Source organism: Lepidochelys kempii, chromosome 9, assembly GCF_965140265.1.
Source record: "Lepidochelys kempii isolate rLepKem1 chromosome 9, rLepKem1.hap2, whole genome shotgun sequence".
Taxonomy (NCBI): domain Eukaryota; kingdom Metazoa; phylum Chordata; order Testudines; family Cheloniidae; genus Lepidochelys; species Lepidochelys kempii.
In genome coordinates this window covers 43,049,792-44,161,294 of record NC_133264.1, presented here as the reverse complement: position 1 = coordinate 44,161,294, position 1,111,503 = coordinate 43,049,792, and the positions used below count along the sequence as shown (strand labels likewise).

Here is a 1,111,503-nt window from a genome sequence, read left to right as displayed (position 1 = left end):
CAGATTTCTTTTGAGAATGAGGACTGAGAGGTGACATATAGAGTGACTGTTTTGTGAAAAGTGTTCACCCACAGGCGATAAGGTGTTTTGAATTCTATCATTTTTCGGTGTGTGTTCTTTCAAGAGTGTAGTGATTGTCTTATTTTACCCACATGGTTGTTCTTGGAGCATTTAGTGCACTGGATGAGGTACATCACATGTTGTGATAGGCATGTGTAGGACCTATGGATTTTGAAAGGTGTGTTATGGGGGTATTAATCATTATAGCATTGGAGATATGTCTCCAGGTTTTGCATCTGTTGTTTTAGCAGGATCTGGTGCTGCTTTGAGTTGGTGTGTCCTGGTCTGTGAGGAGCTTGTTCTGATGATAAGCTTGGAGAGGCCATAGGAGAGGGATCAGGAAAGATTTCTCTCAGGATGGGGTCCCCATCAACTATGGGTTGTAATATGTTTGATGATACCCTGTATAGGTTCTAGTGTGGGGTAGTAGGTGACAACTAGGGGTAAGCAGAGGGGTTTGTTTTTTTTATATTGAAGCAGGTTCTCTAGGGTATTTGGGTGCCCCATTCCATGATATGATCTACTTTGCCTTCTCCAAACAAGGACATTCCACCAGAAGTTCTAAGTGTGTTAAGGTGTATACTCCAGACTTTGCCTTGGAGCATATTCTGTGGTATCTGCATGTCTGGCTGTAGATAATAGATTTCTTGGTGTGTTTGGGGTGGTTATTGGATCTGTGAAGGTAGGTGTGGTGATCTGTGGGTTTCTTGTATATCATTGGCTGGAGGCTATTGCTGAAGCTGATCGTGATATCCAGAAAGTTGATGCTAGTGTGGGAATGTTCTAAAGTGTGTTTAATGGATGGATGGTGGTTGTTGAAATTGTGGTGGAAATCTATGAGGGAATCCTCCGGATCTGAGATTTCTATGCTGGCAAGACTGGCAAATTCTTCCATAGATAAGGCAGCCTTATTGGCCTCTCCTAGCCATTTTCCTACAAGACTATTCCAGGAGTATGTCTCCAGTACCTCCAGTGGAAGAGTTTAAACAATCCATCTCCCTCAATTGGAAGATCAAATTTTGCTCTCGTATCAGGAAGCATTACAGAAACCACAGTCATGCATGTCGTCAAGGGATATAGCCAAAGCTATTGCTTTAGCAGAAGTATCTGAGGCATCAAATGCTGTCCTATGTTTATGTTTGGCCACATTTTGGCCCTCCATCAGAACGGTAGTAGCCAACTTCCTCTGATCACCTTAATGAGGGAAGTGACCCTATTCCAAAGATGATAATGATAAGGTGGCATGACAGCTTGGTAATTGGCTATCCTCATTCCTGAGGTTGCTGAGGAAAAGATTTTCTTCCCCCACACATCCATTGTTTTACCTTCTTTATCAGTGGGCATAGTGTATACAGTACCACTCTTTGATCAATGAATTGATGCTACAACTACCAATGAATTTGGGACTCAGTGATTATGAAACATCCCCAAACCCTCCTGAGGGAACTGATATAGTTTGTTAGGCTTTCTAGATATGGGTTGAGTGGATGATGCTGTGGACCAGATTGACTTTGCTGGCTGTGATAAGCCATCCAACAATGGTAAATCACTGTCACTCTAGCTGAGGAGCTCAATTTGTGAAAGACTGGGTAAGAGACTGGAACTGAAGGCAACCCTACAGTTTTCACCATTTTCTTAAACAGATCTTGAAACACATTCACATCCTCTGAAGAAGACAGATCCGAGTTCACCCCAGCATTAGCAGGAAATGTTTATCATTCTGAATTAGGCTCTACTTCTTGCTCAGTTTCAGTCAGCTCTAGTTCCTCCTTTTCAGAAAAAGTATCATGCACAATAGAAGGGGTCTTGCCCTTAACAACAGCTTCTATTCTCATATCCAAACTCCTCAGATCTGGAGCTTTGAAGTTTGGAAAAGATACTTAATGTGGTCAAATCAGAACTATACTCCCTGTACTGCTCAGGTTCTTCAGGTTTTGTAATATCTATTGTTTTTTTAAATCAACTGCGCCATCGTCACCTATAAGAGTTCATGTAGCAGCGATATCTGCCTGTCATTCACGGGTTAATGGCAAATCATTGTTTGTGTATGATTTGGTTAAAAAGTTTCTCAAAGGATTAACTAATTTATAATCTGTTGGTTAGCTCTCCATACCGACCTGGGATCTTAACCTGGCTCTTTTAAAGCTCATGTTGCCACCATTTGAACCACTGGTCAAATGTGCACTGTTTCACCTCACGAGTCTCAGAAAGTTCTTTTCTTGTAACCATTACCTCAGCAAAAAGCAATAGCGAGTTACAGGCTTTAATGACAGATCTCCTACTTATGATTTTTCATAAAGATAAGGTGGTCTTAAGTTCACTGCTAATAAGAGTTCCTCCATGTCAGCTGCACCCAGCTGGCACATCCCGTGAGTATGAATATGCAGAGCCCATCGTGAATAACTCCAGTGACAAGTAAGTAACCTTCATTTTCTTTTTCTTCATTGCATTTGTTTAGATGCTCAAAATCCGACAGTCAGTTGACAGTTTCAAGCATGGGACCCAATCCTGCAGCTCTTACTCACATGACTAATGCAACTGAACATAAAGGAACAGCTCACATGAGTGAAGGGTTCCAGAGCAGAACAATGTCCTGTCCTGTAACTGTACTGAAGGTGAACTATCTTTTACAAAACTAAACTTCACACCTTCCAAAATATACAGCTTGCTTATTTTTGTGGACAGACTAGCCCATCAGCAGTCATTAAAAGGCTGCATTGTATGTAGTCTTACTGTAGTTGTGATTCTAGCCAGGTCGTAAGATCCCAGCATCTCTATTCTAAAATGTGAGAATAGCCCACATTTTTAGATAATGTAATTATCTCCTCGAAACTGATGCTGGATATTTTGACACAAACAAGAAGGAAAATCTTATTTATTAAAGTTGTCTAAGATTTAGTATGCTACTAAGGTAACTAAGACAAAAGAAGGGAGGTTTGTTCAGTCAAGAAGCCAGCTCAGTGACAGTCCATTTTAGCTTTTTGCCTCTTGTTTGAAGATGTGGATTTTATGAAGCAGAGGGTTGTTTCTAAAGAGGGGTCCTAGGGGAGAGGAAATTAAAACCAGCCTGATCACATCTCGATATCTAGTTTACATAAAATGTTGTTTGTGTAATGTATGAAGTGCCCATTCCTAAAAGGTGATCAGTGTTCTCAACTCCAACTGAAGTCAATGGAGCCACTGGATGCTCAGAACATCTCAGAAGGGCTCAACATCTTGCAGGATTGGGCCTTAAAGTACTTTTTTCCTGACAAAATGTGCTGGTGGAGCCATGGTAGCTGCCACCCCGGAGGTATATACCATTATTGAGACTGTTACTGGAATACGATGACCAGTTCTGGCATCCAGTCTCTAAGAAGGAAGTTGATAAGTTGGAAAGGATTCAGAAAACAGCTACAAGAATGATTCAAGGTCTGGAAAACCTGCCCTGCAGTGAGAGAAAAAAAAAGACTAAGTTTATTTAGTTTATCCAAGAGAAGATTAAGAGATGTCTTGGGCACAGTCTACAAGTACCTACATGGGGAGAAAAATTTTCAAAGCAGAGGACTCAATACCCTGTATCACAGCCATCATTGTTTGGGACAAGGACTGGATGGGACTCTTTGGAGCCCTTTGGTGCTGCTCATTAATTAACCAGAGGAATCATTATTAAATTGTGCCAAACCTCTCCTGCCCTTGGGGGTGCTTTCATACCAGCAGCTGACCAAAGATCCAGAAATGGATCTAGAATGGATACAAGGCACGTACAATCAGGCCCCCTTTTAGAGTGCCTCATCCTTTTAACAGATTCCAACAATGACTTTGGAAAATCACCGATGCTCATCTCTCTGCATCACTATCACTAGGCTACAGGAATAGTTCTATTAAACCTCACACATTCACATTGCACATATTGAAGTATGAATCAGTGTTGCTGGTTTACAAGCTCTATTCTCATTTGTTCTCAATTTTAATAAAGTCATCTTTGCCTCTCCCAATTTTGAACTCCTTTTACTTCCTCCTTTTGCTGCAGTTTAGCCCCATGCCTGGTCTCTCACTGTAATTTGACATTATTCCTGATCTCTTCACCTCTCACTATAATTTAGTACAACTCCTGATTCAGAGTCTTGTGTCAGTTTAACAACACTCTTGATGGTTTTTTTACCTCTCTCTAGGTTTTCAGCATTCTTGAGTTCGAAGGCGCTCACAGTTTTCCGCCACTCCTTGTCAATTTATTCTGTTTCTGATCTCTGTGTACTGGCTGCCAATTCCTCCCACTCCTCGGCGTGAAATTGACAAGGAGCACAGTAAAAGTGACATGAAGAGGCACAGAGATCATGCATGAGTGGTATGAAATTGACAAGCGGCAGTGGGACAAGCAGCAGTGACCAGGTTTTAACCCTGAGATCTCATTTCACATTTAATGTTCTATGAAACTGTGTCTGAATAAACAGGTATTACAGTTTTCCTCTTTTGTGATGTATATTATGAAGGGTGAGTAGCAACTCCAGAGCTAAGACTGCATTAAGGTTTGGACTAAGCCACCTCTGTTCTACAATTTCACCGTATAATTTAATATCCAAATTTGGTACCATAACTGGGACAATAGAATTTCTGATGTTATTTTAACAAAATATTTGTTTAATGTCCTCTGCAGAATTTTAATATTTTCTTCTTTTTGGAAACGTTGCCCTATTTCCTCAGATTTCCTTGCATTTTGCGAGTTATAGAATCATAGTCCTCAAAAAACACACACACCACCTATGCCCTGATAATATCCAAGACTGAGGCCCCTCTTACATCATGCCCATTATTCAGAATAACCTGAGTTTCACCAAGATCAGCTGATGGAACTGTCCAGACCTCTAGGCTATTTCTCTCTTCTGACATGGTCATTCTGATTAACCAGAGTTTCTCAGCACAGAGACCCTGCCCATCCCCAGAGAGAGTGTGTGTGGCCACTGCTGCAAGGTCTCTCACCCCCCACACCTGCCTGTCGCTTCCTCAGCAATTAATCCTCCTCCCCTGCATCAATTCTTCCCCCTGAGACCTCACATCATTTCTCTTCCCCCCAGACCTCACATCATTTCTGCTCCCACATCAGTTCTGGTTGTTGCACCCCACCCCCACATGAGCTCAGCCCACCAGCAATTCAACCCCCTTACCCTCTACAACTCCCGCTCAGTTCAGCTCCCGCCCCCAGCCTCATCTCTGTTCTTCACCTCCTCTTGGGGAGACTGCAGCAGGGCCACATTCTCCCTCTTCCAGGCTGGGAGGCAGCTCCAGGGGATCTTTACCCACTCCCTCTTCCTAGCTCAAGTGCGGCAGGGGGAGGAGGAGAAACAGAGGAGCTGTCTCTGTTGCTCACCAGAGGGGAGTGAAAGTGCAGTTTGCTGGTGGATTCTATCTCCCTCTTGCAAGAATGGCCTCTCAGCAACATGAAGAGGGGGAGAGAGCTGTCCACAGCTGCTCTAATTGGTAGTTCTACCCCAGAAGGTGGGCAAGTGGAGCAGGCAGCCAGTCAGAGTGCTTAAATTCTCAGTTAGGGAAGTTTTTGCATAGGAATTACATATATGTATATTGACAGTATGCTGTATGTGTATGTGCATCTGTCACGAGTGGGGATCTGTATGCAGCTTATGCATTCTGGTTGAGGTCTTGGAACTGCAGTAAAACAAATGCCTCCGTGTGTATGGAACCCACCATTTGCTGACAGAGGCTGTGTCACATACCTGCCAGGCCACGGACAATGGTTGGCCGTTACATTTTAAGGGTTACCTATTCAAGTGGCAACAGCTTGGGACTCAGGGGTGGCAGAAGCTAGGAGAACTAGTTCCTCCAAATACTCTACAGAGAGAGGGAAGTGCAGAGTGCAGGTCCAAGAGGTGCAGGTCCACGTGCAGGTCCAAGAGGTAACTATAACAGGACTGCTTGAAAACAGTGACCATAATATAATAACATTTAACATTCCTGTGGTGGGAAGAACACCCCAACAGCCCAACACTGTGGCATTTAATTTCAGAAAGAGGAACTATGCAAAAATGAGGAGATTAGTTAAACAGAAATTAAAAGGTACAGTGACGAGAGTGAAATCCCTGCAAGCTGCATGGACACTTTTCAAAGACCCCATAATAGAGGCTCAACTTAAACGTATACCCCAAATTAAAAAAACACAGTAAAAGAACTAAAGAAGAGCCACTGTGGCTTAACAACCATGTAAAAGAAGCAGTGAGATATAAAAAGGCATCTTTTAAAAAGTGGAAGTCAAATCCTAGTGAGGTAAATAGAAAGGAGCATAAACACTGCCAAATTAAATGCAAAAATGTAATAAGAAAAGCCAAAAAGGAGTTTGAAGACCAGCTAGACAAAAACTCAAAAGGTAATAACAAACTGTTTTTTAAGTGCATCAGAAGCAGGAAGCCTGTTAAACAACCAGTGGGGCCCCTGGACGATCGAGATACAAAAGGAGCACTTAAAGACGATAAAGTCATCGCAGAGAAACTAAATGAATTCTTTGCTTCAGTCTTCACGGCTGAGGATGTTAGGGAGATTCCCAAACCAGATTTGTAGGTGACAGATCTGAGGAATTGTCACAGATTGAAGTGTCATTAGAGGAGGTTTTGGAATTAATTGAGAAACTTAACAGTAACAAGTCACTGGGACCAGATGGCATTCACCCAAGAGTTCTGAAAGAACTCAAATGTGAAATTGCGGAACTATTACCTATGGTTTGTAACCTGTCCTTTAAATCAGCTACTGTACCCAAATGACTGGAAGATAGCTAATGTAACACCAATATTTAAGAAGGGCTCTAGAGGTGATCCTCGCAATTACAGACCAGTAAGTCTAACATCAGTACCGGGCAAATGAGTTGAAACAATAGTAAAGAATAAAATTGTCAGACACATAGAAGAACATAAATTGTTGTGCAAAAGTCAACATTGTTTCTGTAAAGAGAAATCATGTCTTACTAATCTATTAGATTTCTTTTAGGGGGTCAACAAACATATGGACAAGGGGGATCCAGTGGACATCGTGTACTTAGATTTCCAGAAAGCTTTTGACAAGGTCCCTCACCAAAGGCTCTTATGTAAATTAAGTTGTCATGGGATAAGAGGGAAGATCCTTTCATGGACTGAGAACTGGTTAAAAAATAGGGAACAAAGGATAGGAATAAATGGTAAATTTTCAGAATGGAGAGGGGTAACTAGTGGTGTTCCCCAAGGGTCAGTCCTAGAACCAATCCTATTCAACTTATTCATAAATGATCTGTAGAAAGGGGTAAACAGCGAGGTGGTAAAGTTTGCAGATGATACTAAACTGCTGAAGATAGTTAAGACCAAAGCAGACTGTGAAGAACTTGAAAAAGATCTCACAAAACTAAGTGACTGGGCAACAATTTAATACAGATAAATGAAAAGTAATGCACATTGGAAAAAATAACCGCAACTATACATACAATATGATGGGAGCTAATTTAGCTACAACTAATCAGAAGAAAGATCTTGGAGTCATCGTGGATAGTTCTCTGAAGACGTCCATGCAGTGTGCAGCGGCAGTCAAAAAAGCAAATGGTATGTTAGGAATCATTAAAAAAGGGATAGAGAATAAGACGGAGAATATTTTATTGGCCTTGTATAAATCCATGGTATGCCCACATCTTGAATACTGCATACAGATGTGGTCCCCTCATCTCAAAAAAAGATATACTGGCATTAGAAAAGATTCAGAAAAGGGCAACTAAAATTATTAGGGGTGTGGAACAGGTCCCATATGAGGATAGATTAAAGAAGCTAGGACTTTTCAGCTTGGAAAAGAGGAGACTAAAAGGGGATATGATAGAGGTATATAAAATCATGAATGGTGTGGAGAAAGTTAATAAGAAAAAGTTATTTACTTGTTCCTATAAGAACTAGGGGCCACCAAATGAAATTAATGGGCAGCAGGTTTAAAGCAAATAAAAGGAAGTTCTTCTTCACTCAGCACACAGTCAACCTGTGGAACTGTTTGCCTGAGGAGGTTGTGAAGGCTAGGACTATAACAGGGGTTAAAAGAGAACTGGATAAATTCATGGAGGTTAAGTCCATTAATGGCTATTAGCCAGGATGGGTAAGGAATGGTGTCCCTAGCCTCTGTTTGTCAGAGGGTGGAGCTGGATGGCAGGAGAGAGACCACTAGATCATTACCTTTTAGGTTCACTCCCTCTGGGGCACCTGGTATTGGCCATTGTCGGTAGACAAGATACTGGGATGGATGGACCTTTGGTCTGACCCAGTATGGCCATTCTTATGTTCTTATAGAGTGGAAAACAAACAGCAGCAGGTGTTGGTGATAGGTCATATAAACTCCCAGAGCATGCACAGGAAGCTTTTGTGTAGAATGGAAGATTGGGGGAGCATGTGGAGGGTTGGGGGAGGGGAAGAGAGAGAGAGAGTGAGACACCCATGATTCAGAGAAGCAGCCACATGCAGGAGGGAGTACCTGGACTCCAGCAGACTCTGCCCTAAGCCCAAAGAATGCTGTAGAGCAGTGGTTCTTAACCTGGGGTGCACACATCCCCTGGGGGTGCAAGATGCCCTTTCTGGGGGTGCGAGACATGCCAGATTTTTTTAGAAGGTAAATCATCGAAAACACAAATTAAGCACAGGCACGTAAGTACAACTACTTTGTTTCATTAAACCTATGTATTTATTAACATTATATATATTTTTAACGATTATGTAATATACAAACAAAAATATATCTAGGTTTAAAGAACTGACCTACTTCCAACGATTTTTGATAAGGGGTGTGAGAACATATTTTGAGAACCAAAGGCTGCAGTAAAGATTAAGAACTACTGCTGTAGAGTGATGATGCAACAGAATGAAGGAAATGCATGTGTGTGTGTTTTATTTGTGTCTGGCTCTAAGTAACTGTGTTTAGAAACTCTGACAAAGCCCGTGTGTCTCTGCTTCTCACTGTCACATGCCCCTGAAGAGTAAACCCCAGCTGCTGTACACCCTTTCCCAGAGCTCCCCAGCATGGAAGTCTGAGGGGTGGGCGTGGGGGGGGAGGGTCAGTACTGGTTCTGGAGGTTTCGGGGCAGCTGGGCTGTGTGGTCCCATTTTGGTGAAGGAGTGACAGACAGCGCTCATGTGCCAGAGTCATCACAGGAAGAAAGAGTGCTGCAACCTACTTGGAGCAAGGGGTTCTTTAAGCCCACAGGGGGCCAGGGAGGTGACTCCAAACACGAGCTTGGTGAGTGTCCAGCTGGGGGAGCTCAACCAGGAAACTGTGTGTGACAACATCATGTTACACAAGCACACGCAGCTGTGTGTGGTGCTTTGTAAAGCTCTGTTTTATGTACATGTGGACACACCTATCTCTATGTGTGCGCATGTGGGTTTGGATATAGAATCACAGAAGTGCAGGACGGGAAGGGACTTCAATTGTTCATCCAGTCCAGTCCCTGCACTCAAGGCAGGATTAAATAATAACTAGACCATTTCTGACAGGTGTTTGTCTAACCTGTTCTCAAAAACTTCCAATGGTGGAGATTCCACAACCTCCCTAGGCAATTTGTTCCAGTGCTTAACCACTCTGAGAGTTAGGAAATTTTTCCTAATATCCAACCTAAACCTCACTTGCTGCAATTTAAGCCCATTGCTTCTTGTCCTGTCCTCAGAGATTAACAAGAACAATTTTTCACCCTCCTCCTTGTAACTACCTTTTATGTACTTGAAAACTTATGTCACCCCTTAGTCTTCTCTTCTCCAGGCTAAACAAATCCAATTTTTTCAATCTTCCTTCATAGGTCATGTTTTCTAGACCTTTAATCACTTTTGTTTTTCTCCTCTGGACTTTCTCCAATTTGTCCACACCTTTCCTGAAATGTGTTGCCCAGAACTGGACACAGTACTCCAGCTGACACCTTATCTGCACGGACTAGAATAGAAGAATGTCTCATGTCTTGCTTACAACACTCCGGCTGATACATCCCAGAATGATGTTCGCTTTTTCTGCAACAGTGTTACACTGTTCACTCATATTTAACTTGTGATCCACTATAACCTCCCTTTTCACAGTGCTCCTTCCTAGGCAGTTGTTTCCCATTTACTATGTATGCAATTGATTTTTCTTTGCTAAGTGGAGTACTGGGGAGACGAATAGCTCAGTGGTTTGAGCATTGGCCTGCTAAACCCAGGGTTGTGAGCTCAATCCTTGAGGGGGCCATTTAGGGATCTGGGGCAAAAATTGGGGATTGGTCCTGCTTTGAGGAGGGGGTTGGACTAGATGACCTCCTGAGGTCCCTTCCAACCCTGATAATCTATGATACTTTGCATTTATTCTTATTGAATTTCATCTTCATTTCTTCAGATTGTCCAGATCATTTGAATTTGAATCCTATCCTCCAAAAGAGTTGCAACCTCACCCAGCTTGGTATCGTCCACAGACTTTATAAATGTTCTCTCTATGCCATTATCTAAATCATTTATGAAGATACTGAACAGAACCAGACCCAGGACAGATCTCTGGGGGACCCCACTCAGTACGAGCTTCCAGCTTGCCTGTGAACCACTGATAACTACTCTCTGGGAATTATTTCCAACCCTAGTTTAGTCTAACATATGCCTTGGCCTTTCTAATTTTGTCCCTATATTCTTGTGGGTTTTTTATATTTATCCTTCAAAATTTGACCTAGTTTGACCTAGACCCTTTTTGTAGGGCTCTTTTTTTGAGTTTCAGATCATTGAAGATTTCCTGGATAAACCAGAGTGGTCTCTTGCCATACTTCCTATCTTTCCTACACAGTGGGATAGTTAGCTTTTGTGTCTGACACAGATAACTGCAGAAATGTATGTTACAAGCAGCCTATGGTTAACAGCTTAAAAGCACAAGTTTACAAAATGCCCAGTTTCTAAAGGCTTACAGCTGTTATCTGTGCAGTAGCCTCTGTATTCAGAAGAGATTTTGTATTGGTGATGCCTAAGGTGTTTCAGTCCAAATTATGCTGGTATAGTGACATTTTTTAAATGAATGGCAGTGGGCTGGAAGTCCATTTACAAAATATGCACAAGTATTGTGAATATATGAATTGCTGTTGTCAGTGTGTATAGAACTTGTTGAACTGTGCAGTCCACCCATATTTTCAACAGAGATCAGTCCCTCTTTGGAGCTCTGTGTATCCCCTTGTGTCAGAATGAGAACTGACGCAAGAAAGAAAAGGATAGAACATATTTTTTAAAGTGATTTGTGTAGAAACTGCACAAAAGTCTTCATTTCACCCGTTCTCATCATAAAATACTGTATAAATCCCATGAAAACAGGACAGGTATCTTGTTTTGCTCACTGTAATATCTTCTGCCCAGCTATAAAAGTTTGGTAATTATTTAACCTCTAGTTTTATTCTTTATCCTGTAAAAATGAAGGAAACTGCAAATATACTTCCCAATGGATATTGGGAACTAAACAGGATTACTTGCCTTTATGAAGATACAAACATTACAAAAAAAAGTTACATGGAAGAGCTAAACTATATTTACTGAAAAAAAAATCAATGGATATTTCTCAGTAACTTGCACTTTTGAAATGCCAGGATTACATTTATTTTTAAGAATGGCTCAGAAACCATATTCCAGGGGCTTAATCAAAGTACTGATTGTGGCACAATATGTAGGAACTAGGCATAAATGTTCATATTATGCCTGGAGAAGCAGAAGTGCTGTATCCAGGAGTTACCTATGCAGGACAATTGTGTGAGATTGCACCAAAGAGATCTTACTGTTGTGAACAGTTAAGTTTTTTTGAGGGGGAGGGCCTAGTCCAATATTAACCTAAAATCAGGTTTGTGGTGATTCACCATTTAGTAGCTTTATTATTACTTCTTGTATTAGCATTGTTATTAGCACTAGCTTACTCTTAAAGATTCTTGTATGGTGAATCCTTAAAGCCACGGGAAGATTTCTTCCAACATTTTGGTTTGGATAGTGGGGGGTACTGTATTTTTCTTACTGCAAACAGAAATCAGAGAGGGGAGAGAGGGAAATGTATGAAGAAAAGTCAGAAGGGAATTTAAATTATTAACATGTAGATGACTCTACAAGGCTGTACCATACAGAAGCTAAAGTCTTGTTTTAAAAAAAGAGCATGCAAAATGTACTTAAGGTCTGATCCAAAGCCCAGAAAAATCAGTGAGAGTCTTTCCCTTGACTCCAGTTTGCTTTGAATCAGGCCCCTGGATTGTAAGCTTTTTGGGGCAGGAATTTTCCTCTTACTATGCATCTGTACAGCACCTAGCACAATAAGGACCTGATCTTTGTTGGAGTCATTAGGCACTAATGAAATCCAAACAACAATCACCATGAGGTTCCATTGCCTGTCACCCAAGGCAAGCAGTGTATTTTGTATACATGGATTAGAAAAGTGACACTTCAGAGAACAGCAGAATTCAAGCACTGTTCAGAGAGATTTGTTCCATGTCACATTCATTTCAGAGAAATCATGAGCTAAACAAAATTTCCCTTCTTAACACTAAGCTCTAGCCTCAAACTACAGTATCATTATATATTAATTCCACAGAGGATTTAAGGTCATATCACTCTAAATATGCTTTTAAAAGCTAAATTATGCATCTGTTGAAAAATTAAAGCCCAAATTTAAAAACTCAGTAACTTCAGTTACAGTAAGTAGCCACGACTTCACATCTGATGGTAAATTGACCTTCCTGTATTTCTTACCTTATTCTTTGTAATAAGGTGATTGGTGGTTAATTTATTAGCATTCAAATAGATGCAATATGTAGCTCTTTAAGAACTGGTTTCAGAGTAGTAGCCGTGTTAGTCTGTATTTGCAAAAAGAAAAGGAGTACTTGTGGCATCTTAGAGACTAACAAATTTATTTGAGCATAAGCTTTCGTCAGCTACAGCTGCATCCGATGAAGTGAACTGTAGCTCACGAAAGCTTATGCTCAAATAAATTTGTTAGTCTCTAAGGTGCCACAAGTACTCCTTTTCTTTCTTTAAGAACTATAATTTAGCATTAATTAACATCCACTTTAGATAAAGTTAACAGCCAATCTAGTTGTCTATTAAACAAATTAAAATGGAAATTAGAGTCTAATTGTCAGAGAAGGGGGCTAGAGCGAATCTGGGAGATGTAATTTTTGAAATTTGATTTAAATCTAAAATCAACATCTAGAAACACAGTTGTGTTAGGAAAACCTTTTTATCCTTCATGTAGAGCAAAGTCTAATACACCAATATTTTTCAGTTTAAATGTTATAAGGAAATATCCACTGGCCTAGCTTAGTATAGCCTGGTGGTATTAATGGAATACTAATTAAGAACCGCCAAACAATTCTCTCCTCTATTTTAACAGGAGGATTGCACATACTGGACATTAACTTCAGTGAATATCCAGACTGAAATAGGGTCAGGTCTCTGAAATTGGTAAATTATGCTAGAAATTCCCTCAATCATCTTAAACCTCATCTACCTGAATTTATCCCATGTTCCCCATGACACTTAGACAATCAAAGTTGTACCATATACAGATAACACCATTGTGATGTTATTGACATGAACTGTGACCATATAGATCATTGTTGCAACCAGGGTCCTGCAGTTGCACCAGGTCTTGTAATGAGGAGGACAAGTGGGGTGTCTATGGAAAGGTTGTAGTTTGCTGGTTATGATTATGCAGTGTGTATGTGTGTATCATTTTTGTATTTGAAGTTATGAATATTGGCTATGTACTAGTATCTCAATGTGTTTGATTCTAAGGCACCTCAGTGAAACAGTTGGTCAGCTTCCTGAGAAAGGGCTATTCTCAGTAAGTGCCCAATCAAGAAACACTTAACTGACAATGGACTTTGGGAGACGCCAATCCCCATCTGAGCTTTCCTGGGAACGATCAAACTAAGATGTAAACAATGGCGTTGGCCTGCAAAAAGCTGAATCATTCATGGACATGTGACTTGCCCAGGTGGCTACAAACTCCATCTTGTGGTTGTGATTTTGCACAGGAGAACAAAGGGGTTTCTGCTCATAAGAGAGGGAATATAAAAGGGCTAGGAAACCCCACCATTTTGTCTTCAGCTGGCTCAAGAGATGGCCTCTCCACCCCAAGAGATGCCTGAAAGAAACTGGAACAAAGGACAGTAACAATGGGGGTGTGAGTGATTGCTGGACCCAGAGTAGGAAGGAGTCCAGTCTGTGAAAGAACTTATTGGAACATCTCTGTGGGTGAGATTTCATCTGTAATCAGTTTCTTAATGTATTAGAGGCTTAGACTTGCATGTTTTGTTTGATTTTGCTTGGTAACTTACTTTGTTCTGTCTGTTATTACTTGGAATCACTTAAATCCTACTTTTTATACTTAATAAAATCACTTTTGCTTATTATTTGACCCAGAGTGAGTAATTAATACCTGGGGGAGCAAACAGCTGTGCATATCTCTCTATCAGTGTTATAGAGGGCAAACAATTTATGAGTTTACCCTGTATAAGCTTTATACACAGTAAAACGGATTTATTTGAGGTTTGGATCCCATTGGGAGCTGGGTGTCTGGGTGCTAGAGACAGGAGCACTTCTTAAACTGTTTTCAGTTAAGTCTGCAGCTTTGGTGTGCATGGTTCAGACCCTGGGTTTGTGTTGGAGCAGACTGGCGTGTCTCAACAAGGCAGAGTTCTGGAGGCCCAAACTGGCAGAGAAAACGGGCTCAGAGGTAATTCCAGCACATCAGGTGAGAGGCCCAGGGGGTCTCTGTGACCCAGCCTGTCACAACCATACCGTTAGTTTCACTGGAATGGAATTTCTGTTATGCCTTTAGCTCACTGAGAAATTAAAGCAAGATACTGAAGGGGAAAATGTTTATTAAATCCCCAGTCCTGCATTCTGATCTACATCAGATCCTTATGAAAGTCTGTGGGATTTCATATTGGTGTAGGCATCTTCCCATGGCAATTAGTTGGTAGGACTGGGGCCCAGGTGTAAAAGTCACTCCAATGCAGAGGGACTAAACAAGCTCCATTTAAGCCATCAAAGCAGGATAACATAAATTGGGTTGAAGTGGTGGATACACCATTGTGTGGGCCCTTTCTGCTGGGATGAATATCACAATAAATAAAATAAGACAAAGTGCATAGTAACAAGAACCAGGGAGGGCTACTGTATTCCAAGAACTGTGATTGCTTTGCGTGGGATTGGAGCCCCTGGATGGTGATGTCGCTCCTCTGCTGCCCCTCAGGAGTAGCTGGAGGAGGAAGCTAAGGCAAGCATAATCCCTCCCCACTGCTCCAGGAGGTAAAAGTACTTTGCTACAGCCTTTTTCAGGGCACAGCACACTCCTCCTCCCCTCCACTTGTCCTCTTGCCTAGCCAACTCTGCTGGGCTGTGTGCCAGGGGTGAAGCTACAGCCCTGCCCCACTCCTTGTCTGTCCTTCTACCCATCTGCTTGAAGGGGTACGGTAGGCCCTGCTGTTCTCCCCCACTGAGCCCAGAATCACAAAACACTAACACAAGAGAGGGTTTACTCCCATTTACTCCCCGGTGTGGCTGCATTAGACCTGACTACGACTGACCCCACTATTACCAAGGTGTGCGCTTTTAACCTTCACTTAGTGTATCAGATCAAGAGGAGATATTTTGCTACACTTGTCTTTCAAACATAGGTTTTTTTTAATTGACCATTCTACAATGACAATTGCAAAACCGTTCTGGAATAGTGAAGGGTAATTTTGCCTCAGTGTCTGTGGGCTATGCCAAAAGCATCTAGTCCCAGAGACTGAAAAGCCTCTATACCAGAGTACTAAGTGTCGTTACACATCTGTCCTACACAGAGGACACTCTTTAGGAGCTACAAGGGGAGCACAAGTGTGCAGGTCCAGTTGCCCCATCCAGTTACATGCACTATGGGGTGTGGCAGTCTGGCAGGGCCAACGCTTAGCCCTCCAGCTGAGCCCTTCCGACTGTTCCTTCCCCTCTCAGGGTCCCAGAGGAAACAAACACAACAGCCCAACGTCAGCAGGCAAGATTCAGTAAAAGTACAAAGGAAATCTGTAGGCAGCTTCCATGAGGATATTAGCCTCTCTCACTTCTGAGGGCCATGTCAGTGTCACCGTATGCCCCACAGCTTGCTGGATCTCTAGTATAACAACTCTCAGTCTCTTTCCCCTTCTTAGCCCAGGGGATCTTTTTCCTGTCTCTAAGGTTGAAGCTATGTTGGCTGCCAGCCCTCCCTGAGAGGGCTCAACAGCACATGCCTTTCCTGGCATGATTTGCAGGTGCAGAGAGGTGAGGCCACTCCAGCCCAAAGTGGCTCCCTTTAACCCCTTCCATGCTGGTGCAGTGTTTATATACCCTATCACAACCGTAGCTGGGACCTGTTCTGCACTAGGGAGTACTATCATTACCCAACAGTAAGGTACAAAAGACACATATCAATCAGTAACTTAAATCTAGTATATTTTAGATTTTCTGTCACTGGGTACAGCCTTATTCCTAATGCTAAAGCAGGCAGAATATTGCTATTTGAAGTTCTGGTGTTTGGTTGGTTTTTAACAGCACCAGAGATATGCCCTGAGACAACTATGGTAATTAAGTGAATGCTGTCAGCCTGATCTAAATCATTAACAACTAAGAAGCAAGGATTCCACAAAGCTGAAGTTTAGCAATGGATTTGGTTAAACAAGGACATACTGCAATTTCTTTGTATTGTTTGTTAATTGGGGTGTTGTCTCTGATTACCCCTTACAGAGGAAAATGTTCTCTGAATGGAGACTTTCGCTGCCATTGTTAGGGGGCTTGGAGCCCAGGATAAAATAAAATCGCATGTATGGAATATAAAGGCTATGGAAATGTATCCTTAACACTGGTTAACCCATCAGGACCGGCACTGAGGAGACTTTGGCTTCAATTCCTGGTTCTGCCACAGACGCTTGCATGACCTTGGGCAAGTCATTCTAGCTCTGCCTCTTGGTTCCCCAGCTGTTACCTGGGGATAACTATATTCCTTCTGACTCCCTCTCTCTGTCCTGTCCATTCAGATGGTAAGTTTTTCAGGGTAGGGACTGTCTTTTACTGTGTGTTTGTACATTGCCTAGGACAATGGAGCCCAGTTTGGCTCTTCAGCCATGACTACAATATACTTAATGAGTCCTCTCACAAAGTAGTGTTAAATTAATAGTGGTGGAAAATTATCAGTGTGCTCAGAATCATAAAGCAATTATTGTATTTTGCAACTCTACTCCCCCCAATAAAGAGAATTAATGAGCTAAGTTTTACAACTGAAACCATCTATTGTTTTCTCTGTCAATATTCTGAAATATTCCTTAATTCTCCCAGTGAATCCTACATGAAAAGGAAACAAAGGATCTGATTTTTGTTTAAAAGCAGGCCTAATTTACATGCATAATTAGTACAGTTGTGTTCCCAAATCAAACCATTACTGACATTCCTCAAAGAGTGCGAGAAAAAGAAATTGACATCAAGCTCAAAATTAACAACCAGAATCAAACTTATATTCCTGGGGGAATTCTGTGCCACTGCACGTGTGCAGAATTCATGTCAACTGCAGATTTTTTTGCTTCCCCACAGAAAATGACTTTCTGACAGGGAAGCAAAGGGAAGCCACAAGAGTGGTCCCATGCCCCTCCACAACACTGTGGGTGCTTTGTTTCTTAAGAATATAAGAATAGCAATACTGGGTCAGAAAAATGGTCTGTCTAGCCCAGTATCCTGTCTTCCGACAGTGGCCAGTGCCAGGTGCCCCAGAGGGAATGAACAGAACAGGTGATCAAGTGATCCAATCCCTGTTTGTCACCCATTCTCAGCTTCTGGAAAACAGAGGCTAGGGACACCATCCCTGCCCATCCTGGCTAAATGCTATTGATGGACCTATCCTCCATGAATTTATCTAGTTCTTTTGTGAACCCTGTTATAGTCTTGGCCTTCACAACATCCTCTGGCAAAGAGTTCCACAGGTTGACTGTGCATTGTGTGAAGACATACTTCCTTTTGTTTCTTTCTTTTAAACCTGCTGCCTATTAATTTCATTTGGTGACCCCTAGTTCTTGTGTTATGAGAAGGAGTAAATAACTCTTCCTTATTTACATTCTCCACACCAGCCATGATTTTAGCGATCTCAATCGTATCCCCCGTTAGTTGTCTCTTTTCTTAGTTGAAAAGTCCCAGTCTTATTATTCTCTCCTCACATGGAAGCTGTTCCATACCCCTAATCATTTTTGTTGCCCTTTTCTGAACCTTTTCCAGTTCCAAATCTAAGTGCCTGGAGCAGCCAGCAGAAAGGTAAATCACCATGGGGAGCAGGGAGGGCCAGGGCTGGGGACCCTGCAGCTGGTGGCTCTTACCCTGTGTTGAGCTCAGCTACTAGTCCCGGCTGGGTTTGGGAGGATAGAACTTGCTCGTCTCCTGCAAGAACAGGCCAGGATAGGTCAGACCCACCCCAGCTCCACATCCCTGCCCCCGTTTCCTGCCCCCATCGCTCTCAGCCATGGGGGGAGGGTTCACTGTGTGGGGATCTGCTCCCCTGTCCGCTCAACCCCCGTGCATCTGGACCTCCCATACCCAGACCTCCCCCCTGAGCCTCACTCCCCCTTGCACCCAGACACCCCTACTGAGCCCCCTGCACTCAAACCCCACCCTGAGAAGCTGCGTCCCCACTGTACCCAGACCCCCTCTCCACTGAACCCCAATTAAGTGCACCCAGACCCCCACCACACCAAGCCCCACTCCCAAAGCACGTGACCTCCTATTAAGTCCCCCCACATCCAGACCTCACCACTGAGCTCCAACCACCTCCACCTGGACCCCCCCCCCCCCCGCAGAGTCCCATTGCCCCTGCTCCTGGAACCCCCCAATGACTCCCTGTTCTTCCATATCTCCCTACACCCAACCCCCGCATTGAGCTGCCCACAGCCAGATTGCCTCACACAGAACCCTCTCACCCCACACCTGGCCCCTACACTTGGATCCTGCCAGGCTGAGCTTACCTGCCCACACCTGGTTTCTGGGGAAGGCCTTGCACTGTGTTAGGGTTGGGTGCAGTTTTACAGTTTGCCTCAAAGTACTAAAAGAAAAAGAATAATTGAACCTTCAGCCCCTCTGGGTTCAGCAGGCAGGCTGAGTTATCTCACCTCTGAAGTTATCTCTCAGGAAAAAGGCTTCTGTAGAGCCCTTCTTCAGGATCTTGCAGGGTAGGTCTCTCTGAGCTGTCTGGCTCCCTGTAAGCTTCCCCTCCAACTGGAGCATGCTGTGCAGGTGGGGTCACCTGGGGCAAGCATTGATCCTGAACCCCTTCAGTTCCAGTGTGGGGTTTATACACATCACTCTCAGGGAGGCTAGACCTAATTTATGTCACCTTCACACATTACCTGTCAATTGAATCCTGCCATCATATGGTTTCTGCTATATGGTGCCTACTTCTGTGATATCCGACTACCAGCTGGCATGTAACAAATGCACAGAAAGAAAATTCATGTATGCAAAATGGTGGAAATATTCATCCCATGCAGTATGGCATTATAAACATAATAAAAAAAACTTTAAAAATGCTGTTTTCATTAAAGCTGGACTGAAATGGCAGGGTTTTCTTACAGCTGTGATTACTCCCGCTCCCCCCCCCCCAAGAATATTTTAAACTTGTTTTTACGTGATCCTTTAAGCTAAGCTATTGAGGGTATTCGGCATATCAGTTAAGTGGATTCTTGAGTACTTTCTTTGTAGTTTCCCTTTCGTATTATCAGTTTTTGAAGGAAGACACTTATAACCCATTATATACAGATATCTTTCACATCTTCTAAAGAAAGACTCTCAGATCTTTTTGCACACTAAGTTTCAATACATAATTCGCTTTTAAGGCTATGTTATAAACTCTTGAAAATAGGTGGTTGTTTTTTAATGGAAATTTGGCAGATCCTTAACTACAGTGTTGCTAGGATGAGACTATAATAGAGATTTAATATGGCACTATATTGCTACGTGCAGCATTCTATCATGCAAACTGCAATTACTTTCAACAGAACAACTGCAAACCAGAAATCCTGACCTGACTTTTCTTCTTTTAGGAAAAGCCTGAATCATGTTCTGCACATCACAAAATGGAAAGGAAGATATCTACTGATATAAACGTTCATCTAGGTTTTAAAATACGGTTCAGAGTGTAAATAGTTGATCAAGTTAAGTCACAGGGCCAGATACTCAACAGGTGTAAATTGTTTTAGTGCCAATGGATCCTTGCCCATTTACATAATAAAATAAAGATCCGATGAAGATCTCGGCCATAGTCCGATATATCTCACGTATTAAATACCAGTGCTTGAGTCAATGAATGCTCTCTTGTAATTTCTTTCAGCAGGTATTGTGTGATACTGGGTAGATTACCTCTTATGCTGGTCTGATGTACTCAAAGGCATAAAAACTCTGACAGCATTCCAGCATAGGAAATGAAAACATGGCTTTGAAAACATTGTTTGCTGCATTTCCAATATATTTCCACTCCGTGCATGGCTAAGGAAGGAACAGCAGCACAGCCTCCCTAAAATCCCTTCTGAGGGACTTTTGGTTATGTCAGACTGTAAAATTAACATCATATAGGGGAGAAAAATAAAGCTGGTGAATATTGATATAGTACAATATATAAGTCAAAGTTTCAAAACTCTGACCTGTTCATTTATTTTGTTATATAGCACATCATGAATATATACTATTTAATATGTTTGTGTATATTTTTAATATTTTTGTATAGTCCTGTGTATTGTAGAGTTGATATGATTTTGTTTTGACAGTCAAATACAGTAAAAACAGTTTTATCCAGCAAGTCACCAACTGGACAGCTCTATAAACTGGCATTTCTGCTCTTCATTGAAAGTCTGGTTTATAGTCTGATTGGCGTGGGGCCGGCAGAGGGTTGGGGTGTGGGAGGGGGTGCAGAGTGCATGCTGTGAGAGGGAGTTTGGGTGCAGAAGGGTGCTTGTGGCACAGGAGGAGGTGTGGGGTGCTGGATCCAGAGGGCGCTCACCTTGGGCGGTTCCCCCAGCGACCTGTCCTGGCTGCTCTCAGGTGGAGGTGAGGCAGGCTACTTTCTGTGCTGCATCTGCCCACAAGCGCTGCCGCTGCAGCTCCCATTGGCTGCTGTTCCTGACCAACGGGAGCTGCAGAGCCAGCTCTTGAGACGTGGGCAGCGCTTGCGAGGAGCCGCCCAAGGTGAGCCGCCCCCCCAGCCCCGGATCCAGCACCTGGCACCCCCAACCCCTCCTTGCACCCCAAGCCCCATCCCACACCCAAACTCCCTCCCAGAGCCTGCAACCCCTCCTATGCCCCAACCTCCATCCCTGCACCCCCTCCTGCACCCAAACTCCCTCCCTCTTAGTTAACTGGCATTTTTCTATGTACCAGCACCCTCCATTCCCCCAATGTGCCAGATAAAACAGCTTTTACTGTATATAAGAGAAGATTCACTGTTTTATCATGAATATATGTGAACTTTTAACATGTACTAACAAATCTCATTCATAACCTCTGCTTGTTACCTTTTACAAGACCCATTTGTTGTATATACTCTATATCCAATTCAGTACACACATACACTCAAGAAAACTCATTTCTTATTGCCCTCACTGCTCTTTAGATGGGAGGGCTGGTTACCAGAAGACATGGCTTTCTTAAGGATGATGCATACAATTTCTGGTCTGCCATTTATTGTTACTCCGATGACCCCACAAGTTACTTCAGCTCTGATTTGGAGTATTTTTTTTAAATACCAAAAAATAGACCTGTTTCTTCAAATTATTCTACTGCACATAGCCATTCTTCTTCACTACAACTCTTCAGTGTGTATTCTTGCACACAGTTTTGTTTACCAATGCTTTCATGAAAAATATATGGGTCAGATCCTCAGCTAATTTAAATTGAGACACCTCCATTGACTGAAATGGAGCTATACCAATTTGCATCAGCTAAGAATCTGGTCCATAGTATGTAACTTGTGACAGCCCTCATTCAGGGTTGGTAGAGGAGCGCTGCCTAATGGTTAGGGCTTAGGCTGGTGACGTGCAAGGAGCCCAGATCCTCCCACTCCACCAGGCTCCAACCCAGGGCTCTTTGAGGGCTATCAGTGCTCTGATAGCTGGGGAGGCTTTAGGCAGCCCTCCCTGGGCCACATCCTACCACCTCCTGGCAACTGTCCGAAGGCTGCCATCTGGGGGTAAGGCAGCATGAGGGCAACTGCCTTCTCCTAGGGCAGCTCAGTCCAAGGCTTTCCCCTGCTGGGGCAGTCCAAACAAAAATAAAGGGGATCAATCCAGTTCAGAGTTCACAGGAGAGGGCAGTGCTTCCCTCTCAGTGTGCCTCTGCAGCAGGCCCCTCCTTCCCTCAGGGAAGGGCCTTTGGGCTACCATTTGGGGAGAAATTCTGTCTTCCCTCAGCTCATCTCCTTGAAGCTGCAGCTTGCAGGTCTGCTCTCCTGCCTGGTCTACCCCCAAATGAGCTGCTCTCCTACCTTTTAGCTCCTTCTCCAGTGGCTACATTTGTTACAGGCATGGCATGGTGGGGCTGGCTGAGTCCAGAGTAGTTCCTTAACTCCTTGTTGCTCAGTGTGTGGGTTGTACACCCCATCACAAACATGAACAGAAAAAAAGTAAAAATAGAATTTACAGCTCTAGCTATCTAACCTATTTGATATATAGTGGAACCCATATAGGGAACCATGCCTATATAGTTGAGACAGAGAGGAATCTGATATTGTAGAGGTATATAAAATAATGAAAGGTGCAGAGAAGGTAAATCACTTTGCTTATTTACTGTCTCAAAACACAAGAACGGGGGACATACAAAGAAATTAAATGACAACACATTTAAAACTGATTAAAACAAATTTGATATAATTTAACTTATGAGTAACTTGCAGAACTCAAGTTAAGTGTGCATACATCTTTGCAGGATTGGGGCCTGGGGTACCCAACTCCTGGCCCCCAAGTTTGCAAATGTTGCTTGCATTAACCCAAAATCAACTTGGGTGCCTAGTTAGTGACAGCTTAAAGGACATGATTCTTAAATGCTGAGCACCGACCCTCTGACAATCAGGTCACTTCAAGCCATCTCAGTTTACACACTCCAAAATAGGATCACCATTAAGGCTATTAACTGTAACTTCAAAAAAAGAAAAGGAGTACTTGTGGCACCCTCGAGACTAACAAATTTATTTGAGCATAAGCTTTCGTGAGCTACAGCTCACTTCATCAGATGCATACAGTGGAAAATACAGTGTGGAGATTTTATATACACAGAGTACATGAAACAATGGGTGTTACCATACAGACTGTAACAAGAGTGATCAGGAAAGGTGAGCTATTACCAGCAGGAGAGTGGGGTAGGGGGACCTTTTGTAGTGATAATCAAGGTGGGCCATTTCCAGCAGTTGACAAGAACGTGTGAGGAACAGTAGGGGGGGAAATAAACAAGGGGAAATAGTTTTACTTTGTGTAATGACCCATCCACTCCCAGTCTTCATTCAAGCCTAATTTAATAATGGTGTCCAGTTTGCAAATTAATTCCAATTTAGCAGTCTCTCATTGGAGTCTGTTTTTGAAGTTTTTTTGTTGAAGAATTGCCACTTTTAGGTCTGTAATCAAGTGACCAAAGAGATTGAAGTGTTCTCCAACTGGTTTTTGAATGTTATAATTCTTGACGTCTGATTTGTGTCCATTTATTCTTTTACGTAGAGACTGTCCAGTTTGGCCAATGTACATGGCAGAGGGGCATTGCTGGCACATGATGGCATATATCACATTGGTAGATGCGCAGGTGAATGAGCCTCTGATAGTGTGGCTGATGTGATTAGGCTGATGTGACTATGCTGACAGCTTGTGCCACACACTCCCAAAGAAACTGCGGAACCACCTGATCAACATCCTCTACAGCAAACAGGGAAAGATTAAGAATGAGCTCTCAAAACTGGATACTCTCATAAGAAAACCAACCTTCCACACAAGCTTTCTCATGGCTGGACTTTACAAAAACTAGACAAGCCATTTACAACACACACTTTGCTTCTCTACAAAACAAAAAGGACACTAAACTATCTAAAATACTACATGCCACAAGGGGCCACAACAGTGGTTCCCTTAACCCACCCAGCAATATTGTTAACCTATCCAACTATACTCTTAGCCCAGCAGAAGAATCTGTCCTATCTTGTGGCCTCTCCTTCTGCACCTCTAGCCCCAAGAACATGATACAGTTCTGTGGTGACCTAGAATCCTATTTTTGACGTCTCTGACTCAAGGAATATTTCCAACACACCTCTGAACAACATACTAACCCACAGAGACCTTCCTACCAACACTACAAAAAGAAGGATTCTGGGTGGACTCCTGAAGGTCGAAACAACAGATTGGATTTCTACATAGAGTGCTTCCGCCGACGTGCATGGGCTGAAATTGTGGAAAAGCAGCATCACTTGCCCCATAACCTCAGCCGTGCAGAACACAATGACATCCACAGCCTCAGAAACAACTCTGACATCATAATCAAAAAGGCTGACAAAGGAGGTGCTGTCGTCATCATGAATAGGTCGGAATATGAACAAGAAGCTGCTAGGCAGCTCTCCAACACCACTTTCTACAAGCCATTACCCTCTGATCCCACTGAGGGTTACCAAAAGAAACTACACCATCTGCTCAAGAAACTCCCTGAAAAAGCACAAGAACAAATCCGCACAGACACACCCCTAGAACCTCGACCGGGGTATTCTATCTGCTACCCAAGATCCATAAACCTGGAAATCCTGGATGCCCCATCATCTCAGGCATTGGCACCCTGACAGCAGGATTGTCTGGCTATGTAGACTCCCTCCTCAGGCCCTACGCTACCAGCACTCCCAGCTACCTTCGAGACACCACTGACTTCCTGAGGAAACTACAATCCATCGGTGATCTTCCTGAAAACACCATCCTGGCCACTATGGATCTAGAAGCACTCTACACCAACATTCCACACAAAGATGGACTACAAGCCATCAGGAACAGTATCCCCGATAATGCCACGGCAAACCCTAATGGCTGAACTTTGTGACTTTGTCCTCACCCATAACTATTTCACATTTGGGGACAATGTATACCTTCAAATCAGCGGCACTGCTATGGGTACCCACATAGCCCCACAGTATGCCAACATTTTTATGGCTGACTTAGAACAACGCTTCCTCAGCTCTCGTCCCCTAATGCCCCTACTCTACTTGCACTACATTGATGACATCTTCATCATCTGGACCCATGGAAAAGAAACCCTTGAGGAATTCCACCATGATTTCAACCACTTCCATCCCACCATCAACCTCAGCCTGGACCAGTCCACACAAGAGATCCACTTCCTGGACACTACGGTGCTAATAAGCGATGGTCACATAAACACCACCCTATACTGGAAACCTACTGACCGCTATTCCTACCTACATGCCTCCAGCTTTCATCCAGACCACACCACATGATCCATTGTCTACAGCCAAGCTCTACGATACAACCGCATTTGCTCCAACCCCTCAGACAGAGACAAACATCTACAAGATCTCTATCAAGCGTTTTTACAACTATAATACCCACCTGCTGAAGTGAAGAAACAGATTGACAGAGCCAGAAGAGTACCCAGAAGTTACCTACTACAGGACAGGCCTAACAAAGAAAATAACAGAACACCACTAGCCATCACCTTCAGCCCCCAACTAAAACCTCTCCAACGCATCATCAAGGATCTACAACCTATCCTGAAGGACGACCCATCACTCTCACAGATCTTGGGAGACAGGCCAGTCCTTGCTTACAGACAGCCCCCCAATCGGAAGCAAATACTCACCAGCAACCACACACCACACAACAGAACCACTAACCCAGGAACCTATCCTTGCAACAAAGCCCGTTGCCAACTGTGTCCACATATCTATTCAGGGGACACCATCATAGGGCCTAATCACAACAGCCACGCTACCAGAGGCTCATTCACCTGCACATCTACCAATGTGATATGTGCCAGCAATGCCCCTCTGCCATGTACATTGGCCAAACTGGATAGTCTCTACGTAAAAGAATAAATGGACACAAATCAGACGTCAAGAATTATAACATTCAAAAACCAGTCGGAGAGCACTTCAATTTCCCTGGTCACTCGATTACAGACCTAAAAGTGGCAATTCTTCAACAAAAAAACTTCAGAAAAGACTCCAATGAGAGACTGCTGAATTGGAATTAATTTGCAAACTGGATACAATTAACTTAGGCTTGAATAAAGACTGGGAGTGGATGGGTCATTACACAAAGTAAAACTATTTCCCCTTGTTTATTCCCCCCCCCACTGTTCCTCACATGGTCTTGTCAACTGCTGGAAATGGCCCACCTTGATTGTCACTACAAAAGGTCCCCTCACCCCACTCTCCTGCTGGTAATAGCTCACCTTTCCTGAACACTCTTGTTACAGTCTGTATGGTAACACCCATTGTTTCATGTACTCTGTGTATATAAAATCTCCACACTGTATTTTCCACTGTATGCATCTGATGAAGTGAGCTGTAGCTCACGAAAGCTTATGCTCAAATAAATTTGTTAGTCTTTAAGGTGCCACAAGTCCTCCTTTTCTTTTTGCGGATACAGACTAACACGGCTGCTACTCTGATAACTATAACTTGTGACTTTGCTGTTGTTATAGATGTCACATGGAAGGGGCTCAGATATAATGGTGATGGGCGGGAGTATAAAACCCTAAAATAGATAATTTGCCCTCATTAATCAGTCTCTCCCTAACACAGTTACGTATTTATGTTGCTGTCCCATTTTATCCCTGCACTACACTGCAGAATAATGCCACCCTCCCCCTCCCCCCACCCCAAAAATCTATCCCATTCCCAGTGCCTTCTTTATCTATTTGGAAAAGAAGTGTTGAACATTTTCTGTCTTCCGGGATGCTCATCAGTCAGCGATTCCTTAATCTAGGTTTATTTTCCAGACCCTCAATTCCATTTCTCTAAGTGTTTGAGCCCTTCATGTTTTTTTCTTGTGATTGTATCTGTTCACTGGGGGCAATGTGAAGTGGTGCTTTTCTAGGTCTTATGAATATTTAGTAATTTGCACAAATCTCTCACAAACAGAAGATGGATATTATCATAGTCATTATTCCAGCAGCTGTATGTTTGCTTTACGGTTTTCATATTTCTCTGGCTAGTCTAGAGTTATACGTTCCGTACAGGAGAGATTGTGTGGTCTTGATATTTACAGATAATTGTACTGTACATTCTCTTCCAATCTTCTGTTATTATGTTTATCTGTACACTTGCACAACCCACTAAAAAGATTATGTATCTAAGTCAGTCCTGGCAGAATTAGATACAACTCTCACTGAAGTCAATGCAAGTTGCATCCAGTTATGCCAGGGCTAAATTTGACCCTACATTGTCGACATCAATGCCCTACATCCTTAGTTAATTTATAAGACCAATAAGAGGGCTAGACATCAGATCCTGCCGTGATAACATATATTAATTTGTTCATTTTGAACCTTCATTTCATTGTTCTGCTCAATTGGGTCAATAACACTGATTCTCAGGTCTTAGTCATCTCACGATTTGCATCTCCCCCCAAATTTAGACTTAGAAAATGATGGCTGGCTTCATCTTGTTACAGATTTTGTATCTTGACTTTTCGGAGGAATTGTGGTCAAATTTGTTAAAAAGGCTGGAATAAACTAGAACTGACATGAATAAAACAATCTAATGAAAACCATACGGGAAATAAGTGAGCGCACTGGCTAGTGGACAGGTGATGGAAAATGCCATTTCAGTAGCAATGTGTTCCTGTCCCATGTGAACACTAAAAGTCTGGCCAAAGCCCTCTGAAGTCATTTGCAGTCTGTCCATTGATCTAAATGGACTCCACATCAGGCCCTAGATTCAGGTCAGAACAGATATACAGACAACCCTGAGGAGGCAAATGGTGTGCAAATGACATACAGGTCATCATAATGACATTTCATTTAAAGACACATGGCACAGAACATGTTTGTCTATAACATCTCTGGACTCCAGACTCTGAAATACAAAAGGAAATGGCTGCAAGTTTAACAAACAGAACTGCATATTGTCACCTCTGGTGACCTTTGGTAAAATATACGTTGCCATATCTTTAACCTAAAACTGAACAGATTAAGGGAATAGGGCCCGAGGCCAAAAGAAGTTAATCATAACAAAAAAGTTTCACAGTGCTCCAAGGCAACTAGAATTAAAGCACTTCTATACTGAACACACTGTACTGAAGAATCTTGACTGCAACGCTGTACAAAATCAAACTTATCTACTCATATACAAGCTATATCAGTAAGGAGACAGACTGCAGCACTTCAGGTTTCAGAGTAGCAGCCGTGTTAATCTGTATTCGCAAAAAGAAAAGGAGTACTTGTGGCACCTCAGAGACTAACAAATTTATTTGAGCATAAGCTTTGGTGAGCAACAGCTCACTTCATCGGATGCATTCAGCACTTCAGTGCATCCTACAAATAATGACACAAGAGACTTTGGCTTACTAGCATTAAGAACAAATGAAAGGAAACTGTGAATCCCGAAGCTCCAGTTAATAGAAGTGTAAAGGAAAAAATTGGCAATTTTGCAGTTAGTCAGTGGGCTGACTGCTGCCATCGGCAAGGCCTATAAATAGATATTTTCAAAGAAAAGCACTGGTATATTTTATCACATGAAAACACAATATGCTTCTCCTACTTTGGGTCTGTAAAGTACATAGATTTTTTGTTAGTGAAGTGAGCAATGCTCTGTAAAAGTTTGTCACAATATCAGATTCAGTCAGTCCATTTCTTTTTGACTCCCCCATGTGCTTCAAGCATCCGTTCCTCTTTAATTTAAAGACTTCTGTGTATGTAGCGTTCTAACCTTTCCTGGTGTGGATGCACCATGGAATTGTATTTATAAGGGATGCCCCTTTTACAACCGAACTACTTAAGTTCTATTTCTAAACAGTATGTGCCAGGTCTTCAGCTGGTGTAAACTGGTGTCTCTATCCTGATTTCAATGGAGCCATGCTGATTTACACCAGCCAATGATCTCAGCTCATATGTTTTATGAGCCAGCATCTTGCACTCCTTAATCAAGCAAAAGATCCACTGATGCCAAGAACTATTTTACCTGAATAAGGAGTGGAGGATTAGGACCTACATTTACACATACTTGGCCCATTAGTTAGAATTATTGATGTTTCCCATGGCTCAGTAGTGGCTCAGTAACATTAACACCCATGCCACTTATACATCAAAAGATATTTTCAGATTAAATTGTATCCAAAGCCTTGCTGAGATTATTTAGCTTTATTTAGATTATTTAGCATGTGTCCTATGTAATGCTTGTTCTCCATCCATGACTTTGGACACTAGCAATAACCATCGCTATGGGAGGAGAAAAATTGAAAGTGATTGTTGAAGTAATGCTTTTACATCTTTAAAAATAAAGATTTCCAGATTAAAGGGGAATGCTAACCTCTCAGTAGACAGCTGTACCAGGATCCAAATAACCCTCGAACACTTCGGGCAGGATTTTCAAAAATGCTCAACATTGGCCTAACTCTGCTCCCACGGACGCATTGTCAATGGAAGTTTTACTATTGACTTTAGTAGGACCCATTTTCGGCCAATGATGTGTGACTTTGCACACATTCATAGAGAGACAGATTCATAAAATCCATGACCAGAAGGGACTTCTCAGTGATCATCTAGTCTGACCTCATGTGTAACACAGCCCATTGAATCTCCCCGAAATAATTCCTAGAGCAGATTTTAGAAAAACTTCCAACCTTAATTTAAAAATTGTCCATGATGGAGAATCTACCACGACCCTTGGTAATTTGTACCAATATAATAAGATTTCTCATTCTGCCACAATAAATAAAATCTAAAGACATCTTAACATAGCAAATAAAACTCTGTACACATTCAGACAATCCCAGCTCCGCAAAAGCTTGGGAGAAAGGGTGGGCACAAAAAGTATATCATACTGTCTGGTACCTTATTATGAAAGGCCAGACAGCCAACACATGGGAAAGGCTTATTGTATTCCCCTTTACAAAATGCTACAGGTCCAAATTCTAATACCTTAATTTACTCTGAGTAGTGCCTTATTCCTGGACTATGGATTGCAATGGGATACTTGAGGAGCTTTTGGTGGGATCTGGTATCTACCACAGACACAGAAAATGATTGAAATCAATGGGACTGCTCAAGATGTAAGATACTAGCCAATGAGAGTAAGGCCCATTGTTTTTTAAAGTCTTTTGTTTGTATGTGGGTACATCCCCTCAGAAGTGACCATCTTCAAGGTGGCAGATACCTTGGGAAGAATCATAGAAATGAGATGTATGAGGCCAAGCGAAAGGTAGAAAGTGAAGGATAGTTAAAACAGATGCAAAAGAAGGTGGGGTGAGAAGGAAGAAGCAGAAAAAGAGAAGCGTGTTAAAGAAAGAAGAGAAGTGGAGGATTAGTAAAGGTTCAGAGTGGAAGAATGGTTGTGAAGCAGAAAGGAAAATGGGAGCTTCCTAACGTAACCAAATTCTTTCTGATTTGCAAACAAATGTGTTGATTTAGTGTCTAGTCTTTTTACCTTTTAGAAACTAACAGCCATCAGTCTTGAGTCTCAGGGCAGAATGCGAAGACTTCAGAACACAAGTAATAAAAAAAGAGCAAAGAAAGGAATATTGTATTGTAAGTCTAAATACACTGTGGTGATGAAAATCATTAATGAAGCTACAGCCTATGACGAATCACAGCAAGGTGATATTACAAGAATGAAATCAAATGAGTGAATATTGTTGAAAAATTCCTGGAGTTGTTCCTCTCTGCTGAACACAAGCTAGACACTAAAAGCTCAGACTCTCTTCTTCACAAACATTGTAAACAGAGGAGTTTACTGGTAGTCACTTCCTTAGGGTCAGATACCCCAGTACTATACTTGGGCAAATTTCTCTCAGAAATCCGTCCCATACACAGGGCTTGTGGCAAAACCACAATTTAGGCAATAAAGTCTTATGCTTGTATTACAAAATAAACTAGAATTAATTTCTAAAAGGAGACTTGGTTAAGTGCTATTCTGATTACACATTAAAGCAACATAGTGATGAACTCAGATGATGACTCAATGGCTACTCATACATTGGTGGAAATAATACCGCTCTGAACACTTTCCAGTGTAAAGCCACGATTAAGGGCTGAAAACAGCCTACATTGCAATCTTGCCAAACCAGTACATTTGCAATGGTTGCAAAAAGGGCTGGCTACATAATTTTCACCGGAACATCCAAATCCATGTTTTGTTTTTTAAATCAACGCTAGTGCCTAAGAATCTTTCCACTGACTCCAGTGGGCTTTGGATCAGGCTCCCAATGGTATGTTTATCAGCTAGCAAGCCACAGAGAGGTTTCAGGCTAGAGAGAGACCTTAGCACAGTTTATTACAGAACCTGCATTCAACACATCATAATGCTATTCACACTTCTTCTCCACCCCCTCCAATGGAAATAATTCTTAATATTAGACACAGTGATGGATCATACAGCTCTAGCATTGATGCACACCATAAGATGATTCATTCCTGGTGTAACTCCATGAAATTGGTGGAGGATGAATTTGGCCCATATGCATTAAGCACTTGAGGTGTAGAGGGAAAAGTTTCATTTGCCTTTAAGGCAGAAACTTTCCACCAGAGCTGAGTGATTTACTGACCTTGGAGCCTAAGGCTGATTGTCTGGTGCTCGTGAAAATGAAAAATTCATCATCATGTACCAAAGATTTTTGATTGTCCTAGAAAAACCAAATATTAATATGGTTTAATACAGTATGATTGAAAACCCTGAATGCAGTAAGACTTTCATATCATGCTAGTCCAGGGATTTCTTTTTATTATTCATGTCGGTAGTGGAATATCCTTTCCTTCCTATTTTGAGTCTTCCTTTCCAGGGCTGGAACAAAAAAAGCACTTCTTTTGGTGTCTTTAATTGTCCTTTCAGTACACAGGCTCATAGGTATTCACATTCTTTTGCATACATCTTTCATTCAGCTTCTTGCAACCAATTCTGCTTAGACAAACTCCAGAATCCTCTGAAGTGCAATTTTAGGAAACAGTCCTACAGTGGTAACACAGGCAAGACCAGTGCATTGGTCTATGCAGTGTTTTGGCATCTAAAATAAATCCACTTCAGCAGGAGAGCTGAGGTAGGAAACGGGGGCCTTCACCAAGACTGCTGCTGGTGACTCTTAGGGTTTTACAGCTCAGAGTTGGTAACAGATTAACTTCATATGATCAGTATAGGTGAGACCAGAAAAGACTAGCTGTGAAAGATGAGTAATTCTGTTTTATATAAGCTGAGACCAGGATGTCACAGAGGAAAAGACTGATGGCATACCTGAGAATAGTGTAAATTATGAAATGGCCATAGGTGAGTCATATTTCTTAATTAAATGCCAATTACAATCAGTTATGAAGCTATAGCTATTGTGGGCTTGTCTATACCACGCAGCTTTTAGTGACAAGGCTGTTTACACTGCCACTTGCGTCGGCAAAACTTTTGTCTTTAGCGGGGGGTGGCTTTTTTAAGTACCTGTGAAAGACAAAAGTTTTATCAACAACTTTGCAGTGTAGACATACCCTCAGTGCTAATCATGGAAAACCAGGTTATGGCTGCCATATCAGGTGCTGGATCATCATTTATTTCTTTTAACCACAGTGAATTTAGGGTTAATAGAAGGGACTGGAGTGATATCACTGGATACTTGAAATCCTCTGTCCACAGAACAGGTGATTCCCAGCCAGAGGCAGTGCATGTGTCCCCACACTGCTCTTTGAATGTTGCCTCAATGTCCAACTGCAGCAGCCAGAGTTGATCCATCTCCATGTCCCTTCACTCCCTGTCTTTTCTGCCAAGATGTGCCAGTTAGTATTGATGTTTTAATTTTATGGGTACCTTTCATAACACCGGGTGATAATTTGATTTCATATCAGTAAATGATGGAGGATGATACCAGGGAAACCTCACATCATAAATCTCAGTGTTTTCCTCCCCGCACCCCCATCCTCCTCTCCTGCAGGTCTTTTTGTGGAAGGTGGTGATCTAGGCTTAAGTCTTTGAAGATCACTGAGTTTAAGGTAAAAAGAAAAGGAGTACTTGTGGCACCTTAGAGACTAACCAATTTATTTGAGCATGAGCTTTCGTGAGCTACAGCTCATGCTCAAATAAATTGGTTAGTCTCTAAGGTGCCACAAGTACTCCTTTTCTTTTTGCGAATACAGACTAACATGGCTGTTACTCTGAAACCTGAGTTTAAGGTAAACATTCAGTATAGGGTTTAAGGTAAAAAAATCACTTAAATTACCTTAGGAAAAAGCAAGCGTGGCAAAGATGTGTCTTGCAACTTCCCATGAAATACACATGGTAAGTCAATCAAAATATTTGAAGTTGACATTGTTTGAATGTGGTTAAGTCCTTCTTCTTACTCTTTAACTTGTTTCTCCAAAACATGGTCAAGCTAGGCACTCACACTCCATCCTCACACTGTATCCATGTTTTCCCCATGCTGGTACATTTCTATGTCCTCATTCATCCCTTTCATGAACGTCTGTCATGTCACACAGCACTACAGGCCTGATTCAACAGCCCCTGGAGTCAAGTAATTCTTTGCTGGGAACACTTAATAAATGGCCTGTTTAAGTTGCCATCCATGTGTTGTTCACATGTTTTCAGGAAATGATGTTTGAAAGGAATTAAGAGTCCCCCACAGCCAGGACACTTAGTAAAGAGGCAGCTAGTAGACTGCAGATCAAAGCTAAGGTACAAGCTTCTCAGGGTATGTCTTCACTAACCGCTGGATCGGTGGGCAGCGATCGATCCAGCGGGGATCGATTTATCGTGTCTCATCACGGTAAGTCGATCTAAATACGTCGACTTCAGCTAGGTTATTCACGTAGCTGAAGTTACGTAACTTAGATCAATCCTCCCCCTAGTGTAGACCAGGCCTCAGTCTTATTGGCCACTTAATTCAGGCCTGGTCTACACTGGGGGGGAGGGGCAGGGATAGATATAAGTTGTGCAACTTCAGCTACGTGAATAACGTAGCTGAAGTTGACATAATTAGACCTACTCACAGCGGTATCTTCACTGAGGTGAGTCAACTGCAGCCACTCCCCTGTCAACTCTGCCTGCACCTCTCGCGGCGGTGGAGTACAGAAGTCGACGGGAGAGTGCTTGGGAGTTGATTTATTGCATCTAGACTAGATCGCTGGATCGATAGCTGACTGCCGATCCGGCGGGTAGTATAGACATACCCTTAGACATGTCTTGAAAAGGCTTTCTAGTCAATTTAGTGCTAGATTGAATAGTGGTGGCTGAAGTCTGATTTACTCACAAGCACTGATGCTATCAGCACGACACACCTCTTTGCTCTATAAATTCCCCCAAAAGCCAGAATGGAAGAAAACCAGACGATTGTGCTTAGTAACAACACAGGATTGAACCTGGAGTAGGAACAAGAACTTACATTGCATTCAAAGTCAGGAACCTGCATTACATGTAGAACTTAATGGAGATCTGATCTGACTGCCTGTACATGACAGAGCACTTAAGAACATAGCAATTGCCAAACTGGATCGACCCATGGTCCATCTAGTCCAGTATCCTGCCCCCAACAGGGGCCAGCACCAGATGCTTCAGAAGACAATACAAGAAACCCCAGCAGATGTGGACTAATCTATGAGGTACTTACATGGCTCACTACCATGAGGTTTTATATCCCTTCCAAAATTTGTTAGCTTTTATAACTTTTATAACTCTGGATATTGCTTTTCATATAAATACCTGATCCTCCTTTGAATGTTGCTAAATTCTTGACCTCAATGACATCCTTAAGGTTCCAGGCCTGCAATGAGCTCTATGTGGCTGTGACCCCTAAGTACGATTGACTTCAGTGAGTGACTCCATATGGCTGCTGGAGTTTGTCTGTGTGGAACCTATTGCAGAACGGAGGATGGTGATACATGCCTTATAAAGACCTAGAGAGAGCAAGAGAGGAGGCTAGAGATTACTAGTCTAACAACTTGCAAAATTTCATTAAAATGTAATTGTAAAACCCAGAACCCTAAAATTGTGCTGATGTTTATTTATTTAGGCAATTTTTTGCTCTCATGTAATTTACAGAAAGACCTAGCCAGGCCAGTACTTTTTGTTCAACATGTGTAAAACAAGAAAAAAGAACATATTTGCCCCAGGCTTGAGCTGAGCCTTGAAGTCTTTCTGACTGAGGTACACATAAACCCTCTGAATAGGAATTCATAATAAAAGATAATGATGCCAGACTCAATAACCAGAGCAGTACAAACTGTGCCACTGTTAGTAAAGTAGCTTGCATTTTGGATTTTAATTGCAAAGCTTCCTATCCCTCGCTAGGCCTGAGAGACAGAAAACAGTAGTGGCTGCAGTCAGTGCTCTTAAGAGTAACTGCGTTATTTAGGTCCCCTAATTTACCCTCCTTTTATTGTACTACTTCAGCCTCCTACAGCTGAGATTCTGCAAAAAAGGTCCACAATCATTTCCCTAGCACAATTTATTCCCCATATTTCACATTCTGGGCTGTACCTTGCCAATGAAACCTATGGTCTATCTGTTTAGGTACCTAAGTACAGGGACAGATTAAGGCAGGAGCTTTAGGGGCTTCAGCCCAGGGCCCCAGCTCAAGGGGGGCCCTGCAAAAATAAGTTACAGGCAGCGATCTCCAACTCTGGGCTGCTAAAAGTCCTGCGGTGCAGTGGGGCGCTCAGGCAGGCTGCCTGCATGCCATGCCCCCACACTGCTCCCAGAAGCAGCCGGCTCCCTGTGCTGCTCCTGCCCTCAGCACCGTCCCCGCAGCTTGCGGGCGTGGGCAGCACATGGAGACACGCTGTCCCCCTCCTCCCCAGGGGCTGCGGAGACGTGCTAGCAGCCAGCCACTTCCGGGAGCAGCGTGGGGCCATGGCATGGAGGCAGCCTGCCTGAGCCTTGCTGCGCCGCCGGCCGGGAACCACCTGTGGTAAGCGCCTCCTGGCCGGAGCCTGCACTTCAAACCCCCTCCTCCATCCCAACCCCCTGCCCCAGATCAGAATCCCCCCCTGCACCCAAACTCCCTCCCAGACCCTGCACCCCATCCTGCACCCCAATCCTCCTGCCCCAGTCCGCTCCTGCACCAAACTCCCTCCCCAGGAAAAGGACGTACATACAGGGGCCCCACAAAATCTAATAGCCTCGGGCCCTCAAGAGAGTTAATCCGGCCCTGCCTATGTAGCCACTGTCAGAGAACTGGAACACCTCCTGCAGTATCTGAACATCTCAATGGAGTCTCACAAATGCCATTGTCTCCTCCTGAGCCACCTGGGATGACAATGAAGACACTGGAGTCAGTCAGCCTGGGTCACTGGAGTGGTATGTCAGTTCCCTTACATTGACTCTGAAAGCATCTGGCACATGAAAAAGTAACAAACTCCATGAGTTCTTGCTAACAGAAAACTTGTCTGTTCATTTCCAATAATGACAACTTTGCATGTAAAGGTGCACAGTCAAGAAAGGCAAGAGGGAAGAGGATTTGAAAAGGCCTGCTCACTACAACAACCAGTTAAGCTTATTATAGTGTGAAAAGATCACTTTTTTAATGTGTTTGCCTGTATATAATGGAATTACATCAAGGATGAATGAGCCACAGTAAATGCCCTGGAAGTTACTCTACATATATTCTGGCTATATGACCAACAGGGAAGTTTTGAAGGGAGTTTCATTCTATTAAATTCAGATGTGTATGTTGTACTGTAAATAATTTGTTACTTACAATGTAAAGGGACATTATCAAGTCAATTTGGCCTAAAATTGTGATTGTGTTAAAAAAACAGTTACTTATCACACTGTTTCAGATCACAATTTTACATCTGTAGAAGCAGGAGCAAATAAGCATTAATCTGTAAAATAGTTCCACCACTCACAAGTATCAAGAGTGGTGGGAATTGGAACAGACATAATGTGAATGGCAAAACTAAAAGGCTAGTTTTGAACTTCCATAGTGAAAACAAGTGTGTTCCCAACATGTACCAATATATCCCACCTGGGATGGAGCTGGTAACACCAATTAAATCAGATGCCATAGATGAAAGGGCTTGACTCTGCTTAGCAAAGGTTTGAAATGTTGCACGTATAAGCATGAGGTAAAAACTGAAGAGCAGGATAATTATGGTCATATGTTCAATGCTGGCAAGGACACAGACTATATAACCTCATAGGTTTCTTCCACCTCTAAGTTATTCACCATGGGAATGAATTATAGGGACACTATATGCAATGCATACAATTGAATGCAAACAGTTATGAGGGAAACATCAGTCCCCTGCAACTCTTATATACCATGAGAATGTTACTTCTAGAAGGAGGCTTGGGTCTCCTTACAACACACTGGAAGAAAGTATATTTTGTTAACTGACTTCAGGATGACAGCCAATGGCTTATTATAAGCTTTGGCCATGTCAGTCTGCCAAGGCTATTTATATCCATTAGTACAATGGAATGCCATTTTTAATTTTTTTCCCAGCCCTGGAAAAGAATATGAACGAGAGAGAAAACATGTCCTTTCAAAGTCTTGGGCCATTAAGTTGCCCTACCTTGATGAAGGTGTACAACAACAAAACCAGGGTGGAACGTATCACTGTTAGAACTCCACCGAAACCATACACCATAGAGGAATCTGGCCTGGACACTAACGGCTTGATCCTGCACAGTGCAGGGGTGAACTGTTGTGCACATCAATGCAAGGTAAAGAGTGGTGAAACTGTGTAATGGGAAAGCTGATGAGAGGTTGCTATTGAGCAGATCAAAGACAAGAACATGCAGCTATGCATTGCACTAGGATACTGAGGATCACACTGAAGCCCATGTCTCCTGACACTTGTCTATTTGCCACCTATATCTCTACATTTCCTTGAGATTAAGTGAATGGGAGTGCAAGGAACTTGAGACTGACTTCCACGCATTGTGAAGGAGCAAATCTATGCTCAATGTTATTTCTCCAGTGCACAGTCTTTGTGCACCACAAAAGGAACTGCAGGCTCAAGACCATATTTCTTAGCCAGCCATAATTAATACATTGATAATATATTGATGTGGGAGCAGTTTAGAGACGAGAATTACACACAATCGGTCTAACACTGCAGTTCTCACTCAGGCAAAACTCTTTTGGCCAGAGTAAGCTTTGTAGGATCAGACCCATTGTGTCATCAATTATAGTTGTTAAATAGAGATTCCAGTGGTGAGGTTTGTTAGTCACACATCGTCAGTTTTCACTTGGCCACTATATAGTTCAGATCCTTGTAGTCGCATTCTCCACTGCAAATTGCTAAGGCTATTCCGAAAGACCCACTCATCTATTTTGCTTCTCTGTAAGGACAGTAATGTAGAAATTAGTTTTGTATGTGGAATTTCTGGGAAAGTAATTTTGCTTCATGCTACACTTTACACAGCAAAACTAAAAGGCATAATTAATTGTTTATCTACTTAAGACTTTAAGTATTCATATAAAGATCTAATTAGGTGGTTGAGAATAGCAGAATTGCAATAGTTCTTGGATTTTTTGTATCCTGCTGTACATGATTAAGTGACAAGCGACTGAAATGTAGAGAAAAACTGGATGTTACTAAACTATCTTAGTTGCAAGAAGGCCCAAGAAAACAAGGTTAAAAGAAACTACCCTGTTAAGGGTATAAACTAATCCTAAATATCATATTAAAAATATTCCTCCATATATTGGAACATTCTTTATCCAACGGAGTATTTGTGGAAACATATTTGAGGCTCTGTATTTCCCCATATCTAAAAATAACTCAGGCCTGTCCAAACTGATCAGTGATTCTGGTATTGCAAACATTTGTGTGGTATTTGTTTTGCATTTCCACATATCATTCCAAGGAAGGGCATCATATTAGATATGATATTGGCAGCCAACTAGTTTAGACTCAGATTTTTAACTGGAGGGAAAACTGAAAATAAGTATAAGTAACTTTAGAGTAAAAATGTTACCAGAGTGTAGTAAGCATTAGAAAAACTCAGAAATTCAAGAAATTCAGAGTTAAGTTTAATGTACCAGAAGCTCAAATATTTGAAAACATGGAACAGGACAGGCAACAATCCCTAAAAAACTTTAACTCTGGCCCTCTAGTGATGCTGTTCATGTGGTTTCTGGAGCTGGCAGTGACCATCTTCTGTGTAATGGATGCCCAGTGAGAGCTTAAAACTACCCTCCCCTAATGGAGGACAGCTGCTGTACCTCAGGGCAATTCCTTACTTGGGCACAAGAAGGGTGCAAATTTCACCTCCCTGCACCTCTCAACAGAGGGATGACTTCAAGCCCACCATTTCCATTTCAGTGTATGTAGTAAATGCAATTCACCTGCTAAGGGCTGTGCTTCTAAGAGGAATAAAAATGCAGAGCACCTTCAGGTACCCATGGTTTCCAATGAAAGATACAGGTGGAGATTTTCAAAGCAGTCTTGGTGTTTAGTCCATTGAATTAATGGTTCCAACCAGGGCAGGAAGCAGAAGTGCCAAAGTATTGCACTTAGCAAAAGGCTGGTCTCAGGACATTGGCAGTCCAGCTGGAAGCGGGATATAAGTCTTCAACAAACCCCAGTTCGAAGAGGTCACCAGCCCAGTTTTGTGGACCCATTAGGATGGAAGAGTTTGGTAAGCAACTGAACTTTAGATGCTTGTCCAAACTGAACTGAATTCTCCATTTGAGGTCCCCTCCCTCTGTCTTATTTCAGTGCCTCCCATCTCTAGTTGAAACAAAATAAAATACCTGTAAAATGCTCTCTTCTTCCTCCAGTGAGTTGTTTCAGTTCTCTTATTTTGGCTTTTGTCACCTCTCTCTCTTTAAAATTAGTAGCAGGAAGTCTTTCCTACGTTGGTGCTTAAAAGCTACTCTGCCACTTCATACATTTAGCCATACACTACATCTATTTTATCTTCTAGTCTGTCTGTCCTTTTATTGTCTCTTGACAGCCTTTGTCCCTATCCGCCTGCGTTTTGCACCTCTGGTTAAATGGTGTCAATTTTCTGTCAGTTCCTCTTGGGAAATGTTCAGCAAGTACTTATTTGTCCCAGTTCTCTGACAGTCATGCAGTAACTGCAAGTAGTAAAAATTATTCAGAGAGATTTTCTTTGACAGCTCATAACAAAAGCCTCTGTTCTTTCCCACATAGAACAAACTTGCTTATGCTGCACTGTTAATTACAGCAAAAATGAACATATGCAAATATGTCCTTTAATTTAATGCAGAGTTACACTACCCCAGTCATTAAGACCATATCTCAATTTCTTTCCCCATGACTAAATTGTGGATCTCATATGAAATAAGAACTGGTTACAACAAACTTAATTGCTGTTTGAACACTGGAGCCTTGATGTTTGCTAATGTAACCAGTGGTTAGAATTTATCTTTCAGAGAGAATTATTGTTTATTTTCCTCCAGCATTACCTACTATTAGTGAATTTAGCCCATCTGGAAATATAGCAAAGGGAATATTTGAATTCCCATGCCCACGATCAGAGTTGGTCAAAATGTTTTGCTGGAGAAAAAGGATGATAGGGTGTGAAAGACAGAATGTTTCATTTCTTTTGAAAGGTTCTGGTTTTTAAAATGTTCTCAAGAAAAACAAAGAAAAAATAATTTCTCTCTCATTTTTTGGCAGAAACAGTCCATTTTCTGACTATCTCAGCTCATTGCTCTTGTACAAAAGCATCGGCATTCCCTCAATCCTCTTACTTTCATTAGTGTGGATCCACCTTTTAGACTGAGGTCATTTTTATTTTGTTGCCTCCCCAGTGTGGCCAGTATGAATGATTAATGGGGGTAGGGGGTCTCCTTTGCTTGACAAGTTTCCAGTCTGAGGGGCAGCATGAGTCAGGCTAGGGTTATTTTGCATGAAAGTAATGTAACCTCCATTTGCCCTCTCTGACAACCCTCATGCAAGAAGATGTGTCAGTTTGTTGGCTGAAGCCATCTCGGGCTATCAGAGGAAAAAGCATATTGATTACAAATAACTTAGATAAATATTCTTTTATTACCTGCCTCCATTCAGAACAAGCCTGACACAAAAATGGGGTCGTTTCACCTATATACAGTTACTTAGAGTTTTAGGATTAGATTTAGATAAGCATGTGTGTGTATATAGCCACATATACTTACAATTTAAAGGAACATGAAGATTTTGATTTATTTTTTGTGCTTTCTGGCTCTTTAGTATTGGTATGAGATTGCTGCTTGTGTGTCAGAAGCACCTAAAGGCTCTAGATAGGGTACTTTCAAATCTAAAGAAAAAATCTCTGTATACGCTATATATTAATTTATACCTTAATTTCTTTTTTGTTGTATACTTACTTAATCCTTACCTATACTACAAAAGAAAACATCTGTACTATGTTCTAATTTCAGTTTTACAATACATTCATTATAGGCACACACATATTTACATATAAACTATATGTATGATATATATGTGTATATAAAATATTTGTGTAGGTTTTAAATTAGAATGTAGAGATATAAAAATATGCACGTGTGTATGTACACATTAAATTAGAAAACCCTACAGCTAATAATTGACTTGGTATCCTAATATATTATACTAATATCATAAAATAAAATTTAAGGTATACAATAATGTATGTAGCATTTCTTGGTGAAGGGTTACCAGGTAGTTAAGCAGAGGATGTAGGCATTCAGCACACAGTATAAATCTATCAGCATTAGATTAGGGCTGTAGATTTTATAGGAAGTTTCCAGATGATTGAGCTCCTGAAAGGGTCCGATTCAGACAGTGATTTTGTGACACAGGATTCGAGACTGACTACAACCCCAGGGAACAGGGCTGAGTCATTGGTGGTGATGAGAAGGCTAACTCAAAGCCTGATTTAACAAAGCACAAGGGAAGACACTGGGTAGGTTTACAATTGTACTCCAACAAAATACCAGCATTTGCACTGACTTGCTTTCTAATGGAAAACTTGGGCCAGGTCTGTGTTTGTACAGCACCTAGCACAATGGGATCCTGGTCCATGACTAGGGCTCTTAGGTGCTACAGCCATATAAATAATAATTGTGATATGATTTCATCACTGTTTGTGTGACTGCTGATTATTTAAATTTTTTTTGGTGAGCTAGACTAGCTTTTTTGATCATTTACTATAATGTTTCAGCAAGTCTGCATACCTGGACGATAGTTACACTGATAATCTATTTCATATATCCTTACATGACAAGGCATGAAGCAAACCCACACAATGTTATACCAAATGCACTAAGGGAGTTCTTCCAAGTATATCATGTATATAGACTGCTTAGCATAGTGGAAAGGCATCTCGGTCCTCTTCACAGTTGTTTCTTCCATGTCTAAGTGCCAATGAAATTATTACCAGTCTCTCCAGTTCAGCTTTGTTGCCACTTATGCAGTCTGTGGAAAATTGTTCCAGAAGGGATTCTTTATTTAGATCCTATGTTTACTTTGACATGGCAGCATGTGCATCAAACATATAAGGAAAAAGGCTGCTCAGAAGAATTAGCTGGAAAAATGCAGATGTCAAAGGAGACCAATGCTTTGCATGCATCTGGAGCTGCTAGCAGCTAGGTCTGCTGTGCTAATGAGCAGACCACAAAAAGGTCAAAGGTTTGGTTGCAACAAGCAGTGAACGGTTTGACTGCTAACACAAACCTGAAATATTGAGGCTCTCTGTTACTTCTTGTGACTTCTTCTGGAGCTTGTAGCCACTAACTACTACCTGATATCCCATAATAAGCCCTTTAATTCTGCTGCCAAGACACCTGAAAACTTCTTTGATCTCCCAGATGGATCCCCAACACCTACTAATCTCTTTCCATCAGTGTCTGAGTCCTGGCCAGCTCGCTCTCTACCTCCATGACAAACTCCAAATTCCTAGCCCCTCGCACTCAGGCATCCCAGCCATTGTTAATGAAGCTGAAGGCTCAGCTGTCGGAGCAGCCTTTCCCCTCGAGCTGATGAATCTCTCTTCAGATTTTCCATGTATCAGGGTCTCTCCTATCCTGGGCACACAAAGCATGTTGCCCTTCATAAAGAGTACAGTTTACCAGCAGACTGCTGCAGCTTCACTGACACTTTACAACAGTACTGGGGACTTCAATGAAGGGTACTTCCTTTACGTGAAATGGGCTGAACCCTAAAGAGACGTGGGTTTGAATTTGATCACAGACTGGGCTGCTAATGATCCCAATTTAGCTCAGACAATACCAAGTTTTTGCCCTTGGTCCTAGATCTTCCTGTATGTCTTAGGAAGCTGGGACCTGGATGGGAAAGCACTTTATTCACAGTTCTTGCCTTGGACTAGTTAGTAGAACCTGTCACTATGGCTATCGGAGCCTGCAGCTCTTGGTGCTTCACTGCCGTGTTTGTTGCCCTCCCACCAACTTCACTGAGGGAGGGAGAGGAGGAAGCTGCCTTGCTCATCAGTCACCCTTTGCAGTAGAAGCTGCTTCTTCTCCCTTCAGGGAAGTGGGTAATGAGAGAGAGGGCACTGAGATAGGAGATACCCTTGGGAAGACATGACAACTGGCAGAAGGGGTGTGGGGAAGCTTAGGAGAGGAAGAGGAAAGAGATGTCCCACAACCATGTTGGATGGAGAAGATGCCCCTGAAGAAGGAGGAGTGGTGGGCAGTCAGTTCAGAAATGAGATCTTTATGAAGAGGCTGAATGCTGCATCTTTAGCCTGAGGATATTGATACCCCTCATAGAGCACGTGCAGCCCTCTGGTAGCCCACAAACTCTGACTTATTTGGATTTGGTTCCTAGGAATTTTTTCCAAGTGTTGGCAACAATGAGTTTGGGCTGGCTCTTATTTTAGTCAGCCAGCTCACCCATCATTTTTCTAAAACCAGAAAGGACGCACCAACACTTTCTTCCTACCACCATGGTTCTCTGTTGAGATCAAGAGACACAAAAACAACCCCAAATCTGCCGTTGATTACAACAAACTCATAAATATGGAGTGAGTGGCTAGGACAGCAGGACAGATGTGCAGAACCATGTTTTGTGACCAGAAAATTCACTGTGTATTATGAAATCTAGGGGCTCATGCGGTCAAGTTAACCAAGCATAATGTGTTTGTTGCATACCAACAAACAGCTATCGGAAGGCTATTTTTGTATTTCCAGATGTCTGTCAATTTCAGTCTTTTTGTTTTACTTGCTGTTAAACTACCAGATGCTGAGATGTTTGCCATGATTTGCTGAGTGGAAGCTCTTCCCCAGAAAGAAAACATTGAAAAACTTCCTTCCCAAGCAAGAATGTGCTGTTTAGAAAGTCATGCCCAGACATACAATTCCATACCCAAAATCTCTGATTTGCTTCTCCCTTGGTCCATCAGAACCGAGGGGCCAGATCCTCAACTGGTGTAAATTGCATAACTCCACTGACTTTAATAGAGCTATGGCAGTTTATGCTAGCAAATGACCTGCCAAGTCTTTGGATCTTCAGGTCATGCTGTAAGGCCCATCTGTTATCCTGCAGTCTTGGAGGAGAAGGGACAAGCTGGAAGGTGTGTGATTTTTGAGGGGAGTGGGTCTTAATAGTCTGGTTGAGTATTGATAGTCTCAATGAGTTGGTTATCAGTACGGACTAGACAAATATTTTATTTGTTTAAAAATACAAAAAGCTTTGGTAAGATTAGGGCTTATTTTATTGTGCCTACATCAAGAGTACAGGCATGCATTTTAAAAGACTAAAATAGATTACTAGAAAGGAGACTGTCTAGTGAAATCACAGAAGGAATACTTAGCTGAAGAAGGCCAGAATTTTTTGAAAAGTGTTTTTGAAATACTTTGACAAAACTGAAAAAGTTGGGTTGTCAGAGATTTTTCTTTTTTTCAGAGGAAAAATGGAGAATACAACTGAGGGGAAAACTGAAAAGGGAAAGATTTTTACATATTGTGTCAAAATTGAAAACGTTTCCATGAAAATTCTCGGGGGTGGGTAGTAGGCTAAACAAGGCTCAAATGAAAAATCTGGATGAGCATTAATATTTAATATTACTGTAAATGTACAGTTTATGTTTATGTCTGGCAGCCAATGGGGTGCAAGCATGGGAGAGACCTTGTGTTCCATGTGCTTGAAATGGACATGGAATGTAGGAAGAGAATTGGGTCAGCAGCAGTCATCTGGCCTACGTGAATGCCCATAGCGAGGACATTTAGAAACATCTGCTTGTCGTAGAAATAATATGATTGAACAGTATTCCTCAGCGTAGTTTTATATTTTCCATAAATCATTTTTGGCTGTTTAAAGAGCTAATGAAATGCTACCAACGAGTAGCAAGTAGTTTACAATATGAACTTTAATTACATGCAAGGTGCTTTCATACACAGGTAAACACCCACACTTTGCACATGTGCATAGTGGGTTTTGATGTGGGTTACAGCAGCACAGGGAGGGCAGTTTATAGACAGTTCAGTTCCGCTGGCTGTCAGGGGTGATGTAAGAGGCTAATCATTTTGGTTTTATTTTATCCAGAGCTCTGGATAGGTGCTCCTTTATTACAGCAGAAATCCAAACAAATCTATAAAATACAGAGAGCACAAGTCCCCTCCTGATTGAAATCAGTGGGAGTTTCACCATTGCCCTCCATGAGAGCATTACTGGGCCATAAATCTGTGTAAGTTCATTTTTAAAAGTAAACCCTGACTGTACAATTTGTTCTGTTCAGGTGGACACTTGCACCCATATGGTACATGAGTCAAGATACTTGTTTGCATTTGGCTCATATTTTCAAGGTTATCTTCACAAACCCCATGGCTAGAGACTTAACTCAAGCTTGGGTCCTCGAGAGACTCAAAGATGAAGAACTAAGTCCGCAACCTGGTGTAATCTGGGCCAATTTGAGCCCTGTGGCAGGTGTGACCTGCCAGTGTGACCAAGGCAGTCAGAGGATGGGATGATTCAGCATGTCCTTGTTGCAGTCTCTCCCCCAGCTGAGCATTTTTGGATCCCCAAGCAAAAACTAAAGTTGCACCAGGCACAATTCTTGAAGAAGACAGTGGAATGCTCCTTTTGGCAGTTAAATCCCCTTGGAAAGCAGTGGGCATCTCTGGTTTCAGGGATGAGATTTACACTTCCCTGCACTGGGGGTGGTGATGGTGAATCTGGCCTTGTTTGTTAGCTTAAAGCTTTACGTTTCTCTTTTAACTTAATTAAAAATGTAAATGAATTAAATGTAAAGAAATACATTAGTGCCACATGGAGGCTAAGATATGAATAACACAAAGGCCAGCAAATTCAGAGATTAAGTTCCCCCAATGGTCTTAACCTTGCCCCTTGTGCATGTGACTTTTGCCATTATACAACGAATACTAACTAGAGGTTGGGAAAAAGGAAGCAGGTGGTAGAATTAAGGCTACTGTGGGGAAGCCAGAACTCTGATTATTCCAACTTTAATGTAATGAAAGCATCAGTCTTAACCGTGCATTAACATAGGGTACAGTAGAAAAGATGCAAAACTATGTGACACTGTATGGAATCTGGGGGACACTTGAGGATATTAGGAATATCAATATTGTAAAATTGCGATGATAAATGCTGTGATAAATGAAGTGGGGGACACCCATCCAGCCACTTAGCTATAAAATCCCTCTTGGTAGCTGTTCTCTACTTACTTTACCTGTAAAGTGTTAAAAAGTTGCACTGCAGGCATAGGTAAAAGGAAGTGAGTGGGCACCTGGCCAAAAGAGCCAATGGGAAGGCTAGAACTTTTTAAAATTGAAACAAGACTCCCCTTTGTCTGTCTGTCTGTTGTTCTCTGGAGAGAGGAGACGCAGAGCAGGAACAGCTAAACTATGCCAGAGAAAGCTTTAAGCCAGGAATGAAAAACCATCCAATCATACCTAGAGAGTACTTATCTGAAACCCCAGATATGTAAGTAAATCACGGAATGTCTAGGAAGATGCGATTAGGGTTATTTCTTTTATTTCTTATTGGCTTGTGGATGCCTCTGTGCTAACCCCCAAATTCTTTTGTTTTGCTTGTAACCATTAAGCTGGACCTCAGGAAGGTTATTCTTGATGTTTAATTTTTGTAAGTGGGTTTTTAAACTAAGAAAAACCTAAGTTCTAGATGAATTTTCTTTTTGTTTTTAATAAAATTTACCTTTTTTAAGAACAGGAGTGAGCTTTTTGTGTCCTAAGAGGTTTGTGCATATGTTGTTTAATAAGCTGGTGGCAACAGCTGATTTCCTTTGTTTTTCTTTCTCAGCTCTTCCCCGGGCACGTGGGTGTCTGTGAAAGGGCTTTAGGGTACCCCACAGGAAGGAATTCCCAAGCGTGCCCTTTCTGGGTTCTCAAAAGGGGGTTTTCGCACTTGGGTGGTGGCAGTATTTACCCATCCAAGGTCAGAAAGAAACTCCCAAGGTTACAGCTTAACACAAGCCTGTAGTGGCCAGTATTAATTTTTAGAATCCTTGCGGGCCCCTACCTTCTGCACTCACAGTGCCAGAGTGGAGAATCAGCCTTGACATATGCCATGTAAGAGATCTACAAAAATGTTATAATTTGCCAGATGTGATAATCTCATGTATGTGTTTGTATCACCTTTGTATTATGAGTTATAGATATGTCTGTATTTGAAACTTGTGCTATGATTCTGGGTGATAGCTCCAGACAGTTTGGCATCAGCTCTGCCTAGCCTGCTTGGTGGCCCATTAAGGACCATCAGCTATACAATGAACCCATTGAGAGAAGGCAGAGGATACACTTATGACTCAGCAAGGCATGCATGGGCATGGCTATGGACAGAAAAGGTTTCTAAGCCCTGTGCTGGGGAGCTTGTGTTGGGAACAAAGGAAGCACAGGCTATATGGCAAAAGACGATAAAAGTCAGCTGCATCTTCTCCATTTTATCTTCAATCCTGCTTCTCACAGCTGGAGGAACTTTGCTACAAACTGAAACTCTGAACAAAGGACTGAATGACCCACCCAAGCTGTGGATATATTCCAGAGGTCCTTTCAAGCCAGCAAACTCACCACTACTGCTAGAAACCTGATATATGGACTTTGAAATCATTGTAGGTATGTGGCTGTTTTACCATTTAGCATCTCTCGTCTTGTTCTTTCTTTATAATAAAGCTTTAGTTTTAGACACCAAAGGATTGGCTCGCAGCGTGGTATTTTGGGTAAGATCCAAACCTATACTGACCTGGTAATGTGGCTGACCCTTTGGGGTCTGAAGAATATTTTGTATATGTGAGCAAAGTTATTTTAAATAACTTCTCAATGTTCTGGACCTATGTGCTAATTGGGAGCCAGAGAACTGGAATGCAATAAGGAGGCTGTGAGATTTCCTTTTTTGCTTCTTGATAACCAGTGTGGGGAAATCAGAAGCACAGTTTGACTGGTTGGGGAGTTTGACTTCAGTGTTACTCACCTGTCTTGGGAGTATCTGCTCTCCCTTTTGCAGCCTGCGCTGACTTTGACATTTCCAGTGACGACTGACTCAGGCACACTGCGTCACACCATATACATTCGTGTGTGTGTGTAAAATATATAAAATGTAGAGGCTGCATGGTCTCATGGACAGTGTAGGTATTTGGGAGTCAAGGGCCTTGGATTCCATTCCCACGACTGCCCCTGACTCACTGTATGACATTGAGTAATGGGGCACATGGGTAGGATTTGCAAAACCTCCTAAATGACTTTAGCTTCTAAATCCCCTTTTAAAACTGAAATAAGGAATTAGGAGTCTAAATCCCATTGCCATCAGTGGGAATTAGGTGCCTAATCTGTTTAGGCACATTTGTAAATCCTCAATAGGTGCCTAAATACCTTTGCAAAGTTGGCCCCATGCCTCAGTTTTCCCACCTGTAAAATAGGGATCTTATTTGCCCAATTTTTGGAGCTCCTGATGAAAGGCACAATGCAAGTGCAAAGTGTAATCCCTTTTATATAAAATTTCCAATTAACAAAATCCTAGTTAACAAGAAAGATGGTAACTTTTAATTTATATGAATCAGGCAGGTTCTTTTTCACTCAAACTATAAATTGTAGTTTATTTTACAGCTGATAAATATTTCCCAATAGAATTAATGTTACTGAGAACCCTGTAGGCAAGCCATGCCATCCTAAGCCTGAGTTGCCTCCAGATGTTAAATAAAGTCTTAATATACAGTGACTACCCTAAAGGTATCTATCTCTGCATATATAAGAATAATTTAACATACAGTGCAGTACTGTCAGCATGACTGGTATATAACATATTACCTGTGAATATGCTGTGAAAGTTTTTGATAAAAGAACAAACAGAACAAGAGATAAACAGCTTCCATGAGTTTCTGCAGCTCGGTTTATTTAAGCAGTTGCAGAGACAGCATAATGGCTTGCCGTTTCTCCGCTACCTTTTCCATTTCATTATATATTCTCTATAAGCCTGAAAGATGTATTCCACATTAATTTATTTTGCACTGATGATCTAGAAGAGCTATGTTAGCATAGGAACCTGGTGAGTCTCAATATAGTATGCAGTCTTAGCATTGCTGCATAAACATTACACCTATAATGCTTTGATGAAACCAAAAAGATTTTAGCTTTGCACAGAATTCCTCTTTGTTTGTATAGATCCACCAACTCCTCCCTCCACTGAAAAATACATATATATTGTGGTAGAAATAAGCGACTTAAAAAGTGGATTGCCTAAGAAAAGCTGTTGGACGAGCCCTGGTTAATTCTACATTTTATTAATTTTTGATGGGAAGAACTGGGGACAAGTAAGGGGTTTAATAATTCAAGATGGTAGTTTACATGGAGTTACTCCATGATTTTTATTTTATTTTTTTAAGAGAGAAAAAAATGTTAAGGGAGGCATGAAAAAGCACTGCTCTGATGGCAAAACAAATCAAACCTTGATCAATATTGCTGTGGTCATGTTGCAGTTTAACAGACACTGCTGATGTGTTTGGAACACAGTATGAAATAGAGCCACATTCTCCCCTGCTTTCCTGATGTTTTGTGGTAATGAAACCCATGTGAAGTCATTTTTGAGTCAAGAAAAGAGCTGACCTCATTCTACTGTTTTCTTTTCAGTCACAGCCTGAATGATTGAAGATGACCTAAAGCCATCCCAGTGAGATCTGCAGGACTTAGAAATGGGATTCAAGAAGGAGTTAGTCAATTAATATTTTGGGACATTGATATTTTCCCCACACATACACAGGCTAAAAGTGATGGAGTTAAGAAACAACTAACCAACCAATCTATTTAGATCATCATAGGCTCTTGAGTGGTGATTCCATCACTGACGAATTTTCTATCATATATAAAAGACTTGTCTTTCCCTTAACAGAATTATTTACACCCATTTAAACCTTTCATTTGCTCATTCATGTCATCAAACAAGTGTAGTTACTCAGATTAACAGAGTTTGTATGCAATGTAAAGAAATTCTCTAATGGCTGGTTGGGTGTCAATTATTAGGAGACAACCACCACATGTTTGGTGGTTTGGAAGTAGATAGCTGTGCTGTCCCTATCTTACCAGGTGGAAGCCTCAACCAAGTACAGGGCCCCATTTTGCTTGGTACTGTACATATAGAGTAAGAGACTGTCCCAGCCATGAATAGATTACATGTTAGCCAAAGCTGGCAGGGTGGGATACAACCTACAATACAAGAAGATGGGGAACCTAGGTCCAAAAACATTTAAGGACTTGGTTGAAGTCGCATAGGAAATCTGTACCAGAACAGGGAACTGAAACCACATCTGCTGAGACCCCATCTAGTGTCTTGACCACAAGACCATTCTTCCTTTATAGAGTTCCCCAACTCCCTCAATCCACTCAGTGAGCTAAAACCACAATCTAGCTCATAGTGTGGATAAAAACATACCTTTTTGCCCCCTTTTGATTACCTGCTGCTATCACTTTTGGTAGCAATACATTACACACTTGGACTAACAGTATTTGCACTGCAGAAAATTAACACTAAACATGAAAGCATCCATCTACTTTCAGAAGATTATTATTGCTTGAGAAGCCATTCCTATGGTGCACGCATACTGAACAATAACATCCTCCTTTGGGTTTGAGCATAAGAGAAGCAATTTTCTGCAGTGGGTGGTTGTAGATGAAAATGTAGTGGTAACCAAAAAACCTAAAGTATTTAAAACACCCTGAATTTTCTTCTGAGTCTTTAAGCTGTGGAACTTTCTCCCTCTCAACTTCAGCCAGCTGCAAGCTGTGTTGTGCAGAAGTAATGTGATTTCCAGGCTGTAGATCTGGTTTCTGCAACCTTGAAAACTTGATAAAAGGTGAGGAATGTTTTTGTCTAAGAACTACAATCTCCAATGGCTAGATAAACACTCAGCTAGACAACTGCTCCCCATTTCCATGGAAAGCCAAGTGGACAACTTTAGAAGGAAAGCCTAGAGAACAGAAAGTGAGTCAATAACTCTTCCTGTTTTCAGTGCCACATTAGCAAAAACATACCTCATTACAAGGAATAACATTTGTTGACACCTTGTAGACTTCTATCCTGTGTTGTTTTTATAAACATGGGTCTTGCTGCTGGAAACTATCCATCAAGAAGGAAAAGATACAAGGCTATATTTTCAAAAGTGACTAGTGATTTTGAATGCTTCAATTTCTGAATGCCCACCACTGAAAACATCTTAAAGAGGCCTGATTTTCAGAAGGTGTGTTTGCAGTCCTTTTGGAAAGTCAGGCCTCTTTAAAGGGTCTCAGTTTAAGCATAAGTGCAGGATGAGGGAGACCAAGGGACAGAGAATCATCCTCTTCACATGACAATTTAGGGTGACTGCCCAGATGAGCCATACCAATTTTATTGTTTCCTGCTGCTTCATAAACAAAACATATTATAGGGGACAAAGCCCCTTGAAAGTTAACTTTTTGCATTAGGAAACCAGCCCTATGTGTAGGAGGAAGTTAGAGAAGGCAATTAATTGTCAGCCCTCTCTAATCTGAGGCATTAGAATCTATATGAAGTGTATCCCCATTTATTGGGGCATGGTGTATTAGTTTAAAGTATAAATGGTGTAATCTAAGCTGATGATTTTTTAAGAGTATGTAAGTAGCTAACTTCTCACTGAGGCCCTGACTAGTGCACATGCTAAGATAGCAGAGGGGAGGGAGGCTGGAGATAGCTGAAATTTGTGGAGAACACCAGAGCCATAGCTAGGGAGTTTAGCACCCGGGACAAGCAAGCGTATTTACACCCCCTAGAGACTATGCATGGGGCGCATGTGGGCTCATGAGGCCCTCTAGATTTCTGCCTTCCATTTAGCACAGAGGTTTTCAAACTGTGGGGCATTCCCCACACGGAGGCAAACCCCACAGTTTAAAAACCATCTCCTCCTGCCAGGTGCTGGTGGGTCAGAAGCTAGTGGGAGCCGTCCAGCCCGCTTGGCCCCTGGCTCTCCATGCCGTGGGAGCTGGGGTGCTGGCTGGATGCCTGCCCAGCAGCACTCTCTGACCTGCTCCCCAAACCAAACTGCATCTGCATGGCTAGGTGTTCCCCAGGCAGGGTGGGCAGCGCAGCTCTGAGCTGTGCCCCTGACATGCTTTTGCCTCTCCCCCGAAGGAGCCTGGTGCCAGCCAGCAATACACCCCAGAGCATCAAACAGTTTGAAAACTTCTGTGCTAAATGGAAGGCAGACATTTAGGGGGCACATGACCATTTTTCCACCTGTGGCTTTGTGCCCTGGGCAGCTGCCCCACTCACCCTGCCCCGGTGAGCACACAAGTTAGGATCTATTTATGCAGCTTCAACTAAAGACAAAAGGTGGTCTTGTGGTTAAGACACTTTGGATTTAGATGATCTATGCTAGATTCCTAGTTCTATCCAGACTGTGTGATCTTGTGGTAGCCCTGTAATCTCTGTGCTACATTATCCCCATTTAACAGAAAGGGAATGAACACTCTCCCGCCTTGTCTATTTGGATCGTATGTTGCTTGGATCAGAGACTGTCTTATGATATGCACATACACTGCCCAGGCCTGGGCCCTGGCTGGAGCATCTAGCCATGACTGTAATACAGGTAACTAGTGCATGTGCACTGGGATATTTGCATGAACAAGTCCAGTGTGTGCACTTTCAAAAGGTTGGGCCTACGTGTTTTACTTGTAAGAAAGACATTCAGAGCTACTTCTCACTTTGCCCTTTTAGAGGAAGATATTGATTGTTGGATAAGGATCAGGGCCTATGCGTTTGTTTTAACACTCTCCACTTCTGAGATTTAAAAAAAAAAAATTTTTTTTTTCTTGATTTTTTTTTTTAAACTTTCTGCTCGTGATTAGTGTTGTACTGCTCTTACTAGGCTCTCCTCTGTATCTGTGCTACAGAATTCCCTCTTGCTCATCACATGCTGAGACTGGCTTGGTGGATGACAAACAGCCCCAAAGAAGAGATCCCATAAGTTAGTTAATGATTAAACTGCTAGCCAGGTGGCAGTTTAACTGAAGTCAGTCCAGAAAACAGACCAGGGTCAGGAGATGCAGACCACCATCTGTCAAATGTTAAGTTGAAGATGCTTTATTTTTCTGGGGTGGATCCTCTTAGCACCCATTGGGACTCTGCAGAGTCACAGGTATCTTTAGCCCCATTTTTGTGCCTCCCTTCCAAAGGCTTCAAATCACAAGGGCATTCCCTTCATCTAAGCCCTGGTCTACACTAGAAGTTGAGGTCGAATTTAGCAGTGTTAAATCGATTTAACCCTGCACCCATCCACACGACGAAGCCCTTTTTTTTGACTTAAAGGGCTCTTAAAATCGATTTCCTTACTCCACCCCCAACAAGGGGATTAGCGCTGGAATCGGCCTTGCTGTGTCAAATTTACAGTACTGTGGACACAATTAGACGGTATTGGGCTCCGTGAGCTATCCCAGAGTGCTTCATTGTGACTGCTCTGGACAGCACTCTCAACTCAGATGCACTGGCCAGGTAGACAGGAAAAGGCCCACAAACTTTTGAATTTCACTTCCTGTTTGGCCAGCGTGGCAAGCTGCAGGTGACCATGCAGAGCCCATCAGCAGAGGTGACCATGAGGGAGTTCCAGAATTGCAAAAGAGCTCCAGCATGGACCGAACGGGAGGCACGGGATCTGATCGCTGTATGGGGAGAGGAATCCGTGCTATCAGAACTATGTTCCAGTTTTCGAAATGCCAAAACATTTGTCAAAATCTCCCAGGGCATGAAGGACAGAGGCCATAACAGGGACCCGAAGCAGCGCCGCGTGAAACTTAAGGAGCTGAGGCAAGTCTACCAGAAAACCAGAGAGGCAAACGGCTGCTCCAGGTCAGAGCCCAAAACATGCCGCTTCTATGATGAGCAGCATGCCATTTTAGGGGGTTCAGCCACTACCCCAGCCGTGTTGTTTGACTCCTTCAGTGGAGATGGAGGCAACACGGAAGCAGGTTTTGGGGACGAGAAAGATGATGATGATGAGGTTGTAGATAGCTCACAGCAAGCAAGTGGAGAAACCGTTTTTCCTGATGGCCAGGAACTGTTTCTCACCCTGGACCTGGAGCCAGTACCCCCTGAACCCACCCAAGGCTGCCTCCCGGACCCGCCAGGTGGAGAAGGGACCTCTGGTGAGTGTACCTTTTAAAATACTATACATGGTTTAAAAGCAAGCATGTTTAATTATTAATTTGCCCTGGCATTCGTGGCTCTCCTGGATGTACTCCCAAGCCTTTGCAAAAGGTTTCTGGGGAGAGCCGCCTTATTCCATCCACCATGGTAGGACACTTTACCACTCCAGGCCAGTAGAATGTACGCGGGAATAATTGTAGAACAAAGCATTGCAGTGTATGTTTGCTGGCATTCAAACAACATCTGTTCTTTATCTCTCTGTGTTATCCTCAGGAGAGTGATATCATTCATGGTCACTTGTTTGAAATAAGTGCTTTTTTTAAGGGGACATTCAGAGGTGCCCATTCCTGCTGGGCTGTTTGCCTGTGGCTGAACAGAAATGTTCCCCGCTGTTAGCCACAGGGAGGGTGGAGGGGTTAGCCATGTGCTGGGGGGAGCCAAAATGCGACCTTGGAACGAAAGCACATGTGCCATGCAGGTAATGTTAACAGCAAGGTTTATCGTGAAAGAGAGTGTACCCATTGTTCTATAAAATGTGTCTTATTAAATACCACTTATTAAATACCCTTTTTTTCTCCACCAGCTGCATGTGTTTCAAGGATCACAGGATATTCTCCTTCCCAGAGGCTAGTGAAGATCAAAAGGCGAAAAAAACGCACTCATGATGAAATGTTCTCTGAGATCATGCTGTCCTCCCACACTGACAGAGCACAGATGAATGCATGGAGGCAGACAATGTCAGAGTGCAGGAAAGCACAAAATGACCGGGAGGAGAGGTGGTGGGCTGAAGAGAGGGCTGAAGCTGAAAGGTGGAGGCAGCGTGATGAGAGAAGGCAGGATTCAATGCTGAGGCTTCTGGAGGATCAAACTAATATGCTCCAGCTTATGGTTGAGCTGCAGGGAAGGCAGCAGGAGCACAGACCGCTGCTACAGCCCCTGTGTAACCAACCGCCCTCCTCCCCAAGTCCCATAGCCTGCTCACTCAGACACCCAAGAACACGGGAGGAAAGGAGGGTGGTTAGCTTTCAGGGAAGTACAGTGAACCAAGGGGCAGGGGGTTTCATCAAAGAGAAATAAACAGAACTTTCACACCGTAGCCTGGCCAGTCATGAAACGGGTTTTCAAAGCTTCTCTGATGTGCACCACGCACTCCTATGCTCTTCTAACCACCCTGGTGTCTGGCTGTGCATAACCAGCAGCCAGGCAATTTGCCTCAACCTCCCACCCCGCCATAAACATCTCCCCCTTACTCTCACAGATATTGTGGAGCACACAGCAAGCAGTAATAACAGTGGGAATATTGGTTTCACTGAGGTCTAACCGAGTCAGTAAACTGCGCCAGCGCACTTTTAAACGTCCAAATGCACATTCTACCACCATCCTGCACTTGCTCAGCCTGTAGTTGAACAACTCCTGACTACTGTCCAGGCTGCCTGTGTATGGCTTCATGAACCGTGGCATTAAGAGGTAGGCTGGGTCCCCAAGGATAACTATAGGCATTTCAATATCCCCAAAGGTTATTTTCTGGTCTGGGAATAAAGTCCCTTCCTGCAGCTTTTGAAACAGACCAGAGTTCCTGAAGATGCGAGCATCATGTACCTTTCCCAGCCATCCCACATTGATGTTGGTGAAACGTCCCTTGTGATCCACCAGTGCTTGCAGCACTATTGAAAAGTACCCCTTGCGGTTTATATACTCGCCAGCTTGGTGCTCCGGTGCCAAGATAGGGATATGGGTTCCGTCTATGGCCCCACCACAGTTAGGGAATCCCCTTGCAGCAAAGCCATCCACTATGACCTGCACATTTCCTGGGGTCACTACCCTTGATATCAGCAGATCTTTGATTGAGTTGGCTATGTGCATCACAGCAGCCCCCACAGTAGATTTGCCCACTCCAAATTGATTCCCAACTGACCGGTAGCTGTCTGGCATTGCAAGCTTCCACAGGGCTATTGCCATTCGCTTCTCAACTGTGAGGGCTGCTCTCATCTTGGTAGTCTTGCGCCTCAGGGCAGAGGAAAGCAAGTCAAAGTTCTATGAACGTGCCCTTACACATGTGAACGTTTCGCAGCCACTGGGAATCGTCCCACACCTACAACACTATGCGGTCCCACCAGTCTGTGCTTGTTTCCCGAGCCCAGAATTGGCGTTCCACCGCATGAACCTGCCCAATTAGCACCATGATGACCAGATTGCCAGGGCCTGTGCTTTGAGAGAAGTCTGTATCCATTCCCTCATCATTGCGCTGACGTCGCCTACTCGCCTGGTTTAACTTTGCCAGGTTCTGGTGCTGCATATACTGCTGGATAATGCATGTGGTGTTTAATGTGCTCCTAATTGCCAAAGTGATCTGAGTGGGCTCCATGCTTGCCATGGTATGGCGTCTGCACAGAAAAAAGGAGCGGAACCATTGTCTGCCATTGCCCTGATGGAGGGAGGGGCAACTGACGACAAGGCTTACAGGGTTGGCTTACAGGGAATTAAAATCAACAAAGGGGGTGGCTTTGCGAGAAACTGAATGGCCCCCTCAAGGATAGAACTTAAAACCTCAAGGATAGAACTCAAAACTGGGTTTAGCAGGCCGTTGATTTCACGGAGGCAGGGAAGAGAAAATGAATACAAAACAAATCTGGTCTATTTCTTGTTTTGAGCCACTTCATCTATCTTTATACATCTTGCTGGCAGCAGACTGTGCAGTACTACTGCTAGCCATCGTCATCTCCTGGGTGCTCGGCAGAAGACGGTGCAGTATGACTGCTGGTCATCATCTTCTGCTGGCTGCTGTTTAAAAGACAGTGCACTGCTGGTAGGACTCATTCGCCATGAGACGAAACTTAAAAGGGAAATGACCAGGCTGAGTCACTCCCATGTTTGCCCAGGCACCCCTGACCTCATCGAGGTCGGTTAAAAGAGCACCCAGGACTACGTCGACGATGGCTATCAGTCATACTGCACTGTCTGCTGCCAAAAAGCAATAAACTGCTGCTGTGTAGCAATGCAGTACCACATCTGCCAGCACCCAGGAGACATACGTGATGGTTAGCTGAGCGGGCTCCATGCTTGCCATGGTATGGCGTCTGCACAGGTAACTCAAGAAAAAAGGCGCAAAACAATTGTCTGCCCTTGCTTTCACGGAAGGAGAGAGGGAAGGGGGGGCCTGACGATATGTACCCAGAACCACCCGCAACAATGTTATAGCCCCATCAGGCACTGGGATTTCTACCCAGAATTCAAAAGGGCAGCAGAGACTGTGGGAACTGAAGGATAGCTACCCACAGCGCAACGCTCCAGAAGTCGACAGTTGCCTTGGTACTGTGGACACACTCCGCCGACTACATGCACTCAGAGCATTTGTGTGGGGACACACACAATCGACTGTATAAAAACGCTTTCTACAAAACCGACTTCTATAAATTCGACCTAATTTCATAGTGTAGACATACCCTTAGAAGGGCTGAAGATAGCTCCTTCCAGATCCTGTCAATGCAATTCCCTTGTCATGCCAGAGGAGTTGTTACAGAGCAATAGGAAATGCTTCCATCACCTGCAAAGGACAAAATTTGGACCTGCAACTATGAAAGACTGAATGCATCATAAACATGCACAGGGGTGAGGACACTCATTATCCCTATTTGGTTAGCACCATCACTAGTTTCTCCCTTGCAGAAGACTGTTTTAGAGTGGTGACAGACGTGATTTTCAAAACAAACCTGAAACTTGGCTCAGATTCAGAGCTCTTTTGGGAATATGGTGAGAATCTCAGGTAAATTTGGGGTGAACCTGAACTCAGGTGAGGGACTGTTGGAATTTCAGTAGGTGGTAGTTTTGACTCAACCTTGCTTTGACTTTATGGGTTCACTTGAATGCTAAACTCAAAGCAAAATTTTGAGTGGCGCAAACCAACTGAAAAGATGTGGGCATCTCTCTGACCTGAAACCAACAGGTTTTGTGCAGCTCTGCTCCACTCCTTCCTGCTACTAGGGCAAATCACATCATTTGCCCAATGTTCAGCTTGCAAACATCAATGTGTTCAATGAAAAAAACTCCTGCAGCTGTGCTTTTTTCAAACTGCATTTTTAATATGGCCATGGGTTTACCAATGCAGTGCTAATTACTTAATAAAATTCTCACTAACTTTTAATTCTAATTGTACTTCTAATAATTCATTTTCAAAGTTATTAGTTTTAGATGTAACAATATTCAAGAAAAGCCCTCTTCAGAAAGAAACAAACGTCAATATTATGCCACGTACTTTCCCACAAAAGTCTTTATGATACTTGTTTTTATAAGCCATATTCCTAAGAGTAAAGAGATGGGTCTGAAATAAAAGACCCAATTCCAGAGTCTCTGAATTGGGGGATAGATTGGAAACATCCCAGTTTCACAGCTAGCATTTCTTTCTCTATAATGGGCTGAAACACTCAATCCAAACTCAGCCAGATTGTGAGTGGTATAAAGTCTAGATCTATTGTTACGGGTCTTGCTCATCCTACTTGGACAGGCTATAACACTTGCCTCACTTTCCTGTTCTAGGTGTACATGTGGAGTCGGTCATGTGATAGTAGTAAAGAATCCCAGAAAGCCTGGTCAATGTCTTGCCTCAAGGCCGGTTTGGTTTAGTTGATTCACTTGCATTATGAAGCTGAGTTGTGTCTTTTTGGTCATTTTGTAGGACTCCACCTTTCATTTCAGCTCTTGCCTCCCATTGCCTCACCATACCCGCATTCTGGCTCACTCATCTTGGGAACCACTGAAGCCCCTCATGTACCCTTTCCATTGCATCAACCTGGAAGGGACTTTGTGACTACAGACTCAGTCACTTTGTTCCTAACAATGAATGAAGAAAATTTTATAATTCCTAAACTTACTATGTCTGTCTCTGCTTCATTGTAGAACACTTGCCAAGCTGTCCTATTCACCCTGACTTCCTGCTACAGATTTAAAGAACAAACAAATCTGCGTGAAGATATGTACGATCAAATGATTTAGTAAAAGGAATTAAGTTCTCTTTAAGACATCACCTTATTTACTTTTTGTGGGGGCTCTTCATACAGCATTCACACTATTTCCTAGATTTTATATAAATAGTCAGGGGCAAATTTTGCTCTCCATTTAGCTTGTAGAACCCCTACTGATTTCATATAGTACATTATAGTACAGCTACTTTTCTACTGGAAACAAAACCATAAACTTTTCCTAGTGTTTGGAACATCAGTTTGTGACCTGAAATTTTCCTAGTTATTAAATTATACTTTGTGGTTGAAGAGTGCTTGTGACTAGTTTGGATATTGTGCTAGAGGACAGTCATTGTGAGCCAACACTTTGGGATTCCTAATCCATAAATGTGATAGATCCTGTTACAAAGCAGATGTTTAACTCTGGTTTCACATCAGAATTACAGCATAAAGACACCATTACAGAACCCATTCCATTGCACAGGGCAGCACTTCCTGAGCAGTATTAGGATGGGAATGTTCAGCCTATCATGTAGACTCAGATTTTAAGGCCAGAAGGGACCATCATGATCATCTAGTCTAGATCATACACGGCATCATTAAACAACTACAACCCCTACTCAATAGGGACCCTTCCCTGAAAAATCTTTCCAGAACCCTCTCTTCTGGCCTTCAAACAACCCCACCCAACCTCTTCAAGCTCATCATCAGAAGCAAACTCCCTGCAGACCAGGAAACACCAACTCAAAGCAGCACCAGACCCTGCCAGAACAATAGATGGAAAACCTGCAGACATATTACCACTGCTACAATAATCAGCACCCCCCAAAATGCACCTTTCTAGATCTATGGGTCCTACACATGCCTCTCACAACATGCGGTGTACCTCATCCAGTGCACTAAATGCCCCAGTAACAGCTATGTGAGTGAAACAAGGCAATCACTACACTCTCAAATGAATTCATACAGGAAAATGATGAGACAAAAAAACCCCTATCACCTGTGGGTGAACATTTTCCACAAAGCAATCACTCTATATCTGACTTTCAGTCCTCATCCTCAAAAGGAAATCTGCACAATGCTTTCAAAAAGACAAGCCTGGGAGCTTAAATTCATAACTCTGCTAGACACTAAAAATCATGGACTGAACAGAGACACTGTTCAGATTTAGTATCATAGAAGATTAGAGTTGGAAGAGACCTCAGGAGGTCATCTAGTCCAACCCCCTGCTCAAAGCAGGACCAATCCCAACTAAATCATCCCAGCCAGGGCTTTGTCAAAAACCTTAAAAACCTCTAAGGATGGAGATTCCACCCCCTCCCTAGGTAACGCATTCCAGTGTTTCACCACCCTCCAAGTGAAATAGTGTTTCCCAGTATCCAACCTAGACCTCCCCCACTGCAACTTGAGACCCTAGCTCCTTGTTCTGTCATCTGCCACCACTGAGAACAGCCTTGCTCCATCCTCTTTGGAACCTCCCTGCACCCTTCAGATTGTTGTAATAAGCCATAAATTCAACTTTCTGTAACCCACTAACCTCTTTTTGTCCTATGACTGCAGAGGTGTTAACGGCCCATTCTGTCTTAGAATGTGTGCTAACTGCTTATGCTAAAAGAAAAGGAGTACTTGTGGCACCTGAGACTAAAATTTATTTGAGCATAAGCTTTCGTGAGCTACAGCTCACTTCATCAGATGCAAGGTGCCACAAGTACTCCTTTTCTTTTTGCGGATACAGGCTAATACAGCTGCTACTCAAACCTGCTTATGCTAAACAATCTCTTCCACCTTGCATTTAGCTGTGACACTTGGAACACCTTCCCCAGACCTGAAGAAGAGCTGTATGTGGCTTGAAAACTTCTCTCTCACCAACAGAAGTTGGCCCAATTAAAAAAAAAAATTACCTCACCGACCTTGTCTTTCTTACTGAAATCCAGGTAGATTAGATCTACTGCATTTCCTTTGTCTAAGAAAATTGGTTATGTTCTCAAAGAAAGAGCTCAGGTTGGTTTGGCATGATCTAACTTTTGTACAACCTTGTTGTATTTTATCACATGATCTGTTTGGCTGAACATTACTTTGTATTTCTTGCTCAGTTAATTTCCTCATGAGTCAAGATTAATGTTTTAGCGTTGGATTTTCAAAAGCATCTAATGGAATTAGAAACCCTAATTCCCACTGAAAGACCATGGGAGTTAGGTGCTTATCTTCCTTGCATGCTTTTGAAAATCCTAACCATAATTAATGTTTTTGTGATTGCAGAAGTGTAACATTTTCAAAAGCACCTACGAGACAAATGGGAATAAATCCCATTCATTTTCAATGGGGACATATGCTCTTTTAAAAAGTAAAGTAAGCAGAAGTTTAAAAACATAGGAGCTGCTACCCTGGGTCAGACGATGGTCCATCTTGCCCAGTATCCTGTCTCCAAGCAGGGGCCCATACTAGAGCCTCAAGAGATGTGTATAGAATAGGGCAACTTCAGTGACCAGAATTGTAAAAAAAAAATAAAAAAATAAAAAAATTGAAGCTCTGAAAGCTATGTGAAACAATTACTGTTTTTAATATTCAAAAAATAGCCTATGGTTGAAGGCATAACTAAGCTTAAGATTATCTGAACCTCATATCAAGGAATTTTATACAGATTAGGTAAACCAGCTGAGCTCTGCTTCAGTCACATTCCTTTGATTCTCAGCAAGTCCTATCGTGAAATAAAGTGTAGATTTGCCAGCAAGCCAGAAAAACAAAAAAAGATACTAAAGAATGAATAACGTTAGATACATCTTTAAGTTGAGTATACCAGTAAAAATCAGGCTTCTATTTCAGAGTTTGATGCTGCAAAGACTTATTCACATGAGTAATCCTTAAACACCTGAATAGTGCCTGTTATAGTCAGTGTGTGAGCATGAAGGTCTGCAGGATCTGGCACATAGTGTCTATTTTGGAACACCAGATGTGCAGGTTGAGCATTTGCTGTTGTAGAAGTGGGCTCAAACTCTCTTGCTTCAGAGGGTGTTGCTGACCTGACATTAAAGAATAACCTCTTTGTGGATGTCCATAGAAGTGCAGCTCTTCCTCAGCAGCATCAGACTACTCCCAACATTTATACCTATGTGCCATTTACACATATTTTTAATAAAAGTTTTATATCCATTTGGCCCCACATTATATATGGCAGACAAGGCAAAAAATAAACATTTTTCACTCATCTGTATGTTTAAGATGCTAGAATTATGAGCTAGATGGTCCCAAGTCTGTCTTCCCTTTGTGTCACATGTTCAGACTCCAGCTAAGAAGGCTGTCCTTGTAGTCAGAGGCATGAAAAGCTCTGCCACCTCTCCATATTGAGCCATGGAGAAGAGTATGCTGTGCCCCCTCAATGGGCAGTAGAGGGGCTTCATTCCCTACAAGTGCTTGGTTGCTCTGGGAAGCAGTTTCTCTTTCAAAGCAGAGAACCTCCTAGAGATCCTAGAAGGGAGTCAAGAACTGCTGAAGGGCACATGTGCCATAATTTAGCACTGATATAGCTATAGTATATATAAAGCTGAAAGAGTGTTAAACTTTCGCGAATAGGATTTCATGACCTTTTGTGTTATTCTCTCAAAGCTTCATTTCACACTAGGAACATAGCCATGCTGGTGACCATGCATTACCATAGCAGATAAAGTTAATTAAGTTAGTCAATTTGGAACTCATCAGCCTCTCCTGAAAACTGCAGTGTAAACACTGTATGAAAATCCATATCATGTCAACAGATACTCTATGGATCTTGGATGCTTTTAAAAAGCATCCTGGAGTCAGTCATATATGCTGACAGGATATAGATTTTTGGCACTAATTGACGAGCTGTAAGTCAGACGGATGAAGCTGCTATTTTGTTTTTTGGCTGAAATTGGCTACAAGTGTTCTTCTCCCTCACATGGATTCCGTCTGATTGTTCAAAAAGAAGCAGTTGTATTTTTATTATTGTAACCAAATCTGAGAAAGAAATCTCACGGTGCTCATGGCATTGTACAAATAGAGCTTGAAATCAAAATAAACAAAGGGGAAAGATACCAAAAGAGGAAGAAACTTGCCCAGGCTCTCAGCACAGGCCAGTAGAAGAGCCAGGAATAGAATCCCGCTATCTTGGATCCCAGTCTAGTGCTCTAGCCACTCTTGTATAAGAGGATTTTGGCCGCTGCTGGAGGTCATCTGGCAATGAGGGGGTAAGCTCCAGTCCTTGTGCTGTTTGCAGCCCTGCCCCACTGACAGGTTGACTCTCCCTTTTCCACCTTCAGGGGAAGAGCAGCCAACCAGGGCTGCCCCAGGAAGCAAACAGAGCTCTCCCTGCTTCTTTCAGAAGCCAAGAGGAGTTTTTAGGTAGGAGTGTGGGAGAGGAAGTGGACAAAAACATTTTTACAGGAGCAAAGTGCAGAAAAAAGGGAACAGAAAGTGTCCACCAGCTCAGGGTGGCTGTACAGCCTCCTTCGGTTTAAAATGGGTCAGTCTGCTCCTCCTCCAACTCCTCTCTCCATCCCTGCCACTTGGAAGACTACCACCTCACTGCAGTTGTTCCCCCAGGCCTGGGAGAAAGAGTGAAGAACTCCTGGAGCTGCAGGAGGAGCAGAGGTGTGGTGAGGGCAATAGGTAGATATGGGGCTGAATGATGAGATTGGGGGAGGGGAAGGGACCACAATGAATTAAAAAAGTTAGAGGTTTGGCGAGAAGCTAGATGCTCCACACCGACAGGCAGCATTTCATGCAAACCTGTGTAACTGGATCTCAGTTGGGTCACCTAGTGAGAACTTCTGCAGTGTTGGCAGTACTCACTGTGCACGCGCACACCCCCCACCCCCATCCCAGGGTGGCGGGGAGGGAAGAAATGGAAAGACACCAAAAAGCACTTAAAGAAAGAAATTGTTTTTGGGTCAATCTCGTTGTCTATCTCATAATCTTGGAATGTCTGGGGTTGTATCTCACTGCCTCTCTCATCACCTAAATGTAATTCCAGTCTAAGAGAATGGATTTTCAGAGTCTGAGTACTGGACAAGTAACCATGGACTTTTGGTCTTCCTCCTCATACACCTTTAAAAAAAAACTCATTTGGGGAACGGGATGTGATCTGTGAAAGACTCTAAAAAGATTCACGTGGTTCCTTTCCCCTATGAGGACACAACTTGTGGACAAATAGTGCTTTTTGAAGCAGTTCAGAGAATATTTTCTACTCCTGGACAGGCTACTGGGTCTGTGGGTTTTCGCCCAATTTCCTGTTCTCTATTATTGTGTACACAAGGTATAGCATCAGCAGTGACCCTGTGCTGCAAGCCACAGACCAAGGTAGAGATATACAAAGACATCAACAGCACACTGCAGTATTATTATTCAAGCCTAGTTGTTTAGCTAAGGATGTATTAAATTTAGTTGTTGGCTTGTGCCTCTCTTTGGGGAGAACAGGTTTTTTCCTCCATTTATCCTGGAAGATGGATAACTACCTATGGAAGTGCTGAGAGTTCTGCCCCTACACATGGCATGCTTTCTGGTACTGTCTTTGCAGACTGCATGAGTTCTCTGCAGCATATACAGCCTTCGTCTGAATGACGGGTTTGTTAGATACCAGCCTTACTGAATCATTTCCAAACAGGCTGCTCCCGCTTTCACTGAAGTCAATGGTAGATTTGCCTCTGACTTCAGTGGAGGCACGATTGCCTCCCCCTGCCCCCATCTCTTACAGAATGTTTAGCAATTAGTGACATTTACTAATTCTCTGTGTAGAGAAAACATTATGAAAAATGTAAAGCTTTATACAACCCTAGTTAATCTTCTGCTTTTGTTACATTTGCCGGTGGTTTATGGGCCTCTGAGGAGAATAAATGAGCAGGGCATGTGCTCACATTGTTATTTGTCAGGGTAGAAATACACATGCTCAGCACTAAGCAAGAGTTATTTTTCATGGATAATGTAGCTTTAGGACTTTTCAAGGTCAGGAGAGAAAAGCGGCAAGTGACTGCCTCATTTGCTGCCAGCTCTCCCCTTTTAAGTAAATTCTCACTGAAGTAGCCTGGGGAGGTCTTAAGAAGACTAAGACGCATCAAGAAAGAGTTGCTACTGTAGGAGGTACTTCTATTACCATCCTCATATTAGCATACTCACTTTAGTACAATACTCTGTATGGGTGAATGGTAAGTCTATAGAAGTATGATGGTCAAGTTTGCGACTGATGCGAAGTGATAGCTCCAGCTTCTCTGTTGATACAAATTAGTGCATTGAAATTGTCCCATGATGCATTTGGTGTATTGAAATATCCCCCCCCCCCCAAAAAAAAAAAAAAGAGAAAGGAGCCCATAAAATATGTGAACACTTTGGCCCAGATGCATTTGGATAACAGGAAGAAATTTCTAGATTTTAAGGTCCCCTGAATAGGGACCACCATATCTCAATATCAGCACCTAACGCTTTGTGGGCACGAGCATATTCATGCTAAGTGACCTTGTAAATTACAGAGCTTTTTGTGGTTGAGACCATTTCTTCATTATGCATGTACAATGCCAAGCACAGCAGGGCCCTGATCCCCGATGTGATGCCTCTGTTTGCTAAAGCTATCGAAATAATATCCACTATAAGGATAATTCTAGTTATAGCGCTCATCTCTCTTTGTATATTTAAAAAAATATCACAAATTGATAATAGTGCAGTTCAGCATTTCTGAAACTTTTTACTCTAAATATAGAAATTCAGTAATTATAGCTAGAATAATTATTTATAATTTGAAAGCTAAAGATTAGAAGCACCATGTGTTTAACTTTGACAAGCCACAATAGCTAGCATTTGTCCCTTTCAGCCACCACTATCTACTCTCTATCCCTGAAGTTGGTCTTATTTCAGTGAAAAGGCCTGATCCAAAGCCCACCGAAATCAACGGGAGTCTTTCCATCACCTCCTATGGGCCTTGGATCAGGTCCATATTCCTCAAAGAACCTTGATGAAATGTAAAACATGGATTCAGTGCCATGTAGAATGAAGGAGGGAAGTGAAACATGTTGCCAAAGTAGATATCAGATAATGCCAAACTTTTGCTGTTTGAATCCTCAAAACAAAGACCCATTTATTCAGAAGGTGGTATCAAACACACAGTAACAGAGCAACTCATATTCACACCTCTGAGTTATCTTTGTTCTGATATTTTGTCCCTCTTTGTTTCCAGTCAACTAAAGATAGCAAGAAAAATTATGAGTATGAGTCTTCTCCCAAGTCACTGTCTGGTTAAATGCATTCCTTAAGGTAGTTTTTGCTTTCAGAAAACAGATTTTGAAAACGTGTGTCTCTACTACAAAGCAGCCTTATTATAATAATTCTGACTTATCTCCCAGAGCCATGAGGGTAAAATATATTTGAATCCAACTTTGTTATCTAAACATCATGGAGGAGACTGAATAATATTTTCAACATTGAATCTGTTTTGGATAGCACGTAGTTTGCTGAGGTTGTACCACGTATATTATACTCCTAAGCATAAAATATTATATTTACACACAAAGCAGTCAGATATGAATTTCTCAATTATCACCTATACAGAGGTTGCCATAAAGGAAACAATCCATTGCCATATTATTGTTGGCTTGATCTCTTTTTATGTGACTATGTTTTAATTGAGGGAAGAGAGGTCTAGAGCAGGTGCCTTCTATATTATATTGAAGTAGCTATTAAATGTCCACCTGGACAAATTTACTTCAGTAGGATTGCACAGGTGTAAATAGGGAAGAATTTGTTCTATACAATTCAGAGATGGTAGAGATCTACTTAGTTAAACTGCTCTTTACAGTATATTTTATAGAGTTTTCTCCAGCTTTGTGTTAAATATCCGAAGTAATGGCACTGTCATCATTTCCTCTGGGAGACTAAAAATACTCATTGTTTTGAAACATTGTTAAGAGAAATAGTAAAATGAAAAGAATCCCATTGAATTACAATCACATGAAGGCAGACAACTAAATATTGAGAAATTATATAAAGTGCTTTTATACAAATGCTCGAAGTCTAAATATTAAGATGGGCAAACTAGAGTGTCTGGTATTAAATGAGGATATTGATATAATAGGCATCACAGTAACTTGTTGGAATGATGATATCAATGGGATATGGTAATAACAGTGTACAAAATATATAGGCCTGTAGAGTAGATCATGCTGATGGGGGAGAGGCACTATATGTGAAAGAAAGGATAGAGTCAAAGATAGTAAAAACCTTAAATGACTCAAACTATCCATAGAGATTCTGTGGTACAGAAAATTCATGCTTTAGTAATAAAAGTATAGCAGTTGGGATATACTACCAAGCACTTGACCAGGAGGATGGTGGAATGCTCCAGGAGCTTAGAGACTATAAAAATAGAAAACTCAGTAATGGTGGATATCAACTATCCCCGTATTGGCTGGGTACAGGTCACCTAAGGAAAGGATGCAGAGAAAAAGTTTCTAGACACCATTAATGACTACTTTTTGGGCAGCTAGTCCTGGAACCCACAAAGGTAGAGGCAATTCTTGATTTAGTCCTAAGTGGAGCACAGGATCTGGTCCAAGTGGTGGATACAGCTGAACTGCTCGGTAATAGCAACCATAAGTATAATCAATTTAACATCCTTGCGGGGCGGGGGGGAAAGAATACCGAAGAAGTACACCACAATAGCATTTAACTTCAGAAAGGGGAACTACACAAAAATGAGGAAGCTAAATTAAAAAGAAGAGTCACAAAAGTGAAACGCCTGCAAACTGCATGGAAATGTTTAAAAACCATAATAGAAGCTCAAATTAAATATATACCCCCAAATTAAAAAACATGGTAAGAGGACCAAAAAAATGCCTGGCTAAACAGAGTAAAAGAAGCAAATAGACATTCTTTAAAAAATGGAAGTGAACTCTCACTGAGGAAAACAGAAAAGAGCAAGCCAAAAAAGAATTCAAAGAGCAATTAGAATTCAAAGGCTCAGAAACTAATAATTTTGTTTAGGTACATCAGAAGCAGGAAGCCTGCCAATCAATCAGTGGGGCCACTGGATGACTGAGGTTCTAAAGGATCACTTAGGGAAGACAAGGCCATTGAGGAGAAGCTAAATGAAGTCTTTGCATCAGCCTTCACTGAAGAGGATGTGAGGGAGATTCCTACACCTGGGCCATTTTCTTTAGGTGACAAATCTGAGGAACTGTCTCATATTGAGGTGTGATTAGATGAGGTTTTGGAACAAATTGATAAATTAAACAGTAACAAGTCCCCAAGACCAGATGGTATTCAAGCAAGAGTTCTGAAGGAACTCAAATATGAAATTGCAGAACTGTTAACTGTGGTACGTAACCTACACTTAAAACAGCTTCTGTATCAGATGACAGGAGGTTAGCTAATGTGATAATTTTTTTAAAAGAGGCTCCAGAAGCAACTCTGGAATTAAAGGCTGGGCATAAGCCTAACTAGTACCAGGCAGTACCAGGAAATTTGGTTGAAAATGACACTAAAGAACAGAATGATCAGACACAAAGATGAATGTCATGCCTCAAATCTATTAGAATCCTTTGTGTGGGGGGGTCAAACATGGGTGATCCAATTGATATAGTGTATTTGGACTTTCAGAAAGCTTTTGACAAGGTCCCTCACCAAAGGTTATTAAGAAAAGTAAGCAGTCATGGGATCAGAGGGAAGGTCTTCTCATGGGTTGGGGGGAGGGATAGCTCGGTGGTTTGAGCATTGGCCTGCTAAACCCAGGGTTGTGAGGTCAATCCTTGAAGGGGCCATTTGGGATCTGGGGCAAAAATTGGGGATTGGTCCTGCTTTGACCAGAGGGTTGGACTAGATGACCTCCTGAGGTCCCTTCCAACCCTGGTATTCTATGATTCTATGATCAGTAACTGGTTAAAAGATTGGAAACAAAGGGTAGGATTAAATGGTCAGTTTTCAGAATGGAGAGAGGTAAACAGCAAGGTCCCCCTGGGATCTGTATTGGGACCAGTGCTGTTCAACATACTCAAAGCATTTAGAAAAAGGGTTAAGCAGTGAAGTGGCAAAGTCTGCAGATGATACAAAATTACTCAAGGCAGTTAAGTCCAGTGCAAAATGCAAAGAGTTGCAAAGGGATCTCACAAAACTAGGTGACTGGGCAATGGCAACCAAATGGCAGATGAAATTCAATGTTGATAAGTGCAAAGACATGTACATTGGCAAACAATCCCAACTATACATGCAAAATGATGGGGGTCTAAATAAACTGTTGCCCCTCAGGAAAGAGATCTTGGAGTCATTTTGGCTAGTTTGCTCAATGTGCACCAGCAGTCAAAAAAGCTAATAGAATGTTAGGATCCATGAGGAAAGGGATATATGAGACAGTAAATATAACACCGCTATATAAATCCATGGTATTCCCATGCCTTGAATACTGTGTGCAGTTCTGGTTGCCCCATATAAACCCCCCCAATATATTAGCATTTGAAAAGTTAGAGGAGGGCCACAAAGATGATTAGGAGTATGGAACAGTTTCCATATGAGGAGAGATCAAAAAGACTGGGACTGTTCAGCTTGGAAAAGAGACTATTAAGGCTTGATATAATAGAGGCCTATAAAATCATGCCTGGTGTGGGTAAAAAGTGAATTACTCCTTCACTTAACACAAGAACCTGGGGTTACCCAATGAAATGAATAGGCAAAGGTTTAAAAAACAAACAAAAAAGGAAGTACTTCTTCACAGAATGCACTGTCAACCTGTGGAACTCATTGCCAGGGAATATTGTGACGGCTAAAACTAACTGGGTTCACAAAAGAATTAGGTAAGTTCATGGAGGATAGGTCCATTAGTGGCCATTAGGCAAAATGGTCAGGGATGCAACCCCATGCTCTGGGTGTCCCTAAGTCTCTGACTGCCAGAAGCTGGGACTAGATAACAGGGGTCACTGATAATTGCCCTGTTCAATTCATTCCCTCTGAGATTCTGGCATTGGCTACTGTTGGAAGACAGGAAACTGGGCTAGATGGATCATTGGTCTGACCCAGTATGGCCGTTCTTATTTTATGTTCTGATGTTTAGTCTAAGATTTATTTTCCTTTATTGCATCCCATTACACCTTGGTATACCTCTCTTGCCTCAACCTAGTAATTCCTCTCCCTCCTAGAAGGTTGCAGTCACCACATTTTTGGAGAAGATAGTGATGCTTAGCCACACTCTATTTTAATGTCCCCCCCACACACAAAGAAATCTTTCCATTGCTGTTTCTGGTCTCTGGCATTACTCCAATTTGCTTGAATCTTTCTTGTATTAATATGCCTAGGACAGCTATTCTCACTTCTGGAAAGGGACTATCACCTCCTTGCTTGGATATGATGCCGCTGATTACATAGAGAATTGCCTTGACCTTTTTATCTGCCTCATTGTCTAGTTGAATCCATCAGGTGTTCTCCTGCTTGTTTGTGCCACAATAACGTTCTTTGTTTAATTCCTCAAAGCCTGGAAGGTCCAAACCCTGGGCTGACTCCCCTGAATGCTTAATTGCCATGCAAATGAAGGTAACTCCCCCTTTCAGGCTAATTGTTGCATAGCAACCTATAGAACACCGAAATATTGCACTCACTGTCAGATACAATTCATGTTAGACATATGAGGCTGCACACACAGGCACGTGGGTTTACACATGATAGACAAGGAGACTAGTTAGGAACGGGGCAATTGGCAGAGAATGAATCTTCCTGGCCACAGTCCTCCCCTTTACTCCCCTGTGCAGAATGTAGCAGCTTCCCTGTATGACATCCCCTCAGGGCAGCCCTTTGATGGTCTGCCAGGAGGGACAGCCCCATTATCCTTTCCCTAAGCCAGAGATTCTCAACCTTTTTCTTTCTGAACCTCCTGCCCTCCAAACATGCTATAAAAACACCACAGCCCACCTGTGCCACAATAACTGGTTTTCTATATATAAAAGTCAGGGCCAGCATTCAGGGGTGGCAAGCAGGGCAGTTGCCTGGGGCCCCATGTCACAGGGGCCTCTGCGAAGCTATATTGCTCAGGCTTTGGCTTCAGCCCTGGGCAGCAGGGCTCAGGGCCCCGGGCTTCAGCCACATGCTGTGGGGCTTTGGCTTTCCGCCCTGGGCCCCACTGAGTCTAATGCTGGCCCTGCTTGGTGGGCCCTCTGAAACCTGCTTGCAGTCCCTCATGGGGCCCTGGACCCCTGGTTGAAAACCACTGCCCTAAGCTCCCTTATCAGAGCAGGTGTCTGTCCCCACACTTGCATGAGACAGAGTGGGGCATTTGTTGGTAGCAGTCCAAAGGGTCACACAGGAGAGAAGAGTAGACTGTTGAGTCAGAGGCTACAATCTCTGTTGGAGAAGTGGGAGGCAGTTTGGAAGGGGGCTTCATTCTGCCAGCTGCACCCTCCCTCCCCAACAGGCCACTTCCTCCTTGTTTTCACCCCCCTCCCCAAGGCAGTTCTTATCCCAACCTTCTTAAACAGGCCAGTTCCTTCACCTTTCCATTTATTCTGGGCAGAGCACCACTCCCCAACTTTCGTATTTGGACTGATGTTGTAGTGTAAAGTAGCAACAGCCTGCTGCTTGTTCTGCCCCAAAGGCTGATATACCAAACTCTCCATCATCTTACTAGGGCTTGAAATTAGATTTACCAGATGGGAATTGCCAGGCTTTTTGAATTCCACTGTTCTGAGACATGCACAAATGATAGATGACCCTCCCACCCACCTGAAATGTGTTATGGGTCAGAAATGAACCTCAGAAAAGCAAGGCAATTCAGAATCCAGACACACTGTTCATAAAAGCTTCTGGAATGCTGGATTTCACTAAAGTAATGAACATCATTTGACAGGAATAAATGAATCTTCTGGCAGTACAGACACACTCGAGACATAAGCTCAGAGAGAAGGAGGGCTACATAAAGCTCCTTTAATACTCTAGTTTTAGCTTAATTTTTATGTTTAGAAAAGCAGTGTTAAAGAGCAGGACACCCAGTAGCAGAGGCCAAGCTACTGGAGAAGAGGCTTTCTCGCAACCCCTATGTTGCCGCCACTTACCCTGTTTACACTAGAACATCCAGGCAGTCTGGTTTTTTTTTTTGGGGGGGGGGGGGGGGGGAGGGAGGGGGTAGCAAAATGATACTTTCTGAATTCTGTGCAGATGTTTAATGTTTTTCTAAAACAGGACACCCCTTGGGATAACAAGATGCAAGTGCTGATGGACTCTGGCACACAGAACAGGCAGTTTGTTTCAAGCCTTGTCCCAAGTTTTTTTCCTTTCTATCCAACCTGACATTGTCCCATAATCTCCCAGATCAATTTAATAGTCCTGTCACCGGGAGTTTCAAGCTTCCCCTTTCTACCTTGACTTCCTAAAGCCTCAGATTTCAGCATGCTGCATCTTCCATACACATCTCATGTCTCAAACACCACCACTCAGCAAACTCATGCTCTGGACACAGCTTTCCTTTATGTTATCACCAGTTGAAGTCACTGGCACCTTCTCCCATTGTACTCTGAGACAGAGCAACCCTCAAGTCTTCTTTGCCCTGTCATGATTTGCATCTTTATTGATCCTTACAAATATCAGCCGTCGTGTCATACACAGAATTTATTGCTAGGTCACAATAGGTCTGCCACACAGACTCTAATTTCTGTACTTCTCACTGAATTTCACTGCCAAAATTCAGTGGCATCGTTGCTATTTTGGTTCCCCTTCCCTGGAACTACCTGTGTGTCAAGTGACAAAACAGAGGGTGTGTGGATGTGGCATTCGTAGTCAAATTCTTGCTACTCTTATTTCATAGTCATTGCCATGTCTCTCTAGTGCCTTTCAGCTACTCATTCTGTATGTGGAATTCCATGTGTTTTATCTCGTAGCAAAGGATGGGTTCCCTTCCCTTTCCCCTTATTTAAATGGATAAGTGCCTAGATCCCACCCAGACTGCATGACACAAGTTTGTAGGTCCTTTCATTGACCTAAGCTCCCTCCTCCCACTCACACAGTGGGTGGGCACAAGTCAGAAAATAAAAGTTGATGTACATTATTCTTTTTATGAACCAAACCTCTAGGTCTCTGCGTGTGCTTAACCATCTAATTTAGTTTGCTTCTAGCTCTTCATCATTACTTGTAATACAGCAATTAATTCCTTCCTAATTCCTCACTACACTGATGGCTGTGCTTGTACAGACCTAATCACTCATGAGGAATCCATTTCTGTATGTACAGTGTGCTCGTTTTGCTATAATGGCCTTTTTTATCTTACTGACAATTGACATGTTGATGTTGTTAAGGTTAATGACCCACTGATAAATACCAGAAAACACTTTTACAATCAAATAATCTCTAGCCATAGCTGCCATGAAACAAGAATATTTTGTGCCTGAATTTGCAGGCATCTGGGACAGCACTTCCCAAATATCCCAAGCCATCCTTCTAACTAGCAAGATGGCGTCCCTGATAGATTGTCTTGAGGTGGTGTATGGGGTTTGCATGTGAGCTGGCTGGCTTTTCGTTTACAATTTTTAATGATTTGTACTGCATGTTCAGTGTGCTGCACAGATGCCTTCGATTTGCACCTTACAAATGATTCCATCAGTAAGAAAGCTAATGGAACATAACGGCCAGACTGGGTCAGACCAAAGGTCTATCTAGCCCAGTATCCTGTCTTCCAACAGTGGCCAGTGCCAGGTGCCCCAGAAGGAATGAACAGAACAGGTAATCGAGTCCATCCTGTTGCCCATTCCCAGCTTCTGGCAAACAGAGGCTAGGAACACCATCCCTGCCCATCCTGGCTAATAGCCATTGATGGACCTATCCTCCATTAATTTATCTAAATCTTTTTTGAACATAGGGCCTGTGAGAATTTTACTGGGGTACAATAGCCTGGAAGGACTGGTGTCCCTGATCAAATGCATTCTGATGTGGTGACAGGTTTGCAAGAAAGTACATTACTAAAAATGGACTGATTTTCACCATGGAGACACTGATCTACTATTGGAGACACTGATTTACTATTGCTTTTTTGCATTGTATTGTTAAATAGTAATGTAAAAAAACAAAACAAAATGAAAACAAAACCCCCCCAACAGACACAACATATGCTTTATCTACAAGTGTTAAGGAAATAACCTGCTCTGCTTTAGGGTTTACTGGCCTTGACATTGTTCCTTTAATTCCAGAAAAAACAGCCACTGCAGAAATAGCTCGTGATTTACAAATGCTTTTTGCTGTGCATTGGACATGTCAGAGCATACAGGTCAAATTCTACGCTCAGTTGCGTGTGTGCACACCTTGAACTGAAGCCTAAGGCCTGAGGCTGAGGGCTTTGATAAAGATGTGGGTGGGGGCAGACTTGTGGAAGTCTACTAGAGCAGTGGTAGGAAGTATACTGTAGTGTAGGACAGAAGCAAGCAAAATGCTTCCAGAGGCTCATGGGATAGCATACTGAGGAATGGCTCTTACAGTTCTTCTTTGAAGGTACAGAATAGGTTCTCTTAAAAGGGCTGGACTCTGCTACTCCTGTGTCCATTCACCGGTAGTAGTCAGACTCATGGCCAAACCCTGCCTGTACGGAGTCTGTAGGTAGACGGCTCATCTCTCCCCTTTACCATAGGCCCTTTGGTACATGTAGCACCACTATGGATGCTAGACATTCCAGCATGTCTTTCAGCCAAGGGGCACAAGCACTGGGATTCTGACAGCATTCATTGCAGGCGCACAAGGGGTAAAATGCCTGGCCTCATCCACTTATGTAAACAGAATCCGGTCCTGTGTGTGAAGGAAGGGGAGAGAGCTGCTGCTTTATGTTTTACCCTCTTTTCTCGCTCTTCTCCTCATTCTACACTCTCTTCTCAATCCAGTGGTTAATTTGCAGATCTTTACTACATCTGAAAGGCCCCCTGTTTTGTAGCATGGGGCTCAGACAAACTGGACAATAGAGAGTGGCATGCATATAACTGAGGGCAGAATGCAGCCTGTAAAGCTGCTGTAATACTATGCAGGGGAGGGGACCCTTTCCAATTTAAAAATTTAAAGGAATTAGTGCTCATGAAAGGTGCTGGATCGATAGCACTGCAGTCCAGAAGTATTATCCACAGAATACACACAGTACGGGCAAGGGCACTCTAAGCATCTCTACGATTACCAGCCAATGGGCCTTAACTCTCTTCTGGAATGTTCTATATTAAAAATGTTAATATACAAGCTTTAGCAGACTCATTAATGCCTAATACTCTTCCTACTCAGCAGTGTCATCTTTATCCTGTGCTGCAAAAGAGCTCAGCATATTAAGAGCGCATCGGCGTTAGTGACAGCTAGGGAAAGAGGAAAAAGCACTGTGGGGGAAGGGAGAAAAGAGAAAGGCGAAGCAACAGTTTAATCTTGTCTTCCGAACTCAGTCTCTGTTTCTGCTTTTGGCTTGAATAAAAGGTGGAAGCCATCGGGTTAAAGATGTGTCTAGATGAGCAGCTTGCATTGCTGTAGTTATGCTATTACATACAAATGCTGAGGGGCTCCGGCCGTTCAAACACAGAAGGGAGTCGAAATGCATCGAAGGAACCTATTCCTGTCTTAAAAAGAACAGGAGTACTTGTGGCACCTTAGAGACTAACCAATTTATTTGAGCATGAGCTTTCGTGAGCTACAGCTCACTTCATCGGATGCATGCCGTGGAAACTGCAGCAGACTTTATATACACACAGAGAATATGAAAAAATACCCCCTCCCACCCCACTGTCCTGCTGGTAATAGCTTATCTAAAGTGATCATCAGGTGGGCCATTTCCAGCACAAATCCAGGTTTTCTCAACCTCCACCCCCCCACACAAATTCACTCTCCTGCTGGTGAGAGCCCATCCAAAGTGACAACTCTTTACACAATGTGCATGACAATCAAGTTGGGCTATTTCCTGCACAAATCCAGGTTTTCTCACATCCCCCCCACCCCCATACACACACAAACTCACTCTCCTGTCTTAAGAATTACAACACTAGCTCCATAGTATGGATTGTAAGAGGCATCTGGAAGTACAATAATAAAGCAGTTTTCCTTTTGCTTTGTTTTCATATAAAGCACACTATTACAATTATAGCGATTTTACCCATATAGCAGTGCCCAGGTAAAAAAGACACATAATAGAAGCATATGCTGTACACACTGTATATTCTATATCCACATCTTATGCATGGGTATGCATACATATGCAAAAAGCAGATTTGGGGAGGAGGGACCTATTTATTACGGAGTTCTGCTGTCTCAAGCCTGTACCAATCTAGGAGAAGTAAGGCCGAAGAGTCTAACTACTAACTAGCTAAACATCTTGTGGGATCAGGCTGTTAGTTTGTCTAGAGTTATTTCAGAACTGTGTTCATCTTCTGTAACTGCTAGTTAAACTTCCAAAAAGAAATGCTGCTGACAAGAAGTTTTGAACAGTTTGCCCAGTCCTTGACATCAGCCAGTAAATCTCAGAGCAAAATGAGAGTATCAGCTTTCAGGAGAGAAAACAGTAGTCCTTAATGAGTGCCTTACCTTAGACATTGCTGCAAGGGATGATCCACAGGTATCAAAGATGTCCCAAGATGCAGACGATTCAGGTTGTAAACAATCAGTTCAGATACACAATAGCTGATGGATCCCTGAAGGCAAAAAGGAAGAGGAGGGGGAGAGAATTGAGGCTATAGATTAGAGACACAGATGCATAAACTTGGCATTGCTCTATGGAATTCTTGGATACACTTGAAAGGTTCTTCTCAGGAATAAAGTACAATTTCTATTTGTTTTGAACCTTGAATAATCTGACATCACTTCACATCTCAGACTTACTGCATAGTTTCTTCTAAGGGGCTGCCATTGCAACTAACTGATCAGAAAGCATACGGCATGATTGTTTCTGTAGACTAATGGTTTTGGCTGATAAATTACAGCAAGTTAAATTAAATGATAGTTATCGTTGTCAGATAATTAGCTGCGTGCCAGTTGCCAGGAATTTAAGAGCAAAGTCTGTCAGGCTCCCTACATCATTCAGATATTGGAGAACTGGATGTAAAGCATCATTATATAGCTTGAGAACTACTCTCTTGCTTTACTGTTCTTATCTTCACAGCACGGGTGTCCATGCAAGGACTCTCTCTCTCTCTCTGTCTCTCTCGCTCCATTGACTCCAGCAATGGCAACCCTCACTTATCCTAGGCAGTGACTAATGCACAGATTTAGCCTAATTAGTGCGGAAGCCTATAGTTTTAGGATTTCCCCACCCCAACCTTCATTGAAAGCCCTCTCTTTCATTAGCCTCAGAATGACCAATGCCTCTGCCAATACAGCTACTAAGGGTTACTGGGTCACAAATATACTCTAGAGATACTACTTTTGGGTGTCTGGTTTGGAATATTTCAGGCACTTTTTGCCCAGTTTTGTTTTAACAGACATCAATACTGTGGTCAGAGGAGGAATCAGGGACCATAGCATAATACCAAACACTCACTGGGTTGTTTAAAAGACTGTTAGCTATAGAGGGTGTCACCTTCCAGGTGTTGCATGGGAAACATGGGCTGTAACCAGAAGGAGTGAAGAGATGAACAGAAAAAGATGGCATTTTAAATAACAAAATAAAATTGTTTTTGGTCAAATGTCCCATAAAAGCATTTTAGTTTAACTTACAAGATTCCAGTAACAACACTCCTGCAAAATAAACACCCTTTTAGAAAATCCATCTTTAAGGACAAGGAGGCTTCTGGCTGAAGTCTAAGCAGCTCTGGGGTAGCTTCTAATACTGGGGCAAGCTGCTCTACTAGGTAAACTTCAAGCTAAAATTAATTCCTACCTCTGGATATCAGCTTTATAGGCCTTCAGCTCCTCCCCCTTACCAGTTTTAACCAATCAGCCACTCCCACACCTCCCTCCAGGTTAAACGGAAAGCTGCTGTGCTGCCTCCCTTACAATGCTGCATTTCTAACACCAGAGCATCACTTAAAAACGCTCTCCCATGACCCAGCCTGGAGCCTAACAGCCAGCAGCAAATACTGCTTCTGCAGAAAATGCCAGAAGTGAGAGCGGTGTGGTGTTGTGTGTGTATGTATGTATGTAATAAAGTTAAGGGCAATTAGTGGAAGCCAGCTCTGTAGATAGAGTCTCCATTTTTATTTTCTAGTGTCATTTTGTATACAGCTTAGTAAGGAGTTTCAGAACACACAACTCAATGATTTCTTTCCATCATCTTCCTTGTTGTATCACAGGTATCAAGCTGCACAAGTTTCAAACCAAAAAACAAAAACAAGGTCACAGAAATCACTTGTCTTAAATGGTTGCCCAACCCTAAACTCTATTTTGCACGCTTTCTTATTGCCATTTTTTCCTGCTCCCCTTCCTCTCTCTCAAGCAGAATATGAAGCTGCTAGTATTTAAGTTGGAGTATAACTTTTCCTCCCAGGCTATTTGAGGGGATTTGAAATTGGTCAAACATTCCCCATCTTTACTATAAGCTGATCACGGATGGTTTTCTAACACACGCGTCATAGTGCAAAGTATTCTGAGTTCCCTGGTGGTATTTTTGTAAACATTGAATACTGCTGATGGGGAGTGTGGAGGACAGCAAAGTGAGGGCAGCTGGCTTCAGCAGTGTTACTGAGCATGCTCAATACAAGCCAAGTAGCAAATCTGGATTTTTTTAAAAAAACAGGACAGTCGTTTAGTGATTCTTCCCAAACTGAAGGACACAATGGTTCTCTACATAACAAAGCTATATGATGGGAAAGTTCCGCACACTGTGCTGTTTACTTAATGCACTATAAGGGTCTATTAGTTTTATTGTCAATGTTACTACTTACAGCACAGGTGTTCCCCTGTACAATCAAGTTGTGCCAAACCAGTAAGCTATTACTTGGTTATTGCTTTCCATCTGTCTATTTCTCTTTGTTTGGTTTGTCTATATAGATTGCAGGCTGCCCTGGGCAGGGACTGTCTCACTCTCTATGTATAATGCCTGGATCCGGATCTCTAGGCACCACAACACTATTCATTATCTATTATTTGTACTTCTGTAGTGCCTAGGACCCCCAGTCATGGACAAGGGCTGTACAAACACAAAACAAAAAGATGGCTCATGCTTCACAGAGCTTATAGTGCAAGCAGTAATAACATCAGCAACTATAGAACAAAGAGCACCATTATGAATCAGAGATTGTGACATTAGAATGCAAGATCTTTGGGGTAGGGACGGTTGCTTTGTTCTGCTGTTACACACTGCCAAGTGCAGTACAACCCTGATGTGGAGGCCTTCCCCTAAAACAAGTAATAAGTGTATGAATTTGTGTTGTGTTGTGTTTACAGTGTTATGTTTCTATACCTCACTGGTCTGATCAGGAACAACAAATTCTGAACTTGTGCTACTTCCATTTGTACCTATATTAATGATTTTGGCCCTGTAACCAATAAATGAGTCACTATTACAGAATCTTATTACATTCTCTAAGAGTCACAGAGTGGGGGAAATTCCTTGGGGAGTGAGTGAGCCAGCACTAAAGCATACTGATGGCTTGGTATTCTAATGGCTCTCTCTCTCTCTCTCCAGACTACTCCTGATGTTGGATAGGTGTTTCTAAAAAAAGAACCTGTCAGGGGCATGGTGCTACTATTCTATTCTTATCATTGTATATAGCAATGGAGAGGCTGGAAGAGGCAATGGGATGAGGTAGTCAGTGGGGGAATTGGGAAGTCCCTTCTATGGTAGAACACATGAGAATATACCCCGTCCTACCTGCCAAGTTCTCTCCTTCATAGAGCAGGTGAGCGCAAACCCTGCTATGCTTCCAAGACAAGACCTTGGCTTCCAAAACTCACATCTCCAGGAATTAAATCTCTTGATCTTCCCACACTCATCTGATTCCCACCAAGCTGCCAAAGTCCTGCAACATCAGAAGCCCTGCACCTCATCCTGTATGTCAGAATTGTTCTTTAATTCCCCAAAAAAGCTGCACCCAACCCTATTTCTATGATATTGCTTATTGCTGGAGGCCTGGATTGGATTCCTTTTAGGACACACCACCTTACTTCTTATCAGGGTTGATTCAGAACATGATGTGCTCCCTCATTTGAGATACAGCATCTGCAATGCATGCACTTCTAGACAGCTGGTGGAGTGAAAGACTAGACCAGGAGGTAGTACCTGGCAATGAATGACATTGACCACAAAGCAGAGATGGCAATTACTCTTCAGAGATACTATTTGCTGCTGCTAACAATAACTGATTAAAATGAGGGTTAACTCTTAGAAGCCTAAGTAACAAGCTTTCCCTTGTCTTTGGGGTTCAAACATGCAGAACATTATCTGAAAAAGCTCCCATCTGTCTCCTCTCTGCCTATCTGAAACAACCTTCGCCCCTCCCCCACCCCTGCACCTTACTGAACCTCCGCCTGTACAGACCTTCCCTGATTCCTCCAGGAGCATTGAAAAGAGCCAACCTACCAGGCAGAAAGCTTCTATCTCCCCACCTCTGGCCTGCCATGCTGGCTGGTGTCTGAACATGAAGATACTACATGGCTTTATGCTCATTCTGCTCTGTCTGTGGCTGTTGCTGCTGCTCTAAGCCACATGCTCCAATCTGCTTCCCAGTGTAGTTTCACTAGGGTGAAAGCATCAGAAGGAGATTCAGGAGAAGGCTGTACAAAAGAGAGGGGTCATTCTTGGCAGGGAAGAGGCAGGACTGATTCCTCAGGACAGGATTATCCAGTATCTTATTTTTGTCAAACTTTCCTTGGACAGGAAAGGAAGAAAATTCTATGGCAGGAGAGAATGCTCTGAGCACACAAGTTTAATCATGATTTCTGATCACCTGTGGCCTTGCTGATCTGTGCCCTTACTACTTTCCCAGGCAGTCTGTTGCCTGGTCACTTTCAAAGGCTGGTGAAATGAAGCAGTAACCTTCAGTCTCAAGAAATCCAAAAGGCGGTGAAGGGATGGTGTCAGATGGAGGAGTTCAATGGCTAATTATAACTAAGCACAGGCAGACTGGCTACAAAGTCAGTGTGTGTTCTGGATCACTCATATCCCTCTTTCAACTTATCTTTCTACCATGGATAGCATTTACAACTACAGTGTCAGTTCACGTCACATTAAATTATATCTCACATTGTTCAGCAGTAAAATGATATGCCATGACATAAGTTATATTAATAATATCTGTGGCATGTCAAATCCAAAAAGTTATGATATTTAGTATATTTTATATAAATATACAGGGGCCTGACCATCCCATCAGTCTCTCTTACACCCCTCTCTCTGGCTGAAGTTGATGAGAGTTGCATGTGTCAGGATAATCAAGACCCAGAAGTGGAAGGAAAGAATGAATGACAGGCGATCTGCAGTGGTTTATTTACTACCAACATTTATTTCAGTTAACCTAGCATCTCTAATTCTCATCGGAGTCTGTGGAGCATTCCCTGTTGTCAGAATGTCAGTTAATGCCATTAAGCTTGGCTAGTCACTTGCAAAGTCTTGAATGAGCCTAAGGAATAATAATGAATTGCTTTAAAGCTATTCACTTTCTTCATTCTCTAACTCCAGCAGCTTTCTGAAAGGTATCCAGAGCAAGCTGCTTACATTTCCTCCCATGAATTCTTCTGTCTCTAGGTCTGTATGACAGTGCAAGACTTGGTTTAAAGGCGGCAGAAATTCAGCAGGCACAGCCCTTTTTCTGACATGAGACTCACCATAATTATAGCCTTACGGTGCTTTCCACAAGGAGGCTTCCTTACAACACAAGGATAAGCCGTGCCAGAAGTTCTGCCTGGGGTCCAACCTGGACCATGTTCATACCAGCAGCTGTTAATTTTCTCTGTCCTGAGCACTATTTTTAATATATAAAATCTTGAGCTGATGACAGGGTAAAATTAAGAGATGCATAAATGTGGCATCCATACATAACTAGCATGTATACAGTCCCTTCTATTTTGAAGGATTTTTTAAAACCCAACTACATATTGCGCTGTTTCGTCTAGGACTGCAGCACAGTCAGCTCTACATTGAAATACAACGAGTGTTTAACACACGGCAATGCTGCATGACAGTTTATGGCAGGATCTATAGAATACCACATGCAAAAAAACCTTCAGGAATTTAGCTGGGAACGGTGTAATACTGAGTTGGACTATGGCTGGGCTACTCGAGTTCATAATCCTGCCCTTGCACAAAGTGCCTTGGAATCTGTAGTTCTCACAAGTGATGAGGATTTCAGCTTTTCCTGTTCTGGAGATACACCTCAGCAGTTACTCAGCATACAGCCAGGAAGATAGTGAGATCATCTGTTTCCTTCCCCTCAGCTTGTCTGGACAGAACTCCTTTGAGGATCAGGAAAAAGGTGGGTCACTGTGGGGAAGTAAAGCACACGAGGTACGTGGTAGTAGTGGTGGCGATGTTGCTGCAGTTTCCTTGTCATGTTCAGAGTTCACTGCCACACTTTCTCCAGAAAGGAAATGTCCAATAGAGTTGGCAACCTTGTCCCATCAAACTTTCCAGTCAAGACCAATGTCCAGTGGCCCACAAACACGCCCCCCCCTTCATCTTAAAAGCCTGACAAAACAATTTTGTAACTTCTCCAGAAGCCTTCAACTCCTCCTTATTTATCCAATCAAGAGTTTATTTTATTCAGACAAACTGTTTAGATCACCTTTGGTCCCATTCTGTGCTTTCTCTCAACCACTTTACAGGTCATGTTTAGAGGTTATGACCTTCCTACCACCTTTCATCCCTTTCGGGCAATTTAAGATTTCATGATTCAGAAGAATAGTCAGTCAGCAACAACGAGAAGATTTGCATGTTAATCACTTTGTAAGTAGAATGAACATTTGTCTCAATTATAAGAATTTCTGATTCGTTCAGCATATTTCCTACGTCCATTTCAAAGACTGTCTCAGCAAACTTAACTGAGCTATGCAAAGAAAACACAGGACACAGCAGGAGGATTAAGCAAAATAAAGACATTAGTGGGTCCTATCCCACTTGTGCAGTACCCCAAAGGACTGGAGGATAAGCTCACCTAGGCACCTAAAGGATAATAGTGTGCTAAGTAAATAGCCAACATGGATTTGTCCAGAACAAATCATGCCAAACCAACCTTATAACAGGTTGGACAAACACCTGTCAGGGATACTTGGTCCTGCCTCAGTGCAGGGTGCTGGACTTAATGACCTCTCAAAGTTCATTCCAGCCTTACATTTCTATGATTCTACAACAGATGGATACAAACAGGGGGAGTACAAAGAAATGAGACAATATTGGTCAGCATGATAGGCAGTGGTCTCAGCAGTTAAGGAGGCCAAAGTTTCTTCATTCCACAAGTCTTGATGCTGTCCTTCCAGGAACTCAGTTCAGTATGTTATAATCGGGGCATTCTGCACAGGGGTTTGGTGCATCTCTTCCCTTCACCTGACTATAAATCAAATCTTCCCTTAGGGGACACATTATCTGCATCTGCCTACCAGGAAGGTTTCATGCACTTTCATCTGAAGCATAAGGGATGGTACTTGGTCCTGCAGTGAACGCAGGGGACTGGACTCGACCTTTCAAGGTCCCTTCCAGTTCTATGAGATAGGTATATCTCCATATTAAAAATTTTAAAAAAATTAAATCTGGTACTAGCCACTGTTAGAGGCAGGATACAGGACTAGACAGATCATGGTTCTAATACAGTATGGTGGTTTCTATGGTGCCCGGAAACAAAGCATCATTCTGCTGAGTTCTACCTTCTGGCCTGCAGTGAATTCCACAACCGTATAGTCAGCCAAAGTTGTTTTGTTACAATAAAAATGGTCAGACTAAAAATGATCTCCTTGAACCATGAACACAGATAGTCCACATCCCTGAGCGATGTAAGTTACACCGACCTAAGCATCAGTGTAGACAGAGAGCTTCTCCAGCCAACATAGCTACCACCTCTCGTGGAGGTAGGAGTAATTAAGTTGACGGGAGAGCTCTCTCCTGTCAGCTAGGAGCGTCTTCACCAGACGTGCTATAGTGGCACATCTATATCAGTGCACCGTACGGCTGCACCACTGTAGTGCTGTTAATGTAGACTATCCCTTAGTCTTAGACTCTAATGTGGAAATGGAGCAGAAATTATCCACAAGAACTTTGAAAAATTGATCCCCCTTCCCAACGGCTCAGAAAACCTGATAAATGGCTTATTTGCCATTGAACCACAGCGTTTGAAACCCTGACCATCTCAGGGAAAACCTGATAGATGACAGCTCTCGCAACAGTATTTGGAAGCCAAGGCCCTAAGCATGATATTACCTTCTGCATAAAATAGTTACAGATTAAGCCAATGGATACATTTAGGCATGCAGTGGTTAGAGTGCATTGTAATGCATTGGTAACTGGCATTTAACTTCTGGAATAACAGCTTACGCCCAGCCATAAAATTCCATTTAATTAAATGTTTGCAAATGATTTTTAAATGTTATGTATCGCTCAGCCAGCCATTGCTAATGTTCTACTGTATCTAGCCACTGCATAGCTGTAATTCATATAATAAATCCCCAATGCTATGTCTATTTTGGGGGGAGTGTGGGGGAAAGGTGGTATCAAATGCAGCAGCCTTTGTTCACAGAAGTCTGAGCTGCCTTAGAAAGTCTCTCTCATTCCTCACATTGTCACCATTCTTCATCACCTTCCATGGTGAAGATCAATTGCCCTTATTCCAGTGAAGTAATAATTTACAATCGCATCAGCTTTGCTTCACTCACTCTACTGTGGGAATCAACTAGTCATTACCATTCTCGTGCCTCTCCTCCCTTTGATTTCTACACTGGAGACAATTACTGTCTCCTGGTAGGCCCTGATCCAGCAAAGCATTTAAGCACATGCATAACTTTAAAGACTCCCACGGACTTCAGTGAGCTTTGGGTCCATCCCATTGCTTTTAATAGGGCTACTCGGGCTTAAAGTTAAGCACATGCTTAACTGCTTTGCTGGATCAGGGTATCTTCTTATTGGCAGCAGGAGGCGTCTCCCAAAGCAAACTATTTTAAGGGACCATCTGAACAGAAAAGCCTTAAAACATATGATTGCTGCCTCACCCTAATTAGTTCAGCTGCTTGTGTCACCGTACTGATGCAGCACAGGTCAAAGTTATTCCAGTTGTAACTCTGATTTTGTTCCACACAAACAAACGGAAGCATCCAGATAGAAACATTATCTACTAATTTGGCTGAAAGTTAAAGATGGAAAAATATTTAGTGTTTCCTTAGACTGCAAGCTATTCCATAGGCTGCTTCAGGAGTGATTTTTCCGCATTCTGATTTGGCAGCAAATGCTCTAGAAACCTGAGCATGACACTTGGGCTTGTGTTGATCAATTGAATCTTAGAAATTTGAGGGGAATCAACAGTTTAGAGACCTAATGCCATATTTAGGCACTTGAATAAGTGGCCTGATTTTCAAAATTGTGAAGTGCCCAGAAGCAGGAATCCTTGGGTGGCTCAGCACTGTGGAAAACCAGACCACTATGTAGGTACCTAAAACCTGGGCATAGATGTCTCAGTTTAGCCTCCCAGTTCTGGAAAAAAAAATACAATCCACACCTTATGCAGAGCAGAATCCAGAGACGCTAAGGGCCATGGTATGACTCTACAATATTCTATTTTGCTTTGAACTGAGTTATGAAGAAAACATCCTGAATTGCCATAAATGCTGCTGAGCTAGATATTCAGAGTTAATAAGAGGGCTGCTATTTGTGGAAGCCTTGTTGGAAGCGCTTCTGTTTCTGAACAAACCTTGTCTTTGTTTTTTTACAAGACACATGCAATGTAAACATACAGAAATAGTAACAATGGCTGAGTTTCTCTCTGATTAAAATCTTATGAACAATTATAAGCACATTGGGTGCATATCTTGGGCTCCTTAGACATTGCCAATATAGCCATTGGTGCTATAAGACGGATTCCACTGGCCCAAATAATTCATAGTGCTCAAGCAGTATGTTTTATCCACAGAATTTTAAAGTCCTTTACAAAAAGTGATTACATATTAATTATCCCCATGGGAATATGGAGTTAGAGAGGTTAACTGATTTGTCCAAACTCACAGCAAGACAGTGGCATAGCTAGAGACAGAACAGAGTGCCCTATACATAGAACCTCCATACACAGTATAATAGCCACCATTGAACACGTGCTACATAATTTGCATTGAAATGTTGAACAGATAGAGACCAGCTTATGTATGGAGCTCTTCAGCACAGTATTACAGAGCTGGCAAGCGAACATATATATTTTTTGTATTCTAAATAATTTAACCAGTAGTGTTGAATAATAAATGATTTTAAACATTTCATAAAATGTAGCCATTAAACTTTTTAAAACTTTCAGTACCTTTTATCTTTTAAGTATTTATATTCATTGGCTTGCTCTAAAAACATGGTCTTAATTACCTCCTAACTGAATGTTTGCAGCAAAAAATGTAAAAGAAAAATCACAAGTTATCCCACCTAAGGTGTTTAATGCATGTGAAAGCAAAATATATTGGTTTGTAATTTTAGATTGTGCATTCTTTACATTCTTTCTTCAAGTTTGAAAATAGTATGATCCTTGGGGTGAGTGTGTATGTGTAAAATTATTCCCTACCCCAGAGGAATTTGCTGCACTTCAAATGGAATTTCTTCTATTTAAAAAAATAAGTCCCATGCGTAGTAATAAGGAGTTCCAATTATTAGAATTATCTGAACGATAATTTTTGGTCATGGATGCTTCCAATGTTTGTGAAATATACAGCATCTAATGAAATGAGATATTAGTTTAACTGTTTCCTTGTTTTAATAAAATGTATTGATTATTTGGGGAAGATCGATGCAGATGGACAAGGTCACGTGTTTAGATTTTTTTACTTTGCAACAAAAGTTCATTAAAAATTCACAGCTAAGAAATAGCTGAATAATTTACATTGCCTTAACTCACTGGGCAGCATAGTTGAGATAAAAAGACTATGGTCATTCAAGCAGCAGAAAGAGTATGTCCTAAGAAAAGTATATTAAAGGCATGTACTTTTAAATGGTGGGTTAGATGGTTTTTATGTTTAGCCAGTGATTGTAGGTTCTAAAAACAGTAGGTTTCCAATTTTAAGAGTCTACTTTAGAAGTGATTTGGGTCCCAACCCAGCTGTTCACACTGAAGTCAAGGGAAAAGGAACTTGGGCATTTCAAATCTTTGCCTAATATTGACTTGGAGGCTCACAGAGGTGTACTCTTAATCTGGAAGGCGAGATGCCATTACATTTTCACTGCTGACCTTGTAATGTTTCATGGCTACACAGCACATACAGACATGATGATGGCCAGGCACATTACAACGCAGCTTGGAGTATAGAACTCATGAACTTCAGCTTTATAAACACAGATCTCTAATTAGCGGGCAGCCCCATGAGTTAAGCCTGTGAACATATTGATAAACACTTCAGGAGTTCTAATGTAGTCCATGGAATTATATTGGTATTAGGTCTGTAAGAACATTGAGGGTGGGATTTTCAAAGCTGCCTAGAGGATTTGGATGCCGAGCTCCCAGTCCTTGTATTGTGAATGCAGCATCTAAATCACTTAGGCTTTGAAAATCCCACCCTTAATGTTGTTCTTACAGAACTAATACCAAGCTCTGCTTGGTCTCCAATCAATGTGAGAATGGAGGGCTGCAAAGGAGTGTAGGTTTGAGGCATGAGGTTCCATGCAAATCTGCCAGTGAAAGAAACACCTGGCAATATGTAGAAAAATCAGAAAAATATTAAGCCTTTATTATAGAAGCTTGAAATTGTAATGGAGTTTAGTTTTTCTTTTTAAACTACTGTTGAATCCATGAAGCAGAGATGAAAAACTGGAATCTTGATTTTTCAAAAAATAGAATGAAGTGAGCTATAGCTCACGAAAGCTTATGCTCAAATAAATTTGTTAGTCTCTAAGGCGCCACAAGTACTCCTTTTCTTTTTGAAAGAAGACTGGAATCTTTAGTTCATGCCAGGACAGTTATAAACTTCAAGAGTAGCCCCACAAAATACACACACTGTTACCATATTAAGCCTGGACCACATGTTGTCAAGTGCCATTACTTCTACAGAGACGGGTTAATTGATTAAGGTATCTTAATCAACCTCAAGCTGTTGGACAGACAATATCTGAAAGCTGTAAACTGGGCAATTTACAGGAGCAGTAGGGATATGCCTCACTGAAATACAGTAGGGATAGGAGGAGGGACAGGAGCAGTAGGGATATGCCTTATTGAAATACATGGGAATCAGTGAATTTGTAGATGAAGTGAAACAATGTTACTACTTTGGCTAAACAATGGCCCTCTCCTTTCTAAATGAAAATACTGTAGTAGACATGTATGTTGTAAATATACTCTCCACTCTGTTTTATACGTGCCAAAGGCACGTAAATTATCCAGATTCAAAACTGATATAGGTACAGATTTCCTACACAAAATGCTAGTCATATTCTAAATATTTCTAGAGGACATATTTTGGCAGAGGCTCAAATAAAGTGACATTTACAATGCTCTAAATCTGGGGTGACTCCACTGAAGTTATAGGAGTTACACTAGTGTAACTGAGTGCAAAGTATGTCTCTAAAGAATTATTTTAGGAAGCTTGTAATATCCCAGATGGCTTATCTGAAAACTGAGTGGCAATGTAGCAATACATCATAAATTAAGATCCTGGATGAATAATTTTCTCCAAGATAAGCAAAGCCCAATAAAGATATCCTTTATTAACGCCATCGTACAAATTTAGGAAGAAAATAGTGTGATTTTTGAGTAAAAAGTAATAGTCCAGAATTGCACCTGACATCTTAATTAGATTAGTACAAGAAACAGCACATCCATTAAAATCAACCTTCTGGGGTTGTTTTTCTGAAAAGGTTACAACAAATTGTGCATCTTTTTAATAAAAGTGTCAAGCACTTGTAAACCTAAGAATTTCTGCCCAGCTTCCACGAGCCTGAGGACCATTTATGTTTTTAGAAGACACTTTCTGCAGGGCTGATGCGGCCTGGAATATTGGACATGAGGCAGATTTAGCCAAGTGTTTTATTCCTTTTTTTTCATGGAGTATTTAGCTAGTCATAAATGTTCATGTGCTAACATTTTGGGAAGTAGTAATATATAGACATCAATGGCAGTGCTGCCACTATTAGCCTGAAAATGCTATTAAGTAGGTGAGTTTAGCATCCTTATCAGCTCCAAAGAAAAATTCCCATTAAGGGCAGGTTTTGTAGCAAAAAGATTAAGGCCAACATTTTCAAAAGAGAGTTCCTTAATATAGGCTCATGCATTTAGGCATCTAATTAAAAGAGTCAATTTTTGATGGTGCTTTGCACCCAGTAGCGTCCACCAAGGATGTCATCATTTCATTAGCTACATACTTCACCTTTTAAATGTAGAAGTTGCCCTGCCTGCTGAGAGGCAGCTGTCACTTTATGTAACATACTGTGTCTGAACGGAAACAGAATGTGTGCTCACTCTCTCTCTTATGGAAACTCTTATTTTCTTTAGTCTGGAATAAATTCCATTTAGACTGAAAATACATGCTTCCCAATTTGTCTAGGATACATTTTCAATTCCTGTCACTTCACTACAAATGGAGCTTGCAATTCTCAATACAGGTAAACTCTGATTATGCTCCTCCTCTGGGTTGGGGGGGGGGAGAGAGAGGAGATAGCTGAAACCTTTAGCCAATCAGAGTTTAGGATAAAAGGAATTTCCTATATTAATTTTGGACACTGAGCAGAAATGAAATTTGGATAGCTGGGGTTTGCTTGTATTAACATGAAGGAGTCAATTACAAGAGTGACTACGACATGTCAGGTCAAACACAGGTCTAAATGCCCATTGAAATCTAGAGTTGCATCTAAAGCTAATACCTCAAAGTTAAGTTTTGGGGTTGAATTCATATTTATTGGCCACCAAAGTATGAAGGCTTTAACAGAGCTTTGTGCTTCTGACCAGCAATGTGTATAAATGGAGTAAAAATGTTCAAATAATGCAGCAGACCAGGACCTGGGTCATGGTTTTAAACCATACCATGTACTTAGGCTTTACACAGAGTTGGAACTTGTATCCTCTTGTCATAAATATAAAGGGAAGGGTAACCACCTTTCTGTATACAGAACTATAAAATCCCTCCTGGCCAGAGGCACAACCCTTTCACCTGTAAAGCATTAAGAAGCTAGGATAACCTCACTGGCACCTGACCAAAATGACCAATGAGGAGAAAAGTTACTTTCAAAGCTGGAGGAGAGGGGGAAACAAAGGGTCTGTCTGTGTGATGCTTTTGCTGGGACCAGGTCAGGAATGCTCTTCAGAACTTCTGTTAAGTTAGTAAGTAATCTAGCTAGAAATGCGTTAGATTTCATTTTGTTTAAATGGCTGGTAAATAAGCTGTGCTGAATGGAATGTATATTCCTGTTTTTGTGTCTTTTTGTAACTTAAGGTTTTGCCTAGAGGGATTCTTTATGTTTTGAATCTGATTACCCTGTAAGGTATTTACCATCCTGAAATTACAGAGCTGATTCTTTTACTTTTTCTTTAATAAAATTCTTCTTTTAAAGATCCCGATTTCTTTTTCATTGTTCTTAAGATCCAAGGGCTTGGGTCTGTGTTCACCTATGCAAATTGGTGAGGATTTTTATCAAGCCTTCCCAGAAAAAGGGGTGTAGGGCTTGGGGGGATATTTTGGGGGAAGACGTCTCCAAGTGGGCTCTTTCCCTGTTCTTTGTTTAACACGCTTGGTGGTGGCAGCATAGGGTTCAAGGACAAAGCAAAGTGTGTACCGTGAGTAAGTTTTTAACCTAAACTGGTAAGAATAAGCTTAGGGTGTCTTTCATGCAGGTCCCTGCATCTGTACCCTAGAGTTCAGAGTGGGGAAGGAACCTTGACACCGCTGATGAAGGATGAATTTGAAATACCTACAAAAAGTAGGTTAGCCCTAAATTAGATTTATTCAATACCTCAGTCAGGGCACTGGTTGAATGTGTCATTCCTGAATATATTTTCAGTGCATTTGTTATGATGCAGAAAGCTAGTGTGACAGGGTCGGGCCAGATGGTATAGGAGAGTCTTTTTTTTTGAAGCAGAATGAAATTTTATTCGTATAACACACTTACAAAAAAAATCACCAAAAAGAATAAAACAAAAACAAAACAAAGCAAACGCTAGGTATAACACAGCAACCTTCGGGAGGGAGAAAGTGTTCAGGCTAGCCTGGGCCCAGAGCGGGGGGGCTTCCTCGACACTCATGGTCTTCCACCCCCTCAAGTTACCTAGTGCCACGCCCAGTGTCACCGACTGTTCCTCTCCTGAGAGTGCCCAACAAGATGGGCAAGGCTGCGGGGTGGGCAGTTTGGGGGGGAAGGGAGGACGTACACCCACGGGTGATAGGACCCCTCCTAGGTGACTGTGATGATGGTATCCACAGCGGCAATGGCTGAGGCTTGGGTCTCTCGCTCTTCCCCTCAATCAAAGGGTCAGACAGAGAGAACCGGATGGGGTCACTGAGCAGAGAACCTCAGACAGTGCCCACCGCTCCTCGAAGGCGTCAAGGGAGTAGGTGGACGCCACCCAGAGGAACTCCGCCCGGATACGTGAATGTACTGAGAATTGGAAAACGGCCCTACAGTCGCAGGAAGCTTCATTGGACAACCTCCTCTCTCTGGTTTTATAGATGGCTGTTTTAGCTAGGCCTAGGAGGAGGTTAACCAGGAGATCCCGCGACTTTGTGGGGCCACGGATGGGGAGTGTGTAAATAAAAAGGTGAGGGGAAAAAAAGCGTAATAAAATATTCATGAGGAGACGAAAAAGGGGCTGTAGCCTGGCACACTCTAAATATACGTGTGCCAGGGTTTCCCTCACTTTGCAAAAAGGACAAGTATCTGGGATGGGGGTGAACCGCGTTAAAAACACGCCCGTGCTCACAGCTCCATGAAGGAGCCGCCAACTGATCTCCCTGATGGGCCTCGGGACCAAGGTGGAATAGAGACTGGCCCACCGGCGCTGCTCACCCTCCAAAGGTGGCAGGAGGTCCTGCCACTTTGTATCGGGGCGGGACACCAGGGCGAGGGTGTGAAGCATGAGTGTGTACAGATGTTTCCTTGGCACGGTTTGGAAGCTGACTGGCTGCAGTTCATGCAGCCAGCTCGCAGTGAAAGGGTGAGGGGTTTGTTGGGATCTATGGGGTAGGGGCCCAATTGAAAGGTCAGGCGGGCCTGGGGTAGAGGGTGGGCGGGGTGTGCCCTCGCGCAGGGCTCGGCTGAGATAAGCCCAAGCAGCTGGCGTCAAAGCGGCCTTCACCTCCTGAAGTACGCGCCGGGGTGGGGTACGAGGTCTAGAGAGCCCCATGCGCCGAGCGAGCATCAGGGGATCCAACCAGTCTCCCCGGTCGTAGTCCAGGAGGTCTCCGACTCTCGTGACTTCCACCAGGACCAAACTCTGGTGCACGGAGTGGGACTCTGCCACCTGCACACGGAGCTGGGGTTGTGTAGCAGGGGCTCCGCGAGGAGATCTGCTCCCACGGTGGCCGCTGCGGGCCTGGTCTTTGAAAACAGTTTCCAGGTCAGGAGGAAGTCCTGGTAGAAGACCGGCAGCCCGGAGAGGTCTCGCAGAAAACCTCTCAGGAAGAGATAAAGGAGCTGCTGGTCATATTGGAACCCTTGGAAGCGGCGCAGGAAGGCGTGCGCCAGTATGCTCCACGTCAAACTACCTGCACTATAGAGGAGCCTCTGTAGGGCCTGGAGGCGGAAGACACAGACCTGAGTGTGCAGACACTTCAGGCCCTGCCCTCCTTCCTTCAGAGGTAGATGAAGAACCCCAACAGGGGCCCACTGCATTCCTGACCAAAAGAACTCTAGAATCGATGTCCGGAGGTTGGTCAGGAAACCCGGGGCCGGGACCAGAGTGTTGAGCCGGTACCAGAGCGTGGACAGGACTAGTTGGTTAAGAACCAGTGCTCTCCCTCGGAGGGAGAGACATCGGAGTAGCCTCATCCATTTCCGGAGCCGCTCTATCACCCCGCCTTCTAAATTTTGCCAGTTCTCCAGTGGAGAAGGGTGTGTGGCAGAAAGGTAAACGCCTAGGTAGAGCAGCAGACCCACGCTCCACCAGATGGTTTGAAGCACGGGTGGGAGGGAGCTCACCTGCCGCCAGTCCCCTACCGCCAAGCCAGAGCTCTTGAACCAGTTGACTCGGGCGGAGGAGGCTGCCAAATAGATGGCCTGGCAAGCCTCCACCAGTGCCAAGTCACCCGGGTCCTGGACCACGAGGAGCACGTCATCGGTGTATGCCGACAGGACCAGCCGCAGCTCCGGCTCCCGCAGCACCAACCCTGTCAACCTCCTGCGGAGGAGACAGAGGAAAGGCTTGATCACCAGAGCGTACAGCTGGCCCGAGAGGGGGCACCCTGCCGTACTCCTCACCCAAAGCTGACCGATTCGGTCAGGGTCCAGTTGAGCCTAACCAGACACTCCGTGGAAGCATACAGCACCTGGAGAAAACTCACAAACTGAGGTCCAAATCCAAACGCCTGCAGAGTGCCCAGGAGTTACCCATGGTCCACTCTATTGAACGCCTTCTCCGGATCAAGAGACAGGAGGGCGAACGACAGACCATCTCTACGCCCGAGTTCCAAAAGGTCTTGGACTAGAAATAGGTTGTCAAAAATGCTGCGGCCCAGGACAGTGTAGGTCTGGTCTGGGTGGATCACGTCCGCCATCACGGACCCTAGCCGCAGTGAGATTGCTTTCACTACGATTTTGTAGTCCGTGCTAAGGAGCGAGACGGGACGCCAGTTTCGTAAATTGCGGAGGTCCCCCTTCTTCGGCAACAAGGCGAGCACTGCTCACCTGCACAAAAGAGGGAGGACCCCGCCCTGCAAAAACTCGGCCCAGACAGTGGCTAGGTCTGGGCCAAGGATGTCCCAGAACGCGCGGTAGAACTCCACAGTCAGCCCGTCCATGCCCGGAGATTTATTGGTGGGCATGCGATGGAGGGCTTAGAATCATAGAATATCAGGGTTTGAAGGGACCTCAGGAGGTCATCTAGTCCAACCCCCTACTCAAAGCAGGACCAATCCCCAATTAAATCATCCCAGTCAGGGCTTTGTCAAGCCTGACCTTAAAAACTTCTAAGGAAGGAGATTCTACCACCTCCCTAGGTAACGCATTCCAGTGTTTCACCACCCTCCTAGTGAAAAAGTTTTTCCTAATATCCAACCTAAACCTCCCCCACTGCAACTTGAGACCATTACTCCTTGTCCTGTCCTCTTCTACCACTGAGAATAGTCTAGAACCATCCTCTCTGGAACCACCTCTCAGGTAGTTGAAAGCAGCTATCAAATCCCCCCTCATTCTTCTCTTCCGCAGACTAAACAATCCCAGTTCCCTCAGCCTCTCCTCATAACTCATGTGTTCCAGACCCCTAATCATTTTTGTTGCCCTTCGCTGGACTCTCTCCAATTTATCCACATCCTTCTTGTAGTGTGGGGCCCAAAACTGGACACAGTACTCCAGATGAGGCCTCACCAATGTCCAATAGAGGGGGACAATCACATCCCTCGATCTGCTGGCAATGCCCCTACTTATACATCCCAAAATGCCATTGGCCTTCTTGGCAACAAGGGCACACTGCTGACTCATATCCAGCTGCTCGTCCACTGTCACCCTTAGGTCCTTTTCCGCAGAACTGCTGCCGAGCCACTCGGTCCCTAGTCTGTAGCTGTGCATTGGGTTCTTCCGTCCTAAGTGCAGGACCCTGCACTTATCCTTATTGAACCTCATCAGATTTCTTTTGGCCCAATCCTCTAATTTGTCTAGGTCCCTCTGTATCCTATCCCTGCCCTCCAGCGTATCTACCACTCCTCCCAGTTTAGTATCATCCGCAAATTTGCTGAGAGTGCAATCCACACCATCCTCCAGATCATTTATGAAGACATTGAACAAAACTGGCCCCAGGACCAACCCCTGGGGCACTCCACTCGACACCGACTGCCAACTAGACATGGACCCATTGATCACTACCTGTTGAGCCCGACAATCTAGCCAACTTTCTACCCACCTTATAGTGCATTCATCCAGCCCGTACTTCTTTAACTTGCTGACAAGAATACTGTGGGAGACAGTGTCCAAAGCTCTGCTAAAGTCAAGAAACAATACATCCACTGCTTTCCCTTCATCCACAGAACCAGGAATCTCATCATAGAAGGCGATTAGATTAGTCAGGCATGACCTTCCCTTGGTGAATCCATGCTGACTATTCCTGATCATTTTCCTCTCATGTAAGTGCTTCAGGATTGATTCTTTGAGGACCTGCTCCATGATTTTTCCGGGGACTGAGGTGAGGCTGACTGGCCTGTAGTTCCCAGGATCCTCCTTCTTCCCTTTTTTAAAGATGGGCACTACATTAGCCTTTTTCCAGTCATCCGGGACTTCCCCCGTTTGCCACGAGTTTTCAAAGATAATGGCCAATGGCTCTGCAATCACAGCCGCCAATTCCTTTAGCACTCTCGGATGCAACTCGTCCGGCCCCATGGACTTGTGCACGTCCAGCTTTTCTAAATAGTCCCTAACCACCTCTTTCTCCACAGAGGGCTGGCCATCTACTCCCCATGTTGTGATGCCCAGCGCAGCAGTCTGGGAGCTGTCCTTGTTAGTGAAGACAGAGGCAAAAAAAGCATTGAGCACATTAGCTTTTTCCACATCCTCTGTCACTAGGTTGCCTCCCTCATACAGTAAGGGGCCCACACTTTCCTTGGCTTTCTTCTTGCTGCCAACATACCTGAAGAAACCCTTCTTGTTACTCTTGACATCTCTTGCTAGCTGCAGCTCCAGGTGCAATTTGGCCCTCCTGATTTCATTCCTACATGCCCGAGCAATATTTTTATACTCTTCCCTGGTCATATGTCCAACCTTCCACTTCTTGTAAGCTTCTTTTTTATGTTTAAGATCCGCTAGGATTTCACCGTTAAGCCAAGCTGGTTGCCTGCCATATTTACTATTCTTTTGACTCATCGCGATGGTTTGTCCCTGTAACCTCAACAGGGATTCCTTGAAATACAGCCAGCTCTCCTGGACTCCTTTCCCCTTCATGTTAGTCCCCAGGGGACCCTACCCATCCGTTCCCTGAGGGAGTCCAAGTCTGCTTTCCTGAAGTCCAGGGTCCATATCCTGCTGCTTACCTTTCTTCCCTGTGTCAGGATCCTGAATTCAACCAACTCATGGTCACTGCCTCCCAGATTCCCGTCCACTTTTGCTTCCCCCACTAATTCTTCCCCGTTTGTGAGCAGCAGGTCAAGAAAAGCTCCCCCCCTCATTGGCTCGTCTAGCACTTGCACCAGGAAATTGTCCCCTACGCTTTCAAAAACTTCCTGGATTGTCTAGGCACCGCTGTATTGCTCTCCCAGCAGATATCAGGAAAATTAAAGTCCCCCATGAGAACCAGGGCGTGCGATCTAGTAGCTTCTGCGAGTTGCCAGAAGAAAGCCTCATCCACCTGGTCCGGTGGTCTATAGCAGACTCCCACCACTACATCACTCTTGTTGCTCACGCTTCTAACCTTAATCCAGAGACACTCAGGTTTTTCCGCAGTTTCGTACCGGAGCTCTGAGCAGTCATACTGCTCCCTTACATACAGTGCTACTCCCCCACCTTTTCTGCCCTGCCTGTCCTTCCTGAACAGTTTATAACCATCCATGACAGTACTCCAGTCATGTGAGTTATCCCACCAAGTCTCTGATATTCTAATCACGTCATAATTCCTTGCCTTCACCAGGACCTCCAGTTCTCCCTGCTTGTTTCCAAGGCTTTGTGCATTTGTAGATAGGCACTTGAGATAACCTGCTGATCGCCCTTCATTCTCAGTATGAGGCAGGAGCCCTCCCCTCACAGACGTTCCTGCCTGTGTTTCCTCCCGGTATCCCGCTTTCCCACTTACCTCAGGGCTTTGGTCTCCTTCCACTGGTGAACCTAGTTTAAAGCCCTCCTCACTAGGTCAGCCAGCCTGCTCGCAAAGATGCTCTTCCCTCTCTTCGTAAGATAGAGCCTGTCTCTGCCCAGCACTCCTCCTTCATGGAACACCATCCCATGGTCCAAGAATCCAAAGCCTTCTCTCCGACACCACCTGCGTAGCCATTCGTTGATTTCCACGATTCGATGGTCCCTGCCCCGGCCTTTTCCTTCCACGGGGAGGATGGAGGAGAACACCACTTGCGCCTCAAACTCCTTTATCCTTTATGGCTTCTGAGAACTCGGCCAGGGTGAGAGGCAGCTCTAGTCGGTCTCGGTCGCCCACGCTGACCGTGGGGAGTTCCTCCCAGAGCACCTCGCAAGCGTCAGGATCGGTCGGGTCCGGGGAGAAAAGGCTTGTGTAGAAGTCACGGGCCCTCCCACACATCTCCTCCGGACCCGTGAGGGGGGTGCCGTCTTCCGCAAGAAGGCAGGTGACGTGTTTCTTGGCCCCCCTCGTTTTCTCCAGGGCATAGAAGAAGCGGGAGCCGCGGTCCATCTCCCGAAGGAGGCGGATGCGGGATCGAACGAAGGCACCTCGGGCCTGGTGGTCCTCAAGGGCCCGGAGCTCCTCCCGCTTCTCCTGGCACGCTCCGCAGAGGGACGGGTCCTCGGGATCGGCGGCCAGGCGCCTCTCCATCTCTAAGACCTCCCGTTCCAGCTGCTCTATCGCCGCATTTCGCCGTCGGCTGGTGCCCCGAGTGTAGTCACGGCAGAAGAGCTTGGCGCGCACCTTCCCGAGATCCCACCATCGCCGCACCGAGGGAAAGGCACGCCACTGCTCTCGCCAGGCCAGCCAAAACTCCCGGAAGGACATCACAAAGCTCTCGTCCTCCAACAGGCTGTTATTAAAGTGCCAATAGGCCGGCCCCGGTCTCTCTGCACGGAGGGAAACCGTTACAGCAACTAAATGATGATCGGAGAATGGGGCCGGCCGAATGGCGGAGGAGTGGGCCTGTGAAAGATGGAAACGGGATAAATAAATACGGTCCAAACAAGAGTGCTGTGACAAATGGGCCTCCACCCAGACAATGGTGAACGTGGAGGTGTCATCTGGGTGGTGGTCACACCAGACGTCTACTAGGGAGTGATGTTCAACTATTTCTCGGAGAATGTTCGCAGCGGCCGGGGTCAGCTCGGCCCCTGAGCGGTCCTGTTCCTCGAGGGTGGTGTTAAAGTCCCCTCCCAGGACTAAGCACTCGTGAGAATCTAGGGTGCCGAGGAAGTTGGACACCCGCTGATAGAATTGCGGCCGCTTCGGGCTAGTTGTCGGGGCATAGATGTTAACGAGGTTGACCATGAGCCCCTCCATACGGACTCGGAGATGCAGCAGGTGGCCTGGCATGGCCTCAGTGACCCCTAGCACCTCAGGCCGTAGGTTGGGGGAGAACAGGGTCACCACTCCAGCTTGTCGAATCGTGAAGTGGCTAAAGTAGACCTCGTCCCCCCACTCCAGCCGTCAGCTATCCTTGGCAGTCGGATCCGTATGAGTCTCCTGCAGGAAAACTACAGAGTACCCCCCTTCCCGGAGGTAAGGGAGCACCTGGGACCTACGGAGAGCCATCCTACAGCCCCTGGTGTTCAAAGTTGTGATAATGAGAGGCATCATGCACAGGGCTGGGGAGGTGGGGGCTCCTTATTGGCGGGGGTGTTTGCAGCCCCCGACGGGTAGCGCAACAATCCGTGACCCATCCCGTAAGTGAGTAAAAGCATCACGGAAGCCACGGGCCCGCCCGTAGGCCGCGGCACCGTGCCTTCCTTTCCCTCTACCCTCCTTTATAAGGGCCCTTGTGGCCTGGAGTTGATCAAAGTCCCCCCATAGCTGGAGAGCCAGCTGTACCCTGTTGCGGGAGCCACGGATGTTTTCTAAAAACTCCCGCAATGCTTTTTGCAGCTCATGGGAGGGTGGGGTTACGATTTCTGGGTTATTCCCTGGTGGGGCTCTTAATGCAGCCTCGTGGTCCGCTGAGGCGGGCAGGCAGGGTGCGAACCACTGACGGGGTGTCTGACAGGCTAAACTTATTAGGTCCATCTCATGCCTTGGGGTAGAAGGGGATGGCGGAAGGAAAATTGCAGCTCCTAATGGGTTGCGGCAGGAAAATGCAAAGGCTGCTCCCTGGGGGAATCTGCAAAAAACGGGAAAGAAATAACCCCAGGGGCGGCAATAGCATTGCAGGAGAAGGTGGATTGGGCAGGGACGGGTGGAGGCGGGGTCAGAGGCAAGGCTCTGGGCTTCGGGAGGCAAGCAGCTAAGAGGTGGCGCCTCCCGAACAGATTTGAGGGTTGAGGAGAATGGGATGGGGCTCCCAGTGATGCTAGGCGCAGGCTCTGTGGTGGATTTGATGGCCTTGGCATCAGGTGGTGGACCACCTTCTGTAGGGTGCCCGCCCGGGAAGGCGGTTAGGGGGAGGGAGCATAGGGAAAGGGGGACTGGAGTGAGGTTGCCCAGATCAAGGCCAGCCTGCAGTAGGTCATCCTCTCCCTGGGAGACCGGGGTCAAACCTAGGGCCTCAATCTCCTCATACATGGAGTAGAGGTCGTCTTCTGCCACCCCGGGGGGCCCTCCTCTGGCGCCCACCTCGACGGTTGCTTCGGGGTTTGCGGGCGGTTCGGGTGGTATCCGGGCAGAAGGGGCTTTCTCAGGGGTCTCGGAGGGGAGGGTCTCCCGTGGAGGGGAAATCCTACCTCTCAATGCTATTCTGTCTTCTTCTCCCGACACCGGCGGATGGATCTCACTCGTGGGCATAGCGGAAGGCTCAGTGTCAGTGTCTCCCTTCCTGGTCTTCCGGGGGGCCTCAGCATCGGATGTGCGCAGCGGAGCTCAAGCCTTCTGCTTTCCTCGCTTCCCCTGGACTAGGGTCTAGCCCTCCATAGCATCATCTGGGGGCTGGTTAGCAGGGGTCATATCGGGGGACAGAGGCGATGGTTCAGGGGTTCGGGGGGGAACGGTGAGGCAGCATGAGGGGCAGGGGGTTCTCCTTGGGGCGGGCCCTCTCCTATACCCAGTAATAGCTTTGCTGCACCCTCCTCCATAGGCTCTGCCAGATTGTTAATAGCAAGGGTGGGACTCCCTTGCTCGTCTGGGCGTTGTAGGGAATGCGTCTCCTGGGCCCGGACGGGAGCAGCGGTGGATCGAGCAGGAGGAGAGGTGTTTTCAGGTGTCGGGCGGCCAGGGGCGTCGGCAACGACGGAGCCGATGTCCTGCCGGGTCTCGGGTGCCCCTCCCTGCTGGGCCAAAGGGCAGTCTCTTCAGACATGCCCCGCTGATCGGCAGAGGTAGCACCGGGCCTCTCCCGTGGAGTAAAAGACCCGATAGTGGGCTTCCTGGTAGGGGACTAGGAAGGACCCCTCAAGCGCCTCTCCGTCACGCGCCGCCGGCGGCGGTAGAAGCTGCACTTGCCGACGGAATGAGAGGACGTGGCGGAGGGTGGGGTCCTTGCAGCCCAACGGGAGAGGGCTGATGACAGAAACGAGTTTCGCCAGGGTGGAGAGAGCGGGTAACAGGGCGGCATTGGGTAAAAAGGGAGGAACGGAGGTGAGGACGAGGCGAAAGCCCAGGTCTTCTAGTGGCTCTAGGGGGACAAACATGCCCCCCCCACCGCCAGGCCCTTCTCCACTGCCTCCTGGGCGGCAGCCTCTGAAGCTAAGAAAAAAACGACTTTCCGATACATTTTGGAGGCCGCCACAATAGCCGTGGGTCCTACCACCTTCGCCAACGCCTGCACGTATGTCTCCACGTGGGGTGAGGCGGGCACCAGGAGGCAACGGACACCGTGCCTCCTGGTCAAGGTGGGGAAGGGACCCCGGCCGCTGGTGATGGTAGCGGAGGCAGTGGGTGGGTGAGATGACGAGGCGGCAGGCAGGGGGAGCCTGCCACTGCCCGGGCATACGTCCTGGGGGCCGGGGGAGGGACGTTCGTAGAGCTGGTGGAGGGAACAGCAGGGGGGGGCGCCACGGTCGATGACAAGGCCACAGTGGTGGGGGCAGCCCCTGCCATGGAGGGCCTAGTGGTTTTAGCGGGGCCCTTTCCTTTCTTCCCACCCTGGCCTTTTCAGCCAGCTGGGGGGGGGGGGGGTTCCTAGAATCTGGGAGGGCGGTGGGTGCAGCAGCAGCAGCAATCACCCTGGTGCCTCCTGCTACCGGTGCCCCAGCAGGGGGGTGGCAAGTATCTTAACAATAGTGGTGGGGGGGGGGGACCTTGGGGGTCGGGCAGGGGTGGTGGTGGGGAAGGGACAACTAATTTTGTTGAAGCAGTCTCGCCCCTCTCGTTCCCCGCCATTGTGAGCGGGGAGAGACGGGGAGACACCGGAAGGAGGAGGGGGAAGCAGATTAACCGCTCCTCCCTGCTGGGCTGCAGGCGGGGGGGGTGGTACCAAATGGGTTGGACAGGAAGGGGGGGAAAAACAGGAATCGGGGTCCGGTGATAGGGCAAGCTGTGGGATAAACAGTCCGGGGGGGTGTGTGTGTGGACCCACGCACGTTTGTCCAAAGAGTCTCGTTTGGTCGGCTCTTATGTCCGGTCCGAAAGGCAAAGTTCAAAGCAAACAGCTGGATCCGAGGCAGATGGCAGGTTGCCAGCAGGGACGGACGGTGGGGGGCCGTGACAGTTGTAATAATGTTGGGGGGGGCACCGATGGATCGGGGGGCAGCTCCGTGCCACACTCCCTGTGCCGCCACAAACGCAATTAAACCACAGTCAGACTCCCCCCCACGAGAGTATAATTCAAAAAGTTACTCAGTCTTACGGCCCCCTCCACGATGATTTGTAGCTTCCCTGGGTGAGTTCTTCTGTCTGCTATCTTCTTCTTCTCCAGCTGTGTTGGCTGTGTTCCAATGCTTCCGGCAGGCCGGGAAAAATTGCAGAAATAAGCTGACAGCAAAACGGCTGGGTCTGGGGGCTTCCACTCCCCCCCTCCGGATAGCGGGTCGGCAATCTTCCCCCCCTCCTCTGGGGGTTTCAGCTGAGGCAAATAGCTGCGCCCAGGAGCAGGCGTGGGGGGGGTGTGCTGATGGCAAGTTGGCAGCTGACCAGCACTCAACAGCAGCAGAAAACGGCAGAAAGACAAAACGAAACGAAAAAGTGTCTGGCCCAGTTGGGGGGGAGAACTAGGGCAGGCTCAAAAAGTAAGAAAAATCCAGGCCCGGGGGCTTTAGGAAAGAATAGAAAGCAAATAGCTAAGGAGCAAGCAAGGGACGTCCCGTTTCCCAGCAGGGAAGGTTGCAGAACAATCAGGAACCTTCTGGAGACAATTAAGACAGGCTAATTAGAACACCTGCAGCCAATCAAGAAGCTACTAGAATCAAATAAGACAGGCTAATCAGGGCACCTGGGTTTTAAAAAGGCGCTCACTTCAGTTTGTGGTGTGCATGTGAGGAGCTGGGAGCAAGAGGCACTAGGAGCTGAGTGTGAGAACACGGCCTGTTGGAGGATTGAGGTGTACCAGCATTCTCAGACACCAGGAGCAAGGTCCTATGGTGAGGATAAAGAAGGTGTTGGGAGGAGGCCATGGGGAAGTAGCCCAGGGAGTTGTAGCTGTCGCACAGCTGTTCCAGGAGGCACTCTAGACAGCTGCATTCCACAGGGCCCTGGGCTGGAACCCAGAGTAGAGGGCGGGCCTGGGTTCCCCCCAGATCCTCTCAACTCTTGGTCAGACACAGGAGGAGTTGACCTGGATTGTGAATTCAGAAAAATGGCCAAGCTGAGGGCTGCCGTGAAGCTCCAAGGCGAGCAAATCTGCCAATAAGCGCAAGACCCACCAAGGCAGAGCAGGAACTTTGTCACACTAGATTAATGTGTGAATACATCCTGCCTGCTAAATTCTCATTTTAACTGGATAAGGTATTTCACCTTGCTTCCTGCCCTAGAAAGTGTTGTGAAGTATTGATGATACCTTCATAACAGAACCGAGGCTGCTGCATCTCATTTCAGCCGTGGTTTTTGTTTCATGGGGGATGGCACAATCGCTGGGTTTATAGAGTTTGTAATTACGTAAAGAACCTTGATGCTCCCAAGAAGTGCTCTAAACATCAATAATTATAATGCTAAGCTATAAACAATGAGCTTGGGCTTATGGCCATTGTTATTTAGGACTAAGAAATAGCCATTTGATATGATGTGAAACCCACATTCGCCTGCTATTGGTTTAAGGCTTAGAATAGTAGATTGCAGAGAGTTCTTCACAATAACTTGTTGCACATTTTTCAGAACTGAGCACTGGGGTGAAGTAGATAGAATAGCATGATGTTCAACCAGTCTTGGCATTCTCCCAAGCATTTTTGCTATTCTTCTACACATCAGTAGGGACTAATCTGATCACTTTCTGATCTTTCTTGAGGATGCCTGAGCATGTTGTGTAAAAAATTACAGAATGCATTTTGCAGCAGCAATTATACAGCATGTTGTTCTATCCTCCCAATCCCAACTATCAATCATATGGTACAGATTTTAAAATGCTTGGTAGAGTGGCCATGTGAAGACAATGCTATTAGATCGATATGGATTTTCAAATTGCTCATATTGCAGCTTTATAGGCTGAATCAGTTGATGCAGCTTGTCTTCTCCAGTTTTGGGCATTTCTTGCCTTTGTCCACTCATGGAGCTGTCTGAACAGTTTATTGCCTGCACATCACAGACCACAGAATTTCACCCACACCTTCTTGTAACAGGCCCTGTATTTCCACAGTTTATTTCATTCCAGTCAATTTTTCAATTGCTCAGCAGCCACAATTGGGTCTATATTTTAAACTGAGCTCTGTTCCCATAGGCACCAAATGTGGCCATATTTTCAGAACAGCTCTTCAAACAAGCAGCTGCCACTTAGGGAAGCTGAGTGGCACAGACAGTCTGGTCTTCAAATTCAAATGGCGTCAAGTATTTTCTTTGACTTTAGTCACTAGTTCTGCTCACAGAATGGGCCTGATCCTGAAGCTTCCAGTGAAGTCAAGAACAACCGCCCCCATTACCCTGGAATTGAGGGGTGAGTTACCCTAGAATTGCAGCCATATTGTGTGCATTCAGCCACCATGAATTAATAAAGGAGACCACCACATAGTTAAGGGTTAATTTGGACAAGCAGGGCTTTTGGAGGCAAGGTCAAATACTAGCAGAAACTGCAAGCCTGCAGCTAATCAGCATAGGAGGAGGGGAGAAAAATTATGAGACAAAGAAAATAAGTGGATGGAGACCTTGAGTTTGGGCACCTTTGATATAGAAGCTTATTATGGCTAAGATTGTTCTGAATGTTTTGTTGATAAGTAGGTGGAGTTAGGAGAAGTGATGACCCAGTAGGGGTCATTATGAGCTATGTGTTTTGTAAAAATTAGTTACAAGATGACTAGATATAGAGCACTTTCAGGATAGCTTCAGAGAACTGCTCCAAAGACATTTTCCTGACACCAGACTCCCCAGTGGGAGGTGACTGGCCATTCCTAACGTGCTGCTAATTACTCAAAACTATCTCAGATTTTAGATAATTATTTTCTAAACCTATTGCTTAATCTGTGTGTGCTTAAATCTAATAAACAGTAGCTTTAGATAAGAGCACGCTTACTTGTATCAACCTTTCATCAACTGGAAGTGCTGTGCTCCCATTGATTTATTACTGACACTGCCTGGAGTGAAACAGTTAAGTTACCACTGCTTTGGGTTCTGAAAACTCTGGGTAACAGCCTTTGAAATTTTCAATTTAGTCATCAATATTTTGGCCACCTCTGGACAAATCCTAAGAAATGCAGAGCTGCATTATAATTAAAGGACCCTGTTTGACATTTCTAAATGGTTTCCAGTGGCAGTGTGTTCAAAAGTTATATAAGCCAGACTGATTTATATAGGTTTCCTGGTAATTAGAAAGTTTATAGAATTCTGTAGCATTTTGAGATAATAGTTTTGTAACGGACTGAACCATTTGAGAAAATTATGTCACTCTTCACAGCAGTCAACATTTCATTTCTTTTTATAGAAACATTAACTGCACTAAAATACAATACAACTTGAATACACAATACTTTGGTTTTTCCTTTGTGTTGACAGAAAACAGTACAAATGCAATGAAAAACTGGAGTCAAGGACAGAGCAGCTGAACCAAAATTTGATCAGACTCTGAACTTGAATCACTCAGTAATCTCTACCACACTGGTCCTGCCAATACCTCCCACTTCACCCTCCCCCAGTGGAGGGCTGTTTCCTTCCCCTATTTAGCCATTCACTCCTTCCCCAATGCCCCCATCCCTTCCCCCCACCCCCGCCTTTAGGGAGATCCTGGGAAATTTTGACACGCACAACGAAGGGCAGTTGTGGTAGAGGACAGTCTGTTAGCTTTTCATTGGCACAAGAAACTTCAGCCATTAATCTCTGACTTTCTGTGAGCATGGGATGAGGTTTGTGAATGCCTCAAACATCACACGTAAGGCTCAGTTCAAGTGGGGCTTTGTGGTTTGTCAGAAGTATTTTGCACAGCTTTAGTAAATATTCACAAAGGGAACTTATTACAGTGCTAGCAAAATGTCACTTGAGAATAACTATCAGGTACATGATATCTAAATGCTTGGTAAATTTTTAAAGAATCTGATTGCAGCAAATAGGTTCTAAGAGATTAAAAAGAAATAAATTATCTTATATTAGCATCTAATATTTATCTAGGATAATTCGATCCGCTAATGTAATCACTTAACATTTTCATTATCACCACATTCTTGAGGATGGCAGGTTGGAGGATGTTCATTGGAAATATTAAGTAATAGTTGCTTATTTGAGCTAAAGTAAAACGGTATTAAAACACAGATGATTTTTCCAGTAATATTATAAAATAGTCACGTTTCCATAGTCTGACGAGAGAACACTCATTGTGGACAGGGAAACATATGTTAGTAATATTTACCACTGAGAGCTCTACAAATTTTAACTGAATTTTCCACTATCCTACATTGTTTAGATGTGACTAGTGCTTCTAAGTGCCTCAGTTTTTTGGTGCTCAACTTGACACCTTGTAGGGGCCTGAGATTGAGGGTGGGTGCCTAGCACTTTCTGAAAATCAGGCCCCTTTAAGGTGCTTCAAGAAGGGTCCCCAAAACAGAGGCAGCCTGTGAACAATGTGAAAGGAATTTTGTTTGGTGAGGATGAGCTAAATGAGAAGGTAAAGGAAGGGAGAGGACATTGAAGGGAGGGAGGTGAGACCCCGGGGCAGAGAGAATTGGAAGGGAAGGCAGGAGAGGAACTTGAAAGACAGGTGGAGTGAGGCTGACATGAAGAAACTTGGAGGCAGTGGAGGGGAGGAAGAGGCTGGTACTGGGGAAGAGAATGCCCAGAGTAAATTCTCAGAGAAGACAGGCTGATTACAATCAGTGACCAAAGGTGCCTCTCTCTTATGGCTTCTGCTGATTCAAAGCTTTGATTCTGCTCTGGAATTTCTTTTGCTCCTTGAACCCATAAAAGGGTGTTGTGTGCATGGGAGGGGGGATCATCTCATCTCCACATCCCTTGATACTTCTGTACCTGCTGCAACTGCTTGAGTCTCTGAAATCTTGGCCCCACTGTTGTCAATGACATTTAAAAAAACCACAGTTGACTTTAATGGGGTCAGGATTTCACAGTCATTAGTGACTTCTAAAAATTCAGGTTGGAGAGTTGGACTTTCCAAGACTGCACAGCTAATAGTAGCAAATCTGACACTGGGACTCAAGATTTCCTTTCTCTAAGTTGCCTGCTTATACTACTAGACAATACTGCCTTTCATTTAATCATATACCCTCTCCCCAAGTGAACTTTTGCCATTGCACCATTCCTTGCAAGATGTAACATCTGATTAAGTTTTCCTTCAACAAAAGACACTCACTGGTATTACTGCAATTTTTCTTCAGCAAGAACACATTTAGGAACTGATTTCAACAAAAGATCTTTATCTTCCATTAGCAGATATTATAAACTCTACTCTTAAAATCTCATTACTCCTAGCCAGAAAGTGATCCAATATTTATAGCTAACCACAACCCACCCCAACATTAAAATTAAGCTTATTAAAAATTTTATAGGTACTAATAAAATTATTTAATTGCATTTTATTTTTCTTTCCATATTCTTTATGCCAATTATTTCCCTCACTTGTAGTTACCAGGCAAGGTGCAGCTGATACATTTACTACAGATAGCCAATAAGTAAGCCTTAAGGTTTTGGAGAAGGGAAGAAAGGTAGTGCTATCAACTAATGGAAAACTGAGAAGACTTGGGGGGGAAAAACTGAGTTCAGTTTTCTAGGCTACATTAAGCTTGTCTAACCCACTGGTTAGTGTGTTGTGTCTCTCTTCTTCCCCCACCTGATCCACAGCTCTAGCTCAAGCTGCAGAGACACTTTTAGCTCTGGAGGGCCCCTCTTCAATCTGTGGGGGTCAGCCAAGATGGCAGCTGTCACTTCCACTGAGGGCGAGCCACCCAAGTGTGAGAGACTATGCCAGAATGAATTGCAAGAGACCAGTTATGAATGGAAAAGCATAGCTGAATCATCAGCATAGAGTTGCTGTTTGAACCCATGTGGGTTGATGAGGTCACATAACATAGGTGTAAAAGGGAGATGGTAGGCAAGACCTGGGGGACCCAAAAAGAGGAGGAAGTTTAGAGTATGAAGAGCTCCAAGAGATGTACAAAAAGAGCAACCTGACACTTGCACCCCTACCCTCCAAAAACAGCAAAGCTTCTTGTCACAATCCTGGGTCTCCTTGAACCCAGTCTCAGATATCTGCTGCCACCACCAAGCTTCTCACTTAGAACTTTTAACTGAGGGCACTCCTCCCTCTACTCCCCTGTTTCACGGGCTGTGTTCTAGGAGTGGGGGTGCCCTGATAGGTAATTATGGATGTTCACAGGCTACTACAGAAATCCCCAGACTCCAGAAAGGGGTACAGAAGTCTGGTCTAAACACACTGACAAATTGTAGGTTAGTTTTTAAAATAAATTAATGCAGATATACAAGTATAAATAGGAAGAAAAGATGGTCCAGTGGTTAAGGATGTGTTCACAGTATATCTATTGCCCAAGGGGGTTGGGGGCGGGAGGAGAGGAGGAGAGAGAGAACTCGAAATGACAAAATGGAAGAATAATGTATTCCAAGCTGGGGAAACCAAGGAGGGCAATACACATTTGAATCATCCTAATAGGTCTGAAGAAGAGACATGGAAATATAGAGCACATATTGAGTAAGGTAAAATACATTATAGAATGGAAATCCAGAAGTTCTAAGCACTAGCTTTTAAACATCAAAATAAAACATATTTTGAGTATAACTTGCTCCAAAATAAGAATCTTTGCCAAGCGCTACTCTCTGGGATCCCTCTGTTGCCAAGTTCCCCCTTTGTGACCATCACCTGGCAACATCTTTTGGCAACACCCATCAGCCCCTCCTTCACACCCCATTCAGAATCCACAAATTCTAGTCCATCAGTGTTGGCTACTTCTCATCTTCTCTCAGCCCTCTTTCCTTTCTACCATTGTTGACAATCTCCATGCTTCACTCTTCTCCGCTCTGACTTCTCCTCCTGTCCCCGCCCCCAGCCTTCAAGAACTGCCCTGGCTCAGCCCCAACATCAGCTCCTGTGCTCAGGCTACAGAGCATCTTTGGTGAAAATCCCATGACCAGGCTGACCTCCTCCACTACAAACTTGTTCTCCCCTTCTTCAGTTGTACCATCTTTCTAGCTAGGAAACTCTGCTTCTCCAATTTAAGTGAACCCCACGTCCTCAATCATAGCCACATTTGACCCATCTCTCAAACCCTCCTGCTTCCACTTCTCTCTTCATAGGATCTTGCTGATTTCCTTTGAGAGAAAACTGACCAAATATATGACAAGACCTTCCCCTCCCCCTTCCTCTTCTTACAACTCCTTCCTTCACAGTCAAACCAAGAAGTTGCTCATCTTCTCTTCCTCTAAAAATCACTCCATTTGCTACACTGAGCCCATCTGGCACCCACTCACCCCTCAGCTCATTGTAGACAGTGCATTCAATCTCTCTGGAGTTTCTCTTCCAATTCCATGCTAGACCCTCTCCAACGCGGCTTCCGTCCCTTGCAGTCAACTGAAACTGCTCGTCAAAGTCTCTAGCAACCTTTTTCTAGCCAAAACGCTATCTTCATCCACCTTGACCTCTCAACCACCTTCAATTCACCATGCTCTTCTCGTTGAAATTTTGTCATCTCTTGGTTTCTGTGCCTGCCTTCTCCTATCTCTTTAATAGCTTCTGCTGAGGATCCAGCCCTCCTGCTTTCTGTGAGGGCTCCACAGATCTGCCCTTCTCTGTTCCTTCTACACCTTGTTTCTGTCTCTCACACAGAAACACATTCAACTACTGTCTCTGTGCTAACAACTCTCAGATCGATCTCTACTCTAGGCCTTTCTACTCTAGGCCTTTCGTCCAAACTAACATCTCAAGCCTGTTTCTCTGACCTCTCCTCATGAATGTCTACCAATTAGTCAAGCTCTACATAGCCAAAACAGCTCAATCTATACTCTCCTCCCCACCTCCTTTTTCAGTCACTATGGACCAGTGGTCCTCAACCTGTGGGCCGCTTGTGGAGCAATCAGAACACAGCTGTGGCCCATTGACATCATCAAGCCCATACAGGTAGCATAAATATTATGGGGATGCGGCCCACATCACATGGCCCACCTACAGATGTGGCCCATAATCGTAAATGGATTGAGAACTACTGCCACCATCCTGTCTGTCACCCCGACTCAACCTGGGCATCATCTTTTACTTGGACCTCTCTCTAGGTCCTCATATCCAGGCAGTGACTAAAACTCATCTGTCCTTTCTGCATCACATCTCTGAGATGACCTTTTCTATCCATACACAGCTAAAATGCTTGACCAAGCTTTCATCATCTCACATCCCTATTACTCAACAATCTTGTATGTGTCAAGGCCAGAGAAAATCTTGCCTTGGTCATATCCATTCAGACTACTGCTGCAAAGACCACTTTCCTAGCCTGTTTCAAGAATATCTATATACATGTGTCAGGGATGGGGAAAGTGAAAACCAGAGGAAATAATTCCATTATTAAAGAGTGCAACACCTGTCTTCAATTGCTGTTTACTAGTCTGCAGATAAGAAAATAGCTTTCTTCAAAAAGACGCTAGCTATTAAGGAAAACATGCATTGCTCTTGTTTAAGTCATTAAAACCACAAATTTCTCCATGGGTGGCATGTGGCTCCTTCCTCTTTTTTCACAGAGAGGCCATCAATCATTTTTCTATAGTGTGGTGTCCACAGTTTTCCTGCCTCAAAGCACCAGACTTTTATGTGTACAGTTTCAAGCCATCCTGACCACCAGTAAGAGACTTCTTATAATTTATCATGTTTTAAACCCGGGGTGTGTGTGTGTGTGTGTGTGTTTGACTTAAGTCATTCGCAGGATGGAGCAGAGAAAAATGAAATTAAACAAAAGCTTTGACATTTTTCTATACTCTGAGAACCCTCTGAATAACTGAGCACAACAATGAAACTTTTCCAGGTACAGATTACTGAAGTACAGGAAAGGCATTATTTCTTGAACAAAAGCTCTTAATACACAGTATATTTTATGTTTTCCATCTTAAAATCAATGGGTGGGTGTTTTTGTCTTACCTTTTGTGTGTTTAATGCTGGAGCTTGACAAGAGATTCTCTGTGGTGCGTTCAGTTTGTTTAACAAGCAGATTTCCTCAGGTCATGTCTATTGTTTGTACTTAAAGATTTGGCTTGACAACATTTCTGAGATGCAACTTGTACCACCAGGGGCCGGGTTAATGAATTTAGTTGCAATGCAACAAACTACTCTCCAGTCTACACTGTTTCTGGGAAAAAGCCTCTCACTCTGGATCCATAGACTTGTGTTTAGCAGGGTTTCAGCTGCACTCTAAAATAGCCACGTAGGCAGTGCTTTGATGTTGTGGGTCAGACACTCAAGCTCACCTACCACCCCCGCAAGGCCTCAGAGCCCAAGCTCCAGCCTGCGCTGCAAAGTCTACACAGCTACTTTTAGAGCACTAGCCTGAGCCCCGCTAATGCAAATCTTCGGACTAGAGCTAGGAGGCTTGTTCCCAGATGCAGTGCAGACATGCCCCCTATTGGTCTTGAGAATGTCCATTCAGCACCCACCCATAGGATGCAGCTGAAGCTCTAACACACACACAGACCGCTTCATTCTGGGGATTATCCTATTCTATGGGTCTGTTTTGGCACATCTATACTGCAAAACACCATGACAGCAAGTCTCAGAGCCCAGGTCAACTGACTTGGGCTCAGAGGGCTCATGCTACAGGGCTAAGAATAGCAGAGTAGATGCTCAGGCTGGAACCCAGGCTCCAAGATCCTCCCCGCTTGCTGCATTTCATAGACTGGGCTCTGCTTGAGCCCAAACCTTTACTCAGCCATTTTTAGCTCTGCAGCATGAGCCCTGCAAGCCAGAGTCAACTGACCTGGTCACTGAGACTTCTTGTTCTGGCGGGAGGGTTTTTTGGTGGTTGCTGCATAGACATACCCCTAAATACATTCTCCTCTCCACCCAACTAATAAGATCAGAGAAACAATTTATAATGAACTAGTAACCTCTTGGTTAACATGCCTCTGAGGAGAACTACCCCTAACGTAAGACAGAAAAAGTTAATTATAAACACACATTGGAAAAAGCTAAAGGGATACTAATTGTGAAACATGAAACAATATGAAGTCCGCATACAGTGTGTTTAACAACTATCCAGTGGGCAGTTTTCTAGTAGCATTAATTACAGGCAAAATTAGGTCTTTGAAGATCAGAGAAATGTAGTAATCTGTAGAGGAGAAACTCACCAGCCAATGCACCCCTTGTTGGTGGGGCATGCCATAGCAGCCTATTAACCTGGTCCCCCTGCCAACAGTCAGTCTGGTCATACAGTGGTCTGCTGCTTCTTCTACCTCTTAGCCCTCCAGCCAGCTCACTTTAAAGTGTCACCCCTTCCAGGGTGCTGTACAAACAGTGTCCCACACAACTCTAATGATCAACAGCATCTTTCACCCATCCTGGGCTCCTCTGCAGCATTCCCACTCTTCTCTTGGTAGTAGGTTTTCAGGCTCTCCCCCACAGAATGCAAAACCCCCCTAGACAAAACAAACCCAACTAAAGCAACCTCCTGCATGTCAGAGTTTGAGCTTCTAGTCCTTCTGGGTTCTCCCCAGCTCCCTGTTCCAGAACATGGACTCCCTCTGCCCAGGGCTACTTCCCCAAAACTTTGCCTCTTTCCCAGGGGCTACCACTGGGCACGTCCTCTCTTACAGCTGCCCATGGTTCCTTTCCCAGAGTGAGAACTCTAACAATCTCCCTGCTGTGTCTTTGTCCTGGGTCCTTTCTCCTAGATCTTTTCCCAGGTGTGTCCAATTAACATCAATTAAGCCACCCAATCAGGATCACTGGGAGATAGCAGCTGTCTCACAGGCAAAGCTGAGCCCAACTGCCCTTAAAGGACTAGCCAGCCCCTGACACCATCCTTAAAAAGCATATTGTAACTTTTTTCTGAATTCTTTTGAATGTGCTGTTTATCATGAATTGTATTAAGGAACCCATTTAGGTGCATTAGCCTATTGGGTTACCTATAACAATCTTGCTGCTTTGTGGCTGGCTATTACTGACACTACTCCACTCCCTGTTCATTGTGGAAAAATATGGGAAACGGGGTAAGGAAAGTAAAATAGCCCTTACTCTCCAAACCCCCAAGTTTTCCTTCAGAATTAACACAAGCAGATGTAGCAGCAGCTACACTTCCTTCTGCATTGCACCGCTCTAGCCCCAAGGGGCTCTGTCTCACCTGAGGTAGCGAAGTGCACAGAATGATTAGTCCCACATAAGCCAGCAAAGAAGAAAACAGGAGTGATGATGCAGTGACTTTACAGGAAAGATATGAAGCTTTTCCTTGCAGAAAAGCCTCTTAAACTCAGCACTGTAGTAGTGATCCTTTTATAATGAAATCTAGTTCTTTCACCCATAAACCTCAGAGCACTTTGCAAAGGTGATCGTATTATTACCATTGTGCAGCTACGGCAGCTGGGGCACAGAGGGGTGAAGTCCCCTGCCCAAGGTCGCTCACTAATCCTGTGGCTGAGGTGGACTAGCACCAGGATCCCAAGTCCTAGTCTAATGCTCTGTGATTTTGGGTTCTGTCTTTGTCTCTAAGTGGTCGAAGAAAGATACAAAGCAAAGGGCAGTTCAGCTTACAAGTGCTTCTTACATGGATTACTATATTCAATCAGCCTGTGGTTTACACAAACTTCTTTTTACTCTGCATTTCCAAGAATTAAAAGTCAGTGATTTACATCCTCCAGTATTCATTCATTAAAACATGCTCAGCTTAGTGATCTTGACTAGTAACAGGCAGAAAAGCATTGAAGCGAAGCTGTTGATTCTGTCCAACATTTCTATTGCATTGATCTTGCTTTCCTAGGCTTCACAAATGTATTTTGTGCTTCCGTAAGTCTGTGAGCTAGGCCCACCTCTACTGCAAGAGCTGTAAGAACGCATCAACTAAAGGATGGCCCAGGAAGCTGTGTTTGTTTTAAAATTATTTTGAAGCCATCAAGGTGTATTCCCCAATTCAGGAAAGCACATGTGTAGTCCCGCCCGAATCAAGTTCTGCACTTTGGAGCTTGATTTGACTGGTTTTTAATCAGACCATTTTTGGCTGCAACTGAAAAACTGCACAGATAGAATGTTAGGTTCTTGGAACTAGGGGGCAGAGCATTAGCTCGTGTAAAGAGGCGGCGCTCCCCAACTTCAGTGGAGCTATGGTCATTTAGCAATGTGGATGTTTTGAGTTCATGCGTTGTATTATAATCTTTGTAAAGAGTAGAGTTAAGGTTCTCTCTGTGTACTGTCTGAAGGATTCAGATATCTTGGAGTGACCTTCAGATGATTCAAGGTGATCTTCAAATGGGAAAAACTGAGTTTGTAACATTTTGCATCTTTGCTATAAAGAGACCACCTGAAAAGTGTTTAAAGCCTTTGTGAGTTTACACACTGAAAATTCAGTCCTCTTATCCTAGGAGACTGATGCCTGGAAACCTAGTGATTGACTTCATCATAACAGTTGACAGTGAAGGAGGAACAAGTAAAATAGGGAAGGGATTTTTAATAAAGACTATAATCAAACTTTTTCATGGACTTATGGCTATTTTACATCAATGGCAGCTTAACATTTTGGAGAAAGGACATTGTGTTAAAGTTTCACCAAATTCATATCCTCCAAAACATTTGGAAAGTCTTTCAGCAAAACCAAGACTGACCTTACTAAGGTTAACAAAAAAAAGTATTTAAGAAAAAACTTTAGAAACCAGAAACTAAGGAACTGTAATCCAAGCAGAGAATTGATTATATCATGGTCTTTTCCCACAGTAGTTACACACACTATTACATGTGTGTATACAGAACTAGACAGGGAAGGGCAGAGCTGGATTACATGAAGATTTCCCAATGAACTGTAATAATGTGAACATAACCCTTTCTACTGTGTTTATGTTCATACATTTAAGACTGCTCTTTTTAGACACTATTTCACTCCCAATAATTACCTTTTCTGAGACTGAGTTAAGCAACACACTAACTGAATGCACATATGTGATGCATAAGCTGATGATTCCTTTTAATACAGTTTCAGAAAAGCTATCATCTCTTCTGTGTTCTTATTCCCAGGTGATTTGGTGCATGCTTGCATTTAATGGAGCATACTTTTCCTTGAACTAGCCATATGCATTTCACTGCCATAGGAGATTCCTATGTTACTAGTTTACATTTTCTAACAACTTTCATACATTCAAGAGCATTTTCTGCATGGAACAGGGTTGGATTTGAGATCCAGCATTTGTAAAGGGTACCTGTTCTAGTGAGTGTCTGACATTGTTAGCCACAGCCTCCTGGCTGTCCATCTCTTTTCTTTACATGGCCTGTTTCTATTGGCATTTGTTTTTTTTCTAAATAGCTTTTCAACACTGAGGTCTCCAGGAGTCCACTCCCCCCGCCTTTGCCTAACTCAGCATATACTTTTTTTGGATCAGTGTTTAAAACAACCCTGTCAGGTTGTTGATTTACTTGGCATTGTACCTTGTGGCAGCAGTGGATGGTCAGCAAAACTGTCTGAAAGCAAAAATGAACTTATGGGTTTCTAGGAGTGACTTTGCAGTGTGACTCTTGAGTTGTTTTACTCATGCACCCTTATGCACGGTGCAGTGTAGCATGGAAAAGAAATGATTGAAGTAGCAAGAAATCCAGCAGCAGCACCTAGAGCAACATCCTCATAGTGATTCACAGCATCTGGATTTCACCCCCCTCCAGTGAGACTACCAGACACATGAGAATAAAAAAAAAAAAAGGAAATTAAACATATGCTAATAGTTTGCATAGCTGAGACTTTGCACCCAGACAGGCTGGAATCTACTACTCATTTCTTGCTAGACTCCTAGGGACAGGATTTGGGGTATGGCCAGGCTGTGCTCAACTCCAGGACCTGAGGATGGTTAAGTCACATTTATGCCTCCTCTATCCTGGGCATAAACCTGGAACTGATCCCAAAACAATTTGGAGCATTGTCAGGGCTGCTCTTTACACCAACTGGTAAGCGCTTCTTAGGGCAATTGCACCAGCCAGGATTACTACAGCACAAGGCATTCTGTGCACACACCCTTCCTGCCTCTGATTACACTGCCTACATCAGGGAGTCTAGGCGTAGATAGTGTATACAGTTGCTTCCATCAGCTTTGTGCCATCTGCCATTCCCCTACATAAGGGGGATCCCTAGCTGGCTGTTTAAGTGGCACAAAGAAGATGGAGTGGGGCCAAGGATCTGACTTATGGTTCATGTTTTTAGGTATCTTCAGTGTATCTGGATGACTTTTTATAGTTCCCCTTCCCAGATATTTAAGTTGTGAAATGTAAACCACTCTACCTACCTTTTAATATCTGGCACCCTCCTTAGCACGCATATCTCCCACTAACTTACTCTGGAGTTGTGGGTGCTCAGCAACTCTGGGAACCAGGCCCTGACTGTACACCATTTCATTCCATTCTTTCATATGTTAATTTACTTGTGTGTTCATAGCTTTGAGCATAAGATGCTTTTTCTGTGGATAGGAACCTTTCCCTCCTTCCAGTTCCAACTCATTCCATCTTATTTGCTCATTTCCAAACCAGTATATCCTCCTCTGTAGAAAGCTCTACTTGTGCTTATGTTTGATGGCTTTCCCCTTCCTTTGCTTAGAGCCCATATAGGAGGCAGCAACTATGACCATAAATCAAGTGCATTCAGATCCAAAGGATCTATCTGAAATAATGAATGTTTAACACAACCAGTCTCCATCCTCCATTGAGCTAAGCAAGCACCCACATTGACATGGTGAATACATGTAACTTGGAGTTGCTAGTCCAATATAGAATCCTGAATCTAAGAGCATGGAATTTCATTACCCCTCTTAATCTGTTCCCTCAAAAACACGATTTTAGCTAACTGAATTACAAATAGCAATGTTTCTTTAGAAGCTGCATTTTTGGAATTACACAGGATGTGGATATTTGCAAAATATTGCAAAGCTTGTTTTATCATTCGGTTCCACATTCAGAAAGGGTTGTAGGAGACTAGCTGATATTTAGTAGACCCAAGCAAGATGACTTCCCATTAGGCTTTGAGGTTGTTTGGACAACTAAAATTGAGGCAGAGATGTTTCATTTTGTGTATTAGGACTGGTTACCACATATCACAATTTTTACCAAAAAAGTTCCTGACAAAGGGATCGATCCTGCTGCCATTGAAGATAATGACAAAACTCCCAGTGACTTAATTGGAAACAGAAGTAGTTTGGGCATGAATTTTCAGAGTCAAACGAAACACAGCTCATATTTACTCCCCACTTTCCATCCTAAACTGTTTAGCAGTACACAGAAATACCTCAAGCACTGTACAGGGCTGCATTTTACTGCTGGGTGAAGCGACTCTTAAAATGTAGGACAAACCCTGACATCCTTACTCAAATTCACACTGACTTTTTAATGATAGTTTACTTGAGTAACAACTGAGCATAAACTGAGGGGTGGTCTACTGCTTGATCCTTTGGCAGAAAACACACTGTAAAAATTTGTCTACGGTATTTAAAACATAAGCTCTTTGGAGAAGGGGCTGTCGCTTGCTGAATGTACAGTGCCTAGCACAATGAGAACCCACAACGGTTGAGGCCTCTAGGTGCTAGCACAATATGAATGGTTAAGATTTGTATATTTCTCTCACTATCATTAGATTAAACAGATAAAAATGAAGCATCATGAACATTTCACACAAGCCTATGTAGGCTCAGCCTTCACCACATATAAGGGGCTCATTACGCTGCTTCTTCCATTATGGAACATTTTAATACAATCTGTTGACAAATCCATTATCTATGGAGTAATATTGCTTACAAATGAAGCAATCATTACTTTGGAAGACATGTTTCCAATAGTTTACTAACGAGTTTGTCAGCTATAGTCACAGTGATGTGAAGATGGAAGCAGTTAACATGAAATAGCTTGGTGGTTTGACTATAGCAAGGCTCAACTTTGAAGTGACTATTTCTGTTATAGGCTGCCATTTCATTAAGGATTTATGAAACTGCAATATTCCTGTTAATAAAACACAACTGTAGCCTCAGAGAGACTGATGTATAATACTTTGCTTCTTTTATGATGTAATACAGTGGGTAACTGGTAATGTCTTTTGATAGAAAATGAGAGAAAAGATGAATGATCAAGACAGCAGCTTTGGCCTCAATTATGCATCTTACAAGACAGAGTGAGCAATGAAGATATGCAGCCCAAGCAAGGGTGCCTCAAGGCATTATTTCCACACAAGGAATGATGCCTCCTGGGCACTGTACGAGCACACTGGCTACACTGGTATAACAGGCTGGAGCAGAGCTTTCCAAGTGTTGCTCTGTTAGCATGTTGGGAGCAGTGAGCATGCACCCTTTACTGGAATATGTTGCCCCAGGGACCTGATGGTAGCAACAGCATAAACCATCTTGTCCTGAAACTTTTTCCTCCCTGCAGTCTAATTATGATCATCCTCTACCTATGTAGCACTTCCACATTGGAGTGGCCAGGGTCAGGCCTTTGGGGTGAGAGTTTCAGAACACTTAGCAGGGGCCCAACTCAGCTGTAAAAACTGCAATGGGACCAGAGTTTGGCCAAGACTGAGAGCTTTTGAGAATACACAAACATAGGCAAGCACAGAAAAGGCCTACAGCTGTATCTGAGAGCAAAGTCGAGAGTATCTATGGCTGCACTGAGTCAGGATGTGACTCTCTTGACATTTTGGTCAGTTACTGTATAGTCTGGTCTACTACTGGCATTCACTGAATGCAAACAAAAGATGAGGATGTGATCTTCGTGGACTTGCTCTGTCACTGGGATTTTCCACACTGAGTGCTGCTAAGCCTTTTGATTTAGGGCTGTAGCATAAATCTACATGCTCAATGCGGGTGTTTTCCATCACCACCTCCCCCCAAACACTATGCAGATATATATGCGTGGGGGGGGAGAAGAGTCTCTCCTACCCTATGATGGTGAACAGGTCCCTTCTACTGACCTGGGGTGTGTGTTTGTGGAGGGAGCTAAAGGAACAGTGGTTGGCAGCTTCCTGATAATCAGCAGGTGGGAGGTATCTGCCATATGGCCCAGACAGGGCTGTGATAAAGGGGGTGGGGGGAGAAATGATCCAGACTCCCCACATCTGAGGGGTGGCTTAGGTTATCACCACAGCAATCTCTGACACAAAACAGCTCACAGTCCTCACCATGAGGCTCTGCAGCATCAGCTGTAAACACTACACTAGTGTTTCAAGCTGTCCCTAGTGGAGTGGGCTCCTATGTGAGCCAATGGCAGTGGCAGCTTGGGAGCCTGGTGTGAACTGACTCTTCTGGCAGGGCTGCAGTGTGGGGATTTCCATTTTCATGCTGGCACAGTCTCTCAAGAAATCAAGCTGGCACCAGTCATCCTGTACCCCCCAAGCCCATACAGCCCCTCAACACAGCCTGATCCTGAAAAGGTACAGATTTCCATTGACTGGACTGGGAGTTGGATTGGGCTCTGCAGACATAAATGCCATGTATTTTTATCTAATGTGAATAGATCAAAATGATTTGAATTACCCAATGCATCCTTCTCTGCTTCCTCCAACAAGTAAAAGCTAACCTTTGTGAATCAAACATTGCTTTGATAACCTAGCTGGCTTACTGATCACTTTTGCCTAGTCCTAGGTGATTGGGTTTTTCAAATGGTGTTCACTCAAGAGCAGCAAACTGTCCTTACCAATACACCCCTCTCACCTCAGACTCTTGTGGGTAGTTTATAGAAAGGAAATGGACATTTTCCTCCTTTTTCAGCCCACCTCTTTGGTCTCTTCTGTTTCTGATCTCTGCTCCAAATCTCTTAAGTCCCCTCCACTGCAGCTAGCCAGCCAGCATATAGTTTCTAAACATTATGTATTGCTCATGAAGCACAAAGTGCCCACATAAAATCAGCCTTCCTAAAATTGTTCAGTACATTTAGTTATTGCCAGTGGAGAGAGAACCCATGAAATGAGCAAATCAGAATGTCATTGGTTTAGTACATCATATACCATAGTCATTCCAGCCTGCCATATTTAACAGATTTTTTGAATCAAGGTTACAATTATATGGAGTAAATTAAACAAAACAATAGATTGACAAAGCACCATTATATTGCAGCAGTGCCCTCTCCAATAATTCTTGATCCTGAAAAGCTGTATGTGCTGAACTTTATGCAAGACTTCAGTGGAACTACTCAGTGTGCAAAGTTAAACAGATGCATAAGTATTTGCATGACTGTGGCCCTAGTTGTCTCTAACCTTGGTTCCACTGAAGTCAGTAAGATTTTTGTCATTGACTTTAAAAAGGAGCAGGATTGCACATTTTAATCTACTTATCAAAGGGGCAGCACAGCCATAGAGCCAAAAAAGAAATGGGGGTAAAAAACAACTGGTTAGAACAATAAACCTACCAGATGGGTAGGTTAACGCTTATGACATTTATAGAACCAACTACCAAACAGCAAGAAGTATTTCCCAGGGCAGAACGAGACAGTTTGGTCAGGATCATTTAGGTTATACGGTTTAGTTATGAAAACTCCTTTGAGCAACAGAACGGAAGCCCAAGCAACATCAAAGATTGGTTTAATATTATCCACATATTTTCTTAGCCAAAATAATATGATTTGAAAAACCTATTCAACATTTCTGTAAAACTTTCAGCAATTAAAATATACTGTATGCAAAACAGGACTTGAGACACAAAAATCATTCTTTCCAAAAATAAGCAAGCAAATGAAAATTAGTTTAATCTGAAAGCGTTAGTTGCATCTTCTCTTTTGAGCTTTAGGTAAATAAACTGAGAATTGAACTTCTGGCTTTATTTGCCAACAATGTATACGCTGCCTATTAAGTATACTTAAACATATAGCAATTAATATTGCAATGCTAATCATGCTGGAAAAGAGACGAGACTGAAAGAAATATGAAGGAAAGATGAGAAATTAGGCAAAGTGGAGAAATAAAAAGCAAGAAGTACACTAGAGAGTTATACATAAAAAAGATAATTTAGAGTGCAGAAATATAAAGTATCTACCTATAAGGCCAACATTTTATAATGTGCTCATCACCAGGGAATCTGTTGGATAAAGAGTAAAGGGAAAGCTGTAGCAAGCAGTTAGCTAGCAGATCCTAAAACAAAGGCTATATAGAACACAAGAATCCAACATAACATGCAAATGTTAAAAGTTTAAGAACTAGCTGTTTACCCAGACTCCTTTCAGGATTTGTCTTGCCTACCCCCAAGTTTCCCCTCACATATAAGCTACTTGTTACAAAATCAGACCTAAAAATACAGAAGTGTCACAGCACATTATTACCGAAAAATTGCTTACCTTCTCATTTTTACAATATTATAAAATAAATTGATGGGAATATAAATATCATACTTACATTTCAATGTATAGTATATAGAGCAGTATAAACAAGTCATTGTATGTGTGAAATTTTAGTTTGTAGTGTCTTCGCTAGTGCTTTTTATGTAGCCTGTTGTAAAACTAGGCAAATATTGAGATGAGTTGATGTACCCCTGGAAGACCTCCAAGTACACATACCCCTAGTTGAGAACTACTGGTTTAGACTACATGATTTAAGTATCTTCTCCTTGAACTGCTTCTGTTTATTTTTCTACCTATCTACACTTCTGATTCTTTCCCCCTGTAGGTAGAACCAATTAGGCTAAGATTTTCAAAGTGAGTTGGCAGCTTTAGTTCTTGGTGCCCAACTTGAGATGCCTTAAAAGGGCCTGACTTTCAGTGAGCAGGTGCTCAGCACTTTCTGAAAAGTGGGCCCCCAAAACAGAGGCAATCAAAATCACTGGTCACTTTTGAATATCTTGGGCATAATGGGCTATCTTTTACAACTGCAGACACCTGATAGACTTTATAAGGAGTTGTCATAAATATAAAGGGAAGGGTAAACCCCTTTGAAATCCCTCCTGGCCAGGGGAAAGCTCCTCTCACCTGTAAAGGGTTAAGAAGCTAAATGTAACCTCCCTGGCACCTGACCAAAATGACCAATGAGGAGACAAGATACTTTCAAACGCTGGGAGGAGGGAGAGAAACAAAGGGTCTCTGTCTATAAGCTGTTTCTGCCAGGGAAAAACCAGGAATGGAGTCTTAGAACTTTTAGTAAGTAATCTAGCTAGGTATGTGTTAGATTATGATTTCTTTAAATGGCTGAGAAAAGAATTGTGCTGAATAGAATAACTATTTCTGTCTGTGTATCTTTTTTGTAACTTAAGGTTTTGCCTAGAGGGGTTCTCTATGTTTTGAATCTAATTACCCTGTAAGGTATCTACCATCCTGATTTTACAGGGGGGATTTCTTTATTTCTATTTACTTCTATTTTTATTAAAAGTCTTCTTGTAAGAAAACAATGCTTTTTCATTGTTCTCAGATCCAAGGGTTTGGGTCTGTGGTCACCTAGGCAAATTGGTGAGGCTTTTTATCCAACATTTCCCTGGAAAGGGGGGTGTAAGTGTTGGGAGGATTGTTCATTGTTCTTAAGATCCAAGGGTCTGGGTCTGTAGTCACCTAGGCAAATTGGTGAGGCTTTTTACCAAACCTTGTCCAGAAAGTGGGGTGCAAAGTTTTGGGAAGTATTTTTTTGGGGGAAGACGTGTCCAAACAGCTCTTCCCCAGTAACCAGTATTTGTTTGGTAGTGGTAGCGGCCAATCCAAGGACAAAGGGTGGAATATTTTGTACCTTGGGGAAGTTTTGACCTAAGCTGGTAAAGATAAGCTTAGGAGGTTTTTCATGCAGGTCCCCACATCTGTACCCTAGCGTTCAGAGTGGGGAAGGAACCTTGACAGGAGGAATCCACATATTTCAGGTACCTGGTCCTCAATTTCTAGAGACCAAAGGAATTTTTAATCAGTGACTGATGGTTTCAGAGAGACTCATCTTTTTCTTGTGCTGGATTATGTGGATTTGAAAAGGAGGCTATCAATTCATAATTTGAAGTGTAGCAGTGTCAATCAATGGTAATACAGGCAACATTACATTTTTAAACCTCACTTACCAGAAACAATTAATGTTGCATACATTGAGTATTTATTCTCCCATATAGGACATATTTGCCAAGTGGCCACTCAAAGCTAGGGGACAACATTTCAAAATCTAAATGTGCTCTGGGCACCTAGCATACATAGCTAGGACCTTGAGAATGCTGCTCTTTATGCCACATGCTGGGGACACTTTTGTGGTTTTAAATTTTGGTGAAATACAAAGTTTTTGAGATGGACACTATACAATCCCTCTTCCCCCATCAAGAGTGTGCTTTATTTTTCAGGGCCTCTATATTACTCAAAGGAATTTGTGTGGCATAAATAAAGACTGAATTCAATATCAATAATGCAGTTGAAATGCATGGCATCCAACAGTCCAGGCAAAATTGAGACCAAGGATCTTCCAGGATGTAGAAGACCAACTTTTTAGATACATAATAGGCAAGACTTTGCGCAGTGTCCTATACATAACCTTAGGTATAGGTATCACTTCCAGATCAGCCTATAGCAACTGGAAGCCAAAGAAAGATTGGCTAGACTAGATGTGCTGTGATGAAGAAATTTAGACTGTTACAATTTTGTCTCCATGAATTCTACACATGCTGAAGGTGATTTAAAGAGTGAGGAGAAGTATCAGTTAATGTGCTCTAATAGTCAAGTCTAGGTGAGACCAAGGTATGAATCAGATGTAGAGGTGCTTGTCAAATGGTAATGTGAAGTAGATTGAGTGTTTCATGGTGTTTTTTTGAGATAATTTTGAGGGGGAAAAACCCAGAAACAAGCCAACCAAAACATATATTTCTAACTGGCTCCCATCAGTGGAGCCAAATTTGGCTCAGATGATGTAGGGGCAAATCTTTGTTCTGCTGACGATTTCAGCAAAACCACCATTGACTTGAATGACAAAAAAATTAGCCAATATGAAGAAGCTCCAGCAACTAGGAAGAACCAATAAAAAGAAAATATTTTTTTTCCAATATTAAGCTTCAGACTAAATGCTCAGGCTTAAATCTTGGGCAAATAAATAGTAAGCCATAAAAACACTTGAGCTTATAGTCCAGAGGAACAGATACTGTCTATTAATGCAGATAAGTAGATCTTAATAGATGTTACTCACAGCCATGACTGTGATGGCCAAACCCATATCTTTGAAAAACAGAGTCACAAACAAAGGGCTTGTGAGATTAAACTACAAAAATAGGACCACACTATGCCATTTTGATCAGCTACCTTTTCAAGTTTAACTGGTGTGATCCCTACAAAAATAATGAGTCTAATTGTATGTGTTGATATATCTAATTGTATGCAATATCCTCCTGTGATTCAGTCTCTCTTAAAAGTATAGTATATCTTGTTTGTGCACATCAGTCTCTGCATCTGACCATCTTTTTCCTCAGTGAAATCTCACCTTACCACCTCATGTGTGTCTGTGAATTAGAGCATGCTACCTTCCTTTGTGAGAACACATTCTCATTCACAACTTGACATTACAGTACCTCCAGACTGCTCTGTGAAACACAAACTTTGTGTGTTGCACACAATCGTAGCTTGCTTATATTAGTTTCCCTCAAAATATTTAAGATTAAATTAGTGAAGCTTGTGTCTGGGACAGCTAACTTTTTAAAACTAAAATTGCTTACACATTCGCCCTCACTTTCATACTCTCCCCACTAGATCACACCTCCTTTCTAAATTTCTGAGTGCTATGGGGTGCAGTTGCATTCATTTCGAGTTAGAAATGCATTAACACATTTTCTTCCAGGCAGTAATCTACTTGAATTGCATACCAAGAAGATATTGTTAAGGTTAATGACCTAATGATTAAACTGCACATGACACCTTTGCAATCAAATGAAGAGCAGTAGCTGAATTACTAAGTCAACAGTGAACTCTGGTCTCTTTCAGTTTTGTTCATCAGTACGTAATGGGCAGGAATGACATCTTCCTGAATCATGACCTGCCATTCAACAACTGCCTCTTTAACCTAACGAATGTTGTGACCAGGTTTTATAATTTTTATGAAGAAGAACTGCTATTTTAGTAACAGGGAAATGATTTCTCAAAATGTAAGACAGAATTGGCAATTATACCAGTAAGCTTTGAAAAAGGTTAGGGAGCAGCAATAGCTACAGGTCAGGAGAACAGTGGACTACCAGCATTTCAGAGGAAAACTGTACTCTTATCCACAGATATCACTGACGGCAGATTCTATATCATCTATGATCTGCGAGTAATGGAAGCAGCATGGTTTTGGCCCTGGAACTACAATAAGGTGAGGTGATGAGTGATTTAGCTCCATACAGGCCTTGCCTGCATTACATTTTGACACCTGACAGCGTAGGTGGCTGCTTTAATCGTTGTCTGGACCTGATCTGAACAGGGGTAGATGGCGGAGAAGTAAAACCAGCATCCTGTCTATGCAGTGCTCCTACTGATGGAGCTGTCCCACTGATAGTGGAACAGTGTGGGAGCTCTGGGTGAAAAATTCTGTCCCATGAATGTTTTCAAGATTTTGAAACTTGTCCTGATTTGCATCAGGACAAAACCAGACCTTTCAAAGTTTTCTGCGGAAAACTAGAGTACCCCCTCCCAAAATAGTCAATAGCCTGGTGGTTAGGGCACTCACCTGTAATGTAGGAGATCTAAGTTCAAATCCCTGCTGTGAATCACTCATGGTAGAGCTATTCCACCTCTTATAAAGATTTATTGGAGCAGAAATTTGAACTTGAGTTTCCATATCTCTGCTGAGTGCCCCAATGAATGGACTCGTGGGGGAAAAGGGAGGGGGAAAAACACACACCAGTTTAGACCAGAAATTTCATCCTGGACCTCAAAAACCTTTCCTGACAATTAGTTTAGTCAAAACTGGAAGGTTCCTGAAAAGTTCCAGTTTTAACGAATCTTCATTTTCCAACGAAAAACTTGTCAAAAACTTCCTGACCAGTTTACTCTCCATACAGTCTGGTGAGGACATAGCTACAGAGTCCTGCAGACCTTCCCATCCTTCATCTTGCCCACTTGCAAAACTCCATGTCACAATCACCACTATGGATTCAAATCTAATCTAGTTTAACCTATAGCTTATCCAAAACACAAGACTATGATTTGTTACTGAACCTGGTGTAATCCTTCTGCCAGATGGAGACAACATCAACCAGGGCCGGGCTCAATATCTAGGAGGTCCTTTCCATTGACACAACACAGAACCAGCCTGAGTCCCCACCCAGTAATCTGGGAAATTTATACACCACTCCTGGGCACCTCTGCGGGGAAATACTTCTCCACTCACAAGCACAGAGTCTGAGCGTAGAAAAGAAATTTTTACTAAAAGGAGGGAAGTAACTGGGTGTTAATTTGGGAAAACACTGCAAACAGGGTTCATAAACAAACCATGAGTAAAAGACCCACCACCAAGTAGGTTGGGCAGTGTTCTTTTCCCCTCAGTTTCTTAAGTCCAGCGACCCAAAAGTCCCTTTCACATGCTCGACACTTCTCTGCACCCCACTCACAGTTGCTGTCCTTGGTCAGTGCAGACCCAGCGTTCAGAGGTGCATCTGCAGAGTTCACCTCCCCCCGGGTGGAGTAAAGAGGTACCTTACTCGCTCTGCTGCTCAGGCACTAGCTTGCTGCCCCTCTCTGCCTACCAGCCACCCTACTGGCTGCTCACCAGCTGCTCCTGCCAGCCACCTGCTCGTTGCTTCCGCCAGCAGCCTGCTCTCACTGCGTCTCTCCACCAGCCAACCTGTTGGCCACTCATCATGCCTCTCTACTGCACCAGCCACTCATTCACCATCTGACTGTCAGTCGCCTTCTACTGCCACCTCTGCACATCAGTCTTAGTAATTTTCAGCTCTTTGCAGGCTGGGAACAAACACTGCCCCATCTCAAGTGATTTTAGCTCTTTGCAGGCTGGGCAGAAACACAGCCTTACTACAACTGATTTCAACTCTGATTGGGCATTTAACATAACGAAGAGGCTCCTAATGAAGCCTGTTTAGCGCTATTCTTTTAGTAGTGGGGAGGAATAGGTTAAATCAGTTTAGGAGGACCCCTGGGGATGTGCAGCCTCCTGGCTGGGGATACCTGTCCACAGCCCTCTTACTTTCATAGGACTCTGACATTTGAGCCCCTGGCTTAATGAGGTTCTTTCAACTGAGGGTGGCCCCCTCATTTGGGACAGGTTAAGCACAGTCCTGCTTTCCTGTATTCCTACAATAATTACAACATTGGTAACCATATTTCATATATCTCTGCATTCAGTTCTAAGGTGATTTGAACCTAACGCCAGCCAAACTTGATCATTTTGACGCTACTGTAGCTGATGAATATGAAAACAGCAGGAGCAAAGCATTCATTCAGACCCTGCTTACACTGGCATTTGCTCTTAGCAGTGCAGTGTACTCCCACTAAACCCTGAGGCTAGCCAAAGAATCAAATCTGTAGCAGCATAAACTGAACATGAACAAATGTGAGTACTTGTCAAAAAGTAATACAATAGCTAGCTAATGCCATGGTAGGCATGCTAAAATAACTGGACCACTGCATAGTATATTCAGGATTTGGGCTGGGTCAATCCTGGGGGGTGGGGGAGTGTCTAGGTGTTCACTCTGATTTCAAAATGCATTCACAATGGTTGTGTGTTGTGTTCACTTTCCATAGGTATTGAAACAACCTAGTTCTATTCAGGTTGAATGGTCCATGGAAAGGGAGTTTTAAAGCTTCTGTACATGAGTTTTCCTGTCAGAAGTGGTATATATTAATTGGGTTGGAACAGTACAGCAGAGGTTCCAGAGACCGGGCAGAGAAGCAATCAAGAAACAATCCCCCTCTCACACAGAGAAGGATAGAACCACACCCTTCACAGCAAACATGCTCCCAGTTATTGTGTTGGGTTGTATTGATGACAGTAAATTAGACCAGTACATGCATGAAATACCCTGGATGAGAGATTATTCAACATGGTAGAAAACTACCGTAGTGAATACCTTAAGTATGCGAAGAGACACTATTTCATAGAGGCAGGGGTGGGGAGGGCAGAGAGTTCCCAAATCCCCACACCAAAGCCCCAGTATCAAGGCTGTCAAATAGGAAGGGAAGGATTCTCTCTCTTTCTGACACCCTTCCACTCCCCACTTGTATGTGACCGTGATGAGAGAAAAGTCAATTTAAACTCTCCACACAGCCAATGAACCTAGTAGCCTGTCACAGGGCACAGCACTCACTGCTGTTCTCACTCCTCCTCCTGGTCTCTCTGGGAATTAACTCTGAGGTAGATGTCCACTTCTGCAGATTACACATCATCATGCCAACTCTGGTCTGCAGCTCCTCTTGCTCCAGGACCCACAGTATCTTCTTCGTGACTTAGCCCTGCAGCTAGGTAATTCAGCATGCCCCATTCCAGGGTTCAGTCCATCAGCAGTGCTAGGCAGTCTTCCCATTCATTGCCTTAGTTCTATGCTATTCCTTCAGTGGCTGGTAGGGGAACTGAGGCCTGCCCTCTGCTCCAGGTTCCAGTCCAGGGGCCCTCAGCTCAGAAGTTCTAGGCTTCCCCCCTCTGCCCACACTGCTCCTTTCCAGGACTGCTTCCTACCACCCTGGTTCCCCCATCTCTCTCTGGGTGCACCAGCTCCTAGAACCCTCCTCCCTGGGAGTGGTGATGGCTGGGCCTTGCAGTCTTTCCTAGCAGCTCCCCAATTTCCTAGTAGGCTTCCCCCAGCAGTCACTCTGTGGCCTGTTACCTAGCTTTATAGGCTCTGCCTGTTCCTGCACAGGTGAGCCTCTCTCTAATTAGTTGCCTTCTGCCAAAAGCTCCTCTGTTGGCAGCCTCATTAGCTGATTGGGCCCACCTGGCCTAATTCAGCTCTTGCAGGGCCAGTGTGGGGGTGTATACCGCACCACATAGCCTAAGTTTCCTAGAAATGATGCCTCTGGCAAGACCTACATGTGGCACAAAATTATTTATTTATTTATTTTACAATTCCCCAATTCTGCTACTAGAACTGCAGCAGGATCAGGGCATTGTGAAGGTGAGCTTTAATTAATCTATGTGTATACATACCCTCACCATGTACAGATCACCTACATCTGAGGATCAGTCTCCCAGTCCATATATCTCTCTCTCTCTCAGGATGAGAATTACTGGGTGAAACATAGCAACTGCTTAACAGTGCATGATGACTCTTCACAACAATGTAGGACAGAGTGAAAATTGCTGTGCCCAACTGAAATTGCAGGGAGGATTTTGCCAATGAGATGATAACAATCCCTATAGGAATTTGGTCCAGGTGCCAGGGCTAACACCCACTTTTGCAAAACATGCCACTGGAGTTTATTTGCCACACTGGTAGTCAGCATTCAGCAACCTGGCTTTACACCTTCCCCCAAAGATGCCCGACAGGATAAAGTCTGCAATCAGCAAGAGATGTGAAATACATTATGCACAGTAAAATAGGCAGAGAAGGGGGCTTAGCTATTATTGCAGGGGTCTTTAAAATGCATTGCCGGTAATTTTAATCATATCATTAAATAAGCCTGTTAAAGGACAATCCCCTGTGCCCACAGGAACCTGCCAAAAGAGGACTTGGTGGTGGGGGAGAAGGGAGTGGATTGTGCTTTAAAAGACTGCTATTTAACGCAGTTGCAAAATATCTCAACAGCACTTACAAACATGTTAAACAGTCAAATACTCTGCGGTTGCCAGTGACTAGCATAGGTGGAAAGAAGTGCTGCTCTTTAGAAGGCTGCCCTTTGTGAAACTGCTGTATGTAGTTGTGTGTGAAGGTACCTTCTTTGTACATTGTAGCAGATTAGGTACTTACATTGTACAGGAAACTCTTTATATCAAGGAACGTAAGGTGTGTCCGATAGCTGTGTGAGCGCACCCGGGAGGCACTTAAGGGCAAATCCACTAGAGGGAAGGATTATATATGGGAGAACTGGTAGGTATGGGGCTTCCACAGATGGGCTCCATTAGAGCTGTTTGAAATGAGAGGGGTTTTTTGTGTTGAAAAGTGAATTTTGTCTAACTAGTTTTTCTTTTCCATGCAAAAACTTCTTTTTTGAAGAAAATATATGGGGTTTGCGTGAACAAAAAAAATTTTGGCAACAAAAAAATAAAAATGGATTTTGGTTTCTCAGTGAAAACTCAACTTCTCACAGAAGAATTTAAATGTACATGAAAGATTCTTCGTCAAATTTCACTGTGGGGGGAAGGAAGGGGAACACATTTTCCTGGGCAGCTCTAGGCTCTATTGCTTGGAAATGTTCCCCTGGGATTCCTGACACCTCAGCCTGCAGGAAGCTTGGAGTAGGTTTGGGTTAGTAGATCCACAACTAAACAGACCCATCAGAAGCTCCCCACTTATAGAAGGGCCATAATGCTGTGCAATGTTAAGGATGCAGTAGCTCAGCTAGAGCTCCACAGCCTGCGGAAGCAGGGGTGGGTCCTGTCCTCTGCCGACTCTACAAGACAAACTCCCTCCCTGTGCTAAGTGACTTGGCAGGGAGTTGGGCAGGGAAGACTGCCCACCTCTGCTTTAAGGGCAAAACTACAGCCCCTGGGCCACAGCTGGCCCCCGGGACCATCCTACCTGGACCCTGAGCTCCTGGTCCAGGAGGGTAGCCCCCTGCCCCTCCCCTGCTGTTCCTCCTTCCCCGCAGCCAGGCCGCCGTGCTGGCAGCGCTCTGGGTGGCGGGGCTGCATGCTCATGCAGGGCAGCGCGGCAGCATGTCTGGCTCTGGCCGGGCGGCATGGCAGCCAGACATGTTCCTCTGAGCAGCATGGCAAGGGGGCTGGGGCATTGGATAAGGGCCAGGGCATCCCAGGGAGCAGTCAGGGTACAGGGAGTGGTTGGATGGGGCGGAGGTTCGGGGGAAGGGGAGAGTCAGGGGATGGGGAGCGATGGGGGGGTTGGATAGGGGGTAGGATCCCGGGGGGTGGTTGGGGCGGGAGTCCCGGGATGGGGTGGTCAGGGGACAAGGAGCAGGGGAGATTGGATGGGTGAGGGGTTTTGAGGGGGGCAGTTGGGGGCGGGAAGTGGGAGGAGGTGAATGGGAGCAGGGACCAGGCTGTTTGGGGAGGCACAGCCTTCCCTACCTAGCCCGCCATACAGTTTTGCACCCCGATGTGCAAAAGGAATGGAAAATAATGGGTGTTGTATCAAGTTGAAACAAGATTAGAGTCACTCTGTATGAAGTGTTGGGAAATATAACTAACAGCTCTAGGTACGTGAGTGTCAATAAAAGCACTCATAGGGGTCATGTGAATCACAATTCTTACTGCATACTGCTAAGCCAGAAAGGGAAGTTTACTGCTACCGCACACTGGAAACCAGATAAACTCGGGCTGATTGCTCATTAAAGTGCATTGTCTTAGAAAAATAGACTTTGTGGAATCTGCAAATCAGCACAAGGACAAAAATATATGCAGCCTCCAAATTCATACACTCTGAGAAGGTGAGGTGGCTTGTTTTATATCCAACATTTAACAAAATATCAAAGACCTTGTTTGCCATCTCGCGTTCTGTTTGCACAGGTGGGCCTGGCATGCTCACACTGTTTTGGAAAGGAGCTGGGTCTTTTGGGAGTTGCAGATGGCACTACTCCAGTATAATATGTTTTTCAAGCAATAACATGAAAACCCCAAGACAAAACATGCATACAGTATAAGTCTAATATCAATATTTCATCTTGGGTTGGTTCCAGCATACGTCCTTCCAGGAATGGACACCAGTCCCACTGGGCACCCTGACTAAAGTAGGTCACTACACCTTTGAGATGAAAGTGAAAGCACAGACGTGAAGAACCAAGGTAGGGCAGGGAGACATGGAGAGGTGGGGCGGGGAGACTATTTTCCATTTAGTAATAAAACACTCTGCAGATGAAGACATCACCACCCTTGGGGCTGAATCTGCAGTTGCACCATCCCATTCACCACAGAGAGTATGAAGGCAGTAGTTAAAAGCTTTACAAACCTCAAAAGCAGCACATTCTTTGCTGGTATCTCCAAGGCTGCTTAAATTAGTTATCTGTGCTGCGGGGCAGTCAACAAAGCCTTGCATTGTAACAGAGCTCTGAAATCTCTGCTGTAGCAGGGCAGCTCATTTAAGCATCTATAAGTTTCATACGCCAACCACTGCCGGCACAAAGCAGGATCGTTCTGATTTGACTGTTGCTGTCTCTGCCATAGTTCAGTCTTTGTGGCTGAAGATTGTGGCACGTATACTATATAAACTCAGCTGGCTCTCAGGCCCCTGCAATACTCTAGGCACAATAGGATGAATTAAGGATAGAGTGACAGTGCCAAACGAATCTTCTTGCTTTTGGCTTTTCAAGTGAGAGGTTAAACGCCATGTTTTCAAGGACGTATCTGGGATTAAAGTCGCTGGCTGTTAAGAGGATAAATCCCATGACTGAAAGTGGAGGCATTACTTTTATCTGAAACATTAAAAACAAAATCTGCTTTCTCCAGTTTCTCCGGTCACTTCAGTGCATTCTCAAGCTATCTAACCCAGTAATTCAAGTGCCCACAATAGGATTTTTACTGGTGTTTCAAACAACTCAATAAAAGTTATAAAGCTCACCAAAGCGGCTTTAGTGCTGTTGCTTTGACACAAAGGGACACAGATGCTTCTCTTAGGCCAGCTCATCTGCCCCCTATCAAGCTTGCAGGATTTTCCCCCAAAATGGGAACACGCGTAGGGGGGTCAGGTTTTTACCTCCATACCACTGTTTCCTCACCCCTCCCCTAGTCAAGTCCCCTCCTTGGAGGTCAAGGATCTGCAGCACAAATGGAGTCAATAGGGGGAGTGCTGGAGTGACACGCTCTGTCCTTCTACCACACCCTACAGAAAACCAGACAAGGGAACTTTTTTTGGGGGGGGGGGTGGAGCTACAGCCCATTCCATAAGGGGGGCAAACATCCTCTGCTCAGGAATTGATCTTGACCCAACCTCATCCCCGTTTCTGTGGGCCCCTGTGCCTATTCAGAGTTGCAAAAAGACCCGTTTCTTTATAAAACTTGGAAGAGGGGTGGTTTAGATTTTGAGAGAACAATGCAGGCTGGTTTACCTTGAGCAACATGCTGTGGATGCTGTCTTTCCACACGTAGACAGGTAGAGTTAGGCTGGAAAGAACATGAGGAAATTCTGAGCGCCAATGAACTGTAATTAAAGGCATTAATTTTTTTTCTATGTACACAGAGCTGTACCAAGCAAATACAATATTGCCAAATACACCTGCATTTTGAGAGCATGCTGAAAGGCTGCTGCCAACTCACGAATTTTCCCTTATTCAAAATGGGCACCTGTTTTGAATCTCCTACTATGGTCAGTGAAGCTGGAACCAGCAAGATAGCCACCATTTCCCCACAGTCTTTCTGCATGTGAATGTCACGTCGTCCTTAATAAAATTGGCTGCTGTGTCCCATTGTTTTCAAGGAGATTGAAGCCACGACCACAGTCAAAGTGGCTGCCACTCTATGGCTCAGGAGCTAGATAGGACACAGGGACTGTGAGGAGCAGAAGAGACACTTGGGGAGAGTGAAGGGGAGCAGGAGGCAGATTTCAGGATTATAGGGCAATTGGGGGCAGGAGGGAGGCTGAAGGGGGTGCAGAGGATGGTGATGGGGTGGGAGATAAAGGGGATAGAATGGCAGCTTCCCCAGCCTGGGGGTAGTGGTGGGGAAATCTCCAAGCAGCCAGGGGAAGGCAGTTTGACCATATTGCAATACCTGAATTGACCATGAATCCTGGGATTTTGGAGCCTGCAGCAGGAGCTGTCATGATGATGTGAGAAGCTCCTCCAATTCTGCGATTTTTTGGGCCTGCACAGAGCTATGTGCAAAAGTTTGGGACTAATATCACAGCTCTGCCTTGTCACTGAGTCCTGCTTTTTATGTATTGCCCTATAGCAGTGAGAGGGTCCCAGGGCAAGAGGAGAAATGGAGTGGGGAGAAAGTTGCTGCTGGGTTCAGAGCCCCAGACCCAGGGCAACACTTCCGTGCCTTGGAACTTCTCCTCTACATGGGATCTGGGCGGAGGAGAAGCTATGGGTTGCAGCAAGGGAGGAGGGGAGTCAGGGAAGTGGCAGACCCAGGTGCAAGGAAGGGGAGAACCCCAGATGGGCAGCAAGGCAAGGGGAGGAGAGGAGGGGAGATGATGCTGCCAGGTCCAGGGAGGGGGTGAATTCCAGGGACAGCAAGGCACGCGTGTGTGCGTGGGATGTCAGGGAGAAAACCAGAGATAGTAAGGTGGTGGTGGGGGAGTCAAGACAGTAATAAGGGAACTGCCAGCCATTTCCTAACCTGGGGGTGAGGAGAGGATAAATGGGAGATGCATGCTTGTAAGGTTAACTTTTGAACCTGAAATTATCACACACATTCACAAAGGAGGGAGTTAAAAAGGTAAGAGACTAAAAAACATGGTTTGATGTTTTTAAACACTCATGATTTGTGGTGTCAATCTCGGGATTTTTGATATCTTGCAGGGGTCCATCTCATGTGTTTGGTCTCTTGAGATCAGCAATACTGCAAATAGGAAGATGAAGTTGCTGCCTACAGAGCATAGCGCCAGATTTTTAGCACTATTGAAACCAGTGGGAGTTAGGAGCTTGAGTATCTTTAAATATCTAGCACTTGGCTTGACTCACGCAAATAAGATGAATGAGACCTGTCACTGTATGGGGATGCTGCTAGTACAAAAAATTGCAAGAGACGGTTCTGTGTGGAAAAGATTTTCAGGAGGGGAGTTGAAGGGGAATGTAGAGAGGGCTTGGCACACAGGAAGCCAAAGGCTGGTCCAAGGATAGAGGGATAAGTTGAAGGAAGGAGAAATCAGATATAAAATATATGAGAGACAATATGTGACTTCTAGGAGTACACTTTGTTAAAAGAGCAAAAGTGTCTTGAGCTACCAATGTGGATCATTCTGTGTACAGATGTATGATGATGTGAATAAAATAAATCAGGCAATAGCTTGGCAATCTAAGTGAAAAACCTTGCATCAAGAAATATAGTTCAATGGTGCAATAATTATATAGAAGAATATCTTGTCCTCTTGGCAAAAGAAATGCCAGAATGTTTCCCCATATTTCTGCTTTAGTTAATTCTGGTGAAAGAAATGGCCACAAACTAGGTAAGGATGACACATCACTGTAGATAAAGCCTGCTGTGATGGCTGATCAAAACTGACTCTTTGGCACATTTTGGAATATGCAGGATTCCAAAATCATGTATGAATCTTGCTGGGCAATGTGTGATAAGCTTTAGGAACATGCCATTAGGAACAGTTCATCATGCTGAAATTCTGGAAACTATATTTGTGCCCGCAGGGGTAAAGTCAATTTAGTAGTTAGCCTTATGGGGAGATAGAAAGTATGTCCATAGACCAAAATGAAGTGTAGTTAACATCAAATCAAAGCACTGTAGTCATCTTGATTATAAAACCAGAGATTTCACAGCAGCTGGAGGTGAACGACAACATATTCCCATAATACAGCTTTTCAAAAAAAAAGAAAAAAACCAACCCACGTTAGTATTTTACAAGCGATTGAATGATGAGCTGTAAACAAGCAGGACAGAGTCACACAAGCAATCTAGTGGGAAATGTTGGTGATTTAATATTACATTAAGCTGATTTGGATAGTTAAGAATCAGTGGGTGCACTTGCACCACAATAAACATGCAATAAAATTAACAAACAAGCAAATAAAACCATATAATCCCTTCAGTGGCTTGACAAGTGGAAGTAAACAGGGAGAAGATTTCATGTATGCACTGATGAGATTATATAAATGCAACCAGATGTCTTATGCTTCATAATATCCTGTAAACCTGTGAGACATCCATAGAAAGTGCTTTGAGGATATCATTTTGAAATTCTGTCTTCTGCTTCCTTTTTACTAATATTCTGTTTCCCTTTACAATGGGCAGATTTGCTTGAAGCAGATGTTCAACTGGTACAATTCAATTCTCTTTATTTTAACAGGATAAGGAGATGGAAATAAGTTATGAACTTAGGGGTCCTACAGCAGTAGTTTCTTGCTTGAGTAGTGCTTGCACCAAACAGAATTATTGTAAGATTAAAAATGTGAAACCTGCTCTCTCAACACTATGTATGTATTTTCAGTTTATTTTTAAAGGCTTTAGAATCGAGGATTTCATGATACAGTGTTGATGGCAGAATTTAGCTACCATGGTGACTTTTTTTTATTCTTCCTAAGATTAATATGAACCTGGCCATAGAGGGCTGGATCGTTTAAGGCTCGTTCCTGAGGAATATTGATAAAATTTTGCCATCCATTCCAAAACCAGATAAGATAATCCTTTTGGGGGGCTTTAGCACAAGAGTTGGCTGAGATTCTAACATATGGAATAGCACCATTGGGAAGGAAGGAGTGGACAAGACCAATTCCAGTGGCATTCTCCTACTCAGCAAATATGCAGAGCACAATCTTGTGATCACAAATACAATCTTCAGACAAAGCAACAGGTGTAAAAAAAACTTGGTAACACTCCCACTCAAAACAGTGTGGCACCTCCTAGATTATGTCATTGTAAGAACACAGGATCTAAGAGATGTCCAAATCACCTGTATCATGAGAGGAGCCAACGATTGCTGGACTGACCAGCACCTGGTGAGGTCAGTCATGTCCATCAGGATTGCACCGAAACATAAGAACACAATCTAAATCACACAGATGGCAATACTGCATCCAAACACTTCAATCCTCAGTGCACCAAGAGAACTTCCAAACACTACACAGTGAAAAACTGTCCATATACACACCTGGAAATGACAACACAAGTGTTGAAGAAGACTGGGAAGCCCTAAAATTGACCATCTGTGAGGCTTGCGAGGAATCCATTGGCCTTGCTACCCGCCACCATCAGGACTGGTTTAACAACAACAACATTGAGACTACAGCCCTTTTGGACCAGAAGAGAAAAGCTTTCTGCGACTGGCAAAAACAACCACTATCCAGTGAGAAGCAGAGCTCTTCCCATCAGCTCAAAGCTGAAGTTCAAAGGAGGATCTGAGAAATCAAAAACAAATGGTGGGAGGACAAAGCAAAAGAAATCCAAATATTTTCTGACAGACATGATACGTGGAGCTTTTCTTTTGAGAGACAAAGACCCTGTACGGACCAAGCTTATGTGGCCGCTCTCCTCTGAGATCTGAACATGGTAATGCCCTTCTTAAAGATAATGAATCCATCAAAGAGTGCTGGAACACTACCAAAAGCATCTATATCGAGAATCGACTGGTGACACCATCGACTCCTTCCCTCAGCACACATTCTGGGAAACTCTTGCCAACCAACTGACACCTGAGGGGGTCTGCAAAGCAATTAAACAAATGAAGAATAATGAAGCACCAGGTTCTGACATCATACCAGTTGAAGTACTGAAAGTGGGGGGAGAAACACTGACTAACAAGCTTCATTTGCTGCTCCTCAAAATCTGGTGCACCAAAGAAATCCCTGCTGACTTACTAATGTTACCATCATCACCATTTTCAAAAAGGGAGACCGGGCTGACTGTGGTAACTATTGAGGCATTGCCCTCCTCTCCATTGCTGGGAATATTCTTGCTAGAATCTTACCAAATTGCCTGCTCCCTCTTGCAGAGGAAGTACTTCCAGAGTCCCAGTGTGGCTTCAGACCATCACGAGGCACAACCAACGTGATTTTTACAGCCAGGCAGATTCAGGAAAAATGTCAAGAACACCACCAGGAGCTGTATATGGCCTTTATCGATCTGACCAAAGCCTATGACTCTGTCAGCCGTGAGGGTCTGTGGAAAATCATGTCAAAATTTGGCTGCCAAAGCAAATTTATCACCATTGTAAGACTCCTTCACGACCAGATGACTGCCTCTATCCTGTGCACTGGTTTTACCTCTGAGCCTTTTGTCATCCGAACTGGCATAAAACAAGGCTGTGTACTGGTATCCACTCTTTTCTCCATTTTCCTAGCAGCTTTTAAAACATTAACACAAGACCATCTACCACAGGGCATTGGCATCCAATATAGGGCTGACGGCAACTTCTTCAACCTTTCCTGTCTCCGTGCCAGAACTAAAGTAATATCAGCAACAATAACCAAACTCCAGTACACGGATGATTGTGCTGTAGTTGCACACTCAAAGGAGGATCTACAAACAGCCCTTAATTGCTTCTCTGAAGCTTACAAAAGCCTAGGGCTAACTCTGAACTTCGGAAAAAAAAAGTTCTCCACCAGCTAGTCCCTGGTCAATCATCAGACCCAGCAAGGATGATCTACATTAACAAAGAAGAACTGGAAAATGCAGTTCTTGCTATCTTGGCAGCCATCTCTCACAGAGGGCAGACACAGACATCGAGATTCAGCACAGAATCCACTGCATCAGCCTTGCCTTTGACAGAATGTCTCACCAGGTGTTCAACAATCACAACATCAGAACACATGCTAGCCTTTTAGTTTATAAACAGTGGTAATCCCAACTCTCCTCTACAGCTGTGACCTATAGAAAACACCTGAAAAACCTGGAACACCAGCACCAGCATTTTCTTCAGAAGATCCTCAACAGAAAGTGGGAGGATCGTCGCACTAATGTCAGTGTCCTCACAGAGGCCAACATCTTCAGTGTTGAGGCCCTAATTATTCAGCACCAGCTGAGGTAGAGCGGACACTGTGTGCGCATGCCTGATGTATGCTTACCAAAACAACTGCTGAATGCCCAATTCACCAAAGGAGAAAGGAAATGTGGAGGCCAAAAGAAACACTTTAAAGACATCCTCAAGATAAACATCAAGAGACGTGGCATTGACACCCGACACTGGGAGACAGCCGCCCAGGATAGAGATAACTGGCAAAAACTTGTCAGAGAGGTTTCAGAATAGCAGCCGTGTTAGTCTGTATTCGCAAAAAGAAGAGGAGTACTAGTGGCACCTTAGAGACTAACCAATTTATTTGAGCATAAGCTTTCGTGAGCTACAGCTCATCCGAGGAAGTGATCTGTAGCTCACGAAAGCTTATGCTCAAATAAACTGGTTAGTCTCTAAGGTGCCACTAGTACTCCTTTTCTTTTTGTCAGAGAGGGAATGTCTACTTTTGAGGAAAATTGCCTTGCCCTGGTCACAGAAAAATGCCAGAAAAGAAAGGAAAGACTACCGTCATGCAGCAATCGTGGCCCAACCCTGTCTTCCAACACCACCTGCAATGTCTGCCAATGAGCCTCTGGCTCAAGGATCAGAGTCCTCAGTCACCAAAGGACCCATGAAAAATAAAACCTGTGCAAGAGATCATCCTCAACTTCAAGGAATTGCCGATGATGAGTTCAATGTATAGCATATAAGCCACTTGGATCAATTGTAGATGAGCTAGTTGCAGCTAAAATGGGCATGAATCTGATTGTTCATTACTCAGACCTGAACACATGGGATGTGAAACTCCTATTAATCTGTTCCCAGCACCCCCAGACTTCAAATGGTGTCTTTTATTTAAGTTCACAGTTAAAAATACAGCTAACTAATATCTGTCAGTAAACAAGGGATGGCCTCTGTCCTGAATTGCTCATGTGGCAGCTCAGACTCAAGGAACTGCTAACTGGATTCTGCTTATGTTTATATCTGTAGGTTCATCTCCACCTCCTTTCTGAATGACTGGCAGAGCCTACTAGTGGCTAACAAGAGGTGTCCTACTCAACCCCAAATATCTATTTTACTCCAAGGCATCTCTCTGACAGTAGGCCAGTACCAGATGCTTTGGAGGAAAGTGGAATAAATTCATGAGTGGAGAATTGTGGAATAACCCACCCATAGGGTATTCTTCTTTCTACCCCTGTGAGCTGGTTCTTGTCTTAAGTCTTGAAGAATGGGTGGCTTTTTTCAAATATGCAATGTAAATGATGTGATGATTAGCCATATAAAAGTGTCCACTTATTTTGAATCCTGCCAAACTCCTAGACTCCAAGATACCTTGTGGCAGTAAGTTCCACAAGTTAATTGTGCATTGTGTGTTTGGGGAGGAGGGCAGAAATACTCTTATCACTTTTAAATTTGTTGCCTTTCACTGGACATCCCATTCTTCTTGTGTTAAGAGAAAGGGTAAACAGGTGTACCTGACTAACCTTTTGCACACCATACATTAATTTTTATACTTCTATCATATAAAGGAAACTGTCCTGATTTTTTTTCAGTCTCCCCTAACACAAAAGTCTCTATCCTATGCCTCTGATTCAATTTTTGTCTCCAGTTTCTGGACACCATGTTCAGAAGAGGTGACCAGGAATTATTACTGCAATCCAGTTGAATTGATTTCTGTCTTGGCATTATATCTTTAGTAGTAGTTTTCATCCCACTTGTTGAGCTAGCTAACAATTGAATGGTTCTTACTAGCTCTGTACACCGATGATGCCCAGGTCTGTTTCCTGAGTGGTTAGTTACTGTAGGACCCAGCTACACATGGGAGTAGTCCAAACTATTCCTTCTAATAGGCAGCAGGAGCTAGGGGAAGGGTCTTTTCTCAGTTTCCCGCACCTAAGTTTTGGATGGCGTGGTGTTTGTATCTCTGTGGAATCAGTTGCAGAGTCTCTACTCTCCAGTGCCATCAGCATCCTGCTCCTAACAGCAACCATCTTGGCCACAGCTATCCCAAGACCCAAATTAAATGGAGATTCCCTCTGTGGAGGGTGCGCTGTGGGAAAGAATTATCATGGATCAAGTGGAGGAAACGTGTCCATCCACTGGCCCCACCCCCGCTCAACACAGCACTATTTGCTCCTCAACCCACTCAATCCTTGTCCTATGTAGACATCTCTGTGGGGTCTGGAGAAAGGAGAAACAAGACCGTGGAAGTGGCTGAACTCCCTCATTCCGTGTTGGAGGGGTGAGAAATGCACAAAGCTCAGGGACATGATCTGGCTATACCCTGAATTTCATATGTCTCATTGTCCAGGGGCCTAGCTATGTTAAATCCCTCAGGAAAGCAGGAGAGATTGGGGAACAAGGAGGGAGAGAACAATTTTGAGAATATCCCAACAGGATAACTTTCTCTTAAACCAAGCAAAGACTCTCTTGTTTGGCCTGGATGGTTAGTTTAGCCCAATACAAAATGTCTTCCCCAGTCCGCAAGAGGAGACTGCCACCTGCAAGAAGGGAAACCTGAGGTTTCACCTGATGCCAGAAAGGGAGGTCCCTCTTCTATGCAGAGAGGCGCTGAAAGATTCTGCTTTTGTTATTGACATTTCATATTACCTACACAGGGAAATTCACAACCCTTAAAGAAAATGTAATGAGACCCCAAAGAACAGAAGCTCGATTTTTTGTCCATATTGATTAATATGGACAAATTGATGTTAGCTGAGGGAAAATATTGTCTAATAAGAGTACTGACTATGGTATTTAAGGCTGGTTTGTGGGTTCTACCCTTTTCTGGTAGGCTTTACCCTTTTCTTTCCTAAATTCAGCCCAACACAAACTGTACCAAGGAACAAATTTGTTACCCAGTGCACTGGAGAAGAAAAATTGCCACCATAGTAGAGAGGAGCTGAGGCTTTTGAGGAAGCTGTGAAACTACCCCATGTTTCTTTAAAGTAAAAGAAATCCAGACTCAGTAGAAAGTGACAATTCTTTATCCGAAGAGCATGTGTCCATGGGAAATGGAAAAGCTGTGTCTGCTGGAGCTTATGGCCTTTGTGGATGATGACTAATTGACCAATGAAAGAACAGGATTCACAGCCCTCTAGTTAATGAATGAGTGATTTATTCCTGTCTGGAACCTAAGGAGACCTATCCATGGGGAAAGAGCTAAGCAGTACACATACACTATGGTAATGTGAACCCAATACACACTCAATTTGTTTTTTAAAAACATCCATACATGCCCTTTGAAATTGTCCTCCTGAAGAACTTCCTTTTGGTAACAACCCATGCTCTGTTGGGAATGACAGACAAGGGGGAAAGAGACTTATTTGATCAGTTCTTTTTGAGGAAGGTTTAAGGTCTTTCATCTCCCCTCCAAGTCTTTATGGTCTCCCTGTAGCACCCCCTTTTTAAAACACTCCTGTTGGAGTGAGGGTCCTTCTTTTACAGGGACATCAATACCTAGCAATATGTACTAGAGATAGTGCTGGGGCCAACCGTATGTGCTAGTAAAAACTGGCTACGTGGATTTTTTTTGAGGGGGGGGCAATCACCATAGGGCGGAATTTAACCCAAGAGAACTAAGACCTAAAGGAAAAGAGGCAGCAGAGGGTTAAGTAAATATTGTGATAGACGAGAATGTTTGCCTTCATTTTGGACACTTTGGCAGCAGCATGGGTGCAGCTCAGATTTAAGCACGAAATTGAGTTAACCTCCCCTCCTGAGCAGAAGGCAATGAAGCAGGAGAAAAGATGGGCAGAGAGCAGAAATCCAACAGGATGAACAATAGAGTAGAGATTGGACAGAATGGAGAACAATATAGAGAGCCCATGAGGAAAAGAATGAGGTGAGCGAGAGAAAATAATGTAAAACTATATATATATATTAGTATGGATACGGGTGGGAGAAGCATATTTGAAAATCCCTCTCCAAAAATTATAAAGGCCTTTTAAAAAGGGAAAAGAAATTAAATGCTCTATAAATTTGCAATAAGAGTTAGGCACTAGAGCTGGATATAATATTTCAGCCAAAACCTTTTTCACCAAAAATGAGGATTGGGATTGACTGAAACATTTGTGAATTCAGGTTCACTGAACTGGTTGTTAGAAAACAAAAACACTAAACTTCTGACAATTGAAACTCTTCACTTTGACATTTTCTAAAGAAAACAGTTTGATTTGAAAGTACTTTGTTTCAAACTGTACTAAATTTTATTTCAGTTTTTTAAAAAGCTCAAAAATGAGAAAACACTGTTTGACCCAAAATGATTTTTGTAAACTTTTCAGTTCGCTGAATTTTTTTTAACAAAATTGTTTCATGTTGACCTGAAACAAGGGTGGGGTTTTGTTATATATATTTGTTATATATAATATGCCTAAAAAATCTGTTTTTCCCACACAGCTCCTTTGACCACCGAACTCCTCTAGGCCTCTTTGAAGTTCCAGTCAAGGGGCTTGAGCTACTTCATGGTGGGCTCTTCGATCCTTAAAATTGTACACTTAACACTAGGCTTTAGCTAGAAAAAAACTGTTTTGTTCTTCTTTCACTCACTTAAAAGACAACTAACTACAACTCCAGTTTCACTTACAGGAAGAAAGGCTTGCAAACTCAGACTTGCTTTGTGAACTAACTAGTGAGGTTCTCAAAACCCCAGGCATCCATCACAAAGTTTGCCCATCCCTAGTCATAATGCCCTTTCTGAAAACACAGACCATGGACCACAGAGTGCAGCTTGCTTGCAAAGCACAGAGGTGCATTTTCATTTAGCAGCTTTAAGTGAGGAGCAGTTTGGCTTAAAATTTTTTAAAAAGCCATCGTGTACGCTCTTCCCCTTCTCCAATAGAAAACCAAATACAAATGGGATGGGGAGTAAGCACAAAAGAAATTAGAGCTCACACTCTAGCAAGAAAATAAAACACTCAATGTAGAAAATAAAATCCTTCAGGACACAGTTTTCCCTTCAGCACAGCTGAAGAAATTTTCTGGCAAGTCATTTTCTTCTTCCCTAGAGTATTTCCTGAGAAATTATACTTGATTTCCTTGGACGCTTGACGTTTGAATGGTTGTTTCTATAAATTAAAGGTATCTCAAAGGAAAAGTGGCTTCCTCTTCTGATATTTCAAGCATTCTATGTGTAAGCAGGGGAATAGTCCCACTATTGTGGGGAACTTTCCTGGCTTCTGCCCTACCCCGGTGAAGTGGGCTAGAGAAAGGATCTGAATCCTCGCTCCCACTTCTTTTACCCAGTGGCCTCCCTGCCCTTGAAGACTCCCCTTCCACTCTCCTGTCTGGCAAAGTCCTCGTAACCCCACCGAGGCTGGGCCCAGGATTCCTGGGGGGCTCGACCCCCAACCCTGCAGTGGTCACCTAGGACAGGGGCTAGGGTGTCCCCACTCCGGGGTACTTTCTCTGCAGTGGGCACTTCTCTGACCCACTGACCATTACATACAATTTAAAGCAAATGCAAGTTATTTAATCAACAATTAAATTTAAAAAGAATAAGGGAAAATGAGAAAGGTTAAAGGAAACACATCACCCCGCTCTGTGGCAGGGAACATCACAAACAGTGTCTCTGGAATGTCTGGGCAGTTCACAGTCTGTTCCTTGTAAGTCTCAGGCCTTCTTCTCAGGCCCTGGTTGTGCTACAGGGATGCTGGGGGTTGGACACTGGCTCTGGTGGTGGCCACACACTCTCAGGCCCTAGGTGGCAGGGCCCTTCTTCCCAGTGTCGCCCCCGCCCTGTCGGGGTTACGAGCCAAGCCTGGCCTGCAGAGCCTCTTGGCTGAGGCGTCTCCCTGTGCTGGGCCTGCTGCCGAGGGTCCCCCTCGCTCTCCCCAGCTGTTCACCGCACCCAGCTCCGGACTACTCCAGCCCCAGCTCCACCACTCTGTCTCTGCACTGCTGGTGCTGCTCTGCCTCCAGCTCCCTGGGCTGCTTCTTTGGCCCCTCTGGCTCTGGTTGCTACAGCTCTGCTCCCAGGACAGGTCTGCTCTGCAGGCTGCTTCTGTGACTCTGCTCCCAGCACTGACCTGCTTCCTGGGCTGCCTTTCTGGCCCCTCTGCCTCTGGTTGCTACAGCTCTGCTCCCAGGACAGGTCTGCTCTGCAGGCTGCTTCTGTGACTCTGCTCCCAGCATTGACCTGCTTTGTGGGCTGCTTTTCTGGCCCCTCTGGCTCTGGTTGCTGCAGCTGTGCTCCCAGAGCAGGTCTGCTCTCTCTGGGCTGTGCCTCTGGCTTTGGGGCTGGAGCTCTGCTCCCAGGACAGGGTCTGCTCTCTCTGGATCTGGCACAGCTCAGCGTAGGCCCCTGCTTTCTCCTTAGCTCGGCCCCCCCCTCTGTCTGACCCAGGCAATTCCAGCTCACACGGAGGATGGGACCTCCCTGGCCTCCTGACTCTCTGATTAGCCTGCCCACCCTGTCATTCAGGCTGATCTGGAGCATTGGCCTCTCCCCATTGTTCCTGGGGACTGTCAGTCTCAGGGTCCTGATTTCCCATGGACCCTTCCCCTTCTAGTACTGGGAGCTAGCAACTAAAACACCCCCACTGAATGTTAGTAAGGGGGCAACAGTCTCCTTACATATATATTGATGAGTGTCTGATGCTCTTCCGTTGTGTTCGCAGAATGGGTTCTCCCTTGATACTTTTGCTTGTGAATATAAGTAGTCAGATTCTAACTTCACATGGGGTAAATCCAGAGTAGCTGTGCCTTAGCCACCAGACAATTCTTTCTCTCATCCTCCAGAATTCTCATTAGATCACGCACCCACAGCACCACTAGACATGGCAGTGGTGTTCTTGGGAACTTCAAGGGCTAAGATTGTCCTAATAAACAGGGCTCCCCTCTGATTTTTAGTTTGATACTTTCCTGAGATGATAAAACTTTGATTACAGAGATAATTGGAGAGATTGGCCACAGTAATCATGGCTCCTACCCAAAGCTCTGCTCAGACTTGGACGGGAGGATTCACTGTGTCTTGGCAAGAAGCAGATAACTGGGAAGCTTTAATTTTGGGCCAAGAAACCTCTTCTCTCCCATCCTGGCTGGATGCTTTTCTATAATGTGTTAATCTTTGGCTGCTTCCAAACACAGAACCATTTCCTCTGCAGTCCATTACTTAGTGTATAAGGTCAGGGATAAACTCTGGGCATCTTCTGTTGTATCCGATGCTAAACAGAAAAATAATCCTAATGTTCAAAATTCTACTCTAACTCTTATTTGAGTCTACCTTAGTACTGTTTCTGTCTTTCACTTTCTGTGTTGGCCTGCCTGCCTGCTTTCCTTCTTGAAAGTTTGTCTCTCACCAACAGAAGTTGGTCCAATAAAAGATATTACCTCACCCACCTTGTCTCTAATATCCTGGGACCAACACCGCTACAGCAACACGTCCTTCCCAATGAGAATAGTCTGTTACTAGCCCTCGCGATCGTGCCCTCACTTGCAACCAAAATAAGTTCTTGCCTGGAAGTTAAGTAGAAGAGGTGCTTAAATGGCCTCTTAGCTAACTTAATCACCCTACTTTATTTCTCCCAGTGGGGAAGAATCTGCAAGTGTATATAGGAAATGTTCTGCTTGAACAGGAGTCAAGAGTTTTTGCTCTGTGTGCCTCCCCTTAGCATCCTTGAAACAGAGCTATGAACCAAACAGACACGTTTTCAGTGGGCTCCACCAGCGCCATTTGGTATTGCATCCAGAGGCTGACAAGTTAAACGTTACCGTACAATGCTCTGGGTGCACGTGTGGTGCAGTGTTATCCCTAATTTCTGAAAAATCAGTGTGATCAAAATATTTCGTAAATTACATGCTAGTTGTCAGCTATTTTAGTATTATCAAAAATTTGAAGATGTGTTTATCAATAGAAATAACACTCATTATTGCTTTACGCTCATATTTAACATTAACATACTGCATGTAGATAATTTGTTGTGATTCCAACATGCTGTAGATTCTGCTTTGTTGACGCTTTATACCTATTTGGAGGAATTGCCACCAACCAATAGTAGCTGTACTATATTTGCCCCCATATACATCCATAGGTCAGCTAGTCCAGTTCCCTGCACTGAGGCAGGACTAAATACTATGGGGTTTGAGGATACCTTAACAGTTGTCTCCCGCTCCTCACCCCCTCATAGGGTGATCAGACACCAAGTGTGAAAAATTGTGACGGGGGTAATAAGAGCCTATATAAGAAAAAGACCCAAAAATCGGGACTGTCCCTATAAAAATCGGGACATCTGGTCACCCTACCCCCTCAGAATAGAATCCCAGATCCTGTCCTATGTTTGCTGATACTAGTGATGGTTTCCCAGTCAGGACCATCTCCTAAGAGTATTCTTGCTTTCTGCTGTAGTTATAACTCATTTATTTAACCCTGCAAATTTGATCACCATGAGATGAGTTATTGCCATGAGAAAGTGTTTGGCACATTTCAGTTGATTGTCTGGACCAATTACATGTCCCCCTGCTATGCCAATTAGATTCACAGAGAAACCCTAAACCTCATGAGAAATAGTTCCTGTCCTATTAAGAAAAGACTCTTGAACCCTGTCCCTTCTACATCAATTCTGTAGTCTTGGCATTCAGCAGAGATCACAGTAGCCATACCTGCATATTTAAGTTAGAGAGGGAAGTTTGCCCCACATACTCTTATATTTGAAGTTTGATATTCCGTATTCAACAGCAAAAGGGTTCCCTAATTTGCTCCTGCAGAAGTGGCAATGATTTGCCTAAGCTAAGATGAAAATGGAGTATGTGAAAAGGGCATTGCTTGGAAGCATTGTTTGCCTTGTTCCCGTGGCTGCGTGGCTGGCTGGTATTTAGGTAGGACTGAAACATATTTCACATTCTTATTTTGCCATAGGGTGGGGGGTATATGGCAGCATCCAGGAGAACTGGAATAAATACTTTCCTGTTATATATCTATGACTGCTGCCAGTGCCAGGGTTGTTTTGCATTTAAATTTTCTATTCTGTAAAAAGGGGCTATTGCAACTTACTTGCATATCTGTGGCTGTGGACATAATATGTAGACGCTATTAGAACGTCAACATTTGCCAACACAGTTACCACTGAGATTTCCTGTTTGGAGTACAAGTAGTCAGCTACCACTGGATAGTAACTTGGCACATGCTGTCTCTTTAATTCCTAGTCTGTTTTCAGATAGTAACTATGGTAAATATTATTTCCACTTTACAAGCAGGAAACCAAAGTTTCAGAGAAGTTAATGAACTTGTCTGTGAACATTGTGTTCTGTGAATTATGCACAGGACTAGAAGCTGGACATCAGTTCAGATTGTGGTTCTGACACTAATTTATGTGACCTTGGTGAGAGTACAACTCTCTGAGATCCATTTTCCCAGTTCAACAATGACCTGTGGTCACTTCTCTGAAGCTGGTTACTTTTTCCCCAGGTGGTGTCACCACTGTAGCTTTATTTGTATTTAAAGAAAGGCCATAATGTAACTGAGGCACTAAAAGTGGCTCAAAAGCTTTACATTCACTTTAAGATGGAACCAAGAGTTGAAAGAATTGAGATGACTGACTGCTAGCTGAATCCACTGGAGGGAAAAGCTGTGATCAACCAGTCATGAAGGTGGGAAGGCCCTTGTGCTTTGGCAGAACCGCTATCACTATTACTAGTACCTTGTATCAACTTTTGGTGATATACAGTGAAAGCAAGCAATGTACAGTGTTGGTGTAGCAGGGGGCTAGTTATTGATAGGTGAGTAGAAATCCACATTTAAATCCAACAAGACTAAGACACTTTCTGGTTGTGCAGCTCTGAATTGCTCTATAACAAAATGTTAATTTTCAACACGGAAAATCTGACCACTTCAGATTGGGGAAATGGAGGCAGACTCCTTAGCATTTTGTGTAACAAAATAAAGGGAGCAGACTCTGGAGTTATCTTGCTGCTTCAGAACTGGGGATATGGTTCAAATCTCCATCAAGTGCTGGGATGTCTGAAAAAGCTCCCCCCCCCCTTTCTAAAGGATTATTGTAATGCTGTGGAGTCTCCAAGGAGTTAGATCCCATCCACTTCTGGGTGTAGGGGACTCAACAGTAGTGTGGGAAGTGCAGGTCCCATGGCAACAGCATTCCTGTTCTTCTTAATCCCATAGAACACTAGTTCCAGTGTAGGGATTGGGGATGGTGGCTTACAGGGCAGCAACAGCGTTGTGCCATGTGGCATTCCCCAATCCTCAGTGCAGGTCACACTCAGGGGGAAACACTAGCAGCAAGGCTAGCTAGAGAGTCTGGAAACCAGTTACATAGTCCCTTGGATCTCCCAAGATCTGTGAAACCAAACTCCAGCCACTTGCATGAACCCTAGCCATTTCCACAGTGGAACAAGCCTGGACAACCCCAGTGGAACAACTGAGTGGTAACCTTGTGTAGGGGAAGTTGCTTTCTCTCTCCTGTGTGAATATTTTCTCCTTCAGGATATGATCTGGGCCCAACTGAGGCATGTGGGAGAAGCCTTTAAATAGTTACTGAGTAGCCACTGGCAATGGACAGACTACAGTTGTCCAGGTTAATCTCCTCCTCCTTTCTTTGGAAAAATAAATCCTTTCATAGAGATGGCATTTCTTCAAAATGGGGCTGCAAGAAGTGACATGGTAATTTGTGGCTTTAGATGCAAATTTAGTGTGTGGGTTATTGTTGCCATTGGAGTTCAAAACCTTCTTATTTGTGTCCTCTAAAGTTAACTTTGACTCCCCCTGGAGAGTCAATAAATGTAAATAAAATCAGTCTCTGCTCATGGAAGCAGAAAGTCTTTTGGTTTAGTCCTTGGGGGAGGGCAGGAGATAATTTTTGGTTTGCAGATCGTTAGGATGTGATGAGCATTCTTTCCAAAGCGTCTATTTGTTTCAAAATGTGAAGCTGGCAAGCACAGTTTGAAGGAAAATCTTTGTACAGAAAAGAAGCCAGACTACTCCTCTATTACTTGCCTTATTCGGGTAAGGCCCTTCACCGCGTCTAGAGTTGTATCACAGTGGAATTTCCAGGGTGAGGGAGGCTAAAACAGCACCTTTTTTTTGGGGGGTGGGGGGGGCCTGCACAAAAGTTGGTGTATGAAACATGCAGACAAATGTCACTATTCTGTTAAAAAGGACTTATTCGGGCCCCTGCAGGGACTGTGACAAAGGCCTCACGCTGTTCATACACTGTTACAATAATTTCTGTCACGAGAATAGCAGGAGGGTATGTTTCTCTGTAGTGTTGGACAGTTTGGGCCCACCATTAAGAACTAGCCTTCTGATCACACTTGCAAGGGGGTTGTATATTTTTTGGGGAAATGAATATTGAATCAGAAGAGAATCAGGCTTTTAAAATAACGTTCCTATCTTGAAATGTAAAAGGAAACATATTTTTAATGTAATCAGGAAAAAAAGTCCTTTGAAGTGAAACGAGTCTGGACTTCAGAATTAGACACCTGCTTAACTGGAGGATGAATGTGAGAGCTTTCAAATTAAAAGGCCTTTTACAAACCAGTGCTTCAAAGAACAAGCAAGCTTCTTTCCTCAGCAGAGGAGAAGACACTCTTGTCTGGGAATGTTGTCAAAAACCTTCAGCTTAACAGAGACCATGCTGTGTGGACTTTGAGCTGAGCCTTTTACGTATAACGCAGGACCTGGAATGGGAAGCATTTTTAACCAAGTATGCATGGAGGCAAGGGATGCTTTAAAAGGTACCACTCAAAGCACCTTAGACTGGGAAAACAATCTGAATAAGAACAAAAAAGACTTGGACGGATAGGAGGAGGAGGAGGAGTCATTTATATACAGTAACAGGAGCACTAGGCTCAAAAGTGTGTTGTGGCTCATTTGTCTGTTCTTCCATACAACCCATTTAAGAATTACAACAAGAGGAAGCATGGAGATACTAAAATAAAGGTAAATAAATTAAATAGATTTGATGTCTAGTCAGCTACTTTAACAGAAGACTGACTGTTCTGACATAGGGGTAAAAAAGACGCTCTTTAAAGGAATTTAAAACTGTGTTCCAAAATAGGGGTGTCTGCCTTTGTCATCACTTGTGTGGCAAAGCAATGACTGAGATAGATCAATAATAGTTAGCCACATGGTGGGAAAAATCTAGGATTGGTTTCATTTTCCAATGTGGAGAGATATCACCATAGTGCCTACTAGTGACAACACTAAGCCAAAAGTGGGATGTTTCTAATCTCTGGACATACACAGGCTGATAGTAGGATAGGATAGGACAAGGGCTTGGTCCTAGCAAATATTTGGGGACTACATTTCATAAACCTAAATTCAGTATTTGGCAAAGGGCACAGATTTTCCAAGGCCTGTGTCATAAATATCAAGGGAAGGGTAACCACCTTTCTGTCCACAGTGCTTTAAAATCCCTCCTGGCCAGAGGCAAAACCCTTTCACCTGTAAAGGGTTAAGAAGCTAAGATAACCTCGCTGGCACCTGGCCAAAATGCCCAATGAGGAGACAAGACACTGTCAAAGCTGGTGGGGGGACGTGGGGGGAACAAAGGGTCTGTCTGTCTGTGATGATTTTGCTGGGAACAGATCAGGAATGCAGCTCAGATCTCCTGCAAAAAGTTAGTAAGTAATCTAGCTAGAAATGCGTTACATTTCCTTTTGTTTAATGGCTGGTAAAATAGCTGTGCTGCATGGAATGTATATTCCTGTTTTTGTGTCTTTTTGTAACTTAACGTTTTGCCTAGAGGGATTCTCTATGTTTTGAATCTGATTACCCTGTAAGTTATTTACCATCCTGATTTTTACAGAGGTGATTCTTTAATTAAAATTCTTCTTGTAAGAACCTGTTTTTTCATTGTTCTTAAGATCCAAGGGGTTGGGTCTGTGTTCACCTGTACAAATTGGTGAGGATTTTTATCAAGTCTTCCCCAGGAAAGGGGGTGTAGGGCTTGGGGGGGGGGGATATTTTGGGAAAGACGTCTCCACGTGGGCTCTTTCCCTGTTCTTTGTTTAACACGCTTGGTGGTGGCAGCATAGGGTTCAAGGACAAGGCAAAGTTTGTACCTTGAGGAAGTTTTTAACCGAAGCTGGTGAGAATAAGCTTAGGGGGTCTTTCATGCAGGTCCCCACATCTGTACCCTAGAGTTCAGAGTGGGGAAGGAACCTTGACAGCCTGTCTTTTTGCTGAGGTGAATGAAGTGGTTGGGATATGGTGGGGGTGACTGTTTATGGAGGTTTGGTGAAGAGTCCTGTTTATTGGTTGCATCCGGGGTAGAGATTCCTGAGCGGTTGTTGCCAGCTTTTTGTTATGTTAAACAATCCCAAAATAGGAGATGGGAACCTGTACATCTCTTTAGTGGTATAAATGGCAAGAAAGTGAGAAAATTACTATATACTAAAGAAAATGGTCATGACTTAACCTATGGGTATGTGTACGCTGCAGTCAGAACAGCACTTGTAGGCATTCCCAAACAAACTTGATCAAAGTTTACTCGGGAATGCCTACATGAACTGCAGTCATGCCTCCAGACATACTCTAAGTGTGACCCAACAGGCTTCCTCAGCAATCCTAAAGTTCTGTATCCATCATTCAAAGCACAATATAAAAAGGTTAAAATCTTTTATTTTAGATTTTATCAGTTTTGTAACTTACAGTAAAGATGATGAAAAGTATCCAGAAAAAAGTTACAAACAATTCAAATAGAGGACGCAAGATCCTGTTGTGGATTTTTTATTTTTATTACCATTCACAGTTCACTGTCCTTTACAAATCACACCATTTATTACAATTTCTCAAAGTATCTTTGCTGAGTATTATTAAGCCAATGATTTTGGACTGCTTTTTAAAAACTCTTTATCAGGTTCAGTACTGAAAACAAACTGAAGAAAGTTGATGAGTTTATTCAATCAAATACAAGCAAAAATTTTGAAAATAAAACAAGTGCTCAGCTGATATGAATACTTATTGAATGCAGCTTAGGGCCAAACCAATCTACTTTGGAGCTTAAAAATACACACAATACAATTAATGTAAAATAAAAACGTAAATGGCCTATTAGTTTCCATAAAAGAAGGTGAACTAAAGAAGACCAAGAAACCATAAACTAATTTTAAAGGCCTAAATAACAAAGCAGGAGTTTTTATTGTAACTTCTACTCCTGATGTATTGTAAACATTAATACTATATTAGTTTTGATATATTTAAGTACAGTAAATACAATAAAAGGTTGTATATTGCAGGTTTAGTATACTGGTTTCTATTTTTAATTCTAGTACTGTCCCATATAATAAATGAGGTACAATAAATGTATTATATAGTATTGGTGCTACAACAGCCTTTTCCAGTAAACATCTGGAAAGTAGGGGAACATGTTCCATCCATTCTTCATTGCTAACATGAAATTACCAAAGCTCCAGTCAAACGAATGTTTTTATTTTCCAATTAGAGAACAACAAGAAAAGTCTTATTACTGCTTCTCTTGGGTACTGTGTATGAAACTTGTCTAAGTGTTTTGCCCGTAGGTGTTTCATCATCCATAGGGCATGAGCTGTCTCATCGCTCTTTTCAAAAACAGAAAATAGCCCATGTAGCCAGTGGAGGGGATCTGGCCCCTTCCTGACAGTCATTCCCTTTCCTGTTAAGTGGGCAGAATTTGACTCAGTTTCATATTAAAATGAAACCTTCCCCTAATACACAGTCTTCTTTCAGGCCAGATTCTGATCGCAGGTTGTACCAGTGTAAATCATTGTAGCCAGTGGAATCCATGTTGAAGTAGTGCACGCCCCAGGGTCCTGTTTGACTCCTCATTAAGCTTGGAAGACCAGGTATTATCAGTTTCCAAAAATGCCTTTTTTTCACCTCCAGCTTGCTAGGAAAATTTGTTTCTCCCTCCCAGATGAGGAGCTGGCCACAGCGATCTGTGCATTTGTTACCTCGAGGCTGGATTACTGTAACCTGGCTGGATAACTGTAACTCCTTGTATCTGAAGTTCAATGTGAAGATAAGCAAGCTCCAACTGGTACAGAATGCGGGTGCCCACCATCTCCATGGTTTAGGCTGCTGTGAGCACATCAGGCCTTGGTCCTACTTTTCAAAGCAATAATAGAGCAAACCCCAGCTACACCAGATTTGGATCTGTGACCATCGTGCTCCTATGGGACAACGTAGGTCACAAAGTCCAGGATGAAGTATATGAATGCTGGGGACAAAATATTCTTTGTTGAGTAGATCTGGCTATGGAACAATCTTCCAGAGGCGATCAAGCAAATTCAGTCTGACTGTCTTTAGGCAATGCTGCAAAATCTTCTTTGAGAGAACCTTTCCGCTATGAGTGACGCTCACAATTTGAATACTCTGCTTCTCCTATCCCAAGCTGAGTTTTAACCCCAAAAAGGGAGAAGTATCAGAGATTCTATGGATTTGTCTACAAGAGGACACTCAGGAAAGGTAATCTGAATTGACTAAAGGTGTGAATTTAAAGTGGATTAGTTAAACTGCATTAAAACCCTGTGTGGGTACTCTCATTCAGAAATAAATTTATTTTAATTTGGTTTAGGTTCTAAACAGGGATTTAATGCAAGAAAATTGAATCCATTTTAAATTCACACTGTTAGATAATTCAGATTAATTTTTCTAAGTATCCCCATGTGGCTATTGCTATTGATTTTATGGGGAAGGTGCTGATATACTCTAGTGAGGGATGGCAATATAAAACCCCAAAACAGCCAGACTTGTAGTCAATGGAGTTACTCTGAATTTCCATAATATAAGATCAGAATTGTAAGTGAAATAAGATTCTGCTCTTTGGGAAGGATTTTATGTTCTTGGGTCAGATCCTTTGCCAGTGTAAACTGGCATAGCTCCACTGAAGCCAGTGGAGGGGATCTGGCTCCTTCCTAACAGTCGGCCTCACAAACTTCTGCTCTGAGGAAAAGCCTCAGAACTTCTGCTACCACGACATTTATGAAATAAGTAAATCAAATGTCTGATGTTGGCATTCTTGCTGGAAAGTTTGTCTCAAATCTCCTTTCTTGAAAGACCAAGTGATCTCACTCAATTTACTGCACATTTAAATAGAAAATATAGCTAGCTAAAAATTTACTTATGTCACTTAATCAGCCTGATCCAATTTCCACAAATTTAACATCATATCCTTGACATTCCAGTATTGCAACACTTTTGATATAGTCTCTAATCAGCAGAACTTCCTAACATATGCATATGCAGATAGAGAATTTCATTAGGAGATATCTTCTTGATGTCTCATTGCTTTCTTTTTCATTACAGAATAAAGCAGGCTATAAATCTGATATACTATAATGAATTATGGAAAAGAGGTATCTGACTAATTCCATTTTTAAAGTGCATGAAAAATGTCAGTACCTATTCTTGGTATTGCAGCCTAAAAGCCTACCATGTAAACCCAGAAGATATAAGAAAACATTGTTTTCTACTTAGCTGCAAAGTAATTTTAAAAGTGTATATTTGCAAAGAATTTGCAAAGCTAGCAGTATATTACTGGTTAAATTAAATATCCATAGCTTGTAGAATAATTCAATCATGTACTAATTAGGTGCACAGAAAGGCCATTATGGATAAATTATATATCCCCCTGTTACAGACAAAGTGAATAAATGTTAATTGCTTATATTATGCAACAAATGATTTTTTAAAGATGGTGTTAAATTAGATGCTAATATTATAATTACAAAGTATTGGGCAATTTACTAAAGATTAACTATTATGATAAAGTGCAAACTGTAGAACTTGTGCAAGGCAGTACTAATGCATTTTGCACAGATATGAGAACATTAGCAGTTGATACCTGCTATCTATTGAAGTACTTTCTGTATTGCATAAAAAGCACCAATAGATTTCAGTTAGTGTATGTCCATATATAAATGAAAATCATACTGCTGTAGTGTAGCAGCCATTCTGATATGTTAATAAAGCCCAGAATGTTGAATACTGTGCCATTGTAAGGACTTGATAATAATCTCAGGCACAAAAATGTGGCTTATCAACTATGTCCTGGAGTCTCCTCTCAGAACTGGAGCAGCATTGGGGCAAGGCTGTCTTTCAAAAGACATTTGAGCAAGTTGGATGTGAATACAGGCCATAAAATCCAAAAAAGGGGGCACACTTTGATCAGAAGTAAGAAATATTAGCTTTCATAAGTAAGAAATCTAATGCATCCATTACTTCTATACTTCTTTCTGAGTCCAGTGAATTAGACTCTCACATACACATTATGTCGTGGTATACTCTCGGTGCATTTAAAAAATTTGGTACAGTTCTCGACATATTAGTGAGTCTAGCGGTGTTCCCCATTTGAAGTCCAGGAAACCATTCTGAAATCTATAATCTCTAAAACCAGAATGAATTTTAAGTGTGCCCACTTTCTATCTTGGGCATTTTTTAAAAACTTTTTTAGTATCTTAATATTTAATCCAAATTAAAATTTAATCATTAGAAATTGACAGGAGAAAATGCTGGAGAATGCATGATTGGGAAGAATTCTGGACTTTTGTGGAGATGGAATAGCTAATCTAACATTATCACTGTGGCAGGTGTGGGGTTTTTTGTTTGTTTCTCTTTTTGAGGGGAGCACATCACATCTAAAAAAGCCAACTTTTGATCCCCCTTTCACGGCTCATTGATAGACATGCCATGTGCCACTAAAAGCAGCAACCCTAAGAGCACAATGTTGCAGTAGACACTATGTGGCTCAAGCATCTACTATTCCTAGATTATTTGAAATTTCAACAATGATATTGTGAAAGAGGATGGCAAATATACTATACTGCAGATTGTATTTCCTATTCAGAGTGAAATCTGCCTCTGTGCAGAGAGGATGAGCAAAGGCTTATGCACAGCTTGAGTGCTATTTGAACAATGCATAGGCCTTACGGGGGGTCTCTGTACAGGAGTGAAATTTTACCCATGTATTAGTTATGTGCAATTCAGCCAATTTCAGCCCAACTCTGAGCTTTGCTAATTGATGTCCATTCCTATTCAGTTACCAGACTTAAACAAGTGCTTAAGTTCCATTGATATGAATGGGACTTACTTAAAGGTAAGCATGTGCTGTGCTAAATAAGGATGGCTTGCTGAACCAGGGTTATACTGCTTGTAACAGTTAAAATAAGGCTCTATAAACTTTCAGAAGATAAATGACAAGGAAACACATTCTAGATTGGAGAATCAAATCAAAATACATTGTTAAAATAGGTTTCATGTAGTGACACACATAGGGAAAATGAACTTTTGTTAACAACAGACCAGATGTAGCATATGGAGAGAAATGGAAATCTTACCGGATCCCCATACACAAATCTTTTGAAACAAATGTGGCAGTAGATAATTATTGCTGTGCAGCCCTTATAGAGCTCAGACAGATACTATTTGTACCTATAAAGATTCATTACTGAGTCCTAAATTTCTCTATGCAATGACACAATAGCTTGTGTACTTGAAAATAGGGCTCACTGTTGCAATATGTAGGCTAGAAACTATGAGCCAGATCCTGGGGTGCAATAAATTGCACAGAGTGCAAGTAATGGCATATAAGCATAAAGTTCCCTTAATATGTACCTTTGCAATCTGCAAATCCTGCTGCAACTGTTCACAGGGCCACTCTCCCTGAACCTTCAGGCTGCTCTCACTTCAGCAGGGCTTGAGTAGCCCCAGCAAGGTTGAGAACACAGCTGGGGATCAGCAAGGCATCTCAGCCACGTATCATTTCCTCCAACAACCCCAACCACTTTTCTCTCTGCCCGGAGGGAGAATGACATACAAACCTCTCTGCTGGCTCAATGCTATCAGGAGCATCTCCCTTATACAGGAATGATCCTCTCTAACAGGAGAATAACCTTTACATTCGGGTGACGCTCCCTGGCCCAAGATAGGTTATTGGTGCAGTGCAAAGTGGTGACACCACATAGGACAATTTTGCTCTGTATGTTCAGAAGTACACATCACTATGGAAAAAAAACCTCCAACAAAAGAAACAAAACCCTCAGCAGACTCACTTTAACCCACAAATGAGCAAGTTCTGGATGTGGCAGTTTTTGCATTCACAAACACCGGATATTGCAAAATACTAAAAATAGATATCAAAACAACACACATAAAAGAGCACTGGCTAAATAAAATTCCTAATTGCTTGGCAAAACTATGTTTACATCTCATTTTTTATCTGAAAAGATATACTTCCTTTGTAGGATATGGTCAGTTGTTTTTGCCTTATTTGGATGTGAATTTGATACCTAATGAAGAATATTCCTCTACTCAGCTCCAACTCACCTGTGAAGAAAAATGCTTCATAATGTGTTAGATACAATATCCTATTATGTCTTTAGAGCTGCCGCATATTTCTGATGTACACTACGAACATGTTACATGCTAGTTTGACCTTTACTCTCTTTAAAGTGTTAAATGCAGTAGGAGATTTTCTAGTTATGTTAATGTGAAAAGTATTGATGTTGAGCTCTCCATAGTATCTTTTTCTCCCTTTCCTCCCTTGTACCCATCTGTATTTATTAAAATATGGGTTGAATCCAATGAAGTGAATTGATGAATCTCTCTCCCTACAGTTTGTGCAGTATTATTTTATCTTCATGATTCAGGTTCTACACCAACCTCTAGCTAATGGGGATTAGGAAGAAAATTTCTCTTTGGGCAGGTTATTTCATAACTGCCTACTGCAGGGTGTCTTGCACCTTCCTCTGATGCACTGGTACTGGCCACTCTTGGTTATATGATACTAGGTTAGATGAATCGCTGTGGTCTGATCCAGTAGTACAATGACTCTTACAGCAATTCTCAAAAAGCAGATTCCGGTATGCTGTGGATGTTCAAACTCTCACAAACTAGAAGTTGCACATCTGGAATTTGGGAGAGCCAATTTCAAAACACAGACACTCAGATCCATATTTTGGCACCTAAATACATATTTGAGATATTCGAGTGCTGATATACTCACCTAAATGTTGATTTTAGGGTCCCAACTATGAAAATACTGACTTAACAGCCGGATCCTCTCCTGGTGTACATCTGTGAATGACTTCAGTGGAGCTTTGCTGATTTACACCAGCAGAGGATCTCACCCTAGGTGTCTGAATCAGTATTTGGGTACCCATTGCTCATATTTAGGTGCCTAATCACGGATACAGCTGTGTAAAGGCAGGTATCCCATCTAGTCCTGTGAAACTGTAAAGAATTAGAAAATCACTTCAAGGTACAAAAGGAACAGCTTGCATAACTGCCCCTGTGAATGTACGCTTTTCTAAAAGCACTCAAGGGCTGTAAAAATGTGCATAAATGGCAATTTTACTGTATGCCTGGATAGGCTGGTGCTGTTCACTTACTGTATCAGTGAACTCTGAAAAATTGTATTACAGCAACTTTCATACTATGTTTGCAAGATTCATTCTCATTAATACAGTGTGAACTCACTACTTAATGGTATTAACTCATTAACATGTTGAAAAGTCAGAATTCTAACACTAAATGTTTCATGATAATACTCTAAGCATCTTGTTCCTTTTTGTCTTGGTGGTGCCAGATTGTTTTTCCAGCATTAAAAAAACTGGAATGCTATTCTGCTTGTCTTGACCACTTTCAGTTTCTATATGTGTATGCTTTTGCTCAGGGGTCAGCAACCTTTCAGAAGAGGTGGGCCAAGTCTTCATTTATTCACTCTAATTTAAGATTTCGCGTGCCAGTAATACATTTTGACGTTTTTAGAAGCTCTCTTTCTATATGTCTATAATATAGAACTAAACTCTTGTTGTATGTAAAGTAAATAAGGTTTTAAAAATGTTTAAGAAGCTTCATGTAAAATTAAATTAAAATGCAGAGCCCCCCGGGACCCCGGCAGTGTGAGTGCCACTGAAAATCAGCTCACGTGCCACCTTTGTTAAAATTTTGTGACACATTTTTAAAGACCAAATGCAAAAATATCAAATCCCTACTATGCAAATATGTAGCTAATTAGTAATTTTTGCTAATACCACATAAACACACACAAGTACAATGACATCTTGCCCTCCTATTCTATACTATCACACCCAGAACTTGGTTGATATGATATATGGTTCGTCTCTTGAATCAATGTCAGTGCTTGTATAAATCTAAGTGCTGAAAGAGATGTTTTACTCCCTTCCCCCTCCCCCCCAAAAAAAATTAAAGGCAAATGTCTTTACATTAAATCTTATAAAACAGTACGTCATAATTATCATCATAGCCTGCAGCATGAAAATGGCCATTAAATGGTGGAAATGGTTATGAAATTAAGTAAATGCGATAACAATCCCAATACTTCATATATTTATCAGTAATCACTGTACTCATACTGTATCGTATGTATATATTTTCAATGGCACTATAAATACAGTTGTCAGAAAATACACATATTAGTTCTCAACGCATCTAATTACATCCTAGTACCTTTCCATCATAGTTTTAAAACACATCAGTGTTTCCTTGATTTAAATCAAAAACTCTCATCAGAATAAAATGAAGATTTTGACACTGTCTAGTATAGAAAATCAAAGTGAGAAATGACTGAGAATGTTGTTCTAGATTTCAGATTGTTTTACATTTACTTCTACTGTGATAGCACAATTTAAAATAGTAAACATAATTAAATAATACACGGTTTATGAAGCATATTGTACTATAGAGGTCTATAATTCATGGAGACCACTTTTTGGGTGGGAGGAATCCAAACACTTTATATCTCTGACACCTAGATGGAAACAAGGTCCTCTCCAACAGGGAACAGGTAAAATATGTTTGAACTAAAGTAGCTTTTTTCATATATAACTGCATTCAGCTGATTAAAACGTTATAGTGTTTGCTTATGGTTCCTTTTGTCAGACATTCATCCAGTAAGCTTTGAGCATATGGTAATGAAGTTTTGTGCAGCAGGGAAACGTTAAGTGTTTCTAAAAAATTTTTTAAATGGTAAAGGCAACTATATTGATACATTACAGACATACCATATGCTTTTCTATATTGTGTCCTAAAATCTAAACAGTAAGAGCGAAAACAAAAGGGTCAAACATGCTCTTATCTTCTTGGCCACTTAGGAACATTATGAAACTAGTAGAGAGTACTTCACTTGACATGGTTCACCACTGTAGATTTAGGTTATTAGCTGTTCACTAGAGAAATACCGTACGTATTAACTTGCACCAGAAGAATGATCATTCATTTGAATTTATCGCAAGAATTTAACAAACAGAAACAACCAGTGAGATTACCCAGTGAGAAAAATGGTAAAAATGCCAACACAGTAATTTACAATTTTAGTGTTGATTATTTCTACTCCAATAACTTAAACTACTCAGATCCCCTGTCATCATTCCCTTTATATCTTGAGTTGATAAGATATGATGAAGGACCTTCTTCAGTGTCAGGGCTGACAATCACAATCAGCCAATCTCAGCCTTTTCTTTAGCATTCATTCTAACATACCCCATCTAATCGTAGAGAGCCATTTAATTTTGTTTTCCATTGGGTAAGGCTGTAGGTATAAATGATAATGGACAGAAATTCTTGGACAGTTGTTGCAATACAACGCAGCTATGACAGACAGTGCCACAAAATCGCTAGTGCCGTTACAATGGAGAGTGACGAACTTGAGGCTAGATTGCCCACATTTCCGGCTAGATCATGCTTAGAAGATGACTTGGTTGTGGTTATGGTGGCCGTGGTGTCAATCTTTTTCACAGTTGGTTTTGGTTCATTCCTATCTCCTGAATAGGCCTTCTTTTCTTTGAGTACATCTGACAGAAAAAAAGAAAAGAAAAGAGAACATGATGTCAATTGCCCATTTTAAGGGGAAGCTCAGTACAATGTCTATTACTAGAATACCTTCTGAAGTAATCGCTCTAACTTGTATCACAGGTGCTCTCATCTGAGCGTGTGGGGAATAAGACTAAAAGTCCATATAGCAGAGCTGGTTGAAATGCAGGAGCAGCCTGGGAAGTTCCCCTGGAGATGGGGTCCCCTGCCGCAGAGCTGAGAGCCTAGAGGTCCTGAGAGCCCTTGCTCCAGCCCTGACTTCCAGGGCTACCAGCCTCCTCTTTGCACAGCACGGAGCCTGGACTCCCCAAGAGCCTGAGCTCGCTGGCAGGAAACGAGGCACACTTCCAACACAATTGTGTTTCAGTGGAAGTTCATTGAAACCAAGACTGTTGCCACAAAACACTTCACAACTAGTTTTAATGTATAGTACCTTCTAGTGGAAGGTTCCCAAACTTTGTTTCCTTCTAGTGCCCTCATCCAACTTCACAATGTCAAGTGCAATGGGATCTGGCCATAGGCCAATGATGTTTTTCTCCTGTGGTATTGGATTAGCAATTGATGGCACTATGTAAGGTTAATCATGCTTTAAATCATAATTTTAGGGGTCAGGTCTGGTTTTGTATGGGGCACTGTGTTGGTGGGCTGCCCTGGGAGCAGACTGACACACTCACAGTCTGCTTCCTGGTTTCCCCTTGCTCTCTGGGGCCTGGGAATGTACCCAGCACCATCCCTTTACCTAATGCAATGTGTGTCCTTTGACATACTGATATAGCTGTGCTGACCAGTGTGGTATTAGATGGAGCCAAGGCTCTACTATTCCCCAACCTTTCTGCCCAGATGAAGTGGGTGGGGATGTAGCAGCCTGACATAAGCTGCTTTCTCCCTGATGCATCTCCCCATTGAATGGGTAGATGACACAGGCAATAAAGAGATGTCCCTTTCCTCCCCATTATGAGTGCATAATCAGGCTCAATGAGAAAAAATAATCAGAAGGTAAACTTGAAATATCTTTTCCCCTCAAACCAACCAGATAAATCTACAAATATTCCCCTATTGAAGCAAATAGCTTGTTTAGCAGCGTCAGTTCTCATTTAACTACATTTCCTGGCCATTAATCAGTTTGTTTTTTTAAAGGATGAAATATTAACAATTTAGCAATGTTATTTTCCCCCATACAAATTTCCTATTAGGACCCAAACCCATTAATTCCTTTTCATTCCTGAAGTTACTTTGTGAGAGTCTGTGGCTCTGTTTCTTCCTGCAGATCTTGCCTTAGGGCATGTTTTTTGATATTTCATTCTTATTAGCTCTACTGTGCTGCTTGCACACTGTCCTATTTGTTTCCATTAGGATTATTCAAACATGCTTTGGAGTACGTTTGATGCCTGGTCTCTCCGTGTGGAGATGGGTGTACTTGGATTAATAAGTATTAGATGATGTGCTAGTCTTAATTTGTAACGGGTGCACATTAACACGTATGCATGTGTGCGTGTTCAGTTTTGAAGCATGCACAAGTGGAGCCTGAGGCATAATACATCCAATTAATCAATGGAGGCTGGTGGAAACCAAGAATCTGACCCAACATCTCTAAGGATAAGTGCAAATGAAGTCAATTTGAAACCATTTTCTTCTTGCATGGAACTTGTTAAAAATTATTTCCTTAGTGGATTCCTATACAAAATGTGGACTTTTAAAACAATGAGATGACTAATGATGGTAGTTTTGGAAAGTCCAAGTAAATAAAGACAGCTACTTGTGTGTAGTACCAAAATCCTGCTGTCCTTGAGTTTTTTTATTAGCACTGTTAGAAAAATTACCATTTCATCCAATATCGAGTGCAATTCATTTGAAAACACCCAAGTGTCTAGCAAAACCCAAAAGAGCGTACTAATTAGCAGCCATTGTTCATGTCCATACTTTGTGAAAGCAATGAATGCAATGTATATTGGCACAGAGAGCAAATGCCTAGATTTGTAATATGGATTAAGCAACAGCCTGATTTTAAGGTAACTCTGAATTATAGGAGCAAATTCGTGGAATGGATTCCAGAAATGTAAATGCAAACTGAGATCATTGTCTGCAAGTCAGTAGTTTTCAACAACCATCAATAAACTCACTTCATAATAAAGATGAGCTATTGCATTATAAAATATGCATTGTTCTTTCACCAACCTAAACTGTAAAATAAATGCAAGGCATTCCTTCATATGTCTCAAAATATCAACATTAATCTGGGAGGAACTAATACTTTCTAGAACTGAAACAAGGTTGAATGCAGGGAAGGGATTTGGCAGATACACAGTGGAAACAGATTAGCCCCTCCAGCTGCTCTCACAGTTCCACTATGGAGCATATAGCTATAGTTTCTCTTCAGTAATAATTTTGTGGTAGAGTTCATAGAAGGAGGGGGAAAAACATGTGGTAAACATTTAGAAAATATCAGTATTCTGAGAACACAAGGAAAAACAGACAACCTTCAAAGGGTCATTAAAGTAAATTAAGAATAAATCACTGAAATAGGTGTGTTCTGACAGTGCTTAGCTTCCCCTTCCATCACTGTCATTCTCCTTTTCAACTGTGGTAAAGGCAGCTCTACTTCTGTTTCTCTACTGCGGTTTATATCATCCCAGCCTGCTGACTTCAGCTCTCTTGGGCCAGCTGATTAAATTAAGACCTCACTCAGGTAAATCTATCCCCCTCTTTCACTTGGCCATGCCCAGCATTGTAACTTGATTGGCCTCTATAAATCAGGCAGGGCTGAAACTGTATTAATTCATTTATTTTTTTTTATATTGACTTAACCAAAAACCTAAGGTAAGATTTAATGCTATCAGGGAGGCTGTTGGTTTTTAAAAGCCTTTGTCTCAGCAGTGACTGCTTAATGCACTACATAACAAGCGCTAAATAATACATTAGAAAATTCTCCCTTTAACATTTCCAGGGGAAGGACTAACATTTTAATCCTCTCTCTCTGCCTTTATAGCAAAGGGTATTCGCTGATGCATTTCTAATTTGGGGTTTAACTGTGCACAACTGATATTTTAAGATGCACCGTTTTAAAAAGGACCTACCGTGGTTTAAATTCTTTTTCAAACATGTATTTACTTTTTATTCTACAAACTTAACTCTTATAAGTATTTAACATTTTATTGCACTTTGATGAGTGTTTCCATTACTTACTCATGTGTTTTGGTTTTGGTTTTTGCTTACTTATGTCTCTCATCTCATCATAATTGGGTCTGCTTATGTTCAGTTTCGCACTGACATTCCCATAGGAAAGAACAGTGGTTGTACTTAAACATGTGTCAGTGTTACCACTGGCTAAACAAAATCCCAAACCTAGTACTGCCAACCTCAAACCTTCAAAAACCAAGAGTCAAGCCCCAAAAAGTCATAATATTTCTTTTAAAAATAAACTTTGCATTCTTTTTACATTATTCTTCTGGTTTTTAGAGACTTTAGGGTTCATGCTTTAAAGTTTTTCTCCACAACCATGACTTTTAAAAAATTGAAAGCTGAGAGTCTTGTGTAATCACATGGCTCCAGGAGCTCGGGCTTTAAGAAGATTCCAAATAACATGAGACTTGTGATAAAATTGAGAGAATTGGCAACACTGGATCTTGATGTTATGTTTTATTTATTATATTTCAGTTAATTAATTAATTACTTATATATTTTTAGTAACTTCACTGTATTTAATATAGGGAATACCTGTGAAGTGCAGCATTAGGAAATGTAGTTTGTAAGTTCTTTGGAGCAGGACCATCTTTGTGTTCTGTGTTTGTATAGCACCTAGGACAATGTGGTCCTAGTCCATGACTGGGGCTCCAGGTGCAACCACAATACAAATAATGCTGAATTAATGTTGTCTTAGCCAAAATTTTATAGTTTTAAAAAGTGACGACTGCACATGAACAGGAGGATTTGAGTAGTTCCAGCTGTCATGAGATGATCTTCAGAGGACTAAATGCTTTGACAGAGGCACTAGGATAACCAAGGTGAATTTCAGTGTTTTACTTTCATTTAGAATTATTTGTTGTGAATAATCTGATTTGTTAGTCAGATATGCCCCTTTTTCTGTTGGTAAGTTATCTGAACACATCATGATTTTTTTACTAATTTGTCACTCAAATAGTATTATTTTATGAACAAAGTTGAGCCCATGGATTATTTGTGTGCTGTCCATGGTGAGTAGTCATTCAGGGGAAGACCCACCAAGAGAGACAATGAAGGAACAAAAAAGAACAGTGGGGAACAAGATTTCCAGAATGAGGGTGTGAAGTATGAAGCACAGCAGACAAATCAAGGAGGATGAGAATGGAGTAGTGGATGCGAAATATGGCTAGGAAGACGTCATTGGAGATGTTGGCAAGAATAGTTTCAGTGTCATAGCCAAAAGAGAATGAATAAATTTAAGGAACAAGGAAAAGGGAGGAGCTGGAAATGAGACAAGTGAGAAAACTTGGTGGTGGTGGTTATATGGCAGAGGAGGTGACAAGTGATAGAAGGGGAAGATCATGGTTGAACTTTGGCAATCACTTTGATGTCAGTAAGATGTTACATGGTGAGAAATAGGTGGTGTGAGATCTGAGGGTGGGAAAGTAGTGCTGTGTGGCTAGGAAGATGGAAGAACTGGAGGAAGAATTAATTTATAGCAGAGGAAGACTGTACAGTCATAGGACCAGGAACTGAGCAAGCCAGGGTTGGATGTTTGTGAAATGGATTTTGTGGTGAAAGAGGGCCAAAAGCCAAGAATGGCGAGACTCTGAGTGTCTGTCTTCCCTCTAATTTAAAGTTGTATTTATTAATTTTGTTGGAAAAAGCCATGAGTTGTAAAACACTGTTACTTTCTTCCTCCCAAACATACCATGTCAATACACAGAGTATTGCTGGGTGATCACCTTACACTTTGATTGAGTGTTTGAATGTGAATATACGATTCTAGGGAATATACGTTTATTTGTGCACACTTTTTAGGGGAATGGAGGCGTGGGTGGGCATGCATTCCTGTGTTTACACAAAGAAGAGCTCCTCCCCAAACATTTGTACAAACAATAAATGATTCCACAAGAGTTGGTGGAAAGGTGGAAGAAAGTTTATGACCATGATCAGATCAAATTCCAATTCTGATCTTGTGAAAATATTTGTGAACAATTTCCCAGCATTCAGCCAGCTCAGTTGCCTTGCACATCATAAACATTTAAGGTATGCAAGTATATTTATTTCTACTTTTTCAAACGTTTATTGATAATACAAGGCCAAATGTATCAGAATAATATATAAAAGCTCAATCCATGTTACCTCTTTACAGATTCTTTGCCTTTTTGCCAAAGTTCACTGAATTAATTTTATTGAAGGGAAGCATTATGTAATTTTTTCAATTTATGACTTCTACATATACTTGCATCTGAAGAATTCCAAATAAAATCTAATCATTCCTTTATAAACTGTAGCAGTTTCCAGAGATATTTGGTGTCACCTTGTCCCCCTTCCCCTCCAAACATTGTATCCAAGCACACTATACTTCAATCAGAGAATTCTCTCATGGTTTAAGGTTGACAACTGACATAGTACCAAGGATGTTAAATGCCTACTTTGAAACATAACCAGTTGTTAGATACAATCCAAATAAAGACTTCATTAAAAAGTTTAAAATAAAATAATAAACAATAGATGAATGTACATTCATGTTGCTAAATGTGCCTGTAAGAAAGATATCCTTTCCAAAATCTGTCATCCCTATATCTGATCGAACTATTGGGTATAACAGATTTGAAGGAGCATTCTCAAGGAAGACACATGCCAAGAATGTATGGCAATGTCTTCATTGCAGGACTTACTCAAGTTATCTACACTCAAGTTACTCCTCTCAATTTAGCCTCACTGGAGTGAGACCAGGCACACTGTGAAATGACACTTGAGCTGCTGTGTTCACACTGACACTGCACTCACTTGTGAGAAGCACGAAGACTTCTGGGGGCCCACCCCATGATTATTTGCACTGCGGGAAGTTGAGCTACTCTAGGATTTCTTTCCCAGTGACTTGTGGGAGAACATGTCTGTCCTTTCCGGACATATGAGTGGAATTGTGGGAAGACATTGGAGGACTAGTGGCACTCAAAGGACACAGCCTGCATCTCCACTGCAGAGTGCTCATGTTAGCAGCCAACCAGTTGTGCTCAAGTGAGCTTTAGCTCATACCCCCACACTCTAATTAAGGTTACAGAGTGGTAGTCATGTTAGTCTGTATCAGCTAGAACCCACTAGCCCACGAAAGCTTATGCCCAAATAAATTTGCTAGTCTCTAAGGTGCCATAAGGACTCCAATTAAGTGTTTTTGTGTGATCAAATGATCTCTGCAGTGAAGACAAGCCCTATGATTTCCTTGGGCAGGTACAAAAAGAAAAGTTCATGATTTGTCACAAGAATTTCAACAATTAGCACACAGCTATGTTTTCCTTCACATAACACTTACCCAGCACTATGTGCAACCCAATGACCAACAGAAAAAGTGAACAGATTGTGAAACACCTGTTTGTAAAAAGCTAAGCACAGTGGAGTAGACCTCTACTGTTTCATGCTGGAGAACATAAATACACTAACAGGTGACAGTGCTCAACTACTACTGAGTTATTGGTTACATTTGATTTTGTCTTTCATAAATCAGCAGTTAAAGCTAACTCATCAGGTGAACTATCACTCAAGAAAAGCTTGCAGCTAAAACACATCCAGATATTACAACAGGAATGTTAAAGCCTCACCTCTTTGCCAGGAAACAGAGTGGTGTGCATACAGATTCTGGATGATCAGTGATAACCTGTCAAAGCCTAATGACACTAACCAAGATAGAGATGAATAGTGGAGGAATGTTCAGCTGTACCCATAGACCTTTGCTCAAGTTGCAGTTGGGTGATTCTGATTAATTGCAAAGCTCTATTTCCAGATCAGATGCCAATTTTCTAACACTGTTGATGATCAAACCTAGTAATTTGTTGCCAGATCCTCAGAGAAACCCTAAGACAGGGACAATCATTACATTTATGATGCTGGCTGTGTTGTAAAACTGCCTGAGAGACTGAAATGTTGATTTGTTATGAATATTCAAACATTAAGTTATGAAATATTTGGCAGAGAATAAATTCAGGTCTTTGTTAGTACTAATCATCAGTGAACTTGATAAGATTTTTTTTCTTATGTAAGCAGAGGACGTAACATTTTGGGAAGTCACCAGATGACACTATTGCAGATGCTCTTGCTAGTTGTTTCTCTGAATTTACTTGAGGTAGATCTTGAAGACAGTCTCTGGCCTGCTTTTCTTTTAGAAACTGACCATTCTAACAACAGAACCTAAACCTCATTCTTAGGTCTTAGCTGCTACCTACAGCAAGCAAAGGTGGTACATTCAAATTCATTGGGGTGGTTAAGAAAGTTTAAAGTGTGGAAAATATAATTCAAAACTGAGTCAATACATTCAGGGTTTATTACGGTAAAACAGTAACACACAGCTGAGATGGGCCAGATCCTGGACCCTGCTCTGCTCTCATGAGACACAAAGCAGCCATAAAGCCAGTTTAAATGGGCAGTGGAGGATTCCCTCTGCTTGTGATGTTAATATGTGGTGGCATATAGCCACCGTAGTGGCTTGTATGCCATTCCCTCATCTTGATCCCCTGTGTAAAGGGTATGGCTGGAACATCCATACATCCCAATGACCCCCAGCTGCTGGAACAGCTGTTTGGGGTCGGGGCAATTGAATGTCAATTAGAGCAGCCTTGAGGCTGCTCTGACTCCTGCTGAGGACTAGACCTGTCCCTAATCAGTAAAGATGGCTCAAAATCCGCTAAGATCCCTCCATTTTGCACTGAGTACAGCTCATCTAGACCAGAGGATCTGGGCCACTGTTTAAATGATCTTGCATCCTTGTTAGCTGCTGTTAAAGTTGCCTCTTGACAACACAAACAAAACACTTAATGAAAATTACTTGACATTGATGTTTAGAGCATCTAGTGTTATCTTCAGCTCAAAGATCTAACCACAGATTGCTATACAGTAATGTAACTGCCTCTCAGATGGGACTGAGAGTCTCATAAATACTCACACCAATCAATACATTCCTTTGGAGAGGCTAGCCAGCATGCTAGGGGAAGTTGAACATGTGAGGCCTTGTATTGTGTCCCGTAGCTTTCATGTAATTGTTCTGCAGTGTGTTGCCCTGGTCCTGGCCCTGACATGACCAATTAAAGATCATCAAATTCTTTACTAGTGTGTACAAATACTACTGCCCTCTACTGAACACAACCAGGAAGTCCTGCTTAAGTGTGTGTTAGGATTTTTTATCGACGCTCTGAGGGATGGGCAAGCAAATTTAATTCAAATGAGAACTATTAATTTTTGCTCTTCTGTCGGAGTGAGCTGAGCTCGAACCTTTCTCTGATGTTACCAAAAAATTAGTGTGCTGTGGTGCCTCCCCTCACAGAAACTGCTGTACTTGCCTCCCTCAATCCCTGACAAAATAATGCTTCCACTGAGGCAAAGGAGAGACTGCCAAGTCCCCTTTGACTGCCAGTGGTGCTGTTGTCAATGAAGAGGGGCAGCAAAGAGAAGAGGTAAGAAGGATGATCTTCTCAAAGTATGGGGCACTTGGATAACCTTCAGATGACCATTTGAACTGGATATTGACAAGTCCATCTCTTCTTAGTCTCACCATCTGGTGGCTGCACTGTGAGGAGAATATTACTGACAGGCAACCGTTTCTACTTTAGTGCAAGAGGTAAAACAGTGATGTCTGTGGAATGGGAAGTGAGCTATGGGCTCATGAGTACTATTCCTCATGCAGCCTGCATGTGATCAGCTGACAGCTGTGGAGTGTGTGCACATAGGAGGCTCGGGATCATTATGCGAGATGAACATACAGCCCCTGTGGGGTTTGCTTTGAAGAGAGTCACAGAATTTGTTTTGAATAAAACCAAATGCAGAGATATTTACCAGTCTACTCATAATTATATGGGGTTAGTGCATTGCGGAGAGAGCTGGAGGGACCAGCTACTACCACTACACCTCTAGGCTAGGACAAAACGAAATACGGAACTTGAGCCAGTTCCCAAACACCTTAAGGAATGTCAGCTTTTGGGGAGAACTTTCACTGTACTGAAATCTGTGACCTTTCCTGGGTTTGGTTCTCCCCCCGCCATGAATTGCACAAAGTCAAAGCTGACAGGGTCTCCCCAGGCTTTCCTGCAAGCACTGTACTTTGAAAAGACACAAGGTGTCAGTGTATATACTGGGCAATTTGTGCCTTGGTCATGAGTGAATTATCATGGTTGGAATGAGAGTTATAACATATGTTTCAAGTGAGGTATCAGTACATGCAGTGATTCTTGATGTTGGTGCTCAGTCACTTGTGAGTTTTACTCTAGCTTAGTGAGAAAATTAAAGCAAGGTGCAACCTGCTGGAACAGGATCTTAAATTACAGTAGGTGCTGCAGTATTATTATTAGCTTTTTATCACCTTTGGGAGCACAAGCTGAAATTACTTTTACATATCCCAAGGAAGGGGCCCTGAAATCTCAAAACAATGTAATATCCCTAAAATGCATAATTATTCAACAGCACCAACAATCTCCAAATGATGTATTATCCTGACATCGTGACCAATACTAATTATTTTCAAATGTAGCTGCAGCAGACAAATAGGAGAAATGAAAGATTATCCCTCTTAGAGGGGAATTTGAGAACTCTCCAACTGTCAAAAAGACCCTCCCATCAGGATTGGAGAATTCATAATTTGCAATTCCAAAAACGTTGAATTTTTGAGCGTAGATTTTTCTGCAGAAAAAAAGGATGTGGTAGATAATGTGATGTTTATTGAAGCAGTAAGAAGTAAGTTTAGTACACAAGCTTTGGAGCCAAAATGACCTCTGAATTAGATAAATAGTAATACCTTTTTGGTCTCTGAATTTATGTAATGTTCTTAGTCTATCAAATACTTCATATCAATCTGAGAAATGTGTACCTGATAGGCTGTTTCCACACAAAGCTCCTTGTAGGATTGTGGCTTGAGGTAGTAGTGAATGAGGAGCTATAGAAATGCTAAGGAAGCCCCCTGCAGTTAATACAATACATAGTAGATGCACAAATGAAAACTTCAAAACAAGTTTCTAAGGATACCTTCCTTTCCATTCTGGAAACTTTGATGTGTGAAATCCTTGACTACCCAGAACTGAATTGATGACAGCTGACTTCCCTCAGTTTACTCATTTAAATAGTTATCTCAATGGGTTTAGGTCAGGGAGAGGAAGATACCTTGGGAGACAACATTGTAAGGGCTAGCTGACCTCTATAGTTGGCACTGGTGTGACCACCGCTGGAATACCATGACCAGTTCTGATGCCCACAATTCAAGAAGGATGCTGATAAACTGGAGAGGGTTCAGAGAAGAGCCAGGAGAATCATTAAAGATTAGAAAACATGCCTTAGAGCAATAGACTCAAGGAACTCAATCTATTTAGCTTAACAAAGAGAAAGTTAAGGGATGACTTGATCAGTCTATAAGTGTCCACATGGGGAAAAGATACTAGATAAGGGACTCTTTAATCCAGCAGAGAGAGGCATAACGTGATCTAATAGCTGGAAGCTGAAGCTAAGCGAATCCAGACAGGAAATAAGGTGTAAATTTTTAACAGAGGGTTATTAACCATTGGAACAATTTAACAAAAGTCATTCAACAAAAGGCAAATTCTCCGTCACTGACAATTTTTAAATTAAGATTGGATGTTTTTCTAAAAGATCTGCTCTAGGAATTATTTGTGGGAAATTCTATGCCATGTGTTGTAAGGAAGTCAGAATGGATGATCACAGTGGTTCCTTTTGGCCTCGGAATTTATGAATCTATTCCATCTGGGACCTCAGGTGAGGGACAAATTCTAGAAAAACTAGATGGGAGGAAGGATGAACTTGTAAGTACAGGATTGGATGGGGGCTCAGAATACCTGGGTTTAAAACCTTATTCTTCAACAGACTTCCTGTGTGCCTGTGGGCAAATCACTTATTCTGGGTACAATGGAGACAATATTTCTTCCTATACCCACCCTTTGTGAACTTTGAATGTAAGCTCTTCAGGACAGGGACTGTGCCTAGCATCTCGGGGCTCCAAAGTTTGCAGGAGCTTCTAGGCACTACTGTAATAAAAATAAAATGTGTGAGAGAAAGGCGAGAGTGTGGGATAACTGCAGGACAAGTTGAGATCTCTGGCACACAGAAATCATACTTAAACTGTAATGGCAGCCTCCTTCCACCACTCCCAGCAATCAGTACTCTATATAAACTTATGTGCAAGCAATGTATTCAGTATCCCATTGACTGAGCCATACAGTAGTAAGGAAGTCTGTTCCTATATTTGTTTTGCTTTTGATATACAGCTGCTACAGTAAGCCAGGCATGATTTTCATGAGGCACAATAAAATTCTATTAGTTCCAAGAGCTAAAAAGTAAACCCACAGAGATAACTGCTTCAGCCTCCACAATGATAAAAATGTCAAGAGAGGCCAATCTTCATTCCTTTCCTTGGGAAGAAATCGTCTAAAACGTCCAACCTGGGTGTATCAGCGGTAGCTCAGTAATCAGTCAGTCATCCACAACAAAAGGTTTCACAATGTTGTGTGTATTAATATAGGACTTATTCAAATGCAGACAAGCTGAAAGCATGTGTTCAAAACATGCCAAGCATGTTTTACATTTCTCTGAAACATCTGTTTTTATTACAGTAGCAGAGATGCGTTTATCATGGTTTCATGTTTAGGCTTAATTAGCTTGCCCGGTACCCCAAGTGTATGAAGCACAGCTGACATTTTATTCTGGTACATAATATGGAAGTAACTGTAAAACATGATGTTTCTGGTATATCTGCTTATCTTTTGTTGTAACTTTTCTTCTAATGAAAGAAGCCATTAAAAAGCTCTGTGACAGCCTCACTGTATGGTACCATTAATTAATTATGCCTAGAAATTCTGTACATACTTCACTAGTAACCTACAAAAGCCAAAGAGTGACTGATCCTGCATGCTTTGCACGCTCAAGACTCCCATTAAAGTTAATTGGAGTTGCGGGATGCAAGGAATGCCGGATTTGCCTTTATGGCTAAAGACAAATGCGTGCTCCCAACTTCAAAGGTTAGGTATTCCTGCCAGTCTAGGGGGTGCACACGATCACAGCACCAAGCACTGAAGGCATCTGCTAAATGTCATGCCACAGCTAAAAGCTGTAATTAAAAAAAAAACATAAACAGACTCAAGGAAGAAAAATATTAGTAATAATTGAAAATGCTTTGGCTGTTGCATTCATCCTGATGATCTCATTCATTCTGGTTAAAGAAACTACTCTCAATTGGCTGACATGCGTGTGCTTTGTTTGTGTTCTCATTCTACCCCCATCTTTCCCAGTTAACTTTTATTGCTCAATGCAAAGGTCAAACCAAAGACTTAATTAAATTGAATACAGGGAAACGATAAACTTATTTTGGATGGGGGAATGAGAAACCATTTCAAGTCATCTTATTCCTCTCCCCCACACACTCCTCATTTTCTTCAGACTAAAAAGAGCTTGTATTGAGGGTAATCATTTGCTTAAAGGGAAACTGCACTTACTTCACTCAAAAGTTTACATAGTAAGAATGGTTTCAGCCCATTTATAAACAGTTAACAGCATTTACAAAGCTGCAATTATAAATGCCATTTTTAATTAAGCTTGGCAAATTCTGAGGCAGATGAAGCCCCATCTTGCTAAAAACAGATCGTATTTATGATACTGCACCAGCAGTAAGGAAGTCCAACCGACAGCAAGGATCTAGTCCCCTGTGCTTATCTTAAAGCACTTCAGTGGTGTCACTGAAGTAAATGCAACTACTCACATGCTTAAAGCACATGTAAGTCTTTGCAGGACTGGGGCCTAACTGTAAATCAAATTCTCTCACAACTAAAGAGTCAAACCTCAATCAATTGCTCCCATCAGCTCACCCCCAAAATTTAAGAAGCCTGATTCTTGCAACATGCTCTACAGTTCACCAAATCCAGGTTTCCTCCACACTAGTCATTACAGCAATGAGGAAGTGAAATGTTTCCTGCATTTCTGTTTTTGGGGGGTTATTGCAAATAAATCATCATATTAAAAAAAAGACTAAGTCCTGGTACGATGGAGTCACGATTTATGTTCAGTTACAGAATAAACACACCAGAACCACATTTAAGCAAACATTAACTGAGTTTTTTATTGCATCTGTTAAATTAGATGACAGTGGAGGTTAGTCATAATGTAAAGGGAAAGTTCAGGTCCATAGATAAATTCATAGGAAACATTTGTTCATTGAATTTTGATACCGTTCACCTTCAGTGGGAAGTGAAATAAAAAGAAACTATAGCAAGGTATTATTCTGAATTAAACATTTTAGACATATTAACAGAAGCAGTAAAGAGAAAACATCATAGTATTAGACTGGTTTCTCCTCTGCTCTGGAAAGTTTACATTACGCTTTTCTCATGCTCTAGTCTGGCAATATTCAGCATGCATACCCTCTATTTCACACTGATAGGCTTATCTGGCAACCAGAATCTCAGTTCTATCACAGCTGACAGTTATTGATGGAGAGGTTGGTTAGAGCCATCACACTACTGAATATTAGTAGCTAGAAGAACATGTTTCATGTAGAAATACCAAAAAGTTTAGAAACATTATTGTATGAATAGCATACTGTGAAACTGATGAACCCTTTTCTCATTCAACAGGATGAATATTCAAATCAATGTAAGTATAAAGGAGACAAACAACTAAGGATGAAAAGTAAACTTTTCTAATAAAATGTCTCACAAAATGAAGTGCATTTGCAATATATTAGCATGTAAGAAAATTACCTGCAGGCAATACATGGCTGTGCAGCAAACAAGAGGGAGGGAATTCACATTCAAAGCAGATACTGCCTTCTAATGGCCCAACTCCACTTCTGAGTTGAATTTGGCACGCCGAGGGGTTGAATTTGGCCATTCCTCTTGTGCTGAGGTATTGTGGCACATGTGATATTAGATCAATGGGTTCTAAACTTGTCTGAGACCTCCTTTTTCATAGCAGGAGCCCCCTAAACTCACTCTGGGTTAGACAGCAGCTGTCTGAGACTCCCCATCCCTCCATTCAGCAATATTGGAAGGGCAGGGTGGTCCCACCCTCTGACCTGTTAGTGAAGAGCTGAGGGTTGTAACTCCCATGTTGACAACTCCTGTGATCGATGAACATCACATTAAGAATCAAAACTGAGGACCCCAATGGGTCAAACTTTCAGCAGGCCTCTAACTGTGTTCATGTATTTGCGCAGGCGGTCTTAGTGATATAAAACCTGTGCGCTTCCCCACAACCTCATCTTACCTGCAGCACCCCACCAATAGCTGATGCCCGGGGGCTGAGAGTGTAAAGTGTTTTTGTTTTTAAATAGGAAGAAGCTGGAGGGACGGAGAAAAGCAAGAGCCTCAATGGAGGCAAGGAGAAAGAAGCTGGAGTCTCCTGGTCAGGGAATTGAAGAAGCTGCTGATCTACTAGATGCTTCTTGCAGGCTCTCTAAAAAGATGGGAGACCAGCAATGCTTGTTTGTGTATGCAAAACTGACATGTACATATGCAAAGTGGTTAGTTCAGTGACTAAGTATGGTACTTGATTTGTGAATGTTTTGGTCAGTGCAAAGAGGCTTTGACATATGCTCAGTCTCATCTCTGAAACTTATCTGTTATTGCCAATTTTCTTTTTCATAAGAGCTTAAATCAGGGGGAAAAAAATCTGCTAGAACTTCATGAGTGCTGACAAAATGTGCTTCAATAGATCTTTTGGCACTTTTGAGGTCTATTATGTAAATATACATCAACAGATTTCGTAAAACAAATTATGTAAATACCTATTTAGGGACTTTTAAAAATGCATATTGCTCACCTGATATTTAGAGACAATTAATGTATATCATGTATATCTGCACTTAGGGATTGCTACGTTACAGTCTCTGGATGACAAGGCCTAACAAACCCTTCTCAATGTGCAGATTCAATCTTGCCATGATGGAATTATACTGTTAAATTCGATGATGTCATGACTGACTGACGGCACATATCATTGACACTTTAGGTTGTAACTGGCTCCTCTAATTCAGCTGCTGTACCAGTGCTTTAAGGGCCTGGTATTGACTTCAGATATGCAGCTCGGATAGTCGTTCATTTAGGGCTGAGGAGATTTCAATTTTTTAAATACTAAACCCCCATATTTTTAGGAACATCGAAACGTCTGTAGGGGTAGGGGATTCAGAGCCAAAGTTACTGTGCAGTAATTATGGTATTTTTAAAAAACTAGGCCCAACCCTATAGCCACTGAAGTCAAAGGCAAAATTCTTTGGAGATGGGAAAGACTGGGCCCATGTACAGGTTTTCAGACTATAGTGGCTACACCATATAGCGCAGCAGATTGGGAATGGTGTACAGAGCATTTAACCTGCACTAACTATGTCAAATCTGGCCTACCACTGGCCCAGGACTAGACTTCGTATTTTTTGTAAATCAAAATTTTATACTCCACAAATCAAATGTAAGTGACTTTTGTTCACCATGTGAAATTGGTGTGAAAGGAGAATCAGGCTCAAGGGAAAAAAAGGGGTGCTTAAGACATGGCAGGAAAGAGTGAAGGAAGCTATTAACACTAGTATAAATGGCCAGCACTATCTAAGAGTGACAAAGACACAGAAGAACTACCTATAATAGGTAGACCAAGATGTGAAGGATTAGTCCTGAAGACCAAAAAAATCAGCATGGAAAGTCAAGATACAGCAAGATTCTGAGACGTGAACTGTTGCTTTTGCAACTGAAAAATAATAGGTCTTAATGAAACAGCTGAGTCTTTATGACTTTACTATTATTACACATCTACGGAAGCCGGGAAAGTGTTTTGTTCATAGTTCAGTTAAAGATAATTGCTAATTGTATAAGAGAAAGCTGCTCTTGAGCTTAAAAATGGATTGTACAGTGATCCACCAGAGGTGATTCCTAAAAAGCCAGATATCAACTTTCCTGATGTACGGAATCTAATAAACACAAAAATGTTGGTACCCTATTTCTAACTGGCACTTGCTTCTTATTTAATCATGTAAGAGCCAGATTTTCAAAAGAGCTCAGCTCCCATTTAGGCATTTAGCTGAACTGACTAGGTTTTCACAAGTTCTGAAGCACCAACCATCTTCCATTGTTCTCAATGCGAACAGCTGGGCACTGAGCTCTTTTGAAAATCTTGTCCAAATACTATTGTAGTTTGCTAGAAAAGATTCCAGAGAATCTAGCTTGATAAAGAGTACAGGAGAATTGGTCTTTCAGGAGTAGTAAAAGCAGCATTTGTTGAACTTTATTAAATCCTTGTTTAACTTAAACGGAGATAGGTGAAATTAACCTTTATATCCCAATAGTGCTCTTCTTTTTGAAGCAATTGAATCAAAGTAGTGTTAGCAAGGGCATCATTCCATTTTATAACCTCAAAGAAAATTTATTCAGAGATAGCATGTGAGCACCACTTAATTGGAGCCAGCCTACAGTGAAGGAGCTGCATACCAATTTATGAAAAAAAAAAAGAAGAAGAAAATATTTAATTTGAGAAGAGATTGGAAATCTAAGACAAAAGTTAGTAAAGATGGATGTGTTACAAAGAGGAGGTAATCATTTTTTAGAATGACAGAGGTAGTGCAGGGCACAATGGAAGAGTTCTAACCACTGCTGGTCTTGGTACATTTGCTGGAATGTGTGAACTGGCAAATGAACCACTCTCCCAAAAAATCATGGAACCAGCAAGACATTTGCAGACTACCACTCTGATTTCGCTACTGTTACATTGTATTGCTTTCACTGAACCCTACAGCCTTTCCTTTTCAGTACAGATTCTAAACTTTTTAGGGCAGGGACTGTAATTTACATGCATTTACAGCACCTATTACAATGTGGCCCTCATCCTGATTGAGACAGCCAGGAATCACTATAATATACATACGTACAATGAATCAAAGATAGACACCGTGAGGATTTAGGAAAGAGCAAAAAGGTAAAATTCACAATTTTTGCTTTCATTTCAAACTAACCATTTACTGATGTGCACATCACAATTATCAACCATCCATTAGCATCAAAACTCAAACCAGAAGCCTCCATAAATCTGCTGCCATTTAATTATGAATTTAAATTAAAGAATTACAAAATAATTATAAAATGCAATCGGGCTGTTCATTTCGCTGAACCGATCTGCATCTAAACTGAATTATAATTAATATGCACTAAAGTAATACAATAAACTCTCTACAATCCCAAATTTTATAGACTCAGTAATATATGATTACTAAATCTTCAGAGTTTACAAGGATGTTAACACTCTTTATTATGGGACAGCTTGCTATGATAGGAAGTATAAATGTCTTCTACTCTGACACATCACATATCAAATATCACGAGATTTGCAATAAAACTGAGATATGGCAACGCTCAAAGTTCCTACAAGAACACATAGGGACACCATCTCACCCTTATCTCTCCATGCCAGAATCCTGTTCCTTAGTGAGATCAAGAGGGGAGGGTATAGCTGCACCATCAGAGACAAATATCACGAGGTGGATGTGCCTGGGTGAGGCCAGTGTCTTTAAAAGCAACTCTGCAGCCCTGAATTTGCTTTTCCAACAGGAAGACACCTCTAGTAGAGACAGAAGTCTAGGAAATGCTGCAATACCTTCCTCTTTGAGAAAACTTTTCCACTCACAACACTGCCACGACTCCTTCTATACCTAAACCCTCTACCAAAAAAGAGAGAGAGAGGAAATTAATAAACCCTTAAAAAAATCAAATGCCCTACCTTAGGCAGAGTTTTGAACCTGAAAAGGGAGAAGTGCCAGAGACTCCATGAAGCCCACTTGGGCCTTAGCTATTAATTTTATGTGGAAGGTGGTCAGGTATGATGGTGATGGGAGTCAGTATAAATTCAACACAGAGACAGAATGAACTAGCTCATAACATTGGGATTGGTCTAAATATGAGCCTTCTCAGAAGTTTAAATCAGTTAGGCTAAGGAAGGACCCTTCCAACAAGAAACCATCCAGTCACCCAGGTCACCAGGCAACTCTCCCTACCTCCTGACCACCTTTTTCTCTCTCTGTCTTCTATATTTCCTCCTTTGTAAACTCTCCTGTAGTTTTCATTTGGGCTTCGTAACCCATTTCTGTAGGGACCACCCCTTATGTTGGGGAATGGGACGGAGGGTGGTGAGAGCTCCCTAGCTCTATTCCACCCAGAAACTCCCTGCTTTGTGACAGCAGCATACAGGGGAAAGTCTGGCTACTTACCTCCACAGGAAAAATTAATTGTCACATACATGTGTGAGCAGCCATCTTGACTGACACACCGGGGCTTGAACTGGGAACCTCCAGAGCTGAAAGGGGTGCTATGACAGCTTGACATAAAAAGCAAACACTCCCTCTCTGTGGGCTGTAACAACTCATATTCTCTGACAAGCAGCACAGAGGGGGATATATTACGCACAACCACCCACTCACGCCCCAGGTTACACAGGCAAAGCAACAGGCATCTGACAGGAGACCCACTTAGCCATAACTCAGCATACGCATATACTGAGTAATCACAATGGAACAGTCAAGTATTACAGCTGAGTAGTGAAGAGGGTTTCAGTTTCATCCACAAATTTTTTAGGGTTTCTAATTAGAAAACTGGATATTTGAAACCCTGAATACTCTTCTGATTCTAAATCTGAGAAATGGCAAAAACTGGCTATCTGGTATGTGCATGCGTGTGCATGCCTCATGTACTTGCAGTCTGAAAAGGCAAATGAAAAATGAAATATCTGATTAGTTTGTGTGACTAAATTTATAATAATCTCTAAAAACTGAGTGTGAACCTCTTGTAGGTGGAATATACATTGGGAGCTACTGCTGCAGCAGAGCTAGCCGCATGGAAGAAAGCCACATATGGCACGGTGTTAGCAAGTGAGAGGAATTGCTGCATAGTGTAAAAATCCAATATGTACGATGCATGGAGGGTATGTGAAGCAAAGCAAATGACAAAAACATAGACATTGTGTACAGAGGCATGGGTGCTGATTAAGGAGTCCCTGTGCAGGAAGCTCAAAGGCTGGCCAAGTTCCTGTTAATTTTCAGGCACCCATTCCAGCAGCTCAGCTAGTAAAGAGAACATTTTCTGTGATGCAAGAGTCCATAATGGTGAAAAGTTGTATAGTGATGGCTGATTTGGAATGTCATCGTGAGCTGCCATAACTGTTTCAGGGCAATAATTCCTTTAAAAACCTCAGTAATCTTGAATGAAATTTTAAAGAGTGAGATTTGAGCAGCCCAGCTCCAGCATTCCTTAGCATGGGACAACTGGGATTGTGGGTGGATGTGCTATGTGTCACTATCACATTAAATGTCTGACATTTGGAGTCTCTTCTGTTGTAGTTTTACTTTCTGAACATTGAGTACATAGCAATACATTTGTAATGTGCATCAGGAGTATTAGTCATCAGCATTCCCAAGGCCATGGACAATTGTTTCTGTTCCTCCGCAGAAGTCTGTTATTTAGCTAGTTTTCTCTTTACTGTTTTTCTCAAGATATCCTATTTCCTTCTACTTAATTATACGGAAGCCTTCCCCTTTAATCCTCTAACTGAAAAACAACCAAATTAGAAAAGCCAGAGCACTCTAATTGGGCCTAGATTTGTTCAAAAGGAGAACATCTGTTATAACTAAGCACCCTCCTTTTTTACTTTGAATCAGAAACGATGTATCATTTAAGTACCAGGTCAAATTCTGCTCTGGTGTGCAGATGGAATAACTTCTTTGGAACTATTTACGCCAGTATGTCTGAGAGCTGAATTTGACCCACTGCATATGATTTCGTAGAGGGGCAGGGAGATTACGTTGTGCTTCAGTTGGGGTAAATTGCTAGGTTTGGCAAAAAGCTGCCAACCTGACCAAAAGTTTGCCCATCTAAAGATCAGCAAGAGTTTTGATTCTTACTCTTTTAAGAGACTCCGCTGTAAATAAAAGCAAGGGCCAGGCAGAGGTAGCTGCTCAGAAATTCACTTAAACTTCGTTCGTGGACATATTAAAATAAGAAAGCAAACCCCTTAAAGTTATATACACAGCTGATCTGACTGGGGCCTGTGGATATTACTGTAACAGACATAATAAAATATGCATGGGTGTTTCAGATTTTAGTTTTATTCAGCTTTGTTTCTTCACTGGGTCTAAGGTAGAAATCATTGACAACATCCCATTTGAAATGGAAGGCCAGTGTTTTCAAATGTGAGGGCCAAAATGATTATAATATTCAGAGCACCTCTAGAAGATACACACAAAATTAAGCATGCAGCTGCACTCTGCATTAATTGGTTTCCAAATGGTATTTTAGGTGTAGCCTCAAGTATAGTACTTTCTAGCAATCCAACATGGAGATGATAAAAAAAAAAATCACTAACTGTGTCAAAACCAATGCCTGAAAAAATGTTGCTTAAGTGCAGATTAGAAAAACACACTAATCACTGAACATGAAGAATCATCTTAGAATCCAACAGGACCACTGAACTGAGAAACCCTTCAGTACAGGGGGCAGACATTGCCTTCACCATTCTCTTTGCTTTCCACTGGTTTCCAGCACTACCTGGATCTTATCTTGGAATAGGGTTGCCAAGTTTCTACTCGCACAAAGCCGAACAGCCTTGCCCCGCCCCTTCCCGCCCCTCCTCTGAGGCCCCACCCATTCTCCAAGGCCCCTGCTCACTCCATCCCCCCTCCCTCTGTTGCTCACTCTCCCCAACCTCACTCACTTGCTCATTTTCATCAGGCTGGTTCAGGGGCTTGGGCTGTGGGGGTGTGTGAGGGCTCTGGCTCGGGGTGCAGACTCTGGGGTGGGGTTGGGGATGAGCTGTTTTGGGTGCAGGAGGGTGCTCCAGGCTGGGACCGAGGGGTTCAGAACGCAGGAGGGGGATCAGGGCTGGGGGAGGGTATTGGGGCATGAGAGAGGATCAGGGGTGCAGGATCCGAGCTGCACTTACCTCAAGCAGCTCCCGGAAGCAGCGGCATGTCTCCCTTCTGGCTCCTACACAGAGGCACGGCCAGGCGGTTCTGTGCACTGCCCTGTCTGCAGGCACTGCCCCTGCAGCTCCCACTGGCTGCGACTATGGCCAATGGGAGCTGTGGAACTGGTGCTTAGGGTGGGGGTAGCACCTGCAGCCCCATGACTGATCCTAGGCCTAGGAGTTGGAGGAGGGACATGCTGCTGCTTCTGGGAGCCGCGCGGAGCCAAGGCAGGCAAGCAGCCTGCCTTAGCCCCACTGCGCCACCGACTGGACTTTTAATGGCCTGGTCAGCAGTGCTGACTGGAGCCGCCAGGGTCCCTTTTCGACCGGGCGTTCCGTGCATCTGAAGAAGTGGGTTTTTTACCCATGAAAGTTTATGCCCAAATGAATCTGTTAGTCTTTAAGGTGCCACCAGACTCCTCATTGTTCTAATAATCAAAATGTCCAGTGGAAGAACTGATCATGCTCTGCATTCCTATAGCATTTTCCATGTAAAGCTCTCAAAGCCTTTACAAATACTGAATCTGAAAATGCCATTGTGAGATATTTTCCTCATTTTTCACAAGAGGAAACTGAGGCAGAGAGAGGTTAGAGTGATTTCGCAAAGTTCACACTGAAGCCTGTGATGGAATTAAGAACACAGCCCATGTCTTTGACTTCTAGCCTTGTACTTTAACTTCAGACCATTTCTAATTCGGAATGGACTTCTGCTTAGTCATTTGCTGTAGGCATTCTGGTTTGGCTAAGAGCACAAAGGATTAATTATACACATGTATAATATCAGAGCCTTGTGTAGCTAGCAGCTCATCACTCTTCTCTTTAGACCCCTCAATTAAGGTATAACCCACTGACTTCAAGTGACTCAAACCCCTAAGACTTTCTCCTCAGATCCTTAGTACATTCTTAGTGGTGATTTGCTACCTCTGGAACTCCAGCCCATAATCCGTCTAGACCTGACACTGGCCACCTTAAGAGAACACTGCAAAAATGTATGTCTTTGTTCAGGAATAAACAGTAGTATTGGAATCTCCTTGATGAGTAGTTCTGGCACCTATAGGGTACATCTACCGTTACGGCAGCATGTGGAGTACAGACATGGCACATGCAACTAGCACAGGTATAAACAATAATATAGATGGTGAGGCATAGCTCAGGTCAGGAGAGTGCCCTACATGACTGAACCCTCAGGGTATATATTCTACATGGCTCTCTATAGGATCAAACACTGCTATTTTTAGCAGTGGAGTGTCCTGCTGTCAAAGGCTTTCCCCTACTACAGTGAAAGGTTCTGGCAGTGCCATATCCGTAATCTACATGGGGAAAGGCTCCAGCAGTTCCCCACTACTGGAGCCTTTCTTTGCTGCCTCTCCTCTGCCAGAGCCCTTCCTTGTTGCAGTGAAAGGCCCCAGCATGTATGTGTATATATACACCCCCACTTCCGAAGAGGGCACTCTAAAAAGACCAGTGATAATGTATCTAATGGCTCACCTGAAATTTCTTTCCCTGTTCTCATATTTAACACTATTTAATTCACATTCATTTCCAGGGGAACTCCGTCCAATAGCAAATTAATTCATGATTTATAACTGAAGTTACAATGGGGCTCAGGATAAAATGCTACTTTCTTATCTTTACAAGCAAGGGTAGAAATCTAGTAAGAAGCATATGTTACAAGCCACACTGAAATGGTCTATGGAAAATCTCTTAATTATTACTGCAGCTTTTGTTAAATTTGTTAGCAACCCCCATTCTCACTGTCTGACTATACTGAAAGAAAGACAGGAGACATTTGAGATGGGTTTAATCAGACCACAACTTGACTAGTAGATGTCTGGGACTACCCAGCAGATAAAAGTGTACAGTGCAGGTAACCCATATTTATTCCATAATTACCGGGGGGGCTTTTACCAGCTCCCCCTCTTTTTCCATCCAGGTCCCTCCAGCAAATCCATTGCCGGGAACTTACATCCACCCTCCCCCTCGCAGGAGGCTTCAGGTGGGCTATAATAATGTGGGGTGGCTCCCTGATGTACCAATCATAGGAGTCCCCAACCACCCCATGTTCACTCCTTTACCAAACACCTCTTTTTAAGTCCTTTCCCAAGCCATTTATCTGGTCACTGTATACCTTTTCTATGGAGTACCTACACTGGACATCCGCCACAAGGAGTTGCCAGCCATTAGCTTGGCTACCTCCTCCCAAAACCCAGTCCGGTTCCCAGACATCTCCTAATGTCCTCTTTTATATCAGTCAAAAATCTTCTACTGAAACAACTCTGGTGCCCCATATAGTATGCCAGGATGTGAAATTACTGCCTCTCCTAGAGTCCCAAGGAATTTGGTCCCAAGGAATTTGCCTTGTCCACCCTGGAGGGGCAGGAATTCATGGGTCCCCGCCAAACCCTGTGCTGAAGCATGTCTGACCATACAATGTTAACTCTTGGAAAAATTTCAAGGATCGGCAGCCTCAAGTCCTTCCTTGCTCTGAACATTAGTTCCACCCCGTTAAGCATTCCCAAATCATTTTCTCCAAAGTAGGTTTCAGAGTAACAGCCATGTTAGTCTGTATTCGCAAAAAGAAAAGGAGTACTTGTGGCACCTTAGAGACTAACCAATTTATTTGAGCATAAGCTTTCGTGAGTTACAGCTCACTTCATCGGATGCATACTGTGGAAAATACAGAAGATGTTTGTTTTGATACACATAAATGATGAAAAAATGGGTGTTTATCACTACAAAAGGTTTTCTCTCCCCCCCACCCCACTCTCCTGCTGGTAATAGCTTATCTAAAGTGACCACTCTCCTTACAATGTGTATGATAATCAAGGTGGGCCATTTCCAGCACAAATCCAGGTCCCCCCCCCCCCAAAAAAAACCAAAAACCCACTCTCCTGTTGGTAATAGCTTATCTAAAGGAGAGTGATCACTTTAGATAAGCTATTACCAACAGGAGAGTGGGGGTTTTTTTGGGGAGGGGGGGAGAGGAAACCTGGATTTGTGCTGGAAATGGCCCACCTTGATTATCATACACATTGTAAGGAGAGTGATCACTTTACATAAGCTATTACCAGCAGGAGAGTGGGGTGGGGGGAGAGAAAACCTTTTGTAGTGATAAACACCCATTTTTTCATGATTTGTGTGTATAAAAAGAAACATCTTCTGTATTTTCCACAGCATGCATCCGATGAAATGAGCTGTAGCTCACGAAAGCTTATGCTCAGATAAATTGGTTAGTCTCTAAGGTGGCACAAGTACTCCTTTTCTTTTCTCCAAGGTGTACCACACTTATATCTTGTGGCCGCTGATGGGCCTGCACAGCATACAGCAGCGGTATCAGTTGATGCCATAACATGCCCCTCTTTGCATACCAACTGAGTACTGCTTCAGCACAAGCCCAGATGCAAACCCTCAGGCTACTTGGACATGTGCCTATGTGCCCAAAAGACAATACTGTGCTCCCAGATCCACACCCACTGTCTGCATGGCCGGTTGTCTAACATCTGTAATGAGATTACAACAAATTAATGCTGATTTACCGTCTGAGGTCTTACATACATTTGGTACGTGTCTGAATGCCAACTCCTGATTGCCTGAATAGCCTCTGCTCCCCTACCTAGCTGTGTTGCTGCCTTGATTCTGAAGGAGTGGAACCAAATTCATGGGCTGGCAGCCCCAACCTCATCAGCCCCTGTCTCAACATGGTAACAAACTGGTATCTTGTAAGGGGACTCCTATCACCGTGCATTAAAAAGGGGCCTTCCCCCTTTTCCCGTATCGCCATGTAGGCCTTCAAAGCCTGAACGGGGCAGACCTCAGGCTCACCACCCACCTGGAGGATAACAAATTCACCCTGGCTGACTTGATCCGTCTTTGACCTTTGCAAGTGTAATATCACTGAATGCTCATGCCATTGTATATCACGCCGTTCCAAAGCCCTTCCTGTAGAGTCCCTAATGGATCCAGGTATTAGCTCGCTGGTCCTGAAAGCACCAAAAAATGCTATCAAGAATGCTGCCCTGAACAAGGCCACCTCCTGTCCACTATGATATATGGCGCCAAGGATCTGCATGAGATCCCTGAACATGTAAACTGTGATGGGATGATGGGAATCCTCTCTGGGGTCACTGGTACGCAACCACTCTGTCAAAAACCTTCAAACTAAAAAAAATACTGCAAGGATCTGGATAACCATTTAGCCTACTGATGAATGTAATGGCAGAAAGGTGATTCGAGATTGTGGAAGATGCCAGTTTATGGGTTGCCAACAACAGCATGTACCACAGCACCTGTTCCTCTGTAATGGGCCATATTGTTGGCTGGCCTTCCTGATCCTCTGCCCTCAGCGTCTCCCTCCTCTCCTGCAATCACCTGAGTGGAATGTCCTGGATCTGGGTGACCCATTACACTTTGTATGGCGTGTAATGCTGTGGAAACCACCTCAGACTCAGTAGCCCCGGTTACTTGTATCAAATCCCTGCTGACTGTCCCACCAGCAAATGCAGCCAGCTCACTTGCGTGGGCGAGTGAAGAGGAGGCTGCCCGAGCATGCTTACCAGAAGCCCTCAGGCAAGTGCTTGGAGAATCTGGGCATTGACCCCACTACCCCTTGCATGCAAAGTACACACTATATGTAACACTGTTTAATTCACATTCATTTCCAGGAGAACTCCGTCCACTAGCAAATTAATTCATGATTTATAAATGAAGTTACAATGAGGCTCAGGATAAAATGCTACTTTCTTATCTTTACAGGCAAGGGTAGAAATCTAGGAAGAAGTGTCTGTTACAAGCCACTGAAATGGTCTATGGAAAATCTTTTATTTATTAGTGCAGCATTTGTTAAATTTGTTAGCAATCCCCTTTCTCATTTTAGCAGTACCTGCCTTCCACAGATTAGGATGTAAAATAGGAGATGAACAAACACCCGTTATCACTGGGATACATACAGGTTTAATCTAAGTTGAAAAGAATTTGATTTTGTATACCTTGTTGCCCCTCTTACCAAGATGTCCCAAAAACAAGGTGTAAGATACTCATAGGTAATGCAGTGATGTAAATAAATGTAGCAATCACTATACTATAGGATCAGCTCCAGCTTTTTGCCCCAATCCTGCAAATTCTATTTTGACTTGATTAAGTTTATAGCAAAATAGGACTTGAGTGCATTAAGTGGTATAGACATCTTCTGCCCGGGGGTGGATTCTACTCTTAGAGAATTGTCATCCTGGCACTTGCTTCCACCCGCACAGTAAACAGAGACAGAGACAGTTTAATTTCTTCCCTCAAGAGAAGCACCTCAAATGAAGTAACCCCTACTATTGCACTGCAGCTTCAGGAGAGAGTGTCAGCTAGAGACAGGAAAACCCCAGGCGGTTTGGAGATCTATGTCTTGATCTTGCAAACATGAGGCCAAGGGGATTATTTATGCCAATAAGGTTGGCAGGTTTGACTCTTGATGCAATTCAAATCAGTATTATCTCAAGCTTTTCTGAACCTCTCTGGGCTAGAAGCTGGTTGAGAAATCTGGTGATAAATAACTCTCATGGGATTTCCTGGTTTTGACCTGGCCAAAAAAATAGAGCTCCCTTATCATGAGATTTCATCTTACAGTCCTGACCCACATCAGCAAACACAAATGCCTAGAAATAAGTATATTGAACAACAAAACAATATGCAACCTCACAAAAGTTTCATGTTTGGGTGACATGAGTGTGGGGAGAAAGTCTGACCTTATCATTTTATTTGACCCCTCCCTCCTATGATCCCAAGTCCTACTGAGTCCATGGAAACAAATGCTACCAGCTGATCGCATAGACATTGCCGGGGATCAGTTGTCAGGGAATGCCAGCAGCTGCGGCAGCGTCCCTGAGCACTTGCTGCTACGTGTGGCAGCGATATCTGTGGAATCCCATGTTCTATTATATCATTATTGGTAGTGATTGCAGGCACTCATTGTTTTATGTTAGGCTCTTCTGCAGCAAAACTTGACACCATTGTAAGACATGGGATGCTCTTTTGTGTGTTTTTTTTTTAACTGGATACTTGTTAAACTAAATTGGATGGGAAGAAAATTATAGTTTTCTTTTGTAATAAAATGACATTGCTGCCTGGAGCATGGTTTGACAGTCCTGTTCCAGACAGCTATCAGTTCATTAGGAAATTCCCAACCTTTATTAAATGTTGCCAGGCAACAGCACCTCCCTGCTAAGAAATAAAGTTACCCAATGACAACTTACTTCTTAGATGAATGTGGGACATATGCAGTAAAGCTGATTTTCAAAGGCTGGTAGAGGGGACAACTTGCTTTTTGCCCATCAATTTAGTCCTGCTTTATTATTATATCATTACTGATACATAATGAGTTACCATGGAAAGATAACTGCATTCTTGGTCAAGTGTGAAATGTAATTCACATTTTTAAACCATTTGGCACATATCCATTATTATTGTTGTCTTTGCACTTTTTTTTCCCTTGTATTTTTCAGTATTCATTTTTGTTGTGGATCTGCACTGAAATACAGAGTGAACCTTTTCTCAGATCAGCATAAATCCAGAGTAATTCCATTGAAGTAAATTGAGTCAGCCTGATGTAAGTGAAAGACCATTCGGAACCAGTAAATATATTCTTATGAAAAGCATGTTAGCAATGAATATAGAAATTAGGTCCATAATTATTGTCCTAATGCTCTGAGCTGCTGAGGAAGGTTGGTCTTCTGCTTAGTGGTCTCAGAAGGATTAAATTCCCAGCTCTGCTACAGTTTTCCTGTGTGACCTTGGGTGGGTTGCTAAAGGTATGTCACAGAGCCTGGGTCAATTGACTTGGTCTCGCGGGGCTCAGGCTAAGGGGCTAAAAATAGAAGTGTAGATGTTCAGACTTGTGCTGAAGCTGGGTTCTAAGACCCCCTCCTGTTGCAGGATCTCAGAGTCTGGGTTCTAGCCCAAGCTGGAACATCTACCCTGCAATTTTTAGCTCCGCAGCCCAAGCCCCACGAGCCCGAGTCAGCTGACCTGGGCCAGCCATGCCACAGGTCTTTTATGCAGTGGATTGTGAGGGGCTGAGATACTGAGATGAAGGGCCATATAAGTACCTAAGGCTACATCTACACTGCATACTCCTTACATGCTGTATAGCATACATATGCTGCACACACCCCTAGTTTGGGTCTAACCAGCAGCGTAGACGGGGAGACATGGCTTAGGCGAGTCTAGTAAATACACTCCTGAACCCTAAGGTGTATGCCATACCAGCTCTCTACATGGCTTGGCTACACTGCTTCTTTTAGCAGCGTAGGGTCCCACTGCCAGAGCCTTTCACTGACATGTATAGGCTCACACCGCAGCGTGGGCCCAGCCTGCTTTTCATTGTGGCATGTAGCTACACCTACCTAGAGCCCTGTGCGGATACAGAAATGTGGATCTGTATCCAATAGGCTCAACCTGTGATCTGACCCACTACCTGTCTTTTGCCTGTTCCACATCCGCAGCAGCAAGCCGTCTCACAAGGGCTAGTGATGGGGGTGGGAGGAGCAGGGCGGAGGGTAGGGTCTTGCAGGGAAGAGGCAGCGCGAGGGTGGGGACTGGGGCTAAGGTGCAGCGTTGAGGTGGGGTCTCGAGAAGGAGTGGCACGGAATGGGGGGCTGGGAGGAAGGGGCATCGCATTACGTGCTACTCCCAGGGGCTCGCGAGTGACGGCACACAGCAGCAGCAGTGCGTCTTGCCTCACAGTGGGGCAGAGGGGTGGGGCGCTGGGGCCCCGCCTGCTCCAATCCCTGTGTCCGGGAGCGGACCCTGCTGCCCAGGAGCTGGTGGGCCAGGCCCGGGTCTGGGAGCGCAGCCAGTGCTGCTGGGCCAGGCCATGGTGGGGATGCTGGTGCTGCTTGAGGGGTCCAAGCTGCTGGACAGGAAGCGGTGTGGCGAGTGGCTGCTGGACAGCACTGACTCCGACCTGCCGCCCAGCTCCAGCCACTTGCTGCTGGCCGCCGGCCCCAAGTTCACTGGTCCCCCCAAGGTGCCGGACTCCGTGGGCCAGGTGCCGCCGGTGAGTAGAACCCTGCGGTTGTATCTGCATCCGATCCACTGTCTGCAAAATGATTCACAGATCTGAAGTGGATATCTGTGGATTTACAAGGCTCTACACATACCCTACACAGCGCTGCGGGTGGTGTGCAGTGTAGATGTAACCTAAGATGATAGAATGTCACCTTCTCGCTAGCCCCTGTAGAGAGGCTTGGACTCTAGGCACAAATAGGGACTGCAAGTTGTGCTAGTCCCATACAGTGAGCGGGGTGGGGAGAGAAGGCTCTGTGTGCCCCCACTCAAGCCTCAGACTCAGTCTAGCCATCAACTGTTAGCCTTGCTTCTTTTTGTTCCTGTTCAGATGGAGCTGTTTCATCTTTCCTGCGGATGAAATCATGGAAGAAGGTTGAAGGTAGGAATCCTCCTCCAGCCTCAAATGAAATGCAAATGGAAAGAAAACCTACTGACTTTCCAGAATATTTCTGTAGGTAGTCTGCTTTCTCTTCCCACATCTCTGATTCTCCTCCAACTCCCTACTTGCTTACTAGAATCCTGGCACTAGCTTATCCTGCTTCCTCAGAGCATTGCTGGATATGCCACATCCTGAGTGGAAAAGCACCAGTTCACCAATAGGGTGGACGTGGTGTGATGCTGATCTGCTCTATATGGTGACATGATTCAAGTGATAAACTGGTATGGAATCATAACAAAATTCAGTGTGTGTTTCTACAGGACACAGGGACATTAGAGCGTGACACAAACTGAGCAGGCAGGTATAATTGTGAGGTGGCTCTCAATGAAATGCTTCCATTTGATACTTTTGTGGTTGTCTTGCATCCAGAACAAGAGAGAATTTGTGGGCTGATTTTGGTTTGTGCAGAAAAAATAAGCACCAGCTGTTTTAACAGGGGAAAGGTGGTTAAGATTTAGGGAGGGGGAACCTCGCATCAATAACTACTTTCCGTATAAGTGAAAGGAATGGGCTCCTCCATACACAAATACTATAGGAGGGATTGTCATTTCCCCTCAGTGCCACAGGCACTTTATGGTTCTAATTGGCTAGTGGAAGTGAAGGGAATTCATTTGTACGTACATCAGTACAGCATTAAGAATTTGCCTAGGCATGCAGAGCAGTAATTTCAGGTTTACTTGTTAATATACCTCTTGTAACAATAATAATTGACAGTCATTATGAACCCATTCTAATGTAGATCAAATAGGGAAAGCGCTGCGTTATTGTGGTCTCTTTTGGTCTGGCTTCTTTGGTAACTGGGCTTCTTACTATTATCTTACTAATTACACATTATCAGGTGTAAAATTATTAATATCCTTCCCTGTAAATCTGTGACTGCAATATTAATGGGGAAGATTTAGGGCCTGATGGTGACTGACTCCTATGTGGGCTGGGAGATGAAGAGGGTGTGTGAGGAGCATATCTGTGCAGAGCTCAGTCTCAGTGCTAGTTTGTGTTCTCCAGAGTAAATGAGTGCTCAAGACTAGCACCTCTGCCAGAGCTTGACTCCCAAGGAGGTGCGGGGAGGGAAAGGCTGGAGCTCTGGGCCCACTGTCCTGAACACCCGGCTAGCCAAGCTAAGGGGTGGTGAACATGCAACACTCAGCTCCAGGCTGCTACACTGGCTTGAGGTTCTGGAGAATGCGTGAAAATCCTCATTCCATTGAGGTCAAGGAGAGTTTTGCCATTGATTTCCGTAGAGCCAGGTCTGCACCCAGTGTCTCCAAACCATTGTTTGCAGAACAGTGGGGAAGTGCCGCTCTCCATTCCTCCAGGCTACGCTCCAGGGTTAGCCATGGTTAATGACCTTACTATCACAGCAACACCACCCCTGTGCTTTCACAAAGTGAGCTGTGCTGTCTCTGACTGGACACAGGCATTGCAACGGCTACTTGTGCTGCTACAAACAGGCCAACATTCTTTCCCATTCAACAACCACAGAGAGACCAGAAGCTGAAGTGAACTTCTCCGGCAACCTCATGGTCTCCCAGCAGACAAGAGGGGGAAATAATCCTCTTCCTTTTTGGGGACTGTAGCGACACGACAACTCACCGGCACGGTGCCTCCTGCTGGTTGTCTTGGGAATTAGCTCTTCCAGCCCTGAGCACCCTCTGCAGGCTGGTGTCCCTCCTGGATGCTGGTGCCCCTCCACATCAGGGTTCTGCCCCCAGCAGTAACCCACAATCTGGGTCTCCCCACTCAGGGTAACCCCCAACCCTCTAAACCCACCTTGCCTCAGTGGCTACTGCCACTCATCATCTAGCCCCTGCTCACTGGGGCAGACTTGCACTCATCATCGGCAAGGAGGTTGGACCAGCTACCTCTGCCTAACCCCAGGCTGCACCTCTACAGCCCCAGTACCTGTGTAGGCCTTCACCAAAGCCTGCAGCCTGGGGGTTTACCGGGCTGGAGCTCCCCAGCTCCCTTTCCCTATTCCCCAGCATTGCTCCACCTTAGTACTTTGCTCCCAGGCAGCTAGCCCTTTCCATTCCAGGGATAGAGTAAGACACCTCCAGCTTCTGGCCCACAGCCCTCTTATAGGGCCAGCTGTGTCCTGGTTAAGCCAGCCACACCTGTGGTCAGCTACATAGTCAGCTTCCCCCAGCTGTTCTTAATCCCTTTTCCCAGCTACAGCCCTCTCCAGGGCTGGTTTTACTATTGGTTCCCCCAGGCAGCCCTCTCCCAGAGTGTGGTGTTTAGATATTGCTTGTTATTATTAGAATTGGGAGTACTGGCTGTTGGGAGTCTGAAAAGACAGGAAACAGGAAGGAGGGGGAGGAGTTGAAGAAGCTGAGGCAGAGCTACTAAGGCTGCAGTAGCACCTTGGAAAAGAGGTTTCCACTTTAAAAAATAAAGTCCTGGTGAAGTTTGTTAGTACCTTGCATGGCTACTACAACATTTTGGCGACGAGGATGGATCTTCTGCCTCTGAACCCACCTGCACCCTTTCTACAAAGCCCAGGTGAGCCTCCAATTGCTTTTACTGCCTGTATCCATATGTTTGAGACTTATCTGCTTGCAATCAGTGCTACAGAGATTTCTGAAATAAGAAAGCGTGCTCTGCTAATCCACTGCCTTGGAGCAGAAAGGCAGTGTATATTTTACACTTTTCCCCTTGCAGACAATAAATATGAGACTGCACTCACTAAAGAACTTTTTTGTACCAAAAGTGAATGTAGTAGCTAAACACTACAGATTTCACGAGCGTGAGCAGAAACCAGCGGAGACTATAATGCAGTATATTGCTTCCCTGAAGAGTCTGATTATAACTTGTGACTTTGGGAATATGGCGATCGGATGATTAGAGACCAGCTCATTGAGAAAACAACCATGCTTCGTGTAAGAGAACGTTTACTTCTAGAACCACAACTTACACTAGAAAAAGCAATAACCATTGCTACCCAGATTGAGTCAGCTACAGCTGAAGCGAAAATAATGAACATGGATACAGGAGGCACAGTCCAGGCTGTGACTCCTTTGCAGAAAAGTTCACTATCGCTGCCGACAAACAATTACAAGAGGATTCTAATGGAAAAACCACCAAATCAGCAAATTCAAAATACAGTAAAACCATGCACAACACCTTGCAAGCTACACAGGATGTCCAGCAAAAGTAGCTCAGTGCAATCATTCCAAAATTTTGGGCATTTTGCTAAAGTATGTCGCAGCAGCCCGTTCAATCAACAGGTGCATGCAGTTACAATACCAGATGTTACTGTGTTGAGCATGGGCAAAATCACGACTGCACATATTCCAGAACAAATAAAGTGCACAGTAAATGTTTCCGCCATACCCTCAGGCAAATCACACTGTATTCAGCTAATGTTGGACACTGGCTCATCAGTATCTATACTGCCTGATTCCATCTATTTGCATTACTTTAAAGATGTGCCTCTTACTGAATCCAAGCTTCACTTGGTGTGCTATTTGAAAAACCATATTCCACTACATAGTTGCCTGCCAGTAATAGTTACTTTTGGTGATTGCTGTGTAACTGCAGAGTTCTACATTGTCCACAAAGGCACTCCTATCTTTGGCAGAAATTAATTGGCTGCTTTAAATCTCAGGGTAGTTAATGGATGAATTGCTCTTCCTCAGCAAAGCACTCTTGCAGTACACACACCAGTTTCAGCTGGGACCCAACACCAGGTTGAGGAGACACTTGGCTGTGCTTATGGGTTTCTGCATATAGTTAAAATGCAGAATAGTGTGATGCCTGAACAACAGAAATTACGGTGCTTACCATTTTCAGTCAGGGAAGCTGTTTCAGAAGAACTTAGAAAACTTGTTCAAGAGGACATTATTGAAGAGATTAACTCCTCTGAATGGGTTTCACCCATAGTAGTGATGCAGAAGAAGGGTGGAGGCATTCGCCTTTGTGTGGACTTAAGGGAGCCAAATAAAGCTATTGTGATTGACAGCCATCCTCTTCCTCACATAGAAGAAGTATTTGCAGAACTCCATGGAGCAAAGATGTTTTCTACTCTTGATTTGCAGAGCGCATACCACCAGGTTATGTTGCATGAAGATAGCAGAGACCTCACAGCATTTATTACACATGAGGGACTATTCCATTTTAAACGTGTTCCATACAGTCTTGCATCAGCCCCAAGTGCCTTCCAAAAAATGTCATTGATTTTGAAGAATCAACATGCAGTTCAGTTCTATTTGGATGATATTATCACGTTTGGAAATACTTCAGAGGAGTATGACAATAACCTGCAGTCTGTACTAAACTGAATCAGCAAAGCAGGCCTCCAGCTCAATAGGTCCAAATGCAAATTTAGACAAACTGAACTCTCCTTTCTGGGGCATACAATTTCACAGGCTGGACTAAAACCTGATCCAGATCATATCCTGGCAATTTCAAATGCTCCTCCTCCAACAGATTTGCAAACCTTACGTTCCTTTGTGGGTCTTACCTCCTAGTATGCAAAATTCATTCCCAATTATGCTTCTGTCATTGAACCGTTACGAGAATTACTATGGGGAATTTCAACCTTAGTGTGGACCATGGATGCACAAGCTAGTTTTGAAACGGTGAAAGACTTGATTGTACATGGTCCAGTACTTGCACTATTCAGTCCTGCATTGTCCACAATTGTAACTATTGATGCTTCTGATTATGAACTTGGGGCTGTCCTCACACAACTTCATGAGGACAACACAGAGAGGACTGTTGCATTTGCTTCAAAGACACTAAGTAATGCTGAGAGAAAATATTCTACAGTTGAAAAAGAAGCACTTGCTTGTGTCTGGGTTACTGAAAAATGGAGAACTTACCTGTGGGGCCGCACGTTCAAGTTGTGCACAGACCACAGCCCTTTGACGACGTTGCTCACCACGAAAGGACTGGGAAGAGCAGGATATTGTATTGCTAGATGGTCTGCAAGACTACTCTTTCAATTATGAACTGGAATATAAGCCTGGAAACCGAAATGTGGTCACTGATTGCCTTTCTTGCCTGCCTTTGCCTTCACCAGTTGGTCCACCGGAGGATGAGGATGTAATAGTTGCGCTTATTACAAGCACTCTTACTGCAGTTACAAGAGAACAATTTCAAGCTGCTTGTTCAGCGTGTCCAATTCAACAAAGACTATGGGAATTTCTGACCAAGAGATGGCCCCGTAATCCTAAAAACCTTGACCCAGTTTTGCTGCCCTATTTTAGAGTTTGGGATGAACTTTCTTTGCTCAATGGCTGTGTGCTACGAGGTACACACCAGCTACTTGTGCCAGAAGAATTACAGTCAAAACTCAAACACCTGGCACATGATACTCATCAAGGAATTGTCCGAACCAAACAACGACTACAGGATCTGTATTGGTGGCCAGGGATGGACTCTCAAACTGAAGCACTCATAAAATTCTCAGTCACTTGCCAAATGCATGATAAGACAGCAGTGATATGTACCACTCCATTACAGCCTGTTCCTCTTCCTGAATCTGCATGGGAAAAAGTGGCAATTGACATTGTAGGACCCCTTGATACTGCTCCAACTGACTGTCGTTATGCCATCACCTTAATAGACTATTTCAGTAAATGGCCTGAAGTGGTGTTTACATCACAAATCTCTTCTGCTACAGTAATTAAGTTCCTCTCTTCAGTTTTTAGCAGGGAAGGTAACCCCAAAGAACTGGTTTCAGATAATGACAGTCAATTTACTTCCCTGGAGTTTGAAACTTTTCTAGCAGAGAGGAACATTTTACACAGAAGGTCATCTCTATACTACCCTCAAGCGAGTGGGGAAATCGAACGGTTTAACAGATGTTTGAAAGAGAGTTTGCAAATGGCTAAACTGGAAGGACGATTGTGGATAACCTTCACTACTGATTTCTTGCAAGCATACTGGGCTACATGACATGCCACAATGCAAAGATCACCCGCAGAGTTAATGCATGGGAAACAGATGAATACTAAACTGAACACTGTTGGATTGTTAAAGGCATGACCTGAGGCCCCAACTGAGCATGATGTGAGAAAATGTTGATGTTGAACAGAACCAAGCAAAGTATAAGGCTTTCACAGACAAGCAGCGGGGTGCTAAGGAACCAAAGTTTCAGTGTGGTTCCTTCATTAGAATATGAAAACCTGGAATTTTACACAAAGGGGACCATACATTCACAGCTCCTCTTAAAATCATAGAGAAGAAGGGACCTTACACCTATTGACTTTCTGATAGGCAGGTATGGAATGCTGCTTATCTTACACCTGTCTATGCACCAAGAGGAGATTATGCCAACACCCAGTCTGCATTGGATGACTTCACTGTAGTATCAACAAAACAAGACATTGCACTGGAACCGGGGCCTGAGAGATGGCCTGTCAGACCCAGACGACAACCTGTCTGGACTAGAAACTGTTATGTAGTATCTATAGTGTTTTTAGTGTAATAATTCTGTCAACAGTATAGTGCCTTGTTTCCTATTTGTTCAAGTAGTTAGAACAACGATGTTTATTGTAATTGGGAGAGTTTCTTAAGAGAGGAGGGAATGTGGTGTTTAGATGTTGCTTGTAATTATTAGAATTGGGAGCACTGGCTGTTGGGAGTCTGAGAGGACAGGAAGGAGCAGGGAGGAGTTGAAGAGGCTGAGCAAGAGCTACTGAGGCTGCAGCAGCAGCTTGGAAAAGAGGTTTCCACTTTAAAAAATAAAGTCCTGTTGAAGTTTGTTAGTACCTTGCCTGGCTACTACACAGGGCTGTTTTAATTCCTCCAGGGCCGGAGCAGGGTGATGACCCCGCTATAGGGACAAAGAGGCAAACTCAAGAGAAGGGAAGAACGGAGGGCGCCATGTTTGAACCCAGCAAGGAGCTCAGTGGGGAAGAAGATTTCCCTGCCTCTGATGGAGCTCCTCACTCTCTCTGGATATTTCTGAATTATCAAGATCCTATTTACTTACTATTAGTTGTATTATGGTCACACCAATCTACCATCTCAATGGACAAGACAGAGAAATGTTCTGGAGGAAAACTGAGGCAAAGTGGTTTGCCCAAGGTGTCACAGCAGGTCAGCAGCGCAGCTGGGAACCTCACCCAGGTCTCGCTGCTCTTAGTCTAGTGCCCTATCCACCGGACCATGTTACTTCTCTAATCAAGCTATTGTAATTCAATTGTAAGTTCTTAGGGCAGGGACTGGCTTTTCATTACCCATGTACAGAGTGCCTAGACCAATGGGGCCTGGATACCTGACTGGGCTCTGCAATATAACTACATAAAAATAATGTTGAGGGGAATATTTTTTGCCCTTGAAATGCAATAGTTACTGTGGGGTGGAATAATCCTCCAAAACCACCCGACAAGGGCTTTCCTCCCTCTACCTCTCCCTGCAAATGTTTTGAAACACCACAGTGGAGAAACACTGGGGAGAGAACAGGGGAAAACAGCACACAAAGGGGCCATTGACTACAGCTGCTAGTGATACTCCAACATTGGTCTTCAAGCAAAAATGAGTGAGTTCGACTTTTCTGTAGGAATACCCAGGCCTATGTTTGTCTTTGATCTATTAAAAACACCAAATAATTGAACCGCTCCCCTCCCCCAGGGAAAGCAAATATTTAGAAGTGCCATGGCTAACTTCTTATCTGCCTTGACCAGGTATGTTGATTAATTGTGATGTGCTCATTAGCTGGCCTAGTTTAAATGTAACAATTTTTGTAACAGAAAATAGAATATCACCTCTCATTTTTATCCCCACTCCAAGTAAAGAGGCAAATATATCCTAGAGCACATTCTGCACTGTGATATTTTCTATTCTGCACCCTACGGTTACTCAAAATGAGCATGGACAGGTATTTGCTATAATAATTACCATTTGATAGCAGGGATTATATTCTGTCCTGGATCTGCCATTTTTCTCTAGCGCAAATTTGGTTGGGTGAGTAGCATTCATTAGAAACGAACTCATCAGCATTTTGACGCGACACCAATTGTTCCCTCCCTGGCAGTTCAAATGGACCTTTTCATTTGATATGGTATGATTCACATTGGCATTCTACACAGTACTGTCACCATTCCCCAGAGATTAAAGGGACATGAGTTATGTTGCAGTAGCAGAATATGGGATACACATTGCAAATTGCTGCTTAGCAAAAAAGTGTATGCTTGATCCATAAACAGGAAATGGTATTAACATCAATACCACATAAACATCAATAGAGAAAATGAAACAGATAACAGGACTACAGCTGCAGCTGAGCCCCCCCTGCACCATTCATTATTTATTACTATTATTAGTATGATTTAATTTTGTTCAAAGAGGTGCATTCTGGGTCCCCTGTCTGTGGGTGGAGAGGAGGACAGGCTAGAGCTCTCAGAGAAATTTGGGTAGCAGCACCTCTCAACACTTACTTTCACTAATCTTATCTGGGAATGGCAGAAGTGTTGACTGCTAAAGATCCCTGAATTTATGGCATCCAAGATCCATGCTTGAAAAATAATGTTTCATGTAAGACATGAATAGGTATTAAAGAAGGCCTGCTTTTCAAAAGAAACATGGCTCTATATCCTGCCCAAGCGTGTTTGAGGACACACTTATTCAGGGGTCCCTCAACAAGCTGTTCCTGCTGCATAAATAAGACTGTCTCCAAGTGCAGTCTCCCACCCACCCCCTGTCTCTCTTTGGGATGGGATAGAGCAGCAAGAAGAAGAAGCAATAAGCACTGCAGAGGACCAGTGGAGGGAGGAAAGATTTATACGTAACACCCTCACTTTAGGAAGCTTTACCACACCTTTATGCAGCAGCCATGAGAACAGCACGCTTGGGAAGGTAGCCACCATCCCAACCTGGTGTCTGCTCCTAGAGCAATGCAACTATACACTTCTTGTCACTGGGCTCAAGGCAAAGCCCTATCAGAGCAGTGAAACTACCAGCAGCGCTCTACAAAGGTCAGCCTCCAAAACCAGAACACAGCGTCCCACTAATGGAACTGCTCTCCCCAACAACACCTCCCACCCCTGGATCCTGAGTTAATAGGCCTTGCTGTGTAGTTTGAGCTAGTTTAGACCAAAGCTGGGGAAAAGAGCTTCAAAAAGCTAAAGGCCCCTCATAGCAAATGGTCCACATGGATCTTTCCTTGAAACCAAGAGGGATGCAGCTCAAGGGTTTATGTTGATGCTAACTGTGGCCGCCTGGCTCAGGGAGAGACACAGATCCTCTCTGTTAGTTTACTTTACCTTATACTCTCTACGTAAAAGAATAAATGGACACAAATCAGACATCAGGAATGGTAACATACAAAAGCCAGTAGGAGAACACTTCAATTTTCCTGGACATTCTATAACAGATTTAAAAGTAGCAATACTTGAACAAAAAAAGTCAGAAACACACTTCAAAGAGAAACTGCAGAACTAAAATTCATTTGCTAATTTAACACCATTAATTTGGGCTTGAATAGGGACCAGGAGTGGCTGGTTCACTACAAAAGCAGCTTTGCCTCTCCTGGAATTGACACCTCCTCATCAATTATTGGGAGTGGACTACATCCGCCCTGATCATATTGGCCCTGTCAACACTGGTTCTCCCCTTGTGAGGTAACTCCTTTCTCTTCACGTGTCAGTTTTATAATGCCTGCATCTGTAATTTTCACTCCGTGCATGTGAAGAAGTGGGTTTGTTACCCATGAAAGCTTATGCCCAAATAAATCTGTTAGTCTTTAAGGTGCCACTGGACTCCTTGTTGTTTTTGTGGATACAGACTAACACGGCTACCCCTGATACTTGACACCATGCAAGGCACTGAATTTAGCCGTATGGAGTGGAAATCTATCAACCTTAGTCTTAGTCTTTAAGGTGCCACTGAACTCCTTGTTACTTTACCTTAGAGAGTCTCTTTAAGATGTACATGATCAGTAAAATAAATGCAAAACTATTTCAAATTATTGGATGAAATTTTAGAACAAGCAAAAAGGTCTGACTCAACTCCTGCTTTTACACAGATGTCTATGCACTACCTCCATATTAAATCATAGTGCCTCCATTTTTTTTCTAAATAGTTTGTTGGTATCTCTCATTGATTTCACAGCAAATATGTTAACAAAGAAATAATGCAAAATACATATTTTAAAAAGGACTTTAAAAATCTCTGAGGGCTAGAATTTCAAACGCTCACTCACATTAAACAGTATCTTACTCCAGAAATAATACCATTGAAGTTAGTGTTATTATTCACATATAGGAATGCGGATTTGTCATGGGATTTTTTTTATCAAAAATCACAGAGCAGGCACTGTAAATTTAGCAAAAGTCAGAGTCAGAGGGAGATGGCGTGTAAAGCCATGGGTAAGACCACACACCATATCTCCCTAAACCTGTGCCTTTTCCTGCTTTGTGATTTTTGATTAAAAAAAAGCCTTGACAAACAAAATCAATGATACCTCTTTAGAATCATAGGCCAGGGCCCTCCTCTGCCTCCATTCAGCTCCAGTCAGGTTTGGCCTGGCTATCCCTCTGCCATGGAGGGCATGGCCGGGCCAAAATTGAGTGGCACCGCACCTCCATGCGCCAGGTTGCAACATGTGGGGCAGGGAGACAGGCCCAGCCCTGCAGAACAGGAGTCACCGCTGCGGGGTGAGAGCTGGGTGGACTCTCTTTCCACCCCTCCCTCAACCTTCCCTCCTCACTGGGTTGGGATTAGGCTTGTCGTGCCAGGGTGGAGGGTGCTCCTGCGAGAGCTCATTTTCAGCACCAACACAAACGTGCAGCCCGATTCATGGAAGAAGGCTACGTTCATCACGTTAAAGATGCCAGAATTTGACCATAAATAAATTCAATTGTGTGCACATCAAAGGGGCATTTGTGTTCCAAGGATGCAGAACAGCCCCACCACAACAGATACCATGTATTTCTAAAATGCTCTGCATAGAAACAGTGATGCAAAAGAACAAATTTCAATTTATAAGTCACTGTAATATGAAATTGTTCCACATAGTGACAGGCTACCATCTAAGTCATGGGTTACAGAGATCATTTGTACCTGGTTTATCTGAATCTGCATGAAATTAGCACTATCTTCATCATAAAAGTTACACATCTAAAAATCCTACTGAAAAGACAGATTCTTGCACCTTAAATTCCCATTAGCACCTCATCACAGAGTGACAGGTTATTTTGATAATTCTTTTATGGCTGCACTCACAGGGTTCTTGCTGAGATGTAATTTGAGGCATTACAGATAGTACTGTTTAGCTGCAGTTGAAGGAATATCACTGGAAATTCAAGGCCAAATCCTGAGCCATGCTTATATAGCTAGACTACATGGGCTGTGTGTGGGGAAACCATGCAGATGACTGAGTGTTTGAAAACTTCCTCTGAACACATGGGGAAGGTACAGTGCATCTGAGCATTCTTTCTGTCGATGCTACTAGAGCTTTAGGACTGCAATAGTAACCCAGGCTCATTACACACCCATTCTATGTGGAGTTAGGCCAGAAAATCCATGTAGCTGTCGATCCAGTGGTTGCAATGCCCTCCGCTCAGTCCCATCACCCTTCCATCAGAGGCCAACTGTGGAGGCCTCTGCAACATAGGGGGGGCACAGAGATCTCCTCTGTGGTATCTCCACACCTTATCTCTTCCCATTTAATGGAAGTACACTGGTTTCACTGTGCTCAGGAATTTCCAGGCAGGGTAGGAAGAATGCTCTAGTGTGCAGGGATTCAAGAGACCTGGATTCAATGCCCAGCTCAGCCACAGACTTCCTGTGTGACCTTGGGCATGTTTAATCTTCCCCAAGCCTCAGTTCTCCATCAATAAAATGGGGATAGTACTTCCCTCCTTCACAGGGGTTTTATAATCATCTATTTATGACTGTGAGGCCATAAAAGTACCTAAATAGATAGCTAGATCCCACATCCATGGAAAAGAGAAATTACAAATGCATCTGAGAAATGTTACCTTCTCTCCTTTAAAAAAAATAGGAAAAGATAGTGAGATGCTTTTGGAATACCACTGATGAGACAAGTCTCTTATTGAAACACCTGCACGGCTCACAAGTTTGTATGTTATCAGTTAATCAAAGGGTTCAGTATCTCAGTTCCTGGGCAGGAGAAAATGGGAGAATGACTGACTCCCTTATCTTTCTTCTTCAAGGCTAATGCCATGGATATAGTACTTTAAGGAATGAGGAAATTTATGCTGTGGTCTTTCAGCACTGTATCTAACTTGCGAGGTAAAAAAATCAGTTTCTAGCAATTTAAGGAACTTCAAGGGAACATGGAAATTCTGTGGTACCTTAGAGCTTTTTTTGATCTACCTAACCTCACATTATGCAGGAAATTATTGCGGCAGCCTATTTAGTACAAATAAGTAGACCCGCTAGCTTAAAAGAATCTTATCTATGGAATAATTACTTTTTACAGACCTCAAAGCAGTGATAAACATGCATAAATAAACTAAGGCAATAGAAGACAGTTCTAAGATAAATTTGTCACACTTTCATTGGTGTAATGAAAATAAGTAAATAAATAAATAAGCAAGCAGTCAAACCTACAATAAATTAAAGCAAAGTCTGACAAATATATATAAATATTGTGGGTAACATTTCTCCGCTGAGGTTGTCTGACAGTTCAGTTTTATCTGGCCTGTATCTCTAAAGAAAGAGTGATTAATTAAAACCCCAAACTGCACCAAACAACCTCGTGTGAAGCCCATACTTAAATCCTATTACAGTAGAAGCTCAAAGATACGAACACCAGAGTTACGGACTGACCAGTCAACCGGACACCATGTGGAACTGGAAATAACCAGTCAGGCAGCAGCGGAGACAAAAAACAACAACCAGCAAATACTGTCCTGTGCCTGTATTGCATCTTAAAGGTAGGCACATCTGGGCTGCCTGTCACCACCCCCACTCCTTACTCCCCACACAGGGGGGCAGCCACTTACAGGTAGGAGATGAAGATGCTGAGTTAGTTTCACAGGCACAGCTGTGAGCCCCCAAGCAGGGAGAGCACGAAGAGAGCTGGGGTCTGCGCTGATTTCCTGTAAGCCATAGGCACAGTCCTCGCACCCTTGCCTTTGGCCGGGATTGGGACAAGCTTGCATGTGCATTCCCATTCTTGAGCTCCTGCTGGAATCTGGCCTGGAGTATTTGATGCTGGAGTTAGAACCCAAGCTCCTGCCTGCATGCTGAGCACTGGAGGAGCAGCTCAGTGTTAAAGGGCTACAGCCCTAGGGTGCCTCACTCATCACCCTTGCAGCTGCCTATCACCACCCCCACTCACCGGGCAGCCACTTATAGGTAGGAGATAAAGAAATTGAAGTTTGCAGGCACAGCTGTGAGCCCTCACTCCAAACAGTCCGCCCTGAGGAGCATCCCATAATGTCTTATTCAGAGTTACGAACATTCCTGAGGTGTCCGTAACTCTGAGGTTCTACTGTAATGCCAATGGGATATGTGTAAGTGCTTTGCTAAATAGGGATGGTTCAGTGAATCAGGGCCATATTTGAAAGGGAACAACTGCTACCAAGCCAGTTGAAAACTCCTCATGGTTTATCCCAGTTATTCATCTTCAGGTAGCCATTGGCAACATGAGGTTTGATTAAATCTGAGTAAACAGTAAATTCAGAGAAAAGTTCACTTTGGTTTTGTTAATGATGAGAAAACACTGGCAGACATCGTCTCTTGTGTCACTGCTAGATTTCTAATAGGAAACCCTGCAGCATAGCCAGGCAAGACCTTTAAACAGAGGTGCTTCAATTGGAAAAAGAAGTGGAAAGGATTGACAATCGTGTCTATAGACACACACAAAAAGTTCAGTCTCCCAGAAAGGCAGGAGACTGGCAGTATTAACATGCTTCAATCTCAACTGTTTGCACACATCAGAATAAACTTTTTTACTATGCAAAGTGACTGTTACTCAAAAATAAAAGGCATTTAGATTTATTTGTTCCAAATGTTAGTCTATTTTTTTTTATTTGGAGAGGAAAAGAAGCCATGAGCAGCTTTACGTTGATCAACTTTTATTCACTTTGGGCCTGATCAAAGACCACTGAAGTCAGTGAAAGGATTCCTGTTTAAAGCTGTCTGATACTTGGAATTTCTGGTTTGTGGAAAATTTCAAGATTTATGGAATTTCCAGTTGGTGGAAAATTTCAATATTTTGCCGGGGGCATCCATACCCATGCCATCTGCCCAGAGGTGGTATGGTCTATGCTCCTTCCCTGACCTGTAGTAGCAATGCTTTGCTGCCTGTGCCAATAGGGTCCGTAGGCTTACCAGTGGTGTCTGCTGCAGAGGGCCCATGCAATCCGTGGGCACCGTGTTTAGACACCTTTGTACCATTGGTACTGAGGAGACCAAACGTGGCAGGTATCTCCTCTGGCTGGTTCGGGGCTCAAATCTCTCTTCTTAGAGGTCTTACATGGGAAATCCCAAGATTTCTTCCTCAGTTCACAGTCCTTGGAGGTGGAAAGCGACGGAAATGACTAACGTCGCCCTGGAGACTGTGTCCTAAGAGGTTTGTGTACATGTTGTTTAATTAGCTGGTGGCAACAGCTGATTTCCTTTGTTTTTCTTTCTCAGCTCTTCTCCGGAGTGGTGTGTGTGTGTGTGAGAAAGGGCTTGAGGGCACCCCACAGGAAGGAATTCCCAAGTATGCCTTCCTGGGTTCTCAAAGGGGTTTTGCACTTGGGTGCTGGCAGCATTTACCAAGCCAAGGTCAGAGAAACGCTGTAACCTTGGGAGTTTAATACAAGCCTGGAGTGGCCATTTTTTATTTTTTAGAATCTTTGCGGGCCCCCATCTTCTGCACTCGAAGTGCCAGAATGGGGATTCAGCCTTGACAGCTGACATGGGCAAGTCCTAGGTTTTATGTTGCTGTGTTAAATATACCCTTAGGTAGCTTTAAAAATCTGGCCCTAAATAATCAGCCTGATTTCTAGAGGTGCTAAGCACCCGGAGCTCCCTGCACAGGAGACCTCTGGCAGGGTTAGGGTGCAGAGACAAACACTAGGGCTATGTGCCACTCAGGCCCTCAGAACAGGGCTTAAGTGAGACTTAAGTGGTGCCTGTGGCTTTTCCTCACCCTCTGCAGTGGGCTGAGTTTCATTCTCAATGCAGATGCTCAGCATATCTGAAAAACAGACCACCGTGTTTCTGTATCAGCCCTTGGCCTATTTCTGTCTGTTCCACTGTGATTTCTTTTAGGCTAACTCTGCGCTATGAGCTAGGGGTGTGATTCCCTGCTTGTGTACACATACTCATGCTAGCTCTCATCGAATGTACCTACCAGCGACTACACTGCCATTTGCACTTGCGCTAGCTCAGTGAGAGCTAGCATGAGTATGTGTACACAAGCAGGGAATCACACCCCTAGCGAGTAAGCCTCTCTTAAAACTCCTTTGATTGCCTTGCTGCTTATTAGATCAAAAGGCTGAAATGTTGCTGTCACCCTTTGATGATAGCTGCCTTATTGTTAGCTGCCCCTTTCTCTCCTCACTTGGCTAATTGTCTTTTTTTTGCTCCTCCCTGCTTTTGTCTTCTGGGTCTCCACTCTCTCCAGTGCAGCCTCCCTGTGCTTTCCCATGGTTCTCTCTCTCTGCTCCTCGTCCTTTTCCACAGCATCCAGCTCTCTCCCCAGGCTCATGCTACTGTGTAGTAGCATGTGAACGTGCGCACTTGCACACACACAACCCTGCTTTCAGACTGTCTCCCCCATCTGGCCTTTCCCCCGCCCCAAGCTTTCGAGCTGCACCTTTCCCAGGCTACTCCATCTCCCCTCCCCACCTCCTGACTGCCAGTATAGACTGTATCCCCATCCCTATGCCTTCTTCTCCAGCTGACTTTACCCCACCTCAACTTCTCCCAGCCATGTAAAACAAAATTAGTCACTGTCACATACTTTGATAAACTAGCAGATTATGTAAACTGTGAGCTGTGGTCCTACAGTAATATGACCTCAGACTAGAAAACTCAGATACGCTGTGTCTGTTTAAAAGTTTGTATATAAATGTGCAGAGGGACTTCATTAGCGCTTAGTGTAGCAAAACTTGGTCTTGTGTTTTCATATGCCAGAAGTTATTATTTTGGAACATGCCACTGGGGTTAAGAAGAGGGAATTAGAAGTTTGAGACAATGTTTATTTAAATTTCTGATGAATTATACAAAGTCTGTATGTTTATCAGAATACTGTCATTTCAGCAAGACAAAATGATGGGAAAAACACATTTGGTGAAGAGTCCGCCGTCAAGAAGAATGCAATTAATCTTTAGTAAGCCATTCTGTCTAGTATTTTACCACAGTGAGACGTACACAAGATAGTCCTTTCCAAAATACCAAGACAAGGACAGCACTATGAATCTGAGATAACTTTTCCTTATCTGAAGGCTTTTACAGTAACGGAAAATTAGTTCACACTGGGCAATGCAGCTGAATGCAGAAGAATGCATTTAGACTGAAGATAAATGATAAAGAAATTGTGGTGGGTGTTTTCAGTAGATTCTTTTCAACTGAGGCTACATTTCTATTTTAATATAGGTTACATAAATAAGCAACAATAGCTTTTTTGTCTTCTAGGCAAAATGTATTCTTCACCATTGCTATTATGGGCTTAACAACCTATCTATTTCCTAAAACAGTCTGGTCAGTCAGCATCTGCTTATTCTGTCAGGTTTCTGAGTGAACTCTGAACTCCTGCTTCCTAGGTCAGTAGAGACTGAGAAAAAAGGGTGACATGTTGCTGATGTTTCAGGGGCATTCCCCTCTGCAGAGAAGGGGCCTGATCCTGACAGTTGCTAAGTTCTGCAACTCCAACTGACTACACTGAAAGAAAAGGAGTACTTGTGGCACCTTAGAGACTAACCAATTTATTTGAGCATAAGCTTTTGTGAGCTACAGCTCACTTCATCGGATGCATTTCTTGCTTGAATTACAAAATTATATTCAAAGTAGTTATCAGTGATTTGCTGCCCAACAGGGAGGATGTATCTAGTGGGGTCCTGCAGAGGTCTGTCCTGGGTTCAGTACTAGGCAATATTTTCATTAATGACTTGGATAATGGAATGGACGGTATGCTTATAAGATTTGCAGATGACACCAAGCTGGGAGGGGTTTCAAGCACTTTGGCAGACACAATTAGAAACCTCGACGCATTGTAGAATTGAGCTGAAATCAACAAGATGGAATTCAGTAAAGACAAGTGCACAGTACTGCACTTTGGAACCAAAAATAAAATGCATAACTACAAAATGGGGAATAACTGGCTAGGTGACAGTTCTGCTGGAAAGGATCTCGTGGTTACAGTGGATCACAAATTGAACATGAGCCAACAATGTGATCCTGTTACCAAAAGGGCTAATATCATTCTGAGGTGTATTAACAGGAGTGTTGTATTTAAGACACAGGAGGTAATTGTGTTCAGTTTTAGGATCCACACCTTAAGAAAGACGTGGACAAACTAGAGGAGAGCAACAAAAATGATCAGAGGTTTACAAAACCTGACCTATGAGGAAAGGTTTAAAAAACTGGGTATGTTTAGCCTTGAGAAAAGATGACTGGGGCGGGGACCTGGTAACAGTTTTCAAATATGTGAAGGGCTGTTACAAAGACAGTGTTCTCCATGTCTACTGAAGATAGGACAAGAAATAATGGGCTTAATCTGCAGCAAGGGAGATTTAGGTTTGATATTAGGAGAATCTTTCTAACTATAAGGATAGGTATATGTGGTCCTTCCTTGTAGAGGGCTCGGCTAGGTGACCTCTCAAGGTCCCTCCCAACCTGGCATTTCTATGATTCGATGGGGCAAAGAGCGGGTGCCCTTCTGAAAAGGAAGCTTGCTCAAGTACCTGGTACCAGATAATTCCATCTTGCAGCAACATAAAGGGCTGGGTCCAAAGCCAAGTGATGTCCACACGAATGGCACAGTCAGGGATTTTTGTGACAATCTTTCATGAAAATATACCTGTTCAACAAACTTTCAACAAACCATAGGCAAGTTTCGGTGATCTTCCAGGGTCTGTGGCTTTGGGTCAGCTTCACATGTGAACTGTGTAGGAGACCCTAGGACTTCCAGGATCCATGGCTCCAGGTTAGCACCACCATGCAAACTGCCCTATGGCTGAGCACACTGAGATTCTTCTTCGAGTCATGTCCCTGTGGGTACTCCATTGTAGGTGTACATGCATCCCTGTGCTTCTGATCAGAGATCTTTGGTAGCAGTGTCTGTTTGGCCCACACATGTGCTCTCCCCTCTTTATGCTCTGCCTTGAGGCTAATTAGTGCTGGGCCTGCAAATCACTCTCAGTTTCTTCTTAACTGCCCCTGGCTACAGATAGTGATTAGCAGTCCCTTCATGGATACTTTACTTCTTTAGAAATGCATTCTTAGCTGTTTTTAGTGCTTTTGTTCTTTTCTTAGTCTCAGAGATTCCTTTGTTTTTCTTGCCCTGTTTTTTTAAAAAAAAGGTCTTTAACCCTTTCCCCCCCTATTCTGGGGATTGCCCCCAGTAAGGGGCATGCCTGGTTCTCCTGGGTTTAAGAGGTGCCTCTCCTGCAGGGAGGCCATTCCACTAACGGACAGGCATTCCGACTGTGTCTGTTGCCTCAGCGAGGGCCATAGAAGTGTACCTTCTGTCAGCAGCTGAAGTGTAGACCCTGGAAAAAACAGGAACTGAAACTGAATCTGCTCCTTGTGGAGGGAGCTCTTCAGCCTGAGATTGAGCCGCGGCCCGAGAAAGAAAGAATATACATCTGGAAACTCAGGCTATTGCTAGATTTAAAAAAACAACAACAAACACTTACAAGGATTAAGCATCAACAATAACTTTCTTGAGGTCCAGCTTTAAGGTTACAAGCAAAACAAAAGCACCTGGGGTTAGCACAGAGGAATACACAAGCCATAAAGAAATAAAAGAAATAGACCTAATCATGTCTTCCTAAACATTTTCTGATCCACTTACATATCTGGGGTTTTAAATGAGGAGTTTCTAGGTATGATCTGATGGTTTTTCATACCTGGCCCAAAGCTTCTTACTGCATTGCTGCTCTGTCCCTTCTCTCCGGGAGAACAACACAGACAGACAAAAGGGGAGTCTTGTTTCAGTTTTAAAAAGTTCTAGCCTTCCCATTGGCTCCGTTGGCCAGGTGCCCACTCACTTCCTTTTACCTATGGCTGCAGTGAAACTTTTGAACACTTTACAGGTAAAGCAAGTAGAGACAGCTACTAAGAGGGATTTTATAGCTAACTGGCTGGCTGGGTGTCCATAAAAGAGAGCTACCCTCCCCTTCATGTATCACACCAGCCAACTTGGGCTGTGGGGCTGTTTCATTGCTGTGTAGAATTCCAAGCTTGGGCTGGAGCTTGAGTTCTAGGACTCTGCAAAGTGGGAGGGTCCCAGGGCTCCAGCCCGAGCCCGGAAGTCTACACAACAATGAAACAGCCCCTCAGCCCAAGCCCCACAAGCCTGAGTTGGCTGGCACAGGCCAGCTGCGGGGTTTTCTTTCCTGTGTAGTCATACCCTAGGTGCCTACGATGCAGATAGGCACATAGTAGTGGGATTGCACAAATGCTTTAGATGCCTGGGTGCATTTGAAAATTCCACTGATCATCTAAACACCTTTAAAAATCTGGCTATAAATATGGATTCAGGTGTCCTACTTTAGGCATCCAAGTTTGAAAACATCAGCCTAAAAGTCCCTGAAATATTATTTATAAAAAGGTTGGTTTAGCTTAAAAATTTCACACAATCACTGACTTCCCCCCGCCACATTGTTTGAAAAAATGTATGTTAATCTGCAAAGGATAACCCAGGCAATAGTTGTACGATCTACACTACTATTAGTCCATCCACCAATAAAGAATATCATTCTTTCACCTTAAAACAGAAGGAAATTAGAATAAACTAGAGATAAAATGAATCTTTATGCATTTGTCCAAAAAGCCCTAGATATCCAAGTTCTATAATAGGATTCTGCCTGGGTGCAATAATAGAAGCTTAATATAGATTCATTTAAGCCATTCTTTAAAATAACACAGAAGACATTAAAAATAATTAAATAGCCTGAGCTTTAAAATGTTCTCCCTGTTCTATACATAGATATATGCACATACGTCCACACACATATGTATACATATAAAGAAACATTTAATGATTTTCTTTGACATCATATAAAATTAACTCTTAAGCAGATTCCTAAAAAGTGTACTAATGTACTTGGATGCTTTTAGTTTACCACCTAACTCCAGTAACTGTTGATTATATGGTCTTCTCTTTTTTTTCAAAGGTCCTTACGCAAAACTTATTTAAATCACACATTTAAAAAATGATCTACTTGATATGCACATTTCCGCATGTATCAAATATGACTTTACGGTGAAAACAAAATGAAAATCTATTAGCTGCAATTCAGAACTCTAACGGCAGAATAATGGTTCCATTATGAGTGGGCTGATGCACATTCTAACCATGCATTCTATTGCAGGAGCATCTACATAAAACAAAAATAAAGTTCAGCAGCAACACAGCCTCTTTTCTACTGTGTTTCTTTCACAACAGCACACACAAGATTACCTTCTAGGAGGAAGGATGGTCCAGGGTGCTTATTGTGCTAGCCTGGGATTTAGGCGTCCTGGGTTCAATTCCCTGCTCCACTGCATAGCAAACCACTTAGTCTCCTTGTGCAAGGGTGTCCAGACAGCAAGTGCGAAAAATTGGGACAGGGAGTGGGGGGATTAATAGGCTTCTATATAAGAAAAAGCCTCAAATATTGGGACTGTCCCTATAAAATAGAGACATCTGGTCACCCTACTTTGTGCCTTGGTTCCCCATATGTGCAATGGAGCCATCAGTACTGCCCTACCTCAGAGGGGTGCTGTGAGGATAAAAATACTGAAAGATTATGAGGCAAAGAGATACTACATGAATGGTTGGTGTGTAAGTACCCTCGGTTGCCATTATAATTAAGGTTGCATCACGGAATCTGTTTACAAGTCAACTTTTCTAAGACCTCTAAAATCAACATGCTTAGTGGGATTTCTTAGAAATTTGCCTCAGGAGGGTGCAGCATAGGGTTAGTGACCCAAATATGGAGCCATCTGAGCCAGGCCTTCTGGAGATATAAGCCCTGAAAAAATAGCTATTTTAAAAAAAAGTTTCTATTTAATTTTTTCCCCCGCAGAGCTAGAGATCGAACTATTGATGTGTTGTGGGTCCAAATGGTCTCAATCTGTTGAGTTTTATCCAAGATTGTGCACAGCACCCATAAATATTTGGGGACCCAAACTGAGAACAGTATTAAAGAAAATGTACATGTTTACACTACACATTTGCCAATACAGAAAAATGGCTAGAGGGTTTCCCTTCCTGCCATTTTACATGCTTTAAAGAATGATTGGTATAAGTGCTCTGAAATGTCCCTAGCCTCTGTCTGCTAGATGCTGGGAATGGGCAACAGGGGATGAATCACTTGATTACCTGTTCTGTTCATTCCCTCTGGGGCACCTGGCATTGGCCACTGTTGGAAGACAGGATACTGGGCTAGATGGACCTTTGGTCTGAGCCAGTATGGCCGTTCTTATACTCTGAAATCCAAACCATTAATTGGATTGTTGTGGAATTTGATATGCCTCATGGGGAGTGTAGGGTTGCACTCATGATCCAACTTGAGGTCATTTGACCAAGAAGTTCCCAAGTTACAGCCCCTCCAAAAACAGTTTCCTTCTGCTGCTTTGTACTGTTACACTGAGAGGTATGAATGACTGGATGAATCACAGACCTTCTTGAGACTGATGGCTGTGAACTCACCCTTCAATTATCATAACAAGGGATAAGAGCATCACAATCCTCCACCTAAAACAGAAGGATTTTGAACTGAGAAGCTGAAGGTTGCTACAATTTGTGAGTCATGGGCGGAAATTTTATTTTGGGGGAAATGTAATCCAAGTATTTTTTGGGAAAAATTAGACATGAATGTTTCATAGAAGAGGATAAGTATAATGGGCGGAGGAAGGGGCAAAGAGGGAAAAAGGGGGTTGGGGCTGCAGTGAGGGAGGAGGGTTTTGGGGAGGGGGATAAATAGAGCCGCTAGGGTCCCTTTTCAACTGGGCATTCTGATAAAAAAACAGACACCTGGCAACACTAGTGCTAAGGTTGCCAACTTTCTAATCACACAAAACCAAACACTCTTGCCCCTCCCCTGCCTCTTTTCTGAGGCCCCATCCCTGCTCACTCCATCTCCCCTTCCTCTGTCGCTCGCTCTCCCCCACCCTCACTCACTTGCTCACCAGTCTAGGGTAGAGGGTTGAGGTGCAGGAGGGGGCTCTGGGCTATGGCTGGAGCTAAAGGGTTCAGTGTGTGGGAGGGGGCTCTGGGCTGAGGCAGGGGGTTGGGGCACGAGAGAGGGTGCAGGCTCAGGGTTGGGGGTGTGGGTTCTGGGGTGGGGCCAGAAAAGAGAGATTCAGGGTATGGGAGGGGGCTCCAAGCTGGGTAGGGTGTTGGGGTGCGGGTGGGAGTGCAGGATGCGGGTTTCGGGAGGGGGTTAGGGGCACGAGAGAGGATGCAGGCTCTGGGTGGCACTTACCTTGGGGGGGGGGCTCCCCAGAAGCAGTAACATGTCCCTCGTCTCCTAGGTGTAGGGGCAGCCAGGCAGCTCTGCGCAGTGCGTACTCACTGCCTCTGCTCCCATTGGCCGCAGTTCTCGGTCAATGGGCACTGCGGAGCTGGTGCTCGGAACGGGGGCAGCACATGGAGCCCCCCAGCCATCCATCCGCATAGAAGCTGAGAGACATGTTGCCACTTCTGGGGAGCCATATGTAGCTGAGTAGGAAGCCTGCCAGCCCTGCGCCAACTGGACTTTTAACAGCCTGGTCAGCAGCGCTGACTGGAGCCACCAGGATCCTTTTTCGACCAGGTGTTCTGGTTGAAAAATGGACACCTGGAAACCCTACCTAGTGCTGCACCCCAGCACCCCTATTTCTAGCACCTATGCATGGGAGAATGCATGACGGTGCTTACTTGAAAATGGAGGCTGGCACCACGGGTCAACTGAAGGTGGGAGTCGGCACTTCAGTAGTGATTGGGAGATGACAGGCGGGGAGGGGATAAACTGTGAATGTGAAGAGAAGTAACTTATGTTTGATAAGAGAAGGGGCAGCCAGCGGAGGGATGGAAAGAGATAGGTGATGATCAAAGTGACGGGCTAGGAGAAAGATCTTTGCAGCAGCATTCTGAGTAGTCATGAGCTGGGCAAGTCTGCATTTGTCAAGGCCAGAGAGAAGGATATTATAGGATATCAAGAAGCAAGATGAGGACAGCCTGAATGAGAGTTTTAGCTAGATGGATGGATAGAAAAGGCCATATCTTAGGTTAATATGCAGAAAGAATCTGCCAAGATTTAGACATAGCCTGGATTTGAGGACCTCGAGAGAAATCCGAGTTGAAGGTGACACCCAGGTTATGGGCCTGAGTGACTGGCAGGATGGTGGTGTTTTCCACAGTGATCAGGAAGGGTGGCATAGGGGAGGCTTTGGGAGGAAAGATTAAGAGCTCTGTTTTAGCTATGCTATGTTGAGCTGGTGAGGTGACATCCATGAGATGTCAGAGAGACAGGCTAGAATTTTAGTTTGGACAGAAGGAGACAGATCTAGAGTACAGAGATAGATCTGTGAGTCAGTACAGGGATGGTAGCTGAATTTGTGCTAGTGGATGAGATGATGCAGAGAGTAAAACTCCCATTGACTTCAGTAGGGACAGAGTTACACCAGTGCTGAGTACTTCTGAAAATCCCACCCGTACTGTTTTGACCATGAGTGCAGAATACTGTAGGTATTTATTTATTTTCTTTTAAAACAAGGAGTGTCCTCTGAGGAAGCCTGGGATGCCTGCAACATAATTAGTGAAACTTTATCTCCCATAGGTAACTTCAGAGCTTCATGTTCAAGAGCCCCTACTTTTTCCCCAAATCATTCTACATGTCTAATAATTGACATATATTACTTTAAAAACACACAGCTCACAAGATCTATGTTGTTCTGAACCTTCCTTTCCCCTGTAAGCTTATAATAATTTCAGAGATCCAGAGAGTGCAGGAATACAGGATTTCAAATCAGTGTTAGTCAATAAAATGAAAAATTCCATTCTGTTTTAGCAGGTGGCAGCAGAAAATACAATACAAGGAGCAAGAACACTAATATAGAAATCAATATCTATTACAATTACCTCTTAACCTAAATTTTCAAACATCAAACTCCCTCTCCTCCCCACGCCTAGCACCCCCTAACTGAAGAAAACCCTAAACAAACCTAACCCCCCTTCTTTTTTTCCAACATAGTAAAGAACCTGGGGAATGGATTTTTAAGCAAATGAGTAGGAACTCCTGTGACATCTGTGGCAATGTAATTTAGAGTAATTATTGTGGGCATATTTTACACTTGCGTGGCCTCTTTTGGACATCTTGAGACTAATATAAAGAGGAAATAAAGTGAGTCTTTAGAAATTGGAGGTCGAGAGAAGCCTTCATTATTTCAGAAAAAAAATGCATTCTTTTTGCAATCACTCTTTTTGACATACTCAGATATGGGAAAACAATTCACAACAACTACTGTGTTTGGTAAATTTTGTCCTTTTTTCTGTTTGCAAATTATCTGTGCTCAGGCCATGATCTGTCCAAAGCTGACGTTGATTGGTGAACCATTTCTATGAACAAATATATCCTATGAATATGCACAGTAACGTATCATTATTTGCTATTCAAGATATGGGACCAGTCACATAAGTAACTTGGTATTGTTTCTCATTCCAGGCTGGAAGAACAAGATCTCAAACAGGAAATGAGCATGAACAAATAATTGGGACTTTGATTCTCTCAGACAGAGCAGGGACTGGGAAATGGAGAAATTTGTCCAGAGAGAGACAGGTGATAATAACCAGGCTTAAGGAAATATTTAGCATCTTTTTCTATTCTCATTTGGACAAAGAGGAATATTAGGTTGGCCACATAAGTGAATCCCAGATTTGAAAATAGCTGGATTCTTAGAGAAAGAGAGAGAGAGAGAGAAATGTCATACTGTCTGTCTGTCTAGGAAAATTTACATTCGGTGTTCTCTTGTCACATTCATACCAAGTGCTTGTGTGTATGCACGTGCATGTCTAGATGTCCATTATTAGGTGGAAATGGTAGAATTGTCAATAGTAATACAGAAAAGGCAGATGTGTTACATGAATATTTCTGCTCTGTATTTGGAAAAAAGCCAGATGATGTACTCATAACATACGATGATGTTCCAAAAGTAACTCTCAGATGTTAAACGCAAGCTACTAAAGGTAGACACTGCTAAATCAAGTGAGTCCAGATAACTTGCATCCCAGAGTTCTAAAAGAGCTGGCCAAGAAGCACTCTGGATCATTAATGTTGATCTTTAAAAAGTTACAAAAACTGGAGATGTTCCTGAGGATTGGAAAACAGCTAACATTGTGCTAATATTTTAAAAGGATAAATGAGATGACCAGAGTAATTACCGGCCTGTCAACCTGATGGATATCCTGGGCACAATGAAGGAATGGCTGATATAGGGCTTCATTAACAAAGAATTAAGATATGGTAATATAATTAATGCCAGATAACATGGGTTTATGGAAAGTAGATCTTGTCAAACTAACTTGATATTTTTATGAGACTACAAGTTTGATTCATTAAGGTAATAGTGTTGATGTGACAGACTTCTGTATGGCATTAACTTGGTACTGCATGACATTTTGATACAGAAACTGGAACAATTATAAAATCAGTATGGCACAAATTAAATGGATCACAAACTGGCTAACTGACAGATCACAAACTGGGGAATCATTACTATGGGGTCCCACAAGGAGTGGTCCTTGGTCCTACACTTATTGAGTTGTACATGAATTGGAATATCCATTCTGTGGAAAATTTCACAATTCGGAAGGTTGGTATTTTCTGAGTTGGAACAAAGGGTCAGAAATGTGAATTTTTCCATGGAACAGATTTAAAAAAAAAAATTCTGGGCAGGAAGCAAGGAAGCAGCAATTTATCCGGGCAGCAACAAAACCCAACCACCTGCCTGCCAGGTGAGCAACCTGGGAAGCCTGGCAGCTGGGGAGCTGGCTAGCCAGGGAGAGCAGGAGTCCACCAGATGGAGAATTGGGAAGCCAGGGAGCCTGGGGAGCCTGAGGAACCAGGCAGGCCACTTACTGACCGGCAGGAAATCAGGCAGCCTAGTTAGCCAACCTCCCTGCCTAGTTTCTATCAAAACTTTTGATGGAATCAACACAGCCTTGCACTCCAGACTGCTGCCTAATTATTTAGTTGGGGATGTGATCGTGGAGCGAAATGCCCAGAACTGTTCATTCCATCACCCTTTGTGTGACAGACAGTTATGTTCTTCAATCTTTGTCAGCGACCATGTTTTGCTGCCATATAACATTGCTGGAAGCACGGTTGAGTTAAAAAGATTCGCATGAGTTGTTTTGCTGATCTTTCCTTGGAGGATGTCCTTGATGTCATTGAATGTCATTAAATAATTATAATAATAAGGATTACATAATAATTATTATTTGATTTAAATAAAATTCCATTAAAAACCATTATTTTTTATCCACTCTGGTCTGTTATACAACTCATAGGTTCTTATCCATTGATTTAGGATCAAGCCCATAAATAATGACTTTAAGAAATGGTGGCAAATACTTTACAAATAAAACAAACTGAAGCAGCTAATGGTTACATACATCAGTCAGTATAATAAACCTCTGCTGATTTATTATAGGTTTTTAATTCTTGCAATCTATAAAAAGGTTAAATTAATCATTGCTATAGAAGCATATTAATATTTGGCTCAAATGACAAATCTCTGCAGTGCAGTTTGCCTGGAGGAATAATAACTGATTATTAAAACAACTGGATTTGCCTCTGATTATAACACCACATGACAAAGGGAAGCAGCTGAATTATAAGGAGAAAAACTGAGCAAGTAAATGAAAAAGGATCGATAATGCTGAATACTATACATTAATATTCACTAAGGAATTAAAGAGTATTAAAAACATGTTAATATGGTCAACAATGAAGTGTGAAATACAGCACAGTAACATCTTACCCACTGCTCGGTCAGAATACAAAACAGCAGGAATAAGACATAATGAGAGGTCTAGTCCAATACTTTGACACTTAACTGCACTCTACTACCTTTGGAAACACAGAGGAAGTTTTGAAACAGAACTGTGCAAACCAACTATTTTTTGTTTTGCCTGTATGCATGTGTGAAAAATTAAATACTTTGCTAATGATCTGGGCCAGCGGTTTTCAATCTTTTTTCATGTGTGGACCCCTAAAAAATTTGAATGGACATGCAGACCTCTTTGGAAATCTTAGATAGTCTGCAAACCCCCAGGGAGCCGCAAACCACAGGTTGAAAACCACTGATCTATGATAACAACCACCTTCTGCGGACCTCTAGGAGTCCATGGACAACAGGTTGAAAACCACTGATATAAGATCACATTTCATCACCGGACACAGCTATAGCTGTGAGTACAGTATGTTCTGGAAGTTGCTAATCAGAAATTTGCCTCAGAGATTAAAGGAACAATTTCACAGTGAAACAAACTTCCTTTGTGTGCACCAAATGGCACATCTCCACCTGCAGAAGTTACCAGCTGTTTTCTCCAACACAAGCAAAGAAAAAAAAATTGAGATGAGATGAAAAATTGTTTGGAGCTTTTTTGGAAATCACACACAAAAAATCTACTAGTTTTGCAAGTATGAAGAGTTGTTATTTATACTGCTTTTTATTTATTTATTTTTTTATATCGGATTTGTTTGTGATTTACACACCTATCTTAGACTAATATTAGAAATGCGTAGGTAGTGAACCACCTGCTTTTCTCAGATAGCCTACTAATAACATGTGAAGTTTTGACTCAGGTGTTTCATAATCATATAAGGGGCCTGATCTTGAAAATCCTCATCTCATAGGAGTATGCCTTATTGAGGTGAATAATAGTGACTTCAGTGGAACTCAATTTGTGAGTAGGGATTATTTGTGTAAGTGTATGGGTTTATATGTCTGGAATGTGGGATTTCCTTATTCTCAGAAGGGCTCCCAAATTGTTTTATATATCTTGTGGCAATCCGTGGATGGCTCTCTTGATTGCACTTAATTAGGGGACATTCCACATGATAATCCCATTGATTCTGAAGAGAATTCTGCTCATGGAAAGACAATAGAATGAGACTCCATGGGTGGAGGTTCACTTGCTTAAATATTGTGGGCCTTGATTCTCCAGTGCCTTGCTCCTTGTATAGGGTCTCACACCACAGTGCCAAGAGGGAGTTCAAAGTCTCCAGATCAAAATGTTAAAGTTGGTTTCCCCCCAACCAGGTGAAGGGTGAAGTAATTTGCAACAGCCCTCTACCTGGGGCAGATTGCATCCCCTGGGGCACTGGACAAAACAGCAGGCCGACACTATGGCAGGGATGGGAGGGAATGAGCCAAGGTGCAAGAAGGAGAGTAGCAGCTTTGAGAAGGCTGTTCTCCCACCCCTGCAACCCTGCTATCTGTGATGCAGCCTGGACAAGAGAGAAAAGGGGTGGTCTTACTCCACCTTACTCTCTTGTGCAGATATATAAGGGGAGCGTGCCTTGATGCCTTCTTGTATCAGCATCTCCAAAGCCGTGTACACCGCCACAATGCATAGCCTAATCCATGTAGCAATGGAGTACCTGGATGCTCTGAGTCCTTGTCATTCTGGGTGAAAAGATATGAATAGGGTGCCAATCTTCTCATGGATTCTGTATGTTTGAGGTAGATTTTCACAGCTCTTATGATATCTAAGTTCTGTCAGCACTTCTCAGTGGGGTGTTGTAGTCTTGGAGAGAATGAAGGAAGAAGCAAGGAAGAGTTCACCTTAGGAATAAATAGTTCTGAGCACTACCTTGTCCTTGAGGAACATACAGTAATGCTCCTGCATAGTAAGGCTGCCAGCGCCTGGCAGACATGATGGCTACCCAAAAGTAAGTTTAGGTGGGCAAACAGAATGCTGACACTAACATCAGTGGTTCAAAGGGATGACTCAACAAGAGCAGTGGGTCCCATTTTGGAAAAAACTGGCCCAACTGCCAGTTTGGCTAATCAGATTGCTCTAATAAATCTGGCTATCTGGGGTTTCTCTGCCAGGGAACCCAAGGATTCTGTGAACATCATACCACTAAAGGCAGACACCTGATGTGCTATGGTGCTGGGCTAGAGACCTTTGTCAAAGCCTTCTTGGAGAAAGGCCAAAATAGCCAGAAACCCTGGTTTCCTGGGATTTGCCTTGTGTTCCAGGCATCAGCCACCGAATCTGGTCCAAAATAGAGGAGTACCGTTTTAGTGTTGATATTCTTACAGGTGAAAGAAGTCTTGATACTTTGGAGGACAGACCCAGAGATACTAATGCTTCCCTTTCAATAGCCAGGCTGTTAGATTCAGCTGGTTTGGGTCCAGATGATGAAGAGTACCGTACAAGAGACTGTCCTGTTGCTTTCGAAGAGAATAGGGTTGTGAAAAAATGGGGTCTCCTTGACCAATATGGAATTATCAGCTTCACTGTTGCCTGCTTTCGCTTTATGTTCTGGACCATCGTCTTTCATAATAGGAAGAGTGGAAACATGCAGAGGAGACCCTGCAGCCATCTGTGCAATAGGACATCTGTCTCCACAGATCTGGGGGCCCACCTCCCTGGCAAAGTATTTTGGTCTCTTTGCATTCTTATGGTTCATTAATAGGTCAGTTGAAGGAAGGCTGAATGTTTGGTTGATTCAGGCACCGCTCAAAGGTTGTTGCTGGCCTTACATCTGCTGAGCCAGTTCACTTTTCGGTTCAGGTCTTCTTTTATTTTATTTGACTCACTCTGAAGAATAGGAGAATGATTCGTCCACTGCATGATTTCTATTGCTTCATGCGCAGTGCTGGGCTCCTTGTTCACCCTTGGTTGTTCATGTTGTCTGACTGAATCAGCATATGCTTCCTCTCTAGAGTGGACTAGAACATCATAGCACCCGCTTGACCACTCTTAGCTCCAGGAGGTTTATGCTGTGAATCCTTTCCTCTGGGCTCCAGATGCCTTGAGCTGTTTGGGACCCGAAGTCTGAGCTAGCAATGGATAGATCTTTGCTATTGAAGTGTCTATGTCTACTCCTAAGTGACTTATTTTGGTGGACAGAATCAAGGAACTTTTCTTGACATTTACAATAAATCCATGTGCCAGCAGAAGATTCAGCATCAAGGATGTGGCTGTTGCCGGGATTGAACCTCTGATCAACATGTCATCTGGGAAGGGACACAGGTGGATACCCTCTACCTCAGTCTGGCTGTGATTACCACCAACGTCTCTGTAAAGACCCTGTGGGCCAAGAGCAAACCAAATGGGAATATTCAGTACTATGTTGCTTCCTGATGTAAGCAAACCTTAGAAATTTGTGATGGCATGGTATGAAGAGAATATGGAGGTATGCATCTGCCTGGATGACACTGATGTCATAAAATCCCCTGTGACAAGGACAACACCATAGAGGCCAGGGTCTCCATCTAAAACTTTGCTTTCTTCATCCACTTGTTGAATCTTCTGAGGCAGAGAATGGTTCAGATTCACTCCTTGCATTTCTGAACAATGAAGAAGATGAAGTGGAATCCTGAGAATCTTCTCTCTACTACTCCCATATCTAAAAGATGAGTTCCTTTCATTTTAGATCAGATTGCACTTCACAGGGTTGTTGGAGACAGGGGACAAGATGAAGAATAGATAGGGCTGAGCCTGTCATTTGAGGGTGTATCCCTGACTCACCATCTCCCTGACCCACTTATCCATGGACAATGCAACCCTCTCTTCCAGGAAATGGGAAATTCTGCCTCCTATCTTCAACTCTAGATGGAGGCCCATGCGGTCTTTGTCAGGAAGAGGCTTTGAGAGGGGCAGGGTTCCCTCTGCACTTCCCCACCAAACCTCTCTTCCATGGCTTACTTTTGGAGAGTCTGCTGCCCTGTAGCTGGTATCACTGCAAAAAGGAAAGCTGAAAAGAGCGCCAATCTCTGAAGGCTGGTCTGTACTCTCTCTCCTGACGGCACTAAGTGTGCCCACTTGAAGGAGTGTAGGGGAACTGCAACCTCAGGGGATGATCTGAAGGGAGAGAATTTACTCTAGGGCTTACTCTCAGGGGTCTATTAGTGTTGAATCTGAATTGTGGAGACAACCTTGCTGCACATGGTCTCAAATTTCTCAGGGGAAAAAAAAGCTTTACAGAGTTTTTCCCAGTCCTGTATGGATTCAGAGTCCACAATGCACCGTCCTTAGTGGAGGAGGGAGAGGAGGAGGAGGATTCATACCTCTTAGATTTGTTGTGCTTTTTCTTCTGGTTTTTTTCTTTCTCTGATTTTTTTTGCACTCTTTCTGATTGTGTGAGCTCTGTTGCCACTTTGGTAAGGGCTTGTGCGGCTAGTCTTCCTTAGGGCCGGAAGCCCTCTGGGGAGATTTCTCAATAAATCCTCTCCTCTGATGGGTCCCATTCCTGTGGGAGGGACGAAGGCAACAGGATTCCAGAGAACTCATAGTTGAATTGGGAAGAAAGTGGGCTGTTTATGAGCCCTGTTTCTTTCCCCAGGGCACTCAGGACCCACTCATGGTGTGTGTGTGGATTTGTGGCCCCACAAGTCTCTGTTCTCCAGGGACTCCTTAGGATTTACCCCCTGACTTGGCTGACTGGGGTCCTCCTTGTCTTTAGAGCCTCTGTGCTGCTCTCTTTAGAGACCCTGTGCTGCTCAGAGACTCCTGGTCCATGTTTTCCATGTTGGAGTCATGGCTGCTGCAGTGGGTAGGGAACTTTGCTTGCCTATTTGACTCATAGCCCCGGTACCTAACAGAGCTAGGGACAGAAGGCTGGGTGCAGGCTGGGTACAACTCACTGTCTGCCAAACGCGCGAGGGTTCTCTCACAGATGGAGCACCTCATAGATTTTCTTTGCTGCTTTTTAGGCTGCTCTCCCTTGCCTGGGAGGTGCAAAGAAGTCAGCAGGGATATTCTGTAGCAGAGGCTCATATGGGTTAAATCCAATCCAGGAAGGATAAAAGGGCTAGAGAGGGCGAACACTGCTCACAATTGCTCCCACCCAAATAGCCCATAACTTGCTGAAATGAAGAAAACAGTTGGAAGCAACGAAATCCCTGTCCACATGCTGCTGTGGAGGCAGAGAGTCTGGTGGCAAGTGTGTTGGATCATATTAAAGAAGTTCTGTATTAAAATCACAAATGAGTTTGATTCCCCAGAGTTTAAATTCCAGGGTATTACTAATTAAGAGGTCTCTTGGTTTTTGGTATTGTTTCTCTCCCTCTATGTGTGAAACTTGCAAGCTGCTAACTGTGTTAGTACATTCTAAGACAGAGTCTGTTCTCAAAGCAATTCACAAGAGAGAGAGACTCAAAGCAATACTCTAACAACAGAAACAGCACCCAGAGACTCCCCGCCCTTTTGTTGTATTAACCATTGTGATTAAAATAGAGATAGAGGATGTATGTGGATGGATGCTTGGTGTGGATAATAACTGAATGATCAGGGAGGTGCCAGCCTAAGAATCCAGTGTCCATCGGCTGAAGAAGGTGTCAAGTGGAAATAACCAGAGGACCCCACCCGGAGGGCAGACTGGAATCCACCCAACAGCCTCAAGAATGGGAGAACCAAAGAACAAGATAACATCTTGGAGCCGTCAGGAATGTGCTATCTGCTGATTGATTCAGCAACAGCATGATGAAGCAATTCCCATAGACTGGCATAGGAAGAAATTCCTATAAAAATAGACTCTAAAAAGTGAGAACTTTGGGGTCTGATTCTGCAAACCAACTTCCAGGAGCATCAGATGAGCATCTGACAAGGCCCTGCTCCCTCCTCATGTCCAGGCCACCTGGCCAGTGACTTGGCATGAGCAACTCTAAGGCTGGTAACTATGATAACAACCTTGCAGAACCTGTGTGTGTGTGTGTGTGTGTGTATGTTTGTATGAATGAATGAATGTGAGAATAAATTTGAGATTGAATGGAATGTTATAACTATAACTAACTGCTTACTATGATCCTTTCTGTATTCACAATAAATGTGGTATTTTGCCTTTTTCCCTTTAATAAGATCCTGCTGGTTTTTATTTTATTGGTACAACAAGTGGGAGCAGAGGCAAGTACAGAACTTGCAGCACCAAGACTTGGATCCACCTCCATGAGCTACCGAGACAAGGGGAAGAGCTCAGACCTCCAGAATTGTGGGGGATGCTGGGCTGCAGAAAAATAGTTTGTGCTCTGACTTTGAACATGTTTTAATATCTCTTGATCCCAACATGATGTGTTCCTGACTTATTTAGAAATCTCTGAACATCAGGGATTATGCCAGCTCCTAACACCAAAAGCACAATTCAGCTTATTTTTAGGATTACAAGTCACGGAAAGCTGCACTGTGCTAAATTACACATTGTGACTGCGAGGTTCTGAACCATGTGGAAGAACCTTCTTGTCGGCCTCAGTGATTCTCCATCCTCATTAAAATTTTACCTGAAAATGTGTTTTTCCCCCACGCACAGTTCTTTATTCCTTCTTCATCATCATCATCATCATCATCATGGCAAATCCCATAGTCTCCTTGCATAGTGAGTACCTCCCAGATAGATCTCTAGTGAGGTCCGTAAGATGGTCTGACTGGCTATTTGGATTATGTCCCCCTTTGGTGAACTTATCACACCACTGAAGTTTTGATGCAGCTGCGTAGTGGCATTACTTGGTAAACATGCTTCAGAATTCATTGGTCTTCCAGGCTAATAGGTCCATACAGAGAAAGTCACCAAACTTGAACCAGTGCTGATGGAGGCTATTGGTGGGTTCGGCAACAAATATCTTAATTTCTGATCATGTCCTGCCACATGATGACATCTTGATCAGAGGTTCAACCCCGGCAACAGCCATGTCCTTGATGCTGAATCTCCTGCCACCACAAGGCTTTATTGTAAATGTCAAGAAAAGTTCCTTGATTCTGTCCACCAAAATACTGGTAACTCACTTAGGAGTGGACATAGACACTTTGATAGCAAAGATTTACCCACTTCTAGCTCTAGCAACTAATGAAGACTCATACCTTCTGTTATTATTTTAGCTCTCCAACTGGATGGTTTATCACTGTAGAAGGTTACAAGCTTCTCCCAGTTGACTGCAGTGGAGTTTACTGGATTGAAACTGGTGTAACTGAGAGCAGTACAGGGCTCAAAATGTTTTGAGATACAGAGGATGGGCTTGATTCTACCATCTCCTTCTTCTCTAAATAACTTCTGAAATCCCACTAATCCACACATGCCACCCCTAGTCCATTAGCTTGTACTGCCCTAGCTGTACCTTTGAAGAAGAGCTTCATTTCATTCTCTGTTGTATATTTTACCAGATGGAAAGGGATGTTTACACATATGCACTATGTGAATAATAAATCATAAACATAACTTATGATATGAGTTGGGTTTAGTTGATACCTATTGTCTCCTGGGTAAATTTACTGGTGAGTACACAGGTCCATCTGACTGATACTGCAACCATATTTTCCCTCCGAGAAAATGCTAAGTAGGAGGAATTAATCAGAGCACAATATGCTGTGTCAATGGATGTCTGATTAGGAAAGGGTTGTATATCTCCTTAATGAGCACCTGCTGTAAGAAAAGCTGCCAATATCCTGTGCAGTATCCTCTACCAAGAGTAGAGAAGTAGGTATTGATTGGCGCCTGCAGGGTGTGGGAAGCACTGTTAAAGGTCTCATGAGAGCACAGCCCACTCTATTTCCTTTGAGATGTGTGAGCTGCCAGTAATAACATTATTCCTGCAGTACCCGTAACACAAATCTGCAGTGCCATGGAGCAGAACCGACAAAGACTTTTTACACAACCTGCAAGTCAAACAAGAATCTCATTTACTAACAATGTCATTTTAAAGCAGATATATTAAATAAAGCCCAATTCGATGTTTCTAAGTAGCATGTTGTTGTGGGAAAGACACTTTGTACAATGGGGACTTCTTATCTCTAGTGATGCTCAAAAAGCTAAGACGGATTATACGTGATGTGGTAAATGTCACTTTGTGAGATGTCCCTCCCAACCTTCAGGGATGAGAAGAAAACAGACAGAGCTACAGTCATTTCATACCACTTACAGGAAGTTTAGTCACCAGAGAACAAAGGAAAGGCTGCCAACGGGGTGGACAAACAGAATGGAGGAGGGGGAGAAAGAGAGAGAACTACAGATATTTGAATTGTTATGAGAGTTTTAAGGGTCTATATTCAATTAATGGAGCAGATATTTTTGGAAGCAAAACACTTATTAACATGATGCTTATATTAAAATTATAACTAGATTGTTTACCGGTATAAAATATGTCACTTGAATGAGCATTTCCACATAATAAGCTGTGATTTTGCCTCAGGGGCACATGCTTACACTTTTTCTTGAAGAATTAAATAAAAGAAAGGAATGTTTTTTTTCTCAATTGAATTTTACATAATTATACAGATGAGTCTACACTTCAAAAGATATGTTAGAAACAGGGTATTTGGAAATTAATCAATGATGATAAGACCCTTTAGCACTTCTTTGGCTGTTCAATGCAATGATCTTTTCAAGCACTTTGGGGAAATACGTTCACTAAAGTACTTTTAGGTTCCAATTTAGTACGAATAATTTTGGTGATGCTGCTGCAACATAAAGGACTATAAACAACTACTTTGCAAGAAAAGAATGGCATGTCACTCAATTTCTTTGAAACACGTTTTTTGGGGTAGGGCTAAAGGTAAGTAGATGAAGGTTACATATAAGTAGCCGGAGTTCTTTGGGATGAGCCTCTGTACATAATATTAATGGGATATGTACCAACCACTGACATCTATCTCGTTAATGGGAATATGGAGAGGTCCATTTGAAGATGAACAGAAGGCCATTTAAGCCTTGGGTTCTCAACCTGGGGGTGGGTGTGTGTGTGTGTCACAACCAATTTTCAGGAAGACATGACCACCTTCCTTTCATTATGGTTGATGTGAGGAGGGTGAAGGGTCCTGAAATATTCTTCCATTGTAACTGGGGGTCAAGGTGTGGAAAAGATTGAGACATACTTTAATTCTTGACTGGGGGACACCTTTTCCTGCAACCAAGCCTCTTGCACAAATACGTTTGTGCAAACTGAATGACATCCTACAGCCAGTGTATATATTTTCTCTTACATTAAAAGAAATAATAGAAACAGTAGCAGGAAAGCCCAAAGAGTGGACATATCACACTGCTATTTTCAAAAAACAGAAAAAGCTAGATACATTGAATTATTCTTAGCACTGTGTATTTGTTTGGAAGAGACAGAACCTATGCTATGCCAGTCTTTTTATGGGAGAGACTGATAAAAGATTAGGATGGCAGAAACTACAGTAGAGTGCATCATACCTAAATGACTCAGGGACATACAGAATACTGTATATATTGCAATTGAACTGTTGTTATGAGCTGTCAATGTCATGTGGCTGTGAAAAAAGACTAATGCAAACCCAGGTGAGGTATTTCCATAGAGAGTGAGAACTGTACAAGGCACTGGTGAGCCCTCATCTTGAATACTGTGTGAAATTCTGGCCTCACATGTTTAAGAGAGATGAACTGAAACTGGGTCAGATGCAGAGAAGGCCTGCTAGGGTGATCAGAGGAATGGAAAACCTACTTTATGTGAGGAGACTCAAATACATTGGCTTGTTTAGCCTAACCAAAAGAAGGCTGAGGGGAGATATGATTGCTTTTTTACAAAAACATCATAGGGACAAATACCAGGGAGGGAGAGGAGTTATTTAAATTAAGTGCCAATGTGGACACAAGAACAAATGGATATAAACTGTCCATCAACAAGTTTAGGCTTGAAATTAGACAAAGGTTTCTAACCATCAGAGGAGTAAAGTTTTTGGACAGCCTTCCAAGTGGAGCAGTGGGACAAAAAACTTAACTGGCTTCAAGACTGAGCTTGATAAGTTTATGGAGGGGGTAGTATGGGGAGACTGCCTATAATGGCAGGTAGCCAATCTGCGACTGCTAGAAGCAAATATCCCCAACTTCTTGTGATGGGACACTAGATGGGGAGGGCTCTGAGTTACTACTGAGAATTCTTTCCAGTGTCTGGCTGTTGGGCCTTGCCCACATGCTCAGGGTCCAACTGATTGCCATATCTGGGCTCTGGAAGGAATTTTTTCCCAAGATCAGACTGGCACCCTGGGAGTTTTTCACCTTCCTCTGCAGTGTGGGGCCTGGGTCACTTGCAAGTTTTAAGTTGAGTAAATGGTGGATTCTCTGTAACTTGAAGTCCTTAAATCATAATTTGAGGACTTCTGTAACTCAGCCAGAGTTTATGGTTTATTACAGGAGTGGATGGGTGAGGTTCTCTGACCTGAAATGTGCAGGAGGCCAGATGAAATGATCATGATGGTCCCTTTTGCCCTTAAAGTCTATAGGTCTATGATGCAGTGGCTCAATAAGATGGCTTGGTTTAAATGTCAGTGCTTCTTAAAAAAAGAAAGAAACATTGCCTATAATAACAGGGTAGATGTTTTGAGTCTTTCATGAGAGTACAAGAATAAGTTTTGCAAGCCCCTTGACCTCTGCCTGAAAACTGAACGACGGTTACTTCGTGAGTGACTAAAGGTCTGGTAAATAGCTTGGCTTCCCATGTGATATAGAAAACATGTTTGGCAAAACTTAGTCAAAATGATGCTTGTCTCTGTCTTGATGAAAGAGTGGGAGTCCCTGTACTGTGACTTTAACAGATGGGAAAAATCTACACACATTCACTACACGTGCCAGGCAAGCAAAACAAGTATTAACAATGAGAAAAGGTGGGTTAGTACTCAGGGAAACATTATTTCAGCTTCTTACAAACCACAGATTTTCTACATTTCAGCTTTCATCCAAACAAAGGTTTTGCTTTTGGAAATTCTTGACACTCGGAAGTGGCAAAATGTTAGTAATTATGACCTCTACACCAGACAGAGAAACTTTCATTGTTTTGAGGGTTTTGTTTTGTTTTTTCACTCAGATGAGTATCTTCAAAATCTTTGACCTTTCGGTTTACAAACGACTTTAGAGGAAACACTCAAAGTGTCTAACCACAGAGCTAATAGTTACAACTGTTTTTATTGACTGAAGCTCAAAGCCTTGAGGATGGAGTTTTCAAAGGAGTTTATGTGGATCTGCATTTTCTCACCTGTAGCATTCAGTAGATATCTTGGTACTGTTTAATTTCACAACAAGATAAACTCCATCTACCCATTGCTTACACTGGATTAGATCCACCAATCTTTTAGCAATGTTGCGAGCAGTGGCGGATTAATGATTTTGCCGCCCCTAGGCCCTGAAATAATTGCCGCCTCCCCAGCAGCTCCAGGCCCCCCCGCCGCAGCTCACCTCTGCTCCGAATCCACCTCCTCCCCTGAGTGTGCCGCTCGGTCCTGCTTCTCCCTGTTCCCTGCCAGTCCTTGTGTGTGAAACAGCACTCGTGAATGGGGGGGGGGGAAGAGGGGGGAACGCGGCGCGCTCAGGAGAGGAGGTGGGGTCGGGGCGGAGATTTGGAAAAGGGGACCAATAGGGGCAGGGAGGGGGTGGGGAACGGGGGCGGAGAAGGGGTGGAGTTGGGGCAAGGCCGGCGGCGGAGGGCGCAAACTGGCACTGGGGGAAGCAGCCTCTGGCTACTATTATAAATTTGCTGCCCCTGCAAATTTGTCGGCCTAGGCGTTAATACGCTGCTGGGTGTGAGCCCTAGCGTTGACAGGCTGCAGTAGCCATTTTTAACACAGTACTGACCTGCTCCAAACATTGGTGTTCCATCTACACTAGGGTTCCCAATGCAGCTAACATCACCTCCACCAGTCAGAAATGGCAGGGAATAGTTTAGAAAATGTCCCTAGAGTAGACAGGGCCATAGAATCTACACCAGGATTTTCACCTGAGCTCCCAGACTTCTATAATAAGAGAGTTCTATTTCAGGAGGCCAGTTTAAATGAAGATTGGGAAGAAGGGAAGCTGAATACTACAGAGGCCAAAAGAAGCATAATCAGTCGTTTTATTAACAACATTTTGGGCATGTTTTTTCTTTTCTGATCATCTTCAACAATCCCTTCTGCTGTGTGTTAAGGGAAGAAGAATACTTATCTTAGAATTGTTCAAAATAGGTGCAACATTGTTCATTCATCTTTTGCCAATTCCTTTTGCTCATATTTTCCCCAAATTATTAGTGTGGCAATTCCACTTCCAAGCTGAAATCTTCTACTTGCCAGATGTCATGTGGAAACATTGTGGCAGACATTTTTGGTAGTTTTGGCTTGTAACACAGAAGAAAGAGGTATACGGGAGTGCAAAAAATTATAATTGGCCTCTTGCCTGGGGACACTTCCCTGGAGAGGCCATGGTAGTTGGACTGTGTCTGAGAACTTGGTATCCTAGCCATGCAGGGAAAGGAAGACACTGCCTCATCCCAACTTTTGGACCGGCAACGCTCCCACAGCCACTAGATCCCGCATCCTGCGGTCTTGGAAAGGCAGTGGGCCAAGCTGAGCCACTGATGTGAGTGTCAGCAACAGAACTGGGGAGAAGAGCAGCAGGAAATTGTTGCTGCTGAATAGGAGCAGATGTTGGCCCTCATCACTGCTATCTCATGGCAGTAACTGGAACAACTAGAGCAAACCCTGAAAGAGGAGCTAATGATCTCTGAACACCAGCATGGTGAGCACAAAGAGGCATTGCTTATGTCACTATTAAAATAGGACTTATGTAAGGGGACTGTTGCCCCCTTACTAACATTCAGTGGGGGTGTTTTGGTTGGCTAGCTCCCAGTACTAAAAAGGGGGAAGGGGTCGATGGGGAATCAGGACCCTGAGACTGACAGCCCCCAGGAATAATGGGGAGAGGTCAATGCTCCAGATCTGCCTGAATGACAGGGCGGGCAGTCTAATCAGAGAGTCAGGAGGCCAGGGAGGTCCCGTCCTCCATGTGAGCTGGATTTGCCTGGGTCAGACAGAGTGGGGGCCGAGCTAAGGAGAAAGCAGAGGCCCAAGCTGAGCTGGGGAGCAGAGCTGTGCCAGATCTAGAGGGACCAGAAGAGCAGCCCAGAGAGAGCAGACCCTGTCCTGGGAGCAGAGCTGCAGCCCCAAAGCCAGAGGCACACCACAGAGAGAGCAGACCTGTCCTGGGAGCAGAGCTGCAGCAACCAGAGCCAGAGGGGCCACAAAAGCAGCCCAGGAAGCAGGTCAGTGCTGGGAGCAGAGTCACAGAAGCAGCCTGCAGAGCAGACCTGTCCTGGGAGCAGAGCTGTAGCAACCAGAGCCAGAGGGGCCAAAGAAGCAGCCCAGGGAGCTGGAGGCAGAGCAGCAGCAGAAGCAGTGCTGAGACAGAGTGGTGGAGCTGGGTCTGGAGCAGTCTAGAGCTGGGTGCGGTGAGCAGCTGGGAAGAGCGAGGGGGACCCTGGGCAGCAGGCCCAGCACAGGGAGACACCTCCGCCAAGAGGCTCTGCAGGCCAGGCTTGGATCGTAACCCCCACGGGTGGGGGTGACACTTGGAAGAAGGGTCCTACCACTTAGAGTCTGAGAGCGTGTGACCACCACCAGAGCCAGTGTCCAACCCACAGCATCCCTGCAGCACAGCCAGGGCCGGAGAAGAATGCCTGGGACTTACAAGGAACAGGGACTTACAAGGAATGCCCTGACATTCCAGAGACACTGTTTGTGATGTTCCCTGCCACAGAGCGGGATGATGTGTTTCCTTTAACCTTTCCCATTATTCCTTATTCTTTTTAAAATTAATTGTTGATTAAATAACTTGCATTTGCTTTAATTTGTATGTAATGGTCAGTGGGTCAGAGAAGTGCCCATTGCAGAGAGAGTACTCCGGAGTGGGGATATCCTAGCCCCTGTCCTAGGTGACCACAGCAGTGTTGGGGGTCGAGCCCCCCATGAATCCTGGGCCCAGCCTTGTTGGGGTTACGAGGACTCTGCCAGACAGGAGAGTGGAAGGGGAGTCCTCAAGGGCAGGGAGGCCACTGGGTAAAGGAAGTGGGAGCGAGGACTCAGATCCTTTCGCTAGCCCACTTCACCAGGGTAGTGCAGAAGCCAGGAAAGTTCCTCACAAGAGCGGGACTATTCCCCTGGTTACACTCAGGTGCTTTTGAAATTCCCACCTTTAGGTGCTTAAACATTTCAATTTTTGGCCAAAGTCAAAAATAGCCATAGGTGTTACCACCGCATGCTCATGATTTAGAATTTTCTGCTTAATTAGTCTATGTATATTTCCAAAGTATTCATTACTGTAGCATCTGGGTGGACAACAGCATTAGGAGAAACACAGGTTTGTCCATAGTCTCCCCTGCTGTCATCCACTCCTATCCCTTTTACTTTTTTCCCCCAAAATTATTTTTCATGATGAATTTCCCTATTTTACATCCCATCATCTCAAAATTCAGGGCCCAATTTTATATTTATAGAAAACCCATAGTAATCAACCGCTAGCATATGGGATGTTTTGAATTGCAGGCTTCAAGGTATTTACATCATATTTACTGAACTTGTACCTTGCTGTCTCACTTCCCTTTTACTTATGATGGATGCACTCATTTACCTATTAAACATTAACACTGATGGCGGCCTGTAAGGGAACTCAGCTGGGACTCATCCCTTGGCAGGGTGGTGGGGCACCACCCCGCCTCATTACACTCTCAGCTGGGTGGGGAATACCCAGGCTACGGCCCAGACCTTCAGGCTGGGTCCCGCAAGAAGTTCGATATAAGCCCAGGCCCTGGGTCATGGCGAGGCAGCAAACAAACAGTCAGGAGCTCAGGCCCTCAGGCAGGGGCTGAGCAAATAGTCAATATAAGCCCAGGCTCTTAGCTTTAGCAACCAAGGGGAGGGGGAGACTGCCACCCGTGAGGTGGATGGCAGGGAGGATGCAGGCCCACCCACTCCACTGCGTCCCAGCCCGGGGCCCTAGCAGCGGCCGAAGACCCGCTGCTGTGTCAGTGGGGATCCTGGCCGCAACACACTGACATTGGCTCTGGCACTGCTGCAGCCAGACTGGGGTCGGCTGCCCCCGGGCTACTTCCGGACTCCCCCTCATAGGGTACCTGGGTGAGGGTGTTGTCCTTGGAGGGTTCCAGCGCCATGGGCTCCTCTGGGTAGCTGGCGAAGGGTAGTCTTGGCTGCTCCTCTGGGTAGCTGGCGAGGGGTAGGCTCAGCCGCTCCTCTGGGCATCGGTCAGCATCAGGCATTGGCTGGTCCGGCCAGTCCTTGGGTCGGCCACAGCTTGCCGGGGTCTCCCAAGCCGGAGCCAGGCCATGGGCGTCTGGCCTCTCCGGCTGCTGTCGCTCACCTGAGCTCCGGGGTTGGGCTTTTCTACTTCCTGTCCTGCGCCTTGACCTCTGTGGGGCGGGCGCAGGATCCACTGGCTCCACCCACTTTGGTGTCTGGGAAGGTTCTTCCCTCGGCGGGGTGGTGGGGCGCCACACCGCCTCACTACACGGCTGATTTACTAAATAGAAATAATAGATTCCCAAAATTATAGCAGCAGCAGCAGCAGCTGCTATTACATATTGGCATTTGAGAACTGTATTGATATATTTTAACATCCAGTGTGTTTGAGATACCTAGTGAAACTTTCAGTACTTGAGTCGATATACCTCATGAAAATCAGTGATAATTACTGTATCACCTTACAGAGCGCTCTTGGCGCTTGCAACATTTGCCTTAATGTTCAGGGCTGTGTGCTTCTGCCTATTACAATCATATCAAGCAAAGCCATATGTCAGCCCAGAGAAATTCTCCTCTAAAAGTATACCAAAGCAATGAAGCCATGTTTCACAAACACAAACCTGCCTCTGCTGTGATGTCTCTAACTCATCATCATCTGAAAACCACTTGTGACTCCTAAGGCCAGTGTTATGACTAATTCATGCAAACACAACTGTCTCCGCTATATCATGTTCTCACTCATTCACACAAACCAACATCCATGACTATAGGTGATGCTTTGGACATAAATGTCAGGGACCACAAATCATAAGTCACTTTTGAAAATATTGGTCTTTTTCCAATAGAAAATCACATGACCAACGTCTCCTGTGTTGAAAATAAGCCTCTTTATTTCCCCGGCCACGTGGTCTCATACACCAACTGGAGAGAACTCAGTTCAGGGACCTGTGGTGGGTCACGGAATCTTTCTCTTCCAGATTGTCAGTCTGATTTTGGCCCAGATTGTTAGTGTCTGAAGGCTGTTACTTACTGATGAGTATTCAGAACCCTATGTAAAATGGATTGGTACTCTAGTCTAAACCCAATTTCTAGGGAACAAGTATCCGTGCCACAAAACTTCCATCACCATAATTGGCCCCTGTTGGCAGGGTACCCTTCCCAGCCCCAAGGCCAATAACTGGATCACTCTCTTACTTTTACACCAGATCCTCCAGTTTAGAGTTAAAGGGTCAGCATGGGATGCTGACTATGCCAGTAATTTAACAGGAGTGTTTCTGGGGATAAATAAAGGAATGTAGTCTTTCCACGCAGTCCTTCAGTGGACTTTGGATCAGTCTCTAAAGTTGTCAATCTGCCAACTTCCACAGACACCCAAAATGAGAGTCTGAATCAGGTTTTGATTTCCCAGCATGGGCCTTTCTCCATATTAAAATCTGAATGCTGATGAAGGATAAAATAAGTTATTATTAAACCTCGGACAATGTTAACTCCCCCCTATCTCCCTCACAAGCAACGATGACAGTTTGCAAAAACGAAGATTGCAGATTATAAAGAAATCATAAAATAAATAAAGACAGATAAACCAGATGACTTCATACAGTATATCACAGAACGCAAATGACACTATTTGACATGGACTACTGACAGCAGCCCAGTGAAAGTCACATTTTACCTCCTACATATCAATAATCTCCCTCAAAATGTTGCCAGCAAATACTCTAAATTGCAAGCTACAGAGGAGCCTCATAAGTATCACCTTATTAAACTCTCCTCTATCACTGTAATTTAATTTATTTGGTGCCAAGCCCATTTTTGCTCAGGATTGTTTTTCAATACCTGTGGTAATGGATCATTTACCTAGAGGTCATTTAATTTCATTTTTGCAATTATAATCTGATCTGCAATGTAATGGAATTGTTTTAGCAGCCATAAATTCAGAGGCACATTTAATAGCTTGATTAGAAAACAAGCTTTTTCTTTGCCGATGGTTTTAAAAATGAATGTTTCCCTAATATTCATGTGTAAGATTATAAACTGTATGATACTCCTGAGGTTAGATAGAATAAAAAGGGCCGTGTTCCGTTATCACAATTTTGTGTAAAAAATATAATGAACACAGAAGGGTGCATGTTCTTATTTTATTAACAAAATTGAAAAAAATCAAGATCAGTCTCTATGTTTCTCAATTTGCACAGTGTGTTTAAGCTTTTTTAAATATCCCTTGTCAACTATTTAACTACTCAATCAAAACATATCTATCCCTTTCAGACCATTATACTATATACTTAGGGTTGGGTGGGAAATAGTTTTCCCTTCCTGCAAATATTTTCAAGAGTTTGTATTTTTCCCCATCTCAAATTGGAATAAGAACAAAAACAAACTGAAACCCCTCCCTTTTTTTTCATTCAGGTCAATTGAAACATTTCATTTTGGTAATTCTGAAATGTTTTGTTTCAATTTCAGCCTTTTTCTTTTTTTTAACCTTTTGTCAGTCTCATTAGCTTAAATTTCAAAACAGTCATTTCAAACCAGAAAAGAGTTTTTTCTTTTCAAAAGCGACAAACTGAAATGTTTCTACAATTTCAAAACATTTTTTCTCTGCATTTTTTCAAGTTGGGTAATTAGTTTCATGAGCAGTTTTGTTTATGACAAATCACCATTTCTGGATGAAAAATGATTTGTTTGAATATTCCCTACCACCTCTCTATCAATCATGCCTTTAAATTTCTAGGTTTCAGAGTAGCAGCCGTGTTAGTCTGTATCCACAAAAAGAAAAGGAGTACTTGTGGCACCTTAGAGACTAAAAATTCTATTTGAGCATAAGCTTTCCTGAGCTATAGCTCACTTCATCGGATGCATGTGGTGGAAAATACAGTGCGGAGATTTTATATACACAGAGAACATGAAACAATGGGTGCTCTCGAAAGAGGCAAGCAACCATTTTGCTTTCTGCTGGATGCAGCCTGCCACAGGGGACACACAGACTGTGCTACCTCACAGAGATTTGATTTTGTTCTTTTTTTCTTGTTTTTCATTCATCTAAAAAATACGAGTCATTCAAACCGTAACTTCGTGGTTACACCTGGAGCATGGAAGGATGCAGCAACCATGGGAAAAGCTCTGCATCAGTACTAAAGATCTAACTCCATGGGAAATTTCCAGCTGGATCCCAGGTAACAGTGTTCCTGGTCTGACAATTTAATCCTACTCCTCTCCACACTACCAGAACTCTTTAGCAAACTTGTTCAAACTTTTTTTTTCATATTATCAAATAAGGGCCTGATCTTGCAAAGTACCAAAGGCCAGATTTTTAGGTGCCCAGTGGGATTTTGAAAATCATGTAGGCACCTAACTCCTGTTGGGAATTAGGCACCTGGTACTTTTGAGAATACCACCAGATGCCTATCTGCATCTTTAGGTGTCTAAATATCTTCAAAAATCTGTCCCCCAGTGCCTTTAACTTCCAGTTCAATTGGTAGTTGAGAGTGTACAGCACCCTGGAACCCCAGACCCTAAAAGTGGGGTGGAAACATACTCAATCTTCAAACCGTTTTGATGGTAATCTGGGTAACAATCACATCTTTGCAAAAACTCCCATTTCAATTAGATCAAGTGGCGAAGAGGATATATGGGTATATACTGGGGGGAGGGATAGCTCAGTGGTTTGAGCATTGGCCTGCTAAACCCAGGGTTGAGAGTTCAATCCTTGAGGGGGCCATTTAGGGATCGGGGCAAAAATTGGGGATTGGTCCTGCTTTGAACAGGGGGTTGGACTAGATGACCTCTGAGGTCCCTTCCAACCCTGAGATTCTATGATTCTATTCCCCTTTGAGATTTCTCAACAAGGCTCCAATTCAGCATGTGCTTAACTCCCACTGAAGTCAATGAGAATCAAGCATGTATTTCAGTACTTTGCTGTCCAGGGATGGACAGCTGAACAAGGAGCAACATGCGGGAAGTGCACTTTTTTGAAATTATGATCTATATTAGCCCCCAAATATTGCAGGAGTGTTTCAAAACTTTAAATTGCAGCTCTCAAGACAACACCTTTCCGCACTTCACTGAACTCTTCAGATAGCTCAGTGTTTGTTTTAAACCCAATCATTTCTTTAACAAACACTGGATGGGTCAGTACAGGTTATATACCATGAGCGATTGGTTTATCCCTACACAGGGTCCCTGGAGTTCCTCTACACTCTTGAATTTTCCGATGTAGCAATATCTAAGGAAAACATAAGAGGATAAAGAGGCAGTGCCGGCAGGCAGCTCTGCCACATCTCCTTCCACAGCTGAAAAGTTGCCTAGGAGGAACCATTTACAATTCTTGTGGCTCAAGTCTACAGCTTCTGTGGGACATTACTATCTGATCAACCGATGAATGAATTTTGATTCACCTCAGATCTGGAGTACGCAGACTACCTTCAATCATAGCCAATACATTTCCTGCATCGAGAACAAAAGCAGCCCTTGGAGACGTGAAGAGTTACTTGTTGAATTACGGCGTATTTCAAATTTTTCTTGTGTTGTCCATTAATAGGTGCCCCTTGACAAAGCCCACGTGGCCAGGGTTAACTAATTTCTGAAGCTTCCCCTGCTAGCCTGCAGTGTGGCCACACACCTGCAGTCAGCATTAAGCAAGGACACCAGCCTAACCCCAACAGGTCTCTGAGTCTTCTAGCAGCTTTCTGAATTAATTGTTGCAGCAGAGATCTTGTTTCCAGGGAACAATTAAAGAGTTTTAGGAACATAGGGTCTGGCTGCTAATCCTGGCAATAGAATTCATACCTGTACCCATGATCTCCAAATCTGCCTTTACCAGCCTTTTAGAGCAAGCTCACGTTCTTCTGGGACTGGGTTTTTCATGTCTCTCTGTATCATCCAAGTGCAGCAATCTGATATCTTACAAGAACTTCCTAATCACCTATGGGTTATAAGGAGAGGATGAGGCATGCAGCTTTTTACCAAAGTCCATGAAAGCCTGTTTGATCTCTTTTGGATCCTTAGTTATCTTTCCCACAGGGGAGACTTTATATTTGAAATTACTGGGGTTTTGTGATGTTGCCAAGTTTTCTGTCCTAGCCGTGTTCCAGCCTTCTTTCCTTTTTAATAATGCTGCTGCGTAGCCCAAGGGAAACAAATGTGCTTTTGATTTCGATACATTTTAAATGACAAATTAAAGTAATAGATTTTAGCCTTTTTTAAAAGTCTATTGTTTGGGAGCCTCATCCTACCAGTTTAAGATTTCTCTCAGCTTATTCAGGGTTAATCTCACTGTATATATTTCCCCCCTAAAATAAACAGGCTTTCATTTTGAAGGTAGGACTCACACTTCCGTCCAGGGCTTTGCATAATAAAACTGGCTAACTGCTGCATCGACACTAGCAGGTGAAACAAGGACATAGCACTGCCAATATGTCTAGTTTAAAAACCTCCACTGAAGTTAAACTGAAAGGCATGGTGTTTTGTTAGCAGCTTATAGTAGCCAACCCCTTCTGATTTACCATTAGCTGATGCTGTTAGGGCCTGACTCACCCATTGGCTTGGACAGTTGCTTTGTTTGTTTCACTTGGGTGACTCGCCAGGCTTTTTTGCAGCTCAACTTGTCAGACTTTGCAGGATTCTTGATCCCTTTTGCGTCCCAGGACACATGTCATCCCTTTCCCTCCTTGCACTGATTGAGGGGACAGTTGTGCCTTTAAGGCCCAGTCCAGAATTTGCGGGTGATGTGGAGCCAGCTCAGGGAGGAATTCTGCCTGAGCTCCCCAGCTGCTCAGCCCCTTCAAGCTGTTCCAACCTTTCTCTCCTAACTCTCTTGGAGAAGGGTGCAGAGATGGAGCAATCCCTGCACTCTAAGGATCATATGGGCTGCAACTGTGTGTCACTGCTGTGCAGGGATACACAGGGGAAGAGCATCCTGGTTCCCTCCCGGCAGAAGCTGGCCTCAATTTGGCTCTTTTTACCAAACATTATTTTTGCATTTCGAAACCCAGCAAGCCTCTCCTGCTCTCTGTAAATACCAATCCCACTGGCATGGCACTTTCTGATGAGAAATCAGACCCTCCTGTGTAGCCCCCCATGATCAGGAGTACTTAAAAATCCATCCGGTAATCGTCAGTTTCTCTTTTTCCAGCATGTAACCCAGGACAATGCCAAAAAAACATTTTCCTTCTACCCCTGCCTTCCCCTTCATAACCAAAGAGATCGAGAGCCACAAATTCTAGCCAAAGCATTGAGCCCCCAAGCTGAGTTCTCCGTGAGCCTGCCCAATACCCTCTGTAAAACAGCAACTGAGAACTATTGACAATTTAACCTGTACAGCATCTGACAAGACTGATCCTAACTAAATCAACATTGTTCTTTTAATCAAGTCAAAGAATCACAGAACAGAGCATGGCAATCCTTTATATAACCTCTGTCTCTGACAGCTTCCAGACAGCACAAGGACAGCAGCCCTTCTGATTTATGAGGCCGAAAAAATATTCCACCCCTTAGGTTGATCACAGTAGTAGCCTAAGACGCAAGACAATTAGTAGATGAATGGACATATGCGCATCCACACAGAATGATCTGTTAATGTAAAAGCCACAATGCTAACATTAGCCATACAAATATATCAGATTGCTTGTGGATGCTATCTGCATGCAGACATGTGATCTGCTACCCTAAAAACCAGAGTGATGCTTATGAAGAGGTGACGTACTCCCACCTGAGGGATCTTGTACATGGGGAAATTGACCAGCATAGCTATAGCAGAATAATCTATTCAGCTATAGCTATGCCAGACAACTCCCACTGTAGACACACTATTCTGGAATAAAAGTGATTTCCAAAGAGGAGTAATCAAACACAGCTGTAGCAATTTCCCCATGCAGACAAGCCCTAGGTCATGTAGAACCATAGGAAATAATACCCTTGTTCCCCAAAGCAGAACTCAGGAAAGATCTATGTCTCCTCTGTCAGCATGAAGAGACTTAGAAACAGAGTGAAATGACTTCTCATCCTTTACAAATGTAGGCTTCAATGATGAGCCAAATCTCCATTGTGAATAACCATGGTCAAAAGTTATCTGTGAAGGAAACCACCTAATTTCAAAGTTCATCCAAGCTGGGACCACTGCCTGACACACTGCTGGGAAATGCGGCAGGTATATCGGGAAGTGAAAGAAAAAATAACTGATCTGTGACTTCCACATGAAACTAGTTTTTACACTCACCAAGTTATAGTCACCCTGTGGCACTGTGATGGAGTGTACCATTCACTGGAAAGGAAGGGGTTAAAGACATACTTTGGGCCCAGTCAGTCCCACCCTGCCACACCTGCAAAGCTTGGATGGGCTAGAGGAGGATTATAAAAGGGAGAGGAGAGCAACTAAGGAGGAGACAGTGAAGGTGAAGGTACCTACAACACTTAGCTCCTTGGAGGGAGTGCTCTGGGAGGTCTAGGTGCTTGGGGCCCCTGACTATTGAGAACCTACCTGATCTGCTGAGAGAAAAAGGATTCTGGACTTTCAAGGTCTGGGCTTTATTCTTTAATTATTTTATTTATATGTCTTTGCTTTGCCCTTTTGTGTAATGAAGCTGATAGGAAACAATCCACGGGAACAGCTCCGCAGTACCTTTGGGGGTGCAGAAACTTGCTGCCTACCACAGGTCCCTGTACTGGAACCTGTGTTCCCCTACCACCTCCTAGATGGGGCAGAAGGTGGAAAACCTATGCCAGATATGGGCAACATGGACCAGGAAGACCAGGGGCCTGGACTCTGGGACCGTGGCCTGGTGAAGCCTGGAACCCCTTGCAGGGGGTTACTCTCTCTATAGCCCAAAAGGGGTTGACACAATTTGTGGCCTGGCTGGAGGGCCGAGTCACTGAAGGGGCAGACCACTTCAGGGCTGGAGCAACTGTCAACAGCGGAAGCTTGAAAAGGAAAGCCTACTACAACCTCGCCTGACCACAGGTGCCTGTGGCAAGTGAGTCCTCCTTCCCAGGCACACTACAACTGGTTGCCAAATCACAAATACACATCCCCTGTATTACATTCTTCACACTTCACTCACATGAATATGCAACACAACCCAAAATGTTGCACTTCATACTGTTTTCTTTGGGAACCAAGTGAGAGTAAACATGATTTGACAGAGGGGCCAATGAATGAGTTACATGATTTGTTTGCATGGATGTTATTTAAAACATTCTTGGGAAAACATTGTCATGGATAATTCACTGCAGAACAATATTTCAGGTTAATTCTTGTGGCTCAAGTCTACCTAACCAAACATAAACGTGACTAGTCAGTGAACAGGTCATTAGGGTGAGTGACATGAGATCTGCATTTGCCAGTCACCACAGGACACTTCGAATCAAGAAGAAACTCCAGTCTAACAGCAGCTGTGATGCTGGCTACAGGCATCAATCATGTGCGGGGTGTTTGTGAAACTGGAAAATCCCTCTCAGAGAGATCCAGGCCACTCAGATGTTCTTGGCAAGCAAAGGAGGACTGGAAATGCCATCTGCTGCCATAGAGAGAACCACACCAATAGGGACAAATCACCATGACAAGATTATTTTTGCCTTAATTCAACAATAATTCAATCAGCGTTCCTGTGTTGTTTTTTGTGTAAGAAATAGCCATGGGTAGCAGCTGTATGTTTTGTCTCCAGTGTTCCACTGCACAGTTATTACTGATATACAAACTACATTCTAGCTTCTTTCCCCCATGTCTTATTATTTTGTTGATCTAGTCTCAGAGCCCCAGTCTCTCTCTCAACTGCACAGGTAGTTATGCATATGAGAAAAGGCCTATTTAATTATGTATACATAGAGGGTAGATTACATTCACATGGAAATCTGCATTGGAAAAGCGCCCATTATCTATAAAAATGACAGAAGAGGTAGCCTTGTCAGAATTAGCAGAGCAGTGCTGACAATGTACTCTGCCTTGGGGATTAATGTTGTGTAACATGCATAACAAGATGAAATATGTTCATTATTTTGAAAATTAGCATTGGAACATAAGGTTCAGAGTTTTTATCTAGATTTATTTCTAATTTAAATTTCATCCAACTTTTTCTAAATCATGCCTGCAATATTTTGATTTAAATTATAGTCCTCAGTTCAATTGTTCATTTTGGGTGTGACAATAAAAGTAGTATACTGTAAAATTCATTCTTGAACTCACATTACTGAACCTTTTTAAAAATGGGACTGTCTGAAGTAGCTATGGCTTTCTGTGCATTTGCTGTTAAAAATGTCTCTAGAAATATTATCAATAGAGAAATGCTGTGGTAAATGAAAGTGCTTTCTCTGGACTCTTTACCAGCAGCACTGACTTATAAAGAGAAAGATGCTGGGCTTTAGGAACTGCCTGCGTTTGTAAGAAAGCTAAATATAGAAATGTAAAAGCACTCTGTTCCTGGATGGAGAATGCATGCATATTCTCATGTGCAATTTGCATAGGATCTTACCAACTAACCTAGAAAAATAAATAGTGTGTTCTAATGCACTCAGAACCAACTACCGTTACCAAAAGGAAGAAGCCCAACCAACCATCTTGAGAAACATTCCTGCAACCATTGTCTTGCTCTCCTACTTGCTGAAATCCTTTCTTAATTTATTATAACAGCGTAACGTTTCTACTCAGGCCCTGATTCAACAAGGCTGTCCTTGGCCTCCATAAGCTGGGGGGAGAACATCAAGGAATTCTATATACTCTGGGGCACTTTATATCTGGAGTGCTTTCAGGGTGCATGGTGAGAGCTCTACTGCTGTGGAAAGGAGTGAGTGGGCTGCCTGACCGTCCTGGAAGAATGCTACATCCAGGATCAGATAGTAGCAAATCTACCAGCTAATCCATGGCTGCTGAGAAAAGGCCTGCGGTAATAATGGTACAACCATTCCCTACCCTTACTGTTGTAAAAGCCCTAGGGAGTTGGTTAAAAGCTACAGAGGAGTTGTGTGAGGATAAAACCACTGCAGGTGAATAATTAATGACTAAGTATAAATAGGAATTGCAATGGGTGTGGGTGCTGGTGATCAGTGCAAATGATGAATAGTGTAGTTTATAATTAAAACAAATGAATGATTTAAACAAATCAAGTAGAGTGCTTTTTCTGTGCTGCAATAGTTGTAGGGGGTTGAACATGGGGAAAGAGACCTGGATTTGCTCCCAGACTCTGCCACTGACTTGCAGGCCTATCTCGGGCAAGTTGCTTAACTTACCTGTGCTTCAGTTATCTTGTCTCTAAAATGCAGCTACAAATACCTCCCCAGCTCTGTAAAAATGCTTTGAAACTATGGATGAAAAAGTGTCACACATCTGCAAAGTATTATCGGTACCTCTGAAGAATGAAGGCTGTCTGCTTTCTAGCCTCAGAAATAGTATTGGTATCCTAATAGTTTTTGCTTGCATTGCTGTTAGCCTCATCAGTGTCCTTAGAGTTTCACCAGTCTTTTGTGCATACCTAACATTCCCAGAAGACATCTATTTTCATAACCTGTGCTTGATCTGGAACCTACTATGAGAAAGTGGAAGACATTAGCTGTCTAGTCCTTTAGGGTAGGTCTACACAGCCACTTGGAGGTATGATTCCCAGGGCAGGTAGACAGACTTGAGCTACAACACTACAAATTGCAGTGTGGATATTGTGGCATGGGTGGCAGTTTGGGCTAGACCCCCAAGTCCAAGCTTCCCTGGGTTGCAGCTGGGGCAGCTAATCTGAGCTGCTGCCAGTGCTCTAACAACCACACTGCTATTTTTAGTGTGCTAGCTTGAGCTGAGTCTATCTACTTGCACTGGGAATCAAATCTCCCAGCTGCAGTGTAGACATACCCTTACTAACAGGAATATCCACTCAGGGGTCTAGACCTCTGTGGGATGGGGCTATTTCTGCTTTGATAGATGGCTCAAGCACAGTTGGCAACAGACATATTCAAACATTTCTGTGGTTGTGAAGTATGAAGAAACTCTTCAGAAACTTTTTTTTAAATCAATGGGACTGCAGTAGCATACTGTACAATGCTTCAAATTACTGTTTTAAATATTTTTAAAAGTGTTTTCCCTCTTATAGAAATAATACAAGAGCAGCACAAGTTTCAAGCATACGTTACTGCTGAAGACTTCCCAAGTGGCTCATTCAAATGCGTAGAGGGCCTGATTCCAAGCCTACTGAAACCAGTGGAAAGATAGTCTTCAATGGGCTTTGAATCAGACCTTACACTAGCAATAAGAATGCACTGCACAAACATCAGTGAGAACATACATTTCCCGTTTTGCTTAACGAAAGTCTGATTTGCCCATTTTTTGTTCTTGAGGCCTCCCAAGCAGATTGCTTGAGCTGATGGTTTGGCATTGTATTTTCTTAACGGGCCTTTATTTATTCATATGCATTTCTGTGGTGCTCATCACTGGAATCGCTGAGCATCTCAAAAACATATCTGGGAGACAGGGATGTATTATTCTCTTTTACTGAATGGGGGTGGTGATGGAAATTGAGGCAGAGAGATGTTAAGTGACTTGCCCAAGGTCATGACAGAAGTGGCACAGCAGAAAGAGAAGCCAGGTTCCCTAGCTCCTACTAGTGTATTTTGACCACTTCATGTTTCAGCTTCCATGAAATGGTCAAAGTATGCACAAGTTTACCCATCTTGCGCTCCCCATCCAATGGCCAGACTTAACATACCTGTGTCCTAGTGGTTTACAAATAAGACTGGGGATTAGTAGATCTAGGTCCCATTCCTGGGTCATCTGCTGATTTGCTGTGTACATTTAGTAAAATCAGCTAACATTGTCTTTCAGCTTGACATCTGTAAAATAGGTCTAAGAGCTCAGACCTGTTTTATACATGTGCTAATAGACTTGTTTATAAAGAGACTATGGTTAGAGACTTTGTTAGGAGACTACATAAATAAAGTGCTGTGCTAGATGTTATTGAAAGACAAAGTATTAATACTCATAGAATCATAGGACTGGAAGGGACCTTGAGAGGTCATCTAGTCCAGTCTCCTGCACTTATGCCAGGACTAAGTATTATCCTGACCATCCCTGACAGGTCTTTGACTAACCTGTTCTCAAAAACTTCCAATGGTGGAGATTCTACAACCTCCCTAGGCAATTTGTTCCAGTGCTTAACCACTCTGAGAGTTAGGAAGTTTTTTCCTAATGTCCAATCTAAACCTCCTTTGCTGCAATTTAAGGCCATTGCTTCTTGTCCTATCCTCAGAGGTTAAGAAGAACAATTCTTCTCCCTCCTCCTTTTAATAACCTTTATGTACTTGAAAACTATTATCATGTCCCCCCTCAATCTTCTCTTTTCCAGACTAAACAAACCCACTTTTTTTCAATCTTCCCTTGAAGGTCATGTTTTCTAGACCTTTAATCATTTTTGTTGCTCTTCTCTGGAGTTTCTCCAATTTGTCCACATCTTTCCTGAAATGTGGCGCCCAGAACTGGACACAGTACTCCAGTTGAGGCCTAATCAGCGCGGAGTAGAGCGGAAGAATTACTTTTCGTGTCTTGCTTACGACACTCCTGCTAATATATCCCGCATCATCCCAGCTAATCCTTGAACCAGAAACTTTCTCTCTAGTGAGAGCAATAGAAGTTGTACTAAGCTTGTATCTCATAGCTTCCATCTAGGAAACTGAATGCATATTAAAGAAAATACAAGTGAGAAGTTGTAGTGGATACATAAAGTGGTAATTAAACTGTTGGTGGCCTATCGCCTAAACAGAATTGAAAAAGTACCTAAACAGTTATATTGCGTTATAGAGGTTAGGTTAAACTGCTGCATATGTTGCACTGCCAAGTTTATACTTCACATGGAATGGAGATAAAGATGAAAATAATGATGGCACAAAATAAATTAATTTATTAAAGACCTATAGTCAACCTGTTGCTTAGTAAAAAGCACATCATGCATCTGGTACTGGTGTGTAATATTTCTAACCAGATTCTATGCTACAGTGTTTGGTATAGATAAACAAGTAGGTTTAAATATATCTGCTAGCCTATTTGCACCTTGAGCTATATGTTGGTATGAACCATGTCACCAGGTGCTAGAATTCACCCTTTTCTGTGCAAATTCTGTAAATTGTGCACATGCAGAATAGGACCATAATGAGTGAATAATTGGTGTGGTTTTGTTCAGGAGCTGGGTGAACAACAACAAAAATGTGCTTAGGATCAGTTTAGGATCAAACCAAAATTAAAATGTTTCAGGTTTTCTTGTTGAAATGAGAAATCTGAAAACACAAACTTCGTTTTGGCATGATGTTTCCAAAATGAAACTTACTGCTGGAGATGAGCAGCTGCTAGGCGAAGACCAGAAGAAAGCCAATTTTACCCAGCAGCAGCCCTGGGGAGATCTGCATGGCGTGGCAGCCTCAGAGGTGCAGACCCTGTGTGCCTGAATTCTCCTGTCAGGGTTCGCAAGGTTTCCAGACTCCCTGCCTCAGAGCCAGGAGCTGAGCCCCAGGTAGGGTTAGGGCTCACAGCTTTTCCAGGCTCCCAGTTCCATAGCAGGAACTATATGTAGCATTTCTACATAAAATATGCAATGTAGAAAACATGGTGTTCACCTTCGCATTGCAGGTGAAGTTCCTGTACTGGTTCAAATACCCCCACATTGTGTTACAAATAAGCCCGCGTGTACCTTGTGGAATGGCAGCTCGGTCCAGGCCCAAAATATAAAATGCTGGAAAAGAAAATAAGGCATCTCCCATTTGTGACCTATATTGTAGTGCTTTTCAAGTTCCTTCAGTATAGTTTCCTTCATGATTTAATTGGTATGATGGGCTCTTTTTCTTCAGGGTATTTTGCAGTTCAGCAAATACAATTTTATAGACCTATGGTAGTTTCTAAATGGAAAAGGAAATACACTTTAGATAAATGAAATGGTTCCAAGTCCATTTTCAAATGCATCCACTCTTTTATATGGAATAATTTAAGGGCATTTTGCATAGGTTTATACTCAACAAATATCCTCCTGTCCTGAACAAATGCTTACTGTAGTATTTCTCTTCAGATTCTGCTACAAGTCATACACAGCTATCATAATCATTTAAATGTATATTGGTAAAATACTTTGAAATTAACACTTAATTTTATCCAACTTTTAATTTCCTATTAGTCTGACTGGATTGACTGTAATGGAGCCAGCTGTTCTGAATTATTCCAACCTTCCAACATGTGTGTAGATCCAATTTTTGAGCTAATTGGGCTAAACACAGCACTGGCATATTCAGGCACAACTCTATCCTTCAACAGCATTATACCTGCCTATGCCAAGGCATTATACCTGACCCACTGAACATAAACTAATGTAAAAGGGTTAAATTTGCCTTTGTTACTCCATAAAAGATAAAATGCTATAAAACTTTAATTGCTAGTTAGTCAACTTATTGCAAAATAAATGAATCATTATCTTGCTTAGCCCTCATGTGGTTTAAAATAGCATGAAAATTATATGTTCAATTTCCCCAGAAGGCTCAGCAGTAGTGAGCCACTTCAAAGATGAAAAAATTTACCCAGAACCCTTTATTTCACAGTATTCACAAGCCCACAGTTGAATGTGTATATGAAAGAACTACAGGATTTCTGAGAGTGATAGTTGCTGAAATATACACAGAGCTTTCCATGTGAAATAGGGTTTCCAGAAATGAAAGCTTTTTGGAGATAGTTTTCAAGTGCAATATCACTTAAGTTCTGCAAATGCTCCAGTTTCCAAAATACAAAAAAACTAGCTGTAAGGATGTGCATAGCACTGCCTTTATGTCAGCCACCAAAAACTGCCCCCTCACCCGAATTCTGAAGACATTAAAAATGAGACCCTGTGAAGGAATGGATTGTTTTGCTTGTTGAATCTGCTGCATTCAAATACTGTGGGTCTCTGTGTGTGCATGGTTTTTTTAAACAGTGGTTTTACACCTGTATAATTCCATTGGTTTAAATGGAGTTAGTCTAATTTACACAGTGCATGTGAGAGAAGAATCAGGGTCTGTGGACTAGATCTTCAGGTGGGCTGCAGCCGCATAGAGCCACAGGCAGCATGTTGCTGCCTTTCTACCCTGCTGCTCAGTGGTGAGCTGGAGCCGGTTCGCACCAGTTTGCTAGAACCGGTTGTTAAATTTAGAAGCCCTTTTATAACTGGTTGTTCCGCAAGGGACAACCAGTTCTAAAAGGGCTTCTAAATTTAACCGGCCAAAAGTGGCGCCGACTCCACGGGTGCTCCAGCCCTGGAGCACCCAAGGGGAAAATCTGGTGGGTGCAGAGCACCCACTGGCAGCTCCCTGCCCTACCCCTGGCCCCAGCACACCTCCGCTCCGCCTCCTCCCCTGAACGCGCCGCTCCGCTCTGCTTCTCTGCCCCGCCCAGCTTCCCGCAAATCAGCTGTTCACGCAGGAACCCGGGGCAGGCTGAGAAGCAAGCAGTGGCTTCCCGCTCAGGCCCAGGGAGGCAGAGCGGAGGTGAGCTGGGGCAGGGAGGCGTGAGGAGGGCCACCCGCGCCGCAGCAGGTAACCCGGGGCGGGGGGGGGGCACAGGGGAACCGCTCCCCACCCCAGCTCACCTCGGTCTGAGCGGGAAGCCGTGGCCTGCTTTTCAGCCCTCCCCGGCTTCCCACCGAACAGCTGATTCACTGGAAGCTGGCATGGGGGGGTGGGGCGCGGAGAAGCAGAGCGGGGCTGTGTGTTCAGGGGAGGAGGCGGAGGCGGAGCGGAGGTGAGCTGGGGTCGGGCGCGGGGTGGGGAGCTGCCGGTGTGTGCTCTGCACCCACCAAATTTTCCCCGTGGGTGCTCCAGCCCCGGAGCACCCAGGGAGTCGGCGCCTAAGGCGCCACTTTTGATGTGATCAGTGGGGGGAGCGACTGCTCTCCCTGCTCTCCCTCTAGCTGCGCTACCCTGCCCCTAGGAGCCAGAGGGACCTGCCGGATGCTTCCTGGGAGCTGCCCCAGGTAAGCACCGCCGGGACTCCCCACCTTGCCCCCCGGCAGGTGCGTCTGGCTCTTTGGGGTGGGGTGGGCACCCACTACGGAGGCCCACGAGACCCACCTGCCCGGTTCTGGGGGCAGTCAGGGGACAGGGGAGGGGGGTGGATGGGGCACGGGTCCTGGGGGGCATCAAGGAACGCGGGGGGTTCGATGGGGCAGGAGTCCCAGGGGTGGGCAACGACCCCCTCGTGGGGTGACCAGGGAACCCGTTGTTAAGATTTTGGCAGCTCATCACTGCTGCTGCTCAATCCTGCGGCCAAGTACCCTGAGTATCCTTTCCTGTTGTCTCAAGGCAACAGGTACAAGGGAAAGAAGCCGTGCGAAACTTGACTGAACAATGAATATCTGAATCTTCCATGGAGTTCTTTTACAACTGCTACTGACCACAGTGAAACAAATGTTAATTTCTTGAGAGTCTAAATTAAGTTCTTGGAAAGAACTTTTCTGGGCAGACTCCTATATCATTATAAACCCATATAGTTATAGAACAGAAAATTTTCAGTTCAATTTGCATCATCTGTTTTGGCCACAGGATGTGAAGTGGTGAGAATATTTGCTTTCCTGTACAATACCTCAAATAAAATGAGTGCTAAGATCACAGAGTATTTGTGAATGATTTTTATTCTGCTCTGTGAACCAACAGTCCTGACTGGATTAGAGCCTATGGAAGTGGGAGAAGGTGCTATAGGCTGAGGACACAATGTCTGTGGCTCTGCTGAAGCACAGGACATAATCCTAGCATTTTCCATTCAAAAGCGGACTGAAAAGAACATCTTTGTACATTACAAATACTACTTTGTAATCAGTCCGGTGATTACATTTTTATAGCACGTGGCACAGTAAGGATTGCCTCTCCATCACTGTGCTCTTTATGGAATTTTTAAAACACCTTGCAAAACTTAGTGCACATTTTTAAGATATTCCACACTGTACATTTATTACAACAGAACACAGAATTAACTGAAGTTGCAGGTAATCCCGAGGTAAAGGAAATTCAGCATTTGTTTTTTTAACATTTAACTGAGACTGGAAAACAAAAAGCCTGCTGTCTTAAATCACAGACAGCAAATACGATCTGTGCTACAGAGAGAAAGGTTTGTTCCGCTTTCCACATTATAGTCTGTTTTCCCGGGTGTTATAACAACCTGAGAGTTTACATTTGTATAGATGAAAACTTTGGGATTATTGGAATGAGAGTTCATTTTGTGTTTAATATATGCATATAAACTAGGTGTGTGCTCCTCCTGCTGTTTAATGCTGATGCTCATAAACCAACATTAAATTCCTGCACGTTCTTCCCTTTAACTTAGACAGCTCACCTACTGAAGTCAGTGTTTTGCCAGAGTAAGAGCTCCATACACAAGCAACAGCCCACAACCTGAGGGATGAAAAGAGGACTGTTTTATAGGAGGTTTCCTTCTACCATCTGTGAAGATGTGAACTGGGGCAAGGTGTGTCATGCAAAGAAAGTAGTTACCTGATTAAGACAAAGGTGAGGTTCAGAAATGACTGTTGGAGGTGAGGGGTGAGAACCTGAGTTGTTATCTACGTGAGTAGCAGGGGAGACAAAGAGGAGCAGAGAATAAAATGCTGTGGAATTGGCATTCCATGACAGAGGAATCTTCAGAAATCACCTGTCAGGAGTGGGATGGGGGAATGCTGAAGAGAACCTAAAAAACTGGCTGCTTAAGGGGGAACCAAGAAAATCAGTTCTTGAAGGTCCCATCAACACTATAAAAACTGAGTTTAACATGGCTGTGAAATATGATTGTGGCTCAACCATGTTATCATTCATTCTGCTCACTCTACGCAGGTCAAAATTATCTCTCTCTGCTTTTAATGGTTGTTGAACTTAATTGCTGTCATAATACAGACAGAGCCAAGGAGGGAAGAAAGGATTTTAAAAATACTGACTAGTGAGTGGAAGGCAGGAGGGCCAGAAAAAAATAGGCTTTGGGAAATGGTCAAGGCCTGAAAAATTGGGTCTCAGAAAAAAACAGGGGTTAATGAAGAAACCCAATGGAAAATAAACTAAGTTCAAACCTGGCATGAACAGGTGAAATTTAACTGAAGCTAACTAAATTGCACCTGCTTACACTCGACATAAATTTGGCCTAGCTTGCGATCGCTACACTGTTTCATTGCACAGTAATGGCTGCAATAAGATTTAAAAGTACAAGGTAGAGAATAGAATTCCAATCTGTTCTGCTCAGCCAGCATAGGTCGTGCATAAATAAAATATACACTGTGTGGGCTTTGCCCCTTGTGAATTCTTATCTGTGTTCACTTAAGGCATGAATATGATGTCTTAATTTAGCCCCTCACATATCCTCTCTGTACAAGTCTGTGAAATGCAAATGTGTATTCTCGCACAGTGGCTTACAATTTTAGAAATTAACAATTGGATTCAGATCACTTTCTTGTCTGAAAACAATAAAGAATTTGCTAATAAATGCCTGATATCCATACTGAAATTGGAGGTATGTTGGTGGCACATCCTAGAGTTGTGGAGAATTATATTTGTGAGAGTTCCTAGGGTTAAGGGTGTGTGTGTGGTACGTTGGGGGTGGATCACAGAGTGAAGAGAGTAGAGATGAAATAAGACTCTTTCCAACCACTTCTGTTTGTACTGATATAGTTTCTTACAGGTAACCTTGATACCTGATTTGCCACTGCTTCTTCCCCTCAGAAAGTAAAATACCATTTGTTTTGGGGAGCTGAGACTTTCACTAAATGTATCTATTTTTTTGTTCTTCAGTGTTGTGAATAGTATGAAGCTGGTCTGGAAAAAATCAAAGATTTTGGAAGCCTCTTCCTCTCTTTGGTCAAAAGTGATTGCACACATAATGCTAGTTTTAGCTTGAGCACATGGTGCTCTCTCTCTCTCTCTCTCTCTGAGTATACTAGGAAAAGCTCATAGGTATTAAATATTAAACACCAGGAGTCAAATTATTTTCTGACTTACACCTAGTGCAATCTCATTGGCTCCCACCAAAATCAACAGGAACAGATTAAACTCACTGACTCCGTTAGGGTTGCAAAGGATGTAAGTGAGTAGAATATTTGGCCTTGAATTTTCTCAAATTTGATCTATTATAAACTGAGAAAGAACCTACAGTTGAGAGCAAATATGTTTCGGTCTTGGCATACTTGCTAAGCAGCAACATTTGACAAAGCTGTATCCAATAAAGAATTAAAAGTAAAAGGGAGGACATGGACTCAAGTGCATGTGCGTGCAAAGCACAATCTGAAGCTTTCATAGATTTCCTGCAGTTTCGGGAGGAGGGGGGAAGGAGTTGCTTTGCAGGGGGTGAGGGCATAGTGAAACTGAGCTCTAATACACCCAGTTGCTCTCAGCGTAAGTTAAAATAGGTCCCATGGGGCTGGGTGACTGCAGAGGAGGGAGCTGTTAGTTGCCTGAGGTCACCACTCTAAGTGCAATTCAGATGTAATGGAGAATTGGAATCTGTATCTTCGTACGTATTAATGAGCACCTAATGCAATGGCACCTATGTCTGATTGAGGCCCCTCGGTGCCACAATAATATAATATCAAACTACAAGGATTCCAGCACCTACTAGGGGGGCTAGAGTTTGTGCGTGCCCTTATGACATGTAACTGCATTTTCCTAAATGGTTTGGAAATCAAAAGTCACTATTGGACAGAAATGATTCCACTCTCTGCCACTGACACACTACCAGATAATCTCAACAAGGACTGAATGGGTAGAGATGCCAGATGACCCTCTAACTCATTTAAATCTTCTCAAGTCAATAGAAGGGCAATGTTGGAATGCTGTGGGCCATCAAGCTACAACAGCCACGAGGCATTACAGAAACACTTCCACATCAAAATGTTCAGGTATAAACAAAGTTTGGGACTGAAATATCTTGGGGTTTGGCAGAAATATTCCAATTTTTGATTCTTCATCAGAACTTTCAATGGAAACCCCTTTTCCCCACTGATTTTTCTGATCAACGCTAGGTATGAAGCAATGCTTGCAATTGAAAAATACAGATGGAAAGTTCTAAGGAAAGATGGGTGAGCCTCTTTATAAAGCACTTTGAGAACTCTGAGTAAAAAGGGCTGTGGAAAAGCTTATTCACAGAGGACATTGTTTCTTCACGAGGATGGATTTCACCGGTATGACTTTGCTCTCTATTTGCTCAATGATCTGAAAAGCTGTTCCTGTCACTCTGCCACCTATGCTCTTTTAGAACATCCCCTAAAGAGCACTTTCTGTTCACCTCGTTAGGTGTACATTTTACTGCAAGGCTTCAATACATACTTAAATCCTAAAACAGCTTGGTATTTTTCTGGGAGGAAGAAAAGGGAGAAGAGTAATACTGTGTAAAAATTATGACACTGGACATTATAGTCCACCATACCCACCTGCCAATCCACTGTAAATATAACCACTTGGAATGAGCTTGATTTTCTTCATTATAAAATTTCAATGACAGCCTTTTTACACATTGACAGCCTTTTAATGCTGACTAGTCCAACAGGCTGTTTCTTAAAAAAACAACGAAACTACTTCAAAATAAAACATCAGGTACAAAACAGAACAGGGCTTTTAGTGCTTTATTTGTGTCCAAATAACAGGGCATATATCATTTTTCTAACAGTGTGTGGTGCGTATACGCCTTCTCTTATTATGTAAAACCATTAGGGCTGTTAACCTGTAAATGGCAGCTGCAGAGTCAGGCAATAAAAATGCACTTAGAGCGATTTTAGCTCCACATGTAAGTAATCTGAGCTTTTAAATTATTGTAAAATGCAGTAATTGTGACAGAATGGAGATTCTCCCCCCTTCTCCCAGTGCACATATTGCATCGGAAAGGGAAGATTCTGTCTATTGGCTTTGGGAGTTTCTCAGGTCTGGTCTTGATAGGGTTTTTGTACTGGTATAACTATGTTAGTTGTGGATGATTTTGTTTATACCAAAATATCTACACTTTTGCAGCTCCAGTGTGGATGCAGTTATATGGTATAAAAGTGCCTTAGACTGGTCTATCTTATTCCCCATCCTGTGCTGGAATAGTGATCCTAACAGAAGCACCTTTATCCTGGTATAACTGCATCCATACTAGGGAGATCATACTGCTTTAAGTACGGAGCGCTACACATGGGCACCCCAAGGCGTCTCTCCCCCTCCACACCGCATCCTTGAAGTGGAAGTGGCAGAGGCCATCCACAGAAGAGTTGCCTGCTCGGCTGCTTCTGTGAGCCAGTATCATTCCCTTTCGGGCACACACAGGTCTACCCCCCTCCCTAGACCTTCCCTGTTTTCAGAGTCTACCCACAGGAGAGAATACTTAGCCCCCACCCAACTGAGCATAGGCCTCTGTATGTGGGGGAAGGGGCATTACAGCACCACCTCAGCAGAGCCACAATGGAGCCGCGGAAGCAGAGGTCCCTTGCACAAACCCACCCCAGGATGAAATCACAGCCCATTTAAATCAAGGGGAGTTTTGCTATTGACTGCAACGTGCCAGAAATTCACCTACAGAGTGTTCTGCTGGGATGGTCTTGGTGCAGACCGTACCAGAATAGGGGGTCTCAGAGTTAACAACACACTGAGATGAATGGGACCTTTCAAACCTCTCAGTTACTGTTTCAAGCTGTCTGCAGACTCAGGTGGATATGACTGCATCACTTGATTCATGTTTCCAAGGTCAATTTCACAAACAGGAGAGCTAGAAACAACCACGAAAGCTGAGATTTTGAGGTCATCACTTCACTCCAGGAGCAGGTAGGGTGACCAGATGGCAAGTGTGAAAAATCAGGACTTTTTTTGGGGGTGGGGAGGGGTGGATTTAGTTTAATATGTATGACAAAGCCCCTAATATTGAGATGTCTGGTCACCCTAAGACAGAGGTGGGCAAACCATGGCCTGCGGGCCACATCCCACCCGTGGGACCATCCTGCCTGGCCCCTGAGCTCCCAGCCGTGGAGGCTAGTCCCCGGCCACTCCCCTGCTGTTCTCCCTCTCGCACAGCCTCAGTGCGACGTGACGTCAGTGCTCTGGGTGGCATGGCTGACTCCCGCCGGGCCGTGCGGCTGCAAGCTCATGCCGCTCTGAGTGGCAGGGCAAGGGGGTGAGGAGTGGGGGGTTGGATAAGGGGCATGGGGTCCTGGGGGGCAGTCAGGGGACAGGGAGCGGTTGGATGAGGTAGAGGTTCTGGGTGGGGGACAGTCAGAGGACGGGGAACGGGGGGGGGGGGTTGGATAGGTGTGGGAGTCCTGGGGGCCCGTCGGGGAGCAGGGGGAGGGTGGATAGGGGTCGGGGCAGTCAGGGGGCAAGGAGTGGGGGGGTTTGGATAGGGGGTGGAAACCTCGGGGCGGTTGGGGCGGGGGGTCCCAGGAGGGGGTGGTCCAGGGACAAGGAGCGGGGGGGTTGGATGGGTCAGGAGTTCTGAGGGGGGCAATCAGCGGGCAGGAAGTGCGAGGGGGCGGGGCCCAGGCTGTTTGGGGAGGCACAGCCTCCATACAGTTTCACAACCCCGATGTGGCCCTTGGGCCAAAAAGTTTGCCCACCCCTGCCCTAGGAGCTGGGGCCTGAGGCATGTGCCCTTAATCTGGCCCTGTTCATACCCTTACAAAAATCCCACCCTTTGGCAAGCTGACCAGGCTGCACAGCAACAATATTCTCCACTGATGTAAGATTCACAATAAGGCATCTGTGTGTATTGCATGTTCCAGTCTCTCCTTCGCTGTATATTTTAAGCCCACCTGGTTATGAGTGCCTTTTTCCTGTCATGTTTCAGAGTAACAGCCGTGTTAGTCTGTATTCGCAAAAAGAAAAGGAGTACTTGTGGCACCTTAGAGACTAACCAATTTATTTGAGCATGAGCTTTCGTGAGCTACAGCTCACTTCATCGGATGCATGCCGTGGAAACTGCAGCAGACTTTATTTATACACAGAGAATATGAAACAATACCTCCTCCCACCCCACTGTCCTGCTGGTAATAGCTTATCTAAAGTGATCATCAGGTGGGCCATTTCCAGCACAAATCCAGGTTTTCTCACCCTCCACCCCCCCACACAAATTCACTCTCCTGCTGGTGATAGCCCATCCAAAGTGACAACTCTTTACATAATGTGCATGATAATAAAGTTTATTTATTATTTATCCAACTTTATTATCATGCACATTGTGTAAAGAGTTGTCACTTTGGATGGGCTATCACCAGCAGGAGAGTGAATTTGTGTGGGGGGGTGGAGGGTGAGAAAACCTGGATTTGTGCTGGAAATGGCCCACCTGATGATCACTTTAGATAAGCTATTACCAGCAGGACAGTGGGGTGGGAGGAGGTATTGTTTCATATTCTCTGTGTATAAATAAAGTCTGCTGCAGTTTCCACGGCATGCATCCGATGAAGTGAGCTGTAGCTCACGAAAGCTCATGCTCAAATAAATTGGTTAGTCTCTAAGGTGCCACAAGTACTCCTTTTCTTTTTTCCTGTCATGTCTATTGTGCATCTAAAAAGCACTTCATGGGTTAAAAGATGAGATGTAATTTAATGCCTTAGACCAGGACTGGGACTGAGCTGCATCATAATGTATAATTTCAACTAACAGACCTAAGCTAACAAGACCAAATGTTTCCTCAGGTAATAATCAAACTTGTTCAGTACAAAGGGCCATATAAGGAACATCATACGGAAGACTATGCAAGAACAGCCCATTTCCAGAGCGACCTTTGCCACCATTCAAAATATCTTAGCAATGTGAAATTAACCATTTTTCTATGTATGTTTGTTTGGTTACGAATCTCCCCAAAGATTGCATCACATGATGCATTTATACTGTCTCCTTTCACTCACCAATTTAAGGCAATGGGACTTGCATTCACTCCTACCTCACTCAGGTGCTTTTGAAAATCACATCCTCTGTCCCTAATTGTTCTTCCTTTCCCATCTGAATCCCAAGAGGATTCTGAGGCTGCATCTATCTAACTGTTGTGTCTTTTAAGACTGTGGCTTCTGGTACCATGGACCTTGATTTCAACTCCCACTTAAAAGTCCCTTGTTTTATTGGTACTCTAATTTCAAAGGGCACAATTCTGCCTCCCATTAAAATCAATAAAAGTTACAACTTTAAAAATCACCAAGGACCTATTCTTTAAACAGTGATATATTGGCAGTGCTGAATATAGGTTGAACACTAAATTAGAGCACCACTGGGTACACCAGAGCTCTCTCCAATCCACACTGTAGGCAGGGTACTGGATTGCTGCAGTTGAAGAGTAATTTACTAATGTAAGTATAACACACACATTGGTTCTCATAATAAGATGGACCACAGCTTCAATAGAGAAGTTATCTTGGAGACCTTCACCCCACTGATTCACAATTGCATGAATCCCTTCCCTTCCCACTAACAGTCATATGACATCCCTCTGATAACTTCAACATGCCAAAGAATATTAAATTATCTAATGCATTTTTAGCTTCTCAAAATGTAATTCAGCAGCTGGAAACTTGGAGCCAGCACCACATGGCTAGCCAGTTCTCCATGGCCACTAAGTGTTCTGTGGACCACAGATCACACTTTGGAAACCTCAGACATGGACAATAAAATAGGGTAGAATATACTGTACTACATATAGAATAAATACTGAGCTTCTGTATATAGTTATTCATTACATTCCAATTACCAGTACTCAAATTACATGGGGCAAGATTCTTCCCTCAGACCTGCCCAACAACTCTCAACTATAGATACACTCCACAGGGAAAAGGGAATATTCCATGTGAATGATTTTGTTTGATGTCAATGGGTGACCTGCACATCTAGGAAGAACAGAATATCAAAGACGAGTGCTGCTTTGGAGATCTGATAAAAGTTTGCCCTCAATCCCTAAATGCATATTCATCTTGCTGTGGTATTTAGCTTTAGTGAGGTATTTGCAATTTCCTCCATATGTAGAATGGGAAATATTATAGCAACTTAAACTATTTCTGGCGGTAAACATCCAGTTTTAAATGGCATCCTCTGTAACTCTATATATAGGTTTATACATTAGTCAGAAATTAACTGAGCAGTTGCGATAACTTGGAGTTACTTCTCCAGCTTACTCTGAGTCTGTTTCTTTCCTCCAAGCTCTCTCTGAAGCTGTCTGTGTGTATTTTCTTTCCTGAGTCAGTAAAGTTCTGTCTCTCTGACTAGAAATTTAGACTGAAGACTGAGCATGCAACCCATCAATGATTGATAGCCAAATTGAGCATGTGGATGCATGGAAAAAGTACTCTCATTCATTGTCTGAGTCAGAGATAAGGACTCCAGTCCTGACTGGTTGCATGTTCAATCCCCATCTATAGCATCCAAAACACAGTAGCTTAAATTCCTGTATTGACAAATCCCCAGAAAAAGTGCAACACAAGCCAAGAAAGTGGGTGCATGTACCACAAAATGAATCAAAAATAAATGATAACATTCACAGCTGCTAAAAACAACTCAATGCCCAGCAATTAGTAACAAATGCAAGTAGCATCAAAAGCCATTTGAAAACAGAAATTAGAATCTTCTCCCCTATATTGCTTAAAATTAACTGATACTTCTGCTTTAGCAAGATCCTTTGCACAACGCTAACCTTAAACGGCAGTTCAGCTGAGATTTTATTCAAATCCAATACAAGGAATTATTTAAGAGTTGTTAGGAAAAGAGCCTTGAATGGTTAGGTCAGTTAATACTTTGGAACTGGTTTCCAAGGAATGGTTTCAGTGGATCATCATCAACAAAAAAGACTCTGATATGCACTTTATCACATTATCTCCAGGATGTCAGTTTAAAAAAGAAAAACACCTTCTCTCAGACATCAGGGGTTATTTGATATCTGGAAAATATTTACACATATAACAGTTTTAGTGCTGCTGTTACTTCACAGCAGCTGAGTCCAGACAGAACTGTTCTGAACAAAACAGCACATTAAAAAGATACCCACTGGGTTCTACAACCCTTTTATAATAAATCAAAAGTTCACATGGTACCCTCATTAACCCTCCACAACCCAACTGTCAGCAAAGAGCTGCAGGTATGCAAATGAATGCAGCTTTTAACCTAGTGCAACATTTTCCACTTATATCTACAAAGCATTGGTGGTCCTTGTCTATTCAGATCTCATAATTGCTAAGGAATCTCTCCACACTTTCTCTGACACAGGCTAGAGAAATAAAGCAATAAGGGGCAAGGTACACACTTCTGCCATTCATGGTGATGATAAATTGCCACAACCTGATGCCCTATTTTCATTTTTGAACACATTATTTTGACACTCCCTGTGATGTTGGTAGACCAGATGCCAGCTCATGCCAAACCCCCGAGGTCTTATTGGACACTGACAAATGCTTAGCTAGAAACCAGTCCGGCTCACCTGTGTGTTAGCATTGTCAAAATAGATGTTAAGTTTATAAAAATGTGTTTAGACTTCATGAAATGCTTGTAGGATGCTGCATGTATTGATCTCACTTACAATCTCTGTCTCCCATGGTATAAAGTTATATTGAGTGTGTGCATTGTAAACCACTGTAACTGTGTTACTCAAGTAGGAAAGAAGTATTAATTAATGTAAAGTGCTGTACCTGCCTGGAGGGGAGAATAGACTCTGTGGGACCTCTACATTCCTCCCCACAAAGTGGGTGGAAAATGGACAGAGTTGGCTCCGCCTCCACAATGCACTAGCTGGCCCAGCTGTGCCTGCATGCTGGGGGACCTACACAGTGCCACATGGCAGGCTGGTGCAGAGTTCACCTTGGGAGCAGTTATAATTGACTTCACAGCTACCTCGGGGGCTGTGCAGCTACGTGGTTCCCCATATACAGGGCTCATGCTAATGCCACAAGTTAGTGCACAGCCTATTAAAACAGTGTGAATAGGAGGAAATATAAAAAACAGTGGTTGCTGGGGGGGGGGGGAAATGATGGGACATGGAGTGTCTTTGGGGAAAAGTGATTTGTTTAGTCTGTTCTTTAAAAGATCCTTAATAGCTACATGTGTCCAACCCTTCAGACTGCTCTCCTGTCCCCTGCTCCAAACAGATGAAGCAGTTATGTTAGGGTTCTTTGTTTTGGGGGTCAGAACCTAAGGTTTACAGAAAGAATCTATAGAGGAAACCAACCTGTTCGTCAGCATCTTTACCTAGTAGTTAAACCCTCACTCACCAAATGTACACCAAAATCAACCCCCTCACACAAAAACAGGTACATCAAGTTTAAAGTAAGAGTCACGAAGCCACAGAGTGCTCCATATGTTGGCTATTATCCAGAAACAGTAGTGCAATGTCACCTGACATCTACTGTATGTATGTACACCTAAATCAGTGTTTACACAGTACAGTATAACCTTTCAGCTACAGTATACGGACAAGATTCACAATTGGTCATTGACTCCAGTGGAGCCATTCCAGTTTACATCAGATGAAATCCTAGCGCGAAATGTGTATTAGTATTCACATTTATTTCTGTTAATTCAAACTGTTATATATTTATTTAAAGTACAGTGTAAATGTACTTTAAAAATAGATCTATTACCGCTGTAGATTGCCAAACACAGTCCAACTGGCTGAGACACAATTCCATGAATCAGTTATTTATCACGGAGGCTGAATAACAAGATGGGCAAAATTGCTTACTTGGCTTGGTTAAAACAAGGGAGGATTGTGTGACGAACTCCCAAAGAATTTAACAAATCTAAAACTGGGCAACTATTGCCAGAGCAAGGTAGTTTAGGTAGTTGTACCCTACACAAGCATACATGGAGGTTACTCACTTGTAATCAGAGTTCTGTGAGACTGAATTAGCACATTCACACCTCCTGACCACCTTCTCCTCTTCCATGGAATCCTAACAGCCTGAGGAGTTGGTACACTCTGGCTCCCTGTTATGCCCTTGTCCTCTGCAAACTTTAACCTCTCTGCCACTCCCTCCTGCCCCCCAAAATCTAGATACCTAGGGGAGGCATCATGGTCTAATAGACAGGGCACAGTGTACAGGAAGTCAGGTGACGTGGGTTCTATTGCTGACTCAGGTGCTGATCTGCTGGGTGACCCCTCTCTGTGCCTCTGGTTCCCACCTTCTCCTGTGTCTGTTTAGACTGGAAGTTCTTCAGGGCAGGGATTCTCTCTCAACTGTACGAAGCCCAGGATAAAGAGGCCCCAATCTTGGTTGGGGCCTCTAGAAGCAACTGTAATATAAATAGTAAATAACTGAAAAGCTCAATGAAGACACATGCTCAGTGTCCAGCAGTAGTTACAAAATAAATACAATAGAAAGTCAGAAAGGGGTTGCCAGGGGTTCTCAAACTGTGGGTCAGGACTCCAAAGTGGGTCACAACCCCATTTTAATGGGGTCACCAGGGCTGGACTTGCTGCGGCCTGGGGCCGAAGCCCAAGCCACATTGCCCAGGGCCAAAGCTGAAGCCTGAGAGCTAAAGCCCTGGGTGCGGCTCAGGTTTTGGCTTTGGCCTCCCCTGCCCAGGGTGGCAGGGCTTGGGTGGGCTCAGGCTTCGGTTCCCCCCACTCTTAGGGTTGTGTAGCCATTTTACTTGTCAAAAGGGGGTTGCAGTGCAATGAAGTTTGAGAACCGCTGGGGTAGGCAATAATACAGGTAAAAACCATTATATAAATAAATGGAAAAATTAATCTAGGAATAATATAGCACCTATTTATATTAAAAAGCTATGAATTTAAAACAGATACAAGAACACTGTTATGTAGTATGATACCTATGGAACTCACTGAGTCAAGCAATTTAGTAAATTTAAAAAAGGATTACACATTTATATGAATGAGTGTAGCTACTGAAGTTAGGTTAAAAATACACTGGTTACACATACAAACAGTGCTGTTAACTTTAAAAGGGCTGTGGTGTGAGCTCAAATTGGCACCGAAGTCTCCTTACAGCACAGTGTAACATCAAGGTATACTATGTCCACCGGATGGTGCAGTGGTTAGTGTGCAACTCTGGACACCTGGGTTCAATTCCCTTTTCTGCCACAGACTTTCTGTGTGACCTTCGTCAAGTCAGTTAGTGTCTCCCTGCCTCAGTTCCCCATCTGTAAGATGGGGATAATAGCGCTGCCATACCTCACAGGGGTTTTGTAAGGATAAATTGAAGACTGTGAGGCACTCAGATACCATATAATGGGGGCTATATAAGTACCTTAGACAGATAGACAGTCGAGATAACAGGATGTTGTTCTGGTTTGAAAAGAAATGCCACAATGGCTGGGAGCGAAGTTTGAAACCTAATAAGGGAGTACATTGTATATTTTATATCTATAAATGTATAGCTATACCAGCAAATATAGGTTATTCATGATTGCTATACTCGCTATAAACTGCAAGCATTGTGTTTGCTAAACAATTTTTAATAGCAAGGCAGTGACATATTTCTGAGTCGTACTGTTTTGCAAGGTAATTTGAGAGGCCATTTTCATCAGTGTTCAGATCCTGAAGCCTATCAAATTGTTGGAAGGATCACCCTTGCAAACATTTTGTACACATTTTATCAAGCAAGCTGGCTAGGTTCTTTACTGCAGTACGGCTCTGAAACGCATATGAATCAAAGACTCTTTCAGATATAATGGGGTAAAACTTGGCAGGTGACTGCTGGTTCTCAGTGCCAACAAGAGAGGCTGTCATTGTTTACTGTCAGCTACGCTACATAAATACAGTCCATTACAGCACTTGGCTCATCTTTAGTTTACAACAGGAGAAACTATTAGATTGATGGGACATCCTGCAGGAATCAAGGTACATTTCTTTCCTGAAATTCATTCTTATGAAAGAATGTGCCACTGACAGATACTGCTTGCAAGGACTGAAAGCACTTTAGCTTGAGGTGAACTCTACTATTTCTTAGGTCTCTATCACCAATGGCAACAAAAAAGAAACAAAGATGGTTAAATACAAGAGCTATCTGGGAAGTCTTGAACAAAATATTTCTCTGTCAGAAAGCTGATTTGTCAAAACTGAAAGGGTTACTTGATTTCCTTTAAGTTGACCTTTCATTTTGCCATTTTCACAACAAAAAATCCAGTTTTCCAGTTCAGAATCACTTTTCTTTTTGAAATTTAAACTTATAATAGTAAAAACAAAAGGGAAAAGGAAAAAATGGTTGAAATCAATACAAAATATTTTTGATTGACCTAAACCAAACTTTCAGATTTTTGATTGGTGAAAATTTTTGAAATTTTGACTTTCCATATCAATTCAGGAAATTTTTTTGATATCTCAAAATGTTTCACAAGTTAGGAAAACAGTTTTCCAGGCTGCTCTACTAAATAGACCAACATGTTCTCCTCTGCCAAAGAGCTATTAAATTATTCTGGGTTTTTTTGATTCAGTGCATCTCAGATGCAGGATTCCTTTGCAGGGCTAGATCACATTCTGCAACTTTACAAAGGAAAGTCTCCCATTGTCTACAAAATCAGAAAATTATTTTTGTTTTTTCTCTTTGATACAGTACTGCACTTCCTTGTTTCTCAAATGCGCTAAAACTCCACTGCTGTCATCGTTATGTTGAAACAGCCTTTTTAAGAGAACCAAAAAGTTTTGCTTTTAAGGCTATTATGCTTTTAGCATCATAAATATACTTCAGTAATAATAACTATCTAATTGACAGCAGCAGGAGGTGGGAAGGCGGGGGGGGAATCTCACCACTGGCACACTTAGCAAATTCCCATCTCTCACCCCGCCCCCCCGCTTTTCTTCCAGCAACTTTGTGAAATGCGAAGTGTTTTCAAATAAGACTCAAATTATGTTCATGAAAACAAATGCAGTTTTTTCAGGGGGGAAAATCTTTCTGTCCAATGGGAGAGGGGGAAGATTTTATAAGACCTAAACTGGACTGAAATGAAATCTTCCAGACCTATGATTCAATAACCCTTTTTCTAGGTGTGGTAAGGGAGTCAGAGTCTGGAGAAGAAATATGCTGGAATTTCACCCAAATTCTTAATCCCTTGGTTCCCTAGAGGATTGTTTTTACTGGCTTCTGGACAGCAAGGAGCAGAGTTCCAGGACAATGTCTAGCACTGTATATGAATTTTGTTTAAGCTGGGGCTGGAATTCTCACAGTGTTAGAAGGGCTAAAGAAGCAATGTATACTCCTCTACGTATATGCACCGATAAACGTAGTATCTGAGTTCCACAAACATTAGTGAATTTATCCTCACAAGACTCCTGTGAGGTGGGTAAGTGTTATCATCCTCATTTTAAAAACAGGGAAATGAGGCTCAGAGAGATTAAGTGACTTGCCCAAGGTCACACAGGAAAGTCTGTGGCAGAGCAAGCAACTGACCCCCTTAGTTCCTGTGTCCCTGACCAGTGCCTTAATCATCCTTCCCACAATGACCCTCAAACAATCATGGATGAAATCCTGGCCCTACTGAAATCAGCGGGATCATTTACCATTGACTTCAATGGCATCAGGATATCAACCTATGTTTGCACTCATGGAGCCTGATACTTCACTCTTGTTACACCAAGTTTATGCTGCTGTAACTCCAGTACGTATGCATGATTGAGTAATTGGGGATGGAAATGTGTTAGTAAGCAGCATGCAATGGAAAGGCTCGAAGTAACATGCCCTGTCCACTGGGAACATTAGGAGATAGTGATTCCCATCAATGGCAATCTATACTAATGTATTTGCTAACTGAATGACAAACCAAAAGAATTCAAACTATCAGCCTGATCCCACTTGAATTTAAGCTAATGGCAAAACTCTGGTAAATACCAGAGGGATTTCTGCTGTAGATCAAGATGAGTATACAGCTCTAAGAATCGGATTTGTTTAAATGGGTTTCTCGAGAGGTCAGGTCACTAGAGACAGATCATATTGCTACGTATTTCTCTGATTTGAGTCACTTTTTGTATGCCAGGAATGCTGCTGCATGCAACTCTAATGCCACCCCCTGCCAGATTGATAGAGGGATAAGATGAGGTAATTTCCAGTACAGGAGGGTGCTTTTTTCAGGTGGATCTAAGCAGTGTAGAAATTTCTTTTTTCAGGTCCTCACTATAATTACAAATAAAAAGGAGTACTTGTGGCACCTTAGAGTCCTCCTTTTCTTTTTGCGAACACAGACTAACACGGCGGCTACTCTGAAACCTATAATTACAGCATCCCAAGCCCAATTAACACAAAAGGTTAAATGTCAATTTATATTTGACCAACAAGAGCTTATTCAAGACACAACTAACAGTGTGTATGAATTACAGGCTAGTGACAGAGCTAATGCCCAGAACTACCATGTCCCTTTTATACTGTATCTCACACAATGGGGTCCTGCCCCCCCACAGCAATATGACTGTTGCTTTTTCTTAGCGTCTGTCTCTTCCCTTGCTCAACTTCGATGAGGAGAGACATACAACAAAACCATGGTGAGTTCATGTGCTGGGTCCTGGAATCGCCCCCAAACTTGCCTCATGCTGTACCAATACTAGACATCTGTTGTGCTGAATTTGATGCAAAGAAGTTGAAATATTAGTTGACCAGGTAAAATGCATAGCCTTCACATGGCCTTCATCAATCTCACAAAGGCTTTTGACCTTGTCAGTAGAAGTGGACTATATGTGCTTCTAGAAAAGATTGGATGTTCCCTCCAAGCTCTTAAGCATGATGCTATCCTTTCATGAAAACATGTACAGCAGGGGTTCTCAAACTGGGGGTTGGGACCCCTCAGGGGGTCGTGAGGTTATTACATGGGCGGTTGCGAGCGGTCAGCCTCCACTCCAAACCCCGCTTTGCCTCCAGCATTTATAATGGTGTTAAATATACAAACAAGCTTTTTTAATTTATAAGGGGGTGACACTCAGAGGCTTGCTGTGTGAAAGGGGTCACCAGTACAATAGATTGAGAACCACTGATGTACAGCCTAGTTCAATACAACAGCTTGGTCTCTGAGGCTTTCCAGATTCATAGTGGAGTTAAGCAAGGCTGTATACTTGCCCCTACTCTGTTTGGAATCTTCTTCTCCCTGCTACTGAAACAAACTTTTGGTTCCTCAACTGAAGGAATCTACTTGCACAAAAGACCAATGTTGCAAAACTCAGATCTAAAACCAAGACTTGGGAGGCCCTTATCCAACACCTCCTCTTTGCTGATGATGTAGCAGTGACAACACACACAGAAACCCATTTCCAAAGTCTAATGGACAGTTTTTCCAAAGCCTCTCAAGACTACAGACTTACCATAAGCCTAAAAAAGACGAACATAATATGCCAAGGAGTTTAGGAAGCACCCTCCGTCAAGATCAACAGCTATGAACTCGAAGTGGTGAATGAGTTCACATACCTAGGGTCCACTATCACAGTCAACCTCTCACTTGAAATGGAACTCAACATCTGCATCCGAAGAGCCTCCACAACAATCTCTAGACTGAGCAAGAGAGCATGGCCGAACAACAAACTGACAGAACACACAAAGATTGGTGTGTATTGTGCATGTGTTATCAGCACACTTTTGTACAGGAGTGAGACCTTATACTCTCATCAGGAAAAGAGTCAACAACACAGAGGTGCTCAAGTGGACCAGCATATCCAGAATGCAAACGCTCCTCAAACAGAGACGTCTCCACTGGCTTGGGCACATGTGCTGAATGAGTAATGGTGCTTCCCAAAGGACATCTTCTACGGTGAATTGGCATCTGGAAAAAGACCCAAAGGATGCCCAAAATTGCATTTCAAGGATGAGTACAAGCGCAACCCCAAATAAATGGACCTGGACGTGGATAACTGGAAAGATCACACTCAGGACCACAGGCTTTGGAAACAAGAGCTTAACAAAGATCTCTGGAGTTCCGAGAGGAAGCAGTTCAACTTAGCAGAGGAGAAAAGAGCTCACAGAAGGCAGAGCCCAAAGGGGCGAAACATCACCTTTAAATGTGACAGATGCGGCAGAGATTGTCTCTTTCGAGTGGATCTCTTCAGCCACAGCTGCGGGTGCCGTAAAACCAACTGAGTAAATTCTTTACCTCTCGGGGTGCATAGCCATGGTATCTTGAGACCAAAGGATGCCTGCTACTACTTTTGTGTTGGGATAAGCAGATAAATTGAATTTAGTGAAGTGAGTCTATTTTATCCTACTATACGGAAGGCTACACAAGGGATATTTCTTATATATGGCAGTCTGATACCTGCTTGCCTAAAGGCTTCTGTCCACTGCTTGAAGAAAATGCATTCTAAATATGATATTAGCACATTACCAGGTAATACGCTTTTAGTATGTTGAAATGTATTCCATTTTCACAAGAGCCATAATTCCTCTGAGAATCAACTTTTATGGAAAATCAATTTTTGACTTTCATAGTCATGTTTAAGTATTTTGCCTTGGTTGCTGTGTACTGAAATGGCTTTTATGATAGCTTTCTCAATATTAATAATAGTCTCAAATATGACAGAGCAATAAATATGACAGCACTTATATCCACCTGGTTTACAGTTATACTTATGACTTTTTATGCCATCTCCTATGGAGGCTGACATATTTGTCAACGCTGCTTTTCTCTGACTTTTTCCCCCCACAGGCTTATTGTTTCTAATATTTTTCTTGGTCACTGTTGGATGCTTTTACAGAAGAAGAAAGAAAAGAGATGTGACTCTCTTATACAGATTACTGCATCTATAGAGATTGGTTGTCAAGGAGTTTTTAAGAATTTCTGGCTCTTAAAGTTTAGAGTTTGGAAGCTTTCTGTAACTGAAACAAGTGTAACTTTTTATTTTAAAGTTACAGAAGCCAGAGGGCATGGCGTGAGTTTAGGAAAGCAAGGATGAGGTGATTCAGCTGGAGGACACAGCTGGGAGTAGTTGGTAGAAATGGCCAAATGGGGCACCAAGCTGAATATAAGTGGGGGATGGATTTTATTTTCTTAGGAACGGAAGTTTTTGAATAAAAGGGGAGGAGAGTCAGAGTTGTGGGGCTGCAACCTAAGAAGCTTGTCGCTGCAGCTGAAGTTACCAAAGTGGAGCAGCTTCACTCAAAGTCAGAAAAACAGAGTGTTTGCACGGATCATTTGATTTCTGGTCTTATACGTGAACCATAACAGATGCACACCAGATTGGCACGGACTAAGAGACTCTACTTATAGTTGTATGATCCTGAGTGCTTCCGAAATCTTGAATAAAATAACTTCTCTCTCTCTCCCCCATCCTTAATCCTGATTTAAGCCAGTGTGAGTGAGAGAAGAATCAGGTCTGTGGTGGACAATATGTTCTAGAAGACCTGGCATAGTGCCAGGGACTGGAGGAAGGTGGGAGCTGGAGAAAACAACCTGGGTTGTGTTCATTGAACGAAAGAGAGATGTTTTGAAAATCTGAAGGCCGGGAAAGACCAGAATAGAAGAGGATAATCCCTAATGATGGTCCTCCTCCAGCAAAGCACTTTAGCACATGCTTAACTTTAAACATGAGTTGCTCTAATGTAATTAAGCACATGCTTAAGTGTTTTCCTGGAGTCGGCCTTTGAAGGCCACCTCGCATTTATGTCCAGATGTAGACTCTGATTCTATAAACACTTATGCTTCATCCCACTGAGCTATTCTGATCCATCTCATCCATTGCAAGACTGGCTCCTTATCTTCTCCCCACAAAAATTTGCTGCCATTACTCTTATTTTATATTGCCATCATGATGAGAAAATGATACAATGCTATTTATGTTAGAGGGATTAAACCTGTATCAATCTAAGTCTGCTATGTTAGTCAGATCCCTTGACAGTGCTCTCTACAACTGGGCTTTGGCAGGCATAGCTGCAGAACAAGCCAGCCTGGTAGAAAATGGTGGAGTTGGAATGCAACATTGCTGATGGGAGGGTTTGATTTGCTGCTGACATGTTAGGCATTTTTAAATTGCTAACATCTCTCAAACTGAGGACATTTGGAAGGTATTTCTGATCAGGACTAGAAGCATATAAATAGCTACTTGAAATGTAGGATTAAATAGAATTGTGCTACAGTTGTAAATGGTCCTATTTGTGATCATGTAGAAATTGCCAAGAAAGTGTCTAAACCACGAAAGGGTTCTTAGCAAACCCAAGGGACAGAATCCCACTACTGGTTTACTTGGAAGAATGGGCAGATTCTCAGGAAACTGGGAAAGTTCAGCTGATGTATCAGGTGCAGAAAGGAGGGGGAAGGCATGTGACCTGCAGAGCTACTTTGAATGGAAGGGGAGCAGAAAAAAGGAAGCTGAAAGGAACTTTGGGAAAATCAGGAAGGGAAAGGGCAGAACTGCCAAGCTGATGATGGCCTGAATAAGGGTGTGTGTGGGGGGGGGGGGTGGGGGGGTGGGGGGGTGGACAATAGTATTTCTTCATACTTGTGAGGATGGACAGAAGCATGCTAGTCATTTCCCCACCCCCTCCTCATTTTGTGCCCTGATTGACAATAGTTTGCCGGGTTGCTTCATGCACCAGCATTAAAAACCATGTGAGACTCATGGCTTCTAACATATGGCCAGGACACTAAGATTAACAGATCTATTGTTGTAAAAAAGTGCCATGGGATCTTCAATGAGCAAGAGGGATTGAGATTTTGGTTTTATATTTCCCAATCAAAAGAGAGCTCTTCTGACTAAGTGCAATGCTAGAGCCAATATCATGATAGAACATTAGCCAAGCGCTGACCGGAAAGAAAATATTGCACCTACTGATTCACCAACAGCGCTCCCTGCACCACCCCCGTTTTCCTCAGAAGTCTCTAACACAAGAGAAACAGGGCTTGATGCTACTGAGTGCTGCATCCGAGAGTGCTAAAGGAGTTGGCGGATGTGATTGCAGAGCCATTGGCCATTATCTTTGAAAACTCATGGTGATCGGGGGAAGTCCCAGACGACTGGAAAAAGGCTAATGTAGTGCCCATCTTTAAAAAAGGAAAGAAGGAGGATCCTGGGAACTACAGGCCAGTCAGCCTCACCTCAGTCCCTGGAAAAATCATGGAGCAAGTCCTCAAGGAATCAATTCTGAAGCACTTAGAGGAGAGGAAAGTGATCAGGAACAGTCAGCATGGATTCACCAAGGGCAAGTCATGCCTGACTAATCTAATTGCATTCCATGATGAGATTACTGGCTCTGTGGATGAAGGGAAAGCAGTGGACGTGTTCTTCCTTGACTTTAGCAAAGCTTTTGACACTGTCTCCCACAGTATTCTTGCGAACAAGTTAAAGAAGTATGGGCTGGATGAATGGACTATAAGGTGGATAGAAAGCTGGCTAGATTGTCGGGCTCAACGGGTATTGATCAATGGCTCCATGTCTAGTTGGCAGCTGGAATCAAGTGGAGTGCCCCAAGGGTCGATCATCGGGCCAGTTTTGTTCAATATCTTCATTAATGATCTGGAGGATGGTGTGGATTGCACCCTCAGCAAGTTTGCAGATGACACTAAACTGGGAGGAGAGGTAGATACACTGGAGGGCAGGGATAGGATACAAAGGGCCCTAGACAAATTAGAGGATTGGGCCAAAATAAATCTGATGAGGTTCAACAAGGACAAGTGCAGAGTCCTGCACTTAGGACAGAAGAATCCCATGCACCGCTACAGACTAGGGACCGAATGCCTCGGCAGCCGTTCTGCAGAAAGGGACCTAGGGGTTACAGTGGACGAGAAGCTGGATATGAGTCAACAGTGTGCCCTTGTTGCCAAGAAGGCCAGTGGCATTTTGGGATGTATAAGTAGGGGCATTGCCAGCAGATCGAGGGACATGATCGTTCCCCTCTATTCGACATTGGTGAGGCCTCATCTGGAGTACTGTGTCCAATTTTGGGCCCCACACTACAAGAAGGATGTGGAAAAATTGGAAAGAGTCCAGCGAAGGGCAACAAAAATGATTAGGGGACTGGAACACATGACTTATGAGGAGAGGCTGAGGGAACTGGGATTGTTTCGTCTGCGGAGGAGAAGAATGAGGGGGGATTTTATAGCTGCTTTCAACTACCTGAAAGGGGGTTCCAAAGAGGATGGCTCTAGACTGTTCTCAGTGGTAGCAGATGACAGAACAAGGAGTAATGATCTCAAGTTGCAGTGGGGGAGGTTTAGGTTGGATATTAGGAAAAAGTTTTTCACTAGGAGCGTGGTGAAGCACTGGAATGCGTTACCTAGGGAGGTGGTGGAATCTCCTTCCTTAGAAGTTTTTAAGGTCAGTCTTGACAAAGCCCTGGCTGGGATGATTTAGTTGGAGTTGGTCCTGCTTTGAGCAGGGGGTTGGACTAGATGACCTCCTGAGGTCCCTTCCAACCCTGATATTCTATGATTCTTAAGATCTGATAAGATCATACCCTTAGGTGGCCTGAAGTAGCAAGAAACAATAAAATAGGTCTGAATGTGCAGGTGATGGGTTTACCACAAAATGTAAAAAAGGATCATTTAAATACATTTATTACAAACAGAATGTGAAATTTATCTAAAGCTAATCACCTTAATTCTGAGAGATGAACAGACTAGAGCAGTGGGGAGAACAGCAAATCTATAACTGCATTTATTCATGTACTCTGAGAAATGACATTGAAAGTTGAACTTTTATGGTAATAAAATTATTTTAAAGTTAGATTTTAATGTAGAAAATATTACCATATACTTCCTCAGCAATGAAAGAAATTAGGCCTGTTAAAATTGTCTCTATTTTTTTAAATAGAATTATATTTTAATTTCAGCAAGTCTGAAGGTTTCACATTTTAATCAGAGGATGCAATGCAATTTGTTAATCTCAAAACAGCTGAGATACCAGGGAGAACCCCCTCTAGCAGTGTTAATTAATTATTAATAAATTTGTTATAGTTTGAAACATATTCTATAACATAAAACCCAATTGTTCTTTTGGCAGGAGACTATTTTCTGTTCATGGCCAAACCTGCCTGCTTTTCCTTTACAAATATTTATTTTAAAATTGGAGTTAACAATTTTTTTTTCAATTTAATACAGCATTTAAAGAAAAGGGGGATTCTCAGTTGCACACTGTAAATAGTTTTATTGCTAAGTTACAGTACTAAGTCCACAATCTAACATGGTGATCCTTTGTAATATATGTGCAGAAGAAACAGATGAAGTGAATACTAAGGAGCAGGTACTCTGCGGGTGTAAATTTGCATGGGTGAACTTTGTGGATATACACTAGTTGAGGATATGGACTCTGTTTTTATTGACAATATACAGTACAGGAGTGTGTTCTGGCAGGAAGAAGAGAAGCACTTGGAGAAGTTTTCTATCCTAATTCTAGCACCCTCCAAAATCCACAGAGAGGCTGCGCCACAGGCCCTCTGTGGCAAATGCTGTGAGGGAATGGGGGGCGGTAATTTTGGGAAGGGATCATACATTAAGGGACTATGCATATGGCTGGTGTTAGCCCTCTGAACCTTTGATTGTGGATCAGACACTGGATCAGACTAGCACTGGATCATTTTGACACTGGATCAGAATTGGGCCCTGGGGCCAATTCCTGAGGCATGCTTAGCACCTGCAACTCCCATGGAGAACTAACTAACTCACTCACTCACTCATTCACTCCCGGGAGCAGACTTGTTTTAATTTAAGATATGCAAAGAGCTTTCTGTGCCTTGAGGAAAATATTCAATGTTCAGTTGGTCTCAATACAATAAAGGAAAAGAAAAATAGCAACAGATCCCAAATTCTGCTCCTCCTACGGAAAAAATAAAACTCCGTAATCCAAGGTTCCCCAAGAGCCCCATTAAACAACACACCTCTGCAGTTTTTAGGATTTTGCCCAGAGTAACTTCACAGGCCATATTTAGATTGGAAAGTAATAAAGAAATCCATTAGCTATATAGCAGATTGTTTTAGCATCTAAAGCATATGAAAGATATCTGATTGTGATTCTATTCATGTTGGAGCTTTGTTTGTTTATAGACACCATTAAGATTATGGCAAAAGAAATCTTATTGTCTGTTTTGATATGATACATTTGTTTAGATCAGCTAGTTATTTATATCATAAAATGATAAATATAAGGAAAAAAACCCAACAAAATATTTTTGGTGCTGCATATTAGCTTGTAGTCATTTAATTTGAATGTTTGTTTCTGTATCAAAAGATACTAAATTAACATAATACTTAAAATCATACTTTAAGGTATGGAAATGAGTTTTGCTTAGCAGCGTATAATATGCATGTATTATCACAGGCTATTGAAGCAATTTTATATATATAAATAAAATTAAAAGATAACTTTAGAAAAAAGGTGTGGGCTTCCTACTGGTTCATCAATTATTACTTATATTACTTGAGAATTTAGCAGTCATGCAGATGACAGGCATTTAAAGGCATTAACACTGACAATTTTCTCTAATTTTTTTTCAGTACCAATCTCCTTAAGCACATAATATCTTAAAATTTTGCAAGAATAAAGACCTTACATCATGAAACTTTAACGTTAGCATACTCTACATGTAACACATCTATTGTTACTGCATATTGTACATGACCCCAAGAGAAAACACTTTTATACATTTGAGAAGTGATGTGGGAATTACCATTAACGTGTATTTTGCCGTGAGTCTTTGAGCTACTCCTTATAGCATGTGCTCATTGACTTCACTGAGGCTGTGTGTGGACACAAAGGCTTGCCTGCAGCATCTGCGCTGAGAACTGCAGATTGTTATAAATATAGAGAAACAAAGTAAACCTTCCCAACCAAACTAATGGCCTGATCCTGCAAAGCAATGGGACCACTCACATGGTGATGGTTTGCAGAACAGGGCCCTATGCCTTAGAAGTTCTTTTAGGGCCAGATCCTGTACCACTGAAGGGAGACATGGCAAACACACAAGGGCAAAAAGACTGAAAGCTCATTGGGAGAGGAAAGGATTCTGGTTTTTGTTAACACCTACCTAACTTCAATAACTAATGAACATTTTGGATAAGGGACTTCTTTGTTAAAATCCAACACCCTGGCTCTTTTGCGGTGCTCAATAAACATCTAGAAAGATATCCAGAGAAGCAGAGACTTTACATTACTGAGACTTCTAAGCTTTAAGCAAACAAACATACACTACAAGTTTCAGGCCTCCTTTAAGTCATAAAGAAACAAAAATAAGCAAAATTCTAATAAAAAAATATTTGCAAATCATCTTTCAGGAAACTGCAAAATCTAGGTAGTGTACATTTGATACAAATCTATGCAAGAAGAACAAACATAAATAAGAAATGCAGTAACGGGTTAAGGTAGCCTTCATGACTAGCACTATGTGAAGAATTTAAAATTGATTATTTGATTTTTAACATGATGCAGAGAGTTCGCACATGGCTAGTCAATAGTGTAGTACTTTACATAAATGCTTTACAAATGGTGACACAGTAATTACAATTCCAGCAAATGGTTATTATCTATCTTTCTGCATTTTACAGACTAAGTAGAAATTTCATGCATATTGAGTACATTTGTGCTAGTTCAATTCATTTTTTTTCCTTTTATCAAAAGTTGCATTGTATTAAAAATGCAACTGCACTCAAGCCATATGCATTATGTTTGTATACTCTTTTGGAGAAAATTGTTCTAGCAATTTATAATTTGCATCTCTCTTAAAAACGTTCATTTGACATTCTGTAGATTGATAGCTTTTGTGTGTGTGTGTGTGTGTGTGTAAATAAATATTTATTGTTGGTTGCATATTTGCTCTTTTGCAGCACAGACTTCTTCCTAGTTTGCTGTATATTTTCATATATTTTGCAAAATAAGTTTGCTCTATCTATAATTTATAAAATTAATTTCAAATCTTCTTGAGTACCAAGTACTTCCAATTTTTGTTGTGACACAGATTATGCAAATTGTCTTGACAAAAGAGTATATGCAAGCTGATTATAAAATAGGAATTTAGCTACAAAGTGTAGCTGACTGTATCTAGTTCTGTGTATTAAATCAAAATAATTTTGATTTTTTTAAAATTCCTATTTACGAGCATTGATATCTCTTTGTTAGGGGCTACTAAGGAGATTCCCACTGGGCATTTCTTGGTGATGTATTTGGGTATGATGCTGCTGAACCATAGTATGTCCCCATTACTGTCATGCATCTTTATAATTTACTGACAGCCTGTCAAGGGCCTGTTGAGATGTCACAAGATCATGGAATATGATTAAAGAGGTTTTTTTTATTAAACCCTGCCCTATCTTAATATACCACCAGAGTTGATATCAGGTGAGAGAGAGTCAAAGATCTTAGAACAGTCTGCACTTTCCTACTCAATTATATAGAGCTGCATATACACCAGGATACCTGTAAACTGGATCGATTCACACTAACTTATTGCCAAATGACTTGGATGTACCTGGTACCAATACCAACTACAATTCAGATCAGAAATCCAGCCATGCTGTCATGTATTTGTCAATGTATTTGCCAGCATGAGCCACCACAGGATCCTTCTAGATGAATGTTCTTCTCGCAAACATCCTTTCTCTTCATACTAGAGTCTCCCAACCTTTTCTGGTAGGAGACATGCCCTTTCCAACTGCATTTGTACCAGTCCCTTTCATAGAATCATAGAATATCAGGGTTGGAAGGGACCTCAGGAGGTCATCTAGTCCAACCCCCTGCTCAAAGCAGGACCAATCCCAACTAAATCATCCCAGCCAGGGCTTTGTCAAGCTGGGCCTTAAAAACCTCAAAGGAAGGAGATTCCACCACCTCCCTAGATAACCCATTTCAGTGCTTCACCACCCTCCTAGTGAAATAGTGTTTCCTAATATCCAACCTAGACCTCCCCCACTGCAACTTGAGACCATGCTCCTTGTTTTGTCATCTGCACCACTGAGAACAGCCTAGCTCCATTCTCATTGGAACCGCACTTCAGGTAGTTGAAGGCTGCTATCAAATACCCCCCACTCTTCTCTTCTGCAGACTAAAGAAGCCCAGTTCCTTCAGCCTCTCCTCATAAGTCATGTGCCCCATTCCCCTAATCATTTTCGTTGTCCTCCGCTGGACTCTCTCCAATTTGTCCACATCCCTTCTGTAGTGGGGGCCCCAAAACTCAACACAATACTTTGACCTGTGCCCATACCCTGGTGAGCTTGCCAAGTCTCATTTGTTTACAGGCTATTGCCTCTTTGATTTCTTGTTTGTTTTTCTTGTCCGGGTACTTTCCCTTGTTTCTGCTTTCTAGTATTGTTCTTGTTTTGGTTTATGTTTATAGGTGTATTTATTTTTTCCTCCTCTTCTGCTTTACCTTCTAGTTCTCCCTCCTTTCACTTTCCTCAGATCTCCCGTCCCTGTGTCTCACAACATACTGTTTTTTCCCTCACATCCCCCCAATTTCTGTCCTTCCTCCTTTGCGGCCATTACTGTTACTGTATGTTCTTGTGCAACCTCCTCTAGCTGTCAGCTTTACACAGTGCAAGCTGCCTTTTACCAAAGAGAATGCTGAGAAAATACATGCCAGTGATAACCCTGCTGCTTCTCCCCTTCCCCCAAAGCCCTGTTAACACAGGACATGACACCTTATTCCCAGAGGAGTCTGGCATGCACCCCACAGACTGGGAATCCCATCCTTATAGTAACAGAAAATGTTCTTATATTACTCAGCTGCCACATTCCAAAGCCTCAAACTCAAGATAATATAAGGCCACATTTAGGACAATTTTAACTGCATCCACCCAACCCGTATGGGTGTGGGTACAAGGGTTCTTCAGCTACACTATCACTCACTCTAGGTATGCAATGGATATGTTTAGAGGACAATATGTTTCCTGAAAACTTGTTGAGCACAAAGTTTTCCCAGGGAAGTGACATCAATTTCTGAGGAACCGACTTTATTTAAAAAGAAAAAAACTAAAAACTAAAACAGAGTGTTCCTTTTCCAAGATCTGGAGTGGGGGCTTCAGATTTATCAGCCAACTACTGGCAAGAGGCTAGAAGGTAGACAACATTTTTCAAGCCTTAAATTCCCTAAAATTTAGCTCTGGTATCTTAATATAACTGAAGAGGTAAAACAAAGATAGACTACTGCCAATGAACCTGGATACTTGGGCACTTTCCAGAAAAATAATAAAAACGGTGTGTGAACATAAGAAGAATTTTTCAGTCTCCAAAGATGTACTATGCGAGTCCTTTTTATGATGAGGGATAAAACTGTTCCAACTCGGCTGACATAGTACTATATTGTTGTAATGGGATTTTATAGTTTTCCATGGGATGGGACAATATCTCAGTCTTGACTGTACACTTATTCTATCACCAACAGCTAATCTTGAAACTCTGCCGCCAGCTCAATAAATTTATAAATAATAAAGTGATACATACAGTATCATGTCTTTACTATTCTTTAACACGGAACAAACAATATCATTGGTATTTCGGGGCCAGATTCCATCATTATTACTTACGCTGAGTCATACCTTACTTTGCAAGTAGCTTTCTTGACATCAGCACAACTACTTACTGAGTGAGGTCCTTCTCAGAATGAGTAAGGGGAGACAGAATCTGACCTTTAATTTGTTGAGCCAAATTGTCATTCTACTGAAGTCAAAGGCAAAACCTCTCAATGTTAATGGGACCAGAATTTGGCTCTTAAACTCCCTTTCAAAACTGTCTCAATCCTCAGGGGCATGAATGATATTTCACATACGCATTTCGTATACTATTACACAATTTTTATTAAATAGAGAATGGCTTGTGCATGGATATATCCTGGAACTAGCTGGACATTTTACCTGACAAAAAGTGTCTTTTGGATAGAACTTGAGAATTTCTAGTTTCATCTAATGGTTTTAGGTTTTTCATAAAAAACCTGAAAACTCAAACTGATTTTATTTTTTACAGCTTTTTTTAAGGAAAATGATACATTTTCATTGACACTGAAACTTTTCACAGGGCACAGGCTATTTCTCGACCAGCTCTAATGATTTTATTGCATGACAGACTCATGTTGCTATTGTTTTAACCCTGCGAGAATCAGATCCCATAACACTGTCAGGTTAGTAAAGCTAATTCTCTGCCATGGTTATAGCATTGTACCTACCGCAGCAGTATACATATTTAAAGTCTGTTCCTTTACAAGCACCTTTCAAAAGATTTTTATCTAATCAAATTTTAAATAGGAAATTACTTGTCTGACTTCACTTCAGCAAGCTTTTCCCTTCCACGTTGGCATGGATCAGATGATTAGAACTTCACTATTGAATGGTCAGTAGTATGTCTGAGTCACTAAACTTATTTTTGGTCTATAAATACCAGATGATGATTTATTACCTGGCAATTTCTACACTGCAATGGCTAACTCATGTCTCTTTAATTTGGGATAAGCAGAAAATGGTTTTGAAAGGTGAGAAATGTTGAAGTTCTCTATGCAAACAATGGATAACTTATCGGCAAGCACAATGCAGAATTTCTCCCCTTAATCAATTCACTTCAATCTATCTACTTTTTAGTGATTCAAAGGATTTTTTCAATCCCCATGCAGATCTAATCCTGCTTATCTTTTTGAATGAACTGCCAGCTGTGGACAACAAATCACTGGAAAATGGGCTAAAACTTCCTTTTTGAGAATGTTTAATGATTTTTACGAGTACATTGAATAAAGTGAAAGACTAGTTATGCTTTCTAGATCATTGCTGTTTAACATTCATGCTTCAAGGCTTGTTTTATCACAGCTGACATCTTGACTTTGTTTCTCATAAGAGCTTATGAGCTGAGTGCTGCCAGAAATCCTACTATACGCTTGTTCAGAACCTGAAGTTCTTTCACCATAACTTTTATTTATATTTATTGCTCTCACCTCTTGCTAAGTGCTAATATATATTTATTCTTTTTAAAATAGAACTAGATCTCACTACTGTGCAGGAATGCTAACCAGGTAATATTTGCTACTGTGTGGATAAAGAAAATGTGTTGTGTTCTCAGAACACATATAAAAATGGGAAGCAGCCATTTATTTACCCGAAATGAAGACCAGCAAGTAAACTTTTAGAGAGATGTTCATTTGGGAGATGAACAAACTTTAAGTTCACATAGTACACTTGGACATAATAAAACAGGATTTATCTTGACTTTGTGGAGTAATTTAATCAAGTTCAACATTTTCCAGTTCCCACATGGGTCTACTCACTGTTCAGAGTTCAGAAAAGCACAACAAACTAATCAGGGACTGTAGGAATTTACTTGAGAGGAAAGACTAAGAGTTAAAATGACTAAGGGGCGGGGGACCATACTGAGAGTCTAAACGATGGAAAAAAATTTTTCATGTGAGATACAGAGTTCATCAAACATCAGAATTTCCATTCCGTGGGACATTCTGAAATTCTGAAAATTCATTCAGTTTTGGAACAAAGAGAAATTTCAAAATTTCTCATGGAAGGGAAAATCCAGAAAAGTTAATTTTGGAAATAATCAAAACATTTTGTTTCAGAAGCTTCAAAATGAAACTGAGCCAGGAGCCCAAGAACTTCTATTCCCCCAGATCAGCAGCAAAGAACCTAGATACCCTGAGAAACCCCAGGGTTTCTAGGCTCCTGGCTCTACAGCAGGGAAGGCCCGGGTTCCCCAGCCCAGGGCAGTCTGGCTGGCGAGGCTGCTCCACAGCCATGGATCCTAGAAGCCATGGACCCTACCCAGCAGCCTGCCAGGTGATCCATAGAACAATCTCCCACTGGGAGTGGTAGAAACCCAATCTTTTGAGCACTGTAAAACTAGACTAGACGACAGTAGGAGAGGTACCATAAGAAGCAATCCTGCATCCAGATCAAATGATCCAACAGCTCTTGTCCATCCTTAATGACTATGATTAAGACACTATGTGTTCCATAATTCTGTGGCCATGGAATTCACCACCGTCCATGGAATTATATTCCAGAATCCCAGTTTTTATATAAATACTATGCTTTTATCTCTCATGGTTTAAAGAGAACCTTTAAAACATGAATGGTATGTAAACAGATGCACTTTTGCCTTCCTGAGTCTGCACACAACCTGAAATAACAGCTCTGATAGATGTGAACTGCCCTGTTTATCTCAATAACATGCTCAGTCTGAAATCTAATGATGGAAATTTAAATGCCCACATTGTTAATTATTTCACTGATGATAATTTTAGCAGAAATATCCAGACAACGTGCTTATCCTGCAATTTCCCCATGCCCCACTATGCCTTCTCAGGGGCCAAAAATAAATAATGCAGGGGCTACTGTACCAACTGCATTATTCATTTCTTTATTTTATTAATTAAATCCTCCATTTTTCATTATAATTGAAGCTGCTGCAGAATTTCTGATCAAGGAACCTTGCAGTTCAGTTTCTTTACCTGTTTTCCACTTCCCTAATACTTAAGCAGCACTGTCATAAATTATGGTGGACAGGTGTAAATATGCCCTGAATCTTTTTATGAGCCATCTAAACTAGAGTTTTACTCCTAAAAAACTCCTTCGTAGTCCTTGGGGATCTGGGCAAAGACTGGAAGATGGAAGCAAAAATACAGCTTTGCATTGGAGGATCTGCTGTCAGAGAATCTTTCCAAAATACATATTTGCAGGAAAATATTATTTAACTCCTGCTTTCAAGACGGAGGAAGGCGAGTAAGCAGTTTTAAAATAAGGGACATTGGGGCATTGTGGATCAAATCAGAACTATGATGTAAAAATCCTCTTTTTTGGGGAAAAAAATGCCCTATCTCTGACTTCCTTGCAGGAAAGGTACCCAACACTGGGCTAGACTCTCAGCTGGTTTAAGCTGTCATAAGTACATTGATCCCAACTGACCTATGATTATTGACACAAGTGGATCTGACTCTGTAAGATTATGCTCACCATTATTAAGTTGCATGCCTCAGTCACTGTTCTTCCCAGGTGACCAGAGAATATGGTATATAAGTAATACATTAGTTCCACAGGAAAACTGTCAAACGAAAATGTGATTTCTTTTGGGATATCATTGTGTTCCTAAATGATCTCCCCTTAGCTGGAGAGGACAGTTAAAGTGTCTGTTGGCTTTATGATGGTCAGCCAGGATAACACAAATTTGTGGCCAGTTAAGGGCTACAAAAGCTTATAACACACATCTGAGCCCTTCAGTGAGTTCTCCAATAAAAACAGGAAAGGCCAGAACTGACATTGCTGATATTTCTTGTGGGGCGGGGAGAATAAGCAAAGATAACCCCTCTCATGCTTTAAAAACAACAGAAACCCTTCTGGCCACCTTTATAAATCATAAAACAAGAAAAAAAGCCACTGTTTTTTTTCATTGGAAGCTCAACTCTACCTCTACCACCAACCTTCCACAATGCATGGCTGTCACTTCTTGCATGTCAGAGGAAGTGTAGATGAAGGAGGCTTTAATAGGGCCATTAAGAAGTTTACAGCCTTTGTCAACTTCACGTCACAAATCTGATTTGTTTTCAGTGTTTGTCTATGGAGCCAAGGAAGCCTCAGTACATACAGAAGTTCTTTCTGCAGCTAGGGCTAATTTAGGTCTAATATATTGGATAGTAATGAGGGGATAAGGTAAGTTCTATTTATGGGGCACTCGAAGGAGTGGTCCTAATTGTTTTTCAAGTTCTTAGATGCCCAGTGCCAAGCCAAGCTGGTGACAGACTCCCTGTGATACCATCTGACTAGTGATCCTGTCTAGCTGTGAACATAATTTGACCCAGAACTTGGGTCAATCCAAGGTCATCTGCCACCTATCATTTAGGAACCTGTCTCAGTTTGCCCAGAGAAACTCAACTTGATAGTTTCTGTAAAACCTCTGGATCCACTTTTGCCATCTTTCTGTTCGGGGTGACGGACTTCTGTAGATATGTACATGTACATATACATTGCCTCTCCCGGCTGCAGGGGCCTCCACCAGAATTAAGTGAATCAAGGGAGTTACAAATGGCCGATGGGACAGGGGTTTAAACAGCAGCAATTGCTAGACTTCTGGGTTCTACTAAGACAAGCTGTCATGCCTCTTAACTCTGGTTTGGCCCTAAGTCTATCTCCCTATACCTGTAACATGCCCTCTTTACCTGCTCTGCAAGCAGGGCTCCACAAGGCTAAGAAGGAGTGCACAGGCTCTGAGCAATGTAGCAGAGCACCTGGAGCAAGCACGAAGATGCTGCTTGCCTACTTGTTCACCAGATCAGCATACCCATGTGTGGAATCACGCCTAATTCATAATGGAAAACACTGTTCTTAAGCCGGCAGGGTTTTTTTCATATGTAAAATATAGCACAATGCCATTAACATTTTAGATTCAGCTTCCATTAAGTTATATGGTTATCGATCTGGGATTAATTCTAAGGCCCTTGTATTGTTAGCTCCTCCTAATTAATTTTGGCTTTATGGTGTTTTTAGAGGCAAATTGCCTTAGCCTTCACATTTACCCCATTGCTACTCAGCATGACTGAGCTATTACAGCTATTGTCAGACAGAGCTAAATCATATACAACTTACTGGAGTTATTCAAGGAGAGAGTTTTCACTCCTGCGTACTCTGCCTTTCAAACTCTGGGGCTGGTGCTTCCTCCACTCAAGTCACTTGCAAATGACTTCCATAGGAGTAGACACTCTCAATAACTAGGGTCAAACTCTTTACTGACCTAACTCTATTGACTTGAAGCAGAGAATACTGGCCATTATCTTCGAAAACTCATGGTGATTGGGGGAGGTTCCGGATGAGTGGAAAAAGGCTAATGTAGTGCCCATCTTTAAAAAAGGGAAGAAGGTGGATCTGTGGAACTACAGACCAGTCAGCCTCACCTCAGTCCCTGGAAAAATCATGGAGCAGGTCCTCAAGGAATCAATTCTGAAGCACTTAGGGGAGAGGAAAGTGATCAGAAACAGTGAGCATGGATTCACCAAGGGCAAGTCATGCCTGACTAATCTAATTGCTTTCTATGATGAGATAACTGGCTCTGTGGATGAACGGAAAGCAGTGGACATGTTATTCCTTGACTTTAGCAAAGCTTTTGATACGGTCTCCCACAGTATTCTTGTCAGCAAGTTAAAGAAGTATGGGCTGGATAAATGGACTATAAGGTGGATAGAAAGCTGGCTAGATCGTTGGGCTCAGTGGGTAGTGATCAATGGCTCCATGTCTAGTTGGCAGCTGGTATCAAGCGAGTGCCCCAAGGGTCAGTCCTGGGGCCGGTTTTGTTCAATATTTTCATTAATGATCTGGAGGAGGAGTGGATTGCACCCTCAGCAAGTTTGCAGATGACACTAAACTGGGAGGAGTGGTAGATATGCTGGAGGGCAGGGATAGGATACAGAGGGACCTAGACAAGTTAGAGGATTGGGCCAAAATAAATCTGATGAGGTTCAACAAGGACAAGTGCAGAGTCCTGCACTTAGGACAGAAGAATCCTATGCACCGCTACAGACTAGGGACCAAGTGGCTAGGCAGCAGTTCTGCAGAAAAGGATCTAGGGGTTACAGTGGACGAGAAGCTGGATATGAGTCAACAGTGTGCCCTTGTTGCCAAGAAGGCTAACGGCATTTTGGGCTGTATAAGTAGGAGCATTGCCAGCAGATCGAGGGATGTGATCATTCCCCTCTATTCGACATTGGTGAGGCCTCATCTGGAGTACTGTGTCCAATTTTGGGCCCCACACTACAAGAAGGATGTGGAAAAATTGGAAAGAGTCCAGCGAAGGGCAACAAAAATGATTAGGGGACTGGAACACATGACTTATGAGGAGAGGCTGAGGGACCTGGGATTATTTAGTCTGCAGAAGAGAAGAATGGGGGGCAGCGGAATTTGATAGCTGCTTTCAACTACCTGAAAGGGGGTTCCAAAGAGGATGGCTCTAGACTGTTCTCAGTGGTAGCAGATGACAGAACAAGGAGTAATGGACTCAAGTTGCAGTGGGGGAGGTTTAGGTTGGATATTAGGAAAAACTTTTTCACTAGGATGGTGGTGAAGCACTGGAATGCATTACCCATGGAGGTGGTAGAATCTCCTTCCTTTGAGGTTTTTAAGGTCAGGCTTCACAAAGCCCTGGCTGGAATAATTTAGTTGGGGATTGGTCCTGCTTTGAGCAGGGGGTTGGACTAGATGACCTCCTGAGGTCCCTTCCAACCCTGATATTCTACAATTCTATGAACACAGCTTCTGATGTTTAGTAAGATTAGTTTTCTATAGAGTTTGGATTCCACGCATCTCTAGCTACCACATACCATCAGGCTACGCCTTCTCAGTGCATGCACCTTCTCATTCTGGCTCCCTCATTTCTATCAGTAGCTTCATAGCTCCATGCCAAGATGATTTTTCTTTTAAAAATGAGTATTTGTGACATAGCACTGTAAAAAATGTCTGACAGGGAGTTGAGCAGAAAATTAGTTTGGGGAGCTTCCAACACAGGGCTATTTACAAAACAAATCCCTGACATGTATGTATTTAAATAATCATTTCTTTGTAAAGTAATCAAATCAAATACCAGTGACAAGCTAAAGTTAGTAAAATGTATTGCAATATAAAGTCTTCAGTGGACTCAGGATTAATGGTACTATTTCAGACAGAAAGTCTTCAAAATGATCTACCGTAGTGTCTCTGATCACTGTTTGTTTATATAGGTTTATTCCAAATAGACAAACCCCAAATGTTCTGACCTCAATCTCCCCTTTGCTTACTTCACCCTTGTTCTACAGTGCATTTGAAGGTTTACACTATAAGTACCTGAAATGTTCTTACCTTTTAATTATTCCTAAGCCCAGCTAAAGTGAACACTAATTTGCTGCAATTTACATAGATCTTATGAGAGGTTTTTAGATGGGGTAAGATCCAAGTTACCCGGGAAAGAATTTTCTGTAGTATCTGGCTGATGAATCTTGCCCATATGCTCAGGGTTTAGCTGATCGCCATATTTGGGGTCGGGAAGGAATTTTCCTCCAGGGCAGATTGGAAGGCCCTGGAGGTTTTTCGCCTTCCTCTGTAGCATGGGGCACGGGTCACTTGCTGGAGGATTCTCTGCTCCTTGAGGTCTTCAAACTACAATTTGAGGACTTCAATAGCACAGATATAGGTGTGAGGTCTTTTTTAGGAGTGGTGGGTGAAATTCTGTGGCCTGCATTGTGCAGGAGGTCAGACTAGATGATCATAATGGTCCCTTCTGACCTAAATATCTATGAATCTATGAATCTATGAGAGGGAAAATTAAACTTCATGAATTATCTTTGCTCCTTTTTGAACAGAGATGATGCCAAAGTTATTTAACAGTAGTAGCTTTAGTCTTCTTTGGCTCAGCTCATTCTTCCCACTGTTATAACTAAAGTTAGGAGAAAACTCCTATGAGAGGACATGGGCACTCAATCAGCTGTATATTATTAGAGACGAAGATCTACATCACTCAGTAACTCAATTATTTGGCCTGGCAACTATTCATGTCTCTCTTATTTGTCCAGATATGAAAGTGACTATTATGGGGCAAACTCTGATCTCAGTTACACCATTGTAAATCCAAAGTAAGTGAATCAGACACTATTACTTTCATTTCCCAATGTCTCCAAATCCCTAGTTATGTGAATGTTAAGAAAGGAAAAGGAGTTAAGAATGATCACCCCCGTTCTCATGCTTTTCAGTGTAAATCAGGCTCCTATGAATGTTTCCCTAATGACAACACATTATCTTTACTGTAACTTAGCAGACTTTAACATAGATTTCACAAATAGGCCTGGGAAAATCTTGTGTGCAAAAATGATTTTTCATTAGAATTTTTCATTTCTCTTTTCTGTTCCTTTTCTCTGAATTGCTCTCTGAACATCTCCTGATTAACACCACTGAGATAATGAAGTTATAGCAGCGTCAATCTAAAGTACTTGGAATCAGAATCTGATCTTCTGTATTTGTTTATTTCCCTCCATCTTGGCTCCATTTTTTCACACTGATTTTTAATGCATTTTTTTCTCTGCCCCTTCTTATTCCTCCCCCTTCTCTCAAGTCTCTCCTAAGTAGAATACAGACTCAGTTGCGTCTGACTTTGAGACAAATGTTTCAGTCCATAGTGTTAAAGGGCAACTGGTAGGCCATGTTTATGCTGTAGTTGGAAACAGGTAACCCCTCTTCACCAACAAACGGAGATGACAAAAATTAAAGTTTGAAACCAGTGAGCCTTCCTCAAAATAAATATTAAATAGAGAATTAAATTGTTTTGCAGTTTTTTGAACAGGATGAGCCACTTACAATGGTATAACAATAAAGGAAATAGTGAATGTAGTAAAAACTCAGTAGGAAACACAATATCTCATGGAATAAAGGATACCTAAAATTAATAAAGAAAGCCAGTAACACAGGGATGGTGTGTGATGTAGAGGATTCAAAGGGCAGGAGAACAGAAGAGCTGAGAAAATGCAATATTGACACCATCTGGGATAATCAGCAATGGAACTGAAGACATGTGGAGATGAGAATTTGATGTGTGGGCTGGCTGCCAGCAGATATTCCATCAATATTCTGAGATGATAATAATAATTACACAAATCAGCAGCTGTAGAATTACATATTTAGATAAATACAAGTATAACATGGTGAATGGGAATGAAGTATGGTTAAGATGACAATTTGTACAGTACACTGATATTTAGAAAAGACAGAGAAATGAGGAGGATAAGGACATCATAAAGGACAAAAGGATCCTGATATGCAAAAGAAAATCTGATGATGAGAGAATTCATGAACAATGAGAAAAATACATTAACCTTCAATAGCTGTTGAGATCTGATACAAATCAGGCAGAAGTTATCAAAAGAAAAAACAAGTTATTTTCTTTGCATTTAAAAAGAAAGGATGTTCTCAGGGGGAAAAACCTGCTCATGTGCCCTCAAGAGAAAATGTATAACCAGATAAACTACTATAAGTTATAATACTTGGAGAAGACAGGGGCAGGGGAGTGGGGGGAGCAAGGGTCCTCCATCTAAACAGTCATGTAGGAAGCAAGGATTGGAACTACGTCCCAAGATAATAACTCAGCCTGAATGCTATAATGAAGTAAAATGCCAGGTATCTTTAAGATGATGAGAAGAAATGTGACAACAGGAAGGATATACCATCAGGAGAAGGCTTATCAAAGAAGAGAAGCTTAGCAGTATTACAAGTAGTTAGAAAAAAGAGTTGTGAAAGAAAATGGTTAGTATTGTATTGATAAATGTTTGTCAAAATCATGTATCTGAATAGATAGCTGGGTGAAGAAACTCATTGAACACTCTCTATTCACTGTTGAAAGCCTGCTGACCATCCAGATATTGCAGCATTTGCTCATTTGTTCAATGCTTGCTGTATCAGATACAATTTTGGCTTATTGATGAACGTTTGTCATTCCTAAGAGGCAGCATTATTCAGGCTCTTCCTCCCCTTGCACTTCATGACTCCCTCCTTTTTGGGGTGGAGCTGCAGGAGTAGCAATTGATGGGGAAGCACAGTTCTGGAAGAGGGTCCGTGGGGTGCAAACAGCTAGTGCAAAGGTACAATATGTCTTCATTTCTGAGATCCAGTGTTTCAAGGCTTTTTGGGAGGTGGAAGGTGAACACCTAGCTTGTTCTGTTTGGGAGCAGCATTCCTAGTCCCTGATGTGGGTTATTTTCATGCAGGGACCAATCTGACCCAAAGGCTCCAATGTGCAGGTACTGAACAGGTTAGTTTTAGTTCATGGGTAACAAGATGATGAATACCCTGACTAGAGTTTCTATGCTCCTGTAAGGCTCAATTGTGAGCCTGCTAATGTTCCTGTTTGGGGGAGTAACAGGGTCTCCTTATGCCCCCTCAGTGCCCTGCATGGGCTACCTGCATTGCTAGACCCTGCACACAGGGGAGAGCAACCACCACCAGCTGTTACTCCCCATCCATGCAGGTGTGCAGAGACTAGTTGGGCCTTGGCTGATTGAGCCCCAGAGTGTGCTGGCCAGCACAGCTCCACTAGCACAAGGACAGACACATCTTTCTTTCTCCCCAAAGTAAGGGAAAAGAAGGACCCGACTGCGACTTACAGTCACTCTTGTCCCTTACTTGTCACTCTTGTGTCCCTTACTTGGGCTGGATTGCCAGGGGCCAATCCAGCCTCTGATATGCACTTTTGTGGCTCAGTTCTGCAGGGTGCCAAGCACTCTCCCCAATGCAGCAAAGCACTTAAAGATGTGCTAACTACAAGCTTATGAGTAGTTGCATTGAAATCAATAGGACTACTCACATGCTTGAAGCTAAGCAGGTCCCTGACTGTGCTGCTGGACTGGGGACAGAGTGCCGAACACCTGTTGGACGGATGTTGGTTTACACCTACACCTAGAAACCTACATGTTCTGAATGGTCTCAGACCTGACAGTAAGTTTTCCCCTCCCTATTAGACATTTACTTGGATTACTTTCTTCTTTCTAATTCTTTCTTTGCAAAGCCTTGGTCACAAACAATCAATAGGCATTGTCGTTAAAGTGTCAGTACATGTCAACAGTTACTATATGGTGCTATCTGAGTCACAGTGCTATTTCCACAGCGTTCCCCTATACTTGGAACGTGAGATACCTGTGGTAAGTGGTAATGGTTGGAAAATGTTAACTTTTTAATGGATTTCATCATTGTGACCCCGCACCAGTAAGGAAGGAGTTAAGCAGCTAGTCTGGACCCAGGCAGCCCTACCCCACCCACTTGCAAAGCATGCATGGCTTGGAGGAAGAGCTAGAAAGAAGAACAGGCCAATGTGGCAGGGCATCAGACAATGGAGATGAACTGACTTGCACCCTGAGCTCTGGAGTCCTGGCTGTCATGATGTTGCCAAACCCCAGAGAAGAGACTGGTGATTCTCAGAAGGTCTGAGACTTTCTTTGATTTAATGTCTTTACTTTTCCTGTTGGGAAAGAGGGTCTGGCAGGAAGTGCTCCAGGAAGGCAGAAGTACGGCACTTTAGTGGATACCCAATGGAGAGGGTGGGACCGGGTTCCCATAATAACCCTTAGGAGGTGCCGAAGGCAGAAGCCTACCCCTAATACTGGGAGTCTAGAGGAGAGAAGGCCCTGAAGACAGAAGGTTCAAGATCCTCAGACCTCAACCTAGGCAGAGATCCAGAGACCCCTTGCCTAACCCAAAGGGCTACCCTGTTGCTGGACTTTTTATATACCCTGAAAGGGATGGACATAATCATGGGACCTGCTCAGAGGGATGAGTTACAGAAGAGGCAGGACACTGCAGGACCAAAGCAGATGTTAATATGTTAATAGAGAGAACCTGCCACACCCTGCCTGACCACTAGGCGGCACCTGTGGTCAGTGATCCACTTCATAACCATATATAATTCTTCAGAACTTGTTTATCTCAGTGGTATGAAGTCATCTGAGTAAACACATGTGGTACGGGCTATATAATTAAATATAGTATGTTTAAATGTATAAGTAGTGGTCTTTAGAGCTAATAATGGATTTGACTATAAAAGGCTTATATGCAACTGCCAAAAACAAAATACGAGCACTACATAATACTGTATTCAGGTACAAATCTTAATGGAAGAGATGAAGGGAACTGGGGAATTTAACTGACATTCAGAAAAGATTCTAGATAGCTGAAAAATGGCAAACAAAACTTCAGGATTTGAAAAGTGCAGACAGACAACTGTGAAATATATTGATATTGGTTGGTTATGCATAAAAGCTTGAGGAGCTGTCTATGAATATCTGAGTGCAGAATTGGAATATATAAGCATGGGATCAGATCCTCAGATAGAGTAAATCAAAATCAATATAAATACAAACATTTAAACCAGATCAGGATCTGGTCTCTAACTCGCTTTCTAGAGAAAGTGGGAACTGGGGAAGATAATGACATTTGGTCAGGGAGACTTTTAGTCGGCCTACAGTTGAATATGTTGAAGCAGGTAATCTAGATGCTGGTGAAATCCATGTGCTTTGGGGATTTATTGTTTTTGTTGGTAGGAAGGTAGGGAAGGATGGTTCAATAGTATTGCAAAAAAATATTTGTAAGTAATCCATACACTATGCTTCACAGCAGCAATGCTTCTCAATCTATAGAGCATGACTGTAAGCACAATGTTTGTAAATTATTTTCATATCGATTTTAAATAAATGATGACTATTTTAGTGTACTGTGCTGGATACTGGTTTCATCATTTCAGAGTCAGATACTTAGATATGTCCTCTTTAGGGAGACTTCTGCATAGACCTGGTGTTAAAATCATCATCATTATTATTATTGCTCTGCCAAAGACGTTTACCCTTTGAAAGCCCTTTTTATTACATTTAATCACATGCAACACCATTCATTGAGACTGATACTTTAGAGTTGTCATTTAAGGCCTGATCCAAAGCCCACTGAAGTCAATGGGAAGATCCCCCATTGAGTTCAGTGGGCTTTGGATCAGGCTCCTATTCAGGCTTTGCCACTAGAAGTTCTCAAGTGAGCTAAATTTCTTGCACTGCATATCTACAAAGCAATAATCAGAGCACTCTTGGTAGATCTCAAGTTGTGTAATGTAACTTTGCAATTAAAAAGCACCATAGTTTAAAGACACATACCAAGAGGAAATTAAATTAAATTGAAGTGTTTTTATATTTTAACATTCTACTAAAGCAAAGGCGTTTTGTAATGAGACTAATCTCATTTTATCACTTAATTGCATCTAGATATGCCAAACAAATTTACTGCTAGTAACCTGCATACAATATAATATATTAATTATAAAACACTATTACAGTTTTCACAAGAAGGAATAGCTACTCTTACTGTTCTGAATCCAAAGCATTTGGTCAAATTAATTGTAATTATATTTTTAGTTGATATAATCCCAGCCAAATCAATGGGAGAGCTAATTATGCAAATTTAATTCTTTTTAATCCACAACCATCTCATCATAAATAATTTTATTTCAACCGATTGCTAAAAGGAAGGAGGAGACATTATGTTGCTTCCTTATTTCACATTACTAAAGTTAACAATAAACCAAATTTCAAAAGCTTCTATTTTTTTATTTTTGAACTCTAACTACAAAAGAGCCATTGTATATTTTGGCAATACTACAATATATAAATAGTTTAATTATCAACTGAAAATGATTTAGCACCTGGCTATTGTTTATAATGTACCACATGAAGACAAAAAACATATTACTTAAAACTTTAATCGCTATAATCTCCTGCATCTGGGGCATCTAGAAGAAGTCTTTTCACAAGTCAGATACAATACAAAAACAATAAATTACTAATCGATGAGCAAATAATTTTTAATTGATAATGTATTCATCTATGTTTCCCAACCTTTGTTTATAAAATATTTGTGAGAAGAATATGGAAAATCTCTACATTTATTTGTTATTCAAATTATTTCTGATTTTAATAAACACACTTTTCTCCACATCTGAATACCTCACCAAAAATTTGTTGGAAATAGGGCTGGCTAAAAGCAGCAATTTTTGTATCAGGAAAAATTTAAAGGTTTTGACATTTTTTTTCATTCTGACGAACAAAAATGAGACCTTTTGAAATTTCTTTGTGAAAAGACATGAGAAACACACAGACACACACAACCAACCCACCAGAGCAAGGACTTGAACCTGGGTCTTCTACATCTCAGGTGAGTTTTCTAAATGCTAGGTTATTGACCATTCGGTGGGGGTCATGAAAACCCTTTTTTTCCCCTCAAAATCAATACATTTCTGCTAAAGGTTTCAGTTTCCACAGAAAAAAAGTTGACATTTTTTCAACCTGCTGCAGTTGCAAATGTTCGGTATTTCAACTTTGCAAGTTATGTTGTTTTGGTTAGTTGTCTAGTGCCTCTTCTTTTGTTAAAAACTTGATTATGTAAGTCACCAACACAACGCAAATTTCAGATTTACAATCCAACATGGAATTTTGAAATTCACTTTCAGCAAATATTTGAGATATAAGTTTAAATTCACTTTCCACAAGCATCCTGTTTTTCTTTACCCATGTTCATGGAAAGGCTCCAAAACACTAAGCTGAAACCTGCTTTAAAATGTGAATGAATATTCAGAGAACATTTTCCCTGCATTTACCTGCTGTGTGAATTCTGTCACCAGATCCTTGACATCCATCCTCATCATCACAGTCCCCGCTTGATTCCATTGCTTCACTTTTCCAGCCCCCACTGCCACTTTCCCTGGAAGCCCAACGTTCCAACTTCAATTTTGTCTTCCCTGTATCCAGCTAAAAGACAAGAAAACAAGTCACAATGAAATTTAGTGTCTTCACACAATTCAAGGTGCAAATGACAAAGAGCCTGATTTTATAAGGGGCCGAGGACCCTTGGTTCTGAAATACTGTGGGTCTGATTCTGTTGTTAAAAATGTTATATTTCACCCTTTTATATTAAAAATGTTATATTAACAATGTTATATTTCACCATACGGTTAGTGCAATGTTTTGGGTTATTTTCATATGAAGTCAACAGTAAAGCTTCCTGGATGAGGGGCAGGGTCATCACAGAGGTGTTGCAGGCATTTAATACCTCATACATGAGGGCCCTAGTATCTTAAAGGATTGGGCCTTAAGGTAGGATTTTTAGGGCATTGAGCAGTTAACAAGATCAGGTCCAAAGCCTGTGCAGACTGCAAATTGTGCACTTCACTTTAACTTGAATCAGCAAAACATTTGACTGAAACAAATTTCTTGGAATTACTATAGAATAAAAACAAGCTGTTTCTGGAGTCACTCTGAATTCACGGCATTAGCTCATGCTAGCTGAAGTACTGTATTTGCTATAAAACAAACCTTTTTTGAGCTTTATATGCCATCCCCATTTGTCATACTTTACAATGTAAGAAACACAAATGTGTCATCACAAAGGTCTAGACCACCATTAAAACTTGTTTTCAATGGCAGCCTAAGTGGCCAGCTCTTCTCCCTGTTTGGGGTAAAGCTTTTTCTTTGGTAATTAGAAGGGAAGAAGGTTGTAGCTGATGCTGTGAATGTCATTCTGGTTATGCTGGAAAAGCTCTCACAATAAGGAAGTTTGGCAGTGTTTCCTAAACTTGGCCACTCTGGATTTCTCTAATCTCCTCTTGGAAGTTAGTTAATTCCATGGTCGGGTCCCCTCAACTGAGAATGCCTTGTCCTTAGCCCTCACATACATCATTCCGGGCTGTGGTTTTGGCAGTCTGAAGATGGAAATGAGGTCTCTAATATAGCTGGGACCTGATCTGATATATTTACAGCTTTGAAGATCAGGACAGATCAATCTGGCAGTGGAAATGGCGTGGGAGCCAGCCGAGAAACTGGAGCTAAGGCTTGACACACTAACGGAGACCTAAATGGCAGAAGAGGAAGGCCGCAGCATTTTCCACCACCAGGAACTCTTGAATTGTTTTCACATTCCTCTTCAAATACAACGAGCTTCCATAATAATGCAGTCTGACAAACGCATGTCTCACTGTGCCTAGGGGTCCTGTTCTAGCGAACAATAGTTGCTACCTCGTACTGGGGAGAACCTGGCTAATTTACCCTTTACCTGAAATTGTCCATTTTGGTTATTCTGAAATGCACACATCACTGCACTGCAGTGGGAAGATGAGTTTGTGAGGGAGAGGAATATGGATTTTAGTTGGGAAAGGCATTGAACACTGTCCAATTGTTGTTGGATATTTTTTTTAACAAGCTGCCTGATGTCGAGCATCATTATTCACAGGCTGAAAGCCTGATGTCATGGGGAAGTAAGAGAGCAAATATTTTTAGCAAATGTAAAAAATAAATCTGTGTATGTGGAGGAAAGGATTATTTAGTTACTTCATAGATTTATTGTGTCCTGACCATCTTGGAGGAGACTCATTCATTCTTGGTTATAATCCTTCAGAATGAAAAGAAATGGCTAAGTGGTGAACAGAACAGATGCAAAATTTAATAAAGGCTTTTAATGATTGTTTGCAGTCAAGGCAGAAAGGTTTACTGCCTGTTAAGGTAATAACTCTTTTTCAAATTGATTTCATTCAGCACTCATGACTCAAAAGTGAATAACCGAATGATGTGTGCTCAGCTGTCCTGGAGAAGGGTAGAGAAATGAGCTCTGTGTTCAACCATGGGTGCACTGCCGCATTTCCCAGACTACTGAATGCGATGTCCTGCCTTCCCTTCAGGAAAACAGCCCAATGGCAACTTATATACACATCTATTAGCCCTCCTCCCCACATTCTACAGTTCCTCCCCCAAACCTCCTCTTTCCTAAAGTCTTTCCCAGCAGAGACATCTACACCTACAGTATCTCCCAGCTGGTGTAGCAAGGACCCCAGCCAAGTCTCCTTCTCCTTTGGTTGAAAAGGCTCCCTCTTATAGTAAGCCCCACCTCTGGGCTGTTGCCATGTGACCTTTGGTCCCCTGACTCAGTGCCTTGAAACAGGGCACAGGAAAGATGCATATACCCAAGGACATTTTCATGTCCTTTGCCCCTACCTATCAATTGCATGTCCCGTGCTTTGGGAAATCATAGAAATAATAGAAAAATAAGGTTGGAAGGGACTTTGAGAGGTCATCTAGTCCAGCCCCAAATGCTAAAAGAGGACCAAAGAAACCTAGACCATCCCTGGCAGGTGTTTGTCCAGCCGGTTCTTAAACGCCTCCAATGATGAGGATTCCACAGACTCCCTTAGAAGCCTATTCCAAAGCTTAACTCTGGTTCTCATGGGTGACTTTAATTTTCCTGATATCTGCTGGGAGAGCAATACAGCGGTGCATAGACAATCCACGAAGTTTTTGGAAAGCGTAGGGGACAATTTCCTGGTGCAAGTGCTAGAGGAGCCAACTAGGGGGGAGCTTTTCTTGACCTGCTGCTCACAAACCGAGAAGAATTAGTGGGGGAAGCAAAAGTGGACGGGAATCTGGGAGGCAGTGACCATGAGTTGGTTGAGTTCAGGATCCTGACACAGGGAAGAAAGGTAAGCAGCAGGATACGGACCCTGGACTTCAGGAAAGCAGACTTCGACTCCCTCAGGGAACGGATGGGTAGGATCCCCTGGGGGACTAACATGAAGGGGAAAGGAGTCCAGGAGAGCTGGCTGTATTTCAAGGAATCCCTGTTGAGGTTACAGGGACAAACCATCGCGATGAGTCGAAAGAATAGTAAATATGGCAGGCGACCAGCTTGGCTTAACGGTGAAATCCTAGCGGATCTTAAACATAAAAAAGAAGCTTACAAGAAGTGGAAGGTTGGACATATGACCAGGGAAGAGTATAAAAATATTGCTCGGGCATGTAGGAATGAAATCAGGAGGGCCAAATCGCACCTGGAGCTGCAGCTAGCAAGAGATGTCAAGAGTAATAAGAAGGGTTTCTTCAGGTATGTTGGCAGCAAGAAGAAAGCCAAGGAAAGTGTGGGCCCCTTACTGAATGAGGGAAGCAACCTAGTGACAGAGGATGTGGAAAAAGCTAATGTACTCAATGCTTTTTTTGCCTCTGTCTTCACTAACAAGGTCAGCTCCCAGACTGCTGCGCTGGGCATCACAGCATGGGGAGTAGATGGCCAGCCCTCTGTGGAGAAAGAGGTGGTTAGGGACTATTTAGAAAAGCTGGACGTGCACAAGTCCATGGGGCCGGACGAGTTGCATCCGAGAGTGCTAAAGGAATTGGCGGCTGTGATTGCAGAGCCATTGGCCATTATCTTTGAAAACTCGTGGCGAACGGGGGAAGTCCCAGATGACTGGAAAAAGGCTAATGTAGTGCCAATCTTTAAAAAAGGGAAGAAGGAGGATCCTCGGAACTACAGGCCAGTCAGCCTCACCTCCGTCCCCGGAAAAATCATGGAGCAGGTCCTCAAAGAATCAATCCTGAAGCACTTACATGAGAGGAAAGTGATCAGGAACAGTCAGCATGGATTCACCCAGGGAAGATCATGCCTGACTAATCTAATTGCCTTCTGTGATGAGATTACTGGTTCTGTGGATGAAGGGAAAGCAGTGGATGTATTGTTTCTTGACTTTAGCAAAGCTTTTGACACAGTCTCCCACAGTATTCTTGTCAGCAAGTTAAAGAAGTATGGGCTGGATGAATGCTCTATAAGGTGGGTAGAAAGTTGGCTAGATTGTCAGGCTCAACGGGTAGTGATCAATGGCTCCATGTCTAGTTGGCAGCCGGTGTCAAGTGGAGTGCCTCAGGGGTCGGTCCTGGGGCTGGTTTTGTTCAATATCTTCATAAATGATCTGGAGGATGGTGTGGATTGCACTCTCAGCAAATTTGCGGATGATACTAAACTAGGAGGAGTGGTAGATACGCTGGAGGGCAGGGATAGGATACAGAGGGACCTAGACAAATTGGAGGATTGGGCCAAAATAAATCTGATGATGTTCAATAAGGATAAGTGCAGGGTCCTGCACTTAGGACGGAAGCATCCAATGCACAGCTACAGACTAGGGACCGAATGGCTAGGCAGCAGTTCTGCGGAAAAGGACCTAGGGGTGACAGTGGATGAGAAGCTGGATATGAGTCAGCAGTGTGCCCTTGTTGCCAAGAAGGCCAATGACATTTTGGGATGTATAAGTAGGGGCATTGCAGCAGATCGAGGGACGTGATTGTTCCCCTCTATTCGACATTGGTGAGGCCTCATCTGGAGTACTGTGTCCAGTTTTGGGCCCCACACTACAAGAAGGATGTGGATAAATTGGAGAGAGTCCAGCGAAGGGCAACAAAAATGATTAGGGGTCTGGAACACATGACTTATGAGGAGAGGCTGAGGGAACTGGGATTGTTTAGTCTGCAGAAGAGAAGAATGAGGGGGGATTTGATAGCTGCTTTCAACTACCTGAGAGGTGGTTCCAGAGAGGATGGTTCTAGACTATTCTCAGTGGTAGAAGAGGACAGGACAAGGAGTAATGGTCTCAAGTTGCAGTGGGGGAGGTTTAGGTTGGATATTAGGAAAAACTTTTTCACTGAGAGGGTGGTGAAACACTGGAATGCGTTACCTAGGGAGGTGGTAGAATCTCCTTCCTTAGAAGTTTTTAAGGTCAGGCTTGACAAAGCCCTGGCTGGGATGATTTAATTGGGGATTGGTCCTGCTTTGAGCAGGGGGTTGAACTAGATGACCTCCTGAGGTCCCTTCCAACCCTGATATTCTATGATTCTATGATTAACTAGCTTATACATAATTTTTTTTCATACTATCTAACCTAAATCTTTTTGCTGCAAATTAAATCCATTACTTCTTGTCCTACCTTCAGTAGGCACAGAGATCAGTTGATTATCAACCTCTGTATAACAGCCCTTAACAAACTTGAAGCCTGTCATCAGATCCCCCCTCAGTCTTCTTCTCTCAAGACTACAAGACAGTTGTTGTTTTTTTAATTTTTTCTCATACGTCAGGTTTTCCAAACCTTTTACCATTTGTGTTGCTCTCCTCTGGATTCTCTCCAATTTGTCCACCTCTTTCTTAAAGAGTGGCACACAAAGCTGGACACTATACTCCATCTGAGGCCTCACCAGTGTCAAGTACAGCAGAACAATTATGTCACCAGTGTCAAGTGGAGTGGAACAATTACACTTCTCTTAATACACCCTACAATGACATTAGCCTTTTGTGCAACTGCATCATATTGTTGGCTCACGTTCAATTTGTGATCTACCATAACCCCAGATCCTCTTCAGCAGGACTACTCCCAAGCCAGTTATTCCCCATGTTGAGGTTGAGCAATTGTTTTTTCTTTCCTACAATTCAGTAAAGACAAATGCAAAGTACCATATTTATCTTATTGATTTCAGACCAATTCTCCAATGTATCAAGGTCTTCTTGAATTCTAACATGGGTATAATAGGCCGGGGAGGCTAAGCCTCCGCAAACAGCCTCCGACCCACCGCCTTTGAGAGCATGGAGGGGACGCCTAGGCCGTGGCCGCACCCACACTTTTCCCCCATGGTCCCATTTGCGGCCGAGGAGAGGAGCGAGCGACAGTGGCGGGGCTGAGTGGGGAGGGGCTGAATGGGACCGGGACCTGGGGTAGAGCGGAGGTGGGACCTGGGGCGAAGCATGGGTGGGAGGAGGCCGAGAGGGGGTGGGGCCAGAGTCTGGATGCTGGGGGAGCTTCCGTTGCTTGCACCGGCCTCCCCAAATGCCAGAGCCACGCGCCACCTATGAATTCTAAGTCTGTCTTCCAAAGTGCTTACAATCTCTCTCATCCTGATATCATCCACAAATATTATACACATACTCTCCCCACTCCATTATCCAAGTCATTAATGAAAATATTGACTATTGCTGGATTATGGTTGGTGTACTGGTGCAGTTAACCAAAATTAAAAATAGATTTAACATGTACAGGAGTAGCAACTTTATTACTCCTGAAATACTTATTGCATAATAAAGACTCAGATTATCTCCCCCAGATGTATGCATGTAGGGCCTCTTCTGCATGCAGATCTCCCCTACTGCACAGAAGTGGACTTAGCTGCTTCTGCAGGGCCAGCCCATCTCCTCCAGAGGTTTGAGAATATGCAAAGAGAAATGGAAGGAGGCAGTCTGGAAAGGGAACTGGCAGGGAGGGATGGGTGTGGCAATGGACATTATCTTCCTTGTGGATCTTATGCAAAAAGGATTATGCAGTCTTATTATCTTTTTGTGTGTTTTTTGTAGGTTCTGGAGGCAGCCAGGTCAGGGGTGGTCACTTGTGCTTTGTTCCAATGGAGCCGTGCTGCCAGGCTATGAGAGGAGCTTCCACTAGGGGCTAGAGCTAATATGTAGTACCAAGGCTTTTGCCCTGATGGTCCTGACATGCAATGGAGCTGAGGAATTCTGAAAATTTGGAGGCATCAACCCCCATGGTCTTTTCTGTGAGGTGGAGGAAGGACAAATTCCACTCCCTAATGGACCAACATGGAGAGAACCTCTCCAACTGGATTCTCCGCCATAGTCTCCTCCCCATCTGTTACCATGGAAGAGACTGATCTGGATCAATAACTGGCATTTATTTCACACTTTCAACAAAATAGTTCAATGTGGTATAACTTTACTGACCGTACTAGCTATCTATCAATACACATGCAGATCAATTAAACCATCACTGAACCCCAACCACCGCCACCTCTGGCTGCTTAAACAGTGAGCAGGAGCCCTGCACAGTAGTTCAGGACCAGAAGTGAAGAATGCAGTACCTTATCCAACTGAAACAGCAGAACTGGATTTTTGGTAGAAGAAATGCAATAATCCCTTTGGATTTGTGCCAGGGCACAGGATCTAAATCTTTACCCTTGTAGAAAACATCATGGGAGTTTTAACAGGAGCATAGACTTTATGACTTCAATTTTTTCATCCAAAAGATAGCACTTCCAAAAGCATAGTGCTTTCTAATGCTATTCTGGGCCACTGGTTCCGTACTGACTTAATTAAAAGACCAACCCTGTAATGAACAGCTCCAGTCCTGCTTGCTTTATGAGACTTGACAGACTGACCACCAGCAGGTGGGTATGAAGTATCCATATTATATCTTTTGCTCATTAAAAGGCAACATGAATAAGGCCTAATGTAAAACCCCTTGATGTTAATGGGAGTCTTTCCACTGACTATGAGCTTTGGATCAAGCCCATGGTCCTCTAAAGAGTGTTGAGAACCTACACAATATTCCTGAATAGATTGCTTTGCATTTGATTTAGCTGAAATGTGTGTAAAATCATATGTAACCAGGAAGCTCTGAATTAAATACACCGCTGACAAGGTATATTGTTCATTCCAGCAAATGCCTGGAGTGTATTATACGCAGGAAATGTGGTTCACCATGCTTGTTCCAAATGTTATGTGACACAAAGGGCCCAAATCTCCCACTATGGGCCAAACCTTAATTCAGTCTCTTGATCTTTGGCCACAGGGCATGGTCGAATACAGATTTAGTCTCAAACACTTTTTGTACAACGGCAGCATTCCCACTCGAGCATCAATTTTGTGAATGCCCCTTCTGATTAATTAATAGCTGTATAGCTCCTTGAGATACGATTCTGTAAAAGTGTAACTATTGTATTTGTATCTGAGGTAAGAATTCAGCAAAATAGAATAACAAGGGCTCATTTAATTAGAAAATAGGTTTTTTTAAAATTATATTTTGCACCATACTTTCAAGTTTATCAGATCAGTGAACATGGCAATGGAAAAGCTATGAGGATACCATATGGATACCATAGGATAACATCTCCTAAAGGTGAGTGCTTGGAATATTCAAAGAGGACTCCTACATGTTAATTGTTTCCCAAGTGGTCTGTTTCCTCTATGATGTACTTCAGTATGAATATTTTTATATTCCAAAAAGATGGCCATTGCTATGAACTGAATAAACTTGACAGTAGTCCACCTGTTAATCAATTAAAAAGAGTATGAGTCAAGACATCTCTCACTTGCGATGTTTTCATAGACATCAAGACAGACATAAGATATACATCATTTAGTAACTGAAGGCAAAACATGATCCTGTCTAAAGAGGCTGACAAACAATTTTTTTCCAAAACTGTTCTGATGAAATACATATCATTATCTTCAGAGACAATGAATTTTGCACGAACAATGTAAAAAAGCCTACTCTGGAAAATAAAGTCACAAATGACTCAATCCTTCCTGTTAGAATATAAGTATTTTTTCTCAGTCTGCTCAGTGTTTCATTAAAAAAAGTCCTTTCTAAATGCTTATTAGGTCAGAAATGACTACAGCAGAATGAAACAATACGCTGCTTTCTTAGCCAATTGTCTGTATTTTTTCATAAGAACTGACAAAATTAGTGCTGTACATAAAGAGCTGGATTTTACTGATGCCTGGTGACTGAGCAGATGCTCTGTCAATTCACAAAACAATAGGAACATAAGAAATTTTAGGACATAACAGCCACATATACTTATTCTAAGTGCACCCTCTCCTTTGAGATGACATGTATAGTCAATTTCCCTCCATATGTGCACTTAATCCCCTCATAAAACTGTTTGCTCTTGTTTCTGCCATTCACATTTACTCTGTGCAGTCCTTTTCTTTCTTTCAGCATAAAGAAGCAAAACTCTTCTTTTTCTTCAGTCTCTAGTCAGGCATTTTCTTCAGTCTGCTCTCCGTCATGCTTGTATCTCACACTAACTCCAAAAGGCTAGTTGCACTTCCCTTCTCTAGTCCCTTCAGAGATGAGAATACCTCAATAAGGGGCCCTCTTATGTTAATTTTTACCTAAAGAATAAAAATGTATAACCTTTTTGAACAACAGAGACTCCTAGGTATCATTCTGGTTTCCTTCTGCTCTATTTACCCAATTCCTCACAGTAACCCTGGCATAACAAATCGGGTTTCACCTATACAATACTAAAATAATCTAATCAAATTGTTATGCATACTTCATTAAATTTGGTTGAGCGCTTTCAATGGTTTTAGAATTTCATTCATGTCTTCTCCCCACTCCCCACAAAGCCTTTCTGCTTAGTGTTCTGACCACTATAGGTAGATATACTTTTCTTAGGTTTTAGAATCATTGAATCATATAATATTACAATTGAAAGAGACCTCAGGAGGTCATATAGTCCTACCCCAACTGCCAAAGCAGGGCCAACCCCAACTAAATCATCCCAGCCAAGGCTTTGTCAAACCGGACCTTAAAAACCTCTAAGGATAGAGATTCCACCACCTCCCTAGGTAACCCATTCCAGTGCTTCACCATTCTTCTAGTGAAATAGTGTTTCCTAATATCCAATATAGACCTCCCCCACTGCAACTTGAGACCATTGCTTCCTGTTCTCTCATCTGCCACCATTGAGAACAGCCTAGCTCCATCCTCTTTGGAACCCCCCTTCAGGTAATTGAAGGCTGCTATTAAATCCCCCCTCACTCACTCTTCTCTTCGGAAGACTAAATAACCCCAGTTCCCTCAGCCTCTCCTCGTAAGTCATGTGCCCCAGCCCCCTGATCATTTTCGTTGTCCTCCGCTGGACTCTGTCCAATTTGTCCACATCCCTTCTGTAGTGTGGGGACTAAAACTGGATGCAATACTTCAGGTGTGGCCTCACCAGTGCCTAATAGAGGGGAATAATCATTTCCCTCATCTGCTGGCAATACAGCCCAATATGCCATTGGTCTTCTTGGCAACAAGTGCATACTGCTGCCTCATATCCAGCTTTTCGTCCACTGTAGTCCCCAGGTCCTTTTCTGCAGAACTTCTGCTTAGCCAGTTGGTCCCCAGCCTGTAGCAGTGCATGGGATTCTTCCTTCCTAAGTACAAAACTCTGCACTTGTCCTTGTTGAACCTCATCAGATTTCTTTTAGCCCAATCCTCCAATTTGTCTAGGTCACTCTGGGCCCTATCTCTACTCTCCATCGTATCTACCTCTACCTTCAGTTTAAAAGTCAGTTTACCTAACTTGCTGAGGGTGCAATTAACCCATCATCCAGATCATTAATAAAGATGTTAAATGAAACTGGCCCCAGGACTGACCCCTGGGGCACTCCTCTTGATACCAGCTGCCAACTAGACATTGAGCCGTTGATCACTACCCATTGAGCCTGACAATCTAGCCAGCTTTCTATCCACCTTATAGTCCATTCAGCCAATCCATACTTTTTTAACTTGCTGGCAAGAATACTATGGGAGACCGTATCAAAAGCTTTGCTAAGGTCAAGTTTTATCCCAGTCTAATCACCTTCATTTGTTTATGGTGAATTTTGTAAGTCACTTCTCTGCCAGTGTCCCTAGGTCATGCAAGTAATTTTGCATTTTGATGCCTTTTCCTTTCTACTTAACTTTTTTCCCACTAGTTTTGTTTCATCAGCAAATTTCATCAAATGTTCTCTCTTCTAGACAATTTAGGATGATAAATGTGAACAAAATTGGTTCTAGTGCTGATCTTTGTGGACTCCATTATCCACCTCAATTCACCCTGAATTGCTCCACTTACAAGTTGACCTAAGTCTACAATAACCAACCCAATTCTTTATCTATTCAAGCATTTTTAGATTTAGATTTTCAGAAAGCTTTTGACAAAGTCTGTCACCAATGGCTCTTAGGCAAAGTAAGCAGTCATGGGATAAGAGGGAAGGTTCTCTCATGGATTGTTAAAAGATAAGAAACAAAGGGTAGGAATAAATGGTCAGTTTTCAGAATGGAGAGAGGTAAATAGTGCTGTCCCTCAAGGGTCTGTATTGGGCCCAGTCCTATTTAACATATTCATAAATGATCTGGAAAGAGGGGTAAACAGTGAGGCGGCAAAATTTGCAGATGATACAAAACTACTCAAGATAGTGAAGGCCCAGGCAGACTGCGAAGAGCTACAAAAGGATCTCTCAAAACGGGGTGACTGGGCAACAAAATGGCAGATGAAATTCCATGTTGATAAATGCAAAGTAATGCACATGGGAAATCATAACCCAACTACACATATAAAATGATAGGGTCTAAATTAGCTGTTACCACTCAAGAAAGAGATCTTGGAGTCATTGTGGATAGTTCTCTGAAAACATTGACTCAATGTGCAGCGGCAGCCAAAAAAGCGAACAGAATGTTGGGAATCTTTAAGACAGGGATAGACAATACAGCAGAAAATATCATATTGCCTCTATATAGATCCACAGTATGCCCACATCTTGAATACTTTGTGCAGATGTGGTCGCTCCATCTCAAAAAAGATATATTGGAACTGGAAAAGGTTCAGAAAAGGGCAATAAAAATGATTAGGTGTATGAATGGCTGTCGTGTGAGGAGAGATTAATAAGACTGGTACTTTTCATCTTGGAAAAGACACAACTAAGGGGGATATGATAGAGGTTTATAAAATCATGACTGGTGGGGAGAAAGTAAATAAGGAAGCGCTATTTACTCCTTCTCATAACACAAGAACTAGGGGCCACCAAATAAAATTAATAGGCAGCAGGTTTAAAACAAACAAAAGCAAGTATTTCTTTACACAATGCCACAGTAAACCTGTGGAACTCCTTGCCAGAGGGATGTTGTGACGGCCAACACTATAACGTGGTTCAAAAAAGAACTAGATAAATTCATGGAGCATAGGTCTATCAATGGCTATTAGCCAGGATGGGCAGGGATGGTGTCCCTAGCCTCTGTTTGCCAGAAGCTGGGAATGGGCGACGGGGATGGATCACGTGATTATTACCTGTTCTATTCATTCCTTCTGGGGCATCTGGCATTGGCCACTGTCAGAAGACAGGCTACTGGGCTAGATGGACCTTTGGTCTGACACCTTTGGTCTGGCCGTTCTTATATTCTTATCTTTTCTCCTACACCCATTTACTAACATTGCATGTGACCACATTTTACTAAGATATAGATAATTCATAATTTTGGCTCCCACCAATTCAAGTTTTCGTTATTGCTTTAAACAATTCTAAAGAATTTTATGTCAGTGGTTGTCCTTCTGTAAATCGATGGTAATAAATTTTAGGAATTAAGGATAAACTTTCAAAAGGGAATCCAACCTGCACCCTCAGTTGAATTACGGTGGCAATTCTATATCTTTACCTAATTGTAGGTACAATCTGCAAGTTAGATGACCAAACGACTCCTACATTTACACCTACATTTGATATTGCAGGAACATAAATGCAGAGGTAAATGATATCTGTGAAAAAGGAAGGTTCAGTCTCGGCCCTTTTGTAATACATTCATTATTTTACAGTATATTGCAATTTTTGTCTTGATTTGTGAAACCAGTATTTTTCTCAGTGCTTAAGTGAAGGTTACAGGCCTGAAATTATTTCTCTCTTGCCTGTCTCTTAATTACCAGTGAAACACCACAAGACCTGTTTCTACAGTATATTGTGTGTTTCTTCTTCCCATCTTTTTGCTTACTCCCTTATAAGAATTCTAGAAAGGGTTCAATCTGTTCTACGAATTTTTGTCAATGTTAAGTGTTTTCGTTACTTGATCAACTCTTCTGCTGTGATTCTGAGCCCCTTCAACACTATTTATTCATCTCCTGGGAAATTTGTTATCTTTCTTGCATTTCTCTCCCCATTCTCAGGACAAATAATGGATTTAGTTAGTTGGTGGTGTTTTTTTGAAGTTGTTCTTGTTTTTGTTTAACTGTGTCTATCGTAAGTCATTAAATTACTCTTCTCATGTTTTAAAGAACATTCTGATTCCTTCAACTAATTTTAGCTCCTAATCATTTTTCAAATCTCTCTTGTAATCTTTCTTTCATTCTCCACAAATAACTGCTTCCCTGCTGTTTTACATCTTTAACTTCACTTTGTAATCTATTCAGTCCTTTGTACTTGAGGTTTTGGACTTTCATGTCTTTCTTACCTGTGATTAGTTTTTTGCACTTCCTGGTTTATGCAAATGGACTTTCTAGTATGTTGATTGCTAGAGAAAACACTTACAGCTATGGCAACATTAATTTATCTTTGAATACTTTCCATTTACCCTGTGTTTCCTTCCTCTAATTTTGCTTTTTGCCCACTCATTCTACTTCACTTCCCAAAGTCTTCTAGAATGTGCATAGTCAATGGGAGACCTATATCCCAGAGTAAACAGGTTAAATAAAAATTACTTTTTCTATCTGATGTAATAGGCTTATTTCATCAGGAATCTAAATTGGCTTTAGGAGATTTGCCTTGTTCTACAGTTCAGGATAGCTCTATTTTTGAGGTTAGCTTTATAATTTTTTCCTCTCAGATCATTATTAAAAGTGGCTATGTTTATGCTATGTTTTTGCAGAGTGCTTATAGTATGATTAGTTTAATGAGCTAAAAATCTTGGGATGCCCTTGAAATATTTTTACTCAAATATTTTTACTCAGATTTACACTGTACAGATGTACACTGTACTCAAATGTACAGACAAATAGGAATGTGAATTCTGTGAATCTCTTGAGTTATTAACAGAAGCTCTATAATAGCTGCGCTCCCCATTCCTACAAACCATCAGCTGTAATTCACTAATTCTGAATGATCTGAAGTGAACATTTTATCTCCTATTGCTTTACTATTAACTCTAAACAATCACTAGTTCTATCTGAGCAGGAAAAATGGTTTGAAAAGACCTGACATATTTTGGTTGATTTGGTTAGTAGTTTAATAGTCATGTCTCAAAAGAAGAAATAAGTACCTGACATACTTTTTTACATCTTAGCTACTCATACATTACACCTCTAGAGGATGAAATTCATCCTGTTTTAAAAGACAAAGAAAACTATGATTTTGTGTTTCCACTTTTCTATAAGTGTGACAGAGCTTGGGAAAAAAACCAGAGTGTTGGGGAAATGAGAATGGGGAGTCTTAGAAAAGAAACAACATACACTGTCACGTCACCAATGAGACATATCCTTCTTCCTTTCAAGAGGAGATTGTTCAGTATTTGCTTTTAGCTATGGCTGTCCCACTCAGTGGCCTTGATTCACCTCACAGACACATTTTGATGACAGCTAGTCTGCTCTCCTGATCCTGGCAAGGGATGCTGGTGAGAAGATGCTAGTTGGGTGGGCTAAGAGCTCTACCCCGAGTGATAATTCCGCTAGGTCCCTTGATGCTGATACTTATGTGTTGGGTTCTGCATATGTGCCCCATTTTGGGGGCCATATTCACAATAGCATTTTTATTGGGCATTCTGGGTCATCAAGGTGTTTGAGCTGTGTTGGCAGAAGAGTGTGCCCTGTACCAAGGAGACCTCTGAAAGGAGCAAAGGGGATGGACTGAGCATGTTTCTTTAGGATCGATGCTGCCACCTCAGCAGTGATGATAGGGGTGCATGTATGTGATGGGGCATCCTCCCAAACACACCATGAAAGGGTTAACATAGGCCAGATGGGCCAATTAACCTATTAGGCTGCAAACCCGAGGACATTTAGGCAGAGAGGAAAACCCTAATCAAGGAAAGCTCACCTGTGCAGGAACAATGTGAGCTGGTAGCAGAAAGGAGGCTGCATGGAGTACAGCTGCAGTCACTCTCCCTGGGACAAGGGAGAGAAAGAGATTTGGACCCAAGAGAATGGGTTTGTCTAGCAGACCCAGAGGAAAGGGGTTTGGTTAGAAGGGTGGAGAATGTGAGCCTGGGATAGGCAAGGTAGGAAGTAGTCCAGGGGAGTGGCAGGGAGGTTTGTGGTTGCCCAGACCTTTGCTGCTGGAGATAGGGCCTTGGACTGGAACCGAGAGTAGAAGGTGGGCCTGGGTTCCCCTACCAGCCACTGGGTGAGTGGCACAATCTGGGCAGTGAACTTGAAGGCTGTCTGGGAAAATGCATTCTAGCCACTGAGGGAATGTCCCAGCCAGGGCAGTGGACTTAAGGACTGCCTGGGATGGCAAGGAAGTTGTTGATATTATCCTGGAAGGGGAGGACTCTTGTGACTTGGCCGGAGGACTAAGCCATGAAGATGAGGCACTGTAGCTCCTGAGGAGCAAGAAAGGGGGCCACAGACCAGGAGAGTGAGACGATGGGATGAGGAACCACAAGAAGGGCATCAGACTGAAAGAGCCAATCCCCAGAGTGGCCAAGGGGAGGCACCGCCAAGTGGTGAGCAGAGGTCCCCATGTCAGTGTACCAATATCCAGGCTACTGGTGGATGGTGCTCAGACTCCTATAGGTCATACATAAGTGCATCACAGGATTAAAGACTTCAAAACTAGGGTGTTAGCATCTCCAATTTGTGTGTGTGTGTGCGCGTGTAAGAGAGAGAGAGAATGCCTGTGTATGCTAGACAGATGTTGTTAATATCTCTGGCTGAGGTGACTCTTATTCCTGGGTACAAGTGTGAGGCATAAGGTTGCCAAATTTCCAATTTCTTAAAACTGGACACTATATTTCCACCCGTCCCACCCCCCCATGCCCCTGCCGGTTGCCCACTCCCTCAGGACTCACCTGCCGCCTTCAGAGCCGGGCTTGGAGCTGATGCAGAAGCTGCTTGCCCACAAGATTCAGGTGGGAAGTAGCTTTGGCTGAGAAGGGGCTGATGGGGGTTCCGGTGCTCTGTCTCCTGCCCTGGTGCTTCCCGGTCCCCATGTCCCGGGCCATGCTGGCAGGGGCATTTGCAGGCAGCAACCCCCATTCTAGTGCCCCTCCAGGTGTCAACTGGACTTTTGATGTCCAGTCAGTACTTCTGACCAGACACCTTACAGGTCCCCTTTCGACTGGAAAGTCCGGTTGAAAACTGGACATCTGGCAACCCTAGTCAGGCACCCCACAGAATGACAGATCAGCGTATCGTGTTGGATGATTGGGGCACAGAGACACTCTACCCTACATTGATTGAGAGAAAACTGCAGGAACTTACTGCAGCTGGGTATCAGCTGTTATGTTCAGGTAACATTTATGATAAAATTGTAAACTGAGAACTTCAGTACAGGGACAGGTGTCGTGTATTTATTTTATGTCATCCTCGACGGTGACACTTGCCAATTTCTTGTTCCTGACTGAACTGGATTTTTATGTTTATTTTACAATTTTCATTCTCTTTAACATCTGTTTCATATTTTGCTAGATTTTATTATTCTGCAACTGTTTTTAACCTCTAAAATCACAAACCAGAACCACTCAGATTAGCTTAATCTACTGGAACATTATTTTCAAGATTGCCTAATTTCTGCATGGGCAGGACCAAAGTATGTCCACAGTTACATCTGTGTAATCCTATTGCAATGAGTGGGGCTTCACACGAGGTCAGAATTTGACTCAGCATTTATTAATTATTGTTCACAGTTAACCTGGGATATGGTTGCCCTGTTTAACTAAAAGCTCAGACTTGTTAGGTTTTAGAGTTCTAATAATAGGACAAGAACATTCTATTTGATCAGATTTAGGAAGTGTGAAATGAGAAGTGCCTGCAATCAGCAGGCTGGTTGCACTCCATCAATCCTTGAATGGCACCCTTTTGATAAGCTGCATGTTTTTATGGGTTAAGTAAGTAAACAGTGGCCTCTCTAAATTGGCTGAAGGAACTGAGCCAAACCTTTCTTGTTGCTTTGTACACAGACAGCAATTACCTTTTCTATTTGCTGAAGGAAATGTTCATGCCATGCTCCACTGCATGTTAATTCTGTTTCATGTTCTTGGATAATTATCTGTTTTCAAGCTCTCTGTTAGTGAAGATCATTTTCATCACAGTATGAAAACCTGGACGCTTCATTGGGAAGACTAGAGAACAATCCAAACATCTCACGACAAGCTGCCATTCACTGTGCTCAGGTTTTGAATGTGATGTCTCAAATGTTAAAACACAGATAGGGCTCTGTTTAGCTTCCTCAAAATAAATGCCATCAACTGAGCTCTTCAGTTGCAATATTCATCTCATTCTCTGGATATGAATGTGGAAAAAATAGCAGTAAGAAAGATAAGTGTTTGCGGTTTTTTAACATAAACAACCTTATGTATTAATTAGCCAAGCTAACTAGCTGTAATACAGGTAGCACTCACTTCAAGTGAAGTACAAAGGGTTAGCATTGTGTAACCCACACACCTTCCGGGGGTGGTGTTCTGTCCCATCTAGTGGCGCTAAGACCACTTAGAGAGAGAGAGAAAATGAGTCTGCTCTACAGTCTTAGCTAAGAGTCAGCTGACTTTTAGCTCCTGCTGTAGAGCAGTGTTTCCCAAAGTGTGGCATGCATACCCCTGGTGGTACATGAAAGGGTTTCAAGGGGTATGCGGAAGAATTTTTTATTTTACTTTATCATAGGTTTATTTTTAGCAGCAAAAAACAATTTATTAAAATTTAATATATAAGAATGGTGTACGCTTGTACAGTAGAAATACAGACAGGTTTACATTGTAACTAATACGATAACGTGTTCAGTAACATCTAATAGCATAGCAGAGCCAACGCAAACCACGCGTGCGTGTTACCGCGGCTCGGGCAATACACTTGTCTTTGTGGCATGTGCAGAAGTCATACTGATGGATAAAAGATAAAAGTCAATAATGACTCATAGTAATCTAAAGATCGTAGCAAGTACATACTTGGTGTGTGTTAATATACAAAATTTCTCTTTTTGTTTTTGTTAAACCTATTTACAATGGGTCGGTGGCTAAAAACGGGAAGTTTGAAATGTAGAAAAGAAAATTATGAAGGAAATACAAATGTTAGTGATAATTATGCTGAAAAATGCAGTGATATGGCTACATCAGACAATTGTGATGACAAAATTAGTGAACTGTGTGAACCATCTATAAATTTATTGAATGTATCAACTGCAAAGAAAATGAAAAAAGCCCGCAAATATGTTGAAGAATATCTTGAACTGGGATTTTCGTGGACTGGCAATGAGGTGGAGCCTGTTCCACAATGTGTGATTTGTTACGAGACTCTCATAAATGAAAGTATGAAACCATCCAACTACAAGGCCATTTCGATAGCAAACATAAAGAATATGAGGGAAAACCTGTAGAATTCTTCGAAAATAGGTGCAAAGATCTCCAAAAGTCCCAGAAAACAATTTGTAATGTGACGGGAGGTGAAAATATGAAAGCTTTGGAAGCTTCATATAGTGTGGCGTACTTAATTGCAAAGTCCGGAGCTGCTGAAGTGATTGGCAAGACATTAGTAAAACCTGCAGCCAAAGTAATGGTGCAAGTGATGATTGGAGACAAGGCTAGCAAAGCTACAGATATCAATATTTCAAATAACACTGTTCATCATAGAATCACAGATATGTCTGAAAATATAAAGCAGCAATTATTGTCAAGAGTACAAAAGAGTCGCTACTTTGCACTGCAAGCAGATGAATCCAGTGATATTGTGAATTTAGCTAATCTTTTGTTGTTTGTCAGATACGAGCTGAATAATGAAGTCCACAATGATATTTTGTTCTGCCAACGTATGCCAACACATACAACTGGAGAAGCTATTTTTAAAGTTATTGATGACTTTATCAAAAAAAATTACTTGGATTGGAGTCGTTGTGTTGGAATAAGCACGGATGGTGCCAGAGTCATGATTGCTTCGAAGAAAGGAGTTGTTGCACATATTCAAGCTGTTGCTCCAGAAGCAAAATCAACTCATTGTTGCATTCACAGGGAAGCACTCGCCACTCAGAACATGCAGGCAGATCCAAAGCAAGTACTGGATGAAGCTGTGAAAATAATCAATTTTGTGAAAGGCCGCCCTCTGAATGCCCGGCTGTTTTCTCAGCTTTGTGATGAGATGGGCAGTGATTACACACAACTCTTATTTCACACTAAAGTGTGTTGACTTTCGCATGGAAAAATTCTGAATCGCCTGTTTGAGCTGCGAGAAGAACTGCAAGTTTTTTTAGATGAAACCTTTAACCTGTGAGACCATATACACGACTGGAAATGGCTATACAAATTAGCATATATTGCTGATATCTTTGCTCATTTAAACAACCTCAATCTATCCTTGCAAGGGAAACTCATATCCATATTCAAGACAAAGCGAGTGCCATGGTCACAAAATTGAAACTGTGGCATAAACGTCTTAGTCGTTGTGAACTGGATTCCTTTCCATCTCTTCATAACTTAGTAATAAGCTCAACTAAAGAACTTGATAGTGATGTGTTGCAAAATGTGAAGCAGCATTTGGAAAGCTTGCAGAAAGATCTTCGTAAGAATTTCCCTGTACTGGACGGCACCTTTGAATGGATAAGGAACCCTTTTATCATCAATGTTCAAACATTGCCAAATAACCTCTCTGCTTCAGAAGAAGAACAGCTCTTGGAGCTGGCTTCAGATAGCTTCCTGAAAACAAAATTTGAGCAAAATACATATATATGTATATATATACACATATATACGCTGTTCTGCCAGACTGTTGATTCACTTCTATTATTTTAATTATTTCTAGTACTATTTCTATATATAACTATTATTTCTATTAACATTTTTGTTTCAACTGTATGTAATATAATTTTGTATTTATTTCTAATAAACATTTAATCCAGAATGAAACAAATTAGGAGTGTGTTATAAAAATGTGGCTATGCACCCCCCCAAATTATCTTCACTGGAGAAGGGCTACGCCGGTAAGACAAATGTCTCAAAAGGGGTACGCAACTGTTGTAAGTTTGGGAAACACTGCTGTAGAGGCTCATGGACTAAGCTACAGAGATCCTTGGTTCGATCCAACCTGGCAACGACTGGGGTCTGTCGCCGTTCCAAGTGTGGGCTCGTTTGGGATTTCAACTGGGAAGTCTCTGAAGCTCGGGATGCACTTCCTCAGCTAAGGGAAGTATGTAACCGACATACCTTCTGGGTGTAGTGTTGTGTCCCATCTAGTGGTACCAAGACCTCTTAGAGAGAGCAATTAATGAGTCTGCTCTACAGCCTTAGCTACGAGCCACCTGGCTTTTAGCTCATGCTGTAGAGGCTCATATGCTAAGCTCCAGGGGCCCCAGGTTCGATCCCGCCCACTGATGACCGGGGTCTGTCGGCATTATAATTGCACTTAAGGAAAAATCTAAAATCAATCATGACATCCCTGTGTCACTTGGCTGCTAAGGCATCTCAAGAAACAGGTTTACAAATAAGTTCTATGGTGCATAAATCACTATGGGATTTCACACAGTCCCCCCAGAACATTCTTATAAGCAAACTAGGGAAATGTGCTTTACATGAAATTATTAGTGGTTGCAAAACTGGTTGAAAATCTGTATTCAAAGAATAGTTATCATTGGTTCATTGTCAAATGGGAGAGCATATCTAGTAGGCTCCTTCAGGGGTCAATCCTGGGTCCAGCACTATTCAATATTTTCATTAATGATTTGGATAATGGAGTGCAGAGTATACTTATAAAATTAGCATATAACACCAAGCTGAGAGGGGCTGCAAGAACTTTGGGAGGATAGGGTTAGAATTCAAAACAACATTGACAAATTAGAGAATTGGTCTGAAATCAACATGATTAAATGCAATAAAGGCAAGTGCAAAGTACTACACACAGGAAGGCAAAAAATCAGTTACACAACTGCAAAATGGGGAATGACTGGCTAGGCAGTAGTACTGCTGTAAAGGATCAGGGGTGTGTATAGTGGATAACAAATTTGAATGAATCAACAATGTGATACAATTGTGAAAAAGATTATCATTCTGGGGTGCATCAACAGGCGTGTCGTACGTAAGATGTGGAGAGATAATTGTTCTGCTCTTCTCAACACTGGCGAGGCCTCAGCTGGAGTATCATGTCCAAGTCTGTGTACCACACTTTAGGAAAGATGTGGATAAACTGGAGAGAGTCCAGAGGAGAGCAACAAAAATAGCAAGTGTTTTAGAAAACCTGACCTATGAGGAAAGATTAAAAAGGCTATTCATGTTTAGTCTTGAGAAAAGACTGAGAGTGGAAGTGATACATCTTCAAATATGGTAAGCGTGGCTACAAAGAGAATGGTGATCTATTATTCTCCATGTCTACCAAAGGTAGGACAAAAAGTAATGGGCTTAATCTGCAGCAAGGGAGATTTAGGTTAGATATTAGGAAACACTATCTAACTATACAGGTAGTTGAGCTCTGGAATACGCTTCTAATGGAGTCTGTGGAATCCTCGTCATTAGAGGTTTTTAAGATCAGGTTGAATAAACACCTGTCAGGGATGATCTAGGTTTACTTGGTCCTGCCTCAGTGTAGGGGGCTGGACTTAATGAATTCTCAAGGTCCCTTTCAACCCAGCCTTCTATGATTCTATCATACTAGTGTGTCAGATCAGAAGGCCCAATCCTCCACTGACGTAAATCAGCATATTGACTTCAATGGAGCTACTCCAATTGTCACCAGCTGAAGACTGTGCCCAGAATATTTAGTCGGCTAAATCACAGAGGATTTGGTACAACAGAGAAGTCTCTCTAATTTGGTATGGGTTTGATATATAAAAACCCACATATTTTCTCTGTGTTGTACCATCATGACTGCATTCTAACTTTCCAGGACGCATGACAAAGAACTTCTTTGCCTGATCAGTTTCATTAAAATAATACATGTGTGTGTGGGTCTGGAGAAAGAACAGGCAGGTTGAGGGCACAACCACACACTCCCGTAATAGATCATTATAGAGAGCAAGATTAAGTGTTGAACTTGTTACCACTTTTGCCTTTCACATCAAAGATTTGGGTTCTCTTCTTGCCTAAAACAAGCACAGTATGTGAAATGAGCTCTGATGCTTCAATCTTTCTTTTAGCACACAGACTATCATCCTATCCTATTACCTTTGCAGAAAACCACTAACAAGATTATCTGGTCACAAAGATTGAAAGCTGTCAGATGACGTACTCGAGAAAAATGACAGCCATATACTGTACAAGGCAGAATGTGGCTATACAGCAGTAGATGGAAATTGGCCCAAATTGGAATATATATAAAATGTTTTGAAAGCCAACAATTACCATCTTTGTATCTCATTCAGGCTGCTTAATTGAGCTATTGTACTAAAGAAGAGGATTGAAACCTCCAGTATAGTGCACTGGCTGCACTTTAGCACAGGGAACTCATTCAAGCAGCCTTCGTGTAAGCAAGAATCATTTGTTCTGCTGTTTTGTCTACTGCTGTATATTTTATTTCAGATCATTTGCTCTACAGTTAAAGTTCCCATTAAATAAATCAATACCTTCACCAAAACATGCTTATTGAGACTTCTGAAGTTTTCTCCATTTCTGTATTTTTACCTGTCATCACATTTAAAACAAATCCCCACTCCTCTCTGATGATGTGTCTAAGTCAGATTCCATGCTTGGATAGTGTTGCAGATTTTAACTAAGTTACGAGCAATGCTGGAGAAGAACAAAGAATAGTGGCCAATTCTATTAGTGACAGGAGAGAGATTCCCATATGAGACACTTTCTGTTAGGGTAATGAGATTTAGTTCGGAATGGGTGAATGACAACAATTGCAAGCGTTCCCTGCAAAAGGCTCTGATTCTAACACTCAATTTAGTGTTACTCAATTTAGATATAAAATATTAGATTGATAGTCAATTTTTCCTCTTCTCAGCAAGATACTTCTGCTCTTCATTTCACCTCCCCTCTGTCTGTTTTTCCCATCCTGCTCCTCTGTGACCTGTCTCATGCTTCTGTTGCTCCACCCTGTTCCCCTCCTGAACATAGTTCCCTGGTCCTCTAAGCCCCTGGAGATGTTGCACAGCCACCTGATCTTCTCCTTCCCCTGCTCTCCTGGACAATTAGCTATTACTTGTGTACGTTCCTCTTCTGTTGGTGGCTGGCAGTTCCAGTACCACTTGTGGGCCAGGCCATTCATTCTTTCATAGATTAATAGTTTTTAAAGTGTGAAGACACGATTATGATCATGCACAATACAGGTCATGGAATTTCACTCAGTTCTCTTATATAGGTGAGGCCTCTAATGAAGGAAGCTCAGCTGTTTCCCCTTCCTTGTTTGTAGCTGCTTTCACACACTTCCTTCCTCTGCTTTATACTGAGTAGCTTCGGCAGGCACCTGGAAACAAGGAGGAGCAGCAAGCACCATGAGACCAGCCAGCTCTCCATGCTCCATTAGCAAGTGCTTCATGGATCACGGTTTGTCATTTCCTAGGCTACTCAATATCATACTGTTGTAGGCAAGAAATATGACTTGAGGGGCACTGATATTTCCTTGGATGAGTACATTATACAGGGAGAACTCACTCTCTGGCTGTAAATAGGTCCGTGTTGGATTATAGACTTGCTAGAATCTGGCATGGTGATGACCACAGGTTTTTTGGGGTAGTAGGAGGGGGAGGATTGGGAGGAAGTGCTAAGGTTTTGTACAAATGTCTTTGTTCTTTGTTATTGCTTAATCATTGCCTAAAACTGCAGCAGGCACCAGAAATTTCTCTCTCTTGCTCTGCTGGCATTAAGTTTAACATGACATGAAGATACAAATGCAGATGATATTTTTTAGGAAAAAAACAAACCAACAAACAAAATCAGCAGCTCTGACTCAGGCAAAGCTACCACTGAAATTAAGCACTACATGATTTGGCCCATCTCTTTTACATACTCATATACAGAGTTATTTCTAAATGAGTATCTAACTCTTCAAATATGCATGTCATGCTCCACATGGATTACTGGAAGTTATAACAAAGAATAATTTAAGGGGGAAAAAAGCCATGGGCCCCAATGTAGTTGACTTGTCAGTATTATTAATGACCTATCACTACATGAGGCAGCTTTGATTTTGGCTTGGGCACTTTCCTCACATTAGTCACTAAATAACAAGGAAGAAATGGCACATGAAGATTATAAAAGTTGGGTTTAAATTTCTAATGTACTACTGTCCTCTCCCATAGCTTAAGTTCTTATCCTGCAGAGTCCTGAGTGAGACCATAGGCTGCAAGTTATATGGGCCTGTGGTACCCATGCTCCACCAATATTTAGGAACGTGGGCCAGGCTCCACCAATGTTTGGGTTTACTGTGCTTTGGGGGTCCTCGCGCCTCAGGGGGGCATGGAGTCCAGGGCAGGAGGGTCGGTTGGGGGAGGGGGCGGAAGCCAGAAAGAGGCAGGGTGGGGGTGGGGACTTGGGGAAAGGGATGGAATGTGGGTGGGGATGAGGCAGAGCAGGGGCAGGCTGGGACCAGGTTGCTCGCTGCTGCCGGCGCCAGGCCCCCCACTAACCCCCCAGGCTGCCCTGGACCCTATGGTCCCCCTGAAGCTCAGGGCCCTGCAAAGTGCGGGGCCCAATGCAAATGCCCTGGTCTATCCCACGGACGGGATGGCTCTGCTTGGACCCATTCTGAGCACCACCAAAAGTTATACAAACCTGGTGCCCATGAGTGAGACTCCATTCTCACTGTAGCCATGCCTAGAAGCTCTGACTATCCTAGAAATGGAAGGTGCTGAAGTCTCTTAAAGAACCACTGGCACGATTGCTACTTCTGTTTTTAGGAATTCTTGAGGTGTTACAGCTGTAACATAACATGATCAACAGCAATAACACTGCCCTCAGATATTGTCATCTGACACTAATTGTATATTAACCAATGAAAAGAAGTAATCAGTCTTCAGGATAACAGCTAGGGTAGCATAGCCTCTCTTTGCAATTAAGATTTCATCACAATTTTGGAAATGGAAGAGACATTTCTGTGATTACAGCTATTACAGCAGCGTTACATTTACCATGGGAAATCTAAGACAGCAGCAAGGATCAAGAATGCCAACGTTTAGCTTCCTTATTTCCCCTCTAATGGCCTCTAGGTGACAGGCCGTTGCTAACTCATTCAGATTATTTTGCTGTTGTGGTCAATGGCTTCAATGTTAAACATCTGGGGTGAAATTCTGACACTACCACAGTTAATGGGAGTTTTGCCATTCACTTCAGTATGGTCAGGACTTCAGCGGTAGGTCTTCTGCCTGGGACTACCAATCTCTTCAACCCATGGGCTACTGTGGGATTTCCTTACCAAGTCCCCACAAAATGAATTATGCATCTCACTGGAAAGTTTCAGAAATGTGTTATTGGAATAGATTAGCCCTGGCCCAGTAAAGACACATGATAAAGTCATCTTAAAGAAAAGAGAAGTCTGGATTTCATGGAGAGGGGGGTAGGGTATTGATACTTGTTGAAGTCATAGGAATGGAATAAGTTATATCTAACCTTGGCCTGGTCTACACTGGGGGGCTGATCAATCTAAGTTAAGCAACTTCAGCTATGTGAATAACGTAGCTGAAGTCAGCGTACTTAGATCTACTTCCCGTGGGGTCTTCACTGCGGTAAGTCAACGGCTGACACTCTCCCATCAAATGCACCTGTGCCTCTCGCCCTGGTGGAGTACCAGAGTCGGTGGTCGATTTATCACATCTGGACTATACGCAATAAATCGACCCCCGCTGGATTAATCGCTGCCCGTCGATCCAGAGGGTAATGTAGACAAGCCTCACTCCTCACTCCTCAATCCCATCCCAATCTGAAACATGGACTGTCCACCGAATGCACAGTCCAGAGTACTCTTTAAAAAAATTGTGGCACTAATATGAATTTTACTGCCATTACATTGACCTCACTGCTTGTGTGTTATATCCCTTTCCCCTACTCTTTGTATGGCTATGTCTATTTAGATTGTAAACTCTGAGGCAGGGACTATCTAGTACTCTGTGGGGATGTCTGCACTGCAATTGGAGGTGTGATTTGCACTCGGCTAGGCACACGCACACTAGCTTTAATCTAGCCTGCGCGCTGAAAAATAGCAGTGAAGACAAGGCTGCACAGACCCCAGCATGGGCTAGGAATGAGAGTACCTAGGAAAGGTTCAGGTGCACTTGTACAGTCCACACTGCCACATTTGATTGCAGTGTAGACATAACCTGTGTTTGTGCAATGCCTACTACAATGGGGTCCTGTTCTGGGTCAGTCCCTAAGTCCTACTGTAATAAACATGATTATTTTTATTATTATTAATCTCCCTTCCTTCTTGTTCTTTCCATATAGTACAGATGGTAGAGTTTTATTTTAAAAGTCTGATCTAACCACTCCTACTTTAGAGTGTATATACAGCAGTTAATGAATCACTCTATTTTCACAAGGGAACAATGCTTAAAATTCTGCCCATTTTATAGTGAAGCCTCCTCTTACTCCTTCTAATTTGAAAGGTTTTACTCCAGAAGAGTTATGTCATGACTATACACAAGGAGAATCTTATCATGAATATTTAAATATAGTTACCCACTAATTCTCATTTGCTTCAGGTGTTTTTCGCTAGGAGAGATGGTAATATGGAACCGTAATAAAGGATCTCTGTGTCAAATTTATCTTCTCGGAGACTTGAATTAACATGAAACACAGCTGAGGTATCTGTGTTTTGAAGTGCTTGAGAGACTCTTTTAATTGTCACAATCTGTTGTGCCTCTTAGATCTATTTGTGAAGGTGTTTGGCATAGTAGACGTTTTCCTGATGAGCTTTTCTATGTCTTCTAATGCAGAAATGTTTTGTCTTGTGTCAGACAGTAAAGTTGCTGATATTTAAATGTTTAAGAATGGGACATGAAAGGAAGAAGTCTGAATACTAACAAAAGAAGAAAAGCAGATGAGACAATGGCTGTTAGATGTGTTAATATGCGATGTTACGTTCTGTTATTTAACTCTTTTCCTTACAATAACTGGGACTCAGGAATTTGTCTTTTAGGAATTACCAGTATAACAGTTTTCAAGGATAAAGTCAGTTTATGACAGCAGCCAAGTAAACTGTGCTGTGTGTATGCATGTGTGCATTCATGCAGGTGTTATTTTTAACTCTCTCTAGATATAGACAGGTATATTCTTTAGCTCTGCAATAGATGTTTTATATTAGTGGCCTTTTTCTAACATTTCTCTAAAGGTTGTAAATACAGTAGGATGTTCAGTAATAATGGTCTACTGTCTTTGATTTTCTTTCCAAATGTAGCTATTCTATTCTTTTAAAATCCACTACCGAAAATCACCAATCATCTCTCCATATGGATGTGAATATCTTTGGAGCACAGAACTCCGCCGTGAAAACTATACTTTGATATTAATGAAATTATCTATTTTTATTTTCATAGCAGTAGCAATAATCACATAAAGTTGCAAGTCCAGATCAGCAAGTACTTATTATATACTGCTCATTGTTTGTAAGTAGTAGTGGGTGAAATTCAGCAGCTTCATAATTAGAATGCTTATGTAACCCTTATGAAATCTCCCTTCTCCTCTCGCTCATCCTTCTCCCTACCTCTTCCCAACCAGATTCTTCTTCATTCTGCTGACCATTGACTCCCATATCCCAGTAAGGTCCAATGACTCCTTCCCTCGATCTCTTCCCCTAACATCTCTACCTGCCCCGTATCTCCTGGGCTGATGTTGGTATCCTTACTCGGACCGATCTCATACAAATCCCTTTGCCTATCCAAACTCAAACATGGGTGGTTACTTAGGTCAGGCACTCTGAAAACCCTCCACTACTGCAGTTTAATTGCTATATTAACTGGAAGTCCCCTGTCCTTTTATTCTGCCATATAAATAATAAAAAAGAAAGCATTTTGTGCCCCTTCTAATCTCCTCAAAATGGAGGTATGCCTGATATTTGCATAGATATTTATTGATATTTGGAGCATGATTCTGATCTCACACAATGGCATTAACTACTGTTTGCAAGATGAGAATTGGGTGCTCCGAAGATAAATTGTATACCACTCCCATGACCATTTGCAATTATTTTAGTCAAGAATTCCTCATCTTTATGTTTCTGATAGAATTGCCAGGATGCCCAATACAGGATGAGGGATAATGGTCTCCCTCCAGATCTGTGGTTAATATTTAAAAACCTCTGATCAGTATTTAATTTAGAGCGATCCCATATTGCATGCAATAGAGGTCTCTCTCTACTGTTCCACATCTGTTAAATATTTTAAATATTTTAGCTTTATATTTACAGAGCTGGGATGGAATATAGAGTCTGTTAATATGAAAAATGCATGAGGTTATGTTGGGTATTTTGAGAGAGACAGATTTAGTAAGCTTAATAGGAACCATTCAATCCTCTATTGAGATGTCAGATTTGTCTCTCACAGTTTTGCACATTATATTTAACTCTGTTCTTCCCATCAAAAGCAATTAATATATTCCAGCAACACATTCAGGCATGGCTTCCTTCTGACGTCCAACTGCAGTTCTTAAGAATAAATTACATTATGGACTGTAACAAACATATGCAAAATGACGAATCTGTAAAAAGGTCATGGAGCCCAACTTGCTGTCTACAAAGAGATGGGCCCTCTTGATTGGATTATGGGGAACTTGTTAACACTTGACATTTGGATAACACATTTCCAATGCGAACGAAAACTCTTCACATGAAATTTCTAAACCTTTGATCAGTCAAGAATGTAAGACTGGTTAAAACCACATACAATATGTCATTTAAATGTTTCAGATAATTTTCAGCTAGTATATATACAAGGCTTGAACATCATTAGGTCGCTGGTATGTTGCCAGCATGTCATTTTCAATCACTCCATTTGGGGCTCAATCCTGCATTTTCTGAAATCAATAGGCCATTGACTCCAATGAGTCCAGGCCTTTATCTTCAAACATATCAAAGACACTTGTGAGTTATATGAATATTAAGTCTTTGTTATAGATACTGCTGTGGCTGGTGCGGCAAGAGCCCAGTCAGACTTTATCTTCTGCAACTCTCCTGCCAGGATTCCATAAAGCAGGATTGGGGTAAATAGTGTGCTAGTTACATATAAGGATCAGAGATGATGCATGGAGGGGAGATGTGGGATGCCCCCCAGATTTGCTGCTTGGCTTGTACTGAGCAAGCTCACATGGACTGTGTAGCATGTCACAATTAGAGAGTGGGTTAGTAGGATCTCTATTAAAAAGAAACAAAGAGACTCCTTTACTCTAAAATTTACAGCCATAATCTTCCAATGAAACATATATGTAACAGTATTTATTTTTATTTGTGGTATCAGAGCACTGGTATCTTGCTGACAATATACACTGATGCAAGACGTTAGTCAAGCTTATGAGACAATTCTGAAAAAAATTAACATTTCATTTTAAAATATGTTCTACATCTATAGATCATAAATTGGTAACAAAAATTTAATAAGGCAACCAAGGAGGATATTAGGAAAGAACCACTCTTAGGGGACTCTAATACAAAAGATGCATTGCTGTTCAGTGAATTACCTTTACAAGCACTTGGATCCTCATTACAGCATTAATCTTTGCACTTTTGATACAGGACTTAATAAGATTAATATATCATATTACTCTGAGAGGGACTAATGTACTGCAGAACACCATTGGCCTCTACTCCTGCCATCAGCGTCTGACAGTTTCAAAGTCTAACCATGATGTAACATAAGTAAATGGTTTATTTTACACTGCCACACAGAATGGCTCTGGCAGGGCCCAAAGGTTTAGTTGTTCTTTCTTAGACAATCTGATAAACCACCCAGATGAATGTACCACACCTCTCCTCTGTGTCCTCTTCTCCCTTCTCCTTCCCCATAGCCAGGGTGCTGCTCTAACTTACTCTGTCTAGACCAGCTCTCTATGGACTGGTCCACCAGTCGGGTTTCAGCAGATAACCTTTTGCTCCACCACCACCCACTCCAGCCCCTGTAATGTACCCTCCCTGCCCTAGAATGCCCCTTCCCTGGCCCCAGCAGCCTGGACAAGCTCCTGTGTTGCAGGGGAGCAGGCAGTGCTTGAATTATGGGGAAAAGGGTGGGGGTGGCGGGGCTTAATGACACTATGTAAATATAAGGGAAAAAAACACTCCCTTCCCCACGTTGAATAAAAACAGAAGTGAGGTAGCCCCTATAAATAGTAAAGAGGCTGAACCCTTCAAGCCTCTCCCCACATAATTTAAGCATTGGGAGGAGGGATCGATGAGGAAGGCAAAGTGCCTGGGGGAATCCCTCGGAAGCCCCTGTATGGCACCTTTAAGATCACTTTCCAGTAGTGCAAAGTGACCTTCATAGAGCCTAGGATCTGGCCCGAAGTGTACAACACAAAACCCAGTTCGGATCACAGTAAGTGACTGGAACTATAAAACACACAGGAGACATATTATCTGCACCTAGGGAGAAGGAAAAAGTCACACAATACATAACTTTTCAGGTAGAAGCTTATTCAACACGACATCAGCTTCCAAGGAAAACCAGAAGCATCTTTTGATTTACACTTGCAATACTACGTCCTCCCTGGGTGGATTTCAGAGGACAGGGTAATACGCTACGAGTCCTAGGAGCTGCACTGTGAGGTCTTGGATAACTTGCTCAACCCTGAAAGGATAAACACGTCCAGATAAGACATCCGATGAAGTGAGCTGTAGCTCACGAAAGCTTATGCTCAAATAAATTGGTTAGTCTCTAAGGTGCCACAAGTACTCCTTTTCTTTTTGCGAATACAAACTAACATGGCTGCTACTCTGAAACCAGATAAGACAATCATTTAAGAGTAAAATGCTACTGAATGCATCCGATGAAGTGAGCTGTAGCTCACAAAAGCTTATGCTCAAATAAATTGGTTAGTCTCTAAGGTGCCACAAGTCCTCCTGTTCTTTTTGCGGATACAGACTAACACGGCTGCTACTCTGAAACCTGTGATTTTAAATATCACACTCTGGTGTGAATAATAGTGCCATGAGCAATCATCATGGGGGAAAACAAACCCCCCACCCCCGCACCACAGTTCTGTAAATTCATTACACATACATAACCCCATGTATGACCTTACAAAGAACCCTCCACAGTACACTGTGAGCACCCACTGAGAGCACCAGTGAAAGGGATTCTTTAGATATGCTAATGACTTCTTAGGGAGCATGCAGCTATGAGCTGAGTGCAACTGACACTGTCCATTAGTAACCCTTGATGGTTCCCATTTAAATAAAAAATAGTAGCGCAGGAAATGCCTGGATGATAGGGTAAGCAGTCATGTAAATTTGTGCAGGCTGGCATCATTCACTTCACGCTGGTTACATCACTTGAAGATATGGCACTTTCCTGGGTGTTTGCAGCTGTGTTTGAAGTGCACATTTGTTGGTCAAAATGATTTGCTCATAAACTCCGTGTCTAGCTCTTTCAGGGGGAAAAAATGGCAGCACTTTCAAGCTTTTGTGGGGTTGAAAGGATCATTTAGTTTTACAGGATCAGCTTTAGTTTTTTCTTATCATCGTCATTTGAAGATTGAAGAGGCAGTTTGGTAAATGAGAGAGTGAGGGAGCATATAAAATTTCACTACTGGCAAACAATATGCTGCGAATAGTTTTGCCACTTTGAAAATTGCTGTGGAACAGGTTTTAATCTGGTCTACGATCAACTGAGGAGATCGTGAGGTTATTACCTGGGGGTCATGAGCGGTCAGCCCCGTGAATGGCAGGGCTCCGCACCTGGTGAGGCTGGAAGCCTGAGCCTGTCCTGCCCACTTTGCCTCCAAAGAAAGGGTGCCAAAATAGAAGTTTGCCCGAAGTGCCATTTTCCCTAAGGCTGGCCGTGGGATAGAGACAACATTAGAGGGCTTGATTGCTCAGCAGCTGAAGAGCTGCATTAAACTGCAGACCAATCAGAACACTGAGGTCGGCCCCCCCCCAAAAGTAATTTATAGTTTAACAGTCAGTCACACAGGCAGGGGTGGCACTAAGGGAGAGATCGCGGGGGCTACAGCCACCCCAAAATTTGCCTTAGCACTCCCTGTTGTCAACCCTTCCAACGCAAAGATCAAACCTTATGCAGATGTAAGGGTGGCTCTCTGGCCACCCAGCTATGAAGGCAGAGGCACAGCCAGCAGCAGTGCAGAAGTAAGGGTGGCAATGAGGTGCTAGGTCGCCTGTGAAAAGTGATATTGACAAAGTTTCTTCATGTGCTCGTCCTCCCCCAGTAACTTCTTAATAAAATAACTTTTCTGCTTATAACAACAATTTGATAAAAATTTGTTTTAGTCTTAATTTAAGAGCGGTGTGAAAAGATAAATTCATTTAAAACAATAGGATTATAAATTTAGCATTTAAAATAGTGTTAAATATAAAAAGTCTTTTTAATTTATAAGGGGGGGGGATGCACTCAGAGGCTTGTTATGTGAAAGGGGTTGCCAATACAAAAAAATTGAGAACCACTGTGAGTCTAACTTAATATCCATTGCATGCAGGTACATATGAAGGTACAGAATTGGCCTCCCTACTTTCTGATTTTTCCCCTGAGCATTTGGAAATTGCTGAGGAGCCTCCCTGTATTTGAATGGCTGTTTTATTTAATAGTCTCAGCTGATCTGGAGTAATTTCTGATGGCAAAACTACCTTTTTTGTACCAGTATCGCTCGCTGTTGGGCCAGTTATAGGAATGGTGATTGTTAACAACGGTCAATGGTGCAAAGATAGCACAAAACAACATGTTGGCTGCTGACAGAGATCAAAACAGTGTTGGTTTGGGTGAGCCTCCTTTTCCCCCCCTTCTGATAAAAAAAATATAGCTTTAATCTTTCAAAGATGAAATAGTAGTTTAGAATAAAGAGAAAACTAGGGCCCAGAACCTTAGCTGGTATCAATATAGCACCATTTATTTCACCAGCACGTGATCCAGCCCTACATATTTATGATCAAGCCCTACATATTTACAATCCAGATGCCTTTCCCCATAAGTTTATAACATCTTTTACAGTACTCTTCATGGAAAAATCAAACAATTTAATACAGAATGATAACCTTTCTACAGGATCCTTAAACCAGCCTATGCAATTCTATAGCAAGGTTATAATTCTCTCCTGAGTTATACAGTTTGCTCAGAACAATTCCTATAGAATCCTATACCATAGCACCCTGTAAATTTCATCCCTATTATATTCTACAGGATTTTTCCATAAGGAAGTACAACATTTGGGTCTGAAAACCTTGAGTGTTCTTTTAAACTGCCCTAGGCTTATGAGCCTGCAGGATTCTTTTTCTAAGTAGGAAGCGCATGCTCACCAAAGAAGGTATTTCAAGGTTCTCAGGGCTCTAATGTGAAGTTACTTAACAAGTTGCTGAGTGACTCTAAATATTAAATATATTTTACAACTAGATGCTTTGCCAGCTGCAGAACAGCTGTAAGCATTAAATATTTAAAGAGTTGCCTTTCTCAGTTGCTGAGTGGCTAAATCTTAACCATACACATTTTTTTTCCCACTGGACCTCACTGGAACACAGCTGATTGTTAAAAGCAAGTGTGAGATTTTGTTGCTTTTCAGTTTCTCCCCCAAATCTCATTTTTAATCTGTATTTGTGGGACCACCCATCTGATTTCCACAGTAAGCTGTAACAAAGTGGGAGGAAATTCTAAACCAGAGTGCATGAAAAGAATCCTGAGTGCGGAATACATCATCAAGGCAAAATGAAAATTTCCTGTAAGCACCCTTCTGGGTGAACATCACTGAGTGGGCCTTCACTTATATTCTAGTATGGTAGAAAATAATGTACTAGCTGGATATCTATGTTCACATGCTCAGCAGCGTGAGTGTTATGAAGGGGAAAGGTGGTTTATAGCAGGGAAAGTTTGGCATGCAGGATACATCCAGATTTAAGATTTCATTGTGCTGAGAAATAATGGTGTAATTTTCGATTGATGTGAGCATCTATAAGCCTCAAAGATGACTGTATCTATTTAGAATTATCATGAGAATTTCCACATACTATAGCTCCTGTAAGATGAAACCTATTCATGGGGCATTAAGCGAGTTTTTCCTTTCTGATGTATAGGGTTTCTTTTCAACTCGCTCTTTTGGGCCTTCTGCAGGGTTTATGCTGCTATCGCATGGTACTGTTATGTATACATATAATTGAGTTACTTTTTAAAATTTAAATCAATTTTAATTATATTAACAGTGATTTCTCTCAGTGTAAAATATTCCAATCAGATCTATGGAGCATATACAAGATAAACAGCAGAAAGGACGAATTACCTCTGTTTGAGCAATATAGCTTCTCTGGTTACTTCCATGCTCTAAACAGGAATTTTGCAGCCTATGGTTACAATGGTCATAGTAACAACATTTTCTAATGGAGCAAAGATGGTTCCTGTTATTATTATTTTTATGGTGCCATAAATATGCATAATAAATGAAGCTGGATTTCCTGTCCCAGAGGGGGTATGTAATAAGGGCGAGATTGTGTATTTTTGCTCTGTTCCAGCAAAGTCCGCATGTGCTTTGTTTTAAGCACGTGAGTAGTCCTACTGAAGTCAAAACATATGTTTGAGTGGTTGCACAGGTCTGAGTTGGGGCATTGCGTAGCGGCACCACCCCAGGAGGCACTGGGCCTTAGAGAAACATAAAGAGGCTGAGGCACTCAGAGTACACTAGGGAAGACAATAACTTGCTACTGTCCTTTTCTGGGGGTAGTTTATTCCCTTGTGCACAGGGGAGGGGGGTAAAAAGCAGGGCACCATTTCAGATTTTGGTGGGGGGGGGTGCAACTTTAACTGTAATTCCAGTGGCTACTGAGACACCTGAAAACTCTTGGGGGATTTTTGCATTGGCACCCTTGGCAAAGAGGGGCATGCAGCCAAGATTCCACCTACTCCTTGCCCAATTTCTCCCTGTAGGGAGCATCTGGGAGGAGCTTATTAGTTCTGGGTGCTGCGGGAAGTGATGATCCAGGCAGCCCTAATGCAGCCATATAAGGGTTAGTCTGAATGTAACCCTAAATGAAGACAAAGAACAAATATGAAGAGTTAGAATAGGGCAAGTACAGTATGATTTTGTATTAATGTAGGAGACTAGTGGATGAGCCTTTAAGGTAACAAAGGTTGGGTTTTTTAAGCAGTGTCTCAGAATCTGTGGAAATGAAAGCCATATTCCAAGGGAAAATTACTCCACTTAAGAAGTAGGATTGCTGATGAGAAATAACCACCTCAGGTTTTGTTAACACCTGGTATCTTTAGTTTCTGCTTTGAGTGACATTTTACAGTTGAATTGTCAACCGCTTGGAGCAGGAAGTTCTACATGGAAAAGGCACTGCTACTTCTCGTTTTCAGGGCAAGCCGAATGGAAAGTAATTTGTCGTCACAAATACAAGCCACATTTATCAGTGCTACAGATGCCACAGAGAAATAACTGTTGGATGTGCTCTGAGCATGTTCAAAATTCACAGAATGCTGGCTTGAGCCGTTAATTCATACCATACATCACAGATGATAAAGCATGAGATCATGTGTAATGTATTGAGTATTCGTTAACAAATAGCAAAACGGATATCTACTTTAGTACATTGTAAATATGGCTCATTCCTTAGCAAAACAAAATATGTATTATTACCTAGAGACAAAGATTCTACCAATCGTTCTGGCCTGAACTAAAGCATAAAGAAGGCTATACCAGAGAGAAAATAACCAAGTGTAAGTCACAAGGCCATTTAAATGACTGTGATGGAACCCCTTTGAATTGAGTATCTGGAAAACTGAGTTACAAAGAGCCACTGAGAACAAAGAATCCACAAACTTTATAGTACTTACAAAAATAGTGTCTTCCTTTACAATGTTTCATTAATACTCATGATGTAGCTGTACAATGACTTGCCTTATGTGAAGCTTTGCTGTACTTGGTGTTATTGTGGTATTGAGTCCATGGAAAGCAAATGCAAATTTAAAAAATATACATTGCCATTTCAAAAACTGTATTTTTAAAAATTTCTATGGCTGGGGGTGGTGGCAAAGCTAAAAGCTCCCACACATTATCATTTCCTTAATAAATAGTTACCACTTTCTATTAACTGAGATCAAACTTCGGGTCCACGTTATGCGGGAGACAGTGGCACATTAGCTTCTTGCTGTTCTATTTCTGCTTTCACGAAGGTCACCCCAGCTGGTGCAGAAAGAACCAGAGGAGCTTCACAACTTTGTATGAGATCCTTGTTCCCTCTCCCCCTGCCGTGCCCCATAGATCCTGGTCCCCCTTCCTCCCTGCACAGTGCATTGGGACAGCTGGGATATCTCAAGGGCTGTAGTGGATTGTCCATCTCTCGAAGTCTGTAATCAAGACTAAATGCCTTTCTAAGCAAGATGCTCTAGCTCACCCAGAAGTTATGGACTTGATGCAGGATTTACTGAGTGAAGTTCTCTGATTTGTGTTATACAGGAGGTCAGACTAGATGACTATAATGACCCCTTTCTGGCCTCAAAAGCAACCAATACATCAGGTGTACCTTCTCAATGAAAACGGCTATTTTTTAAAAAATCAGCAGTTTAGAATGTATCATTTCAGAACACAGCAAAAATTCCAGAGACATCTTCATATGATGGAATCCACTATTTTTCTTCTTGTGCCCTTATGTTTATGGAACAATAGATTTTTTTCAAAACCATCAATGCCATTTTACCCTCACTGCAGGGGTTCTGGAACAATTTGTATAGTGGGGGTGCTGAAAGCCATTGAACCAAACTGTAAATCACTTCAAGGCAGGGGGTGCAGCAGTGCTACGCTCTGTGTGTGTGTGTGTGTGTGGCAGTGCTTTTTAAATACCTTTAAATTGCTGGCTGTAGTGGAGAGCTCTTAAGATATTTAATTCTGAAGATATTCAGAACGTAGGCCACAATACATGCACTAAATTAATGTTTCTGTGGTCAAAACACTGCCCCATGTCATAAGTATTGAACTTGCTTTTGTCTCAGTCAGTATTTAATTCTTGGATCAATAAGTTTTGATGTTCTCCTCAATGCAAGTCAATATCTGGTTAATATTTCGTGATGGAGCTAACCAGTGAGCAACAAATAAATCTGCTTCCTTATGCTGTGGGAGATGAACATGGGTAATCCAAATGATCTGTACAGATCTCTGAGAGAACATTTTGATTTCCCCATAGTTTGTTCTGTGTAATGGTACAGGTTACCCTTTTATTTCTGTTTATCTTGTTGTGTCTACATGCTGCAATTTGGAATCACTTTAGGTCAGAACAGCCTGTGTTTTTACTGATAAGCAGGTGATTGATACCCAGGCCTGCCAGACTCTTCCTATGAAAGATCAGCGTGCAATCTTTCTTCTGTTTGAGTGCCTCAGACATTCAGCCTGTGACTGTAACCTAATGCTATGGATGTGCTATTGGTTCAATCCACATGTCTCTTGATACTAGTCATATCTGTCCAGGTTATTAGAAATCTTGGTGTTTTTTGAAGTCAGATCACTTTTCTGAAGATCGTCCCTGTCTAATATAATCACAGATTTTCGTCACATAGGGCTAGGTTGTCACAGCCTTTACTTGCCTGTGTAGGGAAGTAAGAGGGAGTACTGCCCTCCTGTTACACTAGAGAAAGCAGGAACTACTTGTCTGGTATTTCCTACTGTGAGGGGGTGGGAGGATGAACAACCTTTGCTCCACAACTCCCCTGCTCCCTCCCCACCCACTAGCGAGAGCAGCTGGCTGGGTCCAGACGGAGAAGTACGCTGCTCCATAAAATGAGGCGAAGTAACTCTTCCTGGTATTCCTCCTCCAAGCAAAGGGAACTGTGTCTAGAGTTACCTCCCAGGCCACTCTTGTTGTGCAGTTTAAGGATGTGCTTGAAGCCACAATTCTACCTATCTTAGGTGCTTATATGGCTTCCGCTACTGTAGCAGCTGAGCACCTCCAAGTCTTTCATGTATTTATCTTCACAACACGCCTGTGACGTAGGGAAGTGCAATTATCCCCCTTTTACAGGGAAATTGAGGCCCAGAAAGACTCAGGCCCAGATACTCAGAGGCTTTTAGGGTGCTAACTTCCACTGAAATCAATGGGAGTTAGGTGCCAAAATGTGAGGCTCTGAGTTTAAGTCATTTGCCTGGTTTCACACAGGAGGTCTGCAGCAAAGCAGGGAATTGAAGCCAGGTCTGATAAGTCATAGGCTTGTGTCCTGACCCCTGGACCACCCTTCCTTTGAGTAATTGGCTAGACTGAGAACACTGTTTGACAGGACATTTTGGTGGATCCCTTTGTCATGTTATTTCATTATTGCAATTAATTTATGCAGAACTCCCTACAGTGTCATCCATCAGCTCCAACTAATAGAGAATGGTAGCTGCCTTTTTTTAAAAAAAATGGCAATTAGCCTTTTCAGTAGTTAACACTTTCCTAAGTCAGTTCCTGGGTTTCCAATTCTAATTTTTTTTTAATTTACTTTGGTTTTATTGCAAAATATACAGTAAAACAAACAGTGAAATTATGAGAGCTCTAGTAACTTTCCATGAATAAACTGTTTCTCTTGCAGTGGATACGTTGAGCAACACTGACTGCCACATTTTTGGAGGGTTCTTTAATTTTGCCCCCTCCCCCAATTTTGCAACAGACACCCACTTTGGGCACAAATTAAATAATGTTCATGTTGCTACCATAAAGCCACCTTTCCGTAAACATTCAGGCCTTGTCTACACATAGAAGTTACACTGGTTTAACTTAAATCTATTTCAAAGCCCATTTAGTTAAATATGTGCCTAACCCTGCACAGACACTCTTTATTTTGTCTTAGGAGTGTCTCATTTGGATTTAGCTTAAATTAGTTCCTAACTGACTTGAGCTAAATTGATATGAGGTCTATTTGCACGGATTTAACTAAAATCAATTTTAGATCACATGTTTACTAAGGGGGCATGTTAGATCACATGTTTACTAATCGGGCATTGGCACTCTCATTGAAGGACTGTCCGGTTATGTGGACTCTCTACTCAGACCCTATGCCACCAGCACTTCCAGCTATCTCCGTGACACCACTGATTTCCTGAGAAAACTACAATGCATCGGTGATCTTCCAGAAATCATCATCCTAGCCACCATGGATGTAGAGGCTCTCTACACAAACATCCCACACACAGATGGAATACAAGCTGTCAGGAACAGTATCCCTGATGATGCTACAGCACAACTGGTTGCTGAGCTCTGTGACTTTGTCCTCACACACAATTATTTCAAATTTGGTGACAATATATATCTCCAGACCAGTGGCACTGCTATGGGCACCCACATGGCCCCACAATATGCCAACATTTTTACGGCTGACCAGGAACAATGCTTCCTCAGCTCTCGTCCACTCACACCCCTTCTCTACCTACACTACATTGATGACATCTTCATCATCTGGACTCATGGGAAGGAAACCCTGGAAGAATTCCACCAAGATTTCAACAACTTCCACCCCACCATCAACCTCAGCCTGGACCAATCTACATGGGAGGTCTACTTCCTAGACACCACAGTGCAAATAAGTGATGGTCACGTTAACACCATTCTATACCGAAAACCCACCGACTGCTATGCCTACCTTCATGCCTCCAGCTTCCATCCCCGACACACCACACAATCCATTGTCTACAGCCAAGCGCTGTGGTACAACCACATTTGCTCCAATCCCTCAGACAGAGACCAACACCTACAAGATCTTCACCAAGCATTCTCAAAACTACGATACCTGCACGAGGAAACAAGGAAACAGATCAACAGAGCCAGACGTGTACCCAGAAGCCTCCTGCTGCCAGACAAGCCCAAGAAAGAAAGCAACAGAACTCCACTGGCCATCACATACAGTCCTCAGCTAAATATTCTCCAACGCATCATCAGTGATCTGGTTGTCCATCCTGGACAACGATCCCTCACTTTCACCGGCCTTGGGAGGCAGGCCAGTCATCGCCCACAGACAACCCGCCAACCTGAAGCATATTCTCACCAGCAACTACACACCGCACCATAGTAACTCTAACTCAGGAACCAATCCAGGCAACAAACCTTAATGCCAACTCTGCCCACATATCTACACCAGCGACACCATCACAGGACCTAGCCAGATCAGCCACACCATCACCGGTTCATTCACCTGCACATCCACCAATGTAATATACGCCATCATGTGCCAGCAATGCCCCTCTGCTATGTACATTGGCCAAACTGGACAGTCCCTATGTAAAAGGATAAATGGACACAAATCAGATATTAGGAATGGCAATATACAAAAACCTGTAGGAGAACACTTCAACCTCCCTGGACACACAATAGCAGATTTAAAGGTAGCCATCCTGTAGCAAAAAAACTTCAGGACCAGACTTCAAAGAGAAATTGCTGAGCTTCAGTTCAATTTGACACCATCAGCTCAGGATTAAACAAAGACAGTGAATGGCTAGCCAACTACAAAAGCAGTTTCTCCTCCCTTGGTGTTTACACCTCAACTGCTAGAAGAGGGCCTCATCCTCCCTGAACTAACATCATTATCCCTAGCCTGATTTTTGCTTGCATATTTATACCTGCCTCTGGAAATTTCCACTACATGAATCTGAAGAAGTGGGTATTCACCCACGAAAGCTTATGCTCCAGTTACGTCTGTTAGTCTATAGTGCCACAAGACTCTTTGCCATGTTTACTAAGAGTATGTCTACACTACAAAATTAGGTCGAATTTATAGAAGTCGATTTTTTAGGAAGTGATTTTATAGTGTCGATTGTGTGTGTACCCACTAAGTGCATTAAGTCGGCGTAGTGCATCCACAGTACCGTGGCTAGCGTCGACTTTCGGAGCATTACACTGTGGGTACCTATCCCAGAGCTCCTGCAGTCTCCGCTGCCCATTGGAATTCTGCGTTAAGCTCCCAATACCTGATGGGGCAAAAACATTGTCGCGGCTGGTTTTGGGTACATGTCATCAGTCACCCCTCCCTCCTTGAAAGCAATGGCAGACAACCGTTTTACGCCTTTTTTCCATGCGGACTCCATACTGCTTTCAGCAGACAGTGTAGTAGGACTGCTAACCGTCATCATCAAAACACCGCTTCTGCTGCAACTCTGCTCTCCTGCTCTTGTCTCAATAGCAAATTTCTCCATGTTGGCTGTCAGGGGCTCCTGCTTCTGCTGCAACTCTGCTCTCCTGCTCTCTTGAATCCACCTTGCAGGTCCTCTTGTCATTATCTATAAATATCTATTCTTGTGGCATCCGTTGTCAGCCACCGCTTCCGCTGCAACTCTGCTGTCCTGCAGACGCCATACCAAAGCAAGCATGGAGCCCTCTCAGATCACCACGGCAGTTATGAGCATTGTAAAAACACCTTGTGCATTATCCTGCAGTATGTTCAGAACCAGAACCTGCAAAAGCAGGCGAGGAGGTGACGGCAGCGCGGTGACGAGAGTGCTGAGGACATGGACACAGACTTCTCTCAAAGTACAGGCCCCGGCAATTTGGACATCCTGGTGGCAATGGGGCAGGCTCATGTCGTGGAATGCTGATTCTGGGCCCGGGAAACAAGCACAGACTGGTGGGACCACATAGTGTTACAGGTCTGGGATGATTCCCAGGGCTGCGAAACTTTTGCATGTGTATGGGCACTTTCATGGAACTTTGTGATTTGCTTTCCCCTGTCCTGAAGCGCAGGAATACCAAGATGAGAGCAGCCCTCATAGTTCACAAGCAAGTGGCGATAGCCCTCTGGAAGCTTGCAATGCCAGATAGCTACCGGTCAGTCGGGAATCAATTTGGAGTAGGCAAATCTATTGTGGGGGCTACTGTGATCCAAGTAGCCAAAGCAATCACTGAGCTGCTGCTTTCAAGGGTAGTGACTCTGGGAAATGTGCAGGTCATAGTGGATGGCTTTGCTGCAATGAGATTCCATAACTGTGCTGGGGCGATAGACGGAAAGCATATCCCTATCTTGGGACCGGACCACCTTGGCAGCCAGTACATAATCTGAAAGGGGTACTTTTCAATGGTGCTGCAAGCACTGGTGGATCACAAGGGACATTTCACCAACATCAACATGGGATGGCCAGGAAAAGTGCATGACGCTCACATCTTCAAGAATTCTGGTCTGTTTGAACAGCTGCAGGAAGGGACTTACTTTCCAGACCGGAAAATAACTGTCGCGTATGTTGAAATGCCTATAGTTATCTTTGGGGACCCAGCGTACCCCTTAATGCCGTGGCTCATGAAGACATACACAGGCACCCTGAACAGTAGTCAGGAGCTGTTCAACTGTAGGCTGAGCAAGTGCAGAATGGTGGTAGAATGTGCATTTGGATGTTTAAAAGCGCGCTGGCGCACTTTATTGACTCGGTTAGACCTCAGCAAAACCAATATTCCCACTGTTATTACTGCTTGCTGTGTGCTCCACAATACTGTGAGAGTAATGGGGAGATGTTTATGGAGGGGTGGAAAGTTGAGGCAAATCGCCTGGCTGCTGATTACGTGCAGCCAGACACCAGGGCGGTTAGAAGAGCACAGCAGGGTGTGCTGCACATCAGAGAAGCTTTGAAAACCAGTTTCATGACTGGCCAGGCTACGGTGTGACAGTTCTGTTTGTTTCTCCTTGATGAAAAGCCTCCCGCTTGGTTCACTCTACTTTCGTGTAAGCCAACCAACCTCCTGCCTTCAATCACCGCTTGCAGAGGCAATAAAGTCATTATTGTTTCAAATTCATGCATTCTTTATTAATTTGTCACAGAAATAGGGGGATAACTGCCAAGGTAGCCCAGGAGGGGTGGAGGAGGGGAGGAGAGCAGGACAAGGCCACACTGCACTTCAAAACTTACTGAATGCCAGCCTTCTGTTGCTTGGGCAGTCCTCTGGGGTGGAGTGATTGGGTGCCTGGAGTTCCATCCCGCCCCCCAACACGTTCTTGGGTATCTGGGTGAGGAGGCTATGGAACTTGGGGAGGAGGGCGGCTGGTTACACAGGGGCTGCAGCGGCAGTCTGTGCTCCTTCTGCCTTTCCTGCAGCTCAACCATATGCCGGAGCGTATCAGTTTGATCCTCCACTAGTCTCAGATTTGCATCCTGCCTTCTCTCGTCACGCTGCCGCCACCTATCATCTTGATCCCTCCACCTCTCCTCTTGCACCCGCCACCTCTCCTCTCGCGTGTCCCTCTGTCCTTGCATTCATTTTGTGCTTTCCTGGGCTCTGACATTGCTTGCCTCCATGCATTCTGCTGAGCTCTTTCAGTGCGGGAGGACTGCATGAGCTCAGAGAAAATTTCATCGTGAATGCATTTTTTTCCACCTTCTTATTTGCGCTAGCCTCTGGGACTGAGATGATAGCGGGAGCACTGAAACATTTGCAGCTGCGGGAGGAAAAAAAGGGAGAGTAGCATTTAAAAAAACATTTTAGAGAACAATGGGTAGACTCTTTCATGGTGAACCAAGCTGTTAACATTACATAGCACATGTGCTTTTGGTACAAGGCCCCTCCCCCCCAATTCTCTGGGATGATCGCTTCACCCCTCTCCCCCACCACGTGGCTAACAGCGGGGATGATATCTTTTCAGCCACAGGCAAACAGCCTAATGGCCACATCTGAATGTCGCATTAATAAAATTCCCCTATTTCACCCAGATGACCATGAATGACATCGCTTTCCTGAGGATAACACAGAGAGATAAAGAATGGATGTTGCTTGAATGTCAGCAAACACTGGGACCATACGCTGCCATGCTTTGTTATGCAATGATTCCAGACTACGTGCTACTGGCCTGGTGCTACTGGCCTAGTGTCCTACCATGGAGGATGGAATAAGGCTGCCCTCCCCAGAAACCTTTTGCAAAGGCTTTGGGAGTACCTCCAGGAGAGCTTCATTGAGATGCCCTTGGAGGATTTCATCCCCAGACATGTTAACAGACTTTTCCAGTAGCTGTACTGGCCGTGAATGCATTCCAAGTCTTCAGGGCAAATTAATCATTAAACATGCTTGCTTTGAAACCCTGTATTTACAAAGATACACTCACCAGAGGTGCTTTCTCCACCTTCAAGGTCCGTGAGTCCACCTTGGGAGGGTATTGGCTCCAGGGTGATAAACAGTTCCTGGCTGTTGGGGAGAACGGTTTCATCCTCCTCCTCCTCATCTTCCTTGTCCTCAAAATCTTCATCCCTGTTGTGTGAGACTCCCCCCTTGCAGGAGTCCATGTACAGGGGTGGGTTAATGGTAGGGGCACCACCTAGAATTGCATCATAAAAGTGGCATGTCTGGGGGTCTGACCCTGAGTGGCCATTTGCCTCTTTGGTTTTTTGGTAGGCTTGCCTGAGCTCCTTAAGTTTCACGCGGCACTGCTGTGGGTCCCTGTTATAGCCTCTGTCCTTCATGCCCTTGGAGATTTTTTTCAAATATTTTAGCATTTCGTCTTTTGGAACTGAGTTCTGATAGCACAGATTCATCTCCCCATATAGCGATCAGATCCAGTATCTCCCGTGCAGTCCATGCTGGAGCTCTTTTGCAATTCTGGGACTGCATGGTCACCTGTGTTGATGAGGTCTGCATGGTCACCTCTGCTGATGACCTCGCCACGCTGGCCAAACAGGAAATGAAATTCAGAAGCTCCTGGTGCTTTTCCTGTGTACCTGGTTAGTGCATCTGAGTTGAAAGTGCTGTCCAGAGCTGTCACAATGGAGCACTCTGGGATAGCTCCTGGAGGCCAATACCGTCAAATTGCGTCCACACTACCCCAAATTCGACCCAGCGATGTCGATTTCAGCGCTAATCCCCTCGTCAGGGAGGAGTACAGAAATCAATTTTAAGGGCCCTTTAAGTCAACAAAAATGGCTTCATGTGGATGGGTGCAGCATTAAATCAATCTAATGCTGCTAAATTCGACCTAAACTCTTAGTGTAGACCAGGGCTAAGAGTTGCAACTTTGCCTGTAAGCAATTTTCAGTGCATGGGAGTAGTCTCAGAGACCAAGATGGATTATTTGTGTATGCCTGGGTATCCATGTGTGGAAATGGCTACAGGATCAGGGTCCAAACCAGCTCAAATCAAACTTTAAAGACTTAAGTGCTTGTAATTTTGTACTTGCAGATGACTGCGTAAATGTATGTACATTTGATCTTTGGCACTTCAGTGATCCATATAGGAAATTCTACTTCCTCACCAATGGAGTGAGCACAAGTTAAAGAAGAAACCCTATGTCCAGGACTGTACTAGCACTGTTAATGACATCCCTGCCTTCTACAGGAAGAAGGAAGTGAACACACAGTCTTGCTGGTTTGTGCTCCATAAGAAACAGGTGGGGGGAAATAAATGTTGGCTATGCAGACAGGAAAAACACACAGGGAAGTCAGCATTACTTTCCAGGTTCTAAGGGGGAACAAGGAACACTGGGACAAAAGAACTACATAAGAGTGGTTGACATTGGGCTTTGTCCTTAGGAGCTCCAGGTATCTGCTGGGTTGCAGCCAAGATGGGGGGAGTCACAAAGCAGATATTCATAGCTTCTCAACCTTGGGGCCAACTGGGAACCAGGTCAATCCCAATGTAATTTAGAGCAGCCTCAAGACTCCTCTAAACTAAACCTGATTGGCTAATGCTCCCAAGGTTCTGTCTGCCAGCTGGGGACAACCCGAGTGAAGCAGTGCTCTGAGCATGCCCCCTCCCAATGGGAATGATCCCAGCAAGCACCCTATATTGCTTGCTGAGAAAGGGGTGGCCTAGAAGCTGGCTATGCCAGTTCTGCACCATCCAGACTCCCTCACACCTGGCAAACTCCAGCTGGGAAATTTTCTAGTTCCTTTCCAGAGCTCTAAGTGGGACTCAGGATTAAACCTATGTTTTCTAATTAGTGTGTTTGTGATGTCTTGTTTTCCATTAGAAATGTCCCTGAACCAAAACCCTGGCTCCAAACACTTTCATTTCTAGAGCAGAACTTTGTAGCTCAGGCACATCTCTATTTACATATTGACCCTTCTGAACACAGGTGTCTCGAGGGAAATTTTTTTAATTATAGCTTTTAAGTGTTTGTGTTAATGACAAAGAACGGTGCATTCACTGCCACATGTGATCATGCCTGCAGATGTTGTAGGGTGGATGTGCAGTAATATGTGGCTTTATGATTCCTTCTAAGGTCAAAGTATGAACTTCTATAATCCAAGTTTTATGTTTTGAAGATAATCAGAATTGTTTCATATTGGACTCTCTTTTATATTAACACTTTGATATCAGAATGTAGAAACTCTGGTTCTGGAAACAAAACAAATAACTAATATAGATCAATTATATTTGTGGTTCCCAAACTGGTGTCCATAGTACTGGCTCTCCTCTTGGTTTCCAAATGAAAAAACAGAACAGATGTGAAGGGAACAGCTGAAGTAGACTAACTTTTGCGAACACAACAAGACTGTTATTACACCAAAACCAGCCAAAAGGACAAATACTTTGCCTTTTAGAATAATAGAATCATAGAAACACAGGGCTTTTTTTACACCCTCCCCCATTCTCTCTCACTCCCACCCACACCCAAAAAATGATTTTTTTTCGCAAAAATTAAATTAAAAAAATCTGATTTGTTGGTTACAATTTTCTGAATTTTGCAAATTCATCAACAAGTGGTTGAATTTTTGATTGATACCCCCTCCCCCCGGTAGCATGGGAGGTTCACTGAGACAATCTGTCTATCTAAGATGTGGCCCACACAAGGAAAAAGTTTGGGAACTCCTGTATGAGACATCAGATACTATCTTGACTTGTGTGAAATGGATTTATGTTAATGCAAACATAAATTGCTGACCCTATGATTAAAACAAATGACATGTGTCTTTAATATTGTTCAAATTTTAGCATATGCATCTTCCTTTAAATGAGTGATACCTATTTTCCCTGGAATTTGTATATTTTAGGAATCAAAACAGGTCACATGAATTATCTGTTGGCTTCTCTACCTTTTCTGGGAACACACAAACTTTAGAGGTGGAACCAATAGGTGTTTCATTTTGCAGAGGTTGTAGATTCTTAATTAAATAAAGATCACTTTCCCCAGAAAAAAGGAAATACTTATCTGACAGTTTTGTGAGAAAAAAATAGGATCTATGCCTATTTAAATTTTGCTTGTAGTATATTGTAAATGAGCTACAAAAGCCTATGTTAAAGCCACTGCTAATCTGACAGAACGTTTTTCCGGAAAATGGTTGGTCTTCATCTGCACATGGCATTCTACCAACGTGCTCTGTAGGGTTCACCTGTCTGATGGCACATGTAAGAGTGCAGCATCTAAGTAGTACAGAACTGTAGCTTCAGCAGCGGGGAGCAGTCCAAGCCTTGGTATGGAACTTCAGCCTTTTCTCAGTGCTCTTGGTCTGTTAAGGACCTGGTTCCTGCTCAGTTAAAATAGCAAAAGTCCATATAAACCATTTGCTGAGGTAACTGTTGTGAATTACTCTGAAATAACCTGAAAACCAACATGAATTGGCACTGCTTCATTTTCCCTCATGAATATGCATAACTAATGTATAAAATGCTAATCTTGCCCTCCTCCATTTCCTTTCTGCCTTCTCTGTCTGCCCCTTTGGAATTAAGCACTTATCTCCCATGTAGTGAATAGGGCTCTATTATGTGAAGGGCTGCAGAATTGTAATGAATTGCAAAATATAGCTAATTATGGAAAAAGACATCTTCTGCACTTTTTCATGTAAATTAGACAAATTAATTGGTGTTCAGTATTTTTTTTAAATGCATGCAGCCCTTGGAGGGAAGAAAAAAAACGTGACAATTCAGCATCAGGATCTTGATAGAGGAAGAAAGAAAAACAGAGAGGGGGCATTTTTGATATGTTGAGCTAATCCAATCTCCAAAGTAAATGCTTCCTAATTCCAATCTAGAACTATGAGAAAGTTACGGAAGTCTATTCTCAGAAGCTAAATTATTAATTTTTCAATTTTTCTGTAGTTTCAGCTCCTGAACCTCAAGAATTAATAGCACTGGGTAGATCTAAACATATCATGGGGTAGGCATTGTGCAAACTTTCCCACACTGTTCTGCCAATGCATCTCCATCCTGATCCTCTCTTTAGATGACACCAGCAATTGTATCAAATTGTATGGAAGTTCTGTGATGGAAACAAATGTCCATTACAGACTACAATGAGCCCATTTGGCTAGTTTTCAATTATGGCCTATCAGTATTTGAGTCCAAGAGTCACAAGATGAAAAATAAGCAATTATGGGTGAAATCCTGGACACACTGAAATAAGAGGCAAATTGCATAGGACTGAGTGTACAATACAAAGATTTAAATAAACTTCGATATTCTGCTTAATTCAATAATCAATGTTAAGGCCCAATTTGAAATCACTGGTGCCTAGATAGGACTTCAGGTTGCTCATATCAAAATTCAGGCACATAAATGGGTATTTCTGTATCTAACTGTCAAATGTGAGATACAGATTTTTGTTAGTTTGAAAATTAGGCTCCCAATTTATTTGCTCTACAAGAAGTGTATTTCATTTCATTAAACAGAAGACTAACACCACGTAATTTCAGGGAATGTTGTGTCACTAGACAACGTATTGTAAACATAATTTATAATACAATAATAATACCCAGCTTTCATATAGCCAAATGAACTGTTTCTAAATAACTTCCTTAAGATATCTTTTCATGCTTCTGCAGTTGGAAAGCATCATGGTAGTTTTATAACACTAAAATTACATTTTAAAATCTGCTCTGTTGTAGGATAAATGCCCCAAATCAGTTAGGGCCAGATTCTGCACATGCTAAGTGGTAGCTTATTCCTGGAGGAGTCCCAAGGAAATCAATTAATTATCACACACTTGTAGGAATCAGAACACTACTCAGCATTCTGCAGAAATACTGTTTCCCTTTGAATACTATGTGACACAGATGTGGCTTTGCCCTTACTTTTTTTTTTTTTAAAATCTGGATTCTGAATGCCTTTATTCACTCACATAATCCATCTGTCCCTCACGTGTCTCCAGTCTGGTTTTAGCACATTCTAATTAATGTAGCTTCCCCAATGGGTTAAGAAAAGTAAGTTGTTGTTTTTTTCAGGAAAAGAACCTAACCTAGGGTTTTCTGGTTTTGTTCTCCTCCCCCCACCCCAATTTCTGAACATTATAAATATTTTGCATTATAGAAATGCCAGGAGGCCTCAGTCAGGATCAGGACCCATTGTGGTGTTAACACATCTGAATAATAATATTAATACCACCTAGCTGTTATGCAACACTCTTCATCTGCATATCTCAAAGTGCTTTACAAAGGAGGTCATTTTACAGACAGAGAGACTGAGGCGTGGAGTGGGGAAGTGACTTGCCCAAGGTTATCCAACAATCCGGTGGCAGAGTTGGGAACAGAACCCAGGTCTCCCAAGTTCCAGGCTAGCACTCTTTCTAATAGGCCACACTGGGATAAGAGGGAGGCTCTTTTAAGGATCAGTAACTGGTTGAAAGACAGGAATAAATGGTCAGTTTTCAGAATGGACAGAGGTAAATAGGGGAGTAACTCAGGGATCTGTACTGGCACCAGTGCTATTCAACATATTCATAAATGATCTGGAAAAAAGGAGTGAATAGTGAGGTGGCAAAATTTGCAGAGGATACAAAATTACTCAAGATAGTTAAGTCCAACGCAGACTACGAAGAATTACAAAGGGATCTCATAAAACTGGGTGACTGGGCAACAAAATGGCAGATGAAATTCAATGTTAATAAATGCAAAGTAATGCACATTGGAAAACATATTCCCAACTATACATACAAAATGATAGGATCTAAATTAGCTGTTACCACTCAAGAAAGAGATCTTGAAGTCATTGTGGATAGTTCTCTGAAAACAATCAATCAATTTGCAGCAGCAATCAAAAAAGCTAACAGAATTTAGGAACCATTAGGAAAAAGATAAATAAAACAGAAGATATCATAATACCACTATCTAAATCCATGGTATACCCACACCTTGAATACTGCATGATGTGTTGTGGTGGCCCCATCTCAAAAAAGATGTTAGAATTGGAATAGGTACGAAAAGGAAAACAAAAATGATTAAGGGTATGGAACAGCTTCCATATTAGGAGAGATTAAAAAGACTGGGACTTTTCATCTTGGAAAAGAGACGACTAAGGGGGGATATGACAGAGGTCTATAAAATCATTAATGGTGTGGAGGAAGTGAATAAGGAAGTGTTATTTACTCCTTCACATAACACAAGATCTAGGGGTCACCCAATGAAATTAATAGGCAGCATGTTTAGAACAAACAGAAGGAAGTACTTCTTCATCCAACACATTCAACCTGTGGAACTCATTGCCAGAGGATGCTGTGAAGGCCAAAAGTATAAATGAGTTCCAAAAAGAACTACATAAGTTCATGGAGGATAGGTCCATCAATGGCTATTCGCCAAGATGGTCAGGAATGCAACCCCATGCTCTTGCTGTCCCTAGCCTCTGACTGCCTGAAGCTGGGAATGGAGACAGGGAATGGATCAGTAGCTAATTGCCTATTCCCTTCATTCCCTCTGAAGCATGTGCTATTTGCCGCTGTCGGAAGACAGGATACTGGGCTACATGGACTATTGTTTTGACCCAGTATGGCCATTCTTATGTTACATTCTTATGGTCTGTCTCTTCCCCAGTTTATACCAATACAATAAAAGCTGAAAATTGAATCAGGCCCTATCTGTTTAAGTGTTTTACGAATATTAATTAATCAATCAACCAACCCAAAAACTATCCCTGTGAGGTAGGCACTCTAAGTAAATATTATTCCCATTGTATGGATGGGAAGAATGAAACTGGATGTAACAAACATTAGCATTTAAGGTAACTAAAACTGCTATATGAAAAATGAACTTGAACCTCACAGAAGAATGATAAATGCTTCAATTTTACCAAGGTAACAGTTCAAAGTGATGCAAACCATGGCTGATGGTAATTGACATAAAGAGAATATCCCTGAAAGATATTAGAGCTTTTTTCCCAAATTAATTTATTTGAAACATGAAATCTTTGCAGACTTTGACTTCTTTTTTTGTTTTTTAAGACACAGAGAAGTCATTCAGGAAGATGAACAGAGAAGTAACTTCCTTTCGGGTCAAGTGCAGGCAACTTGTAAGACTGATAGCATGGAATGTAATAGAAAGTATTAGCTAACAAACTAGGTTTATAACAGAGGGAAATTGTTTACTCCTAGGCTACATTTATGTTTTGTTAGGAACTTTAAAAGATTAGTCAATTTTTTGAGTTAGGAAACATTTTTAATTACATTAGCTCCTTAATATCAATTAAAATTTAAATTCTAAAATATTATGCAGAGCTTCAAACTTAAATAATTTTTCTTCCATTCACTATATTCACCGATCTGGTTTATGCATTTGAGGTTAGGCTCACTTTCATCTTTGCAGGTAAAGGATGTGATTCAATGCCCTTTGAAGTCAATATTTTTCCATTGACTTCAATGCATTTTGTATGAGGTTGCTAGTAAACAGCTATAATTTAGCAAAGCACTTAGTTGTCTGTTTAACTTTTAAGCACATGCTTAAGTCTGCCTCTATTCAGCAAAGCACTTATGCGTGTGGTTAAATTTAAGCATGTGTTTAAACTTTTAAACTTAAGCATGTGTTCACTAAACCAGGGCCCCAGAAAATACTCAACCAATGGTTTTATTATCTTATAGGTTGAATTTCTCAGAGTGCTGTATTTCCAGGGTTACCATACGTCCAGGTTTTCCCAGACATTGCTTATTTTTTGATCCTCTGTCAGGGCAGATTTTTCAAATAAGAGACAATGTCTGAGTTTTTGCTTAGCAGATGGTGCAGCTCAGTCCCTCCCCTGCATCCACATCTGATTGGTCCCTCGCAGCTGTGCGATCCCACCCATCCAGGTCCTGGCTATCAGTCCTGGGGAGCAGGAGAACCCTACATGGAGGTGCTGACTGATGCTGGTGCTGCATCCCCGGGTCTGTGCCAGCCACTTGCTACCGGGGCAGAGAGAAAAACTGACCCCTCACCTCGAGAGTGAGGCCCTAGGTACCCCCCTCCTTCACCCCTCAGGCACCTCTCCCAGTAAACACACACCTCTCCAGTACCCCCTAAATACCTTCTTATACACACCCCTCCACCAGTACACACACCCCTCCAGCACTCCCAGGTACCCCCTCCAGCACTCCCCAAATACCCACCAGTTTACACATATCCCTCCAGCACCCCCCAACTGTACGCACACTTCAGCTCCCCACCCTCTGGCAGAGTCCTCTTTTTGGGAACCTGAAACATACCTCTAATCATGTTTGTATGTGATGATCTTACATTTAATATTTTTAAGAGCACAATTATGTATGGATAAAAAGTAAAAACACACAGTCAAAATTGTTTTAGATTTCATCATTTTAAGGACTACATCTTCATGACTGTTTAAAAGGCAACTTCCAAAATGGAGTCCCGATCCTGACTAGGGACTGTAGTTAGAGTTGTGTGAACAACTTATTTTTAAGTTTGCTGGCCAAACCAAAAAATGGGGGGATTGGGGGTCAACCTGAAACAATGTTTTTTTCAAATTTTTTTGCAACCAAAAATATCAATAAATTTAATTTCAGGTGAAATGAAACGTTTTCTTTGTTTGACCTGGTTTAGTTTCCCAGGATTTTTAAACTTTTAAAAATAAAATTGAAGTAAAATTCAAAACAAAAAGTCATTCTGAATAAAAAATGGAAACAGTTCATTTTGAAAATGCCAAAACAAAATGTTCTGACTTTTTTTCTCCCTATTATTGTCCCTTCCCCCCTCCCACAATAACAATTCATCAAATTTGATACAAATTTGCAAAACATTTTGGTCTACCTAAATCTGCATTCACATTTTTTTTTGCCCATCTCTACCTGTGGGTGCTACAATAATATTAATTGTATTCTTATATATATATATATAAAATCATGTTCCTTTTAATTCTACTAACCATACGTAATTAAGTTCCTTTGATCTAGAAAAATGTTGACTATGTCCAGATAACAATGTAATGGCTGATGGCCCTGGCTTTTTCAATGTGAATGCCATTAAATTTAGCATTTTGACTCCAAGGTGACTGACTGGGCACTGCTGTAATAGATTAGACTGAAGGGCAAGCACCACATATTCTGCAGCACATCTCAATCAAGTCTGTCAATCAAAATTTCCTTAGCTGGTATTATCAGTCACAGCATGGTTGATTTAAAAAGATATGTGGTTTCAGGCCCTGATCCTCCACCACCAAAGTCAGTGAGAGCTTTGCCACTGCTTTCAGTAGAAGCAGGATCAGTCCATCAGGAAAAAAAATCTCTTAGAATTAAGCTGCCTGCTACAGGAACAATTATGATGAAACTGGTCTTGATTAAAGGAAGCAATGTGAGATAGCTCCAGTTTCTCAGCTACAATTATACTGTCTGGAGGAGCACATGAATGTCAAATGGGATTAACCTATGATGCTGGAATTGCTGACAAACTTAATTCATTCCCAACCAAACGGTGAATTCTCTGCAAGGGCCTGATCCAAAGCTCCCTGAAGTAAATGGAAAGAGTCTTATTGACTGACTTCAGTGGGCTTTGGATGAGGCCCTAAATCATCTAGTACAACACTTTAGAGAGAACTAATCAGAACCTTTTATGCCCTGCCCATTTAAATCAAATGTTTTCTGAAGAGGATGATTGCTGTAGCACTGAAGAAGAATAGATACCTTACCAGGCTGTTGTGAAGATTATAATATTTGCCTATATGAAGTGCTTTGAACATAAAAAGCACTATATAAATGCTAAGTACTGTATTATGACCACCATGGATAAGGCTGATTGAGAAAAAGTAAATCAGGAGAAAATTTTAAGATAGACAAAAATATTGCATGTAGTGTCCTCAGTTAACATTATCAAGGCTCAGGTTTTTTGGCTAAATAAGATTTTTTTCACTAACAAAATGTGTTTGCTAACTTATATTCTCAAAGTCCAGATATCTAACTGGTTTTTCGCGTATACACAGCACATTTTACAAAGACAAGCAGCTTTGAATGGTGGTTTCAAAGACATCACTATTTAGCAACAGGTTTCAGAGTAACAGCTGTGTTAGTCTGTATTCGCAAAAAGAAAAGGAGTACTTGTGGCACCTTAGAGACTAACCAATTTATTTGAGCATGAGCTTTCGTGAGCTACAGCATGCTCAAATAAATTGGTTGGTCTCTAAGGTGCCACAAGTACTCCTTTTCTTTTTATTTAGCAACAGTTTCTTTCTGCCTATAACAGAAAAATATCAAAAGGTTTTACTTCAAAATTCTTTATCTTACAATTTCTTGTAAAAAACCAATCATTTTCATCAACTCTGACTGTTTTCTATATTAGACCATGCTGAGAGATGCCCTTTAGTTTAATTTTTTTGCTTGTACTAAAATTACATGTAAAAGTTGAGAACTCATTGAGGAGGATGGGTGAGGTCCCAGAGGACCGGAGAAGAGCAAACTTAGCACCTATCTTTAAAAATGGGGAACAAAGAGGATACAGGGAATTATACACCAGTCAGCCTAATTTTAACAACTGCAAAGATATTGGGACAAGTGATCAATCAATTTGTAAGCCCCTAGAGAATAAGAGGGTAATAAGTAATAACCAACATGGAATTGTCAAGAACAAATCATGCCTAACCAACCTAGTTTCCTTCTTTGACAAGGTTACTGGCCTCGTGGTTAGGAGAAGCAGCAGATGTGCTGTATCTTGATTATAGTAAAGCGTTTGACTCACTACCACATGACATTCCTATAGGTAAACTAGTGAAATGCAGTCTTGATGAAATTTCTATAAGGTGGATGCACAATTGGTTGAAAGATTGTACTCAGATAGTAGTTACCAGTGGTTTGCTGTCAAGTTGGGAGGACGTATCTAGTGGGGTCCCGCAGGGGTCAGTCCTAGGTCTGGGACTATTCAATATTTTCATTAATGACTTGGATAAGGGGGTGGAGTATGCTTATAAACTTTGCGGATGATATCAAGCTGGGGGGCTGAAAGCACTTTGGAGGACAGGCTTAGCATTCAAAATGGCCTTGACAAACTCAAGAATTGCTCTGAAATCAACAAATGAAATTTAATAAAGACAAGTGCAAAGTGCTACAGATAGGAAGGAAAACTCAAATGCACAACTACAAAATGGTGAATAACTGTCTAGGCAGCAGTACTGCTGAAAAGGATCTGGGGGTTATAATGGATTACAAATTGAATGAGCCAACAGCACAATGGAGTTGCAAAAATGGCTAATATCATTTTGGGGTGTATTAATAAGATTGTTGTACATAATACATGTGAGGTAATTTTCCCTCTTTACTCAACACTGGTGAGGCCTCAGCTGGAATACTGTGTCCAGTTCGGGGTGCCACACTTTAAGACGTGGACAAACTGGAGAGAGTCCAGAGGAGAACAACAAAAATATGACCTATGAGGAAAGGTTAAAAACACTGTACTTGTTTAGACTTGAGAAAAGAAGACTGATAACAGTCTTCAAATATAAAGGTTGCGATCAGTTGTTCTCCATATCCACTGAAGAAGGACAAGAAATAATGGTCAATCTTCAGCAAGGGAGATTTAGGTTAGATATTAGGAAATAACTATAAGGATAGTTAAGCACGGGAATAGGCCTCCAAGAGCAGCTGTGGAATCCATGTCATTGAAGGTTTCTAAGAACAGCTTAGACAAACACTTGTCAGGGGGATCTAGGCGTAACTTGGTGCTGCCTCAGTGCAGGGGATGGGCTAGATGCCCCCTCCAGATCCCTTCTCCAGCCTTATAGTGCTATGATTCTATATTCACTGCCTGCTTTTAAATATGTGGTGATCCACTACATTTTAGAGCTAAAATGCTGTGCTTTTTACACTTATTCCATATGTCCTTAGTAAGAATGTAACCCTTAATTCTCCATTTACTCCCAGTTTCACCATCTATAGATTTTACCCACCTTAGTAGTACAAACATTGTATTTATTTCATTGGTCCCCTGTAAAGTTCTGTTTTGCCACCTCAAACTTTTCCAGTGAAAAAAACAGCCTTGGCCTCACAATTGAGGTTGCTGAGAAACTAATTCCCATGAGGTCAGTGCTCAGTGCACCTCAGGATTTAGCCCTTAAACCTTGTATTGTTTTGTTGCAAAAGCACCTTTCCTATCAAATTGGTAAATAGACTTGCACTCAATATTCCAGATGGAGTAACACTGGTGCCAGCTATCCCTTGCTCCTAGATGACAACAGAGCTTCATTAGTTTACACTAATGACTGGGAGACACATTGGAAATAGGTGAATTTTTTGAATTAGTGCTCCCTTTCTCTGTGGTGCAGAGGGCCTTTCTGCAGCAACACTGGCATGGTTCTGTTGTGCATGTGACAAGTGATTTGGGGAGGCAACATGGAGGCATGCACTCAGCACAGGTTAGAGCTCAGCACAACAGGGACTCTCTGAATTTTATTGTACTGGAGGCACGAGATCAGCAAATGGATCATGGGATCTTTTCCTAAAGTGGTTACTCCAGCCATTAGACTGGAGTAACATCCATAGTGACTTTCCTGCCCTTCCATGGCCTGTGGAAAATAGCCATGAATCTACTTACATGGTGTAGTGTCTGAGGACCTCACACTCAGTAACAAATTTATCCTCACAACACCCTGTGAGATAGGGAAGTATTATCCTCATTTCACAGATGGGGAACTGAGGTACAGGGTATATTAAGTCACTTGCCCAAGGTTAGACAGGAACTGAACCTGGGTTTCCTGACTCTTAGGCCAGTGCCTTACCCAATGGGCCATCCTCCCCCCACCCCTGAAAACTCTGCCTCTGTTGGACTTCCCCAGCACCTGACTGATTTCCCCAGGCTGAATGATTTCCCCTGGGTGAGTGAACACACTTTTCTCATTCATTTTGAAATGTCTAGTGTACAAACTATTACAAGCACTCCCATAACCAATATTGTAGTATCTTATGAAAAAATAAAGGAGTACTCTTGCCGCTGAGGGAGCTCTACTGTTCTGGGTTTGCTCAGAAGGTAGGAGAACCCAACAATTACAGATTAGCAAAATGGTGATTAGGGATTTCACTGTAATTATTTCACATTCAGATCACTTTACCATCTAATGGCACAGTCTCCAGGGTTTGAATCTGGCTGTATACTTGCTCAGTCTTTGCTCTGCCTTCAGTTTTAGTATTATGCACAAGCTTAGAGCCTTTGTTTATAACATCTTTATGTCCATATATTTAGGGCTAGAATGTACTGTTACAGTCTGCCTTGAGGAAGGATAGCCCATAGCTGCACTGCCTTGGCAGCAGAACTGACAACAAATATTGAGTCACAGTTCCCTCACCTGCTTCCCAATTTGTGGGTAAATTACTTCATCCTTTTTTGTGGAGTAGCTGTCATCAGCTGATCCTCAACCTGGGCTCAGCCATAGTCCCTTTCAAAGGTGCTGGAACAAGGGGTACTGCCACATCCCCTGTCTTGAAGTAGTTTCCATGATATACAGGGTTTACACTCTGGTTCAGTGGCTCTCTCAGCACCCCCGCTACACAAATTGTTCCAGCACTATTGGTCTCTTTCAGTCTCCTGCACCTGGTGAATCTCAGTGGTCCTGGCAGGGATTCAGATCCCTCCAGGGGGTCCCTTTTGAGTCCAATTGCTTCTACTCCCTGGTTGTTGGTTGGGAGTAGTCCTCCTTGGCTCCTCACCCATATCAGGCTGCAGTGTCAGTCTGCTCCATAAACAAGGGCGGGGAGGAAATGCAAACCACTACCCAGGGGCTGGGCTCTCCTGGCTGCTGGAGCTCACTGGCAGCCCCTAGCGACCTCCTCACCATTTTGGGCAGCCAACATCGCCTTTTCAAGCTCCCCTTCTCCAGGTGGAGCCTGTTCTGCAGGTGCAGCTAATTGGCAATGCCTGAGTGCTGGAACACTCATTAGCCTTCCTATCAGTGGGATGGGGCATATCCCACCATAGCGGCTCACTCCCCCTTGTGCTGACTAGTCAGTAAGGGAAAGCAGAATTGGGTCCTTCCTGCCCCTAATCTTTTCCCCCCGGGGGGGGGGGTGGTGGTGGATTTATCTGGCAAGTATTTCCCTGTGCTCCACACCATGGCTAGATTAACACTTTAAGTAGCAATGACCTGGGAAAGAAATGTGGGACCTCCTTACCCCCTCCTTTAAAAATATTATTCAATGTTAGTCAATAGTATGCATCATGGAAGAAGAATGTCTCCTGTGGGACAGATTCAGTTCTAAGGTTTCAGAACTGTTGGTCCTAAAATTGATCCCTATTCCATTCAGAACAAAAGATGGGCAAACATAGCCAGACTGTTTTTTTTTTTAAAGGCAGACCAAAGTCATCTAAATCTCAGGCCAAACCACAGTGAAAACTTTTCTTAAAGGTTAAAAATGTATGAATGTATATATCATCATTACATGCCTCACAATTCCTAGTGCTGGCAGAAGCACAAAGACATCTATTCTTGCAAGATTTTGAATTAAATCTTTTAGATTCAAAAGGGTTAGAAACCTTAGATACACTTGCAAAATGGGAATGTTTATGTTAACTGAACTCCTGAAATTTTCATTCTTCAGAACTCAGAACTCCACCCCGCAACATGAAAAGGCTTGCTTTTTTTTTTTTTATGGGTAACCTTTTGCCTCCTACTTCTAAGCCAGTTTTCTATCTCTATTTCATCTATGTTCTAGTTCTGTGACTCTTTATCTTTGTCATTAGGCTCTGGTAGGCAGCCTTGTCAAATGCCAGGCACCCTAAAATGTAATTATAGCTGAGTTCAGTTTTCCTTTTTAAATTTTATTTTATTTCATGGAATACAGGGCTCTGACTTCCAGCTTGATTGAAAACATTTCTTTTCTAAATAAATACAATTTAAACCTAAAAATAGTTGAACTGTCAGCATTCTGCTTTTTGCAGTGTCTTCTAGCGCCTACAGTCAGTCTCGCATGCCAGGTTTAATAAATGGAGCTTACACACCTGTAACTGGCAGTTCTTTGAGATGAGTGGTCCCTAGCTGTATTTCACAGGTGGCTGCACATGCGTAGCATACGATCAAGCCTGGAAATTCTAGCAAGTAGTGTCCGCTGGTCTGCACATGTGCAGTAGTTGTCCTCGTGTTGCAGACCGAAGGCATAGGAGGCAGTGTGGCCCAATGACTTGCCAGTTCTTCTTCTTACCACATATCCGGTAGGCTTGAAGAAGAGGGGATGCAGGATGTGTAATGGAATACAGATAGGGACCACACATTTCAAAGAACTGTCTTCTTCAAGTGCTGGTCCTTATGTGTATTCCACAGGGAGGTGACTGACAACCAATATTCAGACTGTAGTGGGGTGCGAGGATGCCGGCAACAAAGATGCTTGAAGTACTGCAGTTCCCACTGCTGCATCCTGACCTAGTGTGCAATGGTTTGTGATTGTCTGAATGGAACTCAAGATATCCGTCCTGTATGTGATCAGCATTGGTACTTCCTGCAGAGATGCTGTAGAGGTAGTTTATGCTCTGGAGGAATGTGCCCTTACCCTGTCAGGTGGAGGGATAGGCATTACATGGTAGCACATAATGATCCACCCAGAAATGGGAAACGAAGAGATCCCTGTGATGTGTCATTCTATATTCTTTATAAAAATATGCTTATGATATGAATATGACATAACTGAGATATACTGTATGCCAGATGGCTCATGTAAGATATCATTGGAAAGGTTATGATTTACCAAATGCGATTATCCTATTTGTATGCCTGTATCATTTCTGTATCTGAAGTTAGGAATATTGACTAGGTATCTGTATTTCAACAATGCTACTTTGGGTGACGCCCACTGCTAACACTTCAGGTACAACAATGGAAAAGCCAGACAGGGTGATGGCCCATCAGTGAGGACAATGGACTGTGAAAAGCTTGGCCTTCCTGTGGAAGCTCCATACTGCCTCTGACTCATGGATGCTGTAATCCTATAGAGTCAGGTGGTCTTGTCACCTGATACTAAAACATTACTTGGGACTTCTTGTAACTTTCCACTGTAAGGGAAGGGGGGGAGGGCAAACTTGGGAAACAAATGCTCCTGCCTTATGCAAATCCTATTTGAGGGTGGGGAGTGAGGTAATCCAGGTCATCAGTTCTCCCCTGCTACCCCACCCAAGATGACTGTTGGAGACAACTAAGACTGAACTGGGGGGGAAAGAACAGCTGGACCCAGGTTAAGAGTTACATGGAGTGAAGGACTCTACCTGAAACAAGAACTAGGGTGAGAAATTATTATTTGTAACCAGTTCTTTGTGAATCTGTCTTAGATTGCCTGCTTTGTATTATTTTCCTAGTAATCTGCTTTGCTCTGTTTCCTACCTCGTTAACCACCTAAAATACACTTTTTATAGTTAATAAACGTATTTCTGGTTTACAATATAACCCAGTTTATGTGATTTCTAGGTGGTGGTGGGAGGGACAAGAAGTTGTGTACACCCTCCTCCACATTGAGGGAAGAGGCGAATTTCATATAGTTTTGGGTTTGTACTCCGAGGAGGAGGGGGTGGACACCTGGGTGCTGTGGCAAGCCCCTTAAGCTGAGCCTTCCCAGAGAGGATCTCTGTCTCTCTGTGCAGCTGGGTGTGGCCCTGCCTGTGTGCTTGGCTGGAAAAGGATGGGGAGCCTAACCCAGAAAGGCCAGGTAAAGGGGACCCAGGCTGGCAGAATAGTCTGGCTGAGTGGCATCCCAGCACACCAGGTGACATCCCAGGGGGTCCAGCCTGTCACAATCCCATTGAAATATTCTTCACTGAATGAACATCTCACTTGGAACAGAGCTGTGTATCTCCCACTTGTGGTCTGCAGAGAAGTGTTTGCTCAGGTTGTCTGCTGAAGAGTTTTGAGCACCTGGAAAGTTGCATTTTGGACAGTGATGCGGTTTCTGATGCACCAGGTCCAAAGCCTGATTGATTCTAGGCATAGGGGAAGAGATCTTGTTTCACCCTGTTTGTTTATGTAAAAGATCATTGGTGATATTTTCTGACATCAGTTGGACATGGAAAGAATGAATGAGTGGGAGAAAAGCCCTGCATGCCTGGCGGACAGCCCTTAGTTCTAGTATATTGATGTGCAGTCTGGCCTTCCGTGAGGTCCAGGTAGCTTCTTTGGTATAGAAGTTTAGGTGAGCACCCCAGCCCATAAGGGATGAATCTGTTACAATGGTGGCACTAAGGGTGGGAGTAATGAAGGGGACACCAATTCTTACTCGATCTGGGTTCAACCACCAGATAAGAGAGGTGATGGCCCTGGTGGGAACGGTCACTCTGGTGTTGATGTGATCCTTGCCTGGTGAGTAGTCAGACCAGAGCCAGGCCTCTATGAATGGTGTCACATCAGTGCATGAAGCCATGTGACCTAGAAGAAAAAGGCACACCTTGACCATAGTTCTTGGTTTATGAGTAACTTGTGCTATCAGATTGCTCGTTATCTGAAATCTTTCCTCTTGCTGAAAGGGAGTCCAGTGCTGTTCTGATAAAGTTCATCATCTGTGTGGGTGGTAAAATGGACTTTTCTTTGTTCATGCAGACACCCAGCACTGCTAGAAGATGGTGCAAGAACAAAGTTGCCGCTCTAACCTCCTTCTGGGAGCCAATCATCAAGATATGGGAAAACTGTGTAGCCCTGATGTCTCATTTGGGGTGCCACGAATGGAACCAACATCCTTTTTCTTGCACACTTTACCCTCCAGCATGGGTTTTTTTTAGTGGTCCTGCACCAATAGGATCCATACATGAAGGCTCCTGGATGGGCTCAGGAGGGATCTCTTCTTCTATGGGCAGATCTGGATGGGGATCTGTCCTTGCAACAATTAGAGTGCCCCCTTCTCTCATGAGAAGCCCGGGAAAAGGAGTCCTTAGGCTTAGCAGCTGTGGACTCTACTCTTAAGCTCATGCTTGCAGGGGTTCTGCTTATCTGATGGGACTGATATACAGGGGAATCTCCCTGGCCAGGATCAGAGTGAGGCCTCATAACCTTCTCCATAAGGTGTTTCCTTAATCTAAGCTCATGAGGTTTGTGTATTCTTGGTAGAAACAAGCGGCCGATGCTGCACTCTGCAGCAATATGCATCTCACTCAAAACAGTAGAGAGAGCATTGGTGATTGTTGCTCACAAAAAGGAGTGAGGGCAGGAGACACAGTCCTTGAACCCCGGGATTCTGGGCATCGTCCCAGACTGTGCAGAGGAAGTCCCTGCTATGGGGAAAAACAAAGCTATAACTACATTAATATAATAGCTATACAATTATTTACAATATCTCTTCATAGGCTATCAAAGAGAAATCAGTGGACACGCGGATTCCGACTCAGCCATGTGGCAGTAAGAAGGAACTGGAGAGAGGTTGGCCTGAGCTGCCTCTTATGCCCTGGGTCTGGAGCATGAGGAGAACTACTGTGCATGCAGGCTGAGGGACACTGCTCAGAATTTCCGGACTCGAGAGCATGGTGTGCAGGCGCACCCATGCATGGAATACACATAGGGACCAGCACTCGAAGACGAATTATAAGCACATTCAATAAAACTATAAGGCACATCCATGAGATCATACTTGTGAATTGCAAGCTTTTCAGTATGCCATAACTCTGAAGTAACATCCCATGATAAGGTAAACTAGATACAAGTGTGATGAATATGGTATAAATATACCATATTCCATATACATAAATTGAAAACCAAACAGGATATTTAAGCCACGTTAGTATAGTGATTGTGGCCCCAAGTCCTGCAAGTGATTCGGCCTGGGTGTCTGCACCTGTGCTGAGCTCTGCTGACTTCAACAGGCATCCATCCATCTGCGGGCACAGTCACATGCAGGACTGAGGCCTGTGAAAGCAAGTGTTAGTTACCACACTCAACGTAATATCTAACTGATGAAATTCCACTATGCTTCATTTATACATACCCTGATTTCACAGGCCAAAAGTACAACAGGCTTCCCAAATCAAGTATACAGGGACTGAACCATCCACCCTTACTCAGGCAATACTCACACTAGTTTGAAATTGGACTCTCAGTGAGCAATGGAAGAGCTAGCATGTCAATGAGAGTGATCGCTCTACCCAAATAGCTAGATACGTATATGGCACTCATTACCTCTCTCAGCACGTCTGTGGGGAGGAAAGTTCCATGATGATCTTACTAACAGAAGCAATGAGTTTTTACTGTGCAGAAAAATCTATAATTAAATCAATAACTTAGAGGACTATCTTCAGCTACCTGGTAAACTTATAAAAACAAATCTTTGTGTTTCCAGTTGCAAAAATGATTGGAAAGCCCAACTATAAAAGTGTCTGCTTGGTTTTTGAGATTTGCTTAAAATATAGTCACCCTGCATCTGTGCCTGTAACTCAGTCTCACTGTACTTGCCACTTCCTCTGGCAAAAGTTGGGAGCAGAGATCTGTGCCCTCTCTTTCAAATCTATAGGCCAGATTTCCATTTAAATTCCGGCCCCTTTGTGCTGCCTGAATGGCATAAAGGGGCTGAAAAGCAGCCAGATCTGCCTGGCTGAAAATTTGATCAGCATGGGGGAGCTCTCAGTCGGCACAGAGTCAATATAGCTAGCCTGTGTACCATCTCCCTGCTTGGGGTTGTTGCAAAAGGCATATCTGGGCAAGGATGTAGCTGGAACACTTTGCACTCCAGCTATGCTCAGCTGGTATATGGCCTCTTGGTGACCGTAGCCAGATGGCAGAAGATAGAGCAGCCCCCAGGCTGATCTGAAATTTGTTGTGGCTCATTGTAGTACGAATCTATCCTGAGAATCAGGGAACCATAATAATTGACTCCTGGAGCAGAAGCTCAGCTCAGTGTCTGGGCCTATTTAGCTACACAATGTTTTCAATAGCATGCTTTAACTAGAGACGTTTTTTTCCTTCTTAACATTTTGGCTCTGGTTTATTACAATCCCACAATTACTCAGCGGCTGCTTTGTAGGTCTTACTTAAGTAGCTATAGTACCAATTAGGCATAGTTAGTCATGGTCACACTGTTGACCTGTTCTAGATATAGCAGCTACAGTTGGAGATTTTAAGTTTTTTTTAAAAACAAAGCTACTTCATATGTGTGACATTTATTTGGAGTTATTCATTTCAAACACACATCATGTGATTGATAGCTGTCAACTCTGATTTACCCCTCAATTATACAATTTAATTGTTTATGATTTAATGAAGTGTTCAGTAATAAAGTAAACAACCAAGATGAAATTAACCCTGAAACTTAATGGTGACATCCAGTATAAATGTCACTCCTGAGTGCTTAATTTATACTCTCTGGAAGCATGGGGTATTTGCAGTTCTTAGTACAGCGAGGCCTGTCTGAAATGGCACTAAATTGCAGCAACTAGTTATTAAACACAGTACTGAGCTGAGATCACATACTGGCTGCTGTGTACTGTGCATGAACCTAGCTTAAATTCTGCTCTTTCTTCTCAGGGGTAGGGAGTGGGTGGAAGAGAACTGCAGTGTGTTAATGCTCATCCTCTTTTTTCTTTAAAATAAAACAATGGTCTTAAATCTATCCTGCTTCTCGCTCATAATTATGTTAGCTGATTATGCAAATGTCTTAAAAAGATAAGTTTGATTTTATCTTCCATCCTTTGGGCTTCAGTATGACCTACACTCCCAAGGACCAACCCAGTAGGAATAGGGAGAGGCTAGGGGGTGGGAAAACAAAACAGAATACACAGTAAAAATAAATACAAAGTGAACAGAGGTGAAAAAAGGCAGGAAGGATAAAATAGGACAAAGGTGGCACCTGGGAGTGCTAGGAGATGAATGTCCTCCTGCGCTGCGGCCAATCTACAGGGCAGAAGTCTACTGAGAAGGCACTGGAGACTACTCTGTTCCCCTGGTGGTATTTTTGTTGGGTCCTGTGGTGAGCCTGGAGCATAAAATGGCTGTTCTCCCTCCCTGGGCCTCTTCTTAGCCATGTCATGCCTCACCCAACTCTGCAGGCCCCAGAAAGGGGGAACATACTATGTTGGCTCTGCTCCCCAGGTCCCCCCTTCCATGGATTCAGGGGCCTCTCAACCATATATTGCTCACTTTTGCTCCACTCCACACACAGCAGCCTTAATTTTAGTATTACTGTGGATTACAGCACTATCATTACAGCACATATTAAACCCAGATACATCGTAAGCCATTTAAGAGGAGTATGTTAAAATTTACTGAATCTTTGATTAACTTGTTTCATTACTGACAACTGAGCTGGCTATCATTGTATTACCTTGTATTCGCATCTATGTGTTTCAATGCTGGTATTAACTATGTAGTGCACAAACTGTGATCAAATGCCATTATTCAAGGCACTGGGCCTTGAGAGGCAGAACTTCCAGAAGTGAGGCTAAAATCCTGGTAAGCCCCCAAAACAGTTAGACAAGTGTGGAGTGCAGGTATCAACAATCAGAGGTGCCTAAATCATTACAGTGGCAATCTGATATCCACTTTAGACAGGAAAAGCAGACAGAGCGCTGTTAGTAGAAATGAGGGAGCACAGGGCCTGTAATTATCCTTCGCTTGACAATATATGGAAACACCACATTTATTCAAATTAATTACAAAACCTTATGAAGGAAAGGTTGGAAAATCATCTGTAAATCTGCTTCATTGAAGGTATCATTATATAGGATTTCCATTCCTGAATTTCATCTACCTAGCATAAAACATATAAGAACGACCCAAAACTCTTAGAATTTTTTGGTCCCTTGGGGGATTAGCAGTTGAAAAAAAATGTCCTTCCCCCATCTTTCAATCCAAATGCTTCTACCTCAGCTCCTTTTAGAACCTTCTCAGTCAGTTCCTGAATGAGCAGCAAGCAAAAGCTCCCCTAACACCCGAAACTGTCCATTTTCTAAAATCCACAGAATCTCCAGGTATACTCCAATGGCGCGAGGAACTCTCCCCACCCTCAATTCTGAAAGCAACACGCAGCAAAAGATAGTGCCTTAACTTCTGAAGAGAGGTGGGTGGGAATCCTGTGCATGGAGATCTTCAAAAAAGATAAATGACAAGACGGACATTGTTTAGATACCTCCCTGCTCCCAAGATGTCTGCTTTTGGAGGGGGGAAAACTTGAAGGACACAATATGAAACAAAATTTAAAGAGTGTAATCCTATTGTGGACTAAACCGTGAAAAGAGCAAGCCAACAAAGAATAATGGTCCCTCTATGCCTAAACCCCCAAAAAACATAGGTGTCTAAAAACTTCTCAGAGACATGAAGCAACGAAACCTCAAGGACACAAAACTCTTTCACATCAGCCTCCCTGAAACGGTCATCCTGAACCAAGGACAAATTGAAGGAATAGGTGAATTTAGAAACCCTCATCCTGGAAACATAGAGCAACACAAATACAGAGTACTCAGACTCACTGCCTGCAGACAGACAGTAAGTATCATCAGTATTAAATAAAATACCACTAGGCCAATTATGATTTAATCCAAACCTCAGACTGACAATCTTGCCGCTGTCTCAGAGTAAGAGCCAGGACATAGCCCTCATCTGCAGTCTGACAGGTAATGGACACAGGGAAAGACATTAGTCACAGCTCCTTATCCCTGAATGACAACCCTGCTGCTCCAAAAGCTGGTGTCCAGTGAAAACATCTGGATGAGCTCTTCCATGCCAGAGAGAATGTTCCATTTAAAGTTTGAAGAGAAGGGCATTGCTAGTCTGAACATGGGGAATGATAATCGATTAGACAGACCTCATCCATAGGAGGAATCCTTTACTTGAATTTCAGTTCAGAGAGTCCATCTGTCCCTTAAAATTCATGATGAAAATGCTGCTATCAGGAATAAATCCTCCATGTAGGAAGCTGATGCCATTGGTAATGAGGAGGATTAGAATATTTTCATTTTATGGATGGCCACCAAAATGTCAGTCCATCATGACAGATGGGGGAGGGGGAACAAGTCCTAATATGACAAGCACAGCAGAATATCAGTTGAAATAGCTGAGAGAGGCAGATGGTTATCTCTGACAGATTCACAGCATTTGAATCTGATGTCTACAGAAGCATTAGGTGGAAATGGTAATGATAGTAATTAGCCACCCAACCCTTTCCCCAGCCCCCCCACCACCACACAGAGCTTCAGTTGATACATTTTCTGAAGGACACTAAAATTTAGATAAAGTGGGAATCACAATTATTAAAAGCACACTCTCAAGTCATTTTGTAATATTACTTTGCTCTTTAAGCCATACTCAGAACAGCATATGCAGACCAAATATCTTGAGAAACATCACATTGAGAAGCCAAACTGCAACCAGAGAGCCCTGTGTGCACCGATGCTGCAGAGCTATCTGGAGATGGGGGTGGCAGAGAGTTCATGAAAATGAGTTCACCGAACCCCTTATTCCTCAGCTCACTGTCCCTTGTGCCCTATGCTATTGCTCATTGGTTATTCCTATGTTGGGAAGTGGAAATGCAGAGAGTTTAAACCCACCACATTTCCTCTTTATTGGAGAATCGCTGCTGTCTGCCTCCCTCTCGGCCTTGACAGCATTTTCTCCCACAGGAGCTGCCCTGACAAGAGACCTCCCATATCAGCTGCCATCTCTCCTGCAGCTCATCTTTGGGGTGCTCATGGTACGGTAGAGGAAACACGTGTGAATCGCTGCAGTAACATACACTAATTTGCACAGGGAGATGAATTGAGTGTCTGTCAAAGCATAGCCAGCTCCACTCATGGATCAGAATCCCTGAAGAGACTGAGTCTGGGTTTGAGTAAGGGGCTAAGTGTGCACTACCCAGCTCACCCTGCTTCTCCCGCTCTCCCCCTGCCAGACCCATAGGTTTCAGCTTCCCTCAATGTGCAAAAGCAGAGTGCATGTGGCCCTTAATCTGTGCCCATCCATGTGACGGCTGTGCAGCCTATGTAAATCACTCAAGATGAGATCCTTAGACCTGAATCCAGCTATTTTCACCATATAAAAAGGCCCTAAAAGCCCCATATCCAGCCGGGGGAAGATCTCTCCAGCACAGACGTGATGGAATGCTATGATAGCTCCCAAGGACCTCTTTGCAAACCTTGTGCAGGGGACAGGCAGGAAACAGGGCTGGGATCAGGAGGGGCAGAGATGGAGTGGGCCATGGTACACATGCTGCAGAGGTTCCATATAGTGCTCTGGCCCATAGGCAGCTCGGGGAAGTAGCCATAACATGCATGGGACCAGTGCTGCCAACTCAGCTCTGCTGGAGATGGCACATGGTTATTAGCCTTGCCCAGGAGAAACCCCTCTCTGATTGGATGTCTTTCCCATGTGTCACCTGGAGAAAAGCAGCCCATCAAGGTGGCTGCAGGAATCAGGCCCAGCTCTTCCCCGTCTCCTCAAAAGCCAGAGAAATTGTAGGGGAGGACGGGAGAGAGGAAGCGATCAATATTATTTTCACAAGAGGGGAGGAAGGCACAGAAACAGCCCGGCAACTCCAGAGCTAAAAGCATGAGCTGCTACAGCTTGAAGAGGCAAAATTCTCTAGCTGGGGATGTAACAGACTCATATCCCCTGTGGATCAGTAACACACACACACACACAGTGGGTTACAGGAGATGTCTAGCTAACACCCCCCACCACCTCAGTGGGTTGCACCAGGAACCTGAACCTGCCATCTGAGAGACAGGTTTTTTGATTCTCTCTTTTCCTCTTATGAGACTGACAGTACTTTACCCTTGTGCAAAGTGTGACATTTTGTACGATATTGAAGTTAGCTTTCTATTGATCATTAAATTATTTCAATTATAGTTGCACCAAATTGCACACACACACACACACACACAAATGAATGCACTGACATTGTTTTTAGCACAGTATTGGAAGTGCCACTAGATGATGCAAAGTAAAAAGAGCACAAAATAAAAAATTATAGGTTGTACAAAAATAAGAAGCAGCTTTTTTAAGGCATCCGTTAGATATTCAAAATCCAAAGGGACTTTTCCCTATCAAATTATTGCTATTTTGATGTATTATAGTTCCAATTCTGGGCCTTCAAACTTAGTTTGTATCTTTAATTATTAGCACATTGCAGTGCTAAATTAAGACCTCCTATTGCAAACTGTAATTATTCAGTTTTCCAATATAAACTAAGTATATTAGCTGTGCTTGAGCACCTCAGAACTGAATAGCCATTTGTCATCTGTCGCTTGGATTATTCAGTAATATATCAAATTACTAGGCCAAAGGTAAATTCCATGTGTGATAGACATTTTGTAATTTTTCAGTATACTAACTAATTGGAAGTGATTAGTAAAATTGAATGGAAAAAAATCCTTTAAAAAAAAGTGTTCAACCAATAACTGACATACTTCTTATGATAAGAAAGTATAATATCATTTTGTATGGTTCATAAACATTCTAAATGAAGTCCAAAATTGGATTTTTATACTTAAAGAGCTTCATTTTTAAGCACCTCAGTTAAAATTCCTTTATCATGCTGCATGACTCAACATTACCTTTGAGACTAAAACTTCATGGAACAAAGCGCCTTAATATTAAAGTTTTATTCAAGTCCCTGGCACAATGGTCATTTTTATAGAGAATTTCAAAGAGGCTTCAACTCCACAAGGCACTGAGCCCTCACTTTATGACTTTATCCAGGCCCAATTATATCGTCTAAGAAAGCCAACTCTAAAACTTTCCAATTACCATTCTGAAATCCATTTTATATGATTAGATTCTCCTATTTCAAATGCCACATCAAATATGGTCCTGCATCATTTTACTGCAATGAAGCACAAATCATATTTCGTTATATTATCCAATCAGTACATTGTTTGTCTGCCAGTTCACTCCCATAAACATGTCATTTTGAAAAACTCTATCGAGAGAGGTTCGTCTAAGAGATACCAGGAGGAACAAACAAAGTAAGGCACAGACGACTGAAATGACATTGAACACCCTTTGGTCATGTCTGCAAGTCTGAGATGGAATGGAACATATGGCTGCACCTGAAACACTGCATGCTATCTATCAAAAGTCTATACTGGAATCTATTTACTTCTGGCCATTAAAAAGCTGCATTTAAACTGAATACATTTGAATTAGTTATTAGAAGAATGCTGATTGTATAGAGAAGTGTCCACAGCCTCAGATGAGATCTGGGAAACAGTTTTTAAAAGGTGGAAATAATTGAATGTGTTCATTAGCATTTGATTTGCTATTTTAAATTTAACATACTAAAAGATTTGAAGATACCCCCAAAATTCACCCTCTCAGATGCCACTGTGGCATGTGAAAGTGTTTTGTGTGTGTGTGTGTGTGTGGTTGCTTTGACATTGAATTCTATTGTGCGTGTGCACTCAGAATCAGCAATGCACATAAGTATGTGCATAATTTTAAATACACAGTCTCATTGGCTACTCACACGCTTATGGTTAGGCACATGTTTAAGTACCTAGCTGAATCAAGGCCTCAGTCAGAACCAAATAGGGGAAGAGATGACGTTTCTGTGAATATATGAATAGTTTTGTGTGAACTGTTTGGATTTTTGGAGGAGACAAAAAACAGTTTTGATCACTTTCCTAACCAAAAAAATCTCTTTTCTGAAGAAATGTTAAAATTATGCAGTAGTGAAATTCCATCTGGAACAACTTGTGAAAAGCTCAGATATCACACTTAACTATTGACATTGAGTGAAATTCATTCTGTACAGAGGGTCAGCACTTAAGGGATGTTCGTGGGACTTAAATGGTGCATAGATCCATAGCACTGAGATGACTTTCATCCTGTGTGAACACTGGCATTTTTGCACAGTTCTAAGGTGAAGTAGGGAAAGCTGCAACGAAAACCTAAAATCTCTGTACATGAAGCAGCCCTGTTGTTACTGACTACCTCTCATTTTGTTACTTTAGCTATTAGTTTTGATGTAATGCAAAATCTATTAGTTTCTGGGCAAAATTATGTTTTGCATAATTTAAAGGGCACCCTTTATTTCTGGATCCCTGTGCGCTCAAACCCAAATAGTCTCCCTTCCCCAAACGACCACATTGAGGGAGCCTTTGACTTCAGATGCACATGAAAGGGCAAGACGAATAAATTCGGCATCATCTTATTTACATGCATGCAACCCCAGGATGCAGAGTGGCTTGTAGGTGTCACTAAACAGTCCTTTGTAAACACCTGATATTTGCAGTGCTGGCAACAGGAAGGGACCATCAACTATAATGACCACAGAGGTGTTTTGGGAACATGAGGCTAGGGCCTAGGTGTTTTCATGGAGACAGATCCCAAGCCCTCATGTGGAGTGCATTCTTGGGTCTCTACAGACACCAGAGATAACCGGGATGTAATAAATATAGGGACTACCTGGATAGGGACGGGGAGGTCTCTAATTACTCCTTAAGGCATGCCTGGTTCTTTGTGTTTGTGTCCTCACACTACATTGGGTCAGAAGTGAGTGGATCCCTCTTTCTAAATAAGGAGTCAAGGAAAGAAGAGAGACCCCCAGACTGCCAGAGTGATGAGTGAGTGAGGGAAAGTGGAAAATCAGGAAGGAGACCAGTGAAATATGCAGCGGCAGAGCCGTGTCTCAGTGCAGCAACGGAGCTCATAGCACCACTGTCTCTGTTAAAGAAGTTTGATTTTGTTAACTCAGACAGCTGGCCTTGCTGGATCCATAGATTTGAGGATTCTGAATGCCTTCTGATTTAACAGAGAAAGCACAAGAATACCAGATACGTGCCATGATACGTGCCATGATACGTGCCATTGGTGACGCTGCTGCTAACATTCTATAGACCGTAACCCCAAACTACTAAGGAAATGGCAGAATACTCCAAAGTGAAAGAGGCTTTTGATCCCATGTAATAGGCAGACAGGTATAAAAGGACCAAACGTAATAAGAGGTACAGGAACAAGGGGAAACAACAAACTTTTATCACTGGAATTCACAGTTTTGCTGAACATTACAAATATGGAACACTAAAAGAAGAACTAATAAGAGAGAGGACAGTTGTTGGCATAAGAGACACCAATTTATCAGCACAGCATCAGTTAGACCCAGATCTCACAGTAACAAAAGCTATAGGAAAAGTAAGAATGCAAGCAACCATAAGGTAACAGCAGTGTGACTTACATGTTGCAGAATAAGGGAGACTGCATCAGACGATACCGACACAATGAAAAGAAAAGACACAAATGTGACAGAAGCAGTCAGACAAAGTTTCTAACATAAGAGCAGTGCACAACTAGAGAGTGGGAGACCAAACAACCTTAAAAGGAGGGAAGCTTGGAAAAGCTGTGGAAGATGTAGCAAGACACCTAGCCACAGCTGGCACCAATGAAGAAGCAGAGTGTAGGAAACACCACAAAATGGGATATTTTGCAATCGCGTGCAGGTGGAAACAATCTAAGAGGGAGTGTTATCATCAGATAACAATGAGTCCATACTTCTAGGGATGTTAACCTCAACAGAACAGACAACATCTTGGTACACAAGCATGAATCTAAATGGTCAAAACATCTTAAATTTAAAACTGATATTGGGGCAGCAATCAGTACAACTCCAAAAAAAAAAAAAGACCTAATAAACTCCTATATGGAGCTAGTAACAATACACTGGATGTTTGTGGCCAGTTCCTTGGGAAACATGAGATTTAGCCCTGCGAAGAAACGGCAATATAAGAGCTCTCAGGGAGTACAAAATAGGTTAGTGCCATCAGCGAACCTCTTTGCTCTCACAGCCCCTTGCTCTGGATTTGTGTGGACCTGACACAACTTAATAAAAGTGTGTGCAGAGAAAGACACATGCTTCCTGCAGCTGACTGAACATTAGCTCAATTATCAGAAGCCAAAGACTACTTAAAGTTACAGCAGGCTTCTAGCAAAGCCTCCTTGCTAAAGAAACTATACCATTAACTACATTCATCACACCATTTGGAAGGTACTGTTTCAGTCAGCTTCTACTCAGTATATCTTCAGCACCAGAACATTTTCAAAAGAGAATCTCTCAGATCATGTCAGATTTGCCTGGCATCCTTTGCTGTGCGGATGTTGTGTTGCTATATGGTAGAAATACAAATGAACACGATGAGTGACCACATGCAGTTTAGATATGCTTCCTACAGACTGACCTCACTCTGAAAGAGAAATGTGAATTTGGAAAGGAACAGATAAAATCTGTAGGATACATAATTAGCAAACAAGGAATTCAGCTGGATGCAAACTCAAGGCATTAGTCACTTTACAGAAACCCAGAGATTTTTGTGCTGTAAAAAGATTCTTGGGCATAACAAAACATTTTGGGAAATTTTTACGAAAGTTAGCTCATCTAACAAAGCCCTTATGAGATTTCCTTAGTGGTCACAATACATGGATCCGGGGTAGCTCACAACAACACACATTTAATAAAAGAACTACTGACATCTCCACCTTTGAAACACTGTTCAGTAAACTATCCAACAACAGGTTTCAGAGTGGTAGTCAAGTTAGTCTGCATCAGCAAAACAACAAGGAGTCCTTGTGGCACCTGAGAGATTAACAAATTTATTTGGGCATAAGCTTTCGTGGGCTAAAACCCACTTCATCAGATGCATGGAGTGGAAATACAGCATTTATACCTGCCTACTGTATTTATGCCCAAATAAATTTGTTAGTCTCTAAGGTGCCACAAGGACTCCTCATTATTTTATCCAACAACAGTATTAGCAGATACATCTTTATATGGTTCAGGAGCACTGTTCACATAAAGGCAGCCAGAAGGAGACCAGAGATCTATTGCATTCATATCAAGAGGTCACTCAGAAACTAAACAGTGATATGCTCATGTGGAAAATGAAGCTCCAGCAGTCACCTGAGTCTGTGAATGCCTCAGTGCATATTTGGCTTGAATTTTAACACAGAAACAGAACACAAGGCCTTAGTGGCATTATTGGCTTCTAAACCACAGGATGACCTTCCACCTAGGATTCATAGATTTGGACAACAGCTTATGTGATTTTCTTCCAACACTGAATGCATACTAGGGAAAGAACCTATAGTGACAGACGCTCTGTATAGAGCACCAGTTGAGTAGCCACCAATGGAAGAAGAAAAGATTTTAGATAAAGATGTTAAAATCTACAACGACCTTGTTCTGACAACAATTCCAGCATCTGCCAGCTGATTTCAGCAAATTTAGAGATGAACAACTAAAGGATGAGACTTGTCAGAAACTGACTCAGCTTTGCCAAAGAGGGTGGAGTCAAAGGAGTCAACTTCCAACAGACCTGCTACCATATTGGCAGGACCAAAATGACCTTCATATGGCCGATGGCCTAATTCTGAAAGGATGACGCATTCTTATTCCTGCAGTTCTTCAGAAAGGGATGGTCTCCAAAATCCACGAGGGATGCCAAGGTATATACAAATGCAGGGCATGAGCCCAACAAACTGTATGGTGGTCTGGTCTGAATAGGCAAATCCAGATCTTAATAGGCTGCAAGATATGTAACAAGGGAAAAAAACAAACAAACAATCACCAGGACCATTACTCTCTACAAAGCTACCTGTCAGATCCTGGTAGTGGGTAGCCACAGATTTCTTTTTTCTGGAAAGGACACACATACATTACTGTAGTCCATTATTTCTCCAGATATATTGACTCGGCTATATGTATACACACACACACACACACACACACACACACACACACACACACACACACACACACTTTGCTGGCAAAGGTCATCCAGAAACTAATGTCAGCATTTGCAAGACATGGAGTCCTGAAGTCCTTATATCTGACAATGAGTCTCAATTTACCTCTGAAACATTTCTAGTTGTTGCAAAGGACTTTGATTTTGATCATCATTGTAGTAGTCTACATTACCCCCAGAGGGGTGGAGAGAGCAATGCAGAGTTTAAAAAGACTTCTGCTAAACATCAGTGGACCTACATAAAGCACTCCTGGCATATAGTCCAACACTGCTTGCATCTGAACTATCTCCAGCAGAACTTCTGATGGGAAGATGACTAAGGACATCTTTACCTGTGGCACCTATACAGCTTAACCGTAAGTGGCCAGATCTGAAGGTATTTAGAAAATTCATCTGGAATAAAATCTCCGTGTTCAGCACCGAACAGACGTACTACCTGAACTGAGACCAGGAAACAAAATTTAGCTCAAAAGCTTCCAGACGTTTGGAACTGTTTGGAACTTGGCAGCAACTCCCAGATCCTACCTAGTGGATACTACAAATGGACTTCTCTGGAGGAACTCTGTTTATTTTCAATATTTCCCAATACAACAAAGAGAGGATCTGGAACCTGCAGGTACGCTGTCAGGAAGTGAGGCCGCCCTCCAAAGGAAACACACGCAAACTCAACAGAAGTGAGAACATGGTCTGGAAAACTGATCAGCTTGATCGTTAGCATACTTCTTGGGACTATTTAAATGCACTTGATAAGGGGACAGAGTAGTGTAAATATTTTTAAGGAATCTGAAGTTTGTTTTGAACTGTTGTGTGTATGTACTTTGATTTATAATTTAAGTTTTAATCTTCTACTATAAAGAAAGGCAGATGAGGAGTGGCTATAGAGTTTCACAGTTACCAGAGGGGCCATGATGTGTTGCAGTGGGGAGCTTCCTGGTTAGAGAGCTTTGTAATTGCACCTGAAAGCATGGCTCTTTGTGTTAATCACCTCACACTACACCTCACTGGGCACTTTCATGCATACAGTCACAGATAAATGTGGCAGGTGTTTCGTGTATGCTCAGAAGCGGGCCATATTTGTAAATGCACCAGAACCATGGGGTACAGTCTGATAAGCACATACTCCTGCTGTTCAAAACACCAACACCAAATGCTGATCCATTTAATCTGTTAGTCATTTTAGTGCTGTCTTCCAATAAGACAAACTGGATGATGCTTATGGGAATCTGTGTGCTGGTCCCATAACACCAAGTTAAAGTTTTCCTTTCTATTCCCTACTATGTTTTTTCTTACAAGGCTGCATGCTGACCTCATATCTTCACAAAGGTGAACTGAATTGGGAGCAAACTGCATAGACTGTGTGGTACTTGGTGAAATCAGCTGCCATTGATCAACGAGCTTTTATGGTGCCTTTAAATACTGTGTTTGATTATTTCAAAATGGGCTTCAGATAGGCTCATAGCTGGAAACAAAATATTTTAATTTGGGTAAGAAAGATCAGTAAATAAAGTATTTTTTAAAAAAAATGTAAACAGCCAAATGCTAGTAAAAAGTAACAGTTAAGATTAAAGCAAGGGGGTTAAAATTTCTACTCAATCTTCTGGCATTAGTGAGAGAGTTGAAGCCACACTGTCAACATATCGCTATGCCTTGATGCAAGAGGAGAAAATAATTAATATAACTAAAACCAGATGTTCTATTTTTCAGAGTGGTAGTCGTGTTAGTCTCTATCAGCAAAAAGAACGAGGAGTACTTGTGGCACCTTAGAGATTAACAAATTTATTTGAGCATAAGCTTTTATGGGCTAAAACCCACTTAATCGGATGCATGCAGTGAAAAATACAGTAGGAAGATATATATACACAGAGAACATGAAAAAATGGGTGTTGCCATACCAACTGTAATGAGAGTAATCAGTTAAGGGAAGCTATTATCAGCAGGAGGGAAAAAAAACCTTGTGTAGTGATAATCAGGATGGCCCATTTCCAACAGTTGACAAGAAGGTGTGAGTAACAGTAGGGGGAAAAATTAGCAAGGGGAAATAGTTTTACTTTGTGTAATGACCCATCCACTCCCAGTCTTTATTCAAGCCTAATTTAACTTGCAAATTAAGTCCAATTCAGCAGTTTCTTGTTGGAGTCTGTTTTTGAAGGGTTTTTTTTTTGTAGTATTGTGACTTTTAGGTCTGTAATCGAGTGACCAGGGAAATTGAAGTGCTCTCCGACTGGTTTTTGAATGTTATTATTCTTGACATCTGATTTGTGTCCATTTATTCTTTTACGTAGAGACTGTCCAGTTTGGCCAATGTACATGGCAGAGGGGCATTGCTGGCACATGATGGCATACATCACATTGGTAGATGTGCAGGTAGGTGAACGAGCCTCTGATAGTGTGGCTGATGTGATTAGGTCCTATGATCGTGTCCCCTGAATAGATATGTGGACAGAATTGGCAAAGTCAGTCACCCACTGCTTACTGCAAGTTTATTGTGGGAAATTTTTACAAGACATTAAGGAGAAAACAGCACTTTAGCATATTAACCCTATTAACACAGACCAGTTCCCAGCTTAATGGATGTATTTAGAAGTTTGGAGTCAGGTGAAGAGGGCTCTGTTCCAGGATCTGGGAGGCTTTTGAGGAGAGCGAGAGAGAGCGAGAAAGCAGAGAAGAGGAAGGGGGATTAAATAGGTGGCAGGTACACTGACTCAGCGCTAATCAAATGCCCCAGCATCCACCAGGGGCACTGTGCTGCGGGAAGTACTATCTTTTGGATAAGATGTAAAACTGATGTCATGACCATTTGTGGTCATAAAAGATCCCATGATGCTTTCATAAAATTAGGAGTTTTAACCACAATTTTTTAGAACACCAATTTGGGTAATTCTTGCTCATGAGATTAATACAGTTAAATATATTGTTCTTACCTGAATCCAGTTTAGCGGAAGAACTAATAGAGCACAGAATGCAAGTAAGGAGTCTTGGGATCCATTCCTCGTTCTACTAGTGACTCACTGCATGATTTTAGGCTAGTCTTTGTGTTTAAGTTTACCCAGTCAGGATGGTTGTGAGACATAAGTAATATGTTAAGTTGCTTTGCATTTAGCATATGAACAATATTGTAGAGGAGCATAATATGGTGAGAAACTAATGTCTCTCTGTTATAGGACGGTATTTGCTGAACTGACAAATGATGCAAGTGCACTGGAGTGATTGTCTCTAATAAACAAGAGGAATTGCTCCTACCTTATAAGAACAATATGTGACTATTTCCTGAAGTGGAAATGAAAGACTGCAAGGTTTGTTCCAGGTACTACTTGTCTTCAAAATCAGGCTTTTCTCTTTGAAATCCAAAGATAAGTAACTGATAAAAAGCATGCAGATCAAGCACTCCTCTGATGCCTGCTCTTGGACCTTAGTTTCTCCTTTAGAGATTTTAGGCTATGATATCAGGATGTCTGTCTGACCTTTTCTTGCACCTACATCATATGCTTTTTAAAAAAGGAATGCATGATTTATTACTGAAATACAAATTGCATGAAACTGATTAATAGCTTTTAGCTTCTCTACATCCTCTAGCTACAGTTAGGAGACATTTAAAAAGGATATTTGGGTAGGTAGGGAACTCTGACATTTTATATTATACTGTCATAGAGGAGTCTCTGCTAAATGGCACTATGGCTTCCTCAATCTGCTGGTATCAATGCCAGTTTGGGGCTGGATCCTGCATTCCTGGCACATATAAACCTCTTGAAATTCACTCATTCACAGCCACATTCAGACACCCTTGCTCATGTTCAGTAGCATCTTACTTAAAGAGTAGTCACACTGATATCAATGGGACTATTGTGGGGTGAGCCTGTGAAAATATAGAGTATCAGATCTGGTGCTCAGTTTCTAGTTCCACTCCTGGATCAGAAATAGTAAAAAGTGAAAAGTACTCATTATGATGTAGCTAGGTTTATCCAGATAATAATTATTTGTATTCCAGTCTTGTAGAGTACAATGACCCCCATGGTCCTCTCTATCATTCCCTCTCCTCACCCACTCTGCCCTGTAATACATTTAATGTATAATAAATAAATACAAATACATTAAAATAAAACCCACCCAAAGATTATCATGGAACTGCGCTGAGTCTTGCAAACCACTGCTCTGTTTGTATGATACATCTCTTTCCAGCACACCATGTCAGTTTTATCTGTTTAGGTGGTGATCCTGCAAGTTGTAATGCCTGTAACTGGCTTCAATGGGATGCTGCAGAGGCAGACCATTACAGTTTGCAGGATTAGGGCTTTAGTTTGTAAGCCTTTCTGGGCAGGGACCATCTCTCACTCTATATGTGTGCAGCATTTTTCATAAGGAGGTCTTGATCTCAATTGGAGGCTCCGGGTGCTACTGGAATACAAATGATAAATCATAATCCATTCACTATACATAGCTAATACCTAATGGTTTGAGCTTTGGATGCTAAAATGTTGGGCTCTGAATAACTTGTAGATTTGTTTTCATTAAAATGTGTTTTAAATTGTTTGCTTAGAACATCTTTTCTGAAAGCGTATGAAATAACCAAATACTTGGATAGTGCTTGTGGAGAGGGGTTATCTATCCTCTTCATTCAGCGCTTGAACTGGGAACAAGAAAATTGCTAGCTTTGCCCCAACTCCACATTTGGACCAAGATCAGTCTGATGGCCCTTTCTCTGCCTCAAATGAACCATGATCTTCTACAAAATTCTCCCGTCCTCTTTTCCATGCTAATACTCTGATTTAAGTCAACTCCCAAAATAAACATATGGCCATACCTTGGATGCATTGCTCAGAATGAGATCAAATACTGGCTGCCACAACCACCCAAGAAGTGGCAATATTCCAATATGTCACATACCACTGTCATGTGTTAAAGTGATGAGAACATTACCCTGGGTTAATGCAATAATTTCAACCATGAAATAAAAATAATGAAATACTTTGTAACTTTAAATAAACCTCCACATGTCCCTATGTAAATTATAATTGTTCCATACTCTACATATTAAAAAATTAAAATAAAAAATTAATGACTATTAAAAATAAATTAATGCCTCTGTCAAAGATATGCACTCCTTTTTCACCTCATTTGACATTTTTGGTCAAGGACAATGATGTCCTCCGACAAGTCCAGTTTGACACTCCTTAACAGAGGTTGGATAGTACCTTACCTCACAAAGGACTGCTTATGGAGTAATAGTCAGTGTGGGCAAGGTGTCACAATCTGGCCCTTAGTGAATGAAGGTTCTCCCTAGCTCTTTCCTCCTCACACAGACAAAGAGCCAGCTATCCTCGGATACCCACAGCCAGGTTTCCCACAACAAGTTCCCTTCCCCCTTATCCACAAGGCAACCTCTGGTCTCCATCACTCACTCATCCTACAGCAGTTTTCTCCCTCCTGGCTCCTGCCTCTGCCCATTCTTCCATAGTAGCAAATAGCTTCCTTTGGTAGACAGGACCAGAGCTCCCTGTCAGAAATGCAGCCACAAATCATTTTTGGAAACAAAACAGGAGTGCAAATGCATACATCTGCTTTGAAGGAGTCAACAGCAAGATGGTAATAAGTTGGGACAGAGAGAGCAGGGCCACATCCCTTTCATTGCCTCATAAAGGTTGTGTCTTCACTTCTGGGTCCACTCCTGGAGACAGGGGGAGTATTGTGCTGCTGCAGGAGCAGAACAGCAGCAGTATGAAAGGAAAGGAAAAAGCCAGTACTGGCCATACAGATTTTACTGAAAATAGCTCACAAGTTAAAGCACCCTTGAGAAAGTGAATGCCGATTCTTTACACAAATGTGATACCCATAAGAGCAGACATACTAGAAGAAGGTTAGAAGTTACATGGTCAGTCTCAATTAGAGCTAACTCAATTACCTGTTCCACTCTCTGGGTTAGTCTGACTTAATTCAGAGCTCCCAAGTGGGGGCTTATGAGCCCCTTAAAGAATTGTCCCTAATTGCAGGCCTTGCTTAACTCAATGAGTGCATTTCTAACCCTTTCCTAACATTTGTTTTAATACAAATGACATCAACATGACAAATTCTGCCCTAGAATGCTTCTGCACAGCTTTCTTCAGGCCAGATCTGTTTCATTGTCTATAAGCGAAGTGGAAGGCAGATTTATAGGAAAGCAATCATTAGTAACCATCCTGAGTGGCCCCACTGTTACATATGAGGTCCTAGAGCTCCAGAGATACCAGCCCAGGCCTGTTTTGCATACCTGGGCTGCTGGTGACACAACAAATTAGATCCCTTCTGAAACCTGCCCCTCCCTCTCCTCTTCCACTCATCACACAAGATACACAATTCATTTCAATAGAGCTATGCCAACTAACAGCAGCTCAGGATCCAGCTAATTAGTGTTGACTAGTGCCACACATTCACATCCTAGGGCAGACTGTCTCTTTAAAGGATGAGATATTCCTTTTCTGTGTTTCTCACACATGAAATGTTTCGGCTCAGCTATAAATGGAAACAGTAGTATTTTTTCCTCATTTGGCTCAAGTCACTGCAATAAGCCAGTATGTGATTTTGATTTACAATTAATTTTCCATAATGAACAAAAACAAAACAAAACATACACAATGACCCATCTGGGCAAATAATTTCTTGATAATACTTGAGACAAATGGTATACTATACTCTAAGACACCACATATGAATAATAAATGGGCATTTTAGCATTATATATTTGACAACACATAAGATATGTAGGATTTAGTAGAGATTCAGAGTTGTCTTATTTAACCGTTTTATTTGTGTTTAATTGAGTCAGCATTTTACATGATCTCTGTCTCTGGTAAATCTTTATGCTATTTTAATTCTGAAGAATGTTCCTAATTCATAATTACCTGTGTAATTATATCTCAAGTCAATACATTTTACAAAAAACAGTGGCCTTGAAGCTGCAGTCCTAAAGTAAACAAAACTTCATTGATTTCAGTGGGAGTTGTGAATACCTGTTGGCTCAGGTCCTAAATTAATAGTAAATTATAATGTTATCAGATACTCTCCCTAAAATTTTGCTCCAGGGGTGTTTTTGCAACTGAGCACATCTCTGGGGGGAAAAACTGGACAACCTTTGAAAATGTTTAGAAAAAGCTTAAAAAGTAACCAATTATAACTGCACGAGTGGGACATGAAAAAGAGATTAAATAAATCTCCACACAATTCAACTATGTTTTTACTAATCATGTCTTCTGAGGTCTGTTTACTTTAAGAAAATTTGCACCAGTTTCACTCAATTGATGGGATGGGCTGCACTGGTGTAGCTTATTTTTGTACATTCTAAATTTAGCTACACCTGTAGAAGTCACATTCTGTGCCTGCATAGGGGTTTACACTGGTCTAATTAATTAATTAATGTCACTATTTCAGCTCCTTGGTGAATTTGGATACTATTGGATACTATCTGTGCACAACCATGTGAACGGCTCTTGTCCCTAGAAGACTAATCAAGATTCAAAGGGAATGTGACAAATCTGGATTTGGAAGGCAAACTGCTGACATTTCTAGAGAGTGTCTCCTTGATGGATACCCCTGGAGACACAACATTAGGAGGTTTCAGTGGTAGTCATGTACACTGACCACTTTTTTGGGGGTTTTACTTTTGAATTACTTCAGGGTTACTTCTCATGGAGTTTTCCTCCCTTCATGACCCCCTGCACAGGTTTTGGAGTGGGAGTGGTGATCCCCGTAGAGACTGTTGGTTATACCAAAATACTGTACACACAGCAATCTTAATACATTTAAAACCAGCAACATTTCCAACTTATTCTAGCTAATTTGGACTTCTTTAAAAGCTACGGTGGCTTGTACTTTTAAAGTTGTTTGCTGCTGTGCCCAAACAGAAAAGACACAAGCCTTGACAATGCCTTTGATGAATAAATAGGCTGCCACATTCCCAGTTTTCTGCCTCTCATCTGGAGAGATTAACGTCTTTTAAAGGGCATCAATAATTAAATTACTCAAACAAATAACCATCAAAACTCAGTTCAATATGGACTCCTTTTTTATGGACTCGTGGGAAAAAGGAAAATAAAATTCTCTCTTAAATGCATGAGAATGAACACAATGGGAATTTCGCTTCAGCAGCCCTAAACTTTGGTTACATAGAAAGGAAGTTAAAAGCAAAATACATACTTAGAATTTCCTCTCTGTGGCACTACAAACTAAGTGCAAACCTAGTCACTATTAAAGTGTCACTATTAAACCTAGTCACCAGAAGCACCTCGATTGCACAAGTCTTCACAATTGATTAACTCCTGGTTTCCTACCTGACTGGCAAAGCAGCAGGCAGGATAGTCTCTATTAGTGAGATGCTGATTGTCTCAACTTAAAACTTGCAAGGCATCCAGATACCATGATGATGGACTTCTAATAAATGGTTTTAGTAATATAATAACATCAGCAAAAGGGATCAGCACACATGACTATCACTAAAACCTTCTACTGTTACATCTCCAGAGAGATATATGGAAACCTATGGTTTTGATGTAGAGCTATCAGATTTACAAACCATAATTATGAATCAATCCAAGTCCTAATGAACCAGTGGAAAGACATCCATTAACATCAACAGGGGAAGACTGGGTCCCATATAAAGTGTTGAAATAGCAGTTATGGGGCAAACCATCCCTTCTTTTATATAAAAATTCCTTCTTATAGTTTCCTTCTTCCTGGTACACAGTGCACTGAAGTTGCATAAGAATCTGTAATAGTATATTTCTAAATCTACATAATCATTTTTGTTCATTTCAAAGAAGACCAGATATTGTTTGCTGAACAAAGCTGCTGGCTTTCTGTATTTCTAATGATTACATTCAATGCCTCCAGAAAAGGAGGGTCACAGATAATACTTTTTGTTGAAATTCATTAATGATAAAATGAAGATAGGTCATTTTCATACAGCATAGCTCAATTGTTTAAAGTAGCTGTAACGGTCAGGGGAGACATACAGCAGCAGAAATCATGAATATAGATATCATAGTGATTAAAAATTTGACAAGTTGGGTTCAGGCTGTCAGAGAATAAAGACACCCCCTTCTGACATTAAAAACCACAAAAAGGAGGACTCACTAAAGGAGGAATTCAACCCATGGTCAGCTGCTTTTCTACCTCTGAGGTGGGCTGGACGTGTAGCAGAGAACAATGGTCAGGACCACCAGTTCTTATGGAAGGCAGAGATCTGCAGGGGGCCTGGGGCCAGTTCCTCATTCCTGATGATCTAAATCTCTCCATGTTCTGTCCATTGCAGGACCGCAGTAACACTGTCTCCTACCATTGTTGGGTCTCCCACCTGTAGCCCATTTGTATCCTACCTGAGGTATGGAAAAATCCCAGTTGGGGAGTGTTAACATTTGGTCTCTAAATGAACTGTGTCATTTCAAAATGAAATGTTGATTCAAAATGTGCTTTTGAATCAATATTTTTATTAGAAAATGTTTTTGAATCTGTTTTGTTTGACCCAAATTATTTTTTTTTTTTTAGTGTCGTGTTTCTGTGAGGGAAAACTGGATAAAAAATCAGTTCTGGTTTGAAACTAATCAAATTTTTGGAGTGTTTTTTTGGTTTGGCCACTGAATCCAAAAATGATAATTTTCTCAGCTCTAGTTTTAAGCCTGTGGAGTCTGAGCATAATTCATAAGTTGTAAAAACAGATGCTCCAAATTGGCCTAGGGAATTACTCTTCTCAGGGCAGCAGTAGCTCACAATGCCCTCAGAGAGGAACATAACTATGTTGTATGGATAGGTCCCTGTGTGGCCCCAACCCAATGTATGCAGCAGGTTTCCTGTGATTTTATTTTCTCTTCCAACTGGAGCAATTGAGTTAAATATAAGGTCCTAAGTAAAACTGAAAGCTAAACAGTGAGTACTCTCATCTGAAATCTACAGGCATTACTGCTCATATATGGGCAGTATTTTACAGTGAAGTGCCATCACTTAGCCTAAAGTCTTCCACTTCAAGGCAGCACTGCTATACAATGCACTGCTTAACAGAGAAAGAGTGTTTAAAGACAATTCCTTTGGGGTAGTCAAAGGTATCCAACAACAGAATGCAGGGCACTTTGTCTCATCTTTGATTGACAAGGCAATGTAACAATACATTAGAAAAGCCAAAAGCAATGAAAACAAAGATGCCTCACCAAGAACTGTATATGACAGAAACGTGCTTGCTTTCACAAAGAAACCAAAGAGTGCTAAATTACAGCTAGACTTTTTTTATACTGGGGTCAAATCGATGGTGGCATCTTTTCTGTGACAGATATGACAAGATCGGATTCCTCAAGTATGTGTTATGAAATATTAATTATACTTGTGCCTGTATATTTCTTGAGAAACTGAAAATTACATGTGATCCTGGGGTCTTTGTCTCTCAGCGGGCTGGATTGTGCTAAATGCGGAGATGAATCTCTTCATTTCAAGTGGGTTATGGAAAAGGGCCATACATTATCTCAGGGCTGGGAGCATTAAGTTTCCATCCCATAAAGAGAGAGATGTCTGACTCCCAGCATGGGAGGGTGGCTATGGGGGGGAAAGAAACTGTCTATAGATATAATTAAGATGCACACTATAAAAACAAAACAGAAGGAGGGGAGGAGAAGGTGTGTGTGTGGGGAAACGACTATGCAAAATTGATTAGGTAATTTGGTAATCCACCTATTGGTTTTTCTGGAGTGAGAGATCAGCCATCATTACCCCCTGTGGTAGTAGTGAAAATGAGCATAAAAAGAATAAACAGAAAAAGTCACATAATCTCTTTCAAGCTTCCTGATGTTATGAGAACTTTAAAGAATAGATGTTAGACTTCATTAAGTCTGTCTTTAGCTCTCACTGGCGATGTACATTTCCTGCTAGTATTTATGAAACTACCAGTGAGATTTGCATGCATATAGTTTCTGTATATCATTTCCTCTGTAGTTTATATTTGGATCTGAAAGTGATGAGGTTTGTTATGTCACCCTCAGTTTCTGTGGGAGTAAATTCCACAATCTTCAGCCTGCCATGCAATTCTACACTTATTTATAATAGAAAAAGTCTCAGAACACATATGCTTAGGTGGTCAATTTTATATCAGCCTGAAAATGTTGCATATACAGTACCTACATTTCAGTTAAGCACTAGGTAAGCTAATTTACTGAATTGTCCTATACTTAACCTGATTTAATCCATTTTGAAGATTCAACTATTGCTGGCTCACAGTACTTGTAACAAATCTTTCAGTGCCATTACTTCAATCTTTGCTAAAATTGTCTCATTTGCAGTCTATGCATTTCTTAGTTAACCTGTGCATATAAGTCCCATTGCCTTGCTGAATTAGGACCAGACTTTTGAATATTCACGTCTTTTCCTGGCAACACTTACAATCTTTGTAGTCTCAGAAATGTCAGAGGACATAGGTTATGTTTTATTACACACAAGTGTGACAAAGAGTGGAGAGTTAAATTGGAGAACATATAATCTTAGAGAATGCCTGCAGTAAATGCTTTGTCAGTTTCCTAACATTCTCATCAAATTTCCAATGTAATTGATCCTTTAGGATTTCTAACCTCAGTCTCAAAGTCTGTCATGTTTGAACTTGGCAAATGAAAAAATACATTAAAAATACCTAAGCATGGCTATTTGCTGAAAAGTGCCTCTAAAAAGAGGCAGTGTGGGATTTCATATTTATCATTTCTCAGTGAATCCCAGATCACACCAACTTTGTTTAAAAAAAAAAGAGTAGAAAACATGTTATTTCTCACTGCTATTTCTTCAAAATCAACCTGGGAGTCCATCTGATCTGATGCTTGTGCATTATCAAGAGTAATAAGGATTTTGCGATTGTAACTCAATTAATAATTCTGTTGATATGTGAGGCGGCTTCTATAACTGGAGTAAAGAGTATTAAAATATATATGTCAGTGATGCAAACAATAGAATGGGCCGAATGCAAAATTTAGTGAATCTTGGTTCTGAGAAGCATTTGTGAGCCAGTTTTATTTGCAAATCTATTTGATATTGAAAAATATTAGGGGTGAAATACTCGCTCCACCTGAAGACAATGGACAAGCTTCCCTTGACTTCAGTGTGGGCAGGATTTCACCCTACATGCATGTTACAAGTGAACAAGTTGTACAGTACAGATTGTTTGTGAAGTACCAGCTGAGAAATACCAACCACTGTAGTTTTACAATGAGCCCAGCTTCCATTCCTGACTGATACCAAACATGAAGGGTTTAGGAACCAAGAGGATATTAATACTGGCCGCCTCTTTAGCTTTGGAGGTAAAATCACCCCTCACGAAGTTACACAAAGGAATAACTACTTTACACAAAAGATCCTCAGCTGTTCAGAGTGTGAGAATTTAAGGCCAGAAGAGACCACCTTGATCATCTAGTGTGACCTCCCCCGCCACCCCAGACCCCACTACATAACACAGCCCACAGAACTTCCCTGAATTAATTCTTATTTCAACTACAGCATATCTTTTACAATCCTCTCTTGATTTAAATATTTCCACTTATGAAAAATCCACCACAATTCTTGGGTAGTTGTTCCAATGGTTGATTACCCTCACTGTTAAAAAATTGCACCTTAACAGAGCAGAATCAGAGAGTTATAGATAGACGTCCAGACATTCTGCATGAACACGGACTTTTGACACAGCACCGAGGCAAATCTCTATGTGATGCTGTTTAGGTCAGGGACTTTAGCGCCTCAACTCCACTGGTGACCGTGGGCATCACTTGGTCAGCAGATTCAATCTACTTTTTCTTCCTTTATAGAGGGTAAAAATCTCCTTCATTGCCCAATTTAGGTCTTACATGTCAGAGCTTATTCTCTCTCCCCTACATCCCTAACTGATCCTTCAGACTCACAGTCAGCTTCTTTGGCACTCTTAAAATCCATGTTTCTCTCCCTTCCAGGGAGGGACTTATGTTTCTACAGTTAAGCAACATCAGTCAAAGAGATGCTCGCTTACTAGTGTCATTGTTTCAAATCACTCATGAGAAAACACATTCCTCCTTACCCCCCTTTACCCTCTGAACCCCATCCTTCTCCAGAATCCATTCTGTAAAGAAAGCCTGAAGTTACTACACACAGCAAGTAGCAAATTTCAAATAGTTAAGAATAAACAAAAATAAGACATTATTTGTCACATATTTTAAATTCCACCCTTTATATTATCTAGGGGGGAAATAAAAGAGAATTATTATTCTTTAAATTCAATTCACCTGTGTGACTGAATGCACCCTTATATTCACACCCTATACACCACTGTAATAATCTTTGTACAAAATATGCCTTGTGAGGTATCATTTGAAATTGAGTAACTTGCTGGTTAGTAATACCATGGGAAAACGTTATATGTGAAGTTATGAATTTTCCCTGCATGATGTTGGTGACACATGTTCAAACCCACGTAGCCCTGATTAGGCAGGACTGGTCAAGCAGCTCCTAAACAAAGGAATGTATGTTTACCTCAATTCACATATAAGTTGTAAACAGGGTCCTGAAACAAGAGGGAAGACAGGAGACAAGAAAACATCCATATTCAAGAAAACAGCATGAAATCTCTTTCACAGTCTCATGTCTCAAGCCTCACAGCTGAAAGGCACTTTATTTATGGGTAACTCTCAGGAAAATATATTTCAAAGGGTGACTGAACTATTAAAGTAGGACAAAAGCACCTCAAGTATCTCTCTCTATCCATCTCTCTCTTTTTCCACCTAAGGAGAGAAAAAAAAAACAGCCTATAGACTCTGGGAGCAGATCCTGACCTGAAAGTTGGTTAGCAATGATATTGGGAACCTGTGGTAAAACTTTACCTTGAAGCAAGTCTAACTTGTTAAATTTAGAAAATGTTTTATCTTTATTTCTTTTGTAACCATTTCTGACTTTAATGACTCATTACTTGTATTCTCTTAACATCTCTCTTTGGAGTTAAATACATTTATTTTGTTCTTTAATTAAAACTAATCCAGAGCTGTGAATTGTTTGGGTAACTCCATTTAAGGCACCTTATTTCAGAAGGTGAAGAGGCTGATCTAGATTTGATTTTGCCAAATAGGGAGGAACCGGTTGAGAATTTGAAAGTGGAAGGCAGCTTAGGTGAAAGTGATCATGAAATGGTAGAGTTCATGATTCTAATGAATGGTAGGAGGGAAAAGAGCACAATAAAGATAGTGGATTTCAAGCAGGCAGACTTCAGCAAACTCAGGGAGTTGGTGGGTCGGATGCCATGGGAAGCAAGTCCAAGGGGAAAAACAGTTCAAGAGAGTTGGCAGTTTTTCAAAGAGACATTATTAAGGGCACAAGAGCAAACTATCCCAACGTATAAGAAAGATCAGAAGAATGGCAAGAGACCACCCAGGAAATCTTCAATGATCTGAAACTCAAAAAGGAGTCCTACAAAAAATGGAAACTAGGTAAAATTACAAAGGATGAATATAAATAAATAACACAAGTATGTAGGGACAAAATTAGAAAGGCCAGGGCACAAAATGAGATTAAACTAGCTAGAGACAAAGGGTAACAAGAAAACATTCTACAAATACATTAGAAGCAAGAGGAAGACCAAGGACAGGGTAGGCCCATTACACAATAACAGGAAATGGCAGAAATGCTAAATGATTTTTTGTTTCAGTTTTCACAAAAAAGGTTAGTGAAATTGGACATCTAACATAATGAATTCCAGTGAAAATGAGAAAGGATCAGAGGCTAAAATAGGGAAAGAACAAGTTAAAAATTACTTAGACAAGTTACATGTCTTCAAGTCACCAGGGCCTAAATACATCCTAGAATACTCAAGGAGCTGACTGAGGAGATATCTGAGCCACTAGCGATCATCTCTGAAAAGTCATGGAAGATGGGAGAGATTCCAGAGGACTGGAAAAGGACAAATATAGTGCCAATCTATAAAAAGGGGAAATAAGGACATCCTGGGGAATTATAGATCAGTCAGCTTAACTTCGGTACCCGGAAAGATAATGGAGCAAATAATTAAGCAATCAATTTGCACACACCTGGAAGACAATAAGATAAGTGACAATCAGCATGGATTTGCCAAGAAATCTTGTCATAACAATCTTACAGCTTTCTTTGACAGGGTAACAAGCCTTGTGGTGGGAGGGGCAGGAGGTGGGGGGGTAAATGTGGTATGTCTTGAATTTTGTAAGGGTTTTGATACTGTCTTCCATGACTTTCTCATAAACCAACTAGGGAAATACAACCTTGATGGAGCTATTATAAGGTGGGTGCATAAATGGTTGGAAAATCATTTACAGAGAGTAGTTATCACTGGTTCACAGTGAAACTGGAAGGGCATGATGAGTGGGGTCCTGCAGGGATCAGTTCTGAGTCTGGTTCTGGTCAATATCTTCATCAATGATTTAGATAATGGCATAGAGAGTACAGTTATAAAGTTTGTCGACAATACCACACTGGGAGGGGTTGCAGGTACTTTGGTGGATTACAATTCAAAATGATCTGGACAAACTGGAGAAATGGTCTGAAGTAAATAGGATGAAATTCAGTTGGGACAAATGCAAAGTACCCCACTTAGAAAGGAAAAATCAGTTGCACTCATATAAAATGGGAAATGGCTGCCTAGGAAGGAGCACTGCGGAAAGGGATCTGGGGGGTCATAGTGAATCTCAAGCTAAATAGGAGTGAACAATTTAACACTGTTGCAAAAAAAAGCAAACATCCTTCTGATGTATTAGCAGGAGTGTTGTAAGCAAGACACAAGAAGTAATTCTTTCGCTCTACTCTGCACTGATTAGGTCTCAACTGGAGTACTGTGTCCAGTTCTGGGTGTCACATTTCAGAAAGGATGTGGACAACTGGAGAGAGTCCAGAGAAGAGAGACAAAAATGATTAAAGGTCTAGAAAACATGACCTATTAGGAAAGATTGAAAAAAAACTGGGTTTGTTTAGTCTAATGGTCAGGGTGGTTAAGCACTGAAATAAATTGCTTAGGGAGGTTGTAGAATCTTCATCATTAGAGATTTTTAAGAGCAGGTTAGACAAACACCTGTCAGGGATGGTGCAGATAATACTTACTCCTGTCATGAATGTAGGGGACTGAACCAGATGACCTCCCGAGGTCTCTTCCAATCCTACGATTTTATGTTTCTATGTTGATCTCCTTAAAGGGGCAATGGACCTGAAAGAGCTGCACAGCGCGGGGGAAATCTAGGACTGGCGGTGTATTGGGATTACTTTGCAAGTAGTAACCAAGGCTGCTGGAAGCCAGAGCATGGCTGGTGTTTGCTGACAGGCTGCTGGGGTCAGAGCTGCGTGACCAGCATAGTGGTTATACAGACATTCAGACAGACAATCTATTTCTAATTACATTTGATTGTCAGAGTTTATAGAAAACTATTACACAGATCAATTATAATTACTATTTATAAAGTAAATTAACACTATTTGATAACATGCAAAAGCCAATAAATAATGAATACTCACTTTACCCAATCTAGCTTAATAAAACTTATTTCACTGCAATATTAAATACCACATCCTTCTGGAAGTTATAATTCCCAATGGCAAGTTAAATCAAACAGCATAATACAAAGAATCCCTAAATCTTCAGCCTAGATAAATATTAGAACCAGCTTAAATTTAATAGCAGTACTAATTGATGGCTAGATTGTGGATTTGCCACAAATCCTGGGGAAGGAGCAATACAGGACCAACTTATGACACAGAGTCATAGCTACTCAGTTCCTTGCTTCCTCCCAGACCCAGGAAGAAAATAATTCACTCTAGTACATTATCTGGTGCAGATTACTTTCTCTTCCATACCTTCCAGAGCAGATGAGGTCAGGTCCAATAACCATTGCCCATAAACTGCCTATTTTCAGTCTCGTGCTATACCACTCTCTTATGGTGAAAAATTAGGGAAGAGTTCATGTGTAAACACTGCAGACTTTGAAGACCCAAGCTGTAAATATTCTTTCAACTGGACAAGAAAACACGTCTACTTTAAATGAAAATCAATTGTTGTTAAATCTGTTAGCTCTAGCTCATTTAGACTGACGCTATTTCTGCAACTTGCAAAGAGTTGTGCTGAAGAAATAGTACAATAGAATCATGATGGATTCAGCACCGAAACACAGCAGTTCAGGTTGGACAGCAACCACAACCAAGGAAGCATGAGCTGAAAGTTTATGCAGACTAGGTTAATCATGTTTCTGGTAAAGCTATTGGCAGATCATCTTTCCTTTTATGGCTGGAAAGGTTAGAAATCACACTCAGGCAAGGAAACATTTTGAAAGTTGCACACGAGGTTAATTGACCTAGTCAAACTCTGTATCCTGACTACGGTATTCTATGGAATTCAGTCACCACGGATTTGGGGATCCACTCTGGCAGCAAACAAGTCTGCTCCAGGCTGGAGGAAAATTCCACCAGCCTAGGAACACCACAGGATGGCATAGGCAACTTCACACTTGTCACAGGCCCCTGTGTAATGAATGGGGCTGCAGATAAGGAGGCATCTCCCCAGTCCTCAGCACTACAGGAATTCTGGATTGCAGAGCAGGCCATTGACAGCTGTGGGAAGGGTGCCATAAATTAGACCAGCTCCCAAGGCACAAAAGTAGTTTATACACCAGTTTACCACCATTCCACTGTGCTGTTCTTTTGGTTCTGTGCTTCAGTATAGCATACAATATATCCCAGTGTTTTTACTTTCAGATCCCTTCTAAGACCCAATGTGGAAAAACTTTTAAATGAGAGACTTACTTACCTGGTTAAAATGATGAAGTCTGTCAATTAAATGACTGATGAGAGGGTCTAATCCTTTGACTTTCAATTCTGGGTTATTAATTTGTGCCTTAAGTCCATTGGAAACAACTCTGCTGGTGTAACTAAAAAAAAAAAGAAACAAAAGATCAATCAGAGAGAAAATATTTACACTGAAAATGAGAGGGTAACATTTTACAGATTATTTTCATTAGAATAATGAACATGCACAGATTTTCCGTAATGAGTCAGGGTCAATAAACATATTACAAAGCAAACATGGTTGTAAATAGTGTAATTAGTGCAAACAATTCTTTCATCACCCCAAATCTGCATAAAATGACATGATTTCTTGCAGTATTATCAACTCCAACCCTTCCAATATCACAAGTCAGCCCCCAAAAAGATCATGAGAGATTTAAAAAAAACAAAACAAAACAAAACAACATTTCAGGTTTCTTATTTGTATTTTGGTGTTTGAAACTTTCAGGTTTATGCTTCAAGCTTTTCTGCACAACTCTAAGGACTGGAAACTTGCTTTAAAAATCAAATTTGAGATTTTCACATAATCACTGGGATCCTGGGGCTTTCAGGAAGACACCAAATATCGCAAGACTTGCAGTAAAATCGCAAGAGTCGGCAACACTGTACATTTTCTCGATCAGCAGGGGAATGTTCTACTCAGTGAAATGAGGCTTCTCAGGAGAGGTCAGCAACTCAGAAGATCCGATTGCCTGCTAGGCTTCAGCCTTAGATGTACTGTGAGAACTCCTTCTAGCAGCATAATCTGATACATCAGCGGTCTTCATCTCAGTCATGCATTATTTTTGTCATTATGACTTTGTTAGGAGCAGTTCAGATATATACATACGTAGGGCCCGGCTCTGGGCAATCTCACCTTAGACCTTTGGATCTGAAAAACATCAGCTGTTCTCACACAGTAAATGCCTGCCTCCATCAGCATCCTCATCCTATCACCATGGACAAAGTTATAGACACAGACAGACTAATCATTCAGTCATTGCTGTAGTTCTTGTTTTTGCATCCTTAATTACAAGGAACAAACTGGGGCCCCATGCTTCTGGGGATTCTGTGCAAACTACTTTGATTTCCCTGCACCTCCTGCAGCAAAACTGGACAAGGAAATATTCATGGCCCAGTTAGGCATTGGGACTGATGGGGAAGGTCACTCAACAACTGGCTTCCCCTATGTATCCATATCTGCTTGGGAACTGTGAATCATCATGCCAAATGTACACCTTTGTAAACTCAAGCAGAAGGAGGTTGCATTCTTCCAAATTGGAACTCAAAGAGAAAGGTCCTGTTACAATTGTCTCCTTAGCACTGATGTAGAGAATGTAGCTGTGGCTACTCAAAGTGGTGGTCCGCGGACCGCTGCCAGTCCGCGAGCCATTGGCTGCCAGTCTGCATGCACATTGGGAAAAAAACTGCCGGTCCCCCACATCAGATAGCTTGAGAAGCATTGCTCTACATGATAACTCAGATGTTCTTTCAGTCTGTCAGCAATCTTCCCTTGATAGCTTTTTAAGACTGGAAAACTTAGGATCGGGCTTTCACAGGGGGCTAAGAGAATTAGGCATTCAACTTGTATTGGCTTTCAATTAGAGCCGGGCACCTAATATCCTTTGAAAATGCCAGCATAAATTATCTTTTCTCTCAGTGACTAACAGAATTGCAAATTATAATTGGACTTTTACTAGGATGTTTGTCCTGTCTTAATTAAAACCAAACAAGATGAATAAAGTTAGACTTCAAGTAAACCTGACAGTAAAAACATTACATACTGCCGTTTAACATTTGAGTTCAAGGGTCTGCTTAAAATTCTGGTGAAGACTAGAGGAGGTGGCATGGTCAGTTAAGGAAAATTATCAATGACTTTAACCTCGCAGAGAAAGGAAAGATGACAATCATGAATGAGAGCAGGGAAGAATAAAGTGTGCAAAATAATGGAAATTTAGAAAAACAAAACATTTGTCATGTTAAAATACTCAACCAATAGCAGCCTGTATCCTAGTATTAGACACAGAAAAGGTATTTGATGCAGCTGTTTAGGATCATTCTGTTGCAGTACAGGAGGAATTTAGTTATGGACATCAATTTATAGCCTCCATCAAACTGTTCTACAATTCTACAATTCTCCACGTGCATTCCTTTGTCTGAGCATCTTCCCATCACAAACTATCTCCATAAACAGCAGCACAAGGCAAGGGAATGCTTTGCTACCTATTCTCATTGCTCTATGCTTTTTATCACTTGCTATAGCTATCAAAGTTTCTCCAGATATTCAGGGCATCACAATGATAAAGAATGTAAAAAAGCTTTTTTTCTGCCTGCAAATGAAATTGTTTTAACTCTGCAAATCACAAGCCTCCATTCAATGCTTTTCAGCAGCATTATACAGATTTTGTGTAAATATGATCCAACCAAAAGCAATGCCTTTATCCACCCCATCCATTGAGCCTCATTCATTTTCCATGCCAATGATCCCCTGAGGGATTCCAATGCCTGGAGGTACAAATCTCACGCAGTGTTATTATACTGCTTGTTGCTAAATGGGCACACTCTTTTACTTAATTTAGATCAAGAAAAATGGCATAACTTTCATTATCTATATTTGGTTGAATCCAAAGTCCATTCAGATCAGTGGGGCTATTTGTGCGCTTAAATATAAGCATGTAAGTGTTTGCAGGACTGAGGCCCTATACTCCAAGACAATGTTCAAATCAGTCTGCTGCCCAAGTCATTGTTAGTGTTTGATATTTAGATATCATAGAATCATAGAACTGGAAGGGACCTCGAGAGGTCATCTAGTCCAGTCCCCTGCACTTACGGCAGGACTATGTATTATCTAGACCATACCTGACAGTTGTTTGTCCAACCTGCTCTTAAGAATACCCAGTGATGGAGATTCCACAACCTCCCTAGGCAATTTATTCCAGTGCTTAACTACCCTTACAGTTAGGAAGTTTTTCCTTATGTCCAACCTAAACCGCCCTTGCTGCAATTTAAGCCCATTGCCTCTTCTCCTATCCTCAGAGGTTAACGGGAACAATTCTTCTCCTTCCTCCTTGTAACAACCTTTTATGTACTTGAAAACTGTTATCATGTCCTCTCTCAGTCTTCTCTTCTCCAGACTAAACAAACCCACTTTTTTCAATCTTCCCTCATAGATCATGTTTTCTAGACTTTTAATAATTTTTGTCACTCTTCTCTGAACTTTCTCCAGTTTGTCCACATATCTCCTGAAATGTGGTGCCCAGAACTGAACACAATACTCCAGTTCAGGCCTAATCAGCGCGGAGTATAGCGGAAGAATTACTTCTTGTGTCTTGCTTACAATACTCCTGCTAATACATCCCAGAAGGATGTTTGCTTTTTTTGCAACAGTGTTACACTGCTGACTCGTATTTAGCTTGTGATCCACTATGACCGCCAGATCCCTTTCCACAGTACTCCTTCCTAGGCAGTCATTTCCCATTTTGTCATTTCCCATCATCTAATCTTGGGATGTCAGGGAAAGCATATATCAAATCTGGTGGCTCTATCTTCTAGAGCTATTTATTTGTATGTTAATTATGTTCATATTTGTGCCATTACACCTATAGCCAACTGCCCTCTGGAAGCTACAGAGAGGGTTAGGACACGCAGGACCTCAAGGGTCTGCTTACTCATGTGCTTGAGACATGAATAGTCTACAGGGGCCGTACAAACAGCATGACTCACATGCCTGGGCAGCCAACTGCAGACCCCGGATGTGGCTGGGACTGCCCAGACATATGAACTGTGACAGGAGCTGCTAAGTGCAGCCAGAGGAAGCCATTTCCAGAGCACAATAATTATTGGTCCTAGAAAACCCAAGAACTTTAGTCCATCTTCTTGGGTGCCACTTACTGGGATCTCATCCATTAACTATTTACATATAGAACACTTCTCTAACAAACTGAGTCCAGAGAGACAAGGTGGGTGAGGTAATATCTTTTATTGGGCCAACTTCTGCTGGTGAGAGAGACAAGTTTTCAAGCTTACACACATCTGACCTGAAGAAGAGCTGTGAATTCTTGTCTCTCACCCAGAGAAGTTGGTCCAGTAAAAGATTTTATTTCACCCACCTTCTGTCTCTCTTATCCTGGGACTGACAAGGCTACAACAACACTGAGTCCAGAGAGTCTCAGTCCAGAGAGTATGGACTGAGTCCAGTCCATTTGCTGTAGGGTGGTGGGTTCCAGCAATAAGAGAAGATATGGCCCCTCAGTTGCTCTTGAGGGGAAGGAGAATGAAGGGTATTGAAAACCATGTTAACATGATAAACGATCACTTGAACTTGTAAGGGGTTTTCTGGACCTGCTTGCAGGTGAAGAGGCTAAGTAGAAATGCGTGTGATCAGAGCCAGAGTGCAGAGCACCAGCCTAGAATGCTGTGGGTTGAATTGTGCCTCTGTTTTAAGGAGCAACTTGCTGTCTCTCTCTCGGTTCTTGTGCAATATTGTTCTCAACAGTGTTACATTGCAACCTGTTAAGGAAAAGTTAGCATATGTGACTCCATTTTGGTTTGGGGCCCACCATTGTCTAAAAGCAAACACATCATGCACCAGGAGGAGTGTTCCTTACATACTGCATTCCTGTGAAAACCCCCCGCTTGTTTCCAGCCTGTCTCGACTCCCGGTTTCTGTTCTTTGTCTGTTCCTAACTCCCTGCCTCCTGGCCTTGATGTAAGCCTCCCATCCTAATAAAAAAGGACCATGTTGTGTAGTTAAAATAATGGTTTAGCACAAAAAATGCACTTAGCAAAAATAAATAATAAATTAAAAAAGGGTTTGTCTATTGGCTAAAGTTTCCGATGCACGAGGGCAACATGCTTTGCTAAAAGATATATAATCTCTGTATAACCTGCATTCGGGGTCCCCTCCTAGTTAGCAGGGGGGCACCACGCTCGAGCGTAATGAACTTAGTATCTTTGGAAACTCTGCAGTTGTGGACTTTGTTCGTGTGCCTCAGCCTAGACTCAAACTGTGCATGACCTATCGGGTATAATTCGCAGCAGTTCCTGTGCGTGACCTATCGGGTATAATTCGCAGCAGTTCCTGTGCGTGACCTATCGGGTATAATTCGTAACAAACTTTCCAGCAAGAGTATTGTGTATTTTTATCTAACTTCTCTATGTATGCTGTCAAACATAACGGAGAGAAGGCAAGCTAACAACCCAAGGTGAGTCACAGAGCCACTGAGGAGGGAGGACTACAATTGGAGATCAGGATTGTTCCAGGAGGCAGCTACACATCTATCTGACTTGAACTCCTATCCTGTAAGCATAGAATTAACCTGCTGGCTCTGCACCAGGTCTGATATACCTTGGAACAAACAACATACATTTCCTGAAAGGTAATTTGATTTGTTTACTTCTTTGCACTATGTAACACATTTTTTTTGTGCTGACAACACAATTACTGAATTACTGAGAATGTACATTAAGAACCGTCAGAAATTGGTTGACTTTATCTAATAATCTGTAATCTAACTGAAAAATAGTAGTGCAGAATTGCTAATGCCAGTGATTCATAGATTCCAAGGCCAGAAGGGACCATTGTGATAATCTAGTCTGACCTCCTGTGTAATACAGGCCAAAGAACTTACCCAAAAATAATTCCTAGAGCAGATCTTTTAGAAAAACTTCCAATCTTGATTTAAAAATTGTCAGTGATGGAGAATCCACCATGACTCTTGTTGTTCCAATGGTTAATTACTCTAATTATTAAAAAAACACGCCCTATTTCCTTTAGTACTTTATTCATACTAGACCCTGAAATGTCTTTATCAACAACCTACAGGTCAAAAAGACCAGGAGATGTGTATAAAAACATCACCTATATGCAGCAATTTTGAACTAACCATTCTGCTAGCATGCAATGAATAGCAAATACAGGAAGAATTACTAATCGGTTTCAAAACTGTGAGTTTAATAGTAACATTATTTGACTGATCTACTGGGAAAAGCTAAAAACGTTATTTAATAAAATCTTAACAGCTTTCCAGAAATACAGTTTAGGTGATTTTTAGCTCACAAAATTATCCTAAGCTTGAAATGGGTCAGAAGCAAACTGTTGCCTAGACACTGGCATGGATAATATTTTGAACATAAATGTACATTTCTTTCCTTATTTTTGAAAAAAGATTTTGGCTTTAGAAGTTCTTTTCAAAGTCAGAACTATACCAGTGATTTTGAAACACTGTATTATTTTTCATTTGTCATCGGAAAGGAGACAAAATATAAGATGCTCCCAAACTACTGAAGAAAAAAGGAGATGAAAAGTGCTGCCTATACAATGTCCAAAACGAACCCAGTGTTTCCACTGGCTCTTTAGATAGCTACAGAGTTCAGAGAACAAACCTTAAAACTGAAAGATGCCAGACAGATAGCTGCAGGAGCTGCATTAGATACAGTAGTAATGCTATTTAGCCACATGAGACTAGGAAATGGGGGTGGCATTATCACACCATTCCCTTCCCTGTTCCCTACAGGAGACAGTACCAGTTTGGTTACAAGCATCTGATCAAAGCTTTTACAGGCAGCAGTTCCATGTATTATTGATCAGTGTCCAGCTGGGAGACCATTTCCATGGCTCCATTTCCCTCAGGATGCTATTACTCTGAGCAGGGCCACTATATGCCATTAAGCTCCCCAGTGCTCTGATCTGCGGTGGCTAATGGTCTATGCTCTTCCCAGGATCAGAAAGAAACTCTGAACTCAGATGACCAGCCTGAATGAACTCAGTCTGAATAAGGAAGTCAGCTTCCGCATATACTCAAAGTGGGGATTAGAGAGCAACATGAAAACCCCACCAAAATTCATATGCATGGTCTCGTACACTGAATTTCTCAATTTCTTTTAAAAATAATATTAGTGTACTGCATACTTGATATTATAGCAAGGTCTTTTCAAGGAATACACTGAACTCATCTGATGTAAATCAGTGTAGTTCTGTTGACTTTAATCCTATTTTACTCTGTGTGAGGATCTGGCTAAATATATCTAAACCTCAGAAGTTGATGTAAACTATCTATGTTAGGACTTTCAAAGCTGCTTATAGTATTCAGGGGCCCAATTCTTATTAATTTATGGTGGAAATTGGATGTCTATATTCTTTAGGCCAGTGGCTTTCAACATTTCCAGACTACTGTACCCCTTTCAGGAGTCTGATTTGTCTTGCATATGCCCAAGTTTCACCTCACTTAAAAACTACTTGCTTACGAAATCAGACATAAAAGTACAAAAGTGTCACGTCACACTATTACTGAAAAATTGCTTACTCTCATTTTTAATCACAATTATACAATAAATCAATTGGAATATAAATATTGTATTTACATTTCAGTGTATCGTATATAGAGCAATATAAAACAAGTGATCGTCTATATGAAATTTTAGTTTGTACTGACTTCGGTAGTGCATTTTATGTAGTCTGTTATAAAACTAGGCAAATATCTACATAAGTTGATGTACCCCTGGAAGACCTCTACATAACCCCATGGGTACACGTACCCCAGGTTGAGAACCACTGCTTTAACCACGTTGAAATTCTGAGCCCTCATTTTCTTCTCAAAAGTAGTTCTGCAGTTGGGCATTTGATTTTTCCTTCCTAAGTGAAGTAGTTTGCACTTGTCTTTATTGACTTCTCCAATTTGTCAAGGTCAATTGAATTCTAAGCTTGTCCTCCAAAGTGCTTGCAACCTCTCCCAGCCTGGTGTCATCTGCAAATTTATAAGCATACTCCCCACTCCTCTATCCAACTCATTAAAGAAAATATTGAACAGTACTGGGCCCAGGACTGACCCTGTGGGACTGCACTAGATACGCCTCCCCCCCCATACCCCGGTTTGATAGCAAACCATTGGTAACTACTCTTTGAGTTTGGTCTTTCAACCAATCATGCACTGCACCCACCTTATAGTAATTTCATCTTGACCACATTGCCCTAGTTTGCTTATGAGAATGTCATGTGGGAGTGTGTCAAAAGCCTTACTAAAATCAAGGTACATCACATCTACTGCTTCCCCCTAACCACCAGGCCTGTAACCCTGTCAAAGAAGGAATGCAGGTTGATTTGGCATGATTTGTTCTTGACAAATAAAAGCTGGCTACTCCCTATAACCTTTTTGTCCTCAGCTACTTACAAATTGATTGTTTAACAATTTGTTCCAGTATCTTTCCCACTATTTAAGTTAGACTGAGTGGTCTATAATTCCATGGGTCTCTTTGCTCCCCTTTTAAAGATAGGTACTATGTTTGCCATTCTCTAGTCTTCTGGGACTTCACCCATCCCCCAAGAGTTCTCAAAGCTAATAGCAAAATTTTCAAGATTGCTCCAGCTAGTTCCTTAAATGCCCTACAATGAATTTCATAAGACTTTGCTGACTTGAATACGTATCTAACTTATCTAAATATTGTTTAACCTGATATTTCCCTACTTTGGCTTGCATTCCTTCCCCCTTGTTGTTACTATTGAGTATCTAGTCACCATTAACCTTTCTTAGTGAAGACTGAACCAAACTAGGCATTAAACAGTTCAGCTTTCTTGATGCCATCAGTTATAGGCTTACCCGCTAAGTAGAAGACCTACATTTTCCTTCACCTTTCTCTTGCTCCTAATTTATTTAAGGGACCTCTTGTTCTTGCCTTTTATGTCCCTTGCTAGGAGTAACTCATTTTGTGCATTAGCCCTTCCGATTTTTTTCCTGGATGTTTGTGCTATTCTTTTGTACTCTTCTTACCAATTTGTCCATGTCGCCACTTTTTTTTTTTTTTTTTTTACAGGATACCTTTTTGATTTTGAGGTCCTGATGGAGCCATCTTGACCTCTTACTATTCTTTCTTTCTTTTGCATTGGAATAGTTTGCAGGTGTGCCTTTAATCACATATCCTTGAGAAACTGCCAGCTCTCCTTGAATCCTTTTCCCCTTAGATTTTCTTCCCATGGCACCTTACCTAGCAGGTATCTGAGTGTGTTAAAGTCTGTGTTTTTGAAGTCTATTGTCCTTCTTCTACTGCTCTAACTCCTTCCTTTCCTTAGGATCATGAAATCTATCGTTTCATGATCACCTTCACCTCAATTGCCTTCCACCTTCAGATTTGTTACCAATTCCTTCCTCATGGTAAGAATCAAGTCTAAAATGGCTGGTTATTTCTTCCACTTTCTGGAACAAAATGTTGTCTCCTATATGTTCCAAGAATGTATTGGAAATTTTGTGTTTTACCATATTAGTTTTCCAGCAGATGTCTGAGTAAAGTTCCTCATTACTATCAGGTCTTGTGTTTTGGATATGTCTGTCATTTGTTCTAGAAATGCCACCTCCGCCTCCTCTTCCTGATGTCATGGTCTATAATAGACCCTCTCCTACATCACTCCTAACTTTTACCTTTACCCAGAGTTTCCCAGCTGGTCTGCCTCCTACCTTTTTCTGGCCCTCAGAACAAGTGTATATATTCTTGATGTATAATGCACCCCTCCTCCCATTTTACCCTGTCCTTCCTGAACAAGCTATACCCATCTATAACAATATTCCATTCATGAGACTTATCCCACCAAGTCTCTGTGATGCAAATTAAGTTATAATGTAGCTTGTGTACTAATACTTCGTTTTTCCTGTTTATTCCCTATACTCCTTCAATTTGAATATAGACAGCTAATATTCTGAACAAATTCCCTCACTCATTTCCCTGTCATTTCTCCTGTGACTAGCCTAAAATACAATTACCCTTAACCATTAACCCACACCATTATGTTATGCCCCAAATTCATCATTTTAACCATCTCTTCTGTGTTTTATCAATGCAAATCTCAGCACATCTGGCCTTATGACCCATAGGGCAGTATAATGAATGATTTTTTCCCAGGCAGATGTCATGAAGTTGGTAAACAGTACCATATGCTCAATAGCAAGAAAACTGTATTGCTAAAGAGTGGATTGAAATAAGCCTTCAGCCTTATCAACTTATGTCTTAACAACCCTGAATGCTTGCCTTTGAAAAATGGGCATGAATACCAAATGGAGAGGAGTTTTATAGCACCTGGATGGTGATCATAGTATTCTACTGGCTGCTCACCAACCAACTTCATGGAGTCGCAATGAAGACCTTTTGCTTAATGTTGTATCAATTTCTAAAACACCAGTTCCTTGGCTACCATCTACTCATCCACAGGATGACTCTACCAACTGGTGGCCCCCCAGTGATCCCTTTGGAATGACAGATTCATGACTGTGACTGACAGAACTGTGCTTCATCCAATAGCAATTCCATCAATAACATTACCCAGTGAAACCTAGTATGTACTTTTTTTGCCTTGTGTTATATTTTTTTATTTGTGAAAAGATCTGTCCCAGTTCTTTATTATCTGGATTAGTGAGTCATTGTGCAAGGCAACTGAGAAGTCTCCAAGAGAGGAATGATTAATCTACTGACACTTAGCAAGTAGCTGTATCGCCTTTCATTAAGATGCAACGTTCAATAAACATTTATTCAAAAATAATAAAAACATCTTGATAAATTTGTTGTCTGTGATCCAGCAAACAGATATAAAATAATGCACCAGTTTGTATATATTTAACCAACCTATTCTCTTTTGCCAAACTCTAACACTTCCCATAATACAAATCCTTGCTAAAGTAAATTTTTTTTAGATCTTCAGACTGTACATTTTATTAGTTGGGCCTGGTTCTCCTCTCACTTACACCAGTGTAACTCCACTGACTTAAAATTAAGATCTACCTGATTTATGCCAGTGTAAAAATGAAAGGACATCCACCTTTGTAATACGAAACTTGCAATGAGAAGAGTCCAATAATTCCAATAATTAGCTGGCAAAGTAGTTCTCTAGAGAGACCTTCCTGCGAAGATTCATGGTCTTAGTTTGTACACATACTGGTACATGGCACTTGTGAGGCTGAAAAGTGCCAGACATTTTTAGAATGTCACAGTAGCCATTGTGTGTGCATGGAAAGGAATAAACCACATTCCACAGCCTCCTTGTGGCTTATGGTACTAAGTGAGCTAGCCTAACATGCCTCAGTTCTCAAGTGAGTGGGTGTGGATCTGTGCACGGCACCTCCACCTTCAAGCCATTTCATTGTCTCTCCACTGCACTGCAAGCTCAAAAAGCCCTGTTCTTTTTTTCCCCAAGGCCCTACATTATGCAGCCTGATTGCATTTCAGAGCAGGGTGCAACCCAGCCCTCTCTGCTGTGGTAATGATGCCAGCCCCATACCCTTTTTACGCCTTCATGTCAGAAAACTCTCATGCTTTCATACATATTATTTTACTCCTTAGTGTTAGGATGGCCTTCCCTAAACCTTTCTGTAGAGCTGCCACTCTCAGTGTGTTCAAATCCCTTTTTTAAAGCTCACATTTGCCATCCCGCCTAAGAGAATTAATAGGCATGGAAAGGTGGTAACACGGTAAAACTTAATGGTACCTTCAGGATTTGTACTCACCCTCCAGATCTTGCCAGAGTTGCAGTTTCCCCTACTCTGTCCTTCCCTACCTCCCCTTTGGCAGACTTGACCAAGAAAAAGGTGTTAACTCGTTACATATTAAAACTACAACTGCCTTGTCCATGCTAGGATTTTACTATGTATTCATTACCATCTGTTAGCCTAGTGTGGACACACTTGCTGTCTGTTTATGACTTTCACTGTGTCATGTTGAGTCTAGGCGGCACTGTTCAGGGCAGGGAATGTATTTTTTTCATTTGTTTGGCAAGGTACCTAGCATGCTGCTGAGGACCTGCAAAATTATGAAATATAAAATAAAAAGAATGGTGGATACTCTAATTAGGTATTTACACTTTCTCTGGAGGAAAAGGACTAGAATATCATCCCTGACACCAGTGCTAGAGGAGTATATAGAAGACCAAGCCCTCTGGCCCCAATTCTCTCTGTTATACCCTTGTGAATCAGTCATAATTACACTGAAATCAGTTTCAGAGTAACAGCCGTGTTAGTCTGTATTCGCAAAAAGAAAAGGAGTACTTGTGGCACCTTCGAGACTAACCAATTTATTTGAGCATGAGCTTTCATGAGCTACAGCTCACTTCATCAGATGCATCCGATGAAGTGAGCTGTAGCTCACGAAAGCTCATGCTCAAATAAATTGGTTAGTCTCGAAGGTGCCACAAGTACTCCTTTTCTTTTTACTGAAATCAGTGGAGTTATTCCGGGAGTAAAAGTAGAGTGTGTGATAAGATATTCAGACCAGTGGGCACCAAAGGAAATCTTAACATGGGCTAAATATTTAACACAACTAGGCACAAACCCTTGAAAATATTCTTTAAGAGCAACATTTATTAAATAATTATATTTAAAAAAAAGAGAACTTTGAATTTAAGTGATATGCCTGAGAGACTGCAGCACAAACAGCCCAATTCTAGATTCAGCTCATAATGCAATGTCTAGGGAACCACATCTAGTAAATGAAAATAAAAGTGAGTGAGGCACATGCGGTTGCTCTACAGATCTCATGAGGCAGAAATGACTTGGTGGATACTGTCTCTGGCAGAACTGCTATAATAGGCTTTGACTTTCACAAAATTGCCTTACCCAATAATAACAATGGGAAATGCAAGGAGAAATACAGCTTGCTAATGTTCTTTGACAGGACTGGGTTGATGGTGTCAAAAGGAACACAAAACTAAATATCCTTTTTAATTATCTTTGTCCACTTCATGTAGAACTCAAGGGACCTTTTACAATCTAGTTTATAATGGAAGGCCTCCCAAATATTGGCATAAGGGCAGGTTGGCAGATAGACTTGAGTGGTTTGATGACACCACCTTCTAAAGACATTCTGTATGCAGACTGATTAAAGCAAACCAAGTATTCTACTATCCACCAAGTATTCTACCATCCGCCAAATCAATTAATTGGTTTTACTAGGAGCATATTGATAGTGCATTGATCTGAGCTATGAAATGCATCTGAAAAATGCTTGAGATGTGCCCTTAATAATGCCAATTGAGACTGAAAATACTGGCTTATCTTCTTCTAGGTATGTGAAAAACTGCTGCCAGGTAGATTGCCAAAGAGAACTGTAGATGTTAACCAAGCAGGTTGTATTGTGTTGAGTGAAGGAATGTATTTGCTTAGAACAACTTCAGTTGGAATGCATCTTCCATTTAAAGTTATATGGCCCTTTCAAGGGGACTGAAAATGATTTCTGATACTTCCATATACACATTTAATGCGCCAAAACCAAAATAATGGGGTCAGGATACAAGTGTGATACAAAATGGAAGGATGATGCACTGACTTGGAGCTCTGGCTCTGTCATAAATATAAAGGGAAGGGTAAACCCCTTTGAAATCCCTCCTGGCCAGGGGAAAGCTCCTCTCACCTGTAAAGGGTTAAGAAGCTAAAGGTAACCTCACTGGCACCTGACCAAAATGACCAATGAGGAGACAAGATACTTTCAAAAGCTGGGAGGAGGGAGAGAAAAAAAGGGTCTGTGTCTGTCTGTAGTCGTCTTGGCCAGGGACAGAACAGGAATGGAGTCTTAGAACTTTTAGTAAGTAATCTAGCTAGGTATGTGTTAGATTATGATTTCTTTAAATGGCTGAGAAAAGAATTGTGCTGAATAGAATAACTATTTCTGTCTGTGTATCTTTTTTGTAACTTAAGGTTCTGCCTAGAGGGGTTCTCTATGTTTTTGAATCTAATTACCCTGTAAGATATCTACCATCCTGATTTTACAGGGGGGATTTCTTTATTTCTATTTACTTCTATTTTTTATTAAAAGTCTTCTTGTAAAACACTGAATGCTTTTTCATTGTTCTCAGATCCAAGGGTTTGGGTCTGTGGTCACCTATGCAAATTGGTGAGGCTTTTTATCCAACATTTCCCAGGAAAGGGGGGGTGCAAGTGTTGGGAGGATTGTTCATTGTTCTTAAGATCCAAGGGTCTGGATCTGTAGTCACCTAGGCAAATTGGTGAGGCTTTTTACCAAACCTTGCCCAGGAAGTGGGGTGCAAGGTTTTGGGAAGTATTTTGGGGGGAAGGACGCGTCCAAACAGCTCTTCCCCAGTAACCAGTATTAGTTTGGTGGTGGTAGCGGCCAGTACAAGGTGTAATATTTTGTACCTTGGGGAAGTTTTGACCTAAGCTGGTAAAGATAAGCTTAGGAGGTTTTTCATGCAGGTCCCCACATCTGTACCCTAGAGTTCAGAGTGGGGGAGGAACCGTGACAGGCTCAGACATGCTTCCCTTTTAAAAGTTTATTGAAAAATAAGCCAGGAAACAGGACAAACAAAAAAACACAGCACACATCTGTCAAGGAAACATTTGCAGCAATGGCTAAGGGACAGTGCAAAACAGATAAGGAATCCCTTTTTCCTCAAAGATCCCACTGGTTTCCTAGACCACAAGATGGTATTCTTCAAGTACAGACACAAGTGAGATCACAAAAGATCTAAAACTAGACACAGAATTCTATTCAAAATCTCCAGGAGACTCTTGAAGCCTGACATAATGTAAACCTCCTCAACGGTTGCAAACAAAAATGTGGAATGTTGGACACAGACAGGAACACCTGACAGCCTAACTTTTTAACCTGGGCAGCTGGATGACAATGGTAGAAAACAGGATTGACTCAATATAAAAGAAGATTGAATCTCAGGAGACTAGAGTTCTGGAACTCTCTGAAAACAAAAACAAATTAGCCATAAACTTCACAGCAGTGGAGACATACTGAAAAATCAAGCGAGACTGCATAATACTTGGCTGATAGGACTTTTGGCATGGAACGAGGGCAGGCATCCAACTCCCTTTATAGAAAGCCCTAGTTGCAGAAATTTTAAAAATAAGCTTTAAAGGTGACCCATGATGTACAGAAAGATATTTTATGATCCCAATGCAGAATCTGTTAGGAAGCATAATGGGGACCATCATAATTTTTATATCAGACATATGTTGTAGGGGTAGGATATTGGCTACACTTCATACAGAAACAAAACAGAACAGACATTTATTTTGAGAGGTCAAAACACCTGCTTTTTCCAGAAGTCAGTTGCTCAAAACACACACAGTTAAACTTTTGGAATTAAGGAATAGCTATCAACAGGGACTATATGAACTGCAATATTATATGCACTCAGGGATTGATCCCATGATTTCAGTGAGCTTTGAATTGGGCCCTTCATGCATGCTCTAGCCTCCACAACTCTCACATCATCCCCATCTCCCTCTAACACAAACACAGCTGATTATCTTTCTTGCCCATTGCTCATGTTGTATCACCCTCAGTTGGGCTGGATCCTCTGCTCATTGCAGTCAAAGCTCCTACTATTCTAAATGGGGTAGGATAAAGGCCTAAAATCTCTCTGCTGCATCAAGTTCAAGCCTCTTGTTCTCCTCGTCTATGCTCTTCACAACTGTGACCAACCCTACTTTTCCGCTTCGCTCTCTTACTGTGTCACCCCCTCCACTCTGCCATTTATGCCCTCAGCTGTGCTTCTGTCTATTTCTCTCACAGACACCTCCTTGCTTTCTTTCACTCCATCTCACACTCACAAAATACCCTCCCTGGCCTAGTCTCTAAAATCAGTCATGACCACCTCCTCCAGATTACTCAGAAGACCTTCTTCTCTTATGATGTCCGGACAAAAATTGCCAATTAATAATGATTTGTGATGAGCTGATGGGAATAGTTGATACTTAGAGGGAAACAATTTTATGTTTTATCCTTTTTCTTCATCCACCTGCATTGCTTGACTTAAACTGTGAACTCATTGTGCTAGGTACCTTCACAGGATAACCCTTTAGAATAGCTAAAAGTAAGAGACTTCTGTGGAGTTACAAAGCAAGTTTTCACCATAATTAAATGATGAGAGAATTTTAACAAGATATTAGTACACTTATAAGTAAGTGAGACTTATAAAATAATCTCTCTGAATTCATCTATTTTCCCATCACTCAGGTTCAGTTCTACCAATGAAACTTAGACCATATGACCCGAGTTACCTAATGAAAAACAGCCATGGGCAGTGGAGGTTTTATATTTACCACTCAATGAACGAGTTCATTAACTGTGAAAGGAACCTTAATTATTACTACTACTTTTACCAAGATGGACCTTTTAGACTTAAGGTATTAGTTAAGGTTCTGACTATAATCTTTTTTATATTTTCCCACATTTTGTAACAAATTTGAAGAAATACATTAAAAAAATCCAAATACTGGAAGTCTGACAGGACCAGCTATAACACTAGAGGGAAGCCTTTTGGTTATACAACACATAGCTATTATAATAATGATAAAGGCCTGAATCAAAAATGTATAGCCTTTTCATTCATATCAACAAAATCTTAAAGTAAGTTAATTAAGAAGAGCATTTGTATTAAAAACTGGTGTGTATTTTCCATATGCCATATTTAACCTGAAAATTCATTAGATTTTGGTCAAAATGTATTCTTATCAAGACGGTTGCACACTTTTATAATAAGCAAAAAAAAAAAGCAAATGCTTAAAACAAGACAATTAAAGGTTGGCCAAAAAACAAAACAAAAGATCAGACATTCTAACTTCAAAATCTCTTGAGTTACAGTTCTTCAACCTCTGACTCTTCCTAAATCTTTTTCAACAGACATTGAGCAACATCACCCAAAAGCAATGAAGTTCTATCAATGTAGAGAAAGTGACACTTTGCTGGGAAAGCAGGAGAATACATCTGATTCCTTCTTTTACTGGGCATAGATCAGGAAAAAATTCAGCATTTGTTGATCCCTCAAATAGTAGATCAAAAACAGAAAAAATTCAGTTATGGTACTCAACAATCTTTGGTTGGTTTCAACAGGCTTTGGATCAGGCCCATGGCAATTAGAATAGTCCCATAGGCATCATGTGGTGCTAGAATTCCTTACAGACATCCCAGCCTTTTCCATAACAAGCTCAGAGGGACTGAATATGGATACTTTCTGGATTAGTTTAAAGGTTTAGGTCCAGCTCAGGTTAGCCGTAACTGAAATTCGTAGCCAGGTGATGTCTGATATCCTACGTGAAATAAACTATCCTCTGTCCAGCGTCTAGGAAAAGGTTGTTCTTACCTCCTTTTGGCAAGGATTCTCTCTTAAGTGGGTGACCATCCAGAACAAGGCTGAAATACTTCAGAGCAGTGATACTTACCTCAGTGGTTCAGGAGCCAAATTAGCGATCAACATTACCCAAAAGAGCCACAGTAGTGTGAATTCATTGTTTCAGTTATGAGATTATATATATATTAATATAATATTCATATTCTCACAGCAAAAGGATTGACCCAGTGTTATCATTTTTATCAACTACAATTGGTTAATAACTTAGTAAAAGCATCATGATTGGTTAATAATTAAAGCACACAGTGTTTTAATATCATCTGCTGCAAAGAAGAGGGGACATATTAAAGACCTACTTGCAAGCCTCAGTCTGAGTATCACTACTTTAGAGGAAGCTTGCCCTGTCCAGCCTCCAGCTGTTTTGTGTAACTAAAGGACTTCATTCACAAGCACTAAATTTACAAAAAAAAAAAAAAAAAAAAGAGGTCTGACAAAGTGACTTTTGTGCTATGACAAATTTGAAAGCGAGAACATTTATACAAACATCAATTTACTTGGCCTAAAGCAGTTTTTCAGTTCTCCTGCTGATATTGTTAAAGATTTATGTCTGATTAAGTTTGTTTTCCCTCAGAATTCAGCTTCTGCTTCTACCTGAAGTGAAGTCATGTCATAATCCTGGGTTTATGATTTCACAGTCTGCTGGCACAACATGATTGGTGTCACAAATTCAACACTATAATTTCATTGCATGATTAAGTAGGGTAAGGTTTGGATTGCTAGGGAGAAAACTCTTATTTAAAACACAATGCCATCAATCGTTAACATATTTACAGGAAAAATTAAGAAAAACACGTAGAAGAAAATAGATTGAAGTATAATGAAGGCTAGTTTTTTCACTCTGAAAATCCTCTTTAAGGTTCATGTGGTTTAGGGCTAAGTTCCACCAGCCTTACTCAGTGAAGAAGATCCTATTCAACCTGAGCAGGACTGGCAGAATGTGGTTCTTAACTGGTATTTCTGACCAGAATATTGTTGGGTTGGACTGCTATTACCCATTGGTGTCTCCTGGTATTCACAGGCTTTACTTGCTGGTTCCTTGATAGCCTCAGTTTATAATCACATATAGTGTTAACCCTTATGGTACACTTCCTCATAGCCCTGACTTCCAATGCATAGTGTTTCTCCAGTTTTTTAATCTACTTCTTTGTGCCCACCATAAGGGCATTAAGATCTTTGTCAGTTTCACTTTAGATACAGTCAAAATGCTCTGACAACAATCCCCAAGTACTGACAAGTAAATAAGCTACCAAGCAGCTCAACTGTCTCAACAAAAAATAAACTAAAATGAACTTCTTACAGCGCATACATACAGCCTCTGCCCCCCAGAAAACACATCTGGAAGCAGATGGGGAAACAACCTGAACAATGCAATAGGAAAAAAGAAAAAACCCCAGCAAGAAATACTACTAAACGGACTGAAGACAGCAAATAGAAAGGAAAAAAGTGTTCTCAAATATATGGGGCTACCTGGTGGACAGCCCTGCATGGGTGACCATTAAGAGTGAAATTCTGGCCCTGCTTAAAGCCAATGACAAAATTCCCATTCATGGCAATGGCACCACAATTTCACCCCAGGGGAGCAGGCACAAAAGGCCTACTACCTTCCTGCCTCCACTGAAGTCAATGGAATTTTTCTTATTTACTTCCACGGCAGTAGGCTCAGATTCAAGCTTTCTTTCCTCGACATTTACACCCTTGTGCAGGTGCCAGGAAAATTCTCTGTCTGCACACTCCCAGCTCACAAGGCCACGGATAGTAGCGATAGGTTGCCCAAACAGAGCATGCCCTTCTGGTAGGGAGCGGAGCTGAATGGGGAAAAAAAAAAAAATGCACCCAATAACCTGCTAAAGTGCAGCATAGGGCTTTCCTGCACTGGCACTCCACACAGAAATGGGGGTGCACGTAGGAGTTTAGCCCTGGCTGCCTTTCTCCAACGCAAGTGGTAGCTTTAGACCATAATCTTGCCTGAAACTATCACGTAACATCTCATTGTGGGATATTTAATTTTAAGGTGCAATGCAGAGTATTTCACAAATTGAAGATAGCCAGGTATATCAAGAAGGATCTGGCAGTTTTAAGGTGCTCTGATGCTCTAGGGGGCAACAGGAACCTTTCACAGATCACAGCTGCTGTCTGGAGGAAGAGGATTGTTCCAAGCCTTTCTAGAGATTCGGAGAATTGTTGACACCAAAACACACACTGGAGGCCATGGGACTCAGGACAGTGAACATGTATGTGGCTGCACTCAGCTGTAAGGAAAGGTCTGTAAGCATCAGAAAGAAAAGAAACCAACTGGAGGAGTGAATCTGTTTTTCTGCTAAAACCAGCAATAAAGAGGCCACTTTGACACTGACAGGAAGTCAGATTTCTAATGCGTGTGATAATAAATGCACACAGCAAACTGAAATCTTTCCAAACACAAGACAAAAGGAATGAAAGAATAGCAGGCAGTTTGTTGTGCCACAGTAGTCAGCTACAAAGCAGTATTTGTTATCCACTCAGAAAAAAACAATTTATGATTAATGTCAAGGAAGAAGGAAAAACGAAATAATAGATGAGAGAATGAATGATGTAGAGACACTAAAACAAAAATAGAAAACTTTTGACATTTCAACATTTACAATAGGATTTAAACTGACTTTGGTTTTCTATAGCATCATTCATCTTGGAGAGATCTTGAAGCGCTTTACAAAGCAATGTGTTGAAGTCTGGTAGTGCAGTGACTACACAGGCTGCTGGAGCAACTACTGTTCCCGAAGCAGCTGCCCACAAACAGCCGAAGACAACAGAATCGGTTTTCAATATAAAGAAAAAAACTTGCATGTTCTGCAGCTGTCACATAATTCCTCCCAGAGGTGCCACAGGATCTTTAATTGCCACCTTGAACAAGTGTGACTGGATGGTACAAGGAAGTTGGGAATAGGCTACTATTCTCTTTGAAGTCATTGGTTCAAATTTTCCTATATCAAAGTTAGAGTACCGACACTGCTCAATGGTTATTCAGCAGTCCATGTTAAAGGTTTCATTTCCTTGTGAACGTCTTGGGTTAAACTTTTCAAAACAGACTAGTGATTTTAGGAGTCCCATTTTTTGGGTGCCCAACTGGAGACATCTGAAAGAGACATTTCCTAAATATCAAGACTCTTTAAGGTGTCTCAGGTTGGGCACCTGTCATGGTGTTTGCTACTCACCGCTGAGGAACCGCCTTGTGGCCATGTCTGGGGATTAGCTCTTGACCAATCTGGTGCCTTTGCCTTTGGTTTCTCACCCTGCCTCTTCCCTTCTCTGGATTTGATTGCTCCCTCCTTGTAACTCAAGGTGCTCCCTCATCACGGCTTGGCCCTCCAACCAGGTCACTGTAGTTTTCCCCTTCTGGGGTATCAAAGTCCCACTGGACAAACTGTCTCCGGCAATCTGCCATACCACTGCCCAGACTATGCCACTTCCCCAATGACTGGAAGGGAAACCTGGGCCTGCCCTCTACTTTGAATTCCAGTCCAGGGACTCTATGTCCAGACAATATAATCTAAGAAATCCCAGACACTGTCACTGTTTCACTGGGCTCTTTCCTGCCTTCCTTTCTCTATCTTCTGGCCCAGTTCTGGGTTACCACTGGAACATCCTCCATTCCCTATGCCTATTTCACCCTCTCTTGGGTTCCTGCCAGAGAGTTTACTCCCTAGGATGACTCCTCTTCACCTCTTACTCAGGCCCTTCCTCTCCAGAGAATGACTACAGCCTTTCTTTCTACTGCCCCTTCTTCCTCACCACTTCCTGGTTTTCTACCTGCTCAGCCATCCCCTGCCCAGCTGCACATCATCATCAATTAGAACTTAGCAGCCCTGACTCTCCTCCAGGTGGAACGTGTCACCAGGTTAATTTCAACCTATTCAGGCCTTGTGTGGGATAGACACCCCATCGCAGCAGCCAAACATTGAGGCAGCCAAAATCACGAGTCACTTTTGAAGATTTAGGCCCTGTCCATAAGTGATATTCTCATTGGCAGTCACAGCTAAAAGCCTAGCGACTGAATGGGCATGGTCAGTGAGCTGCCTCACCATTCCTCAAGCGGCCTGGTAGGGCAGTGATGTAGTTCTGTGGGGAAGTTTGTAACTTTTGACAGACAAACAGAGCACTATTGTTTCTTTCAGGAAACTAAATTAATTTAAAAATAAACTTAAATGGCAACTACTGAGAGACAAAAAACTTTTGTTCAAAGGATGGTATCCCTGACAGAGCAGCAGCTATGAGTGCTGTACTCTGTCAGCAGTGGATGTAAGTTCTTTGGATGTGATGTGGTCTTTGAACCCATCCCTTTCTGGCTCTGAGGGAAAAGTGCTACCAGCTCTGCACCTTGATCTGAGAGAGAGACGTGGCCAGCAGCAACAATTCAAGTAATAGCAGTGACAGGCATCTATGACGCTTCCTTTGCTGACCCACTGATAATGATATGGATTCACATTATGATTCTTATATGATAAAGGTCATAAGCCTAAATGTAGTAAACTGCCTTGTGTTAAATGGTGAAATTATCTTATTGAAGCCTACACTGGTCATCCGCGAAATGTGCTGGTTTTGCCTTATTTATTTATTTAGATGTAAACAGTAAAAACACCTATCCAAGAGCAGTAGGCACCTGATGTTCACTCAGTGTCGCAATCATAAAACACTTGCAGCAACATTAAAAACAAACTTCCTAGCAGGAACAAATAACTCAACTTGGCCAGCCAGCCAAAACGACTCCTCTGCAAAAAACCCTTTCAGACAAATGGGCTATTTTGGACAATATTGGGCAAAGCAAGCTCCAGAGTCCCAGAGTCTTAGGGTATGTCCACTCAACAATTAAAAACCCATGACTGGCCCATGCCAGCTGACTCAGGCATATGGGGCTCAGCCTAAGGGGGCTGTTTATTTGTGGCGTAGCCGTTGGGGCTTGGGCTGGAGCATGGGCTCCAGGATTCTGCAACGTGGGAGGGTCCCAGAGCTCAGGCTGCAGCCCAAGCCCCAACAGCTACACCACAATTAAGCGGCTCCTTAGCCCAGGCCTGAGTCAGCTAGCATGGGCCAGCCACAGGTTTATAGACATACGCTCAGTTAGTGTAGACATATGCTCAGAGAGAATGCCCTTCCAGCAGCCCACTCTGACTGCTGCTATGGCAGTATGGCACAGGGAGAGAGACCATTCCTCAGGTAAGCCAATCCCAGGACATTTGTGGCTCTATAGGTCACAATCAATACCTTAAACCCACCAAGAGACCAACAGGAAGCTCATGCAGATTCTAGAGCACTGGTGTCATGTGCTACCAGTGAGATGCCCCACTCAGTAAGCAAGCTATTGCATTCAGCACCTGTTTCAGTCTCTAAATGGCCTTAAAGTGCAGCGCCATGTAGATCACACTGCAGTTTTAGGGTATGTGATGTCTATACAGCAAAACCTGTGCATGGACTAGTGTACCCAGGCTAGTTTGAATCCAGCTAACATGGGTAACAATAGCAGTGAAGGCATGCAGCACAAGATAGCATAAACCAGGCACAGACCCTGGGTACATACTTAGTTTTCAGGTCCACTTAGAAGCCTGACTTTTCTGTCTTCACTGTTACTGTTACCCACGCTAGCTGGCTTCAGGCTAGGATGGGTAGGTTATCCTGTGAGAGTTTGTACGATGTAGACATACCCTGGGTGACACAGGCATGGATAACAATGACTAAGAGAAAAGGTTGCAATCTTCTGGTCAAGTTCAGATGGTAACTAACTGACTGGTCATTGTTGTAATATGATTGACCCCACATAGCTGGGGGGGTCTAGAATCACCCCTTGGTAACCAAAAGACATGCTGCCTGCATCAAGGAGACTGACATTACCCCCTCCCTCTCCTCGGGCTGCTTCCCCAATCTATCATCACCACCTTAGATAAATAAAGCTAACTCAATAAGAGTCTGACCCAAAGCTCACTGAAGTCAAAGGGAATCTCTCCGCTGACTTCAGTAGGCTTTGAATCAAGCCCCATTTAATATCTATGGGCAGGTCTACACTAACGTTGTAAGTTGATCTAAGTTACAATTGTTCAGTTATGTAAGTTATGTAACGGAAGTAGAAGTAACTTCGGTCAACTTACAGCGATGTCTACACTGTGCTATGTTGACAGGAGAGCGCTCTCCCATCGACTTAGCGTGTCTTCACCAGACCTGCTAAATCAACCACGATTGTAGTGGTGCTGATTTAGCTGGTAGTGTAGACATGGCCTATGCTTCCATATATTTACTATGAGGAATACTCTAAGTACTGTGGCAACATTATTTAGTTATCTAAGCCAAATTGGCAATTTTTTAAGAGTCGCCCCTGTATCATAAAAAGAAAAGGAGTACTTGTGGCACCTTAGAGACTAACAAATCATCAATCACTATTCTTATTTGAATAACATTTGGCTGGTGAAAAAACAACGACACATTAACCACTATGGTTTTCCTGCCAAAGCTGACAGCAAAGGACCTCCAAATGGTGTATGGCAGTAGCACAGCCAATGATATTTTCTTCAGCACGTAGCTGAAATTGAGGAGTCTAACAGGGTTGCTACCATTAATAAAGCATTTTCCCTGGTTGAGGACTCTTCTTTGGAGATGTGGCCAGGAACTGATGTCTGAAGCTGTTTTGCTCTGATTCACGGGAAGAAAAAAAAATCTCTGCACACCAGTCCCACTACCTGCACAGCTATGCAGAAATAAGAAGAGGGGGAAGGGAAGGACCAGCATGCTGTTTATCAACTTTGGTGACAGTCCTCAATAGTCCGTTCACTTAAATGGCAAGGAAAAAGAAGGTAGGAAATCTATACATTATACTGGGCTAATTTCTGCTCTCACTTACACTGACTTAAATTCACTCCACTAAAGTCAAAGAAGCTACTTCAGATTTCATGAAATGTTTCTGGGAGCAGAATATGGTCCCACTTCATGTTGTGCTGCCTTTTATCTTAGGTCTTGTTAAAATGAAGATACAGGTGGTATTACTATTGGAATATCTCTTCTTTAAACTCCTAGCTAGACAGCTCTGCTTAAGAAAGAGAAGAAAAAATACTTTTTGTCCTTGATTGTTCCTATTCCATTTGGGACTTATGGTAAAATATTCAAAAGCACGTTAGTGATTTAGGAACCTAAGTCCCACTGAAAGTCAATGAGGCTCCCATGTTAATTAAGTATTTTTGAATTTTTTACCTGCAGCCTTTAGGTTGGGCTGCCAGGCTTCCAAAAGTTCCTGAAGTTAATCAGGACAGAAAAATAACTTCTACACTGATGCCTATGCATTAGGAACTCAGCTTTTAAATCCAACCATTGGGATCCAGATATTTTTAAAAATGCACAGAATGCAGAGTTTGCATCATTAATTTTGAGGTCAGCACATTTGCATCCATATAGCTTTAGATACATTAGAAACTCCTGAGTTGGATCTTGCCCTGCATGAGAGTAATTATTATCAAAAATTAATAGCCTCCATGTAGACACCTGTGGTCAGCAATAATGATCTCTAAAAACATTCCTCCAAAGCATTGCTGAAAACCTTCATGACAGCTCTACTTCAGGCATATAGTGCAAGCAGAGGGAACTGCTTGTGGAAAAAAACATTTAATCAATTTTTTATTAGTTTTCATTTTGAAAGGAGCAATACAGTACCCCTATCAAAAAGAAAGGTACAGAAATAGAAGAAATTACTGGATGATTACTTATACCCACTACAAAACTTCAGCAGGCAAGACAATCAAAACTACATTGCTGAATGTCTGTGCTCCTTCTGCAGAGAAGTGAGAACAAGTCCATACGAGTCTTGCACAAAAACTATAACTGCATCCAAACTTTCAATTTTTCACCAAGAATTAAAGCCAATCATATTTCCTTAACTGCATGCACTTATGTATTCAAGTCAGCCCATTTATTAGAACGTATGCAGGCTCTAATCCTGCAATCAGAATCACTAGCCCACTTGGGCGACTCATGGGAGGGACACGAAGGGGGCACCAGCTAAAGGGGGGCATGTGACCTCCCTACATGACCCCCCCATGTGACTCCTCCTCGCCCTGCCCCCAGCCCAGGGACACTGCGCTCTCCCCTTCCCACATTACTGGGGGGCGCGGGGGGCTTTGTCCTCCTGCTACATGGGAAATGCAGCGGAGAAAGGAGAAGAGCATGGGGCCACCAAGCAGCCCCATGCTGGCAGCTCCTCCGGCGCAGCGGTACCGCCCCCAGCCCTTCCACGCAGCTGCGTCTCCTGTCCGGGGTGGGATCTATACAGAAGCCCCGCCAGAGGACAGGGCTCGGGGTGGTACCGGTACAGTCATGCCAGAGTTGCTGCTGGCGTGGGGCGCTGCCTCCCGGGACAGTGGCCCCACAATCTGCTCCTTTCGCCGCTGCGGTTTCCGTCAGTGCAGTTCAGTTTTGGGGCTTCACACAGATGCAGGTGTCCATGCTAGAGGATGCCTTAGGCCCCAGTCCTGCAAACAATTATGCTTGGGACTACATAAATCAATGGGGCTACTCATGTGTTTAAAGTTGCACATACATAAGTGTTTGCAAGACTGGAATCTTAGTTAGCAAGCAGTCAGAGTTACATAAAATCCATTAGCACAGTAATCCAGTAAACACTATTGATGAATACATAGTGACCAGAAATGATCAGAGTTTATTGTAAAGCACAGACTTTCAGCTCATGGTCCACATTAATAAGCAGCCAAGCTGCTGAGGATCTGTGCTGTGCCTGTGAGAAGCACCACCTGCCACTTCTCGGATGCTCCAGGCATAATGTAGACAGCTCTGGATTATTTCCAAAGTTACGGCAGCCTGTCTCCAGCTGCCTTGGGGCAGCAGCATTTCCCAGAATCTCCATAGCTCAATGTGCTGCAGTTCCAACCCCTTCCATCACCAGCCCAGCCCCTGGCATGCCCCTACAAAAAGGGGCCTTTGTCGGATGGCCTGCAGCTACCTCTCTCATTTCCTGTGGGTGGGGACTCCTTCCCCAGAAAGAATTGGTGCGTTTATCGCCCCTTTATGCTGCTCCTGTCCCTTTACCCAACATACAGAGGCCGGAGTAGAGGTGAGAATCTTACCCTGGAAATCTGATTTTTTTTCTAAACCTCAGCTGGAAGTGCATCCCCAGTAATGCAATGATCACTGCCTTCCCATATTATTTCCTTTTGTGGGGCAGTGTTAACAATGGCTCCAAGGTGTATGTGTGGGGCATTATTGCAAGGAGATATTAGCAGCTGTGCAGTTCAGTTCTCCTTTGTGGCAAAAATTATGCTTTGTATTAAAACAGTCCACCCCCAGCTGTACCAATATAACCCCCTTCTGTGTCTGCTACTCCAGCATCCTAGCTGGAATAGTGGCCACAGCCTCTCTGCTCTACTTGTGTAGGTTGTGGAGGCCAATAGAGCCATGTAAAGACATGGCCAATATCCCCTACCCTTTTCTTGTGCCACTTGTTTGGGGTAGTGAAGAACCCACCCACGCTGGCAGATAAGTGGTACAAAAACACCCAATGCTGGCTGCTTGGCCAAGACCATCTTCCGCAGGACAAACACAAGGGTTACGTGTCTGCATGTAGGCTCTCCATGGCAGTGTGAATTTCCCCCACAGTGAATATCAGTGCTTGCTTTCATTCCATTGTTCCCATGGAGGACCTCAGGACTAAGAGTGCTGTATGTTCAATAAGAGGAGTAATTAATCTCACAGCTGTACACTAGAGGGAGCGGAAATGAAAAGCCTTTTACTGACATCCTCATTGTTTAATGATAATTAGGCCTGAGTGTGACATAACTGCCCCCAATTTTTATTTTACGAATAGGAGGCAAATTCATTGCTTTTCCTACAGCTGTCTTAAAATCTGTTAAATCAGACCCCAAATGAATAGGAAGCTGGAAATGCAATGGCATAGCAGTGTCCCTATAACACAGGGAAAAAGCAATTTCTTACATACAAAATGTGTGAGGTTTTAACTGCCTAACATGTTCTTGCAATTTTTCAGTGCTGGTCTCCTGCAGCTCTAGCTGCCTCATTTCCAGTTTCTGCAATCACAGGAGGCACGTAAGAATTGCCATATCTCACCAGAGCAGTTATCCTGGATTCCCACCTCTGCAGCAAGCCAATACTAGATGCTTCACATGAAAGCAAAATAAATAAAGAAAAGCAAAAAGTGCTGTCCTCAATCATAGTTACCAACCTGTAGCCTCAAACATGAGATTATTTTAGTTTGCATCTTTATGCCTTTACTTCAAGTGGCCTATCATCATCTAAGATTTATTTGTAAAGGAGGGTTTCTTATCCCATCTCACTCCTACAAACATACTTTCACTCCAAGAGGGGAAGGCAACCTCTTACTCTATAAAAGGGAGAGAGAATTACCCAAATCAGAACCAGGGGTGAAATCCACTGGTCATTCCATTGACTTCGCTGGGGCCAGGATTTCACCCCAGGAGCCATGCACAGACTCAAAGCAGAGGCATAGAACTGTCATTATCTACTGAAGACTTGACTTCAACCTTTTTTATTCCTTAAGTGTGTATTATATTTTTATTTTTAGTACAGGAAGCAAAAAGCTTGCTCATTCCTGTTTCTGAGCATCACAAATCAACGAGGAAATTTGGCAAACATTTGAAATAAAAGGCACAGCCACCTCTACCAAGTTTTGGCGGGGCATCAGCATAATTTTGAAAATTGCACGGACAGAACTTTGAACATGTGGGTCCATGATTCTGTTCTATTAGGTTCTTATACCACGCCCATCACCATGGTATCTGAGATACTGCAAGTGTGGGGGAGTTATTTTAACACGCTGAGACCAGTGTAGGTCTTGATTATATTTTTATTAAATTCTGACTTTCTGTAGAAAATGAGCTTAAAAATTTTCATTTCTAATTTAAAAGAATGTGCAGTCATTTTCTATCATTTCAATGTGCTTATAGGACACTGCAGTCACAAAGGTGATCCTGTAAGAACTGTGCTTCAATTTTAATATAATTGAGGATAATGGCACATCCATTGCGAAAGCACAATTACTGCCAAGTTACCATGAAAAGTTCGTGGTACAATTCAGAACTGTCACCACAGAAGAAGCATTGTATCAGCTCACTTGTATTACAAAGCTCCAAAGGGTGCTCTACTGATTCTCAAAGGACACTGTAATGTAGATATTGTAGTGTGGTTAGTAACTCTGTTTTGATGTCACAATTGGCAAAACGTGCATACAAAAAATGTATATAATAACGACAGAACGCATGATTGAAAAACCTATTTTAGGGCCATTTATGTTGAAAGAACAAAGTAGCCTTATAGTTACACTCAATAACACTAACTTATAATATTTCAAGTACCAGATTCTAGGAAAATCTTCATTTACAGTGGAGTCTAATGCACTAAACAGTTTACAAAACTGAGTTTGACAAATAAACTATTGCAATGAGTATTTTGCTACTTTTTGAACCTCGAGCTCCCCCTTGTGTCCAATAACCTAATAACCAATAAGTTTACTGGATTTTCTGAGTCAGTTGATGCAAGCATTCATTTCTGTAGCTGGTTCTATCCAGTGCAACTGTGGAGCACTGTGTGTGTCAGTACAAAGTAAATGTAAAAATTGATGAGCCAAATAGGAAACACAGTGGGACCAAACTGCATTAATTAGACCCCTGCTGTGTGGCCCAACTTACTCCCATACAAAAGCAGAAATCAGACCAAAGAGGGGAGCATGTAACTAATCGATGCATAGTATTGCTAAACCCAAGCGTTCAAAACCAATGAATTAGCAGCTCCCCTCCCCCAAACAAAATACCACATGGGATTGCCTTAAAATCATGAGATTTGTTATAAATAATACATTGTATTCTTTTTCTTTGCCTTCTGGTTTCTGAGACTTTAGGATTCATGTTTTCAGGCTTTTCTCTGCTCCTATGAGTGCTAGAAACTTACTTTTTTAAAAACCAAAGATGAGATCCTGATATAATCCAGAAGCTGGGGCTATAAGAAAACACCAAATACCGTGAGACTTTCAATAAAATTGCAAGAGTTGGCAACACTGTCTTCATTCACATGTTGAAGAATGAATCAAATCTCTGTCTCTTTAGACATGCCTGCACTTGTCCCATTTCCCTTTGTTCTTGAGTTTAAGGCAACTGGAGCACATGGGGTTTTCCTTATGCTCAGTATGGATTTTAACTAGAGATCAACTTTACTGGCTCTCTTGTGAATCTACCATTCACACTTCCATTAGAACATATTGTCCTTGGGGTTCAGACTGCACATTCCACACAGAGTTGTAGGATCAAGACCTCAACATGTTCCTGGTTTGATTTATATTGATAGGCACCATTTAAAAAAAATTTTTTCCCTCACAAAAATGGAAATGCAACATAATCTGCTGCTGCAGTCCCAAAGTGATAATTGGCTCTGAAAATCAGAATATATATAGTCTGCTTTACCTGCAGCAAAAACTGTAGACCAAATTCTGGTCACTAAGCTAAGCCAGTTCTAAGAAGGGTGTTTCATTTCAACTATTGTATTCCATCTTTCAGGCCTTCCCCTTCCATACCAAAATAGCAGGCATTTCGGTATGCTTGATCCTATCGAACTACCCCACGAATAAAGTCTCAACGAAGGAAATTGGTCAGTACTGTGACTAGAATACAGGGGTCTATTAAAATGGATAGCTGAGCATTGCAGAAATGGCAGCTTTCTATCTGGTTAACAGAGAAACAAACATTTCTGAAAAATAAATAAAATTTCCCCTGGAGAAAGGAAGACAAAATTCCCACGAAAAAAATCTACACTGGTAACTGAATTTTGCTCATATGCAAATAAAAGCTTACTAAAAATGACCTCTTTGAAATCTAATGACTGAGTGCACAAAATTTCATGACAAAATCCCACAAAACGTATTAGTAATCACTCCTGCACATGGACATAGGCTATCTTGTGGCCAGTACTGTTCCTACTGAAGCCAATGAGAGATTTGACTTCAATGAGAGCAAGATAGGACCAAAAGTTTGTACCCCTCCACAGAATCGCAGTGATATGCATAAGTGTTTTAAGATGCAGCATCTAAAATATAGCATGACAAACGGGCATGTATCACATATATTAAAGGTGCAGGCATTTTGGAAGATCCATCAATGGGATAAGCCCCTTTAATTTTTTTCTAAATTGTATTTATAATAAAACATGTCATTAAAAACTGTCATGACATTCCTTAGTACCTTACAGTTCAGTTCTACTCTGAAAAGTGACTCTCTAAAACTGTCATTTGGGGGTTTCATGTTTATTGTCTTGCTCATGATTTCTCTAGTAAATGCATTCCACTTGCAAGTAAAAAGGTGATGCTTGAACTGGCAAGCCCTGAAAATATGATTGGGATCTATAAGCAGTGCTGAATTCATTCCTTCTCACACATCTTTACCAATAATAAAGGTTTTGGGAGCTAAATTAGGCCCTCAGTGACCCCGGGCCCCCACTGTGTTCAGTGGGTTCACACAGATGTAATCGATTGGGAAATTCTGAAACCAATTCTGTCGATACACATGACCAATAGACCCAGCCATCAATACTGGCTTGCAACAGCTACCTAGGTATTTCAAGGGAAAGGGGAAACTGAGACCCAGCCAGAGTTCTGTCTCCGCTGGGCCCAGAACCTTGCAGGGGAGAGCTCCCCTCTAGGGGCACCAGAGCTCATGTGGCCTCAGCCCTGTTCCCAGCCACGTAAGATAGAGGAAGAAAAACTCCTGGGAGCAGCCAGCCAGAAACTCAGCCAGTTCAAGCGGTGAGAAGCAGCTGCAGCCTCTGATTATATCATCAGTTCCCCGCGACTTTCTACAATTTTTTATCCTGGACATTGTCTCCCCTGCTGTTCCTTCCTGCCCCCTCCCTAGCAGTCTCATCACTTCGCCCTCACTTCACCTGTCCCCGTCTCCCCTCATGTCTCTCCTTTACCCTTAGCCCGTTCCTTCACTGTCTCCTCTCCCTCCCTCTGTTTAGCTCCTCCCCTCCCAACACAATTCCACCCAAAACATAAAAATAACCCAAACAATTGTTTTGGAGCAGGATTGTCTCCTATTCCACATTTGTACAGTGCCTAGCACAATGCGGCCTCTCTCTCACTTGGGGTCCCTAGGAACCATAAAGATGATATGGTCCTCAGGTGTCTGGGCACCTCCAGTGTACATGAATGTACCAACATTTCAAAGTGGACAAACATACCTTTATGGGGTTATGCTTTGGGGAAAAGCTCTTGTCAAACACGTTGACAGAATTTTTAAAACAAAACTTGATTAATTTGGGGTCCATCTGAATCATGGTGCAGATTTAAGGACCCTTTGACCCTGCTGTACGTATCTATAAATGATAAAAGTAAGCCTGACTGATGGGTCACAGTCACACAGCCCTGCACTCCTTCACCTCCAAAGGAACAGAAATGGAGATGAAAAGAAGCAACAGCAAGCCAGAAGGTACAGATGAAAAGAATAAAAGAGGAATAACAGGGTTTTGGGGAATTGTACAAAACATTTTAAATAAATTGAAACATTCCTACCATGTTTCAGTTCTTTTTATCTAGTTGTTCTCTCATTTCTCTTTTTTCCCCTCCTGCTTTTTCTTGTTATCCTCTCTCTCTTGCTGGTTTGTACATTCCTGCTCTTGTGTTCAATTCTTGTCTGTTCCCCTTTTCCCTCTTGCAGTCAATTCCTCCTCTTCCACCCTCCCCTTGATCCTTAAGTTCCTCTTTCCCCTTCTTAAGTACCAATTCCTTCCTGGGTGTCCCTTTCCTCTCTACATCTCCTGAGTTCCCAACCCCACTCATCTTAGCATGGCCTTCCATCTCTGGCTTCGGCCTACTTACCTCTTCCTCCCCCTCTCCAGAGACAAGCACTCTTCTCTTCTTCCTCGTCCCAGTTTCCTCTGCCAAAGAGTCTCCGTCTGCTCCCTCCAGCACTAGTTCTCTTGGTCCAAGAATACCCTTTCCCTTCTCCCTTAGCCAACCAGAACCCAGATCTCATGTTCTGTTTCTGGAAAGCTAGATGTATTGGAGAACCAGTAGCAGCAAAGGGGGAGGAAAGAGAAGTTCTGACAGCAAGGGAAGTAGTCAGTTGGGATGGACAGTGCAAGATGGGAGAAGACTGGAGCCAAAATTCTTGTAGTTTATGTGTACACTGGCAATTTTCAGTACTTCTCCCACTGGAGCAGACACAGCTGGTTCAGGGCAGCTCTACCCTGCTTCAGTCACCTAAGAGAATCAGACATCAGAGCGGGGAGAGAGGCAAAAACAACAAGAAGTCAGGAGCCCTGTGCTCTGAGCCCACTAGCATTTCTGTTGTTGCTACCAGTGGTGGAACTGAGCCTCTCCAAGAGGAGCAGTGGGAGGGTACTAGTCTACCAAGGCCAAAGTGAACCTGAATTACATTCACAGCACTGTGATTTTATCTTTATATTCGAGTAAATACAGAGATGAGAATATCATATTGTTATAGTGTCATCTTTATGTTTGTTAATATTGTTTTTTAAAGCTTGCTTTTTCTTTTTGTACCTGGGAATATATTGATTGAGAATCAGTGTTTTGAGACTGTATCGAGGTAGCCAAAGAACTGGGAGACAAAACCTTGAAAACAAACAAAAAAAATGGTAAAATGGAAAAGGAAAAAAGGGAAAAAATGAACAAAAATGGGAAAGGGAAAAAACAAAAAACTAAAAAATTCAATTTATTTTTCAAAAAAATGCCAAATAAACAAAAAAAACATTCCTTTTTGAAACTGGCAGAATGCAAATTTTGATTTATGTGTGGAATTATGAGACAATTCCTACCATTTTTGGCAGCTCTAATTTCAGCTCTAATTGTTCTGTTAAACAACATGAACCTTAGTGCTGCTATGTTTAATTTACGGCAATATTTTTGAAAGTCTATTTTGATTTATAAAAATACATTAAAAGGTGACTGGTCTGGCATTCTGAACAGAAAATTGCAAAACTTGATCAGTATATCACCTGTGAATGAACTGCAGGAAAATTAAATTGGGGAAACTTTCTTTTGAGTGTGTGCAAGAGAAAAGTACGTGTTGTAATAAAGCAGAGTGGATCTATTGTCATCTCTCTTAATTTTGCTAACCCACTTCGACTGAACGCCACAATTTACCACACAAATAGAGCAGCTGGAAAATCAATTTCTTCATTCTTGTTAAGTAAAAGAATATATCTCCCAACACTTGATTGTGGGAGATCACTACCAAAAATATGACTTATGAAATATATTCTCAGCTCAGTGCACACAGCTCTAGTTGTAGATTTCAAAGGAAGAATAATGAAAGTCACATTGTTAAATCCCACAATGCTGGGCAGAGAATATTCCTTTCAAATGTAAGTTTAGTAGCTCACTCTTATGTTTACATACAGTATTTTACATTTTGTAGCTGAGACTGTGACATGGTTTTTGGGTTGTTGTTTTTTAACATGCAGTCATACAGTGGGTGCTACTAAAATATGTTGTTTTTTTTTACTGCTCCATGATACTTTCACCTTTTATCAGAGTGTTCCTTATACTTCAAAAGGGAAAATACCACCCATTCTACATGAAATCTACTGCAGCTGGTGAATGTCTGAATTTATTAGGTGCTCACTGTCTCAGAAAACAATTATTGATCAGTTTAAACTGCAAGTGCACAGAATGCTTACTCTTGGGTAGCTAATCCCACAGTTTGTCTAAGCAAAGCCAGCATCTACAGTAAAAATAAATGGAAAATGGAGAGAGAAGTTTGAACAGAATCTCTACGGTGCACACTTTAATAATGAATGAATGGAGAGTATGGAGTCTAAGGTTTGTATGCCTCTTTACATGATGTCCTGTTGTTCTGTGCTAGGCAGTACTATAAACGGTTTTAGAATGAAGTGACAAAGTTGTTATGGGAACAGCAGGTAAAAAGGACAAAAGTCCAGTAGGAAATTGATATCTGAAAAACTCAAACTTAAAATAAAATATTCTTGCCATGATTTATTCATCTTCTTTAAGCCTTCTCCTGTATTGTTCTGGTCTCTCTCTCTCACCCATTTCTGAGCTCCTCTCTACTGTTGCTCTCAGTGATATCTGTTGATAATTGCAGGCAGTGATAAAGTAGAGTTCTGCTAGCAACTGGTATGTTGGCTCAATAATGCAATCTCACTTACGGACAATCCCTAAAAGTCAATCTATCAAAAGAAGAATAAGCCTTCCCCTTTGTCCCAAGGGCAGAGTTTTATTAAAAAAGGAGGAGGGGGGTTCAGACAGATTTCATTCGCAAGAGTCTTTTTTATCATTAGATTTTTGTTTTCATTTCAGTACTGAAAAACCATGTGCTCTCCACCCCTCTTTTCTGGTCACTCTATATAAACAAAACCGATGTAACAGGGCAGCAGTGAACAGTGGATTAACAAATGAAGGGGATGCTCAACTGAGGGCCATGCATACAGTATCTCATATTTCCATTACATGTGAATGATAGGATGCTTTTCTTTCTGGAAATCTGTTGTTCTTGAGATATTGAACTCATTCACAAAACCCAATTTATAACCTATTCTACCCACACAGAGAGGGTCCAGGTCTGTTTTACTCTCTTCCCTGCCTCTCCTCAGTCACCTTCAGAAGGAATCTTTCACTCTGATGGGGCCTGGGTTCAGAGCAATGATGGCAGACACTGCTCACAGATTTGTTCTTGTTTGATGGTGTTTCAAAGGGCCTGCACAGCTGGAATGAGAAAAATTAGGGAGGACCCTACCTGCAAGTGAGATGTGCCTGGGTCAAACCCTGAGGTCAAACCCTCACTCAGAGACAAATTCTATGGAAACCATTGAGTACCTGATTGTGGTCTTGGTGTCCACTTTGACTATAGCTACATTTGCTCTGCTCAGCACCACAAGAGCATTACCATTCTTATTCCTCTGGATCTTTCTGCAACTCTTACCTCAGCTTTAGCCATCTCTTCCAACCTCGCACCCCTCAACAATAACCTGTCCCTTGCCTTACCCACCTTCTTTCACCTCTTGTGTTGGCTTGTCTGATCCTTCTTAAACTAGAAGCTCTTCACCCAAAGAATGTGCTTTTGCAAACAGAACAAGACACATTGTAAATGATTAGTGTTATGTAAACAACCTCAACTAAATACTAATAGCTATTTACAAGACCTGTTTTGGGGAAGTTATAACTAATTCAGAACTCACCCGTGTGTACAGTACAGCGAGTCTCATTTAAACTGTTCATTTGAACTGTTCCGACAGACCCCATTTCAGCAAGACACTTCATCACATGCCTGTGAGTAGTCATGCTGACTTCAGTGAGACTATTAATGTGCTAAAAGTTAGGCACATGCTTAAGTATCTTGTTGAATTGTGGCCAGAGTCTGAATAAGAAAAAAATCTATTCAAAACCAAATCAAAACCTATGACCGCTGATGGTTGTATGTGTCTGGGTTCAACTGGGGCTAACTGCTCGATTAAGAAGGGAAGGAAAACCAGGAATTACAAAGAGGGAATGTGTTTGTAATTCACTCAATCTCTTCTTTTGGGGGTTTGGGAGAATCTAGGGACCAGACTGATTCTGGGATAAGGAGAGATGGTGGGAATGATTCTGCTCTTGGTCCCACTGGTGTAAATTCAGCATCTGCACATAGAGTCATTCAGAAGTTACACCAGTATTAGTAAGGGCAGAATTTGGCCTTTTGGCTAAAATAAGCCCTTCTGCTTTTTGTGTATTTGAGCCAGCTACTGGAGCCACATGTTGGCGTTTCTGTCTAGTGCTGAATCTCAGCTTGCTTGGCCCCTGTGACTCACAAATTCACAGCCACTGGATTTTAAAAGAGACCAAACTCGTTTTTTACTTGGACTCACTTTGTGTCTGTCTCCGTCACTTGCTGCCCTCAGCTCAAGGTAGAATTTATTCCAGTTTAATGTTGTGTAGCATGTGTACAACTATGAATTAATCATTGTCAGAGAAGAATAAAGATAATTAGTTTCCAACTGTACGTCTTTTTCTTTAGCTGTTAATTATCCATGTAGGGACCTCTGCCTTTTACAGAGTCAGCACATTTACAGCATCCAAATGTCATTACTCAATCTCTCTCTGAGAAAATATTAAACATCTTTGATAAGATGCCTAAACAGCATTGAAAGTTAACTTAATCATCCAAATTTTATTAATTCAGTGGATATATTATTATGTGGTGATGATGACAGCAAGATTATTAAAATGCAGCAGACTGCTACACAGTAAACATTCATGTTCAAGTGTGTAGGCAAATTCCCCTGTCCAATTAATGTTAAAATGTTGCACAATCTTTCAGAACTAGAAAAATCTCTGTATTTAAATAGTTAGGAAAGTAACTGTGCATTCCATGTATGGATGCGTCCATATTTTATTAAAATACAAGAATATAAGGTACCACTATGTTTTGAGCAGACATATTATTACTGTACTGAACTAATACTAAACTACACAGAGACCATATGGCACTGTGTATAGCGTGTCAGGCTGGGAATCAGAACACCTGTTTTATTGTCACCTCTGCCAGGGACTTTCTATATGACCTAGGGCATGTTACTTAACTTCTGTGTATCTCAGGTTCCTTGTTGTGAATTGGGATAATGATGCACTTTGAGCTCTGTGGAGAAAAGGTAGCTATTTAAGGGCTAAATATTAACATTACTATGATACACTGCGATACAGAGAGTTTTTGTGTTAGCTTTCCTCCAACATAATCCTTCATTAGAGTATGAACTTTGATCAAAAGAGCATGGAAGTGTTTTATTTATAGAGCTGTTCTGGTCAAAAAAAAAAAAGAGGAACTTTTGCTAAAATGTTTGTTTAGTTATTGCATCAAATTTAAACATTTTCGGCCAGCTCTGATTATTTACTATATATCTAGTGAAAGGTCACCAACCTAACCACATGAATGAACCTCAGAATGTTGCTGTAGACCTGAGAAGAGAAATCTTATCCTTTTCCTTAACTATAGGTTTGTAAGCCAAGAAAAACGTTAAGTATAAAATAAAAATTAAGGGTTCAATTGTGCCAGTAGGTGTTATCCTGTAATAGGGGCAATGCAGAGTGCAATCTACCCCAGAGCTTGCCAGTGCATGGGAAGTGCAAACACTGCCACTCCTATTCAGGTGGTGCAGCATGTTCTAACTGGCCACTGGGGCGGGGGGAAGAGCGCTATGGCTCCACCTCCTTTCCACCCACTTTGGGGCAGCTAGCACCCATAGGCAACAGACCCCCTTTAGGGAGTAACAAGTTGGATGAAGTACTTGCATGTGGTAGCAGAAGAACAAGGAGGAGACATTAACACTGAATCCTCACCCCTTACTTCTTTGCACACCTGTGCAACGGCCAGTCAGTCTGCACCTTGAAGACATCTAACAACTGGAAACCTGTCTCAGGGATGATTTTAGGATTTAAACTAATGGATGACTATATTGTTACTTAATTCAAGTTGATAGACTGGTATAATTGGAAAGGAGTTATAACGGCTAATACTTGAGCTCAGGCTACATTTAAAAGATTATATACGTGAATGATATCTGTCTTTATAGCATTGGACAGGAAGATATATCTTCCAAATTAAACTGGTGAGAACTCAGGGCAGCTGTTAAACCAAATGACTTGGGTGGAAAGCTGGAAAATGAAATGCAGCCAGCACAAAACAAATATTCTGTGATGTGAACACATGGCTAGGAAACTGTAGCTATGATTCTTTGAAATCAAAAAGAAAAGGAGGACTTGTGGCACCTTAGAGACTAACCAATTTATTAGAGCATAAGCTTTCGTGAGCTACAGCTCACTTCCTCAGATGCATATCGTGGAAACTGCAGCAGGCTTTATATATACACAGAGAATATGAAACAATACCTATTCCCACCCCACTGTCCTGCTGGTAATAGCTTATCTAAAGTGATTTCCAGCACAAATCCAGGTTTTCTCACCCTCCACCCCCCCACACAAATTCACTCTCCTGCTGGTGATAGCCCATCCAAAGTGACAACTCTTTACACAATGTGCATGACAATCAAGCTGGGCTATTTCCTGCACAAATCCAGGTTCTCACATCCCCGCCACCCCCATACACACACAAACTCACTCTCCTGCTGGTAATAGCTCATCCAAACTGACCACTCTTCAAGTTAAAATCCAAGTTAAACTAGAACATCTGGGGGGGGGGGTAGGAAAAAACAAGAGGAAACAGGCTACCTTGCATAATGACTTAGCCACTCCCAGTCTCTATTTAAGCCTAAATTAATAGTATCCAATTTGCAAATGAATTCCAATTCAGCAGTTTCTCGCTGGAGTCTGGATTTGAAGTTTTTTTGTTTTAAGATAGCGACCTTCATGTCTGTGATCGCGTGACCAGAGAGATTGAAGTGTTCTCCGACTGGTTTATGAATGTTATAATTCTTGACATCTGATTTGTGTCCATTTATTCTTTTACGTAGAGACTGTCCAGTTTGACCAATGTACATGGCAGAGGGGCATTGCTCGCACATGATGGCATATATCACATTGGTAGATGTGCAGGTGAACGAGCCTCTGATAGTGTGGCTGATGTTATTAGGCCCTGTGATGGTGTCCCCTGAATAGATATGTGGGCACAGTTGGCAACGGGCTTTGTTGCAAGGATAAGTTCCTGGGTTAGTGGTTCTGTTGTGTGGTATGTGGTTGTTGGTGAGTATTTGCTTCAGGTTGCGGGGCTGTCTGTAGGCAAGGACTGTCCTGTCTCCCAAGATTTGTGAGAGTGTTGGGTCATCCTTTAGGATAGGTTGTAGATCCTTAATAATGCGTTGGAGGGGTTTTAGTTGGGGGCTGAAGGTGACGGCTAGTGGCGTTCTGTTATTTTCTTTGTTAGGCCTGTCCTGTAGTAGGTAACTTCTGGGAACTCTTCTGGCTCTATCAATCTGTTTCTTTACTTCTGCAGGTGGGTATTGTAGTTGTAAGAAAGCTTGACAGAGATCTTGTAGGTGTTTGTGAAGTGAGCTGTAGCTCACGAAAGCTTATGCTCTAATAAATTGGTTAGTCTCTAAGGTGCCACAAGTCCTCCTTTTCTTTTTGCGAATACAGACTAACACGGCTGTTACTCTGAAATTTGAAATCAAAGTCGCTGTAGACAAGGACTTGAAAGTGAATTTCAAAGATAACTTGCAAGAGCGGTCTTTTTCATACCATAGATCTCCAATAATGGCTCTCAGCAAGAATAGGTCTGAATATTCTCTCCCCTAACAGACAGAAGATGGCAGAATTTCAAAATATTAATATTATTTATAAAGAGATACTAGCTGGTTTATGCTGTTTGGATGCCTGCTAGTGCTATATTATTGTATTCATTAGAATTACAAATCAGCAGCAATAGTACACTATAATCTAGTGACTAGGGTATCTAAGGGATGGGAAAACACGCTGCAGTGCTGTTAGTCAAGATAATGCATTCTAGGGAAGGTGTATTAATACCTGCCTGCCATGTGAGGTTGCCTTACATTATACAGAACACCAATGATTTTTCTGGAATCTGCAAAATGAGTGAAAACATTGGAGGTCATGAGAACTGAGGTCTCTAGAGGAACACCACAGGCCTAGTCTCTTAATATAAATGACCACCCCTTTAAGGTCTAAGATTCTTTAAAAGTTGGTTTCAGCAAAGTTTCAAGAAATAATTCTCTAATGAGAATAAATTTGATTTCAGTTGGGATCTGTAGCTAAAGGAGGGTGCCAAAGAATGAGTCTGGCCCACTTTAAAACACAAGCCTGGGTTTACAATCTCATAATATCTCTCAAGGTATCCTAAACAAAAGCCATTCCCACATAAAAGTCAACAAAAGTATTTTGAGCATTTTTGCTCAAAAATGAACAAACTGCTGAAAATCTTAGGAACAGGGCAAAATTGCCCTAGTCACATAAATATAGTGAACTTCGCTTAGACCAGACATGGTTAGTACAAAGATTTGGTTATAGAAGAATAAAAAGAGATGTTCCAACCAAATAACTTTAATTTAATATGTTTATCATTGGATACAAGGCACAGAAGTGGCAGCTTTAATGTACACTTTTTGACTGTTTACATAGACTTTATTGGAGCACTTCGGACAGGCAGAAGAGAGCTGGTGGGGAAGATTGGCCATTTCAATTATGTTAACTTACTTTATATGTTACCAAAGAAACTCTAAAGAACAAGCATTGTAGTAACATGGCCTATCATATTCAACCTCCTTAGAAGTAATGACCAAATCCTAGCACTGTACTCTGGCTCTAATCTTGCCAATTATTCTGTTGCGGGAGGATCAGCGTGCCAGGAGATAAATGGAGACAAGTGCTGTGCCTCACATCTGTGCCTCCAGCAGGAACCTTCCCACCCCATTCACTGGCTTCTGTATTGGGCATCTGACCCCAGGACTCTTCCTAAAGAGGAAACCCACCATATGTGGGGAGGAGAAGGTAGAAATTTAACAAAAAACCTGGTTGTGTTACGTTTCAGGAGAAATTTCCACAGGGCCGATGGGGGCTCCTCCCATTATCACATAAAGAACCTAAGAGCCCTAAGACCCACACGATCCTTCCATGGAGTCTTGGGGAACATTGTCACAAAGGATCCCCTCCATGTGTAGATCAGGTCCTCGTGGAATTTGTCTGAGAAAAAGCTAAATAAAAACTGAGTGAGGCTCTCAGGATCTGATCTATTATATTTACCCAACTACCAAGGGAATGCCAGCAAACCTGGTATTATAAGAAAACTTCTGGGCATGGAGGCATTATCTGGAGTCTCTCATTTTACTAGTAGATTCTCACACACTGGGAACCCTGATTATACTTTAGCACAATTAAACTCACTGTGATGGTTAGTTATGCTCTTCCTTCTTTCTTTATAATACATCTGTCTACCTACCAGTAAAAGAAGAAAAAAACCCTGTCACTCAAAATAGATGCACATAATAGCATTCAATAATAGAATTTAGAATGTAGAAGAATTTTCTCATGGCTACTTGTGTTTTCATTTCTTTCCTGTGTCTTTAAGACATACAAGTTTTACAGAAGGAGCCTTCTAGTACTTCGAAAAAAGGTTTCCACTAAGGCACCCTGGGAACCAAAAACAATACTCCTGTCTTATTCTGATGTGATCTGTGAAGCCTTAAAACTAATCTAAAAAACCTTTGTACTATTAAAAGGGAAAGATCCCTTCTGGGGAAAAATATTTCTGTAGGGCATGATACACAGGAGAAAAAAAATCACAAAATATACGTATCTTGATTACACATAGAAAATTGTTCCATGTGCTTCAAAAGGCGCTTGCTTAGCTATGGTCACAAGCCAGTCAGAGGGAACGAGGTTGAAAAATAAAAAAACATGTGGGAGATCCCTGATGAATCAAAGGAAGTCTCTTGTTCCAGAAAGGAGGAGACAGCCACCCAGGAACTTGGCTTGCAACCTAGTGATGTGATTGGGAGTATTTTAGGGTCAGAGGGCCAAACTCAGCCTGTGCAGTGTGTATGGATTTGACCCTTCAGGCACTCACCCCTGATAAAGGAAATAAAAAAAATTATGTAATTTATAGGAATTTTAAAAGAGGAGATTCCACATTTTCTTTCAGATGTTTTTCCAGTTGTATTGTCCTAGGGTCAGGTTCTGCAGTTCTTGTTCAGGCAAAACTCCCACTGAAGTCAAGGAGTTCTGCCTGAGGAAGGACTGCAATCTGACCCCTCAAATGTCAAACATCAAGCAGCTGACCTACACTGAATTATGATGGCTCTTTGCATCGCTATCTGACTGCAGCCTCAGAGAATAACACAATAAAAACAACAATGGTGATCCCATTTATTTGGGTGTGTAAATATAATCCTGTGTTGAGCTTGTTTGTGGCAAATGGAAAAAATAGCAGCATTTCCATTTGCTATTCTGGGCTAAATTCTGCTCTTGTTTATACCTGCCCCCAATGAAATCAATGGCATTCCAAGGGTGTTAAAGAGAGCAAATTTGGAAGCGACAGGAACTTATAACAGCACCAAGAATCCTGCACTACTCGGCTGCTGACTGGATTCAGTCAGAACACCTGCTGACCTGCTTCTTCGTGGAGAACATAATGTAGCAACATGCACTGCACCATACCCTGCTGTGGTCAAGAAATAATGCTTTGTGAATGTAGGTTTTCCTTGGCTCTCTGCAGAACTATACAGGATCTATGAATTTTTGATTGACAGGAATTCTATACTTAACAGTCTCCACAGGAACATCCTATTAAAAGTTATTGATTAGATATTCAGTTGACAACTCCATGCAATTTAAAGCCATCTCTCCATACAAGAAGCTGGCTAAGTAATAAAATTCTAATTCATTCTTTTAATCAAATCCAATTAAACTGAGGGCCTTGTGTGTATTTTTTTCTGTGATGGCTTCTTGAGTGTGGACCTTGCTCCCCCGTGTCCATCTCCCTTCTTCAAACACTTTCTAGGTAGGATTTTCAAAGCCACCTGTGAATATTGGACACACAATTTCTGCTAATTTTACAGGAACTGAGCATCCAAATACTTTAGTCAGCACTGAAAATCTTAGCCTAGGACTTTATTTTTTCAAAGTTTTATTTTTTTGTAACTCAAGAACATTGTTGGCTGACCCGTAATTATCATCTTTTCCAAGTCCCTTTCCCTTGAATTTTACGTGGTTGTTTTCTTAATGATGTTTTGATTATGCTGTATGGTCCCTGGGCAGAGGGAAATACTTTATAAGTAAACAGTAAAATAAAATAAAGCTCCTTTCCCAAGTTGAGCATGTCTGCTGTCTGCTACACAGGTCCACAGAGAAGGATCATGAAGACTGAAGGGCTCTTCCCAGAACTAGAGAGGCACTAATAAAGAATGTCTTTCTATCCAGATGTAAGCTAACCTAAATTTCTTGGATCACAAAAGCTGCAGTTACAAATAAGAGGGCAATATACATTTGGGGTTAAGATTTATCAGTATAAATATACGGTTATCATCACTGCTAATAGTGCTGTTTGGAAATTTTTCATTTAAGCCCTTTCACAGTGAAAAATGCCATTTTTGTCTAAATTGAAATGTTTTGAAAAACGTCTGTTTTGACAAAAACTCCCATGGCAAAAAAATATTTTATAGAGGAAAAAAATGTACGCTTTGGAAAAAAATTGGTTTTGAAAATTTTTAAATTTTGTTTTTAAATTCCCTTTAAATTTTATTTAATTTTTGTTTTCCTCTTATTCATGACATGTTGTGCATAATGTGACATTATATAATAGCTGAAATAGTCTATTATTTTTAAAATTGTTCAGGCAGCTGCTACATAGTACTGACTCAACCATCTTCTCTTTTCTAGATTTTATGACGTATCAGACTATTTTGTTCCAATGCAAACAGGAGGTACTTTGATTGAGAAAATAGGAAAAGGTTACTCTGCAAGGACTTGAGCAATAGGGTGGGACTCAATATGAGGAAAGGTGGCAGATCCTGTTCCAAACTGAGAACCAGATGAGGCCATTGGGCACAGGCTTCAGTAGGTGGTGATGAATAGACCCTCCTGCCAAGAAGGTGCACCAGAAAGCATCATAATGAGTGAGAGATCCAATTCCTTCCAGGAATCTCCTGTTATGAGGAGGAAAAGGGGGTAATTTGCAGGGTGCAGCTCCTTGTATGTCTTTCAAGCACTTCTGGTCACTGCAAAGGGAGTATGGAGCCCTGGCTCTGCCCATTCCCCATTCACTAGCTCCTGTGGGGAAAGGGGAGGCATTTCCAGTGCAGCCCCTGCACTTCCTGAGCCCAGGAGATGTAATCCAGGCTGTGTGAATGTACCAATCAGATCCTTACTCTTTCCTACTTCCCTGTGCAGCTGCATCATAGCTAGGCACAGAAACCCATAATAGCTAACAGACAACTTTTAATACAGAAACATGTTTTCTTCCTGTGGGACCATTTAATGGAGGCAAAGTCTAGACCACTCTGTGGGCACTTCACACATGTGGCTGCTTCCACTTCTACTTTTACGTATGGTTGTTCCATACATTTAGTAACAGCAGGAATGAATTTGAATTTTTGAAAAAGTTTCTCCCTCACGTCATCAATTGGGACATTAACTAATATTCAGCTTATGAAGACAAAATAGGAAGAGAACTTTTCCCAGGAGAAGGGCATCTTAATAAGATGGAAATGCCCCTATAATGTAATCCATTTAAGTACTACTAATGTGCCACACCATCAATTGTTACTAAATTGTATGTGCAACATAAAGAGAGGAGGCGCTGACAGCAGAGAGGGAAAAAGAAAAACAGCTATAGAATAAGAGGGGAAAAGCCCCAACTCCCAAAGTAAAGCCCAGCCCTCCCTTGTCACAACTTCCCTCCTATCTTTCACCGCCTTCCCCCCCCCGCCCCAGCCCTCCTACACTCTCCAGACCCCTCACTCCTTAGTGGTCAAGTGCAGGCACTGAGCCTTTCACTTCCCTTCACACACCATACATCCCTCATTTAGTTGATGTGAGCAGAGGCAGCAGCAAGGAGCAGACAGAATGGAGGGAAGTGACTCTAAAGCCAATTGATTTTGCTCCCGCTCACTTGGAAAGATGATGGGGGAGGTTGATGGGCAGTGTGGGGGCTCTAGGAAGACAAAAGGGGTCTGAAAGAGAAGCATGGACCAGAGTTGATGAGGAGAGGGGGCTTCTGGGTTTGGTAGGGAAATTATCGGGTCAGGTCCTGAGGTGGAGTAAATTAGCTTCAATGGAACTTTACTGAGGAGCTGGCCCTGTCTCTGTGGGGGTGCAAGGGGGCTGACCTGGGAGAAAATGTCTGCTTGAGGGGCCTGAATATTCAGGATGCAAACATTTGGTTGATCCACACCTAGGGTAGCCTCAATCTGCCTGGTATTACAGTAGTACCCTTGGTATTACAAAACGAAGAACCCCTGTCTTTCTTTATTGTTCTGCAATTGCGAATTTCTGAACTGGTGACATTGACTTTTAGGAGGCATTAGTTAAAAGATGAAGTTTGAAGACTCAGTTACACCAGGGTAAATCCTGGGCCCAATTCTCCATTGGCCTATACCACATTTAGTAATTTATTCTGGTCCTAAGTGAGGAAAAAGTGTAAAGCAGAATAGCAGCACCGTACACCCACATTACACTGGCAGAAATGACTGTATTACAACAGATAATTGAGCCCTCCAGATGTCAATGTCTTTGTTTTGAAATGGCACTGAGAGAAAAGGAATTTGGCCCCTAGACTCTAAGAACATAAGAAGGCCATACTGGGTCAGACCAAAGGTCCATCCAGCCCAGTATCCTGTCTACTGACAGTGGGCAATACCAGATACCCCAGAGGGAGTGAACCTAACAGGTAATGATCTAGTGATTTCTCTCCTGCCATCCATCTCCACCCTCGGACAAACAGAGGCCAGGGACTCCATTCCTTACCCATCCTGGCTAATAGCTATTAATGGACTTAACCTCCATGAATTTATCCAGTTTTCTTTTAAACCCTCTTATAGTCCTAGCCTTCACAACCTCCTCAGGCAAGGAGTTCCACAGGTTGACTGCGCTGAGTGAAGAAGAACTTCCTTTTATTTGCTTTAAACCTGCTGCCCATTAATTTCATTTGGTGGCCCCTACTTCTTATATTATGGGAATAAGTAAATAACTTTTCCTTATTCATTTTCTCCACACCACTCATGATTTTATATTCCTCTATCTTATCCCACCTTAGTCTCCTCTTTTCCAAGCTAAAAAGTCCTAGCCTCTTTAATCTCTCCTCATATGGGCCCCGTTCCAAACCCCTAATCATTTTAGTTGCCCTTTTCTGAACCTTTTCTAATGCCTGTATATCTTTTTTGAGATGAGGGGACCACATCCGTATGCAGTATTCAAGATGTGGGCTTACCAGGGATTTATATAAGGGCAATAAGATATTCTCCATCTTATTCTCTATCCCTTTTTTAATGATTCCTAACATCCCATTTGCTTTTTTGACTGCCGCTGCACACTGCGTGGACGTCTTCAGAGAACTATCCACGATGACTCCAAGATCTTTCTCCTGATTAGTTGTAGCAAAATTAGCCCCCATTATATTGTACTGTAGAACTAGCTCTTATTCTCAGAACTTTAACATCCTATTTCTCCTTGAAAAAAACTGTCTCCCCAGTCAGAGACAGGCAAGATCAGTGATCCAAATGCAAATACTTCACAGTCTCTTGCTCAAGCACAGATGAATGGCTGGCATGAAGAGAGTGTTCACAGGAGACCCGAGATGCCCTGGGGTACTCCACTCTCTTAAGTGGATCATGCTGTGGCTCTTTTCCAAAGTGAAGGTGTAGGAGTGACTGTTTGAAAACATTTGTTGATTATATTGGCAGAGTTCACACCAGAAAGAGTGAGCAGTTCAACTCACTCAAATGCACAGGAGAAAAATTAACTGATGGCAAGACTCAAAGAAAGAAAGAAAGAAAGAAAGAAAGAAAGAAAGAAAGAAAGAAAGAAAATTACAACAAAGCTCAGAGCTGCTAATTCAGCCCTCTACTAAATTAGGAAGAGGCCATCTGTTAGTTCGGAGAAAAAAATCCCTTAAATGATGAACAGAGTCATTTAAAGCAATTCAAAAGAAGTGTGAATTGCTGGAGCAAGTCTACTGGCTAATGTGTGCTGTCTAATGGCTCAGACAGCAGAGATAGTTTTACTCCAGAAATGTATTCCTGTGTCGGGAAAAAAAATACACAGCTCTCAGGACTGGCAGCACCAAACTGAGGCTCTTTTAGGACTCAGGAACCAGAAGTGTCTGGGGAGGCTTTGCAAACAAAGAAAACAGCTAGAGAGAAGTTTCTGGGTTGGCTGCCTTTCATTCCCTCTCTAAAGTTTCCATCCGTAGGCACTGACTCCATGGGAGCTCCGGGGCTCAAGCACCCCATGGAAAAAAATAGGGGGTGCTCAGCACTTGCAGGGTCAGATTAATCTTGTGTGGGCCCCGGTGCTCAGATTGTGGCTCCACCCATGCTCTGCCACGAGGCCCCGCCTCTGCTCAGTCTCTTCCCTCTGAGGCCCCACCTGCCACTCACACAGGGCGGGGAAGGGGGCAGAGAAGAGCACCCACTGTCAAAAACAGAAGTCAGTGCCTCTTCTTTCCATCTGTCCATCCATCTAGCTCAGTGGTTCTCAAAGCTGGTCTGCTGCTTGTTCACGGAAAGCCCCTGGCGGGCCGGGCCTGTTTGTTTACCAGCCGCGTCCGCAGGTTCGGCCAATTGCGGTTCCCACTGGTCGTGTTTCGCCGCTCCAGGCCAATGGGAGCTGCGGGAAGTGGCGTGGGCCGAGGGATGTGCTGGCCACCCTTCCTGCAGCCCCCATTGGCCTGGAGTGGTGAACCGCGGCCATAGGGAGCCACGATCGGCTGAACCTGCGGACGCGGCAGGTAAACAAACTGGCCCGGCCCGCCAGAGCCTTTCCCTGAACAAGCGGCAGACCGGCTTTGAGAACCACTGATCTAGCTAGTCTTGTTTTTCCTACAGCTTCTGTCTCAGTTGTCTCTAAACCCATCACCTCCTGTTATTTTATTCATCCCCCTTGTCATAAATATAAAGGGAAGGGTAAACCCCTTTGAAATCCCTCCTGGCCAGGGGAAAGCTCCTCTCACCTGTAAAGGGTTAAGAAGCTAAAGGTAACCTCGCTGGCACCTGACCAAAATGACCAATAAGGAGGCAAGATACTTTCAAAAGCTGGGAGGAGGGAGAGAAACAAAGGGTCTGTGTGTCTGTCTATATGCTGTTTTCTGCCGGGGATAGACCAGGAATGGAGTCTTAGAACTTTTAGTAAGTAATCTAGCTAGGTGTGTGTTAGATTATGATTTCTTTAAATGGCTGAGAAAAGAATTGTGCTGAATAGAATAACTATTTCTGTCTGTGTATCTTTTTTGTAACTTAAGGTTTTGCCTAGAGGGGTTCTCTATGTTTTTGAATCTAATTACCCTGTAAGATATCTATCATCCTGATTTTACAGGGGGGATTTCTTTATTTCTATTTACTTCTATTTTTATTAAAAGTCTTCTTGTAAGAAAACTGAATGCTTTTTCATTGTTCTCAGATCCAAGGGTTTGGGTCTGTGGTCACCTACGCAAATTGGTGAGGCTTTTTATCCAACATTTCCCAGGAAAGGGGGGGTGCAAGTGTTGGGAGGATTGTTCATTGTTCTTAAGATCCAAGGGTCTGGGTCTGTAGTCACCTAGGCAAATTGGTGAGGCTTTTTACCAAACCTTGTCCAGGAAGTGGGGTGCAAGGTTTTGGGAAGTATTTTGGGGGGAAAGACGCGTCCAAACAGCTCTTCCCCAGTAACCAGTATTAGTTTGGTGGTGGTAGCGGCCAATCCAAGGACAACGGGTGGAATATTTTGTACCTTGGGGAAGTTTTGACCTAAGCTGGTAAAGATAAGCTTAGGAGGTTTTTCATGCACATCTGTACCCTAGAGTTCAGAGTGGGGGAGGAACCTTGACACCCCTTGATCTCTCCAATGTTATGCTCTCCAATGTCTCCTCTTTGGCTTCTTTTATTCTGTTCTCTTTGTTATACCCATATTTCCATTTCTCTCCCCTAGCCTCTCCATAATGAAAAAGGCCAGATTCTGACCTCCCACAGGTTTTACATTGATGTGACACAACTAATTTCAGTGGGATTATTATAGTTATTGTGGGTGGGATTTTCAAAGGGAGAATTAGGTGCCCAAATCCCAATTAAATTCTACTGGAATTGGGTGCCTAACTCCTCTAAATACATATGAAAATCTCTGTATGTGTATCCGTGGCACTTAGGGGACCCAAATGAGATAAGGACCTTGTTGTGCTAGGCACTGTAAAATAGTAAGAGAGAGTCCCTGTTTCAGAGACCTTAAAATCTAAAAAGATAAGACAAAGGAAAGATTATTATACCCATTTCATAGATATGGAAGTGGGACAGAGAGAGGCTAAGTGAACTGTTTGCACTGAGTTTGTAGCAGAGCTGGGAACTGAATCCAGATCTCCTAAAACCTGGCCTGGTATCTTAACCACAAGGCCCTCCTTTCTCTTGCCTGTAGTGTAGTCCCATGCTTTCTGAGTACTGATTTAAAATGACTGCTGCAAGTGAGGTCAGACACCTCAGAGATTACCCATGACATTTAAAGGGGGTGCTGGCAGGGGTTGGCCCACCTTTACAGTCAGCCTGGACTGCTGGCCAGAGTAGGTTTTCTTTCATTCGAATAAGAAAAATAGGAGGGAGGAAAAAAAAAGCCTCCACCCCTTTTTGTTTTGTTCTGTGCCTCAAGGGAAGGACTTTGCCACAGGAATGCAGATTTTTACCACTGCTTCCCCATCTTTACCCATGACAAGCCACAAATGCAAAACAGTTTTCCCTCACCTCCTCTCCTTGCTTCCCGCTTGTACATGCTCCTTGGTGCTGCCACCATCCTCAAAATGACAGCTTGTCATAACCATTTCAAACAGATTGTTGGGTAGAGGGCGTGAGAAAGAAGGTGTCAATGGATACAAATGAATCGTCAGTGATTAGAAGTTTAGCAATTCATAGGCAGTTGCACATTATGAACTAAAGCCAAAAGCAGGTGAGCAACTGCGAACATCATAAACACAATGGTATTAAAGAGTCTTTTTAGTCTAAACCCTTTTATACTTCATCATAAATTGAACTCTTTCCAGCTTAACAATGGGACTTTTTCCCCCCTAGACTGAACAGAGACACAAGAGCTGCAAGCTTCCTCAGCCCTATTGTTTCACTGAAAAATCATTTGTTTTCAGCATTTTAGTTTGAAGATTGTATTAAATAAACAGTTCAAATCAGACAATCTTCAAGAGATGCTGGGCAGGGGGAGGGTGGCAAAGAAGGTATCTTGAATTTCAAGTAGACCTGTGAGAACTAGAAGTTCACTTATGTTTTGAGAAGAAAGAAAACATATTTTCATCTGGCATAAACATCTCACCAACAGAGCAACCTTCATGATCCATAAAAGTAACACCATGTATTTATACAGCATCTTTTTGAAGAAGCACCAGACCCTGAAGTGTCTGATAAAACATTTCATGTATAAAAATATATAGCCAAGTTAGAAACAGAACAGTTCTGATACATCAAGGTGATGGGTCTGCTTCTCCACTGCCTTATGGTCATTTACACTGGTATGAAGTGGGTAATCTTCCACACCCATTTTACACAGGTTTAAATGACTACACAAGAAGCAGAGCAGGGGAAAATCATATACTCCAAAAGAGTGGCATTAAGAAAGAGCTGCTCAGGTGAATGGCCAAGTTAAGACAGAGACAAGGGTTCAATTCCATCGTGACTTACAGTCATGCAACTCATGAGACACAGGTGTATATCAAGGCACAATTTGTTGCAAATTTCCTCCTAAAGCTGCAAGTAGGAGCTTGGAATCAAAGTGAAGGATCAACTCTTATTTAGCTCAGTTAAATGTCTTGGCTCAAGGTCAAAGTAGTAACCGCACAACAGATCCACTACTGCTCAGTGACCAAGGTAACACATTCTCCCTCTTCCGACCCTACAGACCCCTCTGCACTAAAGCCCAGATAGTTGCATTTGCATAGCATTAGGGGCAGGAGAAGGGTTTAGCCCTGAGTAAACAGCGGGCGAAAAGTTCTCTCTGAAGAACCTGTTTCCTACATACATTGCAAACATCAAAGCTCTAGAGAGAAGGGAGTTGGTTACATTGTTCAGTCTGTGGTTAGGTTGCTGGGATTTGGTAAATAAAAAACATTTTTATAACTCATTAAGAGGAGTTTTGGGAAATGTTCTCATATCCGTTTTCAAGGGGTTGTGGAGAGCCCATCTTTTCCTATGGGAGGATTTGTTTTAAACGAAATGTTCAGCATGAAGATGCAGATCAGGCTGAGGAACAGTGACATGTGTTAGTACTTTATACAACTGATAAATGGCAGATTATTAACGGGCTATTGCTTTTACCTGTTAAGTTTGACAAAAGAGCAGTGTTTAGACATCATTATAAAACAAGTGCAAAGCAGCCCATGAAGATAAGTATGTGTAACCAGAGCACTTGATCTGGTTTTGCAAGAATAATCAGTTATTTTCGTGTTCTGTTATTCTCTACACCACTTGAATAATATTTTCCATGTGTGCAGCTGAAATTTCCACCTAACTTCAGAAAGCAGCACTGGTCTCTCAGGTCCTTGGAGGGAACAATAAATCATACAAGAGTAGGGCTGGAAGGGACTTTGAGAGGTCATGTAGTCCAGCTCCCTGCACTGAGGCAGGACCAAGTATACTTAGACCCTACCTGACAGGTGTTGATCTAAGCTATTCTTTAAAACCTCCAGTGATGGGGATTCCATTATCTCTCTTAGCCTATTCCAGTGCTTAACTATCCTTACAATTAGATTTTTTTTTCTAATATCGAATCTAAATCTCCCTTGCGGCAGCTTAAGCCCATTGTCCTCCCTTCAGTTTATACTCTGATATTATCTTTCCATTACTCTTCTATACCAGCTCTCTTTGTTAAAGTAAACCACACATGGAAGCTCCTCTGATCCATGTTTGGAGGGGACCAATGCACATAGTTTAGGCAATCACTCAAGGAAGTAGAGGTGGATCAGCCACCAACTCAACATTACCCTGCCAGCACCTCAAGGAAAGCCTTCAATGAAGTACCCAAGGGCTGCACGTGCAGAGCACAGCTGGAGAGGACCACTGGCTGAGAGAGGCTGGTGAAGTGCATCATATCCTCTTCCCTGCAGCCCTGTGGGGAATGCACACCACAGAAAGTACAGCTTTCTGGTATATTCCTTTAGTAACGTACCCCCTCTGCTTTTGGACACCCATGTATGGGGTGGTTTTGGGGCCAGTGGCAGCATGATGCCACTTGACTTGAGAGCCTCTGACACCTGGCTTTGATGGAATCATGCTGCCTGGGGTGGGGCTAGAGTTGGTGCAGAAGCACAGGGCCCACATGGTTTTGATTTGTTTGTGGATTCCCAAGGATACACAGAGTTGGGGACAGAACTATTGCCAGTAAGGCAATGTAGTAAGAATTTTGGTTCTCTTGCTCCTCTGCCCTGTAGATATTTTAATAGGATCAAAGATACAGGCCATTATCAGGCACCATTTATTTCTCTACTGCTTGTTCCAGAAGGCAACGTCACTATAATGTTTTAACAGACCTTAGAAAAGGCAAACATCATAATTTCAAAATCTGTCTATCCAAAAATATACTGTCTCTCTACTTCTATGTTAGGGGACAATAAATGGTGACAAATTAACCTTCACAGAATATAAATAATGCTATGTTACTAACTGCAAAAACTGTCCACGTTTGCAACTAAGCAAAACAAACTTACTGGTTTCAAAGACAAATTCCCTTTTAGAAAAATCTTTGCTTTTGGGATTAAACTATAAGATATGTAGCAAGCATGTGCTGATTCAGATAATTATCTAAGTGTAGATAACCTGTTATCAGGTAACACTCTGCTTTTTGAATATTTATGCTGAAATCTTTTTGGGTAGGGATGAACTAAAAGTAGCTAATGCACAGAGTTTGCCATTAAAAAGCCAATGTTTACAAACAGATACAGTGATACAGTGATAACAAAAGAACGGCCATACTGGGTCATACCAATGGTCCATTTAGCCCGGGGCCTGTCTTCTGAAAGTGGCTGGTGCCAGATGCTTCAGAGGGAATGAACAGAACAGGGAAATTATTGAGTGATCCATCTCCTGTTGTCCAGTCCCAGCTTCTGGCAATTGGAGGTTTAGGGACACCCAGAGCGTGGGGTTGCATCCCTGACCACCTTGGCCAGTAGCCACTGATGGACTTATCCTCCATGAACTTATCTCCTTCTTTTTGGAACCCAGTTATACTTTTTGGTCTTCACAACATTCCCTGGCAATGAGTTCTACAGGTTGACTGTGAGATCTGTGAAGAAGTACTTCCTATTATTTGAAACCTGCTGCCTATTAATTTAATTGGGTGACCCCTGGTTCTTGTGTTATGTGAAAGGGTAAATAACACTTCTTTATTCACTTTCTCCCCAGCATGCATGATTCTATAGACCTCTATCATAGTCCCCCTTCATCATCTCTTTTCTAAAATGAACAGTCACAGTCTTCTTTAATCTCTTCTGATATGGAAGCTGTTCCATATACCTAATCATTTTTGTTGCCCTTCTCTGTGCTTTTTCCAATTCTAATATACCTTTTTTGAGATGGGGTGACCAGAACTGCATGAGGTATTCAAGATGTGGGCTTACCATAGCTTTATATAGTGGCATTATGATATTTTATGTCTTATTATTTATCCCTTTTTAATGGTTCCTAATATTCCATTAACTTTTTTGACCACTGCTGCTTCAGAGAACTATCCTCAATGACTCCAAGACCTTTTTCTTGAGTGTCTATAATACCCCAGTTATTTCCTGTGCTAAGTCTTTCTCTTATTATTCGCCCAAGTAGTTCAAGTAGTTCCACTGAGGCCAATGGGACTGCTTGTGGATGAAGGTGTTATTCACTGTGAGACAGTGTAATTCAATTAACCCATTATGTCTAATTAACCTTCTTCTTGTGGTCTGATCTCAGACACAGTGTTCTGAAACAATTAAATTAAAATAAGTTCTGCTACATCTGGGCACATTTACAGCTATAGAGGAGGAATAGCATTTTCCCTTCAATAAGACATTCGACAGTCCAATAAAATCATGAAGAGCTCAGAAATGTCCCTTATATATACAAAAGAAAATCCAGGTTTTAATTTTTAATTGAGAGCTTCACTTCAATATAAGTCATCATTTCTTACTATAATAGTAAGAAAGAAAGAAAATGTTAGGTTCTTTAAAATTATCATTATTTAATCTATAGTTTTGCTTAAAATCTTGAGCTTATGAACCAGATCCTCAGTTGCTGAATAGTGGTGTAGCTCAAATGACTTTCATGGAGCTATGCTGATTTACACCTGTAGGAGATCTGGCTTTATGGGCCTTATTCTCCGTTAGCTTACTTCATTGACTTCAGTGATGCCATTCCTGGTGTAGGGTTTGCTTCTGCATCACTGCTGTCAGTGGGAGCAGAATCAGACCCTTATACCGGATAATCAGGTCATCCACCATTATGGAATCAATTACATAAATCAGGCAGACCATATCATCCCTTTTCTGGCCTGTTGGTCCTAATTACAGTTAACATCTTTTACTAAGAATTTATTCATGGGATTTTAACACCTATACTTCGATCTAGAAATATTGTTAGGGTCTGTAACATTCAAAGGAATTGATAGTTACTATCATCCAGAAAGAAAAACATAATTCAGCTTAATTTAAATGTCAAAAGCCTGGAAGGCAATTAGTATAAAATACTTTGTGTAAAGGTAGGGTTGCCTAACTGAGCAGAAAGCAGAGGGAAGAGCAACCTGGCATCTGAGCTCTTCGGAACGGTTAATGGATTTGATCGTCACAAAAACCCTGTGAGGTAGGGAACTATTATCACCATGTTACAGATGGGAAGCTGAGGCACAGGGCAGATCAAGTCACTTGTCCAAAGTCACACATGAAGCTTGTGATTGAGCCAGGAGCTGAACACAGCTCTCCAGATTGCAAGCCTAGTGCCCCGTCCACTCTACACCAGTGTTTCTCAACCTTTTCAGCTTGGTGACCCCTTATTTAAAGACAAACTCTTTGGTGGCCCCCTGACATGCACATTTTCTTACTCTTACTTTTACAGTATCAGTGGTAAGTCTATAATAATTTTTGGTGTGTGTATTGTAAAAGGTTGAGAGAATACCTGACCTTGAAGGCCATGTGTATGCGCGGGAGCAAGATTTTCTTTGCTTAGACTGTAATAATATTTTCAATTCCTCACAACCCCCGATTGCCTTTTGTAATCCACCAGTTGAGAAGCAGTGCACTAGATCATCCTTCTTGCCCTGCTAATCCATAAAACCATGGACACCAAAGTCTTCTCAGAGTAACTGTGTGAGACAAGGTCTGATATAAGCTCATTCACATGAATGACAGCTGTGATATGATCGCCCAAAATATGAACTCTCTATTTTAGGTTCCCCATAGGTAATCTCTGGACTCACACACAGAGCTAGTCATATACCTCCAATCCTGGTCAAACCACTTTCTCCCTGTAACTGGACATAAAACCTCATGCCCTGCCAAAATCCAAAAATTACTTACAACAAATTTTATCCAACCAGTAGGTAAAGGAGAAGAATTAATGAACCAACATGTCCTCTCCCTGGTAACTGCTGTAGAGACACGTGACTCAACTATCTAATCATCCAGTGCCACTGTCCCCACAAATTATTAGGGTTCTTTGACAGCCTGTGACAGAAAATGGATGCAGCATGAGAAGTTGAGCATTGGCGGTGAAAAGAACACCTATGCCTATGGCACATCATAATGGTAAACCTTTTGAGGTGCTCTCTTCACTAGTCTGAACAAAGCATATAAACCAGGCCAATTTTCCCATAAGTATGTAAAACTGATTTCTTTGGCTAAATGTGGAATTTTGTTTAAATCCATGTTCTGGACCACATAAAACTGAAGATACCATTATGTGAGGAAGTAACTAAATGTTTAACAGAAGATGATAAAAACACACCCCATCTCTGCTTTGCTTGAGTGTTCGAAGGACATTTTAGTTTGCTGGGAGTTGTTCATTCTCTATCCGTTAACACATAGAAAAGAAACTACATTACACAGTATCGTGGAATAATATTTGGTTATGGAAGAGCATCTAAGTAAGCATCCTTCTTAAGTTTTAAAATGTTCAGCAGTTTACAAATATGATAAAGAAAGGTCCTCTTAAAAAGGAACGTGCATGAACTCAAACACAACTAAATAAACTTAAAATCCAGCACATCTGTCCATACTGAACAGAGATTTGCACATTTGAAAGCTTCTTAAAATTCAAATCCTGAGCTTAGCTTCATGCTTCAAAGAGAGCAGCCTAGCCAATGAGTAGTGTTTGGAATTAATGTATTGGAATGAAATCTGCTGATTGGCAGGAAGTGTGATGAAGCCGACAGCCAAACATTTTCTGGGATTGTTTCAAAGAAGTTATACAGGACTTGGATTATGAATATCCCTGAGGAAGGAGTCTGTCACACCTGATTAGTTTATCAAAATGGTCCTGTTTCATCAGGTAAAATGAATCAGCTTCATCCTTGCATTTGGTAAATTTTCCTCCTCACATTTTTACTCATGGCACATCCAGAAGGCACTGAATTTTGCTACATTCTGACACTTTCCATGGAGGACAATTATTAATAATTCTTCAATGCATGAAGCTGAACAAAATTCCTTAAGATGATGTCAAATAGCGAGACATGCTGAAAACGGGCACAAACAGTAATTTAGCTCTGTCAATAACACTTTCCATTATCTGTCTGGACATGCCCTTCAGCACGGCCTTCCAGGCTTTCTTCAAAATGAAGCCTTCTTAAGATTAACAACCATGGTTCCTACTATTGACACTGCAAAAGTATCTCATATGCAACGGCAATAAGTTAAAAGAAATAGCAGAGCCTCAGGTACAGCATCCATTGAAATAACTGAAAGTTCCCAAGAAGGGTGCAAAACATTTATATTCATTTTTCTGAATGTCAAAAGAAGTCTGGGTCAGTTCTTGTTTGTGGGCTGATTCTGAGTAGGACCTTATTCTATTCACTACTTGCTGAGTAAAATGCTACTCAGTGTGAGAAAGAGAATCTTGTAGCAATTTCCCCATCTATCCAATGTAGCATTTCACTGTGCATTTCCCCCATTTGGTTGCATAAGTAAAACAAGAAATCACTGTCAATTAGAGGATGCTAATCTTTAAAATGGAAGTCACTTAAAACTGTTATCACAGTAGTTTGTGTGTAAAACTGCAACAGCGGCATCAGCTTTTACAGCTCCTCAATGCAGACTTCCAGAGTATTCTTTGAAATAACGCTTGAAGCCCCAACGAAAACAGAAGTGAGGTTTTCTTTTCCTTTAATACTTTTGTCATTTTTTACATCGTTGAGAAAATAATAATTCTTCTGAAGAAAAAAAAACCCTGCTGGTATCATTAAAAGGCGTAAAACTCTGCAAGATATAACTCTCTGAAGTCAAAGCAGCAATTTCTGTCAAAGAAAACAATACAGCAATTTATAACTCTCCCCCAGGTTTTATGTTATTGCAGAAAATTTGGTCCTTTAACAATTAATCATAAATCAAATCACTGACAAGATATTGGGCTCCCATTCCTCTGAGAGGGGAGTGGAATGTATCTCAAGAAGTAAAAACAGCAGGCTGTTTGCCAATTTGTCAGACCAAAGCCCTGTTCAGGGATGTCTGAATTTCCTACCATAACAGTAATATGGAATTTCTGATTCAGCAGTAACCTAATGACCTGGACAGCGAAGCATCAGATGGAGTCTAGGGGTTTTGAAATGAGTTGCTGTTTTGGAATACTTAATGAATTTAGTGCAACAAAAGTTACAAACCCTAGCGGAATGGTTTCTACACTGCATTTTTGCTGTACATCAGGCAAAGACGGGGAGAGGCTAAGGGAGAAGACTTTATATAAATGGCAAGAGTGTAGTCATCATTTCAAGGCACAGTTGAAGAGTGTGGGACATGAATTTTTCACATGAGAGATGGGCAATTGGTTTCATTTATTTAATGACCATTCAAAGACACTCACAGTGATGAAATACTGGAGCCTTCACATTTACAGTGGTGTTAGATGTCTGAAGCAATTCATATAGAAAGAGAGATCTGCAAACTACCAATATAAATTGCTTAAGAAAAGTGTTAAAACTGTCCAAAATTCCTGTATGTGTCATTTATATATACTGTATAATTAGCTACCAATAGCTTAGTCTGCATATTTATATAGTTTGCTTGTGAAGTAGGATGCTGTGTATGACACGTACCCATTTATATTTTACATGAAAAAGGATATAGTTAAAGAAAAAGATGGAGTTCCTTGGATTCATGCAAGAGACTTCAAGTGTGCAAAATTAATGACTGTTTTTTCTCTGTCCTCTCAATGTAGCTGGAGCCCTCCAGAGAGAAGGATTTGGTGGCAGAATCATCCACATTGGGAGCAGCTCACCCTTCAGACCAGTGGTTCTCAACCCATTAAACACTGTGGGCTGCATATGCAGCTCTCTGTGTGTTATGTGGGCCACATCCACATGATACAGATACTACCTGTATGGCCCTGAGGATGTCATATGGGCTGCAGATGTGTGCTGATTGGGCTGCAAGTGGCCTGCAGTTGAGAACCACTACTTCAGAGCAACAAATGACTCTTTCTATTTCAAACTTAAAATAAAATGACCCTCTAAAAAAAACTAGTAACTGGATACATCTTAACTGTTCAGACAGATTTTCTTGCTGAAAAACCAAATAGTATGTTCCAACCTCCCGCAGATAAGGGTAAGAACCAAGTGCTCTTACATTTTTCGTGAAGGAGTGTAGCATATTTTGAGGTATTGTTAAAACAATAGCAAGGAACAACATTTCCATTTCTGGGAAAGATGCCCTAATCTAGAACTAATGAGCTCTGTCTAGCAACACAGGACAGGCCCATGACAACTAGCTAAACACCCTTAATTTCATTTGCAACAGACCACGGCACGCTAAATCCTTTGACAGAAAGCAGTGTTGGAGGAGGCACTTTTAGTGTCTTGAGAAAATAGAAACTGAATGTCGCATGTGCTTCTGGTAAGGTTTTAGAACTGAAGCAAATTCCTATTCAGCCCAGGAAGAGTGTAAGGATGTGTACTCGGCTAGGTGAATGGGACTATGATGGCAGATGGGGTTCAATGATGATAAATGCAAAGTCATGCACACTGAAGGGGACCAACTGAACTGCTCATATACCTTGCAGAGTTCTGTACTAACTGTATTGACTGGGAAGAGACACTGCTGGGCATTGCTGTGGATAGACTCAGTGTAAATCTCTGTTCAGTGTGCAGTTGTGGTCAGAAAAGCAAATAAGATATTAGGATGCATGAGAAAGACCAGTTGCATTGTTTTCCCATGCCAGGCTCTTGCTTTGTGTCCGTCCCCGTTTGTTGATGTAGGTCACGACTGCAGAATGGTCTGTTCAGATTACAAGGCTGGAAATTTTATCTGTGAAAACTAACAGGGCTCTGGGGACTGCCTTGAGTTCTAATGTCTTGATGATGTAGTTCCTGTCATACCAAGGGTCCCTGGGCTTAAACCCAAGTGGTTAAGGTCTGTCTGGTCAGACTGCTTGTTTTCTTCCCTGGATTACTTCCTATGTTGGTTGATCTCCTCCTCAGGGGGCTTGTATTCTCAGCATGGTTCTGCCCTAGGGTCAAGCCCCTTGTTCCAGTTCTCAACATAACAAAGAAAAGGGAATTAGGAGAAATAAAGAGTGTCATGAGAACTTCTCGTTCCTAGCAGGATCCTCCAGCTGTCTGTCCTACTGCTCTGTGCTCACAGACATCTGAAGGTAGCCTGGCTCTCTGCTATTCTCCTCTCTGGGAGCTGAGAATGAGAGGTCTGTCCACCTCCCCAGGCTGGAGCCTTCTGAACTGAGCTTCTCCCTTTTTTAAGGCTCCCCCTCCAAGACTGGCACGCCTCACAAGTGTGGTGGGTGGGGCTTCCTGAGCCCAAAGCTGCTCCTTAACCCCTTCTTGCTTGGTGTGGGATCTGTACACCCCACCACAACTGAATATTGGCTCTTAAATCCTGGCCTAAGCTTTTCACAGATAGGCAGAAACCTAGAAATGAAACAGAAAGGAGAGCTCTGCAATGCAGCCAACTAAAGGTGGATACTTAGCTCTTATGAAAACCTGACCTTAACTGTGCATCATGGATGAAAGATCCATTGGTGCTAACTAACATCCGTTTACCAAAAAAAAAATGCATATTAAGTCAATCTGCCAAAGATATCAATCTTAAATTACCGAAAAGAAAAATAACATGGAGGCTATTCATAAATTATTTCCATTGCCATTCCATTCTTGGCCATTGTTATATGCCTGATGTGTATTTTTATTCTTTGGAGCACTTGATAGAAGGAAATACTGCCTTCAGATTTACATTGCAATATTCAAAGAGGCCATAGGGAGATACACTTCAGCACTATGCTTTCTGTTTAAATACACTGTCATTTTTCCAACAAAGCACAAGAAAATTTAATAGAATTTTCTTCAGCCTTCAAGCCTGTGGCTTGCAGGGTCTGCAGAGAGAGCCAGACAGCTTCCAGGTAGTCAGGGTGTTCTCCCAGCCTTTTCGCAAGGCAATTCCACACAGCCTTATCAGGATGAGGGACTAATAAGAAGTGCTGCTGCCCAATCCATAAACCAGGCTACATGAGAAAGTGATATGCTGGTGTAATATCTGGCACCAGGACTGTGGTTCCATATTCAAACCTTGGCAGCAACTGGACTATGGATGATGGGCATTTCTGTCAGGTGTATTGCGCCATCGTCTCCAATGAACTTCAACTAGCTGAGCCCCATGTGGCTGAGGGGACCGATCACTGGTATGGAAAAAGCATCAAGGATGTGACAAGTAAAGGGGCAGGCCACAACCTGCCTGCCTGCAACATCTCCCATGACTCTTTAAAGACCACTCTTTTGGTCAACAGAGTTGAGAATTTTTTCCAACTGATATCTGAAACTTCAGATGGTCTGTCCTCATTTGTTCATTCCCTTGGCAAGAAGCAACACTGCTAATGCCAAATGGCAAGCTTACTGGAGGGAGTAAAATTGGGGGGGGGGGAACTGCTGCAGAACATTTAATTAACCCCTCCAAATGTTTTCCACACTAACACTTCAGAAACAGGTTTCAGAGTAACAGCCGTGTTAGTCTGTATTCGCAAAAAGAAAAGGAGTACTTGTGGCACCTTAGAGACTAACCAATTTATTAGAGCATAAGCTTTCGTGAGCTACAGCTCACTTCATCAGATGCATATCGTGGAAACTGCAGCAGACTTTATATATACAGAGAGAATATGAACCAATACCTCCTCCCACCCCACTGTCCTGCTGGTAATAGCTTATCTAAAGTGATCATCAGGTGGGCCATTTCCAGCACAAATCCAGGTTGGATGGGCTATCACCAGCAGGAGAGTGAATTTGTGTGGGGGGGTGGAGGGTGAGAAAACCTGGATTTGTGCTGGAAATGGCCCACCTGATGATCACTTTAGATAAGCTATTACCAGCAGGACAGTGGGGTGGGAGGAGGTATTGGTTCATATTCTCTCTGTATATATAAAGTCTGCTGCAGTTTCCACGATATGCATCTGATGAAGTGAGCTGTAGCTCACGAAAGCTTATGCTCTAATAAATTGGTTAGTCTCTAAGGTGCCACAAGTACTCCTTTTCTTTTTACTTCAGAAACAGTTTCCTTGATTTGAGATGGCACATTCACACACTTCAGGTCTGAATACTTACTATTAAACTAGCGCCTAATATCTCTGTGAAATATTGCTGGCTGCCTAATTTCCATATCATTTTCATACCTAGCAGTCCTTGTGGGATTGTCGAGTTGCTACAGAGGCAATAAGCACAGGACTAATACGTAATCTTTTTCTTTCCTGTAGGAGTTTGCAGGCAGTTCTTCTTCTGGGTTTCTCACAAAGAAAAGCTATAATTTCTCTGTTTCTGTGTTAGAACTAGGAATACAAAATCCTGATTAACATTTCTGAAAGGAACGTAGCTCAAATCCTAACTTGCCCTTAATTTAAATAACTGCTTCGTATATAACTCTTAAGCTGTTATGCTGAAACAAAAAACTTTTTTAACCAGGACTCAAGTGTGTCAGTGGAATACACTAGCACAGTGGTCTCCAACCTTTTCACACACAAGATCATTTTTGAATTTAAGTGCAACCCAGAATCTACCCCGCCCCTTCACCAAGGCCCCGCCCTGCTCACTCCATCTTCCCCCTCCCTCCGTCGCTCACTCTCTCCCACCCTCACTCACTTTCACCAGGTTGGGGTTGGGGGGGGGGCTCCAGGCTGAGCCTGGGGCAGAGAGTTGGGGTGCAGGAGGTGGTACTGAATGCAGGCTCTGGAAGGGAGTTTGGGTGCAGGAGGGGGCTCCAGGCTGTGGCAGAGTGTTGGGTACAGGAGGTGGTACAGGGTGCTGGCTCTAGGAGGGGGCTCAGGGCTGGGGCAGGGGAATTCATTATTTTCTGGGAAGCGGAGGGATTGAGTGGGAGTAGAAGTTATAAAGCAATTGAAAATCCGCAAACTGGATCTTAGCAATATTCCCTTTCCTCCTGGTTTCAACACAATTACTTTACTGCACTTACACAAATACTTGCATACTACAACCTTTCAAACCTCAGTGTGTGACTTAGGCTCCTAAATAAGAGTTCAAGACTGTCACATCGATCCACTTTTACAATATTTTTTTTAGTTGGAAACAACCATGGAAGCAACAACAAAACACCAACACCCTGGAATTGCAGCCCTCTTTTTCTACCCAGTACATTAGATGCACATCAGGGTGTGGTGGTTATACATATTGTGTATGCAAAGACCATTCTAATAGAAAGCATGGTTTACGCTTAGACTATGCTCTGCAATTGTATAACCATTTTACAAGTCTGTTTTGGCTATTTTAAAATCAAATGCCTGTCGTTTAATTAGCACACAACAGAAGTCTCCTCTAGCATTGAGAACAATTATTAGAAAGTTAATTACCAAGCTTTACATGGTTAAAGTGAAGGTCTCTTCATGAGCACTGCAAAAATTGTCTACATCTCAAAATGTTTGCTACAGCACTTAGGAGTTTGAGGGTCTCCCTCATGATTGCTTCCTGCATCTTCCCCTATCACTCTGAGTGATAGAACACTGGATTGGGTGGACCACTGGTCTGATCCAGATATGACCAATTTCCAAATAGCCATATTTAAATCTAAATCCAAGGATGGGCCTGTGACTAATTTCTAAAAGAGATTTCACTGGGCTTTGGTCTTGTATTGTTAAGTTTAACCATATCTTGTTGCTGCTCAACACAGAGCAGAATTTTTATTATTTTCTTATCTAAATTTATACATAATATTTTCATAGTCGGACTAATGTTGCTTGAAGTACATTTGTGTTTCTGTTGGAAGACCTAAACTCATAGGAGATTATCTGAAAGCTTGTTCCAAAATGGATTAAGCCCTCCCCCCAAATAAATGTAAATTAATTACCTTCGAAAAATTGACAAGAAAAAATCAGAGCATGCAACCCCCGCAAATGGATTCGCTATCACATTCCGTTGACTCAGGAAGAGTTTAAATACAACAGAAAGCGGTAAAGATTTTAGAATTTTGCCTCATTTGGCATACATGTCAGTGAAGGAAAAGCGTGTCACACATTTGCTTTTTGTCGTGCTACACGCCAAAAAACATGACAATTGTTTTGCTTTTCTTTGGCATGGAAACCATAACATTCTGCCCCTTTCCCTCACATGATGGTTAAATCATTTGCATTCTGCTCTTGGACATGTAGTGGGAGATAAAACTCCACAGTCACTTACAAACCATAGGATAGCAGCGTGACTGCAGTTTTACTTCTGAAGAGCTTGCTGGTGGCAGTACCACAACAGTGCAGTGAGATTGCCAGCTAGGTGGGGCTTCACCGAGGTTGGCCACCTCTAGAAAACAGAGGACTGCAGAGCTTCAATGTAAAGCTTTTCTGCAGCTCTGATACCATGAAGCTTAAGGGTTCCAAAGCAGGAGTAAAGCTTCAGTCCTGTGATCAGGATCAACTGAGCATAGGAGGAGAGAGAGCTCTCTTTGCTTTCCCCTGCTGAGCTGCCTTGTTTGGGATAGTCACGAAGGGAGGTATTTTCAAAGAGGCCTAAGGGAGTTAGGTGCTCAAACCCCAATGAATGTCAATTGGAGATGGGTGTCTAACTTTCCTGAGACTTGTAGGTGCCTTCCGTGACATTAAGAACAGAGGGTTCCCCTCTAATATCCCTCAGTCCCACTTTGCAAGTATATGTGAAAATATTTGTAAGTTTTATATCTCACTAGTAGCTCCATCTCTGCAGGCTGCCATGCACCAATTATTCTACCTGAAAGCTAAAATGACTTTTTCCACTTAAATTGTTCTTTCCTTTAAACCAGGCAGAATCGGATTCAATGGTGCAGTGAGCTACCAGTACTCTCTTTGGCCAACTCACCTTCTGTGTGGGGAATTCATTACCCTCAGTTAGAAGGAGGTACCATTCTGATGTAAAACACCATTTGGTATGAGAGCAAAATCCAGTGGATTTCTAGCCAAGTATTCAAGTCCATAAAGCACCTCAGTTTTGAAAAAAGCAATTCCCGGGTCTGATTAAAAAATTCAACCACTCTATTGAAATTTTCTGAAAGGGTCAGCATTCACTCAACAAGTGAATGGTCCCTATAGACCAAAACAGTCTAACTAAAAAATAAATCTGTTACAAGTATGAGATAACTTTGGATAGAAACCTGAGAGCTAGGAGTATTACTGTTTTCTTACACCGTGAAATCTGTCTAAAGCAACCATTCAATGGCCCAGCAAAAATCATTTACCTAGCAGATGTGCTCTTTAACTAAAGACCTATCAAAACTTTTCTGGAAACCCGGGGAATACATTAAAAAGTTGCATGAGGCAGTGGTCTGTCAACTGGAAGTGTTATTAGTAGTTTCCTTCTATTGTATCCTTCTTTTACAAAAAAAATATACCAGTTTACAATTTTTAATTTTTTTCTTACTTTTGAAATATACTTTACCAGTAGAAAAACTGATAAATGAAGTTGAAAAGACAGCACATTTTCAGTCCTAATCATCTATATTTTATAAACTAATTGCCAAGAACCTGCCTTTTGGAGAGTTCCAAATAAGCAATTGGAATAGGTCTATCTTTTATCTATCATGAAATAGGCTGCAGTGCTAAGCATTGAAATATGTCAGATTCAGGTTTCTAAAGCAAGATCCAGGAGATATATACATGTACAATATATACATACATGTATATTACATGCATGTATCACAGACACACATTATATATCGCCCTGGAAAACAGCATGTAAGGGTGGAGCTCTTCAAGAGCAATCTCTCTCAACGTAGCCCCTATCTCCACCCATACCATGCCTGCCACCTCCCCACATATTGCTGGTCCCCTCTCCCACACAGACCTCTCCCTCCCCCTTCTGTCCTCTAAAGAGTTATTGAGTCAAACTCTGATACTAAATTAAATGAATAAAGTGGAAGTTAACAGAGACATGTCAGTCCTGCTTAAAGTGCAAATCTCAATGCAATCATACATACAGACTGACTAGCAAGCTTCAGTAATATATTCGGTACATACACTCCATATCTGGAGGTGATAATCATGTGATAAATTGCACAGGTAATTTATCACATGCCTATGACTGCATCACATACTCATTAATCCATCTCCCACTGATTCATTCCAACATTCCAAGCCCTGGAGTAGCTTTAAATAGCCAACGTTTTTTCCTAATAGTAACTAAGCTGCCAAATAAACGTCTGCCTTTCCCCTGCAAAAATGTGGGATTTCTCCCCAAATTTCCATCCTGGACTTCAGTCAAGGAAAAAGATTTAGTCCAAGCCCACTGCCAGCTTATTTAGAAAAATATCACGGCCTTGAAGTCCAAAACCCCATGGCCCTGCATGGTTAAAAATCTGAGTTTGATTCTGTCAGGAAAGGTGATTCCTTGACTTCCTACTGGAACCAGAATGGACTCTCAGTCCTGGAAGGGCCCATGACATTAGACTTTGAAAAATATCATATAATTTTCGTAGATGGAAAAGTTGTTTAATGTCCTTATTTAAAAGTGATAGAGATTTAATTTTCATTTCTAGATCCACCTGCTCTCTGCCTAATTGGGCTAACTGGGCCAGGTTCTCAGCTTGCAGTCAGCAGAGCTATGCTAATTTACACCAGCTCGGGATCTGGTCTAGGAAAACTAAAGCATCAGGCTTTAAAGGCAGTACAAGATACAGCCTCATTAGAATTCTCTGAAACACTGTTTTCTATTGTTTTTTGCAGGAGGCAAATAGTGGTGTGGAATAAAGGTTTATTCAACACTCATTTGGCTTCCCCACTAGTGAATAATGCAATCATCTCAAACGCTGTTGATAAAAATCTTTAAACCAGATGATAACCTCATATTATACACACGTAGAAAATGACAATTTTGCATCTTTTGCAGAATTAGCATATACTGTGTAAACTAAAACAAGAACCTACTTTCATATTCTCTTATTTAAAAAGTCTTTGCCTCTATTCATATTTTCTATGGAAAACTCAGCAAAACACGATGAAATACTGTATTAAATTTATAACTTTATTTTTAATCTGTTAAATAATATTTTGGACAGGCTGATGCCTTGGCACCTTTTTCCTCTGAACACATTGATTTGGTGCTGTAAAGAACTATCTATTTCTCTCTTTACCATACTTATGGGAATTGAACTGAACAGAAAGACAATAAGGTTAAAAGACAAAAGAGAACTGAATGTTTCTATTCAAGCTTCTTCCATGTGTTTCTGAAAATCTGTCCCATTTCTGGAACTGAGAAATGTGCTATGCTGACAGTATACCTACAGCGTTACATGATTATTTCTCCCATTGTTGACTGCAGTCATTGATGTCTCACCTGCCCAAGTTCCTCTTCCTCAAAGTCCCCCAAAACATTTCTGTAGGGAGAATTTAACATATAAGAGCATAGGAGGGGAAGGGACCTCCTGGGTCACGGAGTCCAAGTCCTCTCCATCATGCACATGACCATGATATTTTGCAGAAGCAGGAAGAATAAAGCCAACACACCCTGACAGCAGCAAAAGGTGTTCAAACTGAGGAGTTTACAGCTGTGCATTGGGAGTTTTTAAGAGCTTAGGTACAGTTAAATATTTCCTTTCAGGTAGTAAACTGTAGATGCTGACTTGACAATAATGTCAAGGCGTGCTGCATCTTAACATTTTGCTTTCCATGCGCTCTGCCTTCGCATTTCGATGGAGTCTCCAATCGACAGCTGCAGTTGCCATTTTGTAAGCTAGATCTGATTCAACATGTTACCAAAGAACATTTATGCTCTCCCATAAGGGCTATATTGTTGTTCCTGTTTTGCCATCTTTTCCCTAAACTAAAAGTAATTGACTCTGAAGGATATGTTTTAAATTTGTGGATGGAAAACGTAACAGTAATAAAACCTAATAAATAAACATGCCTAGCTATTACATAGCATTTTTCATGAGTACATCTCAAAGTGCTTCTGAAGCTTTAATGTATTTAACCTTCCAAAATCAATCTGGGGTATTGCAGTGCTATTCTCTTTGTTTTACAGATAGTGGACTGAGACACAGAAAGGCTAAGTGACTTGCCCAAGGTCATATGGGAAATGTGTGGTAGAGCAGAGAATTGAACCCAGGTCTCCCAAATCCTAGGGTAGAGCCATAACCACTGAACCATCCTTCCTCTATTATGTAATAATCATAGAAATTTTGTTGTAAACATTATTTTTTTAAATGAATGAAAACAGTTTTTGATTCAGAATTAAACAGTCTTCTGTGGTTTACAATTCAACATTGCAACACTGTCCTAGTGCCTGAAAACCATCAAATACAACTGACTGTGATGAAAGTAAATTGGAATAATCTCTTTTCATAGAGCTGACCAAATAATTAACAACTAATAATTTGATGAATTGAGCCTCTTCTATTTTGTGGAATATCCACCAGCAGATCACAGCTTTCTCAAATGTATTCACTACAATAGAGAACTATTTTACATTTTTAAAAAAACTCTGTGGATTAACTCAGAATAATAATTCTCTAAGAGTGTTTGTCTTCTAAGTGCATAACAGACATGCCAAACCCATTAAAAAAACGCAGAAATTGGGCTTGTTTTTGGCTCAGTTGGCTTGTGAGTTGCTTGTAGCTTGTTTCTTCTTTTTTTCTTGATCGGCTCCTAGCAAGCAGGTGAAGGGGCAAGCAGGGGCCCACCACAGACCCAGTCTGCATGCCGAGGGGGATCTAGTCACATAGAGTGTTGGGATTCTTAGGGATTGGCTTGTTTTGGACTTATTTTGAAATGGGATTAGCTTGATTTTTTGCTTATTGTGAAAGTTGGGGTGCTTATTTACTGTGTGAAAGTTGGCAACTGTGCTGTATAAGTTACTTATGATTGGTCAGATGTGTCACATGGCAGGTTTCTATTCCTGGACTGGATAAGAATGAGTGAAGCATCTAAAGTTTGGTTTACATAAGCGTATGGCACTTTGAAATTTGCTTTCTGCAGCATTGTGTCAGTAAATCTCTTCTAAGAGAATGCTCACAAAAGAGGCAAAGTACATGGTCAAAGTAAATTTTAAAACTTCAGTGGATATTCAGCATAATACTTTTGTGGTATTTGCCCAGCTCCAGTCCTCATTGTGCAACCGGAGTGAATTGGAAAATGTTAATATATACAATAAAGTATAGTTCAGATTTAGTTGTCACTCTTAAAAATCTGGATGTTGCCAAAAACAGGAAAAAATATGGTTTAATAAGTATATAATATGCCTTTTAACTGGATAGTGTCTTTTTAATATGTGCTGAAATCAAAGAGCATAATAGATTCTGATGAAGGAAAGGGAATTAAGATGAGGTGAGGAAAAAAAGGAGGTGAAGAAAATCCAAAGATGACGTGTTTAAAGGTTATAAGAAAGCGAAAACCATGAACAAGACATTGATTTATTTTCCAAATACACAAGAAAACTGTAAATGGTAATATGACACAGTCCAATTGCATTACACAACTAAGACACTTGAAAACATGTGTCAGCAATAAAAAAAAAAAAATCACATTCGGGCCAGTTATGTGTTTTGAAGATCCCTTTGGAGCTGATTAAATAAGTTGATTTCTGTCATCAGTATGTTTTTGTTTGTTTATATAGATATTACAGTAAAATGTTCCTGTAGGTACCAATGAGAGCCAGGGAGCTAATATATGGAATGTTAACAATAATCCAGCCTTTGGGGGGAAATACCAGGTGTAGAAGGGTGGAAAAGATTCAAAGGTCTTTCTTTTAACCACCTCACCCCTTTCAAAGAGAGTCAAGAGTGGATGCTGGCAGACAAAGGTGGAGAACAAGCTCTACAGAAATCAAACCATGTTGCATTTTCTCTGTTCTTGTGTTCCTCAACAGTGTTTCCGTGTAAACTTTCCCTTTCATGAATGGTAATAGAGACAAAAATCAACACATACCAGAAATACGAAAGGAAAACAAAACAAAACAAAACAAAGACCTCTCCAGTCTTGTATTCATACAGGAGAAGTCAACTGACATTTTCTAATTTTGCTCACATCACACTGTCGTGCCATTTGTGTTGTAATAAACCAAAGTGGCCCTCTGGCTTCTGGCAAGTCAATTCTGTAGTCTATCATGTTGAACAAGTTGGGCACCATTGAAACTAAAGACACAGAAAAATTCATGGCTCTTATAAACCCTCCTTTAGTAGAAATCCTGTACTGCAGATATATGAGTGTCAAATACATTCCTTGGCTCATAAGAAATTACTCTGTTTCAGTACATTGATCAATAGGTTGCAAGTTAATAAATGCAGAGAGAGTTGAAGTTTCAAAAGTATTTCCATGTTAAAGGGCCTTTTTCAGTGGTTTAGGATTTTCTCAAATATTACCTTGAGGACTAAAATTTTGCCCAGGGGTTGTCAGACTAAAAGCTTATATTTCTGGAAAGCATAAGAAAAATTGGTCCAACTCTCTAACACATATATACTATTAACTATTTTTTGCAACTTTTTAATTAAGATCTTTAGTGGTTCAGTGGAAGGCTGTAGAAACTGGAAATTTGGCAGAGATAGTGTTACATTCGGCAACCAATTACATCAATGTAAATTCAGAGTAACACTATTGACTTGAACTGATTACTCTGAGTTTACAGCTCAGAGTAACTGAGCAGAGTCCCTAGACCACAGATGTGCCCTTTGGTGGTCTGGTGAATATACAAGATTGAATTTCTATTGGATCTATGCACGTGTGGCATTGTGAGGGCCAGATAGTCACACTGCATTATAGTGGGCTACATATATAATGCTTTTCCATATCCATAGCACTTATAAGTAATATCTAACTAATAATTAGAAGAGAAGGTCCACTCACTCCTGGATAAGGACCTTATTGCTCATGTGTGATGTGTAGAAGCTGACCTGGAGAATGTTATTTCACAGTGTCTGTAAAATTCATCTCAATTGTTGGAGGGTGGTTAATTACAGCGTTAGCCAAATGGTGTCCCTAGCCTCTGTTTGTCAGAAGCTGGGAATGGGTGACAGGGGATGGATCACTTGATGATTACCTGTTCTGTTCATTCCCTTTTGGGCACCTGTCATTGGCCACTGATGGAAGACAGGATACTGGGCTAGATGGATCTTTGGTATCGTTGTTCTTATGGCCAACTTCCAAAGTTTTCAGATGAGGATTAAAGGACTAAGAAGTTCAAGGAACTATCTTTGGCACTAGCCAGTTGCTGTCCCTCGAAGTTGCAAGAGGCAGCTGCTAACAGAGAATAGTGAATGGTGAAATACGTCTGTATGTCTATTAGTACCTGTGTATGTCCCTAGATCAAGAAGAACATTTGCCTTTCACATAGCAAATCCTACCTCACATGAGACATAATTGTGTCATTTAACCTTTTCACTGCCACTGAAAAATACACGTTTTAAGTCTTAAATTGAGCATCTATTCAAATGAAGAGGGCAGCAGGATGTACTTCTTATCACCAGCAGCCCTGGACAAGCACATTTCATAGCTGTACCCACTACACCATTCGGCACGGAAATGATCAAAGGATACCATGAAGCAAAATCTTCAATGAGAAAAGGAGAATCAGTAAGATGGTCAACAAATCAAGTGTTAATGTCCCCAACAGTCCAAAATGCTGCTCCAGCTTACAGTGGTGTAAAGCCACAACGTCACTGATATCAATCAAAGTAGCTGAAGCCAGTGAAGTTACTTGGCATTTAAAAAATGAGAGCAGAATTTTTGGAACTACTGTCCGTAGGGAAGGAGCTGAGCTTTCACAGTGACGGGATTTCTTATTCAGAGCTTTAGCACAGGAACATGTAGTGCACATTGCTCAAAATAAAAAGTGTATTTAATTGAGAATGAACATGGGAAGATGGTGGTGCTGACGCATAGATATTAAGGTCAGAAGGGACCATTATGATCATCTAGTCTGACCTCCTGCATAATGCAGGCCACAGAAACTCACCCATCCACTCCTGCAATAAACCTCTCACCTATGTCTGAGCTACTGAAGTCCTCAAATAATGGTTTAAACACTTCTAGGTGCAGAGAATCCTCCAGCAAGTGACCCATGCCCCATGCTACAGAGGAAGGCGAAAAACCTCCAGGGCCTCTTCCAATCTGCCCTGGAGGAAAATTCCTTCCCAACCCCAAATATGGCAATCAGCTGAACCCTGAGCATGTGGGCGAGATTCACCAGCCAGATACCCAGGAAAGAATTCTCTGTAGTAACTCAGATCCCACCCCATCTAACATCCCATCACAGGCCATTGGGCCTGTTTACCATGAATAGTTAAAGATCTATTAATTGCCAAAATCACGTTATCCCATCATACCATCTCCTCCATAAACTTATCGAGTTTAATCTTGAAGCCAGATAGGTCTTTTGCCCCCGCCCCCCCCCCCCCCGCTCCCCTTGGGAGGCTATTCCAGAACGTCACTCCTCTGATGGTTAGAAACCTTCATCTAATTTCAAAAAGGATTCACTGATGCGCCCCAATGCCATAGTAGCACTATTTTTTTTTTGCAGTGCCAGTCCCAACCCCATGAGGGTGCAGTTGAGAAGGAAAGGTTCCACCGAGTAGAGCCCACAGGAGACAGGAAGCAAATAAAGTGGTGTTTGCTGGAAGAGAGCTTTTTCTTTCCTACTGCGGGAATTTGACAAGCTGCAGCAGGATTGTGTTGCTGGGATTTCCAACATGTTAAATAACCATTGCAACTTCAGGTTGATAATTAGACGCAAAGTTTGCATAGCTACAATTTCAAAACTTCGCTCCACTATTTTGGTGAGGATATCCCAAGGGACTTCTCATTAGCAACAAATAAACTGTCAGTCTTTTTCCTGGCAGATCTCACCTTCCTCCTGAAGTCCAAGTTCAGTTTTTTTTCTTGTTGAACTTAGCATATTATTAGCACCCATATCATGCCTAAAAGATTTCTGGTAAAATATATTGCCTGAAGCAGACTTTTATTAAAAAGGCTTAACCCTACAGTAGTCACATGTATTGATAAAACACCAAGTTATAATGAAAAAATAAAATATTCAAGTCTTTCCAATGTCTTTAAAACTAATGTAGAGTTCAACTAACTAATTTTATCTTGTCCTTTCAGAAGCCAAAGATTTTCTGGTTGGTTTGAGACGTACTCCTGGGTAAGGACAGCACTAGTGGCTGGTGGGAGTTATAGTTCATGTGAACCCATCCCAGACCAACCATGAAATTGAAGAACAGTAGTTGTTCATTAGCTGTATGAAACTGATGAAAAAAATTGCACACATTTTCGCCAGTTCATCTTACCAGATTTTTGCATCCAGGAAGTTTCTATTTTTCAAGAAATTTTAAGAGAATAGGATTTTTTTTTTCACACTGGTTTTGCTGGTTGTGTTTAAACACCTAAAATGAAAGCAATCTTTTTTGGTGGTGGATTAATTCCTGGAGCGGCAATGAATTCTAGTGGATTAAATTGTGGGCCAGGCATTTCTGAATTCTAGTCCCATGACTGCCATTGACTGTTCTTAACACTGTGCCCTTAATTAGCTTTGCATGGAGACTATTTAATTATGCTTCACAACACATCCATGAGGTAGGTAAACATAATTAACTGAGTTTATAGGGAAACAGACTCAACAGGGCCATATAAAAGTCATTGCTGGAAATAGGATTAGACCAAGGCATACTACTAGACAACAGTCCTTAATACACACATCTCTAAGCCTCAGTTTTCCCATCTATAAAATGGGGGCAAATTATAGTTATTTACTTCATAGGACTCTTGAGGTGAATTCCTAAAGTTTCTAGTAAAAGTGCTAAGTATTAACAAGACTAGTCAGGTGTACAGGTGCAAGAGAGGGGGCAGATTTCCTGCTGAGGATACACCAGGTACACACACACACAAACTTACTTATAGGGTATGTCTACACAGCTACAGGGAGCAAGTCTCACAGCCTTATGCTAATGGGGCCCACACTAGCGACCTAAAAATAGCTCTGTAGACATTGCTTTGATGTTTGGGCTTAGGCTGGAGCTCAGCTTCTGAAGCCCACCCCTTTGCCTAGGCTTCAGACCTCCAGGCTGGAACGTCCACACTGCTATTTTTACTGCGCTAGCACAAGTCTCTTGACCTGGCTGTGAAACTCACTCCTAGTAGCTCTGTAGGCACACCCTAAGTGTGGTTTTTTGAGCCAAAGGAACTTTTGGCATTTCAGAAACATCCAGACACTTGAAAACTATTTTACTGAAAACAAAAACTGGAAATACAAAACATTTTACAAAGATGCTGCATTTTGCAGTCATTTCATAGGCTTGGAAATGAGCAAATTTAATTAAAAATTATTTTTCCCAATGAATAATGCCTCAGTGATAACATTTAATCAGTACTCTATCTATACTAGACAATACTGTCAGATATACCTTAATTCCACATTTCTTGGCTTTTGTGGCATTTTGCCCCAGTCTTTCATTATACTAGCACTACTTTTTACATACATAGGGGGATTTGACTGACATAAGAAGAACACATAGTACATCTTCTCTTTTGCTGAAATGCTCTCATCTGTTTGACCCGTTTTTGTTGGGTTGGTAGTGTGACAGCAGAGGTTCATGCCCTGTAACTCCTAGGTAGACATAGGGGTGACCTGCTTGGTCTTTGAGGAACATGATGCCAGACACTGCACTAAAGTACCTTAGCCTTAGCTACAGGACAAGAGCATACTGCCTTTAAGACATGAACCAGGTTTGCTCTATCATTTCAACATCCTCTTTCCTCAACTGGGATTAGACTGATACAGGAGAAACTACACTTGTGGTAAGGAACAAAGTGGGAGAGAGAGAGGGGAGGGAGAGAGTGGGAGAGAGAGAGTAAACTCTTAGCATAATGTATATGAAAAGATATTAGTTCAAACATTTCCTGCCAAACGTTCCCAGGCATTCATTCTTACATTTCATTATGGATTGCATTATAAATTATGCCTCCCTTGCAGGTGCTCCAATAAAATGAAAAAATAATAGAAACATTCATGAGGCCTCACTGTGTGAAATAAAGTTAATCTCTTACAAATTGACACAGCTGAAGTGCAACAGAATGGCAAACATCTTTCTGCACTGTTCTTGTGTTACAGTAAGTCTAGTATTCTCAGCTTTTGCTAAAGGACTGAGAAGTCTTTTAATTATGCCATGCTGACTCCCTTCTCACTGTCAACATTTGTTGAGTAGCAAAGGACCAGCAGGGTTCCTAAAATCACTCAGCAGGATCCCTGCTGGAACTCAGAACACCCCATCCTTTGAGAAGCCTATTCTGTTACACAACAATTCCACCAATATAATTATGTTTTTCTCATCCGTTGACACAAAGGGTGGTTTTAGATATGGGCTGAAGTGTCACAAAGCAGCACACATTTCTTTTCTTCAAGGCAATCACAAATTTGAATGAAAGACTGATACTTACAATATTTTATTAAATTTTACCCTCAAGCTCTCTCATATTCCTTATGTTACAGTAAAACGAGATATTAAACACCATTACCAATTCTTAAAGCTCCTATTTCATTCCTTTGAAATTCAACAATTTTAATAGAAAATTAAGTACTTCTCTTTTGTATAATTTTTTTTTCTTTGAAATATCACTGCTGCAAATACAGGGATGTCATACAGTCATAGGAATAGCATTTACCTTGTGGCATCTTGAGAGATTTATGTTGAAACCTTCTGACACAGGTTTGTGATAATTTCTTTGATAATTTTGAAATTACTATTCATCATAGGAGCAGGAAACATTCATTTAAGCAGCTGACTGACATTTTGGCAGTTTCTGAGTTAGAAGCGAGGATGGAAAAAATAGCTAAACTTCTGCGATCCTGGAACACTATTATTAGAAGAACTAACAGCAATAGGAATTGAATTATGGCAGCGCCAAGAGGCTCCAACCCCTAGTTGTGCCACACACACACACACACACACACACACAGTCCTTGGAAAAGCTTACAATTTAAATAGACAAAAGTTGGGAGGGAAAGAGGCCCAAAGGTGACCGATTTGTCCAAGGTCACGCAGCAGGTCTGTGGCAGAGCCTGAAATAGAAACCCAGGTCTCCCAAGTCTAGTAGTTTTGACAAGGCAGAAGCATCAGGAGCACTTTTGCAGGAAGGCACCCAGTAAAGAGCATTGGATTGGGGACTCATTTAGCCTGACTCTACCTCTGCTCATATTGCAATTAGATTTAGGAACTGCAGAAACCAACAGAACCAATTGCTCATTCATTTTTTTGTTTTGTTTTCTCCTCTCTAGAGGAAACTACATTTGTTTTAAACCACTGCTTCAAACTACACTGCTAGACTGTGGCATTCTGTGTGCCCCTGCCCATGCGGGAGTTGGGTAAGAAGCAACTATCTGCTAACTCCAGCTTCAGGAGGTGGTGTGCCTGAGGCCTCTAGGAGCAATGGGGGAGCACATGCAAAGGCAGCAACTGTTCTGCATGAGGTTTCTATCACTGCTGTCAGAGTCTGAGTGTCCCAAGAGCCCATGGACCAAGATGCAGCTGGCTTTTGCACAAAGGCACAAAGATGAAAGCCCCTGGTGAGCTGTGCCACCACCCACTAAAGTCTAACTTAGTCTAACCTAAGTTATAGGGATGTGACTTCAATTTTATGATATTTTTATACACGTGGTACAGAATTTCAGCTAGTGTAAACTGGCATCACTTCATTGAAACTAATTTGGACTAGCTGAGGGTCTGGCTTAATTATTTTAAATTATCTATATGGAATTAGCTAGATGAAAAAATTGCCCTCCTTTTTTAACAGTATAACAGGAATTGCAGATGCTGGGATTGTGCTGAGTAATTCTCATGCTGGGCTTATTCATACTGGTCTTCTTATTCAGCTTCACTACATTAAAATAAACAATAGGCAACACAAGCAGATGATGCTCACTTAATGGAAATCATGTTATAAATGCCTCCACTGCAACACGCACCTGTTGGGTGGGACATGTGAAAAGATTTACACGCAAATAGCCATAACTTCTGAAGGAATGTGAGGCAGAAAGGGAATACCCTTTTGCTGGGAAATCTGATATATTCCAGAACAGATTCCAGCAATGAATGCAGTTAGGGTAGATTTAATGGCCTATTACTTTTGCATTTGTCATATTCGTACAAATTCTTTTCCTTATATTTGATACAAGTAGTAAAATAAAAATATGATTGACAGAATGTGTCACCCCTTGTTTTCTTTTCCAACAAGATGATGTGTTAATTTTGTGGAACACAAAAACTGAATAGTACTCTCCAGATGTATAAAATTTAGTTGTAATGACCGACTAAGGCGGGAAATTCTTTTACAGGGTCACTGTTTCCTCAATTAAATTTTAAGAGAAGTCAGCCTTGGAAACACTGAGTACTATATTTTACAGTTCTCCCAAAGGAAAATAAAGAAAGGAAAATGCATGCCTACTTTCAAAGTGCATAGGGTCAATAAAGCATATTACTTCAAATTCATCAATTTTATACTCAGCTGTGTTTGTTTGCATAAATTTTCTCTGTGTAAATATGCTACAGTTGATAACAAAACTTTAGATTTTTAATACTGTTACCATACTCTCCAGAGTATTATAGACACACAGTTTGAAATATTAATTCAATATTTAGTCTTAAGAAGAAAAGAAAGGAACACAGCTAACTTTATGTCTGAGATTGACATTTATACTATTATAGCACCTAAAGACCCCAAGTTGGGATCAAGGCCTCATTGTTCTAGGCCCTGTACACACACATAATAATACAGTCCCTGCCTCAAAGAATTTACAATCTATACAAGGCAGACATTGCAGTCTAGCCTGGATGTAGTGACTCTAACATTGGGATGGAGCAAGCAAGTTGAATGCATAGTGGGAGAGGCTGCGTTTAAGGCATTGCATTACCTGAAGGAGGACCAGAACTTTAATGAGAGAACCTGTTGGTTGTCCTATACACATGTACTATTAGGACCTCTTCAGGCAGAAGTATGCATCCATGTGTGTGTTTACATAAATAAAATGCTGGAGTGGAAATCTGGATCTACATGGCATCAGTTAAAGCCAACAAAGTAAACCAACAAAGCTGTCAATAACTGGCTCCTAGCGAGACCGAAAAAGACAAGAATCTTAATAAGGATTAAAAGAATTACAGAACCTGAAAGAATTTGCAAATAGACTTGCAGAACAAATGCTTCTGTAGGTGTCTTGTGGATGTCATCTGTCTGCAGGAGAAAACTGTCAAAACTCTCTTCTAGCTTTTAGTTTAGCCAGTCTTGTAAAATGAATACCAAAGTTTACCGTCCCAGATACAACATTTAATAAATGAAAAAAAAAAGAAAAAAACCCTAATAATATTGTACTCACTTTTCAAAACAACAAACAATAAAACTCCTGCCAGGTGAGAAGAATTTTTCTAGACTAATTTAAGAGCACAAGGATGGATGCCGGATGGCCTTCAAAATATGTGATCGGTCACTTGTATCTCGGCAGCATTTAGCCATCCAGATTGTATCCTGAACACAGACTTAAAATATTGACAAACAGACCTCTTTTGTGACCATCTGGGGGAACAGCACAGCCTTCATAATTGGACAAGAGCTGATTAGTTTCATGGAAGAGTGTTCCTGGGAAAGAGAGAACTTCTTTCTCAGGATCTGTTCATACTGACAGAGGCCCTGACTCAGTATATCATTTCTGTTCAGAACAGCATTCAAGGATGTGCTTAACCAAGAAATGAATTTATTCCTTTTTGGAGAGAAATGAGAGGACACAGACCCAGTACAGTATTTTAGTTATTTTACATTTACAATATATTTGTGCAATCCCTGTTCTACTGTTGCACTGAGATGACGTGGGTAGTAATGAGTAAAGACAGCACGTTTTCAGCCTATGTTTTCACAGAGATTATCAAGACAAACTAGTTGTCCTCTAAATTAACATTAGCCTTAGGACTGGACTATGAGAACTTGAACAGCCCCTATTCAAGGATATGTAAATACCACAATATGTGTCTATATTTGTGTTTTTATTTCTTATGGTCTTTTGGGCCTTCAGGAAGAGTTTATGGGGCTGAAATAATGTAACAGCTGGTTTTCAGAAGGTATTTCTACTCTCTAGGAGCTGAAATACTGTATTACTTCAGTCTAAAATACTGCTTCCTGAGGCATTAAACATGGGCCTTAAGACACTGATAGTGTGTGAAAAACAAACCAAACAATTTCAGGTCTGAACTAGAACACTCCTACAAAACAATTGCAGCAACTAGGGACTTAACAGTAAATGGAAATCACACTGTATACACACGTGTTGCTGTCTGTTACTGTATCCTGCTTTGCCAATACCTATACAAAGAAACATGAATCCATACATAAGCCATCCAACTCATGCATGACCACGCTACAGCAAACGTATATCAACCCTAAGACACCTAGAGCCATGTATAATGGTACATCAGTAACTGCACATATGCTTGCAAATGATATTACTGTTTCAGTTACAAATTCTACTACCTACTACTGTTGTTGCGAACCAACTGATATTTAACAAATCAGTACCCAGAATGTATGTTTACATTGACCTACCTAGCCACATGTAAACTAACTTGTGTATCTATCTACCTATGCTCCTTTAAAATAAATAAATGGATTTTAAAATCCCTTGGAAAAACTAGCACAGATAAAAAATAGAACCCATACACACGGTAATTTAGTCCAATAATTAAACTGAATTTGCTACCTATGTTTAGGAAATGTACAGTAAAAACCATCTGAATGAATGACTCAAAAAATAGACTAGAGGCCTGATTTTGAAAGGCGCTTCCCCTGCCCTCCCATAATTACAAGCACATTTGATAGATGAGGTGGGTGAGATAATATATTTTATTGAAGTAGTGAAGGTGAATAAGGAGGCCATACGAATAAGACAAGCTTGTCTCACCAACTGAAGTTGGTCCAACAAAAGATATTACTTCACCCATCTTGTCTCATTAATATCCTGGGACCGACATCGCTAAAACTACACTGTATACAAGCACATCTGATGTCATTTAGACTTCTAACTACCCAATTTGCAGTCACAGTTATGTGTAAATGGCATCAAAACAGTGCCCACATATACTTGTCCACACAAAAATCAGGCCTTTAACGTTAATGTGCATCTAAATCTAATATAGAAATGAAAATAAACTGTAGTTAATATAATATTTTAATAAGGTTGCGAAGGGGAATCAGGCTATTCATAGTGGTGGATGGATCATGAGACATTCTTGTCAGTTCAACTTTATCATTTGACAGCAAAAGCCTGCTGTAAGGTTCTGTGAAGTATAGCCTGTAAAGAAAGCAATGTCTAAAGGGGGTGGGGGGGACAGGTGATTCTTTAAGGTGGGGTGCATTTCAATCCCTCTGGCTGAGCCATCAGTGACCTCATTAGAACATTGCACATATCACCCATCTCCCTGAGTGAGCCCAATTGTATTAGTAGAGCTACCTCTTGCCCCAAGTGATAAACTGTATCTATCAAGGACATCAGTACAAGGAAAACTTGACCATTGCCAGTAGCAGATTACTAACTCCCCTCCACCCCAACATATGTGTGCACTGGGAACAGAGTCAAGGCCTCATCCGCTCCCTGCCAGCTATCAACATGTTCAGTGCTGGATAAAACAGAGGAAGACATGTTTCCTTCTCAGCAGATCTGAACTTTATGAACTTATGAAGGGCCTTATCCAATACAATGGTGAGCATCCACATCTCTCTATGAAATTACAGGACAGGCTCTGAGACTTCTAGATCAGATGATACAAGATAAACAGCAACAAACCACCTGCATAAAGCACTGGCTAGCCAGATAATAGACCCCACACATAGTAAAGCATTTTCTCTCTGAGTAGGGTTTTTTTTTTTTAAGTATATAAATAATAACATATCTGTATGTGGTGGAACATCTATTCTCTTATGGAAGAAAGTTCCAATGAAGACATCAAACACACTATAGTCTTTTCAACGAAGTAATTCCTCCTGGCACTAATTTCCCCTCGAATGTCATACCTTAGTCAGAAGCTCTCTCAAACCTGACAGCTAGTGGGAGAGAAAGCCCCATCATTGTAAACACATCTGTGCTACTCTGAGGAATTTATTGATGTTCAGATTTCTCAGTTCCCTCAGTTTGTTTCTACAAATTGACATGTTTTCTTCCTTCTTGGCGTTTTTAATGCTTTGACTGAAATTCCTTTTAAATTCAAATTCCTTTGTCTGTGCAGATTTCAATTTACACAACAATACTTCTTTTAGAGTGAAAAAAACAAGACAAGTATTTTTTTTTTCCAGGGGAACTAATGTTGAGCAATGTGAAGCCATGGTAACCGTCAACTTACACAAGGTTGTGCTTTAAAGGAAAATGAATTGGCGCAACAATCTCTTAAACATTTCTGTGGGTTATCACCATAGTAAATCTAACAATAATACACTTCATCCTATAACTAGATTTTCTTTTCAATGAAGGAAACCATTGATCATTTTAACCAGCTATTCATGATCTACAGTCAGTAGTTCCCATAGGAAGTAAATCTGTGCAGGGGTGGGGAGTGGGGTAAGGAAATGTATCTTTTTCAAGAGTTTCTTTTTGAGGAGTACAGGGCAAGGGTCGCCAGCAAAGGATGAGATTTAGGGGCCCTTGCTGGGGTAGGAAATGCTAGATAGAAGCAGCTATAGATTTCATGCAGTGCAAGAACCTACAACAGTGTTCAGCTTCACTGTTATTTGAGCAAGTGAAAATCAATAACTGTGGGAGCCAATTAACTACATGGAGTTGCTGAAGTTGTAACAAACACAGAATAAACTTTAGCATAGCATAGTCACAGCTAGGAGTTCTTGTGAAGACTGCTATGCATCTGTCATCTTATACATGAAAATCAAACACTCCAAAATCTCGTTAAAATAACATTGTCACTGTTGACACTTAACTAGGTATATGTGGATGCTTTACAGATGACAGGAAAAAATGAATAGGAGGTAAGATAAGTGCATTTAGGAAGGTCTGAAAATCCTTTTTTTCTGGCAATGACCACTGATGTCCCAAACTACTCTACCTTGGCTCCCTTTTCCTACCATTCTACACACTTTATTTGGATGATCTAATATACTTTCCTGGTTCCAACTATCATGTTTACAGTGACTTACAAATCTCTGTACTCCTGTCTTGTTTCCATATATCCAGTCCCATATCCTGGCCTGTCTCTTGGAGACTCTGACATTTCCTCCTGGATGTCTTACTGCCAGCTTGAACTCAACACGGCCAAAACTAAGTTCCTGATCTTCTTTCTCAAGCCCTCACCCTCAAGACCATCAACATCCTCCCTATTCCCCAGGCCTGTAATGTGGGGGTCATCTTAGATTCCTTTCTCTCCCCCTTACCCCAGGACACACAGCACATCCAAATCCTTCATTTTCTTCCATCTCAACAGCTCTAGGATTTGATTTTCTCTCTCCATCCTGTGGAAGCTTTCTCCCAAGCCCTGCTTGACAGCTGCAACTTCTTCCTCTCTGACTTCCCTGACACCTATATGCCCCCCTCCAGTTCATACAAAAAACTACCATTAAGATAATCTTCCTTGCCCATGCCCTTATTTTGGCCATGTTGCCCCTCCCACACTGGAATTCCTCCACGGGCTCTCCTTCCTCTAAGAACATTGTGCACAGCCTCACAGCTCTGCATAACTCTACCCCTCACCCCCCTGTGTCGACCTCCACTGGCTCTGGTACTTCATTGATTCCAGCCCCGTCCATCAGCTTCTCACACAAGCCTCTCTGTTGCTTTCTTCCATGCTGTTCCCCTAGCCATGAGATGTTCTTTCTGAATTCATCCACAAGCTCCCAACCCTCTTCACATTCAGATCCCTTCCAAGGAGCCATCTCTGTCACACAGTCTCACTGGCTGACAATGTTTGTGTTTCTGTAGTTGTCTATCTTTAGATTGTAAGTCCCCACAGGCTGGGGTTGCCATTTTTCTGTTTGGAAAGATCACAGCACTGCAAACATTAAAAATGCTGATCACTGTAATTGGGTAATACTGGTTTCTGAACACCATTGTAAAGAGGGCCCAGGGAAGACTGTATGGTCTATATTGAGGCACAGGGTTTTAAATCTAGGAAATCCCAATTAGCCAATGTTAACTTCAAATCTTAGTGTCTGTACCCCAGACACTCAATGTGACTAGCTCCCTCTTAGATCGATGTCTGGCTGAGCATTATTGCTGCAATCACAGAACTGATGATAAGGGAATAGGCACCGATTAACAATTTGTAAATTAAGCATTAAAACATTTGTTATGTGCACTACAGAATGAGCTTTTGGGTTTCTCTGACAACAAAGCAATTTGTAGAGAAAGAGTACACATAGATTTCACCATGTTTTACACAGTGAATCTGGTAGCAAGGAAAGAAGGGATAATGAAAAAGACAGGTTTACATAATTTTGACAGAGTCCAACGCAGGTAAAATATAGCGAAGCAAAAACAAGTCAAACCAACTTTTGTTTAGAAGACAGTGTCTGTAGTTAGACCCAGAAATGTTAGCCTGGTAAATAATTCTGAGAACCTGATAGGAGATTAAAGAAGCTGACACTTAGCTAGAAAAAGTAATATTAAAGACTGACTATGCCACTGGATTCTTGCTGCAAACACTTATAGAAAAGGTTTTATCCAGCAAGTGTCACATTCATAATCATTTTGGTATTTGTGAAAGTCTTTGAGAAGCAAGGTTTCCCATCCTCTCTGAGACGACTGCATAGCCATTAGGATAACATCCTGACATTCTCCCCCACAAGGCAGCCCCAATCTCACCCTAACATATGAGATCCCTGCAGGAGGGAATCCTGTCATTGGCTCCTGCCGCTATTTTAAAACCCTAATACCTCAATCACAGCAAAGCTGTCAGCATGGAGCGGCAGGACCGATTGCTGGAACCCAGGTCCCCGTTTGGGCTACAGCACCCAGCAACTTTGCGTTAGCCACTCAAGCTGCAGGAGGCAGGGAGAGGGAGCTGCTCCCCTTTAGACCGCAGCCCTCCTTCATTGAAGTCCAAGAATGGGTGGGGGTGAGGGTAGGGTTGGGTGCAAATAATAGGCCTCATATATCCCCTTTCTAGCAAATTTTATTTCAAAGTATCACTGTCTTGTGAGCCAGTGGTTATCTATGAGGGCTTCACTGAATCATTCAGCTATGCATTATTCTGTGGTGATAATTCTAGCCAATTTTCTTCCATTGCTTCCCTGTGTGCTTGGTGTGAAGGGCATGCTGTGACAGTACGGTATTTCTTTCAGTGTGGCAGCACAAAGATATAACGGGAGGTTATGAAAAATAAGCCCCCCTCCTCTGTCACACAATGTTTCCATCATACGCTGGGCCATTTTACATTTTAGATAAATTGATGCAGACTTTGAGTTTGTTTCACTTCTTTAAAAAACATTTTGAGAAGTTTAACTGGTACCACTGAAGTTAGGGTAATAGCACCATTTCAGCTATGTTTATGCTCCCCAACAAACTGCTCCACAAATCTAACCATGAGTTTACTTTGTGTGTGACTTGACCAAAAACTCCTCAAAGTTTACTATGTATTGTTTGGTGGTGTCTAGAGACAAGAAATTAAAAGCCATTTACCAGACTGCTACTTTTTGTAGCTTCACTGTAAGGTTCAAGAACAGAGGCAGGTAACCTGGAAACATTCAGAGGGTGACTCCAAATAGCATACAGCAGAGATTTATGTGGGAGTTGGAAATGAGCGCATCTGAAGAAAGCTTTTGGTTTTGGACATTTTTAATTTATGAGGAGTGCCAAAACACTAAAAAGACATGTTTGGGGTTTCAGGTGCATTTCAGAACTCTTTTAACATGAAGTGTTTAGGTTATCGAAATGAAAAATCTTAGGCCATGAGCATTTGTAGTGAACTATAGACATTGGAATACTTGGGAGGTGGGGAATGAAACAAGCTACATTTTGTCAAATAAACAGTTACTAGGTAACTATAATCACTTATTAAAAAGGGCATATATTGAGATCAAGGTAGCAATACTCCAGGTGAGATATAACCACAGTGTGAAGCAGAGTGTTAGGAATGGGGATGGAGACAAGAAGATGGATTTTAGAAATGGTATACAGGGAGAAGTAACTAAATTCTATGAATGAGTACCTGGAGGGGGAGGAATCAACTATAACCTTAAATCTGCAAGTTTCAGAGACAGGAAGGATTATGGAGTTATAAGTGGTGATGACCAAAAGTGAGTGGTGTATGGAGAGGAGATAAAAAATGAGAAGATACTCTGGGTTTATACCAATGTAACTCAGATGAGAACCTGGCCCGCTAATTACCTCTTTGCATTGTGAAAATTTACCATTTATTCCTACCCTTTGTTTGCTATCTTTTAACCAGGTACTGATCCTTGAGAGATCCTTTCTTCCTATCCCATGACTTCTTACTTTGTTTAAGAGTCTTTGGTGAGGGACCTTGTCAAAGGCTTTCTGAAAGCCCAAGCACACTATATCCATGGATTGACCCTTGTCCACATAGTTGTTGACCCACCTCAAAGTATTCTAATAGATTGGTGAGACATGATTTCCCTTTACAAAAGCTGTGTTGACTCTTCCTCAACAAATAGTGCTCATCTAGGTGTCTGATAATTCTGTTTTTTTACTTTAGTTTCAACCAATTTGCCTGGTCCTGAAGTTAGGTTTACGAGCCAGTAACTGCCAAGATAACCTTGGGAGCCTTTTAAAAAAATTGGTATTACATTAGCTATCCCCCAGTCATCTGATACAGAGGCTGATTTAAGTGATAGGTTACATACCACAGTCAGTAGTACTGCAATTTCATATCTCATTTCCTTCAGAGCTCCTGTGTGAATACCTTCTGATCCTGGTGACTTATTGTTGTTTTATTTATTGATTTGTTCCAAAATCTCCTCTATCGACACCTTAATCTGGGACAGTTCCTGAGATTTGTCACCTAAAAAGAATGGTTCAGGCGTAGGAATCTCCCTCACATTCTCTGTAGTGAAGACCAACCCAAAGAATGTATTTAGCTTCTTCACAACAACCTTGTCTTCCTTGAGTGCCCATTTAGCACATTGATTGTCCAGTGGCCCCACTGATGTTTTGGCAGGCTTCTTGCTTCTCACGCACTTAATTTTTTTTTGCTGTTAGTTTGTGTGTCTTTTGTTAGTTGCTCTTCAAATTCTTTTTTGGCCTACCTAATTATACTGTTACTCTTGACTTGCCAGAGTTTATTATGTTCCTTTCTATTTTTATCACTAGGATTTGACTTCAAATTTTCAAAAGATGCTTTTTTGCCTCTAACTGCCTCTTTTACTCTGTTATTTAGCTATGGTGGCATTTTTTGGGTCCTCTTACTGTTTTTTTTATTTGTGGTATACATTTAATTTGAGCCTCTATTAAGATATTTAAAAATATTTTTTATGCAGTTTGCAGGCATTTCCCTCTTGTAACTGTTCCTTTTCATTTCTGTTTAACTAGCTTCTTCATTTTTGTGTAGTTCCCCTTTTTGAAATTAGATGCTACTGTGGTGGGCTTCTTTGGTATTTCCCCCTTACGAGGATGTTAAATTTAGTTATATTATGGTTGCTATTACCAAGCAGTTCAGTTATATTCACCTCTTGGACCAGATACTGTGTGCCACTTTGTACTAAATCAAGAATTGCCTCTCCCTTTGTGGGTTCCAGGACTAACTGCACCAAGAAGCAGTCATAAATTGTACCTAGAAATTTTATATCTGCACCTGTCCTGAAGTGACCTGTACCTAAGTCAATATGGGAATAGTTGAAATCCCTCATTATTACTGAGTTTTCTGTTTTTCAGATTAAGATTCAGATGAACGTATGGTGGGTATTAAAAGCACACTAGCCATTCCACATGTAGACACTCTTATTATTCTGGAATGACAGTGCTTTGTCCCTGTGTAGCTTAATCGACACAAACAGCTATTCCTGAATAACTCCATGTGAAGACAAACCCTTAGCCTGCTTTCGACAAATTCTAATTGGCTGGTTATATAAATGGTCATTTTCCCCAGATATTCACAAATATTACAAGTCACTAAGGCACCGATTCAGTAAAGACACTTAAGCATGTGTCTAACTTTAAGCACATGATTTATTCCTTTAAGTAGTAGCTTGAAGTTCAGCACATGCTTAAGTACCTTACTAAATTGTGGCCTAAATCATCATGAACCAGTTGGTGTCCTGGATCACACAATGTTCTAAATGGTAGGGTGCAACCTCATGCCTGTCAAAAACTTAGGAGTTAATTAGTACATCAAAACTCACACCCAGGTCATGGCATTTAAATAGCATGGTATTCATTTTTGGTATAGCATAATAGAAGTTCAATTTTCCATTGCCACAACCGAACAATGAAATTTCACACTCCCACTTTGCGTTACAGCCAGTCAGTACGAAGCACCTGAAGTACTTAACCCTTTTTATCCCCGTGAGTGTTCTGCTTGAATGTGGCATTGCTTATTCCCAGAACTGAGCCCCCACAAAATCCCAAATTCTCTTCTCTTTTATTACTGACACAAATACGACTATCTAGACGGAACATTCATAGAAAATTAATATCTTATGCGTATTTTATTGCTAACTTTCTTGTAAATTAACAAAAAATACCATACAGTATTTACAGTAGCATTGTAAAAACAGTCTGCAAATACAAAGGGAGACATTCAATTAATTTAAAAAATTGATTTAGATATTGTAGACCCCTTTGTAAATCTGTAGAAACCACACACACAAAATGCCAAGGTTTCTGTAGTATAGGAATTTGGGGATGTTTTTATTTTTTAGCTGGATAAGTGCCTGTTATTGATGCAAGTCCTTGTACTTATAGGATATATAAGCTTTGTTAACAGTTCAAGTCAGTGTGTGAGGATTTGACTGGAAAAATTCTTCCTATTAGATAGGAATCCTTTTTATGTTCTAAGTCTGTTTGCAATCAGCAGTCCTCTATAGGCACAAGGTTTAGCATCCTTTGCCAAATCTCAATGTGTGGGCAGTGGATGAAACTGACTAATTCAGTGCACTTGGAATTCACAAGATGCCTCGTTTTCCAAGGAACTTGTTGGATAAGGAAACAAAGTTTTTAAAGAAACCTGTCACATTCATTTACACTTCTCTTGGATTATAGATTTAATTTAATTTAATTCAATTCACATTTAACTCCTGAGAGACAATTTTGCTCAGTGTTAATTCCATCACCAGTTATGAAAGGAAACTACCTGCATAAAGACTGGTTTCAGAGTAGCAGCCGTGTTAGTCTGTATCCGCAGAAAGAAAAGGAGGACTTGTGGCACCTTAGAGACTAACACATTTTTTTGAGCATAAGCTTGAGCTACAGCTCACTTCAGTCTCTAAGGTGCCACAAGTACTCCTTTTCTTTTTACCTGCATAAAATAATCAAATCTCTGCTTCAAATCTAGTACAACTTGTAATGGCTAAAAGTTATTATCTGGAGGCTGCTAAGTGGTTTATGAGAAAAACACCAGTAGTCAAGTTACTTTCTGTAACTGTCTGACAAATGTAGTGTTCTTTTCTTCTAAGAATTGTTTGCTAACTGACCCGGATTTCTGTGAATGTGCATGTGATTGGCAGCTGTAAGTAACTGTCAAACATTTAGATCAAAGAATTTGCATCCCAGAGACTGCTTGCAGACAATTTTCTACTTGGGATGTGTGAGTAGCCATGTAAGTTACATTGTTTTGCTTCTGCTCCCTGAAACTTTTCAAATACAAGTACAACAAATAGTGAATAAGAAACATGCATGTTCACAAACAAATATACTTTTTCCGGGGTGCTGAGAGCCATTGAACCGAACGGTAAACCCTGCATACGATGGAAACCACTTCAAGCCAGGGGGTGCTACTGCACCCCCAGCACCTGTAGTTCCAGCACCTATGTATGTTTTTGTATGTGAACTCATCTTAGTTAAAACAGCCATTCACCAAACATTCATACAGACACAAGCCTCTTTGAATGCAGGTTCACAAAGAGTGAATCAACACGGGTTCAATTCAAAAAGGTGTTTTTCAGCATTTGAGCAGCTGACATCGTCTCCATCAAGCTCCTAGTGGACTGGTGACCACATCACAATGGGCACTGTAGTCAACCTCAGACAAGCGAAGGACTGGATGTCTATGGAGAATGAAGTAGGGGAGTCGAGGTTGAGGCACACTGGTGGGTACTCTGTGGAACCTGGCACTCCAAGAAGCTCGCCGTACCTGTGCAGTGGAACAGCAGAGTACTTTGGGTTCTGAACTACCAGTTTTGCACCTTGCCCACACATGGTACGCTGGTGCCCTAGGTGAAAACAGGATTTTGTGCCCCCTACCCAAATACACTACACGATGGCCGGTGTGTGCCATTGCAGCCAGCAAAAAGGATTCTGGAGTGAATCTGAGTTTGTCTTTCCTGCTCCTCCATCATTGTTTCAATGTTTCTTTCCTTCTTTGCACTGTTCTTCTTTTGATCTCCTTTCCTGACTGTTTCTCCTTTTGCTAGTTTTCCTCTCTTTTCTTTTTCTCTTTTTTTGCAGTTGTTGCATTTTTAGCTATGTTTACCCTGTTTGTGCCATTTGGGGTGGGGTTTTTTTTTGCACATCCTACTTTTCTTTCATAGACTGCATGAGGTCAGCACCAGATGCATTCTAAAATATGCAAAGAATAAAGCTTCCAGAAATCACACGCTCCGGGGGTTGTCTAGACTCGGAAATTTTGTACCAGCATAGTAGGACCCTTCTTTTCCAGTTCTTTTGTTTAAAATTTCCCACGAATGTATCAGTGTTTATTACAAAAAAATAAAATTGGATTAAAATCAGTGCAAAAAAATTAACACAGTTTCCTGGATAAATACTGGGGTTAATATTAGAAGGTGAGAGGACAGAAAAAGCAGCAAATAGAGAAAAATAAGAGTAGTGAACGAAAAAGCAGTTTAATGCTGTGGTTGATTGCAGGAACTGTATGTGACATTTTATACCTTTGGGGAGCATACTGTAACCCCCATATTCCTCATTTTCATATAATTGTGATCTTAAATATAAAGCATGCCTTGTAAGTTATCAGGGGAAAGGTTATGATCTGCTGAAAGTTATTCCTCTATCCATATATGTATATCATCAATGCATATGAAATTATGAGAATTGTGTTGTATGGTTGTCACTAAAACATGCTGTAAGTTGGGGAATCAGCCAGATATTAGCTCCCCAGAGGCAACAGCAAGGAATGTAACAAATACCAGGGAGGGGTTTCAAACAACCCATCAACAACCATTGTCCAGCAAGGGAGCTACAATTCAATGATTCACTTGCATGAGGTCACATCAGGGGATTTGCTCATCTTTGCCTGGGGACTCAGCAATGCCCCCCAGACATACCTGGATTTGTTTTCCCCAAGTATGTAGGACTGAAGGTATAAAACAGACACGGTGGCCACATGCGGGGCCTTTCTCCTTCACTCACCCATGCTGCAAGCAACAAGGACACTCTGAAGACTCCAACTGAGGTGACTGGCCCAGATTTCAAGGGTGAAATCTGTGTACTATGAACTACAATTTCCAGCGGGGTGAGAAAAATTACTTAGTCTAGTTGTTGCCCAGTTTAATAGGGTTGAGAGTTTAGATTGCATGCTTACATTTTATTTTATTTTGGTAACTAGCTCTGACTTTTTGCCTATCACTTAACATCACTTAAAATCTATCTTTTGTAGTCAGTAAATATGTTTAACTGTTTATCTTTACCAGTGAGATTGCCTGAAGCGTGTGGTAAATCTGCTCAGGTTTTGCAAAAGCTGGTGTATGTCCACTTTCCATTGATGAAGTGGTGAACCAATTAATAAATTTGCACTGCCCATTTTGAGCAGTGCAAGATGGTATATTCCTGAGGTACAAGGCTGGGAGCTGGGGGGATTTGGCTGGTGCCTTTCTCTGTGTGATTCATGAGTGGCTCTGGGAGCATTCATGCAATCTAGCTGGTTGTGGGGCTCCACATGCGGTTGTGCTGAGTGATCACAGCTCCTGGAGGGGCTTGCTGCTTGTCACTAGCAAGGCATTGTGAGAGACAGCCCAGGAGAGAGTTCTGAGGAGCACAGCGGTCCCACAGTCCCAAGCTGCACCCCGGGGATCCCGTCACACTGTACATTAACAGTAGGTATACATATGTTCACATACACATGTGTGTCTATCTTCCAGTATATTGCCTTTATTTAACAGACAACCTTGTATTTATATTAGGCTAATTTGTTATTAACACAAACAAACCTACCTAATAAAACGTATTGGATTTTCCTAACATAATGAGTATTTTCATGTACTTGACTGGTTCGAAATTCAGATGAAAAAAATCAGCAAAAAACAAATAGCAGCTTTTGTAAAACCTGGGAATTTTTCAATTAAAAAAATTAATTAAACTGTAAATGAAGGGCCTGATAGCATAGCTAGAACCATCCCAACCCCTCTTTGCAGATGTACTTCAATGGTGTAAAGTGGAGCTTGAACTGGCTGGGGAAAATGGTACTTGTGCAACCACCCTTTACACTGGTGCAGCACTTATGCTCAGGGACTTTGGACTACACTGATGCAGCTAGACCAGTACAAAAATCCCTAATGCAGGTAGGCCCTAAGAATCTAACTTCTAATTCCTTCCATTCTGGCCATGCTGCAGGGCTAAACTGATTAGGATCACTCAGTAGCTTTTGGCACTCTGCTCAGTTCATATGGAATCTATTGCAAATACTAGTCAGTTTATTTTGCTGCCTGTTAAGGCTTTTGAAAGCCCTTTTCCTTACCTCTTTGGTGCACCTGCACATTGGGTCAGTTTTAGGAGCAGGTGATCCAGGCAACCGCCTGCAGTGCCGGGACTGGGGGGCACTGGGCTCGGGGTGTTGTAAGGTGTTCAGAAGTTTAACAAATGGAGGGGGGTGCTGAAGATGCTCCTTGCCTGGGGTGCATTTGGTCTAGGGCTGGCCCTGCCTGCACAGAGGGGTGGGCAAACCCCTGATACTTACAGTCCTGGACCTTGTACAAGAGGGGAGCGCTGGTACTCTCAGCAGTACTAGACATGCTAAGACTCTGTCTACACTACTAGCCAGGGGGTGATTCCCCTGGTCGTGTTCACACACTTGCCCTAGCTCTCATCGAGCCAGCACACGTATAAAATAGCTGAGTAACTGGGGTAGCACTGGCTGCAGCAGCAGAGGCATCACTGAGCTGTACTGAGGACAAACTCATCTGAAACCAGTGGGTATCTACCCACGACAGCTCATCCATGCCTCCGCCACCGCTATCTTGAGTACTGCAGCTACACTGCTATTTACGCTCACCCCAGCTCGATGAGAGCTGGCACGACTATGTGTACACGAGCACGGGAATTGGACCCCCTAGCCCACAGGGTGGACCTGGAAGGGTGCTGCCAGGGGAAAGAAGAGACCCACATAATTTTAACCCACAAAACTCTCCCACTCCTCTGCCTGGTTGCATTCTCCACATTCTATGCATCTCTGACTCCTCATACACCCAGTCCAGGCCCCTATGGCAGTGGTTCCCAAACTTGTTCCGCCACTTGTGCAGGGAAAGCCCCTGCCGAGGCGGGCCGATTTGTTTACCTGCCGCATCTGCAGGTTCGACCGATCGCGGCTCCCAGTGGCCGCGGTTCGCTGCTCCAGGCCAGTGGGAGCGGCTGGAAGCGGCGGCCAGCATGACCCTCAGCCAGCGTTGCTTCCAACCACTCCCATTGGCCTGGAGCAGCGAACCGCAGCCAGTGGGAGCCGCGATCGGCCGAACCTGTGGACATGGCAGGTAAACAAACCGGCACGGCAGGTAAACAAACCGGCCCGGCCCAGCAGGGGCTTTCCCTGCACAAGTGACGGAACAAGTTTGGGAACCACTGCCTATGCAAAACACCTGTTTGGAGGGAAACACTGCTAGCCCTCCTGCCTCTGGCTCAGTAGCATTAAATGCACTTAACAAAATTGAAGATAAATTATACGAATTTCAGATAACATTCATCTTCTCATGATGTTAATGGATGAAGAAGGTTGATATTGTGGTTAGAGCAAAGAGCTGGGACCGAGGTGATCTAGATTCAGCTCCCAACTCTGCTAATCTCTCCGTGCCTCAGTTTCTGTGGTATAATACTTTGTCTGTCTTGCCTATCTTAAATGTAAGCTTTTTAGGGCAGGGGCTACGCCTTGCTCAGTGTTTGTATAGCCACTAGCACAATGGAGCAACAAACGCAGTTAGGGGCTCTATGTGCTACTGTGATACAAATAATACATAATCATATGAACAACATTTAATTTAGGTTGGCATTTTGGCATCCAACTCCCATTGAATTGAAATGAGATCAGAGCACCTAACTCTCTTAGGCTCCTTTAGAAATCCCAATCTTAACAAATGCAAAAGATAAAGGGATGAGGGGAAACCATCACTTTACTAAAATGTATCCATTGATTCTGTGCTATTTTGCATTTATTTTAAAAGGTTACTGATGTTCAAGTTCCTTAAAGTTACATTATATTACATCAAAGAGCAGCTTCCTTTTAAATTTTGCTATGTGGCGAACACCATCACTCCAGCTTCCAAAATCTTGGGGATTTTGAGGAGTTCATTCATTATACAGCCCCCTCACTTTGTATTTTGGAAGCACACTGCATATTATTTTGAATCCTATTTGAAAGGCTTTATGCACATTACTTATTGCTGAGGAAAAAAAGTAACAAAGGAATCCAAGAGACTACACTGTTTAATGAAGGCCCCAGAATTAAAAATGAAGGGATTAAAGCACGGATATAGCCCAGTGTAGTTTGTAATTAAACTTGAATTCTTACTTGCAAAACCCTGCTTATCAAAACTGAAAAATCGCTTGAACATTCCTTTATCTTCATGTTGAAAAATATGAGACAGTCTTCTTATAAGTATAGCTGTACCAAGTCAGGAACAAAGATTTTTTCAATGCTTTTGATAAAAGTTATATGAGTTCCACGTCTAGTTTGAATTAGTAGAGCAGACACATTTTAAAAAAGATATTACCATGAAGACAGCCCTGTGTTCTCATTAATGCTAGATACAGTGCTAATAATTAAAAGGCAGCATTTGCCAACTGTTATTGTGCAGTGGGTACTGGAGATCCCACAGGCCAAAATGATACAATAGGGCACTGGTTCTCAAACTTTTTCCCCCAAGGTCTCCTTTGGCATCTGACTAGACGTCCGGACTCCTTTCACTTCCAGTATTACAGGAACACTGTCTCCAGCATGGGAATACCCTGGCCAGCATGACCTCTCGCATACAGTGCACTAAGCACATTAAGTATTGAGAAATAATGGTATCCTCCTTGTGGCGAAAGTGCCAGAAGGGCTGTTCTGGCCCTGGTTTGAGGCACAGACTCATGCATAACCTACAGTGGATCCTCAGGGGCCTGGGGACCCTACCTTTTGGGGTTCCCCAGAGACCTCTTACACTCGGTTCCCTATGGACTCAGTCTGAGTCCAGCCTCGTCGCTCAGGTTCCTTTATTTGGCATACAGCAATGCTATGCTGAATTGATCAGACTCAAGCATAGGGTATGTGTCTAGGGCGCACCGCACATACAAAGTTACATAAAAAACCTCTTCCTTTATATACTTTTACACATTACGTTGCATTTATTATATGTGGAATTACATGTTTTGAAATTGGCTTAGTCATTTGTAGGGACCAATCCCTGTACTGCGTGCACTGTCCATACACAGTTTACTCTTTAATTTTATCTTCTCCACTGTTATCTTCATCGGATGCATACTGTATGCATCCGATGAAGTGAGCTGTAGCTCACGAAAGCTTATGCTCAAATAAATTGGTTAGTCTCTAAGGTGCCACAAGTACTCCTTTTCTTCTTGCGAATACAGACTAACACAGCTGTTACTCTGAAAACTGTTATCTTGTCCATCGTAAATGGTTCCCTGGGTGTCTCCCCTTATTTTACCCAGCACGGACATTCTGTTTCCAGTGCTGATCCATTTACCTCCATATTCCAGTCTCCCAAGAAGTAAGGACACACCCATGTCCACTAAATCATGTCAAGCCAGGTCTACATACCGCTGCTTTTATTTTTCTTTTTTATATTAGTGTTCAATTCATTGGCATTATATTCCTATCTTGCTGTGCTTTTTTTTTAAAAAAAAAGTGCTACTGAACAACACGGTCCCAAGACCACGGTAGCTGTAATCATTTGAATCACCATTAATATTAGGCTCAAAGTACAAACCACAGAGTGCAAACTCACCTCCTCTGATATAGCTCACCAGGGTATAATCCCACATTATAAATTTCCTCTGCCTTAAAGCATTTGTCTGCAATTTTAACTTTGCTTTTATTTTAGTTACATTATAAAAAACTGGCAGAAAACAAAAATCTTCCCATTTATCACCACAGGAAATTTAGGTGAAAACAGAATATAGGCCAGTTAAAATAACATTTCCTGGGTCCATACCAGAAGTAGTCCTTTTCAGCCACCACACTATACTTATCACCAGCATAGGCAGTTTTTACTTTACCAATGTCCCACTGTCTCAACGTACCGTGGAATTTGGATACTGTTACCCAACAGTGAATCCACATGCCGGCAACTCTATCTATAACACGTTACACCTGCACATGTAAGTGTCCCTGGCCAGCTGCAAACAACAAAGTCTGGGACTTTCCAAATCTTGCATTCTCTTGCAACAGTTTTCGAGGAGGGAAAACAAACTTCTTCCACACCACAGACGTTGCAGTAGGGTAGCTTTTGTGCCGATCCTATTAAGCTTCTTTTCGTATAGTTGGCTCCTACCTTGGTAGTCTTACACATTTTAAAATATTGCTTAGAAAGGTCTTTAAACCGTTTTAACCACATTTTGCTAAATTTAATTGGCACAATTTTTTAGGTAACTGCAGATTGGTAAAATTTAGTAACTGATACAAATAAACTGATTTTTGTATAATTTTTAATAGGTTTTAACTCTAAATTATTTGGACTTGTTTTTAGTCTATGATATTGGTTTTTTTTTTATTTACGAAACGTAAATTTGAACATTTGAACATGATTTTGGTGGTTGGGCTTCACTCCTTATATTTACTGATTTTCCTTGGTGCTGGGTTGATATTTGCTTTAAATGATGTGGTTCCTTGCTATGCTGTAAACAGTTTATCACGAGAGACCAAAAAATAATTTTTAGCTTGCTTGGCTTAGCCTTGCCAGCTGAACTTTTGAACTTTTTTTTTAAAAAAAAAGAATTTAAACTTTTGAAGTGTTTTTTTTGTTTGTTTTTGTTCTGGTAAATTGCAAGTTATGAGCAGATGACATATTTCAGTTGTTTACATTTTTAAACTGCAATTTTTAATTTTTATATTTAAGCTTTGAATAAGTTTTTTTTATAAGAGAGAGAACTTTTTTGCCATGGACGTTGATAATTGTTGTATTTTAGTAACATTTTGTTTTACTGTTTTTTTTCTCCAGTTTTTTTTGTTTTGTATTTTAGCTATTTCAGATTTTAGTCAATTTACTGTTGCCCTTTTGTTTTGATAGGCAGTTTTCACTGTTTATTTTTTGTAACTTACCATTATAATTTATTATTTGTGTGTGTTTAGATTATATTTTTGCTAGTATATTTAGAAGTAGTTAATCTATATAGAAAATCTTATTTTTAAAGTGATTAAAATTAAATTATTTATAGTTAACTTAAATTAGATGCAGCAGCCAGCACAATTTGTTATTTACAAACACATTTATTGCGACAAGCCCATTTTTTTCCAGAATGGCTGTTAAGACATTTTTAGGGAAAAAAGTATAGTCCTGGTAGTTGTTACCACCTGACTTCCTTTTGCATAATTTGTTTAATTACTAAGGATTTCATTAGGTACAACAGCAGAACTATACTGCTATAACTGGGTTTCATTATGAAACTAAGCATTCTTTTTTCTTTTAGATACTTTAATGTTCTTTTTTAATATTTTAACTTTTTAACATTTTACTTACTACTTTTGAATTTTTAGGGTTTTTTTTTTTTTGAGCTTTGCAGTGCAAAAGCTCTTTTTAACTGCACAAGCCTTTTTCTTAAATCATCTACTTTAGTTTTTCACTGTTTAATAAGACACTTTTTAAAGACCTCACTAGCTACTATATTCTGGGACCGTAACTCTTCCTTTAGTTTTTTAAAAGTAACACATTTTTAGCCACCTTTTTTGGCGGCTCTAACTTGTTTTTGGGACTTATTTTTTAACTTGGTACACTTTGCCTGGAAAACTGCACTTGAAGGATGGTTGGTTTTTTACTTTTGATTTATGCAAATAGGTAACAGATATTTTGTTCTCCCTGATCTATCAGGAATCTTTTCAATTTAGTCTGTTTTCTCCTCTACAACTCTGATTTGCTTTTTATGTTTTTTTTTTAATTCATTTCTTAAGGTGGCACATTTTGTTTGTAAAGTTTTAGCCACCAGAAACAATCCTTGTAAAACTGCTGCTTTGATCTGGGCTTTCTTTGCCTTAGGATAAAAACAAATAGATACTATTTTTTCCATGGCTGAAATGGGTCCTATTTTTTGAATATTTCAGTGGCATTCAACAGACTTTTACTTAGTTTTGCCAACACTATTTATTTATAACATTCAATGGACCTTGCTGTGCTCTGGCAAGAATTCTTTGGTTTTGATTTAGGAGGTGAGGGTGTAGTAAGGGGGATTTTTAAAAATATCTAATACTACTTTGTGGAGTTCCTTTTTCAACTGATCTCAAACTCCACCTAATACTTCTCTGGGGAGTCCATATGGTCCGCCCTTAGATTTAACCCACTTCTCCAACATGGTACTAAATTCCTCCTAATTAAACCCTTGCAATGCCATTTATCTTAATGCTAGGTTGTGACCCTCGCACTAAGGAGTGTATATTCTGATAAGTAAGATGGAGAAATGTTGGTTCAGCAGAACTACCATTAGGTGGATACATAAACCATTAAAATAACAGCAAACTAAGAGTAACTATTAATGGAACAATTTCAGATTGGAGGGAGGTCTCAAGTGGGGTTCCACAGGGATCTGTTCTGGGCCCAGTGCAGACCACACCACACAATCCATTGTCTACAGCCAAGCTCTACGATACAACCGCATTTCCTCCAACCCCTCAGACAGAGACAAACACCTACAAGATCTCTATCAAGCGTTCTAAGAACTATAATACCCACCTGCTGAAGTGAAGAAACAGATTGACAGAGCCAGAAGAGTACCCAGAAGTTACCTACTACAGGACAGGCCCAACAAAGAAAATAACAGAACGCCACTAGCCATCACCTTCAGCCCCCAACTAAAACCTCTCCAGTGCATCATCAAGGACCTACAACCTATCCTAAAGGACGACCCATCACTCTCACAGATTTTGGGAGACTGGCCAGTCCTTGCTTACAGACAGCCCCCCAGCCTGAAGCAAATACTCACCAGCAACCACACACCACACAACAGAACCACTAACCCAGGAACCTATCCTTGCAACAAAGCCCGTTGCCAACTGTGTCCACATATCTGTTCAGGGGACACCATCATAGGGCCTAATCATATCAGCCACACTATCAGAGGCTCGTTCACCTGCACATCTACCAATGTGATATATGCCAACATGTGCCAGCAATGCCCCTCTGCCATGTACACTGGCCAAACTGGACAGTCTCTACGTAAAAGAATAAATGGACACAAATCAGACGTCAAGAATTATAACATTCAAAAACCAGTCGGAGAACACTTCAATTTCTTTGGTCACTCGATTACAGACCTAAAAGTGGCAATTCTTCAGCAAAAAAAACTTCAAAAACAGACTCCAATGAGAGACTGCTGAATTGGAATTAATTTGCAAACTGGATACAATTAACTTAGGCTTGAATAGAGACTGGGAGTGGATGGGTCATTACAAAAAGTAAAACTAGTTCCCCATGTTTATTCCCCCCTCCACACACACACACTGTTCCTCAGATGTTCTTGTCAACTGCTGGAAATGGACCACCTTGATTATCACTACAAAAGGTCTCCCCTACCCCCACTCTCCTGCTGGTAATAGCTCACCTTAAGTGATCACTCTAGTTACAGTGTGTATGGTAATACCCATTGTTTCATGTTCTCTGTGTATATAAATCTCCCCACTGTATTTTCCACTGAATGCATCCGATGAAGTGAGCAGTAGCTCACGAAAGGTTATGCTCAAATAAATTTGTTAGTCTCTGGGGTGCCACAAGTACTCCTTTTCTTTTTGCGGATACAGACTAACACGGCTGCTACTCTGAAACCTGGCACTGGGGATGTTTAGCTTGGAAAAGAGGAGACTGAGGAGGGGACATGATAGCGGTCTTCAAATACTTGAAAGACTGCCATAAAAAAAGATGGAGAAATGATCTCTCTTGCCATAGAGGGCAGGACAAGAGGCAACGGGTTCAAACTACGGCGCAATAGATTTAGGTTAAATCTCAGGAAAAACTTCCTAACTGTAACAACAGTAGGACAATGGACCAGACTGCCTAGGGAGGTTGTGGAAGCTCCTTCACTGGAGGTTTTCAAAAGGAGGCCAGATAGCCATTTGTCTTGGATGGCTTAGACACAACAAATCCTGCACCTTGACAGGGGATTAGACTAGATTACTCTTGTGGTCCCTTCTAACCCTACGATTCTATATATTACCTGCTCCAGATGAGTAAATCTATGTCACGGCACAATTACGCTGGGGTTTCTCTGAACCTCTTCCATTTGATTTCCCAAGAACTCACTCCAACTCCAGTGTCGTCACTCAGGCTCCTTTATTTGGCATACAGCAACGCTATGCTAAATTGATCAGACTCAAGCATAGGAGGTATGTATAGGGCGTACCACGCACCCAGAGTCACACAGCAAATGTCTTCTTTATATACATTAACTATATATTACATCACACATTTGGGGATTGGCTTGGTCACTTGCACGAGGGATCCTCCAGGCATAAATATCCCACCTACTACCCAACTCTATGGAATGCAGCTTCAAATAGAAGGGGTTAGAGTGGGTTGGAGTTGGAACAAGTCGAAACATGGTGGTTTCCCAAAGGAAAGTGACAGCCTTCTCTTGAAATATGAATGCTTCCAAGATGGGAAGGGATGCAGCTTTCTTCCCAAAGGCAGTCAGAGGCTACTGGTATCAACATAACACTGAACAGACTTACTCTTAAGCTTAAAAAGACTACTGACTTCAAAGTTTTGCATTATTAGAGCACGTTCTTCAAGTAAGAAGATGCTCTGCTGTATTTAGGGCAGTAATTTTGCTAACCCTCATTGTTTCAGGAGGTCAGTGGTTCTGGCATGATGGTGCTGGACCTCAAAAGTCCCTGAAGTTAAGTCTTATTTTTATGTTAGAAAACACTAACAGAAATGGTCTCTCTTGCTAGAATTTACCTCTGGGACCAATATAAGACTGCTTCAAAGATTCTCTGGAGCAGGAAAGGATGTTAGATTCCTAATTCCAAGAGAATGCCAGAAACTGGATAGGTCCTGCAGGCACAAACCACACCCTCGCAACTCTTCTCCCCTTCTTTTAAGACTGGCTCCATGTTCTGCAACAGCCCTCTGAAATTCCCTACTACTTACAGCAGACTTTCTGACAGTAAGAGCTGAACCCTGGGCTCCAGCAGCAGCAGTATGGTACCAGTACTTTCACTAGCTTGTCCTGGGTGAGGGCCACCTTCTGCCCTCAGCTACATGTATACAAGAGATGTTGACCTCAATCTGAGCTGTACTTGCGTATCTGAAGGCAGAAGTTGCCCCTAATGATTATACAAAGGACCTTTGTATATTACTGCAGGGATCCATTTGACTCTGAGTCTTCAGCCGATCAAGCTATGGAGAGGTGTGTAATGCTCATATGCTGCTAGGTGGCATTGCACTACAGCATATACAGGATTTGCAGGAATTGATTATCTCTTCATTTACTACACAGAGAAACTGCAAAACAGAAATCTTCCCTTTTATTCTCTCTCCCTTTGTGAAATTAATTTGTGGTTAACACCTTATGCCCATTAAACATTTTTGTTTCTAGGTTTGTGACACCTACAAGTCGCCTACCTTTTATATACACAGGGTGAAAGAGCACTAAAACACCCCCAGATCTTGTTCCTACTATTCCGGTCACATACAAAAACACCAACACTAACATTTGCGTCATTTAAAATTACACTGGCCAGAGCACTTGAGAATGTTCTGTAAGGATTGGTTCTGCCCTGGCAGAAGCATTCTTCACTGTCTCATGCTCTACAAAATACCTTTCCCAAAATTAACTCTACCATAAATAATACCGTCAGTGGATCTGTATTTTCCTACTTGTTATTAACATGTCCTCTGACCCTCCTGTAGTCTTGCCATACCGCGAGCCTTTCCTCCTAACACTCCCTCTTTGAGAACAAGGCTATAGCAAATAATAAACATTAATGACAAGATCTTCAGTTGGTGTCATCATTGGAACTAGGCCAATTGACAGCAGCTCAGGATCTAGCCCACACTTGCAGTTCAGTATTTCACGTTTCATGACACCTGAAATGATAACACATCCCTTTGCCAACTTCTCCTATGTTTGACTCTATATAGAGACCTCGCCCGCCCTTGTATTTTTTGTTCTGGCCTCAGGTGTTGTTGCAGCAGCAAATCATTTATGATCTTGCTTTACCTTGGACACTTTCAAATTAGCTAATGAGGACTTTACCATCACGAATCAACTTCAGGTATTTAAGACACTACACAGAGTGTTGGCTTTTCTTAGTGAAGCTGAGTTTACTTGTGCACACTCAATATGAGAACAAGTCTTTAAAATGACAGTACACAGAAAATGTTTTAAGTGTGTTTTCTTACCCTCGGACTGCTGATCTACTGTATGGATTCTGAGAAATCAAGACCACATGTATATTTCTTCCTATGTCTGAAATTCACTGGGCCAAATTCTACATGCAGTCGATGGAGTTTCAGACAATACAAGACAAAGCTGAATTCAGCCCAGTGTTATGTTAACTTATTAAATGTCCTGCTATTTCCTCGCAGCTGAATGCATGTCGTTTGAGAATCCCACTGGATTGGGTGCATAGTACACACTACTTATAGGGATAGTCACACATTTTAAAAAAAATGAATATGCTTCTTGCCCCCTTTGTCTTAACATCCCACAAACATTCATGCAATCAACTTTTACTGGCCCAAATGTTCCAGCAAAAGTGAATTTCAACATTGTATGTACAAGTATTCTCAGAAATGGAACTTTAAAATCACATGTAGGATTTTTATTATTAAACTCCAAGAGGAAAGTAGTCAGCTACTGGGCTATACTACTGTCAGGTTACATCCCCCCCCATGCAGGCTCTGTCTATATCCAACAGCATCACTTCCTTCTCTATACAGGGACTCTATCAGTTACTCACTTTTTAGATCAATCCTGAAACACAAATTATTCAACTAAACTGTCTTACAAAGCACCGATGGAATGTGAGAGAAAATACAGCAGAGATAATAATAGATCTGATCTAATGGCTATATATGTGTGTACAAATATTCAATTACTGCAGTTTGTTGAATCTTCATAAGTCTTCTATAACATATGACTAATGTTCATAGCATTGGAAAATACTTGCCTTGAATGGCTTTTGCAGTTATCAAAGTTTCACTTCAGCGTTTAATCATTCGCAAAAGGCAGTTTACTACTTTGTACATTCTCATGACATAAACATTATCCCTTAATTAAAAAACACAAACATTACTTGACATCATCATTCTGACCAAAGAGTGAAATGATTTTATGAACAGCACTAAAATTTCTCTGGGTCGTATTCAAAAAGGTGGATGTCCAGCTACTGTGGCTTGGAAAGGAAGCTACCTTTTTTTGTTTGTCTGTTTTGTTTGTTTTAAAATCCAGCTCTAGTATCAGCACAACCACATGAATGGAACTGCTGTTCAGTAAATTTTGTTCCTGCAGTCGACTTTTTTCCAGCACTGGAACAGCTTTCAACAGTGTTTCAACTGCTACTGCACCCACAACTGCCAAGAGAATAAGTTCTGGAACATTTGTAAGCTCAAGGTCCCCTTTTCCTGATCTAATCATAATTCTCACACATAGAAATTGGAAGGGCTGCCAAGAATACCTCACAAAATTGAATCTATTCTAAATTGAGCTTTGCAATTATGCTTAAAAATAAACATAAATCTATGTCAAAAGGCAACAAATTTAATCAAAAAATGCAAAAGAAAAGAAGATTTAATATACTCTTTAGTAGCATCCAAATCAGATAAAAGACTGAATATGGCCAATAAAAAGGATCAGAGCACTTATATATTTTGAAGTTTTTAGCATCCATTCAAAACACTTGAAACCCATATATATTTAAATGGTCAACATTAGTATGTGAACTGGATAATTGCTAGAGCAGGTGAACTATTTGCAGTAAACAAGTTGACAAATGAGACTCTTTTTCTTTTCATGAATTGCTCTCTAAGGCCCAGATTTTTGAAGGTATTTAGGCGTTCCTGTGGTCAGCATTGCATCACCTAAGTGATTTAGGAGCCTAAGAATCATTTTCAAAAGTGATTTAGATATGTAGTGACTGCCAGTGGTATTTTGGCTCCTAAGCACCTAGATCCCTTTTGAAAATAAGGATTTAGGTATTGCAATGCTATGTGCAGCAACACCTAAATACCTTCAAAAATTTGGCCCTTAGAAGTGCTGTTTGTTATATGTTAAATGTTTCTTGTAGCCTCTAAAGCCTTGTCTTCACCAGGAAATGTAATAATTTTTCAGTTCCACTTTTAACAATTGAGTTAGCTGACATGATGCTGACTGGTCATGTTCAACACCAGGCCACAGACAGGTCATGTTCTACATCAGGCCAGGCAGTCATGGAGCAAACCCACTGAGAACAAGGTTTAATCACAGTTAGCTGACATGACCTGTCCTTGACAGCAGTGAGCAATCATCACTGTGTCAGCTAACTCGACTGTTAAAAATCACGTCTGAACATGATTAAGTTTCTTTCTAAAGAAAGCCCTTTGTCAGCATGCTGGGCAGGGGATTGGGGAACATCTTGGAAAGCATTGCTCTGTTATGCTAATGAAGCACTGGTGTATTTGTAACAGATTTTGATGGATATCAGCATAGACAATGAACAAGAGAGGTGGCAGTGGCTGGAGAAATGGCTGTGCAATAAGCCTTGTGTAGATGTTGGGGGGCAGTCTTAACTGGGGCACCACTAACAGCTTCATTGTTACTCCAGGCATTTTGGCTAATAGCCAACCTGGGAGATGTGCAGCAAAGAAAGATAAATAGTCTTTGCACAAACTGAATACCAAAGGTAGGAAGCCTACATCTCCCACCCTCCCATAACCTGACTACTTTATTCAGTTACAAACAGCCTGTCAGCCACTGGCCAGAAATAAGTTTGATTACTCCAATTTATTTCTGTTAGGACCTGGTAGGGTTACCGGATAGCAACTGTGGAAAAACAGGACAGGGGGTGGGGGGTAATAGGCGCCTATATAAGAAAAAGTCCCAAAAAATAGAACTGTCCCTTTAAAAACGGGACATCTAGTTACCCTAGGACCTGGTCAAAATGGGCAGTGTGCTTGTCATGTGACAGGAGCCCCCAGGTAATTCCAGGAAACTAGGCACTTCTTGGAAAGAGTTGGTCAAAAAGTCACCCACTTCTTGGGCTTCATTTTACTGATGAAAAAGGGTAATTCCATGTGAATAAACATGAATCCTGGCCTGGGTCTTGTCCCCAGGTATGGATACCCTGAAGGTTCTTTTCTCCATGCCTGGCTGCTCCTATAAAGCTTGCAGTATAAATCTTTTCCCTTGTGCTTTGTTGTTCCCAGGGTTCCTTTCTCTATGGACTTATCTGTCTCAGAGCCATCTCTCCAGAAGGCTACTCCCACTTTCCTTATATTCAGGGTGGAGTCTGAGGAGCCACATCTGCTCCCGTGAGTTAGCAATAATCAATGTGAAGCTCTCTACAGGGTTCTAACACCTGCTAGCTGGGAAATCCTGTCCTCTCTCTCCCAATCCCAGACCCGTCCCAGGACTGTACAGACACACAGAAAAATGTAGCCCCTGAGCAGAATAAAGTACAATCTAGAAGACACATTTCTATAAAGAGTGGGGAACAGGATTCAACACACAAGCAGAATGATCAGGGTGACGACTGCCACTTATTAGTGCCATGTTTTAGTTTTGGGTAATCCTCTTCATCATTTTGCTTTGCTTTGTATGTATGCTCTATCCCCAATATATCCTCTAATTACCCCAAATGGTGGTGGCGGTGGTGTTATTTTTATATTATTATTTATATTGTGATAGCACAGAGAGGGGCTCAGGGCCCCATTGGGCTAGCCATTGCATTCACATATACTACAGAAGATAGTCCCCTGCACCAAAGTGCTTACAATCTAAAGATATGATTAGATGCAACATGTGGAGTATAACAAATAAGGAAACGGAGATGACAAAGTAGAACTGAAGTGATCATGTTTGGTACAATAGCCAGCAGTCATGGCTACTCAGGAATAATGTTCCCTGCTGGTTTTGCATCTCTAAGAAGTACTACAGAGATAAGATAACAAAAACACAGGCGGGTAAACAAATCTCATTATGAGGCAGGGAGGTCATTATTATACGGGATACTTAAATGGAATGAAAAAACAACCTATAAAAAGCCCTATATCTTCCTCTTTTCCCCTTGAGTTATTCGTCAGCCAGTGTCCTTTATAATTAAGAGAAAAGCATTTATGAAGTTCTATATATAAACGCAGCAATAGCCCTCTAGAGAAGCTCACAAAAAGACATTTCTCCCTCCACAGTGTAGACACACTTGAACAGCCTTCCCTCCAGTAGCAACTAAGCGTTCACTTTGAAGCTCAGTCCAGCTCTAGCTACACACAAACATGCATGTCTATCTGGATATACCCGCAGCTGTTATCCCTCCCTAAATAAAGAGTTACTAAGAAGATAAACTGTTTGACAGAGCCAGAAGAGTACCCAGAAGTCACCTACTCCAGGACAGGCCCAACAAAGAAAGTAACTAGCTGTCACCTTCAGCCCCCAACTAAAACCTCTTCAGTGCATAATCAAGGATCTACAACCTATCCTGAAGGACAATCCCTCACCCTCACAGATCTTGGGAGACAGGCCAGTCCTTGCTTACAGACAGCCCCCCAACCTGAAGCAAATACTCACCAGCAACCACACACCACACAACAAAACCACTAACCCAGGAACCTATCCTTGCAACAAAGCCTGTTGCCAACTGTGTCCACATATCTATTCAGGGGACACCATCATAGGACCTAATCACATCAGCCACACTATCAGAGGCTCATTTACCTGCACATCTACCAATGTGATATATGCCATCATGTGCCAGCAATGCCCCTCTGCCATATACATTGGTCAAACCGGACAGTCTCTACATAAAAGAATAAATGGACACAAATCAGACGTCAAGAATTATAACATTCATAAACCAGTCGGAGAACACTTCAATCTCCTGGTCACTAGATTGCAGACCTAAAAGTGGTAATATTACAACAAAAAAACATCAGAAACAGACTCCAAGGAGAGACAGCTGAATTGGAATTAATTTGCAAACTGGACACCATTAAATTAGGCTTGAATAAAGACTGGGAGTGGATGGGTCATTACACAAAGTAAAATTATTTCCCCATGCTTATTTCCACACACCCCCATACTGTTACTCACACCTTCTTGTCAACTGTTGGAATTGGGCCATCCTGATTATCACTACAAAAGGTTTTCGTTTTTGTTTTTTCTCCTGCTGATAATAGCTCACCTTAATTGATCACTCTCGTTATAGTGTGGAGGGCAACACCCATTTTTTCAGGTTCTCTGTGTATATCTATCTTCCTACTGTATTTTCCACTGCATGCATCCGATGAAGTGGGTTTTAGCCCACAAAAGCTTATGCTCAAATAAATTTGTTAGTCTCTAAGGTGCCACAAGTACTCCTCGTTCCTTTTAAGAAGATAAAAGCCCATTATTACACCTTTTTAATAGAGACAGAGGGACAAACCCATCAGGAGCTCACACAGTTGCAACTCTACGCAAGTCACCAAAACTTGGTCTCCTCCAGTGAAGTTGGATCACAGACCTCTGACAAAGTTAAATCAGTCTGCCAGTCAAACCCAAGGGATCATACACAAGGGCAACTGTATCCCGCCCTCTCCTCGATTCACCTCCTCCCACCTTTGACACCTTCCCCAGAGTTTGCCAGCTACATGAGAGCTGAGAACTCCCACCATGACAGGGTTGTTCTCAGATGGGCAGTCAAGACCAAATTCAAGCCCCTTTTCATCACCTGTGAAATGCAAAGTGGGGGGAGGGGAGAATCTGTTGTGCAGTCCTGAAGTACTATGGAATATAGCATATCCACATAATATTTCACATCAGTTCATTGGAGGCATTGGCTTAATTCCATAGAACTGAAAATAAAAACATATCTTGCATTTTCTCACCCCTTTAACATCAGAGTTCAGGTCTTCATTGGGAATCCATATGGTAGTTTAAGTAGCTATATTGAAATGTTTGCATTTCAAACTGAGTGGTTCCAGAACAAAACAGATCTGGTTTTAAAAAAAATCAAACAAAAAAGAGGTCAGTAAAAGTACACAGCAGATATGCAAAGTTAAAACAAGATGTTTGTACAGCAGTAGTTTACTGAGGTTGTAGAATAAACAACATATAGCTTAAGTTTATTTTACTGATGTTTAATGTACTTGCTTGTCCAGCATTGTGTCATCCCTGCCATCATATCTGTATGTGGGTTCGTCATCTTCTAATGGCTGAGCTATAGAGGATATGAACCTGAATACTATGACAGCTAACAGAAATTCTCTTAAGTTCAAGTGAAAGAGGACTGAGTATTTGGAATGGAATAGCCTGGGTTCTACCCCTGATGCTGCAAATGTTCAATTTAGCTCATGACTGTGATGGGCAACCACAGATTCATTATAGTAAGCAAAAATACATGTATCTGCCCACAATTGTGCTGTGAAATAATTGCCCAGTGCCATCAATGTAACCACTTTGCTAAATTACCACTAGGATTCAAATAGCACCTACGCCTCTTGAAACTTTCACCTGATAGGATTCAAGGTTGACAAGAGAAAATGAATGAAAAAAAATGCTTTAATCTTCCATGGTTCAGTCTCAAATATAGTGATGCTGAGTTTTGTCAATGACGTCAATCAAAGCAAGCTTTTAATCTAAAGCCACTGCCATGGCATGAAAATGAAAATAAACGTACAGAGGGAATGAAGCAGCAAAATGAGAAAAAAACCACTATATTTTGTCCTCTAGATTGGAAAGACAGATTTCCAGCCTACCCTGGAAACTACAATACCTGATGAACAAATCAAAGCAGTGTGAATGCCTGATGAAGCTGTATAATGGGCATACTATACAGAAAAATAATATTCCCTCGATCAGATTTCTGAGGCAGTAGGACTTGGGTCAAATTGACTGAGGATATTTGAATATCAAGAGGCCTCTTTCTCATCATTTTGACCCTAATTCAGCAATCTACTTATGCTCCAGGGACCTCTTAGTGCCAACTGACAGAGGGCATAGGGCACATACAGAGTTTTACAGGGGATCCCCTGGGTCAGATATGTACATAACAGTTCACCAAAGGATGGCATGTGAGGTCTCAATCAAAAGCCAGTAGCCCACTGGCCGTCATAATCATTTCAAAATGTATGTATGGCTAATATTTAAGGAGCTATATCTATCCTAGAAATTATGTTCTCAAAGCCTTGGAGTTAAGGCAGATCACCAGGAGGTGACATGTCCTAGACAGGTTCCTTTCAAGAAGAAGGTAACAGATGCTTATTTCTGTCCGTTCACTTGTGTATTGGGAATGATATGTCTCACAATGGACTCCTGTTTGCATACTGAGCCTGATACCAGTCGAAAGACTGTGAAATCTCCAAGAGAGGAAATGTACAGGAAGAAATGAACAGCAAGAGGGGATCCTGTTTATAAGTAAAGATATGGGATTGTAAAGGTATATCTGAGGGTGCAGCACTTCACCTAGAAGAGGTGCTGACAATACATCTTGTCTCCTGAAGAAGGGATCCCAGCATCCTTGGCTGGAAAACAGTGGACATGAGAGTATCTTGTTTGCAGTGTTGTTGTAGCCATATTGGTCCCAGGATATTAGAGAGACAAGGAGGGTGAGGTAATATCTTTTATTGCACCAACTTCTATTGGTGGAAGAGAAGCTTTCAAGCTTCACAGAACTCTTTTTCAGGTCTGATAAAGGTAACCAGAGCATCATAGCTAAATACCAGATGGGATAGATTGTTGCTAATTAAGACTGGGCTCTAGAATTTTATATGTTGCTCCCATTTGTTTCCAATACTTCTACTTGCTATCATTGGAATCTCTATTCTTTGTTAAATAAACTTTTACTTGCTTTCACCATAACCTTATCTATGTGTGGCGTGTTGAGCAGAGTGGTGATCTGAGGGAGAACTGGTAAACTGGTATTTACCACTTCTTTGGAAGCAGTGAATCTATAAATACTGTGAGTGTCCAGTGGAATAGGGGCTGGATGTTCCAGGATATGCTTGGGGGGCTCAGCGGTTGCAGGGTGCTACTAGCTGACCTATAGAGAGAAAGTGGGGTCCACATAGGCCTAGCAGTGGAGATGGGGAGCTGACCCAGGTCTAGGGTGACCAGATGTCCCAATTTTATAGGGACAGTCCCGATATTTGGGGCTTTTTCTTATATAGGCACCTATAACCCCCTATTCCCTGTCTCGATTTTTCACACTTGCTATCTGGTCACCCTACCCAAGGCAGGCACAGACAAGGCTTCCTCATTCTAAAGGCAGGTGGCAGCCATGTGGCTCACCACCTTGGGTATCCCTAGGTAGAGTTCACCAAAGGATGGTATGTGAGGTGTCAATCAAAAGCCTAACTTCAGGGAATGTGAGCAGTTCTACTTACTTCAGTGGGACGACTCATGTTCTTAAAGTCAGGCACATGCTCAAGCAGGTTGTTGAATCAGGCCTTAAATAGCAAGTGGCACATGCTGCTTTATAGTGTGTGTTTTGGAGGAGATTGAATGGAAACCAGCTCAGTATGCTGTGACAAATGTGAAACTGACTACCTGAGCCAAGCACCAAAATGAGACTGTCAAGAACACAATTACAATTTATAAAACCAGTGAAAATGTTTTAGGTAGCATTTGCTGGCTTAGTGATTAGTGAGAGTACTGGCATTTCTATTAACATGACTTTTTTTATGCATTTATAAATAACCATATTTAATTTGCATTGAAATGAAACTTGACCCAATAGGTCTTCTTTTGGATGATATCTTTCCTTATTTTGAAAAATGTCAAACTGATTATCTTTGATTTTACTTGGCAGGTCATACTAAAATGTTGCCTGGATGCTCTCTAAGGTCATGACTCAAAGCCCAATGAACTCCTTTTCATTGACCTGAATGGGCTGAGGCCCAGACCCTCAAAGGTATTGGGAGTTAGGGGGCTACATACTTCAAGGACCTGGGCTCAGATGCTTTTTCCATCATAGTTTTGAAAAAAAGAGAGCGTGAGCACACTCTTCCAAGAACTTAATTCTTTCTGTGAAGTGGCACTTGTATACTTGCTGCTTTTGTTTTAAAAACATGGCTTAGGACACAGCTTCTTTCACTTACTTGGTGATTTTTTTTCTCATTTTCTTAATACCTTGCATTGCTACAGCAAAACTTTAATAAACACGCCCTGCTTTTCCTTCCTTCCAAGTAACTTTTCCCAACTGTGGCAAACCCAAGTATAATATTATAGGCAAGTACATACTCAGTTCTGGTTTTACACACATAGAGATTCAGCTAAATTGCTTTAGTTTAGGTCATATTTTGATGCAAAGCTGAAAACATAGAAGGTCACCCTAATCAGACTAGAACAAAGATGTGGCTTCCCAAGAAAGGGAACCCACCTGAAAGTTACTTAACATGCATTCCTGGTCCTACATCCTACACTCACTCTTCTAATATTTGTTCCTACCGGATGTGTGCATAAAACTGGAAATTCTATTCCCCTGTGTAGGCAGATACCACAGTTACTTCTGCCATCAGAGCCTCTTCAAAGGTACAGGCACACCTAACATCTTTCTGGGTGATTAGTTGGGGATGTCACACATTCTTGAGAATCTGATGGAATTTCACTCCAAGGTAGTATGGCTGGTAACACAGGTTGCATCTCTGGGCACAGTATCCAGCTATCACCTGAAGAGGTAAGGACTCATTCTACTTTGTCAAATTTGCATTGTTTAACCAGAATTCTAATTCATGGATTCTTCGCTTAGAACAAAATCATCATAAGAATGATTCTAAAGTTTCTGGAGATATTCTTGCCATTTCAATTGCATGATAAAATAATATGACTAATTAATCTGCATGTTCCAGCTGCGTTGGACCTTTCAGGTGATGCAGAGCAGCAGTAAGCCCATTTTAATTGGCAAACTGGAGCAGACTGGTGAATTAGGTATGAGAATTAGGTAGAATATTAAACCTGATTTTAATATGCTTGCTTAACTTGACTGATATGCTGCAGATTTTATGAGTTTTCAACTCCACAGCCCTGGATTAAAGTAAGATTTGCCTTTTCTTGTTGATACCACCATACACACATAGCTATTGCAAATAAATGAAAATAAAATTAAATTTCCTGGCTGGAAAAGTCATTGATTAAGAAAGCAAATACACTAGGCAGCCTCAGAAATCAAGTAATGCTCTCTCTTTCTATTCACCTTTCTAATGGAAATTTGACTGTGACCTTTCTAACGAGAATGAGTGGAAAGTCATTATGCTGGATTAAGAGCAAGAAAATAAACTTTAGCTTGAATGTTTTCCACTGAAAACTAAAATGTCGACTTTAGCCATGCCTACGTTGTTTTTCTTAGAGGAGTCTCAATGACTGGAACATTGCTATATTATTACTGCATTGTTTTAATTGGGAAGTTTCATTTTTCTGACAAAACAAGGGCTCTTCTTTATTTCTTCTGAACAAAAGTCTGTGTAGGAAAAATGTTATATAAAATAAAACAAAGCTGCTAGTCATTCCACTTCACCAACCTTCAGTAGAGATGGCCCTTCAGTGGTCAGAACGAAGTGTATCACACAGCGATATCAAAATAGCACCTATTACAGTTGCATCTATATTACATTCCTGCACTGCAGCTATGTACAGAATTGTACAGCAAGACTTATTTTGTCATACATTCTGTTCAGAATGGACCTGACCCACACAACACTGAAATCAATAGGAGCCATTCTATGGACTTAGTGGATTTGGGATTTGCCCACATAGGTTTACTTTTCTCCACACAGTTTTCAAACCCCATCCCATGGCTTAGGGAATCCTCACAACTTCATAAAAATGGCAAGCACTGATGTACTCAAAAATTGTCTTAAGGAGACCTTTGCTACTTGATGCATGATTCAGAGTTAGGAGAAAGAGCACACATAATTATTGATTTGTGCCATCAGCATATACTATGTAGACATCTCATGATAGTAATATTCATAAAGCAGGATAAAAGCTTTCTACAGCACTACATGAATGATAGATGTGTTTCTACAAAAGAATGGCCCTGCTGTCAACAGCTAGATCATTTTTAGTCAAAGAACAGAACACTCCTTAATAGTGGATACTAGCTCAACTGTCCGTACATAGCACCCCCAACTAATGTGCAAGGATGGATTTCATCATTTTACATTGCATTGTGCAGTGTAAGCTACATCACACTTTTAAATCATAAAGCGGCAGATGAGAAAGACCCATTGGTGGGATTATTAAACCTTGGGAGGAGGCTGCCCAACTGCCTGCAGAAGATGAGATCCAAGTGGCCTAGTGAGGCTGCCAAGCCATTCCCTCAAGTGACCCAATACCAGACTGAGGAGTGCAGCAGTTGGTCACTCATGCAGGGATCATCCACATAATGAATGGAGTAGCAGATGTCATCTCTCTCCCTCAGTGCCCAAGGCAACAACCTACTCCCTTGCACCTTCTTGTGGACTGATCCGGCAAATATTTGTGCCCACAAGTAATTCTGCTCACCTCACCTCAGAGGCACTATTCAGTTGGGTAAAGTTACTGATGTGCTTCAGTGTTTGCAGAATCAGACCTTTGGTATTCTGTTTGCAAACCTTCTGAATGACACATCATGCAAACTGCATCCTCTCCTGTTAATGCCACTTTACACCTGGCAAAGGGTAATTAAGCATTTCACGTCTTCTCTCGACTAGTCTTCTCTCTCAAGTACTGGCAAGAAATTCTGGTAAAAAAAATTAAAATCCCTTTCACAGAAGACAATTCTATTCTATCTACATTTTCCAGCCTTGCAACCCCTCAGATTTCTCTCCCCAGTTCATTACCAAACAAAGAAAAGAAATAGCTAGTCCAAAACTATAACACGTAGTCCTGTTTTAACTTTGCTGATCATTCTTCTTGAATGTACAATAGTGCCCTCCACTAGGTTTGACTTTGGGGCACAGCTTGTTCCCAGACAAGAACTAGCCAATGAAAGCCATGTAGGTAGACTAGCACACTGGCTCAATGCACCCTTGTGCTAGAACGTCAAGCCTTTTCTTTCACTTCAGTTAGCTCAAGTCCCGGCAGGCAGTAAATGACAATGTTATCACAGTAAGTTTCTGGATCTCAATTGCATGAGACATTCTGCTCATGAAAACTGTTGCCTCTGTAAGAAGAGGAAACTAGATCTCAAGTAATCTTATGCATGCCCGTGGCCAGGAGCACATACTGTGAACCTGTACACTCTTTTGATCAGGAGCAGATGTTGGCTAGGAAGTAGTTATAGGGAGACTGTAGCTATAGATGTCTGGATGAAGTACTTTTCTTGGAAGAATAACATTCTTCAAAGAGAACCTGCTTTCTTCAACTCAGAAGTTTGAACAATATGATAAATGCTCCTTATATGTCTAATGCTGTCTCTACTTGCACTGAAAGTTGGTTATAGCTTGAAGCTTCCGATTACTTTCATGCAGTTCATAGAAACTTCTTTTTCTGAAGCCTTGAGGGTTAAAAGGTAAAGTTCCTTGGGTCAGTTTCAAACTGCACCCAACACAGATCAGGGGACAGGGCACAGAGCCAAGATAAAGCCCCCCCACCTCCTTTGTACTCACCTGATCCTAAGGCTGTTGCATGTACAGCTGACTGCATCCTCACTGTAAGGCTAAGGGCTACTCTGGATGATGGTGTCCGCTTACAGCCCAACAAGCCAAAACTGTTGTTATCCTCCCCTCCTGTTGCCAGGAGAACTGATGCACTGAGAAGCACATGCTCTGCAATGCCCCATCTGGCCATTCACATATGCCCGCAGCAAGTTGGGCGATAGTGACATAGGAACCTCTATGCTGGCTTTGTGTCCCCTTGTACTGGAATGATCTTACCAGTGCTGAGGTGCTGGTGTTAGGGCCAGAAGCAGAGGGTGGCTGTGTTTGGTGCAAAGCAGTTCCTTTTCAGCAGAGGACCTGGCCACAAATGTCTTTCCCACTCCCACAGTGAACCTCTGGGACACTCTCAGTATTATATGTTAAACAGCAAATAAACAAATGAAATAAAATAAGGATAAATATGAAGGAAAAAAGATTTTAAATGAAAAACCAGGAACAAATGCAGAGCATGATTTAGACACACATTCTTATCAATAAGGGACAGATTTTTAACAGAGCTCAGGACTAGATTTGCAAAAGCGCTCAGTACCGAGCAGCTCCCACTGCAACCCAATGGGCTGAGATCTTCTGAAAATCTGGCCCCAATTGTGGGTGCACTTTGGAACATCTGGTCTTAAATGTAAATCAGAACTTCAAAAGCAGAACTCAAAAGAAACCGGTACAGATCTTAGGGCATATTTTTCTGCAGTATTCTTGCCAATGTCTGCAACATCTTTTTGTATTAATTCATACTGACATAACTCCCCACCCTAATCCCTTTCCTTCATATATTTATCTAGTCTTAAGATACCAGCCCGAAATAATATTTTCAAGCCTGATCCAGCCAAAAGGAGTTGCTGTGGCTGTTAATTAGATTTGCACAAAACTCAATGGCTTAACATTATCAAGGGTTTCATTTAAGCCTTTTTTCTGCTTGGGTGCTTACGGAGTTATGTCCCCCAAGTTTTCTTATGATTTGGAGTTCAAATGAACCTAAACTCTTGTAGCAAAACTCAGATGTCAAAACCACACAAAATTTCTTATCATAGTTACACATGGTTTTATTCATTATAAAGGCTTTTAACTACAGGCAACAGAGCTTTCAAAACACAGTTAAAGTGGGGATCTCTAGTAATCAAAGCAGGCAGCTCATCCACCAATAGGTGGTGCTGTATCTTTATCTTAGCGTTAAGTAATTGCTTTGTTTTGATACCATGTTGTTGTCTTGGTTGGGAGAGGGGAGCTAGGAAAAAATTGAGTCCTTCCTGTGTACTGGAGTTGTTACTTGCAGTGTCCTAATAAATCTATTTATTCCTATAAGCAAATATAACACATCCCTACCTTGACATAAAGCTCAAAAGACCAGAGAAGACCTTTCACCTTACATAGTTGTCCAAAGTTCAATACAATCCTCTGGGAGATTTCAGACCCCATTTCTCAGTATACTCTCTTTTAAGCATAAATTCCTAAATCCTTCAGTTTACATCCATTTATTGTATTTGTGTTTCTGAACTTGTGGAGGGGACAACAGCTTTGGAGTCAGTACATGGATTTTTAATAACTTGTATGTTGAATGTGGTTTGTTAGTTGAAGTCATTATGCTTTCTTTTTATAAGAAAGACCTTATTTACTGTAAAAGCAGCAAAGAGTCCTGTGGCACCTTATAGACTAACAGACGTATTGGATCATAAGCTTTCGTGGGTGAATGCCCACTTTGTCGGATGCATGTAGTGGAAATTTCCAGAGGCAGGTATAAATATGCAAGCAAGAATCAGGCTAGGGATAATGAGGTTAGTTCAGTCAGGGAAGATGAGGCCCTCTTCTAGCAGTTGAGATGTGAACATCAAGGGAGGAGAAACTGCTTTTGTAGTTGGCTAGCCATTCACAGTCTTTGTTTAATCCTGAGCTGATGGTGTCAAATTTGCAAATGAACTGAAGCTCAGCAGTTTCTTTTTGAAGTCTGGTCCTGAAGTTTTTTTGCTGCAGGATGGCTACCTTTAAATCTGCTATTGTGTGTCCAGGGAGATTGAAGTGTTCTCCTACAGGTTTTTGTATATTGCTATTCCTAATATCTGATTTGTGTCCATTTATCCTTTTACGTAGGGACTGTCCAGTTTGGCCGATGTACATAGCAAGGGGCATTGCTGGCACATGATGGCGTATATTATATTGGTGGACATGCAGGTGAATGAACTGGTGATGGTGTGGCTGATCTGGTTAGGTCCTGTGATGGTGTCGCTGGTGTAGATTTGTGGGCAGAGCTGGCATCGAGGTTTGTTGCATGGATTGGTTCCTGAGTTAGAGTTACTACGGTGCGGTGTATAGTTGCTGGTGAGAATATGCTTCAGGTTGGCGGGTTGTCTGTGGGTGAGGACTGGCCTGCCTCCCAAGGCCTGTGAAAGTGAGGGATCGTTGTCCAGGATGGGTTAGAGATCACTGATGATGCACTGGAGAGGTTTTAGCTGAGAACTGTATGTGATGGCCAGTGGAGTTCTGTTGGTTTCTTTCTTGAGCTTGTCTGGCAGCAGGAGGCTTCTGGGTACACGTTTGGCTCTGTTGATCTGTTTCCTTATTTCCTCATGTGCGTATCATAGTTTTGAGAAAGCTTGGTGAAGATCCAATAAGTCTGTTAGTCTATAAGTTGCCACAGGACTCTTTGCCGCTTTTACAGATCCAGACTAACATGGCTAACCCTCTGATACTTATTTACTGTAGGTGCTATATATAAATATCCTCCTTTATTTGACTGTTTTCTTTATATGTTTGTATAAGTGAAATGGATAGGAACAGTTTCTTTTTTGTGATTTTAAAATAACATTTTGGACCATACTTTCTGTTCCTAACCTGAAGCTGCAACATGCCTTTTTATTAAATCCTGTTTCGGTTTGGACTTGGCACATTCTATTGTATTGGAAAAAAGTACAGACAAATATATCACACTGTCCACATATCTATTTCCTAGTGTTGATACAATTATTTGGAAATGCTATATTTCAGATGAGTGATGACTTTTGTAAGTACCTTCTTTTAAAAGTAGATGCAAATTAAAACAGCATTCTGTGAAGGCACTATGTATACCACATGTATTTTAATGAAAGTACTGTAGTTTATTAATCCAAAGTAAGGAATAGGACTAATCCCATACTGTGCATAAAGCTCTGGGTTTAAAATGTAATTGTCCCTTTCTGGCATCAAAGAAGTCTCTTGCCTTGTAAAAATGGCATATAATGCAGGCTTCTCCTTTTTCCAGTGCATCTGACAGCTATTAAGTAATTCAGCTATGTACTGAAACTTGTTAGCTTGCTGGTAGCATGATCCTCAAAAGCTTAAAGGTCACCAGAAAATATATATCATTTAAAAGCATGCCATTTTGGAATAATTTGCCAAATGCCCGACATAACGAGGGTCAGAGGGACATTCAACATAGCCTTAATTTAACCCTTGCCATCTTGTCAAAATGGTCCTAGACTCCCAAAGCTGGATTTCTGATCTCAGTTACACCAGTGTAAATCCAGAGTAACTTAACTGGAGTAATTGTGGATTTACCCCCAGTGTAACTGACATCAGAATTTGGCCTCTTGTGTCAAGGTGAGCTGGCTCCCAGTATATGGTATCTCAGCACGAACTGCTCAAGACTACCCCAAAACCCACCTTAATCGTTGGCTTTCCACCAATAGCTTCCATCTCTGTACTGATTCCCAGTTCCTCTTGTATTACCTCAGTCTCCATGTGCACATAGCACAACTCAGGAGGTTTCTTCCCTGTGTAATATGACACATTCTTTATATTTGTTTTAAAAAACTGTCTTCTCAACCCTGTTCCTTTCTCTGTTTTCTTCATATTGTAGGGTCTTGTCTTCATAGGAAAGTTCACTGGTACAGTCTTAGGTGTCTGTAATTTAATCTTAGGTGTCTGTAATTTAAACCCATTAAGATAAAGCGGTGCAAACCCCTGTGTGGATGCTCTTCTTTTGGTTTATGAGTGGGGTTTTTCAACATAGCTTAAGTCAGTTGGGAACAGGTTTAAACTAAACTGAAAAACAAAGCCTCTCAAACTGGAATAATACTGTCCACACCGTGGTTTGCCCTGGTTTCATTATATTGATTTAAAAACCAATTCAAGTTAAACTGGTGCAACTTTCCTATATAGACATGATATATCTGGCTAATTTGGGGTCAGATTCTCCTTTTCTCTTATGCAGATACACAGGGGAAAAGGCCACAAGGAGCTTTCCACTACTACCTTTAGTGCACCCCAAGCAAGGACCAGGGGCAATTGCGGTCCTTGTGCTCTCTCTATGTGCCCTTAAGGACATACATCACTGCAGGGAGTAGAGGGCCAAACAGATTGAACTATAGTGCAGACAGTACATTCCCACACATACACTTGCCTGAAAATCTCGGTGGGACAATCTTTAGGACACGGCTCTTAATTTTTCAAGTTATATTTTGACAACAAATAGGCCATCTGCAAGCTCCAATATTTTTTGTAAAGCAATTCTCATTTGAATTGATAAGATAATTATTTATTTTTATGATTATGATTATTAATTATTCTCACTGTGGTAGCATCTAGCAGCCCCCACCATGGAGGAGGACCACATTGTGCTAGGCACTGTACAATGACGGAACAAATATTAATACTTAAAAACAGAAAATACAATCAAATTATAAGTGAAATACTGTATTCATTCATTACTTATGCAGAGAAAGAAAGAACAGGGCCCTTCGTTGTCTTTTGCTACTTAAATGATCCACTGCAGTAATCAGTGAAAAAATCAGTTCAGGAAGAAGAGAAAGCAGTATTCTCTAGATACTTAAGTGGCCCTGACAATTCTAATATGCCTCCACTGACAAGCTGCCCGCCAGAGCCAAGACACACAGCATCTGATCCCTTATTCCAAAAGATCTATTTTGCCAAGAGGAAATTATCACATTCTCTCTTCAAATAATATAAGTGCCCATGACTAAAAACTTCTTTATAAACATATAAATTACATATTTAAAACCCGTCAAGGAAGATTCATTTTTAACAGAGTTTGGGGGAAAAGAGGGTCCGATTCAGATTTGGCATGAGCGGGTTTGACTTCACTGGAATTTCTCTCACTAGCATCAGGTCTGAATTTGGCCTGCCCGAAGAGAATGCAAAGCTATATTCAAAAAGCTGTAATAAGTCAGAGGTTGTCATTTTCACGTAAACTGTGTTAATTATTCAGCATAACCCAACTGGGACTGACTGTACATTTTAAAGGGTACAATAATACACAAAAAGGGCTAGATTGTAAATGTATCATCTTCCCTGATTCAGGAGCAGTGCACAGTTCCACTACCCAGGGAGCAGGCCAGAGAACAAACTGCAATTCAGTAACAGTTCCTGCCCTGGTCCCAGCCATGCTCTGCACCATACTGCACAGTAGTACAAAATACTATTAGCCATTCTCTTCAGTTTCTTTGGAATTTCAGGGCCAGATCCTCAGTTAGTGTAAACTGGTTCAGGTCCATTGAAGCCAATGGAAGTCCACTGATTTACACCAGTTGAGGATTTGCCTCTTGAAGCCAATAAAGGCTGACTAAATGGGAGTGGCGAAACTGTGATGTCCCCTAACTACATTGAAAATGTGGTTAAACCATGGTATACTATATCTCCCATCCAATTTTGGCGATTTAAAATAAAGTGCACACATTTTCTCCAGCTCCTTGTTTATCTCTACGGAAGGATTACTATAAAATTTGCATAGCATTCTGTCCAAGGAATATTGGAATTACACAGCTCTGCATCATTCTATCAGTCAGTTTAGGCAAATGTATTTCTCAGTGTCCATTTCCAACACAGGGCGTGCAGTACGTTTTTTCTGCTATACTAGGAAGCAACAATATAAAGTTTGGGTTGTTTCTTATGAATAAAGTATTTTGCAGCTTCCAGCAATGGGTAATCTCCAAAAATTGCTAGCACTGAAGAGCAGAACAGGCTTAACACATTTTAAATATCGTGATGCTACGGAGGCTTAAAAGGATTTTGTCTCCCTTTTCTCTATGCTTGCTAGTGCCTTAGAAAAATTACAGAAGGGACAAGGCAAGTTCTCAGATCACAAAAAAACCACAGCATTTTTAAAAGCAGAATCTTTGAAAAGCAAGTCACCCTGATTTATCAGTTCCTTCTCTGGCATGCATCATGCCCTCTTCCCCCACAGGGGTTCTAATGATGCATGCAATGATCCATAGACAGCTGGAATCAGGAGCACCTCAAGGGCTCCATGACATACAAAATTCCAAAGAGAGGTAATAAAGTGGGGGGAGGGAATATGTGAAAAGGAAGGAGTGATACAGAAGCCATCATGATGGTATATTGCTTCCCCCCACTTATCACCAGTGACTGGGCAGCATGGCTGTTTTTCTGTGAATTTTAATTCCAATGGTTACATCTGGAGCACACTGAAGGTGGGTCTACTCTGAAAAGTGGTGATGTAGAAATAGCCTCTTTTCTGCCTAGAAATCAGAGGTATTAAGAGACAAAACTGCTGACTGAAGTGACAAACAGATTTTTACTACTTTTCATTCGTGATCGCACTACAGAGCTGATATAGAGATGGAAGAGTGAGAAGCAGGATACTAGCCTGGCTTGTACGTTGTTAACTAATTTCCAGTGACAGGGTTACTACATCTGCATAATCTCACTGAAGGTAATAGGGTTGCACAGGTGTAACTAAGAGCATTTCTACACTACAAGGGCTGCAGCTACACCGCTGTAATGGAGATACTTGTTACAGTGACGGAGGGCGTTTCTCAGTCGCTGTAGTAAATCCACCCCCTCAAGAGGTAGCAGCTAGGTTGACAGAAGAATTCTTCCATCTACCTAGCAGTGTTTACACTGGGTCTTAGATTGGCATAAGTATGTCTCTCAGGGGTGTGATTTTTTCACACCCCGGAGAGACATAGTTGGGTTGACATATGTTTTAAGTAAACACAGAATTTGGCTTGCAGAAGCTCTATGACTGGTGATGAAACATAATTTAGTAAGAACTCGACTTAACTTTTAGATTCCAGGCTGCGTGTGCATGGGCTTGGCTGTTAGAAAAGACTTAAATTGTGAACTCAGGAAATTTCACCTTGAAATCACTGAGAGGCAACAAATGTAGATTTCCCCTACCCCCAAGCCAGTATTCAATAATCACTTTTCTAAGTAGAGCCAAACTTTAAACTCCTGATTTAGCTATTTAAACAGATGCTTCAACGTGAAACTTCTGTTGAGCCTGGCAGACGAAAGGAGCCTGGAGAAATAGACAGAAAAACAACCAAAAAAATTACAATCTTTAAGCATTTTTACAAAGGTTATTTATACCTTAGGCACATTACTCAGCTCTGTAGCATATACATGAACTGATCTCAGGATAAAAATAGTCATGAAGCTAGTGGTTCCTGGTGGATTTAACTGGTAGTGGGCAACTCAAAAATCACATGTCTGAAAGGATTTTACCTGCTATTGTTATGAGTAACACCTAAGATCCCTAGAACAGAAAGAGATTACCGGGGATGGGACGGGGGTGGGAGAAATACCCACATTATCTTCACTTTTTCATTTGATTCTCTTTGTGTATTTGACCACCCTTTGAATATAGTCGGTTTCACTGTTTGTGTTGCTGGTATCTGTCTTTCACACAGCAACAGGGGAGAGAATTTAAAAAATATTAGGAAAATATGATTGGCAAGGAGACTGCAGGCGGGTGCACTACCTAGAAAATAGTATGCTTTATATGCTCTTTTTAATTGACTACATGTCAAGTTGACAGTGTCTCTTTAAATTAGAGATGGACTGTAGAAGGTTCACTCACTAGGTAGTGTGCTCTCTCGCGGCTAGGCACAGTGTAGCAGCCCTTCTGTGTCTGTTGCCCCTGCTGGCAGCTACTCTGTTCCTTCTTACTACAGACAGCGAGACTCATCCCCTCCAGGGTAGCAAAAACTCCAAACGGAGCACGAGGTCTTTGTTCTTCTGCACCGGGCTTCAGCCCTGATCTGGGCTCCATAGTCCTTGTTCCCTCACTCCAGAGGCTTATACCACCCATTGTTAGGAGGGTCATAACGGGAACCCAGGCCCGCCTTCTCCTCGGGTTCCAGCCTGAGGCCCTTGTGATAAGCAAGTAGGGCCTGTTTCTTATGATCCTTCCCAGGGCTGTTTCTTACTTTTGCCTGTATGCAGCATCTGTCATGGAACTGTGCTCTCCTGCCTCCCTCCCTGTAGTTTTGTCTTTCTGTGCCCCTTTTCTCAGTTTGTTGCTGAGGAGCTTTCGCAGGATGGCGCTGGCCCTCTGGGCCACCACCTGGAGCCAGTATGAGCTTATATTGCAAGCTCTCTCTACTCCCAGTCCTCCCTTATTGGACCTGCAACACTTCCTTTGTACGAACCACCCAGTCTGTTTGTCCCCAGCTGGGTCTAATCCTTAATTACTTGTCTCCCTCTCCCTCCACGTGCCTTCACAGAATGGCTCTCTGGCTCCCCTTTACCATGTCCCTGCCAGTGTGGGGTTCATACACCCCATGATGTGGGCAAACTGGTTCAAATTGAGAGAGAACTGGCCTAAGTTTTGTCCAAAATCAAACCATATGTAAAGTTGATATAAAGAGACTCAGTAATTTATCATTAAAAAACAAAAACACAAAACAAAACCCCTCTGCACTTCCTTGTCTTCTCTGGACCTAGAGCCAGACACATGAAAATATCGAAAGGCGATTCTTTGGGTATTTCTGACCTTGTTGAAACCTGGAAGCCCTGAAAAATCTTGAGTGAACCTGTTTTTTTCCAACCCAATTTCCAGACCAAAGAAAAAAAAAAGAAGCAGCAAATTGAATCAAGTTGCTGGGATCTTTTGAGTTTCATTCATCGCTACTTTAAACAAGATCTGACATCAGCAGAAGGGTTCAACAAGCTAAACAGCAAATTTTCCTAAATGAAGGCCATGCCTACTCCTATTGAAATTAATGGGAGTTTTGCATGATTCAGAGGTAGTGGGACTTTATATCCCAAGTTGAATTATGGCCCTGATCCTGCAGTTGGAGCCACTAGCACAGAGTGCAGGCAGATACCTGGTCTGCCTTAGTGGAAACAATAGCAGGATCCAGGATCATAATTGCTCTTAATCTTTAATTAAGAACATAAACTTTAGTAAAGCCATAAAATTCCCTTTTCATTTAAAATAAGAAGCACATGCTCAGTGTTTGATTACATTATATAATTTGTAATTCCATTTACTTTTCCAATGGCTTTTTACTCTAGATCTCTTGAAAATCAACTACAAACTTATAACATTCTACTTATTGAAAACTGTAGTGTCCGTGACATCCATCAAATGCACAGAGACTGTGATAACACAATGTTATGACTGCAAGTGCTGACTTGCAATGTTCAAAATGTAGCAGTTTCATACAAGCAGGTGTCAAAACCATATGACAGAGTAAGGTTTGTAAGTTTCAGTCCTGACATTTTACAATTGATAAAAATATGACCAGGAAAGTGTTTTACTGCAACTGTTGCTCTTTCCGGGAAGATAAAAGCAACAAAAATTACCTCAAAGTCAAATATTAATGTTTTAGAGTGAGGATTTTTCCTAGTAATTTCTGATTTAAGTGTAATTCGATTAATATTATGAATGCTTTCATTTTTGGTCCTAAATTGAGCACTGCTTTTTATTTTATTTAATGATTAGTGTCCTGCTCTTGTTCCCATGGGAAAATTCTAATTTATTTAAATGGAAGCAAGACTGCGGGCCCAAGATATTAGGTTTTGAACCACAAATAAAAGTTTGAAAATATTTTTGGATGGACTAGCCAGAAGGGAGCACTGTGAAATCCTGAATAATTATCCAGATTTTAGGGCAGCATTTCATTTACTTTGGAAATATTTAGATGACTGTGGAAAACCAGAAAAATCTCAGGGCATGGCTACACTGGAAACTTCAAAGCGCTCCTGGTAATCCACCTCCATGAGGGGATTAGCTCCAAACGCTCGGATCCTGTTTACACTAGCGCCTTAAAGCGCTCTGACTTGCTGCACTCAGGGGGGTGATTTTTCACACCCCTGAGCCAGCAAGTTAGAGTGCTATAAAATGTAAGTGTAGCAAGCCCTAAGTAAATTCAGGTTTCAGAGTAGCAGCCGTGTTAGTCTGTATTCGCAAAAAGAAAAGGTCATGAAAGCTTATGCTCAAATAAACTGGTTAGTCTCTAAGGTGCCACAAGTACTCCTTTTCTTTTTAAGTAAATTCAGTTCTTCTTGATACAGTCTAGTATTTTTTCACTCCCTTAGATTAGTTATTGCTAATACATACTGTAGCTCAATGCACCACAATAACCACTTCAGTTGCTCTCCTTTCTAGAGATTCACTCCACCAAAGCCCATTATGTCTCCAGTAAACTACAGCACGCATCTTAGCACTACTGAAATGTTATGATGGAATGAATGGTCTTAGATTGCTTGAGACTTTTGCAAAATGTCCAAGTGTCTTGCTTACAACACTCCTGCTAATACTTCTCAGAATGATGTTTGCTTTTTTTGCAACAGTGTTGTTTTACTGTTCACTCATATTTAGCTTGTGATCCACTCTGAGCCCCAGATACCTTTCCACAGCACTCATTCCTAGACAGTCTTTTCCCATTCTGTACGTGTGCAACTAATTGTTCCTTCCGAAGTGTAATACTTTGCATTTCTCCTTATTGAATTTCATCCAATTTACTTCAGACAATTTCTCCAGTTTGCCCAGATCATTTTGAATTTTAATCTTATACACCTTAATAATCGTGACTTTTCTACTGGGACATTAGTTTAAAAGTGGGGTTGACACAGAAATACCACATCACTTTGATCAGTAAAAACCATACAAAATGACTCTACATCCAGCCCATGATTATGGATTTTCTCCATCTGAGGAACAATTCCCTGTAGAACTTGAAAGCTTTCATTTCCACTACCCAGACCTATCTGAAGGTTCACTATGCTCTAATACGCCTGTGTAATTGAAAAAGTAGCTTCAAAAGCAGCCACAGAGGTAGTCTAGATTTGGGTTACCACCTGCAGCCATGCCAATACATGCTGCGATCCCACTAGAGCTCACAAACTGAGCAGTGTCAACATGCATCGGTACTGGGATGGGAGATTTCCAAGGAGTAGACAGGGGCTGCCAGGAGGGCTGTTCATGATGCCTTGCTGTCTCAGAAGCAGAGTGCCATGGAGCCATTGCACAAGCAGGGTGCTAGAGGGCACTGTGCTGCTGGAATTCTACCGGGGTATAATATGAACAAATTTACACAGCATCTGATACAGGATTTCTGTATGCCTTGCAAACACTAATTATAGCTTCACAACACCCTTGTGAGATCTGTATTATCTGAAGCATGAAGCAAGTAAAGCCAAAATTTTCAAATTTGGGTGTCTAAGTTAGGGATTTAAAGGCATATTTAGGCACCTAAATACAAGTGGCCTAATTTTCAGAAGTGCTGATTATCTGCAGCTCCCATTGAAGCCAATTACACTAGGATTTTCCCCTACTCGTGTTTTCTCTCTGCGTAGGAACAGCAACACTGTTCTTTAGCTTATTGCAATGTCACTATAAGAAAATGGTAATTATGTGGTGGGTTTTTTAATTGTAAAAGCAGTCACGAGGACTTGATCAGTAAAGGCATCAGATCCAATATGTCAGCAGTAATTTCACAGTTCTCATTGGTTTGTGCCAAACCCTGCATTGGAATCCACAAGACTGCAACATTTAAGTAATAATGATGCCTTTCCACAGCGTATTCATCAGTTTAGCTCACATGTGAAAAAGAGGGAGGTTGTGTCCTCCTAGGAACTATTTAGCCATACTGCAAAGACATGGCATGAGTAGTTACAATGTGGCATGATTCATTATTCTAGATAGGTCTGGCTCTAGAATCAGAGGGATTTTGAGGCCCGCTGGCACAGCGACAGGGGGAAATGTGCATAATGCCTGTCTGTATCATGCCTGGCTCAGTCAGCTGCACTAGTACTTCACTTTAATGAACACCAAGTTTATTCACAATTGTTCAACTGTTTTAGATTTAGATTAATTGTGTTTGATTAATATATATTACTGCATCATCTGCCTTGAAATGGAAACGGCACAAACTTTGCTAAAATAACTTGTAGCCCAGTGGGCGAGTTTGCTTTATTATATTCACTGCTACTGTAGCCCAGTGGGCTAGTTTGCCTTCATTATATTTACTGCTTTGCATTATATTCTGCTTTGCATTATATTCAGCAGTAATTCATATGTCTGGGGCCTTTCACCTAGATAAATGGACCTAAAGCATAAGGTCCATGTATGACTGTGACGTTTAACATAGAGTATGCATTAAAGCAGATTGGCATAGGGGCTTTCCTAAGTTCATACCCTTTTAAACTTAACAGGTACGCCACAACTTAGAACTTGGAAAGAACTGAAATAACCAGTTAGGACAGAAATAACTAATGTGATATCCAACCACAAAAGGGCTATGATAACGAATTGATGTATATAATAAATTGAGATAATTGAAATACTAACCTACAGGAAAAAGACACTCCAACATTAGTGAGGTGAGGAAATACAAATAAGGAGGAGGGAAAAATCCCCTACTGAACACTGTATACATTGAACATCATGGCGTCACTGTAACATATTATAAAAGTGGCGTCCCAGCCTAGGGGCAGTAGGAAAAAGAGATGTAGTCCTTGGGAGGTGCCAGAATGATGGCTACTGGTGATGATGGGGAAGGTGATGAGGAAGATGATGGCTAATGTTTCAGGTTGTTCTACAAGGGATGGTGTGAGTATATGATAAACTATACCCGTAAATATAAAAGAGTTCCTATATTGTGAGTGTTGCAACTGTGCAATCAGGGTTCCCAACTATATAATAATTTAAATAATACTGGGCCTGATCTTGGGGCAAGAACCTGTCTACCCTCCAAGTGATAACTGGAGATTCTTAAGTAATCAATATAATTAATACATAATCTAAGATCAGGTTACAGACTGTCTAATTTCAGTATAGTGTACCTATTCTAAGTACCTGTACCTCTCCTACTAAAATGCTGAATTCCTCAGAGAGTATCACCAGAGACTCTCTACACTGCACCTGGACCAAGAGTGTACTAGCTGGGCTACTTTTCCTTTCTCCAGCCACATAAAAAGGACTGCATCAGAAAAGATAGTTCAACTATATACCTAGACCATAGGAAGTTAGGTTCCTATGTTTTTCTTTTGGGATCTGATCCAAATGAGGCCGATGGAAAACCTCCTACTGAGGCTTTGGATAAGGCCCTTAGGGACCTACATAAGTACAATTTTCATAACAGATTAGCACATGGTAGTTCCCTCTGAATGCCCATGGACTCAAGAGCTGAACTTTAGGCACCCAGTGCTGAAAATCATCACCCAAGTCTCTGATCTCTCTCTTCACTAACAACAACAAGGCCTATACACACAGCCTGATAATCTACGTCCTCAAGGAGCTCCCAGTGAAGCCAGCACCTTGTAGGACTGGGCCTTTACAGTCCACTTCAAAATGTATTGAGACTTTTTACCCTGCTGGTTGGTAAGTGGGGCAAAGAGAGGCAGAATCCTCTAGTGATTGATGAGAGGCCCTACTTAAAAAGAATAAAGGGATTGAGTTTCAAACAGCAGCAAGGAAGAAGTATTTGCAAATCACAGAAAGTTCCTCATAGGGGTGTTGTGAGGTACTACACTAAGGGTTGGGGACATACAAGTACCCTGTGATTATTATAGACAGACTTTTTTCCCACAAGGTTTCATGAAATAATCGTGAAACCTTCCTTCCCACAAGAAAAACCTCTATTCGCAGGCAGGATAGTGTTAGTGGCAAGTGGGGGAGAGAAAGCTTACTCCTACTGGTGTCATTCCATAACCTATGAAGGCCCTAGTGCATCGGCTTGCAGGTCATTGGTGGGGCTGTCTTTTGTTGTTCATCTGAACAGCATGCCCTTGCCTAGTCACAAATCTGCACAAAACACTCAGTCTCAAACATTTTTTCTTCATAATATATTTTTTTATGAATTTCTGACACAACGCCAACTTTTTTACATTGCCATCATATTACATCATGGTATGGTCATTTCAAGTCTCAGACATGATCTAGAAAGCTACAATAGAATGAGACATTACAGTGTGAATGTTGCACACCAGATCATTTGGTAGAACTTAACAGTCAGCTATATCTGCTGACTGATGTACCTGCCCATTTTTGAAGACCGTCTCGTGGTGTTTTATGTTGCATTTGTGTGTTATAAATAATGTAAGCATTGTATTTATTTTTCCCAAAGAGCCTGAATGTCAATTAGTGTATGCCATAAATAAATATTGCTCAGTTTCCAGATATCCATATGAAATACAAGAAGGGACAAGGAAATAAAAACTTGGATGGCTGCCAGTTTCATAGGCTGAGTAACGTCAAGCTAAGGTTCAAAAGAGATCCCACCATATTAATACTGGAGCTCTATTATCTGATACAGCAGTAAGTCTATATTTTGGGATCAGTGCTATTTATTATTGAAGAAATCTTACCCTTGCAGTTCTGGTGTACTGGGAAGGGAGAAAGAGCATTAATGAAATGAATCTTCAGGCAAGTAGTAAGGCAATATTTCTACTCATGGCTGAAGAGGGCATGAGGAGGAAGAACTGGCTACTATGCCAGCCTGTTAGGTTCTGAAAGAAGCTATATTTGCCAGCAAGGGGGCACATCAACCCCCCCAACCAGCTATTACATGTAGCATTGTCAGCAACACACATGACCTGAGGTACATTCTCCTCCTTTACCGCCATGTGCACAGGGCTGGTTGAAAAACACATTTTTTTTCCCTGCCAAAAATTTTGAATGAACAATTTTCATTTGAAATTTTTTCCATTTTGGGGTGGACATTTTAGATATGAATCAAAATTTCCATTGTACTTGGGCTTTGGAAAGGGAAATGTTTTCAACATTTCAGATTTTTCTTTTCCTCTTTCAACCCCCACTTATTCCTCTTTTCTCTCCCTCCCTCTCTCTATCAACTTTTCAAAACTTACAGATTGTCAAGAGGAAAAATGAATCACTGCAACTTTACCACCATATAACTTTTCCAAATGTTCTTAGCTTCCAGTATTTGGAATATTTTGGGGGTTATCAAAAACCCAAAGGAAAAATTCAGATTTGGAATCAAACAAAACAATTAATTTATTTTAGAAGCCTTCCACTAAAAAATGGAAAAAAATTCATTGAACACAAAGTTTTCCTGTAATAATTTTCTATGAGGCCTGACTTTGGGGGCAGAAAATTATTTTGTTTGAAAAATTTTTACAAGCACTTAATGTGCATCCTGCAGTATGCCTCTTGCACTGCAGGATCCTGGAACAGAAACACTGACCAGACTCACAGAGGGATAGACTGTCTTGTTTGACTTCTTGAGTTCTCTTCCAGCCCTACATTTCTGATTCTATAACCCTACCAGTGCTAAACAGTGAAGGGCCTGACTCTTTTTAGATCACTATAAACTACTATTTACAATATTACACTGTTGCTGACATCTCCAAAATTAGCCTGCATGCAAATCATTTGTCATACACTTAGCTCTTTAAATTTTAAATTTCCAAGTTATCTCCAGATACCATAGTCTTTTATTCAATTACATTGAAGCTATTTACACATAGTGTTATAAATAGAGCTGTTGGGGTGTCTGTTTCATGGGAAACGTGGTGATTTCAAAATTTGTTTTTGTTCCAGATTGGATCAAAAATATCTCATTTTGAAATTTCCAGTGAAATGAAATGTCCACACAAAAAAATTGTTTCAGATCAACTGAATTGTATTGTTTTGATAAAACATTTTGAAACAATATATCACTGGAATTTATGATCTAATATAAAATAAAACGCAGCTCAAAACATAATTTCGTCATAATCTACACATTCCCACTGAATTTGTGATTTTAAGGAACTGGCATTTTCTGATGGAAGAAACATTCATCTGGAAAATTTTCGATCCGCTTGAGTTACAATGCACTGAAACACATTTTGTCAATAACAGTATTGGACATGGCTAGACTCAAAGACCCTCTTCTGTCCCTAGAGTAGATGTTATCTTATTCTGTAAAATCTTCATACGCAGAGCACCAGAAATGACATTGGAAAGAGTCCCACAGAGAGAGCGAAGCACATTCTACAGCATTGATTTCACTGGGCTGGGACGAGAGGGGAGAGACTAAAATAACTGTTTTTTCCATCGCTTTTACAGTTAACAAAAGTAAATATACTGTCACATGACATAGCTCTCTGCCTGTTTCCATGCTGGATGATCTCTTTATATGGGCTCTTCTGAGTCTTTCTTTCTGGGATTAAAAAGCGCTTTCATGAGCTCCTTTAAAAAACTGTATCCCAATCACTTTACTTTTATGACACTTTTGTGTGCAGACTTGCAAATTTCTAGTAATGGCTGAGCAGTGCAAAAACCAAACTAGAACATAAGAATGGCCACACTGGGTCAGACCAAAGGTCCACCTATCCCAGTATCCTGTCTTCCAGCAGTGGCCAGTGCCAGGTGCCCCAGAGGGAATGAACAGAATGGGTAATCATCAAGTGATCCTTTCCCTGGTTGCCCATTCCCAGCTTCTGGCAAACAGAGGGCCAGGGACAGAGGCTAGGGACAGCCCTTGATGGACCTATTCTCTGTGAATGTTTCTAGTTCTTTTTGTAACCCTGTTATAGTCTTGGCCTTCACAACATCCTCTGGCAAAAATTCCACAGGTTGACTGTGTGTTTGTGAAGAATTTCTTCCTTTGGTTTGTTTTAAACCTGCTGCCTATTCATTTCATTTGGTGACCCCCTAGTTCTTGTGTTATGAGAAGGAATAAATAACACCTCCTTATTCGATAGCATTCTCAGAAAAGAGCAAGCTGATTTCTGGAAACTGTGTGGATGCACAGACCACAGCTTCACTCTACAAAACGTAATAAAACAGTGCTTAGAATGGCAATGGCAACGCTTTTGATAGCATTTACAGGACCAGCCTATGGTGCATTCTGCAGGCATATGGAATTCCTTTCCATATAATCAACGTCATCAAAAGCTCCTATTTCAACTTTACATGCAGTGTTGATCACAGTGAACTCAGTTTTGAAGTCAAAACAGGAGTACATCGGGGTGTGTCATGCCTGCAATCCTCTTCAACATTGCCATCAACTGGGTAATGCAGCATACAACAGAAGACATGCCAAGAGGCATTAAATGGACACACTTCTCATCCCTTGAAGACCTGGACTTTGCAGATGATGTCGCTCTCCTATCACATATCCAACACCATATACAAGAAAAAACAACTCGACTCAATGCATTCAGCCAGCAAATTGGACTGAAAATCAACCACAATAAGACAGACATCATGGCCCTTAATATTGCCTCACCATCACCAGTATGCATAGAGGATTATGTTCTCACCAATGTAGAAACATTCACATAGTTGGGTAGCACCCTGATGGCGGAACAAGCCAGGACATCCCGAACAAAATCAATAAAGCCAGGAACACCTTCAGGAGCTTAAATACAGTCTGGAAATCATCAAAATACAACACCAAAAACAAACTCAAGATTTGTCAGCGCTGTATACTTTCAACACTACTTTACAGTGAAGAATGCTGGGGAATGAGAAAGTATGACATGTCCAAACTGTTTTCATTCCATACAACCTGCCTCAGAAAAACCCTCCACATATCTTGGCCCAGAACACCAAGATCTATTGACAGAGTGCAGCCAAGAGGGTCTGAGCATCATCATTGCCAGGAGGCGTTGAAGATGGATCGGTCATGTGCTTTGGATGGAAACTGATTCCATCACCAGAGTAGCAATAAGATGGAAACCTGAAGGCAAGCAAAAATGAGGTCGTGCGAAAACATCATGGCAAAGAGCTGTGGAAGCCGAGCTGAAAAACCTGGGGCACAGTTGGGGAACCACTGCCAGAAACAGACAGGAGTGGAGGAGCTTCGTCGCTGCCCTAAATGCCAGAAGCGTAATAGGAACATGATGATGATGATTTACTTTCTCCACACTAGTTATGATTTTATAGATGTCGGTCATATCCCCCCTTAGTCATTTCTTTTCCAAGCTGAAAAGTTCCAGTCTTATTAATCTCTCTTCATATGGAAGCCGTTCCATACCCCTAATCATTTTTATTGTCCTTTTCTGAACCTTTTCCAATTCCAATATATCTTTTTTGAGATGGGGCAACCACAATTGCATGCAGTATTCAACTAAATATCCAACTCTGAATTTCAGTACAAAGACTTCAGCTGGTTCATATTATCTGAGGAACAAATGAAGAATATTAAAGAACTACAAATTCCTAAAGTATTTTTCTCACCTAATGTATTTCACTTGGGATTGAGGCCAAGGTTTTCAAAAATAGGAGCCTAAAGTTGGTGCTGCACCCTGAGCAGCTCCCATTGCAGGGAGAGCCCAGCAGTTCTGGTTCGCATGGATCATCCAGTGGCATAGGAGCCAGTCTTCCCAGCACTCACCCTCTCCCTGCTGCTGGAATAGAGGGGATGTCTGGGGTGAACAGGCACTACCAGAGCTTCCCTGTGCTTTCCTGCCTGCTGAATCCCATTATGACCTGTCAGGGCTTTTGGTAGCTGGCATAATTCAGAATAGGTTTTAGGCTGCTCTCTTGTTGATGCCACACTGCTTGCCGGCCCAAGAGTGCCCTCTGCATCTCTTTACCTACACCACATGCCCCTCCAGCAAGAGTTGAGGGCAGGATTGGGCTACTAAAAAAGAGAGAAACATAGTTTTGTTGCTAGTGCTCCCTGAGCACTGGAAAGCAGGAGACCATCTTGTACAGATCATGGCACTTCAGGGTCCAAGAGGACAAGCCAGGCCAGGATGTTTCTGAGGCCATAGCCCTGCCCCCTCTCCATCTTTGAACAGTAGCTTAGCATCAGAGCAAACGTGGTGGAGTACAAGCTACTCTTGCAGTACAGGGCATTCCCTTCAGCAATCCAAGACATTATTTCTGCTCCTTGACTATCCATCCGTAATTATTTCAGAGGCCTTGCTCTAGCGGTGCCCCTTTAGCAGCACTCCGACTAACAATATCTGCAAAGAATTCCAAAAGGCTCTAAACATTGGAACAAGCTTCAAGAAAACACGTCTTGAAGATGCTGCACATCAACATGCTGAATGTGTGTGTGTACTGTAATGCCATCAGAGCGCAGCACAGAAAAGCGCTTTACAACCATAGCAAGTCATTTTTCAGTGGGAGGTGCTTGTTAGATTTCTGTAACTGAATTTGTCACATTTGTCATGTTGCAGGTTGAACCACTCATATTTCGGATTAAAATCAAACCATTTCATGCAATGTCAAATTCTCCAAAGAAACAAATAATCCATCTACATTAGTCTGCCTGTCCCCTGACGGTAGCTGCTGATACCAGTATCTCAGCTTCATCTGAAACATAGCATGGCCTCATCTTACCATAGTTCCACAGTTGCTCAGAGAGTACACAAAATGAAACTGGTGTTATGCTTTCAATCAACCAGTCTCTGTAATGCTCCGGTTATTTGCTTTCATCGGTTTGGAAGTTTTCTCACTAAATGTGAGGGCAAGTTTACACCCAGCCCTGCATGGACTGGAAGGGGCAGAGGGAAGATGGCGCACAGGACCTGGAGCTGCACTACCTCCACAGTACAGGGGCACGATAGAGCCTGTGAACCCCAATCCTGTAATGTGAAGCACATGGATGAGTTGACTTTTATGGCTGGCTTCAACATGGTGTGCAGGGGTGCAGCAATCTGACTAGGCACAACATATTGCAGGGTTGGGGCCTCCATCTGGACCCTCATTAGCTTTAAAAGTGTTCATGTCCTCTCTGTAGTGTGAACAAAAGTCTTGGATCCACCATTACCTAGAAGCCAGTGCAGACTTCAGCAATTATAGCAATAATTGTGCCTAGGAAATGAAATATTGTTGTCTGCTGACAAGGCTTTTGTTTTGTTTTGTTTTACACAAACACATGGGGCCATAGTGTTTAAGAGGTCAAAGAAGCACATGCCACCAGAAGGGGGCAGACTGGGTATGAAAGGATCCAAGGTGAGAAATAGAGCATCCAACTGAAAGTTCCATTCCTACCCTACCAACTTCATTAAACTCTAGGGGTATGTCTACACTGCAGTGAAACACCCACAGCTGGCCCATGTCAGTGGACTAAGGCTTGTGGGGTTTGGGCTGTGGGGCTATAAAATGGCGGTGTAGACATTCTGGAACCCTGGGACCCTATGAAGGCAGAGGGTCCCAGAACTCAGGCTCCACTTCAAGCCTGAACATTTACACTGCAATTTCACACCCCTGCAGCCTGAGCCCTGTGAGTCCTAGACATCTGACCTGAGCCAGTTGTGAGGGGTTTATTGCAGTATAGGCATACTTTAGGAGTCTAATTAACAATTGTGGTACATACTCTTTGCCCTCCCATTTTGCTTATAAAACAAAGTCGTCTGCACACTCAGAATGACCTACGTACCACAGCTGCACCATTTCCTTCTTTCTTCTTACTTTCAAGACTCAAAGCAACCAACTTAACCCCATTGAAAAGCTTTACTGGTATGTAGGTTAAAAAAAGATCAAGACAGCATGATCTGGTATTTCTGGACCTAGCGTGCCCCCCGCCCTTACTGTTAAAAGCATGACCCTTATTCTCCCAGCAAGGAAGATCTGCAACTGGATCAGCAAGTTATTGTAGGGCTTCAGTGTGTGAAAAGTGGGCCCAAAATCAGTGTTATTCAGTCTTCTTTGGAAAGTGTTTCAGTTCACTGTATAATTCATTATAATTCAAAATGCTTTTTTTCCTCATAGAGATTATACAACACTATTTGAAGACCCCATTAGCGCAATCTCATGGGTTAATAAAATGATCAGATATTTAAGGATCATGAAGGTCATTAAACTGCTTATAGTATATAAAGTAACATGTCATTTCAAGACAATGCATCATATCTAATACAGAGCTTTTTGAAGCACCAGGAGGATCTGGAAAGCCAGTTTTGTTTACGTAAATATGTCCATCTTCAGTACAAAATTTGACTCTCTCAATTACCTTTCCACAACATCCTCTCCATTCCAGCAAGTCGAGCTGTCCCGCATCACCAGGTCCCCATCACACAGCCTTTCTGCTATAGAGGCATAAAAGGTTCGGGATCGTTTCATGTAGTTGATGAACTCTCTACAAATTAGGAAGAGAAGAAATTAACAGCAGAGCAGTGAATTCCTGGGGTAAGTTAAATCTTTGGTTCATGGTTCTGTAAAATTAAAAGTTTGCAACCCTTTCAAAAAGAAAAAAATCTAGCAAAGTTAATTTGCTCTTGTTTAAAGTGCATTCCTGTTGTTGATGTATCCTCCATCCCTATTTACCACAGCATTAATAGATTACATTGTGTTTAAAAGGTAGCGTTAACAAACAGCATTAGTGCATCCCACATGGATTGAAAAATTCATTTAAAGCTTTTGTATCAACAGAGAAAACATTATTTGTTTTCTGTTAAATGGATGTGTTCTGTCTATAACTAAAAGTCAATATTTTTACCCTCCCCCCCAGCCAGGGAGTGATTAATTAAGATGCTGTCAGTGCTATTCCTGGATGGAAAAGGCTACCTATAACCAACCATGCAGTCCTCCATTAAGTGACTTGAACATACAATTCAAGTGTAGAAAAGCCAACCTTGTTGAGAGGGGGTTAGCACCACCCCACCATTGCCTTCCATGTCAGCTTTGTCTTAAAAAGGATGCTCCCTCTCATCAAGTCTGGTGCCCTGCCAGTAGTCGTGGCCTGTGCTTCATGTTTTGGAGGAAAAACAAAAAGTCTGGATAGTGCAAAGAGCCTGTTGTCTGATGTGGAATGGAGGGAAAAATTCCTTCCCAGGGGCAACCAGCTGATGTCCTAATACATGATTATACCTGTCTTACTAAGGTAACCATATAAAATAAATGTTTACCCACATGACCACAGCTTTACCTCAGATACCAGAGTATTTCTCTGTGTTTAGAATTCCAAGGAGTGAGATTATGGGAAGTATTTCTGTAACCTTAGGTACTCCTAACTGGTACCCTTCATGTCTAAGCCTTGGTGCTATGAAAATACTGTTCTGGACATGATGCAAAGCCATGCACAAAAACTGAAACTAGCGCTCTAAAGGTCAGTTGTTGCTATTCCTGCTCTCCCATGCCATCAACACTGCAGTGTGGAAAGACAACAAAACCATTCTGCTTCAATTGCTTCCAGGGGGCAGGCTGTATAGGGCGACATTCCATGGACAAGGGGTTTGGTGATATGGTGGGTCGCATTGCACGGGAGTTGTCAAGGTATTTGTTACTATGTTGGGGACAAAGGGGGCCTTTAGCAAGACTCAACTCCCCAGGATGTAGCAAACACAGCAGAGTCGCTAGACACCCACTCCTGCCAAACCATGGGTTTGGGGGATGGATTCCTTTTCCTCTAGCCCTTCTTAGGCCTAGTTTTCACTAGGAAATAAGAGGTTTTACAACCAAGTTTTAGCTACTATGGGGTAACTAACACATGGTTAAAGCCTAGCAGGGACACAGCTGTTGTAGTTTTAACATGAGGGCAATTATTTGGTTCTAAGGAAGATATGATCTGAGCCTATTCATGTCATTTTAGCAGAACTGTGCATCACTTTGGGTTCACAAGCATGGAATGAGCACCTCTGCCTCTCCCTTTCCTCCTCCTCACACATTTTCTCTCTGCTTGGTGCAGTAATTAAATAAGTAGTAAACCTATGACTTAGATACATCACTACCTGCCCCCATAGGATCGCCTTAAGGGCTATCCATTGTATGAAGGTTGCAGAGATGCCTAGCTTGAAGGTTGGTCAGTCTACCAAACACACTGCTCTCTCAAAATGCACTCTTCTAAGAGTGTGCTGTTCATCTTAACCCTGTTTTCCCAAAGCTGTAAAGTCCTTTGGTATTCTTGAAAGATTTCAGTTTATGTTGTACATACATAAACACAAAGTCTCAAAATAATATCTTAGCAAATATAAAATTACGTGTTGATTTCTACTGTTTTCATTTCTTACAAAGGAAAACTATTTAAATTTTAATAGGAACATTGTATTTTCCAACGGTTCACATGGTAATAAACCATTATTGATTTCTAAAGTAGCTGTATTCAAACATCTGTCTTTCCTAGATCAGAGTTGGTAATGGAACCAAGAGCCTTATAATTTGGATGAGTTACACAAAGAGACAACAAAATATGTCACCTTGTTTTCATTCTTACCGAGAGATTTTTTTCAAACTTCTGGATTTGTCATTCTTTGAAGCTTTCAGAGGCAGAGAACTGGAATAGGCCGGGGAGAATAAGCATCAATCAGAAGAGGTTGGGGGTGGGGGAGAAGCAGGAATTCAGGCAAATGAGGAAAAGAAATGAGAAAAAAGTAAAAATTATTTGAAAGAAAGGGTCATCAAGCACATGCACAGGATTATCTCAGAAAACAAATGAGGAAAACTATCATGAGATTTTCCAAAGTATAGATACAATTAAAAATATGTCAATGCATTACTGAAAAACATCAAGGCTGGTGGTTGAAGAGCTTTTTCCTAAGATAGCTTCAAACAAAAATTACAATTACAAATGCAGCAAATACAACAACATGCTAAAAATAAATTCTATGGACTTGAAATCTACCATATCCATATATGGAATGAATGAGTTGTAAATACAGGTCAGCTCTTATGTATATGAGAAAACAATAGGAAAAAAATGGCTTTGCGCACCACACAAAAGGAAGTACAAGTGGAAACTCTTCGTTTTTCAGGGTAATGAGCAATTTGTTTAATCTTTTCATGGTTATGCAAGTACAGATTTTTGTGCTGTTCAGTTCTGGGACTCAACAACTGATAGCATTGAATGAGACAGGACTTCATGTGCATAAGAACCACCCTCCAAAGTAGAAAAGCCAGTTCACAGGATCATGCCAGAGGAAACAGCTAAAATGGATTTCTCTAGGAAAGCCCACATTTCCACAAGATAATGGCTCTTTTAGCAGTCCAGATTCAAGCATACATATGTGTTTTGTGGTTCTGCCATCCTGAGCTGTATAGAAATATTTGGATTAACTATTTCACATATGGTGGGGAGCCTGATGACGCTCTCATTTACATCAGCATAAATCAGGAGTAGTCAGTGTAAGATCAGGCTTTGGATGTCTAATCACCCCTCAATACTTCTGCATAATGCAATGGCTTTGTTGGGAGCTATACATGCACATAAAAGGCAACACAGACCCTTGTGCACCTTAGATACCCAGTGAAGCTTTACTGAAGAAAATGGACTATATTTTCAACAGCACTGAGCAGCACAAAGCGGAAGTCAGAGAGTTGGGGGATAAGGTAGCAAAGGAAGGCTGCTCTAAATTACTGAGACTGCTAATGGCCCTGAGAAGCCATTATAACATCCATGGATGGCCAGTGTGCTGAGATGCCCTGACCACTTCCTCATTAACCCACCATGTTCCCATACTGACCACATGGAGGGATGGTGGCATGGGAGTACTGCTACACCAGTTCCATGCTGTGCCACTAGAGGGTCCCCTTTGCACTGGGGTGATGCTCCTAGTGGGCCAGCTAAACACAAAGCAGCCCTTATGCTGGGGAAAAACAATGGCCAATGGGCACTATGTGCATGGGTCAGACTACCAACACTTGTTCTGAGTTGTTTTAATCTTCTCCATAGCCATTTGATTTGCAGTTGGCATTAACAATGTGTTTTGTACTTCCTCTTTGATAAAATTCGAGCATTAAACACACCTACAGTTAGAGCCAACAGATACATTTAATTCAAATCAAATAGGTAGAATTGATTTCATACATTTCTTAAGAAACTCAAAATTAGTTATTTTAATAAAAATAAAAGACTCCCGGGTCACAAAAGAACAATGAAACCCTGACATAGTAAGATTTCAAATGCTGCCTTCTCTAATTAGAGACCAAATGCCATGTTTTATTTCTTTGCTAAGCAGAATATATTTCTATATTTGTAGGTAGATCTGTATCCAATCTGTGTTTAGTGGCGTGAAAAATATATTAAATACAGAACAGATACTAAAGGAGGGTATTTTCGCTTTCCCAAGTGTTCTGATCCAAGCCCAAAGAGTGTTTTGTGCTGAAATAAACAATAAAATCCCAATTTACTGATTGAGATATATGCTCTGTGTATTCCTACATCATCACGTAGCTTCACTTTTCCTGACATCCCTGCTATACATTACAGTAACCTCCAGGTTAAGAAATGACTACAACAGCAATGTTGCCAGTTTCAGTTAATCTCTAAAGAGTGTTGTGCAATTAAAAAAAAGGTAATTAAATCTATATATCTTCTTCATGCTGTAGTATTGTAAATACATTCAGAGTTAGAAATTTACTAAGACCATGCAGTATTTGTACAAATTTCAGTCATCGTGCATTGTCCCAAAGGAAACAGATTTAGTAGAATTAAGAAAAAAAGGTGCAGGAACTGAATTTACACGGAGATGAATTAGGGAATCCATTTTAGTGAGAGAAAAAGTTCAGCAAAATACAAACATGTTATATCAGGAGAGTACTTAACACATGAGCTTAATTTTAAGTGCATGAGATGTCCCAGAGCTAAGCATGTGATTAAAAGATTTAATTCAGAATCCATCCCTATTCAGCACAGGACTTAGACATGTGCTTAACTTGAAACACATCTTTAAATCCCATTGCACTCAAAGGGATTAAAGCATGTGCTTATAGCTAGGCACCTGCTGAAGTCCTGGGCTGAATTTAAGTATGTATTTGAGTAGGTTGCCAGGTCAGGGATGGAGTATCAGCATTTTGAATTAGTTTACTGAGTTAACATCTACTCTATCTTATAGTACTCTGGAATCCCTCAGTAAATCAATGGTACTGTTGCCCTTTACAGAGCATGGTGTATGTGCTGATGAGTTCTTTGATGACTGCTGAGTCTGATGTGTGAGTGACACTCCCATCCACAGGTAGGGTACATCCATGCACTAGCAATGATCTGAATCTGAGCAGCAGATTCTTTCCTCCTCTGTCCCTGGTCATCACAAAAGCTTGATCCAGTCCGCCTCAGAATGCCTTGCTCCATCTACAAGCTGACTCTAGCAAACAGAGCAGCATTCTGCATTCCTTTTCCAATCATCCGCAGATACGAAGTGATCTTTGCACACATCTCAAAATCTGTGCAGCACTCTGCCTCTCTTTCTAGTCCCTTTGTGAGCTTCAGAGTACAGCACACTCTTTGGGATCCAGTAATCCACCATTAACTTGACACGTCCAAGCTTCCTGAGTCTTTTCTTACAAATCAATGTTCCCATGAATGACATACCACCATGATTTAACACTTTCACATTTGTCACCCTGTCTTGCAATCTTAGTCAAAGAATTTTATGCAAGCATCTATATCAAAGCTGTTTAGTCTTATGGCATATTTGTCATCAGTCATAAATACAGATTTTCACTTTAGTTGACAATTTGTTATTTGTTATCTAGGCTCTGTCTTGCAAAAGATCAAAGTTCTTGGATGCTTTGCTGATTCTACTAGTGAGCTCAGCATCAAGATCTACATTGCTGGTAACAGTAGCGTCAAAGTAGCAAAACTGGTAAATAACATTCAGATGAATAACATCTAAGGTGATATCTGGAACTGGTTCTGAAGAGCTTTGGTGCATGATAGCCTTCTACAAGCTTAGTGCTAGCCCATAGATTTTGCATGAATCAGAGAACTTGGTAATAAGATGTTGTAGGGCATAAACATTATGATCCACAAACCTCCATCATGTCTAGTGTTAAGATAGACACCCTCTTGAACGTCACAGAATGCATGTGGAAGCAGGAAAGAAAAGTAAATATTAAACACTGTAGAAGCTCATATTCTACCCTGCTTCACTCCATTATTGATGTTAAACGAGTGAGACTTTTGGTTTTCATACATTACAGTTGCCTTCATGCCACAGTGTAAGGATTTCATTATATAAGCTTCGTCAGAACACTCTGAAGCCCTAACCAACTAACCATGTCAAAGGCTTTTGTTAAATCTATAAAAGCCATGTACAGTGGAATACGCTTCTCTCTGCACTTTTCTTGCAGTTGTCTTACAGAGAAGACCATGTCTATGGTGGACCTTCCCAAACTGAAGTCACACTGGCTCTCAGGAGAGATTCTCTCAGCTAAAGTTTGAAGTCTAGGTAAAAGAATACAGCTTAAGATTTTCCTCACAATGTTAAGAAGAGATATACCTCTGTGGTTATTACAATAACTTCTGGCTCCTTTAATTTTATAGAGTTGGATGAAGCAAGCATCCTGAAAATCTTGCAGAACAGTTTCTTCCTTCCAATAGAGTAGCAGTACCTTGTGTAATCTTTGCAGCAAGTCTTTGTTTGCACATTTATAGATTTCAGCAGGTAAACAGTCAGATCCTGAAGCTTTGTGGTTGGGAATCTTTTTGATGTTTTGTTCAAGTTCCTCTAGAGTAGATTTGGCATCCAGCAAAGTCATAACTTCAAACCCAGGCACTTCCACTAACACACGTTGGTCTACTACAGACTCCTTTGAGTATATCATTCCATGGTGCTCAATCCACCTCTCCAGTTGCTTCCTTTTATCAGCTAAGCTATTGCCATCCAGATCTTTCAGCGGAGCTGTCTTGTTCTTTATCGGACAAATGGACTTTCTAATGCCCTCATATAACCATCTACTGTCACCTGCATCAGCCGCCTATTGGACGCTGTCATAGAGACCCAGCCAAAATTCTTGAGCACACCTCCTAGAAAATATTTGAACAACCTTACGAGCTTCTTTTAGGTTGTTGAGTGAATCAGTAGTAGGAGTAGACTTTTGTAGGTGATCTTTTCCTCTCATCGAGTGGCAGCAGTATCTCCAAGTGGTCTACAAACCACCAGACTTTTTTTAGTATTCTTTCCAAAGCTCTTGATTGCCACATTGTACATATTTGTCTTCAGGACTTTCCATGCATCTGAGGCAGTTTCAGTAGATACTCTATTGGAAAACCTCTCTTTGGAACACTAAGTCAAACCCATATCAATAAAACTTGCTATTTTCACTTTGACATAGTGTAAGTGGTGCGGCCCCTATTATTTAGCCAGAGGTATCATACTGATGTAATGTAGATTGCTTTACTGGTCATACGGAAATCCCAAGGAAGAGGAAGTGGCTGTGTGTGTGTGTCTGCATGCCGAGGCTTAGGTCGTGGTGGGATTGAAAGCAAAAGAATGAGTACAGAGGATATGTGCAGGTTACAGGCTACACAGAATTGGTCCCTGTGGGAGGGAGAGAGTAGGAACAGGCCCTGGGCTGCAGTGGAGAGAGGGAAGAATCATGGAACAGCATGTGTTTGAATTAAGAGAGCCACGGCAGCACAGAATCCCCACTGACCCTCTTCTCTCAACATGAGCAAGTTATGGGGACAACCAATAAGCAACCTGTCACGGCTGATGAGCTGGGTAACTCACTGTTCTGCTTCTAGCTCTGTAGAGCATGAGAAAGGAGGAGCTAGAGACAGAACAAAGCAGAGAGAGTCACTCCCCTGAACAAACGAAAGGAGATGGGGCACACAAAAACAAAAGAGGAGTTTATGGGGAAAGAGGGAGAAAATATCCGGAGCTGGGGAAAGGGAACTTAAATTTAAATGGTCACAGATTCACTGAACAGTGTAGCAAGGGATTTCACCGGACAAGAGGGCCCGTTCGGGGATCATAAAGCAGCAAGGAGAGGACAGCACCCGAGGCCTGGGAGTTCCATGAAAAGGAACGCTGAACTGAGAAGGTCCTGCTCCCAACCAGATCCTACCAGAACGAGAATGGAAAAGCAGAGCAGCTAGGCTGATAAGTAATTGTCTCAGAGGAACGCAGAGGGGGAAAAAGGTTCATTCAATCTGCTAGTCATTCATCACTGTATGGCCTGATTTTCAAAGGTGCAGCTGCACAGCATCTTTTGAAAATCAAGATGTTCATGATTCCGGCCATGATTCTTTATATGGCTCTGCGTAGATGGAGCCCTGTGCCCATGTGGAGCTTACTACAGAACAGTGGGCTTGGCAAACAACTGCTCGATGCTCTCTCTCTATTTTTTTTTTAAATACAGGCTGTCTGATTAGGAGCTGTAGCACAGATCACTGTGATTCCCCCAGTGTGTTGGGAAAAGAAACATGGTAAACCACACTAATTCTTCTCTTTGAACTTGGAATCATTCTGCAAAGGTTACAGGCCTGATCTACAGCTGATGTACACTGGTGTATCTCCATTGAATTCAGGATGAGTAGGAAGGATAGTCTCGTTTGCTGAGCAATAGACTGGGACTTGGGAGACCTGGGTCCTATTCCTGGCTCAGCAAATCACTATATCTAGCCAGTTCTTCAGTTTCCTTTCTGTAAAGTGGGGCTAATACTTCCCTACCTCCCAGGGTCTTGATAAAATCCACTAGTTACTGTGGCCTGCTGTGGGGCCATGTTAGTACCTAGATACACAACTGAAAATCTTGCTCCTTGTATTTTAAATTTCCAGAAGTCATGGCACCACATAGCATTATGATTAATGAATCTCATAAACTAGATTCTCCATAACAGTTAAGATATCTGCCTGTCTAAATATATTTTAACATAACTCACTGCACTTAGGATTTCATACATCAGTTATAAAATTTTATATGAGCTAAAATTGCTTTTTATTGATAACATATGCGATTAAATGACATATGAAGAATAGTAAGTCCATCACTGTATATTTCTCAATATTTATAGCTCTCCAGTTATTTCCAAAAGCAAAGCACAAACTTTACGCAACCTGTTTTCCCACAGGTCTTGGAAAGATGAAGTCCATCCCACACATATTTACCAACACCAGCTCATACGTTAACTCCTAGTATGCTGGTTCTTCATCACACCTTTCTCACTACATTTCCATAACACATCACACTAATCAGTGAAATGTAAGGATGTGCTCAGCTCAGCTGATGTCATGATGCATTCACCAGCTTCTGGCAACATTTTATAATTAGTAGCATATTAGTTTTATTATATTTTCTTTGGTATCTATAGTAATAAATATCAAAGGGCTGTTCTCTGATTAATTAAAAGTCTCAGGGCCAGATCCTCAGCTATATAAATTGGTGTGACCCACTGCTCATTTACACCAGCTCAGGATCTGGCTCATAGGCCAATTCTGCTAAAAATGCAATGCTGAGTGAAGATAGTGAGATAGATCTTGTCAGGGACAGAACCAGACCAGTACATTTAAAAAACAAATTCTGTTAACTGTATTTCAGTTTATACTTCAGATTATTACCACGGAATTTTTAAAATCTAATTTACTTTTTACCAGCCAGGCTGCTTGCTTTTTTACATTTCATGCAGCTTGCACAATGAAAATCAGTTAGCCCCAAACACCAGCACAAGTTGCTGTGCTTTGGTTGCAAACTGCCGAAGAATGTGATCGAGAAGTACACTGTAGTCACAACTTTTTTTTCTTTTTTCTTTTTTAAGACAGTGTATTTGGGTTTCGGAATGCACATAGGTTTGGAAAAAATCAAAATAGATGTGGGTGCAAATCTTACAGCCTGAACTCATCGAGGCAGGCACTCAAGTGGAATAAAGCCAAACTCTGCTCTCAGTTACACCAGTGTAAATCCAGACCCATCTCCACTAACTTCAGCGAAATTATTCCCGATTTATACTGACATAGCAGGATTTAATTTAGCCAGTAATAAGTAATTGGAATTCTCTTGTAAACTGGCACTGAAATTCACTTAAACGTACCCTGGGTAGGATCAGCTTCCCTAAGCCACACATGGAAGAGACGCTCCACAGAGAGACACGCCCCCTTCTGTGGCACATCCTCGGGCCCCACCCAAACCCTAATCTAAGGTTCACATGGGCGAGGGGGTGAAGACCAGGGAACTTGGGGGCAATAGTGTGTAGGCCGGGGAGGGGTCAGAGAGGATGCACATCACAAAATTCCCTCTTCCCCACCACATAATTTAGGCACATGAGAACCATGGCAGAGGGACACCTTGGTAGCACAGCTACTTTGTAGCTGCACTGACAGGTGGCTGGAAGGCTGGAGCCAACGTGGAGGCACAGGGCCTACACGCAGATGGACCTGGCCTTGCTCAATCCCTGAAAATTCACCAGAAGCCCACTGCCTAATCAACTGCGGGAAGAATGTGTATGCCAAATTCTTTCCTCCACTACAGAAAAGGGGAGTAACGCTGCATCATGGAAATCTCCCCCTTCCCCCCACATGCAGCCCATCCCATGGATGATCCATCCCAATATCAATTGTCCTTAAAGGCCAGGAGCAAATGGACTCCTACAGGGCAATGTCCTGAAGTCACCCAGTTTTTACTCTGGCAAAGCTCCCATTGTTTACGATAAGAGTTTGCCAAATTAAAGACTGAGTCAATACTGATTAACGACATCAGGACTGGCCTGCAAGAAATACTGTCAGGCTTCAACTGGAAAGCACTACAGGGACCAATTATTCCCTCAAATACATCTACGTAACTACCAGGAAAGCTAGAGCCAGCGCTAGGCCTAAACAGACTAAGCAATTCCTTAGGCCCCCAAGCAGCTCAAGGGGCCCCCTTATTTGCTTTTTATTATGTGTTGTGTGTGGGGAGTCCCAACAAGATTCCAGTTTAGGGCCCCCAATGGACTAGCACCACCTCCGAGGAAAGCCTAAGACTGTTGTGGGTGGATATCAGAGGACAGAATTGGGTTTAAACACTCCTGCATGAGAAATAGTTAATGCAAATTATGAGGAATAAGGTTTATTTCAATGCACTTAGAGATATGTTTCACGTAGGGTTACCTCCTTTTATTGTTTAGATTAGCAGAGTGAGCCATCGTGAGAGCCTGGGTTTCAGCCATGTCTTTTGCTTGCACTATATTATCTGGTGAAGGTTTTGCTTCTCTTTCTTGGGGCTGTCCACACACTTTGTCAACCTGTAACAAAGAAGGAGGGGAAAAAACAAATGTAATTGTGTTGTTTGAAGTAAAAAGCAGATTAAATAGCACAGAAGCAAGTTTGTCCATTTTGGCTCATGTTGCGTATGAGGGAATCTCTGCACCACACCACAAGAGGCTGTCTGGGGCAGGCTGTCCGGGGCAGATGGATCCTTGTTTTCTTGGGATCAAACCCCTGCACTAGAGTGTTAATGTCAACAGGCATGACATAGATGATTGCTACCGACAATTTACCAGCTACTAGGACATCATGCAGTGTCCCAACTGTGCCACACCTGGAGATGGACTCCAAGAGTGAGCCTCAATCCCCTTTTCCTACATCACAATTTCACTTGACTTGGTGACCAACCTGAAGTGCAATGTGTGTGGACATCGGGCATAAGAAAGCTGCCTAGCAAGAACTACACATTGGTGTGGGGCCTTTCTATAGGACAGGAGTTGAAGAAAGTGTTTCCACACCCACTTGTCTTTACCTGGCAATCTGGCCAGAAGTTATAAGGTGTATGGAGTAAGGTGGATCTCTGGCCTGTATCTGGATGCTCAGACGCTTATTTGGAGGATGAACAGGCTAGTTACAGAAGCTTTTCTAGCCTGAATCAGGAGGGCGGGGTAAAATTGGGGTCTTCAGACCTTATTGGGCTTTAAAATGTAAGGTGCAAAATTATGTAGGCTCTAGTCTGTAGCAGAAGGATGCGTGGAGGGTCGATTGTGCCTCTGGCCTGTATGAGATCATAAGAAGTAGGATGTTGGTGTCTGTGTTCAGAACTGCTGGTTGAACTGGGGGAGGACTGAACATCTAGTCCATACACAGGTGTTGTTTACCAGTCAAGACACGGGATGTAGGTGGGTCTAGCAATGCCTGTGGCCCATAAAGAAAATGCAACTGGCATAAGGTGAGATACAGGGGTCAGAGTTAAGGGTGGTAATGAACCTTCACTGAATTTCCTGACTTTTAAACATTTTGTTTCTTTTAACTGCTGCACAGCGTTCTGTTAACATAATTTTTAAGGGCGCTATTTCTAATAGTAACTCAGTCTTAACTAAGGTTTGTCTGGGATTTATGGACAAATTTCCAAATCTGGGTACCTAAAGTTAGACACCTAAATCCACATTTAGAGACTTAAGTAAAGGCAGCCTTACTTTTAGTGAGCCCTCACAGCTGCCACAGGTTCTCAGTTCAGTGCCTAGGCTCTATTGGGCACTCGAGTTTCAAAGTTTTAGTCGGCATATATTTTTTGGTCCCTAAATTATTCCCTCCTAATTAAAATAGCCAACATCTGAATTTCACCCAAATTAAATTGCTTATTGTAAACTAGCTTCTTCCAGGAAGGAGGACTGTGTTGGAATTGGAAGCTATCACTTTAAGAGTGTGGAAGGAGAAGCAGGGGCAGATACCAGTCCTGCTTGCAAAGTGTGGTGCATGCAAGCAGAGTCAATTTGAAGAGAGCCAATTAAAGCAAGATGGGGTGAGTTGTGCCTCTCTGCCTTAGGGAGCAGCCTGTTTTCGTCCTCTGTTTGGGGTTCTTGTGCAATATTGTTCTGATTTCTAAGAAAAAAAGCAGTATTACATTGTAGCCTTCCAGCAAGAATATTTCTGTTTTTAACTAACTTATCTGTGTATATGCTGTGAACACACCACCAGTGTATGCTGGGGGTGTCACAGGAGGACTAAACAAGTAGGAATCAGCAGAAGAAAATCTGTGTTGATAAAAATCAGTGCATGTTTCCATAAGCAAAATGGAATCACTCAGCTCCCAGGCCGACCCATAAACATTCACCTCTGCTCTTTTTTCAGCAGCCCTTCCCAGGAGGATTTTCCAAGGGGAGGGGAAAGTGAAGTTGGTGTTAACTCCTTGTGTACTGGGGTCCAGGTACTGCCCCTGCATGTTAGCACACTAATACCCTTCAATACTGTAGTACAGATAACTATTAATAATAGGGCAACAGTCCCCATTTTATAAGGTGAAAATTATCATCTTTCAATATCTATTTCTACATTAAAAACTTTAAAAATACATCAAAAGCAATACAAAAAAATCCATCATCCAGCATAGCATTTAATTTGGTATTGGGAGCCACTGCCTCTGTCTCCTTGCTTATGCCATTTGAGTATTTGGATTCTTGCTGTACTGTGCATTCTACTGCACTTATAAAAACCCTACTGAGCCATGTCTTTCTTTCTGCCACTTGCTGAGCATTCCTGAACATGGATGACTTCAAATATTCTCTCTTTCATCTCTTCACACCAGTGAGCTATGTTGTCTCTCTCTCTCCTCAGCACAGGTGCAGTACAGCTAAATCCACCTCTGTTTACTCACTCCAGGAAAGTTACTCCTACGTAAGCCGAAGGGACACTTTCAATTGAGAAGCAGGCACGCTGTAGATATTGAAAATGAACACTCGGGAAGCCGCATGCAAGATGCTGACCAACAGTGCTAGGAATACGAGTTACTGCCTATTCCAGTGTAACGTATCGCAGTGAATTTATATTACAGCAATCTGATTTAAATGCATTGGATTAATCCTAACATTTCACACGGTAGCGGGAGGTGGAGCCATGCACCCGGCTCAGCAGTGGCATATGCTTTGGTCTCACCGCACGAGGGGCATATCTTTAAATACACTCAAGGCAGAGCTTTGTGAATGAAATATTTTATTTCAGTCTCTTCCAAACCTTTGAGAGCACATAAGAACATAAGAATGGCCATACTGGGTCAGACCAAAGGTCCATCCAGCCCAGTATCCTGTCTACTGACAGTGGCCAAAGCCAGGTGCCCCAGAGGGCGTGAACCTAACAGGTAACGATCAAGTGATCTCTCTCCTGCCATCCATCTTCACCCTCTGACAAACAGAGGCTAGGGACACCATTCCTTACCCATCCTAGCCATTAATGGACTTAACCTCCATGAATTTATCCAGTTCTCTTTTAAATCCTGTTATAGTCCTAGCCTTCACAACCTCCCCAGGCAAGGAGTTCCAGAGGTTGACTGTGCGCTGTGTGAAGAAGAACTTCCTTTTATTTGTTTTAAACCTGCTGCCCATTAATTTCATTTGGTGGCCCCTACTTCTTATATTATGGGAACAAGTAAATAACTTTTCCTTATTCACTTTGTCCACACCACCCATGATTAAAACCACATAATTGGAAACATAAACCAAAAATCCCATTTAAACCTATAGGAGACTGGGCAGATGGGTGTAAAAGCAGCTGAGTCACATTCTGGCAAAGGGTTTCTTGCATCCTTTGCTCTGCACCTCATATGTCTCACACATTGCAATATTCCAACATCCCAGTACAAGCTACTGCAAACACCTCTCTAATTACACTACATCAGAAGAGCTAGGAGCCACTGGCTTTAAAAATTAGAGCTGCCAAATCAAGTCTCTGACTGTGGATTAGTTTTAAGGCAGTTCTTAACTAATGAGCAGAATTCATGGGAAAACTGAAATTTTTCCCCTGTGAAATTTCAGTTGAAAAAAAAAATCTTTCTTTGAGGTTTTCTGTAAAAAGTATTATTGGCACACGAAACCTTAAATTAAAGTGAATAAATGAAGACTCAGCACACTACTTCTAAAAGGTTGCCGACCCCTGCTCTAACTCTAAGATAACAAGTGTAAATAAAAAACTATTAAAAATTAAAAAACAGACATATTCAGGTTTTAGGATACCTGAAATTTACTGCTAGAGATGATTTTTTCTGTTAAAGAGGTTAAAAAAGTTGAGAGCTTAGTTGTCTGTTGTCACTTTCACAACACACAACATTATTGCCAAACTCAATTTATAAAATATCATGAGATTGGCTTAAAAATTAGATTCTAAAACAAATAAAAAATCTTTATATTTGCTTTCTGGTTTTTAAGACTTTAGGTTTCATAATTTCAGGCTCTTCTCTTCCACTATGAGGGCTAGAAACATGGAGGGGGTTGGGAGAGCTTGTATGCTTAAAAAAACCCCCAAACCCACTAATTACCTGACTCTAGGAGCAGGATCTTTAAAGAAAACATCAAATTTTGTGGTATGGGATAAAATCGCAAGAGTTGGCAACACTTACAATAAAAATCAATCATCAGTAAGGCTGGAGAATAAAGCAAGTTTGGGATTTTGCACAACTAATTTTTCAGTTACCTCAGATATTTCTAAAATAATCCCATAATCAACACAGACTATTAACAACCTAATCTTTCAAATTTCCTTCTTTAAATTTCCAGGCCTCAACATTAAGCCAGCCAAACTTTGGTTACTAATAGATGAAAGGTTACGTCTCTTTATCACCTATGATAGTGCTAAGCCGTTCCTATTGTCTCATTTTAATAATAATAAAAATAAAAACCGAACCCTATTTTCTAAAGGTGAAGAACTACATTGAGAAGCTGGTATTCCTGATAAGCTGTTGCCACCTGAATATCAATAAAGTTTTATGATGCCATATATTTTTCTTGGGCTTTTTGCTTTAAATGCCAAGGACTGTTAAATCCTAGTTTCTCTGATAAATGCTAGCTAAATTTTGATCTAAGTATCTCTATTCCGTTTTCTTTTATGGATTTTCCTTAGCACAGAAACATACACTCATGTATATGAAGGATTATTACTTGACCCCTGCCATTTGTCCTTTATAAGAGTGATTATTTACAATTATTGCAAAGGCTTAACAAAAATAAATTGAAAAAAATGTCATTCAAAATCCTTTGAACTCTCTCAGCTTGAGCAACCTTAAAAATTTAGGTCATATTTAATATACTTAATATAATCAAACAAGGAGAAAATGTCATGCCCTTCTAGACTTGGAGGGAATATTATTTCCCTAAATCGGGAGACCTTTTCCCCATTTCAGAACATAATGTTCTCTGATTCTACAGAGAGAAGGTTTGAAATTTTAAAATACGAGATTGTCATGTGGTTAGTACTGGAGTTACTATTAAAGCCCTTGTGTCCTTTCAAACAGCTTTCTGCCTTTATCTGTAGCCACGCAGCCCCAGCGAAATCAAGTCCAGCATCTACCCTGACAAACTTCAAAATTCCAGTGACTTCCAGGGGGTTACCCAGGTGTAAACAAGAGCACAGTTTTGTCTAGTATGGCCTTATGGGCAAACTAAGGGTAGAGTTACTCTTTTCACGTTGGACTCCTCGGAGGTCACAGAATCATAGAAGATTAGGGTTGGAAGTGACCTCAGGAGGTCATCTAATCCAGTGGTTATCAAAATAGGGCTGCTACTTGTTCAGGGAAAGCCCCTGGTGGGCCGGGCCGGTTTCTTTACCTGCCACGTCCGCAGGTTTGGCCGATCGTGGCTCCCACTGACCGCGGTTCACCGCTCCAGGCCAATAGGGACTGTGGGAAGCGGTACGGGCCGAGGGATGTGCTGGCCACCATTCCTGCAGCTCCCATTGGCTTGGAGCGGCGAACCACGGCCAGTGGGAGCCGCGATTGGCCAAACCTGCAGACGCGGCCAGTAAACAAACCGGCCGGCCCACCAGGGGCTTTCCCTGAACAAGCGGCAGCCCTAGTTTGAGAACCACTGATCTAGTCCAAACACCTGCTCAGAGCAGGACCAGCACAGACTAAATCATCCCAGCCAAGGCTTTGTCAAGCCTTAAAAACTCTAAGGATGGAGATTCCACCACCTCTTCCCAAGCTGACTCAGAGGTTATTGATTGGCTCAAGACCATCAGTTGTTTTTTCCACCTAAACATTGCCTTGCTTGTCTTGCCCACACCCAATCACTATATCTATTTCTCTCTCTGCTACTCCGATGGTGCCTGACACAGAATCCTAAACTTGTCTCAGAAACAACAGGGAGTGCCCCACCCCACATGTGCTAACAATTCATAAAGACATTCAGCTTTATCTGAATTGCAGGTTAAAATATTATTCTCCCTTCAAAAGTGATGTGTGAGATCAATTTTGACCTTAGGTAAGCTAGAGCCAAGTCCTGCAAGCCTTTACTCATTATGACTTCTCAGGAACAGGACATTGTGGACAGCTCAGCTAATGAAAACCACCGCTCAATATGAAGCGGAGATAAAAAAAATGTAAAAAGCAAACAAAATGTAGGGTGGATAAGGAATGGGATAGAAAATAATATTGAAAATTACAATGGTTTATATAAATTATTGGTATGCCCTCACCCGGAATACTGTAATCGGTTCTGATCCCACTAGCCAAGATTTGCAAATATGAGTCATGATTTTGAGTACTTCAATTTTTTTCAAGCTGAATTTGAGGCACTTTAAAACAGCTTGAGTTTCACAGGGTGGTTGCTCAGAACTCTCTGAAAATCAGGGCCTTTTAGAGCATCTAGGTCAGGGAACCAAAAAATTGAGGCCTAGTTTTAATTAAGGATATAGGCAAAAACAGAGGGGAGTTCTGAAATGAGTGATAAAAGATATTAGAGGTACAAAAAAAGACTTCCAGATAAAGAGAGATTGAAAATATTGCGGCTGTTTAGTCTACAGAGAAGATGAATAGGAGGAGACAGATGAGCCAGTGCTTTTCTCCTAATACAAGAACAGGAAGACATGCAATGAAACTGAAAGTCACATTTAAAACTTATAAAACAAAATGTATTTTTATGCAGTAATAATGATAACACCTACCTCTTCAATCATGTTTTTCATAAGTAAATCTCAAAGCACTTTACAAAGGAGGTTGGTATCATTATCCCTATTTTACAGATGGCAAAACTGAACCCAGGGGAGAGGTGACATGTTGTAACTAAATGCATAACTTAATTGTGGAACTCATTGCCACTAGATATCATTGAGGTCAAGAGCTTAGAACTAAAAAGCATTATACATTTATATGGATAATGAGAACATCGACTGTTATATTAGATAGAATTTCTTTTTTTAAAATAAGGGATACAAACCCATATACTCCAAGGCATAAGCCAGCAGAAGCAACTTCCCCTCTGGCAAATTATTCCATAATAGTCCATTATAGAGTTTCCTTCACTTTTTTTTGGTAACATCTGGTTCTGGCCACTAGGATATTGGACTAGATAGATCACGGGTCTGATCAATTCCTATGTTCCTATGCAATATGGTCATTCACCTCTATGGAAATTTTGCCCGAGTAAGGACAATATTTAGTCCACAGTTTGTATGAGGAAATTATTTTAATTAAATTAAATGACTGCACTTCTATAACAAAAGCTCATTCAGTAAACGAACTGCCAGCTCCCCTGAAGGGTAACTGTTGATCTGGAGGTAATAACGTAGTTTTATTATTATATCTCTCAGGAGGCAGCAGGGTCCCATAGGTATGGCAATGGGCTGGGAGTCAGAAGCCATTCCCACCTGTGCTACTGACCAATTATGTGACCTTGGTCAAGTCAATCTCTCTGCCTTGTTTATTTAGCATGTAAACTCTTTGGGGCAGAGACAGCCTCTTACTATGTGTCTGTGCAGTGCCTCTCAAAACCTCTGTTGGAGCCTATGGGTGCTATTGTAATAGAAATACATAATAGTAACAACTGTAACAAAGTTCTTAACATTTTTCATCCTGAGTTTCACTGTGGAAAAAAATTGAAGTAAAAACGAAAACAACTTTTTCCCTATCATCTAGTTTTTTTCTACGTAGTAAAGATTTAAACAGCACAGAAGCAGACATTTAAAATTCTACAGAACAAATGTGCCCTTTAAGTTTGATCCATTATCAACAAGTCATTAAAAACAATCAGTCCGTTTTTGAAAAAAAGAAAAGCATATCTATAAATTTTACAGGGAAGAATTTGGCTGTTAATGTATATGTTTACTGTGGGATTATTTTAATTGTTAATTATTTGCATTGTGGTAGTGTCTAGAGGCTGCAGTCAGGGATCAGGGCCCCATTGCGCTAGCAAACAACAAAGTCCCTCCACCGAAAAGCTTACAATCTAATTTTAAGAGAAGAGATAATTGGTGGATACAATAAACAGATGGGGGAAATCAAGACAAAAGAGATGATTATGCTCTTGAAACAGTCCTTTGTACGTGATACTCTTCTATTAATTTCCCTTCCTTCCTAGCAAACAACAACAAAATGCCATATTACTGAGAGGGCTAACACCAACCAGAGGCTGTTTTAAATCTCACAATAATTGGGTTATTTGATGCTAAATCCTCCCCTGACTCATACTCACTGAACCCCATTCACTGAAAAGGGCCTGTATGGGTGACAGCAATATTTTGGTGCTCTGTACTCAGAGCAACAGAACCACTGACCCTGAGAAAATCCAGAGGCATAAGATACTCTTCCCACCAACCAAAGTCTCCTCCTGGCTGCTAACAGACTGGCAGATTGCTCTTCAGTCAGTACCTTGCTGCTCAGGGAAACCTTTGCCTTAGGCTCTAGCTCCCTGTTTGGTCCTCAGTCCTCTTACTAATGTTTGGCAAGTGAGATCTACTGTAAGCTTTTGGGTGTCAGGTGTCTAAGGTGTGAAGGCAAAATGTCTTGGGAGGCTGTCACATTCTGGAATGCAATCCAGACCAGTGAGGGCCCATGTCATCATTGTGTGCTCTGTAACCCTGAGTGCCTTCAGTGATGTGCTGCTGTGGCTCACAGCATGGAGCCAGCAGCTGGCTTGTTACACCCCAGTCACACTCTGGTACCCACCAGCCTTGGTTACTACTGACCAAGTGACCCCAACACACTCCCTGTCCAAATTGTCCCAAAACCATGATCTCTGCCATATCCAGCCCTTTCCTGGGCCATTCAGAGGAATACTAAGGTTCCTTTGCTCCTTTAAAGGTTCAGCATCCAGCAGCTTGCCACATTAACTGGAGTTAACAATCATTTCGATTCAAACACAGCACTGGGTCGGTTTAGAATAAAATAAAACAAGTTTATTAACAACAGGAACTAGGCTAAGTGATGCCAAGTAAAAGAAAATAAAGGTGGAGATGGCTACAAGCAAATAAAAGTGAAAACATGCATCTAAAAGTCCAAATATTAATCTAGCAAGGTACAAACCTTTAAAATGGTTTCTCTCATCAATCAAACTTTGCCCAGCATGGCCAATTGTCTCTCAGTCTACCACCAAAGTACAGGGTGCTGGTTCCCCTTTTCTTCCTAGGTCAAAGAAAACGAGGGATTCTTTGCACCTCTCTTCTATAGTCCAGTGAACCTTTAAAATGGATTCTGCTGAAAGTTACCCCCCAAATAAAGTTAATTCAAGCTGGAAGAAGGAAACATGCAGTCTGGCAGTGAAGGAAGTTCCATGTTGGTTTCTTCTTCCCTGGGGTTTGCTGAATGCAAATTGATCTGTTCCTGCCATCTCCGATGTAAATAAATTGCCACTTGACATGTGATTGCTAATCAACTCTGATGACATGTGACGGGAGGCATTGGCTTGTCCTTTGTCTGGGAGAAACCTGTTTACCCACTACCCAGGCTTATCTGGTAAAAACATTTTAATTCTGCATTTCCTTCATATTTGTATGGTCCCTTGGGCATTTAGCATACATACACCATGCAAGAATATTAATGATCAGTGTGTTGTTAGTTTTCCAATGATACCTTACATGATATATATCTGATACAGTTTATGACATTAATGAACTGGTCAGGCCAGCTGAAACTCACTAGCAGATGCCAGTGAGCCCCTTGCCCTCTTGCACTGGGATGCTGTTAGGGTCACAAAGATGCCCCAGGCTTACAATCCAAGCTCCTTGTCTTCTTCTCAAGGGACTATGTCCCATATATAAAATGAAATCATAATAAATGTGTGTTATTTACAATCTCAAAATACTGGAACATTATCAGTAAATCAAGAAAGCACAACTAACTTCTCTAGCTTAAAACAGGGCAGTAACTTCAGGCAGTTATTTCCTTGAAGGTTATGGGAAGATTAAATGAAAGCAGTGGCTAGTTAGACCTCAACCCTATGACAGATGTACTAGGAAACTATTAATTACACAGATTCAAGAGAAGAGACATTAGGAAGGAAGTTGCCTTGTAGGATCCAGTAAAAGACTGGGCAAATCTAGCCTATCAAACAATAATTGAGCATTTCCTAAACTGTTTGAATTGGAAAAATTAAAAGACAAAGTCTTATTATTATTTCAAGTTCACAAACTGTAAACTAACTATTGCCTCTCCGTTAGCAAAACAGAGCCAAAATAACCTCCGGTGATGCTCCTAACTGCATCAGCCAGTCAGAGAATCAGAACCAATATCATTGTGGCCAGTGCTAACTAATCCATCTTGAAACTCAAAAATGTTTTGCAAAAAGTGGCATTGAAATTTTTACAGATATAGAGATAATGGGGAGAAAAGTCAGTGCCCAGTTTAGTTGCAATATTCACGAATATGAAACCTTGCACAAGAAATGCAAGCTCCATGAACTCCAAAGGGACTGGTTTCAAATATTTAGAACTTCTCTGTGAATAATTATTTAATGAACTCTAATGAAAAGTGAAAACTTTAATGAACTCTGTTACAGTATAAACAGTTTAACCTGATGCATTTTGAGGTCAAGTTATGTTTCTGGATATCTCTGTGGAAAGTATCATGTAATGACTCTGTCCATCTATGCAAAAAGGTTTAATCTATCTTCCTTTTTGAACAAAAGGGTCAAGCTTTGAAGCTAGTCTATTTATTGGAAAAGATGAGAACTTTACAAAGTATGACAGCAAAGCATAGTTTGCAAATCAGCCATGAAATTGCTTATTAAAAGTAAATGCCCTGCTGGGCTTTTTAGGCTGATGTGAATATATATTGTTTTCCTTTGCATGTCTTTTCTATGGCAGAACAGACACATGCTCCATGACATGCTGGCCTTTCATACACAAACAGTGGGTCAGATTCTGTAGTTGCTACTTTAGCAAAATTCCCATCATCTTCCACAGATATTTTGCTCAAATAAGGAATGCAAAATTTACCCCAGAGTGATTTGGGAGAGAATTTAAGCAAAGCAGTTATGGACATGCTTGAATGCAACTGAAGTCCCATTGATTTCGGATTTAAAAACATATACTGAAGGTGAAGCTCATACTCGTATTCTTCGCTGAATAGGGATAATTTGCTGAATTGAGCCTTAGACGGGAGCATATATTTTGGAAATTTCATGTAAAGTCACTGAGACACCTATTCATATGAACATTTAAGAAACCAGCTGTATATTATTCTACCTTTTCAACAGCAAAACTGGGGGATAGTAAAGGCACATTCATCTGAACAAAAATATTTTTATGGCACTTCATGTAATCTGACAGTCAATTCTTTTTTTCTTCATTTGCTTTTCAAACAACTGTTTTCAGTGTATCAAACAACTTACAAGAAATCTGAATGCACACATTTCACTGGTTAGCTTTTCAGCATATCTTTAGTGATTTAAAAAAAACCCCACATTGCTATTCAGTAACCCTCACTGATAAATAGTTATCTATTATAAAAATAAAACGATATGCCAGTACCAGAAGAGGACAATGATTGATTTCCCCCTACTAATACACCTAAGATCACGTACTGATCATTTCTGACAGTCAGTCCTTGTTAGTGGTGACATTTGTGCTTAGATATTGACAACCTGGAAAGAATAAGCCTAATTTTATAATTAATTACAATAATCTAGTAATGAAAGGGAATTCTATTGGGAATCAATCCAAGTGAATCACTTTAAAAGCTCTCCAAAAAATTAGATAATTTTCTAAAGTTAACATAAGAATAAATCTATTAAAAGATTTCAGTTTAATTTGATTTCCTTTTATCACTTTTGAAATTAATTTCATTAAACCAGAAATGTAATGGTACATGGTGTTTTTATTATTCATTTTCATTCTGAAATGAAAAGCTTTTAAAAAATATTACTGAAGTTTCTCCTAGCATGCCAAACTTAAATATTAATATGATAAAAAATTCATAAAAGTTTGTTCTTCCAACAGGCCAGTCTAGTAACTGTATTAGAGTAAAGTGCTCTCAAGAAAAATAAAATGCATACTGCAGAACTTTTAAAAACTAAAATCAGAAACATACGCACATACCCATAGGGCTTGTCTGCTTGGAAAGTTATACAGGTATAAAAAGGTATGAATTGAAACTGCTATGGTTAAATCAGTATAACTCCCCACATGGACAATCCTAATTCAGTATCTCTTCCCAGTTTAGATTCTGTGACTTTGGAAGGGGTTTAAGTGAAAATGAAAAAAGCCACTCTTATTCCAGAATAAAAGTGCCCACACAAAGAAGTTATATCAGTGTACCTACCTAGTTTAACTACACTGCTATAATTCCCCATATAGATAATCCTCTGGTTCTACCACACTTACTCATGTTGCATAGTATCTTAGTTCTCAAGTAGGTCCATTGATTTCAGTGAGTCAGACTGTGAACTCCTCCATCAAATGTCTGATCCCACACCCACGTGATCAGTCCCATTAACTTCAATGGATTAGTCATGGTACTAACTGCCCATCGATGTGAGCAAAGAGCTTCAGATCTAGTCCATGGAAAACAATGGACCCACTTGAAGAGTAAGATACCCCTCAAAAGTGACTAATTCAGAGAGAATCTGGTTCTAAATTTAGGCTCCTTGTTACTGATAGAGTATAAGTACATTAAGGATGGTTTCCTGCAATTATGCTGGGGTTAGAGCCCTGTGATACTAATACCTTATTGATTTGACCCAGAGATCACCACTGGGAAGCTGGGCAGTTTATTTACATGCAAGATGTTTTCTGATATTAAAATACACTTATATTTCCCTTTCCCTGAGGCTTGTTTTTGGTAGCTCTTTCAATGAGACCTGGAGACTTAAATTTCTGTATTTATCTACAGAACAGCTGCAGCTTGGACAGTACCAGTAAAAGCTTACCCACATGGTCTCAGAAACACTAATTTGAATGTGAAACCTTTATGGTTGAGTCTTCACTGTTGTTCATTTCTTGGCCTTTCTGGGACCACCAACAAGGGAGCCAATTAGTGACAATTGCAGTTGTGATTTCTGTGAATCAGATAAGTGGACTGCAGCCACCAACTTCACACATAAACAGTTAACCATTTATAACGGCTCATTGTGAACCTTATCTGGATTTGACCCAAAGGTGATTTAGAAGCGAAAGTTTCAATATTTGCTTAATTCTCTGCCCGAAACACACCCACACATTGTGGATGCCATCAAAGCCTATGCTGATTTGCATTTGGTTATGAGGGTAGACAAGCCGTTATTTCACTGGCAAGACTGATGCCAATGGTGTTACACCAGTTAGTCCAAAGATGCCTCTCAATTAATGCACCTTGTCGCCACTTTTTAGGTCTGGCATCCAGAACAGCCTCGTGAGAATTATTCATTAAGCATCAGCAACATGCTCAGTGCTATACAATACACCTAACTGAAGGCGATAAGCAATGGCACTTGGAGTGGGGTTTGCTAGCTCACTCCTTGACTTGCATTACTTTCACTGTCTGCATGTTACTGTGTTAATTGTTATCTGCTTTTGTACAACTTGCTATCACCTTCAAGCTTTGAAATTGGTTTAGCTGAATGTATGTCTCTCTCTACACACACTGCCCCCAGTGGAGCTTATAATGAGAACTACTGCTTATTCGTTACATTATTGTCACTGTAACAACACTATCACCCTGCACTTTTTCTTGTTTTGTAAAACTATAGATAGCTGGAAATGCCCCTTGTGTCGTTACACCTCATATTCTGTATGGAAATATGGTTATGATATGAATATGACATAACTAAGATATACTTTATGCAAGATGGGACTTGTAAGATATCATTGGAAAGGTTATAACTTACTGAATGTGTTTATCTAATTTGTATGCATGTATCATTTTTGTATCCGAAGCTGGGAATAGCAACCATGTCTCTGTATTTCAAATGTGCTACATTGGATGAGGCCAAACAATGTTAGTGGCTTATTGAAGAAATGCACACAAGCACAAGGATCACCCCAGGAACTGTGTGCAATAGAAACCTCTCAGAGATAGCACTACCCAATGGAAACTGTTGGACCCAGGTCACAGCAAAAAAGCTTTCCAGCAAGTGAGGGGAAGATATAAAAGAGGGACAATGACAACATGAGGGGACCTCACTCTCCCTACAACAACACGCCTGAAATCACCTGAGGAACAAAGACTGAACTGTGGGAAGTGATGGACCCGGGCTGTAAGGATTTTTAGCCTGTGTAAGAAAACCTGGGAAAGCCAAGGCAACTTGTGCCTTAAGAATCTTGCAGCCTGTCTATCACTCAGGTTGAGAATTTGTTAATTTGTAACCTACCTATCTAGTGTGTTAAGATCAATTTGTGGCTTTTGTTTATTTACTAAGGTAATCTGCTGTGTTCTGTTTGCTATCCCTTTAATCACTTAAAATCTACCTTTTGTAGTTAATAAACTTATTTTGTTTATTATTAAACCCAGTTTATGTAATTTCTAACTGGGGGAGGAGGGCAAGAGGTCATGCACATATCTCTTCATATTGAGGAAGAGGACAGATTTTTAGGAGATTGCGCTGTGCAGATTTTTCTATACAGTGCAAGACATATTATTTTGGGTTTATCTCCGAAAAGGGGTGTGCACGTGAGTGCTGGGAGAGTCCTCTCACACAGAGCGGACTTCAGTCTGTGTCTGCAGCGGGGTGTGGCCCTACCTGTATGTGTGCTACAAGAGGCCAGAGAGCCTAATTCAACAAAGCAGGGAGAGGGAACCCAGGCTGGTCGAGCAGGAGAGGATCAGTGAAAACCCAGCTGTCATCCCAGAAGAGGGGTCTGACCTGTCACACCTCTCAGAATGGTTTGTATAACCTGCAAGGGACTCCCTTCTGGTTTGATTTGAAATGACTATTTGTGTTTCTCAACATTAAATCACAGGTGCCTCTAGAGAATGAAATCCAGTTGTGTATCCCCAGTGAAGATATAAAATGCAAAGGTTTACAAGGCAATTCTACATTCCTAACTTTGCTCAGAATCAGATCATCATAAATCTGTGCTGAATTATACAACATCATTTCAAAATGTCCACTTTGGCCAAGTCTTCACCTGGTGTAAATCAGCAGAACTCCATGTAAACCACGTCAATTTATCTCCAGCTGAGGATCTGGCCCTACATTTAAGGCCAACATATCAGATAATGCAGTAAAAAAATCTTTGATAATACTTTATCTCTATATTGATGCACTGACGCAAATGCATAAACATAGTACATCCTATGATGTAAATTATGTTGTTATAATACAATTCACTCTATAAATCAACTTACTTGAGCTAAGTGCGGCCAGATCATCTCTCTTAAATAGCCGGACCACAGATTAATGAGATTCCTGGCAGAAGGAAATGTCCCTCAGGATCAACAGAAGAGATGCTAGTCATGTCTACTGGTCAGAGGAAATGGGGGCTAAACTCTGATGAGAGGGAATCTCACAAGGAAAGAACTGCCTTCGTCATCCCCAGTGGGGTCAAATGACACCCTGGAAGCCAATACAGTAACCTGTTAAAAGGGTGCTGCAACCTTCTCCACAGAAATCAGATCAAAGCGTCCTACTATAAATGTCCCAAGAAAGGCCTCACCACGTGGTACTCATTAAAAGGCAGACTCTGACCTTTCTTTTATTTGACATAACCCTTTTTCCTTAAGCCAACTGAAGACAGAACAGCACTATTGTGAGCACCTACAATCCTCCCGTGATTGCCATATTTGCAAGAGGAATTATACATTGGTCGGCTGATGAGCTCAAATAAGGCACCTTTCAGCTCTCACACTGGAACCCTTTCAGGAGTCTGATTTTTCTTGCCTACCCTCCAAATTTCACTTCACTTAAAAACTACTTGCTTACAAAATCAGACATAAAAATACAAGTGTCACAGTACACTATTACTGAAAAATTGCTGACTTTCTCATTTTTACCATACCACTATAAAATAAATTGATTGGAATATAAATATATTTACATTTCAGCGTATAGTATATAGTGCAGTATAAACAAGTGATTGTCAGTGTGAAATTTTAGTTTGTACTGACTGCACTAGTGCTTTTTATGTAGCTTGTTGCAAAACCAGGTAAATATCTGGATGAGTTGATGTCCCCGTTGGAAGACCTCTACGTTCCCCCAGGGGTATGTGTATCGCTGGTTGAGAGCCACTGAAAGACACAAAGTACCAATCCCTAAACCCTCTGTTCCAACAGGTGTCATGAACACTGCCTAGTAAAAACAAATTGTGCAGGAGGTAAAGAAGCTGTGATATTAAGCTTAGACATCAAATTAGCTGAAATAAACCTAGAACATTTTGCTATTGCTAAATAAACATGTCAATAACAATAAGTTCTCAGCTCCCTCAAAAGAATGTCAGTGTGATTCCTCTTTCATAGAAAACTTGGAAACACAATAAGAAAGAACTATTGAGACATTTGTTAGGTTTTTTTTCTATGAAATCATATTTTTTTTCAATTACTACTCCTTGCTGACAGCAGGTGACATTTAGCAAGTTTCCTCCTGCTTTTATTTTGTCTGAACACAAATTAAGCAATTTTAGGGTAACACTATTGACAGCAGAACTTACTCAAGAACTGTCAGAGGTATTATAACAACATACAACATTAATATGAAGAAGCAGAGCACACCTGAAATACAGCTGGTGGTGAATATACTTACAAGCTATTTCTAAAGTGGTGACAAGATACAATGTATTCTAAAGGTTTCAGAGTGGTAGCTGTGTTAGTCTGTATCAGCAAATACAACGAGGAGTCCTTGTGGCACCTTAGAGACTAACAAATGTATTTGGGCATAAGCTTTCATGGGCTAGAACCCACTTCATCAGATGCATGGAGAGGAAAATACAGGAGCAGGTATAAATACATGAAAAGATGGGAATTGCCTTACTAAGTGTGAGGTCAGTCTAACGAGACAATTCAATTAACAGTAGGATACCAAGGGAGGAAATATCAGTTTTGTAGTGGTAACGAGAGTGGCCCATTTCAAACAGTTGACAAAAAGGTGTGAGTAACAGTAAGGGGAAATTAGTATGGGGGGAATTAGGTTTAGGTTTTGTAATGACCAACCACTCCCTGTCTTTATTCAGGCCTAATTTGATGGTGTCCAGTTTGCAAATTAATTCCAGTTCTGCAGTTTCATGTTGGAGTCTGTTTTTGAAGGTTTTTTTGTTGAAGAATTGCCACTTTTAGGTGTTATTGAGTGATCAGGGAGATTGAAGTGTTCTCCTACTGGTTTTGAATGTTATGATTCCTGATGTCAGATTTGTGTCCATTTATTCTTTTGCATAGAAACTGTCCGGTTTGGCCAATGTACATGGCAGAGTTTCCTCCCTTGGTATCTTACTGTTAATTGAATTGTCTCGGTAGACTGACCTCACACTTGGTAAGGCAACTTATTTGTTAGTCTCTAAGGTGGCACAAGGACTCCTCATTGTTTTTAACGTATTCTAAAGCTAATTCTAAGATTCCTCTAGTTTCTCCTAAACAAAATGTACTGTTTCTCTTCCAATGTACTGTCCTTGTATTGGCGACAAAGGAGCAAAGAAAGCACTCTTTTACTTTCTTTACTGCCAGCCTGATCCTACTCCCATTGTTGTCAATGGGAGTTGTGTCATTGACTTCATTAGAAGAGGTTTGGGCCATGGCACAGAAAATAAAGCCTTACCTCTTTTGGAACCCCAATAAAGTCAATGAAAACATTGGCTTTGGATCAGTCTTCTGGTTTCCAAATGTACGTGTCCTGGCAGCTCCCATTCCTAACCGGAAGTCATAACTCTATATGTGGTGAGAGAATTCTTGTAGTTTGGGATTGTTATTGTTTGTTAAATAATCTGGTAAGAACAAATGAACAGCCATCCCAAGTCAAACAAATGGTCCATCTAGCCCTGTATCCCATCATGGACGGGGCAGTGTACAGAACAGGGCAATTGTGGAAAGATCCATCCCTGTCTTCTCCTCCCAGCTTCTGCTGTTGTTTAGGGATCTCTGATCATCTACCTTATCTTGCTTGAACTTTAATAGTTGATACACTTGCTAGACAAATGAACAAAAAGGGATATAATATTGCTGTTAAAACCTGAACTATAGATCAGACCTTTAATTTCTAATAGTGTACCTTTAGACTTTATCATGCAAAAACTCGCCATGGTAATATATTAAGCAAAAGGCATTTTTGTGTATTTTTCCTACTTTAATCTTAGAAACCCAGGATTAAAAAAAAACAGGCTAACAGAGGTGTCTTGTTAAATTGTCTGCTTCCTGCAGAACTCTGATTGATTGTGCTGGAAGTGCTATAAGGCACGGTTATTAGTATGGCAAAATTTGGTGGTAGAAGAAAGAAACAGTATGAAAACCAACAGAGCAGGAAACAAGGAAGGAAAATGTTTATTATGGAGCCATGACTGTGGCTCCATAGTTGTGACTGTCAGGTCTATTCCATTCCAAGCTCTATCTCTGACCCATTCTTTGTTAAAACAAAAACAACAAAAGGGTCCACTTCACACCATTGTATCTAGCCAAGAAGTCCTGTCATTATTTCTCTGTCTATAGACCATTTCTTCACTGGTAGCACACTGTGACATTTCTTAAGTCCATTCATGTACTTGTCTGGCCAATTTCTGGTAAAGTTGTGCACAGGGGTTGGGGGAAGGGAGACTCTTCCTTTTGACCTGAAAATTCTCATGCTTAGTCAAAAAGCCGAGAAAAACTGTTGTGGAAAATGTGATGCAAATCAGACAGGCTGTTTCGGAGTTAGAGGTTATAAAAAAAATTAATGTTGGACTTAAAAACTAGATGTATATCTTTGGGAGTAAATCATACCTCAGAAAAATGCTTTTAGACCCCAGTCCAGCAAAGCACTTTCATAATTTTAAACATGTGAATAGTCCTATTGAAATCAGGCACCAAGTCAATAGTGAAAGTATGTTAAAGTTACATGCGTGTCTCAGTCCTTCCCAAGAACTAGTGATAGTTCCCCCGCCCCCCGCCCCCCTCCCCAAGAAAGGTATAAAAATTCAATAATTATTAGAACATTTCAGTGAAAATTGACAGGGTATGAGCCACCAGCTCTGGTAACATGTTAAATGTGTGTCAATAGCTTTGAGAGGCATTGATTATGCATCAGCAACCAGGCATGCAGTAAACACATTACACAAAGCACAATCATTTACAAAGAGGCAAAGTAAATGTGTTGAGCCTACAGAAGAGCTAGATAGGCCCCCAGCAAACTGTGGAGAACAAGATATATGTCAGATATGTACTGCGTAGAGGGGAATGTAGACTTGCAAGGAAGAATGCTCTTGTGGGTATAGATTGGGACTTAGAAGAAGATCTTATTTCCACTTCCTGGCTTAACCACAGCCATTCTGTGTGACCTTAAAGCACATCACTTAACCTCTAAGAGCCTGATTCAGCTCCCATTGAAGTCAATGGTGCAGGATCAAGCCCTCTCTGCCTCAATTCCCTATCTGTAAAATGGGGATGTGTTTCCTACCTAAAATCTGTTCATGTTAGTGAGGTGCTCAGGTACCAGATATGGCTCCAAGGTCATCAAAGTACCTAGATCAACGAAAATTTTGCATCACTCTGTTATAATCACTGCAGCTAGTAAATATTTTATATTCCCTAGTAAACAAATGCCAGTCCCCATGTGCTATTGTTTAATATATTTATACAGTGTTAATATGCATAACTAAAACAAAGAAGAAAATTCCCAGAGCAAAAAAACTTGGTTAATGGAAAGTTAAGGTGGCTCATTTAAAAACAGATAGTCCAGGAAATGCTCAGTTCAGGTTCCCAGTCTGAACTTTATTATCCCCTCACAGGTGTGCATTATCTAATTTCATTAGAGGATAATTAGGCTCCTGGTGTATCTTTTTGGGGCGGGGGAAGGGGAAGGAGCCCACTTCTCACCTCTTTTTGTAACACTCTTCAGTGGCAACTAGTAATAGCTCTACTTTGCAGTCCTGTGGTCTTTCATGGAAAGATCTCTCAGTGGTTTACAAGAACATTAATTAGAACTACCTCTCACACCCCATATCAGATAGGTAAGCATTTATATCATCCCCATTTTACAGATAGGGAAACAGAGTCAGAACAAATCTCACAACAAAAAGTGCTCAGAAATTTCTTGTGAGTCAAAAGCTCTCCTTCCAAACACCAACCTCCCTCTCAAGGCATAATGTACCCAATTAATGCAAAGGGCCACCCATCAGCATAGTGTAACAGCAAACATTGTCACTGTTTAAGGCTGTAATTAAAGTTTTCTGAATACACAAACTTGTTTTTCCTCAGTAATTGTTTTCCTTGCGGTGAAACAGGAATTGCAAACACTTCATGGATTTAAAAGTGATCCATTTTAGAATAGCCTCCCCAAGCACCTTTATATGCTTTGCAGCTATTCTACTTTGTTAAACATATAAGTAGAATTCTTCATGTATAACAGATATCCCTACACTTCCTCCAGCAACAACACACAAGAGAAGGGTTTAATTTCTCTCTTTCTCGCCAGCAGCAGAAACACCCCACTGGCTCAAACTTATGCTAACTAAACCACTGGCCCTTTTGCCACCAATGCCAAGAGTTCCTGCTCTCAAAGTGCAGGTCCCCAGTAATGTAAAACACAGGCAAACAAAGAACAATTTATTGTTCCCTTGCTTATCGTGAAACCCTGATCTCCAGTCTGTGATCCCCTCCCTGAGTTGACAAACTGGCTCTCACACTAACCAAGAATTAGGGGTGGGTGGGGGGAAGGTTTTATTTTATTTTGTGGCTGTGGTAAGAGACATTCAAGCTCAATAAATACATGCTATGATTTCACTCTGGGTTTTGTATTTCTTGCTTTTTTATAATCCTGTCTGTGGTTTGTTTTGCTTCATGAGAGATTCAAAACATATCCAACCTGAAGGCCATTTGTAGTTTGTTGCTAAGTACAAAAATGACATTTTATTAAAAATAGAAAGAATACCATTCTTCTCCACCCCAATGTTAATGTTGTTTTTGTCACTTTGTCCCATGATAATCAGATCAGATCAGGCCAGGCCATGAAGTTTGAGAATGAATTTGGTGACTCTTATAAAGTCCTTTGTAAGGCCTCAATCCAAGCTGTCAAACCCAAAGAGTAACACTTTCTTTACAATATGACAGTCAAAAGCGTGGGCAGGTGTTTAAGCGTGCTCGGAACACCACTTACAGAGCAGATATCTTGGTCTCATGTCTGTTGATATTCATTGCTGAGTTATGCCCTGTTTGTAATCTCACAACACTGCATGTTATGAGGATCTTTTGACCATTTATTTCAACTAACTCTTTCCTTGATGGGGCATTAATATCCTTGACTGGTGTCATTCCTACGTGAGGTTCCGATCTTGCAACTCAGGCCAGATCATCAGCTACACCTCACTCCTATATATACCACCCTAAGATAGAATCCATTGACAAGTCAATTTATTGCTGGCACATGGTGCTAATAGAAAAGCATTCTGACCACCTGCTGTCACAGATTATGATGTAGCTGGTTGTGTCTAGTGGTTAGAGCAGGAGTCTGTCACAGATCTGGTCAGGTGCCCTCTCGATGGCTACCCACCTGAATGCTCTGAGGGGAATCCAAGCCTCTGGGTTCCTGGATCCCCAAAGTCCCTGCATCCTTGGAAAACCAGTTTTATCTTACCCTCCTGGAGAGAGTGGGGAGCAAGGAAGGGGAGAGCAGTGGAAAGTTACCAAAAGGCAGAACAAAAAAGCAGCCAGGTGACCAGAAGGGATTTAAATAAAGACCCAGGTAGGAGAAGCAGCATTGGGTTGGAGAAAGCAAGGTCACACGAACTGCAGAGGACACTCCATGAGGGAGAAGCCACTCAGCATGTAACGCCTGCATGAGGAAGGGTCCCTACTTGACTTCCTAGAGAGATGGCCACAAGGACTCCCAAGGGACTCTGACCCCACCACATCAAATGGAGTGGAGTGGTAAGGAAACTGAGGCAGGAAATGTATGTAGGGTTTATTGTTTTGTACTTTCTCTCTCTCTTTCTCTCTCTCGTGCTTTATATGATTAAGTATAAACCACTAATAACTACGGCTGTCGATTAATCACAGTTAACTCATGCGATTAACTCAAAAAATTAATTGTGATTAATCGTAGTTTTAATCGCACTATTAAACAATGGAATACCAATTGAAATTTATTAAATATTTTGGATGTTTTTCTACATTTTCATATATATTGTATTCTGTGTAATTGAAATCAAAGTATGTATTATTTTTATCATCAATATTTGCACTGTAAAAATGATAAACAAAAGAAATAGTATTTTTCAATGCACCTCATACAAGTACTGTAGTGCAATCTTTTTGTCATGAAAGTGCAACTTACAAATGTAGGTTTTGTTTTGTTACATAACTGCACTCAAAAACAAAACAATGTAAAACTTCAGAGCCTACACATCCACTCAGTCCTACTTCTAGTTCAGCCAATAACTAAGACAAACAAGTTTGTTTACATTTGCAGGAGATAATGCTGCCCTCTTCTTATTTACAGTGTCACCAGAAATTGAGAACAGGCATATGCATGGCACTTTTGTAGCTGACATTGTAAGGTATTTATGTGCCAGATATGCTAAACATGCGTTTGCCCCTTCATGCTTCGGCTACCATTCTAGAGGATATGCTTCCATGCTGATGACACTCGTTAAAAAAATGTGTTAATTACATTTGTGACTGAACTCCTTGGGGGAGAATTGTATGTCTCCTGCTCTGTTTTACCCGCATTCTGCCATATATTTCATGTTATAGCAGTCTTGGATGATGACCCAGAACATGTTGTTCATTTTAAGAACACATTCACTGCAGATTTCACAAAGTGCAAAGAAGGCACCGATGTGAGATTTCTAAAGATCTAAACAGCACTCAGCCCAAGGTTTAAGAATCTGAAGTGCCTTCCAATATGTGAGGGATGAGGTGTGGAGCATGCTTTCAGAAGTCTTAAAAGAGCAACATTCTGATGCAGACACTACAGAATCCAAACCACCAAAAAAGAAAATCAACCTTCTGCTGGTGGCATCATTTCATCATTTCAGATGATGAAAATGAACATGCATCAGTCTGCACTGCTTTGGATTGTTATCGAGCAAAAGCCACCATTAGCATAGACGCATGTCCCCTGGAATGGTGGCGGAAGCACGAAGGGACACATGAAGCTTTTGCGCATCTGGCATGTAAATATCTTGCTACGCCGGCTACAAGAGTGCCATGCGAACGCCTGTTCTCATTGTCAGGTGACATTGTAAACAAGAAGCGGGCAGCATTATCTCCTGCAAATGTAAACAAATTTGTTTTTGTCTGAGTGATTGGCAGAACAAGAAGTAGGACTGAGTGAACTTGCAGGCTCTAAATTTTTACATTGTTTTATTTTTGAATGCAGGTTTTTTTGTACATAATTCTACATTTGTAAGTTCAACTTTCATGATAAAAAGATTGCACCACAGTACTTGTATTATGTGAATTGAAAATACTATTTCTTTTGGGGGGGGGTTTCAGTGCAAATACTTGTAATCAAAAATAAATATAAAGTAGCACTGTACACTTTGTATTCTGTGTTGTAATTGAAATAAATATATTTGAAAATGTAGAAAACATCCCAAAAAATTAAATAATGGTATTCTCTTATTGTTTAACAGTGCTATTAATTGCGCAATTAATTTTTGTAATCTCTTGACAGCCCTACCAATAACGTGTTAGGCTTATTCAAGTCTCTATGTGTTGAAAGCTTCACAACAACTGCGTGCCTTCAGAGAGAGTTCAGTTGTAACTAGAAGATTCAGACCTTTGGGGGTGGTGCTCCAGGACAGCATATGCTGAAGTATAGGGGAGTCTGTTGCATCAGCGCTGTGCCGGGGCGAGGCAGCTGGACAGCGGGTTCCAGCTCTCAGAAGGGGGTGTCTGCACCCTGAGAGCATGCCTAGGGGCAGTGGCTGATCAGGCACCAGGAGACTTAAAAACACTTTGGGGATCCAAGAACCCAGAGGCTTGGATTCCCCTCAGAGCATTCTGGTGGGTGGCCATTGAGAGGGCACCTGACCAGATCTGTGACAGACAGATCAAACTCTTGATCCTGCAAGGTGCTGGACACACGGGCCCCTATTCAGCAAAGTGCTTAAAGACATGGTCCTGATGTGCTGAAAGTTGAGCATGCGCTTTGCTGGGTTGGGGCCAGAGTGCCCAGGAATCTTGCAGGATCAGACCTTAAGGCTGGATTCGGGACTGTGTATCCATCACTTCCCTGAGCCACGTGATCCCAGAAAGCCACATATTCTAAAATGGATGCAACAGTTTAAAAACAAACAGACAGACAGACAGAAAAGTTCTGAAGCATCAACTTGCAGCGCTGCCCAAAGGAGCAAAGCTCAGGCAAGATAGCTTCTCACACCCAGCAATCCCAAGTCCCCACCCCCCAATTCTCAGCAGCATTCATTTCTTCACCCAGGACAGTGCAAAGCCAGCACAACCCTGCCATCATAAAGTGCAGGTGTTCTGCTTCTCCTGAGAGACCATATCTAACCCCGAGAAAGAGGTGCCCATGGAGTGCCTAATTTTTATCCACATTACGGAGTGGGATATCCATAACCTATGCAACAACTTATGTCACTGTAGATCCTGCAGAGGCTCATTTTGAATCAGGCTCATTTGTAATAATCTTAGGAAATCTAAGGTATGGCAGGTGGGCAAATTACTGAAAGAAGCTCTGAGCAGATCTGTCACATTAACATATGGTCACCTGAATGTAAACAAAACATAACCACAAGATACATACATCTTAAACCTCTCACCGCTGTATAAAGACGACACTGTCATTTTAATTCCATTTTCAATGTCAGTATCCTCCAAGGCAGTACTAGACATAAGCAAGTAGCTTCGTTGTAAAATCACGTAATGTTCTAGCAAGAAATAATAATAATAAAATACTATTTATTTCCCATTTTCAATTCCCTGCATTCAAATTTAATGTATTTTTATTGCTATCTGTACGAGTTTGTTAATTTCTTCTAGATACTGTGGCAAATCCTGCATTTCCACTGCTGCCACCCCATTGATGCCAATGCACCAATGTAACAGAACTCAGTTTATCTTCATGAATTTGGGGCTGAATGTTAAAATATACAGAATAGGCCTAAGTGTTGCAAATATTGAAATGGATGTTCAGCGAGTAACCAGAGGTTAAATATTTCAGTGCAGGGACTGGCTGGCCCAGGGGACTGGTAATGAGATACAGAGACTTTCACCTAGGTCATCCATTCAAATCCAGCAATAGTGACTGGAAATGGATACTATTAGATGGCTATTCAGTTATCTATATGAAAAGGAGGTGATGTTAGCCTAGTTCCCAAGAGGTATGCATTGGCATTACAAAATCCATCACCATCAAACTCAGCCTTTTCAGAGAGACCACGTACTGAATGGTTATGAAGACTGAACACTTTTCTGTATCCTAGATGTGATCCCTCCTGTTCAGAGTTAAGGAATATTTGAGAATAGAGTGAGGTTAGACTGTCATGTAAAACGTGTACTGCCACTACACATGTGCTGTCCATATGGTCTTCAGTATCCTATGCTGTCAATTCAGAGCAATAAAATCCTTATCGTACAAGATACTGAATGATCAATGAGATGCACTGTGTGCCATGAAGGTGTGCTGAAATCAACGTGAGTTGAAGGTGTATAGATAGCAGTTTACAGAAAGTGCCCAGCACCCTCAAAAGAAAATTACAAGTTTAAGGTATATATTCAGACACAAAGGGCCAGATTCTGATTTACGGTGCTCTAGCCATGTAAAGGGACCTGTTTATACCGACTTTAAAGTCTCCCTTTATGCTGACAGAACACTGGAAAAGGGCCTTCGTAAAAGTGAGAACCTGGCTCAAAATTATATTATATACACACACAAACATGCACGCACACACACACACACGTATCTATATGCACACACACATGCACGCATATATATAGACACACACACCCCTTAACCCAAAAGCCTGGTTTTTCTTTCAGCGGACAAACATAAAACACAGTTGGTTAAATAATAAAATAGGCTCATTTCTAAAACAGGTCTTAGGACAGTATGTCTGTAATAACGAAAAAAGGTAAATGAAAAGCATGCCAACCCATGTTATTTTTTGAGTAAAGACATGCCCTTGGGTAGTATATGAAACCCCAGAAATGTAAAATATGAAAGTAATAAGCATACAATTGCTCAGAACCTGATAATGATCTTTGTGAAACAAAATCTGAGGATTTTTGGCAGGCTTTGATGAAACTGAACATGGAATTAAGTTGACTATATTTTAAATTAAACCCAAAATAAAAACAGCTGTTGGAAAACATGCATGAAAAAAATCCATCTGAATATGTGCTGCTTTTGGCTATTTTGTTTTAGCTTATTCTAAAACTTCCTTAGCATTCAGTAAATTTAATTTCAATATAAAGCAATTTACAGTAGCTCTTATTGGTGTTCAGCTAAGCCAATGTGATTTTATAGACGTTTGTCAAACAACTCAAAACTATGCCGTCAGACTGCCAATTCCACCAACGTCAAGGTTTATACTGCCCAATAAATGCTTTGTTTGTTGTAGCTGTATTTGTGCGATAAAATGGAGCCTAGAGACATGCAGTAGTCACTTAGGTTAACTAGGTTAATCCACTCCCTGTACCTAACCACCAAGGGAAGAAGGATCCATTAACCAAGATGCACAGTATTCTTCCCACAGTGCAGGATCAATCTGAAAGTACAAAAACGTGTTGGACCCTAAAACTGAATTCTCCCACTTTGAAGGATTCATGCACATCGCTTCAACAAGTAGCATGGAAACAGTCATGATGCATTTAATGGACAGGAGAAATATGCAGGAGTGCAAGTGGAGATTACGGGGCAAAGGCTGTCAATGGCAGGGTGGAAATCAGGGTGGATTTAATTTAAACAAATTGATTTAAATCACTAGTCAGGAAGACTCGATTTAATCATGATTTTCAGCATAAAAGTGCATTCTTGTTGGTTGTTATAACCTTAATACATATTCTTCTCAAGTCAGAGATAGATGTAGGTTTCATTTTTAGAAGGTACACACTATACATTTTTAAAACAGTGAACAACAAAGTTAACTTAACAACAAAGTTAAGTATTCTGGATTTTTTTCTTCAACAGCAAACATACAATATTTTAACAAAACAAGCATATGTCCCTCACTTCTCACATTTATCTCCAGACTTCTTCTCCTTGTCCAGATCTATTCCGCCCCCAATAATCTTCTATTCATTGAACTTTTTGAAACTTTGCACTTTTAGAGAGAGGTAAGAGATTGACTCTGTGTACACAAATTTGAAGAGGGACAATAGAATTGAGGTCTGTTATTTCTCATCTCTATATATTATTTATTTTAAAACATTTTTGCTGTCAACAAGCATGTTGTAACCTCTGGAGACACAAATCAACAGTTTCAGAACTGCAAAACTAAGCATCTCTGATGGTATCTTCTACACCAGTGGTTCCCAAACTAGGGGCACTGCTTGTTCAGGGAAAGCCCCTGGTGGGCTGGGCCGGTTTGTTTACCTGCCGCGTCTGCAGGTTCAGCTGATCGTGGCTCCCACTGGCTGCGGTTTACCGCTCCAGGCCAATGAGGGCTGCGGGAAGGGTGGCCAGCACGTTCCTCGGCCCACGCCGCTTCCCGCAGCCCCCATTGGCCTGGAACTGCGAACCGTGGTCAGTGGGAGCTGTGATCAGCCGAACCTGCGGATGCAACAGGTAAAGAAACCAGCCCGGCCCGCCAGGGGCTTTCCCTGAAAAAGCAGCACCCCTACTTTGGGAACCACTGTTCTAGACTTAGCACTGAGTCCCACTGGGTAGATAGAAAGATTAACCTAAATAATCTGTACAGAAGCCTCTGGAGCACCATAAAATTGGGCCCCTAATCCATGAACTATTGGAACTCACTTACAAAACTTTTCTTAAACATTACATGAATAAACTGTCTGATACTATAGAATTAGAATTTATAGACCCTATTCCATGATGAGATATCTTTGAGCTATAACATATATTTAGATAGTTTTTTTCCTCAAAAAGCATTTTATCAAAAAAATCCAATTTAAATAAAAAAAATCTGATTTTTTTTTTAAAATCATTGATTTTTATCCACTCTGGTGGAAATGCTTATAACTGAATAAACTTTTAAATGCTGTTTCTTTGGAAGTCTGACCTGATATTCTCTGGTCCAACACTACTGCAGGATTTAGGAGAAATTCAACAAGAGATGTGAAACAGAATGTGCTCTACAGAGTTTTGGTCTTGCAATAATTTTCATTCCAGTAATGTTTTTTGTAGCTATCAAAAATATTAAATCATCATTCTGAGTGATTCTTTTGTAGTTGCTTGAGTGACAGCCCAAAATTTAAAACATTCCTTTGTGGAATACATAGCTAAAAGTCATCCTTCATCTCATGTTAAGGGAGCTTCTTTTAGGCATGTATGCAGAGTGACACCAGCTGTAGAAGCAGCAAAATGTAACTTGAAACGATTTCTTGTAAAAACAAGGAAGGAAGATTTATGGGGTCAGATCCTCAGGTGGTGTAAATCGGTTGAGTTCTATCGAAGTCTCTGGAATTACAGAGATTTGCATCAGCAGAGGACATGGCCTGTTATGTTTATAATGTACAAATACTGCTGCAATACAATTGTTTTCAAATAGGGCATGCTATTCTGCAAATGAATGAAAGCTACCTTATCATCATTACATTTGCCTGAACAGGTTTGGTATTTGTTCCCTTCAACATTTGTAAAGATTATTACGATCAAATCACACACTGCCTGCTTTCTGTTTTAATGTCATCTTAACATCTGCACGTCTGGGACATCACTGCAACACTTTGCAATGGAAAGACAGAGATTTGTCATTAAGGAGACAATGAGGGGGGATGCAGTTATTGACAAAACATGGGCCATACACCTTAACTCTCCTAGCTATCTGACCCAAAACATAGACAGCTAAGATGATGGCTAATACTGGAAAAATGGTAGATCAGTTTTCAGCTGGAGAAAGCAAATTAGTTATTTATGGTAGAGCTGAAAAATTGCCCATTTAAAACTAGGTCCTTAGTTACTATTCTGTATGAAAACAAAATGAGAAGATCAACGTGAGAAATATGCTCAAAGCCGGATTAAAAACAAAACGAGGCAAAAATATAATGTAAGATACCCTTTTTTAATATGGTCTAAACAAATTACAAAGATGAAAGAGGATAAATGCTAGAGGATCAGTGTTCTTCACTGATATTTGGTTTTGGAAAGAAAGCCAGGAGAGGAGAGAATTCACTGGCTATAAGAATGAACATCCAGTTAAGGATCCAGACAGGCGACTCTCAAAGATTTCCTGTTCTTCCTCATCGATGCCATTTAACAGTAGAGTTATTCCTTCATTATACTGAAGAAAATTCACCCCCTCCATCTCTGCCACCCATGACTTGCATCCATTTCACTTGCAAATTGAGTATCATTAAAAAGAAACGTAGGCAATTAGACCCAAGATAATCATAATGTAATCAGTGTTCCCTGATCCCCACAGAGGTAACAGTGGTTCTTGACTGATTATTGCTTTACTCTTTGCAGACATGTGGGAAGCATTCTTGACTCTGAAGCAGTTTGGTTAATGGAATATTCAGCAGGGCTTTCCCAGGTTTTTCAACAGTTTTCATTAAAAAAGGTTTATGGAAACTTTATTTAACTTGCTTTGTCAGGGCTTATTTACTAAATTATTTCAAAACAATGTCAAAGCTTCCAGGAATCTGGCTTGGGAACTTTTTGAGAGGCTGTAGGTCTTGTAAGAAAAGCCTGCACAACACAGGTTTCAGTAAATAAAACAATTTGAAAACCATATTGATAATGTTTTCAATACCATTTTTTTAAAGGCACACAAATCTTTCGCAAAAGATCAAATGTCGACAGTTTCTCGTAATAAAAATTGATTGTTGAAAAGAGGTAACTTTTCAACAACAAAAAAAAACTGTTTTATGGAAACCTCTCAACCATCTACTCATCTATAGCGAATTAGTGTCATATCTCCTAAAGACACTGTTTTATAAACATGGACATGAAAAAGTCACAAATGATTGGTTATTTACAAATATAGCTGCTCTTTGACCCCCTATACCCTCCTTAACACCCATAACATACCTACAGGGAAAAATGCAAGTTCCTTTCAGTATTGAATGTATTAGGAAGTATGTTCCCCTCCAACTGCTTGTCTTCACTACCGCACTACATCGGCACAACTGTGCCGATGTAGCGCGTCTGGTGAAGATGCACCATGCCAATGGGAGAGCACTCTCCTATCAACATAATTACTCCACCTCAATAAGAGGTGGAAGCTAGATGCTCTCCCACCACTTTAAGTCGATGTAACTTACATCGCTCAGGGGGGTTGCGTTTTCACACCCCTGAGCTATGGAAGTTGCATCAATTTAAGCGGTAGTGTAGACAAGCCCTAAGGATCCAAATTCTGAGCCACCGAAGTTAATGGGACTTTTGCTACTGACATCATTTGGAGCAGAACTGGGCCCTATTTTAAGAAGAACCATCTAGAATGTTTTCTGAAAAAATCTACTAATTACTTTCAATATTGTGTTCACATTAAGCCAAAGATGGAGGATTACAAAACATCACCACGTTTTGTGATTTTTTTGGATCTTGTTATTGTAGTAACTGATATGCTATCAATCCTGAAAAACTACATGTGTTTTTAATTTGTTCAGAAAGAGAAGCCAAATAAAAAGTGTATACATTTACATTGGATTAGCAGATCTTCATGAGCTAATGCAATTTATTTTGGAAATTCCAAATGAGAAAGTTGTTGACAATTTGAACTACATAACACCACATGTTTTTTTTGACACAGGAATGCAGCCTGCAAGTTTATTTACAAAAGATGTAGGGAGAATGCAAAAGAGATTCTAGATTGTGGGTTAGAAGCTGTAGAAAATTCAAGATTGGAGGGGAAAGGGAAACATCAACACTAACGGTAACAATAGAAAAAAAGAAAAGCTGATATTTTGCTATGCGACTCACAGTAATGTCGTTTGCCTTTTCCAAAGGCTATTATTTCTCTAATTTACATTAGAAGGCATTATCTTGACATAAAATGTATATCTTATTTAAAAGGTTATTACTTTTATTTGAGAGAAGTTAGAATTTTTCAAAATGTCTAAGTGGAAAAAGCACTTCTCCTCAGAGGTATAATCTGACAATTTTCAGCAGTGACCTATAAGAAAAGTTTATCTGTGAAAGGATAATCTTCAGCGGTTTGAACTTTCTCACCAAGTTCTCTTCTCATTGCTATGCAGCGTGGGAGGTAAGTGTACTTGCAATGCTAAACATGTCTATCGAATCAGAACTAACCTTTTGTTCCAAATATTTTCTTTGCAACTTTTGGCCATTGGAACACACTCTAGGAAAATATACTTTTTTACAACTGAATCCTTGGTGTCTTTTAGATAATTCACTTCCGTGCTGGTTCAATGACAACAAAGATTCATCATTTTATGGAAGATGGTTCAGGACTTATCATGTAAGGCACAACAATGTAGCTTTCTTTTGTCACATATACTTTATGAATGCTAGATGTACAGTATAGGTAAACAAAACGAAGCATCTAAGATAATGTAATTGAAAAATTATACTGCAGACTAGTATAAAATCACAGACTAGAAGACAGATTCCCATTGCTTATAAATATAGCAGCATGGCACAACTACAGTAGATGCCAAGACTAAATCAATTTCTAAAAAATTAACATATTAAACATCAACCTATTCATGATAGCACAAAACATATGAAGAGAAACAAAGAAAGATTGAAGATCAGGCTACTAGTTTTATTCTATGAAAAAGAAAGATTTCCTGGGGGATGAGCATCCATAATGTATAGGACAGAGAATTAGGTTTTGTTCTCTCTTTATTGCATATACATATGAAACCATAAAATACAAGTGCAACTACTATGTAAAGCAAAAAACCACTGCTACATCTTGGTCTCTGAATAGAAATCACACACAACACTAGGCATATAAGTGACAGAAAAATAAAACTTTGTTTCTATAACAAGAGTATAATTTTTATAATTTTGAACTAAACATTTTAAAACTTTGCATAAATTAAGCTTCAAACTTTGTTTTTTCCAAAAAGGTTTCATATGATTTTTTTTTATTTAATTAAAAAACAACAACTCGTAAAGTGGTATACTGGAACAGCGACACTGGGAATTTGGTAAAGAAAAAAAAAATCTGCTTTTTCATCAGCCAAGCCACAAAGCATCCACAGAGCCGAATTCATCATGAAAATGCCTGGGTGTCTGACAGCTGATTGACAGGCTAGCCCTTCTACTTGCTCCCTCTCCCCTTGTGGGAGAAACTCTTTGATACAACATGGTTATTCCCCATGGGCAAATATCTACACAAAGTGGTTATTGACTGGACTTTAACTAGGGAAACGTAGGGCCGCATCTGCCATAAAGGGAATAGAAAACTGCCCCAACAGGGCATGTGGGGATTCTCCAGGTGAAGAGAAATGCCTGTGTCATGTAAAAACGCCATTGCCACTCATTTTCCCCTTTGCCTCCACATAGATAGGGTGTTCCCTAGGCCAGTTGAGGGCACTGAGGTGCATAGCTGGACTGCACTGTACTTCAGCAATCTCCTGCCAGTTGGACAGTCATGAGGGGACCAGTCTAGCCTCTGTTACTTAGAGCAGCCCTGAGGGCTGCTATCCTTGCCTTCGCCAGCCAGAAGTAATAGCTAGCTGAGGCCCAGCAGGGTAAGTGACCTATATCTGACTCCCATTGTAGTGCAGAGGATTATCAGCTCAAGCCTGCTGGGTGCCAATGGAACGACCCTCATGCTGTAAAGCTAAGCAGGTGTGTAAGTGCTCTGCTGGATCAGGGGCAGAGTGATCAGCACTATACAGACTGGGCCCTGCCTCCCCATGCCCACAGTGTTAACTGAGACTTTCATGCAAGCAAAGCCCTTTAACTTGAGCTGTACTTACTTTTTCAGGATTGAGCCCATTTCTTTTAAAGCTATACATGCTGGGTTGGATTCTCCTATATGCGGAGGCCATTTTACAATGCTCTGCCAGCAAAGGGTCTATCAAGTGGGTATAAATGTAACTTACATCCACTTTAAGGTCCCTTTTCACTGTCCGAGTAATGCAAAGCTGCATTGATGTACATGAGAATCAGATCCTCTGTTTCTGACTGAATGGGCCATAATCATAACTGGAATGACAGACACTCACCTCTGTAATAGAAGTAACAGGAATTGAAAGATTGTGTTGTGCTGTTTAATTTTTTTATATTCTTTACTAAAATTAAAATGCAATGGATACAAATCCTCAGTGAACAAATATTTCAGAAATGTTGGGATAAAAGGGAAAAAAGCATTAGCTTATTTATGTATCCAAATAAAAATAAAATATGAGAAATATGCCAAAAGCGAATGTGACTTTTCTGTCACCTTTATACCACAAACACTATCACTTTAGAAGTAACCAAGTGGACAAATTGTTCTATTTTATGAAATTTAATCAATAAGCCATCTTATCTTTAATTCTCCCTCTCCAACTCCACCCCTCCCAGGGCTATGAGGGGTATATAGAAGATTGCCATGGCATAAATAAACTTAAAAATGATTGGTCCCCTCCTTGTATTAAAACGTACACATATCCTTGAAGGATTGCTCTCTGAAATTGAATTCAGGAAAATGATGAGAAACTATTAAGCAATAATAGAAGAAATGTACTGTCTTTGGGCATGTCTATAAACGGTTCAAATACTATGAAGTGAAACAACTAAGAGTCAGCTTCAGATAAACTTGCAGTGGGAAATTACCTGCCATAAAAGCCCTCACAAACCTGGCATCGCATTCAGTTTGAGAGACCAAGTCATGGTTGAACACATAGCTTTAACTCTGCCCCTTTCTGCATATGCCTTAAAATTATGCTCTCCTTTTCTACATAATTCTATATTAATTGTAATCCAAGAAGTCCGGAGACAGGCCAAAAGGCAGGGCCACAGGAACTGCTACCACATGGATTCTCTGTTCCTTCCTTCTCATAGAGGGCAGGAAGGCTACGTGTTTAGAAAGGATGTTCAAGGCTCTGCTGCTGCTCCACAGCATGGATGATGTCTCCCTTCTGCTTTCTCCTGCAGCTTTGTACAGTAATTGTTAGGCCAGTGTCCATGCAGCCTATGCACCAGCCTTGTTCAACATTTCCCCACTCAAAGAGTACTGACTTGGGAATGTAACAAAAGTAAATTATTCTCACCTGCATATCACAACAAAGAAGCCCAGTGGCTGGGTTACAGCAGGATTAGTACTCAGTGAGGGGTGATGCTGCATGGCCACAAGTCACTCTCTAGCTCTGCACGTATGCCCTCCTGCTCCTTTTGTATAGGGATGTGGTGTTGTGCTTTACACATTGCCATATGTCCTTCCTAGCAGTATTTCTCTGCTGCTGTTGGTAGTGACATATAGTGAGTTAACCACACCCACTGATGGATAAGACGTTTCTTGTACTAGTATGTTCTTCAGCTACTTCTGTTTTGCTCTCAAGCCTGTGATTTCTGTGTATATCACTTTCCTCTGTACTTTCCTATGAAAAGGGAACTCTGATCCAAAGAGGAGTCTCATTAAATTATTTGCTACTACATCAGCGAACAGACCACAGTACATTTCAGCAGGGAACAAAGAATAGGATTTAGGGATCTGAATTGAGAAGTAATGATTGCTTTGCTTTGTTTTGCAGAACATCTAACAGTGTGCCACTGAAATCAATGGAGTAACACTGACGTACAAATCTTTTGAGACCAGAAGCTACAGACTCAAAACTTTTTTATGTTCACCTGTTAAGACAAGCACACCTGAACTGAGCTCAATGAAGCTCTGCTGAAAATTCAGACGTTATGGGTATATCGAAAAGGATATGATATTGCTCATTGTGGTCAACAAATCTCTCCTCCCTCCAACATCCCTCATGCTGAAGACGAGCTTTAAAAGCTCAGCAAGGTTTCAGTCAGGCATCTGTTGTTTTTCCTTATGTAAAGGGCACTACAGAAGGCTTTCCTACTTCAGGGACTATTCAAGGTGAAGTGACCTGTTAGCACCCCTGTAGTCAAAGGGGGAAAAATGGAGGGGTAGCGGGTTACAGATTGTTGTAATAAGCCATAAATCCAGTGTCTTGATTAAGACCATGATTTTTAGTGTCTAGAAAAGTTATGAATTTAAGCTCCAAGGCTCATGTTTTTAAAGTGTCGTGGATGTTTCCTTTGAAGATGAGGACGGAGAGGTCAGATACCGAGCGATCGCTTTGTGAAAAGTCTGCATCCCCAGGTGATGTGGGTTTTATCTTTATGTGAGTTAATTTGCAAGCATAGAGATTGTCTGGTTTCACCCACATGGTTGCCATTGGCGCATTGAGTGCACTGGATGAGGTACATGACCTGTTGTGTTAGCCACGTGTAGGACTCATGGATCTTGAAAAGTGTGTTAGGAGTGTTGACCATTGTAGCAGTGGAGATATATTTGCAGGTTTTGCATCTGTTGTTCTGGCAGAGTCTGGCGTGACTTTCTGTTGGTGTCAGCCTGATCTGTGGGGATCTTGCTTCTGATGATGAGCTTGGAGAAGCTGGAGGGTTGTTTGAAGGCCAGAAAGGGGGGTTCAGGAAATATTTCTTTCCTGATGGGGTCCCCATTGAGTATGGGCTGTAGTTGTTTGATGATACCCCATAGAGGTCCCAGTGTGAGGTGATAGGTGACAACTAGGGGGTGTATAGTCTGAAAGGGCTTTATTTCTGTATTGAAGCAGGTTTTCAGGAGGCCTGTTCCATGATGCAATCTACCTCTCTGGTTGAGTGTCTTTGTTTAGTGAAAGTGGTTTTGAATGTGTTAAAAGTGTATATCCTTGACTTCCTTCTCAGTGCATATTCTGTGATGTATGAATGCCTGGCTGTAGATAACAATTTATTGGTGTGTTTGCGTGTGGTTACTGGATCTAGACATTTTTTCCATGAACAAATTTAAAAATTTCAGCCAGCACTAGTTTCTATGTTTATCATCTCGAAATGATTTCCAGACCAAGTGAGCTCAGTTTACATGTTAAAAGAAAGCTCTCTTTTCCTAACTTTCAGTTCAGGAGATTCAATCTAGGCTCTAAAAATCAAGTTGGTTTGTTTCCTGCTCATTCATTATATTCATCTATCTAGGTACTTATCACTGGAGTACCTATGCAGTCCATCATTAATGGATTTTTATCCTCAATACCCCTGTGAGGAAGGAAGGCATTATCCCCATTTTACAGACAGTAAACTAAGGGATAGAGTAGATTAGGCAATTTCCCAAGGTCACAAAGTCTGGCAAAGCTGGGAATTGAACTAAACCACAATCTATTGCCTAATCCACTAGACCTCCTTCCTACCCATAGCCAGTAACAAAGATCTTTCAAGTCCAGTCAGTGACATCTGTACAACACCATAGTCTACAAGCCATTGTCTCTGTGGCATCTGTACTATGCTTGACTTAATTGGTTTTGCACATGTGTAACTGACTGGAAGTTAGAAAAAATTTCACTGCTGATTTACAAGAAGAATAGATTCATTCTGCCACATCTGTGTTGGCTCCAGCAGGGCCAAAAGAGTTTTAAAAATTAAAAGGAGCAAAAACTTATTTTGTAATTAATGTCAGTAAACCGGACACTGTAGAGTAAAATGTCACCATTTTTACACAGCCACTATTCAGAGCAGAACCATGCACTGAGTGTTGCTATAAATGTTTAAAATTGATCTCATTAGAAACTGCTTATTTTTATATTTTAAACAGCTGCATTTCTTCCACCAGCATAAAACAATGCACCTTTAGAATTCCAGCCGCAGAAAACTTTTTCAACACTCAGAAACCAAACTGAGATACTAATTATTTGACACTGAGCTTCTCATAAAATTACATCCCTTTCATCTTGAAAATGGATCGCTAGGAAATAGACACAAGGTTTTAGTAAGAAGAAATTCTACTGAAACAATTAGTCTGAACACCTAGGTAGACACTGAAAGGAATAGGAGAAGCTTCAGTGAAAGTTGAAGGTGCTCAGCCTCTCCAGAAGCTGCTCAGCACTTTCCATGACTGAACCTATTTTTAGCTCTGCTAAGTTTTGGCCCACTAGCTCAAGCAGAGTTAGCATCTGTCTGTCTACTTGAGATAGAAAGCATGCTTGTAGCTGTAATGTAGATATACCCTTAATCCAAGTCGAACAGTCGAGTGGCTAGGGCACTGGACTGGATATCAGGAGACTTGGATTCTATTCTCTGCTACATGACCAGGGGCAAGTAATTGCATCTCTTTGCTCTCTCCCCATTTGCCCGTCATGCAGAAATTATCCAGTGAAGTTATCTGACCTGTGTTATGTAGGTCAAACTAGATAATCATAATGGTCCTTTCCAGCGATGAGCTGACAAAATCTTAACAACCGGTTCCCTATAAAAAGTTCTGATTTAAGGGATGTGTCCCAGTATGTATTTTTTGTACCAAGAGGGTTACCATACATCCATATTTTCCCCAGGAGGGATTTTTAAAATTTAAAAATTCCTCCTGGATGGCAATTTAAGAACCAAAAAGCCTGACCTGTCCGGGAAAATACAGATGTATGTTAACCCTGCCTAAAGTTCTTTTTTAAAAAGATGGGCCTGAACTAGGAATGAGCTCCGTTTCACATGTGTGGGTCCCCGCCACTCCCTGGGGGTGTGCTAGGGTGACCAGATGTCCCGATTTTATAGGGACAATCCCGATTTTGGGGTTTTTTTCTTATATAGGCTCCTATTATCCCCCACCCCCGTCCTGATTTTTCACACTTGCTGTCTGGTCACCCTAGGGTGTGCACATGTGTGGGTCCCAGCTGCTCCATGCCCCCCTCATTGAAGCAGGTGTGCAGGGTTACTGCCCTGGGAACTGCAGGGCACCAGTGGACATGGGGCCAGCTGCAGACAGGGGTGTGGGGCAGGGCTAGCTGGAGGCAGGGGGTGCAGGGCTGGCTGCGGGCAGGGCAGGGAGTGCAGAGCTGGCTGGAGACAGGAGGGTGTGGGGTTGGCTGGAGGCAAGAAGGTGTGGGGCTGGCTGGAGACAGGGCAGGGGCTGACTGGAGGTAGGGGCTGGCTGCAGGCATGGCAGGGGGGTGCAGGGCTGGCTGGAGACAGGGGCTGGCTGCAGACAGGGCAGGGGGTGCGGCAGAGGCTTGTGCAGGCAGGGCAGAGGGTGCGGGGGTGGCTGGAGACAGGGGCTGCCTGCGGGCAGGGCAGGGGACGCGTGTGGCAGGGGCTGGCTGGAGACAGGGCAGGGGGTGCGTGCTGCAGGGGCTGGCTGTGGACAGGGCAGGGGGTGCGGCAGGGGCTGGAGACAGGGGCTGGCTGCAGGCAGGGGGTGCGGCAGGGGCTGGCACGGGCAGGGCAGGGGGTGCGCCGGGGCTGGCTGCAGGCAAGGGATGCAGAAGGGGCTGGCTGCAGGCAGGGCACGGGGTGCGGGGGTAGCTGGAGACAGGGGCTGGCTGCGGGCAGGGCAGGGGGTGTGTATGGCATGGGGCTGGCTGCAGGCAGGGGGTGCGGGGTGGCTGGAGGCAGGGGCTGGCTGCAGACACGGGGTGCGGGGGTGGCTGGAGGCAGGGAGTGGCTGCGGGCAGGGTGATGGGTACTCACTGGGAGAGCAGCAGAACGCAGCCCAGGCCCAGCAGAGCAGCCGGGGACCCACCAGGCAGCATCGAGAGCCCCAGGGCCAGGGGAGCAGCAGCAACAGGGCTCGTGTCCAGGGCCAGGCAGCAGCCCACATGGCTCCTGCAGCGCAGCTCCCCCGGTGGCTGCGGGAGGAATTACATCACTTCCCGGCCAGAGCCCATCAAAGCCTCAGCGCCCCCTGCAAGGAAGTGGCTTAACAACCAGTTCTAAAACTGCTTCAAAATTTAGCAACCGGTTCACGCGAACCGGTGCGAACCGGCTCCAGCTCACCACTGGTCCTTTCTTGTCTTCACATCTGTTAATCTATTCAGCAGGCAGGTCTTCATCTAAAACAAGAATGCAAAATCAAACCCTCCTTTTGTTCATAGTACGAAGATACAGTTCAAGTATGTCCAGAGGTGAGTGTCATGTAGACACTCTGGGTAAAACCTGTTCAATTATATTCCAATAATCAGTTTTATTCTAACCCACCTGTTTGCAAGGCAGATCCCTGATCCACCTCTAAAAGAGGCAATGTCAATTCAACATAGTTTAGATACTTGGAGGATGATCAATCCTACAGCATGAGTTTTAGAATAGGTTAAGGAGGATAAAGCTGCCAGTGGAAATCCTCCACAGGCAATAAGTCCAAAAAAGTTGTATTTAAATCAGGACTCCCAGAAGGTATTCCACTGAGAAGTTGTTCATGTCCTGAACACAGGTGCCCTGCAATCTGTTCATATTTTAGAAATCTCAGGGGAGGGATTAATCTGTTCCTTTGTAGTCCCAAAATCTTCAGGTATTTTTGGACTTTAATAAACTTAAAACTTTAAAATATGTTTGGATAAGTCCAAGGACTAGGCACTTCATGAAGATAATCAGGAAAAAGCCATAAGAATTCTACTCAAATCATTTGTGATTTATGTGGTTTATGGCAAATTAAGGAAGGCTGCTGGCTTTAATCCACTCATAGAATTCACTCAACAGGAAAAAAGCAAGAAAGTGTCAAAGTGGGATCTAACCAATCAATGACCTAATATTAGGATCATGATAAAGAGATACAATATGGTCTTTGACAAAATTTCCAACTTGAATCCTACTTTAAGGTGTGCTTTATAATCATTCAAAATGTTTCTTTGTTGATCAAGATAGCTGAATAGTTGTGAGTGAAGAGAACTTAAAGCAGAGAGGGTCATAGAGATGAAGGATGCATAGGAACTTTCCAATAAATCTAAACCAACAAGAGTGAATGTAACTGGGCTATCTAAACAATAGTCACGTTTTCACGCATTATTTATTCCATGCTCCATATGGAATAAAATAGCAACAATACCAAAAGGCAATTGTACCTGAAGTCTACCCCAAGACAAGAAACAGAATTCATTACTGACTAGGAGGCTGTACCCAGCTTGACTAATATATACCCAAAGCACCAACTGCTTTTGGGAACTCACTCAGAACACATCTGAAAATAAACAGTGTTAAAATATGTGAACACGTAAAGTACAGTTACGATTTATTATTATACAAGTGTATCAAAATTCTATTGGTATTCTACAACTACATTTACAATGACTCAGGTTCTCACATAAACTCCTTTTGCCTTGTATGCTATAAAACATTCATAATTCTCACATGAACAAGTACACCTTCTTCTCTATTCATAGACTGTTTTTATGCAATCACCATTTATATCTTTTCATCCCTATGATATAAAAGAAGATGAAAACTGAGACTTGGGTTAATGTTGTCCACACTACTTAAAATTAGATATTCTTAAAATACACTTTTCCTTCAGTTATTGTTTACTGCATTGAAACTCTTTATTCTTAGCACCAAATTACTGTCCCTGTAGATTTCACCTGCTATAATATCTTTCTTTGTTCAGTAAAGCCTTGGTCATATTACTGTAAATACGTCATAATGTGGGGCAGGTCACCCCCTCCACTCGCCTCCTGAGGGAACTCATGGGAGGAGGAGTTTTAGGGGAAGAAATCTCCATAACAATGCTTGCACTCAGTTCTGTTGGTGCTGGGGAGAGAGATGGGCAATCCCATGGAATAGGCTGTTGGGGCTGTCCACTAAACCCTTGGCAATGGCTCTGTTCCTTCTAGTTCTCAGCAGCGCAACACCAGTGGGCTGCATTTTCTTTTTCTGCTGGTCTCTGTGGGGCCACACGTGGGGAGTGGATGGTGTTTGTAGCTCTGTTCCCTCAGTAGCCCTGCTTCTTCCCAGTCTCTCATCTGTGCCCTAGCATGGACCAGAGACCCGCAGAGACACTCCCTGTGCATAGATCTAAAGGGTTGAGTACTGTACACCACATTAATGCAACTCACCCTTTTTAAATTAACCTCATCATAAATCTGGGATAAGGAGAATGTATTCTCTAGAGAAGAGTCAGATGGAAAGTGGGGAAGTATTTTCAGCAAAACATGAAAAAAAACTGGGGATGGTGGTAATTCTACATTTTTCACATAATTTTTCTTCATGTCTGATTGAAAAATTGGAAGTACTCCCTTCTCCTCCACTGCCATCTCTTGCCATCCTTAAAGCCATCCCTACCTAAAAAAGCAAAATCCCCAGCTAGGGTTCACTTTCCTTCCACCCTTTTTAACCTGCTTTCTTGCCACAATCACTAGCTCTGACACCACACGCCTTGTTCTGAACTTGCATTAAAAATGTACCATTAATATCATGTGGTCAATAAACACAGTCTCCTATAAATGTGGAGAGAAGTGTTGTATTTACAGTAAGAAGTTGAAGACAGTTTATTTAAATCTCTTAACATCTTCCTGACCTACCAGATTGGAAATGTCAAGAGAGAAGCATTAGAAACACCTAGCACTCTTTAGAACACTGTATACATAAAATGACCAAGAACAAAAAACTTAGGGGTCTCAGGCATTGCTTGTTTTCAGTTTTGTGATCCAAGTGACTTTAGAAGAACTGGAAGACAAGGTAGATATATTAAAAATGGGCAGATAGATTGCTGAGTCAGGATACCTATACTGAAAAAAAAAAAGATTGTTTCACAGGCCCACCGCACAATGCTAAAGCGGAATCTGCTAATGATATTCCTCACTTAACCCAGGTATTATCTATTTTGTAAGATTCACAAGGCAGGGGATGTACATCAGAGGTTACGAATAAAATTATTGGGCCTGATCTTCAGGTGGTTTAAGTCAGCATAGCTGTATTGAAGTCAGTGAAGCAAAGAGGATTTATACCAGCTGAGAATTTACCTCATAGCATATATTTGACTAGTTCCCACTGCTGCCATGAATTTCCATATTAAAAAAATCTAAAGCTTTCAGCATGGACACAATGGAAGACTTAGGTTAACCTACTACGAAAAGCTTAGCTGCTGACTTTTATGTTATTTGTAACACAAATCCACTTGAGTTGGCAGGGCCAAATATAGCTTAGTTATGCTGTAGAACAGCAATGAGCAATACACATGTAAATGGGTATGCCATGGTGGAGGAGGCTCACACCTATAAGACTTCTAAAATGCATTGCATTTCTTACAAGAAAAGAATTCTGGGCCACTAAACGTAGTTTCAGTGCTCCTTCACTGACTATGTATTTTCAAATTTCAGTAACATTAACAAGTCATTCAGTATTATTTTCAAACCCTGGAGGAACATTAGGTCTAAATCTTTATGAAGAATTGAGTTAATACTGAAATATCTAGTGCAGCAACACACAGTAGTCATGGCCAGACCCTGCTAGGTGATAAGTACGTACTCTAAATTCCACTGAGGATGGAGCCCCACGTAGGTCAAAATATGATACAGTTTTAGATAACAAAAGAGATACAGTGACTTTGCTTCACAAATGGAGAGATGCAAAGATGAGTGGAAAATCTGAGTAACAGAAAAGTAAAATTATCTTTGCAGCAGGACTTTAGACCAATTAGAGGGGAGTGAGGTGGGACTATCATATTCCAGGGCACAATCCAGACCAGTGACGGTGTGTGTCACCCCCTACCCCGCAACCTTGGGTGCCTAACAATGCTTTGCTCTTGTAGCTCCTCCCCTGGGGTGCTCACAAACAGCAGGCAGGTCACATCCTGACTGTCTTTGTACAGCTGCAGCCCTGGTCCAGCAACTCTGACCCCAGCAGCCTGTCAGCAACACCCCCGCCACACTCTGGCATCCAGCAGCCTGGGTTACTACTTGCAGAATGATCCCAACACACTCCCAGTTCCGAATTTTCCCCAAAACATGTGTTCTGGACAGTTCAGATATTATAGGCCCATTGCCCCTGGAAGGGGTCAATATCCAACAGTTTGGGTAACTCCAGTTAAAGTAGCAAACAGTTTGGTTTAAACAGACCACTGCATCAGTTTTGATTAAAGAATAAAACAAGTTTATTTAACTACAAGGAGATGGGTTTTAAGTGAGTACATGTGCAAGGTATTAAAGTCAGAAATAGTTACAAGAGAAATAAAGATAAGACACTTCCTCATAGCTAAGATTTAAACTAGATTTGGTTCAAGGTAAAAATCTTACTACATGTTTCCAGCAACATAGCTGACTAAATTTTCAAGTCAGGATCTGCCCTCAAACTGAAAAAGGCTGGTTTCTTTGTCTTCTTCGGTGAGAGAGAGAGAGAGAAATAGAGATAGGTAGACTGGGATGGTTTTGTCCCTCACTTTTATAGTCCAGTCCCTCTTTGAAGTGGGTTCTTCTTCTGAGGATTACCCCTCAATGCAAACTTTATTTAAACAATGAAGAAGGCAACATGGAGTCCGAGGGTGAAGGTCCCCCCATGCTCTTTCTTCTCCCCTGTATATGCTGAAATGCAGAGCTGCCTTGTCTCCCTCTTGCTGTCTCAAGGACCCTATTTACTACTTATATGAAAATTGAGGTAAATACACATTTCTTTGTTTAAGACAGACCTGTTTAACCTCTCCTGCCTAGTCAGGGCTGTGTGGGTTTGAACATGCGCTACTAACATCACACAGGGGGAAATCATAACTAATTAATGTCGCCACATACATTTCACCATGATACTATCAACCAGTGAGTTATTAGTTTTCAGATGAGACCCGATAAAGCACATCTTGTATAAAGATTATTACACTAGTTTGTAAATTGTGAATACAGGGGTGCATTCGGTCACCGAGGCTAGAGAGTAACAGGATTTGGCAACACCCTGGAGGTACAGAAAGGAAGAGTCAGGAGTCAAAAAATGACATGGAAATTGTGAAGATCAAGTGACTGGAAAGATGGTGCAATCGTCAACAGGTTGGAGCAGGGTGGGGTGAGGGGTAAGTCAGAGAAGCAAATGAACAGTGTGAGGTAATAAGGATACAATTGCTGGATCAAAAATACAGTTAGTGCAGAAAAGTCTATCAGTCCTGAGAGAGAGATCTGTTAGCTGTGTAATAGTCTCCCCATGGGAAGTGGCCTCACTTGAAACCAGTTAAAACTATAAAAGTACAACTGCAGTAAATAAGGTAAACATACAGTAAGGTAGAAATCAGCCCTAGCAGTGAGAGGAACTATCAGGTCTTCTGCGTCTCTAGATTCTGTGACTGTACACTGCGAGCACTGACGGCACTTCAACAATAGTAATACAAACATCCCTCCTCTGTGATGTATTTGTACAACCCCAGGTAAGACAGGGGAAGAGAACAAAGACACACAAACATGATGCCACTGTACCATGTAGTGTGTTGTGATCCATTAACTAAATAAATAACATAATGCAAACCAAAGAGAACTATATAGAAATAGGAGGGAAAGGGATGGGTGAAGTAGATATGCAATTCCTGATGCTGGGAAGCTATTGAATATATAGAGATAAGCAATTAATACCATACTGGGAGAAATTTCCCCAGCTTCCCCAGAAAAAAAAATTAAGTGCTAATACAAATGTGTAATGCATTCTTTTCAACATCTTCCCAAAAGGGCAGGTGTTTGGATACATGACTACCCCCTTTACTCCCAATGAAACAGAACAGAAATTGAGAGGAGCAGGATCCTGCAGTGGCCTTATTATAGACAAGAAATGCACAGAAAATGGAATGGCACTGGTGGCAGAACCAATTTCCATACCTCAATGAATCTGTCTGACATTAGAGTAAACTGGCTTCAAACAGCAGATGTGGCTGCAATTAAGATGCACAAAACCGTGACAGTGAGTAGTGCAGCAAACCCTATACTGCAGTCATCTGAACATAAACACACCAAATCGACACTTTCTCATTAGTAAGCCCCAACCAACTTGCTTGGTCTTGGTCTTGGGAGAGCTGGGAGAAGGATTAAGATTAATACTGTAGTAACGAGATGTTTATTTTGGTTCCCTTTCTTCCAACATTAGTGTCCACTTCTAGCACCGGTGTCACCACACTGCTGAGCAGTAGCAAAATCTTGGTGCATTGCAGGTCAGTGAAACAGTCAGAGAGACACACTAGTCCTGGGCAAAAGTCATCACAGACAGCACATGGGCAGTCCCCTCTTTCATAAATCTCAGCCCACACACCAATGACTGGTTCCCAAGAACCACTCTGCCCCATAAATTGACTCTAGTTAGTGAGATTAAGGCAGACAGCAAATTCTACCATTGTTTGCCACAAAGGACTGTTGCATAACTATCTAACAACCATAGAGCTTTTCTTCAAAGACTAAATTCTTGCAAGCTAAGAAAAGTAACTTGGAAGATTGTGTGTAATAGTACCACCTGATGACATCAGCCATAACAATATGGTGTAATTTAGTTAGTTGAGGTAAAGAACCTCTCTCTCTCTCTCTCTCTCAAAGCTCCATTCCTTCATATATGTTATGGTTTTACTTAAAAGAACAACTCTCCCTCTGCCCCCACTGTCTCTCTAACACTCTCCCTATGGCCCTCATCTCCTTTGTCCCTCAGCTTATTAAAATGTGCAATCCATCTTTATTGCCTTGACTTTCTTTCTATCTTGCTCTCTCCTGCATATCTGCCATCCAAGTTTTCCTTCTTTTTCATTCCATGCAAACTGCTCTCACCAAGGCTACCAGTTACCTCATCCTAGGTATGTCCAAGGATCATGTCTGCGTTCTTATCCTCCTCAGTTTACCCACAACTTCACTTCATTTTTCTTTCTCTCCTTGGGCTTTTCTAACTCTGCTCTGCTGGTTCTTCCTCTCTCTCCATTTACTCTTCAGTATCTTCTTCAGTGGCTTCTCTTCCTCAGGCTGTTGATGTCCCATCAGAATTTTGCCCATGGTCCTCTGCCCTTTCCCATCTACATTTTAGATGAGCTCATCAGCAATATTATGGCTTCAGCCACCACCTCTATGCTGATGACTCCAAATCTTCTATACCCCAAACTTTTTCCTCCTCCATCTATTCTCATGCCAAAGCTACTAGCAACAATTCTTCTCTGGACTTCCTATTGCTCACTTTACTCCCTTGGTCCTTAAAAAAGAAAGGTGGGTCTAAAGTCAAATCCCTTTTCTCGTCTTCCAACCACATAGTGGAGTCGTCCCCCCGGCTGTCAGTAGCAAAAGTGAAGCTCATGTAGACAAAATGTAAAATCAGAGCTCAAATTCTCATCATAAAATCAAAAGATAAATATAGCCCTAAGGAGTCATTCTCGTATTAGGGTCAACATTACAGACCTTGGTGCTGGGGTTAGCTCTCAAGGTGCTGCACTTCAATAGCAAGGGCATGTCAGCACCCAAGAGAGATATCCTCCACCATACAGGAGTAAAACATGAAGCACATCATCGTGCTTCAGGAAACACACTTGACTACTAACACTCCACAATCAATTTCTGGCTTTGCTGTTGTGTGTAACCTCCATCACAGGCAATATAGGATGGCATCCTACTTCAGAGAAGGTATTTCAGCAACTCCTGTTTCATCATCTGGTCTAAATGATGTTAATGAATGGCAGGCTATAAAAGTGAAGGACCTGACTGATCAATGTCCACAATCCTCCATCTACCAACTGGACAATTCTTGTCTTACCCATCTTCTCAGAACCTTTAGTCTTCTGTGGTCACACCACTCTCACTAGTGATACCTTGATGATGTTGTAAACGAAGTAAGACTAGAGGAGTGGGTGTTGACAGTCAACCTGCAGCTTCCGTATGATCTTAAGCAGCCACCCACTTTCCATAGCAAAGATGTACCTTAGGTTCTTTTTCTGACCTTGCCTTTTTTCAAACTGGACTACACTGTGGGGTAATCACAGAGCATAAAGTGTTTGATATAGTTCCTTGAACTCAGCATCAGCCATGCCAGTTCACAACAGACATGCAAATTACAACTACAACAGGCTTCCAGAAATGTCAATGGAATTTCCAGAAGTTCCTGGTTAGATTTCCAATCCAGGTTAGAGTCTCTTGTGGGTAAAGACTCAGAATCAGATATTCATTACTGAATGGCCATCTGAAGCAACCACACAAAATCAGGAATTTAAATCCTCCAAGAATGAGCAGGAGGTTTTTGACAGAAACAGAGACCTTTTTCACCTTCTAGATCATCCCAGGCAAGAACGATGGAAAGAAATTATCTCCAAATTGAATTTCACACATTCCAGTTGCAAAGTCTGACAAACAATTAAGAGGTTGAGCAGAGATTCTAATCTGGGCAAGAGGGAATAACCAGTCACAGCAAACTCCATCACATCCCAGCTGGTAACCAATGCAGAGCTCCTAACTGAGATAAAATTTTCAGCAATGAAGTTAAAATGATTGTTAAGATGCTGAGAGATGGCAGTTAAAAAGGGTGTACATGAATCTAATGGCTCCTTTTACTGATCAAGAACTTCACCTATTTATACATCAATTGAAACTGAATAAGGTCCCTGATCTAGGTAATATCCACAACAATGTTTGTATCTCATTTTGGGCCAATCATCAAACCCTGGCAGCTTTGATTTCTGAATCATTGTACCCAGGATTGTTGCATTCCAAAAGCCATCTGGTGAGAGCAAAGGTCTTAGCTGTTCCCAAGCCAGAGAAACCACTGTCAAACCCAAAGAGCTACTGACCAGATTTCCCTACTGTGTATTACCTATAAACTGGTGGACAGACTAATCCTGATGCAGATTAATGAGGCAGCCAATACTATAATACTATACAATACTTGGCTGCCTCACATTTCGGCTGGATTCAGGTTGGGATGATGAACCCAAGATTAGGTATCTCGATTCAAGACACAGAAAATGTATGGAAAGAAAATTGATGCAGTCCTTATTGACCTGATGGCAGCCTATAACATTGCGTGGCACACTGGGCTGAATGCCAGTGATGTGGTTCATCTGAGAAGTGATTAGTAACTGAGGCTTCATCCTGCAAGCTGGGAGAAAATCAGTCACCTTAAATCTCTCCACAGTGGCTCTCCTTTTGTTCAATATATACACACATGACCTTCCTGAAATACAGTCCAAGAAGTATGTGCTGATGACATCTGTATTTCTGACACTGAAAATTATTCCTATAGGAATGAAGGGAATCTCAGCCAAGACATGCATACTTTTGACCACTTAGTCTCCATTGCACGAATTAATTCTTAATGAAACCAAGACAGTGTCAAATCTTTCTAGTTAAACAATTGTCTTGACAATTGTCCCATCTTTATCCATGTATGACTGTTACTGCCATTCCAACCAGTCATCACATACAGTACTTGGGAGTATTTAACCGTAGCCTGACATACCAGCCTCACCTGGAACACTTGAAAATGAAGATCTTTTCCCCATACCACCTTGATACAAATAGTATCGGGATCCTGCTGGGGAGTATACCCTTCAGTCCTTTGTACATCTGTATTAGCACTGGTATTTGTGCCAGCTGAATACTGCTCTGTGGGTTCCGGTGCCACACTCGGATTTTTGACAAAGGTGAATTCGGCAACCCGTGTTATTAATGGCTGCTTGAATGTTTGTATGTGCTTGCGTGCATAGTTCCACAAGACCGTCAATGAGATACTGTTAAGTCTTCCCGGAGAGCTCACAGATGAAACCAACCTATTACTCCTCTGTTTGACTGATACCCCATTCTCAGACAGGAAAGACACAGCAGTACCAACTTGAAGATCTGCTCATAATCAGGGGAGGAATCCCTGACCAGACATGGAATCTAAAGATCAGAATAGTCAGCATTTGGCACAGATTCTGAAAGAAATGTCTTTGTTTAGTCAGATTCTAGTAATCTTAGAATCTGTAGCTGACAATGAAGACCTGAACAGCAAAAAAGCTGTAGCCACACCCTAAGGGTCAAATCCAACTTAATTTACTCACACTGCAAGTCCTGCTGATGAAATCCCATTGAGTTTTAACAGAGAGAATAGCTGTGCTTTGAAGTGAGATCTCAGGGAAGTTGCTAGGGGATAATATTTGAATAACCCTTATGCCATTTCTATGCAACAAGAATGGGATGCTTTAGTGGGCATGTGTGATGGAATACACTGCCCGTATTCACACCCTACACACTATTGTAATAATCTTTGAACAAGGTAGGCCTTGTAAGGTATCATTTGCAAACTCAATTTGCTGGTCAGTATTGTCCTGATAAAATATGTGTGGGAACTTTGTATGTAAAGTTATAAGACTCCCCTGTATGATGTCATTAACACATGTTCCAAATCCCACAGCCCTACCCAAGCAGAAGCCTGCAAACAGGTGTGTTCTAAGCAAAGGAATATGTGCCTTAATTTGCATGTAAGCAGTAAACAGAGTCATGAAGCAGGAATGAAAAACAAAGGAAGCTCAAATAGGTGGAATAAAACGACAGCTGGGAACATCCTTCCACATAGACTCTGCCTCCTGGTTTTCAGCTGGAAATGTTTTTCAAGAGGGGGACTGAAACTATAAAAAAGGCAGGAAAACACCCCAAGACTCCCTCCCGCATAGCACATTGCATTCGCTGCACCTGAGAAAAAAAAAGGAAACAGCTCTTGGACTCTGGGGGTGTAGTTCATGACCTGAAGAGTTTGGTCAGTCATCTTGCTGAAAGCATGTGGTGAGAAATTTTGCCTGAATGTAATATCGTTTGTTAAGTTAAAATGCTTCCTAGTGCCCATCTTTATTTTTCTTGTAACCATTTCTGACTTTTATGCCTCATTACTTGTACTCACTTAAAATCTCTCTCTTTGTAGTTAATAAACTTGTTTTAGCTAATCAGTGTGTAATTTAAAGTACGAAGGTAAAATAAGGCTAGCATATATTATTCCCTTAAAGGAATTATGGACTTAATATATTTGGACTGTCTAGGAGAGGGCTGGGCAATACAAAACATACATTTGTGGGGAAAGTCTGAGACTGGGAGTGTGTTGGGGTCACCCTGCACTATAACCAAGGCTGAGACAGCCAGGATGTCACTGGCAGGCTGCATTTACACAACCACATCTGGGAACGACCTGCTAGCTGGTTGTGTGCAATCCAGGTTAGACACTACAGCAGCAAGGCATTGCAAGGCACCCCAAGTTACAGAGCAGGAGTGACAGCCCTCCGTGGGTCTGGATTGTATCCCAGTATGTCACAGGGTGCTTGGTCAATGTGTTGCCTACATTTTGCCTAGTGCTTTAATACAATGAATTCCACCTTTGAGAGATGTACCCTGTTTACAGAGCATGTTTAATTGGCCCCAAAAGGGGGGATGACATTTTGTGACAGAGTGAAGGGGGTGAACAGGTGAGCCTGCATTCTCACCACTCAGATGTTAATTAGTTCCCCTTGAAAAAGGTGGCGGGGGTAACTAGACAATCAGGCTGGCCAGCTGGATGGGATAAGGAGCCAATAACCCCATTGGTGCCAGGGTTCCTATTCCTGCAAGGATCCTACAGCTCCCTCTTTTTGTTCTGTGTCAATACAGGGGTGTTGGTGTCCTTCTGCTGTGGCACCACATGAGCAAGAGGAGGGGACAGCAGGGGGGCACTTCCCTAGTGAAAACCTCCAATTTCCTCCCAGATCCAGGGCTTCATCCACCCCATGGCTTCCTGCTCCTCCAACTCTTGCTCCCTGCCAGTCATAATTTTCAACTATTTCCTGAAATACCCTCTCCTGCCATCACTATGTCATTGCATGCGCCATCTGATTCCTCACACGCCATCCGTCTCTCTGCCTCCCATCACAACCTGATTTTACTGTCAATTGGCCTCTGCAAACTCCTCAGGGTGGGGTTTCCCAGGATGTCTACAGACAACCACAGTACCCATTCTACACTGACTATGTAACCTCCCTCCTAGAAACTTAACACTGTTCCCGTGCCACAAAATTCTAATATACCAAAAAGTACTCCTTTGTTATTACTAGCCTCTGAGTTCCCAAACTCTGCCCCTTGTGCTGTCTCTCATACAGCCTGGCTGTTCTCCTTGTCCCGATTCAGTTTAGTTCCAGCACCACACAGACGATGGGGTGATGCTGCTTGCTGGCTGAGGTCTTACTGGCGCAGCTGGTATTTTTACCTTCAGGCCAGTTGCTGGTAAAGACCATTTTTATTTCAGTTAATCAACTTGATGTTGACATAATTACTTGACAGTGAAATAAAAAACAGGAGGGAAACCAATTTCTGGCCAATTATACAGAATAATTAAAATATTTTTCATTACATGGAAGAAATATTTGGTACAGGTAACAATGTTAGCTGGGGCAGGTGGGGGAAGAATAACCTCATGCTGCTTATGGTCCCAAGCTCACTTGGCCACCTAACGCCAGCAGATACAAATCCTGCACCCATAGATTCATTATTGTCCTTTGGCTCCTTTTACTTCCTTAACCCAGATCCTCAGCTGGTGTTTCAGTGAATTATACCATTTTACACCAGTTGAGAATCTGGGTGGCTGACTGGACCATTTTCATTCTCCAGCCCTGCAATAACATCCCGAAGGCCTGGATTCTCTTGCTTCTAGCACATGCTTGTCCTCTCCAAGGTCCCTACTACCAGCCTTAGTTTGGTTTTCTCCTGCAGCCACAAGGCTGTTTCACCCTGGTTATCCCTAGCGCTCCTTCTTATAGTCTGGGCTATTATAGATTTTGCTGTCCCCAGCTTTTATCACAGTCTATGATAGGCTGCTCCTTCCAGGACTTCCTTTTACCTTACATCTAGAGTATATACCATTCTAGACTCTCAAGTAAGTCAGGACTCATCTATACCTCTTGCCAGTGGTTGAAGAGGATAAAATTTCTCCCCAAGGCTGATTTTAAAAGGTCTTGGGGCATCTGGCTTAGTTGGACTTTCAATGGCCAAGAAACAAGCAGAGGCAGGAAGTTAGATTCCTTCAAATGAGAAAAATAGCATATCCACATTGCTTGAATCTTTCCTTGATGACAATGAGATTGAAAACTATTCATACCAGGTCAATTAAAAAAAAAAGAAGCTTTAGTTTGTAATGCTACATAATTAGAGCATCAGGAATGGGGGAGGGAGGAAAGAGGGGAAACTGTTCTTAAATATAGGTTCTGCTCCTGCAAAAAATCTAAGATAAATTAGATGTGAATTCAATGAGAAGCCCATACAAACAACTTGAGAATGTTTACTATTTGAATTGGCAAATCTTCTATGGGCAACCAAACAGTTAAAAAAAAGCCCTAAAAGACCCACGAGAATTAGCTGTTGCTAAAACAATTTTATGGTCCTTTCCACTTCAGTGGAGGTAGTTTGTATGGCTGACTGGAATCTATTCAATGCCGTCAAACATCTAACACTCCCATAGCTAGACGCCTTACAATGAATAACAAGCAGTCTAGCTGCCAATATGCTGGAACTGCATTTTTCACCAGGGACTGGACCCCAACCCAGCAACACTCTACCTTCATTGTCTGAGGCCTTGTTAATTTATAAGACCAACAATTAACCACAACAAACAGAAGTGCCAAAAATTCCAAACTACTGCAGCTACAGAAATCCATTATTTTTAATAAACTACAGCAGCCTTAAAAAGAAAAAAAAGTCAGCTCCATAAAAGATGCATATTTCTTTTTGTGTGTGTGTGTGTCAATTGATCCTCTGTAATATAGAGTAACATGCATATATTTTCAGTGGACCACATATACAATGACTCTGAATTTTATGACAATAACACCAAACAAAATACAGAAGAAAAGAAAGGACACAAAGAACAGAGCAGATGCAGTTTTGTGGAAATAGTAGGCATATTTGAGTCATGCTGCTTAATTGTGATTGTTCAGGTAAATTAAATAAAATTGCATCTGTTTCCTGATTGGATGAGCATTCAAGCAATTCTGATGAGAACTCTCCCACTTACAAATTCAAAATTATTTTTTTGTGAAAACTCGTACATTCCTATCTGAAATTCACTTTCTGCAAACATTTGTGGCAGTAACTCCTGATTCAATTAATATTTCTGAAAACGGAGTGGGAAATGAATGAAGCAAATATACCAAACCATTCAGATGACTAATTTCCAGAAAAGTTTCTGTAGTATTCAGGGTTCAAAATGCTTGTAAACCAAGAAAATAATGGCAGTTAGAGGATAGCTACCAACAAATCCCAATGAGTGTTGGACACCTAATTCCCTTGGGGGCTTTTGAAAATCTCTCTTCATTATTCGACTATCACCGCAGAATAGTGTCTTAACAAGTATGTAACACAAAAACAAACAAAAAGCTTAATGTTGATTTAGAAGACTGGTTTACATCCAGGGTGAATACCATCCCTGACCTTTAGTAAAAAGCTCAGTCATTCCATTCTGAGGGGTTTGTGCAATACCCGTGCAAAAGAGACTTCACTGTGTAACCCACTGGTGAGCGTCTCACACTTCCCTCCTCTGTGCCTGATCTGCAGAGAATTTCAGGCTGTAAAAGGCTCATTTAGTCTTGGCCCTTTAGCTCAAGATGTAGCAGCTAATGCTTTCAGTTCTGGACATCCCTGGTGTGTCAGCCAAGCTGGTAGCTGTTACAAATTCATTTAAATAAGTTATTTCGTTTTAATAAGCAGAACTTACAGGGAAAAAATTCTTGTTCCTCATAACTCATATGTGGGTTCCTCACTTGGAGCTGGCCATTGCACCTATTTCCTGGGCTCTCAGGTTGTTCCTCAGAAAGAGAGGCCTCAAAGAATTGCAACATTAGTTCTTTTACGGTATCCCTAGCGGGTGCCCTCCCTGTGGTATTGCATTAACATATCATTCACTGTACATTTCTATTGTTCTTTTCAGCTATCTAACTACAAGAAATTAAATGTGATATTTTAGCTACATAAACTGTGGTTTCACACTTGTTGACAGCTGATGTTGATCCTATGACACTGGTAAACTTTCAGAAAGGAAGCACCCAGGTTCAGTTCCTGGTGTTCTCCACAGTCTCCACAAGTTGTTTTATGATACTGCTCAATCTACTTACCCAAGTAGTTAGTTACTGACCATGAGTTACCCTTCATTGCTATGAATTCACTTGGCAAAAAGTTATTTCACAGTACTGCCATTTCCTCTTCAAATTTATAAAGGTACTGTGCAGTCATCTCCTGCTGCTGTATGTTTGCTAGCTTTTTCTCTACACTCAGTTATTTTCCTAAAAGTGACTATTTTGACAACACTGTCTTCTCCTAAAATTGTTTCTTCTTTTCTGCCCCAATTGCTTTCAGACCATCCAAATGACTGTTTCCAAAAACATTGGATCCTTTTCTGAATTTGCTTTAAGAAACTTATTTCATTTTGCGCTCCAACTTTCTGCCATCCAGCAGGTTCTGACTCTGTAGCCAAACTAATACCAGTTCTCTAATTCAGGCATTTCAGTCTCTTTAAAAAGACCATGTCCCTTGAGGATAGTGCTGGAAACCAGAAAACGTTCCTGAGTTCTAATTCCACCTCTGCTGCTGTTTCACTGTGTGGCCTTGGACAAGTCACTTTACCTCTGGGTTTGTCTCTCCATCTGTAAACTAGTGATAATACCTACCTACAATAAGTACTTATAAAGGGTGTGAAGCCACCAGAAGGTTGGGTGGGATTGTACACAGGTGGCTTGCCTAAGCCACTGCCCGTGCCTCCGCAGTCACACTGCTGTTTTTAGGCACCAGCTTGACCAGTTAGCCCATGTACATGTATCTTCCCTGGGAACTACACCTCCCAGCTGTTGTGTAGACGTACCCTGACTGTGTGTTTGTACACTGCCTTACACAATGGGGCCCTGATCTTGGTGGAGTCTTCAAGGTGCTATTATACTGCTAATAATGAGTGTGGAAATGCTAAATATTATCAAGATGATAATCCTCAGGCCATAAGCAGTAAGGAGACTTAATGGAATTCATACGCTTAGCTATGTGCTACTGCAATGAAGCCAGCTCTCTCTGTAGTTTCTTTCAGTTTACATATCTCTTTAAACATTAAAAAAGCTGCAAGGGCCACCATTTTTCCTCATCTTTTTTTTTCCTGTGACACCTTACAATAGCACGATGGATAGTGCCCAGTCTGTAGGAACTTTATCTGCTGCAGCTGGATTTGATATATGGTTTATTACACTTACACACGCGTAATTGGAGACTTTTCCCCCACGTAACGCTTACCTCATTCAGTACACAGGATGAATGGTGCTCAGTGAATGAGCAGCTATTCAATATATTTTCTTCTCATTGTTCAATGTGTGGCCCCAGGCCTTATTTACTACACAGTATTCAAATCCTGTTCTGAAAACAGAAATATTAATTTCTTCATGGGCTTTTCTGTGATGCTAATTAATATAGTATCTGAGTGCTTCACAAATAGTAATTAATTTATTTTCACAACGCCTCTGTGACATGAGGGTGTTGCATTATTCCCAATTCAAAGATGGGGAACTGAAGCACAGGGATTAAAGTCAAAAGTACCTACTAATTTGGGTGCCCAATTTGACATACCTAGAATTTGATTTTTCAGACTACTTAGCAGTATACATAATTCAAAAAGCACAGTCCTCAAGATGTTGAATGCTCTGCACTTCTGGAAATCAGACCTCAGGTCAGGCACCAAGAAATTGAGGACATATACTTAGTGAAAAGTTTGGTTTAAAAGACTTTCCCAATATCACATAAGAACTCTGTACCAGGTGTAGAATCCAGGTAAGTTGAAGTTAGACAAATTCAGCCTTGAAATAAGACACACTTTCCTAGCTCTAAGGGTGACTAAACACTGGACCAGCTTACCAAGGGAGGCCATGGACTCACCTTCTCTTGGAGTCGATAAATAAGATTAGATCTCTTTTTAATGGATATGCTTTAATCTATCTTTAGGGAGAAATTCTGCAGCCTATGTGTGCAAGCAGTCAGGCTGGGTGATCATGGCGATCCCTTCTGGCCTTGGAGTCTGCGAGTCTCCCTCTTCATCCCCTTTCTTCATGAGTCATGGGGAGAACAAGAGTGCCTGTATTGCCTTCAACATGCTCTTAATAAGTGTAGCTCTGCATTAAGCTAATAACTATAAGCAAGTCTCACACTTCAAGGCTTCAGCCCATTACCTGCAGGGGTCAGGAAGGAATTTTTGCCCTGATGCACTATTGGCTTGATATATCTTGAGGTGTTTTTCATCTTCCTCTGAATCATCAGAGATTGGCCACTGCTGGAGGTGGGACAACAGACAGGATGGACCAGTGCTCTGAGGTGGTACAGAGAATCCGTTCTAGATGCCTGGCTGGTGTCCCCTGCTCACATACTCAAGGTCTAATTGATTGCCAGATTTGGAGTCGGGAAAGAATTTTCACCCTGGTCACATTGTCAGGGACACTGGGAGTTTTTCATCTTCCTCTGCAGCCTGGGTGTGGATCTGTGACTATCAAGGACCAGACACCCCAACGGGAGAACAGGCGGGTCTGAACCCCCAAAATAAGCAGTTGAATCAACTGGCTGCAGACAATGTTATTGTGTACAAAAATATGTCAAGGAAGGTCTTCTATGACAGCTTGTAATGGCCTGAACTTGATGGTCACTAGGAGATTTGTATACAGGTTATGGTTATGAATACAGGCATGTGTATACGTATAGAAAATTGTAATTGAATCTATACTTTAACTACACCATCACCTCACAGCAGTGTTGTGAATAAATCAGGCAGTAAGGGCACCTACCAGGCCAGGTGTTCACACAAAACCGGCCCCAAGCAACTAGCATTGTCCAACCAGGAAGAGACAACGGTAGACCATTCAAGTTAATGGGAAAACACCGAAACAACTTGAAACTGAAAAAACAAACAAACACAGTTTGGGAAAGCCCCCTGCTCCATGTAACCATGAATTACCATAGGCCATGTCTACACTAAAAAATTAGGTTGATCTAACTTACTTCGGCATGCAGCCAGTGTAGTTATTAAATTACTTGTGTGTGCACATGCTTGGCTCCTTGCACCAGCAGTTTGCATCCTTACCAAAAGCACTTGTATTGATTGTACAGTCAGGGTGGGACAGCTCCTGAAAGCCAGTAACAGTCAATGTAAACTATGCTGTGTCTATACTGACACTGTGTCAACCTAACTACATTGACATTGACTCTATACCTCTCGGGGAGGTGGTCTTATTTAATCAGCATGGAGAGGCACTTATGTCGGCAGGAATCAAATTTAAGTGACGACTCTTCCACAGAGAGGCTGACACAAGCCAGCTTACGTTGACCTAACCCTGGAGCGCAGACCAGGTTATAGCCTGAGAAAAAGGAAAAAACTTGCAAACCCTGTTAAAAGGGAAAGGGTTCAAAGTGAAAGCCATCCAGAAACTGAGAGCCAGCATCTAAGGAGGGGGTTGTCTATGAAGCACTGGATCCCCTCTAGGACAGAGGGCATGCTGGGAAACTATTCACAGGCAATAGGCAACTTGCATTGGAGAAGGGAATTTAGCTAATGGAGAAGTGTTAAGCCTGAGAGGTCATCTTTATGTTTGTTTTCTGTGTCACTTGTCTGCGTTTGCTTTTTGTTACTAGTTCATCTTTGAATCCATGATTTTTTTATTAAATAAACTTTTTGTTTATTTTTATCCCAAGCATGTGTCTGTTGTGCAAACTATGTGGAATGTGTGTACCAAAGTGAACTCATAATTGGGTGCAGGTTTCACACCTTCAGGGGTGATGAACCATAGGGAAGAGTCCATGTGGCTGGTAGTTAAGAACTTAGCGAGATGGATTTGGGGAGACACGGGACCAGAAGGGACTGCTGAGGTCACCCTGCAAGAAGAAACTCTTTCAAAATATTCATTTGGCCAAGAAGAGGAGAATTAACTGACTGAAATCAATAATAATGCCTCCACATATAAACTTGTGTATGCCATTATTAAAACATACTTATTTTTTCCTTGATTAACTTTAGTATGATTGGTATTGGGGGAAAATTGACATAGCTTACAGAGCTGTAAGGGTACAAATAGCAATATAGTTTCTTTCAGTGAGAATATATCTTCTTCTACATTCTCTTTTCTATGGGTAACGATGATGCAAAGTTAAGTCACAATGGTGGTAAACATTACTCCCACTAATAAGTGTTTGCAGGATGGGAATCTTATACCACTGCAGTAAATGAAATGTGCATCTACACAGTGCTAGCTTTCTTTCACAAACTCCAGAAGGGGAATGGCACAATGATGTACTTCATGCATGTTCTAGAACTTCTAAATTCTTCCTTGAAGGGTGCCTGCCATGTGAAGTTTATACAACCCAGATCCTGTGTAATTCTTTTAGACAGCAGATGGACAAATTATCTTTTTTGTGTGTGACTTCTGGATTAAAATCCAAAAATGATTATCACCTTTCACATACAGCCCTGTATATCAGGCACTCTCCCTAGCGGTTTCCAATCTAACAAGACCTTTTTATTTTCCCTTTGATATTTTGGGAAGTAATTAATCTGATCTTAAATGCCTCGCTCACTTATACAAGTTCTATCTGGCTTCTATTCTCTGGGGTAATCTCTGGCTGGAGCCACAGGCCCTTTAAATTGCCTCCAGAGCCCCGCTGCTGGAGCCCTGGGGCAGCGGCGGCAGGGCTCCAGCAGCTATTTAAAGGGCCTGGGGCTCCCCTGCTTCTACCGCCTAGGCCCTTTAAATAGCCGCTAGAGCCCCGCCGCCGCTACTCCAGAGCTCCAGCAGCTATTTAAAGGACCGGGGCGGTAGAAGCAGGGGAGCCACGGGCCCTTTAAATAGCCCCCAGAGCCCTGGGGTAGCGGGGGCTCCAGAGGCTATTTAAAGGGCCAGGGCTCCAGCTCCCTCTACCACCCCGGTCCTTTAAATAGCCGCTGGAGTCCCGCCGCTTCCCCAGGGCTCCAGCGGCTATTTAAAGGCCAGGGTGGTAGAAGAGGGGAGCCCCGGGCCCTTTAAATAGCCCCCGGAGCCCCGGGCTGCTGCTGCTACCCCTACCCCGGTGGGGGGGGGCACTTACCTTACAGGGTGGGCTGGGGCTGGCTCTGACCCCCTCAGCCCCGTCCCTTCCGCCCTAGGCCCTGCCCCTTCCGGGGGCCAGAGCTGGCCCCAGAGTACCGGTAAGTCACCGGACTTACTTTCCCCCCTGCTTGTTTCACTACAACCGCTTCACTTCTCCCCTTCCGTCACTGCTGAAGTCAACCCAATCTCATCTAAAATACACCCAGTCTTCACTAGATCCCTTGTCAACCTCAACTATCCACCCCTCCTGCTTTCTTATTCTTGTTCACTAGGCACCCGGCGTAACTCCCACTGAAGTCAGTGAAAAAATTCCCTTTGACATTGGAACGGCTCCTATACCACCCCTACCAACTACTCCATTTTCCACTGGATCTTTCCCTAACACCTTAAAATTGCCACTTACATGTCAGAAAAATCCCTCATTTACTAACTACCATCCTGTCTCCATCCTCATTTCCCCCCACCCCCCCTTAGCTCTTTTCTCACAACTCTCCTGGCATAACCTCCCTAGCCACTCTCAGCCCCTCTAACTGTGCCTGTCCTTCTCAATTAACTCAGGTCACAGATCCCTCTGCCTTCTCATAATACTTGACCTATGATCAGCTCTTGATATAATGATCACACTCCATCAGGCTTTCTGTCAGCTGTTGTTTTCTTTAGTACAACACAGAAAATACAATCTGGCAGATCCTCAGAGGGAGTAAATCAGTAGAGCTACAGTGAAGCCAATGAAGTTATGGCTCTTTGTGTCACCTTCGAATCTCCTCCAACCTCTCTCCTATATACCAACTTCAGGTATTAAATGAGAAGAAGAAAACACCCAAGTATCCATATAAAATCTTCATGAAGCACAAAGAACAATCCAGACATAGGAATATGTGTCTTTCCCACATTCTATCAACTTCCTCTTTCTAAAAATAAACCTAATATTGCTGTACAAATCAACACTTTTGAACCTTGGATTTTAAGACCCTGATCCTACAAAGAAAAATTTATGGGTGGACCAGTGAGCCTATGCACAGTCCTACTGAAATTAATAACTAGAGCCAATAAATCCACATTATTTCAATTTTACAATGACATTCTATGAGCAAAAACCTGCACTCCTTATGAAGGGTTTGGTCTTCCATGCTGCTGAATGCTACTGCAAGAAGTGAAGAGCCAAAGCACTAACACCGAGGTGTGACCACCCTGCACAAGATCTGAAGGGGTTAAGGTAGCCAGGTAGGCCAATTAACTGCCCAGGCTGCACCTGGAGGAGGAGCCAGGGAGCAGGGATTAAATAAAGAGAGGGGGCTCAGCTGGACAGGAACAGGAGGGGCCCATATAAAGCCCAGCATCTGAAAGTGGCTGAGGGCTGAAGGGAAGTAGCTTGCAGTCACTCCCTAGGTGAAGGGAGCTGTGTTTGGGACTGTAGCAGGGTGGTCACCCTGCTCCTCCCCTGAAGGGGTTAAAAGCAGTCCTGGAGAGGGCTGTGGCTGGGTAAAAGGGATTAAGAACAGCTGGGGAAGCTGAGTGAGTAGGAGCCCACAGCTGTGGCCAGCTCAATCAGGGCCCAGCTGGCCCTTATAAGAGGGCTGTGGGCAAGAAGCTGGAGGAGTCTCACTCTAGCCCTGGCGTGTGAAGGACTAGCTAATTCTCGGAGCAGCAAGGAGAAGGTGCCCAAAGTGGTGAAAGGATCCTGTGATACCAGCACTCAGCATTTGCCCGACACTTATGCAGAGAGGTTTGTAGATAGTATAGAGAAATATTCCTGGTGCTCAGCAATGTGAACAAACCTGTTGACCTCACTGGGAAGCTTCTCAAAAGGCATAAAAAGCAGTTAGGTGTCCAATTCCCATTAAAAACCAATGGGAGTTGGGCTCCTAACTCATTTGTGTCTTTGTGCCAATGAACTGAGCAGTGATGAGTAGCAGCATTAGAAGTTATAGGGTTTTTTTATTTTAAATGAGAGCTGATATTTTCATGTAATCACATGACTCCAGCAGTTGCAGCTTTAAGAAAAACACCAAACACAACAGCTGGCAACTTTGCAAGCTTAAGTGCTTAAATGCAATCCAGTGATTGCAAATGATGCACTGACCCGCCTGTTTTAACTTGCTTGGCTGGTTCACTCAAATGTGCTTAATGGCTGCACTCAGAAAAATTTGAGAAGTGGGCAGTCAGCCATGAGAGCCAGCCACTGGCACAGAAATGTGTCCAAGGGCTCTAAGAAAACATTATATTCACATCAAGCAGCTCGATACTTCCCAAGATTGATGAGACACAGAGTCCTTGCCAGTCCACCAGCCTGCAATGCCTACCTTATTGGATTGTGAGCAGAAAAGCCACCACGGCTCAGCAGCCTGACCCATGAATGCTACAATGCATTACTTATCAGCATTCACACAGGATCAAGCTGTCAGGCAAAGCTTCTATTGAAGTCAATAGGTGTTTTGCTGGAGATCAGTGGGAGTTTTGCCTGTGTAGAGACTGCAGAACTTTGCCCTAGACAAATTTTACATTTCTAAAGGCTGTCAAATATTTTCTACTTCTATTTTCAATCCTGAATATTAACAGAACTCTCCATTAAACTGTCCGGCCATACTCAAAGGGCCAGATTGCATTTAGCCTTGTACAAGGGCATATGTGTGGGACGAAGAATACAAGGAGCCTTAACTCCACAGAATCCTGACCTCCCCTGGCCCAATGGTCCCCACATCACACACCACTCTGCACCTGCAGGACGGAGCCTGACTCCTGGTCAGAGTTAATACCTTCTTGGCCAGTACATGAATAGATATATCTGTTTTTGTTTGTAATCTACACAGATGCTATTAACTTTGAGCAATGACAGAGAAAGAGAGTACCATCCTTCAGAACTCCAGGTCAAACCTCCATCTAGGCAAGTTCTCCCTCTACGTCCAAATGCTGCATTTAACCTGTTTAGCCTAAGTCCATCCCAGCCCTAAAATCCCTTTGTATGAGACCGTGTGTAGTAGGTCCCATCTGAGTCCCATGAGGTTCATGAGTGATTGGTCTTGGGACCCACCTGGGCAGCCCCAACCAAACCTCCTCCTTTCCCAGTGGTTCTACAGAAAGCAAATACACAAGGGTCTGTGGTCAAGCACAGCATATTCATCTGGGAAAAAAAAATCTATCTATATTATACTTATATGGTCTCCATTACTGTAGTACCTGAGCATCTCACAATCCTCATGGTATTTAGCCTCGCAGCATTCCTGTGAGATATTAAGTGCTATTATCCACTTTTTACAAATGGGAAACTGAGGCACAGTGAAACTAAGTGGCTTGCATGAGGTCACACAGGAAGTCTACAGAGGAGCAAGGAATTGAACCTGGCTCTCACAAGTGCCCCAGGCTAGTACTCTAACCACTGGACCATCCTTCCTTTCAGAACCAGCTACAAATGAGACAGGGTTAAGTAGTGGTAATCTGGAAGGAAAGTGAAAGGCAGACTCAAGAGAAAAGCAAATGCTAATGTTCCCAAAAGGGGAGAACCTTTAAATTACCACTACCTTACTACTTTACACACTCAGTTCATAGGCCTTTAGCAAATATTCTCTTCCCTGCCAAAAATATTATATCAGACTGAACACTCCAAAGGTGATGTGCAGAAAGATCAAAAAAGGCATAAGGTCAAATTCACTCTAAATCAATGGAGATGCACTAGGGATGAATTTGTTCCATCAGATTTTAATCTCGTTAGCCCCAGCCGCAGAACTCTCACTCACCTTGGCGAGCACTTACTCATGAATCATTCTGGTGGCATCATTTGCAGTTATGAAATGTACGTATCCATTTGTATGAGTAACTGTTCACCAACGTGAAGAAGGATTCCACAACCAAGCCCCTATCAGCCCCCCACAAACAGCTGCAATACCACCTTACTTTGATTTCTTTCCAAGAATTACTAACCCCCAAATGGATAAACAGCAGCAAGTGTGGCATCCATTCATCAATGCACAAACATTTGCTTAAGTTTCACTGGAGTAAACAGAACTATGCATGTGCTTAAAGTTAAGCTTGCGCTTATGCACTTTGCTGAATAGGAATTGATTAAAAGCACATTTTAAATGCTTTGTTGAAAGCCGTTATTTCCTTAATCATCATCTTTGAGGGAGAGTGACCTTTTATTGACAGTGAATGTGGGAATTTGGCTAATCCCTGGATAAGAAATTTGTGTATAGTTCCCACAGTTGCCAGTGGGCAGCATGCATTTCAGTCCTGCTTCACCTCAATTAGCATTTTGTTCAGGGGTACCTTTCTTCCACCTTGCAGGAAATAATAAAATGTATTGATGCATGAAATACACGGACTGAACCAGACAACGAAGGTTGATTTTAACTGTCTAGCTTTAGAATGACCCCCCCCCCCCAAAAGGGAGGGGGAGGGAGAAGAGGAAAGCCTCACTCAAAGTGATATCAAGAGTAAACAAGCTAGGTCTACATATCTGGCACCAGGAGGCAGTCAGCATTCCTTTCAATATGACACACAATTAGATTCCAGCAGACGAAACAGAAAATAATGATTATGATTGCTGATGCTGCAGCCCATAGCAGACTCGCATTAGTTTAAGTGACTGGGTGTATGCCAGCCTCATTGCACAAATGGCAGTGCCTGTTCTATAGGAATCTGAAGAGAAAGAGAGTACTAATAGCTTAACGGTGACCTTTCACACATGCCATCCAGGTGAATCCGACAAGTCTTTTGGCTGTAATGGAACAGATCACTATAGGCCAGTCTCAAGGAAGTTACGCACCATTCATGCAAATAGATTTTTTTGCTTACACATATGAAATAAGTTTCTCTTGAGTAAAAAGTATAGTAAGCACTTTATTGGTTTACTTAACCCTTTCCCCACATGGTAAAAAATAGCCAGCTTTCCATTATTCATTTCAGTTAGCCAATCGGTTAATATGAAACTTTAATTTTTAGCATGTAAGCTCCATGTGGCTATTTCAAAAATTGTAAATGTTTCCTAAAAGAGAATTAATTAAAGTTGGCTTAGGATAACAAAGTGACAAGTAGTGCTCTGTTTCTGGATTGAGCTTTCCATGGTTAGAGTATTTACTACTGAATGAAGTACAGTGTTTGTAACAGACATTGCTGTTGTAAAAGATATACATCTCCTTGTTTCCTGAAGCTGAAAAATAAATTTCATAAACATGAAATGATCACTACATAGTGATATAAAAAGGAATGGGAAGTTCATGTATGTGAAAGCATGTTTCAAATAAATAAAATAGATACAAATACTGTCAGAGCAGCATAAAGGAGAATGAGTGTATTTGAGGAACAGGCCCTAGGATTCCAATCAGCGATCACACAGCTGGAAGTTCTAAAATGGTAGCCAGAACTCTTGTCCATTTCTTCTGAGAAACTAGCCTGACTAAAGGAAAAAGAGCATAATTGGGCTTAATCTTCTGTGACAAAGTTCCTGCTCTACCTTGGTGGGTCTTACACTTACTGGCAGATTTGCTCGCCTTGGAGCTTCACGGCAGCACTCAGCTTGGCCATTTTTCTGAACCCACAGTCCAGGTCGACGACTCCTGTGTCTGATCAGAAGTTGGGAGGATTTGGGGGGAACCAGGGCCTGCCCTCTACTCCGGGTTCCAGCCCAGGGCCCTGTGGAATGCAGCTGTCTAGAGTGCCTCCTGGAACAGCTGTCCGACAGCTACAACTCCCTGGGCTACTTCCCCATGGCCTCCTCCCAACACCTTCTTTATCCTCACCATAGGACCTTGCTCCTGGTGTCTGAGAATGCTGGTACACCTCAATCCTCCAACAGTCCGCGTTCTCACTCTCAGCTCCTAGTGCCTCTTACTCCCAGCTCCTCACACGCACACCACAAACTGAAGTGAGCTCCTTTTTAAAACCCAGGTGCCCTGATTAGCCTGCCTTAATTGATTCTAGCAGCTTCTTGATTGGCTGCAGGTGTTCTAATCAGCCTGTCTTAATTGTCTCCAGAAGGTTCCTGATTGTTCTGCAGCCTTCCCTGTTACCTTACCCAGGGAAAAGGGACCTACTTATCCTGGGGCTAATATATCTGCCTTCTATTACTCTCCTATAGCCATCTGGCCCGACCCTGTCACATATCGCCCTCCCCTCCCCTCCCGCTCAACACTACGGGATTGGGCAACTTGGGACATCAGGCAGTGTACTCGTGACAAGCCATCTGCATTGCCATGGTGGCTTCCAGCCCAGTGTTGTATGGTGAATTGGAAAGGTTTTAGGGACAGGAACCATCTGGTCACCCTTGCGTTCGTCTCTTTATTTTGCTGCATCCACTGGAGGGGTGCATGGTCGGTCACAAGGGTAAACCGTTGTCCCAGAAGGTAATAACTTTGTGTTCCCATGGCCCATTTCACAGCTAGGCACTCTCTTTCAACCATGGCATACTTCTGCTCTCTCGGGTGGAGTTTCCTGCTGAGGTAGAGGATTGGGTGTTCTTCATCTCCGACCATCTGCGATAGGACAGATCCCAATCCTACTTCAGATGCATCTATTTGTAAAATGAATTCTTTGTTGAAGTCTGGGGCTATAAGCACAGGGTTACTGCAGAGGGCGGTCTGTAGATCCATGAATGCTTTCTCTGCGGCATCTGTCCACTTCACCATGTCTGGACCCCAGGCTTTTATCAGGTTTGTCAGGAGACTCGCTCTGGTAGCAAAATGGGGAATAAATCGTCGGTAGTACCCCACCACACCCAGGAATGCCCGGACTTGCTTTTTCCAATTCGGCCAGGGCCAATTTTGGATAGCCTCTAGTTTGTTTAGTTGGGGCTTGACCATGCCCCTTCCTACAATGTAGCCAAGGTATTTAGCCTTGGCTAGCCCTATAGCACACTTGGCTGAGTTGGCTGTGAGGCCCGTCTTAGCATGTCCAGAACCGCTTTCACCTTTTCTAAGTGGGTTTCCCAGTCGGGGGTGTGAATAATCACATCAAACCAGGTATACCGCTGCATAACTGGTGTGGGGCCATAGGAGCTTGTCCATAAGACGCTGGAAGGTGGCAGGTGCCCCATGCAGTCCAAAAGGAAGAACAGTATATTGAAACAGACCCTCTGGTGTAGAGAATGCCATCTTTTCTTTCACATCTTTGGCAAGGGGAATCTGCCAGTATCCCTTTGTTAAATCAAGGGTGGTCAAAAATCGGACATTGCCCAGGCAGTCAACTAACTCATCGACACGGGGTATGGGGTATGCATCGAATTTGGATATCTCATTCAGCCGGCGAAAGTCATTACAAAACCTAGTGGTGCCATTGGGTTTGGGCACCAACACAATCGGGCTTGATCAGGGTTTGGAGACTTACTCCCAGTAGGGGAATTGGAGAAAGGGAGAACCACTGAAAGTAGTGATCCACAGTAGAGTGTCAACCCCCAACCTTCTCTGAAATATCCCCAGATTTGTTCTCCACTCCCAGACAGCATAGAAAGACGAAAAGGGAAAGAAGGGCAGCTAAGGCCTTGGGAATCCGAATACTGGCCCAAAGCCAGAGGCTTGCGCTCATAGGTAGGTGGACCCGAGCAGCTGAAAAGGAGGTCACCCAGGAGGGAGAAGCACCTGAGTCTGATCCACACCCTAACACCTCTGAACCAGTAGAGGCAACAGAGACTGTAGGACTCTTCGATGACTCCTAGCTCCAATATCCTTTTTACCTCTGCTTTGATCTCCTCCCTTTTTGCTGCTGGGACCCAATAGGGCCTTAAAGTTACCTTTGCCCCATGGTCTGTGATAATGTGGTGATATGCTTCAGTGGTCTGGGGTGGTTTGGTTGAAAACACCTCCTGGAATCAGTTGATCATCTCAGAGTTTGGGGTCAGATCAGTGGATATCCTGATCTGCTCCTGCATGTTATTTCCCTGGATCGGGGTCTCTTGGACCACTACACACACCTCTCGTTGGTGCCAAGGCTTTAAGAGGTTAATGTGATAAATTTCATAGAATCATAGAATCATAGAATATCAGGATTGGAAGGGACCCCAGAAGGTCATCTAGTCCAACCCCCTGCTCGAAGCAGGACCAATTCCCAGTTAAATCATCCCAGCCAGGGCTTTGTCAAGCCTGACTTTAAAAACCTCTCAGGAAGGAGATTCTACCACCTCCCTAGGTAACGCATTCCAGTGTTTCACCACCCTCTTAGTGAAAAAGTTTTTCCTAATATCCAATCTAAACCTCCCCCACTGCAACTTGAGACCATTACTCCTCGTTCTGTCATCTGCTACCATTGAGAACAGTCTAGAGCCATCCTCTTTGGAACCCCCTTTCAGGTAGTTGAAAGCAGCTATCAAATCCCCCCTCATTCTTCTCTTCTGCAGGCTAAACAATCCCAGCTCCCTCAGCCTCTCCTCATAAGTCATGTGTTCCAGACCCCTAATCATTTTTCTTGCCCTTCGCTGGACTCTCTCCAATTTATCCACATCCTTCTTGTAGTGTGGGGCCCAAAACTGGACACAGTACTCCAGATGAGGCCTCACCAACGTCGAATAGAGGGGAACGATCACGTCCCTCGATCTGCTCGCTATGCCCCTACTTATACATCCCAAAATGCCATTGGCCTTCTTGGCAACAAGGGCACACTGCTGACTCATATCCAGCTTCTCGTCCACTGTCACCCCTAGGTCCTTTTCCGCAGAACTGCTGCCTAGCCATTCGGTCCCTAGTCTGTAGCTGTGCATTGGGTTCTTCCGTCCTAAGTGCAGGACCCTGCACTTATCCTTATTGAACCTCATCAGATTTCTTTTGGCCCAATCCTCCAATTTGTCTAGGTCCTTCTGTATCCTATCCCTCCCCTCCAGCGTATCTACCACTCCTCCCAGTTTAGTATCATCCGCAAATTTGCTGAGAGTGCAATCCACACCATCCTCCAGATCATTTATGAAGATATTGAACAAAACCGGCCCCATGACCGACCCTTGGGGCACTCCACTTGATACCGGCTGCCAACTAGACATGGAGCCATTGATCACTACCCGTTGAGCCCGACAATCTAGCCAGCTTTCTACCCACCTTATAGTGCATTCATCCAGCCCATACTTCCTTAACTTGCTGACAAGAATACTGTGGGAGACTGTGTCAAAAGCTTTGCTAAAGTCAAGAAACAATACATCCACTGCTTTCCCTTCATCCACAGAACCAGTAATCTCATCATAAAAGGCGATTAGATTAGTCAGGCATGACCTTCCCTTGGTGAATCCATGCTGGATGTTCCTGATCACTTTCCTCTCATGCAAGTGCTTCAGGATTGATTCCCTGAGGACCTGCTCCATGATTTTTCCAGGGACTGAGGTGAGGCTGACTGGCCTGTAGTTCCCAGGATCCTCCTCCTTCCCTTTTTTAAAGATTGGCACTACATTAGCCTTTTTCCAGTCATCCGGGACTTCCCCGGTTCGCCACGAGTTTTCAAAGATAATGGCCAATGGCTCTGCAATCACAGCCGCCAATTCCTTCAGCACTCTCGGATGCAACTCGTCCGGCCCCATGGACTTGTGCACGTCCAGCTTTTCTAAATAGTCCCTAACCACCTCTATCTCCACAGAGGGCTGGCCATCTCTTCCCCATTTTGTGATGCCCAGTGCAGCAGTCTGGGAGCTGACCTTGTCAGTGAAAACAGAGGCAAAAAAAGCATTGAGCACATTAGCTTTTTCCACATCCTCTGTCACTAGGTTGCCTCCCTCATTCAGTAAGGGGCCCACACTTTCCTTGGCTTTCTTCTTGTTGCCAACATACCTGAAGAAACCCTTCTTGTTACTCTTAACATCTCTGGCTAGCTGCAGCTCCAGGTGCGATTCGGCCCTCCTGATTTCATTCCTACATGCCCGAGCAATATTTTTATACTCTTCCCTGGTCATATGTCCAACCTTCCACTTCTTGTAAGCTTCTTTTTTATGTTTAAGATCCGCTAGGATTTCACCATTAAGCCAAGCTGGTCGCCTGCCATATTTACTATTCTTTCGACTCATTGGGATGGTTTGTCCCTGTAACCTCAACAGGGATTCCTTGAAATACAGCCAGCTCTCCTGGACTCCTTTCCCCTTCAAGTTAGTCCCCTAGGGGATCCTGGCCATCCGTTCCCTGAGGGAGTCGAAGTCTGCTTTCCTGAAGTCCAGGGTCCGTATCCTGCTGCTTACCTTTCTTCCCTGCGTCAGGATCCTGAACTCAACCAACTCATGGTCACTGCCTCCCAGATTCCCATCCACTTTTGCTTCCCCCACTAATTCTACCCGGTTTGTGAGCAGCAGGTCAAGAAAAGCGCCCCCCCAGTTGGCTCCTCTAGCACTTGCACCAGGAATTTGTTCTTGTTTCCGGCGTCCTGGCTGCCGCACCTTGTAGAGTACTTTCCCTACAGGGTCAACCACCTCACAGGGCCCCTGCCATTGGGCCAAAAGCTTGCTTGATGCCGTGAATACCAACACCATCACCCAATCCCCTGGTTGGAACTGTCAGACTTTTGCCTGGCGATTGTAATAGGTTCGCTTGGCCTCCTGCGCCTTTTCCAAATGTTTCCGTACAATAGGGGTGACCCGGGCTATTGGTTCTCGCATCTACAACACATGGTCAATTATATTTCTCCCCTCATTGGGTTCCTCTTCCCAGATTTCTTTTGCAATATCTAGTATGCCACAGGGGTGGCGTCCATATAATTCAAAGGGGGAAAACCCAGTTGAGGCCTGAGGTACCTCCCAGATTGCAAACATAAGGTAGGGTAGTAGGATGTCCCAATCTTTCCTGTCTCAACTTACCACTTTCCTTATCATTGCCTTGAGGGTTCGGTTAAACCTTTCTACCAGCCCATCGATCTGCGGATGACAGACTGAAGTTCTCAGGGTATGTGTATGGAGCAGCGTACAGAGGTCCTTCATTAGCTTCGACATAAATGGGGTACCTTGGTCTGTTAATATCTCTTTTGGTAGCCCCACTGGGGCAAAGATCACCACCAACTCTTTAGCTATTGTTTTAGAGGCCGTGTTCCTCAGGGGGATGGCTTCTGGGTAGCGAGTAGCATAATCCAGAATGACAAGTGGTAGCTCACGAAAGCTTATGCTCAAATAAAGATGAAGTGAGCTGTAGCTCATGAAAGCTTATGCTCAAATAAATTTGTTAGTCTCTAAGGTGCCACAAGTACTCCTTTTCTTTTTGCGAATACAGACTAACACGGCTGCTACTCTGAAACCTGTCAAGTATATATTGGTGGCCCCGGACTGTCTTCTCCAGGGGTCCCACTAGATCCATGGCTATTCACTCGAAGGGGACCTCTATGATGGGAAGGGGTACTAAAGGGGCCCTCAAGTGGGGACGGGGACTGTGCAGCTGACACTCCGGGCAGGACACACAATACCTCCGCACCTCTTCATGTACTCTGGGCCAGAAGAATCGTCGTAGGACCCGTGCCAGGGTATTCTCTACCCACAAATGCCTCCCAAAAAGATGACTATGGGCCAGACTTAATACAGCATTCTGGTGTTTTTGAGGTACTAGGATCTGCTGTACCTTCTACCCCTGTACTGGTGAAACCCGGTGTAAGAGATTCTTCTTCATTATGAAAGTAGGGTCCTGGTCCCTGAGTTTTCCCTTCCACGGGGAACCCATCTATTTCAGTCACCTCCTTCCTAATGTTGTCGTACCTTGGGTCTTCAGCCTGGTCCCGTCCAAAATGTCCTCTCCTGGGGCTAATGTGCCTGAGATCTAGGGGGCCAGTCTCTGTTGCCTCTACTGGTTCAGAGGCGTCAGGTGCTTCTCCCTCCTGGGTGACCTCCTTTTCAGCTGCTCGGGTCCGCCTACCTACGAGCGTGAGCCTCTGGCTTTGGGCCAGTATTCGGGTTCCCAAGGCCTTAGCTGCCCTTCTTTCCCTTTTCATCTTTCTATGCTGTCTGGGAGCGGAGAACAAATCTGGGGATATTTCAGAGAAGGTTGGGGGTTGACACTCTACTGTGGATCACTACTTTCAGTGGTTCCCCCTTTCTCCAATTCCCCTACTGGGAGTAAGTCTCCAAACCCTGGGAAGTCTCTCCCTATGAACACTGGGTATGGGAGTTTAGGGACTACACCTGCTGCTACCTCAGCAGTGTTCCCCTATATCTCGATTTTTACTGGGATGGTGGGGTAATAACCAACTGTCCCATGGATGCATGTTATCCCTGTACGCTTAGCCCAAAGCAGCTGACTACGCTTCACGAGCTTCCCCGAGACAAGCGTGATAGCACTCCCTGAATCAACCAGTGCTGTGGTCTCTACCCCATTTAGCTTCACTGGTCTAGTGTACATATGTGGGGTTAGTGAGACCCCCACAAGGTAGGTTAGGGAGCATGGGTCTGCCCAGTTCCCCAGGTTACACTGCATAGGCTCCTCGGCCTTGGGACACTGTGCAGCTATGTGTTCCCACTCCCCGCTGACCAGAACCTCTAGTATCTCCTCCGGGACTCAGTTCGTAACCACTTTCGTGTGAGATGGATGAAGTCATATAATTGGGACCGCGAGGTTTTGTTTAGTCGAGGGGGTAGTCTGCCGCAGCCTCCTCAGGAAAATCATAGTAGGCCTTCTGGGCCTCCCCACACAGGAATGGAGCGAGGATGCCAGACCACTGTTCTCAGGGCCAAGTCTCCTGCAGGGCTGTCCTCTCAAAGGCCAGGAGGTATGCCTCTACATCATCCTCCTGCGTCATTTTCTGCAGCCAATTGCTGGCCTGCATGATCTGCATCCCACCATGGCTGCGGTTCAGCTCTGTAAGGGCCTTTACGTGGTTTACCAGTTCCCGCAACATAGCCCGGTCTTGAGCAGCCTGGTCCATCAGCAGGCGATTAGTCTCTTGCTGTAGCCGCACTGCCTCCTGTTGGGTGGCTGCCTGGACATGAGTAGCCTCCTGCTGGGCAGCCATGGCTTGTATCAGTGCCCACACTACCTCCTCTATTGTGGTGAAAAAAATAAAAATAGACCCTCTTCCCTTTTTTTTTCTTCAAAACACCCTCTTTCTTCTGCCACGCTGTGAACACCAGATCCTACTTCTGACACCAGTTGTGACAAAGTTCCTGCTCTACCTTGGTGGGTCTTGCGCTTATTGATGGATTTGCTCACCTTGGAGCTTCACGGCAGCACTCAGCTTGGCCATTTTTCTGAACCCACAGTCCAGGTCGACGACTCCTGTGTCTGATCAGAAGTTGGGAGGATTTGGGGGGAACCAGGGCCTGCCCTCTACTCCGGGTTCCAGCCCAGGGCCCTGTGGAATGCAGCTGTCTAGAGTGCCTCCTGGAACAGCTGTCCGACAGCTACAACTCCCTGGGCTACTTCCCCATGGCCTCCTCCCAACACCTTCTTTATCCTCACCATAGGACCTTGCTCCTGGTGTCTGAGAATGCTGGTACACCTCAGTCCTCCAACAGTCCGCGTTCTCACTCTCAGCTCCTAGTGCCTCTTACTCCCAGCTCCTCACACGCACACCACAAACTGAAGTGAGCTCCTTTTTAAAACCCAGGTGCCCTGATTAGCCTGCCTTAATTGATTCTAGCAGCTTCTTGATTGGCTGCAGATGTTCTAATCAGCCTGTCTTAATGGTCTCCAGAAGGTTCCTGATTGTTATGGAACCTTCCCTGTTACCTTACCCAGGGAAAAGGGACCTACTTAGCCTGGGGCTAATATATCTGCCTTCTATTACTCTCCTATAGCCATCTGGCCCGACCCTGTCACACTTCTAAGTAACAGTTATCTCCTGTAACTAATCATGAAAGTTTTAAACCAATATCAGACTGCATGCTTACTCAAAATACCAGAATGTGCTCTGTCACACAAATATAATCTTACCCTACAGAAACCTGAAAACTAAAATGAGTGGAAGACAGGATAACATGAACCGCAGTATACTTTTCATCTTCAAAACACACAATTTCAGCCTAAAGAGCAGTCCACAAAATAATAAAGAAAAAGAATATACAGCCTTCTTCATACACTGAGATTCCCCTAGTGAAAGCAAATGAGAAGATCTTTGAAAAGAAGAATAAAGAATTCCATGTAGTTATCTAGTTGAAATCATCTGGAAAGTTGAAGGAAAATGTTTAAGTTTAATGAAAGGAAATCATGTATGACTCAGATGAGACACTCACATTAGGATTAGCAGAAACTTTCTCAGCCTGAAAGACACTTCAAGGCCCAACTGTGCTTCCACTGAAATCAAAGGCAAAATTTTCATTGACTTCAAGGTGCAGGATAAGACCCTAGATTATCTGATATTCACCTGCATTGTGTATTTTCCCCTCCCCAACATTAAACGTCAGAATCACAGCGTGCTGATTATTGTGCTGACAAATGCAATGCATTATGACATAAAAATGCATGCTAAAATATAATAGTTCCTACAACAAATGCAATGTATGTGTCAGGTCATTTTTTCTGCAATAGTTAGAAAGCCTAAGTTTGCTCTCATTTACCCCCTTGGAAGTCAATGGTGATGCATGGATCTGATTTAGGGGAGATTTTGGTCTATGTACTGTAATTCTCCTAGCGACCAGATGCACCTCTTATACAATACATAGAAATATACAAAGTATCGTGATCACCGTATCTACCTCTAATGTATCACAACAATGGCATCACGATGGAGGAGTGGAATGGGTCTCTAACACTGATAATTTGTTCTTCAAGTATCTGGGGTATGGGTGGAGTTTTTTTTAAGCATACAGTGCTACCATGGACTCATCATCAAATGGAAGGAAGTTCCATGGCTCACGCACACTGCACAAGATGCCTATGAAAACACCATCATGGATCATTCCATGAACACAGACAACCTTGTCCTAATGTTCTGAGTTTATCCTTGGATGCCAAACAGAGCAGCAAATGTCTCCACAAATTCAAGCATGATTGACAAAAGAACATTCTTGAGCTTGAGACAACATGGACCATAACAATGCCTCTAAGCATGCATTAAACAAATGTTTTAATCATATAGTATATTCTTATTTTTTTTTACATTTTCATTTGTGCTCTCCTGTCTTGCCTTATTTGTTCAAAATTGAAAGTGTTGATGAATTTGATATCTTTACCATTGCTCTAAACTATAAACACTTAGGTTTGCCATGCTGGCATGTCCATCTGGCACAAATTTTCCTGGTTTGGAATTGCATTCTTTATGCCTCCCCTTTCTTTAGTCTCTCAAGTATTTTCCCCCTAAATCATATGGTAAGCCAAGTTCAGCACAGGAATTAACCTTCTAAAGTTCTGCAACTCATTTCCTTCTCACTTGTTCTCAGTATGGTTTCCTTCTCTTCTAAGTCAAGGGGATCAATTTGAATTTTCCTAGATTAGTCTCAACCCTGTTTTGAGCACAGTTGCCATGATTCTTTATTGATGGTGGTGTTGGACTTCATACAAGTTTAGCCAGCTGCATCATTAGTCATTTCAGTAATTTCTCGCCCAGCTTTCAACAATTTATCAGAAGGCTTGTCAGTTATATGTTGCCATTATTTATTGTGTAATTCTAACACCCCTAGCTCTGCCTCCCTAATCCCACCAGCCATACAAAATAGATCCGCTATCAGCATATTTTTAGCCTTCACTCATGTAAATGTTGTACATTAAATAGCCCTTTTAATAATCTCACTACTCTTCCATTCTCCATCCATTTTCTAGTCATTGTCATCATATCATGTTACTGTTTTCCTCTCCCCCGCATCTTTCTTGATTTTTTTTCTCCTGATAGCTTGATATTTAGCACTAAAGAAAGTGCTTTTAGGAATTCTTAGCAAATAGAGATATTTACACTCACAATCCCACTTTCCTAAATACCCCACATTGGAATCTCCCTGTCCCTTTTGTTAAAAAATCCCCAGTTGGTAGATAATTTCTGGAAATGTTGCTAGGAGTTCTAGCATGCAAATGTGCAACTGAAGTCCATACATTGACCAGATTTGTAAAATACTCTAAATTCTCTATTTAGCAAATTCCACAGAAAGTCTACAATTTTCTTCATTTCATTTTAAGTCAGTCGCTACCGAATCCCATAGTAATTATCTGTGATATGTGCATGCACTATTGACAAAGGTCTTGTTGGCTGCTAATTGATGCAAAAACATCAAATGATCATCAAATAACGAAAGCAAAAAAGTGAACTTCAAAACAATTAAGGAGTACTTACTGTGGCAGAGAGTTGTGGCCCATTCAATTGTGCATGCAGGATGGCTTCATTGATTGAATTCCTGATTCCCAGAAGTGCAAGTTCCAGATCATGCGACCCAGCCATTTCATTAGTCAGATATTCCAGTGCGGAGATATACTCCCTCCATTGAGTATCCAGCTCTGACACACTGGCCAAACAGCCCCTCATTACATTTAGACAATATCCCACGCAAGGTCTGATTAGTGTCAGTCCTTGACAATGTGGACAGTACTGCATCTTCACGAGCGCTTTGCTACATTCCTTTGTAATAGCTGCATGTTCCGTTGTGTTTATCACTTCAATGCCCATATTGAGGGCCTTGTTTAGCATCCTACTTGCCCAAAGAGATTTTGACAGCTCTGTAACCACTTCGTTAGAATAACGTCCAAAGGGATTTATGTCTTGTCTTGTTAGTCGTAGACACTCGGTATATTCCTCTGATAAATCTATAATTCCAGGGTTTATTAGCCGACTGTAAACCAAAGGAAAGAGACTGTCGAAGAACCGTAAAACTGCATTTTCCACTGTAGTCTCAGCACCCAAAATATATAGAGAGAGGTCTGTAAAAAGTTCTTTGACAGGCTCTGCAGCTTCTTTTGCCATGGCTCTGTAAGCTGTCTCAAACAGGGAGGTTGTGTGATTCTCTGCAAAGCGAAGCAATGACTCAAAGGCCTCTGCAAAACAAAGACACGTTAAAGGTTGACAGAAAAGTGGTTTATAACTTATTGATGCACAGGGACACTGATAATAAAATTATATGACTCTGGCAGATTGCCCCAACAAGATTACCAGATTCTGACTATTTAGTGCCTGATCCGTAGCCAACTGAAGTCAATGGAAATATTCCCATTGGTTTCAATGGGCTTTGGTTCAGGCCCATGAGCAATACTTGGCAGGGCAAATCCACACAGCTTTAGAAGCTGCCATTGTATGTTGGCAGGTCCATTTGGTACATTTCCAAAGCAACACTCTTTTTGACCAAGAAATGACATATTTCCAGTTTACAATGAACAGTCTGACATTCTAGTAGCAAGTACAAGTGAACCAAGAAATCAAGCATCAAATTCCTGAATCGGCAAAAACCCTTTCAATGCAACCTATGTCTTTCTGTTATGTGACAGTAAGGCAAGCTGGTAGGATTGCTTTAGGATGAAATGCACTGCAATTGTAAGAACCCAGTTCTACAATAATTGCTTTACCATGCAGTATAAGCAATTTTATAATATTTGCATTGAATAAGAGGGAATATTCTTGTTCACTAATGTATAGTATCTTTGTTTTCACACTTTGCTCTCAGTCTTGTCATTGTCATCTGTATCATTATCAGAATCAGCGATGAAGCTTTATAATATTAAGTCTAAAAAAGCCCAGTTGACAGTAAGAATCACTTAAATGACCAAATATTCAGTTAATAAAGACTCCCATCTTAGACCACATCTGCACTTCTCAAATATTATCATATTGAAATAACTTGATGAATAACTTAAAAACTCCATGCCATGTAACTAAAACACTCCTTGATACCATAACCATTGGCTAGTGTTTAATTTGCTTCCCACCTCACATAATCTAGCTGCTACCCCGTAGAACTATTGAAATCATGCATTGAAAAGACAGAAAAACAAGCCATTTACATCCCTCTAAAGACTATTCAGGTTTATAAAACATACACTTGTAATGATTTGGACTTTTGATGTGGAAAGTGAGTATGTACTAGAATGAAGATTAAATAAGAACATAAGAACAGCCATACTGGGTTAGACCAAAGGTCCATCTTGCCCAGTATCCTGTCTTCCGACTGGCAAATGCCAAGTGCTCCAGAGGGAATAAATAGAACAGGTAATCATTAAGTAATGCATCCCCTGTCACCCATTCCCAGCTTCTGGCAAACCCCTGCCCATCCTGGCTAATAGCCATTGATGGACCTATCCTCCATGAATATATCTTGTTCTTTTTGGAATCCTCTTATACTCTTGGCCTTCACAAGATCCTCTGGCAAAGAGTTCCACAGGTTGACTGTGCGTTGTGTGAAGAAATACTTCCTTTTGTTTGTTTTAAACCTGCTACCTATTAATTTCATTCGGTGACCCCTAGTTCTTGTGTTATGAGGAGGAGTAAACAACACTTCCTTATTTACTTTCTCCACACCAGTCATGATTTTAATAGACCTCTATCATACCCCTCCTTAGTCATCTCTTTTCCAAGCTGAAAAATCCCAATTTTATTAATCTCTCCTCATACGGAAGCTGTTCCATACCTTAATAATTTTTCTTGCCCTTTTCTGAACCTTTTCCTATTCCAATATATCTTTTTTGAGACAGGGCGCCCACATCTGCATGAGTATTCAAGATGTGGGCATACTATGGATTTATATAGAGGCAATATGATATTTTCTGTCTTATTATCATCTATCCCTTTCTTAATGATTCCCAACATTCTGTTCCCTTTCTTGACTGCTGCTGCACATTGAGTGGAGGTTTTCAGAGAACTACCCACTTACAGTCTGCTTTGGACTTAACAATCTTGAGTAGTTTTGTAACAACTGCAAGTTTTGCCACCTCCCTGTTGACTCCTTTTTCCAGATCATTCATGAATATGTTGAATAGTACTCGTCCCAGTACAGATTCCTGGGGGACACCACTATTTACCTCTCTCCAGTCTGAAAACTGAATAAAGCTTGACATATAAAAAACAATCTTGGATAAGTCTGGGAGGTAGCTCAAAGAACGCTTGAGAGGTAAACGTTAAAGTTTCCATTTCACAATGCTGTCACTCGGGCGCTGCTTCTTGCAGAAAGCGCTTCGGGGGAGGGTTAAAGAATAAAATCAAAGCACAAACTGCTCTTATAGAGGGCCCCAGCAGACGAGTAATGGAGTAATGTAGGTGCAGCTACCACTCTGACAATTACTTTCTCAATATTAATCTCTGCTTGACTTGCTTTTCAGCTGATGTTTGGGCGGAGGATGGGGAAGGGTTTGGGGAGAAGTTTGCTTCACATCACAAACAAGAAAACAAAATTACATCAAATTAAAACAATCTATAGTTGATCTTTTCTCGACATCACTTTACACCAGCTGAGGCTCTTGCCTGAACAGGTTTATTGGCCTCATCACCACAGCACAATGTAGTCTGGTAACATTTGGGACAAACTACACTTTCTCTTATAGGGGGCCCAGCAGAGGCATAGCTGGGGTGGTATAGGCCAGGATTAACATGCATTGGCAGGACTATGTTAAAAAGCTTGCACAATGCCTTTCCGTATTATGGCTGCCTGTGCTACTACTCCCTTGGTGATTGGATTTGAATGCTCATGACAGCAAAGGGTACTAGTTAACTAAGCTGATAACTCAAGGTGCCCCATGGTACATTGTGTAAATCAGTATTTTAGCCACTATTTTTTAAACCCAGGCTTGCCTTTCATCTGACAGATTGAAACAAGTGCATCAGAATAACTCCAGCCATCTTCATGGTACTACAGCAACTAATACCATGGAAGGTGGTGGTTGTTTTTAAATCCTAGAACTTAAGAATCCAGCTAGAATTTGGTTTAAAAAGAAAAAGTTCGCTCTCAGGCAGAGCCCTGGTTTGCCAAGTTTCAGCCTGAAGCAGATTTTTACAGCTATGTTACAAAATTCTGCAAATGGGGTTTATAGTGGAAATACTGACACAATCTTAACTCTAACATAGTTAACTACATAGCACTGTGCTAATAAAATATATTTTCTTTGCCAAGACACCCCTATTTAATCTTTTTAGTTTGCTTTATTTTATTCTAGTGGAAATCTGAACACTGTTTTTATTTCACTGAAACCATTCAAAACAAATATGTTAATAAAAGAAAAAGAGGAAAGCATTAAGACCCCTTTTTGTGTTCTTTTCTGTTCATGATATTGAACCTTATAGCTGCAGTACAGGAAAAAAGGATTGTTCTCCCATGTCATATCAGCGCCTGTAGATTCCCACATGGTCACTTTACATATCTCACCCTTAATTGTGTATTGCAACCATTGTCCAAACAGGACTGAATGAGACATGCTTAAGAGCCAGTCTAAGGCATCCTTAAGAAGTTACTGTTGAATGAAAGAGCACCTTTCCTGCCCCCTCACCTCTATACCATACCCTTGGCCTTTCCAGCATTAGGAACAAGGGACTGAGACCAAAAATCAAGCATCCAGCATGGACACTTCACAACACAAGTACTGACCCAGCAACCCTAACTATGTATGTAAGCAGGCTCATTCAAATCAAAGGAACTGCTCATGAGCTTAAAATTAAGCATGTGTCTAAGACAGTGAAGGATCCAGGCCATACCCACTATGCTATCAGATCACAACAATGTTGCTTTAAAAATATCTAGGAATAAGTTGTAGTTTTTGTAGCTCAAGCGGTTAAAGCTCTGTTAAAACAACAATGTATGAAAAATGACAGCAGTAAGTAGAGGGAGATTTTCAAAGGCAGAAAGGGCAAAATGGCATCTAAATCCCATTAAAAGTAAATGGGATTTGAGCACGTAACTGCTCAAATCTCCCCTTGAATCTGCACTTTAAGGGTAAGTTTATGATCAAGGTTAGTAGTGGAATATGTTGGCATTGTGCTTTGACTATCAATCTGCTTCCAATGTTCACATCATTACTGCCATACAGTCTCATTCTTCTGAAACTGAGCTTATTCAACATTGAAATTACCATGTTGACCATGTAGAGGCCACATTGTACAAGGCGCTGTATAGACAGTAAATGACAATGCCCGCCCCAAAGGTCTCAACTAGTAAAATAGCTTTCACCAGCTTTATTGGGACATTAGGTTGTTAGCAGATGACAATACACTTTATTTCTAATCTTTTTGTTCTGAAAATTCTGTACTCCATAAAAACAAAAATTAAAAAATGTAATAAAATAGAAATGTTTCTGACAATGCCACTTATTTCCTAGCGTGATGGGAAGAAAGTCAACTGTAGATTATACCTTCTGGAAACTAAACTGAAGCGTGCCAAATTCACAGTATGAAAAGAATATTTTTGTTAATTTTAGATTTGCAGTGAAGGGATGTAAGTATATTAAATTACATTTGATTCAACCACAAAAAAAAAAAATGAAAACCGTCACTTTTAGGCTCTCAACAATCTTGAGGGAAGGAAATCTGCATGCTTTTTTCCATTGTAAAATACCATGAAAGCACTCGATTGGCTGAATAGCCTTAGCCCTCTAATTAAGAATAATGGGGCCTCATACAGTTGAATGGATTCTGTAACAATGGACAGTTTCCACTCAGATTGTACAAAGGAAGCGAGCTGACCATCTTGTTTGAAAAGTTTTTAATTATATACTTTTAATTCACTTTGTGGAGTATGTTGTATGACGTTTATAAATTACTACAAAGTTTCCCCTTATCTGAAACAGCAGGTGCTCATTTGTGGAGTCTAATAGAAAGTGTTGGAGACATTTATAGATTTGCAAAAGATCATTCTAAGCCTGATGCAGAGCTCATTCAAGTCAACAGAAAGATGGACACTGACAAGCTTTGGATCCAGCCCTTTAACAGCAATGTCTATTTCAACACAATTTTACAAGTAGTTTCTATTAGGAAAAGAGATGAGCCTGAAACAAACTCCTGGAATGGAATGCCCCTGAATTTGGGGGACATTCAAATTGACTCAAATTTCGTACGTTGGGCCTATCTCTTGTTCTAAAATATGCAGGGGAAATTAGCTTTATTTTCAGGTTCATTACCTGCCCATTTCAATTTGAGCCCATGTGAAATGTGAAACTCGGGATGTTTTCAGCCATCTTTTGAATTTTAAAACGATATGAGCTCACTGGTGACTATTTAATGAAAGCCAAGCAATGACTTCTTCCATGGGGAGAGTTTTGCTCAAGTTGTTTATCATGCTCAGAGCATACTTGACAGTAGGGTTGACATTGTCTGATGGCTCAACACAGCTGATCAAACACAGCTCACCTCTGGAAACTTCCCATCTGAACTGCTGGTCCTTTAAAATTAGCTTCTGGAGATCAGCCAAGTCATTACAGATTCCAGACTGTCTCTGTTTGTACACTGGAGGTGCAGAAATTCGAATGCTGAGCAGCTGATTATTTTGTTCACTAAGGTTCTCCACTGGTTCCCAGTGCTAATGCACAATAAGAAATAATGCTTGATGCATGGCACAAAAAAAGAATAAACTTTCAATGAGACACACAAGGTGGGTGAGGTAATATCTTTTATGGGGACAACTTCAGTTGGTGAGATATAGAAGCTTTCAAGCCACACGTCACCCTCACCCACCTTGTCTCTCTAATATCCTGGGACTGACATGGCTGCAACTACACTGCATACTAGGGTGACCAGATGTCCCATTTTTAAAGGGACAGTCACATATTTAAGCCCTCCTGCAGGTGTCCTGACTTAAAAAAAAAAACAAACAGGCAAATTTCCCCATATTTGCTGTCTCCCCACCCTCCAATCGGTACGGGCAGTACTGCTAGATCCCTGCTCGCCAGCTGCCCATCCACCAGCGGTGAGTGGGGGGTCCAGTGGCTGATGATAGGGGTGGGTGTGGAAGACTGGTGGCGGGGCAAAGACACAGAGCACAAGGCCAGCTGCTCCCCCTGCTGGTCCATTAGCTTGGCCCCCACTGCATGCCAGCTCTCGGCCAACAGGGCCCCACCCCCCATCCTGTTTCTGTCCGGTGTGGCTGTGTGCTGCGAGCTGCAGTGGCTGGTGAGTGTGGGCAGGCGCCAGGCGGCAGCCAGTTATATATCACCTCTGCTGCCCACCCAGCCCTTTATGTGCTCCCCCTCTCGCTGTCCTCTCCCTGCTTTGTCCCTTCACCACCTCCAGCCCTGCTGCTCCTACATATCCCCCCAGGCGGGGCACGTCCCGTTCCCAGCAATGTGCAGAGAATGAGCCCCTGGTCGGAGTGCTCAGCTCACCAACAGCCTGGCCAGCAGGCTCCTTCCTTCCCCCACTGCCTCTGGCTGGGCCGATGCCCCAGGGCGCTGGCCAGGAGGATTGAGCCCTGCATGTGCCAAAGCCCCACACAGCGCTGGCATAGGGAAGCCTCTCCGCCAAGCTCTGGAGTGGTGGTGGGGAAGCTACTTCCAGCCTGTTCATGCCCCAAACCTGCAGGCTCCACAGCAGCCCCCTGGGCAGGGACTTAGCACCTCTTCCCCCACCTGCCCTGGGCTGCCCCATCTCCTAGGCACCCTCCCCTGCTGAGCCACCTCTCTGGCCAAGTTCACTGAAGCCCCTGCAGTCAAGTTCCCTGGGCCCTAGTGCACAATGCCCCCTTAGGGCTTAACTCCTTCCTGCCCGCACTGTAGTCGGGGGAGAGGAGGTGGCTGGGTTATGTCGGTGGCCAGCAACAGCTTGGAGGTATTAGCTGCCTTTTGACACTGTGCAAGCAGGAAGGGACAAGCTGCTTCCAGTCACAGAGTCGGGGGAAAGATGAGCTCTGCAAAGACATGGGCCAAGTCATCCCTTTCCCCCCTGCGGCTGGAAGCAGCTCCCATCCCTTCCCTCCTACACAGTGTCGAAAGGCTGCTGTTGGCCACATACTGGTGTGAACCCTAGCAGAAATCTGGGGACGGGGGCATGTGACCCTGCATGCCCCCTCCCCACGTGTTGCCTCGGCAGCACGCGGCACTAGGTACCAGGAGAGGCGGGTCCGTCCCTGGGGCCCATTTATAGCTACTGTGAATATTCTTTAGCCATAAACACTGCATTCTACAGTGCTACATTCTCTTTCTGATAGAATGAAATTCTCTATTTAAGACATGCAAAGGACCTCACATGGGTCTTCTGCACTGGGGTAGATTCCACACATCAAATGCAGTAAGAGTAGGTCTGACTCCGATCTCAAGCCAGCTGGTGTAACTCCATTCACTTTAGTGGAGCTACTACTGATTTATTCCACAGCAAGATCAGAATCAGGTCCACAAATCTCAGGATCTCTATTTAGTCCTCAAGTACAAAGGGAGCTGTAGGGGTTCAGCTGTTTGTGCAGAGAGTGCTTGCCAGTCCTGGAATCTGCACAGGGTGGCTGAGGCAGATTCAGGATATGTGTACCAACTCACCTGTCACTGCAGAGCCACCATCTTCCAAAGGTTTCAGAGTAACAGCCGTGTTAGTCTGTATTCGCAAAAAGAAAAGGAGTACTTGTGGCACCTTACAGACTAACCAATTTATTTGAGCATGAGCTTTCGTGAGCTACAGCTCACTTCATCGGATGCATGCCGTGGAAACTGCAGCAGACTTTATATACACACAGAGAATATGAAAAAATACCCCCTCCCACCCCATTGTCCAGCTGGTAATAGCTTATCTAAAGTGATCATCAGGTGGGCCATTTCCAGCACAAATCCAGGTTTTCTCACCCTCCACCCCCCCACACAAATTCACTCTCCTGCTGGTGATAGCCCATCCAAAGTGACAACTCTTTACACAATGTGCATGATAATAAAGTTGGGCCATTTCCTGCACAAATCCAGGTTCTCTCACCCCCTCAACCCCCTCCCAAAAACCACACACACAAACTCACTATCCTGCTGGTAATAGCTCATCCAAAGTGACCATTCTCCCTACAATGTGCATAATTAAGGTGGGCCATTTCCAGCACAAATCCAGGTTTTCTCACATGCCCCCCACCCCCATACACACACAAACTCACTCTCCTGCTGGTAATAGCTCATCCAACCTGACCACTCTCCAAGTTTAAATCCAAGTTAAATCAGAACATCGGGGGGGGGGGGTAGGAAAAAACAAGAGGAAATAGGCTACCCTGCATAATGACTTAGCCACTCCCAGTCTCTATTTAAGCCTAAATTAATAGTATCCAATTTGCAAATGAATTCCAATTCAGCAGTTTCTCGCTGGAGTCTGGATTTGAAGTTTTTTTGTTTTAAGATAGCGACCTTCATGTCTGTGATTGCGTGACCAGAGAGATTGAAGTGTTCTCCAACTGGTTTATGAATGTTATAATTCTTGACATCTGATTTGTGTCCATTTATTCTTTTACGTAGAGACTGTCCAGTTTGACCAATGTACATGGCAGAGGGGCATTGCTGGCACATGATGGCATATATCACATTGGTGGATGTGCAGGTATACGAGCCGCTGATAGTGTGGCTGATGTTATTAGGCCCTGTGATGGTGTCCCCTGAATAGATATGTGGGCACAATTGGCAACGGGCTTTGTTGCAAGGATAAGTTCCTGGGTTAGTGGTTCTGTTGTGTGGTATGTGGTTGTTGGTGAGTATTTGCTTCGGTGAGGGGGTGAGAGAACCTGGATTTGTGCAGGAAATGGCCCAACTTTATTATCATGCACATTGTGTAAAGAGTTGTCACTTTGGATGGGCTATCACCAGCAGGAGAGTGAATTTGTGGGGGGGGGGTGGAGGGTGAGAAAACCTGGATTTGTGCTGGAAATGGCCCACCTGATGATCACTTTAGATAAGCTATTACCAGCTGGACAGTGGGGTGGGAGGAGGTATTTTTTCATCTTCCAAAGAACACCCTAACCCTCTTCTGGGAGTTTCCTGTGGAAGGGGCAATTGGGCCTTCAGTAACTATGTAAATAAAATATATCACTTACACAAATTGAGCCAGATCCTTATTTGGTATAAATCAGTGTTGCACCACTGAATGCAATGGACCTATGGTGATTTACTCAGGCTGGGGATCTGACCCATTGTTGTGATTTCTCGTGTTATTTTTAAATTGATGTACCAGTGTTTCAGTGTATACTGCTCTCCACAACACTAATAATTCATTATACCATGTAATAACTGAACAGATGTTGCATTTAAGCAAAGTTATTTAAAAAAATCCTTTTAACAACCAAGCCATGATATTAACTCTAGTGAGCACATGTAGTAGCCATCAGAAGCAAAAATACAAGCAACAGAATACAGAAATACTTATAAATGTAAAATGTATGTACAGTGTAGTCTAAAGAAGCAAACGTGACAAATTCAAGTAGCACTGTTATTTGTCTAGCTCTAATACAGTCTCTTAAAGCCACACTAATATTTGACTTTTAGCCTTTGACTCCTTGCACTGATTACAAAGCTGCAAGCTGACAGAAACTACAGTATGTGGAATAGGTGCTTTTGAATGCTTTTAGGTCCTTCAGGCTCTCTCTGTGATTCTTACAATGTTTGCTAAGTTACAGTACAACATCTAGACATCCTTCAGCAACAGGATTACAAGTCAAAATTTTGTTCTCAATTTTACACAGAGCTTTATGTATGCAAGACAAATTCACAGTTAGTGGATTAGTGGAGTTACACCTTCAACCCTCTGTTGCCTGGCAATGAGAATTACTGATAAGAATAAAGGATAAGCCAATCTCTTAAAGTTTGGATGTTCGATTTGGTTCACAGCAGGGTAGACATTTTAAAAAAAATCTTGGGTTTTTTAAATCACATTTTTGTATTTTGTTATTTATAACATAAAAAGAAAAGGAGGACTTGTGGCACCTTAGAGACTAACCAATTTATTTGAGCATAAGCTTTCGTGAGCTACAGCTCACTTCATCAGATGCATACTGTGGAAAGTGTAGAAGATCTTTTTATACACACAAAGCATGAAAAAATACCTCCCCCCACCCCACTCTCCTGCTGGTAATAGCTTATCTAAAGTGATCAATCTCCTTACAATGTGTATGATAATCAAGGTGGGCTATTTCCAGCACAAATCCAGGGTTTAACAAGAACGTCGGGGGGGGGGGAATAGGAAAAAACAAGGGGAAATAGGTTACCTTGCATAATGACTTAGCCACTCCCAGTCTCTATTCAAGCCTAAGTTAATTGTATCCAATTTGCAAATGAATTCCAATTCAACAGTCTCTCGCTGGAGTCTGGATTTGAAGTTTTTTTGTTGTAATATCGTAACTTTCATGTCTGTAATCACGTGACCAGAGAGATTGAAGTGTTCTCCGACTGGTTTATGAATGTTATAATTCTTGACATCTGATTTGTGTCCATTTATTCTTTTATGTAGAGACTGTCCAGTTTGACCAATGTACATGGCAGAGGGGCATTGCTGGCACATGATGGCATATATCACATTGGTGGATGTGCAGGTGAACGAGCCTCTGATAGTGTGGCTGATGTTATTAGGCCCTGTGATGGTGTCCCCTGAATAGATATGTGGGCACAGTTGGCAACGGGCTTTGTTGCAAGGATAGGTCAAATCCGCACAGACACACCCCTGGAACCCCGACCTGGGATATTCTATCTACTACCCAAGATCCATAAACCTGGAAATCCTGGGCGCCCCATCATCTCAGGCATCGGCACCCTGACAGCAGGATTGTCTGGCTATGTAGACTACCTCCTCAGGCCCTATGCTACCAGCACTCCCAGCTACCTTCAAGACACCACTGACTTCCTGAGGAAACTACAATCCATCGGTGATCTTCCTGATAACACCATCCTGGCCACTATGGATCTAGAAGCGCTCTACACCAACATTCCACACCAAGATGGACTACAAGCCATCAAGAACACTATCCCCAATAATGTCAGGGCTAACCTGGTGGCTGAACTTTGTGACTTTGTCCTTACCCATAACTATTTTACATTTGGGGACAATGTATACCTTCAAATCAGCGGCACTGCTATGGGTACCCACATGGCCCCACAGTATGCCAACATTTTTATGGCTGACTTAGAACAACGCTTCCTCAGCTCTCGTCCCCTAACGCCCCTACTCTACTTGCGCTATATTGATGACATCTTCATCATCTGGACCCATAGAAAAAAAGCCCTTGAGGAATTCCACCACGATTTCAACAATTTCCATCCCACCATCAACCTCAGCCTGGTCCAGTCCACACAAGAGATCCACTTCCTGGACACTACAGTGCTAATAAACGATGGTCACATAAACACCACCCTATACCGGAAACCTACTGACCGCTATTCCTACCTACATGCCTCCAGCTTTCACCCTGACCACACCACACCATCAGTCATCTGCAGCCAAGCTCTGCGATACAACTGCATTTGCTCCAACCCCTCAGACAAAGACAAACACCTACAAGATCTCTATCAAGCATTCTTACAAGTACAATACCCACCTGCGGAAGTGAAGAAACAGATTGATAGAGCCAGAAGAGTTCCCAGAAGTCACCTACTACAGGACAGGCCTAACAAAGAAAATAACAGAATGCCACTAGCCGTCACCTTCAGCCCCCAACTAAAATCCCTCCAACACATTATTAAGGATCTACAACCTTTCCTGAAGGATGACCCAACACTCTCACATATCTTGGGAGACAGGCCAGTCCTTGCCTACAGACAGCCCGCCAACCTGAAGCAAATACTTACCAGCAACCACATACCACACAACAGAACCACTAACCCAGGAACCTGTCCTTGCAACAAAGCCCGTTGCCAACTGTGCCCACATATCTATTCAGGGGACACCATCACAGGGCCTAATAACATCAGCCACACTATCAGAGGCTCGTTCACCTGCACATCAACCAATGTGATATATGCCATCATGTGCCAGCAATGCCCCTCTACCATGTACATTGGTCAAACTGGACAGTCTCTACGTAAAAGAATAAATGGACACAAATCAGATGTCAAGAATTATAACATTCATAAACCAGTTGGAGAACACTTCAATCTCTCTGGTCACGCGATTACAGACATGAAAGTTGCGATATTACAACAAAAAAACTTCAAATCCAGACTCCAGCGAGAGACTGTTGAATTGGAATTCATTTGCAAATTGGATACAATTAACTTAGGCTTGAATAGAGACTGGGAGTGGCTAAGTCATTATGCAAGGTAACCTATTTCCCCTTGTTTTTTCCTATTCCCCCCCCCCCCCCCGACGTTCTTGTTAAACCCTGGATTTGTGCTGGAAATGGCCCACCTTGATTATCATACACATTGTAAGGAGAGTGATCACTTTAGATAAGCTATTACCAGCAGGAGAGTGGGGTGGGGGGAGGTATTTTTTCATGCTTTGTGTGTATAAAAAGATCTTCTACACTTTCCACAGTATGCATCCGATGAAGTGAGCTGTAGCTCACGAAAGCTTCTGCTCAAATAAATTGGTTAGTTTCTAAGGTGCCACAAGTACTCCTTTTCTTTTTGCAAATACAGACTAACATGGCTGTTACTCTGAAACCTGTTATTTATAACATGTTTTTCTTTTTAAAAATAAACATCTTTAAAATTAAATCTGAATTTAATACAAAATATGCTAAGGCCTAAACTTATTATAAACTCTTAAAACATTCAAACAAACAGTAAATATGCTGAATTCATGAGTCTTTATCACAACCTTTGAGTTAAAGGTGGCTTTTCTACAGAAAGGAAGAATCAGGGGACAAATGTGTAACTTTTGTGGTCAAGCTTTATGAATATGGCACAACAGGTCATGTACTGTACTAAGGGCTTGTTTTGTTTTATTAAAATAAATTTTATATGCTGTTATGTGTTTAAGTAAATTCCAGTTACCATTCTAATGAAGCTTGACACAGATCATGAGCAAAAAGTTAAATATGTAGTAAATAAGCAATAGATCATTCATCTTTTCCTAACATAATAAAAATGTACAATTAATAAGAATCTGAAAATATTAAACTCCATAATTGCTTACATAAAGGTACATAGTTACAGTGTATCCACCTGGATAGCAAAAAGATGTACCAAATCTAGTGTAAAGGCTCTATTTAGTTGTAAATCAATGATTTAATGGCTATATCAACCAATGAGAATGCGTCTTCCTGTAGAAAATAACTGAAGTGCAAATGGAAAAGTTGATTAAAATCAATTATTTAAATTGAGGCTTTTTACTTGGCAATTTAAATCATGATTTAAATCTCCTTGCTATAAATCAGTCTACCCAGGTTCACGGGGGTATCATCTAAATGTATATGGATAGCTATCATTTGAAATCTCAAGAGATCAGGCTCTCACTTGAGACTTCCAGAACTTCTGCTAACAGCAATAAATCTAAAAGAAATGGAATTCTAATTTCAGGTTTAGCCTGATTTTCTATCTTGAGTGAAGGATGAAAGCTCTTTATTCATGTTAAATCATCATGTATGTTATTGGTTTTACACTGGCAGGCCATATGGACCATATGGATGTAGTTGCTCTTGATGAAGCTGACAGCAGAAACAATTAACATATGTAAAGAACAGGGTTATATCAGCAATCTTGTGAGAGCAAAATGCCCATAAGGCAGGAAATTCAAGTTGCAAGTGTGCTCCCAAAGCCCTCAGGCCAATAGGAGCCGCAAACACTCAGGTCCCCCACTCCTACCCCCGAAAAGAGGAAGGCACTCATGTTGCTCTCTAGTGACTTCCTCTGGCATATATTGAATGGAACTAAGAGACTCTAAGGGTATGTGTACACTGCAGTTAAACATCTGTGGCCAACCTAGGTCAGTTGACTTGGGCTTTCAGAGCTTAGGCTGCGGGACTGTAAAATTGTGATCTTGGGTTAGAGCCTGAGCTTTGGGATCCTGTGAGGAGTGAGAGTCCCAAAGGCTGGGCTCCAGCACATGCCCTAACATCTACACTGTGATTTTATAGGCCTGCAGCCCTAGCCCTGCAAATCCAAGTCAGCCAGCACAGGCCAGCTGAGGCTGTTTAATTGCTGCATAGACATACCCTAATGGGTGCTACATCCAGACCTCTTCTGCTGCTGGGAAAGTGACCACAACTCAGGTCACTTAAGTGGGGAAAATAGGGACTTCAACGAGATAGGAGAGAAAAAATGCAGAGAAATCATATCCTCATTTTTGTTTATTTAAAACAAGTTTAGTTGTCAGCCTGAATTTTCTAATAGCATAAACTAGGGGGCGTAAGCCCAATGGCTAGATCCTCAGCTAGTGTAAATTAGTGTAACTACTGAAACCACTGGAACTGTGTAGTTTACAGCGCTGAGGATCTGGCCTAGTACTTCTAATAATAGATTGAAAAAACACAAATTATTTTATTTTTTAAAAGAGGTCAGCATTTCCCTTGGATAATGCATAGTTACAAGTCTCTTTTCAAAGGTCACAAGTTTGGAAATGGATATTTTGGTATATGACAATCTTCTCATGTATCTCGATTCGCCATTCTTTTACACCAGTTTTACATCAGTGCAACTATACTGTAATGATTACAATGGAATTACACCGCCATAAATCAAAGTGAAGGAGTACTTGTGGCACCTTAGAGACTAACCAATTTACATTGTGAAGAGAGTTGTCACTTTGGATGGGCTATTACCAGCAGGAGAGTGAGTTTGTGTGGGGTCGGGTGGAGGGTGAGAAAACCTGGATTTGTGCTGGAAATGGCCCAACTTGATGATCACTTTAGATAAGCTATTACCAGCAGGACAGTGGGGTGGGAGGAGGTATTGTTTCATGATCTCTGTGTGTATATAATGTCTGCTGCAGTTTCCACGGTATGCATCCGATGAAGTGAGCTGTAGCTCACGAAAGCTCATGCTCAAATAAATTGGTTAGTCTCTAAGGTGCCACAAGTACTCCTTTTCTTTTTGCGAATACAGACTAACACGGCTGTTACTCTGAAACCTGTCATAAATCAAAGTGTTACAGAGTGCAGAATCCAGCCCTCAGGTATGTCCACACTGTAGCGTAAGCCCAGGGTTAGTATAACTCAAGTTAGCAGACCTTGGGTGCGCTAACCCTGAGTGTCCACACTCATTTGTAACCCCAGGTTAGGAATTGTTGAACCGTCAGTCCCAACCTGGGACTCCAGGCTCTACACTGCATTATGCAGGCCTGACTCCCACCACTCACATCCCAGACTTCCTAATGCCCACCAAAATGTGGCTACTCTAGCCTTTTGTTAGTGGTGCAGTGTGGAAAACTTGACTGTCCATGAAGCTTGACTATCCGGAGGACAAAGACAATTGGCCAGTGGGATTGTACAATACTTTTGGAGGAATCCCAGATCACGAGTCCACTGGGACTGCATCTATGCTACAAGGCTAGAACCCTGGGTCCTAGTTTGACTCCGGCTTGGATCCTCCACCCCCATGGGGTCCAGGGACCTTGGGTCTGAGCCCTGGGTTAGTACAATTTGTGTGTAGGTGGAAGGGGGGTTAGGCTTGAGCTTGAGTCTGAACCGTGGGCTTACAATGCGATGCAGACATACCTTGAGAGTACAAGGAAAACAGGAGTTCATGGGCAGTTTATCCTATTATTCATCTATTAATTTACAATCAGTTCAGCTATTTATCCAGGATATTGATGGTCTGATTATTTTCACACACTGGGCTAAATCAGGAGTAATTTTAATGAAGTCAGTAGTTACGCTGGTATAAAATCATTAGAAGGGAGATCAGAATCATTCTCTGCAGCTAGGTTTTTTTTTATGTTTGCAGATGTTCAGTCTGGGCATTTAAAAGGTCACTTGCTTCTCTCAGGGATGGGCAACTGGTGACTGTATCTGGCCCCCAGATCATTTTATTTGGCTCCATACAGCCCAGCTTGTGTTAGGTTGGGGTGGGAGGAGGGTCTGACCCCTCCCCTGCATCACGCCCCCCCCGGGGCAGGACCTGACCCCCTGCGGCATCACATACCCCAGATGGTGAAAGGATTTTAGTAGATTTTGTGTCCCTCTAGTACCTTAATGTTGCCCATCCCTGACTTATCTGATTTTAATATGATACTAAATTACCATGAACCTGGTGTTCTGGTACCAACTTGCTCCTACCGAACAGGCCGTTACCATATTGGGAGTCTCTAGTTGGTTCAAAAGGAGCAAAGCTAAAGCCAAAATATATTGGCATCAGAAGGCAAAAGGGATTAAATGGGGGCAAAACACTGAAGTTATTCCAAGAGAGTGTCTTCTGAACTTTAATGGCAGCCACACCCTGCATAGACAGACAAAGCCAGGGTGTGACAGCTGCCCATAAACATATATATTGCACAAAACAGCAGTCCAGTGCTCAATCAGCAGGAGCTAATAAACCTATACAGCAGACTCTCTCGTATGACTCAATTACAGACAACCCAGGGGAAAAAAAAACAAACAAACCAGGATCCTGCTATTGCATTTATAGATAATGTCATCAACTGCCTCTAGGATTCCATCTTTATCTCTAACATCAGCCACAGTCCCTGTGATGAAATGGCTGATACTGCTCTTCATAAGAGCATGTAAGAATGTGGTAACTCCTTTCAATAGACATTGGCCCTTGGATTCTCTAGTCTGGCCAACCTGTGCTCAGTACAACACCAAGGGGTGGACATTTGTACAGTGCTTAATACTAAATAAAATAAATAAATAAATAAATAAAGCTACTCCTATGCTCCCTTTACCTTGCAGTTGGTCCCCAGCCTAAATTAGACAAGCCCCAAGGCTGCTGTGATTTATAACAAGCTACCTTAGGTCTTTAAAGGTTCTGGCAACCAGGGATAGCCAGAGCATAGACACACCCTGTCTTGTCCCCTTTCCCTAGGAATGTCCCTTGCACCAGCAGCTGGATGTGGGGGGCACTGCTACAGTGGCTCCATGATACCTGATGATTCCCCAGTGAAGGCCCAGGCTCTTCAGCTGAAATGTGTTTCCAGCAGGATTGCAAGGGAACTGATTTTTGATAGGAGTTGGATACCAAACTCCATTAGGCAACTGAAAAGCCCAGTTTAGGCATATAAATCTCCATATATGTTTGGATATGGGGACACAAAAAATCTCTTCTTCGGAGTCAGTCAATCTGCAGGTTTTCTTTAACTTTAATCATGGAGCCGATTAAATGGTGCTGGGGGAAAACACATGGTTCAATTTTTGGTGAAACTGACAAACATTTGAAATAATTAGTGCTAGATTATTTTGTTTTTTCTGTATTTAATGCTGGCACGTAACAACAGTGGCAGAAGTGATATCACCCAGCCAAAGACAGATCCATCGCCTTCCAGACTGGCAGCACACTGAGAAATAACTGGCTGAGTGACATATAGATACAGGAGGCACTCGTGTTACAAAAACAATTTAGATCCAGATATGTAGCTTCCTTGGTGCTGGCTTTGCCGTGTCCACGTGAAAGCGAATGGTAATGTCTGCAGTCCATATTGTGGAAATATTTCTGCACTGCTGCATATAGCCATCATAATACATCACTGCCAATCTTAGGAGTCCTCTTGCTTGACGATTAACAAAACAGCAATACGCAATGAAGTCACTATTGGCTGCAGAAATATGAATCAAAGACACAGTGTGTGGAGACCCGCATATACTTCAGTGCCAAGCTGCATCTGCCAGTGTTCTCTGGGATGTCTTGATCATCATTTCTAAAGAAAACACTGGATGGAAGAGTTTATCCAAAAGCTCCTCTCCAAGATTATGCGCTTAGGACAATTGGCTACAGAGTTTTGTTTGTTTGGGGTTTTTGTTTGTTTGTTTGTTTGTTTGTTTTTTTACTGTTCACCATTGAGCCCATCTTCATTCTTCTGAAAAATACAAGCACTGACCAAGATTACTTATCTAAGCAATTAAAATGGAACTGTTTATTATTTTGCTCTAAGGCATTTCTAGATAATTATATATTATTCTTATATGCTGCAATTGGAGATGGCAATTGTTTATTCCTTTTCAAGTGAGCAGATTAGAGTACAGCTAGTTCATGTGAGTGGTGAAAAGGCTGGAGTCCAGATGTGGTGTAACCTTTAGTGACACTAGTGGGCTTCCGCTGACAGAAAAATAAAACAAATAGTTCTACTGTTGCAGGAGGAGACAGAGGGACTTCTAACGTTGCAATGGGACGACGAGCTAGATGAACTGAAAGCCTTGAGGACGGTGCAGCTATCCATATTATTTCATCAATCAAAATACTTCTACTCTCATTCACATGATCTAAACCAGCTGAATTTGAGCCTGGTAGCTACTATTTTATGCTCTCAGCTCATTAGTATTAACAAGAGCTGGGCAAGTGTATTCAAATAAAAACGACGAATGTGCTTCAACAGTATTTGTGAGCACTATTATTTACTTCTTGAGAACATCTGTGTTCGGAAAATATGTTCTCAAGAACGTACAAGGAAAGGAAAATGCTGCAAATACATATTTGCACATAAATAATCCTGTATATATGTATCCAGAGGTATCTGTTCTGTTCATATGGCTAGCTAGAAAGTTCTTTGTGGGTTTGGTAGCCATGCAAGTCAGAAAGTGGACACAATACCATTTGATTTAGCTGACCAACCACATAACATGGATAGTGAATACTTGAAGCAACATCACCAATGAGTAATCTGTGAGCTATTCCCTGGCTGAAATACATTTGCACAAATCATTTGTCAAATAACTTTGACGAGCAAATCTGTAACGATCAAAGTCTGTTTGCAGATAAATTAACTAACAGGCAAAATGCATTGAATAGACAGTTTGCTGAAAGAGTTTACCTAGCTCCATACTTGGTGGAGATCAGTCTGTTTCAGGATTTGAACCCTGAGGGTTTGGACTCCACCATGAGGCCTGGAGGATGGCACAAAACACTGTTTTACAGAGAGTTGTCCAGGGATTGGGGGGTGTCAAACTATCAATGTGTTTTTATTTTAAGGAATGTCCATTATGAGAAAAAAGTATGAAAATAAAATTTCATCTAATAGATTGAAAGAGAACCAGTTTAGGGTCTCTAAACAGACTAATGAGTTGAACCTTCACTGGGTTTTGTCTCTCTGCCACCAGCAATAAAAGGGAACTGAGGGAGGGACTCTGCTATCCTTCCCTTTTTGCCATCACATGGGAGAACGAGGTGGCAGTTTTTCAGAGATAGGAAAGTTTTTGCAAAGGGCAGCATTTGAGCTAACTGGACCCCAAGACTAAAACTATATGCACAGATACATGTTTGTATGGGGAAGTGAAGAAACTGTCCATTGACTCCTTTTGAAATATGCATTCTGGTAAAAAAACAAAAAAAACCCCGCAACAACAATACAGAATATTTTAAAAAATAAAGATAAAAATTAGCCCAAGACAATTTTACTCCATGGGATTAGACCAGCACATCATTCTCAGTCACTCTTTAAATCAGGTCCTGGCTAAGATTCTAGGTACGGTGGAGTATAATGTTTAAAAATTAGTTAGAAAGATTAAGTCCTTGATCCAACCATGGAATGAATTTAATTGCGTTAGAACAGGCCTTAGAAGAACTAAGTCTGTCCTGACTGCTCTTCTTAAAGGTCACGGTGTTTTGAAGTTAGAATGCATTGTTGTGCCATGACATCGGAGATGGCTTGATGGTGAATTTCAATATCTGCAGCTATAATTCATTTGAGTGAACACAGTTTCCAGTGGCTTTGAACAGGTTTCCCATTGTTTTTCTATACTCTAACAGTCTGATTATTCAACTCTAACACACTTTTAAGAACTTTACTCAGTTGCTGCCAAAACACTTTCCAAAGGTGCAGCTCTAGGGGATTTCCATTTGGTGAGAAACCCAAAGGGAGAGCTAGATTTGAGGATACAGGGGACCAACAGAAGTTGGTCCAATAAAAGATATTACCTCACCTATCTTGTATCTCTATACAGTATACACACACAGAGTTTTTAAAATGTTTTGAAGATAGAGCATGGATCCTTCACCCCTAACCTTTGTAGATATTTGCCAGTACAATAAGGACACCCACTGAAGACCAGATGTAGTTTAGTCATTTATCCTAGTTCTTTGAAATGTGCATAATAAAATAAATCTCAACCATTTTTTATTTTGCCTCTTTTGTGCATCCCTAATTGTTTGTATTATAGTCTCACTTCACAGCCCAACCACTGTCCGGGCCCCACTGTGCTAGGCCCTTCACAGAGTACAAGGCAGTCCCTGCTCTGATGTGCTTACAATCTCTATAGACAAGACAGTGCATTATCAAAGTCCACAATGGTTAATCATGAGCTCTGTAGTGCAACAGAGGGAACTGACAGAGATTCTGGGTCTAATTCTATTCCAACTTCACCAGGAGTTATACCAATGTAAATATGATCAAAACAGACCCATTATCCTCAAAGGGCTGTATATAGGTAGTCCCACCTATATTCACTCAAGTGTGTCCAGGATCAGGCAATTTGTAATAACTGTGAGCTACAATTTAATGATACAAGTATGCTTAAGGGGTAGTATACTAGACAAATGTGATAAGCTGGGAATGCACCAAGAAGTAGGTAAAATGTAAACATATTATGGCACTATTGCACCATACTATTCTGACGGTGCGCAATATTCCAAAAATGGGGGGGGGGAGGAGAATGCCAGAAATTGCTTATGCAGCTTTCATGCAAATGAAAACCATGGAGAAAGTAAAAATTATGCTAACTACACACAGTGCCAGGTACTAATATTGGACAGGAAAAGATGCTACCACTTGAGAGAGAGAGGGCATTTAATGTTGGTGGTCTGCTGAAGCTCAAAGGCATTGCAAATTTGACACATTTGGGCTTGGAGAGAGAGCAAGCTGGGATTTCCAGATGCACTGTAGAGTGCTCTCAGTTGTCCGATTCACAGAAGACATTGATGATGAACCTCGAGGAGCTGAGCATTGTATTGATTGCAAATGGATAAAAGGAGAAGTAGTGGGGCTAAATTATACCTCTAGATTCCTTTAGTATCTGAACGCATCCTCCACAGTATTGGAGTAATCATTATATAATTGCTGTCTGACACATTGCAGCATGACATATCTGTGTATTTTCTGGCAGGGAAATACTTTACAGCTGCCACTAACTTTGGGGCAAAGCAAAAAATGAGGTATTTTATTTGTATACCTCTAGTGTATTGTAAGCTATTAAGAAAGGAATGGCAAGTATTTTAAAAGGTTATAGCTGGTTAAAATGATTTTTTTTCTTGTAAAGCCCATCAAGGCAAAGCAGAAATCTGATCTGTTCAGATATAAGACTTTCTAAATACTTCTGGGAACTTTTTCATTAAGAGAGTAGCAACCAGACATGAGTCTCTAGAGAGAGACTTTTCTTGACCCTCTGATTAGACAGTTCAACTGGCAGTAGGAAAACTAATACGTTTGCTTCAGAAGGTCGTGAACTGTTTCATGATTTCCAGCTGAATTGGTTAGGTCATTGACCTGGTCCTAAAATCTATGAGAAAAATAATAACCACCCGAGACAGTACTAAGTTTAACCAAGCTAAAGGTTGTTTTGTTTTTTTTTTAAAGTAGGGTTTGCGCTATTGTTTATTTCCCAAAGTAGAAACATGCCAAATATTTTTGCATCCTGTTTGACTACTGGGGCCATGATGGGGATGGATGATTAAAAAAACCCCACAACTAAAAAAAATTAAGTGCACATTTATCAACAACTTTAAGCTGAAGAAAACAGCCTTTTATGCAGGGAACAGCAATAATGCAACCCTGTGTGCTCCACAATGGATAGTTTCTAACCCAGAACTGCCAGCTGGCTTGGAAACTGAACTCCCTGTGCCCACATGCCAAGATTCCATCTCTCAGTTGCAAAAGGAAAAGGGATCATCATTCACCATGGCAGCTAGACACTGAATGGCAGTTTTCACAATAACTGTGTTCCTAATTTCTTCCAAAGCATGGACCACAAATGCTTTTAAACCATTTCTCCTGGTTCTGAATTGGTTAATACGAAGTGGACGCTCCCTACTGAGAGTTCACTACGTTCACCCACCCACATTTCTCAGAACTTGTCTTCTATCAGACTACCACAAGAAAGTTAAAAGGAATTTCCAGCACCAGCAGGTTTCTCTGCTTTAAGAAACAGCAGGTATCCATTAATTTTCTTTTCAGTCAGCCCTAAGGACTTGATCCAGTGGCCACTGAAGTCAATGGAAAGACTCAGATTGACTTAAATGGGTGTTGGTTCAGATCCATCATGAATATGGGAAAGCATGGCCGGTTTTGCTTTTTAAAAGCTTGACAGGTTCACAAGCCTAGGGAGAACTTAATTAAACTCAGTGGAGAGATTAAAAGTTGAACGACATTGCAGATAAATTTAACATGTTTTCCTACGTGGTTCTTTCTTATGGTAAAGATTTCCTTCTTAATTCATCTTCCCAACTCCCTTTGAGTAAAACAACTGGCATGTGTTCAGCATATGGATCTGCACTGGCAGAGGTACAGGTGTTGGTGATTTTATAGTTAGCCAGATGTTTTGGGGGAAATCAGCTACAGTTATACCACAGAGAGAATGCACAGCCCATTAGTGCCAATAAATCAATAACCCTATATTTCTCTATTGTAATTTTGCCTATATATGTATGTACATAGAGAGATGAGTTTAGAGTAGTTTTTCCAATCTCACTGACTACTGGAGGATAGCACAGGACAAGAGCAACAATAACGCAGTCAAAAACAATTATAGGGTTTGTCTCAGACACACAAAATAACCTCCAACATTTTAAAATAATCAAATCACCACAACAGCACGCTACATACTTCTACAACAAGCCAGCACCCCAGTGAAGCCAGCAGGGTTCCACAAAGTCACAGAAGTTTGCCTGAAGGTAAGAAGTTGCAGGATCGAGGCCTACGCTCATTCGTCATAAACTTAAGCAACAGTCTGTTGTTGCTGCCACAGTTCAGTAGCTGACCACCACAGCGGATGAATTTTGAAAGAGCAGTGGGAGAGGAGCGTAAGGAAAAGCTTTGTCAATGTTTTGATATATAAAACTGGCTTTTGATTAATTCTTGTTTAACTTTTCCCTGCCAAAAACAAACTCCCAGGGTTTAGGTCTAAGCGAGTCGATTCACGCTCCATCTTGACCAATGAGATCAGTTGAGATGTTCTCATTGGTAGTCCTTAGATTTGTACATCTGGAGTCTAGCAGCAAAACAATATCAGAGGAGGGCCCTTAATGCAGGAATTTTCCCATTAGTCCAACAGAGCTCAAGCTTGTTGACCTCCTGGGTATGCTGAAGGGCCTATATATTTATCTAGGCTTCTGTCTGAAGGGCCAACATAAAGGGGAGCTGGAGATTCTTTTGTTTGGGGAGGCTTTTGAGTTCTCCTGAGATACCACCGAGTCAATGATGTGTTTTCATTTAAGTAGCTTTACTATGTACATTCATCTAGAGAACGTGATAGACAGTTCTGAGACAGTAGTAGTAGTGCAGGATTGTTCTCCCAGGAATGGGCACAGAGGGGACCCTCCCTGTGTGTTACCTCTTCATTCCTAGGTGAAAAGCTGTATTGTGTGTGTAGGCAGGGACAGGGTGGGAGTCAGCTGTTTCTGTGGTACTCCCCCACCCCCCCTTTCCGCCCCCAGACCTCTCCAGGAACAGGAGATCTGAATGAAGTCGGAGGAGGAAGCACAGTAGAGAATCCAGAGGGAAGGTAATCCAACCTGAGACTACTTGTTCTTAGCCCCCATTCTGCACCGTGGAAAGCCCCTGTATAAGAAGCCCCAGGGGCAGCCACCATACTGGCATGTACAGCATTCTGGGCAATAGCATGAGATCCCTCCGTTTGCATTAAATAGAACACACTCTTTATTAGACAGAGCTTGAAGCTCTGAGCTTCTCCAGTTGCAGCATAGCATTTGCACACAGGCTGATTTTCTGGTGCCTCCTCCAAACTCTTCTTCCCTGAAACCCACACTCCGATCTCCAGATTCCATGCAGGCTGGGTAGGGGGCATCACTGAACCTATTTCTCTGTCTTCCTCTGGACTCTGGGAAGGTGGGACAACCTCTATAAGGGAAAACCTCATGAATTTTTCCTTCTTCCCAGCCTCTTCCCACAGAAAGGAATGATCCCCCACTTCTCAATAACAATTTTCTTTTTTTTGTTTTATTTTATTTTTAAGGTCCTGATTCAGCAAGGTACTTCAGCATGCACCTAACTTCACTGGGACTCTTCATGCACTTCAAGTTAGACGTGTACTTACGTACCTCACTGAATCTGGGTCTAAAGAAAGATAAGCAGCAGATAGCTTTGGTATTAGGGGCGACAGCTTAACTGAGGCACAATTTTCCTCTCCCTCTTTCTCAAGCTGTGTTGTAGAAGTCGCCCATGCATTTCTTCTCTTTTACTCAGAAGCGTTTTGCAGATCACATCCTATATTTGGTTTGTTTAGGTTAGTTATGGGTTACCAGAGACAGAGACTCAATTACAGAATTATTATTATACTCCTATGAATTGAGGCTATATCAAATATACCTGTCACAACAGAGGTTTTAATATGCAAGTTTTAAAGTCTCTCATTTGTATGCAGTTTTTATGTTCACGTTTAATGTTTTCTGTTCACTTAATCAACAATCTAATGAAAAATAAGAGTTGCTCATAAATCAATTAGACAAAAGAAGCAAATTAGCCATTTTGTTTCAGTAGACTTCCAACATGAATTATTGAACTGGAGGGTGATTGACTGCAGAAAAATAATACTGTATTCTAATTACGGTTCAAAACTTCTTTTGCAGGTAGCTTTAATGAGACTTAAGCTAATGAGTCTTTATAATTAAAGCTCCAATTTCATAATCTGATCTTGGCAAGTGGGCCCTTAGGGTACGTCTAGACAGAGAGAAGAAACCCTCAGCAGACCCAGGTCAGCTGACTTAGGCTCACGGGCTCTGGCTCCAGGGGTGAAAAATTGCCGTGTAGATGTTTGGGCTCACATGGGAGCCTGAGCTCTGGGACCCTGTGAGAGTGGAGGATCTCACAGCTCAGGCTCCAGCTTGGGCCCGAATGTCTAAACAGCAATTTTTAGCCCCATAGGCTCACAGGGCTCAGGCTGAGTCAGTTGACCCAGGCCAGCCGCAGTCATACCATGGGCCTTTTATCCCAGTGTAGATGTACCCTAATTGTCCTAACAAGTCAATAGCACTCCATATAGGAAGAGGGATTGGTCGATGAGGGTTAGATTAAAGGATGCAGGCTTGAACAAGCCCCAAAAGTAAATAAATGAATAAAGGGCAGCAAAAGAGCAAAGATTTTTAAAATTGGCAGAGAGGCTGAACTCAAAACAGATTAACATGCTGAACTGTTGATAGCTAGATTCAGATACCATGACACTCACTTTAAGTAGAACCTTCTTCCACCAGTAGTCCCATTGATCTCAATGGGATGCCCCAATGTAAGGTAGTATTCACAGTGAGTGAGAATGAGAGCTGGGTGAAATGGTTTGGCTGAAACTTTGAGAGGAAAATGCAGATTCAGCTACACCAAAACATTTTGCAAATTTGTGTCTGTTTCGCCAAATTGCTTATGTAGAAAAAGTCCAAACATGTTGCTTGAATATTTTTAAAACAAAAAACATTTTGATTCAAACAACTTTTCATTTTGAAATGTCCTTCCATTTTATTAAAGAATAAAGAAAACTATTTTTAAAATGCTGGCAATCAAAACAAAACAATGTATGTCTTATTTGCCAATATTTCTCTTTTTTTGTGTCCACCCAACGTGAATTTTTCTTCAAAGTTTTGCAATGGCCAGCAAACTAAAACAGCCATTACTTGCACTGCTTTAGTGAAGATATTGCAATCTGGTCTGCCAGAGATATCACGTATAGTGTAGATGCAGGGGGTACAATCTACAATGGAGTATAAACTGCAAAACCTCTCTGGTGCTATTCTTAGCAGGTTAGAAACTGCTTTTCTTATATTTATTGGCTTTTGGAGATTCTCTAGAGTTTAGTTTGCGGGGAGATTCCCAAAACAGATTTCTACAAAGATGCTCTGTTTCTAGGGAATGCCCTTTGTGAATGACCTATTTTACTCACCTGTCTGATGTTATTAGGTATCCTCATCTGCAAATAGTTTGGGGATCTTTCAAAACTAGAAGAGTTGGAACAGATTTGTGAGAAATATGAGGAGCAGCAGCCTGGCTGAAATGTGACTGATCCATTTACAGGAGTTGTAATGGTGGTGTGCCTAATTTTTCACTGATAAACTGTATTTTGATTTTGCCATCTACTATCCCTGTTTAATAATATACATACTTGCAGATAAACCACTAGGATACAGTATGTTGCATCTGTGCCAACGCATTTCTCTCTCAGTCAGGAAATAACCTACCACTGAAGTCCAAACTTTCCTGACAGCTCTGAGCTGTGGAGGAATCTTAGTCCATCATCTCAAAGACGTAAATAACCAAGATATTGTTTCAAACATGCCAACTTTCCAATTTCACATGACAATACAAATGTGAACTTCAATATATGCAGTGATTCAACATGGTAAAGTCTGTCATGGGGAATCACAGTTGTTCTCACTGTTAAAAGAAATAATGATTAATTCTCACTGTGGGGTTGCCTGGCAATCACAGATGTCTTTTCAACACTACAGCAACTTCATGGAGAAGAACTTGACTATTTCTTTTAGACCTAACATTATATTATGTTAAATTGTGTGTAATGTGCAACAGTGCACATACACTGCTAAAATATTTAACATCTTTTATAGGTAGCAATTAAGCCTCCTAAAATGCTTTAGCTTGATTTTCAATCTATATTACATCAATAAAAATATACTGACTTTTATACACATAATTTAGATACCACATTTTTAGCCCCTAATAAAATCCCAAAGAGCAAGCACAAGTAGGGGTAGGGATTGGGGTTTTGTTTGGTGGTTTATTCTTTTGGGGTGAGGACGGAAGAGAGGAATCATACAACACCTGGCAGCGATCATATTGCTTTGCTTTCAAAAGAAGTTACAATGTATAGACTCTTTTGTGGTCAACTTCATATTTTCCCCCTTTTGGATTTTTCAATTCATTTCAATAAAAATCTCACATGGCTTAAATTTCACTCGCTGCAGCCCCAGAGACAGCTGTTCACCTTAGAGATCAGTCAATGTGAAATCTCATCCACATAACCTGTAATAAGAACAACCCCTTCATCAAACCAAATAAAGAAATTACTACTACAAAACCAAGAGAAACAATCCATAGATAAGAAATTCTGGGTTCTTAGGTCTCAAAAGATGCAGAAGGAAAAGAAAGGGGGAAAGATAATGGGGATACTTCAATACACCAAATGATTATCCAGAAAAAAATATACATGATCAGATGAAGCAAGAGATCTAATGGCAGACAGATAAAAGGAGACAAGTTTTTAAAGTGCTTATATACCAATGCTAGAAGACTAAATAATACGATGGGTGAACTAGACAGCCTTGTATTAAATGAGGATATTGATATAATAGGCATCACAGAAACTTGGTGGAATGAGGATAATCAATGGGATACAGTAATACCAGGCTACAAAATATATTGGAAGGACAGAACAGGTCGTACTGGTAGGGGAGTGGCCTTATATGTGAAAGAAAGCATAGAATCAAATGAAGTAAAAGTCTGAAATTCCATGCTCTAATAAGAATAAAGCGGTAGGGATATTACCAACCACCTGACCAGGATGGTGATAGTGACTGTGAAATGCTCAGGGAGACTAGAGAGGCTACTAAAATAAAAAAAAAAACTCAATAATAATAATGGGGGATTTCAATTATCCCCATATTGACTGGGTACTTGACTTGTCACCTCAGGACGGGATGCAGAGATAAAGTTTCTTGACACCTTAAATGACTGCTTCTTGGAGCAGCTGGTCCTGGAACCCACAAGAGGAGAGGGAATTCTTGATTTAGCCCTAAGTGGAGCACAGGATCTGGTCCAAGAGGTGAATATAGCTGGACCTCTTGGAAAGAGTGACCATAATATAATTAAATTTAATATCCCTGTGGCAGGAAAAACACCACAGTGGCCCAACACTGGAGCATTTAATTTCAGAAAGGGGAACTACACAAAAATGAGGAGGTTAGTGAAACAGAAATTAAAGGGTACAATGCCAAAAGTGAAATCTCTGAAAGCTGCATGGAAACTTTTTAAAGACACCATAATAAAGGCTCAACTTAAATGTATACCCCCAAATTAAAAAACATAGTAAGAGAACCAAAAAAGAGCCACTATGGCTAAGCAACAAAATAAAAGAAGCAAAAAGGCACCCTTTAAAAAGTGGAAGTTAAATCCTAGTGAGGAAAAGAGAAAGGAGCATAAAAACTGGCAAATGAAGTGTAAAAGTACAATTAGGAAGGCCAAAAAAGAATTTGAGGAACAGTTAGCCAAAGACTTAAAGTAATAGCAATTTTTTTTTAAAGTACATAGAATCATAGAATCTCAGGGTTGGGAAGGGACCTCAGGAAGTCAGTCATCTAATCCAACCCCCTGCTCAAAGCAGGACCGATCCCCAATTAAATCATCCCAGCCAGGGCTTTCTCAAGCCTGACCTTAAAAACTTCTAAGGAAGGAGATTCCACCACCTCCCTAGGTAACGCATTCCAGTGTTTCACCACCCTCCTAGTGAAAAAGTGTTTCTTAATATCCATAAATCTCCCCCACTGCAACTTGAGACCATTACTCCTTGTCCTGTCATCCGCTACCACTGAGAATAGTCTAGATACATCCTCTTTGGAACCACCTTTCAGGTAGTTGAAAGCAGCTATCAAATCTCCCCTCATTCTTCTCTTCTGTAGACTAAACAATCCCAATTCCCTCAGCCTCTCCTCATAAGTCATGTGTTCCAGTCCCCTAATCATTTCTGTTGCCCTCCGCTGGACTCTCTCCAATTTATCCACATCCTTCTTGTAGTGTGGGGCCCAAAACTGGACACAGTACTCCAGATGAGGCCTCACCAATGTCCAATAGAGGGGAAGGATCACGTCCCTCGATCTGCTGGCAATGCCCCTACTTATACATCCCAAAATGCCATTGGCCTTCTTGGCAACAAGGGCACACTGTTGACTCATATCCAGCTTCTCGTCCACTGTAACCCCTAGGTCCTTTTCTGCAGAACTGCTGCCTAGCCATTCGGTCCCTAGTCTGTACCGGTGCATTGGATTCTTCCATCCTAAGTGCAGGACTCTGCACTTCTCCTTGTTGAACCTCAGATTTATTTTGGCCCAATCCTCCAATTTGTCTAGGTCCCTCTGTATCCTATCCCTACCCTCCAGTGTATCTACCTTTCCTCCCAGTTTAGTGTCATCTGCAAACTTGCTGAGGGTGCAATCCACACCATCCACCAGATCATTTATGAAGATATTGAACAAAACCGGCCCCAGGACCAACCCTTGGGGCACTCTGCTTGATACTGGCTGCCAACTAGACATGGAGCCATTGATCACTACCCGTTGAGCCCGACAATCCAGCCAATTTTCTACCCACCCTATAGTGCATTCATCCAGCCCATACTTCCTTAACTTGCTGACAAGAATACTGTAGGAGACAGTGTCAAAAGCTTTGCTAAAGTCAAGGAACAACATGTCCACTGCTTTCCTTTCATCCACAGAACCAGTTATCTCATCATAGAAGGCAATTAGATTAGTCAGGCATGACGTGCCCTTGGTGAATCCATGCTGACTGTTCCTGATCACTTTCCTCTGATCTAAGTGCTTCAGAATTGATTCCTTGAGGACCTGTTCCATGATTTTTCTGGAGACTGAGGTGAGGCTGACTGGCCTGTAGTTCCCAGGATCCTCCTTCTTCCCTTTTTTAAAAGATGGGCACTACATTAGCCTTTTTCCAGTCGTCCGGGACTTCCCCGGATCGCCATGAGTTTTTAAAGATAATGGACAATGGCTCTGCAATCACATCCGCCAACTCCTTTAGCACTCTCAGATGCAACGCATCCGGCCCCATGGACTTGTGCAGTCCAGCTTTTCTAAATAGTCCCGAACCACTTCTTTCTCCACAGAGGGCTGGTCACCTCCTCCCCATGCTGTGCTGCCCAGTGCAGTAGTCTGGGAGTGACCTTGTTCGTGAAGACAGAGGCAAAAAAAGCATTGAGTACATTAGCTTTTTCCACATCCTCTGTCACTAGGTTGCCTCCCTCATTCAGTAAGGGGCCCACACTTTCCTTGACTTTCTTCTTGTTGCCAACATACCTGAAGAAACCCTACATCAGCAACAGGAAGCCTGCTAAACAACCAGTAGCGCCACTGGACGATCGAGGTGCTAAAGGAGCACTCAAGGATGATAAGGCCATTACAGAGAAACTAAATTAATTCTTTGCATCGGTCTTCACAGCTGAGGATGCAAGGGAGATTCCCACACCTGAGCTATTCTTTTTAGGTGACAGATCTGAGGAACTGTCCCAGATTGAGGTATCATTAGAGGAGGTTTTGGAACAAATTGATAAATTAAACAGCAATAAGTCACCAGGACCAGATGGTATTCACCCAAGTGTTCTGAAGGAACTCAAATGTGAAATTGCAGAACAACTAACTGTAATCTATCATGTAAATTAGCTTCTGTACCAGATGACTGGAGGCTAGCTAATGTGACACCAATTTTTTAAAAGGGCTCCAGAGGTGATCCCGGCAATCACAGGCCTGTAAGCCTAACTTCAGTACCAGGCAAACTGGTTGAAACTATAATAAAGAACAATATTGTCAGAAATATAGATTAACAATTTATTGAGGAAGAGTCAACACGGTTTTAGTAAAAGGAAATCATGCTTCACCAATCTACTAGAATTCTTTGAGGGGGTCAACAAGCCAAGGGACCAAGGGGATCCAGTGGATATAGCGTACTTAGATTTTCAGAAAGCCTTTGACAAGGTTCCTCGCCAAAAGCTCTTATGCAAAGTAGAATGCCACAGAAGAAGAGGGAAGGTGCTCTCATGGATTGGTAACTGGTTAAAAGATAGGAAACAAATGGTATGATAGGAAACAAATGGTCAGTGTTCAGAATGGAAAGAGGCAAATAGTGGTGTCCCCAAGGTGTCTGTTCTGGGACCAGTCCTATTCAACATATTTATAAATGATCTGGGAAAAGGGGTAAACAGTGAGGTGGCAAAATTTGCAGATGATACAAAATTACTATAGTTAAGACCCAGTCAGGGTGCAAAGAGCTACAAAAGGAAACTCTGGAAGAGGCTACTTCACCTATTGAATAGTGTAGCTCTGTACCCCTTTGACATCTGTGAGACCGGAGGACCCCCTCAGACACACATCCTCTTGCCCAGTGATTATAGTAGACTGAAACAGGGAGGGAGAGCTCCCTTTGAACCAGCTACGGAGGAGGAAAAGCTGTAGGGCAGAAGGTTGCTTCCCCAAGCCCAGGAGAGGAGAGGGAATTTAATTTAACCCTTGCTCTGACTCTGTCCCTGTTCCACCTCCCATTGCTCTGTCATAACAGGAGCTCTGCACTATGGATGCCCCATGCATATCCCTTCAAATCCTGCCTTCCCTCCAGCAACAGAACCACACAGGTTCTGATGCCAGGGCAATGGCTGTGCTGTTGAAGGCCGGATGTCCCCCTCAGCACAAGCTTTTACCTGATGTGCTTAGAGAGATACGAGTTGGAAATCTTCCCTGCCTTTCTACACCTTCATGCAAAGAGGCTCTCTTAGAAACAAGAGCTTCCCATTTCAAGATAGTATCAAAACAGCCTTGAAATTGGAATTCATCAATGCTGAAAAGCAAATTTCGAGAATCAGGGCTGGAGAGAATTCTCCAAACAGTAATTGAGCAGAAACTAACAGAGCAAGGCCAGAGACATAAGCCATTAAAAAAAGAAAGTGGCACCAGGTGAGGATGTTTCCATGTTTATGGAGAGGGGCACCTTGGGGACTAGTTCTGAATCTTTTCCTCTTCAGAGGGTAGGGGAGAGATTTGGTACTTGGGGAATTTCATCCCGATGAAGGAAGCGAAGTGGGGAGAATTGCAGAGAAACATTTGATCTCAACCATTAATCGGACTCTGAACAGTGCAGAAAGAGTTAATATTTAAAAGCTTTATGAAGTTCCAGGATTTGTTTAACCTCTCTATGTAATGCTGGTAACTTCCAGCAGGTCCAGGAACATCGTACAATACTGGCAATGACAGATCCTTCCATTTGCCATTCCAGGTTACACTCTATTTGGATACTGTATATGTGCAGCCTTTCAGGCTTGAAAAAGCAAGCACCATGCTGCTGTTATTAGTCTGTTGACAACAGCGGTGGAGACCGAAGGCCTGAGACAGCAACGAGAGTTTGGGGTGCGCAAAGCATGCAGCACTGGGCCTGAAATTTGGGATTTGATTCAGCTTGAAACTGCAGAAGTGTCATGAAATTTGCAGGGAATTTGACCACTTTGCATTAGGATTTGGGGATAGGGATTTTGCAGCCCATTGTAATTGTCACATGCAAAACACAGGAATTACCATATTGGATCAGAGCAGTGATCCATCTAGTCCAACATCCTAGAGCAGAGAGTGGCCAGCACCAGCTGCCTCAGAAGAAGGTGCAAAAAACCCTACAGTAGGCAATTCTGGGGTATAGAGTAACATGCTCATAGAGACCTATCCAATTTCTCACAGGCTTCCTGTTTCTGATATACTGCAAGAATTCCTTGTTATTTATGTTTGTGTCTTTGGCTATCTGCTCTTCAAATTCCATGTTAGCCCTCCTAATATTCTTTTCACACATCAATCAGCATACATTACATCCCTATCTACTGGATTCAATAGGGTTGGATGTCCATTTTCTGAAGGATGCCTCTTTGGCTCAAATAACCTCTTGAACTTTGCCATTTAGCCATATGGATTCATTTCTTGCCTTTCTGCTTCTATTATCTGCTCTGACTCTGCTGTGTACGCTGAAGCAGCATCCATGCCAAATCTAAAGGACTTTAATTTCTTGATTTAGTCACAGTTATATATTTAAACCAAATCTCTGTGAAGATACCACCTCCTGGAAGTTTCTTAAGCAGGCCACTCAGACCAAAATTAGCTCCTCAAAGCAGCAGCTAAGCATCTGCATATGGGCAGACAGAAAGCAAGAGACCAAAGCTTAGATCCAAGATCAGTCTTCCACTCCTTAATTTTTATAAAAGACTGGGTCTTTGTGAAGGTATAACAATAATGTGACAGCAAGGGTCTCTCCCGTTTTGAAGAACAAAAGAAAAATAAAATTTGGACAGAAGAAGGCAATAGGCTGTTAATGTCATCTGGGCAGGGCTCCAGCTAGGCCAAAGACAATTCATTTAAAACTGAAGCAAATGTTGTGAATTTTTGGCAGGGTTTATATTGCTCTGCTAAATAGGCGGGTGCCCTAAAAATAGGCTCACAGTTGTTTTCTCTGGTGCCTAAGTAGAATGAGAAGTGTTTTAAAAGTTTATACTTCAAGTGTAAAAGAGCTGTCTGTCCTGCGGGTGTGAGAGGATTTGCACATTTAAATAGGACCCTTCATAATCCAGGTTCAGCCTCAAATTAACCAAGCCAGCCAAAGAAAAAGAAAGGTATTGGAGCTATGAGTTGAAAGCAAGTGAGAGCTCCTGCAAAGGCTATCAGCACTGTGAAGATAAGCAACTTATTGTCTTAGCCACAAACCCGCACACGGGAAACCCAAAACGGAATTTTATAAAGGGGTCAGTGTGGAAAGCTTTGTGACACTTTCAGAAACACTTTTTGATAAAAGGAGGAAGCCCAGGAACTCGAATACAGGAACCACTGGGATATTAGGAATTTGTATAAAAGAAGTTGAACCCCACTAAAAATGGTTTGATTAAACCATTGAATATGTCTGTCTAAATACAAGGTACTTGGAAATCTCAGACTTGTTTCCCTTTTGTCTAACCCAACAAAAAAATAAGGAAAAGCCAGATTCTGATTCCCTTACTCATAATGAGCAGGACCTTACTAGACGAGCAGTCCCATTCATTTCAGTAGGGCTACTCCAAAAGTAAGGTATCCCCTCAGCATGAGTCAGGTTATCAGAGTCTGGCCCGAGATTCATTGCATTCAGTATCAGAGGTCTCCCTCACCAATAGATGGATTACCCTTTGACTTATGACAAAAGTATATCTCAGTATATCATCCCCCTTCAAGAGCCTCTGTGGATTTGCCTCATCCAACCTCTCAGAATTATTCTCCTCCTGCGTTCCAGCCCTTTCATCATGCTCCTCAAAAGCTCGACTTCTTCCTCTTCTACCTCCCACTCTCTTCATAGCCCATGGTATCTTTCATCTCTGCTGCAGTCACAATTTGGAACAGCCTCCCTGACTCTGTTCAGTCCCATCTCAAGAACTCTCTTTCTTCTGGCATTCAATTTCAAGTCCCCTTTGGAATAAAATTAAATCCTACTCCTTGTACCTCGGTTTTTCTTGCCTCATTGTTCCTAAATGTAGTCGTTGTCTGACTCCCTTCGCATCTAGCCCATGATATTTACCGATGTTACCTTTATGAATATAATATAAACTCGAAACTCAGATTTTCATTTCTAGGGACAGGTACTCCACACGTGAAAATCAGCACAGTGAATGGAATGACACTTATTTACATCAGCTGAGGATTTGGCCCATAGCAGACTGTGACTGGTTAGTTAGGGCATAGGCATTTTTGTATGACAAATGCAAATATAAGTTTAATTTACTGTGTTGCTATCTTCGAATGCCAGTAGCATTTTGAAAGGAATTCTCAACATGTCAGACATTTCACATGTCATTTAGTGACAGCAACTGCCTGCAAAAATGTTTGCAAAAATAGCTACAAATTGTAAATTTTGTAGAATCCCATTTTCTTTCAGGGTGTTTCTAAAAATAGCTTCTCTGCTTCACATTATTGTCAGATATTTTACATAAAAATAAGCAGCACTTAACACTCAACAGTCAGTTTCAATACCACAGTGATAGAAGAAGAACAAATGATTTCAGTGGCCCATTTCGGAAATGTAATTAAAAAAGAATGGGTCCTGTTCTGCTCTCCTCACACCCATCTGAACCCCTTTAAGTGAGCAAGGCTCCACTGACATAACTGAAAGCAGAATTTTCCCCCTTACATTTTCTTTTTTCCATATTCATTTATCAACATCAACATCCATTTACACCACCTCTGACAATTTAATTCTCCAGTGACTCAGGACTATTAACTTAATAAAATATCATCATAAATCTCTGCTAAGTAAAACCGCACAGTAAAGACTGACTGGTCACAGCACTGGTGTCTGCCTTATTCAGGCTGCGTGCAGAGGCATTATACCTAAAGGACAAGGTCACAACTGATACTGTAGGGCAGATTCTCTGCCCCGTTCTCCTCCTTTTGGAACACTCAGGTACACAAAAGGACCAGAAATCACCCACATGTCCCCTGCTGGCAATTGCTGTGGCAGGGGGAAGACACGAGCAGGCATTGAGCCAGCATAGCTAGCTCCCATAGCTCCCTCTCTGGAGTGCCTCGTACAGGGGAGGAGGAGTGGCTGGAGCATGATGTATTCTGGCTATTTCTAGCTTATGTATGGCTTGTTGGGACCTATGCCAGCTACTGCCACTACAGTGTATTTGTGCTATTAAAACCAGGCAAAGACTTACTGCTTTAAAACAAAATAATCTCAATCTAAAAATCACAGTAGTCAGATTTGTTCCTTGGTGGTCAGAAATAAACTGTGCTTCTCTGTAAAATATTCCTAATATACACACAAGCATTAAGGGAAACTCCCCTGGCCTGGCCGAGCCCCTGCCATAGAAACACCCAAAGTAGAGTTGTTAGAGACAGTAAGTCTTCTGCGCAAGGAATCCCTCCCATGTTGTCCTGTTGGAGGGAGCGGGGTTCCCTCTATGGGAAACCTGGCAGTGCAGTGGGAGGACTAGAGCTATCCGCCAGAGGCCCTCTGTCACTCCACCAGCTGTACCCCAGGGGCCCCGAGCTTCAACTCCCGGGAAACGTAGCTCAGTCTGAGCTGCCCTGTTAAGATCATTCCCAAGGCCACCCCAGGCAGGTGGAGAATGCCACGGACAAGAGGCCCAGCTGCAGGATTTCGGGGATGTGACTTGTTTCTGCTATATTTAAAGTGGTTTCATTGTGGGCCTGATCTTTGAAGGCACAAAGCAATACCTTGAGCAGGGGGTTGGACTAGAGGACCTCCTGAGGTCCCTTCCAACCCTGATATTCTATGATGAGGACTCTATGATGAATACCCAATTAGTCAAAATATGGGAAGTAATAATCAGAGCCACCTGTTTTGTAAAATACACCTTGACTTGTGAATACAAGGGGTAGATTTGCAAAGTGCCTAAGGGATTTAGGAATACAGTTCTCACTGAAAGTTACTGGGACTTACCTTCCAGAATCGTTCAGGTGCTTTGGAAAATCTCCCCCATAATTAAGAGTTACAATGTATTGTCAGCCTATTAATACTGCATGGTATTGATGTAAAACAAGTAAATGAACACACACACACACACAAATTACATCATATCTGGCTATGAATGTATGCCTCTTATAATTTCAATATATAGCATATTGCATACTTTAAAAGGCACTTTTTTAGAATACATCATTTCCAGTGCTATTTGGTCCAAAAGACATCCCCAGAACATTCAAAGGCTCAAGTGGGTCAGTGTACAAAAGCTGATGGGAATGCTGGTGTGACTATAAGCATGGAGAAGCTGCTTTATCTTACTCCCTCCTGGTATCATCTTTTGACTACCTACACAGCTGCAGATGTGTCTTAATGCAACCTCTCCACTGACATCCCTGGGACCCCATCTTTTTGACTAATGAGGAGGACTCCTCTTCTGAACTGCTGGGTATTTTAAGTGGAATTACATTACTTTTCCATAAGCCCCAAACTGGCAGACTTTAGAGCACTTTGGCACTTGTGCACACTCGCTGATCGTGCACCCAACACATGTAACGTATGCCACCAGATAATGCCGAATTTAGACCCGTGATGAAAACAATTCAGTATAAGTGGAACCAGAGCAAATATTCAGACTGATCACTCAAGATGGAATACTGTAAATACAGATTACATGATTCCTTTCCATGATCCACTCAATCTTCCATAACAGACCTCAAATCAACTCTCTCTCCATGCAAGCCTAAGAATTATTTTATACATTCTAGCTATTTATTTGTTTTGCTTAGGCCTTTCTTTTGTCTGCAGCCTATTACTTCATGTCTGGGTCTACATAAGCCGGTTTTATGTTCCAAGGGTAACATGCACATCTACTTCATAACAGACTCCTATAAGTTCTCTACTCGTGACTGGAGTATCTGAAACACGTATGCTCCATTTTGATCCAGCGTGTTGCTCAGTGTTAATGAGAAGTATTATAAAGGTCCCTTTAAAACTGAAAATCGCTCCACATGGTTAAGTGCCCACTATGCTTGTCTGGTCTCTTCTTTCCGTGACTGTTAAGTGCACGGGGGAAAGAGGGAGGGCACAACCCTTCATCTTCCATTTCCTATGGGAGGAGCAGCCACTGAACACATTTACAAAAATGAGTTAACCAACAGAGCACTGTGTTTCAGCTTTCTATAGGAGTCTGATCCAAAGTCCATGAAGCCAATGAAGAGATTCTTGTTGACTTCAATGGGCTTTGGGTCTGGCCCCCTATTTCACACAAGTAAATGTTATTCTCAGGAATAGCCATGGTTAAAATCAGCTTTGAGAAAAGATATATTGGACTTCCTAATGTCTCAAAGGGGTTTGTAAATCGGCACTAGGTTGTTCCTGCAAACGTTTGAGATCTAAATTAAAAAAAAAAAATGGACAAAATTCACCCTCCAATGAAACACTTAAGTCAGTGGCTCTCAAACTTCCCAGACTACTGTACCTCTTATAGGAGTCTGATTTGTCTTGTGTACCCCCAAGTTTCACCTCACTTTAGAATTACTTGCTTACAAATCAGACATAAAAACACAAAAAAGTGTCATAACACAGTGTTATGGAAAAATTGCTGACTTTCTCATTTTTACTGTATGAGTCTAAAATAAATCAATTGGAATATAAGTATTGTACTTACATTTCAGTGTATATTATATAGAGCAGTATAAACAAGTCAATGTCCGTATGAAATTTTAATTTGTACTGACTTTGCTAGCGTTTTTTATGTAGCCTGCTGTAAAACTAGGCAAATACGTAGATGAGTTGATGTATCCCCTGGAAGACCTCTGTGTATTCAGAGGGGTATGTGTACTCCTGGTTGAGAACCACTGATTTAAGTTAAAGCAGTTGCACTGGGGATTAACTGGGCCATTATCCTGTAGGGCTTCCTAAGCAGCAAGCCCGGGGCTGCCGCACAACATAAATGAAAGCTGCTCGCCAAGGTTGGTCTCAAAACGCAAACATTAGCAGCCTTGAGACTTTTAACAATTTCTTGCCTTTTAGGGCACAGGCAGTACTGGGAACACAAACCAACAGAAAAGATGAGTTATTCAGTATCTGCTGACTGCAAGAGACTACGATGATGAAAACAGGGAAGGACAAAATACCTACAAATGGCACTGAAAGAAAAGCAAGTATCCTCAGATGAGGAACTGTAATATAGATAAGTCAAAAGTTAAGTGCCCACTCAGGAGTATAGTCTCATCTCAATGCAAGTTCACAGCGCCTTTTACATTAATGGGAGTTAAGTAAATGCACCAAGAGAAGGTGATGCCCCTGAGTGTGCATCCATATAGATTATGATTAGCAGAGCCGCACATGCAGAAAGGAGCTTGATTTACTTGAAATATGATTCCAAAAGCCAGCTGTAGTGGAATACATGATTTTTAAAGCAAACATGAAATTTAGATCTAGCCATACAGGCATATAAAACATATGTCAATCACTCAATAACCGTGCTACACCGAGCAATAGCTATATCTTTTCTGGGCCTGTATAATCTAGAATTTGAAAGCATTACACACTGTTGATATCTATAATACTTCTGAATAATCTAACTGAAAATGCAGTTATAATATTGGTTTGCTTGTGTATACTGTTCTATTATTATTTGTGTATACTTCCTTGGATATATAGAAAATTGACTAGGTCAACAGTTGAGATTTTTCATCCTAGGACTAATCCTGTTCCCTGACCATCCCCCTCACATGACTACCACTTCGCAATCTGGGAGAGATGTATTTCTTTCCCATCCTGCAACATGAACCCTCCTAGCACACACATAATTTACTAAGGTTGTGTGCTTGAGTGAGGGTCTGGCCATAAATATGGGCTTCTCACCTGCCAATTTAATTAAAAATTTAAAATAGCATGATGTTTACTTTCCAGAAAAACACCTGTGACCCAGTCTTGCAAACATACGAGCACATGCTTAATTTCACATGATTAGTCCCATAGACACAAAGTTAAGCATTTGTTTTTAAGTCTTCGCAGGTCTGAGGCTATATTTGTAACGCTGCACTGTGATGTGGAATTGTGAGGCCAATTTCTGCCCTCTGACACCAATGCAAATCCAGAGTCACTCCACTGAACTCAAGGGAGCATACCTCATTTACACTACTGGAACTTAGAGCAGAATGAAAAGGAGTACTCTAACAAGTACTCACTGTAACAAGAGTGAGCTATTACCAGCAGGAGACCAGTGGGGAGAGGGGGGGAAGGGGAACCTTTTGTAGTGATAATCAAGGTGGGCCATTTCCAGCAGTTGACAAGAACGGTGAGGAACAGTGTGTGTGTGGGGGGGGGAATAAACATGGGGAAATAGTTTTACTTTGTGTAATGACACATCCAATCCCAGTCTTTATTCAAGCCTAAGTTAATTGTATCCAGTTTGCAAATTAATTCCAATTCAGCAGTCTCTTGTTGGAGTCTGTTTTTGAAGTTTTTTTTGTTGAAGAATTGCCACTTTTAGGTCTGTAATCGAGTAACCAAAGAGATTGAAGTGTTCTCCGACTAGTTTTTGAATGTTATAATTCTTGACGTCTGATTTGTGTCCATTTATTCTTTTACGTAGAGACTGTCCAGTTTGGCCAATGTACATGGCAGAGGGGCATTGCTGGCACATGATGGCATATATCACATTGAAGATGTGCAGGTGAACGAGCCTTTGATAGCGTGGCTGATGTGATTAGGCCCTGTGATGGTGTCTCCTGAATAGATATGTGGACACAGTTGGTAGCGGGCTTTGTGCAAGGATAGTTTCCGGGTTAGTGTTTTTGGTGTGTGGTTGCTGGTGAGTATTTGCTTCAGGTTGGGGGGGCTGCCTGTAAGCAAGGACTGGCCTGTAGCTCACGAAAGCTTATGCTCAAATAAATTGGTTAGTCTCTAAGGTGCCACAAGTACTCCTTTTCTTTTTGCGGATACAGACTAACACGGCTGCTACTCTGAAACCTTAGAGCAGAATGTAACCCTTCATTCAAATCTCCATATAGCTATGAGAAAGGACTCTAAGCTTTTTCTTTTCTGCAGTCCTTTCCTCCTAAGACTGTTCCTCTGATATACAGTGACAGCTACGATTGTTTTTGTTTTAAACTGACAGGCAAGCAATTAACCTGTTGCCATAAAAAAGTAACAAAGGATAAAACAATAAAATGTGAGATATGAAAGATTCATTCCTGGTGTCAGAGACAAGGCTAGAAACAGCAGAATTTCTGTTTAGGATTCTTCTCCCCTCCCTCATGTAGTCGCTCATTTCAAAATATGCAACTTTTCAGTTATTATTTCAGCTTCAGTATTTTATTTTCCCCTGGGCATTTGAGATGTGGGAAGACAGAAAAGGAAAGCAAAAAAGAATGAAAAATTAAAAAAGAAAGATAACCATGAAAATCTCTACTTAGCTTTAAAGGATCTAATGAAGCAAATAACCCTAATCTAGAGCTGCAAGAGTTTAAACCACTTAATACTCAAATAGAAAAATTACACTGACAACTAGAACTGGTTGCAATAGTCACATTTTTTACAGAAAATTTCAATTTTTTTTATTTTTATTATTTTTAAACAGCCAACTAAAATGTTTTTGTTCTTCAATGGAAACCAAAACCAGAAACATTTTCTACAACTATTTATATTAGAAATTTCGGGGCGTTGGTAAGAATGTTTGATTAAAAGAAAACCAGAAAAAAGTTTCTCAAAAAAAAAAACAACCTAGAAATTTTTAACCAAAATGAAAAAATTCCATTCAAATTCTCTTTTTTTAAAAAATAAAATAAAAATAAAAATGCCCTTTTTTATTGAAAAAATATTTCAGTGAAAAAATTCTACTAGCTGTACTCAAAACCATCAATCCTGACATTTATCACACTCTCCAAGACAAGCTAATTCTGGGAATGACAAGGTTATTTTATAGGGCTTGCTATCCAAAAGTCATAAAGCACATTCCTGACATTAGGATAATATTTGCCATGGTACAGAGGTACGAATGCAAGGCTGTCTATGTCAACTTAAGACTTTCATGGGATGGTCGAGGTGACCAGTGGTAGAGTTCCTCCCCACGCACAGGAGCCTAAACAGCCCTCCACTCCCTGTACTGAGGAAGAGGTCTCTGTGCTGGTCCCATAGATACCATCATGGTAGACCACCATGAGGGTGGGCAATGGCAGGGGCTACACATCAAGTGAGCCACGGAAATAGTGTGGCCACTATTAGAGGCCTACGGGTGGGCTCCATGCAGCAGCCTGTACTCGGCCCCTGGGTGGTTCGGGTGCATTTCACTTTCCCAGTCACTTCACACTCCACCCATCTACATCCCAAATATTGACCTGTGAATGAACTCAACACACTTTGAAGTACAGTAGAACCTCAGAGTTATGAACCCCTCAGGAATGGAGGTGGTTTGTTATTCGGAAATGTTCGTAACGCTGAACAAAACATTATGGTTGTTCTTTCAAAAGTTTACAACTGAACATTGACTTAATACAGCTTTGAGACTTTACTATGTAGAAGAAAAATGATGCTTTTAACCATCTGAATTTAAATGAAATAAGCACAGAAACAGTTTCCTTACCTTGTCAAAAAATTTTAAACTTTCCCTTTATTTTTTAGTCGTTTAGGTTTAACACAATACTGTACTTTATTTGGGTTTTTATTTTTTTTGGTCACTGATGCTGCCTAACTGCGTACTTCTCATTCCAAATGAGGTGTGTGGTTGACCGGTCAGTTTGTAACTCTGAGGTTCTACTGTAACTATTGTTATTCTTGCTTCACAGGTGAGGAAACTGATGCATCAAGAGAAGATAAATGACGTGGCAAAGGCCATTCAGCAAGTCTGTGGCAAACCCAGGACGCGATCCCAAAATCTCTCAAATTCTCATCCTGCGTTTTAGTCCCTAGATGTATTTCCATAATAGTCACTGTGAGCATTCCCCATGCTGAACTGGTATCTCCTTCAATGTTACTGATACATGGCCATTTTCTTTGTTTTCTCACCTTATTTTTCCTTTAGCAATTTATCTTTTTCATGTGTACAGCGCCTTCACGATGGGGCTCTAATTCTGACTGAGGCCTCTAGGTTCTACTGCAATTGAAATAATATGCAACACCTCTCTTCTATTTTGGGTTTTTCTGCAGCAGCCATTCCCCAAAATGTCTTTAGGACTTAAATTTATGACTTAGATGAGGGACCCTCTCTCCCCCAGGGCCATATTGCCACAGATGAAATCAGCACACTTCTGTTGGTATAAAAGAGAAGGGGCTATTGGCAGACAAAGGAAGATGGATGGCTTTGGAATTTCCTCCTCTTGGTCCAAAATAGCCCAAATATGTCGACTTTCAAAGCATGTTGTTAAAATGAGGCTGAGGTGAGAAAAACTGTCTGGCTGGGGAATAGTTGTAGGGTGGTGGTGGTTTGATCTTTTAAGTTTCTGGTTGGTTGATGGTGAGTTACCTGGAACTGTTGTACCATTGAGCTCCAATTAATGTTGGGGCACTATTTTTGTTGAATTTGAAAGTTATTTCAAGACTACCAGAGCATGCGGACAGACTCTCTTTCTAGCATCTGTATAAATACAAAATAAATACCAAATTGTGGGATAGTTTTGCAGCACAGACAAGAGAAGATCACTGAAATCATTCCCAGTTGTGACTTAAGTCAACATTTTCATCTCAGGTCCCCGAAGATGAATAGCTAGTGTGCATGAACACACCTAGTCCTCAGAAATCAAAATCTTTCACCATTTTTAAAGGTTTCGAGGAAATTAAGAAAAAAATCTTAAGCAAATTGTACAAAAGAAATTACACTTGTCGTTATCTAGAAAAAAACTACTAAAGTGACAAACTTGGAAAAGCACAGAAAAAGCTTTTAAATTAATTTATCTGCATTCTAAAAACTAAGCCCCGTCCAAAAAAAAAAATACACTGAAGGTTTATAGTATGGTAATGATGCATTAATGGTTCTTCAGAAGTGCGCGAGTTGCAGAGCAAATAAGTGAACTCTATTAACATGTGAGTTATAATTACAATAGATTTTAAACCATTGCAAAATAAAGCATATATTGAGTTATTGCAATACATACTCTATACATCTCTCTCACATGCAACCCTCTCTCTCTCTCTCTCTGCCTGTACCCCGATCATATATTAAGTATTTGGAACATATCCACATTCCCCAACCCACAAATCACATTCATCCCATTACTGCTCCTTATTCTGCCCTGTTCACCAGGCTGCATGAGGCCTCTGAGGGCATTGAGACCAATCATCAAAATGACCACGTCTAAGATTTTATCTTCCTTTGATTTAATGGCATTCAGTTAGACCTTTATAATAGACTGTGATTTTTTTTTTTAATGTTTGTGCTTATTGTCATCAGTTGGGCTATTTAGCAAGCAGAGAGCTTTTGGTAGGAAGTATATACAGTAAATACTAAGTGTCTTTGAAGTGTCTGTCCCTATTGAAAATAAATATCTTTTGCTTTAAAGTAACATTCTTGGATTAATTTCACTACAGAAATTATTCCACCCCACAACAGCAGCAGATTAAAGTGGTCCGTGGTCTCTCTCGACTCAGACAACACCTTCTACTGACTTCTGTGGGAAGTTCTGCCCGAGGAAGAACAGAGTAAGAAATTCAGACCAGTACGTACATTCATAAACTAACTGTGAAGCACATGGACATACCTCTGTGAAGGGTGCCAAGTCACCATTATTTGGCGTCTTGAGGTCACTTTGAAATTGGCACTGGGTATATAAGATTTTTAGTTCCTAGCAAAAACTACCGGTTTAATTTGTGCAATGTGGGAGTTATAAAAGGGATTCTGCAAACCTTTATAAGCATCTACCACTAAGACAGGTAATTAAATAATCTTACACTTTTGTAAATCCACACTAACTTCTCTGAACCCAATGGATTTACACCTGTATAAGTGAGAGCAGAAACTGGCCCCATAGGTATTAAACGCAATAGGTTAGATTCAGCCAGAACAGACACTAGCAGAGGGACCCCAAGAACAGAAAGTCTATCTGGAAATGAGTTCTGAAGTGGAACAAGGAATCCTCAAACACTCTCCTCTCCTGGGAGATCCACAGCTGTCAGCAGCATTGCACAAAAACAGGGCAGTCTTGGCTGGGGCAGGACTTATGCCCTTACTCAGTTCAACCAGCAGGCAGATTCCATCAGCAGGGATCACGTGCAGATTAAAGCTGTCCTCCCCCAGGGTAGAAAACCAGGCAGGCAGGTTACTCCTCCCCAGGACAAAGCAGGCCATACTGGCACAAGGAGATTCAATTTTCACCTCTTCACAGCTCTTTCCACCAGTGAAATTGACAAAAGCTTTCCCAGAGGGCTGCCAAGGCACAGCACCCCAGCTCTCTGCTTCTCCAACTCCTGCAGCTGGGTTAGATTGTGGGAGGGAGGAGGTGCAGAGACTGAATGCTCAATGTCCCTGACTTGGGGTCGGGGGAGCAGCTGGACTCTTTGCCTCTCCAACACTGGAACTGCAAGGCTCTTGTCAGTTTTACATGTGACACTAACAAGTCCCTTCCAGCCTGGCAGAGGTGAAGCTGAAAAATCCCCAACACAGAATTTTTCTTGAGAACCCTTCCTGCAGATGAAATTTTTTTCCAACCCTCCGCCACCAAAAAACATAAATGTTTGGTTTTTTTTTTTTTACAGGAGGAATTTCCATTTTCTGGTCAACAGTAGTCATTAACATTCACTTTGAACACAACAGCTTTGATTGTGTCTATATTTATTTGACTGCTCACTCCAAACACCATTCATTACACTTACCATTCATTCCACTGGACTGTTTGTAGCAAATTCTATTTGGAACAACAATATGCATTCAACAAACATTTTTTAGTTATAAAAGACCCAACATTTTGACTGCTAAATGAAAAATTGGGAACTCTCAGGTATCGCAAAGGTAAGTTTTGGGACATCACATGAAACAGACATATGGTCACTTTTAGTTAAAATGTCAACCAAAAAATCTTCATGTATCAACACTGTATGTTTTTCTGAGGATAAGGAAGTTGTAAGAGAATTAGGGTCCTGCCCACCCCCTTCACAAAAAAGAAAAATAGGACATTAAATGTAGTCTATCACTCATGAAAACTTGAAAGTCTGCAGTTATGAAAACTTCACATAGCTTGTAATGTCATGTTTTCTGTCCGAGAACAAGCAGACGAGAGTACGGCTGCCACTGAAACGCTAAAATAATAAATAAATGGCCGTGTTCCTAATTAAGGTGAATATAAGCCATCTGTTATGAAGCTGGACAACCAATTAGAAGGAAGGTGTCTAATTTGATCATCCTTCATTGGCCAGATTAATCCATTAGAGGAACCAAACAATGTCTAATCTTTTCTAATCACTATTGGGTTAGATTGGAATAATTGAACAGGAGGTATCTGATGTTCTACTAAAATCCAAACACCAATACTATACGTGTTTTCATTACTTCATTTTTATTCCCTACGGAGAAAAAGTTTTCCAAAACTTGTCACACTCTTATCGAAGTAGAACAACAACTATCGAGTAAAGAAGGAATATTTATCACTAAATATGTAATTCTTTGGTAAGATAACACATCTTTTCCCCCCTTTCTAGTGAAATATTTGGCTCAAGAGCAGTAAGGTTAAAACTAACTGCCACCTTATATCCACTTTGCAACAGAAACAATGCATAAACTTATTAAAAATGGCATCCAAGGTTTCCTCCCCTGTGAAACATCAGCACCTAATTCTAAATATATTTATATGGGGGAGTTGACTATAACAGACTTATATAATGAGTAAACAATATATAACAATGGATCTATCATCAGCTGTGCCGCACCATGTAGTCTTTTAACATTGTACAGTAGGTGTCCTTAATTCCCCTATTGGTACTTGTTGTCTGACTATATGGGACCATATGGATTCCCCAAATCTGGGAGGTCTTTAACCCCGAAGAACCTGCAAAGTGGACTGATGGAAAGCCCCTCCATCTGTAGCTGCTCTGCTCAATAGTTGTCATGGACAAAGTACTGGGGAAACAGTGAGGAAAGATACTGGTACACATTTAGATGATTTTTCAGCAGACTTTGCCCATGTTCACATTTTTTTTAATTTACTTTTACGTGAGCATCTGATTGAGTGAAAGTCAGTTTATATGAATGTTCAGAAAACATGAATTCTGGGTCCAGAGACAAGAGGCATTTAATCATGAAACAAAATTCAATTTATGAATATAGCAGGAAATGACAACAGTTTATAAAAGAAAAACCAACCAAGCAGGAAGCAGGCATCTTAAGTTATATGCTATTGTAGCTAAGCACACTATTCTTATACTGAACTGTGAAAAATAATTGATCAAAGGAATGCAGTGAACAATGTACAGTCCAAAAGCTGAATCTATTCATATGGTACACAGCATTAATTGTATATACAGAAATTGAAACTGCTTCAGTAAACGCTACATAACATTTAAAGTCCGTTGTCCATGCTGGATTGTGGGAATGCATGAATTTGTTAAATGTCCATGGTTCATTCACATGAATTCATTCAAATTCTACACAGTAAACCTGCACCTAACTCTTTTGCATTTAACATATCACACCAGAGTCACTGCTTGTGTAACTTCATTGACTTCAGTAAAGTTTAAGTCATCCATGATTTCACACCAATGTGTATGATTATTTCACACTACAGAGAGTATCTGTGGCAGTGAAAATATGTATTTTCATTTCAACCTGGCTTTATCATTCTTACTTTCCAATTTGGAAGTATTATCCTTTTAGAACCCCTTTAACAAGATCCATTTGCACAACGAAAATTCATAGAAAAGCATATAGGTCTTTATAATTATCAAATTATGTTTTATTCAGCAAACCAACTGCTCCTTGAGAATAACATTCCACTGTAAGTGCAATGGAAGACATGAATAAAGGGAAGCTGTCACCCTTTGAAAGTGCACATTACTTTACAATTGCATTAAAAAACTTTAAAGGGAATTTAAACCAAGTGGCAGGGAATCATTTAAGCTTTTAAGCTAGGATCTTTAAAAAAGCCTGAGGGAGTTAAGCACCCAACTCCCTTAGGACTTATTGTAAAACCCAGCATTAAATTGTTTCTCCTTTACAGCCTTTTTCTTTGGCAGCATCTCATGTTCATCATCTCTTAGCAGTAGTGGTCAGAATCATTGTTTGGCTGTTATCATTGTGAATGTCACTATCAGGTGATAGTGAATGTCACCCGATCACTATCACAGGGACAGTACAGTACTAAGTGTATTATACTTTGCCTTCCATAGGGCATAGTGCTATACAATTTAAAAAGTTCTATCATAGGGTATCAATGATTTTTTCTGAGGTCACTGTTCTGTTTCCTCCATTCCAAAAGTGAAAGACAGATTGAAAGAAGGAGAAATAGAATAAAAACTAAGGCAAAGGCAGTTAGTTTCCAGGACCATTATTTTTCAAAATATTTCTTCAAATGAAAAGGATATCAAGTCATAGGTTTGTGGGGTAAACACATTTTGCAGATGTCAATCAGCCTCCCACTTCTCTATAACGGGAAAGGTTATAACTTCATCTGATTGACTTGTCTGTGTGCTTAGTTCCACAGCCTTGGGCACTTTCAGCAGCTCAACTCATTAAGATCCCATCCCTAGATGGATAAAAGTCTCATTTTCGGCCTATAAGTTTTCTATTCATTTTACAGGCAGAGGCGATGCTGCAGAGGGGAGTACGTGGAGTCACATGCCCCCTCTTCTCCCCTCTCCCCCCCCCATAGATTTCTGCCTTCCATTTAGCAACAGCTAAATGTTCCGAGGACACCCATCCAGACTCTGCACCACAGGGCATTGAGGGCAGGCAAGGCCTCAGGTCTCTCGATGGGACACCCAGCAGCGAGGAGGCAACAGCTCCTCCTGACGGCGGCACTCACCGTGTGCCCGTGCAGCGCAGGGAAGGAGGAAGCAGCAAGAGGCTGGCTGCGGACTGACTATAACCGGGTTCAAAAAAGAACTAGATCAAATTCATGGAGGACAGGTCCATCAATGGCTATTAGCCAGGATGGGCAGGGATGGTGTCCCTAGTCTTTGTTTGCCAGAACCTGGGAATGGGTGACAGGGGATGGATCATTTGATAATTACCTGTTCCGTTCATTCCCTCTAGGTCAGCTGGCATTGGCCACTGCCGGAAGCCAGGATACTGGGCTAGACGGACCTTTGGTCTGACCCAGTCTGGCCATTCTTATGTCCCCTCCACCCCGCTACACAGGGCTGCTTCTCTTTCCCTGCTGCTGGAATCCCAGCGCTTCCCACTGCCGGCTTTGCAGACCACCCTGGGACAAACGCCCCATGCCTGTTCCCAGGGCAGAGATCACTCTTCCACTCCTACAGCAGGGTCACTGCTGAGGAGAAACTGCTCCCCTCACACTGCAGCGGCGCTTACCCTGTCTTTCATTTACCAACAGTTTCTAGATGAGTCAGAAGGTAGAGGTGGCGTGACCTCCCCAAGCCCCGCCATGCAGGGCGGGCCCGGCCTGAGCTGCTGGCGTTGCTGCTTGCTCCCATTAACGTTCCTCCACAACCCTCTAGATCCAGAGGCAATGCATGGGGGTTGGTCACATGCCCCCCATCCCCAATCAACAGTTATGCATCTCCTCTGTCTATAGGGCCAGATCTTGCTTTGGTCAAACACAAATACATGCACTTCAGGCAATCAGCAATGATCAGCATGAGGAGCAAGTAAGCAGGTCTAACAACTTGTCCCCCAAATAGTTATTGCACAACTGAAATAAGCCATAATACCACCTGTCCATGGTCACCCCTACTCTCTGCCCACACTATGCCTTCTCTGTCCCTCTGTTATGGAACAAGCTTTGGATGCACACACAGTGGGACAATCATCCACACATCACATTGGTGTGCCCTCAAAGGCTTGCAATCCTGTTATTTCTGCCTCTTACAGATGTACACAAAACCCTTGCATTCCTTCTTTCACAATACACAGAATCAGCCATGCAGTTTTCAGGATTTTTCAGTGAGACTTTTGGAATAACAGATTTCCAAGTTTTGTAATAACTATTATTTACATAAGATATACAGTATTCCTTCCCATAGGAAACAACACTGGAAGGTAGCTACTAATGTGTGTTCATTTTCTGGGACCCAGCTTCTCATTTGAAGAAGTGGTAAGTGCTCACTGCTGCAACTGAAATCAATGAAAATTCTGCTCTGAACATATGAAGTGCTCTAAAATGTTAAGTTTTCTAAAATATTGTGACAGACATCTCATACTGGGAACCTAAAATTAGCATATACTTTTACCACTAATGTCTCTGTGCATCATCATGTATAAAATGAGGATAATTATACCATCTCACCTCAAAGAGGTGTTATGAAAACAGATACATGAATGGTGGTGAAACACTGTATTATAGTGATGAATGGCATGGTAAAATCCAGGAGGAAATTAAGAATTCTGTATTCATTGTAGGGTTTGGATGGGGCCACGCTTTGAACAATGACAACACCACAAAATACAACAGCATTTGCTCCAACCCCTCAGACAGAGACAAACACCTACAAGATCTCTATCAAGTGTTCTTACAACTAACTACAGTACCCACCTGCTGAAGTGAAGAAACAGATTGATAGAGCCAGAAGAGTACCCAGAAGTTACCTACTACAGGACAGGCCCAACAAAGAAAATAACAGAACGCCACTAGCCATCACTGTCAGCCCCCAACTAAAACATCTCCAGCATATCGTCAAGGATCTACAACCTATCCTGAAGGATGACCCATCACTCTCACAGATCTTGGGAGACAGGCCAGTCCTTGCTTACAGACAGCCCCCCAACCTGTAGGAAATTCTCACCAGCAACCACACACCACACAACAGAACCACTAACCCAGGAACCTATCCTTGCAACAAAGCCCGTTGCCAACTGGGTCCACATATCTATTCAGGGGACACTATCATAGGGCCTAATCACATCAGCCACACTATCAAAGGCTCGTTCACCTGCACATCTACCAATGTGATATATGCCATCATGTGCCAGCAATGCCCCTCTGCCACGTACATTGGCCAAACCGGACAGTCTCTACGTAAAAGAATAAATGGACACAAATCAGACGTCAAGAATTATAACATTCAAAAACCAGTCGGAGAACACTTCAATCTCTTTGGTCACTCAATTACAGACCTAAAAGTGGCAATATTACAACAAAAAAACTTCAAAAACAGACTCCAACGAGAGACTGCTGAATTGGAATTAATTTGCAAACTGGACACCATTAAATTAGGCTTGAATAAAGACTGGGATTGGATGTGTCATTACACAAAGTAAAACTATTTCTCCATGTTTATCATCCCCCGCCCCTGCCACTGTTCCTCACACTTCTTGTCTACTGCTGAAAATGGCCCACCTTGATTATCATTACAAAAGGTTTTTTGGGTTTTTCCCCCCTTTTCTGCTGGTAATAGCTCACCTTACCTGATCACTCTCATTACAGTGTGTATAGTAACACCCATTGTTTCATGTTCTTTGTGTATATAAAATCCCCCTACTGTATTTTCCACTGCATGCATCCGATGAAGTGAGCTGTAGCTCATGAAAGCTTATGCTCAAATAAATGTGTTAGTCTCTAAGGTGCCAGAAGTACTCCTTTTCTTTTTACAAAATAGTAAATAGCTACTTTGTCAGTCAGCACTATCCATCTTGTGCACTGAATGAGGCAAGGTTTGTGAGGAAAAAATAGCTTTTGATCATGTAATTAAGGACTTTATCATAATGCATAAGCACAAGGGGGCTAATTAAGGTTGCACAGGCCACTTAATTCTGGTATTGCCTAACCTTTCAGTGCTTGATTTTGCAACTTTATCATCCTTTTAATGTAGTTATTTGCATGTAATTGTAAATGTATCACTGAAATACACATGAAGAAATCCTCTAAAATCCCCAGCTATTGCACCAAAGATAGGGGAATATCATAGATGTTTTTAAAAATATAAGCATATCTGGGCATTTAAGGTTTTTTGTAACTGCACTCCTTTTCTGCAAATTCCAAAATTACAAATAAAAACCCAACCCATATTTTTGGGCACAGTCCCCTGGTCCTTACTCCAGACACCCCTTTGCTCCGAGAACTGTCATTTTCCATTGTAAATATAATCACAACGTACATCAGAATTGCCTCAGAGCCCTGTTTGACAATACAGAGTCTCTATCCTATTAGCAACAGGCTGAGAATTAGTTATCTGATTACTGTAGATTTCCCACGGGTGTACAGGGTGGAACAACACAGCAGAGCTGAGCCCTGAAGGCTCCAGTCAACATTCAGAGCAAAATCAAGGACCTCTATGAGAACTTTATTGTGCCACTTAGGCAGAGCCCCAAGTTGGGAAGCAATGCAATCAAGCTGGTTAAAACTCAGAATTTCCATTTTGCATAAAATTTCAAATTTTTTTGTTGTTCCAAACCAGAATGGAAACAAACATGTTCAAAATTTCATATGAAATGGAAATTCTGGGGGAAAAAAAATCCATTTGGAATGTTTCATTTAGGAACATTTTTGAAAATTAATCTCAAAATGAATTTGTTGTTTAAACTTTATTTTTAATTTTTATAATGTTTTGATTTTTATATTTCATGACATGTCAGTATTACATGTAATATTATTTTATTTTTTTTAAACTCAAGGGCCACTGCTGCCACTTATAAGGCATTTCAACCTATACTCTTATTTTCTAGTTCTACGGGTCTTTTGTTTCTGTTGCAATGAAACAATCTGACCCTTTGAACAAGAATATGAAATAAGAATTCACTGTACTAATTTAGAGGAGCGACAGTATTCAATAAACTTGAGTGGATGTGTCATTCCACAAAGTAAAACTATTTCCCCATGTTTATTTCCCCCCCTACTGTTCCTCGCACATTCTTGTCTACTGCTGGAAATGGCCCACCTTGATTATCACTACAAAAGGTTTGGGTTTTTTTCCCCTCTTCTGCTGGTAATAGCTCACTTTATCTGGTCTCTCTCATTACAGTGTGTATGGTAACGCCCATTGTTTCATGTTCTCTGTGTATATAAAATCTCCCCACTGTATTTTCCACTGCATGCATCCGATGAAGTGAGCTGTAGCTCACGAAAGCTTATGCTCTAATAAATTTGTTAGTCTCTAAGGTGCCACAAGTACTTCTTTTTTCAGTACTAGGCATCTATTTCAGGGTCATATTATAATGTAAATAATGATAAAGATGACAAACACAAAATAGAATAAAATTTCAAAATGAAAATTTCATTTGAAACTTTTCTGTAAACCAACTAAATTTTTTTTCATCTTGCTGGAGTTTCATTAAAATCACACTTCACAAAATTTGTGGTTCCATCAAAACAGTATTTGCTGACAGAAAACTCGATGAACATTTCCCTACCAGCTGTACAATGCAGAACCACACAGTCTCTCAGGTGTTGCTCGAGGAGTGTGTACACTGCACGATCCTTTAAATATGTAGCTTGATATGTTTCTGGGTGTGTTGCAAAGTTAATACAGCAACACATGCAGGATGTCAGATTGTAAATAAACTGGTTGCCCCTCCTGCACCCTCTTGTGGCCGGGGTGCCTCTGTACTGCCCTGCTCTTTATTCTCCCTGTTCCGAGCCCTTTCAGACAGAGTCCACACACTTGCTCATCCAATCACCACCCTTATTTGGGCAGGGATTATTCAGAGAAAATGACCTCAAAAGTAAACTCAATGTCCCAAAGGTCTGTCCCAGGGCATGGCTCCTATCTCAGAGCCTAGATGAATGAAGGGGTTCCCTCACAGGGTCCTTTTATTCATTCTTAGGATGTGACCCATTCTGGAGTTTGGCTTGCTGCTGGTGCCCTGCTCAGAACTGACTCCCTTGCAGATTTCCCAGAGTCAGCTCTTATAGGGAACCAGCTCCTTGAGGTTCCTTCCCTGTGCCAGTTGTCTCTAGTTAGTTTATTTAGTAAGCCTGCACCAGGCTTCCAGTCTCTTGCAAGGAACTCCCTCCCTCACCTTTCTCACACAGATATTGCTGCGTTAACCTTCTTGTGGGAGCATTGGCTTTTGCATTTCCTTGCCTTCTGAAATATCATCTGTGCAAACTTAACATTGGGTTAATCCAGAGCATCCAGATTTAGCATAGATATGCATTTGTTACTGGAGAAAAAACAAAGAAATATTCCTTTCTGAAATACCGTGCAACTATTTCCCAAAGTGATTTCAAAAGTTTCAAAACTAGCATGACCCAATTCAGACTTCCAAAAGATTCACATAAAACAATAAACTTTTAATTTCCTCCTCCAACATTTCTCAGCATCATATCATTTTCCCCATCACTAACACTGGTACAGGAAATCCATAACAAGTGACCTAGAGGGTTCTACAACATTTGTTTTTTATTACTTAATAAAAATGTTTAATTTACAAGTGTCTGGAGAACAGTATATTAAATTTATTTTTAAAAAGGATTAAAAATGTCTAACTTGGATTTCTTAGGGGATTTTCCACACCCCACTGCTTAGACTGGAAGATGCACAGAAATAGTAATAAAGGGAACAATTCAGCAAACACTTAATACAGACTGCAAATAAAAGTATTAAAGACAGTAAAAAGTAGTTTTTAAACAAAATACGGATGGAAATTTGGAAGATGAAACTATGAAATAAAAATGTATTGGAAACAGGTCCAGTTTTTAAAAAATTTCTTTAAAAACAAATCAGTTGTCTTAAATGAAATTGATTAGTTTAATAATACAAAGTTATTTCGGCCATATTTTGTTCAAATATGAGACCTAATTATGAATCATAATTTTATCTTTTCACTCTATAATTAAGCCAGAAGCAAAATGTACACAATGTATTTAGAATCTTTGGTCCAGATCCTCAGCAGGTCTAAAGCAGTGTAGCTCCATTGACTTTTTTGGAGCTATACTGATCTACACCAGCTGAGATCTGGCTCTTTGCCAGCAGCCCCATTAGCTTGGCATAAAATAGCTCAGCACAGTATGATATTTCCTTTTAGAGTTCATTTTAGAGGGCTTTTTTGGGGGTGGGAGGGGTAGAAGTAATTTGTCTGGACAAGACTCATAGATGTAATATTCAAGTTAAATAAAGAGACATTAATTGCTCAATTCAACATTTTAATACATAAAAATTAGTTTAGCTCCCTGTATAACACAAGGCATTAGCCATTATCTAGGGAGTGCTATAATATATAGCTCAGGATACACAGCAGATGGACTGTGGAGGATCTCCTCGTATGCTATATTGCTCATAGCATTCAAACATCATAGCACAGTGATCTAAGGGAAAGGGCCTTCGAAGAAGCCCAGAGTCCTAGGTGCAGTGTAGCAGAGACTGTGTTGCAAGTAACTGAGCCTTTTGAAGAAGACAATTGGTGAAATGCATAGACCAAGCTGGCATCTCTGTGACGATTCCTGCGGTCTATTGACATTTCACTCAAGAGGGCTGTCAAGTATATGGCCCTTATATTCAGATTCTCCAGAATCTAAGCATTTTTAAAGTAAGTTTCTAATACTAATGACTGCAGAAATAACCTTCCAAACCTCAACTATGTAACTGATGCACTGATGTCTGAAACAAAGACTCAGAAGTGTGATTCCCCCACCACCCAAATGATTGATGTCAAATCTATAAACCCAGTGATGACACTTCAATATCAACATTAGCAATGTAATCGCTGATCATGTTGGAGGGGTAAGAGGCAGGACTGAAGCACTCTGGGTTGGGAATTGCAGCAGGAAAGAAATGCAGGGAAAAAGACAATGGAGGAGACTCACACAGAGAGAATGGGGAGAAAACAAGAGAAAATTAGGGAAGGAAGAGAAATAAAGAACAGAAACAATGATGGTCTAAAGTGGAGCATATTTTCTCGCTGAGTGATGAATGAGAAAATACCACACTTAATAAATAACAACGGTGTTTAGTTACTACATAAAGGCCATACTCTCCCTGTGATCTCTGTGCAAACATTATACTGACTGTGGGTGCATTAATAAATATATAAATTTATACTCTAACCCATGGACTACAATTCAACATGGAAGTCCACTCTCTTCCCCAAAAGAGTGACACCCCTGACTTAAGCAATGAAGTTTCAGTTCAAAACACCCATAACACTTCTGCACATAGTGTATTGGTTGCAGACTGCAGCTGCATACCTGCTCCATAATCTGTCTACACTATGGGGTCCCCACAACCATTGTAACTGTACTTACACGTTAAGCAGGTCACCTCAGGATAAGCAATGCACGTCCTGGTCAGGGTGGCGTGAGTTAAATCAAGGTGATGTAAAACATCAATTTCAAATCATTGACTTTTTAAAATAATTGATTTAAGACAGAGGTTGAGTCTTTGAAAAACTGATTTGAAAATATGTACGATTGTGATTCTTTTATTTAAATTTATAATGAACTAAATAGCTTGTTTTTAATGTCACTATTGATAAGATATCTTCTCTGAAGTTCATAAAACTTCCGTAGATTAACAAAATACTAAAAAATAATGCCCAAACATGTAAGCAGGCACTGTGTTCACCCATGTGCTTAAAGTTAGGCATGTACATGAAGTCTGAAAAATCAGGGGTTAAAATTACTTTTTACTGAAAACATTCTCTTTGTGGCATAAAATCTTTGTTGATTCAAATCAAAATTACTTCATTGACTTCAGACGACAAATGCTGACGAAGAAATACAACCTGGCTACAGCATTCCAGTTTTCTAGATTTGTGGAAGATCACTATCTGAGAAGCAAATGTCAGATACAAATATAGTACCGGCTACTTGCTTATTAGTCTTGCATTTCATTTTGTCTTGTTCTCACAGTAAGGAAGTTAGCAAGGACTTATACTTGTCTTTTTCAGCAAAGATGTGAATTTCAAGTGTGAAACTTCTTTTAAAAAACCTAACAGATACGAAATTCTACTAACAATGAGGAAACTAATTAGAGGAAAAAAAGAACAAAATTGTGACAATCAGGGTATAGACACCTCAAGGGGAGAACAGGAGATCTGACCCCCAAAGAGTAAGTAATTGAATCAACTGGTTGTAAACAATGTTATTGTATATACAAATATGTAGAGTAAGGTCTTTTATGAAAGGTTGTAATGTTCTAAACTTGATGGCCATTAGGATATCTGTATACAGACTGCGCTTATGAATCTCTGTGTTTAGAACACTACACTCATGACCTGTACTACAATTTCAAATACACCTCACAGCAGGGAGGGTCTCCTCCCAAGCCAGATGTTTTACAAAAAACAGATGCAAGGAAACACCATGGTACAACCCAGGAAAAGACCAATGATGAGCCATTACAGTGAATGAGAAGACACTGAGATGCCCCAGCTATCAAGCCCAGAAGGAGTCCCGCTCCGGCCAACACACGCTGAATAACCAGGAATCACCGTAACCCGAGAAAGAAAAAAACACCCTGCAAACCTTGTTAAAAGAGAAGGGGATCAAAGTGGAAGGGAACCAGAAAATGAGGGGCAGCCTCTAAGCAGGAAGCTGTCTGGGAAATGCTGGATCCTCTCTATGACTAGGGACATGCTGGAACCTGAAGTTGTGTCTTTATGTTTGTTTTCTGTGTAACTTGTTTGTGTTTGCTTTTCCTTACTAGTTCATCTTTGAATCTGTGATTTTACTATTAAATGAACTTCATTTATTTTTACACTAAGCAGATCTCTGGTGTGCAACTGTATTGAGTACATGTGCCACAGTGAACGATAACCAGGAGCTGTTTTCACACCTTCGGGGATGACGAATCGGGGAGGAGGGGTCTGAGTGTCTGGTAGTGAGGAACTTTGGGTAGACAGATTTCGGGAGACTCTGGACTGGAAGGGCTCTTGGTATTACCCTGAGAGGAATAACTAGGCTGGTGGAAGCCAGGGTGAGACTTGCGTGCTTGAGGACTGGCTACTGGTGCCAGGGCTCTGAGCCATAACAGGTCTGCATTAAGACACCCGAAGTTATAGGTCTGGTGGTGACAGAACACTCTACTGGTCTGGGTGAACCTCAAAACATCCACTTTAGCACTTTACAACTATTAAAGAGGAAGAAAGGAAAGAACCAGCAACATATAAATAAACAGCCTGATTTAGAGGTAAATGTGATTTACATTTAAACAACCTAAAAAAAATCATGATATTTATCCACCCTGCTCATGGTTGATTTAAACAGTCTCAGCTTGTGTCTAAAAGAGGCAAAAGGCAGGCAACACTGACGGACATTTCAACCACCCAAGAACCTTAGTTCATCTCCTTGGAATGCACCGTTTATGGTCCCTTCTTGCTAATTATACATCGAAAGGGAAACAAAAGTTGGTCGCTCTGTAGATTGACAAACATATGCATATACGGTGTATCTTTGGCAACCAATCAGAAAGCTCTAATTGTGTCCAGAACTCTATAGTAATTTCACAATACATATACATGTACTATAGTACAGTAAAGCATATTTTGTTTTTCTTTAGAGTAGATGCCAAGTTAGAATTAGTTTTCCAGGTGATTTTCCATTCACAAATACCTAGGTGAATGCAATGCCAAAGAAACTCTCACCTTATTCATTGCCCTGCCAACACCAGTGATCCATATGTTCAAATCTATCCATGAACATGGACACTCTACAGCAGGCACTTGAAGCAACCAGAGAATTTTCACATGCGCCATCTCATTTTTTAAGAAATAATATTTGCATTTGTCATCATCTATTGTGTTTCTTTCTCTCTGAGGGAGGAATTATCAGCCTCCCGGAAATAGTATATTAGAAGGGACGGACTTGTCAAATTACATTTCTGGTACATCAAGCGGTCGGATGGGATACCAAACATCGGAGTCCCGAAGCAGTGCTGCATGACTAGCGTTGAATCCCTAATCACAAAGGAGTAACTTCACTGGGCTGGCCACCCGGTTCATATGGATGTTGTTCATCTCCCCAAAGCCATATTTTATAAGAACAGTGGAAAATGTGAGCATGTACACTGAGAGTCCCACAGAAACGACACAAGGACACTCTCAAAGATCAACTAAAAGCCAGCCAAGTCAACCACATGCTGCCGACAGATCACAATGGCAGCGGTCCTGTTGGCCGGCAGCTGAAGCCATTGAAAACAGCCAAACAGAAACAGCCAAAGAGAAGCGTGAACAGGCTCTGGCAAAAACGTGACTGCCCAATATGTGCACGCATCTGCGGATTCCTTATTGGTTTAGATTCACACAAGACAGCACACTGAAATAAACTCATCCTCATATGCCACGTCTGCAAAGACTCTTCCCCCCACGCTAGGCCGAGCATAGGGGTCAGCCATAATATGGTTGGTAGTTCTATGCCTGTCTATGAATAATGCGGGCAGTACCACTCTCTCCCCAAAAGAGAGACCGAGGAACAGCAGGAGGGTCAAGGCATCACATTAAAGAAGGATTTGCTAGGTGGGCCCTCCTTTTGAGATTACCTCCAATTTGGATTTTTTTAAATGGACCACTAAAAATATTTTAATAGATTTATGCTTCAGCCTTGATCAAATAACAAAAGTCTCAATTAAGAGTCATGTTCCCTTGTATTTCAGTTATACTTGCATAAGTTGTTGTTTAAGTTGTTTTAACCAAAACTTCTTTGCAAAGTATTGCGAGTGAGGAGCTACTTTTTAGATAGGCATGGAAGGGTTAGATTTTTTTTAATCGGTAAATGTCGATTTCACCTGTGACAGGGTCAGGCCAGATGGCTACAAGAGAGGGCTCGAAGGTGGAGACATTAGTTCCAGGTTAAGCAGGTCCCTTTTCCCTGGGTAAGATAATAGGGACTATTCCAGAACACTCAGGAACTTTCTAGAACTAATTAAGGTAGGCAGGCTAATTAGGACTCCTGTAGCCAATTGGGAAACTGCTAGAATTAATTAAGGGTAATGAGGACACCTGGTTTAAAAAGGCTCTCACTCCAGTTAGTGAGGTGTGTGCGTAAGGAGCTGGGAGCAAGAGGATGTGCTGCTGGAGGACTGAGGAGTACAAGCATTAACAGACATCAGGAGGAAGGTCCTGTGGTGAGGACAAAGAAGGTGCTGGGAGGAGGCCAAGGGGAAGTAGCCCAGGGAATTGTAGCTGTCGCGCAGCTGTTCCAGAAGGCACTCTAGACAGCTGCAGTCCATAGGGCCTTGGGCTGGAACCCGGGGTAGAGGGCGGGCTCAGGTTCCCCCCAAACCTCCCAACTCCTGACCCAACACAGGAGCTTCCACCAGAGGTGAAGGTCTCTGAGATGGTCCCCGACCCACATGGTGGGTCAGCAGAAACTGTGGGGATTGTTCTCACTCTTTTTTCCCCCATGCTGGCCAGTGATGAGATTATCTGAGTGAACGGCAGATTTGAGCCACAAAAGTGTGGCTCAAAAGATACTGTGAATCTCTGAGGCGAGCAAAATCCACCAATAAGTGCAGGTCCCACCGAGGTAGAGGAGGAACTTTGTCACACACCATACACATACAAACCAACAAAAAAATATTTCTACTAATGATAATCAAACTTTACAGCTCAGCAAAGCAAGAAAAATGCTGCCTGAGAACTTATCAGCATTTGATTAGAGGCCATTTACTTTGTACATTTTGAGAAGTGAGGTTGACAATGTGTGTTTTAAACAGGTATAAAGCCTTAATTTTTTGAATCTCAGCATCTACTGTCATGAAATAATTGTCTAACCTCCCCGATAAAGTTCCTGCAACTGTGAAAATTTATATAGATCAAAGTAAAAAAAACCCAAAATGCTTAAAAACCAAACATCACTGGTACCCATTAAAATGATAAAAAAAAAAATAAAATTCCGCCAAGCCTACTTTTAGGTCATTTTGTTAAACATTTGCTGTGCCAGTCTCAGTGATGGAAAACAACACTAAGACCACCATTTGGAAGAGGAAATGTTTATTTGTTATGGCAAAACTTTGGATGTTTGAACTAAATCACATCATGGTCTGAAACTTACTGGGGAAATATTATAGAGAACAGATACTTTGGAATGAATGCTTCGTTTATTCAAGTGCTTTATCAAACCCATATGTACACAAACTTCTTCATTTCAGCTACTGTAACTGGCAAGTCTCTCACACAAAGCTGAGTGAACACTGCAGACTGAATCTTTCATGCTGAGAATTTAGCCCTTTTTTCTTTTAATGAATTATCCAACAACAGCCTGTGAAATTTCCTAATTTGAGCCTTCATTTAGCAGAGTGCTTAAGCATATCCTCAATTTTAAGCATGTGAGTATCTAATGCCAGTGGATCACTTCACATGTTTAACTATATTGCTGTATCAGAACCTTGGTAGTTTTTCTTATTTGTTATTTTAGAGGCAGATAGTTTTCAACTTATGAATTACTTGAATGCTATTCAGTGTGAATATGCATGAGAGTGCTCCCAACTCATGCTATGCGATTGGCCATTCATGTCACGATGGATTGCTTTTGCACCTAACCTGAACAAACAGAAGTGCCTAAAGAATCACTGGGCGTTGATATTCTCAGCGAAAGGCTGAGGATAGTTTTGGGGGTGTGGGGGAGAAAGAGCAGAGGATGAATAGGTTTAGGGACTTATAGCACTTTAAAAACATTTTCCTGTACTTTTCTGCATTGTATTTGGCTCCATACATGGACTCCAGATTTTTCAGAATACCTGGGATTCTTCATGACTAAAGAACAGTGGATTGAATCCAGTGGTCTCTATTTTGTATCAAGCAATTCACTACAGTCATTAACTGCATGTACATGCTTGTTCTTAGTGCAAAGAAAGTGGTCATACCCATTGTACGGACAATATTGGTGCAACTCCTTTCTTTTCCTGGGGTCTTGGGAACATTGTCTTACTGCTGTGTTAAATTTACCCATCCCATACAAACCATATTTCACATCCCACACTATTGAATTTGGAGTCTCCAATTTTCTCTCACCACAATCATTACCAGTCACCAACAACGTAGTAGTCACATTTCCATTGTCAGTCCCCTTTTTCAAAAGATGCAGTCACTTACCTTTGTGCATCTCCTTTAGTTAACTGCCTGAGGGACAGGGCTCTGACCAGGGGATTTAAGGAACTGCTGTGTTAATTGCCGTTATCCTTGTATATAAAATCTGGCACAAGGATTTGATTAGGATATTGGTCCCCATATATGCAAGCACTCACCAATTTTTGTCACCTGAGATTTAGCAGCAGTGCATACATCCTCAGTACCAGTTAAGAAGGGTATATCTCTTGCCAATAGCCTGTTCATCAGCATTAGGATTAATTATGCCCTCATACTGTGTCAATATTAAGCAGTATTATTTGAGTTTATTTTAGTTACCCTTTGTGTGTCCCTGACAATTATTTAAAATCACAAGCAATAAAAAAGATGAGATAGCCAGTAGCATCCCCACAAAACAGTAGTTAAACAAACTGCAGAGTGTAGATAACATAAAAGAAATACTGCACCCTTCCTAATCACCACCCTCAAGCAGCAATTCCATCTCCAAAAAGCTCCCTTAAAAAGATTTGTGCCCTGAAGGGGGTAATCCAAAGGACAGAGACCTTGCATTAAATGCATAGCCCCCTTGATATAAAAGATGGAGCTGTGGGCAGGGTATCTGACCTACAGCAGCATGGCTCAGAGAGAGAGATGATCTCATAACTAGAGACGTCTCAGGCCATTTAGGACTTTATAGATCAATATCAGCATCATATGCTTCACTCAGAAGCCCACACGTAGCCAACACAGATTACCAAACAATGGTGTAATACACTCATGGTGGAAAATTTTGCTTAACTAGAAGGCTTCCACATTCTGCTCTAGCTTAAGTTGCCAAATGGATGAAAGGTCTAACCTCGGGAAGAGTGTCTTTGGGTAGTTCAGTCTAGAGGTGACTTAGTAATAGTCATGGTGGATAGGAAGACCACATCAGCAAGAAAGTCGCATGCTCCTGGTCAGACGTATTTGGGGAAAAAAAACCCACACTGGCTAGTGCTTGAAAAGGAAGCATGCAGCCATAATGAAATCTAATCGGTTATGAACATGAGCAATACACCCTCAATCAAAGGGCTGGAAATAATTTCTGCCATATCTTCCGATCGCTTTCCCCAACATCACCTTTTTTTAATCTGGATTGAACCTCAGACACTTAACAGCATAAGATATCCCAAGGGGTTCCCTTCCAAGCAATGGCGACCTGCGCGGGGGAGAGAGGGCATGAAGGGTCACATGACCCTCCCCAAAACACCAAGGGGTGGGGAAAGGCCGGCAGCTGGGGAGATGAAGGGGCATGGCCAGAGCCATAAGGGAAGAAACGGGCCAGAGCCTCTCCTCTTCCGGCCATGCTGCCTGGTGCAGCACACAACGTGGCCGGAGGCTGCCTGGGAGAGTGCAGCCGCTGCCAGGTGTCAGGTAATGTGGCATGAGGAGGGGCCCCCAGGCTGGGGACGAGTCACATGGGAAGGTCACATGAGGGAGTCACGTGGGGTCGGGGACAAGTCACATGGGGAGGTCACGTGCCACCCTTTGGCTGATGCCCTTTTTGTGTCCCTCCCGCTAGTTGCCTCTGCTTCCAGTAATATTACTGCAACCTGTGCTAATCTATCCAGCCACGGAGACCAGGAAGGATCCTGTCAACACACCTGGAGTTCCTCAGTTAGCCTCCTATTTATACTGAAGTGCAATGCAATATGCAAATCCTCATCCAGAGAGCTAACATCACACCTGAACTCTGATCTCCCCTATGACAAGTGCACAGCACTACCATTGGCTTGGCAAGGTTTGAAATTGTACAAAGGAAAGCATTGAAATAGACATAAAAGGATATATAGGTGACTGACTAGCTCCATTGTTAGCTTGACTGAGATCAAACATTCATCAGATCAATCCTTCTTGAATCGGTCCCTTTTATACAATCAAAGAAGAGGACACTGTAAGGTAGACTATTTTTATTCACTTTATGAAACCAAGAACCAGCCAAAATGTAGAACACTCACTGACAGGGCATTTTCAAAGACATTTTGAATTGTCAGACTTTCTAGCATGTGATAGTTGGCTTCCTTCCTTGCAAATGGAAAAAAAAGTGTGAAAAGAGGTATACTATATGGGTTTCATTTTTTTTAAGTTTACATAAAACAAATATATCCACTGGAACTCAAAGATGAGTTGACTATTCATCATTATCATGGAACTGTAAAGAACATGATGCCCTTCAGTTCAGTAAACTCTGAATGATTCTCACCTTTATCTTTTGTGAGTTTATTATGAGAGACTGCAAGGAAAAGTTTGAGGATCTGACAGATTCTGAGGGTAATTTGACCAAATTTGGTTTGCAATATTCATCTGATACAGTTGACCCATTTGATAATACAAAAAATACTTCCTCCTATTTAATGAGCCCAAGAAAGTGATGCTGGGATACAGTACTTTCATAAGGCCAATTTTGCAGAAGAGATTTTAGAAAGAGAACATGAATGTTCAAACCCATGAAAAGATAAGGAATTTCACCTCAGCATCTCAATTTACCACTAATGTTCTGTTCTGTTGTTGATTAAATTAGTTACCTCACATTGCTAATGTCTGTAATTCATCTTTTTTAGACTATATTGTTTGCTCAGTAGGGCCAGATCCTCAGCAGGTGTAAATTGATGTAGCTTCATTGAAGACTTTAATGGAGCCATGATGATGACTTGTATCAATTGAGCATCTTCACACATTTAAGGCCATAATTAAGGGGCAATTACGATAACATATTCGGACTTGTTCTAGAATACAGGCTATACAGGAATTACTGGATGAAATTGTATCAAATCCAATGACTTGCAGTTGAATTAGACCATGTATCTTTTAGACATATAATCTTGATTTAAAGATTTCAAGTGATGGAGAATCCACACCTAGATAAATTATTCCAATGGCTAACTACCCTTGCTGTGTACCTTATTCCCAGTCTGAATTTATCTTGCTTTGTCTGGCTTCAGTTTCCAGACTCTGGATCTTATTCTGTCATTGTCTGCACTGAGGCAAAGAGTTTAACTTCAAGGCTTTCTTTTTCAGATGCTTCCTCCAAAATTATCTGTCCATTAAACAGGTCAAAATGACTTGCAATGGTATCTATTTCTAATTTATTTGTAATCCAATTGCCCGGATGTGATCTCCACCACATCATCTGGCAATAGTCAGGGATAATTTTGGCTTAGACAACTAAGGGGTTGTTTATACAAATGTTGAGTTCACGGCAAGCCGGGGTGTGCACTAGCCTGCCACAACCCTGCTATCCACACGCTCACTAGTGCACTTTGATCTACCCTGCTTTGAAACAGGAGTAGATTACAGCTCATTCATATTCTGCCGCTGGGTCAGACCATAAACATTTCACTGGTTAACCTCCCCTTCCTCAGTATCCTAGTCTGAAGCAATGTTACTTCTTGCACTCTAAGAGGCACGCTACCAGTGGGGTGTTATTACTACAATGCAGAGAGCTTGAATTCCTTCAGATCACTATTTAACGTTCATTTTTAAATTTAAAATTGTATTAGTTTCCTCCAGGCAATGTTGTTTCATTTATTACACTTGCAGTGCATTAAAGCTTGTAATGCCTGGTGCACGTTTCTCTCTGAGCTGCACATGGGGCACGATTACAAAAGGGGCACAGGCCAGGGACTTGTGGCTCAAACCATGTGGCCAGATTCTCACAATATTTGCCATTCTGCATCGGCCAACAAAAAGCCATCTTATGGTAATGTATTTAGGTCACTATCTAGCTCAGCTGTATTTGAATCAGCAACCTAGAGATTAACTGTCTCTATTTTCAAAAGTGCCAGTGATTCTGGATGCCCAACTTTGAGAAAACTTTAAAAAGACCTGATTTCCAGATAGGGCTGTGCGCCTTCCTGCTGCACATCAGGCCCTTTCAAAGTGTCACAGAGGCTGCACATCTAGAAATTGAAATATTCAAAATCACTAGTCATTTTTAAAGACTTGACATAAATCTCTCATTACTAACATCATGAGCCATCCTATCTCCCCACATAGGCTAGTGTAAACAGCTGTTTGTTTATAAAGTTTTAAGTCTGTACAGAACCCTAAGAATAGCAGCAACATGCTGCCATGTCCCTTTAATGAAACTGCTTTCCGTTTCCTGGGCCAATTCTCCATGGCCTCAGCCTTCACAAGTCCTTCACTCTTACGTCAGGGCTCTTCTATGTTCAGGCCCAGCAGCCAGCCAGGAGTTTTTCCTTGCTCCCCTGGTCCCGGCCAACGCTGAGCTGTCCATGGTGCTGCAGTTCCCTTTGGCCAGCCAGGAGCACCAACTGCACTTCTCTGGCTCCAACAAGGAACTGACTCTCTTCTGCACTGCAGCTCCTTTGGCTAGCCCCTTGCAGCCTCCCCCTGATTAGCTGCTTTCCTGCACAATCTCTCTAGATCACTTGGAGGACTTAGCTTCACTGCTCCTTTCCTGGGATGGATGGCAGGACCCTGAGGCCTCCAACAGGGGGCCTCTGGGCCTAGCCTACCTTGTGAGTAGTACAAATAAATAATTATATTTGCATAGTTTACAGTGCCAAGCAAGATGAGGAATCTATATATATCTATCTATATATATAAAATCACATTCCAGAACCAGATTGTTACAACCATTAGAAGCTTCTCTATGCAACAGGTTATTTCCATGTCTACTGTAACACATGTACTATAGAACTATAGATAAGAATGTTTCTGAATTACTGTTTTCTCTGCTTACAGAGCAGTATGAAGAGGCACTGATATTGTTTAGAAAAGGTAATGGAACTTGATGAAAGAAGCCAGGTTGAGCCATCAGCCACACACTGATTATTTCAAAGAATTAATTTGGTGTTGTTCAGATGACTAAAAGGTTGACCAGTGGCTATTCTATCAATATTTCATTGTCATTCCTTTCGATTCCATGTTATTTCACATTTCCCAATAACTTTTCAAATAAGGACTTGATCCTGATGAGATTTAGATACGCTTATGTTTACATACTGAATAGTCCCACTGAGATCAATGGAACCACTCACAGTGTATAGTTAAGCATGTGCTGAAGACTGTGCAAGATCAAGGCAATAGTCACTACCCCATTAGAGACTTTTTCGAGGGAAAAAAATAAAATATTTGGAAACTTACTTTCTGAATAGTTCAAATAGAATCCTATAAATCCTGTGATGGTCTTGCTGAATTGGTGACACCTGGCAATCAAATAATTCAGCCCTACATTGCTTTAAGAGGCCATGTTGATATATTCAGTACATGACTCTGTCTGTATGTGTACGTCTCTGTATCTACAATCCTTGCTACCTGATTCCACTTTCTGCTACAGGATGATACTATTCCTGCTTCCTTTCAACAATTAGGCTAATCAAATAACCCCCGTCACAATGATAATCCACATACTAAAATGGTAAAATCATTGCAAATTCTTGTAGATATTATATCCACTCAATTAATGGCTTCATGCAGTTTATCTGCTGGTCAAATCTGAACAGAAACCAAAAGATAGGTTACTTTGACATATGTGCTAAAAAGTGATCATATTTCAAAGATCTTTCTGAGCTGGAACCCAATCGGAATTAAGCAAAACACTTTCCATCCAAATATGTTAAATTCAAATGAAGAGGAAATTAATTTCTCTGTTCACACACTCTTCTTTGTTTTCACTTTTTTTTTATTGTTAACATATTAAGTCTGGGATTTTCAACTTTCCTGAGATCTGAAAAATACCAGTTTAAACTGGTAGTATTACAGAATAGGCTTGCTACATATCTAATGCACTAATCCTGCAAACATTTACTCATTCTTTACTTTAAGATTTCAACTTGTCCATGGGACTACGTGTGTGTTTAATGTTGAGCATCTGTTAAAATGTTTGCATGCTTGAGGTCTATGTTTGTGAAGATGTACAGTACCCAGCATTATACTTAATTATTCACAGTACTCATTTATTAAATGTAAGTCTCAACTTTTTTGTAAGCACTTGGGGTTGGAATTACTGGTTAATGACAAAACTTCTACTAACTTAAGAGAGGAGGACCAGGCCCTAAATAGATGCAGAGTACAGCATGAACTCCTGCAGGGGCAGGGTCATTCTCTGTGACAGCCCGGGGCAGCCTTTTAAAAAAGGTTGTTCAAAAATGGTTCGTCCCTTAAAGGCTACTGGAATTACTGTGCAAGGCAAGCACTTTCCTGTGCACTCTCTCTGCACTTGATCAATACTGTATGTGACTTGGTTAGAAGCCATAGTTTTTAGGGACAGCAGCTTTCCAAATGTATGTGTACAACTGATAATCTCTGCTAAATCTCCGACATCTCTTCATGTAATGCAATCCCGATTAACCCAGTAGTACTTGCTTTCACATGAGAAGGTGTGCACTTGGAGAACACTGGCAGTGACGGTCTATCAATGTCTTTAAGAATTCATCCATAATTACTCATCTACTGATCAGTTCGGTCTGCAGAAGGATGGTATATTACTTTCAGCTCCTTCCCCCAGTACATTTATGCATTTTCATTGTCCTTTTCCTGCCTGACTGTTTCATCACTGTTGTTCTAATCAGAAAGCACTGAAGTAACTATCACAGGATGCTAAGTAGTATGATGCTGAAGTCATTTATTTTAATAAAATCACCTCAATGGCTCATTACTCTTTGGATTCTTTGCGTTCAGACTTTTCACCATATAATTTAAATAATACATGTAGAGTGAAGAACAGTTCAACTTCCACAGGTTTTTAAAACAAACTTGGGAACAGAAAGAATTACCATACTGTGACATTACACAGAAATGTCATATTCTTCATAGAAATATTGTTATGATATGAATATAGCATAACTCAGATGTTTTATGCAAGATGGGTAATGTAAGGTATCATTGGAAAGGTTATGTTTTACTGAATATGATTATCCTATTTGTATATACACATGAAGTCACAGTGTGGCTTTAAACCATCCCAACGCTCAACTGATGTGATCTTTATGGCACGACAGATTCAGGAGAATTGCAGAGAGCAACACCAGGAACTGTCCATGGCATTCGTCGACATAACCAAGGCCTTTGACTATCAACCATGATGCCCTATGGAAGGTGCTGTGTAGGTTTGGCTGTCCACAGAAATTCATTTACATCATCAGACTACTCCATGATGGGACGACTGCCACTATTTTGTGCCATGGCTCAGAGGCCAAACCATTCACCTTTCACACTGGTGTCAAGCAGGGCTGTGTCACTGCTCCAACACTCTTCTCCATTTACCTTGCCGTGAGCCTGACTCTCATTTGCAACCGCCTTCCTGACGGAATCAGGATTGAGGATCATACGGATGGCCAACTCCTTAATCTTCGACATCTCCAAACAAAAACAAAGATCATGAGAATTGGCATCACTGACCTTCAGAATGCAGGTGACGGTCATTCTTGCACGTACACACACACACACACACCTGAAAAGCACCCTAAATTTTTTTGCAGATGCCTATCACAGCCTGGGCCTCTCTCTCAACATCGGGAAAACCAAGGTACTCTACCAGCCCTCACCTGCACACACTACTCTTCATACGCCACAAATCACCATCAGCAGAGAAACCCTGGAAAATGTGGACCGTTTTCCATACCTTGGCAGTCACCTCTCCCAAACAACCAGCATTGACACAGAAATTGAATACAGGATCTGCTGTGCCAGCACATCTTTTGGAAGCTACTCAAATGAGTCTTCAATGATAGGGATCTACAAACAGGTACCAAGATCTTGGTTTACAAGGTAGTTGTCATCCCCACTCTTCTCTATGGGTGTGAGACCTGGGTAACCTAAAACCAACATCTCAAGGAGCTGGAGTGGTTCCAGCAGCACTGCCTCAGGAGGATTCTCAGGTTCAGCTGGGAAGACCGACGTCCTAACATCAGCGTTCTCTCTGCAGCCAATATCACCAGTACAGAAGTGCAGGTCATGAAATACCAACTCTGCTGGGCTGGCTACTATGTATGTATGCCTGACACTCGCCTCCCGAAGCAAGTCCTGTTCTCTAAGACAGGGAAGAAGGGCGAGTGGAGGGCAGCAGAAGCATTTCAAAGATGCACTGAAAGTACCTCTTAAAAATGGAGGCATTACCCAACAAACTGGGAGGACTTGGAGTGGAAGAGAACACAGTGGCGCCACACCATACACCAAGCCACAGCTCACTTTGAGGAGAACAGATGTGCTCATGAGACAGAGAAGAAACAAAGGAGGAATGAAAGAGCACAACATTCCAGCCAACAACTATGTCTCCTCCAAGATTACACCTGTCACTTCTGTAGGAAAATCTGCAGGGCAAGAATTGGACTCCTCAGCCACTTAAACTCACCAATAAACCTCCTTGTAGACATCATCCTCACATTGAGGGATAGCCGAAGATACATGTATCATTTCTGTACCTGAAGTTAGGAATATTGATTATGTAACAATTACACCTGTGGTTACACCTGGAAAATGCCCACCAGACAGTATGGATAAGCCATTAGGAAAGACACTGGGTCTTTGAATATGCTGATCTCTCGTCTTCCCAGAGTTCCTTCCTGTGGACGTTACAAATAAACCTTGTGTCATGGTTCTTTAACACTGCAAGGCGTTATGTGATAATGTCACGTGGTACAAAGTACCACCTTGGACACTGCTGGTATTTTTCCACTGGAAACAAAGGATTCCCACCGTATGTAAATCCCATTTAAGGCTGGGAATTCAGTCAATCAGGGCTCTTCTCCACCGCCTCCCCACCCAAGAAGGAAGATTGCTGAAAACACCTGAAGAAGCAAAGAAACTAACTGGGGAAAGGCAACGGCGGAGTCCAGAGTGAGATGGGTTCTAGACTGTGAAGAGAAATAACTGGAATTCTGAGCTGTGGAAACTTTGCAACCTGCCTAAAACAATATTTAGGTTGAGAAATTAATATTTGTAACCTGTTTCTTTAGAGTATTAAGTTTAGTTTGCGTGTTTTGTTTTATTTGCTCAGTAATCTGCTTTGTTCTGTTTGCTATCCCTTATAATCACTTAACATTTATCTTTTGTAGTTAGTAAACTTATTTTTTGTTTATTTCAAAACCCAGTTTGTGCAATTCATATCTGGGGGGCAAAAAGCTATGCATATCTCCCTCCACTTTGCGGGAGGGGGCAATTTTTATGAGCTTGCGCTGTACAGATCTCTCTATACAATGCAAGACTATATTATTTTGGGTTTACACCCCAAAGGAGGCGTGCATGTGAGTGCTGGGTAAATCCCTGAGCTGAATCCTCCCACACAGAGCTGATTTCAGTCTGTGTCTGCAGCTGGGCGTGGCCTTACGTGTGTGTTGTGTGTGTGTGTGAGAGTTAGTGTTAGTTAGAGAAGGCTTGAGGGCCTAGCACAGCAAGGACAGGGTGAGAAAGCCCAGGCTGGTGGAATGGGCGGGCTCAGTGGGACCCCAGCATATTAGGTGCCATCCTGGATGGGGTCCAACCAATCATGCATACCACCTCAGAACAATGATCCATTTATACCAGTCTCCTGTCTCCTGACCAGACACAGTCTGAGAGTGGCCAGTACCAACTGCTTTAGAAAAATGTGCAGGAAACCCTGCAGCAAACAGTTACACAATAAGCTACCCACAGGAGAACCCCTATTAATTAGAAATTTGTTAACTCCAACTTTTAAGAGTCCTAACTAATATAACTGAGGCTGTTCTCATTCACTATAGAAAATGTCAAATCCTTTCTTGAATGTACTAAGCTCCTGGCCTTCATCATTTCTTGTAGCAGTGAATTCCACAGATTAACTATTTTGTGTAAAAACTATTTCCTTTTGTTCTATTTTAAATTAGTTGTTTTTCAATATCATCGAACAACCTCTTATCTTAGTGACAAGTATCAGGGGGTAGCCATGTTAGTCTGTATCCACAAAAACAACAGGAGTCTGGTGGCACCTTAAAGACACATCTGAAGTAGTGGGTTTTTTACCCATGAAAGCTTATGTTCAAATAAATCTGTTAGTCTTTAATGTGCCACCGGACTCCTTCCTCTTATTTTAGTATTGTGAGGAAAGGGAAATAATTTTCATAAACAAACTATATAAAATACTGAACTCCTTAAAAATGAAAATGCCAGACTAGGTAGTTCATTTTGTGTTAAATTCTAAGTCCTAGCTACTTGTCCGTAATAGCACAAAGAATAATCATGCTTATACTCTGAATCCAACACTGAGGAAGTAGAAGAAAAAGAACTTAACTTGTAATTTTGTGTGCATGCTAATATAAACTCAACTAAACAAAAATTTTCTTCAAGAATATCTGCTATCCTTTAAAATTTTTGATTTTTCATTGGAAAGCCAAAACCAGAAAGCCAAAAATATTCATGTTCTCAGCTAAAATGTGTTGTTTTGGGGCCAATTTGGAGGCCCCGTTTTTTCCCTCTCCAGTTTTCAGTTGCCAAAAGCTCCAGAACTGTTTGGCTTTTGACTTTTTAGTCTTTCAACAAAAGTTGAAATCTTCCACGGAAAGAGCCCCCAATTATCTTACCAGATCTAGTTAAACTAATCCCCCTCCTCCTCTCCTCTCCCCTCCAAAAGAAAAGAAAGCCCCTCACACGTCACACAAAGGTAACATTGGGGGTTTCTAATATGCAGACACTTATGATTTTCTAAGCACATTCATAATGTAAGAAAGTAAATAAGAAGGGAATAATACAAACCTACAGTTTTTCTGTTCAATGAGAATTTACTGCAATGGAGAAATGTGGAAATGATTTTCATCGTTAATGCTAACATTGAAGGCTCAGTCCTGCATTCTTTGCTTTCCCCATTGACTTCAGAGAGTGTTCTTGGTGCATGGCCAGGCATCCTACAAGAGCCACCACCCAGTCATCAAGAATGAGTTTGATAGACAACCCTTTCAAGAAACAGAATCCATCTTCACCATAGACAGAGTCCTGGGTATGAGCAAGGACCGTTAGTAGTGCCCAGTCATGTTGGGAAGTTATGTCGCAATGACCGCTCTACTAGCTGTTCAATATTAGGGTGAGATAAGCTGCCTTTTTTTTTTAAAAAAAAAAACTCATGACCTTTTACAGGATTTAAACTACCGGGTGAGAGGTAAGTGGGATAGTGCAGCATCTTGAAACAAGTTCTGTGCTTTAATGCGATCTCATGACTGTTCAATTTGCTAATTAGTTTGCTCCCAGGATCAGACTTAGTGCTGCACAGGCAAGTCTTAATTGCCTGACCTCTGCTTTCCTACTTCACAATATTACCAAGAATGGCCATAGGTACACAGGCAGGTAATTGTTAGCGAAAAGACAAAGAGAAAAATTAATTCCCTGTAATTCTTCTTCACTGAATATATTATTCCAGACAAGATCATGATTTGAGCTCCTCAGTGCAAGTTTGGCAGAACTCCCTCAGCTCAAATATTTTTGGCCTTTGAGGGCTGCAGTAACAAAGTAAAGTGTGATACTACTAGATATTGCATACTGGCTGTATTGAAGGGTATAAATATTGTCCTCCAAATATTCCAGTAAGTGTCTTTGGTTGTAAGGTAGGCAATGTTCATAGGAGGGTATGGACAATAGTCTGAAATGATTCATTGAGACTTATAAGCATAAGGGTCTGCCAGAGCAGAATTGGAGCCCTAGCAAATAGTCTTAGAGTCAATAATAAAACTGGTGTTGGCTTCTCTACATGATACACACAGCTTGTGGTGACAAAGGGTACTGGTGATTGTAGTCAGCTTAAGAAAGTTGGTCCAGAAAGAGCTTCCCTTTATACATTTTCTATTTTCAACTCTTTTGAAATGCTCATCAAAATATAAAAATAAAAAGAGACACCAGTAAAGAGATTCTGCCACCTTTACTCCTTGAGCAACCTGCCTGAAAATGAGTAAGAATTTATGGATTAAAGTACTAATCAATATGAGTAAGGGGATTCAGACTTTGACCCCAAGTGTAAGGCGGAAAGTAGAGAGTACAGCACTGACAGTGTCCATTACTACTCTGATATGTTAAAGGGCCATAAGGCCCGGTCTACACTGGGGGTGGGGAATCGATCTAATATACGCAACTTCAGCTACAAGAATAGCGTAGCTGAAGTCGACTTATCTTAGATCGACTTAGAATCACTTACTTCGCATCCTCGCGGGGCAGGATCAACAGCCACTGCTCCCCCGTCGACTCCGCTTTTGCCTCTTGCAGTGGTGGAGTTCCGGAATCGACAGCAGAGCAATCGGGGATCGATTTATCGCGTCTAACACTAGACGAGATAAATCGATCCCCAATAGATCAATCACTACCCGCCGATCCAGCGGGTAGTGTAGACATGGCCTTAGAGTTGTAACAAAGACATTATCAGTCCTTGTGAGGTCAAATATTTAACAATTTATCATGACACTACAGGTTAAAATTGCCAAAATTAACTTACCACTCTTTAAATAGGGTTTATTCCTAGCAACATTAAATAAAAAGTCACTTTTGGGACAAATTGTCTTTTTCTACTGTAACAAAGCATCTGAAGGCTGAATCTGTCCACCAAACCCACAGTTTATGTAGTCAAGTAAATACATTTATCATGTTTTAGGAATAGTGTGTTAAAAAGCTCTTGGTTTAATCAATCAGCTTCAAAAGATAAACTCAGACAATATTGCAAACCTCATCCAAATCCCAAACACCTTGTACTTCTGAATGTGTTTAAACATGGCAATAAACTAAGAGCTAAGACTAGACAAAACTCTTCCAAGTTGGTACAATTGAGCAATCTCTCAGGGTTGCTGCAGTGCTTGGATTTACTGTGATCGAACAAATGGAGCAGTGCTCCAGCCACGCTGCCAGGATTTCCTGGCACTGCTACAGATGATACCACAAAGTCAAGTAAGTTAACAGCAAATTCATGATGTCAAGCAGCAAGCTTTGGGGTGGTCTTTATTATCAAAGACAACATTAGCTTTCACAGTTTGGTGCATTAGTGTTTACCACAGTAATATCAATGTTTCCCATCTGCTGCTGTATAACCAAAGATCATCTGTCATTTTCAGAAACTCTTTCACAAAGAAATATGCTTATTTATAGTGATTTTCACTTTCCTTGGTAGGGAGTCCTATTGCAAACTCTTAAAGTACCTTTAACACACACAGTTGCACTGATCATGCTGATAAGACCAGCTTTCTTAGCTTTATCACTTGATATTTCTAATGCTGATACATGAAAAAGAAAAAAAATCACTGTTTCAACAGACTAGTGGCTATTCCTTATTCTTTTTAGAAGCTTGTCCATAAGTAATTCCAGACAAATCAATAAGAGAGGGATAAATCTAAGAGAAGAAGCAGAGTCAGATAATTTATGATACAAGGGGGTCTGCAAAGCAGTCAAATTAAGAATACAAGAAATTCCAAATGATAAAATGAGCAACAAACTAAAGGAGGATTAATCAAACTGAAGACAGTTTGCCTGAGTGGCCATTACTTGAGAGTAGAGCTTGCCAACAATAAGGAAATAGCTTCTGCTAACATTTTGCCCTTGTCATCCAGAACTACAGAAAGAATATGTTCTAGTCAACTTTATTTGACTTGAAATCAGGGTGGGATTTTCAAAAGGGGCCTAGGGGAGTTAAATGTCCCACTTCCATGGAAAGTGAATGAGAGTTGAGTGCCTAACTCCTTTAGGCACCTTTGAAAACCCCAGTCTCAGAGTTCTTTAGGTGCTGATTCCAGTGCTCTGTCTCCTTGCCAGGTAGCTCTAACAACTTCTTAGTAATAAGTTTCTGAATGAAGAGAATGGGTTTGCCACCTGCTTGCTGTTCAGGGACACCAATAGCATACATATTGGATCTTCTGCTTCCCTTTTCAAGATCCCTGCATCTGAAAAAGGAGATTTGTGCCTGCTTTCTAAGATCTGTAGCTTCCTTAGCTCTCATACTCTGGGTCCTCCACAGTCTCTATTCTGATTTTAAAGGCATCCATCATTGCCTACTGTAGATTTCATTTCACCTATTTCATGCAAGACTGCACTTTGGGATCTGTAGATTTTTACATCTTTCACTAAGCAGATCCAAAGCCTCTAATTGTTCACTTCCTTTGTGGCCATTACCTGTAGGGCTGTAAATGCTAAGACCCACTACCAATGCTGGGTGTTTTCTAGGATAAAAATTACTTCAAATATCCTTCCTGGACTGTGATGCTCTCCTCATCCATTTGCCAGAGAATGTATCCACCCAGCCTCAGCAAAGGCAATGAAGAACAGAAGACCTCACTTCCTGCTGGTGTAACTCCTTTGAAGTTAATGCATTTTCACCATCAGAAAATTTGGTCCAGAGTCCTGATGTGGAGCTGTGGCAAAAGCTGCTTACTGCAGTGTTCAGCAATCACTCAGTGCTTAAGGTGCTTGTAAGAGCTCTGCTCTATTCTGTGACCTGTTCCAACTGGTTATGCAGCTCAGCCCTTAAAGGCACCATCCTCAGGACCACACTTAAGAGCCACACATCATATGACAACTCTTCCACAAGAGTGGAAAATGCTGACAAAGTTCTACCAGCTATTTCTGAGCTGAGTAAGAGTGAAGGCTACGCTTTTTTTAAAAAAAATGCCAAATCACCCACACTAGGGAGAGGACTAAAAGGAAAAAAAAAAAGCAGAGGTATGACATCTGGCCAAGAATTGACAGAATCCTCACTGATGTCTGGTCACTTTGTTTGATTAGGAGGAAAAATGGTTTGAGTTACAAACATTTAAACATTGCATACTGAATACATGCAATAGATTTGCACGTGTAGCTAACAAAGGGCTTGATCCTGCATCCACTTATGCATGTGCTTTGCTTTGAATTCAAATGGAATTATTCATGTGCATAAAGGCATACACCCCTAAAGTCTTTGCAGGATTGAGGCCTAGATCCATAGTCTACTGGAGTCAATAGTAGTTTCTCCATTGACTTCAGTGGGATTTGGAGCAGGTCCTAAATGCACACTTTTCACTGCCAGTTTACTAACTTCAAAGACCTATAATTTAATACAATTATGCCAAGTTTCTTCCTGCTTGACTTGTATGCTAGATTTCATTGAGACCTAAAAGTTTGCAGAAAGGAAGATCAGTAATGTACGAATGTTTAAAATCAGCAAGCACCAACTTCTGTCCTTGTTTTCGTTAGAATTCACATTGAACCAATAAACAGAGCATTTTGTCAAACTGTATTAGACTACACAAAGCAACTGTCAGTAGGCAATATGATTTTTCCTATTGCCAAATATTATACTGATGCTAACCTAGTTCAGCAGCATCACTGAGATTTATTGGTCTGGAAAGAGCAAGGAGTCCCTCAAGCCAAAAGAGTGATCTACTAGGAGAGTCATATTGGATCAAAACACTGGATACAGTTACACCAATAGGACTAAATGAAAGCATTGAATTTACACTTATTTTTATAATTATGATTAAGTCAGCATCTGGCTTCCTTTGCTAGTACTAACAAACACATTTAGCACAGTTCACTGTTACGCTATATAACTGGAGTCAATTTATACTCTTCTAGACAGACACATCAGGGTGGGTGGGAGAGAGATTTAATAAATAATGTGACAGGGAAAGAATGTGTCTCACCTGCAAGGCTACATCTTAAAGCGAGGAGTTTTGTTAAAGTTTGTGACATTTTACATTTGTCTTTTGGCCTTGTTGAAAGGGTGCCAAGACGTGTAGTTGCTACTGCATTTATTCTGATAATGAGCCACCAAGCAATGCTTGCCACTTTTTACTGTAAAGAATAAAGAAATTTCTATTTGAAACTGGAATGAACCACTGAATCTCTCCTGAGTTTTGCCAGCACTGACTCATGTGGGTTCTTTAATTATATTAATCTGTAATTCTGGCATAACAAAGGGTTACTGTCGAACTGAGATATAACTGTATTAAATGCTGTTCTCACTGCAGGGAACAACAGGCCCACTGAATGCAATTCTAATCAGAGACAGTGGTGTTCAAGAGCTGAAACAGAGTTGGAGATTCATGGCAAAGTGCACTGATTTTTCCCAGATTTGACTCTAGGCCATGAACTGTAAACATCCTAAACTAAACACAGTAGTAACAAGAAGCTCCCAATACCCTTGTGACATGTCAGGTAGAATCTGTCATAAGGATTAAACGCTCAAGAAAGCTGGTCAGAGAATATACTGAACCTTCCACCAAAAAGTTTTGATGAAATTTTGTCATAAAATGTTTTGGGTTTTCATCAAAAACCAACAAAAGAACATTTTTGGTGTTTCATTTTATGATGAAAGCATAAACATTTGATGAAAACCCAGTTCTGCTCTTCAACCTACAGGCCATAGAGTGATGTATTTTTCCAGCTGTAGGACAAATCATCAAAAGTTGGACACTTTTCCACTGGGTGTCTGTAGTTAATGGGTTGCATCCTGCAGTTTGTACCCACAGTTCAAATATTGGTGCCAAAACACATTAATTTTGGGCATACGTTTTGCAGGTTCACATTGTGTAGGTGCAAATTGCACCAGAACCTGGGAGACTGAGCCTTTTGAAAATCTAGCCTTAGGTATTTTAAATTTGAAAAACTTTCAAAAATCAACTAACAACTTTGGAATAAAAACAAAAAAAAGTCAGACACTGGCTTGTAGGCCTCAAAACTAAACTGCAGCAATAGGGGTTCCCTATTTGAAAGATTTTTCAATCAAAGATTTCATCATAGCTCCCTACTCTCTTCCCCAATATTTCACTTCAATTTTATTTTCTATATCTAGTCTGTATAATTTTTTTTAAAAAATCTCAGATTCTGTGTTATGCTTGGATTGTGAGTTTAGTGCCATCTTTTTGTTCTGTGTTTGTACAGCACCTAGCACAGTGGGTCATGATTCATGCCTAGGGCTCCCAGGTACTACAGTTATACAAATAATACATAATAATGTTTGTTTTGATTAAAAACATATACTATCAAAGTTTTCTATGTATGTAAGGAAAAGAGGCATTCAACAGGAAAGTTACATAAGGCTTAATTTAGAGAGTGGGACTGTATCCAGGACTTAATCTCATTCTCCTGTCCCATTGAGGCAACAACGTTTTCTCAGCTGCAGTAGTTTGGACTGAGTTAATCTCTGTTCTGTTTCTGGTGCAACATCCATTACATACAATATACAGTACCCGCTCTAACTCTTTCTATTACCCACTAAAGCTACATTAAAAGAGCATTAAGGTTGCAAGTCAAGCAATCAAAAGTAATGAAATGTAGGAATTAAGGTTGCCTCTGCAACCTTAATTTGGCCCTCTTGTGCATGTGCATCATGATGCAGTCTTCAATTACACAATCACATACTATTTTTCCATAGGACTCCTGCCTAATTTAATGCATAGGATGGACAAGGCTCATTTAAACAGCAACTATCAATATTTTGTTTTCCCTTCACCATTCAGTGTGTGGTCTCAGACCTTATTTCTGATCACTGTTCAAACCCTGTTCTGAAGACAGAATTATTAATTTTCTCATGGGCTTTTGCATGGCACTCATGACTTCAGTATCTGAGTGCTTCACAAACATTAATGAATTTATCTTCACAACATCCTGGGAGGTGAGGGGGTCTTATTCCCATTTTACAAATGGAGAATTGAGACACAGAGATTAAGGTCAAAAGTATCCACTAATTTTGTGGGCTCAATACGGGACACTTAAGGCCTGATTTTTCAAAGTACCTAGTATTATATGCCACTTCACATGTTCAAAGCACAGACCTCTCATTGATTTCTATTGCAGATGTCAGTGGTCAGCACTTCTGTACATGAACCAGCCCTCATGGTATCAAGTTGGCCCCCAGAAAATGAAGAACATAGTTAGTGGCCACCTGGAAAAAGCTTGGTACAGAGACTTGCCCAGCATCGCACAGGAACTCTGTGGCAGAGGCAGGGATAGAATCCAGTTCTCCATGGCAGCATTCAATGAGCTAAACCATGAGACAATCCTTTCCCTTCCTGCAATCCTTTGCCCGGAGTCACTATGTACCTTCCAAATTCTGCAACAAATGAGGAAATGGTCCTACAGACAACAGCATCATTCACTGCACAATCCAGATTCATCCCCGGAGCAGGTTCATCCTGTGCAGTGAATGAGATGGGGTCCCAGGGGAAAAATAGTATGTGACCATGTAACCAAAGACTGTGTCATAATGCATACATACAAGGGGGCTGAATTAAAGCTGCATAGTCAATGTACCTCTTAGCATTTCCAAAGCTCTACTTAGGCGTCAACATTTCTTTGCATTTACCTTGGTCAGAATAAAGCTATGGTCCATTTCCCTAGGGATATGTTGGCGTATTCATTCTGCATATTAGACAGCCGTCCGCTCCCTATTCATTTACAGTCAAGTTGCCATGTGTGTCAGTAATTACATATTTCTGGAAAATACTAATCTGTTTCAGCTATGTTTACCCAATGGATGCTATCTAGTCCATCGTGATTGGCGGCCGTGGGAGCGTAGAACTCAGGAAAACAGGGCTGGGAAGACCTTGGATGAGGACAGCGGAAACCATTATTACACAATACAGAATAAGAGAAACAAAGGGAATAGGATGCCGAAAAAGATAAAGGAAAAGATACAGCAAGGAAAGAAAAAATAGTGTGAAGGTAAAATAGAAGGAAGACAAAATGCAAGGAAGACAAAGTTCCAGAATGATTTATTTATGTAAGTGTAATACAAAAATGTAAAAAGGCCAGCACAAGCATGGGCAGGACTTGGGGCCGAGAGGACTCCCAAAGGCCATGGTTCAGCAAAGCACATAGGCATGTGCTGAAGAAGGCGCTTGAACCAGAGACAAAAATTACTCACACACTAAAAGTTGAGCACACGCTTTGCTGAATCAGAGCCATATTGAAATTTATGAAGATCTTAACTAAGGAAAGCACTTAAGCACGTGCTTAAAGTTAATCATCCTTCAGAACAGGAATACTTTCCTGAATCATGGCCTCAAGCAGCTTAGGGTGAAATTCAGACCTGTGCAAAGGACCAGCGCAAAAGCCTATGAACCTCTTAAATCCCACTTAAGTCTTCAAAACAAACAAACAGGACATAAATGGTTCATAAGCCTTGTGCTGTTCCCTTCTAGGAGGAGTGACTCATTATCTCTGCTAGTAGCACTTCTCCTTAGAGTTGCTTGTGTTTCACTGTGATTAGCCTTACTTCGTTACAAAGTCTTTGTCCCATCAGATTTGGCCATTACCCTTTAAATTTCCCATTTTACACCCCCCCCCTTTTTTCTTTTAGTATTGGTGGCAGATAATCCCAGATTAACATATTTCTGAAATAAACCCTGTGGTTCGTTCTATATTACAAGGATAATACGCAAGTATCAAAAACAGACCTGTTAGGCTCAGGCATAAAACAATACTATTAAGATATTTAAAAAGGCATAAAGAATCTTGTAAACGAACTGGCTGACCAGATTTTAAAAGAACTGGAGATAAGACACTGAGGGACCACAGGAAAGGAGGAAAAACCCATCCACTGCAGTAGAATGGCTCAAATATCAATAAAAGATTTTTTCCAATGTTAAATGGTGAAAGATAAGACTGGCTCTCAAGAACTCTAACAGAAGAACTAGCCAATAAAGTACTAACAAATGTTGCCTGGTAGAATTTATCTGAAGCACAGATCAGATTTGGAGGAACAGGATTTAAGAAAATGGATTAGGGACTATAAAGCAAGCTCTGAAAATAGTTAATAAAATTGCCCTAGACTTTTACAACCAACAAAGTAATATGTGGTCATGGGCTGTCCATGTCAAAGGAGACTTAAAGTATAGTCTATCTATCTCTAACCAGTTACACTTCCATAGATAGTTTTGCAAGTTCACTCAATTCACATATAACTATCAGGACTATAATTAGCCAGTCTGAATTTGTGCACCAAGGCCTTTGATCCTGCAAACTCAAGTCAAGCATAATTGTATTCATGTAAGCAGCTCCACTGATATCACAGGAGGTTTTTACAAAATTAAATATAAAAAGGAATAATACCAGCAGTATAGTATTCCTTGGGTTATTTATTCTGGTGACTGCTAATGTTCCAATATGTACCAATATTCAAAAATGGCATGCTAGATGACCTGACTAATTATAGGCCAGTTACCTTTACATCAATTCCAGGCAAAATAAAAGAAGCGCTGACACAGGATTCAATTAATAAAAAATTAAAGGATGGAATATAATTAATGTCAGTCAACATGGCTTTCACGGAAAATAGGTCTTGTCAGGAGATTACAAATTTGGTTGTCAAAGGAAACTGCATAGATGTAATAGACTTTTACAAGGCATTTTACTTAGTACCTCATAACATTATGATTAAAAAATTAATACTATACAATATCAATAAAGCATCTATTAAATGGGTTAAGAACTGTCTACTGCTTCTTTCAGATGACAACTTGAAAGCAACATTAAAGGTCGATGTGCAAGTTTGTCATCTACTTGATGGCTTCTGGTGACCTGGAGTAAATCTAGGCTGTCCCTCTGGGGACAGGTAGCAATTCTCAAGATGTTCCAAGGTTTGGCTGTGTGATGGGGTGCTCCGCTCACCGCTAGGAGGATGCCTCCTCCTGGTCACTCTGGGGATTAGCTCGAGACCCCCTCCTATGGTCATATGCAGGCACTCTGTCTCTCTCTCTCTGGTCTGCAGTCCCTTTCTCATTCTGGAAACTGCGGCATTGTCTACGTGACTTGACCCTCTGGGCCAGTCACTATCTGTGTTTCCACGTTACGGGGTTCCAAAGTCTTCCTCCAGTAGTCCTAGGCAGTCTTCTCCAGTACTGCCCTGATGGTGCCACTTCCCCAGTAGCCAGTAGGGGAGCACAGGCCCACTCACTACTCCAGGTTTCAGTCCAGGGACCCTCAACCCAGCAGTTCTGGGCTTTACTCTCCGAGCCCTGGACAGCTTCCTACAACTTCTGGTTCCGACCCCTTTCTCTGGGTGTACCAACTTCAAACCCCCTCCTCCTCCCATGCAGTGACTGCAACCCTTGCCTGTTATAACTTTCTGGCTTTATAGGCCCCACCTCTTACTTCCCACCTGAACTTGCTTGTGATCAATCCCTGTCCCCTGGCTCTTCCCTCAGGTGCAGACAATGGAGTTAATAGGCCTACCTGACCACCTTAATCCCTTCTGGTCCTGCATAGGGTGGACATGGTGTCTTCTATACATTCACATATCGAGCTGTCCTCCATTCGCATAGTAGGTAATTGCAATGCCTGTGCGAGGTTCTAATGGGGTTCACTGCGATCCATCTCTTAAGTGGCAAGGTGAAACCAGGTGGTAAGTCTGTAAGATCTGTGATCAGGTCTTGATTCTTGGCCCTGCTGTTTTACCATAGCCTCTGCCACTTTTATTTTGGTTACAGTCATGATCTTTTAAAAGTTTTGTCCGCTAATCAGTTAGTGTAGCATTCATGCAAGGTTCATGCACTTGGCAACATTCAGGGCACACCCGGAGTGTTGTGTAGGAGCAGTGCACACACGGCTCCTCTCAAGGGCATGAACCTTGGAATCTCGCCCAGATGACATGAACTGTGGGAAGCCTCCCAGGACTGGGCTCAAGGCCCGAGAGCAAGGAACGCGGTAGATAGATATTGGTAAATAAGAATATTAAACAAAGCCAGTGTATTCCTTTTATCTGTTGGAGTATGTAATGCGCGGGGGGAGAGGGTGGAAAGCTGACAGGAGACCAGCCCGTTGGCAGACCAGCCTGCTTGCTTGCTTAAAGCCTTGTTCTGTCTTGTATTTGAACCGCAACAAGTTAGGGCTCCTGAACTTAAGGTGGCATCATCAGTTTTGGGATAACTTCACAGATGACCAAGTCTGGGTTCATAAGAGCATAACAGCCATACTGGGTCAAACCAACGGTCCATCTAGCCTAGTAGCCTACCTTCTGACAGTGGCGAATGCCAGGTGCCCCAGAGGGAATGAACGGAACAGGTAATCATCAAGTGATCCATCCTGTCACCCATTACTAGCTTCTGGCAAACAGAGGCTAGGAACACCATCCCGGCCCATCCTGGCTAATAGCCATTGATTGACCTATCTTCCATGAATTTATTTAGATCTTTTTTTGAACCCTGGTTATAGTCTTGGCCTTCACAACATCCTCTGGCAAAGAGTTCCACAGGTTGACTGTGCATTGTGTGAAGACATTCTTGTTTTTCTTTGTTTTAAACCTGCTGCCCATTAATTTCATTTGGTGACCCCTAGTTCTTGTGTTATGAGGAGGAGTAAACAACACTTCCTTATTTACTTTCTCCACACCAGTCATGATTTTATAGACCTTTATCATATCCCCCCTTAGTCATCTCTTTTCCAAGATGAAAAGTCCCAGTCTTCTTAATCTCTCCTCATACGGAAGCTGTTCCATAATCTTAATAATTTTTGTTGCCCTTTTCTGAACCTTTTTCAATTCCAATATATCTTTTTTGAGACGGGCCCCAAAATCTGCACGAGTATTCAAGATGTAGGCATACCATGGATTTATATAGAGGCAATATGATATTTTCTGTCTTATTATCTATCCCTTTCTTAATGATTCCCAACATTCTGTTTGCTTTTTTGACTGCTGCTGCACACTGAGTGGATGTTTTCAGAGAACTATCCACAAAGACTCCACGATCTCCTTCTTGAGAGGTAACAGCTAATTTAGACCTCATCATTTCATATGTATAGTTGGGATTATGTTTTCCAATGTGCATTACTTTGCATTTATCAACATTGAATTTCATCTGCCATTTTGTTGCCCAGTCACCCAGTTTTGTGTGATCCCTTTGTAGCTCTTCACAGTCTGTTTGGGACTTATCTATCTTGAGTAGTTTTGTATCATCTGTAAATTTTGCCACCTCACTGTTTACACCTTTTTCCAGATAATTTATGAATATGTTGAATAGGACTGGTCTAAGTACAGACCCTTGGGGGACACCACTATTTACCTCTCTCCATTCTGAAAACTGACCATTTATTCCTACCCTTTGTTTCCTCTTTTAACCAATTACCAGTCCATGAGAGGACCTTCCCTCTTATCCCATGACAGCTTACTTTGCTTAAGAGCCTATGGCAAGGGACTTTGTCAAAGGCTTTCTGAAAATATAAATACACCATATCCACTGGATCCCCCTTTGTCCACATGCTTGACGACTCCCTCAAAGAATTCTAGGAGATTGGTGAGGCATGATTTCCTTTTACAAAAAACACATTGACTCTTCCCCACAAATTATATTCATCTATGTTGTATTCATTATCACATAATCGTACCGATGTATTATTTCTGCTTCTCTTCTGAGGGATGTTGGTAAGATATGCATGAGGATGGAGAGCCACTCTGTCTGTGTTAACTTCAGCACTCCTGTGACATAGCAGTATTCAATTGCAGGTCAACAAATTTCATACCATACCAACTAACTGACAGATCTCAAAAAGTGGGGAATCATCTTTCAATGCGGGTGTTTCTAGTCAGGTTCCAGGGACTGGTACTAGACCTAACACTATTCAACATTTTCATCAATGATCTGGAAGTAAATAACTGCTGATAAAATCTGCAGATGACACAAAGATTGTGGGAACAGTAAATAATGATGGGGACAGGTCAGTCATTCAGAGTCATCTGGATCACTTGGTAAGCTGGGCCCATTCAAACAAAATGCATTTTAATAGTGTCAAATGCGATGTCATATTTAGGAATGAAGAATACAGGTCAGAGCTACAAATAGGGGACTGTATCCTGGCAAGCAACAACTCTAAGGATCCAGGGATCATAGTGGACAAAGAACTCACCATGAGCTCTCAGTGCGATCCTGTGGTAAAACAGGCTAATGTGATCTGTAGCTAGATAAACAGGGGAGTAAGGAGTATGAGCAGGGAAGTCATTTTAGCTCCATGTGGCCTTGGTGAGACCGATGCTAGAATACCGCATACAGTTCTGATGGCCACATTTTTAAAAGGATGTTGAAAAATTGGAAAGTGTGCAGAAATGATTGATGGATGGAGAAAATCCTTTACAGTGAGAAATTTAAAGAGCTCAACCTGTTTAGCTGAATGAAAAAGAAGATAGAGAGGTGTGACAGAACAGGGAGTGGGGAGGATTGACCTGGGGATGTTGCAGGGGAGTTTTACTGGGACTGTCTGCATTGGGGATGGGATAGCAGGGGGTGACTTCACTTGAGGGATGATACCTGAACCTGTAACCTGAGCCAGGAGAGGGGTTGGGGCCAGGTGACACTTTTGCCCGGGAAACTGGACAAAGGCTGGAGGAGGAGGTTGGGTGAGATGGCTGGAGGGAGTTTCAGTTTGGAGTGGTCTGGGGAATCGGAGGGAGCCCCCAAGGCTGGGGTCTAAGCTCCCTGCCCCCAGAGAGACCTGACTGAGGGACCTGTACCTACAAGCTCTGTTTGGAACTGTGTTCCTGTCGTCTAATAAACCTTCCATTTTACTGGCTGGCTGAGAGTCACGGGGAACCACAGGAAGAGGGAGGTGCAGGGCCCTGACTCCCCCACACTCTGTGATAATAGGTGACTTGATTTCAATGTATAAGTATCTTCAGAGAGAAAATACTGACAGTTAAAGGACTCTTTAATCTAGCAGAGAAAGGTTAATACAAGAACCAATGGCTGGAAGCTGAAGCCAGAGAAATTCAAATGGGAAATAAGGCACAGATATTTTAACAGTGAGAGTGATTAATGACTGGAACCAACTATTGAAAAAAGTGGTGGATTCTTCACCTCTTGATGTCCTCAAATCAAGACTAGATGTCTTTCTGAAAGTTATGCTTTAGCCAGTCACATGTTATGCTTTAGTCAAACACAAGCTATTAAGTTATTGGGCTCAATACAAGGGTAACTGGTGAAATTTATGGCCTGTGAAATACAGGAAGTCAGACTAGATGATCTAATGGTCTCTGCTGGCCTTAAACTCTATGAAAACCCTCTTCACATCTGCACAGATGATTGATGCCAGCAACCTAATTTGCAAGGGATGAAAAGAGTCAGAGCTGCACTGATGTTATAAAACTTGTACTTATTAACATACTCTGCTCTGTATTTATCATGGGTTCACTTGCCTGGAAAGGGGATATGCCAACTCTTTGGTAAACTTAAAAAGTATCTCTGCTTGCATTGTATCTCTTTAAGCAGTCCTAGAAACTTTGCTGAAATGCTATTGTATAATTTCCCACAACTGTGATACAAAAAGCATTTAAGGTCTGGGTTTTTCGTTTCATTCTGGTTGTAGCGTGCATATCAACATTTGGTTTGCATTGAAAAACTATATGCATTTTTTCAACCTAATGTATTCAGTGAGACCCAGATTCAACAAATCGCTTAAGCATGTGCTTAACTTTAACAGCATTGAGTCCACATCTATTAAACGAAACATTTAATCACAACCTTAAATCTCATTGACTTTTATAAAATTTAAGCATATGCTTAAGCACAAGCTGAATCTGGACCTACCACTGTACAGTGTGTACTTGTAATCCTGCTTTATATGCAGATGTCTTTACAATGTAAAGAAAGATACAAAATCCAGATCAATAAATAAATATAAAACTATTTCCCATTTATCAACTTTCAGATTTTAACAAACAAAATGTCACTTCTCAGTTACAGTATTTTAAAAACCAATTTATCCCTGATCCTGCAAACACTTATAGAACTGCTTAACTTAAGGCACCTGAAGAGAAATTCAAGATTTTCAGGATCAGGGACCTTACTCGTTAACCCTTTAGATGTGACCCACTCACATTTTCTAAAACGTGTTAATGGCAAGAGCTAGTTATGTTCATATAAGTGTTGAAACTTCGAAACAACTAGTGTAAATAAACACTTGTCTTCATCAGTCATGGAAACATAATTCCAAGGGGCACCTTGGATTTTAATTTGAGGATCCACACATAACACAATAGAATATTGAGGCAAATTCAAAGTCTTGACCATTATCTTCAAGGTACTCAGTGGCCTGGGCCCAGGATATCTAAAAGAACCTAAACCACAGGATGAAGACTGGGATCAACAACTCCACCCCTCTGGCCCATTGGAACTCTACAATAAGAATAAAGCATTGCAGGAGCCAGAGCTGGTTTAGGAGCTTGTCTGAGACCATGGATTAAAGGAATTGAGGACCATCACAAACCTCATCACCTTCAACTCCAAAAGTAAGGCGTGCATCTTCTACCTGCCTTCTCTAACACACACACACACACACACACACAATAAAACCCTACCGAAACAAAACACTCCACTGCACACACACAATTCTCCTTCTAGGGAGTAATTGGAGAGAACAAACCACATGACAGACATTAATCACATTGCTAAATGGACTCCTGGATGGTGCTCAAGTACTACCATGATGAACGTGGTATGAGAACCTATACAGAACAGAACACTGGAAACATATTGTTGCTAATTAATCGATAAAATATGCTAAGCTGAAATGGCTTAGAAAAAAAGTCTATGAAAAGTGAATGAGAGAAAATTTTAAATACACTTGTCTCTAAAAATCCTTGAGGATTCACAAGGAGAAGATGGTACACTGTCACCTAGTAGAATTCAGCACCCTGACCTAGGTCCCCGGTACAATGCATGGGGAGAATTAGGCACCTAAGAATGGGACTCTCAAAAGTCAGCATGCTGAATGGGGAGCTGTCTTAGCTAGCTAATAAGAAATGCCAAGGAGAAGAGCATGGCCCAAGGGAGTTAGGTGCCCATCTCCCCACTTCCCAGTGGAGTGCTCTGGCCACTGGGTTAGAGAGTCATTCTCACTCTGTCTGCCCCAATGAATAGTTAATTATTTATGTGCACTAGAACACCTTCAACAGGAGGGAGGGAGAGAGAGAGAGAGACTCACCCCAGAACATACAATAGCCCAGTGGTAAGGGGACTGGAAGGTGAGACCCCCAACTTAAAATCCTTTCTCCACATAGAGCAGAGGGGGGAATTGAACCTGGGTCTCCCATCTCCCAGGTGAGTGCCCTAACCACTGGGATAAAGATTATAAGGGGACTACCCCCACTTTTGTATGATTTAGGCATGCTCAGAACACTCCTACCAAATCAGGCCCCAAAGACAAGATAGGTAGTGGGATGCCTAATTTGTGAATCGTGCTGGGACTTAGGTGCTGAGCTTCTAGATGGTGGCAGGAATGAGATAGCTGTGGCATGTCCAGCTACTGAACGTAGGCACTTCGAGCATGTTAATGGTGGAAACTTGGACACCCAAGGGAACTTTAAGTGCCTGTAGGGTTAGGCGGCAGCTGAACAGTGGTTTTGTGAATGCCAGTAGTGCATAAAGGAGGGACACGGGGGCCTAAGTCTCCCTTGTGAATTTCACCCCTTGTGTGATTTGTTCCAAGCTTTCCAGGAAAAACAAAATCTATCCCAGAATGAAATTCAGCATGTGAAAATTTGAGGTGGATGGTCTTGATTTTGCTGAAGTGGGAGGCGAGGTTAAAAAAAAGAAAAGGAAAGAAAGAAAGAATCAGGTTTATAGTACTAAGCTAGCTTCAGCCACGGAGAAACTACACACCTCTCCATAATAAAGGGAATATTTTTTTTAAGCAGCTGCTTCTGAAGTGCCACCTCTACAGAGGAGTGCTTCAATTAAATGTATCTTAACCAATCAGCAAAGGTGCTCAGATACCATGGTGACAAACGTGGTGTCAATTAGTATATAAATGGATGGTATTTCAAGTGGTACAATTATTTTTCCTCTGTGGAAAATGGAAAAAAGAAATCTTCACAATTGTTCTTTGCCTGACATATAAAACAGATATTTAATGAATTAATTTTATTTTCATTTGAGGAAATGTATAAGAATGCAAAAAGTCCCTTTATTTCCAGACAAAGGCTGGTGACACATCTGCAGATGGAATGTGTATGAGATCAGGTTTAACACACACACACACACACACACACACACACCAGTGCTTAATGCTTGCAAGCAGGGTTAAAAGCAAGCCAAAAAATAGGACTAATGAGTGGAGGGCCTTTACACAATTAAGATCCAAACATTAAAGCAGACCCAGATACCACTATATCATAATGGCATTATCTGAAGCATGGGTTGGCAGCCACTCATAGGTTTGAAACAACAAGCCAAGATGAAAACTTGTCCAAATAACTCTAAACATCACCATAAAGGTTTCATTCCATTTTTTGAACCAAACCACTCATCAAACAAATCATCATATACGAGACTCTGGGAAAGCCAATGGTTAATCTGTAAATCTTGAGATCCCTAAGACAGTTAAAATTCATTTCCTGGGGGATAAACTAAAATGTGTAAGAAAGGGGAAAGGGACCAATCTTACTCCAACTCAGCCACGCCTTTAAGCACACGAGGAGCCCCAGTGAAGCCAAGATTGCACCCCAACTGTGTAAAATCACCATCTGGAGGCTCTGTTGCAGAAGGAAACCAGCCTAGAACTGTTGACCTGAGGGTTCAAAGAACTCAAACAGTAGAATGCTAAAATATACACAGAGTTTAGTGCATTACTGTACTGCAGAAGATAGGCAGCAGATAAGCTGCTCTGTCGATTTCATAAATACATTCCTTTCCTGTTTAACCTGCAAAAATCTGTGGAAAGCATGTAGGGTCTAGTTCTGCCATACTGAGTAGTAGCTTACTCCAGGAGTAGTTACACAGAAAACAGTGGGATTACTTGCAGAGGAAGGTACTACTTACTATGAATCATGAAGGCAAAAATTTGGCTGTTACCAAGTTGTGGTGGTCCGGACCACCACAGACCATGGCCGAAGTACACCTGTTACACTCGTCATATTAGCGTTTGACTAGACAGCAGTAAATGCAGCAGGAATGTACAACTGATTGGTGATATATTCGAAAGGACACACATTAGTTATAAAATGGCTGTTCCCTTCATAAATTAAAAAGTATAGGAACATGCCCTAGGGAAGGAAAGATGGTTCTGCAGTTAAGAATCTTATTCACTTTGGCCCCAATCATGCTGTCAGAGCTCTGAGAGTAGACCTTTGCCTCCCATCCCAAGATCAAGGAGTTGTAACTGCTTCCCCTTTTAGTCCCCACCATCAACACAGCTGAGGATCTGCCTTGAAATTAGATGGTTCTGTTTCATTTTGGGATTCTCAGACACATCAGGAATAACTGTTCCTCATACCGTATTTTGGAGTGTTACTTCAAATTTGAGATACCCAACACATTGTCCTCTCTGCAAAATCAGCAGGAAGACAGCAATGGGAGGTGACTCAAGGAAAGAGACAAGACTCTTCCCCATTTCTTTGAGCTGAGGAAAAACTAAAAGGATGGCTCTCAACTGCAGGGGCATAGAACGGAGGGGACTGTTGGCGTCTAGGCATAGTTCCTTATTCCCTGATGGATTTCCCAGGGATCAGGCTCCTCTGGTGCTTGGGGGTAGTCTGGAGAAGTCACAGTCTTCAGCATGCACACATGCCCCACCCACTCCTGGGGAGCAGACATCCAGGTGAACAGCTGTGGCTAAGTTACCTCTCCCAGAAGCAGCATTAAGCGAGTCGGCACCTGTACCACTATCAGAAGTGCTGAGCAACATCAGCATGGGAGAAGAGGGGAAGGGAAGCGGCATAAACAGGGAAGGCCTTGCTTGGGGCTGGAGGATCCCAGTGAATCCTAACCCTCCACCCTATCCTCTCTCCCACCAAGGAAGATTGAAAGAACAGTGTGCATGGGTCACTTTACACAAAGTTTGTGGTCTCCCTATCCTTCTCCCATGATTTTGGTCTTTTCAGGCTTTGGCTTAAACACCTATTTGTCAAAGCAATAAAGATGGATACATGAATATTTGTTAGTAAATATTCCCACCTCCCCCAGGAATGTCAGATTGTTACATTTCCTCTAACTACATGCCAAGCCCTGAAAGGTGTTGTGCCCCTTTGCCTGTAATTCAAAACTATTCCTACTCCTGCCCCATTGAGGCCCATTGGGTGCTTTGCCACTTACAGTGGGAGCAAGCCCAGCAGTATTGCAGAGAGATTTTCCAGCTGCTCTGTGCCTCTCCGCAACTGGCTTTTTATATGTTTTACTGATTTAGAAATAAGCTACAAAACGTGGGGACAAAACCCACAACCATCATAAACCAAGATCAAACACAAACAAAGACAAGATACCGGCAGTATGTCCCTTGGCCCGCGCCGCTTCCATCGGCTCCCATTGGCCTGGAGCAGCGAACCGCAGCCACTGGAAGCTGCGATCGGCTAAACCTGCGGATGTGGCAGGTAAACAAACCGGCCCAGCCCGCCAGGGGCTTTCCCTTAACAAGCGGCGGAACAAGTTTGGGAACCACTGTTCTAGAGAATGACAGATAACTAAGAAGTTTCATGCATAATGACAGGTTTCAGAGTAGCAGCCATGTTAGTCTCTAAGGTGCCACAAGTACTCCTTTTCTTTTTGCGAATACAGACTAACAAATTTATTTGAGCATAAGCTTTCGTGAGCTACAGCATCCGATGAAGTGAGCTGTAGCTCACGAAAGCTTATGCCCGAATAAATTTGTTAGTCTCTAAGATGCCACAAGTACTCCTTTTCTTTTTAAGAAGTTTCAGGAACCTTCATTAATTTCTTTTGTGATTTCCTTCAACCTATGCCATTCTGAGCTTATTTTATCTTTGTCCTGCATCAGCTGACTATTTCAAAACATGCTGTTCTCAGATATGTAGATAAAAAAGCCAAACACCCAAATACTTAACATTTTCCTATATTTCTCTGGTTCTTGTCCTTGAATTTCTAAGTATTCCTACTTGAAGTACCAAATTCATTAAACTATTGCTGAAGATAACTTTGCATTAAGAAGATTCAGTACAGAAATAAAAAATCAGAGCCAGTAAAAAAAAAATAATAAAAAACCTGGAAAGTTTGTAACATTTTCACAAAAAATACGCTCTTCTTTTCCAATTGAAAAATTTCTAAACAATGTTTTTCAACAGATTCTGGCAGAAACATCTCAGTCAGATTTCAATTTCTCTGTGTCAAAAAGCAGGTGTTGTTAAAGTGTCCAGTTCTGCAAACTTTCAACTTGTAACTGCACTGAAGTTAGCAATATTCACATAAGGGTTACAAGATTTGGAACGTAAATTGTAATGGCCAGATTGTTAGGCATGGCCCCTGCCTGGGTGTGCAATGGAGGGAAAAGGCAAAAGTGGCTCCTTCCAATTGCATTCCTTTGCAGGAATCAGGCCACTTTGGGACTGATTTTGTGCCCATTTGTGCTGATTTGTCCCCATGAATAAGTGGGGCCTTTGTGCGGACCAGTTTTATGTCACATGTGTTGCAACCTTAATTGTGTCATGACAACACTTGTTAGTATCATTCAATACACAAATGTCTTTGTAAATTTCTGTCCTTACATTTTGGTACCAAAGTAGTATTGGTTTCCTCCCAGTATTTCATATCATTGCTTCCTGGTCAATGACAATGTGGGCCAGATCCTCAGCTACTATAAATCAGTATAGCTCCATTCCATGGAACAATACCAATTTACACCAGGTGAGGATCCAACTCTATGGGCTTAGAATTGTGAAACAAGTATTTTAAATTAATATTTCATGCTTGTATGTAATAAAATAGATAGCATCATAATCCAATTTGATTTTGGACTAAACCTTCACAAGGCTAGATTTTAGTTCCTCCTACAATTACAGTTCCTGTAAATGATTATTAATCTCAAATGAAACAGAAGTTTCAAAAAGGATAAAAAAAGTCTCATCAACATGCTGCATTTTATTCTAATACTTCTTGCTTTCTTGCAGGTCCCCTGCATGAGTGGGTGAGTAATTCTACTCTCAAGAATCTGGTTTTTTTGGCTAAATAGCAGGTTGCCAAGAGGAGGTTTCCTAGTAATACTGGCCTATTAAGACCCATCCCAACTATGATTCACACATTTGCCATTTAGCAATATATTCCACTCAGCTTCCCAATAACATATCTACATTTGGGGAAATTAAAGCCTCTCCTTTCATTTTCTTAGGCACAGACAGTCATTTTTAAAGGAGGTACAGGTTTGTTTCATGCTGATGAAGAGCTAGAAGGCCAATGCAAAGTCATGGAAAGACTCCCACTGGCTTTAATGGGCTTTGATTCAGGCCTTGGGTGAATGCTTCATTCAATTGTGTAAAGACTATTTTTAATAGTTTTAAAGCACAGGAGAACATGTTCATTTGTTATACTCTGTGAGGAAGAATATTCATCTTGGTAAGAGCTACTCTGACCCATGCTGACAAGCCATCTATCCATATCTGCCTTCATTCTATGAATCAGTGGCTTGATATTTAAAGGAAGACCCTCAGCTGCTGTCATTGCCATAGCTCCATTGACTTCAATGGTGGTCTAACAATTTACAACTGCTGAGGATCTGATATTTAATGCTTATATTTTCTTAAGGTTGGAAAGAACTTTAATTCCTGTATGTGAATCCCCAAGCGAAATCCAAAACAGGAAAACTGGGGCTAAAAAGGCACTTCTCCTGCAATCGATTTCTGATTTATTAAACTTATTTTACCTCCGGATTATGTGCCAACACCTTTATTAATGCAATCAGAATCTGGAGTAATTGTCTCCATCAAAGATAAAGATCAGCTGCATATAAAGCTGTTTTGTGTTCTTTGGTAGCTGTCTTTTCCCCTTTCATCTCATTATTTGCTCCAAGAGGAGCAGTGAAGGGTTTTAGAACCATCATAAAAACAGGGTCAACAAGGGACATCCCTGTCTGGTTATTCTGGTTATGTTAAATAAAAAAGGAATATTTCCATTAATAGCAATAGCAGACATCATCAAATGGAGTATTTTGAGCCACAATGAAATTCTGTACCTAGGCTAAATTTGGCAAACAACTTGAAACAGCAACGGCATACTGTCAAGCACCTTCTCTGTATCTAACAAAATCATCATTGTTTCAGTGTTTGGTTTTCCTGGATAAACAGGATTTCCTGAGGCTCATCTCTCTTCCACAAAGCCTGCTTGGTCATTCCGCATACTATCTAACCCGACAGTCAATATTTTAGATAAATGTTACATGTGAATTTATCTCTGAGATTAGCTTTCACACACAACAGAAAAAGAGAAGAAAGGAAGTTATTTTCCAAGTTTATGAATTACTCAAGGGAAGTATTTTGCTTTCATAAGAGACCTTATACATATTTAGAGGGATAATCAATTGATCTGCAGAAGTCTGGGAGACATCAACAGCAAAGCAATTTGGGCTAAAGGATTTCTTTTCCTGCAGTTGTTTTATTGTCTTTTTAATTTCAAACTCATCTAGTAGCACCCCTAAAACTTTCCTTTGTTGGTCATTAAATTTAGGCAAGATTATCTTTTCTAAGTACTGTTTTATAGATGACTGTAGTTGAATGAGATCTTTTTGTAGCATTTAAAGGATTAGGTAAAAAGCAATATTCCTCAGATGTGCTTAATATATGTAAATGTACATCCACTTCTGTTTTTGAGGACTGGTGTTTTGGCTGCAGGGTTAAAATTTTACTATATAGAAATATATTCAATTTGTTCTTTTTTCCATTAAAAAAGTTTGAAGAAGGTACATTGTGTTGCAATAGCTAAAAAGAAATTCAAAACATGCCTTGCTTCCTGGAGTTTTAGAAGTACAATTCAGAGATGGGAGTTCTACACATTTCTTTTTCTAGAGATACCATTAAAGGGCCCAATCCTACAAATCCTAACTCAAGCATGCAATCGGATGGGATAATACCTGTACATATGGATTACTCACATGTGTAAAGGCTTGCAGTCCTGGGCCCTTTGGCCACCGTGCAGCAAAGCACATAAGCACGAGCTTACTCCCAATGAAGACAATGGCTGTTAAATACATGTTTAAAGTTAAATAAGTGCTTATGGTCCAGATTTAGAGAGGTTGTTAGGTGCTGATCCACTCAGCATTGCAACACATAACTGAAGTAGGAGCCTAAATCTTATTTTCAAAAGCAATTTAGGAACCTAAGTCTCAATGAAAGTGAATGGCATTTAGCTCCTCTTGCAGATGAGACAGACTCTTAAAATCAGTTCGGCGTTGCAACACTGAGGACAGCAATGCCCAAATACCTTCAAAAATCTGGGCCTTTTAAGTGACTTGCTGAATCAGAATCTTCGAGTCTAATGGGTTTCCCCGCTAGTATAAATTGGCATATCACCCTGGAAGCTGGTGGAGGTAAACCAGCCGAGGGTCCAACTCTTAGGTCCTCTTTCAAAGAAAATAATCTGTACACTCAGGATGACTGTTGATGGTCCTGTGAGTTATTGGACAGAAAATCATCAATCTTTTTTTGTTACATGAATGAAGAGAGTATCTTATCAGAATGGCCTGGATCATCCTCTTGCAGAGCCATACATGGAAGGAGACTCCATGTATATCTCTCCCCCTTAAGTAGGGGAAGTAAGGAGCAACATCTTTAGAGTACCTTCTCCCCTTGCCCATGCTGATGCCCCTTCCCCAGGGGGGTCCAGATGGGTGGGAGCAAATAGAGGAAGGGGGATGCTTCTCCCAAAAGACAGTATTCCCTACTCTCTGCCATGTTTTCCACACACAAATCTGGGCCAGGAGACTGGAGTAACAAGTCATTATTACCTCTCTCCAGGTCCCTATGCTGCTACTACTACAGAGCAGCCACAGTCGATGGGCAGTATGGATCCTGCTGGGTTTTTGCTGCCAGGAGGTAGTATGACAAATGAAACAGCAGCAGATATCCATACAGATTTACATGCTCAAGAGGGAGCATATCCTCCAAAATCTGTAGCCCCCTAAATCTTGAATAAGCCATCAATATCGGTGCAACACCTGTCTCATGTATGGCACAGAGTGCCAGGGACAGAAAAAAGGAGAATCTGATAAGCAGCCTGCTTTGTTTGGCCTCTCTCTCCTCTGAGATCCACAAAGCAGTTAGAGGCTGTTGATTTTATAGTAAACCTCCACTATTTGTAAACTGAAAGCTATGTATAGTAACAGAGACTTCAGAGTCACCAATACAAGAATGGGCAGAGAAATTAAAAGATTCCATGACTCCCCTTCCCTGCCATTACTTACAGTAAGCATGTTTCTGGTAGACATACACAATTAGCCCAAGGGTTTTTAAGTACAAAATAGAAACAACAGCCATTGAATGCAAAGGAGCAATACCAAGGATACTAAATTAATGGCTCTTTGATGCCTATTGCTTCCAGTAAAAAATCCTTGTTGATGTATGTTATCTGATCACTGTAATCGATTTGCATTATTTTCCCCATTTCAGCCAGAGAATGACTTAAATTAAACTATAAAATGAGCTTCTGCAGACATCTTTGGATTCTGAATTTAGCATGGCATGTCAAGTGACTGCTAGAGACATAAGCTTTCATTCATTAGTCAGTCAGTCGCTCTAGCCCTTTTCCTTTCAAATGCGAACCTCAGTTACTAGCCTCACAAGTGTGGGGGCTGATGAGTCCCTTACGACTTGCTAGGGGCCTTCCTCTCCTGCAGATAGGAGGTGGGTCACAGGAAGTGGGGTGGGGAATACCCCCAAATTCTTCACCTCCAAACCCTGGTCTCAACAGCCTTGCCACTCCCTGTGGACTTCCTCTGCAGCAAACCACAGAGTGCTCTCCTCCTGTTGAGTCATAGAAGGGAACACTGGGTGAAGAAGTGAGGAAGAAGCAGCACTGTTTTGCTAGTGCCCCTCTCTCTTGCTTCTCCGACAGCACCCCTGAACTGCATCTGAGCTCGCTGTCTGCTCCTGTCATCCTTCCTCTGGCCTCAGCAAGAACTCCTACTCCCCCATTAACCTTCTGCCCCAAAAGTCCCTCTTTCTTACCATGTCCTTTCTCTACAGAATTGCTCTTCTCCGGCATCCACTGCTCCACCCCTCTAACACCTCCACCAGAGACCTGATGACTGGGAACTCAGCATCATCTCAGGGTGCAAGAGGAGAAGGTTGTGGGTGAGAGAAAAGGATGCATTAGTGCACCTCTGCCTTCTCCACTCAGCAAAGCTTCTGTGGGGGCATTGCCTCAAGAGAGCTCTGTTAAGGAATGCAGTTTGCAGTGAAGTAGCAATGCGTGTTACTAACTCATCCAGACCCCAAACCCTCTTAAACTGCACCACCATGTAACTTCCTTGCAACACAATTTAAGAGATATTTAAGAGAGAGGATGATAAAGAGATTAAAGCTGTCCCATATTTATTTATATATTAATTTGCAATATGCCTATCAGAATATCTATAGGTTTATAAAATAGACACAAAATTTCAAAGCCCAATCAATAGGGCTACAGAATCAACCCACTCCTTCAAACATATCAGGTATGCTCCATCCTGGAGACAGACAGCAAAAGTATTCCAGCCAATCATATCTGGCATGATGGAGTATAGGGGAGGAGACAATCTCAGAGACAGCCAATAGAACTTTATAGATAATCACCGGCACCCTGATGTACACTGACAATGAGCATGAACCCAGTGTAGAGTTTGAAGCAGTTGTATGCTCCTTTTAATACATGGATAGCCACATTCTGCATCTGCTGGTGTAGAGTATGATATTCCCTTATCCAAAAATAGTTAAATATAAATTACAAAGTATTTCAGATTACTTAGCAACTTGTTTTGTAGTTATAGTCTGAAACATCTGATCTTTCAGTGCACGTCTTAAGCTTTATGTAAGGATGGCGGTAATTGTGGATGTAATATTACACTGAATAAATCCAAATTCCTAAAGGAAACAAACAGAAATAAAGAAAAGGCTTGCATTCAAATAGTTACATTTCCAAGAATTTGCACTCCATATGCAAGGCTAAAAACATGGAAGAGATAGGCACAGAAATAGAAGCCCATGTTAGTTTCACACTAGTGCAAACTTGCACATGAATACATTTATGGACATTTTTGTACCTGGGGAAAAATGAGCAAAATGGTTTGGAGTGTGATCTAGAGTAACTTTTTGCTGACAACTGTGTTTATATACATTAACATGCTCATTTGGCAACAGGCCTGGGCAAACCTGTGTTTGACCAGCTATCCCCAGGTGTCCACGATGTGCCACAATACACCTTCAAAATATTTTATATTTATATCTTCATTAAATGATGCCAACGTTAGCAAAGGCAGGAAATTTTAAAGGGACTGAGTCTCTCTCATTCACTCCTGTTTGACTCAGCTGGTATCAGTAGTGCTCCTCCCAATTTACACTGCAGCAAGAGTAGTGTAAGACCCAGAGGAGTTAGGTTATTTTGGTGTCACAATGACCACTAAAATGGGCTGACCCTCCACAGGACTGGGGGGTGGGGGTCGCCTCTAGGCAGATATGCTCTCTCCATCACCTCCAAGAGGAGCATCTCGAGGACAAGCACAGAAGAAAAGAAAAGTAGAAGGAATAAGGAGACATAATAAACAATAAGTAATAATAATAATAAAGCACATATATCCCAACATGTTGTACAAGCTTTGGATGTAAGGTATACAATTACAAATCAAGTAAATGAAGAATCAGCTTTGCCTTCCTTCCTTTCAGAACAACCTTTGCCATTTCCTTTATTTCATACAACTTTTTAAATGCATCAATCTAGGGATCAATGTCCACAAGTGTGAATGTTCCAAGATCCGCCTTGGTCCCTTTCTTAAGCAAAACATTCCCAAGCATGTTCATCTCTTCAATCCTACCCCCAACCTGGGAACAAACAGGTCAAACAGTGAGACCGGAAGGGCACAAGCCTTTTGTGGAAATGATGTTAAGTGTTGCAACCCAAGCCCAGAACCCTGAACTTGGATCTGGGGAGGTAAATATTACCTTGTTTTAAATTTAGGGAAAAAAATTAATTTTAAGTGCCGAGACCACTACCTAGCATGCTGACCAGTATTGCCTCATTATTTCCTTGTAGTCTCCCATCTGTCTGTACCCGATGTCTCCTGTGTGACACTTAGACGGTAAAGTATCTAGGGGCAGGGACTGTCTTTTTATTCCATTTGTATACAGTGCCTACCGTGATGTGGGTCCCATAACAAGGGGTAACATAATAAATAAATAACCATTTTCTGTTAACAATTTGTAATTTAAAAACAGTTTTTTCAAACAAATAAAAAAAAATCTATCCTCCAAGAACATGCTCTCAATATTTCCAATCAGTAAAACCTATACAAAATATTTTAAAAGTACAAAAACATCCTAGAAAGGATTCATTTGTTGCTTATCTGTTTTTAAGAGCAGGAATGACAAAATAATAAACTCTTCCTCTAAAAGGATTTAGAAGTATCGAAATCACCACTGGGCATTTCCCTCCTGGAACACATTCAGTATGATGAAAAAATACTTCCTAATGCCATTTTATCCTGAAAAGTTGTTTTTATTCTTTTACAAGTCATTCATCTACACTCTGCAGTGGGCAGGTGATATAATGCTGCAAGCTGAAATGGAACATTGTTATTACCGGGCCATAGGGCTAAGATTTGCCACTATTGTTTTCTGCAGAACACATTCCCTTTCAGATATCTGCTCTCTTAACCTTGTCAGTCTCACTTACGCACTTTCTTTTAAAAGCATAAAAATGTGACAATGAGAGTAAAGTGACAATTGTCTACAAACCAACCCTTTCATCTTTAGTTGATTACCTCCAACGGCTACTTTTATTGAATTGCCCAACAGTAATAATACATAACGATAACATATATTCTTCCTCAAAGGACATGTTAAATTTTGCATCTAAAAGGAGCATAAGGGCTTGCTTAATCAATCAGTTTTCAATTTCATAAACAGACTAATAAAACAACAAAACCAAGTTACCAATTAATCATTCTTTAGGAGGTAGGGAAGGGGATTTAATCCTGAATCATCATTAAAATATTAGTCATATATTGCAGGTTGTCTTTGGCAGCTGCCTAAAGCCCTGTTTTTAAATTTTTTCCCACAGTTTCCATTATTGGGATGAATTATCTACCTTTGGCATGGAAGAGATTTTTTCAATTATCAAAATTGGAGTCTACTAAAATCCTGCCAGGTCTAAGGTCTTCAACCAGAACACAAACTTCGATTAGGCCGATTGCAAACTAGGCCTATTAGTATTAATGTACTCATAAAAGCATTCAGGAACAAGTTCTTTGTTTGCCAAGGCCCCAATTCAGCAAGCACTTGCTAGTATCCCAGTGAAGTCCACAGGTTTTAGGTCTGGTCTACAAGAGGAAAGTGACCAGACTATCTTCCCATGTAGAAACACTATTCTAGAAGAAATTTTATTCCGAAATAATTGACCTGCTTTGAAAGTGCATTAATTATTCCAGAATAGAATGTCCATTCAGGGAACTGTTCCAGATTATCCTACTTCGCAATAGCTATTCCAGTCAATTTCCCCACGTAGACAAGCCCTCAATCTTATTTGCTTGCTCTGCTCTTTGTAGGTTTTTCTACATTTTCTTTTTATGAATAGACAGTTTGCTCATTTATCTTTGTTCTTCCCTTCTTTTGGGACTTATCCATCAATTATCTATCGACTTAATCCTCCATTCTACATTCATACACTGGGGAGGAGGCAATGGCCAGCCAAGGCACTTTCATGGTGTTGAAGAAATGCACTGCAGTCATTTAAAGCCAGTTACATTAAAAATATTGGCACACACACTGATCAATAGATCCCCATTAAACTGTTCTGCAAATTTAGCACTCAGCAGATTTCAAGTCTTAACTCTTTCCTGTTTTCCCACAGAAATATGAATCAAGATGGTAATTGTGATGATAGGTGGCTGAAATATGGAAACCCGAACATTTAAAATGAATAAATGACACATTACATCACATATTAGTTGTACTGCAGTAGCATGCAAACGTCCCACTGCCATCCCCATTTTGTTAGGCACTGGATAAATAGATAATGAAGAGAGTCCCTGTACCAAATTGCTTACAATCTAGGTATCAGATGAGAACCAACATATGGAGTCAGGCAAACAGACTAAGGAAGCCCAACAACAATCAGATGACTACATGGGTTAAATTGATCTTTTCTTATTTGTTTTGGCTTTAAACCAAAATTAGTTTGTAATGTAATGTAATTAGGTTTTACCTTTTGACATGTAATTTTAAAAATCAAGGTCACCAAATCCTCTATTAAGTTTCCTGATCCTAAATGAGTACTTTCTAAATACTTATATTTAGAATATTTAAAAGAAGCCTACCAATACGCATAGATGTTCTAAAAATCAAAAGCTCTCAGTATAGGAGTCCAATCAGTACATTTCTAGTAATCAGAGGAGAAATATTTTCATAGAAATAGCAGTGCAATTATTATGTAAGTCCCTGGATTCTGCTTGGCTTACAATGGTTGTCAGTCACCCAGAGTACAGGGATCTGCAAACCATACAGTTGAAAAATAACCACATAGTGATGACACAAAGCAGACTTGCACACAGGATTCATGAAACTGTGTAACAGAGGACTCACTGTATTATTATCCACTAGTACTGCTACAGCATCCCTGTACTCTGATTGGCTGAGATAAGCCTATTTCAATGTAATTAATTATAAGACCTGATACAAGGGTCTTCTCTGCATTTAAAAGGAAACAAATTATGTTTGCAATGCAGTCAGTTACCAGTTTTAGTGATCATGTAATGACTTCTTTGGACATGATTTATGTCAGTGGACCTGGTTTGCAAGACAGTGATTTATAATCGAGAGCTAGGATTAAGTGTTCCCATTAGGTTTTTGTTCAATTTTTCATCTAAGGCCTCTATTTTGAATGCTTATCTGAAAATCAGCTGAATTTTTAGGATACCTTTTCCTCCCTTTACCCCTCTTGATTTTTCAATTATATATATATAAAATCTTAATCACACAGTCAATATAACAAAATGCCAAAGGGGAAAAAAAAAGCTCTTTCCTAGTACATCCAGAAAACCCCACAAAACTCAGAAGACAAATACCAAGGCTAACAACAATTATTATTACTAGCATTAGTATTACCATAACAACTAGGATAGTCATGGGCCAGGACCCCATTCTGCTAGGTGCTGTACAAACACTGAACAAAAAGACGGTCCCTGCACTAAAGAGCTTACAATCCAAGTGTAATACAAGACAATGGGCAGATACAAAAGGGGAGTACAAGGAAACAATGAGATTGGTCAGCATGACCAGCACTGGTGTCAGCACACCCATATAGCGTGATCAGATAGCAAGTGTAAAAAATCGGAACGGGGGTGGGGTGTAATAAGCGCCTTTATAAGGCAAAGCCCCTAATATCTTGACCATCCCTTTAAAATCGGGACATCTGGTCACCCTACACTTGCACCAAAACCAGTATCAAGTGTTTTGTAGGCATCAAGGCAGATGAGAGTTATAAGAGGGATCTGAAGGACGACAGTGAGGTAGCTTTCCAGATGTTTATGGGGCGCGCCTCCCAAATGTGAGAGGCAGCATAGGAGAAAACATAAAAGTGCTTGTTTGAAAATTTAACCAGTGGGCAATGGAGGGTGGCATCATCATGGCCAAACTGAATCAGGAGTCAACATTTCAATAGCGAATGAGAAAGGATAGGTAGGCTGGGGATAGACCATGAAGGGCTTGAAAATTAAGACAAGCAGCTTATGTTTGATAAAGAAGTGGGAGCCAGTGCAAAGATTCTGAGAGATGGGTGACATGGTGAAAACAACTGGCTAGTGAAATGATCTTTGCAGCACCGTTCTGAAGGGATATGAGATGGGCAAGACTGCATCTGTTATGGCAGAGAAAAGGATGTTGCAGAAATCAAGACGCAAGGTGAGAGCTTGGATGAGAGTTTTAGCTGTGTGAATGGATAGGAAAGGTCGCATCTTAGGCATGCGATGATTAAAGAACAGAAATATTTTGACATAATCTGGACGTGAGGACCTAGAGAGGGCTCAGAGTCAAAGAAGTCTCTCAGGTTACTGGGCTGAGCATCAGGCCAAGATGGTGGTATTGTCCATAGTGATCAAAAAGGAGCTGGGGGAGGGTGTAGAGGGAAAACTTAAGACTCTTTCTTAGCCACGGTGAGCTTGAGCTGATGGTTACACATCCACAAGATATCATCATGATTTCCTTATTGCACATCCTTACTCACCTGCTCTATCTAGATCTTTAAGCTCCAAGAGACATCTTGATAATATTTAACTGTCGTGTCGTGTTTTTCCTCCACAGAGCTCAAAGCATTGGGGTGTCTTTATCCCCATTGTCCAGATGGGGAAATGGAAGAAGAAAGGTAAAGGCTCTTGCCTAAGGTCACACAGCAACTCAGGGGTATAGAGTCAGACACAGAACACAGGTCTCCTGACAGTTATTCAATTGATCAAGATACTTTCTTTCCAAGCACATATTACTGTGAAAGACTATTTTGAGGCATCACATGAAAAAATTGACTTTATGAATGTTCTTTGGTTTAACTCAAAATATCACTTTTCATGCAGTTTTATAATGTTCTATTTCTACAAATTAATCATCCTATACATTTTGGGATGTAAGCCGCTAGTTGCCTGCAGTGCCATTTTATGTTTACAGTTGACTCAAGAGGAACTTTTTCATAGTAAGAGACAGTATGGTGATGATAATGTGATACATTCGATCCCACTCGGACATGAACTATTAGGAAAGCTGTCATTGTTCATATTAGAAAAGAGAAGACTTGGTGATGTTTTCTGGGTTTTTTAAATTAAGTAGAATTTGTTAGATAGATTCTAGAAAACTTCTTCAAACTGGCAACAACTTCAGGGGAAAAAAAGGTTTAAAAAAAGTCATAAAATTAGAAAGTAGTAAACGAAAAATTAAAAAGAGAACCTGATTTCCAGCTGCTAGAAGCCTGGGGAAAATAAATTAGAAAAGCAAAAAGAAGCAGGTATGACTAATACAGGCATTTGTCCTGCTTGTTGGGCCTAATTCAGAACTGGTATAAGTAAAGTCAGTGGAGCTATGATAATTTACATCAGCTGAGGATCTCTGCCCTCCCTCCACTTTACATATGTACTCATGGATTTCCCAAAATTAGTTTCAATTTCGTATTCACAAAAGAAGATCAGGACCTCAGCAATACAAGTGATCTTCTAGCCACAGTTAGGATTAGGGTGACCAGATGTCCCGGTTTTATAAAGGCCAATCCTGATATTTGAGACTTTTTCCTATATTGGTTCCTATTACCCCGCACCCTTGTCCCAATTTTTCACACTTGCTATCTGGTCACCCTAGTTAGGATAGCCTTACTGCATGCTAAAATACGTAGGGAGTCTTGTGCTGAATCATGTAGAAAATGAGTGACCAAACTGCAGGAGAAGCATGCCTTGTTGGAAAGCCAGGCTCATTTGTTTTATCCAAACATAAAAGTTCTACCAGCCACTGTAGAAGAGCTCTGGAAATACCACTGCTCTCTGGATCTGGACTATCAACACAAACTGACTGGCTGAGTGTTAACTTGTAGTATTAATTTATTCTTTTTTAAATAAAAAATACTGTCCAAGCCATACAAAATATTAAATTCTCCCAGTTTGGACTACATATAAGCCTTCTAAATACATGTTATTGCTCTGTACTGGACTATAGTTTTGTCGATATCCCCCTTCCCCCCCCTGCCCCATTACTTGAAGATTTATAGCACTACATTCAGTAGTGCAGGATGCAATGTTTAAAACACTTTCCTTGTATTCATTTGTGTGTAGTAAATTACCACACTGACACAACATCCTTTGTAAAATAGGCAACACAGAGTAGACAAGCCACACTTTCTTCTATGGCATCAGAAGTTACAATTGTTTTTCATATGAAAATCTGTCAGTTTGAATTTAAAAACTCAGAAAGAGAGTCACATACAACTTCTGACAATGTACTGTATTGCATTGGCTCCAAGAAAATAACCCTATTGCATTCCACAGCCAAACAAACACCTCATTCCATTTGAAGAGTTTGGAGGTCTAGTATACACAAGATGCACACTGCAGGGCAAGCTCAATAATCGTTCGTTCACAATGTGATGCTAATATTTATTCATGCTCCCTGGCACAGCTCAAAGGTTTTTTAATTTTACATGTTCAGAATATAAAAAGGTTAGAACTTCAGGGAATATTAGACACTGCAAAGTATAATTCAATATGTTGCTGAGAAAAAGACACTGATCAGAAAGAAGTCTGAACTTTTACTCTCCATATGTAGACTAACTTGAAAGTGTTAGTGAAGCAGTAATGGGAAGTTCATAATGCTTATGTATTCTCTGTCTGTTTCCTGATGCACAGAGTGAGAGGGAGCCAATGGAGGAAATGAAGAAAGGAGGGGTACCCCGTCATAACGCTGAAGATGAATAACTTCAAAAAGATGATCCTTCATTCAGAATCCCAAGCCAGTGTCTAATCCATTGTTCTACACTGCCTCTCATGATGGACAAGACTGGGACTCAGAAGACCTAGAATCTATTCTTGGCTCTGCTACTGACCTTCCACGTGACCTTGGGAAAGTTACTTCATCTCTCAGTTTCCATATCTCCCCATCTGTAAAATGGGGAAATGATACTAATATTTGTCAAGGGAGAGCTATGAATTAAAAGTGCTATAAAGAGCTAGGTGTTATTATTATTAATAATAAAATGGACAGCAGTGGCAATATGATGGAGCTTGATGTAAGTAAATATATCTTATACCTGTGAAGATATAGTGCCATCCCAACTGGTAAACATGAACACAACACAAAACCAACAGGAGACAAAAGACTATGTATGCTCATCATGCATAAGATGCCACGGCTAAAAGGGATATTCCAATCTTCCTTTTAGACAAATATATTTTTTTGAAATCAGAACTTTCACAGCTACAAACAGAGATCATTTGGCCCATTCAAATGGGATTGAACCATGTACAGGAGGGGAAGAGAAATACTCCAATGGAGCCTCTCCTGGATCTCTCTCTGTAGGGAGTCCTTTGTTCAACAAGCCAAAACAAAATTATACACCTTGGCTAACTTTCAGCTCAGTAGGTCAGTAGAGTACAGGACTCTACTTAGCAGGGTCATGCATGTGGAAAGGGGTGTGTACAGTTTGTCCGGATAAAAGACCAAGTCTTATGAGATTACAAAAAACCTATTTAAAAACAAGACTCCTACTTCTCTGTTATCCAGCAGTAAATAATCCACAGGCAGGATTTTTTTTTTTTTAAATAGCTCATTGATTTTGGATGCCATCTATTCACCACACTGTGCCTACATTTCATATAGTAATTAACTACAAACCAGAATGTATTTCTGCAGCCAAGTTTTTTTTGTTTTGTAAATTTCATTGCATGTCAGCTTTGCTAACCAGTCGCCCACATTTCAAGCGAATATTTCCAAGTTCAGTAAGATATGTGTCAGCAGCCCTGTGACTCAGCAAACTCATATGCAAAATGCTCATTTCATAGGCCAGCCAGGAGGCTGGTGGTGCTGGCTAGTTACATTACTTCTTTCTTAGGACACCAGCTGTCATGCAGGCAGGGACGCCAGTGACATGAAGATCCAGCGCCCATTGATTACTGCACTGTCAGTCATTTTACTGTCTGCACTGAGAAAAAGCCAGACTGGACCTGGCTTTTGTAGTGGGGTCATAAAGTGGGAGGCAGAGTGGTCTAGTGGGCAGATTGTTAGAATCATAGAATATCAGGGTTGGAAGGAACCACTGAAGGTCATCTAGTCCAACCCCCTGCTCGAAGCAGGACCAATTCCCAGTTAAATCATCCCAGCCAGGGCTTTGTCAAGCCTGACCTTAAAAACCTCTAAGGAAGGAGATTCTACCACCTCCCTAGGTAACGCATTCCAGTGTTTCACCACCCTCCTAGTGAAAATTTTTTTCCGAATATCCAATCTAAACCTCCCCCACTGCAACTTGAGACCATTACTCCTCGTTCTGTCATCTGCTACCATTGAGAACAGTCTAGAGCCATCCTCTTTGGAACCCCCTTTCAGGTAGTTGAAAGCAGCTATCAAATCCCCCCTCATTCCTCTCTTCTGCAGGCTAAACAATCCCAGCTCCCTCAGCCTCTCCTCATAAGTCATGTGTTCTAGACCCCTAATCATTTTTGTTGCCCTTCGCTGGACTCTCTCCAATTTATCCACATCCTTCTTCTAGTGTGGGGCCCAAAACTGGACACAGTACTCCAGATGAGGCCTCACCAATGTCGAATAGAGGGGAACGATCACATCCCTCGATCTGCTCGCTATGCCCCTACTTATACAGCCCAAAATGCCATTGGCCTTCTTGGCAACAAGGGCACACTGCTGACTCATATCCAGCTTCTCGTCCACTGTCAACCCAGGTCCTTTTCCGCAGAACTGCTGCCTAGCCATTCGGTCCCTAGTCTGTAGCGGTGCATTGGATTCTTCCATCCTAAGTGCAGGAAGCCTGGGAGTGAGGAGTCCTTAGGTCTGAGCCTGGCTCCGCCTGTCACTCCACCTGTCTGTGCCTCCATTTTCCCTCCCACTTATTGCCTGTTTAGATCACACAATTGGGGGGGGGGAGTGTCCCTTAATATGCATATAGTCTCAGTGGGGAATCTAGGCACTCTTATTATTAACAATACAACAGTAACAGGGAATCGCTCCATCTTGCATTTCTCTACCTTGTTCAGGGCAAGCCATCCTCACAGCCCCTCCAGACACCTCAAGGGTGAAGGGGAGGAAGGGCCAGGGAATGGCACCAGCTGTGAAATCCCCATATGTCAGGGCACCATGGGAAGAACTACACCCGTTGACTCAAACGGCTCCTTCCTTACAGCTGTGTCTGATAGGACAACTGAGCCCTAATGGGAACATGCAAAATCTGGAGGGGGGAACCCAAATGTTATGTAGTAGGGCTGCTTTGATTCTATGACCCACAGAATTAAAACGTTGCTTTATGGCCAATATCCTGTTGTTCACACAACAGTGTTTTATTCAGCACCCATGAGCATCTATTTCCTGTAGTCTGTTGTGAAAAGTAAATAAAATATGAGAGAAATACACCAGTGAGAAACCAAATTGTCAGAAACAGTCAAACTTCTACTAATCATTTTCTGGCAGCTCTAACACCTGCTAATTTGGGGGCTGAAAATTGGCATAGGTTTCAAAGTACATTGTCCCACCTCTCCCCAGAGATCATCAGCCAAATGAATAAATTACTAGCAGTTGGATTCTCATTACCACAAATTAGCCTCACCATAAGATGACAGGAGCAGAGCCAACCTTCTGTGGCCTCATACAGAGCACCTGTTAGTGCTCCATTGAAAAGGCAGTGAGGATGGAGGGCAGGTTTCTCTCTGCTGTCTGCACACAACAAAGCTTTATTGTCAGACTATGATACCTCTTCTGACAGCAACTTTCAGTCTCCACACTCGCATGGCTTTTAATCCATTAACAATGAATCCAAGTCCTCTTGTTTGAAACTCTCCCCACAAGGAGTGCAGGAGTGGCTGGCTGGGAAGGTGTCAAATAATGTGTAGTATCACCACAAGCAAAATTAACCTGTTGCACTCTAACCTTCAGCAATTCAGCTGTTTATTTGCAAACAGAAAGTTTTAAGAAAGGAATGCTTAGCTCAAGGAAGAATATTCTGTTCTCAAAATGAATTAAAGAATGAAAGGCTTTGTTAGTGATAAGGTTGCATTTTAGATTCCGTTCAATTTAAAAGTAAAAAAAGGATTAGTTGGTCATCCCAGGCTGGGGACAGAGGATCTGCTGGACAGTGGGGTTGAGGGATGGGACGGTTTGAACTTTCCCATACAGCATATGGTAAAGTACAACCTGATAGTGGCTAGGAAGTTGACATACTGTGATCACTATACCCGGCTGACTAAGACCTGTAAACATTCTATATTCTAGTTATTTGTTACACTGTTTTCTGCACCCTGGCCCACCTGCTTGTCCCATCCACCTTCTACATCTTCTCTTTTAGACTACAAGCCAGGAATTGTGGCTGGGACCATCATTAACAATATGTCTGCACAGTGGTTATGGCTTTTAGACTTTTCCATGATATAACATGTTAAATAATAGTAAATCCAAGAATTTTCCCATTAAACCTTTACAATATGCCATATACAGAACGACTTTTTGATTTGGCATCATCTCAGATACTCAGGGCCTGATTCAGATGACAGAGTGTCTCTCTCTTTCATCACCGTAGAATCCAATTGCTGGTGGTGTCTCTCATGATCCAATTGGCTAGTTGACATCAGCCTACCAGCATCCATCCATCCCCAACATTACCAGGAAAGGTGCCTGCCAGACCTATAGCCAAGGCCAAGTGGTCCCTCTTCCTATTCCACTCAGGTATTACAGCAACAACACGAGAGGCAGAAACACAAGCTCAGACGTTTGCAGAATGTGAAAGTTTGATTTATTAAGTGTTTGCACTAGCACAGCTTTGCTCAGATTGCAAAATTTAAAGGAAAAAAAAAGGGATTCAGCAGTAGTAGTGCTAAAGCTGACCATGTGTCTGAACTGGGCACTAATCCAAAAATAACAAGTCTGTCCACAGATGTAATACATTTAATTGAGTTTTACACACTAATCATGTTACGTGACTTTGGCAGCTGTTAAAAATAGTTTAGTTCAGCTTTGACTGTAGAATAATTCAAATACCTGTGTGTGTGTGTGTGTGTGTGTGTGTGTGTGTGTGTGTGTGTGTGTGTGTTTTTAATAAAAATAAAATGAAGTCTCCTCAGTCCAAAATAGATACAACCTTTTGAGGTTCACATGCATGTCAGGGAGAGTATTCAGTTGAACCCTCTTCATATTGCCCTGCTTGCATCAAAATCTCCTCTCTAATCAAATATCCAAGCTTTCCCACGAATACTCTCAGAACCCAATTATGGCCCCATCTAAGTAAATGGGATTTGGCCTCCACACAGGAAAATGAGAAACAACATTGCCCAAATGGGAGGGTTTTTAAAAATTCATGTATCATTTTAACCCAGTGCATCGCTTTTGGGTCCAACTCTCATGCGTGCTCAGCACGGGCCGAACTAGTCTCGCATTAAAGTCCAACTCCCACGGACTCCAACAGGAGCAGAATTCGGCCAACACTGAGCCCTTTTGAAAATCCCATCCTAAAAGCTGTATTATAGTTTTAGGGATCACACACTCACAAAGTGTGTGTAATACAATGGCTTTGAATTGTAGGAGTCTATAAAAGCATCTGAGCATATGTTTCCCAAGAGTAGGCAACAAGGTCTACTAGCGAGCTGCCCTCTAAAAGGGGAAGATCTTGTAAAACATTCAAGGAGGCAAAGAAAATTTGAAAGACAGCAGACACCCTCAAAAATAAGCAACTGGAGAAGTGGCAACTCACTTTTGAATGATGCTGTATTGCTTCTACAGCACCAAGGCTAAGGAAGACCTGAGGCCCTTTTAAAACAAGGTTTGTTGAGACTAAGTTGATTCACGTATTTGCAGCCATGACTTTTTATAATAATGTAAAACAGCAGCAAAACAAAATGGACAAAAAGGACTGAACTAAGATCTCACCTCTTGGTAAGTGTCCTGTATCATACCACTCTTAGCAACAGAATGTCACATGAAGAAAGGAACTTTGGTTTTGTGCAAAGGAAAGCCTAAAGAACACATGAAGCTCTCAGTGCAACAAAGCAAAGTTACATTATCAAAAGTTCTCACCTAACCTAGACAAAAGACAGTCCATAACTTAAAATAAACAACCTATTTGCCCATTTCTAAGAAACGACTGGAAATTTAAGCTACTTGAAATGTCCAAAGACTTTCCTCCAAAGGCTTCATCAGCATCAAGGAATAAAACTGCTGGCTTGACCTAAGGGGTTGAGAGGTTAATCTATTCTGACCGTATCTTTATTCTATAACGATACTGAAAGATCACTTGAATCACTCACCAGCATTCAACAATTACAATGTATTTCCCAGCTTTACCACAGTGCTGCTCGAAAGGGCCTTGCTACCGGATTTTAAAGCCATGTGGAATATTGAAGTATTTTCCAAGACTAACTGTGAAATAAAGCAAATGCCATGTCTCTCATGCTGTCCCCCTCCTGCTCTCACCTCCCTCCAGCTTGTAACATCCAAAAGTAAAAGCAAAACTTTTAGTTTGTAATTTGATTGCCTTCTTAAGCTTTCAGCATTTGTTATGGTCATACTTTAAGCCAGTAGTTTTCAACCTTTTTTCATTTAAGGACTCCTAAAAAATTTTGCATGGAGTGTGGATCCCTTAGGAAATCTTAGATAGTCTGTTGACCCCAGAGTTCATGGACCACAGATTGAAACACACTGCTTTAAACCATTTACTAATTTCTATTTATTTTAAGTCATCTTTTTTCCCCCCAAAGGCAGCATCTAGACAAGAGATCTACAAATCTGCTGATAACACTGAGTATACAGGATGATGCCAATTCTATTAATCAAATGAATCCTGGTCCAGGTTAGCATATTTTAAGGCTTAATGCTGCAAGGTGCTGAGCACTCGGGCCCAGATACAAAAAAGAAGTCTGTACTGAAGTGCTTTGTAAGCACAAGTAGTCCCACAGAAATCAATAGGACCACTCACACATTTAAAGTTAAGCCTGTGCGTAAGTTCTTTGCTGGACTGCCGACAGAGCGTTCAGCACTTTGCAATATAAAGTCCTATACAAGCATTTGATTTTCCTGAGTAATACTGTGACCAGAAGACACCAGCCCGAATATAGCAATCTCCAGATGAAAGACAATTCTACTTGTTATTAAGAGAACAGTCACTCCTCTCAGAACATAATCTTTCAAATGTCAATTCCTTCATGCACTCACATTTAACTGGGTGCCACAACTCTTCAAAAAGGAGTCAGGCTTCAAGTGACTCAATAGTTTGTGAAACGTTTTAAGGCACTAGTCAGATGATAGTTCTCTCTGTGAACTATATCAGGGATCAGGAAGAAAAACATTTTATTCTACTTTCTGTTCCTTGACATTGAATGGGAGAATGTAGATACAAATGTTTGCAGGGTTGTTGTAGCTGTGTAGGTCCCAGGATATTAGAGCGACAAAGTGGGTGAGGCAATATCTTTTACTGGACCTAGGTCTTGACAGACACAAGCCTTTGAGCTAGAGAGCTCTTTTTCAGGTCTTAGTGTCCATCTACCAATTGTGCCTTTGAAAATCCAAGTCTGAGTCTTTTTCAAGCCTAGAAGGTAGGCCCAAGTTCAGTTAAACATTTAGGCATTTGCTTAAATCCATGTCTAGTTAGTAGAGAATTTAAACATGCGCATAAAGTAACACATGCCCAAGTGCTCTCCTGAAGAGGGATGTCTTCCTGAATCAAGGCCACAGAAAGCTGAGGCACAAACCATGACTCAACATCTAGCAGAAATGATAAAAACACAAGTGAGAGAACCTTGCCTGCAATTATATAGTACAAATTATATAACTTCTACAACATTAGCATGCTTATTTTGTGGGGGTCATGAAGTTCCATGTGTTTCCTACCTTGAAAAGCTGTGATATGACCAACTATCATATATTTCAGTTCAAAGTTCAAGGCCTGGATGTTTTGAGTCCTCTCTCTCCGAACAGCTGTCTGGTAGTTTTCTTCCATCTTTTTAGTGCAACAGGTTGGTGCTCTGTGCTGGCAGATCTGCAAATCCGATTCTTTTGGAAAACAAAAACAAAACCAGAAATAGAAGAATTAAAACTACTTTCTAGATATATACCATACAAGTAAAAGAAAGTGCTTTTTCTTATAGTCAAATTAACAACCTAGGTGGATGTCCTACATCAGACAAAACTCATAAGAAATGAAACATTGAAACTGAGTTAGCACCTTAAGGGCTCTAATTTTCTATATGTCAGTGTCAGCCAGATCTGAATAACTTCACAGTGTCATGTGCTCCCATTCTATGTCATATCACTGTTAAAAGCTTGTCAGGTTTCAGAGTAACAGCCGTGTTAGTCTGTATTCGCAAAAAGAAAAGGAGTACTTGTGGCACCTTAGAGACTAACCAATTTATTTGAGCATCAGCTTTCGTGAGCTACAGCTCACTTCATCGGATGCATACTGTGGAAAGTGTAGAAGATCTTTTTATACACATAAAGCATGAAAAAATACCTCCTCCCACCCCACTCTCCTGCTGGTAATAGCTTATCTAAAGTGATCACTCTCCTTACAATGTGTATGATAATCAAGTTGGGCCATTTCCAGCACAAATCCAGGTTCTCTCAAACCCCCCCCCACACACACACACAAACCCACTCTCCTGCTGGTAATAGCTTATCTGAAGTGACCACTCTCCTTACAATGTGTATAAGCTTGTCAGTTATTCCATCGCTGGTCGATGCTGAGTGTCATGACGAAGCACTAAAAATCACAAGAAGCCAGAACACCACACACAATAGGCACAAAAATCACCTGAACTAAAATATTAAGAGCTAAATCATAGCACAGTGATACTTTAAACCCACTACATTTAAAGGAGCAGCATATCTGCTGGAAACCACAGAACACAAAGTGTCAGCCCAGAAGTGTGAAATGTGTGTGTCAAATTCTGCTAGGCTGAAGTGGAAGTTATGTGGCCCATAGGTGCTACTGTAATACAAATAAAACAACCCATTTTTACTCCCAGCCTTATATTGAGAAGCCTCCTTACTAATAAAATAATAATTTGGGGGAGTTTTATTTAAATCAAATGTAACTTTAAATATTGAGGGCCAAATTCGGCCCTGCCTTACAATGCAACAGAACTGAAGTCATATTTTGCTTTGCAACCACAGAGAAAGTGACTCATTAAATTTTGCATAAAAATACAGGTTCTTCTGGATGAGATCTGTCTGAATTTGTTTTAATCCTTTTGTGTGTACTTTATGCAAGTTCAGTATTCCCGATTATGGAATTTAGACTATATACAGTCATGATGGATATTCACGGGTTATGTATTGTATTCATAGCGATAGCAGACGCCATTAAGGTCAATAAAAGGAATGGTGATAGAATATAGATAAAGATATCTTGGTGATTCATAAAATATATATTTTCCAGAGGAAAAGCAAGAAGGGACAGAGAAAAGAGGAGTAACTGAACACAAAGAGAAAATACTGGTGCAGACACAAAACATTTTAAAAAGAGAGACACACATTCCCTCTCTCAAGTGTGCAATTTTTAAGTAAATTCAAAAGGTTAAGAAAGTCCCTATAAGAAAAACTGCCTAAAATGAGTGGTTTTACGAATTAACAAAAAAAAAATGTAAAAATAAAACTTCTGGAGATCAGGCAAATCCTGAGTGTGACCAACGTTAGGAAATGTTGCAAAATCTTCCCTTTTCAAAAAAACCTTTCCCCCATTAAAAAAAAAAAAAAAGACACTCACAACAGTGACTCCTCTTTCCTAATCTTACCCCCTAACCAAAAAAAAAAATGAAATTAATACAAATACTTAAAAAAAACCCCAACACCACTGTATCCCAAGCAGAGTTTTGACCTCAAAAGGGAGAAGTGCCAGAGACTCCATCAGGGACTTGGCTATTGCGATTGATTGTACTTGGAAGGTGTGATAGATATGGCAATTTCCTGCATATCCTTGGGAGACTTTGTTGAATTAAGATTAAGTACCTTTGGGCTCTGTTGTATAAACTGTAAAGTTTATGTAATATTGTGGGCCAGGATCGCATGTAACCTCTCTAGGGGAGAGATGTGAAGTGAGCGCTGGGAGTTCAAAGGACTATATTGAAAATGTTCCAGACAAGAATGGACTTTGGGGAAAATATATGTGAAGTGGATTTCCTAGGGTATACCTAGGGACAGATGAATGCAAAGTCCTCACATCTAGTTATGCAAAAACCCAGCATTTTCCAGCTACATGAGGAGGACTGGGTCATGGTCTGTGGATTTATGCTGGAGATAAAAGGCTCAGGCAGTATAAGGAGACAGCCAAATTGCCCAGCCTGGGTTCTGGTTCTGACTTTGAGACAGTCACGAACTTGTAGCCAGGAACAAAACCCAGTTGTAAGTTTTCAAAACCAGATACCTCTCAGAGCCTGAGACTGGAGTTAGGATGACCTCTCGTAAGTTTATTAGCATGTATGTAGGTTTTAAATATGCTTTCACCTAAGAAAAACTGTGCTTGTGTTAACTTATAACTGTGGGCAATACAGTGGTCACAGCCTCTGGGGAGAAAGCAAAATGCAGATGAGCATTTAGGTTGCCAGGTTTGCTGGGGCCATCACGGTGTAAATTCAGGGAGCTGTGTGGCCTTAAAATCCTGCTCTGAAGGGAGCAAGACGCAGGCTTCTGCCCAAGACAGGTGACAGCTGGAAGCCAGAAACTACTGTGGGTGCCCTTGAGGGACCATGAGAGGGAATACAGGTGCAGTTGGCCTGAAATTGTGACAGAAGGCACTTAGCTACTATGGTGGTGGGCAGCAGGATACACCCTTAAGACAGATATCTTTAACATCTGCATTCTTTTCAATACATAAAAAGAAAAGGATTACTTGTGGCACCTTAGAGACTAACCAATTTATTTGAGCATAAGCTTTCGTGAGCTCACAAAAGCTTATGCTCAAATAAATTGGTTAGTCTCTAAGGTGCCACAAGTACTCCTTTTCTTTTTGTGAATACAGACTAACACGGCTGCTACTCTGAAACCTTTCAATACATACTTTGTTTGAGAAATATAAATATGGTTTAACTTTAAAAGTACAGCAAGTGAATAAAAAGAAAGATTAAAAAAGAAGATTTGTGTTACTAACTACAGTTAATAGGGATTTTCAAAAGCGCCCAAGGGTATGTCAATCCTGCCAGGAAAAACTTGGGCACCAAGTCTCAGAGCTGAGGTCAATTCACTCTGGCTTGGGCTGCAGGGCTAAAAGTAGCAGTGTAAAAATTCCCACTCAGGCTGGAGCCCAGGCTCTGAGACCTTACCCCTTGCTGGGCTTCAGAGCCGAGGCTCCAGCCTGAGTGAGAACATCTACACTTAGCCCTGTAGTCCGAGCCTCACCAACGCAAGTCAGTTTGAGACTGAGACTTGGCACCACAGTTTTCTCTTTGCGATGTGGACATACCCATTGTCGGCCAAAAGGCAATAAGACTTTTGCTTCTAATTCATTTACACACTTTTCGAAATCCCACCCTGTGTAACTAACATTTGATCTCTGACAAATAACGAAAGAATAGGACTCCAATTCTCCAAGGGGAACCATATGCACAGATTTCAAATGGGATGCTGTGCATTTGGATCCATTTGGAGAATCAGGCCCAACGAGAGCAATACTTGTTAGTATTTCTGCTTGTTTGGCTTTTACAGACTAATTAGTGCATGAATATGAATATGGAAAACATAAAAAGTGCGCACTATACAGAAGCACGTCTGCAGGAATACGTTTGTTTGTTGCTCATTTAAATTCAAAGTCCATTACGTGACTACCATCATTTTAGAAAATACAACTGTTTTCCACCCCCATGCACATGGATTACATATATTTCATGGACAACATGACTAACTTAGCACTATGGGCCAATTCTTCACACTGACGCCAAGAAAATCAGCAGTGCACACAGGTAAATGCAAGCACGGTGGAGGAATGAGGGGTGGATAACATTTTCCGAAGTATCTAAGTGACATAGGAGTAGACCTGGCTGGGAATTTTCCAGTGTTTTTCCTATCAGAAAATGCTGGTTCATTGAAACCAAAACCACTTCCAGGAAAGAACTGGTTTTGAGGACTCCCTCAAATTGAGAAAAAAAAAGTGAAATAAAGATTTTGAAACTGTTGAAAGAACTCATTACTGCATTTTCAAAATGAAAAGTTTTGTTTTTTCTCTCTGAAATGACTGTTTTGAAATTGTCTAGACTATACTAAAAAGGTAAAATAAAATAAAAAAATTGAAATTGAAACAAAAAGCTTGGAAATTATTGAAATTAAACATTTCAATTGACAAGAACTTAAATGTTTTGGGAATTATTGATTTGCAAAAAAGTTTAAGATTTTGACTTTTTGTACTCATTTGGGATGAGAATTTTTTTTTTTTTTATAAAATCTCAACAATTCTTGGGGGACAAGAGAAGTGTTTGCTGCACAGCACTACTTAGGAGCACGAGGACTTGTCCATACAAACACTTAGCTTGTGGCAAGCTGGGGTATAAATCTATCCTGCTCTAGCTGCCACGCAGTAAGCATCCATGTGGACCCTGCCACTGTGCATTAAAAATCCCATAGTGGGCTTTAATCTCCTCCCACTTCAAAGTGGGGTAGATCAAAAAGCATCAAGGAACTTTTAGTGCATGCAGCAATGTCCATGCAGTTAGTGTGCAGCAAGCTAGTGTGGGGTAGATTTACATCCCTACTTGCTGCACACTAAGTGTTCGTATAGAAAAGCTTGAAGACTCATTGAAAGTCAATAGGACTTAGGTTCTTATGTGACTAAGTCACTTTTGAAAATAGGACTTAGGCTCTTTTGAAAATTGTACCTAACATCCTTAGCCCCAAGCTATTGTTACTCAGGGTGCTGGACTCTTCCCCTTAGCTCCCATAGCCCCTCTGCACAGAGGTGTTCTGAACCCCTGCTCTGAGAGCCCTGGAAGGGCTCAGATTCACAGTGTATGGAGTTTGGGAACTAAAACCCTTCATGCCAGCTCCGTGCCCATCCTGTAAAACTGAAACATGACATTTCTGTATGTTATGCACATTACAGACCCATGCAAAAGGCCAGAGGATTTGAACCAAAGCAGCTATCTGGAAGAATCTAATGTCTCCTTAAGAAAGCTTTAAGAAAGCCGTAGGAAGCCCCAAGGGAAGCGGCTCTCCTGGAATTCCTCACTCAGTAAACTCCCTGGATGAATGCTGCGGGAAGCTGATGATTAGGTCTGCTGATTCAGAGCTGAAAGGATATAAAAGGCATTCTTAAAAAGCAACAGCACAAAGACCCTGAAAGTTAAGAACTTGATGTAAAACACAAAGCATTAAAAGATCAACAAAATGATCCTTAGTCTCCTAATGATACTTTTAAGTCAGTATTGTTATCATATACCAAGCTTGGCAGCTCTCTCTTATTTAGTATTAGCCTTGGGGGAGAACCTTTAGCCCAATTATAGAACTCTAATATAAGCTTTCTGTACTCTACATTCCTTGGTGCTGAGATTAATTAGAGCTGATTAGCACTGTCCTGAAGACTTTAATAATGCTGGAAATATGATAATAAATTCATCCCATTACATCTTAATGTAAAACACAGTCTCCATCAGTAAGGCATACGGATGGGGAAAGAAAGCACTGAGTGGCAAACTGCATTAACACTGCTGCGACAGGCTCAGGAATATATATCAGATTTCAGATCCATAGCTGCCAAGAGTGCTGGGCAGGTGACTTACTAACACAGCAATCTGTTCTGTTTGATAAGGACATCACAACCATATGATTGTTCCTAGAGCTGAGATGGCTATGCTTCCCTTAAAAAAAAAAATCTCCTCCATCGTGAACAGTCACTAAAATAAAGATACTCTTTTCAAATTATGGAGGTAAACGAAAGGAAGAAAATTGATCAGTTATGTCATTTCAGTGACTAGCACCCATTAAATTCTCTCTAGATGGTGTATATGCTTTTTCTAAACTTGCTGCATATTTACTGTACCATCTTGTATACCACTGCGGAACAGGAAAAGACCATGCCTTGTGCTACACTTGTGGCATGGATTCTTCAGTGCTGCTCAATGGTTTGTAATGTCCTACTGAAATGGTCTGTCAGTCAGTCAACCATGGTGCAAGCATACTGCACAGTCACTGACACAGGAAAGCCATGTGAAACATCTATCAGAAAATATTTGTTGAAAGCTATTTTTGAAATTCACTGTGACCATGTTCATTGAGTATATAGGTTCCCCTTCAACAAGCCTTTGAGCTACCCTCGCATCATGGCAGTACACTGTCAGGCTGTTCAACAGAGACTGGGGACGCTGAGGAGCTGAGCAGTAGCCAGCAGACCTTTCATCAGTACAATCCACAAAAACCATTCTGAAAATGCACTTGAGAGAGGGACAATAGGAGTGCTACAGAGCTGGCAATATAGTGATTCATCTCCGTACCCTATGTGACAGGGTCGGGCCAGATGGCTATGGGAGATTGATTTTTTTTTTTTTGGTTTATCACGTTTATAAAAGTGACAGCACAGCAATGGATTCAGATAGCTCCTCTTGGTGTTTTGAAGTTCATTCCCACAGTGGGCTGCGTGACCTGCAGGTTGGACAGACTGCCAAAGTCCAGCAGCTTCAGCATTTCCCTAGTATCTGGGTCAACTTCAATGATCTCCTGGTCAAGGGCAAAGACCTCAGGGACATAGTTATCCCTCCTCTCTCTCTCCTCTTCCTGCAGTTTGATGGAGATACCTCTGACAAGCTCCCTCTGAATACGCTTCATCAGATGGGTGACATACCCAGCTATCTTGTTGCGAAGTTTCTTGCTAGGGATGATGGCACTCTCTTCACACACCCGTTTGTTCGTGTGGAAGTCATTCCTAGCCGGGTGTAGTACTTTTCAATGATGACCCAGGCCGCCTTTTTCATGGTCTTTGTTCGCACACATCCCATATATTAGCCCCAGGTTAATAGGTCCCTTTTCCCTGGGTAAGGTAACAGGGAAGGTTGTTTTTTGTTTTTTTGGTTTTTTTTTTTTTAGGAGTTGAAGAACTTTATTGGCATTAGCTGTTCTTATTGTTGGACGCACTCTGTATCATTGGCTTATCTCCTTGATTATACATATTGTGACAGGGTCAGGCCAGATGGCTACAGGAAAGTAATAGAAGGCAGATATATTAGCAGCAGGTTAAGTAGGTTCCTTTTCCCTGGGTAAGGTAACAGGGAAGGTTCCAGAACAATCAGGAACTTTCTAGAAACAATTAAGGCAGACAGGCTGATTAGAACACCTGCAGCCAATCAAGAAGCTGTTAGAATCAATTAAAGCAGGCTAATCAGGGCACCTGGGTTTAAAAAGGAGCTCACTTCAGTTTGTGGTATGTGTGCGAGGAGCTGGGAGCAAGAAGTTGAGAGTGAGATGTACTATTGGAAGACTGAAAAGTACAAGCATTATCAGACATCAGGAGGAAGTCCTGTGGTGAGAATAAAGAAGGTGTTGGGAGGAGGCCATGGGGAAGTAGCCGTGGGAGTTGTAGCTGTCACACAGCTGTTACAGGAGCCACTGTAGACAGCTCTCCAATCCACAGGGCCCTGGGCTGGAACCTGGAGTAGAGGGCGGGCCCGGGTTCCCTCCATTCCCCCCCCCACAACTCCCTACTTGATACCAGAGGAGTTGAACTGGACTCTGGGTTTCACCAACGGGGAATGTCTCTGGCCCGTTCCCTGATCCACTAGGTGGATCAGCCGAGACTGCGGGGATTGTTCTTCTTCCTTTCCCTATGCTGGCCTGTGATGAGGCTAACTGAGTGAATGGCAGATTTGAGCCACAAAAGTGGCCAAACGGAGTGCTGCCGTGAACCTCTGAGGCGAGAAAATCCACCAATAAGCGCAGGACCCACCAAGGCAGAGGAGGAACTTTGTCACACCATCTAGTTTTCCATATGATCACCATGGTATCAGAGCACCTCGGTATCTTGTGATCAGCTTTTGGAATTGAGCATCTTACTAGCTATACATGTACTTCCACTTTATATGCACCATTCCCAGCTCGGTAGAACTGTTTTCTAATCACTGCCTTACATTTTAACATTGAGACACTTCATTCACTTAAAACATATCACATGGCCCTCATTGAGGGCCACGTCCATTCCAAACACCAGGACAATCCTGCTGAACAGGAAACAGCCAGACCGTCACATGCCTGTTCCTGTCTCTTCATCTCTACCGTGAACAGACTGTGGGGTGGGAGGAGAGTGGATGAAAGTGCCCGGCCAGCCTTTGACTCTACCACAGTAAATGGAAAGCATGCACAGTGCTCAGTTCCTAAGGTGTGCACTTATTGATGGAACAGGACAGTTCTATTGCACATGCGCAGGCTGCAGATTTCAAAGGCTCAATTTTGCATTTCAAGTCAAGCAGAGTGACTAATCCTCAGGGTGCCATGTACATGCTATACTTCAAATGTCAAACTACAGCTGGTTTGCAGCAATACAGGGTAAAAAAAAAGGGGTGGTGAGATTGTGTTTCGGGTTGTTTTGTTTTGTTTTTTGGAAGGGAAAAGCATTTTTCTCACATTTAACTAAAAATAAAATAGCTCAAAGGATTTTGCTCAAACTAAGAAAAACAAATCACTTTCAGGCAGAGACCAATTATGGTAAATTTCAACCCCAAATATGAATGTTTTGGAAAGTTATGAAACCAAGGGCTCCTATTGGACATTTTCTGCAATCTTAAAAATACTTAGCATGCACAAATGTGAAACTGCTATTATAAAATACACCCCAGCAGCAGCAGCAGGCTAAAGCTATATGACCAGATCTTCAGTTGGTATAAATCACCATAGTTTTATTGAAACCGGAGGAGCTGTGACTATTTATGTCAACTGAGGACTTGGACCAAAGGTCAACTGAACTCAAAGAGATTTTTGCCACTGGCATCAGGAGAACCAGTTTTTAGAGGTATATGCATAGGTCCCTGAATGCAAAAATAAGGCAGAGTGTTAGGAATGAAATCTCCATGAATCTAAATCAAAATGCACCCCCACTGAAAGGTAAAATATTCACTTTGGTGCACAAGCATTTAACCACACAATTTTCATTAACATCAACAGGACAGAAACAGCCAGTGCTCTGCGATGTTTTCAAACCCCTAAGGGTACTGCAACAGCCATGTTCTGAAGTCAAAGGCCGGATCTTCAGTTGGTGTAAACTGCCCTAGCTCTAGTGATTTCAATGGAGATAGGCCGATTTACACAAGTTGAGGCTATAGTTTTTATGGTTTAAAGTAGTCCTGTGTTGGCACTATCAAAAAGCCAGCTCTGTGTAATCTCTCTGTTCTGCTATATTTTGACAGGCTTTTTAAGCAGTATTTCCAAACAAAACCCTAATCCAAAGCCCAACTTTTAATATTGTGCAAACTTTCCCAAAGACTCCTAGACTTAGTAATACAGGAAGGTGTGAACTAAGTACCTTGCATTCAAATCTGGCTGGGCTGAACAACAGCCAGTGTTGTGTCCTTCTTGGGACTCATCCATGTTGGGCAGCTGTTGCCTCAGCTCCAGGAAAGGTCAGCAATCAGGAAAAACCAGTTTAGATTAGGAGGCTAAACCCAAACGAAAAAAGAAATGGAACTATGGAACACTGCTCCCCAAATGATTACCTCCCGCAGACACAAAGCCTAAATTAATACAGCAGCACTACAGAAAGTGCATCCCCCGCCATCCCATACTGGACCCTGCAGAGATGTTAAACTGGACAAAGGAATTGCACAAAGGTATAGGCAGAGCCATCACAAATGTCCACGCTGGTGTTGTACCCGGCTATGACAAGCAATACAGGCAATTGGGCACATATCCCAAGATTTCTAGCACCATACTGCACTGTGCCACTGCTCACATTCACAGGGTATTGTGGGAGAGCTTAGCTGCTCACTCTAGGAACTGTGGGAGGAAATGGTTTCCTGACAGGACCCAAGCTGGTATGCTGTTATGTTCCCTAGGGATAGATCCCATTCACCCCAATAACTGGGATTGACAGCTGCGGCCTTTTGTGGAGACAATGATTCTTTTTCATGCTAGATGCAATGCCCCTCACCAAAGCACTGAAATCAGTTTTCAGATCTGACTCTCTTCCTTTCACAGAAACCCTATTGCAGAGATTCAAGGATTGCCCCACACAACAACAACGACTCTATCTCAGACTTTGCCATTAACAATAAATTGGGTCTGGCCAGGACTGAGGCAGCAGCTGACTGCAAATTGCAAAATACTCCTCTTGAGGGCACTACCCAGGGTATGAAATTAAAGAATACATGGGCAGTACTCCTTATCTTCCTCAGCTTTCCCACTTTCAGCTGGGATCTGAGCCACAGTGACACTAAGTCATGCCTCAGTTTCTCCAATTTCAGCTGGGATCCTGGCCACAACAACACTGATCTGTGCCTCTGCTTTCCCGTTTTCAGTGGCCCTTGGCTCCTGTCCCTATGTTCCCTCTCTGAGTTGGATCAAAGGTGTTTGATTTGTAACATTCTGCCTACTGGGGAAACCCACACACTGACTGCTGTTCTCACCCCAATCCCACATCCATGCATGACTGCCAAGGGACCAATGGTACCCCTTATTTTCCAGACACTAGTACCTGGGAAATTCCAGGTTATTGATGCAAAACTCTGGGAATATCCCTTCCTCTCCCATATTCTTCTTCTTTTCCCTACAGGCCTGTGGTGGTGAGGGTAGAGCCCAGTCAGCCCCCCAACTCTCTAAGAACCACTTAAAGTCCACTTCCAGTCAGAGAGCTATGGAAAGTGATTGGAGGACCATCAGGTCTCGACTGGTGTGACCGCACATCTTCACAAGTACCTTGGTATAGCAATATACCTTAACAGCGATCTCCGGGTCTGCCCTATCAGCTATAGCTCAGAGAGCGGTAGCTACCTTTCCACGTAGCATGGACAGAGGTGTGCAGATGTGTGAACATGGATCATGTTAAGGTCAAACCCGTGGTTGAGCCCAAGTTAAATCTGCCATGAAGACAAGCTCCAAGACATAGGCTGAACTTCCCTGCCTCCAAACATTATAACATGCCTTTAAAAGACAGGGAAAAGGACTCCCTATTTGCAACCCCACTTCCCAATACCCTAGAGTGGAGCTTTACCAGTTTTGTCCCTTCCCAGAGCATAGCAACAGGACAGGTATGGTGGAAACGCAAAAAGAGAAGGAGTACTTGTGGCACCTTAGAGACTAACAAATTTATTTGAGCATAAGCTTTCGTGAGCTACAGGTCATGGGGCCATCCACCAGTTAGAGCGCCCCCTAGCCCCCAGGTGTGAGTAAGCCAAGTTTCTGCCTCTCTAGTGCCACTTCTAAATGTTCAGGGGTACCCTTCTTCTGAAGACTTGGCCCTACAGCCAGGTTGCACACCATTGCAGCTCCTTCAGGGGACCTCAGTCCCACATCCAAAATATATACATCAACCACTGTACTCAAACTGTCTACAGGACTTCTTTCTTGGGCTTTCCACAACATAAACCCCTCACTCAATACTTGCTCAATTATTTCCCATTCTGAGTAACTCCCCACCAAAGTCCTGTTCCCATCTCTTAGTCCCTTCCAGGGACCTATTTTAGGCTGCCCACAGAGAGAGTGTCTGAGTTCCTTCCTGGCTCTTTTGGGGGCTTCAAGTTCTCCTCCTGCCCCCTTCAGGCTTTGCAGGCTTTCTACTGAACCAGGAGCCTCAGCGTGCTGCTACTCGGGTCTCCCATTTCCCAGCCTGCCTGTCTGTTCCTCTCTGAGGGCTTCCTCCTTTATAAGTCTGCTCTCTTTTCCAGGTGTACCAAGGCCAATCCCAAAGAAGACCAGAAACACCCCTTACCCAGGTTTTGCAAGGCTGTCCTAACAAAGAACCTCTCCATTTCATCAGTTCTTTCATGGGTCCTGTTCCTTTTTACCTAAACTTCCCTGAGGGAGGGAGAGGGTTTACCCTTTCAGGCACAGGACCCTGAACCAGCCCTGTGACAGGCATCTGGTGCACCTCACATACAACTAACCACCACAAAGTCCCTTGGGGAGTTGAGCAGTCTTGAGGCTTTTGTGGAGGTATTTTTTAGGGCTGTGAAAAAAATCATATAAAAGTACATTAAAAAAAAAAGTCACCTGTGTACTAGTGTCACTACTCCCAGTTTATTATGAAATACTGAACAAGTACCATTAGTAGTCACTATGAGCAACCAAACAGCTTTGATAGCGTCTATACTCATTTGACTTATTGCTTCAGTCCAAACACATTTTTACACTGGACACTCGTTCCACTGGACTATTTGTTCCTGGTAAACACAGAACAAATTCCACTCATATAGCAAAATGCCTAGAACAAATGTTCTGTAGTTATAAACCTGGGATATTTAAGATGTCCTAGAAAAAATTCCTGGGACACCATATGAAAGAGTGGGTCTGTCCCAGGAAAAACCAGGATGCATGGTCAATTTAGTCACAATAAGAAACAAACAGGATACACTTACTAGCCAACAGGAAATGCCAGCCCATCACCAGCTACCTCTGATGGTCCCAAAACACCCACCACCCCAGGATCTCAATCTCATGCTGATCAACATAAGATCTAAAGTCAGTAAGCCTCTTTGCCATTCACGACTTGCTTGACCTGGTCTGCATCACATAAACCTGGTTGGTTGACACTGAGGACTGATGTTAGTGTGCTCTCACTCTCTCTTCCCCTTTGCCCCCCAGAATATTCGTCAGACACACAGACTTAGAGAGAACAAATCTGGAGGTGGAGAGGTCAGCCCATTCTTTTTCAGGCTGAACTGTAGGGAAAACTTGCTTAAATCAAAGCCCTTAACATTTGTATTGTGATAGGACCTCCAAGCCAGCCAAGTCCAGGATCCATTGTGAGAAGTACTGTACAAATATACAGAAAATGGCAGTCCCTGCCTCAAAACTTAAAAGTCTGAAGAGTTTCAGAGTAGCAGCCGTATTAGTCTGTATCCGCAAAAAGAGAAGGAGTACTTGTGGCACCTTAGAGACTAACAAATTTACCTGAGCATGAGCTTTCGTGAGCTACAGCTCACTTCATCGGATGCATGCAGTGGAAAATACAGTGGGGAGATTTATATACACAGAGAACATGAAACAATGGGTGTTACCACACTATAACGAGAGTGATCAGGTAAGGTGAGCTATTACCAGCAGGAGAGAAAAAACAACCTTTTGCAGTAATAATCAAGGTGGGCCATTTCCAGCAGTTGACAAGAATGTGTGGGGAACAGTAGGGGGGGGGGAAATAAACATGGGGAAATAGTTTTACTTTGTGTAATGACACATCCAATCCCAGTCTTTATTCAAGCCTAATTTAATGGTGTCCAGTTTGCAAATTAATTCCAATTCAGCAGTCTCTCCTTGGAGTCTGTTTCTGATGTTTTTTTTGTTGTAATATTACCACTTTTAGGTCTGCAATCTAGTGACCAGGAGATTGAAGTGTTCTCCGACTGGTTTTTGAATGTTATAATTCTTGACGTCTGATTTGTGTCCATTTATTCTTTTACGTAGAGACTGTCCAGTTTGGCCAGTGTACATGGCAGAGGGGCATTGCTGGCACATGATGGCACATATCACATTGATAGATGTGCAGGTGAACGAGCCTCTGATAGTGTGACTGATGTGATTATGCCCTATGATGGTGTCCCCTGAATAGATATGTGGACATAGTTGGCAACGGACTTTGTTGCAAGGATAGGTTCCTGGGTTAGTGATTTTGTTGTGTGGTGTATGGTTGCTGGTGAGTATTTGCTTCAGGTTGGGGGGCTGTCTGTAAGCAAGGACTGGCCTGTCTCCTAAGATCTGTGAGAGTCGTCCTTCAGGATTGGTTGTAGATCGTTGATGATGCGCTGGAGAGGTTTTAGTTGGGAGCTGAAGGTGATGGGTAGTGGCGTTCTGTTGTTTTCTTTGTTGGGCCTGTTGGTAACTTCTGGGTACTCTTCTGGCTCCGTCAATCTGTTTCTTCACTTCAGCAGGTGGGTATTGTAGTTGTAAAAATGCTTGATAGAGATCTTGTAGGTGTTTGTCTCTGTCTGAGGGGTTGGAGCAAATGCGGTTGTATCGTAGAGCTTGCTTGTAGACAATGGATCATGTGGGGTGGTCTGGATGAAAGTTGGAGGCATGTAGGTAAGTACAGTGGTCAGTATGTTGCCGGTATAGGGTAGTGTTTGTGTGACCATCGCTTATTAGCACGGTAGTGTCCAGGAAGTGGATCTCTTGTGTGGACTGGTCCAGGCTGAGGTTGATGGTGGGATGGAAATTGTTGAAATCATGGTGGAATTCCTCAAGGGCTTCTTTTCCATGGGTCCAGATGATGAAGTCGTCATCAATGTAGAGCAAATAGAGTAGGAGCAGTAGGAGACGAGAGCTGAGGAAGTGTTGTTCTAAGTCAGCCATAAAAATGTTGGCATACTGTGGGGCCATGCGGGTACCCATAGGAGTGCTAGCAGGTGGATGAGAGAAGCAAATGGAAACACTTTTGCAATCTTGGTAGACTCTTCTATCAGCCTTAAAGATTCTTAGAACTTTCAGCATTGCCAACCCCCAGTAATCAAAAATCATGAGTCGGGCCCACTCCCCAAAATAGCATATTGACTTAAAAATCATGAGATTATTTTTTTAAATAATAAATTTGGGTTAGTTTTATTTGCCTTTTGATTTCTGAGGCCTCATTCACGTATTCAGGCTTTCCTCCACAAAAGCTAGAAACATACATATTTAAAAGATGAATGCTGTGATTTTCATGTAATTACACAACTCCAGTAGCTGAGGCTCTAAGAAAAAACCAGCAAATATCATCAGACTCTTAATCAAATTGCAAAAGTTGGAAGCACTGAATTTTTAAAAGGATTTTAACTATATATTCAAGTAGACAAGGCTCTCAAAGTAAATTAAGCCTGCCAAATGGCATGTTTGCATTATCCAACAGTCAATAGTTGACTTACCAATGTTTAAAATGCATACAGTGATTTCTGTGAGGATCATTTGTGCCACAAGTAATCAGGGAACTCAACAGTCATTACAACAGATTAATTACCAGACAACCTTGCTCATTTGCAAAAATGAGTGGAAAATCCATTGTGGATTACTGTGATTAGCAAAATGGATCTAAACCTGTAAAATTTCACACATATGAGCAAAGCAGAGACTAAAGTAAGGGCAATTGCAATGGGGTGCAATTTCCCCTCTTCTGCTAAAGCAGCGGGAGAGGTCTACTCTGCCTGCTCTTCCATGGATCCTCCTTCTCTTGGACCAATACAGAGAGCTCCCAGATCTGTTTCAACCTACTTCCACCATTGTGCCAAAGCAATCCCTATATTAACCCTATCAATATAAAGATTACATAAATTATGTTAAAAAAACAAGTTGCAAAAGCCAGCCTTCGAGAGTTGTGAAATGCCAGAATTAAGGTTTCCTGTGCCATTCAGGTACCCTTGTGCATAGGCTTTAATCACACAGTCTGAAAGGACATGATCACATACTATTTTTTGCACAGGACCTATCACATTCTATGTGACATTAATTCTGGAATTTCTAACTTTTGAGCACTTGACTTCACACACTAACTTTCTTCTAATGGAGATTTTTGGATGTGATTTCTTCTGTTTTCTCTAAAGCTTTAAAATTGAAAAAAAAATCCATATCATGTGGAATCTGGACCCCCACATGGGTCAGCAGCAGAGCTGGGATTTTTGTATCCCCTGCCAAATTTCAATTCCCTGCTCCAAGGCATGGAGCAGCTAGAGCTGTTCATGGAAGTGGTTTATAAGAAATTTTTTTAATATGGGAAAAAATGTATTTTCCCTTAGCTTTGGTCTCAGAAATGGCTGAACCATTTCTGCGGAAATTCCATGCTGCCCCCACACAAAAACAAAACAAAAACAAAAACAAAACAAAAAAAACAACCACCAAGCAGCCTGAGGCAGACACCTGGCATAGAAAATCTCACATTGAACGGTTAACATTTGATGAAGTTATAAGCCTCTGAAAAGAATATTTCATAATGGGAAGTGTGGGATGGCCTTGAAATATACGTAGTGCTGCCTATAAATAGAGTCAAAGGATTTTCATTCCAGTGAGTTTTCCCTACATGTGAGCCTGGGGGGGAATGGAAGGGATAGTCCACCTCCAGATTTGTCCTCCCAGCGAGTGGTGCTGAATAGCTTAAGCCTGGCTAGATGAAACGAGCTAATACCAGGGCCAGCCAGCCAAATGTTTGTAGTGCAGAGCAATTCAAGCGACTCATGAGTGATGACTGTGGATGGTGAAGGGCTTACCAACCCTAGATTTCATGAGACTTCGATGGAGTTACAGTGACTTACTCCAGCTGAGGAGCAGACTCCTGTGTATTGCAACAGCAGTCATGTGCAAAGTGAGCAGAAAAAGCAGCATGTTATTTCTTGTAATACTAAGATGTTTCTTTAAGTTTCCCATAACATTTGTCATGAGACAAATTCCCAGAACTGTGACAAATCAGCTGAAAAAGTCTAAATTCATTCTTGCTATTCTAGGTCCCTCTGTATCCACAGCAGAAATCCACAGCAGAAATACTTTGACATATTTAAAAAGCGCACACACTCTTTCTTACAGCGGCACAATAAATCTCTCTCTCTCTCTCTCTGTGCTTTTCAGGACTAGTGTCAACTAATGGCATTATATTTCATCTCTCCAGTGTGGGAGGCATACCACTGTCACAGTGCACCAAGAAAAGTGCCACAGGAAATACATTCAGTGGAAATTCTAAACTGAAGCACACATGTCTCTTTCCACGGATTAGTGTTTATAGCAGAGTTGAAGCTTTGATTTTTAAATGAAAGAAGTAAATTTCTAGCTAGGGTGACCAGATAGCAACTGTGAAAAAATGGAACAGGGGGTGGGGGGTAAGAAAAAGTCCCCAAAAACGGGACTGTCCCTATAAAAATGGGACATCTGCTCACCCTATTTCTAGCCCCTCTACTTGCAAAGAAAACTCTCAAGTGCAAATCAATGTAGGTCTTTCTAGTGCAACAGGGAGACAAAATGAAATCGCTTTGAGAGGTGTGAACTGCTTCATTCATTTCAACTCTGAAGCCAAATAATAATTCAGATGTTAACACTCTTTTACCACTGACAGACAATCATTTCAGTAGGTTCTCCCTGCTAATCACATCACTTGCTGTGATAGGATTCATTTGAGGGGGCAAGCGATGGAAAACAATTTTCAAGCTACATATGAGTAAAAGTTCTTTTTTTGTCATTTTTTTCTCCTTTTGGTCCTCAGCATAGGAAATATATGAGAAGAGTCAGGGCTAAAAGGGAGGTGAACACAGAAGATATTCTAAAGCAACTGGAATATCTCTGGGGTTGGATTGGAAGCTTTTGTGGGGGGTGGGAGGAAATGATCTCTAGGGGGAAAGGACAGATCTCAGGGAAGTGATGGAAGACTATTTTCCCCAGAAAAGGTAAAGCTCACTGATGTTAAGTCTAAGGGTAGGATTTTCAAAATTAGCTAGTGATTTTGGGGGCCTCCGTTTTTGGTGAAAACCTTAGAGGCATAATATTCAAAAAATGCTGTGCACCTAGAGGGATCAAGTTTGACACCCAAAATTTGAGACACCCCAAATCACTAGCCACTTCTGAAGACCTTGGCCATTCGTTATTTGAAGCTAATCACCAAAGATAAATATAAATGTATTGAACAGTTTATCAATGTATTAGTGTTTTATTTGGAAGGAATATACTGTAAAAAAAAAATCCAGATTTTCCAAAGTTGTTAATTAAATTCCAGGGGTCATCTGTTTGTTGGGGTTTTTTGGAAGAGGGGAAGGAGGAGGAGGAAATTCTGCAAAATCTGGAGGAATTTCCACAGATTTCCAATGACCCTAATCAGGACCTTTCTACACCAATAACATCAGCAATCACACCATACTGAACTAAAAATCCACAGCTGATTACAAACAAGTTTCAAGGACTCTCTCTGTATGTGGCTGATTCTGAAAATTAGTTGATCATGCCACTGTAACTACTTGGAATAGCAGGTAACAATGGCCCAGTGTAGCAAACTCTCTGGGCTTGGTTTACCACTGCATTACTCCAGTTTTTTTGCCAGTGTAATTCCATTGAGATCAGATGGAATGATTGATGTAAAACTAGAGTAACACAGTGGCGAATTGGGCCTATTGTGTCTAAGATAACATAAGCCCACAGCAGACAAAATGGGTGAACACACAGCCAAAGATGCATAAATGTGTTCATCATTCATGATACATAAATTTATTCATATCGCAACTCTTAAGAGCCCCAGTTGTGGACCACGCCTCCCTTCTGCTAGATGCTTTACAAACACAGAACAAAAAGATGTTCTCTGCTCCCAAGAGTTTACAGTCTTAGTGGAGTTGATTAGAGATTAATGACATTCAAAATGGCTACACGATACATAAATAAATGCTTGCAAATGTTGGCTCAGCAATTTGGCATGACACCTTAATCTACACCTTAGAGTAGAGCATTGGTAAATGAGGAATACAGATGACAGAGCAGAGCACCTTGCTCTTGGTTGTGCTATGTTGAAAGGTGCTGTACAAATGCAAAAGACTATTGTGTAAGCAAAGCCATAAAGTTTGCTACAATATCATGAACCACTGCCTGGAAATACCATTTAACAGCCCTGATAGTCATTTCTAAGTAATTATACAACCACCACAGTGATCAGTTGCCTCTATGCTGTTTCAATTGTATGAGACACATTTCACACGAAGGACAGGAGGGAGGCATGTCCTTATCTTCTAAGGTTTTGGAAACACAGGTCCCAACCCAAGAACAATTCAAGTCAATGGAAAGACTCATTGACTTTGATATTCATTAGTCATTATATCAGATCCATAATTCTGCCTCTAGCTATATACAATTCTGAGTTATAACCATAAGAAAGAGGTAACTTCAGGTTACTATGTCCCTGAATTCAGTGGGTCTGGATCAGGCTGTTAATGAGGATTAGATCATCAGGGCCCTGAAAACCATGGGGCAGACCCTAGGCATGCAGAATCCAAGTTACTGTTAAAAAAATCTGCTAAGAATTATGCTTCTGTATCTCTTTAGTCACTTAGAAGATACAATACAGGACATCCACCCACATACTTTCACAGAGTTAATTGGGATTTTAGCTGCATGGAACCCATTAAAATCACTGAGAGGTCACATAAGACATAGGCTTGGCAGAGACCTTGTGGGTCAAGTCCAGTCCCCTGATATCACAGGGAACCCTGTGATACAATCCTGTTCATAAACATATTAAGCTAGGTCTTAAAACTAGCTAGATTATTTGCCTCTTCCCCTCCCCAGATCCTCTGTTCCAGATCCTCTGATGCTTAGAAACCTTCTTCTAATTTCCAGCCTAAATTTATTCATGGCCAGTTTATACCTGTATGTTCTTGCGCCAGCATTTTCCTTTAGTTTAAATAGCTATTCTCCCTCCCTTACATTTATCCCCCAGATGTATTCACAGAGAGCAATCACATCCCCTCTCAGTCTTCACTTTGTTAGGCTGAACAAGCCAAGCTCTTTTTAAAGATGGGGAACCTTAGCTTATCATGGAAGATAGGCTAAGGCCCCATGCAAAATTGTAGGTTTTGGGGCTAGTGATTAGTGTTGATGGGCAAAGGAGAGTTTTCATTTAACCTCATTTCAAGCTGTCCAAGAAGCAGCATGGTCCCATTGGAAGACCGTATTACCCATAAGACGAAGACTAAGTCCTGGTCTACACTAAGGGGTTAGGTCGCATTTAGCTGCATTAGGTCAATTTTAAAATGAATGCGTCCACACAAGCAACCCCGTTCCGTCAAATTAAACGACTCTTAAAATTGACTTCTGTACTCCTCCCTGGCAAGGGGAGTAGCACTAAAATTGACCTTGGTGGATCGAATTTGGGGAAGTGCGGATGCAAATCAACAGTATTGGCCTCCATTCTGGTATATGCTCCATAACGGTACATGCTCCATTCTGACCTCTCTGGACAGCACTTAGAACTCCAGTGCAGGAGCCAGGTACACAGGAAAAGCCCCGGGAACTTTTGAATTTCATTTCCTGTTTGGTCAGCATGGCGAACTCAGGAGAACAGGTGACCATGCAGTCCCAGAATCGCAAACGAGCTCCAGCATGGACCGAAAGGGAGACACTGGATCTGATTGTTGTATGGAGAGAAGCATCTGTGCAGGCAGAACTCCAATCAAAAAGAAGAAATGCAAATATATTTGCCAAAATCTCACAGGGCATGTTGGAGAGAGGCTACAACAGGGACACACAGCAGTGCCACATGAAAGTTAAGGAGCTGAGGCAAGCCTACCAAAAGACAAAGGAGGCAAACGGTCCCTTTGGGTCAAGCCCCATACATGCCGCTTCTGTGATCAGCTTCAAGGCCACTCTAGGAGGGGACCCTACCACTACCCCACCACTGTCCGTGGACACCTGCAAGGGGAGAGTCTCTCGCAACAGGGAGGAGGATTTTGTGGATGAGGAAGAGGAGGAGGAGAATGTGCAGCAGGCAAGCAGTGAATCCGTTCTCTCCGGCAGCCAGGACCTTTTCATCACCCTGGAGCCAATACCCTCCAAAGGCGGGATCCCCAACCCTGAAGCTGGAGAAGGCACCTCTGATGAGTGCACATTTGTAACTACAGTACAGGGTTTAAAAACAATAGTGTTTAATGTTTGATTTGGCCTGAAGAATTGGGATGCATTCGCGGCCAACACAGCTACTGGAAAAGTCTGTTCACATGTCTGGGGATGGAGCAGGAATCCTCCAGGGACATCTCCATGAAGCTCTCCTGGAGGTACTCTGAAAGTATTCTGGAATCATTGCAGCACAAAGCATGGCAGCAAATGGTCCTGGGTTTTGGTCACATTCAAGCAACTTTCAGTCTATATCTCTCTGTGTTAGCCTCAGGAGAGTGATATCATTCATGGTCACCTGGTTGAATAGGGGAATTTTTTAAGGGAACAGTAAAAGGACCCCGTTCATGCTGGGCTGTTTGCGCTTGGCTAAAAGGGATCATCCCAGAGAACAGCCACGTGGTGGGGTGGGGGAAGGTGTGTGCTGCACATCCACCTGAAAACCACAGCCCCTCCTTTTAAATGTGAAACCCAACCCATTGCTTGCTATGGGAAAGGAGGGTGCTGCAGTTTGAAACCATTCCCACATATTATGTGTAAGAAGCCAACCCCACGTACCCTTTGCCTTACCATGGCTGCATGGAAACCAAATTCTGTTGCCCAGCCGTGTGTGATGTGTCACCATACCAGCAGGCGCTCAATATAAAAGGCAAAATGCAACCTTGCACCTAAAGCACATGTGCTGTCTGCTGTGAATTGCTTGATTCTCTGTGAAAAAGAGTCTCCCTTTTGTTCTCAGAAATGTATCACCTTAAATTTTACTCTCTTTTTTTATCTCCCCCGAGGTGCAAATGTTTCTATGCTCCCCCATCATCTCCGTCTCTGAAGTTATCGCAGATTAGAAGGTGAAAAAAACCGCACTTGCGATGACATGTTTTCCGAGCTTATGCAGTCCTCCCGCACTGATAGGGCACAGCTTAATGCATGGAGGCATTCAGTGGCAGAGGCCAGGAAAGCATCAAGTGAGCACAAAGAGCAGAGGCAGGAGCGCAAAAAGTGGAAGCAGGAGGTGATGCTAAGGCTAATGGGGGAGCAAACGGACATGATGAAGTGTCTAGTGCAGCTGCAGAAAAGCCAACAAGAGCACAGATCCCCTCCCCCCCCCCCCACTGTATCCACTGTACGACCACCTGACCTCCTCCCCAAGTTCTATATCCTCCTCACCCAGATGCCCAAGAATGCGGCGGGGATAGGCTCCGGGCACCCAGCCACTCCAGAGGATGGCCCAAGCAACAGAAGGCTGTCATTTAAACAGTTTGCTTATTGTAGCCACACTACAAATCAGTGTGGCCTTGCCCTTCCCTCCTCCCCCACCCCACCCCGGCTACCTTGTCAGTTTTCTCCCTTTTTTTAGAAATAAAGGAAGAATGCATGGTTTCATAGAATCATAGAATCATAGAAATCATATTTCAAAACAATAGTTACTTTATTTCAAAGGGGGGACAGTGTTTGGCTTACAGAGAATTAAAATCAACAAAGGGGGCGGGTTTGCATCAAGTTGAAATACACATAACTGTCACACCGAAGCCTGGCCAGTCATGAAACTGGTTTTCAAAGCCCCTCTGATGTGCAGCACGCCTTGCTGTGCTCTTCTAATCGCTCTGGTGTCTGGCTGCTCAAAATCAGACCCCAGGCCATTTGCCTCAAATTCTCACCCCGCCATAAACGTCTCCCCCTTACTCTCACAGATATTATGGAGCACACAACAAGCAGCAATAATAATGGGAATGTTGGTTGTGCTAAGGTCTGATCTAGTCAGCAAACAGTGCCAGCGAGCTTTTAAACATCCAAAGGCACATTCTACCACCATTCTGTACTTGCTCAGCCTATAGTTCAACTGCTTCTTACTACTGTCCAGGCTGTCTGTGCACAGCTTCATGAGCCATGGGAGCAAGGGGTAGGCTGGGTCCCCAAGGATAACTATTGGCATTTCAACATCCCCAATGGTAATTTTCTGTTCTGGGAAGTAAATCCCTTCTTGCAGCTGCTCGAACAGCCTGGAGTTCCTAAAGATGTGAGCGTCACGCACCTTTCCCAGCCATCCCACACTGATGTCCGTGAAATGTCCCACCAGCAATTGCAGCACCATTGAGAAGTACCCCTTGCAGTTTACGTACTGGTTGGCAAGGTGGTCCGGTGCCAAGATAGGGATATGCATTCCGTCTATCGCCCCACCACAGTTATGGAATCTCATTGCAGCAAAGCCATCCACTATGACGTGCACATTTCCCAGAGTCACTATCCTTGATAACAGAACATCAGTGATTGCATTGGCTACTTGGATCACAGCAGCCCCCACAGTAGATTTGCCCACTCCAAATTGATTCCCGACTGACTGGTAGCTCTCAGGCGTAGCAAGCTTCCACAGGGCTATCGCCACTCGCTTTCTCAACTGTCAGGGCAGCTCTCATCTTGGTATTCCTGTGCTTCAGGGCAGGGGAAAGCAACTCAGAGATCCAGGAAAGTGGCCTTACGCATGCGAAAGTTTCGCAGTCACTGTGAATCATTCCATACCTACAACACTATGCCGTCCCACCAGTCTGTGCTTGTTTGCTGGGCCCAGAATGGCGTTCCACTGTATCAACCAGCTCCACTGCCACCATGATGCCCCAATTGCCACAGCCCCTGCTTTCAGGAACATGTCCATGTCCTCATCAAAATCGTCCTCGTGCTGGTGTCTCTTAGCCCGGTTCTGCATATACTCCAGGATAATGCGTGAGGTGTTTACAATGCTCACAACAGCAGTGGTGATCTGAGCGGGCTCTATGCTTGCCATGGTATGGCATCTGCATTAGAGCAGAGTTGCAGCGGAAGCAGTGGATGCCGACGGATGCCACAAGAATAGATACTTACACAGAACGACAAGAGGACCTGCGAGGTGGATTCATGGCAGCAGGAGAGCAGAGTTGCAGCAGAAGCGGTGGATGACGACAACATGGAGAAATTTGCTATTAAGACTGAGCTCATTTACAAGAGCAGGAGAGCAGAGTTGCAGCGGAAGTGGTGGATGATGACGGTTAGCAGTTGTACTGCACCGTCTGCTGACACCCAGGACACATCAGAAGTGGTGAGCTGAGCTGAGCGGGCTCCATGCTTGCCGTGGTATGGCGTCTGCATGGAAAAAAGGTGCAAAACGATTGTCTGCCATTGCTTTCACGGAGGGAAGGGCGACTGACAACATGTACCCAAAACCACCCGTGACAATGTTTTTGCCCCATCAGGCATTGGGAGCTTAACCCAGAATTCCAATGGGTGGCGGAGACTGCGGGAACTGTGAGATAGCTACCCACAGTGCACTGCTCCGTAAATCAATGCTAGCGCTTAGTGTGGACATACAAAATCGACTGTATAAAATCGATTTCTAAAAATGGACTTCTATAAAATCGACCTAATTTCATAGTGTAGACTAGTGACAGCACTTCCACTTTCTGTGGCAGTGCTCTTTGAATGTGTGATGCTGGAGGAGGTCTTTGCACTTCCCCTTCCCCACTCCTTTCTTCTATACACCTTGACCGTGGATAATGCTTTGGTTGTTCTGGATACAAACTGGCATTTTCTTCACAACAGTTGCAATGAGAACATAGTAATTATGCACTGGGTAAGAGAAAGCCCACAGTGAAATCACGTCAGAAGAGGCCTCTTGCCCACTTCCAAAGGTCAGGGCTAGGTGTAGCCAGCATAGTTAATTGTATCCGATGTAGGTTCCTGCCCCTACTGGGTGAGTTTAGCAGTAGGGTCTATTTCTGAAGATAGGGAGTCTGCTGAGATTACTTGAATTAACAGATGTTATCATCCCAAGAATAGGAGAGATGAAGGGTTTTTTGGGACAGTTTCAAAAGCCTTCACACCCTGACTACAGATCAGGAAAATGTGGAGTCCAGCATGGAAATCTGTGAAGCACTTTCAGGTGTGCTGATGGAAAAGACTCCAATACCCTCAGGCAAGTCACAATGCCTCTGGGCCTCGGTTCCTCATCTTTAAAATGAGGATATTTCCTCTCTCCTATCTGTTTTGACTATGTAGATTGCCATCAATTCAGAGCTGGGTCTGTCCATTATTGTGTGCGTCTCTGTACAGTGCTTAGCACAATGGGGCCCTGAAGCATCATATACATAAATAATTTATAATAATAAGCCTTGCTTCTCCCACCTGAGACACCAAAACAAAACACCACTGACAATACATTGTGCTGATCTTCAGATCATCATGTCTCCTTTCTTGCCTGCTTTGCTCATCTGTCAACTAGTCAACAACATTGACGTTTAGATTATTGTTATTATGCTTCAGAGTTAAAACACCATGGAGGTAGATGGGACAGTTCAAACCTCTCAGTGCTGTTGTTTCAAGCTGGCTGTAGACTCAGGCAGAGGATGATGTATTGGTTACACTCAGTTCCCATTTGGGAGGTATCTTCACAGCCATAAAGGCTAGAGACTTGTACTCTGCTTCCATTTCAAACACAATATGGCAGTCTCCAGAAAAGCGTACCAATGTGACAAATTGACATAAATTGACCTAATTCCACCTCCGCTATTGATCTAAAATATCAGCATCTTTGATAGTAACCCTAGAATGAACTTTTGGATTCTTGTCTAAATCAATAGCCCTTTAAGAGGAAAGGACATTAGCATTTTAACTAATTCCTCCCCAGAGGAATTATTTCTGTGAAGGAGGGATACAGAGAATGGTAGGTCAGAGTCCAGGGACAGAAAAATATACCAGAAGCTTTAAACTCACAAATAGATAGAGTCAAGTCACAGTTACTTTTTTGGGAAGGCATATTTTTATGTTTCCTGACTTATCTAGGGCAACCCAGATTAGGAAGGGAAAATTTGATTTATTGAAGCTTGAATCCATAAAGCTTGAAACTAAGGAGGTGATATTTTAGCCCACTAAACTTGGAATGGCAATAAATACATTTCCCTAGATTTCGATAAAACTAAGAGCTTTTAGACTCCAATGTCTAACACACCTGAAAACACTAATTTGAAGACACTCCTTTGATTGGTTCATTTGAAGGCAATGATCTTTAACAGTTCTTACCTTCCAGAGTTCGGTTCAATTTCTTCATTTGGTGCTCTCGCCTTCAGACTTATTAGAGAGTTATTCTAAACTGCCCATATAAATGTCATGTATCTCTAGGACCATGTGTCACTCTGGAGGGGGACAGCCTTAATGTGAAGTTGCTCCATTTGGGATACAATCTGGCTCATCCTGCAAAAGTATACCATGTGAGGGGATACCTCTACTGCTAACCCTTAGCTCAGCTACTCAAAACCCAAGTTATCATTTGCTGAGCACTGGAGGGAGAGTCAGCTGCCAGCACACCATGTACCTGAGGTACTATGGCCTCCCCAGCTATAGAACCCCCATCTTTCATTTTTGCTAGCGTGGAGAGAACAGCTGCTCCACTGATAGTGGAACTAGCCTAGGAGCTAGGCCTAGAACTAGCCTTGGGCCCGTCACTTAAGCCCAGACCCTCACTAGGGGTTAGGCACCTAAATAGCTTTGAGGATCTAGGCATTAGTCTCTCTGTGCCTCAGTTCCCTCTCTGTGAAACAGGGATACATATTGTGATGTTACACACCATATTCTTCATATAAATAGTTATGATATAATATGTATGGCATGACTAAGATATGTTTTATGCCAGAGGGGTCATGTGAGGTATCATTGAAAAGGTTATGATCTACTGAATGTGTTTATCCAATTTGTATGCATGTATCTTTTTTGTATCTGAAGCTAGGAATATTGACCATGTATCCATATTTCAAATGTGCTACTTTGGGTGATACCCACAACTATCCCTTCAAGTTCAACAATGAAAACGTCAGACAGGGCTGATGGACCATTAAGAAGAAACAAAGACTGTGAAGATACTGCCTGATACTCTCCTGCCTGAGAGGTGACACAGGACGTAGCTCTGACACTACCAGGTCAGGTGGTCCTGTCACCTGATACAAAATACCACCTTGGACACTGCTGGCACTTTTCCACTGTAGGGGGATGGGGAATCAAGCAAAGGATTCCCGCCTTAGGAAAACCCTTTTTAAGGGCTGTGGAGGGAGTTGATCTGGATTCTCCTCCATTGCCTACCCAAAAAGAAGGGCTGCTGAAAGAACATGAAGGGACCAAGGAACTAACCCGAAGGGAAAGGCAAGGGTGAGTCCAAACTGAGACAGGGGTCCAGTCTGTAAGAAAAATAATAGAAACTCTGAGCTACAGAAACTCTGCATCCTGCCTAAATTCAACATTTAGGGTGAGAAATTATATTTTGTAACCTGTTTCTTTAGTGAATCAAGCTTAATTTGCGTGTTTTTTTTAAATTTGCTTAGTAATCTGCTTTGTTCTGTTTGCTATCCCTTATAATTACTTAAAATCTGCCTTTTGTAGTTAATAAATGTATTTCTTGTTGATAACATAACCCACTTTGTGCAATTCATATCTGTAAGGGGGACAAGAAGCTGTGCATCTCTCTCTCCACATTGAGGGAGAGGGCGAATTTTTAGGAGATTGCACTGTGCAGATCTTTCTATACACCGCAAGACAGTATTATTTTGGGTTTGCACGTGAGTGCTGGATGAATCCTCTTACACAGAGCTGACTTCAGTCTGTGTCTGCAGCTGGGTGTGGCTCTACCTGTGTGCATATGCTGCAAGAGGCTGGAAAGCCTAATTCAGGAAAACTGGTAGAGGCAATCCAGTCTGGTGGAGCAGGAGGGGCTCAGTGAAACTCCAGTACATCAGGTGGCATCCCAGATGTGGGGGAGGGGGGGTCATTAACCTGTCACACACATATTTCCATGCTTCAAAGCGATGCTGGGAGGATAAAGTGGTGTTCAGATACTACAGTGAGGGGGGGCATAAGAACCTGAGATGAACAGGATCACATCAGGTGGCCAAAATCCAGGAGGGAGCATATCCAGCATCTTTCAAGCCAGCAGTAAATAGCGTTGTAGTTAAGGTTGCTTCACTACTGTTCAAACAATGTCTTAGGCCACATCCATGCACCTCTAGCACTCCTGCTCCATGTTATCGCTCTGCACTTCTCACTAGCATCACTGCAAATGGGACATGACTGAATTCGGCCCTTTGTGAATAGTTTTTTTTAAGTGGATTCTTCCTGTTCTCTTTCATTGTACCACAAATGGTGGATTAAAGTGGTTTGGAAGAGCTTGGTTTTGCTTTAAAAAAATCTGGTATTTCTTTATACCATTTTTGTATATGGTTCTATACCCCATCTACAATGTTAAAAAGTATGAAGAGGAGAAAATTTTAGTCTAATATTAACATTTATCAAAAAAAGACTTTGGGCCAGATCCTCAGCTAGTGTAAATTAACATAGCTCCATTGATTTCAATGACTCTGAAGTTGTAATTTTCTAATCACACTTCCTTTTTGCCAGATTACCCTTCTTTTCCAGGCATCTACCAGCACAAACATATATGGCAAACAGTCCTGGAGATAGATTTCACTGAAGCTACACTGAGGTATATCTACTGAGGACCTGGCCCTTACACTTTCTCAAGTGTAGCATTTTCATTTCACAGCACTCATTTAACTCCATGTTTGCGGAGAACAAAGGGAAGACTGTGCCAATGTCCTGCTACTTAGACTTGAACTAAGTGGAAATGAACAAGTAGATGTAAAAGGAGCCCTTTTCAAAAGTAAAAGGACTTTGTCAGGGTCCCTATGTGCATGGATGGCTTGCAACAACAACAACAACAACAACAAAAAAGCTGGCTTTGAAAACCCACATCTCTGACATGGGTGATGTGCAAGTGCTCTAAGGAGTTCAAGCTATTTGGGGGACCTGAAAGGCTCTCTCAGGTAACGTCCAGCTTCTGTATGCTGCTTTGATGTGCCCCTAAGAATGAGGAATCTTAATATGGAGATGTGTGTGAGGTTTTTAATTTGGAAATATCCCTTCTATAAACTAGAAAATCTTGCTAGACTTTACCTTTATTAATATTATCTAAGATTTTTCAAACCTAGGAGCCTAAACTTAGGCTCCTGGGTCCTTATTTTGGTATTTGGAAATTCAGGCCACTTATTTAAAGTGTTGGACATCCAACAACTCCCACATGGGTTTCATATTAACAGCAGCATAGTAATATTTATATTTATTGACTCTCCAGATACCCTCTAGAATTCTATATCTTTCAAAGTTTTCCATAAGCCAATACTTAGTTAAATAGAAAAGGTCTGTAGATGTTAGGGAATTTGTGAGAATTTGATCCATTTCTTGTGCATAGTACACAAAACATATTTTCTAATTGCAAACATGGATGTGTAAATATAAGTTTTATTCTCCTCCTCACTATGCACACTTAACCCCCAGTAGCACTAATGGGAATTATGCATGCATAATGAGTGGAAAATAGACCCTTCATGAATAGGGCCCTTGTTGATATAATGAATACATTTAACCATTAATGTTTCGGGATGTGCTGAACTATCCTGCAAAGCTACTATGACCTATCTGATACTGTGAGATCGTGAATGTGGATTTCTGAAATTCGTTTTTTGTTTTTAAAAGGACTCAACACAAGTACACCAAAATGAGGGACCTGTGCTACACTGCTCTACCCTGAAAAGGATGGCTTTCCAGAATGGTTTGTCATATGTATTTTGTGCAGGAAGAACCCTAGAAAAGTTGTGGTCGGGGAATAATTAGAGAAATACAACATCAAGAAGGGCCCAATTCAGTCCTCAGAAGCATATATACAGTTTCCATTGATTTCAATAGAAACCCCATGGAAATATAAAAAACACTGAATAGAAGTTATACTGTACACTCAGAAAAACGGTTGGTGAAGCAGTAAAGTGAGAATGTTCATTAATGAAGACTTTTGCTGGAACAACTTGCTCTCTGCTGCAGCCGTGGAGTCACTATGGAATTGCCTGACTACAGGTGTCAGCTAAATTAGAGATCAAAATGCAAAACATAGCATCTGGGGACCTTACAGGTATTAATGACATTTCCTGAAGGGTTCAGAGTCCATAAAATAATGAATATATTTACTAGCATCATCTATGAGAAATCTAGAATTCTTCCAATATTTTGAGTGCTTTGTGTAGTCTTCAAACAAGAACTCTAAAATCTCAAATGAGAAGCTTCTCTATACATGAATTATGCATGCATGAATAAACTGAAAATATAATCAATTTGGTACCCTCTTTTAAAACTGATCTTCCAAAATAAGCAAATTAGATGCAATCTTATTTTAATTAACATATCCGGTGGACAGTGCTTACCCAAAACCTGACATGGGGTTGCAGCATTTTGTATTACTACTTTGTCAAACATGGACAATGAGCCTGGTGCTGTACAGTACAAGAAATAGAGGCACTTCCTGCCCCAAGTAGCTTCAATTTTGCATGCCATACCGTGTGTAAGATCCCTGGATCAGGGACCATGTCATCTTGTGTGTTTGTATAGCACCTAACACGATGGGGTCTCCAATTGATTGGGCCTTTGGGTGACATTACAATGTTGAATCATAAAATAATAGTGCCACGGAACACCCTATATGACTTTCCATGGCCAAAAAGCATGAGAATGATAAGCTTCCCATTTTAATGATACGTTTACCACAAAAAGCTGAAACCTCTATTACTGCATTGCAGTAAGAGTCTAGTATATTGTACCTCTGAGCTATAAAATTTATAGCCCTGTGATGTAATGGTTAGGCAAATGGACTGTATGACTCACTGTGTAGCCTTGAACAAGTATTAACCTCCTTGGCTCGACTTCCTTCTCTGTAAAATGGGAATAACAATACTTTCCTTACCTCCCTTGCAGGGGTGTTTTAAAGATTAATGGTTGCTAAATACTGAGGACATGTAAAGTGCTAATCTGGGTACCATTATTATTACAAAAAATGTTTAAATCTAGTCCAAGGTTAACCTAACTATTGGATGAAAAATGACCATGTTTTCCCAAATGATCTGCAAACCACCATACACCCTTTCCATTGCTGGAGTTGCAGTGAGAGACCAATGTTTGTAAATGGCACTTGATCAGAGAAGTTTCATCACACTTATGCCTGAATTAGCTAGCCTTCTGGATTGAGCTCTTGGTCTGGCACTATAGCTGCTTCAGAAAAAATCCAAACATAAAATATTATGCAGAAACATTTTGCAATTTTAATTTAAGCATTTCCCCCACTCCCAAAACAGCATGTGTCCACAAGTGCTTAGCAGGAAGTGGTGACAATCTGTTGCTTCAGTTGTCTTTATCCACAGAAAAGATAACTTGTTATATATTCGCAAAAAGAAAAGGAGTACTTGTGGCATCTTAGAGACTAACCAATTTATTTGAGCATAAGCTTTTGTGAGCTACAGCTCACTTCATCGGATGCATAGCTTTCGTGAGCTACAGCTCACTTCATCGGATGCATACAGTATGCATCCGATGAAGTGAGCTGTAGCTCATGAAAGCTTATGCCCAAATAAATTGGTTAGTCTCTAAGGTGCCACAAGTACTCCTTTTCTTTTTGCGAATACAGACTAACACGGCTGTTACTCTGAAACTTGTTATATATTAGGTGAGGCATGCACATAATTTCATCTAGTGGTGCTTCCTACAGAAAGTACTCTATATAATATGAATGAAACGTATTACATCTAAAGAGGTATTTAGAGAACATATAATATGTAAACCAGGATGATTCAATCACATTAAACGAGGATGTCTAATCAAACCGACTGACAAGACTGAAAGACTGGGCATAAATTCTCAGTGTGTCACAGACTTGGCTGCTGTTAAGAAATTAATTCTGATCTATCAAAATACATTTTCCCATAGAAGCAGATGCTGTGCTATACACTGATAAATGATGAGTATCTAATGAAGTATTATTAAGCATATGCCTTTTTTCATGTCATTTTATGCTTTCATGTAATGGGGATCTAATTAAAGTCTTTGCAATACACTGAATTTTGTCTAAGGGTTTTATACACATTTTTACAGATAAGAGAAAAATCTGCTGTATTGTATAGAGTACATTTCACATATATCTTCATTTCTATGATCCTCATCTTCATGCTAGCTTACATGATTAATTCTTATAAAAGCTCTTACTAATTTTGATTTTATTGATTTACATACCGCCTATTACTATGGAAGCTTTGTTTCCATTTATCATGTTAATCCCTTTTTATTAGCTCTGCCCTTTTGGAGAAAACCTATTGCTATAAATAGAAAGAGGGCTAAAGTCTTACTGTACTGTCTGTAGATAAAAAAAAAAACAAAAAACCACTCCTAACATTTCCTACCATTGTTACCACCGGTTCAACTTCCACCATGGGAATGCTAGTGTAGAAAGAACTCTAGATAGTCATCAGCTTTTTAAAGGACCATGTTGTGCAACCTTGGTTTTCAGTAAACTTGTTCTGAGTCTGCGATATAGTACACTATTGGAATCACTAGATCTTAGGAGAATCAAAATAAATAAGCTCCACAGAATCTTCCCAGCTGAGATAGTGGCTCTGTGGCTTCTATCTCCGATAGGTAGTAGATAGATTTCTTCATAGGTTGAGCTGATCCTATCAAGTTGTTATTAAAGACTCTGTGGGAATTCTTCCAACATCTGGACAATATACAGTACCTACCTGTTTTAAGTAGTTGTTAAGCATCTAGAACAAAGGACTGGAGTCCAGTGTCTATAGATATGTCATTCTTGGACAGGATGGACTTGAAGTTATCTGCTGTAACTGTTCCTGGAAAAGGAGCTGGATCTGACAGAGAAGTTCCATCTAATCAAAGACATGAAGCCTAGATATGTCCAATCTTCATCTGAAGAAGCAGAGAAATTTGGCTCAAGAAATATGCAAACCTCACAGGACTAGCTGCTCCTACAGAACTGTCTACATTCCCTTTGTAACTTTTTGGAGGCGAGCAGGGAATCTGTTCTTTTCCCACCATTTCAACAACTGCCTTAACCAGAGGCTTGCTTCCACAGTAGATAGGTGCAGCCATTAACTGCTTGGCTTGAGAGTCAACCTTCCATGACTTCAGCCTAAGCAGAAAATCAAGCTGCAAACTGGAAAAGACAGGCTTCAGAAACAAAGGGCACAAAGACTGATATCTTCTGCAAAATGGGTGTGGACCTTCTGTGCAAGTTTATCTATACATGAGAAATTAGCTCTTGTGAGGCATACTGCTGGTGTGAAAGCAGTAAGTTACAGCGCTCTCATGCATTTTTACATTAAGAAATGTATTCTCACATCCCCTAGGTTCTTTGGCTAGAAATGTCCCACAGAAGGGACTATCACATCTTTCATTAGAAAGGTAAGAACAGCATCTCTCAACCTCACCCCCTGGTTAGTAAAAGAGAAAGACCACTTGATTAGCTTTCATGCACTGACTAGAACCTCTGAGTTTCCCTACTAACTGAGCAATCCCACACAGCTTCTAGGTCTGCTTGAAGTGTTGAATATAAACGGATACAAAGTCCCTTTTCTGAACCTGAAGAGAAATACTATCTAGTCATTCAGCTGCCTTCCTTGGTTTTCTTACCCCTTTTTCTTTCAGTTGCTCTTGCTCAGGTTGAATGTCCAGGCTGGTGGTCTATTTTTAATCATGATCTCCAGATATTAATGAGGATATGGGTAGATGCTATGGATATCATCCCCTGAACAGTCATGCTTAAATTCAGAAAGTGCTCCTTTCTTAAAACCCAAAGTATACCTGCAGAAGAATGAGGAACTTGCTTTCCTATTGGTTTTGAGATGGAATTTCAAAGGAATCTAAGGAAGTTTATAGATTCCAAGGCCAGAACAGATCATTGTGATCATCTAGCATCCTGTATAAAACAGGCCATAGAACTTACCCAGAATAATTCCTAGAGCTGATCTTCTAGAAAAACATCCAATCTTAATTTAAAAACTGTTAGTGATGGAGAATCACCATGACCATTGGTAACATGTTCCAGAGATTAATTATGCTCACTGTACAAAATGTACACTCCATTTCTAGACTGCATTTGTCTAGCTTCAACTTACATACATTGAATCATGTTAAATGTTTCTCTGCTAGAATGAGTGAAGAGCCCATTTTAAAATATTTGTTCCCATGTAGGTACTTATAGACTGTAATAAAGTCACCCCTTAACCATCTCTTTGTTAAACTAAATAGATTGAGCTCCCTGAGTCTCTCAGGCATGTTTTCCAATCTTTTAATAATTTCTGTGGCTCTTCTCTGAGCCCTCTCCAATTGATCAACGTCCTTGATAGGACCCCAACTCCATTGAAAGGCAATAAAATAATAAATAAAGCCTAATTACTTCATTTTATAGAATTTTTTGAAGAATTTTTATAACTCAGAGTATGGACTTGAACTATGGGACCATTTGCTCTTTTCTTTTTGTAACACTGGGAACTTGCCAAATTCCTCAGCTTCTGCTAAAGTTGAGGAAGATGAACCTGAGGATAAAAGGGACAGCATAAATCCAATATAACAAGAGGAGGATTAATTTCCTTTATTATGTTTAGAGGAGAGTCTGATCTGAATCACTAAAACAGAGTCACTTTTTGTTAACCTGAACCAAATGTTCATACAAGTCACAGAGGATATTGATGTTTTCCTGAGGCTCAGGGATAGGAGGCTGGAGACTTCCATCTGTCTGTGGCACACCAATTCCATCTTGATGAGAAACTAAGCAAATATAAACAGATTCTCTGCTTATGGATTGCACCTGGGGAGTGGGGAGGGCATTACAGAGTGGGCAGCTGGTCCCATATGGGCTAGAAATTTATTAAGAGGTGGGGGAAGCAGAGGGAGAGAAGGGAAAATATTGCCACTGGCAGGAGTCCTGCCTGTTTCTACAACAAACCTGGTGAGGTTCATACTTCTAGTGGAAGGTTGGAACCTGAAGACCTGTGAAATGCTAGCTGAGAAGAGTAATGGAGAGAGCGTCACTGATCCCAGGAGCTGCAGGCTGCTGAAGGGCAGTCATTCTGAAGCAGCAGGGAAGCAGGTGCAGTAGCAGCAATCTGAAGCAGACTGCTGAGGCCTCTGGAATAACTGCTGCCTTACCTGAGCTGTCTTCCCTCTGAGTGGGGAAGTTGGGGGATGGGAGGACCTCAGATTCATCCTCCCATTGATCAGAGATCTAGTCTAATCTTTGACTGCTGTGGAGGTGGGGGCACAAAGAAGGAATTTGCTGGAGGAATGAAGAGACCTCAGCAGACACCCTGCCAGCCAGCTAGCTCTATCTTGATCTTTTATAGCTGCTTTATCTCTGCAGAGCTCAGAGCACTTCACCAAAGATGTATCATTATCCCCATTTTACAGTGGGAAAAACTGAAGCACAGAACAACTTGCTCACAGTCACCCAGGAGGACAGCAGCAGAGCTGGGAATAGAAGCCAGGTCTAGTGAGACCCAGTTCAGAGCTTTATCAACTATTGCACGAGTCTGGTCCAGAATCCGTGCCTTAAACCACTAGGAAGAAGCCAAGTGTGTATCTAGTGTACACGTGAATTTCATATACTCTAGGAAAAGGGGACATACTGTACAACAAAGCACCATCCGGGAGCTTTGGCTAGCCAACTGCAATTGCAGAGATTTTCTGCAGAAAACCATGAGATCATGTAAGCAAACAGAAAGATTTATAAAATTCACCTAAAACTTCTGCATCATTTCTAAGCATTAAGGGAATCAGGCTTCAGCACCAGCCACAACTCCTCATATACAACCCTGGTACAACGCTATTGATTTCAGTGGCACTATATCACTGATGAATTGAACGCATGGGATCACAGAGTCATAGATTAGGGTTGGAAGAGACCTCAGGACCATCTCGACCAACCCCCTGCGCAAAGCAGGAGCCCAACTAGTATCAAATATCCGAGTTAGGAGCAAACTTGAATATAAATTACGATTCAGAACAGATCATTTCAGTCACTCACTCTGATGTGGCAAAGCTTTCCAGGGCCAATGAAATGAGTACATTTTGCATCTGGCATACGCCAGTTATGAGTGACTGGCAGAATGCTGCTGTGAGCAAAATGTGTTTCAGTACCACGCCTTTAGCGGTGGGTATTACACAGTTCTAATTAAGATGAGAGAAATAAAGAGCTGAGCAGTAATAAAAGGAGCAAACAGGAAAATAAAGCAGTGCATGACCCATTTTATAATAAAAAAAGGTATATTAAATGGATATTCTCAGACAGCTCCTGCTTAACTCAATGGAAGCTTTGTCACAGATTTCACTTGGAACTGATGCAGTGCAATGTGCATACTGTAGCAGCAAGCAGTTATTGATAGGAATCTATGTATTTCTTATAGCTATTCAGAAAGAGAATCAGTTTTCATGTGAACGCATAAAGTAAATTGTTAACTCATGCCTGATCTTGCTATTGGATACTCAATGTATATCCATGGTAATAGACTAATTTACCAATGTAAAGGTCTGAGATCAGGCTCAGAAGGGTAAAGAAGTTGTAATTAGGACAAATACCAGTCCATGAGCATGGGCAGGGCAACCTGTGTATGTTAGAAGTAATAGAGAAATAAGAGTAAGCATGACAAGGAAGATATTTAGATACTCCTTCACAACAGGCAGGAAGGCAGCCATTTGGGAGGTAACAAATTACTGGAGTAACTATCCCTCCAAAGGTATTTTTCATGAATAGGATATAGATTTAGAGCCCATTTCTTCCAACCTTACTCACACTGTGCAGTACTTTTTCTGGGAATCACCCCAGTGAAATCAATGGGACTATTTCTGTAACAACATGCTAGTCAACAAGATTAAAGGAGACAAAAGTGAGCCTTTGGAGAGGAAGGATGTTCTTGCGGTTAGGGGACTGAACTAGGCATCAGGAGATCTGGCTTCTGTTTCTGACTGTGCCACCACCTCATTGTGTGAAAGTAGGCATGTTGCTTACCTTTTGCCTCAGTTTCCCAACCTGTAAAATTGGAAGAATACCACCTCACAAGGGTGCCGTGAGGCTAAAGATATTAGTGTTCAGGTGACATGCAGATACTGTGATGCTTAGCTTCACAGAAAAGCTTATAAATATGGGAATGTTAAACACTGCATATGTGCAAATGGAATTTAAAAATAAATTCCTAGTCTCACAATATATCATTTACTAGCAGCCCCAGATGTGGAGGGTTTGAGTACCTTGTGGTGTCTAAGTATCAGATTTGAAATATCTTGATCCCCTGGAATCATAGGCTCTTCATTCAAATTTTTAGAAGCACAAATTGAATAAATTCCACTGGTAGCAGGGAAAACATCCCAACCTTCCCTCAGTTTGGAGTAATTGGAATAAGAGGCTCCTGAAAATCCCCAACAGCTCCCTTTAGAATAGGACTAGTGCAGGTCATTGCAAGCGAGTCTTTCAGATGACATCTTAAAAACAGAAGCCTTCTCTGCAGTGAATGGCCCTTAAGGAGATCAAGACATTTTTCATAAGGTAGTGGTTTGCTCAGATGTCCCTGGCCAAAAATTTCCCTTCTCCACACTATTGTGCAGCATGCAAGCGCTCTTCTTCTAATCTACATGTAACTGAATTTCAGTCAGGAAGCGACTTGTGTGTGTACTGCATTTACTGTATAAGGCCATCTCTGCAGACTTACACCCAACTGAGGAGTTCCACTGAAGTCATTGAACAGGAACTACAATTACTTCAGTGGAGCTACACCCATTTATACTGCCTGAGGATCTGGCCCATAGTCTGGAAAGTGCTTTAGGATATAAAAAATTAGTTTAACAGGCACCACCTATAGAAGGAAAATAGCTCCCCCTAGGCATCCTACACCCTCCCTCAGCCTGATATGCAAAGGTGCATCTCAGATTTCTAAGTGCTATTCTAGTCTATTAGGTTCTTGTACTGCCCTCAGCACTATAGTATCTGAGCACCTTCCTGTAGTATGTTAAGCAATGTGACTAACCTCTGTCACATGGGTCATATTCCTTCTCCTATCTTCCCCGCAGGGAGTAAATTGTGTGTACAGTGAAATATTTTGTTTTGGTGGTGGGATCTGGAGGGAAAAGGAGGAATGTTGACATCACACTTCTATGGGCAGGTAGGGTTCTCCCTTCTGCTGGTAGGGAATGTTTGATAACCCCAATATGGCAGGACTGAGCCCATATATTACATCTGTTTACAAGCTTCATAAAAAACATGTAACAGTAAAAGTGACACAGTTGCCTCTTACTGAGATGATCCTTCCCTCAACTGAACTGTAAAGTCCATCACATCATACCTCTGCTGTAATGCCTACAAGAAATCAGCCAACTACAGCTGGCCAGGTCAGAGGGAGACAAAATTTATTTTAAAAAGCAAAAAACAAAAAAAAGCCATTCAGATGATTCAGAACTATCCAATTGTGCACACAGGGCATGATCCAAAGCCACTGAAGTCAGAGGGAACTCTTTCCATTGGCTTCAATACATGTTGGATCAGGCCCTCAGCAAGCCTTTATAACTGCATGACCTTCTTACTGTTCCTCTCACCTCACCCCTTTCCCTCCTAGTGTGCATTACCCTCTGCTGTGTACAGTCTAATTAGATTGTAAACTCTTTGCAAAAGGGACTTTTTCATCCTGTGTGTTCATACAGCGCCTAATACAATGAGGCCTGCAATTCTGACTGAGGCCTGAAAGTGCTACCACAATATGAACGACAAACAATAAAAGAAAGAGCTGGTCACTGTAAAAATAATTTGTGGTTTCCTGCCAGGGGGAAGAAAACCCCACAACCATAAAGGTAACCAAATGAAGAACTGATGTACTGGAAAACACTAATACTTAATTAAGAGGACACAAGATAGAAGGCATTATAGCCTGACAACAGATATTGTTAAGCGGTGGAGTTGGGAACACTTAATGCACAGAGAAGATCAATATTGCCCTTTGTGCACTTCTTCCCTCCCCCTACTTAATTAAAGGGAAACCTCCATGTCAGCCAAAGTTTAAAAGCACATTAACTTTTAAACATCTGTAGCTATTCTCTTCTTTACGTCATTTATTTTTGAGAGTTTGCTAGTCAATACGAACATTCTACGTGAAAGTAGCACACTATGAAGACTACCTTTCCTCTAAAAAATCACGACAGATTACTACTTGACACTACACTGAGAAATCTAACTTCACCATGCACAGGCACACCATCAGGCCATCTCTTCCTTCTGAACACACGCCCTTTCTCCCTTGTTTTGTCTACGATAGTAGGAGTTTCGCAAGAGAATGGAAAACAAACACACACACAGGCAAGCTTTCCATTAATTTTGGAGAGTTTCTTTCAGAAACAGCTTTTTAATTTCTACCCACAGAGACAGTCATCCACCAGCTTGTCAACTCTCTGAAATACTTAGGGGTTAGATCAGAGGGAGGCAAACTACAGCCCACGGGCCACATCCGGCCCACGGGACCGTCCTGCCCAGTCCTTGAGCTAGCCCCAGGCCTCTCCCCTGTTGTCCCCCTGCCCCCGCAGCCTCAGCTCACCATGCCACCAGCTCCTGCCGGGCAGCGCTCAGGCGTGGCTGGCTCTAGCTGGGTGGCGTGGCTGCCAGTCCTGCTGCTCTAAACGGCATGGTAAGTGGGGGGGGGTTGGATAAGGGACAAGGGGTCCCAGGGGGCAGTCAGGGGGAGGTTGGATGGGGCGGAGGTTCCATGGGGGGGGCAGTAAGGGGACGGGGGGTTGGATAAGCGTGGGAGTCCTAGGGGGCGAGGGTGTGGATAGGGGTTGGGGCAGTCAGGTGACAGGGGGGTTGGATAGAGAGTGGCATCCTGGGGGATGATTAGGGGCAGGGGGTCCTAGAAGTGGATGATCAGGGGACAAGGAGCAGGGTGGGGTTGGATGGGTAGGGGATTCTGAAAGGGGCAGTCAGGGGCAGGAAGTGGGAGGGGGCGGGGCCAGGCTGTTCGGGGAGGCACAGCCTTCCCCACCTGGCCCTCCATACAGTTTCAGAACCGCGATGTGGCCCTCAGGCCAAAAAGTTTGCCCACCCCGGGTTAGATAGTTTCATGCATAGCTGAGATGTAAGACACCCCACCCCTTACCATTCTGGGCCTTCCCAGGTTGTAACTCCGGTCACAGCATGAAGAACAGATGCCACTTGACCGACACTTCCCATTGTGGACAATTGGGTGGGGAAGGGAGCAGAGGAGTGAGGAGCCTTGACTCTGTGCCCACCAGCCAAAGAGTAGATTCCTATCACACAGGGGGAAGAAGCTGCTCCACAAAATGGGGTGAAGCAACTTATTCTCCTCCCTAGAGCATACAGGGAGTAAGGAAAGAATTAGGGTGTTCCAGGTCACAATTAATTCATTGGTCTGCTTCTGGGGTGGTGCAGATATGAGCCACCTTTTATATGGGACAGACGGGAAAGTCACAATCTAGCACTAGGGAAACAGAGGTATAAGAAATGCTTCTTTTGCAAAAATAACCTGGCATATTTTAGGAAGCAAGAAAACAGGTTGTGTCCAGACAAGTCTCATCGCACATTTCATTAGCTTTTATACGTATCCCTCAGACCCTTTTGTAGTGCCTACCTACTCCTGGTGTCCACTATTTTTAGCACAAGAGACTACTAAAATAGCTCAGGTTTTCAAAACACTGCTCCTATGAATCTCTTTGTGTCACAAGAACTTTTATCCACAGATCTCAAAGTGCTTTACAAGGAGAAGGAAATTACCCCCTGCACTGATTCCACACAGTGGGTTACAAACACATGACTTGCAATAACGGAACAGTCCATCTGGTCTAGTATTCTCTCTATGAGAGTGGCCAGCACCAGCGGCCTGATCCAAACCCCAGTTAAGATTATGGGAGTCTTTCCACTTCAATGGGCTTTGGATCGGACCCCAAAAGATTTAGAGAAAGGGATAAAAAACAAAACAAAAAAACCCAACCTAAGTGGACATTTATGCAATTGCATGTCTATAGCCTTAATCACTTCCTAACCATAGGCAGTTAATAGTTGACTTATGACCTGAAACACCAGGGTTGACAGTCCTTATGCCTTTTGATCCTAGCTCTTTGTATTATATTCTTAAAACATAGGCATGCTATAGTCCTGCTATAGTCCTAGATATAAGCGTCCAGATAGATAGATGATAATTCATATAAGTATTTAACCATTGACGCTACAAAACTCTTTGCCTCTGCAATATCCGGTGATGATGAGTTCCACAGGTTAATTATGGACTGTGCATAAGAGGTATCTTTTAATAGGTTTGTTCTTTAATTGTGTGCAAAGCTAAATAGAAACACCTGACCAATCTTTTCCATACCATTCATTAATGTACATGGGATAAATATTACAGATACAATATTAGCGATGTAAAAGCTAGGTTCTGTTTATTATTCTATACCTCCATGTTGCCTCTTATTCACCTCTCTAAACAAAACAGTCCTAACCTTTTCCCCAATTCATCTTGCCTCTGAATTAGAAAATTACCATGCATCTGTTTAGAGAAAGCAAAGAAAAAAAATCAAACTTTACTTTATACTTGATAAGAGCTCCCTGTTGACTCCATTATGCATCCATTTTCTATGTAAGGGATTCTGGAAAATGTTGCAGTCTTAAGTCTTTCCCAGACATCACAACATTTTTTTTGAAAGTTAAAAAACGCGGTGATGAATAGGAAATTCTCAGATCTTGTTTTCATACCATTTTAGTGAAATCTGATGTATGGAGACAATCAATGAACTATATTAGCACACTTTTTTTAAAAAAAGGTACTAGCAAAAGCACAGCTGCTACTTCTAATTATAAAAAAAGTTGCCTTTGATTTTAATATGTGCCAAATGTATCCAGTTTTGTCCTACCTGTGATCTAGTTAAAAACTGGTGCTATAAAATCTTCCACTTTGCATGAATGTAGCCGCAAAACTGTATGGGTCAAATTCTCCAGTGAAGTTAGGTCAGGAGATAATTTGGCCCTATAAACCTAAACCACTCCTAGCCATGCGGCATGGTGCAATGTATGTCCTCTTCTGTGGCAGGGACCCAAGAGACTTTGGAAGTCTTCTCAGATCCAGAGAGCCACAGTGATTTACTGAGTTCTGAGATTTGTTGCAATAACAACTTCTTGGAAAGTAAACACAGGAGTGTAAAATGGAACTGGAAAGAGCTGAGCACTAAGACTTGTCAAGGATAAAGAGTATCTAGTATCCTTAGCTCTGTTTTGTTCCCTGTCTTCAATCTTTCTCAGACATCCAAAAAAGTTGATGTTTTTGTTTTGTATTTAAAAGCCACATGGACCACAACAGTCAGACACTCTCAGATGCTTTTCTGAAGGGAACTTTCTAAGGGAGGTGGGAAAAGAGATCTCCACAGTGAAAATGAGTCATGAAACTTTGTCGCAAAAATGTACGTACATTTAAGTTTTAGTTGGCACTGTTTCCCCCATTTGGCCTATGATCGCTGCCCTTTCCTCCACTGAGAAAAATGCATGGGGCTGGCATTATCTGCCCAACTTTGCCCCTAACCTGTGCAAGGGTGACTAAGAGAAAAGTTCAACCAGTTCTTAAAGGGGACACTATCCCCAAATGCCTTCATGTCTCTGAACTATTTGCAGGAAAGTTCATCTGCTGTTGTCCGCATCTATTTAAACTCCATTGCATCCTCCCACCCTCCTTCTCTCTGGCTTGGGGACTTTAGGTCTCCCCCTTGTCTTGATGTTGATCTGGGTGCTGGTTAGCCTCTGTCCAGATTTCCAAAGAAGTTTCCTTTAGGTTTTAAAGCGTGTCCAGGCGGGAAAACTTCAGAGCCCCTGCTCCCAAAGGAGCCTGGTGCAAACGCGGGGTGGCTGGGGAGGGGGAAAGGATTAAGAGGACAGTACTGACCAGCAGTGGGCACATCGGGAACCAGCTTGAGGGGGCCGATCTGCCGGATCTGAAACGCCGTCCTCACTTCGTGGCAGCTGGGAGACTTGACTGCAGAGACCCCGCCGCACAGCCCAGCAGCCGCCGCCGCCGCAGCGAGCAGCAAGAGCCCGAAACGCTGCCGGCTCAAGACCCCAGGGCTCCTGTCACCGGCCATTTCCACATTCCCCCCGGGGGCAGAGCCAAGCCAGGGACCGCAGCGCGCCCCCCGCTAATCAGTGCCCAGGAGCGGGACCGGCCCCTGGCGAAGTTGCGAGCCGCAGGAGACTGGGAGCGTCTTAGTCCGCTCGGGCACCGAGCGCTGCCGCCTCCGAACGCCGGCACCAGCTGAGCAGCCTCGCACGTCCGAACCCCGCGACCAGCTGCGCTCGCGTTCCCGCCGCCTGCCTTCAGGGAGGGCGCCGGGCGCTCTTGCTGTTGCAGCCCAGCCCCACTCGCTAGGCAGGGTCTGGGAGGGGAGCAGCGGATCTGCTCATTGGCTTGTGCTATAATTAGACTTAAAAAAAAAAATCTGGAGGGAGTCTCCTTTAAAGCCGCACTGTCTGCAGCTAGTGGGCAAGCTCGCCGCCAGCCCAGCCCGCTCGCTCGCTGTGTTAGCCGCCCCGGGGAGCCCCCACCCCGCGCTGAGCGTGCACAATGGGCCGCTGGGCGACTCGAGGCTGAGCGACACGCCCTGCAGTGCAACGCCCAGTTGGCCCCGGTCTGTCAGAAAGCTAGGGTACCCAAACGTGGGCCACGGGGAGAGAAAGCACTAGAGAGGCACTCCTGCCCCACCGAAACCCACGGCAGATCTGCTGGGCTTCAGTGCGGCAAGGATCCCACCGTCGGGGTTATCCTTCCTGGGGGCTGGGAGCTGGGCAGAATCTGTGCGAAAGGGACGCCACCAAACCCAATAGCAGGAGAAAGGGAAACGCACTCAGGCCAGACTTGTAAAGCTCTCTGTACACTGGGTAGAGAGATACCCCAGGAGTAAGGAGCGCTTTGACAAGGCAGCCTGGTCCTCTGTAAGGCATGGGACTTTGAGGAAGGAGTGGGAGCCCAAGTGTCTTGGCGCTGCCACTGACTTCCTGGGTGGCCCTCAGTCAGTCACTTCACCGCTTTCTGCCTCAGCTTCCAGAATTACCATAATCGACTTGAAACTTAAAATCTGTGCCAAGCACTCTGAGATCCTCAGCTGGAAGGAACTCTGAAAAAAAAAAAATATTTAGTATTGTTTATGTATAAGTTTTGCTGGATCCCATGCAAAATGCATGGCACTCAGATATAAGGATGGGGCTATATAACCACCTAGATAGCTCCACTTCAAACCAGGCCAAAGTCTGACTCCTGAGTTCCACTTTAACTTCAGAGTTCCAGGGGTGGGGGCACAAATCCACCTGAACAGACAAAAGGGATGGGGTGGGCAGGAGGAAGGCTTTCTGGTCTTCAGAGTCACTGGAACTTTTAAAAAAAATTTGCAAAGTGATACATGGAATAACATCTGACAGCCTCTGTGGCTTATAAAACCCCAGCTATACCATACAGGTATCAGGGACCTTTGAGTAGGATCAATTTACAGCAGGGTTTCCAGAGATGGGGAATCCATACTAAAAGGAACACGTTCCCCAGGGGAATGTAATGCCTGGTTCCCAAGGAAAATAGATGTAAAGAAGAGGGAGGAAATAGTGTTTAATGACATCACTAGATTTAAAAACAACAACAACAAAAACCTAAGCTCAGTAGGCTGGAAAATCCTGGGTGAGTTTGCTTGTTTTATATTCCAAAAATCCATATAGAGGACATTGAATGCCAAAGGAGAGTCCTCAGGAAACAGTTTATAATAATGACCAATAGACACTATTGTAGACAGGAGTACCTTTAATTTCACACTCAGGAAATCCATACATTTCTCTCTAGTGCTAATAGTCAGTTCTTGCAATAACTCAGTAGCCATTTAAATTCTATTGCAATTATATAGTTTCTCAAGCAAAACAACATTGAGAGTACATTGCAAACCCATTTGGTGCTTTAGATGATTCCTGGAGGCATTAAAAACACATAAACCAATAAATCTGCCTGCAAATGTATCAAGTGTCAGGAAGGGCTTTTCCTGCTAAAGGTACATATCCATTTATAAATTTGTTAAAACAGAGTTTACATGCTGACTGTGTTACCAAAATAAACTATTTTTTTGTTTTGGGTCCTGATCCCATATTACCTATACAGGCAGAAAACTTCCAATCCCCCTGCTATTTGCCAGACACGCTGAGAAAGATTCTGTGTGTTTCTGAAGAGCTGCACTGTTGAAGGTGCAGCCCAAGTGCAGTGAGAAGGTGGCTACTGTGTGAAAGAGACCCTAACATAAGTCAGAGAAGCCCTAGCCAAGCATTATAGCTACTCCCCTTCTCAACCCCTAGTCTGGGTCTTGTAAGGTGATGCAGCATAGACCCTGTGTTATCCCTATGCTGCTCCTGGTCTGGAGGACTTTCCCCCAGCCCCTTGTGGCCTCTATGCACCACTGGAGAGTATTGGGGCTTTACATTCCCATACATGACTTCTCTTTGCCTGAGACCCTAGTGTGCAGTAGCAAGTTCCACTGCCATTGTGGTTTTCTGTAGGCTTTGCTCAGGTTGCAGGAGTTGCCCCACAGTGTTCTGCACCCATGAAAATGTTTAGGTATTCCCAAAGCACCAAAAGAAAAAAAAAAGTCAGTAATTTGAGCTAATTTGCATGACCATGCATGCAGAGCATGTTATAAACTAGAAGAACTAGCTTTGTTTGAGGCCATTATGTTTGATTTTTTTTAAAATAACTTGTAACTCTCAATAAGCTTTTAATTCTCTGAAGGAACAATAGGGGAGCCCACCTGTAGCTAATTTAACCTTTATAAATTCCCATAGGTGGTAATGAAAGACTGAGCAGCTTAATACCGTAGATCAGTTGTCTTTGTTATATTTCAAAGGTGAGGAGTGCAGATCCTCTGAGTTTTTTGCCTTTATTAACTTTTTCCATCAAGTCAGTTATAGATTTATTCTTACCAATTTGATTTAAAACACTTATCATGCAAACTAAAATCAAGTAAGAAAAAGAATGGCTCAACCACTTAAATGACCCTAGCCACATGAGAAAAGCTTGGGTAACCCCTCAGTTCTGAGCTCCAATTATTATTTATTTGAATTGTAGTAGCTCTAAGAGGCCCCAGTTGGGGATCAGGACCTCATATTATGAAAAGAATTTGCAATCTAAGGCCCCAGGGCTGTAAACACATATGCACATGCTTAATTTTAACATGGGAGTAGTTCCATTGCCTTCAGTGGAATTGCTCTCATGCTTAAGTGCTTGCAGGATCGAGACCTAGATATAAGATGAGAGACAACAGGTGGATACAAAAAACAGACAGCAGAGCAGGAAGTAACAGTGAAATAATTATTATCATAATAACCTGGGGTCACATCCACCAGGTTATTATCAAGTGTGTGGGTTTATGAACCCAAGGAAAAAGCAACGAGTTAACCAGTGTTACATTTTGTTTAACTTTGGGACTGATCCCTAGAAACCTTATTCAGGCAATGTTCACATTGATTTCAATGGGAGTTCTGCCAGAAAAAAAAGATGACAGGATGATGGATCTGTCCAATAATTTACTTGACAAATAACAGCATTATTTGCCATATACAAACTATATGAATAGTGTCTGATCATTTCTATTTAAGAGCCTGAGGCATCTAATTCCATGGAATTTTTGCCATTGTCTTCCAAGTTGGTCAGTGACAGAAATGACTAACTGTTTTCTAATGTGGCTGTTAATCAAGATGCCACATATTCATATGCTGAGACTGTTTTTGGTCTTTTTCTGGGTGTGTCAAATAGCTTGGTCTCGATATATATTTTCTAAATGCATTCTCATTTTGTTATAATAAAGCCATCCCATCATAACATATTACTATTAAACCACAAAATATACTGTTAAGAGCCTGAATTACGCACATAAAGACAAAGAAAATTCAGAGCTGGAGTTACAACTATATGTCGTCTGGGTTATTACAGTACATAAATTGTGAATACACATTCAAGTTTCTGAAAGCTTTGTAATAACCAAGCAGGATAAGGTGAATTAAAGATGGTCCATTTTGGATATCTATATTTAGTTTTACATCTGAATTTCTTTTCTCTGCAGATAAAAAACAGTCCACACACATTATATGAATGTAGCTTTTTGCCACTGATTTAAATTGTATTTTTAAATAATAAAATAGTATGCCAATTTTTATAGTAGATGAACATTTCCTGGGCAATATTTAGACCTCGTAGACCATCATTAGGTTCACTGTCTGAAGACATATAACTATGTAATTGACAAATTGAAAACAAATATACAATGCCATTAGTCTATGTGCATACTAGTTGGATGGTGATAATCATCAGCATTAATAAATACTATCGTGTAATATGTGCTGATATATTTTAATTTTTGCTCTCATTTACACTGATGCAGAGCCATTAAAGCCACTGAATTTATGTCAGTGGAACAGCCAACATTATATGCTCCACGTCATATTATTTTGTTGCTAGTCTAACAATAAGTCTCAACTAGTGTTTACAACAATAGTCTATCATATTGGTGCTTAAATACTGAAGTGATTGATGCCTTACAAATCATAGATTTGCCTTTGCAATATGCTAATCATTCCTGTGAGATGCTGAGGAACCTCAGTTCTCACTGACTCTGAGGGTGGACTGAGGGTGCTCAACACTTCACAGGTGTTTCAAGATAGAGCCCAAATAACTTCGGCTCTGATCCGGCAAAGCACTTCCATGCGTGATCACCTTTGAGCACAGGAGTAGGGACACTGCCTCACAGGGAGTACTCCGGCGCTTAAAGCTAGGTGCTTTTCTGGATTAGAGCCATAGATAATATAAACAGATATTTAACCAAGCAATTTACATGACATTCTGGCTACTCTGCAGCCGTTTGCTTGGAACTATCACAATTCACCTCGTCAATGGATATTCTTGTTTTTTGTGTAATGCATATTTACTAAGTTAACCACAAAGCATTATAGCACAGAGTATCAGATCAACCCTTAGTACAAAGAACAGCAATATGAATATATGAAAACAGTCCATTCTGGCCCTGATCCTGAATTGCCTGAGCATCTAAGATGACTAGTGATCTCATTGGGAACTTTGAATATGCAAGACAGGATCAGGATCAGGTTCTGCATGTCCATGGACTCAGTCATACTCCTATTGAAGATACTGGGAGTTTTGTCAAGGATTTCAGTGAAAGCAGGATCAGTTCCCATACATTAAAAACATTAAAGGTAGGCATCAATTCTGAGACAGGCTCCAACTGTGGTGGACCCCTGAATCTTCAGTGGGATGGATTCTGAGTGGGCATGGGAGTCTGTCCATGCTGGTTTAGTTGTGGGATCAGGCCCTTAATGTGCATTAGCCAGTCCATAAAACTGAATAACCTAACCACTTATTTTATTTTTGGAGGCCCACAGTTCAACAAGATGAGCATCGGAGTGGTCCCACTGACTTCGGTGAGACGCTAAAAGTAAAGCACCTGCAGAAGTACCTTGCTGAATCAGGGCCTAAACACCAAAAGAGCGAACACCACAGGCAAATGTTCACATAAAAACAGCCGAAGATGTCTTTGGGCTTGTCTACGTGGAGAGTTAATGCATGGTAAGCCTCAGTGGGCCCTGCAACCACACTAAAATATGTATACATCAAAGCTCACTATGGAACTTTTAGTGAGTCAGAGCAAGGTCCATACGGCCAGTTAGTGTGAAGCAAGCTGGTGCAACGTAGGCACACACCTCGGCTTGCTGCACACTAAGTCTCCATTTAGACAAGCCCTTTGACCTCAAAGAAGTACTAAAACTTCGTTTGTAACCAGCAGTAAGCTTGATACATTTTTCTTTTTCCATTTCTATAATTTACAGTAAGCAAGGATTTTTAGGGGAAAACCCCCCAAAGTTATATATATTTTCTGGAGGTGAATCAGAGGGCCATGTTTCAATTAAGGATAAATTTTAAGACTGAGTTCTAAACTTCTCAAAATGGACTTTTCAATATTAAAAGCACTCAATCGTAAGATCATCCTTAACTATATCAAGGCTAGCAAGCACTGCTCAAATGTTGTGTCTGGTAATTTACTAGAAGTTTTCTATCCTGTCAAAAATGATGAACGTCATGAAATTCTAACAGAACAGAAAAACTGTCGTGCTCTTTTGGCTAGGGATTCCATTACCTTCTCTTCTCATTTACCTTCAATACTTCTGTGAGCATAATGGAAATAAGTGTTTCCATAACATGAATTGTTTCCTGTGCTGTATGAATTCCACATGGAAAAATGTGCACAGTCCTTTTTGATGGTCAAAACATAGTGTTACTGTGTTCTCATATTATTCAGGGGATATTTTCCCTTTACTGGGCATTACCAGACCAACCTGTCCAAATGCTTGCATGAAGAGCAGCTTTTGCACTTACACCTTTTTGAGGTTAAGAAAAATCAGTGCCTGAAAGGCACAGGTCTTAGCTATTCAGTAAGGCTCATATGTTCTATTTAGACCACCACCAACAAAAATCTATGAAAGAAATTCTAACAGTATAAAAACCCAGCAAAAGCCAGGACATCCTCTTATTAAGCTTAAGACTAAAAGCCTGGCCTTGTGCTCCAAACTAAGGGCCAAATTTCTTCTCAGTGGAGTTGGCCCAAGGCACATGCTATGTGTGGTGCTGCACAGAGCTCCACTTTGTCACCATTCACCTATTATCTCCTTCTGTGTGACCCTCCACACACATATCCTCCAAGGTGAACATGAAGATTCAGCTTTCCTGTGCCAAATTCCCCTACCAGCTGCCAGAACATTTCCTCCCTGGTCCCACAGTGCCAAGCAATTGGGGCAGTTGGATGGTGGATGCTGAAAAAGAAGGAATGGCTACAAAGCAAGAAGGGAACAAGACTTTTCCTGGAACAGTCTGAATTGCATTAGGTTGGCATGTACTGAGACAAGCAAAGGGACTTGGTACTCCATATGGTGGAGGGAAGTGTTTGTGACAGCCAATGAAGATTTATTGTCTTGATTGCAAACAGGCAAAGGTGAGATAGACGAGGAGAATGTATGTTTATGAAGTCCTTCATCTCTGGGTCACCACTTATCTCCCCCCTGTTGCTAGTGACCAAAGGACATTATCACCTGACGGTCCATGGGTGGTCTGTGTGAAACAAGTTGGGGATCTGAGTCTAGTCACCAGCAGAAGAGTGCTTATGTCACAGAAACACCATCCCAAGGGGTACTCTGGTTGCAAGTCTCATGAGAGATGCCAGGGACTTAATGGCCATGGTCACTGAGCCACCTTCTCAGCCAAAACATGGGTGTCAGTCAGAGCTGAGCTGCAATGCATGTGTAGACTTGGGAAGGGAACATAGTAAATAAATAGGAGTTCAGTCGCAAGTGTTACTGGTCTGTTCTATTCAGGTTCTTAAGCTGCCCCTGGTACTGTGGTATCCAAGCACCGATAAGCATTAATAAAACCATGGGCCTTGTCCTACACCTTTTATTCACATGGGCTAGATGCTGATTCCTTTCCTCTTGTTGAATAGCACCTTATTGTTGGAATAGTCCCACTGAAGTCACTGAGAGTACTTGTGGAATATGGGGCTATACAACATGAGTAAAAGTATCTGAATCTGACCCTTGTTCATTTTCATTTACTTCGATGGGACTAATCATATGAATAAGGGAGACAGGAATGGTCCTCATAGGGAGATAAATCACTGACCAACTGTGATTCTTCCAGAAATTCCCCCTCCTACAGACAGCATTACTGAGAATGGTATTATAGATGGGGCAAATTGGTATATTAGTAGTGAATACTGTATTATCATTTTAAGTACATCCTCCCCTAAGACACAGTTCTTGATGGAATCACTTCCCGTGAGCTCCAAATTCAATATTTAACTGAACTAAAAAATGTAAAGGGAAACATACATCTGTGTTGTTCATTGATCTCAGGAAGCACACATACTGACATATGGTACCATATTGAATATGTCATTTTTAACCACAGGACAATTTAACCCTAAATGTACATGATAAAAATCTGTCTCACATTTCTGATAGCCTATAAAACAAATGAATGGCTTTTTATTCCCTTCCCCCCCCCCGCCCCCAAGTAGTAAAATAATTGGTTCCTATTACAGGGAAATTGCAGCACATTGGGATTAGTTTGTTTGAAGTTGTTTATGAAGTAGCTAAGCATGTAAAACCGACTGATTTTTCTAAAGAAAATATTGCTCCTAAACCAGGTGCCTGTTGCATTAAGGAAATTCACCATCTAAATTATTAATCCCTAAAAAAAATTAAAAGATGGCATAACACAACAGAAGTGCAAATAGCTTCATAATATTTGTAATAGCTTTTTCTGGCAGAACAAAATGCTCTAACTTTCATTTGTCAAGCTGGACACTCAGAAAAGGGGGTTTTTCACAATGTGTCAGAATTTGAATTTAATTAAAACTAATTGCTTGGTGTACTGTAAGTGATGCACTGAATTTTCAAATAGCTGAATCAAATAGCTGTTACCATGGGATGGATTTACTCAGTGCTTGGTCGCTCCCATGCTGAATTCTTTTTTTGCCTTAGTTGTATTGTTTGAGTTGTTTGTCTTTCCTCTAGCTTTTTACATTATGCAGAAGGTCATCGGTACTGCAAGGTTCATAGTTAGGATCAACACTTTATTATCAACATATGATGGAAACTCTTCCTAGGAGATAATTAGGTTATTGAGATAAATGAGCACACTTGAAATTTCATATTCCTGCTCACACTAGAAACCAACTTTCGGCTCTCATTTTGATTCTTAGCAAAACGGTACTTGTCTACTATTCCAAATGAATGTACTTAGTGAATGGTAGTGTGTTGTGCATCAAATTAGCATATGACCTGTGCTAAAGTAGATCTCTGTCTGCAGACAGTAGTAGTAGATCTATAAGCATGGATGTGATCCAACCACTAGAGGGAAACAGAGAGAGAGAGAAAGAGAGAGAGAGAATGAACATCATGACCCTACCAGGTTAGTTGCCAATGCACTCTTGTATGCAGTGGCAGAATCCCATCACAAGCCGACATCAATGCATGAGCATTAGTGGGTATGAGTTTGCTCTCCTTTCTAGTTTTCTTCTTAAACATCTGGAAAGGATTTAAAGCCAGGTTTCTAGGATTGCTGCGGGCTCACGTCAATACATTTAAATACCTTATATCTGCTTAAGTGATTACATTTTTTGGCATGAGGACATGCCATTATAAATTATCCCTTACACTCTACACTAGTCCAGTTTCCAGGGGTCAAACCTTGCCTATACCCACTGAGTACTAGCTTTGCTTGTGCTCCATGCGTAGAGGATGATTCTGTTTCAACTTGACTCCACAGAGATCACCTGGACAAAACACCCAAGCTTATTGTAGGGAGACCTGTGAATTGTTTTATTCTTTTAGGGTGGTGGGTTGCATTACAATAAAGAATGCTAGTTTGAGTTTCAGACCAGTGTTTACTGGTTACAGTCTGCTGAAAAAATTAAATCATACTGATTCACATGTAGAAACATGCAGAGCTTCACAAAGTTGATCAAACTTCAAGCTGTTTGTTTCATGATACCCCTAGTTAATTACATAATGAAGGACAGTGACAGACTGATGGCCTGGAGGTTGGAGTCTCAGAGCAGGACTGGTACAAATAAATGCTGAAAAATGCCCAGGAAATGTGCTAGTCAAATATTAACACATAGTTGTCGAAAATAAAATCCTTATAAAATATACATGTAGGGAAGAGTTTGTTCTAATTAGTATTCAATTTTGTTGATTTAAAACAAAGTACTGCTGCATCTAAAACACGCAATATTTGCAAAAGAACTTATTGGGGGAGAAATCTGCACCTTCGGGGAAACCAGTGAATACTTTTGTTTTCACTGAACGAAGAAAAATTCAAAATCAAATTCTGTGATACTGGTGTAACTTCACTGTCTTCACATTTTTCCTCTAGTCACAACAGTGCTTACCCCATTAGCCTTAAATGAGCTTGCACAACTATCACTGACAGCATAACCTGAAGACAATAGGTGTAATACAGATAAATCTGCGTATTTTAGGCCATGATTTGGCCTGCAGAACCTTTACTATTGTTCATGATGCACAAGATGGAAACGTTCCAGCACGACTGTCACAGCCCTGGGGTGAGTTTCCACCACTGCCAGTTCAAAATTGTATCTTTTTACTTGCAATCTGAGAAAATGTGATCCAGAAATCAGTGAGAAACAGTGTATGTGGAACCCCATAATGCCATTTGTACTGAGAAGAATTGCACTTTACAACTTACTTCTTCTGGCTAGCCTTCTGCTAACCATCATCTCCTGCTTTCTTGCCTTCCACACAAATATAAAACAAACAGCACAAAATGGTGTTATAAACCCACCATTAAAAACCTGGAACTGAAAAATGTTAGCCAACCTGAAATGCAAGTCTCATGATTTTTTTAAACCTAAGTACTCAACCTAAATATTCCTGCTGGGCTTGCTCACAACAGGAAAGCCAGAGATGTCAATGGGATTTTTCACAGAAGTAAAGTAAATGGGATTTGACCCTTGAGCCCCAATCCTTCATTGGGATCCACTATCTCATCACAAAAAGAAAAAGAGTACTTGTGGCACCTTAGAGACTAACAAATTTATTTGAGCGTAAGCTTTCGTGAACTACAGCTCCGATGAAGTGAGCTGTAGCTCACGAAAGCTTATGCTCAAATAAATTTGTTAGTCTCTAAGGTGCCACAAGTACTCCTTTTCTTTTTGCGGATACAGACTAACACAGCTGCTACTCTGAAACCTATCTCATCACAGACTCCCATGGAGTCCTCCTGACTTTAATGAGACTTTGCACCATTGCAGGGGTCTATGCAAGCAGATCTTGGCTTAGGAATGGGGCCTTAAATTGTAAGCTTATTGGAGCAAGTACCTTAATTTCCTCTATCTGTCTCCAGAGTTCCATGGTACGTCTATGACCCTGGAGAAATTACAAATATGATAACTCCTCCTGCCTAAGTCCTCCTCTCACAATCCTCTCTAACTCCTTCCAGAGCTTACTCTTCAGTCCAGGATTTTGAACAGACACAAGACTTATTACCAGCTATAGAATTTTTCCAGTGTATGGAAGTCACCCCCTCTCCTCCGACACTGCAAGAAAACGTGAAGGCCCTTAGTGAGTGTAAATTAATGCTGACATGAGCCGTCACATCTATGATGGCAATAGGGAGCTGCCTGGTGAAGTGAGTTTTTATATATATCTAAATCAGAGCATCTACTGCACAAATCAAGCACTCAGGAGACATTCTTAAGATTTACAATGCACCCTGCAGGACCACGGGGCCATAAAGCTATGAGCAGATTACACACCATCTATTCTCCCTGTTGACTTGCAAGACTTCTTAGAGAGAATGGAGAGTGACAAACTGAGAGGAACCTTTACCAGTACTTCCTGATGTAACAGAGGTTTGTTTTACTTTGAAGTACAGATCGCTGTGGTGGCAACAGTACAATTCTTACACAAAGTTTGGGCTTTTCTTTGAAAATGGATGCTATGGGACAGACTGCATGCTGGCATCCACCCTATGCAACACCACTGAAATTACCTGAGGGTGGGGAGTTAGACATGGGGCCAAAATTTACACCAACAAATCTTTCCCCCATTCTTCCCTACACAGGAGAACTGAAATTCTGTGAGTGCTTTTTTTTAATGTCAACTATGGCCCTGATCCAAGTCCTATTAAAGTCAATGGAAAGACTTAGCCCTGGCGTACACTAGGAGTTGAGGTCGAATTTAGCAGCGTTAAATCGATTTAACCCTGCACCCGTCCACATGACAAAGCCCTTTTTTTCGACTTAAAGGGCTCTTAAAATCGATTTCCTTACTCCACCCCCGACAAGGGGATTAGCGCTGAATCGCCCTTGCCGGGTCAAATTTGGGGTACTGTGGACGCAATTAGATGGTATTGGCCTCTGGGAGCTATCCCAGAGTGCTCCATTGTGACCGCTCTGGACAGCACTCTCAACTCAGATGCACTGGCCAGGTAGACAGGAAAAGGCCAGCGAACTTTTGAATTTCATTTCCTGTTTGGCCAGAGAGGCAAGCTGCAGGTGAGTGCAGAGCTCATCAGCAGAGGTGACCATGCAGAGTTCATCAGAAGAGGTGACCTTGATGGAGTCCCAGAATTGCAAAAGAGCTCCAGCATGGACCGAATGGGAGGTATGGGATCTGATCGCTGTATGGGGAGAGGAATCTGGTCTATCAGAACTCCATTCCAGTTTTCGAAATGCCAAAACCTTTGTCAAAATCTCCCAGGGCATGAAGGACAGAGGCCATAACAGGGACCCAAAGCAGTGCCGCGTGAAACTTAAGGAGCTGAGGCAAGCCTACCAGAAAACCAGGGGGGCAAACGGCCGCTCCGGGTCAGAGCCCAAAACATGCCACTTCTATGATGAGCTGCATGCCATTTTGGGGGGTTCAGCCACCGCTACCCCAACCGTGTTGTTTGACTCCTTCAGTGGAGATGGAGGCAACATGGAAGCAGGTTTTGGGGACGAGGAAGATGGTGATGATGAGGTTGTAGATAGCTCACAGCAAGCAAGCGGAGAAACCGTTTTTCCTGACAGCCAGGAACTGTTTCTCACCCTGGACCTGGAGCCAGTACCCCCCGGACCCACCCAAGGCTGCTTCCTGGACCCGGCAGGCGGAAAAGGGACCTCTGGTGAGTGTACCTTTTAAAATAGAATACATGGTTTAAAAGCAAGCATGTTTAATGATTAATTTGCCCTGGCATTCACGGCCAGTACAGCTACTGGAAAAGTCTGTTAACGTGTCTGGGGATGGAGCGGAAATCCTCCAGGGACGTCTCCATAAAGCTCTCCTGGATGTACTCCCAAAGCCTTTGCAAAATAACAGCCTTATTCCGTCCACCATGATAGGACACTTTACCACGTCAGGCCAGTAGCACGTAGTCGGGAATCATTGCAGAACAAAGCATTGCAGTGTATGTTTGCTGGCGTTCAAACAACATCTGTTCTTTATCTCTCTGTGTTATCCTCAGGAGAGGGATATCATTCATGGTCACCAGGTTGAAATAGGGTGCTTTTCTTAAGGGGACATTCAGAGGTGGCCATTTCTGCTGGACTGTTTGTCTGTGGCTGAACAGAAATGTTCTCTGCTGTTAGCCACGGGGAGGGGGCAGGGACTAGTCATGTGGTTGGGGGAGGCAAAATGCAACCTTGTAACGAAAGCACATGTGCTATGTATGTAATGTTAAGAGCAAGCTTTACCGTGAAAGAGTGTACCCATTGTTCTATAAAATGTGTCTTTTTAAATACCACTGTCCCTTTTTTTTTCCTCCACCAGCTGCATGTGTTTCAAGGATCACAGGATCTTCTCCTTCCCAGAGGCTAGCGAAGATTAGAAGGCGAAAAAAACGCAATGAAATGTTCTCTGAGCGCATGCTGTCCTCCCACACTGATAGAGTACAGACAAATGCATGGAGGCAGACAATGTCAGAATGCAGGAAAGCACAAAATGACCGGGAGGAGAGGTGGCGGGCTGAAGAGAGTAAGTGGCGGGCTGAAGAGAGAACTGAAGCTGAAAGGTGGTGGCAGCGTGATGAGAGGAGGCAGGATTCAATGCTGAGGCTGCTGGAGGATCAAACTAATATGCTCCAGCATATGGTTGAGCTGCAGGAAAGGCAGCAGGAGCACAGACCGCCACTACAGCCCCTGTGTAACCAACTGCCCTCCTCCCCAAGTTCCATAGCCTCCTCACCCAGACGCCCAAGAATGTGGTGGGGGGGCCTCTGGCCACCCAGCCACTCCACCCCAGAGGATTGCCCAAGCAACAGAAGGCTGGCATTCAATAAGTTTTAAAGTTTTAAACTTTTAAAGTGCTGTGTGGCCTTGTCCTTCCCTCCTCCACCACCCCTCCCGGGCTACGTTGGCAGTTATCCCCCTATTTGTGTGATGAATTAATAAAGAATGCGTGAATGTGAAGCAACAATGACTTTATTGCCTCTGCAAGCGGTGATCGAAGGGAAGTGGGGAGGATGGTGAGCTGACAGGGAAGTTGAGTGAACCAAGGGGCGGGGGAAGGTTTCATCAAGGAGAAACAAACAGAACTTTCACACCGTAGCCTGGCCAGTCATGAAACTGGTTTTCAAAGCTTGTCTGATGCGCACTGTGCTCTCCTGTGCTCTTCTAACAGCCCTGGTGTCTGGCTGCGCATAACCAGCAGACAGGCGATTTGCCTCAACCTCCCACCCCACCATAAACATCTCCCCCTTACTCTCACAGATATTGTGGAGCACACAGCAAGTAGTAATAACAGTGGGAATATTGGTTTCACTGAGGTCTAACTGAGTCAATAAACTACGCCAGCACGCTTTTAAATGTCCAAATGCACATTCTACCACCATTCTGCACTTGCTCAGCCTATAGTTGAACAGCTCCTGACTACTGTCCAAGCTGCCTGTGTATGGCTTCTTGAGTCATGGCATTAACGGGTAGGTTGGGTCCCCAAGGATAACTATAGGCATTTCAACATCCCCAACAGTTATTTTCTGGTCTGGGAATAAAGTCCCTTCCTGCAGCTTTTGAAACAGACCAGAGTTCCTGAAGGTGCGAGCGTCATGTACCTTTCCCGGCCATCCCACGCTGATGTTGGTGAAACATCCCTTGTGATCCACCAGTGCGTGCAGCACTATTGAAAAGTACCCCTTGCGGTTTATGTACTCGCCAGCTTGGTGCTCCAGTGCCAAGATAGGGGTATGGGTTCCGTCTATGGCTGCACAGTTAGGGAATCCCATTGCAGCAAAGCCATCCACTATGACCTGCACAGTTCCCAGGGTCACTACCCTTGATATCAGCAGATCTTTGATTGCGTTGGTTACTTGCATCACAGCAGCCCCCACAGTAGATTTGTCCACTCCAAATTGATTCCCGACTGACCGGTAGCTGTCTGGCGTTGCAAGCTTCCACGGGGCTATTGCCACTCGCTTCTCAACTGTTAGGCTGCTCTCATCTTGGTATTCTTGCACCTCAGGGCAGGGGAAAGCAAGTCACAAAGTTCCATGGAAGTGCCCTTACACATGCAAAAGTTTCACAGCCACTGGGAATCGTCCCAGACCTGCAACACTATGCGGTCCCACCAATCTGTGCTTATTTCCCAGGCCCAGAATCAGCGTTCCACTGCATGAACCTGCCCCATTAGCACCATGATGCCCACATTGCCAGGGCCCGTGCTTTGAGAGAAGTCTGTGTCCATGTCCTCATCACTCTCATCACCGTGCTGACGTCGCCTACTCGCCCGGTTTCGCTTTGCCAGGTTCTGGTGATGCATATACTGCTGGATAATGTGCGTGGTGTTTAATGTGCTCCTAATTGCCACAGTGATCTGAGCGGGCTCCATGCTTGCCGTGGTATGGCGTCTGCACAGAAAAAAGGCGCGGAACGATTGTCTGCCATTGCTCTGACGGAGGGAGGGGCGACTGATGACATGGCTTACAGGGTTGTCTTACAGGGAATTAAAATCAACAAAAGGGGTGGCTTTACATCAAGGAGAAACAAAAACAACAACAAAAACAGAATGGCCCCCTCAAGGTTTGAACTCAAAACCCTGGGTTTGGCAGGCCAATGCTCAACCCAATGCTCAACCCACTGAGCTATCCCTCCCCCTGGTATTTCAGGCAGGACTGAATCTCCATTAAACTTTTCAAGGTGCCCTTGACAGACTTCACCGAAACGATTGTCGGCCGTTGATTTCATGGAGGGAGGGAGGGGGGAGCAAATGAATACAAAACAAATCTGGTGTATTTCTTGTTTTGATCCACTCCATCTATCTTTTACACCTTTGGCTGGCAGCAGACGGTGCAGTAGTACTGATAGCCATCCTCATCTCCTGCCTGCTTGGCAGAAGATGGTGCAATAGGACTGCTAGCCATCCTCATCTCCTGCCTGCTCACCATAAGACGGTACAATAGGACTGCTGGCAGGACTAAAGAGAATGACCTGGTCGAGTCACTCCTATTTCAGTCCCTGCGCCCATGTCTGTCCAGGCGCTCCTGACCGACCTTACCGAGGCAGCCAGGAGCACCTCGGACATGACAACGATGGTTATCTGGCCTATTGCACCGTCTGCTGCCACAAGGCAATGGGTTGCTGCTGTGTAGTAATGCAGTACTGCATCTGCCAGCACCCAGGAGACGTACGGTGACAGTGAGCTGAGCGGGCTCCATGCTTGCCGTGGTATGGCGTCTGCACAGGTAACTCAGGAAAAAAGGCGAGAAACAATTGTCTGCCATTGCTTTCATGGAGGGAGGGAGGGTCTGATGACATGTACCCAGAACCACCTGTGACAATGTTTTTGCCCTATTAGGCATTGGGATCTCAACCCAGAACTCCAATGGGCAGCGGAGACTGCGGGAACTGTAGGATAGCTACCCACAGTGCAATGCTCCAGAAGTCGACACTAGCCTCGGTACTGTGAAAGCACTCCACCAAGTTAATGCACTTAGAGCATTTTGTGTGGGGACACACACAGTCGACTATATAAAAATGATGTCTAAAAAACCAACTTCTATAAATTTGACCTAATTTCGTGGTGTAGACATACCCTTAGATTTTGGATCAAGCCCCATATGCTTTAATGTGGCTAAAAGATGGAACTTTCCTATGTCAAACTGGGACCCATGAGAATGACAGCCCTGCTTTCACAGCTGGGCCCCAATGAAGTGTCTACATGGTCTGCAAGTACCTAGGACCTGCCTTTGTTCTAGCTGTCCAAATCCAGCCCTTTTTTTATTACATATACATCAATGTACAACAACCATAACAGTGATTTAAGGTCAGATTTTGAGTCACATGCTGACACTGAATAATATCTTGAACCACAAATAATCCCACTGACTTCAGTGGGACTGTTCATTAAGTAAGGATATCAGAATACAACCCTTAGGAAAGACTGCTTGAGGAATAAATAATCTTTGTCAAAAACTACTGGCCCTAAGCATTAGTCAATATCCACATCAACAATAAATTTTATGTTAAATATTCCCTCATCACAATCCCACATAATACATAAATTAATATTACCATATGCCTGACCAGTATTGCAACATTTTACAATACTTACAATACAATACAATAGAGTTGCAGAATTTGACATGTTAGTTATTAAATGCAAACTATTACTCTATAGCCATAAGAAATGGAAATGCTGCCTATGGCTGTGTGTAATCCATTAACTGGTTTATGGAGTCAAAGGCCTTCGGAGAGCATCACAAATCCATCTCATGTCCCCATGTGCCAGATTTTATACTTGGATATGTCCACTGGCTGAAAGATGCCTAAGATCATATGTAAATCTCCTATAACCAGGCATCACATACTTTGTTTATGCCAGCAACGAAATGGAATATGCTGAGTTCATTAACTGTTTTCCTGATACATTACTTTCAAGACAGGGATACCTGTTGCATGCTGATTTTAGGTTTTAACTGATACAAACACTTCCATAAAAAAGGGGATGGGTGTTTATCCAATAAACATCAGAAAAGGTTACTCAGTTCACATTGACTTCACCCCTTTCCTGCTGCAGTTTGTTCATACAGGCAACGTCCCTGCTGCCTGGCTTGTATCTAAGGGCTTGTCTGCATGCAGCAGTAATGAGGACAATGGGGGTGTGGTTTCTAAGGTGCACTAATGTGTTGTACATAATTGGTCTGTGTTGGGGGGAACTAACAGTTCCCAAGTGTGCTTTCATGTAATGCTGTTTAAAACAGTACTCTGTGTGTGGATACAATGAGGAAGCCCTGAAAACCCCAGATTTTTGGACATCCACATAAACTCAAAAATTGCTATAAATACACCCTGAAAAATGAAATTAATAAACTCCAAAATCCAGAAGCCTTATTGGTACAGCAAGAAAAGCCTTATTGGTACATCAGCTACTCTAATCAAACCTTGTCATGTTGGGGGATATTCAAGGACAGGTTGTTTATTCAGGCGTCTGTCGTAACTTGCCTGTTGCAGGACAGCAATTAGTCTGGTGCAGCTTCAGCTTGGAGTGGGGACTGAAACTTTTGGGGGAGATTTTCAAAGGGCAGGTAGGTGCCGAACTTCCACTGACAGTCAACAGGAGAAAGATGCCTTAACTAGCCTTTGGGTAATAGTCCTCAGAATGGAGCCCTGGGTCTGCCTGAGGCTCCCAGAGGAGAAGTCTCCTGTGAAATTAAACAAAGCACAGTGCCTCCATCTCTGGAGACAGTTTTTACACCATGAACACAGGCTTTAATTCCCACCCAACCCCAATAAAGTTACAGGGGAACCCAGAGGATCCCATTTACACTAATGGGAGCGCTGCACTGTTCTCAATGGGAACTGGGCACTTTGCGAAACCTGGTCCCAGTTGCAAGTGCTTTTTTGAAGATCTGGCCTTAATCTCTCTCAGGCTCGGTTTCTTCATCTGTAAAATGGAGATAATAGCACTTCCCTACCTCACAGGGATGCTGTGAGGATAAATTCCTTAATATTTGTGAGGTGCTCAGATACTGCGATGGCAGGGGCCATGTAAGTACTCAGCCAGATTTGACTTTGCAGTAGCTGTTGCAAGTAGGACTTTTTTACCTGGGGCCTCTCGCCTCTGGAGGAAAAGAATGGTAAGGCCCAGGAATAAATGGTAGGACCCAGGGGGGATGCAGATGCAATGAGGGAATGAAGGACCTAACTAAAAATATGCAGGTAGCCTGAAGAACTCCTATGGAGCGGCATTCAAAACAGGATAAGCAGTGAGGGAACATTTTTGAGGAGATCGGCATGTGTGGGGAAAATCAGATTTGTAATTTTCTAAAATAATAGCTGCCTTATTTTGACTGTATTCCAGATGACCTTGTGCTCTAATCTTTATCTCCCAAAGTTCAGATGATTCCTTTACATTAGGATCCAGAAGAAGGGAGAGGCGATCTCCAAGATATGCAGAGAACAGACATGATCCCAGGTAGTACTGCTCAGTGTTTGGAGAGAACAACCCCATCTATAGCCTATTCAGTCTGGTATGTTATGCCTCTCTCCTTGTCCAAGTTTGTGAATATATCTTTACTTCGGGAAGAGAGAAGAAATGCGGTCAGTACATTTTCTGGAAAAAGAAAGAAAGTTGACCTACTAAAAAGAGCACGATTCATTCACGCTGCTACATTTAATTTCCTCCTGAGTACAGGAGAATGCTGTTTCTTCTTCTTCTTCTTAAGCCCAAAATTTTGGGTAATCTACCTGTGACACATGCAATCCTTACCTAAGTAAGTCCAGAGCTCTCTCTCTTTCTGGGCCAGATCCTGCCCCCTGCTTTGTGCAAAGCAAAAGAAGAACTTTTACAGTTCCACTATGCAGGGAACGGGCTGCACAAAGGGACTTGCCCGCCCTTTCAAGTAGGGGCAGTTAAACCTCAAATATGCTGTGGAGGGACGCTCTGCCATAGCAACCAGGGAGCTATGGAAATGGGCTGCAGGAGTGAGGGGGATGTGCCTGGTGAGCCAGCATTAACCAAGAGCTACCGAATAAGGGTGGATTAGAGAACCGCCTCCACAAAATGCCCTCTAGTTTAGGAGAATCACAGAATATTAGGGTTGGAAGAGACCTCAGGAGGTCAGCTAGTCCAATCCCCTGCTCAAAGCAGGACCAACACCAACTAAATCTGTTGTGCACAGAGCTGCAAGCCATAGGTGCAGGAGTCTTATTCCCATATCTTCCACTGACCTGACTACTACTAATGTATAGGTGGGTGTTAACCATTAACAGGGGATGGTGCACAGTGCTCCTCTACCAGGAGTTTTTCCGGCAACTCACTCTGTCACTGAGTAGACAGGTTTTGAGCAGATATCTGCACAGTGGTTTGGAGCTGGGGATGGAATGCTGCACCCAGTGTGGTGATAGGTGAGACAGCACTAAGCAATAGCATCACAAAAATGCATGGGGTCCAGAATATGGCCCTAAGGAAACCATTTCTTAATGGAATTGTGGCTGCACTGCAGAATACCTATCCTCTAGGTTAGAAAAAAAATGGCCTCTTGACAAATCCTTTGTTTTCCCCCAGACACTTCGATTCTGCGTCAATCCCATGGTCAGAAGGGTACTTCACCAGGCTTACTCTGTTCCGTTTAGGTGGACATCAGCAATAGGGCACTTGTCGTTTAATATGATTGTTCTGGAGGAAAGAAACAATGGAGTAGCGAGCCATGGAGCATGGGGGAAGGGAGTGATGGAGAATATAAGAGTAATGCTGTAAACTTCAACCCAGAAAATTCTCTTTGGAGAAACCTCTCCCTGAAAACATGGATGGAAGCAACCTGTGCTACTGAGTCTTCCTCCCACATTTCTTCTTCTTGAACGGCTTCTCATGGCAGAGGCGGCATTTTTCTCTCCGTCATAGTCACTCGCCACCTTGCTATCTAGGCACTGATAGTATAAGAGAGCCCCCGCGTACCTGTCTGGGAAACACCGCAAATGTAAATGTGGCTTTTTGTTGGTGTAATGGAGAACAAAATCTGCGCCCCAAATTGTTTATACAACAGTTCCTAAATATTTTAGAATGGTGAATGACTTTGTCCTAGTGCAGTGGTTTTTAACCTGTGATCCGTGAACCCCTGGGGGTCCTCAGACTATGTCTAAGGGGTCCATGAAAGGTTGTCATTACCATAAAACAGTGGTTTTCAGCTAGGGGTCTGTCGAAACCAGGGGATCCACAAGCTATGTCTAAGATTTCAAAAGGGGTCCGCACCTCCATTTGAAATTTTTTAAGGGTCCGCAAATGAAAAAAGTTTGAAAACCACTGTCCTAGTGGAATGTCACCTGCACTTTTTTGAGCATCTCTTATTCAGAAAATCTCTTTATTTTCCACTCCAAACATTACTATGGCCGCAGGGTGATTGGGTTTATTTATTTATTTTGGTAGATATGATGTAAATCAGAGCTTTATTTTCAAAGAAAAGTTTTCCTCCAGATGGAGGCACAACTGTAGCAAATTAACTGATGATGATGTATTAGAAAGACCAGCTCTATCTGAAAGTGTAATTTCATATTTTTGATCAAAGGAATTTTGGTATAGTTTAGCTAAGGTTCTAGAAACTGGATAGTACTTCTTCTGTTAAAAATGCAGTTTTCCCAAGTAAACAATCGTTATAAAAAAATTCTCTTAAGGTTCTCTTTTTTTAATAAAATCACAAATAGTTGATGTTGACAGTACAGTAATATAATTTCTCCATTAGATCTAACCATAATCCTTTCATGGATACCAACAAGATTACCTAAATAGATATCCGATACACAAATAAATCAGTCAGGAGAATAAATTTACTAAACACCGGTTTCATATATTCTCCATTGGCACATCAACTTTTGATAAATGAACAACTGGTAAAGAAAAAAAAGTCCTTTAAAAAGAAAAATAACCCCAAACAAATAATTGTACTGATGATTAAGCATGTTGAATATATACAGCTGGAATATAATATGTTTTATGCATCAGCATATATATCAATGGTATATGCAATGAAATCTCTCCTTCCCCAAAACGTGTAACAAAGGAATGAACATGTTGCAGCAGCAGATTTACTGCACATCAAAACAGCACAGTTAAGAGGTCTCCAGAGCGGTATTAGCTGCTAGGTACTCACTGATTGATAGCAACTTCCAGTTCAGACTCCTTTATTCCCTGACATATTTCACATTAAAGGGATTTGTTTGTTTGCTTTTTTTTCTTTGCATGCAAGGAGTTAAGAACATGGATACTTGCTTTTAAAAATGCTGTCTAAATTATAAGAGCCAGATTCTGATACCCATGTTCACATTAAGTAATATCGTATTCATGTATTTCCCCACGTAGCAGAATCTGGCCCAGTGGGAAAAGCCTAAATGTAAAGTCCTCTGAAACCACTGCACTTTATACAAAGAACTGCTAAATATAGCCTCTGACCCAAAGTCCACTGAAAATCATGGGCTTTGGATCAGGTCCATACAGCTAAAGAAAATCATTTAGAGGAGGCCACTTTATCAGAAAATGGCTTAATTTTACTTCTCTGTGGAATGATTATCTTCTTCAATGCTGACTGAGGTTTCTGAGCCCTCTGTGCTATGTCTCTTTACCCTAGAGACTATATTATTATGCAACTCACAGAGCATTATGAGTAATGTAATAAAAACAATGATCCATACCGTGCCATTGATTTTACAGCTGAACTCCCCATTGAAACTGAGGCCACAATATGACCCAAAATTATTGTTTGACTTAATTACTGAAGGATAATTTCCCCCCTCCTCCCCACCTCCACCCCAAGTCTGGTGGATTTTCATGTTTATGTCACTATAAACAAGCTCACGATGATTTGATTAATTAAAATTTATTAGTGGCATGTACGAAACAGCACTCAAATCAATATTGTAAGGCCCCAATGCTGCAAGCACTTACATACTTAAGCACTTAATTTTAGAATCATTCCAACTCACTACTTGCAAAAGTTAAGAACATGCATAAGTGTTTGCAGAATCAGAATCTAAGTCAAAGGACAACTGGGTCCAGTGTATTTTACATCTATCGTGCAATACATTTATCTGCATTATTCAAAATCCTAAAATTGGTTGCTCTCCTCTTAAGAGCAGATTTTGCTTTATTTCATTGATTCTTTCCTATTTCCTTTAAAAACAGAAATTTTATGCATATATATCTCTATATGTAACAGAATATGATTCATTTGTTGGCATTCTGTTTGTTTTTAAAGAACTAACTTGTACATCTCATATTAAATAAAGAGTGGTATAGAGTAATTTTGAAAAGTCTTTTGCAAGAGAGAGTCTGTTTCCTTTATGTCCATATTTGCTGTCTGCATGCTAATCCACACTTTCCTAAATCCGCTTCACTGCCAGGACGTACCCAAATAAATCTAGGATTTTTTTATCTTTTTTACAGTTTGAAACAGGTGTAGCATATGATTTACACAGCTGGATCACACGGTTCCTGCAATTTTTATGTAATATTCAGGGTCACAAATCAGACTACATCTCAAATATGCATTTGGGTTTAGATATGATGTATAATAGTATATTTCCTGGAGTCCTATGTTAATATTTACACATTCTCTCACCTTTTCCTGGTTAAATTTCTCCTGGGTACTATGCTGCTATTTATTAAAATCAGTAAAGGAAACCCACTGCCCTCCACTAAAGTCCTGCTAATTAATTAAAGATATTCTTACAGTGCCATGTTCTGACTCAGTTGGGGGGAAAAATCTGTGTCCCATACTTTTCCTTTGTTTTTAGACTTCCACATTAGGGCAAATGGCTCTTGCATTGAAACCCTATGCTGGATATAATGAGATGCAAGACTCTTCTGCTTCTATGGTTACTATTTACTAACAAAACTGATGATGTCAGGAATTTAATTGGGTTGTTTCTAGCACAGAGATTTTAAACCATGAAATCATTATACTGCCTAATCTTTCTTTTCTTTTTTCATAAACCCACCCCCGACAAAAAGCTAAGCACCATTTTTCTGTTGCAGAAAGCTGAATTCTAAATATTTTGCCAGGCGTAACATACTAACAGGTTTAAGAGTAATTAACACAAACTATTCTGTACACAAAAACAAGGAGGAGTCCGATGGCACTTTAAAGACTAACAGATTTATTTGGGCATAAGCTTTCGTGGGTAGAAAACCCACTTCTTCAGATGCATGGACTCCTCATTGTTTTTGTGGATACAGACTAACACATCTACCCCTCTTATAGTCTATACACATTATTTTTTCAAGACATGCCACAGCAGGAACCACCACTAGCATTGCTGGAGTTAAGGGGCTATAGCAGTATTTTTGTTATAAAACCTTACTTTCAAGATTAGTAACTTGGTTATAAATATTCGCTTTGGACTAAAAGTTGACACGTGCTCAAGCAATATTTTTTTAAAACTGAAGTTGTTATAAATTGAATTATTTTTTTCTTTTTTAAGGGGTGCAGACATGTAGATGTTTTGTAATTTCAAATGTTTTCTGTGTTCCTTTAACACAACTGTACCTTTATGTGAGTGAAATTACACAACCAATATGCTCTCGAATGAACTCACTCAGAAAAATGATAAAAGACAAAAACACCATATCACCTGTGGACAAACACTTTTCACGAAGTGTTGATTACATATCTGATTTTTCAGACCTCATCCTCAAAGGAAAACTGCACAACACCCTCAAATGATGAGTCTGGGAGCTTACATTCACAACTTTGTTAGACACTAAAAACCATGGATTTAACAGAGACACTTGTTACAAATTACAACAATTTGTAACACATCCTACTGCCTGCTAACCCTTAATTGCCCACTTCATTTTAAGCATGTGTGAACCCTTTATGCCACTGTCTCAACTTGTACTTAGCTTGAACATGATGGTTACCTTCCCCAGATCTGAAGAAGAACTCTCTGAAGCTTGAGAACTTGTCTCTTTTACCAACAGCCATTGGTCCAATAAAAGATATTATGTCACCCATGTTGCCCCTCTCATCTCTTGGGACCAGCAAGGCTACAACATCACTGCAAACAACAATACCGTTGTCAGTCTAATCACCAATCACATTCCACACTGAAATAACTTGGGGTCAGATTGTCCCCTGAGAATCCTCACACACAGGGGAATCCTCGAACCATGGCTCTCCTAGTGCCTGTGTCTCAGTCAGTTCCTTCTGTGACTGTACCTTCTTCCCTTGGCCCTGCAGATGACCCTCACTGAGGCTGGAGATCAGTGAGTGGGGAGGGACAGTGATCTTGCCCTCTCCCTTGCCTTCTGGTGAACCCACTCAGGCGTTAATGCAGCTAATGGAGCCCTGCCACTCAGTGGAAAGCCCTCACAGGCAAGGGGCTAGGATGAAGCACCAAAACACAAATAAACTGATCTAGGGGACACAGTGGATCCAGGATCCAAGCTCCCTGTCTGGGGAGAAGCAAACTTCATGCTCCAAACTCCACAAAAGGAGTCTCACGCTTTCCAAGCCCATATGCAGGTCTATTTCCTTCACTGTCACTTAAAATCAGCTGCACATCTTTATTGTCATCATTCAAGTTATTACCCCAGCTCTCCATGCTCCTCCTAATTCTTCCAGGCAGCATGTACACAAACTCTGTGAATCCCTGAGATTCACATAGATCTTGAGCACTTCCCCAGAGATGACTAGGTTTCACCCAGAAATGCTTTATCTCCACACAGCCACACTGCTCCATTTCCTGCTGCCCCTTGATAGGGGGCAGCGTCACTTTAAAACAATCCAGTGAGTAGTTTCTCCCAGAATCCATGTGGGGGTAGAGTGGGGAGGGTACACAGAAGGGAGAAGGAGCCCTCACAAGTTGCTGCAGATGCTACCTGCAGCAACTTGCACTGTGGTGTCAACAAGAGTGGGGGAGGCAGAACCCAGCAGAGTGTGTCCATCCTCCAACCAATCCCGGTTTGCTTCTGCTCCCTACCTCCCACAAAGCTATAATCACCCACGAAGGGGCTTTTGCAGGAATGAGCTGAAGGACAGTATTATGCAGCAGAAGTGGCTCCTTCTGCCAAGCTCCCATCAACCAAGGATCCACAGGATCCTCTGTTCAGAGATGCTGGATCAAAAAATAAGCAAAAGGATACAGAAAATCAACCAAGCCTGACCAATGTCAGCAACACACCATTCTCATGTAGCCAAAAAATAAAGGAGGGTTGGGCTTGAGGGGCCTGGCACAGAAGGGCTTGTTCTCTGGGAGCTTTGCTATGAGTCTGGTTTTTACAAACTAAAGGCATGAGCCATAGCCCAGTGAAGTCAATGGGAGTCTTCCCATTGACAGTAAAAATTGGATCAAGCGCTGACTATGCACCACACCACCAATATGTCATTTAACACAGCAAAGCAGCACTGATGTCAAATACTTGACAATGGCTGGGCCCACCATGACTGGTGTTTTTTACACTAATCATCGTCTAACAGTTACCTTGTGCCTTGTTGTATCCACCCGTTGTTGCTCATCTTCTATTTAAACTGTAAACTATTTGGGGTAGTTTGGGGGGTAACTTTTTGTTATATCTCTGAGTACAGTACTGAGCACAAATGGCCCTGAATCCCAGTTGAGGCTCAGGGTAGGTTAAAAGGTATGAGCCCTGTTATGGTACCCTCAGCAAAGCTGAGGCCTATGGAAAATTCATTCCTCTTTGCTACAGCTGTGATGGCAAAGCAGTTCTTTCAATATCCATCATGGTAACAATAGTAATGATGTACAGAGCATGGATATCCTGAAATAAGCCATAGAATGCTCAAGGCAAATAACAAACCAGAGAAGGAAGACTTTATTAAGCCCCATATCTCCCAGAGGAAAAAAAAAGGGGCTTTCCTGCAGCTTCCTCTTTGTCATCAAGAGAAGAGATTCCATGAAAGGTGGTGTCTGAAATTTCCAGTAATACAAATGTGATCACACATAAGAATCATTTCCCTGGAGAACAAAAATGAAAGGTATCACTTCCAAGTGAAATAAGCTAGAAGGCAAACTCGAGAAAACAAATTAACACATGAAATCGCTGGAGGCCGCAAAGAATAATTGTTGTGAGCAAACTCTTTAGATCAGAAAACTGATGAAAGGTGGATTGGCAGAGAATCATTATACTGGATATTTGGAAAACCCATGGATGGTGCATGAAATTTGTGATCCCAGAAAATCAAGGAAATTCTGATTCACTCACATTCATGGATAATACGCTTCCCACAGAACTTAAGTTAAACATTAAAGATGATTTCCCCCCCCTCTATGTAGAGTCCACCTTAGGTTTACAATGAGGGAAGGAAACCCATATCTGAAGGAACACCTGGGAGCACTAGATTAATATCTTCATTTGACTTGTGACAGTTCTCCAGGTGGCCTGTGCAATTCAGGACGGAACTTTTGAAGGGAATAATCCATTGTTCTAAATGAGAAGCAATATTTAAAGGGGTCAGATCTAGACACAGAGAGAGAGGCTTTTATACTATACCCAAGGAAATTCAGCTCACTGCTGTATTCCAGTGGGGAATGAAGTGATTCTGAGTGTGTTTGTCTCTACATGCATATTCACTCACTTGCACATTTGCACGTACACATACACAAATAGCCTGTCTAGTGGTTCCTATTTCTAGCCCTCACACATCATGAGATGTTGGATTTTAAAAACAGTCACTGGATTGGTGCTGTACACTGTCTATCATAGGCCACAGGCCAGGATAATTTTGGGAGAGAAATTGACATCTGACGTGAAAGGAGACATTTCTCGAGCAGGTTGATTTTTCAAAATGGCAGCTGTCTGAAAGTTTCTCAGGTACATATCGAATGTTAGACGTAGTCCTGGTGGAGATGGATTAGTGGGGCAAAGTACAGAAAAGTAGATCAAAGAGTATAACCACAACCATATTCTAGTAACAGCTCTGAAGGGCACATAGAATTGGGACCAAGGTATTTTCTTCTCATTTTCCTGAGTGGAGCCGTGCCCATCTGGCAGAAATGGCACCATTGGGCCTTATCCAGTCCATATCTGAACCTTTTGAGATACTCCCATCAATAATTTTTTGGCCAATCTTACTTTTTTTCTTCTGTAGAATCCCTTCCCTTATAAAACTGCCTTATAGTGTCCCCTTGGAGCTGATCACAAGAATGGGAGGATCTCTTCACCAAATTATTCCGTCACAGGTATGGGTCCAGGACAAACAGCCACTCTGAGGTTGATGATCCACTGCAGCCCTGGACCTCCCACCAACCCACCAGAGATCCCTGGTCCATGGCTACTGAAGACAGTGTCTGGCCTCCTTCTTTACACATAGGACGCCAAGCAAGGAAAGTCTCCGCAATGTATAGAACTTAGGGATATGATCAAGCACATTTTTATTATAATGATTGCCACTAAAATGTCATGGAAAGTGACCATGCAATAGCCTCGGAGACACCACAATGTCCCCCCAATATTTAGAATAGGAAACAACCATTGCATCTCAGACATCTCTGGGGGGAGACTGTAAGTAAATGCTGACATACTGGCACCCAATGTATATTCTAGTCAATAGGTTTTTTAGATACAGTGTGTCTAGCCCTTTGCAGCGAATTAATCCCTGGTGAAAGCATACAGTAAATTTAGGAGCCTAAGGTACTTCTACATGGCAATCAGAGGTGTGACTGCAGCATGTGGAGACATACCCGGGCTAGCTGGAATAACAATGTCAGTGAATCTGCGGCAGCATGGGTGACAGCACAAGCTAGCTGCACGACTATGTACCCAGGGTCCCGAGCAAGCTTGTACAGCCTATGCTGCCGCCTACGCTGACGCAGCTTCACTGCTGCTGTTATCCAGCCAGCTAGCTATAAGCGAGCTCGTGTCTGCTTGTGACCTGCTACAGTCACACCTCTGATTGGGCCTTTGGTGCTTTTGAAAATTTTATCCATAAGGCCAAATTGCGTCCCTAGGAACACACTGACATCACTGAGGGTGTCTAAGGTATGTGTCCGGGCAGAATTTGGCCCATACATTTATATTGAGAGTTCTGCAGGTAGGGAAGGTGGAGACTGAAGAGACCTTGTTAGGTAAAACTTGACACATTTAGGTAACAAAACAAGCTTTTGTAAAAGCTGAGAATGTAAATATTTTTTGTGTGTTTTTAAAAATAGGTCTGACCATGACCAACTAACATGTTTTTAACCACTACTGTCTGTGTCTACACAGAATAATGTAGTATTCAGAAATGTTAAATAATGTATTAACTAATATGTTCACCAGCCACAAAGACAGTCTATATATTGTTTATTAGACTGCGCTAGACAGTCTAACTGTACTATTTATGACATTTTTGCCGTTTTTATAATTCAGTTTTATAATAATCATACCTAGTTTACACAGTGCTTTTCATTAATAGATCTCAAAGCATTCCAGCCTTTCAATGTATTTATCCTCTTGCAACTGTGTAATTCTCATGTGCCTATATTTTACTTATTTGTTTTTATGATAACTTTTGCATAAATAATTTCCTCCTCTTCTTTGATCACTTAGCAAGATGTACCTCTTCCTGAATACAGTTGTGCTATTGGTCCCATTGGTTTCCTCGGACCCCAGAACACAACTATATGCCGTGTTATTGCAGGAAAAGCAGAAACAACCAGTTTTGGCTCTCCGCCATTGCAATTTCATTCGTTTTCATCTTAAGTGCAAACTGCTCTTTGCTTGGCAAAAACAAGATGTGTGTGTCACAGCAGGGAGGGCGACAGTATGAGCTGAAAGTCAAAAGGACACATTCTGCTCACCAGGACATGCTTTCATGAGCTGATTGTCACCCATGTGATCAGCTGACTAAGACTCACCAGGGAAAAGCAGTTCATGCAGGGATCCACCCCTGAAGCGTCAGGTGGTGGAAAATTAGCAAGATTTCTTTGTCTTTATTTACATTGTGCTGGAGAAAAATATAGTGAGCATGTTTTATCTTGTCAGGGAAGAGTGAGAAGGACGGGGTGGAGCCAAGGTTTGTTATCAGAAGCAGGGATTGTTTAGTGGTTCATACTGTGGAGAAAGAATGTGATTTATTATTGTGTCCTTCCCCTTTGAGCTGTCTATCTAAACAAGAGGAGGCAAATAAACACATGACAACACATAGGAGCACCATCCAGGAGAAGGAGGTTGCGGGACTACTTGAGGAGGCAGAGTTTAAAGGAGTGATTTGAAGGAGGACAGAAAGGCTGCTTGGTGGATGTGGCCACGGAAAGTGATGCAGGCATAGGAGGCAGGATGTTAGAAAGCATGAAGCCAAGAATGGGAACAGAGCAGGGTGGGAAATGTTTTTCCCAGCCCATGAGAATTTTTGAGATTTCAAAACAATTTCCCATGTGAAATCATGACAGAAAGTCAAAATCTCAAAAAAAATAAAATAAAATAAAATAAAATAAAATAAAGAAAAGAAAATTACAAACTGATAATCCAATCAAAATATTTTGGTTCAATTTTTACTTTTTACTTATTTTTTAGTATAAATCTACTAAATTTCAAAATGTAAAGTCAATTCAAATCAAAACCCTTCATTTCAAAAATATTGAAGTGGGATGTTTTGATAATTTAAAAAAAAATTCGGAAGTTTGTCAAAAATGACCCTTTCCCACAAAGAGTTCAGACAAAAGCAGTCGTTGGAAAATTCTTGGCCAGCTCTAAGTGGGAATGAGGCTTGATTCTGATCTCACTTATATTGCTGTAATTATGTTGACTCCAATGGAGCTACTTCACACTCACCCTAGTGCCAGTGAGATCAGAAAGAACTAGGTCCAAAGGTTGCAAAAGGCAAAAGGACTGGGTGAAGTTATAGGCAGGTCCAGGGACGCAGAGGAAATGAGAGCAGAGATGTGGTGATGGCAAGATTACACAGGGCCCCTTAGTGAGCGTTTGAAGCTTGAATCTGATGGGATAGATCCTTTAAAAGTGCCAGTTGCGAAAAGAAAAGGAGGCATGAGCCTTTGTGAGGAAAACAAGCTAAAAGCAAAGGCAAAAGAGGTGCCATACTGAAATACCAGCTACCTCTACTACAAAGCAACCAACTAAATGTACTTTCAATAAGAACATATATAGATAATTCAGTTTAGCCTTGCACTGGGACAAATCCAGCCCTTGTATAAGCATGAGCAACTAACTTCAGTGGAGTTGCATCCACTAATGGAATTCCAGGTCTGAATTTGACCCTTCATGCAGTTATAGTGGTACCTTCAATTGTCTATTGTAATTTGTTTGAAAAGAGCCATCAATTTAAGGCCTGGGCTGAAAATAATGGAGTGACAGAAGTTTAGGAATAATAGGAATAGATCAAAGGGGGCATTGTGTTATTAATCCAAAGGAATAATGACAAAAGAGGAAGTAGGTAATGGCTTTGAAATAGGGATAAATTAGCTTTCTTTTTCTGATAGGCAAAGTATAGTAGAATTGTAATTACAGCAAGATCAGAACTAAGGAACCTGTATGTCTGAGCAGAGAATCCCTGGGAAGGCAACGCCTGCATTGGGTCTAACAGTGGCACTTCAAAGATAAAATTGCTCAGGAAATCTTCAAGTCACCAGGGCCTGAGGAAATGCATTCTAGAATACTCATGGAACTGACGGAGGAGATATCGGAGCCATTAGTGATTACCTTTGAAAAGTCATGTGAAGGGTTCATGTTTAGTTATTCCACCTGGAAGCAGGCAGGGCACACCCTGACTGTTTTGTAGAAGCAATGCACACATTGCTCTATCCAAGGACAAGGGCTAGATATGAACCATGAGAACTTGATTATTGGGACAGTGACTGTGGGAAGCTTTCTTAGCCTGGGCTCAAGGCCTGAGAACCAGGATTGTAGTAGATAAAAGATGGTAAATAAGTATATTAATCAACGTCCTACATTCCTTTGTGTATCTTTTTGCGGTAGCAGTGTGTAATGCTTAGGGGGGAGAAATATAATAAAAGGAGGAGGTGGAAGGCGGGGGGCAGAACAGCCCATCTCAGCTGACCAGCTTGCTTGCTTGCATAAAGCTGTGTTCTGTCTCATCATTGAACTGCCACAACTGGCGTCCAAACGTGGGGCCCTCAGCACTCACCTCGCCCGGCAAGGGTTTCAGACGCGTCACTCATCCGCTTCGTGGATCCCGGTGAGTATTTTTCATTGTGGTAAGTATGGGAAGCTCCCTCTCTGCTTTGCAAGTGCAACACCGCAATGAGCTGCAGTATTTGCTGCGTAAGGCTCAGCATGACTGCCCCGCTCAAGCACTTACTCTCCTGCTACAGGAGGTGCGTGCCCAGTGCCCGTGGTACCCTGAAGCCGGAAGCCTTAAGCTAGCGGACTGGGAGCGATTGGGCCAGACATTGCACGAAGAGCCTCGGGTGCCTGTGCAGGCTTTACATGCCTGGCACCTCTGTCGCGACGCGATACTGCGTGTCACCTCGGATAGGCCCTCTCTCACGAGGCTGGTGATCTCGCCACGCCCGTCGGCTCCTGTAGCCATCCCCGTTGCTGCTCTCCCCCCTTCTACCGATGCAACCCAGCGTGTCGCTTCGGAAAGACCCTCTCCCGTACCCACAGCCTCCCCTCTCCCTGTTTTGCCCCCAGTGTCTTCATTACCACTGCCTCCCTTGCCTTCCCCACCGGAGCCGGTGTGTGATCACCCTCCGTCCATGGGGCCCCATGCTCCGGGGCCCCCCGGAGGGTCATCTGCATCTGCTCAGAAGCTTTCGCTGGTGCAACAAATGGTTCACGCAGCGAAAGCTCGATCAGATCTTACAGCGGAGGAGCTGGCTGATCTGGTCTCAGTTTGCCCGGTGACCTGGCAGAATGATGACCAGGGCAACCCCGTGGGCACCTGGACCACTTTGCATACTCGGTGGTTAGAGAGGTAAAGAAAGCAATTCGTGAGTTTGGCCTGACTAGCACCTTTGTGCGTGGTCTCATTGAAGGGATAGGTACTGGGTACTCCCTAATCCCTGAGGATTGGAAAACGCTGCTGCGCATGATGTTATCACCCAGTCAGTATGTTATTTGGATTAGTGAGTATCGGCAGATGGCAGAACGCCAAGCTCAGGTACATAGAGAGCACGGTATCATTTATGAGCATTTGGCAGGGGAGGGCCCGTTTGCTACTATTGAGATGCAGTCTCAACTCCCTCAGGCCGTCTTCCCCATTATTTCCACCTGTGCCCAGCATGCTTTCAAGAAGGTCCCGGATTCAGGCAAGCCTACCAAAAGCTTTGTCAGTATCCGTCAGGGTGCCTCAGAGTCCTTTTTGGATTTTACCAACAGATTGCATGAGGCTATCCTCCGACAGGTGGATAACACTGAGGCAGCTCACGAGCTCCTGTTAAAATTGGCAGTTGAAAATGCAAACGAGGATTGCCGCCGTGCTCTCCAGGCAGCGCAAGCCTCTGGTATTTTAGAGCTCTCAGACATGCTGTGGGCGTGCCAGAACATCGGCACACAAGCCCACAAGGCTGGAGTTCTGGCTGCCGCCCTGAGAAAAACCGGGAAGGAGGGGAAGCGTTGTTACCGCTGTAGTAAGGAGGGTCATTTTCAGCAGGAGTGCCGCTCATCTAAGGCACCAGCCCAACCCTCCAAGAAGTGCCCCAAGTGTGGGAAAGGTTATCACTGGGCTAATCAGTGTCGTAGCGGGTCGGGAAACCGCGCAACGGGTCCCCCCCGAACCCAGGGCCAAACGGGGGTGTTTCCCACTCAGACAACCGCTCCTCTGCCTTAAAATCCGTAGACTCTATGAGAGCGGCGACTGCTGGAAGTGCGGGGCTTGATTTGATCATGCAGGAGGACACTGACTTTCGGCTGCCAGGGGAGGTCTGTGCCATACGTACACAGGTGACGGGACCTCTCCCTGCTAGCTTTGTCGGTCTTGTTCTCCCTCGCTCACATGCTGGGAAACAGGGTTTTTTTGTCATTCCAGGGGTCATTGATGCTGACTACACAGGCATTATTAAGGTTCAGGTGTGGACTCATCTTCCACAGTCGCTCCCGCGTGGACGGTCAATTGCACAATTGATTTTAGTCCCCTATCAGGTGCCAGCTGCCGAGGATCGAACTCGGGGCAGAGGCGGCTTTGGATCGACGTTGTCTCACTCGCCGTCTCACAGCGCGTCTTTTCCACTTGTTGCTCTGACAATGTCAGTCCGCCCCTCGAAACCTCAGTTAACACTTCTCTTAAATGATGTTCCTTTTACAGGGCTGGTGGACACTGGAGCTGACGTTACGGTGATTCATGATCTGGAGTGGCCGGTCAGTTGGCCTACGATTCCTTCTAAAGAATTGTGGGGGGATCGGGGGTAGTAAACCCGGGTGCCAAAGTTTGTCTTGGGTCACAGTCTCTAAACCGGGAGGCCGTACCCGTGCTACTATCCGCCCTTTTGTACTCCCTGTCCACCTCAATATTTGGGGCCGTGATTTACTTACAAAGTTAGACATCACCCTCGATATTAACATCTGATGGCCCAAAAACCTCCCTCACCCACCGTGCCCTCCGCATTACCCTTGGTATGGCAATCCTTAGAGCCCGTATGGATTGACCAGTGGCCTCTCCCTCTAGAAAAACTAAAAGCGCTTCATTCGCTTATGCAGCAGCATTTGAAAGCACAGCGATTGGAGAGCTCAACTAGTCACTGGAACACCCCGGTGTTCGTTATTAAGAAAAAATCGGGTGCTTGGCGGCTGTTACATGATGTAAGGGAAATAAATAAACGCATCCAACCTATGGGCCCCTTGCAGTTTGGCTTACCAAATCCAAATTTAATTCCTCAAACCAATCAACTTTGTGTGTTAGATTTAAAAGATTGTTTTTTCACCATCCCCCTTTGCCCACAAGATCGCGAAAAATTTGCATTTACGGTGCCACAATATAATAATCAGCAACCCTCTCAAAGGTATCAGTGGAAGGTCTTGCCCCAGGGAATGCAAAATAGTCCAACCTTATGTCAGCTTTTTGTGGATCGGGCCCTTGCCCCTTTCCGTGCCCGGTACCCTATGCTAAAGGTCTACCATTACATGGATGACATTTTGCTTAGTGGTCCCCGGGTCACGGCACAACAGCTTGAATCTTTGTCTCAGATTCTCGGCCAAAATGGCCTGTTAGTGGCACCAGAAAAAATCCAACGCTCTTATCCCTACCACTACCTCGGACATAAGGTTTTACAAACCTATGCTGCTCCGGTTCGTCCGGAATTAATTCTACCTCAACCCCTAACCCTTGTTAAATTACAACAGATTTGGGGGCATTTAAACTGGATTCAGCCCTACTTTCGTCTCCCCACTTCAATGCTGCAGCCGTTGTTTGAGCTCCTGCGTGGAGCCCGGGCACCGGGTGCAGTTATTGCCATCACTGAAGAGCATATTGCCTGCATTCGACAAATCAATGCAGCATTGAGTCAGCAGTTTGTGGACAGACTCCCAGAGGTCCGTCCCTTACGGTTGGTTCTTCTTGCCACCCCTCATACGCCAACTGCGGCTCTGTTTGTACCCCGTACAGACACAGCCGTTTCTATTATAAAGTGGCTATACCCTTCAGTCATGAACGATGGGAGAGATTCCATAGGACTGGAAAATGGCACTATATTTGCCTATCTATAAAAAGGAGAATAAGGACAACCCTGGGAATTACAGACCAGTCATCCTAACTTCAGTACCCAGAAAGATAATGGAGCAAATAATTAAGCAATCAATTTGCAAACACGTAGAACAGGGGTGAGCAAACTTTTTGGCATGAGGGCCACATCTGTGTGGGAAAATTGCATGCAGGACCATGAATGTAGGGATGGGGCAGAGGATTGGAGTGCATGAGGGAGTGCGGTGAGTGGGAGGGGGTGCGGTGTGCAGGAGAGGGCTCAGGGCAGAGGGCTGGGGTGCAGGAGGGGTGCGGGATGTGGCAGGGGGCTCTGGGCAGGGCGTTGGTGTGTGGGGTGCAGGAGGGGTTCGGGGTGCAGGCTCCACCCCAGCGCTGCTTACCTGGAGCAGCTCCAGGGTGGCAGCGGTGCACACTGGGGCCAGGGCAGGCTCCCAGCCTGCCTGCCCTGACCCCGGGCCATTCCTGGAAGTGGCCTGCACCACGTCTCTGTGGCCCCTGGGGGAGGGGGGACAGAAGGCTCCGCGCGCTACCCTCGCCTGCATGTACTTCCCCCAAAGCTCCCATTGGCCGTGGTTCCCCATTCCCAGCCAACGGGAGCTGCGGGGCGCGGTGCCTGCAGGTGAGGGCAGTGCACGGAGCCCTCTGCCTCCCCACCTCCCCCAGGGGCTGCAGGATGTGGTGCCGGCTGCTTCTGGGAGAGGTGTTGGGCCTGCTCCGCCCCGGAGGAGTGGCAATCTCATGGGCTGAATCCAAAGCCCAGACGGGCTGGATCTGGCCTTCAGGCTGTAGTTTTCCCACCCCTGACCTCGAAGATAATAAGGTGATAAGTAACATTCAGCGTGGATTTGTAAACATTAAATCATGTCAAACCAACTTAATAGCTTTCTTTGACCGGGTAACAAGCCTTGTGGATGGGGGGAAGTGATAGACATAGTATATCTTGACTTTAGTAAGGCTTTTGATACTGTCTTGCATGACCTTCTCATAAACAAACTAGGGAAATACAACCTAGATGGAGCTACGATAAGGTGGGTGCAAAACTGGTTGGAAAACCATTCCCACAGAGTAGTTATCAGTGGTTCACAGTCATGCTGGAAGGACATAACAAGTGGGGTCCCGCAGGGATCTGTTCTGGGTCTGGTTCTGTTCAATATCTTCATCAGTGCTTTAATTAATGGCATAGAGAGTACACTTATAAAGTTTGCTGATGATACCAAGCTAGGAGGGGTTACAAGTGCTTTGGAGGATAATATTATAATTCAAAATGATTTGGAGAAACTGAAGAAATGGTCTGAAGTAAATAGAATGAAATTCAATAAGGACAAATGCAAAGTACTCCACTTAGGAAGGAACCATCAGTTGCATATAGAATGGGAAATGACTACCTAGTAAGGAGTACTGCAGAAAGAGATCTGGGGGTCATAGCGGACCACAAGCTAAATATGAGTCAACAGTGTAACACTGTTGCAAAAAAAGCAAACATCATTCTGGGATGAAACAATACACAAGAAGTAATTCTTTCGCTCTACTCTGCGCTGATTAGGCCTGAACTGGAGTATTGTGTTCATTTCTGGGCACCACATTTCAGGAAAGATGTGGACAAATTGGAGAAAGTCCGGAGAAGAGCAACAAAAATCATTAAAGGTCTAGAAAACATGTCCTATGAGGGAAGATTAAAAATATTGGGTTTGTTTAGTCTGGAGACGAGAAGATTGAGGGGGACATGATAACAGTTTTCAAGTACATAAAAGGTTTTTACAAGGAGGAGGGAGAAAAAATGTTCTCGTTAACCTCTGAGGATAGGACAAGTGGCAATGGGCTTACATTTCAGCAGGAACAGTTTAGGATGGATATGAGGAAAAACTTCTTAACTGTCAGGGTAGTTGAGCTCTGGAATAAATTGCCTAGGGAAATGGTGGAACTTCTATCACTGGAGATTTTTAAGAGTAGGTTGGACAGACACCTGTCAGGAATGGTCAAGATAATACTTGGTCCTGTCTTGAGTGTAGGGGACTGGACTAGAAGACATCTTGAGGTCCCTTCCAGTCCTATGATTCTATGTCAACACCCAAATGAAGGCCTCAGAATCTCTGCAATCTGGCCTGGCAAATAATGGAGCTGCATAATAATGTGAGAAAAGTGGGTTGTTTTACTATTGATATGGGCCACACTGTGACCTTCTTACTCATCCTGGGGAACAGTTACTCACATGAGTAGCAACTGCTCACCAGCAAAAAAGGGAGCATGTGTGTCAAAATCTCACCTTTGGCTACAGCTCAGTGATAGTATCTGAGGCTAAAGTACTAGGGTGGCAGTTAGGAGATGTGGGTTCAATTCCTGCCTCTGCCCCAAGCACCCATGACCTGCATACAAGGGTAAAAAGAGTGCTTCTCCCCTTATGTGGGAGTCTTAGGCTACCAGACAATGAGCTAAAACAATTTCAGAGATGTTAAACTGCACTGACACAAGTGGGGGAAGGGGGGCAGAGATTTCAACTGAATTAACTTAATTGCAAAAAGCACGTTTTTTTGTTCATGTTGACATATCCCCCATGTGACCTTTGGCAAAGCATTTAATCTCTCTGAAGCCAAATTCCCCATCTGTAGAATGGGGATAATATTAACACTTCCTTTGACTGTCTTGTTGTTTTAGATTCTTACTATTATATGTACGTATATGTATACGTACCATGCCTAGCACAATGGGACCGGGATCTCATTTGAGGCCTTTATTTGCTTCTTAACATCAATAATAATAAATTTGACTCAGGCAGCCTCTGAAAATTCTGTAGAGGTATAAGAAGATCAGTCAATATAAAGAAAATTGTTGATTCACTAGTAGTGGAAACAACTGCATTAGTGATTCATTTCATTTGGTAAAAAGTTGTTTTGGTTATTAAGGGAAATTAGCTTTTATGCAATGTGCTGGATTGTCAGCCCTAGAGAATGCGGTTATCAATCTGTAGAGACCAAGTACCACATAGGCAGCAATGATTCAAACTCCTCTGTGCTTCTTTCTCAGCACTCCACAGATGGTGACTGGCTCTGGACAAGAAATCACTAGGTATTGGACAGCAACCACTCAACTAATTTCATGGGTCCACCATACTGCTATCAGTACAAATGTTCACTCACTGCTCCCACATGATACATATTTGAATTACTGTTCTTGAAGGGAAAGGTGGTTCTGAGGTTAAGGCCCTAGGCTGAATCTCAGCCTGGGTTCAACTCCTAACTGCCACAGACTTCCTCTCTATGCCTCAGTTCTCCATCGGCAACATGGGGCTAATACTCCCATTTCCTCCAATCATTGCCCGCCTTGTCTGTTTAGATGTTAAGCTCTTTGGGTCAGGGGATTGTCTCTTACTACTGATATATGGTGTCATGGATATATGGTCCCTCCCGCCTCAGTTGGGTGCCACTGTACTACGAACAAATAAAAATAGAAGTGAAAGGTTCTGTATTGGAATTATGAGTCCACCTCACAGGTATATGGAAAGGTTTCTAAAACAACTAGATCTTATTTTCTCACAGTGTGTGAAAAGGAGAGAGAAAACATCCCCCTGCCCATATCTAAAGAGGTGGCAGTGGAACTGACATCACTGAATTTGCCTGAGTAAGGACTGAGTAAATTCCTCAGGATTTGATTCAACTGGTTTCTGTAACATAGCTCTCATATGTTCCTTGCCCATCTGATCAACAAAGTAGTCTTAGATGTAGGCCCCAATTCTGAAAGAGAACCATGTGAGCAGACAATTGTGACTACAAGGAACTCCATTGTCTTCAGCAGAGCACCAGGAGGGCTCATGTGGTTCTCCTTGCAGACACAGCCAGGTTTTGCATGCAATGATAGCCATGGATGGAAGCATAGAGAGCACAAGGAGTTTGCCAGCCTTGTATTCCTGTGAAAGCAGGGGGCCTTATAAAAGTGTTCACCTTCTTTGGAGAGGGATATAAAGTTGGGCTTGGCAGAGGTTGGGTACTGAATCCTAAAAATATTGTATCAAGCCATTGCCCAATCAAGTTTATGTCCTTCGGGCCAACTGATGTTTTCTTGAGAGCAAGATCACAAAGGTTTTTTGTCATTGTCAGGAATAAGCTAGTAGAGCTTGGAGTTTTGCTCATTGCCTGAAAACCTTGAGTGCATTATTCATAGCAAACATCTTATCCAACTTCTTGTCATTTAAAGCTAGCTGACTGTTTAAGAAGAAGGTATTCCAGCCAATGCACTGACAGAGAACTATGTGCCACGACTATTGATCGGGGGAGTTGCTATTTGTTATTTGCTCTTCCTATTGTGTAATTGGTCCCCTGTGACATACACTTTTATTTCTGCTTCCTAACTGGTTGATTCCTAACCCCACATAGGCCAGTGAATGCTTCTGGCATGAATAACTCATGAGAACAAACATACACGCAAGCATGTGTGTTCAAATACTTGTGACACATTCCTCTGGACAAAATTTCACTATTAAACATTTGAAAAGAGAGTCAGTCATTCTTAGGATTTTATACTAGCACTTGTCACCCTGGCATCTGAAGGTTCCCAGTTTATACCAGCAGAGCAAGTTCTGCAGTGGGTTTATGGAATTTTCAGCTCTTCTCCAGTTAGGGGAATCTCCACTTGCGGATAACAGAGGTGCAGTGAATGATGTTACAAATATCACTGCAGTGAATTAATGCTGATTATTTGAATGAACAATGTTTTGGAGTTTTTTTTGAAGTATTTGCCCAACTCTAATTGCCTGGCTTTAGGCTTTATTGTTAGCCCTGCAGATCTGAGAGCACAACCGTATCAATATTCCAACCCTAACCAGTGTCACTTAGTGTCTCCCATATGACATATGCTGCAGCTGTCTGAAATCTGATCACTCTTCCTTTGGTTGAAGCTGAGCGGGTATACTGAAAGTAGCCTAAAAAAAATCAGGGGACTAATTAAATCAAAATTAAAAGACTGATGTCCACTGACTTTCTCCACTTTTATGTCAATATAGTCAATTTTACTCGAGAAGGAATTAGCTAACTTAGATTTAAATGTAGAAGTGGCAGGCTAGATCAAATTGGCTCATATTTTTTAGTGAGGATCTTTTCTCTCTCAACAGCAGTTCCGGATTAGATTGATTGCATGTTGTATACCCTGCTTTCAAATTAAGGTTTTATTGTGCACTAAATGGAGCACAAAAAATGAATATTAAATCTTTTTTATTTTAATTGAAACAGGGTTTGTTTTTAGGCGTGGTACTTGGCAGGAGACTTTGTCCAGAAATAATAAATCTTTCTTCTGTATATATATATATATATATATATATAGTCACATTAAGCTGTCAGGGCAGCAGGTGGTGAATTGCCAAAGGGATTTTGGCTTTTGTTTAACCGAGGATGACTGCAGAAAAATAGGGAGGGTGACAACACAACTTCACAGTTTGCCAGAGCTAGGAGTCCAAACACAAGCTCTTTTACAAGACACATTGGGGCCCCAATGAAACTTAATTTCATGGATAATAAGCTCTGATAGAAATGTAGGGCTGAATTTGAACCCTTTCAGCTTACAGTGTGCAGCAGAACTCTCAGCATAAAGGCATTCTGAGTTGTGCTTTTGCATTTTAGAGTCAAAGTGCCATGTATAAAGTTGCCTCTATTTCTCAAGCTCCAGGGGGAGGTGATGATCTGACTGTCCTGCATCCTGAGTAACTCGGTTGACTTATCAGAGTTACCCAAGGGTACATAAGAGCAGAATATAGCCCTGTTCATGTTTGCGATTTTCAGTACTGCCATAATCCAGCCTGAATTAAATTAAATGGTAAAACTCCCATGCACTTTAATGGGAGCAGAATTAAGCCAATAGGGGTGAGTACTTTTAAAAATGCAACTCCAAGACTCTGCAAGAGGTCAGTTTCATCTGCACAATGGCCCTGAGCTTGGTTTGCCATCACGCCAGTGAAGAGAGTTGCAGTTGCAAGGACTTTACATAGAGCCAGGTGGCTGCCCAACATGCACAAAACTATGGCCCTATGAGAGGGTGTCTAACACACACAGGCATAGAAGGGATTAACCATGCCCTGCCCTGGAAGGAACAATGGAGGTGAGCCCTCTGAGCAGCCCAGAGAGGCTATGTGGAGCAGAAACAATCAGGGAGGAGTTGCAGGGAGCAAACAATCTGGGCCCAGCAGGCTCAGACAAAAGAGAGCTGCAAGGCACCATAGGATCCGTTGCTGCTAGGAGCTCAGGGAGTAAGGACTGTGCACCAGGAGGGCAGGGAGAACTGTAAGCATCTTGGACAGAGCAGCTGCTGGCAAGGACCAGGGGAGCTCCTGGCTGGCTGCAGGACTGAGCCGCTGAGCGCCCTGAAGTGAGGGCGAAAAAGATGCTGGGGCCGCAGGGAAGTGGCCCATGGAAATAGAGCAGAATTGACAGAAGTTAAAGAGACCCAGCAGGAGGTGCTATTTAGCGGTTCCTGGGTTGGGATCTGGACTAGTGGGTGGGTCCAGTCCCCCCCACTCAACACTGGGGAAGTGGCTGGACAATAGGATTGTGATACGCACCCTTGGAAAGGGGAAACACAGATGGTGACCTAACCACAGAGCTGAGTCGCAAAGAGGATGCAGCGGTTCCAGAAGCTGAGAGAAGAGCTGTAGATGGAAGCAGTCAGAGTGGCAGTGTGCAGACCACAGGCGTGGGCATCGGCCTCGAGATAATCCCCAGAGCTACCACAAGAAGGTGCCAGTCTGATGGTGAGGGCTGCACCCTGTGACAGTCCCCAAGGTGCCGTTGAAGCAGATGGGTATAATTGGAGCATAGCAGTGCACCAGCCACACCACTTTTCCTCCCGGATTGACCCCAACACACCAAGTCCTGAAGTGAGAAAGATGCTAAATATTTAATATTAAGTTTCTTTGTTCAGAGTTCCTGGATTTAACGCATGACTCAGATCATATCAGCAAATGTAAGGCTAACTGCTATCTGGACAGATGCTATGTACTACATATGCTGAAAAATTATTTGAATTGAAAGCTGTAGTTACCTCAATTAATATGACTCAGCATTTAATGTCACTTTGGATTTGTGTTGTGGTTCCTTTTCCCCTTATTACAACAGAGAAAGGATGAAAGGGAAAATATGATTCTACCATATGGCTTGTGTTACCTACAGGTGCACAAAACCAGGTTGCTATTTGTGTGAGTGCTATGGGGGTCATGCTATCCTTATTCTCCAGTGCACTTTCATATGTAATTGGAGATTCTCTGCCTAGTTATGCTTATGTATGTTGCTGTGATGTCTAACATTTGTGTAAGAGCTTCCCCAGGCATGGCAAATCACTGAAAAGATACAGGGGAGCAAGCTAGCTTGCAGAGTTAGGGCTATACTGAGAAAGGCTTATTCCCACGCAAACAGGCCCATTGGAGGCAGCAGGGTTTCTCATGTAAGTAACTCCTCACCAGGGTGAATAGGTAGTCCGCAACTGTCCTGTTATTTATCCATGTGCTGCTGTGGGGGGGACGAGATACTCAAAAGAGCCCATCAGTACAAGCATTCCTCCAAAATGCTCAGCATTGGGCTAATTCTGCTCCCACTGAAATCACTAGCAAAGCTGCCATTTGACCTCAATGGGAGCAGAGTTAGACTTCCGAGAATCCCTCCCACAATACATACAAGACCATATCCACAATATCCAATGAGTAAGCACTAAATTAAGGATTAGGAACTTTATTTTGTTTTATTATAACCCCCATTTCCCTTCGCTTTGCTTTAGCATCCACTATAGTTTAAAAGCTTTGTAAAGGTACATTTCCCTGATACTCAGAATCAATACTCTCGGCTTTTGAAACAGCTGATGTACGGCATTGTTTTCCAAAGTACTTTAGCTGCAGTTTTTGAGGAAGGGACTTGGACTGGCTTTCCACCCAATAACAGAGACATGTTGTGGCCTGTCTCACTGTGAGAGATAAAGTTAATTAGCCGCTGACAGCACAAACCGGCCTTAGAGAGATTACACACAACTAGGTTTTTATGATGGAAAAAAAAAGCAATGAATTGAAGTTGTGGTCTACAGTGGACAAAAGACACCAAGGTAACAGATGCTGGATATGCCAATGTCCTCCCTTTACTCACTCCTGCTGGAGAACTAATGTAAATAAAAATTAACAGCTAAAAGAAAGAAGGAACAACAAAGGGATTCATCTGAAAGAGCCATCGGGCATGCTCTATCTGTTCTATAGACTTAAACTGCAAAGGATTTTAAACTCCAAGGGATAGATCCTCAGCTTACAGTCAGTGGAGCTACACTGCTAGAGTAATAATCTGCCCTCATGTGCCAAATTCTCCTCTCATTAACACTGGTGCAGCCCCAATGAAGTCATTGAAGTTGTGCCAGTGTAATTGAGGAGGTGGGATTTGTCCCCAGCACCTTCCATGAGCATTACATGTCACTTAAATAAAAATGAATGAGAAAATAAAATGGTTTTCAAGAATGTTAAGTGGGGACTGGACTATTCCAACAGCAGTTAACATCGAGAATAGGAGGTGTTTTGCTTATGAAAATGTAGAGCTCTGAGCTTTCACCGAGACACAAACCTTTAGCAGTGGCGAAATTCCTGTCTCATTATTTAAACTTCAAAACAGTCTGGCAAGAAGGGCCAAAAACAGAACATCCTGTGTTTTGCCAGTTAAGGTAGGTCCAGAGAGAGTCAAATGCAAGCTCTGCCCTGCCCTTAACTCTTCTGTCAGCTCATAAATTCTGGTCTGGAGCAAGGTGGTAGGTGAGGAGCTCTCTAAGCAGGGAGAGAAATGATGCTTCCCCAAATAGATTGGAAATAGATGAATGGCCAATTGGGAATGCAAACGCTGCTGAATACTGTATTTGCTTAAAATCTATTTGCTTAAGGAATCCAGAGTTAAAGCAATGAAATGGCCAATAGGGAAAGCCAACTGGAGGCTATAAATACTGGTCCCCGGTTGAATTGCCTAGAAGAGCAGCTAAAAAGCATTGACAGAAGGACCCTGAGGAACACTAGCAAGATGTGTAGAAAGCAGAAGGGCGGGCGTAAGGCATAACCTGGATTTGTGATATGTATTGCTAGCTGCAATTCTGCAACAAGCTTAGGTAACTTGAGAGTTACAGAAAATCTGCAAATATCTTTGGACATGACTGAAGCCAGGTCTAGGTCATGCTTAAACCTTCAAACATCTCTCTAAAGATTAGCTAGGGTCTGTTGTGGGAATCAACTTACAGCACTAGGAAATGAAAAAAAGTAATACTGTATAAACCAGCTGGATACGGTAACACTAGGTTGGCTACAAGTCATGTGGTAGCCACCTAGGATGGAACTCGAAGAGAGAGAACATTACCTTAGGAAGAAGCTATTAATCTTGCTGCAGAAAGCTGACCATGGCCTTTCACTCTGCTAAACCCAGTCAATGAATGAACATGCTAATGTGAGTTAAGTATAAAAATTTTGTGACTGTTTAGAATCAGTGTGGCAAGTTGTGACTGATGTAGAAAATGAAAAAGTCCCTGTCCCATATAGAGACCAAACACAACAAAAAAACCAAGCACTCGAACATGCTGCATTTGTCCTGTGCTCATAAATTCTCTACTTTGCCTTCTCGAAGGGCTAGGCTTGGTGATTGCACAGTCTTAGGTAGATTATCACCAGCAATAACTGAGAAATTCTGAACAGGCTTATTTTATCCAGAATCTGTTTTTTGTTGTGCATGTCACTGATGGGAAAAGGAAGGAGCTGCAGGGTTTCTCCACAGTACAAACCATTGTCAGTAATTGGGAAAATATGCTGAATCTTCACCTCTCTCCCTCCTCTTACTTTTCTGTTTTCTTGCTGACATACAAACATCAAAAAATTATATTCAGGGTGAGATCATGTCACAATGACTCAGTCTGAATATTACCATATGGTTTTAGAAGTTTTGTTGGCTCCCACATTGAAAGGAGTTTAAGTTTTCCAGAAGCTCAGTGGCCCAATTTAAGAAAAGAAAACAAAAAAACAAAAGTTTTGGACCAAATTAATCCTTGGTGCAGTTCCAGGGCAGTGAACAGAGCTAAACTAAGGCGAATTTGGCACTATATTTCATACAGATATATACCTAATATACTGCATAAGAAACAGCATTAACATCTGAAAACAAGAAATGAAGCAATGTATTTTACAAACAAAAAGAAAGAAAACAGATGCCCCAATTTAAACAAGAGTCAGCATCACAATTTATGATCCATTTAAGTTTGTCTATATCTGTATTTCACCTACTGCATCAAGAAGAAAATAATGTGGACATTCCACCAATAAAAACATTCAGAAACCTCAGAAACATAATACTCATGTTTAACTTTGCCACAAATTTTAATGAGATATTACCTTACATATATATGTAGATTCCAGGCCTCAGCTATTATTACCAAACATTGAGCCCACTGCTATAATATTCTGTATAATTACTGCATGCATACTTTGGTGTCTGCTATACTGAGTCCTTTCCAGAATTATATGACCTTGATTTACTCAAGAAATCACTAGCAAAATCCTTCCTCCAGAAAGTCTATCCTATTCTATATGTGAGACAAAAACTTGGCAAGGTAATATAACGTTATACTGTCCCATAACAGGTACAGTCATGAGTTGTATATGCTTACACCTTAGCATTCCATATATCACAGATGGCTGCTGTGATACAGCCATACAGAAATGCTTTCTTAGTTCAAACCAGACCTTTTCTCTTAGTTAAGGTGACCAGAGGTCCTGATTTTATAAGGACAGCCCTGATATTTGGAGCTTTTTCTTATATAGGCACCTATTACCCCCCAGCCCCCATCCCGATTTTTCACACTTGCTCACCCTACTCTTAGTTATAGTTCTTGAGCTTTTTGTTCCTCTGCTCCTACTTTTCCCTCACAAGATCCTGGATCCTATAACTCAATAATAAAATTATAAGTGGAATATCATTACTATTCTTCTGTTGGCTTCCAGTCCCAGGATTCTGAGTATTATCAGTTTTATGATGGGATCTACCACATCCAGATCCAGAATTTCTGCATTCAGTTCCTCTACCAATTCAATACGGCTCAGACCTCTAAAATCTCCAGGTCAGTGACTAAGTTTTTCAGTAAGGTTCCACATTTTTCCACACACTCCTTTAAATGCTTTACGCCAACTTTTTCAAAAGTGCTTTAGATAATTGTCCTCGGTGGCATGTGGTAGATGCAGAGCATGTTTGAAAATCTGACTCCATCCATTAAGTGACTAAATGGAAAAGAAACTCTTTAGAAAATCTGGACATTAATTTAAGCACCTACATGGGAGCTGTTGGATGCTGAGCTCTTTTTGAAAATCTGGCCCTCTTGTAGCAACGTCTCCAGATGGGTCATCAGCAAGGATTGAATCCACTACCTCTAGACAGAAAAGGATGAACATGTACTGCCTGAACTCCAGGGCCAGGGGCCAGATTTACAAAGATCTTTAGGTATCTGGTAGGATTTACAAAAACACCTAACTAAGTTAGGAGCCTAACTTCTACTGAAAGTCAATGGGAGTTAGGTGCCTAACTTTCAAAAATCTCAGTAGGTATCTATCTGCATCTTTAGGCACCTAAATACCTTTAAAAGCTGGCCACAGGTCCATTAGCTCAAAGGCAGTAGCAGACTCAAACCTCTATGTGTGATCTAGCTACTCATCATGATCATTGTCATGGGAAATCTCAAAAGGACATGGCCTCCTTTCAGTTCAAGTGCCAGGGAAGTTGATCTCTCCCTCTCTCTGGCTAGGTTTTTAAGATGGTCTGACAGTATATTCAGTCTATGTTCATCACTAGCAATCTTATTGTGCCACTGAAGCTTTTGGTGCCCCCACAATTGCTGGCCATGTAGTGGCATTACTTGGTACACACACTTTAATAACGATTGCAGTTGAAAAGTTACTGGTAAAAATTATCTACAGCTGCACTGTTGGCCTTGGTTTTGGTGGGACCTTACACTGTGATGATGGTAAAATGTCCACAGTCAGTAAAGAATCAGACACTAATAAGTTCTTCATTAATCACCCACCAACCTTGCAACGCTTGTCAAGCATTGGGTGAAAGTACAATGGCCACCTCTTTCTAGAGTAACCTGTCAGGACAGTCTGAGAATGAAAGCATATGGTCCCCAACTTTCTTTTCACTGCTTCCTGGCCAGCGCTTTTCAGGCTGGTTCAGGCTGGTTCACAAAGGCGATAGCTTTAGCTGTTTTGGACAATTTTCAAACATTCCAGGCACCAATTATTTTATGTTTACCACCAATGCACAGGATACCGGAATGGACCTTTCACAAAGTTTCATTGGTCATTTTTGCCCTAGGGGCAGAAAAACTCTTAGCTGTTTCAGCTACAAAGACAATAAAGCAGATTGTCTCAGGTGATCAGCTTCTGTTATAAATACCCTCACACTGTGACTGTACTGACTCTGAAGGTCTAGCGACTAGAGGGAGACAAAGCGACACTGTGTTAGTATGATTTATGTTAAGTTCAGAAAAGTTATGTTTCAAAGTTTCAAATTTCTTTGTTGCGATCAACAAATACTAAAAAAAAAATCTAGGAAAAATAAAAGTTTATTGATAGACTAAAAAAATGCTGGAAAAATGGATAAGCACCCTTCTGTGTGAATACTCAGACCACTAGTGCTGGCAGAATAAATATGGTATAAGAGCGGCCAGAAAGATCCAAAGCATAGAAAATGATAAGCAGGGAGGAATTCAATTCATCGCGAAAACAGAAAAACGAGAAAAAACTTGCCAAAAATTAACATTTTGACAGAAAACAGGCTTCTCTGTGATAGTAAATTAGACAGTGCCCTGCCAAAGTGTAAACCATTTGCATGTCTTTTCTCTCATTTCTCTCTCTTTCAGGGGTGATGAATGGAATTAATTATTTATTTCCTATCCACTTCCTGTGTTAAGGTTTTTTCCCATTAGTAGGTTCTTATGGAGTTTATTTTCCATCATGTCATCCTGTTGTTCTTTAGATGACTCAAGCAGCCCTCCATATTGCCCATTGGCTGCAAAAGCAGCTCCAACAAGTCTTCATTAATCTCACTGATAATATCTAGTTAAGGTCTGTAGAAGATAATGGGCTTGATTTTGATCTGGCACAGGATTTATATCTGTAAATCCACTGTCTTCAGTGGAGTTAATTCTGGTTTACAGCGATGTCTGAAAGATCAGAATCAGGCCCCAAATAGCACTTTCAGAGCTCAAGATTGATGGTGTTGTCTACAAAGCCATCTGATTAAAGTGGCAGATGACAGAAAAGCTAGATGATTATATCTGGAGCTTCTAAAAGTTTGATTTATCTATCTTGTTAATCTTCTAGATGACCTAGTGCTGTAAAATCCAGACTGAAAACAAACCCCTCTATGGAGAACTAAATGAAGACTAAAAACCGTGCAGAAAACAATCAAAATATCAAGCGAAGAGGGATTTCCACCCATAGGAAGATAAGGGAGGCCAACCAACCTGCTGCCAGTCTCTCCCCTTGTTGGCATTATTTTTAGTAGATTGTTTAAGCTGATCAGTCAAGTCAAGATAATGAAGATTCCAATTCACGTCTCACACTGGAGTAAATCAGGAGCGAGCCCATTAAAATTAATGGAGTTAAACTTGGGCAGTATGAAAATCAGAATTAGGCCTGAAGTTTTTGTTGTTTGTTTTGTTATATGCATTTCCTCAAATGCCTTGATCGGGACCAAATAAGGACTCTTGCTGAGGATCATCACAAGATTGGAGAGATTTGCTCAGATGTTCAACCCTTGGACAACCTTGCTGAAGCTTTGTATCTCTGTATGGCCTTAATACCCAACACTGTGGTATATCAGTTAAAGCACTGCCCCCTATTTCTTTGCCAACAATAACCATCAAAGAATTCTGAGTTTAGTACTAAATTAAAAAATAATATTAAAATGATTCCATCTTCTGAATAGTATCTCATCATAACTCAAATATTAATTAAATGGAAAGCACTAGCCAGCTCAAGGAATTGGTAATAGGGCACTGAGTTTTACTTCTGAGTCACTGATTTGAATTTGACCCAGGTTGATAATGTTCATTGCCATTTGATGGCTGTTTGGGTGGTCTTCCTTAAGAAACAAGTTGGTTGTCTCAATCCAATTCTTAACGAGCAGGTATCACTACACTTGACACTAACTGGCATGCTTGTTTTCAAGCTCAATAAGAAGGTCAAGAACATAAAGGAAACAGACACCAGAACTGGTCCCTCCAGCTCAGAGTTGAGGGACAATATAAAGGAACATATGCCAGTTTTGTTTTATTAGGTGGATAAGGATGGTGTGGATTGCACCCTCAGCAAGTTTGCAGATGACACTAAACTGGGAGGAGAGGTAGATACGCTGGAGGGTAGGGATAGGATACAAAGGGCCCTAGACAAATTGGAGGATTGGGCCAAAAGAAATCTGATGAGATTCAACAAGGACAAGTGCAGAGTCCCGCACATAGGACGGAAGAATCCCATGCACCACTACAGACTAGGGACCGAATGGCTAGGTAGCAGTTCTGCAGAAAAGGAATTAGGGGTTACAGTGGACAAGAAGCTGGATATCAGTCAACTGTGTGCCCTTGTTGCCAAGAAGGCCAATGACATTTTGGGATGTATAAGTAGGGGCATTGCCAGCAGATCGAGGGACGTGATCCTTCCCCTCTATTGGACATTGGTGAGGCCTCATCTGGAGTACTGTGTCCAGTTTCGTGCCCCACACTACTAGAAGGATGTGGAAAAATTGGAAAACATCCAGCGGAGGGCAACAAAAATGATTAGGGGACTGGAACACATGTTTTATGAGGAGAGGCTGAGGGAACTGCGATTGTTTAGTCTGAGGAGGAGAAGAATGAGGGGGGATTTGATAGCTGCTTCCACTACCTGAAAGGAGGTTCGAAAGAGGATAGATCTAGACTGTTCTCAGTGGTAGCAGATGACAGAACAAGGAGTAATGGTCTCAAGTTGCAGTGGGGGAGGTTTAGGTTGGATATTAGGAAAAACTTTTTCACTAGGAGGGTGGTGAAACACTGGAATGTGTTACCTAGGGAGGTGGTGGAATCTCCTTCCTTAGAAGTTTTTAAGGTCAGGCTTGACAAAGCCCAGGCTGGGATGGTTTAGTTGGGGATTGGTCCTGCTTTGAGCAGGGGGTTGGACTAGATGACCTCCTGAGGTCCCTTCCCAACCCTGATATTCTATGATTCTAAGGACTTTAGTCTGTAAAGCTTACACTCTGACATTTCTTTTCTATTAAATATACAAATTAACAATAATTTACTTGAAATAAGTCTTTATTTTAATATTTCAAATGGCCTTTTAATAATGCCCCATTAACACACAGTAAGATTGAAGAACACAAATATAGGAAGGAGCTCAGATTCCACTCCGGTGTTAGAAGGTGCATTGCCATGGTCTCTAGGGATGAATTTATCCCAGAAAGGGCCAATGAAAGCCTAACAAATGTAGAAGCTGTAGATTTCACAAGGTAATTTTTAGGGTTTAACCTAACATGTAGACAAAATTATCTGTACAGGCAATGTCATTTAATGATCAAATGCATTCTCTCTGCTCACTGAGTTGAATATAAAGATAGGAAAAAAGGTCAAAAAAGAACGATAGTTGGAGAAGATTAATGTTGGGTGAATTTGCAATGTACCTGTGTTCTGTTATTATGCCATTACTCATTATTAAAAGAGAAAAGGTTGTAAGAAGCCATTACCATATGACTTCAAATGGAATGACTAGGAGTAAGTCCCATTAGAAGAGAATAAGGATAATGATGAACAGCTTGCAGGGGATTCGCAATTAACATTTCTTCTGTTGCTCTTCCAATGAGCTGGAGCAACCATGAATATTAGACAAAAGTTTAAACTCTGATTGGGGGCAATAAAGCTTTTATAGTCTGCTGAACTTTCACATTTAAGGAAAATCAGTCTGCTAAGTTAAAAATTAAATAGAAAAATATTGGGGTTTGCTTAATTTGCTTGCATTAGACTTTTGGTTGGGTTACAGTAACTATAGCCAGAGACGGATTAACACAAAGACAATATAGCCCTATGTCCACACACCCAGCTCTTGGAGTCATCTGATTACATCAGAATCTCAGCTCTCAGTAGATGCATTTCTAGCTCTCATGACTACAAAAAAAAAAGCTTGAACAAATGATCCGAGAGTAACCAGCGCAGTGGTGTCTGCCTGAGTTTGTAGAGAGCTTCAAACAAAACTCTGAAAGGAGAACTGCCCCATGAGTCTCAATGGGGTGTTAACATTGATGCCCGCTGCTCTGAGGAACCCTGTAAACACTACTACAGCTGACTGCGGCAGGAGAAATGTGCCAGCAAGGGCTGGCCCAGCCACAAAAGCAGACACTGGGGCAAGAACGGGGGGGGCCCCAATTGCCACCCTTTCCTCTCCAGGGGTGAGGAAGACCCCTGTTGCCACCTCTGCTATTCCCATAAGCCTCTTTGTTGCCATTCCTGGTGGAAAGAAAGGGGCCCCATGCTGCTGCCCCTAATTCTCTGTTGGGGGTGGACCACCTTCCTGCCATTGCTACTCCAAGATGGGTCAGGGCCACGGGGACTGGTGTCATGGTGTACACCTTGACTATCTTAATCCAGCCCTGACAATAGCATAGTATCTGTACTATCATGGGAAATAATACCATCTACTTTCAATAGATTTGTGTTCTCCTTGGGGTACTTGAGCTCAATGGCACTAGACTCATGCTTAAAGTCAACCAGGCTTCAACTTAAAATGCTTCACTGGATCAGACCCTCCACTTTAAAAACAGTTCTTGGATTCAGTGATGAGAAAAATCCTTTACACATTGTCAGGGTTCCTTCCCCACTCTGAACTCTAGGGTATAGATGTGGGAACCCGCACGAAAGACCCCCTAAGCTTATTCTTACCAGCTTAGGTTAAAAACTTCCCAAGGTACAAACTTTGCCTTGTCCTTGAACAGTATGCTGCCACCACCAAGCATTTTAAACAAACAACAGGGAAAGAGACCACTTGGAGACGTCTTCCCCCAAAATATCCCCCCAAACCCTACACACCCCCTTTCCTGGGGAGGCTTGAGAATAATATCCTAACCAATTTGTTACAAAATCATCAAAGACCCAAACCCCTTGATCTTGTAACAATGGAAAAATCAGCCAGGTTCTTAAAAGAAGGATTTTATTAAAAAAAAAAAGGTAAAAATCATCTCTGTAAAATCAGGATGGAAAATACTTTACAGGGTATTCAGATTCAAAACACAGAGGATCCCCCTCTGGACAAAAGCTTAAGGTTACAGAAAACAGGAATAAACCTCCCTCTTAACACAGGGAAAATTCACATAAAACAAAAAATAAACTAATCTGCCTTGCCTGGCTTACCTATACTGTTTGCAATATTGGAGACTTGGATTAGGATGGGTTGGAGAAGATGGATTTCTGTCTGGCCCCTCTTAGTCCCAAAAGAGAACAAACACGTAAACAAAAGGCACAAAAAAAAGCCTTCCTTCTCCCAAGATTTGAAAGTATCTTGTCCCCTTATTGGTCCTTTGGGTCAGGTGCCAGCCAGGTTAGCTGAGCTTCTTAATCCTTCACAGGTAATAGGAAGTTGCCTCTGGTCAGGAGGGATTTTATAGCACTGTATACAGAAAGGTGGTTACCCTTCCCTTTATATTTATGACACACATCAGTCAAGGTTTTCTTTTCCACTTTGGGTTTCCTTAAAAAAATTACCAAACGACTAATATAGACACCTACTTAATGTTCCTTTATAAAGGAATCAAGCATGTCATTCCAACCATGTAAAAGTCAGATTCAAAATGTTGTATTCATTTTAATGGCAATAAATTGTCTCAAACTAATGGCAAATGCTAATCATCTGGCATGTCTAGATATTCAGCAACTTCTGGCCTCTTCAGATACACTCCTGCAACATTTTTATCAGTCCATGTAATCAACTTCATTTTGGCAAGAATATAAAATAGAGCAATTTTGGAAATGTACTTGTCTTACACAGAACTAAAGAAAAATACCCCCAAAGTTTTCAACTTGAAAAATTAAGCAATTAAAGGCATGTTTCAAAACATTCTTTGGAAAAGTATGTGCTTGACTCTGCATTTTGAAAATTTCCTCCTATAAATATCAGTAACTGCTGCCATATTAGTGAAATCAGATTAGCTAAAGCACTGAGATTTAGGATGCAGACACTGCTCAACCTTTTGGGACACTGATTTAGGATGTGATCATCCTTTGCTGAAAGAGCTATCTGACTGAATTTGTGATTCATAGATCGTATTTAAGATGAAGAACCACAAACTAACCCATTTATCATCTTAGAACAAAACAGAAACATTTTCCTTGTTCTTTTTGAATGAAAGAAAATGCTCCTTCAAGTCAGCCTGGTTAGATACTCAGAACACACATTTTCCCTTTTTTAAAGTTATGAGTGTCAACAGTATGCTGTAAAAAGAGAGAAGAGGATAAGGGGCCAACTCCAGGGCTGGATCATTGCTGACAGGCCCAGGGTAGGTGGATGGAAGTCTGGGGAATGCCCCTGCAAGGGAACAGGAAGATGAGAGCAGGAGAAAGAGACAAAGGGATATTTGGGTGTGAGGTGTAAAGAGATGGGGAGGAAATGAGAGCAGAAACACATACAGTTCCCCAATGGCACCTTTTTTTTTTTTTTTTTTTTTTTGCAGCTCAGAGTCTCTGTTCCTTACAGCAAGTGGTAAATCTTGCCATCCTTAGCTTACAATTCAGACAAAACTGCCACTGGTGTCTATGGGAATTTTGCCCATATAAACTTTGGCTCTAAGCATACACATGACAGGCCCAGGAAACACTCTTTTGTGGCACCATTTGAGGTAATCATCTGAGAACTTAATGACCCATGCCAAGATTTAATTTATCAGTGTACCAAAAAAAAATCATAATAGAATTTCTGTTACTGTTATCATATCTCCAGCTTCACAAAGGTATTGACTATGCAAACTCAAATCTTGAGTATGGAATGCCATATATTTTGATTTTATATGAGATATTCTCCTGCAACCAAAAGGAACCATTCTGGGTTTCTCCCTGCTCTACCTAAAGTTTCTCTGGGCCTTCAGCATGTCAACATCTGCAAACACTAAACCAGAAATAAGGAACAACAACAAAATACACCTTTCATACTTCTCTGTGGATCACTTGCCCCAGCTTTTCCTGTGGCTCAATCCTGCACCACTGAAGCTACTGGGAGTTTTGCCATTGACTTCAATAGGAGCAGGAGAAAGTCTTATGGCCAAGATTTTCAAAAGGGGGCTGATTTTCAGAAAGTGTTGAGCACCCACTCTAAGGAATCAGGCCCCTTAAAGTGACTCAGCTAGGGGACCCAAAAGCTCACTCAAAACCACTAGTCATTTTTGAAAATGTTGGCATGCCTATCTGTACCAAAATAAAATGACACATTCTATGTCACCAGAAATACTGATAAAGCGTCACTAGATACCATTCCATTTATTTTATCATTGTTGAAATAATGAGTATTCTCTCTATAAGTAAGAATACCTGTATATAAATAGCTAGATTTACAGGAATAACATAAGAACCATTTGCTCTCGAAAGAAAGAAAAATTGTTAAGCAATAATCAAAGGAACAAATAGCACTCAAGTGAACAAGTAACACGCATTTCTATTTTAGTGCAAGCTATGATATTACAAGGTATTGTAATTTGCCTTAAAGAGATTCAGTGTACAATTTTAAAAAAAAATCTGTTGTTAGAAACCTTTAAAGTCTGTTCTCAGGTTATTTCAACTAGAGAATTCTAAAACCACCTTTTATTAAAAATCACCTAAAGAAAGCATCCATTTAACTGCTAGCCAGACTCCCTAACTAAACCACAAAAGATAGAATTTTAAGATGGCACTTCTGCCAGGAGGGTGAAGTCCTTATATGCTTTTTGGGGGGCGGGGGAAGAAAGTGAGGGAGAGTTTTAGGTGTTCTGACATCGCAATGAGGAGAAGAATCCCAGTCAGACAGCTTTTGTCTGGACTCGTGTGGACTCCTTGAGGCCGGATAATAGGTTACCCTTTCCTAATGATGGAAACAAAAGCCAAAGTTTCCCAAGGGTGAATTCCTAATCTTGTATTTAGGCATCTACACAGAAGGATTAATAATCCATAGGTTTAGGATTAGGGTTAGAGTTTACAGATTTAAGTGCCTAATTTTAGAACACTAAAATTAAAAGTTTTGGCCAAAGGTCTTTAGGATCAGCTAGTCTGGATGTCAGAATTTCTCTGGGAAGCGGATATGTAAGCGGGAGAACTTTCCTGGTTTCTGCACTACCCCAGTGAAGTAGGCTAGCGAAAGGATCTGAGTCCTCGCTCCCACTTCCTTTACCCAGTGGTCTCCCTGCCCTTGAGGACTCACTCCCCTTCCACTCTCCTGTCTGGTAGAGTCCTCATAACCCCAACAGGCTGCGCCCAGGATTCATGGGGAGGCTCAACCCCCAACCCTGCTGTGGTCACCTAGGACAGGGGCTAGGGTGTCCCCACTCCGGGGTACTCTCTCTGCACTGAGCACTTCTCTGACCCACTGACCATTACATACAATTTAAAGCAAATGCAAGTTATTTAATCAACAATTAATTTTAAAAAGAATAAGGAAAAATTGGAAAGATTAAAGGAAACACATCACCCCGCTCTGTGGCAGGGAACATCACAAACAGTGTCTCTGGAATGTCAGGGCAGTTCACAGTTTGTTCCTTGCAAGTTCCAGGCCTTCTTCTCAGGCCCTGGCTGTGCTGCAGGGATGCTGTGGGTTGGACACTTGCTCTGGTGGTGGCCACACTCTCAGGCTCTAAGTGGTAGGATCCTTCTTCCCAGTGTCACCCCCACCCTGTCAGGTTTACGATCCAAGCCTGGCCTGCAGAGCCTCTTGGCTGAGGCCTCTCCCTGTGCTGGGCCCGCTGCCCAGGGTCCCCCTCGCTCTCCGCAGCTGCTCACCGCACCCAGCTCCAGACTGCTCCAGCCCCAGCTCCACCACTCTGTCTCAGCACTGCTGCTGCTGCTCTGCCTCCAGCTCCCTGGGCTGCTTCTTTGGCTCCTCTAACTCGGGTTGCTACAGCTCTGCTCCCAGGACTGGTCTGCTCTGCAGGCTGCTTCTGTGACTCTGCTCCCAGCACTGACCTGCTTCCTGGGCTGCTTTTCTGGACCCTCTGGCTCTGGTTGCTGCAGCTCTGCTCCCAGGGCAAGTCTGCTCTCTCTGGGCTGTGCCTCTAGCTTTGGGGTTGCAGCTCTGCTCCCAGGACAGGGTCTGCTCTCTCTGTGGTGTGCCTCTGGCTTTGGGGCTGCAGCTCTGCTCCCAGGACAGGGTCTGCTCTCTCTGGGCTGCTCTTCTGGTCCCTCTGGATCTGGCACAGCTCTGCTCCCCAGCTCAGCTTGAGCTCCTGCTTTCTCCTTAGCTTGGCCCCACTCTGTCTGACCCAGGCAATTCCAGCTCACAGGGAGGATGGGACCTCCCTGGCCTCCTGACTCGCCTGTCTGCCCTGTCATTCAGGCTGATCTGGAGCACTGGCCTCTCCCCATTGTTCCTGGGGACTGTCAGTCTCAGGGTCCTGATTCCCAATCCACGCTTCCCCCTTTTTAGTACTGGGAGCTAGCAACTAAAACACCCCCACTGAATGTTCGTAAGGGGGCAACAGTCCCCTTACAGATAGTTGATTGGCAATGAAAGGTAACTTCTTGAACAGTTTATTTGTCAAATATCCTTGTTGTGCTTCTAAGCAGTTGGTTATCTTATCTGGCATCCAAACAGTTTAGTGGCTTCTAACCACAACACCTCACACAGAGGCCAGAGTACAGCTATTCTTTGAGACTATGGCATAGTTCAGTGACTGACCGGAATTCATCAGCATACACTAAGGGATGAATTCTATTCAGATACACCAATGTAAATCTATTGATTTAATTGTATTTACACTGGAGTAACTAAAAGCAGAATTGGGCCTTAGAGCAAATCCACTAATGTCCACTCTTACAGCTGCTGAGTGATCTTTCAGATTCAGAAGGAACACCTCCCTCTCCTTCAGCTCCTACCTTTCTAGGCCTTGAAGCCCTCTGGGGTCCAATTCTGCAGTGCAGCCTACCCTCTGTACTCTGGGATCATGTTTCTCTGCCCCATGACCCATAGGTAAGATATATATGATCATAGGGTCCTTACTCATGAAAGTGGAGGTAAAAATGAAAATTTATTTTTAATGTTTCACATTCTGCCACTCGTAATCCAATTCAGTTCAAGGTTTGCAAACATTCTGGAACGAGATTAGAGGTCCATTAACAACAGCATTGCTAGTAGAATCTAGACCAGTTCACAGTCCTTAGAAATTCTGCTCATAGCAAAGCCATTCTATCCCAGACATCTCTGGTCAAACGGCCCCCATTTTGGAAGCACAAGAGTTCAATTCAGAGTACTGTGGTGCACTTTTTTTTTTTTAAACACACACAGGTGAGGCTTTCAACCAAATCTCTGACCAAACAGATGAATTTATTCAGACAAAGCCCAGACACAAAAAACCCACCAAGGTGATATATTATTGTAAACCCTGAAGTGAACAGGTGTTGCAAGAAATATTATGTACATTGCAAAGCAAGCTCTCCAGAGGCCAAGTGACCAAACCAGTGCAGGCCAGGGTTCTTAAATGGAAGCAGACTTTTCTCCACAATCTGCTTTGAGTGCATCTATGCTTTTGTCACCTCTGATTTAGACAACTACAATGTGCTCTATATGGGGCTATGCCATAAAACCATTTGGAGACTGAGGCTGAGTCAATTTTTGGCTATCAAAGGCCAAATTTTCAGAGAGTCTCCTTGACGGTACGCACAGTATTTGTGAATGCAACTGTTAATACATGAAAGTTTGCATGTGTACATGCTACTACATGCAATTGTTAATACAGGCATGTGCAATGAGAATGTGCTCGAATACCCTGAAGATGGATGCAGTGTAAGAGCCTGAATAGAATAGAAAAAGTCCATTTACACATTGTCATAAATATAAAGGGAAGGATAACCACCTTTCTGCATACAGTGCTATAAAATCCCTCCGGGCCAGAGGCAAAGTCCTTTTACCTGTAAAGGGTTAAGAAGCTAAGATAACCTCGCTGGCAGCTGACCAAAATGACCAATGAGGAGACAAGATACTTTAAAATCTGGGGGGGGGGGGGGGGGCGGGGAAACAAAGGGTCTGTCTGTGTGTGTGATGCTTTTGCCAGGAACAGAACAGGAATGGAGTCTTAGAACTTAATAAGTAATCTAGCTAGATATGCGTTAGATTTCTGTTTTGTTTAAATGGCTGGTAAATAAGTTGTGCTGAATGGGATGTATATTCCTGTTTTTATGTCTTTTTGTAACTTAAGGTTTTGCCTAGAGGGAATCTCTATATTTTGAATCTAATTACCCTGTAAGGTATTCACCATCCTGATTACAGAGGTGATTCTTTTACCTTTTCTTTAATTAAAATTCTTCTGTTAAGAACCTGATTGCTTTTTCATTGTTCTTAAGATCCAAAGGTTTGGGTCTGTGTTCACCTATACAAATTGGTGAGGATTTTTATCAAGCCTTCCCCAGGAAAGGGGGTGTAGGGCTTGGGGGGATATTTTGGGGGGGAAGACGTCTCCAGGTGGGCTCTTTCCCTGTTCTTTGTTTAACACTCTTGGTGGTGGCAGCATAAGGTCCAAGGACAAAAGGTAAAAGTTTGTATCTTGGGGAAGTTTTAACCTAAGCTGGTAAGAATAAGTGTAGGGGGTCTTTCATGCAGGTCCCCACATCTGTACCTTATAGTTCAGAGTGGGGAAGGAACCTTGACACACATCATTAAATGTTTTTATCACATCTACGTGGACATATATGAAAATATGCAAATGCAGTTGAGCAGCAACCTGGAAGATGTGGCCCTGATAACTCAATCTGATGAACCAAGATATTTCGGATTAACTGTAGGACACACATAGAGGATAGATCTTTGGGATTCTCCTTGGCTCAATCTTCTCCTTTCCTTCCAGCACTGATAAGCACTCACAACAACAGACACCTTGCTGCGTCTGAGAGTTTCAACCAGGCACTAGATGCTGAGCTGCAGCTGAGAAGTGTACAATGTATCTCAGGAGTGAGGGGTGCAAAGTTGGCTTTAAACCCCTTTTGCATTTCTTCAGTTCTGGGATAGATGTATGCTGCTCTGGTCCCAAGCCTACATCGGGCAACTACCCTATGTTGCACCAGCTGCCAATGAGCCTGAGGAACAAATATAGTACCTGGGGATGACTAGGGCATAGAGAAGCGCGCAACCATGCTCCCTTTCCTCCATGTACCCAGCAGAGTTTACAAGGAAAGATAACACAGACTGGGATTGCAATATCTTTTAGGTGGAGCCGCCTCCACAGCAGGGATCCCTTTTAATGGAGCTGGGGCATGTGTTCCATGGTCAGCCAGGATCATGAACAGTGCCTGGTAACATGGCAACACCACTAGGGTTGCAGGCTGCTGGAGCCAGAGCTGCTGCAGACACACACAAGGGTCTCTTTTTGAATTGGCTGAGCCTCCCACTGTTTCTCGGGATTCACAAGGATCCCAGGGGACCTGCGATGTTTGGGGCTGAATCTTGTGACCAATTATTGGGAGGCTCTCTGTATGGGGACTCTACTGACACTTCCTATTACTTAGATTGTGAGTCCTTTGGAGCTGGGGCTGTCTCTTATTATGTGTCTAGCACAATGGAGCGACAGCCCACAGGTGCTACCACAATACAAAATAATAATATATACTCCGAGGCTACATAATTTTTAGCATTAAAGAAAAATGAGATGATTTCATCCTTTCTGGGAGGAACCCAGAATGTAAGTAGAAAAGAAGAAAGAATTTAAAGATAAGGAAAATGGAATAAACCATTTCTATTCTAGAACAAATACTGTAAAACAAAATTTAAATGTCTTAGAGCTCAATGTTATTTTGGACAACTACTGTATATGCTCTCTAAATTTATATAAAGGGCCAGCTCTTCAGCTAGTATAAAATCAACCTGCTTCCTATATTTATACACATTAAATTTGTTTCCAAGAAACTCCACAGTTGGACCCTTATGAAATAGTCAGCCCACTGAAGTCAATGGAAATATCCACCAGTTGAGCATATAAATTATGTAGACAAGGGTGCTGCAGCAGAGCTTTACCCCTGAACCTAGAAGGATACCAGCCATAAGAACTGTCTTAGGTGCTCATGCTAATTATACCTCATTCTGCAGGAATATGCAAATTATTATTCTGCATTGTATATATCTCCTTTTCCTAAAACTAAATCACAGAGGTTTACTTCTAAAGATCATTTTCTATTACTTCTATTGCTTGTGAGGCCATTTTTCATGGTAACAGAGCAGTATCTCAGGAAGTAGGCTGTTTGGTGCTCAAAGATGTACTTCATAATATCCTAGCCCAGGCAGATTCCCCACTGAGCAGGGGCAGAACAGCTAGCTCTCAACTTCCATGATCTCTGGGGGCTCTGATTCTGAGGAGCCTGGCAGGCATGACTGATGGGGAAAAGATGCTAATGAGGCTGGAAAAGGTTGCTATAGGCAAGTTGAGAGGGGGCGAGTGTTGGGCTGCTGGCCTATCCCTCAGCCTAGGAAGGACTAACACCACCCCCAACGTCTCTTTAGGGCCCTTCCTCAGGGCATGGTTTGCTAATTCAAATAAACTCACAAATAACACAACACAAGAGCTTTTCCCTGACCAGTTCAGGCTGCAGGAGCCCAGAGGCCTTTCACTCTGCTCCAGGGCCAGTCAATCTCCTGGTTGCAGCTCCCCTTTGCATGGAGCTCTTTCAGTTCTTTATAGGAATCATTTGCTGCCTTCCCAGCTGAGTCTGATACATGAACAGGACCGGCTGGACCCAGGCTCCCTGGCTCTTAAAGGGATGGATCTGTAACAACAAGACAGTTGCAGGACAAGATTAGGGAGAAAGACAGAGGACGGAGCACTGTTGAATCCCCCTCCCAAGCAGTTGCTCTCCAGGAGCTTTTTAAATTTCCATTTATCACCTGATTAAAGCCCAGCTACAGGAAAACACCTCAGCATGTGAATAATCCCACTGAAGTCACTGGTGTCACTCACATGAAAGTCAACAGAACCACATGCTTAATTTCATATTCATGCTTCAGCAGTTTGCTGGGTTGGGGCCTAAATCTGGAATTTTGCAATGATCTACATTTTGCAAAGAACTTTCCATGTCCAGCTTGAGGAGGCCCAGAGCCAACTAAAGAATAATCACTACGCAAGTCACCTGAGTGAAGGGAACAAAGTGCTTTGACAAGCCCCAGAATTCAGAGGTCATTCCCCCTCTACCTCTTTTCAATATTACCATATCATCTTTTCCTTTCTTAAATTTGGCAGATTCTCGCCAACCTGCATCTGCCGCATATTTATCCATTTGTTTGGTTATTGTAACCACTGCATATCTTTTAAAAAAGGATTTAAAATATTCTTGGCAATGTTGTACTGCCTGCCCAAAAATGCAGCCTCTTGACAGAGCTCTAAAGCAAGTGCAGCTGGACTATTTCTGGGTGGGAATTTTCCTTAGGGGAATCTGGCTTAATTTCTTATTGGATACATCCAACTTCTTGGAGGTAAAAGACAAATAAAGGCAAAAATTCAAACCAAAAGGCACTACGGGGAGACTATTATGTTCCACAGCTATCTTGTACTGCTTAGAACACGAGTACTCTGATATAATAACTTCATAGACAATTTAACATGCGCACCATATTAATTAGAAAAAAACGTTGATAAGGACTTGAGAACAAAGACATTTACTTTAGCTGACTTACATTTCTGAAAATATAAGATAGCAAATGTCTGTGCTACCCTTTCCCCTCTTAACTCATTATCATATCCAGTGTCACCCAGTAAAAAAAACAAAAAAGCAGAATGATACATTTATCTGTAATTGATGCCAGATTATTCTGTCCCTTGTTTGTTTTGATGATTTTTTCATGCAAGGGGGGGGTCTGTGACCCTAAGCATCCCTACAGTTCACAGGACACACTACTGCAATGATAGTTGTACAAAATTCGCCTTGTAAGGTATCATTTGAAAACAAATAGCACGCTGGTCATTTAATATCATTGTAAAATGCATGTGTTAAACTTATATGCGAAGTTATGAATTCCTTCTGTATAATGGTATTAGAACAAGTGCTAAGAAGACAGCCTAGTCTAGGTAAACACTATAAAAAGTCTGCCCTAGACAAAGTAATGTGGGTTTACCTCAGTTTACGTATAAACTGTAAACAAAGCTATCAACTTCTGTTATAATCTCAATGTCACTCATACCTTTTTCAAATATCTTTACAGCTTGGTTTTGGGTGCTGAGCTCTTGAAATTGACTATAAAGATCACAGTGAGAGCTGAGAACATTTTAAAATTTGGCTCATATTTTGGTGCCTAAATAGGAGTTGAACTCTTTGGAAAATCGGACCCCAAATGGTGGTACTGAGCAATTGAAAACCTGGCCCCTAATTGTTGTGCCTCATTTCCCCATCTGTGAAATGGGGATATTACTTCCTTTCTCCCACTCTGTCTAATCTATTTAGATTAGAAACTCTACAGAGGAGAGCCTGTCTTTTAAAATCCTGCCGGTATACCTAGCACAACTGAGCCCCAGTCTCAGCTGAGGCCTCTAAGTGCTACTGTAATACAAACAGTTATTAAAAACAACACAATAAGAACCTTCACCTTTTCATTCCTGGGCTTGAGTGTTTAAATTTGCAACCTTAATATGTCATTCATCTAGGTTTTTGTATTTAATTCACAGGATATTTAAAACTAGGAAATATATCCAATCTCTATATTTGCAGTCCCAAGGAACTGATATAATTTCTTGTCATGCATTCCATATAATATCTTGATGTAATAGGATTTTAAATCTTTATTATTGTACAAAAAGCGGCTGGCTGAATTTTTCCCATTGACGAGTTACGGTGCTTTATGACAATGACAATTTAAAGTTAGATATCCATGAATAATCTGCTGGTTATTGTGCTAGAAAAATGGCAACTACTTCTAAAATAATTCATACATTAGTGAGTGTCATTTGCCAATCATTTTATGAGAAATATAAACATGAATATCTGCTCCCCCATTTTACAGAGACGGTGCATAACTCAGATTGTAGTCCTCTGTACTTTCCACAATTGAGGCAGGCTAAAAGAAGGTTTGGCCTTAGGTATTTTGGTGATACTTTCACACACACACACACACACACACACACCACTGACTTCACATCAAAGGTGACTGATAGCTCAGCACTGTAGGGCTAAATTCTGCTTCCTGTTTCACCAATGTCAATCCAGGCTAACTCCACTGAAACTGATGCTGGTATATCTGGAGGAGAATTGCCCTTTTTTCCCTAACAAAAAAAGGGAAATCTATAAAGCACATCAGTGTAACATGTCTTTAATATACAATGTTACAATAAATATTTCCTTATTTGCTTTTTCCATTTCCCTTATTCATTATTTACTTGTATTTCCACTCCATTTTCTTTCCCTCTAACGTTTTTCTCTCCATCCCCTAGGTCCTTCTCCAAAGTCCCATTCTATTTAGCTGTCTGGGATCTTTTGGCTCAAACCCTATGCACGCCCTGCCCCCACCCTCTGGATCTCTCCTACATGGAAACTGCCTTTCTCTTCACATTCTAATTTTTCTCTTGGACTTCCCCCCGACACATACACACCAACCCCCGTGCCTCTACAGTTCAATTACTACAGTAGAGAGGGTAGTTTTTGCAGTGACTGGACGGAATAGGTAATCCCATCTTGATCGCCAAGTAGAATAAAAATTTCCATAGTGGCCACACAGATCTGACTACTTCCGTAAGTAACAAGATGCTGCTGTCCCTCTGGCCCTGGTCCCAGCAGTGCAGGGGCAATGAGTTGCTAGGGCATGCAAAAGCACAGAGGAGCCAGCACAGTTCAGACAAACGGCTGTCCAGCAGTATGCAAGCTAACCAACTGACTCCCTCTGTGTGCCAGAACCATAACTGGTTTGCTGGTTATGCACATTCTCCCCTGTCTCCCAGCATTGTGACGTGTATTTTAGAATATCCTGACATGGATTTACTTCACTGCAGGCCTGTGGTACATGCAGCATGATGAGACGAGCATGCTGGCAAGGGCCCAGCTCCTGTGGGCATGCCCTCTTTCCACATGCTTACTTTCTCTATGACCATGCTCCCCAGTTTGTTAGAATATCATAGGAATGTGCTCTCTATGCATAGCAGGTGCCCAGTATCACCAGTGCCCCTTCTGAGCAGCTTAAAACCTTTTTGGCTACATGACCCATTAGTCACTTTAATTGGCAGGGCACGCTGCAGAAAGGATACAACTATCAGACCCCAGGTCTTAAAATAAAGCATTATGAAGACACCTTAATCAGGACCTGTCCATTATTTGTGAGTGATTCCATGGTTAGTGATGCTGTCCACCAGGACTGGCTTGCGTGGGAGCTGCAGGTTCTGGGCACCACTCAGGATTTTTCAATTCAAACTGAATGTTTTATTTGGAAGCCATACCTGATAAGTGGTGCACTATTTATAAAGGGGAAGGGGTCAGATTCAGAAGTGGTTCATCTGCCGCTAACTTAAACCTATCTACAGCTTCCAGGAATCATTTGCAACCTATTCAACGTCATTATTGGATGTTGCTATGTTGTGACAGTATTTTCATTCCTAGGATTTCACTCTGTGCTGGGCGGATTGCGCATTAAGTCAGTGGTAAATGCATCCCAGGCATCCTACAGCTGCATCGTTAGTTATCAGCACCATTTGGAGGGCATATATCCAGAGTGTCAAGTGTTTGGTTTGATGATATGGCTAGTAAACTTAGTTCCCTTAACCAAGGTTGCAAAAGCACCAGGAGTTTTAAGGAAGAATGCCATCTAAACTACCATGAAAATGTCCGCATGCTGTGTACCAATCCAGGCAGCCACTCAGGGAAAATAATTACTAACCTATCCTTCATTCCTAGTAGATAGTTACCAGCATTCTCTGTTTTCTCACACCCCACCCTTCCTTTAGTTCAAAGGGGTGGAATTTTGTCCAGCAACGAAGGATCCTAACACCAGCATTTTATAGACCAAAAAAAAAGGAAGTGTGCACAATTCCCTTTGAAAAATTACTATTGTTTTTATAAGTTTTTATTATTGTACAGTCTTTGACTGTCATTGTGTGTGCCTAAGACCGCAACTAAAGGCAGCAGGAGTCTGTATTCCCAGCGCAAACATCTCTGTCAGTTTCTTTCTCTTCGTTTAACAGTTACCATAGGAGCTGAAAGTCAGCTGTGTGTAAATAGCAAGGATTGTGCACTCAGTGAAAAGAAGAAAAAGGAGTAAAATGGGCTTCTGCTGAAAGCATATGTAATGGATAAACACTTTATTCCTAATAGGACTATGAAGAGAGTGAAACTTCAGAAAATATTTGAAGCTCTGCAATTTTAAGGATGCAACATTTTGCATACTGCTCAATGCTTTAGGGGGAAGCTGAAGTGACACAGTAAAAATATAGTATTTTTAAGCAGTTTTTCAGGAGGAATTTAAATACCTACCCAAATAGGTCCATTAGTTTGTTTCAAGAATACAGATCCAGAAGAGTCATCATAACACACCTGAGTAAGCTAGAGAAGCATTCTGGGTACTGGTATGCAAATGAACATAGCAACATTTTGCTTCTTAGATTCCCGTATTCTAAGCTACTACCTGGGATGTGTTGTACAAAGGCATACGAGATGAATTTTGCTCTCAGTCACACTGGTGTAACCCCATTAGCTTCAGTGGGACTAGATGGGCCTAACAAAGAGAAGAATGTCATTTACAATACATTGAATCTGTCCTCAGAACTACGGGAATGATCAAACTTCCTGCCTTAGCATAGTGAACTGAAGAAAATCCACAGATCTTGAGTCTATCTGGAGCCACCAGTACATAGTTGTGGAGAAACTGTAAGGAATGTTCAGGTTTCTGAACCCTATGTGCTTGGAGCAATTTAACTATTGGAAAGGAAATATTTGAAAAGGAATATTATATAAACATCATTTTCTGCAACCATCCACATCTTTTTCCTGCCCTAACCACACATATGCAAGTACGACTCACTTCCATGACAGGAGCCTTGAATACCAGTGGTCCTGAATTATGCTAAGACTTCACATTGTCCAGTTTCCACCACTTATTCCAGCTAACAGTATAAGCTAGAGAAGCTTACTCTGAAGTTTTAAGCAGACATAGTCCTGTCCTCTTCCTTAAACTTCTGACACATGAATGATATTTTCTGTATTACTGTTATTCAGGCCCAATAGCTGTGGGTTAGCATAGACTTCAACAGATGGAAGAGCAGAAGTTCCAACATTGTCCTTTAACTGAAATCCCTACTTGAGAAGTGCTACAGTTTGGATGGATTTACATTTCTATACAGGTTTCAGAGTAGTAGCCGTGTTAGTCTGTATTCGCAAAAAGAAAAGGAGGACTTGTGGCACCTTAGAGACTAACAAATTTATCTGAGCATAAGCTTTCGTGAGCTACAGCTCACTTAATCGGATGCATTCGGTGGAAAATACAGTGGGGAGATTTATATACACAGAGAACATGAAACAATGGGTGTTATCATACACACTGTAAAGAGAGTGATCACTTAAGGTGAGCTATTATCAGCAGGAGAGCGGGGGGGGAGCTTTTTGCAGTGATCATCAAGGTGGGCCATTTCCAGCAGTTGACAAGAACGTCTGAGGAACAGTGGGGGTGGGGGATAAACATGGGGAAATAGTTTTACTTTGTGTAATGACCCATCCACTCCCAGTCTCTATTCAGGCCTAAGTTAATTGTATCCAGTTTGCAAATTAATTCCAATTCAGCAGTCTCTCAGTGGAGTCTGTTTTTGAAGTTTTTTTGTTGAAGTATTGCCACTTTTTAGGTCTGTAATCGAGTGACCAGAGAGATTGAAGTGTTCTCCGACTGGTTTTTGACTGTTATAATTCTTGACGTCTGATTTGTGTCCATTTATTCTTTTACGTAGAGACTGTCCAGTTTGGCCAATGTACATGGCAGAGGGGCACTGCTGGCACATGATGGCATATATCACATTGGTAGATGTGCAGGTGAATAAGCCTCTGATAGTGTGGCTGATGTGATTAGGCCCTATGATGATGTCCCCTGAATCGATATGTGGACTCAGTTGGCAACAGGCTTTGTTGCAAGGATAGGTTCCTGGGTTAGTGGTTCTGTTGTGTGGTGTGTGGTTGCTGGTGAGTATTTGCTTCAGGTTTGGGGGCTGTCTGTAAGCAAGGACTGGCCTGTCTCCCAAGATCTGTGAGAGTGATGGGTCGACCTTCAGGATAGGTTGTAGATCCTTGATGAGGCATTGGAGAGGTGTTAGTTGGGGGCTGAAGGTGATGGCTAGTGGCGTTCTGTTATTTTCTTTGTTGGGCCTGTCCTGTAGTAGGTGACTTCTGGGTACTCTTCTGGGTCTGTCAATCTGTTTCTTCACTTCCGCAGGTGGGTATTGTAGTTGTAAGAATGCTTGATAGAGATCTTGTAGGCGTTTGTCTCTGTCTGAGGGGTTGGAGCAAATGCAGTTGTATCGTAGAGCTTGGCTGTAGACAATGGATCGTGTGGTGTGGTCTGGATGAAAGCTGGAGGCATGTAGGTAGGAATAGTGGTAGTATGTTTCCGGTATAGGGTGGTGTTTATGTGACCATTGCTTATTAGCACCGTAGTGTCCAGGAAGTGGATCTCTTGTGTGGACTGGTCCAGGCTGAGGTTGATGGTGGGATGGAAATTGTTGAAATCATGGTGGAATTCCTCAAGGGTTTCTTTTCCATGGGTCCAGATGATGAAGACATCATCAATGTAGTGCAAGTAGAGTAGGGGCATTAGGGGACGAGAGCTGAGGAAGCGTTGTTCTAAGTCAGCCATAAAAATGTTGGCATACTATGGGGCCATGCGGGTACCCATAGCAGTGCTGCTGATTTGAAGGTATACATTGTCCCCAAATGTGAAATAGTTATGGGTAAGGACAAAGTCACAAAGTTCAGCCACCAGGTTTGTCGTGACATTATTGGGGATACTGTTCCTGACGGCTTGTAGTCCATCTTTGTGTGGAATGTTGGTGCTTCTACATCCATAGTGGCCAGGATGGTGTTTTCACTACAAAAAGCTTCCCTCCCTCCCCCGCTCTCCTGCTGATAATAGCTCAACTTAAGTGATCACTCTCTTTACAGAGAGAGTATGGTAACACCCATTGTTTCATGTTCTCATTTCTATACGGTTAGTGTCATTATAATCTTGACATCTACCATTGGCAGTCATTAAACTTACAGTGGGGTTTGCGGTATTTCCCCACTCCAAGTAAACTGAACACCACAAATAGCATAGGAAAGGTAAATAGTGTGGTGCAGGAAATGTCAAAAATTCAAGACTGCCCATTATACTACTTCATGCCTCTCAGATACTATTGAGAATTGTCATTTCTTTTCCTCAAGGTAGTTTTGACATATCAAAAAACACGTTAGCTGATTCTACAGTTAACTTGGGAAGAAACTTCAATGTAATTTACTAATAAGCAATGAGTTTTTCTAGATATCAGCAGTCTGGGCCATATCCTCAGCTAGTGTATATCAGCCTAGCTCCATTGACTGAACTGGAGCTGGAAGTGCTGGAGTTATGCCAATTTACAGCGGCTGAGGATCGGACCTATTATACTTAGTGGGCTGCTCCTGTAGCATTTGTTGTTCCTTCTTTCTTTATACTGAAGAAGGAAACTGTAGATGAATTACAGATGCAGGCAAAATCTTCCAAGCCACATTCAGTTTGGTTGCTTTATCATTTAGTCCAGATACCATGAAATGTACAACTACACAACAGTATGGATTCAAATGTCACATATTAATGTTATCTATTATTATATGCTTGCAAAAAGTGCTTGTTTCTTCCGAGCTGTATATTTTTTTCACGGATGTTATTTCAGTGCAATTTTGAAAAGAGAGTGGATTATTTCTGAGTTCTGGTATCCATTGTGCAGCAGGGATATTGGATGACAGAATCCCACAGAGCCTAAATTAAGCATTTCAGTTCCCCCAAAATACCTCACTTCAACCATTTTTCAGAGACATGTGAGATCTGAAGGTGAAAGATCCTTGGTGCCATTACATAGTAGCATTTAACATGGAAGGAATGAGGGCAAAGTTTCAGTTAAAGTTACCATTTTTGTATGTGTTTTTAAAAGAGAAAATAAATCAGTTTTTAATATATTGATTAAATGACTTCAGACCCAGACTGGGCCTAACCCCGGACAGATGTGCAAGGATCCTCTTGAACCCCGATGCAGAGGCTGGTTACAACTGTAGTCAGTTTCTGTTCCTGGCTAGCATCACTAGCAGCATTATGCCTTAAAGCACACGACCAGAAGGAAGAGAGCACTTCCAGCTCATGCTTACATTTTTTGAACTGAAATAATGTGGCGTCATGTAATGTTTTAGTTCACATGGGCATATCCATGCACCTAAACAAAGATTGCTTAGAGGAATTTCAGGCGGTGAACAATTTTCTAACATCTTACATGAGAACTGCATCACAACAAATACAAGCATTTCTCTTGATCTAATTGCCTATACATTTGGTTAATCAGAACTCCAGCTGTAATAGCGCCATCTAGTGACGCCCAGACTATTACATCATGGATCTTTTAAAAACTTTCAGATCCAGTGAAGAAAACTTACAATGTTTTTAATCTCTTAAACAGAGGAATAATCCTTTCCTCTCCCCTCATCCCCAGTATAACAAATACATTTGTGGATACATTCAGCAGATTATTGAGAAGAGATGCTGTGAGTCTCATCCAGCAATCCCTCTGCTCCCAAAACTCCTAGGCATTTCAGTCAGAATTTTGGGTATACAAGGAGGGGCAAAGCTTTCCCTTAATTCACTATCTGAGTAGCCAGGAGGTCCACAGGGGTTTGGGAAAGAAATCAGTAGCTCACAGTGAAAGTCACAACTCCCACATTCTACCCCAAAGCTGGGCTCCAACAAACAGAAGTTGTGTGCACCACAGACCCTCTGGGTTTACCTAAGGCTGCCCTACCTATGCAGGGACCAGTGCATCATCATTGCAGACAGGTCTTTCTGCAGTCAGGAGAGGAGCTATAGAATTTGCCATAGAATACATAATCAAGCCCCGTCAAGGCTGAATCCCCATTCTGTCACTTTGACTACAGAAGGTGGGGACCCGCAAGGATTTTAAAAATTAATAGTTGCTTCTCCAGGCTTATATTAAACTCCCAAGGTTACAGCTTTTCTCTGACCTTGGCTTGGTAAATGCTGCCACCACCCAAATGCCAAAAAAACCCCTTGGACCCAGGAAGGAGCACTTGGGAATTCCTCCCTGTGGGGTACCCTCAAGCCCTTTCACACCGCCACCCCCACCAAGGAGGAGCTGAGAAAGAAAACAAAGGAAATTAGCTGTTGCTACCAGCTAATCAAACAACATGCACAAACCTTTCAGGACACCAAAAATCCAATCCTGTTCTTAAAAAAGGTAAATATTATTAAAAACAAAAAGAAAATACATCTGGAACTTAGTCTTTTGCTAGATTTTAAACAAGCAATTCCAAAAATTAAGCACCCAAAATAGCTTTCTTGGGGGTTAGCTTAAAGGTTACAAGCAAACAGAAGCATCTGGGTTAGCACAGAGGAGTCCACAAGCGTTAAAAAATAAACAGAAATCAACCTAATTGCATCTTTTTAGACACTCCCTAATTTTACTTACATATCTGAGGCTTCAGATAAGTAGGTTTGAGGTATGATTTGATAATCTATAATCATACCTGGCTTAAAGCTGCTTACAGCATTGCTGCTCTGCGTCCCTGCAACCCAGAGAGAACAGACAAAGGGAAAGTTTCTTTCCCAATTTTAAAAAGTTCTACCTTCCCGTTGGCTCTTTTGGTCAGGTGCCTTTTCTTTACCTGCGGGACTTTTAACCCTTTACAGGTAAAGCAAGCAGAGAACAGCTACCAAAAAGGATTTTACAGCTAACTGACTGGCCAGCTCCTGCCGCACCCCTGCCCTGCCCGCAGCCAGCCCCTGCTGCACCCCCTGCCCGCACCAGCCTGTCTCCAGCCACCCCCACACTCCCTGCCCGCAGCCAGCCCTGTCTCCAGTCGCCCCCGCACCCCCTGCCCTCAGCCAGCCCTGCCGCATCCCCTGCCCTGCCCGCAGCCAGCCCCACACCCCCTGCCCTGCCCGCACCAGCTCCCGTCTCCAGCCACCCCCGCACGCCCTGCCCGCACCAGCCCCTGTCTCCAGCCACCCCTGCATCCCCTGCCCTGCCCGCACCAGCCCCTGGAGCATCCCCTGCCCTGCCCACACCAGCCCCTGCTGCACCCCCGGCTCTGCCTGCAGCCAGCCGCTGTCTCCAGCCAGCTCCTGCCCTGTCTCCAGCCAGCCCCACACTCCCTTGCCTCCAGCCAACCCCGCACCCTCCTGTCTCCAGCCAACTCCGCACCCTCTGCCCTGCCCGCAGCCAGCTCCGCACCCCCTGCCTCCAGCTAGCCCTGCTCCACGCCCCTGTCTGCAGCTGGCCCCACGTCCACTGGTGCCCTGCATTTCCCAGTGCAGTAACCCTGCACACCTGCTTCAATGAGGGGGGCATGGAGCAGCTGGGACCCACACATGTGCACACCCTAGGGTGACCAGACAGCAAATGTGAAAAATCAGGACGGGGGTTGGGGGTAATAGGAGCCTATATAAGAAAAAGACCCCAAAATCGGTACTGTCCCTATAAAATCGGGACATCTGGTCACCCTAGCATACCCCCAGAGAGTGGCGGGGACCCACACATGTGAAACGGAGCTCATTTCTAGTTCAGGCCCATCTTTTTAAAAAAGAACTTCAGGGAGGGTTAACATACATCCGTATTTTCCCGGACAGGTCAGGCTTTTTAGTTCTTAAATCGTCATCCAGGAGGAATTTTTAATTGTTAAAAATTCCTCCCGGGAAAATACGGATGTATGGTAACCCTGTTGGTACAAAAATACATACTGAGGCACATCCCTTAAATCAGAACTTTTTATAGGGAACCGGTTGTTAAGATTTTGGCAGCTCATCACTGGCCCTAAGTGATGAATTTCTGAAACATGAAACCCCTACAAAATACAAACATGTTGCAGTTTAAATAATAATGAAATGCTGAGCACAAGGAGCTTGTCCATCATTTATTTTCAGGCATGCCCCTGACTCAGTGCCCAGTGGGCTATGGCTCCTTTCAGGTCTGTATAGGACACCCTGTGCCATAGTTCAGAAATAATTATGCAGAGGATTGTAGGCTGTGATACAAACACAGTATCTCGTTAGACTGACTTCACACTTGGTAAAACAACCCCCATCCTTTCATGTATTTATACCTGCTCCTTTATTTTCAGTCCATGGATCTGATGAAGTGGGTTCTAACCCATGAAAGCTTATGCCCAAATAAATTGGTTAGTCTCTAAGGTGCCACAAGGACTCCTCGTTATTTTTGCTGATACAGACTAACACGGCTACCACTCTGAAACACAATTTTGTATCACAAATAAAATACTGTGGGCCGAAGTCTCTTAAAAACAAGCTTTGTCCAATATTCTTCATTGGGTTCTCCTTTGTTTCCTCAAAATGTAGATTCTAAGGGTGAAACCCTAGTCTCATTAAAGTCAATGGCAACTTTGATCTTCCCTTCTGTTTGTACAGCATCTAACACAAATGGCACCTCATCTGGTTAGCCTCTAACAACAACAATAATAATGATTATATGGTAAAATGTTGAGCTGGATTTTTCCCTCACTGCATCAGAATTTTTTTTAAAAAAATGAGTAATATATGTGCGTACAGAATGTTCCGACTGAGGTTATGAGAGTGCCTGGCTCTGAAATTTCACAGAGGGTCTGAGGATCTAAGGATAAACATGACTCTTACAGAAACTCATCCCTGATCTCAACTTGATGCTGGGGGGCATAGATCAGTGTTCATGTCGTGCTCCCTGTCAGTATCCGACCTGGACCGAGGAAGCTAATGATGCAACCAGCAGACCAAATTTGGTGTGGAATCCTGGTCACATGCCACCTGAGGTACATTGTGCATACGCTAAGAAGAACTAGTTGCTTTTTGGGCTCTTAATATTAAATTCCTTGGGTCTCCAGCATAATATCATTAATCTTGATAAACTTAATCGGTAATAATGCCAATGCCAGCTCTCGTAAGTGCTTTCCACTGTAAGGCAGCACTAATTGGACCATTACTTTTCAAAGTGGCAATTTTTCTGAATGATCACATCCTTCTTCAAATCCTGACAGTGACGTCCTCTCACGTTCTGTGTCAACTCCAAATGTATTTTCCTCACCACTGCTCCATCCCTGCCTACCCTGACTCCAGCCTCTGTCCCTATTGCCTCCTCCTCCTGTCTATGCTCCTTCCCACTCTCCCTCCATAAGGCCCCACTCCCAGCCTTGTGCCTTCCCCTTTGCTCTGGGACTTGGGTGCCAGATCAGCCCCTCCCCTTCATTAGAATCCCCCCCTTAAAAACACACCTGGGAGGCCTTGCAGCAATGACCCAATCCCAGAAATAAAAGGCCAGATTCCTATAACATTAACACTGATGTAAAAACACTGTGAATCTATTAGGCTGAATTCTGAGTGTAAACCTGGAAGAAATTTTAATTCACATGTTGTGAGATCAGAATCAGGGGGTATTTTTCTTATTTTTATTTTTAGAATACCTAACAAGCTTGCATCATTTGCAGACTCATCTTTCAAAATATATATTGCAATTCTTCCCCTGATGGGCTAAGAATTGCACACAACCTATTATTTTTATTACTAATTATTTTCCCCTGTTATGTCTTGTCTTTTAGATTGTAGGCTCAATGGGACAGGATTTGACATTTTATATATGTTTGTACAGTACCTAGCACAATAGGGCACCAGCCTGGTTGGCCTATAGGCACCATTGTAATATAAATGATAAATAATTTTATTCTCTCGTGTCTAAACTGAACTGTACATGTTTGATTTAGATTGTGAGCTCCTTGGGACAGGAATTCTCTCTGTGCTGTACACCAATGAAGCTCAATAAATCACTGATGTTCTTTTAGCTCTTGGATTTTGGAAATTTGTCTTTAAAAATAATATATTCCCTTCTAAATATTTTAGATGCATGAGCCAGGCCAGCTCAAAGTTAATATCTAATGAAATACTTGTGGCCACAGAATATTGAGCATTAACTACAGCAGGCCCTGTGGTCCAAAACCAGATACAGAGAGTAAAATCAGGTTATTTGCACTGTTCTTTGCTCCCTGATATCTATTTCTGCTGGCTATATTTCACTGGTAATCACCTTGAGACATGGACAGAAGAGAAACTCCAGAGAACTCTTCCATATTAAAACAGCGAGGCTCATCTTTGCTCAGGCAGCAACCTTCATAGGCAGAGGTTACGCAGATACAGTTGCAGCTGTGATAAAATAAGGCTAAGGAAAAGGATATTAGATGAGTGTATTCCTTCCGCAAAAATGGACTGCTGTTGTGCCCCACCCAGTTCATATTTATAAGGGTTGTGGTGTTTAAAGGCCTCTCATTTTAACTTGCTGTTTTGCACTGTGTTTCAGAATGAGGGAGTTTGATATTATTCATCATATCACAATAGCACCTAAATGCCTCCGCCAAGATCGCAGACCCTCAGTCCTAGGCACTGTACTCACAGACATAGAGTGGGAGGAAGGAAGCAGCATCATCCCCATTTTACTACTGGTGACCTGAGACACAAAAAGAGTAGACCTGAACAAGGTTGCCCAGGAAGTCTGTGGCAGAGCTGTCAGCATGATTTGTTCTCATTCTGGATTTCCCAGGTGAGATTCAGGGCTATCACTCAGAAGTGCAACATAGAACTGACAGCCCAGGGGAAAGAAAGCTATGATGGCTTTAACCACATTTGTGCCCTCCTGATACTGGCTGCAGAGGCGCTATCTGTGGTTCCATGGACTACCATTGCACCCCCTGGCCTCAGGTCGTGGTGTTACACAGGTCTTCATCTCTACTGCCCTCTGTTGACCAGTTCTTTGGCCCCACGGTAGCCTGTCTCTGTTTACATCTTCTGTGGCCCAGACCTCAGGCCTGGGCACATTTCAGTTCAGCCCAGCCTGCTTCCTGTGTGACAAAAATCCAACTAAAAAATCCAAATAAATGCTCATTCTGCCCCTTTCGGGCTGCACTAAAGTTCCCTACTCTTCACTGGACCACCCAGGGACCGCAGAGTTCCTTCTTCGCTCCTTTAGCTGAGCCTTGCTTCCCTGGAGGCCCTTCTTCCTTGATGTCTCCCCTCTCCAGCGGCCAGTACGTCTCTCGGCCCACGCTGCTTCCAGCAGCTCCCATTGGCCTGGAGCAGCGAACCGCAGCCACTGGGAGCTGCAATCGGCCGAACCTGTAGATGCAGCAGGTAAACAAAGGGGCCTGGCCTGCCAGGGGCTTTCCCTGCACAAGCTGCGGAATAAGTTTGGGAACCACTGATCTAGAAGATAATAAGGTAATAAGTAACACTCAGCATGGATTTGTCAAAAATAAATAATGTCAGACCAACTCGATAGCTTTCTTTCACAGGGTAACAAGCCTTGTGGATGGGGGGAAGTGGTAGACATGGTATATTTTGACTTTAGTAAAGCTTTTCATATGTTCTCACATGACCTTCTCATAAACAAACTAGGGAAATGCAACCTATATGGAGCTACTATAAGGTGGATGCAAAACTGGTTGGAAAACCATTCCCAGAGAGTAGTTATCAGTGGTTCACAGTCATGCTGGAAGGGCATAAAGAGTGGGGTCCGGCAGGGATCAGTTCTGGGTCCGGTTCTGTTCAGTATCTTCACCAATGATTTAGATATGGCATACAGAGTACACTTATAATGTTTGCGGACTATACCAAGCTGGGAGGAGTTGCAAGTGCTTTGGAGGATAGGATTATAATTCAAAATGATCTGGACACACTGGAAAAATGGTATGAAATAAATAGGATGAAATTCAATAAGGACAAATGCAAAGTACTCCATTTAGAACGGAACAATCAGTTGCACTCATACAAAATGGGAAAAGACTGCATAGTAAGGAGTACTGCAGAAAGGGATCTGGGGGTCATAGAGGACCACAAGCTAAATATGAGTCAACAGTGTAACACTGTTGCCAAAAAAGCGAACATCATTCTGGGATGTATTAGCAGGAGCGTTGTAAGTAAGACACAAAAGTAATTCTTCTACTCTACTCTGTGCTGATTAGGCCTGAACTGGAGTATTGTGTTCAGTTCTGGGTGCCACATTTCAGGAAGGATATGGACAAATTGGAGGGAGTCCAGAGAAGAGCAACTAAAATTATTAAAGGTCTAGAAAACATGACCTATGAGGGAAGAGTGAAAAAAATGAGTTTGTTTAGTCTGGAGAAGACTGAGAGGGGACATGATAACAGTTTTCAAGTATGTAAAAGGTTATTACAAAGAAGAGGAAGAAAAATTGTTCTCTTTAACCTCTGAGAATAGGACAAGAAGCAGTGGACTTAAATTGCAGCAAGGGAGGTTTAGGTTGTACATTAGGAAAAACTTCCTAACTGTCAGGGTGGTTAAGCACGGGAATAAATTGCCTAGGGAGGTTGTGGAATCTCTATCATTGGAGATTTTTAAGACCAGGTTATGCAAACGCCTATAAGGAATGGTCTAGACCAGTGGTTCTCAAAGCTGGTCCGCCGCTTGTTCAGGGAAAGCCCCTGGCACGCCGGACCGGTTTGTTTACCTGCCGCGTCCGCAGGTTCGGCCGATCGCGGCTCCCACTGGCTGCGGTTCACCACTCATTGGCCTGGAGCGGTGAACCGCGGCCAGTGGGAGCCACGATCGGCCGAACCTGCGGACGTGGCAGGTAAACAAACCGGTCCGGCGCGCCAGGGGCTTTCCCTGAACAAGCGGCGGACCAGCTTTGAGAACCACTGGTCTAGATAATTAGTCCTGCCACACGTGCAAGGGACAGGACTAGATGACTTCTCAAGGTCCCTTCCAGTTGTATGATTCTATGATAATCAGGCCCAATGAGAGTAGGTTATCTGCCCAAAGCTGAACTAGATCTCAAGAGTTGCTGATTCCCAGTCCCGTGGTCAGTGTAGCAGACCACTGACAAATTGCATCATTTAGCCAAAACAGTAGGCAATATGACTTATCCCATCACCAAACATTACAGTAAGGCTAATTATGGCTCAGCGTCATCATTGAGATCTATTGCTCTGGAAGAAGCACGGAGTCTCTCAAGAGAGGCAGATAGGCAAAGGAAACTATTACAATGAAAATGGTATTAGAATGCAACATTAGATACAATTTCACCAAAGGGACTGGATGGTGAAATTGGTTTTCTGTAATTATAATGGAGGCAGCAGCTGGTGTCATTTCTTTAAAATGCTCATTTTTACTGTAATTTTTTTATTTCATGAGGAGATTTAATCGTGTATATGCACACATGTATGCACCACTCAATAGCATGTTGTTGTTGGTTTAAATAAAAGGAAAATAATTATGCACATTCCATGCAACTTTAGAAATTTCCTTGATTTGGCAGAGTGGCTGGTATTGCAAACCCTCCTTTACTTGGGCTTTTGTTTTTACGAAACCCAAAGTCGGAGTAGCATCCCCATTAAGTTTGGGGATATTGAGAGAAGTGATCCTGTTTTCTTCCCCTTTCTGTATAAATATTCTCAGACACCTACAACACTATTAAAGGAACAGAGACAGATTAGCCAGAGACCAGATGAGGAAGTGGACCAGGGAGGGTCATTTTGGGGTTTGGCATTTCTCAACATGGGCTGCACAAGTTATTGGTAAGTGAGAAAGAGGTGGGGGAAAGGCAGATTTGCTCTGGTTCAGAGACAGTGGAGACGTGCACAGGGTCTGTTAGCCAAGAAGCCCTTAATTGCCCTCCCTGGAGGGCGGGCAGGCTGGCAGTAAAGGTGTCCTTGTAACCACAGCAGGTTGCTTGAAGGAGAGGGCAAGCAGCTTTCATCCTGACACTCTGTTATTTCAGGTTTCAGAGTAGCAGCCGTGTTAGTCTGTATTCGCAAAAAGAAAAGGAGCAATAGTGGCACCTTAGAGACTAACCAATTTATTTGAACATAAGCTTTCGTGAGCTACAGCTCACTTCATCAGATGCATGCTTATGCCCAAATAAATTGTTATTTCAGGGTAGGTCTTTGTGCTTAATCATTCTATAGCATAGAGTTGAACTAGGATACTGTCATGGCTGGAGCACAGGCAGCTTTGGCCTATCATAGAATCATAGAATATTAGGGTTGGAAGAGACCTCAGGAACTCATCTCGTCCAACCCCCTGCTCAAAGCAGGACCAACGCCAACTAAATCATCCCAGCCAAGGCTTTGTGAAGCTGGGCCTTAAAAACCTCTAAGGATGGAGATTCCACCACCTCCCTGGGAAACCCATTCCACTGCTTCACCACCCTTCTAGTGAATGGGCCTATGGGTTAGTATTGGGCACAGGCTGAGTCCAGGAGCAAATTACCAGGAATCAGGCCAGGTTGGAATGCCAGGAAATCAGAATAAACAGACAAACTGGAGGGCAGGAATCAGGAGCCAGTTACCAAAGGTCAGGCCATATCAACAGGTCAGGATCAAAAGACAGGAGCAGGTAAACACCAGTCCAGCAGGGTGCAGCTCAGTTTAACAGACAGGTTGGTGTTGCCTCCCCTGGCTGAAATAGGGGCTGCAGCCTAATACGAGCCTTGGATCTCTCCCAATCAGAGCATGGGGCAGAGTTTGTGCCCCAGTTGGGCTTCATGGACTCAGGTCACATATGATGACTCTCAGGACTCCCACAAACCCACGCTCAAGACCCACAGGGCCTGATAGATACCCCAAACAGAAAACAGAGGGAGTTTAGGGTGGGATATTCAGGGATTTTGGAGCACAAGTCCCACTGAATTTAAAATAAATTTAAAAATAAATTGGTTAGTCTCTAAGGTGCCACAAATAAATTGGTTAGTCTCTAAGGTGCCACAAGTACTCCTTTTCTTTTAGTGGGATTTATGTTCCTAATGCCCGTTAGCCTTTCTGAAAATATCCTTGTGACACTGACGGAACAGCCAACTTGGGTGTGATCCATAACAACTGGCATTGAAATGTAATCAAGACAATCTACTTGTATGTGAATTTCAAAGAGATGTACTGGACCAGCAATCATTAACCCATTTATATGTAGTAATAGAAATCAAGGGTAGATGCTAAGTCTATTTGTCTGTATTTATCTATATCTTGTTAGAAGTTTAACAATGTAACCAGATTAGCTTGTAGATGCTAATTCCCTTTTATGTCTTAATATTATGCATGTGGATGGTTCAGTTAACCTTAACATCAAAGATGTAAGATATTGCAGGAAACTAATCATGTTAGCAATATTGTCTTCAGCTTAATTATCTATGCTACAATGAAGTACCAGCTAATTGCCTTGTGGGAATGAATGCAACTAGTTTACCAGTGTATGCATAGGAAATAGAAGATTAGTGTCAAAGCAACAATCTGCACTGCCAACTCTTCCTTGGGGGAGGTCCTGCTGTGACAAGAGGCTTGTCAGCTTGCTAGGGAGCCATAAAGGAAAGCCCCAAGCCTGATCCTGCCATCTCAGGTCTCCTTAAACTTTAACAGGGAAGGTCTAAGCCATAAGACTGAGGTCTCTAGATTTACCCTAGAATTCTCATGGATGAACTTGAACAGACTCTACACCTCAACCGCCTATTGCCCATCCAGGCATCCGGTCACATTCCCTCTGTAACAGAGTGATTGTTGCTTAAAGGTAGTAAGGACTAGTGGTCAGTCAATATCTGTTCTGTGTTAAAGATGCATCCCTTGGACTTTAACAGTGACTGAAGACTTAAGGAAGGCAGAGCTAGGGAGAGAGGAAGATGGTACCAGTGGAATAGTTAAGGCTTGGAGAAAGACCTAGCTCCTGTCATTAAGGGCCTGGGACCAGGAACCTTGTCGAGTGGACAAGGTAGGATTGCCCTCTCTCCCAGAGAAACAGGACAAGCTTTGGGAAGAAGACTATACATATTCTATTTCTTCCCTGAGAACAAGAGAGACACCAGCGGAAGGTCTTGAGAATGACAGGACTGATTCAAGGAAAGGACCATCTGGAGAGGAAGCTGGCCGAGGCTCTACAGCTGGCCTAAAGTACAACTCCAGCTCCAAGGAGGAGAGTTGGGGCTGGAGCAGAGAGCAGATGCCAAGGGTGCAGAAAACGACTCCAGTTAGGTAGGACTGGGAAGAATGAAATTTTGACTTTGATTATTTTATTTTGATTGGAAAGGTTTATGATAAACCAGGATATTATTGGAAGAGAGTTTTTAAGGAGTACAAGGGGAACTGAGACAGGGTACATCTAAGCTGGTTGGCCAGAAGAGAGTGCAGGGGGCAGGCACACCCTTTGACAACCTGTTAATCTATTTTAATCTTTCTGTAGAAAAAACAGATATTTGACTAATGCAGGGGATTTTAAGAAATGAAAAGGATTGAATCTCAAAGCTAGAGCTAAAAAGTATTAAACATAAAACTAGATTTAAAGGTTAAGGATGCAACAATCAAGCATTCTATAAAAGTAGGAACTGCCAAAACTAGGACTGAGTCCTTCATTCAGCCTTCTTGTACCATGCGCTAGAATATAGTCTTTCATTCCGTGATCATATATGATTTCTTCCCTACAGAGCTGGAACCTTTGGAGCCTCAGCACGGACCTCTGCCACTTGAGCAATGATGGCAATAGTATGCTGTCATCTTCCAGGCAGGCCAGCAGTTGAGGGGAATGAGATGCACTTTGCAGAGGGTTTCACAGATAATTGCTGACAGCAGAGGAATGGCGAGACTTGTAATCTTGGGTTCAATTCTAAATTTCTGGAGGAGTGTCTCTAGTGATCACGGACCTGTCTGCCCCAAGTTCTGCCAGCCCTACCTGTGTCCCCTCCAGCCTGTCCTCTGTGCCAATCCAGTTTCCTCCCTCCTAGGTCCAAGATCCATGATCAGCTAGTCCCAATGTCTCTCCTCCCTGGCTCCTAGTCCCAATCTATTCCCTCCCCATCTTCTGGTCCAACTCTTGACCTCTCTGCATTTCAGTCATGCAGCCTCCTCCTTTATGCTGCCTGGGCATCAGCAGAAGGACCACTGGAGAGAGTCTCTCCCTGCTCTCAGTTCCTGTGCCTGGCATCACTGCTGCTCGCTGCAGACAGGAGCAGCAATTGCAGGGAAAGTCCTGCTTAGCCCTAGCCTGCAGTGTGCCCAGTGCAGATGGATTAACTGGAAAATTTAGCTACCAAACTAACAACTCTCCACTGAGCATGTGCAAACTTAGATTTTTCGAGGGATTATAACTTGGCAAAATTTGAGTGGCTTTTCACAGAGACAGAAAGAGGCTACTGTCACTAAGGCAACCCCTTGCCAAATCTGAAGTCCCTGCTCCAAAGCATGGAGGTGCTAGGGCTCCTCAAAGAAAAGATTGTAAGAATTTTTTGAACATGGACAAAACAATGTCTTTTCCCCAGTCTCGTTCCTCACTGAATTGTCTGAATTGATTTTTTCTGAAACTTCCCAAACACATTCAGCCCAAGGCAGACACCTGCCATGGAAAATGTAGCCTCAAAAGTTCAAGTCTGACAAAGACATAAGCAACTGAAAACAAGTCTTATAAGGGGAAGTTTGGGCAACCTTAGCCATAGGCGGCAATAGCAGCTCCACCTATAATTCTGAAGAAAAGTGGTTTAAAGAGAGCCCCTAATATCCATCACATTTGGAAAGAGTAACTAAAAGCAAAAGGCTTTCACTGCATTCTTGCTGTTCCCCATATTATCAGAGATGACTATTAGCAAAGAGTTTTCTCCATCAGTTCGTTTTTACAAGGGAGCCATAAGCCTTTGTTTACAACACCATGGTCTGTTACTATGGAAGTGATTATGACGTCAACCTTACGACTTTAATGTTCGATGAAAGGCAGCAAAAAGATGGGATTGCAAGGAAGAAACCCCCAGTTCAAACAAACAGCTTGATTAATTATTGAAAATTAGAGACAGGCTCAAACTGTGACAGCTGGATGTGGATTTGGAACAGCCTGGAGGTTCAATAGCATTGAGCTCTCAAGTGTTGGTTTTGCCCATTATAAATCTGAGGACCATTTGCAAAATTTGGATCCAAATCTGGGTTCAAATTTGGAAAACCCCAAAAGTCCACAGCTATTAGGTTCTGAGGTTTGGGCCTGGCTCTTGTCGAGTGGAAATGGCAAGGAAAGTGATGAACATAGCAAGAAATACTTCCTCTTTAACTGACATGTTAGTTACTAAGCACATATCAGAATCAGTGGTGTAATACAAAGTACTGTAACTTTCCTGTCGCAAAATGTAGTAACATTGGAACAAAAGTATTGAGTGTCAGTAATGATGATGAGAAGGTTTTGCTGGGAAAGAGTCAGATATTGTCTGACGCATGGAACAGCAGCAGGAGTGTGGAAATTAAAGATCCAGACATATGCTTTCTAAAATTATCCATGAAACTAATACCAAGGGCAACATACTTAAAATATTCTTACAACGAGCCTGCAGACTGTCTGAGTGCAAGCTGCAGGTCTGCTGTCAGGAGAAGGGAACTGCAAAGCAGTCTTTCATGTCACTCTTCAAATCTGCATTTGATACTAAAGCCTTGGCCGTTGACACACCGTTATCCTGCCCTGCCCACCCTGATATCTGGTGCCTATAGTGCCATGCATTGTTAGTGCAATGCTGCTGGACATATCATCAGAGGGCTCAACTAGAGGGCCCAGACAATGTATTCCACATTTACTTTTTTATGGCTTAACTGACTTTCCTCCCCACAGGATAACATTAAAAACAGTGAGAGCATCCCTCTTTTTCATTGAAAGGAGATTTTTAAACTGACCGTGCAAAACAGTTTAACATTTGAGGACAAAAATGAAACTGCAGACACATATGCGGAGGCATGGTAGGATCCATGACTGTCCTCATGTAGAAGGATGGTGTATTTTAATCTACCTTCTGTCACAGCTCCCCATCTGTATAACAGAGATAGCACTTGTCTACCTTATAGAGATGTTGTGAGGATAAATCTATTAATGATGGTGAGTCACTTGTGTAACAGTGAGGAGGGCCACATCAGCACTTAGACGGATAATGCACTGACCCATAGCTTAGCATGACTTTCTCTTTTCATCATCCATTTTTCTCCTACACTTCAGTGATCTACCATTTCAAATAGGCTTACTGTATTAAAACAGTGGGTAGTTGATATTCTGACATAAAACCCATCAGTGACAACCTAGCTGTCTAGCAACACACCCTAATTCACAGTCACTTTGAATACCTTCCACAGTTCTCCTCTAATGCTCCCTGGATCTAATGAAAAGACTCCTCCAATTGACTTCAGTGGGTTTGGATCATATACAATCTCTTTTGCTAGAGATAGACAGCCTGCCTTCTCCCACTTTATGTATCCAGCAACACCAGAAAGGTTCTGCCAGGTCTTACTGCAGCTTCTCGACTGGTCCTTTAGCCTTACACTGGGGCTGAAAAACCCCTTCCCCAAAGAGTACACAGCAATGAGGGGATCTCCCCCACCACCTCAGTACATTCTGGAGTGCTTCAGCCCTCGAACGGCTAAAGATGCAGTCCAGAGGCAACACTGGGACTTGGTGGATTCTTTATGATCTCCCAAAGAGATAATGGAGAGCAAGCAGGGGGAAGGTCAGGAAGAGCATGGAAGGGTCTGAAGCAATGGAAGAAAACACTAGCAGCTGTTCCTAAAGATCCTGGGACAGGGGAGGGAGCTACCCACCCCAGCAGGGATACAGGGTGGGGAAGTAAAAGGCACTAATATGTTAGTGTTCTCCTGAAGACCTCAAGCAAAAGCTGGGGGAGGAGGAGGGAGTGTGGGGTCTGCTGGAGAAAGCGGGTTCCCATGGGGAAACAAGAGTGGAGCAAAACCTGGCTCAGGTTTGTCAAGGGGACCATAAATCTCACTGATACAAGTTCTGGCCCTGCATCAGAGACTAGGTGACTTCCAGAATCTGGCTCTGCTCCTCGTTAGGAAAATTCTATACAGTTGAAATTCTAATTTTCCTCCCATTTCCAACAATTTCTGTCACCATGTATAAATTATATGTTCTATAAATATGCGCCTGATGTAAGGACTCACAGAGGGACTTCAAATCAGGGGGCTCATTTAATTCCTTTGGCTGATGCGCTACAGTATTTCATGCAACTTGTAGCCAAGAATATTTTATTAGTTGCAGACTAGAGGATCCATGGCTAATGCTATTATTTAGTGTAGTGCTTTGAGATTCAAGCTACATGACAAATCCCAGCTCATAGGGAGAAGCTGGAGGGCAGGAACAAGTCCACCCCTTTATTTTAGTGTCAGAAGGTGAGTGGAGACAGAGCTCTCATTTAAAATCAGGGTAGTTATCTCTTGTTTTAAAGCTGGGGCAGTATGTAGCCAGAGCCCTCTGAGGGTAAGGAAGATGGCATCACAACTTTGTAATCACGGGGCCAGAGAGATGGAGAACCATACCTGTGCATGTGGGGTAGGGAGCCTCCTTACCATTGCCTGGTTGTTTTGAGGAATAGGGAAAGGGTTAGATATTTACCACTGGTCTTTGGGGAATGGGACAGTTCCAGTGGCCAAGAAATACTGCCTCCTGCACTAGATTTGAGTTTAATTTGTATAGAACAGAGGGAAAATGTAGGTTCTTAATTTCAGCAGGCACAAAATACATTTAGTACGTTGACTAAAAGTCAAGTCCCCACTTAAAGATACAGCAGCCACAAAGACACAGACACATGGCTCCTCTAAAATGTAGAAGGGGGAAGACAGAAGTTAGGATTCTACAGCAACATAAAAAATGGTATCCTGCTGCCTACCCAGCTGGAAAAGTAAAAGATGGCCTGAAGTACACAGCTCAGATCTGGATCCCAGCTTCTCTCAGAGCTGTGGGGTGCTTGGAATCAGGGTTTGCTGCAACCACTTACACACATGCTTAATTTTACACTCAGGAGTGTTAGTGATGGCAATATAATATTTAGGCCTGTTTGTTTGCCTGAGATACAATTTTGGGTTTTGTTTGCCCATTTGAATTTTGAGGATTTTTAAAAATACAGTAGATAGTGTCTTATATCCTTATTGACATATGTGAACAAGGAATAAAGACACTGTGTGTTGCTTCTGCCTACAGCCAGATGGGTTTTTTAGTACAATGAGAAAAGACAAGAAATAGAGTTAAAGTGTTGCTGGATATAGTGGGAGTTTAATATATCAGTGGTTCCCAAATTTGTTCCGCCGCTTGTGCAGGGAAAGCCCCTGGCGGGCAGCCTGGTTTGTTTACCTGCCATGTCCATAGGTTTGGCCGATTGTGGCTCCCAGTGGCCGCGGTTCGCTGCTCCAGGCCAATGGAAGCTGCTGGAAGTGGCGCGGGCCGAGGGACATACTGGCCGCCGCTTCCAGCAGCTCCCATTGGTCTGGAGCAGCGAACCGTGGCCACTGGGAGCCACAATCGGCTGAACCTGTGGACAAGGCTTTCCCTGCACAAGCGGCGGAACAAGTTTGGGAACCACTGTAATATATGAATGTACAATTGAAGGACAGTTCTTCCCCAACTCCTCTCCCCAAGACAAGGTCAAGCAACCAGTTGGGAGAGGCAAGAGGGATAGTGGGGGAGACATAAGAAACACTAAAAGCCAAAGGAAAGGTGACCCTGGCAAAAATCAACACCTTCCAAAATAGAATATGACCATAAATTGTAATGGGTGGTACCAGGGGTGAGTACTACAGGTATAATTAAGCCTACTAAGAAGGAGGAGAGAGGGAAGAAGCTCTACTGGTGTAAAAACCTGTGGTTATGCTTGCTTGTTAACCCCAATAAATATCCCATTGCCAGCACTTTGCACTATGACCTTCTACTTTCTGTCTGCGGGACAAGAACCAAGGAAGGGTGGGGGGGACCCCTAACAAGATATAATCCCATGGCAAGGATTCAATGGGGCTATTTCCTTATGTAAACTTCAGTATGTTAAGTTTGTGCAGGATGAGGGCTTTGATTTAGGCCCAGTTCTAGCAGACATGGGTAAACAACATCAACAACCTGCCACAAAGTGAAATTGTGTAGTGTGTAGAGTGCTTTGAGATTGTTGGCTGCAAAAGACCCAGCCCAGAAGAACATTTGTAAATATGAGGCAACTAACTGAAATGTGTGTTACATCTGAGCCTATCAACAAGCGCAACATGGAGATTTCAAAATATTTAATAAAGACAAATACAAATACAATAAAAAATTTATTGCTATTCAAACAAAATAGCCAGCAATATACCAATACCTTTAGAAGAGCAACATGGCAGCTGGCAATGAGGTGTGAGCTGAGATTTTTGGAGCCAAACTTCTGTGTAAGTACAAAATATTTTTGGGAGCAATTTTTGAACTTGGATGTTCAAGTCCAGATCCCACCCTGCACCTGATTCAGTGTGAGCAGATCTCTGTTCCTGAGCAGAAGCCATTTGCAGGGGTTCTCAAACAGGTGATCGTGACCCATCATGGAGTCGTGAGGTTGTTACATGTGGGTCGCAAGTACATGCCTCCCTTGCAGAGCTGCCCAGCTCTGAAGGCGGCGCTGCAGCCAGCAGCAGCACAGAAATAAAGGTGGCAATGGGACTCTGTGAAAAGTCTGCTGTGAAAAGTGATATTAACAAACATACAAATACCACTTTAAAAGAGTGTTCATATCAATGTGTTTTTAATATATGGGGGGGGGTCACACTCAGAGGCTTGCTGTATGAAAGAGATCACCAGTACAAAAAGTTTGAGAACCACTCCATTACAGGGTCGGGGCCTTGGACACCTAACTCCATATTTAGGCATCTAGGTACCTATTTAAGGATCTAAATGATTATTTTCAGTGCATAAACTATTAATTCTGGGGCCAATTCTTTGGAGTGCTGAGCATTATAAATTCCCAGTGACACTGATGAGAGTTGGAGCATTTGTAAATTCACAGAATCAGGATCTATACAAATGGAAAGAAACATTACTGCAACGCAATACTCCCACTGCAGTTAGCTGGTAAATACGTCTTTCTATACCACAGAGGAAGTTGAGAGGGCAGTGAATGCTGCTGTTTACTAGCTTGGTGGTGGGGATTAAAAATAAAAGTAGAGGGTGTTGTAAACTCTATGACAGTCGCTGTAGCCTAATGAATATTGTTAATAGTAGGCTTCAGTTTATAATGTCTAGGAAGAAAAAATATCAGAAGGATATGAGATAAACATTCAGATGCAACAATTAAAGGTTAATTATGGCATATGTCTCTGAGGAGAGCCACTCTCCTTCTTCATTAATGAAAGAGCATCCTGAATGACAAAGTTTAATATTAAGTTTCTAAGATCCATTCCGTCTCATCCAAAAAGACACTGATTGGAGTATGCAAAACATTTACCAAGCTGGAGTAAATCTTCTGAGTCCTCCATGCCTTGTTCCTGGGATCATTCTTCCTCTCCAACTATGATGCAAACAAAAGTACCCTTTGATCACCATGTATAGAAACATTTATACTTTCTGTACCTCACTGAGGCTAAATGAGAAAACTGCAGAGCAGGGTCACATCTGAACAGTAAAAAGTTTTAAAAAAACAAACAAACAAGAGGTGCAAGAGATCTTGTTCTCCTCCATTCTGCCACAGTAGAGCATTCCCTATAGTAGATATTCTAGCATTGTCCAGTCTAGTATTAAGGGCCTCAAGATACAGGGCTTCCCCCAATTCCCCTTTGGAAAACTATTCCACAATTTCATACATGGCATGTTGTTTCCCATCGTTTCAAATCATCAATGAGTGAAACTGAACCCTGCACAGAAGTTGCCAGCACCACTTATGCAGTATATAGGCATCTGTCCAGGAGTCATTTTAATGCCACATGAATATTGATGCTATAACATAGTATTGTGCCTGTGCATCCCTGGGATTTTCAAATGAGCCTAAGGTAATTAGACACTCAACTCTCATTGAACTTCACAAGGATCTTGGCTCTTAACTATCTGTGATGCCTCTGAAAATTCCAGCCTTAAATTCTGAGGTGCACACATTGTCCCTTAGTATGTGAATACTGAGTTCCTATGTTCCATTGCTTAAACATAACATATCATGACAGGAGAGGTCTTCTGAATGAACCATAGTTTGTTCTCTCTGCCAAGTTATGTTGTAATAAGTATGTTTATTGTTTTCCTTTTTAGAAGTTATTATGGGCGAGGAGGAAATATAATTTCTGCAATGAAAGAACAATGCCCTCAGCGTTGGTGTTGTTACTGATATTTGGTGCCCTCTACTGGTATTAATATAGCAACACTATTGGGTTCATCTTTAGAATGTGCATATATAATCACTCAGTCAGGACATCTAAACTTAGCCCCAAAGATTCGCTCAGTGCTAAAATGTGTTGAACAAGATCCTAGAGGGGAAAGCTGTTAAACCAAATTGGCAGAGACAAGAGACCTTGACCAACCGGGATATTACAAAATTAGAGAAGTGCAAAAGAGAAGATATTTTGTGGAATTTTAAAAATATATGTTTTTTTAAGTCACATAGACTCCTCCTTCCCCTCCCCACCTCACAGCTTCATTTTCCATTATGAAGTTCTGCAGTCTGACAGTGTAAAATTAAGATATAATTGGTAGAATATGTCCTGAAAATTGGCCATGCTTTGGACAGCGAGGTAGGGAATCAGACATGAGCTGTATTCAACTCTGCTTCGTGCATCCAGCTACTGATTATAAAGCATAGATTGTTTAAAAATAGATACGTCTAGGTTTATTTTAAAATAACTCATTTTAAAACTTGGCAACACTTTAAAACAATTGGCTTAATCATCATTAGTCCTTTTTGTACGAGCTGTTTCAAACATTCATTACCAATTAACTCTGACTGGCACAGTTACAGTGAATGCTACAACCATAATTAACATGGAAATCATAGGTAGGTTTTCACTGCAATTCAACATTAAATATTACTCAATTGTTAAAGTGTTACAAAAACTATTCTAATTTTCTAAATAGCCACTATATGGTGACTGTCTTTAAAATATATAATACAAGAATGAGAGGCCATTCTATGAAACTGAAAGGAAGCGAATTCAAAACTAATACAAGGAAATATTTTTTTCACACAAATTCCATAGTTAGCCAGCGGAACTCCATGCCACAAGATATTGTTGAGGCCAAGAGCCTGCCAGGACTCAGAAGGGATCAGATGTTTATGAAGATAACATAAAAATCCAGAGTTATAATAGTAACTATTAAGGACATCAGCAAGAGTTTTGGAAGGGATATAAACCTTCCTGTTTCAGGGCCTGAGCCAACTTCTAACTACAGGGGCTTAAGAAGAAACTTTTCCTTTTCTGGATGGGTTATTCTAAAAGGGCCACCTGCATGATTTCATCCTCTGAAGCATCTGGTGGGGGCTACTGTCCAAGACAGGATACTGCCCTCGGTGGACCTCGGGTCTGATCCAGTATGCCAATTCCTGGGGAAATCATGTTCATGTTTTTTCTTAAGCTTACAGGCTATTATTTATTATTTGCATTGCATTAGCACCTAGGAGCCCTAATCCTGGACCAGGACCCCATTATGCCAGATGCTATAAAAACGCAAAACCAGGGCAGGCATTATCTTTCTCCTCTTTGATCCTCTGTTTCATAAAAAATGGAGATGGAAAAGACCTATTACCATCCAGTCCTCTAGTCTACCCCTTGCAGAATTGTTTGCAACAGTATTTTTCTTTTCCATCCACCTCTACTCTGCTTCTGTATTCAGTCTTATTGCTATTGACACTGCATTAGAGTCCAGCTTACGCAAAATGCTGTAGAGCTACACAGGAAGACAATCCATTCCCCCCGCCCCCACACACACACCATGAGTTTCATCGGGACAAAGACAGATGAGGTGGGAAGGAAAGGGATATAACACACAAGCTCAGGCTTTGGGACAGTGGTTTTCAACCTCTTTTCAGTTGCAGATCCCTAAAAAATTGTGAATGGAGGTGCGAACCCCTTGGGAAATCTTAGACATAGTCTGCAGATCACCAGGGGTCTGCAGACCACAGGTTGAAAACCACTGTTTTCGGGCATTGGTAGACATTTTGTTAGTTGCATTTTTATATGTCAGTGGGAGCAGAACTGGGCCCTAATGAAATATATTTAACAGTACCTCTCTCTTCTTTTGGGTTTGGGTCACATTTTCTTTCCTAGAATTGGAAGTGTCTCTCCATTAATTCTGCCCCTTTATAGTTCACACAGCTCTGGGCTCAGGTGCGGAGGAACTAAAGGAATGCTGGTCAAATGGAACTCAGGGTTCAAATCCTGGCCAAGCCACAGACTTTCTGTGTGACACTGGGCAAGTCACTTAGTCTCTCTGTGCCTCAGTTCTCCATTTGTACAATGGGGATAAGAACACTGCCCTACCCTAGAAGAGTGTTATAAGCATAAATTTTATAAATGATTATGAGCTCAGATGCTATGGTGATGAGGCCCACAAAGGCACCAAGATAGACTGGAAGCAAATCCTTCATTTGTAGCCAGACCAGAAAGCCTAGACAAAGTGTATAAGGTAATCATGGTGAACACTTACTTGCCTTCAGTTAATACTGTTAAAGACAAGCCACAAATCTCATACATGGAGTGTATTTGTTTGGAACTGGAGTGCTCTTTCTCCTCCCACATATTGCTCCTGTTTTCACTGGTTCCCGGCCCCCCTCTTCTCTCAGACACGACTGCCACTCAAATACCTTTCCTGTGGCCAAGAGTATATGTGAGCAGCTCCCTCCTTTGAAGTAGACGCCAGTTTTGGCTGTGTGGATTATACTGTTGGAGTAGCGTGACTGAGTGCCTCATCCCTTCGCTATGTCCAGCCTTGCTGAGGGTTTAGAAATCTGAGCTTGCTCCTCAACCCACATCTCCCCATTGGCAGAAAACTGAAGGAAATATTTTAAGGAAAAATCCTCCTATAATTCCCATTCCTCTGCCCACTAACCACCCCCACCCCCATACACACACACACCTCTGACGATGCAGAAATATTAAGAGTCACCCTATGTTCACATATAGAATCAAATCCGAGATTCTCACTCCAAGTCTAGCTGATGCAATGTCATGAAAGGCCTGACCCAAAGCCTGGTGAAGTGAATGAAAAAGTTTTCCATTGATTTCAGTGGACGTTGGCCAGCCCTATAGACATCACAATTGGCCTTTGTTTAGGAAGGTGTTGTTTCACAAGTCACAAATGTAAGACACCTTATGAAACATCCAGACCTTCTCTGAGCTCCAACATTAAACTGACTATACTCAAGGTCAGTGAGGTCTGCCTTCTGTGCAGAACTAATGATAGCAAAGTACAGCAAAGGAGAAGAGAATCTTCAGTTTCGATGCACAATAAATACACGGATGAGCTGAGAAGGCAATGTTCAGATCCATATTAGGCTTAGGCTAAGGTTGGGGGTTCAGGTTTGAGACTGGAATAGAGCTAGGGTTTGAGTTCAGGAGGGATAGTGCAGAAATTTCAAAGGAGTAGATGGGGAGGGGTAAATTCATATCTAGGTATTTGGATGAAAACCCTCCCACACCCAAAATTTAGAAGGTGGAGGTCAGACTTTCTCTGGACTTTATCTTAACAATAGCAGCAAAGTCACAGCCGAACATGTTGTACAACCCCACCTGAGATCCTGGGTATACACCTGAGTGGCTAGCCTGTGCTGCTGCAGCTTCACTGCTACTGATATTCGAGCTAGCGAGATCAAAGCTAGATTGGGTATGTCTACAGCTGCTGCAGTCACACATCTGATTTCGGTAGAGACATAACCAGAGAATGAGGTCCCAGTCCCGCGCTGAGTACCCACTAGCAGACGGCAAATCCAAGAACACGGTTTCATAGGACGTTAATCTAGATCTGGCTACAGAGGCACAGCATCAGACAGCATCAATCAAGAGTATTTGGTCATCAGCAATGGACATGAAGGGCATGTCTACACTTGGAGGTGGAGGTGTAAATTCCAGCTTTGAGGAGATATCGCACACTAGCTCTGATCTAACACTAAAGATAGCGTAGCCACGATGCAAGCATCAGGAGGCGCTAGCTGTCCTAAATACGTGCCTAGTATCTTGGATAGGTACTCAGTCGGGGTGGTTGGCCCCTAGCATCTCAGGTAGGTATGTACTCTGGACAGTTGTCCCCTCCCATCACTCAGATCACAGCAGCTACACTACTTTAAGCATCCCAAAGGTAGTGTGGCTGTGTCTCCTTGTGCAGGGAATTACACCTCTAGCTCAAAGTGTGGGCACACCCTAATGCTCCAGGCCCTGCTCCTGCATTGTACAGTGCCTGGGTGCACTGCTGCTCCCACATGGAGCCCAGCTGAAGTGAATGGGCACAGCAGTCTGGCCACACGCTACATAACACAGGGTGGGAGTCAAGAGGAGCACCCGGCAGCATGCCAACTGAGATGACTTTGGTGCCAACCCATGAGCAAGGAACATTTCTGGCTGGAGAGATTTAAGCTAGCAGTCATACAGTAGCAATTCCTGAGTGAGGGAGAGGAACTGCTATTCAGAGAGCCAGTTGGAAGACAACGTCTGTTCTCCATTTTCCAAGGAGCCAACCTGCAAAACAAACCTTGAAATTCCTGCAGATCCTATCAAGACCACCCTCCCTGAGCAACAGACCTGGGGATATGTATTAGAGAATAGTAAGAAATATGGTAAGTCCACCAAGAGCTGCAGTTTGGTGAAAAGATTAAAATATCAGAATGAGGGTTATAGCCACAGATCTGAGAATATGAAATGCCAGACCTCCCATGTTTCTATAACATGAGTTACTCTGTCAGTCTCCACTGAAAAACAGTTCTGTCTGTATACTTACTTCCCTAAACTTAACAACATCTGAGAGAATTGTCAACACATCCTCACTGGAAACCAATCATGCTGGAATTTAAGTAGGTGGTACACAGGGTTTGTATTAACTTCACATATGACTAAACAAAAAGGTATCAAGCATAGAAAGTCATCAATGAAAACATTTCTTATCATAGTAGAACCTCAGAGTTATGAACACCTTAGAAATGGAGGTTATTCGTAACTCTGAACAAAATGTTATGGTTGTTCTTTCGAAAGTTTACAATGGAACATTGACTTAATACAGCTTTGAAACTTTACTAAGGAGAAGAAAAATGCTGCTTTTAACAATCTGAATTTAAATGAAACAAACACAGTTTCTTTACCTTGTCATAGGTGGGTTTTAAACTTTCCTTTTTTTTTTTTTAGTAATTCACATTTAACACAGTACTGTACAATATTTGTTTTGCTTTTGGCTCTGCTGGCTGATTGTGTACTTCCGGTTCCAAATGAGGTGTGTGGTTGACCAGTCAGATTGTAACTCTGGTGTTCGTAACTCTGAGGTTCTTCTGTAATACAGTTTAATTGCAAACATATTTCTTCTTCTCCATTAGCAATACTTAAAGGGACACAGTCATTTTTAACAGGCCCCAAATGTAACCTTTTCAGCTGGCTCTGTAATCTTAAAACATCGAACAGCTCCCCCAAAACCATGACTGTAAGCACTTATGCACATGCTTAAATTTACTACTGCGACAAGTCCCTTTGGAATTAATGGAATTGCTACAGCTAGTAAAGTTAGGCACATGTATAAGTATTTGCAGACTCTAAATTTAACTACTAGAGTGGAGTTAACAACAAAACAAGCATGTAATTTTTCAAAAATGTTGATTTTTTTAAATTTTGGAGTTTTCTAAAAAAAATTATTTTTTAAAAAATATTGTAATTTTTTTGACTGTAAGTTTGGGGGTTCTAGTTTTCCCTACCGCCTCCCTGTTTTGCCACTGAAAAAGAGGGGACAAGGTAAAAAAAGTAAAAAAAAAAACCAAACAAGACAATAGGAAAAGGAAAAATAAAGCAAAATAGTGATTTTCTTGGGAAAAGGGATGACATTTTTGAAAAAGTGAACATTGCTGGAAAAAAATTGGTTTTGGAAAAAAAGACTATTTTTTACAGGAAAAAAATTTTATCTGAAAATTTTCAACCAGCTCTATTAACTGCTCTGAGGAGTGGTCTTCCAACATCTTACCCAACATTCTGTGCTTCTTCAAACTGTGAGGTTATGTGTATGTGTACTTTCATTACATATGTTATGCTTTCCCTCTGTTCAGCCTGTCTGCTCAGTTCTTGTGAGTCAGCAAGTCAAAGAAAGTTGGCTGCTGTAATATTAGATTCGACTTCCATGAAAGTAATTCCTTCTCCCTTTTAAAACAGATACATTCTGGCTGATATGACAATTAAGAATAATCTTCCCACTACCTTTTTTTAAAAGTCAAGTTATGGAGTAAACACATAGGATCACAGCAAAAATTAGCAGTAGTTTGACCCAGCTGATTACACAATATGCCTCATAGCGGGCCTGATTTTTACCCTGGCATAAATCAAGAGCAACTCCAGTGAAGTCAACCGCCTCTCGTTCATGTAAAACCAATGTAAACGCTGTTTATCCACAGTTAAGAATTATGAAAATTAAATCACACCCACAAGTTTTCACTAACGGAGACCCACCCAGAAAATGGGCAAATTCCTTGTTATATGTTGCTTTCATTCAAGACATTGAGAATGGGGAAAAAATTGCAGTCAGACTAGGTAGATTTAAAGTGACACTGTAGCCTTACATTTCAATTGACTTAAAGAGCAGGCTCTCTTAGGGAATGACAGCAGAAATATTGGAGAGTTGCTGCTAGCTGGGAGTGGGCATTGCAGACTTTGTAATAAATATGGGGGCTTTTTCCACAGTAGAAAACAAAGGAATGAACATTAAAGGCTTTCGATCCTTTTGCTGTTCAATTATTTCTCTCCCCACACCCCTCTTTTAAGATGAATCTTACATTGACTCTACTGAAGTTACATGGATGTAAATGGAGTCTTTAGGAGATGAAAATCTAAATCACTTTCCTAATATTTCTTTCAGAGATTGTTCATCACACAGCACCCTTTACATAATTACATGTGCTTAATCAGTCCTAGTAAGCACACAGTTGCTCGGTTTGAAGAAAACTGGCTTGGTTCTCTTTTGGTCTCTCTTCTCTTGGTTCTCAAATGACGTGTAAAAATATAATTAGAAAGGCCAAAAAAGAATTTAAAGAACAGCTAGCCAAAAACTCAAAAAGTAATAGCAAAAAAATTTTTAAGTGCATCAGAAGCAGGAAGCCTGCTAAACAACCACTGAGGCCACTGGACGATCGAGATGCTAAAGGAGCACTCAAAGACAATAATGCCATTGTGGAGAAACTAAATGAATTCTTTTCATCCATCTTCACGGCTGAGGATGCGAGGGAGATTCCCAAACCTGAGCGTGCTTTTTAGGTGACAAATCTGAGGAACTGTCCTAGATAGAGGTGTCATTAGAGGCGTTTTTGGAACAAATTGATAAATTAAACAGTAATAAGTCACCAGGACCAGATGGTATTCACCCAAGAGTTCTGAAGGAACTCAAATGTGAAATTGCAGAATTACTAACTGTGATTTATAACCTATCATTTAAATCACCTTCTGTACCAAATGACTGGAGGATAGCTAATGTGATGCCAGTTTTTTAAAAGGGCTCCAGAGATGATCCTGGCAATTACAGGTCAGTAAGCTTAACTTCAGTCCTCGGCAAACTGGTTGAAACAGAATTGTCAAACACATAGATGAACATAAATTTTTGGGGAAGAGTCAACATGTTTTTTGTAAAGGGAAATCATTCCTCATCAATCTACTAGAATTCTTTGAGCGTGTGGACAAGCAGGAATCCTGTGGATATAGTGTACTTAGTTTTCAGAAAGACTGTGACAAGGTCCCTCACCAGAGGTTCTGAAGTAAAGTAAACCGTCATTGGAAAACAGGGAAGGTCCTCCCATGGACTGGTAACTGGTTAAAAGATAGTAAACAAAGGGTAGGAATACATGGGCAGTTTTCAGAATGGAGAGAGTAAAAAGTGGTGTCCCCCAGGGGTCTGTACTTGGACCAGTACTATTCAACATATTCATAAATTATCTGGAAAAGGGATAAACAGTGAGGTGGCAAAATTTGCAGATGATACAAAATTACTACAGATAGTCAAGATGCAGGCAGACTGCGAAGAGCTATAAAGGGATCTCACAAAAGTGGGTGACTGAGCAACAAAATGGCAGATGAAATTCAATGTTCATAAATGCAAAGTAATGCACATTGGAAAACATAATCCCAACCATACATATAAAATGATAGGGTCTAAATTAGCTGTTACCATTCAAGAAAGAGATGTTGGAGTCATTGTGGATAGTTCTCTGAAAACATCCACTCAATGTGCAGTGGCAGTTAAAACAGCGAACAGAATGTTGGGAATCATTAAGAAAGCGATAGATAATAAGACAGAAAATATTGTATTGTCTCTATATAAATCCATGGTACACCCACATTTTGAATACTGTATGCAGATGTGGTTGCCCCATCTCAAAAAAGATATATTCGAACTAGAAAAGGTTCAGAATAGGGCAACAAAAATTACTAGGGTATGGAACATCTTCCGTATGAGGAGAGATTAATAAGAATGGGATTTTTCAGCTTGGAAAAGAGATGACTAAGGGGGGATATGATAAAGGTCTATAAAATCATGACTGGTGTGGGGAAAGTAAATAAGAAAGTGTTATTTATTCCTTCTCAATACACAAGAACTGGGGGTCACCAAATGAAATTAATAGGCAGCAGGTTTAAAACAAACAAAAACAAGTATGTCTTCACACAATGCACAGTCAACCTGTGGAACTCTTTGCCAGAGGATGTTGTGAAGGCCAAGACTATAACAGGGTTCAAAAAAAGATCTAGATAAATTCATGGAAGATAGGTCAATCAATGGCTATTAGCCAGGATGGGCCGGGATGGTGTCCCTAGCCTCTGTTTGCCAGAAGCTGGTAATGGGTGACGGGATGGATCACTTAATGATTACCTGTTCCATTCATTCCCTCTGGGGCACCTGGCATTCACCACTGTTGGAAGACAGGATACTGGGCTAGATGGACCTTTGGTCTGACCTGGTACGGCTGTTCTTTTGGTGTAATTAAAGTTACATCCACTTTGGAGGAGAAAAATGTATGGAAAAGTAAATATCTCATACGTATATGATAAAGACAGAGTGAGGATGTTGAAACATCATATAAAAATTCTAGTGCCCTAATGATTTCCCTGGCCTATGAAATACAGACTGTAAAAGCAATGAGCCACCGAACCAACTCTTCTGGGGTACGTACAAATACAGATGTGGAGCAGGGTTGGGAGATAAGCAGTTCTTTCACGCTGACATGCCTGTGAGATAAGACTTCTACAAAACTAATGGAATCAAGGAAAAGAGCTACAGCAGGGCACAGATAAGCACCAATGATTAGGTCCATCACTTCTTGTTTGCCTGCAGTTTTGACAGAGACTACCAAAATAATAAACAATCAAAAAAGCAAGCCATGGCTGTTGTTCCTTCAATCCACCAAAGATGATGAGAAGGCAAGCAGAAGAGAGATATTAAAATGATTAACCCTAAAAGGTAAACAAAGTATATTAACATCCTGCCCTGCAAGGTACTTAGAAACCCCAGTGGAAGAAAGGGAGAAGGAAGCAGTGCCTAGCCACACATTGCAGAGTTCTGCTGCCCTTATGACTGGCCCCTCTCACCTATGGGGTTCTGCTTCTAGTGGCTCAAGAGAGATCACCAGCACTCACTAAAAGATGCCAGGTTGGGATCAGTTGCATGGCGGGAGTGCTAAATTTATAGCATCACAGAACAGCATACAATAGAGAGATGCAGCATTGTAGCTTCTCATTGAATTGAGTGGGGGAGGAGGAACAGCAAAAATCTGGTTTATTTTTATTTGCCTTTTGTTTGTTGTTGTTGCCTTGACACAGGTGGCTGGGGTTGGTGGCCTCTTTCCTTTCTACTGGCCAGAGAGGGCTGAGGTGGCAGATTGCTTTAATGGTTAAAACCAAAAACACATGCTACAAAGGAAAATGAAAAGAAAAAGGTGGTGTTAAAAGGCAGCATGTACAAGACTGGTTGGCTGAAATCAAAGGCAGACATAATCAAGATGCTATAAATTGGAGCCCTGAGCTTGCAAACTGCTCCATGTGGGTGGACCCCTATTGACCTCAGTGGGGCTCTGCATAGACACAAGGGTCTGTCTGCATGCATGGAACCATTTTCAAGATTGTGGACCCGGTCTTCAGCACCCTTAGCAGGCCTCAGGCCTCCTCTAAGGGTTGGATCTCCTTGGAAGGGATAATTTTGACCTGAACTGATATTTCCTGAAGTTATGTAAAGATATTTAATCAGGAGTTAATTTAGTTCGAAACTTTAAAAATATACTATTTATATATATGATAGACTTTGGCATGATCTGTGTCCTTCATCCCCTTCTTGCTGAATGATGACCCTGATCCTGCAAACACTTAGGCACGTGCTTAGTTTTAAGCTTGTGAGTTGTCCCTTTGACACTGAGCCCTAAATGACTTGAGAGCCAGAGTCAGGCACATAAAGTGCATGGGTATTTATGTGCAGACCTGGTTGGAAAAGTGGGCCTTATCGGGCAAAAAGTGAACAGAGGTCATAAATAAAGGAAATAAACGTAAGTAAGAATGGTTTTGTCTCTCTATGGTGGCCCCCATCTCAGCGTCCCACTGTCTGTAATGTATTTATCCTCACAACACACCAGAGGAACAGGGAAGTGCTACCATTTTACGATGGGGAACTGAGGCACAAAAACGCTAAGTCCAAGGTCACACAGGAAGTCTCTGGTAGAGCAAGGAAGTGAATCTAGGTCTCAGGTGCTAGGCTAGTTCCAAGTTTACTAGCTTATCCTGCCGCTTGTGGTCAACAAGGCAGTGGGGCTGAGGTTGGGAGGATCTGGGCCCGATTCCCAGCTCTACCAGAGGCTTCCTGGTTGACCTTGGATGAGTCACTTCCTCTTGATCCCAGTTCCTCATGGAAGAAATGGGGACAACACTACTTTGTTTTCTATCTTTTATCTATATAGGCCCGGATCCTACAAAAATTTCTGCGGAGTCCTTACTGTACACACTCAAGTAATCCCACTGAAGTCAAATCCCTCCTCCAAAAACCTGACGGGTCTAAGGTCCCAATCTTGCAAAGACTTACACACAGTCTCACCTTTCTCTATGCTTGTAAATAGTTCCATTGGAAAATTTGTTGTTGGTTTTGTTTTGTTAATACAGGATTTTAAACAAGGAAGTGTCCGTTGAAATGGCTTCATCCTACAGTTTTCACTTGGGCAAAATTCTCATTGAAATCACTTGGGCCTGGGAATGGGTGCAACCTTTGTAAGTACCTTTATGTTAAAACAATGTATCTGATTTGCACATTTTTAAATAGGAACTCTTTATAGTTTTATGTTTGTTAAATTAATCTGATTTAGCAGTGCAATAAAATGATACATACTTTTTACTGCAGTAGTAAAGCAGATTAGTATATTTTAAATAAGTTCTTATTAAAAGTTATTTTTTACAGCTTTCATAGTTCAGCACTGATCTAATTGCTCTTGTCTCATGATCAAAGCAACATTAATGCTGAAATAGGGATTGGAGGGGGGTCACCAGTCCTGCAGTGAGCTCCACATGGGATCGGAGCCATCGGAAGCTGAAGGCCAGCTGACTTCAGTCTTGTTGCAATGGGGAAGTATTTGGACATGGACATAACATTTTTTTCTATCTAAGGACAGTTAGGAGGGTATTTTCAAATGGCCCCAGGAGAGTTACGTGCCAAAAGCTAAGAGGCTTTCGAAAGATCTCAGCCTGGAGCAGTTGGGAATCAGGTGCCTAAATATCTTTGAGGATCTTGACCTTTGCACGTACACGATAGGGAAAATTCTCTGATTGCAGAAGGCCCAGAAGGCAGTGGAACCTGCACAAATAAGAGCGCTGGTAGTATGCTGGGAGACCACAAAACAGCTGTGCCTTGTGGTGCGCCCTGTTCTGCATTAGAGGAGTGTTCTGCAGTGCGGGGGATGGGGAAACTAGCAGATCTATAGATCATTCCCTCCACAAAGAAGGACTGTGACAGATATGGTGGCACTTGTGGCTCTAAAGCAGCAGACGTGGAGTGGCCTGCAGCGGACGGTCCCTTCTTGCTCCTGAGGAGGAGAATACTGGTTACCTGAACTGCACAGAAGAACAAGGATTTGCAGCAGCTTGCTTCATCACTCCATGGGAGTAACACTGATGTAAAAAGCCAGAGTATGTGAGAGGAGAATCAGGCCTCAAGCCTCCAACTCATGTGTACAATATGTTGCATACATGGACTGTCATGTACAAACATAATTAAAGTAACAGAGCTGTAAAGTTTTGGAACAGCATGAATCAGAGAAAAGCACTTTCAGCAACTGCCCTTTGGTACCTTATTGGAAGCCCATTGCAACCTGGAGCACAAACAAACTGAAACCAAAGATTACACACTGCTATTATCCGGTATCAGCTGAATTTGTTCTGGAATATTGTCATCCATAAAATAATCTTCACTAAGGAATAAAACTGCTTAGGTGAGTGACTGTAACTGATCATTTTCTTAACATGGACCAGTAATTACAGACTCTGATCACAGCTGTTCAGCATTATACTGCAGCAGAGCTCCCATTCCTCTCTCGTGTTCATCCCGTATGAGTTCAATAGATGACAGATTTGGAAACTAGAGAGGCCTATGGATATATATTAACATGCTATCTGGCTTCTTCAATGAATAGCCTTTCACCATCTGGAAGACTCTTTACATTACTGGCCTGTTTCATGACAAAAACCGGGGCAGATCAGATATCCAAACAGAAAAGATGAAATATCCAAAGAGAAATACTCAGAAATCCATCTTGCAGGATGGAATAATAATTCAGGGCCTGATCCTACGAAGATTTATGCACTGCAAATACTTCCATTAACGTCAATTTTATTCATAGTTCATAATATTAAGCATGTGCTTAAGTCATTGCAGGATCAGGGCCTCAATTTTTAAACAAAGATGATGACTTGAGACACATAGGGACCCTAAATATACTGCTAAAACCAGAAACCAAGTTCAACCCCAGCATGAGGTCCTGATTCAAGAAAACACTTAAGCACGTGGTTAAGTCCATTCCTATTCAGGACCGCACTTAAGTCCTGCATAACGTGGGTGTTTAGGACATATCTGGATTTGGCCTGCAGGCTCCAAATCACTATGTATGTTACAATATGTTTACCTGTTGCATGGCACTAAAGCTTTTTCCTGTAACTGTTGCAAACAAGTGATTTTAAACTGTTCTTCTGAAATCCTGTTATTATGAAACTAGGGAGCTCTAATTCTTGCCTTTGATATGACTTAGCAACTGCATTCCTGTGTTTCAGCAGCTAGCTGGAATAGCTCTATCTCTACCAAGCACTTCAACTGGGCAGCAGAGGGTCAAATAGGAAAAAGAAGCATGACGACATATGGAGAGAGAGAGTGGTGGGATGCAGAAAAATACAGGGACACAATGAAACCAGTTTAAGTTCCTGTGTAAAGTTATTTATGTGTAGAAGTGTTTTAAGTATTGGACCCCAACTAAGATCTGAAAACATACTTACTAAGTTTTATTATTAGTTCTAAACCAAGATCTTGGTCCATATCCCTCCACCCGCCAGACTTTGAGAGTTTTTTTATTCTAATATATATTTTGCAGCTTAGGTTCACTTCTCTTCTGATCTAGTTCATAACAGGAAAGAGATGTATATTTTTAAAATATTTTTCAAGCCATGTTGTCAAGGTTTCTCATTTCTCCCTGTCTAACCAGACCTAGCCAGATCCCAGGTCCTGGGAGTAGAGGTCAGAACCTTTGGAGGTTTTCCCACCCTTTGATATTTACGTTTTAAAATGTTTCACAGCGTAGGAGTCTAAGAGGCAGTCAGATTGATTTTCATGTATTTGTTTATCTAAACTGATTGACACTGTAGCAGAGTAAGTTATGAAATAATAATGAGGCTGCTCCACTGCGACACAGCGGGAACTGCAGTTTCATTATCATTCCAAGTCATGTCCTACCATGGTGGGGCCATTTGACATATCTATAGCTGAGCCAAATCACAGTTACTGAAAACTTTAAACCAATGAGCTGCCCAATCCCCCCCACCCCTCCATTAATGTGTGTAGTTAGTTTACATTACTTATGTAATGAATTTATGTAAATATAGACTATGAGGATATGGTAGCACATAGGCCTTAACCAGGTGAGGGGCACACTGCGTTAAGCACTGCATAAACATACTTTGTAAAATCCTGACAAAATTCCCACTCACCTAAATATGGCCAGGATTTCACCCCTAGTAAATGACAATTCCTGTCCCAGATAGCTTACAGTTTAGCTAGACAAAACATAGCAGTGAGTGAAAATACAAGCAGGCAAGAGAGAGGGAGGATGAGGCAACAACCTAACTGGGTCTTTTAGTAGAGACTAGCTGTGTGCACTATTTGCAAATGTAGTCAGCCAAGAGGTAGCAGCAATCCCAGTGGTGGACTGTACATTGCATTTTGGAGATTCTTGTAGTTCTAACAATCTAAGGCCCCGATTGTGATTCACTGAAGGTAAAGGGGCTTCTCACAGGCACAGGGATATGCTCATGTGGATACATTTGCATGGTGAAGCCCTAAGATATTAATAACAACACAGATAAAAACATTATTTTTAAAATATGGAGCCTAGTTTTTTCCAGAGTGTTGGGTGCCCAATTCTCTAGCTGAAATCAGCAGGGGCTGTGAGGGCTCAGTACTTTTGAAAAACAAGCCCCTGGCTTTTATCTGGAGAGAAAAGATCTATTTTTTCTCTTTGCTTAGTGGAATATCTTTGGCATCTACAGGAATCCAGTAAGCAACACACAAGTAAGGGTCATTAATTGATTCCTAGACCATCAGCTGTTACCTAAATCCTCCTTCCTCCCAGCCCCCAAGTCTTCTAGTTCTTCTGCCATTCCATATAAACTTCAGTGATGGACTCAGTTCTTGTCTTATCTCTAAAACTTGTAGAGGAAAATTATGGGTTGCCAACATCTCTTATCCTTGTAGTCCTACATGCCTGAATATATGTCTCATCTGGAGCTGCATGAACCAATGGAGAATTTTCCAAGTCTGATGCACTTTCCATCTGGTTCCCTTTAGTCTGATCTGCTGACCTATTGAGCCCAGCCCCTTTGCAGAACCAGATGCTGTCTGCTAAGTTAGCCAAACCAATTTTTTGTCAGCCTTGTGTCACTGGCCTTAATCAATGGAGGACTTAAAAACTGATTCCGTACTGTCTGCTAACTTTAAACTGACATTTTATTATTTAAGAGCCATTGATTGGGACATTCAACACTTTTGTTTCCTCAAACCCCACTCAGGTCAACTTGAGTGCAAGAAAATACCTGACTGGAGATGGCTATAAGGTTGAATTATAGCTACGCTCTGCTATGCAGTGAATGATAATGAGATACAGTAGAGACTGAAGCAGGGGAGGGAGTAGAGCAACATCTTCCCTGTATTCTGTTTCCAACCCCATAGACTAGGGCTCCACACTTTACAGAATAGAGAGGGAGCAGGTCCACCCCCCACAATATTCTCTCCTCAGGGAGAAATCTATCCCAAAGTTACGGCTGTTTCTGAACCCACAGTAACAACCTCCGCACAGTTGCAGCCACTGTGAGAGGGTGTTTCATTGGAGCTGATGGTGGTGTCACAGGGTGGCACAAGCTTCCTTCCCCTTGTCCCTGTGCTTGGGCTGGCAAAAGAAAGGGTTTCAGATGCCTTTTGCAGGTGCTTCACCCATGCTCTTTTATTTACGGTGGCTGTACTGTCCCAATTTCCTCCAACACCAGTCCCCGCTCCGACCCCTCACTGGGTCCCCTGGCCTTTGAGCCTTGTGTCAGCCAGCAGAGACAGAGACAGTGCCACAACCCTCCTATCCTCCTGCCTGGCTAGCCTCTCCCGAGCTCTTCCCTGGGTTTATATTTCTTCCCAGTCAGCAACTCAACTGGTTCCACTTGGCTCAGCAGATTACACTGAGCCTGCCCTTGTTAGGGCCTGCAGCTGGGCTCCCGGCTAAGGGTCTTGGCTCATGTACCCGGCCACTGTACAGGGAAGCAGGGGGAAGCCAGGTCTTTAGCAGGGCATCCAAAGGTTTTACACCTCTGCCCTGCGACAGTGGAGACTAGGAACCAGGCAGCTATTGGGGGTGTGGGGGGCAAGGGAGCAGCATGGTGGCCATGGGACTACATGAAGGGTATCTTGTATCTATGCAGATCTCCAGACATCCATAGGCTTAGATGGTAGTGACTTGGGCCAGTTCTGCAGGCCCGCAACTCTCCTTCTGGTCCCTGGGAAGTTGGAGAGAATTCACTAAAGGGAAACCTAGGGAATTTCCTACTAACTGTGCCTCCACCCTCTCCCTCCACAGAAGAGCCCACGGTGCAGGTACTTTTGCCCCTGTATTTCAAAGAACCCATTGGATCCTTACTGGGCTCGATATTTAACCCTCAGTGCAACATGCAGCCAGCAGAGGCCTCCATAATCCCTCCAGCACAGGAAAGGATAGTACTGCCAGAGCTCAGAGGGCACCTAACTGAGGAAGACACCGGAGCAGCAGGTGGGAGACAGCAGCCTGGGAGCTGACTGCAGAAGGGAGGCCTGATGGCAGGCCAACTGAGAGCTGGGTTTGCATGGCCTGGGAGCTGGGCTGATGCACCTGTTGCTGGCAGGGAGCAGCAGTGTCTGCAACTGGAAGATAGAGGTCTGTAACCTGCAGGCAGGAGGATGATGCAGAAGGATTACACTGGAATATTGTCACCTATTCTCTCTGGACTGGACTGCACTGCCCTGAGGGGCTGGCATGGGAATGGTTGGGTTCATGTTTGTTAGAAACGTTCATCATGCTTGCAGATTTTGTGTTCTAGCAGCCTTAACAAAGGAATCCTCTGTTGCGTATGAAGTGTGTGAGTGTTCCTGGGAATCCCTGAGGGCCACATCCTGAAGAGCCTGGTGCTTGGAGAGTCCACAGCACTTGCCTGTGAGAACGAAGCACAGCCAGCGTGCTCCGGTGACTGATCAGCCACAGCAACGCCCTGCTGTGGGGTCAGTGACAGTATTCGCCAACATAGCTGGGTGGTCTAAATGCCTGTCTGTAATCGGCAGAAGCACCGCATGCAGATGGGATGCTCTATGCTGAGGTGCCCTGAGGCTGAGTGAAGAATGAAACTAGAAACTGACTGGATGGGATGAAACTTCTCTTTTCCAAACAGCCTGGCTGCGTAGCTGTTGAAGGGAAAGACAGCTTATCAGGCTGAATTAGGAGATCTGCTGAAATACAAAGTAGAACTTTTGGATGAGGTATTGCACTGGGACTTGAGAATCCTGGGTTCAATTTCTGGCTCTGCTACACCCTCCAGCTGTGAGGCAAGGCAAGTCAATCACTTCATCTCATCTGTAAAATGGGGATAATGCTACTTCCCTCCCTCCGTGGGATGTAGTGAGGATACATGCTTGAATGACTGTGAGTTGCTCAGATAATACAGTGATTGGATCATATAAGTACCTAGAGAGAGATGTGATTCCATTACAGATCAAGCTTTCAGACTTGCATTTCTTGTGCATCCCAACCTCCCATTTGACTTCAGTGACAGTCTTTGGTGCACAAAGATATTAGGATACAAACTTATAATCAAATCCTAAACTTGTCAAGAAAACTTCATCCTTCTGTCCCCCGGTCATAATGAGAAGCACACTGCCTGGGGTCTTTCATTTTGAATGCTTGTTACACATTTAGGTTATTTCACATCCCTTCCAAAAGAGGCTCACATCAGCATTGACAGAAGCAATCATGGTGGCATTCCAGTTGTCCAGTGGCTGATCCACATAATGAAAAGCATATGGCTTCCTACTGTGAAAATTTTCCAAATCTTTCCTAAGTAATTGATGTCAGAATCAATACACTGCTTTTCCTGCTATATCTTAGCAGAGTTTATGATTGGTTTCTCTTTACTGTACTTTCATTTTTTCAATTTCCTACTTTTCGAATCCCATCCAGTAAATTCCTTGCATGATTTTTATGGAGTTTTTGATCATGTTTCTTAGAGGGTAATTCTTTTGGGATGTTTCAAGCACTGAGGAGTTCAAAAGAATTATTATCACTGACAAGATGTTTGACCAGGGACAAGTGTTCTTCATTAAGACAAGGTTCTATTTTCTACTTATAAAAATAAACTTCCTGCATATTGTGCTTACAAGGAAACAGCCTTATTTTTATATAGATGAGTTGATATTTAAAGCCAACAAGGTGCTTGGACATAGACTGGGCCTACGTTGGCCTTTTCTCATGTTAGTGTTTGCTTTTTGTGCCCTTGCATAACTTCAGAGGAGCTTCCCTCAATAGTTCATCAGTTTTGTGTCCTAAGCAAAACAATCCCGCAAGGTTTCCTTGAACTAGCATAGTCTGGATACCTCCTTCCCCTGCTCCCATTTAGTGTATGTTTGTCTTAGTAAGTCTTAGCGCTTAGGTAGTGCTTTGCATTTTACAAAAGGAGGTCAGTATCATTATCTCCGTTTTTCTAGATGGGGAAACTGAGGCGCGGGAGGTGACATGACTTGCCCACGGTCACCCAGCAGGTCAGTGGCGTTTTCTTCTTTTCTTGTGTCTTCAGTAAGTGAGTTAAAAAAATGTATGGTGACTGTTCAAATGGAAGTAAGCCAGCGATAACTGATGGCACCGGCACTACCTACAGCAGTGCGGAGAGCACAAGAAACCCTCTGCATCAGATAATTGTGGTGCCAACAGCTATTTCCATCAGCAAATGGGAAGTGATCTTGTCTAGTGTACAAAAACAAGTTAAGCATGGCTTTAAGTGCTTTGCTTATTAGGGAGGGAGACTGCTCATATGCTTATAATTAAGCACACGATTAAGAGCTTTGATGAACCAGGGCCTCAGTGAAGGTCCAGAGTCCATTAAAGATAATGGGAGACACTCTCTGACCCACTCTGTGACCCCAATCCAGCAAAAGCACTTCAGCACATGTTTATTTGTAAGCTTATGAATGGAACTCATCGCCAGGTTATGTTGTGAAGGCTAAAGTATAACCGGGTTTGCAAGAGAACTAGATAAGTTCATGGAGGATAGGTCCATCAGTGGCTATTAGCCAAGAGAGTCAGAGACACAATCCCATGCTCTTGTTATCCCTAAACCTCTGACTAGCAGAAGCTAATTACCCTATTTTGTCCATTTTCTCTGAAGCATCTGGCACCACCCACTGTCAGTGGACAGGATACTGGGCTAGATGGACCATTGGTCTTACCGGTATGGCTATTCTTAGGAGTATTCTCATTGACTTCAATGGGACTCCCTATGCATGAGTTTAAAATTAGGCACGTGCCTAAGTGTTTTACTGAATCGGTGTCAGAGTACTCAGCCCCTTAAGGATTGAGCCCCGGCTGCCTATAAAGTGCTTTGAGCTCTCCCCATGAAAGGCACTGCATTACATGAATATAAATGTAAAACAGAAATAAATACTTTTATTAAACAGATTCCTGAGCACATGCCCTTGCAGATGTATTACAGAAGAACTCATTTTCAGAGGCCCTAACTTCAAAGTGTAACTGTGAAAGACTAGATGGATATTCTATTATGCTTCAGTCCCGGGGAAAAAATATTTGTCATTTTCCTAACAAATATTTAAAATATTAAATGCTTTGGGACCCAGATATAAAAACATTGGCTATGGTCATTCCAGGTTGGGTGGAAAAAGTGAAAAATGGGTTACCTAGAAGGATTTATAGCCTTTATATCAGGACTCTCCTGTGTAACCTACATAAAAATGGGCATTCACTATTAGCCATACGAATTTCTCATTGCCATAGGGACACTTGGAAGTATGCGAGAGATGAGGGGAGGGCAAGAGAGAAAGGGACTAGAGGAGAAATATTAATGTGAGGGTGATCTCACATTAATGAGATAGTGGCTCAGATAGTTACAGAAATGGGAGTTGTTTGTTAAGAAATATTGCTACCTATAAGGGTGCATGGAAGGGAGGTACTTGATAGGAATAGTAAATCATGTTTACTGTGTTTTGATTCGGCCTCTAGTTGATTATGCATGTTGGGCTTATGTTTCTATGTCAGTTTCAAAGGGATGAGAAATTGTGCTGTCTTAAACTTTCAGAATGTGTTGTGGGACTTGTGTTATCTCTTGAACATGCAATTCACATATCGAGGAAAGAAATGACACTGTGTTGGAAGGGAAAGCATGGATCTTTGCCTCTAAGCCAGAGCCAAGTTAATAAACAGACTGGGATAAGTGAGTACATTTTTGATAAGGGTGAGGAATTTTCTGATGCATTGTTAAGGGGGAGTAGTAAACTACTATTTGCAATTAGAAACTGGAATTAAGCCAAAAAAGATGGTTTAATAGTCTAAATAGAAGGTTTGAAAAACCTAGGGTCAAAATTTTCTGCAGGTGGAAGTTGGTGAAGTTCAAGGAGATGTGACAGTTAACACCAGCAGAGATTTTGGTCCCCATTCTCTGTGGAGCTAAAGGTTCAAATCCCAGTATCATCAGTTCAACCTTTCACCTTTCCTGAGGAACATCCATTGAGAACCATGTAGTTTCCAGGGGGGAGGAATTGTCATTCAGAAAACAATCTAAGAGTAAAGGACTTGATGGACATTTAAGATTATTAGACAAATCTCATGGAGGGACTGCCACACAGTCCTTAGCCAGAAGTGTTTCTTCTTCCCATTGGGTTACAGATAACAGTGCAGACTTCTCATATTCTTTTCCTTCCCACTATGTGGTTAAAACAGTATTATCCACTCTTAATTATGATTTGGTGCTGAAGCATATATCAACTACTTAGCAATATGTTTGGAGACTGACATTTTGGCAGGACAGTCCCCATCTACTGATTGATCTTAAACAGGGCTGACAGGTAATTAAAAAAAATTAATTGCGACTAATCACATATTAAACAATAGAATACTGTTTATTTAAATATTTTTGGATATTTTCTACATTTTCAAATATGTTGATTTCAATTAAAACATAGAACATGAAGTTTACAGTGCTCACTTTATATTTATTTTTATTACAAATATTTGTGCTATAAAAATAGTATTTTTCAATTCACCTCATACAAGTACTGTAATACAATCTCTGTCATGAACGTTGCACTTACAAATGTAGAATTATGTACAAAACCCCCCTGCATTCGAAAACAAAACAATGTAAAACTTTAGAGCCTAAAGTCCACTCAGTCCTGCTTCTTGTTCAGTCAGTTTGTTTACATTTGCAGGCGATAATGCTGCCTGCTTCAGGTTTGCAATGTCACTTGAAAGTGAGAACAGGTGTTCACATGGCACTGTTGTAGCCGGCGTCACAAGACATTTACGTGGCATACGTAATTCCCAGGTGGTGCACCAGCAGTGCAAAGTCTGATCAGAGTGAAGGTACAGCTGAACAACTGCTCATGTAATGCTGTGCTCCTAGATGGGTCATTGACAGCTGGGATTGAACCTGAGAGCTCAGGATCTTAAACCACTGCCTGAACTGAAGGACCCAATGAGGCTAGCGAAGGCTGTCATGGCCTTAGTCTCTGTAGGTGGTGCAGCCACCACTAGAAGGGGACACAGTGCCACACTGAGTAATTGTGGGGAGAAGGCTTCCAAGACAGAAAATGATGAGGTTAGATGAGGAGAAATTGGGCCAGTGCATCCTCCATCTGTGTCTAGAACATTAAACTGCTCCCCCTGGTAGAACCCACAGGGGAGGCCAGTTGTAGTACCTGGCTTTTGTGTATGCCTCCTTCAGCACAGCTGCCCATGCAGAGGCAGGAATGAATCCAGCCTGTTGTCGTCAAATCTTGGCTTTTTGTGTCAGAGAATTTGAAGTCCCTTATTTCTTTAACATTTGATGCCAAAGGAAATCGGAGACAAAGTTTCCCCAGTTAGAGCTGCCCAGCACCAGGTGTGGAGAGAGAAAGCCTCATACAATGGCAGTGGGTAATCCTAGGGCAAAGAGGCTTCTCATGCCTTGGCCACAGACTCTTCCCCCTCATAACACAGAGCAGTTAAGCCAAAGAACAAACAAGAAGGCAACAAGAGAGGGAAATTCTGACCATCTCCTCCCAGCAATGAGGAAAGAGGCTCACCATGAGCCCTCCTTAAAATTCTGAACAGCAGATGGAAAATAAAAATGGCACCACAAGTAGTTTTAGTGTAAAGGTCTGATTCCAAGCCCATTGAAGTTAATGGAAAGATTCTCACCAACTTCAGGGGGCTTTGTGTGAGAGATTGCAGTGGTAATTGTACTTTACATAGACAGCTGTGCTTACTTTATAGCCTGTGTCTTTTACTAGACTAAATGGGCAGTTACCTACAAAAGCTTACAACAGGAAACATGGATGCTATTGAACAGCATAGAAATACTCTTTCCTCTTACTCTGAACCTGCCTTTGGTGGCTGTATTTTGCCCTCATTCTCATGAAGAAGTCCCAGTGATATAGGCCTTGATTCAGCCAAGCATTTATGGATGTGTTGAAGTCTCATCAAAATCAACCGGATTTAAGTTCAACATGTGTAGCTGTATCAAAGCCATAGTAACTTTCCCCAGGTCACACAAGAAGTCTGTGGCAGAGGCAGGAATTCAAGTCAAGTTTTCTGGTGCCAATATAGGGCTGTAGCCACAAGACAATCCATCTTCTTCTAACATGCTCATGGCCACTCCTCAGACCTTCTCGAGCTCCTTAGGTGAAGAAAGACCAAGGTAAGTTGCTTGCCATCTTTTCCCTGTGATAGAAACACATCTTTTGAACAATCTTGTTGCCTAAAGCATGTCTTGGTAGGTAACCTGGGAATTCCAGATTTTTTTTAAAACCTGCCATTCCAATTAATAAGGATTTCTGATTCCAGCTGTTTCAAAGACACCTAGCCCACCATGCATATGAAAGCAGTTGGTGATTAACATTCTGAATGTAGCTTTGATTTTCAGTTTGAATGTAGAAAGTAGCTTCTGTATGCCAGTACTGGATTCACCATGGTGCCAATGGCTGTGCCCAAGCTCAGAAGGGGGCCATAACACTCGCTTCCTCCCCACTTGTAGTGCTGCAGAAGCAGAGGATCTGAGAGAGAGCCTCGGAGCAGCAGGGATCCAGCCTGGGAGCTGAGAATCCAAGGGGCCCTGGGAGCTGTAGTTCCTTGGCCAGCTCCCTGCTTTGAGAGTCAGCCCTGAAGCAGGGAAGGAACTACATTTCCCAGCATTCCCTTGGCTGCTATCAACAGGAAATGGGGGGAAAGAGTGGGGTAGCTGAGACCCCATGTGCTGCAGCTTGCTGTGAACTGGAAGCTGGCTGCTAGAAGGGGGTGGCACTGTGAATGGGGAACAAGTATGCCCAAAGAGTAGAAGGCTTTGGCCCAGATATCACCCTCAGAAGACTTCCCCAGATTGGGTTAGGGATGCTGGTGTGACCTTGCCTGGCAGCCCCCAAAGAAGGAACTGGGTGGAATGAATGGACAGTGCACCTCTCTATCTAAAGCCTAGCAGGGGAGGTATATGGACCCCTCCAGGAGAAGTTAAAATGAAAAGTAAGGGAGGGGAGGCTCTACTAGACGACTTGGGCAGCTTTAGATACAGTACCAGGCACACAGGAGGATTTCCACTTCTGAGCCATGGAAGCAGAAATTGACTTTTCCTTTCCAGATTTATCCAATATTCAGAAAGGGAATCTAGCACATGCCTTCCAGATTTGAACACTCTCAAAATTCAGGAGTGCTCAAGCTCAATTTCCGTTACTTCATTTCTCCCAAATCAAATATACTGATCCACTGTAATTTGCTGTAGAAAAAGGAGGATAAAATTGAGGAACAAATGCTGGGATCTTCCCAGTGCTAACAAGGACTGGAATTGCTATTTTCAATAGCCATTGCCATTTTTTTTAGTTTTGTTTGTTTAAAAAGAAGACTGTGATATTACATTGGCAAATTCCCTATAGAAATGAAGAATGGAAGAAAAGAATAACAAAAGCACCTCAACTTTTCCTCGTTTATGTACGACAGTCTTACAATATGGATCAGATATCCTCCAATCACGCAAGCTGAAAATTGTTCCACTTGACTGCAGTTCTGTAACCACGCAGGAACCAGTCCTGTCTGTGTTCTGTGCACATCCAAAATTCCTGGTGAATTCAGAAGTGCCTTGCTTTTGTGACCGTACTACCTGATATTTTCAGCCATGATAAGTGAAGCAGCTTTACATTTAGTAATTGGGCAGGAGGCCTCTCAGAAAAAGTTAGGTGCTGTAGGAGGTGTTGCTTATTCACTAGGTAATGTGAGACCTTCCTGTTACAATAGTAAACCAGTGCAGTATACAATGCACTTTGCTCCTGGAGTCTAGAATGGGGTCCTTTGTTTCTATACACAGCCCATTAAAGACAATGAAAAGACTCCCACTTACGTCAACAGGTTTTGGACAGAACTGATTATACACAGGGTAACTTCACTGTCTTCACAGGGTCCTGGTCCTACAGGGGAGTGAGGCATGTGAGCTTGTTGCAGAGCTGCTGCTCAGGGATGGGAACCTCCCGGCACTCCAGCCTCCAAAATCATTCAGGCTGCACTTTCTGCATGAATATGTGCTAGCTGAGAGGTGTGTAGGAATTGGTGGCCTCTGCTGCAGGTGATGGGCATCTCGGGTACTTAAAGCCATGGCCTAGGGAGGGAAGCACCTAACTCCAGAGTCTGCAGCTGCCTAAGGCCAGCACTGAGAATTTAGAACCCCTAGTGCTGCCATTGCAAGTTTAAATCATGCTCAGCCTTGGAATTGCCTCCCGTCCCTTGCTAGCACCTGCAGCTATCTAAGGCTGGCCTCTGGCAATTGGCCCCATGGCTGTAGCCAGAGAAGCTGCAGGTGGCTCTGTGACTACTGGGGGCCATTAAGCTAGGAGCGGATAAAGAAACTGAAGTTAACCTCAAGGAACAGAGGTCACCAGTAGGAAAGGAATGTCAAGGGGAGCAGGGAAAGAGGAAGCAGACCAGGCTTGCAGGGGGAGAAATAGCCCCAGCTGGCTAGGGAGCATGTCCAAGGTAGAAGGGAAACAAGCATAGGGAGAGGTGGTGGTGACCAAGTAGTAGACTAGCATGTAGATGGGAGCAGAGGGAGAAAGGCTGGTGACTTCAGGTTCCCAGGGGCTAAGTCCTCACTTTGGGGAAATGGTGTTTGCAAAGTGGCTTGCTCAAATGGCAGGATGAGCGCTGAGGAGGGATTTGTCAGAGTTGATCAGGTATCTGCTGGCTGTGAAACTCTACTGAGCTGAGACCAGAACCACATACAGTGACAGGTGACATAGGGTGGTACTGGAGACATGGCTACAGAAGGTCTGAATGAGGAAGGAGATAAATCTGGAGGGAGTTTCCCCTGATCACTGTGAAATTACTGCTCACTGTGGACACTGGTAAACCCACATGTAAATACAGCTTAATGAGAAAAACGGGGGGCTGAGGGAGCTGGGTATGGCAATGCAGATAGTCATGCAGAGGTGTGTGATCAAAATGAAAAATGTCTCTGAGATTCAGCACCACACCAGGGTATACTGTGCCACACCAGGCCCACACTCGGAGCCCACAACGACTACATGGGGCCCACAAATATGTTTGGAACCAGGGCCCGCAAAAGGTTAATCTGGCCCTGCTGTATGCAAATTACACGCTTAATAGGGACGACTCCTGCTCCTATTGAAAGCCAGTCATACACTAGAAAAAGTTTTCTGGAACTGTATAACTGCATTTGCAGGCCCTCCTAGTGTAGATGCAGCTTATCCCAGTTTCTCAACTGAAAAAAGTTTTACAAGTTTTTACAAGCACTGGGCTTGTTCTGGTATAGAAATACAAAGACAATCTTACTTCTAATTGACCAGCAAAACCACCCAGTGCAGACTTAAGGGAAGCCATTTGAAGTTTGGCTGTTGATTTCAGGATCAGTTCATTTATATAGTATGCAACTTATTCTTTTGCTCACATCAAAGCCTGATTTTATTTTTCTTGATAATATCAAGGTAAGCATGTATGTGTATCTGTGCGAGGTATTTATAGGACCCTCTTTAGTGTAGCAGCTGCACACCTCACACCTTTAGTGTATTCAGCCTCACAACATCCTTGTGAGGTAGGGAAATATTATCCCCATTTTACAGATGGAGAACTAAAGCCCAGAAAAACTAAGTGATTCACTCAACAGGACTGTGGTGGAGCAGAGATTTGAACCTCTATGTCCCAGACTAAACACCCTAATGACTTGACAATGCTTCCTCTACAGATATTTCAGATTCTTAACACTCCATCTGCTCTGAGCTAGTCCTTCACAGACATGTTCCCACTCACATTTAAGACCTGCTATCCATTAGACTTCCCCTGCAGTGTCTATATCCGAGAAATATGGGCAGCCCACTGAAAATGTTTTAAAGACTTTATATTAAATGTGCTCACTGTAGAAAAGTGAACTCACTGCTGGCATGCCTGGGGATGGTGTAGCAGCTCTTTCCTCTCTAATACCTCCTGTGGATGGTCACTGTGGTCCTGTGGTGGGGTCTTACCACAACGTAGCCTGCCAGCCAGTCAGATTTTAGTTCCGTCCCTTTTGGGTAACTAAGTCCAACAAGTCCAGTGTCCTAACACCTGCTCCTCTGCTCCAACTCAAGGTCCTTATACCCTTTTCCCTCGGGGCTTTAAATCTTCCTCATCCCTTTATGTCAGGAGGCTTCCCTTTATGTCAGTGGCTGGTAGGGGAATCCAGGACCACCTGCCACATAAGCTTCCAGTCCAGGGACCTATAAGCAGCAGCCAAGGCCTGCTCTTTCCATCTTCTTGCTGCTGCTGCCTCCTTAGATTTCTTCCTACTGTAGCCTTTTTTCAGGCTCCCTTCCCACAACCTCTAATTCCCCCCGTCCTTCAGGTCTTGTCTGGAATCCCTCAACAAATTCCCACAAAAAAGTACAAACTTAAACCAATTTCTGCCCTTCCTCTTAAGTTTCCTGTGCTTCATTCCTCAGTTGAACACGTCCCAGGACTCTCTCCGTAGAAGTCCAGATCCTGCCCTTTAATCAGGGTTCATCAAACAGAGCCTGCTCCACCCCAGTGGGCTGTTCCATGTTGCTCCTGGCTTTTTGCCAGACATTACTCAGGAGAAGATCTCAAGGCCAACTATCCCCCTGGGCTTTCTCTGTGACCCTGCCAGTCTTACCACTCTGTGGCTAAAAGAGGGACTGCAGAGCTCTTTTCCTTTCTCCTGCAGCCTCTTCAATACATTAAAATGTGCACACCTTCCCCTTCCTACCCAATGGGTTTGAGTCTTCATCCACTGAAATCAAAAGCAAAAGCTCCCAGTAACTTCAGTGGTGCAGGGTCAGTTTCAGAGAATGCAGATGTGAATTACATGTTATGGGCACAGGATGACTGGGCTTGTCTTCACTGCAGAGTTAACTCAAGTTATAACTTGAGTGTTGCTCCTAACTTGAGTTCTGTTCACACACAGAAACCCTTAACTTCAGCATGGTGATGCTTTTATCTCAAGCTGGCTGGCCAGACAAGGGATACAGGTCAATTCTTGAGTTAGCACAGCTTGTCTGCTGCTAACATAGAATCATAGAATATCAGAATTGGAAGGGACCTCAGGAGGTCATCTAGTCCAACCCCCTGCTCAAAGCAGGACCAATCCCCAATTTTTGCCCCAAATCCCTAAATGGCCCGCTCAAGGATTGAACTCACAACCCTGCTCAGAGCTCGTCTTCACTGCTTAAAAAAGCCCCAGAACCACAACATGAAGACCAGGCACTATAGTCTTGCCATGAGGTAGATGTGTCATGGTCAGCGCTATACCTTTGCTCGAAGTTGACCTCAAACGTCACTCATTGCAAAACTGCAGTGCCTGTCTTCACTGTGTTTTTCTCTTGCGATAGCTCACAGGCATTAGTCACCCAAGGTTTGAAAAAAACCTCACCTTTTTTTAGCAGTGAAGACAAGCCCTTTGCTGCTGATACAATCATGCTTCGCAGATTGAGTGTTATTTTTCAGAATGATTGCTCTCACTTGAGCTTGGCCAACTTAAGATGAGTTAACTCAGTTTAGATAACTTTGAGTTAACGCTGCACTGAAGACAAACATAAAGATGTGGCATATCTCAGGAAGAAAAACTGTTCTGCATTCTAGTCCGCAGCATCCTGTATGACCATGAGGATATGTTAATGTAGCTTTGAGATAAAGAAAACCATGAGCGCCAGTCTTTTTCCTTCTGCTGGCCAAACAGAAGCGTCAGTTTTAAAGGGGGAACAAAACCCAAATATTTTGAGATAATGGCCACTTGCCCACTTCCAATAGCTTCCTCCCTTCAGATACAGGTTTTAGGCAAACAGAATTGTAGGTTTGTCTGATGTTTTTCTCGGTTCTTTCTTAAACTACTAATAAGGGTTGAGAGAACGTTACCTTGAAGGCAGGTAAAGCAGAGTAAGAATGTGTGCCAGACACAGACAGCAGAGGGAGCAAGTTCTCTTTCCATGAAGACAAACTGACTGAACAGGGTGATCAACAACCTTGGTTTCAAACTGCAAAAATGCTGATCACTATAGTCTTTTGGAGGCAACATATTCAATTAGGAAAGTTCCATCTCCTGCACAGACCTCATCCATCTAACCAAACAGAATAACAACAAAAGTGAAAGCACTATTGAGCAAACATGAAGGGGAAAAGCTAGTTATTCAGATGGGTATAAGACAAATTCTTCAGTGGCCCTGTGCTGTATGTACAGTTGCTTTGCTGAGTTAAACCTGATTACTATTTAATATACATGCTGGTGTGGCTTAGGTTTTCAGCTTGATATAACAAAGAAATTTGCTACTGCAAACAGTACCAATACCTATCATAATATATTGTTTGGGGTTTGAGTGTAAATAATTTAGCCAAAAGAGTTAAATAATTTACAAAACATAGTTTAATGCTCACACTTTATTTTAAAATGTGATAAGTGGTTTCGAGAATTGATATTATCAATATAGTAGCTACTTTAGTACTGTATGTGTTGTAGATTGTTTAAGCACATAAATAGGTGCTGTTACAGATGGTTAGAAGCCACTTGTTGACCTGGTGCACTCTACAACAATCTAACCATTGAGTAACTATTTATTAATCCTTTGCAAACTACTTACACATGAAACTTCCAAGTAGTTAGTCAAACTGGCCATATTTATGCTAATTTGTAATCAACCCAATCCAGGAATTAAAGGATACATGTTTCCAATGGATTAAAAGAAATTTATTACTGAACATATAGCCAGCATGTGGAACTCAATGCGGCAAATAGATTCAATAAGGATTAAATACTAATTAAATGAAATTAGTGCCTACAAGTATATTAGCTAGAAAGTGTCAAGCCCTAGCCATGTCCACAGTTTATTGGCCATTCATATATTAGGCAAAGGGACTATAGAAAGTGGGGGGGAGGGAGGGCACAGCTTGAGTCTCTACCTTACCCCTCTGCATAGCCCCATTACAGCTTTTTCCATCGTTTTTGTTCCCTTCATACCACATGTCAACAGGGAGCATAGAAACTTATTGGCCAGATTCTGATGCCCTTGCTCACACTGAATAGGCGTCCCAGTCACTTCAGTGGAGCTACTTAACATGAGCAAGGGTATCTGAATCTGAACGCTTTCTTGCACATTATATCAGCGCACCAGCTCTGCCTTAGCTAGGGTTATGACCAGCTTTCTATTTATAGCTCAACTCTTCTAAGTACTCTCAAATCTACATGGTTACTCAGATTGCCTTGAAATTTGATGTGCCTCATGGGGTAGGTCAGTGTTCCAAATTGAGCCCATTTGGACAAGTGGTTCCGTCAACACAGCCATCTGAAAAAACAACTTTTCTGAAGGTTGACATATTTTGGCAATGTCTTTTTTTGCCAGGACCTGGGGATCAAACCATGGCTCTAGTCCCAGAGAGTGCACAGCATCCCTTAGCCCTTTGGGAGAGCAAAATTCAGAGTGCTATTAGCAAAGAGTTTGGTTCTCCAGCTAAGGGTCTAAGAAGGGACTACGGGTCAAACACCAAAAACAGAACTTTTGCAGAGAGAGAGAGAGACATGAGGAGCTGTAGGTGGAAAGCTTTTATAGCAGCTGCATAGCACAAGGGGATAAGCAGTAAGCCTGATCCTGAACGCAGCCAACTAGTGTCACTTCAAGTCCCTCCGCACTCAGAAATCAAGAAAAGTTTTGAAGATCTGTGCTAAAAGCTCTGTTGGGTGTGTTATTTTGGGGGAATTTAACCAAAGTATTTGCAGAGGGCGGGGGGAGATATGCAAATGCTTGCTGAGAGGAAGGGGGTTAGGAGGAAGTAGGAGATAAGGTTTGGGGCTACAACAAGGGGAGACTTGTACCAAATGACTGGAGGATAGCTAATGTAATACCAATATTACAGGAAAACAGGTCTGCTACAGTTAAGATTGAGAAAAAAATGTTTAAAGGATGATCTGCAAAGTGTTCCAAAATCCTTACCATTGCCTAAGCGTCTTGAAATTTGCTGTGCCTTATGGGATTGTGGGCAGGCTCAGTGATCCAAATTTGGGGTCATTTGTGCAAGAAGTTTGGGATACAACCCTTCCCCCCTTAAAACAGCTTTTCTTAGAGGTCACAGATTCACAACTTTTCTTCGTGCACACCTGGTTTCTAAAATGTGAATGGCTTCATGGGATGGGAAAAGGAGAGTGGGCTGCAAATGGAGTGTGTGGGGGGAGAGCTTTATGTTGTGGGGGGGAATATGGGGAAAGGAGAGAGACACACCAGTCTTCTCTCATGCTTAGAATTACTGTAACCACCATACATCAAAACTGTCATGTGCTCAGGACATAAGCCATGGCTAAGATTTCTCTCACCAGCTCCATTAGGAACAATACCCTCTACACATTTCAAAGCACAGCCATTATTCTCATTTCACTACAACAAAATACACAGGGAGTGATGGAGGGCACTTAGAAGTCACTTACCAACAGTGTTACTACACTACAGCTGCTGCAATGGCACAACAACTGCACTGCGGCTCCCCTCAGGCCCCTATCAATGTTGTTAATCCACCTCTCTGAGAGGAGGGGGCTAGCTTGACGGAAGAATTCTTCTGTTGACCTAGGCGTGTCAACACCAGGAGTTAGGTCAACCTAACTATGGCACTCAGGCTGTGAAATTTTAAGCGTTGATCAGGCCTGTAGCCTGTGCCACACAGAGCATACCGCATCTGCTGAATTTTTCAACCTTGTCCTCCCCTTTTATAAACCCTTCATCCTTATGTGTATGATGCCAACTCACATACTTTCACTTACCCTTCATTAAACTCACAGACCACACTCATCTCCCACCCAACTGCTGACAATCCCTGTGGCAAAAAGGCCTGTACTCAGTTAGTGACACAGCCTATGCAATGCAGCACTGACATGAGGCATACTGGATCTCCCAACATTCACATGCACCTTGTTCCTTTGATCATACACAGAAAAGTCAGGAGGACACACACACACACCCCAACCAAGAGGGCCACCTGGTATCTCATTGCAGGCCTTCCAAGTGCTCCAACTTATTCCTCCACCATCCAGTACAGCTATACTTGTCTGCGTGAACTCCAGCTGCATTCACTTTATTAATTCCCAGTGGTTATTGCCAGCTCCAGGAGAGAAGAATTAAGATTGTGTGGGGCATGTGTCTTAGCTCTGTATTTCCTTGTTTTCACAAGTTTGAGTTTTGCTGAACTCAGCATTCTGGAAGGGCACAAGGATACCCCCGGCCAAACTTAACTCTGCATTAGCAGGGGCTTTTTACCATTTCATTAATTCATTAAAAACTTCTCAACATCTACATGTATTTTAAAAAGAGAAAATGTTTAAAGGTTAAGGGGTGGGATTTACAAAAGTGCTTAAGTGATTTAGGAGCATCAGTCCTATTGAAAGGAAAGTCTGTTGACAGATCCCCGCTTATGTTCCCTATGGTCCTTACTGCACTAAACTCCATGGGGCTTGTACTCCTAAATCATCTAGGCACTTTTACAAATACCACCCTAGAACAATACAGTTGATTTGATAAGAGCCAAAACCATTTTAGGAGTCTGCTTTAGATTGCCATACTAGCATTTCCCACGTGCTGATAACGCAGGCCACAATTCTTTCACCTTGAATGCCTGAGTACTCCCATTGAGTCCAGTGGAGTAAGGTGCTATTCAACATGAGTAAACATTGGGCAAATCAAGATTTTACCTCCAGGGCTCACAATATTGAAACTGATCCATGGCACATTCACAGATACATTTTCCTCTGAAGCGTGCTATTGCTGATATTATGTACACCTACTGCCGCCTCAGACCTCTAAGATATAAGCCATTTTATGTGTTCTATTTTTACCAGTCCTTTTATGATCAATTTTATTGTAGCTGGCTGCTGTATAAAGATGGAGCTATCAATGGAGATGAACAACTCCCACTGACATTGAAGGAACCTAGGTTCACGAATCAAGGGGAGAAGAGACGCTGGAGTATTTGCAAACTTTTGTTCATGCTGCTAAACTGTGTCCACTCTTTGATAGCATCAAAGATGTAATTAAGTCTTATATTTAAAGGATGATCTCTATTGTCTTGAGGCATGAAAACAATGAACAGTTGCTGATTGCTTAATAGCTAGAGTGCAGCTGGGGCATTCAATCAATCTGAAAAACAACATATTGGAGTGGAGCATAAAGCAGTGAAGATTATTGCTATGGCATATTTACCTGTAATATGAACATGGAAATACATCTTCCCTCGAAAGTGTCTGAAAGTGCTGTGAGGCCAGTTTTTCAGATTATCGATTTAGTTCACCTTGGGACATTGCTGCGATGAATAACTAAGTAGGGATGAGGTGCAGGATTGCCCAACTAAAAAAAACCTTTGATTAAGGCTTTAATGTAGATGCAGAAGGGAGGAAACATCTCATGAGAGCTTTCCCACCAGAATTCCAAATACCACTGCCTCTTGTTTTATCTGCTGCAGAGTCTTTAGGTGTGCAAATGCTACCAGTGATGACAGCTATCAAAGCAATGTGGGGCCTGTCTACACATCCAAAACAACCAAAATTAGCAAGAGCTGAAGAGATGATGCTGGTGTACATTGGCACAGCTTGGGATCTGGCCCACAATGTCTTCTAGTGTCGAATGGGGTTGTGATGTTATTTGGCCTACATAGAAAGGGCAAACTATGGCTATGTCCACATTACAGACCTTGCTGTGCCGCTGTAAGGTCTCCTGTGTAGCCGTTCTATGCCGACGGGAGAGAGCTCTCCCGTTAGCATAATTAAACCATCTACAACGAGTGGTGGTAGCTACGTTGGCAGGAGAGCGTCTCCAGCCAACATAGTGCTGTCCACACTGGCACTTATGTCGCTGAAATTTCTGTTGGTCAGGGGGTGTTTTTTCCACACCCCTGATCAACAAGAGTTTTACCAACAAAAGTGCTAGTTTAGACATAGGCTATGTTATATCCAATTTAAAAACCATGCTTTAGCCCTGATCTCTAAGGGCTCGACTACTCAGCTAACTGCATCTGGGCTAGGCTCAACTATGATTTGTTGCCAGGTACTAATGTGAGTTTAGTAAATATCGACCAATCTGTCCGCGCACGATGCTTCAAAGCCATGTCCAAATGTGAACAATGAGAATCTGACAGCTATCCAACACCAGTTCAACACTTGATGCACGGTGCATTCTAAGTAGAGATGAACCTGAACTGCAAAACTGTCTGGATTTCAATCTCTTGAAAATATGGGATATTCAGATCTTGAGTTTTGGTTTGGCCCATGATAAACAGAGGTCAGATCCAAAAAGTGAGGTTTCAATTTTGGACACCTGTGTCTATTTCTGGGAGGCTGGCTGGCAGTCCCAGAACCTGCACGTGGGAAGTGCAATGCTGGCAATTCTGAGTATTTCCAAAATGGCCACCCGCATGGCAGATGACTCTGCTTTGTCCTCTGGCTTTAGAAAGACTTTGCCAGAGGGGATTGCACAGAGCACAGAACCATTAGTATCTCCCACCTTTATGGCCCATTGACATTCAAGACAGAGTGCCAATATGTGGTCTCCCAAATTGTGACATGAGGAGACAAGTCTGGACCCAGCTGTACTCTGTGCACTGGCAGAATGGAGCTATAAGACTAGGTATGGTTGACACTAAATGGCTGAACATCAAATGAATACGGTTTCGTTCGGCTTTTGCTGCAAGGAACTTACTGTGCTGTTACAGAAACTATCTTCTCCTGTGGGAGCTGCAGTCCCTGTGGACAATGGAAGCAGCCTTTGTGAAGGCTGGATGCCAGGGTTAATACTGTCCTTGGCACTTCTGTTCCATGTGGGCAAATCAAGGGTTGATGATACTGGGCCAGATCCTGGACTGCATTACATGAGGGAAAGTTCGCACTGATCTGTGGTGCAAAGCTTCCCTAACACCAGCTTACCTAGCCCATAGAGGATCTTGGGGTGGCATAGCGCCGCTATAGCATTTCCCATAGTCATTGAAAGGGGCATGGCTGGGGAAAAAAGTAGTGTGGTCACGTAAATCTGTGCCATACAATCCTTGGTGGCCTTTTAGGCTTCACTGCTTGCTAGCACAAAGCTACCCTAGCTTCAGCCTGGAGACCAAACTGGTGCTGCATAGCCCTGGGATCAGGGAGAGGCCAAAGGTGGCTTAAACCCTTAAACATTTAAGTAGGATTTACATGCTTCATATGTAGGGGAAAAACTTTGGTGATTAACATCACAGGTGCGACATCTTGGAATGTCCAAACAACAACTAGGAATCCATCTTGGCTGCCCTTCTTCCCCCTCTCAGGTGTAGTTTCCAGCCCTTTCTACCGAAAGGTGGGAAACCAAGCAAATCATGTGACCTGTGATCTGCCCAGTAACAGCAGGACCTATTAGGGCCTGCACAGCAAAGGGAAGGGGCTGCCCTTCTGAGTGACAGAGTCTGGAGGTGCTGCTGATGCAACTGATGGAAAGCACAGCAGACACCTCAGCTCTCTAGATTGCCTCAGAGGAGTACGCTGAACACCATGCTCATTCATCTGGTTGCGGGAGGGTAGTTCTCACTTGCATACAGAGAGTGCGTCACCAGCTGCCACTCTTTCAGTGAGGACAAACACACACCCATGACATTGCAGGGGGGAGTTCAAGCCAAGTCATCGCTGGGACAGAGCTGTCATCACCTGATCCTGAGGTCCACTCCTTACCTGGGGTTCCACCTATCTGGATGGAGTCCAGAGCTGTCCAGTTGTCGCAAGGGTTCTCAGAGCTGCAAGACATGGTAGTGGTCCATTGATCCTCCATCCTCTTACCTAGGTCCCGTCCTAGGGGAGGGAGGGAATTTATCCTCAGTCACAGTCATGATACTACCGGTCCTTTACTTACCTTTATATCACCTGTTGTGGGGGTCCTTGCTTTACCTGTGTTCCTATTCATTTGGTTTACCTCTGGTTTACCTTGTTTAGAACTGTTGATGGTTTAATAAATACCTTAGCTGTTTATACCCACACATCCTTTTTGGTTTACCTTTTTTTTTAAGGGGCTAACAACAAACCCCCAATGACAGATGCGGGTAGTGGGACTTTCTTCTAGATTGGTTCAACACATAGATAAAGTGGTCAGAAAACTAACTTTTTTCCTACAGAAAATTACAACTTCTGACCCCCCAAAAATAAATAAATAAACCAAGAACTTTCAGCTGAAGCCAAAAGAATTTTGACTGAAATCTTTCAATTGGTAAATGTCACCATGGTGCTTCATGCGTGTTGTAGTTCAGGGGCCTCATTCTCTTCTATGGGCTGGGTTCTCGGACCAGAATGCATTTCCCATGATGCACCATGATCCACCACTGATCTGGCATGGGGGCTCATAGGAGATGTAGTTTAGCTGGGAAGCCTGGCCCAAAAAGGGTGAATAAAGGCATGGGGTACCCAAACTACACCTCCCATAAGGCATCACAATGACATTTACCAATGAAAATTTTTATTTTTTCGGTTGAAAGTTTTCAGTTTTGAGATATTATTTTTTATATAAAGTCTAAATTTTCCACAGAAATCAGGCATTTTTTCTTAAAAACAAAACAACAGGGGAGGGATAGCTCAGTGGTTTGAGCATTGGCCTGCTAAACCCAGGGTTGTGAGTTCAATCCTTTAGGGGGCCATTTGGGGCAAAAATTGGGGATTGGTCCTGCTTTGAGCAGGGGGTTGGACTAGATGACCTCCTGAGGTCCCTTCCAACCTTGATATTCTATGATTCTATGATCAAAAAACAACCCCCACAAACTTGCACCTCAAAATCCCAATTTTCTGTCAAAAACAGCTTCAAAGAAAATTTTTCAACTAGCCCTATTCATAGGCCCTGTGTGGGCCCTCTGTACAGGAACGAATTTTGTCCTGAGAGTAATACTCTAGAGATTCCAGGCTTGACTCTAATCACTTAAATTGGTATAAATTCAAGTAACTCCCCTGAATTCCATGTAATGTAGTGTAAAACCATTGTAATTAAAAGTAGAATCAGATCCTCTATTTTTCTCCCCACAGTGGCACAGGGATACTGCATAGTTACTAGCACACAGTTCTATCTTTCCCTGCCCTTTGATTGAGTCCTGCTCGTGATCATTACACAGCTGTCACAAATTACGGGGTCACCCTGACCATTATTAGCCAATCAACGTACAGGAATTTGAATAATTGCAATACAGTCATTTCTAATAGCTATGCAGTTATTTCTCTAAGTATGCAAATCTATTCACTCTAGCTGTAAAAATTCCTCTGCCCTGATTGCTTGAAAATTTCCAGTACAGTAACCAATTTGCCAGCAACAAAGAGGTCACCTCAATTTCCAATGAGCTGGAAAGGTACAACATTTTCACAAAAGGGAAGAAAAGCCCCAAAGCAAAGAAAATGTAGCTGTGCAACTACTGAAAAGGAAATAGCTAATTTTTAAAAAGTGTATATATAATTCCTTGTGGCCAAATTCAGATCTTGTAAATGTAGTTACAACTCTATTCATCTGTGTATCCTTTACATCTGTAGCATTTGGGCTGTATTCCTGGTGGAGGTACTCAGATATCCATGCTTTCAGTGATAGTTCTGTATATAGCAGCTTTGTTATGTGTTTTTACTGTGCAAAAAACCTCGTGGAGAATGATTTGGCTATTTAAGCCCAGGGTGTCACAGTTCTAGTCAGGCTTCCCTTGTTGGATGCTCACCAGGTTGCTGTGTCCAGATTCCAGCACTGGGCCAGTGTGCTTTCAAACTTTACTGAGTTTGAGCCAAGTGCAGGCACTGCCTCTGGCTTTCTAGGCACATTTTCAGCGTGTATATTCTCCATCTAACACTCCGTTCTGAGATCTGGGACCCTTCCATCCAAGTGCCTAGGCCCTGAGACTCCCTCCTTCCACCCAGACTCTCCAGCACAATCATTTCTAGAGCTCCAACCTTGTGGGCTCTCTGGTTTACTGTTTACCTCTTCAGAGACATGGGATAGTTGATGTGAACAGACATATGCTTTGCAGTGGGTTTCTTAAAACAATTATTAAGCACAAGAGAAATACAGATCCAAGTAAAGTCAGAAGCAACTAAACACCATTCCCTGCTCCAGTTTCTTTATCAGTCTTGAGCATTGTTTGGGATTTGGGTCAGTGTCTAAGAAGTCCCAGCTCCTTCCTTTCCTGTACATGGTTTCTCCTCCAAATCACGGAGTCACTCTTGGACCTCTGCAGTCAACTTCCTCCCTCTCTAGTTTGTCCACCTGGCAAAACTGTTTTCCCCAAAAAGCCTGTGCATTTTTATTTCTCTCTCGCTCAGCCTTTGTGGTTTTAAAGGCTGGCACTAATATCTCATGTCCTTTGTTCTCTCTCCTGAGGAAATTCTATTCCTTCAAACCCTAGCCCTCTGCAGAGAAGTTGAAGAAAACTGGGTTTATCTAGGATGCAGTCATCCCTCTGTTCTGTCTTATCAAGATCTGTTCAGGTGCTAATATTCTTTAACAACCAACCTATTCATAGACAGACATTTAGGTGCCATTCCCCAGTCCCTTAGCACAAGGACCGTGAGGTAAGAACACAGTAGAAGACAGCCACAAGATACAAAGAAAAGGAGTACTTGTGGCACCTTAGAGACTAACCAATTTATTTGAGCTTAAGCTTTCGTGAGCTACAGCTCAGATGAAGTGAGCTGTAGCTCACGAAAGCTTATGCTCAAATAAATTGGTTAGTCTCTAAGGTGCCACAAGTACTCCTTTTCTTTTTGCGAATACAGACTAACACGGCTGTTACTCTGAAACAAGATATAAAGATGCAGACAGTTCATAAAATCAAAGTGGAATTCATAAGTTGTAAATAAGCAGTTTCCCCAGATTGTCAAAAAGGACAAGAAACTTTAAATTAGATGTGATGATAAAAGTACAAATGCAATTTATTTTTCAATAAACAGATATTACATGACTATGAGGGGGAATGTTTCTCTATTGATTAAATGAGAAGCATTCTCTCTCTCAGAAACAGACTGCCCAGGTTATTGCTTTGCCCTAGGGGATCATCCCATTTTTGTGTGTGTTTTGGATTCTAATTCCATCCAAACAGTGCTATTGTTAAGACAAAAGCATCCACATGTTCATTTTTATTCATGTACCTTTATTTCTTGTCAGTAATAGAAAGAGACCTGGTTTGCTCCAAAGAACATCACACAGTGCTTAGTCTGTGCAAAATTGATTGCTTGGCCATTAGAAATGGGACCACCTTGGGACAGGCACCAGGTACTGCCAGTTCCAGAACTATTCCCCATCAGGGAGCAAGTCACATAAACAAGTATGCAGTCCAAACTATTTCCCCTATTCCCAAGGGGAGCTTGTGAATGCTACCTTTGATTCTGGCCTCTGACAGAGATGGCTGATATGCCTGCTTTTGCTTCCCAGAGAGATATTTACAAAAAGTACTTATTGATTCAACCTTCTTAGGATAGGTTAGTGGAATATACTCTTTAGCACACGCCCCTTCCATAATGCAGTAAAAAGGCCATTAGTTCACAGAAGCTTTGTTACTGCAAAAATTCTTTAGCAAACTTTGGAATGTAGACTTTGAAGAACTGAGCCTTGCTCTTTGCACCATACAAGCCCTTTGAATTAATGATCTTCCCTGACAAAGGAGCACAAATATTTGCAAGTAACTTAAAAATAAAAGACTTGTTTATTCCAAAGTAGCAGAAGAAAAAACACTGGGCTCTTTCAGCAGATGCTGTGCTGTTAAATGCTATGGTATCTGCAGGAAAGGGTAGTTGCTGCTTTAACAAATTTGCATTTGTGGGCAACTTGGAATTTTCAATTACTGCTCAGTAGTGTGAAAAAATGCAAGTCAGTGACCATTAATAAAAAGTTCTGCTAATTGATCTGATTCTGTACAAGCATTTGTATTGAGCATAGTGCATCATTGCTTCCACAGTATTGTCATGAATGAACTCTGACAAAGGGAGGACAACTACATGAGAATGCATGCAGCATATTAAAAATGCTGCAAGATAGTCCACAGTGTATGTGTTGGGCAGATTCCAGAAAATGTGGAATTTGGTTTGGCACACAGTGCTAAAAATGCAATTTATTCTACCCCAGCAAGCAAGCAACCTCTCCCATCCAAAGCTTCTGAATTAAAAGGTCAGATCAAACTCCTCAGTATTTCTGTATTCCGATGTCATTTTTAGTGTGAGACAGACATAATGAGGAAGCAGCAATTATAGCAACTCAGAGCACTTGTTCAGTTTGATCTACAGCAGATACAGTTATTTTAAATTTCCTTTTAGTTATCTGTTTATAATTGCCCAGGTTCCATTTAGTGTTACAAAATGGAAATCCTTAACATTTATTGGCATTTTCAAATTGTTGTTAGTAAAGAGAAAATCTTTATAAGATAGTTAAGATTGAAAGCATGTATCAACTAGAACACAATTATCAGGTCTATCTAGTTCACTATCCTGTCTCCAACATTGGTGGGCACAAGATGCTTCAGAGGAAGATACGAGAAACCCCACAGTAGGCAGATGTGGGATAGTCTGCCCCCAATGAAGGTCTCATCCTAATCCCTAATAGTTAGGGATTAGTTTAAAACCTGAAATGTTTTTTTGTCACTCTTCCAATCTTATTCTTGTTAGTATTAACTCTTTTAACTCTGGATATTCTTGTTACCAATATAAGTGCCCAATCCCTCTTTGAATCTTGCCAATATCTTAACCCAAACCACATCCTGCGGCAACGAGTTCCACAGTAACTGTGGTGTCTACCTACAACCCAGACAATGTATTACCATTTTCATATAATCATTCTTCTATCTCAAAAATAAAACGAACTCAAAAGTGAGAATCTGGAAAGGAACAGGTAAGGTATATGGCTACTTCAGCTATGCCTTTATGCTGCCTTCTCATCATCCCATACAAATTATATCTCCTCACCTAACCTAAACCCTTTTATTGTGTTCTGGAATAAAAAGTTATATTTTGGGCTTGTCACAAGGCACAACACTCACCGCTGGACTGGCTCCTCCTCCTGGTTGCTGTGGGTATTAGCTCAAGGACAATGCCCCACATCCACAGTTTGTACCCCATCGCTCTGTCTCGACTGGCAGTCTCTCCAGGAACCGCGACACGCTCTTCATGACTCAGTCCTTCAACCATGTCTCTGTCTGTTTCTCCCACTTCTGGGGGTCAGTACACTGCAGTCCATTTGCCCAGTCACTTCCCTCAGTGGCTAAGCGGGGAGGACCTGAGCCTGTACACTGCTCCAGGTCCCAACTCAGGCACCCTCTAGGGGCAGCCTCATGCTCCATCCCTTCTAACTGTTCAGAACATTTCCCTGGGCCATTTCCCAACAAGCCCAGCACCTACTTCACCCTTACTTCAAGGCCTCTGTTCCCTTAATCCCTGCCAGCAACTGCTCTGTCCATGGTGCTAGCATCTCTTTTACTAGCTAGGAAGCCAGCCCTTACCCCTGGAGCCCCAGGCCACAACTGCCTGGCTCTGCCCCTGCAGCTCCTTTTTTTCACATGAGCTCTGCTGAGCCCGAAATGGTTGGTCCCTGCAACCCCTCTCTGATAGGTTGCAGACCGTTCAGCCACTCTAGGCTGCTCAGAGGACTCACCTCCACTGCTCCCTCCTGGGTTTAACCCCTTCCATGCTGGTGTGGGGGTACATATCCCATCACAGGGCTATATTTATGCTACTTATTTAATTAGAACTACAAATTTCAAATCTTATTGACTCCAAGGGTGCATTAGTATATGTCAGAGCTGCTAGTGGCTTCTGCTAGTGCAATACACTGACTGGGTGGCAAAAGGAAAAGCATTATCATCTGTGGGTTTACCGAATGTGTTGAATTTATGGACCCACATCTGCAGAGCTGACCAAGTGAGAAAGGGCACTGTTGCACTGAAGGTGCCATTGTGGGAATCAGGGATCACAACGAACCACAATGCTCTGGCCATACTCCCTTTTCAGTCATGTCCTCTATGCTGGCCACAGGGAGAAAGCGAGTGACACAGGAGCCACTCCAGCAGCTCCCAGCCACCTGAGGATGCTGCTATGTAGGAGAGATCACCTGAGGGCTGGATCTGTTGGGTTTAGGGCCACTAAAAAAGAGGATGAATGTCTTTATAGGGTGTATTGGGGGCCTGCTACCTCAGGATTGTTTTTCAAGATCCACAATATTTGGAACTGCGTGGTGTATTCTAAAGCCACAGAGATTTTTCCTTTCAGAGGTGCCTTTGTGAGTCAAGGCTGTAACAGGGTCAGCCAGCACCCATGCGCATTCTCATGGCCGGAGGTCATTCTGGAGCACCCTTCTTCTTCTTCTTCTTGGGCTTTGTGGCATAGCAGACTCACTTCTAGATACAGTCTATGACCGCCGTGCACTGTGCTTTGTGTCTTGGTGATGACTTAGAGTCTTGCACCTTTTCCTTGGATTCTTGATAGATGTTGCAAAGAAAATTCCCCCTCACTGTCGCTTCCAGCTGCTCTTCAGAAGGGAAATTACCTGATTCTCTCAGATGCGCCTCTTTCAGTAATCCATGTCGGCTAGGCCCAGGCCCTCCAGCCCTTACTTACAGGGCAAGCCACCCTGTTGCAAAGACCACAGAATCATTCCCGGCAGGAATAACTTAATGCTGTACATAGACGGGGATGAGTTCCAGTAGCAAGATCCATCTGAGCAAAGCGGGGGCCCCCGCAAAGCCATTTGATTGTGCCCACACACACTAGGCCCAAGATCGAGTGTGTAGCCTTCCCCACCCTCCTTTTGCTAGCGTTTATCCCACAGAGGCACCTGTTGTCAGCATGAGTTTTATATATACAAAAAAGGGAAAGTGACGTACAAATCAAATGACCAATGCTAATGACCTGTCTCCTTCTCCTAGGGATTTTAAAGTCCTGGGCATATTGCTCAGCAGCCTGCATAGAAGTGAATCCACAGTACCCATTTGCCCATGGAAACCAGCCCCTCTCCTTTGGGAAATAAATGTAAATAGTTGAATGCACTTTAATGGGTCCCACTGAGCCTTGTCTGAAGATCATAATACCCAGTCCCTTAGGACAGTTACTTGGGGACCACAACCAACAGTACAACATCCAAATTGTTGGACACCTGGTTTTCTTTGGGTCCCACTCAGAAGACTGAAGTCAACCTGTCTCTTTAAGTGATAACATGAGCTAAGCAAGTAACCTACTCTTATGAAAGTGACAGACAATTTCCGTAGTGTTACATTTATTTTTAAATCACTACTACAGATTTTATTTGCTTGCACTATTGAATAATTGTAAGCAGATTTTCCCACACACACATACTGTTACCTCAAAATTTACAACAAATGCCAACCAAAATAACCTATTTTGGAGAAGACCTTTTCCTATAGAGAAAAATTAGAGAGATATTGTAAGCAGCAATTATTGAATTAGCTGCTGGATTTTTTCTCTCTAGTTTTATACTATAGGAATTTTATTCCCAGTTTATCTAGACATTTCTGACCATGGATGGTGCTGCAATATATTATAGATGTGTGCAGCTACACACTTTTAGATTAGGCTAAAAAAATCAGATTGGTGTATTAAGTAAGTGACGTTCCTTTCCCTATTCCCCACCCTTCTCTAAACGGTTGTTTATTTTACAGCAAGAGAAGCCCATTCAGATGTTTGCAGCTGACTCAGAGCTACAGACCTCTGCTCACTTAAGAGAAAGGTGGGGAAAAGGGTAATTTCTAAAATGAAACTAAAGTAGCTACAAAACAAAATATTTCCAAGACATTTAATTTCACGTCAATGCGGGTGAACTTTTATTAATTTTTTTAATCCAGAAGAACATCAAACCTTAGTACTTTAGTTCTTTTAATATACTGAAAGTTTTTTGCAATTAACAATTTTTATAAGAACAGTCATGCTCGGTCAAAACAATGGTCCCTCAGACCCAATATCCTGTCTCTGGCAGTGGCTAGTGCCAAGTGCTTCTAGCAGTTGGAGGGTTAGAGACACCTGGAAATGTTATAAAAATCTTATTGTTACTTTAGTGAAAAATAGATGATTCCAACCTTTTTTGTTTAGAAGAAAAAAAAAGATATTTAGATATATTCTGCTCTATTTCATTTTATAGATTATATTTCAGAAACAGGAATAATAATTTGCAGAGACCATGAGGTTTATCTTTATTGGCTTAATTTCCCTCTGCATGCTGATGAATCCATTAACAGGTAAGTTAACTTTTATATTTATCCTTTATTTTTTTCATCTGCCTTAAATATTTTAATCTAGATCTGTTGACTTGCATTTGATATCAAATGTTATTCATACACCAGTCACAATTGCCTTCATTATTAGCAAACAGTATTCAAATTGTACCACGGAGTGACTGGAAACAGGGAATTCTTTATTCAGCTGTTTCAAACACAGAAGTTCAGCTGACAGTAGGCTCCTATCAATGCATTGCAGAGCTGGTCAGCTTCTGGGCTACACAGCACCTCTTTGTACACTGCAAACCCTTCTGAGACCTGCTACTGATTATTTCTTATTTATTTACAGATGCCCGGCCAGTACAGGATGAAGACGGTAATGCTTTTCAGACTTTTTCTCCCTCTCCGCCCCCTAAAAATTGGAAGAGCCACTTGTAACTGGCGGGCCCAATCCAAAATACATTATAGTCAGTGGGGAGACTCCCATTGACTCAATGGGCTTTGGATCAGGCCCTGATATAAATGGTTTCATCTGCTGCTGATAAAGTATGAAATAAGAAGTAAATAAATAAATACATGAAGTGCTGCTAGGCAATTGATTAAAAATATAAACTTTTTTTTTGCATATTACAAAGAGAGAGGATGTGTTAGCAAAGTTAAAATAAAAACAGTAAAACTGATAGCTAAGGCATGTCTTTAGATGATCACCAAACTATGTGTTTAACAGTGCTATCATAAGTTAAGAAATACCAGACTTTTAAATATATTGGGCTTGCTGGAACCTCAGGATGCATGTCTACTTATTGGCAAAAAATCCCAACTTCCAGGACAAAAAGCTTTCAATCTACAAATGACCAGAAAGCCAATTTAAAAAAAATAGGAACACATCCTCAGCTGGTAAATATCAGTATAGTCTATGGAGCTATGCAGATTTACGTCAGCTGAGGATCTGGCCCATAGTATGCAATGTTTGCCTTTGCTTTCAAAAAGTCATCCTAACAACATTTCAATTGCCTTATTGATAGGTTTTGGTGCTTTGGATGTTAGCTAGTTATTTCTGAAAACAGCACGGGGAAATTGTGTTGACCATATATTTGCTTAAATTCTTATTGAGAGTAAAGAGCAGCAATGCAAGACAATTTTTCAAGCACTGCTAGAAAAATGATGGACACAAACACTACACCGCGTTCACTGAGATGTGTGTTGGCATGAGAGTGAAGACTGTCTTGGATCTGCTGATATCCAGTAACGTAACATTCCACTGGAAACAGCAGTGCCCATCACAACATGAACCTAGGGGGACAATGTGGAGGTGGCATGGAAAGAATTTGACTGTATGTTAATTGAAAACAAACTTTTTTTTTAACTCCATGCAACAAGCCTCATTGGCTTGCTTTAATTACACCTCACAACTCAATTTTTTTTGATAATTTTTCCTGTGCTTTAACAAATTTAAGGTGTGTGCAATATTTTATTTGAACACAGGAAATAATTTTTGATGCAACATCCCAATTAAATAACCACACATCTCTTCTTGGTGTGTATTTTACCATATAAAAACCTAGTTGGGTTAATATTTTACAGCTCTCATCAGCAGATGTGTTTTTGTTTCACATTGTGCCAAGGAGCAGACTTCAGCATGAACCTGGAGATCAGCTAATACAAGCAGTGAACTCTGTTCCACAGACAACAGTGGCTAATTCGTTTGATTTTGTTTTGTTACCATCTGTGACTATGCACTGCAAATTCTATTCTATCTTATGAAATTAGGGCCTGATCCCGGACTGCAGTGAACCGCTAGTTCCCACTAAAGGGTCTGATCTGAAGTTCATCAAAGTCAATAGAAACACTTACCACTGACTTCAGTGGGGTTTGGACATAGCCCAAACACTAGGGGAGCAGAGGTCTTCATCCAGCAAAGCACTGAAGCACACATGTGACTTTACATTTGTAAGTACTTCTTCAGCTAAGTTCCACATATGCAGAAGTGATTTGCTGGATCAAGCCCCAAGGGTGCTCAGAACATGGCAGCATCAGGCCCTGAGCTCAATGAATTGGCAACTCAAATCCAGATTATTTTTTACATCCTCTTTAAAAACAAAGCCAAAACCTGGCTGTCTGCCAAGTGCAGAGTGTCTGCGACTGTTGGACATTTCCTGTTTGGATCTCTTTTTCCATCTCTGTGGAAGAGAAGAGACATAATTCTGAGGCTTCAGACTTCCGCAAGGCACCTTAGACCCCAATCCTGATATTTGAAGCCTTCCCCCCCATGCTTCCCCAGCAGAGCCCTATTGATGCAAGAGTCAACCAGCATGGATCCACTTGCACGATCAGCTCTCAGAGTGGGTCTGCTGCTACTCCCACTGTGTCTGAGAAGTCTCAGGATGTGGCCTGTACCATGCAGGAAGCTGCAGCCAAATAAATGTTAATAATGTTATCATGGAAAAGTATAGAAGAGTTATCTGCTATTCACATCGTTTAGGGGGAAAAGGTTCCAGTTTGGGATCCTCTTAGCTGACAGCAAGAATCAAACTTGGCTGGCATCCAAGCAGGAAGGACAGGGCACTACTGAAAAATATTCCACTGAAATCGTTTGCAGTGTGTATAGGAGAAGCCATATTTATTTGCAGAATAATTATTCAAGGTGGGAGGGTCTTGGAAGGCCTTGCTGTATAAAGCCATACAATGCCATCAATTTTCATGCAAAGCTCCCACTGATTTCATTTCTCTATGAAATGTCCTAATATTGAGCACAGCATTTTCAGTTACACCCTACTCAATTTGGAGTACTTCTAGCTAGCTTAATAATAGCAGTACTTTACTTTATAATCACGAAGTGGGTAAGCACCTCAACACCCCTGTAAAATAGTTCACAAGGATTATACCTTAACAATGGTATTCCTTTCCTGTCCCAGGCAGACGAAAAGTGGTGGCGGATGATGGCAAAGGTGACTTAAAGCCACCTTTGGCTGACCTAATTTTGGACTAGGCCTAGTCCCCAATCAGCCCATAGCACAAAGTAGAACAGCCCCAGTTCTAAGTTGTGCCAGCTTCTAACAGCTCTCTGTGGGCCATTATACCAGATCATAGCGTACTTTGACCATGCCTTCTTTTGCCCCCTCCCTGCTCTGCCTATCATCCCCCCTGCACCGGGGGCAAAGGAGTTGGTAGTGTAGAGCTTTTACATTGGCTGTCTGCCAGCCAGAGAACCACTTGGGGGCATAAAGGGCCATAGCCCTAGAGAGAATCAGGGCCTGAGTGAGGGTGAGCGACCTGCTCCATAGTGAGGCCTAGCACTAGAACCCAGGAGTCTAGGCTCCCGGTCATGCTCTAACCAACACATTTCATGTTATGTTAATCTAATTCTGCAATTTTTATTGTAGACCCGTATCAGGAACCTGCAGCCCTGCCATACTGGCCTTTCTGGTCCAGTGATTTTTGGTCGTACGTGGAGTATTTCCGGACTCTGGGAGCATACAACAGAATCAACGAAATGGCCAGAACCCTGTTTGCTCAATACCCTTTTGGAAATAACCTTGGTTATGATGTTCCCTATCATGAGCACTAATGATTTTGCTCATTTTGCTAAAGTTAGTGCTGAGACCTTTAAAGAAATTTACTGCTTCCAGTAAACTTGCCAGAATTGCCCATTCAGTCTGTTATGTTGTTTCAATGTTTTCAAACATTTGAGGATCCTTATATTGTATAGCATTTCCATGTTTGTAAAATGGCAGACAATTAGTCCGGCTTTTCCTTTCAATACAGTGTATTCTTTTGTGCAAAAATAAATAATTCATTGATTTCAATCCTGGTTTTGGCTGTTTGTATTTTAAAATGTATAAAAGTTCCCATTGGGTAGTCTCTGGACTTTGACCAAAACATGTCAAAAACTTGTTGACCCAAATCACCATAAGAATCCTCCAATTCCATAATCACTCACTTTCTGCAAAAGCCAAGAGAAGAGATTAGCCTTAGTATTGTTTACCAGTAGATTTGGGTTCTGATAACCCAGTTTGGACACAGAATTCCACACCAAGGGCCCTCCACTGACAATGCTTTGCCACCTGCTCCCTGACTTTTAAATTGAGAATTTGTGGTCCCAATTCTCCATCATGTCTGAGTGCAACACTGCAGTTGATTTTGGCTCCCTCATTCAGTGCAAGTTAGTACAAAAGAGATCCCACTCTAATTTATGCTGTTGCTACTGATGGCATAAAGTCCTTTACACCAGCAGAGGACCAAATGTTGGGCAGGGAACACTTGGCACAGGTGGGAGGGATTATCACAGGCTGTGTTTCCTCACCCTAGATTTCTCTTTGTAAGCACTTGGCACATAGTCTTACATAAATTCACAGTATACACTTTTGACGACATTTTAGGTAGCTTCATATCCCATCACCATAAGGCTTTTCTCAAGTCAGTGTATTCTCTAGGCACAGCATGAGAGGGTGGGGATAGAGATCTCATTTCTCTGGACTTCTTTGTCTTTCATCCAGTTTCAGCCCTGCTGTCACCCTTCCTGTCTCCTATTTAACAGTCCCCAGCTGATGAGTTGATTGCTGTTAACTGGTTAATCACCCAGTCCTAATAAATTATCTCCCAATTTGGCCCTTGCAAGAGCGCTTATAAAGTGTGCAGAGTGGGAGCTAGCCCAAGGCTATTCCCACTTTGTTACACAGATACACTTCCTTCATTTGCTGTACACAAGCAGAGAGCCCCCCTACACAGGGGAAATGCCCTGCAAGGAATCTCGAGCCAAGTCAAAGCCACTTTGTACTGCATAGCAATGGCCTTAGCAGAATGGACAGTCTAGGACTGTTAGTTCAAGAGCCTCCATTAATCTCAAATGTCATATTGGCAGCTAGAGAGGGAGGCAGCCTTGCAGGTGACTGGAACCCAAAGGGATTTTGAGTGCTTTCTGTCTATATTTCTTATTCATCTTTACCCCCTTCCTTTTTCTATTAATGTTTTTTTTTCATAAATGCTGTTTTGAAGACAGTCTCACCACTAGTTGAACCAGTCTTCTGCTTATCTTTGCATTAGTGCTCCACTCTAGCAGCTACAAACTGAGAATAACCTTTCTAGAGGCAAAAGACAGTTTAGGGCTTGGTTCTCTAATGCTTTGCACCTTGTGTAGTCATTTACACCTGGGCAGAATGGACACAAAGTGCTACCATTCTGATTTGGTTACCTTTTACAACCATCCTGAACAGGTGTAAATGACTTGACAAAGTTACAGGGCAACGGAAAAACAGAACCTCTGTCACCAGAATATCACAGTATAAGTCTCCCCTAAACAGAAGCTGCCTAGCACAGCAAATTACTTATGGTAGTTCAACAATAAGGTTTACCCTACCTACTTTAGGTCTTTATATAGCATCCATTACTGTAGCATCTTGGTGTCTCACAATCATTAGTGTATGTATCCCTACTAAACCCCATGAGGTAGTGAAGTGCTATTATTCCCATTTTATAGATGAGGAACAGAAAGACTAAGTACTTCATTCAACGTCACACAGGAAGTCTGTGACAGCCCATCGACCTAGCTGCCGACTTTTGAGGACGTGAATTTAGTATAGTGATGGAAAAACCCCTTCTGTCACTGTAGCAAGTGTAGATGTACTCTTAGTGTAGATGTACTCTTAGAAGACAAAGGCCCATTTTCAAAAGTGACCTAGGCACTTAAGGAATCTATGTGTCACTGAACATCTTTGGGACCTAAATGTCTCAGTCACTTTTGAAAATGGGACTCCAGCTCCTCAAGTCTGGTCTATATGCAGATTTTGTACCCATATAACTATGTCAGTTAGGGATGTGATCTTTTCCCCTGCATAGGTATATCAGCACAGCCCCTAATGAGGGTGCAAGCTACAGCTTTGGTGTGCCAAGAAGGCCTAAATCACTTTGGTGCTTTTGAAAATGTTGCTGTTGCTCTTCTGCTGAATGTGAAGGGAGAATTTGTTCTAACCCTGATGCTGGTGGGCAGACGATTAACCAAGACTGCGTAGACTGTCGGTCCTTCATCAGCTGAGACTGAGCCGATCACAACACGGCTTCCAATCTTATACATGATCACAGAACTAAGAAGTGGCGGGAATTAGGCTCTGGTTCTGGCCTGATGACCCAGGAGGGAAGTGTGGATCTAGCAAGGGCAGCCCTTGCCAGCAACTCTCCCAGGCACGTGATGCGCAGGGGGCGCCCTAGCCCCGCTGCAAAGGGTCATGGGAAATTCTGTGTCGCATAAGCAGTCACCAAGTGCCGAGACTGGTCATGGCTTGTGCCTTGCAGGGAGCAGGGTGACTCTGCCCCAACTCGGGCCAACAGCAGCCCTGAGCTGCGCTTCTCTCAGAGGGTAGGAGCCCTCCGCTCTCCCCAGGAGAGCCAGGTAGTCCTAAGGGGCGGGGAGAGCTACAGCGGCAACCAGGGCGGCGCCTCAGGGCTCCCCGGCATCATAGAGCGATCGGTCCTCCTGGCTTCCAGAAGGGCCATGAGAGTGGAGCTGCGCAGACTCGCCTGACACCGGAAGCTGGCGGGTTGAGCTCAGATCGGAAGTGGTTCCCAGGGGGAAGGCGGTGCTGACCGGGGCCCTTCGCGAGCCGGGGACCTAGCGAGCCGATGAAGCCAGCAGTGGACGAGATGTTCCCTGAGGGCGCAGGGCCTTACGTGGACCTGGACGAGGTGACGATGCTAGTGGGGGAGGTGGCGCGCGCGCGCAGCCCCCCGCTGTTAGGGATGCCGCGGGCTGAGCTGGCGGTTACGGGCTCGCGCTGGGGGGGCGGGCGGACGAGGAGCTCGCGTTGCGTCACGTGCTGACAGGATGCCAGTCTGGGCAGCGGTCCCAGATCTGATTGGCTGGTTCCTCGCGATTTCTACAGGTCGGGGCACCTGGGGGCGGGCAGTTCCCCCCCACTTCTCCCTCCCTCGGGGTCTGGCGGCTGTGCTGGCCTGGTGCATGGTGCGGTCTGTCCAGCTGCGCGCGACCCGTGCGTCTCCCTGGGCCGCTGGGGGGGCCAGGCCCGGCCCCGCTGGGGTAGGGTGTGGGGGCTCCCCAGCCAGCGACAGTTAAATACAGGGCCCTGCTCCTAGGACCCACCTATTGCGGATGATACTAAACTGGGAGGAGTGGTAGATATGCTGGAGGGCAGGGATAGGATACAGAGGGACCAACACAAATTGGAGGATTGGGCCAAAAGAAATCTGATGAGGTTCAGTAAGGATAAGTGCAGGGTCCTGCACTTAGGACGGAAGAATCCCATGCACCGCTATAGACTAGGGATCGAATGGCTCAGCAGCCATTCTCCAGAAAAGGACCTAGGGGTGACAGTGGACGAGAAGCTGGATATGAGTCAGCAGTGTGCCCTTGTTGCCAAGAAGGCCAATGGCATTTTGGGATGTATAAGTAGGGGCATTGCCAGCAGATCGAGGGACGTGATCATCCCCCTCTATTCGACATTTGTGAGGCCTCATCTGGAGTACTGTGTCCAGTTTTGGGCCCCACACTACAAGAAGGATGTGGATAAATTGGAAAGAGTCCAGCGAAGGGCAACAAAAATGATTAGGGGTCTGGAACACATGACTTATGAGGAGAGGCTGAGGGAACTGGGATTGTTTAGTCTGTGGAAGAGAAGAATGAGGGGGGATTTGATAGCTGCTTTCAACTACCTGAGAGGTGATTCCAGAGAGGATGGTTCTAGACTATTCTCAGTGGTAGAAGAGGACAGGACAAGGAGTAATGGTCTCAAGTTGCAGTGGGGGAGGTTTAGGTTGGATATTAGGAAAAACTTTTTCACTAGGAGGGTGGTGAAACACTGGAATGCGTTGCCTAGGGAGGTGGTAGAATCTCCTTCCTTAGAAGTTTTTAAGGTCAGGCTTGACAAAGCCCTGGCTGGGATGATTTAATTGGGGATGGGTCCTGCTTTTGAGCAGGGGGTTGGACTAGATGACCTCCTGAGGTCCCTTCCAACCCTGATATTCTATGATTCTATTCCCTGGCCCAAGGCCGAGCCCTCAGCTGATACCACGTGTCTTTGGCGGGAAACCTTATGTCCCCAGTGTTAAGCGATGCCCAGTGACAGCCCTGTCCACCTGCTGGTTACATGTTCAATAAAGGGACACAAAGTAGAGAGAAGGGCACAAAAATGATTAGGAGCATGGAACAGTTTTTATGAGGAGAGATTAAAAAGACTGGGACTGTTCAGTTTAGAAAAGAGATAACGGGGGGTATATGATAGAGGTCTATAAAATCATAAATAGTGTGGAGAAAGTGAATAACGAAATGTTATTTATACCTTCACAAAACATACAAACCAGGGGTCACACGATGAAATTAAAGACGTTTTCACACAATTCACAGTCAACCTGTTGAACTCCTTGCCTGGAGATGTTGTGAAGGCCACATTATAAATGGGTTAAAAAAAGAATAGGTCGATTACTGGCTATTAGCCAAGATGGTCAGGGATGCAATCCCATGCTCTTTGTATCCCTAAGCCTCTTGACTGCCAGAAGCTGGGACTGAACAACAGGGGATGGTTAACTGAAAAATTTCCCTGTTCTGTTCATTCCCTCTGAAGCATTTGGCCCCAGCCACTGTCAGCTGGCCTAAGACTGGACCCTCAACTGAAACTACACATGTGTGATGGGAAATGTTACATCTACAGTGTTAGGTGATCTTCAGAGATCCCTGCAACTGGGAGAGAAAACATTTCTCCATCTATTTTCAGTATATTTATTTTGTCATTAGACAGCACTTTGTTCTAGTGCTTAACTACCCTTACAGTTAGTAAATTTTTCCTGATCTCTAACCTAAATCTCTCTTGCTGCAATTTAAGACCATTCCTTCTGTGTGCCAGTGGTTAAGGAGAAAAATTTATCACCTTCCTCTCTATAACAACCTTTTACATAATTGTTTTTATGTAAAGTGCTGAGTAGAGTGGAAAAATTACTACTTGAGTCTTGCTTACAACACTCCTGCTAATACATCCCAGAAAGCTATTTGCCCTCCCCCAACAGTTCATTACTGTGGTGTTCTATCACAGTCTGTTTGTATAGAATTTACTGCAGGATTGGGATCTTGGTTATTTCTGTCACAGTTCCACTAAGAAATTTAGCAGATGACAGGCTGGGATAAAATGAAGGTTACTACCGATAAAACAAGCTAAGTCCAAGCTCTCCAGAAGCAGGAGAGACAATCATGCCACGCCACTCCAATGAGTTGTACAGAGGGCAACAGAAGCAAGCAGGAAGAAGATGAGGCAATGTACTATATATTTCACATGTTATTTTGTTAGGTATGTAAATGTTTGTATGAATGATCAAGATAATTAATTAATATTATGATTTGCCACTAAACTAAATTTGCCACAGTAGATGACAAAACACTGTTCTTTCTTAGGCAGGAGGAAGTACAGGATTATTGATGGACTTAGCAGCTAACGAAAAGGCAGTTCATGCAGATTTCTTTAATGGTAAGGCAATTCAACACGTTTCAGTTCCTGTGCTACTTTATTTTTATATTTTAGATATTTTATAGTTTAGTAGGTTTACAGTATTTGGTGCTAGAAATTAACAACAAGAATCATTAGTTTAGGAAGCAAGAATAGCCAAGACAAGCCTACCTTAGATTTTATCTTGAGTAATGTAGCATGACAGCTTCTGCCGTATTTGAGGTAAACCTGCTTTTGGATTATTTTGTTCTTACATGTCTTGAACTTCAGTTTTTGAATGGAAAAATTACATTTTGTGATATTTCAGTTTGTACTTTGTCACATTTGTAATAATTAAATCACATGAAATATAAAACTGGGCAATGTATAAAAATTGCTTGCCCGCTTCCACCATCTCAAAATGAATTTATTTCTCAGATTTGGTCATTCCAAATGAAATTGCCCAGTCATAGTTGCACGACTGACTCTGTGTTAGTAAACTCTGACGAGTAGCATATAGAAATTGTGAACCAAGTTATTGTTTACAAGAGATTGTCTCATATCAGTACCTCAAATCCGAAACGTGGTAAAATGGTTGGATGTTACTATTTTCAAGAATAGCCAGTTGCATAATTGAGGAATAAGATAATTTCATAGAATATCAGGGTTGGAAGGGACCTCAGGAGGTCATCTAGTCCAACCCCCAGCTCAAAGCAGGACCGATCCCCAATTAAATCATCCCAGCCAGGGATTTGTCAAGCCTGACCTTAAAAACTTCTAAGGAAGGAGATTCCACCACCTCCCTAGGTAACGCATTCCAGTGTTTCACCACCCTCCTAGTGAAAAATTTTTTCCTAATATCCAACCTAAACCTCCCCCACTGCAACTTGAGACCATTACTCCTTGTTCTGTCATCTGCTACCACTGAGAACAGTCTAGAGCCATCCTCTTTGGAACCCCCTTTCAGGTAGTTTAAAGCAGCTTTCAAATCCCCCCTCATTCTTCTCTTCCGTAGACTAAACATCCCCAGTTCCCTCAACCTCTCCTCATAACTTATGTGTTCCAGTCCCCTAATCATTTTGTTGCCCTCCGCTGGACTCTTTCCAATTTTTCCACATCCTTCTTGTAGTGTGGGGCCCAAAACTGGACACAGTACTCCAGATGAGGCCTCACCAGTGTCGAATAGAGGGGAACGATCACGTCCTTCGATCTGCTTGCAGTGCCCCTACTTATACATCCCAAAATGCCATTGGCCTTCTTAGCAACAAGGGCACACTGTTGATTCATATCCAGCTTCTCGTCCACTGTCACCCCTAGGTCCTTTTCTGCAGAATGGCTGCTGAGCCATTCGATCCCTAGTCTATAGCGGTGCATGGGATTCTTCCGTCCTAAGTGCAGGACCCTGCACTTATCCTTACTGAACCTCATCAGATTTCTTTTGGCCCAATCTTTCAATTTGTCTAGGTCCCTCTGTATCCTATCCCTATCCTCCAGCGTATGTACCTCTCCTCCCAGTTTAGTGTCATCTGCAAACTTGCTGAGGGTGCAATCCACACCATCCTCCAGATCATTAATGAAGATATTGAACAAAACCGGCCTGAGGACCGACCCTTGGGGCAGTCCACTTGATACCGGCTGCCAACTAGACATGGAGCCATTGATCACTACCCGTTGAGCCCGACAATCTAGCCAGCTTTCTGTCCACCTTATAGACCATTCATCCAGCCCATACTTCTTTAACTTGCTGGCAAGAATACTGTGGGAGACCGTGTCAAAAGCTTTGCTAAAGTCAAGGAACAACACGTCCACTGCTTTCCCTTCATCCACAGAACCAGTTATCTCATCATGGAATGCAATTAGATTAGTCAGGCATGACTTGCCCTTGATGAATCCATGCTGACTGTTCCTGATCACTTTCCTCTGATCTAAGTGCTTCAGAATTGATTCCTTGAGGACCTGCTCCATGATTTTTCGGGGGACTGAGGTGAGGCTGACTGGCCTGTAGTTCCCAGGATCCTCCTTCTTCCCTTTTTTAAAGATGGGCACTACATTAGCCTTTTTCCAGTTGTCCGGGACTTCCCCCGATCGCCATGAGTTTTCAAAGATAATGGCCAATGGCTCTGCAATCACATCCGCCAACTCCTTTAGCACTCTCAGATGCAACGCATCCGGCCCCATGGACTTGTGCATGTCCAGCTTTTCTAAATAGTCCCGAACCACTTCTTTCTCTGCAGAGGGCTGGTCACCTCCTCCCCATGCTGTGCTGCCCAGTGCAGTAGTCTGGGAGCTGTCCTTGTTAGTGAAGGCAGAGGCAAAAAAAGCATTGAGTACATTAGCTTTTTCCACATCCTCTGTCGCTAGGTTGCCTCCCTCCTTCAGTAAGGGTCCCACACTTTCCTTGACTTTCTTCTTGTTGCTAACATACCTGAAGAAACCCTTCTTGTTACTCTTAATATCTCTTGCTAGCTGCAACTCCAGCTGTGATTTGGCCCTCCTGATTTCACTCCTGCATGCCCAAGCAATATTTTTATACTCATCCCTGGTCATTTGTCCAATCTTCCACTTCTTGTAAGCTTCTTTTTTGTATTTAAGATCAGCAAGGATTTCACTGTTAAGCCAAGCTGGTCGCCTGCCATATTTACTATTCTTTCTACACATTGGGATGGTTTGTCCCTGTAACCTCAATAAGGATTCTTTAAAATATAGCCAGCTCTCCTGGACTCCTTTCCCCCTCATGTTATTCTCCCAGGGGATCCTGCCCATCAGTTCCCTGAGGGAGTCAAAGTCTGCTTTTCTGAAGTCCAGGGTCTGTATTCTGCTGCTTTCCTTTCTTCCTTGTGTCAGGATCCTGAACTCTACCATCTCATGGTCACTGCCTCCCAGGTTCCCATCCACTTTTGCTTCCCCTACTAATTTTTCCTGGTTTGTGAGCAGCAGGTCAAGAAGAGCTCTGCCCCTATTGGTTCCTCCAGCACTTGCACCAGGAAATTGTCCCCTACATTTTCCAAAAACTTCCTGGGTTGTCTATGCACCGCTGTATTGCTCTCCCAGCAGACATCAGGGTGATTGAAGTCTCCCATGAGAACCAGGGCGTGCAATCTAATAACTTTTGCGAGTTGCCGGAAGAAAGCCTCGTCCACCTCATCCCCCTGGTCCGGTGGTCTATAGTAGACTCCCACCACGACATCACCCTTGTTGCTCACACTTCTAAACTTTATGCAGAGACTCTCAGGTTTTTCTGCAGTTTCATACTTGAGCTCTGAGCAGTCATACTGCTCTCTTACATACAGTGCAACTCCCCCACCTTTTCTGCCCTGCCTGTCCTTCGTGAACAGCTTATATCAATCCATGACAGTGCTCCAGTCTTGTGAGTTATCCCACCAAGTCTTGTTATTCCAATCACATCATAATTCCTTGACTTTGCCAGAACTTCCAGTTCTCCCTGATCGTTTCCCAGGCTTCGTGCATTTGTGTATAGGCACTTGAGAAAACCCGCTGATCACCTCTCTTTCTCAGTATGAGGCAGGAGCCCTCCCCTCTCACACGCTCCTGCTCGTGCTTCCTCCTGGTATCCCACTTCCCCACTTACCTCAGGGCTTTGGTCTCCTTCCCCCGGTGAACTTAGTTTAAAGCCCTCCTCACTAGGTTAGCCAGCCTGCTTGCGAAGATGCTCTTGGCCAGTTTTGGATTGGAAATACAACATATGCCTGGGCAATACACATTTTCCATGTTTGGTAAATAATACAGCTTTGACAGCTATACAGCAAAGAACTGACAAACCCATGGTATTACTAAAACTTACTGTGGTTGAGGCGGCATTGTCACAAACTATGGAGAATGGTTAATCTCAAAAATGTCTTGAGACTGTTTAGGGGTTCTGTCTATGTTCAAAGTGTTTTAGGGTTGTTGTTTTTACATCTGGTTAGTAAACCCATAAATTAAAGTGGTTTTACTTGGAATGACCCAGTTTTTTAGTGCATGTGTCTTACAACTGAAAGAGTGACTGTATAGAGTAGAGCCAGGCATAAGTGCCATGCAGGCATCTCCATAAAGTTCCACCAGTGCATTTAAGTCAAGACATTTGAATAGCAAGGGGATCTAACCTTGGACCTCTCCCAAACTGAAACTGTGAATAATAGCAAATTGTATGGTAATATTCTCACATAAGCAAGTGTCCAACAAGGACTAGGTTTCAATGACAAGACTCATCTGCACATGAAACCTTGACAAGTTACAAACCCCAGATTTCAATGCACATCACAAAAAAACCCCAAAGTTACTTAATAGAACAAAGGGTGCTAGGGGCTTCATCATAAGCATATTGTGGTGAGATTACAGTGTATTCTTAGAAAAAGAAACGTGGGAGTAGCAGACATAGCTATGATCTGAAACCCAGGGTCCTCAATCTGCAAAACTCTTAAGCATGTGTGTCAAATTCATCTTGAATGTGTGGTACACTATCAACTAACACTCCAATCCTGCAACAGTGTATAAACATGAGACCAGTTACATGCTAAAAATTAAATACTTAATTGTTTTGCTGAATAGGGGCAGAGTGCTAATAGCATGTGCATAGGCACTGTATTAATTTTCTTTTGTTTTGGAATAGATTTTGAAGATCTTTTTGATGATGATGACATCCAGTGAAATTACTCTTCTAGCTATGCAATGCTAAGGTGTGGAATCCTCCTGTAGGATTGTCTCTGTTTTAAAAAAAAAAAAAAAACACAACCCCAGAGAGAATCTGTATGTTATCTCTGAAGAGCCGCTGGAAACTAGAAGATCAGTAAAGATGACAGAAGAAAGGAGTTGTGAACTGTTATCATGAGGAGGTTACATGTAGATTTTCTTCAATTGTATTTGCTGATGTGCTTGTTGAATAAAATATGAACAAAATCTCTCCCCGGGATGTACTTTCAGTTTAATAGATGTTGTCACGCACTGAAATTCCCTGATGAGCCATAATTTTGTAAAATCATTCACCATTACGTTATTTATTAGGCAAAGACAAATTGCAGGCTTTACCATCTGCTAGATGAGTTTTGTTTCTCATTGTGTGGGATTAAGCTATCCAGTCTCTCTAAGTAAAACATTGAATGTATTTACACATAGCACTATGAAGGGAATGTGCTTTCTACAATTTCAGGTTTTAATATCCAATTTCTATAGCTATTTTATCTTCCATCCAGGAAATTTATTTTTCAATAACAATAAATATTGCAATAATGTACTCTTAAAATGCCAAAAAATGAAAAATACTTTGTGATCCTAGATCACACTTTAGGAAGATTTAAAATACCCAGATCTATTTTAATGTTTGAAACTAAATTCTTCCTTCACTGATTTGCCAGAATATATTTTAATATTTTGTGTTTCTTGAAGCAGTTGATGTGCTCATAACCGTGTTGAAGAGTACAAGTATGCTAAAGCTGACTGTTACCAGGCATAAATTTTATATCCCACCTCTTAGTACAATTTATACTTAAGAAAGGCATGTGCCTGCTCCTCCCAGTGTTCAAATACTGAGTTTTGCAATTAAAAGGTACAATGGAAGTTTATAATTGGTATATATGTTTTCATATTCAGGAATGCTACCCAGTTTAATCTTAGGTTTGACTATATTCCATAATTTCTCATCAGAAAAACTAACCTTTGACTGTGATCCTTATTCTGGACTAAATTATATACAGGCTGCTCCTTTATAACTGCCCATTGCCTAATTGTAACCATGATTTTTGACCCAAATTGTTGTATTTCACATTCCCATACTCTGACTAGGACAGTGCCTATTTTATTACAGTGAGACCTTGCTCTTTATATTTGCCCTTACTTGAGCAAAACTCTCTCAGAGCATGCTGTCTTCATTTAAAAAAAAGTGAAGGGCTAGTGTCTTTGCCTTACCTGGCTCCATTTGCATTTCTAAACCATGTAAGTTCAAATTCTCCTTTTGGCATCTCTTCTTTTATACTCTCTTCATTCTGAGTTGACAGCAGTATTAATGCCAGCTGTAATTTCCTTTCTGGCCTTTGTAGCTGGACCCTTGGGGCCCTACACAGCTATTGACCTTCATTTCCTTTTCACATGTGACTCCTGTTTAAAAGATTTGGGGAGGTTGAACTAAAGGCCCCACACTTCCTAAATTTCACCTATACTACTGAGAAGTACTGGTATTTTACCACACTGTATAATAAAGCTTCAGTTTACTCAACTCTGTATTTCTAGTTTTTCACACATTATTCTGTGCATAGTTTTGATTATTTTTATCTTGAAGTACTACTCCTGGGGGAATTCTGCACCACTGCACGTGCACAGAATTCCATATGTCCCACAGATTTCTTTGCTTTCATGCAGAAACATAACTTTCTGACAGGGAAGCAAAGGGAAGCTGCAAGAACTGTCACACACCATTCCCTAGCAGCGCAAGTGCATAGTTTCAGGAACCTGGAGCAACAAGCAGAGAGGTAAATCACCATGGGGGTGGGGACACCCCAGCCTGTGGCTCCTACCCTGAGCAAGGATCAACTGCTAGTCTTGTCGGGGCTGGAGGCAGGAGAGGATTGGACTTCCTCTTCCCATGCAAAGAGTGGCTGGGGCTGCATCAGACCCACCCCCAGAAATCTCCTGCAGCCACAGGAAGCTCAGCATCTTCCCCTGCTTCCTGCCCCCATTGCTCCTCAGCTGTGGGGAGAGGGAGTCACTGTACGGGGATATGCTCCCGCATCCATCCAACCCCCTGTACATCCTGATCTCCTACCTAGACACCCCCGCCAAGCATCACCCAGTACATCCAAAACCCCCCAGCCCTCCATACCCGGACCCCACCACACTGAACCTCAACCCTTGAATCTGGAACCTCCATTCACTCAGCCCCCTGCCTCCGGACCCCCACCTATTCACTCAGACTCCCTGCCTCTGGATTCTCACCCCTGCACGGAGACCACCCCTCACTGAGTTCCCTGCACTCAAATCCCCACCCCCTGCATATCCAGACCCCCATGCCACTGACCCCAGACCCCCACCAAGCCCCACTTCCCCACCACCCAGGCCCATCTGCTGAGCCTCCCAGACCCATCTGCTGAGCCCCAACCACTTCACCTGGAAGCCCCTGCAGAGTGCCATTGCCCCTGTATACCTCCCCCACCCCCGAGCCTCTGTGCAGCAAGATCTCCCCACACCTAAACCCTCCACTGAGCTGCCTGCACTCAGATTGTCTCACATAGAATCCTCTCACCCCACACCTGAATCCCGCCCCCAAACTGAGCATCTCCATATTTGGATCATGCCTGGTTGAGCCTACCTGCCCTGCACCTGGCGAAGAGGGGCAGGGCCCCACGCTGTTTCTGGGGCAGGCCTAGGCCTTGTGCTGTCAAGGTCAGATACAGCCTCACTGCTGAGTCTGTGTCTAGGGAGTGGGGGGTCTGCAGGGTGATCTCCCACCTTTGTGCAGCCAGTGGCCTGTGCTCCCCACTGCCATGCTGGAGCCTCTGCATTTATTTATTGACAAAACTTGCAGAATTTTTCAGAATTTTAAAATACTGTGCACAGACTCTTGAATTTTTTGGCGCAGAATGCCCTCAGGAATAAAATAGTCCCTCTGTCTCTCTCCCTTTCCTTAGCTTATGTGTAAAGTCAGCTACTGTACAATAAAGCTTGTCCTTAGACAAGTTTTACGTGATGAAAATGGGAAAGAAATTTATGTAGTTGCCACTTCTGTCATACTCCCACAGACATAGTAGGTTCCTTTGGATTATTACGTGCGCTGCATGACAGGAACGTTCCATCATCTGCTCTGCACACTGTCACTGTAGTGTTTCTCCCAGCTAATGATGTTGCTAATAGTGTGTCTTCTCTTCTTCCTCTCCTGCACATGCTGGTTAAAGATGAAGGGTCAAATCCTCTCCTCACTGAAGACAACAGCAAATCTCTCAGGGTATGTCTACACTGCACACTACTGTGCAGTAGGACCCGAGCTTGTGGGCTCAATGTTTCCAAGCCTGCGCTTGAGCATCGACACTACATTGTAAACTTGGGCTTACAAATTCTGGAGCTGGGTCTCGCAACTGTGCTAACATGTCCATGCTGCACTACACAGACTTGACTTGGGATTGCAGCTTGAGCTACATCCACACTGCAAAATGACAGGGCTTGGACCTGAGTCCGATCAGGACTTGGGGTCTGACTTACTCCCTGCAGCAAGGTCCTAGGATCTGAGTCCTGAGTATTTGCTGACCCGAGTCAGATTGATTTGTGTGTGGATGGAAGGGGGAGGCTTAGGCTTAAACTTGAGTCAGAGCCCAGGCTTAGGTGCAGGGTAGACATACTCTCATTGACTTCAGTAACTGCAGGTGTGTTAGTAGTAGCCGCTGTTGCAACCATACTGATAGTCCAAGTGTTAGTTTACAGAATGTAACTAATCCCAAGTCTGATTAGGGGGATGCTAAAAGTAAATGGCTGCTGGGTTGTAAGGAGGTAGCAAATATTGAGATGATGATTATGTGTGTGTGTGTCTGTCCATGTATGTATATGGCTGTTGGGCCAGCTATTTTAGCCACTTGCTTCACCTAGGGAACTGTTGGCACCAGCTTCATCTAGGTTGTGAAACTTTTCCTGATTTCTCATAGGGATGCTTCTAAGGTTATTTTCCGTCTTTTTTGTATCAGCAAAGAGCTGTGGCATGTCTAGGTATTCTCATATTTGCACACATCCTGTCAAGAAGCAGCACATCCCACTACGTCAGTATACCAGTAATAGTTAATCTGAATCACATGAATCGTCCACTGTCCTTTCCAGCTCCTTCTCTATAGAACAACATGTTCAAAGATTAAAATCAAAGAGCCGGCTTAAAGCTATCCAGAACTTGAAACACATGCTATCTATACCTAGTCTCCTTTGTAAGATGACTTTAGAGTGAAAGTTTCTCTCTATTATTAGGGTGAGAATGGAATGGAGTTTCTGCTCTTTAAAAGAGTTATAGACTCTTCAGTGAAACTTCTCATCAAGAACTATAACCTATTGTTTGGTCCATTTGGGGATAATATTAAAAAGACATTGGTTAACTTAAGCACAGAATGCCCTTGATCCTCATACTGTCTCTAAGTGAACCCAGTCTAGTCAGTCTACAGGCAGTTTCCTGTTGTCAGGAAATAATCATATAGTCCAAGCCTGTCCAACAGAGGTCTCTTTAAAAGGGCATTTTGTCTGCGTCAACCATTTCATTACCTAAGGCTTGAGTCTCTGTCTTGCATCTTGTGAAGTTATTTACAGCAGTACAAACACTCTGTATCTGAATGAAAGGGTGAATCTGATTTGGAATCACAGCTAGCATTTTACACTCATTTTGCACCAGTATAAATGACTTTACAGGCTGCAGGGCAGTAGAAAGTGAGGCTTTCGGGCCCAGTCAGAGATACCGATTTCAATGGGAGTTAAGCGACGTCATACCTTTGAGGATCTTGGCCTCAGGGTCCAAACAAATGTCCTGCTCGTCAAAAGACTTACGCAGGTGCTAAACTTTATGCACTGTTGTCAAGGTCCTTCCCCACTCTGAACTCTAGGGTACAGATGTGGGGACCTGCATGAAAAACCCCCTAAGCTTATTTTTACTAGCTTAGGTTAAAACTTCCCCAAGGTACAAACTATTTTACCTTTTCCCCTTGGACTTTATTGCTGCCACCACCAAGCATCTAACAAATATATAACAGGGAAAGAGCTCGCTTGGAAACATCTGTCCCACCAAAAAAATCCTCCCAAACCCTACACCCCCTTTCCTGGGGAAGGCTTGATAAAAATCCTCACCAATTTGCATAGGTGAACACAGACCCAAACCCTTGGATCTTAAGAACAATGAAAAAGCAATCAGGTTCTTAAAAGAAGAATTTTAATTGAAAAAAAAGTAAAAGAATCACCTCTGTAAAATCAGGATGGTAAATACCTTACAGGGTAATCAGATTCAAAACATAGAGAATCCCTCTAGGCAAAACCTTAAGTTACAAAAAGACACACAGACAGGAATATCCATTCTATTCAGCACAGCTTATTTTCTCAGCCATTTAAAGAAATCATAATCTAACGCATATCTAGCTAGATTACTTACTAAGTTCTAAGACTCCATTCCTGTTCTGTCGCCGGCAAAAGCATCACACAGACAGAGAGAGAGGCTTTGTTTCTCCCTCCCCCCAGCTTTTGAAAGTATCTTGTCTTCTCATTGGTCATTTTGGTCAGGTGCCAGCGAGGTTATCCTAGCTTCTTAACCCTTTACAGGTGAAAGGGTTTTTCCTTTGGCCAGGAGGGATTTAAAGGTGTTTACCCTTCCCTTTATATTTATGACAACTGTGAATTATCCTATTGACTTCAAAGGAACTACGCACGGGGCGCATTCATCATGTACATAATCCTAGGTCGGATTGAGGCCAAAGTGCTCGTGCTCTTTTGCAGGATAGTATAGTGCAGAGATAAAAACAAATCATTGCAAAGCACTAAATCCAGCTTGTCCTGTGATATGCCCCTTCCCAGGAATCTGATTTTTCACCTAATACATGTTGTGTTAGAAAAAAATTTAAATATGTGTATACTTCAAATTTTACAATTCAATTTCAGTTACAGAGACAAAAGAGCCAGGCAACATCTTGTCAAATAACTGTGAGGATCTACTTGAAAGCAGCAGTTATAAGGCTACAAGGAGTTTGCTCTACTCTGTGTACAGTATTTCTGCAGTACCTCTTCTGAACTGACTACCAGCTTAGCAGGGGAACCTAAAGTTCCAGGGCTGTAGACAAGCTCTCATAAGATTAATCAACAAGATCTATTTTAGATCTGGCATGGTTTTTAGTTTTGTTGGTTCTTTTGTGTTGGAGTTAATATTTCTGAAGCTGAAAAGAAAAGGCTGTGCCATAAATATTGCATATGAATAATGGAAATCCACAGTATTTTCTCAGTGAAGAAGGAATTGATCTGGATCAATATATTGAGGCTTGGCAGAATTTGATTTTTATTTGTTTATAGTTTTGATGGATAATATCAGTATTTACTTTTCATCTTTTTTTTAGATTTTAGTTTTAAATTTTCATAGTTGTGTGAAATTATGGGGTGGTGCAGATTTGTCCAGTCAATTATTGAATGACAGTACACATTGCTATTCAAAAAGTTAAAACTTCATAAACCGTTAACATACATTATCAATATGTCAAAATGTATAAAGTAAATATCGTTATATCAACAAATTATACCCTGTTTTTACTATTTATTCTCTAATCCATTTGTAACAAGCCTAATTCAAAAGTCTAAAACACTGGATTTTAACTCTAGGATCTCAAGCAGCATTTTTCTTTGTATATTTTGATTACTATTGATTGAAATATTTTTTCATCAATATGTGTGGGTATGGCGAAATGAACGTTTATCAACTCCTGCTGATGAAAATCTAACCCTTCCAAGCCTAAATATATCAATTGACTTAATCTAGCTTCCTCAGTCTGTGAGGAATCTGGTAATTACCTTCTCACACATTCTAAACACACATTTATTCAGCATATTAAAATACACACAGTGGCACTATTCTTTGAAAATCCCAGTTATCAGGAAAGTGAGGTGAAATGTTCATGCAAAATCAGGACTGTCCCTGGAAAAAAACAGGTACAGTTCAGACTGAAGTTCTCTAAGCAGGGGAGGATTTGCAGAAAATATGTGAGTATTTCTATTTTTCATCTTCCAGGTTGTAGTTTGTATAATTTATCTCACCTTTGCCAAGCAGCATTGTGAAAATTCCCTAAACACCACTGTAGTCCTTGACCCCAGCTACAGACAAGGTGGGCAGAGTCTGACTTAGGGGCAACGGGGCAGTGGTTTTTAAAAGCAAATTTTAGTCCAGCAGGTTGGCAAATAGGTCCCTTTCTTGAGAAAAGCGTGTTCCTTTTTAAAGTATTGAATTTCCCATTTAGAAAATTTCCAGCCAGCTCTCCTTTCAGCCACCTTCACCTTGGCCAGCGGTGCATTGATCCAAGGGATCCATACAGGAATTGTTGGGCGCAGGGAATCCCAAGTCACGCTCACTTCCCCCGGCCATGCTTCCAGCACAGGCTGCAGGGAGAGGGGCAGTGTAGGAGCCCCTGGAACTTGCTCCTACATGGAAGTGATGATCTATGCCTGGCCACCTGAGCCATCTATAGGGCTGCTTTGCGCTAGTGGAGATGTGACACTTCATTGACAGACAGAACACAAACCTGTTTATTAAAACAGCTGCACCAAGGTGGGGAAACCATAGTAACATGGCTTAATGGGAACTGCAGTCTCCGGGAGCTGGAGAAAGCTGTGTGGGTGCCTGGATCCTGTACAGAAGTATACATTTCACTGAGGCTAGCTTTGTGCTTCCAGTGGATCCCATGGGTCAGAGGTGACCTAGAGGAATGGCAGAGCTTGGCGCCAACCCCTAGTTTCTTCCACGGGGTTTGGGGCAAGCGCCAAGTAGAAGAATTCGGAGAAACTCTTTGAGCTGAATCTCAGAGATTTTGGCCAGATCCTCAAAGATATTTAAGTGCTTAACTCCCATTGATTTCTATGGGAGTCAGCACCTAAATACCTCTGAGGATCTGGGCCCTCTGCCCTCCTTGCTCCCCTCCCATGGGGTTTACTGCAGGAGGCCACAATCCATCCGAGGATCTGGAAGAGGAAGTGGAGGGCGAGTTAGGGACTTGTTTATGTCTCCATTTCCCTATCTGTACAATAGGGTAACCCTTTCCTATGCCAGAGGGTTAATTAGTTCATGTTGATCCAGTGCTTTGAATATGGAAAGTGCTAGGTCAGAACCAAGCATTATTTTGTGAATGATGTTTGCATATTGAAAGGACCTGTAACCATGTGCTGCCCAGGTAATGCCATAATGCGTGTGTGGCCGTTTGAAACTCTGCTTCACAATGGATGCCAATAAAAAATAAGTCCCTCCCATTTTCTATAGTTCCAGATGTATCAGGTTTAAAATGGATGCTCTTACAGTTGAAATTAATGTATTGCTACAGGAGCAGGAGTCAGGGCCTCCTGGGTCCATGTCCTACTAGCAGCTCCGACTACCAAACAAGTCACAGCTAAAGGGGAAGACACCAGGCATGGGACCCTGCTTCCCACCCTGCTTGTAAAAAGTGGCAATTTCTCCCTTTAGCTTGACTGCCCCTTTGGTCACTGCACTTTTCTGTCGCTGTTTTTAAGAATGGGTGTAGCTGCCCTGAAAAGCACCCTAAGGATCGGGGGAACCATTCATTGAGCTGCACGCTTATTAGGAGTACAACGCCCACAGTACGTAGGGATTAGAGCAGCAATTAGAAAATTCTTGCAAGAACACCTGCTGGGGCAAGATTAAAGCTATTGCGGTGGCAACCACTGAAAAGTAGCAAGGTCACACAGGGCCTGAGACGGAAGGAAAACACCACAAATCGCTCCTTCATTCCAATGGGGAAACCACCGTGAAAGTGCTTGTGCCACTTGTAGGGGCAGCTCTTTTTCACTGATCAGTACTGTCCCTCAATCAGCCCCAGCCAACCGCTGATCTCAGTAGTTATTTGGAATGGGAATAGGAGCTGTGCTGCTTTGGAAATACTGTACAGTGAAAAGTCACTGCTGGTTCCATTTAAAACTGTTAGAAAGGGACTGTAGGTATGAAAGAAAGCAAAGGGATTGGGATAAAGCCCTACGCTTAGCTAACGAACCATTGTATCATTGTGCAGCAAACATATGTGAATGATTCATAATTTATTTTTCACCATTTTAAAAATCTATAAAGAAATCCTGGATGAACCCCACCTGGGTGTAATGTTTCCAGGTGTGGCCTGTCTCTATGCATCTTTGCTAGCTGGAGATACATTGCTAATGGCTCTCTGTCCAGGCAAGTTGCTGAGGCCCCAGTTTAGCAAAGCACTGAAGGATGTGCTGGGTTTCAAGCCTGTGAGTGTTCCTGTAAAAGTAGTTCCACATCCGGGGAATACTCAGTTGTAGCACTTTTGTAGTCCCTGGTGCTAGGGCCGGTGCAAGGACAGATCAGAGGTGACTTGTGTCTTTCCTATTATGGGTGGCTGGAAGCTGTTTCAACCCCTGACATAGAGTAGGGGATCCCTCGGACCTACTGTCATATGATATGCCTTTCCTACATCTCCGGCCTTCTGTTCACTATTTGTCAGCCTCTGACTGAGCCAGAAACTTCCTATCATGCCCCTGCACTAGTGGCTCCTTTAGTAGAAAAGCCTCCTGAGACCTTGTTATTCCTCAGAGGGGCTTATGTCTGCTCTACAGCCTCTTTGTGCCTGCAGAGCCTGTACAAAGCAGCTGGGGAGCAACAATGAGTTGGGCACGGTGTTCATAAAGCCTTTGGATGAAAAAGGTGCTACATAAAATAGAAGTATTATTGGGACCAATGGCCTATTCTTGACAAACTACTCAAATGCATTGCTACAAGAGTGGAGATCTGTGACATGGCAATAGTGTATCCGAAATATTTACTATGCAGAATGCACAATCTGCAGTGTCAAGTGTAATATACATATAAAATCATGGTAATTTGGGACTGGAGGAAGAGATTTAGTCAGAACGGAAGCATCTTGATTCATTAGGACAAGAACACCTCCCCTTTACCACCACCCAGTTCCCCTATGCCACAGTCCTGGCATAGTGTATTATTTGAGCCATATTTTCAGAGGAGCTCAGCAGCACCCAGGAATTCTTAATGTGACACTTGTGACCACTTTTAGGTGCTTAAATGGGAGCGGGCCCTCTAATGATTAATTTCTTTGCACCATCTAGTGGACATACGTGGTAATTGCACTCCAAACTTCTGTACAGAGCAGCGATTCTTGAACCTTTTCATAGGATGGACTGTGTGTTAATACTGCAATTGTCCTGGAGAGCATTCAGACCACTTTTTCCTCACTTGCAATTATGTTAGATTTCTGGGAAAGCTATTTTTGGTTGTATGAAGTATATTTTATAGTATGGCAACTTGCTGCAATTGTATTTTAAGTGTCCTGTAACACTATCTGGCAGAGAGCCCTTGATTAATATGACTACAGAGAAGAACCACATTGCAAGTTGGAAACAATGCATTGTACAGTAAGTCAGCAGAAATGTGTTGTGAGAACATGTGAATAAAGTAATTCCATTAGAAAAGAGGAGTATGGGAACAAATCAAATCCAATTAAGTGTCATTCTAACCTGCACAGACTTTCGCTTAGGCAGAGCCACTGAGTAATTGTGGAGTGCTTTTAAATGAAGTTAAATTTGTCACATTTTTGTATTAATTTTTAATAGAAAAATATATTTTTCTCTTTTCACAGTCTTCAGTATATACAGAGTTAAGATTTCAGTCCAAACAGATGAAGTTTGGCAAAGTTATAAGGAACTGAAAACTGATTTTTCTGACAAAGTGTCAGGCAACCTGAACTACAGGCCGTGCTACCTGCGCCATCTATTAGGGGCATTCTGCAGAGTTTCAGATGCAAATGATAGCCCTTGAATTAGGTTACAAAATCTTGATGTCTTTAATACTATTAAGCCCCAGGCCCAAGATGAAAAGTAAAATATTCAGTAACTTAATTACAACTTGCAGAAAACAAGAGTTTAGGCCACTTGCTATAGCAATCACAATTTGATTTCTGTCTCTGAATTCATATGAGACAGACAAGGTGGGTGAGATAATGTTACGAGAAGATTTGTATTCAATTGCTCTATGGATTTATCTAACCTTGTAATCAAGATGATGAACTGCCCTAAGGGAATTGCCAGGGAAGCAAGCTAGCCTTGCTGTCCCTTGAAAGGGCACAGATACAGGATGAGGAATAGACAAGTAAGCAGTAATACTTTTTGAAACAGGAATAATATTTATTAAGAAGTAAATGGTGACAGTAAAAGAATAGAGAGAAATGACAAGGGTTACAACGAAAGAATGAAGCAGCACATCAAATAAAGGGACACAACACAATGTAATTATTCACTTAATACTCTATACCTTAGAACAATACAACCGCTAAACTTATCACTTTAGGACATGTAATAAGATAACCATTAAACATATAAGCTTTCAACATTAAATACTTAACACTAAACACTTAATACTACACATCCAGTAAGCGCTGGCCGGGCAATTACTAGACGGGTAGGGGGAAGATCTCACTCAGACCACAGACATTCAGCTTTATTTACACTTGAAACCCATACACTCCAGGGTATTAAACAGAAGAAGGTTAAACTTACAGAGGCTTCCTGAAATCCCTCTGACTCATCTCTGGATCAGTCCTCCTGATCTGTCAGATTAGTATTTCGTGAGCGCCATCTGCTGTTCGCTACTGCTTGCGGTCGCTGGCTGCACCTGAGGTAAAACGGCTCCTCGGGTGAGAGAGAAACAGAGGCCTGTGAGCTGCTGGGCTGGCTGCTGTGGCAGCACTCTGCTGGCTGGGTGGCAGAAGCGGCCATTGCCCCAGTAACCCTGAGCTGCTGCAAGGGCCACTCTTCCTGCAGCTCTCTGCCTTGCAGGGTTCTGTTGGTGCTTCTCGGATGGCTTCTTCTGTGTAAGTGTATCTTCTATTCTCCTTTCAGGCCTCGATCCCATTACGATCCCCTGCTACCAGAGGTTCTGTTCTTCTTTACGGTCTGGTCCCACTACTATCCCCAACTACAGGGTTTAGCCTGTTGGCTCTCACTCTTATATACTGTTTGCTTGCTCAAGCTTAGCCATTAACATAATTATTGTAATTCAGCCAATCAGCTTTCCAGTATTAGCATATGTCCATCAAAGTTAACTCCTCCTCTGCCACCATCTTGGGTTCTAGTACTGTCAACAAGGTTCTAGACAGTCCCAGGACTTTACCAGAAGTCCCATATATTTTTATGGGCTGCAACGTATTCCTATGGGGTTTCTCTTAGCTGACCTGTAGATGACCCCTAGCTCCTTCTTATCTGAGATCCTCATATACTCCTGTCAAGGTTCCTCCCCCACTCTGAACGCTAGGTTACAGATGTGGGGACCTGCATGAAAACCTCCTAAGCTTATATTTACCAGCTTAGATCAAAACTTCCCCAAGGTACAAAATATTCCACCCTTTGTCCTTGGATTGGCCGCTACCACCACCAAACAAATACTGGTTACTGGGGAAGAGCTGTTTGGACACATCTTTCCCCCCAAATACTTCCCAAAACCTTGCACCCCACTTCCTGGACAAGGTTTGGTAAAAAGCTTCACCAATTTGCATAGGTGACTACAGACCCAGACCCTTGGATCTGAGAACAATGAAAAAGCATTCAGTTTTCTTACAAGAAGACTTTTAATAGAAATAGGAGTAAATAGAAGTAAAGAAATCCCCTCTGTAAAATCAGGATGGTAGATACCTTACAGGGTAATTAGATTCAAAACATAGAGAATCCCTCTAGGCAAAACCTTAAGTTACAAAAAAAAAAAATACACAGACAGAAATAGTTATTCTATTCAGCACAATTCTTTTCTCAGCCATTTAAAGAAATCATAATCTAACACATACCTAGCTAGATTACTTACTAAAAGTTCTAAGACTCCATTCCTGGTCTATCCCCGACAAAAGCAGCATACAGACAGACAGACAGAGACCCTTTGTTTCTCTCCCTCCTCCCAGGTTTTGAAAGTATCTTGTCTCCTCATTGGTCATTTTGGTCAGGTGCCAGCGAGGTTCCCTTTAGCTTCTTAACCCTTTACAGGTGAGAGGCGTTTTCCTCTGGCCAGGAGGGATTTTAAAGGGGTTTACCCTTCCCTTTATATTTATGACAACTCCAAAGGGCTCCAATGTATTTCTATGGGGTTTTGCTTAGTCATTCCCCACAGGAAGTGAAATTATATCACCCTATGGCCATCCTTACTGAATTTTCTAATTTAAATTATTATTAAATTAAGTCTTTATTTTTAAAACTAATTACTACTCTAAGCATTCCAAAGGGTCCTGATACTATCACCACTCTTTTTATGTCCAATTAAACAAGTTATAATTTCTCTGAATTGAAACCCCTTCCGAGGCTTTTCTGCAAACATTTCATTTAAAGTGCTACAAGGTGCTTCAGGAAACTGAAGCCAAATTCTTGGTCACAGTAATCTTTTTTTGGACCAACTTCTGTTGGTGACAGAGACAAGCTTTTGAGCTTACACAGAGCTCGAGCCTGAAGAAGAGCTGTGTAAAGCTTGAAAACTTGTCTCTTTCACCAACAGAAGTTGGTCCAATAAAAGATATTACCTCACCGTCCTTGTCTCTCTAATACCCCAGGATCACCGTAGTTACAACAACTCTGAATTCACATGTCATTTTTGCCCTGCGTGCTATTGTCCAAATTTATTTTCTTTGTAATTCCTCTCTGTCCTAAGGGCCAAATTCAAACTTTTATGTAAGCAGATGTGCTCAATGAAGTTGCACCCATTCACACCAGGTTTAAGCGGGCCTTCTGTCTCTGAAAGTATAGTTCTGGTATATCACTCTCAGAGTCCTGATGGTCCTTGTCCATTGAATAGTTCCAGTGCAGCAGCAGTGCCATCTAGTGGGCAATCGATTTTTGACTCTGTCTCTCTGTCTTGCTGCTTACTTTCCAAATTGTTTTGGAATTGCTGACATTTTGCCTCCAAGTCATCTGTCTCCTCACATCTTTACAGCAAATGATTCTGCCTGTCACCTCCCTTCTCAGACCTAACAAAACCCAGATAGCTCAGCTGTGGAGTCTTTGCTTAGGGCCTGCTGTCTGTGGTTCCTTCATGTGTTCATTATGATGCAAACTATAATGCTCTTCATTACTAACTATTTTCAAACAATTCATCATGAGGCAAAATAAAGCCTTACACTTTACGAAGTTGGTAACAGCAGCTCAGAGAGAAGTATGGACAAGGATGTACAAACTAGAAAAGTGATGAAACATACAGTGATGGATAAAAAGAGATTATATTTAATAAAATTTATTATTCTTATAGTGCTTGATATGTTCAGAACATTGCAGAGACATTAACTGATCAACCCGCATGGTACCCCTGTGATATGTATATTTCTGAACACCAATAAGGAAACAGAAAGGCTACACACAGTGAGCCAGTGGCTGAGCAAGGATTAAAACAGGGGTGGGCAAACTTTTTGGCCTGAGAGCCACATCGGGGTTGCAAAACTGTATGGAGGACTGGGTAGGGAAGGCTGTGCCTCCCAATACAGGCTGGCCCCTGCCCCTATCTACCCCCTCCCACTTCCCGCCCCCTGACTGCCCCCCTCAGAACCCTTGACCCATCCAACCCCCCTGCTCCTTGTTCCCTGACCGCCCCCTCCCAGGATCCCCCACCCCTAACTGCCCCCCCAGGACCCGACCCCCTATCCAACCCCCCCTGCTGCCTGTCCCCTGACAGCCCCGACCCCTATCCACACCTCCGCCCCCTGACAGCCCCTCCCCTACCAGGACTCCCACGCCTATCCAACTCCCCCGTCCCCTGACTTCCCCCCCACAGAACCCCTGCCCCATCCAACTGCTCCCTGCTCCCTGCCCCCCCGGGACTCCCACACCTATCAAACCGCTTCCTGCTCCCCGTTGCCTGACTGACCCTCAGGACCTCCTGCCCCTTATCTAACCCTCCACCCCCCCGCTCCCCGCCTCCTTACCATGCCACTCTGAATGGCAGGACAGGCTTATTGGAAAGCCTGGTAAGTGGGCGGGTGCAAGCTGAACTGCCCCCGTGGCAACCTGAGGCTGCGGGGGAGGGGAGACAGCAGGGGAGCGGCCGGGGGTAGCCTCCCTGGCTGGGAGCTCAAGGGCCGGGCAGGATGATCCTGTGGGCCGGATGTGGCCCGCGGGCCATAGTTTGCCCACCTCTGGATTATAATCAGTTCCTCCTGACTCCCAATCCTGCACTTTTCCCTACAGTTTAAAAGTGAGTAATGATGTAAATTCTTGCAGACTAGTGACAGTGAAGAGATGAAAGGATGAAAGTAGCGGATAGGAAGGTTCAGGCTTTCGAATCAGTCTTTGATTAGGGGCAAAATTATCCTTGGATCCACAATGTAGCATTGATCTATCATATGTGCTACTGTAGTTTTGGATGCAAATTGCCATTGGCATCGGTGAAAGTTCTGCAGGTGGAACAAGTGCAGAATATGCAGTCAACATTCACAACGTGGATAAGAAATCTATCGTGTGGCTGGGAGTTGGAAATTTTGTCCCCCAGATTCAAGCATACAACATAAAATATGTAAAGAAGTAGTCTGTGGCACTGTCAAGAACTGGACCCAGGTCTTCTGAGTCCTAGTCTACTGCCTGAACTGCAGCAGCATCCTATCTCCCTTATTGGAAGTACACGCAGTCCATTCCTGGTATATGGGGCAACACTAGAAGTACATTTGTACCTGCTGTGTAGGCAGCCCTGAAGTGGTTTTTGACATTGGTTTCCTTCTAGGAAACCAGCTTGGGAATCTTTAAATTTGGTTTTACTCCCAGTGCTTAGTCCAGTTATTTGTAAGCACCGTATTCATTTCTACTTCCATGCCTTTCGGAAACTTTAGATTCTCAAAATTTAATAATGCTATAAAAGGTCTAACCTAGGTGCATTTGGTCTAAGCCTCTTACACCATTAGATACAGCAGTCACTACATTTCTGTCCCCTTTCTTGCATACAGACTAGTTTGTTTTTCCATTCTCTTTATATTAATATGCCTGGCAGGAAGGAGTGGAGGGGGACCTTCTCAAGCTAGCTGCATTAAACATGATCAGATTGATTGTTACGAAATCCATCATTGACATTTCCTTGTTTAAATCTCATGGCCCTTAGGGGATTCTCTCTTAGGGAGGCCATTCATGATGGATTTAGATTCATTGTTAGTGTTGAGCAAACAATCTGGAAATAAATCTTTCCACGAGTTGTTCTCTTTATCTTACAGGAAGGCTGTCAAGCAAGAGATCTCTGTGTGTGGCAGGGCAGAGAGATAGAGCCAATTTTTTTTGCATATGCTACACAAAAGTGCTTAGTGGAAACACATGTGAAGCATTGGAAGAATAATCTTAGGACAACATATCATGGGGTAGCTAAAGGTTGTCTCATCTGAGAAGAAGAAATACATTGTAAGGTGCACAGAGACTATAATGGTGGATGAGATATAAAAACATGGGTGTAAGGTATGGTTGAGTTAGATAGGGTGGGTAGGTGGATAGATAAGTCTCCTTTGGATTTGATGGGAAGAATCCTGTCTTGGCAACTTCCCATGGGCACAGCTTAACGCCCCTCTTAGTGGTTCATTGAAAAGGAGTCACCCTTTCAGTTCACCTGATAGAGCTGCTGTCTTGGGCCCATGAGGCTCCTGATCAGAGTCTCCACCTACAGCTGCTGGTACAGGAGAGGCGGATCTCTGTTGTCCAGTCTGCTGCAGGACCATTCTCTCTCCTAGGACGTGTCTCACCTTCATTGTAATTTGTTAGTGCAAGAAGATGATGAATTATTAATTTATGACACTGTAAATCCTAAGAAGTAGGCCAATAGATGCATTTCTAGATATTCAGGTTATAGAAGACATATTGGCTGCATCTGTGACAACCCACATCTTAGAAGAGTTAAATGCTTGTAAATTGGACCCCAAAAAGATGGCTGCTTGTGCATTTGATGGAGCTGCAAACTTCTCTGGAAGACATGGTGGAGTACAAGCTTTGCTCAGAGAAAAAAAAGTGTAACCCTAATCTCTCCTCTACACATTGCAGAGACCATCTTAATTTCAGAACCTGGAAAGATAATGGAGCAAATAATTAAGCAATCAGTTTTCAAACAACTAAAAGATAATAAGATGATAAGTAACAGTCAGCATGGATTTGTGAAGAACAAATCATGTCAAATCAAACTAATAGCTTTCTTGGACAGGGTAACAAGCCTTGTGGATGGAAAGGGGGGAAGCGGTAGACGCGGTATGACTTTAGTAAGGCTTTTGATACTTTCTCACATGACCTCATAAACAAACTAGGGAAATACAACTTAGATGGAGCTACTATAAAGTGAGTGCATAACTTGTTGGAAAATCATTCCCAGAGAGTAGTTATCAGTGATTCACAGTCAAGTTAGAAGGGCATATTGAGTAAAGTCCTGTAGGGATTGGTCCTAGGTCCAGTTCTGTTCAATATCTTCATCAATGATTTAGATAATGACATAGAGAATACACTTATAAAGTTTGCAGATGATACTGAGCTGGGAGGGGTTGCAAGTGCTTTGGAGGGTAAGATTAAAATTCAAAATGATCTGGACAAACTGGAGAAATGGTCTGAAGTAAATAGGATGAAATTCAAAAAGGACAAATGCAAAGTACTCCATTTAGGAAGGAACATCAATTGCACATATACAAAATGGGACATGACTGCCTAAGAAAGGGTACTGCAGAAAGGGATCTGGGGGTCAGAGTGGATCACAAACTAATATGAGTCAACAGTGTCACACTATTGCAAAAAAAAAAAAGCAAATATCATTCTGGGAGGTATTAGCAGAAGTGGTGTAAGCAAAACATGAGAAGTAATTCTTCCACTCTAGTCCACGCTGATACGGCCTCAACTAGAGTATTGCATCCAGTTCTGGGCACCACAATTCAGGAAAGATGTGGACAAATTGGAGAAAGTCCAAAGGAGAGCAACACAGATGATTAAAGTTCTAGAAAACATGACCTATGAGGAAAGATTGAAAAAAATGGGTTTATTTAATCTGGAGAAGAGAAGACTAAGTGGTGACATGATAACTGTTTTCAAGTACATAAGAGGTTTTTACAAGGAGGAGGGAGAAAAATTCTCATTAACCTCTGAGGATAGGACAAGAGGCAATGGACTTAAATTGAAGCCAAGGTGGTTTAGGTTGGACAAAAGGAAAAAGTTCCTAACTGTGAGGGTAGTAAAGCACTGGAATAAATTGCCTAGGGAGATTGTGAAATCATCATTAAATGTTTTTAAGAGCAGGTTAGAAAATCACCTGTCAGGAATGGTCTAAATAATATTTAGTCCTGCTTTGAGTGCAGAGGACTGGACTGGAAGACCTCTCAAGGTCCCTTCTAGTCCTACGATTCTATGATCGACTCAACTAGCACTAGTACGAGCTGCAGAATCTTCAAAAGACATTAAAAAGCCATAAATTTAATGTCTTCATTATACTCTTTTTTTTCAACAAGAGTCCAAAAAGACTGAACACCTTGGGGAAAAAATAGAAGGTGCTCTGGGACTGAAGTTCATATTAGTCCAAAGTGGGAATACCCGCTGGCTTTCTCATGAGCGATCCTTGGCTGATGTCTTAAAATTACTGCAACCATTATTACTGGCTTTGGAAAGTATCTACCAAGATGGGGTGAATCTAAGTAGTGAGGCTGGTGGACTACTTTTGCTTCTGTGTTCAGAGAAGACAATCACCATTCTGTCTCTTGTAAGTCTACTGTTGAAACCACTTGGGTCATTAAACAATGCCATCCAGGCATCTGTTACAATAGTAGTCGATCTTTGTCCAGCAATAGAAGCCATACTTGGATCAATCAGAGAGAGATCCATTGAAAACATACTGGAAGAAGAAGAAGCAAGGACTTCAGTCCAGAACTTGACTAATGAAGAAACTTATATTGATTCCTTAAGTGAAGAGGACAAGAAGTGTTTGTTAAACCAACACTCACAAATCTACAACAGCAACTTCTGGATGTATCTTTTACAAATGCCTGTCTTATAAAGCGTCGACAGTTGAGTGGAGGGAGGTACTACCAGCAATGGGTCTGCCATGTGATTAGGGCAGAATAGAGAATTTGAGCACACAGTGGAATGTCACACGACGAATGAATTAAAATTTGACTTCAACTTCTTTTTTGTCATTACTAGTGGCTCGACCTGATCTTTGTGCTATGTTTCCTGTGATGCAAGAAGTAGGAATTCTTCTCTTGCTACTCCCAGTCACAACCGCTACAGCTGAGCATTCTTTTTCATCATTGAAGATATTTTTGTGTTCTGAAAGAAGTCACCTTCTGCCTGATCATATGAATGAACTAATGAGCATGTCAATTGAAGGACCAGAAGTATTGCATTGCATTTGGTAGTACTGCATTGCATTAACAGAGGTGTGCAAAATTACAAGAAGAAACCAAGAAGGAGATAGGTGTAGTACTTCATAGAAGGCTTGAGTAGCCAACTTTAATTTGTGTGATTTTAAAATATGAGTTAAATCTAATAAAATGGTCATGAAATATTTTTCTGTTTTTACTATTGTGCCATAAAGTTGACCTTTGCCCTCACGGTCTCATCCCTTAGCCCTCATCCCGCCCCCCCAGCCTCCCCCCGTAAATTTGAACCCCCATTTCAATTCCTGGGGAAAACAAGTGTGCATCAAAAAAGGACTGAGGACCTTCTTTATGTTATTTTTACACAGCTTAAGAATCTTTCAGTTTTCCTCCTAGATTTTTTTAAATGGCTCAGCACCTGGCTTTTGAGCTGCCCATCTATGTTAGGAAAAAAAGTTCTTTGTCAGCCTTGACTAAAATAACAACAACAACAACAAAAAAGCCACAGAGAGATTTAGTGAGAGAGCCAAATATTTTTATTTATAATATGTTAATTCATTGGAGTGTAGAAAATACTGGTATGAAAACAATTTTTAGTGGAAGCAGTGATACTATTCTACATTTAGAGTAATGTGTCAGTTTAGGAACCAACCAAAACAACCAACCTATCAAAGCAAAACTGGATTCTTCATCTCTAAATCTATCAGAGAAGCTGATTTTCTTTTAGATAAAATCAAACAAGAAACTATGAGAGAGATCAGCTCATGGTAGGAACGTTACTAAGATCACCAATCCTAATAATCATAGCAACATAGAACTAGTCTTGCAGATAAGTGGGCCAGTTTCTGGGCTGATGTGAATCAGTGTTGCTCTATTGATGTCAATGGAGCTATGCTCATTTACACCAGATAAGGATCTCCCGATAGGTGTTCTAATCATTAATGGATCTATATTTATAGGATGGAAAGGCGATTGCTAAACTGAAGGTACTACTGGCTTTTTCATAGAGAAGAAGGCACAGAAGATTCTAGGTGAATTAACAATTCATTCCTGACCTCCAGCTGAAATTAAAGCTATAAGATACTGTCAAACCAAACACATATTACAGCACGAGTGCTGAACTGCTACATCTTTAAATACAATGCAGATCCAGTGTTTTAATTAGAGATGTGTTTATATTTAAATACCTGCCCAGCTGCCTGTTGGTGCCTCCCATTCTCCAAATATCTGGTATGTGATTTGCAGGGGGATGCCATGATTTTAGAACAGTCACAGAAATATGGTCTCCAAAGAAGTGAAGCTTCTGGAACAATCTACTATTCAAGATGGTAGTAGCCCTGAGTTGTTTTTATGGTTCTTTATGTAGCGTGACAGGTGTATGTAATGCTTTACAGATAAATAAAAAGACACAACACCTGCCCACAGAGCTTGCAATCTAAATTAGACATAACGTTACTAGAAAAACACTAAACAATGGGAGGAGTTAGAAGGCCTGAGTAAATTGCAGGATTACAATGGCAATGGGTTGTGTTTATTGGAGCTGGGTGCAAAACAGGAACAAGTTTCATATAATTTTCATGAAATACTTTGTTCCTTATTTTGGTAAAAATTTGAAATTTTGACTGAAAAATTCACCAACATTTTGAAAAATTTCAGCCAGCTCTAAATTGTGAATTTTGTCATTGACATTCAAAATTTTGATAATTTTTTGTCAAAATTATGAATTTCAAAAATATTTCAAGGAGCTGTATTATTTATGATTATATTTATTATTTGAATTATCATAGCACTTGGGAGCCTCTGTCATGGAACAGGACTCCAGTGGACTAGGCACTATGTTAGCTCTGTCTATTTCTTTCATTAATATATTGATATTTGGGCTCAGAATTTGGAAAGAGGGAAGAAGTGGCGATGTGGGGTGAAATTATGGCCCCACTGAAGTCAATGAAAAAATTCCCATTGATTTCAATGGGGCCAGGATTTCATCCATGGTGATTATAATACCTAGTCTAAAGCCCTACAAAACACTGTGTTTTCCAGTAACCACAATGTGGAAATAGTGCTTAGAAAAACCTAGAGTGTTCCCAAATCAATTCTTTGGCTAATCCTTCCTCTCCTCCCTCATGTACTGGATTCACACTTTAATGAAGATCCACGTCTGGATAAAGGAGGAAACCTGTGAAAGTAGAATCATTGATATTATCAGCATAGACTCCATTGTTTTCTTTTTCTTCTTCTCCATACACTTGAAGCCAAACTTCTTCTCCAGCACTCAGGTGAAGCAAAACAGACCCAGAAGCTTGGTCAACATTGTTTTTCTGGAACTGATCATAGGTGAATAGCACTGCCTTGTCCTTCTTGTACAGACTGACTTTCACATCTGTTATATACACAGTGAGGTGGTACGCAAAATAGTACAGGCCTGGGAGGCTGCAGTGGAACTTCCCTGTGGTTTCATCGTAGTGATTTTGTTCGTTGTAGAAGATTTTTGTGAATCTGATGGGAATGTTGGGGACGGGGGCTCTGCTTGTGAGCCCAACGCTGAAGGCAGATTGGTAAATGTAAGCACCTTCTCCCTTCTCCCCTTTCATCCCTGGGATTCCTGGAAATCCTCTTGGACCTTCAGTGCCAGGAGCTCCTCCCTCTCCAGTATCCCCTTTGGGGCCTGGCTCACCTACGGGGAAAGTTATTTTGATTAGAGCACAGGTGGTGAGTTATATGGGCCCATGGTCCACCAATATTCAGGAACATGGGCCCAGCTCCACCAATGTTTGGGCTTATATTTTCAGAGCCCTTCTGTCCATAGGACGGACTGGGGCAACTGCCCCAGGCTCCGTGCTTTGAGGGGCCGAATGCTTCAGCAGGACTTGGGTCCAGGGTGGCCTGGGGGGGTCAGCGAGGGCCTGGCCCCAGCCTGCCCCACTCTGCTCCATCCCACCTCTACCCACCCCTGCTCCGCCCCCACCCCGGCTCTATTCCTCCCCTTCCCTCAATCCCCCATCCCTGCCCCATCTCTTCCCACCCCTGCTCCTCCGACCCTCCCCCATTCCCCCAAGTCTCCACCTCTGCCCCACCTCTTTCTGGCTTCCGCCCCCTCCCCCGAGCGACGCTGGGAGCTGACGGAGCGGGGTGAGCTGGGTCGGGTTGCTTGCTGCTGCCAGCATGAGCCCCCCCGCTTACTCCCCAGGCCACCCTGGACCCCACATCCCCCTGATGCATGGGGCCCCTCAAAGCACAGGACCCGGGGCAGTTGCCCCAGTCTGTCCTATGGATGGGATGGCTCTGCTTGGACCCATTCTGGGCACCACCAAGAATTATGCAAACTTGGCGTCCATCGTTTAGAGTGATCGTATTGGGAATTTCCAACAATAAACCAAATCAGACTCACATCAGCATATGTGCTGATATGATAGTTCTCTAAACTCAGTTCCTGTCTGAGAACAGTGGGAGATGTTGGCCAGTGGCCAGTTGGGCGATATTTAATAGGCTCACTAATGCCTATTGAAAACAGGCCCATGAGATTTTAAATCCTTATTCAAAAGACTTCCATAAAAAAAACTCCAACATGGAGCTCAATTTATCTCAGAAGGACAAAGGGTTGACTCAACCCTGCTGGAATTCACACCCATACTTCAAGGGAGTGTAGCTATTTCAAATCTGATGCTTAGCTTTATTGAGCCGTTTCCTCTGGTTGCAGTGGATACAGCTGCAATGGTCCCTTGGTGCTCTTTGGGACTATCATTTGCACCCTGCATGGACATATATGGCACACCTTTGGCCCCATCATAAAATCCACTTTGAAGTTTTTGCAGTTATAATTTTTATGATTAATTATTTTACTGATTTTCATAAAGAAACAGACAATGAAAAGGACTAAAAGGGAATGACTTACAGCTAGTGTATGTTTCCAAATACCACATGCTTCATCGGCTCTCCAACAGAATGATGGAATTACACAGTTTTACAAGCTGTCAAAGCTGCAAAATCTGACCAGACAATACTGCATAGACATAATGTGTTAGGGTGGGGGTAACAGTAATAAAACAGGAGAAGCCAAGCATAAATAGGGAGAGGGAAGGAGCAGACCAGCTGAGGGCAGGGTGCACAGGAGAGGAGGGATTAGGTGGAATGAAGGTCTGCCATTCTTTGAGCCATCTCAACTTTTTTATTCAAAAAAGGTGGGGGGGTCCACATTTTTTCAAATCAATATAATTGCTCTCTATGGCCATAAGCTATTCTTTCTTTGGCTGCTAACTCAGACAGGTCCAAACACCACTGCTTTATGTTGGGCATAAGCCTATTCTTCCATTTTTGTAAAATCATGCATTTGATGATCACTGCTGTCCTCAAAATCCAACGTCTTTATGGCACAGTTAAACCCAGCTTAGCAGATAAATAACCTAGGATATCATTTTCAGCTGAAGCTGGACATTATTTTAACGCTTGTGGCCGCCTCTTTTCACAGTTGCCTGACTTTTGGACAGTCCCATTGCGTATGCATCAGAGTTCCTTTTTCTCTGTTACAGCAGCCACAAACATCCAGGGATATGGCCTTTTGCAACCTCTGTGGTGTTTTGTTGCAGCAAGGGTAGCCTGCAATCCACTGAAGCATTTTTAATTTTTTGTAATATGCTCTGCCATTGGGGTTCTTTTAAGGGCAGTGATAAATCGCCTTCCCATACTTTCACAAAGAACTCCAGACTAATCGAGTTCCTCTTTGTTAACAAAGTATGCATAATGGACATGGACCTGAGGAGTTTTTGGAGTGTTTTTAAGTACTTGCCAGTACTTCTGGACCTCGGGCAGTCCAGGTCATCCTAACCAAATTGATACGTTAGCAAATGTCTGAACTGAAAGTACTGCCACGCAGCTGAGGTTGGCAGATCATAACTTTGTTTTAGTGTTAGAAAAGGGACAAAACCCTCATAGCTGACTAATTCGGAAATCCATACGATGCCCCTCTTCAGCTAGTACTTCCAAATTGTAGGTTTGTTCCCAATTGTCCCAAATAGGTGCTTTTGCATGATGGCAAATTGGAACTTCTTAGCTAGGATAGCCCTGACCCTTCATGCAGCCACCGCTGTAGGCACCTTCTTTTTTTTCCATTGGACAAAAAGAGGAGACCTGCGGGGGAATTAGGTGCATTAATACCTGTTCAGTTTCCACCCATGTGAGTATAAGGGTGTTGACATGCTGAACCATTTTGGCATCTGTGACATAAGAACATCAGAATGGTCATACTCGGTCAGACCAATGGTTCATCTAGCTCAGTATCCTGTCTTCTGACCATGGTCCATGCCAGGTGTTTCAGAGGAAAGTAACAGAACTGGGCAATTTATCAAGTGATCCATTCCCTATTAGCCAGTCCCAGCTTCTGGAAGTCATAGGTTTCAGGACATCTAGAGCATGGGGTTGTGTCCCTCACCCTCCTGGCTAATAGCCACTGATGGACCTATCCTCCATGAAGTTATGTAATTCTTTTTTTAAACTAGTTATACTTCTGGCCTTCACAACATCTCCTGGCAATGTGTTCCACAGGTTGACTGCACATTATATAATGAAGCACTTCCTTTTGTTTTAAATCTGCTGCTTATTAATTTAATTGAGTGACCCTTGGTTTGTGTGTTATGTGAATGGGTAAATAACACTTCCTTATTCACTTTCTCTACACCATTCATGATTTTATAGATCTCTATCATATCCCCCATCAGTCGTCTCTTTCCGAAGCTGAACAGTCTTTTAAATTTCTCCTTAAATGGAAGCTGTTCCATATTCCTAATAATTTTTGTTGCCCCTCTCTGTACTTTTTCCTATTCTCATATATCTTTTTTGAGATGTGGTGACCAGAACTGCACCCAGTATTCAAGGTGTGGGTGTCCCATGGATTTATAAAGTGGCATGATATTTTCTATCTTATTATCTATCCCTTTCCTAATGGTTCCTAACATTCCATTAGCTTTTTTGACTGCTGCTGCACATTGAGCAAATTTTTCAGAGAACTATCCATGATGATTCCAAGATCTCTTTGAGTGGTAACAGCTAATTTAGACTCCATCATTTTGTATAGATAGTTAGGATGATGTTTTCCACTCTGCATTACTTTGCATTTAATCAACATTGAATTTCATCTGCCATTTCTCCCCCCCCCCTCCATTTTCTATGATAAAAGCATAATATTAATTTTGTAAGTCTGGGGGACCAAACCCCCTTGGCTTTAAGGATTGAAGGTGGTAATCATGGTCACTGATCAGAGACTCACAGGAAGGCTCTAATAATGCTATTAAATTTTCTAAAATAAGTTGGATGGATATACACAGATAAGTCAGAGGGATATATACAGGTATACTGCTTAGGGTATGTCATCTGCAATTAGACACCCACGGCTGGCCCATCCAGCTGACTCAAGCTCGTGGGGCTTGGGCTGTGGAGCTGTTTCATTGTCCGGGTTCTGGGACCCTCCTACATTGCAGGGTCCTAAAGCCCAGACAGTACAGCCATATCCTTTAACTATAGAGGAGCTGAGGCAGGATATACATTTTTATTCTGTGAACCGTTCCTCACAGCCTGAGGGATGAACGATGGCCCCTATTTGTATCACTAACTATTTGGAAGAGTACAGAATCTAAATTTATTTTCACTAGTTTGTTAATATTTCTTGGTACTTTTATACCTAGGTACTCACTTGCATCAATTTGCCTCTGGAAATTCCATTGAGAGAAAGCCCCATTAGCTGCCAACCAGGAGAGTTCCAATAGTTCTGATTTTTCCCAGTTTATTTTGTAAGCAGATATTGATCCGAAGATTTGAATTAGTGATAGCTGTTAGAAATGTTAATGCACGTGCACAGTAACTGAAATAATTGTCATTTTTCATTTTATTTCTAGAATCCTCACAAGCATAAACTGAAGTTTTTCACCTAAAAAACCAAAGCTAACCAAAAAGTTAACCAACCATAACCCAAAAATTATTTCAGCTGTTTGAGAAGAGACCTTCTAAGCCAAATTTCAGGTGAGAGCTACATTTTATAAATGACATAAAATAGTTGCTTAAAATGGAAATGCTGGTAATGTCGATATCTGATAATAATACAGTGACTTCAAATACAAACAAATATTGGCAAATTTGACCAGCTTTCTCCGTATTGCAAAATAACTGTACACTGCATGGAAATAAAAACAACAATCAGGTCCTTAAACATTCATTTAACGCTCTGACACCAACAGGAGCAGATAATTACACAGAATCAGTGGTTTCTTTATAGGGAAGAAGCCAGGAAAATTCTTTCCTCTAAACGGTTACCTGGCTCCTAACATTTCAGAACTTTCCAGCCAAAGCATATATTTGTCCCCTCGTCTATATACACATTCTGTGCCTTGTGCTCTCATTTGCTAAATATGGGATGACACATTTACCTCCAAATAGCTCTGAGAATTTTAGGCCTGATTCAAAGCCCATGGAAGTCATTGGAAATCTTTCCATTGACCTCCATGAACTTTGAATCCTGTACCTACTGAGGCTTCCTTCCCACAGAAATCAGGTCATGTTTGATTGAAATAGTATAGAATATTAAAGCCTCACGCAGACCTGGCTCTCCGTTCTCTCCCTTTTGCCCGTCTTTCCCATCCTTTCCATCTCTGCCAGGGAGACCGTTGTGGCCTGGATAGCCTGGTGCTCCTCCCATCCAGTTTGCACAAGGCCCTTTAGGTGGCTGTGGTTCTTCATCATCTGCTGTTTCAGTGTGATACAGTTTCACCACCAGCAGCAAGCAAAGGAGGAGGTTTGGCACCAGCTTCATTGTGAACTCTGAAATGGACAATGATTCTATTAGCATTTTAGTCCAAGGAACCTGAATACCAAAATGGTGATGGTCATTGAGCCAACAGAGACAGAAGACAAGCAGTTGAATGCATAAATCCTTCCCTGGGGAACTCCATTCCACTTAAGATTGACACATTAACAGAGTATAATTCTATTCCTTGAAATGCCTCTTCTCATCTCAGAGTTGGGCACCCTCAGCTCCCATTGAAATCCCGGGATCAGGCCCTTAGAAACAAATGTACCCACCAATGCCTAGTTGAGTATCTTGATCAAGTGCTGGAATGGCAGGCTATGGTCCCTGCTCCTCTTCTGAGCCACCGCCACTCCCATGCACTGCTGCACACGGAGCCCCCTGCATAGTTGCGTTCTGCACTAAACAACAGATGACCTTGCATGGCCATTCCCAAGCCCTTTCCTGCTTTATACTGCAGAACTCTTTTCCTGCTGGGGGCTCTTTGCACCCAGAGATGGAGTGCGGGGAGCGATGTGAGCAGGATTTGCCCTTCAATACGTGACCTCTCTAAGCTCCAGGTCAACTCAAAAGCTTGTCTTTTGCCAACAGGAGTTGGTGCAATAGAAGATATTACCTCACCCAGTTAGTCCCTCTAATATTCTGTGGCCAACACAGCTACAACAACACTGCAAACATTTTGTGAACATCAGAGGAAATTTCACTTGTCTTCTGTCACTTACCGAGTGCCAATAACTTGTATATATTTTCCCACTCTCTTTATGGTATCTTCAGTGTTTTAAAGCAATGACTAATCAGAAACAGTCCTAATTCTGACCTCTCTTACCCTATTCTAAATTAGACAAAGGAGTTTTTCTGGTGCAAAACTACTGTGAAATCCAAAACCAAACCCTCCAGGACAGATTCTGAGTTTACTACTGGTGTAACTACAGAGTAATGCCATTGAAATCAACAGAGTCTCCAGTAACTCCATTGACATTAGTGGCGTTTTTTTGGATTAACACCAGTGTAGCTGAGGTCAGAATCTTGACCTTAGATTTTTATGTTGAATATAGTGATGCCACCATGTCTGTTGTCTGCTTCTTTTGCAATGTTTCAGTCAATTAGATGATGACACAATCCAACTTTCTGCTTGGTTGAGTGAACAGCTGATGCAAAATACAGTCTGTCAGGACTCACAACAAAATCTCATATGCCACCATGCTGAACATGCAATATATTGTTATAGATACAGCACACTAACCTTGGAGCATCTACTGTCTGCAATCTACGTTCAGATTTCCAGCCTCCCATAGGTGATCCTATGAGATTTTATTGCTTTTTTTGTTTTCCATTGAGATCTGTCAATGGGGAGAAGGAATCTGATGCACTAAGTATCTGAGAGTTGTATTACCAGATTTTTGCTCTTTCAAACTGGTTGCTTTTATATTAGAAGCAATTAGTATGACTTCCCAGATTAGCCCCTGCGGTAGTATTTAAGATCAGGTTTACAGAATAAAAATCCTAAATTCACTATTTGAGGGTCAAATTCACCTCTATGCAGAGGGACATTGGGTTATGCAATGAAACAAAAAGTAATCCCTGATCTGATGATCACAAGAGGCATGACAGATAATAAATTTTAATAAAGGGATGGTGTTGCAGGGCCAGTACCTCCCGTCGCCCTGGGGTGGGGTGCGTGGTAGCCAGGTGGTTAAGTCAATATGGTTGTGCTCAGCCACTGAGCTGCGTAGTCCAATGGCTGGAGTCAGTAGGACTCCCCTTAACTGCAGGGGATTGTGGCCCAATTTCCGGAGTCAATAGGACTCCCCTTAACTGCAGGGGAGGGTGGCCCAGTGGCTGGAGTCAATACAATCACCCTCAACTTTGGGGTAGTGTGGCCTAGTGGTCCAGGAGGGAGGCTCCTCCGGGTTGCAACAATTGTGCCATTTACTGTACCAACCACTCCTGCTGAGCCTGGTGCCGGTTGGCCAGCTCACGCATCAGCTGTTGCTGCTGGGTAGTGAGCTGCTGTATCAGTTGTGCTAGACTCTGCTGCTGCAGGGTCGCCTGTAGTTGTTGGTTCTCCAACAACCACTTAGAATCGTAGAATATCAGGGCTGGAAGGGACCTCAGGAGGTCATCTAGTCCAACTCCCTGCTCAAAGCAGGGCCAATCCCCAACTAAATCATCCCAATAATTTCTCAGTATCCATCTTGCTTTGTAGTGGTTAACCAGCAAGGGGAACTCTGACGTTGCTTCGAGTAGTCCCTCCTCACTCGGGGCCTCTTAGCAGGTCCCGACTGTTGCCTGCATTCTCGACCACGTGTCCCAGAGCCAGTATGCCCCCCGTCACCCTGGAGTGGGGTACGTGTGTCATAGCCCCGCGGTTAAGTCAATATGGTTGCGCTCAGCAACTGGGCTGCATAGTCCAGTGGCCAGAGTCAACAGGCCTCCCCTTGTCTGCAGTGGAGTGTGGCCCACTGGCTGGAGTCAACAGGCCTCCCCTTGTCTGCGGGGAAGCATGGCCCAATGGCCAGAGTCAATAGGGCTTCCCTTGTCTGCAGGGAAGGATGGCCCAACGGCCAGAGTCAATAGGGCTTCCCTTGTCTGCAGGGAAGCATGGCCCAATGGCCAGAGTCAATACAACCACCCTTGACTATAGGGTAGTGTGGCCTAGTGGCCAGAGTCAATATAATCACCCTTGGAGGCAGAGTGGTGTTGCCTAGTGGCCAGAGTCAATATAGCCACTCTCGGAGGCATGGTAGAATGGCCTAGTGGCCGGTTCCTGGGGGCCGTCACCGGGGGGAAGCAATGGGAGGGGCCCAGGCCCACCCAACTCCACCAGGTCCCAACCCAGGGCCCTGACAGCAGTGGAGCAGTCCACTACTGGGTCAGTGGGGAATCCCACCAAAACACACTAACCTCATGAGGGTGGGAGGTACCACTCCTTCACCCTCCCTGGGTCACTTCCAACCAGCTTTCCTGCAGCAGCGGTCCATAGGGTATAGGGGCCTCCAGGCTTCTCAGCGCCGGACACTCCCTGGGGTTCCGATAGTGGCAGGCCTCAGGCTTTTCAGCTCCCGTAGGTAAGGGCTGTAACGGCTCCTGGGATGGAGCCCCTACCAAGCATCCTTCCTCCTCAGCAGAGCACCCAAACTGAGCTATGCTGCTCCCTTTTATACTGCAGCAGCAGTTGGAGCATGCCCAGCCGGGCCTGGCTTCGGCTGCTGAGAGTGCTGCTTTAATCCCTTCTGCTCCAGTGCGGGGCCAGTCCACCCCATCACAGATGGTCATTACAATAAATCATCTCATTTTCTCCTGGCTAAAAATAAAAGTTGCTTCCACGTTTCAGGATGGATTTTCTTATGAAATTTAAATGTCACATTTTGAATTACATGTTATCAGCTATGATACAAATATGTTTAAGTGGGAAAAAATAAAAGAAACCATGGATAATCCAGTTGTAGGAACTGGAGAGTTTAAACAAACATTCAGAGTTCTATATAATAAAATACTGAAGGCCTGTAAGGACCAAACAAGACTTGCAAGCTCTAAAGCTTTTTTACTCAAGGCCAGATCCTGCCATGCTGTAGTAGTACAGTAATACTATTTTACTCTGCTAGCAATCCCATTGATTTTTATGGGCCTGTTCAAGAAGTAAGGCACTACGCAACATCAGTTGACCCTCAGTGACTAGACAGGTCTATAGGAATTAGAAACAAACATTTGTAAGAAGTGTCTTTGTCTCTCTCTCAGAGAAGTCTGCTGCTCCACTGGAACAAGGGATGCAGCAATGGTTTCTGAGCAGGTCGGGACAAGTGAAATCAATGCCTGTAAATGCCAAAAAAATATTATCTTCAGGGTGAAGGCATCTCTGAGAATGTTTGGCAAACGGTGGGGTACATATCTGGGCATGGTCTAGCAATGCCTCTTCACTGTACCCAGGGGACTAAGATAAAAAGAGGAGTGCTGGTATGATTGCTATTTCAGGAATACATATTCAGGATCCAGCTATGCTCGGAACACATGCATCTTCAGTGTGCCGACTAAGTACTCTGTCCAAGCTGTCAGTAACGGCTTTGTTGACACTTATATTGTACGGCTTTATTGTAAAATGTGATATAATTCAATACAGCAAGATTTTTAAAAATTAAATATTTTAAGCAGTGCATTTTGATGATCTTATTGGGGCCATATTCTGGTATCACAGAAGCCCTATGAGTCTGAAATTTCTGTGTGATATTAACAAGCTGGTCATATTATACAAGCCTTGGGCCACATCCTCACTGGGTGCAATTTAACTTTAATGGAGCGACACTGACTTTTACCCGCTCCAGGAGGGTCAGGCTCCTTTTGTTGAAATTAGACCAAAATGGGATTCTGAGATAAATGAAATCAAATGACTTTCAAGGATGCTTCTGATTATATTGAGGGAACAGGAAATCAGTTGCAAGTTCTATAATTTAACAGCAAAACACCACGGACCGCAGAACCCAGTGAATGGTATCTATTTTCCTTGTCAGAAAGGCAAATCACAGTGCAGATGACATCCTTGTTGAGTCATGCAGAAGCTTAGAAGGATGAGTATATAAAAATGAAATGATCAAATTAGAGCATTAGGAATGCATTTGGCAGCCAGCATGGAGAGTCAATTATAGTTAAAACTATTTTTGCTAGCTAAGTTTTTATGTTTTTCTCCTCTCTGATATGAAAAGCTACACTATGCCACAGTGTGTTAGTGAGGATTCATGGCAACCGGATACAAAGCTATTCTATGTTTGACTCTAATCCCAAATCCTTTGTACATTACTTCTCAAAGATGCCAATTCGTTGGCCATAAATATGTTGCTAAAGGGCAATGTTGGCACAAGAACAAATAGTATAACCTGGCCATGAATAAATTTCGACTGGAAATTAGAAGCAGCTTTCTACACATCAGTGGTTCTGTTGTGGTGGCAAACAACCTAACTAGTTTGAAAATGGAGCTTGATACATTTATGAATGGGATTATATGATGGGATCCAGTGCAATAGCATGCACTGGATTTGATGACCTAGGAGGTTCCTTCCAATCCTGTGTCCTCTGTTTCTATGTCCTATGCTGCACAAAAGAAAAAATTCTAGGGTGTGTTGCACATTTGCAAACAGTTGTGAAGAAGAACAGAACTCTGCACTAGGTATAACACATTTACATTGTTTGCATTTCCATTCCTCTTTGATCCTAGCATTCATCAATGTAATATAAAACCATACAGAGATATAAGAAATGTATTCGGGGTTCAGTTTGAAAGGCTGAGCTAATAAATATTGGTAACTAATGGATGAGCTAATTTTAGTGGGTCTCAGTTAATTTAGTAGCTATCAAGAGAATTTAAATTAAAATACATTTTATAAAGTGCATTTGTTTATTAGCATCGGTCTGTATAACATTAATAGAAACAATGCCATTCTTACGTGGTTAAAGAATTATCTTTGAACACTGTGCTAAAGCTATATCAAAAGCCTTGTTGCATATTGCACAAAGCCAAGAAATAATGTCATATTATATTATCAAACTCAAACATTTTCTTTCAGAGGAGTCTGACCAATGATGTGGCTATTATTATTATTTATTTGGATTAAATGCAGACAGAATGAAAGCTAACAAGACACAACTACATTTGCAGTGACTGCCCCAAGGACCTTACTACCCAAAGCTGTGCTATGTAAAGCTTTACGTTTCTGTATGGTAAGTAAGTATGTGAACTACTCATAGTTTAAAGATCATTTGAGCAAAATCAAGCTTTCCATGATTCTTCTAAGAAAAAGGAGTGAAATCTAAATGTACTAATTACCGTAAATGCTCCATTGTTTTCCCTGTTGTTCCAGATCTGTTTAGAATTAGTTTTTTGATTGCTAATTCAATGGAGTGCTTTTGAAAGCAAAGATCACCCACTGCCTAAAAGAGATGTGTTATTCTGGTTTTAAAATAATCACTTGGTTTACCAAGGATAACAATACCTAACCTTAATAATAATAAATGGAATTTCCTTAGAACATGAAAATCTATATGAATGATTCAATCCAAAAGAAAAAACCCCCAGAGCTTTAACAAAAATGGGTCTTACCAGCTGCTTTAGAGTCCTGGATGGTTTGCTGTAGTCCCTTTAGAAATGCAGTGGAGAGAACAGTCATGCCACCACATCATTATCTCCAGGGGGCATGTGGAACTGTCAGTTAAGATGCTCTCCTTTCTATTTGCTATTGAGCATGCTGATTTAAAGCATGGTATTTCTCATCAGTTTTCCTGTCTGCAGCTCAATTTTGGGCCACTTTTCTAAATTCTAATCACAAAGTGATATGCTTTATTGAAAAAAATCAGCTGATGTTGAGAATTTTCAAGCCAACTGCAATTTATAGTGATTAAGTCACTGTTTGGTAGAAAAGTCTATATTTTAAGTTTTTAGCTGTCAAAGGTTTGGCTTTTGTAATCTACTATCAACATCTGCAGCATAATGTGAAGTAGGAAGCATTGTTAGTAGTCTGGGAGAAAATATGTTAATAGATTCTGATTAATATATCTTGAATGGGAATTCTATGTTTTCACTAGTATTACTTAATGAATGGCTGTGTGACATTTGTTTCTTTTGCTTTTTAACAGAAAAGGCATTCAAATCTTCTGGAATACTTACACTGTGATGTCAAATTTATTATTGGGAGCCCCCACCACCAACGAGGGAATGTACTGATGAAGAGAGCAGTGTGGGTTGCTAAGAGAATTTGACAACAAAAAGACCCTGAGCTATATGGCAACCCAACCATCATCAGTCACCAGAGTAATTACAGTTCAGCTGCTTATGGGTCAACATATCAGAAACTTGCTACCAGCCTTAGAGGTAAAAATAAGTCTTTGTCCTATGTGGCCTTCCTTAAAGGATGAGAAGTTAAGAGATCTCAAACCTAAGAGGTCTTAGGCTTTCTTGTATCATCATCAGAATGCAGCCCAAAACTTCCTTGAATGTAAATTAGGAGACTGATAAAAATGAATGCGGACAAATATTATACAACATGTGCTGTTGGAACTGGATGTAGCTGAACAGCAAGGTCCAGGACCTCAAAGGTGCCTAACTTCAATTGAAAGCCCTTTAGGCACCTAAAATCAATGGGAGTTAGGCAACTAAGTACCTTTGAGGATCTGGGCCTGAGATCCTACACAGCTGAACATGACCAAGGTACTTAATACAGAAGAAATATATAGCTTCTGAAATCACTTCCACCTGTGCAATGGAATGTCTTTCACTCTCTACAGGTTTGTAGGGTGGATGTGAGAGAGGAGCAGAACTTGTCCACAGTCCTTCCTTGCTTTGGCAAAATCTGCAGTAACTCCAGCGGGCGTTTTGCCTGAGTAACCAATACAGAATTCGACCCAGTTGTATTGAAACTAAAAACAATTTGGCAAACCGGAGCTCAGTTTTTGAACCCCTTCCTTTGGAGGGTCAGTTTGATAGTAAGGCCTGTTTTCTGTGCCTGCAAGTCAAACTCAACTCTGAAATGCCAGTTCTGGACATCTTATTAAGGAGTCCATACTTGAAAAGTGGGCCCAATATGTTTAGTTGCTGGTGTTTCTTTTAAAGAATGGCATTTGGATTCAGCTGTCTGCAAAATACAGTGGTGACAAATCAAACACTATCAGCAGCTTGCAGAATATTATCACCAATTTGCAGAAGATGTGCAGAAAGCAGCATGACTGTTTTGTATCTGGAGAAACAATCAACAGATCGAGCCTCCGGCAGCCTTTGACATTTGCAGCTATTTATGTTTTATATACACTTGATTTGCAAATCAGTGCAGATCTTAACACAGCCAGCCCTTGTTTTCATCAGCCAAGTGAAATATTATACGATCCATTAAGTTATATTTGGCTACATGATGCGAAAGCACTTGAAATGCTCTGCATTCTGCCTGGTGACAAGCAAAAATCACTCCACCAAATTAGAACTAGAACAGTGGTGTCATATGTTAAGATGTTATTCAGAGGCAGCTGGTCTGGTTGGGGTTGCTGTGTCTCTTCAGTGCAGAGATAATGGCAGAGCCCATGAGCCAATTCTATTCCTTCAGTGCACTTTCTGCTTTCAATGTATTCACCAGATCAGCAGCACAGGAGAGTGGTCCCACTATAGTAACAGAGCTAGGGATCCCAGTATGGGTCTAACACTATTTTCTCTCTTAGTGCCTGATCCAAAGCCCAGTGGCAATAATTGAAAGATGCCCATTGACTTCATGGGCTTTCCTTACAAACAAAAACTAATCCGAAAATTATTTTTAAAGTCATGTGAACATGAATAAAAATATAGTGGGACTGAAACTGCTTTCTATGTCATCTATACTTGGTCTACATGGGGCCTGTAGTAAATCATCATTGGTGTAATTCCACTGACATCAGGGAAGGGGGAATTTGGCCCTTGATTTTTAACTTCGGTATGCTAGAAATACATTGTTATTGGCAAAACTTTCCAGGGTCACTGACTCTGGTGGGAGACACTATATTATACTTCCCCAGGCTGGGCTGGTCCCAGCAAACAGGGAGGATTCACTTCTACAGAGGGCACTGCTTGCCCTTCCTTGGGATTCCAACGTCTGGGGTAGATGTAAAATCTCCATAGGACCCCACTGAAGCTGCTGAGGGGATTTGCTTAATCAGTGCAACCCTGGCCACTCAAGCCATTCCCCCTCTCTGGCTAATACCACTCACTTTTTGGCCTGTGCTGACTGTCCCCGGCAATCAGGCAGTTGTGGCTGTTTTGCACTGGAATTAACTGTGATTGTGAAGATGGGGACAAAGGAGCAGAGAATCCAGCCAGTCCCTTTGCACTAGACCTATCTAAGCTAGGTTTGCAGAGACTTCAGATTTCCAGACGGGCTCCGTGAAACCCCAGAACATCAAGTGGCATCCCAGAAGGAGGGTCTAACCTGTCACACATGGTATGCCCACATCTTGGATACTGCGTGCAGATGTGGTTGCCCCATCTCAAAAAAGATATACTGGAATTGGAAACGGTTCAGAAAAGGGCAAGAAAAATTATTAGGGGTATGGAACAGCTTCTGTATGAGGAGAGATTAATAAGACTGGGACTTTTCAGCTTAGAAAAGGGACAACTAAAGGGGGATATAATAGAGGTCTATAAAATCATGACTGGTATGGCGAAAGTAAATAAAGAAGTGTTATTTACTTCGTCTCATAACACAAGAACTAGGGGGCACTAAATGAAATTAATAGGTAGCAGGTTTAAAACAAACAAAAGGACGTAATTCTTCATACAACGCACAGTCAACCTGTGGAACTCTTTGCCAGAGGATGTTGTGAAGGCCAAGACTATAACAGGGTTCAAAAAAGAGCTAGGTAAACTCATGGAGGATAGGTCCACCAATGGCTATTAGCCAGGATGGCAGGGATGGTGTCACTAACCTCTGTTTGCCAGAAGCTGGAAATGGGTGACAGGGAATGGATCACTTGATGATTACCTGTTCTGTTCATTCCCTCTGTGGCACCTGGCACCGGCCACTGTCCGAAGACAGGGTATTGGGCTAGATGGACCTTTGGTCTGACTCAATATGGCTATTCTTATGTTCTTATAGTGTCACTAAGGCCAATACTATGGTGTATTGGAGGCAGGGTTTTTTTTATCATGGCCAGCTTGCTAAAGGAGCACTCCCCTTTGAAAACCAAAATTAGTCTCAAGACAAAAATCCTTAGAGTGATGCAGATCTGTGGGGAAAACATTTGGCAGTCCTTTTTTGTAAACCTTGTTTAACAACTTAATTAAAGTCACTTTTCCGAATCTCTCTCAGCTTGTTTAAAAGGCAGGTTTCTTCAACAAAATTCTCTTCTATCAATATCTCATGTAGCATTTTGATAGTTCTCAAGTTTTTGTGATACTGAAATTGGCATCATTTGTAGCTGAGTTCCAAATAAATAAAACTGTGCCGTTGATTTTTTTGCTTGTTTCAGATCTTGTAATTTTGCAAATAAGCATGTCCTGAGCTACCAAAAAATCATCAACTTTGAACTCAGCTTTTTGGTTTTCATGGTCATATGTGGTAGTCCTTTCTTCATTATGCAATGTTTTCCTCTGTATGCCTCTTTTCTTCTTGAAATCTTGTTCAAGCCCAAGCCAGCTACTACAAATGTTGACTCATCAAGAAGCAGAGGCCAAGATTCATAAAGATACTCCACTTTACTTAGAAGTGAAATCATCTATTTTGATTCTTCACTAAGTGTAATCTGAGAACTTTGAAGTAAACGTCTTACATTTTCAAAAGCTTGTAGGGTTTTAAACCAGACGCTGGCCAGTAAAATGAATCTGAAAGATGTTAACCATTTAGACAAACAGTCCACTTCATTGCATAAATCTGCAAGCAAGTCAACTTCTTCTTTCAGTTTCACCAAAACTTGTAGAATTTCCCTGGCTCTCTTCACTGGTGGTTTTACTGCTTCAGTTCTTGCACTCCACCGAGTCCATGACATACTATGCCACAAAATGTCTGCAGTTTCCTGTAGAATTTTCCATCAGGCAGGACTGGAACTGAGCAAGTCCACTGATGGACTGATCAGGGAGACAAATCATTTTGGGAACTTGAAATCTCTGACATCATTTAGGGGAACAGTGAATCGAAGGTGTGTTATGCTGCTCTATTGCATTTAATTGTATCATTCTGGTTTAATTTGCATTACAAAAGGTCAAGTTAATCCCTGGTGTAACTCTATGGGCTCCAGTGGAGATTCACCAGGGAGGATGTTTAATCACAGAGTGTAGTATTGTCTAATTTAATTAGACTTTGATGCACACTGTGTTATATTATTATGTGGCATATGGCCTTACACTTGGAAATTTCTCATCACTTCGTGGCATTTTGGATGTATTACACAGTGTTAAACACTTTACAACACAGTATATATAGTCTGACCTGGTGTAAATCAGCATAGCTCTATTGAAGTCAATGGAGTCATGCTGATTTATAGCAGCTGAGGCTCTGGCTTGGAGATTCTTGCAGTGAATATCACTGCAGGAACCTCGCTTCTAATCTTCTTTGAACCCACAGAGACAGAGGTGGCTGCAGTTCTCAACCCTGTTCTTTTCCAGTATCTGGCCTAAGGGAACATGCAGAACCATTTGGTTTGGATAGATAGATGCTAGCTAGTGCTGAGGAGGAATTCAGTAGAGAGCCACTCGTTTTACACTTGTTTTTTCAGTGCACACTTCACTATGGTGTCTGAAGGCCTCACACATATTATTGAGCTTATCTTTACAATGGCCCTGTGAGGTTGGGAAATATCATCTCCATTTTATAGCTGGGGGCCAGAGGACCAGAGAGGGGAAATGCATTGTCCCAAGAAGTCTGTGGCCAGGAATTGAACTCAGATGTTCTGAATCTTAGTCTATCACCCTAATCACAAAACAATCCTTCCCCCTTTGCTCTAGTGTTCCTTGTCACAATCCTTGCTTCAGACAAAGCCCAGGTACACTGGAGCTGAAGGACACAGCACTGTAGTTTGTAATTAGAATAATTGGTGTTTCATGACCCAGTCTGATCAATGGAAACAAAGTGTTGTTTCTTGAAGCTGTGTTGGTCCCAGGATATTAGAGACCTGAAGAAGAGCTCTGTGCGGCTCGAAAGCTTGTTTCTCTCACCAACAGAAGTTGGTCCAACAAAAGATATTACCTCACCCACCTCTAAATGGAAACAAACTGAGACATGTTCTGGTTGTGATTGATGACCGTGCCCTGCCACATACTGCCTGGACCGCTGGCCCTTGTGGTCATGTCAGAGCCACACATCACCATGCACCTCTAGTGCCCAGTCCTCATCACTGAAAACAAGAGAAGAACCCCAATGACCGTTGGCCACATTCAGCTCTAATGTGAGCACATGCAGCTCCACTGGCTGCATTTGGCCCATGATGTTTCATGGGTGGGGGGCAAGTTAATAGGGAGATTGGAGTTACCTTTCACCATAGCTAAGGTGGCAGAAAAAGTGTTAGCTTTCCTTTGAAGTGCCACGGCAATATTAACTCCTCTAGGCAACACCTCCGAGGGAACCTCCACTTCTCTCAGCGCCAGCCATGCTCATCTGAAACTATTCCCTCACGCTATGTCAGGAATACTGGGTGTATGTTTGAAAGTATTGTGACACGGTGGGGTTCAGCCCAGACCAGTAAGGGGTTGTGTCACCACCTGCTCTGCAACTCTGGGTGCCTTAAATGATCTGGCACACAGCTCTGACACCAACAGCCAACATGCAAGCAGACAGGTATCACCCTGCCTTCCACTGCCCAGGTACTTTTTTGCAGGGTGACCTGAGCACCCTCCCAGTCCTGAATTTCCCCAACACCATCTGCCCTGTAGTTTCCAGCCCTCTTTCTGAACACTTACAGATGTTGTTAAGTTTGCTGCTCCCTTAAAGAGACAGCACCCAGCAGTTTATTACTTTAACAAACCCTCTGTTTTAGTCAAAGCTCTGAACTTGTTTGTAGTACAGGCAAAACAAGTTTATTAAACAAAAAGTAATAGGTTCAAGTGACACCAAGGATAGGGAATGAAGATAGAAAGGGTTCCAAGCGAACAAAAGTAACAATACTCTTCTAAGACTAACATCTGAGTTCAGAAACAAGAGTCTTATTCAAAGAAGTGTTTCTTACCAAGTCTTTTTTCTAGCATGGCTGGCCAGATTCTCTGGCCAGGCCCCTTCATAGAGCTCCAAGTGCTTGGATCCTTTGTCTCTTCTGGTGAAGGATGCCAAAATGGCTTTTTCTCTCTCCTTATGTCTTCCCCAAGTTCACTGACCCTGCTTCAAGAGGCAGGAAGGCTTTGGGGGGGCTGGGGACGGAGTCTCCATCCCCCGTTGAGATTGAGTTGTCATCTTTCCCTACATGCTCTCCTGATGGCTTTGTTTTCTTTGCATGTAAATGTGCTTTTCTTTTGTTGGTCACACCTTGCTTAATTTTACATCGAGACCCATCGAAGCAGGCAGAACCACAAGCCTTTGTCTGGAGCAGGCGTGATTTAGGCACTGCTTGCCAGACAAGTTTTAGGAACATCTTTCCAGCCCATCTCTTCAAAGTCCTTTGTGGATTTATTGTACATACATCACACCAAAAATATTAATCATTAGTGAGTTATTCGTTTTCCAGCGATATGTCACATGCTACCTTTTGTGTATATATCATGACAAGTGTGGCAATTGACATTGGGTGCTCTTAGGATCACAAGTATCCATTTTTGAATATTTGAAATTATTTAAATATTACAATCCAATTCTATGTATACCACATGGAATCTGGGTCAACCAATCAGATTGCTTTATGGCTGACCACAAATCACAGATCTATGATAAACCTTGAGAAGTCAGATTGCTATATTAACCACAGATAAATATTATTTATTTGTATTATAGTATCATCTACAGGCTCTAGTCAAGGCTGGGGACCCTTTGTGCTAGACCCTCACTGTATAAACTTGGTCCAGATCCAAAGTCCATTGTAAATCAATGAAAAGACTCCCACCAATTTCAGTGGGCTTCAGCTCAGGCCCTTAGCCTCAGAGATGGTCCTTGCCCTATTGAGCAAAGGTAAATTATCTTTCCTGTGCCAGGCATAGAGTTGAGGGAGCCACAGTGCAAATCTCCTGCCTCACTGCTATTCAGCCAGTATTGTTCCTGATCTGAACCAACCCCCAAAGTCTCATGTTACAGACAGACAGACAAATAGAAAAATCCCATTGAGTTGAATATTAGGCCTGACTTTGCTCCCAACTGGATTTTGTGACTCATGGGGCCCAACTGATCCTGGGTGTAGCACGATTGAATTGGGTTGAGTTGGTTTATGTGAATACCAGGATTTCACAATTCTTGCCATTTATACCATGCCCGTTTGCCAGGTTAACTGAGAGAGACATTGTTACCAACCTGGGGCCAATACCAGGTCTGTGGGGGATTGTAAAATTAACTTACAACTTTCTTCACTATGGACACTGCACCTTTGGCACACGGCCCATCAGTGAAATCCTCTGGCAGGCTGGGACAGTTTGTTTACCTGCAGGGTCCACAGGTTCAGCCGATTGCAGCTCCCACTGGCCGTGGTTCACCGTTCCAGGCCAATGGGGGCTGTGGGAAGTGGCGTGGGCCGAGGGATGTGCTGGCCGCCCTTCCTGCACCCTCCCCCCCAAAGGTGTGAGCCTAGTTGTAGTCAGACTTTTGGGACCAATGGGTCGCTGGATCCCATCTTACCAACTGGAGGAACATATTCCTGACCCAATACCATGGATAGTGGATGTATGTCAGAATGCTGGCAAAACCTCCTCTGTTACCAAGGTGAGATGCTGCTGCCAGACATGCTACAGTAGTTTATAAATAAAATAACAGGTGTGTCCCATCCCAGTCTGATAAACTGGAATGTAGATGCTTAGGGGGACCAAAGGGGTTGGTAGCTAAAGTTGGGATGCGCAGCTTCTAAATTCCTGCTGCTCACTGGCATGACCTTTTAGCTCTCACTATTGCTTTGTCTGCATGGGATGATGACATTGGGTTATATAACTAATGATAATTAATGTACATTAAGTGGCACAGTTTTTAGCCTTACCTAACACTCCTGGTAGCCCCACGACCAAACAACACGCTCTTGAACGTGACAGTCCTTATTTACGCTGAGTATTTAGCACAGTATTAGTTTATACTGTTCTCACACAACTTCATTACCCAGTGTAGACAAGTCCTGTTATGGCAACAAATCCCCTCCCTGGGCCAATTTAGAAACAGTGTAAATTCATCCCTGAGGTAGGACCTGATCCAATGCTCATTGAAGTCAATGGAAAGACTCTTGTTGATTTCTATGGACCTTGGATGGGGCTCAAATTCTACAGAGCCTGAAACAATGGAAGCAGCTCACTGGGGAGTGTCACAGCATGGCTGGCCCCTTCAAGGGGAAGTGGGGTCTCAGCCCTACCTGTGAGAAGATCAGTTCACCTCCCCAGGTGGTTAATAATGAATGAGGTAATGAGGTCATGTGATTAACTGAGACCAGGCCTGGGGATATAAGGGAGAAAGGGGGCAGACTCTTGTGGCAATGGAATGCTTAATGTGCTAATTAGGGGAAGCTGGGTATGCTCGGTAGGCCAGAAGCCTTGGATGTGGTAGCTGAGCAGAAGGCTCCTGAATGAGACCTTTGACTGGGAGAAGGGCTGTGACCTGAGAGAACACTCTAGCTAGCCACACCTGAGAGTGCCAGGTAGGGCAGCCTGGGAAGAGCATGTGAGCCTGCAGGGAGGGATAAGGCTCCTACAGGGGCAGATCTGTACAGACACATGCCTAGAACCCCGACCAGGGGCATTCTATTTGCTACCCAAGATCCATAAACCTGAAAATCCTGGACGCCCCATCATCTCAGGAATTGGCAGCCTAACAGCAGGATTGTCTGGCTATGTGGACTCTCTCCTCAGGCCCTACACTCCCAGCACTCCCAGCTATCTTTGAGACACCACTGACTTCCTGAGGAAACTACAATCCATCAGTGATCTTCCAGAAAACACCATCCTGGCCACTATGGATGTAGAAGCCCTCTACACCAGCATTCCACACAAAGGTGGACTACAAGCTATCATGAACAGTATCCCCGATAATGTCACGGCAAACCTGGAAGCTGAACTTTGTGACTTTGTCCTCACCCACAACTATTTCACATTTGGGGACAACTTATACCTTCAAGTCACTGGCACTGCTATGGGTACCCGCATGGCCTTATAGTATGCCAACATTTTTATGGCTGACTTAGAACAGCGCTTCCTCAGCTCTCATCCCCTAGCACCCATCCTCTGCTTGCGCTATACTGATGACATCTTTATCATATGGACCCACAGGAAGGAGGCCCTTGAGGAATTCCACCTGGATTTCAACAACTTCCACCCCACCATCAATCTCAGCCTGAACCAGCCCTCACAAAAAATACACTTCCTGGACACTACAGTGGAAATAAGTGATGGGCACAAACACCACCCTATACCAGAAACCTACTGACCACTGTACTTACCTACATGCCTCCAGCTTCCATCCAGGACACATCACATGATCCATTGTCTACAGCCAAGCCCTAAGATACAATCGAGTTTGCTCCAATCCATCAGACAGAGACAAACACCTACAAGATCTTTATCAAGCAGTCTTAAAACTACAATACCCACCTGGGGAAATGAGGAAACAGATTGACAGAGCGAGACAGGTACCCAGAAATCACCTACTATAGGACAAGCACAACAAGGAAAATAACAGAACACCAGTGGCCATCAAGTACAGCCCCCAGATAAAACTTCTCCAGCACATTATCAACGATCTACAACCTATCCTGGACAACGTTCCCTCACTCTCCCAGACCTTGGGAGGCAGGCCAGTCCTCTCTTACAGACAGCCCCCCAAGCTGAAGCAAATACTCACCAGCAACTAAACACCACACCAAAGAAACATTAACCCAGGAACCAATTCCTGTAGCAAACTTTGTTGCCTACTTTGTCCCCATATCTACTCTAGCGACACCATCAGAGGACCCAACCACATCAGGCACACCATCAGAGGCTCATTCATCTGCATGTCTACTAATGTTATATATGCCATCATGTGCCAGCAATGCCCCTCTGCCATGTACATTGGCCAAACCGGGTAGTCTCTACATAAAAGAATAAATGGACACAAATCAGACATCAGCAATGGTAATATACAAAAGCCAGTAGGGAGAACACTTCAATCTTCCTGGACATTTTCTTTGAAGTCTGTTCCTGAAGTTTTTTTGTTCAAGTATAGCTACTTTTAAATCTGTTATAGAAACAGCAGAACTAAAATTCATTTGCAAATTTAACACCATTAATTTGGGCCTGAATAGGGACTGGGTGTGGCTGGCTCATTACAAAAGCAGGTTTCAGAGTAACAGCCGTGTTAGTCTGTATTCGCAAAAAGAAAAGGAGTACTTGTGGCACACCTTAGAGACTAACCAATTTATTTGAGCATAAGCTTTCGTGAGCTACAGCTCACTTCATCGGATGCATACTGTGGAAAATACAGAAGATGTTTTTATACACACGAATCATGAAAAAATGGGTGTTTATCACTACAAAAGGTTTTCTCTCCCCCCACCCCACTCTCCTGCTGGTAATAGCTTGTGGAAAGTGATCACTCTCCTTACAATGTGTATGATAATCAAGGTGAGCCATTTCCAGCACAAATCCAGGGGTTTAACAAGAATGTCTGAGGAACGGGCGGGGGTTTTAGGAAAACAAGGGGAAATAGGTTACCTTGCATAGTGACTTAGCCACTCCCAGTCTCTATTCAAGCCTAAGTTAATTGTATCCAATTTGCAAATGAATTCCAATTAAGCAGTCTCTCGCTGGAGTCTGGATTTGAAGTTTTTCTGTTGTAATATCGCAACTTTCATGTCTGTAATCGCGTGACCAGAGAGATTGAAGTGTTCTCCAACTGGTTTATGAATGTTATAATTCTTGACATCTGATTTGTGTCCATTTATTCTTTTACGTAGAGACTGTCCAGTTTGACCAATGTACATGGCAGAGAGGCATTGCTGGCACATGATGGCATATATCACATTGGTAGATGTGCAGGTGAACGAGCCTCTGATAGTGTGGCTGATGTTACTAGGCCCTGTGATGGTGTCCCCTGAATAGATATGTGGGCACAGTTGGCAACGGGCTTTGTTGCAAGGATAGGTTCCTGGGTTAGTGGTTCTGTTGTGTGGTCCTCAGCCGTGCAGAACACAATGCCATCCACAGCCTCAGAAACAACTGTGACATCATAATCAAAAAGGCTGACAAAGGAGGTGCTGTTGTCATCATGAATAGGTCGGAATATGAAAAAGAGGCTGCCCTCTACACCAACATTCCACACAAAGATGGACTACAAGCCATCAAAAACACTATCCCCGATAATGTCATGGCTAACCTGGTGGCTGAACTTTGTGACTTTGTCCTTACCCATAACTATTTTACATTTGGGGACAATGTATATCTTCAAATCAGCGGCACTGCTGTGGGTACCCACATGGCCCCACAGTATGCCAACATTTTTATGGCTGACTTAGAACAACGCTTCCTCAGCTCTCGTCCCCTAACGCCCCTACTCTACTTGCGCTATATTGATGACATCTTCATCATCTGGACCCATGGAAAAGAAGCTCTTGAGGAATTCCACCATGATTTCAACAATTTCCATCCCACCATCAACCTCAGCCTGGTCCAGTCCACACAAGAGATCCACTTCCTGGACACTACAGTGCTAATAAACAACGGTCACATAAACACCACCCTATACCGGAAACCTACTGACTGCTATTCCTACCTACATGCCTCCAGCTTTCACCCTGACCACACCACACGATCCATTGTTTACAGCCAAGCTCTGCGATACAACCGCATTTGCTCCAACCCCTCAGACAGAGACAAACACCTACAAGATCTCTATCAAGCATTCTTACAACTACAATATCCACCTGCGAAAGTGAAGAAACAGATTGATAGAGCCAGAAGAGTTCCCAGAAGTCACCTACTACAGGACAGGCCTAACAAAGAAAATAACAGAATGCCACTAGCCGTCACCTTCAGCCCCCAACTAAAACCCCTCCAATGCATTATCAAGGATCTACAACCTATCCTGAAGGATGACCCAACACTCTCACAAATCTTGGGAGACAGGCCAGTCCTTGCCTACAGACAGCCCCCCAATCTGAAGCAAATACTCACCAGCAACCACATACCACACAACAGAACCAGGGGGGGGAGATAACCTGGATTTGTGCTGGAAATGGCCCAACTTGATTATCATACACATTGTAAGGAGAGTGATCACTTTACATAAGCTATTACCAGCAGGAGAGTGGGGTGTGGGGAGAGAAAACCTTTTGTAGTGATAAACACCCATTTTTTCATGATTTGTTTGTATAAAAACATCTTCTGTATTTTCCACAGTGTGCATCCAATGAAGTGAGCTGTAGCTCACAAAAGCTTATGCTCAAATAAATTGGTTAGTCTCTAAGGTGCCACAAGTACTCCTTTTCTTTTTACAAAAGCAGCTTTGCCTCTCCTGGAATTGACACCTCCTCATCTATTATTGGGAGTTGACCACATCCACCCTGATCGAATTGGCCCTGTCAACACAGGTTCTCCACTTGTGAGGTAACTCCCTTCTCTTCATGTGTCAGTATAATAATACTGCATCTGTAATTTTCACTCCATGCATCCAATGAAGTGGGTTCTAGCCCACGAAAGCTTATGCCCAAATAAATCTGTTAGTCTTTAAGGTGCCACTGGACTCCTTGTTGTTTATGTGGATACAGACTAACACAGCTACCCCCTGATACTTGACACCATAAAAGAAACTCAGACTTTTTCTGCATCACTTTCTTGTGAGGAACATTCAGTACATTGTCGGCCTGTTAATTATTGTAGCTTGTACAAAAGCAGAACACTAACACAGCCCTGTAAGATCCATTTACGCTTTAGGAGCAAGAACAATGGCTAAGATCAGACTCCCACCCCACCTCACCCCATGTCCTGAGTATTGCAAAGCTTAGCACAGTCTGATTAAATTGTTTTGCTTTGGTTCTGGTAACATCAATTAGGCTCTGTCTACGCTGGCAAGTTTCTGCGCAATAAAGCAGATTTTTGCGCTGTAACTCCCGAGGTGCACACACTGCCAAGCCACTTAGTGCACAGAAACTGCACAGTTGTAGCACTTTAGAAAAAAATCACTCCGAGGAGAGCCAGGGCTACCATGCTGCTGTGCCAGTGTAGACACTGTGGCAATTACAGTGCTGCAATTGGCCTCCAGGTGGTTTCCCACAATGCCTGTTGTCACCTCTCTGGTCATTGGTTTGAACTCTTCTAGCCTGCCCTCAGGTAACCAACCGTCATCCCCAACCTGTAAATTCCTTTCGAAATTTGAAAGTCTCCCTCCTGTTTGCTCGGTGATGTGTGCAGAGGTCTCAGCGCATGTTTAGAAGTGGCCACGCCTGCTCCACACCCAGGCGATCCCCCGCTTGGAGCAATGCCGAGCTGCTGGACTTCATCAGCATTTGCGGAGAGGAGGCTGTCCAGTCCCAGCTGCGCTCCAGCCATAGGAATTATGATGCCTACAGACAGATTTCACGATGCATGACAGAAAGGGGCCATGACCAGGACACACTGCAGTGTGGGGTCAAAGTGAAGGAGCTGTGGAACACCTACCACAAGGTGCGGGAGGCAAACCGCTGCTCCGGTGCTGCCCCCACAAGCTGCTGATTCTACAAAGAGCTAGACACGATACTCGGCAGCGACCCCACCTCCACTACGAAGGCCCCTGTATATACTTCGTTGGCTCATGTGCCAGTCAAGAGTGGACCGAGCCAGGCGGAGGAAATCTTGGATGAGGAGGGGGAAAGGAAGAGGGACCCAGAGGCAGAGGATGACTCAGACATCAGAGATGCATGGAGCCAGGAACTCTTTTCTACCCAGGAGGAGCCTAGCCAGTCACAGCTGTCAGAGATCTCTTTCATCTTGGCTATCAGAGAAGTTTTTGTATGCTTGGTAGGGCAATCCCTAAATCACTGTCAGTTTCCACACTTCCAGTTACCCTCATCTTGTTTAGCCTGCCTGTCGATGCAGCTTACCTGGGTGTGGCTGCTGTCGCATATTTACAGCTACTTGGAGCCACAGGTGAGAGCTGGGTATACAGTGAGGATCAGAGAGAAAAAGAACCACTCAAGGAATGTGGCAGTTCGAATCACTCAAAGGTATTGCCTCTCCCATATGCCCCACACATCCCTTTCCCTTGGTACCATTGAGAGACATAGAGCTGTGCTCCAGGCTACTGCTAAGGAGAGAAGTTGATAGGATTGAACAAATAGAAAGGCAGTAAATTAACTGTCGTTCCAGCCAATAAGGAATATTTCAGCCAGGAAGAGTGGGAACACCAGTTGTGTCTGGTAAGATCTTTGTTAGCATTATACTATTCACATAAGAAAAAAGGGTTGGCGGCCCCATTAGTTCATGCATTGATTTATTGTATGTGGAAGCTTGTGTGGTCTCCATAATGGGGCAGGATAATCCAGTGACGGAAATATACATGGTGTTTTTCAGTCTGGCATTGTTCAACTCTTAGTAAATGAAGTAACAAAAGGCTGGAGACCCCTAGAAAGGAGATCTACACTGCTGGAGGAGACTTCTCTGGACACTAAAGAATCCATACCTCTGTAGGATATGTCTACACTTCAATTAATATTCACAGCTGGCCCATGCCAGTTGGCTCAGGCTAAGGGGCTGTTAAATTGCAGTGTAGATATTCAGGATCAGTCTGGAGCCTGGGCTGTAGGAGCTTGTGTGGTGACATGAAGCTGGGGACATGGGACAAGAATTCAGGGTAGTTCAGTGCAGCTGCTTGCTAACTCAAGAGAAAGCCATAGGTAACAGATTGATTTTGGTTATATATTTGGTTCCAAAGAACTGAGACTCTGTTCTGCAACAGTGTCCATATAAAATTACACTTATTGACAGGTCAAAGGATCACAATGAACCTGAATACAGTCTGAATAGGGACTGCAATTCAAACAAGTAAACCAACCAAGTTCTTATGGGAACTTCTTGACATGTTATTAAAGAAGTTGGAATATTGAAACATGTCTGAACATTCCTATATCAATCATAAAAAGAAAAGGAGTACTTGTGGCACTTTAGAGACTAACCAATTTATTTGAGCATAAGCTTTCGTGAGCTACAGCTCACTTCATCGGATGCATGTAGCTCACGAAAGCTTATGCTCAAATAAATTGGTTAGTCTCTAAGGTGCCACAAGTACTCCTTTTCTTTTTGCGAATACAGACTAACACGGCTGTTACTCTGAAATATATCAATCATGTGTCAGGACATGCTAGTAACATGGAAAATAGCAAAACAATATTTTATCTAATTTACAGTTCCTCCCCTAGGAAGTTCTGAGGGCAGAGCACCTACCTGCCATCCCTTACTATGTGCTGCATCTTGGAGATGCAATCTAGACTTTACATGTCAAGTAAATATAATCAACAGAATTACATGGAGTAAGATAGCATTTATTGCTACCCACCTTCCATATTATTGTCCCCCTGCCCTGTTATGAATAGGACAGAGATAGATTTTACCAGCCCCACTCTGTCCATTTGTCATAGAAATGCTCTGGAGGATACCAGTGTAAACTAGAAAAGGAGTACTTGTGGCACCTTAGAGACTAACCAATTTATTTGAGCATGAGCTTTCGTGAGCTACAGCTCACTTCATCAGATGTTTACCGTGGAAACGGTAAACATCTGATGAAGTGAGCTGTAGCTCACGAAAGCTCATGCTCAAATAAATTGGTTAGTCTCTAAGGTGCCACAAGTACTCCTTTTCTTTTTGCGAATACAGACTAACACGGCTGTTCCTCTGAAACCTGTCAGTGTAAACTAGGACACCTCCTTTTATACTTTTTACCATGTGCTTACTAAATAATCTCTGCTTTAGTAAATTGCCTTTTTTGGCCATGTGTGTTCTTTTTTAACCTATTTTTCAATATCATTTAATGTTTTTAAATGCTCTTTTCTTAACCTACCCTTATTTAATACACCTTTTACATTTATCTCAAAATTTATTATTCTTTAATAACATACCAAACTAGTCCTTTAAAAACAACTCTCCTTACTAAACCTAATGTACAATTCCCTGGGCTACTTCCCACACACAGCAGCCCTCACTTCCTCAAGCTCCACTTCACCCTTACCTCAGGGCCTCCTTCCTTGTGCCTGATATGGTGTGTACTACTCAGCCTCTCCAACAGCACAACTTCCTCCCACAGCTCCTGACATGCACACCCACCTGACTAACTGGGAGGCTTTTAACTAGTTTCAGCCAGCCCCTGATTGGCTTCAGGTGTCCCAATCAACCTAGCCTTCTCCCTGCCTTCTGGAAAGTTCTTAATTGGCCCCAGGTGTTTTAATTGACCTGGAGCAGCTGCCATTTCACTTATCTTGGTATCAGGGATTTGTTTAGCCTGGAGCTAATAAATCTATCTCCCACTACTTTTCTATAGCCATCTGGCCTTGCCCCATCACACTACCCTTCCTTGGAAACTTAACCTAGCTCTTAACCCCTTAAGGAATCCTCCACTTGAGCCTATGGGTAGCTATTTATTCCTTCATCTGTCCTTCCAGACTTTGTTCCCCATAGCCATATCTTTGGCCAGAAAGGTAGAAGAGCTAGAGGGTGTTCATGGCTGACCCTCCCCCCACTTTATGACCTGCACTGATAAGGTGATCTTGTATCCCCATCCTCTCTTCCTGCCTCAGGTCTCCTTAGAACTCCATCTCAGTCAGGACATTCAACTGCCAGCATTTTATCCCAAGCTTTATTCCTCAAGGGAAGAGGCTATCCTCCATACCCTTGCCTCTCACCTCAATGGAACTAGACCCTTCAGGGCTTCCCCCAGACTCTATCTCCTTCTCTGACAGAATGAAGGGTCAGCTGATTTCAACTCAAAGAATCTAAGCGGATTTCTGGATGCATTTCAGATTGTTACAAAGCTTCTGGGGTGCATCCTCCTCCAACAGTAACTGTCCATTCCACCAGGGGCTAGTCCCCTTCTACAGTTCTTCTTAAAGCATACCCATCACAGACATTCTCAGGGCTGTGAACTGGTCCTCTGTTCACATGTTCTCCAAGCACTATGCCATCCTACCTACTTCCAAGATGGATATGGTCTTTGGTGATGCTGTTCTCTAAACAGTGCTGCATCCAATTCTTCACCACCTGTCTTTATGTTGAAATACTGCTTGGGTGTCTCCTACCATGAAGCTCTCATAGAGATAATAACTCAAAGGAAAAGGAGGGGCTCCTTACCATCCACCCATCCCTACATACTTTCGCAGTGGAGCATGATGATATGTACAATGCAGGCATGGCCACTGATGAAAATCTCTGATCAGGAGTGCATTGGTGTGAGCACTGGCAGAGCACCCCTAAGGACAAAAGATGTTGAACTGCAGTTGCTGTACATGTATGTAACCTCTCCTTTTGTGGCTCGGAGTAAAAATTTGAGGGCATCAAACCTCAGTAGCCATATCAACAATCAGTCATAAAGATTCTCTAATCACAGTAGGCCAGCTGCTCAGCTGGTGTAAAATGGCAGAGCTTCATTGATTCTGGCCCTGTACTTGTGAAATTGATGAGGATCAATTCCATCACTACCACCTGGGTAGTCCAGATTCCTGAGAGTTCTACTTCAGATATTTTCCACGGATTTGCATTTGATGTGCAGGTATTCATAGGGGCTGATTCTCCTCACACTGGAGAGAAACATGAGTAACTATTTTGAAGTCATTGGGCCAGATCCTTAGCTGAAGCCAATCGAGCCATTTTACATCAGTTGGGGATTTGGCTCAAAGGAGCATAGATTCGAAGGCCAGAAGGGACTATTGGAATCATCTAGTCTGAACTCCTGGATAACATGGGTCATAGAACTTCCCCCAAATAATTCCTGTTTGAACTAGAGCATATCTTTAAACAAAACAAACCCCACAAGATTTACCAAGATAAAACCTACTTAAGTGATGGGTATTAGGTACATTATCTTTCATCTCAAAGATACATTTATGTCATAAATATAAAGGGAAGGGTAAACCCCTTTGAAATCCCTCCTGGCCAGGGGAAAGCTCCTCTCACCTGTAAAGGGTTAAGAAGCTAAAGGTAACCTCGCTGGCACCTGACCAAAATGACCAATGAGGAGACAAGATACTTTCAAAAGCTGGGAGGAGGGAGAGAAACAAAGGGTCTGTGTGTCTGTCTTATGCTGGTCTTTGTTGGGGATAGACCAGGAATGGAGTCTTAGAACTTTTAGTAAGTAATCTAGCTAGGTATGTGTTAGATTATGATTTCTTTAAATGGCTGAGAAAAGAATTGTGCTGAATAGAATAACTATTTCTGTCTGTGTATCTGTTTTGTAACTTAAGGTTTTGCCTAGAGGGGTTCTCTATGTTTTTGAATCTAATTACCCTGTAAGATATCTACCATCCTGATTTTACAGGGGGGATTTCTTCATTTCTATTTACTTCTATTTTTATTAAAAGTCTTCTTGTAAGAAACTGAATGCTTTTTCATTGTTCTCAGATCCAAGGGTTTGGGTCTGTGGTCACCTATGCAAATTGGTGAGGCTTTTTATCCAACATTTCCCAGGAAAGGGGGGGTGCAAGTGTTGGGAGGATTGTTCATTGTTCTTAAGATCCAAGGGTCTGGGTCTGTAGTCACCTAGGCAAATTGGTGAGGCTTTTTACCAAACCTTGTCCAGGAAATGGGGTGCAAGGTTTTGGGAAGTATTTTGGGGGGAAGGACGCGTCCAAACAGCTCTTCCCCAGTAACCAGTATTAGTTTGGTGGTGGTAGCGGCCAGTCCAAGGACAACGGGTGGAATATTTTGTACCTTGGGGAAGTTTTGACCTAAGCTGGTAAAGATAAGCTTAGGAGGTTTTTCATGCAGGTCCCCAATTTATAAAACTCAGCCTATCTAGCACTCAAGCATTTTCTAATCTGACTCTTCCAATCTCCATGTTTTTGGTTGATATCATTTTACAAAACAACCATCTATTTTTCATTCCAGCTTTTAGAAACAAGGCTTCTAGACGGCCACGCAGCAGAGCTTTATCTAAATCCTTGGTTTTATCAGTCTCAGGAGTTTCTCTTTACTGAAGGATGGATAACATAGCTTCTTCAGTTCCAGGGACCCTACAAACCAGAATCCAGGGAGAATTCCCTTGTCCCTTTGTCACGGAGTGTGCGGGAGTCCAGGCCCTGCACCCCTCTTTCTGGGATTCACTGAGACTCTCAGCCAGCCAGGAGAACAGAAGGTTTATTGGACAACAGAAACACAGTCCAAAACAGCGGTTGTGGGTACAACCAGGACCCCTCAGTCAAGTCCTTCTGGGGGAGTAGGGAGCTTAGACCTCAGCCCTGGGGTTCCCTGCGTTCCTCCACCCAGCCCCAAACTGAAACTAAACCCCCCAACAGGCTCTCTCCTGCAGCCTGTCTTCACATTCCTGGGCAGAGGTGTTACCTCCCCTTGCCCCTCCTGGCTCAGGTTACAGGCTCTCAGGTCTCCCATCCCCAGGGCACATTCCCAGGTCAACACCTCCCTCTCTCTGCTGCGTCACATCCTCACATCTCTCCCCCCTTCAAGACTGAACTCAGCAGGGTTACTGTGACCAGTGACCTGGGAAGTTTGGGGCCCCCTCTCTGGGACAGCGCGTCTGCTATCAGGTTGGCACTTCCCTTCACATGGACCACGTCCATGTCGTAATCCTTCAGGAGCAGGCTCCACCTCAGGAGTTTGGCATTGGCGCCTTTCATCTGGTGCAGCCAGGTCAGGGGAGCGTGGTCGGTGTACACGGTGAAGTGTCGCCTGAAGAGATAGGGCTCTAGTTTCTTGAAGGCCCACACCATGGCCAGGCACTCCTTCTCGATGGCCGCGTAGTGTTGCTCCTGGGGTAGCAATTTCTTGCTCAGGTACACGTTGGGGTGTCTCTCCCCCTTTTCATCCTCCTGGATTAACACTGCCCCCAGTCCCGTGTCTGAGGCGTCGGTGAACATCACAAAGGGCTTGTCAAAGTCTGGGTTTGCCAGAACTGGGCCACTGACCAGAGCCTCCTTCAGTGCCCGGAAAGCCTCCTGGCACTGCTCGGTCCAGACCACCTTGTGTGGTTTCCCCTTCTTGCATAGCTCAGTGATGGGGGTGGCGATGGCGCTAAAGTGGGGCACAAATCTTCGGTAGTATCCTGCCATCCCAATAAAGGCTTGGACCTGCTTTTTGGTGTGGGGAGCGGGCCAGTCTCTGATCACCTCCACCTTGGCTGGTTCCGGCTTTAGGCAGCCGCTCCCCACCCGATGGCCCAGGTAAGATACTTCAGCCATCCCCACCTTGCACTTCTCTGCTTTTACAGTCAGCCCAGCCCCCTGGAGTCAGTCCAGCACTTGTCTGACCTGGGACACATGGTCCTCCCAGGTCTGGCTAAAGACACAGATGTTATCAATATACGCCACAGCAAAACTCTCCATCCCCCTCAGTAGCTGGTCCACCAGGCGGTGGAAGGTGGCTGGTGCTCCCTTGAGGCCGAAAGGCAGGGTCAGGAACTCATAGATCCCCAGAGGGGTGATAAAGGCCGATTTCAGCCAGGCATCTGCATCCAGCGGCACTTGTCAGTAGCCCTTTGTAAGGTCCATGGTGGTAAGGTACCGAGCTCCTTCCAGCTTGTTGAGGAGCTCGTCAGGCCTGGGCATGGGGTAGGCATCAGATACAGTGATGGCATTGAGTTTCCGATAGTCCACACAGAACTGGACCGACCCGTCCTTTTTGGGGACCAGCACCACCGGCGAGGCCCAAGGGCTGGCTGATGGCTGGATCACCCCCAAAGCTAGCATGTCCCGGACCTCTCTTTCCAGGTCCTGGGCAGTTTTCCCTGTGACTCGGAAGGGGGAGCATCTTATCGGCGGGTGCGACCCTGTCTGCACCCGGTGGACAGTCAGATTTGTGCATCCAGGCTGGTTGGAAAACAGCTGTCGGTACGGATGCAGCACCCCCCTGACCTCAGCTTGCTGGGCAGGGGTTAGCTGATCCGAGAGGGGAATTGTTTCCAGGGGGGAACCAGCTCTTGTCCCAGGGAATAGATCTACTAAAGGGTCATCTCCCTGCTCCTCCCACTGTCCACACACGGCCAACACCACATTCCCCCTGGCATAATATGGCTTCATCGTATTCACATGGTACACCCTGCAGTGGTGTGCCCGGTTAGACAGCTCTACCACATAGTTTACCTCATTTAGCTGCTTGACAACCTTGAAAGGGCCCTCCCAGGCGGCCTGTAGTTTGTTCTTTCTCACGGGGATGAGAACCATCACCTGATCCCCGGTGGCATAGGCATGGGCCCACGCCGTGTGGTCATACCAGACCTTCTGCTTCTTCTGGGGTCTGGCCAGATTCTCCCTGGCCAGGCCCATGAGTTCAGCCAGTCTCTCTTGGAAGATCAGGACATACTCCACCACTGACTCTCCATCGGGAGTGGCCTTCTCCTCCCACTCGTCTCTCATCAGGTCCAGGGGGCCCCTTACCCTCCTTCCATATAACAGTTCGAAAGGCGAAAATCCAGTAGACTCCTGGGGCACCTCCCTGTATGTGAACAGCAGGTGAGGTAAGTACTTGTCCCAATCCTGCAGGTGCTGGTTCATAAAGGTTTTCAGCATCATCTTTAGCGTCCCATTGAACCTCTCCACCAGCCCATTGGACTGGGGGTGATAAGCTGAGGCCCAGTTGTGCTGGACCCCACATTTCTCCCACAAGCACCGGAGCAGAGCCGACATGAAGTTTGACCCTTGGTCGGTCAAGACTTCCTTGGGGAACCCCACTTGGCTGAAAATGGTCAGGAGTGCATCCGCCATGGTGTCTGCTTCAATGGAAGCTAAGGGCACTGCCTCAGGGTAGCGGGAGGCAAAATCTACCACCACCAGAATGTATTTCTTCCCCGACTGGGTCGTCTTGCTGAGAGGCCCCACAATGTCCATGGCCACCTTCTGGAAAGGCTCCTCTACGATGGGCAAAGATCTCAAAGCCACTTTCCCCTTGTCCCGGGCCTTCCCCACCCTCTGACAGGGGTCACAGGATTGGCAATACTGCCGGACAGTGGTAAAGACCCCGGGCCAGTAAAAGTTCTGTAGCAACCTCTGCCCGGTGCGCCGGATTCCCTGGTGCCCTGAGAGGGGGATGTCATGGGCCAGGTACAGTAGCTTGCGGCGATACTTCCGGGGGACCACCAGCTGCCTCCTGATCCCACAGGACTCTACTTCCCTTGTGGGAGCCCATTCTCGGTATAGGAACCCCTTCTCCCACAGGAACCTCTCCTGGCAAACTCTCCTCATGGTCCGTACCACACTGAGGTCGGCCAGGTCCCTGAGCTTCCGCAAGGAGGGATCTTTCCTCAACTCGGCCTGGAACTCAGTGGCTGGGGAAGGGATGGGGACCGGTTCCCCCTCATTGGCCGGGTCTGAGGCCACAGCCTCTCTGAGCCGTGCCCCTCGGCGCTGCCTCCCCACCAGGGTGGGATCCTGCGCCTCCGGTGTGGTACCCTCCCCAAGGTCAGGGTACAGTGCCCCTCGCCGGCTCTGGCTATGGGTCACAACCAGAGCGATCTGTGGCTTGCTTGGCCAGTCCTCTAGGTCTCCCCCCATCAAAACCTCAGTGGCCAAATGGTGGTGTACCCCCACATCCTTGGGGCCCTTCTGGGCCCCCCATTTCAGGTGTACCCTTGCCACGGGCACCTTAAATGGGGTCCCACCCACCCCCGTCAGGGTCAGGTAGGTGTTGGGCACCATCCGATCTGGGGCCACCACCTCAGGCCGGGCCAGCGTCACCTCCGCGCCCATATCCCATTATCCATTGACCTTCCTCCCATCCACCTCCAGGGGAACAAGGCACTCTCTCCGGACGAACAGCCCCGCGCCCACCCTGTAAACCGAGCACCCTGAGTCCAGAAATCCAGCCCTCTGGTGGAGCTGGCCTGGGGTACTCTTCCCTCCTGAGCAGGTGGTAAACTGGCAGCCCCCCTTGCCTGGGTCGTCTGCCCCTCGTCCAGCTGGGTCCCTACCCAGTTAACCCTGGGTAGGTTGGGTCTGCTCAGTCTGTCCCTGAACCCTGGGGCACTGGGTCTGTACATGGCCTCTCTGGCCACAGTGATAGCAGCTCAGGTCATGCTGGTCCCCTCGAGCAGGTCGGAGGGGCCCAACGCCAGGCGTTCCCCTTTGGAGGGGGTTCTCCCTATTTCCCCGCTGGGAGGTTCCATGGTAACTCTCTCTCTGCATTGGGGGGGCTGTTCCTTTGGGACTCCTCCTGGCTACCCCCTGACCGACTGTTCACAAACTCATCAGCCAGCTGCCCTGCGTGCTGTGGGTTCTCTAGCTTTTTATCCACCAACCACAGCCTCAGGTCGGAAGGGCACTGTTCATACAGTTGCTCCAGTACGATTAGGTCAAGCAGGTCCTCTTTAGCTTGGGCCCCAGCTGTCCACTTGCGGGCATATCCCTGCATTCGGTTGACCAGTTGTAGGTATGTGACCTCAGGCGTTTTACGCTGACTCCGGAACCTTCTCCGGTACATCTCGGGGGTCAGCCCAAACTCACGGAGCAGGGCCTGTTTGAACAGTTCATAGTCCCTTGCCTCTGCCCCTGTCATTCGGATGTACACCTCTACGGCTTCGGGGTCCAGTAAGGGGGTGAGAAACTGGAGCCTGCCTGCAGGGTCAACTCTGTGCATTTCGCAGGCATTCTCAAAGGCCGTCAGGAAGCTATCTATGTCCTCCCCCTCCTTACGCTGGGCCAGGAAGCACTTATCAAAGCTCCTTGCAATCTTGGGTCCCCCTCACTCACCGCAGCCGGGGTCCCACTGCTCCTCAGCCTGGCCAGCTCCAGTTCATGCTATCTTTGTTTCTCCTCCTGACGTTCATGTTGACGTTGTTTTTCATGATCCTCCAGCTCCCCCATTTTCATCTCCCTCTCCTATTCCAGCCGTATCCGCTCCAGGGATGGGGAGCTCCGCCGGGCTGCCAGGGTCAGGGTGCCCTCGGTATTCGCTGGGCTTCCCCCAACCCCTCCCCCAGGCCTAGGTAGGAAGGGTCTCGGGATGTCCTCGGCAGCAGTCTGACCCCTCCCAGCCCGGTCAGGCCCCAGGGCCCATGCTGCGTCCACCGGGCGGCTTCCCTCAGGGACAGGGATTGGGTCATCCAAGCGATCCCTCTCCTCCAACTGGGCAATCAGCTGTTCCTTGGTGGACCTCCCAATGTGCAGCCTCCTCTGCCTGCACAGCTCCACCAGGTCGCTTTTAAGGCGTTTAGCATACATCTCCCTGCTGGCCACTCGCAGGCCTGGGCAGCTTTCTATGGTTTCCAGGAAAAACCCCTCCTGTGCCAGTCCTTCTTGAGGTCACCACCTCTTTGCCAGGGTCGATCCAGGCTCACTGCAATTCCCCGGGGGACCCTGTTACTGCAAAAGTCCTTCTCTCTGGTCACACACTCCCAGGGGTTAACCGCCCCCTGAAACCGTCTCTCTCTGAATCTTCAGCATGCCTGGTCCCCGTCAATCCCCCTTCGTTTTACTGTTCCCCAGTCACTTACTGCAGGAAACGCCGTTCATGGGGTGCAGTACATCCCACCGCTACCACCAGTTGTCACGGAGTGTGGGGGAGTCCAGGTCCTGCACCCCTGGGATTCACTGAGACTCTCAGCCAGCCAGGAGAACAGAAGGTTTATTGGACAACAGGAACACAGTCCAAAATAGCGGTTGTGGGTACAACCAGGACCCCTCAGTCAAGTCCTTCTGGGGGAGCAGGGAGCTTAGACCTCAGCCCTGGGTTCCCTGCGTTCCTCCACCCAGCCCCAAACTGAAACTAAACCCCCCAGCAGGCTCTCTCCTGCAGCCTGTCTTCATATTCCTGGGCAGAGGTGTTACCTCCCCCTGCCCCTCCTGGCTCAGGTTACAGGCTCTCAGGTCTCCCATCCCCAGGGCACATTCCCAGGTCAACACCTCCCTGTCTGCTGCGTCACATCGTCACACCCTTATATAATAAAGAAACAGGCCAAGAAGATACCTGTAAATATTGAGAGGGAAGAAACAAAAAAGGTAAGATCCATACCGCTGGTCTCCTCAACCCACAAGATATTTGTTTTCTGAAGATAAAACTTGTGTCGAACAAGGTAACATTCTGACATGTACTGCTTCTTAGACTCTTTTCTAGCCCCTGTCCTTGAGCATCCTAGCAAAAAGTAGAATTCACCTTCAATGCTCAGATACACAGCCAGAAAAGGAGCTGGTATCGACCCATTATGGAACAGCACCTGTATCAAACCACAAGTTATTAATGCTAGTGAACAGCTCATCAACCGACTGAGCACTCCAACCAGCAGGAATCTCTGGGTTCATCAGAAGCACATCATACTAAGTGTATCCCTCCATGACACCAGCAACAGCTTTCTTATATTGGCAACAGAGAGAGTTTTAATGATCGTAGGCCGGATCCTCAGCTGGCATAAATTGATGTCACTCCATTAACTTCACTGGAGCTACACTAACACCAGGTGACGTTTTGGCCTCCAAACCTGTCAAATCCAAACCCCAAAGACATCTGAGTAGACTAACAGATCTTACAAAATCTCACATATTAATTATCTTTGACATCTGTACTGGGGCTTGATTCTTCTCTCTCTCTCTCTCACTGGTTTGTCACTTGTGACTCCAGTGATTTAAAGGCAGTTACTCAGGATTCAGACAACTGTGAAAAGAGAATCAGCCCCAATACTCCTCCTTTTAACTTTGGGCAAATAAATCTTTTGAAACATGATGCAGTTAAAAAGCAGCTTACTAAAGGGGGAAAAGACAGATTATAACAAGAAGCAAAGGAAGTGAGATTAGCTCGAGAGGCATATTTGTGTATAAATAGAAATGACAGAGGAAACCAGGGAGTGTGAGCTATGATGAGAAGCAGAGACATCTTTTTATTTTCTTCATATGCAACCCTATGTCACCACTTCCTGTGTTAAAAGAATTGCATCTTCGGCTTGCCTTTGGCAACAGATACGAGAAACTATTTTACACATGGATGTTCATCATATCTGGAAAAGTGAAAGTTATCGGCTAGAGAATCTCAGATCAATTGACTTGGTCAGAAAGCCCACTGTGAGCTGAATAATCAAGTCCGTTGAACAGATCTGTTCAAAATGAGGGCGCTTCCATAGCAAACCTGTGGGGCTCCTTTAAAGTTGAAGCAGCAAATAAAAGGGAAATCTCAACTTCTTCTCATTGTCCTAATAATGTATTGGCAAATGGCCACCTGGAATTATTGACTTCACTCCTTCAAGCATTTGTGCATGTACATAAATTTACTCACACAAATACATTGGCACTACGTCCGCAAGGAAAGATATACACACACACACGTAAGTGTTATTGGGATTGTGACTACTGTTTGTATCTATAAGTCTACTTTGGGATACATATCCCACTTCAATTTCTTTGTTGCAGCAACGGTAAACAATTAAGAGAACTAAGTTACGAGAGTGCATTTGTTCTGAGCAGACAGCTACTCGGTACAGCTGCCATGGCTCTAACAGGAAACTTGGTATAGGGGAACTCATGTTCCATTCCCCCTAACAAAACGATGTGTTTGACAGCGGGATTCTTGCTTAACTGTTATTAGGTTCATGTTCTGCTTGGGAGAGACTCTGATTTAAAAAAAAAAAGGAAAAAGACTAAGCAGAGAGGGGAAAATCACTGTGACTATAGGGGGAACAGTGTAGCAGACTGCAAGAAGAATGACAACAAATACAGAGAAGCTGTGGAAAGTGAGCAGCAAAGGGGAGAACAAATTTAAGGTAAAAATAGATACAGTGGGGTCATTCTCTCAATTCTACTGGTGTAAATGAAAAATCACTCCCCTGAAGACAATAGAGTCACATTGGTGTAACACCAATGAAAGAAAGATGAGAATCAGACTTAATTAAACTACCAATATATAAAGGACACACATGTGCCACTTTAGATGTTGAGGGTGTTCTGAGGCAATAAAGAAGAGATACACAATTTTTAAGTTAGTGAATTTAATTGTATTTATGTATACAGCTGTAATGGCAGGTGTCTCTGCATGGGAGATATGAGAGAAATGGCTGTTATGAACACTTAAACTTATAACTATTCTGGATTTTAGAGTGAAGTCATTGAGAAAAAGGGATAAATGTGCTAAACTTTGAAGGTTTCTAAAGATGCAGACTGATTGTGCTGTCTCTGAAGGGAATGTCTGTTACTAATACATTGCAATCAAGATTATTTTTTTTAAAGTTAAGGTTGGTAAGTTGTTAATAAAGGGAGAAAACAGTTTGTTGGGACAGAAGGAGGATCCTTTATTGAATTGCACCATAACACAATATTAACCATGAAACACCTGCAAAGGCAGAGGGGGCTAGTCCACCACTTTTCTCTGGTTCAAAAGAAATAAAGAGTGATCAAACCTTGAATACAATTATTTTTCATAACCCCATTTCACAAAAGTTCACACTTTGAGAGGAAAGTGGGAAACAATAACAACAAAAATAATAAACAAATGAAAGGAGAGAGAGAGAGAGACACACACACACACACATACACACACACAAGGCTGTAACCACAAAAGCCTCCCCATTATCTTTTGCAAACATATGTTGATATTTGCAGGCTCATCGCAAATTGAAATGACAAATCCTTAAACAACTATTTATGTTTCAAAGTCTAATGAAGATAATTGGAGAGCCAAAGCAAATGACAAGAAATGAACAACCAGTGATTTTGGAGCCAGATTCTCTCCTGCACAGCCCTCATAATTTGCTATTTGTCAATCTTTGCCATGGAAGTCAATGGAGAAATGCTGATTGACAGCAGCTGGCAGAGTCTGGCTCCAGGGCTTGCTTATGTACTATTTCCTTTTACTATTCAGTGGTGCATGGTTGGTTGTCTGCAGGAAGTCAGATGGTATTATTGCTGATCCCTGATTGGATAACTGAAACCAAAAACAGGGAGAATAATAGTGAATAATGAATCATATACTTCCAGGATGACTTTCTAGGATTTGAGGGCATTTTACTGGATACTCAGTGGTGGTCTGGAAGGGAGTGGGGCTGCATGGGCATAGAGATGAGTGGGAGTAAACAAATAAGGCAGTGGTTTGGCATGTGGCTGGGCAGAAAGGACGAGGAGGCATAAGAAGCAAAGATCATAGAGGGGCCGACAAAAGCTAGCATGAGCAGAGCCTTGCAGGACAAGGAACATGAAAAGGATTTGGAAGACAAGCTCATCAGAAGCCAACAGAGGGATTCCAAGAGGGAGTGGAGATGGTTGGAGTGGTAAGAGAAAGAGATGGTTTGCACAGCATTGTTGTGCACAGACTAAAGTGGGTGCAGAGGAAGCAATTCCGACAAGGCTGACAAGCTTGCTCAGTGACTGCTCAGAGAATACCAGGTAGGGTGACCAGATGGCAACTGAAAAAATGGGACAGGGGGTGGGGGGAGGGGGGAAATAGGAGCCTATATAAGAAAAAGTCCCAAAAAACTGGACTGTCCCTATAAAAATGGGACATCTGGTCATCCTAGTCCCAGGGACTCTCACCCACAACAGATAACACTAGGGTGATGTCACTGCTCACACTGCAGTGCTGTGAGTTGTGGCAAGTGAGCTACTTTGTGCCAACTGAGAGCTCTGTTGTGATACTGTAGAAGATCCTCTCTGCGGTTCTGACCCCTTTTCACCTACATAAGAGTGCTGCTCTGACATACATTGTGGGAAGTCCTGTGGGACACAGAACTGGCAGTGCTGGCTCTGTGGCATTCCCCTCACAGCCCCTGGTGGTGAAGATGTCAGAGAAAGGAGTGTGGCCAGAGTGCTGTGTTTAATGGCATTATGGTTCAGTGGACGCAGAGACATTTCACTCACTGTTGTTTTGATCCTTTAGGACTCAGTGCTACAGGGGGCATAAGTACTTTGATGAGAACATAAGTGCTTTGCTAGATTGGGGCCAGGGACTGCAGCACCTTGCAGGGTGAAGCCCAAGATGTGCAGCTGGGCAGGTTTTGGTGAGTAGAGGGTACATATGGGTGCCACAAAGATTAACTATTGGTAAGCAGTGCACTCTCCACTGAGTGGTTGGAAGGCTCAACCTCCATCCACAGTAGCCTTTATTGTCAGTAGCCCAAGGTTTAAAAAAACAAAACCATGGGCTGTAGGCATAGAACTGGTGTCTCTGAGCCGATAGCTAATAATGTCCTTAGCTCCACATGCCTCTCTGTAGCCTTCCTCATGCTACTACGCTGGAACAACTTGGTGACCCTAGAGTAGCATCCTCATTAAGATTTGGGGTCCCCAGAGCAGCATGTCCTGCTAATCCCTTTTGACTTCGCATTTATCTATGCAATGCTCTGCACCTGCATAGCATAGTGATCAAAACCTGGGTAGAATGATTTGTCTTTAATAGGGTGAAACACTGTCTACTTCATAGAATCTCAGGTTGGAAGGGACCTCAGGAGGTCATCTAGTCCAACCCCCTGCTCAAAGCAGGACCAATCCCCAATTTTTGCCCCAGATCCCTGAATGGCCCCCTCAAGGATTGAACTCACAACCCTGGGTTTAGCAGGCCAATGCTCAAACCACTGAGCTATCCCTCTTCCCAAACGTGGTGATAGGTACATAATTTCAAAGGACCTTCCCAACTATACCTTCAAGATCTGTGGACGTATCAGTCATGTGCAGATGGAGTAACTGCATTTAGCTGCCTGTTGCACATGCATTTACCCAACGCCTACATGCAAACATACACTCATCCATAAAAGAGGGCCTTTGCAAACACAAACAGATGCAACTGCAAGTTTTGTAGGTGAATTTTTAGAGGGTTTTCTAAATATAGGACCCTAAATGAAATAGCCTTAAGCACATGGTGTGCAACAACAGGAGAGCAACGCCACTGGTAAAAATTGTATTTTTTCCAATTGGAAACTCATAGATGGATCATTTTGCTACTTCTCACTAGAAAATTCAGTAGGGCTCCTTCCTGCGAACTCTTGCTGCCAGGAATGGTCAATTACGGCAAGCACTATGAGCTTGATGCAATGCTCTTTGAAGTCAATGGGAGCCCTTTCATGGATTCTAAAGGAGATTGGACGAGAACCTATGTTTGTTAGGGTTTGCAAAATCCAGTCTTTAGCTTTTAATTAAAAATCTTTTTGTCAGACCACAGTGAGATTATGAAGCAATCAGACATACGGATGGTGTGGTCTGGCTATCTGCCTTGCTGAGAGACTGAAAAACCTGCTTTCCAAAGGTAGTCAGATATGCAATATTAGCATAGGCTGTTGTGGGATTGGTAGTCCATTGGCTCCCCTGGTATGAAATTCTGTAACACAGGCACAATAAAGAAGGTTAGTTTAATTCCAGAAACTAAAACTTTGTAATTTAAATGCCTAAATTACAAAACTCAAGCACTTAAAAAACAAGAAAATAAATACTTAAGGGCATCATAAATCTTGCACAACCCACAGCCATAAACACAGCCTTATTAAGCAAAAAAGAAATGTTTTTCAAATGGGTTGTGTTTATATTTTTAAATTCCTGGAGAAATGATATAGTATTCTTTTTGGGTCAAAGTGATAGTTGTTTTTCATTAAATATGTATTCCTTATTCTTGATAAGAATTACTTACTATGTGGGCCCACTTACTATGTAGGCAGTGTAAGATTTATGATGCCTTTAACTATTCATGTCCTTGTTTGAGCTGTTGGGTTTTGTACGTGATGACATCCATAAGGAAGCTGTTTGTCATTCAGCAGCTTACTTGGTTTTTGAAACAAAGATTTTTGGTTCTAGACACAGCTTGTAAAGTTTTAAATACATTGAATGGGACATGTCAGCAGATTATTACGCTATAAAGGAGTGAGTAATACTGGCCAACGTAGTAGTGGCTCTTGCAGAATCCTGGCAAGATACACATGTCCACATAGCTAAGTTAACCACCCTTGTCCACAGATCACAGCCTCAACTTCACACTACTTAGGGGGTAAAAATCATTCAAAGTCTTGGGAAATTAAGTGTCAGACTCAAACTACAACATACATGGCTTAATTTCACAGCCAATGCCCAGCCCAGTACTACTTCTTCATAATTAAGTTGCAGAAGAATCCCATTCTGTGAAAACGTCACTGAAATCCCACAGTATACCACAGGCCAGACCTTAATATGCTACACATATTTTCTGAGGGTTTTTTTTTAAACCTTGTAAAAGAATTGAATAAAGCTGAAGTTAAATCTGAAACAAAAAGTCAGAGTCAAAATGTTTTGACTCTTTGGGAATTTTGGATTTTCTGACCAAAACAATTTGACACAAACAGTGAAATATTTTGGTTGACGCCAAATCTACATTTTTGGCACACACAAAAATTGCATCTGAAAAATTTTGTCCAGCTGTACTTGGGATGGCAGAGACCTGGCTAACTGGATCATTTGAGTGGGCTGTAACAATAAAAGACTGAGAGGAGGCCACTAAGGTGGATCTTGTTGGACTGTTACTTCACGGCCAAGCCCTGGTGGTATCTGAAGATGGTGGATCCCCTTGTGAGTTTCATACAGAAGCAAGAACACATCCTTTTCAGAGGGGAGGGCAATGTGGTGAATCCATCTGTGGCTGCTCTGTTCCTAACACTCAGGAGGCTCAGCGAGAGAGAAAAGCTCTGTGGCAGTTGTGGGCCACAGGGGTAGAGTGTGTGGGGCTCCGGAAGGACCAGGGTGTTAAAGGCACTTGGGGAATGCATGTAGGGACCACCAGGCATTAGTGCCCATACAGCCTTAGCAGCAGAAGTGCCTGCCTAGCCGTAGTGATCCTGGCATGCTACCAAGGAGTGTGTCACACTGGGACTGGTGAACTGCAGCATTCCACAGGCCTCACAGAAGACTTTACTAGAGCTGAGTGAATTGATTCTTGTGAATCAACAGAATTGGCTTACAAATGTCAAATCAGTTGCATGTGCGCAAACTGACTGAAAACAATAAGTTAATTTGTCCTGCAGATCATTAGTTACTGGTAATGATCCAAGACAAGGAATGAGCCCAGATTGACTCTCAGAGCAGCTAGAAAATACATGTTTTATTGGTAAAGTGAGCACATCAGATATGGAAATCAGAGGCTAGAGACATGGGACCGCACCATGACATTTTTACAGAGTAGGACTGTACTTACGTGCATAATTGTTTTTCTCTTTCATGTGAGTATTTGGTGGATTGTTCAGTGCATGTTGGGGAAGTGATGCTGAGTATTTGCTCTTGTTCTCATGTGCATTTAGACGTGTTCCCTTAGTTATGAATAATTTAATGATTTATTATACCCTCGTTCACCATTTACTAAAGCTTCCAAAGGCTTTCTGGCATGGAAGCATTAATACTAAAAATAACTGGGATGCTAACAGGGGTGGAGGTCAGCCCCTCATGGGACCTGATTGGATTAGGCTTTGAGAGAAGATTTAGCTGAATTTTCTTTTCTATGGGCCTTGCCTTACTGTGGTGTCTGGGGTCAAATCTTACCATGAAAATACTTTGGATGGTCTCCTCTTAGTACAGTGCACACATGTTCAAATCAATAAAGCACTACAGAAGCTGTCACAGACATTTCTATTAATCATTAAATGCCCTGGATAAGGGAGAGGAACGGCAGAGCATTGGCCAAACTGTCTTTGAGGATGGGATGAAGGGTGGTAGAAACAGGATTGAACCAGCTTTACTGAGCTAGGGATGGGGACAAAGGATCCAGCCAGAGATCAAGTTGTGCGGGAGCCAGGGCTGAAGGTCAAGATGGAGGGTTTTGTAGAACACCTTCCCTCATGTGGTGAGTCCTGTATTTTGATGAATAATTCATCTGACTTTATCCACTATTTGGTCATTGTCCTGGAGATAAAAACCCTAGTGGCTTCTTGCCCTTTACAAACAGAAAAGAAATGAATCTTGTTTATTCTGTTGATAAAGGAGTCCAAAGAGCTATGGAGGGTCCGCTGATCATGTCCTTTTCCTAGTATATTAGAACACTGCAAGTGTAAATGAAAAAGAAGCATTAGAAAGGAGATGTTCCTCCTTAAAATAAAAAGAATTTGACACCTATTCTTGCACTGCCTGGGACATTCTTCACTAAAAGCTACAGAGTCATGTACAAGTTCAACAGCATCAGGTTATACAATACATGAGACCATTGCAGCAGATCCGAGTTTTGCAGCTGTGTTATACAACTATGATACAGTAATTTATAAGGAGAGACTTAGCGAGAGACCAGTTCACTTAGTTTATTTTCAAAAGGGGGTTAAGGAGATTTTTAGCACCTTTACCTGCTAATCTTAAATTTAGAGGTTATATTCAACTTCTGGAAAAGTCTTGTGGCCTAAAGTGGAGCTCAAATGCAGAAAATATATATATATTAAAATGTACCACACTTTGAGGATATTTATTGATGTGACTGGAACTTTGATAAGATCTTTAGCTTGAGGAGCAATATCACAATGCATCTTTGAATAAAATGTTCATCTCCCATCCTACTTCTGCACTCAAATCACCTTGAGATCAGGCTTCTAGGTGCTGTGCTGTCGAGATTGGGAATTCTCAATATGTGAGATGATCAAGCCTGTTCACTATAGTTATTTATAATCTCTGATGAAATCATTAGATATTTTTGGGACTTCCTGGCAGCAAATTCCATTTCTATTTGCTCTATAATGTACTTGGAACTCTGCTGTATGAATAAGATCTGTCATCAGCTTTTTGACTATACACTATGAACTAAGACATTTGGAACACAACACTTCAGAGTCACATCCACTAGCAAGAGGATCAACAAACTCAAAAGTGTACAGAACAAGTTTCCAAAGTTTCAGCAGCATTACACAATTATGATTTGGTCATCTATAAAGATGAACTAGAGACAGGTTCAGTTCATTTATTTTAAAAAGGAGTTAAGAAGATTTTAATTAACACCGCTGCCTGTGGACAATCTTGAATATGGGCGGGGGGCGGAGTGGGGACGACCACATTTGCTTTCTGTAAAATGTTGCTGCCTAATCTCTATTTTTCTAGTATTCATGTAAACTAATTTAAAAAAAAATGTCAATCCTGAAGGATATTTATTAACTTGACTAGGAGTTTGCTAAAATCTGTGGCTTAAGGGGCAAGACCCCAATGGATCTTTGACTAACATGGTCTTTCCCCATATCAAGATTACAGCCATTTTCCTCTAGTCAGGTACACACATTGGTCAGCTCATGCACCACTAGGGGCAATAGTTCTTAAATACAGACCAGTGTCTCAGTTATCTCCATGAATTAAAATCACAGGCACATTGTCCATGACTCAGTCTCCCAGAGGTGAGTATTCACTTGTTAACATTTCCCGGAGAGAGTTTGTCTATAAATCATTAGTTGCCCTTGCTAACGTTGCAGCTTGGGACATTGGAGATCCAGTCTCCATCTTTTTCCTTGGCAATTTGGATATTCTCTTCAGTGGGATTCTTCCCACACCTCCTTTTCTCCAGACTGTCCTAGAGCTGGATTTTAAGGCACCTCGATGTGCACATCACAGGGAGCACTGCTGAGATGAATGTGGATGGTGCCCGAAGAAACAAGAGGTGACTGCCCTCCCCAGCAGTCCCACGATGGGACCACTGGCAGCCACCACCGAGTGTCTGCCCAGCCACCAGAGATGTGAAGTCACAGAAAAGAACAATATTCCTTCTATACAGATATTAAATATCAACATCCCCAGGACCCCCAGTGCCTCCCTAAGTAGCTAGAACCATTCACTAGGAGAACAAAGTATTAGTACACAAGCTAACTCTACTCTGTAATGTGGTGGTTTCAGAGGAATTGTAGGAGTGTAACCAAGGACAGAATTTGGCCCAATGACATACAGCTGAGCAGCTGCTCTATATCCTCAGTCATCCACTGCTTCTCAGTTACATAGTCCAAGAAGCAACATAAGGAGGAGCCAGGAAAGAAGGATCCGTCTTTAGTCAACCAAGTTTGAATATTCTTATTTTTAAGGACTGGGGAGATTTAATGGAGATCTAATGACTACTCAGGAAGGAAGATGGTTGAAGTACAACAATATGCCTTTGCCATCCTGCCTCATAAGGGCTCTGAAATGTGCACCAAAGGGCCATTAAAGACCATAACACTTAACACCTAGATAGTATTTAGATCCCTACATGTGAAAGCATTTCACAAAAGGAGGATAAGTTTAATAATCACCATTTTCTACTGTGGAAACTATTTCGAGAAAGCTCAGTGCTTCTCCAGTTCACACCATACAGCATGAAAGACCTGGGAAAACAATTCAGTTCAGCTTAAACCTGAGCTAACAGACAAAGTAAAGTGAAAAAAGCCACTCAAACAAAATTAAGAGTACACAGACTGGTTTAACTAAACTGGTTTAAATGCACACTTTAGTTAAGCTGGTGCAACGCTCCATGTAGACAAGGCCAACCTCTACGGCTGTGCAATTAACAGTGTGCAATATACATTGTTTCCTCACAAAGGAACTCTCTGGTGGAGAGAGTGAATGGATAATACAAGAGACAGGAAAGATGGAACCATCCAAAGTCCAGGCCTACATATCATCAGCCTTGATGTTAATAAGGAGGCAGCAGTGGCAAAGAGTGGTTGATGGCACTCATTGTGTAATCCTGAACCTGGGAAACAAAACACCAACAATTATACCAAGGCCATATTGACTGTGCCTATAAACTCTACAGTCAGCACTTACAAACCTAGGTGTCTAAAGTTAGGCTCTTAAATCCATATTTAGGCATCTGAATTAAACTTCCCGGTTGCCAAAGGCTCCCAGTTCCCACTGAAGTCAGTGACAGAGGTAGAGGCTCAGCACCATGAAAAATCAGGCTGTTTACTTAGTTTCTTAGATGTAGATTTGGGTGTTTGACTTTCAGTACCCAAGTTTGAAAATATTGACCCAACACCCTGCATTTCCCTGTTCCTCCGTGTGGCTCTGCCTGGTCAGAAGGGAATTAGCAACATGGACCTCTAATTCTGAGAATTTCAGGCTTCATGTACATTAATTGACCTTTAACACACAATGGAGAATGTACGGCTCTTCATAGTGTAATGGAGATATTTAGGTTAGATAATAGGAAAAATTTCCTAACTCTAAGGATAGTTAAGCACTGGAACAGGTTACCAAAGGCAGTTGTAGAATCCCCATCACAGGAAGTTTTTAACAACAGGGATAGTCTAGGTTTACTTGGTCCTGTCTCAGTGCAGGTGGATGGATCTGAAAACCTCTTGAAATCCCTTTCAACCCTACATTTCTACAATTCCCCATTGATGTGGCATAATAAGCAACTGAGGGCTCTTAATACTGTACTAATGCTCCCCATCATTTTAGAGACATACATAAGTGTTCTTCTTATTTCTGTGACTATATCAAAAAGAAAATTCTAATTTGTTAGCCTACTGCTTGGTGTTATACCCTTGGAAATACCTGTTGTGTCTACACTGCCCTGCAGTTTGGATTATGAGGGTGTGAACAGCTTTGTGCACAAAGTGCTGTGCTGTAACTCCTCTGTGTGGATGCTGCAGGTGTGAACTTAAAGGCCCTGCGTTTGCACTAGTGTACACATATTAAGCTAGCTGGGCCTTGGGTCCTGGTACACAGCAGTGAATGGGTACTGCACAGCTGCCTACTGCCCCAACCCTGGGACCAGGTGGGAGGGGAATGTGCAAAACCTGGGCTCCACTTCCTGGAGCAGAGCTGGGATGCAACACTGAACAGAATCACCCTCTCTTTAAAAAACAGATTGGCCCTTGTTTGCCGCCAACACTTGTGCTCCAAAAACTGCTTCATTTCGTACTGGCAGGGCGGATACTGGGACTGCTGCTAATATGCAGCCTGGGCTGCTTGAGGCTCCTGGTAAGTAATGTCAGGCCTTGCAGCTTCAGAGCCACTTCCTCCACCAAATCCTCCTGTCATGGCAAGACCTAGTGTGTGTCCTACAGCTGAGCCTACTGCTACTCCTGCAGCTGTTGTAGCCATCTGTGCCATCAGACCAGGCTGCCTTGGTGCAGCAGCAGAAGATACTGCAGATGCAGGGGCAGGTGCTGGTACTGGAGCATGAGCTGCAGAGCTGTTGGTAGGATCTTGCTGGGTTGCTTTATGCAGCTTCTCTCTATCAGGAGTGATGGAGACCCAGTGCCTCTGTCTGTACTGTCCTGTTTTTGTGTAGCACCTACAATTATGTGGTCTTTGTCAATTACCAGGGCTGCTAGGCACTATGGTAATACCATGAGAAATAAGAAATCTGGTAATCATCTCTTATTTACTTTTGGGATCAATAATTGACAGGTCATGAGCAGGTTTATCTCCTGTTTAAAGCTTAGTGGATATCAAAGAAGTATGCGGCACAGACCAAGAACCACAATGCTCACTGGTGGCAAAATCCTTTTGCCTCTATAGCCAGAGTCACTTCTGCCATTGTATCTAATCCACAGTACGATCCTCTGAGGTCAATTTTCTTGCTCTGAATTTCTACCTCATTGCACTTAACACCCGAGAACAGGATTTGGCCTGAAGGCTCAAACCTTCCCTTAGCAGCCCAAGGAAAACATCTATTTCCTCTTCCCATCATACCTGGAAAATGCTCTGCAGCCCTTTTAGAGTGGGCTGGGCCTCCGTAAACCTCATCAGTATTTCATCCAGAGCAGCCAGGACCCCAGTGTACAGAGTCTGAAACAAGAGGATAAGCTCAGATGAATGTTTTCTGAGCCAGACACTTGTGGCCATGTCGAAGGGGACAATAGGGCTAACGTTCCTTGTTAGTCGAAGAGCTTCAAAGAGGGGCAGTAGTGAGGAAAGTGGGATTTTGGGGGTACTATCCCTTTAAAAGACGCAGAGGAAGGAATGTTGTAGCTTGAAGGTTCTGTGATAACTGAAGCAGGAAAGTAGATAGTTGGCTTGAGGCAGGAAACTGCCAAAAGTGCAGTAGGAAAAAACAGTCAAAGAGGGAGAGGCAGAGTAGCTCAGTCAGTTAGAGGCTGGCTGAGGTAACAGACAAGGAGAAGCTTCTTGGGATTGAGTATCTTGCACAGAACGGAGAAAGGCCTAGTAATTGGGGAAGAAAAGAAATGTGAGCCCCAACAGATTCAGAAACCTGGTGTCTCTTCTTCATCTACCCCCAGGGGCCTGATTGTGTCACTCGACCTTCATTTTCCCCTCCTGGGGAGGAGAATTGGCTATGTCACAAGTGGGGTTGAGACCCATCTCCTGGAAAGGACCAGCTGCCTTGTGTCACATGCCATCCATCTGATATTCCATTTCCATGTGCAAATGTCCATTTATATCCACAAGCGTTGGTTTTGGAAAAGCAAATGGATACACGTTTAGTGGCTCTTTACAAAAAGCTGTCCTTGATTGTCCCAGTCCAAGAAGCCTGTAACAGCTTGCGTCACATCAGAAAAGGTAGGAACTTCACCAGCTACCTCTGAGCTAGCAGGAATCTCACTAAGGGGACATTTGTTCATTGCCCTGAGGTTAAACTGTTAGGACATAAGCCAACTAATGTGTAATTATAGCTCATCACCCCCCAGTCATGGCCTGTTGAGAAGTGGAGTCTCTAAGCAGTCCACAGGCTCTTCCATATGAAATTCTGCAAGGAGCAAGTGAGAGGCATACAGAAGCATCCGTTTAATACTAAAATCCTGCAAAAGTGAAGCAAATGAGCTTTCCAGCCCACACACAGCCTTCTGGGCATGCCCTACAGCTAAATCCCTGCCATTGAAAGCCAGAATACTTTATGGGGGATGGGAGAACCCCTCAGATAATAGGGGGAAATCATTGAGAGAGACCAGGGAGTGTCCACCCAAAAATATAATTGAATTTCCTGAGTGAGAATTGTACCAGAATGCTCCTGGGTCCATGCTGGACTTTACCAAAAAGGGATAGCATTGTTGGTTTTTTTAATTAAAACTCTAGAACATATGAGCAAGACACAGCAATTTTCTACTCCCTTTTCCAGGGACATCACTTCTGGTTCACCTGTTCCCTGAGTCCATTAGCACATGGTTCCCAGTTCCTTTCTGCCCTTGTTCCAGGGCTGAACTCTCCAGGCCATCCAACTGGTGCGGGGTAGGGGAAAACCAGTCTCATGACTCTTCTATCCAAAACATAGTCCAATTAAATCAGCCCTTTTCAGCCTCTCAGCACTGGCTTTGCAAAGTCAGCCCCTCCCCTGATCTCCCAGCCTTCAGCCCTTTCCAGCTTCCTGACACCAGCTCTCCAGCCCAGGAAGGTCAGCAGGGTAAGCCGTCCACTGGCTTCCTGACAATTTCTCCCTCTTTCCAGCAGACATCAGAAACCAGGGGCTATGGTAAGAGCTAGAGGCACCAGCCAGAAGCCAGAGCTAAGAGTCAAGCTGTATGTCAGTAATCGGCGATCAGAGCCAAGAGTCAAAGGTAAAGACAGGAACCAGAGAGAAGAGCAGAGGGCCAGAGGCTGAATCACCAGGGTAACAGAGAAGATGGGGTCTCAGTCAGAGACAGGGCTGAGGCAAGGCTGGGTGCAAAGCAGGAGCAGCAGGAACAAGGCAACACAGCCCTAGTCTCAGAGGTGGGAGTGAGCACTGAGCTGCCAGTGAGCTGCTGCTGGCTTAAGAGCATGTCTGCTGGCCACCCAGTCCATCAGGCAGCCTGCTGTAGGCCAGCTGTGCTTACTAGGTGGTTGGGAGACTAGCTCTGCAGCAGGCCCTGATTCCTGCAGCAACAGCCTGTCCTGCTCTCTGCAGCTTTCCCCGAGACCTTCTTTAATCTCCCTGTCTTGTCAGTTGGCACCTGCCAGCCTCTCAACTGCCCTTTTCCTTGCCCTTCCAGTCTGTGCTCTTCCACTTACCTGGCTCAGGTGCTCTCTGAAAATCCAGTTAGAGGTGGCTGATGAGTCACACATGCACTGGACCTGCCCCCTCTTAAAAAGGGACCAGTCACTCTGTGACAATCCCTCAGAGACAGTTCCCCAGGATGAGGCTCTGACCAGAAAACTGAAGATCAGAGGGTGCCGCTGAAGCTTTAGTGGAATATGGAACTCTGTTAGAAAGCTGCAGTGGAGCTCCTCTGAGGCTGTAGAGGAGATGGCAGTGTTAATGATATTTGCATGGTTAGTGGCATATCTGTGGGTTGTGCAGGTCTCCCTTCTCTCTCCTCCTCAAAGTGCCTTATCATGGAATTCATGCAAAGTTGAATCATAGCCTAGACAAGAAGAAAAGGAGGACTGACGAAATGAGCTGTAGCTCACGAAATCTTATGCTCAAATAAATTTGTTAGTGGCACCTTAGAGACAAGTCCTCCTTTTCTTTTTGCGGATACAGACTAACGCAGCTGCTACTCTGAAGCCTAGACAAGGAGTTTTCCATCGAGACAGCATAAGGAGCTGTACTGGGCTAATGGGATCCTAGGGAAACGAATGTTGTAGAGGCCTCACCTATCTTTCCTCCTCTGCCTTCATCTGGGGAGGTTCATTAAGAGCACCAATTTGATCACTGATGGTACCCTTATCTATTGAGGCCACCTAGTCTTCTGAATGAAGCCCTGCAAAAATCCACCATACTATTAGATGCACTGATAATTTCTCTGACAAGCACAGAGTCAACACAGAGACTACCCTGACCATTTAATTTGGGAATATTGTAATGAATGTAGAAGTTAGCACCATCTATTGTTGAAAAATTAGAACTGAAGAGGATTCTCTCTAATTTTTATATCATAAAGACAATTATTTTCTTTTAACAGAACAATAACTATTTGTTGGCATTAATCAGACATTACATCTTTGCAAAGATGTGATTTTATGCTTAGGCTTTAATCAGTATGCATACATCCAAAATACAGAATTGACTTCAGGGCCTGCATGAATAGTAACACCTTAGATTAGCTTTGCTAAATTCTACTTTCCCCTTTGCCTGGGTTGACTCATTTGTTTTAACTGGCAATTAATAATATCATTAGATTTCTCAATGTGACCATTAGTACTGTAGAGGTGGATGAATAGATTGTGTGTCAGGGTTAGAACGCTTCCATGCCCATCACACAAGGTATCCTCAGGTTTCTGAGACAAAAAGTTGTAGAATGCTATTTAACATTTCATAAATTGCTGTTTTTGAAAAACCAAGACAGTGCTTTGTGCATTTCACTCCACTCAGATCAAGAAAACTGACTAGTCAATTTCAACATTGGTTTGGAGCAAGTTTCTAATCAGGCTCACTTCCTTGTTGTTATACTTAAGTAGGAAGCTTCACTATGTTTGTTGCCAATGCTGCAGTTTCTCCTTTATAGAGTAACTGTTTCAGTTGAAAGATTATATATGTCTTGAAAACATTTCAGTTACTATTCATTTTTGTAAAGCTTTCTTTGTGTTTTGGACCTAAATTGACCTCAAAGTCCATGCAACTCTTAAAGGGGTAGACCCATGCTGCCAGCAGACTATGGAAGGACCCTTGGCCAGAGCTTTGAGGTTGTTCTTTATTTACCATTTGTGTAAGAGTAATGCTCAGAGTTTTAGCAGGATTGGGGCTTCGTTGTGCTAGATATGGTATAAACAATCTTATGGCTGAATTTATTCCTATGTTTGCATTCACTTAGCTTTTTAAAGGAACCCACACAGTGAAGTCACTCATCAAACCCCCCCACAAGACTCATTGTAACCATTGTTATTAGATGTTTAATGTGTTTGTGTTCTTAGCCAGGCATGTAGGTCTAACAGTAAATGCAACACCTTCTGCTGGGGGCAGTCACTGCAGCAGGTCTGCTACTCACTCTAGCTTTGGTTGAGCCAGCAGACCCAGGATTCATTCTTGGTGTAGGAAAGGGCATCACCCACAGAGACACAAGAGCCAGAGTATTACTGCTGTACCCTGGAGAGAGAAGAAGGCTGATACAGTCCTCTGTCAAGGGTGTGACTCAGTGGGAAGGTGCACAGAGCTTTGGAGGGAAGCTGGTGGCCCAGAGTGAGGAACTGGGTGGAGGATTGCTAAGGGGGCAGCTCTTGTACTATGGGGCTCTTAAAACCCTGGAATGTGTGGTTTATCCTACCAGAGAAGGAAACCGAGGTGTGGGGGCCTTACCCTGACAGAAAGGTAGGCTGTGGCTATATTGTTGTCAAGGATGATTCCGCACTCTGGCACGTGGAGTGCAGAAGGTAGGGGCCTGCAAGGATTCTAAAAATTAATATTGGCCACTCCAGGCTTGTATTAAACTCCCAAAGTTACCGCTTTTCTCTGACCTTGGATGGGAGATGCTGCCACCACCCATGTGCAGAAACCCCTTTGAGAAATCAAGAAGGCGTACTTGGGAATTTCTTCCTTTGGGGGTACCCTCAAGCCCTTTCACCCCCACTCCAGGGAAGAACTGAGAAAGAAAACAAAGGAAATCAGCTGTTGCCACCAGCTAATTAAACATGTGTACAAATCTCTTGGACACAAAATCCAATCCTGTTCTTGAAAAAGGTAAATTTTATTAAAAACAAGCCAAACAAGAGCATTTGGTGTTAGCACAGAGGAGTCCATAAGCCATAAAGAAATAAACAGAGATAAACCTAATCATGTCTTCCTAGACATTTCCTGATCTACTTAAGTATCTGGGGTTTTAAATTGGTAGTTTCTAGGTATGATTGGATGATTTTTCATACCTGGCCCAAGCTCTTACAGTATCGTTGCTCTGTCCCTTCTTCCCGAGAACAGACAGACAGACAAAAGGGGAAGTTTTTTCCCCCAATTTTAAAAAGTTATAGCCTTCCCATTGGCTCTTTTGGTCAGGTGCCCACTCCCTTCCTTTTACCTATGCAAGGAGACTTTTTAACCCTTTACAGGTAAAGCAAGTAGAGAACAACTACTAACAAGCGATTTTATGGCTAGCTGGCTGGGTGTCCATAAAAGGGAGCTCTCTCCGTGTGCCCATTTCATTTAACAGAATTATCAATATGGCAGTTTGGTTTGCTTTTGGTTAAGGCCTGTTGCTTTTCCTTTGGAGCCCTGCCTCATTGCATATTCCTTTTAGATCAACCTATGAACACGGAATGAAAAATTCTACTCAGGTTTCTTAAGCACTGTTCACAGAGCAATCTGGTCATTGAGAGATTGTTACTTGAAACAGACACTTATTGTTTAAGAGCAGTAGGCATGCATGGGCTCTATTATTTGAACCCTTATAACTCAATTAAAGCAAACTGTATATGGGGTATACATCCAAATCCTGAGCACATTGTTGAGTGACAACTCCATTGTTACTCGGGCAAACTTCCACTGAAGTCCATGTAATAGTATTGAATTTGGCCAAGAAATTCCTAAATATATATTTATCCGTTGGTAACTTTTTAATTATCTTTACTTATTTGTTTATCCAGGATCCCAGCACAAGAATCCTACACACTTTTCCTTTAGCAACAAACATTTCTTATCTTTTGCCTCAGCTGTAAGCTTTTCCAATGTACTATGTGTTTCAAAAGTAATTATCGTATTTGTAGTCGTGCAGTGTTTTATAGTAAGTGCTCCTGGTGCTCACTCTACAGAGCATACTTTGCTTTCATACACTAGTCAATAGCACTTGACACATTCTTCCATTAGAGCCAGCTGCTAAGGCAGAAAAGTAAGACAAATAGTTCTGTTTTCCACCTTGAGTGCATTCAGTATCATTTGTGGGACTAGAAAGTAACCATACAACAACAAAAGTTGTTTGCCCCTTCCCCTGCTAAAAAAATCAGTGGGTTTACGGCCTGCTTTTTAGAGCTATTGTGGTCTGTTCAAAGTCAGTAGGAGCTGCACGTACTCAGTATCGGAGTATCAGACCTTACTTTTACATGAGAATGTGCATTAGATATGACAACCATACGTTGGCATGAGAATGTAAGCAGCACTGTAGCAAGGCTGCTGACTCACCAGCGTGACTCCTCCTGCTGGTCAGTCCAGGAATTAGCTTATCCAGCTCAGGAGCACCCTCCTCTGGCTGGTTTCTTCCTGCCCTTACCTGCCCCTCTGCAGTCCCTTTATTTCCACCTTGTGTAGGCCCCACATACCTCCTGGACTATGGTGCCCCTTACCTTAGGGTGTTGCCCCTCAACCAGGGAACCTCACTCCCTTGAGCCTATCTCGCCTCAATGACGCACTGCCAGTCTGCATCTAGCCCCATCCCTCAGGGGCAAACTGCAGTCTGAAGTGGCCACTCATCATTGGCTACGGGGTTGGACCTGCTGCCTTTCCCTGCAGCCCCAGTACCTCCTGTCAGGCCTCAGTCTGGAAGGTTGCCAGGCCTGGGCTCCCCAGCTCAGCCTGCCTCTTCCCCAGCACTGCTCTATTGAAGGTACCCTGTGCTCCCAAGCAACCCCATCCTTCCCACCCCAAGGCTGGAGTGAGACTCTGTCTCCTACCTAGCTCACAGCCCTTTTTATACCAGCCCTACCGGCCTGGATTGGCTGCTACCTGCCTTTGCCTGATTGGCTCCTCGGGGCAGACCTTTCCTAAAGCTCGTTTTAACCCCTTTCTCTCCGGAGCAGGGTGCTCGCCCCACTACAAACACAACCTGTGTATTTAAAAAATATTTTATTTCTATGATTTTAGTTCAATTAATTAAAATGCAGATGACTCAAAGGGAAATACTGAATCATCTGTCAGGTGAATGCAGCTTGAATTTCCAAGGCATTAATGGAACCAGATTAGTTGAGACACAGGATGGTTGAAAGACTCTGTTATCTAATACCCTACCTCCTCTTTCCAACTTCGTACAAACACTTCATTCCTAGAAGCACAGCAATCATAAGTCACAACATGTAGCTGTTGCATAATGGATGAATCTATCACAGAAGCATGAGGAAGGAAAGGTTCCTTCTGAGTTTCCTGTATAATATCAGTCTCAAGAGCTGATTTTTTAAAAGATGCATATCTTTTATAGGAGCTGCACATGGGCATCTTCTAAGATGAAAATACAGTAAGAGGCATAATCCTGCAGCAGGAGAGAAACTCAGTAATGCAGTGCTGCTCTGGCTATTGTGAGTGGTTAGAGAACTCCAATGCTTGGCTGCTCCTCCCGCTGCCACAAGGGGAAAGCATGATAGAAGACAAGCCCAATAATACTTAAGTTTACTCCTGAATTTGCAATGTTCACATAGATTTGGAACTGGGCCAGACAAGTCTGCTCATTCCCTAGCTTCAAGTGGAAGCTAAACAGGAACGGAGGCCCAGATCCATGAAGGGACTTAGGTGTTGTGTTGAGGTGCCAAACTTTTAGACTGCTAGAATCCACAAAGCCTAAGTTAGCTGCATAGGCTCCTACAGAGTGAATTGGAAGAGACAGGAATCTTAAAATGTGGTCCACAAAGCCAGCCAATAGGAGATTTTTGACCAGAGGGTGTACTAAGTCCTGCCCCTCTCACTGAGATGGGCGCCTGGGTGCAGGGAGGTGCCTATGTCAGTTTAGCAATCCAAGAACTGGGGGAAGGTAGGCAGTCAACCACCTAACTAGCATGTGGGACCCAAAACAAAATGGGTTGGTGGGAGGGGGAGGACCTCCCTTATAACCGTTAGCCTAGTAGATAGGGTACTCACTCTGGATATGAGAGATCTCTGGTTCAAGCCCCCCTTCCTTCTGAGGGGAAGGAATGTGAACAGGGACCAGCCACCTCTCAGGTAAGTCCCCTAACGACTAGGCTATACAGTTATTTTCACTCTCTCTGGCCCAATTCATATTTTATTATTCAATTATTTAATTAAAGTGGAACAACTTCAATAGGAAAGACTGAGGGTGATCCACATCAGTGTCCACTTCCTATTTAATTCCTCTGTGTGCCAATGATAACATCTCTGACAGAGACAGAAGAATTTACTTGGCCAAACTTAGGACTCTCTCAAATGGTAGATTCTAGAATTAGAACAAAAGTAAAGTACTTGAGGTTTGAGTTCTAATTAGGCTCTAGTAAAACATGAGTCTTAATTTCTTAAACTGTTTCCTTGGGAATCCTAAATGTTAAGGGCAATATTTTGCTTCATTTACTGATACTGTGTAATGCTTAGCAGTACCTCAATGGGAACACTTGCATGGATAAGTTACTCAATAGGAGTAAGGGTTGCAGAATCTGTCTCTAAACTTTCACAGTTTGCAATTTACAAATGAAGTTTCAGCTACTTGACTATCTTACATATGATTTCAATATTAGAATTTGTCAAGTGTGTTGGAAATGTAAAGTTTGAACTGCTAGCTATTGAATACTAAAAGAGCATTTGGGAGATTGCTAATGTCTTACTGAAACAAATAATAAAATCCTCCCCAAAACCACTGTCTTTCCATCAGACAGAAGAACCATGGGTCCTACTGTCTTTGGATATTTCTGCAATTTTTTCTGGTATGGTATTGCACAATATTATTCAACTGATAATTTTTTTTAAAACAAAAGCTTAACTCAAACAGGTGTTTTAAAGTAAGAAAATAAAATGTAAAGTTCCAACAGCCCTGTTAACTCTTGCAACATCTGGGCATTTTGGCATATACTTAAAAACATAAGATGAGCTCTTCATGTGGTGACAACTGACTGTTTGCAGTTGAGCTGTGCTGCTTTACACCAGCAAATGATCTGGCCTGTTAAGTGTGCAGGTTGATAAACTACAGTTAACAAGATAAATACAGGTTTCAGAGTAACAGCCGTGTTAGTCTGTATTCGCAAAAAGAAAAGGAGTACTTGTGGCACCTTAGAGACTAACCAATTTATTAGAGCATAAGCTTTCGTGAGCTACAGCTCACTTCCTCAGATGCAAATGAATAAGATAAAAAGATATGCAAAAGATAAATACAGAAAACATACTGCCTATGATCTTTGAACTATATTAGACCAGCTGGTCTCTCCATGATTAGCCTCAATAAAGTTTAAAGTGAAAGGAATGTTTGTTTCTTTAATGCATGCATAAACATATTTTATCTCTAGGCACCAGCCCTCATGTGCCAGACACATCCATTAACCAGTGTATTCCCATGCAGCTTGAGAATGTGACCACACAAGGCATCCTTCATGGCCATTGCTGTAACAGATTCTGTATCAGCAAGAGATATGTTTGGTGGTTGTCTGTATGCAGACCCCAAAGAATCATTGCTGTCAAGCTCTTCCCTCCCCAAGTACTCCCCCTTCTCCTCATATATATTGTGAAGCACACAACCTGCCCCAATCACATGTATGGTGTTAAATGAGTGTGTAAGCAGTGCCATCTTTCTTTCCATTGGCCAATGAATGGCACAATCCATCACTTGCTCAGTGTGCAGTGAACTTCCTCTTGTCCTGTTAGTGTAAATCAGAATAATGCTTTGTCAACCAGGGCAGCAGAGGGTATGCTGAGTCAACTAAAATCGGTGGAAAAGGTCAGCCCATTGATAACTGTATTGAGGGGGACAAAGTACCAACTTGCCCAAGTTGAGACAGGCTGGACCTTCAGAACACCTTGGCATTACACACCCTGCCTGTTCATCTGATGTAGACATCCATGAATGTGTTGTGGTGTCCCAAAGGCATGCATAATGGAGTAGTATTCTTTGCTCTTCATGTATTCATTTGCTTCAAAGGGTGAGCACAGGATGGTTATATGTGTACCATGAGTACCACGGTGCTGCTCAGGTACCCCATCTGCTTAAACCTTGCAATTATTTTGGGAATATTTCAAATACTTTAAGTGCAACTGTACACCAGGCTAAATCACTTCCAATACAGCTTCAGCAAACATACCTGCAACTTGATTCCGCCTTTCTGAAATAGGATAAAACCATTTTTACTCAACCATTCTATTTCCTTGTATACACAAAACTTAACTGGCTTTTTTTTTTTTTTGCTTAGGCTCAAAATCTGGATGTGTGCAGTGCTCTGACCATACTTTCTCATGTGAAATAAAGTTGGTTTACTATTGTATTTGCTATTCAGAATGTTTTGATTGCCTTGGCTTGTTTGACTTTGCCTTATGGATTCTTAAAGTTATAGCTTTTGAAACCATTTTTGGTTAGAGGTTGTGTTGACTTTCTAATTTCTAATTCTAATTCTAATCTAAAACAAATATAAAAAGAAAGAATGCTGTCACCTCAGTCTAGTTGTGGGGGCAAAAATAAAGTTCAACCATAAAAGCTGTCTAAGGTTTCTAGCTCAGAAACAGGACTTTGATGAAAGAAATGGCAAAACTTCTAGAGAACTGGAGATGCTTCGGGACTGTTTTGTATTAACGTGCCCCCGTTTGTGATGGGGAGGGAGGAATGAAGGGGTTGATGTGAGTCAGCATGAGTTATATGGCACTAGAGCATGATGGTATATGCAAAGAGTCATTGTGGTGTAGGAGCATAATTATTGTATTCATTCCTAACCTGGTACTGTTCATTTCTCCTAACTACAGTATATAACCCTTTGACAAGTGTGGCTGCTTTGCCTCTTATACATTATACCTGCCAGCTGTTCTGGCTCAGTTGGGAATCCGTGGATTTATAACCTCCATCCCAAGTGTTTAAAGTTTCGGTCATGTTATGGTTGCCTGCTACCTCCATTTAAACAAACCCCATGTGGGATAGTTGTGCATCCCCTCTTCCTGTCTTAATGACCTGTCTTGAGGAGAGACTGCTCTTGTCATCTGCGCAGTGAAGAGACACCTACCAGTTTTGCAGACTTGCTGGCTTTAAAGGTCCTGTACTCTCTATCCCAGTGAAATTTTTGTGACTTATCCTGGCTGTGACTAAATATCCTGGCTGCCACTGAGCAAATAAAGCTTCCTTGGGGTGGAGGTAATCCTACGGTTGTAGCATTGCAACCCTTCAGGCAGTGTATTTCTGGCAAATTAGTCTAAGATCCCACCTGCACTGTAACATCTACTGTGGAAGGAGATCTTACCTTAGAGAAGTGGTTCTCAAACTAGGGCCGCTGCTTGTTCAGGGAAAGCCCCTGGCGGGGTGGGACAGTTTGTTTACCTGCCTTGTCTGCAGGTTTGGCCGATCGCAGCTCCCACTGGCCGCGGTTCGCCGCTCCAGGCCAATGGCGGCTGCGAGAAGGGCGGCCAGCACATCCCTCGGCCCGCGCCACTTCCCGCAGCCCCCATTGGCCTCCCACAGTGGGAGCTGTGATTGGCAGAACCTGCGGACGTGGCAGGTAAACAAATGGGCCTGGCCCGCGAGGAGCTTTCCCTGAATACTGTATACTGGATACTGTAGTTAGGAGAAATGAACAGTACCAGGTTAGGAATGAATACAATAATTATGCTCCTACACCACAATGACTCTTTGCATATACCATCATGCTCTAGTGCCATCTAACTCATGCTGACTCACATCAACCCCTTCATTCCTCCCTCCCCATCACAAACGGGGGCACGTTAATACAAAACAGTATTAGTACTAGGTGGCCCTAGTTTGAGAACCACTTCCTCAGAGTATTCCCCTCATATGGTTAGGTCTTGCACTATAGATGAGACCAAACTATGTTCCAGAATTGTGATACATCCTTTTTACTTTGCAGGACTAGAGCCTTATTTGGGAACATGATTAAAACATGGGTTGGTCCTGTCACATTGTAACACTGACATGTTTTAACTGGTTCTGAGAACAAAGTAGATTTTGTACTAATATTAGCTGGGATCTTAATCTCAATTGACTGAAGTAACTTTAACTGCTCGTTTTCTACTGTAATGTATTTTCTAACCTCCCAGAAATGCATGGCCTGTCACAACTTGTTTGCTTAATTATAAAAGGCTAATTGGACATTTTCTATCCTAATTAGCTAACAAGAAGGGATAGAAAAGCACCCAAAAGGCCAAGGTTCTGTTAACCCTTAAAAGATATTGGTTCCTGTCTAGTCTAAACAATATCATGGGCATTGATTGTCACTGAGTTAAAAGTATATTTAACAATAAACACCTCTCTCTTCCCCATATTTTATATGTTTTGGTACTTGCATGTGACTGGGAAGGTTAGCTTTACGCCATATATATAATGCAGCTACGATCCTGCTGGCAGAAACCATACCAGACAAACCCCTTATTCAATCAAAATCCAACACACACTTTCACTCTCTCTCTCTGTTAAAAGGTGAATGTGGTGCCTAAGGGTGGGGAATTGATATTTTTGGGTAGACAAAAACATAGTATAGAAAAAAGTTGTGCGAGATTCCCCATACACACGTTGCCTGACTTGCAACATCCCTCTTCTGTGCCAGTACTTTGCTCTGAGTAAAAATAGACAATTGGGCAACGTCCTTGTGATGTGGAAAGAAGTTCTCAAAACCTAAGGTGAGACCATCTTACCTATTTTCATTTCAGAGCAATGGCAGGACTTGAACTCAGGACTCCTGGGCTATGTCCATGTTAGAAAATGACACATATGTTATTTCCTCAGCAACAATGGAGCTTTGCTGATGGTACTGACAGCATATGCACAAAGTGTAGATTGGGCTCTGAGTGGGGTTAAAGGACATGGATTTAAAAAATGCCTCCAGCCAGTATACTACACACCAGTGGTAGCACTGTTGCAACTCTCCATTGCTGAAAGATGTTTCCTAGTGTAAACACATCCCAGAAGTGAGAAACCAGATTATGGAGCATCTAATCCCCTCTAGTCTGACCTCTGGGTTTGTTTTATTTGGAGCTAATCCTGCAGTCCTTACCAAAGTAAAGATCTAGTTTCATTAAGGATCAAAAGTCCAGGGGCTGTTACATTCTTTTCATTTAACTCTGGACATTTGACTCTTTCTACTTCTTTATGATTCTTTGCATAGTCTGGCTCCTGGAAGTCAGTGCTTTCAGGGAAGCCTTTACTCTTCTCCAGTATACTGCAACTCACTGACACAGATTTTGTAAATAGATCGGTTTCTCCTGCCTCCCCTTCAGGCGGTGTTATCTGTAACTGCAATCAGAGATAATGTAATCCTCTTAGGTTGCTGAGTGTATAATGTGAATAATTCAGCACCAGAGTGACATCAGGTTACTATCTATCAGTTACTGCTACTGCAACCTGCAAAATATCTTGTTTTTAATTGCTTACTAAAACCACGAACAGGAAATATAAATTTATAATGAATTGTGTGCTTAGGTAGCTTTGCCCTACACCATGTGACCCTGCTAAGAGGCAACATCATAGTTCAGAACTTTTCCCCTAAACCAACAAAATATACACAAATTAACTCCGCAAAATCAATATGCATACTTGCTTTTATTCTGGCTACCCATAGACGCATCTACAAACCCCGTGCACAGATTTCTGCTGTCAGAAGTAGGACATCTCCATGCATCTGAAGAAGTGGGTTTTTTACCCATGAAAGCTTTTTCAAGACTTTTTTTAAAACTTGTAACTATTGTGTCATTTTCTTTGGGCAGCATAGAAGGAGGGGAATTTGAAAGATGAAAAGGTAGTGGTGGACTGGAGATGGGAGAGCGTTCCATGTACGGGCGAGTGGAAATGCATGGTATAATTGTGGAAGAAACAGGCAACTGCATTATTGAGGCTGGCATCATTGGTGGAGCATGGTGAGTGATGCCATAGGAGAGACTAGAGCTAATGAACATCGAAATTGTGCAGAGCCATCTATTAACTGTGTGTCATATCTCATCTCTTTTCATGGGAGGAAGGCTATGGCTCAGAGCTACTAAAACACAGAGTTTTAAGCACAAAAAAGTTTTAAAAAATACTCAGTTGAGGATCTCATTCTGACCTCGATCCTTTCCTAGTGGATCTGCAACACAGTTAGGCACAAGCAAAAGCACTTCTGCCAGAAGAACTGCACAAACTCAGCCTTTCAATCATCCCATTTTTTAGGTTCTGATTGGTTGTTAATGCTTCCCCTTCACTTTTGGCAGTGGGATGTCATAGGTTCTGTACCTCTTTTCTAGCACTTCTCTAATAGAGGTGACCCATGCTATAGAGCAAGTCAAATGCTGTCCCCAGCAAAATCAGATTTCCAAAGAATTGCACAGGCCTGAGTGAGGGCATTATTTTGGTCATGTGCCAAGGATCTCTTGGGTTCCAGAGTTGACGTTTTTGTGACAACAGTTGCTCCATTAGCAGCTTGTTTGGAGGATAATTTATATATAGTTTACAAAATATATTTATACAGATAATCATATTTACTTGTGCTTGTATCAACCTTGATAGAGGAAGAGATATGAAGTGTGATTCCGAGCAGTAAAAACCTGCAGCTGAGTAGCTTTTTTCTCTCTCTCCGCTTCTGAAGACAGAGTAGCATGAGCCACACTTTATGATGCTATATATGGGCTATATTTTGCTCTTGGTTGCCTGTTGTACACCCTTCTCGCACAGCTTCTGCCACAAAGTGCACCATCAGTTCTAACATCAGCCAAAACATCCAGCACGACTGGCAGAGAGGGGAGCCAGAAAAGCTCCCGAAAAGGGGCTGTCCACAGTAAGCCAACAAGCCAAGGAAAGTTATTTGGCTGCAGCCTAATTACAAAATACTGTTAAGGTCTACAATACACTTCAAAATAGAATCATGTTGTAATCAAGTTAGAGGACAACTGTGCTGTAACCAGTTTCCCTGACATGGTTGTATTTTTGTCATATACACAAGGTCACTTGCACTAGGGAAAAGGTGCAGAGTCTTTTCCAAAAAGTCTTCCTGTGGAGGACAGGAGTGGGGGCTTTATGGATTGATCCAAGAGTGTTGTTATGGGAGAGAAGGGAGAAACTTTTGTACAACAATAGACACCCTAAATGCCCTCATTATCATCGAGAAAGACCCTACTGTAGTACATACTTGCAAGGGAATAATTAAGTTTATTGCTGGAAGAGTAAGTAGAATGGCCTGGCTCTTCATATTTAAATTCCAGTTCTACTAACCATGTCTGCTGGCAGGGACAATGGCAGGCCATGTCTACACTACCCCCTATGTTGGCAAAACTTTTGTTGCTCAGGGGTGTGAAAAAATACACCCCTGAGCAACATAAATTTTGCAGGCATAAGTGCTCTTGTGCACAGTGCTATGCTGGCAGGAGACACTCTCCCACTGATATAGCTACCACCGATCATTTAGGTGGTTTTATTGTGTTAACAGGAAAGCTCTTTCCTGTCAGCATAGACGGCTACATGAGCAATCTTACAGTGGCACAGCTGTATCTGTATAGCTCAGCTGCTGTAAGCTTATTAGTGTAGACATGGCCTTAGTGAAGGTCTTGGATAGTGGAATAGAAGCAGGTCATATGACTTTCTAGTGCAATATCAGAAAGAAGGTAGGGAGGGGTGTGATCTTTTTGTCAGAGGCACCTGAGTGTTGTTGGCATGAATGCATCTATTGTTAAGCATAGATCTACTGTTGATGATGGAGTCTCGTTTTAATGTGGCTGATTGAGGATTCTGCAAAAACTATGGGTGAAAAGCATTGTCAGACCAATGCAAGAACTGCAAACACAGTATTACCAACCTCAAATGTTCAGAAAGCATGAATCAGGCTCTCCAAAAATCATGAGTTTGGCTTTAAAATCATGAGATTATGATGTAAAAATAATACATTTGGGGTTCTTTTTTATTTGCCATCTGCTTTTTGAGTTTTTAGGGTGCATTGGGGTCTCATTTTGAAGTTTTCTCCACAGCCATGAGGGCTAGAAACTTACTTTTTCTTTAAGAATGAAGGTTGAAATCCTCATATATCCACTTGAGTCCAGGAGTTGGGGCTTTAAGCAAAACAATAATTCTCATGGGACTCATGAATAAATCATGAGAATTGGCAACACATTGACTTAAGTGCTATGCCTTTAGGGGAGATGGAGTTGGTGTAGTGGGCGAGTTACACTGGTGGGAGCTGCATTTTAGGGCATGGCTACACTTGCAGCTGTAGAACGCTGTGAGTTAAACCAGCCCTCGGAGAGCGCAGTAGGGAAAGTATTGCAGTGTGTCCACACTGTCAGCTGCAAGCGCACTGGTGTGGCCCCATTTGCGGCACTTGCAGTGGCATTGGCAGCGGTGCATTATGGGCAGCTATTCCACAGAGCACCTCTTCCCATTCTGGCGCTGTGGCTTGTGGGAAGGGGTCACTGGGTGCGGGGCATTCGGGTCCTGTCCCAACCCCCCATGACGCATCGCTTCACATCCCAGCAATCCCTGTGCTTCCATCCACATTTGGCGCCATCTTTCAACACTTTTTGTACTATGCGCTCTGTCTTCCCCCCGTTCTGTGGGAATGAAGTGCTGAGGAATATGCTGATGGGTCTCGCCAGCACGTCACGTTTTGCAGTCAAGTTATTCCTTAAGCTACAAACTGACAGTGAGGAGTCCGAGGATGATGTCGATTCACATCACGCATACGGCAAGAGATTGCTTGTGGCATTCACGGACATGCTCATCACCGTGGACTGCCGCTTTTGGGCTCGGAAAACAAGCACTGAGTGATGGGAATCACATCATCATGCAAGTCTGGGATGACGAGCAGTGGCTGCAGAACTTTTGGATGAGAAAAGCCACTTTCATGGGACTGTGTAATGAGCTTGCCCCGACCCTGTGCCGCAAGGACACGAGATTGAGAGCTGGCCTGCTGGTGGAGAAGCGGGTGGCTATTGCAATCTGGAAACTGGCAACTCCAGACAGCTACCGATCGGTCACTAACTAGTTTGGAGTGGGAAAGTCGACAGCTGGAATCGTGTTGATGCAAGTTTGCAGGGCCATTAATCACATCCTGCTCAGAAGAATGGCGACTCTGGGTAATGTGCATGACATTGTGACTGGCTTTGCACAAATGGGTTTCCTAACTGTGGAAGGGGGAAAGATGGGACACATATTCCAATTCTGGCACCAGCCCACCTAGCCTCCGAGTACGTTAAGTGGAAGGGGTATTTCTCGATGGTTCTCCAGGTGCTTGTGGATCACCGTGGGAGTTTCATTGACTTTAATGCAGGCTGGTCTGGAAAGGTGCATGAAGCACGCATCTTTTGGAACACTGGCCTGTTCAGGAAGCTGCAAGCTGGGACTTTTTTCCCAGACCAGAAGATCACCATAGGGGAAGTCGAAGAGCCCATTGTGATCCTTGGAGACCCCGCTTCCCTTTAATGCCGTGGCTCATGAAACCCTACACAGGGAGCCTCGACAGCAGCGAGGAGTGGTTCAACAACAGACTGAGTCAGTGCAGAATGAGTGTGGAGTGTGCTTTTGGCCGTTTAAAGGGCTGCTGGTGCTCTCTGTATGGGAAGCTGGACCTGGCTGATGACAACATCCCCATGGTTACATCTGCGTACTGTACCCTCCATAACATTTGTGAAGGGAAGGGTGAAAGATTCACTCAGACATGGAACTCGGAGGTTCAACACCTGGAGGCTGAATTTGAACAGCTAGAGAGCAGGGCTATTAGAGGGGCCCAGTGCAGGGTTGCAAGGATTAGAGATGTCTTGAGGGAGCAATTTGAGGCTGAAAGCCACCAGTAATGTTTGGTGCCCTCCACAGTGGTTCTAATGTTAGTAGGAATCTGTGTTTGCTACACTGACTTGCAGTGCCTGTTGCTTTCCTGGGCTAAGGTATGTTTTACTTAATGCAATAATAAAGCATGTTTTCAAAGCCAAAAAAGCCATTTATTTAAAAGAAAATCTATTTATTGAAAAGAAACACAACTGCTTGGGAAACAGAAAGGACAAGGGGGTGGGAAATGGTTCAATCACAGATTTGTGTATGTCCTGTTCTCATACTCAGCCTTCCTGTCTGGAGTGCTGTGCAATGAGTGCTGCACTTCAGGCTGGCTAAACTGCATGGCGATGGGGGTTGAGTGCTGTGGGTAAGGGTCGCAGTTTGCAGGGCTGGGTGGTAAAGCTATAGGTGTTGGAGGCAGCTGGTGGTGGTAAGAACCCGGATGTTGGGGAAAGTGGGTTGGAGGTGACATGGGGGCACAAGGGAAAGAGTTTTGGGACAAGGGCTGCGGGGCGGGGGTAGTGCTCCACCTGCATGGCTACGTGCGCCTGGATCGAGTCCGCTTGGTGCTCCACAGTACTAATCAGCTGTTCCGTGCTTTGATGCTGGCGCTCCGCGCTTTCGTGCCAGTGCTCCGCATTCTGCTGGTGGAACCTCCTTTCACTCTCCCTCCACTCCTGCGCTTTTCGATTTTCATGACGGGACTGCTGCATTACTTCATGCAGCATGTCTTCCTTGCGTCTACGTGGCCTCTTCCTAATTCTTTGGAGTCTTTCAGCTGGTGATAACACGGACGGCTGAGATCTCAAGGCTGCATCCGTAAAGGCAAAATGCAACACTTAACAGAGGCAGTATTGTTCACACCAGACAGAGCAAGCAGAGTTCCCCTGTACTTAAAGACAAGCACAGTCTAAACAATAGTAGAATTTGCCTGTCCCAAATTGAGCGCACATAACCCACAGGAGCCCCAAAATGGTAAGCACAGGGTCGAGGGGGACTGATTGTTTCACTGCCGTACTGTCCTCTGAGGTTCTGTGTCTTGGGGAGAGCCAGCAGCTGCAGGGGACCCCTATACTGAACACTGTCCCCACATTTTCCACAGGATTTCATCCTGGAAGATATCTCGCTGCTGAGGGTGATCTGGGAAGCAAGGGAGAGTCTTCTACTACAATGCGGCTTCCGCCCTGGCCCATATGCAGCTTGCCTGTGTGCAGCAATGGTCCCCCTGCCCCTCACGGCACAGTGGCGCGGACATGTTAGCCTGACTGGGACAAGGAGCACAGTAGCTCTGCCAAGGAACCTGTACAAGTGCATTGCATAGCTTCTGCATGAGACCTTTGAAGAGATCACTGAGGCCAATTACCACGATGTGAGAGAGCACATCACCGCCCTAATCCGCATCTAAGCATGCATGCGGCCCTAACCCTCCTCGCCCTAAGAGCCTGCACCGAACAACTTCCTTCCCAAAATAAAAGCCGCTTACCGGGCACGTCCTCTGGTGTTTGTCCTTCCCCCAAGCGCTGGCCTCTGCGACTGGCTACCTTCCTCCTGGCTTGAGAACAGCTCCTTGCTGCATGCATCTAGGGATGCCGGGGTGTCTTCCTCCTCCTCAGCACCGTCACTCCTGCTTTCCTCCTTCTCCTGCCTTGTTGAACTGGGCTCTGAAGTGTCCATGGTGGTCCTTGGAGTGGAGGTGGGGTCGACCCCAAGTATTGCATACAGCTCTTTGTAGAAACGGCAGGTTGTGCGCGGGGGCAAAACTGGAGCGGTGGTTTGCCTTGTGGGCTTTGCGGTAGGCATTCCACAGTTCCTTCACTTTAATCCTGCACTGCAGTGTGACCTGGTCATGGCCCCTTTCCATCATGTCCTTTGATATCTGCCCAAAGGTATTGTAATTCCTACAGCAGGAGCGCAGCTGGGACTGGACAGTTTCCTCCCCCAAACACTGATGAGGTCCAGCACCTTGCCATTGCTCCATACTGGGGATCGCCTGACACGTGGAGGCATGATCACCTGGAAAGATGTGCTGAGAGCACTCCATGCCTTGCTGAGCAAACAGGAAGGGGATTTTCAAAATTCCCAGAGAATTTAAAGGGCGGGTCTGACGGTTGGTCACCTGAGAGCAGAGCAGTAGAGTTCAAAGTGATGACCAAATTGGCTAGAACAGGCATCGTGAGACACTTCTGGAGGCCGATCAGAGCGCATTAACAGACCAGGGCGTCCACACTGGTGCTGCGGCACTCCAGCCGGGGCGCACCAAGCATTATGCCTCTTGTAGAGGTGGATTACCAGGAGCTCTCCAGCTGCAGAGTCAGGGTGCTCTACGTGTCTTGCCAAAGTGGACGCATGGTGAGTTAGGGTGCCTGGGGCTGCTTTAATGTGTTCTAACTTGCAAGTGGAGCCATGCCCTAGTGTAGACACTTACAGAGTTAGGTTGATGTAAGATGTCTTAGATTGAACTAACTCTGTAGTTTAGACCAAGGCTTTCATTATCAATAACAATCCATTTCATAGCATGCGTACACTCCCTGCTCCCCAAGCACCTAATAGAAAACCTGCTGTTCTGTTCCCTTTCTGTATCTGTAGTGGTACAAAAGTCTAAAGGACAATATTAAGAGGGGGCAAGTATGAATTTTAAAAAAATATTCTCAGTGCAATTCAGTGTGTATCTTGCAACCCAACTGAGAAGGGCGATTCATAGAAAGTAAAGGAGGACTTGTGGCACCTTAGAGACTAACCAATTTATTTGAGCATGACTGGTTAGTCTCTAAGGTGCCACAAGTGCTCCTTTTCTTTTTGCGAAGACAGACTAACACGGCTGTTACTCTGAAACCTGTCATAGAAAGTAGTGCACGTCTGCTATTTGTTTCATTAGTTATTTATTACCGGTACTAATTTCCGTACTTTTCAAATGATACAGCTTCTTTCATGCAAGGCTTGGAAGGTACATTTGTAACAAAAGCTTCATCAGTCCTCCAGGGTCGGCCCCGCTCCCCCCGCGCCTCGTGTAATCATTACACGTCGGCTGCCATTGTGACACCAAAGGACAAAGACTGCAGGGGCCAGGGCAGCGGAGAATCAACCCCCCGGCCAACCCGAACAGTCCGGGGGTGCGGGGAATGATGAGAGCGTGGCTGGAGGGGTTTATGCTCCAGCTGAAAGGGGAAGTTGAGGGGGATCTGTTTCATTCACGGCTCCTCAGCACACTCTGAGCTCTTGTTATCCGCTTCTGGTCTCCACCGTCTTCTCCTACGACCCTGGACTTTCGGACCCACACAAAGCCTCGCCTTGTTGCTGGCCCAGGGGCACTGGCAGCCCTCCGCACCGTTGTTTCCGCTATGCCGGAGGAGCGGAGCCGCACCACGCTGCTTGCCTTGTCCGCCCAGCCCGTAGGCACTGGCTGGGCAGTGCGGCGGGGAGAGCCCAGGGGCAGCGGCTGGGGGAGGAGGAGACGGAGCCCCACCGCACAGCACTGAGGAGGTAGGTCAGGGTTCAGGCTGCAGCTGGGCGGTGGAAACCCGCCCGGCGGGGCGGGAGGCGTTCCGCTCCCGGGAGTGCGGGGCTCGGTGCCCGCTGGGGGGGCCCACTCCGGGGGGCGGCCGGGCGGGCTCCCGAGACGCGCCGTCTGCCGCGGCTCAGACAAAGGCGGCAGAGCCCCGCGGCCCGTCTCTGCGCGCCTGCATCGGCCCGGGGAGGGGGCGAGGAACACGGCCGGGGCTCCGAGGGTGGCTGGGCGCTGGCTCCCCGGGGTCGTTTGGACTCTCCCTGGTTTCTGCCCCCGCCCCCGGAGCGGGGAGGGAAACACGTGGGGGCTCCGCTGCCGCCACCCCCCCGGTGGGGACCGTTGTGCCCCTCCCCACGGTGGGGGAGCCGGGATTGCGAGGGCTGCAGGGAGGGGAGCGGCGGGGGAACGGGGGAGCCCGGCCACCCCGGCTCGTGGGGAGGGGGCAGCGGTGCGGCACCTCCCCCCGCAGCAGGTAGGCTCAGCGCCGGGCCGCTGTACAGCACCCTGGCCTCCAAGTTTTGCATAACATCCTCCCCCTTCCTGCCCCCCCAGCCCGGGCGGGCTGTCGGCTTGGGGATGAGCTTGGCTTCTCTCCTCGCTGGCAAGCAACCGGCGAGGACAGTGGCTTGTGAATAGCTGCCAAGTGTCCGGGCGGTAACAAAGGGATCCGCAGACCAGCGGCTGAGCTGCCCGGGCCGTGCTTAGCGCAGCAGCTGCAACCCCAAGTGAGTAGCACCAGCAACGTCTGGGTCTGCTGCAAGGCACCGGGCAGGCGTGTGATTGGCACACCCGAGGGAACCCGACCTGGGCTCCGGGGTAGCGGGGCTGGGGAGAGAGTGGGAGACTTCTCTGGGCACAATGGCATGAGTCTGATTCTGGGCTGTTTGCTCTCTGCAGAGGGGGAAGGAGGGCACTGATCTTGCTAGGGATTTTTTTAAAGCAAAATTTGAATTGCACCGCAAGTTCAACTCTGGACACTGCATTGCTTCCTCTCTCCCGCCCCCTTAAAGCTCATGCAGTTCCCTGGAGAGAAATCCCAGCTGTTATCAAGTACTTTTCAAATAAAATATTGCTATAAATAAATCCATTCTATCAGGAATTGGGCTGCAACATAGTCTAAAAAAGAAATGATTAATCAACTGTTGCTTCTCCAAAAGACCAGCAGTTATTTTCGGTGTAGATTTTAGTGGCAGAAGTCTGTGCTTTTCTAAAACAATATAATTAGTTTATTTTTTAAAGATGAAGAAATAAAAGAAAACAAAAGAAACAGAAATACCCTTTGTTGTATAGTTGCAAGTTTCCACTTGGAAAGTAATAAAGGGCTAACTGTAGATAATGTTCAAGAGTTGAGATAAACATTTCAACTTGCACATCCAAAGAAAGCAGTTTATGAATTTTTGCTGTGAAAGCCTGATCTTTCTGGATATGTATGTTGTTTGATTTTGAATTTTTAAACTTTGCTCAAAACACTTCTTAGATAAAGGAGTTGGGCATTAATCTATCCAGGTCCTTCCTTATATGCTAACTGCTGTTCCTGTGACAAAAACTCCCTTGATTTTTGATGTGCTGAATAAGTTGGCAAATGTTGATCATCAGTTCAATATGTAGAAGGAGCAACCCACTGAGATAATGTAACAATCAATACTGCATTTCTATAAGGTCCATGTAGTTTTCCCCTTTTGAATACAAATGTACTATATATTGCCTCCATGGGTCCTGCATTTCCTGGCAGATTTCTCTCTCTCTAGAGAGAAGGGTCACACTCTAAGCCATTTTCATCATAAGCCAGCAAGGGAGGTGAGGAGAAGATATCCTTCCTTGCACAGTCTCTGTTGTCTCCCAGTCTCAGTGATTAATCAGGGGGCAAAAGAAGGGAGAAGCCCAGGCCCACCCTCTACTCCAAGCTCCAGCCCAGGGTCCCTAATAGTATCAGCTATGGTAGCTGACCTTTTAGAAACATGACATGACATGTACAATTCACTGGGCTACTTCTCCCACAGCAGCGCTCACTTTCTCAAGCTCCACTTCACCCTTACCTCAGGGCTTCCTTCCTTGTGCCTGATATGGTGTGTACTACTCAGCCTCTCCAACAGCACAACTTCCTCCCACAGCTCCTGACATGCACACCCACCTGACTAACTGGGAGGCTTTTAACTAGTTTCAGCCAGTCCCTGATTGGCTTCAGGTGTCCCAATCAACTTAGCTTTCTCCCTGCCTTCTGGAAAGTTCTTAATTGGCCCCAGGTGTTTTAATTGACCTGGAGCAGCTGCCATTTCACTTATCTTGGTACCAGGGATTTGTTTAGCCTGGAGCTAACATATCTATTGCTCTCTACTGTTCTATAGCCATCTGGTCTTGCCCCATCACTATATATATATATATATATATATATATATATATATATATATATATATATATGAGAAGAACACTTTAATGGTGTATTTGTGGCACCTTATAGACTAACCAATTTATTTGAGCATAAACTTTCGAGAGCTACAGCTCACTTCATCAGATGCATACTGTAGAAAGTATAGAAGATCTTTTTATACACACAAAGCATGAAAAAATGGGTGTTTACCACTACAAAAGGTTTTCTCTCCCCCCACCCCACTCTCCTGTTGGTAATAGCTTATCTAAAGTGATCAATCTCCGTACAATGTGTATGATAATCAATGTGGGCCATTTCCAGCACAAATCCAGGGTTTAACAAGAATGTCTGGGCGGGGTGGGGGGTTAGGAAAAAACAAGGGGAAATAGGTTACCTTGCATAATGACTTAGCCACTCCCAGTCTCTATTCAAGCCTAAATTAATTGTATCCAATTTGCAAATGAATTCCAATTCAACAGTTTCTCGCTGGAGTCTGGTTTTGAAGTTTTTTTGTTGTAATATCGCAACTTTCATGTCTGTAATCGCGTGACCAGAGAGATTGAAGTGTTCTCCGACTGGTTTATGAATGTTATAATTCTTGACATCTGATTTGTGTCCATTTATTCTTTTACGTAGAGACTGTCCAGTTTGACCAATGTACATGGCAGAGGGGCATTGCTGGCACATGATGGCATATATCACATTGGTAGATGTGCAGGTGAACGAGCCTCTGATAGTGTGGCTGATGTTATTAGGCCCTGTGATGGTGTCCCCTGAATAGATATGTGGGCACAGTTGGCAACGGGCTTTGTTGCAAGGATAGGTTCCTGGGTTAGTGGTTCTGTTGTGTGGTATGTGGTTGCTGGTGAGTATTTGCTTCAGGTTCGGGGGCTGTCTGTAGGCAAGGACTGGCCTGTCTCCCAAGATTTGTGAGAGTGATGGGTCATCCTTCAGGATAGGTTGTAGATCCTTAATAATGCGTTGGAGGGGTTTTAGTTGGGGGCTGAAGGTGACGGCTAGTGGCGTTCTGTTATTTTCTTTGTTAGGCCTGTCCTGTAGTAGGTGACTTCTGGGAACTCTTCTGGCTCTATCAATCTGTTTCTTCACTTTCGCAGGTGGGTATTGTAGTTGTAAGAATGCTTGATAGAGATCTTGTAGGTGTTTGTCTCTGTCTGAGGGGTTGGAGCAAATGCGGTTGTATCGCAGAGCTTGGCTGTAAACAATGGATCGTGTGGTGTGGTCAGGGTGAAAGCTGGAGGCATGTAGGTAGGAATAGCGGTCAGTAGATTTCCGGTATAGGGTGGTGTTTATGTGACCATCGTTTATTAGCACTGTAGTGTCCAGGAAGTGGATCTCTTGTGTGGACTGGACCAGGCTGAGGTTGATGGTGGGATGGAAATTGTTGAAATCATGGTGGAATTCCTCAAGGGTTTCTTTTCCATGGGTCCAGATGATGAAGATGTCATCAATATAGCGCAAGTAGAGTAAAGGGGCGTTAGGGGATGAGAGCTGAGGAAGCGTTGTTCTAAGTCAGCCATAAAAATGTTGGCATACTGTGGGGCCATGCGGGTACCCATAGCAGTGCCGCTGATCTGAAGGTATACATTGTCCCCAAATGTAAAATAGTTATGGGTGAGGACAAAGTCACAAAGTTCAGCCACCAGGTTAGCCGTGACAGTATCGGGGATAGTGTTCTTGACGGCTTGTAGTCCATCTTTGTGTGGAATGTTGGTGTAGAGGGCTTCTACATCCATAGTGGCCAGGATGATGTTATCAGGAAGATCACCGATGGATTGTAGTTTCCTCAGGAAGTCAGTGGTGTCTCGAAGGTAGCTGGAGTGCTGGTAATTCTAATTTTCATATTGCACGCATTGCTAACAGGTCTCAGCTACAAAGCTTGTACATAAAGATTTGGATTTTGTTTGCAGATTTCACGTTAGTAGAATACTGTTTACAAATACTTCACTGCATAAGTATATTCCAGATATTTTGTTTTCAAACTGACAGATTGAACATTTGATGTTGCCAGACAGCGGGTGGACTGAATTTGTAAATTTGTTGAACTTTAAGGTGACAGTCCAGGTTTAAATATGCTACTGCTTGTATATTTTTGAAAGTATTCACCTGTAGGGCAAAATTCTCCTATCGTTAGTTAAGCAAAAGTCCCATGGGCTTTCTGCTCAAGTGAGGAGTGTGGCGGTTCAGTGATGAGACAGAACACAGCTTTATGCAAGCAAACAGGCTGGTCAGCGGAGATGGGCTGTTCTGCCCCCCCGCCTTCCACCTTCTCCTTTTATTATATTTCTCCCCCTAAGCATTACACACTGCTACACAAAGGAATGTATGACGTTGATTCATATGCTTAGTTACCATCCTCTATCTACTACAATCCTGGTTCTCAGGCCTTGAGCCCAGGCTAAAAAAGCCTCCCACAGTTGCTGTCCAAACAATCAAGTTCTCATGGTTCATATCTAGCCCTCGTGCTTGGATAGAGCAATGTGTGCATTGCTTCTAGGAAACAGTCAGGGTGTGCCCCGCCTGCTTCCAGGTGGAATAGCTAAACATTAACCCTTCAGAGGAGCACAGACTTTGGCCCTGGTTTAAATTGCTGCTTTATCATTAATGCAAAGAACGGTTGGGTTTAACTATACTCTATAATGTGAGGGTGACGATGTTAAACCAATAAAATAAAAAGGAGCAGGATGTTATTAAAGGGGAAAAGGCAAAATGCCACATTTATTGTGAATACAGAAAGAATCATAGTAAGCAGTTAGTTATATCTATAACATTCCATTCAATTTCATATTTATTCACACATTCATTCATATACAAACACACACACACACACACGTTCTGCAAGGTTGTTATCATAGTTACCAGCCTTAGAGTTGGTCATGCCAAGCCACTGGCCAGGTGGCCTGGACGTGAGGAGGGAGCAGGGCCTCGTCAGATGCACATCTGATGCTCCTGGAAGTTGGTTTGCAGAATCAGACCCCAAAGTTCTCACTTTCTAGGATCCATTTTTACAGGAGTTTCTTCCTATGCCAGTCTATGGGAATTGCTTCATCATGCTGTTGCTGAATCAATCAGCAGATGGTGCATTCCTGACAGCTCCGTGCTGCCAGATGTTATCTTGTTCTTTGGTTCTCCTATTCTTGAGGCTGTTGGGTGGATTCCAGTCTGCCCTCCGGGGGTCCTCTGGTTATATCCACTTGACGCCTTCTTCGGCCGATGGACACGGGATTCTTCGGCTGGCACCTCCCTGATCATTCAGTTATTATCCACACCAAGCATCCATCCACATCCATCCTCTATCTCTATTTTAATCACAATTGTTAACAAAACGAGATGAATACAACAAAAGGGCGGGGAGTCTCTGGGTGCTGTTTCTGTTGTTACAGAGTATTGCTTTGAGTCTCTCTGTGTGTGAGTAGTTGTTGTTACAAAGAATTGCTTTGAGAACAGACTCTGTCTTAGAATGTACTAACACAATTAGCAGTTTGCAAGTTTCACACATAGAGGGAGAGAAGCAGTACCAAAAACCAAGAGACCTCTTAATTAGTAATACCCTGGAATTTAAACTATGGAGAATCAAACTCATTTGTGATTTTAATACAGAACTACTTTAATAATATCCAACAACAATGGTGTTTTGATGGGAAAAAACACCAGAAGAACTAGTTTTTCTTAGTGGCTGTACGAGACAGATGGTAGTCGGAGCTTGAAGTGTTTTTTCTAAGTTTCAGAAAAGAATATCTTCAATGAATTTTATATATTAAATTTTCTCCATTCCCTCTCCACTTCGTAAAAGCATAAATAGGAAGGGGCAGAATGTCAGCTTGTAAATGGAGCTATGCTTATTTATTCCTGTGGATCTGCTACCTCTCTCTTTCCCTCCCCCTCTATCTTCTGTATATGCCCATTTGTAATGTTCCACCCTATCCCACATAACTGTTTGCTGTAAACTGATATAATCACTGCTAACATTAAAAACAAAGCATCTGATAGGGACAAGTGTCAGTAAAATCCCATGGCTGCTGAACATAATGAAAGAAAGAGTGTTTCTGAGTTCTGGGTGAAAAAGAGGATTTCGAAACGTCTTATTGTTAAATGTGAAAAGCCTTCCTTGCTCTTGAAATAAGATTTTCTAGCATAAGGTTCAAGCCCTCCATTTTATAAGTATCCTTGCATAAACTGCGTATATTCATAATTTAAGACACATTTAAGCAGCAACTTAAATCTTTGCTTGTTTAAATAATTCAGCACCGTCTCATCTTGTCCAAAAATAGCAGTGGAGTTTCACCGGCATTATTCAGGGGTGGAAGATGCAGATTACAGAAAATGAGTTTGGATAGCTGAAAAATAGATGTAACTTATAATGCACATATTCCTTTTCTGTCCTTCCACATGTGTTACACTCATGGCTAAAAGAGGGTTAAATAAGGGGAGTTACTCACTCTCTTATCTGTGTTGTAGTGTGCATATCACAAGTCAGTTTACAAAAAAACTGCACCCAACTTTCCCATTTTGCTGGACCTGCACTAAATATTTGGGAGTATTATGTTCTACACCTGCTATACTCTCTCGTTTCCCCTCAGACATTTCTCTTTTGCTTAGCACAGTAGAAGAGGAGGTTAGTCAATTAAAGGAATCCCTCAGAAATTGAGCAGGAAATCATATTGATTATTTTACACAATTATTATATAATTATTATTTTACAAAAAATATCTGTTTTTTCCCCCTAGCACTTTTTCCCATCCCCTTCCACATCTGTCAGATTATTGTCTAACTTTGTGCAGGGTAGACCCAGGGCTAAGTGAAAATTAGTACAGTGGAGCAAATGCAAAGAGGGACTGGCTATTTCCAGAGCTCAAGCTTAACTAGGAAGGGGGACATCTAAGTAGGGTGACGATATGTTTCCCAAGGGAAAATGGGACACCACACAGGGCCAGCTCGAGGCCCCCACCTGGTCCCCAAGTCCTCCATGCCTCCTGCCTGTGGGGCTGGCCTAAGGCCTCCTTGCTCCCCCAGGTCTCCCATGCACAGGGCTGGCCCAAGCTCCCTGACGTCTACCTGCACGGGGCTGGCCCGACCCCCTCTCTCTCCATTTGCCCACAGGGCTGACTCAGGCTGAGGTGCTCACCTGAGCCCTCGTCCAGTGCAGAGCTGGCATTGCTGCTCGCGCCGCCCCCCCCCACATTGCTCTGCACCCCGGTTGGGGTCGAACCCCATTTTTTTTTCTTTTTTGGAAAATGTGCATTTGTCTAGTTTGCTCTTTTTCAGCGGATCAGTTGGCAAGAACAAATGGGACAAGTGCCCAGTGTGATGGGTCCCCCCTGGAGTGCCACGTGGAACTGGGATACCACTGAGCCCCCCTGACCCACCAGCCTGGGCTCCTTTCACACTGTACTGCTGTGACCAGCCTGCACTACCACTTTACAGCCAGCTGCATTTACATACAGATGCTGTGATCAGCTCAGTATGGAGAGGCACAGCTAGGGCACCTCCCAGTTCCTAAGGCACGCACCTCCTTTCTGGAATGTAAATCCAAAATTATACCATCTTGCGCTGCAAGTTTAAGTTATATTAACTATAATAAACTATAATTAAGTGATTATAAGAGATAGTAAACGCATCAAAGCAGATTACCTAGTAAATAAAAAACACGCAAACTAAGCTTAATATACTACATAGATCGGTTATGAATATCAAATTCTTACTCTAAATCAGAGGTGGGCAAACTATGGCCTATGGGCCACATCCAGCCCGTGGGACTCTCCTGCCTGGCCCTTGAGCTTTTCTTAGCTGCTTGGTGGATCTTATATTCCTGAGGGCATTCTGTGCCAAAGAATTTAAAATTCTGTGCTCAATATTTTAAAATTCTGCATAATTCTACAGCTTTATTTGTCAGTAGATAAATGCAGAGGCTCCAGCATGGCAATGGGAAGCACAGGCCACGGGCTGCACGAAGGTGGGAGATCACCCCGCGGGGCCCCTTCCCCCTGCCCCCCACATCTGACCCTGACACAGTACAAGGGCTGGGCCTGCCCCAGAAACACCCTGGGGTCCTGCCCCTCTGAACCAGGAGCCCTAGATGTTAGGCAGGCAGGTTCAACCAGGCAGGATCCAAGTGTGAGGTGAGAGGATTCTGTGTGGGACAATCTGGGTGCAGGCAACTCAGTGGGGGGTCTGAGTTTGGGGGGATCTGGATGTGCAGAGGCTCATTGGGGGGTTCCAGGTGCAGGGGCAATGGGACTCTGCAAGGGCTTCCAGGAGAAGGTGGTTGGGGCTCAGCGGAGGGTCTGGCATGGGGGTCTCAGAAGGGGGGGGTCTGGGTGCTGGAGGAGTGGGGCTTGGTGGGGTGGGGGTCTTGGTGCAGCTAGTTGGGGGTCAGTGGCATGGGGGTCTGGATGTGGGGCTCGGTGGTGCAGGGACTCGTCAGGGTGGGGGTTTGAGTGATGGGAGCTCAGTGGGGGGTGGTCTTGGTGCAGGGTTGGGGGTCTGGAGGCAGGGGCTCTGGGTGCAGAGGGTTGAGATTCGGTGGGGTTTGGGTATGGAGGGCTAAAGGGGTTCTGGGCATATGGGGCAAGGCTTGGCAGGGGTGTCTGGGTATGGGAGGTTTGAATGCATGGGGGTTGGGTGGATGCGGGAGCAGCTCCCCATACAGTAACCCCTCCCCCCACAGCTGAGGAGCTATGAGGGCAGGAAGCAGGGGAGGATGCTGAGCTTCCTGCTGCTGTGGAAGGTTTCTGGGGGTGGGTCTGATGCAGCCCCAGCCACTCCTTGCACGGGAAGACAAAGTCCAGTTCTCTCCTGCCTCCAGCCTAGCCAGGACTAGCAGCTGATCTCAGCTCAGGGTAGGAGCCGCAGGCTGGGTGTCCCCAGCCCTGCAGTGATTTACCTCTCTGCTGGCTGCTTCAGGGTGCCTGAAATGATGTACCTGTGTAGCTAGGGAATGGTGCATGACAGTTCTTGCATCTTCCCTTTGCTTCCCTGTCAGAAAGTCATTTTTCTGCAGGGAAGCAAAGAAATCTGCAGGGGATATGAATTCTGTGCACGCACAGTGACACGTAATTCCCTCAGGAGTAATCTTATCCACCCGGGAAATGGCTTTCTTCTCCCCTCTCTCCGGTGGGTCATTAGCATTTTCACTGACACTCAAGTCTTTAAGACAGGATGAGAATCCTACTAAAAAGACAGAGTTCGTTTTCACAAGTACATCAGAAACAGCATTTTGCAAAAGTGGGACCTTATTGGGATACCATCTGCCACCCCTCTCTCTGTCCCCAAGAAGTCAGTTGTATGACTGCTCCCCTTAGGGGTCAGTTACACAGTTCCCTCTTAAAACCTAAGCCACAGGTGAAGTGCCTGGGAGCACAGATGCTGGAACAACTGTTCTGCCCTGGGCAAACCCTCCCATGTAATCAGTGAGGAGATATTCCCGTACTTCCCCAAATTCCTTCTCAACTCCCCGCTCTGGGCCTCCCTCTAAGACACATACTTCTGTGCTCTCTAGAGTGGGATCTATCGTTTGTTCAGCTGTGAAGGGCTCACAGCTAACAGCCAGAACAGTCCTTTCACTGGCAGCCACTATGGAACCCTCACGCACCTCAGTGGTCTCGAGGATTCCATCACCCTCTGGGGTTCCCTCTAAGACACATCTTCCTCTGCTCCCTAGAGTGAGGTCTATCCCTTGCTCAGCTGCAACCTGCTGGCAGCCCACCACCTGAACAGTTTTCTCACTGACTGGCAATACGCTCCCCTCTTCCCGTGAGGAAATGCTGCCTTTAGCTACCGGGCAGCAGGAACTGGTCTCAACTTCACCCACCGCTGGTAGCAGACTGTTTCCCATTGCTGCAGAGGAATTAAAGAGGCACTCTCCCATTCCCCCCCGCAGTTCCTGAGACTTCACCCTTTCCTTCTGGGGTTTCAGCATGGTATTCCTCCTTCCTGCTGGCAGACCCTTTTACAGCCCAAGCTACATTGAAAAAGTCATTCCCCAGTAATAATTGTGACGGGTTACTGGGTACAGCTGCCACAGTCAATTCAGCTTCCAAATCCTCAGTTTCCATGTGCACTTTAGCCAAAGGCACAAGGATTTTGTGACCTCCTACTAACAAAAGCTCTGCCATCTGCCCTGGCAGTAAGTTTTTTCCTAAACAAGGTTTCTCTTGACTACAGAAATTTCTGCACTGTATCCCTCCACCCAAGGAGTTCCTTGCCGTTAATTTTGACAGCCTTTATGTGCTTCCTGTCTGGCTATGCAGAGGCTACTTTTACAAACCCTGTATGTTGAATGGCAATTGCCTGAGGTGCCTCTGTGCTCCGGGTAGCAGCATTTCCATGGGCTGCTTGCTGCCTCTCCCCCCTTCCCCCCCAGCCCCAGCACAGGGCATTCTCCTGCCAACACAGCTTCTGCTGCTCGCGCAGGTGGGTTTATTATGCCCATGGGAGAGCTCTCTCCTACTGGTATATAGAGCCTCTTTACCAGATACGTTGAGCACTGTATGTGTAGATATGCCTTAAATGTTGTGGGGGCTTAATTTCTTTAACTGCTACTGGGTCCCAATGGATTGGGATTCATCTGTTCTAGTCCAGGAAGAAATAAACCCCCATGCTTACAGTGCTACAGCAGTTCTTAATACAGTAGCCTTTTCCAGGAACTATAGTATTTCCAAGGTCTTAAATAAAAGAGGTAAGGAATTCTTAAAGACATGGGGTCATTTTGTATCCTCCCAAGGAAATATTTGGGAGAAAGGCCCAGGAAATTCTAGGGAGGTGAACTTCCTTTTCCCTCAGAAGCGGGAGGGTTTAGGGGGCTGTGGAGTGGGTTTTCTCTCCTTACCCTGCAGACTTTGGGAATAAACAGGAAAGGGAAGCTCCAGTCTAGCCCTCTGCTATTCTCCTGGCTTCTCCTCCTCACTGGCAACACAGCTACTTGGCCCATCAAAAGCTGCTGCTTTGCCGGAAACACATGTGCTGAGCCAAAGTTAAATAACCTATTTCCTTTTACTTATGTAGGACTCCCAAAGTGTTGCTAGGAATATATCCTTGGTCTGTGGAGGCCAGCATGTTGCAGAGAATGGCAGTTTCCTGGCATCAGCCCCTCATAGCCCTGAAAACCTGGGGTGGACTAACTAAGAAGAGCTCCAACAGAGAGGCTCCTTGGCGGGTCCCAGAGGGAGGGACAGTGTCACAGAGATGGTGCTCCTCCATTTTGTGCCTCCCAAGCTAGATCTGTCCACTCTGACTCTTCTACCCTTATGGAAGTGAAGGAGATAACTAGAGCCATATTTTTGTATATCTTCACAGTACCTCCTTTTTAATAGACAAAATACCCCCAATCTTCCTGAGGAAATAATTCTGTTTCAGGCCGTGGACGCAAGGGATTGCGGCTTTTATTTACAGGCCTTTATGACGCATTGTCCAACTAGGTACCTCTCTGGCTAAATAGGAAAGTGAATTTAAAATTGTTCCTTTGACTAAGAAGAGCCATCCTCTCTTTGGACATGTACCAAATTCCCTGTAATGTCTGTTAGGATCTCTCAGACATCACCTAACATTTTCTTGAGTTGGCCTTATGTTCCTATAAGACAAAAAGTCCTGTGCAACCAAAGTTTCTGACAAGGCTGTGGCAACAAGGATGCTTTGTATAATAATGTATGAGGTTACCATTTCTTTGGAAACTTGTTTTAACTTGGTTAAGTCAAACCTTGGAACAGTGCATAGATTTAAACCTAGCCTTGTTTACTGAGACGTGGAGTTGTATCAGGACAAACGATAGAAATGCCTGAATTTTAGCAAAGCGCTTGTAGCTGTTACTGATTAAATCGCGTGATGTAATTTGGAAATGTGTGTGAGGAAAGTAGGGTTCCCAATGTGAGACAGAGATGGATTACATCTAATCATTGACAAAGTGCAGACTTATGAGATCTGGTATTACTTAATCTCCATCCACATATAAGTCTTCATCACCAAATGTGTATGACTTGGCTGGCATCATTTAGCTCCAATGCCAATCAATAGTAAAGGGCATGTGATTGTTTTTGAACTTGCCTTTTATGTACATTCAGATGTGCCAGTTTAAAAACTAGAATGTGAAAGGGATGCTGTCAAGATTGGTAGGTCCAAAATTTTCATCGACTTCAAGGCCAAAAGGGATCATTGATCTAATAGTCTGATCTCCTGCATAACACAGACTGTAGAATTCCCCAGTGATTCTTGTGTGTAGCCCATCAACTTGCAGGTGAACTAGAATGTCCTTTAGAAGGACATTGATTTAAAGACTCTAAGAAATAATCGAGAGTCCACTACTTCCTATGATAATCTGTTCCAATGGTTTATTGCCCTCACTGTTAAACATGCACATCGTATTTAGTTTGAAACTTGTTGACTTCAACTTCCAGTCTTTGGCTCTTGTAACATCTTTGTCTGCTAGATTAAAAAGCATCACATCTTCTCCCCCCATAGGTAATTATAGACTGTGCATCTCTTAACTTTCTCTTTAGCACCTTTGGCTCTCATTGTAAGATGTGATTTCCAGACCTCAAACCATTCTCATCACCCTTCTCTGAACCTAGTTCTCTCAATATTTCACTTTGGAAACTCTGTGATTCTGTGTCTCTTTAAACCAGTTATTTAAAGCTGTTTTTCTTAACATAAAACACTACACATTTCAGCACTCAATAACAAACCATCAGTTTAAACAGCACCATCTTCCAGTGCCATGCAGAGGACAGCAGCTGGATGGAGAGAAGCAGGCCAAAGGTCAAGAGGGGCAAGATAGAGGTGATACTGATAGGAAGCACATTGATGAACTCTCCTCTGTTGAGGGCACCTGCCCACTGGTTATAATGTTGCTGCAGGTTACTTTTGGATTTCTCAATGCTATTTAATATGCAAGTATCCATGGCTTTGAAAAATGCCCACTAACCGTGCGACTGGCTAGAAGACTGTTGCCCCATCCTATCAGTTATGGCCATGATGATCTTTTTGTCTGTGACTGCCAGGCTTATTTACTGCAATTCGGTATACCTGGGAATAAAACCACACCCCCTCTAATGACTCCCAATAGCACAAAATGCAGTAATCCATCTACTCAGCAACTTGGTTGCTGTGAATACAGCACCACAGTGCTCTACTCTTTTTGCTGACTCCCCATTGAAAACTGAGTGCCATTCAAGGTACTTTGCCTGATATTCGTTAGATTGAGCACCCCATTGGGTTAGGTCAGCTGAGACATACAGGAATACATGTGAGCACTGGAGGTAGTCAGAACTTCAGTGGGAACTGGACCTAGACTAAGGAATTCACTCCTGCAAGAAATAAAAATACCACTGACTTCAGGAACCTAATGCAATCCCAAGTTTTTCAGGTAGCTTTTCCTTGTTGGCCTGTCTGTGAATATCATGTGCACAAGCTTGCATGTTCATGCACACCCACCCATCTGTGTGTGTGTGTGTGTGTGTATCTATCTGTAAATAATATTGAAAAAAGTCCACTACTTATGCAAATTTTCCCCTACAGCTGGCAAAGCAAGAGTTTATTTTTGTATTTGTTTTTCTTAGCTACTTAGGCAGGGCTTTAGTATACCATGGCAAAGAAAGCCATATAAGTACATAGATGGCTATATAGACAGCTGTCTCCACCTGTTTATAGCAGCAATAAATGTGTGGACGCTCTCCTAAAGTTACTAACTCCACAAGGTGTTAACTTCAGAGCTGAGTTGGGACCATTTAAATGCTAACTGTATGGGGATCTAAATACCTTAATACCATCTCCTTATGCTTTTATTGTCCTTCTCCCTCAGGATAGGCTGTTAGCCTAATTCGAAGCAGAATGGACTTTGTCATACTGTCCCAGTGAAAGGAGATTAGGCGGTTTCTACCCCTTCATTCTTAGATTTTTTCCTTTTAATTTCTCACTCTCCTGTAGAAAATGCAATGGAGAATGGGCTGTTGGCTACTATGTACTGCACATATCACCTGGGAAAGTGGCTTCTGTGCAGGGGTGAAAGTAACATAGAAGACTTACCAGTACGGGGGCCCGGTGCCTCGGGTGGAAGGGACGGGGCGGGACTGGGCGGGTCAGCCTCCCCAGCCAGCCCATCCATGCTGTCTGGCTCATGCTGTCCGGGGCTCTGGCAGTGATTTAAAAGGACCTGGGCTCTAGCTGCTGCTGCGGTAGGGGTGTCGGTGGCCGGGAGCCCCGGGTCCTTTTAAATCACTGGCCCTCGGGGCAGCTGCCCCTTTTACCCCTCCAGTTGGTGGCCCTGCCGGTAGGGTCGCTGATGTATGTGTGTGTGGGAATAGGGACAACAATGTTAAAGCACTTAACATCTGCTGCGTACAGGCTGGTACTGGCGGCCTCTTCTTATCGGTACATCGTACCAGCCCATACCAGCCTACTTTCACCCCTGCTTCTGTGGATTCATGGCAATGTCTGCATCTTACCCTGGGGAGCTCAGCAGATACTTGAATAATGCACAGTCTGTTTTAGATCATGGGAGAGGAAGGCTGATTATCAAGTGGAATTCTCTGTCTGCTCTAGTTAGGCAGAATCCCCTGCTTTTTTTGTCTGAGCTCCTTGTGCTTACTTACAAGAACAGTGACTTTATTTTCAGGGGTCCTCACAGCAAATTTTTTGGTGGCTGCTCTGACAGTTTTTCCTGAAATACTTAATTAACTTTAGGGAAAAGAAATAAATATGTACATTTACATGTGCAAATCAAGGTAATTTATTTATGTGGTTGTTTTTTTTGCAGACTCAATAATAAAAATAATGTACAGTTGTCTCTATTCTTTACTGCATCTAAACACAATAGAAACACAAATAAGGTGCTTTGCACGTTCTTGTCTTTTTTGTGTTTCCTTTGCTTTTTTGGTAAAAGGTGGATATCTGTACAACAATTCTGAACTAAATTTAAAAATGCTTTTACATAATAAAGTCTAAATAATAAAGAAAAAAACATATCTGCAAATATGTCAAAAAATTTCTCTTTCACAGGCAAAAAAAATCAGTCCAATCCAGTAATAAAAATGGTAATACTGTAGTAACTACAAATATATTCCTGTTATATTGTACTTTACTAATACAGTGTGATAATGAAATTAAAGTTCTGGGTTTTAACACATCCATTGTGTGGATCAGACTACTTGCAAAGGTTCAGGAGCTCTTTGAATGGAAAGTCTGTAGGATCTTGGGTCTCCTGTGAAACTAGAAGAGAAACTTTCAGCTTAGCATCAGTGAGGCAGTTTTGGTATTTGTTCTTCAGAAAATGCAGTGCACACAGCACAGCAGTAGAAAAGAGGGACAAGAAAAGAAAAGCAACTTTAGCTCGGGGTTTGTAGATGTCCTCAAACGGGTACACATTACTACAGAACTCCTGTACTGTAATACCAGGCTGATTAAAATATGTTTTCATTCTTGCATTATTGCGCATTTACAGAATAAGGTATTTGAGACTGCTTAAATCTGAAGAGTCAAAGGAAGCTAATCTGTTTTGTAAGGCAGTTAGTTTGTTTGCAGCCAAAAAGCCTCAACCAGAATTTCTGAATGGGTCAGTCGCGAAGGGGTACTGACTGAAATAGTTTCCTTCACTTAAATGATTTTCAAGATCCTCCAGGAGGATACTCAGGTATTCAGTGACAGTGAAACTGATCTTTTGCTGCACCTTATTATCCTGACAGCTGAGAAACTGACTAAGCTTTTAAAAAACTGAAAAGTCTTTTTCCTCCTTAGGGGCTGGATGATGTCAATGATTGTCTTCCTGACTGTATTAATTACTTCAGTGCTGTCAGATATCGTTATCTGAGGTTTCTGAAACTCCAGGTTCAAGGAAGCAATCATGGGTAAAAACTCTTTCAAAAGGAGCAAACAGCCATGTGCTTCTGAATCTTGTAGCTTTTGGGACAGTTCTGGCAAAACTGTGTTCAGAACCTCAACGAGCTCTTCCTGGCGCTCAAATAGCCTCTGTTCACTGTCGTTAAAATGAAGCCAGCAGACTGGGTTGTAATTCAGCAGCACCGTATGTGTCTCACAGCCCGTTTCGCACAAAGTTGCTCATCTCCCTTCATTGACATTGCTGGTGTTGACAGCAGTGATGCACTTTTTCACTACGGATTCAATCTCATCCATGCTTTTCATTGAAGCTTCTTGATGGGCAAAACAGTGAAACAAAAAAAAAAAGCTGCTGAGTGCAGCTTTCTTGGAAGCAGTTCAGCACCCACCTTGTGCATTTATAAAGCTGCTGTCCTGTCCACTGTCAAGCCGCACAGATTGTCAAAGCTAACGTGGCACTCCTCCATTCTTGCCTGGACCCATTGAAAAATGTGTTTGCCAGTTGGCCTATCATTGTGGCTCACCTGACGTAAAATACCTTCAGAAGAACAATGGTGTTCTCAGTGGTGATCACAGTCCAAAAAGTGAACACATATGATTACCTTGGGATTCCTCAGGACATCAAGGCTCTGATCCAAGCACAGGATGTAGAAAGGGCTCACTGTGACTTTTTCAGCTGGTTTGTTTTGTAGAAAATTTGCCAGATCTCATGTGCTCCTCTGTAACATGTTGTTGCTCAGTGGTGTATTTTCTGGTTGTACGGCCAGAACAGTTTTCTTCATGAATGCTCCCTTGCTGAATGGTTTTCTTGCTTTCCCCAAAAGTAGTGCAACTTTAAAAGTAGCCACCCGTATCTCATCTGCTTTATTAGAAAAAAAAAAATCTCTGAGCTGACACTGTTGTTTTTCAAGCTTGTTTTTTGCATTGTTTAACAGCTCATGCCTCTGAAACTCACCGTGGTAAGTGTTGTTCAACTTCCCTGTGTGAATGCTGTAGTGACATTGCATTGCATACATTTTAATTTGATGCATTTCTTTTGTACAAACAGCGCACACAGCAACTTGCTCAGAAATGGAATCACAAAACTGCATTTCCCACTGGTCCTGAAATGTTCATTTTTCTTCTTTCTGTGTTCTGCTTTTCTTAGCAGCAGTTGGCTCCTTGGGTACCATCTCTGTATCACATTCAGAGTCATTTTCTGGCACTGATTTAAAAAAAAACTTTCCGATATCCACTGGCAATTTTAACTCTTCCACCTTCTGTCACGAACAGTCTCAACCTACCCAAACACCATGCAGTAATCTTCCTGACAGTGACGTTGGCCAATAGCCGTTTATGGAGCTACGGTAGCGCGAGATGTAAACATAGCGATTAGCCAGTGAATATGCTTTGTGACTTGGAAAAAAAACCCATGCCTTTATAGTTCAGCTCTGCCTGAACAGTAATATTTTGAAGGGAATCAGTGTGCATTGTGATTTATTTTGTTTACAAAGCAACATGAATATGTAACAGCGCAGTGATTGTTGCAGCACTTCGGAGGCTGTCAGAAAAATCTGGTGATGCATTTAAGAAACACCGATTTAGGTTACTGAGCTAATGAGCGAGACCAACACAACAGGCCTCAAACCCGTCCTCACAGCTTTCTGGTCAGCTTTCTCTCTGCTGCAGTTTCGGAAAGCTGTGAACTGTTCCAAGTGCTGCGGCTGTTAGCCTACAGTTTTGGGAAGACGGCACTGCTTTGATCTACACTCCTTTATATTCTGAGGTTTAGCATTGCAACAAAAAAGGCTAGGACCGGAGCTTTTCAAAAGGCCTAGATTCTGCAGAAGCTGGTAGGACTGGCTTCCCCACTCACTAGGGAAATGTTCGAGAGTAGGCAACTATTTTCTTTCAAGTCCTGCTGGGTACATCTTTCGGTGCCTGTCAATATTTTTTTTTGTATCCGTAAAGTGCCATGCAAACCTATGGGACTATATCAGTGTATTTTTTTCAGACAGCACATGAGTCCGTTCTTGTGTTTTGTTTTATTAACAGTGCTGTCAGACACCTTCAGGATCCATTTGAAGGCTCTGCTCCACATACATGATAAAGGGACACTTTCCACCTCTTGTTTAAAGGTCAGATTTAAAAAAAACGATGTTTGTGCTCACAGACAGGTGTGCAAATTTGTACATTTACCACAGTTGCATCCATGACTTGTACACTTGTGTGTGCAAATAGGTACCTAGATACCTGCATGCTGGATATATGTGTGCAATTGTGGTAGATAGTTGCCCTTGCACACGTAGGTGTGCAAACGTGCATTTTTGTCTGCAGATCTCAGACATTAAATATAATTTGGCTCTGTGAGCTCTAGGAAGCCCATTCTCAAAAGAAACAATTGAGTTTGCTGATTCATTTTCTTCATCTAATTCAGTGACTTGTGGTTTGATTCTTTGTAGCTACTAAGTGGCTTGTTTTCTCTAATCAGGTTTGCCATCACCTCTCCAATATTTGCCTCTTGCATGGCAAGCTGCTGCAGAGGCCTTGGATGTCTCCCAAGTTTATAACTCTGTTAGCAAATTTATCAAGTTTTGAATTTAATTCTTTGCTGCACTTTATTCTTTTCTCTTTCATTAGTAAAGTCTGCACAGAAACAAGTGAGGGTTCCAGGCAAGATGGTACCTTGTTTACTCATATTGCCCACTGGCTTTTCAAACATTTGTTTAGTTTCTCTCAGCTTTTTATCTAATAGAAACTGGCAGATGGCAGGATGGCACCACTGCTCTCCCACTGAGGCAGCAGGGGAAAAGGAGACATAACCTCTCTCCTTCTCTCCTCCACAGGCAATGAGAACTTGTCTCGGTACAGTGGAAATATGCAAATACAGAATTTGATTGCTCTGCCAAATTGTGCTCTGCCAAAATTATGCTGGCAATGTTTATTTCTTCTGGGAACCTGGAGCTGCCAAATAGCTAGTAACTAAAATATGCCTGTACGCCACTGCGACAACCACAGAACATAAATCTAACTATAGAGCTGATGTTACCTCTGCAGGGGTTTTAAAAACCATCCTCTCCAATAACCTCCATAGAGATAACTGTTCTTGTTATTTGGATGCAGTTATCCCTGTGAAAGTTGGCTCTGGATCATGGGTATCAGAAGACATTGTAGGTGCTGGTTCAGTGCTAGTCTGTGGCTGGCATTGTGCTGGTGAATACGAGGTCAGACGGCCTTGTGCACCTGCGTAGGTGCCAACCAGAGTCTTATTCTTTGTGCTCCTTGAGCACCAGGGGGCTGATCCAATGGAAGGACTTCTCATTGACTTTAATGAGCTTTGGAGCAGGCCCAGGGAAAGTGAGTCCATAACTGTAGTTACAAAGTAGCAGCCGTGTTAGTCTGTATTCGCCAAAAGAAAAGGAGTACTTGTGGCACCTTAGAGACTAACCAATTTATTTACTCCTTTTCTTTTTGCATAACTGTAGTGGAGCTGGACTTCCCAGAGTGGGTAGGGGTGAGCACCTTCTTCTGCATCAACCAGTGGTGTCAGGCCAGTGCTGTGTGAGGTATACTCAGTTATAGGGTGGTGCGAGTACTGCTCTGTCCTGCTCCCTTTTCCCAGGGTACCCAGAGTTATTCTGAAGTCTACCCATAACCCCCTAAAGTATAGCCCATAAGTACGTAGTGCCTAGAATACCTAGACAATGGGAAACTCTGTTTCTCTTTTATAATTTGACTTTTCTCATTTTTTCTCCTTAGGAACAGAGAGAGGGAGTCTGATCTACAGATTTCATAACTGGGTGGATGCTTTGGTGACATCAGTCTTGCCTGTAATCTTCTGTCACTTAACAGAAAGGGTCTCCAGTCAGGAGGGAACAAGTGAGTCATTATTCCACCATACTCTGCCCCACACAATGGAGCACTGAAGATGGGAGGGAGGGTAAACAGTTTATTGGCTGAGGTACTGAGTTTGAGGTGAGTACTTGTCTATATATATGATCTTTAGTTGGCAGCTTTCCTATTATTAACCCAAGTTAACACTTATGTTGTAAATCCTTCATCAGTAGGGCTGAAATTCCCTCCCCCCAAATTAGTGAAGCAGCTATTATTTCTCAACTATACTCTAATATGGTACAGAAGAATAAAAGTAGCAGGCAGCCGTGAATAAAATTTTAATATGCAGTACTGTATTTTAATGTTTGCCTTTTGTAACTATTACAATATATTACTATACACTGAATGGAATATGGAGGTAATTCCCAGCAGTCTGACTGGACAGCGTACAAGACATTAGTTCTCTAGAAATGCATTGCACATATCAGATTTGCTTTACATCTCTGAGTTTTGGAATATATTATCCAGAAGGAGTAAATATTTAGCCCCTTACTGATCAGGTTTTTGTTCTGAATGTAGAGCTGTCCTGTTTTGTGCTTTCTGTTGTCCAGTGCAGTGGATGAAGGTTTTATGGTTGTTCCTTTTTGTGGTTCTACAGAAGTGATCAGTCTCGTGTTACCCAACTTGGGACTTTATCCTTTTTCAGGAGGAAGCTAGTGTAGTTCCATATAATTTGAATGAAAAGAGATGTTGTTTTGTTCCTGACATGGGTAGTTGATGAGTTAATGCTTGACTATCTTTTATACCCAGAGGTGTGAGTAGAAATCCTTTCTTGCCGGTGTGGTACTCATGGGAGGACCACAAGGGGGGCACGTGACCTCCCCACATGACCTTCCATGTGACTCCACCCAGCCCGGGGCCCCCACTATCTTCCCCTCCCCTCTGATATCCCCCTTTGTGTATACAAACATCAACATGCTTAACTACTCACTTTCCCCCCACATATGTAGTATTAAGTCTGTTTATATGGAATATGGGAGTTGGGTGAGGAGCCATTTCAGCTTATGTATGACTTATTAAAAGACAAATTTTAAGTAGAACTGTATCCTAAATTGCTTTATGGTATTGTACCCAAACATTGCATTTCAATGGGGGATTCAACTTCCTTTATAGGAATAGACTCCTGAAACACTCACCAGTCCACAAAAGTTGTCCATAGTTATGCAAATAGTTCCGTTGTCTTCCGTTGGATTGATCAAATGATTGCAGGTTTACAGGATTAGGTTCCAAGTTTATAAATTGTTCTGGATGAAATTGACAATGCCTGAGCTGTCAGATCAGAAGGAGCTTCATTCAAATAAAGGTGGGCAGATGTGTGGTAAGTCTTAGCTCCGTTGCTAAGATCAGGAACATATTTTCAGCAAAGTTCTTGGCAGATTCCTGAGGCGGCTGGTTTAAGGCTGTCAGTGTCCGGCATTATAATCTTCATTTACAGTTCTCTCACCCACAAAACTGGAAAATGAGGCATTTGTTTTCTTTGTTTTGCTGCTCCAGTTCCAGTTAACAAAATGCATATTAGATTAGTTTGGCTGCAAAGAAGAATTCAATGTTTACACTGGGGACAACACCTGATTCCTGTCAGGCTGCAGAACTGGGCTGACATTAGAATCCAGACATCCTCTGGTCAGTGCAAGTAGAGGCATTCCTCTAATGATTTGGACTTGATGTGATGCTGTATGGATGTCATGGATAATTCAGACCAATAGGGAGAAACAGAATAAAAAACACTGTTTAAACACCTTCCATCCCCCCTCCACCTCTTCCCTCTTGAGGACTCCTGACCAACATAACAGCACAATACATATGCTAACAAACTTAAACAAAGCCTTTGTTTAAGTTTGTTAGCATATGTATTGTACTGTTAAAACCACTTAAAGAATTAATGCCCTCCCTAGCCACGTTCTGCTCCTTTAATGAGCAAAGCGCAGCCCCATTCCCCCCCCTCTGGAGTGTGGGGGCTAGCCCCATGTCTTTCTGGTACCTCGTACCTGCTAAAAAATCTCTTGCCAGTTCTGCGTACTGGTGGGTACCTCCTGTTTGCACTCCTTTTTATACCTGATCCTGCAACCAAGAAATGTGGGCCTGCTCCTGATGCCTGCAAGAAGTCTTGCAATCAGTGGGGCTGTGTGTGGGGCGGGGGTTGCTGCAGGGATAGGATTGGCAGGATCAGGGGCCTATTTTGTATTTGTTAGCCTGCAACTTCTCTTAACCCCCCCCCCCCTCCCGTAGTGACTCAGGAAGACATAGACATCAAGGGGTTCTGCAGGTCAGAACTGAGGTTCATTGCCAGAGGCTGAGCTGTCTGGAGAAACTTATATAATGCCTGCATTGTGCCTGGCTCCTTATGATGTTAGTTTTCCCAGCAGGATACCTGGTTGGTGTTTGATGGGTCTTGCATACTTATGTTGGATTCATTTTGGGGAGTTCTGCTTTAAACCTTGCAATCCATGCCTGGTGTAAATAGTGCAGGATTGTTCGAAATGTTTGGCAACCTTTGCATCTTTTTTTAATTTTAAAGAAGCAATTCTTCATCCCTGATCATTAACCTTTAATATATCTGAGGAAGCATTAATGAAGAGCAGCCTGAATACCACAAACCACATATTACTATTGGTTGGATCTGGTGCAAGACTTCTGAACTGAAAGGCAAAAGTGGTGGTCAAGGTACTGGACTGGGACAGGACTTGGGAGATCTGGTATTCTTTCCTGGCTGTGCCACAGACTTGCTGTGTGACCTTGGCAAGTTGCTTAACGAGACACTGTCAACCTGAACAGTCACTTTTCAGTCTCTGATAATTAAAGTATTCATATAAAAATAACCTAACATTCTCCAGAATTACTTCCCACTAACTTATAACTTATTGGCAGAATTTTCCCTTGAAATTTCTTTTTCAGTTGGCACAATGCAGTATTATCTCTCTTCTTGGCACCCTCACTCCTATGGAGAAAAAGGAAGGTGTTTCACATTATGTTATTATTATTATTTTTTTGCCCAAGTTTCTAGGATGGGGGAGGAGAAAAGGAAGCCAAATCTGTTTTACCAGAGCCAAGCAAATTATTTACAGAGAATAATTTTAATGAAGTTAGCCTCCTCCCTTTTGCCTGTGGAATGTGTGTAAGGCAGGGGCAGTAGTGAGAGATGAGGGAATGGCAACTCAGAGGAGGAGAAAGAGCTGTGTTTGAAGAACACCACTTTAAGAAAAAAGAAAAGGAGTACTTGTGGCACCTTAGAGACTAACCAATTTATTTGAGCATGAGCTTTCGTGAGCTACAGCTACATCCGATGAAGTGAGCTGTAGCTCACGAAAGCTCATGCTCAAATAAATTGGTTAGTCTCTAAGGTGCCACAAGTACTCCTTTTCTTTTTGCGAATACAGACTAACACGGCTGTTACTCTGAAACCACTTTAAGAGTGATGCATGGGTGAGTGGGGGCTGACTACATAGACTGCTCAGGACAATATGTCACTGCAGATGAGCTGATTACTGTGAGAACCTTCACTTTGGAATTTCCTGACTCTTAGGGTTTAAATTCCTAAACTTCATGCTGTTGATGCTTGGTTTTTATCTTGTTTTTGTCTCCCTGCCTTCCTCCTCCAGAGAATAAATAGCTTAGATTCTGGCAGGATCAGCTGTGCATCTATTGCTCAGGTAGCCTGAAAGATGTAGATTGATATTTGACTTCTGGTAATGAAATGAAAAGTGTTTTACTTATGAACCTCAGCAGTATGCTCCTTACAGCCAAGTATCAATTGAGTGAGTTTATATGAATTTATGCTTTATCAGGGACTTCATTCACAGAAGCCAGGATCTCAAAAGCCAGGGTGAGTCTGAATGGAAGGTCAGTCATTTTAGGACACTTCTAAACTTTCCAACCCTAGCCAGGATCAGAAGTGGAAGTACTGAAATATTGTGACTTGCTGTGATCTGGTCTTTCTGTCAGTGGGAAAAAGCTTGCCCTAGTGAAATGTACAGGCCAGTTGTTAGTTCAGAGTTCTTGTGAGCATCCGGTACTTTTGAGGGTCACATTTCTCTAATTTACATTGAGTCCAGTTGTTAGCACACTAGCCTGGGACTTGGGACACCTGGCCCTACCTCCACCACAGACTTCCTGTGTGACTGTGCTTAGCCTCTCTGTGCCTCAGCTCTCCATCTGTACAATGAGGATAATATCACTGACCTTCCTCACAGGGTGTTGTGAGAATAAATACATTAAAGATGGTGAGGCACACTGATAATGATGGTAATGGGGTCCCACATTCATCTTAGATAGATGAATAGAGAAAGTATCATATGCTTGATGCTTAGAAATCTTGAAATTTGTTCAGATAGAAAATAAATGGCGAGCTTCACTATTTCTTTTCCTTCACAGCATCTTGGATTTTACCTTGTATGATGACAGTGAGCAACGATAACTTTTATCAAAGGCCCTGAGTGGTCCTGCAAAGATTCATGTGTGTGATTAGCTGTACACATGGGAGTATCCCATTGTCTTTCGTGGGACTTACCCATATGCATAAAGGTAAGCATGTGCATAATTCTTTGCAGGAAGCCCTAAGATGGTAGTTCTGGCCAAACTCTCTTTTCAGATATGAACGGCAGCTTCTGTTAAAGTTAGTACAAGTCATGGATGTGATTCTGAAAGCAGAAGTTGGCCATAAGGGTAAAAGTGCAACTGCATGCAGAACATCTTTGATTACTTTTGGAGAACCTGCCTCCACAATCCCTTCAGTAAATTAAATTGACTGGATTTCAGTAACTACAGGCTTTTTAATCTAACCTTGTTTGTGCATCTTTCATTGCAATTGTCCTCAGCATCTGGTTGCATAACTAAGATAAGTCCTTCAGTTTGTGCATACAGGCGTACTGGGGCAGTTGTTTGACTGCCTTCAACTTAAGAATACCTCACTGACTACAAAGCATTTGAATAGTATGCATCACAATCTTGAAGCTATCTTTAAGAGTTGCTTAGATCATCCACCTTAGGGGCACCCTCTATGGGCTTCATACTCTGGCTGCATCTTCAACCCCTGCAGCCTTTTTTCTTGGCCCAATGGCAGTATGTCCCCTTGTTCAAAGAATATCCCTCCATTTGTACGGTCCTTCCTAGCCTTATGGGCGCACCAGCCCCACATGTCTCCCTATGAATCCCACACTCTCAGGCTCCTCTCAGCTCAAGTAGTGGTCCTTTCCCATGCAGAGGCTAAGCATCAAACTTTGAGAATACTGGGCTCTGTGTACTTGGGACCCCCATTCCTACATGCCTGTATTAATGTGATACAACAATATATAAATAGATTGAAGGGAGTTGTACTCCTCTCCTCCTCTATGAATCTGGGACTCTGAGCTGAAGCCTGTCTTGTATCCTTACAGTGGTTGATCATAGGATGGAAGAGGGATGTATGACAAGGGAAAATTACTCACCAGTAATTCCTTTTGTCATCTCTCTCTCATTCTTTCCTCACATCACACATTCTGCTCTCTTCCCATCTGCCTTCCTCCCTCCTATATTTTCTCTATCCTCCTTTCTTCCTATCACTCTGGACGTTTTCTAACTGCCAAGAAGGCAGTGGACTGGGGCCTTATATACAGTGCTTGACTGTCAGATATTCTGCTTGCTTGCTTCTGGTAGGTGGAGCCATGATACTTGAATGTCTCTGTTCAGAGGATGGGGAGACACAGGGTACAAAGCAAGGAATTAGCAGTAAGTAATGTTGTCTTGCTTGTCACAGCAGATTGAACACTTATCTGTAGTGCACTGTGGAGCATGGTGGTTGTATTTTAATCTCATTTTAAGCCTCTTTTCCACTTGAAGGGGAGCAGGGAACCCTTCAGTTTCTCCTAAGCTTGTTAGCTTTGTTAGTTTTATCTGCATACGTTGCCATCCAGCACTGTTACATATGTTGTTCTTCACAAGGGTAGAATGCTATAGGGCTCGCTGCTGTTTCACTAAAAACTGGTGCTCTTGAAGAATGCGTCCTTTTAGTCCTTTCATATTCACAGAATGGCATTTGGATATCTAAGGTTTTTGCGTCATATTCCGCTGAAATGGTTTAATTTCCGCAAAAATACATATCTTGGATGTTGATAGCATCTTTTGTGTGAGGATAAGCTACATGAGAGAGATTGCACTGGAATGAATTATAGCAGTCTGAAACATTTCTTGTTCTGTCCTAGCAGTTGCCGTACTGAAGGGCGGAGAGTTTCCTTGATGCTCTTGACATTTGTAGCTTTATTATTTGCTGCAATGCCTGGTGTCCACAGACCACTTCCCCCTGTTGAGACAACCAGAAGTAATGAAGGTGTACATCTGAACCGTGTGGAGGATTTCAAAAAAATACATAAAACGTGAACACAATCCATGGAGTTTGCTTGCTTAAAGACAGGCCCAGTCTATCCTACAAATACCACAATATCAGGAGATCTGACTATAACAAGGTTCCATTTTGTAGAGCAGACAGCACCTTAACAACGTTAATTGTATTAGTGTCTGGTTAAAACTGAGAATTTAAATGCCTGTGTGCACACACAAAAGGAAATGTAAAGGTTTATCTTCTCCGAGTAATGGTATCCTATCCGCAGGACATAGCTGTGTATTATTAGTTGAGCTGTTTAAATTTATACTGTAAGTATTCACAAATGCCTCCTATGCTAAAAGAACATTAAGGTTGCAAAATCAAACACTCAAAAGTTAAGAAATGCCAGAATTCAGATTGCCTGCGCACCCTTACTTTTGGCCCCTTTGTATATGCACGATAACATCCTTTAATTACATAATCACTTGCTATTTTTTTCCCACAAAACCCCTCCCTCATTCAGGGCACATAATGGATGGTGCTTTCTCAAGGAGCAGCTCTTAAATAATTTTTTATCCTCACTGTTCAATGTGTGGCCATAGGCCTTATTTACCACTCTCTATTCAAACCTTGCTCTGAAGACAGAAATATTAATTTCTTCCGGGGCTTTTCTATGACACTCATCATTATACTACCTGACAGCTTCACAGACACTGATGAATTTATTTTCCCAACACCCCGTAAGTGTAGGGGGTGGGGTGTTATCCCTTTTTACGGATGGGAGCCAAGGCACAGAGAAATGAGGTAAAAAGTGTTAACTGTTTTGGGGTGCCCTGTTTGAGATGTCTAGGACCTGATTTTTCAGGGTACTTTGCATTGTATAGCAGTTTATATGTTCAAAGCACAGCTTCCATTGTCTTCAGTTGCAGCTGTGAGCGCTCGGCACTTCTGCAGATAAGATCCCAGGGTCTAAAGTCAGACATGTAGAAAATGAGGGACACAGTTAAAAATTTGGTTTAAGTGACTTGCCCGGCATTACATAGGAACTCTGCGGCAAGGCAGGGTTGAATCCAGTTTTCCAGGGCAGCATTCAACTGCCTTAACCATGACACCATCCTTTCCCTTTCTGCAATCCCTTGCCTCATTCGCGACACATTTTCCAACTTCTACAAAAAATGAAGCAGGGGTTCTACAGACAACTGTTGTCTTCACTACACAGCTTTGATTCATCCCCAGTGTGGGCTCATCCGGCATGCTGAATGTGCCAGGGGTCCTGTGGAAAAAATTGTATATACCCATGTAATTATAGTTCGTATTATAATGCACACAAAAGGGGGCCATAGTAAGGTTGTGCAGATAAACTTAATTAATTGTGCTAAGCACTGTACAAACAGAGAACTAAAAGTCGGTCCCTGCCCCAGAGAGTTGACAATCTAAGTGACTAATGTTATTCTTCAGTTTGCAAATTATAAATCTCAGTGTGTTAAAAAAAATTGTGCATTCACTGCTGGTGCAAAGGATGGCTTAAAACTGTCTCCAGTTTTCTTAACAAGCAGGAGTTTATAGCCAGAAAGCTTGGCTCAGAACAAGTTGTGCAAATAGGCACTCACCGCACTTGGTTACAAATCAAGAAGTGTGTGTGGAGGAAGCGGGGGTAGGGTCAGGAAAACTCTTCCCACTAGCTCTCTACTGATCCTGGCCCCTGTCCTCTCTGCACAAGAGTCTGTGCTAGCTGCCTACAGCCCTGGGGCAGCAGGAATCCTTGCAGACCTGTGTGATGGTTCCCAGTGCAGCTTCACCTTCCAAACACTAATGCTTGTGGGTGGGGCTGCAGAGGCTTGGCTGCTGTCTTCCCACCTCAGCGGCCTGATGAGGGGTGGAATGCTCTTTAGGCCGATGGGCCGTATTCATGGCGGATTGCTCTGGAGCCTGGTGGTGGGGGAAAAGGGCTATTATGTTGCCTTCCCTGCTGTCCCTTATGCTAGGACCCCACATCCCAAATGAGACTTTGAGGCAGGCCCTACTTCCCTCAGCTGTTGCTCCATGAGGACCCCACTGATACATATGGCTGTGTGTGTGTGGAGTTTGGGATTCTGCCTCCTGGAGAATAGCAATGGCTGGGTGGCTCTGTGGAGACACTGCCATACTCTGATTCCAATTGGACTTTGGGGGCACTGGTAGAGCTTTAGTCAGGGTCCATCTGCGTTAAGTGGGAGGATCAGGGTTTGGCTCATATAGTGTTTCTTCTCTGAAAAGCTTATCCTAACTAAAGGTTCATTCTTGACGTCACCTCAGCTGAGTTATAAACACACCATTGCTTAAACTATAGTGCAAGTCAGGTGGGATTCGCTGGTATATCTGAAGGCAGAATTTATCCCGCATGTACCATTAGAGTCCCAAGATATGGCAGAGTTTTGGCCAGGATGAAAAGATAGATTGTTCTCGGCTGGACCAGCAGATATGGAATTGCCACCCAAAGAAAACAGGGTAATTTCTGCTGCCTTTAACAACACACAAGGACCTACCTGCTTTTCCAAGTTACATACTTTTAAACACATAGGGCCTCATCCAAAGCCCACTGAAGTCTCTGGGAGTCTTTCTGTTGACTTCAGTGGGCTTTGCATCAAGCCCAAAGTGAAGTATTTCTTGAAAAAAGGCAGAGGCAGGGTGTGTACCACAGAACCTACTCCTTTCCCTTTTGTGTTGGCCAGTTTCCAGCCGTTGCTGCATTGAACTAATTCTTCATAGACATTAAGGTTGTTTTTCAGGGACTGATTCTTCAGTACGAAGGAATGCTACGGTGGTGCTGTAACCATTTTATTGTGCAGTGATGTATTTAATACTCTAGCTGAGGGCTTGTCTACCCATAAAGCACTCCAGCGGCACTGCTGCAATGCTTCAGTGAAGACACTCCCTATGCCAACAGGAGAGGCTCTCCTTTCACTGGAGTTAATCCATCTCCCCGACAGGTGGTAGCCAGGTCGACAGAAGAATTCTCCCATCAATGTAATGCTGTCTATACTGGGGGTTAGGTTGGTTTAGCTGCTTTGTTCAGGGGTATGGATTTTTCACACTCCTGAGTGTCATAATTATATTGATCTAATTTCCTAGAGTAGACCAAGCCTGAGAGAACCCCAGGGAAAAACCTGTGGTTAGCAGTTTTTCAAATAGATGTTCAGATACCATGGTGGTGGGTGTATGTGTAGGTGTGTGGTCTATAACCCCACAGTAAAATTACACACACTTTCTCCCAGGGTTTTTGTTTGGTTGCACTAAATAAAGGAGAGTAAAACTCAGTCCCATTTCTTCATTTCCCAGCATTTTACTCAGATACAGCCAGCTTTTGTAGATTACAGAATTTGTTTTTCAAATACAACAGTTGTTATATTGTATGTCTGAGTCCTACCAGAGTCCTACGCAAATAACATGCTTGTGGTGTAGTAACTGTAGAAGCTGATCCTGGCCATGATAGCCCTGAGCGTTAGACCCTGTTTTAGTTAGAGACAGAATACTGGCCAGGACCACATGATCCCTTTTTAAAAATGATTTGTTAGATGGAACAAAGTTTAGAATAGCCCAATGTCCCAAGCCTTTCTCAGGTGAGTTTTTCTTCCTATGGTAGATATGGCCATAGGCTATTCGCATTAGCATCGTTTTAAAAGTGCAAGATACAGGGATTGTTTTCCTAGATGTTCCCTCATAAACCCCGGTAATCTTACTGGAGCTGTTTATTTCCCAGTAGAGGAGCTGCATGATGCAGCTGTGAAGGAAGTGGCAATGGTGAAGAGGGATTGAGACCAGCTGGGACTCACTCCCCCTCTTTGCTCTCACTGCTAGTGATGGTGCCCCAGTAAGTATTGCCGAAGTCACCATTGTCTGGGGAGGAAGAAACCGTTGTTTTTTAGTCACTGGATGTAGGACACGGGAAAGGAGATGCAAGCTCTTAAGCACAGCCTAACACTGTTGGTGTTATGGATAGTAAGGACTTGTTCATGTGGGGGATTAGCCCTGATTTTGCACGTAGTAGCCAGTGACCAAGAAAGCATGATTGGCCCTGGTTGAGTATATTCTTGGTTCAAGGAGAGATGGGCCAGTGGTTAGGGTACTAGCCTGGGACTCAGGAGATCCAGTTTCAGTTCCCTGCTCCACCTCAGACTTCCTGTCTGCCCTTTGTCAAGTCAGTTAATTGCTCTGTGCCTCAGTTTCCCATCTGTAAAATGAGGAGAATAACGCGTCTTACATCACAGGAGTGTGGTGAAGATAATTACATTAAAAGATTGTGAAGTGCTCAGATACTGTGGTTATGGAGGCACTGAAGAACCTCAGATAGGTAAATGTAAATCATGGCTTTCCTTTGTATACAATTGATGTTTGTATGGGCACAGTTATGCTGGTTGCTGGCGTCACTGATGACTGAATCCCAAGAAGGTTTCTGTTGTTGAAGGGATCATACGGATCCCAGCAAGCTCCAGTTTCTCTGCTTTTGTGGAACGTTCCCTGACAAAACTTGAAAGAGGGGAATGAAAAGATTTTTGAGTCTTTGCCAACTTCATAATTTTGGAAGACAGCAGAGTGGCTGGTCCTTTATTGGCGCCCCTTGTATGACTTTCTCAAGTGCAAGGAGGATCAGCTTGAACATAAAGGGAGTTAAATATTTGTTTCTGCTAAGGTCTGATTTTTTTCAAGAAGATGCCAGTTCTGTTGGATTTCCAGCATCTTCATTGCCGACCTAACTTCACGTTGATTTGTGGACCCTCCTCCGATGCATCGTAAACTACTCCATACGGCTAAATTCAGTGCCTTGCATAATGACAGGTTTCAGAGTAGCAGCCGTGTTAGTCTGTCTTCGCAAAAAGAACAGGAGCACTTGTGGCACCTTAGAGACTAACCAATTTATTTGAGCATAAGCTTTCGTGAGCTACAGCTCACTTCATCGGATGCATTAATACTTGGTGGCATGGGCCCCCTGGTGAGGGCCTTACATGCTAATTGCACTTCCTCCTCTCTCCACTGTGGAATATCAGAGCTAATGTTGATTCCATTAGGAGTCTAGTTACAGGCTGCTGAGCTGAATTCACTTTGGGCTAATGGTGCACCAGCACCGAGGCTCCCCTACTACAAGCTGAAATCACAAAAGAGCTAAACTTACTGAGAGCTGAAATCACTGAGTGTTGTGTTAAGTAGTGGGGGAGCCTGAAGATATACGGTGGAGCCGTTTGCGGGAGGGCGAGCAGAGCAGAGCGGCTGGTGGAGCAGAGCAGTTTGTCGGATGCCTAGAGCAGCTCATGGGGCGGCTGGCAGAGCGGAGCCCCATGGGGAGGTGGGGCCATCAGCTTTGGACCACGTAAGGTGCCCCTTAATGCCCCTCCCTCCCCCATCTCCACCCAGGTTGGGAGGTAAAACTCCGCAGATAAACTTTCGAACTCTGGGGCTGCCCTGACCAGGGACAGAGACTTTTGGGTCGTTGGACTTGTGGGACTTTGGGTGATTTTGGGTTGCTGGACTCAAGAACCCAAGGGAAAGGACAGGCCCCAAATTTGCCTGGGGTGGGTTTTTGCTCATGGGTTGTGTTATGAATCCTGTAGGTGGTGTTTCCCCAACATAATGCCACATTGTTTCTCTCTGTTATTACAAGGCTATTTACTACACTCAGACTCTGTGCTTGCGAGAGGGGAAGTATTGCAGGAGGCACCAGCGGGGGTGGTATATATTGGTCCCAGGTCACTGGGTGGGGGCTCGAGCCGGTTTTGCGTTGTGTTATTGGAATGGAACCCCTAGATACTGAACCTGGCCGTTGTTGCTGCCAACTCTGACAGGCAGAAGTGAAGTGAAGTGAGCTGTAGCTCACGAAATCTCATGCTCAAATAAATTGGTTAGTCTCTAAGGTGCCACAAGTCCTCCTTTTCTTCTTGTGAATACAGACTAACACGGCTGCTACTCTGAAACCCGTAAACTACTGTAAACAGGAGTTTAGGATGATTGGCTTGCAGCTGTACTATTTTTCCTTACAAAACCTAAGGGCTCAATTCCTTTTTGCAATAGATTAACCAGCTGTGTGAAGCAAGTATCTACTTTGTAGCAACCATAACCAGTCAGATTTTGTAGTAGCAGCAGCATTGGGATTACATGGACCAGGTTCTAGTTTAATCGCTGGCAGCTGGTTTTCCTTTGTTGTTGAGGTTAGGGTGTCAGAGGCTTTGCTTCAAATTGCTTTGTTATTTATATTAATAGTTTCTTAGTTTCCCCCCATGGCAGCCCACGAGCATCAGAAGGAAAGAGCTGCCTGAGTAGCAATGCTGTTTTTGGGCTGGGGCCTTTCAGATTGTGTGCTGCTGTTCTAGGAATGGCTTAATGATTTTCTATTTAATGATAATTAACGTAACCTGCCGATGATGATTATGTATAGGAGGATTGTGGTAGCTTGTTTTTTTATTTTGGGATGACAATTCAGTTACTCAAGAAACCAAAATATTGTTTTTTAACAGTACACATGTTACCCAGGGATTTAAAACCAAAAGCAGTGGTAACTTAACGGTTTCTGTCTGGACGGTATCTGGAATAAATCAATGGGAACACAGTGCATCCATCTGATAAACGATTGATACAAACAAGCATGTTTTTATCTAAAGCTACTATCAATAAGAGTTTAAGCAAACACACACATAGGCAATAGGTTTAGGACATCGCAGATATAGGTACCCACAGTCTAACATAAGTACGGCCAGACTGGGTCAGACCAAACGTCCATCTAGCCCAGTATCCTGTCTTCTGACAGTGGCCAATGCCAGGCCAATTCCCCAGAGGGAATGAACAGAACAGGTAATCATCAAGTGATCCATCCCCGTTGCCCATTCCCAGCTTCTGGCAAACAGAGGCTATGGACACCATCCCCGACCATCCTGGCTAATAGCCATTGATGGACCTATCCTCCTAGCTCTCATGGTCTGAGATGGTTTTGAGTGATCAGCAGCTGGGCTTCCAGGGCCCCTTTTTCTGTCCAGCTGATGCGGAGTTTAGGTGTCATCTCCTTGCCCGAGGAAAAACTCCCCTGGACTGCTCTGAGGCAGTCCAGGGAAGCTTTTCCTCGGGCAGGGAGATGACACCATTTACTTATCTTTTATAGCTAGCTGTGTAGCTCTGTTGGTTTTCAGCTGGCAGTGGCTGAACATACAAAATGGATCACTGCTGTACTGTCAAGTTCTGGGGTACACACAGGAATGTCAAATTCTGGGGTAACCCACAAGGTGGTGGTGGTTTTTCCTGTCAGAACAGATATTTGTGCTATACTAGAGAAAATGGGAACCTCTTGATCATTTCCTTTTCTTCCATTTTTTTCTCAACCATGGGGGCAAGTGAATTTCCACCTTCTACAAACAGGAAGGGATTGGAATGAAAATTGCAAGTATTACCTCCCCTGTTGGTTCTCTTATCAATAATCCCCCCCCCCCAATAAACTATTAACAGTGGCCTGAACATGTACCATGTTTAAAGTAAACCATCTGCCTTCCTAAGCCAACAGGCATACAGGCATTAGAACTTGCTGCACCATTAATTAAGTAGAAAAAATGGTGCCTGCCTATTGGTTGCCTATAATCTGCTAGGCCAGTGGTGATGTCATAAGATAAACATTGGAACCACTTTAACATCCTCCTACACCAGCCCAGACAAGTTAGTTATCTTCTTCTACAGGCCAAGGGGAAAGGAAAGAAAACAATGGCAGTAAAAGGACTTCTTGTTTGATAACATTCACCTGTTTCCTCTGGAGAAGTTTTCAAGGTAACCAGAATAGTCCTAGTTAGACTTTGGAAAGTCTTTATTGGTTTTTTTTGTTTTTTTTTTTGCCTCCTGATTTCAGATTTTAACTTCATAGCTAGTCACTTGCCTTTCTATCTGGGGTTTGCTGTTATTTCTAGTGCTGCTGGATGCTTGCCCTGGGGAGAGATCTCTCAGGATGGCACACAGCTGCGTGCAAGGCTTGAAAATTTTTCTTGGCAATTGCTAACCAGAGACTGATAAAAAAGATGTAGAGAAGGGCACCATGATGTTCTAGGCAGAGTGAGTGTTGGAATTCTTCCAGCATGCTATCCCTGAACGGGCTTGGGCCATCCAGGCAAGATTCTGAGCTGTACCTCTCTGGAGAAACACCTGGATGTGGGTGGCAAAGGTGGCTTCATACCACCCATTGTGCCTCCTGTATACTGGCCTCAGCTGGCAGCCTATGAATTTATGCTTGCTTCCCACCCATGGGTGTTTCTGAGCCCAGAATAGCCAGAATGCAAAGCACTCTGACTATGCCCCTTCCACTCCACCAGTCCCCTTCCTGGGCCCACCCCGGTATATCTGTGCTCAAGAGGTGGCAGAGGGCTGTTATGCCATGCCCATGCCACTTGTGGAACTTCCCAATAGTGAGGAAATTCTCAGCTGGGAGGATCTGGTGGTCTTCTAGCCTTTTTGTTTGAGCAGCACTAGAGAACTGGGGCCATGACCTTTTCCATTAGACTGGCTAGCGAGTGTCTGTTAAATTTGAATCTGCTTTGTCTCCGTCTTGCTATGGGGATGAGTAAAAGAGTTAGCTCATTCCTCCAACCCCAGAGGCTGTGTTGCTGGAGATGGCATATAATAATCTCAGACTAAGGGCATAGAGACTTAGTGTTCGGCAAGCTGGGGTGTGAATCTACAGTGCATAGCTTGCCGCACACTTACTGGCCACCTTGCTACCATGCACTAAAAGTTCTGTAGTGCATTTTGAGCTACTGCTCTGTCAAAGAACACACCACAGAACTATTATTGGGTGGTCAGAGGCTTCACATTGTCAGTTAGTGTGGGGTAGATTTAACCTTGGCTTGCCATGCACTAAGTCTCTGTGTAGACAAGCTTGAGGTACCATTGTTAATGGTATTAGCTCTGGAGTGCTAGCTAAATACATTCTGACAGAAAGCTGGAAAAAATCACTAGACTTTCAACTGGATACCATATTCTTCTTCACTTCCTGTCTTAAACCATTGCATAGTACTGAACAGCTGTGGCATTCCATCCCAGAGGAGATTGCATGTCTGAAGCAGATGAAATAATTTCTTTCAGGATGAGATGAGCTATGTAAATAGAAGGTAGTAAATCTCTAAGAAGGACGCACACATGGATTTGTTCTAAGGTAATGCATTGTGCAACTCATACTTCACTCTTGGTAGCCCACATACAAACTTTTGTTTTCACAGTCCTCTTTGAGAAGACATGTGGCATGTCCGTGTTCTGACCAGAAGTGTGTCCTTTCTGCCCTTCCCCCCATTTATTCTTTGTCCCTCTGTCTTTTTCTCTTATTTCATTCTATTTTCATTTTCTTTGTGTTCTCCCCCTTTCCTTCTCTCCTTCTCAAAGCAGAGTAAGGAGACCCACAGAATCAATTTACCCCTGGGACCAACTATAGAATAAAATGGACTGAGATTGCAAGGATTCAGTCTGCAACTGGCTTCATCTGGAAAAGATTTCAGTGGTTTCTCCTCTCTGCTGGTGCTGCCAATGGGCTTCAGGGCAACAGTAGGGTAGGCTGAGCCATGAAATGCTTCTGTATGAGAACTACTTCACTGTTGAATGCTTTCTCTCCAGGGAAATGGCATGTTATTCTCTGGGATAAGTTGGCTAATGTCACAGTTGTGAAACTGGTGCCTGGTGAGGCCAAGGAAGAGAGATATGACTAGATAAGTTTGCTTTATAAACAGGCTATAGTATGTCTTTTGAGAGAAATCTGGAGCCTTTCCTTACGGAGATGTATATAGGGGTAAATCAGAAAATCTGGAAGGGACTGGGGAGAAAGTGGCCGATCTGGTGCTAATTCCCTTTAACACAACTTGAATTAATAGAGCATCATTTATTTTGAAAAGTCTCAGAAAGCTGATCATAAGGACAGACAGAACTCAGCAGTCGAGTGAAATGATGCAACTCCACTTAAGTCCAGTGAGTTTCCCCAGGCTTCTGCCAGTGGGGAATTTTCCTGATGTCTCTACATTCTATAGAGAACCCCAGCCTCTTTTAGGGATGGGCTCTGAACTCAAGGGAGTGCTGCAGAGATCCTTTCTGTCTCTTTGATGCACCCCTCTGAGACTTTGCAGCACTGTTCGAGACTAGCATAACACAGCCTCAATGATGGACACATTGCTGTCTGCTGGGGAGGAGGAGCCACACGTTTTCTGTTGCCATGTGTCTTGTGCGTTCATTTGCACCAGTGCAGAGTGAGTGTAAGACGCTATCATTCTGTTGTGGTGGCATTTTACACTGGCTTTGCACGGGTATAAATGACTGAACAGGGCAATAGAGAATCAGGCCTGGCGGTTCCCTGCCCCCATAGGAAGTGGTGTGGCACTCATTGCTGGTTTAGCACTGTGAGGATCCTTCACAGGAGCTTCCTTGGTTTCCTTACTCATCTCCCGCATGCATTTCAGGTTCCTAGCCTACATGTTCATTTTCTTCCCTTGGGAATTTTCTCCCCCCTTTCTCTTCAGACCAGTCGAATCTGTTGCTGGGCAGTGCAGACGTCTCCTGCCAGTGCTTGTCTGTAATTCTTTGCCAGGGCTGCGCCTCAGACTGCACAGAGTTTAAGTGGATTTAAACACATTGTAGCTTTTTGTTTTAGCTCATGTTTTTCAGGGTTTATTTTTAGCAATTTTTAAGCTTTGTGTAGATGGCCAAAAATCAGGGTGTTTTGGGGATTCTCTTTGTATATAGGAGGGGTGGCCAATCTTACTGACCGTCTGACAATCTTCCATATGACAATCTTCAGAAGTTCGAGAGCTGGGACACACCTGCCAGGGATCAGGGTTTCAGCCCTGCTCCTGCTGGGCAGAAGCTCCGAGACACGCCTCCCCCCTCCCTCCCACCCCCTCCTCGGCGCAGCAGAAGTTTTGAGACTCCTCCTCCCTGCTGCACGGCAGAGGTCCTGAGCTCCTCCCCGGTTTGATAGCTTGCCACCCCTGGAATATACAGTAATGAATAATGTATATAATATACATTACTTATTACAACAGTGTATGCTATGCTATGTTATACTATACACTATACTTAGTTCGCTTTGCAGTCACGTATAAGGGGAAGTTCACACAAGTGGTTGTGGGGAGAACCAGATGTGGAATGTTGTCCGTGCTGTAAAATGTTGCTCAAACCTCTCCACTTGTTTTCCAGCTTGTACCACCAGACAAGTGTCTGCTTCTTTGGTTTGGTTAATTAATTTATGTTGAATGCAGACTAAAAGGAATCTAATCTATATACATGTGTTTCTTCACTACTCCATCCTCCCCACCCAGTTTAGATCACATAAAGGAGCACTTACTAGGGGGACCATAAAGTCTTCGGTGAATAGAGCCACAAGCAGGAAATCTTCTTCATGTGCTCTTAATCCCTTGATGTTACTAACTGGGATTTCCCAGCATGGCTTGTGAATGCATTAGAGCTCCAGCCCTGCCATCTCTGAGGAGTTAATAGCTTCAGCACTGTAGCAGCATTCCATTCTCAGGGCCATCCCTCTTGCATGAGCTCTCTGGCTGTCTGAAGAATGGTTGCATTCTTCATTATTTTGTTCTTAGTCTGAGTTTTTTGGAGGGGTGGGTTTCACCTGAGATCTTGGATTATTTTAACTAGCAGCATTGTGAAAAGCTACCATAACATCTCTCCTTCTTTTCCCCCCTTTTTTTATTAACTTTTATTTTAAGTTGCCCTTTCCTACCTCTCACCCTCACTGAGAGTACTCTGAGCTGACAGGACATAGATGTAGTAAGAGGAGTCGTCCCCTGTTGTTCCCAACCCCTGTCATTATGTCTGTAATGGTCACACCAAAAAAGCACTCTTGAGTCCCCACTTGGCAGCAGAAAATACAGCTGTTGGACACTTGATCAGTCCAAAAATAATTGGTTAGCTATTGGTTAAATAATGTCTAAAATGGCCAAATGTTTTAAAGCACTAATTAACTGATTACTAATTTATTGTAACACCAGTAACAAAAAAGAGTATCAGAGGGGTAGCCGTGTTAGTCTGTCTCCACAAAAACAACGAGGAGTCCGATGGCACCTTAAAGACTAACAGATTTATTTGGGCATAAGCTTTTGTGGGTAAAAAACCCCACTTCTTCAGATGGATGAAGTGAAAATTACAGATACAGGCCTAAATATATTGGCACATGAAGAGAAGGGAGTTTCCTTACAAGTGGAGAACCAGTGCTGACAGGGCCAATTCAGTCAGGGTGGATGTGGTCCACTCCCAGTAATTGATGAGGAGGCGTCAATACCAAGAGAGGGAAAATTGCTTTTGTAGTGAGCCAGTCAGTCCCTGTCCCTATTCAAGCCCAAGTTAATGGTGTTAAGTTTGCAAATGAATTGTAGCTCTGCAGTTTCTCTTTGAAGTCTGTTTTTGAAGTTTTTCTTTGTTGAAGGATGGCTACTTTTAAATCTGTTATTGAATGTCCAGGGAGATTGAAGTGTTCTCCTACTGGCTTTTTGTATGTTACCATTCCTGATGTCCGATTTGTGCCCATTTATTCTGTCCAGTTTGGCCAATGTACATGGCAGAGGGGCATTGCTGGCACATGATGGCATATATCACATTAGTAGATGTGCAGGTGAATGAGTCCCTTATTGGACTGGTCAGTTGATCGGCTTGCTCAGCCTACAGCTGTTAGATCTCTGGGTCAGACTCCATGTGGAATTTACATTGTAGAAATCCCAGTCTGGCATCACAGCCCCAGTGTATTTCCTTTCCTTTTCTGTTTTGTTTTTTGTTTTCTAGAATTCTAATTTAGTGAAAAGAAGAAGAAAGTGAGACAAAAATCTAAAATGTAGGCAGAAGAGTAGAGAAGGAAGCTCAATATGATGTGGAATTTGCTAGTATCAATTTGTATAATCTTGGTTTGCATGTTCTGCATTCTCATTGTCCATAACTTACAGCAGCAAATAGAGAGAATACCAGGTTTTCCTTGGGCAAATTAAGTTTGGACAGACCTTGCTAATGAGGTAGTACTCACAGAGATGAGTTAAAGCCAACTTCTGTTACATAATGTTTTGAATAGAACTGGTTGGAAAAAACTGATTTGTCAAAACCTAAACTTTTTGAGGAAGTATATTGGTTTTGACAAAAGTTTTGGTAAGGTTTCTCAGGTTTAGGATAAGAGAGCACAGGAGCTCCATTTTGTAATCCTATACTACATCCCAAAGGCCCAAAGTATATACAGTGTATATGGGAACATGGGTTCTGAAGCAGGGGTTGGGAGACCCATGAAATCCTTTAAGAAATATCAGCCACTGATGGCCTGGAATTGGATCTAATGGGCAGCTTTCTAAACACGCTCACATGACAATGCTGCTGAAAATCATCTGAGAGCTTTTTGTGTAGTTGATTACAGGCTGTTCTTTCTTTCCTTCCTTCCTTACAGAATCCCCTTTGTAAGGTTTCGTTTCTAATATTACAAAATATGTCATGACACTAAGCATCCTCAGGCTGTTTTTAGTTATTCAAAGGACAAGCACAGTTAATTCAACATGTTGCATGCTTCGAGTTCCTTACTGGAGGCCCTGATTCTGCAAACACTTACTTAAATGAGTAAAGTTACTTATGGGTGGTTCTGCTGAGGCTACTCTTGTGAGTAATCTGCGTAAAGTTACAAAGGCCCCAGTCCTGCAATGAGCGTCACATGGGCAGAACTCTGCACCTTCGTAGACCTCGCTGTAGGGTCCTGGCTTATGGTTCCAATTTTACAAAAGGTTACTCAAGAGCTTAACTTTCTGGACTTCAATCAAGTAGTTCCAAGGAAGTCAGTCGATAAAGCTTCTGCATAAAACTTCTCAGGTTCGGGGCCTTAATTAGCAAGTTATACCATAATGCACCCCGGGGAGAAACATAATAGAATTTTAAAGGTGACCTTCAAAGTAAAAGCAAATAAAAGAATATTTTGTTTTGTTCCCTTCTTGTTTCTTGCACGGAAAAGATCTGAAAGGTTCTTGTTGTGCTTTTACTTTAAAGAGGTTTTTCTGCCTTAGGAATATCAAGAATGTCAAGGTTTTCCCTGGTTTGCTGAAGTCTGAGTTGTGTTCATGAACAGTTTTAACCAGAGTAGAGAAGATCTGAATATCTAATATAAAAAGCAAGCAAAGAAAAACACGTTAAATGCTTTTCTGACCACCTTTATACATCACAAGCCAGAAATGACACACACTTTCCTCCTTTTTCAGATCGCTTTTAGTATTGCAAGATTAATTACTCAGAGGTGTTCACTGGGGGCAGAAAAGGGAAGTAGTAAGTTACACAGTCAATTTGGAACTGTGTAAGTTTAAAAATAACTGAGTGGAAAATAGTGTCAGGTGCTGCATTAGCCCTGGAGTTTTGCTATTTTTTGTGGTTTTACAGCTACCTTTTAAAAAATGGTTTTCTCTCCCTTGTTGCTGTGTGAAATTCCCATGCAAACAGGAGAGAGAAGTGAGTAAGGGTCGGATACAAAGCCCATTGAAGTGAGTGGAAAGACACCTAGTGATTTCAGTGGGCTTTGGGTCAGGTCCTAAAGGAATTCACAAGGGCAAAGTGATACTGACTATATATGGAATGCCACCAAATGCTCACAGTAAACAGACTGAAAATATAGAGAATAGGGAAGAACTCCTCAGGTGGTCTAACTTGGTGTAGTAGCTACATTGACTGAGGATCCTGGCCCATTTAGGGGCAGATTTTCATAGGTGCTCATCAACCATGATTGAGACCAGACTTTCCAAAGAGCTGAGGCCCCAGTTCAGCAAAATAAGCATGTGCCTGATTTTAAGTACAGGAGTTGTCAGTCCCACTGCCCTCTGTTTGTGTGCGTAAAGTTATCCAGGTGCATCAGCACTTTGCTCAGTGAGGGCCCTGGCTCCTGTTTGGGCAGCAAAACAAAGTGGCCATACTTTCAGATATTCCCAGTACTCATCCAGGAACTGCTGGGAGCTGAGCTCTTTTGAAAATCTGTCCCTCAGCCTCTGATTTACAGTTCAACTTGCTTTAACCTTTTCTAGCTACAAGTTCCAGAACAAAGTGTGTGTGACATTCTATATTATTTTATAAAAATATGCTAATGAGTGTGAATTTAATGACAGGTTTCAGAGTAACAGCCGTGTTAGTCTGTATTCGCAAAAAGAAAAGGAGGACTTGTGGCACCTTAGAGACTAACCAATTTATTAGAGCATAAGCTTTCGTGAGCTACAGCTCACTTCTTCAGATGCATATCGTGGAAACTGCAGCAGGCTTTATATATACACAGAGAATATGAAACAATACCTATTCCCACCCCACTGTCCTGCTGGTAATAGCTTATCTAAAGTGATTTCCAGCACAAATCCAGGTTTTCTCACCCTCCACCCCCCCACACAAATTCACTCTCCTGCTGGTGATAGCCCATCCAAAGTGATAACTCTTTACACAATGTGCATGACAATTAAGCTGGGCTATTTCCTGCATAAATCCAGGTTCTCACATCCCCCCCACCCCCATACACACACAAACTCACTCTCCTGCTGGTAACAGCTCATCCAAACTGACCACTCTTCAAGTTAAAATCCAAGTTAAACCAGAACATCTGGGGGGGGGGGGGTAGGAAAAAACAAGAGGAAACAGGCTACCTTGCATAATGACTTAGCCACTCCAAGTCTCTATTTAAGCCTAAATTAATAGTATCCAATTTGCAAATTGGATACTATTAATTTAGGCTTAAATAGAGACTTGGAGTGGCTAAGTCATTATGCAAGGTAGCCTGTTTCCTCTTGTTTTTTCCTACCCCCCCCCCCCAGATGTTCTAGTTTAACTTGGATTTAAACTTGAAGAGTGGTCAGTTTGGATGAGCTGTTACCAGCAGGAGAGTGAGTTTGTGTGTGTATGGGGGTGGGGGGGGGATGTGAGAAAACCTGGATTTGTGCAGGAAATAGCCCAACTTGATTGTCATGCACATTGTGTAAAGAGTTGTCACTTTGGATGGGCTATCACCAGCAGGAGAGTGAATTTGTGTGGGGGGGTGGAGGGTGAGAAAACCTGGATTTGTGCTGGAAATCACTTTAGATAAGCTATTACCAGCAGGACAGTGGGGTGGGAATAGGTATTGTTTCATATTCTCTGTGTATATATAAAGCCTGCTGCAGTTTCCAAGATATGCATCTGAAGAAGTGAGCTGTAGCTCACGAAAGCTTATGCTCTAATAAATTGGTTAGTCTCTAAGGTGCCACAAGTCCTCCTTTTCTTTTTGTGAATTTAATGTAACTGAAATAGACTTCATGCAAAAGGTCTCTTGTAAGGTATCATTACAAAGCTTATAATCTACTAAGTGTTGTCATCCTAGTTTTATAAATGTATCACTCTTGTATCTGAAACTAGAAATATGAAATATAACTCTGAGGGGCTATTGTAATTATGCAAAGTGTGGCCCATTAATGGTGGTTTGGATCTTGATGGCTCCCATCAGCCAGGACAATTGACTGTGGATGGCTCTGGTTGCAGGCAGGCCTTCCTGTGAGTCAAGCTGGGAGGAATGAAGGCTGGGGGCGGGGACCCAGAGAGACAAAGGACTCCCGCCTTGTGCCAAAGCCATATAAGGGGGTGGATCAGAACAAAGGGGGCTGCAGTCATGAGAAATCCCCTAGCTACCACCTGAGCTGGAACAAGGGCTGTACCAGGGGAAAGGATTATGCCCAGACTGGAAAGGTGTCTGGTCTGTGAAAGAAACTTATTGAAACGTCTCTATGGGCGAGATTTTATCTGCATTCAGTTGTTATTACTGTACTAGACTTAGACTTGCGTGTTTTCTTTTATTTTGCTTGGTAATTCACTTTGTTCGGCCTGTTACTACTTGGAACCACTTAAATCCTACTTTCTTTATTTAATAAAATCACTTTTTACTTATTAATTAACCCAGAGTATGTATTAATACTGGGGGTGGGGGGCAAACAGCTGGGCATATCTCTCTATCAGTGTTATAGAGGGCGAAAAATTTATGAGTTTACCTTGTATAAGCTTTATACAGGGTAAAAAGGATTTATTTCGGGTTTGGACCCCATTGGGAGTTGGGCACCTGAGTGTTAAAGACAGGAACACTTCTGTAAGCTGCTTTCAGTTAAGCCTACAGCTGTTAGGTGACATGGTTCAAACCTGGGTCTGGGTTTGCAGCAGGCCAGCACAGTGGTTCTCAAACTAGGGCTGTCACTTGTTCAGGAAAAGCCCCAGGCAGGCCAGGCCGGTTTGTTTACCTGCCGCGTCCGCAGGTTTGGCCGATTGCGGCTCCCACTGGCCATGGTTCAGCGCTCTAGACCAATGGGGGCTGCAGGAAGGGCAGCCAGCACATCCCTTGGCCCGTGCCGCTTCCCGCAGCCCCCATTGGCCTGGAGCGGTGAATCGTGGCCAGTGGGAGCTGTGATTGGCAGACCCTGCGGACATGGCAGGTAAACAAACGGGCCTGGCCCGCGAGGAGCTTTCCCTGAACAAGCGGCGGCCCTAGTTTGAGAACCACTGGGCTAGCAGGTCTGGCTCAAACCAGGCAGGGCACTGAAGTCCTAAGCTGACAGGGCAGGAAAGCAGGAGCAGAAGTAGTCTTGGCACGTCAGTTAGCAGCCTCCAAGGGGGTTTCCGTGATCCAACCCAACACAGTGTGATTTTTTGATGATTGTATCCCTTTAAGATAACAAGAGGAAATAAACATGTTTTCATGGTGTGCAACAGTTGCTGGTAAATTCAGACAGTTCAGTTCAACAGTTTTTTTTTCACTCTCACATGGGTTTTACAGTATGCTTTGATCCCACTCACCTCTCAGGGTTAAGTAATGTAAAGTGTAAGCTCTGTACATACCCCAACTGCACATTGAGCCTAGTCTCTTGCATGATGATCTGACCAAGCTTGCTGCTGCTACAGGAGTTGTGGTTTTTTGTTTTTGTTTTAGCAGTGTAATGTTAGAAGTAATACAGCTGTAGATGGGATTATCAGTCTCTGCCCTGGATAACTGCGTTCTCAAGTAACCAAGCTTCCTTAGCTGAGGTTTTGATTGAAAGGTTCATTAGGGATTCCTTCCTACTCCAGGATCTCTGTCTGAACAAAATACTCTTTAAATTAATCACTTGCTGCTTTCCTTCTAGGTAGAGCAATGTTTCCTAGCATGAGGGTGGAGCCCCCTTTGGTGTATCAGACTAGTTGGTGGGAGTCATGAGAGTGTGAGTAACAAAACCTATAGGAACCACACTGTAAATGGGTTGTTGCACCGTCCCTTCCTATTCCCATTGTCTCTGCATGCTCAGGTGGGTGGCAGTAGGAGTAGCCCCAATGTAAACAGCTGTGAACTCAGGCCAAGCTTTGTTGCCTTGCTCCTGTGGCACTTGGTTCAGCCTTGTGTTGCACTCCCCCGGAACACTAAAGCAGTGTAGACTTTTGGTGAGTGGGAGCATGGGGAGGGGGATCAGAATTAGCAAGGGGGACGTGGGGAGCAGTGGAGAGGAAGAGGAGAGACATGTAAAAGAGTAAAAATAAAAAGGCACAAAGAATTGCAGAGTAAAGGAGGGGATGTGAGAAAAGATGGACAAAGTGAGAGAGAACCAGCTGGGTCGAGATATGTTGTGGGAGGTCTTGGCGGGTGTCCATCTGCCAGTCCATCCTTAGGATGGCCACTGAGCTGCAGCATTCACTCCTGTAACGGAACCCTGTGGAAGGAGTGCACAGGGATCTGGTGAAATTGTGCCCAAGCTGGGAGAGTTCAGTGGCCTTCTGACCTTTCAGTATAGATATCCACATGGCAGGTACACAGAGGCAGCTGAGTGGAGGGCTGGCCGTCCTGTATTCTCCTCCAGAAGGAGCCATGATGTCTTTGGCAGAATCCTGGTGGGGTTTCCAGCAGCTATAGAGGAATCTCCACCAGCGGGAATTGGCTGTGAGGCAACATTAACTTCTTATGGGATAGGTCCAACCAGGAACTATTCCAGAGAGCATCATATCCCTAATACCGGTCCCCTCTGGCACCTCTTTCTAGTTCTGCTCATGTAAATCTAGAAAAGCGTGTAGGCCATACTGATTGAGATGAGTTGCCCTGAAATGAGGGCTTTAATCTCTTCCCAATAATTGCAGTTCACAGAGATAAACACTAAGAGATTATAACAGAACTAGCTCCTCTAGCTAAGGCTATGTGATAGTTTCCATTGAACTCTCTAGCAATCCTTGAGGGGGCCATTTAGGGATCTGGGGCAAAAATTGGGGATTAGTCCTGCTTTGAGCAGGGGGTTGGACTAGATGACCTCCTGAGGTCCCTTCCAACCCTAATATTCTATGAAAGGCTTCCTCACTCAGAATTTACTGCAATTTTCACCCTTGCCACTGAAATTTGCCACTTTAGCCTCTGCCGGAAAGTACCTTTTTAAAAAAGAGCAAAAACTGTTCAGCCATTCTTGAATCTGAGGAGATTAAAAAACCCACACTTTTCCATTGTGGAAACATTCTTGCAACCTGGCCCTGTGGACAAACTAGAAGGTAGCTGAACATTGGAACAAATCTCACAAAATGGCTTTGTTCCAGAGGAAATTGGGTTTGAGTGAGATTTATAAGTCTTTGAAAATCATGTGTTGAGCCTGGGCAGTGGCTTTATTTATTTATTAAAATTACTGTTACTGAAGAAGTTTCAAGAAGAAGATAATCTCTATTATTATAATTGTTTACTGTGTATTGTCAGTTCCCCAGTATAGGAAGTCAGTCAGTTTCATATTTTTAGTTTGTTAACTACGTTGAAAGAGGTAGAGAAAACAAACTCCTGGATAGGAAATACGTTTTTTAAAAACTACCCAGTTTTGACACACTCTTTAACTTTGACCCCATCCCCATGCCAAATATATTTAAAAATAATGTTTTGGAGATCCATTTTCTTTTAATAAGGAACCGATACAAGTGTCCTTGAACATATGAATAATGTTTAAAAACGCGATCTCTGCTGCCTACACTCTAGAAAGCTCAACAGACTGCTCAGTTTGCCAACAAAGTGTAATATTTTTTTAATCAGAAAAAGTTTTAGTTTTGGGATGTTATCCCTATGTTTTAAATCAGGGGTTCTCAACTTGAGGGTCTTAACCACTTTGTCCATACGTTGCTAAATGGGAGGGAAGCAGATCTGGTCAAAAATGGGTTTTTGTTTTGTTTTTTGTTTTGTTTTACCCAAGATAAAACTTCAAAAAAAATTTCTAGTGGAATTTCAAATAATGAAAAATTTAATCTGAAAATGGAAATGCCACTTTGATGCATCATGGGAGATGCAGTTTGGGTGCTTTATGTTCCAGTTCTCCTCTGTGGGCTGGGCTTCCTGCTTGTACTACATCTCCCATCACGGTTTCCCTTCTTGGAGGGGGGAGGTGGTATAGCATGGAAGTCCCTGGCCATGGTACATCATGAGAGATGTAGTCCATCAGGGGAGCCTGGGTTGGAGAGAAGAACTGGAAAATAAAGCACGCAAACTACAACTCTTATGAGATACTATGATGGGGTTGACTAGGCTCAGAGGCCACCTGCCACGCTCCATCACAGAGAGGAGCAGAATGGAGGTCCTCCAAGCAGCCTAGAATGGCTGCGGGGGAAGCAGCCAATCAGAGGAGCTGCAGGGAGCAGCCAGTCAGGGCCCAGGAGGGCCATATCAAAAGGAGATGCAGAGCCAAAAACAGTCAGTTGTTGTTTGGAGCTGGAGGAGAGAGGATTGTGTTCCTGGCTGACTGAAAGAGCAGCAGGATCAGCTCAGTGTTGGCAGGGACTGGGGGAGCAAGAAAGCGCTACTGGCTGGCTGGTGGGATTGAGCCCAAGACAGTTGCTGGCAGGGACTGGAGGAGTGAGAAGGAGCTCTTGGCTGACTGTTGGAACTGAGTAAGGATGGAGACCTGGGAGGACTGAAGGAAAATAGTGTCTCCAGGGAGGAGACTAGTTAAAGATAGGGTCACCGAGATACCAACAGAGGGGTATGGGATTGTATACCCCGGAAGGTGTCCGTTCTGTGTCACATACATACTGTGTTTGGGGCTGAGCTTGGAGGGCTGAGTCACTGAAAACCTGCCTGAGAAACCACTGACGGGGGTCACCATAAACTGAATGACTGCAGGCGCATGCATTCAGCCAGAAGGTGCTCGCAAGAGGTGGGTGTCACCCTATTACAGCATTTGTACATTGAAATATTTTGTGGGTTGTTCCCACTGCCCCTCCAGGATAAAGCATTTTTCCAGGAAAAATAGACATGTCTCACAAAAAACTTTGTCTAGTCAAAAAATGATTGAGAAGGAAAATTTCTGACCAGCCCTACAGGGGAGTTCCAGTTAGAGCAGGGAGGGCAAACTTTTTGGCCCAAGGGCCACATCTGGGTGGGGAAATTGTATGTAGGGCTGGGGGAGGGGGTTGGGGTGTGGGAGGGGGTGTGGGAGGGTGTGCAGTGTGTAGGAAGGGGCTCAGGGCAAGGGGTTGGGGGCAGTGGAGGGGTGCTGGTTGTAGGAGGTGGCTCAGGGAAGGGGGTTGGGGTGCAGGAGGGGGTGCACAGTGCGGGAGGGGCTCAGGGAAGTGATGCAGGAAGGGGTGCTGGCAGGGGGCTCAGGGTAGGGAGTTGGGGTGCAGGAGGGGTTTGGGCTCCGGCCCGGCGCTGCTTACCTGGAGCAGGTAGGTGAAGGCAGTTTTGAGTCTGTTAAGGTGTATATCCTCTCTCACCAACAGAAGTTCGTCCAATAAAAGATATTAGCACACCTATCTCATCTCTCTCATGAAGCAGTACAGACAGATGTTGGTTAAACCTAAAAAAAGCAGCTGAGTTAAAAAAAACAAAAAAACCACACCTGTCCCTACTTGGGCAACATACAGGCCCTGATTTCATATCTCAGCTAAGTGGTAGTGGAATCATGCTTTCCTTTTATGCTGGCTCAACAAAGTAATGGGGAAATCTGTTGGAATTAAATAAAATGTGGCCTTTACCTTCACCCAAAACTTGAACCATACCAAAATTCAGCTTTGTTTAAAGTAGACTGATGTTTAAATGCATAGTAGCTAGCATGGCACTTTGTACTTCCTGGTATTGTCTAGACTAGAAGCTGTTAGTTGTGAAACCTGCAGGTGTTGGAACTGGCCTGTGATATATACAGCCCTGTTTCAGAGATACACTTTATTCAGTATTTTTCAGGCTAGAGATGACAAACATCCAGCCCAAGCCATCAAACTTTTTTTGGTCACACATCTGTAGTCTGCTGTGCCACAGTAAGCTGTCAGTGGCACATTAGGTTTCGATTCAGCAACACTCTTTTGCATGTGACTTGGCTTCAGAGGGACTTAGGCACATGCTTAAATGCTTTTCTAAATCTGGGCCTCAGTTTCTTTTTAGTGTATGTTTAAACCAACAGCAGAAATGCTCAGACATAGGTGTGTCATGGTAATAACTAGAAATGTTAAGAAGCACCATGCAAAGAATAGGACTATCAATAATATTTAAAGGGGACTGTAAATAATATTTACATTACTCCTTGCTTAAAATGTCTTTTGGATTTTGTCTCTATATCAAGTTTTTTTTTTTCCCCCAGTGCTCTCACACATTGATTTGTGAATACAGGGGTGCTCACTGAAAGCTGAGCAGTTGGCATTCAGACTATCTCTCCCCTTCCTCCTTTCCTCCCCACCCCATGAAAAAGGTAATTAAAGTATAATTGTTCTTGTTTGGGGAGATGCTTTTCAGCAATTTCTTGAACGTTGCAGATAGGTCTTTGAATAGATGCATAGATTGCAAGGCCAGAAGGGACCACTGTGATAGTCTGACTTCCTGTACAATGCAGGCTATAGAACTTCCCCAAAATAATTCCCTTTCCTTTAATTTATGCCTTATTCAATTTGACTTTGTCTAACTTCAACTTCCAGCCATTGGGTTGTGTTATACCTTTCTCTGCTAGATCAAAGAGCCCATCATTGTATATTTATTCCCCAGGTGGACACGAACAGACTGTGATCGTCACCTGTTAACCTTCTCTTTGTCTGTTAGGTATTTAAGATCAATTTTGGAATCTGCCGTCACGTGATGGTGGTGTACGCATCTGACATTTGGGCAGAAGAAGGTGATGCTGCTACTTTGTGGTGATTCCAGACTAATGGAACTGGAAAATAAAGCAGACCTTATGTGTTAGGGGAAAGAATAACTGCCTAATTGTTTCAGTGACTTTTGGACACTTGATTCACCGTGTGATTTCATGCTCTAAGCTCTGTAAACATGTAAAGTGTTCATGTCAAGGTTTACTAGGCAAATAGTTTCTGAACGTTATAGCTAGTGAACGTGAGAGAAAGAAATTAATTGGCCTGTATTTAGTTTGGTGTTGCTTCCATTAAGCATTTCTAATGACTGATGTTAATTTGGCTGGTAACTAGGTCAGTGCTCGATTAACTTTATTACAGCAAATGAGGCAGAGTCTCATGACTAGGAAATCTTACTTACTTTGTTTTGCAATCTGATGGTGCAACATGTTTTGTTGAACTTCCATTTACACTGTTCCCCTGTGTGGGACGAGGGTGGAGTCTGCCTTGGCAAGTGTTTGAAATTAAAGGGTCTCTGCTTTCTGTTACCTTGCCCAAAACTGATCAAAAATTGCAAAACACTGATAAAATTTAAAGTATGCTAATGTCTAGATATGACCAGTTTCTGATGTGGAAGGGACACAACAGTTAAATCCAGCTGTGCTTTTCACGATTTTTAAAATGTGCATTGCACTGTGTTTCAGAGTAGCGGCCGTGTTTGACGGCGATAACTCTAGATTTTATTTGCTAGGAAAGGGCTTTGTGTATTGCAGTTACGTAGTGGGAGCTACTCTGTGCATTTGGAATGAATCAGTTACTAATTGCTGCAGAGTGAGACGTGTCAAAGTTTTTTTTGTTTTTTTTTTCCCCTCAGGGGTTTGGCTTCACTAGTCTTGGGCAGAACTGAAATACCAGCAGTGGCGCTTTGTGCTTCCCTGTGTTGCCCTCTGAGCTCCAGTGGTTGCTCCTCCTTGCTGGCTTTCTGTCCCTTCTGCAACTCCCAGCAGTCAGCTGATATAACCTGCCCCAGCTGCTGATCCCCTTCCCGGTGGGGAGTGGAAGCATTAGCTACTCCGCACTGAACAACTGCAGCGTACCTGCTCTTGTTCTTGTGGTAGAAGAAGAGAACCTTGTCATCATCTGGCTGTAGCCCTGAGGCTGTAAGGCAAGGCAGCCTCTTTTCAGACTGATCAGCTAAGCGTGGTGGGAGGGGCTGTATTTATTATACAGGACTTCCCATATTTCAGGGACTCTTTCACGTCCCTTTTTATGCACACACATAATATCTGTGGCAGAAGGAGGAAGAGCTGGCTGGCTTCTCCAGAGCCAGTTGGCCCCTAACCAGATGGAAGGAGTGGGTGGCTGGGAGAGGAGACTGCTAGGGAGTTGCAGGCTTGTGGAGCTATTTATCTTAGCAGCAAGAGTGAAGGCTCCTCTCTTGAGTAGCTTAGGAGTTTTGCATGGACACAGTTCTTGGCAGGCTCCATCTTCCATAAAGTGGCTCGTCTTATCCAGTTTGTCTTGGAGAAGCCCCTTAGCTCTTTTGTTTCCCCGGGAGGTGTAGGGAGCATTAGCACACTAGAGATGCTCCTGGAGGGTGCTCAGATACTAGGAGGATGAGAGCAGAAGAAGAACCTGTATAGAAAGAGGGAGATGGGAAGAACTGGCCCTCTAAGTGGGAGGTCCATGCACTTCCATAAAGCTGCTACCTTGTCCTAAATCCTTCCTTGAAACTCTGCTCTGATGCCTGCAAGTCCCTCCCATCTGGCATTGATTAGGCAGGCAATGTGCTGAGACTTCTATTTTCCTGTTTAACTCTTTGTTCTGTTACTTTGTTCTCCCACCCACCATATTTCTCTGTTGTGTGCTCAATGACACCTGGAACCTGAGCTGTTGGCATCAGGGACTGTCTTTGTTACTTGTCTGTACAATGCATAGCACAGTCATCCCTGATCCTACAAACAAAAAACGATACAGATGGGTGCCGCTTCTGGTTTTAAGCACGCACATGGGAGATAGAGCAGCAGTAGTGGTACCCTGGCTAGTCTGGGAATATAGGGTAGTAACCTGGGAATGTGGGGAGCTCTCAGTGCTGCTTGCCTGCAACAAATTGAACGTACACATCTCTGCGAGTTGCCAGGGCACTGCCCCCTTTGTGGGAGCAGAACTCCACTTCCAGTAATGTTCTGTATTTGTGAGAGTCAAAGACAGATGTGTGTGTGTGTGTGTGAAGCATCAGTGGGTTTACGTGACTGAAGGGGAAACCAGCCGACTGTGAAATGAGGCACCTATTTAAGAATGGAACTGCACGTGCTGTTACATTGACCTTTCCCAGCCAAGCTCTGTTGGTCGAGCTTTTTATTACTTTTCCCAAAACCTGTTTCGTTGCCTAAGGAGCCATCCCTAGGGGGTGTATGTTCGTGAGTTCTAGCCCAGCCTGCCAGCGGGGGGAAGAGGAAAGTCTTGACAGTTGGTGAAGATGATCTTATGTGATTATTCCGGGTGGCTCTAAAATAGCTTCCTTTCTACCACTATTTTTCCTCTGAGTTTTCGGGAAAGTGAACTTTTCCTTTTTCAGTTTCACTGGCAGTACACTCTGGGAGTTATTTTTCTTTTCTGATTCTTTCTTTGAACTTCTCTGAATTTTGTCTCTTACCTGTGCTCACCATTCTCTCTTCATTGTGTCAGGTCTGGCAACTAGAGCTGGTTGGAAAACAATTTCGAGGAAAATCTCAACTTTTCAAAAAATGTCCCCTTACTCTGCTGGCTGTTGCCTTCCTTGGAACTATCCCTGTCTTTGGAGCTCCGTCTTGGCAGCAGCCCTAGGTCTCTGGGGTCCCCCTTCCCTCTCCCCTAGTCCTTCTACCTAGATCTGCTCAAATCTTTGCAGACCTTGAGACAATTTTTCATAAATTTTGAGAAGAAAAAAAAATTTGTAAAGTTTTTCTTGTCAACCAGCTTTACTCCTCCAGAGCAAGGGAAGTGAAGGGAGAGACAGAAAGGAAGTGGCAAGCGGCTGACTAATTCCCCTTCTTTCCCTGACTCGCTCACGTCTCTCAGCTGCACTTCGCAAGAAACTCACATCCTTTTTGGTTGGTGTTGGGCCTTGTCTGTGATTTCCCTCCTGGAGGCTGGATTATTACAACACAGTCCTCTTGAGGGCCACCCTTTCAATCCGTCATGAAACTGCAGCTAGTACAGAAGGTAACGGCCCATGCATTAATTAAGCAGTATTTTACAGAGGTCCCATCACACTGGTGCGCTGTGCTGGCTACCGGTCAATTTCAGGATGCAGTTGAATGTTAACTTTGACATATAAAACCCTAATGATTTTGGTCCCACATACCTGAGAGATATCAGTCCTCCCTGCACAGTACTGTTGCTGGTTCAAGGCACTGGCATTCAGATCCTGAGCAATATAAAACTCTGAGCTCCAGTGCCCACTAGTGCTTGGCAGACAGGGATTTACTCAGGATGGAGCTGCGGGTAAGGAATTCTTAGTCCCAGTCTCTTGAACGTCCTACCTTTTTTGATTCATTAGGGCCCAGACTTGGGTTTTGGAGATACTGTTCATCATACCTGTTTTCCCATGGAGTGAGTGGTGATGGCAAAGGGGTTGCTGACGCTTAAGAAGTTTTCACGCATGGATTTTAAAATGTAAGACTTTTCAGAGGTGTTTTGTATGTTTCAAGCTATTTTTGTGGTGCTTAATGTGCCCAGGGTTTTAGGTAGGTGGATAAAATAGAAATTAAATAAATAAGTAAATAGCTTAGTCCAGTCTTTTATGCCTCTTTCTGGGTTTCTCGGGACTCATGTTGAGTCAAAACGCAGTGGGCCAGATCTTCAGCTGGTGTAAACAAGTATAGTCCCATTGGTTGGAGCTATCCCAGTTTATAGCAGCTGAGAATCTGGCCCAGCAGGGATTTGTTCTCATTCTCTGTTAGCTGTTCAGATGCCTGTTGATGTCTGTCTGCCTTCGCAGTGCCAGGCAAGGTCATTTTCCAGCAACTCCCTTAGGGCCTTATTGACCAGATAGATTTGGAATGGATTTACAAAATAGTTTGGCATGACCGTAAATCTCTGTGAATCTGGTTTACATTTAAGAGTGGGCATTTAAACTATTGCATTAATGTATCTGGGTCAGCAAGTAAGCCATCTCTGTTCAATTTATGTCTAATATAGATAACTTCTGTAAGGCCAATTATAGCCTTTTAAAATTCAGTGCTAGGGGTTCTCTTTCTGCAAAATCTTGCTTAAATCTTTCATTGTGTTTTTTAAAGTTTCTAAATCCAAATTAAACCATCATCTGTTATAACTTCAGCACCTTATAATATCTTTGAAATGCCCAGGAGTAGAACTAATGTGGAACAATATTTGCTTAAATCTATTATCATGTCCAGTTCTGTGAAGACACTGCATTAGAGCTTGACTCAACTAACATTACTTGCCAAAACGCGCGTCCAGTGTGTGCTACTGAAAATATTTTGGTTTCCAAGGCTGCCAGTTCAACAGCATTCATTGCTGAGTGGATCGATTTCAATAAAGGTGATTTTTAAATCAAGGCAATTTAAATCATGGTTTAAATCACCAAGTGGAAAGCCTCAGTTCAAATAATCAATTTTAATCAACTTTTCCATTTGTTCTTCAATTATTTTGTAAAGAAAGGGGCATTCTCATTGGTTGATATAACCATTAAATATATTGATTTAAAGCTAAATAGAGCTTTTAGACTAGATTTGGTACATCTTTTTGTTAGCCAAGAGGGTACACTATAACAATATACATTTATTTAAGAAATTTTAGAGGTTAATATTTTCATATTCTTATTAATTATACATTTTAGTATGTTAGAAAATTATGAATAATATATTGCTTATTAACTGCATATTTAACCTTTTGCTTATGATTTGTGTTAAGCTGCATTAGGATAGTAACAGAAATTTAACTAAACACAAAATAGCACACAGAATATATTTTTATTAAACAAAACAAACTTAAATGTTTTGGATACATAAACTTTTCTTTTAAAAATATGTTTCACATTTACAACTAAACAATTTATTAAACAGAGGGATCAACTGGAGATAGTGTATAAAACTGATTATTTCAGGTCAGCCTGTAAAGTGACTGGAGCTTTAAGTTTCTACTTGCCTAAGTCTCTTGAAAATGAGACAGTGATTTCATAAGTTGACTGCCTTCAGACTTTTTCAGCAAAGTCTGGTTCCAGGTGCTTAGCTAGTGACTTCCATCAGTTCAGTGGTGCTACTTTCTTTAAAATATTATCAGCAAACATGTACAGCCCTGAAATTTATTATGCTTGACAGGACTGAATTAGATGCTCATGTCCTAACAGTATCTTCTTCTTCAACAGTTTGGCAACTAATTTTGTACTTTGGGTTGTGAATGTGGCAAGAAAATGGGGTGGAGTAAGTACTTGGTCCATCAGGTTCTTTACTATCTGCCATTTAACTTTGTTATTGAGTATTTCTTTCTTCAGTGTCTCTTGAAGTTCTTTTCAAATTTCAGCAACAGCAGCAATTTGTCTGCAGTTTGTCTCAGGCTATGACAGTCGGTTTCAGTGTATTCAGCATAGCTTATACATTTCTCTTTAGCCTGCTGTTGATTAGTTCCATGTGTTTTATCACAATTTTGCTTCCAAAATTATCATTGGAAACGGCCAGTTCTTCATAAATAGATCACAACAGTCAACCACTGAGTTCCATCTTACATTGTGAGGGAGAATTAACTTGGATTCTCCTCTCTTCGGTGAAGCTAAAGCAAAGTGGTTGTCACAGAAGTATTTTGCAATTTTAGCAATATTTTCCTTAGTTCCTGGAGTTATACTTAGGTCGCTGGCTAAAAGATACATCAAATGAGCACTGAGTGCATGTGTTCTAAGCTTCAGGTTCCCTCCATTATTTTCTACTAGATTTCTTCTCATCTTGGCAGCATTGTCTGCGACAAAGCTACTTACTTGACACTAAAAGAAAAGGAGTACTTGTGGCACCTTAGAGACTAACCAATTTATTTGAGCATAAGCTTTCGTGAGCTACAGCTCACTTCATTGGATGCATACTGTGGAAAGTGTAGAAGATCTTTTTATATACACACAAAGCATGAAAAAATACCTCCTCCCACCCCACTCTCCTGCTGGTAATAGCTTATCTAAAGTGATCACTCTCCTTACAATGTGTATGATAATCAAGTTGGGCCATTTCCAGCACAAATCCAGGTTTTCTCAGAACAGTGGTTCTGTTGTGTGGTATGTGGTTGCTGGTGAGTATTTGCTTCAGGTTGGGGGGCTGTCTGTAGGCAAGGACTGGCCTGTCTCCCAAGATTTGTGAGAGTGTTGGGTCATCCTTCAGGATAGGTTGTAGATCCTTAATAATGCGTTGGATACCACACAACAGAACCACTAACCCAGGAACCTATCCTTGCAACAAAGCACGTCGTCAATTGTGCCCACATATCTATTCAGGGGACACCATCACAGGGCCTAATAACATCAGCCACACTATCGAGAGGCTCGTTCACCTGCACATCCACCAATGTGATATATGCCATCATGTGCCAGCAATGCCCCCCTGCCATGTACATTGGTCAGACTGGACAGTCTCTACGTAAAAGAATAAGTGGACACAAATCAGATGTCAAGAATTATAACATTCATAAACCAGTCGGAGAACACTTCAATCTTTCTGGTCACGCGATTACAGACATGAAAGTTGCAATTCTTCAACAAAAAACCTTCAAATCCAGGCTCCAGCGAGAAACTGTTGAATTGGAATTCATTTGCAAATTGGATACAATTAACTTAGGCTTGAATAGAGACTGGGAGTGGCTACGTCATGATGCAAGGTAACCTATTTCCCCTTGTTTTTTCCTACCTCCCCCCCCCTCCCCCCGACGTTCTTGTTAAACCCTGGATTTGTGCTGGAAATGGCCCACCTTGATTATCATACAAATTGTAAGGAGAGTGGTGACTTTAGATAAGCTATTACCAGCAGGAGAGTGGGGTGGGAGGAGGTATTTTTTCATGCTTTGTGTGTATATATAAAGATCTTCTACACTTTCCACAATATGCATCCGATGAAGTGAGCTGTAGCTCACGAAAGCTTATGCTCAAATAAATTGGTTAGTCTCTAAGGTGCCACAAGTCCTCCTTTTCTTTTTGCGAATACAGACTAACACGGCTGTTACTCTGAAACCTGTTACTTGACACTGACATTTTCATTCAGTTTTTTAATAGCTTTTACTGCTGCTTCTTTTAAGTATTCTGCTGTAGGGGCATTTCCTGATGTAGTGATTGTTTCTGTGAGATAATCTCATTTTCTGTTGTCACACAAGCACATATGACTGGATCATAGTGTACGTTGGTTTATCATCAAGTCTCACATGAACAAATTTTCTGTAAATGTTTTTTGCACACTGTTCAATTTTCTTCTCATACTGCATCCAGCAACCTTCCAACAATGTCTGGTCTGCCGGATGGAGTGCAGCCTGGTCATAATGATTGAACCATGTCAATGAAATGTTCATTCGGAACAAGACGAAAGGGAGAATTTGTTGCATAAATGAACCAAGTAATCTTTTAATCTGTGGAGTTTTGCTGAAATTTGCTAATCCTGATTATAAACTCATCCATGGGTTTACTGCAAAGGGAAGAAAGCTTTTTTTTTTTTTTTTGATACAGGTATTTACTGTCTGACGTATGTTTAGTTGCAAACTGCTGGTAGTACCAATGGATGACTGAAGTTGTAGACATTGCAGATGATGGATGTTCATAACCCTTTTTGACTAGATTGGACCCAGAAACAAAATGGTATAAAAAGTCACTCTCACTGAGTATTACTGAGTTCACTGCTTTAGAAAAAATGAGATTGTAAATGGAAGATACTTCCTACAGCTGTTTGTACCATTGTTTAAATGTTATAATTTATTCTAAACCCAGTTTATAGGGGAAATAATTAATAAATCATAAGGATTATCTAAATCTGTGTAAATCCTTATCTCTGACAACATACCAAACAGTTTGAAAAAATTAAATGTTAAAATTCACAAATGCCTATTAAAACTTGACTTTTAAACAGGAAATCTTCACCTAGGATGTTTGCATCTTGGCAGGGGGTTATACTATATGATCTTTGCAGTACCTCCTAACCCTGTGGTTCTATGATTCCATGCTTCCATGATTATATTGAGCAATAAAAACAAATCATTTCAGAAATCTAGCAGTAACAGTAAAACAGTAAGTGATAAATACTCCCACAACAAACTAATATGTAAATTATATTTTGAACACAAACATTTTGAAATTCCAAAGAAAGTATCCACCCAAAACATATGGTAATAATCTAAGTGATCATTTACTAGAATAATAGGACATGGTAGACAGTCCATAAAAATGTTGCAAAACACTTGGCACAGGTTCATGTTTTTACCCAGAGTACAGGAATTTCTTGAAAAGGTTCTCAAATAGGGTCTTTTTTATTACTTGTTTTCTCCAGTTCCCAGATGTTGAGATCAACACTAGAAGGCTGCTCTCTAAAGACTGTCGCTCATTCTTCCCACAGTGTCCTCTTGCTTTGACACCAGTGTTGCGTCTTTCTGGTTGCACACAATGGGCGGCGCATGAACCGCCAGCTGGGGGAGACCAGCCCTCAGACATTCCCCATCTGCCCGAGGCCCTGCCCCTTCCAAGACACCCCCCTGGTAGCGCCTGGAGACCCCTCCCCCGCCACAGCCATCAGCCTCTGCCCCAGGCTAGCCCCCTCCCAAGGGAGCGCCAGCAGGGTGGGTGGCGTGGGCCTAGCCCTGGAGCACTGGGAGGGCAGGTGGAAACCCTGGGGTGGGTGGCGTGCAGCTGCAGTCTCCCCAGACCCGTAGCAATGGGAGGGTGGGTGGCACACGGCACACAGAGACACAGAGCGGGAAGCAGGAAGAGGGGGTCTGGAGGCTGAGTGTGGGCAGCACCACGCCTGGCTGTTTGGGGAGGCACAGTCTCCACCAGCCTATGGTACCTGCTGTCCATGTTGCACACTGCTCCTTCTCCCTTGTTACTTAACTCCCCATTCCTCCACACAAAAACTCTAATGGTTGTTCTGTATCCCACACACATTTTGCACTGCAGTATTTTATTTGTTTAGAGACAGAGAGGGAGGCGGTTGAGAAAGTGATGGATTTCTGTTTTTATTTCTGTGTGCACAGCGAAGAACAGAGAACAGGGCCATTTATTTGAAGTGCCCACAACCATCCAGAAGCATGGGCTGGTAGTTATTGGGCAGATCAGTGTTCTTCCATGAGCCAAAGAGTTAGTTTCCATGGTGGGTGAAGTCATAAATATTCATAATTTGAGAACTGAGCTGCTCAGGCAGAGAGATGCTATAAAATAGGAATGAGATCACCCAGGTAGGAAAAGCGGATGATCCCGATGAGATATACCCTATTCATTGACTAATGTTATGGCTTTATTTAATATGGATCCATGCACATCTACTTCATTTGGTTTTTCAGTTACAGTCCTACATGTAATACACCTTGTTGTTGCTCAGGAGTTTTTTGTACAGTAACTCCAAACTTTGACATATTTTTCACTTCAATTTTTATTTTACTAGTTAGGGCAAGGGGAGTTCAGATAACAGATCCATACCTGGCATCAAAGTAGTGTTCATCAAGTCAAGTTTTGTGTCAATTTTTATTGTTCCATTTAATTATTTTAGCTGAAAGAGAAGGAATTAGATTTTTCTCCCAATTAGTGTGAGCCAAGAATAACGACTCTTAAGTAACCCCGAGGATGAGGAAAGGTACCACGCAAATGATCTGTAAAAGTCTGGACATTGAAATATGGAAACATTGTTGTAGTGTGCAGAATAATGACAATTGGTGCAAGATTTATTGATAACACCTCATAATTGGACTGGTACTGAGGTGTGATAGAATATTATTTAATGTTTTGTGTACTGCCTTCCATTACAAAGTGGCTTATAAACAAGGCAGACAAAAAATCTCCTCTGAGAGTACAGGCAGCATGCAGGAATTTGAGGTGAACTGGGTTTGGGTTTGGCAAAGTGATGGTGGTATTAAAACAAAAGCAAAGCATAACTACCCAATTGGGTAGTTTGCCAGTATGCTGGGGCTAGCAAACACGAGTTTTGTGAAAAATGCCATGGGATCACTAATGATCACAACCAATTAGGACCTCTATTTTATGCCTCATCCGTAAGACAGAAGTGTGAGTAGCACAGTGCCCCTCACAAAGTCTATGGGCATTGGTTCAGAGCTGATTGGGAGGAAAGAACATCTCCTATGCAATTACCAATACCCCTTCCTGCTGTAGCTGAGAGGTTTTGTTTTGTTGTATAAGTACTTAGTAGGCCTAAATCTGGTTAGTTTTTGAGATCTGATAAAATCACAGCCTGAGATGGTGTAACTATAGGCTATCTGTACACTTTGCATCAAACTTGCATTAGTCTTTCATAATTTTACTTTCAGTCTCTCTGGGGACATCAGTTTGTATGTGCCAGTAGAGGTTTTTGCTTACACAAACAGATGTACCTACAAATAGAGTGTGTGCAATTAGAGAGGCCAAGAGTGTGTGCAATTAGAGAGGCCAAATGAAAACACAGCTCACTTTGGGCCAAATCTTCAGCTAGTGTATATCGACTTATTTCATGTGGTCCTTTGAACCTGAAGTGGTTGTAAAGAAGGTACTAGTCATCCTTTGGAAACCATGAACCTGATTCTCTTCTCAACTAGTCTCCAATCCTGAAAAAGACTTGAGCATGTGTTTAACGTCAAGCGCTTCAGTAGCTGGGCAAGAAGCAGCACACATTGGTCTGGTTATTAGACTGGATAGAACCTGGCCATTCCCAACAAGCAGATTTGAGCTCCTGGTTACAGCTAGCTTAGGTTTAAGCTGTCCAGATGGGATATTGTGCAGGTGGCTGATGTCAAATATGTAGAAAGATTCATAGACCGTTCTGCAGGATGCTCAAATTATACAGACACTTGTATAGCAGTAGTTGCTTCCATGTTTTGGGTCTTTCAGTGGCCTTTCTGGAAATGTTATCACATCAAGCTTGCTACAAAGCTGTGGATCTATAGAACCATACTTATCCCAACTCAACTGTACGGCAGTGAAACATGGGCACTGAGGAAGGCTGAAGAACACTGATTTGTTGTTTTCGATTCTCATAGTCTGTCAGCTGCTCCGTATTAAGTGGCAGGACAAGATCAGCAACGAAGATATTTGAAGTAGAAACCAGTAATTGCCTCCATCAGCACTGGTTTGGTTTGCAGCTTTCTTGGCATCGGCATATTATTAGAATGGAAGACCAAGTTATTCAAAAGAATGTTTACCAAGGAATGCCACTATGTGGCTGGTAATCATGTGGTTACCAAAAGCTGCAGTGGTACGATAAGATCACCAGTGATGGACATAAGATAGTCTGGCCGAATAGTCGATTTAAGGACCAGTGTAAGGCTCCTAGCTAAGTTATACTTTGTGTAAAACTGTTGTGAGAAGAGAACTGGATTCCTCCTTTCAGTGTAGTAATTCTGAAGGGACATGCCTGTGTCTGTTGACCAGGGACATACTGATGCAGCTACTATTCCAACTTTCCTTTGCATTAATGCATTGTGTCAAGAGTCTCTTATGGAGAAAGCAGTGCGTGACTTGGCAGTACTTTGGTGGTTGTTGGTGAATTGTATCGTCAATTGCTTGACCACAATTTGTTTCGTTACAGAATATACTAAAGCAACTGAATAACCAGTGTCAGTCAGGCTGGCAGCTAAAAGGCAGTAATCGCACAGCACAGGGTAAAAAGGTTCCATACAATACCAGTTTCCAGATAGCAATCTCCTGCTATGCCACTGAATTCTTTTTAGGAAGAAGGCTTGTTTCCAAAGTTATACCCTTAAAGCTATCCTTTAGAGACCCAACCAGTTTAAAAGTAATAAGGTACTGTATGCATCATCTGAGGCTAGATTTATCCAATAATCTTTCTGCCTTGTTTTTCTGGTACCATGGTGTACCCCTTATCTTTGTTTTGATCACGTACATTCCAGATACTGAGGGCATGAAGGCACCTCCTAGGCTTGTAAATAAGAACATAAGAACGGCCATCCTGGTTCAGAACAGTAGTCCATCTAGCCCAGTGTCCTGTCTTCCAACAGTGGCCCATGTCAGGTGCTTCAGAGGGAATGAACAGAACAGGTAATCATCACATGATCCATCCCCTGTTGCCCTATCCCAGCTTCTGGCAAACAGAGGGTAGGGACACTTCAGAGCATGGTTTGACGTTGCACCCCATAATGATCTATAGATATATGCTTACAAGTGTAAATATGACATAACTGGAATATGTTTTATGCCAGATATGCCATGTAACATATCTTTGCAAAGGTTATGTTCTACTGCATGTATTCATCCTATTCGTATGCATGTATCATTTTTATATCTGAAGTTATGAGCGTTGACTCTATGCTTGTATTTAAAGTGTTTGCTGTAGAAAGCACCTAAGGCAGATTGGTCAACGTAGTGTGAAGGGGTTATTTAAGTAATTGGAAGTATTTGGCTGACAATGGACCTTGATAGATGCCAAGCCACATCTGAGCTTTTCTGGGAATGTTCAGACTAACATGTGGGCAATGGCGTCGGCTGGTAAAGAACTGAGTCATGCATGGACATTTGACTTGCCCATGTGACTCCAAAACTCTATCTTGTAGCTGTGATTCTATAGAGGGGGAAAAAGGGGTTTCCACCCACAAGAGAGATACTATATAAGCCCCTGGAAACCCCTCCATTTTGTCTTCAGCTGGCTCAAGAGATAGCCTCTCCACCCCAAAGAATGCCTGAAAGAAACTGGAACAAAGGACAGTAACTACACGGGTGTGAGTGATTGCTGGACCCAGACTAGAAGGAGTCTAGACTGTCAAAGAAGCTTATTGGAACATCTCTGAGGGTGATATTTACGTGCATTTAGTTTCCTACTGTATTAGGCGTAGACTTGCATGTTTTATTTTATTTTGCTTGATAACTTACTTTGTTCTGTCTGGTTTCAGAGTAACAGCCGTGTTAGTCTGTATTCGCAAAAAGAAAAGGAGTACTTGTGGCACCTTAGAGACTAACCAATTTATTTGAGCATAAGCTTTCGTGAGCTACAGCTCACTTCATCGGATGTGTACTGTGGAAAATACAGAAGATGTTTTTATACACACAGACCATGAAAAAATGGGTGTTTATCACTACAAAAGGTTTTCTCTCCTCCCACCCCACTCTCCTACTGGTAATAGCTTATATAAAGTGATCACTCTCCTTACAATGTGTATGATAATCATGTGTATGATAATCACATGTGTATGATAATCACAAATAATGGTGGGCCATTTCCAGCACAAATCCAGGTTTTCTCCCCCCCCCCCCCCGCCTGTTATTACTTGAAATCACTTAAATCCTTCTTTTTATACTTAATAAAATCACTTTTTTCTTATTAATTGACCCAGAATAAGTAATTAATTCCTGGGGGAGCAAAGAGCTGTGCATATCTCTCTTATCAGTGTTATAGAGGGTGAACAATTTATGAGTTTACCCTGTATAAGCTTTATACAGAGTAAAACAGATTTATTGGGGTTTGGACCCCATTGGGAGCTGGGTATCTGGGTGCTGGAGACAGGACACCTCTTAAACTGTTTTCATTTAAGCCTGCAGCTTGTGGGGGACATGGTTCAGACTTGGATCTGTGTTTGCAGCAGGCAGGCATGTCTGGCTCAAACAAGGCAAGATATTGAAGTCCCAAGCTGCCAGGGAAAACAGGCTCAGAGGTAGTCCCAGCACGTCAGGTGGAAGTTCCGAGGGGGTTTCTGTGACCCCACCCGTCACACATGGTTCTTTTTTTAACCCTGTTATAGTCTTGGCCTTCACAACATCCTCTGGCAAAGAATTCCACAGGTTGTCACAGTGTTGTGTGAAGAAATGCTTCCTTTTTTTTGTTTTAAACCTGCTGCCTATTAATTTCATTTGGTGATCCTTAGTTCTTGTGTTATGAGAAGGAGTAAACAACACTTCCTTATTTACTTTCTCTGCACCAGTCATGATTTTATAGACTTTTATCATATCCCCGTTTAGCTGTCTCTTTTGCAAGATGAAAAGTCCCAGTCTTATTAAATCTCTCATATGGAAGTTGTTCCATACCCCTAATCATTTTTGTTGCCCTTTTCTGTGCCTTTTCCAATCAGAATATATGGTTTTTGAGATCGGGCGACCACATCTGCACGCAGTATTCAAGATGTGGGTGTACCATGGATTTATATAGAGGCAATATGATATTTTCTGTCTTATTATCTATCACTTTCTTAATGAGTCCCAATATTCTGTTTGCTTTTTTGACTGCTGCTGCACATTGAGTGGATGTTTTCAGAGAACTATCCACAAAGACTCACAATCTCTTTCTTGAGTGGTAACAGTTAACTTAGACCCCACCATTTTATATGTATAGTTGGGATTATGTTTTTCCAATGTGCATTCCTTTGCATTTATCAACATTGAATTTCATTTGCCATTTTGTTGCCCAGTCACCCAGTTTTGTGAGATCCCTTTGTAACTCTTCAGTTTGCTTTGGACTTAGCTATGTTGAGTAGTTTTGCATCATCTGCAAATTTTTCCATCTCACTGTTTACCCCTTTTTCCAGATCATTTATGAATATGTTGAACAGTACTGGTCCCAGTACAGACCCTTGGGGGACACCACTATTTACCTCTTTCCATTCTAAAAACTGACCATTTATTCCTACCCTCTGTTTCCTATCTTTTAACCAATTACCAATCCATGAGAGAACCTTCCCTCTTATTCTATGACTGCTTACTTTGCTTAAGAGCCTTTGGTGAGGGACCTTGTCAAAGGCTTTCTGAAAATCTAAATACACTATATCACTGGATCCCTCTTGTCCACATGCTTGCTGACTCCTCAGAGAATTCTAGTGGATTGGTGAGGCGTGATTTCCCTTTACAAAAAACATATTGACTCTTCCCCAACATATCGTGTTCATCTATGTGTCTGATAATTCTGTTCTTTACCATAGTTTCAACCAATTTGCCTGGCACTGAAGTTAGGCTTACTGGCCTATAATTGCCAAGATCACTTCTGGAGCCTTTTTTTAAAAAATGGCATCACATTAGCTATCCTCCAGTCATCTGGTACAGAAGCTGATTTAAATGATAGGTTACATACCACAGTTAGTAGTTCTGCAATTTACATTTGAGTTCCTTCAGAACCATCTGGTCCTGGTGATTTATTACTGTTTAATTCATCAATTTGTTCAACACCTACTCTAGTAACACCTCAATCTGGGACAGTTCCTCAGATTTGTCACCTAAAAAGAATGGTTCAGGTTTGGGAATCTCCCTCATATTCTCAGCTGTGTAGACCAACGCAAAAAATAAATTTAGTTTCTCCGCAATGGCCTTCTCTCGAGTGCTCCTGTAGCATCTCAATCGTCCAGTGGTTGTTTAGCAGGCTTCCTGCTTCTGATGTATTTAAAATTTGTTTTGCTGTTATATTTTGAGTTTTTGGCTAGCTGCTCTTCAAATTCTTTTTTGGCTTTCCTAATTATATTTTTACACTTCACTTGCCAGAGTTTATGCTCTTTTCTGTTTTCCTCAGAAGGATTTAACTTCCACTTTTTAAAGGATGCCTTTTTGCCTCTTACTGCTTCTGTTACTTTGTTTTTTAGCCATAATGGCACTTTTTTTGTCCTCTTACTATATTTTTTAATTTTGGGGGCATACATTTAAATTGAGCCTCTATTATGGTGTCTTTAAAAAGTTTCCATTCAGCTTGCAGGGATTTCAGTTTTGGCACTGTACCTTTTAATTTCCGTTTACCTATCTTCCTCACTTTTGTGTAGTTTCCCTTTCTGAAATTAAATGCTACCGTGATGGGCTGCTTTAGTGTTCCCCCACCTCTCCAGGATTGTTAAATTTTATTATGTTATGGTCACTATTACCAAGCAGTATAGCTATATTCACCCCCTGGACTAGATCCTGTGCAAAACACTTATATGTCCTAATCCTGCCAGTTTTCCTAGCTACTTAAGCCAAACCTTACTTCAGCTAATGTAGGGTGTTATTGGGATATTTAACATAAATGAACGGGATTATAGAACGGCATAGGCCAATTCCAGCCTTGTAACTGCTAGAACTATATATAATATAATGTTATACTGATATTGTGTCCTTCATGTATAATATATGTGGTGTGAATAATACATATTGATAGTATGTGTCTGTGTGTCTATATATATTAGCCCAGCTTATATTGGCCAACACACTCATTTCCCCGTTGAGCAATCTCTTATTTTAAGTAATTAGATCTGCCAGGATATGGCGAGTAATCTGGTAATGATATTCCCTAGGCCAAAAGTTGAATGTGTCATCAACACACACAACTGAAAGGGATGTAGGAAAATAATTCTAGGACAAAGAAATATCTTTTAAAATTAGGTGGAGTGTTATATTTGAGGGGAAAAAAGTCCCAAATAACTTAGTCCACCATTGAGTTAACCCTGTTATCACTGAAGTCAGTGGGAGATCTACCAACACTTCAGTGGGAAGAGAGTTAGGCTAACACTGAGCACTTCTGAAAACCCAGCTCTATGTTTTAATGAGAAAGCAGTAAAATTTTCCCCAGTCATGTTTATGCATCACATGAACGAGTCATTTTTTTCTAGCTGAACTCGAAACGGCTAATGTAAGAAAAATTGGAGACATTATTAAATGAAATGACCAATGAAGCATTTACTGCATTGAAAAGATTTAATAAAATAATTGAATGATTTAGTGCTTAAGGCCGATTCACAGACTGCCGGGAAAAGTAAATGATTGCTAAGGCGTGGCTCTGCCTTGAATTTTTAAAAGCCCCTCACAACGTATACCTAGCAGTTGCCAGCATTTTACTGGCAATTTGAAATTGATTGAATCCAGGAGAAGCTGAGAAAAGCCTCTGAAAAGCTATTCCAGCAGGTTCCATTCACTTTCCATTCCATTCAAAAGGAAATAAGTCTTTAACTGAGGTTTTAAAACAACAAGCAGTCATTTCCTTTTGAGTCCACAAAGGAAAGCAGTTCCACAGTTTGCTTGAACCCTAAGAGAGGACGTATATTGTTTAAATGCAAGGCCACTTCGAGAAGTTGTTGTAAAAGTGAACCCATGGGGTATGTATCTGTCATCTCACTGATTCAGCCTAATAGTTGCAAGTAAACTGAACACTTTTGAACTACCAGTCTTCCAAACTCATGCCAGGCTCTGGGAATCAAGCTGAGCTTGTTGCTTCTCATGCATCATCACTAGTAATAAATATTCTGCAGGCTCCAGTGTCTTCATATCATGAAGCTGCATTGTATTTGAGCTGTGCCAGTCAATACCAGGTGAAGGTTATATAACTGTGCCTCAGTTATAACATAGGAGTGATAATCGACCAATGAAAGAAGCATGTGTGTAACTGAGAGCCATACTTTGATTAAGCAGTTTTCTGGTATTCCTGTGCATTGTTTGTCCGAACTACAGTTCTTTCTAATTAAGGACTAGATTAAGGCTGGCCCATGAAAGCAGAAGGATAAAGAGCTTTACCTTGATCCTTGAGCAGGAGCCGTCACAAACCAATTGCGGAGCACAGACATAAGCATCAGCCTCCCAAAAGGTGATGGAGTGAGGCGGGGGCCAGGACCTGACCTCTCCCATCCTCCACATCGGTAGATGCTGCAGACCCAGTGTGGAGGGGAAATGAGTGCCACAGTCTTTAAATGATGGCAGAGCTGCCACTCTGTCAAGCAGTGCTCCCTGGCCCTGGGAGGAATTCAGGCTGATTTGGCCAGAATTCCTCTAGCAGCTTCTCCTCTCTTCTTGGTGGGGGGTATGAACACAGGCCATAATTAAACCACAGTGTAGGCCTCTGAATGTAAAAGAATTCGGGGCAGGACCCATATTTTTGTATGGTTTGTATAAGACTAAGCACACTGATTCGTGCTCCCTAAAAAATAAGGTACTAAGCCTTTTGATATCACTGTTGATATGCGATTCCAATACCCACCACTCCCACCAGAATCACTTTTGAGGGTCCAAGAGCTCCACATTTTACTCATAACCCTCCAAAGCCTCCAGTAGGTGCTCTATTAAGCCACTAAACTCTGCATGATGCAAGAGGTTCTTGAATGCTGCAAGGCAATGAGCATGCTGCCTCTACGCTACTCCCAGCCTGGAACCCAGCTCCCCACCTGATCTGTGTCCCTGCCTGCGCACTGCCATGTCAGCCCATACCAAAGCTCATGAAAAGCCATGAAAACTTACTGCTGTGCTGGGAATTCACTTAGGGCGTGTCTGCACTTTGGGCACTGCAGTGGTACAGCTTTTAAATCAACGGACGGGTTTTTCCCTTGATGCAGGTAATCCACTTCCTGAGCCGTGGTAGCTAGGTCGATGAGAGAATTCTTCCAGCATCTACACCAGGCGCTCCGTCAGCTTAACTACAGCGCTCAGGAGTGTGAGTTTTTCACAGTGCTGAGCGGCATAGCTAGATCATTCTAAATTTTAAGTGTAAACTGGGGCTCTGTTAAATTCCCTTTACTCGTATCAGCGTTTCTTCTGATATGTTTAACGCCCCACTGTATAAAATATACATCTGAAATTCTGTGTTAAGTGGTGGATGCTCTGATTCTATCTGTCCATCAGTGTGTGAAAGTATATTAAACATCAGTTACTTAGGGAATAAATGAAATGAAAGATCCCATCAGTTATCAGCAGATATATCAATACAATGCACATCATTTTCTCTGATAGCTGCTTACCTTAATCAGTTGACATTTGTTGTCCTGATCAAGGAGTACATACTAAGCAAGCTTACTGATTACACTTGCTCTATGAAGGTCAAACTCCTTTTTTTAAAAAAAAGACAAACCAAAACTTTCAATATCTTAGTGTTATTCCTTTACATTAAATTAATTGAGCTGCCTGTATCACACAAGAAATAAAGGATATGGCCACACGACGGTGCTTACAGTAATTCTTAATTACTCCAGCCGCTTCAAGCGGTGGTAGCTATGTCAGCAGGAGAAGCTCTCCTGCCAGCATAGTGCTGTCCAGCCCAGCGCTTAGGTCTGTGTCACTCAGGGGGGTGGTTTATTCACACCTCTGAGTGACATAACTTACACCTGCGTAACCTGTAATGTGTACCAGGGTGGATTTGATTTAAATCATGGTTTAAATCACTAGTCAAGAAGACTTGATTTAATCATGGTTTTCTACATAAAAGTACATTCTTGTTGGTTGTTATAACCTTAATACATATTCTTCACAAGTCAGAGATAGATGTAGGTTTCATTTTTAGAAGGTATACACTATACATTTTTAAACAGTGATTTATTTTGAAAACTTTTCAGATTAGTTTTACAGCTATGTCAGAAAATGAATGATGGTTTGGTTATTTCATTTACAAAATGTAATTGAAGCAGATATTTATGAAGTCATTGGGAGGTGAACTATCTCCAGTTCAACAGGTTAATCATTAATATTTTAAGGGTTTTCTTGCCATGCTGTATTAGGGGGAGAACATCACCAGACAGACATTTAAATTGTTTTATTTAACTAAAACAACAATGACAGGTTTCAGGGTAGCAGCCGTGTTAGTCTGTATTCGCAAAAAGAAAAGGAGTACTTGTGGCACCTTAGAGACTAACCAATTTATTTGAGCATAAGCTTTCGTGAGCTACAGCTCACTTCATCAGATGCATAAAGTGGAAAGTACAGTGAGGAGATTTTATATACACACAGACCATGAAAAAATACCCATTGTAAGGAGAGTGATCACTTAAGATGAGCTATTACCAGCAGGAGAGTGGGGTGGGGGGAGAGAAAACCTTTTGAAGTGATAATCAAGGTGGGCCATTTCCAGCACATTTCCAGGAGTTAACAAGAACGTCTGAGGAACAGTGGGGGGTCGGGGGGACGGGGCGGGGAAAGGAATAAACAAGGGGAAATAGTTTTACTTAGTATAATGACTCAACCACTCCCAGTCTCTATTCAAGCCTAAATTGATTGTATCCAATCTGCAAATTAATTCCAATTCAGCAGTCTCTCGTTGGAGTCTGTTTTCGAAGTTTTTTTGTTGAAGGATAGTCACTTTGAGATCAGAAATTGAGTCACCTACTACAGGACAGGCCCAACAAAGAAAATAACAGAACGCCACTAGCCGTCACCTTCAGCCCCCAACTAAAACCTCTCCAACGTATTATCAAGGATCTGCAACCTATCCTGAAGGACGACCCATCACTCTCACAGATCTTGGGAGACAGGCCAGTCCTTGCCTACAGACAGCCCCCCAACCTGAAGCAAATACTCACCAGCAACCACACACCACACAACAGAACCACTAACCCAGGAACCTATCCTTGCAACAAAGCCCGTTGCCAACTGTGCCCACAGATCTATTCAGGGGACACCATCATAGGGCCTAATCACATCAGCCACACTATCAGAGGCTCGTTCACCTGCACATTTACCAATGTGATATATGCCATCATGTGCCAGCAATGCCCCTCTGCCATGTACATTGGCCAAACTGGACAGTCTCTACGTAAAAGAATAAATAGACACAAATCAGATGTCAAGAATTATAACATTCAAAAACCAGTCGGAGAACACTTCAATCTCTCTGGTCATTCAATTTCTGATCTCAAAGTGACTATCCTTCAACAAAAAAACTTCGAAAACAGACTCCAAGGAGAGACTGCTGAATTAGAATTAATTTGCAAATTGGATACAATTAATTTAGGCTTGAATAGAGACTGGGAGTGGTTGAGTCATTATACTAAGTAAAACTATTTCCCTTTGTTTATTCCTCCCCTCCCCCCACCCACTGTTCCTCAGATGTTCTTGTTAAAAGGTTTTCTCTCCCCCTACCCCACTCTCCTGCTGGTAATAGCTCACGGCATGCATCCAATGAAGTGAGCTGTAGCTCACGAAAGCTCATGCTCAAATAAATTGGTTAGTCTCTAAGGTGCCACAAGTACTCCTTTTCTTTTAGCTCATCTTAAGTGATCACTCTCCTTATAATGAGTATTTTTTCATGGTCTGTGTGTATATAAAATCTCTTCACTGTACTTTCCACTTTATGCATCCGATGAAGTGAGCTGTAGCTCACGAAAGCTTATGCTCAAATAAATTGGTTAGTCTCTAAGGTGCCACAAGTCCTCCTTTTCTTTTTGAGCTATAATGTATCTTAATTAAAACTATCTTTAGATAGGTTTTTTCCTCAAAAAGTATTTTATAAAAAAAAATTAGATTTAAATAAAAAATCAATTTTTTTTTAAATCATTGATTTTTATCCACCCTGATATGTACATAGCCACATGCTATAAGGTCCTTCCTATTCTAGTTCCGACTTAACAATATTCAGGTATTGTAAAAAGAGAGAGAGAATAACTTTGTTGTTGCAGTCAGTTCAGTCTAGATTCGGTGGCTGTCAGAGAGGCAGCATGACCTAGTGCATCGCGCATATGACTGAAAGTCAGATATTCCTGAGCCCCGATTATTTGTGTGAGGCTTGGCAAGTCTCTCCACTTTTCTTTCTCAATTTCCTGTATGTATGTATGTATGTATGTTTGAAAGCGGGTTTCTGGCTGGATAAAAATAGAAACAGGAATCTCAAGTTCCTCTTGTGGAGAACTGTGTCTATTCCACAGAAATAGACTAGTACTATTGGACAAATGATCTTTTATTTTCTTCCGCTAGTTGCTATTAGTATGTACCATAGCTATTAATTGAACTCATTTCTCAATCCTGTGTCTGGAATTGATTCTGCATGAAGCACACAACATTTCTTTATTTCAGTAATGCTAGTGCAAACCAGCTCAAATCAGAATGTGTAAAATTAATGCCTATGCTTAACTGTAAATGAAAATGCAGGATTTATACATTTGGAACAAGATCTTCAGATGGTGTACACTGTCCATTGTCTTTACACAGCAATCCTGATTTACAGCAGCTGAGGATCTGGGCCAAAAGTAGGAAATTGGGTGCACTCTGGCTCATTTTGTGCATGCCATTTTGGTGGTCACTTTTTGAAATTAAGACTCCTCACAGGTGTCTGACAAAGCTTGTTTACTGATGTTATTTGAATGCTTACAAAGAGCAAAAGCAAAACTCTTTTAAAGTTTGGCAAAAAAAAAAAGAGGGGGGGAATGCTGACATATTGAATGCAAAGTTCCCTTTCAGAGCACCCAGGTACTGTTGATGTAAACTTCTGAGAATAGAGCTGAGGAAGAGCTGACACAACCAGAAATGGGGGCCTCACTGATAGCATTATCTCCCTCTTAAGTTTAACGCTTACTTGTTTTGCAGCCGAGCAGTTATCTTTCTCTCATGCTCTCTAAAAGTTTCTTTTTTTGGGTGGGACTTTTTGTCATATCTCTCCTGGCACCTGTTTTTCAATTTATGCAAAGCTAATAGAATAACTTACTCTCCTAAAATCAAAACAGATAAGCTGGTGTCCTGTGGCTTGTCAGTCTAATGTGTCTCATTTTAAATTAAGCCATGCTCTTTATGTAAACTGAAGGGGCCCCCCCCACCCACGCTCACTCTCCTCTCCTTCTGGTTTTGATTCTATTCGGTAGTTTTAGAAACACCTACTTAAATGTGCTGTTAACAGCTGTTTATTTTCATGCAACACTGAGCTTTTCACAGGCAGTGTAAGTCTACTAAAGCAACTGACACACCTTGTTTATGCATTTTCAAGGTTCACATCTGGAACGGGAAATAGGGGTACATGTTTTCTATTGGGATCGGCTGGATCTGCTGAGAATAGGATCTGTTCATGACTCTTTGACTGTTTCAGAGGGACAGTTCCTACGCATTGGCAAATGTGTGCTCATGTTCCATTCTATCCTTATCAGATAGTTTAATCACAAAACCAAAGTTACCTCATCAGTTGTGCAAGAGTGACACAGTCACGGCTTATCTAGAGAGGGTCTGGGCATTTGCCAGCCCATTGCCCAGGCCCCTGTGAAGGAATTCTGACTTTTTAGAAGAGCAGGCATGGATTTAATGTGATCTATTTCTGGAGGCCTAATTCTTCCTCCATCTTTGAAAGTAATGGTTTGGTTCTCACCTACCCCTTCCTATTTATTCACTCCTTATGTCTTCTCCTTCAAATTCCAAACCCCTTTTCCAATAAGTGTAGTTCACATCTTTTTGGTTTCCTAGCTTAGGCCTCCATAACAGTAAATATGCTCCTTATTCTTCCCTTAGGGCAGGTCTACGCTGCAGCCTAAGTTGATATAACTTACATTAGTCAGGGGTGTGAAAAAGCCCCTCCCCCCCCCCAGCGATGCAAGTTTCTTGCTGTCCGCACCGGCACTATGTCGGCAGGAGACGCTCTCCCACTGACATAACTTCCACTTCTCGCCTAGGTAGAGTAACTATGGCGACAGGAGAGCACTCTCCCGTTGGCATAGTGTGTCTTTACCAGCCGACGTAGCACTATAGTGTAGACTTTCCCTTTGGGAAACCCAGACGTTATCAAGAGTCTGTAAAAATAACATTAGCCCTGGACACCCTTTCTCAGAGACTCTCCCACATGACAGCAGCGACTTTGTGGAATGTCTTTCCATCTCTGGGATGGAACACCAGTGGCAGCCTCCCTATTGAGTCAGCTGCCCTTTCACTCCACTCAGTGGCGTTGGCCACCATTATAACCAGTGGGCTCTTTGATGAAGCGGTCCCTGTGCTGCATGAAGGAGTTGGGGAGTGGGAGGAGGTGGGCTTGTGAATAATGTATGTACAGGTACAGAACTGCTGGTTGAGTTCAGCAGGGTACTTATGTTTATGCCTGCCTGTCTTTGAGCCTGTGAATAGGATTTCGCTCCTGGAATGCTCTAGGGAAGTCTGCAAAATCTTTTGACTCAGGCTTTGTACATAGGACCAAGATTTGCCACTAGAATACTTATATTTTTGTCATTGTTGGCTGACAAATTGGTGTGCTGTTGCTCTGGAGAAATTGACTCTTGATAATCCCACGTGACAGATGTCAGTAGATCTGAAGAAGACAGCATATTGCATTATTGATGTAAATACCTATTTGACTGTACTGCTATCTGACCTCTGCACTCCTGATATAAGACGTATAATTATGATATTTGAAGGCTTTCTGAAGTTTCACTGATAGGAGCACATTTTATGTTCACCCCTGTGGTGTATGAATGAATGTGTCTGTCTATAACAAATATTTTATCTACAGTTATGTAAATAGAACATCGCCTGTCTGCACTACCCTAATTTGTACCTTTTTTTTCCATTTATGTAGAAAAATGATTTTCTTCCCCCTTGCCAGAGCAAATTCAGTAGCAGGATGATCTAGAGAAATCTCATGTTGTTAGGACATAAGTTTTACAAATATGCTACTTCAGTACACCATGAAGTCTTATTAACACTAACCCATGGTTGTGAAAATAAATGAGCAAAGGACATTCTGTGATTCAGTAGAGTCCATTTTTAAATTCTTTGCTCACTTTTCTTTCAAACTTATAAAACGAAGTAACGTATTATTTGTGCTACAGAAGTACTAAAGGCCCTCCTCAAAGATCAGGACCCTATAATATAGTGCTAAGCACCTGATTTCCTTTCAATGTGAATTGGCAACCTCCTACTGGACAGATTGGGGAGAGTGTTAGACCTATAGTTGGGGAAGGCCCCAAACACACACAGGCTTGATTGTTACACTGCTTAGTGGGGAACGGGCTGTTGAGTGAGTTCAGACAAGTTGTGAAGGTGCCTATCAATTTTTTGGAAGTGACTCTGCTTCTATATGAGATAGGCTACTCTTCCCGATCTACCAGTCAAGAGAAAATGTGAGCTAAATGCCAAACTACTCTCATATTTCCTGGCTGCAGTCCCGTGTGAAATCACAGTTAATTGAAAAGGGAGGGAAGGATGTCCCTAGGTTAAATAAATTGAAGACATTTGGGAAGCGTTAAGCATGGAAAACATAAATGATTTAAAGAATGCCCTAGCAATGAAAGGGTCAGTCCCCAGGCAGATTTTATTTCCCCGCCCCAAGTATATTAAAACACCTGTAGGTGCCCATATATTAACACAATATAAAAGACTGCCCACTAATAAATAGCCATTGAACCTCTTAGCCCTCCACCTGCCCAGAAGTCTGAGAGATGGGGGAGGAAAGATGGGTTTTTCAGCACGCCTGCAAAGCTAATATATCCGGGCTGCGGCAAGGAGGGATTTCCAAAGTCAAAATCTCCCGCACAGAGAATGCTGCCAGCAGTTCCCTCTAGCTTATATCAGTGGGGGTCCATCTCAAGCACCTCTGCTGAGCTCAACTACGGCAATGTGACACATCAAGCCAAACTCTAAAGCAGCCTGGGAACATCTCATACTACCAACTTCATGGCAGACCTCGTATACAATGCACTGTATTCTTGTCAATGCTCTGGCTTGCTTTTTGCCCAGTAACACGGTATTTTCAGAGCTCCGTCTTTCGTGGATTGTGTTAATGCTGTGTCCCACCTTGTGCAAAAAGATGAATAGTAAATTAGTACTAATTTACAAAACTAATAGCCAGAGTCTCAGCTTGTGTAAACTGGCATAGGTCCGCTGAAGTCAGCGGAACTGTGCCAGTTCATATTAGGTTGAGGAGGGTAAAAGCTATTCTCTGTGTATTAAATGGACACCATCAGCTTGACATTTAACCAGTTTAAAAAAAAGCGTATATGTACTTTCTGGGTGTGGTGTTGTGTCCCATCTAGTGGCAGAGTGAGAGAGAGTGTGTGTCTGCTCTACAGCCTTAGCTAACAGCCAGTTGGCTTTTAGCTCATGCAGTAAGCTCCAAAGGTCCCCGGTTCAATCCAGCCCACCAACAACCGGGGTCTGTTGGTGTTACAAGTGGGGGCTCAACTGGGAAGACTCTGAAGCTCGGGACGTGCTTCCTCAACTAGGGGAAAGGCAAGTATGTAACCCACACACCTCCTGAGTGCGGTGTTCTGTCCCATCTAGTAGCACCAAGACAGCTTAAAGAGAGAGATAAACTGAGTCTGCATAACAGCCGGTTGGCTTTTAGCTCATGCACTAAGCTCCAGAGGTCCCCGGTTCGATCCCGCCCGCCACCGACTGTGGTCTGTCGGCATTACATATAGTTTTAGGTACTACTCCTACCTGGGAAGCCCCCTGACAAATCATTAGGTTTCACAGCCACATTTTTCCTACTTGGTAAATGATTTTCGCTCCCTTCTTGCTGAGCAGAAGGTCCACACAAACAATAGGGGATTTGATCCAATGAGATTACCAATGTGAACAATTAAGTATATGCATAATTGATTGCAGAATTAGAGCCTACCAACAGTACAGGGGAAACCATGAAGCTGATTAGGCACAATGTAGGGGTGCTAGAACAATTTTTGTATTGGGGGTGCTGATGTTGAAACCAATTTATTTCCTGTTTGTTACTACTACTTCAAGCAAAGGGGTTTGGTACTCCTAGTTCCAGCAGGGGTGCTGTCTGGTACACCAAGTAAACAAACTGATGAAATTGATATTTTTTCCTCCAATCTGTTGTTGTAATTTTGTTACTTGAAACAATAACAGGTTTAAAGACAAACCCCAAAACTCCTGACTGAAGGGAAATTTTTAAGTTCACAACTTCCTTCAACTCTTTCCAGGAACTGATTTATAAAAAGACTAGTTTAATGTACGACTGTCAATAAAGGCAAATACCATTATGTCCTACTGAAGCATGTTATAACAAACACTTGTGATTAAAAGTTCCTTAATGAAAGTGGGAACCTATTTGAATTTTAACAACTGTGGGTTGAATGCATGTGTGTTGCAAATCTGCCTATTTGCACTCTTTTAATGTTATCTCACTACTGACACTAAAAGAAGTTTTAATAATCTAGGCCCCTATCCTACAAACAATTACAAGTGTACCTAATTCATGTGCACAGTTCTGCTAACTTCAGTGTTAACATAAAGTTAAGCATGTGTGTAACTTTTTGCAGGCTCATAATGGTTTGTAAAGTCTCCCTCTCTCTTTCATTGTGTCTGCTTCCATCACTTGCTTTATAAATGGTTTCCTTCCTCCACATCCTTTTTGAAAACAGGAAATAATTTATTTTAGGCTACTGTTTGTGCAGCACTCAGTGCTGTGGGGCCCTCATCTAATGGGGCCTCTGAAAGAGACTTGAATGCAAAGTACTGTAGTGCTATTGTGAAAAGCAATACTAAGCCTCTCCAGCAGATAAAACTCTTCATGTTTGTTTGGTGGTGTGGCTTTTGTGCTGAAGGAATACAATAATACAGGAAGAACGCTTTATTTTGCAGAACGTACAATAAGATATTTGCAGAGCAAAAAGTGACTCGTCAGAAGACAGAGCGTCTCAGACTCAGGAGAAACTCGCAAAGACACTGTTTAACTAAATGATTCTAAAAATAACATCACATATTCACTTTAAATTTGCTGAAAACGTACTGCTCTCCAGGGGTTTAAAATAACACCAGGGTGCACTGTAATATCCTTGCTAGCCAGGCTGCAGATGGAACATGCAAACTGCTAGGTGGCTTTAAATTTTGGTGTAAGACTCTCTAGGGTTTTTTTTTAAGTCAGAAAGATAGAATGTCACAGGCAAAGTTTAAACAATTCCTGCTCATTTCAATAGACGTTTGAGCTCTTGGAAGGGTTTTACTTGATTAACATTTTTTTGCTGCTGGCAGTAGACAGGTCTGACGATCAGAATTCTCTCTGCAAGACTCCAGCACATACCTAAGAAAATCCTTGTTGGTATTTGGTATTTCTCTAATAAAGTTTTCTTTTTTTGCAGGTGGCTTGTGAACTTCATTAGAAATCTGCTCATCACTCTGGCTTGTTGGATTTGTAAGAAAACACAGCTTCTCACCATTGTTAGAAAACCTGCAGATACTTAAAAATGAGTAGTGGTTGCTCTAACTCAAGTATTAGCCAACAACAGGTAACAAATACATTAGCAGTTCAAATAATACAGAGGAGACTTTGTTTTAAAGTCTAATAATAGATTGCATTGTCTTTATTGGGATAACAGTCCTTTAGTCAGTCAACATTTGGACAGTGCTTTGAGGATGTAGAGTGCTAGATAGTGGTTAAGTGTTAAGTTCACAGGGGCTTGCTCCTATTAGCAAGCTGACAAAGTTCCTGCTAATTTTAGTGGACCCAGGATCAGCTCTATATGGACTTGAGTAGTCTTCACTCGCATGAGTCCTGCTGATTTCAATGGGACTGCTCCTGTTGCTGGGGCTATGTCTACACTAGAAATGCTACAGCGGCACAACTGCAGCACTGTAGTGTAGACACTTACTAGAGTAACAGAAGGGGTTCTTCTGTCACTGTTGTAAATTCCACCTCTCCAAGAGGCAGTAGCTAGGCCTGCAGAAGAATTCTTCCATTGACCTAGTGATGTCTACACGAGCACTTAAGTCATCTTAATTACATTGCACAGGGTGTGAAATTTTACACAGCTCTGAAGGATGTAGTTAAGCCACCTAACTCTGTAGCGTAGGCAGCCCTAAGACAAACACAAGGAAAGGTTTGCATATTTGGCCCTAGTTTTGCAGATCTATTTTCCATGGCTCAGTCTGTACCATCACCTGCCTTTTAAGTGGCCCCATTCCTTTCTCTGAGAGTTCACGGATGATAGAAATAGAAAATAAAGGGAGCTTTATATGGTCAGATATCTGTGCTTATGAATGAACGGCTGAAACTTGGGGATACTGGGTTTGTTCAATCAGAAGTATAAGGTTGGCTCCAGGAGGTTAAAATTTGATTGCCTGTGTTTCAGGTGCTGAACCTATTCACACTAGTATAGGTGAAGCCTGTACCCCATACCCTGTACCCTGCTGGTGTGCACTAAAGGTTCCCTAGTGTGCTTTATTGTAGTACTGTTTCAAACAGCACTATGTTAAAGTACACTAAGAAACATTAAGAAGAGAGTACTCATTATAATATATACTACTGTAATAAGTAATATAACTCATTATGGTGTATACTTCACTCATTACAGTAAACCCTAAACCCCACCTGTTTTTGGACATTTACATAGAACTTAAAAATAAACTCTGAACAATGAAATTTATACATCCCGAAGAACAGAAGCCCTACCTATGGCTCTGGGCCAGAAAAATTACTTCCAGCGCCAGTCCTGAGTAACAGGCACTGTGCGTATGGTTGCTAGTTTCCCCACCAACTCCTGTGCACTTCTGGAGCGGCAAACCATCCCCCTTGGTTGGATTGCAAGGTGGCCAGACTACTCTCCTCACCCTGGGAGACAGATAGTCAGATACAGACACGTAGGGTGTGGGGAGCCAGTGCCCAGCTCCTCTACATAGCATTTCCAATTCCTTGTTCTTGGCCGCCTCACACCACTCAAGCGTCTGCCCTCTCTTTGCCGCTCTCATATCCTGAGGGCAGGTCTACACTAAAAAGTTAAGTTGACCGGCTTAAGTTGCTCAGGGCTGTGAAAAACCTACACCCCTGAGCTACGTAGTTAAGCCGACCTAATCCCAGTGTAGACAGCACTAGGTTGATGGACAAATTCTTCCCTCAACCTAGCTACCACCTCTCGGGGAGATGGATGAACTAAAGTGATCGGAGAAGCCCTCCCGTTGCTGTAGCGAGTGGCTACACTGAAGTGATACAGCGGCACAGCTAAGTATCGACATAGCTTGAAAAACATACCTGAAGGCACTGGCATGTACACAGCTGGCAACCATGCTCTGGTCACCTTCAATGCCCACCTATGTCCAGGCACCACGCACCGCTGTAAATGCCACAGCTGCTTTTAGACTGCCAGCATATTTTCGTTTACACCTGTCCCAGTGTGCTCCCCTGTGCTTTGAACAGAGGGTGAAAAATGACCTGCCCTCTGTGCTTTCCTGCTGTTGATTTGCTGCCTCGGCATCACAACACTCTAGCAACAGACGGTCTTTCCCCTAACAACCCAAACTCTCCGTCTCCTCCACGCAGCTGCTCAATTATTTTCTGCAGAAGGTAGGGTGTTCTGCATTTGTTGGATCGCTGTGCTGCAGAAAGCTTCCTCTCTTCCCCTAGATATTCTGTATTGTACCCTAAATTAATATCAAACCAAGAGCATTTTGAGAATTAAAAAAAAAAGCAAAACACTAACATAGACTTATTGGCTCCAGCCAACTGTTTAATGAGACTACGTGTTGGAAGTGCGGTCAGTCACTTACAGATTTGCAGAAGTTTCCTATGAGCTCACTAAGGTTTCAGTGCAGCTATCTTGAAACTCACATGTTGTTTATAAAATCCGCGTTCTCCACAGTGTTCTTTAAACAAGGTTTGTTATTGAAATGGTAGTTTCTGACCAGATGCAAGAACGAGGGACAGATTCAGGCAGGGAGCCTTGAGCTGGTGATGTCGTTTCAGATATTAAATACCTATTTAAGAAATAGCAAAGTGGGGATTTTCACCCAGCTGGCATGAAAGTTCTGCACCCATACACTCTTTGGAGAAGGAAAAGTATGGAATTGAGGCTGGGGGAGGTCTCCCATATAACTCAAATAAGGAGCATGGGCCTGGGTTGATACTGAATTTAGGACCTCATCCACGCCCAGTAAAGTCTTTCCATTGATGCAAGTGGCTTTAGATCAGACCTTTAGATGGATTGAGAAGTCTGGAAAAAATTTCTAGTTCGTTCCCTCACTGCTTCTTTTGATTAGTTGTTTCTTGCCTTCTTTTTCAGGCCCAGCATCCTGCCTTGTGTTAATCACCTCATTCTGATGCACCATACATTATGGTTGCCATCAATCTACTGAAAAAATTCGTATATGGACTCCTGTTATTGATTGTGGTTCTGACTATTTGCTTGTGGAGGGAAACAAGAAAAGGCTACTACGTTCCCTTCAAAACAGAAAGCAAAAGTTTTCAGATTCTCAGAGCTCTGGGAAAAGGAGACGTATTTACATCCCGACTCCTTTCAAGTAAACCTGTCAGTGAGAAGGGCCAGTTATCTGTTGCTTTGCTGGTCAAACTGGAAAAAGTAAATGGCAGCATCTCTCCAACCCCTCCAGGAAACAATGCAGTGGCAAAGTCCAAGAAATCAGTGCTCTCTGTGAATGTCTGGAATGAGGAAAGTTCATCAAAGAATCTCATACCTAGGCTGCAAAAGGTCAAAAACAATTACCAGTCCATGAACAAGTACAATGTGACTTACAAAGGGCGAAGGAATACTACCAAACTCAGTCCAGAGAAACTGCTCTGCCAGCTCCGGGACAGAGTGAATGTGACAATGATCCATGGGTCAGACGGTCCGTTCAATACCTCTGAATGGCAGAAGTATCTACCAGAAAAAAACCTCAGCCAAGAAGTCGGCCACTTCCGTCAATGCGCTGTCGTGTCCTCAGCAGGAGCTCTGAAGTCCTCGCATCTGGGACCAGAGATAGGTTGGTATTACTCTGTTAGGATAAAACAACATCATCTGGCTTTTGAATTCTGTGAGGCTGGAACAATCCACCATCACACTTGATTTACCCATAGGACTTTCTCCATGTAAAATTAATCTGAGAATTCACAAAGACACTTGCACCATCCTGAAATAGTCAATTAAGATTCTTATTGATTGAAGGTGTGTGTGGTGGAGAGCAGAAAGAATGAGCAGGTACCCTTAGTGTGTACCCTTAGTACACATTTAAAATGTGTACATTAATCTTTAACACTTGAAAACACAATTGGTTTAATTGAACTAAGTGTGGGCCAGGATTCAGCTCAAGATCCGTGCTGATTTCTGCACCATACAATATGATGGAGACCCCAGTGGTAGAATTCCCACTGCAAGGGAAGGGTTGCAGTGGTACAAAGCAGCTGCAGGCTCCACTCTGGAGACCTCTAGGGAGCCGAAGTCCCCTAAAGCAGTGGTCTCCAGACTTTTTGGATCGCGCACCCCCAGGGCCAGCTCTAGGGAACCAAAAAGAAAAAAAAAAGAGAGCTGCCGCCAGCGTGCTGCCGAAGACGGAGCAGGGAGAGCCTTTGGTGGTGCGCCGCCTGCCGCGCACCCCCAGGGATGGTCTTGCACAACCCCTGGGGTATGCGCACCCCGCTTTTGAGACCACTGCCCTAAAGAGAATGGGTAAGGCAGGCTGCGGACAGGGGATGGCCATGGCAGCTGCAGGAAGCATTATACTGATACTGATATAACTCCTCAGGTGAACACTCAGATTCCCATTTGAGTGCCTTTGTTTGGTTTAATTTATGTCACTTTGGAAAGAGTTTAAGCTAAACTGGTGGGGGGTGGGGGAAAGCCACTCTTAAATGGGAATGGGTGTCCATATGGGGTAGTTACACTGGTATCACTGTATCAGTTTAACTGCACTGATAGCATATCCCAGTATAACTGATAAAACTTTCCCATGTAGACAAGCCCTTTGGCTCTGGAGAAGGAAGAAGGAGAGGAGGAGGCAATGTTTCCTAGTGGGTAGATCACTGGGCTGTCACTCAGGAGACCTGATTTCTATTTCTGGCTCTAACATTGGCCTGCTGGGTGACTTTGAGCATGTCACTTTGCCGCTCTGTGTCTCAGTTTCCCATCTGTAAAATATGAGTAATGACACAGTTTTCCTTTTTAAAGTGCTTTTAGATATACTGATGAAAAATGCTGTAGAAGAGTTTAGGTGGTACTATTATTTATTTTATTATTCATTATTTAACGTATCGGTTCTCTGTAACAGCAGAACCTCTGGCCTACCCCAGCCTTGCTGTAGTTGGAGCTCTTAAGCACTACTGCAATCCAAATAGATAATATTAGTAATAATAGGGAGGAGAGACTATGAAGGAAGACACAGAAACAAAACTCAGGAAAATCTATGCTGTCATCTGTTATCGGAAAGAAAAGAGAGTGAAGCCATGAAGGGAAAGTAGAACACAACTAAGAGTATAGTAAGTTACATTTGGCAAAGTACCTATTAACATGACACAGCTGTTTTATTCCTGTAAAGTGCAGGAGGCATCATGTTGAGCTGTGAGGTAGCATAGTTATTTTTCACCCTAGCCACTAGGCTCAGTCCACAGGCTATTGAGCATCTGTTTTTTCAGGCCCTGAGAAATAAAGGACATTCCTCTTCATTATTTCCCAGTCACTGATTTGTAACAAATCACAAGGAGAATTGTTTACCCAAGTGTGTTTTGGGGACCTGTACTGAGCTGTTTTTTTGGATGTCAGCTTGTGCTCTCTACATGTGTGCTGAGTTTTTACAGTAAAATACATACAGCTGGAAATGGTTAGTTTCATTTAAACCAAATTAGGAGACAGAGAAAACAGCACATATAGTAATCATTTGAATGCCAGCATGAAAAGAATCAACCTTTTTAATACTTCTGATGAATCCAGCTCTGTATCTCTAACAAACAGTTATCAACTGCATTGATTATATACCTGCCATATTTTTAACATACCTGAGTTAGATGCTTTTCCCCCACTCACACATAATAGCCATTGGTTAACTTTTAATAACTCTTCCCTCTTTGCTGCTTTCAGACACCCATGATGCAGTTTTGAGATTTAATGGGGCTCCTACCATAGGGTTTCAGAGTGATGTGGGGGAAAAGACAACAGTCCGCCTTGTTAATTCACAGGTAAGTCTGCCTGGCAAGTGTGCTACACGACAGAGAGGGAAAGTGTATTGAGTATGTGACTGAGGGCCCAATTGAGCTCTCTTATTGTGCAGTCTCTCCTTCACTGCAAGGATTGAGGTAGGAATAGCACCAACAGCAGAGTGATCATTGGTGAATGGCAGCTTTTCTTATGGTATTTATGGAAGAATAGAGCCACATCTCTGGCTTTGAACATGAGATCTCTACCTCACACTCTTGGGACCTTTATGTAGCAGCACCTCGAGGTGTCATTTCTCTCTGGAGGGAGAGAACAGGTAGAGCAGAGGCGGGCAAACTTTTTGGCCCAATGGCCACATATGGGTATGAAAATTGTATGACAGGTCATTAATGCTCATAAATTGGGGGTTGGGGTGTGGGAGTGGATGAGGGCTCTGACTGCGGGTGTGGGCTCTGGGGCGCAGCTGAGAATGAAGGGTTGGGGGTGCAGGAGGTTGCTTTGAGCTGGGACAGGGGTTCAGAGGGTGGGAGAGGGATCAGGGCTGGGGCAGGGGGTTGGGGCACAGGAGGGGGTCAGGGGTGCAGCCTCCTGGTGGTGCTTACCTCAAGCAGCTCCCAGAAGCAGCAGCATGTCCCCCTCTCTGGCTCCTATGCGGAGGCAAGGCCAGGTGGCTCTGCACCCTTCCCTGTCCGCAGGTGCCACTCCTGCAGGTCCCATTGCCTATGGTTTCCGACCAATAGGAGCTGTGGGGGGTAGTGGTTGGGGCGGGGGCAGCATGTGGAGCCCTACGTGTAGGAGCTGGAGGGGGGACATGCCGCTGCTTGTGGGAGCTGTGTGGAGTGGGACAAGCCTCGGACCCCGCTCCCCGGCAGGAGCTCGAGGACCGGATTAAAATGTCTGGAGGGCCAGATGCAGCCCCTGGGCCATACTTTGCCCACCTCTGAGGTAGAGCCTGCAAACAAATTCTATACATAGTATATAATATAAATTTTTGTCTAGTGAAAAAAATGTCCCTGGAACCTAACCCCCCTATTTACATTAATTCTTATGGGGAAATTGGATTCACTTAACATTGTTTTGGTAAAAGTCACATTTTTCAGGAACATAACTACAACGTTAAGCGAGGAGTTACTTTAGTTCGGGTTCTGTAGTTTCCACATCGGAGTGTTTTAAGACTTTTATGACTTCTGAAAATGGCTTTTCCCCGTTTGTCATTTTATTCCTGTACCTCCTTCCTCCATACTCCCTTCCAGGCATATGTCCCATGAGCCTGTGCTCATGGCTCTAAATATTCATTCCTGTCCGGATAAAAGCCCTAGTATTCTGATAACCGTAAGCATGCATGGGTTGTGGCTTTGACTTTACAGGAAGGGCAGAGTCTCTGGTTGATTTACGCTGCCAGATTTATACATTACTTGAGTAAGAGGTATTTGGCTCTTTAACCAGAGATAAAACTGTGAAGATTAAACAACTCTATAACCTAGGTCTATGAGAATGTATGTTGGTAGCATTTAAGTTAAGAAGATCTGGGACATGAAATATCTTCTGAGTTTTGGATGCTCTACATCTTGTCCCTCTCAGATTTTGGAAGGCACTTCAGATTCTTAAACCTTGGGTCGAGTACTGTAGCTATCTTTAGAAATCTCATATTGGTACCTTCTTTGCATTTTGGAAAATCTGCAATGAAAGAGTTCTTAAAATGAATACGTGCTGGGTCATCATCCGAGACTGCTATAACATGAAATATATGGCAGAGTGCGGGAAAAACAGAGCAGGAGACATAATTCTTCCCCAAGGAGTTCAGTCACAAATTTAATTAATGGATTATTTTTTTAACGAGTGTCATCAGCATGGAAGCATGTCCTCTGGAATAGTGGCCAAAGCATGAAGGTGCATATGAATGTTTAGCATATCTGGCATGTAAATACCTTGCAATGCTGGCTACAAAATTGCCACGTGGACGCTTGTTCTCACTTTCAGGTGACGTTGTAAATAAGAAGCGGGCAGTAATATCTCTTATAAATGTAAACAAACTTGTTTGTCTTAGCGATTGGCTGAATAAGAAGTAGGACTGAGTAGACTTGTAGGCTCTAAAGTTTTACATTGTTTTGTTTTGGAGTGCAGTTATGTAACAATAAAAAATCTATATTCGTAAATTGCACTCTCACGATAAAGAGATTGCACTACAGTACTTGTATGAGGTGAATTGAAAAATACAATTTCTTTTATCATTTTTACAGTGCAAATACTGTAATAAAGAATAATATAAAGTGAGCCCTGTACACTTTGTATTCTGTGTTGTAATTGAAATCGATGTATTTGAAAATGTAAAAAAAAATCCAAAAATATTTAATAAATTTCAATTGGTATTGTATTGTTTACAGTGCAATTAAAACTGTGATTAATCATGATTAATTTTTTTAATTGCAGTTAATTTTTGAGTTAATCACATGAGTTAACTGCGATTAATTAACAGCCCTAGTCCTTACCCTTTCTTTTATCACTTAACCTAGAGTGGAACAGTTCAACTAATCATTCCCAAACTGGTTCCTTTTAACCTGCTCTATCCTGTATCCTCCAAAACTCAGAAGATATTTCATGCCCCAGATCTTCTTAACTTAAATGTTACCAACATACATTCTCATAGACCTAAGTTATAGAGTTGTTTAATCTTCACAGTCTTATCTCTGGTTAAAGAGCCAAATACCTCTTACTCAAGTAATGTATAAATCTGGCAGCATAAATCAACCAGAGTCTCTACCCTTCCTGTAAAGTCAAAGCCATAACCCACGCATGCTTACGGTTATCAGAATACTAGGGTTTTTAGTGTTTTAGTGTTTGTTTGAGGCTAAGGTATGCACTCAGATTTTGTATGGTACAGAAACATGGGGGTGGAATGATCAAATGGGAGTGGAAGTGTTTCAAAACAAATTCCTTAGGATGATTTTTGGTGTCCCAAATAGAACTGCAGCTGCTCTTCTTAGAGTCAAGACAGGCATGAATTCTGTTCTTTTCCAAAGTGCAATACTAACATTAACTTTTGGTTTCGCATTCGTTGAATATACCCACAATGTTTGTCAAGGCTGTGCTTAGAAGAACAGCTCAGTTGGGCTTTGTCATGTACATTTCCTTGGTGACAGAATATTCAAAATTCTTTGCATTCTCTAGGCTTCCCAGAATTCAAAATGATTAGATTTGTTTAAATAAGTGAAATCCCTAATCAATTTGAGATTAGAGGATATTAATAAACAACTAAGCAAGGCTGTTGTTTCCATTACAACTGTGTCACCTTGGTTCCCCCTTATTAAAAAGACTCACGTATATCTAGAGAGTTTGTCTAATAACGAGTTAAGGAGGGCCTTAACAGCTCTCAGTTTTCAATTTGTGCAGACAGCTTAAATCAGAATGCTGATATACTGGCACTGAGAAACATAACCACCTCTGTCCATGCAGCTCTGGGCAGATGGAAGGCCTACCCTATTATTTGTTATATTGTAATTTGTACTGTATTGAGGTCAGAATGGCTTTCCGTGCTTTTTTTGTCCTGGGTCCCTTTTTCTACAACATCTCAGAGAACAGAATATTTATTAGGGACTAACAATGTATCTGTGATCTGAGTGGCTGCCCTATTTGCATGGCCAGCAGCTAAAATCAGGAAAAGATAAATGGCACGGTGATTATATATGGTTGACTTGATTTATGTTCTTTTAAATTTGTATTTATATGTATTGTGATATTATAAAATCCTGGATTTACTTTTCAGTTATATTGTAATATATTTTGTTTTTGGTGCATTGGCTTACGGCTAAGTTGCTATTAATAAATTTGACTTGACAACAGACAACAAGTAGTTACAACAGGCAGACAAGGGGAATACAATTAAACAGTGAGAGAGTTGTGAAATAAGCAATGGTCACAGCACCCCAGCTATCCATCCAGTAAGTGTTTTGAAGCCATCACTTCTTAGCTGGATTAATCAGGAAGAGCTTGTTACAATCTAGTGAAAGGGAGCACAGGTTGAAACCACCCAGGTAGGAAGAAAAACGGAGCTTCATACTCCAGAACAGGCCAGTTCACTACCTGCTCACCTCTTCACTCTGTCTCCTTGCTCTTCGGGCTTGAGGTTCAGTCATCTGCTCTCAGAGAACGAGGGCTGGTCTACACTGGCAATTTGCAGCGCTGCGACTTTCTCACTCGGAGGTGTGAAAAAACACCCCCCTGAGCGCTGCAAGTTTCAGCACTGTAAAGTGCCAGTACAGACCGTGCACCAGCACTGGGAGCTACGCCCTTCGAGGAGGTGGGTTTTTGAGAGCGCTGGGAGAGCTCTCTCCCCGCACTTTGCTGTGACCACACAAGCCACATAAAAGCACTACCACAGTAGACTAGCCCTGAGTCTTCTGGGTTGCTGCCTTGGAATAAGGGTTGACTTTTTTCAGAGAAGTACAGAGGGTTTAGCTACATCTATTCTGTTAAAATTCAAGGGTAAATCCCCTGTACTGCCTTGGAAATTGTAACCAAATTCTCTAATCCATGTTTGTTCCTCTTCCTTTACATTAATTTTTGTTGCTCATAAATCTTAATCTATCTTCCTCATCAGAATTCTCTTCTCCCATGATTTGTGTTATCTTGATGCCTGCTGCGTCCCAGTGGTCTCTGCTTCCTGACTAGTGGATGCAACGTAAATTAACAATTGGACTTTGTCCCTTTGTAAACTGATCTTCCCATGGCAGACATGTTCAGCAATCTGGAGGCAATTTATGTCCTTACTCGTCTATGTGTAATTGTGTTACTGGGTCAATAGTATGTTCTCCACTTTGGAAGCTATCTCCCGGGGCCACATATCCAGTGCCAGCCTAGTTATGATATGCAAACGGTGCCAGTGAAAACATTTGTCCTGCTTCCGCGACACTATAGATATAGATATATAATTATGCAGCTGTAGTTATGCCAATACAACTCCCCATGTGGACACACGTGTTCCTGGATAATAAGTGTTAAAAGGAAGGGAAGATGGATGATGGAGAAGTAGAGAGGAGACAATGACACAACAAAGGAACGAGGTAGAAGGCTGGGGTAGGTAAAGGGATACCATTCTTAGGGTAAAAGTCAGCAAACGTGGTCTAAAAGGCTATAATCAAACAAGTTAATTAATCCAAAAGAGATTACATAGATGATAAATGTACTAGCGGGTTATATGATGAATTAGCAAGGCAATCAGGAAACCATGAAATCAGCGAAATAAGACCAGATCAAATAGGCAATAATCAATGCCTCTGGCAATTAATTAGCAAAACAGCTGGGCAAGACAAGTAAGTGTGTTAGCAGTTAAATGACAGTTGGTTGAGTGGAAAGAATCAATCCATTGATTAAGCAGAACAGATAGGCACTAAAGGCAATAAGTGGTGAGATCAGTTAGCTCCATTGATTAAATGTGGAACCTAGAACTGACAGTCAACAAATTAAGGTCATGCAGAGCAAACAATAGCAAGCTGTAAATGAGGTGGCAGGAAGTTATCAGATTAGTTGCAGAAGTAAGAGGCAGTGAGAACTGCAATAGAAATTTGGTGCATATGTCTTAGCCTTCAGTTGTTCCTAGTACCTGCCCTGCTTAAAAATGGAGGCAGGAAAGATGGCAACAACCCTACAGTTCTGACCTTGAAAAAGTCCTCTCGCATTTGCTCCATCTCTGCATTCATGCTGCTGGGTGAGTCTAGAGCAGTGGTTCTCAAAGCTGGTCCGCCGCTTGTTCAGGGAAAGCCCCTGGCAGGCCAGGCCAGTTTGTTTACCTGCCGTGTCCACAGGTAATTCTCCAGGTTCAGCTGATCGCGGCTCCCCCTGGCCACGGTTCACTGCTCTAGGCCAGTGGGGGCTGCGGGAAGGGCAGCCAGCATGTCCCTTGGCCCATGCCGCTTTCTGCAGCCCCCATTGGCCAGGAGCCACAATCGGCCGAACCTGAGGACGCAGCAGGTAAACAAACCAGCGCGGCTCACCAGGGACTTTCCCTGAACAAGTGGCGGACTGGCTTTGAGAACCACTAGTCTAGAGAGAGGCCTGTGACTGCTTGATTCATACACTTACATTCTCTCCCCTTCCTTTCTGAACAGCTCTTCTTCGCCTCTCTGAGTCTGGGTCTACACTCCAAAATTACTTTGGTATAACTACTTGGCTCAGGGGTGTGAATAATCCACACCCCTGAGCCACGTAGTTATGTCGACCTATGCGCCGGTGTAGACAGCGCTATGTTGGTGGGAGAGCTTTTCCCACTGACATAGTCACTGCCTTTCAGGGAGGTGGAGTTATTAAACCGATGGGAGAACTCTGTCCTGTCAGCTTAGAATGTCTCACTTCATGACCCTGCACTATGAGTCTTGCACTTCCTACCTATGCTTACTGACACGTGGACTCTTTCCTGAAACGCTCTTCTCAGCCCACCTTCTCCTCTGCCCAGGATGGTGCTAAAAAGGACCCATTTTGTTTTGTAAAATATCTGGCAAGAATCCCCTCTCCCTCTGTTCTGCTGTGTCCCTCCTCCCCTTCCTGCCTTCACCCCAGTCTGACACCACGGTCACTGCTACTCTCTGCCACTCTTCCTCGCCCTCTCCCTGCAATCCCATCCTCTCCAAATGCTTGTAGCTCCCACAAGCCTGGGAGTTAAAAACTTAAATCCTGTCATTTGCACCTGCAAAGGACTGTGTGCGCCAAGCTGCACTTTCAAACTCGGCAGCCTCGTTTTTAAAAGTGACCGAAATGTTTTAAATGGCGTAGGCTGAGGAAGCCAGGCAGTACACATGGCAGGACTCTGGGCCTCAAACCTAATGTTCTCTCTCTCTTTTTAAAATTAAGAACATACACCAGCAAACTCTTTTTCATTTATGGAATAATAAGCATCTGGAATGGCCAGGCAGACATGGTTGTGATGTACTGGTGACAGGGACAGCCAGAATAGCGATTGGATGCTAGCGATGGCTGGGGGGAAATAGCATATTTAAAAAGATGAATCAACTCATTCTGAAGTAGCTCCCGTTTGGCTTGGATTTCTGAGGGGCTGTCTGGCATAGTCAGGATTTTATGACTGCCCTCTTCCTAACACGATGTTAACAAGAAGCGTCCGTTCGAATTGTGCTTATGAATAAAAGGACAAGCCCCTGTTTATTTCCTGTAAACAGTGCTCCAAAGTGGACTTCCCCAGTTCAACTCTCTCACCTGCCCTGTGGCAGTTGTTGGATTACTAAAAGGATAAAGCTGCCCCCGGCTGATTTTTGTCATTGTAACTTAGCGCTAGTGGCTGTTTGGGGAAATTGACACTTGGACCATTATTCTGAGTGTAACTCCATGAGTTTGTATTTAGCGTGACTGTGAAGTGTGGATTGTTAAAACTCGCCCCATGCATGCTTTTTTTTTTTTTTTTTTTTTTAAATGAAATATGATCTGAGCAGCCTGTTGCCTTATCCGTCTGTTTTTCCTTTTTGGCAGAGTGTCTGTAATTTCCACAAAGTTGGAGAAATGCATGTAGAATTAGATGTCTCAGTTACTGCTACTACTCTTCTCCCAGCTAATTTGATTGACTGCAATTTTAGTGGCTGAAGTCCACACATGCTTCAAGCTGTTGTGAGTGGCCCGTATCCTCTCCTTTCTGCGTAAAGACAGGTAGAAAGGGGAATGTGACATGCATAGATATGCAGCCATTGCTCCTTTGACACTCCACTACATCCTGACCTGCTGGAGGCAGGAGTAGCAGCAGAATTAAAAGGACAGGGCATGGTTGCTAGCTGACACAAGGAAATATCTTTTCTATAGCATGTATAATCCAAGGATAATGGAGCACTTTTTGAACTTCAATCAATCCTACCTGTTGTCCTTAGTAGTCGATGGGTGGAGCTATGCTTAGTAATACTTGACTGCCTGACCTTCCACAGATTGATACATATTCTGCTGTGTTAGTAATCATCTTTCCTTTTCTCATTCAAGCTTGTAACTGTCAAAGAGCAGAAGTTCCTTACAGATATATTGTACAATACTGGAATCTTAATTGTCTGGGATCCAGCGCCTTATCATGCAGAAATTCATCAGGTAAGTGAAGAACAGTGTAGTAAATGAGATTTACAGGGTAGCTGTGACCTCATTTCTTGCCATATATGTCTGCATGCTGAGGATCATTCCTTTTAAAGTTGGCGTGCTCGATGTAGCAGTGTATGTGTTCGCAAGTGCCTTTTGCCATCCCTGCATGCGATCAGCTCCTATGATTTGTGTCACAGCAGTCAGGGAAACTGAATTTGAGTAAAGTTCATGAAATGCCCCCATGTGATGTTGCAACCCTGCATGCTAGGTTGCAGTGCCCAGAGTGGGGAGCCAGGCCCAGCCCCACAGGACAGGAGCAGCTGGTGCATGGTGAGTGCAGGGTGGGCTCACTGTCCATTCCTCACCTCTCCACCCCTGTCCCCGAGGTCCCCAGCTTGCCCCCTTTCCATGACAAAACATTTCCATGACCAAATCATAGCCCTACTCAAAGGAAATGTGTGTCTTTTCCAGGCAAGGGTGAAGGGCCCTGAGTTGTCTATCTTTTATTGCCACAGTAAGTTTCCCATTGGCTGATCTCATATCAGGGTGACCATTATTGTACATAGCATTCTCAAGCTTGCCGTAGAGTAATAGTCTTCATTGTCTCAAGAACCCAAAAGTTAGGCTGGACAGTCTGATCACAGTGGCCGTTTTGGTTTTGAAAGCACCAGTCTGTCATTAGGTATATTTTAATGGCTTATAATTGATAAGAAAGCTCTGTTAAAAGGCCAGCAAATTCCCTTACTCATGTCAGCTGGAGTTTTGTAGGTATTGGATTCATAAACTGGAGTCGCTTGTGTAGTGACTGCAAAGTAGCTGCACAATAGCTCCATTAGCAGTCATCTCACCTCCCTCTCTCAATAACTGGGTAGATCACCCATGTGGGCAGTATACTCAGAACTTTATTGCAGAACTGTATGCTGTTGTGCCCCCCTCATCCAATCAGAAGTCAGAAGCTTTGAACCATCTCTCTCCCTTTAAATTATAAGAAAATAAAACCAAGGGCGGTTTTTCTCGCTTTGCAGTGTGTTTTTTGACTGTGCAGTCTGTATAGTCAGAAATGGGAGAGAGTTTGTTCCATTTTTAAAATAATAAAAAATACCTCTCAGCATTTGCACTGAAGAAGAATTTCAATATCAGAGATACTGCACCATCCTTTGATTTAGCCTTCTTAGGGTACAAGACCTCATTGTTCTCCCTTTTCTGTCAGGTCTCCTCATTGCTGATTTGCACTGGAATATCTCAGTTGAAGGCAATAGTTGCATCATTGTACAAAACAATAAGTTACCTTGACAGTTTCAATAATAAGTTAATATTCTGTCAATATGCTATTTTATGGAGCTTCAGCATAATAGTCCAGAGCCAGAAAGCACAGGATCATCACTAAAGCGGCACAATAACAAAGCTAAGGATTACAGTACATCAAACAATCTCAGCAAGCAAAGCATGCAAAGTGATAAACTGCAACAGCTTCAAAAGCTAGTCCAGTGTAATTAGCAGACAGAAGACGTGACTCTGAAACAACTGTCCTCTCTCTCCCGGAGCAGGGCGCAAACCCTGGACTGTGTGATTGAAAGTCATCTTTTGGAAAGAGAGGCACACTGCTCCAGTGGTTAGGGTGCTAGACTGGGAGGTTCAGGTTCAATTCCCTGCTCTGCCACAGACTTCCTGTGTCACTTGGAACACGTCACTTAGGTCCTGATCGTAAATCTCATTTTTAGGCTCCACAAAACTCCTACTGAATTCTGTAGGCACCTAAACTTGACACTTATGTTTTCAGCCTAAAAGTTCCCTCCAGAATAAGTTTCTGCCTTCAAGTATGCCCACTGCACCCCACTCTAGGTGTCTGGACACCTATCCCCAACCTAAGCCCCAGAGTGATCCACGAACCAGGAGGAGATAGGTGAGCAAATGTCTATCTCATGTGCGGAGCCCGATGCGGGAAGTGTGCTCAGAGGTCACCTACCAGATTGGTTCCCATTCACAATCATTTTTAACTTTTAGAAAGCCAAGGATTATAAAAACACTTCCATGCATTCTTCACTTTGAATGGATACAGATACGACTAAACAAGAAGTCCCTGCAGTGTTCCTAAAGCCCACTTCGCAGCATTGTACTAGTGTATTAGAATCTAAGTGAAGTCATTTGGAAATTAACTATAAATGAGTGTTTATAAACTACTTCCTTGGTCAGAGACATTGCTTATAAAATGTCATCTGAATGTCCAAGCCTTTGTCTAGTCCAATGAAGCAAGGGTATGTATGTAGCATGCTTAAGAGTTTCTAATGAGCTAGGCTGGTACTTATTGCCTAGTAAAACCTCCTCTCTTCTAGATGGTCCAAGAGTTTAAAGAAGCATGAGCTCTCCTTCAGTATTTTTACTGAAGTAAGGTAGTGAAAGGAAAGCTTATAAATTTGTAAGATCACAAATACACACAATTACAGTTCACTGCACATACTGTACGTTATCATCTTCTGGTGCAATGTTGTGACAAAGATGCTTGTGTGCTAGCCTTGGAGTATGACCTTTTGTTCTCTGAGATAAATATAACAATTGAGAATGGTATAAAAATGACGCGCTGCACGCAAGGTTGTCCTGTCAGTGTCTTTCTAGGCCACGTGAACAGTCCTGCTAGCTCGGTATTCTAGAAGGAGAGAGGTAGTATCTTCTAAAATGTTTGGGAACGGAAAGGAGAAGAAGTGGGATCTTTTCCAGATTTTATTGCTAGTGGGCTGCTTGCTTTCATGTAGCAAAGAAAGAATTTTGAAAATCTTCCCCCTGAATCTCCAAATTTAAATATCCGGCAGCCATTAATGATCCAAAGTCCATTGAAGTCCTTGGGGTTCTTTCCACTGAATTTTGGATCAGACCCTAAATGCAAATAAAAGTGGAGTAGTTGGTAAGACACTTTTATGAACTGGATCACTGACACACCCGCCACTGACATGTGAAGATCTTAATGCATTAGAGATGAGAAGCTTAGAAGGATTAGAACTCCATAACAGACCACTAAAAGATGAGATGGTTCCCCATCAGTCTTCAGTATGAGGGTATCTTATAATAGAGACTGCAGGAAGGGAGGGAAAAGTGCCGTTTGCCTACATTGCTTTGTGAATTGCAATACAGCCTGGTGTGATACGCATGTCAAATTACATTCCACTTGTAAAGAAAGTTCTTTCACAGCATCTTTAAAGTTACACAGTGGATATTGTTGTAGACTTTTGTATTCCGTTATGGGTGCCATGGGCTCACCCGTCTGTGCATGCTAGCTGTTCCATCAGCACCTTGCCCTCTGAATTAGAATGCAGGTGGAATTTTGAAGGGCAGCCTGTTACATGCAACATAAGTTACTGGATCCCGCAGCAGTGCAGAGCAATAGTAGATTCCTTAGGTGTTTTATGAGAGATCTTGTCCTTAGGGGAGGGGGGAAAGGATCTGACTTGTTAATTCTGTTTTAGTGGTACAGAAAACCAGACTACAATTTCTTTGCAAACTACAAGGAGTATCGTACCAGACATCCGAAACAGCCCTTTTATATCCTGAACCCAAAAATGCAATGGGAGCTCTGGGATATCCTGCAGGAGAACTCTTTGGAGGATATTCAGCCCAATCCACCTTCTTCTGGAATGCTTGGTAATGTATCTGCCCAGTAAATATTTGACTTTATTAATTTTGGATGGGGCTCTTCAGTTTATTGAAGCGCTGATAATGGTTGTGCTTTCTGTTTATCAGATTCAAAGAAGCCCTTTAGAGCTTCCTAACAATGGTCAACTTCTGTAAAATGCAACGTTTCCCATCTCAAAACAGCAGCTTAATTATGTTAGAAATCAGCATTTCCCAGCAGCGGCTCTCAAACTGTTCTGTGTAGCACTGACTCCAGAAATAGCTATACTCAGATCAAACACAGGTGCATGCAGGAATGTTAGGTGCAACAATGTCAATTGTCAATAAAAGGTGCAATCACCTTTTACTGGTCACCAGCATTTTTAGCCAATAGGAAAAGAGCAACTCATATCTGGTCTGATCTGAAGCACAATGAAGTCTTTCAGGGCTTTCACTGCTATTCCTTTTCATTACTTTTTTATTTTAACAAGCGAATAAATTTATCAGCTCTCTATTGGAGTCAACAAATAGTTTTATTTTTCAAATTGATGAGCCATTACCTATTATGGGATAAGCACAGTTCAAAAAGAAAGATTTAATAAGGGGAAAAAGTTTTCAGAACTTCATAATAGCTGTAAAAATGGTAAATAATTCCCCCTCAGCCAGCCTTATCTCTCGTTCTAAAGCCCTTTTGTTTCATCACCTTGTGCTAATCTCAGAACATTAGTGAAGAGGTCCATTTTCCTCCCAGACAGAAATTCTATTGTGGCCAGGTTTTCTCCTCTTCACAACCTCATTTAATCAGCAACAAAATGAAAAGGAACTGACCGCTAAGGAGCGATTTATAAGAAAACCACTTACAGTGGAGTTGTCGTCTTGTTTGCTTTGTCGGTGGCAAAATTGTTCTGCTTTGGTTACCATCCTACTGCTTGCAAGAGGGCACTCATACTGTAAGATATTGCCCCCCACCCCATATAGGCGCAGAACCGGACCTTAACAAAGTTAGGTTAGCTGATCATATTTCTGCCAGTCAGAATTCTTCTTTCTTTCTACAAACTCATATTTCTGCCTTCTAAGCTATTAAATTATTTCTGGCTCCTGTTCAACACTAATGTGTAATGGGGGAGACAGCTAATTTTAGAAGGAAAAGACAAAGCAAATGGTTATTGATTAGAGCAAGAGATTGAGAAGGCAGGACTCCTGCACAGCTCAGTCTCTTGACTTTTTTATGCCTCAGTTTCCCCATTTGTAAAATGAGTATAATCTGTCTCCCAGTGATGATAGAGAGAGACACAAGCTTTTGAGCTTACACAGAGCTCTTCTTCAGGTGACCTCTACAGAAGAGCTCTTTGTAGCTTGAAAACTTGTCTCTGTCACCAGTTAAAGTTGATCCAATAAAAGATATTCTTCCCCTGTGTGGAATACACATAGGGACCAGCATACCCGCTGTAGCCCCACTGGCCAAGCCCTATGTGCAGTGACCCTCATAACCACTCTGGCTGTGATCTGACCTGCTAAGGCCATGCCATGAGTACGCATGCATGCCACATGCCTGAGTCTGGAGTTTCTTCAGAGCATTGTCCACTGACCCACACATACACAATAACACCCCTCACGTACCTGACTGAGGATATAAGAGGCAGTACAGATCAACACCTTTCCAGTTTCTTCTTACTGCCCCATGGCCTAAGTCAGAATCATGTCCTCTGTTGTTGCACAGCCTGTAAAATTTATTTGTAAATAGTTTATATCTTAGCTTAGGAATTCTAGTTAGCATGGAATAGAATACTCCCCCTCTCCAGTCAGGCGAAATTGTCCTCAGTCCCTGGACTATGCCCAGGGTCCCGGGTTTCAAGAAACAAAGAAAAAGAAGGAGCCACTGGTTCCGACAGTATTCCTCATTGGTACCATCTCATCTATCCAAAGCCTGGCTGCATCAGATGAACTGGGCCCTTCAGGAGTTTCTATGGGAACTGCTCGGACTCCAGGCTGTGTGGAGACCTTTGTAATGCCAGAGGATGTCTTCCTCCCCTACCTGCAGTCTCCACTCCTTTTGGGCCCTGCCCTCCTGAGAGGCATCCTTATCCTGGAGGGGAAATCATTACCATTGTCTCAAGAGAAGTCCCATCTCTATCCATCACACAGGAGAGCCCCAGTACTGATGGAATCAGAGGAGTTGGAGGAGATAGCTGCACCAGTATCTCTGTGGAGACACAGGAGCCCTAACAGACAGCCAAGACACTATTATCTGTCTGTTATGACCCTCCCAGGGACACCTAATATTGATTCCTGGGGGGGGCCACCATGAGCAATGGATCCTTCCTTATTGCAGGTGCCTGGACCCCTCTCAGGAGTCATACCACTCCTCCTCCTCCTCTCATCAGCTGGTTCCATATGTGTCTGAGGAGGAAGAACCAGAACTGGTTCCGATGGGGGCGTCATCATCATCATCTCTGGACACCACTGTCACTCCTTCATTGCCCTCTCCTCTGGATGACAACCAGCAATACCAGGAGTTGTTGCACAAGGTCGCTAATGATCTACAAATTCATCTAGAGGAGGTCCATGACCCTCAGAATCAACTACTGGACATTTTACGACCACAGGGACCGACCAAGGTGGCCCTTCCAAACTAATCAGGCCATATTAGAACCAGCCAGAGAGGTTTAGCATACACCAGCATCTGGTGCCCCTATGCTATTTTGTGCCGGCTAAGGATGCTGACTTCTTGTTTTCTCATCCTGCCCGTAATTTGTTGGTGGTACAGGTGACTACAGAGAGAGCTCAGCCACGCTACCAAAAATCTACCTTGGCCCATAAAGGCTCAAAGAGAGTGGATCTCCTGGTAGGAACGTTTTCTCCTCTGCAGTCCTCCAATTTTGTATAGCTGATTACAAAGCTTTATTAGCAAAATACAATTTTAACACCTACACCAGGCCTACAGAATGTAAAGACAAACTCCCCATGGAAGACTGAGCCCAGTTCTAGTCCTTTCTGGATGAGGAGAGTCACTTAATACTGTGAGCATTCCAGTTATCCTAGACTATCTCCTCTTCTTGAAGAGCTCAGGGTTCACCCTCAGTTCACTGTGAGTACACCTAGCAGCGATTTAGTGTCTTTCTCCCCCCAGTGGAAGGACATTTTATCTTTACACACCTAACCATGGTTCAATTTATGAAGAGCTTGATCAGGACCCTTCCCACTGGTTATTAAACCTGTGCCTCAATGGGACCTTAACCTTGTCCTCTCAACACTTACAGGCCTGCCCTTCAAACCTCTGGTAACATGTGCCATGATCCCCCTGTCCATGAAGGTGGCATTCTTAGTAGCCATCACTTTGGCAAGAAGGGTCAGTGACCTGGTAGCCACAATGGCAGACATTCCTTATACAGTATTTCACAAGCAGAAGCTTTCCCTTAGGTTACATCCCAGATTCCTTCTCACAATTGTGTCTGAGTTCCATATCAATACTTACCTGTATTCTTCCCAAAACCCCATGCTTCTTCTGAGGAAAGAGACCTCACTCCCTTAACGTCAGGCTTGTCCTGACGTTCTACCTGCAGAAAACCAAATCCATTAGAAAATCTTTGAGATTCTTTGTTGTTGTGGCAGAAAGGTCACAGGGACAAGCTATATCATTACAGAGGATTTCTAACTGGATTTCAGGATGCATCTCAGAATGCTACAAAACAGCGAAGCTCCCCCATCCTGGGCGTATCACAGCTCACCTCACGTGGACACAAGCTGCCTCCTCGACATCCTTATTGGATGTTCCACTACAAGACATCTACAGGGCACCAACTTGGAGTTCCATCCATACTTTGACATCACACTATGCTCTAACTCGAGCAGCAATGGTGGATGCAGCTATAGGAACAGCAGTACTACAAACCTCTCTGCTGCCAGTTTCCTCACACCATCTTCCGGTCTGAATGTGCTGTTTGAGAGTCCCCCAGGTATGGAATACACATAGGGACCAGCACTTGAAGAAGAAATGAAGATTACTGGCTGTAATTGGAGGTTCCTTGAGATGTGTGGTCCCTATCTGTATTCCACTAGCCACCTTCTATCCCCTCTGCTTTGGATCTAGTTGGATTGCAGTAAGAAGAGGAACTGGAATGGCGTCAACCCACACTGCCTCTTATAGTCTCAGTCAGGAGCATGAGGAGAGTTACTGCGCATGTGTGGGTCAATGGAGACTGCTTTGAAGAATTTCTGGACTCAGGCACGTGGTGTGCATGCGTACCCATGTGTGGAATACAGATAGGGACCACGCATCTCAAAGAACCTCCAGTTGCAGTAAGTAGCCTCTGCTTACCTCTCCCACCTTGTTTCTCTAATATCCTGTGACCAACACAGCTACAACTACATTGTGTATCCCAGTGATGATGTGACGCTTAAATTGTTCAGTATGCTCTGGGAACCTTTGGAAAGCCCCATGTAAGTGGAAATAGTTACTTATGGTAAAGTCTGATCAAAATATTTTTTTAAAAATGGGGACTACAATTTGGCAAAGTAGTCACAAAATTAAAAAGAATTTGTTGTGCAGCATTAGTAGATTCCCTAGTCGTCCTTCCAGATGTCACAAAATACATTCAGATCTGAAACTCGGCATAATTCAGTGGGATGCTAGAAAATAAATATTGATCCAGATTCTCTGGTATGCCCTGGGTGCTTTGTGCTGCTTTAGCAAGGTGAAAGCAGCCTGTAAACCCAGATTAATTGTTCCCCCTTTAACAGTTGCTTTGCACAGAACATACCACGGAATCTGGCTGATCATCATTATTAACTGCACTCTAGAATTGCTTGTATACTTCACATAAGACACATGAGGGCAACACTGCTCCATCTAGGGAAATTGCTTTGAGCTTGAAGAGTAGCATACTGTGCAGTGGTGTTGAACTGCAAAACAAGCCCTCTCTAGATTTGTGATTTTTACTGGCTGTGCATTCATTAGGTGAGGTGTTGCACTCCTCCCCCACAACACAAAACCCTCCCCTAGACTTGAGACTGGCCAGTGTTGCCAACTTAAATAGTAGTGAGGACTGAAGCCTGAGCCTGCCCCAGTCCCACTGCCCTAGGTGAGGGGACCAAAGCCCCAGCCCCGCTGCCCTGGGCGGGGGGCCTGTAAACTGAGCCCTGCCACCGATGGCCGAAGCTGAAACCCTGAGGCTTTGGCTTCAGCCACAGGTGGTTGGGCTCAAGCTTCAGCCCCGGACCCCAGCAAGTCTAAACCAGCCCTAGTGATCCCATTAAAACAGGTTTGCGACCCGCTTTGGGGTCCTGACCCACAGTTTGAGAACCACTGATATAGTGCATGCTTGGCTACTCGGCAAGTTTTCCCCCAGCTATCAAGAAGAAATAGCATTTTTTAATGCTGATCTCATAACTCATGGCATATTGCTGTCACACAGTATCTCCATGAGGCTTTAATGGGGCAGACTGTGCCGTGTCTGACAGGATGCAGCTGCCAGTCACAGCATCTGTGATTTTGGAGGTGTAACCAATTTGTGTGTGAATGAGCAAGTGGCTCAACAATTGTGCAGACTTCAAGGAGCTTCAGAAAGTAGCCTCCTCCAATCACAGCCTTTTCTCCTTCTCCTGTGGTCTGAACTTTAAGAAGACCACTTCTTGCAGGGAAACCCCACCGCCTCCCATCTTGGGAGACAGAAGGGGATATTTCGCATAAACCTCATGTCTCACATTTAAGCAAGAAGATGGTTGGTTTCATAACCTTTTTGCCAGGTTGACTAACTGGTTCTTGCTCTCCCCCTGCCAGGCATTGTGATCATGATGACCCTCTGTGATGAAGTGAATATTTATGAATTCCTCCCTTCCAAACGACAGACAGACATCTGCCACTATTACCAGAAATACCATGACCGCGCCTGCACCATGGGTGCTTACCATCCACTGCTGTTTGAGAAAAACTTGGTGAAGCGTGTTAACCAAGGCCAAAATGAGTTAATTTACACTCATGGGAAAGTGACTTTGCCCGGCTTCAGAAACATGCACTGTTAGCAACTCAACTTCTACTGTGCATAGATACTTCTGTTGATTTTCAAAGCACTTTTAGAAGGATATTGTTGAGATTTTTAGGCCTAAACATTGATGTGCCTTGGCAGTTCTTCCATGACGCACCCCTTACATTAAGGATTCCTGTGATGCAACTTCTCCGATCTGTACAATAGCAGAAAGCATTACACATCCTCCACCACAATTATCCAATATCTGCTGTGTGAACCTCCAATCAGATTAGTAGGTCTGATCGTCTGAGGGGCTGAGTATCCTTCAGCTGCAGTTGGCCACCTGAGTTTTCTTCTGTGCAGTTAAACCAACGTACTGCTGGTGTCACTCCGCTGAACTCCGTGAACAGCAGAAAATTTGGCCCCTTTTAATAAAGAGTGGCTAAAAATAATCCCATGGTTCTTGATTCCTTAAAGACAGGCCTACGATTATGGACCCACTGTCAAGTTTGCCTGCTAAGATAGGCAGTAGTTCAACAAGTTAAAATCTATGACTTGCATTATCGTCCTACCAACCTTGAGAAACAGTCCTTTATATCCTGGAATTGTGATGGTGATTGTGTCCAATCAAAGAGGAAGTGTTCAGTGTTGATTTGTTTTGGAATTTTTACCTTTTTAAAAGTTATGATGTTCAGTGAATTACTAAATTGAATTTAAATGTCTGATGATCACTCAGCACTGTTTGTTCAATGTAGCATCCTCTTGGGGACACAGGATATTTTAATTCCAAATCATTTTGGGGAAGACTTTTGAAAGGCATAAATGGCAGTTTGCAATTGTAATGAGGGTTGGTGCCTAATTGCCATTTGTGCCCTGTGAAAGTCTCCCCATTAGTAATTTAGGACAATAATACCATATAGTCACAGGCAACTAAATAAGCCTTGGGGCTTCTAGCCAGGTGCAAACCAGTTCTCCCCTTCTAGGTTTCATCAGCTATCCAAGTTGACCTTTGTTAGATATTCCTGACATTTAGATAGTCAGTCAGTCTCTCTCTCTCTCTCTCACACACACACACACACACACAGATACCCCCCCCCCACACACACACACACAGAGATACACCCTTTCCAAGTGTGCAGAGAATGAGCACATTACACTAGCTCTTGAAATAGCAGCTAGGAATGGGGAGCTGCACTCTGCTCTTCAAGCCAGTCCAAAAGGGAGGGGGGCAGAGCTTTGACTCCTTCCTGCCCCATTGATGTGATTTTTGTCCCCAGAGCTCATGAAAGGAGTAGTTGTTTAGATTTCCCCCAATCATAGTTCTTCTTTCGTCTGTGCAGAGGGGTCACCTCGGTTGTCTCCCTTCCCTCTGTTCACCTATTCCAGATCCACTACCCCTTTTCTCATGATTCTGATTCATAGGATCTTCGCTTCCAAGCTGAAGCCACCGGGTCAGACTCTTCTGTTGTGTACACTGGTGTAACCCTACTCAGGTCCGTGGCATTGTGCCAGTGCTGGAACACCTGATAGGAAGTACAAATGCTCAACAGTTAATATGATGTTTGCTGATCCTACCTACATATATGACAAAGTCGATATTATTTAACTTTCAGTCGGTAATGTCATATATCTGTTTTTGAATGGTATGGGTTTTAATGGTTTTAGTTGCAGAAAATAGATGCTAATTTTGCTGTCCATAATATGCATCCCTGTGGTAGGAAAACAGTTGCACAGCAACAGACTTTGTCTCCATTGTGAAGAACCCACTGGGTTAAATTCTGCCTTCTGTTAAACTTGTATTGTATGACCCACTGGATTCATGGGAGAGCTTGGCCACCACTGATCTGGATCTACAGAGGAACCCTTGCATTCCATGTGGAGACCAGTTGACTTTAGCGGGACTCTGTGCAGATCCAGTTGTGAGATCAGGGCTTAACCGAATAAGGTACCAGTGAGAAAATTTGCATCATGGTACTTGTAAAATGAGAATTCCTGTTGTTTTTAATAAAACCTTTTGAAGACATTGGCTCAGATTCTGATCTCCATAAACCAGTGTAAATCTAAAGGGACTACAGTGGGTTTACACCAGTGTATATGAAATCAGAATCTGGTCCAACATTTAAAGAATGTTTTTTTAAATGTGTGTACAGCTCTGCAAAGGCTGTGTCGGGATAATAGTGAGTTCCGATCTGTGACTCATTACCAATTTCCATTGTTGTACAGAATGAAACTATCAAGCTGTTTGAATTAATTCTGTAGCGGTATTTTAAATTTTATGTGGAAGTACAAAACTCAGCATTTTAAAAAATGTTCTGAACACTGATCTTTTAAAATAGTTTGAAATAATACTGAAGGATCCAAAGAAGATGTACAATTTGTAATAGTGTCTTTTTTTTTTAAAGAGATGGTCTCTGTGTCATTTTTAAATTAAACTAACATCAGGATATTAAACGTTGTGTAATTTCTCCCCCTCCTTTTCCTACCTTCCATGTATGGCTTTGCAAAAGTTTGAGAGAAGGAATAATTCAGAAGAGACATAGCAAACATTCCCTCACCACTCTACTGTATTACTCACTGTAGAAATCAAAGGATGTATTGGGATGCTGCAAATAGTGTGACAGTTCAGCTTGCCAAGTTGCATCTTCAGTGAATAGGAGAAAGAATTTGAATAACGGTTATTACACGATATTTGCTGACAACTCCAGGTCAACAAGGATTTTTTGGGACACTATGTAACAACTTCAGCACACAGAGACAGAATTCAATTTTCTCCTAGCACCACCTCCACCCCAACCAAGATGACAACATAGTATCAAAACAAGACAACACCACTAAGGTAAAGATACAGCACCACCTGTTGGTGGAGGTGCTGCCTGCACTGATCATTACACTGCCTTTGCACTCCAGTCTCAAACTGGACCTTGTATGAAAGGGAGTACCTGTAACATGGTGGCTTTTTTTTAAAAAAAAATATGGCCAAATGTTTACCAATTCCATTGCTGCTGAAGTTCTTATTTCAGAATCTGCTTGAATTAATCTTTCAGATAACTCCATTCCACTCCCATCTTTCTTGCTGACATCCCTGTCTGTCTAGTAGAAAGTCTGCTGGAGCTCTGAGAGGTGCACGGGTAGTGTCCACAAAACTACACTCCATTACTAGATGCAGCTCACTTTCTTACATGTGACTGGCTGGCTCTGTGGATGTTGGGTGAGCAAGGTAGAGCCCCAGCCCATCTTCCTCCTTGCTGACTTTGAGTGGGAGCAGGGAGGCAGCTCCCTGAACACAGACTGAAATTCTGTCTGGTATTTACAGGCCAAATAAATGGGGAAAGCTCCTTACACCTCCTTTTCCCCAGGTTTGAGCAGAACCACAGGCCAGGTCCTGGGGATTCCCATCCCATCCTCTGTGTTTCTTGTGGGGCAGTAGAACATTTACAGGTGACCAGACGCAATCTAGCCTCCTCATGCTATTTCAGAGCTTAATTCTGCCTCTGTTACTCATGTTTAGAGGTATGTCACTAAGCAAGCAGCCCCACTGAAGTCGGTGGGACTAGCTGTGTGCTAAAATACTCCTCCATGAATGAGGGAGGCAGAATTAGACCCTTATTTGTCATATATAACTATTTGAAACAGGGTGTGCTGTCTCTGTAAACTCAAGCCTGGAGCCAGCCCAGCATAGCAAGGGAATTCTGAGAGATGTGATTCCCAGTTCTTATGGGAATTGTAGATGAAGAGCAAGGCCTGCTGGGAAAGGGAAAGCTGGATATAAGAAGTAAGGGGTAGAACACGATAGAGGCTAGATGTGTTGTGGGCCTTTAGAGAGAAAGGAACATCCTGACAGGAATAGGACCTGCCTTGGTTCTTGGGGAAAAGGCTGCTGGTGAATGTCTCCAGTGAGGTAGCAAGTGGGTTCTGGAGGGGATCGTCCTAATGCAGCCTGGGAGGGGACCATCTGGTAAGCAAAGTAGTACTGAGCATGACAGAGGCAAAATTAGGCCCTTCGTCTATGACAATCCATACAGTGCCCTTACTTCCTGCCAACTGACCTTCATCCCACAAAATCAATCATTTTGCCGCTGATTCAGTGAAAGCAGGAGCCAGCCCCATAAGGTCATCTCACCTGAGTGAAGGTTTGCAGAATCAGCTGCATTTGAATTTTGGAAATACAGACTTTGCGTGAATTAAACAAAGTGGTTGAGTAGCACAGTGTTAGGGCCCCTCACAATCATCTCCGGGTACCTACATTCAAATCTAGTATAAATTCCAAAAAGAAAAGGAGTACTTGTGGCACCTTAGAGACGAACAAATTTATTTGAGCATGAGCTTTCGTGAGCTACAGCTCACTTCGTCGGATGCATCCACTGTATGCACTCTAAGGTGCCACAAGTACTCCTTTTCTTTTTGCGAATACAGACTAACACGGCTGTTACTCTGAAACCTATAAATTCCAAGTGTCTTTTAAGTTGTGTATCAGTAAGAGCCAAATCTGTCTTACTAACAGGTTCTTTGCAGGATCCATAAACCTTCGTTGCTCAGCGATTACCGTCGTCTCAGTCAAAACCAGAATGTAAAACAACTCATCCCTTGGCGAAGCAAAAAGAGAGCTGTGTCAAAGGTAATAGCTATCTGAATCATCCAGTACTATGAAAGAGACTTCACAATCTTCAGGAGGAATCCCATAAAAGCTTCAGTGGAGATGGAAGCCAACCGGATTTTTCCACATGCTCCACCACTGTATCTCTGTCCAAGTAGAAGCCTGAGAGGGGCAGCCTAGTAATTAGATCTAAGCTGCTTTTATCTAGCCCACTTCTGAGTCTTTCTACTGAAAAGTGTCTCAGATACCAGCTCCTTTATTTCCTCTGCCTCTCCCTGAAGATGCAACTGTTCCATGGCCATAGCAGATATTACGCTTCATGGATTACTTGCAAGTGAAAACTTTCCTGGTGAAACTCTTCCACTGCACTGGTCAGCACCTAAATGACACTTAGCTGCCATATTAGATGCTCCACCTATTATTACAGACTTTAATAAAGCAATGCTTGCACATGACAAGCACTTCAGCCAGCCAGCAAATAGCGTTCTTAGATACTATTATTTCTGTGGGCGCAAAATCCCCTGAAGAGCAGCTGGATGGGTATGCAATTGCATTATGTGAATTAGTCTCTACTAGCAATTTTGAGAGCCTATCTCTCTGTGGATTAAAAAAGTAGTTGAAATGACCTATAATTCTAAAACTAGAAAGCCTGCAACTGGAGAAAGATTAACCCTTCATAAGACTGGATTCGTTAAAAGAATTGACGCATCCATTAAAGTTGTGAGATTGCTATTCCCTGCACAAGCTAGTGCTGCCAATCCAGTGTTCATGCCAGTACATCGTAATAAGAGATCATCCCCATATTTAGTAAGTAAGCAAAAATACAAACTCTATTACAAAAAAAAATCTTGTTTTAGATGTCCGGAGTGTGGGGTGACTTTCCATTAGGATTTCGTACAAACCCCAGTTTTAGATGCATTGAATCCTTAAACTAAAGCAGTACTTACTTCAGAGGTCAGTGAAGATGTAGTGAGTGCTACAGTTGCCTAGATAGGGTGGATAGAGTGGTAAAGAAACTACAGTTGCGTTTCCTTCATGAACCATAAGTGATTTAGAAAGAACTGGTATTGGGGGGAAAAAGGTAGCATTAGCATGCTACTGAGCAGAGTAACATTGAATTTCCTTACTGTGGATTATTAATTTTCAGGACCAATCACCACCCACTAATTACAATGTTCACTCTAAAAGTTCAGCAAGGAATTGTTCAGTGGGTAACGAAGTTAACTGATTTGAGTTTACAGACTGTGTGTGTGGATCTAAAAAAAACCTCACTGGCCTTAGTGAGAATTGCAGCCTGTGAACTCAGTGAATTGCAGTCAATGAGGTGCCTGAACTTTCAGTATATAAACTATTATAATAATCCACTCTGAAAGCTTTTTCCATTCAGCTGAAAGCCATATTGGTTTGTTTCTGAGCAGTGGTTAGGACAGGACTTTTGATCACCAGCTGTGACGCAGCTATAGTCAGAGGACCTGTGTCAATTTACAGAGAATTTGATGTTTTTCACAGATCCGTGCATATAGAATGGCACCTAACACAGGAAGTGCTAGATGATGCCTTGGAATGTCATTAGATCTGTGCGATCACTGATCTTTTTAATTTCATCCACATGAAAGTGTGAAGCTCTTTTAAAATACCGAGGTAATGTTTCATGTTATATTAATGCTGCTGGTTTTAGGCTAACTATTACGTACTTGTATTCTCCGGCACTACATGGTTTCATTCTTCCAGAACTTGGAAACCTGATGCATTCATTCCCACTTGAAATCAGGAATGCGTGACCTCAGGTTTGAAGTCATGCCCTATGATTGATAAATGATATCCCAACACAGATATTTCACTGGCTTTGCCCTAAAAATGGGAGTATGTTTGTTTCAGATAACAAACAGTGATGATTTAAAGAGGCTTGTGATGCTGCTCACTGCAGAGAGACAGAGCACGCTATTTGAGAAGCAAAAAAAGGGAAGCCCTACATGTTTAGACAGAGTTATCTGTAGTATAAAGACAAACTCACTAGCCAGTAGGGGTCATTTCCCCTGCCATATGCCTTGGGTCTGATTCTCCCCTGCTCTGCATCTTGTAAAGTCATTTACACCTGTGTGAAGTGGGTGTAACACTATCATCTGCTTTGGAAACCTTTTCAGCCACTTTACACTGGTATGAGTGATGACACAAGGTGCAGACCAAAAGACTCAGGCCATTTATACCTGTGCAGAGGGTGTAAAATGCTAAAATTATTCTGATTTGGAGAGTCAGGCACAGTAAGTCTTGATTTACTGTATCTTCACTGTATAGAAACCCATCTGTATGGAAATTAGTGATACAATTTTGTAACTAACCATCAAGCTCTACAGAAGTATTCATCATTTCTGCTGTTGTCTCTTTTCTTTGGGCCCCTTGTCACATTACACCCTACAGCACTGCTGACCAGCATTTGAAGCACTCCTGGTTGGATCTGTGTGTCATTTTAAGATGCCCTCCCAAGAGGCTTTTAGAACTCTAGGCCAGAACTTCACCAGGTATCAATCTGCATGTCTTCACTGAAGTGAACGTTTCAGTGGTGTGCTATGCTGCCATAGACCAGCTGAGGATCTGGTGCTCCACCCTGGCTACAGCACTCAACTTGAAAAAGGAAAAACTCAACATCTCAGAATTACTGTGCATTATACTGCAAGTAACTTGGTGGATGTTTAGTAGCTTCTAGCACAAGCCAAATTCTGCTCTTGGCTTATATTGCTTAAACAGTAGTAACATGCTACTAAAAAAATATCAAGACAGACCTTGGCCCAGAAGGCTAGCGGTCTAAAAATCAGCACAGGGTTGAAAGTAAGAAAATTATTCTTTAAGAGCAGAATGTGTAAAGACACAGGGCCCATAGCCTCAACTGGTGTAAGCTGGTGTACCTCTACTGATGCAGAAAATGCTGATTTATTCTGGTTAAGGATCTGGCCCATTTTAAATATCATCATCTGGAAAAAATGGATACTACTCAGCTCCTTGGGAACTGCCAGCATCAAGCATTGCTCTGTATACTGTATAAAGAGCTATTTTTGTTACACCGTAGATATGCCCAATGCCTTACAAAAAGCATGAAGTCGAAACAAGATCCCTGTTCTGAGGAGCTTACAGACACATTAGATGAGCCAAGAGTTCAGGGGTCTGGGGACTAGATTTGCAAGGGAATAAACATAGGAAGAAGTCCCAGAAGAAGTGGGTTTTGAAGACAAGGTGTTTGGCACACAGAGTGGAAAGCTGTTCCATGCATAAGTGGTGGCAGGAAGAAGAGATGATGTTGAGAATGGACAATAGAGTAAAGCAGTTAACCTATTTCCAGGTGCAGGATTGAAAAGGTAGAGGACATGAAGGTACAGAAATGTATTATACAGTGTTATTGTTCTTGTGGTAACTTGATTAGTATAGCATTTCAAGTTCAAGATCTACCATCTTTTTGATCCTCCACCCCTTTATGATAGTGTTATACATTAGCAATATGGTAAGATGCAGGAGTGATGGAACAGAAAACAGGCTCTGGCTCAGATAAAAAGTTCCATCTAGTTCAGATAAATAGGATCGAGCTGCTTTCTGACCCTGTGGGGTTTGTTATAAATTTTGTTAAATCTGATTGTGATGCTGGCAGACCGGCTGCCAGCTCATGCTAAGGCCCCAGGCCTCACTGAACCCTGACTAATGCATAGCTGGAAACCAGTCTGGCTCACCTGTGTATTGGTGTTGTTAAAATAAATATTAGAGTTGTAAGGATGTGTTTGGTGTGTACACTTTATGAATAGCTTCTAGGATGCTGCAGGTATTGGTCTTGCTTATCTGTACCTCGTGTTATAAGGTAATAGCAAATGTTTGCATTGTAAACCTCCATAAATGTGTAACTCCTCAAAAAGGAGTTACACTAATGCAAATGCTGGCTTCCTACGGAAGATGTTAAGTCCTGCCCAACATGAAGGTCTTTGAAACCAAATGAGCCATAATACATCAAAGAACAAAGACTTTGTTAATTGCATTCCTCATCCCGTCAGCTTGGACTCTGGGGAGAAGGGGATAAAAATCTCTGACAAGGAGAAACTTGTTTCTTTTTGCTGCTTGGACTCTAAAGGGGCAAGAATCACTTAGCATAAGCAAAAGGCCCCCAGCTGTTTAGCTTGAGTTAGCCCTAAAGGACATATAAAGTTTGCTTATTATAGAAGTTTTTATTACCTTTTGGAACCTAAGACTGCAACTCATTTGCCTGTGTATGTTACCTGCTTTAACTTTGTAAATAACTCTCATTTCTTTTTTCTAGTTAATAAATCTTTACTTAGTTTACTACAGAATTGGCTACAGGCAGTGTCTTTCACACTTGTTACTTGGTTGGTGAAATCTAATTATAGAACATACAACAAATTTGGGGTTTGTGCTCTGCTCTTTGACAGTCTGCCCTGAAGTTGACACTTGTGCTCTTGACCCACTCCAGACAGCATGCCACTGATTAGAAGGGAGGGTTCTTCTGACAGAGAATTAATAATTTTTCAAAAAGAAAAGGAGTACTTGTGGCACCTTAGAGACTAACCAATTTATTTTAGCATAAGCTTTCGTGAGCTACAGCTCACTTCAGGATGCATCCGATGAAGTGAGCTGTAGCTCACGAAAGCTCATGCTCAAATAAATTGGTTAGTCTCTAAGGTGCCACAAGTACTCCTTTTCTTTTTGCGAATACAGACTAACACGGCTGCTACTCTGAAACCAATAATTTTTCAGAGACTTTAAAAGACATAAGAACGTAAGAATAGCCATACTGGGTCAGACCAGTGGTCCATCTTGCTCAGTATCCTGTCTCTAACAGTGACCAGTGCCAGCTGCTTCAGAGGGTCTGAACAGAACAGGGCAATATCAAGTGATCTATCCACTGTTGTCCACTCGCAGCTTCCAGCAATTCCAGGTTTAGGGACAATTGGGGCATGGGGTTGCATCCCTGACCATCTTGGCTAATAGCTATTGATGGACTTATCCTCCATGAACTTATCTAATTCTTTTTTGAACCCAGTTATACTTCTGGCCTTCACAACAACCTCTGGCAAGGAGTTCTACAGGTTGACTGTGCATTGTGTGAAGAAATACTTCATTTTGTTTGTTTTAAACCTGCTGCCTATTAATTTAATCAAGTGACTCCGAGTTCTTGTATTATATGAAAGGGTAAATAACACTTCACTATTCACTTTTTCCACACCAGTCATGATTTTATAGACCTCTATCATATCACCCTTAATCACCTCTTTTCAAAACTGAACAGTTCCAGTCTTTTTAATCTCTCCTTGCATGGAAGCTGTTTCATACCTCTCATAATTTCTTTGGTCCTTCTCTGTACCTTTCCCAAAACAAATATATCCTTCTTTGAGATCAGACAACCAGAACTGCATGCAGTAT

General features: G+C 42.4%; 5 protein-coding genes, 1 long non-coding RNA gene and 1 pseudogene across 18 annotated transcripts; 4 read left to right on the top strand and 3 right to left on the bottom strand.

Annotated features, from left to right (window-relative positions):
- Positions 1-152,539: 152,539 nt before the first annotated feature.
- Positions 152,540-762,343, bottom strand: LOC140917371 (glypican-5-like). Of its 4 annotated transcripts, XM_073360046.1 has the most exons (10): positions 761,860-762,343; positions 719,234-719,395; positions 605,763-606,457; positions 530,505-530,638; positions 521,915-521,974; positions 519,716-519,841; positions 384,897-385,017; positions 292,499-292,649; positions 233,475-233,878; positions 161,527-161,673 (listed from the first exon to the last, which is right to left on the bottom strand). In XM_073360046.1, the coding sequence occupies exons 1-10, from the start codon at positions 762,053-762,055 to the stop codon at positions 161,614-161,616; spliced, it is 2,109 nt and encodes a 702-aa protein (XP_073216147.1). In that variant the 5' UTR covers positions 762,056-762,343; the 3' UTR covers positions 161,527-161,613. The 4 variants fall into 4 exon arrangements, with proteins under 4 accessions (XP_073216150.1, XP_073216147.1, XP_073216148.1 ...); XM_073360049.1 differs by lacking the exon at positions 233,475-233,878 and having other exon boundaries at positions 152,540-161,673; XM_073360047.1 differs by lacking the exon at positions 521,915-521,974.
- On the bottom strand, positions 725,890-726,315 carry LOC140916909 (small ribosomal subunit protein eS17-like; annotated as a pseudogene).
- Positions 762,344-893,578: 131,235 nt separating the features above from the next.
- Positions 893,579-897,865, top strand: OTOS (otospiralin). Its single transcript, XM_073358805.1, has 4 exons — positions 893,579-893,620; positions 894,029-894,125; positions 894,454-894,480; positions 897,488-897,865. The coding sequence occupies exons 2-4, from the start codon at positions 894,068-894,070 to the stop codon at positions 897,670-897,672; spliced, it is 270 nt and encodes an 89-aa protein (XP_073214906.1). The 5' UTR covers positions 893,579-893,620; positions 894,029-894,067; the 3' UTR covers positions 897,673-897,865.
- Positions 897,866-900,344: 2,479 nt separating this feature from the next.
- On the top strand, positions 900,345-908,426 carry COPS9 (COP9 signalosome subunit 9). Its single transcript, XM_073360045.1, has 3 exons — positions 900,345-900,782; positions 903,496-903,568; positions 908,136-908,426. The coding sequence occupies exons 1-3, from the start codon at positions 900,720-900,722 to the stop codon at positions 908,171-908,173; spliced, it is 174 nt and encodes a 57-aa protein (XP_073216146.1). The 5' UTR covers positions 900,345-900,719; the 3' UTR covers positions 908,174-908,426.
- Positions 908,427-929,523: 21,097 nt separating this feature from the next.
- On the bottom strand, positions 929,524-941,475 carry LOC140916906 (adiponectin-like). The gene is made up of 3 exons (XM_073358804.1): positions 941,409-941,475; positions 935,116-935,334; positions 929,524-930,205 (listed from the first exon to the last, which is right to left on the bottom strand). Exons 1-3 carry the CDS (start codon positions 941,473-941,475, stop codon positions 929,673-929,675), a joined length of 819 nt encoding a protein of 272 aa, XP_073214905.1. The 3' UTR covers positions 929,524-929,672.
- LOC140916907 (uncharacterized) lies at positions 929,647-945,211 on the top strand. Its single transcript, XR_012160687.1, has 4 exons — positions 929,647-929,865; positions 934,416-934,539; positions 940,876-941,029; positions 941,942-945,211. It is a non-coding gene; the product is annotated as an uncharacterized lncRNA (long non-coding RNA).
- Positions 945,212-1,000,328: 55,117 nt separating this feature from the next.
- ST6GAL1 (ST6 beta-galactoside alpha-2,6-sialyltransferase 1) lies at positions 1,000,329-1,110,606 on the top strand. 10 transcript variants are annotated; one of them, XM_073360036.1, is made up of 9 exons: positions 1,000,329-1,000,797; positions 1,019,064-1,019,146; positions 1,020,768-1,020,887; positions 1,078,093-1,078,239; positions 1,081,006-1,081,705; positions 1,083,793-1,083,890; positions 1,091,836-1,091,937; positions 1,095,384-1,095,558; positions 1,101,308-1,103,945. In XM_073360036.1, the coding sequence occupies exons 5-9, from the start codon at positions 1,081,057-1,081,059 to the stop codon at positions 1,101,547-1,101,549; spliced, it is 1,266 nt and encodes a 421-aa protein (XP_073216137.1). In that variant the 5' UTR covers positions 1,000,329-1,000,797; positions 1,019,064-1,019,146; positions 1,020,768-1,020,887; positions 1,078,093-1,078,239; positions 1,081,006-1,081,056; the 3' UTR covers positions 1,101,550-1,103,945. The 10 variants fall into 10 exon arrangements, with proteins under 10 accessions (XP_073216137.1, XP_073216136.1, XP_073216140.1 ...); XM_073360037.1 differs by lacking the exon at positions 1,000,329-1,000,797 and adding an exon at positions 1,001,326-1,001,547; XM_073360035.1 differs by lacking the exon at positions 1,019,064-1,019,146.
- Positions 1,110,607-1,111,503: the final 897 nt, after the last annotated feature.

Excerpts from the sequence above, each read along its gene's own strand:
- LOC140917371 (XM_073360046.1), bottom strand. The coding sequence starts at position 762,055 with ATGGCCGGTGACAGGAGCCCTGGGGTCTTGAGCCGGCAGCGTTTCGGG. Across the intron at positions 606,458-719,233 it reads TCATATCACAGCTTTTCAAG|AGGCCTTTGAGTCATTGCTT; the intron begins GTAGGAAACACA and ends TTTGTTTTGCAG. Across the intron at positions 385,018-519,715 it reads GGAGAGGATGTTGTGGAAAG|TTACACCAGCAGAGTTGTTT; the intron begins GTAATTGAGAGA and ends TTTTTTTTTTAG.
- OTOS (XM_073358805.1), top strand. The coding sequence starts at position 894,068 with ATGAGGTTTATCTTTATTGGCTTAATTTCCCTCTGCATGCTGATGAAT. Across the intron at positions 894,126-894,453 it reads GCTGATGAATCCATTAACAG|ATGCCCGGCCAGTACAGGAT; the intron begins GTAAGTTAACTT and ends ATTTATTTACAG. Across the intron at positions 894,481-897,487 it reads GCCAGTACAGGATGAAGACG|ACCCGTATCAGGAACCTGCA; the intron begins GTAATGCTTTTC and ends TTTTTATTGTAG.
- COPS9 (XM_073360045.1), top strand. The coding sequence starts at position 900,720 with ATGAAGCCAGCAGTGGACGAGATGTTCCCTGAGGGCGCAGGGCCTTAC. Across the intron at positions 900,783-903,495 it reads CTTACGTGGACCTGGACGAG|GCAGGAGGAAGTACAGGATT; the intron begins GTGACGATGCTA and ends GTTCTTTCTTAG. Across the intron at positions 903,569-908,135 it reads TCATGCAGATTTCTTTAATG|ATTTTGAAGATCTTTTTGAT; the intron begins GTAAGGCAATTC and ends GTTTTGGAATAG.
- LOC140916906 (XM_073358804.1), bottom strand. The coding sequence starts at position 941,475 with ATGACTGTTCTCTCCACTGCATTTCTAAAGGGACTACAGCAAACCATC. Across the intron at positions 935,335-941,408 it reads CCAGGACTCTAAAGCAGCTG|AGTTCACAATGAAGCTGGTG; the intron begins GTAAGACCCATT and ends TGTCCATTTCAG. Across the intron at positions 930,206-935,115 it reads GGGAGAGAACGGAGAGCCAG|GTGAGCCAGGCCCCAAAGGG; the intron begins GTCTGCGTGAGG and ends CTTTCCCCGTAG.
- ST6GAL1 (XM_073360039.1), top strand. The coding sequence starts at position 1,081,057 with ATGGTTGCCATCAATCTACTGAAAAAATTCGTATATGGACTCCTGTTA. Across the intron at positions 1,081,706-1,083,792 it reads GCATCTGGGACCAGAGATAG|ACACCCATGATGCAGTTTTG; the intron begins GTTGGTATTACT and ends TGCTGCTTTCAG. Across the intron at positions 1,091,938-1,095,383 it reads ATCATGCAGAAATTCATCAG|TGGTACAGAAAACCAGACTA; the intron begins GTAAGTGAAGAA and ends ATTCTGTTTTAG.